Source organism: Talpa occidentalis, unplaced genomic scaffold (genome assembly GCF_014898055.3).
Source record: "Talpa occidentalis isolate TD23 unplaced genomic scaffold, MPIMG_talOcc4v2.1, whole genome shotgun sequence".
In the NCBI taxonomy this organism is placed as follows: Eukaryota; Metazoa; Chordata; class Mammalia; order Eulipotyphla; family Talpidae; genus Talpa; species Talpa occidentalis.
This window is the reverse complement of record NW_026555331.1, coordinates 79,907,928-80,976,555: the sequence shown is the minus strand read 5'-3', so window position 1 is coordinate 80,976,555 and position 1,068,628 is coordinate 79,907,928. Positions and strand designations below refer to the sequence as shown.

At 36.2% G+C, this 1,068,628-nt stretch overlaps 5 protein-coding genes, 2 non-coding genes and 2 pseudogenes across 9 annotated transcripts; 7 read left to right on the top strand and 2 right to left on the bottom strand.

Moving 5' to 3' along the window:
* Nucleotides 1-56,400: 56,400 nt before the first annotated feature.
* LOC119251736 (U6 spliceosomal RNA) lies at nt 56,401-56,503 on the top strand. Its single transcript, XR_005126591.1, has one exon. It is a non-coding gene; the product is annotated as a U6 spliceosomal RNA (small nuclear RNA).
* A 37,285-nt stretch (nt 56,504-93,788) lies between these two features.
* Nucleotides 93,789-893,996, bottom strand: ZNF804B (zinc finger protein 804B). 2 transcript variants are annotated; one of them, XM_054692315.1, is made up of 9 exons: nt 893,958-893,996; nt 893,638-893,819; nt 819,784-819,857; nt 719,876-719,928; nt 692,145-692,191; nt 499,767-499,883; nt 171,944-172,087; nt 101,924-102,054; nt 93,789-97,809 (listed from the first exon to the last, which is right to left on the bottom strand). In XM_054692315.1, exon 9 carries the CDS (start codon nt 97,713-97,715, stop codon nt 94,188-94,190), a length of 3,528 nt encoding a protein of 1,175 aa, XP_054548290.1. In that variant the 5' UTR covers nt 97,716-97,809; nt 101,924-102,054; nt 171,944-172,087; nt 499,767-499,883; nt 692,145-692,191; nt 719,876-719,928; nt 819,784-819,857; nt 893,638-893,819; nt 893,958-893,996; the 3' UTR covers nt 93,789-94,187. The 2 variants fall into 2 exon arrangements, with proteins under 2 accessions (XP_054548290.1, XP_054548289.1); XM_054692314.1 differs by lacking the exons at nt 499,767-499,883; nt 692,145-692,191; nt 719,876-719,928; ... (1 more) ...; nt 893,638-893,819; nt 893,958-893,996 and adding an exon at nt 585,543-585,970.
* LOC119241817 (ferritin heavy chain-like) lies at nt 148,870-150,668 on the bottom strand. Its single transcript, XM_037507409.2, has one exon. It carries the CDS (start codon nt 150,666-150,668, stop codon nt 150,120-150,122), a length of 549 nt encoding a protein of 182 aa, XP_037363306.1. The 3' UTR covers nt 148,870-150,119.
* On the top strand, nt 544,879-546,900 carry TEX47 (testis expressed 47). Its single transcript, XM_037507397.2, has 2 exons — nt 544,879-545,031; nt 545,791-546,900. The coding sequence occupies exon 2, from the start codon at nt 545,932-545,934 to the stop codon at nt 546,688-546,690; it is 759 nt and encodes a 252-aa protein (XP_037363294.1). The 5' UTR covers nt 544,879-545,031; nt 545,791-545,931; the 3' UTR covers nt 546,691-546,900.
* Nucleotides 728,670-728,776, top strand: LOC119251699 (U6 spliceosomal RNA). Its single transcript, XR_005126574.1, has one exon. It is a non-coding gene; the product is annotated as a U6 spliceosomal RNA (small nuclear RNA).
* On the top strand, nt 755,443-755,885 carry LOC119241800 (uncharacterized protein C11orf98-like; annotated as a pseudogene).
* On the top strand, nt 824,603-825,262 carry LOC119241792 (60S ribosomal protein L15-like). The gene has a single exon (XM_037507376.2). The coding sequence runs from the start codon at nt 824,603-824,605 to the stop codon at nt 825,215-825,217; it is 615 nt and encodes a 204-aa protein (XP_037363273.1). The 3' UTR covers nt 825,218-825,262.
* On the top strand, nt 885,884-888,032 carry LOC119250015 (splicing factor YJU2-like; annotated as a pseudogene).
* A 56,961-nt stretch (nt 893,997-950,957) lies between the features above and the next one.
* Nucleotides 950,958-1,007,250, top strand: STEAP4 (STEAP4 metalloreductase). Of its 2 annotated transcripts, none has more exons than XM_037507362.2 (5): nt 950,958-951,079; nt 971,807-972,264; nt 972,893-973,420; nt 974,656-974,820; nt 1,004,214-1,007,250. In XM_037507362.2, exons 2-5 carry the CDS (start codon nt 971,809-971,811, stop codon nt 1,004,268-1,004,270), a joined length of 1,206 nt encoding a protein of 401 aa, XP_037363259.1. In that variant the 5' UTR covers nt 950,958-951,079; nt 971,807-971,808; the 3' UTR covers nt 1,004,271-1,007,250. The 2 variants fall into 2 exon arrangements, with proteins under 2 accessions (XP_037363259.1, XP_037363238.1); XM_037507341.2 differs by lacking the exon at nt 1,004,214-1,007,250 and adding an exon at nt 976,150-979,159 and having other exon boundaries at nt 950,959-951,079.
* Nucleotides 1,007,251-1,068,628: the final 61,378 nt, after the last annotated feature.

The following is a 1,068,628-nucleotide window of genomic DNA, read 5'->3' as shown; positions in this document are numbered from 1 at the left end:
TATATATCTGTCCTCATATATTACTCAGGCATTTTGACTCTATTATACTACACATGTGATTAGAAAGCAAAGTATATACAAGACCATTGCTGGATAAAATAAAAATCCAGGTGTTTAAAAAGGCAAGACTTAAGTGTTTTCACTGTTAGTGCAATGTGCATTGTAGCAATCATTTTGGAAAGCCATTTGCAAAATCTGTAGAAAGGTTGTAGTTATTTCATAACACCTAAAATTAATTTCATTCTTACCCTATACTGATCCTCTCTCAGGCATTACATGTAGGTTACCTCATTTACTTAATACAGGAACTTTGTAATGTAGATGCTATTATTCCTATTTTGTAAAATATTGAAATATTTTGCACAAAATACTTGGAGAATTTAATCCACAACCTGAAAGTAATACATGCAATCAATGGCAGAATGTGACTCATTGATTTGTCACTGATTGAACTGGATTCAACAGTTTGTCCTTCTTCTCTTGAACCAAGTATTTTTTAAAAATATTTGTTTATGATTACAAGAACTGGGATACAGGCCAGAGGTGTGGGAGGTGAGAGGATTCACAGAGCGAGAAACAGAACAGGCAGACAGACGGGAGTACACTGCTGAGGGGAGCAGAGAAAAAGTCAGGAGAGGTCTGTTGCGCCATGTGGGTAGCTCCCTGGCCGGGGATCAAACTCGCACTGCAGAGGCTGCAGACAGCTTCACAGCACTGTGCTCAAACTCTTGCGCCACTAGGGAGGCCCTAACCAAGTATTTTGTATTTATGGATGTGTCTAAAAGAAAAGAAAAAGATCCTGAACAAAAAACAAGCTGTGCAAAAGAACTTCAATACTGACTTCAATATTCTTTCTTAATAATAAATAGCTGGAGGGCCTGCCCTGGTGGTGCAGGCGGTTGAGGCGCCACACTATGAAACTGTCCTCAGGCTCTGCATCGCAGGTTCAATCCCGGCCTGCCGGCAAGGGTCCCACATGGTGCGGCAGACCTCTCCTGTCGCACCCGCTGCTCGCCTTAGCAGTGTAGTTCATCAGTCTGCCTGTTCTGTTCCCCGCTCTGTCTCTGGTGAATCCTCTCACCCTCTTGCGGATCTGACCTATACCCCGGTTCTTGTATAAATAAATAAATCTTAAAAAAAATAAATAGCTGGAAAATATTTAACAATACAGAAGTAGTTCAGAAAATCATGATAAATATTTGCAGTGCAATATTACATACCTAGTGAAAACAATATTGACAATAATTTTAAATATTAACAAATGTTTACGAAGGCACTTCCACTTCTATATAGGGTATAAGAAACTATATAAATGTCCCTTATCTTGGGACAAAGAGGGTTATAAAAATCATCAGAGTAGAGGCCAGTACACCTGAATCAGGTTACTCATTCCAAAGATGGAAAAGGCTTTTCCAGAAGAGACAGAACACGTCTCACATTTGGGAGAGCCGTGGAGAAAAAGAAGGCTGTCATACAAAAGGGCAAGTAGAAATTAACTTACATTTTAAAAGGTCAAGTGTGTGCCAACTTGTCAGTTAAGATTTTCAGGCCACCAAACAAAGGCTATTTACAGTCACTTGAGATCACTTCTCTGTGTATCAACCAGACTCAATTAGTACAATGTAAAACAATAGTAAAATCTTAATAATTTGGATATTATTATTAGGTGTGTGGGAGACAAGAGAAGGGAATCACTGAAAATCATTATTAGGTACACCGATCATCAACATTATTTTCTATTAACATGTGAATCATACTACTTCACAATTTTGGTATATGCTCTTAGTTTATATCAAGTTCCGGTAGCAGAATTAGGGATTCCTGCCTCACCAAAGAGAGAATATTGACATTTTTGAAGACTTTAACGTTTTATAGATCAGTTTTAGGTTTACAACAAAATTGAGGAGAAAGGACAGAAATTCTCATTAACTCCCAGCACCCACACAAGTATAGACTCCCCATTACCAACAGCACTAAACAGTATGATACATTTTTCACCAAGGATGACCCCACACTAAAACATCATAATCATCTAGTCCATAGTTTATATTACAGTTCACTCTTGGTATTGTGCATTCTATAGATTTTGAAAAATGCATTGACCGTTTTACTGTTTTCATAGTTTTGCCTTTTTCAGAATGTCATATAGTTGAGATCATATAGATTGTAGCTTTTTCAGATTGTTTTCTTTCACTAATGAAAATGTTCCTCCTTGTATTTTTATGACTTTTATTTCTTCTTAGCATTGAATAAAATTCTATTGTTTGGATGCACCATAATTTATTTATCTATTCATCTAATGAAGTAAATCTTGGTTGCTTCCAAGTTTTGAATAAACCTATTATTAACATCTGTGTACATGTTTTCAACTCTTTGCGGACAACACCAAGGAGCATGATTGGAGGGCCTGGTGGTCAGCTGATGCTTTGTTTTGTAAGAACCCATCAGACTATCTTCCAGCAGCAGTGAATGAGAGGTCTTATTTTTCTATTTCCCCACCAACTTTTGGTGTTAGTATTCTGGATTTTGGCCATTCTAATTGTGTGTATTACTAGTTCATTATTATTTAAAATTTATATTTCCCAGATGATGTATAATGTGGAACATCTTTTTATATATTTATTTGTCAACTTTTTATGTTCATTGGGGAGTACTAAATTTTGCTTAAACTATTTTCATTTAAGTACACCTTGAAAGAAATTGGGGTACTATAAATGTCTATCATAGATTTATAATAGGTTCCCTATTCTGTAATTCCATATTCCACAATGGATCTTTGTCAGTTCACAAGGAAAAGCCAGAAAGTGAATGATTATTTACTTTTTCAGTTGTAGCATGCATGTTGTGATTTGGCACGAGAATCAGTTATCCAGTGAATTCTGGACCTCCTTAATGTAGTTTCAAAGAACTGCTACATTGTTTTCAAATATGTCATTTCTCTTATTTTATTCACATAGCATTTTATGGTAAGACACAACTCTTTGGAAGGATAAGATAATTTTCCCCCATTTTATTATATTTATGTGATAAAGATGTATACATACACAATGATATCCCCCAAAAGGAAAATCACACGCACATACATACAATGTTGTATCAGCGTGTGTTTTCTTGAGCTAAAATTTCCCTAACACAGATTTGAGATAATATTGTTTCTGCCATCTGTATACAATATTTAGAGATGGTGAAATGTTGCAAAATCAGACAGTGAGTTCTAGTTCTTCACGCTCCTTGCATCTGGAAGACAGGTCTGAATTAATCTTGAGTAGCTTGACTGGTATGAAATAAATCTTCAGAATAAAACTGAATCAGTGTCTCTGTTTTTGCAGAAAAGTCTTTTTAGAATGAAATTTGACATTTTCCCTCTCTCCCCGGGATGGCAGTTTACTGCTGGTTATCATTGCTGTTTAATGAAACTGAGAGTTTTCAAATAGAAAAACTAATTACTATATAATTTCAAGAGGTATTCATTTTCCCCTCCATTTCTCTTCTCTCCATATCCTGCCCCATATACATAATGTGGGAAAATAGAGTTATTTTTTTATATGGACAAGAAACACATTCTGGCAACTAAGTATTTTCATAAAGTACAAGGATAAGTAATTGAGAAGTATGTTATGAGTGCCTCATGTTATGCACTTTGGTCAAGCTCAGGGGAATAAGTCAATGACATGGAAGTCTGCCTTTCTGGGTTCCCAATGACTCTTTAGCACAAACCAAAGATACCCCAGGTTTCTTTGAGCTGACAATTTAAATTCTAATTTTGGCTACTTATCTTTGAAGAAACAGGAGGCACCCAGCTCCGGCCCAGCATATAATTGGACCTAAGTCACAGTTTCTGCCTGTAATTATGTCCCTGAAGTCAGATGGTTTATGCTGGGAGCAGGGCCATGTTTTTAGCTTCTTAAGTTCAGGCTTACATTTTTGGAATGAAAAGATGTTGTTTAATTTAATTTCTAGGATACATGTGCTTTCAGTATTGAAAAATGAACTGTTAAACTGTAATAATTAATATATTGGAATCAGAAATTAGGGGTATGAAGAATAAACAGAGAAAAATAAAAATCAATCAAATCAACAAAATACTCTAAACTTTATTAAATATCTATTGGAAATCAATTAGTGGAAGAAAGACAGGACCTCAGGACTTAGTGAATGTCTAGAAACTATAGACATTCTGGAAAACAATGCTGAGAATTTTTTTTTTTAATATTAGGTTCAAAGCTTTTGGCAAGAGCTATAGGGTATTCAAATTTAGCAATTAATTTCATAAATAGTAGGTTATACTGAAAACTGGACAGCCACTTGCAAAAAAAAAATGAAAGCAGACCATTCTCTCACAATATACACAAAAATTAACTCAAAATGGATTACAGATTTGGATTTAAGGCCTGAAGCCATGCAATGCATAAAAGAAAACAAAAGCAAAACACTGTGTAACACTGGTTTCAGTGATTCCTTTGAGGACTCAAATACAACAGTAAAGGAAACAACAGTAAAAATAAAGAAATGGAACTACAACAAACTAAAAAGTTTCTGCACAGTGAAAGAAGTAATCATTAAAATGAAAATCTACCCTTTTTAAACTTAGGGTATATATGACAAGAGGCTAATATCCAAGATCTACAAAGAACTCATACATCTCAAAAAAAGAAAGCAATTAAAAAAAAAGTTGGGCAGAGTTGTTAAATAGACACCTCTTCAAAGAATACATATACATGGCCAACCGGTGCATGAAAAATGCTCATCATTAATTATCACGAAGAACATCCATTCATGATAAAAGCCCTTGAAATTCTTGGGATACAAGGAACATACCTCAACATCATAAAGGCCATCTATGACAAGCCAACAGCCAGTATCATTCTCAATGGTGAAAAGCTGAAAGCAATTCCATTAAGATCTGGAACAAGACAAGGATGTCCACTCTCACCACTGCTTTTCAATATAATACTGGAAGTCCTAGCCAGAGCAATAAGACAAGAGAAAGACATCCAAGGAATCCAAATAGGAAAAGAAGAAGTCAAACTATCACTATTTGCAGATGATATGATAATATACATAGAGAACCCCAAAATCTCCACAGAAAAACTAATTCAACTCATCAATCAGTTCAGTAAAGTGGCAGGATACAAAATCAACACGCAAAAGTCAGTAGCCTTCCTATACACAAACAATAAATCTGAAGAAGAAGAAATCAAAAAAACCACCCCTTTTATTATCGAAACAAAAAAATCAAATATTTGGAATAAATCTAACAAAAGAGGTAAAGGACCTATACAAAGAAAACTATAAAACACTGTTAAAAGAAATAGAAGAAGACACAAAGAAATGGAAAGACATCCCCTGCTCATGGATTGGAAGAATAAACATTATTAAAATGGCCATCCTACCAAAAGCAATATACAGATTCAATGCTATTCCAATCAAAATCTCAATGGCATTCTTCAAAGAAATAGAACAATTATTGATGAAATTCATATGGAATCACCAAAAACCCCGAATAGCCAAAGCTCTACTGAAAAAAAAAGAAGGAAATGGAGGCATCACACTCCCAGACTTCAAACTATACTACAAAGCCATAATCATCAAAACTGCATGGTATTGGAACAAGAACAGACATACAGACCAATGGAATCGAATAGAAAATCCAGAAATAAACCCACAGATTTATGGTCAACTAATCTTTGACAAAGGAGCAAAGACTATGCATTGGAGCAAAGAAAGTTTGTTCAATAAATGGTGCTGGGAAAACTGGGTCGCTACATGCAAAAGAATGAAGCTTGACCACTACCTCACACCATACACAAAAATCAACTCAAAATGGATTAAAGAACTAGACATAAGACCTGAAACCATAAAATATATAGAAGGAAATATAGGCGAAACACTACGTGATTTGCACATCAAAGACAGCTTTACAGACACATCACCCAAAGCAGTGATAGTGAAGGCGAAGATAAACAGCTGGGACTACATCAAATTAAAGAGCTTCTGCACAGCAAAAGAGACAATAACAAAAACAAAGAGAAACCCCACCAACTGGGAGAACATTTTTGCACCCAACACTAATGATAAAGGACTGATCACAAAAATCTGCAAAGAGCTGATGAGACTCAGCAACAACAAAGAAAATAATCCAGTCAAAAAATGGGCAGAAGAGCTAAAAAGAAACTTCTCTGAAGAGGAAATGCAAATGGCCAACAGACATATGAAAAAATGTTCAACATCACTTGTAATCAGGGAAATGCAAATTAAAACTACCATGAGATACCATCTTACACCAGTGAGAATGGCACATATTAAAAAAACTAGCAACAACAAATGTTGGCGAGGATGTGGAGAAAAAGGAACTCTTGTGCACTGTTGGTGGGAGTGCAAACTGGTCCAACCACTATGGAGAGCTGTGTGGAGATTTCTGGACCTACTAAACATAGAGCTTCCATATGATCCAGCAATTCCACTCCTAGGTATTTACCCAAAGGACACAGAAACATCAATTCCAAAGAGCACCTGCACTCCTATGTTTATAGCAGCACTGTTTACAATAGCTAAGCTTTGGAAACAACCCAAATGCCCAAAAATAGATGACTGGATCAAGAAGATGTGGTACATATATACCATGGAATATTACTCAGCATTCAAAAAAGATAAACACATGCAATTTGCAGCAACATGGATGGCACTGGAAGGGTTCATGCTCAGCGAAATAAGCCAAAAAGAAAAAGAAAAATACCGGATGGTCTCACTCATAGCAGGAATCTAGAAAACTTAAATAAGGGACCAGGAAAATGAATATAAGAAAGTGAAAATCAAAATCAACAAAAAACTATGAACCAGAGACACTTTTTGGGGGGTGGGGGGCGGGAGGGGAAGGATTGGGGTCAGAATGGGGCGTTTGCAATTGTATGGGGGAATATAAAAATAAAATTTAATATTTTTAAAAAAAAAAAAATACAAATCAAAACCAGAATGGGCTATCAACTCACATTCATGAGAATGGCCCATATAAAAAAGACAGACACCACAAGTATTGGGAAGGGTGTGGTGAATAAGGTGCCCTTGCACACTGTTGGTAGGGATGCAAACTGGTCAAGCCCCTTTGGAAAACAGTATGGAGCGTCCTCAAACTATTAACAAACATATGTATTGTATGACCTAGTTATTCCACTCCATTGTATCTACAAAAGAATGCAAAAACAGTAATTTGAAGGGATATATTCAATTTCCATACCTATATTCATTGAAGCACTACTTAATAGCCAAGCTACAAAATCACTGAACAGTCCAACAGCAGATAGGTGATTTTAGAAGTTGGGTGTCTATGCCTAGAAAATGGAATACTACTCAATTATAAAAAAAGGTGAAGCCTTGTCATTTGTGAAAACATGGAAGGAAGTCGAAGGGATTATGATAAACAAAACAAATGAGAAGGAAAAAAGACAAAGAGCAGATCATTTCATTCATATGTGGGATATAAAAAAACAAAGCTAAGGAACAGGCAAAAGTAAACCAAAATGCACCCCAGAAATCTGACTGTAGAGTTGAGGTTACCAGAGGAGGGAGGGTGGGGACGGGGAGCAAATGGAAGATGAGACCATTGGGCTATCGTGCAGGATTATTGGTGTATTGGTGGTGGATGTGGTACGGTGACATATTTGAAGAGTTGTGAACCTATACCTTAAATCATGTACTATGTCATAAACCTATGTTAATTATTCAATAAAAAAAAGATTATATTGTGAAAAAATAGATGGCCAATCTCTAACATCAGATATTCCAAACTACATTGTTAATCCATTCTGATACACTTACAGAAGGATTCTGATGAAGCCACAGAAAGACTATCTCCACATTGCTCAGAAAAATTCCACAACTGGAGATACATCCTATAGTAAAGTAACAGAAAGTGTCAAACTGCACGAAACAAGGAGTTAAGATAGGTAATGAACATAGAATAAAAAACAAAAAAAGAGAATGAAGGTGTTATTTCATTAAGAAATACCAGTATTATTTTCCTGTTTGTGAAATTCAGGATTTTAACTTCTAGGAAGACAAATCTGGATGAGCCAGCAACCATCAAAGAAATTCTCCACGGAATCACTAAAGACCATAACTTTATCTCTAGAATTATGAGTTAATAATGAATGCTACATTTTGAAGAAAGTTCCAAGCAAAAGACAATAAAAAAACAATAATCCCTTCATTGGCAGAATGGATTTTTGTATACAATATATTTTCACATGCATTCTCTCATTTGAGATTCATAACAACTCTGAGAAGTAGCTAGTAGCATGGATAATGATTGAAGTTTCTATTATTTAATGAAGTGGCACTAGAAAGAGTTATGCATATTTCAGTGTTAAACCCAAACAATATTCATAGAGAATGACATAACTTTTAAAATGTAGTTAACCAGAAACTAAGAATCTAATCTCTTCTAAATATCTGGGACTTAAAGTTTATCAACCCAAATCCACCTTAAAGCTCAGTATATCTCAATACAGAGTATATCAGTATCCTAACCTAAAGGGAAATAACATGACTTAAATTCCTGCTTACTCTGAGAATCTTCTAGGTTAGTGGTCTTCTTAAAGTCCTAATTTTATCTTTTTAAATATCTTATCCAATAGTGTTTGATCGCTCAAAATATTGATTATGCTCTTTATCCTGTTGCTCTTCAAAAAAGAAATATAAGAGAAATCATTGTTGTGATAGTCTAAATTAAGCTAGGGATAGCAATAAAAACTTTGCCTGTTTAACTTATTATATATTTATAAACTGCAATTTATATATACATATATATGCAATATATATACACATATATATGCTGTATATGTATATAAATTCTTTCTATTTGAAAGATAAAATTTATAGGTGACCACTCCTCATAGTTTTTGATGTTAACAGAGAAATTTTTACATGAGTAAAGATTATATCATATTCAGTAACAAGATCTTTAGGTAAGACTTGCATTTGATAAGTTTATATTGAAATTTGTAAACTAACCAAGAAAGATTAAAATTTTCTGGAAGGCAGAAATTACTGATCACCAAATTAAAAAAATTTACATAGATTAGAAAACTACAAAAGGAAGTCAAGCATAACAGAGTTTACAAGTCAAACTTTTTCTTGAAATCAGTCTGTATACTAAAGATACAACCATTTGACAACCAGAAAATTAAAAGGATACTAAATATTAGCAGTGTGGCAAATGTGTATACCTTAATTCAAAATATTTGGATTTCAATTTATGCTTTATTACCTATTAAAATGCTGACTGAAAATAATTCATTAACTTCCCTATCATTCAGATGTATGCATCAATAAAAGGTCTTAATGAAAGATAAGCCACTTCTATAGAAATAAAAAATAAGTTAAAGAGCATATGGAACATTCTTTGAATTTAATAAATGGAAGAAACAGTGTGAGGTTGTGATATAAATCTCAGCAATACAGCTGATCATTGCCATGTTGGGAGACTGAAAATAATAAATCCTATGTAAGTGAAATGAGTTGGACTGAAGTCTGCTAAAAAATGATCAGAGACTTATGGCTTTGGCCTGTGGAATAGGGGTCTGTGACCAAACCATAAACAATGCCCATTTTGAAGCCCCACTCTTAAGACTGCTATCTCATAAAAACAAATATATTGAATATTATTCTTCTGTAAATTCCTTGGTTATAGGGATAACATAAAAAAAGAATTTTCCCTGTTTTCTGCTCCTTTCTAATAAATTACTAGGTTGAAGAGAATAAAGACAATATCTTTACACACTAGACATTTGGGGCTGGGCCAAAGAGAAAGTGAGGGGCTAAATTGATATTCTCCTGTCTCTATCTTCCAGGTTATGGCACTGGAGGAGGGAAGGCACAGCTGCAAGTAACACGTCAGTTACCAGAAGATGTTCCCTCTTTTAGAAAATTTGCAGTTTAAGTAATTCTGACGTAGGATAGCTGCTAACTTCTTTTTTCTCATTGGCTAGAAAGTGATTGTGGCCAATGATGGGCTTCACAGATTTTAGAGAAGAAACTTCACACTATAAACACAGGAGATGGACATTCTGCATGTACCACCACAATTAATTGAGAGCTGTGACTTACAAAGCAATGCAAAATATTACTTTAAATGTACCTGGGATATTGCTGGAATATCTGGCCTCTCCATACAAGTTCAACACAGCCAAAACCAGTGTTTATACTAATGACAAGCTTGGAACATCCGTAGTTTAGAAATATATCATTTTCTTTTGTTGATGAGAAGAATCAATATTGAGGGACTCCCTGGTGGCACAAGGGTAAAGACGTAACCTATGAAGCAATCTGCAGCCACTGCAGCACGAGTTCAATTCCTGGCCAGGGAGCAACCCACATGGCTCAGCACACTTGCAGCTGCTCCCCTCAGCAGTGTACTTCGGTCAGTCTGCCTGTTCTGTTCCCCACTCTGTATCTGGTGAATCCTCTTACCCTCTCGCACCTCTGGCCTGTACCCCAGTTTTTTATGCATAAATAAACAAATCTTTTTTTTTAAAAGAAGAATAAATATTGAAAAGATAACAATTAAGCTTAAATAATGTATTCATAAAGCAGAGATTAAGTTACCATTTTTCATAAAATGTGAAAAAAATACTTAAATTCATTTAGAGAATTTAAGTTCAAGTGTCATTAAAGACTAGACTCAAACTAACAGACCCCTACCTACTTCCTCCTGTGGATGAACATAGAGTATTCACTGTTTTAAAAGTGAAATCCATTGCTGAACTGGAAAAAGCAAATGGAAACCCTGAGATGCCAGCAATAAGACAGAAGCACAGTCAGATGCTGCTATCACCAAGCTCTATATGAGACCTGGCTAAAAGCCTAAATGCCTGTGGGAAAGCTCAGCAAACAACTCTAAGTAGGATTTTTCTATATAAGTAACTGATAATTAAAATTGTAATTTTAATATTACTCCTTTAAATAGCAAAAAGGCCCCTAAAAGTGCTTTAAACAATATATGTAAAAAATCTTTATGAGAAAAGGTATACAATTTTTTACGTTTATAGAAATGAACAAAAAATGAATATCACAAAGTACAAAATATTAATATCATAAATATTCAATATTATACTTTCCAAATTAATGTTATAATAAAACTCAAACTGATGTCAAGCACTTTTAATTTAAATAAGTTAATAAAATAAATAAAATAACCAAGATGATTTTGAAAAGAAAAAGTAAGAGAAGTAGAAAACTTACTGAATGAAAATTCTGTATTATATTATACTAAATAAAATGACATTGACCTAAGAATAGATCAACCAATGGAACAGAAAAGAATATCTAGAATTGTACCCACAAACTTCAATATGGGAAACATGGGATGCTCGATAAGAATAATATCCTGACATTTGGATACACATGTAGTAGGTGATAGAAATCAGACTCCTCATCACATACTACATAATGACTAATCACAAAAAGGAAAATTGCTAAACATTTAGAAGTAATGGCTAATATAGAATAATCAATGCTATTAAATTAATGTTCCTTTATTTTGTTAACACATGCATACCTCAGAAAATGCTGTAAGGTAGGTATTATATTTTTGCTCTCCCCTTGCTACAAAGACACTGAGACAAGGAATTAAGTAACTTCCCTGAGTCTTCAAAAGCAGAATCATGATTTAAAAGGAAGCACACTGGCTCCAAACCCTGTGTTTAAGCACAGTACCCCTAGATAGGTCCTCATATATGTACCTTTCCAGTAAACATATGAGAGTATATATGTGAGAATTATTTCTTAAATGAGGCACCAACCCTTAGACAGTAAGGGAAAAGGTAAATATGTTTTAATATTTTTAAACAATTATGTAACAAAAAGATTTTAGAGTTGAAGTGGGGTTAAAAAAGTATGACCTTGTATCACACAAAATGACAGGATTATAGTTAATTCTTGCTATTGTTTTCCAATGGAAAAACAAGTAGGGATTAAAGAAGAAACATTACTTCCCCCAAATGTGTAATATATAAATATGTAGGGAGATAAAAATTAAACCAGTAATGAGATACTATTTTACACCCATCGAATTATCTAGACAGTGCAAAAAAAACCTAGTATTAAGTATACTTAGGAGATGACAAAATAGATAATTGCAATGGTATAGATATTGAAGTCTATCTTGGAGACCAATTTGATATTAGCTAGTAATTTTTAAATATGCATCAATAATAATTTAGAAAATCCAGACTTACGTTCTCCAAGTCAGTAGCCGCATGCAACTTTTTAATACATGTAGGTATTTAAATAATTTACATTTATTTAAAATCAATGAAGTTAAAAATTCAGTTCCCCAGTCTCATTCACCATATTTAAAGTGCGCAAATGTCACAAATGGCTTGCGGCTACCATCTTAACAGCACAGGTTGTAGAATAGTTTTGTTATCACAGAAAGTTCTTATTGGTATAGATTCTGAAGAAACTCTTATATGTTGTGACACTGGCTGTAATGACACAAAAAAATAAAAAAAAGAAATAAAAGAAGGAAGAAGAGGTCTTCCCCTGGTGGCGCAGGCAGTTGAGCACTGCACTGTGAAGCTGTCTGCAGCCTCTGCAGCACCGGTTCCATCCCGGCCAGCCAGTGAGATACCCACATGACCCGGCAGACCCCTCCTGTCTCGTCCGCTGCTCCCCTCAACAGTGAATTTCGTCAGTTTGCCTGTGCTGTTCCCCTCTCTGTCTCTTGTGAATCCTCTCACCCTCCCACGCATCTGGCCTATACCCCAGTTCTTGTATAAATAAATAAATAAATCTTTTTTAAAAAAAAAGAAGGAAGAAAGAAAAAAGGATGTACAGAAGGAAGGAAGAAAGGGAGGGAGGGAGAGAGGAGAGGAGCAAAAGATAGGAGTAAAGCAATACATTGAAGGGAGAAATTATTTTCTTCAAGTAATGCTACAACAGCTAGTTATAGATTAAAAAATAGAACATCGACCTAACCTCTCCCTAAAACATCAATTTGAGAATGAATAAGACCCAATTTAAAACCTAAACTTTAAAGCTTCTAGAAGAAAACATTTAAAAAATAATCTAATTACATTGGATTAGCAAATAATTCTTAGAAGAGAAAAAGAAAGCCATATATTTTCTTAAAATTACAGCTAAATATTATAAAAAATAATACCTTTTCTCATAAATAGATACTATTTGGAAATAAATTAGCTGGCCACAGACTCAGAAAAAGACATTTGTTATACATATATGTGGCAAATGATAATATTTAAGCAGAATATTAAAAACTCTTCAAAATCATAATGTAAAGACAAAGAAAAAATAAAGAGGAAAATACTTAACAAGGTATTTTACAAAAGAAGTTGCCCAAATGATCAATAAGCACACAAGGAATTACTCAACATCATTATTCATCAGGTAAATGCAAATTAAAACTTTCATGAAACACCATAGTATTATTCACTGGAATAATTAAAATGGAAAAGACCGACAATATCAAATGTTCATAAGGATGTAAAATTGCCAGAACTCGTACTTTGTTGATGAAAGTAAAACAGTATACCGATTTGGAAAATTTGGGGGTAGCTTCTTAAAATAATGAACATCTGTCTCCCCTATGACCCAGCAATTCCACTCCTAGGGGTACATACAAATATAAGTACACAAAAAGCCTTGCACAGAAATTTCAAAGGAATGTGTCCCAGATCTTTGTTAAAGATAGTCCTGGTTATAAAACTAGAAAGAGGCTTTTAAAAGAAGATTGACATCTCCAAGGGGGATAAGAAATAATTTACTCTTACAAATTTCTAAAGCAATGCTCTAAGAAAAGGAAGGCCCAGGATATCTAGAATCAGGAAAAAGATTGTCAAGTATATGGTCAAGCAGAGGAGAATGTTCAGGTTGTTTTAGTAGTATTCAATAAAGAGACACTGATTTTTTAAAAAATAAAATTTTCAAAACAAGCAATAGAATATGCAAAAAAGGCAAGTTTTCCAAATATTTGACTGGAAACAATGAACTTGCCATATGACTTCATGGACACCTCTCATTGCACTTGATCACAGGACATGGGCAGAGTGAGAAAGAGCCATTGAGTGCTAGGTCCCCGGATTGAGCATGTCAGGGAGCAGGGGGAAATTCCCCCACTCCCCTGGGTTTCTCTTGGGTTGGATGGACAAACAAACCAGCATCAGACAGATTATTGGGAGTAAAAGATCAAATTAAATTATATGCTTATGGAGAATTTGCATGACTGTAAATTCCGGGATGATTTCATTCATGTGTAGTATACAGAGAAACAAGCAAAGAAACAGAATAAAGAAAACCAAACAAACCCAAAAATCTGACTGCAGAATTGAGGCTACCAGAGGGGCAGGGGGAGCAGAGTGTGGAAGGGTACCTGTGGAACATGGTGGGTGACTATGGGTGACTTGGTTGTGGGTTTAATGTGGAAACATCATCTGAGAAAGCATGAATCTATACTCGTGAGTCATATATGGTACAGTATTCCAATATTACCACAGTAAAAATACTACAATTTGAAAAAAAAAATTAAGTAAAACAAATGGGACAAAACAATGATTTATATCCCGAGTTGGGGAATGGAATAGGGATCTGAGCCATCAAAGAAAGAGGGGGTGTTCTCACATGACAAGTCACCCGACTTCACATGAGAAAGCCTTGCCTAGAGAGAGACCTTTACTCTACCTTAAGCTGTGTTTCTCTGATAAAAGGGCTATTTTGGGAGAAGTCACCCTAAATGTAAATAAGCTGCATTCTTTAAGTAATAGTCTCCCAATGCTCTTGGGGTCTTGACTGACCTTAGTACCACACACCACGGTGACATGTACTCATGGCACACACTCTGGAAAGCTTAGAAAAAGTCTCTTCGAATATTTTTGGGGAGACCAATCCTATAATTTCAGAAATTCACTGATTTAAAAAATAGGTCTTGAGAGTTCCCTAAATCCATATTTTAGGCATTGGATCTAAAGCAGTGAACAAAAAAGCTGATGCGTTCCTAACTCTTACAGAATTAAATTCAAATGGACAGATGATGCACCATAAACAAATCAATAAATCTAAAATAATATCAGTCAATGCTTTTAAATTACTGTGAAGAAATGAGACATACTAGCAAGTGATAAAGCAGGGGATGGGCAACTATGGGGAAATCATTCTAGAGTTCTAGAGAAGATAAAATTTGAGCTGATACATACCTAAAAAAATATGAAATTAGGGCATTTATTTGAGGAAAAATGTACAAGTATCCCAAGGGAAGAAGAAATTTGACTTTTCATGGAATAGAAAGAATATTATTTGGAGGCCAAAGAGAAAGCAAAAGATGACACAAATGTCAAAAAAAAAGTGCCAGCAGTTGTAACATATAGAAATAGTCACGTATACACACATGTACCTGTACACACACACAAACACACACACACACACACTTGATTTCCAAATATATTGATTTGGCTATCCTTTGAAGATTCAGTTGGGGAGATAAAAAATGCAGTAATTCAGGCAAACAATGATCAGGAAAACAGAAAAAAATGATGTCATCAAAATGCTGATAGAAATATGTGAAAGGGGGTGCTAGCAGCATGAAAAGGACAGAAATAGAAAAGGAATCAAAGATACATATATATATATATATATATATATATTTTTTTTTGGCCTGAGAAATTGCTGGATAAAGGTACGATGAACTGAAAAGTGGGGAACTGAAGCAAAGTCAATTTAGAGAGATATTCAATAAGGGCAAGAAATTGTTTTCCCCTATAGATAACCAACTGTTGTTGCAGCACTATTTAAAGAAAGTAGATTAAGAGAATCCTGTGTGGGGCATGTTGAAGGTGGACATGCTCATTAATCACCCCAGTAGGCATGCTAAGAAGCAACTACAAAAGGCTGGAACTCTGAGGAAATGGGTTAAAGGCCATTGTCAATGCAATTCAACTTGCTCGATTGACTCTTGACAAGAAAATTTCTGTGAATGGTGGTTGTATCCCCTATACGTCCATTAAAATGAAATGAAAAATTACATATTTTGTGACTTTTTCTTCTATCACTAACACTGTAATGAGGTGGGGATAGAGTGTCATGCCCATTTTGGGGGGAGATGGAAACAACTGGAAACAAAGTTTTTAATGAGGACAAAGATATGTCTTTTAAAAAGTAGATCTATTCTAATGCAAATATTCTGAATCTCATTTATAGAATTCCTTTATATATGGCAAACTTTCTCAAGTGCCATTTCCACACAATTACTCAAATGTCATCTCTATAAAATGAAAATGTCTACTCTTCACTATTCCCAAACATCAAGTAATTAGAAATACTTGTTCTTTTTCTTATGAATGTGAGGTGGATGGGATTATTCTCATATTCACCTATTTTTAAACTTATAGACAAGAATCAGAATTCCATTTCTATGTGGTAGATATTGTTGAAATGAAACCTATATCACTTTTAACCCTGATTCAAAGATAGCCTAGAATTTTACATTTTGCTTTGTAAGGCAATCTTAAAAAGGCTTGCTGGCAGTGTGTCTAAATAACAGTATGAGAAAGTCTGATAAAAAGACTGAGGGATGACTTTTCTTTTGATTCTGAATAATGTTTTTTATTGAATAACTGAATAAAATATAAACCTCTAATGTTTTACAATAAAAGAAGGATTTATCAGTTCTTTTTGCTGATGTATTCTTTATAAACAGCTTTCCGAAATATTTCCTGAGTCTGGATGTTTCTCCATCTTTTTCCAATGATAAGCACATATATGCACACTTACATACATACTTACATACATACTAGCAGGACTTGGAAAATTCTCAATTTTTCCTTATTTCTAGTGGGGATTTTTGTCTCTATAGTCAAATATTTATTACCATTTCTATCCAAAAAGGTTTACACATATGGTTTATTAGTTCAGATCTTACATGTTGCGGTACATGCCTAGTAAGATACTCTCCTGGATTTCTTCAGATGCTTGTTCAATGTTTGAAAACAGTAAATAAGCTGTGATTATGCGTTATGCACAATTCATTATATACCTTCACTTTGAAAAATTAAGCAGCAAAATGGTATACTTCCACAAAGGAAATTATCTGCATTTTGTACTTCAAGTGTGAAACAATGGATGCAAAAGACAATGTAATTATAATGAAAATGTGAATTGTCACAGAGCTAATAAATTACTGAAATTCTCCTCCGGTGTTATTGCAATGCTGTTGACACACACCATCTTTGCAACTCTTGAGATCAAGGAGGAGATGGGTGTGTACAACCAGAGGTGCAGTGGCAACTGTAAAACATGACTCAAAATCCCATTTTTCCTGTTTTTGCACATTTTCCTTTGCTTTTGTTTCTTTCTGATTTCTCCCCTCCTTTTTTCATGCAAAACAAAACTGCTTGAGCTATAAGAAGTTTGGGGGCAATTATTATTGCTAGAGAAACTTGAAGCGACATGTGGGTGAAAGAAACAAGGGAAGACTGACAATGGCAACTATCACCTTGATTTGTACTTAGATTTTGTTCCTTTTGTCCCAGACTTGCCCTGGGCCTTTTCACCCCCTTCCTGTGGTTCCCTGATTGATGGTGCCTTAGACTTGTGGCAAGATTCAGGCCTCACAGGCCCCACTTAGGGCCAAACCTGTTTGGCTGGGCATTTCCCATGAAGGAATGGTAACTTTTGGTGTTTTGTTGGGAAACTCTTAAGAACTTTATTCTCTTTATATATGCTCATCAATTCTATCAAAGTTTATTCACACCAAAAGTATGCTTTGCCTTGTGTACATGGGTGACGAGATCCCTTTAGAGTGTGAAAATTTGGGGCTCCCTGGGCAAGTCTCAAGTATGCCCTAACACAAGCAGTGATGAGTTCCTATCTAAAATTTCAAGATAAAAATTTTCATTCTTACTATTCAGCTCAAAACTCTCTCTTAACTTTTTACACAGTGTACTTCATTACTATTGGTTGAAAAGTCAGATTTTGTGACATTGCATGTGCTTGCTTTGTGCAAACATCACCAACTGGAACACCTCTTGATAATCTGAGTCAAGCTTTTTGAACTCAGAGAACTCCTCTCCCCCTCCCCCGGAAATGTAAATGGTTGAAAAATCATATAAAGATTTTCAGACCTGTATCTTGCTATGAATTATAAGAAATGCATTTAGATTCTCAGCTAACTTATTTTTGAAGATTATTTTATATCCCTTCATCCTTAGGGCAAATGTGTTATTTCTGAAGTAAGACCTTGAATTCAGTAGATGGTGTTTGTGAGGTAATGGCAAAATCCACAAAGGAACAGCTATGAACTCAGTATTCTATCACCTGCCCTACTGACATTGTCATAACTGGTAGAACAAATGGAATCCTCCTTCATGAAAGTTGTTTTGTTATTCATCTTGAAGGACCAAAAATTCTACAAATTAGGTAGAGGGGTTTCTAAAAAGTTTGGTGGCAAATAATTACTCAACATTATTTCCTCCTTCTATTTTTCTATTATATCTACAAATAACAGTGTTTTAAAAAATATACTATCGGGCTTCCCCCGTGGCGCAGCGGTTGAGTGCTGGGTTGCGAAGCTGCCCGCGGCCTGCCGCGCCGGTTCGATCCCCGGCTGCTCCCCGGCCACCGGAGGAGGGTCCCACATGGCACGCAGACCTCTCCTGCCGCCCGCTGCTCCCCTCAGCAGTGTACTTCGGTCCTTCTGCCTGCTCTGCTCCCCGCTCTGGCTCTGGTGAATTCTCTCACCCTCCCGCGCTTCTGACTGTACCCAGTGCATGTATAAACGAACGAACAAACAAACAAATAAATAAATAAATAAAACATGCCTCTATAAAAAAAAAAAAAAAAATATATACTATCTTATTAAAATAATATAAATTATAATCCAGATAAAATTCTAAATTATTCAGTTATAACCCTAATAAAATTAAAAAGTAATCTAATTATATTTCAAAGAAAACGTACAGGCTCTTTCTAGAGTATTGCGTAGGGAAAGCTTAGTTGATTTGTAAAGTAACATTACATTATGATAATGAATATAATGTTTAAAAATATATGCATGCCTGTAAATATGTTTATTTTTCTTCTGAGGTAAAAGTGTAATTTCCAGGTAAGATTTATTACACAGGGATAGACTAAAAGGAATAATTTCACATTTTTACATATGCATGAATTATATTGTGGCATATGTATGGAATGAACAAATGAGCATTTTCTAAATTCTTGTTTGTTAAAAATTGAAATCTTAAGTTCAGGTTTTGGAGTTTTCCAAAGATCAGATACAGTAGGTTTCCTACTTTTATTTATCTCTTTATTACATATTATTGGAAGCTACACATTAAATCTCATTTCTAAATGGAAACCTCATGGACTTTTTTTTTTTTTTTTTTTTTTTTTTCAGAATATTCTTGGCAAGAAGTAAAGGTAACTAATCTGGGTTCCATTTTACCCCCATTTCTCTTTCCATCTCATGGGCAGCAGACAAATACTGGAATGATAAGGACTTTAATGAATGAAAGCAAAACCCAGAACATTCAATTGATGAATCACATGCTGATTTGTCTCGCCTTTACAATAATCTCTCCACTGTCACCTAATAGGGATGAATACCTGGTAAATCTTGATTTTATTCTTTCCTAAAGACAGAGATATTTTGCCAGGAAGGAAAACCTGGGAGTTGTAAGAGCTGTCAGATAACTTCCCTAGCTAAAAATAAATGATAAAAGAAAAAAAATTCATTTTACCCAGGACCTGTTGACTACAGTCCAAACTTTTTATTTATTTATTTTTCAAAGGGCTTCCCCTGGTGGCACAGGCGGTTGAGCACTGTTTTGTGAAGCTGGCGGCAGCCTCTGCATCGCGGTTAGATCCCCAGCCAGCCCGTGAGGGTCCCACACGGCACAGGAGACCTCTCCTGTCTCGCCCGCCCCTGCCCCCAGCAATGTATTTCAGTCAGTCTGCCTGTTTTGTTTCCTGCTCTGTCTCTGGTGAGTCCTCTCACCCTCCCGCACATCTGGCCTGTACCCCGGTTCTTGTGTAAATGAATGAATAAATAAATAAATAAAAGACTTATTTATTTATGCATACAAGAGCTGGGTACAGGTTAGAGATGCAGGGGGGTGCGAGGATCCACCAGAGACAGAGTGGGGAACAGAACAGGCAGATTGACTGAAATACACTGCTGAAGGGAGCAGTGGGCAAGACAGGAGAGGTCTACTGAGCCATGTGGGACCCTCACCGGCCCGCCGGGGATGGAACTTGTGCTGGAGAGGCTGCGGATTGCTTCATAGTGCAATGTTTAATCCTTCTGCCACCAGGGAGGCCCAAGTCCAGACTTTTTAGTAAAGACATTGAAGAGTTCTTTGCAATATTTACTTCACATGTGAATGCTTTCATAATAATTTCTGCAAGTCCCTGATTGTTATAATAAATGACTGATTTGATCCCTTTCAGCATTTTGATTCAATTTGTACTTTACTTTTGTCAAATATCATAGTATACTTAGTATTATAACCGCTCCAGGTATTATATACTATACCCACTAATTATAACCTATTTTGGGACAGACAGTTCTGGGGACTTTTTGTTTTATTTTTAAATTGTAGCATTGTTTATTAAAATTAAAGTACTGTAGGCATATGAGAGCATATATGATTCAGAGGGGATCAGATATTTCTGAATCTGACAAATTACATATTGAAGGTATTAAAATATAATACAATTTTAATTGATTATGTTAAATGAAATGTGATAAGATTTACAGCTTTATTTTTATAGCTTTAACTTTTACTTTATTATTTTTCAGAATTAGATTCATTTACCAATTCTAAATATTCATACTTTATTTATATAATTGTCTAAAAATTGCTCTGTTGTGTCATTTATGATAAATTTGTCCCCTGTGATAATGTTACAATGAATCTGTACAAATAAGAATTACGTACAGGGCCTCCCCGGTGGCGCAGCGGTTGAGCGCTGGGTTGCGAAGCTGCCCACAGCCTCTGCAGCGCCGGTTCGATCCCCAGCTGCTCCCCGGCCACCAGAGGAGGGTCCCACATGGCGCGCAGACCTCTCCTGCCGCCCGCTGCTCCCCTCAGCAGTGTACTTCAGTCCTTCTGCCTGCTCTGCTCCCCGCTCTGACTCTGGTGAATTCTCTCACCCTCCCGCGCTTCTGACTGTACCCAGTGCTTGTATAAATGAATAAATAAATCTTTAAAAAAAAAAAAAAAAAAAAAGAATTACGTACACCCAAAATTATAAGATTTATTTACCTAGGTTTTAAGGCCCTATACACTATTTATTTATTTGTGTCTAATAATCCAAATATTGAGCACCCAACATATATGTTCCTGGCATGTTCCCTGGGACTGGGTTTGAACATTCTAGTGACACTTGGTGTCACAAAAGAACTTTTGTGTGGTCATGAAAATGCTTTGTTTTTAAAAGTGTAGGTTTTTACATAGTTATATAAATTTGTCAAACTGTATTGAGCCTTATGCTTAAAATAGGTGCATTTAATTACATGTAAACTATTTTAATAAGGTTGATTTTAAAAATGAAGTTAAACACTTCTAAAATGACAATATGAATAAACCAGAAATTAAATTTGGCTTCATAAAAACATTTTCATTTAAAATTTTAGGATATATTGATACGTAAAGAGGTCTGTGTAAAGAAATAAATCTGAAGTTGCATCACAGTGGCAACAAAATAATGACGAATCACCACTTATGTAATTTTTCAGGATAGGTGCCTCTTATGTCACAGTAGGTTCCTAGAATCAGTTTGCATTCGGGAAGCATATTCTGATCCTTATGCTAGTAATCAATATAATTGAAGTGTAGTTGTGCCACTAAATATCCCATGGTGAGTTCCAAGGCAACAGCAGTAAAGATGGAGAGACAGAGGGAGGAAAGAGAGAAAAAAATGAGTATGTATGTTTGTGGGGTGGGAATACTTTGGAAATTATTTCCTTACACATTTTACCATTAACTTGATGTTATGAATTTTCCCTCATTCTCTGATACAGAATATTCATTGGAAACACTGGGTTTCCTTTTTTGCTTCTCTGAAAGGACCAAGAAGATATTCCTCTTGAAAATGTCTTTCAACTGACATTTTACAATTTAATCGATTATTTAGAAATTTGTTTATATGGGGATTTATTCTTTTGTTTTCAACCTGCTGCTTAGTCTAGAGACATCAGCTTGACTTGCAGTTCCAGTAACTTCTAACTCAGCCCCCCTATAGAAAACTGAAAGCCATTCTTGTTCCTATCAAATGATTGCTTATGCTTATAAGGGTCCTTACAATGTTTTCCAAGAAAGGAAGGTGACTGTTTCTTTTAGACAGAGATTTGACAGTATCTGAAAACTTCTGGTACTGTGGAGGATATCTTTAGATTCCCTGGAGTCATGGAAAAACAAAGTTTATGAAGACTGATGACTTAAAATTTCTTAGTGATAAGAAAGGAGCTGAGCTTCTATTCTGTCACCTTTGTTTTTAGTTGCCATGTGATTACTCAGGGCTAATTTAAGCTGCTTTAAACTTTTTATTCTTTGGAAAAGTTGTAATTTCCTTGTTATCTCAATGAGGCTGCAGTGCTCCTTAGAATCAAGTAATGGATTTATTTCATGATTTCTTGTTCTTGGGAACTTGTGAAGTCTTTTTATCCTCTCGTTAATCTTTCACACATACACTAAAGCAACTCCACATAAAAAGACTGTAGTTCCAGTAATTAAGGTACAAGGACTTCAAAGTCATTTATAATTTAAGATATACACACACTTGCACACAAACACATATATCCCACCACTAGCACCATCACAACCAAAAATCAACAACCATGGGCTTTTGAAAGCTGAAATGAATTTGCTTATTTAACATTTATAGTTTGTTTTTATGAAGCTAGTCTAAGCGCAGTTTTTTTTTTTCCTGTTTTAAATGTTTTATGAGGGCCTCCCCGTGGCGCAGCGGTTGAGCGCTGGGTTGCGAAACTGCGCGCGGCCTCTGCGGCGCCGGTTCGATCCCGGCTGCTCCCGGCCACCGGAGGAGGGTCCCACATGGCGCGCAGACCTCTCCTGCCGCCCGCTGCTCCCCTCAGCAGTGTACTTCGGTCCTTCTGCCTGCTCTGCTCCCCTCTCTGGCTCTGGTGAATTCTCTCACCCTCCCGCGCTTCTGACTGTGCCCAGTGCATGTATAAACAAAACAAACAAACAAACCAGCAAACAAATAAATAAAGCATGCCTCTATTAAAAAAAATAAATAAATAAATAAATAAATGTTTTATGAGTTTCTTTGGAATAAATAACACATTTTAAAACTCTTTCCAAACATTCACAAATTGTTGCCAATTTATGAAATAAACAAACTGGGGAAGTGATATATATTTTTCTTGTTGAACTTTATATATGATTTTATAAGGAATTCTGAGAAACAAGTATTCAACAAAAAAGACACCTTCTTGAATGACTAAATCTAGAAATAGCCACATTCTTAGTCTGCTCAGCAGAGGAGTGCATGCACACACACTAAAGCAAAATTTTTCCTTACTATTTGATACTTGTGATCCCTTGCCTATGTCCTAATTGTAATATTTCAATATTCTTCAAATTTTTTTTAATCCTTTTTAAAATTTTTGCATAGAAGAACTAGGATGTAGGCCAGAGGTGGAGGTGGGGAGGTGAGAGGATTCACCAGACACAAAGTGGGGAGCAGAACAGGCAGACTACAGAAATACACTGCTGAGGGGAGCAGTGGGCAAGACAGGAGAGGTCTGTTGAGCCATATGTGGGTTAGCTCCCTGGCCCTGGATGGAACTCAGGTGGCAGAGATTATAGCGCTGAGGCTTAACCCCTAGGCCACTAGGGAGGCCCATAATATTTTAGTCTTATTCTTTATGATATCACTAACCCACATTTCTGCACTTAGAAATAAGTCCTCAAACACCAGTATAACTGAGAAGATATACAAAATGGCTTAAAGGACTGCTGGCAGTCTGCCAGAGAACAGAATTTGAAGAGAGAAGACCTAAACTTTCTCAGCAGTTGGTAAGTCTGATCTGGAGTGCAAAAGAGTACTAAAACAAAGTCCCAGGCAACCTGAAAAAACTTGGATTACCACTAAAGATGGTCAAGATACAGACTGGTCTAAGACATGAACAAAAGTAGTAGAGGGGACTTACTGTGTCTTGAAGGGGTTGGATGAATTGCTTAAATATCAGGTTACGTTAACTGGTCAGAAGTAGAGTCATCTTCATCTTTCTTCTTTCTCCTCCTGAGCCTCTCTTCTTATTTGTATTTCACACAGAAGGATCATGCTATCTAGGAAGTATCAAATCAGAAAAGACAGTAACAGATTTGAAATAGGAATTGTAATAGTTATTTTTAAAAGAAACCTACACCTGTGAGAAGACTTTAAAACAATAATAATTATAGTTATCACTTACTGGATATCTATCTACCAGTCTACATTTTTTATACTAGTGAATCTAAATATTTTAATAGCTCTGCTGTTAAGTATTAGCATGTCCATTTTAGCTAAAGAAAGTGAGGTTTATAGAGATTGTGTAACTCAGTGAAGCTACGCACTAGTGAGGGATTCAAATTTAGGTAGCTTTGTCTCTAAAAACCAGACTTTTATAGAAGAAAAGGTTATATTTTCTCTCTACTGGAAGCACATATTTTACCAGGGGCTGGGTATTAGTGTTTTCACTCTGTCAGTATGGTAGGATTAGTATCGACAAGTGATATTCTCTGGGAAATCACTCTCCAAACAGGGTACATGTACTTTAATATTCATGATATTAAATCGAGTTTTCTTTTATTAACTTGAATGTCAATGGGCTGCGTAACCCAGATGGGGGGAAATGAGGATACCAAAGCACTACAGATGAAGGACTCTGGGTTATTGAGAGAATAAGAAAATGTTTTACTTGAGAGACTTTTTTTCTGACTGGAACAGGTGGTGTGTGGAACTGACTAAAGTGATGAATAATGAGTCCTTTTTCCATCTGTCTATATTAAAATAAATGACTTAATTGAGACTGATATTAACAATTTTGATTGGCCAGCTTTATACTTTAAAGTAGGAATAATCGCTCTATAAAATATGTTACTCTTATGTTTGTGATTATACTATGTTTATGTTATATAACCTTCCAGGAGGAAGATGAAGGAAAGGGAAAGGAAATGGAATGTGAGGGTAAAAACCAAGAAAAAGCAGCAGTTATAGTTATTTAATAGTACTGGATCCTTCTTCCATCATCCCAATTTTCAGGTTTGAGGATCATCAAGAAGTTCCTGACTCTGGAATCATTATGGTTTATTTGTAAGAATTGATATTACTTTTTTTTTTCAAAGATTTATTTATTTACTTATACAAGCACTGGGTACAGTCAGAAGCGTGGGAGGGTGAGAGAATTCACCAGAGCCAGAACGGGGAACAGAACAGGCAGACTGACAAAGTGCACTGCTGAGGGGAGCAGCGGGCACTGCAGGAGAGGTCTGCGTGCCATGTGGGACTCTCGCCTGCCGCCGGGGATTGAACCAGCGCTGCAGAGGCTGCGGGCCGCTTCGTAGCCCGGTGCTCAGCCGCTGCACCACCAGGGGAGGTCTTTAATATTACTTCTTATAGAGGGAAGAAATCTGTTTTGGGAGTGAGAGAAGGCCAAGTTTTGAATCAACTGAAGTCCTAACTGCTGACATTCTCTGACCCAGCCTTGGGATTCTCCGTACTTCACTATACTGGGAAACAATGGGACAGACAAATGGAAGCCTCACTGCTACTTTTCCACAGCTTGACCCAAATATGTAAAAATGAATTACAGGTCACTAATTACTGTTTCTATTCTGCTTAAGTATCATGAAAAAACTGTATTTTCTTTCTTTTCCTTCCTCTCTCCCTTCCCTCCTTCCTTCCTTCTTTACTTCCTTACTTTCTTTTTGATTAACATTGGTTTACATTGGTTTGCATGCCACCAAATCACCATAGCTCACCACCATAATATGAGTCCTTTTTCCAATTTTACCTCCAACATGTAAGGAGCTTAGACTCTCTCATGCCTGTTCTTACAAAAATAGTTGAAAAACATAAATCATTGATTTTTGTTGGATTTATCAGACAGCGTAGGGCAGTCACCCCCAAGGTAGTCAAGTTCAAGTCACAGGAGAGAACTACATACCAGAATAGAAATCTCTGGAGTTAAAAACTGTTAGTAATGCTTAAGTGGTAATTTTGAAGAATTTGGGGGCCTGAATGTGGACTAGGCTGAGAGTGAGAACTTCTTGAGGTTTCAGTCTTACAGTGTGTTACCTCTAGAAACCAAAGCGTCCCTTCTGGCTCTGCTAGCTGGGGAAGATGGATCATTCTACAGTATGTCTGAAACACTACCTGCTTTCCTTCCTTTGTCCTCGTACTCTGATTTTGAGGTAATCCTACACTGAGGCCTCAGACAGCTCCCACCCTTCAGGATGGGATTTCAGAGTTTGATTTTCTAACTGTTTGAAGACAACAGTGACCACATATTTGTGCTAAGTGGAAGTTTTCAGAAATACGTAATGACTAATGTTTTGATCTATGGGTAGTTGGACTGAGTACAAGGGCAGGCAAGGCACTGGAAGATCCAGTGGCTGCTGCATTAATTATTATGAAGACAGTGATAATTGAACTTTTACTAACATTGGAAACTTTGAAAAAAATAAAAAGACAGGCACACAGTATTTGTTTCCCACGTAAACCAAAGGACCTTTATGGAAACTTTCAAAAAGTTTCTTGTGGGTTGTTTCTGTGGCTAATTAAGCTGAAAATCAAGTCTAAGATCTGAATATAAGATGGAAGGTCTGGGAAATAGAATAAAGGTGTCATCTTCACAACTGTTATATTTTACACTAGAATCTTGATAGGGAGAGAGTGGGATCCTAAAACCTAGCATAACTTTATTTGGTTCAGTGGGCCTGAGAACAGCAACTTGCTGAATTTTCCTTAATCTTCTTGATCACTGGAGACAGCCCAAGAAGAAGTCATCAGAAAACAGCCTACCCTTTCCTAGGGACTATGTATTGACTTGATCTAAAGCAAGTTGTCATATATTTGATATTATAATGATCCTGACTGAGATGTTACATGTATTGGCATTGCTATGTCCTTGACTGATGGAAAGGTGGGGTTATGTGAGGTAAACCAACTTCATTTATCAATTAAAATAACCACTTGTTTATGAGGATGCTGATAAACTTATAAACGGCAAGGGCAGATAAAACCTGGCTGTCTGAGAGGTTCTGCCTAAATCAAAAGTTAACAAGTGGTCCTGATAATGTGCCTCTGAAAAGTGGTATAGTCACCAAATTTTAGCCAATTCAAGATACTATGTACTCCACAGCTATAGTTCTCAAGCCCTCTTCAGATCCACCAGGGACTCTATCTCTGAAAAGTTGCCTTTCCCTCTAGGCATATGATGGATGGGATGCCAGAAACCCTCTATACAGGACCCCACTTGTCCTAAGCAGTCTCCCATGCCTTGCCAAGAGGTTGTAACTTTTCCCTTTTTTCTGCCAACTGAATTCTATGTTTATATTACTATAATATGGGCCCCACTCCAATAAGTTTATACTGTGCTTATATGCATTTGGTTTGAGTCATAAGTAAAACCTTCCCATTTTTATGATCAGATCTCAAATCTGGTACAACACAAAGGTCTCAAAAGATAGTGTTTACTTTCCAAAAAACTGTCCCTAATCTATCTCATTGGTTCCAGAGCAATCAAATCTCATCACAGTCCAAGGAGAAAAGAATAGGCTCTGCTCTAGCTACATGAAGCTCTGAAGTAATATGTGATACCAGTAATCAGGGAACCAAATGTGGGGCTGGATCCAAATCAAAGGTTTTGGTCTAGGAATAGAAGTATGGATACATTTATCATGACAGAGCGGAAACAAAAGTATAATATGTCTGTGTTCTGAGAGACTCACTGATGTATCTACTGATGTCTCTATGCCCATTGAAGACTGGGCATAGAATGAATGAAATCTTGAATGAAAAAAATCTTGGTAGCCAAGACCCAACAAAGGCAAAAAGGCAAATTAAGTATGAATGTTGTGTCATCTCCTGAAACAGGCAAACTTGAAATGCTGAGAGAGGGTAAAGGAAATCCAGGAAGTTTGGGTGAGGAAATATGATGAAAAATACTCTTTGGTTCCACCTGCAATGATTTGAATATGGCTTTAATTTCCAGACCTCTTTAATATTTTTTTTAAAAGATAGCTGCTGACTGTCACCTTAAAGGATTAGATTTACATACCCCTCTCCAGGAAATAATTGAATGGGAAGTGTGCTGTGAGATCTGAAGATCATTAACGGTTATGAGGAGATTTGAATTTGTGCCTTCTGAGTCTATTGGGCCTCACTTCATGCTCAGGCCTCTGAACTCTACTCTTTTTCTTGACTAGAATGATCTTAGGGATGACTTATGCTATTACCTCAACATAAAACCTAGTTTACTGTCATTGACTTCATTGCCAACAGTCATCACAGGCCAAGTCCCTCCCATGTCCCCAACACACAAATAAACAAAACTTAGAGGAGCCCACTATACTAGACATTGGTTGAGACCCACATTGGGAAGCTCCTATTTTCTCCATAGTTGCCCAGAGAGCCCAGGTGTCATAACCTGACATGTCTCTAGAGCAGTTAACTCTTGAGCTAGGCTTTGACCAATAGGATACAGTACCTAGAGAATCAGTAGGTAATTCACTACTCTTTCCTCCCTACCTCAATTCCCAAAATAGATCCAAGTTACAGTCCTTTACAACTTCTCCTTAAACAACTCACATAATAGAATGGTCAATTATGCTCTTGAAGTTATGGTAAACAAACTAGATTTTATTGACTCTCATTGATTATAGTCCCTGTTGCTTTTATCATTTATTTTGCTTCCATAGTTGCCCCCCTTCCATACTCTTACTAAAATGTCAGAGTATAAATTTTGGCCTCAGGTTCTGTTTTCTAGGGGAGTTAGATGAACACACTCTTTTTCCAGACTTGGTCTGGAAATAGCAAGTCAATGTCAGGCTTACAATGAAATTAGGTGTTCCAGGGGCAATGCAAAGTCACCCATAATACCATTTTATTATTACAAAGAGTGAGTAATTCTAAATTTCACATAGTTTAGTATATTTTAAGTTTTATAATATTAATGTATTTTCATGACTCTCTGGTCAGCTGGATCTTCTTACTGAACTATCTTTATAGGTACAGACTGATATACAGATCTATGTCAATGTCTATATATTTATCAATTATACACAGGCATATCTCTTAATTTTATATCTTTTGAAATTATTTTTATGATTATTTCTGACATTGGAGTATAGATGAGATAGTAATCTATGATAATGTAATTTAGAAATGGTTAGTTCTTTAAAGATAATCATGGAAGATTATTAGTAAAATTTTAAAAATTAGAAGGGAGGGAGGAGCACAAGGGACTGTGGTGATGATGCATGGGTGAATTGGTGGTGGAAATTCTATGGGAACTACACCTGAGAAAAGAAAGCAAATCTTGTTTGAAAATGAGCAATGTTATATATATATTAATTAAAAATTAAAAACTACAGAATTTTCAAAATACAGGGCATTATTACTTTTTATGCATATGTGGTCATAAAAAGTGCAGTAAAGTCTCATGAGATTTTATAGCTGAAAAAGAACTTTAGATGTCATTTTAAAGTAGATTATTTCATTTTATCCAAAAGGATAATGAGACCCAAAAACATGATCAAAATAACATCTTTCATCATTCTCATCAGGATGAGAGGTGAGAATTCCTAGTTCATTTTCCTGTATGTTACATTGGTCCAATTTATATCCATAACTTTTTGTTGTCATTCTTTATTTAAAAATAAGATGGGGGTGGACCTCCCCTGGTGGCGCAGTGGTTGAACACTGGGCTGTGAAGCTGCCCGCAGGTTTGGCATCGCCGGTTCGATCCCCGGCCACCAGCAAGGGTCCCACATGGCACGAGACAGACATCTCCTGCTGTGACCGCTGCTCCCCTCAGCAGTGTATTTCGTCATTCTGTCCGTTCTGTTCCCCGCTCTGGCTCTGGAGAATTCTCTCACCCTCCCGCACTTCTGACTGTACCCAGTGCTTGTATAAATAAATAAATAAATTAATTAATTAATTAATTAAAAAATAAGATGAGGGTGGGCCTCCCCGGTGGCACAGCGGTTGAGTGCTGTGTTGCGAAGCTGCCCGTAGCCTCTGCGGCACCAGTTCGATCCCCAGCTGCTCCCTGGTCACCGGAGGAGGGTCCCACATGGCGCGCAGACCTCTCTTGCCGCCCACTGCTCCCCTCAGCAGTATACTTCGGTCCTTCTCTCTGCTCTGCTCCCCTCTCTGGCTCTGGTGAATTCTCTCACCCTCCCGCGCTTCTGACTGTACCCAGTACTTGCATAAATAAATAAATAAATAAATAAATAAATAAATAAATCTTTAAAAAAATAAAAATAAATAAAAATAAGATGGGAAAGAGCAAGAGACTTACACAAGTCTGAGATTGAGAAATTACTCCAATCTATTTTCTATAGAATGACCACCATTAGGACAGAATTTAAATGAATAGATTCTCTTTCATGAAAGCATTTATTTTTTCAAGTAGTTTTTATTGCAGAAACATTGGTTAGTAACATTATGTAAGTTTCACGTGTATATAATTATAATTCTACATCTGTGTAGACTATGTCATGATCACTACCAAAAGTTTAGTTTCCAGCCATCACCATAATACACTTGACCCCTTTACACATTCCCTCCACACACTTTCTTCCCAAAGGTAGCATCAATCTGCTTATCTGTATCTAAGAGATGGGGTTTGATTGTCTGTTGTATTATGAATATTTCAATAAAAAGTAAATTCAAGGGGGCAAATTAATGAGGGATGATTTGGAGAGATGGAGCTGTAAACAGTATTCTGGTTAATGGTAAAACTATTATTTTCATTTACTCCATACTAGTAATTATTATTATTTTTTAAAGATTTATTTATTTATACAAGCACTGGGTACAGTCAGAAGTACGGGAGGGTGAGAGAATTCACCAGAGTCAGAGCAGAGAGCGGAGTAGGCAGACTGATGAAGTACACTGCTGAGGGGAGCAGTGGGGGGCAGGAGAGGTCTGCAGGCCATGTGGGACTCTCGCCCAGTGGCCGGCGATCGAACTGGTGCTGCAGAAGCTTTGGGCAGCCTCGCAACCCAGTGCTCAGCTGCTGCGCCACTGGGGAGGCCCCATACTAGTAATTATTTGATAGTTGATTAACAAAGTGTTCAGCAATTAGGGATATTAAAACATGCCTGTCCGAAAAACAAGAACACTGACTGATGCTAATGCCAAGAATATTTCATTTTTTCCCAAGTGTATAGGCTATTTAGGCAGGTTTCTGACTGTGTTTTGGGCTATGTCTTCAAGTGTCCTCTGTCATTTTCCCCTCAGATTGTTTCCCAAAGTGTACTAGAAAGTGAATGATAGTATGAAAGCATGGAGAAAACTCTGCAAAGCATTTCATATTATATTCTTTCTTTTCATGAGCACAGTTATGTAATTCCCTTGAATTCTGTGTTTTGTGAATTTTGGATGTTTTGCCTGACTTTTGAAAACCACTTAAATTATGCCATTTCTTTCTGGCATGGGAAAGTTTATTTCCCCCCCGACCATGAAGCTAAGGGAGCTTCTAACACTTTATCCTCATTTAAAATCCAAATGGCATACATTGTGACTATTACCCAACTTGACAGCTTTCAAAATACAGAGGGCATGGTGACACAGTGATAATTTTAACAAGTGGCTTCCCACTCAATCCTTGACATCTGGAGTGTGCTCTTTCCACAAGCAGTGCTATTCCAACAGCAATTTGTTATGTAATATATCCATTCTGCAAAATGGATAAATTGAGATGATTACCTGAATACATTCAGAAAGCACCTTTAAAACAATGAGCTGAGTCAACAAAGGCAAAATAATGCTGCCCTGACTGTTCCTCTTTCTTTTCCTGAGGCTGTTTTCAATTTCTTCCCCAGCAAGAAAACTATTACGCTACTAAGGCACCAATCTTTGAAATGACAGTTATTTCTCCACTTCTGGGCAATAACAATTTAAGACAAAAGACTTTATCTAGTCTTGGGCCATTTGTAGCTCTACAAAGAAATTTCTGCTGGTGAAAAAGTGAAATTGTTTTCAATAAATGTCTAAATGCCAGTAAGTTTCAAGTATCAGAATAATGCCTCAACTCTCACATAGTAGCACATTAAGCTGTGGCCATTGTTGCCTAAGTCTTGGCAAAACTTTTTTTTTTTTCTTTCACTTACTTAAATGGCCATGATCAGTATCAAGATGATCAACCTCACTGCTTGTCCTTCAATTTTTACATGCCATTCCTGCTGTAAATCAAAGGTGGTGGAGAAACTCTACTTTTCAAATTCAGAGTCATTGGTTAGCCAATATGATACAAAATATGCTTTATCCCAAAATATTAGTAAACTTGTGTAGAAAAATATTTAAATCACTCTGTAGACTCAGAAGCTGAAAGTTATTCCTTAGCATTTGATCCAGAGAAGGATATGTACCTAGTACCTATGTTCTCTCTCTTAGTAAGTATTCACCACATTTAAATCCCTGGGACATTTGTCAATCTAGACACTATCTTCAGTATCTATACAAAAATTGATAGGGTGGTTGACTGATCACGAATGTGACCTACACTGAGATTCTTGTGCACTGTTGGTGGGAATGTAAATTGATACAGTCTTAGAGAACATAATGGCAATTGCTCAAAAGATAGAAATAGAACATCCAGGCCCCCCTGGTGGCGCAAAGGGTTAAACACTGCACTGTGAAGCAGTCTGCAGCCTCTGCAGCATGAGTTTTATCCCAGCCTGCCAGAGAAAAACCCACATGGCGAAGCAGACCTCTCCTGTCTCGCCCGCTGCTCGCCTCAGAAGTCTGTTTGGCTGTTCTGTTTCCCACTCTGTCTCTGCTGAATCTTCTCACCCCCCGAATCTCTGGCCTGTGCCCCAGCTCTTGTATGCATAAATAAATAAATCTTAAAAAAAAAGAAATAGAACTTCATGTGATCTAGTTATTTTTTTCTTGGTATTCAAGTGAAGAGTACAAAAAGACAATACTAATTAAAGAAGATTTATGTACCCCATGTTCATAGAAGCATTATTTACAATAAACAAGAGCTGCCCAGCTACAGGTGACTGGATGAAAAGATATGATAGATATACACAATGAAATACTATCCAGTGGTTAAATAATATAAACCAATGGCATTTTCGCCAACATGGATAGAGTCAGAAGGGATTATAATATGCAAAGTCAGAAGGAAAAAGACAAACATCATATAATTTCACTCATATGTGGTACATTAAGAAAGAAAACAAACACTGAAGTAAACAAAAATAAACTTTTAGACTGAGACTGAGTTAGTAGTTACCAGACAGAAAAGGGAAAGATGGGTAAGTTGGACAAAAGGTGCCAATTGTATAATGAAACAGATTTGGGCTTTCAGTCAGGCACTTAAAATAGTATACACAGATGTTGACTTGTAATAATGCAGACCTGAAACTCATTTATCATGCAATGTTACTTTAATAAACAATTTTTAAAAATAGGACCCACAGTACTTTTTATAGGAAGTACTTGAACTAGAGATGTGAAATTATAAAATCCTATCATGCTCTGAGAAAGTTGATGAAAAATTTGCAGACCTGAAACCTTTCAGACATTGCATATTTTAGTAGTCCATCTTTTAAATTCTCCATAGCGAAACTCTCTTCTGAAACTTGATGTTTTGAAATTATTCTCTTATCTGAGACCAGTTAAACATTTGATAGGATTTTTAATGTCCAGAATACTTCTGCAAATGTCTTACCTATTAAAAAGGACATAAATCATAAAAAATAATACTTAACTTTAAACTTAAATAATTTTTGAAACACTATACCAAGGTCCTATTTATTTTGTGTAGAAACATTAGCAATATTTTATCTTCTTTCTTTTGAATAAAGACCAATGTTTTCCTGAGGCTTTATGGTTTGATATTCTTCATGCTTCATGTTTTAGTTTGAAACAAAAAAGCTAATAATGGTACCATGATATCTTGATTTTGAACATATTCTTGTCTCTAAAAGTGAGAGGAATACAGTATGATTTGAAGTTTTTTGAAGAGTTTATTTGAAATTTAATATCATTAAAGAATAATACCAACAATATTAAAGTATCTCTGATTAACCAATATATCCATTGTGTTATATTATCTATAAGATAGACTTATTTCTACTTTACATAAGATGAAAAATCTTTGTACAACTCTACATTAACAATTAAGTGAAAGAGGCAGAATTTGACCCATATGTTGATATATGAATGACAATATACATAAATCCTGCATAGCAACTTAAGGTCACTAGTTGGGCTTGATTATCTTAATACAACACATTAGCCTTAGGCATGCCAGTGCAATAGCATATGAGCCTGTTTGATGCTCATATAGTATAACACCCAGTTCATTACCAACGATTTCCTATAGTCGTGCTGTCCAAGGAATTGTTCTTTGGCATTGCAACTTAAACCCACTTGGGTTTTAAAGAAGTTCATGTCTTTCCTCAAATCCTCCTTGTGCTAGTAACATTTACCATTTGATTCATGTTAACTGTAGAAAAGTTGAAAAGTATACCACATCCACTCTATTTTTTTCCCAGTGTCCTCTTTATTTCTATTTCTTCCAACTGTTCTCACAGTGCTGATATATTTTACATATTATTGGTAATTTTTATATTTTATAATTAAATTTCAATTTGACCATGATCTTTTCCCCTTACATATCTTTGTGGCTCTCTTATATTCCTAATGGTTCTGTCTTTATACTGACTTCTAGTTGGCTCCAGCAATGGATCACCAACATATACTCAAATATGTTTTTTCCTAGTTTGTTCTTACGTGCTGTGTTTGTTCATGTCTTTTTCTGAATTTTCTCCATCCTGGTATCTGACAAAAATTTACAATGATTATAATATTTATCTACCAGATGTCTTAGAAGCCAATATCTTGAGTGTATTCCCGCAGTATGCTCAGGTGAGGGAAGTGTGCTGATCTATTCCTATTAGCTTTTATAGCTCCAGGTGCTTTAAAAAGATAGGGAGAAATAAAGGAGAGATGGTAAGTTCAACACACACTCAAAGCTATGAATTTTATCAGTAGGCACTTAACTCTCAAGATATATTATGATAGCAATTCACAGAAAACTCATTTTTATTGTTGTTGTTAGGTTCAACATTAATCTAAGCACCTTTCCTCCTTGTATTTCTTATCCAGCATTTCAACTGGAAACAAACTGTGAAATAAAATGAGTATCAAACAAAAACATAAAAAGAAACACAATATTAAAAAAAATTGTGAAATTTATGGATACACTCTTAGTTTGTTCCTCAGAGATACTGCCTATTTAGTTTAATATTTATAACAATTTTCATGTTTTATTTTCTCTAATCTTACAGGTAAGGGAATTAAAGTGTTGAACACTAAAGTAAATTTCTCATGATTACATGAATAGTAAAAAGCAGAACAAAACTTGACTGTAGGATTCTCTTCACATAGTTTGAAACAGATTTAATAAATCTTTATAAATGTCCATTCCATTCATATTTAACTTCATTCTTCCAAATGTCTCATATTATCAGTATAGTTCTTCTCAAACTTTTCCTACTAATATACCTCATTTTAGAAGATATTAACATGAAAATATATCAAGCAGAGGTTGGGAAACTTACTCTAAATTTTCCACAAACTATCTCTAGGGCCTCTGGTTATAACTAATTCATTGAAAATTTACTTCCTTCTATGTAATATACCTCTTTATTTCAATATAAAAACTAAAGATCAACTCATAAAACACAAAACTAAACTTTCTAACTTTTCACTTTGATGAAGCATTGTCGTATGAGATTTATTCTGAAGATTTTGTCAAGTGTGCTGAATAAAGGCTCAAGCAGCATTCCCCCAAGTTATAGCTAGGGAGACAGAAATTCATAGTCTTGTCCTTAACAAGTTCACAAAGATTTATATATACTTGCCTTCATTTCCTCTAAATTTCTCTAGACTCAGTTCAGGTGCATTCAGCTAGCAGTCTTCCAAATATTCTAAGAAAGTTCCTATTGTAGCCCCTTTGCTTTTAAGGTTTCTCTGCCTGAGATTCCCATGGCTCTCTCTCTCTTCAGTTAGAATTAATTTAGCCTTAAATGCCAGCTTCTCTGGGGATTTCGTTCTAACCACACCTAGTAAATAGTGTCCCCTCTTCCTCTACCCACACTCTTTTAAAAAATTAGCTTTATACTTTATTTTATGCTGATATGTGTATTAATTGTGTCCTGTCTCAGAGTGGCTGCCCCAGGAGGTAAGGATATTTTCTCCACTGTTTGTATGAATCAAAGATAAATCATGAGGCCTCCCTGGTGGTGCAAGGGGTTAAGGTGCAACATATGAAGCTGTCCGCAGCCACAGCAGCATGAGTTTGATCCCCCAGCCAGTCAGAGAGCTACCCACATGGTGCAGCAGACCTCTCCCATCTCACTCACTGCTTCCCTCAGCAGTGTACTTTGGTCAATCTGTCTGTTCTGTTCTCCACTCTGTCTCTGGTGAATCCTCTCACCCCCCATACCTCTGGTCTGTTCCCCATACATAAATCTTAAAAAAGATAAATCAAACCCATATACTTATCATAAAAATTAGTATTTTGAATCTTAGTAGGTTGTTGATGGGCTCTCCAGAGAGATTATCAGGCTTGGAATCTAAGCCACCAAGCACATTGTTGAAGCCTCATCATAGGGATGTTTTAACATAACCCTATAACCACAGTAACTGGAGTCAGATGCCACTTTACACTGATTTGTATGCTATTTTATCTGTCATTTTAACAAACTTTCTAAGAATGGGCCCTTTTGAAAATCATTAAGTCCATGCAAAAGCATTTTTTTTTTCTTTAATGGATATTGTGATGTTTGGAACAGTTTTGTTTTCTCTGCATAGTAGCTAATGACTTCGGTTATACACAATTTGATTTCAAAATACCTTTTCCACTTTTAAATAATTGAATACTAAAGTGACATATTTCCTCTTTGTAGACGTTTAAAGACCTGTTATGGGAAGTTAATATTGAAATAAAATGTCTAATCTTTTAATTAGCCATAGAATGTAAAGGGTTCAAATCCCCAAATCTGTAAAAATTAAAACCTGGGCTTTCAATATATTACCACATAATGGTGCTGACTGTTTATATATTCTTTTAAAAATTTTAGTGGTTGTTTTCTTCAGGTGTATTTGTTGTTTTAAATGCATTCTGCTTCTTTGTTCTCATACTTGGGTGTCCTCAGATTACTTTAGTGTAGTTGGAGTCTGGTAACTTTTTTGGACTATGTCATATCACTACCATTCTGTGACCATTTCTTGTGGGATATGGCATGATATAAAAAAAAATTTCTACCTACTCCTGTAAGGACAGACATATGTGTGTATGAAATGACAATTTTGTATTTTCTAGGTTCTGGGATTTTGGGAGGGAGGGCATGCTATCAATGCTTAGAAACACAGAAGAAAAGATATTTTGATTTATAATATTTTATATTTACATTTTAAAATTTATCTAGAAACAGGTAATGGTTATATCATGTTTAGGCATGCTAGATTATAGCAAGTTCTATTAATATTTGTATTTATCTTAATCTATTACCTTAGGAATGGCTCTATAACCCAAAGGGTGTCACTTACTATAATGATGCCTATTTTAGAGTAGGATAAATACAAACTTTTAGAAGAGAAAAAAAATACATGTTTTACCTTTGGACATTAACTGCTTCTCCCAACACATACACATACTCATTTACACACACTCATGAAAACATTTTCCTAAAAATAATAAGCCTTAGATATTATATGGCCAAAGTTATTGTTAAAAATCACATTTCTTACTTTACAATTCCCCACATAACTAACAATATTCAAATATCATTGAGATGTGACATCAAAGAATATAGAATATCAAAGAATGACTGAACACGTAGAGAAATGTTCCTTCCATTATAAACAGGGAAGAGTTGAGTTTTCACTTTGGTTTGACACTGCATAGTTGTGGTTAATGTCAATCAAATTCCTTCATTCCTTTGAGCCTTGGGTTTGTTCTGTTTTATATTTTAATCTACAATTTGAGACACTCGAACAAGTTTGCTGTAATTCTTCAAAGCACTAATATTCTGTACTTTTAGGTTTGGCAATCACTGCATTGGCACAGAGACACAAGCAGGGTTGAGCACAGAAGTACTCTGGGTTTGTAGTTGTATCCTTGGAGGTCTTATTACAAGTGACTGAAATGGTCTTTTGTGAGAACCTGAGGAGGACAGCCAGATCCTAGAGTTTCTGGACAATTCAGGATCAAATCAGAAAGAAGAAGGATAAATGCCATAAGGCAGGAAATGTTTCTACCCATGTATGTCAGGGTCCTCATTCAGAGCTTATGGGGGGCTGGGGATCCTCACCAGCCTTGATTTCTACTGTCTCTGGTGATATTGCTCCTACTCTTGACCTACAATGATTCAAAATTCAACTTGTAGGCCTCCCCGGTGGCGCAGCGGGTTGAGTGCAGTGCTGTGAAGCTGTCTGCAGCCTCTGCAGTGCCAATTTGATTCCTGATCAGCCAGGGAGATTCCTACATGGCCGGGCAGACCTCTCCTCTCTCACCCACTGCTACCCTCAGCAGTGTACTTTGGTCCTTCTGCCTGTTCTGCTCCCTGCTCTGTCTCTGATGAATAGTCCCACGCTCCCGCGCCTCTAGCCTGTACCCTAGTGCTTGTATAAATAAATAAATTTAAAAAAATTCAACTTGAAAAATTCTCTGGTAAGGAAGGTAAGTCTTGCTAAGTCATTCTAAGTCTGTCAGAGGCATAAGAATGGGAAACACTAATTTGTTCAAGAAAATAATAGTTTGACAACTCACCGAAATTTACTGATCTATATACTAAGCTATCTGTATTTGGCAATTTTCTCCTAAAAAATACATATCCAGGGCCCTCCCTGGTGGCACAAAGATGTTAAGTCTCAGCACTATGAAGCCATCAGCAACCACTGCAGCAGGAGTTCGATCCCCAGCCAGGGAGCTAACCCTCACAGTTAGCTCCTCTCCTGTCTCGCCCGCTGCTCCCCTCAGCAGTGTATTTCAGTTAATTTGCCTGTTTTGCTCACCACTGTGTCTCCCCACTCTGTGAATCCTCTCACCTCCCTGCACCTCTGATCATACCCCAGCTCTTGCATGCATAAATACATCTTTAAAAAAATACGTATTCAATCTGTTGATTTTTAGAATTCCTACCACCCATTTGGTGATTACATAATTTCTTTTGTTGAAGCAAATCTCATGTGTTATCTGCTTCTAGCCTACAGAATTGTTGGTTTTCTCATTATACTCTAAAGTGAAGACTACAGTCACAGGTGATATATTAGTGTTATGATATCCTGTACCTTGAAGAACTTTCCCAATGCAGAACATTTCTGCTATCTTATGCAGAGCACATTGCACCAGCAGAAATTTAACTTGCTCAGCCCTATTAATGGTAGAAAGCTAATGGGAGGAATGTGTTAAGTTTATCATTCTCTTTAAATTCTGGCTAAAAAGTTGGTGTATACTGCAGAGAGTTAATCAAGTGAAAAAATAGAATAATACAAGCAATATAAATTTTTGGCAATATCTTATTGAGACTTTTTTATTTACTTAAAATTCCTAAAAATGTAATTTAAAAGAAGAAAGCATATTTTTAAAATTGCTTTTCTGAAAACTTTTGGGAACTCATTTTCAGCCAGGTGAGGTGTCTGAACAAATATCCCTCCATCCAAGACCATACAGAGGCCAGAAATGTTACTAAAGTTTGGTATTTTAATTTAATGACATTGCACAGAATCTATCTTTGAAACTGGTCTTGTTTGATCTTTATTTTAGGAATTTATTATGGCATCCTGCTAGAACACCTATGTCCAAGGAACTCATCACTTTGCAAACTATTTTATTTTTAGACAAAATTTAGCAATCAGAACTATAATTAAAACCATGTTTTTATGTCAAAACTAAATTGCTTTCTGATCTTTTTTTTCTCACTGTTTCCATTCTTGCCCATTACAGTTAGGGTAAGTTTTATTCTAATGACAAATTCCACGGATGCAGTTTTCTCTTGCTGAATGAATATCTCTAATTCTTTCACTGGTGCCCAAGCTTTCCAGAATTTTACATTTCTAACTGATTTTCTCTGGACAGACTATTGGCCAACTATCTTTTAAAAACACAGTCACCATTGTGTGCAGAATAGGGTGGGTTTTAAGTACATTTAAGTTAAAAGACATTTATTAAATAACTATTATAACATTTCTTAGTCTTTTACCAGGCTCTGTTTTTTTCCCCCAGAAATTAATTTTAAACCAGCTTATGTTTTTCCTTGATTTTCATTTTCACTGCCACTCCACAAACCCTTGTGGAAGGCTACTGGGTGATTCCCATGAGAAAATTACACAGACCCACCCACAGAGTCCTAAGATCTTATGTCCCAGCTGCCTTTCATGCGCCAGACTCTACTTGTTTGTCGTACAGGCAACATGCTGAATCCAGAAAAACAATAACCACAACTAACTGGACATTGTCTTTCATGTGGAGGTTGAAGAAAGACCTATGGACTCATCTTAAGTTAGTCATCTGCTTAATTGCATGCTATAGTGAAAAGGAAATTAGTCTGGGAATCAAGAGCCCAGTGTTGTGGTAGGTAGTGTGCCCTGTAGACATACTGTTCTTCAGTTTTTATTCACTTCCAATATCAGTGTTCCTTTTGTTGTTCTCATTCTCCTTGCCACTCAAGCCTACAAATATAATCGTTTTTCACTATTACCAGTTATGCAACTTGTTGTTCTCTTAATCTTCCAACACTTCTGTAAAAATTCCTTCAACTATTTATTTCAATATTCTTTTTTTCTGAAAGGGTTCTGTCTGATACAGATTTCTGTATCAGTTTTTTCATTTGTAAAATGGGAATAACAATAATATACACTTTATAGTACTGTCTTGAGGGTTAGTAAAATAATATAAATATTTAGCATAGAACCTGATAATAGTGTAATAAATGTGAGATGTTAATATTGTTGCTATTCTTAAGAGTAGTTTATAGAGGGTATGATGTGGTATTTGAAGTATGATAAGTTTGACTGCATATTGTACCCAGTCCTTTTAGTGTAATAAAACTTATCAGAGATATTACTTATGATCCTTTGTCCAACAAATAAACTCAATTCTCAATACCAAAGCTAGATAGAGTACTTGGTGATGACAGCTTGTTACATTAATATTTTATAATAATGGTAGAAGAAAACTAAACACAACAAAACAAAAGCAGACAATTATAAATCAGAGACATCCTGCAGGGGAAGAGGAAGGAGCAGGATCAAAGGGAGGGAGGGAGGAGCACAGGGGACTGAGGTAATGGTGCACGGGTGCATTGGGGAAGGAAACTATGGGGACTACCCCTGATAGGGTGGGGAGAAACAAATACTGTTTAAAAATGAACAATGATGTAAAAATAAAAAAAAAAACATAAATAACTATGAAATATAAATATCCAATTGATTTAAACTTTATCCAGTGAGGGGTATAAATGAGTTTAACTTCATCCTCTGAAAAGTCTCCTTTTTCAATCCTGCCTTCCCGATCCTGCCTTTGAGGAAAGTTGTGTGGATGGTTTTCTCCAAGTTCGCTACTCATCACATAAAAGCAAACTGCATTTGGACATGAGATAGAAACAAGATGCCTCTTTTCCTCAAATGGATTTCAAAAATGTGTAATACTTTGTAGTTAGATCACAAAATGGTACATGAAAATCCTCTCTGAATATGTCCTCACAAGCCCAACCAAAACTAAATTAGAAGTTATTTTATTGTAAGAATGCCTTTTGTACTTGTAAGACATGTTTTTTTCCCTACAAAAGATTCTGTCCTGCTGTCCAGAACAGCTCCCTTAATTTTGTTTTGAAGGAACAAAATCCCCCCATAAAGAATAGCAATGCCTTTATCATGTACTATAGCACTAGGTGCATCTTTATTTTATTCCAACAAGTAAGTTCTCAGCTATTTAAAAATCAACCAAAAACATAATAAAACTTTTCAGTACTAAGGAAAAGTCTTCTGTAATAAATGCATTCTCAGAGGTCATGGCTGCGAAGGAAAGGAAAAGAGATGTAAATCTAACACTCTGATGTGGTTTGTTTAGTATACATTGGAATAAAAACATGATTTTAACATTTAATGACAGCATTATCCAATTTCTCCAAGGTGCTCTGTTGTATTTAACTAAGATACACACCTTTGAGAAGGTTAGCACATCTAAAATCTTTCTGGAAACAAATTGACCATGGGTCTGTTGCCAGTGTTACAGACAAAGCACAGTATTTAGGAGAATGAGCTGTGAAATTTAAAGAACTTATTTAGCTTGAGAGCTGGAAGAAGTACCTGATTGGATCTGTGAAGTATTTAAGTTTCTCAATCAAAGTTAACATTTTCTTACCATACGATCTCTCTGTGGTTCAAACCAATGGATTAACCATTCTACATATGTTCGGTATGTTCATATTGGCCTTTCTTTGCAAAAGCCCAGTATTCAATGCTATTAAATTACCCAGATACTTTAAGAAATGATTACTTTTAAAGAAGATTAACTTCAGGGGTCTCCCTGGTGGCACAAGGGGTTAAAAGGCAGCACCATGAAGCTATCTGAAGCCACTGCAGCACAAGTTCCATCCCCGGCCAGGGAGGTGACCCACATGGTACAACAGACCTCTCCTGTCTTTCCTGCTGTTCCCCTCAGCTGTGTATTTTCATACATCTGCCTGTTCTGCTCCCCACTCTGTCTCTGGTGAATCCTCTCACCCCCCACATCTCTGGCCTGCATACCAGCTCTTGTATGCATAAATAAATAAATCTTAAAAAAAAAAAGATTAACTTCAATGTTCATATCAAAGGCAAACTTTTTTTAGTTCATAGCTTCAGGTCAAATTCTATTATTTTTGGACAAAGTCTGTTATGGAACTTGTGGTGCAAGAGACAAGTAAAGAGCAATCATCAGAAAGAGTTGCCAAGTTAGAGTAGGTTTCTGATCATGAGCATTTATCACATTTCAGATTATAGCATAAATAGTCTAGAAAATCCCTTCCCATTGTCAAGTACTGCCCATTTTTAAATTTCAATATTTAATGATTTGTAGAAAGTCAGTGAAAGAAGATATAGTAAATGTTATATTATTGAGTGTAAAGGATAGATGAATTGTGAAAGTAATAATGGATGAATTTGAGTTAGAATTTCCATATAAGGATCATGTAATAGATTAGATTCTCTGCTTAGAAAGTTGTATTGTGTTGGGCCTCCCTGGTGGCACAAGGGGTTAAGCACCACACTACAAAGCAATCCGCAGCCTCTGCAGTGTGAGTTTGATCCCTGGCCGGCCAGGGAGCAACCCACATGGCAAAGCAGACCTCTCCTGTCTCGCCCGCTGCTCCCCTCAGCAGTGTATTTCAGTCTGCCTGTTCTGTTCCCCGCTCTGTCTCTGGTGAATCCTCTCAACCCTCCCCATCCCTGCCCCGCATCTCTGGCCTGTACCCCAGCTCTTGTATGCATAAATAAATGCTAGTTAAAAAAAAAAAAAAAAAGGTGTGCTATGGCAATACTCTGTGATTCAGTAAATAAATGGTTTTGTTTTATTATAAGACTACATGGTATGAAATGAATAGTAATAAAAGGATGTTTGATTTTGAATGAATAAATATAATGAAGTTCCAAGACCTATGTTTATTAAGTTTGTCTGAAATTCTAAAATTCAATTCAGTTCAAGACATTTATAAGTAACACATTCCAGAGACTGTCCAGATACTAAATTAAAAAACTATATTATTAAAAATAATTTAGTAGGGCCCCCCTAGTACCAGAGGGGTTAAAATCTCAGTGCTGTTGAGCTATCAGCAGCCACTGCAGCATGAGTTTGATCCCCGGCAAGGGAGCTAACTCACCTGGCGCAGCAGACCTCTCCTGTCTCACCTGCTGGTACTCTCAGCAGTGTATTTCAGTAGATCTGCCTGTTCTGCTCCCCATTCTGTGTCTGGTGAATCCTCTCACCCACTGCACCTCTGGCCTACACCCTAGTTCTTATATGCATAAAAAGTAAAATCTTTTTAAAAAATGAAATAAAAATATGTTATTTTGTTTTTTCACAAAAATATGGTATTTTGTGTTTCATGTTTAAATCTTTCTCACTTTTGTATAACCTGGAAAATATCAGAAAGTATATAAAAATTAAACTTAGTGATACAAATGCAAACTCCAAAGAGTTTGAGGGATTCACAGTAGATTGAAGCTACAGGGTATGCCTCACAAGAGATACTGCATGCGATCCATTTCCTGGATGTAACTTCACATGAAATAATTTTTTATATACTTACAATTATGTTATTTTTTAGTGAGAAATCTTGTCCCTAACTTTCCCACCTAAATGCTAGGATAAAGATGAGGAAAATTTCCTTGAGTGGAACTTCAAGATCAAAGGATATACAAACTTTTAAGTTATGAAGGCAAGTATTATGTTTCTGTGCAGCACGTTGTACTCACTGTCCACCAGCTGTGTCTATAATCGTTATCTGTTTAACACCAGATCCTTTTATTCAAGATCCTTTATTCTTTGGCTTCTGAGTGTTCAATTACACTGAGAAATACTTTCCCCAGCCTAATATCAGATTCACCCATATGTTTTATTTAAAAATACCTCAATGCTAGAATGGTGCTAGGATTATTTCCTTATGTATTTCTTCCCAAACAGGTAGGTAATTTCTCAAGACTTATTTGTGGAATGATGATTACTTTTTCCATTGATATGAAATACTACTACTTTTATATGATAAATAGCCTTGTAATTTTGAGCTACATCATAAATCCGTCTAGTTTTCTGGTACCATGTTCCTTTATATAGAGAAATTTCAACTCATATTTTAATGACATCTAGGGTTATACTATAATTTCTATTTTCACATTCATTACCAGATTTTTAAAAAGTACCTTTTACATTTGTGTGTATTATTCTAGAACTATTTTACAACCATGTTGCTAAAATAAAAATATATTGCTTATTAACTGGTGATGGAAATTTGTTTTATAATTGATGAACATAATATTGTACCATCCAAAAAAATGCCTTTCCATTTTCTTCAGTTGCTTCTAATGTACTTTAGTATTAATTTGCTTCTAACATGAGTTTGAAATTTCAGTTCAGTTTATTCTGAGATATATTTTATTTTTTTAAAGATTTATCTGCTTATTCATACAAGAACTGGGGTACAGGTCAGTGGTGTGAGAGGTGAGAGGATTCACCAGAGACAGAGTGGGGAACAGAATAGGCAGACTGACTGAAGTACACTGCTGAGGGGAGCAGTGGGCAAGACAGGAGAGGTCTGCTGTGCCATGTGGGTTGCTCCCTGGCCGGCCAGGTATTGAATTTGTGCTTCGATGGCTGCAGACAACTTCATAGGTTGCCTCTTAATCCCTTGCGCCATCAGGGAGGCCCCTGAGATATATTTTAATAATGTAGATAATATAGTTACTTATAATATATTCTAAATTTATACTATTTTGATAAATTAAAGCCATTGATTAAGTATATTAATTTTATAACCAGTTAACTTTCTTCTCATCTTGTTTTTAATGGATATTTTAGTTGATGTTCATGGTTTGACATTTATAAAATGACCTCTCTTTTTTCTTTTTTTAGTTTTTAAAATATTTATTTATTTATTCATACAAGCACTGGGTACAGTCAGAAGCACGGGAGGGTGAGAGAATTCACCAGAGTCAGAGCGGGGAGCACAGCAGGCAGAAGGACCAAAGTACACTGCTGAGGGGAGCAGCGGGCGGCGGGAGAGGTCTGCGCACCATGTGGGACCCTTGCCCGGCAGCTGGGGATCGAACTGGTGCTGCAGAGGCTGCGGGCAGCTTCGCAACCCAGAGCTCAACCGCTGCGCCACCAGGGAGGCCCAATATCACGCCTTTTTCAAAAAAGACAGTTTGAGATTTTTCTTTCAAGCATTCCTTAATTTGAAAGTTGCTAGTATTTTATGTTTTTTAAAATATTAAGCATTTATTCAAAAAATTATTTTTTAACTAAGTAATTATCTTTTTTATTGAAATGAGATTGCATTATATAAGTTTCAGGTGTGTATCATTAAGGGTGTATTGAGGTTTTTTTTGTATCTATAGTCATACACATATTGTTCTATGGTTTCCTTTTCTTGTAGTTTCTGTATCTTATTTGAGGGAATCAGGGAATCACTAGCCTCAGAGAATGAAATGCAAAATTTCTTCTGCTTTTTGGAAGAGCTTGTGAAGGATGGGTATTAATTCTTTAAGTGTTGTTAGAATATAGTAAATGTTAGATTTTATGGGTGTCAGGGGGCAGTTTTGAAATTGCCGGTTGAATTTATATAAGTCTATATGGATTTTCTGTGTAGGTTTCTATATTTTCTGTTTTTTTGATATGGTTTTGGTTGTGTATATCTTTCTAAGAATGTGTTCAATTTATCTAAATATCAAATTTGTTGAGTTACAGCTTGTTTGTAGTAATCCGTTATCCCCCCCCCTTTTTTTTTTTTTAAAGAAGCACATAGCACTGAAGATATGTAAGTTGAATTGAGGGTAAGACACGAAGGAGGACCTAAAACATTCAAGTTTTGAATCCTTACCAAACAAATAGGAATAGGTCCTGGGCTTACAAAACAACAACCATACTCATAACGGCTCAGTTCTATTGAGTTTAAGGATATTTTCCCTAATATAGGTATCCAAGAGAAGTTAGAGTAAACAAAATAAATCATCCAAAGTTTTATAATGTTTTATAGTTTCCTATCATTAATTAGAAAATTATCAGGGATTCCACAAATATGACCAAAAGAAACTCAAAGAATAGCAGGCAACATATAGATAACCAAGTGTTTGATGTTGTTTGCCTTGAGTTTTATGTGAACATGCCTGTAACAGTAAATGAAATAAATGAGCATATGGGAAACTTATCCACAAAATTGGAATCTATTTTGAAATTAAAATTCCAGAACACAAAATTTTAATAAATTATATACAGTTATCAAGAACTCAATATAGGGGCTTAATATAGTGGATGAAATAGTAGATGTAATAACTAGAGGATGGGACAGTAGAAAATATTTGGATGGAAGATACAGATAAGAACGTCCTTTACATATATATTAGAGTTCCAGAAGAAAACAGAAAAACAGATTTAATGTAGCATGGTTATTAATTTTTTTTAATTTATTTATACAATAGCTGGGATACAGGCCAGAGGCGCAGGAGGGTGAGAGGATTCACAGATACAGAAAAGGGAGAAGAACAGGCAAACAGACCGAAAGTACTGCTGAAGGGAGCAGCAGGCGAGACAGGAGAGGTCTGCCATGCCATGTGGGTATCTCCCTGGCCGGCTGGGACTCAAACCTGCACTGCAGAGGCTGTGGACAGCCTCGCAGTGCTGCGCTCAACCCACTGCATCACCAGGGAGGCCCTAATGTAGCATGGTCATTAATTTCCCCAAACTATTAAAATGTAATATGTCACATATTCAAGAACTTTTATAAAACACAAGCAAGATAGATTCAGAGAAAAACAAACCCAGGCAAACCATAGGAAAATTTCTGAAAATAGGAGGAAATCTTAAAAACATTCATAACAAAACACACACACATACAACTACTCACATATACACTAGTAACAAAAGAAAAGATGAATAAATTATGGTAACATTAAAAACAAAATCATTCTTGTGGTAAAATTAGCAAGATGGCAGAACAGGGCTTTTACTTGTACCCACCTTCAGGAGCAATAATTTGGCAACTATTCATGGACAAAAATGCCCTTGGGGTTCCTCCCTGGTGGCACAGGGTTTAAAGTCTCAGCATTATCCAGCTATTGCCAGCCATTGCAACATGAGTTACCCACATGGTGCAGCAGACCTCTCCTGGATAACCCACTGCTCCCTTCAGCAGTGTATTTCAGTGGATCTGCCTGTTCTGCTCCCCACCTTTTCTCTGGTGAATCTTCTCACCCCCCACATCTCTGGCCTCCACCCCAACATAAATGAATAAGACAAATTTTTAAAAATGCCCTTGAGGTATCTTTGGAATCCAGGTTTCCAAACCTCATAGAGACCTAGACTAAAATAGGCTGTTTGGAGGGGGCAGGCCCATGCCTAGGAGGCAGCCTCACCAACACTAGTCCTGGTTTCAGACCCAAGTAATCCTCGCGTCTGTGGCTCCAGCTATAGCCTTTCAATCTTGACCCTGCCACCAACCCTCTCTGCCACAGGACCTGGGAAGACTCACACACTAGTTACACTAGTGCTGTGGGCAACAGACCAGCAGATCTGTGGATTTTGATGTGTCCTGTGACTGCCTCTAGCTCCTCTCAGCCACAATCTGGTCCCAATCTTGCCTATCCAGGGACCCAGTGGGAAACCTGTACATCCATACCTCTGAGGCAGGTACATGGAATTTGATCTCACTGCATATGCTAAAATTGCTCTCTCAGTCAATTTCTGGGAGTGGTGTTCTCTGCTCTGGGACTTGGTGGGAGACATAACCATCCATTTCTTGAAGCAAGCCTGCTGACTTTGATTAGACATCAGAACCTGAAATGGTCCTTATGCTGTTACAATCCCACCAAGCCACAGCCTGAGAGGAATCCTTCCCTTCAGAAGCAGAGTGGGCGGCATAGTGAGCTCTGAATGTAGGCACCCCCAAATTAGTATGACTTCAGATCTTGAAGCAGTCCTACGAATTCAGGCCTATCAGGCATGATCTGAGCACATTAATGCTCACACAAAGCCTGACAGGAAAATCTCCTACCCACCTGTGGCTCCTGGAAGCAGGCTTATAGATCTTGGTCCCAGCTATGGACTCTGAAGTAGCCCTAAGACTTTTCTAGCTGCTCTTGGCTAAGGCTCAGGGCCAGTCTTGTTCACCTAGAGGCTCATTCAGTGACCTGGCTGGAATCCTCTGAGGAACCAGGTAAGAGACACACTCATCTGCACACCTGGTAATAGGTCCATGACCTAAAGATCCAACTGTGGATGCTAAAGTGGAACTTTGTCCCAGCACAGAGGTATCCCCATCAACCCAGAAACCACACATGATTCATGCCCACCTGAGTCCTTGGTAATAGGTCCACCAATCACAGAACCCACAAGAATAAAGAGGATAAAAATATGATAACATCAAGATGACATAAAAAATGTAAACACACATGCAACCATATTGGTGCACTTAAACATAACACATATATAAACAGGCCTGAGAATATAAAATTATAAAAAAGTGAGAAAATAACACTGAAAGGTAAAGTGAGATTCTAGAAGTAACTAGAAGAATCTAATTACATCCCCACTGTAATGTATTACTGTTTCTATATTACATGGAAGAAATTGTTTCATTATTAATATTTTTTTCTATGGTCCTTACCTTAATTCTAAGACCTTACCTTTTTAGAGTTACCTTCTCAAAAATAAAAAGTTGAAGGCAGACCTTGAAGATGGCATGTAGAAAATAACGATCAATTCTGAAGTCAAGGAACTAAAAATTTATAGACACACAAATTGGTAAACTACATAGCAATTCTTATATTTCTTATGTAAAAGTAAGTTTTATGCTTACCAAATGATTGCAGGCAAATATATTCAGATAACAAAACTCTCAGGGTATATGAAATGTTAAAAGGGTCATGTAACTTGGTAACCATTACTATCGCTGCCCTTGATAGAACTCTTTGGAGGAATAAGTGGCATTATTCTATACAAATAGGTGATGTGTTATGCTCATTAATGTATACAAATTTTTTTTCTCTCTTGTAATGGTTAATTTTAGTGCTTTATTAATTTATGACAGATTCAACTGAGATTACTTTGAAAGTGTTTTAAAATGCAATTAAGAGCAATGGGATTAATTAATAAAAAATTGTTATGGTCTAAGGTATGTAGAAAAGCCACATTTATTTAGTTTGCTCTCAATTAAGAGCAGCAGCCTATCAATCCCATGGACAGTAAGCCACTGGATAACAGTACCAGTTTCCCAATACAATGCTGGTTCCACTCACCAAAAAAAAAAAAAAAAAAAAAAAAAACGCACTTGAATGTTAGCTTCAACCATGCTGAACCATGGAAATAGATCTGCTTTAGAAAAACAATGTTCAAGTCAAATCTGTGAGACATAGGATTATTCATGTGTTCAGAATAAATAGTATTGTCACTGTACCCCATTAGCAATGTGAGCGAGAGTCGACTGAAATCTCATCTCCATAGACCATGTTTTAAATCATATTTTTCAAAGATATTTAAAAAGTTGTCTTTAGAAATTAGAAGGCTTATTAATTTATAATTAAATGTGAAACAGTTTTGAATATTTAAGTGTCTATCCATGGCTATCAGAAACACTGAGATGGTTTGTATGCAAATAATTTTAAAAACAGACCAGCAGGGGCCTCCCTGGTGGCACAGCTGTTGAACGCTGGGTTGCGAAGCTGCCTGCAGCCTCTGCAGCGCCAGTTTGATCCCTGGCTGCCAAATAAGGGTCCCACATGGCACACAGACCTCTCCTGCCGCCCACTGCTCCCCTCAGCAGTGTCTTTGGTCCTTCTGCCTGTTCTGTTCCCCGCTCTGGCTCTGGTGAATTCTCTCACCCTCCCGTGCCTCTGACTGTATCCAGTGCTTGTATAAATAAATATTAAAAAAATATATATAAAAACAGACCAACAATGGGAATTATACAGCCACAGCAGTTTACTGAGTGTGTCTCTATCCTAGCTGTTCCAGTTTATATTTATAGAAATGGCAAAGTGAACCTATAGGGTATCTCAGCCTAATAGAAATGTTAGCCAATAACAAAGAATATTAAGTTCATTGACTGTCTTAGTCATTATTGCCGTTGTCTCCTCTCATGTAGGATTTATAAAAAGTTGATCATTCAAGATGGTAAGGTCAGTGTCCGAATTCTAATAGGGTCTGGTATTTACTGGAATGCATGAAATCACCTTGTATAAATATGATCATAATATCAGAAAATATTCTGGTTAGAAAGACTTTAGTCAAACACAAAAACAATGTAATCCTTAGCAATTAACACTAAATCTGCATTACTGTTGATTAATAATAATGTATCATCTTTGATCAACCTAACTAGCTACACTGCTGCTCCTAAATTAATTTTGCAAATTGAAACAAAACCAGCAATTTGTGCTGGAAAATCCCCTTGTTACCTACTGTGCCACTAGTTAGAAGAGTTGAATTATCATGCAAAAATTCTTGCAAATAATCTACCAGTTTCAGGTTTGAAGAGGGATGTAATGATATAGGACACTAGCTTCAAAATCTTTTTTCAAAAAATTGGGACCATTACAGGAATGTAGGCATTGCATCTCATTTGGAACAGGAATAAAACTCAGTCCACCCAAACAAAGGATTCTCAGACATTTGACCTTTTAGTTGGCAGAAAGAAAAAAAATTAAACAGCCATTTATACTCTGTAATTGGCCCAACCTTAATGGAAGATATTCGGTAACAGAGCAGAATGCCAAGACAGGATTTCAGTAAATGGCACGTTATTTCATAAAGAGATCTGTTCAAGGTAAGTTACACAAAAGAGGAAGGCTCACTTCAAGCTACCACTTGGGATTGTATAAAATCAAATCGATTGCATAGTTCCATTAAATTTTATTGATGTTTCTTTAGCTTTTGTATTTCATAGAGCTGAAATAACAAAAACATCTCTGGGATGTCTCACTTTTAACTCCACTTTAAACTCAATTTTTATCTTTTTAATTTCTTTTTAAAAGAACAGGTTTGTTTCTATTTTCAGGTGCTTTGAATATAGCAATAGATATTATTGTACTAAACAGGATTCTGACAATGTTTGGTATTTAACTAGAGTGTGGGCAGAAAGCCAAAGAACTTGTTCTTCCTTTGTGAAGGTGAAGATGATTATAATATTTGGCGCTTGTGTTTCGGATGAGAACTAAAGATGAGAGGAAGCCTCTGCACATTGTCTAAAGAAAAACTGTACTTGGGAAAGTGGTTGCAAACTCAATGGTGGGTCTGCCATGCAGGTCTTGGGAATGGATCAGCTTTGTAGCTCTTATACTTCCTTGTTTCTTTGTTAACATTAGACAGTCATTGTTCTGCAAGTGATATTCTATCATTTTCCTTCACTTAAAGCTTCAGGGTATTTTCAGATAATAATTGCATTTCTTGTAGTTATAAAATAAGAACAATTTTACTTTTTCACAGTATACCTCACCAAGTAATAACTGATGAGAGCTTTAAATACTTCATTTTCTGGTATAATCAAAACACAAAGAAGCAAAATACCATGTTTCATCACCAAAAAATGATTATCGATGCTCAGTATGAACAATAGCTGGCACAGGGAGTTAGTAGGAGATAATTGTTTGTGCCCCAGAAGAACTTGAAAAGACCCTCTTCTGTTTCGGCCACTCCCATCCTCAGTTCCTCAGTTAGTGAACAGTTCTGCTAACACAGGAACCAAGCAGGAAAGATTCATGCTTCTGTCTCCAGAAATCCTTAAGGCTTCTATACTTGACTCCAGCCAATCCATAATTTGTTAAAAAATGCATCATATGAAAAGTGTGACACTGATAAAATATGTGTCATGGAAAAAGAAGTAAAAGTGGAGAGTTGTTGCATACTGTTCAAAATCAATTGTTATTAGCTTAAAATAGACTGTGTAATCAATCCATCAGATGTTTCAAGGAAGGCTGATAGCAACTACAAACTAAAGACCTACAGTAGTTAAGCAAAAGACAGAGAGAAAGGAATTTAAACATACTGGGCAAATAAATTGCGAAGATGATAATAAAACAGGAAGAGGAAGAAAGGGATAAAGGGAACCAAAAGTAGTAATGAAACAATTTTAAAAAGTGCAGTTGTATCCTTACCTATTAAAAATTACACAGTTATGTTCAATCTATAAAAAAATTAACATGTACCTGGATGATTCATGGACTTTATATATACATATAAATACTTCTTTAGATAACTGTTTTAAAATCTAGAAAGCACAACTGTAATATAATTGCAAGTAGTCAAGCAATACAGTAACACTTAAATAGTGATTTATAGGAGACTCTCTGGTGGCCTAGGGGTTAAGTTTCAGAGCTGTCACCTCTACAGCCTGAGTTTGACCCCCACCAGGGAGCTAACACACATATGGCCCACCAGACTTCTCCTGTCTGACTGCTGCTCCCCTTACCAGTGTATTTCAGGAAATCTGCCTGTTCTGCTCCCCACTGTGTTTCTGGTGAATCTTCTCATTCTCCCTCCCCTTTACATCTGACCTACACCCAGTTTTCTATGGAAAAATAAATAAAATTAAAAAAAATAGTGACTTCTATTTCTCATGAAGAGTGACCTTGATTACGCTTTCATGAGTTATTTGAAAGAAGTAGTGAGAAAAGGTATTTTTTGATGAATGAGGACTTTATTGAGGAATTACATAGAGTGATTTAATAGGTACTAATAAAGTTAATGAAAAATATATGATGGAAGTATCCAGGGTACAACTTAAGTTTATTTTTACATTTTTTTAAGATTTTACTTTTATGTATGCATACAAGAACTGGGGTGTAGGCCAGATGTGATGGGGAGGGTAAGAGGATTCACCAGAGACAGAGTGGGGAGCAGAACAGGCAGATCTATCAAAATACACTGCTGAGGAGAGCAGTGGGCCAGTCAGGAGAGGTCTGCTGCGACATGTGGGTTAGCAACCTGGCTGAGGATAGAACTCATGCGGCAGTGGCTTATGATAGCTTGATCAAGCTGACTTTAGCCATCAGGGAGGCCCTATAACTGAAATTTAGATTGAAGACACTGAGTTCAATATGTTTAAACTTGGTCTTGAAGATGAAATAAGTTACTCAGGAGAGGAAGTAAGGCGGTAGAGGAGGAAAGGCAGGCATTTCAGGTAGCATGAGTAAGGCAAGAAGTTGTGAAACTGCACAGAAACAAGACCCTGCTTAGTATTAATACATTACTAAGTTTAAAGGGAGGGGTTTGGGTAACACAACTACAGAATTAGGCAAGAAGCATCAATGGTGGACCTTCTGTGCCATATTTACAGGGCTGAATTTTTTTATTGATTCTGTATAGTTATTAACAGATTATAGAAGAAAGGAATCCAGTCAGATCTTTCAAATAAATACTACAGAATTCAAAGGTTTCGGGCCATGTGATAAAAATAAAATATGGAATAAGTTAATTTCTTTTCTTCTTAAGATTTATTACAAACTAATGTAGAGAAGTGATATGAGATCAAAAGATAGAAATAACAACCAGCTCTTGAATTAGAAAAAAGATGATTTTGCTTTGAATGGCTTTTTTCCTGACCGTTGCTTATAGTGTTATTTACACTAACTCATCAACCCTTTATCTAGTTTCTTATTTGGCCAGAGATATGTATTTGTAAATAGTTTTCAATTATCAGCACCAAACATGTTGGGTACTTAATAATTATATTGTTGATTTGTTGTGGTTTCTCACATACGCGAGAGGAAGGCAAGGAGCCATATAATAGTTGTGGTTTTTTTTTCCCCTCTGTGTGAAGTTAATTGGACTATGTAGAAATTCAGTTCTCAACTTGGCCTCACAAAACCCTTTTTATCATCTCAGCAGGAAACTCACTTTAGGCTTTTTAAGCATACTTTCATGATTTTGATGAGATTATCATTATCATAATCATTATTATTATCCCTCATTAAGTTCCTGGAATACAAGGACATACCATCTCAAGACAGGAAGCTTTTTTTAATAGCCTTCACTTTCTTTTTTTTATTGTAATAATTACAGCAAATTGTGAATTCCAAGACTCTATATTGTCTGGGTTAAGATGCTTAGGTGCTTTGGTTAATAGTCTTCATTTTTATAAAGACATGTTGATAGCCTCAAGCAACCAAATAAGACTTTGTAAAAAAAGAAAGTAATAGAACTAATAGCTGCTTTGAGAAATATGTATAATATATGCTATTTAACAGGTCTTGAAAAATAGAATTCCCTTAGTTTAAAAATCTGTCATTTGTCTTAATAACTATATATTGTAGAAAGAAATATAACTTAGAGCAATATTAGCCACATCATACAAGAAAAAAAAATCTAACATCATTACTGAGCTTTCTGTGTCAAGACCTCTCTTACAGAAACCAGACTACATATTATCATTAATGTAATTTCTCTGAGTAATATTCTCACACGAAGGAGAAATATCCCCTTCCCACTGCTGAAAAATTTCAGTTGATCCCTTTGTCCAAGCAAGGAAGTCTGGCAATCAAGCATTTTATTTTCTGTCAGGTCCACACACATTGCTGTTGACCAGGAGTTAATCGCGGCTTTGTGGACATAATGGTGAGGAGAGCTGACTGGAAAGGGTTTACATGTTGTGGCGTTAATGGATGGCAAACATGAAGGAACATAAAATATGACCAGTGCTATAAAGACTATAAAATGGCTAATGTTACATAAAGATAGGGAGATGCTTTAACTAGTTAAGAAAGGATCACTGAGAAGAAATTTGAGTATGAAAGCTGTGAAAGAAAATTCATGATCTGATATAGGTAGATAGTATTCCAAATTAAAAAAAAAAAAAAGAGCAAAGACCATGATAAGGGATGACCTCACCATAATTAAGGAGAAGAAACAGAAAGGCTGCTTTGCCTCACCTATCTTTCCAAACATCAATTTTTCTTCACTGAAAACCCCAAACCCAAACTTACATGTTTTTGGCAGTTCCTGTGAGGAGCTGACTCATGAATATCTTCCCATGATCGCTGTCTCTGCACTGAGATACCTTCCTATTTCCAGAACTCACCATGATCTGGCAACAACTCACACTGCTTCTAGGGAGCATTTGGATTTAATTCTGTTTCTGGATATCAGATAGTGAATTTCAATAAAAGATCACAACAAAACAAAACTTGTAGCAGTGAAAAGATAATAGAGAAGTATAGACTCTTTCACTCCACTTTTTCCCAGTGCTATATTGTGCCCAGTTCACTAGAAGGAGTCCAGTAAACAGAACACACTGATGTGGATAAGACAAGCACATATGCCAGAAGTGGGAAATGCAACAGAGCTGATCAGTAGGCATGTCAGAGGGAAAAAACAAAACAAAACAAAAAACTCATCACCATGATTTTCCAGACTATGAGTGAAAATGAATGAATTTACAAAAAAGTGGCATATACTTGCGTTCGCAGCACATATACCAAAATTGCAATGATACAGAAAGGATTAGCATGGCCTCTGAGCCAGGATGACATGCAAAATGGTGGTATGAGCCATGAAGAGTCACCAAAGAAGGCACAGGCTCAGGGAACAAGAATATGGTCCTTATGCAGTTTTAAATTTTCCATTTATACGAGTTAAGGAGATTAGTTCTTGGCAATAGAATGAGGGATGCCCTTGGAGATATTTTCCTTTACTCATGTAAACATGTGTTACAAATAGGCAAACTCCACAAAGACATCGAAGCTGCTCATATGAAATCATCTGCATGCCATAAGACATTTTGGGGGAGAGGACAGATTTCACTTCCCTACAACAGCTGAAACTCAGGATCTGTGAATGAATGTCCCCCAACTTGGATGCTGCTGACCATCTACCACATGCCTAGAGCCAATATCCTAGTCCTTGCCCATTCTAGAGGAGAACAAATTTCCCCAAAGCCAACTGTTCATTGTTCATCAAAGTTCATGATAAACTGTATAGAAAATGAAGACTGAAAGAAGGTATAAATGTTATTAAATGGAGAAAAAGAAAGAGGTACATCAGGATTCTTAATATTGTGATGCTGTCCATGATGGGTTTTTTAATTATATGTTTCATAGCATATAAAGTGTTTTTTCTAATTTCGTCTTCAAATATATATAAATGTCTAACCCAAAAATTATATCTGCATTATAATGCAGATATAATTTTTGGGTTGTACATTTAAATAGATATGTTTGGTGGGTATAAATTAAAGAGAGTTCACCTGAAGTGTCACCTACAGTTCTATGGTAAGAGTAGTAAAGGAGCATGACAAATGAAATATTTTCTTTTTTTTTAAGACAATTTACCTGCCAAACACCTGCCCAAATCTGTATTTTCTGGAGATTTATCATGTCTGAGATTTAATGGTGAGCCAAACAGATGGTGCACTGCTATCCTGACTTTTAGATTACAAAAGTCCTTAGCTTTAAGAGCACACTTTATACTTCATCATGTTACAGAAACACTACGTGAAAGGAGGAGGGACTTTAAATAGTTGTCATTTATCCTGTCCCCACTTATGTGCAGTCACCTTGGATTACAAATTCTAGTATGCTATGAACCAGACTTCCTGAATGGGGAACCATCTGTAGGTGCAAGGTGGATCTAGAGACAGAAGACAGATGAAGGGAAATAGGTGGAGGAGAAACATGTACAGGGATTTAGAAGAGATACTTGGAAGAGACATTTGGATAAAACGTGGTGAGCCTGCTCCTAGTCCTTGGCAGAGTCAATGGCAGCTATTATCTTGACTTCATTTTGGATTCTGTTTCCTTTACCTTTGTGCTCACAGATGGCCAGAATGTTTAGAGCATGCACATCTTCAGAGATTAGGGTCACTGGGTACCCCTTCATTGTACTCTAACAATCGTAATCCTCTATATTACCTGTTCACACATTAATTTGACAAGAACTTAATACTTTAAAAACGCTTGAATAATAAAAAAAATGAAGGAACCTGAAACTATATGCCTGGCCCCAAGTGTTGAATAGAAATCCTATGGAAAGCTGCAGCCTTGGTATCTATCATGGGGGAGACCGGGCACTTCTTTCACAGGCATGCAGGGAGGCTACAGCAGGGGAGAATGCTAATTACAGATCAGAAGCCTCCATTCTTAGATGCTTTACTGACACTCCTGTTAGGTGCAGATTCTGACTCTCAGGCAGAATATAAAGAATGTTTTTGTGATCAAAGAAAGAAGCATTTGGGCAATTTGCATAATTTGTAGAAAGATGCCTCCCAACAAAGTTATGGAGACTTGGACTTTTTTAAGGTTTCTAGTCCTGTGGGGTTAGTACAGTTCCACTGTCATCTAAAGTAGACCCCTTGTCCCCCAAATTAGATAGCCCTCAAAAAGGCTCACAACAACTAGACAGTTTGTGGTGTTATCCTTTGTCAACTCAACTGAGATATTCCTCAGATATTTTGATTCTATTTTCTACTAAGTACACCAAGAAGAAAATGTAGAGAATGCTTTTCTGTACAAACCAATTCCCCAACCTGTAAGTGTAGAATTTTCTTCATGAAAAAGGAAACGCATATGATAAGCGGACAGATTGAACATTATTGCTTAAGGCAAGGAGTGGAAGGAAGCTGGGAAAACTGTGAGAAAGTTTGATTATAGCAACAATAGCAGGAGTCACAGTAAATCTGAGCTAGCTTGGGAAGGATTCTGGGCATCAGTTAGTCTGGGGTTGCTGCAGGGGCTGCTACATTTTCTGTATTAGACCATGTCCTGTTCTTGTAGTCTTAGGACACCCATGAGTCTTCTTGGAACTTCAGAATGCTTCCTGGTCTGTCCTCTCCGCAACTCTTGTTTATGTTACATGTAAAGGTAAAATGTGGCTATTTGTTTTATGGACTTTTAACTCATACCCTCCTGCAATAAACAATTATGGTTTTACTGGTAGGGTTTTTCTTTTATGCCTTTGGTACTCCTAACTGGGATCAGGTAGTTTGGATATTGGGCTCACTCGGTGCTTCATTTGCTGGGAGTGCCTCATATTCTTTTATCTCAATATGTGACCCAGTGCAAACTGCGATGGGAGGGTTCACATTTAATTCTGCATCTAATACAAAATTATCCTTTGTACCTGTTCTATTGAAGTAACTGATGGAAGATTGCTGGTACCTTATATAAATATGTTATAGATAAGAGAGTAATAATGGTATCTTACATTTGGATAATGCTTTATGATGTACAATATTTTTACTTTATTACTATTATTTCAGATTATAAACATAACAACCCAGAGAAAAGAAGGTAATATTTTCTCCATTTTGTAGGTAAGAAGCTAAGTACAGGAACGTTAGGTGTTCATAGTAATACAAATAGGAATCAAAAGGGACTCAAATTCAGACTAATAGACTATGAAGTCTCCCCCAGTTTCAGGGGCTATAAGTTCTTAATATGGGTAGAGCTCCATCAGATCTCTAATTACACTCTACCAAGCAGAACACTTCTTCCTTTTGGAAGCAAAAGGGGGACATCTAGGTTTGCACCCCTCAAATACCTTTGAAGAGTCCTAATGGGTGTAGAAATACACTGGGTTCCCCCCCACCCCAGGACATTCCCTGGGGCAGGTGGTGCATGATCTGATCAAATCTAATCTAATCTAATCTAATCTAATCTAATAAAATCTACCATAGTAGACCCAGGCAAAGGCACAGACCCTGGACTAGCAATTCTATATCTTGCTTCTAAGAGGCAGTTTACATGCAGTTTCAGAAATTCCTTTTTAATTTTCTTTTAAATAAAATACTGACAGCACAGCCACAATGTTCTAGTACTTACTAGGTACTACATGGCCGTAGATTGGAAGATGGAGTCAATGCTGAGGGTCCATATAATTCAGGAAAAGAGACTGACATGTACTACAAAACTGATCCTAACTTGGCATGATAGAAACAACAAAGTGACAGGATAAAGATTTATGACAGTAATGACCAGTTACACTTTCATGCCACTGTTGCTACAGATTTGCTGCTGTGAGTACTGATGCCGTGACTGGATGTTGAATTCTGCACCTTTGTGCATTCTCTCTTCTCAAAAGAATTTACTTTGGAAGTAAACTTTGAAGAAGCAAATAAGATACAAAATTCAGATTCTCAAGAGATTTGCTATAACCCACTTTTAATTCTAGAGCTGAGTTTTTTTTCTAATAAAATTAGATTACCTAGGAAATAAATTCAGCCCTGACTGAGTTCAAACAGGAAAGTTCCTATTTACCTCCTGATTGATATTAAAAAAAAAAAAAAAGCCAATGATGTAGGAGATAGAAATAAAACTACAGATGGAAATGCAACATTGCAATTTTTTTGTAATGAGAGCCTGGTAGAATTTGCCACATTTTATTTTAGGAGTAAGTACTGAAGAGTGTTTCTCCAACTAGGCCTTTCTTTCTGATGACCATGCTCCATGGGGGTGGGAAGTAGGGCAAAGTTGCAGTGGCATCCTCGGGGTACAGTACTTCATTCCCCCCCTCAACAGACATCCATCTCCTCCTACTCCATACCTCTCAGCAAATTGTTGAGCTTTGGGTCATAAAGGCAATTCAGTGTGTGGACACTGAGCAAGGAAGCAGCCTTGCCTCAGACACTGGGGAGAGACACTGCAAGGTTTGAAGCAGGACAGTGTGTTCTCTGGAGCTCAGATACTGCCCATGGGACTCTTTCAACTCAGGAGCTTTCTTTAAAAGTCAGAATTAATGGGGAGGTGACCCGCAAGGTACTGGAATGGGAGCACTTTTGCTTACCTCCTTATACTAGCTCAGCTCATCTGTAGGTAAATATAGACTAATCTACACAGAAGCAAACCTGAAATCTGGAAAAAATAGTTTCCACAACTAAGTTTATTTTTTTTTATGATTTATTTATTTATCCATACAAGAACTGGGGCACAGGCCAGAGATGCAGGAGGGGGCAGTGAGAGGATTCACCAGAGACAGAGCAGGAAACAGAACAGGCAGACTGATGGAAATACACTGCTGAGGGGAGCAGCGGGTGAGCCAGGAGAGGTCTGCTGCGCCATGTGGGTTGCTCCCTGGCTGGGGATCGAACTCATGCTGTAGAGGCTGCGATTGCTTCATAGTGTGGTGCTTAACCCTTTGTGCCACCAGTGAGACCCTCCACAACAAAGTTTAATAGACTGCATCAAGAAAACTAGGAGATTTTCCTGGTCCCTTATTTAAGTTTTCTAGATTCCTGCTATGAGTGAGACCATTCGGTATTTTTCTTTTTCTTTTTGGCTTATTTCACTGAGCATGATCCCTTCCAGCACCATCCATGTTGCTGCAAATTGCATGTGTTTATCTTTTTTGAATGCTGAGTAATATTCCATGGTATATATGTACCACATCTTCTTGATCCAGTCATCTATTTTTGGGCATTTGAGTTGTTTCCAAAGCTTAGCTATTGTAAACAGTGCTGCTATAAACATCGGGGTGCAGGTGTTCTTTGGAATTGATGTTTCTGTGTCCTTTGGGTAAATACCTAGGAGTGGAATTGCTGGATCATATGGAAGCTCTATGTTTAGTAGGTCCAGAAATCTCCACACAGCTCTCCATAGTGGTTGAACCAGTTTGCAATTGTATGGGGAATATAAAAATAAAATTTATTATTTAAAAAAAAAAAAAAGATCTACTGGGAAATCTCCACAAGAAAAGGGGACAAATGTTTTTTGTTGTCAGAATCAAATTGGCCTCTCCTGACCAGACTATGGAAAGTTGCTGGCTACCTCAGCTACTTTGAGTAGTTGAATAGTATTAAGGACCATCCTGATCAAAAAAAAAAGAAAACTAGGAGAGGCAGAGAAATGTACTTGCCAAAGAAGAGACTCCATCATGGGGCAATAAGCCATAAAAAAGAAGACACCTCTAAGTTAAGGAATGATTTCGCCCCTAGAGCCTGGAGGAAAGCTGTATCTAATATCTGGCACCCCAATCCTATGATCCAGTTCATCCTGCTCTGGAGCCCTTACATTGAAGACCGGAAGGTAATGAGTACAGGTATGTTGAGGAAAAACAGAAACTAAGAACCAACTCAATAGGACTGAAAGCAGATTGTTTGCTCTGGGGCACAAAGTAATAATACAAGCGTGAACATAGGTGAGGGAATCCCAGATACTATCCTTATAGAGCTGGCCTGGCCAGCAAGAAACATTAGGAAATAACCCTGATACGGAGTCACAGGCAGATGTCATCTTAGCAATCTCTAGCAATCTTGCCAATAATGGTGTGGTTGTGGTGGGGACCATTTTGGAACTCATACTCCATACCATCAGACCCTGAGAGTAAATCCTCATAAAAACTTCACCCTCCTCAGGGTGAAGGTCCAAATAAGAGGGTCCATCCATGGCACACAAATAGCCCAGGTGCCTATTCACCATCATCTGCCCACTGGCAAACTAGCTTCACCCCTGTAGCCAGCCATTAATCACCCTGGCCAGCATGCAATGCAGAAGAAGCAGTGTCAGTGTCATCCCCCAACTGCATGCACTGCAGCAAAGATGGCAATGTCCCACCTGGATCCTGCATACCTCAGCACATACCTGAGCCCTGGTGGCACTAACACAATATTGCAAGAAATGCTAAAGGAACTCCCCTAAGCTGAAAAGATACTAAATAAAAACAAGAAAATATATGAGAGGAAAACGTCTCACTCTAAAAGATAGACTCATAATAAAAGTAGTAGACTAATGACCTATAAAAAATGAATATTAAAAGACAAAAATAGCAAAAAATAAAGTTACAATGATTAATGTCAAGGGAAATCTGTAAATCTGTGAAATGAGATATCGAGAACATTAATTGATATCTGAAAATGCAGAGTTAAGGAATGTGTTCAAATTTAAGTAGCTATCTATCTATATGATCTTATAGCTGAACCTATATCTGAATTCAAAAAATTTAAACTTTTTGAGGTTATACCTGAATGAAAAAATTAAAAATACCCTATGACTAGTAATCCAACTTCTGAATATTTACCCAAAGAATATGAAAATACCAACCTGAAAAGATGTATGCATCCCTATTTTTATTGCAGCACTATTCACAATTGCCAAGAAATGGAAACAACCCAGGTACCCAACAATGGGTAAAGAAGATGTGGCATCTTTATATAATGGAATATTACTCAGCCATGAAAAGATGAAATTTTGCCATTTGTGACAAGATGGATGGAGCTGGAGGGGATTATGTGAAGTAAAATAAGTTTGGATGAGAAAATAAATACTGTATGATTTCACTCATTTGTGAAATATAAAGAGAGGGGAAAAAAAACCCCAGAGACTAACAAGAGAAAGTGGTTACAGAGGGGAACATGGTGGAGTGACTGGGAAGAGGGGGATGATTCGTTGTTGGTGGATGGTGACTGGGCAGGACATTTGGTGGTGGCTACAGTGAGAAAATGGTCCTCTTGGCACCTATACTGTGTTTTAACTTAATGCTACTTCAACAATAATTTTAAAAAGTCATAATTATTGATTCTAAGAGTTAGCATTTAGCATTTCACACCCCAAAGGGGATATTTAAAGTAAATTAGTGGAAAGCATGCATCAGGAATGTCATGAGTTTTATTTTTTTCCTGTTTTTTAAAAATTTTATTTCTTGGGCCTCCCCAGTGGCGCAGCGGTTGAGCGCTGGGTTGCGAAGCTGCCCTCAGCTTCTGCAGCAACTGTTCAATCCCGGGCCACCCGGTGAGGGTCCCACATGGTGCGTAGACTTCTCCTGCTGCCTGCTGCTCCCCTCAGCAGGGTACTTCGTCAGTCTGCCTGCTCTGCTCTCCTCTCTGGCTCTGGTGAATTTTCTCACCCTCCCGCGCTTCTGATTGTACCCAGTGCTTGTAGAAATAAATAAATAAATCTTTAAAAAAAAAGTTTTTTTTTTAATTTTTATTCATTTTTGTATATTTGATTTCTCCCCTCAGGTGCAATCCCCATAAAATTCTCACTCCCAAATCACCCATGAACTGTCACCATAGTCCCTTGTGCTCATGAGCTTTATTCTATTGTTTTTCAAATTCACCTTCAAATTTAGTATGTACATGAGCAACAGTGTAATGAAGTTGAGGGAATCAAGGCCATTTCTGGAGAGCATATAAATTTAGGTTTATAATGGCACCCTGTCATTATTAGTTTTTGACTTGTAGGATATAGCATTTTTATAATCATACTAAAATTTCATAGTAAAAATGTTGTCTGTCTGTCTATCTGCCTGCCTATGTATGTATGTGTCACATTATTTAGGCATGAGACATGTACACAATTCATTATGAAGAATGGTACAGCAGGAAATTATGGTTGAACTTGGTATCAGACCAGTTTGGTCAATAGATCTTTACTTTTCTCTTTGAAATGTCGTTTGTACTGAAATTTATAAAGAAAAGACTGATTAAGTGATACAGAGATAAGTACAATGCTGCCTTGGGATCAATGAAACCATAACAGAACATGTGGAGCTGTGTTTACTACTCTCACCAGCTGAGTTTTGAGGCAGAAGTGGTCTGGGCTCTGCATAGTGAGTACCTACTGACACCATCCTAGGCACCATGTCACTTTGTTAGGACAACAAACCTGTGTGTGTATGTTCCTATGTGTTGCATATAGGTGACAATCTGAATCACAAATTACTATAATAGTGGGGCTCTAATGGTTTTTGCTAAAGGAATCCACTGACTGAACATGGTAGCTCAAAGAGTCCCAGGAGAAAGGGCAGAGACTGACATCAGCACCACAGATACAGCAAGATGGCACTAGGGCTCAGTGACCTTGTGCTTTATGTGGGATATTTCTTCATGCTGCAATGAGTTAATGAGTAATGTTGAGATTCCAATTTGGCTATGGTGACCTTGAAAGTCACCAAGACCAGTGGACAAGGGGGTCACTGTTGTGGCAACTGGCTTTTAGGAGCATTCCTGAAACCCTGATTTCAAAGGATATGCTTGTCAGTACCAAAGACAAATGAAACACTGGTAAGCACATAAACAAATAAACAAACAAAAAGCCTTAGGGATTGATGGGAGAAATTTCAGAGACTATAGAGAAGGATAAGTGCTAATTTGCAAGTTATTATCATGATCTTGCTGTCAATCCTGTGTTACAGATTAAGACCTAATATCTATGGACTAGATATTTGTGCCCCCACTCCCAAAATTTATATACTGAAGTCTTACACCCAAACTAAATTAGAGATAGGGACTTTGGGAGATAATTAGGGTTAAATGAGGTCAAGAGAGCAGGAACAGCATGATGGGATTATTGCCCTACTAAGAAGGAAGACCAAAGAATTTGCTTGATCACCATCTCTCCACGTGATCACTAACAAAAAGGGAAGGTGAACACCCAGGAAATAGTAGTTACCACAGGCTTAAAATAAGGTGTCAGAGTGGACATGGATGGCAGACTTCCCATCTTCCAGAGCTGTGAGAAATAAATTTCCAATGTTAAAGCCCAAATATGGTATTTTTGTTATGGCAGCAAGAACTAAGATACTAGAGGAAAAAAGTGATTCCTTACCATATTTTGGGCAAATGGAACAAAACTAACTGTGAAAACACTATGAAATTAGCTTTGAGTTTCTCTGTAAGCTAGAGACTAAATAAAAAACCTTGTTTTCATTAATTATAATTTGCTATAAAGTTTTGGGCCTCCCTGGTGGCGCAAGGGGTTGAGACTCAGCCTACGAAGCTATCTGCAGCCACTGCAGCACGAGTTTGATCCCCACTCACGAAGATACCCAGATGGCATAGCAGACCTCTCCTGCTTCACCCCCTGATCCCCTCAGCAGTGTATTTCAGTCATTCTGCCTTTTCTGTTTTCCACTCTGTCTCTGGTGAATCCTCTCACCTCCCGACACCTCTAGCCTGGACCCCAGTTCTTGAATGCATAAATAAACCTTTAAAAAAATTGGTATAAAGTTTTACCACTTGTGTGTGTTTTGATATGTAATGAGAAAAAATTTGGTCTATGTACATTTGGAAGCTTGGGAAAATGATTGTTGTCACTGATTTAAAGTTTAATGTTCCTTGGGTCCTCCCTGGTGGCGCAAGAGTTAAGATGCAACCTATGCAGCCATCCACAGCCACTGCAGCACGAGTTCGACTCCCGGCCAGTCAGGGAGCAACCCACATGGCAAAGCAGCCTCTCCTGTCTCGGCCACTGCTCCCCTCAGCCAGGTACTTCAGTCAGTCTGCCCATTCTGTTCCCTACTCTGTCTCTGGTGAATCCTCTCACCCCCCACACCTCTGGCCTGTACCTCAGCTCTTGTATGCACAAATAAATCTTTTTTTAAAAAAAAATAGTTTAATGTTCCTTTCTGTAAAGTCAGTTTTGTGATTGACTCTTTTATCATCATTTTTTATCATCTTTCATCATTGTTTAAAATGGTAAACAGAGATAAAAGGAAAAGCAAAATTAAAGGAAAGGGTATTGTTTATAGATTTGGAAAGACTTCATGATATTTGAAAGATTATTTACTTTTATAATCACAAATAATATCAAAGAATGAAGCACAATATTAATATAAACTGTTGCTTACACCATATTTTAATATGCTGATGTGCCTTTTTGAGTCTATAAAGTTTCATGTAATTAGTTCTCTCCCACAATTTCTCAGTCTTGGCAAAGATTAATAACAATTGAAGATGGTGCTTCCTCTGGGATTGTTATTTACATTTTATATTTCTATGGTGTTTGGCTGGTAGTCAGCTCTAAACAAAAAGTAATTTAAATTTCATAGCTCTCTTTGGAGTTTATTGTGATGTAACCAAAGACATAGGAGCATTCTGGAAATCATTTGAGGTAAAAGAAAAGACAGAGAGGAAGAGCACTTTCTGGGGAAGGGGATGATGCAAACTAGTGTCCAAGTAAATAAGATGGTAAGGTTACAAAATTGCCCAGAAGAGATATAATAGAGCTAGAGATTCAAGCATCAGGTGGTTTTCAGCCATGAAGTATACACTCCTCTATTGGCTACAAAGATCTCACTCTACCAGTGTGCTCAGTTGAGATGCTCTGATATCCATCCTTGAATTGGCTCAGGGGCCAGGCTTTCTTCAGATGCTCACAGCCAGTGACTGAACACAACAGTGACTGAACACAACAGGCATACAAACCATTTTCCTGGGAGATGTGAAATTCCTATGACTAATTTTGGCTCAAGGACTCCTTGCTGGGTTTGTTAAAACTCTCTTTGAATTGTACTATAGTCGAAGACCTTCTATTCAATGTTCCTTGCTCTGTCTCTCCTTCCCAGAAATTGGAGCTGCATCTTAGTGTGATCATCTTTCAATCTCTTCTGACTTCTGATTTTTTCCCTCCAATAAAATTCTTAAAGAGTGAACCCCAATTTGGCATAAACTTCTCTGGTGGATACTCACTCTAATAGGTGGGAAGTTGGATATTAATAATTTTAATAAGATTCTCTGATTCTTACTGATACTGATAAATTGGATAGCAAGTTTGCCCCTTTAGAGTTTTTGTTTTTTTTTTCTTTACGATATCTAAGGCTGAGTCTCCAGGATGTGTCAGGATGCTATTTTATATACAATACCAGGGTGAGGTATATTTTCAAGAAGTGTTTTTAGGACCAGGGAATCAAAGCAGTTAGTGAAAGCAGGAATTTTGCCTACTTTACCCTAAATTCTATTAATAACAAACTAAGAGTTTATTTATACAATGAAAGATTGATTATAGTCACTCATTTAAAAATTTTACTTAGTATTTATAAGATTACAGCTGATCTGGAGATTGAATGAATTCTAAAGTCTTTCCTAAGTGTACAATTATTATTCTCCACTATATGGGAACAGCATTTTTAAAAATTATGGATATGGATACCTCTGAAATAGCTAGTTGACATTTCTTTTTAGCATATTTTTCCCTCCTTAAAAGAAATAGGGGGAATGGCATAAGAAGATTTATGATTTTAGAGGAGGATATTTGATTCTAATCAGGCAATCAGACACTTCGGTGGAGTACTAAGTATAGACATGCAAGTCAAGTAATAAAAACATGACACAGGATGTTTAAGGCATGGCATTATTTACAGCTCACTAGAGAACAGGAGCTTCAAGCTCTCCTAAGTATTCTCATTTTGTGTAAATGCCCACACTTACTACTCCATAGTTATATGCACATAATATATACATATATTTTAAAAATAATATAAATTTAAAATGTATATTGTAGGGTAAATGTCAGGCTTTTGTGCCCTCCCACCATTAGGGTTGATGATGGATCCCTGCAGTCCTGAATGCATGCCTGATGGTGGCACCTGGAGTGAGGTGTGGGCATGCATAGGTGGGTACACCTGGGCTGAGAGACTGGGCTCATAAGCGTGGCGTCATGGGGACGCAGAGGAAAAGAACAAAAGCAGCTCCAGCTGAGAAGCAGAAACCACGAGAGAACGCCGGAAAGCCCAGAAAGACTTGCTGGAGGTTGGGAGGTCTGCCAGCCTCCTGGCCCCCCCCAGAACCCCTGCCTGCCGTGTACCTGGTAAACTCAATAAAAGCCTGAAAAAGCCACCGAGGGCCCCAGGACCTCTTCTTTACCTGTCTGCATAGGGTCATAGAGAACCTGCTCTGGGCCATCCCGCCCCTACATATAAACATGTTTATATACAGATGATGCAGTGAACAGGACAGGTCTCTCTTCCTGCCCCATCAGATGAGCATTCCCATCTGCTGCATTCAACAGCTTTGTCTTCTTGCATTCCAAGGAAAAGGGAGTTAAAGGGCAGTTGTTGAGAAAGCAAGCTGGTGCCCTCCCGAAATCTCAGAACTCTCCTTATGCCTGCACTAAAAGGATTTGCCAACACCCCCCCTTTCCTCTGCCCCATTGCAGACCCTTGCCCTTATCCCCCATTTTTCCCCTTTGTATAAACACCCCTGCGCTCTGCCAAAAAGCAGGATGGTGGTCTTTCTTTCAAACACGATCCTGCTGTCCTCTTCGGTTTGTGAACAAATTAAACTACTTTCCTTCTCAAACCCTGTTTCCTTTTATTGGCTGAGGGAAACTGAGGCTGGCGTTCGGTATCACAGATGCACATTATAAAATATATACACTAAATAGCATATGGCAAAGTACATGCATCTATAAATATATCTAATACATATATTTAACATTTATAAGGAGGGAGGTGACTTCACCAAGATAGGGGCAGAGGTCATTCCTGATTTACTCCCCTTACAAGAAGAAAAACTAACAATTATTCATGAGAAGACACCCCTGAGAGAATTTAGAATTTGGGAATGTGACTGAAGGACTCCTCTGTACCACAAACACCAAGACAAATGACATTAGAAGAGGAACAGGAGAGCTACATGCGAAGCTCATTGTTGCCACCCCAGGTTGAGGAGTCCCCCATGAGTTCCTGTTTCCTCCAGTGGGAAAAGAGAGTCTAGGGTGGATATGCAGCCCCCACACTATGATGGGATGCTTTGAGGGAGCACCAACTGTCTCGTCCCAAAAGGACTGCAGGAAAGTGCAGGATTTGACCACATCACAGATAAGAAACTGTGAAGGGAAGGGGCTTGCAGAAACCTGAGCACAGGTCTTGGGAGACCGAGTCCTCCTACCTGTAGTGCCCACGTAGTGATTCCAGCCAGACCAGGGAATGAGGTGGGGTGTAGGTCTGTGTGATTGTTTCTCAAATTGAGACAGGGCAAGTTAGGGTTATTAGGCAGTTTTAGGGACAGTGCAGGAGGGGACCTCTGAAGAATTTAGGGAGGCTTCAGAGATAAGGACAACCAAGGGAAAGTAACCCATTCCACTAGGAAAAACAAACATCCCAGGACCAAGGACAACATTGTTAATGCTAGTCCTGGTTTCCTTCAGGTGGTAAAGGGAGGCGGAGATTGGAGAAATGGAGAGTGGTTTAATTTATGGACACATTAGAAGGGCAGCTGTTTAACTTCAATGCAGGGATGCCCATCCAGAAGACTGGGCCATAAAGATAAAGATGCAACAAATGGGGAAAGAGAAAGCTATTGGATAAGGAATGTGAAGATCTCCCACTCAGTAGCAAATTAAGTGAGACAGCCGAAAACTGACCAATCACAAAGAGACTGGTGGAGCTTTAGAATAATGAGGGAAAAAGGTATATATTCCCTGAGGCACAACTCCACTTTGGCTTCCTTGCCCCTCCCAGGCCTGGTTCCCTGGCCTGGGAGTCCCACTTTATTTCTGCTCTTTTTCTCCTCAATAAACTTTTTCTTCTTCTAAACAAACCTGCCTTTGCTCGCTTGCTTGCCTGAGCGTCTGCGAAGTTCCTGCTGCGGCTTCGTGAGACACCAACCCGTGGGGGGTCTAGTGGCTGTGGCTCAGCCCTGCCCTGCAGCCTGGAATCCGTTCCTGGCTGGGAGACTAGGCCTGACAATTCCGGTATCAAAATGAAGATCAAATGCCATCCCTGGAGCCTGATCTGTTCCCACCAGGAAGAAGAGCTCCTCCTAGCCTGGCCCATCCCTGAATGTAGCTGCCTGACTAGAAAGCCTAATAAGGAACACCTGGGATCTGAATGACTCAGCAACTTTGCAAGAGAAGCTACAGCATTTATTGATAGTCTACAGTTTAAAGTCAGAGTCACTGTTTGGCCAGGGAACTTGGCAAGTGGGTTGACTAAAGTCATGACCATAAAGCAAAAGTCTTGCCTGGATTGGGTGAGAGAAGGAAGGGACCATTCCCTGTATCACCCAGCCAAGAATGCTCCTTAGTAGCCTCACCCACTCTGAGTGTACCCCTGGCCTTTCCAGAAAGTTTGGTTGGGAATACCTGGAAGGCTGTTTGGAGCTGCCCTCCTAACCACAACATGCAGAGGAATTTGAATTCTATTCTACACAGTTGACCGTAGCTTCCAGGCCTTCTAGAGCAGAAATCCAACCAGAATGCCTGGAAGCAATGTAGCCTAGCCATACTTTGACAAAGAATATAACAAGCAGAACTTTAAGGGGCAGAACAATACCCCTTGCACCACTTGAAAGGAAAACTGGGGCATAGGTCATCTGAGGCAAGACCACAGACAAAAAGTCTTTGCTGCATTAAAACTGTTCTCACTTCACCCAGGAAGGGAAACTAGTTTGTAGCCCCTCCCTTCCTGACTACACCCTTCGGTCCACCTTACCAGGGAATCAGAGCAAATGGGAAGCTAACTAACCCATTCAACAGTCCTGTTTATAGAGGCATTTGAATATTTAACATCGCCTGGCCTGTGGCTTTTCCTGTCTGTAGGGAAAGGTAAAAAGTATCAGGCTTTTCTGCCCTCCCGCCATTAGGATTGATGATGGATCCCTGCGGTCCTGAATGCATGCCTGATGGTGGGCACCTGTAGTGGGGTGTGGGCATACATAGGTGTGGGTACACCTGGCTGAGACAGAGCTTATACGGGTGGCATTGTGGAAGAGAACAAGCAGGAAGAGCAGCAGAGAGAAAAAGAAGCAGAAGAGAGACAACGAGACCACGAGAGAGTGCCAGAGAGACCAGCAAGAGTGAAGAATTGCTGGGGGCTGGGAGGCCTGCCAGCCTCCCGCCCCTCCTGCTTGACATGTGCCTGGTAAAATGGCAATAAAAGCCTGAAAAGCCACCAAAGTCTCCAGGACTCCTCCCTTACCTATCTGCTCAGGTCATAGAGATCCTGCTCTGTGTCCTTCCTGCCACTACAATACCTTAAAATAATAAAGGCCACATCTGATAGGTCCACAGTTAGCATTATACTCAATTGTCAAAAGTTGATAACTTTTTCTCTAAAATTGGGACAAGGGTACCCTCTTTTACTACCCAACTGAGCATAACACTGAAAGTCCTAGCTGGAGTACTCAAGCACAAAAAACAAAATTAAAGGCAAATGAATTGGAAAGGAAGAAGTAAAACTGTCTATTCACAGATGACATAATTTCATATATAGAAAACCATAAAAACTGCTAGAATTAGCTAGAATTAATCAATGAACTCAAAAAAGCTGTAGGATACAAAATTAACACACCAAAAACAATAGTATTTCTCTGTACTGACAATCAACTAGCTGAAAAAATAAAGTAATCCATATATAATAACAACGTGCTTCAGAATGAATTTAACCAAGAAGGTAAATACTCTGCCCTGAACATTGTAAGACATTGTTGAAAAAAATCAAGGATAACAAATACATGGAAAAGTATTTTCTGTTTCTCTAGTTCATGGTTTGGAAAAATTAATTTTGTTAATGTGTCCATACAGCCAAAGCCATCTGTAGATCAATACAATCTCTATCCAGTTCCAATGGCATTTTTGACAGAAGTACAAAAATCCTAATTTGCATGTGTAGGTGCAGGAAGACCACAGTGCAGGTTTTCAGATCCAGCAGACTGGTTAAAGGAGGAGTCAGAATCCTCAGTGGCTTTTACGGGTCTTTTATTGGGATTTTACCAGGCATATGGCAGGCAGGGGTGCTGGGGGGCTGAGAGGCTGGCAGTTCTCCCAGCCCCCAGCAAATCTTCACTCTATCTGGGCTCTCTCTGCTTCTCTTCTTCTCTTGGCTTCTACCACTTCTTTCTTGGCTTCTCTTTCGGCTTCTTCTGCTCTTCTGTTTGTTTTTGTCTTCTCTTTAGGCTTCTGCTGGCGTCCCCGTAACGCTGCCCTTAAAAAGCCCAGTCTCAGCCCAGGTGAATCCCATCTACCTATGCCCACACCCTACTCCAGGTGCCCGCCATCAGGCATGCATTCAGGACCGCAAGGATCCATCATCTATCCTGATGGCGGGAGGGCAGAAAAGCCTGACATTTTCCTTACCCTACAGCATGGAACCACAAAAAAGCCCAAATAGTTAAAGATAACCTGATACAGAACACAATGGAGACATCCCATTTCTTGACTTCAAGATATACTATAAAACTGCAGTAATAAAAGCAATAAAGTATTGGCATGAAAAACAGACATGTAAAACAATAGAACAGAATGGAGAGTCCAGAAATAAATTCATGCTTTTTGGTCAAATAATATCTGACAAGGGTGCCAAGAATACACAATGGAGAAAAAGATAATCTCTTCAATAAACGGTGCTGGGCAATTAAATATTCACAGATCAAAGAATGAAATTATAGTCTTATTTTTCACTACTCACAAAAATAAAGTCGAAAGATGTCTTAAAAGTTAAATGTAAGACTGGAGACCACACAATACCCGGAAGAAAAACTAAGATAAAAGCTCCTTGACATGGATTTTGGCAATGAATTTTTGGATATGACGCCTAAAACACAAACAGCAAGGTAAAAAATAAGCAAGTGAGCCTACATCAAACTAAAAAGTTTCTGCTCAGTAAAATAAAAGATCAGCAACATGAAGACAATTTACAAAGTGGAAAAATATATATTTTTATTTAGGTAACATTGGTTTACATCATTGTTTGTGTTTGAGAGGTGCAGGATCTCCCACTTTAAGGAAAATGTTATAGAGCAGCCACGGGTGAAGCTTGGAAATCACGTTGGGCGCCAAGCTGTTATAGAGCAGCCCTGATATTGAACGGGTTGCCTGGCTGTGGGTCCTCACCCGCGTGCTTAAAAGGGACTTATTAATACTCCACTACAGGCATGCACAAAAGGTTAATAAAAGGTTTATTTACAAGGGAAAAGGAAATAAGGAAAATGTACAACTCAGGGAGAAAATAGGGAAATAAAGTCTTTAATTCGTCCTACCCGATCCGCCAACCTGGAAACCCAAAGTCACTCTCAGAGCTGGCCGGAAGCTACGAGCTGGCGGAGAGCCAAAATGGGGGAACCCCTCCAAAGCCCACGTGTCTGTCTTTATACTCACTTGGCTGCTTAACCCCACCCTCAGGTCCCAGCCACCTTCCCTTTGGTGGGGATGGGATTTGGAGTTCCCAGTGTCTTTGGCTTTGGCCTGGGGTGGGGGTGGAGTCCACAAAGCCTGTATGGAATGTAGCTTTAGGACATCCTTTCCCCCTAACAATAATACTATATCACACCCACACCAAGGCAGCCACAGCCCATCCCCATAATCCGTAGTGCTCCCTCTCCACTTGTTCTCACCCCTTCCCCTTCTCTTCTTCTGGGAGCTTCAGTTCTATAGTCATATCTGGGGTTGTTATCAGTAAACCCTTTGTTCAGTTTCTCTATATTCCACATATAAGTGACACCATCTAATATCTTTCTCTTTCTGACTTAGCTCACTTAGCGTAATTCCTTCCAGTTCCATTCATGCTGTTGCAAATGGCAAGAGCTTATATTTTTGATAGCTGAGAAGTACTCCTGTGTGTGTGTGTGTGTGTGTGTGTGTGTGTGTGTGTGTGAGTATACACATACCATATCTTCCTGATGCACTCATCTGTGTCCAGGCACTTAGGTTGTTTCCATAATTTGGTGTAGGGTAAAGAAAATATCAGGCTTTTCTGCCCTTCCGCCATCAGGATAGATGATGGATCCTTGTCCTGAATGCATGCCTGATGGCGGGCACCTGGAATAGGGTGTGGGCACAGGTAGATGGGATTCAGCTGAGCTAAGACTGTGCTTTTAAGGGCGGCATCACGGGGACGCCAGGAGCAGCAGTAGAAGCCGAAGCCGAAAGAGAAGCCGAGAAGCAGCAGAACGAACTCCAGAGGGCTCAGATAGAGTGAAGACTTGCTGGGGGCTGGGAGGCCTGCCAGCCTCCCAGCCCCCCAGCCAGCACCCCTGCCTGCCATATGCCTGGTGAACCCCAATAAAAAACCTGCAAAACCACTGAGGACTCTGACTCCTCCTTTACCCGGTCTGCATGGGATCAGAAAACCTGCACTGTGCCCGTTCCTGCCTTTACATTTGGCTATGGTAAATAGAGCTGCAATAAACACAGGAGTGCATATATCCCTAAGGATTAGTGTTTTTGTGTCCTTTGAGTAGATATCTAGGAGTGGAATTATTAGCAAGAACAGAAAATCATGGGTTAGCTTGAGAAAGCCAAGACGAGGCACCAGGATGGAAACTTTTCTCAAAAAAAAACCTAGGGCACACATGCAAAACACACCCAAGTGGCCAGAAACAAGTGCAGCACATCCTGCACGACAGGAAAACTACCCCAGTCAGAAGCTAACAGCCTCAGCCAACATCATGCAGTTGGGAGGAAATTTAAAGCACAAGATAGACCAGAACAGAACATCAGGTGGGAGAGCAGGAGCAACTCAAAGGTGTAAAGTCAGGGCAGCCCACACCCTCAGGGCAGCTGATTCTCCTTGACTTACCCACATTCATTCCCTCTGAGAGTGTACTCTCACTTTAACAAAACCTTGCTAGTTTTGCATCTTGCAGTCTCAGGCTGTGAATTCTTTCCCTCTCGCTCAGGACAAGAAATAAAGAATGAGCTTAAAGAGTTATAGAATTGTTGGGTCATATGGTAGATCTATTTTTAATATTTTGAGAAACCTCTATACTGTAGTCCATAGGGGCTAGACCAGTCTCTATTCTCAGTAACAGCACATGAAGGTTCCTTTTTCTCCACATCCTTACCAATACTTCTTGTTCCTGGTCTTTTTAGATATGTGCCATTTTCACAGGTATGAAGACGAGCATTTTTTTCCAAGGGCTTGTGTAGATCTTCTGCCCATTTTTTTTTTTTATCGGATTATTTGTTTTTATTTTGTTGAACTGTATGAGATTTTTGAGATCAGTCCCTTGTTGGATATGCAGTATGAAAATATGTTTCCCATTCAGTAGAATATCTTTTTGACAATTTCTTTCACTGTGCAGAAGCTTTCCAGTTTGATGTAGTTCCAAGTGTTTCTATTCTCTTTTGTTTTTTGCTGTTGAAGACAAATCCACAAAGACATCACTGAGGTTTGTATCATGGATGGTTTAGTGTGTTTTCTTCTATGCACTCTATGGCTTCAGATCTTACATCCAAGTCTTCACATCCATTTTGAATTGAATTTTGTATATAGTGTAAGATAGTGATCTAGATTCCTTTTTAAAATCCTGTTGTCCAGTTTTCTAGCACCATTTATTGAAGAGGCTTTCCCTGTTCCTATGTATATTTTTGGAGCCTTTGTCACAAATTAACTGTCCATATGGGAATGAGTTTCTTTCTAGGCATTTAATTCTATTTTGTTCAGCTGTGTGTTGGTTTTTGTTCCAGTACCATACTGTTTTGATTATAGCTTTATAGTAAAGTTTGAAGTCTGGGTGTGTGATATTGCCATTCTTCTATTTTTATCAGGATGGCTTTGGTTATTCATGGACTTTGTGGGTCCATCAGAACTTCACTATTGTTTGTTCTATTTCCTTGAAGAATGCTATTGAAATTTTGATGTGGATGTATTGCATCTGTATATTTCTTTGTGTAAGATGGCCAAAAAATTACCCATATCTGATAAAGTGATAAATATCCAAACTATATAAAAAATGCACAATTCAAATGACAAGAATAATAAAATAATAACAATAACCCATTTAAAATATGGACAAAGGACCTGAATAAGCATTTTGCCAATGACAATGTATGAATGGCCAACAGATACATGAAAAGGTGCTCAACATTACTAATCATAAAGAAAATGTAAATCAAATCACAATAATATATCACCTTGTACCTATTAAAATGGTTAGTGTAAAATTACAAGAGATACAAATATTAGCAAGGATATGGGAAAAAGGTAACCCTTGTGCATTGCTGTTAGGATTATAAATTGATATCACTGGTATGGAAAACAGCAGAGAGGTTGCTCAAAATATTAAAAATAGAACTACCATATATGGCAGGTGCACTTTTTGGGAGTCTATCTAAAGGAAATTAAATCACTAAGTCAAAGAAATATCTGCATTTTCATATTCATGGAAGCATTATTTACAGTAACCAAGAACAACTTAAGTGTCTATGGATGGAGGAATGGCTAAAGAAGTTGTGGTATATATAGTATAAATTAGAAAATTATTTAGTGATAAAAAGAAGGAAATCTTGCTATTTGTGACAAAATGAATGAGACTTTGAGGGCATTATACCACATGAAATAAGCCATAAAGAAAAAGACAGACACCATATGATCTCACTTTATGTGTAGAATTGCAAAAAAACAAACTCATAGAAAAAGATCAGATTTGTGGTCATGAGAGGCAGGGGAGAGGGCAGAGTGGGAATTGGATGAAAGTGGTCAAAATGTATAAACATCAAGTTATAACATAAGAAAGTAAGGTATTCCATGGTGACTATAGTTAACATTGTTGTATGGTATGTATGAAAATCATTAATGAAGTAGTTGAATTATATAGATCCAAGTACACTTAACTAAACTTATTGTGTTAGTCATTTCACAATAGATCTGTCAGAATATGCTGTATCCTTTAAACTTGTGCATAGCTATATGTAAATTATATATTAATAAACCTAGAACACCAATAAATAAAATTAAAATGAATAAGAAAAAAGCATGCACCAATATCTTTTTAATCTTAAGTTACTATATGGTTATGCAAATTAATAGTATAGGTGGAATAATAATTACCAGTATAATTAGTAATATTACTGCTACTAACTACATCAAATTAAAGAGCTTCTGCACAGCAAAAGAGACAATAACAAAAACAAAGAGAAACCCACCAACTGGGAGAACATTTTTGCACCAACACTAATGATAAAGGACTGATCACAAAAATCTGCAAAGAGCTGATGAGACTCAGCAACAACAAAGAAAATAATCCAGTCAAAAAATGGGCAGAAGAGCTAAAAAGAAACTTCTCTGAAGAGGAAATGCAAATGGCCAACAGGCATATGAAAAAATGTTCAACATCACTTGCCATCAGGGAAATGCAAATCAAAACTACCATGAGATACCATCTTACACCAGTGAGAATGGCACATATTAAAAAAAACTAGCAACAACAAATGCTGGCGAGGGTGTGGAGAAAAAGGAAGTCTTCTGCACTGTTGGTGGGAGTGCAAACTGGTCCAACCACTATGGAGAGCTGTGTGGAGATTTCTGGACCTACTAAACATAGAGCTTCCATATGATCCAGCAATTCCACTCCTAGGTATTTACCCAAAGGACACAGAAACATCAATTCCAAAGAACACCTGCACCCCTATGTTTATAGCAGCACTGTTTACAATAGCTAAGCTTTGGAAACAACCCAAATGCCCAAAAATAGATGACTGGATCAAGAAGATGTGGTACATATATACCATGAATATTACTCAGCATTCAAAAAAGATAAACACATGCAATTTGCAGCAACATGGATGGCGCTGGAAGGGATCATGCTCAGCGAAATAAGCCAAAAAGAAAAAGAAAAATACCGGATAGTCTCACTCATAGCAGGAATCTAGAAAACTTAAATAAGGGACCAGGAAAATGAATAACTATAAGAAAGTGAAAATCAAAATCAACAAAAACTATGAAACAGAGACACTTTTAGGGGGCGGGGCGGGAGGGGAGGGATTGGGGTCAGAATGGGGGGGCTGCAATTGTATGGGGAATATAACAATAAAATTTATAAAAAAAAAAAAAAAAAAAAGAAAAGAGTGGAATGAATTATATGACATTACTCTCAAGATTTTAATGTATTCATGACCTTCATAAAATTCACTGGAAAGCAATTTGGTAGTATATAAAAGAGCATTAATATGTGTGTGCTTTAAGTCCTATTACCAAGAACTATATTTATATCAGTAATGATAAGAGAAAAGTATATTTATGAAATATTCATTGAACTATCATTTATATTAACAAAAACTGGGGTAAAGTCTAAGTAACAATAAAATAGGAATGGTTGTGAAAATTATGGTATATACACTCAATTGCAATTTCCTGTGTAATTTAAAATGCTGATTAAGAAACAACACAGTATGAAAGAGTGAGTTATAATAGAAGTCAAGAAAAAGCAGTGTACAAAATCACAGGCACACTACTACCCCAGAGCTTGATGACGCTGGAATGGCCCCCAATGTTTTAATCATTCTTTTTTTTTTTTAAGATTTATTTATTTATTTATACAAGCACTGGGTACAGTCAGAAGTGCAGGAGGGTGAGAGAATTCGCCAGAGCCAGAGCAGGGAACAGGACAGGCAGACCGATGAAATACACTGCTGAGGGGAGCAGCGGGTGCGGAAGGAGAGGTCTGTACACCATGTGGGACTCTTGCCAGGGATCGAACAGGTGCTGCAGAGGCTGCGGGCAGCTTCGCAGCCTGGGGCTCAACCACTGCACCACCAGGGGAGGCCCTTAATCATTCTTGTAAAACAAATAGATTGTGATCATTGTCTTTTAACTTGCTGTTTCAACTATGGTTACTATGCTCTTTCCTGTTATGTATCTGCCCATTTGGACCGAGGAAACATGAATAACGCTGGTAACTTTTGGATTAGCCAACTCTATGAAAATATTTAAATACTGTTTTCTCTGAAATCTTCATTTAATGACAGGTCCCTCACATGGCACCTGAATTCATTGTCCTTTAATAAACACTATCCTGGCACAATCTTATACATCTTATACAAGACCCAATTCGGCAATATAATTGTATGGTCCCAAACACTTTGAATTTAAGAGAATTTTTTTTCCATGTCATGGCCAGTTACTAAATTCTAATGAAAACATCACTACCCACACAACCTCTGCGTGGAATAAAATTCCCACTGGTGAAGGTTCAGGATGCATTTGCTTTTACAATTTTGACACAATGATTGTGAAAATTCAACTCTGACAGGACTGACAGATGAGAAAAAATGATAAGGGCAGACTATGTAAGGAAGAGGCATCACAGGATGGGCAGTGCAGTGCTTGAAGGATATGCCAGTAATCAGCCTGAAGCACCAAAACACTTGTTTAAGTAGTGACAGAGCAAACTCATGCAGCCATTCAGGCAGGGGAGAGCAATTTCAAACTAAGAAACCTGGGCTGGTGCTGCAATTCCATGTATGATGTTCCAAGGAGAAACACTGACTATGGGCCCAATAAAACCTCTTCCCTGTGTAACAATGTTGCCAAAAAGTCTCATTTATCAGGTAGACTGTACTGACAATACATTTTTTTTTTAATTACTGGCAAAGACAATCAGAAATCAGGAAGGAATGTTTCCTAGGTAGTTCAGATTTTCATATGGTTTGCTTTTACATTCTTCTCTTAGATTTAGGATAAAAAGGAATCTATTAATCAAGTTGGTGAGAAATAAATGAAACACTAGAATAACAGACAAGAAAATCAGCTGGTGAGCAGATGATGGCTTTAAAAATACTTAAAAAATGACTTCACAACAAAAAAGTATGAAACAGTCATGACTTAATAAATACAGCAAGTAGTTAAAGTGAATGACAATAATTTCTAGTGTGTCTATCCTCTTATTGAAATGAAATTTCCTTGGTGAATTTGCCCAAAGCTGCTAATTTGTCTCATACAAAATGCTTTTCTAGAACAGAGATCTCAAAAGATAATTTCTCCTGTCATTCTCTGAAATCAGAATTTTACCTTTCTAGACATGCATTGGTTACTGATGACTTACATTAGTGGAAATCTAACGATAACACATTAATATCTATGTAACTACTTCATTAGTCCATATGTCATTACTAACCTTCTTACAGATATTCATCACATTTTAAAGCATTCAGTAGCAACATATTTTGATCACAATATTCCATTCTCAAAGTCAAGATATACTTAACATGGGTGATATTAGGGCAAATCTTGTAGATATTCACCACAGGTCATCTAAAATAGATGGGTTTTCTTCCACTTACCATCTTTCCTTGAGGGAAGCAACCAAATAGACAAGAATCATTAATTAACCAGGCAGCAATTTCTCTTATACGATTACTTGTAATAGAACAAACACACTTTCAGGAACAAAATAGATCTGAGTGCAAATATAATCTCTTCCATTATTCACAGACTACTATCAAGTTTTTTAGCAATTACTATTATTTATCCCTATGCATAGCTTGCTTATCTATTTTCTTCCTCCTCCACTAAAATATAAGCTTCATAAGAAAATAACTTTTTGGTTGTTTATGTACTGCTATATTTGTGTCTAGAATGGAATAGATATTTAATTTTTATTAGTAGAATGATTAATAAAATCATTCTCCAGAGAATTTCCAGCTTGTCCTATAATGCTTCCACTTCTTTCAAATGGTAGAGACTTGCAGAAGGCAGTGGAACATTATATATGAAGTAGAAATATGGACACAAACAGTATGGGTAATACTGACTCTTGCCCATCAGCATCAAACAAAATCCTTGAATTTATAGAAGTTATATACATGCATCTACAAATCAATGTAAAAGCTAAATTAAGTATTAATACTTAATGTCTCTAAGCTTTATATCTTCAAGGTAATATATCAAAACCTAGGATAATTTAAAAGTTAAAATGACATCTAAACAACATTCCAGTTTCAACAAATATTTTTTCAGTTAATCAAGAAGTTTTTTTTCACATCTACTCTGGTTGAAGATATGGATCTAATTTCTATTTTTGATATATGATTTATAATATATTTAATAAAATACATCAAAGTTTGTACACTAGTGCTTATTAAAATATCATTCTGTCAAATTAACCAACAAACTGATAATGTTCTCACAATTCTTTATTTTACTTAGCAAATGTTTATAAAGTGCCTTCAATGTTTCCAGAATGTTTCTAAAAATTTAAGAAAACAGTATTGAACAAGAGGGGGAAAATCTTGCTATCATAAAATTTGTTCTCTCAGAAAGTTTATTTCTAGAAAGTTGGGATTTAAAAATATATATAAATCCATTATGAAAATACATACATAATATATTTATATTAGTATGTTATTAATTATTTTAAGAAGCATTTTAAGATTAATGCTGTGAGCAGTAAAGCAAGTAATCTTTCAGATTGGGTAGTCAAGAAAGGTCTCTCTTTCAGATTGGGTAGTCAAGAAAGGTCTGATGGTTCAGGGGTTAAAATCTCAGTGCTATCACGCCTCACCAGTCACTGTGGCATTAGTTCTATCCCCAACCAGGGAGCTGATCCACATAGCACAGCAGACCTCTCCTGCCTCTCCTACTACTCCCCTCAGCAATGTATTTCAGTAGATTCGCCTGTTCTGTTCTCCACTGTCTCAGTGAATCCTCTCATCCTCCCTCCCCCGCACCTCTGGTCTACAACCCAGTTCTTGTATGCATAAATAAATAAAATAAATCTTTAGAAAAAATTAAAGGTGTCTCTGAGGAGGAGACATTTAAAAAACACTTGAGTGCAAAGAGGAAAGGAATCATGAAAGGATCTAAGGAAAGAGCATTTTAGTTAGAGAAAACAGTAAAAACAAAGACTGCATGAGAAATACTTTGTTAGTTTTGAGGAAAAGCAAGGTAATATGATCAAGAGATAGTGGAAGAAATAGTGGAACAGATTGTCAGAGATCAGGCTAGGTGAAACTTGATCTCAAAAGTAATTGTGGGAACATTGGGTTTTATTGTAAAAATAGTGTGAAACTATTTAAGAAATTTCTATTTTTTGGATAGCATTCTATCTCCTTTCTGTGGATTAGGATCTAGGACCATAAGATATAGGAAGACCAAGCAGGAAGTCATTCTTATATAACAGGTGAGAGAAGATGATAGAATGTACTAACGAATGTGGCAATAGAGATGCTAAGTCAGTTTAGGGATATATTGTGAAGGTAGAATTGACAGGACAGGCTATTAAGTTGGTCATATTATGGGAGAGAGAAAGATACAATAGAATGTTCAAAATTAAACACGAGAAATAGGAAAATGGCTGGAGTTCTATACTAAGATGTAGAACACTGTGGAGGGAATTGCTTGGTGCAATCAAACTGAGAGTTCCCTTTGGACATTAAGTTTCAGATAACTTGGAGACATTCAGTGAAGATTTTGAGTAAGCTGTTGAATAAACAAGTGTAGAGATTAGGAAAGTCATACCTGAAGAGATACAGTTGAGAATCATTAGTGTAGAAAATGTTCTTAAAGACCTGAGACTGAGTAAGATCACAGGGTTGGTATAATGGAGACAAAAATAAAGTCTGAGGACTAAATCCTGGATTTGCTTGGATTGGAGCTTGGGTGCATAAGCAAGCTTTGGTGGAAACAAAAACCCTACAAAAAAGTATCCAATCAGGCTTATCGATAATCAAACTACATGGTATTCTAGAATTAAATAAAGGGACAGTTTCAAGTAGGAAGAGTACTAAATAGTGTTGAAAATTGATTGAATGATATGGCGTCTAGAGGGACCTTTGTCAAGAATGTCCTGGTTGATTAGAATGTGATCTATTCATTCAGCTCATGTCTTAAGTAATTTAAGTACAATGTACTTGAACTTATTTCTTGAAATTCAGTTATAGCAAATTTTCTAATAGTACTTTACCTATCAAGGATACTGAAGTTTCAATTCTGTAAACAAAATTGTTGGCACTGGGTTTTAATAGAATAAGTAGGCCTTATGGAATTTGTACAACACTGAAAGTTATTTATATATTTAGAGTTAAGATTATAATTAAGTAAAACTAAAGAAAATGTGAGCTTTGGATTATATAAGTTCATTATCATAAATTAAGTAGTAGTCAATATTAGTGCATACAAGTAAGGATAAATATCATTATGAAAAAAGGATAAAACATGAGTAGACTCATCACTTACTTTTTCCACTTACCATTTAATTGTGCCTTTGTTTTAGTCAATGTTGAACAATCCCCTTAACAACTATTTAAGAAACAAGTGATTTAAAAGGGAACATTTTTATCACTTTTATTTCCTAATGAGATATTTTTACAATAAATTTTCTTGACTCTCTTAAAGTCTTGGGAATGAGAAAGAAATCTACTTGTATTAATTGTTTCTTTAAATCCAGTAACACTCATAGAACAACTGACATTCAATGACATAAAGACTACATTAAAATTATATCATAAAAGTTACATGAAAAATCATAATGATGGCTAATAAAGGTTAATAACTGATGTACAATATTAGTATCTAAATTATAGAAAAAATATAATAATAGTATTGGAAACATTTTTCTAATACTTTCTATGGGACAAGCACAGTCCTAATAAATACTGAAACATAAACTTTAATTCTTTTGTTTTCAAATATAGACAGCAAAATACTTGAAAATAAAAAGAAACCCAATTTCTCACAAACTGGATAGCATATGAAAAAAGACAAGTGTTTATTATAATGTCTAGATAATGAATGGAGCAATGGAGTTTAATCTCTCCTCTGAAGATGTCATGCTGTAACCAGGTCAAATAATCAAAATATCTTGCCTTTTACCTTTTTGATAAAATAGGATTAAAAAATGTGAAATATGTGAGTTGTTCACCTGAAGATCCTTTAAATAGTCAAGTATTCTCATGAGTGTGCCAAACTGGAGTCGCTTTCATTTATCACTATGCAACTTCACAAAGTTCTGCTAAGTTTCAGGTCTATGATTTAAAACATAAAAAAATGACATTCGGGAATTGTCTCAGTTCTACCAGATAACAAGAAAACATGACCTCAAGAGTATGTGGCATCTGTTTCATACCAGTGTCAAAAATTTCCACAATGAACTAAAAATAATGCAAAGGTAAACAATGTTCAGAGCTGTAGAAGGTTCACACACTATGGAAGAGCAGACACCAAGAATACACATAGTACATCTCCGTTTGCTTCTATGTCTCAGTGTAATTACTAACTATAATCAAGTTTCTTTTCAAGACACTTACTTTTCATTTTAGAGGGAATCCAGGAATATAACTAGTGGAAGGAGATGAACCAAATAGTGCTCAGTCCACAATAGGTAGTCAATGAATGGTGACTGATTAAGAAAGGAGTTTCTGTCATAACTCTGCCAACAACTGACATATGTGAGGGCATGTGTATGTTTGTGTGTTTTGTGAAAGCTACTTCTTGATTACTTACTAAGATTCTAATAAAGAGTTCAACATAGAAACTTAATGAGGTCCACATAATCTATGGTAAACGTCTATAGAGGTAGATGATTGATTTCTGAATCAATGATTCACTGAATCATACACAACCCATACCTGGGGTAAGGTGCATAGCAGAATCCAGGTCCATTGATGCACAGGTAGTGACAGGGCATACAGTTAAAATAGGGAAGGTAGGGGCTTTGGTTTGGTTAAAGTTTGTTGAAGTGTATAGGAATAGTCAGGGTATCTGTGACATATTCTTAACTCTTTTTCTTAAAATACATGATAGAGATGTGATATTAGTATGTCAAAACCAGAAAATATTTCTTATAAGGTGTCAGGGGATACATTGTATTTTTTTACCTTTTCATATAACAAAATATATTCAATTACAAAGCTAAAAAGAATGAATAAGAGAACATCTAGGGGTCATTTCAAGGATAATGTGGCCTGAGATTTTGCACAGATTATATTTTAATTAAGATTCAGCAAGTGAGGGTTCTATAATGTTGTGTTGGGGCAAAGGTTAAGAAAATTAAAGTGAGAAGTATCAGTTAAGTGGAATCTCAGGTCATGTTCTCCCATCATTTGCCATGTTTGATGAAAGAGCTTTCCTAGTGAATTGAGAGCTGCAAATGACAATGTATTTGGACTATTAATTATTTTCAGTTGATATTAAAATTATCGTAAATATGCAGACTGTCACCATGTCTATATTATATTATCTGCTAGAGGATACATTCTGGAAAATATTTATAATGATTTGTTAGCACATTACAAAATAGAAAGTCACAGCTTTTTTTTTTTTTTTAAGCAAACAAATAGAAATAGAAACACTTCCCATAGTATATAGGTTTCAACAAAGAGCAGATCTATAGAGCTTTTGAAAACATTTATTTCTAGTTTGAGGAAACAGCTTAATTTTATAACACTAAATTTTTAAGAAATAGTTTAAGAAACCCCAATCTTTAAATATATAATATAAATATATACAATAATAAATAAAATGTGTAATGCCTTTTACATTTAGCAGTGTAAAATACAGAATACTCTCATACCATTTTGCTTTTGATTGTGTTCTTATATTCTGGTATGCTTTTGGTTAGAAATACATGACTAACACTCATATCATTAAGTTTTTTATTGAAAAAAATATTATTGCATTGAACTACAGTCCAGGTAATTTATTAAATAACCTAAAAAAGCTGCTTTGCATGTACAATAGTGCAATTTACTTAGCCACAGCATAATAAAAAATGTTTTGTACAGAGAATACAAAATAAAATTATTGGATTATATGTCATATTGCCAGACTATCATCCAGTTTAATTACTAAGTAAATGCTTTAAGTAGAATAAGGTGGGAATTTTTTAAAGCAGTTACATAACCAATTTACATTGTCAACTATTTTATAATTTCTCACATAGAAAGAACTGACAATTTAGCATAATGGAAAGGAACTCTCTTCTTGAAATTGATAATTTCAATATGTGAATATGTTTTGACAAATCCTATTTTGAACAAAAATCAAGAAAATCTACAACTAAAGATTAGAGTATTTTCATTAAGAGCACACACTTGCAGACACACTCACAAGTGAACACATGTATATTTTGTATATTCTAAATTTTCCTGGTATATTTTTCTGCCAAGAAGCTCTTGCTATTTGTGAAAGGGATGGAGTGCAAAAGAAAAATGTGGCTTTCGGGAGGGAATTAAGAAAATACCTAGGGAGTTCCCCCTTCAACACAAAGCTGCATTGGAAATAAAGGACCCTTTGGCTTATTTCTTCAATATTGGTTTATTCTATACCTAGCAGATTCAGTCACTGCTTCCATTTTTAATATAGCTTAATCCAAAGCAATACAGCAATCACCTTCAAATGTCTACCTAATAGAAGTGGATAATATTTTTGCTGAAATGAAATGATAAGCTACAATCCTCTAGACCCAGATTTACCGGCAGGAAAACTCATATTTTAGTCAGAAACTCCCATCTTACTGAAGAAGTTTCATTCTGAGACACAAAGGACAGTCAACTGTTTTCCTGGATACTGTATGGACATAACTATGCCCACCTGATTTTTAATAATGTTTCCATTTTTCAGTGAGAGTACATTTCTCTTAAGGATGTCATCTAATTTAAAGAATCAAAATTAAACCTCTTTGCAAACTGCTGAGCCAGAGATAAGCATTAAGTCAATTTGTCCCTAAGTACATTAACTAACTACACCAATGTGTAAGATTTGGACTTTTTCAATTGTGCTTATAGAAAAAATGGTTCTGATAATTGCATCTTTTTCTTTAGTGTTTAAACATATTTCTGAGATCTCATGAGGAAATTTTTAGGGAAGACTGAGAAATGGGCTACTGATTTGAGATGATCAGTGATGTTACTTATTAATAAGGAGCCTGTAAACTCTCCACTCAGCCAAGTGAGGGCGCTGAATGGTTTGTTCAAATACATCCAGAACTCTGACATACCTTACAGGGTGGAGTCATCGCCATATTTCCATTTATTGTTCCAAAAGCTTGAAATGAATGATGTTTTGGGATCAGCTTCAAAGTATTATGATAAAATCCAGAAGCTATGCTGCTGTCATCAGTGGGAACTTTGTAAACAGCACCTACATGCACTAAAGGTATAGATCAGCAATATGATCCTGAGTAATTTTACTGATTAAAATTCTACTTAAGGAGAAATATTTCAAATATGTCTTCAAATATATTTCTAATCAGAGATAACAGGGGGATTCCATTAAAACCTGACAGAACTGGAAGAAGTCACTGCCAGATCCATTTTCTGTAATTGAAACAGGAATTTCAGAGAATCATTTTGTGAAATTCTCAGGAATTTCAGAAAATCATTTTGTGAAATCATTTTGTAAAATACCTAAGAAAAAAAACTCCTAGAAACTGGGAACTTTCCAAATTGCTCCCTATATTCTCATCATTTCTTGTATTTTAGAACATTCATAACAGACTTAAAGGTGAATTCATGGAGAATATTGAAATATAAATTTTAAATTCTATTGTATTTTTCCATGTTGAAGTTGGCAGAGAATGATTAGGAAGAATGAACTTTCCCAAATGGCCAGTTCCTCATACAAAGCATTCATTTTGTTTAACCATACTCTGAATCCAGTGAGGTTAGTTCTATAAGATAGTCTATAAGATAGACTAATTCTTAATCACTGAGAAAAATAGCTAGATAGATATGTGTGTAAAGATTTCAGTTTCATTAAAAGTTTCTGTTTTTCATCAAGCATTTATAATTTAAGACAGGTTAAATAAAAACTCGGCTGACTGAGCCAAGAGTGAAAGAGCAATCCCATAAAGACAATTGCCTCACATCAGACAATGGGTGTAAAAGAAGTTTAATGCTGAAAATCCACTGTCAAATTGTTTTGTATGGTAGGAAACCGTGCTGAAAATGTAATCCATCACAGTGGCAATTTTTAATGGATCTATTTTAGAATTCTATATATAGTTAGAATTCCTTCTCTTTATTTTCGGCCAACGTGTGTTTCGCTTAAGTAAAACAAAAAATAAAATGTCTGAGTCCACACTCACCTATTTGGGTGAAGTAAGAGTGTGGTACAGTGTGATTTTCATAGCAGGAAAGGCATCTTGAGTCTGACCAGAAGAAAAATGTTAGTCCACCCTAATGAATCAACCATCTGAAATTTGGATATTATCCTAGAGGACAACTGGATATGTCATTGATCACAAGAAAAATTCTAGGAAACTTTTGAAAACCCCTAACGTTTTTATTCAACCAAGTATGCAAAAGTTCATGAATATTTCAGTGATGAAGATTTTATAAGTTAATAAAAACAACTAAAATTGTTAAATTCTTTCACATTTGAGACAAATGCTTTTTTGCAGAATCTATGTTTTCTGCATAGAGAGAATAAAATGATCTTCCATGGTACACAGCTCCATGCTTCTATTTAGATATTTAAAGTTAGAAAGTTATTTCCATCTTTTACTTTCCTCAGCAAATGTTCTTTTCTTTGGAATACACATACTGGTTTTCTTATTTTTCGCATGGCATTTCCCAGAGTCTGTTCTAAAGAACATTAGTTCTATAAGATAGTCCACAGGGAAAAAAATAGTCTCTGTTATCATTACTTTTGGAAATTCAATATGTTCTATCTCCCTCCTGGAAATGTCTAGTAGATAGTGCTTGTCATATGTCCTCAGATATGTAGAAGTAAGGAAATAAACTTATTTAATACATTTCCTTGAAATTTTTAAATGTGGAATTTTTCTGTTATATTTTCTTAATTCATAGAATTCATGTTACTCACAGTATAAAACATAAAATCTAGTCTATTAATTAGTGAGACCCACATTACAAAATCACTTCAGTCTGCCAGTAACTCTCTTGTCCCATAACAACACAGTTTTTCACAAGTGTTCTGATATTTCCCCAACTTCTAAAAGAAATCCTTTATCCAATTCTGTATAATTCCTTTAGTATAATCTTAAATAACTTTTTTGCTACCTTCCTCATATCACATGGTTATATGGAGCTGGTAATTCACTAAATCCTTTATTGATGAACTGGTATTAGCCTCTATCTCCCAAACAATCTTATAGGTACACAAATTTTTTAATTGAAATAAATGTAGGACCTGACATTTATTCATGTCAAATTTCACCTATCAAATGTCCCATTTTTTTGCTTTTTGAATTTTTTCACATTGTATTTTGCCATTCATTACATCTGCTAGTCCTCTTGGGTTTGTGTCTTCCTCCTATTTGATAAATGTGTTCCATGATGTTTCCATGTTTAATGAAAGGTGCACTGTAAAAGATACAACACAAAGCCTCAAAACCAACCTCCACAATCCTCCTTCCTATTGTGATCAATCTAGGTTTCAATACTTTTTGGGTACAGTTGTTTAATTGATCATAAAAACACATTTATCTCATGGTGCCAACTGTGATCCACAATGATGAGACTCACAGAAAAGCTCTTTATGGAATTTCCCACATATTTTACTATCTCTTGCCCCAATTGTTCCACCACAATGTTTTGGTCAAGGTGACAAATCAGCAAGACAGAACTGGAGGATTTATTAATTTAGCAACAAGGCTAATCACCCTCACTTCTGTAAATCACTTTATTTACTGCACTGGTTTTCCCCCATGCAATTTAAAAGTTCACAACAGACTCTTTTGTTTGTTTCCTTCTCTTACTTCCATTATTAATCCAGGATTTAGTGTCTGAACCTGTTATGTACCTGACCTAGCCCTGATGATTATCCAGAATAGTGGTTTCAAGTACTTTGTATACAATGTCGATTCCCAAAGTTTTATGTGCTTTTCACACCTATTTCTAGCTACCTATCTCCACTTCAGTATTTAATAAACATCTCAAACAATATTTATGCTGATCCTCCTCAGGGAGCGTTCCCCATTTCAGTTAACAATAAATCCATTCTTCTAGTCTCCTGTGTGCAAACTAAAATATGCCATCTCAGATTCCTCTATTTGACTTATATGTAACATCCATAGGAAGCACATTATATGTATGTGCTTATTTGTAACATCCATAGGAAGCACATTTTCTCCATCCAACTTTCAAAGTGAACCCACTTCTCAACATCTCCACTAGACCATTACTGAGCAAGTCTCTGCAGTTTCTCTTCTGAAATATTTCAACCTACTAACTGGCCTCCTTATTCCCTATTCCTCCTTATGTGCTAGCCTCCTTATAGCTAGCACATTCACAATGTGCTAGCTGAGTGACCTCAATAAAATCTAAGATGAAGAACATTGCTCCTCTCCCTCCATTATCCAATAACTTCTCATTTCACAATAAAAGTCACTACAGTGGTAGACAAGATCCTACATAATGTTGCTTCACTATTACTTCGTTAATATGTATCATATAATTTTCCCTCTGAAACATTCTTTCTTAGATAAAATGCTCTTGGGTTATTTGTTGAGCATGGCAAGCACACAGAGTAGGTGTTGCTCTTCTGAGCCTAGAAGGCCCACTCCCTGACTCCCTCAACCTATTTAAAATTGTACCTTAATTTATTATTAAAAAAAAAATCAGAAGAACCAAATACATGTTAAATGCGTATAAACAAACAAACAAACAAAAAAAAATAAAATAAAATTGTACCTTACTCACTGATCCAAACCATTTATTTTGCCTGTTTATCCTGTTTGTGTCCTGCATTAGTAGTTATCATAACTTAAAAAGTATATATTTTACTTGTCTATTTTGATTTTCACCTGTGTAACTCCATTGCAATTAAAATACATCTTAGCATTATTTTTTATTTTGATCATTATTATATTCCTTCCAGTTAATTTATTGCCCTTATTATTGTCCCTTAATAAATATTTGTTGAACATGAAGAAAATAAACTGGATAGGTGAGACATACAAAATATGTAAACAATATATATAAAATACCTTTACTTTTTGTACTATTTTAGTATACCCGTAGTTACCAGTAATTGTCTTTCTTGTCATTAAACATTCTGCTTCAATTTCATCTATAAATATTCTATCTTTTCAATCAATAATATTTATATTAAGTATTCCTACCTTTTAAAAAGAAGAGTTTGTTCTAAGTCCTCTTCCATTCTGCATGTTTTCTGAAGGACAATTGGTGTCTTAAGGCCCTTGGTAGAAATTTTAACACTCTATGGCAAAATTCTTCTAAGTATGAAGATTCAAATTCATTTGAAGTGACCAGGTAAGAATTTCTCTACATGTTTCAAATTTCTTATTCATGTTGGTTCTATAAGTTCCACTGTGAAGAACTTTATCCTTAATAGCAAAAGCAAAATGAAATCAGGTAAGGTAACATTTTTTCTTTCTTTCTTTCTTTCATTAGTTCATCTGCCCCTAGGAGGAAACAGTTAGAAGCAAAGGATCAACTTCTTTTGATTTTCCCAATAAGTGGGATATTAAAAAGACATTAACTTAATCTCTGTTCATTTTGATCCAATCCTGTGTGTTACTATTTGTAGACGGTCCAATCCTGAGCACTACTATTATGGCACTTAAACAATTACTTTGAATGTTTTCCCTATTCTGTTTATATTGGATTGTTTAAAGGACGATGTTTTTTTCTCCTTATTGGTATTTTTTACAATTATAGCTTTCCTCATGTGCTGCCACAACTTTTACAACCTCTTATCCTGGAGCACAAGTTATCTTTTACTTAAATGGGGAAGTCTGCTTTCCTGTAGTCCAAGACAGTATATCCAGTGAACACTTTCATCACTGATTTTCATCAAGACAGTTTTCCATGACATGAATTCGTATCAATCTATCCTTGTTAGTCAAAATAAAGCATTCAGTAGAAGTTCTCTGATCTAACCTTTTAAGAGAAAAATTATCTCTTATGAGATAATTACAAAAATTAAGCAAGTGCTTTTTCATAATGTGACTTCTAGTGACTTCCCATAATTACTATGTCTTGGTTCTATGTCTATAATGTCTGTTTTAGATATTATTTATTTTTAAATTTTCTGAGCCATTTTTATAAGAAATATTCCACTTAATTCACTTCTTTTCGATTCATCCATTGTTTATCAATTTTCTTTTGAAATCATTTTAAGTGATTTAAGTTCCTTGTTCTCTGATACCTTTCTCTTATTTTCTCTTCCTTTTAGATAAACTTGATTTTTGCTCACAGTAAAAATTTCCACCCCACAAGTTTAAATGATATCTAAGAAATTATATCTTTTCTTTACATCTCTCTCCCCTCTCACCAGGATCTAAGATGTTCTTTCCTCCTGCTTTTCAATTAAGATTTAATCTTTAATTATCATCTACCTCATCTGTGAAGAGGAAAGACTGATAATTTTAACTTCAAAATAGACTTTTGAGTTTTAAAATGGGATAATGTGGACCAAGGGTTCAGTCTGACTCCACCTGATGCACATAGTCCTTCAATAAATATCATTCTCTTCTCTGGGACATCAAGGCTGAATATGAAATCCCTCCATCTTCCCATGATAGAGTCTGCATCATCATACATGTGGTGGTGGATGACTGAGAAGCTCCATTTCTATTCATATTTTCTGTGAAACCCAGTTTTATGGGGAATATGTTGTAATCATACAAATTCCTCTGTAATTTTAAGAATGTGAAAAATGACAAATCTAACTGGAGGACCATTCAGAAAATAGATGTAAGAAACGCAAATTCTGTGGACCAGAAGACATTTTGGATGAAGGTTTGAAATTTGCAAAATTACACGTATGATGATGTTTTCATCATCCACTGTGTTTTAATTATATATATATGTATATTTGCACATATATGGTACAATTGAATAAAACACAGCAAACACCTTATAATTTTTTCTCTGTAACATACAAAATTCTGATATTTCCAAATTTTTACCTCTCTCTCTATATATATAGTATATATGGTATATATATACTATATATAGATATATGGTAACATATATATAGTGTTTGTGTATATATATATATACCATATACATAAATAGTTTAAATAGTAAGATTTCTAAGTAGAAGAATAAAGAAAACATAATATTTTAGTCCCTGTAATATTTGAAAGATTGACAAATATGTTCAAAATGTGCACATATACTTAAATTTTCATTTTGCATTATTAAATACTAATGACAGTTTATGTATGTTTTCTCATACAAAAATTGAACAGTCTTAATTTTAGATGTTGGTGATTTTTACAGTTACAAAATTCTCTTAACACAGATATGTGTGAAATAAAGTAAGTCAGCTTTTTCACAGAAACTCAACAATATAATGTGTAAAATTGTTTTTCACTGAAGAGTAGTCTTCAACCTGAATTAATCAGAAAATTTCTTGCCATCTTTTATTTCCTATGAAAATATAAATTATATTTATTGAAATAGATCATATTGATTGGAAGCTTGGATAACAGTTAACTATCAGAATTATTTTTTAAAATTAGTTCATTTCACTGACCTATTTTCTGATGAATAAAAACAATGTGCATTCATTCATTCATTCACTCAATACACATTTAGAAATATATTGTGTTCCATTTGATTTTATAATATTAATGATCTGCCTGATTGTTTCTGTTGTCACTTTATAACAATATGTGAGAAATCATCCAAAAGAGATCTTTAACACGTTTTCCTCTCCCTTTCCATAAAATTTTGTGAATTTTCTGTTTTATTTTTGTAAGTAAAATAACATTTGAAACTATTCCTATTTCAATATTGGCAATTCAGTTCTTCTTCATATAATGATCACATTTTGAATTGACATCAATATTTTAAATATCATAAGAATCACAGAGACCACTTTAAATATATAATTTTGTAGGTAGTGACAATTTGTTTTATTTATCCAGAAGAGGGGCTTTCACAACTTAGTTCAAGTGTGCTGACACATTTAAGGCCTCTTTCACTTCATTTAACTGTTGCATCTGACTGGAGCAAGAGTGATGGCAAAGATCTTGACCTTGAAACACTGGTTGGATTAAAGGATTCAAGTGGATGATAGAAGTTGTGGCTGGATTTAAGTGAGGGCCAAACAATGTGGGGATAAATGCTGTAGGGGGCAGAGGCTGAAGTGTTATATGAGAAGGATGGAAGGGGGCAGCAGTAACTAAATGCAGGGGATGACCCGCTAAGAAAGTGGGGTGTGCAGGGATGATGGCTGGGGTCAGAGGTGAAAACGTGAATGGAGCAAAATGTGGCTGTGAAAGCGGATGTAGATGGGCTATTGGGAGGTGATTGCTGTGAGAATTTATGGAAGCAGAAACAGCAAAGTGCTGCAGAAAGGTGTGGTGGATGGTGGTGATAGAAGCGTGCTGGTGAACCGGAACAGTCTGTATAGCTGAGGCTGGAGAGAAGGCAGTCGACCCTGCAGCAGGCAAAACTCGAAGGTGCTTTGACAGAAGTTGTTTCTGCACATGCTGCTGGGCTTGTAGCTGCAGGAGTTTATATTTATCTATTTCATCAGGAGAAAATATTATTGGCTGCTGAATTAAAGGGGGAGAAGGGGACTTATGACACACGTCTAATTCATCTTCTATTTTGTCATGCTTCTGCATAGCTGTATCATAGTAAGAGTTTATATTCTCTTCTACATGATTCATATGTATGCTCACATCCTGTAAGTCTGGATTTGTTGGGTCTTCTTTGGTCTCTGTTGAATCGGTAACAACAGTGTATCTATTAGATGGAAAAGCACCAGGGAAATCAGTTGGTACTGGGTCACAGCTTCGAATAAAAGGTTGGACTTCACTAATCAAAGGTTTTGATTGTTCTTTTGTTGGGTTCTCAGACACCTTAGGCTCTGCTACTACATGAACTATATCTTTAGAAAGATGGTTATCATACTCGGTGTTGACTAACACAGTAAAATTATTTGTCTGTGAACTTTTGACTTTGTCTCTCTCAGTAGTTCTTTGAATCACACTGGCTTTATCATTTCTCCTTTTACTTGTATTCTGTGTTTTTGCAGACAAAGGCAGTGGTTGCCTGTGACAGCCTGGTGGTGTAAATTGAATCGTGCATTGGATTTGTGAATGAGACTCTGATTCATTTTTACAGCTCTTTGAAGGAACCTCAACAGGAGTTGATTGTTCCTGATACTTCTTGGCTTGTACTCTTTCTAACAGGTGTTTGGCTGTCAGGGGGGTCCTCTCTCCTGTAACAGACAAGTCTGTGGTTTCTGAAGGGCTGCCGGAACAGTTTCCTAGAAGGCAGCTGAGATTCCCAGGGTTACACTTCAAGGGTTTTACTTTTCCCAGATCACAAATGTGAGTGCTGTCCAAAGAGTCTTGACTTCTTTCGCTTTTATTTAAGTAATAAATTCTCTTTCTCGAATGAGAGCCCAATCTACTAAGGTGAGGTCCTTGGCAATTTGGTGGTTTTTCACTATTCCTAGCACAGGAAATTTGTGAGTTAGTATTACAATGGGTGATTCTCCCGAATTTTGGCCCTGAAAACTGTTTATTTTTTTCCAACTTGCATCTTTCTCTACAGTGATCATATGCATGTTTTGAGTATTTTTCATTTTTACAGGATTCCCACAAATTGAAGTTCCTTTCTCTTTCTGTTTCCGACTGCAGGCAGTCTCTCTTTGCTAGCTCATCAGAGAAGTAGAGGCAGTTGTGCTTTTGGCGTTTCCGTTTGTGTCTTTCAACTGAGTTGTGTTCTCTTTCACAAAGGTAGAGCAAATTACTGCGGCTATTTCCACTGGCTCTATGACTTGAATAAGTACTTCCCAGGCTGTATGTGCTGCCAAGGGATGCGTCTGCAGGGCTAGAACATCTCTTGTAATGTTGATTTCTGCATCTAGCAACCCGGCTGGTCATGCTGATGTGGTTACTATTCAAAATCACACTGAAGTCCTTCGCATCATCACTGTGACCCTCTACCGTGTAAAGACTAGAATTCCAAGCGAACTGATTTCTATCTTCAAAATCCGAATGAGGGTCACAGGAAATCAATTTATGCTTTTTAGTCCTTGGGATGTAAGGAGAAAATGTTATGTCCTCATTTACATCATTTAGAACTACCCTTTGGTAGCTTTGCCAACGGGCCCTTGAAATTTCCTTAAATTCACCATCACTATGACTGTTTTCTACACAGTTCTTTAGAGAGATATCAAGGTAGGCAGGCACTTCAGGATGTTTCAATTCCAAATCACTTGCATGGAAATTATGTTTACTCATATTTGGCTCAGAATCATTACAGCTCAAATTATATTTTCTCTGGAAATTTTCCCAATCTGGATTCCCTATCACCATCTTTGGTTTTAGAGACTGATTATCTTCTTGGATCAATTTTTGTTGGTCTTTGATTAAACCTGAGACGTGGCTCTCTCTTGCAGTCTTCATTCCCAAGGGCTCCTTAATCAATTTTGTTTTTAAGTCATCTGGATCATGGCCATCCTTTGTGTTCCGAGAAAGCTTAAAGTCAAAATATAATGGGTTGCAGCCATAAGAGATACAGGGCTCTGTTTTTGTGAAGAGCAGAAGTTCTGTAGGCCACTGGAGAGTGGTGTGGCCATCCTTGCTTAGTACATGGAGAAAAGGCAATGGTTTGGACCTCACATCATGGGGACATGTTTCTCTTACAAGTCTTTGCACATTTTTGCTAATTCTGTCTGCTTCATTGTAAGACTTTTGTCCGTTCTCCATTCTAGTGTTGGAATTCAGATGAACGGTGCTGTTTTGTTCACTTGGCTCTGGGGATGGAAACTCATCCAGACATTCAAATATTCTGGCTTCACTGTGCTTATAAATTTTTGGTGGGTTAGAGGAAGCATTTGTTTGGCATGAGTGATTAATGCAGTTTTCTAAAGTGTTCTTCAATGTATTTCTAGTTCCTTTTTCATTGCCGGAAGGAGTAAAATCCACATTTGAAAGATGAATGCTTGGTTTAGAGAATGAAGCATGAATGCCAATTGAATCTTCCAGTGTTTCATCAATAGAGTCATTTTTGTCTTGCAAAATATGAGAGCTTATGGCGATGGTATTGTGTGAAACACTTTCCAGATGGTGTGGGGAGATGTTTATATCCTTTTCCTCAGTAAGGTGTGTATCCTCATGTGCAAACCTGTGGCACTTGCATTTCTCTGCAAGTTGTTTTGTTTTGTAGACAGATGACTTGTTATAATCATGGGTTTCCTCTGTGTTCTCACTGAACACTGATGCTGAAGATTCTAATTTTAGGTGTACTTTTTTGGAAAAAGAAAATGACACTCCTGTCCTGTGTTTTCCATTGCTGAGGTCTGCAGATGCTTGTGGTACCCGATTACTGAATAAATAACGTCTATCTGTGTGTAACTGGTGTCGGTTTGACGTGGTGGAGCGCTGCTTATCGGGAATGCTTCTGCAGAGATTCTTTCCTTTCATGAGAAGGGCACCCTTCATGCACGACATCTTCCTGCCATTCTTAACTGGGAAAATTCCTTGCTGGAGTTGTTTTTCTATGGCTACCCTGGGAACTTTGTATGCGGGTCCACTTGCAGAAACACTGTAAATATAACAAATATTAATGGTTAAAACATTAAATTTGCCAATAAATCTTATCTCCATGTGACCATCTCATAGTGTTTCTGTATTGGGTTATATTATAATTTATGAACTATGTCTACTGTAATATAACCATTTCACTGCGTCTGTAACTCAGTATATCTGTGTTGAAAGTGGCTATTTCTAACATGCATACTTTAAGTGTCTTCTTTGAGATTAGTAAAAGCAACAGCAGGTGAATATCTATGCCAGTACTGCAAAGAAAATAAGTATTGCATTTAGAACACAATATGTGTCCTCTAAAAACTCAGTTTGCTGAAATAGATTTAACATTATTTCACAAAGAGTTTGCTAACCCCTGTCATCATGTCAAATAGGAAACCAAATGGAATTAAAAACCACTTCAGGGCCTCCCTGGTGGCACAGGTGGTTCAGAACAACTCTATGAAGCTGTCCTCAGCTTCTGCAGTGCAGGTTCCATCCCGGCCGGCCAGGGAGATACCCACATGGTGCTGTAGACCTCTCCTGTATTGCCAACTGCTCCCCTCAGCAGTGTATTTCAGTCAGTCTGCCTGTTCTGTTCCCTACTCTGTCTCTGGTGAATCTTCTTACCTCTCCCCACCTCTGGCCTGTACCATGGTTCTTGTATGCATGCATAAATAAATCTTTAACAACAACAACAAAAAAAACACTTCAAAAGTATAAAAATATATCTTCAATTTGCTTTTTGGCATAGTCCTATCATTTTGTAACTTTTGTTTCCTTGGTTTTAAAATTTCTCTCATGCTTACTTCCTTTTGAAAAACTGTGGTTAGTTCTATCTTTATAATTTGTCACAAATTTGGCTAATTATAATAAATGCATAATAAAATAACCAAAATGCACAACCATCTTTTCTTTTGCCCTTGTGGGCAAAATATTTACTTTTTATCCCTTGTGGATATATATGTATTACCTTTCACAGCTTTTTAAAGATTATTCATTCTATTGAGTTTAATTAGTAATTAAATCAGAAAATGTGATCAAAATTAGAAATAACAATATACATAAGAGATGAAATTCATTCGGTTGACACTGTACCTAAAATGTTCTACCTATAAACTTCTATACCAAACCAGACCTCCCTGGAAGAAGACAATACAGATGCACAACACAGATATCTGATTCTGTGCTTTGAGCTGACTTTCTTTTCTTTTTCCACATGCTTAGAATTTTTTTTTTCACTTTTCTATTTCAGATCTTTATTTCATTTTTATTCAACTTTTCCTGCTTCCACATACAATACTAAAACAACTGATATCTCTTCTGCATGTAACATAAGTTGCAATGAAGAGGAATGCTTTCTGAGCTCTTGGTTTGAGAATTTCTTGTTTTCACTTAGACTTTGGCCACTCTACATAGCACTCAGCAGTCACATTCCTTTTGTCCACCAAATTTCATGCACCTTTCTTCATTGCCTTTACATGTTTAATACTGCAGGTGCATATTTTTATTAGTCTCTTTTCATTCATTTTTTAAAAAAATTGTACATTTGTATGATTTTGTACTTTTATTACGCATATTTTATTATATTTAATATATACATATGCATGTGTATATACACATGCCTGCAAATAAATATATATATTTATGCACATATTTAACATACAGATTCTAAGACAAGAAACTAGGACAGGAAAGAGGCAATAACCAACACAATTTTTGAGAAGAAAAATGTGTCTGAGCTGAAGAAAGTTGAATTGGAAATACTCCAAATTAACCAATGATAGTGTGACAGGTTGATTTCTTTTGATTAGTATATATTATCATTCTCCTCTTCCTTGTTCCATCATGATGGAGATGTCTCCTTTATATATATAATATTTATATATATTATATATAAAATAATATATATTCTTATATTATTTTCATTAATAATATTTTTGCTTATTATCTTGACACTGCTTTTTGTGTTTTCTTGCTTTCATTTATGTTAGATTAAATGTTCATTCCAATATTGCCATTTTATCTTACCATTTATCTCTCTGATACTCAAGCTTCTTCCTTTTGTTTTCTTTTAAATATATTTAAACCTCTTTACTTTTATTGTTTTCATATTACATTTGCTCTTCTTGTGCTTAGTTCTTATTCTCATTTTAAAATCAAACCTACTTTTTTTTTTTAAGGCTTTTTTTTAAGATTTATTTATTTATTTATACAAGCACTGGGTATAGTCAGAAGCACGGGAGGGCGAGAGAATTCACCAGAGCGGGGAGCAAAGCAGGCAGAAGGACCGAAGTGCACTGCTGAGGGGAGCAGCGGGTGGCAGGAGAGGTCTGCGCGCCATGTGGGACCCTCCTCTGGTGGCCGGGGAGCAGCTGGGGATTGAACCGGCGCTGCAGAGGCTGGGGGCAGCTTCGCAACTCAGCGCTCAACCGCTGCGCCACCGGGGAGGCTCCAAAACTACATTTGTGATTATATTTCATCACAAGTTTTAACACTTTATCCTCAGTACAGAACTTTTAATCCTCTAATTTTCATGCTGTAAGCTTAGTTCTTTCTGTCATTTCTAAACTTTAATTTCCTTATCTTAAATCTAATTTGTTTTTATTAATTTAGAAATTCCTATTTTTCTATTTGTGTAGTATTTTATTCTATTATTTTAATACAAGTTTACAAGTTTATATTTTACAGCAAAATTAGTTTTCATTTTTATAGTTATAGACTCATTTATGATTTCACTTCCTTCTCTAAACTTTTCTCCATTTCTTTTCTTTTCTTTTTTTTTTTTTAAGATTTATTTTTATTTATTTATTTATACAAGCACTGGGTACAGTCAGAAGCGTGGGAGGGTGAGAGAATTCACCAGAGCCAGAGCGGGGAGCAGAGCAGGCAGAAGGACCGAAGTACACTGCTGAGGGGAGCAGCGGGTGGCAGGAGAGGTCTGTGCACCATGTGGGACCCTCCTCCGGTGGCCGGGGAGCGGCCGGGGATCGAACCAGCGCTGCAGAGACTGCGGGCAGCTTCGCAACCCAGCGCTCAACCGCTGTGTCACCGGGGAGGCCCAATAATCTCACTTCTGGATATATGTTTTTCCAAACTTTATCTTTTGCTTTTTGTTTAAATTTTTAACATAACATCTATTATTTTTACTCAAGTGAAATCTTTGTCTTTTTAAAATCTTTTCTTTATAACAAATTTCCTATTTATTTCTAATGTGATTATCATATATATTCATGAGTTTATTAAAATATTTAAGCCAGTGATACAAATATGTTAATATATGCAAGTTGTATACTATTTTTTTATTCATAATTGATCCAAAAAAATTATTTTCTTAAAATGAGACATTAGGTCTAATATTTATGGCACTATAATTGAGTCATTCACTTCCAAGTTTATTGTATATTGCTTTTCAGTAAAACAACAAAGGTTTAAATTCTAGCAAAGAGCTATAAATTTCACAATTCACCAGCTTGCTGTCAACTACATTAATTAGCTACATTAGTGCTCTACAATATGATTCATTTGAGCACAAATCACAATCCACAAATTTAATTGAATTCCAGGTAACAATCTCCTCACTTCAAAACACTCAGCATTCTAAACTTATGTAAAACTCCTATTTTTTTTAGTTACAAGAATGTATTAGTGTAATGTTTGTCATAATTATCAATTTGAATGGCACTGTGTAGTAAATTTAACAGCATTAATTACATCTTGTTTGTCATCCAGACAATGGCAGTGCCGTTTATTCTGAATTGAGGCGTGTACAGGAAATGTACAGATTTATTCCCCTCTAAATCAAGCACTATTATTTAAGGATTTTAAAATTATTATTAGAAAACTTAATTGCTGTAAAGTTCTATTTAAGTCAAGCGGATAGAAGAAATACTAGTATTCAGAATTAATCCTTCACAAAAAGCATATTAAACTAATATTGGAGAGGGAAAATCAGATGCCATAATTATTAATTTGTGAGCCTTTAACTATTAGGGCCATTTGCCCTCAAGATATTTTTGTTAATTAGTTGTAATTTGTTTACATTATTACAGTGAACCAAGTAAGTTTATCATTGATATTTCCCAAGAGGTTGAAGAGAGTTTTGAGGCATTCAAGACACCTTTAATTCTTACCATTCAGACTGTTGCCTTAACTCAGCCAGCTGATGCAGTCTTTTAAGTGCTTTTTCTTGTTTCTTCTCATCTTTCCATGACTTAGAAGCAACATTTCGAGCAAACTCTCGTTGCTTTAATTCTTTCAATCTCTATGGACAAGAAAGAAAAACCAAAAGGATACAATAAATAAGTAATATACTCTTTTCTATCTGCAATGCTCCTGGTTAATCTTTGTCCTAGGTGCAGTAGTAAGTTTGGATTGGGAGAGTTAGAACCTTCTCCATTGATCTAATTCTCTGCTTCACAGTAAATTTAGCAGTCAACTCAGTTATTTATCAAAATATGTCACCATTACTAAAGAAATGTGCTGCAGATGGAACCCAGTCCTTGCTGGGACTATCCTGGCTACACAGCAGCAATAATCTTTGAAACATAAATGGGAAAAATATACAATTTATTTTTCTATATGAAAGTAAAGGAGATTATAGGAAGCACTTCACTCTACTCACTGCCTCTCACCTATAAAACATACTCTTAGTCATAAAAATTGATGGTATTAAATATATTGGATGAAACAAGCTTCATTTAGTGAACAGAATCTGTTACTGTGAAAGATTTAGTTCAAGACTCTAAATGTGATTCTTAAACTCTTTTTTTTTTTTGATGCAGATATTTATCCAAAGCAGAAATTTTATACTGTATCCAGGAGGACAAAAATGGTTCATGGAACCCAGAGTCTTCTTGACTATAAGAATAGATTGCACCAGGGCCTCCCGGGTGGTGCAACAGTTGAGCGCTGAGTTGCGAAGCTGCCCGCAGCCTCTGCAGCGCCGGTTCGATCCCCGGCTGCTCCCCTTCCACCGGAGGAGGGTCCCACATGGCGTGCAGACCTCTCCTGCCGCCTGCTGCTCCCCTCAGCAGTGTACTTCGGTCCTTTTGCCTGCTCTGCTCCCTGCTCTGGCTCTGGTGAATTCTCTCACCCTCCCGTGCTTCTGACTGTACCCAGTGCTTGTATAAATAAATAAATAAATAAATAAATAAATAAAATCTTTAAAAAAAATAAAAATAAGCTCAGGATAAAGGCTAGGCATTGTTTGTTTTAAATTAACCAGCCACTTCTTTTAATTAATCTTTCACCCTCCAAACAACTGGCTTACATGCAAGTTGGATACTGCTCATTTCCTGTTTAGATCTGCCACTAAGAACACCCAATGCAATTGAACAAACTGAGAAATAGCCACAATCAAATAAACACTTTGAAGTTTGAGATTTAATCCTGATATGAGAGTATATTTGAAGATTATTCTCTCTTACACTACACAAAGTGATTTTAAACTGCTTGAAATTTGTATCTGTTTAATTTTTTTTCATGTCCCAAATCAAGCATAAAAGTTGTTTCCTGGTGAGACACAGGGCAAGCTAGGAATTAGGCAGTTGTAGGGACATTGCAGAAGGGGACCTTGGAGAATTGAGGAAGGCTTCAGAGATAAGGGCAGCAAGAGGAGTGTAACCAATTCCACCTGGAAAAACAAACATCCCAGGACCAAGGACAACATTGTTAATGCTGGCCTTGGTTTCCTTCAAGTGATAAAGGGAGGTAGAGATTGGGGAAATGGAGAGTGGTTTAATTTATGGACAAATTAGAAGGGCAGCTGTTTAACTTTAATGCAGGGATGCCCATCCAGAAGACTGGGCCATAAAGATAAAGATGCAACAAATGGGGAAAGAGAAAGCTGTTAGATAAGGAATGTGAAGATCCCCCACTTAGTAGAAAATTAAGTGAGACAGCCGAGAACTAACCAATCACAAAGAGACTGGTGGAGTTTTAGAATAATGAGGAAAAAAAGGTATATATTCCCTGAGACACAACTCCACTTTGGCTTCCTTGCCCCTCGCAGGCCTGGTTTCCTGGCCTGGGAATCCCACTTTATTTCTGTTCCTTTTCTCCTCAATAAACTTTTTCTTCCTCTAAACAAACCTGCCTCTTCTCGCTTGCTTGCCTGAGAGTCTGCAAAGTTCCTGCTGCGGCTTCGTGAGACACCAACCCATGAGGGTCTAGTCGCTGGGGCTCAGTGCTGCCCCTGCAGCCTGCGCTCCGTTCCTGGCTGGGAGACCAGGCCTGACAATTCCGGTATCACTGGGATGGCAAAAACTGTAGTTATCAAGTGAGGTAAAAACACTGTGGTAAACTATTTCCTTCCCTTAGAGACAGGATGAAAGCCTTTAGTGCTCATGAGTTGCACTATTTTTTTTTTTTTAAGATTTATTTATTTACACAAGAACTGAGGTACAGGCCAGAGGCGCTGGAGGGCGGGAGGATTCACCAGAGACAGAGAGGGGAACAGAACAGGCAGACAGACTGAAATACACTGCTGAGGGGAGCATTGGGCGAGACAGGAGAGGCGTGCTGCACCATGTGGGTATTGCCCTGGCCCGCCTCAATTGAACCCACGCTGCAGAGGCGGTGGACAGCTTCACAGTGCTGTGCTCAACCCGCTGCGGCACGGGGGAGGCCCGTGAGCTGCACTATTGAAGGAGGACATGTGCATGTGAGAGGGCGGTCAGATGACTGCATCTGAACTAAGAATCTAGAGAAGGTAGAGCAAGTTTCAAAGTGGATGTTAGCAGCCAATGTACATGAGTGTCACAAAAACAGAAAGAGCCATGTGGAGAACAGTGGAGTCAATTTGAATTCAAGTTTTGACAAACACTTAAGGACCTTTTATAAAGCAAAATTTCAGGTAATGAAATATTGGTCCACGAATTACCAAAACAGGAAGGAAAAAACAAAACAAAACAAAACACCAACAGCTCTCCAGAGCTGATAAACAGAGCAGGATTTAAACATTAAAGGAGGGCCTCCACTGGTGGCGCAGTGGGTGAGCGCCGGGCTGTGAAGCTGTGAAGCTGCCCAGCTGCCCGCAGCCTCTGCAGTGCTGGTTGGATCCCAGGCCATGGGTGAGGGTCCCACATGGTGTGCAGACCTCTCCTGCTGTGCCTGCTACTCCCCTCCCAGCAATGTATTTTGTCGGTCTGCCTGTTCTGTTCCCTGCTCTGGCTCTGGTGAATTCTCTCACCCTCCCACGCTTCTGACTGTACCCAGTGCTTGTATAAATAAATAAATAAATCTTTTAAAAAATATAAACATTAAAGGACAACCTTCATCAGAAGACAGAAGAAAGGCTTATAAAATCTCCATTTCTTCTTCCTTTCCTTCTCACTATTGTCTTCTTGGAGTGAAGGATTATGTTGTAAGTGAAGGATTATGTTTAAAAAGATTTTAAAGAAAATGTCCTACAAATTTAAAGAGACTACATAAAATAAAGTTCAAGTGTGTCAAAGAGAGATTGCTTCTTTGTTAAAGGGGAAAGGTATTTTTTTTCCTTCTACTTACTACTAAACATTAAATACTTGATATTCTATTTAGCATGTATTGTCACCAATATGTCAAACTTGAATATCCTAGAAGAGGAAATCGATTGATTTACTTAAAACATCTAATATTTCACCCTCATTATTGGAATCTTTCTCCAAATGTCCTGGTATACCTGTTTCTTTCATTAGCTATACAGATTCCAAGGTGGTACATCTATCTGAATCATAGAAATGATTGAGTATTCCATCTTATTCAATTGACAGTTAAATCCCACCATGTAACAGGAATATAGCAATATGCAACTCAATTATTTTCTCTCCAAGGGAGACAGACAAATGAACAGATACTTAACGAGGCTGTGTTGACTTCTTAATAGGTATGGACACAAAATGCTTTGCAAGGGTGTAGGAAATGTTTAGACAGATTGGGGGGTGGAGTGGACATCTGTTGTGCTGAGGAAGTGATCACAGTTAAAATACTTCTTAGTATGGAAAACTGGAAGAAGAGATTTTGTGTAAACTATTTAGGCACATATTTGGCTTGGTGAATGCTTAGTATCAAAGACTACACAAAGAACCCCTTTTCCCTCCAAGTTCTCTAGAGGAATCCCCTCAAATTCTCAAAATTCTGAATGGCAGTGCATTTGTGTGAGGGAAGATTATACTATGTGTAGTACAAGAAAAACACCTAAAAGAATGAAAGGAAACAGTATCCACATTCTGATAAAACCAGGAATGGTGTCTATTCTCATCAACAGAAAAGGAAAAAAAAAATATTAGACATTAAGTAGAGAATACAGGGAGGACTTGCTTTAGTAGAGAATAATTTGCATAGATTTAGCACTACTCTGAATTTGCCTAACACATCATAAAAGCAAGAGATAAAAGTATAAGACTTATTCCAAGTAACTCAACTGTTTTTCAAAGCCAAATTCAAAAATATTTACAGATATAAATCATTCAGCAAAAAGAAGCAAAAGGGAGGCACTAAATTTCTTCTCTCTCAAAGAATGCTTTCATCAGGATTTGGAATCCCAGGTTACATAGGAAAAACAACTGTAGATAACTAGGTTGGATTATTAGTTAAATGTTTTATCACAATTAATTTCCAATTATTTTTTAAATTAATTTTTGTGTAGAAGAATTAGGGTGTTGGCCAGAGGGCAGGGTGTGAGAGAATTCACCAGAGACAGAGTGGGGAGCATAACAGGTGGATTTCCTGAAATATACTAAGGGGAGCAGTGGGTGAGAGAGGAGTGGTCTGCTGTGCCATGTGTGGGTTAGCTCCCTGGCCAGGATTGAACTCAATCCGTAGTGGTGATAGTGCTGAGACTCAATCCCTAGGCCACAAGGAGGTCCCCAATTTAAAATTTTAGGCAGTTAGATTCTAATTCAATATTAAAATGTTAAGCAAAAATTAATGACGTCCAATGTCTATTCAAAGACTATTAGACAAAGAAGCAGAACACAGACAAAATTGAGGAAAATAATCAACCTATTAAGACCACAGATGCTAGAACTGATATAAAAGTGCATTAAGATAATATATCTCATATACTCCAAAAGTAGAGAAGTCAAGGTCGCCTAATGGATAATAATAACTGGTGTCTCTGAAGAAGTGGAGGCGGGGGGATTTGCAAATAGACTGGATGAAAATTTTCCAAATTTCCTCCCTTTAAAAATATTATACTAAGTCTCATCATAATTATTTTTTCCAAAACCAAGGAAATAAGGAAAATTTTAAAAGTATGTAGCGAGAAAAGGCATGTTTCCATACAGAACAAGTAGTAGGATGGCAGAATTGTCATGAGAAATGGTACAAATGAGAACACAGTGGCATATCATCTTTAAATTTATGAAGAAAAATATAAAACTTGCTAGACAAAATTCTATACTCAGGGGATATATCTTTACAAAAAGCAGGTGAAATAAAGATATTTTTAGATATAAAAATCTGAAAGAGTTTAATTGTGGCATACCCACATGGTAAGAAATATTAATAGAACATCATTGGGCAAAAAGAAAATAATACCAGATAGAAATATTGTCCACACAAAAAATAATGAAGACCAGAAATGGTAGCTACAAAGTAAGTAATTTCTTATTATTTAAATCAATTTAGACTGTCTCTGATAAAAATAATACCTGTTTTGGTGAATTTATAACAAATTTATAAATAAAATATTTGACAATGATAACATAAAGCCTGGGGAGGGGATAGAAATGACGTAATGTTACAATGTTAAAGGTCCTATTCTATACATGAAACAGAACAGCAAAAATTGAAGGAGACTGTGACAAGTATACTTAAAGAAGTATACTACATATCCTGCAACAACCATTAAAACAATAAAACAAAATTTCTTCTTCAATAGGACAACAAAGAAGATAAAGGAAGCTATTAAAATTACTCAACCCAGAAGAAGTCAGAAAAAAGTAAAGAGGAAAGTAAAATGTATGAGACAAATAAAAAATGAATAGCAAGAGAACGGAAATCTAAATAATTCACTAATCAAATTAAATGTAAACAATCTAAACACTAGAGAGAGTTCAGTTCAGTAAAAAGAGCAAGATCCAACTCTGTTGACTATAAAAACAAACTTTAGAATAGAGACGCCATGGATTAAAAGAAAAGAATGGAAAATGATATCCTATATCAATACGAGTCCCAAGAAATTAGAAGGGAATATACCACTCTAAAATAGCAGATTTTAGAGCAGAGATATATATTACTAGAAATGTGGACAGTAATTTCATACTGATAATGGAGTAAATCAATCAGCCTAAATGTTTATGCATCAAATAACAGATCTTCAATAATCACAAAGCAAAAATGGGTAAAACTACTAAGAGAAAAAGTTAACTACACAATTATAATAGGAGTTTTCAATGCCCATCCACCAAATAACAACAAACAACAAACTTCTAAACTCAAAAATACACTCCTGGAAAAGGTCATTCTAGGTTGACCATACCTATTATAAAATAACTTTCCAAGAGTTGATCTGACTTCCCAGCAGTTGGATGTCAAATTTTGCCAGCTTCACATCTTAGCTTCTATTTTACCAAATTTCTGTTTTTCTTCTATTCTGATAAAAATGCATTTGTTTAAGCAATGGCATGCAGTATAATTGTCAGTTAACTTAAACTAAGATTGTGAAAAAGCAAACCAGTGAAAGTGGTTTGACCTCTCTGGGAAAGGGAGTAAGGAAGACATAGAGAAGAACTCCACAGAAGGGGAATAAAACAGGCAGCTGGTTTCCCACTGATGTTAGACAACACAAAGTAGGGGTTAAAAGAAGGTTTCTAAAATCAGTCAGACCTGAGTTTGAATCTTGTCCCTTTCTAGATAGATTTGAGATTCTCAGAAAGGTATTTAATATTTCCTAATTTCAGTTTACCTATTTGTAATCTGGCAAATGATCAGAATTTACCTTGCAGACTTGGTATTATATTTGAGTAGAAGAGTGACACTAAGGACACACCTGATATACAGAAAATGTTTAAATGAGGACAAACTATTAGCACCTTTGGAGAAGGAATGGTGAGATTTTATGGACTTTTGGGAAATAGGATAAGCAAGGAAACCTTGATTTAATGAGCAGTGGGGATCCACTAAGAGCACCTAACTAAGATACTTACAGAAAACAGAATCTTGAGAGGTTTTCAACTGGAAAGTTTTATAAGACTTGTAGGAGGAGTCTTTTCTAAAGGAGATCACTAAAAAGGAAGTATGTCATGTACCTACCTCATCCTATAGCTCATGTCTAACTGAAACATTTGCAATTCCCATAAGTCCAAGATCATATCTAACTACTGCAGAAAATTGTACATTTTGGGTTAAAGTGTGGTTATTTTTGGCCAGACTTTGATAAATCTTTTTTTGTCAGTCATTTACATGTCCATTTAACTTTGGAGTTACGTGTTTACTCTTCCATATGTGTGCATGCTTCATTTACCCTCCACCATATCTCCCATGCCAATGCCCTATTTCCTCCCTACCCCCTCTCCCCGCTTTACTCCCATCTGTTCCCTCTGGTAATCAGCATGTTTTCACAATATCTAAGAATTGTTTTTATTGTGCTTTGGCAGTTTATTTTTTTTTTTATTTTTGGTTATGTATATTCCATAGTAAGTAAAACCACCTGCTATCTGTCTTTTACTTTTTTGACTTATTTCATTTAGCATAGTCACCTCAAATTTCATCTATTCATTCTTTTTAATAGGTGAGCAGTATTCCATGCAGTATATATTCCATGATTTCTTGATGCGGTCAACTGTCATTGGGTACTAGGTCGGTTTCATGACTTGGCAGTTGTGGCTAACACTGCTATGAACACAAGAGTACACAATTTTTTTGTATTAGTGTTTTCCCATTCTTTGAGCAAGTACACACCAAATATATTGTTGGATCATATGGATTTTTTTCCATTTTTATTTTTTAAAGGTATAGCCATACTGTTTTCCACAGAGGCTGCAACAAACTGCATTCCCACCAACAGTGTATGAGTTCTTTTTTCCTCACCAACATTTGTTGTTTACAATCTTTTTTGTATAGGCTATTCTTACAGGGTGAGGTAGTAGCTCTTTGTGGTTTTGATCAGCATTTCCCTTATGACAGGTGATGTTCAACAATTTTTCATGTTCCTGTAGGTGATTTGAATGTTTTCTTTAGAAAAATGTCTACTTAAGTCACCTACCCATTCTTTGATTGAGTTGTCTTTTTTGTTGTTGGAGTATGTAAGTACTTTATGTATTTTGGTAATTAGCCCTTTGTCAAACATGTGATATGCAAATATCTTCTCTCAGTTGGTAGATTGTCTTTTTGTTTTTGTGATGGTTTCTTTTGAAGTACATTTTTTTTTAATTTTGATGTAATTCCACTTGTTTATTTTGCTTTTGTTTCCCTTGTTGTTAAGGTTGCACCCCAAATATATCTTTGTGGTTGAGGTCCAGTTATGTTCTCTTTTAGGATTTTATAGTTTTAGGTTTTATATCCAAATATTTAACCCCTTTTGAATTAATTTTTGTGTGTGGAGTTAAGAATGGATCAAGTTTCATTGTTTTGCCTGTGGCTATCTGTGTTTCCCATAACCATTTTTAAAGAGACTTTCTTTTCTCCATTGTATGGTCACTGTTCTTTTGTCAAAGACCAATTGTCCGTATTTGTGTGGATTTATTTCTGAGCTTTCCATTCTTTTCCATTATTTCTGTTTTAATGTTTAATACATAGGTCCTTCACCTTCACCAATACCATACTGTTCTAAATAAAGTTTCTTTGTAGCATAGTTAGGAGGGGCTAGACCTTGACAGGCAGATAGGGCCTGGGGCCCTGGGAGACATAACAGGAGGGATAAGGATTGGGACCCTGGGAGATAAGGGACCCTCAGGAGACAACAAGAGAAAAGTCAATAACAAGAAAAAAGTCCAAGACACTATGTAGGGTAAATGGTTTTTTCATGCTTTTCTGCCCTCCCACCATTAGGATTGCCCTGCCTGATGGGGCACCTGCAGTTGTTACATTGTTGCAAACTGTCTTATTTACTTCTGTGGGCCATGGGAGGAGTATTGAGTCACCAAGAGAGGAAGCAGCAGGAAAGAGGCAAGAGAGAGGAGAAAGAAGCCAAAGATGCCCAAAGAAGCTGTCTTCAGACTCGAAGACTTGCCAAGGCCTGGCAAGGGTAGGCCTTGCCAGGGTAGGCCTCCTGGCCTACCCGCCCCACCCCCCACCCCGCACCGCACCCCTGCCTGCCGTGTACCTGGTTGCTGCTGTATATGTAACAGCTCAATAAAAGCCTGAGAAAGCCACCAAGGGCTCCAAGACTCTCCTTTACCCATCTGCTGGATCATAGAAACCTGCCCTGTGCCTATCCTGGCCCTATCCACTATCACTGGTTAATCTACGTTAGGACCTCAGGCAAGGTTGACCAATCAAGAAACTGCACAATCACCACAACATATCCTCTAGACCCAAAACATGAGTGTAACTTTAAAAACCCCAAAGTTTTTTTCACCAGCAGCAACCCATTCTGGACCCCTCCCACACACGGGAGCTTTACTGTTACGTGTCCTTCATAAATCTCAGGCTTGCTCGCTGCTGACAGGAGTTAGCCTGTTTCTTTAACCCTTGCGGCTTTGCTCCCTGGAGTCGGCCTGTGTCTTTTTAATAAAATTCCTTCAGCGTGCTTACTTACGTGCTTTGCTTTCTACTGGTGTTTCAATTCTTTGTTACAATGGCTGTGGTTCCTGGTTAGTCATATCATATCACCTCACATAACATATGTGTGGGCTCATCCATAACGACCTCACTGTCACAACCTCTGTGTGACAGCTTGACGTCAGGGAGTGTGATACCTCCATTTTTCTTCTTATCTCTCAGGATTGTTTGGCTACCTGGGGCTGTTTGTGGTTCCATACAAATTTTGGAATTGTTTTTTTCTATTTACTTTAAAAAGTTACTGGGATTTAAATAGGTATTGTGTTGAATCTGTAAATTTCTTTAGGTTATATGGCCATTTTAACAATGCTTGTTCTTCCAGTCAATGAGCATGGGATATCTTTTCTTTGTCTCTTCCTTTATTTCCTTGAATAGAGTCATATAGTGTTTAATGCATATATAGGTCCTTCACCTCTTTTGTTGACTCCCTGGTATTTGAGTTTTCTGGTGTAATTACAAATGGGTTAGTTTTTTAAAATCTCTCTTTTTTCTAATTCATTGTTTACATATAAAATACAGCATATTTTTATGCTTTGATTTCATATCCTGTCATTTTATTTACATTTGTTATTTTCGGTTTTCTTGTTAAAATCTTTTGGATTCCTAAGTATATAATCATGTCATTTGTGAGTAGTAATAGTTTTATTTCTTCTTTTCCAGTCTGGATCTCTCTTATGTCTTTTTCTTACCTAATTACTCTAGCTAGGGCTTCCAAAACTATGTTGAACCACAGTGGTGAAAGTGGATATATTGTTTTGTTTCTGACCTTGGCAGAAATATTTTCAGGATTCCACTTTTGAGTATAATGTTGGCTGCGGTCTTTTTTACACTGACTTTTATTATGTAAGTTAAATTTATTCCTATTTTATAGAAAATGGATATTGGGTCTTGTCAAATGCTTTTTGCATTTCTACTAAAATGATCATGTGATTTTTATCTCCTTTTTGTTGACCTGATGAATGACACTGATTGGCTCATGTTGAACCAGTTTTGTATCACTGGGATGAAACCTACTTGAAATTATGGATGATTCTCCTAATATATTGCTGCATTCAGTTCCTAAGATTTTGTTGAGGATTTTGCATCTATATTCACCAGAGATATCGGACTATAGCATTTTTTTGGGGGGGGAGGAGGCTTTCCTTGTTTGTTTTGGATATCAGGATTATGTTGGCATCATAGAATGTGTTAAGGAGTTTTCCACCCTCTTCAGTTTTTTGAAGAATTTGAGAAGAATTGCTATTAAGTACTCTTTAGAGATTTAGTAGAATCACTGGAGAAACCATCTGGTCCTGTGCTTTTGTACTGAGGAGACATTGTTACTTGTAAAATTCCTGTGCTTGTGATTGGATTGTTTTAGCTGTCTGTTTCATAATGTTCTAGTCTTAGAAGGTTGTATGAGTCAAAACAAAGTCCATTTCCTCTAAGTTGTCTAGTTTGTTTTACATAGAGATATTCATAGTAGGTTCTTATAGTTGATAAATCTTATTTGAAGTTTGCCTTTGGGGACAATATTATCCAAGATGTATCTTAGTCAGGAAACAGTAAAAGACTGGACATCCAGAATTTCCTAGAGAGAATTAAAGACATCCTTTTTTTTTTTTTTAAGATTTATTTCTTTATGCATACAAGAACTGGGGTATAGGCCAGAGGTGTGGGGGGTGAGAGGATTCACCAGAGACAGAGTGGGGAACAGAATAGGCAGATTGACTGAAATACACTACTGAGGGGAGCAGCAGACAAGTCAGGAGAGGTCTGCTGCACCATGTGGGTAGCTCCCTGGCCGGCCAGGGATTGAACTCATGCTTCAGTGGCTGAGGATAGCTTCATAGGCTGCGTCTTAACCCCTTGCGCTATGAGGGAGGACCAACCTTGGTTTTTCTTTCAAGGAATTTAAAAAATGAAACAACAGAGCAGGTGGTCCTCCTGGTCCAGAAAAGAGGCCACTTGCCTTGGTCTTTGTTCAGATCACAAGCAATGTTTTAAAGGACTGATGCAGGAGTCAAGTTTCTTTAATAGTCTTCATACATCTTCTCCAGCTTTCACAATGAATGCATTTTTATTCTCTCTCAGCAATAATTGAAATGAGGCTTGCAGAGATAAATCTTGCTAAAATACATTTATGAAATATTTGGAATTTAATTGTCTTCTCAGGTTCATTTTAAATGCACAAACTAAGCAATCCTTATTTCCCTACTTGCCAACAAGAATGCTTGGCACATGCATTGCAAGTGGAATTCAGCTGTGAATAAATAAATGAGGTGGCAAATTGATCAGGTCAGTGAGTGTCTATGTGTTTGGAATAGCAATGCCTTCAATATTATTGCATACCCATCAGAACTTACTTGTGAACATTTGCTCATCCAGTGACCACTCTCCCTTCAACTTCACTGACACTGAATGGACACGTGAAATCAATCTACTCAAGTGTATCTACTTTTTACTCTCTTAAATAAAACAACTCCTTCCATCTCTGTACTTTCATCCATAGTGCCCAGAGTAGTTTGTAGGCATTTATGTTTTTCTTCACAGCAGAGCAAAAGCCCAATGCAAAAGGTCAAAATTATTAACCTTATTTTTGAGATGAAGAAACAAACATACAGAAAGTTAAATGACTTGGTCCACACCGAAAGAAACAACAAAAAAAGAATTGTGTTTTGAAAACAAAATATATAATCCTCAAAAGAATAAGGAAAAATCAGAAAAGTTTATGTAAAATTCTAGACATTTATAAGATTTCATTTTGTAAAATTAAAGTCTATTCAGTTTTGAAGTATCATTCATTATTTGGATATATTTTTATCAAAATGATTTGGAAGATATTTACAGATCTTCAATGATAAGCTAAAATAGGAGAGAGAGAAATGTAAGCAAAAATATGATTGAGATGTATGAATTAAATTATATATAAACATTTTTTATTATTTTTCAGAATTCTCTACATTGAAATGAGACTTTCCTTATTTTGTGCTTTATTGCATACCATTATCTTTTATGTGATCTGGATGGTATACAAAGACAGACAGTGGGATGCACTAATTTTAAAGGAACTCCCAATTTAGAAGCTATAGTTTGGGGCCTCCTTGGTGGCGCAGGGGTTAAGTCTCAGCACTATCAAGCTATCACCAGCCATTGAGGCCAGATTTAGATCCCCAGCCAGGGAGCAAAGACATATGGGGCAGCAGACCTCTCCTGTCTCAGTCACTGCTCCCCTCGGAAATATATTTTGGTAGATCCTCCTGTTCTGCTCCCCACTCTGTCTCTGATGAACCCTAGTCCCTTCCCCCTGCACCTCAGTCCTACACCCCAGTTCTTGTATGCATAAATAAATAAAAGTAAATATTAAAAAAAAAAAAAAGCAGCAGCTATAGTTTGGATTTCTAACCAGGATGAGCTCTATGCAGTACTCTGAACTAAATGCATCTGAACACACTGGCCCTTGCCCCAAGGGAGCATGCAAACTTGGAAAGCATGAGAAGAAATAAGCCTGGGGTTGTTACTTTACCTTCATCTTCAAGTCACAAGAGTAAGTTAAATACTTTGTAACAGGAACTGGAGCATTCTGCCTACACATGTAGGAATATAAATTGCTGGAGCATAAATTTAACTTCTGATGGAAAGCCCATTGTGCTCTAACAATCAAGACCTGGAGATACTTTGTCAGACTCATTTCTGGACATTTTGACTAAAGCCAATGTTCAGGAGAGATAAAGACAGGCCTGAAGACACTACTCTTTTCAATGCTAGTTTGGAGATACTTCTAGATTTTACAACCTGAAAATGCAGTTGAATTAAAAGAAATTTATAACTCAAAATAACCTGGGGCACCTCCTTGACCTAGAGAGAGGGATCTTATCAGATGCTTAAGGTATGTGCCACAGGCAAGTCATCACATCAACACCATCCAAAGCCTGGCATCCCCTGAGAAGTCCTCATATGGAAAGGACAGCACTAAGATTCCCATTACTTCTCAGAAGTTACCCAGATTTTTTCACATTATAGTTGTTATTATCACAAGTCAACTTTGATACAAGTCATATATCTTTATTTGGTTTTACAATAATTGCAAGATTTATTTATTTTCTGCATCATGACATAACCAAGCTAAAGCCTGAAAAGCCTTTTTAAGCATTCTTATATCAGGCAACAGTATAGCCAATACCATATCAATATCAATGTCTCCAGCGACTGTTATTGTGAAATGATTGACAGCATTACAAAGAAAGTGTTTTTGTGAAGAAAAATGGACTTTTTTTTCAAACTGGTTTAGCAGTAGAAGTCAAAGAACTTTAATTTCTAATTTTTTCCTTATTCACAGTATAATAAGAACACATCTGCCACATCAGAATAATAATTCCATGAACTATCTACAGAAAGTATATTAATATTTGGAGAGATAACATTTCTGGAATGAATGAGCAAATTAATATTCATCAATTAAAGACTGTAGTTTTAGTAAACATTTGATTAATAGTGCTTGGTTAATAAAGTCTCAAAAGAAAAAATATTGCATACCACCATAGTCCAGACCATGGAAATAAGTTCATTGTGACAAATGCAAGGATGTTTCTAGACCAGGAGGCTCTAGACACTTTTCCTCATTCAACAGAGTTTTAAAATTAGCACTGATTGCTTAGAATTAATGGAAAGTCAGAATGTTTTATATATTCTTTATAATCTAGTATATAAAATAATTACAGTTTCTCTTTAGTAAATATTATTCATGCCAAAATATGTCCAAATAAACTTTACAAATACCTGTCTTTTAGGAATATTTCCAACCATCAAAATGTAGAGTCAAACAAGAAATGTTAAGGATGTTTTCTGTTAAGGTTATTTCTATCTGTAGTGCTCCTAGTCACATGTGGATAAGACCAAGACCTTAAGGGACTATTTTATTTATTTATTTTAAAAGATCAAAAGAATTAATAACACTCCTTGTGGGAATGTTTTAGGAAATAAATGTTTTTACACTAGCTCCTAAGGATCTAAAAGGAAATCTGAAGAAAATCCCACAGCAAAACTCTGCCTTCCCAGAAGATTGAGTAGTTACTGAAAAAATGCCAACCTACTTTCCCAGCTGTGTGAGTACTTCATGATCACCTCCTCCCTGTTCAATTCACAAGGAGGATTTGACCTAAAGCATTCCGACCCAATTATCCAGCTGTTTCTTTAAGAACAATTTCTTGTATTTCAGCATCTTGTACAACCTAACATTATATTGATTTTTAAAAGCTCTTTCAATTTGTACTTCATCCTCCCCCTCTTTCATACCCTAATTTAGGGTCAGTGATACCTGCTGAGAATATTCCAGGCAGAAGTATTTAATCTGATCATATCTGCCGACTAAGGCTATCTTAGTTCAGGGAAAGCATTTTGGTGATATCCCCAATTTTCTACCTTAATATCATTTTAAAATAGAACTGTCTTTGAGAAAGAAGTATTTAAAATAGAGACAGCAACAGAAATGAGAAATTGTGTAATTGTGTCAAATTAAATTTGGATTATATTATTCTTTTTTTTAAGATTTATTTTTTATTATTTTATGCATACAAGAACTGGGGTGTAGGACAAAGGCGCAGGGGGTGAGAGGATTCACCAGAGAAAGAGTGGGCAGCAGAACAGGCAGATCTATTGAAATACACTGCTTAGGAGAGCAGCGGGCGAGACAGGAGAGGTCTGCTGCACCATGTGGGTTAGCCCCTTGGCTGGGATCCAACTCATGTTGCAGTGGCTGGCGATAGATTGATAGTGCTGAGACTTAACCCCTTGTGCCACCAGGGAGGCTTCAGGTCATAAGGATGATATTTTAAAGCTAAAAATACTAGTTTTACTGAGGTGAGCTAATATATAAAAATCATGGCTACAACCTGTCCAGGCCCTGTGGAATATAGTATGGAGTTTTCTCAAAATATTAAAAATAGACCTACCATAAGACCTAACACTGGCACTCCTAGGTATCTACCACAAGATTACAAAAACACTAATTCAAATAGATACATGCAATCCTACATTTATTACAGTACTAATTCTTTACACTGGCCAAGATGTGGAAGCAACCTAAGTGACCAACCACAAATAACTGTATAAAGAACATTTGGTATATATACACAATGGAATACTATTCAGTTATAAAAAAGATGAAATTTTGTCATTTGCTACAACATGAATAAGACTGTAGAGGAATATACCAAACTAAATAATAAGAAGAAAGGCATATATTGATGATTTCACCCATGTGTAGAATCTAAAGAAACAAAGCAATGAAATAGATAAAATTAAACCTAAAAAGCCCTAGAAATACCACTGTAGTATTGAGGCTACCAGAGCAGGAGGGTGGGGTAAGGGAACCAAATTGGGTAGAGAACCCAATGGATTGTGGTATAACATCTGAAGAAGTGTTAAGTTATATCCTTAAATCAGATACAGGGCCCCTGCCTGGTGACACAAGGGATTAAGCACTGCACTGTGAAGCAATCTGCAGCCTCTGCAGCATGAGTTCAATTCCAGGCTGGCCAGAAAACAACTCACATGGCTATGTAGACCTCTCCTGTCTCGCCTTCTGCTCTCCTCAGCAGTGTATTTCAGTCAGTCGGCCTGTTCTGCTCCCCACTCTGTCTCTGGTGGTGAATCTTCTCACTCCCCTGCATCTCTGGCCTGTACCCCAGTTCTCGTATGCATAAATAAACAAATCTTTATTTTTTTTTTAGATTTATTTATTTATTTATACAAGCACTGGGTACAGTCAGAAGCGCGGGAGGGTGAGAGGATTCACCAGAGCGGGGAGCAGAACAGGCAGAAGGACCAAAGTACACTGCTGAGGGGAAGAGTGGGGGGCAGGAGAGGTCTGCGCGCCATGTGGGACCCTCGCTGGTGGCCAGGGATCGAACCGGCACTGCAGAGGCTGTGGCAGCTTCGCAGCCCAGCACTCAATCGCTGTGCCACCAGGGGAGGCCCTAAATAAATCTTTAAAAAAAATAAATCATATACAGTGTTGTAAGAAAAGTTACGTCAATAAAAAATAATACAATTAATGAATGTAAAGAAATCTGGGTAGGATAATTCATTTAAATAAGGCTTATATTATTATTAACCAAAAATCTACATGAAAGCATAACACAGCATTTACACCTTCTCAAGGAAGTCCATACCCCAATCTTCTTTCAGCTATCAGTTTCTTCAGGACATGTGGTTTTATAGTAACAGACCTCAGAAATACCAGGTATGAAAACTGCATGCATAATAGGAAGAAAGAAGAGCTTAGGGAAAAAATGACTCAATACATTATTTTAATCATCAAAATAATAGCTTTTTGCAAGCTACACCAAATAAACTTCAGGCACATATTTGTTAAAGGGATATCGCATACAATTATCATTAAAGTAAGGAGTGTGGGAACTTCAAATTTTTAGTTAAGCATATGACCACCTCTCAAATAAATTTGGGTTTTGTCAGCGGCAGAATGGAGAGACTGGCCATTGAGTAGGCAACCTGCTGTGTCTTTACTACAAAAGTTGCTAAATATTGCTAAAAGTGATGGCTGCAGTAGTGTTCAACCAAGTGATTGCTTCTTTCAGATATGGACGTCCCCTGTACAAGCGCCACCTCATGGGGTTTTAAAACAGGATGTGAGGAAGTTTTTAGATCATTTTCTCCACATCCTCATAAAAGTCTTAATTTAGAAAGCTTTTCAAAAAATATTTGGATTTGGTTTTCTACTTATATTGTATTAAGACCAGGGGTCAGCAACGGAAGGCAGATGGGGCAAATGTGGCGTTCAGGCTGTTTTGGTAAATGAAGTGTTACTGGAACACAGACAGGGACATTTGTTTACAACTCATCTGTGGTTATATTTAAGCTTTAATGGCAGATATGTCCTTGCAATAAAGACCATACACATAACCTCAAAAATATTTACGATCTGACCATTTCCAGAAAGTTTGTCAGCCTCAGCGAGAGAAACAGTGTGTTCTTGTTAGCGTAGATGAGGAGGTGGTTAGTTCCATATTTATACATCACCTGGGATATTTTCCCAGTGAGAAATAGCCAGTCAAGGGAAAAAGTAAAGGAACACATAGTGGTGGGGGAATGGCAGTGATATTTAAAGGAAAATACCAGTGTTATTAAACGGATAGTAATATACTTGAAACTATGGAATGTGTAACTGCCAGCACATATGGTTAATACTTTTTAGTGTTCTTGTTAAGATGTTGACTTAGCTTTAACATTTCCAAATTCCTGCAGGAAATCTGATTGAATCAAGCTTAACTTTGTTAACAAATCAAGCTCTGAATATTCCCACTGAATAGAATCCCAAAGAGCTGTTAAATTGAAATATCTTCTACTTCAAGTGGTTCATTGGCATTGCTCAAAAAAAAAAAAAAAATTGGCTGATAGCAATTTTTGTTTTTTCTATACGTTGCCTGTCTTTGCATGGCGGTAATGCTATACAAAGAAATAAGCAAAATGTAGATAGTTGAGAATAAACAGGAGTTCAAAGAGCAAGGAGCATCTTATGGAAATAATTAAAAGAAACTCATCGACTTGAAGATTTGTTTTTGTTTATTTTTTTGCAAGTGAAGCTAATATGTTGTCATTTAAAATGTTTAGAGAGTTTTTTTAAATATAAATACATTTATAAAAAGCATAAATGTATTTTGAGGGAAACTCATACCTCATAGCTCATTGCTAATTGCAAGGGTTTGGGAAGCCATGTTTAGTAGAGGCTATATTTGAGAAATGGATCCTATGTTTGGGTATTAAAGCACCTTCTTGTTTAATTTGATTTTTGATTTCTTTACCTCGAATAAGCTAGATTTCTATTTGCTTGTATGTCACAATTTATTTTCACATTTTTCATTTTCTAGAGTATAAAAAGATTTTGCTGTAAGTTCACTGTAGTTATTTTCTCAATAATTAGTACCTCTGACAAGAAAATAATTTGATTGCAAATGTATTATTTTTAAAATTGAGATGATTTTAATAAAACTTTATTAATATCCATAATTATTTCTGTTCAAAAATAGCACTTCTATGTTTTTATTTTTAGTGGCTGAAAAAAAGCTTCTTGAAAAAGATATTCTAAATGAATATGTTACCAGTTAAATCAAATTTATATTTTAAGTGCAAAAATACTTCATAAATCTTATGCTTCCAAGAGAGTCATATTATTTCAAAATTACCCATCCTCAGATTTTTCACTAACATATGACATTTAAGCAGACTAAAAATATGTGTGCCTTTATGTAAATTTATGGCATTTGTAAAATTTGGCCAGTGTTTAAGTGACTTAAAAATTTGATGAATGTTATTCACTATTTTAAAAATATTACAACAAAGAATCTTTTTAGTTATGGCTATACTTTTTCTAACATTGTATGCATTATTCATCATGTGTTTATATCTTCAAATATGTTTATTACATAAAACTTTTTAGGTCGAAATGCAGAAACACTAACAAAGGCTTAGAGTGGTTGTTAATTTAAAAACAAAATAATCTCACTCAAAGAAACATAAAGTAAGCAAGACGAGGTTTAATTTTTTAATTTATCAAGCTAACGCAGTCATAGTGTTTTATATTTCATATAATACCCCATCGTAGTGAGTATATGAGGAAAAAAAACACATTCATTTATTCTTGGTGGGAGGATAAACTAATGCAAACTCTTTAGAGGATAATTTGGCAACAGCAATTACATTTCCGTGTGTACCATCCCCCTGATTCAGCAAATTCCACTTCTAGAAATGCATCGCTCAGATATAATTATACATCTGAGTAAGGACTGTTTCTTGTAATATTGACAGAATTAAGCTTAGAAAAAGAGAAAGAAAAGGTTCTGTAATTCCTGAATTCTTGCTTTTACCCACTGTTTAAAGGCCTGTGATTTCTTCTGTAGGGGAATGATGCTCAAGTTATAACCGAGTCTATAAGCTGTATTATTTTTTATTCTGTTTCTAAAATTTTTCTCTTTATGTTTTGTCCTGAAATTATCTGAATTAAAATAAGAAAATATACTGCAATATTTTAACTGTTTTGGTTGACTGAAGAAATATTTGAGTATAGAGAATTCACCACACTTAACAATCAAAACTGTAAATCAATGTTACCTCAAAAAAGAAAGGAAAGAAAAAAAAAAAAAAAAAACAAAACACAATTAAAGAACCAGTGGTCTCAAAATTTTCCCTTCTCAAGACCAGAGTCACATCATATCATATCCTCTACTATTTCTAGAAAAAAAATAAAGTAAATGAGAATATAGGTTGAGATGAGAATGTTTTAAGTAACTAAAAGTTAAAGTCATCATTTTGAGTCAAAGTAAAGTGGAATTAAGGATTGCAGGAGTTGGGTGGAGTAAAAGCCAACTGATTGGCTCTTTCTGATTCCTTATGAAATAATTGACCCACTTTTACATTGAAATCTCTGAAAAATATAATGAAGATATAACTATAGTGGAATAAGATATTTAGTTCATGTGAATATGCAATTAACTGAAATTTATAATTCAAGTAAAAGTCATTTTTTAAACATCTGAATTGGTTGTTGATTGGAGACAAATTATGCCTAGAGATGAAATCTGTTTGTATAACTTATCTATCAACAGCTATTCAATGGCGATTTTTATTTATCCACCTCTTATTTCATCAGCCTATTTTTAAACAAATTCTTTAAACCTCAGTAATTATGGTGATTCTAATTTGGACAAATATACTATTAAATCTACTGGAAGTGGTAACTTCAGAAGAACATGCTTTTCAATTTTTCTAACAAAAAACATCAAACCATTTGATGCTTTATAAATTATTAGAATAAACATGGACCATGACCATAAAAAGCACACATTAGTGTGTTTTTTTTTAATTAATTTATTTATGCATACAAGAGCTGGGGTACAGGGCCTCCCCAGTTGCACAGCGGTTGATTGCTGGGTTGTGAAACTACCCGCAGCCTCTGCAGCGCCGGTTCCGATCCCCGGCCGCCTGGTGAGGTTCCCGCGTGGCGCACAGACCTCTCCTGCTGCCCACTACTCCCCTGTACTTCGTCAGTCTGCCTGCTCTGCTCTCAGCTCTGACTCTGGTGAATTCACTCACCCTCCTGCGCTTCTGACTGTACACAGTGCTTGTATTAAAAAAAAAAAATGTTGGGGTACAGGCCAGAGATTCCGGGCATGAGAGAATCCACCAGAGACAGAGTGGGGAACAGAACAGGCAAACTGACTGAAATACACTGCTGAGAGGAGAAGCGCGTGAGTCAGGAGGGGGTCTGTTGTGCCATGTGGGCAGCTCCCTGGCCGGCAGGGCATCAAATTCATGCCGCAGTGGCTGCAGATGGCTTCATAGTGTGGTGCTTAACCCCTTGGCCACCAGGGAGGCCCACACATTAGTCTTTAGGTATAAGTTAATAGATATGAAGTTGTGAATGAATAAATTTCATGTGAAACTTCAAATAAATATAAATGAATTGAAGAATATCTCCTTTCAAAAGTTAACACCAGATTTTTAAAAAATATGGATATATAATGTAATCCACTTAAGACTGAAGCCTTATCAGCAAACCTTTTCTTTTTCCTTTGGGGATATATAATATTTATGTGTATTATCATGATGAAAAATTGAAAACAAATCAGAATTTCAACTATAGAAATCCAGTTAAATAAATTATGATACAGTGATTTAATGAAGCACATGTCATCAAAAAAAAAAAACCCTATGCTGAGAAAAAACATTTAATTGTGCTGGAAATGTACATTGAGACAAACTGGTTACTCAAAATTACACCCTATTCTCCTATTTTCTTACTAATACAAGCTATTATTTTTCAGATATTACATAGTAATTCCTTGATCTCAGATATGCATGTGACCCTGATTTTTCCATGTTCATAAATAAACCCCTGAAGAAAAAAAAAATAAACCCCTGCACAAAAAAAGAAAAACTTTCCATCAAATTGCCTACTGACCACTGTAGTTTTCCTTACACTGTATAAAATATTTAATAACAATAAAAAAAATAGCAAACAGAAATCAAGGATGATAATAAAGTGCTATGTGCATGACTCAGTTAAAAGTGTAAGGATTTTGGGCCTCCCCGATGGCGCAGCGGTTGAGCGCTGGGCAGCAAAGCTGCCTGCAGCCTCTGAAACGCCGATTTGATCCCCTCTGCAGCTCCGTTTCTATCCCCTCTGCAGTGCTGGTTCAATCCCTGGCTGCCAGGGAGGGTCCCACATGGCGCGCAGACCTCTCCTGCCGCCTGCTGCTCCCCTCAGTACTTCATCACTCTGCCTGCTCTGCTCTCCCCTCTGACTCTGGTGAATTCTCTCACCCTCCTGCGCTTCTGACTTTACCCAGTGCTGTATAAATAAATAAATAAATCTTAAAAAAAAAAAAAGCATAAGGATTTTATGCATAGTAGTTCCTTTATTCTTCATTAACAAATCTGTGACATTTACTGCCATTATTAACATTCCCATCTTAAGAGAAGGTAAAGGTAACTAGGGGCAGAACCTAGCAGGCAGGGGAATTTTGAGTGACTACCCAGTCACTCTATGTGTCTCCAATGCAAACATGTCTTGGCTACCAGGGAAGGGAAATTCTTTCTAGATGAAAATATGTGCACCTTTGAATGTCTTTCTTTTTTAAAAAATATTTATTTATTTATTTATACAAGCACTGGGTACGGTCAGAAGCGCGGGAGGGTGACAGAATTCACCAGAGCCAGGGAACAGAACAGGCAGACTGATGAAATACGCTGCTGAGGGGAGCAGTGGGCGCGGCAGGAGAGGTCCTGCCGGGACCCTCGCCCGGAAGCCCGGAATCGAACTGGCACTGCAGAGGCTGCGGGCAGCTTCGCAGCACAACGCTCAACCGCTGCGCCACCAGGGGAGACCTTCCTTTGAATTTCTAAATCTGGACTTTTGCTCAAATTTCTTCCTTCCTTCCTTCCTTCCTTCCTTCCTTCCTTCCTTCCTTCCTTCCTTCCTTCCTTCCTTCCTTCCTTCCTTCCTTCCTTCCTTCCTTCCTTCCTTCCTTCCTTCCTTCCTTCCTTCCTTCCTTCCTTCCTTCCTTCCTTCTTTCTTTTTTTTTTTTAACAAATTGGAAAATGAGATCCAGGTAAAATTAAGACCATTTCTTTTGCCAAATAGCCAATGAGGATTTCGACTTAGACTGAAGTTCTGTGATTTAGAAAGAATTTTATCAGCTGCCGCGTTCTGGGTCTTACATTCCCATTCATTTCTACAGTTGAGTTTGGGAAACTGCAACAATCATACAATCATTGCAATCTATTAAGAAACAAGTTTGAAATAGCTCTTAAAAAATGGAATTTCAGTTCCTCTTTAACTTTCTTAGCTGGCAAGCAAATTCTTCTGCATGCACACACACATACAAATACATTTCCTGTGCTTTCAATTTTTCCATAAACATAATCCTTATAATGCAAAAGGAAACATTGTACAGGCAAGCAAACAAGCAAGGGAGATTTTATTTAAGACCACTGCAATAAAGGTGAGAACTACTGCAACAGGGGAGAAACACTGAACACAACTTCAATGAAACAAAAGACATGATGATTTTCAAAGGCTGGGGAAAGTACTGGTGAACATTGCGGGAAGGTCATTTATGTGATTAGGTCATCTGCATATGCTAATAGCCTTTACTGAAGTTAGGCTTCTAGTCTCCCTCACAGATAAGTAAATATATTTCAAAGGTATGATTCCCAGGTCTGGAGGCAGAATATTTTGGAGTGCAGAATATTTACATATCAAATGGGTAGAGAAATATTTTACAATTGCAAGTTCTCTGAAGTAAATGTTCTGAAAAGGGGGAGGTCAGCAAGCTATATTCAGGAAGAAAACCCTATAAAGTTTAATCAAGCTGAGGGAAATATTAAAGCTATATTGGTCAGTAGAGAGTTTGGGAAATACTGGTGCACTAGTAGAAAGAATCAAAATTATCCATTAACCTTATTAGTAAAGATCCCTGTTAATAACTTTGTGTTTGTACTTCCAATGTTTATGCAATATTTATTTACAAATATAAATTCTGTCCTACATGTACATTTGTACTCTCCATCCAAATCTTGTCATAGCCATGACATAAGAGAAATAAGATGAAAACCTGTCTATAACAGGTTTTATATATAGAACAGGTCTATATATATATATATATATGTATATGCCTATATGTATAACAGGTTTTTATATATAGAAAACCTGTCTCTCTCTCTCTCTCTATATATATATATATATATACACATATATTTATATATTTTGCAATCCATCATTATTTTTCTTTGGAATCATGATGTTGCCATTCTCATAAGACCAAGATTTGTAAATTATATTTCAAAAGTTACATTTTTCATTGCACACAAACTGTAGTTTTAATAACATGCATCCATGTAAGCTTTGAAATGTTCATTTGGGATTTAGCATCTGATGTTTAGAATGTCTCTGTGCCAGACACAAAAAACAGCTGTTGTCTCTTTGGTTAAAAATCTGTGGGATACAATTCAACTTCAGAGAAACCATTATTTACTAGAGTGACGGCCCAATAAAGGAAGTATCTTTGCTTTTTCTGAATGCACAGACTTAGTGTTCAAAAAGCTAATTACACACCTAATCATACTTCAATTCAATTTAGTATGAGGTTTGCCACAATCTAGGGTCTTAGAGAAAATCTCAACAATGTTATAAACTGTTCCCAAAGTTCCAAAAAGAAAATTATTTTAAATTCATTTTTAAATAAGCCTGATCCCTACTCATAGCAGTATAATGCTAAATTCAAGATTATCAAGAAGTGGTAAAAACAACTGTGAGTTGTCTGGGCTGTGAATGAATGCTGTTCTTTATGAGGCACTGAGCTAGGTGTTGAGGACAAGAAAAGTTGAAAAATATGCTTCCTCAGCTAGGAGTGTGCACAGGGAAATGAGATATGTGGAGGTCTCTAACAAGGATGATTTACTGGTCAGTAATAGCAATCTACTAAAACCAGGGATGAATTCATGGAAAGGTGCATTTTGCAGCTTGGCTGCAAAATGAACTGACAGCAGCAAAAAGAAACCTATGAATTGAGATGATTTTATCTGTCAAGAATGAATAGCATGATCTCCTAGATCTTCTGTTTCTCTTTCGGATGCCTTTTCTATTTTGGAATGTATTAGACCTGAACACAGCCACACCAAGCTCTGCTTTCACGGTGCCCAAAGTGACAGAATCTGTAACCCTGATTTTTTAGTTATGGAGGAAAGAATGTACCTGGCAAAACTAGAATCAAGGATCCATCCAATTTTCAATTATCTGTGACAGGATAGTTGAGAGCTCTGGCTTAACTCATTTAGCAAGGAGGTGAAGATATCAGTAATGTGGAAAAAAGGACGTAAGCAAGATCTTTAAGAATTGGGAGCACAGTAGAGAAGAAAATATTCAGCACTGGATTTTATTATATGTTTGATACACAGACACTCTTTTTTTTTTTAGATTTATTTATTTATTTATGCAAGCACTGGGTACAGTCAGAAGCACAGCAGGGTGAGAGAATTCACCAGAGCCAGAGCGGGGAACAGAACAGGCAGACTGACAAAATACACTGCTGAGGGGAGCAGCAGGCGTGGCAGAAGAGGTCTGTGAGCCATGTGGAACCCTCACCGGCAGCCGGGGATCGAACCGGCGCTGCGGAGGCGCGGGCAGCTTCACAGCCCAGTGCTCATCTGCTGCGCCACCAGGGGAGGCCCAATACACAGACACTCTTAATGCATAAGAAAACATATTTAAGAAATATGCAAGAGGTGTTGACAATTTATGATAGTGAATATGTAAGAAACTGTTCTTGCTCAAATATATATGTTGTGTGAGTGTATGTGTGTATCCAAATAATTATAATATGTAGATAGCTTCCTATTCATTTTGATATTTCAAATGTGTAAATTTTTCATATATAAATTATAGTTTTTAAGGTGAGACTTTAGATAAAGATATTGACACATCTCATTAATTTAGTACATAACATGCCAAACACTGTTATGATATGTGTCAGAGCATTATATAATTAAATTTTCTGAGTAACACCATGAGGTGGATGCTGTTATTTTCATCATTTTAAATCAAGGGAAATTTACCTTTAAAGAGAACAGAAATTTCAGGAGGTCACAAATTTAATATATAACAGAGGGAGGGTTCTAGTACATACTTCTTTAAATCATTCTTTTAACTACAATGCATTAAGGTCATTCCAAATCCTGATGATGGATAACTATGCAGAGAGAAGGAATTCTGGGGGCCTCCCTGGTGGTGCAAGGGGTTAAGTTGCAGCATTATAAAGCTATCAGCAGCCACTGCAGCCACTGCAACGCAAATTTGATCCCCAGTCAGGGAGCTAACTCACAAGGTACAGCAGACCTCTCCAGTCTCGCCCACTGCTCCTTTCAGCAGTGTATTTCAGTAGATCCACCTGTTCTGCTCCCCAATCTGTCTCTAGTGAATCCTCTCACCCCCCACACCTTTGGACTGTACCCCAGTTCTTGTATGTATCAATAAATAAATCTTTTTTAAAAAGGAAGGAATTTTAATGTGCATTGCGGAAGACTACAAGAGAAAAGAGAAGAGGATGGTAAAATTCTGAAGTATGCAAGGAACACTGAGGAGCTATTTGTAGCCAACACATGAGATATATAAAGAGAAGAGAGAAATCAAACCTGAAATATAAATCTGACCCTGAGCATGATGGGCAACGAAGGCCATATAGAGTAGCAGAGAAAATTAATTGAAATGATTCTTTAGAAAATAAAGTATGATGACAGTGACTAGTGTTTACAAAGTTTAGGAGGGTAAAATGACAATTCATTAAAATCCAGGAAGGAAACTATTGCATTATCCTATCAAGATCATCTACTATAATCCATTTTAGTTATTTTATATAAATAAGCATATTGCAGCCATTTGTAAGTGAACATGAGTAGCCAGAAGATCAACTAAACTTTCACAAAGTGAAAGTTGTTAAAATAAGTGAAAGGTAAGGGCATCCATTATTCTTTTTTTTTCTGAAATTTTATGCATTGTTTGATTTTTTAATAACATGCATTAGTTTTACAATAAAAATAAAGGTAATTTCGTTAAAATTTTTCAAAAATAGACAATTTTTGGTGTGTTTATTAAAACATTTTAGCCTTAGCACACAAAAGTACTTCTTTACATAAAGAAAGCTAATGCACAATGTGTGTTTTAGTAAATCTACAATTCTATTTGTTTTCAGATTTTATGAAGCAATCCACAGCCTCTGCAGCACGAGTTCAATGCCCAACTGGCCAGGGAGCAGCCCATAGGGCGCAGCAGACCTCTCCTGGCTTGCCCACTGCTCCCATCAGCAGTGTACTTCGGTGAGTCTGCCTGCTCTGCTCCCCACTCTGTCTCTGGTGAATCCTCTCACCCCCGCATCTCTGGTCTGTACCCCAGCTCTTGTGTGCATAAATAAATAAATCTTTAAAAAATAATTTAGAATAAACAGGTAAATAAACTAAAATTAAGAGAGGAGAAATTTTATTTGGAATATTGAAAATGCAGTTTCAAAGCATATATTATTCTTTCATGTCTATCAATTGCTATTATTTCATTTTTTTTAAAGATTTATTTATTTATTTATATAAGCACTGGGTACAGTCAGAAGCGCGGGAGGGTGAGCAAATTCACCAGAGCCAGAGCGGGGAGCAGAACAGGCAGACTGACGAAGTACACTGCTGAGGGGAGTAGCGGGTGCAGCAGGAGAGGTCTGTGCACCATGTTGGACCCTCGCCAGCGGTCGGGGATCGAACTGGCACTGCAGAGGCTGCGGGCAGCTTTGCAGCCCATTGCTCAACCACTGCGCCACAGGGGAGGCCCAGTTGCTATTATTTCAGGGAAAAAAAAAATACCTTGTGGAAAAATACCACTCTCTGAAATTCCTCACATATGCAAGACCATTTTTCTCAATTCCATCAGCAAGTCCTATTTGGCTTTACCTCTAAATTATAGCCTACATTTATAGCTTTTTCTCCCCTTCAAATGCTTACACACTAACCCAACTACCATCATACCATTTGGAACACCATAACCGTATTTAGCTGGACTCTCACCTGCCAACTTCACCATCCCTCACTTCTATCCAGTATTTACAAAACACATGGGGCAACCATTTCAATACATCTTTCCGATAAAACCATTTACCTGACTAACCCTTATGAGTGGTTTAGAAGTTATCTGAGATTAAAATCCAAAATCCATTATCAGGTAGAGGTGTATAAAAGTCTGTGATACTATATATTTTTTAGACACTCTGTACCTTTCCAGCTTCTTTTCCCATCATTCTCTACCCTGTTCTAATGATCTGCAGCTATGCTGACTTCTCTTGTGTTACTTAAATATTCCATCGTCTTTGACATCTCAGCAACAATGCCCATACTAGACCATCCACATTTCTCTTTAGATGATTAATTTATTCTCATTTTTAGAATGTAGAATCAAGTCATCAGAGATGCTTAACAAACTACTTATTAAAAATAACTTCCACCTCCTTCGCCCAGTGACAAGTAAATCACAGAAGAAGAGTATTCATTAACTGGTTAGGAGCAAAAGATGCTAGAGACTGTTCCAGACCAAAGAAAGAGCACAAAAACCCACATACAAAAAGGAAATCTCTGCAACAAAAATAGGGATGAAGGTAACAGGAGAAAGTGAAAGATAGGATATAAGAAGTTGTGGTCCAGAGTGATTTTTAAGTCAACATAAATAAGTTAGGCTTTATTTTGAACTATACAGTGGTTTATGAGAAGGAAGGTAATGAATTTTTTATAGGTTAATTTTATTTATTTATGCATACAAGAACAGGGGTGTAGGCAAGAGGTGCAGGGTGGGAGATGATTCACCAGAAACAGAGTGGGGAGCAGAACAGGTGGATCCACTGAAATACACCGTTGAGGAGAGCAACAGGTGAGACAGGAGAGGTCTGCTGCACCTTGTGGGTTAGCTCCCTGGTAGGGGATCCAACTCATGCTGCAGTAGCTGGCATTAGCTTGATAATGCTGAGCATTAGCCCCTTGTGTCACCAGGGAGGACCCTGGTAATGAAATGTTTTGAGCAATGTTTGAAATGTTGTGGCCACATAGTACTTTAGGAAGATGAAGGGAGCTAGGGAAGATTAGGAGGGGCAACACTGGAGGCAAAGAAACAAACCAAGAAGTAGATGATGTTATCCTGACTTAAAATGAGAGGCAGTGTGGAGAGGGACTAAGAGAGGGGAATTTTCAGGCAGTAGAATTAATTGTTGGGAAATTACACATCAATTAGAGATCTATTTGCACTCTTGACACTACTATTACCAAACAAGTCATTTATTTAAGTGAGATGTTTTCCTTTGGTTAAGGCCATTAGTAGTTTAATTAAACAAGTAGCTCTATTCTTATAACAAGAACAAGATATTGTAAATAGACTGGTACATTTTATTTTTAAGAGCTAAATGAGAGGAAGCAGTTAACCCTCAGACCCTCATAGAATTTAAAACAAAACATTATTTCAGGCTCTGGGGATTTTAGAGCAGTGAATTGGGTCAGAGGTGTTTAATCTGCAATGAAAACTAGATACTCCTCAAGTGAGCAAACTGCTGAAAGGTACTTAATGAAGCATTTAAGTTTTGTCCTTTTGTTGTTACTTCAAAATATTTGTTTGTATTTGTTTTTGAAGCTTAAAATCAAGATATCTGACTTCTTCCAAAAATGTTTTTATTTATGTATTTATTATTTATTTATTTATTTATTTATTTTTTTATATAAGAGCTGGGGTACAGCCCAGAGGCTCAGGAGGATGAGAAGATTCACCAGAGACAGAGTGGCGAGCAGAACAGGCAGATGGACCGAAATACACTGCTGAGGGGTGCAGAGGGCGCGACAGATGAGGTCTTCCGCGCCTGATGGGAATCTCCCTAGCCAGCCAGGAATCAAACCCGCACTGCAATGCAGAGGCTGCGGACAGCTTCACAGAGCTGCGCTCAACCTGCTGTGCCACCGGTGAGGCCCCCCAAAATGTTTTTAATTGTCATACATAAATTAAGCTTAAAGAGGAATTAGAAATTGTAATTCTAGAAAGGAGGAAGAAGGCAAGTGTTACCACTGTAAAGATCAATAAAGTTTTCTAGAGTGACATCACCAAGGTGGCACCAGAGGCCCTCCAGCTGTATATTCATATAGTCCTGGCAAAGTGCCTATCACTGGCCTACATTGCAATGCATTCTAGAAAGACCCTAGCCATAGTAATGCAGAGTGACAGTTAAGGCTCCCACAACTGCCATTAAACTTACACTTGGCCCTGGCCCTGGCTCTTGCAGTCTGTTTTGGTCTGGACCACAACTTGAGTGTTTGCCACTTACAACAGGCTCCCAAAGTCAACCATGTTCACGCTAACAGCTCTGGTCATATCATGTGTTTCAGTGTACCTAGCAGCTGGAACTAGAGGTTCTACTGAGGACCCAAATAGCCCTGTAGCCTCTGTGGATCTCCACATGTTAGCCAAGACAATGCAGACAGTTATGTTGTAGACAACAAAAGCCTAAGCCAACAAGGCATAATAACCCTCTACACATTGACTAGTGACACCTCATACCCCAATACTTGACACCCTACATGATTAGACTCAGGGTCACAGCATTCTCCTGCATGCCTCCACTCAGTGGGGAGAGTCCTTCCTTACTTCAATTAGCTCATATAGTAAAAGAGGAGACCACTTCTTGAAGTGGGCAGATACCAACACAAGGCTATTGGGATAACAAAACATCAGGGGAACATGATCCTAAAAAGGAAAACAGTAAATCCCCAGTAAGTGGCACAAATGGAGAGACATGAATTGATTGATAAAGAATTCAAAATAATTGCTATAAAAATGGTCAGGGAGCTAAAGGAGAATGTAGAAAAGAAATCTAATAATATAAAAATATCTATAGAAAATTCATTAAAAAGATAGAAAACATAAAAGAGAAACAAACAGAAATTTTGGAGATAACTACAATACTAAACAACAACAAAAAAAAAGGAACAGAAAAAGGTATTCCACACAAAGGAGCAGAAAAAGAGATTCCACTCAAAAGTGAGTAGGGTACCTATAGTTATACCAGAAAACATAAATAAGTCAACAATACAATGATATAATTTTTTTAAATATTTTTATAAATATATAAAAATGATTAAAAAAACCCCACCCTACAGCACAGTATCTAAATATAGAAATCAAACATTAAAAGATCTGAAGGGACTAAAAGATAAAATAGTAAGGAACCTAAATACCAGCTCTCAAAAAATAATCGATCATCCAGACAGAAAATCAACAAGGAAACATTGGGCTACAATTATACTTTAGACTAAATGAACTAACAGACACAGAGCATCCATCCAACAGCAACAGAGCACATGCTCTCAAACAAACACAGAATATTCTCTAGGATCATATGAGAGATCAAAAAACATATTTTAAAATATTGAAATTATACCAGGTTTCTTTTCTTTTTGAAATAGTATGAAGTTAGAAAAAATAATAGGAGGAGAACTAGAAAAAATATGTGTTAAGTAAACAACACATTCATGGACAATTGATCAAAGATGAAATGAAAAATAAATCTTGAAAATAACAAAAATAGAAAAACTATAAACCTAAGTCTAGATGATGCAGTAAAGGCAGTTTTAAGTGGGAAATTTAGAATAATAAATGACTACATTAACATTTAATAAATATCTTAAATAAACAACATAACTTTATACCTGAGGGAACTCAAAAATAAAAAATGAACCTAGCACAAAGTTAGCAGAAGAAAGGATATCACAAGGATTTGAGCAATATATCAGGTTAGAGGAAACTAAAGACATAAGTATGTATAATGTCTGATCCTGGACCCAGGAAACAATATCACTAAATAGTACATTAATGATAAAATTGGTGAAATTTGAAGATGGGGAAATGATGTTATTTCAGTCTTAAATTTCCAAACTTTGTATTTCTTTTGTTTATATATGTAAATGCACTATATTTAGAGTGAAAGGCTCATAGGCTGTCCAACTTACTTTTTTTAAAAAAGATTTATTTATGCATAAAAGAACCTAGGTACAGGTCAGAGGTGTGGGGGTGAGAGGATTCACCTAAGACAGAGTGGGGAACAGAACAGACAGGACAACTGAAATACACTGCTGAGGGGAGCAGCGGGCAAGTTAGGAGAAGTCTGCTATGCCATGTGGGTAGCTCCCTGGCCGGGGATCAAACAATGCAGTGGCTGCGGATAGCTTCATAGTGCTGCATCTTAACTCCTTGTGCCATCAGGGAGGCCCTGTCCAACTTACTTTCAATGTAATTTTTTTTAGAAAAAAAAAAAAAAAAGCTCATCTGTCTATAGAGGGAGAATTGTAAAGAATATAGAGAAAATATAAACAGTTGGTAATTCTGGTATATATGCAAGTTCTTTGTACTATTCTTATAACATTGAAATTATATTAAAATGAAAAGTAAGGCCTCCCTGGTGGTGCAGAGGGTTAAGTCTCAGCTCTATGAAGCTATGGACAGCGACTGCAACACGAGTTTGATTCCTAGCCAGGCAGCTAATGCACATGGCAGAGTAGACCTCCCCTGTCTTGCCCGCTGCTCCCCTCAGCAGTGTATTTCAGTCAGTCTGCCTGTTCTGCTCCCCACTCTGTCTCTCATGCCTCAAACCTGCCCCACACCTCTGGCCTATACCTAACTCTTATATTCATAAATAAGTAAAATAAATCCTTAAATAAAATAAAAAGTAACCCTCCACACCAAGTAAATAAAAGTGACAAATATACAACTGAAACTCAAACTTCTTGAACATATATAAAATTTGGCAGAGTTCATTTTGGCCTAACCTCTTTCAGAGTCTTCTTCCAGGTTATCTATTATAGATTAGCAGAATCTCAAACAAGCTTCAGGGGATTGTGCTTAATCTTCTGTTGGGTTTCTAAAAATGATGTATAATCAAACTTAACAATTTATTTTTGGAGAATAGCTCTCAAGGATGAAGGCTATAACTTTGTATAATTAATAATAAGCAATTCTTATCTATTTAGATACTAAAACTGGTAGCTGCTGGGAACAGTTCCTAAAGATAAAACATTTCATCAACACAAAGAAACACATATTTCTAATTTTATTACTCCAAGATAGCATTTCCCCAATTAACTGAACTTAGTAGGAGGCCATTAAGTATGAGTTATAGATAAAGGGAATTAAAACAAAGTCCCAGTATATGCTATTTGAAATTGTGACTTGATCAGCCAGAACATTTTTACCTATACTAATTAATATGGCATTATAAAATTTAGATTTCATGAAAATCAAAATAATTGAAGAGTGATGTTATGTGTATATTACTTTTTCTTATCCCAATTTTGTGCACATAATTATTGGTTAATGCAAAGCAATAAAGCTACAAGTAGTAGACTCTTGATTTCTCAACAAAATGAGTATTACCAAATGAATACTTAAATAGTTAAGAAGAAACCCATGTTGTCCTCATTGAAGGCAGAATATAAGAGACTCAGACCAGCAACTCATTAGGAAGAAAGTTTGTGACTCTATAAAGTTAAGAAGAGTTCTGTGCAACTAAACATCCTCTAGCTAAAGGTATACTTAAGTAATTATATCTCAAAATAGACTTTCTTTTTCAGTCCTTTACTATTACTAAGCATAAAGCTTCATACCATTGAAAATTTGATGAAAAGAAAAAAACCAGGAGAAAATAATGTAAATCTATATGAATTGAAGATGATATCAATGGGTTCAAAGTTTGTTTTATTCTATGCTATTGTTTGTAGTTCACTGTATTGTTGTTGCACTGTAGTTTTACACAGTGCTAACTGACTTATTTAACAAGTTAGTTTAGAGTTTTCTTAAAAATGACTATATTTATTGTAACTAAACAAAACATTTTTTGAAAACATTCAGACTGATTCAAATTTGCATACTGTTAACATAATCTATATTTTCTATTCTACCCAAAAGTCAGTGGGATGAGAGAAACACTAAATTATTGCTGACATTAGAAAACAAACAAAAAAGAATACCATTAAGAAAGATATTGGAGATTCCATCCACATTATGGTGGAATAGGGAGGTTTTGATAGATCTTTCCCCTAAGGACAAGTCTCATCAACTCATTGCCTGTATAGGAGGCACAACCTATACATCCTTTCCTGGGTGGTGTGTGGGTGATTGCTTACTGTGATGGTGGGAGAGAGAGGGCAAGGCCATTGTGGGCAGAGCAGACATTCAAGCCATCCAAACAAGCTGAAGGTTGGGTTTTTCTGCTCTATTCTTGTTCTACAGAGGGATTTATTGCATTTGGAATCCTGTTGTGTCATTTGTTGTTACTGTCTGTGCATATTGTACTTGGTTTTGCTACATGTTCGAAGGGGAGGGCTGCGTCATAACCTATCCTTAGCATGACATCCGAATGAGAAATTTTTGTGTGCTTTATGTTAATTAAAGAAAATTAATATTATGCATTTTCACAAATTATCTTGATTGAAATCCATACTTGTCACATTCATATTTCTTAGGCGTTAGTTGTAGGCATTTAAAAATACTATTATAGCATTTGAGAAAATATTGGTGAAAATTCAGGTCTCTAGAAGTTGCCAAAACTCACATTAAATAATTATTATACAAGTATTGTTTTTTTCTCTCCTGGAAAATATTTATATATATATATAAATATTTATATATATAAATATATATATAAACTTATAAGAGAAATAATCAAGTGCAAAAGGAGTATAAAGAATAAATTTTCAGTATGAACATTTTTCTGACCAAGATAAAATTTAGAAGACTTCTATTTGATATTTGAGATATCAGATGCAGAATGTGGCGATCTGAGAAAATGGGAATATATTAAAATCAAAACTAATGTGTTACCCTGTTGATATATTAAAAGTACTGTTCCAAGTGTGTAAAGTGATTTTTTTTTAAGAATTATAAATTCTTTTTTTTTTTTCCTAAAGATCCATCCATTTATTCATACAAGCATTGGGCACAGTCAGAAGTGTGGGAGGGTGAGAGAATTCACCAGAGCCGAGCGGGGAGCAGAGCAGGCAGAAGGACCTAAGCACACTGCTGAGGGGAGCAGCGGGCGGCAGGAGAGGTCTGCGCCAGGTGAGACCCTCCTCTGAGGCAGGCTGCACCTCCTATGCTGTCTCTTGACATGGTCCGAGAATTGGAGGAGACTCCCGAGAAGAGGGGAGTTCCTGTGTTCCCCCCAAGAGGGAAAGTTGTACTTCCCAGAAGAGGGGAGTTCTTGTACTTCCCAAAGAAGATCTGAACTAGGGAGTCTCCATGGCATAGCCTGCTAATACTCTCCTCTTTGTTCTTGGTTAATGCTGAAGTAAGTTATTAATTGGCATGTGAAAACCTAATTCGGACCCAGGTGACAATTGGCTTACTGTTCTTATGCATGAACTATCACAAAAGAAGTAAAAATTGTTAAAGATATAGTTAGGATAGAAATGTTTTGGCCCTGAGAACTATGGAGAACAAGCTGCCCTGAACCAGCTGCGCTTGGAAACCATATCCTAACCTGGGGGGTATGCGTTTGTGGCAACAGTACATCTCCTGGTGTACAGTTCGCAGGTTGTGTGGAGGTTAGGTATTTCTAGTTAAAAGTTAGATTTCTGTAGAACTAAAACAGTATTGATGAGTTCCTTTAGATCACTTTGAGGTAATTGATAATAGGCTAGATTAATTGAGTACTAGGGAATGGGTTGATTTTAGTAATATAGCATAACAATGGACTTTCATGTCCACCCCAAAATTAGGAAGGCTTGACAGGATGATTGATTGTTACTGAACATTGTACTGTCTTAGACAATTGATTATTGCTAGAAAATAAGTTGTACCAAGGAGAATAATCGTCCCTGCTGTTTCTCTTAATCAGATCAGAGTAGTGTCCTTTTGTAGTATGAGATCAAGAGGGTCTTTGTATGTTCATGAGAAAATATGTAATGATTGTCTCTGTTCTGCTTTGATGCTTATGCTGATGTAATTTCACCACTGGCCTTAAGGTATAAATAAAGACCTGCTGAGACCCTGAGAAGGAGATACTTGCACCAGAGAGAGTGTCAGTGTCTCCTCACTACCTCATCTACCTCACTCCACTTCCCCTCAGCCCTCTGGAAAAACTTCACCGACGCTGCCTCTCCTTTCTGAGATCCCCGACAAAACTTCTAGCTGAAGCTGGTCAACAGCACTCCTCCGGTGGCCGGGGAGCAGCCAGGGATTGAACCGGAGCTGCAGAGGCCACGGGCAGCCTCGCAACTCAGCGCTCAACTGCTGCGCCACCGGGGAGGCCCTGTAAAGTGATTTTTATCATTCTTCAGAGAACTGTCCATATATTATTTTATTCCAATGTTTTATTTGTTAGAAATACTGGTGACCTAAGAAATGAGAATTAAGTGAAAATTCTGTCAAAACTTTAAATTTACCAACCATAACACTCACCATGCAATTGCAAATCAATAAAATATTAAGTATTTGAGTCTCTAATATGTACTAAGCATCAGAGTGACATATACAAAGGGAGCTTCATGAATTGGAAAACATATTCCAGAAATGGTAGATTAAGTCCCATTTATCTTATTCAGTTGTCAATTTCTTAATCACATCGTACTTTGAAAATGAAAATATCAAACAGAGTAAATAGTTTGAGAGTTTTGGGCAGTAAATATTTATAAACTACTAAATATAGATAACATTTTAATACTGAATTAGAACCTGATCACCTTAATATTTTTAATTGGTGATATAATTTTAATAAATTAAAACATTTAACTAACAACCCAACCTAGCCATTTGCAGTTGTGTTTCCTATGTAACCCAGGAAATGTCATTCAAAATTCTGATGAAAGTATTTTCTGAAAGAAAAGAAATTTAGTGCCTCCCTTTCACTAGACTTTGCATCATTTTCATTTTGAAGGCCTTATTGCTTACTCTTGCCATTTTTTGTCCTGAGAAACATGCTTTAATCTGTTCTTGGAAATTGAAGCTTCCTTTAAACTCATTTCACTAAAATAGCCTCAAAAATATTTGTAGGACTGTGATTTTTTATGGGGACACAAACATTTGAGTTGTTATAAAAATCTGATTATTTTTTGTAAATACCAATGAAACACGTCTTTTACTCAGTTAAAAGATCTTTTAGAGTACAAGATAGAATTGCTTTATTTTTTAAATCTGAAGTTGCACAAGCATTTGAAAATCAATTTAGTAGCATTTCTTTTTCTCTGCTTCACAAGATCTGTCAGAAAACAAAAAACAGTATAAATGCAGTGTTTGTCCAAAGCTGGGGAGCAGATAAACAATTGCAGTTGACCTTTCCATTGTTCTGTTTGAAAGAGTTAATTAAATGCTTGTTTGGTTTTCTTGATGTGATGGTGGTAGTGTAGATGTTGTTTCTTAAAAATATTTTTTTTCTGGGCCTCCCTGGTGGTACAGGTGGTTGAGCACTGCGCTGTGAAGCTGTCCACAGTCTCTGCAGCTCAGATTAGATTCCCGCCAGCAGGGGAGAAACCCACATGATGCAGCAGACCTCTCCTTCCTCGCCCCTTGCTCCCCTTGGCTGTGTATTTTGTCAGTCTGCCTGTTCTATTCCCCCCTCTGTCTCTGGTGAATCCTCTCACCCTCCTGCAGATCTGGCCTGTACCCCAGTTCTTGTATAAATAAATAAATCTTTAAAAAATATATATATTTCCCACCTATGAATCTAAGAAAGGGAGAGAGATGAAGATGAAAGAATTTTTCCTTCTACAACTCTTAGAGTTGGGGTGCTACAAGTAAATTTCAAAAGATCATTTTAAGTGACAGGAATAGAAAGGGATATTTACAAAAGTCAATAGTTATTTTATGTAATGTACTAAAAGAAATCATACTCCTAGAATATATCTGTTGTTTTGAACAATGTCTCTAATCTCAATTATCTTTATTTTAAATAATGAAAACAGTAATTAATAATTACACTATAGGGGCTCCCCTGGTGGCGCAACGGTTGAGCGCTGGGCTGCGAAGCTGCCCGCAGCCTCTGCAAAGCCGGTGAGGGTCCCACATGGTGCGCAGACTTCTCCTGCTGCCCGCTGCTCCCCTCAGCAGTGTACTTCTTCGTCAGTCTGCCTGTTCTGTTCCCTGCTTTGGCTCTGGTGAATTCTCTCACCCTCCCGCGCTTCTGACTGTACCCAGTGCTTGTATAAATAAATAAATCAATCAAAAAGAAAAAAAATACATAATAACTAAGCCACAGATGGGTATTTGGTTTTTTGTTCCTGTTTGGTTTGTAGAACAAGTTTACCATATTGGGTATCAAATTACAACATGATTAAGGAATTAATTAATAAAATATAAGAAATTCTGTATTAATCACTTTCACTTCGCCTGAGGGGACATAAATTAGTATCTCAACTTAGAAAATTTGAAGTTGAGTAGAAGTTAAGGACTACTGAACCATTCATTCATTCAACACATTTTTATTGAGCAATTACTATGTGCTAGGTATGTTCTAGTTCCTATAATCTAAAAGATTGAGTATGCGTTCGTAAGGTAGGTTCCTCACAGAAGGAATAATTTGAAAAAAGGCATGGAGGTAATAGGAGCAAGACAATTTGTAAGAATGGCAAGTATTTTAAGGTGACTGAAATATGAAAAGAGTAATTATAGGAATACTGTAAGAAAAGTTAATAGTCAAAGATTTTGATGCTGAGGAATTTGAACCTCATGTTATAAGCAAAAGGGATACTTCGAAAGTTTTTAAAAGAGATTTTGCCAAAAGAGATTTTGTCTGGTAAAAAATAAAATGAAATTGAATTATGTTTGCAGTCTAGAATGGGAATTCTAGAAACTGTAGACACATTAGGAAGCTACTGGAATAATTTAGAGAAGTTCTAATAATGGAATTGTTTCAGTATTTATGAAAGTAGAAGTTCTAATAATGAAACTAGTTCAATGTTGCTGGAAAGTAGAAAATAGATCTAAAGATGTCTATTTGCTGATATTGCATGTATAGATGATATAGGAGGAAAAAACCAATATTAGCTTTGATCTCCCCACGTGTCTAACTTGAGAATTTGATATAGTCATTGAGACAATTAAAACATAGGAAAAAAAGAGATTTGGGGGTAATTAGAAAAAGCCTGATTTTCTGGATTTTGCAAATACATTGTGATTGGGAATTGGTATACAGATTTGAACTTAAGGTTGCTATTCTTGGCAAACATAACGAATTTGCTTTCATTGTCTATAAGATATAATGAAAGCTACAAAAATAAAACATGAAGGGAAATTATATATTGGAATAAAAATAGAACTGAGCAAGATTTATTTAATGAATAGATAGCACAAGAGCAAAGGGAAGGAACTCAAAAGCAGATACAAGATAGAAAGATACAGGATAGAGATGCATTAGAAAAGTTAAGGTAGGAAACAGCTTTAGGAAAGAAGCAGTTTTGAATAATGCCAAAGATAACATGATCAATTAAAAGAAAAAAAATCATTAATTTTAGGAAGGATGGGGTCCTTAATAAAGATAGGAGGAAGACTTTCAGTAGACTGTTATATCAAAATGTCCATCACATCAAGATGACTAGCAAGAATAAGGTGAAATATATATGTATATATGATAGCTAGATATCTAGCATACATATATGAAAGAGTCATTTGAGGAAATTGGAATAATTAAATAGGGAGTCACAAAAGAATATTAAGAAACAAGCATATTGAGGTGACTCCTGCTGCTTTGTACAATCATCCTTCTCTTCTTCTAATAAAGAAACATTCTATTGGGAAATGTCTCCTTCCCTACTAACATTCTGCTGCTTCTAGTATATTTGACCCCTGGTACAATCCATTGATTCTACACAACCTCAAGTTCTCTCCATTCCTTACGTACCAGCTTGGAAAAATAAGGTCTCATTTGGAACTAGCCCACATGTGGTAGAAGCCTTAGAAAACACAGATCCAAGTAAGTAAAGAGATGGATGAAAGATGTTATCATTTATTCCTTGGTATAGTCATGTTCAAGGTTAGCTCTTTCTTTTGAATTTCCAAATTTGTAAACCGATACACTTCCACTAATTTGATTTGTTATTTGTAACTATTAGATCCTGATACTATAAGTTGCTAAAGAGTTAGAGCAGACTACAAATAGTTACTAAAGAGTTACTAAAAGGAAAGCAGAATATGCAAAATAGAGAAATTACAATAACTGAGTAAGTTCCATAGAGAAGAGAGAACCCAATCACCAACAGTGGGGAAGTATAACCTTGAAAAGAAATAGTCCATTTCAATGTCCCAGGAACAAAAGATGAATCTAAGTATTTATAGCAAGAAAACAAAGGGACAGAACACAAGGATGTAAAATAGGGTGTAAATAAATAGCTGAAGACTGATAAAATAAACAGTTGGCCAGATTACTTCAAGCAGTAAACTCCTCAGTTCTGGAGAAAACACCCTTTCCAATAAGAAATTTGTCCAGTTTTGTAAAATAGATCTATTCTAACTGATTTACCAAATTTTGACACAATTTGGTATATGCAACCTTAGTCTAGCAAATTTCTTTGCACAGTACACATACACGCATATTATAATATTACTAAGCTTTTAGAGTCATTTTATCACTCTTTTTATCTCTTGTAAAGGAAAACTAAGTATTTATAATAACACATTTGATGAATACTTCTTACAAATGAGTAATTTTGGAAAGAAACAAGGAAACATAAGATGGGATATGTAGATAATGTGACAAATTAAGTACAAAGTCTGATTTCGTATAGTGAAACAAGAGCTCACCTTGAAGTGAAATAAGAGATCAGTGTTAGGATAGCATCTGTAAGGAGGTGATTCATACAAGAGGAATTTTGGACTTACTTCAAATGTTTTTGCCATTAGTTTCATATGTAGAGCTGTATGCCAGTGAAAAGTAATGGTATAGGTTACTAAATACACTTCTCTGTAGCTGGGAAGGATCATTGATATGTAGCCTTCCTACTGTTCTTGCTAATATATTTTTATTTACTGTCAATGCTACTGTAAATTTGGGAGTTCGAATTACTTATAATATGCATTACTATACAGCAGTATAGTCACTCAAAATTCTGAAATTTAAATATGACCTTCTCATGAAGAACAGGTTTATTTTTTGTAGTTGTCTGAGGATGGGAAAAGAAAAAGTAAGTCAACCTTGGTGCCAGACTTTCTATCAGAAATAGCAAAAGCAGGGATGTTAAGGGCAGCTATTTTGGCAGCTTGTTAAAAACAAATAGGCAAGTAGTACAGAAAAGGAATAGAAATGGCCCTGTTCCAGAGGTCACTGAAAAACTTGATAGTTATCTTCAAGAATCTATTTGCAAATCTCAAATCCTCTGACAAATAGTGGGAGGAAAAATCTAAACGTAGACAGTAGCAGAATGCTTGCATCAATTACTTGCACTCATGACTGTAATGAATCCATATACTATCACTTCTTCCATTAGCTGAAATGTCTGCTGTGAAGTTGAGTGACCAGAGGTCTCTCCTTAAAATGATTTCAATATGAGAACTTACTCTGAGGCCCTAGTGAAAATTAATGTGGCTGCACCTACTCCAGGGCAGATTTCCATCTCTACCAGTTAACTATTGCCAGGGATCAAGGACAGATGGTAGGTGATGATGCAGACATAAAATGTACTACTCTTATTATTCCTATTTCTTAATTAAAGTATAGAAATAGCCTGTATTTTCACAAAATGCTTCTATTTCTTTAGTATTATGTTTAACATAGTACCATTATATTCTTTCAAATTACCCTATAGGTAAAGAGTTTTTAAATAAATAAACTTAAATGGAATAAGACAAGTTTCAAAAATATATGAACAGACAGGACAGGATCCTATATTTTTAATATTATTTTAAATACAAACTCTTTAACTTGGCATGAATGGACTTAACCAATTATGGTCCTAAATTTTCCTATTAACTACCTCTGAACAGAAGCTTTAGCTCTATGCAATATAACTTAGTTTCACTTACCTCTTTTCTGATTTTATTCTCACTGCCTAAAATATCCTTTTTTTTTTAGTGTTCTTTCATTTATTTGCTATAAATAATTTATCACAAATCACACAATACAAATACACACACTTGTCTTTTTATAATCTTTGATCATGGGAAATAAATTCAGAGCCAGATGCAGCTGCCCCTCCCCACCCTTGCCATTTCATCTATCATCAATCGTAGCAGTCTTTCTTCTGACTCCGGAGGTGACCTCAGTGTCCTTCTCAACCTGTACTCCTGTTCTTAGGCAGCCCTTACAAATCAATAGGACAGGGTGCATGAGATAAAAATGATTTATCATTCTAGATCCATTTTTACATCCTATACACCGGAATAAAATAATCGCTAATCAGGTACAAATGTATGATATGGAAGGGCACAGAGTTTCAGGATGCTGACAATTCTTTTTTTTTTTAATTATTATTATTTAAATGGAGGCTGTGTTGGATAAAACAAGTAATACAGAGTCACAACTTTGGGGTAGAGATCAGAGGATGTCAAAGATAAAGGTTAAAGTTTGAAATGTCCTTGAAACGTCTGCATTCAGGGATGTAGATGGCAGCTGGATGTTCAAGTCTGAAGGACAAAAAGAGGTTTTGTTAGGAGACTACATGTAGGCATTTCTCAGTGTCAAAAGTTAGGAAAAATTATCACTATGGATGAGGTCACTCATAGATCATGTAATGTGGAAATGAGAGAGACAAGTTATGAAACCTACATGTGAAATAAAGAAGGGGAAGTTTGATAAGCCAAGAAACAACGGGTTGAGTAAAGACTGAATTTCCCAGTGGCAGAAAAAAATGCTAAACTGTGGTCTATTGAAACAAAATGGTATGTGTATACAAAAGCTTTATGCATACAAGAGCTGGAGTACAGGCCAGAGATACTGGGGGTGAGAGGATTCACCAGAGACAGTGGGAAACAAAACAGGCAAACAGACTGCTGAGGGGAGCAGCGGGCGAGACAGGAGAGGTCTGCTTTGCCATGTGGGTAGCCAATCCCCTGGCTGGGGATTGAACTCGTGCTGCAGTGGCTGCAGTGAGTTTCATAGGTTGGGTCTTAACCCCTTGCACCACCAGGAAGGCCCCAACATAGCTACTTTAATGGTGTTTATTTTGCCAATCTATGAACTGAGAATATCTTTCCATCTCTTTTTTCCTTCTACTTGTATCAAAAATGTATCAAAAAAAATATTTTGGGTGGGCCTCCCCTGGTGGTGCAGCAGTTGAGTGCTGGGCTGTGAGGCTGCCCGCAGCCTCTGTAGCGCAGGTTCATTCCCCGGTCGTCGGCGAGGGTCCCACAAAAAAAAAAAAAATCTTTTGGGCATCATCAATTCAACCTGCTGTAATATATATTGAATCCTGTTTCAATAAACTAAATACTTACACAATTTTCTCCTCCTGTTTAAATTCAGAGATATGATTCTGTTATATATAAAAATAAATACATAGCCCCACTCTAGAGAACCTCTGAGAAACAGAAAACAAAAAGAAATAAAGCCACAAAGCACATAAGGTATAGAGAGGAAGGTCACCCTTGGTAATAGCAATGGGCAGTTACAAGGAAGAAATGTTAATTGAAGAAGTTTAGGGAAGAAAGGTAGAAACTTATTTTGAGTGGCTAACATTTTGATTCACAATTACTGGAAACAACTGCTGATGGCTGCTGTTCTCTGTTACTAAAAAAGAGAATAGCCAGAGATCAGCTTTCAGGCACCTCTCAATAAAAGTAGAAGAGAGTCATACAGAATATGTCAGCTACAAAAATAAGTGAAAAATAAGCAACGAATATTAAATAGAATCCTGAGAGGCAGGAAATCTAATCAATGGAAACCGACATGTATCAAAACACGTAACAGCAACTAGAACAGTGTATGTGTATCTACAGAGAGATACAGGAGGATACTACACCCACAGTGCAAATAGGTGATTGTGAAAAATATACAGACTTTTAAAATGTAAAAATTATAATTCCGAAATTAAAAAAAAAAAAAAACACCCTGATTGTATGGACTAAAAAAGAAGATGAACACAGTTGATGAGCATCTAAGTGCCTTGAAGCAGGTCAAGAAATGGGCTAGTAATGCAATTCTAAAGGTAACATGGAAGAAAGCATGAAACAGACAGAAAAAATGCAAGAAATATTTACACTTCTATATAGAAATAATGTAGTTCCAAGAAAAGCAGCATTTATAGACTACTTAAAATATTCTAAGCACTTAGCGCATGCTAATTTATTTAATTCTTATAAGACTTAGAGGAAGAGAGGTTTTTTCCCCTAATGTAGTTTCTGACTTTATTTATTTATTTATTTATTATATATATTTATTACATCATCCTTCATTTTTGTACAATGTATGATTTTCCGTGAAACTCCCACCACCAATTCACCCATACTTTAAGGTCACATAGCTAATAAACAGAGCAGTCAGGGGATAGAACTTAGCAATCACGTACCAGAGGGCAGCTCTTAACCATTATGCTAAACAGCGAAGGCAAGGAAATAACAAGCATAGACAGGAAGCGGAATTCAGTGATAGCCAAGAAAGTCCCAAACTGAAAAAAGACAGGGAACATCCCTGAGAACAAAAGCAATAAAATGACAAGCCAGATGACAAATGATCCATCTCTATTCATAGTTTTTTTTTGTTTGTTTTTTTTTTTTGGTGGGACCCTTGCCGGCGGCCGGGGAACGAACCGGCGCTGCAGAGGCTGCGGGCAGCCTTGCAGCCCAGCGCTCAACCACTGCGCCACCAGAGGAGGCCCTCACAGTTTGTTTTTTTAGGGTTCCAGGCTAATTAAAAAAGTTAACACAGAGGAAAGAAATTTATGTATTTGGTAATTTACAAAGTTTTTCTTGATCTTTTAGCAGGTTTTCTAAAATCACCGCCTAGTTTAGGGCTAAGAGAAACAAAATAAAGAAACAGACAAAACTAAACCAAACAAACCCTAGACTTAAGACTGAATTATTATTGCAGAACTTGGCCACTAGAGGGGAAGGGAAGACGGTGGGATAAAGGTGTGGGTGCCCAGTAGTCTAGGTGGAGGATTACATGTACTATGGTGGTGGTTGTGGTATAGTAACAAAGATCTGAAGAGGTGTGGCCCTATTTTCCTAAATCATATATAGTATTGGAAACTCATATAAACTGATGATACCTCAATAAAAAAATTAAAAAAATATCAGGGTTAAGGATTGTTCCACTTCTATGTGCAATATAGAGAAATAAAACAAAGGGTCAGACACAAACTTAAATAATAAAACTAGGAAGTATGACTTCCAGAGCGTGAGGGAGAAAGTGGTAGTAGGTTGTAGATGGGGGCCAATAAACTATGGTGGAGGACTCTGGGTGCCTTAGTGTTGGATAGGACATGGTAACATGTATCTGAAGAGGTGTAATCCTTTAACTCTCAGTCATACAGAGATGTAGCCAATGTTACATCAATAAAAATAAAATAGGGGGCCTCCCTGGTGGCACAAAGGGTTAAGACACAGCCTCTGAAGCTGTCTGCAGCCACTGCAACATGAGTTTGATCCCCAGCCAGGGAGCCTCCCACATGGTGCAGTGGACCTTTCCTGCTCCCCTCAGCAGTGTATTTCAGTCAGTCTGCCTGTTCTGCTTCCCACGCTGTCTCTGGTGAATCCTCTCACCCCTCACACCTTTGGCCTATACCCCATATCTTATATGCACAAATGGACTAATCTTTAAAAAATAAATAAAGGGCCTCCCCTGGTGGCGCAGTGGTTGAGCGCTGCACTGCGAAGCTGCCCACAGCCTCTGCAGCAATGGTTCGATCCCCGGCCGCCATCCAGGGTCCCACATGGCGCGACAGACCTCTCCTGCCGCCCGCTGCTGCCCTCAGCAGTGTACTTCGGTCCTTCTGCCTGCTCTGCTCCCCGCTTTGGCTCTGGTGAATTCTCTCATCCTCCCGTGCTTCTGACTGTACCCAGTGCTCATATAAAGAAATAAATAAGTAAATCTTTAAAAAAAATAAATAAAATAATAAGATAAAATAAAACTTAGGGTTTATTAAGAAGGGGTATTTAAGCCCTAAGTTGTATTTTTCTAATTAATCACCATGAAACAATAAATACAAACATTATTAACAGGGAGAGTGACTCAAATAGAAGGAGTATTCACATGACTAAGCTATAGAAATGCAATACTTCATTCTAAATACATCTACACATTTTGTTATTGTCTTTCTCTTTATTGCTTTTACACTTACAGAGGGCTTCCTTGCCTATGTCTGATTTTTCCTAAATTATTTTGTTGATGTAACCAAAATTACCTATGCTACCATGATATTACTACACATACCCTTAACTGACAAGATTAAATATTCATTATCAGTCCAATAGAGCAAGATTCTGAGAAATTAAGGAAAGAGAAGACACTTTTATGAAATTTTGCTCAATGTTGGCAAGTTTGGATGGACTAAATGCACTGAAAAACATGTAGAACTTTTCATTGAATAAAGACTGATTTAAAATGAAGAATAGTAACTAGCCTTATATATAAGGAGATTACAGTTAGCATAATTTCATGTAACTTTATGCAACATAACACAGTATGGGTATTAGAAAATTGATGAAAATGTTCTTCAGAGATTAGATTGATGAGAGACAAACCCAAGAAACAAAAATTGCGATTCCTTTCCATGACATGTAGCATTTTATTTAGCAAACACAGCATTTTATTAAGGAACAACGAAGCAAAATTTTTTATACATAAAATGCTATTTTCTTTTTTTTTTTTAAAGAAAGATTTACTTATTTAAGTATTCAAGAACTGGGGTACGGGCCAGATATGAAGGAAGGTGAGAGGATTCACCAGAGACAGAGTGGGGAGCAGAACAGGCAGACTGTCTGAAATACACTGCTGAGGGGAGCAGCAGGCGAGACAGGAGAGGTCTGCTGTGCCATGTGGGTATCTCCCCGGCTGGCCGCGATCGAACCTGCGCTGCAAAGGCTGCTGACAACCTCACAGTGCTGCGCTCAACCACCTGTGCCAGCAGGGGAGGCACTAAAATGCTATTTTAGAAGCAAATTTTAAAAGAATTCATAGATGGATATGTTATAGTTTCATTTAGGAATTAATCCCCATAATTAACATCACAGTGTAACTGAGGGAAATTTCTTTGGCTACCAGTGAGGATCCACACACTCAGTTCAGAATATTATTGTGTGCTTTTAACTATACTCAGCATAGTTGAGAAGAAAACATCCTAAAATCTGTTTTCTAATGAGCCATTTTATAGAGTACTGACACACCAGGAGCAGTAGCAACTAGCCTAACTCAATCACCTGGCCCACAATGGCATTTTATATTTCATATACATGTACTATTTTTATATTAAAATTTGTTATCTATCATAATATTTCAATTAATTTGATATTTAATTTTAATGGGGTTTTGAATACATATAGCTTAGAAAATAATTTTAAAAACAGCTAATAGGTGACCATCAGACTAATTAAGTGAACGCCACCAGTTGACTAAAGTTTTACCCAAACGAGAGTGGTTACTTACAAAGAGGTAACTACTATCTTGAAGAGGGTATAAGTCATTCACTTGACTTTCATTTTACCACCCACGTAAGGAAGCCTATATATATGTGTGTCATTTGTTTTGGAGATTTGTGAAAAAGCATTCTCCATAACTTGGCTCTGCTCAGTAAGTCATACACGCCTAATGTCATTTCTGTCAATGACAAACCAAAGATAATATTTCTTATATAGCATCTAGATGATACATAGTAGGCTATACCATTCAGGTTTGTGTAAGTACAACCAAATAGTCCATTTCTTAGAATGTATCCCCATCATTAAGCAACATATAAATATACTTAGATTGTTTCCAATTTCTTGCTATCACAATTTTGATAAGAATATATCTTGTAAATATCTCTTGAAGCAAATATGCCAAAGTTACTTTAGCCTCTACACATGGGAATGCATTTGCTTGATGACAAAGCATAACTGTGCTGAAATATTTTTAGTGAAAATCACCAAAGTGAGTGTTTTATCATTTATACTCACACTAATATTAACATTGAACACAATTTTTAATTTTGGCAAAAATGTGGCTATGTTCTGGAATTGAGTTGAATTTTTATTACTAGAGTCCTGACTACTACTAAAGCTTAACATTTTTAGAAATAAATTTATGGAACATCTATATTCCTTCTCTAAGATGCCTATTAATTAATATCTTTTATCCACTTTTAATGAATCATCTGTTCATACTGCAAGTGTTCTGAACATTATCTTCCTGTTATAAATCTTTCACAGATTATTACTTGTACATTCTTCTCCTAAGGTGCCCTTTGATAGACACCTGTTCTTTCTTTTTTTTTTTTTTTTTTTTTTTACGGGTATCAAATTGTTTTGTTTGAAGGAATGATACAAATGAAAGCTATAAGAAGATGTTTTGGTACAACTTATAGAAAAGGTAAAGGTAACCCCAACAGGCATGCACAGCCTTGGTGACCAGGAAAGTCACCCCCTGGCTATGAGAAGCCAGCCTAAGGCTCAGCTTAGCTCTTGTCACTGTCTCCCAGAGTGTGCTTGTCAAAGAGATACTCGGCCATGCCAGATTCAGGGGGCCCCATCTTGCGCAAGTTGGTTACATGGTCACCCAGTTCTTTGATGGATTTCACCTGCTCATCCAGGTAATGAGTCTCCAGGAAGTCACACAAATGGGGGTCGTTTTTGTCTCTAGCCAGTTTGTGCAGCTCCAGTAGTGACTGATTCATGCTCTTTTCCAAGTTTAAGGCGCACTCCCTTGCATTCAGCCCGTTCTCCCAGTCATCGCGGTAGGGTTTCTTGATGTCCTGAAGGAAGATGAGGCCACCTCGTTGGTTCTGCAGCTTCATCAGTTTCTCAGCATGTTCCCTCTCCTCATGAGATTGGTGAAGAAAATATTTGGCAAAATTCTTCAGAGCCACATCATCACGGTCAAAGTAGTAAGACATGGACAGGTAGACGCAGGAGGCGTAGAGTTCCAGGTTGATCTGGCAGTTGATGGTGGCCTCCGAGTCCTGGTGGTAGTTCTGGCGCACCTGCGAGGGGGACGCGGTCGTCATGGCGGCAGTGAGGGCTGGGAGCGATCCGGCCGGGGCGGTGTGGGGTGGGGAGGGCTCGGGGTGGCGGTGGGGGCGAGCGCCGGGTTCGACTCTCCGCGAAGGCTGTTGCTATACACCTGTTCTTAATATTTTTCCTAGTGTTAAAAGTTATCAATGTCCCTTTAGGTTACATACCTTTTATGATTTGACTAAAAATTTTTTTTCTTCACCACAATTATATTTTTTTCTATAGGTGTGCATATGTCTTTAATCTATTTAGCATTTATTTGTGTATAGTGTGAAGTGGGAATTCAATTTCATTGTAGTATTCAAACATATGACTGAGCTTTTCAATACTATTTAAGGAGTAGGCTCTCTCCTTTGTCCTCTGACTGGCAGTGCCCACTCTGCTAGAAATCAAATTTGCATTCATGAATGAGATGCTTTCTGGCTTGCTATCTGGCTTTCTGGCTATCTGGCTTTCTGGCTTGCATTTGTTGACCTCTTTAGCTCTTCATCAACACACGTCAACTTAATCACCAATAAAACTTGGTTCTTAAGAGATTTTTTTTCCTTATTTGTTTCTTTGATAGAGTCCTGACTTTTTTTTTTTTATTATTTTGGTCTTTTACTCGTTTATGTAGAATCACTTTCCCACGTTCCACAGAAAATCCTTGAAAAACATGTATTTTTTTAATTTAAAAGTGTATTTTAAATTGAGGGAGTACTGGAATATTTGTATTTTGTGCCTAAGAACATACTGTTTATTTCTTTTTATTTAGCTGTTATTTAAGTATCTCAGTAAAATTTCTCATATTATAATTGATTGGGTTTAGCAATTTTTACATTTTAATACAATTGTATTCTGACTGATTTTTATTGTTGTACAAAAATGCAGTTTCCTTTTGAATATTGAGATTTATTTAGTAACATGATTGATCCTTAATTTTTTAAAAATTTTTTTAGATTTATTTATTTATACAAGAACTGGGATATGGCCAAAGATGCGGGAGCGTGAGAAGATTCACCAGAGACAAAGGGGGGGGGGCATAACAGACAGACCGACCAAAAACAATGCTGAGGGGAGCAGCAGGCGAGACAGGAGAGGTCTGCTGCTCCATGTGGGTGGCTCCCTGGCCACCTGGGAATCCAACCTGCGCTAAGGAGGCTGCGAACAGTATCACAGCACTGCACTCAACCCCTGTGCCAGCAGGGAGGTCCGTTTAATTAATTCTTATGATACGTTTAATTCTAGCCTCAATGATAGCATTATTTATCATTATTTATATTTTTAGCTTTAAAATGTTTATACTTTTTTTCCTTATATCTCTGCATTAGTGAGAATCTTCAATAAATAATATTAAATGAAATTCTAATAATAGAAACCACTGAATTGCTCCCTGCACTCAATTTCAAGAGATAATTTTCAACATATACTATTAAAATGTTATTTTTGCGTGTTTTAGTAAAATCATTTACTACACTAACAAAGATCCCTTTTGTTTTTGGTTTTCTGATGTATATATCACAAATTTATATTGAATGATAAATCTTCCTCCTACATAGAAATCATGTGGTGCATCAGATTAATTTTGTTTCTAGTAACTAATGGACTCTGGATTTTTATAATTTTTTCTTTTAAACTTTTCTATGCATAAAGTTTTTATAATATTTTATTAGCCACATAATACCAATAGCATCTCTAGTCTAACCTATTATGTCTTTCAAATTAAGAGTATTTTATAATAATATTATAATCCAAGGAATTATATATTTAATTAGTTTATTCAAATAACCCTCCTTTGGTATGTTGAGACTTTGGGTTGTACTTTTTATTAATTTTTACTTTTTATATTTCATTTTCTATAGCTATTGACTTATCTTGTTTAAATTAATTCAATTTCTTAAGTTGGACTCCTAGTTTATTAACTTTTAGTCTTATTTCTGATATAAATTAAGCTCTTAAAGTATAAAGTTTAATTTAAGTACTGTGTTAATAGATGACAGATGTTTTGAAGTGTGGCAATTTATATATTTCCAATTACAAATAAATATTTCCTAATTTCCTTTATTAATTTTGATTTTTTTTTTGTGATTTGAGAATTTTGCCATGGTTTCAGTTTTCTAGTTGAAACTTAACATTAATTTCTATCTTAATTCCATTGTAATTAAAGACTCACTATTTTAATTCCTTCTTTTAAACAGTCTTTATATGTTATTCTTTTAAGATTACTTTAGCAATTTTAATATCACTTTAAACTAATAATCACTAAAGTTAGTATACTTGCTTTTCAACTTAACAAAGACTATATATTTCCACTTTTATCCTATCTTCTCGCCTTACATGTTACTTTTACCTTGCTTTAGTTCTGTTTTATTTCCACACATAGAATGTATTGCTACAAGTTTAGATAGTGTTTTTTAGAATTTATGGGCACATACTTCAATACGTTTTTTCTAATTTGTTATCATATTTCAGACTTTACTTCTGTTATCATTTTTCTTACTCCTGAAATTCATTCATTGGAGTATAATTTAGTGAGACTATAGGCAGCAAATTCTTTCAATGTTTATTTTTTGCCTGAAAAATGCCTTTACTTGGCCTTTATTCTTGAAATATATTTCCATCCCATCTAGAATTCTGGTTTGACATTTATTTTTTCAGCACATTGACAATAATTTTCCGTGGCTCTTTGTCTTCTATTCCTGCTTCTGAGTAGTCATTAATTAGTCAAATTGCTATTCCACTTTTAGGTAAATTGGATTTTTTCTTGGCTTGCTTTTATGATCACTCTATCTCAGTGTTTATCTTTCCTTTGAATAATTTTGATGACTTTAAATGTAGATTTCATTTTTTTGCTTTTATTTGTTTTGCTGCTAGTTGTGATAAATTATTTTTTTCAATAATGTTGGAAAATTCTCAGCTATGATTTCTTTGCATATAGACTTTCCCCCTAAACCTATATCAATTCTTTCTAGAATCCAATTAAATACTCCCTAGACTGACTCAACATCTCCTCAGAAAAATGTCTCTATGATAACTTTTGAGTAATTCATTTGAGGTTTTCAATTCTCTCTTGGACCATGGTTAATAATTCATTGAGGTTTCTTTTTAATTTGAATTATAATATTTTTCTATTCTAGAAGGTTGATATTTTCCAAATACCCCTGATTCTCCTTTGGCTAGATTGCATTTTCGAGCTTCTCTTTCATTAAAAGAATACTAAATTATAATTTAGTTTATACTTTGATATGTGGTATTTTCAGCCTTAAATATTTGTGGAAAAGTTTGTTCGATTTACTAATGTTTGTTTTACTCTCAGTCATGGAGGGTTTTCTCTGTTTCATGACTTTTATCCATGATTAGTATATTCTCCTTAGAATGTTGATTTGGTAGTAAGTGACATCAAAGTTAAAGTTGCCATTTCTCTAGAGAAGAGTTGCATTTACTTGTGTATGCTCCCTGACACTCCTTTAAAATAAGTACAGTAAGTCTTCACTTGACATAAAAAATAGTTTCTTGGAAAATGCTACATAATGAAAAATGAAAGTAGGCCCTCAAATAATGTTAGTATCATTTTTTCAATGCTGGTGAAGATCTTTTTTTCCTTTCAGTATAGTAAAACAACACTGAATGAAACAATGACATTTGAGGACCTGCTTTAAATTTGTGGTTGTTCATATGATTATTATGAATTATATTCTATTGAGGAGGACGAATTAATTTTCAGGGTTAATATTCCCCCTCGAAGCACCCCAGGTGTCATGAACAGATGGCTTGGAATGTTTTTGGTCTATACTTTGCCTCTGTGGTGCTTTAATTTCACCCTCTTCTTTCACTACATTCTCCCTGATCAGGCCGAAGATGGAAACCTTATATCCCAGTTTGTCTTCTTATGCTCCATACCTTGGTACTTCCTAGCATTTATCTTTTGTCTCTAGGTTCCTGTAAGTTGGGTCATGGTTTCCAAGATTCCACAAAATTCTGTCGGTGAAGACCACATGCTCCTTACTTCCATCTAGAATTCCAGCTTTTTTTCATATTCCAAATTTTACGGATTTCCTTATTTTTGTGCATTTTTAGCAAAGGAGTTTTACTTTGTCCATCATTATGACAGTCACACATTGTGTATCTATGAAAACACACTGTCTAAAAATAAAGTACTTAAGCCATTTTTCAAATAAATTAATATTTTAACAGCCATGTATATAAATAAATAACATTTTCAAAACACAGCATATTAAATAACATTTGCAAAACACTTGGCAGAGTTCTTCACATAATAAGTTTTGAAATATTTCATCTATATATGATCATTATAACTGAGATGTTGTATTGTTGAATCGTCTATTCACAAGTTATATAAAAACATCTAAGAGATCAGATATGTCATTGCAGATTTCACAACAATCTCTACAATTCAACTGAAAACAACACTATAAATGGGCAGACCTGTTTCATTTTTGTTATCTACATAATTAAATTAGATAATATTATTGATTCTGATTTCCCTGATTCAACTACATTATAGAAAAATGAAAACACTGAAGGAATTGAAGAAGGGTGATAAATAGAAGAATTGTATTTTGGACACACTATTAAAGTATTGAGCCTTGTTTTATATTTGTAGCATTCATTCATTTGTTTCACTGCCAAACAAATACAGATTATATGTTCAATGGCAATAGAAAACTGATAAATTCTCCCCCTGTTTAGGCTAACATAACGTCTAAGGTTACATTCTATGCTTCCCCCCAAAATTTCTCAGAAATATTTCTTTCTGTATACTTCCTTAGTTGAAGAATAATCAAATTATTAGCATAATAATCTTTTTAAAAATTCAAACTTTTGGGTCTCCCCTGGCAGCGCAGGTGGTTGAGCGCTGCGCTGTGAAGCTGTCTGCAGCCTCTGCAGCGCTGTTTCCATCCCAGCCAGCCGGCGAGGGTCCCACATGGCAAGGCAGACCTCTCCTATCATGCCCACTGCTCCCCTCAGCAGTGTATTTCGTCAGTCTGCCTGTTCTGTTCCCTGCTCTGTCTCTGGTGAATCCTCTCACCCTCCTATGCATCGGGTCTATACCCAGGTTCTTGTATAAATAAATAAATAAATCTTTAAAAAAAATTCAAACTTTTTCAGTATGCCAGATTGCAAAATAAATTGGAAAATGCCTTATAACATTTGAATTTCAGATAAAAAAATGATTTTTTTAGTATAAGTATGTCCCCTGCAACATTCTCTGAAATCCAATTAAAGTTGATTATCTTTTTTATTATTTTTTTTTAGCTTTCTAAAAATAATGTTTCTATATAGTATGGCAGCATCCTATGCTCACAATATATACACCTGGAGAGAAATCCTATTATTTCCATCTATTTTCTCTATAAGTACAATAAAGTATTTCCCCTATGCTTTCTTAAATGTTTAGTTGGTTCCAATGATTAACTTTCTCATTTGTAACAGCCTGGCCTCATTTCTGTTTAAGTCACATATTTAAGTTTATTAACAGAAGCCAAATTCTAGAATATCAAGAGTAATGAGAGGATTTCTTGTAATTAATTAACAAATAATTTGCCAGCTGTTTGCATTAGAAGATTAATGTCAAGTGGGAAAAATGATCAGATTGTATTTTGTAATCCTGCAATACCCACAAATAGGATTTTAAGCATTCCTCTCAGCATTTATTAAAAGAAAACAAAAATTTACCTTGTATACATCATATATATATTATCTCACAAACCATCATTCATATAACATATACTGTGTATACCACATACACTATATAAACACATATATGTAATTTAGCACATATACTATTATATCATATAGCATATACCATATACGTCATATATACAATGTATATAATTTCCTACATCACATATATACCATTCTGATAGTCAAGCCTCCTATATATATATGAAAATTTTGCATGGGGGTCATTATTGTTATATTCCAAACACCAAAATATACAGTGGGCCAATTTCACTTATGATCTTCATCAAAGCTACACAAGTGGGTAGGAGAGAGATCAAGGACAACAGAAACTTTACATTTCATTCCAGAAATACAATATACTCTATCTAGCATGACTACCATTTATAAACATGAGGAACTTAAGTTTAAATATTTGTTTCTTCTCAACATTAGACTATGCCTAAATGTCAAAATCATACAATACAACTACTGAGAAATCCAGCAAGCATTTTATGGATATGTGTATGTGAATATAGTAACAGTCCTTTAACTTTATTTTATAGACAGAATTTGAGCCAATCAAGCAGTTGTTTGGGCATTAGGAAAACACATCGAGCTTGGTACTGGTTTGCAATTATAAATATATTTGTGGAACACAAACCAAAGTTCCATGTACAAAATTAAAGGTTGAAATTAGAAGGATATTTAGAAATTTAGCACAAACACCTCACTTTTCTGATTAGGAGCTGAAACCCTGTGGTCACAATGTCCCTGGTGGCTACTTGCTTACTGTCATCTAGGTATTTTCTTCCTTTTATAAAACCTTCTCTCTATTTTTCTCCTCATGCTTTATTTAAACATATAAGTGCTGCGAGAAAAGGTAAAAATACATTGTGCCTTTCAAACTATTTCTTTTTTTAAAGATTTATTTATGCATACAAGAACTGGGGTACAGGCCAAACATTTGGGGGATGAGAGGATTCACCAGAGACAGAGTGGGGAATGGAACAGGCAGACTGACTGAAATACACTGCTGAGGGGAGCAGTGGGCCGGCTGGGGGATCAAACCCGTGCTGCAGTGGCTGTGGATAGTTTCATAGTGCGGTGCTTAACCCTTTGAGCCACCAGGGAGGCCCCTTCAAACTATTTCATTCATATTAAAAAACTTTGTCTCTAGATTTCCAATTTTGTTCATTGCATTTACTTGAGAACAAAATAAATTATATCAGGTTGTTAAAATATAACATAACATTTCAGAGGCTGGCTAGAAAGCTCTAAAATGTTAGCCAACCATATTGCATCCTGAGTGCCAGATTCAAAGCTCCTGGGTATTTTTTATAGGCTTTTAAAGAGGGCGTGTGTGATTTTCTCAAGAGCTGCAGAGCTTTGTGTGAGTGTGTTTGAATTCCAGCTCTCCCTCTCTTCAGTGTTTGGCATTGCCGACCTTTACCCTGGCTCGGAATAGCTCTATCTTAACATGCTGCTGAAGGTTCTTTATCCACGCTGTTGTTGCATATAAAGAGTATTGTTGTCCCTTCTTTCTTTGTCACAACTTAAGGTGTTGAATTTTCTCTGGGATGGGTCCTAGACACCCTTTTGACCCAACAGTTTCTCTCCAGTGATCTTATCCTGTCTTTTTGCTTAAATCAGATTTTAAGCAAGTCATTTCTAGAAATCCTGATATCCTTCTCCAGGAATCATCACGAATTTCCACACAGATACTGATCTGCCTAGATTGCTGCATGTGGTGATGTATGACACAACTGTCTGTGGAAGCCCTCTCTTGAGATCTGGATCTGCCTATCTGAGTATCTTAAGTGTGAATTGAACATATCTACTTAAAATTACTCAAGGTACCAGAGTAGGGTGACAGTCATGACTTGGATAAAGTTTACCAAATACAGTTCTCCACTCACACACCTTCCCCCGTGCTCCACCTGTTATTTTAGTGAATTTATAGCAATCCTTTGCAAATACTTGGTATGCAAAGAAGAACCTTCTGGTCTCAACACACTGTTCACTCAGAATGTGCAGTTCCATTTGTTAATCAGATTAAATTAGGTTTTATCGCTGGAATTCATAGACTAGACCAAAGGTATCTGGGTTATTATAAATGCATCATAGTATGTGCTGACAGAAACATTTAGTTAATGAAAAACTGACCACGTCAGGATTCTTAAACCAGCATGTGAGTAGAGATCAAGACCTGAGAGACTGACTGACATGGTCGACCTCACTAATATTTTAGACTTTTAGCTCTTTCTAGTTCTAAAAATGTGATGCTGGCCAACATTAGGAATCTCAAGAGACTTTGTCAGTGACAATCTAACTGCAAGAGTCCAAAAGGCCCTGGAATAGGGCAGACCTACCTTCAGGTCTGAAGTTGGACATTTGAGTCAAAATCTCATTACTTTTGGTAACTGTTGTTATCTGACTTTATCTAAATTCTAGTAGTTCACCTAATATTGCAGAACAGTATTGCAACAACCCCGACGTTATTAACATATCCACAGCTCTCACTCTAAATGTTTGTGTTTCTATTCTTCTAGAAGAATTAAAACATCAGCACACAAACAAAATAATAAAATATTCTCTGCCAGGCAGAATTGCCATTCATTTTATTTTAAACACAAAAGTCTGATAATGTGTTTCTGCAATTTCTTATATAATAAAATACAAAGGATCATCTTACAATGATTTGGCCATCACTAACAACTATGAAATTAACTGTCTCAAGGTTTTTTTTTCCCCCAATTTAAAGAGGGTTAAATTGATCATTTGCATGTTAATTAGCATTCACTTTTAGAAGGTGGCAAATGTAATTTCTCTGTATCCAACATTTAATGACAACCTTAACTTATCTAGCCATTAAATTTAAAGGGATCACTGCTGTTTGCTAGATATTTTTTTAGATCATGATGATGAAAATAAACTCATTACTCCAGACATACTATTAATATTTCCAAATATTAAAGTATCAATTTACTAGCTTTCCTTACTATATGTAAAAAAATAAAAAAGCTCGAGTGTGGCAGGTACAGTATTTTTTAATGATGTTCAATCATCTCCCCAGTTGTGCATGCTTAAAATAAAGAATTGGGTAAGCTGACATTTAAAAGTAGAAAATTTTGCCATAAGACAAAAGCAATCACTGGGCAAAAAATTGTTCAGTGACATTTGATAATTCGAGTTTTCCTTTTGCAGCACTGCTATAGTACATAGGTATTTAATGAGCAAGTAAACAAAACATGTCTCACCCTTTATCAAAACAATAACCTTTCTGTTGCAATATTTAGAAAGGTGATACTTCATAAATTAAGTAAAAAATTATTAAAAACATAACAATGAAGTAACAATGAAAACATATCAAGCTTTGGGAAATAGTATGTATTTTGATTATCTAGTTTGCTTTTACTTAAGCAGAAATTAAAAAAATCAAATATTAAATTATTTTAAAATTCTTTGTATGTATTTATTTTATGTTTGTTGTTCCTTATTATTCTTTATTTTTTGCTGTTGAGGTAACAATGGTTTATAACACTGTATGTAGTATAGCAGTACAGGCTCACTCTTTTTAAATTCTTCACACTTCTTATATTAGAGCCAAAGTATTCATAGATAAATCACCAGCAAATTCAATATTAGTCACATCTTGAAATGGTATTATTGTTAATTACATAATGACATAAAGGGATGACAGACGAGGGCAGGTAAAAAACTATGTCAGAGGGACTGCAAATATTCTCTAACAACATAGATTTAATTAAAATCACCAAAAGATCTTGTAATACTTATTTGATAATACACATAAATGTGATTCACTATCTAACACTTGAGTGTTGTCATGTGCCAAACACTATTCTAGACACTATAGTGGTAATATTAAATAATCCAGTTCAACTAATTTAGGACCTTGCTAATGGTATAAAGAGGAAGTTCTACAGATAGGAATACATATTAAAGGCTATGGCAGCTTACAATAAAGGTAAAAACTAAATCATACACTGAGTTATACAAGATGAATAGGAAATAGCCTACTGAAGAGAAGTTTGTTTCAAGTATGAAAAATCAATACATGTACTGTTCCTAGAGGGGATGTAAGGATAAAGAAAAAGATAAGTTCTTTCACAGGCTTCACTGAAAACTATCCTTTCCTGTAGTTTTTGTAGTGATACAAATGGAATTGCAGAAAAAAAGACTATTCTCACTGCATGGAAATGAATGACTAGTGATGGAATCATTGGCATAAATGCTAAGAGATGTGTATGAACTCTTCATAACAACCCCCAAATTTGGTGACATTGGTATCCATTGGCATGGTCCTGTCTATACAATAGAAAACAATTCATATGATTAAGATAAAGCAGAGACAAAATTCTATCTAGAAGAGAGTATTCAACATTAAAAGATAACATTTCCTTTAACTAGATGAGATGGCATTAAAGTATCTACTATGCATCAGGAGCTGAACATTCATTTCATTCTCCTAAAATTGTTTTTATTAATCCATTGTTGAGGGAACTATAAGTCCAAGAATATTAGCGAGGCAGACTCTATGATGAGGATTCGAGAGTGAGTAGTATGTTTGGGGGCCCAGGAAACAATGGAAAGGAATAGGGGCACTGGCAGAGAAGGGAAGGTCAATGAAAGGTGTGTCAAACCAGTTGCCCCAGTGATCAACTGAAGCTTCCACTCATGAGAAAGTACTGGAAAAGAACAAATCCCATGTGTCTTCTGTGTATGGAGAAAGGGATGAGGTTATCTATGTTCAGTGGAATCATTTGGTTGGGATTTCTGGGGATGAAGTGTGTTAGTCCAGTGTCTTATCCCCTTATACATAAGGGTGCAATTGGCCTTTTTGTTCTTAGAGGAAACAAACCAACAATGCAGGCACAGAGGTGTAGGTACTGATAGTTGGGAGAACACCAGAGGAAAGTGAAAGTTCTGAATGATGAGGATGAGGCCCTGTCAGCATCTGCTACAGATATAATGTGGTATAGTAACTGTAAAAGTTCAATAAAGAATAAAGCATGACTGAAAATGGGCTAAAATGCAGTAAGTCAGTTTTGTCTTTAAAACACTATACCAAGTACTTTTGGAATACTGATGGCCTATCTTAAAACTAGTGCATAAAGCGATTATAGATTACAAAGAAATAGGAAAATATTAATGCTGAGCAAGAAATTATGCTTGTCTCTGGGGTTTGAAATTGTGGTCTCAGACAGCTAAAGAAGATGAATATGAAATGAAAAGAAAAAAATCACTTGTGATGTATCAAATATACAATAAAGAGTATAAGCTGAAAATGTAGGAACTATATCAATTATAATTCCAGCAAGAGGTAAATGAAGAAAAAATTCAGTTCTAAATTATAAATAGCAGAGGTTATTTAGGGAGAGATAAGTTACGTGGTCTGCCACCTCAGACTTAGTCTCAACAACCACTAGGACATTTTCACTTCACTAACAAATCTACCTCCACTGGTGCATTTTCTTTTCTTTTTTTTTTATTTATTTATTTGTTTGTTTATTTATTTATCTATCTATGTATTTATTTATTTAAGCACTGGGTACAGTCAGAAGAGCAGGAGGGTGAGAGAATTCACCAGAGCCAGAGCGGGGAGCAGAGCAGGCAGAAGGACCGAAGTACACTGCTGAGGGGAGGAGCGGGCGGCAGGAGAGGTCTGCGCGCCATGTGGGACCCTCCTCCGGTGGCCTGGGAGCAGCCAGGGATCGAAACGGCGATGCAGAGGCTGCGGGCAGCTTCGCAACCCAGCGCTCAACCACTGCGCCACCGGGGAGGCCCACTGGTGCATTTTCTTATCTTTAATTACCCACATAATGCTCATTCACTTTAAAACTGTAATATAAGACAACGCTAGAGACACAAAACACACACTTTTCACAGAAAAAGAAGACAGGTGAAAGGCCTCTTCCTCACCATGGGCTTTGTACAGTCATAGGCAAAGTTCATACCACCATGAGGGAATTTGATAAGGCATGTCACTTCTGAAAATACTTCAGAATTAAGTCGCAATATTTTGGAGGGAGCTAAAGTATATATTCAAACTAGAAAATAACAGCTGGATTCTATAACTACTAACTTGAAAAGTGACTTTGGAAAATTATTAAATATCTGTGGACCTCTGTTTCCTATTTGTAAATGATAGTATGCATGTTACAAGGTTAACATGTTATAATATTAACTTTTTTTCTAGTTAATTAACGAGAAATTAATTAACTAGTTATAGAATCTAGCTGTTATTTTCTAGTTGTTCCCTTTAGAACATACTAGTAATTAGAAACCATAACATTTTATTTGTATATTTACAACTAATACATTATTATTTCACCTCTGTTTAAGGAGCAATTTATAGTTATAAGGATGGAGAAAAACTTATTTTGAGAATTCAAGGATTTACCATTGTAAGGATGTGCTTGCCCAAATCACACTTAATGAATAAGAAGAAATCATGTACAATGATAATTATCTTAATGAAACTAAACATTTCAATGAAATTTTCAAAGCTACTGGAATAAAAAAATGAATCTGTTAAATTCCATATATTTCAAGGATCTCCATATTGTTAAAATTAAGTAGAAGTATATGTAAAATTTCTTTTTTCCATGTCAATGTATCTATATAAATAAATATAAATATAAATATAAAAAAAGTGATCTGAGTATAGGAATCCCAATTAATAAATGTTTCTATTACTATTACCTCCTGCAAAAAGCAGTCATTTAAAAGCAGCTCACATATATGAATAATTTTAAAGAGCTTGATTAGAAATTCCACTGAGAAATGCCTTACATGTTCTCAAGTACAATAAATCTGCCAGAGACAGATATTTGAGGCATTTAAAAAAGACATGATTGTGGGGCTCCCTTGGTGGCAAGGGGTTGAGACGTAACCTATGAAGCTATCCACTGTCACTGCAGCACGCATTCAATCCCTGGCCAGGGAGCTACCCACATGGCGCAGTAGACCTCTCTTGGCTCGCCCAGTGCTCCCCTTAGCAGTGTATTTCAGTCAGTCTGCATGTACTGTTCCCCACTTTGTCTCTGGTGAATCCTCTCACTCCCCACACCTCTGGCCTGTATCCCAGTTCATGTATGCATAAATAAATAAATCTTAAAAAAAATGATTGAGAACAGGATTTAGAAAAGTTCTGAGACTATAGGATGGTTGAAAGACTGTGATGTAAGAAAAAACTGAAGAAAATAGAGGAATAGGATATAAAAGAATCATGCTCCTCTCCTCTAGGAGAGCAGGTCCTCTTTACAGTCATAGTGCCACCTCCCAGAACAAGGGGAAGTTCAGACAGAGATGCTGCAGTTTTCACCTCATTTCATGATTGGTATTTATGTTTATGTTCTGGCCCCTGCATATCCTCATACCATCCCATACACTTTGGACTTCCTAAAATTCACTTGAGTCTGTCTTGCATAAACCAGCCCCATACTTAGAATTTCAATCAACTTATTGTCCCTGCTATTACCAGTTTCTGGGTCTCCAAGGCCCTCTGACTGAGTACATAAGTGGCAATAGCTATTTTCAAATACATAAACTACTTGTAATAGAGAAGTGATTAGATAGATATTACAGGTAGACATTATAAGAAGACTGACCTGAGGCTAAAAGGAAAAGATAGTTTCCCAACACTTAAAAGTTGTTTAAAAGTATACAACTACACTACATATCTGGAAAAACAGGTCTGCCACCTCAGACTTAGTCTCAACAACCACTAGGACATTTTCACTTCACTAACAAATCTACCTCCACTGGTGCATTTTCTTATCTTTGATTAACGTCATTCAGCTTTTCTCTATTTGTTTTTGGCCACATGAGTACCATTGGAGAATGGCAGGGCATTGTACTGGCTAGGCTAACACAAATATAAATCAGCAAACTGTATCCCTGCTTTGTTTGCCTTTTGGCAACATTTTTGTTCAATTTATAATGATTCTCCAGTTCAGTGGCTTTTAAATTTTTTTTTATTACACTCTGTAGAAAGAAATTCATTTTATGGGGCCTCTCCGGTAGCGCAGCACTTGAGCGCTGGGTTGCAAAGCTGACCGCAGCCTCTGCAGCGCCAGTCTGATCCCCGGCCACCAGGTGAGGGTCCCACATGGTGCGCAGACCTCTCCTGCCGCCCGCTGCTCCCCTCAGCAGTGTACTTCCGTCCTTCTGCCTGCTCTGCGCCCCACTCTGGCTCTGGTGAATTCTCTTGCTCTCCCGCGATTCTGACTGTACCCAGTGCTTGTATAAATAAATAAATAAATATTAAAAAAAAATTCATTTTATGTCATGAGCCAGGACACTCATGCATTTATTTTCAACTGCATCATAATTTTATAAAGTTTACCCTTACAAAATGTAGAACACTTATATTTTTTAACTCTATTTTTTAACATACCACTTGCAATTGACTGAAATTATATTATGACTCACAAATAGTGATGACCCTTTAATGGATCACAATCTTTTGTTGGTGACCTACTAGATTTAGTCATGTACTTTCATTAAATAACTCCTAAAATCAAGTTGATATGACAAGTTTCTTCATCTTCCTCTTCTAAATTTCCAAATTTGCATTCTCTTGTTCCCTATTTGTCTCTTCCCTTTTATTCTCAGGAATCTCACACCTTGCAAAAACAAACTTCTTCTGAATCAGCTTTCTGTGAAAGGCAGGTTTTCTCAACTGATCATTTGTGAATTAATCCTTTTTATTCTTTGTGAGATTTAGTGTGATTTTATACCCTTTATTCTTACATAATTTTTATTTGCATTATGTGTCTTAAGAGCAGCAACTGCATATTATTGCTCTTTGGTGTGTAAATTCTCCAAATCATATAGCGTAGTCTTGGCAACAGTTAACATGCACCGAGTAATTAGAACACTTAAAACCTTCATGAGGAATAGTTCCTACAGTCCTGCTGTCTCTGGAGCATATTGAACACTGAGCCTGAGATATTCTGCAGGTCTGACTAGGTAATATACACAGTTAAATACTTACAAACACACAAATTACCAAAACTGAGTCAAGAAGAACTAGAGGTGCAGGTGCCCTTTGGAATTAATGTTTCTGTGTCATTTGGGTAAATACCTAGGAGTGGAATTGCTGGATCATATGGAAGCTCTATTTTTAGTAGGTTGAGTAATCAACACTATTTACAATAGCTAAGCTATGGAAACAACCCAAATGCCCAAAAATAGATGACTGGATCAAGAAGATGTGGTACATATACACAATGGAATATTACTCAGCAATCAAAAAAGATAAACACATGCAGTTTGCAGCAACATGGATGGAGCTAGAAGGGATCATGCTCAGCAAAATAAGTCAGAAAAAAAAAGAAAAATACAGGATGGTCTCACTCATAGCAGGAATTTATAAAACCTAAATAAGGGACCAGAAAAATGACTAATTAATACAAAGTAAAAATCAAAATCAACAAGCAACTATAAACCAGAGACACACTATGGGGGGGGCGGGGAGAGGAAGGATTAGGGTCAAAATAAGGAGGGGTGCAATTGTATGGGGAAGATAACCAAAATGAAAACGCATATATTGTGCAAAAATGAAAAATGAAGTAATAATTGTATAAAATAAAATATTAAAAAACAGAAGAACTAGAAACCCAAATTAACTCCTGTCATGTAAAGAAATCAAAATAGTAGTTAAAAAATAAAACATAAAATTTGTTCATTAATTTAATTATTTAATTCACTAGTGAATTCTAGTAAACATCTAAAGAAGAAGCTATTCAAATCCTACAGAACCTCAGATATTGGAAGAGGAGGAAACAGGTCCTAGTCATTCATAAGTCTGGTATTTCCCTGACATCAGAGCCACAAAAAGACATCTCCAGAAAGTAAACTACAGTTCTCTGTGACTATAAAGAAAAAATACTTAACAAAATATAAGCACTTAACTCTGACAAAATATAAAAATTATTTTATACATGTAAATGGTGTGATGCAGAAAAGATATACCAGAGAGCTGTGGTAATAGAATACGAAATAAAGCAGTAGATAAGAATTCTATCTTATTAACACTTAAGGTTATAAGGGAATCATTCAAGACACTCCAGTCTATATTCCCTTACCTTGCAGACCCGAAAAATCGACTAGACTATGAAATTTTGTTGCTGTATTGAAAGGAATATTAAGGGCCTCTCCAGTGGCGCAGTGGTTGAGCGCTGGGTTGCGAAGCTGCCTGCAGCCTTGGCGGCGCCAGTTCGATCCCCGGCCTCTGGGCGAGGGTCCCACATGGCGGGCAGACCTCTCCTGCAGTGCCCTCTGCTCCCCTCAGCAGTGTACTTCGTCAGTGTGCCTGTTCTGCTCTCCGCTCCGCCTCTGGTGAATTCTCTCACCCTCCCACACTTCAGACTGTACCCAGTGCTTGTATAAATAAATAAATTAATCTTTAAAGAAAAAAGGAATATTAACTCTAACATACTATGCTGAAATATATCATTGGGTCAATTTGGGCAGTATTTGGATGACACAGAAATCAAATTACAGGAACAAAACAAGAAGTAATTCAGACTGGATTTATTTAGCAGTTTTGACAGTCTTTTCCTCTTGGAGTCAAGATGACAAAGATAGTTCTGCTTTGTTAGTTTATCCTGAGCGGGTAGAGACAGTGAGAATCCCAAGCAATACATTATTAGTTGGAGTTCAAATCCAGGCTTGACTAGTGAACAGTGCCTCCTGAGTGAAAATAAATCCTATTGTGAAGCAAATGAAGATTAAGAGGATTAAGCTTCACACGTGGAGGAACAGAAAGTGGATTTGTTTTTTATTATTGAAGATATGTTTATGGGTTAATTGTATGGGGATCTGGCTCATTTGTTTTTTCTAAATTGAGATGAGCCAGTATGTCTCTGGGGCAGGACAGACTTTTGCTATTTGTGAGGATATGTATTATTTGTTCCAGTATTATGCATTTGCAGCTAAATCTTGAGAAAGGGATTATGATTTGTAGGTAATCTCACAAGGAATTAATTGTTACTGACATGTTGGTTATAATAATAGTAACAGTACTGTCTTTATCCAAGTTATTGTAACTCGCATACACATTTAAATTTCTTTAGCATGCTCAGCATTCACAAAGAATTATAAGTTCAAGGCGATAGCTAAATCATATTTAAAAATATGATTAATATATAGAATGGAGTTGTCAAAACTAGACATACATTTTTTTTTCCTTGTTGAGGAAATATAGAAATGTTCAAATTTGTAACTGAGAAGCCTTCTATACAAATAATACCTAAGAAAAAAATCCTAATTTTTATCAAATTATAGAAAAACATTATTAAATATCCAATGTAATTCAGTTAACACTATGAACATTGGAGTATTTTGCTTTATTATTTAAAATGATATGCTGACTTCTCTAAAATTATAATAAATCTATGAATAATATAATCTTTGCAATAAAATAAATACATGACACTACTATTTGTACACAAGACAATATGAAAGCTTTGGAAATCACTTATTAAACTGAAGTTCCTGAGTAATTATAAATGAGAGAAGGATAATCAGTGAGGAAAATTCAGATCATCCTGTTTACAGTATTAAGCCATTTATTAATGAGCAATACAATTAATTCCATGTGAATTTGAATTTACATTTAAGTATATCAAAAAGATAATACTATTGGAAGTCCAATGGAAGAGACCAGATATTTCATTTAAATTCACATGGAAAATAAAACTAAGACAACTATACATATTACTGAGGCCAAAAAAAATCAGCCAAATCCTCACCACCATCATTATAATCATAATCACAATCAAGAAGAGCACTCACTGAAGCAAGAATCAAAGACATATTTAGACTTTGGGAAAAAAAAAGCTTTTGCATGTTTTAATTTAGTGCATATTTCCTTTTTCTGTACATAAAATTCAGTTTAATTTAAAAGGGAAATTTTAAACTCAGCTTCATTTAAAATTCAGGTAATTTTCAAAATATTTTGGGCCAAAGTAAATCTTTAGATGGAAGTATTTCAACATTATTCAAGAAAAGCAGTCTTACAAGTTCTATAGCAAATTTAATTATTCCAATGTTACCCAAAGTGGGTAGCATATACAAAATTGTCCACAATAGTAGTAGGTTTTGATCAAAAGGAATTTGGAAAGTGCCATTGAGTTAGTTTATCATGAAATCTCCACTCTTTTAATATCCAGCTATAAGTCATCAATCTACATATTAAATATGCATAAGTACATGTAGAAAAACAACCACAAGATGGGAGGGCATGGCAGACAGAGGAAAGATTAAGAGCCAAGATGAGCAGGTGGGAAAGCATAAGGCATCTTTTGAGAAACTGTGGGGAAATTCTGGAGTTGCAGGAGATAAATCTGGAAATGGAGGCAAGAGCCAGACTGTGAAGGTTTTGAATGGCAGATTAAGTAGTTCAGATTCTTTAAAAGTCAGCCATCACAAATTGTACATTCCAAGTAGGGGTGTGACAGAATAAATGCAGTAGCTTTGGAGGATTAATCAGAATATAATGAATAGATTGTTTTTGAGCAGTGAAAATACTGAATAAATAGGAAGTACAATTAGAAGGCCCTACCAATGATTCATGAGTGAGAACGTATATGAATGATGAAAAGATAATGCAAAATAATGAGAGCAGGATTTATTGCAAAAGGAGAATGAGATACAGTTTCAAAGACTTTTAAAGAGCTCTCAGGAGAGTGATGGTAGCTTTAGTGGCCATAATGAATCTTTAGCAGCTTCTCTGTATATGTGTCATACTTTTTAACTGTTCTCATGCCTTAATATATGTTTTGTACCACTTAGGACCTAATATTATTGACCACATGGTTAAATTCTGTTCATTCTTTAAGAATTCCAGATTATTTGTCATTTCTTCATCCTTAAACACGTTTTGTATGTTCTAGCCACATATCACAACATATAAATGAATGCATTTTAAAGTTTTATTGACATATGTGTCTCCCCCATTAGTTGGGGATCAAATTTTCCATTTTTCACAATTAACACAATAATGCACAATAAAACACAATCATTGCTTGATGAAGGAACATGCTATGAATGTTAGAATGGGCAAACAGATGGGACAGAAGGATAAGGAAAGGTTAATTTATCAACATCTTGGAAAGCCAATGGAAATATTATTGAATAAAGTGATTAAAAAGGAAATTGATAAGGCAGAATTGTAAAATTCTGGAGCACAAGGGAGCTGTGGCATGCAGGTTAAAGGTGGAGGAATCACCCCCCAGTAGTCCAAGGCTTCTTAGAATGTTCAAAAGATGCCATAGGCTATTCCATTACCTAACTTTCGCTTTCTGTGTTTCTTCTGTCAAGACTGCCATCCCATCTACAGTCACGTTAGCAATATCTACTAATGCATGTTCAAACACAAATCAAATGTCATCATTCCATGAGATTCCAGAGCGGTTTTTTCTCTGATTCCCAGAGTGGGTTTTTCCTTAATGTACAGCCTGAAGACCACCTATAGGAAATGACTTGAGGATGATGCTTTAGGGACGCTTCCCTTTAGAGACACATTCCATCCAATAAATAACAAAAGGATGACACAATTTAATCATCATTTTATAACTTCAAATGAAGTAATGAACATAAGCAAATGATCATCTATTATTGGTACCTTTGTGTTGGGAGTGTTGTGGTACCATATATCTGAAGAGGAATGTACCTATAACCCTAACATCATATACAGTGTTGTAAACCACCAATGTTAATACAATAAAAAAGGATACAATAAAGAATTAGTGGAAAAATGCTGGCAGGATACCTGATGATGGATAGATTAAGCTAACAGTACATAAACCCACAGATAAAACTTAAAGTCATAAAAAGAGAGAGCAGTATGTCATGTCTCTTTATGAAGGACACAAGATGCCCTCTAATATAATCTGGCCCAAAATAATTAACTTGCATTTGACCAGATTTTTATCTGAAACAATAACTTTAAAGGAAATACAGAAGATAGAGGGAAATGTGAAAAGCCTAAACTGATTTGCATTAACCAAAATCTCAAATGAGTGCAAAAATCTAGTGTTTTTTATAAATTGGAAGCAGTAAAATTTAAAGAGGGAGTGGGAAAACTATAGTTTAAAAGTATATTAAAACACACTTAAAGGTGTGTCAAACAAAAGATATTTTTTGCTCCAGATTTCAACAAGCACCAGTTTATAAGTCATTCATAAGGCAATAAGACCCTAACTGACACCAAGATCAGTTATTATTATTCTTAACTTGAGGATATAATAATGGCTATATTGTTAATGTGTCATTGTACATTTTGAAACACTTTCAAATGAAATAATATGATATCTGAAATTTGCTTCAAAATAATGTGTTGTGGTGGTGGGAGCTGGGAGGAAGTGGTAATGATATAAATTAACAAAATGATTAATGTTGGCACTGAGTGGTAGCCATACAGTTCATTTATACAGGTGTTTGAAAAATTTCACTTTATCATCATCTTAAATGCAATATCCTAGACCCCCATCAGAATTGCTGAATTAGAATTAGAATATCTGAAAGAGAATCTTGGAATCTGCATTACTAAATTTCAAAGATATTATTATGCACACTTAGATTTAGGGATCACAGCCCTAAAATAATTTATCCCTTGCTCTGCTCTCATCAGATAAATAAAATTAACAGAGAAATGGATAATATATTTATGTCACATTTTTTAAAGATAAAAACTATGTCTCACTTACATGTCCTAAGGTCATATATTTTATATGCACTCAATTAAAATTAGTGATATTAGTAAAAATATTTAGTTATTCATTCTGAATATTTTATATGTCTACATTGTATAAAAATGTACTGACATATTCCAAGATATCAGGTCATTCATTTGTCATTAGGACTATACACCTTCTCACAACTGTTAGCAATTATACTCTAGTCACATGGAATTTCCTAGTGTTATTCACAATCCTGATGAAAACTACAACCTTTTTTACACATACAGAAATAGAGAATAAAAATAGCCATGTGTAGACAGACCATCTACACTGACAATATATATCCATGCATATTAAGCAAAAGAAATGAAAGGTTTCTACCTGCCTTTAGCCTTCAGTTTTGCCTGTATGAGTTTGTGTTGTTTGCAATGGTTCATTTATTAAGTAACTACTTTCTTTCCTAAGAGGGCATTCTTGGGAAAATGTGACCTTTTGTTGAGAATTATTTTACCAAAGATCTCGTATGTCTTATATCTCAGAACCTTTGAAATGACTATAATAAATTCTGCCTTAGTACTGGTCCAGTATTGTAGTTCTGCCATTAACTAGGAAGGTGATTTTGCACAGGATTCTATTTTTTACTGGTTTCCATTTTCCCATATATGTATTTCGAATATTGTCAGTCTACTCTTAGATCATCTCTATGTTCACCTGTAGCTTTATGCTGCTTCTAGGAAAAAATATTTTACCTAACATTTAAACAGAAAACACAATTTTTCAAGGAAAAAAGGTGATGGTTTCACCTCTGCATCTTAGATGACATTAAGTATGCAAAATTCTTTTCTAAAGATATATATCCAGGACTGTGCAGGATTTTTTCCATTTGGTCTTACCTGTTTATGGGCATGATCATAAGAATTAATGTGATTGTCAAACTCCTGGTGTTTGTGATACTGCTTGTCACATAATTCACAGTAAAAGTTTGCCTTCACATCTTCCAGGGCCCTTCCTGTGGACTTCTCCTTTTCTGGAAAATCCTTCAAAAAAGGCAAAAATGTTGGTTATATTTCTCTCTATCTCAACCAGATCTCATATTAATCAAGTTGTTATTTTACTATGACTAAAAGAATATGGTTAGGGTCATTAATTTTTGGAAATTCTTAGAGTCACAGAAGTAACTCTGAGCTCTATCTTATCTCTTACTTATCAATGAATATATAATGAGCACTCCCAAAGAAGTCACCTACTAGTCATTATTCATTCCTCTTGCCATCCATTTCTTGGTTATGGTTCTGTTGACTCACCTAACTAGAATATTCACCATCATTTCCTCTCCCTATCCAATGACTCATCTCAAACAGAAGCTCCCACTATCTCCTTGAAGCACCTATTATTGCACACCTATACTACAATATTTTGTTGAGGCATAGGCTATACTGTTTTTTTATTTTTTTAATTTTTTACATCATTGTTCATTTTTAAACAATATTTGCTCTCCCCCACCCCCTCAGGTACAGTCCCCATAGAATTTCCTTCACCAATGCACCCGTGCACCATCACCTCAGTCCCCTATGCTCCTCCCTCCCTCCCTCTGATCCCTCTCCCTCCTCCTTCCCTGCAGTATGTCTCTGATTTATAATTGTCTGTTTTTGCTTTGTTGTGTTTTGTATTGTTATTATTTTTTACACTGATATCTTAACTTGGTTCCCCTATATTCCTGCTATAAGTTAAACTATCTGATATTTTTCTTTTTCCTTCTGGCTTATTTCACTGAGCATTCCTTCTAGATCCATCCACATTGGTGCAAATGGCACGAGTTTATTTATTTTTTTGATTGCTGAATAATATTCCATTGTGTATATATGCCACAGCTTCTTGATCCAGTCATCTATTTTTGGGCATTTGGGTTGTTTCTAGGTTTCACTATTATCAATAGTGCTGCAATAAACAAAGGGGTACAGGTGTACTTTTGAATCAATGTTTTTATGTCCTTTGGGTAGATCCCTAGGAGTGGAATTGCTGGGCTATACTGTTTTATAGCATTCACCCACTTCTTTCTGTATTTTACCCTCACCAAGACTGTCAATGTTTAGACTTACTCTTCTTTGCATATAATGCTTTTCCCCATTTGTTAAATTGGTCAACTCCTTTGTCAACACCCAGCTCTTTGCCTCCTCTGGGATGCATTCCCATGACATTTCCAGGAGGAAAGTCATCATTTTGTTGCTTATCACCAAACACATGTGATCATTCCTATTTGCTTTCCTTCACAGCTATTTCATCTGATATTCTCCTTTGCATTTTTGTGTTCCACACAATTTCATCTTCAGCCAACTTACCAATCCACTCATATATTCTCCCCGTGTGACCACCATAAATAAACTAGCACCTTATTTATGTATAATCTCTAACTCCAGAAATGCTTATTCCATAAGCTTCAATATCTGCTAGATATCACCAGTGGGTTTATCACATTTTTCAAAATTATTATTCTGACAATATTGGGTATGTTCTATCTCAATGTTTTGGCCACATCATTTCCTTACTTAAAAATCCTCTTGAACTATTGCACTGCCTATAGATAATCATGACAAATATTTATTGAACATAAGCTATATGCTAAGTATTTGGCTAACATGTGAATTACCTTATTCCTCACATCAACCCTATAAAAATAAGTTCTATTTTAATCTAATTTTACCAATGCTTCAATAAATATTTAGATCACATGCTCATGGTTCTTGAATTAGTAAGTGAAGAAAGATTTATATTCAAACAACATATGCCTAGAAAACTAGACAAATAAGGTGTCAGAAGAGGTTTCCTGCCTTACTACTGGAAGGACAGTCTAAAGCCTTTATAGAAGGAAACTAAACCCAGAGTCCTGTGACTTGAGGCAATATTGGAATAACTCTGGATATTGGAGACTCTAACAAACTGCACAAGAAGGGACACTTGAATATCAAGAAATTCAACTCCATATGATGAAAGTCGATAAAGAGAGATGTCCGGAGGCTGCGGACTTGAGCAGGAGCATGCCCTGCAAACCTGAGAGCCGTGTGCCCTTGTTTGACTAATGGATCATTGGAGGCAAAAACTGAGTGGAGTGAAACACAAGCTGAACTGATAGATAGGTGTGGAGAGCTAGGGTGTGCCCAGTGAGCCTGGTTCTCAGTGACAGGGACAGTGCTCTGAATCACCGTCTCCATATTTTCTCAAGAACGGTGCTGACCTTGTGAGGCATGCTCACATCACCCAGACTGCAGGACAACTCTCTGAAGAGGGCTCTCAGTCTTAGTCTCAGGGGCAACCATGATTTCTCATCCAGTCTTGCTAGGATTTTTTGTCATGTGCTTTCATAGTATAATTTCGGGGACTAGATTGGGACTGGGGACTGCTTTCTTCTTACTTCATTATTTCACTGGAACAATAGCCTTAGAAAACTGTCCACATATGTTGGTTATGATCAGTGCATTGAACAACTGTGCCTCCATGCTCATAAGTGTTCCTGCTTCATGAACTGGGGGAGGGGATGCAACTGAGAATTCAAAGTAAACCTGTGGTTTAAAATATCTTTTATTATTATTCCAAGTTGTACACAGCTCAATGACCTGTAGTGAAACTTTATAGTTACTCTTGATATCTCCAGCTGAACACCCTTTCTTTCTGAAACATCTTTTCATTATTATAGTGCATGATTTTCAATGCAAAATTTCATAGTTATGAGAGATGTACCAACGCTTCAGTCATATGTCAAATCTGTGAAAGTTCAGTTTTACAAAATCATCAGATTAAATGACATAGGCATTCCGTGCTTCATTTTCCTTAACAGGAAATGATGCTGATATTCCCATTTCCCTTCCCACTATAAAAGGGATCAACATGAAGAATTAATAATATTCTCCAAGGCCCTCCCTTTTCAACTATTAAGAGGGAAAAGTACACAGAAGGAATATAAATGCCATAACAAAATATGCCGTGTCTATCAAATACAAAAGTAAAAACATAAATCCAACAGTATGTGATCAGGGATTAGAAATAGGGAAAATAGAAGCTCAAGTAGGAATATAGTCAAGTTTGGTAAACAAGAGGAATCCTTAAAGGAATGCATAAGAATCTTCATGCAATTCAACAAGAAAAGAAATCAATCAAAAAGAGAAAAAAGAAGGCCTCCCTGGTGGCACAGCGGGTTGAGCACAGCGCTGTGAGGCTGTCTGCAGCTTCTGCAGTGCAGGTTTGATTCCTGGCCAGCCAGGGAGAAACCCACATGGCACGGCAGACCTCTCCTGTCATGCCCACTGCTCCCCTCAGCAGTGCTTTCTGTCTGTCTGCCTTTTTTGCTCCCTACTCTATCTTTGCTGAATCTTCTCACCCTCCCGTGCCTCTAGCCTGTGCCAGGTATTGTATAAAATATAAATCTTTAAAAAAATAAAAAAAAAAAGTTTTAAAAAAAGAGAAAAGGGAAGAATAGCTAATTAGTCACTTCACCAAAAAAAAAAAAAAGGCATGCAAATGGTCAATAAACATATGGGAAAAAAAGCTCATTATCACTATTGTCAGGGAAATGCAAATCAAAACCACAATTGAAACAACTTCACATCCATATTAAAAAAACAGAACAACAAGTGTTGAGAAGGATGTAGAGGAAAAGGAAACTCTTACATTGTTTGTGGGAACATGAACTGTTCCAGAATCTATGGAAAACAGTATGGAGGTTGCTCAAAATATTAAAAATAGATCTACCATATGAGTCAGCAATTCTACTAAATATCTAAATATTTAGATATTAATTCTACTAAATACTATTTAGCATTTAGTAGATTTAATTCTACTAAATACAAAATATCTTCCAAAGGATACAAAAATTAATTATTAGGGATGTACATATTTCTATGTTCACTGTGGCACTATTTACAATAGCCAAAGAATGGAAACAATGTAAGTGCCCGATGACAGATTATTAAATTTGAAGATATGCTATATAAACACAATGAAATGCTATTCAGCAATAAAAAGTGATGAACCCTTGCCAATTTGTGACAATATGGAGGGAACTAAGAGGATTGTGCTAAGCAAAAATAAGTCAGAAGGAGAAAGACAAATACTAGATGACTTCACTCGTATGTGAAAAGAGAGAAACAAAACAAAAGAACAGACAAAACTGAACCAAAATAAACCCTAGAAATCTGACTATAGAATTGAGCATACCAGATGGGAAGGAAGAGTGGGGCAAGTAGAGAGAGGCCCGATGGATTATGGTGGACTTTGAGTACCTTGGTTTTGAGTGTGAATTGGTAACATACCTCTGAAGAGGTATGACCTGTGTCCTCTAATCATACATGGTGCTGTATACCAACATTACCTCAATAAAATACTATTAAAATAAATATTTATAAAATTTTTAAAAATAAAACTAAAAAAGATTAAATTTTGCCATTTATGACAGTATGGGTGGAACTGGGATGGGTTATGCTAAATGAAATAAATCAGAGAAGAAAAACAAATACCAGATGATTTCACTCACATGTGGAATAAATATAAAACAAATGAACAGATAAAACTAAAACTACCCAAATTTGAGAAATCTGACTAAAAAATTGAGGCTACCAGAACGGGAGGTAGGATGTGAGAAGCAAAGTGATTGGGCACCTGGTGGACTATAGTGGAGGATTATGGGTACTTTGATGGTGGGGATAGTGTGGCACATACATTTGAAGGGGTATGAACTTATACCCTGTAATCATTCAGTGTTTATGTTAACTTAGTTCATAAAGAGAGAATAAAAAGATGTTTAGTTTCCTTTTTCCTACTATGACATAACGATGCCATGAATATATATTGATCCAAAAGATTAATAATAGATGAGATACAAACCTTGAGATAAAAGTGAGAGATGAAAATCACTTTTTTTGTGTGAAACTGGATACTGGATTATCTTTAGAAATAGAGTTGAGTTTGTCTAGCTGCATGTATCCGAAAGCTGGAGGGTCTTAGACTTTTTAGGAGAGAGGTACTGTATAGCCCAAATCTACCATTTAGCAGAAGAGGCAACTGATATTTAGTAATGTCTTGATTTGTATTGAAGACAGGTAATGGTAAAACAGGGGCAGACATTCCACTGTATCACTGCCTCTACCTCATCCATCCAATAATTCATCCACCCATCTAACTAAGCATTCGTCCAACTAGCCATTATTAATACAATCAAGAATCTCTTATTAAGAAACTTCTGAATGTTAACTTCTTATTGGATCTTAACTTTAGAAGTTTATAGTCTAATTATGGGACAGTCACATGTAATGAAGTATACAGGCCAGCGTGATAATCTTTAGTTGTGTTAGAGTATGAACTAGTTCATAGTACTTAAGAATAATGGGAAAAAAGTCATATTTCTCTCTCACACACTTAGATTCACTAAATCCTTGTCTTTTTTTGTTGAATGATAAGGATTCTTTTACTGTCAAACAGCCTTGAATTAAAATTAAGTGACATTTATTGTCTGAAATAATTATATAATATGTAAATACAGTGAGTGATAGTGAGTAAATATGAAAGGAGTAAATACTGCTATCTAGTCTCAGTATCATTAAATTAAAAAATTAAGAAGAGAATAAAATTCACAATAATATGATAGATATGCAATATTTGATGTGTAACAATCATTTATTTGCTATTCATTTTCATTTCTCACTGTAAGCAGGAAGAGGAAGCTTTGGAAACTTATTTAACAGAAAAAAATAACATTTACTAAATAAAAGAAAGCTTTTCAACCATTATCAGTGATTCATTAAATGGTTGAAAATGAATTATAAATTGAATAAGACAGTTATCTTAACAAGAATCATTTAAAAAACATTAGGTATTGCCAGTGGGCATTTTATGTTGAACTTCAGTAAGAAATTTGTAGTGATTAATTACTATTCATAAATAATATTTTGGGGGCAAGGAGAGAAAATGTACTTTTTCACACCAAGAATTTTATATTCATGCATATAACAAGTGTGTCTGTAATGTGCATGTATTTTGACTGGAGCACTGCATTTAATTAGAAATTTGGATGTTTGCTATCAAATTATTTTTATTATTATAATTATGATTACATAGTAACTTTCATTGAACTCTTACTGAAACCAGAAAGGTGCCAAGCACTTCACACTTGTTATTTCGTTCCATGTGAAGATATAGAAGGCAAGGCACAAACACATTAGAAATTTGCTCAGTGTTGAAGAGCAGAGACTGGATTCAGACTCAAATCTGTATGACTTCAGAGCTATTAATCAGCATGCTCATTGCTGTCCCAATCACAGGCTTTTTATACAGATGCCATATAATTCTGGGCTATCTCTGATAACTCTTTTTTTTTTTTTTTTTGGTAGATTGCAATGTCATAGATTACCTAGCTCTGAGAGAGAATAGAGCCTAATTATAATATTAAAAATCTATGAAGCTCTTAGAGCTGATGGGCTAGGAAAATACAAGGTGCTACTCCTTTTTCCACTAGCCACACATGTGTGCCCTGATTATTAAAAAGGAAGAAAAGAAATCAATTGCTGTTCTTCCTATCTCCTTGATAGTAATACCAGCTCAGAGCTTTGAGGATTGAATTCATATTCTTTGTATGAAAGCTCGCATTTGACCTTTCACTGTTATGTGTAAGAGATTGCTTTAAGAATTGTAATATTCTCTAACCAGTTCTTTTATATTGGCCCCAAGTAAAATTCTACTTCAGAGTTTATTTCCCCCTCCTCTGATCAAGTGGCTGTCACTGTCACTGATTCAGAAAACTCTTTTGTTCCCTATCATCTTTCTGCATCTCTAAAAGAAATTGTTATATGGGAAAAATTAGTCTTTGAAGAACGACCAACTTGAATCTCAGCCTCTACCTTACAGCCATCTCAATACTCAAGTTTTCTGTTATCTTAGTAAAAATTATTGGGAATAATGAGTAATTTGTACAATTATTTTTTTAAAGATTTATTTATTTATTTATACAAGAACCGGGGTACAGGCCAGAGGCATGGGAGGGTGAGAGAATTCACCAGAGACAGAGCGGGGAACAGAACAGGCAGACTGACTGAAACACACTGCTGAGGGAAGCAGTGGGCAGACAGGAGAGGTCTGCTGTGCCATGTGGGTATCTCCCCGGCCGGCCAGGATCGAACCCGCGCTGTAGAGGCTGCGGACAGCTTCACAGTGCGTTGCTCAACTGCCTGCGCCACCAGGGGAGGCCCAACTTGTGCAATTATTGTGAGCATAAAATGAAATCAGTTAATGGAAGCATTTAGTTTCATGCTTGGTAAAAGTAGGTACTTGATGCTTGGTTATAGTGTGTGTATATGCATGCATGCATGTGAAATGAGAAAATTACTAAAAATAATATCATTAGCCTAAAACTCTACAAATGATCACTTTGTGATGAAAATCTGAGGAGTGAGAGAAGCTCTTATCATTTTAGCTGACCATCTTCTATGAAGGAACAAACTTGCTAGCAAATAAAAATTTAGCCTGCATAATCAGGATTTTCAGATGTTTTTATCTCTCAATATGTTTTTTTTAACTTTTGGATGATTTAGGAATTCCACACACAGTCAAGAGGGTACATAATTAAATAAGAAGTATGCTTAATTAACATTAATGTTATCAATATTAATTTTCCTAAAGTTGTTACTGGCTTCTTTTAAAAGAAGAATAGTATTTGCATTTTATAGCATCTAGCATGGTACTTGTTTTTTTGAATATACTCAATAAATTCAATAAATATTTCTTGATTAACTGAAATGAATAAATAGCAGAGAATGTTTTTCTCATTATATATATTAGCCTATCCTGGCACTGTCAGTCATATAGTTGAAATGATAATGGAATAAATATAGTTTTAAACATATAGAATTTTTAGACGTTTAGAATAATCTTCCCTTTTAAAACTGTAGATTTTTAAGTCTAAGTATCTTACTGAAAAATTGATGTAATGGAAAGTGTAAAAGTGATGTAAAGTAATGGAAAGTGGCAACTGTACATAGATTCATAGTCAGAACTACAGATTTTTGAGTCTGCAATCTCTTCCCATCAAGCCAAATATTTGAGAATTAAGAATTAAGAATTTCTCATCAAGCCAAATAACCAATTATTTGAGAATTAAGAATTAGTTTCCATACTTGAAATAGAAGAACAAAACTAGTTCTTACCATTAATTCCCAAGTAGGTGTGATCTCAGTCACTTTTTGGATTTGAAAAAGAGTTTTTCCCTCTCATTAAGGTTAATGACTCCTTCAAGCTGCCCAGATTAGATGAATACAACCACATTAAATATGTAAACTTGTCACTGGGTGGCATGCCTTTGGGACAGCTCGCCATCATTTCTAATTTGGAAAGAATTGGCACATTTTTGTCCTGCTAGCAAGATGCCAGAGTGATGATTGCATTTCTGTTCATGAAGCAACAATTAAATATTTAAAGTTTGCTTGTATAACTGCTTATTTTGGAGAAGCTTCCTAATTGGCTGCATTTGAACAGAGATTATTTTTAAAAAACACATGCATTTTCTTTTTTTTGTTTGATTAGAAATTGCCTCTTTTTTATTTAAATTTTATTTTTATATTCCCCATACAATTACAACCCCCTTATTTTGACCCCAAGCCCTCCTTTCTCTGCCCCCCACCCCACATAGAGTGTTTCTGGTTCATAGTTGTTTGTTGATTTTGATATTTTCTTTCTTATAGTTATTCTTTTTCCTGGTCCCTTATTTAAGTTTTCTAGATTCCTGCTATGAGTGAGACCATCCGGTATTTTTCTTTTTCTTTCTGGCTTATTTTGCTGAGCATGATCCCTTCCAGGTCCATCCATGTTGCTGCAAATGGCATGTATTTATCTTTTTTGAATGCTGAGTAATATTCCATGGTGTATATGCATCACATCTTCTTGATCCAGTCATCTGTTTTTGGGCATTTGGGTTGTTTCCAAAGCTTAGCTATTGTAAACAGTGCTGCTATAAACATAGGCATGCAGGTGCTCTTTGAATTGATGTTGCTGTGTCCTTTGCGTAAATACCTACGAGTGGAATTGCTGGAGCATATGGAAGCTCTATGATTAGTAGGTCAAGAAATCTCCACACAGCTCTCTATAGTGGTTGGACCAGTTTGCACTCCCACCAGCAGTACAGGAGAGTTCCTTTTTCTCCACAAACTCGCCAACATTTGTTGTTGCTAGTTTTTTTAATATGTGCCATTCTCACTGGTGTGAGATGATATGTCATTGTAGTTTTGATTTGCATTTCCCTGATTACAAGTGATGTTGAACATTTTTTCATATGCCTGTTGGCCATTTGCATTTCTTCTTCAGAGAAGTTTCTTTTTAGCTCTTCTGCCCATTTTTTGACTGGATTATTTTCTTTGTTTTTGTTGAGTCTCATCAGCTCTTTGTACATTTTTTTGATCAGTCCTTTAGCATTAGTGTTGTGTGCAAAAATGTTCTCCCAGTCGGTGGGGTCTTTCTTTGTTTTTGTTATTGTCTCTTTTGCTGTGCAGAAGCTCTTTAATTTAATGTAGTCCCAGCTGTTTATCTTTGCCTTCACTATCACTGCTTTGGGTGATGTGTCTGTAAATATGTCTTTGAGGTGCATGTCATGTAGTGTTTTGCCTATATTTCCTTCTATGTATTTTATGGTTTCAGGTCTTATGTCTAGTTCTTTAATCCTTTTGAGTTGGTTTTTGTGCACGGTGTGAGGTAGTAGTCAATCTTCATTCTTTTGTATTTGGTAACCCAGTTTTCCCAACACCATTTATTGAACAAACTTTCTTTGCTCCAATGCATATTCTTTGCTCCTTTGTCAAATATTAGTTGACCATAAATCTGTGGTTTTATTTTTGGATTTTCTATTTGATTCCATTGGTGTGTCTGTTCTTGTTCCAATACCATGCTGTTTTGATGATTATGGCTTTGTAGTATAGTTTGAAGTCTGGGAGTGTGATGCCTCCATTCCCTTCTTTTTTTTTTTTCAGGAGAGCTTTGGCTATTCGGGGTTTTTGGTGCTTCCATATTAATTTCATCAATAATTGTTCTATTTCTTTGAAGAATGACATTGAAATTTTTATTGGAATGGCATTGAATTTGTATATATAGGATGACCATTTTAATAATGTTTATTCTTCCAATCCATGAGCAGGGGATGTCTTTCCATCTCTTTGTGTCTTCTTCTATTTCTTTTAACAGTGTTTTATAGTTTTCTTTGTATAGGTCCTTTACCTCTTTTGCTGGATTTATTACCAAGTATTTGATTTTTTTTTTTTGTTTTGATAATAAAAGGGATGTTTTTTTTTATTTCTTCTTCTTCAGATTTATGGTTTGTGTATAGGAAGGCTACTGATTTTTGCAAAAACACATGCATTTTCATTAGAACTACTGTTCATCAGCATTCTATACCACCAACTTCTTCTTCCACAGCATAAATTAATGTACAGTTCTTCAGAAAAACACTTTAGAAAGTGTATAAGGCAGTCCCAGGTGCACTCTAAGGTAATCATAACAGTAGCTATTGCTTTATTGCTTAATTATGCTTGTCTTCTATGGAGGGGAAAAGAGGACAGATAGAAATTCCACATTGTTTATCGATTGAATACAGATGCTGAATTGCAGAAGTTTATAAAGGTCATAGATTGGTTGTTTTTGTTTTTTCTTTAAACAACCAAAGAAACAGTAAAATGTATAAACCAATGAACCTTGTTGGATCCAATATAGTATCATTCCACTGAGATGCAATGACTACTAATTTCTAACAGAGAAAATCCCAGCTGTCACCAGTAAAGCCATGCAACATTCTTGGGTGGCAGGAAGAGGGTATATGAAAAAATATTTTCCAAGTCAGGAAAGTAGTTGAATCTATTACAGAGCAGTCCTTGGCCTAGAGTTTATGCCCATAAAACACTCATTAATGACTTCATAAATAAATATATGTAGCACAGAGGAGTAAATATTATGATTTCTTTTTTACCTTTTCCTGGTTATTTATTGTGCTAACAGGGAGAGAACTGGAAAGGCTGAAACATGTATGATGGTGTCAAAACTCAACTCACATAATAAATTCTAATGTAAAGTATTAATATGGGTTCATCAATGGTAACACATTGACTGCAGTAGAATATTAATATTAAGCAAAACTATGTTTAAGGGTAGGAACGTGTTTATGAGAATTCTCTGTACTTTCTGCCCAATTTTTACAAAGCTAAAAGTACTCTTAAAAATAGTCTACTGTTTAGAAATAAAAGCATACAACTAAATTGCATTTTAATAGTCCTACTTTCCCTGAACTAAAAGAAAATCAATGTATGGTGTAAAAATAATCTAATTCATGCTATATAATGCATACAGCTGAGCTCCAGCTACAATGCCAAATGAAAGCCCTTTTGTATGAAAATATCTTGAGACTTTCAGTTCCCTTTTGTTATTTTCCATGAAGCAGAACAACCACTGTAAGCCTCAAAAACAAAAAACAAAAAACAAAAACAAAAACAAAAAAACCAAAAAGAATATACTGACAGATCATATTTAAAATCATTAGAGCCACTGGAAATTTAATGGTAAAATTTCTGTAGTTGAAAGAAAAATTTTAGAATGTATCTGTTGTGTGGGTGTGTAAAATATTATAAGAAAATGGGTTTTCTTCCTGCAGACCAACAATACTATCCCATTTATAAAGGTAGTAATTACCGCCCCATCAATTCAGCCCACAGATAGATATGACTGCAATAAATATAGACATATTATATTCACCTAATTGAATACTTTTAAATGAATACATCCTTTGTACACTGGAGAGGAAGTACTTTCGTTTAGTCATTTTTCCTGCCGTAACTACTTATTGTAAAAATGTAATTAATCATGTCTGACACTTCATTTTCTAATATAAGAGAAATCAATGAAAATGTCAGGTAACTAAGATTTCTAGAAAGTTGCTAGTGACACCTGCTCAATTACAACCCTTTTTATTTTTTAATTCACCATTTGTAACAGGCTATATAGGGGAGAAATGGCCCTTAAGAGATTCTGACCTAGATTCACCTTTGCTTGGGAATTAACTGCAAATATGTTTTCTTTATATATATTCAGATGATGTCAAGTGAGAACCCATTCTTAGCCTGCTCAGATTGTTCAGAATAAATCTATACACTTTTAAGCAACCGTGCTCATGTTTAACACGTGAGACAAGCAGGCCTGGAAACTCCCGAAATAATGTACTAAAACAATACTAAATCAGTGGCTTTCCTTTCAAGAACATTAAAACCAGATAAAGACCAAAGCTCTGAGGGCATTCTCTCTTTTCTCCAGAATGCCTGCTATCATGTCTGATAAAAAGTCTGCTGCATTTGGTTTACTTATTCTCTAACCAGAGATGTTTAAATAGTGATTATACTCACAAAGGCGCTTCATTACTTTATGCTGGCTGCTGTAGGCTTCCATCTATTGAAATTCTAATAGGTAATTTACTTTCAAACTTAGAGAAAACTAGCAATTGTGAAAGCAGTATGCTACACAGAAACTCTCTGTCTCAAATCTTAAAGTATTAACTTCAAGAAGGGAATATGGGCCAAGGTAAGAAAACTCTCTTAAAATATAAGTTTACTTGGAAAACAAGGCATTCATATGGACTAAAATAAATACTATAAACTAGGTTATGTTCATTTCAAAACCAAGAAAAACTATACAAAATCTTGGTCCCACCATCATATAATCCAGAAGAAATATTTGTCACTCACATTTTGTATTTTTTTTAAAGATTTATTTATTTTTATGTAAGAACCAGGGTAAAGACTAGATGTGCTGCATGGGAGGATGAGAGGATTCACCAGAGACAGAGCAGAGAACAGAACAGGCAGACTGATGAAATACGCTGCTGAGGGGAGCAGTGGGCACAGCAGGAGAGGTCTGCTGTGCCACACTTTGTAATTGTATTGTCACAAAACTTTGCAAAGCTTGCATTGGTGACTTCAGAAATACTCAAAAAGAAGTCTGTACACCAGGTTTATGTATACTCATTTTTTTGAAGACAGACTAAAAACAAGTGTCATTGAAATTATTGTAGAGTGTCTATTAGAGGTAATTAGGGTCAAAGTTAGTAGGTGTCATATGTGACACAAAGTATGTATCAGCCACCCATACTGTGGAAATATTACAACTACAATTGGAATACATTTTCACATATGCTTGAAGAGTTGGAGAAAATCCACATTTATTAACATTAGCACTAGAAAAGGCTAAAGATGTGGATCCATTGCAAAGAAGTAGAATAGAAAAGTTAGACTCATCATACAGGCATATAATTTAACAGGACCTTAGAAATGCTTTTATTTATAAAGTAGTATAACCCAGAATTTCTTTGGTTGACCCTGGTTAATTTAGGATGATAACTAGCAGATTTGGGATGAAAACAGAAGTCCTTGCCTTCTATTTTTGAGACCAATTTCAGAGCAGTTAATTCTAACAGGTCTATTTCCTCATTTTGAAAATTAATTTGATCTAAGGAACAAGATTTTTATATTTCTGATACTAGAGAAGTATAAATCGATGTCCAGTATTTAAGCTAATGTAGACAGATACAGATAGTTATTGATACATAGGTACAGATATTTTAATTCTCTTTGAAAGTCACACAATTATTATAACTTTAGCAACATATTTAGAAATTAAGTTCTTACTATTGGAATGCTAAAAGTAGAAAATATTTTGTCTCCTACAGGAGGAGACAGAATCACCCTTGATAAGGACCTCTTTTGTCTTGTATTCTTCTAAGCTTTGGGAAAAAAAAGCATTTTGGGGCCTCACTGGTGGTGCAAGGGGTTAAGTCACAGCACTGTGAAGCTATCCACAGCTTCTGCAGCAAGAATCGATCCCCGGCCAGGGAGGTGACCCACATGGTGCAGCAGACCTTTCCTGTCTCGCCCCCTGCTTCCCTCAGCAGTGTATTTCAGTAGATCTGACTGTTCTGCTCCCCACTCTGGTGAATCCTCTTACCCCCAACACCTCTGGCCTGTACCCCAGATCTTGTATGCATAAATAAATAAATCTTAAAAAAATTCAGAGCTTTACTATTTCATAGATTGTTACTTATAGGTAGTTATGGTGGATCTAGCATCGAACTTAGCTAGTACTGAAGACTGGATTTAGAAAGGAGCAAGTTACTTCTTTTTCTGATATTGGAGGGATATCTGAGATAAAAGGGATGCACAAACAAAAACAAAATAACTCATACCTAAAATCATTAAAAAAAACCAAAAAACTTCTATGCTGTTCTAGCAGTTTGGTATAGGGTAGGGGTTTAGCTGTGTTACGAAGATTTGGATTACTTACTTTTATTAGTTATTACAGTTCTACTATGCAAGCAATATAACACACAATTGTTATTTTCAAGAGATTTTCAGACCATCTGCTGGGATAGGATTAATTCATAAATTGCAAAGGGCAACACAAAGGGATATACATTCTTACAGTGTTGGATGAATTCAGGGAAGGGAAATAGTCATATACTGCTCTATAGTGTGCCGACATACCTAAGCAGAATATAACTATTTAGAATTTCATAATTAGGCTAAATTAAGTCTTGTATTTGACTTGCATATAAAAATGAATGTCACTAGATAAATTCTTTTAATTCTATAGGTTAATAAAGTGATATGCAGTACTGCTGAGAATGAATGAACCTACATTTTGTTATGAGAATAATACATATTTTACACTATTACTAATGAACAAGAATCATACAAAATTTAGATAGGATGTGATTCCTAACCCCTATTTACTCTTCTGCTATAGCTGGTATTTCTGACCAGTAGGTAAGGTAGAATCTATGATCTTGTCCGTGTTGTTCATCTGTATATTCCCAGAACCTCTCTCTTGGAATTTTTGCTTCTTGTTTTATAGTCTTCACACATGTCTGTGTTTACCTTATATGACCAAAATACAGTTGACTTTAAAAAATTATTTCTAGAGAATTTTTGCTTCTGCCACTGATGCCATGGAAAATTTTAATTGATAGACATCTGCTTAAATGCTCTTTAAAACTCTGGCCAGGAATCGGTTTCCTCCTTAGTGGCTGTATTTATCAGCTAGTCTCCATTCTGTAATAACTGCAATGATGGCAGGGGGCATTTTTACCCAGTTTAGCAGAAAAATGTGTTTTCTGCAGTATGAAAAGAAAAGATAAGCTTCATTGATAAGAAATGATGATGCCCTTCAACTTCTAAGTAAATACCAGAAAGCATTTCCTAGGAGTACCAGCAAAAACTCAGTAGCATTCTTCTTCATTTATTGCATGACCAAATATCACGATAGAACTTTTGGATGTCCATATAGGGGAATACATAGAAAGAGTAGAAAGAGAAAAGAGACACCAGGATGCATAGAATAATCCGACAGTGGATGAAGATGAATCAAGGTTCTGGCAATGGAAAGTAGAATTTTAAATAACATGATGAATAAGAGAAAATGGATAATGCATACATATTTTGCTCAGTCCTAGGAAATACTTCAGCCAAAGGCCATGAGGGGATGTGTAGATATATCTGTTTCAGGATTATCCATGGCTTGAAATTTATTTTTGGAAATTGAAAGTCTAGAAAGGTCAACAATAATTACATTTCTGGGAATCAATATTTCATTGGAATCAATCTTGAACTTGACATTCTCTGCAACTGACCAAAATCATATCTTGAATGGGAACATCTTTGTCATGAGATATTTTTCAGGAGTCAATGTATTTTGCAGTGAATTTGAGGACTCAGTTGGAGACTTTACAAATCAGGACAAGGATTCAAAGATTGTAAATCAATACTTTGAGTTAGCTGTTACTGTGCTGCTTTCTTTGTTAGGTGCTTACAGGGACTAAATAAGACTCACAGGTATTGCTCCTATTTTAAAAGAATGTATAGTTAGCTAAAGAAGAGTTGACACATGAGAAAAATAGGGAATAATTTACATGTAATAGAGTAAAAGCAGTGGAGAGGTAAAGAGACAAGGGCGAGGGTCTGAATTCTAGCTCAACAATTTGCAAAATGTGATGGCATTCCATGCATCACTTAAATTCTGTATAATGAGGATAATAATGTCACTGTCATAGGATGAATATAATGGTTAAATAATTTCAAACATTAAAAAAAAACACCTAACACATTTCCAGGCACACCACACAATAGTCATATCATATATAGTCATCACTACATACATAGTGATACATGAGGATGCAGGCAAAATGGAAAGGTGTGAACAGCAATGCTAGCTAGGAAGGTCTAAGTTTCAAAATTAATTACTAAAATGGAGGAGACAATATGTTCCTGTAGTGCTAGATCAGACAACCTGGTTTTAAATCAAAGCTCTATTCCTCCTGGGTGTGAGGCCTCAGCAATTTGTACCTTCATCTGTAAGGCAGGAATGTAGGATAACATGGAAATAAACCAAATGATATACTTGGCACATTTCCACTTCATATTGCCATTTTGTTTGTTATCTTGCTTATATTGGCTAGTCTTGTTTGTTTGTTTGTTTCATCTTTGTTTTTACAGAGTTTAACAACAAATACAAAAGCATGTAATATCCTGTGACTGTGAAAGACAGACAGGGGTCAGTTAGAGTAAAAGTGTCTGGACTGGGAATGGAAATGTAAGGAGGAGTCCTTAAGCATTATGCTAAGAATTGTTGGCTCCAATAAGGAAGGAGGGGGTGCAAGACTCCAATAACTGACACCCAAATAATGTAAGCAAGTAAAGAATGTGCCCACAGTGTTCAATAAAAAGGATTTCTTCCCGCAGGGAGGGATGTAGTTATCTGTACCTGACTGAGAGAAGTACTATGTGGATGACAATTTTTTCTTCCTATGGGACCTGTCTTTGTGTTGCAAACTAAAGGGGAAAAAAAATTCAATGCACAAACAAGCAGAAGCCTTAGTCAGACACTTAATCATGTCCTTTTGAAGATACTGCTGCCCTTTATTGCTGACTCTTCTATTTCCAAACTCCCTATAGGGCTATATTGTGGATAAGTTACTTGTTAGAAATTAGGTATACATTTTCCTTTCTATAAAGAGGCTCTGCTTTTGGCTATTGATGGTGGAGCTGAGTTGGCTTCTTGCTCTGGCCTTTTGTCACTTTGTCATTGGATTTCTGCCTTTGGCAAGAGTACAGCTACTTTTTTAAAAGAACTTCTTTTACTATTGAACAAGAAAACTTTAGATATTTTCTGTTACATTGTAGCTATATAAAATAGTAATGTTAAAGTTTATCAATGTCATACAGGCATCAGTTTTGCAGATTAATGTTAATATGCAATGCCATGTATTAACTTTATTATATTTATGCAAAAGTACTCCTTAGGTGTCACAAGTAATTTCAAGGTCATTTTATTTTTCATTTAGGATAAAATGCATGCTACCTTATAGTATATTTTAATAACAGCAATATGACCAAATTGATTCTATAATGTTTTCAATAAAGAAAAAATGCATTGTTACAAATAATATTACTGTACAGAGATAAGCACTTACTCAGGGTGACCATGGACTTGGAAGGTGAATAGAAATGACTGAACATTATATACTTTATTTATTATTTTAATAGAGTGACCTGAATAAATTCTCAATAGTTCTAACTAAAATGGCTGCCCAGCATCATACCTGTTATTTTGTTCTTCAAGTACAATCTTTTAAAATGATTTATGTGTGTGTTTGTGTGACAGAATTCCCAAGGAATACTTTCATTTAATCTATGTGCTTTATGTCAACTAGTTCGCTGATAAAGCTAATATCACCAAACATGAAATTGCAAAGATGAAATTATCGATTGATGTTTGTCAATTCCTTTGTCTATTTTCATGAAAACAGAGGATAGTCTAAGGTCAGTGCTCTATTCATCAGTCCTTAATGACCAGATGTATATGTCGAAACACACCAATAAGATGTCATTATTTAAAAAGTCCTTTAGTGATGTCTAAGCATTCAATTTGCTAATCAATTGAAGAACAATTTATTCAGATGAAAATGAGGTCATGTTTCTTCAACATTCAAAATGGAAATAAAGGGAAATTTCCATTTTCTACTGTCTCCATTAACAAAATTAAATTCAACTTCACTCACCTATACATAAACTGTATATTATAAAAAGGAGGAAAATCACGAATTTAGGTGTATTTTAAGAGCTAAGTATGAATTCCAATGAGTAACAAGTATATTAAATTAAGACCCAAGATTCCTATTTCCTCAGAATATTTCAGAAACATTCCTGCCTTTTAAAATTTAAATACAGAAGTTATAAAAAGGAGATAATAAGTAAAAACCCTTACAGCATATGCAAAATATAATTATAATCAAATAGCCATGGATGAAAAAAAGAAAAAGAGAAGAGTGTGGGAACTGATACTAGTGCTAAAAAAAAAAAGATTCTTGAATTTGCAGTATTAAGGCACTGGAGACTTTTTGTTCTTTTTTTTTTATTTGGGGACTAGGCAGTAGAGGCTTAATTAAGTTCTGAATTCTTAATTAAACAATTCACAGACCTTACCAAAAAATTTAAGTATTTATTAATGATTTACCTGTTGTCACGACAGAATAATTTTGTATGATACAATATATACTCTTTTATCTGACTTTTCACTCAGAAAAAAATATTTTGAATTAAATCCATATTGTGTTAGCACTTGTTTAATTATTTTTACTGATGGATGACATTCTATTTTATGGATATACCATATGTTAATCCATTCCCCTGAGGACGGGCATTGTGGTATTCTTCAATATGGGAGGAATGAAAAGGGTAGAGGGAAAGAACTATAAAGGGACACTGGAAAAAATTTGGTGTTAATATATCTGTGAAATTCTTTTGATTCTAGTGATGATATGGACATATAAGTATTTTGAAACTGATTAAACTGTATCCTTAATATATGCGCAATTTGTTGTGTGTAGATTACACCTTAACAAACTGTTAAACTACTGGACTTCCCTGATGGCACCGGGGTTAAGCACAGCACTGAGAAGCTATCCACAGCCACTGAAGCACAAGTTCAATCCCAGTCCAGGGAGCTACACACATGGCACAGCAGACCTCTCCTGTCTCACCCGCTGCTCCCCTCAGCAGTGTATGTCAGCCAGTTTGCCTGTTCTGTTCCCCACTCTGTCTCTGGTGAATCCTCTCACCCCTGCACCTCTGGTCTGTACCCCAGTTCTTGTATGCATAAGTAAATAAATCTTAAAAAAAAAACCTGTTAAACTATCAATGATTAGTCTTTCTAACTTATTTTCCACACTTCTAATAAAATGCTTTATTTTCCCACTTTTTAGAAAAGATTGGATAGATATTATCATAAACATCATAACATCAATTTTTTTTCAGTATATACTTATTTCTTCTTTTCTCCATCTGAGAATTATGAAAATTCTTTACATAATTTTGCATACATTTCAGTGAGAAACTATACACATTCACCTTTCCATGAGTAAGGTGCAACTTAGTATGGAAAAATACAATAGGCAGATGCATTTCTAGAACATCCAGGTTTCTCCCCTGCCACTTAGTTGCAACCTTGGTATCCCACTTTCTTATATAATATTTTCAAGGAATTATTTTTTCTCTTTTTCTATGTATTCTGCTTTACCTGGTAGTATATTTTACCTTAATTTTATGAGGGTGGTGGGGAATACTTATGTTCATGATCAAATGCAACTTAATGTCTTTCAAATAATTTTAAGATATATTTCATGATTATTAGATAAAAATTAAAATATTACTGAAGCGATAAGTCTTTCAGTCAATGAGATAGATTTACCTGTAGGCAAATCCTTAACAGTTGATGAGTTATGCAGTATTTAACTGAAAGCATATTCAATAACTTGGTTGGCTATTTCTTGTATGCTAGCAGTATTTATGAGGCATTAAAAATGTTCTGGTGACAATGTTGTGTTAAAAAGATAATTTCATATATTTTATGGCCATTTGACAGTGGTTGTTGAATATCATGGTTAATCAACAATGAATTGTATTTTGAAATTTATTGCTCACTTGCATATTTTGTATATTCATAATGAATACTGAAAAATAAGATGTTGATAAGTATGCATATTCTAATTTCCAAAACTTGCTTTTGTGAAATACATATGATAATTTGGTGTTTAAATGAACATTTTCATATTTTATGTACATTTTAATGAATGCTATTTTTGAATATTTGGCTTTATTTGGATTTTTTCCTTAAATTCTGTTCCTAGCAAGCATTTATTTTTGATAAATCAGACATACAACTTTCTTTATGAAAGAAAGGAAATAAATGGTATGTGAATCCTGTCTTGAAGGAGAACAGGGAGACCTCAGGCCTACACTTGGATTTAATACCCATTAGACATGTGTGATTTTCCCTCATTCTCAGTTTTTCCATCTCCAAGACAGGGCCTTGGTTAATAGACAAGTTTCTTTTGAGCTCTTAATACTGAGACAACAATTTTTGTCATTTTAGAATAGGCTTCTTAAATACAAAAGTGTGTTTGAAGGGAAATAGTATATTTTCAGCAGTGTAGATCTGAATTAGTAAATTTTTTGGCAACAAAAAGTGAGTGTGAGGAGTTTTGGGGAGAGATGACTGAATTTCTCAGGCTAGCTGGATTCCACAATGATTCATCATTGACAGAACGGATGTATAGCCACTAATTTCACCAACCCACTGTCAAAGTAGACAAAGCCCAAGATACAAGAAGACATTACTTTAAATGTCACCTGTCACCCATTCCTAAGATTTAATAACATATCAATCTTCCAAATATCTTGAATCTAATTATTTTTGCCAAAAATGAGGCATTTGATTACACAAGTACAGTTTAAATGCGTGACACCCCCTTAGTTTGCTTTTTTTTTTGTTTTTTTTTTTTTTTTTTAACTTTGCTTTTGTTTTAAGTTTGTTTGTTTGTGGCTCCCTTGGTTTCTTCCAAGTCAAGACACATGACTTAAAGAAATAATGTAATGTTTTTACTGAAGTACTTTTCATATTTGTTGTCTACTGTGGAGAAAGAATATGATAGAATGAAGTTTGTAAATGGAAAATATTCTGAATTCTATGTCAGCAAACAAAAGAAAAAAATGGAAATTGAAAGTATCAATCCCAACCACAGAGGGTTAATGCAGAGATAAAAGGAGATATGTGTTTGAATTTCAAATACGGATCCCACACAGCAATATTCCAAGTTAAGGAATAAGCTGATGTCCAAAAAAATCAAAGACTCTGATATTTGTGCTTTTTCAAGTAAAACGCTGAGAGAAGCTTTGGAGTTATACTCCAAGACAGTCATCAAGGTTGACAGAATCTATCAGATCTTGACAGAAAGATTTAGATTTGAAGGCAGGGGCTGGGGAAGTTAGTTTGTCCATCGAGGTCATTGGAATGATTGTTTCCTTTGAGATTATATTGCAAAGGGCTCTCATTATTTTCAAAGTGAGCAGAAGAAAAGTGATTTTCTCAGTTGTCAAAGGATGTATTTATAAATGCAACACAACCACTAAGCCATATCACTCAAGGCTCAAGTATGTGAACAAATATATGCATATCTATATATTTCTAAATATTTTTTAATCAAGAAAAGATTACTATAGGGAAGGATTGATTTCAAAGCCAGATGGGTGTTCTAGGTTGACCAGAAACTATTCCTTAGATCCAACAAAATCACTTGCTTTTTTTGTACAGAATAAGAAATATTTAGGCATAAGGGGACTGTAAACTTTAAAAGAAATACAGAGACAGTGTTTATATTTAGGTGTCTGGCTTATGCATTTGCCTACATGAAAAGAATAGCCTCATTTCTTTCTGTTTTCACACCCTAATATTGGGACTGGTTTTTATTAAATAGAATCATATAAATCTTTTGATATCAAAGAAGCAGAGAATTTTCCTATATAAAATTGAAAATACTATTATTTATGTGAGATTTCTAATTTACACAAAAACTTTTAGGTTCATACAAAGGAAACTTGTTTTCAAGAAGTGTCCTCTTTCTGTAGAATTTGTTAGTGCTTTAGCAGTAGTGTGTATTAAATATCTAAGCTATTTTACCTCGTTATTAGGTAATTCACTTTTTAAATGCTATAAATGGGTAAACATGCATCTATATTTTATAAAATTATTTACTCACTAAATTGATAACATGCATATTCTTATCAATGGCTAAATCTTCACCTTTTTTCTCAATAGAATTTTCTCAATCTCTCCTCATATGTGTACAAACTTCAAGTGAACAGTTAAGCATATCAATATGAGTGTTGACACAATAAATTTTCATCTAATGATAATATTATTTCACATGCCTTCTATTTTGTTTTAATGCAATAGAGTTTTTAAAGCAAAATTCTGCCTTTTTCACAAGTCATTTCAGTGAAATATTTTGCATCTGGAAAATCAACCTTCTCTCCCCTGTATTTATTGGACTAGCTGTTTTAAAACTAGGATGTCTCAGTACCCACAGGTGACATAGAATATTGTGGCCCATGACAGAAGAATGATGCCAAGAGCAGTGAAACCAGGAAGGGTTAGCCTACACTGCACTTTTACTGCTTCTCTCCAACAATTTGTTACTTCAGCAAATGTTTTGTAAGCATATTACGTACGTAAGACTCATGGGTTAGACACCATATCTAAACTATGTATCTTCTTCAAAGTCCAGATCAAGTTTACCTGTTAACCAAATTCCTTTCAACTGGTCTTGCCTAAGCCAAGGCACTGGTGAAATCATATAAGTGTACCAAAATTTTCTTTCAATTTCTGGGCTAGTCCTATCACTAAATATCCTGCTTGGTTGTCTATAACAGTAGATATATTTTTTGTCAAAATGTATGTATCAGTTTTAGCTTGGGAAAATGTGCTAATTCTAAAACATTAAATAAGCATCTATGTCAACACATAAACTGTGGGTTTTCTCAAACACAGTCCTCTAGAATGACCTAAGTATTAGCTCTAAATTCAGTCATGGGTAGGCAGAGCAGCTTACAATAGAGAAGGATAACTGAGTCACAGAAACTATCAATTTAATGATCACATTCTATTTATGCAATTAAAGGAAGAGAGTAGGGCCTCCCCGATGGTGCAGTGGTTGAGCGCTGGGACGCTGCTCGCAGCCTCTGCAGCGCCGGTTGGATCCCCTGCCGCCGGGCGAGGGTCCCACATGGCACCCAGACCTCTCCTGCCATGCCCGCTGCTCCCCTCAGCAGTGTATTTCGTCAGTTTGCATGCTCTACTCTCCCCTCTGGCTCTGGTGAATTCTCTCACCCTCCCGCACTTCTGACTGTACCCAGTGCTTGTATAGAAAATAAATAAATCTTTAAAAAAAATAAAGGAAGAGAGAAAAGGATATTATTTAAACATCTGAAAAAAAACCCAAGCACTAAAGGAGCATTATTTATAAAGAAATCATGAAAAACCACAAAAGAGATCATGAACACAGAAGAGAAATTGAAATAAAATTTAATAAGAGAAACAGCAGACATTTAAAGTTAGCACAGCATAGCCTATGTTAAATACGAATAAAGACTATATTACATTACTGACCACTTATTTTCGCCAAGAGAAGTCTGAGGGAATAAGAGAAAAAGGACAAATCATTTCTCCTTTTCCCAAACTATTATATTATCCATGAAATTAAGCTATAAAGTGGACTCTGTAATCTGCTATAGTAAGGCTTTCATTTTCTACTGTATTTATGAAAGGAAAATTCAGTAGTATATTTAAAGCAGAAGGAGCAGAATGAAGCAAGGCAGGGGAGGGAGGTAAATAGGGAAGTGCTGGAACTCTACATCCCCATAAGCTTATCTGGAGTGTCTAGAGCATCTCTGTAGTGTGACTCCTCAGCTAGACCATCTCCAAGGGCCCTCTGCCTGACAAACTCAATGATTCTATCATCCTATTTCTGGTCTTATTTTGAACTTCCTTCCATATCTAATCCTAGACTAGATCATCCCTAACGTGATGGAGAATCAAGAAGCTGTTGGTCTGTTTGTTGGAATTTGCTCAATTTTACAGTGCAGAAAATCATAAAAAGGCTAACTGTATAAAAGACTGGAATTAAGGGCCCACAAAAGATTTGTTGGTGCCTGTCATTACTGCTGGCTTAGGAATGACTCAGGCCTCCCAACAAGATCCTGAATGTGGAAGCGACGTATTCAAATGCCAGAAGGATTTAGACATGAATGAACAGATGGCTGTTTAAACAAAATGACTGTCATTGACTTCTTATTTTTCTTCATAAAATGGGTGTTATGATTCTGGCTAATCTTGTCACAGACATTTTGCCATTAAAGGAGGCATTATTTGAATACTAAATATATCCCATTTTTCATTCACATCTGATTTTTGCTCTACCTGAGTTGGCAGATGTGCTTAGGAATGCAATATTTGGAACTAAATTTGAAAAAAAAAAAGATTAAGCAAGAGGAAAATCTGTTATATCATTCCTTTCTTAGAGAAAAAAGGAATGTTTTAAAAAGGCAAAGGAGTTTTGTGGATTTTTTTTCTACCAGCATTTATCCTGACTTTCCTTCTGAATGGATGAACAAACCAAGATGGATTATTCCTTTGGGGCTTTTATAGGTTCTTTGTCTCCTCTAATATATCTTACATATGGTTCCTTGATAAATAATGTCATTTGCCTAATGAATAAAATACAAATGTTTAATTTTTATGTGATCTGGCTCCAGTACACTTTCCAGTCTTGTCCCTCCAGGGGCTCCCATACATATCTTATGTTCTGTCACAGTAAATGGTTCACTGTTACTGTAAATTATTTCAATAATATCAATTATCTTCCCTTCACTATACCATTGCTCTGACTCTTCCTGGAATGCCATTTTCATGCCTCCACGTAATTATATTCAGCCAAAACTCAAGATGCATTTGCAAAATGCATCTTTGGTCACATTTGCAAAAAGGAATATTTTTCAGTGAGTCTCCATGGACTTTTAATTTTTTTAATATGATCTAGATGAATTCCTTCCTTGCATACATTCCTTGTCTTTAATGTACAGGTTTTTTTTTTTTTTTAAGCTATTTAAAATACAAACCATGGGGGCCTCCCCTGGTGGTGCAGCGGTTGAGCGCTGGGCTGCGAGGCTGCCCACAGCCTCTGCAGCACCGGTTCGTTCCCCGGCTGCCAGCGAGGGTCACACACACACACACACAAAAAAAAAAAAAAAAACAAACAAAAAACAAACCATGGGCCTCCCGGTGGCGCAGCGGTTGAGCGCTGGGTTGCGAAGCTGCCGGCGGCCTCTGCAGTGCTGGTTCGATCCCCGCTGCTCCCCGGCCACCGGAGGAGGGTCCCACATGGCGCGCAGACCTCTCCTGCCGCCCGCTGCTCCCCTCAGCAGTGTACTTCGGTCCTTCTGCCTGCTCTGCTCCCCGCTCTGCTCCCTGCTCTGGCTCTGGTGAATTCTCTCACCCTCCCGCACTTCTGACTGTACCCAGTGCTTGTATAAACAAAACAAACAAACAAACAAATAAATAAATAAAACATGCCTCTATTAAAAAAAAAAAAAAAAAAAAACAAACCATGCTTTCATTTCCATATTTTGCTAGGAATTAACACTTCCTGGAACCCAGTAGACATTACAATGTATGAGTTTTTCAACAAAGAAACAGGAATTTCTTTCCCTACCATATGGACAGAGAAACTCACTGCAGTCAAAATTTAATCCTGAGCAGAGTCATATAATCATAATATCAAATCAGAGAATAGGGATCAGCAATAAAATATTCAGTTTAACTTTGATAATTTCCAATGAGGAATAACTTTCCATAACCATTAAATAATTATCAATTATCCACCACTATGGAAACAGTCAAATTGTCTCCAATAGTTCTCTGGATGGAAGGTGGGTGAAGTGTATTTTTTACCAAGTAATCGAGAACAACTGATTTTAATATTCCCTGTTATTTCAAAAGTTGTGTTTCTGATAATTAACTGCAAAACAAAATCTCCCAAGAGTTTTGGTGAAGAGTAAAAAGACATAATTACTTGGGGTTCTATGTAGCACATGCTCATCATGGTCAGTGCTAAAACTACTTAGTTTTACAAATATCTATTGCCCTAAATTCTTTTACTGTCACATATAATATTCATGAACATCATAGTATGCTGTATTTACATAATTTGGACAGCTAGTAAGGTCTAGCTGTTCAAATTAACTAAACCTTTCTTTGGAGAATATGTTTTAACAATACCAATGTCTTATCACACATTATCTCAGTTTTTCATTCATGAATGCTACCTATAATAGTACACTTTTTAAAAGTGGAATAAAGAAAATAAAGTGATTCACTATCTATAATTAGGTAGCACACCACTGTAATAGCATCTTTAAGAAAGAACAATTTCCTATTTGATCTTGTTTGAATTAAATGTCATCTGCTCAATGTTAATTTGTGGCAGTTTCCATTTCAATTAATCCTCAATTCAGAACACTCACAGGCTGAAATATTAAGAACTCATTCTATTGATTTGGTTGCTAATATAGAATAAACTGGCATATAGCAAGTCTCTTAGGAAATTGCTGTTAGCAAGTACATTTTATAAGTGCAACTTTCATTAAATTTTAAATACACTAAGGAAACAAAACATAAATTTACTTTTTCGTGAAGGGAACACATCATTTTAGTTAACACCAAATCAAGAAAAAAGAGCATCATCAGCACTATATAATAACAATTACACCATCTCACTCTCCCTCCTACCAAAGATAATCATTACCCTGACTTCTAACTCTGTTGCTGTCCAGTTTCTCTGATACACGGTGTCTCAGTTCATTCTAACTGATATACCAAAAATACCACAGACTGGGTGGTTTAAACATTTTATTTCTCACAACGCTGGAGACTAGGAGGTGCAGGATCGAAGTTGAAGGGAAACTATTTTCTGGTTCATCAAAGGCCATTTCTTTGCTGTGTCCTGACATGGGAAAAGAGCAAGACAGTGCTCTGGGGTTCTCTTTCATAAGGGCGTGATCCTATTCATGCCTTCAAAACTTTCACCTTCATTGGCCTGCCTCCAAATATCATCACTTTGGGGGGGGTAGGATTTTAATATATTAATTTTGGGAAAATTCAAATACTCCATCAATAAAGATAGCTAGGGAAGGAAGAGGGGGAATAGACTCATCAACATATGGATGGGGCTTTTGTTTCTGGTTTCTTTTGCTCAAAATTATGGTAATCAAAGTCATTTATATTATTGCTAGTGATGAAATACACACTTCTTTTACACTTTTACACTAGGCATATGATATCCTACTATAGGAATATAACATCATATATTTATTCCATTTTTGAAGGACATCTGCTTTGATCTGAGTTTGGGATTATATTAAATATGTCATAAATATTTTTACATGTCTGCTAAAGTGGAATTGCTGGGGCATAGGGTATATATGTTCATCTCTATTAAATATTTTATGTAAGAATTTAATGTAACTACTTTCATACTTACATAATATTCAGTAGCCCATGACAATTTATGTTAAATCACTCAAATACTAAAATTTGGGTAAATGAGGAGGCTACAAGTACATCTATAACAATGACTAAATACAAGGAAGAGAGAACGTTGCTGTTCATTGGGTGAGATGGGCTAGAATGTGAAATTTCATACCTCTGAATCACAATGTACAAAGAGAGCCAGACACATGTTTCACTCAGGGATTAACTTTTTGAGCCAAAGAAGTAACATCATTAATTTTAGGTCCTTTGTTAAATAATGTGGAACAGAAAGAGTTCAAGGGATTAATTGATGCCCCAGGAGGTCTCATAACAGCAGCCTCAAATTTTAATCAGTACCTTGAATTGTTGTTTCCAGAAGTCCTGGGTCTCTATGACACCACTAGAATCACTCACTGCCTTCTGTTTAATGCATTTTCACTGAACACTATGATAGAATTAGGTTAATTTTTCCAAGTTTATTCATTCTGAGGAAAGATGACAATAAAATATCCACTATTGGTGCATCAAAATATTTGCTTGAACTTTTACTTTAGTCAAAAGATAATCCCAATGCTAAGATTATGTCTTATTACTTTAAAATGGGGTGGAGTGAGGCAAAGGTGGAAAAATCTGTTTTAAATTTTAAATTATGGGTGAGAGGGCATTTTTTTTAACTATAGTAAATTCTGGTTATTTATAAATGTATATATTTTAAATATCAAGTTCAACAAATATAAGTTAAGCACATTAAATTTATTATATCAGTGTAAGATTAACCTGATGAAAAAATTTCAAGTCTACTCTAAGTGGCAATAATAATAGCAATAATAATAATCATTATTTATTTATTTATTTTTGGTGGGACCCTCGCCGGCGGCAGGGGAACGAACCGGCACTGCAGAGGCTGCGGGCAGCCTCGCAGCCCAGCGCTCAACCACTGCGCCACCAGGGGAGGCCCAATAATCATTATTATTATATAATATGTGACGCTAAGTAAAAGTGCTGACAAGGCAAAAAAAAAAAAAAAAAAAAAAAAAAAAAAACCACTACAGTGGAATAAAGTAACCAATGGGGTATCTAAGTAGCCTTCTATTTATAGGTTGAATTGACTGCAGGTACAGGCACTCACATGATTTTTGCTTGATTGAAGGGTTTGACTGGAATATCTAGCTAAATATTCTAAAAAACAGGCTATACTAATTTTTGTCATTTTTTTCTCTTCTCATTTACTCATATTGCAAAATGCTATCCTCATCCATATTCTGCTGAAACTTTTCTCCAAAAGATCATCAAAAACTACATTTCCAGATCAAATTCATCTTCCACATCCTAATTCAGACAAGCTTCTGTCCTCTGTGTTTTCATTTGGTCTATGAGTTTCAGTGATAATGGTTCCTACTTCCTTAGGCTTCCTTTCTTTGACTAGTTTTTTATTTTGTTTAAGGTGACATAATGGGTCCTCCCTGGTGGCACAAGGTTAAGTCGTGGTACTATAAAGCTATCACCAGCCACTGCAGCGTGAGTTCCATCTCTGGCCAGGGAGCTGATCCACATGTTTTACCATGACCTCTCCTGTTTTACCCGATACTGCCCTCAGCAGTGTATTTCAGTCATTCTGCCTGTTCTGCTCCCCACTCTGTCTCTGGTGAATCCTCAAACCCCATCCCCCTGCTCTTTTGGACTGCACCCCAGTTCTTATATTCATAAATAAATTTAAAAAATAAATCTTTTTTTAAAAAGGTGATGCAATGACTCAAATTGGCCCTTCAACTACACTCTTTGATGAGAACCTGAATTCTTTTGTCAATCACCCCAACTATAGGTCAATTAAACAAGTCCATTTCCAAAATGGTCAGCAAAAACATCTTCCTGTGATTTCAACTCTACTCTGTCACCCCAGAACTTCTTCAAGTTGGAAATTATTCAACTCTAAATTAGAGGAAGCAGTATATTTTTGGGCTAATATCTCAGACTTTGAAATCAGATGACCTAGATTCAGGACCTATTTTTGCCATTAATAGCAACTGAAATTTGAAACTACTCTTCATAAGCCCTGCTTTTCCTAACCATAGTAATATGGTGCTGTTACTAGCACTTATAACATGCATATAGTATAAAGAACAAATAAGAAAATGGTTACAAATACCCCAAATAAGTTTTCCTCTTTAAACCCCAAATAATATATTATTATTGTTACTTTTATTCTTTTTTAGATAAAAATGGACAGCATATCTTGAAAATAATATAAACATAACTTCTTTCACAATTAATATGCCACTAATGCAATTCCAATTAGGAAAATAGCTTATATGAGGGAAAACATCTGAGAAAAAAATATGTTATGAAAAATAGTAAGTATGAATAGTAACTTGCCTTCCAGATTAAAAAAATAAACTAAATGAGATATTAGAACAGAACAGAGAGTGCAACATCACAGATTCCAATATCTAAAGCATGTGGAAAAGTTAGTAGTAAATGGATCAACCAGTTTATAAGTGATGCTGGCACATTTGGTTATTCAACCACAAGGAAACGAAAATGGAACCCTTCTTAACATTTCTATGTGGATAAAAGGTTTAAATTTAAAAGCTAGGGCCTCCCTGGTGAGCAAGGAGTTAAGTTTGAGCACTATGAAGCTATCAGCAGCCACTGCAGTACAGATTCAATGCCTGGCCAGGGAGCTAACCCACATGGTGCAGCAGACCTCTCCCTGCCTTGGCCTCTGCTCCCCTCAGCAGTGTATCTCAGTAGATCTGACTGTTCTGCTCCCCACTCTGTCTCTGTTGAATCCTCTTACCCCCCCACACCTCTGACCTACACCCCAGCTCTTGTATGCATAAATAAATCTTAGAAAAAAGTAAAAAATCTTAAAAGCTAAATATATAAAAAGTCACTGTGAAACAGCAAAAAAAAAAAAAAAAAAAACCCAAAAAACTAACATAACATGAGGTCCAAGAAAAAAACTTTCTAGTCAAGACTGAAAAGTCAAATTGAAAATTAAAAACACTGAAAATTATGGAAAATTCAAAGTAAAATTGTGTTCATCAAGAATAACATAAAAAAGCCTATCATATCTGAAAGGAAAATTTAGCATGATATGAAACAAAAGAACGATTCCTTCAATAAACCCAGAAGTCTTACCAATTACCAAGAAGAACAATTCAGGAGCTAAAAAAAATTATGAGTAAAGGATTAAAATGAATAACTTGTGATCAAAAAATGAAATCAAAAGATTCTCTAGTTGATGAATATTTTGATAAACACAAAATAATGATTCAAGTAAAATAATCATTGTACATCAGACTGATAAAAATATAAAGGGGTTATAATATCTAGTGTTTGTAAGGATATAGGATAAAAGGATTCTCATAAATTGTTAGTAAAACTTAAAGTGCCAGGGCCCTTTTGGACAACAATCCAATAATAGTAGTTAAGATGTAATAATCTTTAACCCAGCAATACCCAAGTTCTTCCTGGTAATCTAGAAAACTGTTAGTAGAAGAAAGTCTGAATAATACACTACAGGGTCACATCATGAATTCTCAGGTAGTCACTTTTTTAAAAAAAATTTTATAGTTTTTTAAAATTAATTTATTTATTTATACAAGCACTGGGTACTGTCAGAAGCGCGGAAGAGTGAGAGAATTCACTGAGCCAGAGCGGGGAGCAGAACAGGCAGAAGGACCGAAATACACTGCTGAGGGGAGCAGCGGGCGGCAGGAGAGGTCTGCGCGCCATGTGGGACCCTCCTCCGGTGGCCGGGGAGCAGCCGGGGATCGAACCAGTGCTGCAGAGGCTGTGGGCAACCCAGCGCTCAACCGCTGCGCCACCGGGGAGGCCCTCAGGTAGTCGCTTTTGAAAAATAATTAAAGTCACCAGTTAAGAAAAGAAAATGGACAGTATAGCACCTTTTGTCAATTAACCAAAAACCAGAGCTTAATTCAGGTTAGATTCATACCAATCTTATTGATCACTCAAACTTTTTTCCTTGTACATTTTGTACCATAGTGTTATCTAATCATGAATAAATCCAGAATTTGGTCATGCCAGATTTCCCTCGGCGAATAAAAGAAGAAACCCTAGAGATGGTGACATTTGTACTGGTTACTGAAAGATAAGTAAAAGAAAAAAATGTGGACTCTTGAATGAGGGAAGAGTTGTTCAGATACAGGAACCCCACAGACAGAGGTGTAAAGGCAGCAAGAGATGACTTGGGGAAGCCTGGCTGTGTAAGAGCTGCCGGAGGTGGCACCTGTAGGGGAGAAAGTACTATAGACAGAGAGAAGCACTCATTCTGTTTTGCTTTCAGCAATAAATTGGGGCTAATAATTTTTTTCCTTTATAAGTTACCACCATGAAGACCTCAGAAAAAACTTCAGTCTTACTAAGGGTTTTAGCTACAAAGCTTGACTCTATAGGGAACTCAAGAGCCCTTCACTGAAATAGATTGCTCAACACCTTTCCCCAATCCCTCAGCCTCCATATTCCTAACTCACCTCAGGTATAGCTGAAGAAACAAATCTGCATTCTTTCTTGGTTCGTGGGCTTAATAAACACAACCGAACCATGCCCAGAGTAAAGTGAAGTCATCTGTCATTATTTTTCACTATTGTAAAGATATTAGGCAAAGACACTGGTGTAGTTAAAGTTTTTGCTTTCAGACAGCCATTAAATGAAATTGATGGACACATTCATTAATTCTGAAAATCATTCTGGGTCACATCATTAAAAAAATCTCTATAGTCAGAAACATATAAAATATCCATTATTCCCAACTTTGAAATGAAGATAAAATTCTGAGTTCCTGGACATGCCTAATCTAGCTCAATTTTGTTTTCATGAAAATATGTTTAACAAAGAAGCAAAATGCAATGTCATCCAAATAACTCCTGCACAGATGTGCTCAGTGCATTTTCTAAGAGTAAAAACAGGCAAGTTGAAGTATATTTGAAGTGTACTAAACGTTGGTTTCTCATTTTATCCAGACATCTTTGAAAATGTTCAGTAAAAGCCTCTTAACTGATCTCTACAAAATTGACTCGAAGGTTTATCAGTAGCTTCTTTTCCCTGTAAACTATCGTCTGAGTCCAAGGACAGGGGTGATAGCCTGTCCTAGAATACTATTCTGTACACTTGAACATGTGACCTCCCACTCCTCAAACTGTGCGCTGTTAATAATGTTAATTATTCATATATCTTTTCTAACCTATTTAGAGTATTTATTTTTGTTACTGTAATTATGTTTCATTAAATATTTTATATACTAATAAAATACAAGTTTGGAATCAAGAAGTTTTTCTACAAAAACCAGGTTTCTATAAAAACAGCTTTGGAAAGTCTCAAGAATTGATGCTATTAAATTGCCTTTCAAGACATTGACATTAAAATATTGCAAAAATAGCACAAGTCTAGATACATTTGGCATTTATATTGCTTCATACTTATTAAATTCTTAGTCTACTTCACATAACCCAAAGAAATGGGAGGGATGTTGAAATCAGATATGTTTCATATAAAAAGAAGATAAGATGCAATTGCATTCCAATCAGCAGATCTTTGCTGAAAGTTCTTACCTGTACTACAAAAGCTAAAGGAATATTCTAAATTAAAATTTGTCAACTCTGTATGTATCATGTCTTACAAGTTCTGGCTTTAATGGATACAATTTTCAAACCAACCAACCATAAACCCCAATAGCATTGGCAAAGAAGATTTCAACAGTCCATTAGGACTTACTCTAACTCTCTAGTTAGAGAACAAATATTACATTTCTTCTTAAATGCATTTTTTAAATTAAGAAGTACTAGCACAACTATAGCTCAATATTTCCTAAATTTCCCTCCATCAATTTAGCTCTTAGAAAAGTTAAAATAATGTGGCACACTTATCTAAAAGTAACCACTACTGGAATTTCATTTAGTTTTAGAAGACTTTTGAACAAACACTTATTTTCATACATTGGTTTGAGTTTTCCTTTCTTTTTTTTTTTTTTAAATTGAGGTAACATTGGCTTACATTACTGTTGGTATTTAGGAAGTTTAGTATCTCCTTCCTTAGGAGTCACTACTCCCACAGTGCACTGCCACCAAATAGTCCATCATTCTTCAAATAGTCCATAGTCCATCATTCTCCCTGCCTCTTCCCTCTTTGTTCCTACGCCCCCCCCACCCCTGCACACTCCAGCTCTATAATCAAATTTGAAGGATTAGTTTTTAGTTTATCATTATGTTTGAGTTTTTTAAACTGGAGTAATTACTAAAAATACTATGGTAATCAGTGTTAAAATACTATGGAAACTACAAAAGGGAGGGGTAAAAGAAAAATCCCTATCTTGAGAAAGGATAATGGGACAATGAATTTCTTATTAGATAAGACTATTTCTGTTAATTAGATGGCTAGATTTCCTGATTATATCATTGAACAGCACCTTTAAATATATGCTATTGATGCTCAAAGTCATAATATACTGATTTTGTTTCAACATGTACTATAACATTATTGAGTCTTTGTATCTGTGTTTTAATGGCTTTTATTTTATTGTTACTGCTAGGAAGTCTTTATTTTTTTTAAAGATTTATTTTTATTTATTTTATTTAGTTATTTATTTATACAAGCACTAGGTACAGCCAGACGCGCGGGAGGGTGAGAGAATTCACCAGAGCCAGAGCGGGGAGCAGAGCAGGCAGAAGGACCGAAGTACACTGCTGAGGGGAGCAGCGGGCGGCAGGAGAGGTCTGCGCGCCATGTGGGACCCTCCTCCGGTGGCCGGGGAGCAGCCGGTGATCGAACAGGCGCTGCAGAGGCTGCGGGCAGCTTCGCAACCCAGCGCTTAACTGCTGAGCCACCGGGGAGGCCCTGCTAGGAAGTCTTTTTTGGTGGCTTCTTTACTTTGTATTTAAGATGCAGTAAAAGATAATTCTAATCAGAATAATAAGACAGTTTATGAAGGGTTGTATAATTTAATGGTCTCCACTTGGGCCCCTTATTTCTCTGTTTGAGATTCTAGCCTCGTTTAATAATGAATGTCAAATTTGCAGTTCTACCTGAGCAGGAATATGCAGAGTTCAATGAACTCTAAAGCATTTTTACAGCAGGACTTTTTTTTTTATTCTCCTCATAAAAGTCATTCTTTAGTTCTGGAACCTCATCCCAACTGTTCACAATCTTTTAAAAGCGTTATAGAAGCAAGTGTGTGCTGCATATGTTCTAACTTCCTTGGTAGAGAATGAGCTGCTTTGTTTAAGCTACAACTCGGTGATGACTTTCCATGCTTTCTTTTGCACAGAAATTCATTTCATATGGGAAACCCATTTATGAAAATGAATATTCAATAAAATAAACCATAATAAAAATATAACCTGAAAGCATTGCATTTGTGGGGATGAATGTAGAATACCACACCAGATCCTATTTTTAAGAATTATGCAAACTATGATGAAATTCTAAAATCATTTATTTAATAGAAAACAACCACCAGTCACATAAAAATCATTTTATAAACAAATCAGGGGTATTTTCAAATTACCCAAAACATGTTCTGATAAAGAACCCAAGGGGTTATAGATAATAGGTCAACATTAGCTAGCAGTGATTCTATTTAGGAACTTCCTTTTTTTGCTTCTAAAAAATCTAACAATATTACTGAATATTTGGGTTATTTAACTTCTTAGTTCCTCAAAGAAGGTAAATCAAGTTGAAGTTTCCTTTTAAATATGGGTTTCTAGAATCTAAGCTAGGCGTAGTACTGCATAATCTCACTCTTTATTCAGAATCTGCTGTTTGTAGTACAAAATTTCTTTGTAGCCTATATAAAGAAAAATTATACTTAGAATGTTTTTATTTATTTTAGTTAAACATAGGTTAACAAATAAGACAGGCATTTATACATGTTTCTTCATGTGTTTCCAGAAGTAGCTTTCTTGTGAATTTATTCAGTTATGGTAGCATTATTTTCACCTAAGTTTATGGTAAAACTCTTGCCTTGAATTACTTCTCAATTGCAAGTCAGAAAGATTTCTGACTTTGAAAAAAAGTTCAAATGTAGTCATCATTAAATGAAAGTGCCAAATAAATTAAAAAAATTTTTTGGTTTCTTTTAATGATTTCCCCACTTTGCTTTGAAATTTTGCATGTTTTTATTTTATCATTTCATTTATTATTTTAATTAAACCTGCCTGCATAGATATTGAATTATTTTATTTTAATGAATCACTTTTTCTTCATATTTAAAAGTAGGTAGGAATACATATATATGACTGCTGTGAGGATTAAATGAAAGCATATGTAAAGATGTACTATAGAGTCAAATACATAGAAAACATTTTATGAACTGTCACTGTTAAATTCTTCTCAGCATAGGGACAAATGATCCTGAATGCTTAAAAGCTTATGAACACATGGTATTTATGCTTAATAAAGTAAAAGAGTTATGTATCTAGCATAGCAAATTATATTATTACAGTCTTTAAGAGAGAAACCTGTCAGGAAATTTAGAAAGTTTGTCATCAAAATAGGGAAGATAATGCTAAGTTTGGAATTGAATAAACACATAAGGAGAACATGTTTTTCAGTATTGTTTAAAGACAAAAAAGAGAGGATTCCTGGGAATGTCAAAATCAAGGTCAATAACAAACATGAGTTATTCACCTACTGTGATCCTCTGCCACACACCACACAGAGGGCTTCAGAGAACTCCTGATGTCTCTGCATTGGGAATTTACCTCACAGCCTTTGATAACAGACATAGTGTAGTTTGACATTTATTTGTCTCCCAAAATATGTAATCTATTGAAGTTTATGTACTCACATTTTTCCCAATTCTCTATGACATTTTCCCCAGAAATAGAAAGAAATAGAGCACTGTGAGTTCAAATGAATCCTGACATACAACTAAAACTGGCTTTGTTCTGTGTTTCTCAATTTTTTTCCCCCCTTGGGAACATAGTGCTATATGATGGTAATGAGCAAGAAAAAAAAAAAAGTGGTGTTTTTATGGTTTTCTCTGGGTTATTTGTATGCTAATATCAATGAGACTCTTCTAGACTCTTCTACAGCAGTAGGTGATGCAAAGCTATCAAGACTAATTTATCACAAAATGAGTAATTTGAGTGATTTATTCATTTTTTGTTTTCTCAGTTTTATTGAGACATAATTGGCATGTAACATTATTATTAATCTTAGGTACACAGTATGATAATTTTATATAAGATCACAATAGTTTAGTTAACATGCCTCATCTCACATATTGAATAGTTACAAATTATTTTGTTCTGATGAGAACATTGAAGATTTACTCTTTTAGCAACTTTTAAATATATAATACAGTATTGTTGCTTTGAAGTGACATGTTAATATGCTTGAAGAATGCTTGTGGATGCATTGAGAGAGTGATGTAGTTGTTTAAAAATACGCTTTCAAATTAAGTAAAATTGCAAGAAGATTTTGTAGAAATATCAGCTAATATTTGAGAAGTCATCTAGGGGAAAATGATGGAGGAAGGGAAAGAGAAAAAGGAAAAGAAGAGAAAGACAAGGAAGGAAATAAATAAGAAAAAGGACAATTAAAATAGTAAGGAAGGGGTGGAAAAAGAAAATAGCTCTGAGTGATTAAAAAGATCATATCTGCATTTAGGATAATTATTTTTTTCACTTGAAGGAAGATCTATATGGAAAAAGGATTATAAAGCATTGCAGGTTCAACTCATGCTCTACTATCTACTCAAGGGAGATAATGCTTTCAATAATCCATAAATATTTAGTAAAAATAAATTTATTCTTCTAAAAGACAAGAATTTTAGTTATAATGGCTTGTAGTTGACTAGATTTACTGATACCACTGTTGATAACCCAGGTATGATGGAAATAAAATAATTAAGTAAAGGAAAGAAAGGTAATATGGAAGCATTAGAGTTGACTCTCTTTTTCTATCTTTCATAAAAATATATATCACTGCAACAACTGATTCTTTAACATTCTTTTTACCTGAGACAATTTGTTCACACATTAAGCCACTTTTCCCCTCCCCCACACACACGGGAAAGAAAAAGATAAAAAGAGGGGTTCTTAATTTAAAAAGTGCCATACACTAAATAATTCATTAAGTAAGGAATATTTTGCCTCCTGCTGTAAAAGTCCTAAAGTCACTAGTGGCCTTTACTGGCAGTTGTGATTTCAGTATATGAACAAAATAAAAGGGGACAGTAAATTAGAGGAAAATTTTACTTAAGATCTACATTACAGTGGATTGAATTAACAATTTATACTATATTTTCTAGGATTCTATTTTTGACTCAAAAGCTACTTAATAGTTTGATTATGGTCATATAGTTAAAATGCATTTAAAAAATGAGGAGTTAGATGATAAATGCATTGTCACTTCCAATCTCAAATTTAAAATTTCACATCTGTTCATAAGATGAATTTATAATATAACTTTAAAACTAATTGAGGGAGTAGATGCTTGAAAAAAGAAAAAAAAAGAAGTAGGCATGGGAGATACATATATTTGTATTTCTTGCGTTAAAGAAGTCACTATTTTAGTAAGTTATATTCAGATTTAAAAGACTTCTCTCATTTCCCATAGTAGGGATGTTGTTTCTATGCTACAGACTGAAGTAAAGACACTAAGCTAGTTCTGAATTATCGATGATAGAATTTTAAAAATAATACATCATGTGATGAGTCCTAAATGCGTTTCTTTTATCCATCACATTATCCATTCATTATCTTTGTAGACTATTATCAACATGTTATTTATGAGAAACTATATTATATGTAATAAACATGTATCTCATATGGTAAAGAAATTAGCAATGAACCACTTGTGGTGTACTATCATAATACATTTCCTATATCAGAAAAGCTACCATAAAGTAACAAATATATGAATGAAAGCTTTCTCCTCAAACTGAAATTAATGTTAAGTTTTACTCAATATTTGACCCAATATTGGAGTATTTAATAATCCGTTACAAAAAAAAAAAACATTCAAAAAATAATAAGGGCTTCCCCAGTGGCGCAGTGGGTTGAGTGTTGTGCTATGATGCTGCCCGCAGCCTTCGCAGTGTGGGTTCGATTCCCTGCTGGCCAGGGAGAAACCCACATGGCGCTATAGACCTGCCTGCCCTCCACCGCTGCTCCCCTCAGCAGTGTCTTCAGTCCGTCAGCCTGTAAGGCTCTCTGCTCTGTCTCTGGTGGATTCTCTCACCCTCCACACCTCTGGTCTGTACCCCAGTTCTTGTATAAATAAATAAATCTTAAAATAAAATAAAATACAAATAATAAAAAATAAGACAATAAGACATTGTTTCTTCAATAATTTCAGTTCCATTTTAACCACTTCAAATTTAAATTCTAATAAAATCATGAATACTTCATATTGCATCAATCATTGTTTCATGTACATTAATTTATTTTAATATAATTGTTTTATTTTTAAAGTTATGTTTATTGAGGTAAAGTTAATTTATAAGGAGAATTGTTTCAAATATAAAGTGTTGAGTTCACATCACTAGGGAATGATCTGTGGGCTTCAGTTTCAATACTTAGCAGCAAATTTAGTATGTATAGGTTCAAGAAGAGTGTTGACAGGGCTTTCTCTAGATGAATCCTGCTGGGTTTTAGAAACTGCTTGATTTTAGAAATCATGCTGTGCTACTAATCATAGCTGAATTGCACAATATGCTTTCACAGGCTACAGAGGTCTCTGCACAGTTGTGGGAGTAAGTCCTAAACTCTCAGGCAGAAGCCACCAGCTCTTCCCCTCCTGGTGAATGGAATTCTAATTACAAGACAATCATCCAGGAAAGGTGATTTGAGTGCTACAAGGAGATGGTGTCCTGGGAGGATGTTCACATTTGTCTAAAGGGGAGAAGAGACTGGCCTGAAAATTACAATATTTGTAAATAGCTCAAAATATCCAGATTCTAGCCTTAATTCTGCTATTATTAGCTAGGTGACTTTGGACCTGTTAATTCCACTCTCTCAGCTTATTATCTTCAACTAGAAAATAGGAATAATGATAAAGGATGGAGGCTGAGTAGGTACTATAATATGTTTAGTATTAAGAAGGCATTCAGTTCAGAACCCAGTTTAGTAACTATAGAAATAATGACCACTTCACAAGAGAGAATAAAAAAGCCTACCTTCATCCATAAAATCATTGAATTATTTTAATCTTTGATAAAGATTTTTATTCTTTCTGATCAGTGACTTGTGGCTCTGTCTGCTTATTTATATAAAATATGGTTATATAATTTAAAAAACATTAATTTATGCATACAAGAACTGGGGTATAGGCCAGAGGTGTAGAGGGTGACAGGATTTACCAGAGACAGAGTGGGGAGCAGAACAGACAGATCTACTGGCATACACTGCCAAGGGTAGCAGTGGGGAGACAGGAGAGGTCTGCTGTGCCATGTGGGTTGTTCCCTGGCTGGGGATTGAACTTGTGCTGCAGTGGCTGATGATAGCTTGGTAGTGCTGTCTTTAACCCCTGCACCACCAGGGGTTACATCATTTTTTTTTTTAAATGTTAGGTATGTTCTATTTTATAAGCTGTCTTATTTAATGATCACTGATAAGCCTAAATCACATTTCTCTCAGTGATTTTGTTGCTGAAGTCCTAAATAGATCTTTATATGGTTGGAACATTTTATTCTATAAGGGCTACTTCAACAACTTGGAAGTACACGTAGATTTTAAGACTACTCAGAGCATAATGTTTAAGCATTTTCCAAGATGTCACCACATATGGTTATTCATCACCACATTCTGCAACATGTCAAATTTTTTATTAGTGTGACATGATAGAATGTGACAGGAGAGACACCACTGAATTTGATTTATTGCACACATGCACATATATGAAGTGTAAACAAAGATATCACAAGAAGCACTGTCTCTCAAAGTGTAGTTGCCAAAATTATAGATTTTCAACATTAAATTAATCTAGAATAATTGTTAATTAAAAACTACTTTAAAAATGTTTAACAGGGCCTCCCTGGTGGTGCAGCGTTTGAGCGCTGGGTTGTGAAGCTTCCCGCAGCCTCTAAAGCGCTGGTTGGATCCCCGGCTGCTCCCCGGCCACCAGAGGAAGGTCCCACATGGCGCGCAGACCTCTCCTGCCACCCGCTGCTCCCCTCAGCAGTGTACTTTGGTCCTTCTGCCTGCTCTGCTCCCCGCTCTGGCTCTGGTGAATTCTCTCACCCTCCCGCGCTTCTGACTGTAACCAGTGCTTGTATAAATAAATAAATATATCTTTAAAAAAATAAAAAAAAATAAAATGTTTAACAGTGGGACAGCCTAAAATCCAGTGTTTGCCCTGGAATTATGATTGTCAAAGATATCAAAATAAAAACAAAATAATGAGTAAATATCAATGTCATGGCATCATTTGATCACACAGAGCTCTTACATAATCACTATACTAGGTAGTGTTATTTTTACACTAGATTTGGTTTAATTTCTTTGCTTCGAATGCTCAGAAAGTGTTTCAGTGGTCCTATAGGAAAGATGATTGCCTGTGAGGCTTTCCAAATATTTTATATACCTTAAGCTGGTTTTCATTCTTAAGCCTTTCCTAAACTGATAGAGGATTGTAAACCATGGATGGAGAGTTCTTATTTCAAGTCAGTGAACATAATTCTATGCCCATAATTGAAGAGTTCATGAGTTAAGCATTAAAAGTAAGAAAGTACTCATTTATGGAATATTATCAGATATTGATAGTTACCAGTTAGTGAAGGTCACTAAGTATTTGAACATAATATCAAGGACCATTTAATATATGCCCTCTCTGTCCTCTGTTTTATATTCACCATTTCTACCAATCCCAAATCTTTATGGTATGTAATCTTATAACCATTTTAGATGTGAAGATACTGGGACTCTGCCTGATTAAGTAACATGTCCAACATCATAAAAGTAGAAAATGGAGTAGTCAGATATGGATGTGGCTATATGCGCCTCCAGAATCCTTGCTCACTTGTCTCTGTCACACAGGCTCTTTGACACTACAAAGGGTAGTGGACCATGGCATCTCTAACTGCTCATCCACTTTAGGCTACATTATGAACTAGTCCAAGCTATCTCCAGATTTAGGTTGGTGATTAAGAGAGAGAGAGAACTTGAAGATGTGAATGGACGTCTAAATGATTAGTGGAATTCATCTTTTATATAATAAATATCCATTAACTTTCTTTTTTGTACAACACACCATCCTCAAGATTCAGAATAAAGAGATAACTAAGCAAATCTATTGCACTCAAAGTACCGGGAGCCTCTGGGATCTCAGCCGCAGGAAGACAACTAAGAAAAAAAAAAAAAAAAAGGACAGTGGGATTCCAGCATGTTCAATTCTTCGATTGAAAGTTATTTAAATAATTCTGGTAATCAGCAAGTTTAGGAACAATTTATATATTATATATTAAGAGAAAAAAATTCTAGGGCCTCCCTGGTGACACAAGGGAATAAAAACAGCACTATGAAGCTATCCACAGCCTCTGCAGCATGAGTTCAATCCTCAGCAGGCCAGGGAGTTACTCACATGGTACAGCAGACCTCTTCTGGCTCTTCTGCTGCTCCCCTCAGTACTGTATTTCAGTCAGTCTGCCTGTTCTGCTCCCCACTCTGTCTCTGGTGAATCCTTTCACCCCTCAAACCTCTGGCCTGTACCCCAGTTCTTGTATGCATAAATAAATAAATCTTTTAAAAAAAGAGAAAAAAATTCTAAATTGTTTAAAGCAGAAGGTGGCTTTTCTTTTGGGTCATTACGAAGTATGTCACAGAGAAGGGACATAGGAACACCCTTGAAGAATGACTATTCATTAGTAAGTGGAGAAAGACATATTTGAGATTGTGAAATAGAGGAAAATCTTTTCTAGAAGCCATGGAGGATGAAAAGTTGGACTGGAGAGGAAATAAGTAATATATAGAAATATTTATAGAACTACTTCATGGTCACATTATAAGCTGACTTATACACTTTTTAAATATAAACTACAATCCACTGAAGAATAAGTAGGCATTCTAAGGATGGGGAGAAGTTTCCTATTCTATAATAGTTTTCTGGTGGCAGTTAGACAGAGAACCAGAGTGGATTAGAGTAGGACAAAGACTCCAGTTAGAAGGTTATGACAATATTCAAAGTCAGAAAAGTGGGAGCAGGAAGTGATACAATGGTCTTGAGAATAAAGAAAAAAGAGAGAAAATGACCCCAAAGGTACTTCAGAGATGAACCTGACAAAACATGGCAACAGAATGATTATGAAGAGTGAAAGCGGGATACAGGAATTAAAGCAGCTTTGAGAATTTATAGCAGAGATGGTTATGTGGAGGGAAATACCATTACCTTAAATGCTGCATAATGATTTGCTATAGGGAGATGTGAAATTCAGTAACAAACATTTTGAACTGAAGAACTCTGGAACATTTAGCAGATATTTAAACCAGAGTCTGGAGCTCAGGAAAGAGCTTGACGCAATGGTTAAGAAAGTGATTCAAACAAAAATCATACTGTGTTTTTGTTGAGATATATCCCTTCGCGAAGTTTCAAGTTAGGGGAAGGGTTGTTGTCACTAGGAGAATATCCCTGTGAAGCTTTCTAAAATTAATACCTGTATTCTAAAATACTGCAACAATAGGCCATTCATTTCTTTTTTTTTTATATTTATTTATTTATTTCTACAAGCACGGGGTACAGTCAGAAGCGTGGGAGGGTGAGAGAATCCACCAGAGCCAGAGCAGGGAACAGAACAGGCAGACTGACGAAATACACTGCTGAGGGTAGCAGTGGGCAGCAGGAGAGATCTACGCACCATGTGGGACGGCCGGGGATTGAACTGGTGCTGCAGAGGCTGTGGGCAGCTTCGCACCATAGCGCTCAACCACTGAGCCCCCCGGGGAGGCCCTAGGCTATTCATTTCCATCAGATATATTTTGTGCTGTTCGCAATTAAGCTAAATGTATTTGGCTAGTTCATCCAAGTCACTGTATCAACATTCTGTATGTTTTTCACTTTAGTTTTAATTATTCATCTCAGTCTTTTATGTAAGGCTTTTTTCAAGTCAAATCTGCTTTCCTGGCACAGAGTGAAGGTCCTACCTGACCTGACTTTTACTCTCTTTATATAAGTTAGCGTCAACACAAGAGAACATGGAAAAACATTTGAACTAGACACTAGAGAAATACCTGGACTTGTGTGCCTCCCATGCACTTAGAATTTGAGTTTACTTTCAAAGTGAAGCACACTTGGGGAATAATGCACGGTTGAATAAAGCATGGTATGGATACACAATCTATTGTGCAACAACCTGTGACTTGTTCATGTAAAAGAGTGAATACCAATTCAGGAGTAGGTATAAGATTAAACTTCAGAGGTCATGATATAACTATAGGGCCGTGCTTATTTCATTACAAAATCATTCAAATACAGGTTTTTTGCATTTAAAAATCTTTCTTCTCCAAACACCATGAATAGTCTATTCCCTTAAACTCTATATTAAAATTTACCTACTGCCTTTCGTTACTCAGAGAATGATGACTGCCAAAGATAATCACTCCACTGTGATTAATGAATCCTTTTCAAAATGGCAGTGATCAGATTGAAGTTTGATAACTCCTATAACATCAAAGAATACTATTATCAAAAGACTTTATTATTATCATTTTGTTTAAAAAAATTGATGTTCCATTACATTTTAGTAGGTGACAATAGGTTCATCAAAGAGGTGTTGTAGTATGTTTTACAGCTTATAAAAAGAAAAATGACAGCTACAACAATCAAAAGCTTTCTCACTAACTGGGGATGAAAAGCAGTAGTTGAGGAAGATGAATCACTAATGAGTTTAGGAGAACTTGACATTTCCTTTTTATTAAACTCAAAGTGCTAATTAATTTGTATTTCAAATAACACATTTTAGTTTAAACTGATTGGAAATAATAAGATAAATTTTGAACTTAACTATGTCTAACTTCGTGCGCCCCATATTTATAAGGAGCTACTCCAGATACTAGTTTTCAGCAAGTCATGTTCTATTTGTATCCTTTACTTAAATATAAGCAGCATCACTAGCAGAAAATCTGTCCTAAGTAAGTTTTGTTCCTGCCTCTCCTCCTACATCTGTGTTTGCTCCAAGGACATGAATTTATTAGCCTGCCAAGTGTGTGGAAAAAGGGTAAATCCCACAACTGCTTCTCCCTCTGCAGTCAATGATTATCAGGTTCTGAATCATTCTTACTACAGCAATTAAATGCCCAGTAGAGGCCTTCTTTAAAGAAGAAAGGTAAGATACAGTCATTTAAGCCCACTTTATTCTTGACAGGTGTAGGACTTGAATCTTTATGTATGAAGTTATCACCTTTTACAACTCTGTTTTTTCAACTTAGAGATAACTTCAAAAGGAAATATTGGGTCAGAAAAGTCATTACATATTTTTGCATAGAAAACAGAAAATAGTATGTCATGACTTTTCCAACAATCCAATATATATTATTTTAAATCTAAGAGAAGTGGTACAAAAGCAGCTATTTTTAAAAAATAATAATATGAAAATCTCTCCATAGGAGGTAGGCTTCATAGGTTAAAAAAAAAAAAAGGAATGTTTTTTTGAATACCTACTATATAGCTAGCATTTTTACATACCTATCTTATTTTACTCTAACAGTTATGTTCAGAAATTTGTGTTACAACTCTAATTTTATAGCTGTGAAGTGGATCATCAGAGAGGATTGTGATATGACGAGTTTACACAATTAGAAAAAGTTGGCCAAGATTTCAAAGTTTGGTTCCCATACATATATCATGTACTGCATCTTACCAAATAAATGCCACTTCTCATTTATTCTCATGTTGATTCATTCATTCTAAACATACATTTTAAGTACCTCTTAACACAGCAACTAGGGGTGTACAGAAATTAAAAATATGGTTCCTGTCTGCAAAGGGACTATAATCTAAGCAAGATCAGGCAAATGAGCAAACAAATGAGATATAAAATGAATGTTATAAAAAGGAACACAACAAGGGAACACATGACAGGGAAATAAATTCCTCCTGAGACAGAGGGGGTCAGGAAACTTCTTAGGAAGGGTAATATTTAAAGAAAGTGTTGGAAAAAAAAGAGAAAAAGAAGTGTTCATAATCAAATGATGTTCATGGAGAAGATTACAGAGCAGAAGCATCATAAAGACACAAGAGAGGCTGTTAATGATTAGAAAACTGCAAGGAGAATGGGGTGGTTGAAATACCATGTACAAATGGAACACAGCGGGTAAAGGCTATGAAATAAAATAGAGGGAGATAATGCAAGGCCTCCCATACCCTGGTACAGACTTGATACAGGAGGATGGAGAAAAAGTGGCAGAGAACAAAACTATCAGATTTTCATTTCAGAAATCTTTTTATGATTTCTTTATTTTTCATTTATTATTATTATTATTTTAATTTTATATATTTTACATCATTTTTCATTTATGGAGCTGGAAGGGATCATGCTCAGCGAAATAAGCCATTTCACAAATCTTACTGACATTGGGATTGAAGACATATTTGAAAGTGTAAGGCTAGAAACTGAGAAACCAGGAAAGAGTCTATTACAACTACCAAAGTGAGAGATGGTGAGTTATTCATGGCTTTTTAGCTAGTACATTGGGTTTTTAGCCGAGAATGATATTTTAGGGACATGAAGTCATAGCATTTACAAAATCAGAGGCTGCTTGACTTTGAGGCATTTGGCAAAGGGAAAAATCTGGGCTTACTCTCTTATTTCTAGTTGGATGATCAAATGAACATGTTGGATTTATTCAGTGTAAAGCAACATGGACCAGCCAGTCAGAGGTATTAACCGCAATGCTGAATGACTCACTGTCTTTCCTTTTTGTAACCTTTTTGTTTTTAAGTCTTCTAGAAGTCCAGTCTCCTCTCCTCAATGAATTTTTCCTCACCTCTCTCCAATTCTTCATTCTACTAGTGTTTCAAACAACCAAATGATAGACTTTAGAGCACGTGTCATTTTCATGTTGATGGTGAAAATAACATTTTCAAAATCATATGCTTTTGAATCTTACCTTCTAACAATTATTTTGTTATTACATCTTTTCTTTATTATGGTATAATCAACACGAAACTTACCATCTTAAGCATTTTTAAGTGCACAGTTCAGAAGTATGAAGTGCGTTTATATCGTTGTATACCATGACCACCGTCCATCTCCAGAATCTTTGCATTTGGCAAAACTGTATCTATTAAAGAAGAACTTCCCATGAACCCTCTCCCTGTTCTTTCTTAAACATCTTATTTTGTCCATACCCCAGCCTCTGGTACCACGATTGTATCTAGGAGCATTATATTTAGTGGAATAAGACAGACATAGGAAGACAAATGTTGCATGATCTCACTTACATGTGAATACATAAGCAAATAGGGGTTCACAAAAAATTAAAAAACAAAAAAACATGATTTCTTTCTGTAAGAGGGATATAATTTAGGAGAGGAGAGTCAGACAACTGAACGAGAGTGTGTATATGTATATATATCTCAACGCATAATAACAGTATGGTAGTTAAAATAATTTGCAATATTTATTTAAAAAGAGATGACTACATATAAACATGGATGATATCTAAAGTGCTTTAAAAATTAAGGGAAAAGAGGGCCTCCCCTGGTGGCGCAGGTGGTTGAGCGCAGCGCTGTGAAGCTGTCCGCAGCCTCTGCAGTGCCTGTTCAATCCTGCCTGGCTGGCGAGGGTCCCACATGGCGTGGCAGACCTCTCCTGTTGCGCCTGCTGCTCCCCTCAGCATTTCGGTCCTTCTGCTTGTTCTGTCCCCACTCTGTTTCTGGTGAATCCTCTCACCCTCCCGCGCATCTGGCCTGCACCCTGGTTCTTGTATAAATAAATAAATAAATCTTAAAAAAAAATAAAAAAGGGAAAAGAACTAAGGTAAATCAGAACAGATAGTTGATGATCTGGAATAAACTCCAGTCTTCATCAACTATAGATAATTTTTTTTTTAATAGAGGTATGTTTTATTTATTTGTTTGTTTGTTTATACAAGAACTGGGTACAGTCAGAAGCGCGGGAGGGTGAAAGAATTCACCAGAGCCAGAGCGGGGAGCAGAGCAGGCAGAGGGACCGAAGTACACTGCTGAGGGGAGCAGCGGGCGGCAGGAGGGGTCTGCGCGCCATGTGGGACCCTCCTCCGGTGGCCGGGGAGCAGCCGGGGATCGAACCGGCGCCGCAGAGGCCGCGGGCAGCTTAGCAACCCAGCGCTCAACCGCTGCGCCACGGGGGAGGCGCCAACTATAGATGCTTTTTATCTGAATATCAGCCAATGTAAGTTCAGGATATATACAAAGATGTCACTCATCAGTAGCAGTGATTTTGACTAAATAATTAAGTAAAATTAAGTACAAGAATATAGTGAGGTGAATCTAATTGTGTTGTACTAACAAGAAAATAAGTAGTTATAGATTTTATTTTTATGAAAATAAGTTTTTGTTAAGTGAATGATGTATGTTAATGAAAAATTCAAATAGAAAAGACAGAGAATAACATTTTAAGTCACCTAAATCTGAAAAACAATCTTTAAAATGTGTGAACATTTCAGACACCTTTCAGGATGTGCACAAGAAGAATGCTCAGTGGATTGAAAAATAAGGATTCTATTACATACAATTTTTAAAGAAAAAAGGTCTTAATTTTATTTGAATTTAGCAGAAAAGAATTGAAGCAGGAGAAATTGGTGAACTTCAGATAAAAAATTTCCTAATATAACTATGAGCTCCTAAAATATCTCAAATAAGGACACATTTTCTGTAAAGCAAATTGGTAGTTTAAAGAAAAATGCATGGCAGGTTGGGGTAGCATTAGTTTGATTCCCTGCTATGCAAAGAAAGATAAAGAACTTAACTCCCTCAAATCACTTTAAAATATACAGGAAGGGGGCCTCCCCTGGTGGCGCAGGCGGTTGAGCACCAAGCTGTGAAGCTGTCCGCAGCCTCTACAGCACAGGTTCAATCCCAGCTGGCCGGCAAGGGTCCCACATGGTGCAGCAAACCTTTTCTGTCACTCCAGCTGCTCCCCTCAGCAGTGAATTTCGTCAGTTTGCGTGTTCTGTTCCCCACTCTGTCTCTGGTGAATCCTCTCACCCTCCCAAGCATCTGGTCTATACCCCAGTTCTTGTATAAAATAAATAAATAAATAAATCTTAAAAAATTATTATATATATATATATATATATATATAGAGAGAGAGAGAGAGAGAGAGGAAGGGTGTCCCTGGTGGCACAAGGGGTTAAGCACCGCACCATGAAGCAATCCACAGCCTCTGTAGCATGAGTTCGATCCCCAGCCGGCCAGAGAGAAACCCACATGGCGAGGTAGAACTCTCCTGTCTTGCCCACTGCTCCCCTCAGCAGTGTATTTCACTCAGTCTGCCTGTTCTGTTCTCCACTCTGTCTCTGGTGAATCCTCTCACCCCCTGCACCTCTGGCCTGTACCCCAGCGCTTGTATGCATAAATAAATAAATCTTTAAAAAAATATATAGGAAAACTTTAAACAAAATACAGTAAGGCAAATCCATATAAATCAATATAAATAATAGTGCAGAGTGTCAAAATGAGTTAATACCATGGACAATGGAGTAACACTGATATGTTACTAAATGTTACTAGTTTGACTCACGTTAACAGTTTTTTAAAGAGAACACAGAGTTATCAAAATTGATGCCAAAATAACCAACATATAATAACACCCAACACTCATACTCATCTAAGGCAAGTGAACAAACAAAATCACATATGAGTTCTGTAGAGTGATTCTTACCCAGTAAGGATAAGGGTATATCCTCACTGCAGATAAAGAGCAGAACTCTGGGGGGTAGATCTCCCCTGCATATCCAATTCCCCCAAATACTAGTGCCCTGAGCTAAATTCAGGGATTCTTGGGACTGTGCCATTTACTTTGAGAAAAATTACTTTTACAAGAAGTCTGAAGATATTTACTTAGATGTTCATTCTCTACCACATCTTGTTCTATATCCCTAAGTACTTCATATTCTCACATTTCATAATAAAGTCATTTAACATCTTGTAGCCAGAAACACATTAGAAATGGTGAAACTTAGCAGTAATAATGACAAACACCTGTGGTCTCTTTTCACATTGAAACAAGTTATTTTCTGTGAGTTCATTTCTAATTGGCAATTTTATTGTCTTCTGAAAGAGAGACCACAGGTACATTTAATGTTTACTACTATATTTCTAGATCATAGTTATATGTCTTATAATCACAAGAAAATGGACATATGAGGGTGCTAATGACAGAAAAAGATTATAAGTAAATTAATAAAACAATAGGATCAATGAGAATCTAGTTAAAATAAAAGCAATAGAATTCCCATTCAGTCCTTACTAGCAATGAAGAAGAGTCAAGAAATACTTCCCCCCCCGACATTATCACCAAATATGATAAGTAGCATTCTGAATTTTAGATTTGGTGGTGACTATAAAGGAACAGATTTATTTGCACGTTTTGCAATTTTTTTTTCTTTATTGAGTAACGGTGGTTACTATATGTGATTTAGGGGAATACGTGAACACCTTCTCACATGTATGTTATCACACCACACACATTAAAGCACCCATACTCATTAACCCTAAACCACTGGGCCTCTGCCCACTTTGTTCTCATCTCTGTCCTCCCACCTCCTAACCAGTCTAAATTCTGTAGTCATATTTCCAGAGTTTGTCTCAGTTTATTTTGTCAGTTCCTTTGATTTTTTTCCCTCTATATTTCATCTGAGTGAATTCATCTAATATTGATCTTTCTCTTTCTTACTTATTTCACTTAACATAAAGCTCTCCAATTCTATCCATGTTGTCATAAACGACAAGAATTCATCTTTTTTACAGCTGAGTAGTATTCCACTATGTATACTTTGAAAAATGGATCAAAACAAAAATGAATTTTTCAGTCTAATAATTTGAATTCCAAATCTCTTTCATTTCACATTTTATTTCTCTACAATATCTACTTCAGCTCAGATTATGGCAGTTATACTAGTTCTGTTGTACTAATTTTAATTGAAATTTTAATCATCTGCCCTTCTTTCTTCAGCTTAATAGGCTCTGAAGCACAGAGCCTATTTCTCAAATGCTTTAATAACTAGAAACTCCATGAAGAATATTTAAAGGTTTCATGCATTGAGGCATAAGCCAAAAAGCCTACCATGCCCTCTAGGAAAAGATTTTCCTAGAATGACTTCTCAGGAAGCCTCCTTCCTCCTGTAGAATAACTTATACTCTTTTTTTTTTTTTAAGCTTTCCCATTTTGTTGTTGAGGGAAGCCCTTAATTTCTAAATTTTATCTCCTGACTATTACTTAACTATGTCTCTATACAGAAATACAATCTTAGGAATAAAAGGGATATTAGGACCAATGACCACAATAACACGTGAATATTTTAAACACTCTGAAACCCTCACCCTTTTTAGATGAAATAAGATACAAAGAAAGTTAAGTTATATACCTAACTGCGGAGATTTTACTAATGCAAAAAATAGGAATGGAAGTGGAGGTGAGCTCAACAGATTCATAGCCCTGCACTTCCTCTAATAAGACAATGCTTCTCTCTCTACGAGTGTTCATGAATCATTTCAATGAGAATAAGCGGATTATTCCTGGGTTCCACAACACAATGACAGAATCAGGTTTTTCAGTGGGATAGCAATTTTAGTAAAATATTTTACAATCCCAATAGCACAGATATAAAGAATGGAGTCAAGTCTACTTCTAAAGATTATCAGCTATCAACAGTGGAAATTTGGTAGTGGAATTTATCAGACACATATTAGTGTTCACATCATACAGTTTTGTAAATACCTACATAAGCTCTTGCTCCTCTAATTTTGGTGCTCTAAAATGAAGTTTGCTATTTGCTTCTTTGTGACAGTAATGTGTGATAATTTTTTGAAGGATGAAATCTCTGAGACTAACTTTTAGTAATGAAAAGAGAATTCAGGTTTTTTTTTTTTTCACTAGATGTTACACGATAAAACTCATTTCAAATTTTAGATAATGACTTTGACATTAAGATTTGAAAGTACTGTGGCATTTTTGCAGTAAAATAGTTAAGACATTAAAATTGCCCATGTATATTATTCACCACATATTAATCAATTATTCATTTAGAAGCAAGATAATAATTATTCCATAGTTAATATTCATTTACTACCAGTGACAAGGTAACAGAGTAAATATTAATTAGTAATTTTTAAGTTTTTTTATTTATTTATGCATACAAGAACTGGGGTGTAGGCCAGAGGTGAGGGAAGTGAGAGGATTCACCAGACAGAGTGGGGAACAGAACAGGTGGATTTACTGAAATTCACTATTGAGGGGAGCAGTGGTGAGACAGGAAAAGTCTGCTGTGCCATGTAAGTATCTCCCTAGCCGAAGATCAAACTCGCGCATGTGGCAGTGGCTGGCATTAGCTTGATAGCACTGAAGCTTAACCCCTGTGCCACCAGGGAGGGCTGATATTAATTACATGTAATGAAATGAAAGATTTGTGGTTTTCTTTATATTTTTAAATTTTGAAATTCTTAGCAAAGATTTTATTTAGGATGGATTCCACTTACAAAGGCAAGATAGGTACATTCATGACTGGCAGCTCAAATTCTGTTCTTTTGGACTTGTTTTCCTAGGAAGCCCTTGGGAAATTGATTTAAAATACTAAATCGGAATTCAGTGAGTAGACACTAAAAATTTACACTGGACAAATAAGATGTGACCCATCACAGGGAACAAAATGAAAGGTTCATACTAGGGTCAGTGGATCTGACTTCAATTTCAGCTCAGTGGTGACCTCCTGATGCCTCCTTTGACTGCGTGACAGAATAAGAGGCCAGAAGCAGAAAATAAGCCTAAATTTCTAGGGCAAGAACTCAGAGAGTTTCCAAAGAAACCTTGGGAGTGGCTTCAAAAGAGCAACATAATTCTCATGGGCATTTGTCAACTTGATTGGTTATGTCTAGCTTGTTCCTTCTTTGAGGCAGTAACAGAGGAAGGCAGTGAAAATTGATATTTTTTTAAACAAGGATATTCATCAGAGAATAGAAAAGATTGAAGTGATTTCCACATAAGGGACTATTCAACAAATGTAGTCAATAGAACCTAATTTATTAGAGCCTTCTAGTTATTGTCTGTCTGACATGTTGGTCTATGTATGTGATTATTAAAAATTCTATTCACAAATCTCTTAAGTACTTGTATTTCAAAAGCAGAAATTTTCTTGGTTAAATCAGATTCTTTTGATTTCATTAGAGAAAATATTGATTTAATTTTCATAGTTTTTATTTTATCTAGCAGAGACTTGATACTAATATTTTAAAATAGATAACATTATTTTGGAATTTCTCCAATAATACATGCTCTTCTATGTTTATAGCAGAGACATTAAAAAGTAAAATACAAATAAAATAAGATACTGAATTTTCTAGGAGAATGAACATCTTACCAATTTCTCTTCCCTTTCCTAATTATATACTGTTGTTGCTTTTATTCTGGAAGTATCTGGAAGTCACACTGTAGATAGCTATACCACACACACTGGGAACACTTTTACTGACAAATAATATGATAGAATATTATTCAGTAACAAGACCTAATACTTACTGGAAAAAGCATTATGTGTGAAGAGTTCTGCTAAGTATTTTAGAAGAAGTAATGTAACAATTTACGACAGTCCTAAAATATAGGTACTAGATTCCAATTCTGCTGATGGAAAAAATAGAATTTAAAGGGATTAAGTGACTTGTCCAAGATTACAGACATCAGAGATAGCAAAGTTGAAATATGAATCAACATTAACCGGAGCTAAGCATATCCTCTAGGCTATGTACTTCCTCTTATTATATATGTAAAATCTTGAAATAATTGGAACTTACCATATTTAAGAATTTTAAAAATAAGGATGTTTAATTCAACCTGATGATAATTTTGACATATTTTTCCTTAACATTAGATTGTTTTTTACATCAGCTGCTGGCACTTGGTAGTAAGAAAACACACACAATTATACTTCATAGAACGGGCTCCTTATTATCCTTTCACTGACAACAAAACCAGTAGGATCTTGATATTTGCATTCTAATGTCTGGCTTAAAGATTAAGATGATCATTGATCAGTAGCTGGAAGCACACTCCCGGCATGCCTATGATAATTCTACTGCTTGTAGAATCCATTTTCTGAATGTATTCTTTACATTACATACTTTTATATATAAATATATTATTTTTCTTTTAAAATGTTTAATTTACACACAAGTTTACTTTCTCCTAGTTCATTAAGACACAGAACACATGTTAGTTCCAATTACAATTACCTTGACTGTTCTGATTTGATGTGCAGGAACTATATCCGAAATACTTCCTGGTATATCATTTTGAGGCTTGTCTATATACATGGATAGCTTTAGGAAGAAAAAATCTGTTCATGTCTGAATGGCTTTATTTTATTTCCATAAGTCAATAGGATGTCTATGGAGAAACTACCTCTGGCTTGTCAATTATACCCGTTGTTGGATTTTAAATTTATTGCAACTTAGGTGGCTCATAATTTCAACAGACTCACTCAGAAATTTCCTGATTGGCAATATATTTATTGCCATGTTCATTATTCTCACATTTAGATTAATGTCCCTTCCTAATATGTTTATAAGTAATTCTGCGGTTTTATGGGTACATTACTGCATCCTATTAAATGGGCTTAAACTATCAAACTTATTTTCTGTCTCATTACTGATAAATGTTCACTGATTTTCTTTATCATTTTTTGAGTATGTTTAAACATACAAAAAAGTGGATCCCATCAATATCTCTGACCACGTACTGATGTTTACAGATGTTCTATGGTAATAATGTTTCTCAGGGATGATGGTTTAATGCTTCCCTGTTGGAAGATAATGAGTTTAAACATCATTTGGAAGCTCAATGAGCTCTTTATTTGGAGACTGATTCAGAGCATGCTGAAGATCCCAGTTGATTTTGGTATTGTGCCAAAAACTTTTTGAGAATGGCTAATGCTGCACAAAATTCAGGAAGTAAATGGAAAATACATTTAATTTTTGTGACTTAAAATTTAAAGGTTAAGGGAAAGATTTCATTTTTTTAATTCCCCAATGTAAGCTTCACAGAGCTAACTGAAAATGAAAAAAGAAGATTTATCCTCTGGATTAGTGCACTGATCCAGAATCAATTATAATGAATGTCGCTAAGCAACTTAGAGAAGGAAACAGACTATATTCATCATCCCTGCTCACTAATAGGAAGTTTTGGGTGTGACTTACAGTGGGAAATAAGTATATGTTTGTGGAATTAATCAATTAATATACTGAATTTATTATAATTCATTATTTTGTTTAAAATTATAAATTGTGTATAGTATAAACCATTTATTAAAACATATGATGGTTTTAAAGACTGAATAACACTGCAATTAAAAAAACCAAAGAATTAATCGTGTCTGTTCCTTCTAACTCAGTACCAAACACACTGTATATGCAAGGTAAAATCTAATGTGTGACTACATCAGTCATGTCATTAAAGCAACCATAATTTCAATGTTCAAACTATCATACATTTTGGTCCCAATCATCATCTATCTGTGTCCCAACCCCTTATTGTTCAAATGATTATCTTATCAAAAAATAACAGTTTCACATCTTAATCCTGAAATATAATTGTTTGTTACATATGAATAATAGCTCCCTTTGTTTTTCAGTTATCTTTGACATTGTCAGTTGGTGATTTTTTTTTTTAATAGAGGCATGTTTTTTATTTATTTATTTGTTTGTTTGTTTGTTTGTTTATACAAGCACTGGGTACAGTCAGAAGCATGGGAGGGTGAGAGAATTCACCAGAGCCAGAGCGAGGAGCAGAGCAGGCAGAAGGACCGAAGTACACTGCTAAGGGGAGCAGCAGGCGGCAGGAGAGGTCTGCGCGCCATGTGGGACCCTCCTCTGGTGGCCTGGGAGCAGCTGGGGATTGAACCAGCGCCGCAGAGGCCGCGGGAAGCTTTGCAACCCAGCGCTCAACTGCTGCGCCACCGGGGAGGCCGTGGTGATATTTTTGAAAAAAATAAATACAGAGTTATGTGTAACTTGATTTAATTATTTAAAATTATAATGTCATTTTGAACCTGAGAGTCTCCTAGAAAATAAAACTGAAGAATATGATTTTTCTACTAACAGAATAGAAAAAAGGCAAATTCCTACTGGGCATCATTGACTTTGATTCATTATTTTAAAATAAAACAGTACATACTATTCAGATCATAAAGCTTACACTATTGTATGATAGTAAATTTTTCCCACAAAATAAAAATGATCTTAAAATAGAAGGATATCCTGCAATCTGTGATATGAATGAAACTTAAGGATTTTTGCTAAGTAAAATAAGTTCCTTTCAGAAACACATATACTTTCATTTAAATGCTTCATTCCCCTCATGTGAGGTGTCTAAAATAGTCAAATTCATAGACTCACAGAGCAGAATGGTGGTTGTCAGGGATGGGGAAAGGGGGGAAATGGGAAGCTGCCAATAAATGGGCATACCATATCAGTTATACAAAATAAATAATTTCTGTAAGTCTAGTGTGTAATTCTTTGCCTATAATTAAGAAAACCATGTCACAGAATTAAAAAAAAATTAAGAAACTAGATATCATATTAAGTACTTACAATAAGTAAAAAAAAAAGGTTAGAAACATAACATTACATAGAAGGGATTAAATTAATACAAGAATATAAAAATATTAAGATGGTAAATTTCATTTGTGTATTTTTATATTTATAAAAATTGGAATTAAGGAACTCCCTGGTGGCACAAGGGGTTAAGATGCAACCTATGAAGCTATCCACAGGCACTGCAGCACAAGTTCAATCCCCAGCCAGGGAGCTACTCACATGGTGCAGCAGACCTCTCCTGACTCACCCGCTGCTCTCCTCAGCAGTGTATTTCTGTCAGTCTAGCTGTTCTGTTCCCCACTCTGTCCCTGGTGAATCCTCTTACCACCCCCGAATTCTGGCCTGTACCCCAGTTCTTATATGCATGAATAAATAAATCTTAAAAAAAAAAGAAAAAAGAAATAAAGAAAAAAATAAAATTGGAATTAAGTAAAAGAAAAACATATCATTTTTATCCAATAAAATGAGTGTGGTCACTATCCTTTATTATGGATATTAGACTACAGAAATCACACAAACAACCAAAAAAAAAAAAAAACAAAAAAAAAAACCAGAGGACATACATTTAAAGGAGAGAGCAGAATGCCCTGACTTGTTTCCTCCTCAGGGAAGAAAAAATGAAAAAGATTTTCAAATCTTTATGGTTATGTTGAAAAAAAAACTAACAGAACTATGTAAATTCTAATGTTCTACAAAGAATATTCCACTTATTTGATACTATTTCAGCACATCATATTTGTGAAAGGGAACAGAATTTGCCACCTCAACATATGCCTCTTTGGCATAAGGTTATTTTAGGTTGATTATGTTTAATAAACAGCGACCCAGGAAAAGCTCTGAAAGAGAAGCAGTATTTATCCTTTTGTAAAAGACATCAACATTTACAAGGGAAATACATTTGTAAGGATGTCTTCTATTTGATACCAGAAATAGGAAGAAAACCAAATCTTAAAAATGCTGATCAACGGGAGATGACACTGACATAAATCTGCATAACAGGGCCTCACTGGTGGCCTAAGGGTTAAGTCTCATAGCTATCACCACAATGGCCTGAATTTGATCCCCAGCCTGGAAGCTAACCCACATAGGGCACAGCAGACCTCTCCTGTCTGGCCCTCTGCTCCCCTCAGCAGCGTATTTTGGTAGATCTGCCTGTTCTGCTCCCCAATCTGTCTCTGATGGTCATCTCACCCACTGTACCTCTCTTTAAAAAGTAAATAAGTCTGTATATACCCTTGTTTATTTTGCTTGGCCTGATAACCTCTTAGACCTGCCTTACCTCTGCCAGTTTCTTTTTTTTTTAAGATTTATTTTTTATTTATACAAGAGCCGGGGTACAGGCCAGATGTGCGGGAGGGTGAGAGGATTCACCAGGGACAGAGAGGGGAACAGAACAGGAAGGCTGACGAAATACACTGCTGAGGGGAGCAGCAGGCCAGACAGGAGAGGTCTGCTCACCATGCGGGTTGCTCCGCGGCCTGCGGGGATCGAACCGGCACTGCAGAGGTGTCCAACAGCTTCACAGTGCTGCGCTCAACTGCCTGCGCCACCAGGGAGGCCCACCTCCACCAGTTTCTTTTGACTTTAGCTGGCAAAGGATGTCCAAGGGTATTTCTGAAAATTACTCAGCATCCCTGGGTATCTCCCATGTATAAAAGAAATATACATACTATTAACCTTGTGTTTTTTTGTTTTTCCTCCCACTAATGTGTCTTTTATTACATGGGTCCTTTAATCAACCCAGAAGGGTTTAAGGAAAATTATTTTTCCTCACCTATATGAGCATTCCACAAATGATCAAAGCTCACAGATTTTGAACTATTTTTATTTTTAAAGATAGACTACAAAGAAATTTTTTTTTTTAGATTCATTTATTTATACAAGCACCAGGGTACAAGCCAGAGGCACAGGAGGGTGAGAGAATTCACCAGAGACAGAGTGGGGAGCAGAACAGGCAGAATGACTGAAAATACACTGCTGAGGGGAGCAGCGGCACAACAGGAGAGGTCTGCCGTGCCATGTGGGAATCTCCCTGGCCAGCTGGGAATTGAACCCGCACTGCAGAGGCTGCGGACAGCTTCACAGCACTGCACTCAACCCGCTGCACCACCTGGGAGGCCCGATTTTGAACTATGTTTTAAGTTTAAAAAATAATTCCAAAACAAAGATGCCTTTGATACTTGTTTTCTTCTACTGTGATATTGAGTCCTAGGGTAAGTTAGAGATAATTAGGCAGCTCAAGTGCAGTGCAGGGACTTCAGGAGAGTAAAGGAAGGCTCCAGAGATAAGGGCAACAAATTCCAAAGGGGACTAATCAAACACCCCCAGGAACTTAGGTCAATAGGACATTCTGGATGGAGAACAATGAAGAAAAAAGATAAGGGCTGGACACAGAGACTTAGTTCTGGGCACAGAGACATTTAGGCAGTGAGTGAGACCACCAAGAACTAACCAATCACAAACAGACTGGTGGAACTTTAGAATAATTAGGGAGGGCCTCCCTGGTGGCACAAGGGGTTAAGACTCAACCTGTGAAGATGTCCGCAGCCACTGTAGCACAATTTCGATCCCCAGCCAGGGAGCAACCCACATGTCAAAGCAGACCTCTCCTGTCTCATCCACTGCTGCCCTCAGCAGTGTATTTCCTCAGTCTGCCTGTTCTGTTCCCCACTCTGTCTCTGGTGAATCCTCTCACACTCCGCACCTCTGACCTGTATCCCAGTTTTTGTATGCATAAATAAATAAATCTTTTTTTAAAAAAGAATAATTAGGGAAAGGAGGGATATATTTCCTGAGACCCGACTCCACTTCGGTTCCCTTGCCCCTCCCTGGCCTGGTTCCATGGCCTGGGAGTCCCACTTTATTTCTGTTCCTTTTCTCCTCAATAAACTCTTTCTTTCTCTAAACAAACCTGCCTCTTCTCTCTTGCTTGCCTGAATGTCCGCGAAGTTCCTACTGCGGATTCGTGAGACACCAACCCATGGTGGTCTAGTGGCTGGGGCTCAGCGCTGCCACTGCAGCCTGGGATCCCTTCCTGGCTGGAAGACTAGACCTGAAAACCTGACATTACAATATCACTAACAAATGTATTTGTTATGTTAGTTCTGATATGAAAAAGCTACAAGAATAAAGCAAATGATATTCAATTTTAAGGCTGAAAATCAAATTAAGTGGTAAATAATTATTATAATTATAATAAATAACAATGTGGAAACCACATTAAACCCTTTTTGTGGCACAAAACAAATGACCTCATACCCCTCTGGATTCTTGGGGCAGATGAGAAATATAAATAGCATTAGATGAGATGGCAAAAGAAAAAGCAATAGATGTAATAATGTACATATGGAGAATTCACATGGTTGTAGATTCCAAAGAACAATGGAGTAGACCAGAAATATTTATCCCGTGTTTTAGAACCTGAGGCCTCAAGGACAGACAGGGGGAGACATCACATGATACATAAGAAAGAGGTGACATCATTCTTCTCTGAGAGCAAAGATGAAATTCGTAGGAAGAGCATGTTTATGGATTAATCTTGACCCTTAAACTGCATTCTTCTAGGTCATAAAAAGGAGAGCAGTGATTACTTTCCATAGGAAACAGACAGAAATTTAAGACACAGTGACCCCTTCCATTAGGGAGGGGTAAATGACTTGGGCAAGAAAAGAAGCTGCTCGTAGACATCAGGGCCTTCTCTTCTCTCATGCAGAATAACCTGAACACTTTAAGTAAAGAGATATACCTCCTGACACCTGGATTGACTTTGTTCTCACACTAAGGTGACATGAGGCATATTCTGAGCTTATTGAGAAAAGTCTATCTGAACTTTTTGGGGGACTGACTCCAAAGCCTGATACAGACAGAAGAAACTTCGACTATTAGTGGATGCTAATTAAAAGAAAAAGAATAGATTAAGGGGCCTCCCCAGTGGCGCAGCGGTTGAGCGGTGGGTTGCAAAGCTGCCCACAGCCTCTGCAGCGCCGGTTCGATCCCCGGCCACCTGCGAGGGTCCCACATGGTGCTCAGACATCTCCTGCCTCCTGCTGCTCCCCTCAGCAGTGTACTTCCTCAGTCTGCCTGTTCTGTTCCCCACTCTGGCTCTGGTGAATTCTCTCACCCTCCCATGCTTCTGACTGTACCCAGTGCTTGTATAAATAAATAAATAAATCTTTAAAAAAATAGAATAGATTAACTGGGTGCACATTTAAAGAAAAGACAGTAGCTCATGCAACCATAGTGCTATATTTGAGGAATTTCCATAATCAGCAAATACTTCAGTTACTTTCCTATCTTACAGATGACTGTATATGTTACATACATATATGTTATTGTAGGAACATAGAATATCCAACTGTTTTCCAAATCAGAAAAATGTCATTGGAGATTAAATTTTTGAGATTTCTATTGGTGATCAAGCATGTAAAAGAATGATGATAAATGTTTAAATTCAATCTTCATTTACTTTAGAACAGTTTACTTACCAATACAATCAGTGTTACCTGATTTATGGTTGATCATAAATACTTTTTAGCTGATAACAAGGGTTTGTGTTAAATGATTTAATAGACCTTTAATGTAGGTTTATAATCCAAATAGTCTTTTCTCTGCCACTGAAATATATGTCTAAGGAAATAAGGTCAAGGTAATAAAGCTGTTTAAAAATAACATCTTAATTATTGGTCAGAGATCAGCAAACATAAAAAAGGCCATACTCAGTAGCTTTAAAATATTTTTCCTTTGGAAATGCAAATGGCCAACAGGCATATGAAAAAATGTTCAACATCCCTTATAATCAGGGAAATGCAAATCAAAACCACAGTGAGATATCACCTTCCACCAGTAAGAATGGCACATATCAGAAAAACTAGCAACAGCAAATGTTGGTGAGGATGTGGTGAAAAAGGAACTCTCCTACATTGCTGGTGGAAGGGCAAACTGGTCCAACCACTATGGAAAGCTGTCTGGAGTTTCCTCAGTTGACTAAAAATGGAGCTACCATATGACCCGGCAATTCCACTCCTAGGGTTCTACCCAAAGGACACAAAACATTGATTCAAAAGAATACCTGTACCCTTATATTAAGCACTATTTATAATAGGTTAAACCTGGAAACAACCCCAATGCCCAAATATAGATGTCTGGATCAAGAAGATGTGGTATATACACACAATGGAATACTATTCAGCAATCAAAAAAGATAAACTCATGCCATTCACAACAACATGGGTGGAGCTAAGACTATGCTCAATGAATAAGTCAGAAAGAAAAAGAAAAATATCAAATGGTTTCACCTATAGGAGGATAGGGGAATCAAATAAGACATTAGGGGAAAAATAATACAAAACACAATAAAACAAAACAAACACAAACACAAACAGACAATTATAAACCAGAGACATCCTGCAGGGGAGAAGGAAGGAAAGGGATCAGAGGGAGGGAGGGAGGAGCACAGGGGACTGAGGTGATGGTGCACAGGTGCCCTGGTGAAGGAAATTCTACTTCTACGGGGACTACACCTGGGGGGGTTGGGGGGAGCAAACATTGTTTAAAAATGAACAATTATGTAAAAGTGTATACATAAAAATAATAAAGAAAACAATTTAAAATTTTTCCCTTTGAAAATGAATTAACCGGAGACGAGGATTTTATCAATACATGCAATTAAAAACAATGAAAATGTGGGATATGTTTAGGAGCAAAGACCAAACATACTAAGCTAATTGGCACTACATAGAACTTATACAAAAAGATCACCAAAGAGAGGGCCTCCCCAGTGGTGCAGCGGTTGAGTGCTGGGTTGCGAAGCTGCCTGCAGCCTCTGCAGCGCTGGTTTGATCCCCGGCTGGTCCCCAGCCACCGGAGGCGGGTCCCAGATGACACGCAGACCCTTCCTGCTGCCTGCTGCTCCCCTCAGCAGTGTACTTCGTTGGTCTGCCTGTTCTGTTCCCCGCTCTGGCTCTGGTGAATTCTCTCACCCTCCCGCGCTTCTGACTGTACCCAGTGCTTGTATAAATAAATTAATCTTTAAAAAAAAAAAAAGAGTAAGGAAACTTCCTAGAAACCTTTAAAAAAAAAATCACCAAAGAGAATCTTCCAGAACTATGCTCTGACTTAAGTGATTCTGAATCTATATACCTGAGATTAGGCAGGAAGTTGGGAGATAGGGAGGGCTGTGGAAAGCAGTTAGGTCAGACTTTTTATTGTATAGAAAGTGGTAGGTGCTCATGTAGTACTTTGTAGCATACTTAAAATTTTTTTAAAGTAATTTTTTTTAAGATTTATTTATTTATGCACTCAAAAGCTGGGATATAGGCCAGAGATGTGGGGAGTGAGAGGATTCACCAGAGACAGAGTGGGGAACAGAACAGGCAGATTGACCAAAGTACATTGCTGAGGGGAGCAGTGGGCGAGCCAGGAGAGGTCTGCTGTGCCATGTGGGTTGCTCCCTATCTGGCTGGGGATTAAACTTGTGCTGCAGAGGATTCGGATTGCTTCATAGTGAGGTGCTTAACCCTTTGTGCCACCAGGGAGGCCCATATTTTAAAAATTTTATCATGCATGTTATTTTCTTTCCTCTACTAACCTTTTATTATCTTGAGATCTAGGGCTTCTTTATCTTTCCCAGGTAAAGTACAACATCAAGTTCATTTCAATGTTATCAATGGATATGTAGATATTGCTACATGTAATAATAATCTTCTGTGTAATATCACTTTGCATATATAGTGTTGGATTATGTACTTTTATGGTATATGTATAATTACTCACATACAAATTTACCTAATTAGGTTTTAATGGGGTCTTAGCTTTACCTTTATGTTATCAGACTGAATGCAAAACAAATCTCTGGATCCTCTTTATTAACTCAAATTAAGACAAATTTTGAGTTTTTCTCAAGAGTGAGGATTGTGGTAGTTAGCAACAATTTCTGTAAAGCCTGAAAATATTAAACTTGATCTGCAGAATGCTTAGATATGTCCATTTTTATTTAAGACATTTTGAGAACTTACAATTTCCTAAGAAGGCAATTTCCTTAAGAGTCATACATAAGTAGAGTTTTTATCACCAACCAATTTCCTCTGACATTTTCTTTAAAATTTCCTATATTTTCCCTTTCATCCCAGGACTCCTCATTGAAGCTTTTGGTGTGGTTCTGAGTACTTCCTTACACTTTCCTCTGTGATTATAACCTGCTAGCATGGTTGTGTAGTTATGAAGTCTACCTTTTAATAAACAATTGTTCATGTTAGGCAGAATGGGATCTTTTCATCTTGTCTGGTTCTCAGTAGTGGTGATATTTTGGTTTTTATCACTAATATCTGTCCGTTAAAACTGAAATAATTTAATATCTGGATCCTTTTAGCAGCTGTCCCAGTTTTTCAAAGATATTTTACCAAATAGAAATCCATGTTTACTGAAAGATCTCCCACAGTGCTGAAGATATTTTCATTATATTTAAATTAGAAAAATACTTTATATTTTCATCCAATTCTCTATGAAAAGTGCTGTATAAAGCCCATTTCAGTTCTATATTTCTCAAAACACATATCTTCATAGATACACAAGTTTGTCTTTGTCCTTTATAATGAAAGCAGACATGATTCCAAAGTCATAACAGTTCTGGCTTCTTTTTTTTTTTAAGATTTATTTTATTTTTATACAAGAGGTAGGGTACAGGCCAGAGGTTCAGGAGGGTAAGAGGATTCACCAGAGACAGAACAGGGAGCCAAACAGGTAGACGACAGAAATACACTGCTGAGGGGAGCAGCAGGTGCAACAGGAGAGGTCTGCTGCACCATGTGGGATTCTCGCCAGCCAGGGGGGATCGAACTGGCTCTGCAGAGGCTGCAGACAGCTTCACGGTGCGGCACTCAACCCGCTGTGCCACCAGGGAGGCCCCATTTCTGGCTTCTATACCAAGTTTATAACTATCTAAAGAAGGAGACACTTACAAAATGTGCTCTCATCCTTCTATATAGAAAATAGAGATAAGTCAGATTAAAAGTAGTAGAAGTAACAGTTCTTTAAAATTACTGGCTATATCAGAGTTTCATACCTGCGTTCATAAAAAGATTTCATAAAATTTAGTCCCTCGGTTCCTAAAATACTGGAGACGCTATGGCAACATTTCTCTCACTTATATCCCTTCAGTAATAAGGTACCCTATTTCCAAAGGGAAGGGAAAAACACTTATAAATGCTCTTCCATGCCAAGCAGTGGGCTACCCATTCTTTTTCATAAGAATTATCTAATTTTATCTTAGATATTTTGGAGGAGATTTAAACTTTCTCCTTGAATTGGTGAAATAGGTGAGTTTCTCTCCCAATGATGTTCATTGGATTAAAATTTTAATATATTTTTTTAAGGGCCTTCACAAGATATATGCATTTTTACTGTGATGCCATTCATGTAACTGAATTGTAGCTGTTGAACTAGGTTAAGGGAACTCAAAAAGGGTCCTGCCTTTCTTGTCTGTCCCATTCTACTTACTTTACTGATGATGAGCCTCACCTTGGGGTAAAAAGCACCTCCTTTTCCTTAGTTTTCCCTGTCACTCTCAGGAATTAAATGAATAGCTCTTTTGTTTCTAAGTTAAAGAAAATAAGAAATCTAGTTCTTCAGTATTAAAAAAATATTTTAATGTACTCTCTACAATTTTTTTTCTCTCTTCTTAACTTGGACCAGTCCTAGTCTGATAGTCTGTAGTTGAAGATACTTTTCTTTCATTTCTTTCTTTCTTTCTTTCTTTTTTTTTTTAAAGATTTATTTATTTATTTATACAAGAACCGGGATACAGGCCAGAAGTGTGGGAAGGTGAGAGGATTCACCAGAGACAGAGCAGAGAACAGAACAGGCAGACTGATGAAATACACTGCTGAGGGGAGCAGTGGGCGCGACAGGAGAGGTCTGCTGCACCATGTGGGATTCTCGCCGGCCGGCTGGGATGGAACTGGAGCTGCAGAGGCTGCAGACAGATTCACAATGCTGCGCTCAACCGCCTGTGCCACCAGGGGAGGCGTGAAGATACTTTCCTCTGTTATTTATTTTACCTCTTTTTCATCTCATGATTCTATTTTTACCCACTTATAGTGAGTAAAACAGGGGAAAGAGAAGATTCACAAAGACCAGCAGTCTTACGTGACTGGAACCATGTAAGATTCACCACATAAAATCTTTTAAGTTGCATCAAATTTGGCCTTATCCATGGTACATGCCAGATTCTGGTTTCTCCTTGTATATATTTGTGGTTTTCTCAAATACATTTGTTTAAGGTCATCTTCTGTATTGCAATTTGATGTAGTCAATGTCCCCTTCAACAAGCTGCTTTGTTCACCAGGGGCACTGCTCTTCGGGGCATTTCTGTTTAGGTCACACAGATGGGACACCTTTCTTCAGAATGGCAGATGTACCACAATGCTATATAGTAGTTTATAATAAATGATAGATATGCAACAACAAATTAAAGGTCATAATGTCATGCAACTGACTTGTATATTCATACCTCTGATTTAATTACATAAAAATGCAAACCAATGGCACAATGGCATATCCCAAAATTGTTTATTAATTTCAACTTTTGACTTAATGGAAGCCAAAGTGATGAAAGGAAATATGATACAATATATAGTTATTCTGTAACAGAAAGACAATTATTACTCATTGAGCTACTTGAACTTCTTAAACTATTGATTATGTAAGGAAGATCTTTTCCTCTAATGCTTCATGTATTTTAGAAGGATCACCATAAATAAAATCTCCTGCAAATGTTTTTTTGGTAGTGATGTCTTAAAATATTATTAAGTCAGGAGGTCTCAAACTTTGGCATGTGTGAGAAATACCTGAGGATTAAATGCAGGTTCCTAGACCTTCCCTAGAAATAATAAGCTGCAAAAGGACCAGGGATTGACTGTAAAACAAGCAATGCAATTAATTCTGCTGCAAAGAAGACTTCAGACCATACTTGCAAACACTCAACCATATGTGGACAGAACGATTTATATCTTGACACTGAACAGTCACAGATAAGACAAAATTATGAAAATGTCATATCAGTGGTTTAGGGTCTATTTGGAAGGCCCACATCCTATTTCCATAGGCTATCACATTATTAGATGGGATAAGAGTAAAAAGTGTATTTACTTTTTAGTGATTCATCAAATGCAAAGACAAATGATTTAGCCATTTAGAGCAATGGAAAAATACAGAGAAATAACAAAGTATTGAGAAACAAAAAAACTTTCTTATTAACATTTTCATAATAGTAAGAGGATAGTCAAAATGACATTGTCATATATGGTTGTTAGAGAGAAAATTGCTACATTTTCTTTTAAAAGAGATCTAGCAATATGTGTAAAATTTTGAAAGTGCAATTGTTTTTAAACTAAGCCTCTCAAGTACACGTCTTGTTTGAACCTAAAAAACTCACTGACAAAAGTGCAACAATGTTCATCAAAGTAGTTTTCATTCGGGGATTCGGGGTCTCCTGGGTGGCTCAGCGGATGAGCGCCGGGTTGCAAAGCTGCCTGCAGCCTCTGCAGTGCCGGTTCGATCCCCGTCTGCTCCCCGGCCACTGGAGGAGGGTCCCACATGGCGTGCAAACCCCTCCTGCCGCCCGCTGCTCCCCTCAGCAGTGTGCTTAAGTCCTTCTGCCTGCTCTGCTCCCCGCTCTGGCTCTGGTGAATTCTCTCACCCTCCCGTGCTTCTGACTGTACCCAGTGCTTGTATAAATAAATAAATAAAAATAAATCTTTAAAAAAAAAAGTAGTTTTCATTAGAGAAAAAAATAAAATTCACTATAATGGAATACTGAGAAAATGTTAAATACTATGTATAATTATGGTGTCCACAAAAGCAATTAAGTTCCAAAAATTAATAAAAAATTATGCATAATATGATGCCATTTTTATAAAGAAATTGGACCAAATGGTAGAAAAAATTCAGGGTTTTATGTCAAGATGGTAATTACAAATATTTTAGATAAAATAAAAATGGATTTAGATAATTTTTCTTGTTATCTTTTTATTGCCTGAATTTACCATCAGAAAATATAATTATCTCTTCTTTTCAAAATTAAAAGATAGAGTAATTATATTTAAAACAGTAAAATGTGACTGGGGAACCTCAAAATATATCATTCAATAGCATGATACCATGGGCACTTAAAGACCTACATCAGTTAGTTTGACATTTCCTTCTCTTAACTTCTCCCCTAGAGATCCAGCTGATGTAGAAATATCTAGGAGTTATATAAAAATCAAATTGAGTACAAAGACATATTCTGACCTCTAGTTTTAAAAGCACTATATAAATTTCCCAAGAAGGAAACATTCAGATCTTTGAAGCACTTTTAGTATATTTTCTTCACTGCTTCACAGATTTTCACACAAATAGCTCTACCTTGAACAATACAATAATTAAAAAAAAAAAAAAAACCTATCTTGGGATTGATGTTTCTCCAATGTCATAGAAGAAAAATAGTAAAAAAATAAAATAAAACAAAAAATCACACTCGGTTATTTTCACTTTCATAGTTTCTTGAAGAGCTGGTTTCTGAAATTACAGAATGTACCTAAAAGTCAATATTAATATTTACTTATCTTTTCTATCTAGTGTTTTCCCAAAATAAATTGTGTCTTGGGTAAACATTTGCCTTGACACACTGTATTTTAGACATAAAATGTTTTTCTTTGGCTAACTTCTAAGCAGTTCTAGTTTCTAGAAATCATCAAGTATAGCTGACAATCATGACCAGAACCATTATTAAAATTCCTAGTCTTGGGCCTCCCCGGTGGCGCAGAGGTTGAGCGCTGGGTTGTGAAGCTGCCCGCAGCCTCTGCAGTGCCGTTCGATCCCCGGCTGCTCCCCGGCCACCGGAGGAGGGTCCCGCATGGCGCGCAGACCTCTCCTGCTGCCCGCTGCTCCCCTGGCAGTGTACTTCGGTCCTTCTGCCTGCTCCGCTCCCCACTCTGGCTCTGGTGAATTCTCTCACCCTCCCGCGCTTCTGACTGTACCCAGTGCTTGTATGTATAAATAAATAAATAAAGATGGAATTTCAAAATACTTTAAAAAAAAAAAATAAAAAAAAAATAAAATTCCTAGTCTTTGCAGGCTGCTCTGCAATTAGCAAAACACTTTGATACATAGGTAGGTAAAGCAAGGATCATTTTCCTAAGAGAAATATGAATACAACAAAGAAAGCTATTCCTGTGAGAACCATTTATCATGTTGCTATCTCAGTATATTAACATGATTTAATAGTTTACCAGTCTTCATATGGACCACATAGTTTATAATTTACAGAATAAAAAGATGACTTAGCCTTAAAGAATCCTCATAAGTAAAGACTCTAGAGACTGAACCTGTAGAAGGCCTTAAACACTTGGGTCTTCATATGTTCCAAAAGCCATAGGTAGATTTATTAGATTTATTCTAACAAAAGAGGTAAAGGACCTATACAAAGAAAACTATAAAACACCGTTAAAAGAAATAGAAGAAGACACAAAGAAATGGAAAGACATCCCCTGCTCATGGATTGGAAGAATAAACATTATTAAAATGGCCATCCTACCAAAAGCAATATACAGATTCAATGCTATTCCAATCAAAATCTCAATGGCATTTTTCAAAGAAATAGAACAATTATTGATGAAATTCATATGGAATCACCAAAAACCCCGAATAGCCAAAGCTCTACTGAAAAAAAAAGAAGGAAATGGAGGCATCACACTCCCAGACTTCAAACTATACTACAAAGCCATAATCATCAAAACTGCATGGTATTGGAACAAGAACAGACATACAGACCAATGGAATCGAATAGAAAATCCAGAAATAAACCCACAGATTTATGGTCAACTAATCTTTGACAAAGGAGCAAAGACTATGCATTGGAGCAAAGAAAGTTTGTTCAATAAATGGTGCTGGGAAAAACTGGGTCGCTACATGCAAAAGAATGAAGCTTGACCACTACCTCACACCATACACAAAAATCAACTCAAAATGGATTAAAGAACTAGACATAAGACCTGAAACCATAAAATACATAGAAGGAAATATAGGCGAAACACTACGGGATTTGCACATCAAAGACATCTTTACAGACACATCACCCAAAGCAGTGATAGTGAAGAGAAAGATAAACAGCTGGGACTACATCAAATTAAAGAGCTTCTGCACAGCAAAAGAGACAATAACAAAAACAAAGAGAAACCCCACCAACTGGGAGAACATTTTTGCACCCAACACTAATGATAAAGGACTGATCACAAAAATCTGCAAAGAGCTGATGAGACTCAGCAACAACAAAGAAAATAATCCAGTCAAAAAATGGGCAGAAGAGCTAAAAAGAAACTTCTCTGAAGAGGAAATGCAAATGGCCAACAGACATATGAAAAAATGTTTAACATCACTTGTAATCAGGGAAATGCAAATCAAAACTACCATGAGATACCATCTCACACCAGTGAGAATGGCACATATTAAAAAAACTAGCAACAACAAATGTTGGCGAGGATGTGGAGAAAAAGGAACTCTTGTGCACTGTTGGTGGGAGTGCAAACTGGTCCAACCACTATGGAGAGCTGTGTGGAGATTTCTGGACCTACTAAACATAGAGCTTCCATATGATCCAGCAATTCCACTCCTAGGTATTTACCCAAAGGACACAGAAACATCAATTCCAAAGAGCACCTGCACCCCTATGTTTATAGCAGCACTGTTTACAATAGCTAAGCTTTGGAAACAACCCAAATGCCCAAAAATAGATGACTGGATCAAGAAGATGTGGTACATATATACCATGGAATATTACTCAGCATTCAAAAAAGATAAACACATGCAATTTGCAGCAACATGGATGGCACTGGAAGGGATCATGCTCAGCGAAATAAGCCAAAAAGAAAAAGAAAAATACCGGATGGTCTCACTCATAGCAGGAATCTAGAAAACTTAAATAAGGGACCAGGAAAATGAATATAAGAAAGTGAAAATCAAAATCAACAAAAAAACTATGAACCAGAGACACTTTTTGGGGGTGAGGGGCGGGAGGGGAAGGATTGGGGTCAGAATGGGGCGTTTGCAATTGTATGGGGGAATATAAAAATAAAATTTAATATTTAAAAAAAAAAAAACAAAAAAACAAAAAAACAAAAAACAAAAGCCATAGGTAACTAAAAAACCTTCCCACTCTGAAACTTAATTTTTAAATTTTCAGAAAACAGAAGTGAAAAAGACTTCAAATCCTAGCAAAGAGATATACAGTGTACAGTTCTTTTTAATAATTAATGCTATTTTTCTGACTGATACTTTGGCTTTTTGACATGAGTAAATTCCAAAACCTAAAACAAGCAGAAATTATTTATAAAACAAAAAATTTAGCAATCTGTATAAGGAATACTTAGTGTATAGAGCAGGGATTGGTTTAACCTACCACGGACTGGCTTTAGTTCCATTTCCCATAAGGCCAAAGATTGTCTAATCCAATATTTCCCAGGGGATATTCCATGAACATGAAATCATCAAGCAGCTCCTTCTGAAGAGATTTGGAGTTGGCTATTTTGGGGAAACCCAGTATATGACTGACACTGTTCTTTTAGATAGGTACAAGGAAAATCAGCATACGATAGGCTAACAATTACAGAGATTTAAACAAAATAGATTGCCCAGAATTTTTCAATTCCCTCTCACAAAAATGTATTTCTTCTTTCTTATTTTCACTATTCTAATTGCGGTAATATTGGCTTACAAGACTGTCTATGAATTTGTGGGATTGGCTCACACCTATCAACATTTCGTGGGCCCAGAATACCAATATGCTACTTGAAGCCCATTTTTGCCAGAAACTCAAACTGCTTTTGAAATGATTGAAGAAAAATATCTACTACAAAATACATTTTGTTCTATCATAAACATTATGTGAACTCATTTTAAATTACCTTAGATTATTGGAGTTTCAGCATAATGCTCTAAAATTAGTAGTTGCAGTAACTTGGGAGCAGAGAAGGCATACACAAACTACTGATTCTCATAATTTACTCACTTTGTTCTGCAACAAACGTATCAAGACCTCACTGTATGCACTGAAGGAAAGAGGATTTATCCATTACATTTGGAAATATACAATCTGAGTCTTCAAGCATTCAGAAATAATATGCTGAATTAAAATTTTTCATTTTTTAATTAAAGTTCATTGCCATATTCCCTGCCCCACCCCCCACAAAGGAACCTGTATGAGTGTTCAACAGAAACCAAAACTGGTGAAGAAAGACAATAAGGATTTTTTTAATGAAACTCCAAAAGTAAAGATTTATCTTGCTAGAAATTGCTTTTTTTGAACAAAAAGCTTAGGGTGAATAACAAAAGTAACTAGTTTAGAAGTCAGTTTAAGCATAACTTATTTTGATATTTTCTATTTCTGACAAGCCATGTTACTTACACATATTTATACAATATCTAGATGGTATTCCTAATACCACTTTGTTTTTTTTTTTTTTTTTTTTTTTTTTTTTTTTAGAGGCATGTTATTTATTTATTTATTTGTTTGTTTGTTTTTTGTTCACACATGCGCTGGGTACAGTCAGAAGCACGGGAGGGTGAGAGAATTCACCAGAGCCAGAGCGGGGAGCAGAGCAGGCAGAGTGACGAAGTACACTGCTGAGGGGAGCAGCGGGCGGCAGGAGAGGTCTGCACGCCATGTGGGACCCTCCTCAGGTGGCCGGGGAGCAGCCGGGGATCGAACTGGCGCCGCAGAGGTCACGGGCAGCTTCGCAACCCAGCGCTCAACCGCTGCGCCACCGGGGAAGCCCCCTAATACCACTTTGACATAGACTACTGTTTACAATAATTTTACTGGTATACCCTTAAGATGCAAAAATTTATTCAGTGTCGAAACTACTGACAGATATAACAGCCAGCTAATTCCCAGAATCAGGCTTGCTGTTAGATATTACCTTAAAAGATTAAGAAGAAAACCAAGAATTTTCCTGACATCTGTCATACTGACACCCCAGAATTAAGTACAGCTGGAAAGAACTAAGAAACATTGTCTCAAGAGTTTTCCTGTTGAGAGATGAAGGTCAGTTGTGATGCCAAACATTGATCATAGGAACAATAAAAAAACAAAACATTTACTGAATCAGTGCTGGAATTTCTTATAGAGGCAAACAAAAAGGAGGATATTGGAATAAGAACAAGTCTTTCTGGGATGAGACTGCCCTCAAATCTTTCTTCAAGGACCTTCAAGTTATCAAAGACAAAAAACTGTCCATTGAATTCACCAACCAAATCATTTTGTGCATTTGGTCCTAAATAAAACCACAAATATCTACTGACCTTCACTTATTGACCATACTGTCAAACAATAATCACTGACTTTAGGGACATCAAAACTTTGACAAATTGCTTAAGTTCACTAAGTCTCAGTCTTCTCTATAAACGAAGAATCATTATCATTTCACAAGGTTGTTATGTTGAAGGTTATACATACAAAGCACATAGAACAATTAGTGGCCTACAGTAAGCACCTCCTAGTAGCTACTATTGGTTCTATTATTCTGCTATTGGCAGTCAAATTTTGCCTTTCCCAGGCAGAACACTCAGAAAACATCCTTCACCCCTTTATTTTGCTGTGTGCTTCCAGCCATGGAACATCTGATGCTTCCCCTAAACTTTTCTCCCCTTTACTTTCTTCCTTGCATTCTCATGACCATGGCCAGTCTTTCTGTGTAGGAATGCTAAATACATCTAGACTGGGAAAGTACTTCCTTATTTTGGGGAGTGCCCAATTATCTAGCTTCATGATAAGAACAGTTGCGATTATGATGTGCTGTTCAAGTCTAAAACTCCTGACTTACCTTCAGAACCAATGCGTTTACTGGTGATTTTCTCCCAGTATAACTTGCTTGACATTTGCATTGATTAATGGCTGCAGGGGAATAACAGCTCTCTGATAGTTTCTACCTGAAACTCTTCCCCAAATCAAGAGTGACTGCATTAGTAAGTACAACCATCTATGTGTCAATAAAAAAGGGAAACTTGGGCCTCCCCTAGTGGCACAGTGGTTGAGCTCTGGGCTGCGAAGCTGCCCGCAGCCTCTGCAGCACCGGTTCCATCCCTGAACACTGTCGAGGGTCCCACGTGGCGCACAGACATCTCCTGTCGTGCCCGCTGCTCCCCTCAGTACTGTATTTCTTCGTCAGTCTGCCTGTTCTGTTCCCCACTCTGACTCTGGTGAATTCTCTCACCCTCCCGTGCTTCTGACTGTACTCAGTGCTTGTATAAATAAATAAATAAATAAATAAATAAATAAATAAATAAATAAAAAAATAAATAAATAAATAAATCTTTAAAAAAAAGGGGGGAAACTTGCACCTATTTGTTATCCTAGACCCCCAGTGATTGCCTGTACTCTTGTTCTCATACTTTTCGTGTCAAGATGAGTCACATATAATGATGTTCTATGAAGTCTTATGAATCCCTACAAATACCTCAAATGCCAGTCTGCCCAGATATAATCCCAACTCCATAATAACTATCTGTGTGACCTTTAGTAACATGCTCATCCTCTCTGTGTCACAGTTTCTTAACCAGCAATATGTCAGTAACGTTAGAAGGAAAATTATAAGACCTCAGTGGATGCAAATTGTGAGTGATAAATGAACATTCATTATCATCTCTACACATTTTTAATTGGATCATATTTTATTAAAGTAATGTTGTTTTCAACACTTTATGATTGAGGAGTATAGACTGACACCTCTTCAAATGTACATTACCACACGACATCCTCCACCAAAGCAAACAGAATTCTTCACCATAGTGCACTGAACCCCACATCCTACCTTCCTCCAATTTTTAGCCTCAATTCTACATTTAAATTTCTGGGGTTCATTTTGGTTAAGTTTCATGTGTTCCTTCATTTGTTTTTTTTTATATTCCATATATGAGTGATATCAGTATTTGTCTTTCTCTTTCTAATTTACCTCACTTAGTTAAACCCTCCAATGTCAACCATGTCACAAATGGCAAGATGTCATCTTTCTTTTAAATCTGAGCAGTATTCCATCATGCATATATCTTACATTTTTACCCCCTTATCTATGGTTGGATACATAGGTTTCCATAACTTGGAAAATAGGGTTTTGTAATGCTATTGTAAATAGGGTTGTAATGAATATAGGAATGTATATCCCTTCGAATTAGTGCTTTTGCATTCTTTAGGTAGATACCTAGAAGTAGAATTACTGAATTATATAGTAGATACAATATTTTGAGAAACCCTTATACTATTTTCCTTAGGGTCTGGGTCAGTGTACATTCCAACTAATGGGGTAGAGGAGTTCCTTTATCTTGACGCCCTCACCAAAACTTTTTTCTAGTCTTTCTGATATGAGACATTCTCATAGGTGTATCTCATTGGGTTTTTGATCTGTATTTCCTTAATGACAGTGATAATGATAATTTTTCATGTACCTGTTGGCCATCTGTATGTCTTCTTTGGATAAGTGTCTATTTAACTTTTCTACCCATTTTTTGACTGTGCCATTTGTTTTTATGTTGTTGAATTGGATGAGTTCTTTGTAGAACTTAGATATTAGCACCTTGTGGTACATATGAGATACAAATATTTTCTCCCACTTGTGGAAGTGTCTTTTCATTTGAAGATATTTTTCTTTTTTTTTTAAGATTTATTTATTTATTTATACAAGCACTGGGCACTGTCAGGAGTGCAGGAGGGTGAGAGAATTCACCAGAGCCAGAGTGGGGAACAGAACAGGCAGACTGATGAAATACACTGCTGAGGGGAGCAGCGGGCGGCAGGAGAGGTCTGCGTGCAATGTGGGACCCTCGCTGGTGGCCAGGGATCGAACCAGTGCTGCAGAGGCTGTGGGCAGCTTCACAGCCTAGTGCTCAACCACTGCGCCACCAGGGGAGGCCTCTCATTTGAAGATATTTTTCACTGTGCAGAAGCATTCCAATTTGATGTAACCACACTTAACTATTTTTGTTTTGTTTCCCTTGCCATAGGAGTTGAGTACCCAAAGAAATCCTTGAAACTAGTGTCATGGAGTGTTTTACCTATGCTTTCTTCCATATATTTTATGAATTCAGGTCTTACATCCAAGTCTTTAATCCATTTTTAATTAATTTTTGTGTATGGAATGAGATGCTGGTTTAATTTCATTTCTTTCATGTGTATATCTTTTCCAGCACCATTGGTTAAAGAGAATTTCTTTGTCTCCATTGCATGTTCTAAGCTCCCATGCCATAAAATAACCTTTCAAATAAGTGTGGGTTTATTTCTGGTTCTCACTTCTATTACATTGATCTGTGAGTCCATTTTTATTTTAATACTATACTGTTGTGATTACTATAGTTTTGTAGAATAGTTTGACATCTGAGTTGCAGTACTTCTTTTTTTGTTAAGATTGCTTTGGCTACCCGGGGTCTTTTGTGGTTCAATACAAATTTCAGTAATTTCTATTCTGTGACATTACTGAAAAATGTCATTGGAACATTGATTGTCTTTGCATTAGATCTGTATATAGTTTTGGGTAAGATGGCCATTTCAATAATGTTAATTTTTCCATTCCAAGAGCAAGGAATAGTTTTCTAATTTTCTGTGTCCTCTATTTCTTTCAATAATGTGTTATAGTTTTAACTGCACAGATCTTTGTTATGTTTATTTCTAGGTATTTAATTCTTGTGATTACAGGCAAGGGCATTACAAAAATAGAAAACTATAGATCAATATCCCTGGCTGAACATATACACAAAACTCAATAAAATCTTAGTAAACTGAATTCAACAGTATATTGAAAGCATCATATGGGCCTCCCTGGTGGTGCAAGGGGTTAGGCCCAGCACTGTGAAGCTATCCACAGCCTCTGCAACATGAGTTCGATCCCCAGCCAGAGAGACACGCACATGGCACCATAAACCTCTTCTGTCTTGCTCGCTGCTCCTGTCAGCAGTGTTTCAGTCAGTTTGCCTGTCCTGTTCCCCACTCTGTCTCTGGTGAATACTCTCACACACTGCACCTCTGGCCTGTACCCCAGTTCTTCTATGCATAAATAAATCTTTAAAAAAAAATAAAAGCATCATACATCATGATCAAGTGGGCTTTATTCCAAGGATATGAGGGTAATTCAATAGGCAGCCACTTGAAGAATGAAAAAACACTAAATTGAAAGCACATATACTCCCATATCCATTGTAACCCTCTTTACATTTTTATAATAATCATGTCATTGACACAAATCAATTATTATAACTTAGCATATCAAAAAAGGAAAATAAAAATCATGACAATTTCAATAGATGCAGATAAAGCATCTGACAAATTTAATATTCACTAATGATTAAAAATTTCCCCCAAAATTGGGATAGAAGGAATATATCTTAACACAATAAAGCCTATATATGACAAACCCAAAGTTAAAATCATACTCAGTGGTGAAAGCTTTTCCTCTACTATCAGGTACAAGACAAGGATGTCTGCTTTCACCATCACTAATAAACATAGTGTTAGAAATCCTAGCTAGAGCAATTAGGTAAGAGAAAGATATAAAAGAATTCTGAATTGTGGTAGAAGTAAAACTATGACTATTTGTAGACAACATGATAATATGCATAGAAAACTCTGACGGTTCCACTAAAAAATGACTAGAAACAATAAATCTGTACAATGAAGTGGCAAACTAAAAACTCAATATCTGAAGTAAGTTGTGTTCCTATATGCCAATAAAAACTAGAAGAGAAAAAAAATCCCATTTACAATTGCATCATCATAATTAATTCTAATTTTTCATGTCTTGCCTTTCACAAATGAATTTACCTCTTAATGTCAGATAACATGCCTTAATTATAATAGTATCCTCAGTTTCTAGTATAATTTTAATGCAAAGCAAGTTCTTTATTATATTTTTATACTGAATAGAATTGAGCCAAGAAGTTTTATGGTATTGACTTATAATAGATCACTAATAAACCTGTAATAATCTAACCATAAATGGGGTTATTGACACATTCAGAATAATTTTTTGTCAGAATATCTTCTTAAGTGTTCAACAGTTTTGAGCATGCACTTGCCATGCATGCATTTAATTTTAATTTCTGTTAATCCTATCGCTAACTCAAAACTAATTTATTCAGAATAATAGCAAAATCCCTGCCCTTCTTTGCTTACTTTTCCCCTTCCTTTCCTCCACTAATGTTTTCTTAGGGACAACTACACACAAGTACAGAACTGAGTCCTGGAGTCTCAGAATTGAATAAGATATTACTGAAATTCTCTAAACTTTCATATTCTCTTGGCATAAGAAATAAGCAAATCCACCTTTCAAGTACAATATGAAAAAAGTGTGAAACAGTATCCACAGGATGCTATAGGTGCACAGAGATGGGTCAGGGATGAGTTCCTATAGACATTGAAGTGGTTATAACCCAAACAAATATTGTGTGAGGTAGCTTACAAATGAAAGAATGAATGGAAGACATGCAGCACTGTGAAATGCTATTTCAGGAAACTAGAATGTGAAATGAAATACAATGGTTCAAGGTTGACCAGAGATATGCGACAAGTTCAAGGTACATGAATTAATTTTTAAAAGGATAGGGCATAGCTTACTTAGATTTATGATGAATTGCCAGTAAATAGAGAAAATACAGGGAATGATCAACTGAGTGTGTTCCCTGAGGGGATAGGATAACTTGACATCCAAACTGCAGTAATCACGACCTGCATAAGGTCTGACTAAGGGGATAAGAAGAGCTTAGGTGAAAGTCAAGAAAGAACATATGGATCACAGAAAAATGGCAAACTTGGTCAGGTCAATGGGAATTATTACCCCAAAGAAGGCCCTAAGGGGTGCATTGTCTATAGAAAACTTTAACATATAATAATATCTAATGTGAACTAAAAGTCATTCTGGTTTTTATCATCCCCTTGAAATGGCAATTCTTTTCTTTTTTTTTTTTAAGATTTATTTATTTATGCACACAAGAGCTGGGGAACAGGCCAAAGATGTGGGGGGTGAGACGATTCACCAGAGACAGAGTAGGAAACAGAACAGGCAGACTGACTGAACTACATTGCTGAGGGGAGCAGCAGGGGAGACAGGAGAGGTCTGCTGCGCCATGTGGTTTGCTCCCTGGCTGGCTGGGGATCAAACTAGTGCTGCAGAGGCTGCGGATTGCTTCATAGTGCGGTGCTTAACCCCTTGAGCAACCAGGGAGGCCCCCATGAAATGGCAATTCTAATGTCAGTAATAAAGTAGTTCTTGTAAGTATAATTTTTGGCTGATACAAATTCTAAATCAATGTTGCCCAACAAAATTTTATGAAGTAATGAAAGTGTTTTATATCTCCAATGAGTAGTCACTGGCCACATCTGGTTATTCAGCATGCAAACTATGGTTAATGAATGAAAAACTGAAATTTTATTTTCATTAATTTTAATAAATTTAAATTTAATGTAATAGGTACATGAGGCCAGTGGCTACCTGGCCTAGATTCTGAAGAACTATAGCCGTTACTGCTGTGTTCTAATTATATAAATAAGTGTTTAATATAGATATAATTGATACAATTTAGTATATAATAAATTAATTCACACATTAATGTATAAATTTATCTATCCATTTTTAATTAGCACATTTTTATGACTTGTATTTTAATAAACATTGTATTGTACATGGAAGATAAATCAGATCATTATTTGTTATATAGTTAACCCCCAGCATACAAACACTCACTACAAACAATTAGGTTTTTTAGAGTAAGTTCATACTCATAGAAACTTGGAATCATTAAAGTTCGTTCTTACGCAGTTCATTTCTCTATGGCACTACCTACCCCGTCATCATTTACATTTGAACAATAATTTATATATATATATCAATAATACAATGATTGAAGAAATGAAGAGACAGAACTAGATTTACTTTAATTGTATCCTCCTATATAAATCTTTGAAGTTTTATATATTAAAATTTTGGAATTTGCAGATGTCCATAAACAGAACTCATGATAGCATAATCCATTACTGTGATAGACAAAGATACAGAATTTTGTTTGTTTTTAAAATTACATGTTCAGAAAGATATCTTCCTAAGTATGTCTAGAAAACTGCTTAATATAGCATACATCTTTGTGTCAACATATAACCAGAGGACACCTGAATGGATACACACGCACCTGCACTATTAAAGGTGAATTGTGAGTGGCCAAAAGCCTGAGATGTAGGTGGAGTCAGAGGAAAGGTGGATCCACAAACACAGCAGTGGCAGAGTGCAAGTCATAGCCCCAGTGCCAGCAAGGGGAACAGTTGGTGGAGCGTCTGGAATTTAGGGGCACAGGTCTCTAGAACTATTGCACAGAGATGGGAAGACTCATGCCTTCTCCCCCAACCTACCCTAAAGCTGGAGGCAGTAGCTATAATTTGAATGCCTAGTGTGGGAGGCGGAGGTGTCTTCCCCAACACTAAGGAGAGGCAGGGAAGTTTGTTGCCAATGCACCAACACTCAACCTGTACCAGCCACAAAAATCACCCTAATTTCCCCTTGGCTCCTACTATAACTATAGCCAGGCAAGTTCTGCTTACTATAAGGAAAAAATGTTTGCTGCGCAGGCATTGAACTGACATTCCTGGGTCTGATGGCAGCTAGTTTAGCAAACCAAAGAGTAACTATTCCTCCTTTGTCTGGTGTCTGGTCTCAAAGGTCTTCCCTGGGTTCCTTTGCTAACTGAAGGTAAGAGAGCTCTGCATACTATAAAGAAGGCTGTCTACTAGGCAGGAGTTGAACCAATACATCTCAGATTGCTGGGGGCCAGTCAGTCCAGAAAGGTACCCTCCCCACCTTGCGCATGCTCCTGGGGCTTTCCTAAACTCCTAGTACACCACAGTTGGGCAAGAATTGCCCACCATATGGAATACCGATTGCTGGGCAGGTGCTGAGCAGATATGCCTGGGAATACTGGCAGCTAGCTTGGTGATCCTGAGGGCACTTATCCCTCATCTATTTGGACTTCTAGGGTTTCTAGCTGCTCCTAGCCTATTGTAGGAAGATAAACACAGGCCACCCAGAGAGATCATGAACTGTTGAGTTGACAATGAGCTGATATCACCCAGGCCTTTTCGTGGCAAGCTTAGTAGTTCCAAAAGTGCAAGACCCTCCCTCATCTGGGCTTGGCAGGCCTGTTGGAAAGCCTAAGTACTATGCAATCTGCACCTTATTATGATAACTGCATGTGGCCTTCTGGCCATTCTGTTTGTGCCAGAGAGCCCTAAAGGAAGGGCACTGTCAGTAAAACCTGCTGAGATGAGAACTAGGTTTTAGCTGAAGGGTCAGTTGCCACTGGGGATTTCTGGTGGAGCAATACAGGTAGTTTGCCTTGATCAACACTGACTGTATCTCCCTCTCTTAGCTTTAGTGAATGCAACACTGAGGGAGGTTTATTGCCCTTGGCAGTATTCTACAACAATCTCCACAATTCCCACATATCTGGACCTCACTCTGTAGGCGGGGTTATATTACTATCTCTCTATGATGGCTCTTGAGTTCCATTCATATTTACTAGTAACAGGTTTTAAACAAATACAACCAAAAGTATGGCATCCAAAACCAACACCCTAGGCTTGTAATTCTAAAGCAACACTATCACAGCAGGACCGGCAGGGGAAATAGTCTTGCTTAATTCATAAAAATAATCATTTGAGCATCAAACAGAATGAATGGGCAGAGAAATCTATGCAATCAAAAGGCTAAGACAAATGTTGGGAAATTCCATAGTACAACAGCATTAACCAAACTACTGAAGATGACATTAGAGCAACAGTCTTAATTCTTAACAATACTGAAATTAGGTTAACAATGGATGAACAAAATGAGAAATACAACAAGGATAGAGAAATCATGAAAAAGTTCCAAATAGAAATCACAGAAATAAAGAATACAGTATTGAAATTAGAAATACAATAGAGGGATTCATTAGTAGACTTAATGAGACCAAGGAACAAATCGGTGAGAAGGAAATAATATAGTGGGGAACATCCAAAAAGACCAGCAAAAAAGAGACTAGAATAGGAAAAATGAAGGGAACATAAGAGATGTAAGGAATGGCATCAAGAACAACATTCATATTCTAGGGATTTCAGTAGGAGGCGAGACAGAAAGGGGAAGAAATCCTAATTGAAGAAATAGTAGGTAGGAACTCCATCAAAATGAGAAGGAAAGAGATATCCAGATCCAGAAAGCACAAGAGTTTCACACAAAATAAACCTAAAGAGACACACATCAAGACACATTATAAGTAAAATTGCAAAAATTAAAGTTTTTTAAAAAGAGAATCCTTAAAGTAGCCAAAGCAAAGTCCAGTCACATAAAGGAACACCTATCAGTGGACTTCTCTGCCTGTCTTACAGGCAGACTAGAATGATATATTTTCAATATGCTGAAAGGAAAAGCTATCTAACTAAGAACTCTCTACCTCAGCAGACTAACACAGATTTGAAGGAGCAATAAAGAGTTTTACAGACTAACAGCAGTTGAAGGAATTAATCTCCTCTAAAGCTGCCTTGCCAGAAGTATTAAAGCAACTTCTATAAAACAGGAAGAAAACTGGGCCCCACTGGTGGTGAAGGGGTTAAGTCTCAGAGCTATCAACTCTATGGCCTGAGTTCACTCCCTTGCCAGGGAGCTGACCCACATATGGACCACCAGACTTCTATTCTACCCACTGTTCCCCTTAGCAGTGTACTTGCTGCTCCCCACTCTGTCTCTGGTGAATCCTCTCACCCCCTGCACCTCTGGCCTATACCCCAGGTCTTCTATGCAAAAACAAAACAAAACAAAACAAAACAAAACAAAACAAAACAAAACAAAACAAACAAACAAAAAACCAAAAGCAAACAAACAGGAAGAAAACTCAATTAGAAGCAATAATAGGGGTGGAGGAGGAGGTTTAATTGGGATGGCTATAAGGAGTTCAAGATTAACTTACTTTCAACTTTGGTTAGGATATAAGTATAGAAACCTATACATAAACAACATGGTAACCTAAGAACAAAAATAACAAGAAGAAATAAGCAAGAAGAAAAAAGGACTCCAAACACTACGTAAAAAGTAGCTCTCAAAATCCAAGGGAAGAAAACAAAAACAAAAGAAGACAGACTTCAAGCTCAAAACTTCAATCCCATCTAGAAAACAAATAGCAAAATGGACACTTATATAACCATAATTTCCCCAAATGTCAGTGACCTAAAATCCAGTCACACTCAGAATGGCTGGTTGGACACTTCTCCACAGAAGACATACAGATGATCAACAACCATGAAAAGTTGTCCCCATCACTTATTATTCAGGAAATGCAAATCAAAACCACAATACCATACTGCCTCACACCCTTGAGAATGGCCCATAGTAAAAAGACCAGAAGCAATTGTTGGAGGGGTGTGGAGAAAAAGGGAAATCTTTTTTGGTAGGAATGTTGGTAGGAATGTGGACTGGTTTAGTCCCTACAGGAAAGTGTATGGAGGTTTCTCAAATAATTCAAATATATGTACCACATGATCTGCAATTTCCCTCCTAGGTGTCTATCCAAATAATACAAAAACACTAATTTGAAAGACATAAGGTATCCTATTTTCATTGCAGCACTAGTTATGGAAACAACCTAAGTGTCCAATGAGAGGTGAGTGAATTCAGAAGACAGGGTATATATACACAGTGCACTACTAGTCTGCTATAAAAATACATAAATGTATACACACACACACACACACACATATATATATATATATACTTTATATATGAAATCTTGCCATTTTCAACAATGTGAATGGTACTGGAAGGTACAATACTAAGTGAAATAAATCAGGAGGAAAAAGAAATACTCAATGAGAGCAATAATGTGTGGAATATTAAAAACAAAGCAAAGGAACAGATTGAAACAATTCCTAGAAAACTGAATGTAGAATTTAGGTTACCAGAAAGGGAAGGTAAGGGGGTGGAAACAAAAAGGGGAGGGGACCCAATGGACTGTGGAGGAGGATGATGGGTATTTTGGTGTTCGGCATGGTGTGGTAATATATCTTTGTAGAGGTGTGAACCTATATACTTAAAATATATACAATGTTGTACATTGTCATCATCAATAAATAAACTACAAAAATATATTAATGCAGCTTTAAAGTTTAGTGTAACTTTGCTTTTCTACTATAACTATATTTCTGGACTAAACACATATATAAGAGGTCAATAAAAATTTAACTGCATTACTTCTCTGGTCATTATCATTTATTTCATTCCATTTTTATTATTAAAAATGATTCTATAATATAGAGTAAATATTACAAATGAGTTAGCAAATATGTCATCTATGTTCACTGTCATAAATTTAGTCTTAAAAATAAATCCAGTACCCATAGGAAACTTCCTGGATCTTAGTTGCTGCCCCTGCAAGATGGGGATAAAGCATATTTTTTGATGGCTAAGTCAGATAATATATGCAGAATGTCTTGGACAGTAGAGGACACATAAATTGTTGCTCTATTTTTACTAGAAAGAAACAATACAGATTCCCAAGGTATCTGGCTTAATATGTTGGTCATTAACATATTAAAATATATTCTATTGATAAACCTACTTTTACATGGTAATCACTATCATTATTATTTTTATTTGCAAATTATTTGAAAAGTTATAAATAAAAGTTATCTTCTGTCACTTCAACAAAATGGAAGCTAAAAAATGTAAACTAAATACAACTCATTGAATTTTAAGTGTTGAATTAAAGGTGGTTTGGGGTTTTGCTTTTCTTTTCTTTTTTTAATATTTTATTTTATATAATTCTTACATCTTTTTCATCTTTGCACAATGTATGCATTTTCATTTTGGTTATATTCCCCATACAATTGCACCCCCCCCCTTATTTTGACTCTAGTCCTTCCTTTCCCTGCCCCTCCCCCCCATAGTGTATCTCTGGTTTATAGTTTATTGTTGATTTTGATTTTTACTTTGTATTGATTAGTCTTTTTTCCTGGTCTCTTATTTAGGTTTTCTAAATTCCTGCTATGAGTGAGACCATCCGGTATTTTTCTTTTTTCTTTCTGACTTATTTTGCTGAGCATGATCCCTTCTCGCTCTATCGGTGTTGCTGAAAACTGCTTGTTGCAGTTATCTTTTTTTTTGATTGCTGAGTAATATTCCATTGTGTATATGTACCACATCTTCTTGCTTCAGTTATCTATTTTGGGGCATTTGGGTTGCTTCCATAGCTTAGTTATTGTAAATAGTGCTGCTATAAAAATAGGGGTGCAGGTGCCCTTTGGAATTACTAAACATAGAGCTTCCATATGATCCAGCAATTCCACTCCTAGGTATTTAACCAAATGACACAGAAACAGTAATTGCTTTTCATTTTTTAATTAATTTTAGGGAAGAGAGACTTTTGTTTTTTTTAAAGATTGATTTATTTATTTATACAAGCACTGGGTACAGTCAGAAGCACAGGAGGGTGAGAGAATTCACCAGAGTCAGAGCGGGGAGCAGAGCAGGCAGGCTGACAAAATACACTGCTGAGGGGAGCAGCGGGTGGCAGGAGAGGTCTGCGTGCCATGTGGGACCCTTGCCAGTGGTGGGGGATCGAACCAGCACTGCAGAGGCTGCGGGCAGCTTCACAACCCAGCGCTCAACCGCTGCGCCACGGGGGAGGCCCTGAAAGCCTTTTTTTTTTTTAATCGTTGTTTTTGAAAGATTGAAAAAGCTGCACCTGAAACAGTATTACTTTATGAAAATAAGTTTCCATTTGTTTTGTCTCTCCTGTGCCTCATTAAATTTTACTAGTAACTCTCCACATTGGTCAATTTCCTTTTTTTTTTTTTTTAAGATTTATTTATTTATTTATATAAGCACTGGGTACAGTCAGAAGCCCGGGAAGGAGAAAGAATTCACCAGAGTCAGAGCAGGGAACAGAACAGGCAGACTGATGAAATACACTGCTGAGGGGACCAGTGGGCACGGCAGGAGAGGTCTGCACACCACGTGGACCCTTGCTGGGAGGCAGGGGATCAAACCAGGGCTACAGAGGCTGCAGGCAGCTTCGCAGCCCAGTGCTCAACTGCTGCGCCACCAGGGGAGGCCCCGATTTCATTTCTTAGTCCATTAGATGGAAAGAGATGTTAGGTAGTTCAAAGGGACCCAAACCACTGGGGAACAGACTTCACTAGCAATATTAAACATGTTCGGTAAGCAAACCAAAATTACACAGAGAAAAAAAAATCAATAAAACCTCAGAGTTTTAAAATAATTTTATGACTAAGTAGTTTCCCATTTTAGGATTAGCAAATAAACTCAATCCTGCTTGAGTAATTTGCTTATTTGCTAGAAGTAACTGGGCACAGCAAGCTCCTACATTCATATTCCCTGTTCTAACTTCTAATTCTCTTCACTGGAATTCCCCAGATCAGATACCTGCTTTTGACTTAAGAGAAGGAAATGGTATATTGAGTACAGTGAAGACAAATGAAAATTTATCAGTTAGAGGTGAGTGTCCTTTGGGTTAATAATTTTATGATTATTGATTTATTTTGGCTATGAGCAACAATGAAGGAAAGCACATTTTTGCATTAATATTTCAACACCTCCTGCTTCATTGAGATTTTTATTTCCAGAAATGTTCAATATTAGACTTGAATTTTACAAAACTGACCAAAAAGAGATAATGTGGACTAATACTTTTTATTGAAACTGAAAATTCTTTTGCACTACTTGGGTGACTTAAAAAAATACTTAAAATGAGTATTCCAAACTTCTTGAATAATTTTGAAGTGATTTTTTTCTGGTGTGGTGTCTAGGAATCAATAATTTTTAATGTCTCTAGATTATCCTAATGTGTAGTCAGGATGGGAAATCACTGCTGTTAATACCAAAGACTACAGGGCCTTCCTGGTGGCACAGGGGTTAAAGACACAGGGCTATCAAGATATCCCCAGCCATTACAGCATGAGTTCAATCCCAGCCAGCCAGGGAGGTGACTGGCATGGCACAGCAGCTCTCTCCTGTCTTACCTGCAGCTCCCTTCAGCAGTGTATTTTAGTAGATCTCCCTTTTCTGTTCCCCACTCTGTTTCTGGTGAATCCTCTCACATGTGTGAGAGGATCTCTCATCCTCTCACCCTCACACATCCGGCCTATACCCCAGTTCTTGTAACCATAAATAAATAATCTTAAAAAAAAAAAAAAAAGACTACAGGAGCCATGTGAGATCAGGCATGCCAAGGATCTAGTCTGGTGCCTAGAACATAAGTCTCAAAATGTATTCCTTTACTCCTTGAATTGAGTCTGCAGATGATGCATTAATTGATGCATTAACTGATATATTACAAAAAATTTAAAAAGAGCATATGTGATAAAAGAAATATGAATTTGCCTTGCACACGACTAGAAATGGATCATAGAATTCTTCACAGTAGAACTTTTATGTCAGGTTTGTGATTGTTGTTCATCATCACCAATAACACTAACCCCACCTATTCTCTATAAAGACCTTTCTGTAGGGAACTCTAAGATTGATGAATGAGAGATGTTGGACAAAAGCAAATAAGGAAAAATGTTGCAATTCCTAATAATGACTTACAGTTTTATAACTTTTTGCCCAAACAACTTTGACCCTGCTTACATTTTTGTTAACAACTGAAACAATAAAAAAAAAAAATAGTTTGTTAGTACATTTTGGGATGAAATTTCTATGGTAAAGGTCAAAGATATAATTTCATAACATTGAAAATAGAAACCAAAGGCACTTTTATGGCTTTTTTTAATTCAAAAAAATTATTATGCCACATTTTAAAACTCAATATTTCTTTTTATTTAATCAACACTGAGCCTTCTTTCATGATTTGCTGAATGTCATTTTTCCCGTAATTGCTGAGAAAAGATGGAATTTGTAATATATGCAAATATTCAAAATTTCCTATAGATAAAATTGAATGGCCTACTAACTATAGAGTTATTAGAATAATTAATAGAATACCTATTTTATGAAGGTAATGCTTATTGGATATTGAAAATTTAGATTGGTCTATCCCCCTTTCCTAACTTAAAATTCCAAGGAGAAGCTACTTATTTTTTTCTAATGAACAAATATTTTAGCCATAAAATATTTATTTCATGAAATAATTGTAACATAAAGGCTTTAGCATGTGGTAGTCTTCAAAAAAAATTCGCCAATCTCAAAAAAAGAAAAAATAGAAAGTTTGCAGTCTACATGTAGAAGAGCATCTAGTTTCTTTCTAGTCTAGGTTAAGATTAGTTGTTTCTTGATTGCTGTTCTCAAATGCAGAAACTTTCTTCCTTCACAAAGAATTTTTCCTATTGTACATCAAGACTACAGCACAATCAAAAGTCTGCTGACATATAGTACATTTTCCTTTATTTTTAAAGGTAGTCAAAATGAAGATAAAGTATTCATGATCATCTTTGAGAAAATGTCACAAAACTCAAACTCTAAAAACTTTACTGGAATATTTTTAAAATTTTGAAGTATGATTTTCTATTTATGTACAAACTATGAAAGAAAGCATCATGATTACAAGCTTTCAAAGCTTCCTTTTCAATAGTCACATGGTTTTTGAATAAGGAATTTGAATAAGAAATTTTCTCACTGCCAAAAAAGTAAGTTTAATATACTGACAATTCTGTCAGACAGCATCAACATTATGGCTAAAAAGCAACATAATTTGAACCTTTTCAAACCTCATCCCATTTAGCCAATTACTTGAACTTATCCAACTGGGTATCACACTGGGTAGTGTCTCTGTGATTCACAATTAGACAAAGTCTTCACAAAATAGAATCTTAATTACTTTGAAAAAGTAACCAGAGAGTTAGTCAATTACAGTCGGTAAGTCAAAACACCACAGAATATACACTTCAAAAAACAGGAAACTCTATGGGGGCTACACCTGAGGGGATTGGGGGAAGCAAATATTGTTTAAAAATGAACAATGATATAAAAAAATTAAAATATATATATATATATATATATATATATAAAAGATGAACTTGGAAAATTCTTTCATCTGAGTAATAATATTCAATTTGAAAGAAACATGAGAATCATATTGGCCTAAAATAGCCCACTGCTGTCATAAGGTAACTTTCACTGTAGGTACAGCATAGTGCCTGTTAAGAGGTCCCTATGATTGCTCTAACATAGTAGTCCAGAATTGGTGGCTTAAAACAACAGGAACTTATTCTGTCACACTTCAGGAGGCCAGAGGGCTAAAACCACTAACACTGATATTTGGGTACCACACACTCTTTGAGGTTCTAGTGGAGAAGCTACCCCTTGCCTCTTCCACTTCCTGATGGCTGTCAGAATTCCTTGGTAAATAGCACATTACTCCAACACTTAGGAAAAGACCGGCCTCTTCAAATAATTCTAAGCTCTATGTTTCTACATCTGCTTCTCTTTGTGTAGCTAATCTCTCGTTCCTTTACAGAGACACAGGTGATTACATTTAGTGCCAACAATGATAAGCCAGAATAATATCCCTCTCTCACTGTCAATAATGTCTGCAAAGTCTTTATAACATATGGTAACATTTACAAATTCTAGGTATCAGGATCTGATATCTTCGGAGTCATTATTCAGTCTACCAGAGTATTCTAATGGAATCCAGACCTTTTTTTTTTTTTTTTTTTTTTTTTTTTTTGTGGGACCCTCGCTGGCGGCCAGGGAACTAACCCGCACTGCAGAGGTTGCTGGCAGCCTTGCAGCCCAGCGCTCAACCGCTGCACCATCAGGGGAGGTCCTGGAATCCAGTACTTTTAATTATGTACTCTTTAAATTTTTTTCTAAATTATTACCTCCAAATTTTTCTGTTTGAAAAAGATATCAGGAACAATGATGCTTGGCTCTTGAAAATGAAATCTCTATACTATTAGCCAGCATAATTGGTGACAAGGCTTTATATCTAGAATTGAAGCTTAATCTTTTAACCTTTAAAAAGAATTTTAGGTAAAACTTATTTCATTTTTCTTCAATATTATGTAAGAAATGGTTGCAGGTATTTTTATTTTAATCACAGGGATAATTAAGACTCAAAATGCCTTTAAGGGCTTTAAGGCTTGAAGGGCTAAATACAGAAATGGAGATTCAACTTGTTGAAGTCTTTTTATTTGAAGTAGGGGATGCCAAATACTCAGTTATAATGAAAAGTACTTTGTTTTTTCCCCAGGACTTTTAATTAAGAGAGTAACAGAAGATTGTTAGTAACCAGGCCTGTATGTAAATCATATACATACTGAACAATAGACCACATAAATACTTTATTCAGAGTCATAATCTTTTCCTTCTGCCTTCAGTTAAAAAAAAAAAAAACAACTTTCCATTGACCTTTTAATAATAGTTAATCAATACCCACTAATTATGCTGGATGTAGTTTGTCAAAAGTTTGATCCTCCTTAATAAATTAAACATGTTTACATTAGGTAAAATTTTGTAAAGAACTATTATTTCTTACTTATGGTCACAGCGGCAATTTTCTTACAGTTCTATCATTATTTAAATATGCATAATATTTAAATATTATGTAATCAAATGCCTATCTAATCAGAGAACTATGAAGAAATTAAAGGAGAAAAAACACAAATTTTCCAGTATGTATTGATTCTTTCAAGTACACTTGATTTCAGACAATCAGAATATTAGGAGCTTAGAAAAATAAACACATCATAAATTCTTTACCTATTATTTCCTAGGTTAAAGAGCATATTAAAACAAGTTGAAAAACCAAAAATAGAGAAAGAAAATTTTGCTGTTATAAAGATACATTCATCATTGTTGGTAGCCAGTAAAGCTGAAATGAAGAGGAAATTGGGAATATATTTAAAAGCAGAGATGTACCTTTTTTTTTTTCAAGATTTATTTATACAAGAACTGGGGTATAGGTCAGAGTCATGGGATGGTGAGAGGGTTCACCAAAGACAGAGAGGGGAGCAGAACAGGCAGAAGGACCGAAATACACTGCTGAGGGGAGCAGCGTGCCTGACAGGAGAGGTCTGCTGCGCCATGTGTGATTCTCTCCGGCTGGCCTGGATGGAACCTGCACTGCAGAGGCTGCGGACATCTTCACAGAGCTGCGCTCAACCGGCTGTGCCACCAGGGAGGCCCCCAGAGTTGTACTTTTTAATCCATTTTAACCCTATAGTTGCAGATCCATATAGCTTGAGTAGCTGTCAAATAGGAATGATTCAGCATCATTCAAAATGTTTAATAATGTTTTCCCTGAGATTTTGGACAATGAATCTGTATTACACATTTTTGACGTGTGCACATTTTGTATGCATGTTACACTTCAATAAATAAGCTTATTGAAAAAAATCTCTAGAAAATCATAAGCTTATAATGACTTTCAGATCATTTAACTTCTCTTTGTCATTATGTCTGTTGAATATTTACAAATTATAATAGTTTGAAGCAATTATATATCTACAATGTAATTTATTTTTTCAAACAACACAGTAAATTTATGAATGTTTAACCTCATGTAAGGTAGAATGATGCTATTTGGAGAGGCAAATTAAGTGAAAAAATAAATATTTATAAAGACAGTAATGTTTTGAGTTAGAATGTTTACTAGTTGATTGGGTCATTCATTTATCCCATACATGGCATTTAAATTTCGGGAATTGAACAGGTCTAGAACAAAAGGACTGAAGGGCCTCTCTGGTGACACAAGGGGTTAAGTCTCAGCACTACAAAGCTATCCACAGCCACTGCAGCAAGAGTTCAATCCCCAGTCAGGGAGCTGATCCACATAGCAAGGCAGACCTCTCCTGTCTCACCCGCTGCTCCCCTCAGCAGTGTATTTCAGTCAGCCTGTTCTGTTCCCCACTCTGTCTCTGGTGAATCCTCTCATTCCCCCCACCCCACTGCACCTCTGGCTGTACTCCAGTCCTTGTATAGATAAATAAATAAATCTTTTTTTTCAAAAAGGACTGAAGCATGTTTTGAGTCTCAAATTAGTTTCATTGCTATTGATTTTAATAAATTACTGAAATTATTAAGAATTCAAATTAGAACTGATAATAAACTCTCATTTCTATCTTGTGTAGGGGTGTGTGTTTTAAGTACAGATGGGTTGTGCCCTATTTCCCAATGGGGTTTTTAGCTGGACAGTGACTTAAAGTCTCATAATGGAACCATTAAAATAGTTAAGGTAGTTAAGGTGACATGGCAGTTTGAGGCAGAGAGAAGGCTTGACACTATTTCCACTTGAGATTGTTGACCTGGGCCAAATAACACAATAACTCACCAAAGGCATCTAGTTAGAAAAACGTAAGAGTTGAGAGGGACTTTAACTTGGAAAGAGGCTAGAATTTGAAGAGGAGGCCTCAGATACAGTATCTTCCAAAAAGAGACTATAGTCTGAACTTCATCAGCTTGAAACCAGGACACCATTATAGAAGATAACAGACATTCTCAGAAAAACCAGACACCTATCAGAAGAGAGTCATTAAGCCCTCATCTCCACCTTAACTTCTAAGCAGCACCCATGGAAGGAGATGTCTGAGAGAAAACTCTTTGCAAAAGGAAAAATTATTCTTAATGAAAAAAATAAATATTAAAATCAAGTGGAGGGTGTTCATTTCAAATTTTAAACTGATGAACTTTAAATAAAACATGTATGTTCCATGCTTACCACATTCACATCAATAAATTAAAGAAAAATTCAGACAGAGGTGAAAACAGAAAATATTTTTTCCTTTATTTTTGCATGCTTTATTTCAGTGTAAATTTTGACTCCCTTATACATTTTTAAAAAAGCTATGTATAAATAATAGTAGTCTTCAAAATGAAATATTCATACAAAAATACTCAATTTTTTTATATTTTCAAACATGTGCTCTTCTTATATCACATGGTCTTCCCAGGTAATATTATGCATAACCATGTATTCAATTATATACATACTATATATTGAAGACTTTCAAATCTTTATATCCAATATAGTCTCCTGTAATCTAGATTCCTTTAACTGTATGCCAGTTGAGTTTATTTATTTTCTCTGAGACCTATATTTGACATTATGACTTTCACAAACATTAACTAACTCAAAATGAATCATATACCTAAATGTAAAATGCAAAAATATAAAACTTCTAATAGTTACTGTACAAGAAAATTTAGATGGTCTTGAGTATGGCAATGAGTTGTGCATATTTGTGGGAAAATGCACAAAACATAAAATCTACCATTTTAATCATTTTTTTATTTTATTTTATTATTTTTCATCTTTTGCAAGACTACATAAATTTGGGGGGCCATCTTCACCTCTATCTGAATACAAACCTCACATTAGCCATCACTGAAGTTTTAGTGTACTTCCTGCTATCAGGTTGATGTTCTCTAGCCTTTTCTCCCCCTGCCATCTTCTCTGTAACCACTAAATTTTTTAAATAGTCTAAGTGAATGATTTTACTCTTATTCATTAGGTTTTTTTTTGGATTACTGATATCCTGCATATTGTAAAACCATTCGATAATTGTCTTTCACTTTCTGACTTATTTCATTTAGCACAATCACTTCAAGTTCCACCCATGATGTTGCAAAAGGCACAATTCCTTCCTTTTTAACAACTTAGCAGTATTCACTGACTATATATATGACAGCCTCTTTATCCAGTCATCTACTGGTAGGATTAGTTTGTTTCCATATCTTAACTATTGTGAATAATGCTAGCATGAACTTAAGGGTGCATAAATTGAAAATCTTTTCAAATTAGCATTTGGGATAAATAACTGGGAAAGATATTACTGGATTACATGGTATTAACCATTAAAAATGTACAGTTTATTGGCATAAGTACATTCACATTCTTTGCTGGAAATTGGAAATGAGTCTTTAGATCTAACACCATAAACATTATTCAGAGGAGATAAAATTAAAATGTTAGATTTTATTAAACTTAAAAATCTGCTCTGAGGAAACCAGTGTTAGTAAAAAAAAAAATGAAAAAATAGGTATTGGACTGGGAGAAAATACTAGCAACATACATAACTGATAAAAATTTCTATCCAAAACACATGATTAATTCTTAAAACTCAGTAATACAAAAACAAGTAACCCAAATACGAAGTGAGCAAAATATCTGAACACTTTATTGAAGATGATATAGATGGAAAATAATGATGTAGATGGCAAGTAAGTATATGAAGAGATGCTCAACAGCATGTCATTAGAGAACTACAAAATAAAATGAGACATCACTACACACCTATTCAAATGGTTAAAATCCAGAACACTGACATACCACACACTACCAAAGTTGTGGAGCAACAGAAAACTCTCATTTACTGTTTATATCAATGCTTAATGGTATGGCCACGTTAAAAGATAGTCCATGATTTTTTTTTTTTTATTATAGATTGATTTATTTATACAAGAACCAGGGTACAGGCCAGTCATGGGAGGTGAAGGATTCATCAGAGACAGAGCGGGGAGCAGAGTAGGCAGTCTGACTGAAATACACTGCTGAGGGCAGCAGCAGGCAAGACAGGAGAGGTCTGCCCCACCATGTGGGTTTCTTGCCCACTGGCTGGGAGGGAACTGGCGCCGCAGAGGCTGAGGACAGCTTCACAGCGCTGTGCTCATCCGCCTGCACTATCAGGGAGGCCCCATAGTCAATGAAACTGCCCAAATTTGGAAGAAACCACATATCCTTCAGTAGGTAAGTAGATCAACTTTGTTATAACCATACAAAGACATATCATTGATTAATAGAAAAAAATAGGGCAATCAAGCCGCAAAAAGATGTGGACACACCTTAAAAACACATTGCTAAATCAAAGAAGGTATTTAAAAATATGATATACTGTACAATTCCAAATATATGAAAAAGGAAAAAAAAAAACTACAGAAAGACTAAAAAGATCAGTAGTTAGTTCCCTTGAATTCAGTGAGGTGGGAGGATTAATCTGGGACAAAGGGTATAAACAGGAGAGAAAAACTCTTCTGTATGACACTGTAATGGTGGGTGCAATCCTTTGCTCCATACCCTATATGACTGCACAACAAAAAGAGTGAATTTTAGTGTAAACTATGGACTATAATTAACTAGTATCAATTTTGGTAGATTCTTTAACAAGTGTACAATACTAAGGCAAGATGTTTATAATAGGGGAAACTGGGGTGGTAGCTGAGGGGTCTTTGGAACTCTCAGTAATTTCAGCTCAATTTTTATGTAAACCTAAAAATACTCTAAACATAATCCATTGATTAAAAGAAACAAATAAATAAAGTACCAAGCTACCCCTTAAATCTGTTCCCTTAATTCTATCCATGCTGGCACTCCTTTTGTCCTCCGAGTTGGCCTATCTTTAGTTTATTCAACTTAAATCCATCCTCCACACTGTTTCCAAAGTGTTTATTTTTAAATTAAAAATGTATTATGGTACTTCCCTGTTTCAAATCTGTTAAGATCACCCTGCCAGTCACTACTTAACACATGTAGTTTTTTTTTTTTTTTTTAACATCTGGCAGTAGTGAACTAATTACAGTTTTGTGAATACACTCACTTGTGTGACAGCTTTGTGCTAATTTATTTGTTTGGGACACTCCCAACTGAAATACCCACCTGTATCATACTTCTCACTTACAGATCATTTTTTCTGAAACATTAGCTTATCTTCTCATCTCTGTGCTTTTCTGATGCATTTTATGTTTTAAACTTTGGTTTTCTGGGCCTCCCTGTGGCACAAGGGGTTAAGACGCAGCACTATGAAGTTATCCACAGCCTCTGTAGCACAAGTTTGATTCCTGGCCAGGGAGCTATCCACATGGCACAGCAGACCTCTCCTGACTTGCCTGCTGCTCCCCTCAGCAGTCTATTTCAGTCAATCTCCCTGTTCTGTTCCCTGCTCTGTCTCTGATAAATCCTCTCACCCTCCACACCTCTGGCCTGTACCCCAGGTCTTGTATACATAAATAAATAAATCTTTTAAAAATAAACTTTGGTTTTCTTATCTGCTTGCCACACTGCATTGGTGTGATCTATGAGGATCAATCCTATTGATTTTGTCTTTAATTTTCCAGTTGCAAATTTATCTTTTGTCTTTTTTTCTAGTTGCAAATTTATCTTTGTACTTGTAGGACCCAGAACAGAATTTGATCCAGATAGGCATAAAATACATTTAATCTCAACATATAAATTAAATGTATGCCATTGTGACAAAGGATTTATTCAGTGGTGTGGCATATAAATTCCTTTTAGGGGGAGAAGGGTAAAGTAATATTTTTTACCCATAGAATAAGAAAATACACAACTAAAGGATAACAAAGGGAAATCTCAGAGGTGCCAATTACTTTTGAAAGAGAGAGCCAAATGATTAAAGATGTGCTTAAAGATAAATTAGGTATTGGAGTAAACAAGAAAATAAAAGGCATGTGATAGGAAAGTAATTCCCTGACTGTACCTATAATGCAAGAATGTGGTAAGAGCCTGTGGAAGGGAAGTGAACATGAAAATGAAAGTAGAAGGGAAAAGACTGACATAGTTCATGGTTCCTGGTGGCTGAGTGAAGGGTCTATGGAATGGCCTAGATTCTGCTAGGGTGATCAGTAACTCTCACTGGGACAGTGGACAGCTTGGCATGCACTTGTAGAGAAAGCTATTCCCCTTAGAAGGATAATTTAAGATTATCATGATATAAAATTATATATAAAGCCAGTGATAATTTAAGATTATCATGATATAAAGTTGTATATAAAGCTACTTTAACAATGTTTAGAACAGGCAGTTCTTCATTATCTCACAGCATTCTTATTTCAATGAGCTGGAATAACAAATAGACAATAAAATACATCAAAAGCATCATGTTTTCCTTTAAAATAGGCAGGTAAATTAAATAGAATCATGTTGTCAAATTATTTTCAATGATCCAAGTATTCACCCTGTAATTACATCTAATGCATGATTTATTCCAGATCTGTTACTAGATTAAAAATATTTTTTCTTTTTTATTGATGTTCTCTCACTAATTATACCCAAACATTATTTACTTCATGCTTATGAATAGACATAACTATTAGTTGTACATTTTTTCACTAATACTAATTATACAACCCCTACAGGAAAGCTTTTGCATATTAAATATATCTGTGGTTTAAACTTAGCCTTTCATGTAACATTTTTCTACTCTCCTTCCAGGATTATCAAGTAATTTTTCTTTACTGGATGATTCCTTTTTAAGCAATATTTTACATAGGTTATTCTTTTGAATGCTTGTTCTTTTAACCCCTTGCAGTTTGTCTTCCACCAGTCTTACAGAAATAGTTCTCTAAAAGGTCAGCATTGACCTAGATCTTACCATATCCAATAGAATCAGTCTCTTTTATTTTCTGTGGTATCACATAGACTATTGAAAGTATTAGCTGGGGGCTTTCTAGCTGGAGCAACGGGTTAAATATCAGCACTATGAAACTATTGGCAGCCACTGCAGCACGAGTTCCATCCCCGGCCAGGGAGGTGGCCCACATGGCACAGCAGACCTCTCCTGTCTTGCCTGTCTTGCTCCCCTCAGCAGTATATTTCAGTAGATCTGCCTGTTCCTTTTTCCCCACTCTGTCTCTGATGAGTCCTCTCACCCCTCACCCCTCTGGCCTGTACCCCAGTTCTTGTATGCATAAATAAATAAATATTAAAAAACAAACAATGTATTGTTACTGCATTTCCAAATAAATCTGCTCTTCTTTCCAGAGCTGACATCTGAGACTGTCTTAAAGGAGTGAGAATCATTGTATATAGAGAAAAGTTTCTATAAGTTAGGTCCTTCTGAAGACACTCGAGATTTTTTCCCCACCTCACTGCATATGAAGATGGCTTTCTCCTAACTCATAGCTCATCCTTCTTTAGAAATCACTGACCCATCATTTTTATTCCTCCTCTCTCTGAGGACTCCCTCAAGTATCAAAATCTAAGCCTGTGTTCTTCTCTCCATGTTTTCTTATTTGAATTAGAATCTACCCACTCTAGTTCTCAGGTGGGAAAAGAAGAAAAAAATACAACAGCTAATTAATTTCATAACATCATAATCAATACCAACTAAAAGATGAAAGGAAGACACTAGCCAAGCTCTATTAATTTTAAATTGTTTATGCTTACATTCTCTGTTTTTCAGAGAATACAGATAGCAAAACTGAATTATATCATCCATTATGTTTTTCAATCCAGATGCTCCATGGCTGCCTTCTCTCCCCACTGCTAACTCAATCCCCCTCTTTGTCTTCTTCCCTTCCATCTTTGACACTTCTTGGGGATTAAGGTATTATATTCTCTAGCTCTAGGATATAAGTCTCATAATACAAACTTTATTTTTTTTTAATTGAGGAAACACTGGTTTGTAACATGATATAAGTTTCAGGTATCACATATCTTTTTGATGCTTAGCTCTTCATCCTAATCAGAATACCTCCTGGGAAGGACACACTTTTTCTGTCATCTTAATTCCCCAACCTTCCTGGAGCCCTCAGGAAACTCACAGAATATACCCCATGCCACTTAATAATAGTCCAGAGCTTTCAGAAGTTATCTCTGGTCCTCTCAGCTTGTCACTTTTGTGTAAGTCGATAAGTCTGAGGCATAATATACACCTTGACTATTCATCCACAAGTCTAAGGAAATTTGAATGTGTTGCAAGTCCCAGATTGATGGGAGAGGGAATAAAACACATGTGCCCATACCATACATTTCTTTCTTCTTCCCCAAATTATCATCTCTCATCCCCTTCTCTCCAGCTCAAAGGGTCAAATATGTTGTCTAACAGCAAGGAAAAAAAGCCTGATTTTGGCCTAGGTGCAGGAATTCCCTCACCAATTTACAACTTCTGCCTTTTAAACTGAGAATCTTAGAAATGTACACTTTGTTCTCAGTTATGAAATACTTCCTAAGGCAATAGGTGTCTTTCCATAGAGCTGCTAATAAGGAAGAGTCAGCAGATGAAACAGGAAGGCTGTAAAAAGATAATCAACTTATATTTCCCATATTATTCCATCATAGACTTCTCATTTATATGCAAAATATAAATGTAATTAATGACAGTGGTTAATATAAATTTATGTAAAAGGAGTACTGAATTTATAGTTCAATCTATATATACAATCAAATTAATAAACATTAAGAAAATAATTATCGATTTGCATGTTAAAAAGTGATTCTCAATATCGAAAGGATTAGAAACCATTGCACTAGTGAAATCCATAACATTATGATATGAATTAAAAATAAAAATTGGTTTACTTATTAACTATCATTTAAAAATGATAGGTTAATTCCCATTTGAAATGTGTTCTTGATGAATTCACCCAATTTCTTCATTTCACTTTTATTTTAATAACTATGCTTTAACAGCAGTAGCTCCAACTCCCCATATGTTCTTTATCTGAGTTCCATTTGTACATTTAGATCTCCTGCTGATCATTTCCACTGAAATCCCTATAGCTCCAAACCAAATTAATCATTTCACTCCCTTCAAAATCCTGGTGTCCTTGAAGATTCAATGATATCACCAGTTTCCTGTAATCATATCACCTATATCCTGCTTGACAACCTGCTATATATTCTGTTCCTCTCTTCTACTGCTTCCTCAATATTCAACTGGTCATATTTTCATCTTATAAAATGTAGCACTGAATTATTTTTTTACTCATGGATTTTTCCTACCAACATCCCAGTCATGGACTTTTTAAACCTCATGCCTGAATTGCTGAAGAAAGTTTCTACTGTGTCTTTCTACTTTCTAGCCCCTGCTGGTAGATGTAATGAATTTTCTCAAAATATGGATTTTTCTAATTTCATTTCATATGGCTTTTTCTAATTTCATTTCACTCCACTCATATTTAAAATAGTTTTAACTTGTATTACTGATACTTCATTCAAAAGACTGAGGGTCAAGCCTCTCAATACTGAGGGGTCCACCTTTCTATCTAACACTACAATTTCTTCCAATGTGAACTCTACCTCAAGCTAGCCTCCAAAGCATACACATTCATTTCCCCATCCCAATACTTAGTTTATGTTAAACATATTTCTTAAAAGTCTTTTCTTTGTTTTCCCTTATTCTATTCCTATGGAAAAACTGATTATCACTCCTCTGCCTTCTAAATGTTAAATTGAGTAGTAGAGAGCATATAGACGATGGGTATCTTGTTGAATCATCTGATTTAAAATACTGAAAACAGAGCACATAATACTAAAAGTCACTATTAACATTGCATGAAGTATAAACATTCCCAATATTTTAAATCATACTTTATATTTTAAGAAATTTTAAAGATTTATTTAACTATGCATACAAGAACTGGGGTGTAGGCCAGAGGTGTGGGGGGTGAGAGGATTCACCAGAGACAGAGTGGGGAGCAGACCAGGCAGATCTACTGAAATACACTGCTGAGGAGATCAGCAGGGAAGACAGGAAAAGTCTGTTGTGCCATATGGGTTAATTCCCTGACCAGGTATCGAACCCAGCTGCAGTGGCTGATGACAATTGGTAGCAGTGAAACTTAAGCCCTTTGCCACCAAGGAGGCCATAAGTAAATACTTTATATAATTACTGACAAATAAAAGTTTCACAGCTTACTTCTTGGAAGCTCCATTTCACTTGGAAATGCTCTTAAGTAAATCTCTACCATTATATGCAAATTGTGAAAAGCAGTACAGTTTTCACATTGCTTCTGTACCAGTTACATAAAATCAATTACTTCTGATTTTACATAAAAATTAGTCAATTTTTGTATAGTCAATTTTTCCTATCGTGGGAAATCAAACACTTCTTTTACGAATGGGAAATGTGAGTTAAACGTCTTCATGGTCTTGAAAGTAGAAATTAAGATATTCGATTATTATAAAAAGATCTGACTTTATATTTTAAAAGGTAGTGGCTACTTATGTTTACCCTAAAACAAAAATTAATTTTATCAATTAGAAAATAACATATTGAGAGTTTTATAAGTCTAGCAATATTGTCATATATGAATATATATGATAATAATGCAAAATACATAGCATTGATGCCTTCTTGAATGCCAACCTTGCCAACCTTGGTGATATATATACCATGCAAATAGCTCAAAGCTAAACAAGTCTGGCATAAATAATGAATACAGATTATTGAGTTTGCTGCTGTGGCTATGAGGGAATGAAATGCTTTTGAATTACTTTGTGTGCATTAAAACTGCTACATTAAAGGATTTCATTCCAATGTGCATTGCTTTTTGTATTCCATTAATGAATTCTGTTTGAAGAAAATGATTAAAGTAGAAAGAACATATTCATTTATTTCTGGAGGTAAATTGATATGAATCACATGTGAAGTTTTCTGATAGAATAAAGGTAAAAAATTCTAATATTAATATATACCTGATATACTACATGTATAATCATATATGGCAATGAACTATAGAAATGACCCCTGAAAGTATAGTCTTTCATACATATAATATATAACCTTGAAACTATCTTAATAATCCAGCTTCTTTTTGTCACTTTCCTAAGGGAAATCTGTTAATAAAACATGTATTTGAATCACTGCTTTAATTAATGTGACATTATTTATATGCATATTATTAATCTTCACCTGGATTCCAGCTGTCAGAATTTACCTATTCTTTCAAATGAGCTGTATCACCTAACATATAAAGATTGAAACCTTTTTGAGATGAAAGAAGCTAAAGATGTTTTAGTACAACTGTCTAGGTGTCTGCACCAAGTCTTCCTTGTAGTTAATTCAGACTTGACTTAGTATCAGGCAGTGTTTTTACCAGAACTGCTGCTGCTTTGCATCGCTGAGTGTCATCATTATCATTATAACTTGCCTAACATTTATAAAACAAGGGGTCTGTCTTATTCTTGACAGCGCTCCCTGGTGAGATTATATCTTAGCGCAAACCCTACTGAGCAATTCCCCATGCAGAGATCTTTCAACCAGAAAATCATGACATGACATTATGACATGACGTGGGTCTTAATTCTTGATTGCATACCTACCTTTCAATTGCAACACTTCCATTATAATGACTGGATGTTCATAATGCCCATAGTACGCCTAAACTGCCAACTGCTCTTGTTTGTTATTTCTAAATACCCAGACCTTCGCTCAGGTCTTAGAACTAATAAATAAATAAATAAATGGAGAGATTGAAAAAAAAAAAAAGAACATGTATTCTGAAGGTAGACTACAAAGGCTGAAATAGAGACTTTGTTTCTTAAATTATATGACCTTAGACTAGTTACTTAACTTATAATTCTCCCACAATTCGAAATTGAATTGCAAATTTTTTCATTTGCCTATCTCAAAGGATTTTTTTGTAAAGAACTACCCTACATAATATTTATAAGGTGCTTGGGTCAGCATCCAAATTAGTAGACAGTAATCATTAGTTCCGATTATTGTGTTATTAGATAATTTCTGACTGGGGTTTTTAAATGTTAAGTATATGGCATTTCAGTGATATGATGAAACAAGTACAACCTTATTAAGTAGATTCTTTTATTAGAATGTTTTATGAACAATTTATGCAAAAAGTGGGTGGTGCATTTGTAGTAAAACAAAATAGATATTCTGCAAGGTTTATCACAAAATAATTACAGTTTACATCTTTGTGGGACTTGTAACTCATGAAACCTCTTACAAATTTAAGCAAATAGGAATATTTCTAGAATGATACGATCAGAAATCTGTGTTGTGATTATTTTCACTGTTTTGTTAGGCATTCTATCTCTTTCAAAGTATAAACCATTATTGTGTTTCCATTAATTTCTTGTTAGGTTTTATTTGAGTTGATAGCTTTTGTGATCCTCTATAATAACTTTTAAACCATATACTGATTGGACTGCTGATTCATTATTCTGTTTAACAGATAGTTTCCAGCTTGGCCCTTTGCTCCTAAATTATTTAATATTTACCTTCATTTTAGTTGATTGGGTGCCTTTTGGCACTCTCACTCAAACCCTCTTCTCCTTGAATCAGGTTTCATTGCCCTTCATTATTTTTTGTGCTTCCAATTCCAGTTTCATTTGCAGACTCAGAAATTTTGTTTCAATGCTGTCATCCAACTCATTTATGTATATTACAAACATTCATGCTGCTAAAATTGATCTGTGGCCGTAGTACAAGAAAATTCAGCCTTGGAGTGAAATGAGCCAGCAAGAGTCAACAAAACAGAGCACGTGCTTTGCTCTGAAGCAGCCACAGCAATCCTCTAAGTGCTTAAAAGAAAACCAGTGAGACTGAAGGGAGCAAGGAAGGTGGTTCACTCAGAAATGCAGCTGCATGTTTTCATATTAATTTCAGTTGGGAATTCAGCATGAACCTGAATGCAAGATTTACACTGAGGCAATCTGTGAGGCTTTCAGAAAAGTTACTCTTGCAACTGAGATGACTTTCATGATATGGAAAGATTAAGGATCAACAATAGTAAGGATGAAATTTAGGGAGGGGCTAATTCAACATTGCAGGTGTGAGAATGATCTGAGAATCCAAAGACTGAGAGCTGACCAAAGTATCAGTTTCATTGCATAATTTCAAATATAGATTTCATTTTATATAGATGTAGTCCTTAGAAAACAGGGTGTCAGTCAACCATTTAGATAAAAAAATAATTAATCAATAAATTTGGGGAAAAAACCCACACCCAATGACAATTACTTTGAAGAGGCATACAACAGAAACATATAGCAAAAATATAAATGAAATAGTCTAAAATTTTGAAAGGATACTGAGAAGAATAAGATACCCGTTGCCAAAATTTTACACATCATTCAAATTGCATTATCTTAAAATCAGGAACTGGAAAAATACACCCAATCAAGGCAGAAACTTGAGTAGAAATGGGAACAAATAAATGGCATCTCAAATTGCAATGTGTAGATAACTTTTACTCAAAAAAGGAAGAAAAAAGATAAGCAAAGAAGATGCAAGTTAAGACCAGTAAAAAGGAGCATTTGATTAAGAATCATTGCCAAACACATGCCTCAGGATCATTTCTCCCACCAGGTGCCCCTCTAATCCTTGGATGACTGTTATCTGATCCTTTGTGCCTATCAAGCTTTTTCTCAACCTCTCTTGTCCTTGCCTAATGACACTGTGAAATTTCCTGATTTATAATCTGTTACTGCCTTTATCACAAGACCTGCCATACTTTTCTTCCAGTGTTCCATTTTGACACTTACTTTTCTGGTCAAGCCTTATATTAATCCATTTCTCATTTGCTGGGGTATTGATTTTTAAAACAGGTTCTATAGAGGTGGATTCTTGATACATTCTACAGGAAAGTTGTAGGAGAGCTACAATGGCTTGACCAAAAATATTTTTTATGTATTTTTAAAGAGTTTAAAAATTTGCAGAAGAAACAAATACAAATATAAATGTAAATGTTTTGTATACCAAATTTTAATGTGCTGGAATTCTCATTTGCTAAATTTTATAGTTCCTGTAGGTGTTTCATGCAAAATTTATGATACTTTTTCATGTCTTTTCATTGTATATTTTAAACTTTTGCATATTTTTTATTAAGAAGACTGATAATGTCTATTAATCTTTGCTTTATGTCATACCTATGCATGTGAATAATCATTGGTCTAGTACAGGAAAACCTCAGATATATATCTTTGAATAATATATTAATTTTGTCATAATTGTTTCTCACATAACGATGTTCAATAGAACACATTAAATTGTGATACTATGAGTGTTTTTTTATATTTATTATTTTAAAATTTTATATTTATGGGAAAAAATAACAGATGATAAACACTGCTGAGGACTTAACCTTGAAAGAAATAGTTTACTGCAGCTCCTCTCTAAATCTCCTTAATCAGTTTCAATTGAATCAAGGCAGACTATCTTTTTAGGTCATTTATCATATGCAATGACTTTTTAATGTGATTATTAATGTTTTCAATACTTGTTTAAGCAAAATAAAATAAACTGATATTGAAATTATATAAAATACAATCATGTTTTAGAAAAGGTCACCAATTTGTTATGTATAAACAAGGTTTTGTTATTAATAAGTACTATACTAGAGGCATGCCCACCTGCCTCTGATAACTGTTGTAACTTAGTTACAAAAGCATCAAAATTCCAGCCTTTATTTTGTAGTCCTGAGTATTCTTAGAGGATTTTCTTCAAGATTTATTTTATGGACAGGGGATAGTCTCTTTGGATACTGACATTGGGAAAAGAAGACATATCAATATTTAGAAGGGTGAGAAATGTGGACTTTCTCATTTTAAAGCATTGTAAGAAGCAATTGGAAAGAGATATTAGATTACCACATAAAGTTAATGTATTTATCACTTTAAATAATTACAATTTGTGTGTGTGTGCAATGAGACATTAACTTCTTAGCAACTTTCAAGTTTGTAGTAATGTTAACTATAGTGTCTGTGCTAAATATCAAATCCCCCAAACTTACACATTTTATTTATGACTGCAGCTTCTCTCTAAAGCTCCTCAGTCAGTTCCAGGTCCTTTCTCAAGGAGCAACTCTCTTAAATTTGGTTTCCATTGGCCAACATCTCATTTCCCCCATCTTCTCGCTTCTACTATTTCTGTGAGTCTGGCTTTTATTTTAGATGCCACACATCAAGTGAGATCAAACAGTAGTTGTCTTTCTCTACCTGAATTATTTCACTTCATGTAATACCCTCAAGGATCTATAGTTGTTGTTGTATATAGCAGGATTTGTTTCTTTTTAATAACAGAATAACATTTCATTGTTTGTTTATGTGTATATTTATATCTCTGTGTATAGGTATGGGCTGTTTCCTGGGACCAACACTGGAAAAGCAGCTGCCTAAGTTACTGACCTGCCTTCTTAAGCAAAACAGCTTCCACCTACCTTGGTCTACAGCATGGCTTACAGTTTCCTACCTGGCTTCCAAAGCTCTCATATAAGTACTTTTGATGATGAATGGGGGATACTTGTAAGGGTCATTTTACTCGACCATTTTGCCAATGTCACTGCACTTATATTTGAAAAGAGGTAAAATAAACATTTGAAGCAAAATAAATCACATAAATAGGAAGTGTTGGAGTTGATCATTTGTATCAGCATATGATGTGGCTCAACAAAGAAAAGTGTTTGTTGAGTTGTTCAGAACTTTTGGAATATATAATCTGAAGGACCTAGAATGGTATTTGCTATACAATCATTCTCAATAAATATTAACCTTTCTTTTCCTTTGTTTGCTCTTCCAGATGTCTTTCTTAGTACTGCAGAGTACTTTTAATGTCCTTGACTAAATTATGCATTTATATTTATGGAATTAACTATAAAATAGTAACTTGCCTACACTGGCGGGCTTCTGAGTCTTGTGAACTGGAGTGCTGCTAACCAGTAGTGAAGGGAGTTATCACACAATTTGAGTGGTTCTCCAATATTTAACTTAGCTCAAGAGAAATTGAGGTCATTTTGATTGTCATTGTCCTGAGAGGCAAAAGATTTTCAATACCTGAATTATTTCAAAACATCAACCTTGGAAAGTGTGGATCTTTCTATGTTCATTGTCGAGCAGGAGATCAGCAAAATGGACACACTCTACTCATACACATACCATAATGATAAGTTAATTTCCATTTCTACCTCTCAAGGAAGATTATTTTCTATTCTTGTTCGATGATAGAGTCATGGTAGCAAATATCAGTCCCTAAAACAAGCTTACAGGGCCTCCCCGGTGGCGCAGCGGTTGAGCGCTGGGTTGCGAAGCTGCCCGCGGCCTCTGTGGCGCCGGTTCGATCCCTGGCTGCTCCCCGGCCACCGGAGGAGGATCCCACATGGCGCGCAGACCTCTCCTGCCGCCCGCTGCTCCCCTCAGCAGTGTACTTCGGTCCTTCTGCCTGCTCTGCTCCCCGCTCTGGCTCTGGTGAATTCTCTCACCCTCCCGCGCTTCTGACTGTACCCAGTGCATGTATAAACAAAACAAACAAACAAATAAAATAAATAAATAAAGCATGCCTCTATTAAAAAAAAAAATAAAACAAGCTTACAAATGGCTGTATGAACACACAAGCAGAGTTCCGACAATTCAGTGGTTTATACTTAAGGCTATTCATTTGTCAATATCCATAGACTTTTGAAACACAAAAGGCAAACTTTAATGCATACTCAATTTTTTAAACCATTTACAAGTCTGAGGAATTCCCAGACCCAACAGACAATGTGAAAAGAGAATCTCATTATATTACAAATTATAAAACAATTTAATTTAAAGAGTAGGGGAAAAGTGTGTTGGGCTAAATGACTTTGTAAATTAAAGGAGTCTTCAAGACTAAAGTTGAAAGAAACTGTATATATCCTTGTACTATAACAGATGAAAGAGTTTTCCATTTAGGTAGAGGTAACCATTCTGAAAACATTTTTCATCTATACTAGAGTTGAAAAATTAAGGAAGTAGATGGAGAATGGTTGAAGTTAGTTTTACTACTGAGGAGAGAGGTCACCTTAAGTTAGTGAAGGGACAGGGTTAGAATGATCCATTTGATAATGGACTAGTGCTGGGGATATTGAATATCGTAACATGGATACAGATGATTATGCATGCATGTATGTATGTATGCCTGCATGCATGTACATATCTATCTCAACCATGCATTGATTAATATTATCATAGATATTCCTTTATTGTTTTAGCTGGAAGAGCCTAGAAGCAATGATAGCTCAGTATACCTAATACTCAGATCTTGGTTTATAGCATAATTTTCCAACATAAGGAACCAGCCATTCTGGAAAATACACAAAATGAACTGAAATATCTTATATTTCAGGCAAGTAAGAAAGGTGCTCAAAAAATTAATAGCAACAATGATGGCATTATAACAACAGAGCCCATTAGGCAGGTTAAAGAGCTCACAATAGCCAAATATGGAACAATTTGAGCAACAAAATAAATAAATCTTATAGTATAATCAAATAAATATCTCTAAGTCCATATTGACATAAATAAAAGAGAGAACAGAAAATTTCCTATGCATACAAATTCCATATATTTTGGATAATGCTCCCTCAAGGAGATAGAGCATAAGCTTATAAACAGGCATACATTAAAGAGAAAAAAGAAAGAAAACTGTCTAGAACTTACAGTTTCACTCATTTACTGAGCCCTAGTGGGAACACAACAGTGTACTAGAAAGGCCCTGGATCCTTGTGGATGGTTTCAGAGAGAAAAAAGAAATGGGCCACTGAAGAGGAAGTAGACAGACAAAAGCAGGCCCAAATATGCAATGTATTGTCTAGTTTTTTTTCAAAATAAATTCAAATTTCCCAGGAATCAAATGTTTACTCTTTTTAGTTTATGAATATACTTTGCCTTCATTGCCTTTTACACAGACACTTAGTTTTACTGATACTAGTTATGAATTTTAGTTCTGCTAAGGAAATGTGTTTAAACTCTAATGTTCACTTAAATGCTAAAAATACTCAACCTAAGAAATTGAGGTAAAACCTCAACAAAATTGTAAAATACTTAACCATTTGTCTGCATGGTAAAGATGACAACTGTTCCAACAGTTGTTTCTGTTGCTAGGGCTTACATATTTGAAAGGAAATTGTCTTTCTAGAAAATAATGCATCATTACATCCAGCTAGTTTTAAAGACTAATTACTTTTTTAAACTGGCATTACATAAAGGTAATTGCTACCCCTAAACCCATGAATTTTTAGACATGCCACAAATTGCTAAAGTCAATCTCTATATTATATAATGATAACTCTATCATCAAATCGTGATAAGAAGTTAGGTCAAATACCAAAAAAAAAAAAAAAAAAAAGGAAAATAAGAGAGGTAATAAAAATTTAGCAACAAATATGTAAGAAGTGCTTTTGTTTTTGCTCAATGCATGTCCAAACCTCCCTCAAAAATGTTTTACCAAAAGAACAACAACAACAGGGCCTCCCCTGGTGGCGCAGTGGTTGAGTGCTGGGCTGCGAGGCTGCCCGCAGCCTCCGCAGCACCGGTTCATTCCCTGGCCACCGGCAAGGGTCCCACAAAAAAAAGAAAAAAAAAAAAAGAAAAGAAAAAGAAAGAACAACAACAAAAAGGGCCTCCCTTGTGGCAAAGGGGTTAAGTCTCAGCACTATCAATTATCTCCAGCCACTGCAGCATGAGTTCCATCCCTGGCCAGGGAGCTATCCTACATGGTGCAGCAAACCTCTCCTGTCACACCTGTTGCTTTCTGCAGCAGTGTATTTCAGTCGGTTTGCCTGTGCTGCTCCCTACTCTGCCTCTGGTGAATCCTCTCAATCCCCCGCAACTCTGACTTATACCCCAGTTTTTGTATGCATAGGTAAATAAAAGGATCTTCTAAAAAATGTGTTATTTGCTGTCTAGTTCTGATCACCCCTTTAATTTGATTACACAGGTGATCTCTCAGCATTTTTACATATGATTTAGTGCCTGCCTGTCTGTATTTATTAGTTGCCGTTTATATTTTTTCAGATCCTTTATACTCTGTATATATGAGTATGTATATGTGTATTTGTGACTTTGCATTCACTTACCAGAACAAATTACAAAGGTCTTAAATACCAGAATAATATCTTTGAATACTTTGAGAAAGCAAGAGGAACAAAAGAAGTTTTTTTAAAAGGTGTATAATTGTTTTATGAGGGGCTAGACAGTTCAAAGCTCTCAAATACTAGCCAGGCAATTCTAGTCAAGAAATTGAAACTATACTTACATACAAAGCTTTGGTTTATTTTTTTTATTTTTTTTTAAAGATTTATTTATTTTATTTATACAATCATTGGGTACAGTCAGAAGAGCGGGAGGGTGAGAGAATTCACCAGAGCCAGAGCGGGGAGCAGAGCAGGCAGAAGGACCGAAGTACACTGCTGAGGGGAGCAGCGGGTGGCAGGAGAGGTCTGCGCACCATGTGGGACCCTCCTCCGGTGGCCGGGGAGCAGCCGGGGATCGAACCGACGCTGCAGAGGCCGCGGGCAGCTTCGCAACCCAGCGCCCAACCGCTGCGCCACCGGGGAGGCCCACAAAGCTTTGGTTTAAATTTGTTTTATCAAATATATGTTGACTGCTTTCTTATGTGCTAAACAATTTATTATTAATTTATGAGATAAACTGTGTAATCTTATTTTGAAAACTATCATTTTCCCCTGACATACTTTTTCCAACATTTTAAAATGTTTTTATTTATTCAGGTCACCAGTATTTATTGAACATCTACTGCATGCCAGCATTGCTTCTGTGAGCTAAAGATATAATAGTCAGCCAAAAAGAAATTCTGTTAATACGGATCTCCTATTTTCTTCCTATTTAAGTACTGAGATTTTTTTGAGGAAAATTCAGGACATGAGGTACAAATGCAATCACTCATCCATTACTAATTAGTGACATTAAGAAGAGAAAGTCTAATTGCACACTATATGTTCAAAACTCAGAATATACTTTGAGTTTAACTTTCTATTATGTTTCACAGTGGTAATGATTAGAAATGTGTGTTTACTTTTATTAAATTTAACAATTACTTTTTAAAATCTGAGCAGGAACTTGGACTTTGTTAAAAAAAAAAATGCATACCTACAAATCACTAGAAGTTTCTTCACCATACCTTGAAGATAGCATGACCTAAAATCCATTCTAAGTCAGTACTCTCTAGCTAAAGATTATTCAGTATAATTTTCCATGAGAATCAGTATGAATGTCTTCAGGAAGTTGGAAGAAAATATAACGGCAGCATTCTGAATATGCACTTGCCACCCGCACATTTGCAAGTAGTATTGCATTAAAATTACATTGACCTGAGAATGAACTGAATTCTGTTTTAATTATATTTGCGTATTTATATTCCAATATATCTTTTGTTTGGAGGTGTTTCTGCCTTTGTGATAGGTGAGTGTGTTAGAGTGTGTGTGTGTGTGCATGTGTGTGCATGTGCTGGCGTGTATGTACATGTCTGTTGTGTGTGCATGCAAAAAATAGTTTTTCCTGATGTCTTAAAATAAAAGTACTTGATGCAGAATACTATCTATTCCTATTAATGGCATTGTGATTCTTTATATACCTTTTCATGAAAATGGGACGATGTTTTCCAGGACATAGTTATCTATACCTGACATTATATTTTTAGGCAAGGAATTCAACACAATAAAACTATCTTATAACATCAAAAGTTAGTAATTTTTAACACTAGAATTCGTTGCTCAAGAATTAGAACTTAGCAGAGAAATATAGCTTACTATATGAAATATCAAAATAAATTAACTTAATATTAAGGAAAAATCTTAAAAGCCACTGCAGGCAATCTTCATAGGAATCAAAGCACATTTAGCTATTGTGCTGTGCTTCAGCTTTCCCTAGATTCCCTAGAAAAGAGAATATGAAGCAACAGCTTTTTCTCTTTTATCCAGGAGCACAGGGAGGGAGGTGTGAGAGGAAAGGCGAATGAGGCTGTGGTGAGGGACAGTGAAGTTACAGAAGGAGAACACTGCTGACCTGATCACAGCTCTGTGAAACAGCCTGATTGTTTGACTTTACCAGATATCTTCAGAGAGAGAGATTACGTAGCAACAGCATCTTTGAAAAATCTAGCTCTAGGAAGGACAGAGAAGATAGCTGCTTGCTCTCATCTCCCTTTGTTCACTGTGTGCCTATACAAGGTCCTAACTCCCAGTGTATTTGGGTTGTACAGAGCCTGTCAAACACAAAAAAAGAAACCCAGGGCAATAAGGTATGGATAGCTGTAGGGTTTCAATTGCAAACAACAAAAGGAATATTATAGAACAGCCGTGAACTCTTGCCAGGATGCAGGAGTGGTACAAGTCAGCACCCAGGCCACACTGGCCAGAGGGCAAGCCAGGTGCATAGACCCTAAGTGAAGTATAAAGTGGATCCAGTCCGTATTACAATACATCTCCTTGCTCTTTTTAAGAGTTAACTAGAACTCATTCTTAAAAGCAAGCAAACATGTCACTGGTAAGCAATAGCTTATAACAGATTTTAAGTAATTACCATATATTCTACACTTTTTAATAGTTTGAGATTCACTACTGACTCCTATTTCCATGTTATTTTTATTTTTTAAGCTTTCACAGATGGCATTCATTTATTTCATTCTCTTGGCATATTTATCTGGTCTTGTTTCTAGATATTTCCCCATCTGTTTGATCTATTTCTCATGCTTTAATACTAATAATCACCAAACCATAAAACGTATATGGAGAATCAGCACAGAATACTCATAGGAATGCAAAATTCCCAGGTTGACCTGATTGAATTAGAATGTTTGCTCTACCTCTTAGAAACTGTGTGATCCAAAGGAAATATTTTTCCTTGTCTGAAAATCAAAAATGACTATTAAGTAAACTGATATATAAAAAGCACTTAGTAAAGTATCCAACACAAAGTATATGGTATTTAAATCATGGCAATACATTTGTAAACACATCTCACCAGAGATTTTCTAATTGAACATGACCATCTCTACAATCTCTTTTAATTTGGGTTTGGCCAGAAGAGAGGACTAAGCCTAGTACATGATATATATATATGTGTGTGTGTGTATATAGATATATATATCATGATATATATATATATATATATCATGATATATATATCATAGTAGTAGGTAGAGCCAATAAGGTGTTTCTTAGAAGAAAACAATAAAGAACTTGGGAAAAGGAAAATAAAATGGAAAGTGGAACTAATCACACAGTTGCTTGCTTTATGTAGGATTGGCCTCTCCCAAAATGTTCAGAGAGACATTTCTAAGATGTCTAGAGCAGACTTTTTCCAGTGTATGTCACCTTGGTATCTGGAACTAAGATCAATTGAGACCCTGTGGGGCTCAGGAGAAAATGTTACCAAACTCTTAAAGAATGAAGACACACAGATTTAGGGTCCTCTCCATAAATAAACTTTTTATCACAGCAATCTATCTTATGGCACAGAAAATATCTAAAGGCAAGGTTTTCTCAAAGAATCCCTCCCCTCCTAGTCATGTCAGCCTCCTTCCTCTCTTCCTGATGTCTCAGATCCCTAGTCCATTACATAGCTCAGGATATAAGCCTTTGGTTTGTTCTATTTAGTTTAAAATTTATAGCCATGTATATTCTCCATACATAAGATACATAAGATATCAAATTTAAAATCTGCCTGATTTTAATTTGCTTGCTCATTCAGAATCAAAAGAATCTAGAGGGGCAGGTAAAATTTCCCCCACACCCTGACAGTTACATAAAAGGCAAACTTAAACAAAACACTTGAGAATAAATGGCTTCCACATTTCAGCACAATTTCTGTTATCTAATATTTAAAAATGAGTAGACACTAACACATAGAATGAAATATATTGGTGAAATCTATGAATTAAAACATTTACATATACATCTGAACTATTCAAGTAGTATGTGTGCTTGCATTTTCAAATAATTCTAATATTCAGTTTTTGATATTGAAGATGTGGGTTTACTTATAAATGTTGCAATTGTTTCCTTCCCTATTTCAAGAAAAAGAGATTTGAGATGATGTTGGGAATATTAAAGCTGTATAGTTAAAGCATTATAAAAAAACACTTACTCGGGCTTCCCTGGTGGCGCAAGGGGTTGAGATGCAACCTATGAAGCTGTCCATAGCCACTGCAGCATGAGTTCAATCCCCAGCCAGGGAGCTACCCCAAGTCGCAGCAGTCCTCTCCTGACTCACCCACTGCTCCCCTCAGCAGTGTACTTCAGTCAATCTGTCTGTTCTGCTCCCCACTCTGTCTCTGGTGAATCCTCTCGTCCCCCACACCTCTGGCCTGTACCCCAGTTCTTGTATGCATAAATAAATAAATCTTTAAAAAAATACACTTACTACTTTAAATTTGAACCCAGGTTCTTTTATCATCACAAAGTATACAGTAATTGAGATTAGTATAATTTAAATAACAGGTAATCAAAAATTAAAAATGATTACAGTCTTATACATTTCATACTTATACTTTAGACCTTTTAGTCACATTACAAAAATGAAATCAATTTAAACCTCTGAGGATATATCAGTTACATCTTGCTACTTCACTGTTGCATTCTAAAAATCAATAAATACACTGAGTTCTTTGAAAAGTATGTTTCCTTTTATTTTTGAGAATCTATGCCACAAACACTAACAGGTATAATTTGCATTTATTCCAATTTATGCAAAGACAAATTTCCATTATAACCATATCAACAAATGACTTATATATAAGCTTCCAGGCAGAATTAACTTAATAAAAGCCATGAACTAGAACTGAAAAAAACACCCATAAAACTTTGAATCCTGAAATTCCATCTGCTGCATGGTTCAACATCACATAACCTTTGCCAGATAAGAATGTTAAATGAATCGATTGTACTTTTAAGTAAGATAGATAATTGTATCCAATTTATTAAATATTAAAAGGTCCAAATACACTATTTTACTTCTATCTCAAAATACTTTTGAATTTTTATGTCTTTGATAAATTTCTTACATCCATAAATTATTCCTACTAATCAGACACCCTGATTGGCATAATTTAGTAATTCCAGTATGCCTTATAAAATGCTATCAGTAAATGCACTAGCTGTAGAGGAATGAGGTATGATCTCAATATATGCATTTATATGTAAATTGTCATTTTCTTATGTAGGGGAGCATATGCAAGATCTAAAAATGCTCCTTTTAAAGAATAAATAATGGCTGAACATCACATTTCTGCATCACAAAATACATAATAAACCATTTTTACGAATTCACTTTTATGCTGTCACTAGACTCAAAAAAGATTTATATATATATGTATATATACATATATACATATACATGTATATACATATATATATAGATATATATGTGTGTGTGTATATATATATATATTTGTCAGTACCTGAGTCATCTCTTAGGAAACTGCAGAGTGAAAGTCTATTGCTTGTAAATTAAAGGATAAAAAATCAAATCATAGCAGGAAAGAAGAAGAGGAAATGATAACAGACTCTCCTGCTGCCTCACCAACTATCTCATATTTAGTCAGTAGATTAAGTCGTAGGAGATTAAAGCAGAAGCTTGCTCAGGGCATGTAGAAAATGGAAAATACTTGATTTGCAAAAATGTAAAGAGTAAAAGAGGAAAAATGATTGGAAAAGCAGTCAAGTTTTAAAAAATCCCTGAAGAATTTAAATATTAGTTATTACATTTTTGAGGGATTGCTATAGTTTGAAGATAACCAAGTAAATTTATCAAAACAACCAACAGGAGGGCAATCTGAATGATAAAGCCATTCTAATGAAATGCAGAAAAAGATTAAAAAGAAATAAAAGTGACAAGTAAAATCCATTAGAGGACAGATTTTAACTACTGTAATCAGGAGATGATTACTTATCTTGTCAACAAACAGCTGTGTGCCTCCTTTGTACATAGAGGAAAGAGCCTACAAAGTATTAGATCCCCTTGTTAGGCAAGCAGAAGTGGTCAGTTGAGTGGCACACAGAGTACTCATGCTTGCAAGTAGAACATTCAAACATCATTAAATCTACCAATCCCACAATTAACTAAGATTCAATGGGTTAATACTATTGCAGGATGAACAGAGAAATTTGAGAAAAAAAATCAGAAGTCAGAAAATAATTACACTGCAATTCATCAACTCTAAAAATGTTTCTTAACACAGAGAAAAGCTGTACTAAGGTGGGTGATAAAATTTCCTGCCTGAAATTAATCAGAAACTTTAGGTATCCACAATGAAACAATAAATGAGATCCCCTATGTGGTGTCTGTTATGTAAAACTCTAAAACCCATTCTTTTTTAAAAAAAAAAAAATTTACAAGCTATGTAAACCTTAAAGCATGCAGAAGAGGAAAAAGTAGAACTTTCAAATATATAAAAAAATCTACAATTGTATGGGGAATATAAAAATAAAAAAAATTATATAAATTAAAAAAATCTGAATTTATAAATGTTCACCAACAAATAATATATATATATATGTATATACATATATTATTTTTAAAAGGGCTATTTGGACAAGTATATCTAAATTACAGAATGAATATTGAACAAGATTACTTGATTAGGGAGGGTTAACTTAATGAAAGTGCAAGGTAATTGGAAGTGTATATAGATACAATTAATCCCCTTAAAGTGAAAATGTATTTTTTCAAAATCCATATTTATTTATGGCCTGAGAAAGAGTAAGAATAGGATACATAAAATGAAAATCAGATAAATAATTGGTATTTATTTTAGGGGACTCATTTAATTTAGAGAAAATACTTTATTAAATATAACTCTTGCTATTATCTAAACATTTCAAAGAATTTATAGACACAATATCAGTCTTAGTAATGCAACCTACTTTCTTGACGTTTTTGATACATAAATCTATGTTAGTTCTGGCAATACTAAAATAGAATCCCAGTACTGAAATGAGTAAGACTATTTGTTGGTGTCACTGAGACTGAATTTTGCTGTTTAGTTCTTTCCATGGTCGGAAATATTAACAGCTTCAACTGGGATTGCTGCATAGCCTGGTACCCAGTGTATCTGAGATGTGAGACCACAGTATATAGACTTCTACATAACCACATAGCACTGTTTATCTGCAACAGTCAATCACTCTTTGAGTATCTCAGTTTCACAACAATTGGTCCTTTTGTGACTGGAGCTGTCTCCTGAAATCAAATCAGCTTGCCAAGTTTCTGTCATTCCATCTCCTACTCCTCAACCACCCTCCTAACCCAGAGATTTCCAACAGGTACTCACTCTACTAGAATCATATTCTTAATTCAACTTGGGTCACTGCTACTATTGAGTTTCTCCATCTTCAGTGCTTTATCTGTAGATGAAGTTTTTTTTCTGTGTCCGCACTCAGATCTGTATTATAGTGATTTGAACACCTAGAGAGCTCACCCAGAGCATCTAGGCCTGCAAATTATTTAGTGAGCCTCGTCCTACTCTATGGCCAGTTTCTTCTTTTTTCTTCACTCTTTTCACAATGTTTTATAATCAAATTCACTGAAAATATAATAATGTAGCTGAAGTTATGATAATGACTCTGGGCTTCAGGCTGATATATCACATAGGCCCTATCCATATCTGAAGCACATTTGGGGCCTCCCCGGTGGCGCAGCGGTTGAGCGCTGGGTTGCGAAGCTGCCCGCGGCCTCTGCGGCGCCGGTTCAATCCCCGGCTGCTCCCGGCCACCGGAGGAGGGTCCCACATGGTGCGCAGACCTCCCCTGCCGCCCGCTGCTCCCCTCAGCAGTGTACTTCGGTCCTTCTGCCTGTTCTGCTCCCCGCTCTGGCTCTGGTGAATTCTCTCACCCTCCTGCACTTCTGACTGTACCCAGTGCATGTATAAACAAAAACAAACAAAACAAACAAATAAATAAATAAAAACATGCCTCTATATAAAAAAAAAAATCCATATCTGAAGCACATTTGGAGCCATTTATTTAACCTCCATTTTTTCCCAACTTATGGGATTCAGAGGAGGGGGGTCTGTCATCTGAGGAACACTTGATCCTGCTCATTTCCTACCATGCCTAGTTGCTAGTTGGACCTGATCTTACCTTCAATCTTGTTTATTTTTCCTACTTTTCTGATTCTGACAAAGTTTCAAAATCCTAACTCTGAATTGAGCAGTATCCCTGATGAAAGCTATTTTTTTTACCCCTGAACACAAAGAATGATCTTGGCTCTATTAGATGTATAACAGCAAACCCATTTCTATCTCTATTGCTCTAATATCCCATCATTAACTTATCCTCTTTCTGAATGTCTAGCTTAGTTAGAGGAATTGTAGATCTCCTTATTAAATTTTACATATAAAACAAAAACACTCAGGATACCTCAAATTTTATCTCATTTCAGCATAGAGAAATATCATCCATTTATTCATTTTTTGACAGATTGATAAATGGATGATTTGAGTCCATTTAATATATTTAGACACAGTTTCCTACCAAGTTTAGGGATGTGTATGTGGGGATTCTTTATCATAAAAAAAGCAAAAATATAAAACAAACCCCACAACAACAGTATGCTTTAGATGTACTAAAAAATGCTCTTCAATTTCATCAGAAGACTATGGTTCTTTATCAGCACTTTTTTCCATTTCTGGGTATTTCTAAATTGACCAAGCTGGTGTGGAATTGAATGGGTCCACTAGTCAAAGAAAATCTTCCTTAGGAATCAACAAGAAAGCATGACTTTCTAAGAGATATATAATCCCAGACATTTAGAAGTTGGTATTTTCAATAACTAGTGTAAGTGACCCAAATAGGGATCCCTGGCACTTATTTTAATTCTTACAATATGTTTTTCCATAGCAATTCCATAAGGCAAATGAGAGAAAATGGTATGCTCATGTTTTCAAGTGAATAAACTGAAATTGCATGGTTCCTTTCATTTCCTCATATGCACAACAGATTGTTTTGCAAATCTAATACATTTCAATAGGGATTGATTGAGGTACCTTCAAAATTGTGTCTGGTAGATCTATAGTACTTTTTTTTGCCACATGCATTTTTGACACAAATATTTTGCTGCATAACTAATTGGCCATGAGGATTTTTTTTTTTTTTTTTGTAAAAGATAAAATAGTTGACAGTTTGGTTTTGAGTTTTATTTCAACTGACACAGTACTCCCATTTTTTTATCATATAAATCTTAGCCCTCATTGCATATATAGATATGAGTAGGCACTGTGGCCTTAAAACAGTGGATAATAACAACTATTTATAACTGACTTGATAGAAAATACGCCAGTGGAAATTACTGGAATAAGAGGGTTTAAGCCAGATTGCACATTATAGAGAATGACAACAGATCAGTTTGCAAATCCCTTAGTCATCCCTGGCATTATTCCTCCCTTTAATATTTGATGAAAACCAAAGGTTTATCAAGCTATGGCAAATATAAAAGAGGTGCTAGAAATTCACAACAGTCATCAGAACATTAATTATCAATTCCTTAGTTAATAGATACAACAGCTTTTTATTTAATGCAATCTTTTTTTTTTTCAAAAAAAAAGATTTATTTATTTATTCATACAAGTACTGGGTGCAGTCAGAAGTGCGGGAGGGTGAATTCACCAGAGCCAGAGCCGGGAACAGAACAGGCAGACTGATGAAGTACATTGCTGAGGGGAGCAGCGGGTGGCAGGAGAGGTCTGTGCGCCATGTGGGACCTTCGCCCAGTGGCCAGGGATTGAACTGGCGTTGCAGAGGCTGCGGGCAGCTTCGCAACCCAGCGCTCAACCGCTGTGCCACCGGGGAGGCCCTATTTAATGTAATCTTTATGAAACTTATCACACAATATTAAGAGCTCGGGGTAAAAACATAATTCATCCCATCCTCCCAAAAAGAAATGATTATGTGATTCTTTTAAAATTTATTTTTAAATGAGGTGTTATTGGTGTGCCCCATCAAGTATTACTACCATAGTGAATCCACCACCAACTTATCCATATTCTTGAAGAGTGTAAGTTTCCAAATATGGCAGATATTTAAATGCAGTCATTTTGCTTAACATTTTTTCATTATAATATTGATGAGAAAAAATATTCTGAGCAATGTTGAACACACTATTTTTAGAGGAATTACTTTCATTACATGTTGTTTCATTTAAAGTTGCAGTTTCAGGCCTCCTTAGTGGAGCAAGGGGTTAAGATGCAACCTATGAAGCTGTCTGTAGCCACTGCAGCATGAATTCAATCCCCCAGCCGGCCAGGGAGCAACCCACATGGTGCAGCAGACCTCTCCTGTCTCGCCTGCTGCTCCCCTCAGCAGTGTACTTCAGTCTATGGTCAATCTGCCTGTTCTGTCCTCCACTCTGTCTCTGGTGAATCCTCTCCCCCCCAACCCCCGGAACCTCTGGCCTGTACTCCAGCTCTTGTATGCATAAATAAATAAATCTTAAAAAAAAGTTTCAGTTTCCAGAAACATATTGATTGCATTAAGTGAGAACTTACTGCACTAGGATGCATATTTGTCACTGTTTTGCATTGTATTGTGCAAATCTTCTACACTATTGTTTGCTCTTGGCATATTGCATATGTACATTGATAGATGTCCAAAAATACTATGGGAAATGTGGGATCAATTCTGTGACTTTGAGGCCCTAGGCTCTTTCTCCTCCAAGAAAGTGTATTTTAAAATAAACTAACACTCATTGCTATCTATCAGTTCAATAAAGGCATCAATAATATTGCCAATTGGAAGAAACTTGCAGCCAAACTGCCAAACCAAATTTCTACCTTTATGGTAAAATTGTCTAATGGCCAGTTAGTTATAGAGTAGAAAGGCTCATGAATAAAATGCTTGAAACAGAGAAATTAAAGCAAATAAATTATAATATAACTACCTAGACCCCTTCAAAATATATCCACACTTTTCTTTTCACCACCACCACTTTGTTTCAAGCCATGATACTTCTCAATTATTGCAATACCTCCTAATTGCTTTTCCTGTTTCTGGACTTGCTTACCTATTGTCTATTCTCAACCCACAAAACTGTAAGTTAAATTATGTCATGAGAGCTTCAAACTCTTCACTAGCTTCTTATAACCTGCATATATTCCTATAATCTAGCATCCAGATGGCTGCATTTTCATTTTCTCATTCATATTACTGTCCTCAACCTTGTTCACTAAGCACCAGGCACATTGGCTTTATGCTGCTGCTTGAATATGCCAATATTGATTTTATTTCAAAACCACTGGACATGCTATTTCCTTATTTATTTATTTATCTATCTATCTATCTATCTATCTATCTATCTATCTATCTATCTATCTATCTATCTATTTATTTATTTATTTATTTATTTATTTATTTATTTTGGAAAGCTTTTCCCCTAGGTATCTGCATAGTTACTTTACTGAAAATTCACTGCTAAGAGAGACTTTCCTTGGCAACTCCATTTAAATTATTAGTCCTCCTACGTCAATTCTTGCTCCCTTTCTATGTTTCTTTTTTCCCTACCTCTCACTTAATGTCTAAATTCTATATATTTTACTTCTCCATGCTTTTTAATTACCTGTTTGCTTCAACTAAAATTTAAGTCTCTTAAGGGCAGAGAAACTATTTGTTTTATTCTAGCAGTTTTGCAACACCTTTAGGAGGCAGAAAAGAAGTGTTTGCTCAATACCTGTTGATGTTAAATATACTGAAGGCCATGTGGCTAAGATGAAGGACATGCACTTAATAGGTCTTTCTAATATTATAGTGTTTTGCTTACTAATTAGTAACATACATTTTATTTTCCTTTTCTTAAAATATTTATTTATTTATTTATACAAGCACTGGGTACAGTAGAAGAGCAGGAGGGTGAGAGAATTCACCAGAGCCAGAGCAGGGAACATAACAGGCAGACTGTGGAAGTACACTGCTGAGGGGAGCAGCGGGCGCTGCAGGAGAGGTCTGCGCGCCATGTGGGACCCTCGCCAGTGGCCGGGGATGTAACCTGTGCTGCAGATGCTGCAGGCAGCTTCGCAGCCCAGTGCTCAACCGCTGTGCCACCAGGGGAGGCCCTTCTTTTCCTTTTTTTTAAAGACTTATTTTTATTTATTTATGCATACAAGAACTGGGATGTAGGTCAGAGGTGCAAGGGGGTGAGAGGATTCACCAGAGACAGACTGGGGAGTAGAACAGGTGGATCTACTAAAATGCACTGCTGAGGGGAGTGGTGGTCTGCTGCATCATGTGGGTAGCTCCCTGGCCAGGGATCGAACTCATGTTGTAGTGTCTGGTGATAGCTTGATAGTGCTGGCAATTTAACCCCCGTGCCATTAGGGAGGCCCAACACATACCTAATTTTCCTAAGTTGTATTTGCTACCTTCTAAACTGAACTGTTAATGTCCATACAAAAAACAAATACTTTAAAACTTGACTGGGCAGAAAAATGACCAAGTGACATTTTATTTCAAAACCCCAGCTCACTAGAAATTTAATAGGTATCCATATTTAAGAAATACTGGTTGGGCCTCCCCTTGTGGCACAGTGGTTGAGCGCTGGGTTGTGAAGCTGTCTGCAGCCTCTGCAGCACTAGTTCGATCCCCGGCCACCGGGCGAGGGTCCCACATGGCACACAGACCTCTCCTGCCGCCCGCTGCTCCCCTCAGCAGTGTACTTTTTCGTCAGTCTGCCTGTTCTGCTCCCTGCTCTGGCTCTGGTGAATCCTCTCACCCTCCCGCACTTTTGACTGTACCCAGTGCTTATATAAATAAATAAATAAATCTTTAAAAAAATATTAAAAAAAAAAGAAAGAAATACTGGCAAGGTGGCACTTTTCTACCCTCTTCATCCATTACCAAATATACCTTGTAGCTCTTACAAAAATGTGCTCTTTACTAAACTGGTATGTGTATTTTGGTAAATCAAGGGGGATTTGGTATACTTGAGCATGAAAGTGGCAATCATACTTTGAAACTTTCAAAACAGATATGGATTAAAAAAGGAAGTGAAAAACTGAATAAAAATAAGGCAGGAAGAAAGAGAATAAGAGCCACAACTGCTGCTTCACAATTGGCAAAACAAACAGTTACCTCTATTCTTACCTTTCATAAATAAAGTTGACCCCAAGCTATCTCATAAAATCATGGTTTAAAAATCCAGTGCGGATTTTTTTTAATTAATTTATTTATACAAGAACCAGGGTACAGGCCAGATGTGCGGGAGGGTGAGAGGATTCACCAGAGACAGAGTGGGGAACAGAACAGGCAGACTGACCAAAACACACTGCTGAGGGGAGCAGCGGGCGAGACAGAAGAGGTCTGCCACACCATGTGGGTTGCTTTGCAGCCGGCAGGGATCAAACTGGCACTGCAGAGGTTGCGGACAGCTTCACAGTGTGGTGCTCAACCGCCTGCGCCACCAGGGAGGCCCCTCCAGTGGGAATTTTTGAAGTACGTTTATAAAGTAATTTTGAATTTCTTTTCTTTTCTTTTGTTTCTGCTTCTTTTTTAAATTGTTACTGAAGTGCCATTATTTTATATCCTTGCTAGTGTTTTGACAGTATAGATTTCCTACCCCCCATTTCATTATAGTATTGTAGCCCTCCCTCCACCAAAGTTTTTTAAAAGAATATAATGGTGAAAGAAGGAAATTGAGAAAGACCAGTTCTGTTTCTTAGGCTCCCTATTTCTTTTTCCTTCAATAATCATTTTACTCTCTTACAGAAGAGCAAATGAAACTGGAGATACTTTTAGAGTCAACTGAAAAGTTTTAGTTAGAAATAAAATACCTAAAATAGGTAATGGCCTTTTAAAAGAAAAACACAACTTCAGAAAAATTACAACAATTAAAAAAAATACAGCCTTAACACCCGATTTCATTCATTTGATTAGAAAACATCTAGCTAATAATAATATTTTAGGAGGAAGAAAACCATTAGGTGCTCCTGTCATAGTAAATATCCCTCATTGATGGGAATAAAATGTCATGAAAACTTGTATATTGATAGAGGATGATTGAAAAACATATTTTCTAGCCACGACAAAAAACATTGCATTTCTCAACAATCTATTAATTCCGAAGTCTCTTACATACTGGTCTTTAGAGGATATAGCAAGTTAGAAGCAAGACCAACAATTTCTAAAATTCTTAATTGAGTATTTCCAGTGAGTTCACGCTACACTAAAGAGAGATGAAACTTGGAATTTGTTTTTCCTAGCACAGAATGTACTGATTAAACTTTATTCCCCTCAGTGCTTGAGTCATTGAAGCAATAATATATTGTGAAGTACTGTGAAATCTGAAAAAGTTAGTCTTTATGGTAACATCCACCTTATTAATGGGAAATCATTGAGGCACCTGAAACATTCTAACTCCTCCCATTATTAGGTTTGTAAGCATTTAATGTTAACTGATAAAATTATATCCTTTTGACTCTCAATAGCCACTGACAACTTTTATTAAAGAGTAATACCTTCTGGGGCCTCACTGTTGGTGCAAGGAGTTAAGATGCAGCACTATGAAGCTATTGGCAGCCACTGCAGCACGAATTCCATCACTGGCCAGGGAGGTGACCCACATGGCACAGCAGGCCTCTTTTGTCTCACCTGCTACTCCCCTCAGCAGTGTATTTCAATACATCTGCCTATTCTGTTCCCCACTCTGTCTTGGGTGAATCCTCTCACCCCCCACACCTCAGGCTTGCACCCCAGCTCTTATATGCATAGAAAAATAAATATTTTAAAAAAAGAGTAATGCCTTCTAAATATTACTTTTACTAGCTTTATTTATTATGTGTTTGTTAAAATAAAAATGACTCTAATATAATGTGTGATTAATTGTGAAAATAACAATTTAAGTAGATGTCATATAACAAAGTTTCCTTGGTTGTCTTTTGGAAAATATTTTCAAAGTTGATAGCAATCTAAGTGAGTTTATTTATATTAGCATAGTTAAACATTTTCCATTTCTTACTCATACAATTTCACTTGAATTCTCTTTATTAACTTAAGAAAGGGACAACCTCAGGAAGCTACTGTAATATCCGTCATTAAAAAAAAATACAGGTCAATATAAAGAAGCAGTGTTTCTAATATAACTATAAAGACAGAATTTTAAAGTACTATACAATCATATTTTCAAATACATGACTTTGAAAAGTCAACTTTTGATCTTGAGCACAACATAAATTGAAATGGCACCAAGGACCATGAGATTTCTTTCTTTTCCTACTTTCTGTTCTTTCAAAATCTTATTCAAGGGTAATAAATTTCAGTAAATTACCACTCTCAAAACAATACTCAGTTAAAACATATATTGCTTTAATTTTTAAAGGCTTGCTTTTGTAAGCAATTTCGTATCTTGGATAATTCAGAAACTTCCATAAAAAAGTCAGAAAATACAAATAAAAGCACATGAGCTATCACTTCACACCTAGAGGAGTAGTCAGGGGTGATGGAACATTTACCAAAAAGATAAGAGATAACAAGTGGTGGGGAGGTTGTTTAAAAAAAAAAAAAGAACACTTCTTTGAACACTGTTGGTGGGAATATAAACTAATACAGTCAAAATCTAAATAAGGGACCTGGAAAAAGAATAACTATAAAAAAGAAAAAATCAAAATCAACAAACCAGAGACACACTATGGGGGAGCAGGGAAAGGAGGGATTGGGGTCAAAATAAGGGGGGTGCAATTGTATGGGAAATATAAAAATAAAAAAAAAATAAAAATCTAAAAATACATACAACTACCATACGATCTAGCAATACCCTTATCTGGGTATATATCAAGAGAACACCAAATCATCTCAAAGATATACATCCATAAAAACAAGCTACCATTCTTCTAAAGTTGAGTGGTCCAAGAAAATGTGATACATATATGTGTATATTTATATTATAAATATTTATTTATATATTTATATATAAATTTATTTATACAAACAAAATGGAATATTATTCAGACTTGAATGAGTAAAAATCCTGTAATTTGCATCAACATGAATAAACCTGGAGAGACACAATGTTAAATGAAATAAATCAAAAAGGAGAAAGAGAAACACTTTTAAGTAGAAACAAACAAGCAACAAAAAGTCAAACTCATAAATTCCAATGACAGACTGGTAATTGTCAGGGGTGTGGGTTTAAGGGACATGGGAAGAGGTTATATTCACTTATAATATGAAGAAGTTTTGAAAACATACTGTATAGCATAGAGACTATAATTGATAATACAGTATTATATGATTGAAATTTGCTAAAAAAGTAAATCTTAAGTATTCTCAAAAACAAAAGGTAAAATGTAAGGCAATGGTTCTGTTAATCAGCTTGATTGCGGTAGTCCTTTAACAATGTGTGTGTGTGTGCGCGCGTGTGCGTGTGTGTAAATATATATACACCACCCTGTATTCTTTAAATATTTCATAATTCTGTCAGTTACACCTCAGTGAAGCAAAAAAAAAATAGTCAACTTTTTCTTCACTTCACTAATGTATAATGTACTAAGATTCCATGATTCGTTATTTCAATCAATAACCCTCCTTCCAAAAATCTATATTCCCTTTACTTTCTGCATTTACTCCTTCCCTCCCATTTATATTTCTTTAGTTATTAATGATTCCAAGAAACTTCTATCCCTTGTTCCCGCCACAGCACAGTTAAATCTATAGGAGAAAGTCACACAAATAGAACTAACCATTGAATATGCGTTTACAGAGAAAGTGAAAGGAGCATTCCACACCGACTATGTACATAGTTCTTCACTGACACTGTCTGAAAATCCTCATTCTTTTGCTAACTGCAGTTCCCATACTTATCCTCTAACTGTAGATTACCCATATAATATTCTATGGAGAAACTGAAGCTATTCTACAAGACTATTCTCATTGGCATAACATTATACACATCCATGTGAATCACCCTAAACCCCTCTTCCCATAGCCCTTGGGCACATTTCTCCAGCAGAGCTTTAATTCTCAACACTCCTGTTCTTAGGAAACCTTATAAGCATCTGCTTTCTCTCATGCATCTATCCACTCTATTCAATTTTATCTATCCTGTCAGTCTGCAAGCATGCTTAAGACTACTATTTTTAGGGCCTCCCCGGTGGCGCAGCGGTTGAGCGCTGGATTGCGAAGCTGCCCGCGGCCTCTGCGGCGCCGGTTCGATCCCCGGCTGCTCCCCGGCCACCGGAGGAGGATCCCACATGGTGCGCAGACCTCTCCTGCCACCCGCTGCTCCCCTCAGCAGTGTACTTCAGTCCTTCTGCCTGCTCTGCTCCCCGCTCTGGCTCTGGTGAATTCTCTCACCCTCCCGCGCTTCTGACTGTACCCAGTGCATGTATAAACAAAACAAACAAATATAATAAATAAATAAATAAAAACATGCCTCTATATAAAAAAAAAAAAAAAAAGACTACTATTTTTAACAGTGATTATGGCATAAGATCATCCAGCTAGTTACTGTATTTTATTGAAAAAAAATCTTTTAAGAGTATTTCCATCGCCATTTCATCAAATACCACAATCATATTACCAAAATTTATCTGAATTTACTAGTTGCACTGGTCACAAATGGTTTTCTAATGTGAAGGGAGTTTCCTTGTAACTGGTATTTTCATTTACTTGTAGTATTTAATTTTTTTCCTCTTGAAAAGGGAGTACAGGTTATTTTAATCAAACTCTTTTGAGTATATAGGATATTCAACTCAAATTAGGCATAAAGCAATTGGAATTTATCGATGCACATAAATGAACATACGATGTGCAGATAGCTAAAATATATCATCAGTATTCTAGATTTCTCTATTTCTCATATTTACTTCCATTGATGCTTTTTGTGTTGTTTTGTTTTCTACAGGCTGGTACTTGCCTTAAATGAACAATCATGTTAATGGCAGCAAAAGACTTGAGGTGATGCAAAATGCCCAACTTATTTTATGTGATTAGTTCAGTATCACTCTCTATACCCTGAGAGAAGGAATTCCAAAATTGGCACTATCTTGGCCATTGTGTGGAAGTCTTTCAATAAAGTTAAAAATGTAGAAGAAAATGATGACTTTTAGGTCTCCCTGGTGGTGCAAGGGGTTAAGTTTCAGCACTATGAGCTATCCACTGCCGCTGCTGCACGTGTTCGATCCCCTGCCAGGGAGCTACCCATGTGGCACAGCAGACCTCTCCTGTCTCTCCTGCTGCTCCTCTCTGCCATGTAGGTTTGCCTGTTCTGCTCCTCACTCTGTCTGTCTCTGGTGAATTCTCTCACCCCCCACACATCTGGCCTGCACCCCAGCTCTAGTATGCATAAATAAAATAAATCTTAAAAAAAGATGATTTTCTAATAATTATTAAATGACCAGAATTTAAACATAAACCAATAGATCTTTGGTATTTAAAGACCGATAGGAAAAAAATTATTTTATAGTTGAGTTCTATGTTACTTTTAAGAAGAGGTAATTCTGATACTATCCAAATATCAAATTTCATTATGAATCCAACAATATAATGCAACCAAATGGAAGATGGCACAAAACAACAGACTAATTTCACTAATGAATATAGTAGGAGTCCTAAAAAATTATTTGGAATCTAGCAGCACATAAACACAGAAATGCAAAAATGGTCTGACATAAAAAATGTGGCAAAATAAAGGAAATGATCATATACTTATGTAACATACTCAGGAAGTATATTAGATAAAGATAGGTAGTCTTATATAATGAAAACTTTCGGTAGAATAGCAATAGGATACATCCTTTTTTTTTCTTACTGAAAATCTATTTTATTCACTTAACACATTTTAGACTAAGCACATTTGAACACCCTTTGCCATGTAGGGAATGATTCATCTTATAAATCTGAATTCAAGGTACAAACTAAAAGCATACTTCCAAATTGTATTTACTAAGAACTACTCTACAAGTCAATAAGGAGCTCAATTAAAAGTGTTCTTGGGTAACTTTTAGTTTTTTCAGTAGTCACTTTTATTTTAGCTAATATCACTTAACCTTTTAAAACTCACTAAAAATGTTTTGGCAGAAATTGTATATATTTTTGAATTTATTATTTAATATATTTTTAATAATAGGTAAATGCTTATTATTTCAAATGTTGGCTCTCCATATTTTTTTATTGAAAACTTTTACCTGCTTTTTAATTTTTTATACAACTTCCCTGAATACCCTTACCTAAACACATTTCAAGAATCTAATACTCTATTATACAGTGCATTTCTGAGACTTCAGTTTCCTCTTCATGATATATAGTAGAAGAAAAAATAAAAGAGCTCATACCTATGATTGCCAAGAAGCAGCCTTTATATTCTTTGGATACAGTTCAGCGGAAATATAGGGGGGAACATAGTAATAACAAATATTACTAGAGTTTTTCTTAAATAACAGGTTATTATGTGATTATTATTTTCCTTACGATATTCATATAGGCTGATGCCATTCTTCTGAATTCATCCATATATGGAGACTACTTTTTTATTTTGTGTAAAGTCTATATTCACAAGATATTAAATCACTTAGCCAGACACCTAAAGAGAGGGTACGTGGTCTAGTCTCTGTGGTATTGCCCCAAATTTAGGTACTTACCTTGAAGAGAGGCTCAGATAAGAGGAATTAAAGAATTTTCCATCTATAGCAGATACCCACATGTTCAAGAATTATTGAAAGAATATTTTAAGTATAGTCCAGTGTTCATTCTTTTACTGAAAGTGCATTAGTTGAGCTGTTATGTAGTCTGCATGAATTTTCCTTCTGGGATAGGGTACTAACCTTCAAAACCTTAGTACCCTTTGCAATTCTTTCTATATATCCCTCTGGATAAAGGCTCTTAAGTATAATATCTGTCATTAAAAGAAATACAGGTGATTGTATAACATTTCTCTGAAGTTTCCTTCTCATTAAGGGAGGAGACAAGATTGTAATTGAGATGGATTAGCGACTCATGGCCTAATTTTATTCCTTAATTTGACCCTGGTTTTAAACCATGCAGTGATGTTACATTGCACTTGGGACCAGAAAAACTCAGCTCCTTATCCTGACCTGGTCAGTACATGAAGCTATGACCTTCCTGTCCCAAACCAGATCATGCTAACTTAGAATATCCCAGCCAACCAATTAATTTTCTGTTTCTCAAACTTGCCAAGTTCTTTCCCAAATCAGGACATATTGCACTTGCTCTTCCCTTAAAAACATTTTTTTTTTTGATATTTGGAATCATGATACCTATAATAACTTCTACCTGTTTCTTATTGTCCTTTTTACAAGTAAGACTAATGTGCAGTCCATTTTAACATTTTACTTCTTCATAATGTAGAATATAATCTAAAAGATCTTGCTTAATCACTTGTTTATTTGTTAATTTTCTATCTTAAAGACTTGTTTTGTTAGTAAAAATCAAAATCAACAAGCAACTATAAACCAGAGACACACTACGGCGGCGGGGTGGAGGGGCGGCAAGGAGAGGAAGGATTAGGGTCAAAATAAGGGGGAGTGCAATTGTATGGGGAATATAACCAAAATGAAAATGCATACATTGTGCAAAGATGAAAAATGATGTAATAATTATATAAAATAAAATATTTTAAAAAAAGACTTGTTTTGTTACCTTGCCACATTCATATGGCAGGCAGTCTTCTTGTATATCTCCTCCTCTCAGAAACACAATCACAGGATTAATAAATAGATTGATCCTGGAGATGGCTCTTTTATCTTCTGCCTGCAGGGTATTGGTAAGTTCTGGTTTTGTCAAAATGGGAAATCCCTGACCCCCATCTCTGTTGCCATATCGTAAGTGATTTCATAATCCCAGTCACCAGCTGTGAGCGCCAGACCTGAGTCAGTTATTTCAGAGACAATGGCCTCTTCCCCGTGGCACAAACTCTGCTCAGCTCCCAGCCTTGAGTTTGGTTTTTACTAAGAGGCTTAGAGAGATCTGTTAGCAGCCTTCTTCTTATATCTAAATCTTATTCTTCATAGTTCAAATTTTCTAGACTAGTCAGACATATTCTCTCTTTCCTCAATTATACATTTTTGAGTGACTATGATATTAATCTATTCATATAGAATTTAATAATGAGATATTTTATTCACACTGCATTTTTAAATGGAAAATTCCAAATTTTAATATATTTCAGATAGACCTCTTATACATGAGCATTGTAACATACCTAGTCCATGACATTATTCTTCCTTTTCCTTTTTTTCCTTTATTCACAATTCATTGCGACTAAAGTCTCATATAAAATAGCATTTAGAACAATGTAATGATAATTTTTTAACCAACTATTTCTTTACAAAAATATACTAAAACCTCTGATTATATTGACTTTCCTTACAGAGAAAGACCAGTGGATAGAAATATTTATAAATCAGTAATGTCCCCAGGCAAAATTTGTTTTCTAGTGACATTGTTTCTACTTCATAAAATATTCATATAACATAATGGGATACTCAAAAAGGTAGACTATAATAAAAGTAGTATCTGGTCGCTGTAATAAATAAAATATTGTAAGTCATTGATGTAATATATAGTCACAAAATGGGACATGTTTCTAAAATTTTAAAAAGATAAAGCTCACAGTATTTTCCACATTAACCTTATCCTGTCATTTTAACTTTCCAACAATGATAGTAAAGATTAAATGAAGTGGTTAAAATAAAAGAATCAAATATAACATCTGGCACAATTGATCATTGTATCTGGTACAAAATATTTGTTTTATATCTCACTTTCAGCCTATCAACGATCAGTGTTTTGGCTGAACTGGGTCTTACTATGACTGCAAGATGTATTTCAGCCATAACCATCAGGAAACTTTGAAAAAGACAGGGTTTATTACATGTAGACCCTGGAAGTATGTGGTCCACAGCTAGCTCCTGGCTAGAGAGAGAGAAAACACTGGCCTGGGGCTCTGCTTTTATTGGGTTCCAGGGGGCCTAGTATTCCATGAGTTCACTCTTTATTGGTGATCCCCATGACATTCCCACCACCCATTCACCTGTGTACCATCACCATAGTCCCTTGTGCTCTTCCCTCCCCTCTACTCCCTTTTCCCTCCTGCCCCTGCAGAATGTCTCTGGTTTATAGTTGCCTGTTGATTTTGAATTTTACTTTATTATTTTTTAAAGATTTATTCATTTATTTATACAAGCACTGGGTACAGTCAGAAGCGTGGGAGGGTGAGAGAATTCACCAGAGCCAGAGCAGAGAGCAGAACAGGCAGAGTGACGAAGTACACTGCTGAGGGGAGAAGCATGTGGCATGAGGGATTTGAGCACCATGTGGGACCCTCGCCGGCCAGCCAGGGATCGAAACAGCGCTGCAGAGGCTCTGGGCAGCTTCGCAACCCAGCGCTCAAGCACTGCGCCACCAGGGAGGCCCTGAATTTTACTTTATTATAATAACTGTTTGTTTTTTTTTTTACCTGATCCCTTATTTGGATCCTCTACATTCCTCCTATAAGTGAAACCATCCAATATTTTTCTTTTTCTTTCTGGCTTATTTTACTGTGCATGATCCCTTCTCGCTCCATCCATGTTGCTGCAAATGGCATGAGTTTATCACGGGGAGTACAACCAAGATGAAAATTCATACATTTTACAAAAATGAAAAATGATGTAAAATATATAAAATAAAATAAAATAAAAAGAGTGAGAATTTAAAGCACAGTAAGAGAATTTAAAGTATGATCAATAATCAAAATCAACCAAGATCTCTAAATCAAAGGAGCCTGGGGGTGGATTGAGGGTAGAAAGTTACTTGGCTCTTTATCTAGCTCTGTGGCAGGCAATGTAAGAAATCCATCTTTGAAGTAGAAGCCTCTGCAATCAAAGGTTTAGTCAGACACTTGCATCAAAAACAAACAAACAAAACAGCTTTCCGGGTTTACACTACAAATTGATATCTAAAATGCTCTTAGCTATCAACATTTAAGTACATTGTCATCCATAATGGGTTAAGAATTTTGCATAGATTATTTCATTTAAGTTTTAGTGCTGTTTAACATGAATTCTCTAAGTTATCACAGTTCAGTGACTTGCCTAAAGTCATACGAATGGAATATTATGAAGCCTGAATTTGACCCCAGTCTGTATGACTTCAGAGCTCCTGTGGTTAATTGTTGTATACTAACTTGCTTCAATTTGTAAAAATTTACTAGCTGGTATACACATAAAGGTAATAATAAGGTAAAAAGTGTGAACATAAGAGGATGGCAACTTTCCAATCTCATTGTTCCAAGGAAGGGTAATTTTGACAACTATCTCTAAGAATGTCATCATAAATTTTTGATGTTTCCACTTGACATGGGTAAGTTAAGAGAAAGAAAGGGAGGGTAGCAGGCATTTTGGATCATATCCTACACCTTATTACAGTTATTTAATCAAATAATGGGTGCTGTTGATATGGATTTTCCACAGATATAATAAAAGTCCCTGAAAAGCTGACTTTAAACAAAGAAGTTTTCTTGGGTAGACCTACACTAACTAGGTCAAGCTGCTATACATTATAGGTCTTAAAAAGAGGCTAGATGCTTTCTGATAAGAGACCCCAAATAGCAGCTTGGTCTACCATTGAGGCTTTTTTCCTACATCTTCCTTTTCTGATTACTGGCCTTATATATTTCAGATTTGCTTAACCAGCTTCCACTCATAATTAATAAGCTAATTCCTTCTGTACAATTTTTAACTGAATAGTCTTTGATTTCTCTCCACATTGCAAAAAAATTATTAATAATAATTTTGATCCGATGTCAATGAAAACAAATTCTTCAGTTAAATTTGGAAACTTAACTGTGGGTGGTTGCAAATAATTTGCCAGAGACTGGCTTCAGGCTTTATGTATTTTGAGATCCCATTCCCCATTCCTACATTTATACTTATTGTGCTGGGCACCATAAGACATAATTGTATTGCAATATGATCTTTGGTGCAGTATCTTTAAGGCACAATGTTGAGTCAGTTGGAATAATAGGCAAAAAAACATTTCTAGAAGATAACCAGGGAGCCAGCTACATCTTATTAATACTTGCTTGTGACTGTGAACAATGTAAATACATGCATTAAAACCAAACAAATGTATCCTCAACCTAAATTCCTCAGCTTCAAATGCCTGAAGTTATTTCAGCACTACCAGCCTTGAGATGAAGTATGAAACAGGAGTTGAAAGAGATAGCCATTTTAACTGATTTTTGTATGAACATCGTACTTTGATAAATTGTACACAAACATATAGTTATACTATGGTCAGCTGAATAATGACCACCTCCAAATTCCCAAGTATGTTCAAATCACCTTACATGTCAAATAGACTTTGCAGATGTGAGTAAAATAACCACTGACATGAAGATTTTCCTGGATTATCAAGAGTTGGTCACAATCAAGTCATCAAATAAGCATGTTCACACAAAGGAGGCAGGAGTTCAGAACGTGATGAGGGTTGGAGCCACAGCTTAGAATCATGAGAGGACAAAGTCAGCTGAAAAACATGGGTAGCCTCTAAAATTCAGAAAATACAAGGAAATGTACTCCCCTCAAGAAGTTTCTAAAAGAACCACAGCCCTGTCAATAGCTTGGCTTTAGACTCCAGAAGAGTAAGGGAATAAATTTGTGTTTTAACCCACTAGGTGGTAATTTGATAAGCAGTAATAGAAAATGGATATTCATGTATATGTGTGTAATGCTGGGTCCCTTCTTGGCTTTAAAGACACTCCAAACTAAAGGGATTCTGAAGCCTAAATTTTATAATTGTATCATTCAGATACAAAACAAAAACAAAAGCAAAAACCAAACATAACTAACACATCGTGTGTGGATGCATCCATGAAGAAGCCAGAGTTCTGAGAGACAGGATGGAGTGACTTGGGCCAGCCAGTAACATGGTGCTCCTTAAAGCAAATCATTTTATTGGGCATTCCTATAAGAGGAAAGCTCAATCCCGACCCCAGCAGGTGGACTTCAGGACCGAGAAGAAAGATAGCCAGTGGCGATACCATTCTGAATAATTTAGTTCTAACAACTTAGTACCTGCCTCTTTCCTCTAAACACAAGCTCTGGGGTTAATTTACTAAAAAGCCTTAGAGACATTTGCTCTAGTAAGCCTTGTCAGGTAGCTCGTCATAGTATTCCTTCTAACCATGAACAGTACTCTTTCTCAAAAAAAAATCTAGCTATCTGTTCTCCCAAATCACTATTTCCAGTAATATTACAGTGGATTGGGGGTCTGAAGACTCCAGGCAATAGCCATTCTTATCTTCTTAATTCTTTTCTGGAGACAATTATGGAAACCCATGCCCACACACAATCTTGCCTTTTTGGAAACTTGGAGGTGATACTAGTGTGGTGTAGATAACAGAGCATCAGCTTGGAAGTCAACCAGACAATCTAATCCTGCTTCGGCTACTTAACTAAACTGAGCCTCAGCATAACCACACTCAGTTGAGGGTGTTAATATCTAAAGACCAAAATATAGTGAGGTTTAGAAATAGGGAATGAGGATTATAGACAAGGAAGTGTTTAGTTTGTCATAGATACTTTATTAGCAGAGGACAAGTATGCTGCCAACAATCCCACGATGCACAGGACATCCTCCCGATAGATATAAAACCTAATGTCCAGAAACTTAATTTAGGACAAAGTTTAGGGCTTTTTTCCATGGTTGTGTGAAGAGACTTCTCTAAAGAAATAATACATTTATACATACATGCATGCATAATCGAATACATGCATAGATACATACACAGACACACAAATGCATACACGCACACAAACATGATGTCACCTTTAATCTAAGTCACACTGAAAGTTTGCCCAACTCTAGAATTAACCAATAATGCAGATTCTTTGAAAACATATAATTAAATTGGTTCCTTTTCTCCTATTAATCTAATGTTTACTTGAATGTTAAACCTGATCAATAAGAACCTAGAGGGGTAAGGGAAAAATTTCCCCTCCACTCTTACATAAAAAACCACCTCATCCAAAATCAAGTTTTTCTGGACCAGACTATACCCAGTGCCTGGATGAGGAGTGGGTGTCAAAGCTGAATTTGGACCCAATATAGGAAATCTCTGAGTAGTTAGTTATTCAAGGTGAGAATTAGGTATGCAGTCAGTAACAGCTGCAATACAGCCAACCTCTCCCTCTGCTCAAACCTCCATTCCCTCTTTCCCTAATAAACATCTCCAACACTGAACTCTTTCCTCAAAGTCCTCTTGCTGAAGGCCCTCTATTGCACTAATATATAAATTGATACAACTCTAATTTGTCCAATTAATATCAGTTGATAGTATATTGAGAGTGATACACAATGACAGTCCTATAAAAAAAATCTTCCTGAGGGCTGAGATTTTTGTCAGTTTTATTCTTTAGTCACAAGCAGTGCCAAGTAGAGTGGCTCGTCATTTATATTAATACACTCATTCAACAAATTGTGATGCAATGCCTTTATGTGCCTGAGTACTTCATACATAGTGAATGAATAACAAATGAGTGGATGATTGAATGAAATATTGAGATCTTCCTCTACAAACACAAACTAGTTTAATTAAATAATTTAAAAGTAGGGGCAGTATTTAATCTTTCCATTGTGGTGTTATATCTCCATATGAAGTTATTCTCCATTGTTTCAACTTTCTATAATCACAGAGTTTAGGGTCACGCTATATACTTTCTTGATTGCCCACAATATTCACTAGCTATATTTCTATATAATTATCTAAGTAGTGTGAAACTTTCTCCTATGAGTTCCACATGGCATGATACCTGAAAGGTATGTCAATTGATCATGTTTTTCTGACATTTCTGTTAAAACGTTAAGATAGATTAACATTTTTTGTTTGCTTCCAGCATGCATTCCAGGATGAACATTTTTGAAATCATAGGCTATAAACTCCTTGACTAAGGATTCTATTTCAGAGAGTAGTTTTATATTCTCTGAGACTAACACAGCAACATCTGACATATAGCAGATCCCCAACATGTCCCAAATTTAATCCCTCTAATGATGGTAAAACAGAGAAAATTTCTTAGCTTGCCACTTCTGAATAGTTTTGAATCACTTGTTTCCAACAGAAAGGACTATGATTACTGCAGTTAAGCAAGCAATATTTGCTAACAGTTACAAAGTATGTACTTATTTGTCTAAAACTATACTAAGTATTGTAAATGGATTGTCTTACTTCTCACAATTATGTGAAACAAAGGTTTATGATTACGTTAAAAATTCCAGATGTATCTTAGAAAGTTAGAGTATTTAGTCAAAGTCAAATAACTAGTAATATAAAAACAAACATTCAAAACAAGATTGCCATCAATCCATCTTTAACTTCTAAACATAGCAAGTTTCCTCAGATGAAACTGTTTCATAACTGTTTTGTAACAGTTACATAAGTGAATTCTTAGAATATCAGGAAGTAGAAAAAGTATAAAAATAATGCAGAAATTTGAATATATACATAATCACTTGTCACTTGCATTATTACTGATTCTATTCACCTTAGTTAATCAGGGAATTAGTGATTATGTTTCAATATTTCTTTTGGCAAATGTATATGGGGGACTAAAAATGGAGAGGATATTACAGGAGGCAGGATGGGGGGGCAGAAAGTAAGAGTTGTTGGAAAAACAGTGATTGGGCTGATCCAAAGAAATTCAAATGCTCTTCTATAAAGAATGGAGAAGCAGGGAAGGATTTTTTAAGAAGGCAATTGACATGATTGCATTTTTCTGACAAATACCAGAAAGATCACTCTAGTGACAGTAGAATAGAAGGTCTCTCAGGTTGGAAGTGGAGTTTATCAGGAGGTTATTATGGTGTCCCAGGCTAGACACAGTGAACACCGGAAACTTGGGTAATGTGGATGGCATTTTTGATAAGTATAGGAGGCAAAAAAGTATAGAAGGATGGGGTGCATGTTTGGAGGAAGTCAATATTACAGATGGGTAACAGTCAATTCTTGGTATAGAAAGGAAGAGGCTGAGAGGAAGTAAGAGAGAGGAGAACACTCATTGAATTTAGATGTTTGTCAGAAATCCCAGTGAAGCAATATGCATATACGGCAATGTATAATAGGCAGAAGAAATTATAGTATTATAGTAATGATAAATATAATAATTTATATGACACCTCTCAGGTTCTATTTTACGTATCATATACACTAATCCTTCTAGCCCTTCTACAACATTATTAAAAGGAACTAAAGCAAAACAAGGTCAGTAACTGATACATTATTACACAGCTGGTATGAGGCATGACTGAAACAATCTTGTTCCAAAATTTATACTTTATCAAGGGCTTTTGCAGAATTTTGAACACTTTATATTTTTTTAAAGATTTATTCATGCATATAAGAACTGGGGTACAGGCCAGATGTGTGGGAGGGTGAGAGGATTCACCAGAGACAAATTGGGGAACAGAACAGGCAGACTGACCAAAATACACTGTTGAGGGGAGCAGCAGGCAAGACAGGAGAGGTCTGCCATGCCACGTGGGTATCTCTCCAGCAGGCCGGGATCGAGCCTGCACTGCAGAGGCTGTTGACAGCTTCACAGCGCTGCGCTCAACTCGCTGTGCCACCAGGGAGGCCCAGAATCTTGAACATTTTTAAGTAGGGCATATTATATACAGAATGCTCTTGAAGAGAAATAATACAATATTGACTATGTGAAAAAAATGGCTATATAGGTAACATTGAAATGAGAAAAAATGTCCCTTAATCTAAAAATTTAGCACAGATGTAAACTGGAAAGACTTGTATGAAATGGGTCTTGTACTATTTTGTTCAAGGGGCAATTAAAATTTCATATAGACCCAAACACAGAGCCTGGCACAAAGTTTCTCCCACCCAATTATAATTTCCTTCTTTTCACTTGCCTTATAGAAATAAAAACCAAATTACCTGCTCTTATCCACAGCAGCAGCATTTCTCAGGAGAGAACATTGTTTGTTTTGAATTATTTCAAATTTGTTTCAGAATTGTAGTATATATTGCAATGGAAGCTGAATCTTTAAACAAAGAATACCTTAAATTCACACTCTCCAATGTGCTCTTTCTCCTGATAACAACTCATGCATGTGCATGTGCGCACACGCACTCACGCACACACATTGGGAAGGAGAGGAATTCTGAGTACCGTCTTAATACATTTGAACAGAACAAATGAATTTGACCAAAAGGGAATTATCTGACCTGAAAGGAATCATTAGCTGCAATTTGAGTTCTGAGGGATAATTCTGACCGCTTCCAGTACACTGCAGACTTCCTTTCTTCCTTGATCTTGTCAAATCTCCTGTTCCTCAGTTTGTACCCACAATATAACCCTGGTGAAAGTAAAAATTTTACAATATTTGTTGTAAATAAATTATAATGTTATTTACCAGGGATGCTGTGACATGCTACAGAGTGTATAATATACTAAAAATGTTAATGGATGAGTGGAAAATAAAATCCGTTAGATGCTTTTTTGTGAATAGTCTTAGAATGATAATATCAATATAAAATTATGTTATATCATAAAGGATCTTTCTCAAGTTTGTGCTAAATTTCTGTTTTATGATCTTTAAACAATTGAAAAACTATAAAGGTAGAAACCCAATGATAGTAGTTAAGATATAAGTAAAATCATTAACCTCTACCAGTTTCAAAATGCCCCATATTTGAACACATTATTTTATTTGAAAATCTTTAACACAAAAGTTGTTATTCTTTTTTATGCTAATATAACTGTGCTTTATTCTGATAATATAGAATAAATATAGAATTTGAATAAATTTAGCATTATGAGAAGGTCATTATTCTTATTTGGACCAGTAACAGACATGTGCCCAGGAGCTGCTAAGCTAAGTAATTTTTGCCTGGATCTACCTTTCCTCCAATTTACTTTCTTTTTTTTTTTTTACACTTTGATATATTTTTATTATTATTTATTTATTATTTTATTACTTCTTATATCAGTTAAAAATAATAACAGTACAGGGCCTCCCCGGTGGCGCAGCGGTTGAGCGCTGGGTTGCGAAGCTGCCCGCAGCCTCTGCGGCGCCGGTTCGATACCCGGCTGCTCCCCAGCCACCAGAGGCGGGTCCCACATGGCGCGCAGACCTCTCCTGCCGCCCGCTGCTCCCCTCAGCAGTGTACTTCGGTCCTTCTGCTCTGCGCCCGCTCTGCGCCCCGCTCTGGCTCTGGTGAATTCTCTCACCCTCCCGCGCTTCTGACTGTACCCAGTGCTTGTATAAACAAAAAACAAAACAAACAAACAAATAAATAAATAAACATGCCTCTATAAAAAATTAAAAAAAAAAAAGACTGAGTTTAAAAAAAAAAAAAAATAATAACAGTACAAAACACAACAAAGCAAAACGGACAATTATAAATCAGAGACATACTGCCCAGGAAGGAGGAGGGAGAGAGACCAAAGGGAGGAAGGCAGGGAGGAGCACAGGGGACTGAGGTGATGGTGCACGGGTGCACTGGTGAAGGAAACTCTATGGGGACAACACCTGAGTGTGGGGGAAGCAAATATTGTTTAAAAATGAACAATGATATAAAAAACAAAAGCTGTTTTTCTAATAAATTTGAGGAAACCATCTTATAACCAGTTAGTAAGGACAAGTAAGCATCCTGAAGAATAAAATCTGTCAGTGAAGAGGTATGGTGTAGTAACATTGCTGTGATGCTATGAAGTCTGAAAAATGACCTTCGTCCAGAAACTCTGCAACACTATTCTCCTCTCCTGGGACAGATTATTGATAAATGCCTTGGTTGTTCCCTGCATTTGCACCTGGTTTATGTCATTATCAAAATTAGTTTTTGTATTGATACCCTTTTGTATTCACTTCTGCATTTCTTTTTCTATGAAATTAGGGTCCTTTAGCCTAATCCTCCAAACAGAGTTTTCTCTCAAATGCAGATGTTAAACTTCTCAATCTGAGAGGGAATCAAGATGATCTAGACTTAATGATTTAATAACACAGAATCATACCACAAAATAAGTATTTCATTCACTCATCTGAAAAAATAAATTACCATTTGCCCCCTGGAGCCAAAGCCGATCCACTGCCACACACATTGATACTGCTCCCCTCAGCTCCCTTCTACCCCAGCCCTGGCTTTTCTCTTTCCATTCTCCCCACACCCCTTTCCATGCCGTATTATTTAACTGAAACATCATAGAAAACTAAATAATGTAAATTCTATTTACTCATTCCTATGCCCAGAAGCACATCTGACCATTTTTTTAATTTTTTTTTTAGCATTCTATACTTTTATTTTTATTGAGATAATAGTATTGGTTTCCAACATTGTGATTGAGCAGCATAGCATCTCCCCCTTCAGGTGTTGTTCCCAGCATATTATCTCCCCCTTCAGGTGTTGTTAGCACACCCACAAACAAAGCACTCAATCTCCACTATAGCCCATTGTGCTCCCTCACAATCCTATTTTGTTCTCTCCCCTTCTCCTGAGCCTCTGGTAGCTTCAGTTTCTAGGGATTTTTATGTGTTTGGTTTTATGTGACCCTTTGTTTTGTTTCTCTGTCTTCTACATGTGACACTGTCCAGTATTTGTCTTTTTCCTTCTGACTTATTTCGCTTAACATTATCCCTTCCAGTTCCACCCATGTTGTCGCTAATGGCACTAGTTTATTTTCTTTTACAGCTAAGCGCAACAGTATCCCACTGTGTATATACACCACATCTTCCTGACCCACTTATCTGTATTTGGGCACTTTGTTTCCACAGCTTGGCTATTGCAAACCGTGCTGCAGTGAACATAGGAGTACGTTTCCCTTTGTGTTTTTGTATTCTTCAGGAAGAAAGGTAATACCCTCTCCATTTGAGATTTAAAAATCATTAATTAACCCAAAGTTTATTAATATTTATTAAAAGTTAAATAAAAAGGAGTCTATCTTTCTTCCCTAGTCCTCAAAGAAACCCCCAGTTCCAGTCCTTGGCTAGGTCTGTGAAACCTATCTCTTGGCCTCTGTTATTAGTTTGTTATTTTTTAATTTTCCCTTTATCACTTTCTGGTTTCTCTGGTTTGAGATCTAGTTGGTTACAGGGAATTAGGGCTATCTGGTCACATGTAACCTTAATTTGCAACTAAGACTTTATCCCATTTCACTTTAAAAAAGTATTTTATTTACTGCTCTTCTGAAATGTGGATGAGAGTATGCCTTTCCTGCTGAGGTTCAGTCCTGTCTGTGTCAGTATTATAGCAATAAAGATGCCCAATGCAAATGAGAACTGGACTGGTGGCAGGAGGGATTTACTTCCCTATGAAAGTGGGCTACTGATTTTATTATTATCCCTCACCCTTTTATCTATTTTCCCAGCTATACCATGTTTTAAGAAGATACACATTATCTATTTTCCTAAAACTCTCCTCCACCATTCTGTTGACTTTACTTCCAAACATACATAGTAGCTCTCTGAATTTCTCCATATTTAATTTTAGCATCAGGGCTTCCTTTATAGATGAGCAACCAGATGCCTGTCCCTGGGCTTCCATTAATAGCTTTCCTGGACCCACGCCTCACCACCTCCAGTTTCACCTTTCTCTATGCAGTAAAGAATTTTGGGACCAAATACACACACACACACACACACACACACATACCAATAACCCATAATCCTCTTCTAGATTTTTGCTAAATACAGGGATGATGGAATTTCTGGTTCAAATAGCTGGACTCTTCATTTGCATATATGAGAGGGCATATATATTATATATTTATTGCATATATAGAATGGGAGGGAGACCAGAATGGGGATGGAAGTGGGTAGCTCCGCCAGTATCCTCCAATTGTCCTCTGTTCCAGCTTATAATTTTTAGACATGGGCTTGAGCATCCCAATACTAATGCTCTCTTTCAACTGCTGTCCCCCGACAAAACTTTTTTCAAATAGCACCAAAAATGCAAACAATATCTTAGCATGTTGCTGTTTGTAAAAATTCTTATTTTTCCCACTGAACTTAGCATTACTTCCCAGTTATAGAAAATCTTTACCTGACATCACTCATCCTTCACTACTCCATATTTCTATAAGTGTCCCCTAGCTTAGTCACCCTTCAGAAATTTTCCTCCCTCTGTCCAAGATCTTTGCACATATAGCTCTTTTATTTCTTGTTCAAATCCCATTTAAAATACTTTTTTATGTAGGTCTTCCATGACTATGCACAGTAACTTAACATCACATGTGCAACAACACCTCCATCACTGTATAACTTTTAGCCCTAATTTTTATAGCAAGAATCAAGATCTTTGTTTTTACATTTAAGTATTTGTTTTATTTCAATTAACTGTCTCCCTGCTGTAAGGCTGCATGGAATCAAATGTATTGTTGCATTATGCTTATGACTTTATCTCAATGCTTTGAAGAATCTCAAGTGTGGTAGATATTCAGTAAATAGTTGTAAAAAAAGATGGAGACAAGGAAGATAGAAAATATGGGAGGAACAGAGGGAAAAAAGGCCAAGGGCAAGCAATGAGAGTCTTTGAGGGTATGTAATCACAGAAAGGTAGAGATTGGCCTCCTGGAAATCACCTGCTTCCTCCTTAACCCCCTTGCGACACTGACTCAATGAATGAATGGAAACGGGATGTTAAAACAGGGTATATGTCTATTGAAAGATTAGGATATCTGAAAAAAAAAGTTATCTTTTCCTAGTACCATATGTTGATTGGGAATAAATAAATATGAAAATAAAATTACTCAGTGCTTGGTTCCTACTTCTTTCATTTCAATTCTATGCCACAACTACTTTCTTAGCACTGGTATAGCCCAGGAATTTCTCAAAATAACTAGTGTTTGAAAATCTCTCCTTCCATCATTTATGCATTCACCAATTCATTAAATATTACCAAACTTGTGCTATATGCTAAGCCCTATACTCACCCTGCCAGATGAGTCACATCCCCTAGGAGACAGAGCTTAGACTTTTGCATAAAAATTGCTGTAAAAATAGTTTTGGGATTAATACATATTTTAAACAGCAGCACAGACAATAGGAACAAAAATGTAACTGTACAGGATAAAAGGAGGTTAAATTACAAGTGAAAGTGAAATTGTACAATAAGTGGCAAATAACACTTCAACATAGACAAAAACATTTCCTATGTTCGCCCTGTTTATGACAGTGCAATCAAGAGAGAAACCAGAAGCCAGTCAACATCCAATTATGTTGGAACTTCAATTTCTACCCTCACTTCTCATATTACTCTCATACTACTATTTTCAGAACAAGAGGTTCAGTTCATAGGCGGTCTGTTTTTTTTTTTTTTTTTTTCCCCTGGGCCACTAAGAATATCTGATCTGCTATATTCAATGAAAGAGAGAGAGGAAGACAGAAAATAGTGTAAGGAATGGAGGAAGTGAAATGAAAAGAATGATTGTGGTGACAGTGAAAAGATGACTATGCTAAAAAGAAAATTTATATATATATATATATATATATATATATATATAAATATATATATAAGCTCCTGTCAAAAAATATAGCATGAATATATAACTCTTCTTTAATCCCTGTTGGAAGGTTCAAATACAAATTAGTTTATTTTCAATATTAATATTACTCTTAATGCCTTCAGTAGACATTCAAAATAAAAGTTCAAGAGATAAGTCATCTAAATCAACTCTATTATTCAGCATAAGTTGCATTTATATATTGTTTCCTAGATGAAGAGTTAAACACAGATATTAGAGTACTGAAGGAAAGGAAAAATGACAGGAAATACAGTTAAGTTCAGCAACAAGACTCTAAGTGTCTGTCAAATTAGACTTCATGACTATTTCTATAGATACAATCCGGAGATAAATGTAGTAAGGGCATGTTTTAACTAAAGTAATGTCCCTTTTTCAGTCACTTGACAGAACATCTTTCTCACAATTGGCATTATAGAAATTACAACCAAAATGTCTTTTACAAAATCCTTCCATAGAAACATATTCTTTTCAATTTTATGAAAACACTATATTATAAAGCAGTTATAGCTATATCTAAATCTCATGGTTTCTATTAACAGAATATTTGGTAATTTTCAAACATTTAATGCTATAAATAACACCAATGATTTAAGCACAGTTGATTTTAACTAAACAATATATTTGCAAAGCAACTTGACATTATCTACTAAAATTAAAATTCAACCCCTCCCTTGTGGTGTAGGGGTTGAGGTCTCAGTGCTCTCAGGCTATCGCCAGCCACTGCGGGATGGGTTCGAGACCTGGCCAAGGAGCTGGCCCACAATGTGCAGCGGACCTCTCCTGTCTTGCCCTCTGCTCCTCTCAGCAGTTGTTTCAGTGGATCTGCCTATTCTGCTCCACATTCTGTCTCTGGCGAATCTTCTTACCACCCCCCACACCTCTGGCCTACATCCCAGTTCTTGTATGCATAAATAAAGATAAATATAAAAAAATAAATAAAATTAAAATTAGATAGCAATCATTGCTTGAGATTTTTTTTTCTTACTGCAATAAAAGCACACACACACTGACATGTAAGGCATCACTGCTCAAGGAGGAGAAAAAACACAAAAACAATTCGAAGGTATGTAGGTAGGTGAATGGTTGAAAAAATTAGCCTACCTATACTAGGGAGCATTATGTAGCCATTAAGAAGGAGTAGAATCTATTATTTGTTTACTCTACTTGACACCCACCTTACCCATACATATTTTTATGTAAAGCATTAAAGTTGGAGAAAGAAGTTCATACTGCTCTTCCATTTTAGTAGGATCTCAAGCAAAATGATGAATATATACATTTGTATCTATATTTATGAGCTTGGAGGATGTGAAATGAAATGCATATTGTCAAAAGCTGTTATTCCAGGAAGGTAAGAATTAACAGGGGCTTGACTATGAATAATTAACCTTTTCTCTGTTCATCTCTTTCATTCCACTTGAAGTGAAAAATGAATCTTGTTTTGAAGAAAGACAAAAAGGAGAAGAAAAATGTACTAGTTATTTTATTGAAATGTCTTTTAATAAGTAATATCTTAGTAGATGAAAATATTTAATGCACCTTAAAAACATCAGTGTTGTGTTCTCTAATAAATTTTAATGCATCTCAAAGAAGAAGAGGGGATCTTAAATGAGCCTTGATGAGCACATGAATTAATAAAGTGACTCTCTAATCATTAGAGACATGAATCCAAGCTTCATGCACTTATGATAGAACGAATTATAGAACCATTAACTATAAAGCATGGATTGGAATTATGCCAATTTTCCATTTGAGTTTTATTATATATTGAAAGTAGTGCAACTTTATTTTACAGAAGTAATTATTGATTTATTTTAAGACTCTGATATCATAATTTCTTATGTAACAATAAACTATAATGCCCTTTCATGTGGAACTAGAAAAAAAGTCTTTCTGAGACTGAAAATGAAGTTCATGATGCTGCATTAATGGATAACATTTCATTTGTCAATAACTTGATAATAAGATTAATATCCTTTTTTTTTGGTCATCACGATTATTTTTTTTCTAAAACTTCAATCTATCTTCTAAAGCATTCTTTTAAATCGAAAGCATCAGTACTTTAAACCCAGAATAGCTAAGCTGCAGTAGCCTGCTTATTATTGGAAAACACTGTGGTTCTCCATATGCTTAGTTTTTAACTAGATGGGAAGTTTTCAATCGCTCAAAAGGAGTTGCATCAAGAGTAGCTTAATTTCTGCAGTATATTTTAAAATTTCTTTTTTTAAAATTTCTTTTATTTTTATATTTTGCAACCCCCTTATTTTGACCCCAAGCCTTCCTTTCCCTGCCTCCCACCCCCCATAGAGTATCTCTGGTTCACAGTTGTTTGTTGATTTTGATTGTTTTCTTTCTTATAGTTATTCTTTTTCCTTGTCCCTTATTTAGGTTTTCTAGATTCCTGCTATGAGTGAGACCATCCAGTATTTTTCTTTTTCTTTCTGGCTTATTTTGCTGAGCATGATCCCTTCCAGCTCCATCCATGTTGCTGCAAATTGCATGTGTTTATCTTTTTTGAATGCTGAGTAATATTCCATGGTGTATATGTACCATATCTTCTTGATCCAGTCATCTGTTTTTGGTCATTTGGGTTGTTTCCAAAGCTTAGCTATTGTAAATAGTGCTGCTATAAACATAGGGGTGCAGGTGCTCTTTGGAATTAATATTTCTGTGTCCTTTGGGTAAATACCTAGAAGTGGAACTCCTGGATCACATGGAAGCTCTATCTTTAGTAGGTTGAGGAATCTCCACACAGCTTTCCATAGTGGTTGGACCAGTTTGCACTCCCACCAGCAGTGCAGGACAGTTCCTTTCTCTCCACATCCTAGCCAACATTTGTTGTTGCTAGTTTTTTTTTTTTTTTTTTTTTAATATGTGCCATTCTCACTGGTGTGAGATGGTATCTCATTGAGGTTTTGATTTGCATTTCCCTGATTGCAAGTGACGTTGAACATTTTTTCATATGCCTGGTGGCCATTTGTATTACCTCTTTGGAGGTAATTACATAAGTTTCTTTTTAGCTCTTCTGCCCAAAACAAAGGGAAACCCCACCGACTGGGAAAAAATTTTTGCACCCAACACTAATGATAAAGGACTGATCACAGAAATATACAAAGAGCTGATGAGACTCAACAAAATCAAAGAAAATAATCCAGTCAAAAAATGGGTATTTTTAAATTTCTTGACATGAAACTTGATAATAAATAATATATTCATAAAGGTCCTTTTTGTAATGTCTCCTCTTTCATTTACAATTTTATTTATCTGAATTTCTTTCTTTGTTAGTCAAGCTAAATGTTTGTCAATTTTGTTAACAATTTTTTCAAATAACCAGCTGTTAGTTGCATGTACATTTTCTATAGTTTTCCTAGTCGTCATTTCATTTTACTTTCATTACTATTATATCCTTCTTTTGCTAACTCTGGGCTTAGTTTAGTCTACTTTTTCTAGTTTGTTGATGTAAACATTAGGTCATATATTTGAGATTATTTTCAATGTGGGCATTTACCACTAAGAAATTGCTTTTATTGTTTTTCTTTTATTATCTTTTATTATGTTTATTGAGGTGTAACTGATACTAACATAAGATTAGTTTCAGGTATATAACATAATAATTCAATTTTTGTATTTGTTGGAAAATGAGCTGCTTCTAGGTGTTGTTTTTGTTGTATAACATAAGTTTTGTTGTATAATATGTACCCTTCCTGTTGAAGTTTTAGCTACCTAGTCTTCAAATATGTATATACCATACATGCTTGGAAATTTGCTCAATTAATCATTCTTCAAACACCAAAACCAATCATGTCTTTAATTAAGCTAATAAGGCACTTAGGCAAAATTAAAGCTGAGAAGCAATTAAAGTTACAATAGTGTTCTTTAACAACCAAGGCAAATTATTTTGTTAAATTATTTGTGTTATTCAAATCAGCACCAGAACTAAGTCTCAGAAACAAACAAAAAAAAATTTAAAATGTGTTTACATTGATTACACATAACATATATTTTTGGAATCCCAATATGACTTGATTTTAGTTATTTCCAATTCCTTGAACTTTAATGAAATGAGATTAATCAAATATGAGGACTGTGGGTGGTTTAGTTTTGGGTGTGCTATGGTGACTACACCTGAAGGGGGAAATCCTATACACCCAAAATACTAACAACAAATGTAAACCAATGATACTTCATTAAAAAAAAAAAAACTAAACTAAAAAAAACTAACTTTTTAAAGCTGACTGTGGAATGGGGGGCAACCAGAGAGAAAGAGGGAGGGGGAGGGACAAGAACACAGAAGGGAGGAAGCATGAGTGTCTACAGAGGTGAACCATGATGTGGTCCACATTTATTGTGGGTGCATTATGGCAAAGACGCTTGAAAGGGGGAACCTATGCTTCTCTTGGTTTGCAACTAAAATTAACTAACTAAATAGATAAATATTTAAAAATAAACAAAACATATTCATATTTAAAAAAGCCCCAACAATGAATTCAAGGTAATAACTTTCATTTAAGCAATGTAATATTTTAACATCAAAAGAAAGAACAGCTCTGAAAAAAAAGAACATGCAAATTTCTCAGAAAACATACTTAATAATCACTTTTCTTAATATAAGCTAATACAATATGGATTAGTTTCTGTTTATGCACTTGTTTTAGAACACACTAAAGAGCTACCAAAGTTTGAGAATCATTAAACCTGTCCAACATTCATTCTATGGGCACTTCGCAAATTTTAGTTCCCTGCTTAGATTTTAGTAGTAAATTAGCATAAAGTCAGAATAACAATGCAGGCTTCCTACTCGGAATAATTTCTGAAATATATATTAAAGAGGGCAAAATCTGAATCAGACGCAAAATTGAGTAAGATACATATTTTAAGTTCAGGAAAGACAGAAAGGCAAACTGATAAGTGATTAAACACTGCATTAATTAGTACAAGACTATCATGAAAAAGGAGTTCTAAAATTAAAGATCAAATAACTCTTTAAAGAACTATGGATGACATGGGCCTCCCTGGTGGCGCAGGTGGTTGAGCACCACACTGTGAAGCTGTCCGCAGCCTCTGTAGTGGGGTTTCTATTTCCGGCCAGCAGGGGAGAAACCCACACCGCGCAGCAGACCTCTCCTGTCTTGCCCACTGCTCTCCTCAGCAGTGTATTTCGTCAGTCTTCCTGTTCTGTTCCCCACTCTGTCTCTGGTGAATCTTCTCACACTCTGCGCATCTGGCCTGTACCCTGGTTCTTTAATAAATAAATAAATCTTAAAAAAAAAAGAACTATGGATGACAAATGCAATTTTTGTTTTTAATTCAGCAGGTTTTTTTTTTTTTTGATGTGCTTTTCTTTTTATTGAGGTTAACATTAGTTTACAACGATATACACTTTTCACGTGTACATTTTCTTATCTCAGCAAATGTATTCTACACCAAGCCCAAGTGCCCAGTGACTGTCCAACACAAACACAATTGCCTCTATTCAATCCTTTTCCTCTATTTCCCCTCTGTAACCACCATTCTGTTGTCAGAATCTAAAAGTTTTTCTTTGTTTTGTTTGCTTTTTTCTTTCTTTGTATTCCATAAATGAGTAAAATCACATGGCATTTTTTCTTTCTCCTTCTGCCTAATTTGACTCGAGAATCCCTTCAAGGTCCATACATGCTACTGAAAATGGTAAGATTTTATCTTTTTAATGGTTGATTAGTATTTTATTGGGTATATATTACCATATCTTCTTTATCTAGTCACTTATCATTGAATACTTAGGTTGTTTCCATATTTGGCTATTGTAAGTAGTGCTTCAGGGAACATAGAACAGCACACATTTTTTTTTTTCAAATTAGTGGTTTAACAATCTTTATGTAAATTCCCAGAAGTAGGCTTACTAGATAATGTGGTGGCTCTATTTTTAATGTTTAGAGGAACTTTCATATTGTTTTCTATAGTAACTGCACCAATTTGCATTCACACCCAAAATGCACAGATTTCCTTTTGCTTCACATCCTCCCCAACACATATTTCTTGGTTTTTTGATAATAGCTATTTTTTAAAGATTTATTTATGCATACAAGAACTGGGGTACAGGCCAGAGGTGCAGGGGGTGAGAGGATTCACCAGAGACAGAGTGGGGAGCAGAATAGGTGGAATGACTAAAATACACTGCTGAGGGGAGCAGTGGGCAATACAGAAGAGGTCTGCTGTGCCATGTGGGAAGCTCCCTGGCCTGGGATCTAACTCATGCTGCAGTTGCTGTGGATAGCTTCATAATACTGATGCTTAACCCCTTGCACCACCAGGGAGGCCCAAAAATAGCTATTCTATCTGATGTGACATGATATCTCATTGTGGTTTTGATTTGTTTTTCCCTAGTAATAAGAAGTGTAGAACACTTTTTCATGGCTTTGTTGGACATATATATATATATATATAGATATATATATATATATATGAAATGCCTATTTAGATCCTCTGCACTCTTTAACTGGGTTATATATGTTTTTAGTGTTGACCTGTGTGATTTGTTTATATATATTGGTCAATAGCCCCTGTGTGATACATGGTTTATAGATATTTTCTCCCATTTAGCTGGCTGCTTTTTAATTTTTTGAAATGGTTTCTTTCACTGTGTGGAAGCTTTTTTTGTTTGCTACAGTTTAATTTGTTTACATTCTCTTTTGTTTCTCTTGATGTTGGAGATGAATCCACAAAGGCATCATTATGGTTGATTTCAATCAGCTTATTAGATATTATTTCTTCTATGTATTTTATGTGATAAGCATAATCTGAAGTTATTTAAATAATGTATATATTAACAGGTAGGGAAAGAGGTCATTCAAGATGTAAAAAGATCTTGAAGTAAAGAGAACCAGACATAGCTGGAATATGACAAGAAAGGGCTGACTGAGATAGGAAGCAAATCTAGAACATACATTTAAGAAAACTTAAGCCTTAAGCACCATGCCAAGGGACTTAATTCTGTGCAATGGGAAAATAACCAAATGTTTAAAAATATATATTTGAGTCCATGGCTCTAGAGTTTACTGTGGAGAGAACTACAGAAAGGAAGGTCAGAAAAGCACAGGAAAAGAGAGACAAGGAGAATAGAAATGTTGAGGCAAATTGTAAGGATGTGTATGTATGTATGTGGGAGAGGATAAATATGAGAAAGGACTTCAGGATTTCTCTGAGGTTTCTAACTGAATAAGTGGATACAAGATAATACCACTAATTGACATAGCATAAGAAAAAGAACAAATAGCCTGCAGAGGATGGAGGAGAGGTGAGAAATCTGAACTTTGTCTAAGAGGTGCCAGGAATATACACATATATCCTGGGAGATACAGACAATAGACAGTACTGCCACATTCTTTTGATGTTTTCTTTTCTATAAATTTATTTAGTGTCTAATATCCCTTAATATGTATTTAGTTGAAGTTGTTGTTATTACAAGAAGGCTGTTGAGCCATCCCGGATGGCTGCTGATGATCTAAATTTAAGCAACAATCTTTATTGTTTAACTTAAATGTTGTAGCTTTTTTGTGTTCAGTGTGCACCTTCCTCTTAGATTAGCAAATAAAGTGAATCATAATTGCTTTAAACTATAAACCACATAGTGCTTTTAAATATAAACCATGCTATATTTGTTAAAATGTGTTCCCATAAAGATTTATGGATTCAAAGCAAACATTTGCAAAAGTTAATATAAAAGTCTTTGAATGCCATTCATTGAGTTTCTTATCAACCATGGCACTTTACAGCTAATGTTTCCCAATGTCATCATTTCAGTAACTTTCATAAATGTACTCTCTAACCCACACAGAAATATTCTATTTAATTAAACATAAAAATAATTAGATGTTTGTAATTAAAAGTTGGGATCAGTTTCATTTTATGATATTTAAAACAATGAGGGTTGATGATGTACAATGATATAAAATCTATTGTGTTTAATGGCATAAAATTCACATTGCAGCAATTTCTGCTTCAGGCTACAAATATTTGAGTTTAAACAATAAGACTGGAGCATGCATATCTTTAGAATGACCCTCATTTTATGTCAAGAAATTAAATTTTTCCTTGTTTATCTTATTAGCATGCCTCAGAGAACTCTGGCATTAATCAGGAAGAATGTCATATAACTATGAGTTGTTTTAGAAGTCATTTTATTTTAAAGAAGCATCTCAAGTTTCTTCTTTCAGCATTTTGACTTTTGATTTATTTTACAGCTGCCCTTGGTTTTCATATTAGTTTTATACATACGATCCTGTGCAAAGAAATCAAAGAACATATTTTATATAAAGGAGTATAGAAATTAATTTGCTACCATATTTTAAGAAAAATGAATAGCTAATCAAAATTGTCTATGTATATATTCCATGCATATTTTGTTATCTCTTCTCTGAATTTTTAAAACATGTCCCCATATGAAATCTATACTACACAAATAGACATTCTGGTCTATGAAAAAGATGTTTTTAAGCTAAAAATCAAGAGAGGATAAACTCAGAAACTCCAGATTTCAACATCATCACTGATGCACTTGGGAAATCTAAATGTGTACGAAGAGCTCAGTGAAAAGAACATATTCCTGTCCAGCTTTCAGAGTAGGGCCTAATAATAGAGCTGAAATTAGAGCTTACTTCTCATAGGAACCTTTGATTTTCCCCCTAAGACTTGAAGAGATGGTAATTTGATGATATAGGAAAACAAAGTTTTGGAATAATTTATAAGTTAAACCTCTAAATATGGCTCAGGGTGAGGAATAAAAAAAAATAGCATCTGGAAAATATTTTAAGGCAAATTATTCTCACTCTCAGAACCAATGCCAAGTAAACATGTTCTACATCTTACCCAATGAAGACCACTTTAACAACATTCTCTATGTAAAAAATTCTTACAAAACTACTCAACTAGGGTTCTCTCATCTCTGAAAGTTATAGGACTTCAGAAAGAACTTTCAGAAATATTCTACATTTCTGTATAAGTAAATCCATAAATACACAGCAAGTAAAGACTAAAGTTGAGACTATAGTTCCATTTCTTATCTGTCTGAATTCATGACCACTTGTGTTGTCGCCAACACTATTGTCTATAGTTGAACTGAACTTGAAAAATTTAGAAGAGTTCTCAGTCTTTTTAATTCTTTTATCAACCTTCTGTCTCCACTGGCAGGAGTTTATTTAAAAAAAATAACTAGAAATTTAAATTTAAGTCCTTAATACTTGACATAGACACACAAACAAATTCAAACATGAATGCTGAATTTACATTTAAACAATTTGATTCATGTGTAAAATTGATTTGGTTGAGTCACAGCAAACACCACAATTTAGTGATTGTTGTTCTAGTGCAATGCCATTTATTATGTTACTTATGTGCTGGTATACTACAACTAAATCAAGATTTTGGATCATTGGAAAAATGTCAAATCTAAAATTTATACTATTAGAAAACATTCAAATTTTTAATGTTTACTAGTGTTCTAGTAATATTTAATGATGAATTTATATGACTTCCTATAGGTATAATTAGGTGCCAACTAGATCTAGCAGGCCAATTCTAATACAGCTCCACTGAAATCCAAGCCTAGTCTATAGGACTCACCCACTTTTTTTTCTTTTCCTCCTTTTTTACAGGGGGTATAGAGCATGATTTATTGGTAACATCTGTTCTTGATTTTTTTTAGGTTAAAATCATCTCATCCATATAATGTGGCAAGTAATTAAGTAGATTCAAATCTCATTTTGCAGGAAAACATGGGCTATATCCACAGGCATTCAGAGACTCATTGATGTGAGAAAGAAGATTTAACCTCGTAGCAAGAAAATGACTTTGGTTTCATCCAAAGGGGTTCAGTACTCCAAGAAAAATCTAGCATATGTATGTATATTTGAATGGGTACAGTCATAGATTTTAGAATCTGTCAAACTCTCCTTTTTGTTCACTACATTTTTAAATAGGTTTAGGCCAGCTAAGCAATGTCTGGAAGCCTAATTGATTGTTAATTGATCAAGAAATTGACTCAGGAGAAGAAACACTAATCAAAAGCTTGTCACTTAAAACCTTGCCCAGAATATACACTTTGCTCCCAGGCTTTTAATTCTAAAAATTTATGTCTTATTCAAACTCATCTCTTCCATCACATGTGAAAAGTACACACACAAATTACCCACAGTCATCAAAATAAAAAGTCAATGTAGGCAATTAAAATAAAAACAAAAACACAGGATCTTGTTATTTTAATAACACAATTGGCTCCCATGGCAAGATATCAAAATTACACTCTGGGGAGATTTCTGAACTATAATGAAATGAAAGTAAACTCTATTCATTGCCAGTGACAGAACCTATCTAAAGAGTTTTTTTATCAGGGCCTTTCCCGGTGGCTCAGCGGTTGAGCGCTGGGCTGCGATGCTGCCTGCAGCCTCTGCAGCGCTGGTTTGATTCCTGGCCGCCAGCGAGAGTCCTACATGGTGCACAGACCTCTCCTGCTGTGCCCACTGCTCCCTTCAGCAGTGTATTTCATCAGTCTGCCTGTTCTGTTCCCCGCTCTGGCTCTGGTGAATTTTCTCACCCTCCTGCGCTTCTGACTGTACCCAGTGATTGTATAATAAATAAATAAATCTTTCAAAAAAAAAAGTTTCTTATCGAATTGCCTGTGATATCCTTGCTCATATAATATCCCTTATGAATGGATAATTTCAACAGTAGTCATGCTTTCTCTTTCTTTCTCAGCAAGTGGGTCTTTTCCCAAAACAGTGTAATAAAATATAAGTGATATGTGATCGAGAACATTTACTGAAACTCTGAAACTTCTAAAATACTGATTTCACCATCATATATCTCCAGATGCTTATGCGCATCTAATTTCAACAGTAAGAGGGTAGTTAATCATAGCCATGTGCAAAATGCAATTGTAGAAATAGTGCCTGTAGTACCCTCAAAAGAAAATTTTGAGAGTCATAAACTATCAACTGAGAATTTAATATATGATAAACATAGATAGGTGGTTAGGCAATCAGTAAATCATGCAAGGACTTCTAAATTTCATTTTTTAATAAATTATATAGAATGAAGAAAGCAAAGAATCTAAATTAGATTCAGTGTATGTGACTTGATATAGTCAAGATTTTTCTAAAAATCCTTTCTATTTGATTATATGGTAGAAAATGCATTTTATTAATCTGTTTCTCCAGTTTTCACAATACCATTGTGTGAATTACATCAATACATGCAACACTGTGTGGATGAAACATAAAATAATTTTGAATTTTTTCATTGAGAATCAATGTCAAATATCATAGATATCAACATATAGGAAGAGATTAATTATATATCCAAATTATGTATTTTAACATACCTTCATGTTTAATATATAATAATGAAACATGAACTTGTAATGTTGATGCTAAACTAATGAAAAATAATGTTAAAATATGCAGTTAACAATATTCATAATTAATTCTTTATCTAATGGTTACATGTGACAGTTTACTGGTAAACTTATTATAATACATACACAGGTTGAATCTCAATGATGAACACCTGAAACTGACAGTGTTACAATATAGTGTTATTTCAATTTATAAAATAAAATTTATCATTTATTAAATAATAAATTTCCAATATTCCCTTACTTGCATTCTTATACCTAAGCCTAGCCAGTATGTGGAACAATATTTATTTTCCAATATCTTTACTTATATCATCCATCCAAGAAGGCTTTTTTTCCCATGGAGAAAAATGCTCAAATAGATATGTTTTACAAATTTATGTTTTAAATTTCATCTTCAATGTAAAAGGAAATATATTTTTTTCTATAAGTGTTCAACATTGCCTAGTGGGTCATGTTTGGGAACTGTAATAAAGGGAAGCAAACCAATACATACTATCTGAATTATATAAAATGAAAAACTCATTATTTTGTACTTCCCATTTATTATCCCTTTTTCCCCGAAATACCTTCTTCCCCTGACTTTATTTTCAGGTATTGGAATGTAGTATAAGAAAAAATTTCAAAGCATTCATTTCCCACAACTGAAGCCACAAAAATTTGAAATAATTTCTGGCCTCCTTTTAAATACTTATTATCACAACAGCATAAAAACTCAAGAAAAAGGCCTCCTGGTGGCTCAGCAGGTTGAGCAACGTGCTGTGAAGCTGCCCATAGCTTCTGCAGCACGGGTTCGATTCCCGGCCGGCCAGGGAGAAACCCACATGGCACAGCAGACCTCTCCTGCCTTGCCCGCTGCTCCCCTCAGCAGTGTCCTTGGTCCATCTGCCTGTACTACTCCCCGCCCTGCCTCTTGTGAATTCTCTCACTCTCCCGCTCCTCTGACTGTGCCCCAGTTCTTGTATAAATAAATAAATCTTAAAAAAAAAAAAAAAAAACCTGAAGAAAAAAATCAGCTTTCCAAAAATGTTGCAAAAGATTAGGCTGTCCTAACATAGTTAATACTGTGGGGTTTATTTCAACTAAAAATAAAATGGCTTGTGTGATCTTGGCCTGAAATGTAGCTAATCTATTATTAATGCTCCAAAAAGGAAAGCTTGCAAACACATGAGACCACATAATATTTACCTCCAAGCCACTGGACAGGTTGTGGAAGGAGAAAAAAAAAAAAAAGTGTAGAAATATTATGTGTTTGCCAATATGAAATAAAACTTAGCTGTGCCAGACATACCCATTCCCTTTATGTATTTCAGCCTTGGAACCATATTGATTTTTGAAAGGGTTGCCTTTTACTTAAAGACATAAAATCACTTTCAAAAGGCCTTCCTAGGAAGTAACTGACCAGCTTTTAGAATCTGAAATTTGGGCCTCCCCTGGAGGTGCAGGCAGTTGAGCTCTGCGCTGTGAAGTTGTTCGCAGCCTCTGCAGCACAGGTTCGATACCAGCGAGGGTCCCATATGGCACTGCAGACCTCTCCTGCCACACCCGCTGCTCCCCTCAGCAGTGTATTTTGTCAGTCTGCCTGTTCTGTCCCCCTCTCTGTCTCTGGTGAATCCTCTCACCCTCCCACACATCTAGCCTGTACTCCGGTTCTTTTACAAAATAAATAAATAAATCTTTTTAAAAAAGAAATTTGCATAATAGTATAGAAAATATTTGAAAAATAAGCTCATGTTGCTTTTCTAAAAGACATAAGGAGAGGGGCCTCCCTGGTGGTACAGGGGTTAAAGACAAAGTGTTACAATACAGTGTTATTTCAATTTATAAAATAAAGAAAATTTGGATGTTCATAACAAATGACTCTCATCTATTAAATAATAAATTTCCAATATTCCCTTACTTATATTCTTATACCTAAGCCTAGCCAGTATGTGGAACAATATCAAGCTATTGCCAGCCACTGCGGCATAAGTTTGATGTCGGGCCTGCCAGGTGTAGTAGACTTCTCCTGCCTTGCCTTCTGCTCCCCTCAGCAGTGTATTTCAGTAGATCTACCAGTTTTGCTCCCCAGTCTATCTGGTGAATCCTCTCACCCACAGTTCTTGTATGCATAAATAAATAAATCTTAAAAAAAAAAAAAAGACATAAGGAGGGCCTCCAGCGGTTGAGCGCTGGGTTGTGACAAAGCTGCCTGCAGCCTCTGCAGCGTTGGTCCGAACCCCGGACCACCGGGCAAGGGTCCCACATGGCCTGCAGACCTCTCCTGCCGCCCACTGCTCCCCTCAGCAGTGTACTTCGGTCCTTCTGCCTGCTCTGCTCCCCGCTCTGGCTCTGGTGAATTCTCTCACCCTCCCGCACTTCTGACTGTACCCAGTGCTTGTATAAATAAATAAAAATAAATCTTAAAAAAAAAGAAAATACTGTTAAAAAAAGACATAAAGAGAGTTTATTCAGTTTATTCTAGTGGTCTCAATATTAGACTTAAAATCCTAAGATATTTTACTGAAATGACTTGGGTATTTATTCAAGTGTTTCTGTAAATTTGTGAAACAGAAGCCCATAGAGAATGTGATTTTTCTATATCCTTTTAATTTTAATGGCAAGAAAGAAAATAATTAAGATGTATTGTTCATAGTCCTGTTTATATCACTGCATGGATGAAGTTTTTCATTATCTATATTGTATAATTTTCAAAACTACTTCAACAAAATTGTATTTATCCTCTACCCTGTATCAATTCTTTTGAAGATTACAGGAGGGAGTTAAACATGCATACCCATAAGTAGTCTGGTATATGTTCAGAGACATAGTTCCAAAAATCTATGATGAAAAGTGTTGTACATAGTAGCACAGAGGCAAGAGCAAGTAACTGTGTCTAGGTGAGACACACGGAGAGTTTTACAATAGGAAAGATTTTTTTTTAAAGATTTATTTATTTATACAAGCACTGGGTACAGCCAGAAGCGTGGGAGGGTGAGAGAATTCACCAGAGCCAGAGCGGGGAGCAGAGCAGGCAGAAGGACCGAAGTACACTGCTGAGGGGAGCAGCGGGCGGCAGGAGAGGTCTGCGCGCCATGTGGGACCCTCCTCTGGTGGCCGGGGAGCAGCTGGGGATCGCACCGGCGCCACAGAGGATGCGGGCAGCTTCGCAACCCAGCGCTCAACCGCTGCGCCACCGGGGAGGCCCAATAAGAAAGATTTTGAAGGAAGAACCAACACTTGATAGTGATGAAAGCCAAAGGAAGGGCATTCCAGGAAAGGGTCACAGCATATATAAAAGAACATCAGAAAGAAGCTGAACGTTATAGACATTTTATGGCTGCAGGTATAACTGGAACATAATGTTGGAGGGAGAAATCACAAGTCAATATGATTGAAGAAAAGTCAAGGTCGGATGATAAATAGCCGTTTATTAAGAGTCATTACTGTTAAGTGAGACTATGAACCCAACAGAGCAACTGAAGCAGAGTGGTGAGACTGATTCGGGTTGAGAATGGTATTTCTTATGTATTGTGGAAAATAGGAAAGGACAAGGGAAATAAGAAACCACTTGTTCTAAAATTTAATTGAGAAATAAGGTTTGACAAAATGGGGTAGGGTATTTAAGGTTAGAATCTTAGAATACAAGATCAATACATGAGGCATAGCAGGAGAAAAATAAAAACAACATAGGAAATCACAAGGGCTGAAAGACGTGTCAATGAAACTACTTATTTCTCCTCCAGTTCTCTTTGTCATAACGAACCATATGTGCCACTTAATTAATAAATCATGTATTTTCTGATTTAACAATTTGATTCAGGATGGAAAAAATAACTCTCCATACCCAATCCACATTCTCTGCCATTATTGAATCCAAGAGCTGCTTCACTTTCCTCTGGTCCTTGATAATACAGTAATAAAATTGAATAGTAAAACTCAAACTGCTTATTAATATGATCTCAGATGGCACTAAAGTATTTTTCTCTGAGCTTTCTATTGGCCGGTGGCTTTTTAGAGAGGCTGATCTTCTAATACAGCATCCAATTAGGAGTCAGACTTTTCAACCCATGCTTTTTCTTGATAGGATCACAATGACTCATTTCATCAGAGGACTCTGTTTGACTTCCTTCTGCCCCTCCCTTACCCAAAGAACTTAATTAGCTCTCTTACACCACAGTCATGACTAATGCTTGCAGCTGGTAACTTAAGCATAACCCTGATATTTTTGGTTACTTTGTTCTCAAAATAAGTTTCTTTATATATATCAAAATGGAGCCTGTCTTTTTGTACAGAATTGTTGCTTCTATTACTTAGAAAAAAAAAAAAAAACAGAAAACTGTAACATCTAACATTGTAAACTGAAATTCCTAACCAAGGTCCCCTTACTTCAACTTCTACTACTAAAAATAATTACATTAATGATGGAAAATCTAATTAAAATGGCTATTTTGGGACATAGAAAAATCACTGCTGCTGAGATGCTTTGTCTAATTACCTTAAGTCTAATAATTGAAAGATAAAAAGTGACCATTAGAATTACAGTAGTGACATGAAATGAAGCTGGTGGTATTAATAACAGTAATAACCAAGCATCTACTTCTTTACTGAAAAATCATCACCATGTTCTATGAGTTAAGTATCATTATATTGATTGTGCAAATGAGTAACCTTAAGTTCAGGGAAATTTAGCAAATTGCTCCAGATTAGCAAGCCTGAAATTCAGTCTGAGTCCAAAGCTTGAGTGTATATATTTTTTTCCTTTTAATCCTGTATTGCATCTCAGGATATCCATCTATTAATATTAGCTTTCAAAAAATTCTTATATTATTTGATCCATTGTCATTCATTTGTTCAATAACTTAAGTGTGATATCTCTGTATCAAGCCATACTAAACTCTTAAAAATATATAGACAACTTTAACACATAATAGGGTATGAAGTAGGAGATAAATTCATGTAAATAAATCAGGAAAGTATTTTGAATATAATGATGACAATATCATTGATAATAATAAATGTGAAAGATTTTAATTGAACCCTTAAATTGTGTTAGACACTGCTTCATGTTCTACATATGAGTGAATTCACTTGATTCACAAAACAACCTTATAAAACAGGAGTTGTTATTATCCATGTCTGACAGCTAGCAACACTGAAGCACAAAAAACATAAGAAAATCATTGCAAAAGAGTCAGCAGAAAATAAGAATAATTTTTCTTTTCAATAAATATCTATGGCATATCTACTGTGTGACATGCCTTGGTTCACAATTAGAGAAGGCTTTACTGAGGATGAAACATATGAGTTGATTCTTAAAGAGTCAAGTTTTTTTTTTTTAAAGATTTATTTATTTATTTATACAAGAACCGGGGTACATGCCAGATGCATGGGAGGGTGAGAGGATTCAGTAGAGACAGAACAGGGAACAGAACAGGCAGACTGACAAAATACACTGCTGAGGGGAGCAGCAGGTGAGACAGGAGAGGTCTGCTGCGCCATGTGGGACCCTCCCCTGCCGGCTGGGATGGAACCTGTGCTGCAGAGGCTGAGGACAGCTTCACAGCACTGCACTTAACCGCCTGCGCCACCAGGGGAAGCCCAAAGTTTTGTTTTGGTTTTTTTTTAATGAATACATAAAGCATAAAAGAACATTCAAAGCCACATAGTACCACAAATGCACCCACAGTATCACATATTTAGCAAGTGTACACATCAGGTCACTGTATCTTCACAGTTTCCAATCTCAACTGGTTTTTGAAGCCGCCCAGTCATATTTCTATTGCTACAGTATTCCTTCAATGCCATTTCATGCTTCTCTACCATTCAGAAACCTCCAAATACTTCATTTACTTCTAACTCATTTTACCTGAATTTGTTTTCTATTTTACAAAATCTAATCAAGTTAATGTTTATAAGCATTCAAATTCCTGTAAATGTTTGGGCTAAGATTATTGTAGAAAATAGTTACTTTTAGGTATTTCTTACTACATGTATTATTTATCTTATGTGTTGGCAATTTAAAAACCACATATCACAATGAGTCATTATATAATTATGTTTTACCTAAATGTCCCAAAGGTTTAATGTTAAATAAATGTGACAAGACCAGGAATCATGAGATGAGTAAATATACAAAGAAAGATCTTTGTTAGACAAACTAACAAATCCAGAGATAAAAGGATAATTACTTAATTGACAAGTCTGATACAGCCTTTTATGTTTGTATATAAGCCAAGTTAGGAGCTGATAAACTGCTTAATCTTTACTATGGGAAGCGGAACACTGAGGGTATAAGCACTTGTACAAAGCCAACTAGGGCCAGTGGACTGGAGAATCATCTGCTTCTCAGAAAGGAGATCAGCATTACTACCCGCCCTGAACAGATCCTTAGAGGAATGATTGTAGGGACCTCACTTGTAAAAAAAAAAAAAAAAAAAAAAAAAAAAGTCTTATGGTCTGAGAACAGTTTCTCTATGACATTTGTTTCAGCATTGAAGGTCCATATGCAACAATGCAGACCCATTTGGGAGAGGGCCTCTCTTCTATCTAACCAAAATGGATTCATTTGCCTGTTCTGCTCCCTACTCTGTCTCTGGTGAATTATCTTATCCTCCCGAGCCTCTGGCCTGTACTCCAGTTCTTGCATAAATAAATACATATTTAAAAAAAAATCAAAAAAGAGAAGATAAAACAAAGGGAAAGACACTCCGTGTCCATGGGTTGAGAGTTAGTATTGTTAAAATGTCTCTTTACTATAGGTTCAATGCAATCTGTATAAAAATATCAGTGGCATTTTCAACCAAACTCAATAAAATATCCTAAAATTAAAAAGGAACCACAAAAAACACTACATAGTCAAAGCAATCTTAAGATGAAGCACAAAACCATAAGTATCATATCATTCTTCTGGATTTCAAAATATTTTACAAACTTATAGTAATTAAACATATGGTATTTGCATAAAAACAGAAGTAAGCCCACTGAATTGATCTTCAACAAAGTTGCCAAGAATATACAATGGAGAAAAGACAATCAAAAAATGGTGTAGAGAAACTGATATCCATTTACAAAGGAATTAAATTTGAACCTTATGCCATACACAAAAATAAACTCAAAATGTAGTAAAGATTTAAATGAAAAATGTGGAATTATAAAACTTCTAGAAAATACAAAAATTTTCAACACATCGGTTTTGACTATCATCTCTTAGATATGACACCAAGAACACAAACAACAAAAGCAAAATGAGACTAGAAGACTAAGTCAAACGGAAATACTTCTTCACAGCACAGAAAATAATGAACAAAATGTAAATGAAATTTAAAGAATGAAAGACATATCTGTAAAGAATATATATGATAAGAATTCATATGTAAAGCATACAAGTAACCCTTATAACTAAATAACAGTAACAATAAAACCCACAAATAACCCAATTTAAAAATGGGGAAAAGGACTCTATATTTCCCTAAAGCAGTATAAAAAGGGACAATACATACATAAAAAAAAAGTTCAACATTAATGATCACCACATTAATGTTGCAATTAATGTTACATCTTAAAAGCAACTCAAAACCACATTTAGATATCACACATATTAGGATGCCCATTTATTTAAAAAAGAAAGCAAATAACAAGTGTTAGCCAAGGGTTGGAAAAACTAACCCTGTGCACTGAAGAGATTGCAAAATCATACAACTTCTATGGAAACAGTATGAAGATTCTTAAAAAAAAAATAAAAATTAGAATCAGACCCTAAGGGCACACTTCAGAAATAACTATTTCAATTTTTTAAAAATTAAAAGTTTAATTGACATGTAATCGAATAATCCTACTTTTAGGTGTAATGCTACTCTGAACGTGGGAGTGCAGCTATCTCTTAGAGCTATTGACTTCAATTTTTTTTTGTCAGGATCCCTAAGAGATAGCTGCACTCCCACATTCATGGTAGCATTATTCACTATAGTCAAGATATGTTAAAACCATAAAGTTCTATCAACAAATTAATAAAAAAGGTGGTATATACATAATTGCTTTTGAAACATAAAAAATAATACAGGTTCATGCTGACATACTATGAGGAAACAAATCATCAATGATTCCTACCTTGGAATAAGATTTTACATGTAATTAAAAAATACATGTAATTAAAAAAAAACAATTTGTCTTCCAAACGTGAATAACCTCAATGCAGTCTGATCATATAATGTGGTAAAGCCAATGATATTTAACTCTGTAAGAGTCTCCCATATATAGTATCTAAAGACTAGTCATTAGATCATTATTTTAAACTGCATAGGAAGCACTGAGAAGAAAATTGAAAAGACACATATGAAGAATATTCATGTGAGACTCTATAATGCCATGGGTAATAATGGGGAATCCACAGCAGTGTATATCATACAGGAACAACTGAACTGATGTGTCAGAACTTCCAGACCATTTGAAGATTGGCCATTTTTCTAGTTACACATGAGAAAAAAGTGCCAGACTCTTCTCTGAGGGAATTATAGAAACTGATTGCAAAGAAATAGTTTTCCCATTAAATCCCAGAAAAGAGATAGTTACACAGCCTTTTAATGGCTATGCCACTAGCTATAAATGAACAGCTAAACATTCATTAGTGATTGAATTAGCTTCTGTTCAGACTTTGGGGTGGAGTCTTAGTGATAGACACATTTTTCCCTCATGTGTCAAACAAATGCTATTATCTGCATGTGTCAAGGGAAAGAAAATCCCATGGGTGGGCTAAAATTATTAACTCAATAGGAAGAAAGTAACAGCCATAATCATACATTGGCAAGAGCTAAGCAATGAAACATACTTTTCTCCACGATAAATTTTACTGAAAAATAGGTGGCTATCTAATATTGTAAAGGAGAGTATGGGGTAGACTCCATCAGAAGAAGAAACCATACTTCTCTCTTTCAAAAATAAATAGTTATTCATAGTCTAGTTTCATGGACTTTAAGTTATATCTCATCTACTACATGGGGTATTTTTAGATGTGAGCACTGAAAAGTCACAGCTTCTTGGCAAAGAAGTCCTCACTATTTTAATGTAAAATGTGAAGATCCACAGATAAAGTCATGGGGTGCAAGAATGTATGAGGTAAAGACCTACATGCAATTTCAGACACCCTCCAATTATTGCTGGATACTTCCCAAAATTTGGCAAAGTTAGAAATCTTGTATCAGCTTGGTTTCATTAAAATATAAGCTCAGTTTAAAACTTTCTATTCCATGGGGAAAATGTGACATGAAAAATGAGGCAGAGTGATACTGTGCGACAGACAAGAAAAATCTAGGCGCATGAACTGAAATCTGAATGGAAGGAACAGCTAAAATGAGAATCAAGACTGGTCAGATAAGAGATTAATGAAAATACCTTGCACAGGACATTACCTCTGCATGGATTTCCTGTATGTTTCTCATGCAGATCTATGTGAATCTTGAATGTTAATGGTGTGAAAAAACTCATTTTCCTTTATCTGGTAATATAGGGAGACTTTGAGACTTGCACAAGATTGCATGCATACTAAGAAATTATTAAATTTTGGTAAAATGTTCAAATACACACCAATGTAGTAGCAATAGATCAAAATCATTGTTCATAACTATTAGTTTAACTAAACTTGAGGAATGATCTTTTATTTCTGCATCGTTGATAAAGCAGGCTTTCTGAAGTGCTGTCTCCTGCAGTGGGGAAATGATAATTTGTGCTAAGTCATATCATTGTGCTCAACAAGGGAAGATATCTATCCTCTTAACACATTTTTCCCACTAGGTATTTAAACAAGGATCTTTAGTTTCCACAACTGGGTATCTGAACAAACTGAGTCAATCAAACTTACTAGTGAAAAGGACAACCATATCTGAAAAAAATCTAAGGCAGCTGCCAGTCACCTATCTAAATATTAAAGATAGGACAGTGGAACTGACAGAGGAGTTCGGTAAAGAAACAAATATTCCTACGAAATTCTTATAGTGATTTAATGCTTTCTATGTGATATACATTTTGTATTTATGGATGTAAAAGTCAGCGATGTAGACAGAACTAATTTCTTTCAATGTCATTAATGACAGGTTTCTGCCGGTCATGCCTTTTAATGCATATGTTTATTTATCTCTTTAATTTTTTCTCTTAGAATATGTGAGCTTGTCTTATGGATTCATGTGGATTAAGGTGGGCTATTATTTCAAATAGTAGATTCCCCTTTTAGTTCCTATCTATCTTTTCTCCTACTTAATGTTTTCTTTACCCACACATGATAACACATTTTTTCTTTCACTGGTGAGCAAAAAATGGACATTAGCCACAGATAACTATTTCTCTGATACTCAGGAAGGTGTAGTTTATTTCACAGTGGAATGTTATTCAGTTATCAAAGAAATAAACTATTGCCATTTGTGACAGCATGAGTGGAAATGGATGGAATTATGCTAAAGCCAGAAGGAGAAAGACAAATACCGGATGTTGTCACTGAGATGAGGAATATAGAGAAACTAAACAAAGTGTTGGATGACACCAAAGTAAGAACTAAGCCTAGAAAGCTGAATACAGCACAAAGAGGCTACCACAGGGCAAGGGTAATGGGAGACACAAGAGCATGGGGAGGGAGAGGTATTGTGGTGGAGGATTATGTAGGTGTCATGTGATAATACCAACTGACAGGAACAATCCTATAATTCTAGTACACAAAAATGATGTAAACCAATGTTATGGCAAAATAAATAATTGAAAAAATAATTATGAAAGCAACCCACAAGCTTTCTGCTAAAGGAGGAACTTCTGATAAAGAAATATTTTAGAAGTTGGGCCTCCCCTGGTGGCGCAAACAGTTGAGCACAGCACTGTGAAGCTGTCCACAGCCTCTGCAGGGCGGGTTCGATCCCTGCTGGCCGAAGGGAATCCCACATGGTGCAGCAGACCTTTCCTGTCTCGCCCTCTGCTCCCCTCAGCAGTGTATTTCAGTCAGTCTGCCTGTTCTGTTCCCCGCTCTGTCTCTGGTGAATCCTCTCACCCTCCCGCACATCTGCCCTGTACCCTGGTTCTTGTATGCATGAATAAATAAATCTTAAAAAAAATAAGAAATCTTTTAGAAGTTAAAGATGACACTGTCCCATAGACTGATGCTCCCTTCAGTAATACTTCTAACCAAAAGGAAGTGGCACACTTAAATTATATTTTCATAAACAAATTGGAAATTTTAGAAAAAAAATCATTTTTTTAGAAAAAAATAAGATAAAACAATAACAAATACTCAGATATGCCCTGACAATTAAGACTCATAGGTAGTCTGAGCTGGAAGTGGAGAAAGGAAGATATGCTCTATGGTGCAGAGATGCAAGTTGTCAATTATAGGTAAAAATCAGAGCTCATGCTGGTAGAACCAATACTTCATTTCTAAGTAAGTTATTCATCAGCTAGATTTTTCTTTTATATTGAGTACTATCTTTTTATTTCTCACATGTCTCCTCTCTTAATTGCTCTTTGTCTGATAAAATCTTATTACTCTCACAACAAAACACTGAAAAAATTTTGCCCCCAAATAACTTAGCTCTGTGCAACAGAAAATCCTTAAATTTTCCTGTGAAGAAACATAGAAATCAAAATCTGACATTTTAAAGAAAAAACATGTTCCAAAGTGGGATTTTTAAAAAAAGCTGTAAATTTTTTGTGACCTTTTTAAAAGTCTTGGGGTATGATTTGAAACATAGTAATTTTAGCTCAGACTAAAAGTGCAGCCTTTAAAGAGAGAGTTTTGTGGATGTAAACCTTTACTGCAAAGGTGTCTGCTCTTCCTGTTTTTGGTAAAAAAAAAAAAAATAAGGAAAACTTTATTATCCACACAGTGGAAATAACCCATTAAGCGTTTTTGTGGAGATGATCTTTACTAAGCAAAGTTGCCCAGTTATGTCAATGATTAAGTTTCCTAAACTTTTTTAAATGTATTTTTTTATTTATAAAATATTTATGTTCTTATTGAGGTAACATTGGTTTACAGCACTGTCTGTGATTGAGAGGTGCAGCATCACAGCTCCTTAGAAGCCTGTAACCCTACCACACCTACCATCAAAACACCCACAATCCTCCACCATATTCCACTGGACTCCCACCTCGCTTTGCTCTCCATTCCTACCCTCCCCCCTCTGACAGCATCAATTCTTTTTAATGTTCTAAGAACTCTTCTCCACCACAACCCTGGAATCTTCACACTCTCTGACTATTAAAAAAAAAAAGAGAAAAAAATCTCCATACTAAGAAATAATTAATAACTACCAGCTTTAACATAACAGTCAAATATTTTAACTGTTTTTTTCCCCACAGATTTAGAGACTATATCATTATGGATGACTAATCTACTGATGAATAGTCCAATGAAGAAACAGTGACTATAAATTTAGCCACTACCATTTTTTGTTGTCTTTGTCCCTTTCAGGATATGAAGTCTTGAGCAATATTCTTTGTCCTCTCTGAGAATTACCCATAAAATTAAATTATAAGATAAATATTAATGTCTTTAAAATTATGAAGTTCTGCAATGCATTATTAACATTATTTTATTTTAGTCATTAGTTGTTCCAAGAGTTCAAGAAAATGTAAAGAGATACAGTTCTTTTGCTGAGGTGGTATTTAATCTGGTTGTTAAGTAAAAAGATTAAAAACAATGAATATAATCCTAACAAAGGATTTGGCGATATATTTGGAGCTAAAAACATGTTTGGAAAATAACATTCAGTAGCAATGTGTATAGGGAATTAAAGGAATAATTTATTTTTCCGTGAGATTAGAAAGCTGTGTTAACATTGACTGAAATTTAGCTGGTCCAAAAGTAACTCCATTTTTGATGAGATAAAGTATTTTCAGTTTGAGATATATTAATTTTATTGAAAGAAAATATGTACGTTGAAACTGAGACCATAATTTGAGAGGGATTATGTGCCTAGAATTTGAGAGGTTCAGCCTGGAAACATATTTTGACGTAAGAGTTTAAACAATGAAAGTATGAGTATGGCTCCTATTTAGAGAATGATCGAGAATCAAGTGCAGGGGCTTAAAAAAATGCTGTAGTGACTGGATCAGTACAGTGGTAAGAAAGAGTGGAGGACAGGGAGGTGCTGTACTGCAGATATTAGAAAGAAAGGTGAAAAGCTAAAAGCCAGTTCTGTTGGAGGTGTGAAAGAATTCTAAAACTATAGGATAAATTTAAGACAGGGATTTTAGTAACATGGTAAGCAAAGGAAAACCTCAAAGTTCCAAAGTTTAATAAAAAAATAAACAAGTACCTTGTAGAAGCAGCAAGTATGGGGACTTCCAAGACAAGAGTTCCTTGGGTATATAATAGCCGAAGTAGGGAAAAATGTGCAATTCGTGAGGAAACAAAAATATTCAAAGGAGAAAAAGGAAATAATTATGGAAACAGGAAAAATGAAGATACTCAGGAATGATAGGCTAACCTTGCATATACTTAAGGACACAAAAATGGCAAGAGTAGAAGAGTTTACTTGAAATAGAAAAGGCTTTTCCTCTTAGGCTTGGTGGAATTTCTGAGGAGTGTTCTGAGGGAAAGGTCTGAATACAGGAGGAAAATCATGTCAGATGGTCTCAACATTTCTTCTTAAGAAGAGGATAAGGTCATCTGCTAATGGTAAGAATAAGGAGAGTTAGAGAGATTGGAAGCTAATGAGGGAGAATCAAATCTGTCCACCAGCTGTGCTGTGCTGGAATCAGTGTGCAATTTAGGGACAACGCATTTTTCCATAAGGAACAGGAAAGGCTTGGTGAGAAATGCATGTCAATAATCTATATTTCTCCGGTCAGTACAGCTCTTTGTTTTTCTCAGAATGATCTGAGACTCAGGAACATTGGCAAATGTGGTGCCTTGCTTGTAGAAACCAACAATTGTCTAAGAAGTTACCAGTGATGGGCCTCCCCGGTGGCGCAGCAGTTGAGCGCTGGGTTGCGAAGCTGCCCGCAGCCTCTGCGGCACCTGTTCGATCCCTGGCTGCTCCCCGGCCACCAGAGGAGGGTCCCACATGGCGCACAGACCTCTCCTGCCGCCCGCTGCTCCCCTCAGCAGTGTACTTCCGTCCTTCTGCCTGCTCTGCTCCCCACTCTGGCTCTGGTGAATTCTCTCACCCTCCCGGGCTTCTGACTGTACCCAGTGCTTGTATAAATAAATAAAAATAAATCTTTAAAAAAAAAAAAAAAGTTACCAGTGAATGGCTGGCATACTGTGAATAGTTTGTTCCTTTCCAGTTTCCATAGATTAATTTTGTATTGATTTATGTAGGGCTTTCAGGAATCTGTTTTTGTCAATAAATAAATAAATGTAGAAACAGTGACTTCATCTTTCTTTTGTTTTTTTGCAAAGAGACTGTGTGACAGTATATTGACATGGTCAGGAAAGACTGCACAAATCTTGGAAATTAGCAAAGAGATTTCTAAGTTTCATTTTTGGGTAATGATAGAAGTTGTCCAGTTTTTTCCAGGGGTCCTCCCCAGAAAAAACAATGGGTACCTTAATTTCCTCTATTAACTAGACCATTGTAGAAGTTAACAGTAAAATAGTGATAGCTATGCAAATGATTATTATCCATAGCTATGCAAATTAATTTTATCTGATACAATTGATATACAATTGATTTCCCCTCTCTAGTAGATTTGACAGTTTTATTGCTCTATGAATTATTAGTTTTAAATTTATTAGTCAACATACTTTAACATTCCTGACTGCCTATATCAACAAATTTCTCCTTTGAGCAGGTCTTAATATCTTATTGGCTTTCAGTAATTTATTTACTTCCACATACCATATTTTCAAAATATTTTAATGCTAAGCCACTTTAAAATTGCTGATATCTATCTATATAATCTCATATAGTTCTAGATCTAGATAACATGTTCAAAGACTGACTTTCTTTTAAGAGTTTTCTGACTTGAACCTGGAGAAAACAAACCCCATTCCAATCTTGTCAGATTAATGGAAAAAAAAATGCATTCATCAGGTTAGATAAAGGATATTCTGGGGTCTCCCTCAAGGCACAAGGGGTTAAATCTCAGCACTATTAAGATATCCACAGCCACTGCAGCAAAAGTCAGATCCCAGGGCAGGGAGGTGACCCATATGGTGCAGCAGACCTCTCCTGGCTCACCCGCTGCTCCCCTCAGCAGTGTATTTCAGTAGATCCCCCTGTTCTGTTCTCCATTCTGTCTCTGGTAAATCCTCTCACCCCCCGCCCCACACCTCTGGCCTACATCCCAGCTTTTATATGCATAAATAAATATTTTTTAAAAAGATAAAGAACATTTTGTTAGATACCTTTTACATTTTTGTAAAATAAGTAAATGATGGAACTCATTTAATGTAAGTAGTAAGTTGAGAGATGCTTCCTCTAGACTCTATATACAATCTTACTTTAAAATAAAATGCTCTATCTACAGCAAGTTACTTTCTTCAAAGACTGTCAAGATTCCTCTCCTTTCTGTGAAATCTGAGAAATAATTAAAGGGACCTATGGCTTAAAATAAAAGCACAATGAGAGAACAGATGAGAAGGCTGCTGCATGCATGTAGTGCTGAAAGCGGCGCCCCACCTCGAGGTGCTGTCAGGTGAAAGAGGTCAAGGATCACCTGCATCCTCAGCTGCTCAAGCTTCTTACTCCAGTAGCATGGTTCCCTAAAAAGGGTACCATTTTCCAGTTCACACATGTGAGTTTTTAATGGACATAGTGCACTAAGAAAAAATTGTATGTGGTCAGCCAAAAAAAAAAAAAAAAAAAAGTGAATAGATCTACATTTATGGAAGAGCTCAGGTGAGTTACACAGCTTGGAGAAATTTCAAAAATGCTCTTATGGTGTATAGGTAACAGACATTGCCTTTCAAAGAACTGTTTATTAGAGCCAGTTGTTTCCTCCTATCTTATTCTTATCTCAGAGGAAAGTAGCCAGAATCTTTGATATAGCCATGGTATCCAACAACATGTACTTTTTATTATTTTTAATATTACATTGATAATAATTACTAATTAACTTTTGTTACAAGATTGAAAATCAGACAAGTAAGTTCTGCATAATGTTTGAGATGAATAAACATTCAAACCTTATTTATATAAAGATGCATATTCTGGACATCTTTATATGTGTGACCAGATAAAATATAAAATACCTTAAACATTACACATATGATTCTACTATTGATGGTAAAAGGTATAATAATGTGAAGATATCTCAAACAGAGAGAATTAAGAAAAGGAAAAATATTGGTTTAATGAATAGAGATGAAGAAAAAAATAAATTGAGGCTTCTCTGGTTGAATAGGAAAGAATAGTGCAGTAACTCAATCCACCATTTTATCTTGCCTTGAGTCCCCTTAAATACAAAGGATCTGTTGCCAAATTCCAGCATATACTGTTATATTATAAAATTATGTATATTCTCATAAAAAAGGTTTTATTTAAAAATCTGATGTCAAAAATTTAGTCACAGAAAGTTACTTTTGTGACTGAAAACAATTAAGTGGAGACTGGTCATAGTTGTTCCCTTCTCTCATACTGTCAAACACAGTATCTAGTTCAATTTTCTTCTTTCCCTAAAGTACAGAAGGACAATTATTTCTGTGGAGAACTGCCAGGTATATTCACATACTGAAGAATTTGTAAAAGCAATAATGCTCTGCACTTAATAAATAAATCAACATATAGTGATTTACAAATTTGAGATGTAAAAATCTGACAAAGGAGAAATTGCCTAGTTTTAGAATTTTTGTAATAGAGAAAATGCTGCCTTGAAATGGAGTCAAACCAAAAGTGTTAGTGGGGGAGATGAAGACAGATCATGTTAAGAATAGCCTGAAGGCCAGTCAGAAAGGTATTTCAATAATCCAGATATGAGTGTTAAAGGAATGAGCAAGTATGGAATTTGTGTGAATGGACTAGAAGGAGAGGTCTTTAGAAACGTGATAATAAAGAACAGTAAATAACTAGTGATCATAGTGAGAGAAAAAGTTGAAAAGCTTTTAAGAAATGCAAATATTATAGTTGCAAAATGAAAAATATGGTGACCCCCATGAATGGATGTTTAAGTTAGGAAATTCTCGATCCAGGCTTCCTTTTTTGATATTCCATACTGGAGCATTTAAAAGGAGGAAACACTGTAAAATAATGAAATTTTTAAAAATAGAAATGATTTATAATTGGGCCTCCCCGGTGGCACAGCGGTTGAATGCTGGGTTGCGAAGCTGCCTGCAGCCTCTGTAGCACCGGTTTGATCCCCGGCTGCCGGGCGAGGGTCCCACATGGCACGCAGACCTCTCCTGCAGCCCGCTGCTCCCCTCAGCAATGTATTTCGTCAGTCTGCCTGTTCTGCTCTCTGCTCTGGCTCTGGTGAATTCTCTCACCCTCCTGTGTTTCTGACTGTACCCAGTGCTTGTATAAATAAATAAATAAATCTTAAAAAAAAAATGATTTATAATTTAGTTTCCAAATTTTGAAAGAGCAAACAAATAGAACCACTGAAAATATTCACTATGGCATCAGGAAGCAAACATTGGTTGAACAATAGTAGTAGTCATGGTTACCCGCATACCATCATCACACTGTGATTATACAATTCATTCCAATGAATAACACAACTGTAGCTTAACATATTATAAAATAATCTTGCCACAAAAATATAAAAAATCCAGAACCTATTTAAATCAACAAGGATCACAACTTTATAATATGAACTTGCATCACCAATATGAGTAATTCAACTGTACTATACACCTCTCCTTAATTTTATGATCACAATTTCATAAAAGTAATGACTAAATTATTTCTCAGAGTTCAAAATTTAAAGGATCTTATTCTGAAAAGATATAACCAACTCAAAAGAGAAACAAATTCAATCTTTTCTAAATAGGTTAGTTTTATTTTTTAAAATATTTTTAAAATTATTTTTTTAATTGTGTTTAAAATTTTTTTACATCGTTGTTCATTTTTAAACAATATTTGCTTCCCCCCAGTCCTTCAGGTGTAGTTTCCTTCCCCAATGCGCCAGTGCAACATCACCTCAGTCCCCTGTTCTCCTCCCTCCCTCCCTCTGGTCCCTCTCCAGCCTCCTGCCCTGCAGTATCTCTCTGATTTATAATTGTCTGCTTTTGTTTTGCTGTGTTTTGTACTGTTATTATTTTTTTCTTTTTTAAAATATTTATTTATTTATTTATACAAGCACTGGGTACAGTCAGAAGCGTGGGACGGTGAGAGAATTCACCAGAGCCAGAGCGGGGAGCAGAGCAGGCAGAAGGAGCAAAGTACACTGCTGAGGGGAGCAGCGGGCGGCAGGAGAGGTCTGCGCGCCATGTGGGACCCTCCTTCAGTGGCTGGTTTGCAGCCGGGAATTGAACTGGCGCCACAGAGACTGCGGGCAGCTTCGCAACCCAGCGCTCAACTGCTGCGCCACCGGGGAGGCCCTGTACTGTTATTATTTTTTACACTGATGTCTTATTTGGCTTCCCTATATTCCTGATGTAAGTGAAATCATCTGATATTTTTGATATTTTTCTTTTTCCTTCTGGCTTATTTCACTGAGCATAATTCCTTCTAGCTCCATCCACGTTGCTGCAAATGGCATGAGTTTATCTTTTTTGACTGCTGAATAACATTCCATTGTGTATATAGGCCGAATCTTCTTGATCCAGTCATCTATTTTTGGGCATTTGGGTTGTTTCTAGGTTTTACCTATTGTAAATAGTGCTGCAATAAACATAGGGGTGCAGGTGTTCTTTTAAATCAATGTTTTTGTGTCCTTTGGGTAGATGCCTAGGAGTGGAATTGCTGGGTCATATGGTAGCTCCATTTTTAGTAGACTGAGGAACTTCTGTACCCTTTGCTGTGCAGAAGCTTTTCAGTTTGATGTAATCCCAGGTATTTATCTTTTCCTTGACTTCCTTTGCTTTGAATGATGAGTCTTTAAAGATGTTACTGAGATGTATGCTTTGTAGTGTTTTCCCTTAAATAGGTTAGTTGTATAACATGGGCTGTTTTAATTAAGGATGATTGAGTGATATTTATACATAATTTAATTTTTATTGATTTTCAGAGTATATTTTAAGATCTCCAAGCAGATATTACCAATGCTAAGTCCACCAAAGTTTGTCTACTATAAAAATAAATCCTGGTTTGTTTTAATGTCCTTTCATTAGATTATTCAATGTTACATTTTCATATCATAGTAAAACTTCTCTCATCTTGTTAACTACTTATTAAATTAAACATACATATTCATGAATGAAACTCCCTTTTTTCACAATGGCCATGTCAAATTGCTGCTGAGACTATGATACCCAAAGGCTGTCAGAACAGACTGCTCTTCCACATGTTTGAGTATTGATATAATTGAATTGATACCTTAAAAAGAGGGTGTCTTTCTACCTGATTGATATTGTGGCTATGAAAAAAGAAAACTGTTTGTAAGTTAAATAACTGCATTGAATTTGTGGGGTAGAGGTGGCTTAGCTTAGGGGGAAGCATGAATGCTCCACAGAACACTTAACTGAAAATTTGTATTATCTTCGATTCTGGCACCCATTTGACTTCAGGCAAGTCACTTAATTTCTTTAAGTCTTAACTTTTTCATTAATAAAAAAGACAGTTTATGATAAATGGCTCATTCTGGTACTAAAACAAAATGATTGAAAGTAATTCTGCATACTGGTTAGACAGCTTTTCAGTTTCTAGGAATTGTATGTAGAAGTTTTGCCAATATCTTATCTCTGCCAATCTGTCTTGGCTCTTATGCATATTGGGCAAGTTCCAGACCACAAATTATTATCCCACTGAGCATTTTGAACCTGGTAAAATTAAGCATGCTCTTTCAAAATATCTGCTAGTGTTAAGCAAAACAACCAAAGGTATTATTTGGGTTTTCCAAAATCCAATGTCTGGACCAAATCTGCAGTGATTTATTTCCATATTCCACCATGGCTTTTTCTTTTTAGGAAGTAATTTTTAAGGTCATTAGAAAAGTTTGAGGGGCATTACTTTCCTATTTCTCCTCCCTTCCCGGGAGTGTTACAGAATTAAATCTAAGCAGGTAACTCTATTCATAGAGAAGAGTTTTAGAGGCACAAACGAGAAAAGAATTGGTTATAACATTCTGTAAAATGTTCCAGGAACGAATTAGTATGCAGCCATGCTTTCCATTCACAGGCTTTCCACTCACTCAGTTACTGTGTTAGCAATAGAAGATTGCTAAAAATTAGGATGGTCTTTTGCAAGATAAGTAATTTTCTTCCATTTATATTGTGTATATTATAACTATTTTTAGTTCAAAATAAATATCTGTAGAATTAATGAGCATTTTTTTTGTTCTATAGTATTAATAGAAACAATAACCTGCATGGACTAGAAGCTTGTCACCCCTCATAAGACAACAACATTTCCAAATTTCCATTGCTTTTTTTATTGAATCTTTATCATTGTTATGATATATGGGACTAATAGAATATCAAATGCTATACTCAGCTTATGTTACAAGAAATAGAAAATCATTAACTGTGACTAAACTTGAGGAAGTTTAATGTGATTACTACTGATATAAAATAATATTAACTCAATTAACTTCATCTATAATTATCCAACATATATATTTAAAAGAAATCACTAATTTACTATGAAATATTTTTCAGCATCAATTTAATGGAAGAAAATGTGCTAGATGTCTAACAGCTAAATGTCTAACAGTGTCCACCCTTGAAGAGCTTACACACTTCCAAAGAGATGGGGGAGCAAGCATTGTCCGGGGAAGAGGTAGCCATAGGAGACCTACAAACACGGGCCTGGAAACATAAAGGAGGGAATGGTACTTGGGAGCTGTCACAGGAGGAGATTAGCAGAGAAAAGGAGGCATATTCAGAAGAAAATAAAAGAGGAAGACATTGCAGATAAGGAAAATTAAATGAATAAAGGTACAATGATATGTAGATAGATGATATACTCACAAATATTAAGGCATTCAACAAGGTATAAAAATGTAAGATATTCAGAAAAAGGATTGGATGATAAGAACATTCCTTGTTAGCAGTTCTGAATTTTGTCTTCTTAGAAATAAACACATGCATTAATTTTCATAAAGACAGGATGGTAGTTGGAAAGGGAGATTTGTGTCTAATCTATTCTCTTCATCTCCTTTTTACAACTTCTGCAATACTTACTGACATTTACATTACCTGAACACTTAAGTCTACTTTACAACTTGAGATATCTTTGAGTGAAAATTGTCAGAAATTGATGACATATCTAATGTGGTGGTGGTGGGGAAGTTGGATCCTGAAAGCACATAATGAAAATTCTTGAGGATGTAGGCAAATGGTATCACCATTAAAGCAATAATGTTCATTCAGGAGTAGAAAGAACCTACCTGTGTAAAGCATGAAGCAGAATATAATAAATTAGTTTTGGTCATTTGGTTCTTGAAATATGTGAGAAATATACAGAAACTGGATGGAAATGACATATACAGAGTATAGGAGAGTTTGGAGATAGAATGGTGATAGAATGTTACGAGTTGCTGACACACAGATTGTGGAGGTCTGTGTAATTGTATAAGAGAATTAGAGAACACAGTGAAAGGAGAGCTTGCACCATAATACTGGAAAGTGCTGAGCAGGAAACACAGAAGCAAAGAAAATAATACCATTATTCACACAATAAACAAATATTTCAAGATGAATATGTGAATCAACAGTGGTAATGTTAGAGGACAAGGAAGATGATACAGAGGACAAAGAAATTCAACTGGATATTTGCAAATTAGGAGCTTTTTTTTTTTTTTTTTTAACCAGCAAGAGTTGTGTTAGTACAGTGGCGGACTGAGGTGTGAGTGAGAATTAAACAAAGGAAGGAAACATGAAATTCTCTTACAAAATGTTTGATCCCAAAATGAAAGGAAGGCCAACATCAACAATGGAGTGAATTCCTTTCAATGCTATTTTTCTTTTCATTAATGTAAAGGTTTATTTGTAATTTCATCAGGAAATTTGAGATCTATCTTTGGATCAACTTACAAATATATGATCAAACACTGGCCTTCTGAAGTAACCAAATTATTTTCACATTACACCTCCACAATCCATAGCTTAATAATTTACTATTGTTATAGAAAAAAATATGAATCAGTAATAAGTACACATGATGATACCAACTAAAAGTAAAGTAAATGGCTACCAAGCATTGTTCCCCGAGTCAGGGACTTACATATCTCATATAAAACTCTATTTTAAGACAAGTTTACTTTAAATACATGTAATTTTATTAATAGCTCATGGAATTTGCCTCCCTTCTTTTAGTTTATGGCATGCATAATATTTAATATTTGTATATTATTAAATTTTAAAATATCCTGAATTAGGACCAAATCAGTGGGAGGATATTTACTAACAATTTCTACACACCCTGGTAGTCTTTTGGGTGTTCTCTGAAGGTAAATTTATTGTGTTAAATAGCCAATGTAATGCTAAGAGTCTTCTAGTACCTTGGGTTCTTTCTTTGCAAATAATATATTTCTCACTTTGATTCATGGAAATAATGAGAATGTTGAATAAACAAGCCATGTCTCATTTAGGCATTGAATGAGAAAGTTATTTTATTGTTATATATCACTGGGAGTTGAAACAAATAATCTAGTCATTAACAAATTTTCGGAGACAAGGATAGGTAGAATGCTAATACATGCTTAAGAAAATATCAAAATAAATGCTTTATTTAGCGACTGTCAGAATATATACACAAAAAGCTTCCTTTCTGCTTATCTCTTTGTAATTTGTTTGAATAGAATGTTAAATAAATAAGCATTTTATGAAGGGGAAAACATTTTAAAATATGGATTCATTTATTCCCCTGTTCTCCATAAATGCTATTTTAATTTCAAGCAGCTACTCATTTTTTATTTATGAAAAAATCAACTATATGAGGCAGAAGAGAAGGCAATAAAAATGCTTTCATTACAATTATTTTTTGTGTCCACTGAATGAGAAATAGAATTTATTACCAGAAAAATAATAACCAGAGCAAGTAGATACTACAGAAAAGGTTATGAAGTTTCTTTAAACATGAACTGCTCCTGTCGACTCTTTCCTACTTCAATAGTCCAGATTATATATCTAATTTAAATAATCCAATAAAAATGATGAATAACTGAATTACATTATTTTCCTCAAGTTCTAACATCTTCATTGTATACATTCATTGTGAGGCTAAAATAGGGATAGGAACTTTGTATACAACTGATACAGGATATTTTAGAATGAACATTGTGAAATATGCTTTATTTTTATAAATATGTTAAGTTGTGCTATTTGAATTATATCTGTAGTCTAGTGTGATTCTCTGGAAATAATTTCATGGTCTCTAAAGTGTTACCTTTTGGATTTGTTGTAAAAATGAATTAAAATCTTGTGATGTCCCCATTTCATGTTACTCAAATCATGTTTTTAATTTTTCTGTGGTAGGCTAAGCAACTGGAATGGAAAAGAAAATAAACTTATGGCTTAATATTAATAGCAAATGATTGCTTCAGAAGAAGAAAGCATCTCACAATTCTCTAGATGCTTTATTTAACGGTTAAACACTTAACCAAATCTTGGTAATCTTATTCTGAAAGATATTTCCTTCCTTTTTTTTTTTTTCTTTACTGAGAAATATCTGTAGCTAGCAGAGTTAATGCAGGCTCATTAAGGAAGCCACAGCACTCTGTGCATTAGAACTCTGCCCTGCATCTGTGCTTTTAGCCCAATTATCCCATATTGCAGAATGAAGAAGGATGTTGTTCCCACTCTGGTTCTCTTGATATTTTATGTTTCTGTGATATTACCATCAATTTATCTAGTGCTTCCCAAAATTAACCAATCGTGAGAATTACTCTATAGCATCTTAAAATCAGATTTCTGGTTCTGATTTGCCTAGCTTAGTATAGGTCTTCCAAATCTACATTTTTATTAAATCAATAAGGTACTTCTTATATCCAGGTACTTTTGAAAATAACATCCACCCACAAACTCTTCTTATTTTCCAAGCATGATTTTTTTTACCTGTTCTGATTCTGGTCAGGGAATATTCTTTCCTGTACACACATCTATCCAAACTCTCTTCCATTATTGTCCCTGCTTATGTATCCTTGAGGAAGGCACCTGCATGATCTCATTCTGTTGGCACATTCTCTACATTCTTTCAAACTATCTGAGATTAGAGAATCTCCCCCAATGTTATGCATAAGGTTATTGTATAAGGGATGAGTAGAAGATTCACTAGGATTATATGGACAGAGAACACACTAGAAATAATAGATGTTCCAGGCAGAAGGACTAGGGAAGAAAGATAGGGGCAGACCATGAAGCAAGAAAAAAACAAGTTTATAAAAACACGGTGGAAACTGGAAATTTAGATTGTAGTCAGTGAGCTCACATGGAGGGCTCAATGCCCTCTTCCAAAAGAAGTCAAGGATGACAAAAGGGTAAACAGTCTTCTCAAGGGATGACAAGCTAAGAGGTAATGAGAGATGTACAAAACAACATCATTCAAAGTGAAATATGAGAAAATGTTTTTTTTTTTTTTTTAAAGTAAAAAAGTCACTAGCATTCCAAAGAGATCACAAATATTTGAGAGGCCTAGTATCAACAAAATGGCCAATCACATTTAATCTACATTCTGCAAGGTCAAATTTTTGAAAGACACATTAAGAGAGAAGGTGTTTTTGCACAGGGTTTAATTAAACAATGGCTGGATGAATTATTAGTCAGTAACAATTAGTAACAATTTAAATGAATTAAAGCAAAATGAGTAACACACATATACCTATCATTTCTTCTAGATAGGTGAGTCTTTCAGATTTCTGGTTGGATGCTCTTGCCAGTAGGAATGACAGTCCTGAAGAAAATATAGTTGTTCAAATCTTATAAATATTTAATGCAAAACTTCTAGGGATATATGTCACATATAAACTTTTAGAATATCACTATTATGAGAAATAGAACTTCAGCTAATATCTAAAAACAAGGAACCACTAAGAACAACTTCTTTAACAAGAATAGCATTCTACTGTAAAAATATATAATGTAGTAATTTAAATAAAATTTCTTATCTTTTATTTATTTATTTATGTTTAAAGATTTTATTTTATTTTTATTTATACAAGCACTGGGTTTAGTCAGAAGTGTGGGAGGGTAAGAGGATTTACCAGAGCCAGAGGGGCGAGCAGAGCAGGCAGAATGATGAAGTACACTACTGAGGGGAGCAGCAGACAGCAGGAGAGGTCTACGCACCATGTGGGACCCTCACCCGCCAGCTGGGGATAGAACCGGTGCTGCAGAGTTTGCGGGCAGTTTCGCAACCCAGCGCTCAACCACTGTGCCACCGGGGAGGCCCAAAATTTCTTATCTTTTAAAGAAATTTTTTTAAATCTCTAAATGAAGTGGAGACATAGACAGGGATATAAGACTTATGAAATTAACATATTTATGAAAATCAATCACCACTCTTATTGACTGGCTATAATGATAACCACAAAAAAGGTGACTACTTCAAATAAATAAGTGATATTAGTTAAAAAATGTTTTCAGTATAATGGTTGAAGAGATGATCCATAATGTATATCCTAAATCTAGATCTATTGATAGGTGAAAACAACCATTCTGTTAATAACTTGGAAGCTTAGGATAGTGGCTCCCAATTCATACTTTAAGCATTCTAAGTGTGTGCTAGTACAACATATTGTTTTTAAAAAAATATGCAGAACATTTTGAAGAAAGAATTTCATTCAGTGTACTACAACATATGGGGTCTCTCTCTCTCTCACACACACACACACCATTTATCATGCCCATTTGTTAAATCACATAGAAGGAAACTATAAATATGGATATATTACAACCTAAATGTTATGATGTAAGGGTCTCAGTTCTGACTCAGTCTTGATCATTTTTGTATTTTGAACTTTGCTACTTTATAGAACATTGATTCATTTTGGGGGGCTGTAATTCTATTTTACAACATTTTTGACAATTTAGTAAGAAAACAGCCCTATTAATGCTTAAAGTAAATAGCAGTGATAAACTATAGAGCTGAGTTTAAATTCTGTCAAATATATATTGCTATATTTAAACTGTATTATTTCAGAACCTACACCTCAGTTTTCACCCAAAAGCAAAAAAAAAAAAAAAAAGTTTGTTCAGGTTGACATAATAAAGGTAATGTCAAAAGGTGATTAAAAAATCCACTTGGGAGAGAGAGTTAACTGTCAGTCTGCTCATGAAGTGTATTAGATGGATACTATAGAGTATTAAAAATGAGGAAGCATTATCATCAACAGCCAATAAGCAAGAGCAAGATAAGAGAACTGATTGGGTGTGAATACTAAGAATGGTGTGGCCCAGAAGAAATTAATGCAAGACCTGCCCAAGGGACGAAAGATTTAATCGTGTCTGATACAAATGCCTTTATTCAGAAACATGTAGGAGCACCATTTCTATGCAAAAAATAGAAAGGCATTTTCTTTGAAAGTACACAATTTGTAATCAGAAATACTTTCCTTATTTCTCCTTTTGTTAACATCATGTTAGTATGGTCTTCTGCAAAAGTTAATGAACCAATATTGATACATATTATGTACTGAAGAATGCCTCTCAACTGGGAATTGTCTGATGTTTTTCCCATGATCAACCTAGTGTTTATGGGACTTGAGGAGGAATGCCAGAGAGATAAAGAGCCATCCTTACCACATCAAAATAAAGATATATAATGTCAGCATGCTTTATCACTGGTCATATTAAACTTCCTCACCTTACTGCAGTCATATTTGCCAGGTTTTTCTATTATGAAGTTACAACATTATTCTATTTTTTTCCTCTTTCCCGTATTGTTCTCTTTGGAACAAAATCACTATGTACAACCCAAACTTAAGGAGTAGGCAGTTCAATCACACTTTCTTGAGAGCTGAAAACCTATATAAATTATTTCAGATTCTACTGTATAAGATGTTTGTCTATTTTCTCCTTTCCTATGTAATCATTTATTTCATATGGACTCATGAATATATATCTTATACTTTGGGTAATAATCTAGTGTTGCTTTATAAATTTTGTTGCTCAAATTGTTCCTATTTTAGAAGGTGGGGCTGTTTCAGTTGGTTCCTCTGTCACTTTTGTATTCACCTATCAATGTGTTTTTTTTTTTTTTAAGCACTTCCTTATTTTCTGGCATGCCCCAGGGTCATCTTGCATATTCCCTATTTAACTCTAGTATCAGGTATTTCTTTGTGAGATTGGCTTTTCTTTATTGGAAAATTTTATTAGAAACCAAGATAAGGATCTAAGTGTGCTCATTGCTACTGGGGTTTTGATGACTTTCTAGACCCTCTCAATTGACAAAACAGGAAAATATGTGTAACTAACCTGTGTATGTTGGTAGGTAGTCAGATAGACAGACAGACTGACAGACAGATAAAGATATATTAACCCAAACCCAAACATACTTCTTCCATTGCTTATGTAGATCTCATATTTCAATAGAAAGAAATATGGCTCTCACTACCTGCCATCTATTATTTATTTAATTGATCAATTCTCTATTGATTCATTTATTAATTTTGAACTAAATCCTATTGTTTCTATCATTTTTGTATGTAAGGAGCATCTAACATATAATTTAAGAAGTTCAACAGATGTAGCTTCCTTCATTCTCTCTTGTCCATAGCACCAGCAACATTCTTTAAAAGCAAATCTTGCTCTGAAATTTGCTCTTTTCCACTTTTAGTTATATAACCATTGGGACCAAAATTACAAATAAGTAATGTTCCAAATGTTTACTTTTCAGAAAGTCATTTGGAACTTGTGGCTTTTTTTAAATCAAAACAACTTTTAAAAGAATGGTAAGGTTTCTAGGCTAACCTACAGAGGCTTATTTAACCCAGGATACAGTAGTAATGTTGTATATTTGTAATTGAAAATAACAGAAATAATATTAGTCATAAAGAAGCATTAAAAAATTAAACAAGTAGTGTTGCATTAAATTTAGATATAAATGCTTAAACCAGGCAGGGAGAAAATGCAAGTAAGAAGGCTATTTAATGAAGATAAAATATCTATGAAAGGATTAAGCAACATGATGACATCTGAGAGTGCTGGAACACACAGAGTGTGATGCAGAATTGATTTTAATGAGCCTGGATAGACAAACTGGGATTTAATTATAGTAGGCTATCTATGTATTCTAAGGAGACAGCATTGAAGTTTACAGGAATAGGGGACTAATGAAGAATTATACATAAAAGACTGCCATAGTCTGATTTGTGTCTTAAAAACAATAATTCTCTGATGACTATCTTAAAGATGGATAGGAAAGGTGTAAGAAATGGAAGCAGGAAAAATTAGGAAAATATTGAAATGGCAAAAACGAGATGAAGGCTGTAAGTCAAGAACCCAATAGTCTTGAGTAAGGGGAAGAGAGATCAGATGTGAGAGATGGTAAAGAGACACTTGTTCTCAACAACTAGTTGTCAATGAGATGGGGGGATGAACTTCTGTGATTTCCATTTTACTGGTCTGAGAAATAAGGAAGTTAAAAATGGGCATCTTTGCTATCATTAATCAAGACAAAAATAATAGGATGGTAATATAAATTTGAAAGAAAAAGTAATAGTACTTAAAAAAAAACTGATTCACTCAAAAATAAATCTTATTTTTCAGTCACAATTCAGGTATTTTTATAGTAATTTATGGTGGGTATGACTTCCTAAGATACCTGACAGGAGCTGGAAAACATAGAAGGTACAGTGGTGTGAGAGAATTCATGTGTGTTTACAAGAAAACATTACCAAAGATGTACTTTTTAGTGATCAGCAGGGCTGACCAGAAGAAATTAGGTGAAAAGAGCATACACACTGTCTCCTAAATCAGCAGAAAGAAGGTGAGGCAGAAACTCTCGGAGACACAAAACTAGGTTCTAGACAGAAGGTGGGCATGGTTGGGATTTAGTGAGAGAATCACCTATGGGAACAAAAGTTCAATGGGCTGTTTATTTGTATTAAACCTTTTTTTTTTTTGTAGTCTTCATTTTATTTTATTTTTTAAATTAAATATTTTATTTTATATAATTCTTACATCTTTTTTCATCTTTGCACAATGTATGCATTTTCATTTTGGTTATATTCCCCATACAATTGTACTCCCCCTTATTTTGACTCTAGTCCTTCCTTTCTGCGCCCCTCCCTCCCCCACCCCACCCCACATAGTGTGTCTCTGGTTTATAGTTGCTTGTTGATTTTGATTTTTACTTTGTTTTGATTGTCTTTTTCCTGGTCTCTTATTTAGATTTTCTAAATTCCTGCTATGAGTGAGACCATCCAGTATTTTTCTTTTTCTTTCTGACATTTCACTGAGCATGATCCCTTCTAGCTCCATCCATGTTGCTGCAAACTGCATGTGTTTATCTTTTTTGATTGCTGAGTAATATTCCATTGTGTGTATGTACTACATCTTCTTGATCCAGTCATCTATTTTTGGGCATTTGGGTTGCTTCGATAGCTTCTCTGAAGAAGAAATGCAAATGGCCAACTGGCATATGAAAAAATGTTCAACGTCACTTGCAATTAGGGAAATGTAAATCAAAACTACAATGAGGATACCATCTTACACCAGTGAGAATGGCACATATTAAAAAAAACTAGCAACAACAAATGTTGGCGAGGTTGTGGAGAAAAAGGAATTCTCCTGCATTGCTGGTGGGAGTGCAAACTGGTCCAACCACTATGGAGAACTGTGTGGAGATTTCTTGAACTACTAAACATAGAGCTTCCATATGATCCAGCAATTCCACTCCTAGGTATTTACCCAAAGGACATAGAAACAGTAATTCCAAAGGGCACCTGCACCCCATTGTTTATAGCAGCACTATTTACAATATTTGTACTAAATCTTGCCTCAGATACACATTTTTATGACATTGGAATAATATCAGGGATCATTTTAGTTGTAATTTCTACTCTTAACGTTTTCATAGGAATGTTGTAGCATATAATTTGACAAAAATTAAAATCTTCCTTCCCAGTTAGATAATGTCTATTATTCTATAGCTAAAACTTATTTATTTTTTTGTTTAATTTTATAGTTATTTGTAATAATTTTTTCTAACATAGGCTTAATTTTCTAACCCATTAATCCCTTCCCTGACCCATCCATTTTCTTGCAAATTAAAGGCCTTCCTTCTAAGAAATTTCTAACCTCCCTGTCATACCCCAAGTGCTTGCCACATCTGTATGTACAGAAATAATTGTACTATAGCAATATAAAAGCTAGCAATATGCCAGGATTTCTGTAATCTGAAGCTCTTGAAGTACTATTCATCACTCAGTACCCCCTTTTCTTCAAGGAAACAATACAAAAACAAATATAATTATTGCCAACAAATTCAATCTAGGCCAAAATATCAAATGTTTCTTCATGTGAACATAAATTAACTCCAATTCAGAAGCTGGAATATATCCTGGAATTAAATTTATACTTAATTTCTTCTCTATGCAAAATAGGTCCACAGGATGTTGACAGAAGTTTTTATACACTTCTCCTATGTTAACTTTTTTATACTAATAATGAAAATTAAAAAAATAAATACAGATTAAAACAAAGCAAAGAAAACAAAAACAAAACAAAAAACAACTTAGTGACTGTTTTTAAGAAATTGTGATGAGCTAAACAGAGATTATCTCTAAATGAAATTATTATACCTGATTATGGTGTTATTGATAGGAAAGTTTCTATTAAAGAATATTACTCTTGAAGTGTGGACTTGAGTCAGATAAAATTTGAAAGAAATATCAATGCAATGGTAACATCTTAGTTAAGGCATTAACTAATAAAAAACTAGCCAAAGATTATGATGATAAAACTAAAATTAGCCAAGGAAAAAGTTCAATATTTCATTTATTATTTGAAATTTCCATGCCAAGAAATATAGCATGTTTTTTAAAACAAACATATCCAAATATATTTGAGGTGTCTAACACAATAAAGATTATGAAAATGTACTAATTTATTAAAAAATAGTGATTCTTTATCTAATACATGAACTATGACATACACAAGACATATAAAAACACAAGAGACATATAAAAACACAAGAGACCAGTGTGCATAAGATAAAATAAAACACAAGGCTTTAAGTTTCAAGGCAAGATTTCCTATTTCACTGTCTCAGGGAAGTTAGAAATACTTTCCTGAATATAAAATTTAAAGACTGAACAGGAGTCTGTGAAGAAATAAAGATGGGCATTAGATTCCAGTACAACTGAGATAGCAGAAATGATGCCAGGAGGCCTGACAGTGTTTGGCAAGAGAAAAAATCATGAGAAAAGTAATAACATTCATGCATAAGATATGGTTGAGACAAAATGTCAGACAATGAGGCAAGAAATTTTGGGGATTGACTGTGCAAGATCTTGAACAATCAGATCCAAACAATAAGGAGTTTGGATTTTGTCTCGGGTAATCTAAACGATAATAATTTGAGTAATTTTATACACAAAGTCATTTGTGTAGATACCTATAGGTATCTACATGAGTAGTGAGGAAAAAACACATTAGACTTTAAATATGGGGGAAAATATGGGGAAAAGAAAATTTAGAAAACTTGAAACCAGGCTAATTGGCCAGATGGCCATGACCTATTGACTTGAAATTGGGACAACTGAGAACTGAAGAGATTAGACATTTCCTATAATTCTAAAATTTTGGGGCACCTAATCCTGCTCAGTTTGAGCTTGTGAACACTTTGCTGTTGAGGCTCATGTTAGCTTAATGAAATTAAATCCAAATCAAATTATTGCTTATTTTGAAAAACTATAACTTTCTATTGCCCATCTGTGGTATGTGAAGATTTGAGAATACCATGGAGGCATCTCAGGGACTGTCAAGAAACAAAGGGGAGCTTAAGAGTAGACTAAAATGTGCACTTCTGTTATTCTTGCATTAGTGAAAGCAACTCTTTTGCTGTTGCTTTTTATTTAATTTTACATTCAGGGTCTCTGGTAAGATTCTGATTGAAGAAATATCTCCGTGCTAAAACAACTAACTGAAAACTTATTTTAATTGCTATAACTTTGCAGTATAATTTGAAATCGGGGAATGTGATACCTCTATTCTTTTTTTTTTTTATCAGAATTGCTTTGGCATTTCAATATCATTGGTGGTTTCTTATAAATTTCAGTAAGTTTGGCTCTGTTTCTTTGAAAAATGCCATTGAAACATTGATAGGGATTTCATTGTAACTGCATGTAGCTTTGTTGTAATAAGACTGTCATTTTTAACGATGTTAATTCTACCCATGAGCCAGGAATATCTTTCTACATTTTTGTGTATTTTATTTCTTTTAATAATCTCTTACAGTTTTGTGTATAGATGTTTCACTTCCTTTGTTAAGTTTATTACCAGATATTTACTTTCTTTGATGGAAATATAAATGGGATTGTTTTCTTGATTTCCTTTTCTTCTGGTTCATTGTTTGTATATAGGACACAGCTGATTTTTATATTGATTTTATAGTTGGCCACTTCACTCTTCTGATTCATAATTGTTTAAATAGTTTCTTAGTGCTTTATTTGCATACTATCTTTAGTGTCTTGTATTTATATTAGCAGGTCATATACAAACAGTAATAGTTTCACTTCTTTTATTCAAATGTGGATATTCATAACTTTAGCTTTCTTACTTGTTCCAGCTAAAGCATGAAGTAGGACAGAGAAAGGAGGAATTGACTCCTATGGGAAGGGACTTGATGATAATCCTAGAAGTATAAAAGAAAACAGAGTCTGAAAGAACAGGGAGACATGATTTAAAAGAGAGGAATGGGGAGTTGACTAGAATAAGAAAAAACTGAGGCCAAAATTTGGAGGACTTTTGCAAGGTCTGTCTGTGTGAAGTGTGATGAGCTACTTCCTGCACATATCTGCAAGACACTTAGGAAAACAAACTTAAATTAGTTTAAAAGATTTTGGAATTCCTTTTGGTGTATTTTTGAGATGTGTCCTCACAAAGCAGGCATTCATGTAACAGCACATGATTGCCATTTTTACTCTTGTTTCCCATGATTGGTTTACATTAAAATTTCTACTTCATATATCCTGTAGTATCAATAAAATAAATATTTGTGAATGGTAACTTTACATAGGGGGGAACAAAGGCCTGTGAAATTTTGGATGCTTTTACATATTTTAGGTTATTGTTGACTTTAGCAAAATCACAACCCTAAATTTTCTAAGACTTACTCAATTTTTGGAAGTAGATGATCAGAATCTGACTGTAAATATCATGAAAAGCTTAAGAAACAATCTCACTTGCATGCTTTAGTCTGTTAAAAGTATATAAAATAAATGCATATCTAAAACCTTTGCATACTTAATGAATATGGAAAAGTAACTGTAGAAGTAGGGAAAAATACCTTACTATAATACTGCCACTATATTTAACATAAAAACCCTATGTCACATCATATTTCAAAATTGCCTAGAACTGAGTGCATCAGGCAGAAGGCAGCTGAACGAAAGAAATTAATGGAGAAAAATTGGCACATGATTAAAGAATTAAATTACTTAGATATAAAGATGATTCAAGCACAACAAAAATTAAGTGTAAGATAATATTATTTATAATGAAATTTATGTAAGATGAAGAATCAATGAGGCAAAACGGATTGGATGAACAAATTGTAATAGCATATAAAAATGCTTGTCATGATATTAAGTGAATAAATTGGCATATACACATATTAATATATGATCAAAGCTATGAAAACTTGTTTAGAAAGAAATTCTAGCATAAACACATCGCTTGACTACTTTCACACTGAAAATCTCGGGGAGAGAGCCTAGGTAATCACATTTTCTTTCAAATTTTCTATTTTATTCTTGCTTACGCAGAGTAAATGCTATTTAGTTTCACAATAGGAATAAAATTAAGTAAATATTTATTTTTATTATTGTGGTAAATTGGTCAACAACATTGTTTGTGATTTAGAAGTACAGGATCTACCCTTTGAGGTGTTGTTACCGCATCACACCCACCACCAAAATACACACAGTCCTCTACCACAGTCCTTGATGCCCCCTCCTCACTATGTCCCACATTCTGGTTACCTCAGTTCTACAGTAAGATTTCTAGTGTTTGTTATCAGTTTGCCTTTATCTGACCCTCTGTTTTGTTTCTCTATATCCCATAAATAAGTGACAGTATCTGGTATTTGTCTCTCTCATTCTAACATATTTTGCTTAGCATAATTCCTCTAGTTCCATCCAAGTTCTGGCAAATGACAAGAGTTCATTTTCATAATTTTTACTATTTTAATCATAGCTGAGTAGTATTATATTGTGTATATATAGCACATCTTCCTAATGCACATCTGCTAGGCACTTAGACTATTTCCCTAGCTAGGCTATTGTAAATAGAGCTGTAATGAACATGATAGTGTAAGAATTTCTTTGAATTAGTGTCTTTGTATTCTTTGAGTAGCAAGCTAAGAGTGAACTGCTGGGTCATATGATTGATTCATTATTAGTATTTTGAGAAAACTCCATATTATTTTCTATAGGGGCTGTACCAGTCTACCTTACAACAAGTAGTGTGCACGCATTCCTTTTCAATACATCCTTGCCAACACTTATTATTTCTGGTCTTTATTATATAGGCCATTCTCACCATGTGAGGTGGTAACCTCTCATTGTGGTTTTGATATGAATTCCTCTGATGATAAGTGATGAACATTTTTTTTTTCATGTGCCTGTTGGGCATCTTTTTTGGAGAAGTGCCTAATTTGCACTTTGCTCTCCCCATTTTTTTTTCTTTTGATTGGGAAAACTGGACAGACCCAGCAAAAAAAAAAAAAAAAGAAACTAGATTACCATCTCATACTTAAACAAAAATCAATCAAAATGGAAAAAAAGACTTGGACAAAAGACATGGAACCATAAAATACATAAAAGAAAACATAGGCAAAACACTACAACATAAGCTTCAGTGACATGTTTGTGGATTTGTCTCTACAGCAAGGAAAACAAATGAGAATATAAAGAATTGAGACTACATCAAACTAAAAAGTGTTGGTACAGCAATACACTATAAATAAATCAAAAAGATGCCCTACCTAATGGGAAGAAATATTTGCACACAATATACCCACCAAGAGAGTTTATCCAAGATCTGCAGGGAAGTCATATGACTCAACAAAAGGAAATCAAGTAATTTTTTTAAATGAATAAATCAGAGACTTGCTGTCATATCATGTTAGACCCTTCATATATTACAGACAGACATTCTAGCATGTTTACAAATTTTCACATATTTGAAATGAATAGTAACTTGATTCTGGTAGCTTTGTTAGCACTTTTTTAAGTTGAACAGTAAGCGTTTTAGGAACATTTGGGAGGGTACAGCAATTCTACCAAATCTCTAGCACAAGTAAAAATACTTTTCTGGAACATTGACTTTTTTCTTGTTCATTGGATTATTCAGGTCAAGTATTTCCTTATGTTACTGGATTTACTTGCATTTCACATATATTTTTGTTGCCTAATGTCAACCTATCCTGTATTCACTTTAGTACACATTAATCTGATCTTGAGGATGTGATAAGGCTAACAATATGGCTCAAATTTTGCATACTTCAACATTCTTAGGAGAAGAAGGTGATTAAACTGATTTGTAAAAGAATTATAAACAATTTTATACAAAGAAAATTGTTTTACTTATTTCTAACCTTCTTACTAATGGTAATAAAATATTTAGTAAAAATAAAAGCAATGTTTCCTATATTTTAAAAATACTAGAATAAAATGTTGCATTTCATAATGAAAAGGCACATACCTAAAGAACACCAGTAGATCTGCCTGTTCTGCTCCTCACTCTATCTCTGATGAATTCTATCACCCCACCACCCCATTCATCTGGCCTACACCTCAGTTCTTGTATGCATAAATAAATAGAAATAAATCTTAAAAAACTAAATACTTATAAACTAGTATTTTATTAATAGTTCAGAGGTTTACTTGTGTTGTAATGTCTTATTTTTATAAGACATATAGCGTTTATGACAACACCAATAATTACATACAATAAACTATCCTAGTTTGCACAGGAGAGGTATTGTGTGTGTGTGTGTGTGTTTCTATATTTTCTATAAACTTTGAATAATTCCTCTCTTGGCCATTGTAAGCAGACAGATTATATAAGACCCAACCTTTAGGATTTTGAATTAAGGTAAGAAATTGTTTTAGGCAGAATTCTAAAAATGACCCACTAGGATTCTGTGATCTCATCTCTGTAATATGAGGATATACTATACATGTGATTATGATGCCTCACATGACAAAAGGAATTTTGCAGATGTAAATGAAGTTACTAATCAGTTGACTTTAAGAATAATCACAAGTCATTTCAAAACAGCTTTCTCATGCTGGTGGCATAAGAGTGAGTCAGATAATTTATCCACTACTGAAATGCATGGGGCAGAAGATGTAGACCTGAGAGTGGTCCCTAGGATTTGAGAGCAGTTTTTGACCAATAGAGAGCAAGAACACAAATGCTTAGTCCTGCACCGACAGGAGCTGAATTCTGTCAACTGCTTGGATAAGATTTGCAGGAGATTCTTTCCCAGAACATCTAGGTAAGTCAGCAGGACTGACATCTGTGAGGGTCAGCCATGAGGCTAAGGTGAGGTCACCCTGATTTCTCATCTACAGAACTATGAAATGATGATTGATGTTGTTTTAAGTTACTAAATTTAAGATAACATCTTAAGAGACTTTAGGAAAGTGATACAGGAATGTATATTATTTAACCCTGGATGGGATCTAAAACAAACACACTATTCCCTCCACAGTGCAAGGAGCAATGAAAGACAGCTAGAAGGGTGGTAACAGAGAGGATTAAGAAGGCTATTACAGAATATTGTAAAGATGTGGGGGAAGGGGGGAGAGTTAATATTTAGCCACTGAGAGTCAAAATGATTCTTAAACAACAGAGTCTACTTAAAACCAAACTTTTAGAAGAGAGCAAGCGATTGAAAAATTTCTTAGAGTTTTTAACACCACTTAAAACATCAAAGGTCAGTTCTCATACTGGCCTTTCCCCCTAGCTTTCCATCAGGTGCAACCTTGAAACTGGAATAGAAGGAAGGAGCTAATATAGAGGAACTAAAAGAATAACCAGAGTTTTATGATTTCTGAGGTTTATGGGAGAGTGACAGAAGAGAGAAATAAAGCTAAAGAAAGAAAAAAGTTAGCATTCTCTTTTCCTCCTCATTTTAGAAACATCATCTCAAAGACTATCTACGTTTAACTCCGTGTTTCAGACCATTAAGTGAGATGTTCTCATGGTTTGTAGCACTTATGGATTGAGACCATATCTTATGTGAGCCTGGTGGTGTTGAACATTGAAGAAAATTCCCTGATATTCGTGCTTTTGACAATTCTCGAGTCTCTGAGGGTTTCAATGAAGAACTTGGCTAGAAGCTTGCCAGACAGGTTGCTGAGGCAAAACCAGGTACCCAAACAGAAAGGCACAAAGTCAGCCTCCTGGGTTCACCCATGTCATTCACTGAATCTATTCAAGGAAGCCCTTAAAAGGATCTGAGTTCAGTTGCATTGTTATATACTGCATAAAGTGTTTTATACTGCTGTGTTATATACTGCATATGTATCCTTCAGAAGGACTCCATTAATATTATAGGTCTGTACACTTATTATGATAATTTTCTGACAAATATATATCAAGTGTCTTGTGTAAGGTGTGCTTTTTTAATACACATTAAATGCATCATAAAAACAGGGAATGACCCTGGCTTCTGGATTCTGGTCAAATCATCAGGAAAAGAAAATCAGTAACATATAAAATTCTGATGTTTCATTTCCTCTACACTTCAAAGTTTCAAAGTAAATAGATTTCCCAACCCAGCATTCTTCAATTGTTGGTACTTTCCAGTTTAGTATTTCTTAAATTTTCTAGTCCTATAAAAGCTATTGAGTTGTAACACTAATTTGAAATCACTTAATGATTTTCTATATCCCTATTATTTGGGTTTGATCATTTCTACTTCTGACCAAAGACCAATAGTCTAAACAATAAAGGACACTAAATAATTTCAATACATAACATTGCAGTGGCTTAATTTAGTAAATGGTGTAAAAGGGTTGAAAAATTAAGAACTGAGATACATAAAAAAATAAGAAAAGATGGACAGTAAGATAAAAAGAACAGTTTGTGATAGTTAATACAGGAAAAGCACTAATGGTAGAACTTAAATGGGCAGCGTAGGTAGACTCATTGGAAAAACTTTCAATTTTTAATATCTTTATACAAAAATGTCAGAAAAATAGAAACTGCAGAGTATCTCATTGTCTTTACATTCATAATATCTGGGTGACAATGTGGTATATTAATGGATATGAGAACTTCTAGAATCCAAGGAACAGGATGCTTAAATATTTATTCTGGGCCTCTAGTTTATTCTCAGTCAAATTAAAATAATAATACTTCCCTCAAAGGATTGCTCTTAAGATTAATGAGATAATACATATAAACCATTTAACACAGTGATGGGAATCATTATAAATTTAAAACAAAATTTGGAAAATAACACAGTACACTTTCTTAAAAGTTATCTGAAGACCTGAACTAATTCATAATAACCACTTAATTAAGTTTCATGGTTCTCAGGATGTGTTCAAAGATCATATTTCTACAATTGGTAATGTAATAAATATCAAGGTTTTATAACGTCAAATGCTTGTTATAGATTTGTCAAAGTAAAATGTTACAGAACTGTATATATAATGCCATTCTAATATTTCTAAGTTATAAAAGGTGGACAACCAAGTAATAGCAGTTATAACTGACTAGGAACATTATAGATGATTTATGTTCTTTTGTTTTTCTGAATTTGCCAAATTTGCTATTTTGAGTTAATGTTCATAATAAAAATATTACAGATAGAATATAGAGATGAGAAAGAAAGGTAGAGAGAGAGAGAGAGAGAGGACATTGTGTCAAACTTCCTTTTACTGTGATATCTAAGAGAGAAAATTAGTAAGAAGAAAGAATGAGGAAGAATGAAAGGTCAATTATCTTTGGGTTTTCCAGTGATTTTTCCACAATTAGGGCTGCAGTCTAAAAATCATCCATGATGCCACATTACTTATTAGTGTTTTTCCCCTAATGGTTCATGTCAATGATGTTTTGATTTCTCTCCACAAAAGAGCAAAATCATAGGTTATCTTTAGATATCACTAAGTGATATCTAAATTCACTTTGTGAATTTAGGCAAATTGCCATGAAAGGCAGATGACTACAGTTATGGCTATATTCTAAAAACATCAGAGAGGAAGAAATTGCATTTTTCATCATTTATCCTGCATAGCCTCTGGAAGCTTGAACATACAGTGGCCCTTAGGTGAATGGAACAGCCAGAAATATAGCTCAGCCTTGAGAAAAGTCAGCTTAGTTTTTGGAATATTTTCAGATTTCTCTGTCCTTGTTGGAGGAACATTAATGCAAAAATGTGCCCTATGTTCAGACATTTTATCCATTGGCATCACAGGTTGCCATTTACTCACTCTTCATAGAAACAAAGTTTCCTTTAAAATTACCTAGTACAATGCCTGGCTACCCTGAATATATAGCAAAACTTAGACTTATGATTGAGTCAGAATCTGAGGATAGGACCTAAGCATTAGCATTTTGTTAAAGTTTTCTAGGATATATTTGGTACATTTAAAGTTTGACAACAATGATTTTATCAGTGATCTACTCATGTGTGTGTGGTGTGTGTATAAAGCAGTACAAATATGCGTTGCATGAAGTCGCATTAAAGGGTTTTTCTCGTCCCTAAATTTCCTTTAGTTTTAACTCTCATATCAATTATCCCCCTTTTGACAGATAACTTGCATTATTTTATGTCAATCCTATTTTCTGCAGTTGCAAAAATCATATTTTCAAGGAGACCCAGTCAACCAATATCTAAAGTTACAAACCATTTTGTTGTTTTTCAAAAGTTCTGTAGATGGCAAGAGAACAATTTTCTGTAATTGACATAATTCTTCTTAAAAGATTAGCTGTGGACTTTCTACTCCCCTTGTTTTATCCTCTTTATGTTTTTCTATAAAACTTTACAATTATTGTTATAGTTAAGCATTTATGCTGTATACACATCAGTGAATACATAGTGCTCTCTGCCTATTTGACAATGGTATTTAAACTATATGCTCCCATATTAAGTGTCATTATATACAAAAGGGAGAAGCAAACTTCTCTCTCATTGACAATTTTAATAATAACTGTGAACAACCAAACCCCAACATTTTCAAAAGATCAAATAAAGCTTTGATCTTTCCCTGGAGATATCTATTTTCATTCCACATCTCATTTGAATCCATATTCTCTTGATAAAGAGAAATCATCTGGTAAGTGTATTCTTACTCTTTATGCTACAAACCAATTTTGTTTGCTACTCTAATAGGAAATGTGTTCTCATAATAAAATTTCAGTGTAAAAAGGGAGACTAATGATTCTTTAAAAAGCCAGACTATCCTGTTTATTATGTTCCTATCAGGGACATGCAGAAATGTGTTAGGATTTTAAGCAGTGCAAATACATATGGATACAGTTGATTTCTTTCTTGTGCTTGGAGTCCAATTTAGGAGATTAAACTTCACATTTGGAAATTCTCTTTTGAACTATGTAAAAATAGACTCTATACAAATCAAGTTATAGCATGCAGCATGTGTGCTCTGAGATGCGTGAGGCCATGCGGCTGTGTGATCAGGGCATGCTTGATTTCCTTATGAAGGGAGCTGGAGCTGAATGACATTTTGAAAGAATTATATGTTCATTAGTAAGTAAGAAAATTTCACTAGTGTAATAGTCAACCAGTTCACAAAAGCATGAAAAAGAACAGACTATATTACATAGAGCTATTTGATCAAATTTTGATTGATACATTTCAAGTAATGTCTCAATTGCTTCAGATTAAGGAATTATCACTACTATCTCCCTGAAATTAAGTTACTTGGAAATGAGATACTTTTAAAAAAACCCAAAAGATTAGTATTTAATTTTTAAAGATTTATTTTACTTATTTATGCATACAAGAACTGGAGTATAGGCCAGAGGTGCAGGAGGGTGGTGAGAGGATTCACCAGAGACACAATGAGGCAGAATATGTAGAGCTATTGAAATACACTGCTGAGGGGAGCACCTGGCAAGACAAGAGAGGGCTGCTGTGCCATGTGGGTAACTGCCTGGCTGGGATCGAACTTCTGCTGTAAAAGCTAGATAGTGCTGAGACTTTAAGCTCTGTGCCACCAGGGAGGACCCAGTTTTATATTTTAAAAGTAGTTCAGCCTAAATCAGATTTATACCCACTCTTCATAGAATGAGAGAGCTCTGACATGGGGACTCAAATTCCAGAATGAGGTTTGGGGGTAGAAGGGAAGATAAATACATAAAGATCCAGAAATGTATCATGATGAAGGCAAATGCAGAATGGTATCTAAGATGAGTCAGAGGGGAATAGCAGAGTCGATAATCAATAAAAGTGAAACAAGTCCTTTGTGTCCTTTGGGTAGATCCCTATGAGTGGAATTGCTATGGTAGCTCCATTTTTATTAGACCGAGGAACCTCCATTGGTTGGACCAGTTTACAATCCCACCAGCAATGTAGGAGAGTCCCTTTTTCACCAAATCCTCACCAACATTTGTTGCTGTTTTTTGTTTTTTTGTTTTTTTGATATGTGCCATTCTTACTAGTATAAGGTGGTATCTCATTGTGAAGATGTGGTATATATACAAAATGGAATAAAAAGATAAACTCATGTTTGCAGCAACATGGATGGAGCTAGAAGGAGTTATGCTCAGTGAAGTAAGTCAGAAGGAAAGAGAAAAATATTGGATGACTTCACTTGGAGGAATATAGGGGAACCAAATAAGACACCAGGGAAAAAATAATAACAATACAAACCACAACACGACAAAACAAAAAACAAACAGACAATTATAAACCAGAGACATCCTGCAGGGAGGAGGAGGGAGCGGAAGGGAGACAGGAGAACAGGGGTCTGTGGTGATGGTGCATGGGTGCAGCAGGGAAGGAAATTCAATGGGGACTACACCTGGAGGTGGGGGGAAAATCAAACCTTGCTTAAAAATAAACAATGATGTAAAATATATATAAACTTTTTTTTAAAAAAGTGAAACAAAGGAAAATATTGTCAAACTTACAGATGTAAACAAGAGGGAAGTAAGCAGCTGCAAATCAGGCAAGGTAAAATAATGCTGGAAGATATTTATGTGTCAGGATCCCTATTTTTACCAGATACATGACTCCTAGTATATTGGGTAGAATGAAATGCTCTGCATTTGTGTAGGCTGTAAGAATTAAACATTTCAGGAGCACATTCAGCTTTCCTTCTTTGTAAAAAAAGCTACACACAGCTGAAGTGAGAAAATAGATTGGTATTATTTGTGCTGTGGAGGAGGAAGCAAGTTTCACAATTACTAAAAATAAGGTGAATCACAAATCATCAGAAGTTACTACCTCCGTCTTGCTTTAAAGTGGTTGGAGGTATGAGAAGAAACAAATGAATGAGAATGTTGAAAAATAATTACTGTTGGAATAGGACTAGAAAAAGACAGAAGGAATTAAAACAATTAGGCAGTATGCCTTGGTTATGTTGCTTTGAATTTTAAATGAATATATTTTATGACTATGAGAGATTTTATGTTTGCCAGAACTTGTATATATCCTGGTAACATTTTATAAATGGAAGGCCCATCCAAAAATAAATTATTTGAAATTATATTTGCAGTTATAGGTGAATATTTGAAGGACATGATGAACCATTTTTAAAAAACACTTAGATCTATTGGTTCCTATTAGAAGAAAGTATATCCTTCCATAATGGTATTGTTTACATCTGCATTTACTTCTGCTTCTACTCCATTAATCTTGGCAATTAAGCAATCAGTTTGTCAATGAGTAAGAATCAATAGAACATCCAAGGTGGGAAAAGAACATTTATCTACCATCAAAGGGTCTCTTTTACATGTGCCTGTTAAAATCTCCCCTTAACTTTGATATTTGCTTTATATATAATGCATGTTGATTCACATATTTCTATGAAAAGAGATCTAACTTAATTTTTAGAGCTTGAATTTTTGTGCTACTTCCTTTTCCTACAATGGTAGTCTTACTAAGATATAAATGTAAGTGTAACTAGCTCATACACATGAACTGATCCCAAAGGACCTCATTCTGTGTGAGAGAAGGTCCTGGAATAATAGGGGGGATCATTAGACTCACCTCACTTTTTTTTTATCCCCTGAACAATAGTCTTGCATCTTAGAGAAACAGTTCTCTCCTTCTACACACAGACTACTGTCAAGCAGAGTCCATAAGGGGAAAACAATGATAAGAACGGTATCTTGAATTTTAAAATAAAAACATATTTCTATAAGTTGGGTTTTATTGAATCCTTAATATGCTTTAGTTTTAAAAAAAACCTTATAAAATGACACAGATATTAGATGATAACTTTTTTGGCTAAACAAACATAAATATTTAATAGCCTTAAACAATAATATAAAAATCTGTTTTATAATTCTTTGGAAATGTGTTAATACATTAATTATATACCTAAATACTGTAGGCTATGACTTTAAAAATAATGATATTCAGATAACAATTCAAACAAGTAAACTTAGTATTATGGAACTTTAGGTACTCATTTTGAGAATGAAAACTGTGAATGAAGGCAAAGGGTTTCTCTGATAGATTTGAAACCACTTCAACATTGGGTTAAGTTAAAAGCCAACCATTTATTGCATACAAATACAATATTCCTGGATAACATATATACTTAATTAAGTATATATGTTAATCAAGGAGATGAACTTAATCAAGGAGATGAACATGCAATGGACAGTTGAAACAAAGATTTTTAAGTAAATAATTAGAAGGTTTTTTTTAAGTTATAGGGACTTAGAAAAGGAAGATAGTACCTAGTTATTATGGAAGCATACTTATAGGACACATTGACTTGATTCATTTAACTCCAGAGAGCAGACATGGAATGCAATGGTCAAAGATTTTCCCATTTACATTTTCTATTGCTTGGGACAACTATTTATTCTTCAGTCACAGGGCAAAAAAAGAAAAAGTAATATTCAGAAGCCTGGTCCACATATAGGACACAGAGTCAAAGTTAGAATCCAGTCACACAGAATGAAAGTGCTTCTATTAGACTGCAACTATTAAATGAGCAATGATACAAGGTTTGGTCTGAGAACAAATCTTGTTGGTATATTAGCATAATATAATCACAGTTTTACAATACATTTATGGAACATGAAGACTTAAACTTTTCCATTAAGAATAAATTGTGGGGCCTCCCCGGTGGCGCAGCGGTTGAGCGCTGGTTGCGAAGCTGCCCGCGGACTCTGCGGCCGGTTCGATCCCCGGCTGCTCCCCGGCCACTGGAGGAGGGTCCCACATGGCGTGCAGACCTCTCCTGCCGCCCGCTGCTCCCCTCAGCAGTGTACTTCGGTCCTTCTGCCTGCTCTGCTCCCCGCTCTGGCTCTGGTGAATTCTCTCACCCTCCTGTGCTTCTGACTGTACCCAGTGCATGTATAAACAAAAACAAACAAACAAACCAGCAAACAAATAAATAAAGCATGCCTCTATAAAAAAAAAAAAAAAAGAATAAATTGTTAAGTTATGGTATATTTATACAATGGAATTCTACTCAATGATCAAACAAGATAAACTCATACCATTTCTGGCAAGGAGGATGGAGCTAGAAGGGATTATGCTAAGCAGAATAAATCAGAAGGAAAAAAAGATAAATATCATTTGGCTTCACTTATACCTGGAATACAGAGAAATCAAACAAAGGGTCAGGAAATAGACAAAACTTACAAGCTGCCATAAATCTAAGACATTCAACAGGGGAGGGGAGAGAGGGTTAAAACAGAGGAAGCAAGAACAAGGGACTATGATGATGGTTCACAGTGGTGGGAATGTGTGGGGAATATGCCTGAGAGAAAATATCAAATATTGTACAAAAATTAACACTGTAAGAAAATAAATAAATATATATATATATTTAAAAAAAAAGAAAAAAGAATAAATGGTTGCCTTGTTAAAAAATAAGTTCTTGGGAAAAGACATTTTATGCAATAAATGATTCTGGGAAAACTGTATAGCTGCAGGCAATAGAATGAAACCAGACCACTATCTTATACAACATGCAAAAAATAACCCAAAATGAATTAAAAAATTGAATGTAAGACTTGAAACCATAAAATACATAAAAGAAAACATAGGTGGCTAGTGCTTTCATATCATCCTTTGCAATGTTTGTTCTGGAATTGACCCCCAAAGGCAAGAACAAGAAAAACAAAAAATAAACAAATAGGACATCAACCTGAAAAGCTTCTGCACATTATAGGAAACTAGCAACAAATCCAAAAGGGAACCAAGTGAATGGGAAAAGATCTTTGCAAATCATGTAACCACTATGATATATATTTACTATAAGATCAATACTGAAAATACATAAACAATTCAATACAATTCAATGAAAAATAAATTTGTATAGAAACAGGCAGAGGACATGAAAAAATATTTTTGCAAAGAAGACATACAGATGGCCAACAGCCACATAAAAAGGTGTTATATTTCACCAATCATCAGGGAAAAGCAAAGCAAATCATCAGGGAAATGCAAAGCAAGTCACAATAACAAATTACCTCATTCTTTTCAAATTGGCATCATGTATAAAACCAGAAATAACAAGTGCTGGTGAGGATGTGGAGAAATGGGAACCCTAATGCTCTATCACTGGGAATACAAATTGGTGCACTCATGATGAAAAGTAGTATAATGTTACCTCAAACAGTTAAAAATAGGACTACCTTAGATGTAGCAATTCCACTTCTGGGTGTCTAGTCAAAGATAACAAAACCAGGAATTCAAAAATAACACGCACCCCTATGTTCATACAGCATTATTTACAATAGCCACAATATGGGAGCAAGCTAGAGTCCATAGATGGATAAAATGGGTAAAGAAGGTATAATAGATACTTAAACACACATACATGCATACACACATATGCAAAAAGGAACACCAGTTAGTCTAAAAAAGAATTAAATTCTGCCACTTACAACAACATGGGTGAACATGCTAAGTGAAATGCCAGAGAGAATAAGACAAATACTGTGATCTTATGTATATATGAAATCTAAACAAATAGACAAATGAAACTAAGATCTAGAGGCAGAAAATAGATTGGTGTTTACTAGAGGGGTAGAGAGTTAGGGTAGAGCAAAATGGATGAATGGGATCAAGGGGCACAAACTTCTACTTATGAAATAAATAAGTCAAGGGAATATAGTGTAAATAATGGGGACAATAGTAAAAAATGGTATTTCAAATTTAAAATTTTCTAGGAAAGATGACTCAGTGTGACAATAATTTCCCAATGTATACAAATGTTGAATCTGTTTGTTATACAATGAACCTAAAAATAATACTGAAAGCCAAAATAATATTTCAGTTAAAATATTAAGTCCTGTCAGTCAGATAGATTTACTTTTATATGAAATACCTATAGATGAAGACTTATACACATTTGAGCAGATAGCTTGAAACAGTAACAAGTATCTATGCAATGTACAGAGAAAACCAACTGATGAACTACTAAAACAAAAAAAATAACTTCTGAATTATAATATCAATTATTGGTTACTAATAGGGAAGGGGAAAGAGGGTAGGTAATTGAGAAGGGGTCAATGGAATAGTGAAAGGCAGATTGGAATTTTAGCAGTGAAGTTACTATGGTATATATACATGTTGATGCTCACTAATGAACACTTGAAACATATGTTACAATGCCATGTTACAATTTAAAAAGAGGACCAAAAATAGAGAAGTCCTACCCCCTCAAAAAAAGAGAACAAAGCAGAATGATTTATTATCGTTGTTACTTATATTCGTTTCATAACATTTACTAACAGAGAATGCTGTATTACTAAATTAAAATAAGATAAACTTTACCTGCAATAAAAAATAACAAGTACCTGCATCTTACTATGCTAAAATGCATGACGAAGTAGAAAACCATGAACTTGAAAGTCAAATAAATCAAATTCGGGTTTCAGCTAAAGGAGCTTTAAAGTTATTTCCCTTTAGGTTTCTCATTTACAAAATTATGATAATAATACCTTACTCATATGATTTTTATGAGGATTAAACATATATGTACCCCAGAATGTTAAAATTACAATATTCCCTGAGGTGCCAAGATCTGTTAACTACAGCATACCAAAGTCAGATCCACAGACACATGACAAATCTGCAACGTAAGTAACTAAGAATCAGTTTCAAAAACCCCTCAGAGTGAGGGCCAGCAGAAATAGTACATAAACAATAAACAGGGCCTCCCTGGTGGTGTAGTGGTTGAGCGCTGTGCTGCGAAGCTGCCCGCAGCCACAGGCAAGGGTCCCAGTTGGCGTGGCAGACCTCTCCTGCCGCTCCCGCTGCTCCCCTTGGCAGTGTACTTCGTCAGTCTGCCTGTTCTTCTCTCCGCTCTGGCTCTGGTGAATTCTCTCACCCTCCTGTGAATTCTCTCACCCTCACTGACTGTACCCAGTGCTTGTATAAATAAATAAATAAATCTTTTAAAAAAATGAACCATATACATACAGTGTTAATGTTTCTAGTAGTCAAATTTAAAATAGTCAAATAAAGGTGAAAGCAACTTTAATAATTTAAGTCATTATTGTTAAGATGTTAGCATTTTGACATCTGATTAGCATAGTGATTATAAATGTGACATTCTGAACTTTTTAACAGTCTTTGGAATTGAGTATTTTACACTTTCAGAACAATTCAATGCAGAGACCATTTCAAATATTTACTAACACCATGTGGATGATGTAGGTGTAAAGACATTTGTTCTCAGGCTGTGATTCCTGGAATGGCAGCATCAGCATGATCTGGGAACTCAGCTAAAAAGTGCAAATTCTCAGATCTGATCATAGATCTACTGGATCAGGAACTCTAGAGTGGAGCCTAAGATTCTGCATTTTAACAAATAACCCAGATGATTATGAGGCCCTTAAAATTTGAGTACTGCTATTCTAGAAGAGCATACTTCTTAAATGACAATGTGGATAAGCATCACTTGATGATATTGTAAATGTGGAATCTGACTCAGTAGTTCTCATGTAGAACCTGAATGGCTTCATTTCTTTTTTTTTTTAATTCTTTTTTTTTTTTTTTTCAAAGATTTATTTATTTATTTATTTATACAAGCACTGGGTACAGTCAGAAGTGCAGGAGGGTGAGAGTATTCACCAAAGCCAGAGCAGGAAGCAGAACAGGCAGACTGATGAAATACACTGCTGAGGGGAGAAGTGGGTGGCAGGAGAGGTCTGAGCGCCATGTGGGACCCTCACCTGTGGCCAGTGATCTAACCGGCGCTGCAGAAGCTGCAGGCAGCTTTGCAATCCAGAGCTCAACCGCTGCGCCACCAGGGGAGGCCCTGAACTGCTTCATTTCTAACAGGCTTCGAGTACATGGATGCTCTTGGTCTGGCAACATGAGCATGATTAGAGACTGAGGAATGATGTCGAACCCCAGATGCAATTCCCTAGTTAAGAACCACAGGTCTAGAACATGAAAGAGGGTGGAGAAAGTTTTATGACAGAAAATTGGAGAAGAAGCTCAGGTCAAGATAGGATATTGGCGCTACCTATACCTAAAGCTTAGTAAGAAGGATCTTAAGGGGACTACTTAAGTTTAAGATGTTTCTCTTAGAATTTTGAGGGCTCAGTGGCCTGGCATCAGATTCTTGCCCGGGATATATAGACAGTAGAAGTGATGGTGTTGTGTTACTTTGGCAGGAAAGACAAGATGGTGGGTGTGGTATGCTTGTGAATAAATACCTTCTTTGGGTGGGTAAGTAGATACCTTTGCATTTCTGAGGTCTAAATGTGAAGCCTACAAGAAAAAAAATATCAAACTCTCAAAGTCCTGAAGAAAATGACTGTATGAAAGGTACAATGACATTTCGCTGTCAGAACCTGGGTTTAATGGAACAGGGAAAACTGTGTGTTGGTGGAGAATTGCCAGCCAGGTTTATTCTTTGGTTATTATTGCAAGAAGGGCTTTGCAGAGAAACCTCCAAAATGTACATGACAGTACAGAGGGAAAGATTCAGTTTGGATTTTTTAAATTGTATGTACATGTGGTATATATTCAATATCTATAAAATATGCATTATATATTTGTGTTTATTTTTTTTTATTTTTTTAATTTTTTTTTAAAGAGGCATGTATTTTTTTATTTATGATTTATTTATTTGTTTTGTTTTGTTTGTTTTGTTTATACATGCACTGGGTATAGTCAGAAGCGCGGGAGGGTGAGAGAATTCACCAGAGCCAGAGTGGGGAGCAGTATTTGTGTTTATTTTTTAATATTTAAATATCTACAGGTCCAGAGTCAGATAAGAGACAAATCTGAAACCTTTTCCTCAGTCCTTGAATCCCAAATTAGGAAGGGAATAGAATGCAATTAACAGGTGGGGAGAAGGTAAGGAAGAAAAAAGACCTTGTGTCCACTCACACTGAAGGAAATCATAGTTGGAAAGGGGAAGCTATGTGACACTAATCATTTGTCTTTGGATTATCATCAGAATTTAGACATACAAATCTCACAATTATACTATGTCTAAAACTAATCCAAGGGGCCTGATATATATTTCAGGAGAAAATATAGGCAAAACACTCCATGACATGAGCTTTAGAAACATCATTGAGGACACATCTCCAGCAGAAGGAAAATAAAGGAAAATATAAACAAGTGGGGACATATCAAACTAAAAAGCTTCTGTGCAGCAAAAGAGATAGCAAATAAAATGAAGAGACACCCTACTAACTGGGAGAAAATATTTGCACATCATACATTTGACAAGGGAAGAGCTACAAAAAGCTCATACAATGCAACAAAAAGAAACAAAAAAAATCAATTAAAAAGTAGGCAGAAGAGCTAAATAGTCACTTCTACAAGAAAGACATGCAGATGGCCAATAGACATATAAAAAAAAATCTTCATTATCACTTGTCATCAGGGAAATGAAGATGAAAACCACAATAAGATACCACTTCATAGCTATTGAGAATGGCTCATATTAACAACAAAACAAGCAATAAATGCTGGCAAAGGTTGGAGTAAAAGGAACTCTCTTACACCGCTTGTGGTTATATAGACTAGTCCATCTCTATGGAAAGCTGTGTGAAGGTTTCTCAAAACACTAAAAATGGACCTGCCCTATGACCCAGCAATACCACTCCTAGGTATCTATCCAAAGAACACAAAAACAAAGCTGGAGAGGAAACCCATACTCCTGTGTTTATTATAACACTATTTATAATAGCCAAGATAATGACAACAAGCTAAATACCCTGAAACAAGTGAAGGATCAAGAAGATGTGGTATATGGGGCATCCCCTGGTGGCGCAGGCAGTTGAGCACCACACTGTGAAGCTGTCCGCAGCCTCTGCAGCCTCAGTTCCATCCCGGCCAGCCAGTGAGGGTCCCACATGGCGCAGCAGACCTCTCCTGTCTCGCCCGCTGCTCCCCTCAGCAGTGTACTTCGTCAGTCTGCCTGTTCTGTTCCCAGCTCTATCTCTGGTGAATTCTCTCACCCTCCCACACATCTGGTCTGTACCCTGGATCTTGTATAAATAAATAAATAAATAAATAAATCTTAAAAAAAAAAAGATGTGGTATATGAAGGATGAAAGACCAAGAAGATATGTGAGCATATATACACAATGGAAAACTACTTAGCAATCCAAAAAGATAAACTCATGCCATTTATGGCAATGTGGATTGAGCTGGAAGAGATTATGCTAAGTGAAATAAGTCAGAAGGAGAAAGAAAAATACTGGATGGTTTCATTCAGTATGTAGAATATAGAAAAAACAATCAAAAGGTCAAAGATAAACCTTGAAAGCTGAACATAGATTTGAGGCATCTAGGAGGGGAAGGGAATGAGGAGAGAGAGGGGAAGGATAAACAGGAAGGGGGAGAGCACAATGGACTATGATTAAGGCTACCAGAGAGGGAGTGCAGTGGAGTGGAAGTAAAGCAGAGAGAGGGGGTAAATGGAGGATTACGGGGGCTCTGGTGAGAGGTGTTGTGAAATGGCACAAATTTGTAGAGGTGTGTATCTATGACCCTAGGACATACACTATGTTGTAAATAAATATTACCTTAAAAATATGAATTTAAAAATAAAATAAAATTATTCCAAGGCATTATCTAGAAATGTCACAAACTTGGCACTATTTTCTTGCAGTAACACAGGGACTGTGGTGAATAAAAGAATAGTTGTATAATTGTTATGATGGCATCTTGTGAATACTGCTTGTTCAAAACACACTGTGTTTTGGATAAAATTCTGTATGTACTATCTTCATATTTCTTTTCCTCAAGTAAGCAAATACTAGATAAAAAAGAAATCAGCAACCATTAAATCAGTTAGAAACACACTGAACTTAATCATGGCATCATTTACAGTCAATAAAATATACAGCCAATAAAACACACATTTTCTTCCAAGATCAAGAGACTAAGTCATTATGGCATTATGTGCAAATTGGTTAAAGTCTCCTGTTAACAGTATATCTGCATTTTGTAGCTTTGAGTCAATAATATTTTTTTCTTAAATGCACATCTTACAATGTTCTGGAAGAGAACACTACCTGCTAAGAAATTAAAAAGCACAATTAAACAGGCTTTCACGTCTAGAAGAATGTTGTTTTTTGATCAAAACATCATCAACCAGGTTTTTAAAAAACAATATAAAAATGAATATACTATAATGGTACATTTTTCCTGAATATATTTCTTATGACTTTTGATCGCTATTATTTCATGTCTTACAAGCTCAAGTGAGACAACCTAGTGTTATCTATCAAGCACTAAACCTGATTCACAAGGATACAAGGTTCCTCCCATGAGGAAATAATTTTATATTGCTTAGAGGACATGATGGATTACAATATGTATAGAAAAAATCTCCGCATTATTTCAATAAACACTTGAAAGTGGCATCATGTGAGAAGCAACTGCCATGGGAATAGAGTGGCAGAATTTTCTTTGGGAGAAAAGCATTCAAAGTACCCACAGTTATTTCAATCAATAAAAATCACCATAGCCATTTTCTGGGGGATATCTATTGTCAGGCATTGTCTTTGTAAGATATGAATATTTATCTCTTGAAATTATGAAATAAATATAGTACCAATCTAAAATCTGAAAATAAGTTCTGGTTAACCTACAAGTTCATAGAAATTCAATCTGAAAATCTAATTATTACTCATAACTCATAGTCCTATACTTACTTAGCTATATTTCCTCTCCATAACATATCACCTCTTTTTGACATAAAAAGAATTTTAAATGCCTCTGAGTTCTTATTTTTGTCACACAGCAGTTTTCAAATATCATCAACATTATCAATTCTAAATGTCTTTTAAATGACCATAAGTTCCAAAGATGATTAAATTTTGATCTAAATGTATTCTTTCAGATCAATATCCTCTTGTCTTTTTCAAAAGAATTTTTTATTTTCCTTCTGAATATGTATTATGCGAAACTGACCATGAGCAGGGTTTTTCTCAATAATGCTTCCCACTAATATTTATTATTATCAATTTACATTACTACAATATTTACATGTTATTTCTTTAAGCATCTATAGTAAATATGTACTGTTTTAGAGAGTGAAAAAGCAAAATGAGTGAAACACAACTTCCTGACTTTGGAAAGCTGAAAATTTGGGAAGAGAAACTGACAATTTAATACATAATTCACAATAAAACATTAGGAGTTGCTACCATGAGATAAATAATGGGATATTTTAACATGCAAGGTTGAACAATTAATGCTCCCTGTAGAAACTGAAAAGTGTCTAAAAATAAGAAATTTTCAGGTGGAAAAAAATGAGACTATACAAGTGGGAGAGACCACAACTGAGGTGTACTAAGTATTGAAAGATAGAAAATAAAATATACAATTCAAATTCTATTTTTATTGAAATTTTAGCCTTGCAATTATCACAGGATAGTGAAGGACACTTCATAGTTTCTCAATAAATACTTCATTATTGCATAATTCCAGAAGAAGTAGGATAAGGAAATACTGATTCCTCATTCAGTACTTATTCAATTTACCTCTTCACCAAATTTGATCTCCTTTAGAAAAACCAGCTACTCTAAATCCATGTCTCCATAGACACTTTTCAGTGGGCTACAGTGAAGGTCTTGGGTGATTTGGTGCTGGGAGTGCTATAGTGACTATACCTGAGGGGGGGAAATCCTGTACTGCCAAAAATGCTAACAAGGATGTATACAAAAGGTACTTCGATTTAAGGGAAGAAAAAAAAACCTCAAAGAATAAAATCTGTTTATGATCTTCAAAAATGAAATCACATTTTCAGAAATTAATATTTTATCAACAATGCCAGAGTTAAACAAATTTTACAGCACTGACATTTATGTTATTTATACAGATTTTTTAATCTTGCTTTACATACTAGAAGAAAGTGGTAATACTATGATGGAAAACACAATGATAGAAAAAAAAATTCCTTTTCTTCAAGCAATCATGTATATGGTGTAATTTTAACTAATAAATGCTAAGTGTTTTCGGTAGAAGTACTGGCTATGAAAATTTATTGTTTGCTTCAACTACATGAGCATAATAAGTCTAACTCACAGGCACAACAATTTAATGTCAGAAGTAAACAGCTTGTCCTTTTTTCTTCTTACCTCTTATTTTTCCTAGGTTTGACTAGGTTTAAAAGAAAAAAAATGTCCCTCTAAAGCAGTAATTGTTGCCTAATGGCAAGCATGCTGTCAAATTAGCCTGCATCCATTTAAAAGCAAATTTTTATGTGGTTTGCTAAACTATTAAGGCTATTCATTGAACATGGAATTGATTTATTTTACCTATTACATTAACCTCATCTTGCATACTCATCAGTTTCTTATGCAGGGCAAAGTAAATGCACCTGATGTTTTATAAAATTAAATTGAACATAGAGTCATTCACTTTTAAAGGCTAGACATTGCTGTAATAACAAGAGGGCGACTGAGATTCCTGGAATCTTCATTACTAGTACCTAAATGAAGCTTCAGTAATAGAGTCCTTGCGGAAATGAATTTCATGTCACTGTGTACCAAATGTAATTAGTAGCAAATAGGCTTAATTTTAATGGGGTTATAGGTTCTTTGATTCATAAAGACAAGCGATAGGTACTTTTTAACCTAACTAGAGGAAGTTAGAGAAAGGTTAGCTGCTTGAACAAAAACTTAATTTTCAATCAGTGAGAATGGAGATGATAAAGAGTTAATATAAACAATATACCTAAAACAACATAAATTTCAAAATATATAAGATAGATACATGTCCAAGAAAAATTGTGTATGTTCAGAAATAAAATCTAACCCAACCCATGAAACTGACTGATAATGTACAAAGGATATATAGTCAACTACACAAGGTGGTACAGGGTTTCTGGGCACCATGCTTGATTAGCAAACAGTTTAGTTTTTATCAATGCAGTCCTACTGCTGTAATTAAATTTAATGAAGCAACATTCTTGTTTAAAGAATCTCCCTATATTTTTAAAGCAACTTATACATCTTATCTTCTATAAATGAATTCATTTGTTCCTGCATAGTCTAAACCATTCCAGGGACCCCACTCACTCTAAGCACCGTGCTTCAGACACTGTGATTCATGCACTCAGCATGTCAGTCAAAACATCAACAATCCTTAGGTAAGGAAAGACATACAATGATAATACATCAAAGCATATAAACCTGTAAAAGTGGACAGAAACAGCCAGATAAAAGAAGAAAGAGTGAGAACACTGAAGAAAAAGCCCATTTAAAGGATGCAAATTAGTGACACGAGTAAAAAAGATACAATTATGAAAGGAAATGGTAAGCCAGGATTTTTCTGTCCTGGAAGGGACAGTTTGTGCACTGATTTCTGACTGTGGGGAACCTCATTGTTGATTTAACAAAACTTGTTGCTTAAGGTAGCTTAATGATGTCAGTAAATTCAACATAAAGTAAGGCTCCTCATAACTTAATTATTGCTTTATTACATACCATTAGCACAGTAAATAGCTATCATCATTTTCTGGTAGTTATTACTGTTGAAAAAATCTAGTTAATCCTGACCATTGTTATTGTTAACTCCCCAGGATATCTACAAGGGATTCACCTAATTCATTTATATAGTAAGATCAGAGTAAAAATTATTTTAAAATATTTTTATTGGGACCTCCCTAGTGACACAAGGGGTTAAATCTCAGCTTTATGACGCTATCGCCAGGCGCTGCAGTAGGAGTTGAATCACAGGCCAGGGAACTAACCCATATGGCGCAGCAGACCTCTCCTATCTTGCCCACTGCTCCCCTCAGCAGTGTATTTAAGTAGATCTGCCTGTTCTGCTCCCCACTCTGTCTCTGGTGAATCCTCTAACCCCCCACACACCTCTGGCCTGTACCCCAGCTCTTGTATGCAATAAATAAATAAATCTTTTAAAATATTTTTATTAAATTTGATGATGTTAGTGTTACACAGGGCAACAACAGTCTGTCACACTTTTCTTCAATTTCAGAAGCACTGTAGTGTGAGGGTGGTTGAAGAACATTTACAATTTTCTGTTTCTAACTTTCTTATCCATAATTTTATCCTTATAATGATTTTCTTGTTTTGTCAGTTCTAGTCATCATTTATTCTCCCCACCAGAAAGAGAGGAACGTGTCCATTGAAGTCATTCAGGTGCTCTCTGCCTCCTCCCAATTTTTGTTATTCTTTTTTAAGTAATACTATTGATACCTCTGCAATTTAAATCATATTTTGAAACCTTTGCATCTTATATCAACCTCAGACATTAGGATGAAGTTATCTTTCCCTTGCCCATAATCACCTCAATTGTCTATCAAATATCTATTAACTATACCTTTGTTTTTACTCTATTGAAGTTGAAAAATTTATAGATTTTCCATTTTAGCCATGCTTAAATGTACAATTCAGGTATCAAGTACATTTACATTTTGCAATGATCACGACTATCTAGCTCTAGAAGTTTTTCATCTTCCCAAACTGAAAATATACATCCATTAAACAATAACACCCTACCCCCTGGAGCTGGTAACCACTATTCTTCTTTATGTCACATAGATTTGACTATTCTAGGGCACCTCATTTAAGTGGAATCATACAGTATTTCTCCTTTTGGTTCTGGTTTATTTAACTTAGCATAATGTTTGCAAGGTTCATACATGTTATAGCATATATTAGAATTTCATTCCTTTTTAAGACTGAACAATATTCCTTTGTATTTATAAATATATATTTTCTTTATTTGTGTGCCGGAGGACATTTGGGTTATTTTTAACTTTTAGCTATTGTGAATAATGCAGCTCTGAACATTAGTGTATAAATATTTGTTGAAGTCCAGTGCTTTCAATACTTTTAAGCATATACCTATAAAAGTAGAGTGACTGGACTATATGGTAATTCTATGTTCAACTTTCGAGGCACTACAATGTATCTTTCACCACAAATGCACATAATTTTATATTCCCATCAGCAATGTGCAAGTTCTAATTTCTCCCATCTTCTAAACACTTACTATATATTTTATATGTATGCAGGTACATATATATGCACATGGTTATATACATATCTCTAATAGACATGTTGGTATCCACTTCATTGTGGTTTTGATTTGCATTTATCTAATGATTAGTTATGTTGAACATCTCATATTACTGGTCATTTATCTATGAACTTTTGGAGAAAAGTTTGTTCAAGTTCTTGCTCATATTTTATTTTTAATGTTCACACATTTATTTGGATGAAAAAACACAAAAAGAAATATCTATAATTAAGAATGGCCTCACACAATGGGATATAAATAAATCTATTCATTCTCTTTAGAACATTCTGCACATTCTCTGCTAAGCATTATTGCTTCTTAGGAAGGCTTACATGTATTTTAATTATGTAATTTTTGTTTTCTTTTGAGATAGAGGAATTATATACTATGTGGATATTATTCTCTTGTTAAATAGATGAGTTGCAAATATTTTCTTCTGTTCTATACATTTCATTCCAGTCCCGATGCTGTCTTTTAATATAATACAAAGTATTTTTACAATATAAAAAGTGTTTCAATTTTTATGAAGATGAATTTATCATTCTTCTTTCTTTTGTTAACTTGTTCTTTTGGTGTAATATCCAGAAAATCATCGAAAAATGCAAGCACATGAAGATTTCCCCCCCATTTTCTTCTAATATTTTCATTATTTTCACTTTTATATTCAGTTCTTTCATCCATTTTGAGTTAATTATGGTATGTATTTAATTTTATTTTTTTGTGTGTCAACATTCATTTTCTCCAGCACCTTCTCTTTCAAAATGTGGTCTTTCTTTTGACACTTGTATCATATATAATTTGGCTATATGTGAGTTTATTTTTGATTATTCTATTCCATTTGTCTACATTCCTGTTTTTGAGTATCATGCTGTTTCAGCTATTGTAGCTTTATAATAGATTTTAAAATAAGAAAGTGTGAGTTTTATTTTTTCAACATTTTTGAGAATTCAGTGGCCCTTGAATTCCTGAAAAAGTTATTGTTGGGGGTTTGGTAAATTCTTCACTGCACTCTACAAGACTATTGAAAAACAGACTTTTAGGCTAATGTTCAGATGGAATGCTTTCTCTCAACTCAATACATTGGGACATCGATACAAATAGTACATCACAACTAAAATCTGCAAATAAAATTTGATATATAATCAGCACAAGCTTAGATCATTATATGCGTGATCTATATACATACATACCTATTTATAATTTTAAGAGCAATAAACACTGTTCTTTGCCAATAGCACATATCTATAAATAAAAGAAATTTGCAACAATATGTTTTATATGCTCATAATTTGCTCCAAATTATTAGATGTTCTTACTAAACCAGGGCATTTTTGAAGAATGCTTATTTGTAAGTACTAATTCACAGTCACTCTCCTAGGCATTGCTCCTTCTGTACCTTTTTTAAAAAAAGCTCTAAAATAGGGCCTCCCTGGTGGCACAGGCGGTTGAGCGCCGCACTGTGAAGCTGCGTGCAGCCTCTGCCGCACAGATCGATGCTAGCGGGCCAGGGAGAAACCCACATGACACAGCAGACCTCTCCTGTCTCACCCACTGCTCCCTTCAGTAGTGTATTTTGTCAGTCTGCCTGTTCTGTTCCCCGCTCTGTCTCTGGTGAATCCTCTCACCCTCCCGCACAGCTGGCCTGTATCCCGGTTTTTGTAAAAATAAATAAATATAAAAAAAAAAAAGATCTAAAATAGAGCAGTATTTAGCTCAGTAGGGAGAAAGTTCAAATGAGACCACAACCCATATTACTATTCTTTTTCAGAAACCTGAATAATGATGTACGACTGTTATTTTGAGAAGACTACATATCCTGATCTGCTGTCTGCTTGCTATATAAAAACAAGCATTAGATGATATACTGAGTGGAAAGAAGAGCCTTATAGATGCTACGTGAAAAACAGAGGCCACATTTACCAGTATAAAGCTACATAAAATTTCTACAAAAGGCAACTTCCTGGTCTGTAAGAAGTGAGTATGATTTGCTTCAGATCTATAAAAACCTCAGGACAATGAATTTTAACTACAAGTTTCTTCAATACAAGTAAAGATATTGCAGTCAGATACCATTGACGCTAGGATTAAACTTTTATAAGGAAAAGCTTTTCCAAGCAGTGGAGTATGTTTTAATCAAATTCCACACTAAAAGCTTATATACTACAGGAAATATTCTAAAATAAAATATAAAAGCTACCATCTTTTGGAAAATTTACTGTTTAGTATTCCCTCAGTGACTATGAAATCCTCCTTTCAAAGGAGATACAACTCAGAAAAGATTGATGAAATATGGCAGGGCAGCATCAAGGTTTTAGGATCATTAATTTAAAATGCCTTTCCCTTTCATCCTCTGGTGTAAATTGCTGAGCAATCATCATTTTTCTTTACCTTTAGCTTTTGGTGATATAGTTTGTGTCATGCTATGATCAGGGTTCCCTGACATTAATTATGAACCACTGAGATCTACTTTTTCTTTTACTCCATGCCCATGAGGGCAAATTCTGTGAGGAAATATGACCTAAACTACTGGTGCTCTTCTTGAAAAATTTTATTTCAACTTAATACTTTACTAACCATGCTTGATTTTTTTTTCATTTTAAAAGTTATACAAAGGTCACTGCTGCATTAAGTGGTATATATTGTTGAAAATTTTGAAAACAGAATAGTGATGTAGGAGGAAAAAAGAAAAATATTCAAAGATGTTTCTTTCTGGGTACCTCAAAGTCAAGTTCGGGACAATAAATATTCTTCATCTAATATCTAAACATTCGTAAGTCATGCAAACTATAAGATAATAGAAGAAGACCAGCAAACAACCACCTTAAAAATCAGTAAAGAATAGTCACAATTAACCAATGGAGATACGTACTGTCCTTTCAAAATCTTAAGACATTAAGCATTTCAATAGGGATTGTTAAATATGTGGGTAAATATTTAAACACAATTATTCCTCATTTAGAAAGTTTCCTATTTTGAACAGACATGCTCGATTTCAGAGATAGAACTGGACCTTTTCTTACTATTTATGTGTGCCTTAAATTATATTTCACACATTAAAACTCTCAAAGTTGTTATGTGTTAGAGATACTATTTATTTTTATTTTTTAAAGATTTAATTTATTTATTTGTGCATACAAGAACTGGGGTGTAGGTCAGAGGTGTGGGGGGTGAGAGGATTCACCAGAGACAGAGTGGAGAGCAGAACAGTTGTATATACTGAAATACACTGTTGAGGGGAGCAGTGGGTGAGACAAAGGAGATCTGCTGTGCCATGTGGGTTAGGTCCCTGGCTGGAGATAGAACTCATGCCACAGTGGCAGGTGATAGCTTAATAGCACTAATACTTAAACCCCTGTACTACCAGGGAGGCCCCTGTGTTAGAGGTATTATATTCTATAAATTTTAATCATCTAAGGCCATTGCAAATGACAAAATTATTGGAATAATTCAAAAGGAAAAAATACCAAAACTTTTTGTTTGCTTTTATCCAAACAGAAAACTAACAAATAATTGAAGGTTTTTTTTTTTTTTTTTCCCCAATAATGTCAACTATACACTGTGTTTGGGAGATGAAATTCTGTCCAGGGATATAAATTTTACTTTATTTTATTTTATTTTTAAGATTTATTTATTTATACAAGAACCGGGGTACAGGCCAGCCTGTGGGAGGATGAGAGGATTCACCAGAGACAGAGCGGATAACAGAACAGGCAGACTGACGAAATACACTGCTGAGGGGAGCAGTGGACGAGACAGGAAAGGTCTGCTGCACCATGTGGGTTGCTCCACAGCCGGCAGGGATCGAACCGGCACTGCAGAGACTGTGGAGAGCTTCATGGCGCTGCGCTCAACCGCCTGCGCCACCTGGGGGGCCCCATATAAATTTTATTATGTAGGTAGCTTTTCAACTACATATATTTTCATAAAGTTCATAGGATTCACTGGGACATCTGGGAAAGGACAGGATATCTTCACCTCATAGGTGTAACAAAAGAAAATTTTAAAAATCACAATGATCACGTCTTAAATGATCGCTAAGAAAACTAATAATATTTTGTATATGTTTTATGCCAGCCCTAACCTGAGTCACCTAAGAAAGTATTGAGCCTCATTTCCCATCACTTCCAATTCTACTTTTTTTTTTTTTTTTACCTAATATCCTTTTCTTCTCTTTCATGCTTCAGTATCTCAGATTGTCTCATTTTCTAAGAAGTTTCCATGACTCCACTTCCCTTCCAGGCAAGGTACTGCCACTGTTGTTCCCATGTTATCTTTTAAAATCAGTCAAGTCACAATATGCCAGAAACTGGCTATCAGCACAAGAGTTGAAGAAGAGAAGTGATAGCTCTCCAAGAACTCTCAAGATATATATATCTTGAGAGCTCAGATAAATAAAATGGAGCTTCTAGCTATTTTGTTTCAATATTAAAAGCAAAAGAATTTCTAGAAGGCTAAAACATTGGAGACAACAAAGCTATCTTAAAAACATACAAGCATGAATGTCTTGGAGGTTAAAATGATTACCTGGGCATTGCTATAAACATTCTGAACACACTGTTAAATAATAGCCAAGTTGATATATAAAATGTATTAATAAGGAAGTTTACAAAGTTGAATTTGTCTGTTTTTCAAAGCACATTTGAAAGGGTAACTTGCCATAAGTGGTGACAATACATGAAAAAATGTGTACCAAGTAACAAGACATATCTATGGATCTTATTCAGATTGAAAGGAAACAAACATGTCAGAGAGAATTTGTTTGATGTGTAAATGAGAAGTCAGGAATGAAGAAACCTCTAGAGTGACAGAGCTCACAAAACTGAATACATCATGGGCCTCCCCTGGTGGCGCAGCATTTGAGCGCTGGCTGCGAAGCTCCCCACAGCCTCTGCAGCTCTGGTTCGATCCCCAGCCACCAGGGCAAGGGTCCCACATGGCGCACAGACCTCTCCTGCCACCTGCTGCTCCCCTCAGCAGTGTACTTTGTCAGTCTGCCTGCTCTGCTTTCCCCTCTGGCTCTGGTGAATTCTCTCACCCTCCCGCGCTTCTGACTGTACCCAGTGCTTGTATAAGTAAATAAATAAACCTTAAAAACAAACAAACAAACAAAACTGAACACATAATGCAGGTGAGCAAGTCATACTACTACAAAAGAGAATTATTTTTGTTGTAGTTATAGACGCACTCTGGCAGGTACTGCATCTAAAATCAGGACCCACTATTTCATTTTCAGGGATTTGATTTAAATAGTAATTCCACAGCGAGCAGATAATATGAGAGAGAGAACATCTGGCCTCTCTATTTTTTTTCTTTCTTTTTTTGATAAATGCAGGATAAAACGGGTTCAGTAGAATTCTTCCCAGTATCACCACTGCTCTGCATTTGTCTTGGGCGAGTCCCTGAAGCATGAGACAATGCATCTGAAATGCAGAAAGTTAATGCTGAATATGACATTAAATCTAAAGCACTTCAGAGGTGAACTGAAGGTCATACTGTGTTTTTCTGAGCTCAAGTCAAAGTCAAAATATTATGATTAGGCATATGGTAAGCCACAAGGTGGCCAGCCATTTTAAGAGTGTTATACACACTTCACAGGGACCAGAATGAACAGAATAAAGCAAATGCTATGAAGACAGAATATTTCATGGTGACATCTGTGGATAGCTCTATGTATCTCACACCTGCTATTTTCTCCTGCAATAGGCCAACATACAGTTGTATAAATAAAATAATATATATGAAATATTTTTGGCCTTTGAATTAAAAAAATGCATCATGAGCACTGGGATAATAAGTGCGTATTTTATCATATGTATGAAGGCATATTCATTTTTATGAATAATTTCCCGGGTGATTAATCTTTCAGTTATATTTTAATGTGTTTGGATCCATTGAATTTACAAAATAAAATATTCATTTGAGAGAAATGAAAACATATGAAGACAAATTGCAAGCTGTCATCATCAATTGACTCTCTAAGGAAAATTCTAGACCCAGTAAACTGCAATTGTTCAATTTCTACCTTTCATGATAAATATGCAGGGTACCTAACTTGAATTGGGTGAATTATTTTTGTGATTAAGAAATCTGGGATGTGATGATCTGATGTCAGATTCAATGTTCAGGATATAATGATTTTAAGAAAACATGGTCAGATGTTTTTCCATTTGAATTAAGTAAATATGTAAATATGAGTAGCTTTCCTCACATATGTGTGTGTGTATGTGTGTGTGTGTATGGTAATATTCACCTAGCACTGCTATGTTATTAATTGTAGCTTTATAGGCAAGGTGATAATGAGGTCCACAACATAATTTTATTGATTTGTAAGATATCTAGAATGTAGACTTTTAAATGTTCTATTGTTTCCCTTGAACATTATATTAAATAATATAGAATATGCAAACCTACATTGTAAGAGTCTAGAAACATAATGTACACACTACCATTTTCTGTTAGAACTACATCCAATATAGTTGTGCCACAAAAATGTAAGCCCAAATTAACAAAAATATTGACTCGGATGATTACCTTGAGACTTTAATGCACTTCTAGAGGATAAGTCACAGCTTGACAGCGAGCAAATGATTTATTGATCAATTCTCTAGTTGAGAAAGTCAGTGTGAGAGGGGTTTATAATATCACCTGATGAAATTTTTCTTTTAAATGAAGAGATTTGGTATAACCTGTAACTATACAGTACTAAAGAGACAGAAGTAAAAAGCCACATTTTATTCCTTATTTGTTTTTTCAGTTAACAGAATTTATTAGAACAATTTCATATTGATGGGAAAATGGAGTAGGTAGTGCTGAACATGATCTAAGGTTTTGATGTAACTGTTCAAAATTGAGGTGAGTTACTTTATGGAAATAAACAAGCTGATTTTAAAGTTTATAAAGGAGAGCTAACAGACCCAGAGGAGTCAGCACAGCACTGAAAAAGAACCGAGTTGCAAGACTTACACTGCCCAACTTCAAAACTAACTATGAAGTTAAAATAATTAAGGCAGACTGGTGAAAAGCAGACAAATAGACCAATGGAACAGAACAAAGAGTCCACAAAGAGACCCATGTAAATATATACAAATGATCTTGACAAAAGAGTAAAAACAATTAAATGGAGAAATTATAGCCCTTAATCAATCAGTGATGCTGGCACAATTAGACATCCATACGCAAAAACCCAACAACAAAAACCAGATGCAGATATTCCACAAAAATTATCTCTAAAAGTGAAATACAAAGCTATAAAACTTGTTGAAGATAGCATAGGAGAAAATAAAGGCGATCCTGCATTGCACAATGACGTTTTAGATAAAGCACCTAAAATATTACCCATATAAAAGAGATAAATTGAACTTCATTAAAATTAAAAATTTCTGCTTTGAAACAGAAACTATGAAGAACTTTTAAGAAAATGAAAAGATGGGCCTCCCTCGTGGTGCAGGCGGTCGAGCACAGTTCTGTGAAGCTGTCTGCAGCCTATGCAGTGCCATTTAGATCCCCACAGAGATGCCCACATGGTGTGCAGACCTCTCCTGTCTCGCCCGCTGCTCCCCTCAGCAGTGTCTTTCGTCAGTCTGCCTGTTTTGTTTTTTTTGTTTTTTTTTAAGATTTATTTATTTATACAAGCACTGGGTACAGTCAGAAGTGCGGGAGGGTGAGAGGATTCACCAGAGCCAGAGTGGGGAGCAGAACAGGCAGACCGACGAAATACACTACTGAGGGGAGCAGCAGGCGGCGGGAGAGGTCTGCGCACCATGTGGGACTCTCGCCCGGAGGCCGGGGATCGAACCTGCGGTACAGAGGCTGCAGGCAGCTTTGCAACCCAGTGCTCAACCGCTGTGCCACCAGGGAGGCCCCTGCCTGTTCTTCTTTATTATTATTATTTTTATTTTTTACATCATTGCTCATTTTTAAACAATGAACCCCTTACGTGCAGTCCCCATAAGAATTTCCTTCACCAATGCACCCGTGCACCATCACCTCAGTTCCCTGTGCTCTTCCCTCCCTCCATCTGACCCCTCTCCCTCCTCCTCCCCTGCAGGATGTCTCTGATTTATAATTGTGTTTTTGCTTTGTTGTATTTTGTATTATTATTTTTTTTACACTGATGTCTTATTTGGTTCCCCTATATCCCTGCTATAAGTGAAACCATCCAGAAAGTCAAGGAAAAGATAAACAACTGGGATTACATCAAACTGAAAAGCTTCTGCACAGCAAAAGAGACATTTACAAAAACAGAGACACCCCACTGATTGGGAAAAAAATCTTTGCACTCCATTCAACTGATAAGGGACTGATCGCAAAGATATACAAAGAACTCACACAACTCCACAAAAACAAAATAAACAATCCAGTCAAGAAATGGGAAGAAGAACTTAAAAGACATTTCTCCAAAAAGGAAATGCAAATGGCCAACAGGTATATGAAAAAATGTTGAACAATCTGTCTGTTCTGCTACCTGCTCTGTCTTTGGTGAATCCTCTCACCCTCCCGCACCTCTGGACTGTACCCCAGTTCTTGTATAAATAAATAAATCTTTTAAAAAAAGAGAATGAAAAGACAATCCACAGATGGGGAGAATATGTTTACAAACCACATAACTATTACAGGATGTACATCCAAAATATACAAAGAATTCTTAAAACTCTACAATAAGAAACAAACCAACCAATTAAAAATGCACAAATAGCAGAACAGACACCTTACTAAAGATATGCAGATGTAAAATAAGCACATGAAAAAGGCTCAATAATATTTTATTAGGAAATTGAAAATTTAAGTAACAGTGAGAAACCACTATAAAATCTTTAGTTAAATTAGCTAAAATTAAAAAAAAACTGACAATACCAATCGTTTTCAAGGATGTGGCACAATAGGAACTCTTATTAATTGCTGGCGAGAAAGCAAAATGGTCCAGCTACTTTGTATATTATGCAGCTATTGAATGAAGTACTCTACAAATGTCAATTACATTTAGTTTGTGAATGATGCTGTTAAATTCAATTCACATCCTTATGATTTTCTGTTTTCTAGATCTATCAGTTAAAGACAGTGATGAGATTTCCAACTATAATAATAGATGTGTCTATTTCTTTTTTCATTCAAATCAGGTTTTCCTCATATTTTTATAGATGCATATGTCTTAAGAATTGTGCTTTCTTGGAGAATTGACCCCTTTATCAAACATGGAATATACCACTTTGTCCCTGATAATTTTCCTTGCTCTGAATTCTGCCTTGTCTGAAATTAGTATAGTTACTTTAGCTTTCCTTATCTCCCTCTTTCCTCCCCCTTGGTTGCTTCCTTCCTATTTTAGTGTTAGCATGGTATGTCTTTCTCAATCCCATTATTTTTAATATATCATTTTTCTTCATTTGAAGTGGGTTTCCTGTAGACAAAATTTAATAAAGTCTTGTTTTTGTGTTATCTTTTAAATCCACCCGACAGTCTATCTTTTAATTGCTATATTTAGGCCATCTACATTTAAAATGACTTCCATACAGTTGAATTAATAGCTACCGCGCTTGTAACAACATTCTACTTCATTGTACCTGTTCTCTTAACTTTCTGTAATAAATCTTCCCCTCTTTTCCTTCTGGTTTAATTGAACATTTTACATTATTCCATTTTTCTCTTCTGTTCCTTAACTTTGCGTGTTTCTTAGTATTTGTAATATACATTTACATCCAATCTAAGTTCACTTCATGTAACTGACAATATCAATTCAAATATTAAATTGTTTCATGTGCTGTGCATGTATTTTATATAAGGGCATTCCTAAGTCATCCCTCACATCCCTTATAACACTGTTGTCAGTCATTCCATTTGTTCAGATGCTATAATCACTCAGTGCACTGCTGGCATCATTATTTTAGACAAATAGATTTTTATTAGATCAATTATCGAAAAAGAAAATACTTTCTTTCAATTTCATCTATTCCTTCTCTGATGTTATTCTTTTATGTAGATTTGAGTCTTTGGCCTAAACTAATTTTCTTCTTTCTGAAGAACTTCTTTTAAATTTTCTTATAAGGCAGATCTACTTGTGACAAATTCCCTCAATTTTTGTTTATCTGAGAATCTCTTTTACTCTTTGAAGTTTGGGGGATACTCCTGTTGGTTATAGAATACAGAATTTTACACTAATGTATTTTTAACATTTTACATTTATTCTATTTGTAATATGAAGTACAACAGTGTTTATTATTACCTCTCTACAAATCAGATGATTTTCTCCTTTTTCTTCTTTTTACATTTTTCTCCTCCTTTGGCTTATTGCATACTGAATGTCACTTGAATAGAAGATATTTTGGCATTTATCTTGTGCTCTCAAGTTCCTTCATCTGAGATATAATGTCTATCACTAATTTTGGAAAATTTTCTGTCCTTACTATTTCAATATTCCACTCTTTTGTCTTTTGGTTTTGTCATTACAAATGATACCTTTTGTATTTGGCCCCCCACAATTTTTGAATATTCTGTCCTATTATTATTTTAATTTCAGTATTTCAGTTTAGGAAGCTTATATTTACTGATCTAAAACCTCACTGACTTTTCTCAGTCATATCCAGTTTACTGCTGAGTTCCTCAAAGACGTTTTTCATTTATGTTACCATATTTTAAAATTTGTTTATGTTACCATTTAAACATTTTGAAGTTAAATGTTTAATTAAAAGTACCATTTTGAAATATTAACTGTTTTTAAAATTTTAAATTCTTAAAGCCACTTTTAAATTTAAATTTAGCCTTTTTTATTCTTTCTTAGAGTTTTCATTTTTCTGCTTCCATTACCATCTGTTCTTACTGCTGACTTTTTCACCTAGAGTCCTTAGTGTAATAATTACTGTTTTTTTTTTAAGATTTATTTATTTATGCATACAAGAGCTGGGGTACAGGCCAGAGATGTGGGGGGTGAGAGGATTCACCAGAGACAGAGTGGGGAGCATAGTAGGCAGACTGACTGAAGTACACTGCTGAGGGGAGCAGCGGGCGAGTCAGGAGAGGTCTGCTGCACCATGTGGTTTGCTCCCTGGCTGGCCGGGGATCAAACTTGTGCTGCAGAGGCTGTGGATTGCGCCACAGTGCAGTGCTTAATTTCTTGCACCACCAGGGAGGCCCAGTGTAATAATTACTGTTATTTTAAATTTGCTATCTGACAATTCCAAAATCAGTGTTATATTTAAGTCTGGTTCTGATACTTGTTTTGTCTATTCAGACTGCTTTGGCTTTTATTTGGTATGGTAATGGTATAGTTTTTGTCTTTTAGCATTCCTTATAATTTTTGTTGATTGCTGGCAGGATATATCAGGTAATAGGAAAAGGTACTGATGACTTTTCCTGGTAATCTGATCTTGGTATGACTCTTCTTATTAACCTGTCTCTCTACTTTTCCTGAGTGCAGTTTGTCCTCTGACCTCAGCTTTCTAATGGTCCTAAGAAAAGTTAACTAATTTTGTTTGTTTTGCTTCTTATTGTGAGGGTATGGTGATTATTCTAGGTTCCCTATATGTTGGAGCTTAAACTAGAAGTCATTCCTTGGTACTTTAAGTGAATGAATTTGAATTATTTGCTAATATTTTAGTATCCAAAAATTAGACAGCTTTAGTTAGAATTGAGTAGAATGTAAAATGATGGAAAGGAAAAACAAAATTCTGAAGCTTGGGTATAAATCTAATCAACTGGAATTTCAATTACAGAGACGGTGTAAATATGGTAATAAATCTGTGTCAAGTTTCTAAATCAATGGCTTGATTCTCTAGTTAACTATGATTCTAGATATTCTTCATTTTTTTCCCTATAAACGTGAGAGCTTCTTGATAAGCTCAGCTCCAGAAAGGAGTTCAAAGTCTTTCATATAGAAAAACAAAACACTTTCCTTAAAAGAAAAATTGAGTTGCTCTCTTTACAGTAGAAACAGTTGCTATTTTATATAGATTGTATGATTAGAAATGTGAGTCTTTTCTACCTTGGACACAGACTCTGAGTGTCTATATTGCATCAGGGAATTACTGAGCAGCACAGCAGAAACATGGACTCCCAAAACAGTAATGAGTATAAATTTCAAACAATTGGAACCAGTATGCATTTTCTTTTAAAACTTGTCACATAGTTATATAAAGAAGAAAATCTCCTTTTCTAAGATTTATCATAACAACTTTGTTTCCCAACATTCAGTTGCTGTATCTAATAATTAATATGAGAATGATACAACTCTCATCGCAGGAGACACTCTCCTCAAGATAATTAAACTTATTGTCTCAAATATATTCATTTTGAAAATTACAAAACTAAAGTCTGACAATAAGTCAATTATTCACTGCTAAGAATTTAAACCAGACATTTTTTGCCCATTAGAACTTTCTAAAGAGTGACGCTGAAATTTTATCAGTGAAGAAAATCATTCGATTGCATAAGATAAAGCTGGAGATACCTCACCAAATGACCACAAAAGCCAAATATTTTAATCCTTTTCTAACTCGATATTTTGGAATACAAGATAGCGTTTTTTCAGGGTAGCAAATACATTGTATTTCTTTGCTTATCCCAAGAGGTGAAGAAAAGAATAGGCACCTGCTCTAGAAAGAGCTCTTACAGGATGGAATTGTCATTCTTTTGAGAGAAATACAGTTTAACTTTCAAGAAAACAGATGCATATCTCTATAAGAAAGCTTAGAGGATTCTTTTCGTTTAAACTATTAGCAATATGGATACTATTTCTTATTGGTATGTTTTGAATCTAGTTTTTCCTGAAAGATCTTGATTTATTTTTGAAGTAACACAGTGAATCAGATCAAGAAAGAGTGACAACTTGAAACAGTTCACAATCCTATTTTGGCTGATACAGTTATAGAGAAAGACAGACAAATTACTTTTCTCTGGCTCTTCTTCGGGAAAAAAATCAATCTTTGTTCACTTTAATAATGCAGCTAAATTGAAATTAAAACTAGAAAGTTAAAGAAGTGGATCCAAGAATTCTAAACTTTTCTGGGAACATCTATTTTTTTCCTAGTAAGTGTCTAAACCAAGAATATTTCAGCAGTCATACTTTCAAATAATAGTGCGGAAAATATTGAAATAATAATGGCATTTTAATATAGCAATTTCATTTCAAGGAAGGCGTAGCCTAAGGAAATAATCAGAATTATACACAAGGTATGTGTACAAATATATCCATGGAAATGACATTCACAATGCAGAAAAGATGGAAAAAAACAAGTAATCAAAAATAAGAGCTTGGTGATTAAAAATATGTCATATCCATAAAAATCACAAAATAAAATGATGCAGTTGCTAAAATTCACACCGTAATCTGTATTTACATTAGGATGAATTATATTATCCTTTATTTGTTCTGGGGAAGGTGGATAGCTTTTTTGGTTTTGAAACCCTTATTGTGAGGGAAGATAGAAAATATCTTAGATTCTATAATCTGGGAATTTTCTAACAATCACACACATACTATTGGATAATCAAGCTTTATTATCTGATTTTCATTCACTACTTACTTAATAGGCACTTTCTCAATACTAGATTCATTTAAAAAAATTAGATGACTAAGCAGACACATTTCCCATATACAAAGAGAGCTTAATTTGTGAGAATGGATGTAAAGTAAGAGTAAAGTCAAGAGTGATAATAAATACATAAATTATAACTATAAGGAAAGTTTAAGCAATGTGTTCTATTAAAAAAATGGGGTCAATGAAAGAAAAATGTTAACTGAATAGTTAATTAGAGGGGGTAGCCAAGATCTATCTGAAAGGTGATATTTGGACTGAGAATTGTAAAAAAAATAAAGACATGATAATTCCAGACCAAGAGCCGTGAATCTAGAATGACTCTGATAAGTTCAAGGAACAAAAGAGAAAGAAGGAATATATGACTGGCTCTTACTAAGTAAAATGGACAATGGTAGGAGATGAATTTGGAGTGCAAGTATGGAAACACATGTAGGAACTTGTAGGTCATAGTATGATCCAAAATAAGAGTACATAGGGGTCTCCAGGGTGGCACAGGAGTTAAAGTCTCAGCACTATCAAGCTATCACCAGCCACTGAAGCATAAGTTCAACCCCTGGCCAGGGAGCTGACCTACATGGCACAGCAGCCCTCTCCTGCCTTGCCCGCTGCTCCCCTCAGCAGTGTAATTCAGTTTATCTGCCTGTTCTGCTCCCCACTCTGTCTCTGGTGAATTCGCTCACCCCAGCATCTCTGGCCTAAACCCCAGTTTTTTACACATGAATAAATATAAATCTTTAAAAAACAAACAACAATGACAATAAGAATACATAGGAGAGGAAAAACCAGAAAATAAACTCTATATGCGGAAGACTTAATATGCAACTTAATCTTGATCCCACTGTAAAGTCGACATATAACAGTGGGAAGTCCTTGAACTTGGGAACCAGGGAGCAAATGTTGGCAGGGCAATGAGATCATGTATAAGCAAGAAGACACATCCAAGAACCAATGTCCAAGGATGATGTCTTTATGTATTTTATTTCTTAGGGTAATGGGATTCCTCTAATTATCTGTACTCAGCAACATCACCTGCAAATCAACCATCCATACTATGCTTAATGTATCTGAAATTCTTTCATTAACCCACTCACTCTATGAAGAGTAAGTGCAACAAAAACCTAGGAAAAATATCCCAGCTTCTATACTTTATAGAACCCAACTTTGTGGTTATGACATTCCCAAGCTCTGACACACTAACATATACAAGTCATCAAGAATATTTGTGGAAATGAGGGTTACAGGTATTTTTTATTTGGGATTTCAGTGTTTTTCATGTTTTCTAGAATGATCATGCTTTATTTCTGGTAACTATAAATAAAAGATATTTAAAAACCTATCAGTAAAAGGAAACCTTTCTCCTTCTTTTACCTGGTTTATTATTAGCTTTATAGAAGTCAAGGCATGTCATTTTATTTTATTTTGTTTAATCTATTCTATTTATTTATGCATACAAGAAGTGGGGTGTAGGCCAGAGGTGCAGGGGGGGTGATAGGATTCACCAGAGACAATGTGGGGAGCAGAATAGGCAGATCTACTGAAATACATTGCTGAGGGGAGCAGCGGGTGAGACAGGAGAGGTCTGCTGCACCATGTGGGTAGCTCCCTGGCCACGGTTGAACTCATGCTTCAGTTGCAGGTGATAGTTTGATAGCACTGAGACTTTAATCCCTGCACCACCAAGGAAACCCTTTTTTCATCAGCTATATCAACATACTAAAACATAAGAAGAGATTATAACAAGGTAGATAAGGAGTATCAAAAATCAAAACTGCACATACAAAAAACAGATTCATCTTGTTCAGAACCACGTAATTTTAATATATTCTTCCTATTTCTTCGAATTGGTCCCAAACATGGTTATTAATAAACTGCTTTTGTTTTCAAAATAAAAATGGACATCATCGTCATCACAGGCCTCACCGGTAATCTAATACTTTAAAAGTTCTAAAATATTCACAACAAAGAGATTACATGAATGTTAATAAAATTAATGATAATAATTTTATCAATGCAAATAAGGCATAAACCCAGTCAAACTATTATGTATTGTACAGCATGACCAATAAAATCATCGAGACTTTATAAGACCCATCACTATGAGAACTGAGCTTTACAAAGTCTGGCAAAGCATAGTCTCATTTCTCTCCATATCTCTTAGGGATTCCTCAAAATGACATTTGGAGCTGGAAACACTATTGCTTGTAGCCAAGTGTATATTCCCCTCAGCATTTGCTTTTCAAGATATGAATTTCCAGGAATGAGCACCACCCACTGCCAGCTGGGTACAGTTAAAAATAAAGAGAAATTTACCCAAGGATAAAGAATCAAATTTTTTAGTGTCTATATATTTTAAATGTAGAGTTTCATTATTTGTTTTTTAAAAATCTTGTCCTTTTAGAAGTTATTCAGCCGCATGTCAAAGAGTGAAGGGCTTGCTTACATTTGCATTAATTAGTATTTATATATTTATATTTATATATAAAAAGGTTTGAGTTCAATGTAGTTGGTGATTGCCTGATAGGTCATTTATCTTATCTTTATATGTAGATTTCAAATCTCTATAAATGTATTTTCTGGACTTTTTAGATTTACTTTCCTAGCTCTAGATTTTCTCAGAAACTTTTGTTATAAAAAATGTGCTGAAAATGTTTAATGTGAAATATTTTTGCCCACAGAAAGCAATGCATTTTTATTTCTTCAATTATTTTTAAATAGATGAAAAATAAAAGGCATTATTGCTATAATATCAAAGACAAAAGACAATAGATGCCATACATACATACATCTCAACACAGATCAGCAGAACTGAATTGAGAGTCCCAAAATAAAACCGGACATATATGGGCAACCAATTTATAACAAAGGAGGCAAGAATTTACAATGGACCAAGGAAAGCATCTTTAACAAATGGTGCTGCAAAACTGGACAGCTACATGCAAAAGAATGCAACTAGATTATTATCTAGTATCATATATAAAATAAGCTCAAAATGGATTAAAGATGTGGATATAAGAATTGAAACCATAAAATACATAGAAGCAAACACAGATAAAACTCTCCACAGAATTGGTGATTTCTTTGGCAACTCAGCTTTAAGAGCAAGAAAAACAAAAGCAAAAATAAACAAATAAAAATAATCTGTGCAGCAAAAAAAAACTATGATCAAAATGAAAAAGCATCCTACTGAATGGGGGAAGAGAACTGCATATCATATATCTTTTTAATATCCAAAATACATAAAGAACTCCTACAAATCAACAACAGGAAAACAATCCAGTTAAAAAATGGTCAGAGGTTCTGAATAAACACATCTCCAAAGAAGGCATACAAATGGCCAACAGGCACATGAAAATATTTTTATTATCTCTTATTACTAGGAAATGGGTAAGGGCTGAATAAATTGAGTAAAATGGTTCAACTGTATAGTGAAGGATGAAAATCAAAATCAGACTTTTAGGAATATAATGTATTATATACAGATGTTGATTTCTTGACTCATGTTTCACATTATACAAACATTATTTATTGAAATATCATTGACTTACATTCTTATTGTGATGTGGAAGTATAGGATATCCTCCCTGAGACGCGGTCAGCATGGTGCACCCACCAACAAAGCACCCATAGTCCTTCACTGCAGTCCACTGTGTTCTCCGCTCTCCTAGTTATTGCTCCTGCGCTTTCCCCACTCCTTCTGTATCACATGGTTCTATAGTCAGCTTTCAAGCATTGGTTTTAACTTTTGCCTTTGTCTGACCCTTTATTTGATTTCTTTGTATTCCACACAGAGTGATACAACCTAGTATTTATCTTTTTCCTTGTGGTTTATTTCACATAGCATAATCACTTCCCACTCCATCTGTATTGCTGCAAATGGGATGATTTTATCTTTTTTGACTACTGAGGAATATTCCATTTTGTGTATACACCACATCTTCTTGATCCACTCATCTGGTTTGGTGAAATTACGTTGTTTCCATAGTTTGGCTATTATAAAAGTGCTGAAATAAAGAGGAAAGTGCAAGTTTCCTTTCAAATTATTATTTTTGTATTCTGTGGGTAGATACTAAAGAGTGGAATTGCTGGCTTATGTGACAGTTCCATTTTTAGTCTTTTAAGAAACCTCCACACAACTTTCCATAGAGGTGGAAACAGCCTACATTCCTACTCACAATGTAAGAGGGGTCCTTTTTCTCTACATCCTTGCTTATGCTGTTGTTTCTGGACTTTTGATATGGGCCATTCTCACTGGTGTGAGGTGGTATCTCATTGTGGTTTTGATCGGCATTTCCCTTACGATGTGATGAATATTTTTCATGTGTCTGTTGGCCATCTGTAGGTCTTCTTTTGAGAACTGAAGTACTTCTCCAAAGAAGACATATTGATGGCCAACAGGAATATGAATAATATGTTCATCACTGATATAAAAAATGACGAAAAATATTAATCCAAATGTATCATCGCTCAAATTATAAAATCTAAATCTATAAAATCCTAAAGATATGATAAAACTTTGATCTTCACTTAGACAAAGATTTGTTTATTAAAATTCAGAAAGCATAAACCTAAAATAAAAATAGGACTTCATCAAAATTAAAAACAAAACAAAACAAAAACCACCTTTGCTCTTTGTGAAACACTTAGACAAATTTAGGCAAGCTACATATAGGAACAAACACATGTTAGAGACTTGTATCTGAAATAAGTATATCAACATTATCGCTCAATAATTCCAAAACAAAAAAAAAGATAAAAATTGGCAAATTTGAACACCTCATAAAGATACATGATCAAATAAATATACAAAAATATACTCAGTATCATTATTCATTAAATAAATTCAAATAAAATGGCAATGCAATACCTGTACTTATCTACTAGAATGCCTAAAATTATTTTTTAAATCATGATTCCAAGTACTGGCAAGGACATGGAATAACCTGAATTCTCATATGTTGTTGATGGAATTAAAATATAATAGTTATTTTCTTTTTTACTTTAAAGATTTATTCACTCATTACATAAGAACCGGGGTACAGGCCAGATGTGCGGGAGGGTAAGAGGATTCACCAGAGACAGAGCGGGGAACAGAACAGGCAGACTTACGAAATACACTGCTGAGGGGAGCAGCGGGTGGGACAGGAGAGGTCTGCCGCCAGGCCATGTGGGACCCTCGCAGCCAGCTGATCGAACAGGCGCTACAGAGGCTGCAGACAGCTTCACAGTGCGGTGTTAATCTGCCTGCGCCACCAGGGGAGGCCCTATAATAATCACTTTCAAAAACACTGTGGGGATATTGTAAAAGGTTAAACATAAACTCACCAAAACCCAAAAACAGCTCTCCCCTAGGCTTGTACTCCAAAGAAACATTTTCATACACACCTTTATGTGTAAACATTTATTATATATTATGTAAACATTTATTATATTATGTAAGCATTATTATATAGTATTTATCATATATAATATAATATTATATATATTATGCATAGTGGGCCAAAAATGAAAATGATTTAAATGTCCAACAGATGATGAATGAACAAATTTGAAATATCTCATGCTTGAATTTGACATAAAGATAAACTACCGATAAAAGTGATAACATGGACGAATCTGAAAACTATTAATGCTAAATGAGAAAGTCAGATATAGAGGTGTACATAACTGTATGATTCAATTTATATACTATTTTAGAAAATTTAAAGTTATGAAAGCAGAAATCATATCTACTTTCTCAAGGGTTAGAGATTGAGACAAAATTGACCACACAGGAGACCAGGAGGCACGGCCATATTCTATATTTTTATGTCAGTGGTGGTGACACTGACTACATTTGTCAAAGCCCATTGAAATGTACACTAAATAGGGTAAATTTTGTGTTATATTAACTCAATAAACCATACAAAGCAAGCATACAAAAAAGCAAGGCATTGGTTTTCCTATAAAATTGAAGGATTCAGAATTTAGAGAAATAAAATATCAAAACTTTTTCAGTACCTACTCCATTCATTGTTTATGACTTGGGATAATACATAGTTAGAAAATAAGAGAAAATATTATTTCAATATAAGTAAATAATTGCTACAGAGCAGGTCACAGGAGTATATTTCTTCAAACACATCATATAGCTTAAGAAACACTTAAGCTATATTTAAAAAAAAAATAATAAAACAAATAAAATGTCCTAAGGTCAAAATTATTGGGAAATATAAGTATTAAACAGACATTTTCTCTTTGGGATCCTATTAGTCTTTTTTTTTTTTTTTTTAATTTTGGTGGTATTGGTCTATAGCACTGTATATAATTTAGCTGTACAGGATCACACAGTTCAGATGTATGTCACCAAACCCACCACCAGGCAGTGTTTAGTATGTACAATATGGAATTTCTTAAAGTGACTATAATATCATTAACTTCAAAGGTAATATTCTAGACAATGTTAGGCTAAATGTTCTTTAAGTTTGTCTTCCAACTGGAAGGAATCCTCTCACTCCCCACACCTCTGGCCTGTACCCCACTCTGTATGCATAAATAAATAAATCTTAAAAAAAAAGAAATTCAAGATAGGATTCCCTAAGATGTTCAGGTTAGGCCTTCCAGTGGTGTGTCATATTGGCATGTGCGTTATTTTCAACTAAAGCCAAAGTCCTGCAGACTTGTGAGAAACTTTTACTACTCCTTTAAGTGACTGAATGAATGAAAATCAGGAGTTTTATCCCAGATTCGGGTGATTACCAGAAATAACACTTGTGTCTGAAACACCTATATATATGGTATGGCAAACATCTACTTACAGAGTAACTGCTCTTCATTACATGAGTTGCTCCGTGTCATGTGAGTCCCCTTCTTCACTCCTTAAAAATCTATTTCCTATCCCATTCCCCCATTTCCTATCCCATGTCCCCATTTTGGTTCAGTGTCTTTCAAATTTGCACGTCTATATATATATATATTCCCTTAATACACATGTTAAGTTGGGTTTTTATCCTCCTACTATTCTGTCTGATCTTAATTTAATTACTTAGCCAGCCCATGAAGAACCCAGATGTGTAGGAGGAAATATACCCTTCTCCATAACAAATGCAAAGAACATTTAAGTTTTCTTAAAATAAAGGTATATAAGAGACTAGACTGTGGCTTATAAATAAAGAATCATCAGATATATAAATTATTAATAACAAGGTCTTTTATCATTCATAGTGACAGGAACAATATGTTCTATTTTTCCCCTGTTCTTTGTGATACAGTAAAACACAGTAAATATTAACACATTTGGGTAAGAATAAAAGTTCCATTAATACAGGAAACAAACCAAACATTGATCAAAGTAGTTCTGGAAAATGGTGTGGTATCTTTCCTAAATATGTTTGCTGTTATATAAATTGTGCATTTTCAGAGCCCACTGTTTGACTTTGAAAATAGAGAAATGAATCTATTTGAATCAGGGAGAAAATGTCATTATTTCTTGTTCCTCCAGTACAGATACTTGTAATAACATGCCTAGAGTTGACACACCTCTACTTTCGGGGCTCAGGGAGGAGTGGAGGTTTTTGCTGCTGAGTAATGAGCTCCAACAGAGAATGTTTCCAACTACAATTACAACAACTAGAGAAATACCTTTTCTGAAACAACAAAAACATGTTAAATCCTGAAACTTTATTTTATATTCAATTTTAAATGAAGCTAAATTGAAGAAGTCAGAAAGAAAGAGCTTTTCCTGCTTATCACTTTTTCTATTAGAATTACTTGTTTTTTGTAATTGTTTACTGCTGATAAACAATGGCAGGATGCAACAGCATGCATGACAAGTCACACCTGCACATTATGTCTACACCCGCCTTTCTAGTCTTTGGGAGAGAATGCCATTAATAAGCCTTATTGCAGTGAGATGTTACATGACTGCAAATCAATACAGGTTAATACTGCCCTAAAAATGAGGGTTGTTATAGTCAATGCCATAGGATATTCAGTGGTGAATATAAAAAGGCAGTTGAAAACACACTTGAAGGACAAAATAAATCAGGAAGAACAAATATGCATAGCATAACATATAAAAATGAAAGACTGGAATGAGCCTCGTTATATTTTCATTTGTTAGTAGAACTTGATTTAGTTTCCTTCATGCCACGCTATTCTGTTTCTTCACATATTGATTCAACATTGTTAAGTGAACATCTAGATTATGCCTAGCATTTTTCCCCAGATGAAAAAAATATATTTGTGAATAAGACAAAGATCATACAATATAGAATGCAAAACCAAAAAATCAAAAGTAAATTAAATGCAAACACATGCCCCCAAATATAATCTCTCTTTAATTCACTCTATTTCATGTAACTTTTTCACTCATACACATTGCAATGAAATCAAGTTACTAAATTTAAAGGAAATTCTTAAATAGTCATACACATATTTGGAAAAATAGCAAAGCACTATTTGTTAACGTGTACCATGATTTACTGAGCATCAACTGTACAACTGTCAGAATCTTAGCTGGCATTAGTAAAATAAGACAAATAGAGAACTAGGCATTGGCAGAAACACATAGATAACTTAAAATATTGATAATAGAGAAATGCACAGAACACTATCCAATTCCAGAGTGAAAAATATAAAACTATCAACTTAAATAAAAGGTCTGAATGCCTGATTGTTGATATAAACTACCTAAAAATAAAAACATTCAGAGTTTGTTAATATTTGTATTAACTCTATTATATGACACAATGGATTTGAAGACATAGATATACATGAGTGAACACATTTTAGTTGTTTTACTCTGAACATTTTCAAATATATGCTAAATCCTGAAATCTACACTATTCAGATTTAACAAATGTTAATATTTTGCTCAAAATATTTTAAAGAAATAAATATTATAGACATAGCCAAAGTTCTTTTTTCTAATATCCCCAAACCATTCCTACTCCATTTCTCCCCATTCCACCCAAAAAGGTAAAGGTAACCACTCTCCTAATGTTTTCATAATATATTATATATATATATTTCTTCAAACTAGTATATTTGTGTACATATATACTTGTACATGCATACAGACATATACACATATGCACACAGTCTCATTCTGAGGGATTTGAAAGAGAAACAGTATAACACATATTTTGCAAATTAACTTTTTCACTTAATTTTTACTTGATATATGTAGTCAATTGTATTTAATTGCTCTATAACATGTCAGTGCATAAAATTTACAATATAGTATTAGCAACTACCCTTTGCTGCTAAAGGTATCTGGCAAGGGAACATGAGTCAAGAAAAGGCTGAGGTAAAGTATAGCAGAAAATACAAAGTGTAAGGCAAATATCTAGTAGAAAATAAAAAGCTGGATGAAAAATAAAAAAAAAAAGGACTGCTAAAGCAATAACCTTGAGTAGGCAAGTTTGGAAGGGACCTAATTCAAAACTGGGGAATTTTTTTAGACAGGGGTACAAAGGGTTAATCTAAAATTTGGGAAAAGAATATGCAAATGTAGATAATTATAGGTAGATGACTATTTTGACAGAGTTCGTGGAGGTTCTCTTTAGATTACTCCAATGTTCTTGGTACAGTGGGAAAAAAAGACTTCTGGGAAAAGAGATGAGTTTCTTCTCATTAAACACAACTGAAAAGCTAAAACACTATATATAAAAAGAACATAAGGAGACTGAACGGTAGAGATAAGAAAGACTGACAAAGGACTTCAGAACCTAAATAACAAGAGAATGAGTTAGCTGGGTTTCCTTTTGCCTTATATATCCCAGTCTTGGAGCTGAAGAAGCTGGCAACTCAGAAATGCCTAGGTACTCAAACAGAAAAAAGCCTAAACAAAAGTCTGTTTTTTTCTAGTAAATGAAATAAGAAAGAGGGGGACTACCAGTATAGAAATCTTATACAATAATTACTCCATTTCAACCGAAATCAGGGGGAAAAACTGTGGTCTTCATTCCTAAATTTATATATTTTATGGTCTTCATTCTTTTTTTTTTCATGTTTTTATTTATTTATTTATTTATTTATTTATTTGTTTGTTTGTTTTGTTTATACATGCACTGGGTACAGTCAGAAGCGCGGGAGGGTGAGAGAATTCACCAGAGCCAGAGCGGGGAGCAGAGCAGGCAGAAGGACTGAAGTACACTGCTGAGGGGAGCAGCGGGCGGCAGGAGAGGTCTGCGCACCATGTGGGATCCTCCTCCGGTGGCCAGGGAGCAGCCGGGGATCGAACCGGCGCCGCAGAGGCCGCGGGCAGCTTCGCAACCCAGCGCTCAACCGCTGCGCCACCGGGGAGGCCCTGGTCTTCATTCTTAAATTAGATCTTGTTAACTGAAATTAGAATTATTTCATAAATAATTTTAAGTCTTTTAGCAAAGAAGGACTTTTCCCAAAAAAAAGTTTATATTGTAGATACAACTACTACAGCAAGTATATCAATAAAACTGACTATGCAAAACACACACATTAAATTCTGATCCTGTGACAAAGCAGACAGCTATGTAGAAACTACTGAATTATAAATGTTATGGCTCAACTCCTAAGTTATTGATCAGTGAAATGGGTGGTGATGGCTGAACTGCATTATTTACTAATAACAAGAATGACATTTTCTTGTAGGGAAAAAGTCCGATTTTTCAGCACTTGCAGTATTATTACCTAGGTATAACTATAAAATAAATGAACTCCTTTATGATTCTGGGTGATGTGAATAGGAGGATTCTATACTCCTCAATTAATTTGGTAAATCAGGGAAGCCAGAAGCATCATGTTTTCCCTTTCCTAGTGAATGTTTTCTTGAATAATCCATAAAACTTAAGTATGCTAGACCATTAACTCTTCCTCATTTCCTTATTAACTATCATAACACAGTATCTTCAGTTATTCATGCATACACATGCAATTATTCTCTTAATGGTAATGGAAGGTCAATACATGAATCATAAATGTAATTCAAGAGACATGAACTGAAACACTTTTCAAATATGATCTGGGATAGTTTTTGTAACATAAATCTAGATTTACATTCAGATACTTGTTCAACTAGAAAATATGACTGATTTGTTAAAGATATATATTCATTGCCAACTATCTCTCTTGTCTTGGAGTTGATCAAACAGGTTGTCTTTTAAATTGTCAGAGGGTTAGTTGACTATTCTGTTGAAATCTCACTCAGAAACACTTCCCTGAAAGATGTTACAGATCATTTACCAAATGTCAGTATTGCTAAGATTGTTCTTTTCTAACTGCATTTTAAAAAATGACTTAAGGGCCTCCCTGGTGGCACAAGGGGTTAAGCACAGCACTATGAAGCTATCTGTAGCTTCTGCAGCACGAGTTCCATCCCCAGCCGAGAAGGGAGCTACCCACATGGTGCAGCAGACCTCTCCTGTCTCGCCCTCTGCTCCCCTTCAGCAGTCTTTTTCAGTCAGTCTGCCTATTTTCTTCCCCATTCTGTCTCTAGTGAATCATTTCACCCTGCCCCCCACACATCTGCCCTTATCCCAGTTCTCATATGCATAACTATATCTTTTAAAAAAATGACTGATAATTTGAGATGTAGACCTCACTGGTAGCTTAGGGGTTATGTCTCAGTGCTATCACCGCTAAGGCCTGAGTTGAATACCCAGCCAGGGAGCTAACCCACATATGGCACAGAAGACCTCTCCTGTCTTACTAGCTGCTCCCCTTAGCAGTATATTTCAGTAAATCCACCTGTTCTGTTCCCAACTCAGTCTCTGTTGAATACTCTCACTCCCACACCTCTGGCCTACACCTCAGTTCTTCTACCAAAGGAAAAAAAAAAATTGAGACCTTTGTGATACAATGTTAATATTAGAACAAAATGATGGCAACATTAAATAGTACTGAAGTAAGATTCATTCCCCAGTGAATTCAAAACCTAAAAATGCTTTGATTTCATTCAGTAAGTTCTGTGAATTATATATGAAGAAATTTAAAATTTCTGTAAATTTTCATATGGAAATCCACATCTACACTGAATATAACTCAAATATGCATTTTCCTGAATTATCTTTTTGGAAGAGAATCTAAATTAATGTATTTTTATAAAACTGGAGAAAAAACTCTTACCCTATCAACAATTTGAAATACTTCTGCAGACACAATTATACTAAGGATGGGTTTATGATATTTGTTAATAAATTTAATTTTTATAAACTTACATCATAAAGAAAGGATAATTATAAAATTGTAACACTGAAAATATTTTAATGTCACCATTATTATTATATAATTGCAGTAGAATCCCTCAAATAGACTGCTTCCAAAACAGAGATATTTTTTGACAAATAATACAATTATGTCACATAGAATCAGAATATCTCTACAACAACCCAGTACTATCAAAAAGAAAAAGTGACAATTTCATGTAAATAAATGGAAGATTCCTCAAAGAAGTCCTAGATATCAAGTGTCCATAAACAAACTATAATAGATGTGATATGAAAGTAGTGGTTTATAATCTGTAACACTATTGTAAGTCAGAGGTGATAAACTGTTTAAAGATGAATTGATAAGCAATAGCTATTGTCTAGCTAAAATTCTCTTAATTAATGAACTTTAAATGGTAAATGCTTGAGACACTTCTAAGCCATTTTTTGGCTCTGACTTTAGAACTCTAAGGATATAATGAAAGTTAGGATTCACTAAGATTTCTTAACTGGTATCTCTGTTTCCTCTTGGTCCACCTCTATACAGGAGCACACTGACACCCATCTGTAGTTCCTACCCCATTTCCTGGAGTTGAATTTTCTGAGATTAGCATATAAAAGGGATATTATCTAGGAGCTCAGTATTATATTAAAGGTAAGAATGGAAATCAGGAAATATTCTGAGACTTGGTAATACTAGGACTAGAACCAAAAGATAACCATATCACAAAATTTTATTTTCCTTTGAATTTCATTCTTTATTCATTGAACTACATATGATATAATTCACTTGAATATATTGTACAAAATACATGTGCCAGATGTGAGCCAACTAAAAAGAATTAACTGGAAATTTTGTCAGATTGGCCAAAAAAATTCAGTAGGGAAACAATGATGACAATGCTAATACTCAGAGCTGTGATCTAAATCCAAAATAGTTCATTGTTATGATATGTGTCTTATCATTCACATTGGATATATCATTTTTCTTCCAAAGGTTTCCAACTACCTATGATTGAAGACTAGTCAGGCAGGCACCATGGCAATTTTAATCTGAAGGTACAGGGAACAAGGGAGAATACGCTGGCTTGTGCACTAAAAGCATTTCTGTCATTTTTACTTCCTTTTTAAGGGACACGCTCCTGGATCTCTGCAGAAATCAAAACACACACTAAAAATAGGATATCCTAAAAATGTATGCCAGATGTAGCATATCTAGGGCTTTTTCACCCCAGGGTATTTGCCAACTCCTACTTGACACATCCCAAATATTTTTAGCACTTCAAAGTCCTTACTTATTGCTTGCACAGCTGGTAGCTAAAAATACTGACACTGTATAATGCTACTTTATAAGTCAAAGATTGTCTTTTCAAATATCATTTATTCAGAATATGCTTTCATGATTAGCTCAGGTGGAAGTAGCATGACTCAGAGTGGAGATGATCAGAGAAAGACACCCTCCAAAAAGACACTGACTATAGGAATAAAATTAGGGGTCAGTGATGTTAGGACACAGGATTGATTATAAACCAAAAGGAAAGTAGCAGAGTTAAAGCCACTATATAAGAAAGAAAAAGTAGGTGGGACTCAATTAGCTGAATTTCCAAAAGAATCCTGATGACTGTGAACTGCAGCCAGAGAGGCTATAGCAACCAGCAGATGGGCACAGGAGTAATGATGAGATTTAGTAGGAGTTATTAGAGCTACTGTCTTGGATAAGCTATGGTTCAGGGACAAAAAAAACACAGGTACATGCACAGAAAAAATAAGCATGTATAGCAAAAATTGAATGTATAACAATTTAAAGACAAGGTTCAGACAAGTTTCTGTTACTGTAAATGAGGAAGTAATGAGAACGTGACTCTGAAACTGTCAAAGGGGGCAAAGGTTACTAGGAAATATGCATGAAAAAGAAATGATGATCACTTCCGGGAAAAGACAAATTACTGGAAACTGTTATCTAGAACAGAGAGAGAACCAGGGAGGGAATCACTGACAGGGGAGATGAAAGAAGAAAGCAGAAAATTTTTGCTGAGTCAATGAACTTGTGTCCTAAGCCAGGACTTATCTCCAGGACTGGGATAAGTAAAAGCCAATTTTCAGACTGCCTAAATGATGAGAAATAGAGTCAAACAGTTCTCTATGAATACTTAAATTACAATTCAGAATGAGAATTGTTCCTCAAGCCTTCAAGAAAGTGCCTCTTCTCTGTATGTGCTGAAAACACTACACAAAATCAAAATCAACAAAAAACTATGAACCAGAGACACTTTTTGGGGGGTGGGGGGCGGGAGGGGAAGGATTGGGGTCAGAATGGGGCGTTTGCAATTGTATGGGGGAATATAAAAATAAAATTTAATATTTAAAAAAAAAATGTAAAGTATGCATATAGAAGCATGTGTAAAGAATTGTTTAGCACTGTAGATTTATTATGTTACAGACAGTTAAAATAAAAAAATTGTCATTCATTTAAAAAAAAAAAATAAAACTTATGAAATGTGAGCAAAAAAAAAAAAAAATGCCTCTCGGATAAACCACAATGCTGCTTTCTCATGTAAGAAATAGCTATTTCTTCCTTTGCTAAAAGTCTGCTCTTCTCAGAACTGCATTTGATTTTCTGACATTCTTTTGAAAAAAAAAATCTTTATTTCTGTGTCTAAATTAATCCAAGTAGTTAACAGCATTTGAGTCTATAGAATGAGTATTCACTGGTGGCTGCTCCAATGATAGTTTTTAAGAGTGCAGTTTTGGAAGTCAGTTCTAAGTTACCATAACAAAATTATAAATTCTAAAATTTCTGAAAAGGAAGTCTGTTAGTTTTGACACTGTTTTTATAACCAAAGATCACCTGGGAATAGAGGAACATTTCCAGCAAGATCTGGAGGAACCTGATTCCTCCTCACTAAATCCCCAGGATGTATGAATTGCCACTCACTTCCTCATTCTTTTGAGTAGCCTTGTACTTGTGTAACAAACGGCAGAGCAGCTGTTTATTTATTTTTTTCTCGGCAGACATATAGCTCTGCCTGATCTGTAATTTAGTAGAGTCACAGACCTGAGAATTAAACTGTATGTCTTGTTTTGTTTTGAATGACCTCAGAGAATCACAAACATTTAGTAAAAATAAAAGTTCTATATAAATGCAGTTGGGGTTATCTTAGATTGGTGTTACAGGTAGTTGTGAAGAATAAAGAAAATTGCCCAGCAGGTAATATCATGTATGCTTCAAAGCTGGATGGGGGCGGAGAGAGAGAGTGATTACAAAATGCTGGCTAAGAACAGGGAGGTAGGATACTACTCCCCCTCCCACCTCCATTTGGGAATTTGAAAAGAAATCATCTGATAAAAAAAAATTCCTTTGATTTTAAAGAACAGAACAGAGTTAAATGTGTCTGCCTCAGTTTCTCCAGACTTTCATGACAGAATTCATATACTCTACAAGCTATACCTGCCTTAGGTTTGCCAGATGCTTTAGCTTGATCTCTGGGATGCAGCGACAAATCCTGAATTGTCACATATTGCCACACTATTTCCTACCTGCTGTCTGTTGCGATGACTTCATCTATAGAATGGGATTTCTTTCTTCAGATTTTAGCCTGGAAAAGCTATTTCTTTTTGTGACACAACTCCAGTCTACAGGGTAAGTACCTTAACATTCGGCCTAGATTTTCAATTTTTTACCTTTGCTTGCCTCACAGGAACCATGTCACAATTGTGAAGATCACCTAGAATCTCTACCTGGTTTTAGTCTTTCCTACTTCAAGGCTTCTATTTTGCCTTGCCTTTGGATCAGAATTCCTGCCATTAACACCTGACAACTCAAAGCTAATTTATCCCACTTTTCTATTCTGTATATTCAATGGCACAGCTACCCCTGTAGGGGCCAGCTACTGCAACCAAGTTGATTTTCTCACCTTCTCTGGGAGGTACATCCAGCAATAACTTTTTTTCTCTTTCCTGTTATCTTTGGTGTTTTAAATTCCTAGTTTTTATCATATTTGAAAGATCCTCAGTGAGAACAAAATAAAAATCAAATGAGGTGATTCTATGCCCTTTAGAATGCATTTATCCCTCAGAACAATGCTTTAATTAGTAACTATATCATATCATCAATTCACTATGTAACTGAATCATTTAATTCTGAAGGGAACCTTTTGGTAGAAAGAGATGCTGAAAAATATTCCTGGCTATATTACTAGCGTCTAAACCAACCATATGCTTTTTGTGCTATTTGAGACCCTTTGGAGACTATGCGATCCTCAGGTGCTACAGCTGTCCCACAGCACTGCCTACTTAGGAAAGACTCAGCCTCCTTGGACAGAGATATAGGAAAATCAGAGTCACTGAGAATGTGGCCCATATATGACTTGAGGCATGTAGTTTATGTCTACCGAAAAGAACAGGTATGGGGTAACATATCAGCCTGAGCTGCCATAACAAAATGGCATTTGCTGGGTGACATAAATATCAGAAATTTATTTTCCCATAGTTCTGGAGGGTAAAAGTCTAAGATCAAGGGGGTGACAGGTTTGGATTTTCCTGAAGGCTTTCCACCTTACAGATGGTCATCATTTTATTGTGCTATCACAGTTTTATCCTTACGAGCACGCATCCTTCCTGTCCCTTAGAGTATCCAAATTTCCTCTTCTTATAAGGACATCTGTCCTCAAGCAGCTCTCCTCCCCTCCTGTGACTATACAGAGTTTCTCTTCACCAACCTTCTCTCTTTGCAAAGTAGCAGAGGCAGCTCTCCTAAGGCTGCCCGCATGTGACAATGCAGCCTCTCTTTAACAAATCTGTCCCTTTCAGGGGCAGCTCTTTCTGCATGCTTGTGTCTGTGCAAGTGTCCTCTACTCTTCTCTCCCTTTTCATAATAACCCTGCCCCCCCCATATATATAAACATCTGTCCTCATTTTAACTTAATTGCATTTTAAAAAAAATCTTATGTCCCAATAGGATTATATTTTGAGGAGACAGGACTTCGATATATGAATTTAACAGAGACGTAACTTATCTCACAACAGGATGAAGCACCAGTGTCCACACTGGTGGCACAGACCCAAAATAGTATGATTCATGTATAAGCAATGGTGGTCTCAGAGTAAGCATTGCCTGGGGTACTTATGCTTACCTCTAAAGTCTAATAATTGCAAAAGCGATAATGGTGTGAGACTTAAACATAGTGAATAATGAAGAGGTGGATGACTGGGAACTAAATCCAAGTGCTGGCCATATTACTATGCAAGAGGATTTGGGGAAAGGATATGTGTTAACACCTAATATCATAGTCTTGGTCAGAATTTTTTATGCAAGTTACTTGAAGTATTTCAGTGGCTTCTAGATAGTTTTAGAAATTATAGACATCATGAATTTAGATAAAAACATAATTTACTCATCAAAACTAAATACATATTTTTGATGTGCTAGAGTTTAAGGTGCTGAGGACACAGGAGTAAACAATACCTATATAATACACAGAAATGAGAAATACTATTTCTGTCAATAAAAACAGAATCAAACATGGAGAGGAATGAAAGAGCTATTTTAGTTTTGGGTAAAATGAGAGAGCCATGTGAATCCATTGTGGAAGAGCTTTCCAGGAAGAGGATTTACTGGTGCAAAGTCTTTGATGCTTGAGGAATATTGAGGAATTAGAGTGACTGGAAGTGTAACAGGAAGTATAAAAGTAATGTACAATGCAGAATAGTTAGCACCTTATTATAAAGGGACGTAGGGGAAAAAATTGGTCAAACATGACATAAATAAATGGCTAATGTTTATAATCCATAAAAGGTAACTATAAATTGGTAACTATAATCCATAAAAGGTAACTATTAAAGTGAAAAGTACAGGCCAAGATAAATAAGTCAGAGACACAGAAATCTACTAGGCAAAAGAAAGCATAAAAATATGTTCAAGATATCATGAAAATAAGGAACTGCATATTCAAACAATATAATTATGATAGTTTTTCACCCGATTATCAAAAAGGGGGTAAGGAAGGAAAGAAAATAACCTACAATATTTATAATGACAACAATGCACATAAATAAACAGTATCACAAGTGACTATGGGGGTGTAAACTGCTATAATCATTTTATAGATAATCCAGAAATATCTATTGAAAATACACCCATTCCTTGGCCCAGAAACTTACTAGTTGGAAATGTACTGCAGAGGAAGAAGGTTAGCAGCTGAATTTAGCATTACCTCTACTCAAACTTTAGTTTTAGTAACAAAGTCAAAAAGAAAATATCAATGTATGTATGTATTGCTAGGAAAACAGTTGCATAAATTATGGTACATAAATTTTATTAAATATTATATAGCCATTTTTAAAAGATTTATTTATTTATTTATACAAGAATTAAGGTACAAGTCAGAGGCACCGAAGGGTGAGAGGATTCACCAGAGACAGAGCAGGGGAAAGAACAGGCAGATTGACTGAAATACACTGCTGAGGGGAGCAGCGGGTGGGCAGGAGAGGTCTGCTGTGCCATGTGGGTATCTCCCTGGCAAGCAGGGAATCGAACCCGCACTGCAGAGGCTGTGGACAGCTTCACAGCATGGCGCTCAACCCGCTGCACCACCGGGGAGGCCCTATATAGCCATTTAAATAAGATTTAAATTATTTCTATTGTCCTAAGGATGATTATGATATCTTAAACACACAAAGCACCTACATACTATCACTTTCTTTTTATAAAATAAACTTAGAGAAATATTCCTTTTATGTAATGTTATACTTATTTCTTTATGCTTGTATGAGGATAGAATATATACATAAAGATATATGCCATGATAATGTTTTCTTATCTCAAAAAGAAAATAAGGATGATGGTATCACTGTTATTAAGTAAAAGAAAAACATGTATTCAAGAGACATTTGCACTAAATAATATTAATTTAAGTGACTTTAAAAAGGAGACATTTCACTCATATTTTTGCCTCCACAGTCCAATGTAACTAGGTTGAACATTTAAGTAAATTGACTATTTTGAACAGGTTGTACCAGTTTGTCCTTGAAAAATGCAATCTTAATCAAATAATTTTATTTTAAATGAATGCAGGTACACTACAGACTTTCTATTTATTCTTATAGTAGAAAGCTTGAAAGATAATTGTCCGGGAGTAACCAGAACAAATTTACATTTTAAATAAAACTCATCAGTGAGCAGATTTTAAGTTGGAAAGGGGCTTTTTCATCTTCCAATTTTCATGAGATATAATTGAATATCTAACTGTATAAGCTGACTTGACTAAAATATTATGAAATGATTGACACAGTGAGTTTGGTTAATATTCACCATCTCATGTAATTACAAAAAAAGATGTTTATTCCTCGTGATGAGAACTTTCATGATTTACTCTTTTAGTGCCTTTCAAATACACCAATCAGCAGTGCCAACTACAGTCATCATGTTGTACTTTACATCCCTAGTACTTATTAATCTTTTAACTAGAACTTCATAAATTTTCACTAGCTTTACCCAATTCCTCCACTGGAGAAACCACATACTGACCTGGACAGGTGGACAGGGATGATGTGGACATAATAAGAGCATACCCACCCTGCTTACTCTTCTGAAGCAGTCTACACCACAAGGTCTCTGGGATGTGGGTGGGTGCTTCAGGCTCACTCACCCCCCTTTAGGACATTTCTCATACTGTCTTGTCCATGAATACCTGCTATTTGGTCTCATGAGGAGAACTAGAGCCAAAAGACCCATCATCATCTTGATGACGTCACTCTGTGTAAAAGAACTTGATTGTTTCTTTAACCATGGATGAGAATTCATTATCAGTTGCTCCTAGCACCCAGTCATCCAAAGCAGCATTAGAGATATCTGTATGAACTTATGTGCAAATTCAATAATGAAAACTCACATCTCTTCTTGATGTAAGTCAACTCATGTCACCCACAATACTATAACAGAAAGTCTACATTCATCTTCTGTCTTTTCAAAAACCAATAATTAGATTCTAATATGCTGAATCTTATAATTAAGTAAGAAGGCAAATGATGACAGACAGGAAAGATATGGAGTAGAAAGTATTTCTCTGTGAGTTATTTTGTCCTCAATCAGTTCTTAATGTATTAGTAGAATTGGATATGTTTCAAAATCATGCATTTTTTACTTCTTTATTGATACTCAAATATTTTCTTTTCCAATTCCAGAAATATAAGCTGGATTAAAATACATGTAATTTACTAAAAGGACTATATTAAAAAAATATTTTTTCCTTAAAATGGCCTCCCTCCCAAAAGCAATACACAGATTCAATGTATTCCAATAAAACAACTCAATGACATTCTTCAAAGAAATAGAACAAATACCGATGAAATTCATATGGAACCACAAAAAAATATGAATAGCCAAAGCACTACTGATGAAAACAAAGGAGAAAGGAAGTATCACACTTCCAAACTCCAAGCTATACTAAGAAGCCATAATAATTAGAACAGTTTGGTATTGGAACAAAAACAGACACACAGATGAATTGCACTGAATAGAGAGCCCAGAAATAAAGCCACATTCTTATGAACAACTAATCTTTGACAAAGGAGCAAAGAATATGCAATGGAACATGGACAGTTTGTTCAATAAATGGTGCTGGGAAAACTGGACCTCCACATGCAAAAAAATGAAACTAGACCACTATCGCTCTCTGTGCACAAAAATCAACTCAAAATGGATAAAAGAACTGGACATAAGACCTGAAACCATAAAATATATAGAAGAAAATATAGGGAAAACACTACAAGACATACATCGCAATAACACCTTTAAAGACTCATCACCCAAAGCAGTGACAGTGAAGGCAAAGATAAACACCTGGGATTATATCAAACTGAAAAGTTTCTGTACAGCCAAAGGGACATTAACCAAAACAAAAATATACCCCACTGATTGGGAAAAAAATCTTTGCACTCCATTCAACTGATAGGGGAATGATTACAAAGATATACAAAGAACTCACACAGCTCAACAAAAACAAAATGAACAATCCAGTCAAGAAATGGGCAGAAGAACTTAGAAAACATTTCTCCAAAGAGGAAATGTAAATGGTCAATAGATATATGAAAAAAATGTTCACCATCCCTTATAATCAGGGAAATGCAAACCAAAACTATACTGTGATACCACTTAAGAATGGCACATATCAAAAAAAAAAAAAAAAAACAAGCAACAACAAATGTTGGCGAGGATGTGGTGAAAAAACTCTCCTACATTGCTGGTGGGAGTGCAAACTGGTCCAACCACTATAGAAAGTTGTCTGGAAGTTCCTCAGTCTACTAAAAATGGAGCTACCATATGACCCGGCAATTCCACTATTAGGGATCTACCCAAAGGACACAAAAATATTGATTCAAAAGAACACCTGTATACCTATGTTTATTGCAGCACTATTTACAATAGATAAAACCTTTAAACAACCCAAATGCCCAAAAATAGATGACTGGATCAAGAAGATGTGGTATATATACACAATGAAATATTATTCAGCAATCAAAAATGATAAACTCATGCCATTTGCAGCAACGTGGATGGAGCTAGAAGGAATTATGCTCAGTGAAATAAGTCAGAAGGAAAAAGAAAAATATCAGATGGTTTCACTTATAACAGGAATATGAGGGAACCAAATAAGACATCAGTGCAAAAAATTAATAACTGTACAAAACACAACAAAGCAAAAACAGACAATTATAAATCAGAGACATGTTGTAGGAGAGGAAGAGGAAGAAGGTTCAGAGGGAGGGAGGGAGGAGCACAGGAGAATGAGGTGATGGTGCACGGGTGCCTTAGGGAAGGAAATTCTATGGGGACTACACCTGAGGGGGGTGGGAGGAAGCAACTATTGTTTAAAAAATAAAATTAAAATTAAATAAAAAGTAATGTCATAATTAAAAACAAAAAATAAATTCACCACTTAATTTTGATCTTCCAAACTAATTCATTACTATTACAAAAATAAAATGTATATACTAATAGACTGACTGCAGTCACACTGTTAGTTGTAAAGGTCACATTGCATACCCTTTACAAACTATACAATATACTTATCCATGAGGCAAATCAAAAAACTATTAACATCTGTAATTAGTGTTTACTTAAAAGTGTGTTGATTTTATGTCTTGAAAAGAATTACCTTTGTACTTAAATGTCATTTATATGTGTATGCTTATGAATGTATAATATAAGCTATACAGACATCTTAATTCTCTTGGAGTCTCATCGTAACAAAACTAGAACCGCAACAATCTAATAAATGTCAATCAGACTGTACTACAGTGAAATTTAAATGCTAACTTTACCTCAAAATTTTTATTTTCGATGACTACAACATAAAGTTGAAGGGAAAGGGACAGTAATATCAGAAATATTACTATCCTGGGTAACAACTGTTAACCTATTCTAGGGGTAAAAGAAAATAGAGATGAAATGAGTTGCAAGTGTACATCTCATGCTTTACTCTGCATACTAATTTTAATATACAAACAGATAGTAACAAGATAGGGACATAGACATGGTGGGGAAATTCTCAAACTTTTTGATTCTGAAGGTCTATCATAATCTTTTGCCATTTCTTTCTTGCAACAGGCTGTTCTCAGAGGTACCATCTAAGCATATGTTCTGAAAGTAAGTCAGAAGTGTCAACTTTGAACAAAATGTATTTTCTTACAGAATGTTTTGCATTTTCCAAACTTTTGTGAAAGTTTCAATAAAGAGGAATTAATTTCACATCAGTAGAAACTAGTCCTGAATAACTTATTAAATATTGCTGCTACTAAAATAGAGCCTTATCTCCAAATTATATACTCACTGTCATCTTCCTATAACATGCTTACTCCTAAAATTATACCTTATTTCCTGGGAAGCAAGTTATCTAGCAGCCAGGGTGTGATTTATTTCTCTATCCCTTATTAGGCACAATTATGAGGATGAACAAAAGCAGGCTGACCTGATCTAAATTTCTAGCAACTTTGTTAGTAGCCAAACTCTCAGAAAGCAAACCAATGGCATTGGCTAGTAAGAGGCTGCTAGTACATTAACCTACTTTAGCTGGCAATCTATGGCCTGGGATTTCTGGATTTCTACTAGTACACAAACCTAGAATTTATCTATATATGGATTATGGCTACAGATGATCCATATAATGTCATGTAAGGTATACATTTATTTGTGTTTAAGACAGAGATGTTTCATAATTTAAATGTTCCCTGGTGGTGCAGCGGTTGAGCACTGGGCTGCGAGGCTGCCCGCAGCCTCTGCAACGCCAGTTCGTTCCCCGGCCTCCGGCGAGGGTCCCACAAAAAATAAACAAACAAACAAATAAATAAATAAATGTTCCCTGCTGTGTGAAGTAACCCACATACCACTCATAGACACCTCCTCTTGTTGGACAAGAGGGAGAAGGAAGAAATTTGGGAGCAGAGTTTAGAATGCCAGAGGTCTCTCGTATTCAACCATGCTTCTTAACCACCTGTATCTTAGAAATTATTAGTAAACCATCATACTTAACGTGATCATCCAATTATTTGTGTTAACTCACTCTTCCTCTTCCATCAGTTCTATATTTATTTCCTTCTCTATCCTTACCTTATCCATCTACCAGTTCTCAGGTGCCACTTATTCACAATCCCTCTCTTTCTACCTCACACTCACCCTTCTGATAACAGAATCTTAAAATTTTTGAGGTAAAAAAGAACTAGAAAATAATCTAGTTCACTGCCTTTATTTTATTAGTGAGGATACTGACTTGCAGAAAAATTATGTGAACTATAATAATTTCAAGTTCACTTCTTCTCACATATGACACCCTTGCTAACCACACCATTGACCTTGACAATTTGTCTTCTGCTGATTTGAGTTATCATGCAAATATTAACATATCTCATGTCTTTATTAAAGTCTTAGTAGGAAGGAAATATATCGACCTTTAATTATTCTCAGATCATTATATATATACATAGAAATACTCAATAAATTTGTGCATTATAAATGTATTAGTGATTTGCTCTATCTCTAAAATGAGTTGTGCAAGATTTAATATAAATATTTTGATCATTTTCAAAATCCCATCGTAATTTCTTTTAAAGTTCAGTTTTTCACTTGTCATCAGGGAAATGCAAATCAAAACTACCATGAGATACCATCTTACACCAGTGAGAACGGCACATATTAAAAAAAACTAGCAACAACAAATGTTGGCGAGGGTGTGGAGAAAAAGGAACTCTTCTGCACTGTGGTGGGAGTGCAAACTGGTCCAACCACTGTGGAAAGCTGTGTGGAGATTTCTGGACCTACTAAACATAGAGCTTCCATATGATCCAGCAATTCCACTCCTAGGTATTTACCCAAAGGACACAGAAACATCAATTCCAAAGAACACCTGCACCCCTATGTTTATAGCAGCACTGTTTACAATAGCTAAGCTTTGGAAACAACCCAAATGCCCAAAAATAGATGACTGGATCAAGAGATGTGGTACATATATACCATGGAATATTACTCAGCATTCAAAAAAGATAAACACATGCAATTTGCAGCAACATGGATGGCACTGGAAGGGATCATGCTCAGCGAAATAAGCCAAAAAGAAAAAGAAAAATACCAGATGGTCTCACTCATAGCAGGAATCTAGAAAACTTAAATAAGGGACCAGGAAAACGAATAACTATAAGAAAGTAAAAATCAAAATCAACAAAAACTACGAACCAGAGACACTTTTAGGGGGCGGGGGTGGGAGGGGAGGGATTGGGGTCAGAATGGGGGGGCTGCAATTGTATGGGGAATATAAAAATAAAATTTATTATTAAAAAAAATAAATAAAAAAATAAAAGGTAAAAAAAAATAAAGTTCAGTTTTTGATTTATTCCCTTCTAACTTTTTCCTTCTTTATGCAATGCTTACAACCACAATGCCTAAAAACATGGGGATAAACATTTTTCCTTTCTTTTAATTTATTGTGTGTAAGTTTAGGATGATCTGATCTGTTGCATATCTGAATATGTAAACCTTATTTCCTGAAAGAAAGTTGCTGAATATTAAAATTAGAGCTTCCTTTTATTAAGTCCTTAAGAGAAATATATCTTATGTTTCAGTAGCTGAAGATAACGGGCTTATTTTCATTAGTGAGTAGAGTAAAACAATTGATCCTATTTCTTACTCACATTGTTCCCTAGAGAGATGAGTCAAGTTTAAGGATCATCTCCAGCAAAAGCAAGAGCAAAAATGTGTTTTAAAATAGGCATTGGGTTTGTTAACTTCACTACTTGCTTGATTTTAATTGTAGCCACAATTCCATGCCCCCTAGATTTCTTCATGTACTTACTTTTTTCTCATTTAGTGGATATACTTTTGCAAATTGCTGAGAATGTTTCTTAGAATAGTATAAGAATAAAGTCTTAGTTAAATAAACTCATTTATTGAGTTTACAGCAAGCATCTGTCGGACAGATATTAGTAGTAATATTTTCTTAGTAGTAACAATCTCTATGACTCCAGTTATAGAAATGCTATAAAAACAGGGGTTAATTTCCTTTTGCTTAACAATACATTTTTATCAACTATATTTTCTAAGTTACAATTATTAAGGGGGGTCCTGATTTATGATTTTTTAAAAAATAGTTCTATATTCCAAAGGGCTTTTTAAAAACCTTCTGCACTAACTTCTAGTGCTTAGGTGTATTTAAGTGATAAGAGGTAATACCATCTTCCAGTATGCTTGAATTGGGTTTATCTAAAGTTCCTTTATATATCTGTCAAGCCTCCCTCATAATATTCAGGTTCAGAGCTCTTGGATTTTTGCTCTTTTGAACTGCTTTGAAGGATAGACCTTCACCTCTGGTAGATTCTGTACTTAACACATGTCTGAGTACAAATTCAACTACTTTTCTTCTCTACTGATCTGTGTAATGATTAGGATATAGGAGGTCATGACTGACATGTAGAAGCAGGCTTGTCTCAGAAGTTAAGCTGTTAATCAGAATTATTACACCAGGGGAATTATTACTTTTGCAATTTAAGTAATGGCATGAAAGTATTTGAATTACAGATTTTGAATCAGTCTAGGACCGAATCTATGGGACCACACAAACAAATTATACTTTCTTTCAATTTGCAAATTTTAGAATCACAGAAATATAGGTATTTGTGAGCTAATAAATATTTCTTTTAAAATATAACTATTCTCTTGCTATTTAAAGACTTAGCATGATATTAAATTTTGCATTAATGGAGAGGGCTTTCTTTGAAAGTAACCATGCAAATGTTAAAAGGTCTTGCCTTAAAAATATTGTTCTTCTCAAAATAAAGGCTACCAGCACTCTTTTTTTTCCCAGATTATGGCACCCTTTTACTGGTTAACCATTAAGTCTGGCTTCCATTTTTCTCATGCAGCAATATAACTCCTTTCCCTTTCCATTTCAATGTATAAATTTGGTTCATATTAACCAAAAACTAAATGCCAATTATTGTAAGATATTTTTATTTCATTGCATTTTGGTGAACAAGTTTGACATAAAAACATCCAGTTTGTAATATAAGCTCTATCCATGACTCTCCAAGCAAAGAAAAAAAAATCTGTAAATGCAGCATATGTGGTGCCTCCACAACTACATTTAAACATGCAGCTCTAAATTGTAATACAATATGTCCAGGAAAAAAAATATATAGGATTGAGGTTTGAAAACTGAACAATGTATGTGCCTTCTCTCTCCAAAATAAAGCATTACTTTAACAAACTTGATTTTCCTAACTAAAGTAAAGTAAAACTTATCTGTTGTCCCTTTCATTAGCCTTTTGTTGAGTCTGATATATTCCTTTTAGATATTCCAATTTATCCCATTCTTTATGCAAGAAATATGGTCAGAGACTCCACTACAAGCTCACTGGGAAACACTAATTTTACTACAGATTTAGAAAGACTATTTTCTGCTTAGGCTTCAGACATTGAAGACTTGGAGAATTTTACTGAAATAAAAATGCATTTATGTACAATATTTGTACAATTAGTTTAAGTTCCATTCTAGAAACTACCACATAACAGCAGAGAACAGTTCCAATAATTACAATAACCTTTGGATACATGGAAGCATTAATGACATTAGATTTTTCCATTATGAGATTTTAAAACATTGCTTAATTCCATTGTAATGTAAACATTTTTGTAAATGCTTTAAAGATTCATGTGAAACTAGACACTCATATTTCTCAATTTTTTGTTCAAATAGAACAATAGTTCATGCAAAGAATCATCACAAAATTTAATGTAACAACTGTCCCTTGAATGAATCAGCAAGTGATGTTTCCGAGTTTTGATTTGATATAAGAGATCTAAAGTCCCCTAGTCACAACAACATTGAACACAACACAAATAGCTTGTATAATTCAAATTTTACCAATAAATCTCATATTTTGTACTTGTTTAAAAGCACACGCCAATGAATTCTTGTGTTTCTTTAAAATAACTTTTTGAACTATATAATAGAACGAAGAAGCCCTCACTGTTTAACTTTTCCTTTCTGACCATATTACAACATTGCTAATGATTTATCTTACTGAATTTCAAAATGCAATAAGTAAAGAGAAATTCTGTTATCATTCTATAAGAAATTATTCTCTTTTATTGTCCAAATTTCATTACTTAGGTAGTGTTTGTTGATAATAATGCCCACATACTCCTTATCTTAATTTATTTTTATTACTTTGGGATAAATCTCAAGATATTTTCTTTGGCACTTTTCTCTGAGACATTGACTAACCTTGAATTATCTTACTCTTTTCCTGATCTATCTATTTTTACTGAACTACTCTCATATTTAGGTATTCTATGGATTTTCTTCAATTTACTCATATTTTTCTTCTAATTAAAAAAAAAAAATGGAATGGAAGCAGCACATGGGATTTTCAAAACAACCTAGAGGCAACCCATCTCCCCATTTTGTGTTTTATCATCAAAAATTAGTAATTACATTTAGCCTGATAATTTTGAAGTAATTTACAAAATTCCTAGAAAATATTCTACAATTATTTTTCTAAAATAATTAAGTGGACATAAGGATTGTATAAGAGAGATCTATTGTAAGAACGAAATCTTGGTCCTCTGATTCCAAATATACACTCATTTATTTATTTATTTGTTTGTTTGTTTGTTTTATTTACTTTAAGGTTTATTTATTTATTTATTTATACAAGCACTGGGCACAGTCAGAAGCACAGGAGGGTGAGAGAATTCACCAGAGACAGAGTGGGGAACAGAACAGGCAGACTGACAAAATACACTGCTGAGGGGAGCAGCGGGCGAGACAGGAGAGGTCTGTCGCACCATGTGGAACCCTCACCGGCAGCCAGGGATTGAACTGGTGCTGCAGACACCGCACACTTATTTATTTTTATTAATGAGGTACCATTGTTTTATATCATTGTGAATAATCTGACAATAGAGGATTTCTCATCTTAAGTGTATTCACTGTAGCTCTTCCACCACCAAAGCATCCATAATCTTCCACCACAGTCTACCGTGCTCCCCTTGACCCTTTCTCATCCCTCTTCTTCTTCCTTCCTCTCTCCCTTCCCTCTTGGTTGCCTCACATCTATTGTCAATTTTCAAAGCAAAGATGCACTTAAAAAGAGCAAGCTGTTAAATCTTTCTAATTTCCACTTGAGTCAAATAACATAATATACAAAAAAATGATGTGCACAATGTAGAAGATCAATAAAGGAAAATGTTCAGCTGTATTTTCAGTGGAATCATTATATTCTTCATTAATTTTAATATGTACAACTTTACCCTGTATAAAAATATTAGCTTTTTAACATTTTTTAACAATAGCAATGACACTACTTTATTCAATGTTTTCAGATCATTTGATACTAAGTTTTTGAAGAACATTATATTTCAGCTGGCTTTGTCAACTGAAGAATCTAGACTTGCATATTTAAACAAATTATCTTTCACTAAAAATACTAAGGGAGATATTATTGAAACTCATAAATATACATTTAGTTTTACTTTGAGATATTATTTCCAAAACTATACTGCATAATTTTCTTAGACTTTGAGTAGATATGGTGATTCATAATACAGTATCTGTCTGAAAACAGGGAGTATTCTGCTTTAAAATGTAACAGATTAAAGTATTACTAGATAAAGCACTCCATAATTATAAGTTTTGATGCCATTATGACAGAAAAGCCAAAAAATATGATATAATTTAACATGATATATTAAGAAGGTACTCGTCTAGATTTCTAAATATTAAAAAATCAATAGCACATGAGCTTATTTTATAATTTAAGATAAAATTGCCACCAATCAAAATACAGTGGGATAAGTATGGCCAAATGAATCAAAGACATTACTTTCATTACCATTATTTTTATCACAGATATTAACATGTGAGACTGTTGGAAAACACTTTATAATCATTTTACTTAAAGAATCCCTAATATTTATATAGTCAATCATTATAATTTATTCATATTAAGTAGATGGTTGACTATTCAAATCTGAGTTGCACACGTCTTGATCCAGTATTTCACACAACCTAAACATAAAGATTGTGAGAACATGTTCCATATATTAATTTTGAAATAACTGATGGAACACATAAACTTACCATCCTTTTATTCCTCCCAAAGTCAAAAGGATGTCTGAAGTTAAAATAACTTGGGAACTCTCTAATAAATAGTTTTTATTTATTAGGTAACATTGGTTGACAACACTGTATATGATTGAGAAACTGATTTGAAATGACGATATGTTTTTGTAAGCCCACAAAATAATTGTTTTCTTCACAAATTAAAATCAACTTATAATCTTAAATGTTATCAGAGTCATTCTGTACTATAAGACACAAATTTCTTCATAGCATGTGTGAATATACTGTTTAAGTTCTACATCATACCTCTGTTGCAGGTTTCATATTTTTGGTGATGAATTTAACATTACAGCAAGGATTTACTTATTTTTGGTATTGAATCTTAGCTGCCAACAAAGATATAACTACATTCTCATTCTGTCAATTCTCTATTTCTAATATAATATACTGTTTAACTTTTTTCTAGATTCTTATTCTAAATCACATTGTAGGTTCAAATTATTGAAAACAATTCAGGGTTCATTAATGAAATATTTTCAGAGTTCAACTTTATCAAGTTCTTTAAAAAATAAAATGTAAATATGAAAAAATATTAAAAAATAAGAATTCATAAACAGATGGATAGCTAAAATTTTTTCTTCCATTACTCTTTCTTCTACTTATAAAAGCATAGACCTTCTCAGCCATTATTTCAGCTATGTAATTTGGTTATAATATGTACTCATTTTTAATTTTATGGTTAAGGTAGAAGAGAATGTCTACTGGGAACAGTTGTCCAAGAGCATTTCATGCATAACCAGAGAGAATTTTAATATGTCATTAATCTGTTTGTGACAATATGCACCTTGGGAATTTAGAATTCACAAATTAACACTGCTAATCAGAGCAGGAAAATTACTGGCAATGTCTCCAATAAGAACATGTATCTGGAATATGTATTGTCAGGAAAGCTGTGCTATTAAAATAAAAATCTGTGAGAGTAGAACTTCCATTAAAGATAAGCAAGTTATTTTCTCTAAATAATTGATTTAAACTATCAAATAGTAACCCAGTTAGAGACTATCTGATCCAACTCTTGTTAGTAAGTCAATAAATAATAACTGGTTGCTAAAAAATTGTGGGATGACATAATGTGCCATATGCCATTATAATTCTTAAAAAAAAAAAAAAACTGGTTATATCTAAATCTATATTCAACTCAATAAGGATCTCAATTGGAAGCATTTTAAGTTATAACTTAGAGGACAGCATTTTTTAGCATAAGAAGATATTGTGTATTCTAGTAAATTGCTAGATTTTTATTTTCTTCCTCAATATATTGCTTACCTAGCAAAACAAAATCATAAGCTGAAATAAAATTCACATTTAAGTTAAAATATAACCCATTCTGAAAAATAAGCTCATTTAATCTACGAAATATGATTACACTTTTATCTATTAATATTCTCAGAAGTTTTCATATAATTTATTTTTTAAAGATTTATTTATTTATATATACAAGAACTGGTGTGTAGGTCAGAGGTATGTGGGGAGGTGGTGTGTGAGAGGATTCACCAGAAACAGTGGGTAGCAGAACGGGAAGATCCAATGAGATACACTTGTGAGGGGAACAGTGGTTGATGCAGGAGTTATCTGCTGCACCATGTAGTTTAGCTCTTTGGCCAGGGATCAAACTCATGTTGCAGCGGCTGGTGATAGCTTGATAGAGCTGTGTCTTTCTTTAACCCCTGCGCCTCCTGGGAGGACCAGTTTTCATATAATTTAAATGCGAAACATAATCATCACAATGTAATAGTAAATTGTGTAGAGAATCCAAAATTTAACATTTTCTAGCCATCATTTGCTTTTGAAAGTCTATTATGTTGGTAGTTCAATAGGAAAAGGGGTTGTTAAAATATATGAGAGAAAGATCATTTATGCACCGACGAGGGTCAAAAGATTATTGGTCTCCATCTGGTGTTGGTTATTTGTTCCCAAAAATAAAACTTTTGGGGCCACATTTATCTCATTTGGAATTAAAGGAAGAGTGGTAGCAGGGATACTGGTGAAAACAAACTAACAAATGAAACACAATAAGGAAGCAGTACCAAGCATGCACCCTCTCAGTAACTAAAAAGTTCTGTGAAATCCTTTCTACTTTTATACTGCCCCTGTTTGCAATAAAAACAAAGACAAAACTTGTAGGGAAGAGTTTTATTTCTATTTTTAAATTCCTATATAATTTTTCACCTTTAATTAGCTGTCCTGAATTTAAAGAGCAACTCATATAAAAGAAGTTAAATCAGCAGAACATCTTTCCACAAGCCCACCTAGTATCCAGCTGTTTCTTAGGCCCACTCAGTGGGAATTAAGACTTTTTCCCAGAAGCTAGATTTCAACTACAATCAGTGCTTTTGGTTTAGTTTCCCTTTTTGGAAAAGTCTGCAAGTTTCCCATGGCAACTTTGCTCAATGTGCTCTATTTACAGCCTGCCGCTTTTGCAGTGTTCTAATGTCATAGCCTCTCAACAATCCTTAGGCATTCACAAAGTAAAGTTAGGCTTCTTGGTAAGTAGATAATCTTTACTATATTTGCTAGAAATAATTGCCATTTTGATAATTATCTAAATGATTTTATCTACCAGTTTATCTGTGTCCTATCAATGGAAATAAACATTGATAGGACAACACAGTGTGAGAGTGGCTCTAATGAGAAAAATGTAAGTGACACAAAACTCCTTAAGAACAGAAATGTTACTGATCACCAGACTCTAGCAGAAATCATGATTTTAATTAATAAAACTTCCTAAATACAGGGCCTCCCCGGTGGCGCAGCGGTTGAGCGCTGGGTTGCAAAGCTGCCCGCGGCCTCTGCAGCACCGGTTCGATCCCCGGCTGCTCCCCAGACACCGGAGGAGGGTCCCACTTGGCACGCAGACCTCTCCTGCCACCCGCTGCTCCCCTCAGCAGTGTACTTCGGTCCTTCTGCCTGCTCTGCTCCCCGCTCTGGCTCTGGTGAATTCTCTCACCCTCCCACGCTTCTGACTGTACCCAGTGCATGTATAAACAAACAAACAAATAAATAAATAAATAAAACATTCCTCTATAAAAAAAAAAGACTTTAAATAAAAATAAAAAAAACTTCCTAAATACATAATTTCTTCATTTTTCATAGATACATAGTTGTTTCAAATATTTCAATTTCATTTATTCCTTATATCCAATCTTATCTTTCAAAGAATCATATAGCAAAATAAAGTTAAAAAATGAAACTATATGCAATAAAATAATGCTATCACTCCACTAGATACCACTATTTACCTGTGACTTCATTTATTTTGAGTATTAAAAAGATTGCTGCCCTCACTGACTACAAAACTCCCTAGAATTGTTAGTATTGCAAAATAATACCCACAAAACACTTATCTAATGCTTTAAAATTATCAAGAGCAATCTAAATCTAAAAGATTGTTTCTAGCAGCTTCTGAGGGAAGCATCTAGTAAACACTAATATTTCCTCTTTTTGTAGTTTTTTCCATTTGTTCCACCTGCAATTCATATTACATTTTGTAATTTATAACAATAATATGAATTTAGATAAGTAAAACTAAGCACTTTAGGCCTTGTAGGAATAATAATAACATTAACTAACACAGCAATTAAAATCATTATTTCAAATAAAATTTTCATTAAAAAATTAAAAACCTACATAAATCTGCAACACAAAGATAAATAGAAATGTGAAAAGATAGCCTTGGTTCTCAATGGACTTACAGCTATGATAATACAAGTCTTTCACAAATTACAGATTTAAGATAATCCCTATAAATATCTCAATGTCATTCATCAAATAAGTGGAACAAACATTACTGAAAATCATATGAAAACACAAAAGAGCCCAAATAGCCAAAGCTTCTTGTAGTAGTATCACACTTCCAGATATGCCATATAATTAATGCAGCATGATACTGGAGCAAAAACAGACACACCAGCCAATGAATACAATTGGGAGCCTAGAAATAAAAGTACACATATATGGACAATCAAATTAATGACAGAGGAGCTAAGACTAGACACTGGAACAAGGAAAGCCTCTTCAGTAAATGCTAATGGGAAAATTGGACTGTCCCAGGCAAAAGGATGGAAGTAGACAACTGTCTCCTACCACATACATTATCAACTCAAAATGGATAAAAGACTTGGAAGGAAGCCCTGAAATCATAAAACATATAGGAGAAAAGACAGACAAAACACTCCATGACATGAACTTCAGAAACATTTTTGAGGACTCATTTCTAGCAGCAAGGATAATAAAGGGAAATAAAAGCAACTGGGGCTATCTATCAAATTAAAAAGCTTCTATATAGCAACAGAGACCACAGCCAATGAAGTGACCCTACTGACTGAATAATAGAAAATATTTGCACACCATACACACACTTGACAAGGGACTGATATTGAAGATCTACAAACAATTCATACAATTCAACAAAAACAAAACAAACGACCCATTCAAAAAATGGACAAAGGAGCTAAATAGGCACTTTTCCAAAGACATACAGGCGCAGGAAAAAAGGTTCTATATCATTTATCATCAAGGAAATGCAAATCAAAACCACAATGAGATATCACCTCACATCCATGATAATGCCCCATATTAAAAGAAACAGATAGAAAGTTCTGGCAATAATGTGGAGAAAAAGGAACACTCTTACACTGTTGGTAGGAATATAGACTGGCCCAGCCCTTGTGGAAAGCAATATGGAGGTTTCTCAAAAGACTGAAAAATGTGTCATGTGACCCAGAAATTCTACTCCTTGGTATCTACCCAAAGACCACAATAACACTAATTGAAAGGAAACCTACACTCCTACATTTATTGTAGCACTATTAACAATAGAAAAAATATGGAAACAACCTAAATTCCCCAGAACAGATGAGTGGATCATGAAGACTTGGTATATATACACAATGGTTACTACTAAGCAATCAAAAAAGTGAAACTCATGCCATTTGCAGTATCATAGATGGAGCTGGAAGGGATTATGCTAAGTGAAATAAGCCAGAAGAAAAGATAAATACAGGATGTTGTTACTATAGGTAGAATATGGAAAAACCAAGCAAAGAGTCAAACTATAAAACTGATCCTTGAAAACTGACCATAGACCTGAGGCATCCAAGAGGGGAGGGGGTTAACAATAGATGTATGTGGGGGGAGAGCAGAGAGCACAAGAGACTATGGCAGAGGACTGTGGGTGTTTCGGTGGTGGGAGAGCTACAATGACCACCCCAAAAGGGAGAAACTCTACTGTCAGAATATTTTTTCTTTTAAGATTTATTTATTTATTTATACAAGCACTGGGTACAGTCAGAAGCGCAGGAGGGTGAGAGAATTCACCAGAGCCAGAGCAGGGAACAGAACAGGCAGAAGGACTGAAGCACACTGCTGAGGGGAGCAGCGGGAGGCAGGAGAGGTCTGCACGCCATGTGGGACCCTCGCCTGGCGGCCAGGATCAAACTGTCGCTGCAGAAGCTGCGGGCAGCTTTGCAACAAAGCACTCAACTGCTGCACCACCAGGGAGGCCCAAAATGTTGTGAATTTTTATAAAGTTAACATACCCAACTTTTTTCTAATTGGAAATAATACAAATATGTGACAGGAAAATTAGTAAAATAAATATGTATATATCCATATAATGGAACAGAATTTGGAAATACAAACTGTGAAACAAAACAACAAAGTTGAAAGTCTAAAATACTATGATCTTTAGGGAAAAAGTCATACAAGCATATAAAATACATATGGTATATATAATAACCAGAAAAAACTAATCTATACCAATAGAATTCAGAAAGACAGTGGGGGCTTATTTAGCAAAGGGTTATTAGTGGGTAATGAAAATGTTCTAGTATTGGTCAAGGTATGATTACATGGTTAAGAATAACCCTCAAACTTTTCGAACCAAACATTTAAGATCTTTGTGGGATTTTCTGGTCTATAAGTTAAATTTCAATTAAAAATAGCAAAAACAAAATTCTGGTTTGAAAGAGTAAAAGTTAATTGTAAAGAGAATGGACAAAAAGAGGCAGACACTTGGGGTGTGGGGGAGGTTGTAAATTTATAGTGCATCGAGTTGTGGGGAGCCAAAAATGCAATATAGAGAGAAATATATAATATATATGTACACTATATGATATCTATAGATATATACCTATGTTCAATTTCTCTCTCTATATATACATATATACATATAGATATATAATGAGATATACTTTGTGTTGTGCTTAAGGAAGAAATAGCATTTGAATGGTAGTAAAGTGGCAGAGCCCTTCAAATGGGTAGATGAATAAGAAATATTCAGAATCTAAAATGCTTATCATGTCATTAAAAATAACAGGCATATTCTTATCATTTATTAACATATAATTCTACTTAGGCTACATTTTTGAAACTTTATGCAAGTGTTGCTATACATTTAGGTAAATTCTTTTATTATTTTAGGCTCTAATGCCCACTTTAACCTACAGATAAACTATCATCCCATTATTTTTTTCCCTGCTGTTTCCTTCTTTTATATCACAATATGGTGAATTTCTTCAAGACCAGGATTAAAACCATAAATTAAATCAACTGAGTTTTTCATGATTATATGAACTTCGTGTTATCTTACTTCATAATATAAATGCCAGTAAAACTATTGCTTTATTACAAAGTTATTCCTTTTTTTTTTTTTAACATTGCTGTTCATTTTTCTGGAATATTTTATTTCTCCCCTCAGGTGTAATATCCCTCTAAATATCCCACCACCACATCACCTGTGAACCATCATCATGGTCCCTTGTGCTCTTCCCACCTCTGTTTTGATCCCTTTCCTTCTCCTCTCCTGCTCTAAACCTCAGATCTATAGTTGCCTAAACGTTTTGTTTTTTTTTTTTTTTTTGACCATTTGTTCGGTTTTCCTATATTCGTCCTGTAAGTGATATTATCTGATATCTTTCTTTTTCCTTCTTACTTATTGCTTTATTACAGTTATTTAAACTATCAAATACTCATTACTCTTCTAGATTTGATAGTTGTAAAACTCTTAAGGCACAGAACACCACTTATGCAGAAAGGATTGATGAGATTTTACAGCTGATAGGATTACCAGACATGAAGCTACACCAATAGTTTGAAAAACATCTTTCCTTTGGATTCTTTAATCACACTAGCATTGGACCTAGTCTCCATAAATATTGATCAGAATAGAAAGTTATGCAACTGTCTGCTAAATGTAAACAGATGAACTATTCTCTCACCTCACTACAAAGAAGGAAAGTGTAAAGATTCACAGTTGAGTCTCTTAAGCTATAAAATAGATCTAAGAAGCAGTTATCTACATTGCATGAACATCTACTATTTACCAGTTACTTTATGTAGCTTACTGGCAAATTAATTTTCCATGTGTTTAAGATATTGTATAGCTAAAATACTAGAATATTTATTGAAGTGAGTATGTCTGTTCATGGAGTTAATGAGAGCAGTTTTTTAATAAACAGCTATCCAATCATGTTTCTTACAGAAATATTATAAATGCAATATTCCAAAGCTCTACCTTACCTTGATTCAATTTAAATTGAGGGATCTTTGCTTCTGACTCTGAAATGCTGAAAGTGTATTCAGTTTCAGTTCTATCTGAAATTACTTTAAGAAACAGAACATTTTCATGACCTAGTTTTGGGTTTTTTTTGCCTTTTTTAAAAATTCACAATTGTGAGAGATAAACCTGGTATGCAGGTTAAGCCTGCTGTGTTCTAAGATAGCCTAAGGCTGTCTCCAGTCTTGATGTATCTACCAACTCAGTTTTTTCCCTGGTTATGGTTTTCAATCTAATGGGGATAGTCTTTATAATAGCTAAAATTTATGGCATGCTCATATATTCTTTTTACAATCCAATTTAGAAATGAAGAAATTTAAATTCAAACTATTGTCCTTATTGATGACAAATTTATAAAAACTGCATTAAAAAGCCAATCATTTAAATGAAGTTATTTGGAAATAGAACTATGAAATATGTGGATAAACCAAGTTTGCATGTGGACATGAAGGCAATTAGCGCACTTAAGCAATCTTGCAATATCAACAGGTTAGGAAGTAAATAGCAATCAAGTCAAATTGATTGCTAGGAAGTAGAGGAAAAAACTCTAAATGAAATTCAAGTGAAAGGAACTTATTAGGCTGCATAACAAATATCAATCAAACTAAATTGATTGCTAGGGAATAAGAGCATTAACAAGGCAATCAAGCAAACTCCAAGTCTGTGCAACATAAAATCTCCTGAATTAGAGAAAGTTGAAGAAGAGAATTGGTAAATGACAAAATGTAGACAAATGCGGTACTGCAATATTTACTAGGAAATAACATGAAGTCCACTCTGATTTTTAGAAGGGAGGAAGAAGACAAGCACCTACTTAATAGCCTGTTCTGACATTTTCTGCCCTTTCCCTGCTTATTGAAAGAAAACTAAATATACCTCAGTAATTCAGCAATTTCACCACAATTCTCTTCCCAGTGTAGGGTAGGTAAAAGGTTTCAGGCTTTTCTGCCCTCCTGCCATTAGATAGATGACGGAACCCTGCGGTCCTGAATGCATGCCTGATGGCGGCCACCTGGAGTAGGGTGTGGGCATGCGTAGGTGGGTACCCCTGAGCTAAGAGACTAGTTTATAAGGGTGGCGCAGCAGAGTGCGGTGCGGTGGTGGTGCAGTGTCGAGGGTGGAGGAATGGAGTGGAGTGTACGGAGGAGTACGGTGACTATAAACAACGGCGAAGAGCATGTGGCTGCTAGAACCGTTCATAAACCTACCCGGAATGGGTTGGTTGCACTACAACCAGATTTGGAAAAATTTTAGCATTTTGAATATAATACTCTCCACAAGTGTAAGAAACAGTGTTTTTCACCCTTGTTCTCATGTAGAGAAGGAAATATCATTTTCATCTATTAAGTGTGTTTTAAATTATGGTCGTCTTCCATAAAACAGCAATACTACAACTGAAGAAAATACAAGGAGGGAACAATTTGTTATGGGTTCTTGCTAACTGTTCTGGGACTGTCTGGCTTTATTTTGCAACTATTAAAAAACTTTCACCTGGTCATCAATTTGTTTCAATTAGTAGCTTCCTAAAATTAAATGTTTATTAATTTTACTCATCCACTTTCATCAAATGGTAAACTTTTGAGGTCAGGGTAGTTACCCTAGAAATCTCTGAATTTCCCATATCTGTAGTTACATATCACAATAAATACCTCAAATAAAATTTTACACATTATCTGCTGAATTCCATAAATTTTTAAGATAAAGAAATAGAAGTATTCAGGAATAAGCAGAATTGTACCTTGTCAAATTGTAAGGGATGCAGATGGAGGGCAGGACATACTCCTTATTTTCCAAGCCTGCATTAAGATCATCATGTTATGATACTTTGAATGAATAGTGAATATATTTTTCTAAAATAATCACATTATGTTTGTATCCAGTGAAATCCTTCCCTTCTCAAAAGTCTTCCATCAAGTCAATGGGGAGAAGAGATTGACAAACTTAAGTCAGCATTAAAAGAAAATTTGACTTAAAAAAAAAAAGCTTTATAGGTTCTCCTGAGTATTACCAGTTTTGAAAATGATAGATGAATATATCAACAAAGGCAGAAGTGTTTTTTGCTTAAAACATTTTCAACATTTATTCAGATAATAAAAAAGATGAGATTCAAGGTTTAATTTTTAGTAATAATATCAATAAATACAATTAGTATCAATGATGTAATATTGATACATATGTGAAAAATATATATTTCAAATTATAACATGTAGATATTAATTTTTTCTTGAATTTATAATTTATAAGAAAAACAGGACCAAAAATGTGGAAATGGTAAACTTTGCAACCAAAGTATAACCCATATATCCATTATATTTTAAGAATATCCATTATATTTCAATTATAAAAAAAAAAGACAGGATGCTGATGGGGACAAAAAAGGGAATGGGCCCAATGGTCTATTATAAAGGACTATGTGTGCTTTTGATAGTGGGGTTGGTGTGGACACACACACACACACACACACACACACACACACTTAGTTTGGGTACTGTATTATATAGATCTCAGAATATCACCTACAAACATCAATTTCAAAGGCCTGGAGACCAAGAGTATAAGTTTTCCACTAGCTTGCAATTACTTTAGCATTCAGAATCAAATGTCTTATATATCTTTTTTACCTTTCCCCTCAGAGGGTATTCAGTAAATGTTATTGATTAACTGACTAAGAAAAGAATCTCACCAAGATTGCTAGTGCCCAAGATCCTAATTCACAATAAGGCTGTGCTTGCATGTAGTCCCAACCAGTTTAGTCAAATGGTCGATACAGTTTAAAAAAATAGTTAAACCAGCACTTTGAACGAAAAGACTGATTTTTCTGACTGAATAAATGACGTCACTTAACATGGATTTTCTAAACTAGTGATTATAATTTACCTTCTGTCTAATACAGAGGTTTACTATGAGAGAATTAAAGGCTAAAGTTCAAGCCATGCAATTTGGTTTTGTTTTATATAAAAGTGATACAGGTATTTGTTTAAAGCATGGACTCTAGAGCTAGGATACTTGGTTTTATTTTTTTTTTTTTTTTTTCAGTAAACATTATTCCAGTTATCTCTTTTTTTTTTTTTTTTTTTTTTATTTTATTTTTTTTTTATTTTTTTTTTTAATATTAAATTTATTTTTATATTCCCCCATACAATTGCAAACGCCCCATTCTGACCCCAATCCTTCCCTCCCGCCCCCCCACCCCAAAAAGTGTCTCTGGTTCATAGTTTTTGTTGATTTTGATTTTCACTTTCTTATATTCATTTTCCTGGTCCCTTATTTAAGTTTTCTAGATTCCTGCTAAGTGAGACCATCCGGTATTTTCTTTTTCTTTTGGCTTATTTCGCTGAGCATGATCCCTTCCAGTGCCATCCATGTTGCTGCAAATTGCATGTGTTTATCTTTTTTGAATGCTGAGTAATATTCCATGGTATATATGTACCACATCTTCTTGATCCAGTCATCTATTTTTGGGCATTTGGGTTGTTTCCAAAGCTTAGCTATTGTAAACAGTGCTGCTATAAACATAGGAGTGCAGGTGCTCTTTGGAATTGATGTTTCTGTGTCCTTTGGGTAAATACCTAGGAGTGGAATTGCTGGATCATATGGAAGCTCTATGTTTAGTAGGTCCAGAAATCTCCACACAGCTCTCCATAGTGGTTGGACCAGTTTGCACTCCACCAACAGTGCACAAGAGTTCCTTTTTCTCCACATCCTCGCCAACATTTGTTGTTGCTAGTTTTTTTAATATGTGCCATTCTCACTGGTGTGAGATGGTATCTCATGGTAGTTTTGATTTGCATTTCCCTGATTACAAGTGATGTTGAACATTTTTTCATATGTCTGTTGGCCATTTGCATTTCCTCTTCAGAGAAGTTTCTTTTTAGCTCTTCTGCCCATTTTTTGACTGGATTATTTTCTTTGTTGTTGCTGAGTCTCATCAGCTCTTTGCAGATTTTTGTGATCAGTCCTTTATCATTAGTGTTGGGTGCAAAAATGTTCTCCCAGTTGGTGGGGTTTCTCTTTGTTTTTGTTATTGTCTCTTTTGCTGTGCAGAAGCTCTTTAATTTGATGTAGTCCCAGCTGTTTATCTTTCTCTTCACTATCACTGCTTTGGGTGATGTGTCTGTAAAGATGTCTTTGATGTGCAAATCCCGTAGTGTTTCGCCTATATTTCCTTCTATGTATTTTATGGTTTCAGGTCTTATGTCTAGTTCTTTAATCCATTTTGAGTTGATTTTTGTGTATGGTGTGAGGTAGTGGTCAAGCTTCATTCTTTTGCATGTAGCGACCCAGTTTCCCAGCACCATTTATTGAACAAACTTTCTTTGCTCCAATGCATAGTCTTTGCTCCTTTGTCAAAGATTAGTTGACCATAAATCTGTGGGTTTATTTCTGGATTTTCTATTCGATTCCATTGGTCTGTATGTCTGTTCTTGTTCCAATACCATGCAGTTTTGATGATTATGGCTTTGTAGTATAGTTTGAAGTCTGGGAGTGTGATGCCTCCATTTCCTTCTTTTTTTTTCAGTAGAGCTTTGGCTATTCGGGGTTTTTGGTGATTCCATATGAATTTCATCAATAATTGTTCTATTTCTTTGAAGAATGCCATTGAGATTTTGATTGGAATAGCATTGAATCTGTATATTGCTTTTGGTAGGATGGCCATTTTAATAATGTTTATTCTTCCAATCCATGAGCAGGGGATGTCTTTCCATTTCTTTGTGTCTTCTTCTATTTCTTTTAACAGTGTTTTATAGTTTTCTTTGTATAGGTCCTTTACCTCTTTTGTTAGATTTATTCCCAAATATTTGATTTTTTTTGTTTCGATAATAAAAGGGGTGGTTTTTTGATTTCTTCTTCTTCAGATTTATTGTTTGTGTATAGGAAGGCTACTGACTTTTGCGTGTTGATTTTGTATCCTGCCACTTTACTGAATTGATTGATGAGTTGAATTAGTTTTTCTGTGGAGATTTTGGGGTTCTCTATGTATATTATCATATCATCTGCAAATAGTGATAGTTTGACTTCTTCTTTTCCTATTTGGATTCCTTGGATGTCTTTCTCTTGTCTTATTGCTCTGGCTAGGACTTCCAGTATTATATTGAAAAGCAGTGGTGAGAGTGGACATCCTTGTCTTGTTCCAGATCTTAATGGAATTGCTTTCAGCTTTTCACCATTGAGAATGATACTGGCTGTTGGCTTGTCATAGATGGCCTTTATGATGTTGAGGTATGTTCCTTGTATCCCAAGAATTTCAAGGGCTTTTATCATGAATGGGTGTTGCACTTTGTCGAAAGCTTTCTCAGCATCTATTGATATTATCATATGGTTTTTATATTTCTTTTTGTTGATGTGTTGGATAACGTTGATTGATTTTCGGATGTTAAACCATCCTTGTGCCCCTGGAATGAATCCAACTTGGTCGTGGTGAATTATCTTATGGATACATTGTTGGATTCTGATAGCTAAAATTTTATTGAGGATTTTTGCATCAGTGTTCATTAGGGAGATTGGCCTATAGTTTTCCTTTTTTGTGTTGTCCTTATTCGGTTTTGGTATTAGTGTAATATTGGCTTCATAGAACGTGTTTGGTATTGTCCCTTCCTTCTCAATTTTTGGAAGAGTTTGTGAAGGATAGGCACTAATTCGTCTCTGAATGTTTGGTAGAATTCATTTGTAAATCCATCAGGTCCTGGGCTTTTGTTTTTGGGGAGGTTTTTAATTACCATTTCAATTTCGCTGCTTGTAATTGGTCTGTTTAGGTGTTCTATTTCTTCTTTATCTAGCTTTGGGTGATTGTAGAGTTGTAGGAATTTGTCCATCTCCTCTAGATTGTTGAACTTGTTTCCATATAACTGTTCATAGTAGTTACTGATTATTCTTTTGATTTCTGCTGTGTCCGTTGTGATTTCTCCTCTTTCATTTATGATTCTGTGTATTTGTGCTTTCTCCCTTTTTTCCTTTGTGAGCCTGGCTAGGGGTTTGTCTATTTTATTTATTTTTTCAAAGAACCAGCTCTTGGTTTCATTGATCTTTTGGATTGTTTTTTTAGTTTCAATTTCATTTATTTCTGCTTTGGTTTTTATTATTTCTTTTCTTCTACTGGTTCTGGGGTTTTTTGTTGTTCTTTTTCTAGATCTTTGAGCTTCGAGATTAGGTTGTTTCTTTGAGTTCTTTCTTGTTTTTTGATGTGAGCTTCTATTGCTATATATTTTCCTCTTATTACTGCTTTTGCTGCATCCCATACATTTAGGATATTGGTGTCCTCCTTGTCATTCAATTCAAAGAATTTTTTAATTTCTTCTTTGATCTCCTCGTTAGTCCAGTGGTCTTCCAGTAGTGTGGCTTTTAATCTCCATGAGGTAGGATAGTTCCTTGCCTTCTTTTTATGATTTATTTCTAGTTTGATGCCTTCGTGGTCAGAAAAGATGGTTGGTATGATTTCAATCTTGGTGTATCTGTTGATGTTTGTCTTGTGCCCCAGTATGTGATCGATCCTGGAGAATGATCCGTGTGCGCTTGAGAAAAATGTGTACTCCGTTTTTTTGGGTTTAGTGTTCTATAGATGTCTGTTAAGCCCAAATGCTCTAGGTCCTTATTTAGAGCTTTAGTTTCTTTACTTATTTTTTGTCTTGTTGATCTATCCATTGTTGATAGTGGTGTGTTGAAGTCTCCCACTACATATGTGTTTTCTCTGATGTCTGTTTTCAGAGAGGACAACAGTTGTCTGATATATTTTGGTGCTCTTTCGTTTGGTGAGTATATGTTAATGAGTGTTATTTCTTCTTGAAGTATTGTCCCCTTAATCATAATGTAGTGACCATTGGGGTCTCTTTTTATTTTTTTGAGTTTGAAGTCTGTTTTATCTGATATAAGTATAGCTGTTCCTGCTTTCTTTTTTTGGCCCATTTGCTTGTAGGATTGTTTTCCATCCTTTGACTTTGAGCCTATTTTTATCTTTTGTAGCTAAATGTGTTTCCTGGAGACAGCAAAAGGTTGGGTTTTGTTTCTTAATCCAGGCTGCAACTCTGTGTCTTTTTATTGAAGAGTTTAGTCCATTTACATTTAGAGTTAATATTGATATGTTAGCATCTGTATTTGCCATTATGTTTGTCTTTCCTTTGATTTTATTTATTTATTCTTTTAATAACTTTTTTTTTTTTGGTCTTCTTTCGTTGTTATTCGTCCCTCTGAGGTTCTGGCTTTAGGATTCCTTGTAGTATTTTTTGGAGTGGGGGTTTAGTCGCAATGAAATTCCGGAGTTTCTCTTTGTCTGGGAAGGTCCATATTCTTTCTTCATGGAGGAAAGAGAGCTTTGCGGGATAGAGTATTCTTGTTGGCATCTGTTTTCTTGGAGTCTGTTGACTATGTCCCTCCACTCTCTCCTTGCCCGTAGTGTTTCTTCAGAGAAGTCTGATGTCAGCCTGATTGGTTTTCCTTTGAATGTTATCTGTTTCTTCCCTCTTGTCAGCTTCATTATTTTTTCCTTGTCCTGGATTCTTGGGAGCTTTACTATTATGTGTCTTGCTGTGTTTTTCCTTTCGTCGTGGAAGTTTGGTGTTCTTCTTGCTTCTTGTATATCAATTTTCAGCTCCTTCTTCTCATTTGGGAAGTTCTCTTCAATTATATCCATGAATATTTTCTCTGTTCCTACATCTCTCTCCTCTCCTTCTGGAATTCCTATAACTCTTATATTTCCTTTCCTCATGGAGTCAGATAGTTCCCGAAGTCTTTCTTCATTCTTTTTCCTTCGTACTTCTCTTTCCTTTTCTGTTTTGGTTCTTTTTATTTCTGTGTCTTCAAGATTACTTATTCGTTCTTCCATTTCATCTATTCTGCTTTCATTGCTTTTCCCAGAGTTCTTTAGTTCCTCCATTAATTCTTTGATCTCCTGCATTTCTCTTACTTCCCTCTTTAGGGACTCAATTTCCTTCTTCTGATCTATCACTTTTTTAATCATGGCAATTTTAAATTCTCTTTCTGGAAGGCTCAGAAGTTCTTCCAAGTTGCTGTCGTTGCAATCTGGGGAGTGGTTTTCTTTTGTGGTGTGCTTCTTTCCTGAGGAGTTTTTAGGTTGCGTGTGGTTCTTCTACTCCCTACTGTCTGTTTCTAATTTGTCGTATGCGTTGGGACACTGTGTTGCTCGGACTGACTGACATCTTGGGTGAACTTCTCCGCTCCCCTCTGGCTCTTCCAGGAGCCATCTCTGTCTTCTGGGGGAGCTTTCTGCTGGTTTTAGGCAGTTTTTACTGAAGAAATGTCCCTGTTCTCAAATGGCGAAGCGGGATGCAGTCCCTGCGCCTCCGGTTTCAGGCACACTCTTCTGCGCACCCGGTCTGCCCGGACGTGGGTGCCTGCTCCCTCTGTGGGCTCAGACTGCTGGTCGGAAGGGGCCTGGCGTGGAATAACTTCCCGGCTGGCCACTGGTCCTCCAGAAACCTTCTGCCCTTTTCAAGCAGTCTTAAGAAATGTCCTGTTTTATAGGGTGTTAGTGACTTTTTTTTTTCCTGGTCGCTAGGTGGCGCCAGAGATCTCTCCTATTGTCCTTGGGGGGTTGTTTTTCGCTCCCCCCACCCCGTGGGACAGAGAACAGAGCGGGAATGGTAGGGTACACCTCAACAGCTTTGGGGTGCTGTGTCTGCCTTGTGCCCCACCGTCGTGGAGAACCCACGCCCGAATTTTCGTGCGCCGGGTCTCAGTTCAAAGCCCTCAGTTCCAGGACGCGGGCTGTAGCCCAGTTCAGTGGCGCGGGAAGGGCGCCTTTTGCACAGCTCCGTGCCTGGGCGCCTGGTTCCTGCTCACTCAGGGAGGGACCTTCACCTCAGTGAGGACCTCCGTGCGTCTCCCCGCAAGCCTAGGTCGTCTCCCCGCAAGCCTAGGTCGCAGGCGCGGGGACCTGGGCAGCCGCGATCCAGGTCTGCACTTGCTTTTCAAGCTCCCCGAGCGCGCCGCGTTTCCGCGCAAGCTTACCGGCAGCCCGGGCTGTGTGCGCGTCTCCCGGGTCTTTGTTCTTCTCTAATGGCGCCCGGAGCCGTTCGCTCACCGCCGCGGCGGATCCTGCAGGGTTCGCCTCAGCTCCCGTTCACGGGGTGTGGTGGCTGCAATAGTTCCTTCTGCTCACAGTCCCGCTGCTGCTGTCGTCTTGTTCTTGTGGGCCGTTTTGGTTTGTTGTTCCTCCTCTCTGCCGTGGTCGGAGAGTGCCGCCTCTGTGGCGGGGAGGGGAGCAGGTTTCTGCGCTTCCCTCCCTTCTAGTCCTCTTTTATGGCCACTTTCTTCTTCGGGCAGTTCGCTGGCGTCACCCGTTTATCTTCCGTGTCCCACTTCTCACTGGGACCTGCCGCTTTTCCTCCCTATTAACTTTTTTTTAATGGGAGATCTTACTCGCAGCGTCTCCTCGCCGCCATGTTGCTCCGCCCCCTGATACTTGGTTTTAAATCTTATCTCCACCACTCACAAGACTTAAGACTTTATAACCTTGAGCTAATTAATTAATCTATGCTTCAACTTCATCTATAAAAGCACACTAGTACAGTACCTCAAAATGCTTCTATTTAGTGTAATATATTGAAGAACGACAAAACTATATTTTTATTTACTAAAGTCCACTCACTTCTGCTCCAACCATGTGAGTTATACATATCCAAATCAGTAGGCTCTGTTTTCTCCAAATAATTTACCATTATTCATTTCATTTATCTAATTAAAAAGTAAAAATATATACTAAAGAAAGGAGTTTTAGTACTAGGTATTAATTTGAATGTTTTGGAAAGACTTTACAATTAGTTACTAAAACACTTGTTAAAAGAGATGCAGCTAATAAAATTAAAAAAATGATTTGGAAAATAACAAGTTAGAATTATAAGAATGCTTCTCAAAGACCTTTATTCCATTTCACTTTAAAGAAATCAAAACTTATCTGTAATATATGAGGGGTGTCGCTGAGCCAAGAATTTCTATGTGGGCTCTGAAACTCAAGAAAAAGACCTTACATTTAAATCTAAAAATGACCTAGGAAGAAATAGCCATTCAATTATGATTATCATTAAAATATCTAAAATATGGGTGTACCACTTGTTAAAACGATCTCTGGTGGGGCTGGCCCATTAGTTACATGATTTTGTATTCTGCTCACATTTTATAGAAGTGGACTACCCATAAAGCCATAGGTTCAAAAATAAGATTTTGTAGTCAGGTTATGGAAACAACCCTAATGCCCAATGACAGCTGAGTAGCTTTAAAAGATGTGGCATATCTTCAAAAAGGAAAACTGAGCTATAAAAGAGAAAAAAAACAAAAAATGATGAAATTTTGACATTTGCAACAACATGGATGGAACTGGAAGGGATTAAACTAAGCAAAATAAGTCAGGATGTTGTATATTTATGCTGTAAGCCAACATTACCTCAATGAAAATACTATAACTTAAAAGATTCATTAAAATATTTTAAAAATAAGTCATTTTAGGCTTTGGAAAGGAAAGCATATTATAAAATTGTCTGGGAATGCCCCCTGGCCTAGCAGGCAAGAAAGCAAAGTCATCTGCATCTGAAAGAGGTGTGCAAAATCTGATGCCTGTAGGTAAAGCCCCACTGATGACCAGATAGATAAAAGCTAGATAAAAGCATTTAATAACAGGCAGCCAGCCTTTGCATCTCAGCAGTGCCTTCCTTGGAAAGGAAGAGTTTCAATCCTGCATTTACCTTCTAGCATCAGCTTATCTTTAGTTCCAGACAACTTATGCCCTCCTATCAAGAATAATTACATTCTTAATGCCAATGACTTATTTTTCTGTCTAAACTAAATTCAAACCTCTGTTTGCTGGAACAGCCCTCACAGAATAAGATCTATGGGATTGCTTCTGGGTTTATCCTCACTTTCTTATCTAATAAGGTCTTGTCTAATTATCTTGATATTTTATTTTGTATTATCAGTACTATCTGCAGCTAACAGTAGTTGGGACAGAGTAAAACATATACCTAAGTATTTATTGTGATGACTCCATCAACACTAAATATACTACATGAATTCAAACTGAATTTTTGCAACCTAACTCAATTCAACAAACCTGTATTGAGTGACCAATTTTTTTAAGGCCAATAGCAGCTAGATTCATCTCTTGAACATTTGTCTTTGGACCAAATTCTTCTTTCTCAATCTCTTTTGCAATGTTGTATAACTACATTAACATTGCATAAATATCTAGGTGGGAAATAACAGAGAAAAAGAACAAGAAAATTGCAAAGACCTTCTACTTAATACTAAAACCACACAAAAGGAAAATGGAACAGCGCAGTTATTTTTGCTATTTCTTACTTGCAACTTTGATTGAAATCACTAATTCTGAGATTTGTTGAGTTCTATAGAAATGAACATTAAAAAATCCTGTAAATTTATCAGAAATTAAATGAGATGAGAAAATTAATTACTAACACACAAGATGGAACATAATTTTTTTAATGTCTTGGGTTTACATAAGTTTGTTTCAGAAGTAAGTAGGATTAATATACTTGGTCAATTGTCTACTTCTTTTATTTTGGTGTGAAATGCTAACTTTGAAAAAAATAGCAAACAGGGAAATAAGTTTAGCTTTAATTCTAATAGATTATATTAAAAGACAGTTCACATAAAATTCCAGTATTTTCCATTAAAGAAAAATATCCATTAATTCAGTATGACTGAACCTTTGAGTACCAAGAGATCAAGAAAAAGCCACTAACGACTTGAAAAAAAAATGGAAAAAAGAGTATATAGATGAGATATGAAAAATGGGAGGTTGCAAACTTCTACAATTGAAATGGTTATTAAAATTTCTCTTTTGAACAATCTTATGGAATGGCTATTTTAAACATGTATTTTTACCTTTCCTTTCCACTAGCCAATTGTATAACATAATCTCCTTTGAACTTTAAATTTTTATCTCAACAGGGAAGAAATAAATAATTTGATGGCCACTAAAGTACAAAAGATGTTGCATACTTTTTATATAGCTCTACTATAGGAATTATTAATTGCAATTATTAGCTCATATATCTGTCTAAGCCTGGAGATGGAATACAGTACACCTTCTTCAATAGCAAGGGGATTTTCTCCCTTTCCCCCAATATTCAGAACAATTCCTGGAACACACTAGGTATTTGAGATGGCCAAGTATAATTGAAATTTATTACTGAGTATTTAATATATGAAAATGGAAAAAATCTGCATTTATAGTAGCCTTTAATTATAAGCCATTTCTACAGTACTCTAACTTATATAAATCTCTGAATGTAATTTGTTCTATACCCTTTTTAAAATTCAGTAAAACATAGAAATGCAATATTCATAGTTTTATTTATTTTCATTTAAATATATTTTAAGTTGTATGATTATTCATTATACAAAATGCCTTTTAACCCAAAATCAAACAAGATAATCAAAATAAAAATGCACAGTACAGGTAAAACAAGATTTCAAGCTGCCTAAATATGTATTATTGTGTAAATAATATCATTGATACCAAAGATATCATTGATCATTTTACACATCTTTCAGATATACTAGAAGACATTTATTTATATGCAAACTTTAAAAATATTGTTACATATGTCATGAATCAATATATTCATGGTGATTGGTGGATAGAAATATTTATAGCAAACAGATGATCTTTATGTCTTCAAAGGAAACATGAAAAAGAATAGAATATCATGCTCATTCTTTCACTTATTTCATATATTCACCAAATATTTATGGAAATCTTACTATATTCCATGTCTATTCTAGGTGATAGGCACATAGCACTGAATGAGAGAGACAGAGCTTACAGAGTTTACATTCTAGTGAGGACGGACAGTTAAGGTATATAGTATGTCAAGGATGTAAAATGCTATGGGAAACTAATGAAGAAAAGGAGTTTTCTACTATATAAATATGGACCCACTAAGTGAAGACAGGAAAGAGATAAAAATAATAGCCATGAGAATACATGGTGCAAATAGATTTACAGACAAAAGAGAAAGCAACAAGACAGGAGATGTTTAGGAAGACTGGAACAGTAGAAACAGAATTAAGGAAGGGGATGGGAGAGAAAATTAGGTCAGAGGGAAACAGGATACAGACATAATTATTCCCGGCAAAACAGTAAGAATGTGCACTTTTAATCTCAGTAATATGGAAAGCCACAAAGAAGAAGTGATATGGTTTCACATTTATTTTGAAGGATAATCAGTTTCCATTTGAACAAATTATAGTGGGACAAACAACAGAGAAAAGAGCTCACATACTGCAATTGTAAAATGTTCAATACTCAATATTAATTTTTTCTCTGTGTTCATCACAGGTTATTTTATGTCACATGAAATTTTTCTTATGCCAAATTCTAACATGCTGCAATATCTTAATTTTAATCCCTTCTATTTTGAATAGATTACATATATCTTTCAATACCAGAGCAGTATGTTTATTTTTTAGATGAACTAGGCTCATTTAAGTTTGTCTCCATAAGACATGATACCCCCAAATCCACCAAGTATCTATTCTACATCATTTTCTTCTTTCAGTAGAAGTTTTCCCCATAGGCATCTATATTCTTATCTTCTTCCTACTTTAACTTTGAGCTTGACTCTCAGAAAGACATTTAATTTATTTCTTTACTCTGAGTAAGTGGATGATATAACTTACCATATTACCTTCTTGAAAGGATTTTTTTTTCATTTATTTAAAATGGGGATAAAATCCATTTGTCACACAGGTAAAAACAGTTTCAGCAGGCAGACTGGAATAGATGTTTTGATTGAGTAGAAAGAATGGAGAAAACATTAGAATATAGCTCTATAAAGGAACATTTTTCTTCCAAAAGTGTTCTTAGAGCTTTCCCTTTCTTTTCTATAGATAAGAAAAACCTTAAATAAGACTATCCAAGTTTTAACATACAAAGCATTCAAATACCTTTTTAAATGCTATTAGTTGATTCAACTCATGAGAACAAGCCATTCAAAGAACAAGGCGTTCTAGAATGTCCCATTTCCAGACTTCTGATTTCTTTTCTCTCCACTCCCTTCACCTATTCATCTTTGGTTTCTCTGTCTTCTCACAGATACTACTTTACCTTCTAGGGATCTGCCTTTTCATCCTTGATTTTAAGAACATGTTTTTAGTTTTATACTAGTAAGATAAAAATATATATTATTCTTCTTCAGGTAGATGTGCATACTATTTAAATTATTTCCTAAATAGATGTAAAAAGACATAACTAGACAATCCCTGCAAATGGGTATAAAAATTATCAAATTTCATCGTGGAGAAGAATTTTTTTGTTGCTCCAAGTAAGTTCAGTTATTAGACCACGACACTGACCAACATACTATGATACATAAAATCAAGTTGTAAAGATTAAAACATATATGTAAAACCAACCAATTTTCACAAAAATGAATGGCTTAGTAATTAAATTAATTTAAAGAATGACTAACCTATTATTAAATGAATGTATTCTAAAAGGAAGAAAACAACTGCATTCTAATTTTTTTTTAAAAAAACTAAGTAGCAAAACAATGTATTAAAAAAAAAAAAACTATAGTCCCTCAACTCCTAGAAGGTCTTAACTCAATTTAGTAGCTCATAACAAGTTTTTTTATTTAAATTGTTATATTTTCAAGATTGTACTTAAGTAAATTAATTTTATATTATGAGTTCATTTTATTATACATAGGTTAAATAGTACTAGATTGCTGATTCAATTACATAGTATATATATTTATATAGATAGGAAGATGTATTATTTGAAATATAAAATTTATTCCTACTAGAAGATTCAGACCAAACAATTTGGACAATTCTATACATTATGCACTAAATATTTAGTAAACTTTACATAATTTCCTATAGAATTATGTGTGATGATTTTTTGTAATTTGTCACAATATCACTATGGATACCACTAATTTGAGTATTAACATTTAGTGGTATCCAACAGATGGGAGAGGATGATAAGTAAGATTAAAAGAGAACTGAAATGGGCCTCCCCTGGTGGCACAGCCGTTGAGTGCTGGGCTGCGAAGCTGTCTGCAGCCTCTGCAGCACCGGTTTGATCCCTGGCCACTGGCGAGGGTCCCATATGGCACGACAGACCTCTCCTGCCGTGCCCGCTGCTCCCCTCAGCAGTGTATTTCTTCGTCAGTCTGCTTGTTCTGCTCCCTGCTCTGGCTCTGGTGAATTCTCTCACCCTCCCGCGCTTCTGACTGTACCCAGTGCTTGTATAAATAAATAAATCTTAAAAAAGAAAAGAGAGAACTGAAATATATTATTAAGCTAATATTTGTATGAATGTACTTGGTAAGAGGTTCTCTGTGATTATTCATGTTAGTTGCTAATAAACTTTTTTATGTTTTTTTGCTGATAGACAGGGAACTGTGTCAACAAAATCAGACATTTTTCAGAGAAGCTTTTTTTGCAAGAAAGGGGGGAAAGAGGGTGGAGATTGGGAAGAACTTCTGGAAAGGACAATAATTAGCATTCTGTGGGGAAGGTATGCATTGAGCCTTGAGTTTCTGCACTGTTTGGTATATCATCTCTCCTGCAGTGCCGTGGTGACTGTAGTGAAAAAAACAGGTGCTCAAACATTCCACACTGACTGACGGCAATGGCCTTATCCAGACACCTGTGTCAAGAAACCTCTAGGCTGGGAGACAGCAAGGCTCACTCTCTAGGTGGCTTCTGTCTACTGTTTTGTGTTGCTAATGATTGTGGTGGCAATCTGTCACTCTTTCTGCTTCCTGCTGCTACAAGAGAGTATCCAGTCTGCCCCAAGGATGTGAAATAGGGAATGAAAACTTTTTCCTGTCTCTGATAAGCTTCTACATGTCATCTTAGAGTGCCACTAAGAGCATAAATTTTCTATACTTGATAATCTCCAAGAATGTTAATTTATTCCTGAATTAATTGATTCAACAGATACATATTTCTTGAAAGCCTAAAATGCCCAAACCATGCAAAAGGCACTAGGTATATAATGATGAGTTCAAGATTCCAACATATGTCAAAATATACAATAATGTGCTAACATCTACACTTAAAAATTCAAAAAAGGTTCACTGGGGTGTGAGAATGGAAGGCAAGGCCAGTAATTTATGATCAGAATTAGACTAAAATTGTCAAATAAAGGTGAGAGAGGTTAAAAACATGCACAAATTACCTGATAAAACAATGAAAAACCCACATGATCACACTATTGCTTCTATTTTCCAGGCATTCTATTTCAACTGATCAAGTACATATTATTTTTTATAATTATACTGCTTTTCCTAACTATACTTTGTAATAAGACTACTGGAATATCAAAACTATACATTTTTCACATTTTTATTTGAATTTTTACTTGGATTCTAATTTATCATGACTTGAGTTCAAGTTTGATTTTCCAGCAGATGGCTTATCCAGCTAGTTACTTTTTGATTCTGATTTTCCTTCTCACTGCTGGCCATTTGATGTATTTTTCTGTCTTTGAGTATTGCCAAGGTATTCTAGATGGATAAGTTATAATTTGTAGTTACATAACTTCCACTTATTAGTTCCCTAGTTAAAATGCAGTGTAGGTTTATCTGAATTTTTCAACTAAGAATAATAATTCCTGGTCTTACTCCTGTGGGAAATGAACATATTAATGCCGATATATTGCCATTTATTGTCCCAACTAGCTCTCCTCAACATGGAACAATATACTACATTTAAATTTTTACTACATAGTCATCAAACTTAGTGTGAATGACTGTATCAATCTTTCTTGTTGCTAGTATATGAATAGCTTATATTTTATAGGAAAACAAAGTTTTTTGTCTGAGATATTTAGTTTATAATGAGACATAAATGCATAATAAAGACAAAACTAAATTACTGTCACATTCACCCTAAAAATTTTCCTTTATTCAGATTTATATTTAATAAATTGTTATGGATTAATTCCCTTTTCATTGAGGAATATAAAAAACAGTTCTTTAAAACCCTGTCCTGTTGGGCCTCCCTGGTGGTGCAGGCGGTTGAGCACTGCACTGTGAAGCTGTCTGCAGCCTCTGCAGTGCGGGTTTGATCCCGGACAGCGGGGGAGAAACCCACATGGCGCAGTAGACCTCTCCTGACTCGCCTGCTGCTCCCCTAAGCAGCGTACTTCGGTCAATCTGCCTGTTCTGTCTATGGTGAATCCTCTCACCCTCCCTCACATCTGGCCTGTATCCCGGTTCTTATATAAATAAATAAATCTTATAAAATAAATAAATAAAACCATGTTCTGTTACTTGATTGGATAATTCCACAGGGAAGATGCTTTGGATTTTTCCTAAACTACCATCTATATTAAATACCTTGGATTAATTTTTGTTTATTCACTGATTATCTTGTTGCTCTATTGCATAAATCAAAAAGAAATTGTAACTTTTACAGGAAAAATGAGTGTGCCAGCTAATCTTACTCTTCTAAAATCTGCTTTCAAAATCTGTATACTGTGATCTCAAAAGAAACTGAAATGTTTATACTGTTAAACTACTCCTAGAAACAAGTTTATTGTTTCTTTGTACTAGTCATGAAATTTTAAATTTGAGAAACACTAGTCATGATACTTTTTATCACATAAAATTTAATACTGCAACCTGAATGCACAGTAGTATCCATATGGAAGGCATATGTTAATTAGATCACATAAAGTATGTAAGCTAGCAATATAGAAAATAAGGATTTGAATTTTTTCTCCTTTCTAAAATTGGATATTTATTAAAATGTACATATTTTGGACCAGTGGATTTTATGTATTTAGAATTAGATTTGGATAAGTGAGTATAGTACTATTGGTTCAGACTGGAAAGTTAGGGTACAGCACATTACCTTGAAATTTGTTGAACTAGGTTAAAATTGACTTCATATGCAATGTGAAACAAACAAAAAAACTTTTAGGCAACAGAGCAAATAATCCATTATCCTGTTTTGAAGAGAAGTGCCAAAGTAGTGAACAGATTGAAAAGGGGAGAGAATAAAGGTAAGAAGATTGTTTAGGAGCTAAGACAAGGTATTAGGTAAAAGGAGGTGTAGGACTGAATGAAAAATATGGCACTGAAGTGGAATAGGAATTCAGCTGAGAGAATAAAGAAGGATCAAAGCTACATAGTGGCATGACAAGGTAAAGCAGAATACCTACAGAGACGTGGTTTTGGAAGTTATGTCAGCTATCTTAGCCATATACAGAAATGTATATAACCTGGGAGTAGATTTTCTTATTACAAGAGGCATATAATATGGCCAGGTAATGGTTGCCCTGAGAGATTTTTGATGGACCATTTACTTGACTTAGGTTGCTCCTTTCCAATATCTTGGTATGCCTGGGATGTGAGAAAAAATACATTGAAGATACCATATAAAAACAATCTAGGTTTTAAGGGAATATGGCTTACAGTGTTTTAAGGACAAAATATTTTATTCTGCTCACACTGTTCAAATATCAGAAGGTATGTCACTGTGGACCAGGATCATGTCTGAAAGAAATACAGGGTCCCAAATGGAACTCACTGTAAGTTGCTAAGTTATGTTGGGAGGTGACACGTGTGAACTGAAACTTAGGAAAGAATTTGACTGGCTATGGAAAAAGCTGCGTTTAAGATTGCAGGAATTTAGGACCCACTGCCTGGGTTGTGTGTACAGTTCTAAGAGACAATGAGCAAGACGAGGTGAGCCAAGGGAGCTGCAACCATGGAGAAGGTGCCTGTGACCTGTGCTGGGACCAGGATCAGTGGGGAGAGCAGTGCAGAACAAAGGAGCACCAGCTTTCTCTTTAGCAGCAGCATTATGGGTAATGAGAAGGCACATCTAGCATTTGGAGGAAAAAGGGACTCTCTCTAAACTGAGTTTCCAGAATAGCAATTGCTAAGGGAAGTAAAGGTCTGAAAAGGGAGACATTGGAAATGCTGGTAATAACAGCAAGAGAGGTTTCTAAAATGTGGGAGGAGGAGAGCAGGGAAAAGTGGTAACAATAAAAAAAGAGATGAGAAGAACACAAAGGGAGCACAAGTGAAGAATTTTATATTTGAACAATCAGATTTCCAGGATGTGTGTGCAACAGAAGGGGAAGTCACAGACTTTCAGCAGGAGGTCGGAAGAAAAAATAAGCTGCAGAAAAAACAAAGTGGGCGATGAAGATATGAGAACAAAAGAAATGGAGCAGATTTGAGAGTTTGGATAATAACTTTAGACAATTTTCGTTTATATGGCCTTCAGGTTATTTAGGTGGATATGAAAGCTGAGTTGCTAAATAGTTAGATTACATCAGTTTCTTTCTGTACAAAAATAGAGGTTAAGTACCATCATCCTATCCGTTTTGAATGAGAAATCAAAGGCAAAAATGGCTATGATCCCTTCTCAACATGTTAAGTAACTTTGCCTAAAAAGTAATAATAGAGGATTCCAATTCAAGCAGCTTAGCTCCAGGGCTACTGCACTATGCTTGTGGTAGTAGAGCTAAAATTATGGACTTCAGAGGAAGAGGTACCTGGATTCAAGTCTCAGGTTTACCACTCCCTTGCCAAGAGAAGCCAAACACATTCAGTAATTTTGCTAAGATTGTAAATAAATTAAGGAATCTGAGTTTCCAATTAGAGGGCTCTGGTGGGAGTTCATAATAAAATGTATTAATCCCCTATTGTCATTGTAACAAATGACCACATAATTTACTGTTTTAAAACAACTCAAATCATTCCCTAAAATGGTTGAAAGTTAGAAACCAAGTCATGGTGTCTGACGGGCTGCGTTCCTTCTGGATGTCTTAGGAGGGAATTCAGTACAGGTTTTCCAGCCTGTAGAAGCATGCCTGTATTCAGAGATTCATCCTGACTTAAAAGCACACCACTGCAACCTGTGGTTCCATCAGCAAATCTCCTTTTTTTTTAATTCTTTTTTTTAAGATTTATATTATTTATTTATGCATAAAAAAGCTGGGGTGTAGGCCAGAAGTGCAGGGGGTGAGAAGATTCGCCAGAGACAGAGTGGGAAGCAGAACAGGCAGATGTACTGAAATACACTGCTGAGGGGAGCAGTGGGCTAGAGAGGAGAGGTCTGCTGCGCCATGTGGGAAGCTCCCTGGCCGGGGATCAAACTCCTGTTGCAGTGGCTGGTGATAGCTTCATAGTGCTGAGATTTTAACCCCTGTGCTGCCAGGGAGGCCCTGCTGTGAGGACAGAGATGATTACATCAGGCCCACCCAAATGACCTACCCATTTTAAGATCCTGAAATTTATAACATTTGCAAAGTTGTTTATGCACATAAGGCAATATAGTAACAGGTTCTGAGAATTCCTGCATGGATATTTTTAAACACTATAATCAAACTTTTCGCAATGTATATAGGGTGGCTGGCAGAATATGAGATATGATAATATTAATACTAACAGTGACAATAGAAGATTATTGAACATCTCTTGATTATCAATTCTGTAGGCACAGCCCGCACAAGGAGTTGGAAGGCAGTCAACTTCTGATTGAGCTCATCATAGGCATAAATAAATTGTAGCTATTATCACCACGAGCATTATTATTTGCTTTTATGAGGGGGATTAATATGCATAATTCTCAGCACACACGCTTACAAACGCCCTGCCAAATAAATTTCCCACATCTGAAAGATGACCTTTCTAACTTTGCTCTTATAAAAGCACTGTCCAGCTTCTTACTCTATTTTCAAATCCAAATCAATTACAACTATAGCATTCCAATTAAATTCATTGTCCAATTGAGTAAGAATTACCTCCTAGGAAAATCTCTCTAAAGCTACCTCTTACATTTTCTTCTGTCTCTGCCATTTCTCTTCAGGTAATTGTTATTTTCTTTTTTTAATGTATAAGATACACATTCAAAAGAGCATGAGAAGCATACACGAATATTAAAAATAAAGAAAATATAAATATAATATACTTCAAATATTACCAATCTTTGTGAAATCCTCATGTGCTTCATTTCATCCTCCCCCTCTGCCAGAGGAATCATTATTCTGAATTTTAGTTTCAATATTCATTTGATTTTCTGTGCATTTTGATGTTTTTTTTTTATTTTAGAATAGTTTAAATTTACAGAAAAGTTGCAGCTCCCATATATCCCACATCCATTTTCCTGTATTATTAACATCTTACATTAGTAAACTCTATTTGACACAACTAATGAATTACTCTTCATAACTAACTATAAATTTTACTCCAAACTTTATTTGGATTTTCTCAGATGCTTTTTTCATGGTTAGATTGACATAGTGGGGTTTTGGGAGGAAGATCACAGAGATGAAGTGTCATCTCAGTACATCACATTGAAAGTACACATTATTAATATGACATATCACTATTTTTAATAAATTATTTTATTTGATATAATTCTTACATCATTTTCATTTTTGCGTAATATGTGCATTTTCATTTTGGTTATATTCCCCATACAATTCCCACCCCCTTTTTCTGACCCTAATCCCTCCTCTCCTCCCCCAGCCTCCCACTGTAGTGTGTCTGTCTCTGGTCTATAGTTGCTTGTTGATTTTGATTTTCACTTTATTGCAATTAGTCTTTTTCCTGATCCCTTATTTAGGTTTTCTAAATTCCTGCTATGAGTGTGACCATCCAGTATTTTTCTTTCTCTTTCTTGCTTACTTCACTATATTAAACTTAATCACCCCACTGAGGCAGTACTTGTCCGTTTTTTACCTTGGTTCTTATACTGCCTACCCTCTGCTTGTTATATACACTAGTTTTGGGGATAAAATTTTTATATGCAGCCTACATATAAGGAGTTGGAAGTTATGATGTAGCTTTTTGAAAGGGCAATGTACATGAATGATTTGAAATTCTTCTGCATTTGTCTTTTCTCCTATTTCAACATTCAATCACTCATAACAGTACAGTTTCAAGATAATCATTTTATAATTTTGATTATAATCCAATATAGTTCATTCTGTTGCTCAAATTGTTTCAGTTTTGGCTAATGGGAGCTTTTTCAATTAGTTCCTGTACCCCTTTGACATACCCCATTGTTTTGTTTATTGAGTGTTTGCTTGCTTTGTAGCATAACAATATGCTCTGGGCTCATCTTGTATATCCCCTGTCCTAAACACAGACATCATCAACCTGAGAAGCCCTAGTTTCTTATATTGGAGACTATTATAGACTACGACCTTGGTGTAGATGTGTTCTATACTAATATATCATTACTTCCAGGCCCTGTCAGAGGACCAAACTACAAAATTATGTAGGTATGCAGTGTACCCATGTGCACACTAACACTTAGTATAAATATTTCCATTACATTTGTATCTGTCTTAAACTTAACATGGTCATACTGATGTCTCTAACTCTAAACTATTAACACAAGGTTCATTCTAGCTTTCTCCTTGCTTATCTGTAATTTTCCACTTCAACGATGAGAAACCTGTCTGCCATCTATTTACATATTTGTTCAATCTTCATATTAACATACAGTGGTTTCAGAATTGTTAACTTAAACTCCTTTGGGAAACACTTCATCAACTAGAGTATAGTACTTATGTATAGTTCCTTTCATATGTAAACTTAAATTTCCACTAATTTCCAAAGATACTTGTTTACAACAGTATTTATAAAAGTAAAACAAAACAAACTTTTATCTCCCTTCAATGAGGTTATTTTATATATTTTAATACATTTAGATTATTTTGTCATTTTGCATTCCTTCGTAGGTACGGCGATACCCTCATTTTTAAATGTGCATACACTAGCTTTCACTCTTAGTGCTTTATAATCCTAGGAGTTTTGAAAAAATATTAGTCACATGCATCCATCAGTTCAGAATCATATAGAAGAGTTTCACAGCCCTTCTCCCTGTGTCTTACCTATTCTACCTGCCCCTGACTTCAAACACCTGAAAACCACTGATCTGTTTTCCATCTCCACAATTTTACCTTTTCTACAGTGTTATTAGTTGGAATCATACAGTATTTAGCCTCAATCAGACAGGGAGCTTCTACTTAGTAATATGTATTTAAAGTTCCTCCATGTCCTTTTGTTTGATAATTCATTTATTTTTAACACTGATTAATATTCTATTATACAGATGTGCCACAGTTTCTTAAAATCTATTCAGTTATTTAAGGATATCCTTAAATAATGATAGCCTCCAATTTCAGGCAATTATTAATAAAGCTGATAAAAATATTTGCCTACAAGTTTTAGTATGAATACAAATTTTCAAATCAACTGGGTAAATATATAGGAGCAGGATAACTGGATCATACATTCAGATTATGTTTAGTTTTGTAAGAAAATGCCAAACTGTCTTCTAAAATGGTTGGAGCATATTTCAAGCTTCCATGAATGAGAGTTCATGTTGCTCTATATTTTCATCAGTAATTGTTATTGTCAGATTTGGGGATTGCTGCCATTCATAGGAATACAAACATTTTTCTATATTTTCATTAGATAGGATACATAATTAGCACTTTATTATTTAGTTGTTTCCTTTCAAAATTATAAATGGAATCATATTTTATGTAACATTTTGTGGCTTAGATATATTTTGCAAAATCATATAGATTGGTGCATATAATTGTAGACTTTTGTTAACTTCATATTCTCTCACTGTACGAAATTCCCATCATAAAATATAACACAATTTATCCTGGAACATTCAAATTGTTTCCAGTTTTCTGCTTATTCACAATATATAATATTTACTTACAAGTCATGTACATTTATATTCCTAAATACAGGGACCTTTTCCTGTGACTGTAAATAGTACCTTTTCAACTTCTTTCAATTCTCATCAGCTAATGCACTTTTCAAAAAAATCTCTCCTCCCAATCTGCAAATACATATAGACTTTCTAAGCCAGGGGTTACAGTTGTGATGTACCAATGTATCCATATCACCAACCACAATGTGTGGCATAGAAGAGATTTTGAATAAAAATTTAGTATTAAATGGTAAAGAAACAAAATTAACTTTTTCATGTTATCCTATGTGGTAACATTTCATAACTTCTCTTAATTCTATTCTTCCCACTGATGCTAGATATAGTCACTTTTTTTTTTTTTAAAGATTTATTTTTTTTATTTATTTATACAAGCACTGGGTACAGTCAGAAGCGCAGAAGGGTGAGAGAATTCACCAGAGCCAGAGCGGGGAGCAGAGCAGGCAGAAGGACTAAAGTACACTGCTGAGGGGAGCAGCAGGCGGCAGGAGAGGTCTGCGCGCCATGTGGGACCCTCCGCCGGTGGCCGGGGAGCAGCCGGGGATCGAACCGACGCTGCAGAGGCTGTGGGCAGCTTTGCAACCCAGCGCTCAACCACTGCGCCACAGGGGAGGCCCAGATATATTCACTTTTGTTTTAAGTGCATTGATGCTATATTTATTAGGGTAAATACATTTGTGATTCTCTCTCCAAAAATTGCAATTTTAATCACTATGTATTTTGCTTAACATTTTTGGTAAGTCTATTTTGCTGATATTATTAATAGTCACTTTATTTGCATTTTTCCTACTATTTATTACATCATTCCATACATTTATTTAAATTTTACCTGTTCTTATACATTATTTGTGTCTATTACATTAATAAAAATCTTTTTAATCCAATCTGATAATCTGACTTTTACCTGAAAAAACATTGCTTTCACCTCTATTAAGATTGTTGTTTTAGGGCCTCCCCGGTGGCACAGCGATTGAGCACTGGTTTGCGATGCTGCCCGCATCCTCTGCAGCGCTGGTTCAATCCCCAGCACCGGAGGAGGGTCCCACATGGTGCGCAGACCTCTCCTGCCACCCGCTGCTCCCCTCAGCAGTGTACTTTGGTCCTTTTGCCTGCTCTGCTCCCCGCTCTGGCTCTGGTGAATTCTCTCACCCTCCCGCGCTTCTGACTATACCCAGTGCTTGTATAAATAAATAAAAAATAAATCTTTTTTTTTTATTTTTTAATAGAGGCATGTTTTTATTTATTCATTTATTTGTTTGTTTGTTTTTTTTGTTTATACAAGCACTGGGTACAGTCAGAAGCGCGGGAGGGTGAGAGAATTCACTAGAGCCAGAGCGGGGAGCAGAGCAGGCAGAAGGACCGAAGTACACTGCTGAGGGGAGCAGTGGGCGGCAGGAGAGGTCTGCACGCCATGTGGGACCCTCCTCCGGTGGCCGGGGAGCAGCCGGGGATCGAACCGGCGCTGCAGAGGCTGCGGGCAGCTTCGCAACCCAGCGCTCAACCGCTGCGCCACCGGGGAGGCCCAAAAAAATAAATCTTTAAAATAAAAAAATGTTGTTTTAGTGCAGACCAATTCTATTATCTTTTTTTTTTTTTTTTTTTTACATTTGTCTTGATATTTTCTAAGTTGATTTTTTGTTTAACCTTTGACATTATTTCAATTATTTTGACATTTTAATCTTCTTTATTCCATCCTCTTTCTCCACACTAGTTTCACAGTAATCTAATCATGTTATGCTTGTAGTGTTTGAGTATTTTAAAGTGAAATTTTAGTAAATCAAATTCTAAAATTAATCACATTGTTACCATCTTTATTGAAAATAAAATGTCCTTAAAATATATTCTATCCAATCACCCAACTGATAATTTATAAATTTTCATTGTTGTTATTGCTTTATACAGTTCATTGAGATGTATGCAGATTTTTCTAATTTCTTTGAGCTATATTTTTTTCTAGCATCTTAGGTCTTCCCGCTAATATAATGTTCTTTATTTTTTTTAATAGAGGAATATTTTATTTATTTATTTATTTTGTTTATACATGCACTGGGTACAGTCAGAAGCGCGGGAGGGAGCAGCCAGGGATCGAACTGGCGCCACAGAGGCTGCGGGCAGCCTCGCAACCCAGCAGTCAACCGCTGCGCCACCGGGGAGGCCCAATTTTCTTTATTCTTAAAGTACATAAAAGATGTAGTGTTCTTAGAGAGTGCTAGCTTTTTTGGTTTATTAATAAAAATTTTGTGTCCATCTGGGAATATCTTGATTTCTTTATCATTCATGAATAACTTTCTTGGGAGCCTATCTCTAGCTTAATAGGAATATTGTTTTCATTGTACAGTCAGCCAACTTGAGCAATTTTTGTTGGGCAGTCTTTATTATTTTAAGTGCCATCTTTATCTAACGTATCTCTTCTGACTCCTTTTATGTATTCTGCAAGTTCTGGAAAATCTGAGTCATTATTTATTGCAATGTTAATTTTCCTCCCTTGTTTCTCTCTGAAATATTATGTCTTTCCCCCACATGTTCCTTATACTTTCACATCTTTTATATCATGGTTACTTTGTACCTGGCAACTTAGAGTGGAAATACTAATTTTAGAAAAATTGAAATAGAATTTTACATTGAGTTTTCTGAACTATAAAGATATTATTTCTAGCCTCAATGTTATTTATATGTAGTACTGTAGTCAGAAATTCTTACTGGAAATATTTTTTTCCAACTTCTTTCATTGTTTTCCTGGTCAGAGCATTTTTTTAAAACTAATCTATATTCAGTATGTTGCCCTTTGTAGGGTTTATATGGCGTTTCAATGTTAGCTTTAGATTTGACCTATTTGCTTAGGTTTCAAGTTTTGCTTCACATCCCTCAAGCACTTTGGTCATTACATTCCAGAATTTAGGTCAACAGCTATCAAAGTTTACCTCCAGGGTTAATACCAATTCCAGCACTTGCTTACCACATGGATTACTGTATTATTAAAGTTCTGACTCTTGAGGAGAATACCTACTTTCTCACCACCTATGCCAAGAATTTAAAAGGTATATCAAAAATGTCAGCTATCATTTTGGGATATGCTCATCTGAAATGGATTAATCTGAATATTTGTCATCCACATTGCTTTATTACTCATTTCTTAAATTTGATTTTGATATAACATTTTATATGAACCTCTTTAATATCAATTTTAAAATAATGAGATGTATTTATTTACTAAATATAATCTTGTTGCAGTTCAAGTAAATACAGATATACACACACACACTGTAGAATAACTAACACAACTCTAAAATGTCAAAAGTCACATAGTGGAAAGTGAATTATCATACTAGGAATTAACACAAAGAATGTATATTGAAATAGAATTCAACACAATAGACCCAAAGGGTTATAGGCATAAAAAATATGACAAGATAAAACACTAAGACACAAACTCATCTTGGCATTTTTCCTAAAATGTCATGTCATTGGATATTTATGTGATAACTTTTTTTTTAAGATTTATTTTATTTATATAAGAACTGGGGTACAGGCCAAAGGTGTAGAAGGGTGAGAGAATTCACCAGAGACAGAGTGGGGAGCAGAACAGGCAGACTGACACAAAACACTTCTGAGGGGAGTAGTGGGAAAGATAGGAGAGGTCTGCCACTACATGTGGGTATCTCCCTGGCTGGGTGGGACTCGAACCCACACTGCAGAGGCTGCAGACAGCTTCACAGTGCTGCACCACTGGGGAGGCCTATGTGACAAGACACTTTGATTAACATACTGACAATAGTTTCTATAGCCTTGTAATGGCAGAAATGGTATTTATATGGGTATTTCTAATTTGCATTCTCAATAACTTATATAATTTGAAATGAAGACATTCTTAATAAAGAGTAAACTCAGTATGGACAAAGAATGGAACATGCTGGTGACTTGTTTTAAAATGGAGAATGGCTTGAAAAATTAGATAAATTTATTGTTAGCATGTCTCTGAAATAAGCAGTATCTACATCTATCTAATTGTCTATCAACTACTTCTTCTTCAAATGGACATTTTACAGGTGCTAGAAAACAATATTATAGTGAAAATTTTCAACTGTGAATTTAAATGAGTTAAATGAAAAAAAAAACTTTCAGCAATCTTATTTCATTAGTTATTATTTTAATTAGAAAATATTAAAGGAAATTCATAGATTAACATTTTTGGAAACTATTCTTGTGCAAGTTCTTTGTGTCCCCTCTAGATTATAGACTTCTCTAAATTAGTCATTGTCTTTTGAGTTCCTTTAAATCCTCCACTGTTTCTTTGACTTGTGTTGTTCACAGAGTAAAAACTCCACCAAAGCCTAAAATAAATTATCAATTTTGTACTAAATAACTGAAATATAAAACAGATTTCCAAATCACTATAGGTTGAAGTATATTAATTGAAAAAGCATTGCTGCAAAAAATTCTATTAATTAATTGCATTTGTTATTGATCTATTGTTAAAAAACATTTTATCTATGAAGATTATTAGTTGAGAAATATTTAAATTAAATTTATGCTATAAAATAGTAAAAAATTATTATCATTGACACAAATATTTTTTAAATTCTAACCTAAAATTAACAAAATAATAATAGAGGTGAAGAGGAAAATACAGCAATTATTTGTCCAGAGTACTTTTCCACATGTGTATGTTATTGTGAAATTTATAAAATTACACTTCATTTAGAATATATTATAAATAGCCCACTAGCAGAGAAAATTTGATTTTTAATGTTTACAGTTATATGTTATAATAAATAGTTTTCATTATATTTTAAGTAGCATTTTCTTTCTCAAATTAAAAGCAGAGCAGAAATCAATATACAACCTACTGATTATAGAACTCATAAGCAAAATAGCACACGATAGCCAAAGAAATTTAAGACATTTCATTTTCAAAATATCCAAACACCACAGCAAAAGAAAAATAGTTATTTTTTTTCCCATATGGCATGTATGAAAAGAAAACAATCTTGTTATAATGCTTTTCTATTTGAAATGTTTCAGATGTGCTTATTGGTCTACAATTTCTTGGATTAATAATGTTTCAGAGCTAAATTGACAGACTACCTATAACACTGAAAAATATAAAATTACCTTTGATATGCAACTTATACATATTATTGACAGTTATAATTTTTGATATATTAACAAATTATAAATTTTTAAATGTTTATATAAATTGGTGTCCTCCAAGAGGACCAAAGAAAATATGAAAATATGTATGGACCAGCACTGAATTTTTCCATATTTTTTATTAAAATAGCAAGTCACAGATATATATGCAGATGTAGATAATATTATCCAGTGATTTTTTAAAGAATATGTATATATAAAACTGAAACCTGTTAACACAATTTGTGGTTATATGTGTGTGTGTGAGTTTGTGGAGACTGGGTAGGATTACAGCAAGGAGAAGAGGATATATATGAGGTCAAGACAAATCTTTACTTTTATTTTTGCAATTAACATGTAAGAATTTATTTTAATATCTTTAAAACATAAACTGAGCATGATATAATTATGATTGGTATTTGCAATTGGGGTTTGTGGAAAGAGTTCATGTTTCATAAGGAGAGGTATAGCAAACATAATTATCATACCTATATATTATCTGTCATCATATCTATTATTGACAAGAAATAATAAGAGGGGATTCCAAGGAAAGAGTGACTCAGGACTGAGGCCTGAAGCAGGTGCAGACCAGGCTAATTTGTTGGCAAAAAGATGGAAAAAGATTTCAAGTCTGGGGCATGTACTGGTTTTTCAGATTGTTTTTAGTTCAGTGGTTAGGTGGGAAATGAAGTGGAAATAGTAAGGGAAGTTTAAATTATTCTTCTGGTAACATACTGTGCAGATATTATGAACCCTAATCATTTGTAAATGAATGCAATGATTTTGAAATAAACAGATACATTTAAATGTTGATTAATCATAGTAAGATAATCATACTATGTGTAGTTGATCACTAGATTATATGGTATGTGATTTATGTTACACTTGAAAGTCCTTCCCTATCTGTGAGACATAAATGTTTCTTCTCCAAAGAGTAGAGAACAACTAGACCTTCCTGTGCTGCATGAAGTTGGAAAGCAATCCAAAAGGAAGTAGAATTACTAGAAATAGGATCATAATTCACCTCAGAAGTGTGGTATGAAGGGAGTCATGTACTCCTGCAGGAATACCTGCCAGGAACTTTATTAAATCATAACTTATTGTTTGTCTTCAGGTCATTTTAATAATAATATTAATAATAATAATAGTGGCATATGATTTTACAAGTTTCAATGAAACTAAAGGAATGACTAAACAAAGTTCCAAATAATTATAATATATATTGTATAGAAAAGGGAAAACAACTAAGCAAGTAATAAACTGGTATGGTATGCATAAGCTAAAAGGTCTAAAAACTCACATAAAGTAAAAAAAGAAGTATCAAACCTCCTGGGTATTAAGAACAGTTAAAGTGGGGAGGGACCATTGGTAGACGATAGTAGGTGACTGACGGAAAAGGCAGGAATGAGAAACAAAATTCCAGAGACATAAAAACAACTGATACATTGTGGAAATAGATGGTAGTACATTGTATCTGTACAGGAAGCTGTTTGAAGGGGAAAAGATAAACAAAGACAAAATGTACCCTTTTTTCAAGTACATACTAAGAAAATTTTAACTCCACATTTGCAGATAATTAGTGGAGGTTCATAAGCAAAGAGGTAGAACATAGCCTTGTAGTTCATGGGGCAGAGACCCATGTGGGAAGTCAATATTTCCCACTAAAATGGAGACTCAGGGAGAGGAAGACAGAATCAGAAGGTGAAAAGAGTTACCTACAGAAGGAAGAGGGAAGAGAACTAACATTTACTAATAAGCATGCTAATGTGCCAGGTCTTCTTTTGAGAATATGTTCATTTAACCTGCATTTCAAATCTGTGGACACAATATAATGCCCACTTTATACACTACTTTAAATTTCATGGAAGAAGAACTAAGGGTCACACCCAAGTAATTTACCTAATGACAATTGACACAACTAACTAAAGTGACTTTTACTAAGAGATAGGCAGTATTTCTTTCCTGGGGAGCAGAATGACTTCTGTCTGGCAAGCTATTTAAACTAATTCAAAAGTTATGGTCAACAGGATAAAGTTTGGAGTAAAATAAAGCAAATGTCTCTGAATTGAGTCAGAGAGAACTGATAGGTAAGGACAGTGTAGCAAGACAAGAAGAAGAATGTGACTTTAAGAGGGGATGTAGGGAAAGAGCACAACTGACAATAAAGAAAAATATAAAAAGACTGTGATGACTTCAAATGCTAAACACAAGAAGATTTCATAACAATGACATAAAAGCTTGTTTTACATGAGTAACTTAGGGACAGTTCAAATGAAGGTGTCATGTTCCTTTTCTGAATGTACAAGGAGCAGAAACAAGAAATGAGTCACAGAAGAGGTGTGAGATAAGTATAAATGAAGAATGCTCTTTCAGAGAAGTCTTGAAAGAATTTAAGATTGGCAAGAGCACTCTGAGATTAAAAAGAGAGAGAGAGAGAGAGTAGAAAGATCCACACTGGATATAGTTCAAGCCAATATTTATTCAATTATTAAAGAAAGGTCAACTACCATAGCACCTGGGTATTTATAAGAAAGACAATGGTGGGCCTCCCAGGTGGCGCAGCGGTTGAGCGCTGGGTTGCGAAGCTGCCCGCGGCCTCTGCGGCGCTGGTTCGATCCGCAGCTGTTCCCCGGCCACCGGAGGAGGGTCCCACATGGCGCGCAGACCTCTCCTGCCGCCCGCTGCTCCCCTCAGCAGTGTACCTCAGTCCTTCTGCCTGCTCTGCTCCCTGCTCTGGCTCTGGTGAAATCTCTCACCCTCCCGCGCTTCTGACTGTACCCAGTGCATGTATAAACAAAAAACAAACAAATAAATAAATAAAAAAAAAAAAAAAAAAAAAGAAAGACAATGGTGAATATCCAGGTCAATTTACCAAATGGCCCAGAGCACCAAGTATCCTTAGTAAATAGAACCTCTGAATAACATGAGCACCTACTCAGGCTCCTTTACAAACTCCCTTTCCTTCAGAACAAGGAAACTCCAAAGGAAAGTACCCCTTATCCTTCTATCTTCACCATGAAAACACCCATGTTTTAGCTGCAATTTTGCAATAAATGCATGTTATAACTGCTACTTTATTGGTGCTAAAAATACTATCAATAAATATAACACTGGATGGGAAGAACCCATTCTCTAAATTGTTTTGACTTGATGGTCAAATTTTACAAACACACACACACACTCTTAATGGAACATTAACAAAGTACCTCAAATTACTGAAAGGTAGTAAAAAACTAGCAACAACAAATATTGGCAAGAATGTAGAGAAAAAGGAACTCTCCTACACTGCTGCTGGGAGTGCAAACTGGTCCAACTACTATGGAAAGCTGTGTGGAGGTTCCTCAAACTACAAAACAATGGAGCTACTATGACTCAACAATTTCACTTCTAGGAATCTAACTTAAGAACATAAAAACATTAATCCAAAAGGATAACTTAGTCCCTATTTTTATCGCAGCACTATTTACAATAGGTAAGATATGGAAACAACCTAAATGCCCCCAAAATAGATTACAAGATCAAGAAAATGTGGTATATATACACAATGGAATATTACTCAGCAATCAAAAATGATAAACTGATGCCATTTGCAGCAATACAGATGGAGATGTAAGGGATTATGCTCAGTGAAATAAGTCAGAAGGAAAAGGAAAAAAAAATATCAGATGGTTTCACTTGTAGGAGGAATATAGGGGAACCAGTAAGGGATCAGGAAAAATATAACTATAATAAATAAAAGCACCCTAAATTAGCAGGCAACTATAAATCAGAGCCATTTTGCATGGGTGGGGAGGGAGAGAGATCAAAACAGGGGAGGGAAGAGCAAAAGGGACTTTGGTGATGGTGCACAGGTGTATTAGTGGTGGGAATTTTACAGGACTACACCCTAGAGAGAAAGCATATATTTGTAGAAAAATAAAGAATGATATAAAATGTATATAAATTAAAAATAAATTTTTAAAAATTACTGAAAAGGAAAGACATCAGATTTAGACTTTCCACTTAAATATTTTCTCCAGACATAAATTTCAGAGCCAAAGGTTAACTTGAAAATTCAATAAGAACATTTATTTAATGACTTGAGTGTTAGTATAATTAATTATGCATATTTTATTGCACACAATATATGGAGATTAATTTCAGATTTCATTATAATGTTTTATCAGGTGTAAACAAATGCACATTAAATGAATTTCATATGTCACAGACAACCATGAAAAAATAATTTAGGTATTCTTGGAAATATCAATAATATTAAAGAAGCTTATGAAAAGTAGAAGTCTTATTTCTCAGAGGTAGACAAAAGTTATAATTCCTAATAAATACATTCTTCAAAGGATTGTCCATACCTCATATGTTATAAAATTGTCCATAGGGCCTCCCCGGTGGTGCAGCGGTGGAGCACTGGCCTGTAAATCTGCCCACAGCTTCTGCAGTGCCAGTTCGATCCCCAGGCCAACAGGGTGAGGGTCACACATGGCGCAAAGGCCTCTCCTGCCGCCTGCTGCTCCCCTCAGTAGTGTATTTCGTCAGTCTGCCTCTTCTGCTCTCCGCTCTGGTGCTGGCAAATTTGCTAACAACCCCACCACCCCCGGGGCGCTTCTGACTGTACCCAGTGCTTATATAAATAAATAAAATAAATCTTAAAAAAAATTGCCCATAGCATTCTTCAAAGAAATAGAACAATTAGGGCCTCCCCGGTGGCGCAGAGGTTGAGCGCTGGGTTGCGAAGCTGCCCGCGGCCTCTGCGGCGCCGGTTCGATCCCCGGCTGCTCCCCGGCCACCGGCGGAGGATCCCACATGGTGCGCAGACCTCTCCTGCCACCCGCTGCTCCCCTCAGCAGTGTACTTCGGTCCTTCTGCCTGCTCTGCTCCCCGCTCTGGCTCTGGTGAATTCTCTCACCCTCCCGTGCTTCTGACTGTACCCAGTGCATGTATAAACAAAACAAACAAACAAACAAAATAAATAAATAAAACATGCCTCTAAAAAAAAAAAAAAAAAAAAAAAAAAAAAAAAAAAAAAGAAATAGAACAATTATTGGTGAAATTCATATGGAATCACCAAAACCCCGAATAGCCAAAGCTCTACTGAAAAAAAAAGAAGGAAATGGAGGCATCACACTCCCAGACTTCAAACTATACTACAAAGCCATAATCATCAAAACTGCATGGTATTGGAACAGGAACAGACATACAGACCAATGGAATCGAATAGAAAATCCAGAAATAAACCCACAGATTTATGGTCAACTAATCTTTGACAAAGGAGCAAAGACTATGCATTGGAGCAAAGAAAGTTTGTTCAATAAATGGTGCTGGGAAAACTGGGTCGCTACATGCAAAAGAATGAAGCTTGACCACTACCTCACACCATACACAAAAATCAACTCAAAATGGATTAAAGAACTAGACATAAGACCTGAAACCATAAAATACATAGAAGGAAATATAGGCGAAACACTACGGGATTTGCACATCAAAGACATCTTTACAGACACATCACCCAAAGCAGTGATAGTGAAGAGAAAGATAAACAGCTGGGACTACATCAAATTAAAGAGCTTCTGCACAGCAAAGAGACAATAACAAAAACAAAGAGAAACCCCACCAACTGGGAGAACATTTTTGCACCCAACACTAATGATAAAGGACTGATCACAAAAATCTGCAAAGAGCTGATGAGACTCAGCAACAACAAAGAAAATAATCCAGTCAAAAAATGGGCAGAAGAGCTAAAAAGAAACTTCTCTGAAGAGGAAATGCAAATGGCCAACAGACATATGAAAAAATGTTCAACATCACTTGTAATCAGGGAAATGCAAATCAAAACTACCATGAGATACCATCTCACACCAGTGAGAATGGCACATATTAAAAAAACTAGCAACAACAAATGTTGGCGAGGATGTGGAGAAAAAGGAACTCTCCTGCACTGTTGGTGGGAGTGCAAACTGGTCCAACCACTATGGAGAGCTGTGTGGAGATTTCTGGACCTACTAAACATAGAGCTTCCATATGATCCAGCAATTCCACTCCTAGGTATTTACCCAAAGGACACAGAAACATCAATTCCAAAGAGCACCTGCACTCCTATGTTTATAGCAGCACTGTTTACAATAGCTAAGCTTCGGAAACAACCCAAATGCCCAAAAATAGATGACTGGATCAAGAAGATGTGGTACATATATACCATGGAATATTACTCAGCATTCAAAAAAGATAAACACATGCAATTTGCAGCAACATGGATGGCACTGGAAGGGATCATGCTCAGCGAAATAAGCCAAAAAGAAAAAGAAAAATACCGGATGGTCTCACTCATAGCAGGAATCTAGAAAACTTAAATAAGGGACCAGGAAAATGAATATAAGAAAGTGAAAATCAAAATCAACAAAAAAACTATGAACCAGAGACACTTTTTGGGGGGTGGGGGGCGGGAGGGGAAGGATTGGGGTCAGAATGGGGCGTTTGCAATTGTATGGGGGAATATAAAAATAAAATTTAATAAAATAATAAAAAAAAAAAAATTGCCCATAGATGTTTTATGTATTTGTGTATTTTTTCAAAAGATTTATTTATTTATTTATACAAGTACTGGGTACAGTCAGAAGCGCAGGAGGGTGAGAGAATTCACCAAAGCCAGAGTGGGGAGCAGAACAGGCAGACTGATGAAATACCCTGCTGAGGGGAGCAGTGGGCACGGCAGGAGAGGTCTTCACACCATGTGGGACCCTCGCTGGCAGGCTGTGGATCGAACCAGCACTGCAGAGGCTGCGGGCAGCTTCGCAGCCCAGCGCTCAACTGCTGCGCCACCAGGGAGGCCCTATGTATTCTTAATACAATTTCCGTCAGGGAGGAAAAATTTCTGTAATAGGAAATGGTATACAATTGTGCTGATTACCTGATATTATCCTCTTTTTAACCAAATTTTAGCACTACTGTATTGTTCAACCCAAAATCAGATCAATATTTCACTGAAAATGCAGCAACCACAAAGAAAAATATGTTGTTTTGAGGAAAAAATGAATTAATGAAGTAAATGCAAGCTAATGATCTCATTTAGAAACCTGAACTCTAAACAGTTCAACTTTTCTTTAACTTTTGTTAAAGAAAAACAAAATATTTTTATGCAAAATAGGAAATCTATGTCCTGAGAAAAATGACAATGTACCGTGATCCTTCAACCACTTTCACTATGATGATAAGATCTTTAGTACATAAATAAAATCTCTAGATTTCTCTCAAAAGCAATAACCAAATATGGAGTGAGCAGAAATAAAACACTGCATTTGATGCAGAGATACAATTATATATAAGAATTGAAATGCTTTCTCTTTTGTATTGGTTGATGAGAGGATTTAGTGTGGTAATTTAACTGGAGCACTTTGAGCTCAAAGTGGAAAATCATTAAGAGAAAATTATTATTAGTGTCCTTCTAGGAGGGAAATGTGTGCACCCTGATTCAATGGATAAGACTAATAACATAATTATAGACCGGAATGACAGCAACTTTCGCTCATTGACAATAACATTCTGATGAACATTTGTTTCACAGTAAAATAAGAAGAATCTATAGAAAGCTATCAGTTATAATTTTCTCATAAATGCTAGTATTTTATATACAAAAGAACATGAAAATGTGTTAAATTGCAACAGAATTTACTAAGTGAATGGTACTGGGCATTAGGTTATCACATCTAAAACCTGTTTCTTAATCTGTTGTATGTTACAAAACACATATGACTGTTTCACATATTACATTTATATAAAACACTAAGCTGTTCACCTGAAATATAGTAATTCCTCAACATGCACATAGGAAACTACCAGAGGGAAATCAAATCAAAGTTTTATGGATATGCATATATATCCATATAGTATATATGCTTTCCCCCAGAGTGGTATACTAAATTTTTCTTTGGCTGGCTCTTCTAGAAAAAGTAGCCATTTACAAATTATTAGAAGACGTGTTTTAGTGAATTGTGCCAGAATAAATTCTTAAAATAAGACCTGTCTGCATACAGATATTGTTAAATACCATGTGCACAAAGAAGTTCTCATGAGCCTTTGAAGTTTTAATTGCATTTCCAACAGAGACCTTGCTCTTTGTAAAAGGGTGAGTAGATACACTTATGGCTTTGTTTCTGTTTTATTGAGACAAAAACATTTAAATTTCTACATTAGCTATTTTTTCTACTAAAGAGCTCTTCTAAAACCAATGGTAATATTCTTTATTGAGGGATGATTACTTGAGACTTTCTAAAATATGACACTTTACAGATGTTTATTTACTGGCTCACCCAAAACACATTTGGTAAACAGCTATTAGTCACTCATAGTCCCTTAATCTAGCAATTTCAGCAATTTCAAATATCTCTTTTCAAGATTATTATCTTCAAAAACTAATAGAACAAATATGTAACAGAAAATATATTTCTGGATCAACATTAACTATTTTAAAAGAAGAAATTCCCAAGCTCACTAATATCTTTTTTTTTTTTTTGGCCATAATATGAAATACCCGATATATGCATTCCCCCAAGTGACAGGATGAATTAAGGAGAGCATTTGTAACATAAACCATTTTAATGTTTTTTCAATAATCAATGAATATTCTAACACATGTTCAGATGCCTAAAACTCAAGAGTTTCTTTGTGAAAGCAGTAAGGTAGCCAGGCTAAATCCAAACAGTAACAATTATTGAGAAAGAATCTACTATGTGTGAGGTACATGGACGAGAAAATATGCACTACCACTATTCTCCTGGGTCTAAATAGGCTATATTTTTATAATCTTAAGTACAGACTGAGATCCATATTCACACTTGCATTCTTGGTTCAAACAATATTAGTTGTATAACAAAATATTAGTGTATAACAAAGGAGAGTTGGATGAAAAATAGCCTTCTAAATTTTCTCAGCAACACAACCACACAATCCTTTTCATAAATAAGGTTTGTCCAAATCACATTATGCCTGCTGGCATAGTTTAAAATATATCTATGGTACTTTTATAATTATAAAGAAATTCTTTAGTTCAACTTTAAAACACTGTTAGAAGAATGGAGATCAAAATTTTACAATGAAAGTTATGAGATGTCCTTTGTTGAATGGTGATATAAGTCTTTAAAGAAATAGCATTAATTTGCTTCTATTAATCTCTTACTAAATACCTTCATGCTCAAAGGAATTTTCAATTAAAATAATGCTCAATGGTCATTAAATTCATGTAATGAATATTAGAATACTATAAGTACTAATACACTGAAGGATCACAAAAGAAGCAAGTTTTCTTATCTCCATATTAAAAATGGAAATGTCATCAAGTTTTAATCAAGGGTCTAGATCACATTTAATAAAAATTTAATTAACATATTCTTTCTTGATATGGCCTACTCAGTTTATGCTATTCAGTGTATGCTATTAGGTTACCACATTTTATAAATTTAACTGTAGAATATTTTAAACTATGAAATAAGCAAAATTAAGATTAAATTAAGAAGTAAAATGAAAAAGAAAAGCAAATGTGAGGCAGCCTCATAAATTATCAGCGGGAGTGAAAATCTGTACAATAATTTTGAAATACAATTGTCAACATCTATCAAAATTTTAAGCTTACATTCAAATTTTTTAAATTTACTAAATCCATTCTAGGACGTACTTTTGCATTTAGGCAAAAATGCACTAGTTTTTGTCGTCCTTTTCCTAGGCTTGTTTGATTTTTTTTTCCTTCTGTTTTCTTTTTCTTTATTGTACTATAATACATTTTCAAGCAGCTCTTTCAAAATAGGTAAGTGGGAAAAAGTTTTTCTAGGACCAGACAGTTTCACTAGTGAGGTCTATCAAAGCTTCAAAGATAAACTAATATCTACTCTTCTAAAGTCTTTCAAAAATTGAGAAAGGGGGAATATTTCCAAATACACTTTATGAGATTACTTTATTCTGATATCAAACACAGGAAAAGATATTAAAACAACAACTAAACCATAGTGCATTATCCCTTATGAACACAGATGTAAAACTCCTCAATAAAATCTTAGCAAACAAAATACAACAATACATTAAAAGGTTCATTTCTGGGCCTCCCCGGTGGCGCAGCGGTTGAGCGCTGGGTTGCGAAGCTGCCCGCAGCCTCTGCAGCGCCGGTTCGATCCCCGGCTGCTCCCCGGCCACCGGAGGAGGGTCCCACATGGTGCGCAGCCCTCCCCTGCCACCCGCTGCTCCCCTCAGCAGTGTACTTCGGTCCTTCTGCCTGCTCTGCTCCCCGCTCTGGCTCTGGTGGATTCTCTCACCCTTCCGCGCTTCTGACTGTGCCCAGTGCATGTATAAACCAACCAACCAACCAAACAAACAAATAAATAAAACATGCCTCTATTAAAAAAAAAAAAAAGTTTCATTTCTAAGTAGGATTAATTCCTGGGGTAAAAGTGTGTTTCAAGATATGTAAATCTATTAATATAATTCACCACATCAACAACAGGAAAGATAAAAATCAAATGATCATCTAATGTATGAAGAGAAAGCATTTGAGAAGATGCAATAACCAATTTTTTTTTTAAGATTTATTTATTTATTTACACAAGCACTGGGTACAGTCAGAAGCGCGGGAGGGTGAGAGAATTCACCAGAGCCAGAGCGGGGAGCAGAGCAGGCAGAAGGACCGAAGTACACTGCTGAGGGGAGCAGCGGGTGGCAGGAGAGGTTTGCCAGCCATGTGGGACCCTCACCCGGCGGCTGCGGATCAAACCGGCGCTGCAGAGCATGCAGGCAGATTCGCAGCCCAGCGCTCAACCGCTGCGCCACCAGGGGAGGCCCTGCAATACCCAATTATGATTAAAAAAAAAAAAAAAAACTTCTTCCATAAAAATGGGAATGGAAGGAGCACACCCCAACACAATAAAGACCATGTCTTCAGACTAAATTTTTAAAGATGAAAAACTTAAATATTTTCCTCCATAATCTAGAACATGACATTGATGTCCACTTTTACCACTACTATTCAATATATTATTGGAAGTCCTAGCTGGACCAATTAAGCTAGAGAAAGATATAAAAGAAATTAAACTTGGGAAAGAAGCAAATTTTTCACTATTTTTAGATGATATACTATACACAGAAAATCCTAAAGACTCCAATAAAAAGAAACAATAAGTGAGTAGAGTGAAGTAGCAGGCTACAAAGTCAGTATACAAAGATTATTTGCTTTCCTCTATGTAAACAATGAGCTACAAGAGAAAGAAAGAATCCCATTTATAATTACATCAAAAATTATTCAATGCCTAAGAATAAACTTAACAAAGGTGAATGAAAGACATATACATGAACACCATTTGACATTGTGACAAGAAGTAGAATAATACACAATGAAATGGAAAAATATTCCCTACTCATGGATTATTTAGTAATATTGCTAAAATGGCCATCATATGCAAATCAATATATAGATTCAATACAATCCCTATTCAAGTTTCAATGGAATTTATCAAAGAACAGAACAAACATTACTGAAATTAACATGGAACTACAAAAGACCCCAAATAGTCAAAGCAATTCTGACAAAAACAGAGACTGAAGTTATTGCATTCCCAGACTTCATACATACTATAAAACTATAGAAACCAAGGGTATACAATAGAGAAACAAAAGTCTCTTAAACAAGTAGTGTTGGGAAAACTGGACAACTACATGCAAAACAAAGAAACAAAATCACTATCTCATACCATATTAAAAAATTAACACAAAATGGGTTAATGACATGGATATAAGACTTGAAACTACAAAATATATAGAAGAAAACACAGGGGGAAATCTATGATACTGGTTTTAGTGTTGTCTTTGCATAAAGGACAATAACAGCAAGAGAAACAAATGGAACTACATCAAATAAACACTTTCACAGTGAAATAAACTATGAAAAGACACCCTACAGAATGGGGGAAAATGTTTGTATAATCACACATCTGACAAGGGACTGATATGCAAAATACACAAAGGACTCATACATCATACTGAATGAGAGAAGATATCTGCATACCATCTGCTCTGTAGGGGGTTAGTATCCAAAATATGACAAGAACTCACACAACTCAACAACAACAACAAAAGCAAAGCACACAAGCTAGGCTTTGGTGAACATTGCACAGTATATACAGATGTTTATTTATCATGATGACACCTAAATCATAAAATGTTTTAATTTAATGTCACTTCAATAAAATAAATGAAAAGAAAATTAAATAATTTTCTTTTTTTTTTTTTTTTTGAGTGATGGAGTGAGAAGGGGGTATAAAAATAGGAGGACTTTTTCTAATACCCAAAGGAAGAAATCCTTAGGGGTGGGGAAATGTTGAAGCATCATAAAGATCAAAAGAGTGCTTATTAATATTAATCACTTCTTTGTTTTGCCAACACTAAGTACTGCTCACTTTATTTATTTTATTTTTTTAATATCAATTGCTATTTTTTTTTAATATTTATTTATTTAATTATTTATACAAGCACTGGGTACAATCAGAAGCGCAGGAGGGTGAGAGAATTCACCAGAGCCAGAGCGGGGAACAGAACAGGCAGATTTGAAGAGGTACACTGCTGAGGGGAGCAGCGGGTGGCAGGAGAGGTCTGCGCGCCATGTGGGACCCTCGCCCGGAGGCCGGGGATCGAACCGGTGCTGCAGAGGCCGCGAGCAGCTTCGCAACCCAGTGCTCAACCGCTGTGCCACCGGGGAGGCCCAGTACTGCTCACTTTAAAAGTGATGGTTTGTTGTTGAGAGTTGAAAGACTGAGGGATGTGTCTCAGATAGGTTCACCTGAAGAAGAAATAATGGAGACTGGACAAAAAGTGAAAGTGCATCAAAAACACATGCCTTATTTATAGCTGTGCATGACACCAGTCTTATTTATTCTCCAAGGAAATATGGTGACAGGGTTTTAAAACTATTATGTCAGCATGAACACCTTCATATGCTTTTGTCTCATAATTCTGATTAATAATTATTCTACTACCAAGACAGCATCTAAGATGAAAGGATATAAATACTCTGCTTCTCTAGTATGTGATTAGGTTGAACTTAAAAAGAAAAATTAAATGCATCACACACACACAAACACACACACAGAGAGCAAAGAATCTTCAGTAGATGATTCTTCTTATTCCACTAAAAATAAGTGTTGCACTTGTGATATACCTACTGTTAAATCATTAAAATGATATTTCCTTCTTTTTCTCCTGCAAGGAACTAACATCTAAGGAAGTTTTTGAGTCTTTCAAAACTATCATTTCAAAGCTACTTTGTTGCTTGAAATCTAGATTTGGCTTAGCAGATTCAACCACTGAGTTCAAAGATAGCTCTAAATTTGATCCAATGTGTTTTCCTGTCTTTAGATATGCTGTAAAGCATCTAAGATTATTGGGAAACATGAAGGAAAAGGTCTTGGATCCTAAAAACATCAATAAAGGCAGCCAACTGATTGAACCTGGCAGTGGTTGACTACAGTGTGAGTCAAATAAATTACGTATGGCATTGAACTGATGGAAAAGTGCTTGGTATGTGTGTGTCTGAATGGTAATCTGCTCCTAAAGCCACTCTTACTCTAGTCCCTGCATGTTTTAAAAGGGATAACAAAGGAAGCAAAAAAATAAATAAATAAATCCCTATTTGGAAAACTAAGGGATAATAATTGACTAGCAAATGAGCAAATAATAGACATTGAACCAAATAACTGATATACAATGATAAGTGAAAATAGTGAAAGATTTCAGGCTTATAATATTTTTAGGCCAATGTCGGAAGTGTTATGATTTGGGGAAAGGCAGGATGCCATGGTAACTCAGAGGAGAAGCACTCAGACCTATTGGTGCCATCTGGACTGAGTCATAAGGAGAAAAGAAACAGAAAAAGTTATTCAAGGTAGAGGTGACAGCAGGATCAGAGATTAGAACATAGGGGTCAGGGGATCTAAAGGGAGAAGGGAGCTGGCCCCACATGGTTCAAGTGTGAGAAGCTAAACATAATTAACGGACAGAAAGGAGAGAGAAAAACAGGATAGAAAATTGGAGGAGAATTTAGAACCACAGTGGTTGTTTTTATTGTTATTATTTCTTAAGTTGAGTTAGTTTAATGAACTGAGAAGAAGGAACCTAAAAGAAAATGAAATTTGAAGATTTCATTATGTGCCTAGTATGTACATTCTCAAAGTCTCTCCACTTTGGCTGTATCTCAGGTTCGTTGCCATTAGCTCCACCACAGCTACCACTGCAGTGACTGACCCTGGCTGGGCTCCCACGGGCCTACTGGTTCTTCCCATTGCCCCTCAGACAAAGCACAAGAACAGGATCTGGCTTCCCCAGAGGCTACCTTAGAAGCCAGCTGATCCAGGAGTGTTAATATCATTACACTGATGAATGAAAAACAGGAGGAAGGAGGATGCCATCAAACCAATGCCCCCTTCTCCATCACGTGAATAGTCCCCCAGGGAGGGATGTTCTGAATAGCCTGGGTAGCGATGTCACATATGGCCAAGCCTCCATTCGACAGTTTGTCTCACTGGAAGTCAGCTGTGTAACATCTCATTTTTTGTTCTGCTTGGTCTCACATCCTACCTCCCTGGCCTCAAGATTACATATTTCAATAATCACATCACCACTTAAGTCTTGTCTCAGGTTCTGTTTTTCCAGGAAACCTCAATCAAAACAGAAGTAGAATCCATTATAGAGATAAGGCAAGTATACATTCATTGTCTCACTCATTACAACAAGCTTTTACTGGATACTTATTAGTTTATTATACCGGGCATTTAAGTTAGTCATTTGAAACATGTAAATGAATCAGAAGTAGTTCTGACCCTCAAGGCACTGTTGAAAGGAATTAAAACATATAGTACAAGTATGCTTCATGTGTACATGAATGTAGTAGCATATGTATATGAATGTAGTAGCATACCTTAGAAAGGGAGAATGGCCAATTCTACAGAGTGAGGGTAGGTGTCTATGAGTTAAAGATGCACAGGAAGCTCCCTGATCATACTCAAATTGATTTGCTAATCTACCTCACATGATTTTACCAAATCACCTTGTTTCATTGTATCCATAGCAACTATGACTATGTGAAATTATTTCTTGTTTACGACCAATAAAAATGTAAGTTCCGGGCTTCTCTGGTGGCGCAGGGGGTTAAGCACTGCACTATGAAGCTGTCTGCAGACTCTGCAGCACGAGTTCGATCCCCAGACGGCCAGAGAGAACCCACATGGCACAGCAGACCTCTCCTGACTCGCCCACTGCTCCCCTCAGCAGTGTATTTCAGTCAGTCTGCCTGTTCTGTTCTTCACTCTGTCTCTGATGAATCCTCTCATCCCCCTATCTCTGGCCTATAACTCAGCTCTTGTATGCACACATGGATAAATCTTTAAAAAAATGTAATTTCCATGAAAAATGAGAGCTGGTTTGTCTTACTCTTCAGTATGACTCCATTGTCTATCACACAGTAAGTGTTCAATAAATATCTGTTGAATGAATGAATGAAGACTTTTTTTTTCTGGTCTGTACCCAGTTCTTGTATGCATAAGTAAATAAAAAATCTTTTAAAAAGATAAAACAATTGCAAATTGAAATTCAAGTTACGAATGGGCATGACAAAGACAACAAAGAAAAACAAGTTTTTCTGGAAGATAAGGAAAGTGTTCCCCGAGAAAGGAGTTTTTGAGCTGACATCAGGGTAAGTGAGCATTAAGGGAGCATGAGGTGGGAGTAGAGGGGGAGGGGTGTCAGAGCATCCTGCAGAGAGGGAAGCGCTTATGAGACAGTAAGCTGCATCATGCATTCCAGGTTCTGAGGCATTGGTGAGAGCACAATGAACAAGGGTTAGGTAATTTGAGGTAAAAATGGAAAGAGAAGAACTAATCAGGCCACTGAAGGTCCTATAGCCATGTTATAGGTTTTTATCCTATGACATCATTCATGGATGTTATGAAGAGTTGTGACATGAACAGATTTGTCATTTACAAAAATTACCTTGACTACAACAAGAAGTTGTAGGGTGATAAGTGAGACCACTGTATTTAGCCAAGTAAGAGGAAGTAGATTCTCAAAATAAGACTGAAGTAGGAATAAAGTACAATGATAGGGAGTGGTATAATTAGAAATGCCAGAAGAAAAGGGTGAAAAAGATATAGCAATGTTAACATGCAAGAATCAAGAACACCAAGTCTGGTTTTATGCTTGGCACCTCTTATGAGTATAAGGGGATATCTTATACCAGTTTTCAAAGTGGAAATAAGTGTTTTTTTTTTTTTAAATGTGCACTGTTCAATTACTATCTTGTCCTAGCCAACATCACATAAAAATTACATGAGGATTATGTATTTCATAAAAATAATACAAGCAGTATACAAGTACTCTCTGAAGGGACGGTTTTAAGATGCAAGAAGCAAATCATCAATTAGAATATTCTATTATTTTAATGTCTATAAATCTAGTGACAGCTACAATTCATAACATTGTTCTCTATGTATATAGGGTTTAATTTTCCCATCTATCCCTTGAGTTTTTCCATCATTATTTGTATGTGCATTATTCACTTTGTAATGAATAATTATATGTTCCCTTACCAGTGGAACCCTGGCCTCAGTGGCTCAGTATTGAGTTCCTGAAGGGCCTTAATCTCTATAGTCTTTGAATGCCTGATACGGGACAGGGTGCCTTGAATTCAGGAATTTTTTTTTTCAAATTTATAAAGCTCCAGAGGGACCGAGCAACACTAAATTAGAGTTTGAATGACTACAGGAAGTTTAAAGTATGGGCTGCATAATTTATATTACATGTCATTTTGTCAACATTTTTGAAAGCATATTATGCAATCTAAATTAAAGAGAATATCTGATTTTGAAAAACATTCACTCTTCGACTATGCCAGATAAAAGTTTGCCATAGATGTGATGTTGTACTTGAGTGAGGTTGTTCAATGGGAGATTTTGAAGAAGTGATCATAAAGTGCCCTTCCTTACTATAGTCTCTCCACCCCTAACACAATATTGAGTCTCCACAGATACCATGCTTTATCTCCTTTTCATAGTTATAATTCTAGACTTTTTCTACCTGAAGACCACTGGCACAATTTGCTTCTGTTCTCCTTTTCCCAAAATGTATATAAAGCATACTGAAAGTAAAAGGAGATCTTTTATTTAAAATCATACTGAAAATATGAAGAATGAGGACACAATAAGAAGGATGCTATAAGAGTGAAAATATACTAGAGATTGGGTATCAAAGATTTTAGGAACCCGACAGTAAAAGAAATGACAGGTGCCCCAGATAGATCAATAACACCCTTACAATTAGATTTAACCAGTATCTGCACTGTTCAGGCTCTAACCTACATGCCCTTGTACAATCTAACTCAAATGTCTTTCTTCAGATGAGGAAATCCTCTCTTCTCAGTGCACTGTCTGTCCTTTCTGAAGCCTCCTGTCCCAACTTTTTTCTTTAATACCAAGGCACTCTATCCACCCACACTACAGAAATGTCAATGGAGCTAATGAGATCGTTTCATAATGGTTGGTTGATAACTAGTGCTAAAAATTAGAAGCTATGTTAAAGCACACGGTTTTTTATGTTTGTACGTCTCTTTGGGCTGACATAGATCCCAGTGCAGACACACACATCACACCCATCTTTGTGTTTCCTGACACTTCAAACAATGTCTGTAACACTCTGGTAGAATGATATACATTTGTTGAAGAAAAAAGAACTGCAAAAATGATCTATGCAGTTAGCAACCTGGACAGGAATTTAGCAAGACTGAGCAAGTATGACTGTGACAGACTGGCCAGCTTTGATCTTTACCAGGAATAAACAACTTATTTTGAATATAGAATAAAAGGTATAAATATGTGTTACCCCAAATAATGTATGCAATTAATATCCTGATGCTAATTTTTAAATTGGTATTTGAAGATGCCAACTAAAGACCAGAAAAAATTTTGAAGTCCCATTATCTTTAACAAATTAAATATTCTAATTCCATCTACATAGTGACTAATTCATCTCTTTCATTTGTATTTTCTGATTTATACTTTTTGAGATTCTTCTTTTACTCCCTTTTCATTTCTCTTTTGTTAACACAATTCTTTATTAAAACAATCCAATTAATTCAGATACAATCCTATCAATATGAAATTTAGAGTGTCAGAAACAGTCCCATATATATGAAATTTAGAGTGTCATAAACTCTATAATCCCACTGAGAAAGAGTTCATATGATTATTGGATAATTTGCATTGATCCAGTTAAGGGTATTATTTATTCCTGAGCATGAAAAGTGAAAAAAAAATTACTAAAGACAGAGATTTCTAAACATGGTTTTGTTACCCATGAGGATATACATAAACATATTAAATGAGCCTATTTAATTAACGTTATATCAAGAATAAATTTATCACCTGCAGTAGAGGACTTAGAAAGTAGATTCCTAATTTTTTTTTGTTTAGATAAAGAAAAAGTTTATTGAGGAGAAAAGGAACAGAAATCCTATTTTAAAAATGTAAAGTTTAAACCTACTAAATGCCACATGTATAAGTTACAAGCCTAATTCTGTATTTTTATATTTGTTCCAAGAAGAAGTTGTCAAGTACACCACTATCCTCCAGCATATGTTATAATATAAAATCTAAAACCAGAACTCACTGAGCAAGAGAATGTTCTGTCATATTAAATCTGGTAAATGTTTAATTTTCAAATAATAATAACAAAGTATAGCTCATAACCATATTTTAAAAGATGGTGTAATTTAGAGTTTGTATATTAAGAAATTTACTATTAATCTTATTTCTCTGCAATTTTAAATATTTATAAGTTACACATTTTCTAAATAAATTTACACACTTAGTTTACAATAACTAATTTTTTGAGACTAAGATATTTATATTAGTATGTTATTTGTAAAATGAATGCAGTAAATTTTAGAAAATATCTTGACAGTTACATTTTTAATCTGATTAACCAAATTTTTATTGTATAATATTGATTTGCCCAGCAGATATAATTTTATATTTAATTAGAACTATATTACATGAATGCATATCTGGTTACATACAAAAATATTTCCTTAGGGTCTTAGTGGTACAGAGTTGTTTGAAAAAATATTTTTATTGATTTACAAATAAATCTGGTAATTTACAAACTATTTTATGAATTGTCATATAAATTATCAGGTTAAAGCCATACAATAGTGTATATATATATGCAAATTATGGTATCAAGGTGTTGTTCAAACTAATGAGAAAGAATGTTAAAGAATTTATATTATATTAAAGAATTTATTTCCCAAATTAAATTCTGCTAAGTCATGCCTGTTCACAAACCAGATCAAATTAACTATAATTGTAAATGGCTGACAACATTACAAGTTAGAGGAAAGTTTATGCAGTTTTATTAAAGTGTAGATTATATTAAATTATATTAGATGGAAAGGTAGCCTTACTCAATTTTTGTTTATGCCCTTTTATCAAGGTATAGCTTATATTAAGTTTTATAAAACAGCTGAAAAGAAAACTTGACTAAATTCTTGTGCTTAATTCACTGATTTTGTTAAGTCACTAATTCGTACATATTTACAGATGAAACACCACTGTCAAATATGACCTACATTGAGATATACCGAACATACATACACACACACACACACACACACACACAGCTCTTAACATAGTATCTTAACATAGTATTCTCCATCTTATTGATGAGGAGTATTGCCTGAAAACAGGCTATATGCTAATTTGACAGATAGTACTAAGCAAAATATATACTTAAATGTCTATATTAATATTTAATGCTTTAATAAGGCTGTTGATTTATCATCTATTCCTAGACAGACAATGTTTATAAGTCTCCCCTTGTAAAAAGTTTATAATCTCTACCTCAAGTTGTTTTACTTCCTCAAATCACTGTTGACAAGTCTACATTAGAGCTGTAGAACCAGCAAAACAAAGCAAGAATTGGAAAATACTGGCATCATTATGTACATGGTTGTGTTTTTCTTGTTGTTTTCCCAAATACATACTGCTAATAGTTATTTTCAAAATCATCAGTCTTTGCAACATTAGTGCATTTATCTAAAGATCTTTCAAAGGGCACACTGTTAATCATAGTTAAATATAATTCATTATAGGCTCACTGTCAGTGATTTTTATCATGTCTATGTTAAAAATAGACAGGATGTCAGGGACTATACACTAACCCATAATTTGTCAGCATTTATTAGATATTTTCTGTATTTGTATCTATTATAAATTATTCATAACATCTGATTACATGCATGTCCTAATTACTATCACAAATTATTACCAACTGTATAAAAAGTGGTCAGCCTTAATTCCATAGAAGAAATTATAAACCTCATCTCTACCCCTCCCTTTCAAGTTATGTGAGTGCATGATTTCACTTTTATTTTTGCTAAAGTTATTTCATACCCTTTGAGAAAAAGGATAGAAATTTTATCAATTTCAACTCTTATTGTTACAAATGGCTTCAAGAAGAAATCTTGAAGAAAAAAATATAAGCGGCTAATAAAAGACCAGCGACTAGTCTAATAGGAAGAAGAACTATTTAGATTTCCTTGCTATTTATAAATTAGAGAAATTATGGATCAGGAAGAATAGATATTTATGGCTAAAGAAATGAAGTATTTCAGAGGATGCTCTCTGAATCGAACTTCCTGATTTAATTTGGTCCCTGGTATTTTCCAAGTGTGTGAAATTGAACCAATGACAAACTTTATGTTAGCATTTGCTCTACAAATATAAAAACAGAGGTTTGCTAATTAATCATAGTGTTAGTTGAGGCTTAATTGTGGCAACTCTTGTTCAGTGTCTAGCATACGGCCTGGTTTATAATAAAAATAAATGTTAACTATTATTATGAATAGCTTGGAGAATCCATGAAATATGGAAATCATAAATTTGTTCCACAATGATATAATTTTTTCCTTTTAACTCTATGCACTCCTCTGAAAAGTCAAATAGGAGAAGTTGCATAGTGCTGTTGGCTTAAGGATTTACAATGCTTCTCCCATATTTAATTTAGAAATAAATACACTTTAATAAAACCAAAATATTACTATCATTAAATACGTATCCTAAACATTTTCCCTAAGTGATTCTGTGGTTTTAAACAATTTGTTAGTTCTAACTGTAATAGTCTTCAAAACATTTTAATAACTTCATCATCATTTTTAAATATCCAATTATTTATTAATTTCCCTTCTGTGTGTAAAGCCCTGAATAAATAAGCACAATTCATTTTCAAGGAGGCCATGCCAATTATTATTTATGGCTCTTTGCCTACTCATTTTTATTAGGATTATACATTGGTCAAATTCGTGGCCAGAAATTATAATTTGAAGAAACTTGGTATATTGCTAGTTTAGTGAGAACATGCCATATTTATGAGATATATGAGAGGATAAAATTTATATATCTTTTGGGTTATTGCCTTTTAATCTCAGATAGTATCACCAACCTATATTTAAAGCTAAGCATTTTATAGACAGATATGAACTTCATTAAGCACAGAAAATGTGGAGCTAGAATATAAAACATTAATGTTAAGGTAATACAGAAACCTCTAATTTGCCAATTCCTTGAAATTAGTATCTCTCTTTATTCCCCAGAATAAATATACTTTACCAAGAATTCTTAGAGAGCAATGCAGATTTTGCTTATGATTTTATAGATGTGACATCACACAACCCTAATCATGCAACTAAATCTTTTACGTGTTTTATTTGTTAATTCCATTGGCTCTCCTTCTAACTATGGCCTTCCTGTTCACCCTTCCTTTGTCTTTGGAAATCTAAAAAAGGTCCTATGGTTGGTCACTATTTTAGTTTGTGCCAGCATATGTTTATTGGTTTGATAAGAAACTCACTTTCTAATTCTAGCAGAATTTAAAAATGGCTATCTTTTAAAAAGAAAAATACCGGATGGTCTCACTCATAGCAGGAATCTAGAAAACTTAAAGAAGGGACCAGGAAAATGAATATAAGAAAGTGAAAATCAAAATCAACAAAAAACTATGAACCAGAGACACTTTTTGGGGGGGGGGGGCGGGAGGGGAAGGATTGGGGTCAGAATGGGGCGTTTGCAATTGTATGGGGGAATATAAAAATTAAAAAAAAAGAAAAAAAAATTAAAAAAAAAGAAAAAAAAAAAAAAAAAAAAAATGACTATCTTTTCTTCAGATAATCACGTCTTTTAATAGAGACCTGAATTCACAGAATATAGTCACACAAAACACACACACATATACCCCTTTAATGTTGTCTTTCATTCCTCCTGAGTTCCAGTTAGACAGGAACGCCAGAGTATACTTTGTTACCGAAAGTGGTTCTAGCAAAGGAAAAGAATATTTCAAAGATAGTCATAAGTCCTCAAAAACTGTATCCCTTCTATTCTAGCAAGTAAAGAACATAATTTTATCAGTATAGATAAAAAAGTAATATAGTGTAGGAATAAAGAGCAAACCTTGGAGTCAGATGACCAGTTTGAATCCAAGTTCTATAATTTGTTAACTATGTAAATTTGTGCTTTAGTCATCACATCTATAAAATGACTATAGTACTGGCCTCATAGGGGTTACTTGTGTGCGAAAATTAAGTGTGTGTTATATGCAAACTGTTAGAATCATTAAATGTTAGCTACCATTATCAGAAGTTTCCTGTATATCTCAATATAAACATAGTCAGATGACTTGGAGAGTCAACAGATCCTTTTTCTCATAGAGTCAGCTGAGCTTAATCTGAGTCTTCTTTTTTTTTTTTTTAAGATTTATTTATTTTATACAAGAACTGGGGTACAGACCAGATGTGCGGGAAGGTGAGAGGATTCACCAGAGACAGAGGAGGGAACAGAACAGGCAGACTGAAGAAATACTGCTGAGGGGAGCAGCGGGTGTGGCGGGAGAGGTCTGCTGTGCCATGAGGGACCCTCGCTTGCTGGCCGGGATAAAACTGGTGCAACAGAGACTGCGGACAGCTTCACAGCACGGCGCTCAACCGTCTGTGCCACCAGGGGAAGCCCTTAATCTGAGTCTTCTTAGAGATGGACAGATAACCAAAGTTAGGTAGAAGAATCTCAGCATGAGTGTGGGGTACTAATAGTTCTGGATGAGCAAAATTAAGGTTGTCAGTGATGCAGAAACTTTATCAATGTAGGCAAAAATATTCCTCAACTCCTCTTGAAACACGAAGCTAAAGAGTAAAATATCTCTGAAAAAAAAATATATAGGAAACCATTCATTACTTCTAGGAAGTGTAGGAGAGAAAGGTGGGAGAGAGTATTTTTATACACCCTTTGAAACTTTAAATTTTAGACCTTAAGAGAATGCTGCTTATACAGAAAACAAATTTTTAAAACAGAGCTAAAAGTCAACTTATTTTCAAACAGAGCTGCCTAAATTCAAATTGTTATGCTATAATGAACTTGTAACAGTCAATTTTTATGTCTAAGTTCAAGGACTTTAAATCCTCTCAAAGCAAAGGCTTCAAAGTGTTTTGACCATAACTCACAGTAAGAAATTCCTTTTACATTGCAGCGAGGATATGTGTGATAGCTGGAAGGCTGGGCCTCAAGTGCTTTATTAGTCCCCAGAGTATTCATTCACTAGGATGTATTTTTTGGGGGGCCACATCTAAGCTTTACCCTGTCTGAAAGGAGAACCAAATGCTGAATTGTTATTTTTATTTCGGGATTCCTTCTTTAAGAGTATTTCAAACTTTCTTTTTCACCTCGGGCCTCTCATTTCTTTCATGACTTACCATGATGAATTCTCTGTCCACTCACCACTACAACTGCATTATAATTGAACTTGATGAAGGTATTAATGGAAAACAAGAGATGTTTCTTTATTCCAGCAGCCATTTATATTTCCAAGGTCTTTCATACTGAATAGTACTTGTACCAAGGAATAATCACTTAGGGACACTCCTCTCTGGCTGTACTCTCCTTTCAACCATTGTTTTTCTATAAACCCATTCTTAGTATATCTTAGAGAACTGTACACTGACAATTTAAAAGTATGCAAAGTAGGGCTTCCCCGGTGGCGCAGCGTGCTGAGCGCAGCGCTGTGAAGCTGTCTGTGGCCTCTGCAGCGTGGGTTCAATTCCCAGACGGCCAGGGAAAACCCACATGGCATGGCAGACCTCTCCTGTCTCACCCGCTACTCCCCTCAGCAGTATATTTTGGCCGTCTGCCTGTTCTGCTCCCCACTCTGTCTCTGGTGAATCTGCTCACCCTCCCGCGCATCTAGCCTGTACCCCAGCTCTTGTATAAATAAATCTTTTTAAAAAGTTTAAAAAAAACCATGAAAAGAAAATAAATAAAAGTATGCAAAGTACCTTGTGCTTTCTCCCAATATGAACATAGGAAGGAAAATATTTCACTGATACTTTTTTCAATTATTTGGCCTCTGTTTCCTTCCTTTCAAATTTCATAAAGCCAAATGTGCTTTGAAGAGTTTGAAAATATATCTTTTCCAAACGTTTAATGCTTGCTTTTTTCAGTGCTAACCAGTTTATAGGCAGATGGCACATAAAATTATGCAGAAATTACCTAGTGGCCTTTGTACTCATAATCTAGCACATTTCTCTGCATGGCTCTCTATAGTATTTAAGAAAGTGCTGAAAAAAACAATGTGACAGGGTATAAGAACCAGTTATTAGAGTCAGACAAGCCCACCAGTCGGAGCCGGTGCCTTCCCACATTTCACAAACCCAATAGGGCGTCTCACTGATTAGTGTGAACACAATACATTTATAATCATCATCTGCTTTTTTATTCATCCTTTTACTTTTAACATACGTGCATCTTTAAAGTAGGTTTTACAAAGATGACATCTAGTTGAGTCTTTTTTTTTAAGATTCATTTATTCATGCATACAAAAACTGGGGTACAGTCCAGATGTGCAGGACGGCAAGAGGATTCACCAGAGACAGAGTGGGGAGCAGAACAGGCAGACTGACAGAAATACACTGCTGAGAGGTGCAGGGGGTGAGACAGAAGAGGTCTGCCGCATCATGTGGGTATCTCCCCAGCTGGGTGGGATCAAACCCGCGCTGCAGAGGCTGCGGACAGCTTCACAGTGCTGTGCTCAACCACCTGTGCCACCAGGGTGGCCCCTAGTTGAGTCTTTTTTTTTAAATGCAATATGACAATATCAGTTTATATGTTTTTGAATTTACTTTTAACGTGATCATTGATATGATTTGATTTAATTACACAGTTTTGCTATATTTTTGCTATTTGTCCCAATTCTTCTCTGTTCCTTTCTCCATATTTTACTATCATTTGGATTAGGCATTTTTATAATTCTGTTTTTATCTCCTCAGCTACAATTATTTTTTGTGTTATTTTACTGGTTTCTTTTTGGCTTATAGTTGACACCCTTAATTTAATACAATTTACCAATAAGACAGTGGCATTACAGCACTTCACAAATAATAAAGCAATAAAAGAACCACACAAGAGAATGCATCCATTTCTACTCTCCAATACTTTGTGCTATTGCTTCCACACATTTCATTTTCAAATATAATAATTATTAAATATTATAAATATAATAATTAAATATTACCACAAGAAATTAAAATCACTAGAATGGTAACTATAACAAAACTATAAATTATTTTAATGAAAATGTATAAGAAATTATATATATTCCTTTAGTAGCCAGGGTAGCTCCCTGGCTGAGGATTGAACTCATGTTGCAGTGGCTGGTGATAGCTGGATAGCACTGAGATTTTAATCCCTGTGCCACTAGGGACGCCCTGCTGTGAGGACAGAGATGATTACATCAGGCCCACCCAAATGCTTTTTTGTGGATGGACCTTGTCATTTTGGGGTGTCATTTCATAGTGTATTTTAACTTATTGGGAACTGGGTATTTTTTTATCCATATAAAAATCCTTGATCCTTATTCTGTGATAGGTTGAGTTTCTCTGAAATTAATTGGTCTTACTTCTAAGCTTCTTAACTCTGTTATCTTGGTTAACTTTTACAAAAAGTCAAGAAGATTCTGAGTATTCTCCTTCATGAATTATAATGTCCTCCACTCTGACTAGCAGGAATAGGAACTATACCCAGATCTTCTTTCTAGTCATTTTGGGTGATTCTTTCCCAACTATCAGATATTTTCCATACAGAAATCCAGTTACCTGTTTGTATAACTATCTCTCCATTAGTACTCTTCCTAGCAAATTTAAGCCACATTGGCTTCCCTGGACCCACATTTATATCCCTTTAATTCACAAAAACTGCCAAACTTTTCACTGGTTCCCTCTTTTTGTATAAGGTGTAGAAACTTTTTCTCATTTACACTCTATCTCATAAGGATCTCTGTCTTCATTGCCTGCTGTAAAATGTCCTTGAGATTCATTGTCTTAAATATTCTGACTGTTGTTTTTTTCTTTCCTCTTGTTTAGACAAGAATTAAGATCCAGTCCTGTTGAAATAGTAAGTTTCTTGCTTTTTTCACATTAATGTAAACTCAGGTATTTTGCTGGTGTATTTTTAGTCTATTTATATCATAAATATAAAAGGCAGAAGGACTTCATATTCTCTTCAATAAGCAAGAATATGGGGAGACCTTCACTCCACAAGTTTGAAAATAACTTTGCCTTAATTGCAATTATTGTTTTAAGAAATTTTATGGATAAAATGAGCATTTAATTAAAATGTCTTTGACTAAAGACTAAAGCCACACTTACATTTTTCAGAAATATTTTTAACATAGTATTTTTCCTGTTTTTACATTTGTTTATGAATTGTTTATATCTTATTACACACTCATTATTTACGGTAAAATATAAATGAGACTGAGTTTACTTTCTTATATCTTTAATATTTAATTCCTTTAAAAGTATACATCAAATATTTCCTTTTGACTAGACAATAGTCTTTCCTCTGATCAGTTTTGATATGCACTTTATTAGAATACTCAGTTCAATTTGAACCATGGTAAATGAAGTAAGAGATGGAAAAAACAAAATTTAAGAGAGTACAGAGGCAAGAACAAAATGAATTACTAAAGTGTTCAGAAATTGCCTTATGAGGAGAAGCTAAAATACTAAGTGTACCTACCCAAGAAAATTGAAAGGAAACTTAATAGCATGTTTCATGTGTATGAAAGAATATTTTATGGTTGACAGTGAGCAGCTATTTTGTTTGTAAATTGAGGGCAGAACTTCAATAGTCTCATAGCTGATCACCCTGTCACAAGCCTCATTTTCTTCATGCTATGATCTATCTAGCACAGAGCTGGGAAAACAACATTACTCAAAGGCTGTTTTCATCCATCTCTCTCTTATTCGGGAACTTACAAGGACTCTTTCTAACTTGTTGCATAAAATCTAAATTTCCACCAAAGTGCCCAAAGCCCCCCATAAGCTAATGCTGTTTTTTTCCTACCTCATGGTTCAATTTCCTACATTCATTTAAGCCAGATTTTCTTTGGCAAAATTCTTGACTGTTCATCTCCAAAACTTCCCATCATGTTTTATCCAACTATATGTGTCTCTCCATCCCTTTTACTAATCATTTGTAGTATCTCTAAAATTAGACACAGACTTGTTTTTTTAACCTTGTCATATTAAACATTATCTAAATCTACCATCATTCATCTTTCAGTTTCTGAATATTTTAAACAGTAAATAGTTGTGCAGATTTTCCCTTGCACAACTCCAGAGGAAAGTATGTGCATATAATCTATGTGAATGCACTCCCTAAATTTGTGCCTGCACACAGCAGAGCAGTTTGGGACTATATTGTTCCTTTCATATCTTCATCGCTGGTAATACTCATGCTATTATTTACTCCCAAGGTTGATATTCAAAGCCACTCTAATGTTCCCATTTTCTGGACACTATCTGCATCATCTCCCATTACTACCCTCTCTTTTCACCTCAGCTGTCACATTTTATTCCCTGTTTTTCAAGTTTGGTAATATTGAGATTTTGGGCTTGCTCATTCTTTGTTGTAGGGAATGTGATATGTGCATTCTAGGCTATTTAGCAGCAACCCTGGCCTACCTCCACTGATGCTGTAGCACCCCTCCCCTAGGCATAACCAAACTTCCCTCAGGGGATAAAAATCACTCCTGTTAGAGAGCCACTGGCCTGGCTGCTCCAAATTAGTAATGATTCCCCATATAGTAAATGTCGATTTATGTGTCTGTGCCTCTATCAGAATGATTCCTTCTCTCCTTTATATTCTTTCTGAATATGTATTCATATATAGAAAACAAAGAAAAAAATAACTACTAAAAAACAGCCATGATTGTTTAGGTGTCACTATTTCAAGGAACCACAACTAGGTTCCTAAGTAGGATTTATCTTTTTCTTCTTATTGCTAATATACATTTAGATCACTTGCATTTCTCTGTTGCTGCATTCAACACACATCCTCGCAATTTATTTTATTAAAATCCATCCCACTTAATGGAATGCAAGTGCTGTGAAAATAATATGAATTCAAAACCTCCTGCAGCCACATGCCAGTCACATGTGTTCTAGATAGATACTGAAGCAAACATTTAATGTTATCATTTTCACTGATTATTCTGATCAAACAACCTATACATACATTATTCTAACCTTACTATTTATCATTTTAATAACACTGGTGATTTAAAAATCTTTATCTAAAAAAATAGTATGGGGCCTCCCTGGTGGCACAAGGGGTTAAGCACCGCACTATGAGGCAATCCACAGCCTCTGCAACACGAGTTCGATCCCTGGCAGGCCAGGGAGAAACAAACATGGTGAAGCTGACCTCGCCTGTCTCGCCCGCTGCTCCCCTCAGCAGTGTATTTCAGTCAGTTTGCCTGTTCTGCTCCCCACTCTGTCTCTGGTGAGTCCTCTCACCTCCCGCATCTCTGACTTGTACCTCACCTCTTATATGCATAAATAAATTTATAAAATAAGAGTATAGTTTCAAGATAATGCTTTAAATGTTAAATAGCTCCTTAAAAGTTTTATTGAAGGAAAGACTTAACGCAAAAAACAGTTTTTATTCAAGCAAATAGTTTTGATTGTATAGTAACATAATTGAGAAAAACATTACAATCATGAGAATGAGATTAAATAATAAGGTGAGTAGAATGTCCTTGAAGAGCTTTCTGTGTTTTTTTCATTTAATGTATATGTACACACACACACACACACACACACAAACACACACACATACCACCTAATACCATTGTACCATGCTTTCTAAACTTAGGTCATTTCACTAAATTTAATAAACTCTAGGCTAAAAGCATCTTAAAATTTTTACAGATCCATTGTCAAACATTACTTTTGTTATAACCTTTGCCAAAAATCAAAAGATTTTTTTCTTAACTTTCATTTTCTATTTTGTTCTAAGTTTCTGTGGAAATACTTTTTAGTTTCATGTTCTAAAATAATAGATGATTGATATATAGACAGACAGCTAGACCCATACATAGACACATGCAACTTATTCCATCTAAACTTCCACTGAATTGAAACTAAGGAGGAAATGAACCTCCATCCTTCCTGTTTCTGCTTGTGTCTTGGGAAGAAAGTATTGTGAGCAGTTGAGTTCCAATTCCTGTACATCTTGCCCTCAGTCAATATGTCTGATAATATCAAGTTCCAAGACATCCAAATGGATATATAGACAAATAACTGCTTTCAGATTCTAACTAGCACATCTCTGAAAGAAATATCAGATGATAATATTTGTCTATGGATTCTCTTATCTCTCGCCTTGGGTTCCTCTCCTGTTTATTGAGCTCCATAAACTTTAAGAAAGATGGAGATTTTCTGATCTCTTCATGGGATACATCCTTCATGAATTTTCTTTTTTGGAAGTTATTCCTGGTCAACTCACTAAGCATATTTAATACCTATTAGTGACTCTGGGGGGGCAGATTATGAACATAAAATGCATTAGACCCAGCTCCAGTATATAATACTCTGAAGAACGCTCACTTGAGGGTTTAAAACAATAGATTTATTAGACATAAGAATTATAGGCACTATTATATTAATGTCACAAATACTTAAATTAGATTTTTTAATCTAATGAAAAAATGTTAAGCCAGTGTGAGTATATATTTGACTATTGGTACCTTTCTGTACTGAAGTTGGTGATATTCCGAAGTCAGAGACACTTAAATCAGATCTCAGGCTAATATACTGATTACTTCTCACCTCTTCCTTTTTCACTTTTGCAAATCGCTTAGATAATATTTTTAAGTTACATATTAAACAAATACTTATTGCTTACAGAATTCTAGTTGCTGACTAATGAAAGTGAAAAAGACTTGGCACCGATCTTTGAGGGCTGAGAAGAGTGACACAACATAACAACAGACCAATTATAAACCAGAAAGATGTGTAATAAAAAGAGAGTTCAGGGACAGTTAAGAGTTAAGATACTTTGTATACTGCTTTTGAAGGATAAATAAGAGTTTTCATGGTACAAAAAGGAGGAAGAACAGTTCCAAGGGGTTGGGGAAGCCAAATAGCCAGACCCATTTGAAAAATGATTTAAAATAAAAAAGCATTGTATGGACCCTATATGGGGTTCCAAGTGGCTGCCTATGACCTCTTATTTTGAAAGAGCTACAGGGATCAGGACTGCCAGTTAAAGGGATGATGCCCCTATAGCACATATTAATTTCCACATGAATATTTTGTGACTTGTGATTTCTATATATGTATGCTTTTCTTAGTTCTGTTTGTAACATTCAAACTTTTAGAGAAATTTACGTAGAATCAGATGTCCAACATCAAATAGATGAAGATGGGGATGATCAGATCTGGCTGAAAAAAGAATCATTAGATTTTCCAGCCAATCACCACTTGCTTTACTAAAGCATCAACATCTCTTTTTCCAAATTTTCCAGAAACAAACCCTGTTCTGTCTGCTTTGTAGAATTAGAAAAAAAGGAAACTAAATTCTTTCAAAAACCTACCTACTGAAAATTATTTCTATAATGGCTTTGCTTTAACCAGGGAACTTCCAACTTACAAACTACAAATATTATAAACAATTTCAATTTTTAGAAGTCTATTCAAATTATAGTATGACCACAAACAATAGAGCACTAACACCAATATCTTGTATTATAAATATCAGAATTATGTGTCATGCTAGAGAAATTACAAAATATAACAAAAGTGGTGTTAATTGGAAAAAGTAACATGAATCTCAAAATTTAAATATATATATATATATATATATATATATATAGCATCCTGTTGCATTTTCCAAAGCAAGATTCAGATGGGGAATAGAAAAACACAATCTACCACAGAGGTATCAGGCTGTCACCACCTGAAACTATAAATCATTCTTAGCAAATCATTAATAGATAATGAGACTATGTGTGCACCCAAAAGTATCAGAAGAATCTAGAGCATCAATTATGAGGGTTCCTTCTCATGATCCTTTAGCCTGGTTTTAACCACTCTGCTAAATCTAACTTTTGTTTAACAGGAATAATAACGGGGATCAGGGAGACAAGTCACATAATATTATAAGACAGAGGAAGCAATTAGACAAACAGGTGACACCTGCATTTCAGTAAGTCAATGGCAGAGAAAAATAGGACTGAGGGTAGGAAAGGAGGGATGCTGGGGCTAAGACAGCCAAGAAAAAGTGATGCCTTACCTTAATTGTATCTTCAGTTTATTTCTTTATTTTATAGATTTGTTTATTTATTTACACAAGCACTGGGCACAGTCAGAAGCGCAGGAGGGTGAGAGAATTCACCAGAGCCAGAGCGGGGAGCAGAGCAGGCAGAAGGACCGAAGTACACTGCTGAGGGGAGCAGCGGGCGTGGCAGGAGAGGTCTGCGCGCCATGTGGGACCCTCTCCCGGTGGCCAGGGAATGTATCTTTAGTTTAAACAAATTGACTTTAGAAGATCTTTTTTGTTAATTGATGAAATTTAATGGACATTAAATAGTATTAAGGTATTTTGATTAATTTTGTTGAATTCACTCATCATACTGTTTGACATTGAAATGTAGCAGTATCTCATTTTAGAGTTGAAATAAAAACATTTAAATTTGAAAGTTTTTATAAAAACCAAGTTTTTTAAATTGACACAATTATAAATGTGACATTGTGCATTAAATAATTTCCTTTTTTTAACCCCAGTTTTTATAATTATTAGTGTTTAGGTGTAAGATACAATGAGCAATTTGTTCATTCATTATTCGCTCATTATCCTTTTTATTTTTTAAAGATTTATTTATTTATATGAGAACCGGGGTACAGGCCAGACGTACGGGAGGGTGAGAGGATTCACCGGAGTCGGAGCCAGAAACAGAACAGGCAGACTGATGAAATACACTGCTGAGGGGGGCAGCATGCGGGACAGGAGAGGTCTGCTGCACCATGTGGGTTTCTTCCCGGCTGGCCAGGATCGAACCCGCATTGCAGAGGCTTCGACAGCTTCACAGTGCAGCACTCAACCATCTGTGCCACCAGGGAGGCCCTCACTCATTATCCTTATTCAATAAACGATTACTAGTGGCATTACAGGAAAAAAACATTCTTTGATCTCTCCGTGGGATCTGTTATTTTGATGCCCCATACATTCACTTGCTCAAGTTACCAAACAATCTGAGTTCTTAATTTTGCATTCTATACAATGAAAAATACTAATTTTATCAAAATTACATTATGAATAAATTAACGAATAAAGTGCTAGAATTCAATAACTATGTGTTATGAAGTTATTATAAATACTGGTGTCATAGACATCAAAAACTTAATTATAACAAGTCCCTCACTAGACTACTTGCAAATTGCAAAATATTCTTTCTGGTTCAGTGAATTTATCGTTTCCTATATAAGCATGATCATAGCAAATTTTAGTGTCTTCTAGATTAGTAATTTGCCTAAAAAAGGAGTCAAAATTCTAATTGCCCCTTAAAATTTAAAGACTACAAAATTAAAATTAATGAATATAGACAATTTCAAAGCAACTTTCCCCTCTATTTGCAGTCATTATTATCATTACTGTTAGTGAGTATACAACATGAAAATTATAAAATGCTAAAGAATCTTTAAGACTGCTATGCAATAGTTCTATTACATTTTGAAAGGGTCTCAGATAAATTTCCCTCCAACAACTTTCAGTAAGAATTCTATAATTGGCCTCCCCAGTGGCACAGCCGTTAAGCGCTGAATTGCAAAGCTGCCCGCAGCCTCCGCAGTGCTGGTTTGATCCCTGGCTGCCAGGCGAGGGTCCCACATGATGTGCAGACCTTTCCTGCCGCCCACTGCTCCCCTCAGCAGTGTACTTCGTTACTCTGCCTGTTCTACTCTCCGCTCTGGCTCTGGTGAATTCTCTCACTCTCCAGTGCCTCTGACTGTACCCAGTGCTTATATAAATAAATAAATAATTGTTTAAAAAAAAAAAAGATTATGCGCAGGGAGATCAGGTGGCAACCTTCCTTAATGGATTTTTAACTATTGTGCAACTATAGTGCTACCATTTGTGCAGCTGTAATTAATGGCCCAGTGTTTCATTTCGACTCTTCTTTTTCCGACCTGTTCATAAATGGCTGCTGCAGGCAGAAGCCCACAGTGCAAGGTTTTATTAATAATGGATTTGAGATATAACTGTGATAGAATTTGTTTCCCCAACAGAGTTGGCTATGTTCCACTTCACGGAGACCTGGTTTCTGTAATCTCACTTCCCAACAAATGACAATACCTGAAGCAGAATGAGTGGGAGCTAATCAAATGAAACCAACTTACTTCACTGGTTCAATTTATTTACACAATTGATGAGGACACAGCAAAATAATTAGTCTTGCTAGTCTTAGGTCGCTAATACAACTTTAGGAAAATTAAGAAGAAAAAAAATTTCCAAACTTCTGTTTAATTTGCCTCATGATAAAAATGTAAAAAACTCAGAGGAATTAGAATAGGATACGACTGATATTTATATTTCTTAATGATAAAAGCAAATTCTTTACCTTACATACTATAACTAGAATGTAGGATATAGCTGTAATTATGATATATGCATGTCAATGAAATAAATAGCATAATAATCATATATATCAGCTAAACATGTATAGTAGGTAGTCAATAAACACTTCATTACCTTAAGGTTTGGTTATCTCTCCCTAATAATAGATCATGCTCAAAATAACAATAAAATGCTGCAAAATATAATTTAGTCTGAGAAAATTCAGAAGGCAATTCAGAATTTAACATTACCACAATATTATTAAAAATGTCCAAACTGAATTTTGAGAGCACAGCACCTAGTGCTACCCTTACTCTCAAGGGCATTCCCAAAAACACCTTCAGGTTGAATATTTTTCTAGAAGAATTCATAGAACTCCCTGAAAGTTCTATGAAGTTATATACACACACTTACTGTTTATCAAAGGGAAAGATTAAAAATTAAAATCAGTCAAAGGAAGAGATACACAGGGAGGAGTCTAGGAGGATTTCAATCTCAAAGATTCCATTGTCCCCCCTCAGGACTGACTTGTTATAATAGGCATAAGTATCGCCAACAAGGACCCTCTTTCAAGTTTCTGTATCTAGAGTTTATATTGGAGCTTCGTTACATAGGCATAATTGATTGAGCTCTCTCAAATGGTTGAATTTAGTCTATAGATCTACAGATACCACAGAATCCAGAGGCCCCAGCCTCCATCACATTATTGGTTTTTCTGGTGGGCCAAGCTACCACCCTAAAGCTATTAGTTCTGGTTGGCTCTACCCTAAGATCCAGCGTAGCCAATACTTATCTTAAACTAAGAGACTCATATCTAGTATCAAATAGATTATCTCCCAGGACTTAGGGGAAAAGCCAGTTATGTCTTGATCTAGATTATATTCCTTTCTATAATATAAGAATATTAATGATCCTTTTACATCATGGAGCTACAGAAAATATAGAATAAATAAGTGTACTAAGATACTTCTAGTTTTAACCACTATGATTTTTAAACTAGATAGTATAGTCATTCACTATTAAATATTCTATTTCCAAGTAGTCAATATTTAAGCATATACTTGATACAAGTAGTGAATATTTTATGTATTTTGATGCATAGTTCTTCCAAAAAAATAACATTTTGATATTAGGCCATTTAATTTTGGTCAATTTTCCTTACAGATCCTTATGTAATGCTATTTTCTGACTCAGTAAGTTAGCTTTCATCATACCAGATACCACTTTCTCTCACCACTTCAAACACATATGTAACAATTCTAATTCTTGTTTCTCCTTTCCTCCAATCCAATGAATTCTCAGTTAATTTACTCAGTTCAATCTTACTTCAATTTAAAATGATAGCTGGGAAGATAATTCCATCTAATGGAAAATGAGTTTATGTGCACAAATAGAACTCAGTTAAATATTTTGGGAATCCTGGTTACTGAATCTGATCAGTTCTAAGGCATTATTACTAATATTCCCATTTTCAAGGAGAATTTTACAAAATGATTAACATGCTTGAAGCTAATGAGATTATCTTGTGCTGCTCTGAAAATAAATATAATAAAGAGCATAGTTATTGTATAAGTAATTGTTGCATATACAAAACTGTATTTTTATTCTTCAATGAAAAGTCCCATTTAGAAAACATTTATCCAGCTGGAGAATATTCATTAGCAGAAGATTCAGCAACAGGAAAGAATAAACTGCCAATCAAGCAAATTACCTTAATGACAATGATCATTTGGAAGGAAACACTTTAGACGAATAAATGATTGCATAACTGGAGCCAGATCATAGTTTTGCTATGATGGGACTGGAAAACACTCTTATGTGTATAGAAGGCTGACAGGATGTTGCTTTTGTGACAGAACTTAGTACTAGCCTGTAGGGATATTTGTTCTAAAGTGTGTCTCCTATGTGGACATCGCTTTGTATTTTTCTTTTCTATCTTTTCTATCTAAAATGCTTTGACATCCAGCAGAAAGGATCAACAAAAGAATTTTACTTAGTGAAATTTCGAGGACAAATGACTTCTTTGGGAATGCTCTTCTAATGGAAAAAATGCTAAGAACCTAAGTAGTCAAACTAGAAACAGTCCAACTGTAAGCAGTAAAATGATATGTGTCGAATTGTTTAAAGCTGACTATATGCAATGTGTTACATAGAGATTTAATTCAATCCTCCTAACTATCTTTTAGGGAGAGATTTTATGTTCATTTTTATTTTCAAATGCATTGAGGTATGTCAGGGTTGAAGAACCTAGCACAGGCTAAACTGATAAAGTAGAAGGGGAAGGATTCAATCCCCACTTTCTATTACTCCAAAGACTGTATAATTTTCAATATCCTCATCTCAACTTTTGAAAGATCATGCCAAAATGACCATTTTACATGTTGGCCCAACTTCTAGATATAGTATTCTAAATACTCTTAATAACAGAATTAATTATTTCAATATTTTTCCTGGAAGCTAAGAAAGGTAGAGATGCTAACAGTTTCAGAGAATGAGATGAAGCCTGACTTCACCTTACTAGTTTGCAACCTTGAGCATAATACTTGACTCTAACCAGTTTACCATATAGCTTCAAGAAGAAAATTCAAATAAAATACTTAGCACAGTACCTGGCATTAAGCTGTGGAATGGCTTAGCAGCGTCTCAGGATGTCAAATATAAGGGATCTTCTTACTAACATACATCGGAAATTTGATGCTAGGAACCCAGGTTTTTCTATAAAACTCCTGAAATAACAGGCAAACATTAATAGGATCCATCCCTGCCAAAACAAAGTGTCAAACCATACTAAAGTTAATCTATATGTTTTGTTATTTTTCTTTAAGGCTAACAAGAGTTGCCATTACAACATTAAACCATACAACTATCAGACATTGAAGATGGAAGATACAGTTAATTGAAAATTTGAATATGAAATAGTACAAATCTAGTTATATTAAATTGAAATACTGAACTCAAGGATTGCAGGGTCTTGTTTTTTGTAAGTCTTTTGTCTCCACCTTTATACTAGTGACTACCTAATGCCACTTGGTTATTAATTAACAAAAATACTTATCATGCTACCCTCAGGGTTCTGTGAATTTTATATATGTTAATTCAAGGAATTCTTACAAGGTAGCTTCTATTATTATCTCAACCTCACAGAGTAGGAAATGAGTTTACATGGTTTGTCCAAGGATCCACAATGTCAGACCACTCCTCTTACTACTATACAATATTGACTCTAATTTTGGAGTGACCAAAACTGTTAAATAAATGATTAAATATGTGAATTTCTACTTAATTAACAATCTTCTCATTTATAGAAAGTTATTTTGAATCCCTTTTCAAATAAGTAGAAAATAAATATTAAGAAACACTCTGACAGGAAGGTCCCATGTTCTTAGTCTGGCATTTAAACACATAACAAATTCTCAAAACTGCTAACAACACAAACAAGCAAAAGTCAAACTCTGTATTTGTTTTTGTTTTTAATCCTATTTTTAGAGTCCTTTCTTCCATTTCCAAACTTTACTCTGAAAAACTGCAAACATATAGAAAAGTTGAAAAGGTGGTATAGTATCTATTTCATCTAGATATATTTATTGCTATAGATGTATCTATATATTTATTTACCTAGAGCAACATAGCATTTAGCAATATATCCTTTATTTCTCTTTCTACATGTACATACACACAGACACAGGGTGGGTTGGTGTTTTTTGTCGTGTGTGTGTTTTGTTTGATTGGCTTTGTCGTTTCAAACTAAGTTGTAGACAACCTGATATTTCACTTCTAAATACTTACTCATGAATCTGTTAAGAATAACGAATTAATTTCCAGTTTTATTGAAAATACTGTTTATTTCTACTGTTATAAGTGAGTCTAAATCAAGAGATGCCCACATTTAATAATTCTTAACTGATTCAGGAAGTTATAATATGTATAGAATGACCCTTCTCTGCAATTGCTAGAGAAAATATCTGTGAGTCTTTAGGAAATCCTCCTGTCATAGTTAAGTGCTATCATCATCCTCAAATAAAAAAGATGCACAAATCACAGCGTTGCTATTTGCTGAATTCAAGTGCAGCTCAAGGCTCTTATGTGATCTGGCATCATTTTTACAATTATATCTGTTACCAGATGGTGCTTGTCCCCAGCGCTTCAGCTTTTGTGTATGAAGAACTCTCACCACTCTCTCCACTTTAATATTTACCAAGTAATTCTTAAAATTCCCATAAACAATTAACATTTTTAAACATTAAATAATCACTATCTCTCAATGTTTACTTATTGCTTACATAACGTACTGCTTAAATAACATTTGAGTTTGCCAAATTAAAGCATCTCAACATTTAAAAATTCATTACATTTAAAAATTCCTTAAAACACTTATAGGTATTTAGTTTAAAATATTTCTGATGGAAAGTCTTTTAAAATTGAGGCAACTATAAAATTAGACAAAACAGAAATATAAAATAAAATCAGTGGGTGCAGATTATGGAGCCATACTGTCTGTTTTCAAATTATGACCTTTCCCACTTCATAGCTGTTTGACTTTAGGGGAACTATCTTGTTTTCTGCCATCTATAAAAAGTTATAATAGCGGCACAGGGGAGCGTTCCCTAGAAGCCCCATCTTTGAGAAAGGGAGGTTCACATCAGGACCTCACCAAAACTGTGTGGAACTGAGAAAGGGCTGTCCCTGCAGTCAGAGGTGAGCTGCAAGCCCACAGGAGCAGGACCCCCGCAACTGCCCCGAAACAGAGCCCAGAGGGGGATCCAGTCACCACTGGTACATACCACGCACGCAGGGGAGCATCCCCCATACGCACCATCTTTAAGACAGGGAGGTTCACATCCGGACCTCACTAAAGCTGTCAGAGCTTCCGACATCCCAGAAGGAGCTCACCACAGAGATGCCAACCAGTACCAATGACACAGTGTCCCAACGCATAGGACAAATCAGAAATCAGGCAGCAGGAAGAAGGAAAACTACAAGCAACAAAACAAGCCCTCAGGGAAAGGACATACCACAAAAAGAAAATCAACCACCAAAATGCAACAACAATGACTTGGAAAAACTTCTGAACCTCCCAATAGAGAATTTAAAATTGCCATGATTAAAAAACTGAAAGAAGTAAAAAATGATAGGAAAAATAATCAATGATCAGGAGAATGAAATTGAGTCCTTAAAGAAGGAAATGAAAGAAATGCAGGAGATCAAATGATGAATGGAGGAGCTGAAGAACTCTGTGAAAAGCAATGAAAGCAGAACAGATGGAATAGAAGAGTGAATAAGCACTCTCAAAGATACAGAAATAAAAAGAACCAAAACAGAAAAGGAAAGAGAAATAGGATGGAAAAAGAATGAAGAAAGACTTCAGGAACCATCTGACTCCATGAGGAAAGGAAATATAAGAGTTTTAGGGATCCAAGGAGAGGAGAGAGACATAGGAACAGAGAAAATACTCAAGGAAATAATTGAAGAGAACTTCCCAAGCATGAAGAAGGAGCTGAAAATAGACATAAAAGAAACAAGAACACCAAACTTCCTTGATGAAAGGAAAAATACAAGACACATAATAGTAAAGCTCCAAAAATCCAAGACCAGGAAAAAAATAATGAAGCTGACAAGAGGGAAGAAACAAATAACATACAAAGGAAAACCAATCAGGCTGACATCAGACTTCTCCAAAGAAACACTACAGGCAAGGAGAGAGTAGAGGGACATGGTCAACAAACTCCAAGACAACAAATGCCAACCAAGAATACTCTATCCCGCAAAGCTTTCTTTCTTCTATGAAGAAAGAAAAAGGACCTTCCCAGACAAACAGAAACTCCAGAATTTCATTACAGCTAAACCCCCACTCCAAAAAAATACTACAAGGAGTACTAAAACTGGATCCAACAGTGATGAATAAGAACAAAACAAGACAAAAAATAAAACCAGAGAAAAGACAAACAAAATGGCAAATATAGACACTAACTTATCAATATTAACTGTAAATGTAAATGGACTAAATTCCTCAATAAAAAACACAGAGGCACAGGCTGGATTAAGAAACAAAACCCAAATTTTGTTATCTCTAGGAAACACATCTGACTAAAAAAAAGATAAAAATAGACTGAAAGTAAACGGATGGAAAACAATCCTAAAAAAAAAAAGAAAGCAGGAACAGCTATACTTATATCAGATAAAACAGATTTCAAACTCAAAAAGGTAAAAAGAGACCCAGATGGTCACTACATTATGATCAAGCCATGAAGAAGACATAACACTCATTAACATATACTCTCCAAATGAAGGTACACCAAAATACATCATATCACTATTATCATCTCTGAAAAACAGACATCACAGAAAATACACATGTAGTAGGAGACTTCAACACACCACTATCAACACTGGATAGATCAATGAGACAAAAAATAAGTAAGGACACTAAAGCTCTAAACAAGGATCTAAACCTCTTGGGCTTAACAAACATCTACAGAACACTACACCAATAAAATCTGAGTATATGTTTTTCTCAAGTGCACACGAATCATTCCCCAGGATCAATCATACTGGGGATGCAAGACAAACATCAACAGATACACTAAGACTGAAATCATACCAATCATCTCTGAACATGAAGGGATCAAACGGCAAGCAAACCATAAAAAGAAATCAAGGAACCCTCCTACCTCCTGGAGATTGAAACCCATACTACTGGAAAACCACTGGACTAATGAGGAGGATATCAAAGAAGAAATTAAAAAATATCTTTGAGTTGAATGGCAGGAGGACACCAAATTCCTAAATATATGAGATGCAACAAAAGCAGTAATAAGAGGAAAATATGTAGCAATAGAGTCTCACATCAAGAAACAAGAAAGAACTCAAATAACTAGAAAAAGAACAACAAAAAAAACCCTAAAACCAGTAGAAGAAATGAAATAATAAAAATCAAAGCAGAAATAAATGAAATAGAAACTAAAAAAAAAATAATCCAAAAGATCAATGAAACCAAAAGTTGGTTCTTCAAAAAAATAAATAAAATAGACAAACCCCTAAAATAGACAAAGCCAGGCTCACAAAGGAAAAAATGGGAAAGCACAAATAAATAGGATCACAAATGAAAGAGGAGAAATCACAACAGACACATCAGAGATCAAAATAATAATCAGAAACTACTATGAACAATTATATGCAAACAAGTTCATCTCTCTAGAAGAGATGGACAAATTCCTACAACTTTACAATCATCCAAAGCTAGATAAAGAAGAAATAGAAACCCTAACCAGCCCAATTACAAACAGTGAAATTGAAATGGTAATCAAAACCCTCCCCAAAAACAAAAGCCCAGGACAGATGGATTTACAAATAAATTCTACCAAACATTCAAAAACGAACTAGTGCCTATCCTTCACAAACTCTTTTGAAAACCTAAATAAGGGACCAGGAAAAAGACTAATTATAATAAAGTAAAAATCAAAATCAACAAGCTAATATAAACCAAAGACACACTACAGGGAGGGGTGGGGAGGAGTTAGAGTCAAAATAAGGGGGATGGCAATTGTATGGGGAATATAGGCAAGATTAAAATGCATACACTGTGCAAAAATGAAAAATGACATAAAATATATAAAATTAAAAAAAAATTGAGAAGGAATGGATAATACCAAACACATTCTATGAAGCCAACATTACACTAATACCAAAACCAAACAAGAACAACACAAAAAACAAAAAAAACCACCAACAACAAAAAACTACAGGCCAATCTCTCTAATGAACACTGAAGCAAAAACCCTCAATAAAATTTTAGCTAGCAGAATCCAACAATGTATCCATAAGATTATTCACCACAACCAAGTAGGATTTATTTCAGGGACACAAGGATGGGTCGACATCCAAAAATCAATCAATGCAATCCAACACATCAACAAAAAGGAATATAAAAACCATATGATAATATCAATAGATGCTGACAAAGCTTTCGACAAAGTACAACACCCATTTATGATAAAGGTCCTTAAAATTCTTGGGATACAAGGAACATACCTCAATATCATAAAGGCCATATATGACAAGTGCATAGCCAATATTCTCAATGGTGAAAAGTTGAAAGCACTACCATTAAGATCTGGAACAAGACAAGGATGTCCACTCTCACCACTGCTTTTCAATATAATACTGGAAGTCCTAGCCAGAGCAATAAGACAAGAGAAATGCATATAAGAAATCCAAATAGGGAAGGAAGAATTAAAACAATCACTATTCCCAGATGATATGATGATATACATAGAGAACCCAAAAAAGTCCACAGAAAAACCAATCAAATTAATCAACCAGTTTTGTAAAGAAGCAGGATACAAAATCAACAGGCAGAAATCAGTAGCCTTCCTATAAACAATCAATCTGAAGAACAAGAAATCAAGAAAGCCATCCCTTTTCTTATTGAAACAAAAAAAAAAATCAAATACTTGGAATCAAATGTAACAAAAGAGGTAAAAGACCTATACAAAGAAAACTAAAAAACAATGTTAGGGCCTCCCCTGGTGGCACAGGTGGTTAAGTGCTGCGCTGTAAAGTTGTCCACAGCCTCTGCAGCACCGGCAAGGGTCCCATATGGCGAGGCAGACCTCTCCTGTCTCACCTGCTGCTCCCCTCAGCAGTGTATTTCGTCAGTCTGCCTGTTCTGTTCCCTGCTCTGTCTCTGGTGGATCCTCTCGCCCTCCCACACATCTGGTCTGCATACCGATTCTTGTATGAATAAATAAATAAATCTTTAAAAAAATTAAAACAATGTTAAAGAAATAAAAGACAAAAAGAAATGGAAAGACATCCACTGTTCATGGATTGGAAGAATTAACATTATCAAATGGTCATCCTACCAAAAGCAATTTACAGATTTGATGCTATTCCAATAAAAATTTCAATGACATTCTTTGAAGAAATAGAACAAATATTGATGAAATTCATATGAAGCCACCAAAAACCCTGAATAGCCAAAGCTCTCCTAAAAAAAAAAAAAAAAAAAAAAAAAGAAGAGAATGGAATTATCACACTCCTAGACTTCAAACTATACTACAAAGCCATAATAATCATAACTGCATGGTATTGGAACAAAAACAGACACACAGACCAATGGAATCAAATAGAAAATCTAGAAATAAACCCACAAATTTATGGTCAGCTAATCTTTGACAAAGGAGCAAAGAATATGCAATGAAACAAAGAAAGTTTGTTCAATAAATGGTGCTGGGAAAACTGGGTCGCTACATGCAAAAGAATGAAGCTTGACTACTACCTCACACCATGCACAAAAAACAACTCAAAACGGATTAAAGAACTAGACATAAGACCTGAAACCATAAAATCTATAGAAGGAAATATAGGTAAAACATTACATGACATACACCTCAGCAACATCTTTAAAGACACATCACCCAAAGCAGTGATAATGAAGGCAAAGATAAATAGGTAGAACTACATCAAATTAAAGAGCTGCTGTACAGGAAAAGAGACAGTAACCAAATAAAGAGACACCCCAACAACTGGGAGAACATTTTTAAACACAACACTGATGATAAAGGACTGATCACAAAAATCTACAAAGAGCTGATGAGACTTAACAAATACAAAGTAAATAATCCAGTCCAAAAAATGGGCAGAAGAAGTAAAAAGAAACTTCAGGGAAGAAATGCATATGGCCAATAGGCATATGAAAAAATGTTCAACATCACTTGTAACCAGGGAAATGCAAATCAAAACTACAATGAGATACCATCTTATGCCAGTGAGAATGGCACATATTAAAAAACCTAACAGGGGCCTCCCAGGTGGTGCAGTGGTTGAGCGCCACGCTGCGAAGCTGTCCACAGCTTCTGCAGGGCCGGTTCTATTCCCCCCAGCCAGGCAAATAGATCAAGTATGCTTCTGAATTCAACATGTCATGTTATGTTCGTTTGGTTGAAGTATTTGAAGAAAATCCATACTCAGATATGAAGTTGGAAAAAAGAAGAATGTTTTAATAAAATTTTCTAAAATCATGGATATTCTTCTTGATACTGTCTCACTCCCACTGCTCCCCTCAGCACTGTCTTCGGTCCATCTGCCTGTTCTGCTCCCCACTCTGGCTCCGGTGAATTCTCTCACCCTCGCATGCTTCTGACCTGTACCCCAGTTCTTGTATAAATAAATTAAAAAAAAAAATACTAACACAGCAAATGTTGGCGAGGATGTGGGAAAAAAAGGAACTCTCCTGCACAGCTGGTGAGAGTGCAAACTGGTCCAATCACTATAGAGAGCTGCGTGGAGGTTCCTAAATCTGCTAAAGATGGAGCTTCCATATGATCCAGAAATTCCACTCCTAAGTATTTACCCAAAGGACATAGAAACATTATTTCAAAAGGGCACCTGCACCCCTATGTTTACTGCAGAAATATTTATAATAGGTAGGCTATGGAAACAACACAAATGCCCAAAAATAGATGACTGGATCAAAAAGATGTGGTATATATACAAAACGGAATATTACTCAGCAATCAAAAAGATAAACTCATGCAATCTGCAGCAACATGGATGGAGCGAGAAGGGATCATCCTTAGTAAAATAAGCGAGAACAACAACAACAACAAAAAAAACCACACCTGATGGTCTCACTCATATCAGGAATTTAGACCTAAATAAGGGATCAGGAACAAGACTAATTATAATAAAGTAAAAATCAAAATCAACAAGCAACTGTAAACCAGAGACACACTACTGGGAGGGGGGAGGGGGGAAAGGGAGTAGGATCAAAACAAGGGTGGTGGGAATTGTACGGGGACTATAACCAAGATGAAAATGCATACATTGTACATAAATGAAAAATGATGTAAAAAATATACAAAATTTAAAAAAACAAAAATAAAAAGTTATAATAAGATTTCTCTTATTGTACTACTGTGATTTAAGTAAATAAAGGATTACCAGAGTTTTGATAATTCCAGATATATGGTAAGTGCTTGAAATATGTTGTTAGTTTTAGCCATGATATCATAGTCATTAAAGAAGCAGTTCTCAAACTTTGTGGTTTCAAAATACTCTTATTGCAAATTCTAAAATGATTTGATTAAATCATTTACATGTACTAATATGTATCCATATAAGAAAAAAAAATTCAAAATTTAATACTAATACATTTATTTAAAATTAACAATGTGTTATCTGCTAAAATATTATAATAGGATACACCTACATTTTCCCTCTCAAAATAATGAAGAATAGTACTATTACACTTTTGCACATTCTTTTTATTGTCTGACTTCACAATGGCAAATAGATCCTCAAGTATGCTTCTGAATTCAACATGTCATGTTATGTTCTTTTGATTTAAGTATTTGAAGAAAATCCATATTCAGATATGAAGTTGGAAATAAGAAGTGTTTTAATAAAATTTTCTAAAAACATGGATATTCTTCTTGATACTACACTAAAACTTGGCAAGTGGTAATTTATTAGTTTTATTGCAATGTGCTATCTGAAGCCAAACCAATGAACATTGTTATGCTGTTAAATTAAATGGCCATTTTCATACTTTGGTCTTTTGTTCTTACATGTTTTCTATCACTGAACACTTGAAAAACATTGAGTCACTGAGACCAGCAGTTCTTTTGAATGTTAATATTTATTAATCAAAATAAAAATGTATTTGTTAATAGCACCACCATTTTTTATCAGAAAAGACTGGCTATCCATATTGGGAAGCTCTCAAGCTCAGAATGGCTATCACAAATTTTCTGAAATTCTAATTTTCCTTTGAAAGCTCAAGGGAACTGCTGAATTTTACCATTGACAAATATTATCAGTTGTTTTCCTTTGTAGTGACAAGATCACTTAGTTTGCCTTCAAATATGTATTTGCCAAATACCCATGTGTCAAAAACAGTTTGTCAGTTACTTTGAAGTCCAAACAGTTTTCCATGAAAATAAGGTTGTTCAGTTCTCAAACCAAATGGAAAATTATTTTTTTTTTCTTAAGGAAAGCATCATATTTTAGAATGCATCAGGAATGTTCTTTGTAATACAAAAAAAAAAATAACAAAAATGCTAAAAAGGCAGGTACTATTTTGCTTCTGGACAAAATTAACGGTCAGGGACAGGATTTACCCTTCCCCTAAACAATCAATAAAACCAAACAAAATATATGAATCAAAGGTTTCCAAAATCACTGGACAGCAGTCAACTAATAGCATTGATCCCTGAGAGACAGGAAATAAGGCCAGCCACATAAGTGCCCTAATTCACTACATATCATAGTATTTGTGAAGACAGGAAGCTGAGGCAGTGTTGAGGAGAATGAAAAGTCTAGTAAACTCAGTGTTCACAGGAAAGAAGACTAAACTACAAAAAAAACAGAAATCTTCAAATGATTCCCCCCAAGTGTTTATTAGGGTTCCTGTCGGCAATTTATTTAGTTTTGTTTATTTTAGTCATTTCTTCATATTGTTATACTATTATTATTCTTAGTTTATACTCTATTAGTTTATACTCGTTTTAGATATGTCATGGAATCTCCATAGAATAGTGATAATTTTATCCAATTCAAAAATAGAAAGATTCTCAGGTTTAATGCCAATGCTGGGTCTAACTTAAGAACCTTAAGAACTAAGTCACACTTTGCATAATTCAGACTAATCAATTTATAGCATCATGACATAAGTCAAATCCTTTCATATAATTTCCAGAAATTGCATTTTATTTGCTTTTTAAGTGGTTGGTACTTCCTAAGTTATCAACTTTGTATGCCTATATGTTTTTTATTATGATTAAAAACTTACATTCTCATTTTCTATAATTTAAAATCAATAGGATGTTCATGCAACTATTTTATCTCTAAAAAATGAACACTAAGTAATTCTTCCCTTTGGAACATTTGGATAAATTATCATCCTGAAATATGATATTTTTATTTAATGTGTATGGAGATCACAGTTTATAAACTAATAGCAATCTTTCTACCCAATTGTAAAATGCTGAGATTATTTGGTAAATAGGCAACTGCTACAACATCCTGACTCAGACAGTTCTTGGTAGATTCCTACCTTTATGTAGACTATTTGACTTACTTAAAATTAGTCCTCTTCACTCTTACAGATTCTGACTATACACAGATACATATATACATATGACATACAAATAAAATCTCAATATGAAGGAAAAGCAAGCTCAAATTTTTTATATTTGCTTTTTGTTTTAAGCACATGTTGTCATCTCGCTTATTAATGAGAATATATATATATATAATTTTATACCCATATGCATGTATTTAAACATTGAATCCAATATATATGTATATGTAGAATAGATACACATATGTACTCTCTTCTATCTATTAAAATCTGTGAAAACTAGCCATCTGCTATCAAGGCTACCCTTTTTTTGGCATTAAAACATTAACCGTTTTAAATTTCTCTGAGCTTCATTTTGAAATAGTCTTTTATAGACTGGAATTATTTCAATTACTTACAACTTCAAGTTTTACCATTTTCATTTCTTATTCAGTGACAGCCTTCCTCATCTGAATTTTTATCTAGTTAGTAATAGTCTTAATGTTTTTAAAAAGCTTTCCTACTTTTTGGCAACAACAGAAACTTTTATTCTTATTCTAAATTACCTCTTTCCTAGAACAGAATTAAATCTCTAAGAAACTCTGGTTCCATTTTTTGTGTATAAATCTAGGCACAAGGGGGCTCCCATGAGCACTGGCAGTGTGAAGATGTACCTGCTTCTAATATTTCCACTTTTAAAGTGATATAAAAATCAAATTGTAGCTTTGTTCAGAACTGTACAGACACCAGAAGTCCACGGGTGTCTTCTCTATGTGTGCATGTTTTTTTTTAAAGAAACTATAGTGTCTATCAACCTTATTTCCACTTTCTAAGTATCAGGGAAGAACAGCTTAAAACCACTACAGTGGTTGTTCCTACTCATTTAATAGCCGGAGCAGACCAGTCCTCAAGTAGACTCTCCAGTCATGAGGGAAATACGGAATAAGCAGAGGGTCCATGACTGTCTACAGTAAAGACCAAGTTGAGTAGCAGTAAAACCTAAAGCTATTGTCCAAAAATCCAGTTAATTCTATTCTTTTTTTTATTTTTTTTTCAGTTTTCCATTTTATTTTTTTATTTAAATTTTATTTTTATATTCCCCATACAATTACACTGCAAGAACCCATTAAAGGTTGTCAATTATGACCCTATAGTTTAGAGACTAATATGATTTAAACTTATCTGATATGTATTTATACTTAGCATTCCCTTTATACCCAATATCTTCATGTGTTTTACAAACATTACTTCTTTCAATATAAAGACAAATAATTCCAGCTTTACCTCCTTATACCAATATCGGGTAATGCCCTGAAAATATACATTCTTAAAGCAGTAACTCACCATCATACATTCTAACAATAAGCACAGTTCTGGTCTATTCACGACACAGCAATAATGGCGATCCTTACAAAATATTAAGAGATTCTATCACCTATTTGTTCCAAACCCTCCCCCCCAAAAAAAATAAATAAAACCTAAAGCTGAAGCAGCCAGTCAACTTGAAATTCCTCCTTAGTCACAGTTCTTCAGTAGTGGCCTGATCTCCCTTTTTAATGCTTTAGGAGATCAGCTGTTCACTGAAGATAGTGCCTCACATGCTCAAAATTTCTCAGAGCCACATTCACCTTAGATCACTGAGAGAGCTCCTGGCTGTTGCAGGGGATAGCATGGTCTAGGCAGTGCAGAAGATTGTTAACAGAGCAGTGGTGGGCAACTTAGCACGAGATGCCCTGGGATCAATAGTTACTGGAAATCTTGGCTCCTGGAAAGCTGCCTGGATCTGCTCGTGAAGGTTCAAAGGAAGCACAGCAATAGGTTAGCTCCAGTGACAGCAGCTTGCTGGACACATTCCTGGACAGTATGACAATGATGCCAATTGTATTTTCAGTGCAACAAGGCTGCCAGTTGCCAGCAGATACTTCTCCCAGCTTCTCTTTATCATATAGATGTCATCATTTATTCTTTTGTAGATGTACTGTTCCATTGGAAGTCAAGGTGGGTGCTACCTTAGTGGGTTTCTGCTGCAAGGAATTTGAGGATATCATCCTCCTTCATTTATAAAAGCTCCAGACATTGTAAAACTTTCCCTTTAAGTTATTACAAGAACTCAGAACTATGCCATATGAACCCCCTATGGGTAGTGCCTTATACAAAATATGGCTGCTGAATCCATTGGAGGAGGATGCCTTCAATAGCCATCGAAGTTTTGTCATATTTTGCACATATTTTTATCAATCTTATAAAGAATTTATTCCTTATATTTTATTTAATAAAGGCTACATTTTTAGCAATCAAAGTATAAGGAGATAGAAGACTGAATGGGGGAAAAGAAATTATTTGGTAAGCAAAGCAATGACATTCATACAACATCTAGTTTTAACTGAGTCAATGTTTTATTAAATCTATTTCATTGAGGTATCATTTATATATAATAAAATGCTTAACATTTAAAATGCACAGCTCAATAAGTTTTGACAAATCTGAAGGCCCATAATATTACAACCATAATCTAGAATTTGCCAAATATTATAAAAGTAACTGTCGCATATAAAAGTAACTGTCATTTATACTACTTCAACTCTATTGCCATGCATCTTCTGAATTCTGTATTCTCAAGATTATTAGGATTGTCTGTCTTTTAATCATTTAGACAGAACTGGTTCATTTTCTTCACATACTCTATAATAGGATTCTGAAATACCGAGTGATTTGTGCTATTGATTTATTGTTTAAATATAGTTCCAATCTGTAGCTAAATTTTTGAGCTATCAGGTTTATGTAGCCATAATTCAAAACACAGCATATACTCCTGTCATTTTTGTGTTATGCCACCTACAAAGGGTTAAAATAATTATTTATAAAAATTGACATTTTTGTGCACAATTTTTCTTTAAAAGATTTTTTCCACATAAAACTGCCATTTACTCTTGAGATAGCTTTAACATTTGGAGTTCAAATTATGCATTATTGCCACCCATTTGAATCTATATTTCACATGCTAGGTTCACTGGTATGTATTATATTAAAAACTATATGGATATGCTGAAAACTAGCCCTCAAGAAGAGTTCTTTCTCAGTAATTTTTTAAATTGTTTCATTAACCAAATACATGATAGTACATAAATCAACTAGCAACCTGGACCTAGCCCTACTCTTTGGTTTTTGTTTTACAAATGGCACAGATAATTTGAGAAGTTTGACCTTCTCATACTAACTTTAATGCCCTCCTAGAAACAAACACTATTTTTCAAAGTCTTAGACTCTAACTTATCATATCCTTTGCTGGTACTGAAATTTCTTGAGGGCTAAGTTCCAGCTATGTTTATCTTATTATATAATACCATAGCAGCAGGTCAGGCACATATAATCACTTAATATTTTTTTTAAATAATTTAACTGAAGTATCTCAGTTAATCTTTGATACCATCTTAAAAGACAAACTGATTTTAATCCATTTCATTGATTAGAAAAGTAGGAGCAGAAAGGTAATCAAATCAAAATCTGAGGGATTATAAATGATAGATTGCATCCTCAAGTTTTCTAAAGTATGATGGATAACACTAATTAGAGGCAACTTTTTTTTTTTACTTTTTAGTGCTTAAAATGAATTTGTTTAACATCACCAACAGAATATTATCTTAAATGAGGAAGACATGAGAGCAAAAGAGAGCAGGAAGAAAACATAGAAAGAGGATACAAATTTTAAATTTGCAGATTTGCATTACACAAGTATAAATTCACATTCAAGTTAAAATATAAAAGTACTGAATAAAACTAATCAGTTTAGCATTGAATAGATCATTTGATATGATCAAATTTGCTGTACTAATAGTGATATGTTTTCAAACTGAGCATTGCGTGTAAATTCTTCAGTTTATGGCCGCACACTTAACAAATGTGTTAACATGGTAGATCTCATGTTAAGTGTTTTTACTGCAGTAATACATATTTGTTGAAAACAAGAAAAAGAGAAGAAATAGCTGGACCACTGAGATGTAGAATGGTTCAGTCTAGCTCAGATCTGTTTCTAAGGACTACTATTGGAAGGATTTTTTGGTCAATATTGTTTTGCTTTTGTTTCTGCATAGGTTCAATGTGCAGGTGGGATTTGAACTGAGTCAGCCAAGGAAATTTGATTTCAAACAAAAATGACTATGTAGCACTTATATAGCCAGACAGACCAAGGGTTCTTTAGTGGTGGGCAACAATGTCTGAAGACTGGGATTCTACACTTCTATCATGAAATCAAAGATGTAAACAATATTAACATGAGAATTTTTTTTTTTAAATCTTCAGAGGGATTTTTTTTTCAAAATACCAGGCAATCAATAGTATATTTAGGAGTAATCTTTCCCTTGATTTTTTTAAAGATTTATTTATTTATACAAGAACTGGGGTACAGGCCAGAGGCACAGGAGGGTGAGAGAATTTACCAGAGACAGAGTGGGGAGCAGAACAGGCAGACTGACAGAGAACACTGCTGAGAGGAGACAGGAGAGGTCTGCTGTGCCATGTGGGTATCTCCCTGGCCAGCCAGGAATCGAACCTGCGCTGCAGAGGCTGCGTACAGATTCACAGTGCTGAGCTCAACCCGCTACACACTGGGGAGGCTGTCCCTTGATTTTTTTTTTTTGGTAGCATCAGAACTATTTGTAATCTAGTTACAGATGCAGAATAAAAAGATAGGATATGTGAATCTAAAATTACCCCAAAATTAAAGTTTTTCAAAAGATGTAAGGAATTGTTAACAACATATTGAGATCTAAAGAAATGTTATAAAAATTTATGCATCCCAATATGTTGAAAAATACAGGTCTCAAACTGAATAAAAACTAAAAATGAAAAATAATATTACCTTTAAATGATGGAATTTTCAATGATTTGTATGTGTGTATGTGCATACACAGGTGGATATTTCTGTGTTTTCCAAAATTTCTAACTTAAACATGTTTTTGTAATTGGGAAAAGTTATATTAAAACAATCGGAAAAAAATTTAATAAGTGCTGTGGCAATGAATTTACATGCCTGAGAGGAATAAATGAATTAGACAAGGTCTTACATCAGTTTTCACTATCCTTCTATAATTCTATAATAAACCAACGGATATGTTATATTTTCAGACAAATCAGAGCTCGCAAACGCTGCCAGATTTCCAGAAGTAAATTATATTTACATTCAAGATAACATATAAATGACTTTAATGTCCAGAAAACTATTTCAGAGAAAACCTGTTATGAATCAAGTTGATAAAGCTTTTTTAGAAATATAACTTCCCATTCCTATTACCAATCACTTCATTCTCTGGTTAATTTGATCCACATAAACACTTTAACTACATAATTTAGTTCCCTAATGCCCTTTGGCAACACAAAGTCTCAGTCTAATTCCTTCTCAGTAATCAAGTACGATTTGGTTTCCACAAGTAACTGCAGTATTTTTCCCGCTCTTATCCCCATTAAAAGCACACTCATTAAATAAATCACGGTGGTGAAGCACTGTGCTAAAATGTCAATGGGCAGAAGAGAGATTATGAAATCATTAATCAGTGATGAAATAGCTGCTTAACTTTCTTCACACAATTGAAATATATGGTTTAAAAGTACATTTAATATGTGAAAAAACGTTAAAGATGCAAGATCAATTAAGATGATCATAATCAACAGTGTAATTGATGATACTATTGTAATTATTAGTGGAAGAGAATATACTTAGATTAAAGTATTATAGCACAATTTATGATTAAAATAAATAACATGTTTTTTTAGTTTCGTCTCAAAAAGGATTTTACGGAAGACAGTAAATGTCTTAACTCACTACATTTTAACAAATAAATGGTTGTTTCCAGGCTACACAAGGTCTCTGGGGAGCTTATGAATAAAAGTCATGTAAGACATTAAAATAACACACTACCAACTTCTTTTCCTTATTTTTATTAAGTTAAAACAAATGGTTTGTATCTTAGCTCGTTTCATTAGATTTCCTCAGAAAGGAAGTGACTTAAATTATCAATTGCAAAGTTTAATCTCAACTCCTAACTAAAATGATTTTTTAACTTCTGTTTATTAGGTCACTCTGGTTACCAGCTAGTTACTCCTTCAACTTTCTTTGAGTATTATGTATGATTCATTAGCAATAGAGGGATATCTCACCTCACTTTGTATTGATATTTTTTGAAAACTGGTCAAAACTATTATCCATCTTTTTTATTATTTCATTCAGAAAAATTATGTAATTCAAACTATGCACTTAAAGTCATCATAAATGGGGGCCTCCCCAGTGGCGCAGTGGTTGAGCGCTGGGTTGCGAAGCTGCCCGCAGCCTCTGCAGTGCCGGTTCGATCCCCGGTTGCTCCCCGGCCACCAGAGGAGGGTCCCACATGGCACGCAGACCTCTCCTGCCACCCGCTGCTCCCCTCAGCAGTGCACTTCGGTCCCTCTGCCTGCTCTGCTCCCCACTCTGGCTCTGGTGAATTCTCTCACCCTCCCGCGCTTCTGACTGTATCTAGTGCTTGTATAAATAAACAAATCTTTAAAAAATAATATAAAGTCATCATAAATGAATTATGTGGAAAAATAATATACTTAGGAATAAATGCTATGATATTGTCATTAAAATAATATATATTTACTGAATGGCTATATAGCTATATAGCTAAGCATATGTCTAAATGATTAATGAAAAGGCATCTCAACTAAAAATGAATAAAATACCGGATGGTCTCACTCATAGCAGGAATCTAGAAAACTTAAATAATGGACCAGGAAAATGAAAAACTATAAGAAAGTGAAAATCAAAATCAACAAAAAACTATGAACCAGAGACACTTTTAGGGGGCGGGGGCGGGAGGGGAGGGATTGGGGTCAGAATGGGGGGCGGCAATTGTATGGGGAATATAACAATAAAATTTATAAAAAAAAAAAAAAAATGAATGGGTTAGTACGAGTTGGCAGACGGGTTGGTAGCTAAATATTTAGAGTCGGGAGTGGGAAGGAGTGTTCCAGGCAGAGAAAACAAAAGGGGGAGACCTTGCATCCATGTAAATACATCCTGAACTCTTCCATTAGGACTGAAAAATCTCTGAATTATGGAAACTGAAAGGTCTTGAGGTTGCAGTGAGGTTTGAAGTTGATTGGGATGGGGCCAAAGGGAAATTTCCAGGGTAAAGAAACATCCTATGTTATCATGATTATATAAGCATACAAAATTTCCAAAATTTACTACCAAGATGTATATTTAAAATGGTTACGTATTTACAGATCACCAAAGTTATATTTCAAAAAGGAGTTCAGCTTTAGAAAAATCTAGACTACAGGGCCTCCCTGGTGGCGCAGCGGTTGAGCGCTGGGTTGCGAAGCTGCCCGCGGCCTCTGCGGGGCCGGTTCGATCCCCGGCTGCTCCCCGGCCACCAGAGGAGGGTCCCACATGGCGCGCAGACCTCTCCTGCCACCCGCTGCTCCCCTCAGCAGTGTACTTCGGTCCTTCTGCCTGCTCTGCTCCCTGCTCTGGCTCTGGTGAATTCTCTCACCCTCCCGCGCTTCTGACTGTACCCAGTGCATGTATAAACAAAACAAACAAACAAATAAATAAAACATGCCTCTATTAAAAAAAAAAATCTAGACTACAAAGATCATTTAAAGAACTTTAAGACCACGTTAAGGATTTAGGTTTTTTTCCTTTAAGGAAGAAGTTATTAGATATTAAGGGAGAAGTATGATTGCATCTGTGTTTTAAAACTTTATTGATATGCCGATAAGAAAAATAACTTGGAAAAAGTACATGGGGCAAGTAATTAGGAGGCTACTGCAGTAGTTCATAGGAAGGAGGTCAGTAATTTAACCCATACTTGGCAGCAAAGATGGAAATAATGGGATAGATTCAAGAGATGCTGGGAAAGTATGATCAGCAGGATTTAGTAATTATTTGGTGAGAGTGGCAAGAATGACCTCCAGATTTCTGACAAAAACAACAGGAATGCACCGCGGTACTGTTTGCTGAGACACCACAAGCAGTTTGAGTTACTGTGCAAATATAGCTGTGGGTTTGCATATATATATAATATATGTATATAAAATATATATCAGGATATGCTGAAGAAAGAACAATCATGTCTCGGAGATTTTGAGACTGGAAGAAAAAGAATTTGGGTAATAGGTGGAGAATTTAGTTCAGGTCACCTTTAGTTTTAGATAGTGATAAAGTAAAGCAAGATAATGACATTATTCAGAAGGTAAGTGAGCAATTAACAAGTAGACACAGAGTTCAGATGGAAACATGAAAATGTAAGTCTCAGGGAGCCTAGGTCATCACAAAGGATTGTTATTATCACAAAAGTTATTCAAAACATTTGTTCAAATTATTGTTTAAAGAATGTATATATATGCAAATATATTTTATATTATGTAATACAAGACATATTTTAAGCTGAATGTTTTATAACATAGATCAGAATTTAAAGAGTTTTACTAATGTTTTTTATAATTATGAAATTACATTTTAATCTGTATCAAATTTCTTAAGATCCCAAATCAAGTTTATTTTCAAATCGTGTGTGTTATATCCCTCTCTTACAGACTAACACTATATATCACACATCAGAATGGTAAAGTTCTTAAAAATTCTAAAATGACAATTTTGTTTAAATTAATATTTTGCAAATTTATTTAAATGCAACATCCATTTTTGAGCAATGTGGTTTTCAGACTTAATGTTCACAGAATATGTACTTTAAATATTAATCTACACAATTTTCAAAATTGTCTTCTCCTTTGCTTGTTTTTGTACATAGCATCTGGCAGGAATAATGGGAACAACTGTTTCATCTTGGAAACAGATTCACTTTTATTTTTAATTCCCTAATGTTACTTGCTATTAGAATGATTTCCATTCAAAATATTCTTATTAGTGAATCAGTCCCACATATTTTGTTATTTTAAGCATATTTCCTATACTAGTAAGTCTGCAAAAATTCTTCAGGATCCCCTCTGGCTTTAAAATTATGTAACCCTATGCAAAATATATTCATCATTTTCCCTGTTTAAAAAGTCCCTATACTATACTATGAACTTATAACTATGATTCTATTGTAAAGCAAAATATTAGAGTCATGGAATAAAAATGCTTTGGAATTCACCCAACTTACTAATATTCCTTAAAGATACCATCCAAGTGAGGCTGGTGAGAAAGACCTTAGCATAGATAGAGTTTATAGCTAAAAGTCCTAATTAGATCCTTGCTGAAGCCACTATCATTAAGTTTTCTATTGTGCCTGACCACTAAAATAGTTGTTCTTACTGTGCACAGTAAATGAGAAGCCACATCTAATCATAATATTTTTTAACTTGAAAGCAACTTCAAAAATAGCAATCTCAATCTTTCTTAATAAAACATGAGAAAAAGGAAGCCTGGTGAGGTTAAGTGACATGCTTAGAAGCAATTTTCAAAATCAAAATTTTGCTACAGGCACTTATGGTATATTACATAATTAAAAGATTTTTTTAAATGTGATCAAATATTTTTTCTAGTAAAAAAAGAAGAAATAGAGGAACCAAACGCAATGCTTACTGTAAGTATGATAGTTGAAGTTACAATGTTCTCTGACAATACCTATTATTTTCTAGTATTTTTCCACATAATTCACTTATGATGACTTTAAGTGTAGAGATCATTAAACCTCTCAGAAATCTTGATCATCTGTTATGAGAAATTCTTATTTATTACAAAGCAAGTTGATAAGTTCACAACAAAATACTTGCTGAGTCTGCAGTTTAAAACTGCATTTTCAAGAAGAGATACCCAAAGCGCTATTTATCCTATTTTGTTCTTTCCTAGAAGAGGCAGAAATGGGCCAGATCAATGTTGATTCAGGGAAGAAAATAAGACTCACAGACCATGGTGGATATTGGTTCAGACTTGGAAAGACTTAAATGAGAGGCATCACTGTAGAGATACAGAATAGGACTGAACAAGATTTTCAAAAAGATTCACAGTACTGGCAGAAATCAGCTGGACTCAGTATCTTCTTGAAAAATTGAAGAAACTGAGAGAATGAGAGGAAAAGTGACTTTTCTTGTAAGTAAGGCTTTTCTAGTAAGACTTTCTTCTTACTAGTCAACAGATGAATCAGGGCTAGAGGACAGTTTTCCTGCATTTTAGTAAAATACTTTGGCCTCAATCTGCAGGCCATCGTATGTATGGTGATAGAGTAACAGGCCAGGGAGGATTTGGGTATGATCTGACAGTGCATCTGGGGCCCCAAGGGTGTCTTGGTACATCTGGTTTTCCATAGTCCAGATGCTCAGAGACAAGGGCTGTGTGGTCTTGGGATTCTGTAACATTTATTTCTCTTACATCTTCTCTTCCTTAGTTAATTATGAGATGTTTGAGAGAGAGTCCATAGTGCAAAAACTGGAATTATAACTATCACCAATGCCAAGACCTCTAGCTCTGTCCATAAATATCTGACATGCTGAGAAATGTAATTCTGCAAAGTAAAATAAACATCTTCACTTTTGCACTATAATCATCTCTGACAGGATCCAGCACAGTTCATCTCACACTTTCTAATCTAGTCTTCCATTTTCTTTTTTGAAATGGTGCTGCCTTTGAACACAGCACCAAATGAGAAAGATAGCAGGAAAAACTGTCATTCATTGCCTTTTAGGTTTGGGAGTTTCTAAAACCTCTGTCAAAACCACACACCATTGAGTTTTCCTTCAGTACTACAGACATACATGATTTTTTGGCTTCTCCACTACTAATTATTATAATCCATTACCCACTTGACCTAAGCTTCCTCATAAACCTATTTGATCATTACTGCTGATTGTAAACATCTGGCTTCATATTTTTTCTGCCAGATTCATCTAAAGGCCAGGATAAGCTTAACTTGAATTCTGGGATAGGGTTCTGGATTCTGGAATAGGTCACAAACAATCTAAACATCAAAAACAAAGTCAGGAAACTAATGATAACACAAAAAGAACTATTATGGGAGATTGTGAAGAAGCAGGCCAAAGTGAATAAAGCAAGGATCAGGAACTGATCAAGAAGTAGTGTTTAAACAATATTTGAAGGTGTTACATAAGGTTAGCTTCCCACATCTTCTGAATTAGCAGTCTTCATATTCAGCTTTCCCACTTTGTCTTTTCAAACCCTCTCAGAAAAATGGGATTTGTGAGAAGGTTGTCATGCACAAGCCACACCAGAGTCAGGTAGTGCAAGGGTCCCTGCTGTGGCTGCCTCACATTCTTTTCCCTTCAAAGGATTGACAATGACATTGCTGACCCTTTTTTCTAAGGTCATCACCATGAAAACCTTTGGTTTCTGATGTTCTTGGGGATCTAATACCTCTATCAGTAGTTTTTTTGTTTACAGATATTTCCTCCTCACCTTTATCCTCAAACCACTACAGAAACATCCTCGTGTGTCCAGCTGTCAACAAGTGTATTGGCCCCAATAGCAGAAGCTATTTTTGTCTAACCATCACTTTTCAGTTTGTCTCAAGCTCAATGTGTCTGGGAAATGAGAAGCGTTGTGGCCAAGCATATGCAGCTCACTGCAATGCAAACCACAGCTGTTCCCTCCAGAATCCCCTATCCACTCCCTGTCTACCTGCCATTCAAACCTTGCTCCTGAAGCTAGGGCCTTCCCACCAGAATTCTAACAGTCTTCACAATGACCTTTTGCTCTTAGAAACTTTAATTTTTTTTAAGATTTATTTATTTTTATACAAGAGCTGGGGTACAGGCAAGAGGCGCAGGAGGGTGAGAAGATTCATCAGTGACAGAGTGGGGAGCAGAACAGGCAGATCTACTGAAATACACTGCTGAGGGGAGCAGCGGGGTGACAGGAGAGGTCTGCCATGCCATGTGGGAGTCTCCCTGGCTGGCCAGGAATCGAACCTGCACTGCAGAGGCTGTGGACAGCTTCACAGCGCTGCACTCAACCCATTGTGCCACCAGGGAGGCCCTGCTCTTAGAAACTTCTTTGTCATATACTAAATTCTGGCTTTAGTCAGAGAAAGACAAATCTGCCAAATATGTTCGTATACATGAATTCCAAGTGTGTATCAATTTCATATTCTTATATCCCTAGGACAGACTAATGCCCAAGCTGGGCAGTAATTGTCAATAGTCAAAGAAAAGGTAGCTTTTGAGAGTTTTAAGTATACTGCTCTTTGATGCCTCCCCTAGTGTGTACATGTATCTTGTTTTTAATTGCTGTTGTATTAGTAGACACAGCAATTTTAACAATGTACCTTGTCATGTCCTACATACTTTTTCTACCAAATAATTGCCTGATTAGATGGCTCTTGATTAATCCAGTTCATAAGAAGAGCCAAAGATGTGCCCAAATCAAAATGGAAAATCATTTATATTATGGTTGCCTATTTATATATACAAGTGGACATGAAAAACAGAGCTATTGTTAAAATTTGTCATTTCAAATGTGTTGTGCTACTATTGAGTCTCAGATTGCATCATTTTCCACCCCCTCTCTGTGGATTACCTCTTTTTCTCTTAGGGTATTGATTAAGAGGATCAATTTTATAATTGGGGAAAAACATCAGATAAAATAATTTGTTCAGTAGTTTTTATGCTAAAGCTCACTATCTTTTTGCTCATATTCTCCCAGGCTGAAAGAAGTAATTAAACATTTCAGGATACAGTCTTCCCTTTCAACACTAGCTGGTTTATGGACCGCATTTAGCAATAATTATGTAACTATATTAACAGGATGATAATAATGTAAGTGAACTTTAAGCAGAGAAAATGACTAGATATACAAATCAGGATTAGTTATGGAAAACTATCATAAGGCTATCTAATCAGTATTTAGTGTCGTTTTTTTGCTTTCCATTAAAACAAAGTTTTCTTTTGTTATTGCACTGTTGTAAAAAAAAAAAAAAACAAACCTTCATAAGACTAATAATGTTTCAAAACCCTGAACACTAATATAAGACCTATTTTGAATAATTCTATTGTCTTGAGAACACTGATTAGAAAGTCACTATGGTAAAAAAAAAAAAAATTAAAAAGGGGGTAAACATAGCACTATTAGATGTTCCTTCACTCCATAATCCAAATAGTACTGCAGCTTGATTTAGATATGAGTCCATGACAGTTCATACTGTTAGCGCCACACCAGAGAGAAAATGTTGGATTTCCACATAAAGTTACCTATTGTATTACAGTAAGAGAACAGAATGTTTTCCAAAAGACATTAGCGTTTTATGTTTTCTCATAATAAAACAAAATTCAAAAAAGCACAAAAATTACAAATTATAGCAGAATAAAATCAGAACCGTGATCTAAATGCTCTCCTCTCTATATATATATTTATGTATATATGTATCTATGTATCAATGTATCTATCTATGTGCATTATGTTGCATAAGTTCATAATTCACTGTCCCCAACTGGTGAAAAAAAAAAAAAAAAAAGCAGATGTCTTCCTTAAGAAATGTAGTTTTTCCCCTTTGATTTCTATAAGTATATTATTGATTTTAAATAAAATCTTGAAAAAACCCAACATTTTCCAGAAAGAATGATTTTAGTTATTTCTCCATCAGAATTGCCTATGAGGGTTGGTGATAAGGCTAAAATTCTATAATTTCTGCAAGTTCATGGTAACCTTGCATGTGGCTAAAGCATATTATTTATAGTTACTAAGATTGATATTTTGTTTGGAACTGCAGCTTCTGAGCAACACTAGTTTTGATAAAACTGTATTTTCCTCATTGCCATAGTGTTACATATACAAGAAAATTTAAAAATTTAAAGTAAATTTAAGTTTGCAATGCTGGATATTTATGAACATCATTTGTGGTTGTTGAAAACACACAGAAAAACTAAGAATATAGGGTAGAGTCACATGTAAGTTGTTTTTTTTTTTTTTTCAATCTGACCATTTCTTTATTTCATTTGAAATAAGATTTCAACAAATATAAATATCAATCTGCAAATTACTATCAGCACTTAGTAATGTCCACTATTCTGGACTTCTTGTTGTGGATTTGATTGGGCCAGGATTGTGTCCAGGGAATTACAGTTTACTTGTAGATTCTTTGTAAACTCACATTACAAAGGAGATTCTTGAGCCTCCCCAGTGGCGTAGCGGTTGAGTGCTGGGTTGCGAAGCTCCCCGCAGCCTCTGCAGTGTGCTGGTTCGATCCCCCGGCCGCCGGTGAGGGTCCCACATGGTGCGCAGACCTCTCCTGCCACCCGCTGCTCCCCTCAGCAGTGTATTTCGTCAGTCTGCCTGCTCTGTTCCCCGCTCTGTCTCTGGTGAATCCTCTCACCCTCCCGCACTTCTGACTATACCTCCTGCTTGTATAAATAAATAAATAAATATTTTTTTAAAAAAAGGAGATTCTTAACACTTAAACAATAGATATTTTTGTGTATTATAAATCCATTCCCTAAACCACATTTTGAAGGTCAAATTCAGAATTTCACAGTAGAATGATGAGATTGATTGAGAATGATGTAGATGCCCCTGGAGGTGTGGGCTAGAGAAGGGAGGTCAACTTTTATGATGCAGCTATAATTTGTATCTGTATTATATAAGCCAAAATATCAAAATGCTTACTGACCATTTTCACCATAGCATATCCACATTTTTTCCTATCCTTCCTCTTGCTTCAATGCTGAGAAGTCCTATACAAATTTCTAGGACTATTGAACAATTCAAGTTATCAGTTCATGTATTCTCATTATCCATGGCTAGTGCCCCCTTACTTAACTCAATCTCCCCTTTCCCTCCAAATCCTTTCTTCTTCTTCAGTCCTAACTCAACTTCAGGTTATGAAAGTAGACATAAGAAGAGAAAGCAATAGGCAGTGCTTCTGTGAAAGGCAGTGGAGGCACCTCATCCAGATGGTCACATGCCAAGTATAAGATATCTGCTTGTTCTCTTTTCTCTTAGTCATGTTCCAGAACATTCTGAACATCTAGGCTAGGTAATTTAACCTAACATTCATATTAAGGTCCTATAGAAGGGATGAAGCAGAGGCAAGAGTCCTGTAAGAGAGGAAGTAAATGGTTTAAATGACATCTCTGGTTCCCAGGAAGGAGCTGTTAGTTTCATTCTGCAGTGATTTCTCCTTGGGCCAGCAAAGGTTCCCATTCATCCACAGGAATGCCTGAACCCTAGGAGGCAGTGTCAGCAAGAATGGTGTTTGACAATATAGTCCTCATTTTTAGTTTTTTATAATAGAACCCATCCCAATTTAAAAATCAATTATTTGGTTTGTTTTTTAAACAAATATTTGACTTTTCAAATATTTTTAAGAATATGTTATATAATTAAATATAGAATGCCTCTATCATGAAAAAGATATCGACAATTACAAAGCCATATGCCCAAACTAGAGTTCTTATGATATTTTGTTAAAAAAACAAAACAACAACAAAAAACTTCTTTAATTTCCTTTCTTGCCTCTATTGCTAAAAAAAAAAAAAAAAAAAGTAGCGAAGAAATTCCATAACAACTTGTCCTTCCAGAGAATAACAGGAAATGATGCTTTCAATACAATTTAAAATTACAGTAAGTTAAGAAAATTGATTTAAATTGTATAGAGAGTCTTCAACATTTATATTTAAAAAGATTAACAAGACAAACTATAATTCCTAAGCAAAACTTGTATCAGTTTCCTGACCTTGCCAAAATACATGGGTGAACCATTTTGAGGATTTTTCAAGTAATGTCAGGATATCAATTAAGCAGCAGTATCATAATTTCTTCTAGTCTTCAGAACAATTTTTTAAATATTTATTTATGCATACAGGATCTGGGGTATAGGCCAGAGATGGGGGGGTGGTGAGAGGATTCACGAGAGACAGAGTGGGGAACAGAGCAGATAGACTGATTGAAAGACACTGCTGAGGGGAGCAGCATGTGACACAGATCTGCTTTGCCATGTGGGGTGCTCTCTGGCTGTCTGAGGATGGCTGGCTGGAGATATTGCAGAGGCTGCAGATTGCTTTATAGTGGAGTGATTAACCCCTTGTGCCACTAGGATGGCCCCTAGTCTTCTGAACAATGTTGCCTGACATTGGAGAATGAGCCTTTTAAAAAATATACACATTTTTATAATGATAAAATGATAATGACTTTCTACCTAGAAGTGCATAATCTGTTTGGGGAGAATTTTTAAATATATTTTCCCTATGTTTATGTATTTTTAAAACTCATGAAAAACTACATAGCCAGGTACTTCTGTGTCTTCTCTGGAACAAATCAGTAAGGACTAAACTTTCTAGATGGCTGTGCATCTACTAATACAGCACACAGAAAAATGATGGATCTATCATGAGGTGTGAGTGCTAAGATGTTTCAGGAATCACATTCTTCATTGAAACTGGGAATAAAATTAAGGAGATATAGAAAGTGAGGATCCACTTTCACAGAATATCATAATAGACAGTGGAGAAAATACAGACACGGCTCCTGATGCTATTTACTTACATCATCTGTATTTTATATTTTTTAAATATTTATGTTAACTTTATGCATATAAGAGCTGGGGTGTAGGCCAGAGATGCTGGGGGTGAGAGGATTTACCAGAGATAGAATGGGGAGCAGAACAGGCAGATCTACTGAAATACACTGCTGAAGGGAGCAGCGGGCAAGACAGGAGAGGTCTGCTGTGCCATGTGGGAAGCTTCCAGGCTAGATCAAACTCACGCTTCTGTGGCTGGTGATAATTTGATAGTGCTGAGATTTAACCCCTTGCACCACCAGGGAGGCCCATCCTGTATTTTTTTTAAATACTGGCATTAAAAACTATGTGAAGAGCCTAACATGTTCTAATTATGTCAGTCTCATTTTTTCGTGTGTGTGTGTGTGTGTGTGTGTGTGTGTGTGTGTGTGTGTGTATAGTTCCGATATTCAGGAATAAGTACATGACAGGCAAGAAAATCAGTCAGTGCTTCTGACTACAACTTTAGGTTTCTTCTCACTGTATCCTATACTGCAGAATCCCCTCAAAGCAAATTAAAACCACCAACTCTTATGATGGAGTGTTTTCTACATTATCAACTCATTATTCTTCATGCTACACAATATTTTTTCAAATAGCCAAAAAGAAGGAAGAGAAGTGGCATTTGCTGATCACTCACTATATGTTAAATGGAAAATTTTTATAATTGTCTTAGGTATTCTAACAATTGTATTTAAATTCACTCACAGGGACTCCCCTGGTGGTGCAGTGGTTGAGCAGTGGGCTGCGAAGCTGCCCGCAGCCTCTGCAATGCCAGTTTGATCCCGGCCACCGGCGAGGGTCCTGCATGGTGCAACAGACCTCTCCTGCCGTGCTCGCTGCTCCCCTTAGCAGTGTGTTTTGTCAGTCTGCCTGTTCTGTTCCCCACTCTGGCTCTGGTGAATTCTCTCACCTTCCTGAGCTTCTGACTGTACCCAGTGCTTGTATAAATAAATAAATAAATCTTTAAAATATTAAGTAAAATAAAATTCATTAAAATTCCTTATTAAAATAATTTTTACTGGAGAGAATTAGATATAATTACTATTATCACTTTGCTTTTGCAATTATTAGCTATAAGTATTCATTTAATTAGGATAAATTCTGATTTCTCAGCAATCATTTCATATAAAGTTTAGCCTACACACTATTTTCAAATGTGACATTTTTATGAACGCTAAATTTAACAATTCATGAAGTTGACATAATGTTTCATAGACATTTAATAAAACCTTTATTTTAGATTTTGCCACTTACTTTTCATACTTTCTAGGGAATTACTTTTTTTTGATCTCCAGTGTGTTTTGCAGGCCAATAAAAAAAGAAAGAAAGAAAGAAAGAAAAAACCTATAGTCCCCTAACACTGTGCCTCTGGTTCCTGATTAATAAATTGGCCTGGGCACTGTGCCAGGCACTTTACAGGCCTTATCTCATAAGATTATCTGTCCAGTTAAAAAAACAAGCTGGGCTACAGTTAATAGGCCACTGCGGCAAAGCCCCAGAAAACCGATAAATAAAGAGGATGATCTCCTAGGGAATCCCTAACAAACCAGCAATTTTAGTGGTGCTCTATTTGAATAACAATTGAATCCACTGAGAGAAATTGCAGGGAAGATACAGGGAAAATTGAAGATACATAGATAAAATCTATGTCTCTCCTTTAAAAATGTTACTAGAAATCTTAATCAAATATGGACTTTGAGAAAACTGTATCAACATTGGTTCAGTGTGTCATACATTTGTCACATGTAAGTTCTTTTAAGATTTCATTTATTTTTGAGAAGAACTGTGGTGCAGGCCAAAGGTGCCGGGGGCAGGGTGAGAGGACTCACCAAAGACAGAGTGGGAACAGAACAGGCAGATCGACTGAAATACACTGCTGAGGGGAGCAGTGGGAGAGACAGGAGAGGTCTACTGTGTCATGTGGGTTGTTCCCTGGCCAGGGATTGAACTCAGGCCAAAGAGGACCATGTGGTGGTAGTCTGAGCCTTAATCCCTAGGCCACCAGGGAGAACCCTCACCTGTAAGTTCTTTTTTCTTTTTAAGATTTATTTATTCATTCATACAAGAACTGGGGTACAGACCAGAGGTGTGGAGGTTGAGAGGATTCACCAGAGACAGAGTGGGGAGCAGAACAGGCAGACTGACTGAAGTACACTGCTGAGGGGAGCAGTGGGTGAGTCAGGAGAGGTCTGCTGAGCCATGTGGGTTGCTCCCTGGCAGGGATAGAACTTATGCTGCAGTGGTTGCGGATAGCTTCACAGGTTGTGTCTTAACCCCTTGCACCACCAGGGAGACCCACATGTAAGTTCTTAACAGAAAAATTGGATACCTGGTATGCCAGGATTCTATGTACTATCTTGGTTTTTTCCTGTAAACCTAAAACCATTCTGAAATAAAATTTATATGTTTAATTGAGACAAATAATGGCTTACCACACTGTATAGTTTTCAGGTGTGCTATTTCTCACCTCAGAAATTGTATATCTCATACCATACCCACCACCAAAAGTCTAGTCTCATAATGCTTCCCATAGGGGCTGGATGAGTCTACAATCCCAACAGTATACCAAGGTTCCTTTTCCCCCCCACATCCTCATCAACACTATTTTTTCTAGTCTTTTTGATATGAAAAAGAGAGGAAGAGATGGTATCTCAATGTGTTTTTGTTTGCATTCCCCTGATAAATGATGATGAGCATTTTTCCATGTGCCTGTTGACCATATCTTCTTTTTACAGAAGTGTCCATTTAACTTGTCTGCCCATTTTTTTTTGTTAATCCTTGTTAATTTTTTCATGATGTTTGATATCTCCCCTCTGGCATAGTCCCCATAGTTCTCCCACCACCATAGCACCTGTGATCCATCACCACAGTCCCTTGTGCTCTTCCCTCCTCTGTCTTGATGCCTTTCCTTCCCTCTCCACTGCTGTGTGCCTCAGATCAATGGTCAGCTTGAAAGGTTTTTTATTCTTGATCCTTTTGTTTGGTTTCTCTGTATTACACAAATAAGTGAAAACATCTGATGTTTATCTTTTCCTTCTAACTTATTTTGTGGGTCTCATTGTTGAGATGTGTTATTTATAGATATGGGATATCAGTCCCATGTCTGAAGCAATGTGTGAAAATTCAGTTTGATATAGTCCCATTTGTTTATTTTTGCTTTTGTCTCCCCTGCTGTAGTTAAGTTCCCAAAGCCATTTGATCGTCTGTCAGTCAATAAGCATGCCTCTATATTGTTCAGCTTTCCCCTCCCCAGGGATGCAGGCCAAATGGTAGTGCCACAGATTGTAAGGCAGCCTCCTGTCCTGAACCATAGCCACCAGGTGTTTCTTTCCATCCACCTCTTGTTTAATGAAACAAATACGTTGAGATGCTGAGAAAGCCTGGGAAGGAAGCAAATCCCTCTTTTTTGTTTTGTTTTGTTATTTTAATTTATTTTATTATTTTATTTGTTATTGAAGCACCATGACTGACATCCTTGCGTTTTGAAAGTGCAAATCTCCCTCTTCAGGTATAGTCTTCATAGTGTGCCCACACCAAAACATCCATGGTGAGAATGTTAACTACCATCTCCTTACATTCTGATAGGGGAGAAGACAAATCAGTTTCAACTATAAAAAGTGAGTCTATGTCCTTGAGAGAAGTTTTATGCTAAGAAAATATCATAGGTTCACTTTAGAGTCAAACTTTAATATTAAATGTATTAAAGTTGCAAATTCAAAACCTAACACCCTACATTTTTTAGCATCAATTTACAAATTATTAATCTGGCATATGCAATACTACCTTATAAGGAGATTTCAGTTGATTGCTGGCCTAATTTTTAAAATTTCTTTCTTTGAAAAAACAATTCCTTTAAAAATTGCCTGTCTGAAAACTAAACCAAAACACACCCTAGAAATATGACTGCAGAATTAAGGTTTCTAGAGGCAGTGGTAAGGACCAAAGGGGAAAGGAGCTGGATGGTTTATTGGTCTAGAGTTGAAGATTCTGGGTGCTTTGGTGGTGGGTATGGTAACGTACATCTGAACAGGTGTGACTATATTCCCCTAAATTATATACAGTGTTATAAGTCAATGTTACCTTAATAAAAAAAGTTACATAAAAATTTTGCCTGTCAAGCCATATAACTTTGATAGGTAGGGAGAGAAGAGGAGGGGTAGAGAGATTAGTCAATGATATATACATAAAAAATCATAAATGTTCCAATAATATGTATAATAGTAAGATTTCATTGTAAATTAACTAAAAAAATCTAAATCAATTATACAATTACACTTAAGTTAGAATTATAAAACTAACGTGTTACTTTATAGGGCAGATACTCTTATACATTGGAATCACTGAAATGCCAAGCATGGAGAAACCTCTCCTAAAATATAGTCACTAAGCATTATAGTCGCTGTCATAAATTTTCCAAGGTTAAAAGTTATAAATTTTCCAAGGTTAAAAGTTCTTTATCCACAAAGCAAGCAATGATGTCACCACAAACAGTTTTAAAGTCATTTTCTCATTTTAAGTTAAATGTTGATGGGAGAGTACAACCAAGACAACAACTAGACTCATGTCATCTCCGCTAAGGGTCACCTGAGCTCTAGATACAGTCTGTAATAGCAAACTCACCACCTCATGGGGGTGGAGTTCACAACCTTTGAAAGTCACACAGTCCATATCCTGGATTTAATCTTACCATATGCAATTTAATTTAGATTATGTATCACTCTTCTAACAATACTATTTAATTAAATCAGCATGTTGAGGCATGCTTCATTCAGTTCTGAATTCTTTTTAGATCTTTTTCTTTCCACTAAGACTGCAATATGTTACACAAACTTTGGTCAAACTTTGTGTATCTCTTATAGCCTTTCTTACTTCACTTGCAGGAAATCTATTGACCAGAGAATTTACAACGAAAGAGCAAAAAAGCTGCCTTATATTTAGAATTCCTTACTCATATCCTCCTGAAGGAAGAAAGGAATAAAGGTAAATTGTGTTTGGGGATTTATTTTACAAACAATTATATATTGATTCACAATCCCAAAATAATGTTTAAAAATCTAAAAAGCAATCCATGATCTTATAAGAAGAGTTACAGATAGAGTTCCTTTATATTGCATAGGAGAGCTCTAGTTTTATCTGAATCATGAATAAAAAAAATTGTCATCCAGTACCAGGATTATCATCTGCCTACTCAGAAAAATGATTAAGATAAAAAGATGCTGGCTTCAAACACACGGATTGCATTTCCTAGATACTGCTGCAGCAACACTCACTCCACTCAGATGTTATAAAGTATTCAGAGGGATGGTTCTTTTCTACTCAGTAACACAAAGCATTCCAGATTTAATCTAGCTCCTGTACAGAATGGCTGAATTTTATCTCATTCTGACATCACTTTACCAATAACAAATCTCTCTCTAATTTTACTTTTAATAACACAAACTTAGTTACATTTCTTTCATTGGCCACCTTTCTATTTCATTATATAAAAAATGGCTTAATTATAAAGTATTATTATAAAATTATACCATTTAAGAAATTAACAAGTTATAGAGAGAAAAGGATCACAGACAGATTGAAAAAAAAAAATTGCAGAACATGAGTATGTTTTAGTCTTCCATGACAAGCTTTTATTTTTTCCTAAAGATTCACTTAAAGAATAGGTTATAAGGTCTGTTCCAGTCAAAAACAGTTATTGCTTTTTTACTTTCAATTCACACAGAAGGGGCCTCCCTGGTGGTACAAGGGGTTAAGACACAACCTATGAAGCCATCCACAGCCACTGCAGCACAAGTTCAATACCTGGCTGGCCAGGGAGATACCCACATGGCACCTTGTCATGCCTTGCCCACTGCTCCCCTCAGCAGTGTATTTCAGTCAGTCTGCCTGTTCTTGCTCCCCACTCTATCTTGTGAATCCTCTCACCCTCCGCACCTCTGACCTGTGCCCCAGTTCTTGTATGCATAAATAAATATTTTTAAAAAATAATTCACAAAGAAAACATTTTGTTGACAGCAAAGAGGATATACTCAAAGATTGAAGACCTGCATTTGGATTCCAGTGAAATAAAAACATGACCAAGAAGAATTTCCCTCTTTTTACGAGGCAAAGTTCTTGAAGAATAACCTCATAAAAAATGTAAGCCTAGCCTGTTTCCAAATATATCACTGGAGGAAAATTTCTAACTAAGGATGAGTCACTGAACACATGCCACAACATTGACCTCAACTTCTAGAAACTCATTAATATTACTTCCCACAACCCAGTGAGCCTGGGACCCAATATCTACCTTCATTCAAGAGTCAAAGCTTAAAAATATGCTTTAATTGTTTTTGTTGCTGTCTTATTACTGAAAAGTTACACAAACACACAAATGAGATAGACATTGACTATGAATTCATGGTACTTAAGTACAATATTTTGAGAAGTAGATTAGCCATTTAATCCATCAAACAATGACTACGCTGTCAGTTCTGCTTATGATAAAAATAAAGTTACCTTTTCTATTGAACCATAGCCAGAAATATTTGGCCTCTGTCAAAACTAAACTATCTTTTTTTTTTTTTTTTTAAGGGCAGGTTTATTAGTAAAAAGAGTAAGAAAAAGAGAGGCACCTGCATAGTCATAGGCAGGCAAGAGAAAACCAAACTATCCTTAATAAAAATTGTAAACATGAACAAATACAATCACAGAAAATATAATCCATACTCAAGTTGTTTGTCTAAAGAGTTAACAATTGTAAAGACTTACTGATCTTGAGCATGATATTTGACCCCAAATTTTGCTTTGATAAGTATGCCTTCACTCATCTTGTGTTACTAATAGCTGGATTTTTTTTTGAGTGTATCACAATTTTTACTGAGAGTAAAAGTGATCAAGTCAATTGCAGAGTGAACATTTTTACATGTATACAAATCACTGGAAGTCATTACTTCTACCAACTAGGCCCTAGGTACAGAAGTAAAACCTTTTAATTTAGATAGTACTTTAGAACCTCTTCAGGCTACAGAGGCACAAAATGATTATTCATCTGTATTTTAGCCACACAAAGGCACAAAAAATCCTAGCTAGCTTTGCCTATGAACTCTACTGGGAAAAACACCCACATTTAAATGGATTATTTTTACATGTGGTTAAAGTGGCACATGTATAACAGAGTAGTGACTGTCATAGGGACAAGGATATCAATTGAGAGGTAAGTCTGTACCAAAAAAGTATTGATATATGTCCAGCAGAATGTGTCACTGAAAGGTGACAACGGGGTGGGGTGCCAGATGCCTACCATCCCCCACCGTGAAGTTACTATGGGCCCTGGGAGTTTGTGCTCCCAAATGAAGCAGTCACACCCTGGTATATTTTAATAACCACATTCAGTTCACCAAAATGTGATTTTATCTGACTATAACATATATTAAAATGATATTTAATATCCCAGGAGGCTCTGCAATGTCTGCAATTGTCCATGTTCGTGGGTATAAATTAGTTTCTGAAGAAACATGGACTTCTCCCGAATTGGGCAAAAGGACTTTAAATTTGGTGAAGCTAAAAAAGGTTGCAGGAAAATAAAGGCTTGTTGGAAATCTCTTTAGATATCTAAGATACAGTCAATTTTTAAAAATACTTTGCTTTTTTTACTGTATTGCTGCTTTTGTTATATGAAATAAGAAAGATTTGTAGTTCCTTAGAATTAACATTTCTTTCCTTAAAAAGAATTTTTTTAACTTTAATCATGTCCTAAACCTTCATTATATAAGTGAAATACAATAAATTTTTGGAGATATTTCTAAGACTCCTTTCCAAACAACCTAAATAGTTATTAATGTCATTAAATATAGTATCCATCATATTACTTCTCTGGGTGAAAACATTTAATGATTCTCTATTGAGTATCACAAAATTTAGCTTTCAACTGCTCTAATATACTTTACTGAAAATTTATTTTTTGAAGAATAGTAAAAAATATGTTTGTGTTTCATGTTTGTTTTTTGTCATGTATAAGTGCAAGGTAAGTTACTTGAGGATATCAACTAGCATCTTTTCCCCACATTTCCTTAACCTTAAAAGGAAAATGTTGGCAGCAATGCTTAAGTTCCTTTCCAACTCTAAACTTTTATTTGTTCAACTCTCTGCACACTGATCAAAGATATAGCAAAATCAAACACTAAAATAGATATTTGCTTACTGATAATGTGCTCCAGCATAATGAATTACTGTTACAAAAATATTACTCCAGTCATAAATACCTTTGTATGTGGAAAACAACTTTGCTGTTATTGAAAGAATTTTTTAAAGTTATATAAAGCTAAATTAAGATTTGCTGTGTTTTATGTCACATGACAGAATCACACCAAGTGAATTGGTAAACCATGTCTTCAGAGTTTTTCCCTCTGCCAACGTAGGAGAAAATAAACATAATTCAGAGTGTAGTGTTATTTGCAGGTTCCAAGATCTCTGTACAGAACTGAGGCTCTTAAAATATTTTCAAAGCATACATTACAGACTTCCATTCCATTTTCAAATTCTATCTTCCTGTATACAATGGCAGTTTAGAAAAAAAAAAAAACAGCATGCACTTTTTCAATAGAAAAAACCTAGGATCACTGCAGTATAATTATCCTATAATCTTCTTCCTCTGTAATTTACTATCAGAGTGATTTCATTTTTCTTATTGCAAAATGTTTTGGAAGAGTGGTCTACTCTTTGACCACTTACTCTATTTTGACTTACTCAGTGATTGCCACCAGGCTTCCAAAACCATTTTACTGACTATATTTCTTGGAAGTGTTCAAGAAATTAAAAATTGCCAAGATTAGAAGTTCACCTCAATCCTCAAGCTTTTTGACCTCTATTTACAATTTTACCACTACCACCCACCCACTTCTGTCTGTCCTATACATTGACATCCAAGGTCTTGTGTTTTCTTATTTCTGCACCTATTACTGATGTTTTATTGCCTCTTTCATTGGTTTCCATTTATTCATTTCTTAAAACTAGGTGTTCCACAGGGTACTCTTGTTCCCCTTCTTTCCTTTCATTATCTCACAATCACATTGGTTTCCATGGTATCAACTTTTTCCTTAGTACAAATGACTATGAAATTTGCATCACAATTCAGACTTCTTCAGATCTCTAGGCTCTAAATGCTTTTTTACCTGGATGTTTCTATGGCAACTTCACTTCAACTTAATATATACAAACTATTTCTCTTCCCAAATCTGGGCTCTATTCTCCATTCTCCACCTGTATTCTAAAAAATCTTAGCCTTCCTAGTTACTGACATTCAAGTGTACAGAGTCATCTTTAAATCCTAGTATTTCACATCCGCACATCCAGTTAATCAAGTCATGTTTACCTTGGTGATGATTTACACATCTTGTTAATTTCAGCAACTGCCTTAGTTCTGACTTTAACTTCTCAACTAAACTAACATGCTTGAAAACCCACTTTTCTCTCAGCCTAGTGAAAGATTTCACATCAACAGGGTTTTTAGGGGCTGAGGTTCCTGAGCTGTGTTTTGATAATGTGCTCCACCTTTGATCTCTAAGTCTTCCTATTTTGACTTTCATTCAGTAGGCCCAGACATCCCTGAGTGTTGATTATTCTTGTTTAACTTAGTCCAAGATTCATAATCTTACAAATTCTACCTATCAACAATTCTCAAGACAGACTACCCCAAACTTGCAAACAGGTCAACACTCGCATTATCTTGTAGAAGACATCATATTTCATGTTGTAGAAGCAGGGTGAGCACAGGGCAGGATCTCTATAATTGAGCAGACAGGTGAAGGAGGAGTCCTGGAGCACTCGGTGGCTTTTTCAGGCTTTATTTGACATTTTACCAGGTACATGGCAGGCAGGGGTGCTGGGGGGCCGGGAGACTGGAAGGCCTCCCAGCCCCCAGCAAGTCTTCACTCTGGGCTCTCCGACGACTTCGCTTCGCCTTTCTCTTGTGGCCTTTGCATCTCTGCTCCGTTCGCTCTTTTGCTCTTTTGTTCTGCTCCTCTGCTCTGGTCTCTCTTTTCACTCTGCTGGTGTCCCTGTGATGCCACCCTTATAAGTCCAGGCTCACAGCCCAGGTGTACCCACTTACATATGCCCACACCCTACTCCAGGTGCACACCATCAGTCATGCATTCAGGACCGCAGATCTATCATCAATCCTAACGGCGGGAGGGCAGAAAAGCCTGATACTTTTTTACCTTACCCTACACATGTTAACCTTTTTCTAAATAGAACAATAATGTAGACATGCTTAGAAAACATGGGAATATTCAAAATAAATATCACCACCAACTTCCACTAGTTATAACATTTTGGTTAGTGTAGGGTAAGGAAAAATGGCAGGCTTTTCTTCCGTCCCGCCATCAGGATAGATGATGGATCCTTGGGGTCCTGAATGCATGCCTGATGGCGGGCACCTGGAGTAGGGTGTGGGCATAGGTAGATGGGATTCACCTGGGCTAAGACTGGGCTTTTAAGGGCAGTGTCACGGGGACGCCAGCAGAAGCCAAGAACGAACAGAAGCTGAAAGAAGAAGAGAAGCAGAGAGAATGCCAGAGAACCCAGATAGAGTGAGGATTTGCTGGGGCCTGGGAGGCCTGCCAGCCTCTCTGCCCCTTCAGCACCCCTGCCTGCACAGTACCCGCTAAATCCCAATAAAAGAGCTGCAAAAAACCACTGAGGACTCTGACTCCTCCTTTACCCGATCTGCTGGATCATAGAAAACCTGCTCTGTGGTCTTCCTGACCTTTACAGTTAGGTTTCTATTTACTCTGGTTTATCCTTTTTATAAAATATAACTAGGATCACATACTCTATATAAGTTTGTATGTCATTATTTAGAAAAAACTGTTTTCCACACATTTAAAATATTTCTCAGTACCACATTATTCCATAATTTTTCAAAGTTCTCTTTTAATTCCAATAGTCACCTTTACAATAAATAATTTACCAGTAATTTTCTCATATATGCCCAGAATAGACCTTAGTCAAATTTTTCCAGAAAAGTTGAACAAATCTACAATTCAACTGTTAGAAAACAAGAGTACTCATTTGCCAACAGCAGAATTCTTAACAGGGCACTGGCTGCCTCCAGTATTTTCTATCTCTAATTCCTCTACACTACAAAGACTACTGACTTTCTAAAACACAGTTATAATTAAAGGCACTCAAAAAATCCCAGTGATTCCCTATTACCCACAGAGTAAAACTCAAACTTCTCACTATGGCATCAGTGTCCTCCACAAAATGGTGGCAACATCCTTTTTTCTCCTTTTCTGAGCTATTTCCTAGTGTACTCTCTTGCTCAGACCAGCAGTTCTACTCCAGGCTAAAATCAGAGCCACCTTGAGAAGCTTTACTAAGTATACTTGAGTGTTCGGTTCCACACTAATTAAATAAGAGGCAGAAGCTGGCTATTTTTTTTTTTTAATTCTCCATTAGATCATTCTAACAGACAACCAGAGTTTAAATAACCACAAACTAGACCATTCTTCACTGAAGTAAAATAGGTAGAGGCATTGGAGAACACATGTCAAAAAAAAAAATGGAAATTTTTGAGCCTCACTTTAAGTGTATTAACTCGGGCTTTTGAGGAATAGAAATTAGGAATCTCCAATTTAACAAACCTTAAGATTGCATAGATAGAGAACTATACTCCAGCCATTTCATGAATGACTATTAATGACATTTTCATAAATGACATTTATGAAATGACATTATGACATTTATGACATTTTCATAAATGACATTTCATAAATGACTATTAATGACATTTTCATGAATGACTATTAATGACATTTTCATAAATGACTATTGCCATTTGTAGGGTAAGGTAAAAAGTATCAGGCTTTTCTGCCCTCCCGCCATTAGGATAAATGAGGGAACCCTGTGGTCCTGAATGCATGCCTGATGGTGGGGACCTGAAGTGGGTACACCTGGGCTGAGACTGAGTTTATAAGGGCGGCGTCACAGGGATGCCAGCAGAAGCTGCGAGTAGGAGAAGCCGAGAGAAGCAGAAGCATAAAGAGCCACAAGAGAAGCAGAGAGAATGCCGGAGACCCCAGATAGAGTGAAGACTTGCTGGGGGCTGGGAGGTCTGCCAGCTTCCCGGCCCCCCAGCGCCCCTGCCTGCCTTATACCTGGTAATCCCAATAAAAGCCTGAAAAGCCACTGAGGGCCCCAAGACTCCTCCTTTACCCCGTCCGCTGGATCAAAAAACCTGCACTGTGTCCTTCCTTTCTTTACACCATTTCATTAATGAATTGCCACACTTCACAATTCTATAACATATTATGTCTGCTCTTTGTATTTCCAGCTTACAGAGTGTGTTTTATACCTTCCCTATTGCAACCACCCGCACTTCATCCCCACACAAATCATCTTTTTTGTAATGATAAGTTTGAATGCTGGTCCTTCAGCTAGGTTTAATTGTCCCAGCAGTTTGTATTTTCAGTGGTTATTGTTTATGTCTTATTATAGTATTTATTCTCTCTAGCCCTATATTGAAGATAATTGTGGGATTTCAAGCTCCACTAGTAAAATGAATTTTTCATGTGCAGATTCAATTTCTGATTTACATGAATGTCTCCACAGTGTTCTGGCATATTTTCTACACATAGTAGACATATGTTAAATGTTTGAATTGAATAACAGAGCATTCCTAGCCTGTGTTCTCCATAATAAATAATTGAATAAATAATTCCCAAACACTGCTTCATAATGCTTTTTTTGTCAAATGTTTTTGTCTCCATGCTGAAAAGGGTACTCTAGTTTTCCCATTTTATGCATCTTCAAGTACCCTGTGATTTGGTAGCTAAGCTTACTCTTATTTGCTATACTTAATAGCTTATGTATATGCAAGGCTCTTCCCAAGTTGTTAGTTATCTATAAGGACCATTAATTCCCTTACACTGATTATTTAGACATGTCAAAACAAAGAAAAGTTTAGTGAAAGTGTGCTGTACAACCATCACAGGCTGGGTAGGTTCACTATTGGTTCTAACAGTTTAAAAGAGAATTTTGGAGCCCTTGGCATCATCTTCATGGGTTTTAACAGGAAGCTGGGAAACCAGCCAGCAATGAGAGAGACAGTAACTTGATCCCCTTCCCTCAAGGTGACTCTGCCCTTTTTAATTCCCTCCTAGACACAGATGTGCACACTTGCACATGCACGCACACATATGCACCTAAGCTCCAGGTGCCCACAATCAGGCACACGTGCCCCTCATCCATGCACCTTCTGCATTAAAACAATCAAGGTCATGGGTAATAGCCACAGAGGCTAGTGGCATAAAAAGTTTGATTCAGTCACTTACCCTACAAGGTAATTTAGAGTGTTCTGTTTCTTTTATACATGAGTATAAGTGAAAGCTTAAAGTGGCATCTAATATTCCAGTAAATGCATGGCCTGACATTCTAAAGGAATGAACTCAAGAAACATTCACAAAACTGCTCCTGAACTCCGCTGCTCTGAAGATCAGGTTCAAATAAGAAGCCTTTAATTAAGGTTATCAAGAAACCCGAGCCGAGCCACTCTTCTAGCTCACTGAACAATGTGGGGTCAGTATTCCCAAAAAGAGTCAGATAGACTTCTAGGGCTCCTCTCCTTAATATGGGGACTAGAGGTCAATCCTGGGCCAATGAAATCCATTGGCCTTATTTAAAAGTTGCAGATTGTTCTGTGTGGAGAGCCCTGAGGGCACTGGAGGCTGAGGAGCTTTTGTCCTTGCCTGAGTCTTACCCCTTCCCTAATCAAAGAAACAATGACTGTTCCCAGTTTGATGACCTAGAAAAACAGCTTAGGGGGTATTACGCAGGTTTAAGAGTTAACATATCCTCTTTCTCTAAGAATTTCATCTTTACTCTCAGAATAGAAATGAGATCACTCCCTCCTTTACCATCACCCCCTCCTCCTGGAGCATGGGTGCGGTATGTGTGTGTATGTGTGTACGTTTGCGCATGTGCAAGTGTGCACACTTATGCCTAGGAGGAAATTAAAAAGGGCAAAGTCACCCTGGGGGAGAGGTATCAAGTAACCTGTAATCTCCTCAATGTTTCAGGTCTCTAAACAAGTAATAACTATCCTGGTCCTCTCCATTCTTCTCTGGAACTTGCAACCCTGTAAATTTTCCATACGTACATGTCACTAAGTTTTGACTTCTTAGTCAAATGATGAAAATTTGTTCACCTGGGGCCTCCCCAGTGGCACAGCGGGTTGAGCGCAGCCCTGTGAAGCTGTCTGCAGCCTCTACAGTGTGGGTTCGATTCCCAGCCAGGGCGATATCCACATGGTGCAGCAGACCTCTCCTGTCTTGCCCACTGCTCCCCTCAGCAGTGTATTTCTGTCAGTCTGCCAGTTCTGTTCCCCTCTCTGTCTCTGGTAAATCCTCTCACCCCCCCACACCTCTGACCTGTACCCCAGTTCTTGTATAAATAAATCTTTTTTTTTAAAGATTTATTTATTTCTTTATACAAGATCCGGGGTACAGGCCAGATTCGTGGGAGGGTGAGAGGATTCACCAGAGACAGAGTGGGGAGCAGAACAGGCAGACTGAAGAAATACACTGCTGAGGGGAGCAGCAGGTGAGACAGGAGAGGTCTGCCTCGCCATGTGGGACCCTCGCCTATCGGCCGGGATTGAACCAGCGCTGCAGAGGCTGTGGACAGCCTCACAGCACTGCGCTCACCTGCCTGCACCACCAGGGGAGGCCCTAAATAAATCTTGAAATTTTTTTTTTTTTCATCTATCCAGCTCTAAAAGAACCCAGATGGAATGAGGAAAATTTCCCATGCCCCAACACATCATTCACCTGTTTTATGTTTTGCTTATGTTTATGTTTACTTGTGTTTTACCTTGCCCTCCAATGACTCATGAACATCTCATCATTCCTACTAGACTTTAAAGTCCTAAATTTAGGGACCAGGGTTTTACATGTTTGTGTTTCTCATAATGCCAAAGATTTACCTAGCATATCAAAAGTATAGAGATATCTAGGATGAATGAATAAAAATGAAAGATCATTTTGGATCACAGGTATCATGTAGGATTTCTCCTTTCAATTTTCTTCATACAAACTATAAGCTATCCTCCATTCTCAGAGAAATTTATATCAAAGAGGACCAAAGAATGACTTTGTTATGATGGGGACAGAGAAGGGGTAATCTTCTCTTTACCTGAATTAAACAGACCAGCTAGATTCTTCTGAGGTTGCTTAAATTGCGTGCAAGGTATTTAAATGCATCATGTTTAAGCCAACTTTTCTATAAATTGTGGACAAAATCTTTACCTCAGTTTGTTGTAAATATTAAATTAATACATGAAAAGCATTAAGTGCACAGCATAATGTAAATAACTGATAAATAGTATTTAGTCTTTTAAATCCGTTCTTTCTTATATAGACAAAAGAACTTTAGGAATCTAGTTTTTCAGAAACATTTGATTCCGGAGAATAAAACCATAAGGTGTACCACCTGACATGAGTTACAAGTATGTGTTCCTCATTTATGAGAAATAAGTTGAATAACAGGGTGGAGAAGTAGAATAATTGCAAGAGGACTCCTCTGGAATCTTACATTTCAATCCAAGTTCAGCCACTTGTCAGTTGTTTGAACTTGGATATCTAAACAAATGACACGGGGCGGAGGGCAGGACGTTGATGTCTTTTTTCCCATTGCGTAGACAGAAAAATTCTTCTGGAGTCACTGTCCCTTAGTGGATAAAATACAAGGGCCGTGGCTTCTGGAAACTCAAATGTTAAGTGGTCATTAAAAGGAGAGCATACTATTGTAATTACATATACCAGACAATCAAAAACTCTCCAAACTGTGTTGTTTCCATTACTACCTTGTCAAAGTTTTATTCTTGACACTTAAAAGTATGGTTGATGGAAAACAGGAAAACAAGAAAACAAAGTAAACTGTCTTATAAGTATTTCAGATAGCAATGTGGCAATGAAACTAAATTTAGAAGAAAGCAATCCCACAACTGAAAATCTATCAAGAAGTGGAAAAATACATTGAGAAAATGCAGAATAAAAACTATTGTTTTTAAATGTGTTAGGTTGCACCACACAAAATTGTCAGCATCAGACAATTTTTAACTTACAGAAATGACAATTTCACAGGTATAAATAGGTTTTATACCAAGGCCAATTAAGAGACTATCACATTTATGAAGAAGGGATGACTTGGTGATATTTTGACTTTGGTGATATTTTGGGGAATTAAAATGAATCATTTTTCTATTAGTGGAAGAACCAAAATACATGAAAAAAAGGGAAACAAAATATACATGGCAGAAAATCACATGTGGGCTCTTTTTATATAAAGAGGCAAAAATAAGAAAAAGACTGTGCTACACTAAGAACGGTGTCATAAAGAATAAATTGGTGTCATTTAATCTATGTATGAAAGGCTAATTTGAGTTTGTACATGTTTCTGGATGGCAAAGTCTTATAATTCTTCCACTGCCTTTGACCAGTGTCAGTACTAACTAACAGGCCCTGCAGTAAGTTGCAAGTCCCCATTTTTTGTCTCTGGTAAAATCTATCACTGGGGATTGGGAGTAGTGCCAGAAACCAATCTGGTAATGTTCTGAATCTCCCTCTCATAACATTCTATTGAGAGGAAATTCTCAGGGAAGTGTTTGTAAATTGAAGTTTGTGAAGCAGTAGTTCAAAATCTCTTAAAATTTCATGATCTTAGTTGAATAGATGAGGTAAAAAAATAAAATCTCTAAAGAAAGACTGTGGCTTAAAACTCTCATAATCCAAATAAAGAGCTAGAACTACAAAGGAGGCAGTCTAAAATCAGGATCTCTTGATATATTTCAATTTGAATGTAAAAATTTAGTAACAGAATTGGAGAGTAAATTTTATGAAACACGAAAAGATTACACCAAGGAATGCTGGCATGGGAAATGAGAGTTAAAAAAAAAGTAAACTGAGACATAAATGGGGTATTTGTTAAAGGAAATATGTTTAATACAGAAAGTAATAGTTTGAAATGTTGCCATTTTAAATTTGAAAGGTTGAGCTACATACAAGGGGAAGAGTTATAAATTAAATTACAATTCAAGAATCTTCTATGTAGAGAAAATACTAGGATAGAAATACATTTTTTCATCATTGTCAGTCCCAACAAACTAGTTAACTCTGTCTTGAGCCTTAAATTAAGGATCTGGTAAATTAGATGGGGTTTTACAGGAAAGACTCCATGATTAATCAGCAATGTCAATCAAGAGATTTGGAGGCAAGTGTGACATGAACCTCCCAGGTCAGAATGAGCAGTCCACATAATGAGCACAAAGCCTCAGCATCGCCCAGAGTTGGGCATGAGAAGGATTGGGACTAGGCCACAATAGAGATTTGGAGAGAAATTCAGGGAAGTTCAAAGTCATAGAAACCAAGGGAGGAGAGAAGGCCTACAAGGATGTTATGGTCAACACAATTACACTGTGCAAAGTAAAAAAAGAATGAGGGTGAGAATAATCCAAACATGGCAAATGACAAGGTTTCTGTGCCCCTTTGGAAAGAGTGTATCATTTCAGGGACTGATGAAATGAAGCACTGTGAACTATAGCCAATTCTTATGTATCAAACAATTAAGGAATTAAGTCTCCTCTCAGTCTTTAATTTCTGGAATAATTTATCATTATATATGATAAAAGCCAGATGATTTATCTGGAAAACACAAACACTTGAAGTTGAGGGAAGAAAACAGTACTCTAAGATTTAATTTTGAAAATCAAATACAGTTATTTTCTATTCTTGTTTTAAAATTAGGATTTAAAGTTCACATAAAAGCAATTTTAAGATAAATGATTTATATGCTATTAAAATTTAAACACTAACACTGTATAAGAACAGTCACCATTATACAGAATCAGATTTGGGTTCTTATAGTCTTCAATTAGTGCAGAAGTGGTACACAGAGTAGGGAGATATTTTTGTGGAGAAAGAGATAAAAGGAAAAGAATATGTCTGGAAAATGTACATTTCCACATCTGACTTACAAAGGCACCTGGCTAAAGATGTCATTCTAAAATGAAGTCCTCATTTCCTCTACGGGGATGTTGAGGTTTGAATACCCTGTTAAAAAAAAAAAAATAGGAATTGCTAGCACACTCTGGCCCTTTAACACTACTGATATTCTGATTCACTGAGGCATTATGGAAATCAGATAGAACACTGGACAGCAGGGAGCACCCAAGACATTGGCAGTTGGAAGAGTGATGGAGGATACTTCGGACTTCAAGGAGGTAAAAGAAAGAAGCACTTGAAGAAATAAATGTTATGTTGATCTGGAGAGAAGACAAGATTTGTAAGAAGAGTAAGTGAGAAAAACAGATTTTTTTTTTATTTTTATAACAACAAAAAATAAGAGTCATTTTGAGGTTTGTTGATAAGACAAAAAAATCAAAACTTGTTATTCAACAGTTTACTGTTCTTATCCAAACATTATTAAATTTTATTGCATTGAGTAAAGGTTAAACAAGCCAATTAAGACTTAAGAGAAACCTAAATTAAAAAAAAAATCATTGACAAGTTAAATTTATAAAAGAAATTAAGGAATTATCATAAAAATACCACTTTTAAAAATCAAGAAAAATCTGCAATCACCGTTACATAAAGACATTTTAATGCTGCTGCTATTGCTGTCAATGACTGTCAGCAGATATATTCCTACAGATATTCAAAATTATAAAACTTACAGTTACCTTTCATAAATACAAAAATATTTCATCTCTGCCTCTGTGTGTGTGTGTGTGTGTGTGTGTGTGTATGTGTCACTGCTAGACGGGATGGAGATAGAATATACTATAACACTGAGGAGAAAATAATTATGTAAACAAAAGTAAGTTTTGAGTAAAGTAAAAGTAAGTTCACTATTCTTCCCACCCCTGTTCATTAGTTTTTTTACTTTTCTAGGATGTATTAGTTATTTCATTTTTTTACATAAAAAAACCTCTAATTCTTGTTTGTGCATTCTTTTGCATTTCAAAGACATTGTTTATGATAATAATGGAAAGGCTAAAGGCTTTTGGTATTCAATAGCATGTGGCAAACTAAGTGAGTAATTTTTTTCCAGTAATTTTCCAGAAGAAAATGAAAATAAGAAAGAGCTCATCACTGAAGAGATATCCTGAAAATGTAAATAGTATGAAAAACTAAAAAACAAACAAACAAACAAAAAAAAACTGGAATCCTCTAAAGGGTAATAGGACTTATTATGTCCTTCTCAGTCCATCCCCGAAAAAACAGCAAAAAGCCTTTGACATTGGAAAGTCCTCTACTACCACAAGTTCCACGTGGCAATTACTTGCATTTACTTGAAGAGAAGCAAAGACTACATCTAAAGAAATTCCTTCTTCATAGGATGTTTCTAGTGGCTGAGTTAGCAGCAAACACAGAAAAAAAAGATATCTCTGATTACTTTGAACAAATATTTCAGTCAATTTCAAAACGTCGCCTAGGAGAAATAGTGACAGGATTATTGCTTTTATATCCTAGTTCTATGCTGTATATCCTTGAGTCCTCCAGTGGTAGCCTCTCCCGAATTCTTTTAGATTATCTTCAACATAAAAAGGAAGGAAATTTTTTTATTCAAAGAATGAAAATTATAGTAGTGTCCCATAACATCCCAACAAGGTTCTTCATGCAATGGCACATTTCAGTAATAAATGTACCAGTCCTGTATCTTGATGATGTGACCCAGTCGCAGTCCCTAGAGGAGGTGATCACTGAGTTTCTCACCCTAACTCATAAACTGGCACTTTTCCTTTTTAAGACTGTTAAAGTGGGCACTAAAGGTCCAGGAGATAACTTGCACCAACTTGCACCTGAATTACTCCTCTCAGAACAAATAATAAAGTACCTGTGCAAGAGTGAAGAGTTCATGGATCCAGAAACTTTCATAAGCATGTATAAGAAGCCTATACATGTCACACTGGATTCCGAGGTTGTATGGCCCGCTCCGTCCCGTTTCTAGACTGCAGAGAGATGATGGGATCAAATCTCCCAAAGAATTTGTTACCTAAATAAAGGAAGCTATCTCTACCTTTATTCTTCTCAAAAAAGGGACAAAACATTGCAATATACACAAAGGAAATTTATTAAATGTAACATTGGAAATTGATTTGTTTGCTCTGATGCTAATTCAATACCTGATTTTAATAGGTGGAATGGTTTGATAAGTGCATAATAAATTCTCAAATGTTAACATTACTTTGATGAAATCACTTTTTGGAAGAAAAATAAATTTAAAGGGCAAACACTTGATACAAATATTCTCATAATAACATCCTATAGGTGGGTGTCACCACAGAGCACACCACTCTAGGGAGTTCAAATTTTAGGGAGGAAATACCATCCCTGAGTTGCTTCTAACCTAAGAATAGGGGAAAATATCTGTAAGTTTTGTCTTTTTCCTGACCTTTTGTTTGGGTTCCCCATAGTCCACCTTATAAGTAGATATTTTTAAATGGATTCTATCTGATACTATCAACATTTATTTTCTCCTTCCCTTTTCAACTGTTTTTACTCAGCCATCCTAACCTCTTGTATTCATTCAGCCTAGAACAAGTGTTACTTCTTTGATAAGCATTTTCTCTATTCCTTTTTTTACCTGGAAACTCATTTTGTCACTACAATATGCCACTGGTGGTTACCTGTGTCTTTTTCACAGTTCAGTGTACATAACATATTGCTGATTAATATTTGGTGTTTAATATTTAATAAATTAAAAATTATACTTTATATACTTTTTCCTTAAGAGTTACTTTTTACTTTGTCTAAAACATATTCTTCCTGTTTCTAAATTGAATAAAGTTTCAAGTTTTAGTAAAAGTGACACACACCACTCTACATTTAAATCTGTATCATAAAATTTGAAAATAGGAATATCTTTTCATAAATTTTATTCTTATATCAAATTATTGAAGCAAAATTGTCTGAATTTGAAAAATTTAGTTGCATACTAAAATTGTTTTTACCCAGAGACTGAAAATCAATAAACTATTGTTTATTGAAATGGAATTGAAATGCTACAACAATATTTCTTCCATTAAATTCAAAGTTGTTCATAAGATATTGAAGTAATTTGAGGTAAATATGATTGAGGTTATCAATATGTTAATATCTTTAATTCTTTAAACAATTAAATTTTTTAAAAATAAAATTTTTCATTATGGGCCTCCCTGGTGGCACAAGGGGTTGAGTCTCAGCACTATGAAATGATCTGCAATCACTGCAGCATGATTTCAATCCCTAGCCAGGGAGCTGACCCACATGGTGCAGCAGACCTCTCCTGTCTTGCCTGCTGCTCCCTTCAGCAATGTATTTCATTGGATCCGCCTGTTCTGCTCCCCACTCTGTCTCTGGTGAATCCTCTCACCCTCCTGCACCTTGGTGTATACCACAGCTCTTGTATGCATAAATATTTTTTTAAAAAGAAAAATTCTATTAAAACTTTCTCATTAAATTTTAAATTGTATATCCATACCTTATAAGTGTGATTTAATTTGATCAAATCCAAATTATACAAAAAATATTAATCTCAGGAATAGGAAGGGAGAGATAATTTGAAATTAGTCATGGAAATTGCACACTATGAATAGCTTTATAAGAAGTATATTGCAAAAACAACCAATTTGTCTACCTTATGTGGAGTCATATAGAAATTAATTTTATAAGTAGCAGGAACCCTGTCTTCTGTATACCATTTTGTATCCACAGCACCAGGCAAACATTTATCACTGATAAGTTGTTTTGCATAAAAGAATACAATGCCTTCTGATAGTGTATTTCCTGGTCATATCAAAAAGCTATTGTGTTCTTTAGTTATACAGTGGCCTCTATATTCTGTATTACATAGTTCAGAATATTTAAGCTTTGGAAATATTTCCAAAGTTTAGGTTTTGTTTTCTGAATTCAAGAATCATACAGAGATTACTTTCTTATTTGTTCTCTTAAAGTCTTTCTTACTTCTTACTAAGCAGGTTTTCAGATAACATCCCCATTTGGGTTCTCACCCAACAGTGAGTGAATGAGTTGATTCCAAATTTCTGCCTCTAGACAACCTTGAATTTCAAGCCAACTCAACTGCCACTATGTTCAACAGTGAAAATGAACTGTTCCTACTGAACCCTGTTGAAATTATAGATCTGTGAACAACCTAAAAGGTTTATTTGATTTAACCCACTATGTTTTGCGTGAATGATTACGCAGAAGTCTAGAAACAATTTGAAGGATGGGTGGATGGCGGGTGGAGAGATAACAGATAAATTAGATAGACAGATAGATATACATAGATAGACTATGTCACATTATTTATTCAATCATCTAGCTAATATTTACAAAATATCAAGTAGTAAAATATTTACTAGTGGATCAATCATTGTGCTGTCACTGAATTACAAGTAGTAGTAAGATGTGTATCCCCCAAACTCTGCATCAGAGATTATTTATTGGTCTATAACACGTTCTGGTATGAGAAATACTGATAAGAAATTAATACATTAAGCCAAAGAAAAACATTAAAAATATGAGACATTTTTAAAGAATGTTAAATACCTAAATAATATATTTGATTTACTTAGTATACTGTTTCTTTACTTTTAAAGATTCACAAAGTATCAACTATGAAAATAATTGGAAAATCAAGTCTAAATAAATTGAATTACTTATATGCTTAGTTATTTTAGGGGGGCATGACAGAATGCATTTATACAAATGAAAGTTAGCCTTTCTAGTAGTCACCTTAGCAGGGTTTATACTTATACTAGTGACAACATTGCTGGAAACATTTTGTGAGTCTTTAACAGAAAATGAACTATGAGGTTTATAAATCTAAAGGAGCTTAAATATTTTAGCCTAATGTATTTTTTTTCATCTCCAAATTATATATACTCCACCTTAATTGGTGACCTTAATAGTCAACATTTTTTCATGGAAACATGTTTTTAGATGTTGCTCTAACTCTCTTAGGAAGGTCCACTGTCACTGGACATATTGAAAACAGTGTGACAGACATTGTCTCTAAGGGGGAACACACAAATATGTTTCCAGGAATTTTCATTAATGAGATTTCTATGTAGGCCACGAATATCACAGTAATATCATGTCTTTAAAGAAGACAACACATTTAGTTATGCATGTTTCAGCATATATTATAAAATACAGAAGTGAAATATCCATACCTTATAAGTGTGATTCAATTTGATCAAATCCAAAAATAATGACTCATTAAGCCTCAGGGAAACTCAAGAGGTAATTTTCTTTTTTCCCACGGCTTTTTTTTTTTTAATATAAGATTTATTTATTTATTTATACAAGCACTGGGTACTGTCAGAAGCGCGGGAGGGTGAGAGAATTCACCAGAGCCAGAGCGGGGAGCAGAACAGGCAGACTGATGAAATGCACTGCTGAGGGGAGCAAGCGAGCGTGGCAGGTGAGGTCTGCGCACAGAGGTCTGTGGGACCCTCACCGGCCAGGGATCCAACCAGCTCTGCAAACGCTGCGGGAAGCTTCGCAGCCCAGTGCTCAGCCACTGCGCCACCTGGGCTGCCCAAGAGGTAATTTTCAACCCAATAGCATTTATAGTTTCCTTACAATAAAACTTTATATAAAACAAGAGTACAGGAATTAACCCAAACCAAAAACCAGTATTTCAACACTGAATACACATTAAATGTTCATACCACATATACTCACGTATATTCAATGAACATCTACCATTTAAATGGTGAGGCCAGCACCATTCTAATCCTTTTGTTTGATATGGGTACTTTTACAATAGACTGACACACTAATCTTATGCCTATTTCAGAGCATCCGAGCACTTTCAGGAAGGTTATAGTTTCCTGGAAGGATAACTAAAATAGTGTTATTTGGAAGGAAAAAGCCTCCCAGGGTGAATTTAAAATTGTCTGCTAGTTTCATTTTAATTAGAGGCATCTGGATTCCTTCATGGAGAATTATTATTTAATACAAAAAAAAAAAAGTTACGTTCAGTGACTTTAGCATAACTTCAGCAACACAAACCCACATTTCAATTCAGTTAAATCTATCCCTAGAAATAGAATTCCCCCAACTTCTACGAGGACGGGGTAATAAGATAGCCTATTACCAACTTCATACAGCAAAATACTTTTAGATATTTCATAATGTAGTAAATAGCTTAATGTGGAATTACAGTTCTCCCCCTTGTGGCCAATTATGTAAATTTTCAGATTACCTACAGATAGGATTTCTACAATATAGAAATTGCACAGATTTTTTTTTTTTGAAGATTTTTTTTTTTATAGAGGCATGTTTTTTATTTATTTGTTTGTTTGTTTGTTTGTTTATACATGCACTGGGTACAGTCAGAAGCGCAGGAGGGTGAGAGAATTCACCAGAGCCAGAGCAGGGAGCAGAGCAGGCAGAAGGACCGAAGTACATTGCTGAAGGGAGCAGCGGGCGGCAGGAGAGGTCTGCACGCCATGTGGGACCCTCCTCCAGTGGCCGGGGAGCAGCCAGGGATCGAACCAGCGCCGCAGAGGCCGCGGGCAGCTTCGCAACCCAGCGCTCAACCACTGCGCCACCGGGGAGGCCCAGAAATTGCACAGATTTTAAGAAAATACAAAAAGAACTCCTTTCAAATATATGCTCTACTCCTCTTGCTCTGCAGATAAATATTCTGAGACATAAAGACATTAACTTTTACTAACAGTAAAAACAAGAGTTGATAATAGTAGTTCCCTATTTCCATTTCTCCAGTTGAAACTGTGGTCATGTTTAGGGGTCTGATTTTAACATTAAGCATTCTTTTACCTACTGCATCCCACTCCTGTGCTTCAATTCTCACATAGTGCATGCTCAAGAAGTCAACTGGATTTCCACATCCTCTAAATATAATGTGTCATTCCCTGCCACTACCATTCCTTCAACCCACTCTCCATTTGTACTCCCTGTTGCTATAAAATAAACAAATAAAGTTTTATTTTTTAAAATATTTATTTATTTATACAAGAACGGAGGTACAGTCAGAGGCGCGGGGGTGTGTGAGACCTCACCGGAGACAGAGCAGGGAGCAGAACAGGCAGACGGACCGAAGACACTGCTGAGGGGAGCAGCAGACAAGACAAGAGAGGTCTATTGTACCATGTGGGAATCTTCCTGGCCGGCCGGGATCGAACAGGCGCTGCAGAGGCTGCGGACAGCTTCACAGTGCAGCACTGAACCCGCTGCGCCACCGGGGAGGCCCAAACAAATAAGGTTTAAAAAAAACTGTCCATACTGTCACCAAATGAGAAGTCTAAACCTTATCCTCATTGCCTCCCTTTGTTTTTATCACTGTAACCAAGCAAAACACGTTCTACACATTTTCCACAGAATTTCAAGTGTCTGCCCTTGTCTCTGTGCCCTCCTTAGGGATCTCCCTCGCTGATCTCCTCTCCCTTATCTCTTCCTTCCTTATCTCTGTCTTCCTAGTTTATCATATATTTCAAAGTAAAAGGTAGTATTGCAAAGAGAATCGTAGCGAGGTATTGAAACCTATTTCTGCAACTTTGTAGAGCCTTTACTTTACTTTTCTGCACCTCACTTTCCACTTCTACAAAATGAATGAGCATCTACATTAAAGAACTGATTATGGGTGCCGCATGAAATAATGTAGAGATCTTACCACATATATAGTAAGCACTCAATAGAGTTATCCCTCTAATCAAAGTCTTTCAATGGTTCTCAATTCTCCTCCATGGTCAAAATCAAAATTCTATCACGATCTGCAAAGCCTTGATTCTCTGATCCTGGCACACTGAGATACCCGGGGCCCACCATTCTCTTTTCTCACACTTTATTTTCTAGTGGCTTCCCACTATATACAGGCTCTCTGCCTTTAATTAACTTCCTCATTTTTCTTAGCAAAATTCTTCTTATCAATCAAATTTTATTTCCTCTGTGAATCCTGGCAAACTCAAGAAATATTTTTACTCTCATTGTACATGTGAATATAACCAAACACATTCTAACATTTTTTTTGGTTCATATTGCTGTTGTTTATTTGCAGATTCATTTCCATGCCAGCACCTGTAAGCAAATACCATGTTTTGTTTTGTTTTTTTGTTAGTTGTATCTTTAGTGCTTCATTTTAAAAAGACATTTAAACTACCCATAAGTATTTCTCCACCAAGTTAATTATACTTTTATCAAATGGTTGTAAAATTCAATTTATTAGAATATTCCTATATGATTGATCAGCTTTTGGTCTTTGTCAAAGAAGCTCTTTAAAATAGCAAAATACAATCATTCCACTTTATCAGAAATCTTCAGCTTTACCCACATAATTATTTCTCTCACTCCAATTTGGAAGCATACCAAGAATACATCCTGGAAGTGATTCAGCTGAATTTTTATATTTGTATATTACTACTCACTGAGCCAAGTATAGGAGCTCATTCCCAATTCATTGGATTAAAAATACCCTTTCCTGTGGGAGCATCTGAGCAAGCCACTAGTAATGTATATGTGTTTTTTTTTCCATATTTGAAGATGCCTTCTTTATGTTCTTTAAGTCCTTGTTTCATTAATCACACTTATCTGTTCTTTGAGATATATACTTGATACATACAATGTTTATCTATTATCTCCATTTGCTTAGTTTAATGTTAGAGTATTAATTTGATTATATTTTAATTATATAGTTCATGTGTCTGATCTGTTTTTAAAATGTTAAGCATTTTTTAAATACTATTTAAAAACAGTACATTAAATGTACAATCTCTATTTATGGAAGAAGAGATAAAAATCTCAGTATTGAACATATTTATATTTTACCAAAATGAACTCTAGTGTAATGACCACCTCATAAATCTCTTAAGTTTGACCTTCCTCCTCTCTCTCTCTTCCCAGTTTATACCATAAGTTTTCAAGGCAAAAACAATAAACTTCTCCACAACCAACTTTATTGTGATAAAAACTACACACATTGTAATGTTTTAGTTGATTTTTGCTTTCTGTCCTATATAGTGACAATTCTTGAGCATATACTCTTCCAATCAAAATCAGAATAAAGAAAAATGAAAAGAACATTGAAGTGAAATGAATGACAAATGTTACACGCTCTATTACTAACCCATTATATGTCCTTGGCACAGCAATTCATTCCTTTTGAGGCCTGTGTTCTTCTATATCCTAGGCTTTCCAAGAACAATAAAGAATTCCATGAAGCCCTTGTGCTGTTATCCAAAATGTGTCTAAATGGAAAGGCCTGTCTGTCTTACAATAAGTCCATCAGAAGATAAGAATAAGGTTTTTTTTTTTTATTAACATTCTGAACCCTAGTGTTGAAACGAATGATTATCCCATCCTATCAGAGAATACCCCTGGGCCATCTCAACATTTTCCTTTAAAAAATTATCCTAGTTGAATCCATTTTAGTGCAGAGATGGAGAGAAACTGAAAAACCAGAAATCTATAAGATTATGACAAGTAAATACCAAGTTTGGTGGCACTGTGGAGTCAGAAGGAACAGTAAAGTGTGGGGCATTTTTCTTCAAGGTTGATGGGAAGCCATTCAAGATTTTAAGTAAGCCATAATTAGATTGATTTGGCTGCTGAGTATAGAATGGACTGGCAGGTGACATGTTGGTGCAGACAGACAGTGAGTACATTATTATACTCTTCTGGCACAAGAGGAGAATAGTTTGAATTAGATGAATGATTGAAGAAATGGATCGAAGGAGACCAATTTGAGAGTTAATTAGCAGGTAAATAAACACAGGTTATAAAGAAGATAAAGTGTCAAATATATTAAGTTTCCAGTTTTCCCAACAAGATGTTATTATCCATGAGATAGGAAATACACAGGCAGTATTGGAGTTTGTAGGGGAAAACTTACTTTCAATTACTGACATGGCTATACCAGGTTGAAACCTGATATTTTATTTGGCAATTTCAATTTCAATACCTTTGAATGCAGTATAGAGCAAATACATTATATTAAATCTTACATGTTTTTGAAATGTCTAAGTACTTATATATATTTTCTGTTATATTAACTTCTAGGAAAGAAAAGTGAATAAAAGTTTGAAAAATTAAAATGAATTAAAGGAGAAAGTGTTCCAAAGAATATACTGAAAATCACAACCACAACTTCCCTTTATCTTATGTCCACATTCAGCAGAGCCAAATATAACACCATCAGTGCTTATTGAGCTTAATTTCTTCCTTTAGTTAAACAAAAGTCATTCAAAATATTAATTAAATAATTATAATTTGATCACCTCCTATATGTTAAATCATGTGTTAGGGGGTCATATAAGACACAAAAACATAACAGACTACATGGGGTCCTCCCCAAATTCACTGACATAGCATTTATTCCATTCATAACAAAAATTTTGGTGAAAAGGTATTCTTTGGCATTATATTGAAATGGCTTTCTCATGGTCTCTCTTAATTGGCTATGTAACAACAGGACATACCTTGAGTTTCATTATCTCTGTGCATTGTCAATAGTGAGTATAAGCTGAAAAAGTGTACTGGGCATTTTGTCAGGCACCAGAGATCACGGTACACTGTAATCATAAACAAATAAGGATAATTTACACCATAGAATGCATTCACTCTATTTCAGACATGTAAAAGAAAATATATAGATGGCAATGATTTCCTAACTTCACCTAATTTGGCAGATGAAAGGATGCCTTTAAGGAAGAAAGATACAAGCATTTCTAAAAGTTACATAAAAGTGAGTCAAATAAAAGACAAAGAGTAGGAGGTAAATGTTCCTGGCAGAGGACTCAGAGAATACACAAGCGCACACACACACTAGCAGGGGCTGTTCTAAAATTTAAAGGCAAGAAGAGTCATATAGTGCTGGAAGAAATAAAAGAATTTCAAAAAGGCAAGACATTAAATATGAAGGGATATCATAAGAGATGAGACCGGATAGTTAGGCATAGTAGAGACACTTAAAGCTATAAAAGTACCATGACTGCATCTCAAGTGAAATGGGACACAATAATGTTTTAATTAGAGAAATGTTATGATTAGATATGCATTAAAGGAAGACCATTTGGATTGGGGAGAAGAAACTGGAAGAAAACCAGGTGACTATAATGGATAAATACAGCACACAGGCTATTACCATAATCAGGGAGAGAGAAGACAGGAAGATAATGACAACAATAGAGAGATAATGACAACAATAACAGAAAAAAGACAGCAAAAATTAAGAGATATGTCATATATATCGGAATCTGACTGAAAGAGGAATGTGAAGAACAGAGAGGAGTTGAGGACTAAACTCCCAGCATTATGACAGTGCCATTCTCTGAGATAGGCAATACTGGAGGAGCAGTAGGGTGCAGTACTATAGGGAGTGAGATGAAGTTTTCCATTCTAAACATACTGAATTTGAGGTGTCTGAGAAACATAAATATTGACCTATCTGGTAGACAGTTGGCTATATTGCCCTGAAGCTCAGGAGACAGGTCCGTACAGAGCGGGAGGCTTGGAAATCACTGTAAATGACAGGATTCAGAAGGAGGGCAATCACCCAGCTTAAGTATACAGAGTGAAGAGAGACTTCTTTAAAACCCTGAGTAAATTTTGATTTTCACTTTCTTATAGTTATTCATTTTCCTGGTCCCTTATTTAAGTTTTCTAGATTCCTGCTATGAGTGAGACCAACCGGTATTTTTCTTTTTCTTTCTGGCTTATTTCGCTGAGCATGATCCCTTCCAGTGCCATCCATGTTGCTGCAAATTGCATGTGTTTATCTTTTTTGAATGGTTTCTCAAAAATATGGCTGAAATTTTAAAATGGGTGATAATTTTTAAAATGAATGATAATATATTCGACTACATGGGACCATGGTGATGTTTCACAAGTGAGGTGGTAGTGGGAGATTTATGGGGACTACACATGAGAAAAAAATAAACAATTTTTTAAAAATAAAAAGTTTAATAAAAAGAAAAGGAAAAAAAAAAAAAACCCTGAGTAAAGCCAAGGGCAGAAACACAAATACCTACAAAGAAGTCTATGAAGACATATTTTTATTTAAATTGCCAAAACTAAGAGAGAAAAGTGGATGAGGGTTGTGTCACTGAAGCCAAAGGAAAAGAACATTTCCTAAAGAAGAGAGTACGCAATAGCATCAGTTGCTGATGCCAAGTAAGAGAAGAATTAAGATGTAGATGTATTGACAAGGATTTCATTGGTGACATGGAAAAAGCATCTTAGGTAATGTAGTGGAGGCAGAAGCAAGGTGCAGTATTTTTTAAAAATATTTTATTGTTTTGTAGAACAGAGGTGTAGCTAGAGATGCAGGGGGTGTGTGTGAGAGAGGATTTATCAGAGACAGAGTGGAGAGCAGAACAGAGTGGGGAGTGGGGAGACAGAGTGGGGAGCAGAACAGGTGGATCTACTGAAATACACTGTTGAGGGGAGCAGCGGGTGAGACAGGAGAGGTCTGCTGCGCCATGTGGGTAGCTCCCTGGCTGGTGATGAAACAGTTGATGTGAAGGTCCAACTTAAGATTCTATCATTTATACTAAAAAAAAGGGCCACTAATTTATTCTGGTTTCAAAGATGGAATCTGTCTTTTCTAATGAGATTAGATGCCAACCATGGCCCGAAGGTAAAAGAGCTCTACTCAGTTGCAAATAGCAAAGAGATGGTTTTATATCTTAAAGACCCTCGGATGACTATTTGTCCAGTTCTATAAAAGAAGGACTGGTCAGGGCTTCCCTGTGGCGCAGTGGTTGAGCGCTGGGTTGTGAAGCTGCCTTCAGCCTCTGCAGCACTGGTTTGATCCCCGGCAACCAGGTGAGTGTCCCACATGGTGTGCAGACCTCTCCTGCTGCCCACTGCTCCCCTCAGCAGTGTACTTCATCAGTCTGCCTGCTCTGCTCTCAGCTCTGACTCTGGTGAATTCTCTCACCCTCCTGCGCTTCTGACTGTACCCAGTGCTCGTATAAATAAATAAATAAATCTTTTTTTTTTTTTAAGGGACTGGTCAATAATACTCATTTATATAAGCAATTGCTCTAACTTTTAGTAGAAACCTAGCTGTGCTGAATGTGACTTTAAAATATATGTGAGCTCTGATTTCACAGCTCACATCATGAGTCATTTCATTGGTATTTTCTTATTTTTATGGAATGAAAACACTGCCCTGAAGATGCCAAAGACTAGACTTCTATATCTAAAATTTATTCATTTGTATATGTTATACAAAATGAATTAAAAGGTAATCATTCCTCCTAAGACCTTGAAAACTGACAAGGAACTTTTTAATGGTTTTCCCTTCCTTCTTATAGTGATATATGTCCTTGCCATTACCTTAAGGAAGCTGGTTGTATAATATTTCTCTAGTGTGAAATTCTTCTTTCCCAGTAGAGAAAAAGCTGTCATTTTGTTGGCTCAATGATGATTTTTCTTAAGACTTGTCAGTCATCCTTCATTATATTATATTTTTCTTCCACAAGTCCTCCACAAATCAAATGAATCTAAAACAATAAACCTCAAATAATTTTTGGTCTTACTTGAAAAGGGAGCTTAATGTTTCTAGACTTAAGGAAAAATGTTCAAAAAGCTTTAATCCCAGCTGTATTACTCCCTGCTGTATCTGGGTCTGTACATTAAATTATTTTTTGAGGGTTGCAATATAATGTACATTTATTATTTTTTTGTCGGTTTTCAACCTGTTTCTTTCTGTTTTTTTTTTATTTTACTTTTTTATTAGGTAACATTGATTCACAACACTGTGTATAATTTATAGGAATAATGTCACCCCCTTCAGATGTATATTACCACATCACCACCACCACTAAGACATCCATAATCCTCTAGGTATTTGTTTTACCTACCACCAATTCTCGTATTCCCTGTCCCTTTCCCTTCCCCATTTCCTCTTTTTTATTTTTTTTAATTTCACTTCATTTTATTTTTTATTTTTTTTATTTTATTTTTTATTTTTAGAGTTCTAAAGGTATCTATTGATGTCCACTGCTTTTTGAATGTGATTTATTTTATCAAACTATCTGCCATATAAATGTCCAGGATACAGTTTTTATTTTTCTGACTTATTTTGCTGAACATAATTACCTCAAATTACCTACAATTTTGTTGAAAATAGCTCCATTTCATCCTTTCTTAGAGCTATGTGATACTCCAGAGTGGGTATATACTACATCTTCTTGACCCAATTGTCTGTTGATAGACATTTGAGCTGCTTCCATATCCTAGCTATTGTAAGTAATACGACTATGAAAATTGTGGAGCCAGTGGTATTTTTAAGATCAAAATTTTGCCATGTGTTTGTCTATGTTATGGATCTACCACATTGCATGTGTAAATTCTATTTACCCTTCTCTGGCCCTTATCTGGATTGCTGCTGCTTTGCCCAGTCAGGGCATATTAGGAAATTGCAAATTAAAATCAAATCTCAATTTTCCAAACTAATTATTTTAAAAAGTAATATTGCATATTCCAAAATAATGGGAAATGCATGAACCATTTGTTCCTATAATGTATATTTATTAAACTTGATTATAAGTACATTTCATATGGTATTTCTAACAAAATAATAAAACATTTCAACTGAAATGAATCATAGGGATTTTCAAGATTTTCCAACTTTTCTTTCTGCTTCCTACTATATCCTATTGTTTTTATCACAAATCACGTTTAGGTGACTCATTAAAATAAACTTACAGAACATGATTTTGAGGATGGAGGTAATCAAGTTTCATTTACTCCTTCACTGTGTCCTTAATATTGCCAGCATTTTCTACAGCTATGTTTCTCTGTCTCTGAAAAGTTTCATTCATAAAATTAAAGAAAATATATATAATGAATCTCTACCACCTTCAACAATAATTAGCATCCCTATTTAAAAGTTACTCTGTTTGGAAATGTGACTATCATCTCTCTAAAGTACTATACAGATTAAAAAAAAATAGCACATGAATACTAGGACGAGAAGGAGTATTATATATTGTCTATTCCAATCTAGTCATTCAGTATGGAAAATGAGGAAAGTAGATAGAGACTTAATATAGCACTGTTCTGATTAACAGCAAGGCAATAACTAGATATAGCCCAAATCTTACTTATCCCCTCTAATGAAATCCATACTACACCTTTACTGCTTAATTCTCAGTGCAGAATATTTCAGAAGATTCTCCTATTTAGTGATGGATGCTACTTTGCAGTCTCCAAAAAAGCACAAACAGGTGAAAAAATTTGAAGACTTTTAGTTAATTATTGGGTTGGATTTTTATGGGTAATCAGTTGAGTGATGGGTAGTAAGAGACAAAGAAATTTGTATTTTTTTTTTTTTAACTAGGACATCATCCAAGGTGTATTCAATATTTATTTTCTTATGGGTTGACTGCAGCAAATCCTATATTCCTTCCACTAAATAAAAGAGGAGGTAATTAAAAGTGTTACATTTCAGGGGAACTCCCTGGTGACATAAGGGGTTAAGACCCAACCTATGAAGCTCTCCGCAACCACTGCAGCATGAGTTCAATCCCCAGCCAGGGAACTACATACACAGTGCAACAGACCTCTCCTGACTTGCCCTCTGCTCGCCTCAGCAGTGTACTTCAGTCAGTCTGCCTGTTCTGTTTCCCACTCTGTCTCTGGTGAATCCTCTCACCCTCCACACCTCTGGCTTGTACCCTAGTTTTTGTATACATAAATAAATAAATCTTTTTTAAAAAAAGTTTTACATTTCAGGGGGGAGAGGTGGGGAAAGAAAGGACTAGAGTCAAAATAAGGTGGGGGTGCAATTATATGGGGAATATAACCAAAATGAAAATGCATACATTGTGCAAAGATGAAAAAAGATGTAAGAATTATATAAAATAAAATATTTGAATAATAAAAAAGTTTTACATTTCAGTATTGACTTTTTATACAAGCAGCATTTTTTTTTTTGTAAACTAAAAGAGGTCTCAGGCTTTCATATAATATTAAGTTGAAATGAGAGTGTTTTCCTCAAGAGTCTTCTTACTCATAAAAACTACTTGTTAAGATAATTCTTAAGAGCATCACTCACCCATGTCTGTTGTTAAAATTGTTTATTCAGTGTATCATTGCCATGTCAGAGAAGTTAGTCATGGTAGACTAACAGAAGTGCCATTTTTAAAATCTCTGGCATTATCTGAATCTTCCTGTTAATATTAACCAAAATATAGTTGTATAAATAGTTTACACATAAAAATAAGAAGATATTGTCTCCTTTGTATTACAGAAAAGACCTCTGATGCAAATGATTCCCAGTTGATGAACAGGAATAAAATGCTTGCATAAACAGAACTGTATATATATATATTTGAAATATAATTCTAGTTAAACATATTTGATATAAATATGGATGTTTATAACTGTGCATATATGTTTATAGATGTATATATATATACAATTCTCTGAACCCAAACTAGAGAAATCGAAAAGATTCATAAAAGCGCTCCCAGGAGGAGGGGCGGAGCAACATGGCGGTGAGGAGACGCTGCGAGTAAGATCTCCCATTAAAAAAAGTGAATAGGGAGGAAAAGCGGCGGGTCCCAGTGAGAACTGGGACACGGAAGATAAACGGGTGACGCCAGCGAACTGCCCGAAGAAGAAACTGGCCATAAAAGAGGACTAGAAGGGAGGGAAGCGCAGAACCCTGCTCCCCTCCCCCGCCCACAGAGGCGGCACTCTCCACCGGCAGAGAGGAGGAAACAACAAACCAAAACGGCCAACAAGAACAAACGACGCAGCAAGCGGGACTGTGAGTGGAAAGGAACTATTGCAGCCACCACACCCCGTGAACGGGAGCTGAGGCGAACCCTGCAGGATCCGCCGCGGCTGTGAGCGAACGGCTCCGGGCGCCATTAGAGAAGAACAAAGACCCCGGGAGACGCGCACACAGCCCGGGCTGCCGGTAAGCCTGCGCAGAAACGCGGCGCGCTCGGCGCGCTTGAAAAGCAAGTGCAGACCGGGATCGGGGCTGCCCAGGTCCCCGCGCCTGCGACCTAGGCTTGCGGGGAGACGACCTAGGCTTGCGGGGAGACGCGCGGAGGTCCTCACTGAGGTGAAGGTCCCTCCCTGAGTGAGCAGGAACCAGGCGCCCAGGCACGGGAGCGGTGCAAAAGGCGCCCTTCCCGCGCCACTGAACTGGGCTACAGCCCGCGTCCTGGAACTGAGGGCTTTGAACTGAGACCCGGGGCACGAAAATTCGGGGCGTGGTTTCTCCACGACGGTGGGGCACAAGGCAGACACAGCACCCCAAAGCTGTTGAGGTGTACCCTACCATTCCTGCTCTGTTCTCTGTCCCACGGGGTGGGGGGAGGCGAAAAACAGCCCCCCAAGGACAATAGGAGAGATCTCTGGCGCCACCTAGCGACCAGGAAAAAAAAAAGTCACTAACACCCTATAAGACAGGACATTTCTTAAGACTGCTTGAAAAGGGCAGGTTTCTGGAGGACCCAGTGGCCAGCCGGGAAGTTATTCCACGCAAGGCCCTTCCGACCAGCAGTCTGAGCCCACAGAGGGAGCAGGCACCCACGTCCGGGGCAGACCGGGGGCGCAGAAGAGTGTGCCTGAAACCGGAGGCGCAGGGACTGCATCCCGCTTCGCCATTTGAGAACAGGGACATTTCTTCAGTAAAAACTGCCTAAAGCCAGCAGAAAGCTCCCCCAGAAGACAGAGATGGCTCCTGGAAGAGCCAGAGGGGAGCGGAGAAGTTCACCCAAGATGTCAGTCAGTCCGAGCAACACAGTGTCCCAACGCATACGACAAATTAGAAAACAGACAGTAGGGAGTAGAAGAACCACACGCAACCTAAAAACTCCTCAGGAAAGAAGCACACCACAAAAAGAAAACCACTCCCCAGATTGCAACGACAGCAACTTGGAAGAACTTCTGAGCCTTCCAGAAAGAGAATTTAAAATTGCCATGATTAAAAAAGTGATAGATCAGAAGAAGGAAATTGAGTCCCTAAAGAGGGAAGTAAGAGAAATGCAGGAGATCAAAGAATTAATGGAGGAACTAAAGAACTCTGGGAAAAGCAATGAAAGCAGAATAGATGAAATGGAAGAACGAATAAGTAATCTTGAAGACACAGAAATAAAAAGAACCAAAACAGAAAAGGAAAGAGAAGTACGAAGGAAAAAGAATGAAGAAAGACTTCGGGAACTATCTGACTCCATGAGGAAAGGAAATATAAGAGTTATAGGAATTCCAGAAGGAGAGGAGAAAGATGTAGGAACAGAGAAAATATTCATGGATATAATTGAAGAGAACTTCCCAAATGAGAAGAAGGAGCTGAAAATTGATATACAAGAAGCAAGAAGAACACCAAACTTCCACGATGAAAGGAAAAACACAGCAAGACACAGCTGTGTTTACTATTAAACACAGCTTTAATAGTAAAGCTCCCAAGAATCCAGGACAAGGAAAAAATAATGAAGCTGACAAGAGGGAAGAAACAGATAACATTCAAAGGAAAACCAATCAGGCTGACATCAGACTTCTCTGAAGAAACACTACGGGCAAGGAGAGAGTGGAGGGACATAGTCAACAGACTCCAAGAAAACAGATGCCAACCAAGAATACTCTATCCCGCAAAGCTCTCTTTCCTCCATGAAGAAAGAATATGGACCTTCCCAGACAAAGAGAAACTCCGGAATTTCATTGCGACTAAACCCCCACTCCAAAAAATACTACAAGGAATCCTAAAGCCAGAACCTCAGAGGGACGAATAACAACGAAAGAAGACCAAAAAAAAAAAAGTTATTAAAAGAATAAATAAATAAAATCAAAGGAAAGACAAACATAATGGCAAATACAGATGCTAACATATCAATATTAACTCTAAATGTAAATGGACTAAACTCTTCAATAAAAAGACACAGAGTTGCAGCCTGGATTAAGAAACAAAACCCAACCTTTTGCTGTCTCCAGGAAACACATTTAGCTACAAAAGATAAAAATAGGCTCAAAGTCAAAGGATGGAAAACAATCCTGCAAGCAAATGGGCCAAAAAGAAAGCAGGAACAGCTATACTTATATCAGATAAAACAGACTTCAAACTCAAAAAAATAAAAAGAGACCCCAATGGTCACTACATTATGATTAAGGGGACAATACTTCAAGAAGAAATAACACTCATTAACATATACTCACCAAACGAAAGAGCACCAAAATATATCAGACAACTGTTGTCCTCTCTGAAAACAGACATCAGAGAAAACACATATGTAGTGGGAGACTTCAACACACCACTATCAACAATGGATAGATCAACAAGACAAAAAATAAGTAAAGAAACTAAAGCTCTAAATAAGGACCTAGAGCATTTGGGCTTAACAGACATCTATAGAACACTAAACCCAAAAAAAACGGAGTACACATTTTTCTCAAGCGCACACGGATCATTCTCCAGGATCGATCACATACTGGGGCACAAGACAAACATCAACAGATACACCAAGATTGAAATCATACCAACCATCTTTTCTGACCACGAAGGCATCAAACTAGAAATAAATCATAAAAAGAAGGCAAGGAACTATCCTACCTCATGGAGATTAAAAGCCACACTACTGGAAGACCACTGGACTAACGAGGAGATCAAAGAAGAAATTAAAAATTCTTTGAATTGAATGACAAGGAGGACACCAATATCCTAAATGTATGGGATGCAGCAAAAGCAGTAATAAGAGGAAAATATATAGCAATAGAAGCTCACATCAAAAAACAAGAAAGAACTCAAAGAAACAACCTAATCTCGAAGCTCAAAGATCTAGAAAAAGAACAACAAAAAAACCCCAGAACCAGTAGAAGAAAAGAAATAATAAAAACCAAAGCAGAAATAAATGAAATTGAAACTAAAAGAACAATCCAAAAGATCAATGAAACCAAGAGCTGGTTCTTTGAAAAATAAATAAAATAGACAAACCCCTAGCCAGGCTCACAAAGGAAAAAAGGGAGAAAGCACAAATACACAGAATCATAAATGAAAGAGGAGAAATCACAACGGACACAGCAGAAATCAAAAGAATAATCAGTAACTACTATGAACAGTTATATGGAAACAAGTTCAACAATCTAGAGGAGATGGACAAATTCCTACAACTCTACAATCACCCAAAGCTAGATAAAGAAGAAATAGAACACCTAAACAGACCAATTACAAGGAGCGAAATTGAAATGGTAATTAAAAACCTCCCCAAAAACAAAAGCCCAGGACCTGATGGATTTACAAATGAATTCTACCAAACATTCAGAGACGAATTAGTGCCTATCCTTCACAAACTCTTCCAAAAATTGAGAAGGAAGGGACAATACCAAACACGTTCTATGAAGCCAATATTACACTAATACCAAAACCGAATAAGGACAACACAAAAAAGGAAAACTATAGGCCAATCTCCCTAATGAACACTGATGCAAAAATCCTCAATAAAATTTTAGCTATCAGAATCCAACAATGTATCCATAAGATAATTCACCACGACCAAGTTGGATTCATTCCAGGGGCACAAGGATGGTTTAACATCCGAAAATCAATCAACGTTATCCAACACATCAACAAAAAGAAATATAAAAACCATATGATAATATCAATAGATGCTGAGAAAGCTTTCGACAAAGTGCAACACCCATTCATGATAAAAGCCCTTGAAATTCTTGGGATACAAGGAACATACCTCAACATCATAAAGGCCATCTATGACAAGCCAACAGCCAGTATCATTCTCAATGGTGAAAAGCTGAAAGCAATTCCATTAAGATCTGGAACAAGACAAGGATGTCCACTCTCACCACTGCTTTTCAATATAATACTGGAAGTCCTAGCCAGAGCAATAAGACAAGAGAAAGACATCCAAGGAATCCAAATAGGAAAAGAAGAAGTCAAACTATCACTATTTGCAGATGATATGATAATATACATAGAGAACCCCAAAATCTCCACAGAAAAACTAATTCAACTCATCAATCAATTCAGTAAAGTGGCAGGATACAAAATCAACACGCAAAAGTCAGTAGCCTTCCTATACACAAACAATAAATCTGAAGAAGAAGAAATCAAAAAAACCACCCTTTTATTATCGAAACAAAAAAAATCAAATATTTGGGAATAAATCTAACAAAAGAGGTAAAGGACCTATACAAAGAAAACTATAAAACACTGTTAAAAGAAATAGAAGAAGACACAAAGAAATGGAAAGACATCCCCTGCTCATGGATTGGAAGAATAAACATTATTAAAATGGCCATCCTACCAAAAGCAATATACAGATTCAATGCTATTCCAATCAAAATCTCAATGGCATTCTTCAAAGAAATAGAACAATTATTGATGAAATTCATATGGAATCACCAAAAACCCCGAATAGCCAAAGCTCTACTGAAAAAAAAAGAAGGAAATGGAGGCATCACACTCCCAGACTTCAAACTATACTACAAAGCCATAATCATCAAAACTGCATGGTATTGGAACAAGAACAGACATACAGACCAATGGAATCGAATAGAAAATCCAGAAATAACCCACAGATTTATGGTCAACTAATCTTTGACAAAGGAGCAAAGACTATGCATTGGAGCAAAGAAAGTTTGTTCAATAAATGGTGCTGGGAAAACTGGGTCGCTACATGCAAAAGAATGAAGCTTGACCACTACCTCACACCATACACAAAAATCAACTCAAAATGGATTAAAGAACTAGACATAAGACCTGAAACCATAAAATACATAGAAGGAAATATAGGCGAAACACTACGGGATTTGCACATCAAAGACATCTTTACAGACACATCACCCAAAGCAGTGATAGTGAAGAGAAAGATCAACAGCTGGGACTACATCAAATTAAAGAGCTTCTGCACAGCAAAAGAGACAATAACAAAAACAAAGAGAAACCCACCAACTGGGAGAACATTTTTGCACCCAACACTAATGATAAAGGACTGATCACAAAAATCTGCAAAGAGCTGATGAGACTCAGCAACAACAAAGAAAATAATCCAGTCAAAAAATGGGCAGAAGAGCTAAAAAGAAACTTCTCTGAAGAGGAAATGCAAATGGCCAACAGACATATGAAAAAATGTTCAACATCACTTGCAATCAGGGAAATGCAAATCAAAACTACCATGAGATACCATCTCACACCAGTGAGAATGGCACATATTAAAAAAACTAGCAACAACAAATGTTGGCGAGGATGTGGAGAAAAAGGAACTCTTCTGCACTGTTGGTGGGAGTGCAAACTGGTCCAACCACTATGGAGAGCTGTGTGGAGATTTCTGGACCTACTAAACATAGAGCTTCCATATGATCCAGCAATTCCACTCCTAGGTATTTACCCAAAGGACACAGAAACATCAATTCCAAAGAGCACCTGCACCCCTATGTTTATAGCAGCACTGTTTACAATAGCTAAGCTTTGGAAACAACCCAAATGCCCAAAAGTAGATGACTGGATCAAGAAGATGTGGTACATATATACCATGGAATATTACTCAGCATTCAAGAAAGATAAACACATGCAATTTGCAGCAACATGGATGGCGCTGGAAGGGATCATGCTCAGCGAAATAAGCCAAAAAGAAAAAGAAAAATACCGGATGGTCTCACTCATAGCAGGAATCTAGAAAACTTAAATAAGGGACCAGGAAAATGAATATAAGAAAGTGAAAATCAAAATCAACAAAAAACTATGAACCAGAGACACTTTTTGGGGGGTGGGGGGCGGGAGGGGAAGGATTGGGGTCAGAATGGGGCGTTTGCAATTGTATGGGGGAATATAAAAATAAAATTTAAGATTAAAAAAAAAAAAAAAAAAAAAAAAAAAAAAAAAAAAAAAACCTGAGGGAACTTGACATTCCCTGCAAGAACTATTTTCATAAGTTCTTCAGAAAGATATGATATAGGTTAGAAACTAGAATCAAAGAAAATAAAAGTATTACATGTGGAATAAAAAAAAAAAAAAAAATAAATAAATAAATAAATAAAATTGCAAAAGGAGGCATTGATTTATTCTGAATGTCCTTTCAAGGTTAGACAAGACCTTCTCAAGTTTGAGGACTTTTGATTTTCATGGAGGCTTTGCATTATGAATAAAATATTCTTTGGAGTAAAAAAAAAAAAAAAAAAAAAAAAAAAGCGCTCCCAGTCAAGTAGGAGAAACAGAAATTGAACTAAGTTTAACAGTGTAGTACAAGAAAAGTCTTGCATAAATAACACAGATCATTTCTCTACCAATTACATTCTTCCCAGATTCATTCTGGCTCCCATCTGAGAAGCTGTCCATGCATCTTAGTGTCTTTTCCCATAACTCCCTGTTTGTACTTGATTGTGACCCTGCCACCCTCTCCTTCACCCACACTCTCTCTCTCTCCGCTAGTTCTCTCTCTCTCTCTCTCTCTCTCTCTCTCTCTCTCTCTCTCTCTCTCTCTCTCTCTCTCTCTCTCTCTCTCTCGGCACATGTGTGAGCAGGACTAATTATTATTTATCAGAGGCAGAGAAAGCCTATTTGTAAGGCAGCAAATGATGAAGCTGAAGTAAGAAAAAAAGCCAGAATCAGCTCAGCCCCTGATTCAATTTCCTAGCCCTAGCTGAGTCAGCCTGATGGTATCTTCTACCCCTGGACCTTACCAATCAATCAATTCTTCTCTTTCACTTAAGTCAGTTAAAGTGTTATGGGCACTATTTTAATTTTTGCAGCAAACAATTCTTTAGCAGTCTGACAAATATTTGTCAAAGTAACCTACTCATGTCCAGTGTAAAGAATTTTAGATTACATTAGAAGATTCATATTCAGATTTTATACTTGTTGTAGGTCTGTGAACTGACAAAAGTTATTTAACCTTTTTGGGCCTCATATGTGTCACCTAGAAATTGAATGAGCATGTACTATTAAATGAGATCAATCTCATATAAAAATAACCAGCATTTCAGTAAATGTCCATTGAATTAACCAGAGTCCAGAATAAGTTTGGCCAGTTTGCAGCTTCTATAATGCAGTTATCACAATCAATTGTTACAAGAACATGAGATGGTTCGAATTCTGAACAGCAGCCTAAGAAGACCTCAAGGATATCAGACCAAGCTGCTGAAAGACGATGTTCCTGCAGTAAACATTCAGCAGTCTAGAGATAGTCTAGAAAACCTCCTATTAGGGTAAAACACAAGGTAGGTTCTTCAGCAGGCTTTTGCTACTGCTTTAAAATCCTCCAGAAGAATCTGTGCTATCCTTTGATAAATGTTTAAATATGTACTAAGGAAACTGCTCGTTGGTCAGTTAATTAATTAGTGTATGGTAATTAGATACGCTATTAGTGTATGGTATAGATACGCTACTTACATTCTTCAAGAATAATGTGAACATTAGAAAATTATTCCACCATTGGAATCAAATGGCTTACTATATTTATGAAGGAACCTTTTCTCATTATTTCAAAGAACTCAAATTCTAATAAGATGAAAATGAACTTATGTTGGTTTATGGGGTTTTGTTTCCATTATGTATTTCTTTTTTTTTTAAATTTATTTATTTATGCATACAAGAACAGGGGTACAGGCCAGAGGTGTGGGAGGTGAGAGGATTCACCAGAGACAGAATGGGAACAGAATAGGCAGATCGACTGAAATACACTCCTGATGGGAGCAGTGGGCGAGTCTGGAGAGGTCTGCTGCACCATGTGGGTTGCTCCCTGGCAGGGATCGAACTCCTAGGCTGCTCTTAACTTCATAGGTTGCGTCTTAACCCCTTGCGCCACTAGGGAGGCCCCTCCATTATGTATGTCTAAGAAATTGGCCACCTAATCATATTTATGTACCTAAAAAATAATCTAATAACACTATAGAGTCTTGTCAACTAACAAACATAAATTGATTTTTAATATTCATACATATAAGCAAAATAAATAAAATTACAAAAATAATAAAAAGTACATGATGATAAGGGAAGCAAAATACACATTTAATTTCTTCCTTGAACAGAGATAATGCAGGGTCTTCACCTTTAAATTTTACGTCATTTGCAGTTTATGTAAGCTTTGAAAAGTTTTTCCTTCATTTTTAAATAGTTATTCATTTTTGGTGTCTTTCAATCCTTGGAAAGTACAGGTTTTTGTAATTGCCAATAATAAGAATTTTCACTGTTAGTTTCTTACAAATTTCTGAACATTTGCTAATTATACTTACACACTGATGCTATACATATGAATATTTTTTGGAAGTTTTCTTTTTTAATTTTTCCATATGTGTAGACACCCAAATTTTCCATTTATTCTAATCTAATATTATTTGATCTATTAAATCAACTAATATTGAATGAATGAATAAGGAATGAAGGGAAAGAAGCTTTATTATTGCCTACTGAGATTCAGATCTGAATCACTCAGGTACTGTCATTTAGCTGAACATGGAAGACACAGGTCCTACTTTCAAGAAACTCAGAGAAAGGGTAACAGGCATTACAACAAACAATTAAAATGTTGTTAGGTTACAATTCAGTAATGTGAAAACATTCATGGTGGCAGAGAGAGAATAACAAATTCTCAGAAGTAGTTTCCCACCTGAGCTTTGTAATCTGAAGATTTAGATCAAGGCCCAGCTCTCTGCTAGTTAGTAATTGTGAAATGTGACACCTCTTCTGCAAGGTAATATTAATAGTGCTCACATCTTAAGATTGTTTTAAGAATTAAGAAAGATAATGTGCTTGTTGAACATGTATGACTGACATACGGTGAATGCTTTCTGCTTGTTGGAGTGATTGCTAACTGGGCATCAGGGAGGTGTTTAGAAAAACAGGGTAACTTCACATAAGACACCTGTAGGGTAATGTGCACAACAAACTCATGGATTGCTTGTTTAAAATGCACATCCCAGAAAGAAAGGCAGTTCTGCCTCTACCTATGGGATTTCTGTGCTAAACAACTGAAGAATAATTTTTTCATTGTTTTTTAGCCACCAAGTTTGTGGTAAATTATTATAATGGCAATAGGAAACTAATATATATGAGGTTTGAATTGAACATAAGTATTTTCCCACCATTCAAATTTCTAAAGCACATACAAAATAATTTTCTTCATTAGTTAATGTCCCTTGCCATTTCTGCTATGTTAGAGCTAGTGCTATACACACAGTGCTAGGTGCTTTCTGTTGGCAAACAGTTCTATTCTCATCATTCCTACTCAACTCTGTGACTGGAAGACTAAGTTGTAATACCTGAGTTCCTCGTCAGCTAACTTCTAGTCAGTACTGGCCATGGGACACACCAGTGGAATTTTGGTGAAGGAAAAAGCTATTGTTTTCTTTCTTCTGCTCTAGCTCCAGTAGCAATAGCCAACTGGTAACTTCAACAAAAATCGTGGGACAGCAGTTGTAGGTACCAACCACTCAGTCAGTGAACCCAGCGGTGCCAGTAGGGGGGCCTTGAACTTTTGGATACCCCAGGGCAGTGGCACAATGCTTTCAGAAGTAGCAGCAGCAGGGCCACCAGAGAATAGATTTGTAGGGTTCAGGTAACAGCCATTTTCCTTTTGCTTCTCCAGCCCTACAGGTTATAGGGACTTCCTGAAGTTGCTAATTTCTGGGTAATAGCACATTTCACTTTTCTCTCCCTTACATTTTCAACACATTTGTAAATAACTCTTTGCATGGCAATGCCTGTTTGAAAAGCTGAGAATGGTGTTATCTTAATTAGCTATTGATACAAATGCTTTTTGTAACATGAATTGGCAAATGATGTACATGAAGTAATTTCTCTTTGTGCTAGGAACAGACTATATTGTATGAAAAGTTATATCTACACATGGACCTTAATATTTTCTTATAATGTCAACATGTACAGAACACATACAACCATTAAATACATAGTATTCCCTACATTCAAATATTTTACTTGTTATGAATTTTTATTGAGGAGAGAGTATAGAGGAGGAAATAAACTGTGATTGGTCCATGAAAATTTTGAAAGGCAGTGAAAACTACTGAAGCATAGTAAAGAGGTTAAGATGCTTACCAGCACAGAGCTAGTAGTTTTAAATATGTATAGGTACAGAAAGGAGAAGAAAAATTCCTTTCACATGGCAACAAAATCATCAAAATGACTCGTCTATTCAACTCAATTTTCTTTGTCAAAAACAAGAAAAACGGAGATGCAACTTCAAATGTATCATTGTTTTGATCAAAGTTGTATTGGGAAAGTAGGAAAACTCAGCATCTTTATTATAAAAGTTGTGAAAACATAAAATTGTGCTTATTTTCTTGAGACAACTCAACCACAGCAAAAGCAATTTTATAGATCCAGCCAAAAGAGCAGCAGATCAACAATTCTCTTGATACATGATAATGCCAAGATCCTGGTCAGCACTGAGAATTCTTTAAAGGGTCAAGGCAGCCTCCTTTTGACAGAACAGGCCAACAGCCATAGAAAAAATCATAGGTCGCCTTCATTGCACACTTTCTACGTACTTGACGCTGACTAACATTCATTAGCTCATTCACTTCTTATGATGGTCCTGTAAGTCAGGTGATGTCATCAGTGCACAAGCTAAGGATCATGGTAGTAAAGCAGTCACACAGCTAGTCAGAGCTAGAGTGGAAGTCAAACCAGTTCAGTCCAACGTATACTTCTCTAAAATTGATACAAGGAGGGAAAATGTTATCACCTTAAAATTTACAGGGCCAGAAGGGGTATGCATAAAACAAGGCAAAATGCATACAAAACAATACCACAAACCCCTAAAAATGCCACAAATTTATTTTAAAATTTCAAATAAATATAAAAGTATGTAACCTTTGTTACCAAGCCAACACTGGGGCTCATCTTTCAGTGGCTGTATACGTATTCCAGAGAGCCAGAAATGTACCTCACCTAAAGAAGTGTCTTCAGTGTTATATTAATAAGTCTCTAATAATTTATATTAATAAGTCTCTAATACCTTTTGATCAAATTTCCTTAACAAAAACAAACAAAAATAATTTTCCTTTATTTTCATAAAAGAAACGTTAATATACCCTTAAAGAAAACCCTCATTTGATCACACCACCCCCAAATATGAATATTTTGGGTAAGTTTTAGATCATAAATCATTCCTGAGAATACAACTATAAAGTTAATTTCCAGTTCTTCTCTCCTAACAAAGAGTCTATTTATGATTACTTACCACTTAAGCAACTAAGATTAATGACTCAACGTAAGTCATCTTATTTTGTTGTATATAAATCATTTTTGATTTTTGTTTATAACAATAAGAGCAAAAAGAACTACAGTTCATTATCTCATTTAGTACAAGCCATAGGAAGCAATTAAAATATCTCATGTCAGAGATCAACAGAGTGACTGTTTCGTTTTGTAATTAAAAGCCATCAATAAGGATTACCATGGGCCTCCCTGGTGGAACAAGGGGTTAAGCACAGTACTGTGAAGCTATCCACAGTCTCTGTAGCATGAGTTAAATACCCGGCCAGCCAGGAAGCTACCCATATGGTGCAGCAGACCTCTCCTACCTCACCCGTTGCTCCCCTCAGCAGTGTATTCCAGTAGATCTGCCTATTCTGCTCCCCATCTGTCTCTGGTGAATACTCTCAACCCCCACACCTCTGGCCTGTACCTCAGTTCTTGTAAGCATAAATAAATAAATCTTAAAAAAAAATAAGGATCCCCTCATTTCCTTGTTCCATAGTCTATAGGATCCTCCCTGGGTGGTCTTTACTTGCCAATCCTGCCTTGTCTTGCACCCTGAAGACCTTCATCCCAGGAATCTTTCCTTGGGTCCTGTCTTAGAGCTTTGTACCAGCATAACTTGTACTTGTTCTCTATGTCTCAAATTAGATATCATATACTCTAAGAAGTCTTCCCTAATTCTAGGACTAGGTATGGTCACCCTATATATTTTTTCTTCACAAGAACCTGTGCATTTATTAAATCATTCATTTAAATATTCATGCAGTCATATATTTATAACAAGCATTGTAAAGGGTATATTAGGTGCCAGTACTTAACAATCATGTAACAATACTTGTCAAATATATGACTGAATGACTGAGTTAATGAATGACAATGATTCCCCCAATTGATTTTTTTTTTTTTTCTGTTTTCTAATGTAGCAATCTTAGGCTTCTCCCAGACAAGACTTCTATGCCCAGGTTTCTGCCCCATACAATGAAAAATTATCTTGGATTTTATTTAAATTCTACCATCCTTCCTGCTTGTTTGCTTAAAAATAACTGGTCACTCATTCATAAGTTTCCAAACAGGGTGGTAAGAAGTTCTGAGGTTGTAGTTTCTCGCTACATGCCATCAAACAGAGCACTTATCAAGATCAGAAAGTGAATCTTAGGACTAGGTTTACATTCATAATTTAATAAAGAACTTAAAACTTCATATACCTGAATTTTTGTCAAACAAGATCACACAGTGTATTCCAGTTACTACTAGATCTAATTCTAAGATCTTTAAGTGATGTTTACATACTATATAAATCCATACAAGGATTATATTTGTCATATCTTTATGTCAAATATAATTTCTCTCCAGCTATACTTTCTCACCAGTTCTATTCTCTGTGGAAAACTGGATTTCTATATCACTTTTAGAGTGGAGTGTATACTGAAGATCACAGAGCATTAAACTGTGAAAAAAAAATCACAGTAAAGTGACCTACTATTGGAAGGAACATACAAAGATGTTTTATTACAATTTATTGATTGTCCCTTATAATTCAGTTTCACAAATCTTCCTCTTATGATGATTTAAAAAAAAAAGCAAATCATCACTGATTATCACCAAATAGTCTTTCAACATAATCATACAGAACTCTTGAATTCATACTATATAGCATAAGGATATTGGAACATAAGCATTAAATGTAAAAATACATGATCGGTTCTTTAAATAACTTTAAATGCATTTGAATTAGAACTGATTGATAACCACTGTTTTGGTTTTATCAATAATCTTGTCAGTAATACTCTTATTTCCATAGTAACGCTTGTGTGTGAAACACAATTTCCATATTGCTTGTGTGTGAAATTATAAAAACTTTTGTAATAAAGTTTACATATCATTTGCATATAAATTTCATTTTTATGAGAAGTCCAAGCTAGACAATGACTTTCCTTTAGTCATTTATTGTTACCTTGCCAATAACTACAAAATTCGCAGGTCCTCTCAAATAATGAAAACTCAACAAAGCTATTCCTCACCATTTGCAAGACATTTCTAAATCTACATTATGATTGGATCTTTGAATTTCAACATGCAATATTAAAGAAAATATAATGAAATATTTCACAGATGTCACTGTGGATATAACCTGTGTGTTTTATTAGCATAAATACATTCGTTCTTACCTAATCAGTATTTTCTTCTTCGTTTGTTTCAAGTTGGCAAGGTAGCTTTGGTCAAAATGAAGTAGAAAAATGAAGGAGCTGAAACACTATCTAGTTACTTACCCCTACCAAAAAAAAAAAGGCAGGGATTAATTCAATAGTTTGTTGTCAGTTGAATTGCAAATATGTGTGTTCTTTTCTAAAACTCACTTTATTAATATTTAAAGAATAAGGTAGTTTATAATCTGGTTAGGACATTTCCATAGAGTTGTAATATTCTGTATCCACATCTGGGACATTAAAAAGTTATACACTTATGAATTGTGGTCACTTTCAAAATGCATTGTTCTTTAATACAAAAATTAAAAAAAATAGTTTTTCATTTAGCCACCACTAAATATATATAGCATAGGAAATAATGGGAATTTCATAAAATTATTACCTCAATTAATCATATGTTTTAATTTGAAACTATTGTTTAAAGCAAATGAAATAACAAATCAACAAAATGAACTCAAACTTTGATAAGATATGGTAGTTATCAGAGTGGAGTAGAAAGGCGGGTGGAGGAGAAGATAGGTAGATTTAATAGTGTATATTGCACTACAATTTTGATGGTGGGTAGAGGAGGTATATATACATATTGAGATATGAAATTGTACTTCCAAAACATATATAGTACTGTTAGTTAATGAAAATTTTATTCTGAAAGAACTAATGATTTTCCTCTAGGAAATTTGCTAATATTTAAACCAGACTGAAAAAAAAAAAAACTAAAAAAAAAAAATAGTCTTAAGATGTGTCTTTAAAATGATCTGGATTCTGGGCCTCCCCGGTGGTGCAGCAGTTGAGCGCTGGGTTGCGAAGCTGCCAGCAGCCTCTGCAGCACCGGTTTGATCCCCGGCCACTGGGTGAGGGTCCCACTGGTGCACAGACCTCTCCTGCTGCCCGCTGCTCCCCTCAGCAGTGTATTTCATCCATCTGTCTGTTCTGCTCCCTGCTCTGGCTCTGATGAATTCTCTCACCCTCCCATGCTTCTGACTGTACCCAGTGCTTGAATAAATAAATAAATAAATCTGTAAAATGATCTGGGTTCTGTGTTATTAAATTTATCCTTTATATAGATGACATATAGAGCACAAAATGGAAATGTCTAGAGAATGTGACACTATTTGAAAATGTGGATGGTATTTTTCTAAATAAATGGTATTGTATTGTGTTTGCCACCTTTCAAGATTATAAGGAGCACCAATATATTCCAAGACTTGTATTACATTTTCAAAGGTGTAATAAAGCATTTTGAGTTGCAAAACTTTCAATTAATATATAAAGAATAATGCAAGTGTGTACATGGAAAATAAGTTGGTTCTCAGAATTTTTTCAGTCCTTTACACAATTTAACAATAAAATATCTCCAGCTGTCTCTGCATAGTGGAAAAGATATCATGTTAAAGAGGAGGCAGAGCTACCTTTTTGCTTCTAAAGAGCATACTACGGTCCAGCGACCAAAAGGAAGCAGCCAGAAACATTTGAGTAAAGGCAAAAGGAGACTCAGTATCATGTACATCCATATTAGTGTCACAAAATGATTAGTCATTTTAATATCTGAAGGACCACCCAACCCCCAACCATTCAAAATACTCATTCACATTATGAATAGTTCTATTAGTTTCCTATGGCTTCTCCAACAATTCACAACAAACTCACTGACTTAAAACAGCACAAATGTATTATTTCACATTAAATTAGTCCATTAAGTCAGAATTCTCTGAGCTAAAATCAAGATGCTAGCAGGGCTGTGATTTATTATCTGGGGGCTCTGTGGAAGAATCAATTTACCTGTCTTTACCAGTTTCAAGAGGCTACCTATGTCCCTTAGTTTGAGGCACCTTTCTCTGCTATCAAAGCCATCAAAATAGCATCTTCACAGCTCTCTCTTTGACACTTCCGCTTACCTCTTATAAGAGCTCTTTGATAATCTCAATATATTTAATTTAGTCATATCTGTAGAGTCTTCTTCCATGTAAAATAACAGTTTCGTTGCTTTTATAGAATATAATGTGGGGAGACTCATCATTCCGCCTCATCATAGTGATATCTTAAAAAATATCTAGTAGGAAGCTAAACTAGGGTTCCATGTGTATAATCTCTAAATAAGGCAAAGACATCAAATATCTGTTAACAACTGTAACAAAAGTTTATTTGCATTAAGAAATTGAGCATATAATAAATGTGCTGCTCTTCACTCCAGAGAGTTTTATTAGCATTCTGTATGTCCACCATAGATGACTGGATATTTCAGTAAAAAATTCACTATTCAGAATAATTCCAAACTTCTCCTGTGGAGAGTACAATTTCCTGACTGATTCAAGACAGGACAAGCACAAAGAAAACCTTGTTGGGAAGTGTGTGACTGATAGGATCAGGCAAATGGAGATTTGGTGATTAGGCAACAATAATCTAGTGGCTTTCTCCAGTTACAGTGCCAAGGGGTCATGCAGGCAGGTTGGGAAGGAGGAAAGAAAGCAGGGGGCAGGAAGGCAGGCAAAGGTGTAAAATACACAACTTGTCCTCTGAAATAGAAGCAGGAAGGAAATGATCAAGTTCCTAACTTATAAATCATTTCTCAAAAGCTATTAAATATGAAAAAATATTTAACTTCACTAACTCATATATAAATTTCATCCATTTACATGTAGCCAATCTTCAGTCTCTTGTGGCCTTTAATGAAAGATGTCTGGAATGATTATATGGAATAAAGCACTCTATAATTTGGATTATTAGAAAGTATTAAATTATACTTGAAGGAAATGATTTTGGCAGATATTAAAGTGAGATGAGTTACATTAAAATAGTGACCACTTAATCCAACAGTAGAACAGTCTGCATACTAAAAGATTCTGACAAAATAACTTGGAGAAAAAATCTCCAAGGAAAAGTTTTCTTCATGGAGCTACCAACAGGACCAAAGAGGACATATTTATATTAATTAATTTTCTACTAAAGGGCATCCCTGGTGGCACAGGGTTAAAGGCAGCGCTATCAAGCTACTACCAGTCACTACAGTACGAGAGAGTTTGATCCCTAACTGGCCAGGGAGGTGAACCCCATGGCACAGCAGACCTCTCCTGTCTCTCCTGCTGCTCCTCACTCTCTCTGGTGAATCTTCTCACTGCCCCCACACCAACCCTACACCTGTGGCTTACACCCCAGTTCTTGTATGCAAATCAATCAGTGGATAAATTTCGACTAAATCCGACTTGTTTTTCTTTGAAATTGGTAATAAACCAGAAACTGTGCTCAGCTTTGAGAGATATAAGAGTAACAGCAGACATGAATCCAAAGAGCTCACATCCATGGTGAAAAGGAGACTAATAAACAAGTATGTTCATTAAAATCAAAGCCAGGAATGGATATGAGAACAGCCTTCAAAAGAAGTATTTGACCCATGGTACGTATGAGATCACAATTCTTCAGTTACGTCTGAAATCATATAGAACAGACATATCCCAACAATGAAGGCAAAAAGAGAACTGTGGAAGATGAGCAGCTTTTGCAATGACATAAAATCTATGAACTCACATGATAGGAATGTAAAGTAGTTCAGTTTAGCTGAAGCATAGGTCAAGTAGAAGAATAAATCGATTTAATGTTGAAGATGTAGGTAGGAGCTAAATCATAAAAACCCAGGTATGACTCAAGGACTTTGAACATTTTCAGATAATGTGAATGTAGTAAATATGGCCACCTCTCTGTGTCAGCCTTGGCATTCAGATAAAGCAAATCAACAGAGGGTCAGACTTAAGTGAAGCCTCCCAGCTCTCCATCATTGAAAAAAGGACCAATGGTTATTTTCTGTTTGGAAAATGGTATTTTTTTTCATTTACAAAGAGGAAATGCATATAGACTTTGCTTGCCAAGAAAAATGCTAGGGGATATAATTATTCATAGCAAAATGGCTATCTGGCAAGGACATATGTGGGGGTAGGGAGACCAACTGTATTTGTCTGCTGCTGGGGAGGTATGGGGACAAGCGAAGTGCTGAGTAATAGCAGTGGGAAGAAAGGCAAAGAAGAACACTGGTAGGTGGGTTCTGAATGGAGTTATGGGGGAAGCTCTAAATTTTGAGTAGAAACGAGTTATGTGTGAATGGCAAACAGAAGAGACACTTGTACGCTTGGGTGGGGAAGCAGACAGAATGGGATGGTTTTCAAATTTTGCAGGGACTTGTGACTTGAGAGTTAGAAGTATACAGGCCAGTATTTACATAGGAACCAAATAAAAATATTGAAAAAAAATGATAATCATGTTAAATGAAATAAGAACTGAAGGTAAAAAGAATAAATGATGGAAGAGAAAGATTGTTTAGTAAAAAAAAAAACAAAACAAAAAAAACAAAAACAAAACCCGGCAGTTATTCTTTTCCAAATAAACTATATTCTGCCTCTTACACCCACACAAAAGTGAAATTAAATTTGCCAAAAGGAATTTGCCAATTCTCAAAGCAAAAAATCAGCAGTCCTAATTATACTGGTTACAAATGAACAAAATAAATATTTTTCATGAATCATTCTCAAAACTGTCCAGTACAAAACCTTGACATCCTACAATTTATTATTTATTTACATATAGCCTGACTACTTTCAAAAAAGACATCTATTTTGAAAGAGATCTTATATATTCAAACAATACAATATAAATTTCAAAGACCGAAAACCATGAAAAGAAAAAAAAGAGAGATATACTTGGAATAGCAGATGAGCAGGAGGAGGAACATTACACTGCTTTGAAAGCCAACACCAAGTTCCACTGCTTTGACAGGCCACAAATTTACCTCTGGGTTTCCTACCAGTCAAAGAAGAAAATAAAATCTTAACAATACTTTCTTTTTTGGTGACAAAAAAAGTATATTATCAGTTTTTCAGAAGTCTATGTTTAGATTGAAGGTATCATTGGAATTAAAGAAGAGTTTTAGTTCAATACATGTCATCAACTTTATCAACTGTCCATCTCAAAAAAATTAAAATTATTCATTTTCAAAAGCTCTTTTCCATTTTAAATACTATATTTTCTTTTACCTTCTTTGTCTTCCATAACATAAGTATCTTAGGTACAACTGAGAATACTGCCTAGGGTCTTATATAATTCATTATTTCTAGAATTTCAAATCCAATAAGTACTTCCAGTACAAGCAAGACTATGGAACTTCATGATTGATATATTCCTATTGCCATCATAACTACACTTTTCCATAAAAACATATCAAATATTTTCTCCCCAGATCTTACCCGCTAAGTAAACCTGATTTACAGTATCTATCTACAAAAGGCTGTTGCCTCTCATTTTAAAAGGATTACCTGAAAAACTGTATTTGCTAAAACTAAAAGATATTTTCAAGCAAAGTAGCATTTTCATTTCAATTTTGATTCAAATTATTTTCCACAAAATATGTACATATATACTACAGAATTATTCTGACAATGTATATTCTGAACAAACCAACTTCACACTGAAATGCACCTGAGGAAGTTATTTGAAATATATAGCACTTTACTTTCTCCTTGCTCCCAATACAGTCCTAAACCTACTGACATTTCAAGCTCTGTTAATATTTAGCACGTGTAAAATATATATCTTAGTGCATTATATAACAGATTTCACAGTTACTGCAGTTTTTCTTTAACTACAAATAAAGTTCTATGCTAAATACTATCCCCACATAGCCTGTATTTGATGCCAATTTTTATTTCTTCTTAATTTCCAAATAATGGGGCAGGAACCTAAAATGGAGTTTAATTTTATGTCAAAAAGTAACAAATCAGGGGATATGACCCATCACGTTTTAATGATGGAATAAAAGTATTATAATCTTATAAAAGTAAAACTATAACTCATGCCTCATTTTATTTTTTTCATCACGGACACATTCTAAGATAAGATAAACACAAATGTGTTTAAACTCTGGACAGTTGATTTCTTCTTTTCAAAAGTACAAACACTAGCTAAAATTTCTGAAATCAGTTAGTTGAAAAGAGAAAAGAAAGGGCTGAAAGGCAATAAGAAGGGGAGTTACTTAATATAATATTTGACCTAACATAGAAAACAAATATTATAAGAACTATAACCAAGTCTTTCTTACTGAAAACATCTAAAAGTTTCAGTGTGAAAGGAAATGTTATGTTTCAGGAATTCAAGAAGTGAAGGCAGGTAACTTCTCTATAGGAGAGCATATAGTCACAATATTTCACACATATTAAGTGCATCAGTGTGAAAGCATTTTTGGATAAGTTCAACATGATGTATATAATAACAAAATACATACTAAAATACATACAATTGTAAATTATAAGCATTAAAAAAGAACAAGTGTGCAATTACACTCATTTCCCCATTTGAAACTTTAAGAAGGGAGTTGATAGGAACTTTTTTAGTCCATTTAAAAGGCTTGTTTTTTATATGTCATTTCTTATTAGGCAATTTAGATATATAAGGTAGGACAAATTCACAAAACAACATGAAAATCCAGGATACTAACCTATTGCTTAAGAGAAAATTCCAAGAATTTCCTTCTCATCTAATGTTTTAGTGGAAGACAACACATATTTTCAGCAACAGATAATTCTCAGATATCTAGCTATGGTGCTCTCAGGAATAAGGAATTCTTAAGAAGTACCATCCTAACTAATTTCCAAAGAGTGGTAATAAACTAAAGTATACCACAGATAAAATATATGATGATTAACATTTAATCAGTCACTAGTCAGAATGATAGCCTTACTATTAACCACACTCAGATTAAGTAAACTATAACAAACTATACTCAAATCTAAGATTTTTATACTACATCAAATATCAATTCAAATATATTTTAAGACTAAAGGGTATTATTTCATTGAATTCAAATATGGCGACTGAAGAACTTACTTAGAAATTCATGAAAAAAATGAATTCGCCTATAGACTGTTTCCCTAATGAATGCTTAAATGATTGTAACAAACTTTTACTATTGACATATTTGATGATACAAGATTTTATAGTATAATATAGGGAATCGTTTATGCTTCAACACTGAAAACAATGTCTATATCTGTATTTGTATCTATAAATGTGTGAATCATACTGATTTTTTAAATCACCATCCAGTCACATTATTTTAGAGCTGTGTATCCAAAATATGGGAGAATGAAAATTTACTTCATATATTAAAGAGTTTTACCATTAAGCACTATGCAATACTCTATCATTTTTTGTAATCTCTTTTATGTCTGGATGTAGAGTAATAAAAACTACCTCAAATTAATTATCCACATTTGACTTAGGATGAAAAGCAAGATGCTATTCTTTCATATCAAGTGTCCAAAAAGTAGAGAGATGCAACAGTAAGACATTTGCTATTTTCACTTTGAAGAGAGGAGTTAAGTTTTACTCTAGTATGTTCCATTTACTGATCTGTGAAAATTGTTTGGGGGTAAAATTCTTTACTTCTCAAGTATTTAATTAGGTATTTATTGAGAGAATTCCTTATAATGATTGAAATTTCTAAAAGAAATCCTTTGAAATAAAAATGTATATAATCATTCCCTTGTGTGTATCAGGTTAATATTGCATGTCAGATTCTACAGACATGGTATTAACATAAGAAATGTACATGCTTACTTTAAATATATAACTGAAGAATTGTATTTATATGAGAATGAAATGTTAAATTCCTATTACTCAGGTGTCTTTTATATCAGAACTACACAAGAAACTGTTCACATCAAAACAGCATTTTTTTATATTCTTATTCCATTAAAGCAAAATTTAATAGAATGTTTTATATTCTATTAAAGTAAAATTATGAATTATAATAGAACGGAGAGACAGACTAAAAGAATAGACCCCAAGACTTGTCGAACTTAGTGAGATTGAGTTAACTCAGTTAATGGTACTCCAATTCATATTCTCAGATAAACTGAGTCTCACTCAGTGAGTGGAAATAATTAAAGTCACTGTTGTAGAGGTCAATTTGAGAGCATTTGGACACTAAATTTGGGGGAAAAAAAAAGAAGAGTGTCAGAACAGTTTTGTACTTTAAGAAAAATAAATGCATTTTATGGAACTGTGAGTTCAATATTGCAGTGATAAAAAAAATCAATACTCATATCAATGTGAAAGTAACCGGGGGTAATGTGTTGTTGGAAATATAAAAAATGGAAATATGTATAACTATACTTCTTATTTTCATGTTTCACAACTCATTGACAAAGAAGGCAATTCCAGACCAAGAAACTCATATTTAAATGCTCAAGGGCCTAAGTTCCAGAAGATAGTAACATTTTTATTGGAGGAGATAGGCTAAGCTATATGATGGGAAAGCAATTCTCGCTTGTCTCAAAATACTACACATGACAGAGAATAAATGAACATCAGTGTTTCATGTACTGCCCAGCTCATGTGAGAAACTATTCAAACCTTGATAAACTCACTCAAACTCCATAGCACAGTGATATGACAGAAGATAAATCAATCCTCTTTTAGGAAGTACACAAACTGATGGATTTGGATATATTTAAATTAAGTACAACCAAATGCATAAATATCAGAGAGAACAAAGTGTAGTGCCTTAAAAACAAAAGACATGAAATATTATTTTAGTGACCTACAGCCTAGTAGCTAGTGAATAGTGCCATGAGTGTTAGCTGCTGGCCAGTCACTATGGGCTGTCTTTGCATATTCACATACATTTCAAACCCCAGGAGGGTCAATCAGGCTCTTGGGAGAAAAGTGGCCACAACAGGGGAGGAAGGACACTTTCGGCTATATGAAAGAAGTTTCCTCTGCAACCCTTTAGTTTGGAACATTTTGGATAGTCTAATAAAGATATTCTAATCAAATTAAATAGAACTAAATACCAACTACTGTGAAGTAATTTTCCCTTTATCATGTGATTAAGGTACATGCACTCCAACACACTAACCAACTCAGATTTCCATAACCAAAGAGAGAGCTTTAGAAGAGAGTCATACAGATTATGAATGGATTGAAAAAAACTGCCTATGTGAAAGGTGTAACATTCTAGATTTCCAAGATGAAATGACTTAAAGGATTTAAGTTTGCTATATGGAAGATTTTGACACTGTGGGTTGTTAAATATTTAAAATGGTTTACTGAGACTGCAGAAATTCAAATCCTAAGAATCTTTAAGAACAGGAAAGATTCAGACCGTCATCTCAAAAGGAGTGAGTGAAGGCTTATTAACTCTCCAAGACCCTTTTTAACCCTATGAGTTTAACTGCAAGTGCCAATAAAATTAGTACCTTCTAATAATTCTGGTTGGTATCATATAGTTGGGGGGGGTTGTAATGACCCACTTTTTACAGTGCAAGAAAGCATGTGAGGCAATAGTCTGTCATAATCAGAAATCCTAGCAATATTTCTGGCTTCTTGCACTTTCAGATTTCAGATTTCTCATGGAAATAACATGTAGCATTTAATCAAAGTTTTTTAATAATAAATTACCATTTTGAATAATTCATGGTAATGATGCATGATGAAAAGTAACCAAAAAATTAGTACGGCAACTTAAATTTTCCCTCTTTATATCATACAAACTCAAAATACTGCTTTTTATATTAAAAAAGAAAAGTTGTTAAGTTTGGACGTTTTAGTTTCTTATTAATCGAAATAATCCAAAACTTTTAAAAATGTATTATGACATATATATTTTTCCTTGAAACACATTTAAATCCTTGAACAATAGCCTACGGTATATACCAAGGTATGAGTTAACATATTAGAGCCATTGATTCTGAACAAAATAATTTCATAAAATACTTGAATACAACAAATAGTGCATTAAATAAGTAATATATTGAGTCAAACTTCAATCATTCAAATTGCATGCAAATACAATTGTATATATAAGAAAGAACTATCCAATTTTTGTATCTTTGTATTTCCACAAAGAACTCTGGCTGTCCTTAAGGAATCTACATAGGTAACTTTTAGATTTAATCAAGTTTCAGCATTAACACCTTTCCTTTAGCAAGTACCCTCAAGTAAAATCTTTAGAGTCTGCTTTTCTTTTAAAGTAACAACATTAAAACTAATCCCAACCAAAGCATGGTTATAAAGTGCCACTCAAACTTTCTACATACTACGCAAATCAGCAAATTCATAACTTCACATAGCACACAGGAACTACCTTTACAGTCTTGCAGTTAACTGCACTCAGTAAATATTTGCATCCACAGCACTATGGATACTAATAAATGTGTTGAAAATACATATGTAAACACACATCCCTCACTGTTAAGAGTCTGTCAATAAATTGTGTAAACAGATACAGTGTACCTAATGATATCCATCACCTATTCACTGTATCAAGAGGATATATTTTTGCTTATATTTACTTGAGAGAGAGAGAGAGAGAGAGAGAGAGAGAGAGAGAGAGAGAGAGAGAGAGAGAGAGAGAGAGAGGAGTGTGTGTGTGTGTGTGTGTGTGTGTGTGTACGCGTGCGTGCAGGTTACCGGAGAAGGCGATCCATTCTTGCAAAGGGGACCTCTGAAGACTCCTTTAATGCCCCGGTAGTGCCCATTGCTGAGATGTCTCGAACTGATGACCAGGTAACAAGCCATGTGGGTCCGTGCAGGAGGCACCGTCTCAACTCCTCACCAGGCGACCTGCCGTGGGAATGCGGGCTGGTTCTCAGCAGCAACCGTGACTGCCACCTCCCGAGAAGAAGCGGTCAACAGTAAGCAGGGGACGAGGCAGTTGCAGTTGCGCGTCTCCGCTTCTCACCCTGTGCGGGCTCCTGCTGCCCGTGGCAGCTCTTTGACGGCGGCGGCGATGACAGCAGCAGCCACAGACCACTTAGGGGACACAGCGAGCCCGTCCACATGCTGCTCTGAGGAGGTGAATGCTCCACCGGGCCGGCGATCTATTTTTTTAAGGACAACTTCCTGGGTCCGCGGAGAATCAGGAGCTCCCCCCGCCTCTTTCCTCTCGCCCCCCGCCCCGCGCCCCCGCCTTCGCGGCAGGTGCAGGCCCGCGGAAGCTGGGGGCTCCGGCGCGGGCGCCCGTCCGCCGCCCCCGGAGTCCGCGGACTGGGCGCCGGGCTGGGGCGCCGGGACTCAGAGACGCGGCAGCCTGTGCGGGGAGAGCGGCGGGGAGTCCTCGGGAAAGCCGCGGCGCTGCCCCCGCTGCAGTGGCGGGCAAAGGACAAAGGAGGCGACGGACGGGCTGGAGGGAGGACAGGGAGTTGGGGACACGGCGACCAGTGAACGGGAGCAGTCAGCGCCGCCGCCCGGGAGGCAGGGGGCGCGCGGGGCGGCTGGACGAGGACGCAGCAGCTGCCGCTGCGGCGCCGGGAGGCTCTCGGGGCTGCGGGCTGCGCCTCGCCAGCATCCTGCCATCAGCCTTTCCAGCCCCGTGGCCCCTCGGCCCTGTCTCTGGGCCAACTTTGCAATGTGTTGGCGAGCGGGGGCCGGGGATGACCTGAGGTGAGCCGAGGTGGAGCAGAGCGGAAGAGTTTCCTGGACTCTCGCCGCCTGCTCTCCTCCAGCTCTTCTCCAGCGGCCCCGCAGCCAATGGCATCGGCAGAAGCAACAGCTCCCCAGTAGGCTGCGAGAGGGATTTGTGCAGCACCGAATAGGACCCAAAGACTAGATGCGCTATGGTTGATAATGTTAAAAAAAAGGAAGGAAGTTTTAGGTAGAAAACTTACATAAGGAAAATAATCACATACACCTGAGCGAGCGCGCGCGCGTGCACACACACACACACACACACACACGATATAGAGAGTTACAAAGATTCGCCTACAAGTCATTCTATATCTTTAAGAGGCAAACATTTTTGGTCTGTATAGGGTGTTTGTGTCTTCATAACTTCCAATTACCCTTCCGAAGTGTTTTTCTAACGGACATTATATAGCATTTGCTCTAAACATAGCCACTAGGGAGCAAGCTGCACTGAGAATAAAAGACACGCAGAAAGGTATGCAGAAAAGAGAAGGAAGACCTTCCAGATACAGGAGGCAGTATGTCCTTCACTCCACCCTGTTACTGACCGAATGGGGGTCTGTGAATTCCACCCCACATGGCTTCTCCCGTTTGTGGGGAGAAGATGAAGGGTTGTCCCAACACTGAAATTAATGAAAAGGCTAAGGCTAGTGCTCCCGTAATGCTCAGCACTTTTCTCCCCTCCAATTTCTAGCAATGTCCCCATTGGCACCCTGGTGGACACTGAGGATCTCTCACAATGACAGAAATTGGTAAAAGAAAGCAGGTAATTCAGTTTTTTTCTATTAAGTCAACTCATAAACCTCATAAACAAGCAAACAAAAATCCAGTAACTACAGCTTTTGTAACTATCCAATGAAGATCTGACTTTCGTTAACATAGTTACAAATAACGTAGTTATTTCTTATTTTATTAAGAGACACATATTTCTAATCTTAAAAGTTTTGGAACATCTTTTTCTAGTGTTTTAAAAGTGCTTATAAACAGCTTCTTAGTACATAAGATTAAAAATGACAGTTCAAATTTCAAGTTTTGAAATTTCAATTTTGAATTGAAAATTACTAAAACAGAAATTGTGCAATTTAAATCTTATAGGCATTATTTTGTAACTATCTTACTAATAAGAACTTTTGAAAATAAAAAAAAATGGAGAGAGCAGTGAAAAATGAAACATCACATCCCTGATATGTTTAACAATGCTGTTTATTCAAATTAAGACTGCAAATGGTTCAAAGTTGACAGTAAATAATAGTACTCATTTTTGATATTAGATTTATTCTGTACAAAGAAAACAACATATTTGAGCAATGTAAGCAGTGAATTTTCAAATATAGGTAAAAACTTTGCCAATGAAGTGAATAAAGTAGATTCTTTTAGGGTGGTATACCTGATATACAACATTTCATTACTTCAGGTGTACAACATAATTATTCAATATTTGCATGTATTACAAAATGATAACCATGATAAATCTAGCTAGTATACATCCTCTTTTTATAGAAGATGTATGCTGAGGAGGATGTATACTGATACATAATATAATAAAAGATACTTTCTTTCCAACTCCAGTAATTAAAAATTTTCAGAGAAACTGAAGACAGTAAAACACTTTAAACCCATATTAAATGAGTTTTAAACACAAGTCAAATTCCAAATCAACAAACATTATGAAAAGCAAGCATCAAACATCATGTGCAATTTTATAAGGTCCATTAATTTAAAAAAAATGCTGTTAGTGAACTTTCAATCAAAGGAAGGGTATATGAGTGGTAAAGGGCATGAATGCCAGTCTATAGCCAATTTGATATTACTGCATATTTCCAGATTCATGGCTGAGTCAGGGAGTAAAATACCCTCTCTTCTATCACCTTTATCAACATATTCCAAGTCAATCCTCCTATCTTCTTATCAACTACCCAACATTAATCCAAACTATCATTACCTCCTGCTTGGACCATTACAATATCCTCCTAAATAATCTCCCTATTTCCAATGTTGCCTCTATCTACAATTTACCATCTAAAACTAGTAGACAAAGTGATATTTTTAAATAAAGATGACATCTTAATACCTGCCTATCAAATCATCTAATAGCTTCACATACTCAGAATAAAATTAAAACTATATACTGTTTTAAAAGTCCTGCTTACTCCAGTTTCTGACTATCCTCTGCAACTAAATTTCCCTCTTCCTCTGCTCCTCTTCCTTGCCCAAACACACTCAGTCTGTCTGCACTGGTGAGCCTCTGTTTTTTCTTTTGGATATATTTTATCTTATTCTCAAAATAGAAATATATTTTCTTCTTTTAGGTCACATTTAATTTTTTTTCTGTTGGGGCCTCCCCAGTGGCGCAGGGAGCGGGTTGAGTGCAGCACTGTGAAGCTGTTGGTAGCCTCTGCAGCACAGGCTCGATTCCTGGCCAGCCAGGGAAATTCCCACATGGCACAGCAGACCTCTCCTGTCTCGCCCACTTTTCCCCTCAGCAGTGTATTTCGGTTGGTCTGCCTGTTCTGCTCCCCGCTCTGTCTCTGGTGAATCCTCGCACCCTCCCGCGCCTCTGGCCTGTACCCAGCTGTAGTATAAAAATAAATAAATCTTTAAAAATAAATAAATATTTTTTTTTCTATTCAGAAAGACCTTCCTTACAACCCAAAATAATGGCAATGTCTAGGATCTCTTGACCACAGTTAACTTGGTTTTTAAAACAAATCATCACAAAAATTTTTTAAATATTTATTTGCTTGTTAGTTTATTTCATAGAAGAACTAGGGTGTAGGTCAGAGGTGCGGAGGTGGTGGTTGAGAGGATTCACTAGAGACAGAGTGGGAAGCAGAACAGGCAGATCTACTGAAATATACTGCTTTGGGGAGCAGTAGGCAAGACAGGAGGGGTCTGCTGTGCCATGTAGATTAGCTCCCTGGCCATAGCAATGATAATGCTGAGACTTAACCCCTAGGCCACCAGGGAGATCCACACAAAATTTTTAGAGAAATTTTAGATTCAAAAAAAAATTGAGCATAAAGTACAGATGGTTCTCACATACCTTCTTACCTCCATGCCCAATATGCTTTATTCCCCCTATTATTAATATTTTTGTGGGGTACATTTGTTAAAATTCATTAGTTAACATTAATATAATACTTTTAAGTAAAGCCCATACTTAAATTATACTTCACTCGTTGTGCTGTATGATCTATGGGTTTGGATAAATGTATGATACCATGATACCCACTATTTCAGTATCATATAGAATAGCTTAACTATTCTAAAAATCCCCTGTGGACCTATTCATCTCTTCCTGTACTCCCCTGAATCCCTAGCAAACACTGATTTTTTTTAACTGTGTTATTATTTTTATCTTTTCAAGAATGTCACATAGTTGGAACCATATGGTTTGCAGCATTGCTTCTTAATGATAAAGTAGTGGTATCCAAATTATACAAAGAATTAAAAAAAAAGTGGACAGATACCTCAGCAAAAATATTAAGTCCCCACATGTCTTTTAGTGACTTTAGATCTCATTTATTCTTATTGCTGTGATAATGGAATATGGTAAGAGTTTTCCATTATGTTATGGGTTAAATTATACAACCCCTTCCCAAATGTTGAAGTCAGCATCCCCTGTTAATGAAGCCTTACCTTAGTTGGAAATAGCATCTTTGCAAATGATGAAGTTAAGGTCTTTGGAGTGGGCCCTAATCCAGTATGACTATATTCTTATAAAAAGGATAAATTTGGACACAAAGACAAAGGCGCAGCGAGAATGCCATGTAAAGACCGGAGTTACAATGCCACAAACCAAGAAATGCAAAAGATTATAAGCAATCTACCAACTAGGAAGAAAATCTCCCTCACAGGATTGATCCTCACAAGGAACCAATCCTTCATGCCTTGATTTTAGATTTCTAGCTTCCAGAACCACAAGACAATTTCTGCCACTGAAACAACCCAATTTGTGTTATTTTATTATTAAGAACCATAGAAAACAAATACCATTGTATCAAAGTATCACAGTTTATTTACCTGTTCAACTACTAAAGGGCATGTTGGTCACTTCTAAGTTTTTGCAACAACTGCTATAAACATTCATGCACAGGTTTTTGTGTGGATATAATTTTTTTTTTAACTTTTACTTTTTTCTTTTTTTCTTTTATATATTTCTTACATCACTTTTCATTTTTTCACAATATATGGATTTTCAATGCAAAAGAATGAAGCTTGACTACTACCTCACACTATGCACAAAAACCAACTCAAAATGGATTAAAGAACTAGACATAAGACCTGAAACCATAAAATATGAAATATAGGTGAAACACTACCTGACATACACCTCAGTAAAATCTTTATGGACATAAATTTTTAACTCATTTGGATAAATGCCAAGGAATACAATTGCTGGAGCTGGTATTTAGTTTTGTAAGAAACTGTCAAATTGTCTTCCTGCCAACAATCCCATCAACAAAAGGATGAGTTTCTGTTACTGCCTATCTTCACCAGCTTTCGGTGTTATCAGTATTTTGGATTTTAGCCATTCTAATAGGTATGTAGTGGTATGTAATTACAGTTTCAATTTGCAAACACCTAATAATATAATGCATTTTTGCCATCTGTGTATCTTCTTTGCTGAGGAATATGTTTACATTATTTGTCCATTTTTATGTTTCATTATTTATTTTCTTTCTCTTAAGTTGTAGAGTTCTATGTATATTTCATATTTCTATGTGCATATATATTTATATGTATATTTCCTTTATCAGATACGCATTTTGCAAATATTTGCTCCTATCATATGGCTTATTTTTATTTCTTAACAATATCTTTTGCAGAAGAAAAGTTTTTGTTTTAATATATTCCAAATCATATATTTTTTTTCTTTCATGGATTGTACTTTTAGTGTTCTACCTAAAAAGTCACCATCAAACCTAAGGTCACTTAGATTTTTTTCCTTTCTTCTAAGAGTTTAATGCTTTATACTTTACATTTAGGACTATGTGAGTTAATTTTTTGTAAAAGTTCAAACACTAAGTTTTTTTTTTTTTTCCTGCATGTTGACTGCATTATTCCAGCACCATCATCTGAAAAGATTATTCCTTTTCCATTGAATTATCTTTGTTCTTTGTCAAATATCACATGACTTTATTTGTACATTTCTGGACTCTGTATTGTTCCATTTACCTATTTGTCTATTATTTTGTCAATGCCACTTTATTAGATGAGTAGTAGAACCTACTTTAATATTTTATACTATTAAATGGTTAATAAATTAAATATTTCCTTGTATATTTATGTTCTCATTCTTGAATGACAACTATAAAACCAGAGAACTGTTGTTCCATGTTCCTACTTCTATATTTCTAACACCTAAAGCAATGCACAAATTCTTAATTGATATTTGAGCAGTGAATGAATTATTTTCTATTAACTTACCACTAATATAGCTAAATTGTGTGTGTGTGTGTATATATATATATATATATATATATATGCACACAAATGAGAAATTCTAACATCAGGGTTGCAATATTTTAGGGATTTGTTAGATATGTCTTCAAAGAAACATTTGGTCAAATTCTACTAATTCCTCCATTTAAACTAAAATATTTCCAAAATTATTGAACATTATCTAAATCCTTGGTTTCTCCTCTCAAATTTTACTCTTTATATCCTGACTTGAAACACTGTTATAGAAGGTTGCCTTTCTACCACCTGGAGCCTCTAACCTGTGTGTGTATGGCCTCTCTACACACCCGTGGGTGTGAAGGATTTGGATAAGGCACTCCTGCATGACTGCCTAAGACAATGGCCCACATCATGAGGCCAGTGGGGGATGCCTAGGTAGCCATTGAATGATTGTGTGGCCATGGTTTGAGGTGGTCTGGGAGTAGTTTAGAAATTGTAAGTACCTGCACAAGAAGTCCTCCCTATTTATGTGGCTGACATGTTCTCTCCTGTTCCCCATAAAGTTGATTACCCTTTGTTTCCCCTGGACCCCGCTCCTCTTGTCATTGTCACATAATTAATCATGCTTGTTTGTTACCGCTAATAAATAACAAGAGGGCTGCTCACTGAGTAGCCGAGTCTTACCTTGCAAATTTGTTCCATGACTGGTCCCTCAGTGTGTCCCTGGGGACATGCTGGTGCATTCCTGACCCAACAACAGAAACTATATACTCAGTTACACTGAAGCTTATATTACTTGGTGGCTAAAGGTTGGCAATCTTTTTCTTTTTTTAAAGATTTTATTTTATTTATTTATACAAGCACTGGGTATAGTCAGAAGCATGGGAGGGTGAGAGAATTCAACAGAGGCAGAGCGGAGAGCGGAACAGAGCAGGCAGACTGACGAAGTCCACTGCTGAGGGGAGCAGCGGGCGGCAGGAGAGGTCTGCGCGCCATGTGGGACGCTCGCCCAGTGGCCGGTGATCGAACCGGTGTTGCAGAAGCTGCGGGCAGCTTCGCAACCCAGCGCTCAACCGCTTCGCCACTGGGGAGGCCCAGGTTGGCAATCTTAAGTACAAGACAGCCCAAGAGGAATTTGTTGTCCCTCAAATATATTCACCCCATCAAGGCAAAAGGTCTGGTTAACAAACTCAGACCTTAGAAATGGATTGCCTAAAGTAGGGTTCCACACTGACACCTACAGAGTAAGGCTGGTAATGTGAACCTGTGAATTACATTGATATAGGAAACACCAAGGAACAGATTGAGCATCTATGTGGGCAGCTACTTTAGAATCTCAGGTATATGAGATTTCAAGCAGGATGTAGAATCCTGCCATTTAAAGAGAAATAAAAATTAATAATTTCATGTAATTTTTATTATTTAAATAAGACAAAAGACAGCTAATAAAGTGCCCATTTTAAAATTCTGGGAATTTGCAATAAATAACACCATCCTATGATTAAAAATACACTGAGAGAAAATAGAGGCAATATAGAGATAAAAAAAAGTAAGCCAAATATATGAACAACTACAAATCAATACTAAAGGAAGAAAATGAAAAATTAAGAGAGTGGCTTCAAAGGCACTTCACCAAAGAAGATATTGAAAAATTCAATAAACATAAGAAAAGACGCTCCGTATAATTACTCATCAGAGAAATGCAAATTAACACATCAATGACATATCACTATAAAGCCTCCAGAAAGACTAAAATTTAAAAAAAATTAACCAAAGTATAAAGTGGTGAAAAGAATCTGAAATTCTCTTAGTCATAGTTTAAATTGAAAACCCTATTTGGGGGGCCTCCCCGGTGGCGCAGTGGTTGAGCGCTGGGTTGCGAAGCTGCCCGTGGCCTCTGCGGCGCCGGTTCGATCCCCGGCTGCTCCCCGGCCACCGGCGGAGGATCCCACATGGCGCGCAGACCTCTCCTGCCGCCCGCTGCTCCCCTCAGCAGTGTACTTTGGTCCTTCTGCCTGCTCTGGTCCCTGCTCTGGCTCTGGTGAATTCTCTCACCCTCCCGCGCTTCTGACTGTACCCAGTGCATGTATAAACAAAAACAAACAAACAAACAAAATAAATAAATAAAACATGCCTCTATAAAAAAAAAAAAAAAAAAAAAGAAAACCCTATCTGGGAGTCTGCTTGGCTGTATCTATTAAAGTTAAACATACATTTTCTATAACCCAGAAATTTTATTCCTAGTTAAACACCAACTAAAAATGAACATTTTATCCACCAAAGACACATACAGGAATATTTAAGAGGCTTTAGTCTGAATAGTCAAAAATTAGAACTATTCAAATGTCTATCACCAAAAGAATAAATAAGATATAACACAAGTCATTAAATTGAAAATGATACAATATAAAAAGAAAAGCAACTGTTGTGTGTAATAACATTAGTACCATAGCTATATAAATAAAAGATGATGGGCCTCCCCGGTGGCGCAGCGGTTGAGCACTGGGTTGCGAAGCTGCCCGCAGCCCCTGTAGCGCAGGTTCGATCCCCGGCTGCTCCCCAGCCACCAGAGGAGGGTCCCACATGGCGCGCAGACCTCTCCTGCCGCCCGCTGCTCCGCTCAGCAGTGTACTTCGGTCCTTCTGCCTGCTCTGCTCCCCGCTCTGGCTCTGGTGAATTCTCTCACCCTCCCGCGCTTCTGACTGTACCCACTGCTTGCATAAATAAATAAAAATAAATCTTTAAAAAAAAAAAGATGAGAAGATGAGACACAAATAACAAAAACTGTATGATTATATCTGTAAAAAGTTTAATAGCAGATAGAATTAATCCATCATGATGGAAATCAAAAAAGTGGTTATCCCTTGTGCGGGGTATATTACTAAGAATAGGTCTAGTACAGTCTTACTGAGTACTGTCAATGTTCTACATCATTAATTGGGTAGTAGTAGGTGTGTGCATGTGTGTGTGTGTAAAAATTCTTTGAGATCTACACTAAAGATTCAATGAGATATCAGTATACACCCACTAGAATGATTACAATCAAAGAGACTCACAGTGCCAGTATTGGCAAGGATAAGTGATGATTGTAACTTTATATATTTTTGTATACTACAATTTATGTAACAATTCTAAAATCTGTTGGCAACATCTCCTAAAGTGAAGTGTTTGTATATCCTAAAGTGAAGTGTTTATATAGCCCAGTAATTCCATATCACTTGTACATGTATGTGATCACCAAAAATAGATATACAAGCATGTTTATTAGGGAATTACTCATAATAACCCTCAAATGGAAACAACTGTAGAGTGTTTACCAACTGTAGAACAGATAAAAACAGGGATAGATTCAGATAGGGTAACATTATAGCAATGGAAACAAGCAAACATACAAAAACAATACTAATCTCGTAGACATCCAGTTGACCAAAATGTTTGATTCTATTTATATAAAATTAAAAAAACTGGCAAAAAATAATTGATGGTATTGGAAATCAAGTTAGCATTTACCTTTAAGGGATAGTAAGGAAAGGGTACAAAGATTGATTATGAGTCCTATAGCATTCATCACATGATTTGTTCATTTCCTTAATGTATGTTACAAAACCAATTTTAAGGTATACATATTTTTAAATTTAACACGGTTCATTTGACAGATGAAGAAACCAGAGTCCAGGGAAGCTTAAAAATATTCAAGTCATTGCCTGATTTTCTGGTGGCATTTTCTGTTTGTTATATTTTCAGGAATTTTTTCCTATGACCAATCAAAGATAAATTATTTCATTTTTTAGTCATTTACTACAAGTAAAGGTGTAGGAGATCAGTATACTGGTCATCTCAAGCAAGGGCAGAAGGAGAGCTTAAGCACACAGATTTTTCTGACCATGTGCATACTAATGGCATAAATCAGCCCTGTGATCCCCAAAGCTCAGGTAGTCTGGGTTCTCTTTATTCACCTTCAGAGCTCGTGGGAAGTGGATTCATAGAAGGTTATAAATAGAGAGAGGTTAGCATCTCCCTAGGAAACATCACAGGCCTGATGCAGACAAAAGTAAGCAATGAAGTAGCACTTCAAGTGCTTTTTGGGAAAGTATTAATTATGTTCATACCTACCCCAAAAAGTAAAATGAAAGAGGTGAGGGCCTTCCACTTGAGGGCTCAGCCCTCTTGCAACAAAGGTCAGCACAGGTATGGCAAACCCTAGCAGAAGGCCAGAGACACAGGACCCCGTTGCTGCCATTGCTGACCAGGACAACATGCACCAAAAAGGGAAGCAGATCTAGATTTTTTAAAATCCATCAGATGTTTAACTAAAAGAGACATTGTGATTCTGTCGTTAAAATAAATCACCATGTTGATTTTGATTTTTACTTTGTTATAATTAGTCTTTTTCCTGGTCCCTTATTTAGATTTTCTAAATTCCTGCTATGAGTAAGACCATCCGGTATTTCTATTTTTCTTTCTGGCTTATTGCGCTGAGTATGATCCCTTCCAGCTATAAACCAGAGACACAGTGGGTGGGGGGAGGAGGGATTAGGGTGAAAACAAGGGGGGTGGGAATTGTATGCGCACTATAACCAAGAGGAAAATGCACACCTTGTGTAAAAATGAAAAATTATACAAAAATATATAAAATAAAAAAATTGCTACTGAGATATAAATAAAAAGACAGTTGACAAGCCAAAAAAAAAAAAAAAACTACCATGATATGAAAAATCTAAAAAAATTTTTTATAATCTAAAAAAACTTTTTATAATAACTTTATCAAACAAAATTTATTTTGTGAAATGGACAGAAGGGTAAATTGGATACTTTTCCTAAGAATGTTGTGGAAATAGATTCTGCTTTTGACCCAGGGAGAGGAAGAACAAGCAATACTTCAGGAATGGTGAGGTCAGAAGCAGCTTTATTAGGCATGCATGAAATCCCAGACCTGGGTAGTCCCGTAAGGTCTGAGCACCGGTTTAAAGACCAAGGATTCCTTTTATACACAACTGTCTCCATGTCTGTTACACCGATAGCATCGTTTTTCAGCAGGCACAGCCATCTATGGCAAAGTCCCCAGACAAGAGGGGCAAGGCAAGGGGGGAAAGATGCAGGCATTCGGGGATGGCCTTGGAGAGATAGACCAGCTAGTTGGCTGCCCGACCTTGTAGATAAGAGTGCTGAGGCCCTGGCCATGAATATTGAAAGGAAGGAGATCTAAGTAAGCAAACTTGGTAATTATGCCTGCATTGGAATGTTCATTACACCTGGGCTAGAAGTTCTGCTGGAATTATTATATTCATTTGCTCAATAATATATTTTCTCATCAAGAAGACATACAGATGGTCAATAGGCACATGAAGAATGCTCATCATCACTTAGCATCAGGGAGACGCAATCAAAACCACAAAATCACAAAGAGCTATCATCTCATAAATGTGAAATGCACATTTCAAAAAGCCCAAAACAACAAGCATTGGGGAAGGTGCTGGAGAAAATGGTACCCTCATACACCGTTCGCAGGAATGCAAAATAGCCCATTCCTTATGGAAAACATTATAGAGGTATTCAAAATATTAATATCTACCATATGATGTAGTAATTCAACTCCTAGGTATCTATCATTAATGCCAAACACACTGATTTGAAGGGATATATGCTCTCCTGTGTTCATTGAAGCACTATTTACAATAGCCAAGTTATGGAAATAACCTAAGTACCTAAGGAAAGATAAGTAGATTAAGAATGTGATATATATATATATACACACATATAAATTATGTGTGTGTATATATATATGTAGGTATGTGGGTATTGTTTGTGCACACACGCATGCACACGTGTGTGTGTGTGTGTATATATACTGCTTCTATTCTCTCTCTCCCTCTCTGTCTCAGTGATTTAGATATTTTATTGAAGACTCTTTTAGTGTTTTACATGTTATCTTATTTCATTTATCCTAGAAACCATCTTTTCACAAGCTAAACTTTTCAAATGCTTTTTATGGACAGGACCATTATCTACGTAAGGTGCTGTTTGTGTGTGTTTGTGTGAATCCCCTGTGGGGATTCACTAATAAATGGTGAAAAAATGGTATGTATGATAACTCTATTGATACTATGAAACGTGTTTTTTTTTTTTTGCTCAGTTTTACGAAAACATTACACCATTTTTCAAATCTTTACTAAATAGAAGTGTTCTTGCTAGTTGAACTGTCTTTATTAAAGCAATATTGAGAGGGGCGGAGCAACATGGCGGCGAGGAGACGCTGCGAGTAAGATCTCCCATTAAAAAAAGTGAATAGGGAGGAAAAGCGGCAGGTCCCAGTGAGAACTTGGACACGGAAGATAAACGGACGACTCCAGCAAACTACCCGAAGAAGAAAGTGGCCATAAAGAGGACGAGAAGGGAGGGAAGCGCAGAACCTTGCTCCCCTCCCCCGCCCACAGAGGCGGCACTCTCTGACCGGCAGAGACGAGGGAAACAACAAACCAAAACGCCCAACAAGAAAAACGGATGCAGCAAGTGGGACTGTGAGTGGAAAGGAACTATTTCAGCCACCACACCCCGTGAACGGGAGCTGAGGCGAACCCTGCAGGATCCGCCGAGGAGGTGAGCTCCAGACGCCATTAAAGAGAGCCCCGCCCCCCAGGAGGAGACCAGCACCAGCACACAGCCCCGGCCGCCCGGTAAGCTTGCGAGAAAGCGGCGCTCGGATTGCAGCTGCCCAGGGCCCTGCGCCTGCGACCTAGGCTTGCGGGGAGACGGCGGAGGCCCTCCCTGAGTGAGCAGGAACAAGGCGCCCAGGCAGGGGAGCGGGATTCAAAAGGCGCCATTCCCGCGCCACTGATCTGGGCTACAGCCCGCGTCCTGGAACTGAGGGCTTTGGAATTGAGACCCGGGCGGAGGCCCTCCCTGAGTGAGCAGGAACAAGGCGCCCAGGCAGGGGAGCGGGATTCAAAAGGCGCCATTCCCGCGCCATTGATCTGGGCTACAGCCCGCGTCCTGGAACTGAGGGCTTTGGAACTGAGACCCGGGGCACGAAATTAGGGGCGTGGGTTCCCCACGACGGTGGGGCACAAGGCAGACACAGCACCCCAAAGCCGTTGAGGTGTACCCTACCATCCCCGCTCTGCTCCCTGTCCCACGGGGTGGAAAATCAGCTCCCCAAGGGCTCTAGGAGAGATCTCTGGTGCCACCTAGCGACGTGACCCCAGCACAGGCTACTGAAGGAGCTAGTGGCCAGCTGGGGAGTTAGCCCACACCGGGCCCCTTCTGAACAAGTAGTCTGAGCCCACAGGGAGAGCGAGCACCCACAGCCGGGGCAGACCAGGCGCGCAGAATAGTGTGCCTGTGACCAGAAGCGCAGGGAGTGTGTCCCACATCACCATTTTAGAACAGGGACATTTCTTCAGTAAAGACTACCTGCAGAAGGCTTCCTCAGGAGCCAGAGGTGAGCGGGGGAAGTTCGCCCACGCCAGACCCCCTCTGGCCTGCAGTCCAAGCCCAGAGGGGAGCAGGAACCCACCGCCGGGGCAGACCAGGCGCACAGGGGAGTGTGTCCCCACATCGGCATTTTAGAACAGGGACCTTTCTCCAGTAAAGGCTGCTTGAAACAGACAGATGATTCCTGGAAGAACCAGAGGGGAACAGAGAAGCCCACTCAAGATGCCGGCAAGTCCCAACAACACAGTGTCCCAACGCATACGGCAAATTAGAAAACAGACAGTAGGGAGGAGAAGAACCACACGCAACCTAGCAACTCTCCAGAGAAAAAGCACACCACAAAAAGAAAGCCAGCCCCCAGATTGCAACGACAATAACTTGGAAGAATTTCTGAGCCTTCCAGAAAGAGAATTTAAAATTGCCGTGATTAAAAAACTGACAGAAGTCATAAAGGAAAACAATGATAAGGGAAAAATAATCAACGATCAGAAGAATGCAATTGAGTCTCTAGAGAGGGAAAACAATGGTCAGAAGAAAGAAATTGAGTCCCTAAAGAGGGAAGTAAAAGAAATGCAGGAGATCAAAGAATTAATGGAAGAACTAAAGAATTCTGGGAAAAGCAATGAAAGCAGAATTGATGAAATGGAAGAACGAATAAGTAATCTTGAAGACACAGAAATAAAAAGAACCAAAACAGAGAAGGAAAGAGAAGTACGAAGGAAAAAGAACGAAGAAAGACTTCGGGAACTATCTGACTCCATGAGGAAAGAAAATATAAGAGTTATAGGAATACCAGAAGGAGAGGAGAGAGATGTAGGAACAAGAAAATATTCAAAGAGATAATTGAAGAGAACTTCCCAAATGTGAAGAAGGAGCTGAAAATTGATATACAAGAAGCAAGAAGAACACCAAACTTCCACGACGAAAGGAAAATACAGCAAGACACATAATAGTAAAGCTCCCAAGAATCCAGGACAAGGAAAAAATAATGAAGCTGGCAAGAGGGAAGAAACAGATAACATTCAAAGGAAAACCAATCAGGCTGACATCAGACTTCTCCGAAGAAACACTACGGGCAAGGAGAGAGTGGAGGGACATAGTCAACAGACTCCAAGAAAACAGATGCCAACCAAGAATACTCTATCCCGCAAAGCTCTCCTTCCTCTTTGAAGAAAGAATATGGACCTTCCCAGACAAACAGAAACTCCGGAATTTCATTGCAACTAAACCCCCACTCCAAAAAATACTACAAGGAGTCCTAAAGCCAGAACCTCAGAGCGACGAATAACAATGAAAGAAGGCCAAAAAAAAAAAAAAGTTATTAAAAGAATAAATAAATAAAATCAAAGGAAAGACAAACACAATGGCAAATACAGATGTTAACATATCAATATTAACTCTAAATGTAAATGGACTAAACTCTTCAATAAAAAGACACAGAGTTGCAGCCTGGATTAAGAAACAAAACCCAACCTTTTGCTGTCTCCAGGAAACACATTTAGCTACAAAAGATAAAAATAGGCTCAAAGTTAAAGGATGGAAAACAATCCTACAAGCAAATGGACCAAAAAAGAAAGCAGGAACAGCTATACTTATATCAGATAAAACAGATTTCAAACTCAAAAAGATAAAAAGAGACCCCAATGGTCACTACATTATGATCAAGGGGACAATACTTCAAGAAGAAATAACACTCATTAACATATACTCACCAAACGAAGGAGCACCAAAATATATCAGACAACTGTTGTCCTCTCTGAAAACAGACATCAGAGAAAACACATACGTAGTGGGAGACTTCAACACACCACTATCAACAATGGATAGATCAACAAGACAAAAAATAAGTAAAGAAACCAAAGCTCTAAATAAAGACCTAGAGCAATTGGGCTTAACAGACATCTATAGAACACTAAACCCCAAAAAAACGGAGTACACATTTTTCTCAAGCGCACACGGATCATTCTCCAGGATCGATCACATACTGGGGCACAAGACAAACATCAACAGATACACCAAGATTGAAATCATATCAACCATCTTTTCTGACCATGAAGGCATCAAACTAGAAATAAACCATAAAAAGAAGGCAAGGAACTTTCCTACCTCATGGAGATTAAAAACCACACTACTGGAAGACCATTGGACTAATGAGGAGATCAAAGAAGAAATTAAAAAATTTTTTGAATTGAACGACAAGGAGGACACCAATATCCTAAATGTATGGGATGCAGCAAAAGCAGTAATAAGAGGAAAATATATAGCAATAGAAGCTCACATCAAGAAACAAGAAAGAACGCAAAGAAACAACCTAATCTCGAAGCTCAAAGATCTAGAAAAAGAACAACAAGAAAACCCCAAAACCAGTAGAAGAAAAGAAATAATAAAAATCAAAGCAGAAATAAATGAAATTGAAACTAAAAAAACAATCCAAAAGATCAATGAAACCAAGAGCTGGTTCTTTGAAAAAATCAATAAAATAGACAAACCCCTAGCCAGGCTCACAAAGGAAAAAAGGGAGAAAGCACAAATAAACAGGATCATCAATGAAAGAGGAGAAATCACAACGGACACAGCAGAAATCAAAAGAATAATCAGTAACTACTATGAACAGTTATATGGAAACAAGTTTAACAATCTAGAGGAGATGGACAAATTCCTACAACTCTACAATCACCCAAAGCTAGATAAAGAAGAAATAGAACACCTAAACAGACCAATTACAATTAGCGAAATTGAAATGGTAATCAAAAACCTCCCCAAAAACAAAAGCCCAGGACCTGATGGATTTACAAATGAATTCTACCAAACATTCAGAGACGAATTAGTGCCTATCCTTCACAAACTCTTCCAAAAAATTGAGAAGGAAGGGACAATACCAAACACGTTCTATGAAGCCAACATTACACTAATACCAAAACCGAACAAGGACAACACAAAAAAGGAAAACTACAGGCCAATCTCCCTAATGAACACTGATGCAAAAATCCTCAATAAAATTTTAGCTATCAGAATCCAACAATGTATCCATAAGATAATTCACCACGACCAAGTTGGATTCATTCCAGGGGCACAAGGATGGTTTAACATCCGAAAATCAATCAACGTTATCCAACACATCAACAAAAAGAAATATAAAAACCATATGATAATATCAATAGATGCTGAGAAAGCTTTCGACAAAGTGCAACACCCATTCATGATAAAAGCCCTTGAAGTTCTTGGGATACAAGGAACATACCTCAACATCATAAAGGCCATCTATGACAAGCCAACAGCCAGTATCATTCTCAATGGTGAAAAGCTGAAAGCAATTCCATTAAGATCTGGAACAAGACAAGGATGTCCACTCTCACCATTGCTTTTCAATATAATACTGGAAGTCCTAGCCAGGGCAATAAGACAAGAGAAAGACATCCAAGGAATCCAAATAGGAAAAGAAGAAGTCAAACTATCACTATTTGCAGACGATATGATATTATACATAGAGAACCCCAAAAACTCCACAGAAAAGCTAATTCAACTCATCAATCAGTTCAGTAAAGTGGCAGGATACAAAATCAACATGCAAAAGTCAGTAGCCTTCCTATACACAAACAATAAATCTGAAGAAGAAGAAATCAAAAAGACCATCCCTTTTGTTATTGAAACAAAAAAAATCAAATATTGGGAATAAATCTAACAAAAGAGATAAAGGACCTATACAAAGAAAACTATAAAACACTGTTAAAAGAAATAGAAGAAGACACAAAGAAATGGAGAGACATCCCCTGCTCATGGATTGGAAGAATAAACATTATTAAAATGGCCATCCTACCAAAAGCAATATACAGATTCAATGCTATTCCAATCAAAATTTCAATGTCATTCTTCAAAGAAATAGAACAATTATTGATGAAATTCATATGGAATCACAAAAACCCCGAATAGCCAAAGCTCTCCTGAAAAAAAAGAAGGGAATGGAGGCATCAGACTCCCAGACTTCAAACTATACTACAAAGCCATAATAATCAAAACTGCATGGTATTGGAACAAGAACAGACATACAGACCAATGGAATCGAATAGAAAATCCAGAAATAAACCCACAGATTTATGGTCAACTAATCTTTGACAAAGGAGCAAAGACTATGCATTGGAGCAAAGAAAGTTTGTTCAATAAATGGTGCTGGGAAAACTGGGTCGCTACATGCAAAAGAATGAAGCTTGACCACCACCTCACACCATACACAAAAATCAACTCAAAATGGATTAAAGAACTAGACATAAGACCTGAAACCATAAAATATATAGAAGGAAATATAGGCGAAACACTACGTGATTTGCACATCAAAGACATCTTTACAGACACATCACCCAAAGCAGTGATAGTGAAGGCAAAGATAAACAGCTGGAACTATATCAAATTAAAGAGCTTTTGCACAGCAAAAGAGACAATAACAAAAACAAAGAGAAACCCCACCAACTGGGAGAACATTTTTGCACCCAACACTAATGATAAAGGACTGATCACAAAAATCTGCAAAGAGCTGATGAGACTCAACAACAACAAAGAAAATAATCCAGTCAAAAAATGGGCAGAAGAGCTTAAAAGAAACTTCTCTGAAGAGGAAATGCAAATGGCCAACAGGCATATGAAAAAATGTTCAACATCACTTGTCATCAGGGAAATGCAAATCAAAACTACCATGAGATACCATCTTACACCAGTGAGAATGGCACATATTAAAAAAACTAGCAACAACAAATGTTGGCGAGGGTGTGGAGAAAAAGGAACTCTTCTGCACTGTTGGTGGGAGTGCAAACTGGTCCAACCACTGTGGAAAGCTGTGTGGAGATTTCTGGACCTACTAAACATAGAGCTTCCATATGACCCAGCAATTCCACTCCTAGGTATTTACCCAAAGGACACAGAAACATCAATTCCAAAGAACACCTGCACCCCTATGTTTATAGCAGCACTGTTTACAATAGCTAAGCTTTGGAAACAACCCAAATGCCCAAAAATAGATGACTGGATCAAGAAGATGTGGTACATATATACCATGGAATATTACTCAGCATTCAAAAAAGATAAACACATGCAATTTGCTGCAACATGGATGGCGCTGGAAGGGATCATGCTCAGCGAAATAAGCCAAAAAGAAAAAGAAAAATACCGGATGGTCTCACTCATAGCAGGAATCTAGAAAACTTAAATAAGGGATTAGGAAAATGAATAACTATAAGAAAGTGAAAATCAAAATCAACAAAAAACTATGAACCAGAGACACTTTTAGGGGGGCGGGGGCGGGAGGGGAGGGATTGGGGTCAGAATGGGGGGCTGAAATTGTATGGGGAATATAACAATAAAATTTATAAAAAAAAAAAAAAAAAAAAAAAGCAATATTGATAACTCCATTCTAAATATCAACTCTTCATAAATTCCCACTTCAATAAACCCTGGGCTCATTTAGCAAAAGTGCTTTTTTTCATTTTCATGTTAAAGTATCTAAGTAGTTTTCTTTGAAGCCCAATAGATTATATTTTAACAAAGTTTATAAAATATTTTCAAGTGCATTTTATTTCTAAATTTATTTTTAGAACGAATTCAAAACAGTTTCTTAGAGACATATTTTTACCTGCATAGGTTAAGAAGTTATAGTAAACAAAGACTTTTAGTATTTTACAGTGGAAAATCCAGAAGCAAGTAGAGACTTTGAGGTGTGAGTTCCAGTTGTGCTTGAGGCATACCAAGAAAGAGAAAAAGAAAGCCGAAGAAAAGAAGAATGCATAGAGAGGGAGGAAGGGAGGTAGGGAGAGACTATTTTTTTCTACTATTACTTTGAAAAACCTTAAAATAGTGATGTTTTCCCTCTGAAATAAAAACCCAGTAGAATTTAAAAGTGGCTTGAGAATGACTAAAGGGTTCTATGGTCCTTAAAGCAAAAGGAGTAATATTTTGAGTGCTGCTTCCTAACAATAAAAAACAAAGTCAAGAATAATAATTTAGTCAAGAAAACAATTTAGGATAAGTTTCCCTCAAGCTAAGTTTCAATTACTAATTTTGCAAAAAGTACCACTAAGTCAGGAAGTTGGGCAAGTGATATCAATCTGTCCTTATGGATTTATTTTTAAAGTATTTTCAAGAAATGCCTTCAAGTAAAAAAAAATAGTTTCAGCTCAATGGCTTAGATTAAGTAAAATCACATCAGAGAAAAACTACTGAACTGATTTATGTTGCTCAAGGAATCAAGAGAAAGATAGCTTTCCCATAATAATAATTTAGAAATTTATAACCAATCAAACAAGATCAATCCATAAATTTCTAATAGGAGAGCACTCAAACCCATTCCACAGTCCTCCTTTTCCTCAAGGAAGAGTTCCAGAAACACAGGAGGTAGAGAAGAATTCAGATGACAGAATCATAAAGAAAGGAAAATGGAAATAGGACTCCCTGCTATTTACACAACATTTTTTGAGTTCTCATTTCACTGTTTCTAAATCCGTGGTGCTAGTTTGACAAAACCGGAAAGAGAAGAGATATTTGCTGTCAGCAAATGCCAAGAAATGTGTTCACCCTCATGTCTGTTGGCACTCAATCCCAGTAGACTCTAGAAGGATAGTAGTGTCACTCACTGCACCTGAGACATTCTGTTTTTCCTGGAACTTTACCACATAGTATTCAAGGGCAAGAACCATTCATTTAAACATAAAATGCCTTTTCCCAGCTTTGCTTTTTTGCTTTTGATTTCTCACACTTAAAATGCAAACTTTTTAGATATATTCACTTCATTTATGTATGTATGTATGTGTGTGTGTGTGTGTGTGTGTGTATATATATATATATCGGACTCTTGCCGGTGGCCAAGGATCAAACCGGAGCTGCAGAGGCGCAGCACAGCCCAGCGCTCAACTGCTGTGCCACCAGGGGAGGCCCACAAAAACATTAATTTGAAAGGAAATGTGCATGCCTATGTTAACTGCAGTACTATTTATAATATCTAAGACCTGGAATCAACTTAAATGCCCAAAAACAGATGACTGGATCAAGAAGATGTGGTATATATGCACAAAGAAATACTATTCAACCTTGAAAAAGATAAGTGCATGCCATTCTCAGCAACATGGATGGAACTAGAGGGGATTATGCTCAATGAAATAAGTCATTATAAGGAAAAAGAAAAATATCGAATGTCTTCACTTATTTACTTATAGAGGAATATAGGGAACCTGAACAAAGGGCGGGGTGAGGGGAGAGAAAGAGAGAGACAGAGCACGCAAGAGAGAGAGAGAGAGAGAGAGAGAGAGAGAGAGAGAGAGAGAACTTGCAATTAAACTATAGATATGAAGCATATAGCAGGGGAAGGGGAGGGAAATGGGAGGGAAGAGCACACGAGTATGGTGACAGTTCATGGGTGATATGGTGATGGGAGATTTAAGGATTTAAGGGAACTACACAAGACCAGAGAAATCAACTATTGTACCAAAAAAAAAACAACAACAATGTAAGAAAAGAGAGGGAGGGGGAAGGAAGGGAGGGAGGGAGGGACGAAAGAAGCAAGGAAGGAAGGAAGGACCGGAGGAAGGAAAGAAGGATGGAAGGAAGGAAGGAAGAATCTTGTGTGAAAAAGAAAATGGAGACTGTCTTCTCTAAGGGTCAACACTTTTTTTTTAAAGATTTATTTATTTATATAGGAACTGGGGTACAGGCCAGAGGTGCAGGGGGGTGAGAGGATTCACTGGAGACAGAGCGTGGAATAGAACAGGCAGACTGACGAAATACACTGCTGAGGGGAGCAGCGGGCGAGACAGGAGAGGTCTGCTGCGCCATGTGGGTAGCTCCCCAGCTGGCCAGGATTGAACCGGCACTGCAGAGGCTGCAGACAGCTTCACAGCACTGTGCTCAACCCGCTGTGCCACAGGGGAGGCCTAGAAGTGTCAATACTTTCAACACAAAGAGAACTGCAGATGTAATCTAGCAATTTATGATAATATACCAGAAAAAAATCAGTTTTTAACTATACTTATTTTTAATTATTTATAGATGAATTGATTTATCCTATTTGTATTGCTGGCAAATTGTGCTGATTTGGTTATTTGCCACATGACTTTATACCATTTTTTTTAAGATTATTTATTTATTTATGCATACAAGAGCTGGGGTACAGGCCAGAGATGTGGGGGGTGAGAACATTCACCAGAGACAGAGTGGGGAGCATAACAGGCAGATTGACTGAAGTACACTGTTGTGGGGAGAAGCCAGCAAGTCAGGAGAGGTCTGCTGCACCATGTGGGTTGCTCCTTGGCAGGCTGGGGGATCGAACTCATGCTGCAGAGGCTGTGGATTGCTTCATAGTGTGGTGTTTAACACCTTGTGCCACCAGGGAGGCCCTAAACCATTTTTTGAAAGATATGGAACTGCAAGCCTTATGTTCTAGAAAGCTCATTCCTGGGTAAATAAGCAAACTAATACATACTGGTTAATAAGATTGCTGTTAACATTTCAAATAGTTGTTTTATGTCACAAAATTTCAATGAATTGGTTCTTTTTTGTTGTTGAAATGCTTATCCTATAAAATGTTCCTTTATTAGAATAATTTTTCACCTCAGGCTACCTGTAAAACTATTTCTTTAGTTATCATTAATCATGCTTCATGCAAGTCAACTGCCCAGGCAAATTTCCAACATAGAAGTTCTTAATGAAAATTTAAATCTTTTCATTTTTCATAAAATGTTATGAATTAGGCCATAATGGTTATAAGGCATGTAACTAATTAATTTCTAGTATAAATGTAGTTACATTTCTTAATTTAAAAGGTTTCATTTACTGAGTCTTACAGGATATTTCTTTTTTTTTTATGTTTTATTTATTTGTTTGTTTGTTTGTTTATACATGCACTGGGTACAGTCAGAAGCGCGGGAGGGTGAGAGAATTCACCAGAGCCAGAGTGGGGAGCAGAGCAGGCAGAGGAACCGAAGTACACTGCTGAGGGGAGCAGCGGGCGGCAGGAGAGGTCTGCGCGCCATGTGGGACCCTCCTCTGGTGGCCGGGGAGCAGCAGGGGATCAAACCAGCATCGCAGAGGCCGCGGGCAGCTTCGCAACCCAGCGCTGAACCGCTGCACCACCAGGGAGGCCCAGGATATTTCATTTTTAACCCCAAAACCTTGTAAGACATTGTATCTAATCATTTGGGAAGTTTCTGCTCTTCCTTATTAAACGATATGCAGAATGTATGACCAATACAGTTATCAGGAATAATGGGTTACATTTAGTGATATTTTAAGTAAGGAAAAATCCTTGCAACATTTATATGTAAATATATGTGTATGTATGTCATGAATTTAAAAATAAAGGGTAGCTCTACATATAATATACTACTATTTATTTCATTTTAAACAACAACCACATATTTTAATGCTCACAAAAATACCTGTTTTAATATGAAAAATGCTCTTTGAATATCTTATCATTCCTCTATATAATGAAAATAGTGACCTACTAAACAGTCTTTTTTAAACGGCCTTTTAACATCAGGTTCTCTGTAACGTTTGAACAATGACCAATGAAATAGTTTCCAAATGCTTTTCTTATTATTTAACAAAACTTTCTTAAAGTACATAAAATAATAAGAGATTATCAAAAGTATTTCTGATAAGATAATTGTGAGGCAGGGTTTCCAACTCAATCACATAACAAGTCATATTTTAAAAAAGCAGCATTCAAAATAGTATGCTATTAAAACAAAAAATAAGTATTATGATAAATAGGATATAATTAAAATCTGAAAGAAACTTTATAGCAATTTTTTATTTGATATAGGCAACATCTAAAAATAACATGAAGGGAATATAAGTCAATAAATGACAAAACTTAGTTATCAATTTATGAAAACAATTAATATAGATAAAGCTCATACCCCCACATTAACCTTAATTCCTGATGAATTACTGAATCAAGTTAAAAAAAGTCATAGATAATTTAATGCAGATCACTAGAAGAATGATCTGTAATATACTGTTTACTCAAACCAATACCCCTAACAAATAAGTGGAGAAAGATAATAATTTATAATTAAGGAACTTAAACTCATTCAAGTTGGCACAGGTGGTTTGGTGGACGAATTAACAAAAAACAGGAAAAAAATAACAGGACTATCAAAACCCACAAAAATAATAAATAAAAATAAAAACTTATGTCAATTTCAATTTAGATACAGAAAAAATGCAGCTAAATTAATATTGAGATATCATTCTTTTCTCTTTATTTTGAAAAAGGTAATGTTAATAACAAAGCATAATCTTAGTGACTATAGCATCAACCTGGATTACTGTGATGATAGTGTCTTTAAATATTCCTTTAAAAAGACAAACTACAATCCCTGTAAAAATTGTAAGTTTTTTCCTACAGTTTTCTGAATTCCCACATTTCTGAGAAATTCATATAAGGAAATAATTTAACCTCAGATGTCTACATGTACAAAACAGTTTATCATAGCAACATCATAATAAATAATTAGAAGACTATATGAGGTTTAATAACAATAAAGAATGCTAAAATTAATGATTTTGCAGCTACAGTCAACTACATTTCAAGACTTTTTTAATATTTTATTTTATATAATTTTTATCATTTTTCACTTTTGCACAATGTATGCATATTCATTTTGGTTATATTCCCCATACAATTGCACCTCCCCCTTAATTGTGGCCCTAATCCTTCCTCTCCCCGCCCCTCCTCCCCCCTCCCCCCATAGTGTGTCTCTGGTTTATAGTTGTTTGTTGATTTTGATTTTTACTTTGTATTAATTAGTCTTTTTCCTGGTCCCTTATTTAGGTTTTCTAAATTCCTGCTATGAGTGAGACCATCCAGTATTTTTCTTTTTCTTTCCAACTTATTTTCCATTTCAAGACTTTTCTGAAAAATTCACAACATAATTACAATGATCATGTGGAAGAATAAATGTAGGAGAATCTCTAGATAGCGTTGTTTGATTTTTTTCTAATAAATATTAACATTTATAGTAATCATTTGAGTATAATCTTGGTTAAAAAGCAGTAGATAATATCCTCTCTGCTTATACTTTTAGAACTGTAATTTAACCATATGTGTGACTTTCAAAAACAAATGTATTTCTGAGCACAGAATAGCAATTTTTAAAAATCTCTAAAATACATAATGACTCAAAAGTATCATAAATTTATTTTTCAGGCAACTAACACCTGAGTTGAATGTTTTGGTGCTAAATCAAGGGTAGCGTCCATCATGTGGTGGCTAAAGGATGCAGGTTTCTTGTGTCCTCCTCTGCCAACTCAAAGGCAACCTGGAGGAAAGAGGGATTAGAGAAAGAAGATCTTCCTCAATAATCAATAATCTTAACTCAGAAACGCATGAAAGTCACACTCTTCTCTTCCCCTGACTAGAATTGTCACTTGGCTATACCCATCAACAAATGAGGCAGAGAAATTAGCTTCCTACTACCTAGTAAGCAAACAACATTTTGATGGATAACTGGCAGTGTCTGCCATAACATGTACATTCTATGATCCAGCAAATTCATCTTTGAGAATGAATCCTGAAGAAATAATTGTACACATTTATAAAGTGTATGAAAAAGTATATTAGTTGGAAGTGTTCATTTAATAATAAAAGTAATCATCAAAGATAGTAATTTACAGTATATCAAAGCAATGGTCTATGATTACATAATTTAAAATAAAAAAGTATGACATAATATTAACTGGAGAAATGAAAAAATCAAATACAGAATAATATGGTATGGCATTAGTTTTATTTATTTATTTATTTTTTAATAGAGGCATGTTTTATTTATTTATTTGTTTGTTTGTTTTTGTTTATACATGCACTGGGTACAGTCAGAAGCACGGGAGGGTGAGAGAATTCACCAGAGCCAGAGCGGGGAGCAGAGCAGACAGAAGGACCAAAGTACACTGCTGAGGGGAGCAGCGGGCGGCAGGAGAGGTCTGCGCGCCATGTGGGACCCTCCTCCGGTGGCCGGTGGCCGGGGAGCAGCTGGGGATCGAACCGGCGCTGCAGAGGCCGCGGGAAGCTTCGCAACCCAGTGCTCAACTGCTGCGCCACAGGGGAGGCCCTGGTATTAGTTTTAATATAATTATTACTGTAAGTAAATGACAATGTAGTTACATGTATAATTTCATATATACACATAAACATATTTGCTTGGGGAAAATAAGGATGTATGTCCCAAAATTGTCTTATGTGTGGTAGGATTTCAAATGATTAATTTGTCCTTTTTGTTTATTTGCATTTTCTACAATGATTAAGCATTTCCGAAAAAAATTAAATAATAACCGTAAGTTCAAAAATATGTTAAAACATTGAAAACACTATTCTGTGTTAAGATTAAGCATAGTTCACAGTTGTAAGTATACCATGGTCATAATTATGCATTTTTGCATATGCATGTATAAACACATATACCAATAAAAATTACAGAGGCAATTTTATGAATATATATTAATTTTTACTTAACACTATAGGTGATTTTCCCTTACTTTAAATATTACCTTATTTTAACACTTTCTTTACTTGATTATTTATAAGAAAAATAGCATTTAAAATCTAAGTATAATTTGCTCTAAAAGTCCTAGAAGGAATGCACAATTATTCTAAGGAAGATAATTACATTTTTTTCCCTTAAAATATCATATAAAATGGGGCAAATAATTTAATTGTCTGTCCCTCATTATGAAAGTTGAGAAAATCAGGGTCTGCTTAGACTGTGCACTGCATTGAAAGATGGCATCCCTCAAGAAAACACACCATACCTTAATTCTCACAAACTCTATTTGTGACCTTATTTAGAAAATGTGTCTTTGTAGATATAATTAAGTTAAAGATCTTGAAATGAGTTCATCCTAGATTATTCGAGTGGGTCCAAAATCCAATGACAATGTACAAAAGACAGAAGAGGAGAGTAGGCCATTAGGAGACAAAGGAAATGATTCAAGTGAAACAATCACAAACCAAGGAAATCCTGGAAGCACTAGCTGCTGGGAAGAAGCAAGGGAAGGAACCACCGATCTTAAATCCTCTGAAGAAAGTACAGCTTTCTGACACCTTGACTTCAGAATTTTGCCTTCAAATACTTTGAGAGAATAAATTTTTGTTGTTTTAAGCCACACAGGCTGCAGTGCATTTTTACAGCAGCCAAGGGAAACTATAGAGAGTGGTTACACAACATGAAATAAAACCATTCTGCAAAATAAAGTAACAAGAACATAGGATATCTTTTCTGATAACTGGTCACCATGCTTGGGAAGGGGGCACTGTATGGAGGGAAGAGGAGGTTATGCGAAACAAAAATTGGGACAAAAATAATCTGGAACAAATTGGCAAGAGCACTGAGGTAGGTATGACCAAGAAGCTCTCAAACTTAATCACTTAATTTTTACTTCAATGTTGTTATCTGTGCTATATTGATCTGATCTTTATTTCCATATTTTATTTTATTTGTTTCAAATATTTATTTATTTATACAAGAACCGGGGCACAGGCCAGATGTGCAGGAGGGTGAGAGGATTCACCAGACACAGAGCGGGGAACAGAACAGGCAGATGGACCAAAACACTGCTGAGGGGAGCAGCGGGCAAGACAGGAAAGGTCAGCTGGGCCCTGTGGGACCCTAGCGGGCCAGCCAGGATTGAACTGGAGCTGCAGAGGCTGTGGACAGCTTCACAGCGCGGCGCTCAACCGCCTGCGCCACCAGGGGAGGCCCTATCCATATTTTAGCTCCCATTCTTCAAAAAAAAATTTGTTTTAAAAGAATGGTTTTGCAGCAGAAGGAAGAACACAAGGGACTATGGTGCTGGTGCACAGGTGAACTGCTGGTGGAAATTAAGAAAAAAAGAAAACATTGTAAAAAAAGAAAAAAGATGTAAAACATATATTAATTAATTAATTTTAAAAAAATGGTGTTTTAGGGATTGAATGACCACAATTTTGTTATATGCCTATGGAGCGACATGATGGAAAAGAGAAATTACTTCAGAGGTGGAGGTAATGGAGAAGGATTCCAGAGTTCAGCAAGAATATAGGCTTAGTAGTGAGCAGGGAAAACAAAAACCTGAAAATCTGCAGGGATTTAGAGAGGACTGGGGATCTTCTCTAGTATATAGGATAGGATACAAGAAAGTACTTTTGGGTAGTAAAGGTACTGTATTTATTTTTGTAATATATTTATTTTGGTTCATTTACTAAATTATTAGCTAACAGATTTTTTGTTTATCATCTTTAATTCTCCATTTTAAACAATACTATTTAAAAGTAAATTTGCTCCTATTTCATAATTTTAAGGAAAAATAACTATCGAGACTGCTGGATGATGGATACAGAATTACAAAAAATGTTTTGAATTGCAGAAGGACAGGTCAGTCTTAGCCAGAGTTAAATTCTAAGTTTTTAAAGTCAGACATGTAAGCTCATATCTGACCTTCTTTTATTTATTTCTCTTCTCTCCCCCCCTTCCAGCTCTTCTATATCATCATATGGATTTTTCTTGCTATACCCTATATAATCAAGTTAAATAGGGTCAGTATCAACAACTTGCTAACTCTACTCCCAATGTTGTTAGTATGAACAAACTATCAAAACAGAACTCATGGGGAGTCAAAGTGGGGGGAAGTAATAAAACACCAGTCTTTAAAAGATCAAAGGGGAGGGCAAGATGAAGAAGCAAAAAGATGCAAGCAAAAGGCAAGAGGAAAATAACAGAAGCTTGTGGAAATGGTATAAAAATACAAAAAGGTTTAGGAAAGCAGTAATAATAGAAATGTTGTAAAATCAAATAGCAATGAGGTAAGGAAAAGGTTGAAATGGGGAAAGTTTGACAGGAAAAAGTAGTAGAAGTATAGAAGGAAGAAAGAAAGCTTTGAATATAGAACACCCGATCATCATAATGAGGGGTTTACATTAAACTTGAATATTTTTAGAGTCTATAAAAATACTTCACCTTTTTGGGTTCTAATGAGACATGTAGTCAATTTAAATTTTAATTTAAATAATATTTTCCAAAGATCATAAAATTTTGGACTCAATCAGGATTTAATACAATTTAGGAAAAGTTAGGTGCTTTTGAAATGCATTAATTCTCTTATGACATTTGGTTTTGGTTACAGAACCTGTTGTATGTCAAATGATTCCATGACCTAAAAAAGCTCATTTATTTCCCAAAGTGAATATTCAATCTTAGGGAGTATCCTTCATATTAGAAGGCTCCAGCTCAGGTTTGGTGATGGGCTGATGATGAAACAGCACTTTATTGCTACTATTTTGAATAAATAATTAGCCTTTTTTAGTTTCAACATTAGTTTTGTTATTTATGTGAATTAATATAAGCTCTGAAAAACAAGCTATATCATGTTATAAAATTTGAAAAATGTGACTTTAGGAAACTTAGTCATCCATTTTAGTTTTATAGGAAAGTTCTTTTCAAAAAGATGAGATGTGAAGGTGATGAATATGTAATAATGTTTTCATACAGTTACCAATTTAATGTGTTTGCATAAATATTTAATACATCAATCTTTTCAAGAAGAACACGTTATGCATTTCAATGTATCTTTTCACTTTTATTAGACTGGCCTATTTCTAAAGTCCCCAGAGAAAATTTTATTACTTGGTGGGCATTACCAATACAGTGATGAATAAAATACTCCTTATTTTATCAGTGTATAAGAAAATGCAGTTTGTATTTAAACTCTTTGCAAAGCCATGCATATATAAATGCATACACATGTATATGTATACCCATATGATCTATAATAAAAAATCTGCTCTTGTTAATTTGTATTATAAAATATATGAAAAGTGTAATTTGAATGAAATACTAATAATGAAGCAAATATGTTGAAATTATTTCAAATTTTAGTTCAAAGCAGGAGGGGTTTTGGTAGTTAATAACACCACATTTTGCCTGAGATTGAGGTCTGTATATAAAAATGTGAACTTTTTAATGAAACTATATCATTATCTAAATTATTATCTTTTTAAGGTTCCGTTCAGCTAAACACAGTTTCTCATTAAAGTGATCTCTTTACATCTCATTCAAATTCAGTCACTAATACGTGGAATATAGAGAAACCAAAGTAAGGGTCAGATAAAGACAAGCTTTAAAACTAATCCTTGAAAACTGACTATAGAACTAGAAGCATCCAGAAAGGAGAGGAGGAGGGGAAGGGTAATAACAAAGAAAGAAGGAAACACAATATACAATGGTGATGGACGAGGGGTGATTTTGGTAGTAGATGCTCTACAGTGGCAACACCTGATATGGATATCCTATATATTACCTCAATTCAAAATTAATTAATATTAAAAAATAATGAAAACTATTCAATTACTTTTAGTATGCCTTCTTAAAAATTATATATATATAATTACTCAATAAACTTTTTTTCTCAATAATACCTTGCCTATTTCTTTACTTCTTGACATATGTTCTTGAGGTTTCAGTTTACATATATTTGCACATATCTGAGACCATTCTCTTTATCCCCAATGTTGCTACTTTTATTTTTCTCCATACATCTTCTATCTAGTGTGTAAACTTTTGAAGTAATATTCAAAACATTTGTAGAATAAAACCAGACAAGATATCCAGTACTGAGAATCTGTCCCCATCTTCTGAAATTTAAGAGGTATGCTCAGCTGTCAACTTTCCCACAAGTCCTAAAGATAAGTAAGATATAGCTGACACTCCCAAGACACTGCATATACAGATGAGTGTTACTTCCCCCCTAGGGAAACAGCACGGCCATAGAAAAGAGTATTTGTGTCATCTCCTTCAACACAGAAATATTTGGGAGATAGATATTTTATAAGCATTCAGATTGTCATTTTTCTCAGAATCTCCTTGCAAAGTGTTTAACAGTTGTAAAATTTGAAGACATGAGCAGTTCAAATATACGGGACAGAGATTTTGTCTAGTTTAACATTCTTATGTCATTAGTGAAGAATCTCATGTAAGGTCTATGCTCAGTAGATACTTATAAAATAAAGGAATTAGAGGAAAACAATATTTTTTAAAGGAAAAAACAATGACCAGTTTCATAACGTGCCATTCATAGGACTAAATAACAAAACGAATTTCTAAAAGGTAAAGTAGATCAGGACTAGACATGCTTAACTCTGGGCAGGTTTGGTAGAACTCTAGGAATCTGTTCTTTCCTGAGACTATGCTAACAAATAACAACTTCCTTTTCATTTACATTCTGAGAATTTTAGTTTCCCACATTCTAATCAACAAATACTTCAGTATGAGATTAGGATAAGAAAACAATTCAATTAAAGTTATACAACACTTATTGACAGGCTTTCTATTAAGAGAGATGTGTAAGACACCTTTGGACCATTAGGACCAGAAGGTTCATAAATATAACAGATTTTCAAGTGAAAGGAAATCCAAACTATGTTGAATAAATATGTCTTGTGTAAGTTACCTAAACCTCTTTCATAAGATGATTTTTTAATTTCTGTTATGCATTTGTGAATAGTACAGTAGTACAGTTTTGGGAATGCTGGGGGGGGGTTAAATAATATTCATCAAAATTGTAAGTCAAAAGAAGAAAGACAAATGCCAGATGATTTCACTCATATGTGAATATATAGGAATAAAACAAATGAATGGATAAAACTAAACTAAAACAAACCCTAGAGAAATGATTGTGGATTGAGACTACTTGAAGGGGAAGACAGGAGTGAGGAAAAAAATGGGGAGAGGGCCCAATAGACTATGAAGGAGACTATGGTTGGTAGTGTGGTAACATACATCTGAAGAGGTATAAATCTATACCTATAAATTATATACAGTGTTGTAAACCAGTGCCACATCAATAAAAAATATACAGGCCTCCCTGGTGGCCCTGGGGTTAAAGACACAGTACTATCAAGCTATCACCAGCCATAGCAGCATGAGATTGATCTCCGGCCTCCAGGGGGCAACCTACATGGCACAGCAGACCTCTCCTGTCTTGCCCGCTACTCCCCTCAGCAGTGTATTTCAGTAGATCTGCCTGTTTTGCTCCCCGCTCTCTCTGGGGGATCCTCTCTGCCCCTGCTCCTCTGTTCTACACCCCAGTTCTTGTATGCATAAATAAATATTTAAAAAAAAGATACAGTAAAATAATAAATTCTGAAAATGACCAGATGCTTAATATTTTACATTTTTTTGGTCTAGCAATATCTGTTGTAACTATTCAACTGTCTTTTTAAAAAAAATATATTTATTTATGCATAGAAGAACTGGGGTATAGGCCAGAGGTGTAGGAGTGAGAGGATTCACCAGAGATAAAGTGGGGAGCAGAACAGGCAGATCTACTGAAATATACTACTCAGGGGAGCAGCAGCAAGACAGGAGCAGTCTTCTGTGACATGTGGGTTAGCTCCCTTGCTGGGGATCCTACTCAGACCTTCCAGGTGATAGTATTGAGACTTAACTCTTAAGCCACCAGGGAGGCCCTCAACTACGTCTTTATAAGGTGAAAACAACATAGCTATGTCATGTTCTAACAAAAGTTTATTTACAAAGGTAACCAACAGTCCAAATTCTGCCCATGGGTCATTGTTACACAAATCCCTTATTTGATATATGAAACTCTTCAACATATTACCAAACCTTACAATACGATTCTGGGTGGGACCACTCCCATATTTACTATTCATTTTCTCTTTCCCTATCTTTCTTTCTCTTCCTATCACTTTCTGTAGCAGCAAGTCAATGCAGGGATGAACAATGTACAATGGGAGTAACTACCCCAGAGAACAGAAGTATTGTTTTTACTAACATTGTTTAAATTGCCAGTTAATGCTGATTATAAAAGCAGAATGATTTTTACCTAGTTTTATTATTGCACTAAAATTCTCAATCATTTTCATTGCCCACAGTACCACTCAAAATAGACGTCTACTATGCCTCCTCTCCATTGTTTACCATTGCTCTTCTGTATCTTAAGTAGAAAACATAATTTTATTATTGGACTTTTTTTTCTGAATCAACACATATTCTTAACTGGATTTATATGTACCATAGTTTATTTAATGAATCCTATTTTAGTGTTTCTTACAGCTACCTCCAGTGTTCACCAGTACAACTAATCTTTACTGAGCATATTTAAATACTTCTTTGCCCAGGGAGTGGTCTGTTAGGATAAATTCTAAATATTGAAGTGATGGCACATTTAAAATTTTAATATATAGTGCCATACTGTGCTTTATAACAACTGTGTCAATTAAAACTCTACCCAAGAATAAATGTCTTTTCTCCATACTCTATCAGGGAATAAGATCAATATTTTTATTTTTTGCCAAATTATTAACTGAATAATTCAAGCTGCTATTTAATTATTTTTCAAGTTGCAAATCTTCGCATAAATTATATTTTTCCCTCTGAAAATTCTCTTTAAGATATAATGGTGTGTAGTTCGGATTCATCAGTAAATTATTTGTACTTTTGTCAGTATAAACAGTTATACATATTTCTGTTTGGTGTGGACTGTCAATCATTTCACTCAAATCAATTTTGATACTTTCCAAAGACATCCTTCCCTCCAGGAAACCATATTTCTCCCCTTTTGCTTAGGTAAGAGGGTGGGGTGGATTCACCCAAGACCACCCCCTGTATTTGATAATAATTAATTTTTCTCATCTAATTTCATGGGTACTCATCTGTTTTCCTCAGATACACCCTTCATGAGTCTATAAAAGTAGATTCTGAGCTTTTATGGAACTTTTAAATTACAACTTATTTCTGTGTAAAATTCTGGAATGCACACATTTTTTTCCTTAGGAAATATGTATTTGTTATGAGATAAAACCTTAGACATATAGATAACAACCTTGAAATAATTTTGGATGTTTAACTTTTATGTGGGAGGTCTTGAGGTGTTTTAAGTTTAAAAATACCATCTAAACAAGAAATGTGTATGTACCCTTCCTGCTTTATGAAATTGGACCTCCCCCTTAACCTGTCTTTCCCCTTAACTTGTCCTTCCCCATAACCTGACGTCACTGCTCAGTCTTCTCTAAAGTAGGGAGCTTTATCTGTCTGTATTTTTTTAATTCCACTTCCTGTTAAAGAAAGAGGAATCTAATTTTTATTGTTGCAATTACTATACCTAAAAGGATAATATCTTATGTTAGAAAAAAATTATCTATCCACATTATACCAACCCAGGCAAAAATCCCTATACACAAACATATTCTACCTTGTTAGAACCAATGAATTTTCAATGTTTTTAGCTAAACTTGGGTGTTCTACTTATTCCATGAATGCATTCCAATGTTTTCTACACAAAGAAACAATGAACAGTTGTCCCTTTACTTTCTTTCTTATAACTTATGCAATGCTCATGAATGATGTTGATCACTGGGGAGGCTACAAGTGTGAGAACAATAGTTTTATGGGAAATCCTGTACCACCCTCTCAATTTTGTTGTAAATGTAAAGCTACTCCAAAAACAGTCTTTTAAGACATTCCTCTAGGGGGTAAAAAGGCTCAAATGCATTGTAAAATAAAAATTATAGAGGACAACTATAATAGGAACAATTCCAACATGTTTCCGAAATGGCCGTAAAATTTCTGCCCTTAGTTAAACTCATTGCATAACCTCCTCTGTTAGAAATAATTAAGAGTTTTTAGAATTTATGAATATGATAGATTAAGCTCTCCTGTGATTAGTTTATGCTATTTAGTACATCTGACCTTAAAAAAAAGGAGATTAAACTCAGTGGACCTGACCTAGTTAGAAAAGCCCAATCTGGAAAAAAATTCCAATTTTGGACAAGAATTTGATATTCAGGAAGCTCTCCATTTCTGGCTTTCAGGAAGGATGGGGGTCATATGGCATGGACCTGAGGGCATTCTCTAGGAAATCAGAGCAACTCTAGCATATAATCATCAAGGAAATGAATTCTATCAACAACTTGAATCAGTGTGGAGAAAGACCCTGAGTTTCAGATGCAAACTGTAAACTGAGAACCCAGACTCTATACCTGGGGTGTTGAATTATAGAACTGTGAGATCATAAAGTGCTATTATTTAAGACATTATGTTAGTAATAATTTTTTACCCAGCAGTAGAAAACTAATGCAATAGACATCTCAGCTATAATCAATGAATATGATTCATTTAAATCCACACAGAAAAAGACAACAATTTGTCTGATTTGGTTTAAAGAAACATTTTCTGCTGGAAAGAAATATATCTGAAACAAAATACTTCAGAAATGTGAAAGATATAACAACAAATAAAAGTTTGCCAAATTAATAAAAGAAACAGAAAAAGAAGACATCAATTTTAATGCAGTAGATTGAAAAAAAAATGGAGCAACAAAGATTGTTTATATTGACCACAGGTTTATACGCTCCCATATAGTTATAACTTGCACTTCTGTGTGTTCTTGGCATAAAATACATTCAATGAAACATAAACAGCACAAGAAGGATTTGACAGAAGTTGTTTTTGAGAGATGTCAGTATATCTTTGTCAAGTTTAGATGTGGCTCCAAGAGTTTGTGTGTTTAGGGGATCATGGGGGTTGGTAGTAGCAAGAACAGATGAGAAACAGCATGAATGGGATTATTGCTGAAAATTTTTGCTTAATTTCAATTCTGCCCTTAGTTCAAGGGCAACCTTGGAGTGAGAGTTGGGAAGGATACCAATTTGTTGTTCTTTCCCTTGTATTTGACTAAAATATATTAAAACTTGAGTGTTTATACTCAGAATCTTACACTACTGAATTTTATATTTTCTTTATCCTGATGTGCATATAGTTATATTAATATATGCATACATATTATCATTGACAAAATATTGAATGAAAGATATATACAATGTAATTGCCATTAATCTGAAACTATCTTGTGACATTTAGTTTGCTATGGACCAGAACTACTTTTTTTAAAGATTTATTTATTCATGCATATAAGAACTGGGGTACAGGTCAGAGGTGTGTGGAGTGAGAGGATTCACCAGATACAGAGTGGGGAACAGGACAGGAGGATCTACTGAAATACATTGCTAAGAGGAGCGGCGGGTGAGACAGAAGAGGTCTGCTGTGCCATGTGGGTCACCTCCTTGGCCAGGGATGGAACTCACACTGTAGTTGCTGTGGACAGCTTCATAGTGCTGCATGTTAACCTCTTGTGCCACTAGGGAGGCCCCTGGACCAGCACTACTTTTATTAAAATTTTGATCGTCTAACTAAAGTAAAGACCTTATATGTTAATTCTTAACTAGAACACAAACTCACAGTGTAGTGTGAATCTGTGGCCTTCATACTGGGTTGGGTACAAATATACCACAGAGTACAAAAAGGTTCTCCAAAGGGTTAAAGTTTCCAAAGTACAATGATGCTTTTTAGGTCCCTAGCTTCTATATAGACTCATTTCCAATACCTATCTAAAGAAAGAACAGGTTTCTCATTTTTCATTCCCAACTCCCCCCTTTCATAAACACTTTTCCTATTTTACTGAAGAAATGATTTATCTGTCACTATCCAGAATCCTGTTATGAAGTAGGTCCATAGCCAGTAAAACTATATAAAGTATCAAATGAAGGGTGAGTTTGATTGAAAACTTTACTATTGATGCTGACAAAGTGAATGACTCAAATGACTGTTTAAATGCCTGCAGCCTCTGCAGCGCCGGTTCTATCCCCGGCCACCGGTGAGGGTCCCACATGGCGCGCAGACCTCTCCTGCCACGCCCGCTGCTCCCCTCAGCAGTGTACTTCGGTCCTTCTGCCTGCTCTGCTTCCCGCTCTGGTGAATTCTCTCACCCTCGTGCTTCTGACTGTATTAAAATTAAATAAAAATAAATAAAGGCGTAAAAAAAAATAAAGGCCCCCTACTTCCCATATCTGCCTTCATTTAGGAACATCTTTAAAAAAATAATAATGTAGCGAACTTTGGCATCTGTCTACAAAACCTTCAAAGGAATTGGGTAACATTAAAACTTCCACTGTCATTTACTTAAACATGTGAAAGGAATTCTTAGCTGTCACATTCATTAAAAAAAAAAAAAAAATTTGATTGAACTCTATCTTAATTCTAACAAACTTCAATTGTTTATCCATAGATATAATGGAAAGTTTCATCTTCCCCATTTAGAAATGTATCAACAATAAATTTTATTTTTCATAGGTAATAATCAGTTTTTTAATATGATTATGTTGTTTTGATCACACAAGAACTAATAAAATTATACGGCCTCCCCAGTGGTGCAGCGGTTGAGCGCTGGGCTGCAAAGCTGCCTGCAGCCTCTGTAGCGCCAGTTCGATCCCCGGTTGCTCCCCGGCCACCGGAGGAGGGTCCCACATGGCGCGCAGACCTCTCCTGCTGCCCGCTGCTCCCCTCAGCAGTGTACTTCTGTCCTTCTACCTTCTCTGCTCCCCGCTCTGGCTCTGGTGAATTCTCTCACCCTCCTGCGCTTCTCACTGTACCCAGTGCTTGAATAAATAAATAAATAAATCTTTAAAAAAAAATCTTATGATTATAGGAAATTAAAAAAATAATGTTGAATTATGTATATATTTTTATTGTAGAGAAGTGTAGTAAGTAGCCAGTAAAACATATAAAGCATAAAAATATTACATTATGACGAAAATTTATGAAATGTATAAAATGAAACTCAAAAAAAAAAGCAGGAAAAAGGGTATTCTGCAAATTCCTAAAATTAGGCAGCAGGGCAAAATGGTAACAGAGTGAAGATGTGGGGTTCACTTCCTTCACATTCAAGTCTGCAACAGAACAAAGCCCAGGAAAAACATCAGAAGAAGGTAGATCCCAGCCAACAGAGAACTGTTGAGTTAAATATTTGAAAATGTATTTTTTGATAAATGTATCTAATTAAGATTCAGTCTTACTGTGCAATTTAAAATATGTTTATTTCATTTATTTATGCAGGCTGTACGCATCTAAGAGATGAACTCTTGCCATTTGGAGCAAAAATTTCTTGTAGTGACAAGGAGAATTCTGATTTCTAAGCAACATTAGAAGACATGAGTGGCTACAAAATAGACTACTTTTCTCATTTAACTAGTTTAAATACTACATAGATAAATTCAATTACTTATACTACTATGTGTATAACCCATGTAAAAACATGCTTGGCACTGAAAATAGAGAAGTCATGTTCTACAAGAACTTGGGATGTTTTCTTCAGAAAATACCAGGCTCATGGGCCTCCCCGGTGGCGCAACGGTTGAGCGCTGGGTTGCAAAGATGCCTGCAGCCTCTGCAGCGCCAGCTAGATCCCCGGCCACTCCCTGGCCGCAGCGGGAGGGACCCACATGGCACACAGACCTCTCCTGCCTGCCGTGCCCGCTGCTCCCCTCAGCAGTGTATTTCGTCAGTCTGCCTTTTTTGTTCCCTGCTCTGGTGAATTCTCTCACCTTCTGGTGCTTCTGACTGTACCCAGTGCTTGTATAAATAAATAAATCTTTAAAAAAAAAAAGAAGAAAAGAAAATACCAGGCTCATGAGAACACCTTTTTTCCTGGAATAAGTATGTTCTATTTGGCTAGTGAAAATTTCGCTCCAGAATATTTTGTTTGATCCTAGTGTATAATTCAAAATGATCAACAGGTCTTTTTACTGTTGATAGTTTACAGGCAAACTATAAGATTAGCGTTTTTCTGATGACTACCAAGTGTCAATGATTTTTAAACAGATATGAGTAAAATAAAATTGAATCTTTATCAGAACGTGGATAAAATTTTGGAGTTGGGGTTTTAGTAGACTTCCAAACCCATGAATGGCAGCAAGAGGCAGATTTTTGCTTCTTTGGAAATTAACCTTCAAGTTAGGAGGAATAATTAACAAATCAGTAATCCTCAAGAGAGAATTGTAGCAGTCATATTTATGGCACTGAGACTGCATTATCAAAAGTGACAGATCTACCCAATAAAGTTTTGGCCGTAACAATCAAGTACAACCTACTAGCTTCTGTAAATTAAAGTCCTCTGTAAACTAATCAATCTAAAACATAACCTCAGAAAATGGTTCATATATTAATTTTTATTATTCATGACAGCTTAGTGTTCTGGGTCTATTCTTGATTCTCATAGAAAACCCTTAAATCTTCATGGTTGTATAAAGTCTTAGTCAAAAGGAAAAAACAGATCCACTGGCTTAGGCAGACAAAAGACAAGACTGTTCCTACTAACCTCACACAAAAGATAACTTTAAAAAAAAAATCACCATTCTTTGGGCCTCCCTGGTGGCACAGGCAGTTGAACACCACACTGTGAAGCTGTCCGCAGCCTCTGCAGCAAGAGTTCTATCCCGGCCTGCTGAGGAGAAACCCACATGGAGCAAGAGAAACTCTCCTGTCTCGCCCGCTGCTCCCCTCAGCAGTGTATCTCATCAGTCTGCCTGTTCAGTTCCCGACTCTGTCTCTGGTGAATCCCGTCATCCATCACACCTCTGGCCTGTACCCCAGTTCTTGTATAAATAAATAAATCTTTTTTAAAAAATCGCCATTTTGAAACTAATGTATACAAGTGAAATTGGGCTAGAACTATGGAGTTAAATATTTGGAAATATATTTTTTAAAAAATCTATCTAATTATGATCCAGTCTTACTATGTAATTTGTAATATGTTTACTTCATTTATTTATGCTAAATTTTATTATCTTTATTATCCTTTTTCCTAAGGAGTTCTTTATAAGAAATAACTGAGCATGCAAATGTAAACTTTTTGAAAGCAGTGTTTTGAAACTAAGTACAGGCAATAGTGACCATAAAGTGGACCATCTAGTATTAGCAAAAGGTTTATGCCCAAAGATTCTACAATTTTCATGTTTATGAAAATAAAACATGTTAGAATATAAAGTTAGCTTTGACTATATGTACATTGTTCTAATTATAACACTAATTTATAAACAATACATGCTGTGGTTTTGACAGTGAAATTGTGATGAAACACAGAGTACAAATTTTAATTATGCACAGTTCTAATACAGTGAGCACTACAACATTTCTGTCATCTTTGAAATGGTAACAGAATGAAAAAAAAGTTTTTGAAATATGAGCATGTAGGTAATGAGATCAATAAATGTCAGCTAGAAAAAGTAATCACAACTCCTGAGACTCACTGACCTTTCTTCAAATTCCAGAAATAATAGAGTAGCTTGGGATGCGGAATTCTTTAACAGTGAGAAACTGATACAATTATAAGAAGAAAAAGAAGCAGAGATTGCCCTCTGACATCAAAAACATTGCCTATAAAGGTAATTTCGACAAAATAATTTATTCCCTTGATTTTTCTTCTAAGGTCACCACCAACATAGATCATGAATCTTTGGTTTTCACAGAAACAAAATTCTCAGTGAAGCCTTCGGGACACTGAAATATCTGCTCTATAAACTTTCAGATCACTTTGTAATGTTTCACATCCTAATAGAGGTTAATCAAATAACTGATTAATTTGGATGCCCAAAGTTAAACACATTTTAAGATGGTATTTGTAAAATCAGTCAATCAGTATCTGGATGTTTGGAAAAAATCAATTTGGGGAAGTGTTTGAAGATGTAATCATTATAAAATATTCAGCATTAGAATATAAAATGTAATGATGTTCTAAAACTAAGATTTTAAAATTCCACACATTTTTAGCAAATCCTGCAAAATGAGTCATCTAGTATAGCAAGTTTCTATGGAGTCAGGATGGAACAGAATAGAATAAGGTATTCTAAGTCTTCAGTTATTATGGCATTTATCCTGAAGGCAGACTGAAGTTGGCACTGTAAAAGTTAGACAATTTCAACAGAAAACTGACAATCTTTCTATGCTAGGAGATCAGAGAAAAGTTCAGAAAATCAGATATTTAAATGTAAAGGTGAAATCAAGGAAATATAAAAACCAGAGATGTGAGCCAAAATTCTCCTTACATACCATGTTCATATATTTGGCCAATCACAGAACTGGGGAAACTCAAAGCAGTAGAGCTAACGATAAAAATAGCTAAACTGAGCTGTTAGCCAGAGAGGCAGGCTTTACAATTTGACTCCAATGAAATTAATTAGATACTAAAACAAATCACCAACATACTTCTGAGAAACATAACAAAATCCAGATACTTCACAGAATTTATGGTGGCTCGGAAACCAAAATTACTTGATTGATAAAGAATTGGGAAAGTATAACTAAGATGGGAGTGAGGGTGGTTGAGGAAAACATTTAGGTAAGCACCATCCTGAGAGCAAGACCCAATTATAAGCTATCTATAAAGTAACACTTTAATATAAAAACAAAGATAACCTAGGGCCTCCCCTGGTGGCGCAGCGGTTGAGCGCTGGGTTGCGAAGCTGCCCGCAGCCTCTGCAGCTCCAGTTCGATCCCTGGCTGCTCCCCGGCCACCGGAGGAGGGTCCCACATGGCGCGCAGACCTCTCCTGCCGCCCACTGCTCCCCTCAGCAGTGTACTTCGGTCCTTCTGCCTGTTCTGTTCCCCACTCTGGCTCTGGTGAATTCTCTCACCCTCCCGCACTTCTGACTGTACCCAGTGCTTGTATAAATAAATAAATAAATAAATAATAAATAAATATTTTAAAAGAAAACAAAGATAACCTGAAGACAAAGAAATGCAAGTGTCATGCCATGCAAATAACAAACAAAAGATAGCTGGTGTGGCTATATTAATATCAGACAAAATAGAGTATAGGATGAAGATATAAAGAGTCACATTTCATTACAAGGGAAGGACCATCATGAAGACAAACCATTCATTATCATGTTTGTGCCTAATAACAGACTTAAAATACATAAACCCAAAATCTCAAAGTTTACAAAACGATATACCATTAAATGGAAGTCAAGGTGCCTAAGTGCAACCATTTACCAGCTGATGGACCATGAGTAGTTCATATTATTTCACTGCAAATTTCTTTGTTCATCTGAATGATGATAATATTGCCTATCACTAGTATTTCTGGAGAACTGAAAATAATGAAAGTGAGAATCTAAGAATAGCATCTAGCAATCTCTGCAACTTAAGAAATGACGCAGTAATTCCACTCCTCGGAATCTACCTAAAGGACATAAAAACATTAATTAAAATGAATACCTTCACCCCTATGTTTATTGTAGCACTATTTACAATAGGTAAGGGAAGATATGGAAACAACCCAAATGCCCAAAAATAGATGACTGAATCAAGATGTGGTATATATACACAATGGAATATTATTCAGCAATCAAAAAAAGATAAATTCATGTCATTTGCAGTAACATGGATGGAGCTGGAAGGGATTATGCTCAGTAAAATAAGGCAGAAGGAAAAAGAAAAATATCAGATGGTTTCACTTATAAGGGACCAGGAAAAATAATTATAATAAATTAAAAAACAAATTAACAGGCAACTATTAATCAGAGACACTCTGCAGGGGAGGAGGAGAGAGAGGGATCAAAACAGGGGAATGAATGTGATCTTACAAAAGAAACTATGGTGATGGTGCATAGGTGAATTGGTGATGGGAATTTTGTGGGGACTATACCTGAAAGGAGAAAGCATGCATTGTACAAAAAGGAATAACCATGTAAAATGTGTGTGTGGGTGTGTATATATAATTTAATTAAATTATATAAAAATAGATATTCTACATCATCTGCAAAAAGAGAGCTTACGTTTCTTCCCAAAAAAATCATAATTGGAATTCTTTTTTATTATCACCAGTGTCTAAATCAAGGTGAGAAATTAACAAACTGCAGACAGAATGTTAAATAGTAACACTGCTAAAACATTTCTGTTGGACAAAAGGGATAGGCAGTCCTTAATAGTATCAACCTGGAAGCAATATTGTCTTTTACCTGTTAGTTGAAAACCTAACAAAAGGAACTTTCTTTTTTTCCCCATGAAAAATGATCTTTTGGGTCACATCTGTCTATCAGAAGTTAACAAAAGAGCACATATTTAAGATAAATAGGGAAATCACTGATAAAAACGGAAAATTTGTCATAGAAATTACCTGAGTTATAGCATGTAGACTCAACTTTGAGATCATGTTAACACAAAAAAATGAAAAAAAAAATGACAACTGAAACTATAAATAATGACTATCACATTATTAAAATGAGTGCAAGTATGGAACAGAGCACATGCAAATGGAATAAGAGGGGAAGAATAATATAAGGAGAAACACCATCAAAAAAAGTAATGTTTACTGCCGTGGAAGTACTTGAAAGGTAAGACAATAACTGGGTATTGATGTCAGAAAGCACTCTGTAGTCATAAATTATTATGCATGTTGTTATACGTATCACTGAGTATTAAAGTTACATGGTTTTAATACTAAACACATGTTCATTCTTATGATGATTTTTGTTTCTTAACAAATTCCCAATTTAGAAAATTGAGCCAATTATCGATTTATCTGGACCTCTGACTTGAATTATCCTCTACCTGAAAACAGTTTGATGCTCAGAGTGGTCATGGACAGATGGTCAATGGAGCATCTCACAATGCTTCCTTCTTCCTAGAGGTGATACATGTGGGAAACGCATTTCTCAGAAATGGATGTGGCTTATATAAGGTAGTATATCTCTAATCCATAGTCTTATCTGATAGTTCTACTTGATATGTAGGAAATGATGAACATTCAACACTAATGACAAAACACGAAAGCTCCTATGTCAACCAAATGTTCCTGATGTTTGTAGCTATCTAAAAATTTTCAGAAGGCAATCTCTAGATTTCTATGGAAAGGATAATTATCTGCCATACAAGCAACCTCTGAAAGATCCCAGGAAAGAAACACATACATCAAGCTGTCATACTCTAACTTCTGGATAGTTCAAATTTCATTCTAGTTTGCAAAGAGCTGAGCATATTACCACTTGCTATATAAGTGTAAAATAATATTAACTTCAGTAATAACTCAAGGTCTACCAATAACTGTAGAAAATCCAGACCATAATAACTTTTTTTGTGAATCTTTGTGACTTATTCATTGGGTAAACTATAATTGGAAATTTCTATCAGAAGTTATATCATAATTAGTTACTAACAATAATTAAAATAATATAGTAATTAATATCATATAGGTCACTCTTAATGATTTATTTTTCCCTGCTTTATTTTATTTTTTATTTTATTTTTTATTTTTTACATCATTGTTCATTTTTAAACAATATATTTGCTTCCCCCCTCCCCTCAGGTATACTCCCATAGAATTTCCTTCACCAGTGCACCTGTGCACCATCACCACAGTCCCCTCTGCTCCTTCCTCCCTCCCTCCTATCCCTCTCCCTCCTCCTCCCCTGCAGGATGTCTCTGATTTATAATTGTCTGTTTTTGCTTTGTTGTGTTTTGTACTGTTATTATTTTTTTACACTGATGGCTTATTGGGTTCCCCTATATTCCTGCTATAAGTGAAACCACCCAACATTTTTCTTTTTCCTTCTGGCTTATTTCACTGAGCATAATTCCTTCTAGTTCCATCCATGTTGCTGCAAATGGCATGCATTTATCGTTTTTGATTGCTGAATAATATTCTATTGTGTATATATGCCACATCTTCTTGATCCAGTCATCTGTTTTTGGGCATTTGGGTTGTTTCCAGGTTTTACCTATTGTAAATAGTGCTGCAATAAACATAGGGGTACAGGTGTTCTTTTGAATCAATGTTTTTGTGTCCTTTGGGTAGTGGAAGTGCCTAGTGGTGGAATTGCCGGGTCATAGGGTAGCTCCATTTTTGGCAGGTTGAAGAATCTCCACACAGCTTTCCATAGTGGTTGGACCAGTTTGCACTCCCACCAGCAATGTAGGAGAGTTTCTTTCTCACCACATCCTCGCCAACATTTGTTATTGCTTGTTTTTTTGATATGTGCCATTCTTAGTGGTATAAGGTGGTATCGCAATGTGTTTTTTTTTGTTTGTTTGTTTTTTTTAAAAAAGGAATATTTTACTGTGACTATTCATGTGATAAATGCTCTTTTTGTGCTTATTTCTTCAAATTCTAGTGTTATCTTTTTTTTAATAATAAATTTTATTTTTATATTCCCCATACAATTACAGCCCCCCATTCTGACCCCAATCTCTCCCCTCCCACCCCCGCCCCCTTAAAAGTGTCTCTGGTTCGTAGTTTTTTGTTGATTTTGATTTTCACTTTCTTATAGTTATTTGTTTTCCTGGTCCCTTATTTAAGTTTTCTAGATTCCTGCTATGAGTGCATTTCCCTGATGATAAGCGATGTTGAACATTTTTTTCATATGCCTGTTGGCCATTTGTATTTCCTCTTTGGAGATATGTCTTTTAAGTTCTTTTGCCCATTTCTTATCTGGATTGTTTATTTTTTTGTTGTTGAGTAATGTGAGTTCTTTGTATATCTTTGTGATCAGTCCCTTATCAGTTGATGGGAGTGCAAAGATTTTTTTCCCAATCAGTGGGATGTCTCTCTGTTTTGGTTAATGACTCTTTTGCTATGCAGAAGATTTTCAGTTTGATGTAATCCCAGGTGTTTATCTTTTCCTTGACTTTCTTTGCTTTGGGTGATGAGTCTTTAAAGATATTATTGCGGGGCCTCCCCTGGTGGCTCAGCAGTTGAGCGCTGGACTGTGAAGCTGCCTGCAGCCTCTGTAGTGCTGGTTCGATACCCGGCCATCCGCGAGGGTCCCACATGGTGCGACAAACCTCTCCTGCTGTGGCCACTGCTCCCCTCAGCAGTGTATTTCGTCAGTCTTCCTGTTCTGTTCCCCGCTCTGGCTCTGGTGAATTCTCTCACCTTCCCACGCTTCTGACTGTACCCAGTGATTGTATAAATAAATAAATAAATCTTTAAAAAATTTTTAAAAAAAGATGTTATTGCGATGTATGTCTCAAGAAGATATGGTACATGTACATGATGGAATATTACTCAGCAATTAAAAAAAGATAAACTTGTGCCATTCTCAGCAACGTGGATTGAATTAGAAGGAATTATGCTCAGTGAAATAAGCCAGAAGGAAAAAGAAACATATCAGAAGGTTTCACTTATAGCAGGAATATAGGGGAAGCAAATAAGACATCAGTGTAAAAAAAATAGTAATAATACAAAACACAACAAAGCAAAAATGGACAATTATGAATCAGAGACATACTGCAGGGGAAGAGGAAGGAGAGGGATCAGAGGGAAGGAGGGAGGAGCACAGGGGACTGTGGTGATGGTGCACAGGTGCACTGGTGAATGAAACTCAGTGGGGACTAACTACTGAGGGGGTGGGGGGAAGCAAGTATTGTTTAAAATGAACAATGATGTAAAAAATAATAAAATAATAAAAAGGATATGTAATAACAGTAAAAAAATAAATAAATATATTCTGTTAGAGATACTCATGTAAGGCAAAAAGGACCATAGTGCCATATACCTGTTGAGTCATGAATCAAAGAATATTACCCTAAAAGTGGTAAATGGAGAAACTATATTTCTGTTTGGGCATAAAAGTCCATGAAACATATCACTCGATCCTATTAATAAGGTTATTAGAATTTTGTTAAAGTGACACTAATAGACCACATTGGCAAGAAGTTATCATATATTGAATATAAATACTAGATCAAAATCTGTCCTATGTGGTAAGGACATTCACTAAGCAAAGGGCTAGATTTGAAACATGTTAATAGACTTTCAAGAAGTACATTCAATAGGGGCATTTCTATGTGGAAAAGCATAATATAGCAATAAATAAATTCTGTAGAGTTTTATAATTGATATTTACAATAGAAAACAACAAAATGGAATAGGGTTAAACAACTTATACAATTTCACACAGCAAGGCAGCTATGGAAATGAAACTGAGCCCACAGGAAAGAATATTCACAGTTTTCAAATATTTGAAATTTATCTGATGTGGTATATAGTAGTTGCTTCATGCTGAGCCATTTTGTTCATATTGTGGGACAGTTTTAAAAAAGTCAATGAATCTATTACAGCTTTTGAATTTTCTTTAGAACATAACCACTGGAAATGTGTATTTCAGCATAAACATGGCACTTTTCTCCCGTATTTAAACTGCTTTTGTTTTGAAAAAAAGCCATACACTTTAACCATATGTGAGTCCTTAAATGAAGGGAAATGCTCACATTTTTCTTTGATAGTTTAGTTCAAGTAGCAATAGGCATATAATTACTCAAAAATATGCTGGTTTTGCACATTTTCCAGTAAGTGCTCTCTTAAAATTTGCTTGGAAAAAACTCTATACAGCATTTTATATTTCAAAAATGAGGTTTTTTTTTTTTTTTAAAGTCAACACATACAGTCTTTTGCCTATAATGAAAATGGTCAGAGTACTTAGATTTAGAAGTGAATTATGATACTCTGACATTCTAAATCTATTGTTTAATCTTGCTTCAATGTACTACATTTTGAAAATAGGTTGATTAATGAAAGGAAATCTCAAAAATAGAAATAAAAAATAACTCTTATTTTAGTGCCAGCATTGATTTTAATGAGTCAGTTATTTTAGACTTAAATACAGATTTTAAACTATATTTTCCACATAAATATAGTTACTATTATTTAAACACTAGTCAGTAGAATATCTCAGTAGAAACTTCTTAAATTAGTACCTTCATGAAAATTTTCAGCAATTTTTTAATCCTACTTGATTATAGCAAAGACTATATATGGGAATAAATATATGAAAAGAAAAAAATCCATTAATTTCAAAGAAATATCATTTTGATGCAGGTACACAATAGAAGCATTTATTCATTTTTCACTTAGGGCCATCCACTTAAATTATCTTAATTACCTGCAATTATTTATTATATTTATATATTTGAACTATAATTTCCAGATTGAGTATGTAATGCAGATTTTTTTTTTTAAAAAATTGCCAATGACTTGATATCTATAAACATCAAGTTTAAGGTGTAAACCTATACCTCTATAGCATACCCTGTATTGAAATCATTACCACAATAAAAATACCATTAAATGTTCTTAATGAAAGTCATTTCCTTTAAAAATAATCATTTTAATCTTGAGAAATATTTTATGAGTAACTAATGATACAAATATTACTATACCCAGAGATGATAGAAATATGTACAGCATTTTATGAACCATTAGTAAAGTGAAGAAATCAAAACATGACAGATCAATGCATTTTATTGTTTATTGAGTTATTTATTCAGTATTATCTTACTACAATTAGATAAATACAATTCATGACTGATCTGTATAATATACTACATCTACCTGCTCCTTTCTTAAACAAAATTTTGTAATTTATTGATCTAACATTCTTTGCATCATCACTTCTTATTCTTAAACAATGCCCCAATTATGACTCTTCAATTTATCTATTAGAAATCCCAATTCCAGGGCCTCTCTGGTGGTGCAAGGGGTTAAGATGTAACCTATGAAACTATCTGCAGCCACTGCAGCACAAGTTAGATCCCCAGCCAGGGAGATACCCACACGGCACAGCAGACCTCTCCTGACTCACCCGCTGATCCCCTCAGCAGTGTATTTCAGTCAAACCATCTGTTCTGTTTCCCACTGTTTCTGGTGAATCCTCTCACCGCCCCCCCCCACCACATCTCTGGCCTGTACCCCAGTTCTTGTATACATAAATAAATAAATCTTAAATAAAAAGAAAAAGAAATTCCAATTCCTCAATCACAGAAACACCTCTCACAGACACCTTTAATTTGCTCAATATGGTCAAGTTGCTCTGATGTTATCTTCCTCATACACCCATTCCTCGCAATTCTGGGAATACCCTCACCTCTCCCATATACTAGATCGCCTATCTTCTGAATCCCATATATTATTTTTCTTGCTTTACTCTCTGCATTGTGTAGAACGCATCCTTCACTTGTTTCCAAGAAAAGGAAGGATGAGAGATTAGCTTTTTGTATCTTTGTGACTAAAATGTCCTATTTTCACTTTTACATTTGATTGATGGTACAGAATTCTAGATTGGAAATAAGTTTCCCTGAAACATTTCAAGACAGTGTTCTAACTTTCTGCAATGCTAAGAAATACAATATCATTCTGATTCTTAGTCTCTGAGGGGAACATAATTTCTCAATGGGGACATACAATCCCTTCATGGTTCAGGGGCTCTCACAAATGAAATAAGGATATATGATAGCAATGTCTTATGACTTACCTCCTTTGTCCCTCTCAAACTGCTTGTGTACTCAAAAGAGAAGTCAAAGAATTTAACCCATGTCTCAAACACCTCATAAAGCCAAAAAAAAGGGCACAGTTTTGTACAAAATTTTCTATACACTTGATTTTCCTTAATTTTCAGTGACAAATTTAGAACTCAACCTTTGGGGACTTTTCTAATAGCTTTCTTTTTTTTCTAGTTATTCAAAAAAAAAGCTTCTTTTTTTTAGTTGAACAGTAAGCACTATAAATGTCATGTTTACTTGTCAACCTCGTAATATTTAATGATCAATTTGAGCATATTTGAATAAATATTCTTAAATTTGAGTAAATATTCTTATCCATATCTTGACAAATTTAAAAACCTGAAGGTCAAGAGATTAAATAATCTGACCCAACCTCTAAAGTTAAAAGTGGCGACATCAAAATTTATATACATTTTTTCCTTATTTAAATTCTCATGCTTTCCCAGCATTGATGAGTAGATTTAAACAAAACATGATATTAGCTTGGTTGCCACTAAAGAGAATATTCATATGTTTAAGACATATGAATATTGAAAAAAAGGCATACATTTTTAAAAGATTCCTTTACAAAGACCTTAAAATGTTAGGAGTATAGAAAGCCATTAATACTGCTAAATGGCCATATATGTCACCTCTATAATAGAAAACATATCTGTTTCAATTTCTGCTTCTGAAACTGGTAGACCAGGTAGTTCAGGTAAAATGCTAAAGACCCAGATTGAGGACAAGCATTTGTGTCAGAGATTAGAATGTATTACAAGAAATTAGCAGCAATATATGCATGGGGCATCACCAGTAGATCAAACACTTCAATAAATTTCTGGAAAGTGAAAAGCATATTGGAGCATTTCCCTTGACAAAAACAGAAGAGAAAAAAATCTACTGTATAAGAACAGAAGGCCAGTAGTGTCCACTCTGTCCACTGAAGCCCCCAAACGGCAGATGTAATGGAGGGTAGGAAAGATAAGGGCCTTAAAACAGTGAAATTAACTGAAAATCTGTGTGCAGGACAACTGGGACAGACATCTCCTCATTCTTCTTTACTATTCTACCTCAGAAGACAGGCATCTGCCATTAGCCTAGCTTATCTCAATCCTAAATGGTTCTAAATTATTAAGAAAGCTAGTGCAAATGTAAACTCTCCAGAATAACATTCTCCACATTCTGATATTCGAAGGTTTATAGAGTGATCTCCATTCTGTCTGTCCAGTGTCTGTAAAGGAAGAGAAATCACTCTTTTATTTTATTTATTTATTTATTATTTTTTTAAGTGCCACAGAATTAAACAAAGGAAACCAGGTGATTATAAGATCAATGTAAGTAATGGAGTAGCAGGATCTACAACCAGCTTTCAGAAATGATTCTCAAAGTATTATAGATCTGATCCTCAAAAACTGTACTTCTGCTACAAGCAGAACTATGGGAATTATTGAGTTATAAACATACAGATCTGACAGCAGTCATGAGGAAAGGGCTAATGTCTAGAGACTGAAAAACTAGAGACTAGAGACTGGAACATTCTTGCAAAGGTGAATCTCTAACACCTTTGTTTCTAACAGAAAACAGCCAAAAGAAGTGAGATTAAACCTATTTTCTACTGTACCAAACCAACTCCATTCCCAGAATTTTGGCTGCTGGGGAAACTAGGGAAGCTAGTTGTAGCTCTTCAGTCAGTGTAAAAAAATAAGGTTCACTAGGAGATAGATTCTGATGCTAAAAGCAACTAGATGAGAGCCACTAAACTCATTCCCAAGGAAAAGCCTCACACATTGCATTGCATGCCTTAACCCACAGTCTGGTGCCAATCAGAATATCAATGAGAGCAGAGACTTGATAGGAAAACACATGAATTTACACAAAGAACCCCCATACTACATTTGCATACCTTCACTTAATCATCATTAAGGACAAAGATCATAAGCCTAAGATAAATACCAATACTGTGAAAGAGAATGATCAAAATAAGAAAATGGGAAATTAAACCATGCAGGAAACAGAAGAGAAAGCTCTAATATGATCAGAGAGGTTAAATAAAGTTTGGGCATAGTAAAAGCGTAAGCTAGAGAATATGAAAGCATTCTTAAGATTTATATCAAAATTGCTAATATTAAGTATGGTAAAATATTTTAAAACATAGAGAAGAGAGCATGAATGAAAATAAGCAAATAAAAGACCAATCTGAGATATATAACCTCCAAGAGGTTGAGAATAAAATGACACATCTAGAGAGAGTCCAGTCCCATATGGAGCAGGAGGACAAAGGGTCTCCATGAAAAGAAAATTATGGGGAAAACGAAATTCCACACACTATGTGGTGTAAAGATATAAAGAGTATAAAACCCAAGAAAATAGAATCATTTCTCCTAAAAGCAACCCAGGTTTGGTGACATTGCTTCTATAGAAAAGAAATTGAATCCTAGCATACTACTTGAAAATAAATATAACAACATAAATGCTATTTGATGATACTTGACTTTAAAGTCAACCTTAAAAGTTATCCAATTGTTAAATGTTCACTCAAAGGCATAAAATGTTAGGAAAATAAGACACCTACAAGTTTAGTCCAGGGCACAAGCCCGAGCAGGCAAGCACCACCACAGCCATGGAGCTGACAGGATTTCTGAGATGATGGTCTTAAGTCAAAGGTTTTCAAACACTTTATTAATTTTAGCAATTTGTAGATGTTATTTCATTTGATACTGAGATTTGGAGATGGGAAGAAAAGCATTGATAACATAGTTGTAGTTTCAGGAAAATAATATGACAAGAGTAAAGCTACAGTTGACTGACAATGTGAAGCACAAGATGGTGAAAGGTAAAGGAAAGTGCAGGTACATTGGAGTCCTTATCCTATGGATGGGAAGCCAAGAGAAGCTGCTGTTAGTTGAGCACACACACACAAAAAAGAAGTGTAAACATCGCATTCAATTTGAGAGGAGATCAACAAGAGAAAATGAAAAATAATTAAATCACAAATATTTGAGAGGAAGAGAAAAAGTGGGCCAAATCCTTTCTTTAAGAGAATGAATGAATAAATGTGTATTAAATATCTATTCTGTGTAGATACCATGTCAGGTGCCCAGGACATAATAATGCACATGATAGGGGGTGGGGAAGTAGATGTGTGAATGCACCTAACTGTTGTTTACCCTCTCTAGTCTGTCTAAAATATTTTATTATTTTCATTTTCTGACAACATCTGTCTCTCCAAAACAAAGCTATGCTTAGAAAGTATAAAATATAACTGATGAAAAGGAGGTGAAAATATGTGATCCCAGCTTTGGGACTTACAATTAGAAAATTACAAAGTATAAACCATAGAACCAGGCTGCCTGTAGAAACAGTACTGAGGATATACAGGGGTGAAGAAGTAAACTGTTTCTTTTCTTGAAATGCTCTTTGTACTAACAGGCCACCATTACTAACAGACTCATGCTCTCGCTGGCAATGCCTTCAGCAATTATCTCAACTGCAGAAAGACATTTCTCCCAAAGTACTACACCTTCCCAGGCAGCACAGGCTTAATGACTGAAGCTGGGCTTGCCCATCTCAACCCAATTTAGGACAAATAACACTTAAGGGGCATTTTAATTCCTGAGGGTCAGCTGATCTCTTATTGGACTTTCATCATAGCTTGGCTTCTCCTTCAATCCATTTCTGTTTTCTTCCATTCCTTTCAACAAGGGTGCTCACTTAAATTTTCTCTAAGTTCTCTCTCAGAATCTGCTCTCCCAAAATACCTATCCAATGACAAACACTGCAAGCAGGTATCACATTAATAATTACAAGTGTAAATGCTATAAAAGTACCAGTAACAGCTTCTTCAATGTAACGAGCAAATGAATAATTATTAAAATAGAGAATACATATGACAGTAGAATTCATTTTCTTTTTCATTAACATAGGTTTATCTTTATTTCATTCCACTTTATTCTCTTAGTTTTGTAATTTATCAAGGACGGACTGCTTATAACCTAATATGTAGCCCAAACTGAGTGGATATGAATTTTGGATATTAATCCAATTTTGGATATGAATATGCTACTAGCTGTTTATTGAGATGCGTTTCCTTTCTAATACATATACACTTTACTGTCATCAATATTTTCATCAAAGCAAGACATTAATTTGATTGGGCAAAATAAACCACATTTCAGCTATGAAGTACATGACTCATAAGTACATTTATGACTTTACCACCAAATGGTAGTAAATTCTATTTATCTTATCAAAAAAATAATGATTCCTGGCATGCAAAATTATAATAAAAATGGTGATTTTATTGCTATAAAAATAAAATGCCTTTATTTAGAATGCTGGCAGCATGTAAATAGAGATAATTGCTTGATTTAATTACCTAAGTATAGATTTACTAGCTTTTATTTTTAGAAATACTTCCAATAAAAGATATACTTCTGTGTCTATCTTCTTCAAAACTTGCTTGAAATATTTAAGGTGTGGGGCCTCCCTGGTGGCGCAAGGGGTTGAGCACAGCACTATGAAGCGATCCGAAGCCTCCACAGCACCCGATTGATTCCCCAGCCAGCCAGGGAGCAGCCCACATGGTGCAGCAGACCTCTCCTGGCTTGCCCGCTGCTCCCTTCAGCAGTGTATTCCAGTCTATCTGCCTGTTCTGCTCCCCACGCTGTCTCTGGTGAATCCTCTCACCCCCGCATCTCTGGCCTGTACCCCAGCTCTTTTGTACATAAATAAATAAATCTCTTTTAAACAAAAGATATATTTAAGGTGTACCTCTGCAAGTCAAGTATTTCAGATATGTTATTTATATAGCTTTGATTCCTCAATGTTTTACATGAAGCAAACAATACATTTTCAAAGCATTAATGATGAAAGAACTTGTTTCATACAATATTTCATCCAGTCTATATTCACATATTAGTATACACTGACTTCCTATTTTTCTCTTCATATGCTAAATTCCAAGTATGTCAACCTCTTTATAGTTTCTGAACACTCCAAATTTGATTCTCAATCATTAAATTCATAAATATTTATTAAGTCTCTACTCTGTGCCAGTATGGTAGACATTGAGAATACAATAAAGCATATGGGATGGAAGGAACAATGTTTGAAATGCATCTTTCTGCTGATCATTCTCTCTTCTGCATGGAATGCTTTATCATTTTGGCAAGCTTTTTGCTTTATCAGACATTTTGCTTTATCATCTCTGGCAAACTTTTAATCCCCCAACATAAAGCTATGGTAAAGGGCACAGAGGCAAACCACTAATGTTCAAATCCTGTCTCCACAACAATTAGTTATGTGACTTTGAGAAATTTTTTTAACCCTGGAGTCTTCAGAGTTCTCATATTTAAGATAGAGATGATAACAATATCTATCTACTCCAAGTTGTTGAGAGGATTAATTGATATGATATATGTAAAACTCTTAGCTCATTTACTGGCTCAAATTGTTTAATAAATTTTAGATATTACTGCCAGTATTATAATGCCCTGCTGTTAGAAAAATAGCTGAATTTGGACAACAAATTCTAAGATAATAACTATCAGCAAAGCAAATGGACTTTTAAAATATCAACAATGGTTTTATTGTTTTTATTAGAAAATTGAAAAGATTTGAAGAAAATAAAATACTGCCTGGCATATACAATATAATAGGGCATTAATAATCAAGCCAGTCTACTATATTATCCAGCAATCACTACAAAGTTGTGGAAGGAATAGAAAGGGTAACAAATTTTGGATAGGAGTGAGGAAAATACACATTGTTCTGGGTTCCAGGAAGCAAGTGTTTCAAAGCATATCCAAGTTATTTTGTTTGCTTCTGCCATAACTCCTATGGGAGAAGTAAAAATTCCTTAATTATCCTCAATAAAACCCCAGACATTCAGACAGAAATGTTAAACTGCTTTCACGGTTTCCTTTAATTATGAAATAGAGCTAATAGGAGAAACCATATTCTATGTTCTCCTGTTCAATATTATTACAACCCCAAGTTCCCAAAGTTTTTACTACCCAAAGTTAAGTTTTACTGTCAGAAAAGCAAGATAATTTTAGTATAAGCATGTGCCACATATTGCAAGGATACAATATGTTATGCAGTCTTACTGGATTATGACTTACTGTAAAGTCTTCATTTTAACTATCACAACTTTAAAGATCTTATCTTCAAACACGTTTATACTATGAGGCTAGGGCTTAGGACTTCAACAAATGAGTGTGGAAAGGACACAATTCAGCCTGTAATATCTTTGGAAGGAGACACAGACTCACAGAGGTAGATTATGTATGATAAGCTTCATTATTGCCTTAGCAAAGAATCCCAGTTAGGGGAAAAATAAAGAGCAGTTAGCCAAAGTGAGGGAGATAGGGGAACAGTCTCTGATCATCGCAGAAGAATTTAGTGTACACTAAAAATAAATAAGGGTAGAATGACACTCTAAGTATGGATGTGCATCAGATTTTACCCAATTTTTCCATGGACAAGGGAACATACTTTCTCTAAGTAGGTCTCAGGAGGTATAACTACAGGGCACAGAATGTGTGCATTTTAATGCCTCAGTGTCTTGAGAGATGGTCATTAGAACAAGCCATTCTCATTCCTATATGTCAGTACTGCTTTCATTCAAGAGTCATCAGGCAACAGAGAGAAGAATGCCTAATAATATCCTGTGTCCATGAACTCATACCTAGAAATGCCTTAGCTAAAAAAAAAAAAATCAATACTTTAAAAAATACACTTAGTTTTCCAAGAATGAATGATTATGAAAGTGTCATATCAGTTATCACTATCAAGTGTCATATTTTCTGGAACAACCTTAGGAACCTGTGAAAGGGTGTTGTTCCACAGAAACTACAATATGTGATGATTTACATTAGGTTCTGCTCCAAAGTTGCTGGCTCAGACACAGAACTGAGACTTACCAACTGGGTGACTTTGTGTAAGTTCCTTGACCTTTGTATCAACACCTTCCTATCTAATACAGGAATAACAGTGGTTCCTAAATGAACGGTGGTTCTGAGAATAACCCAAATTAAGGTATTAAACTACTACAATATTAAGACATCCAGAGTGAAGCACTCATTTTCACTAGCAGGAAGGAATCTTAAAAAATATTATTTATCTGATATAGCAAATAAAAATACAGTTTGCCTGGTTAAATTTCATTGTCAGATAAGCAATGAGTAATTTTACTATAAGCATGTCCAAAATGTTGCATGGATATGCTTATAGTAGAATTTTGTTATTTGTCACAATTCATCTTATTGGGCATGCTTTATTTTATCTGCATACCTTAAAGGAAAAATATTGAGTGATTTGTGGAAAGAATATTACAGAACACAATACCTTGAATATCATATACCAGTTATGATTGGCTGAATGATTTGGTAGACCCAAGGGAATATAATGCAGAGAAATTGATAGAAATGGAAACATTTGGATTGATTTCACACTCTAGGAAAACTGGGTTGAGTAGGAAAATGAATTATGAATCTTCATGAATGTAGCAACTGAGTTACAAACTAAGTTCCCCAGCAATAAAATTTAATGTATGAAAAATTAGTGAATGATTAAAACACAGAAGAGTCAAAGAATGAGCAAATGTTTGAATGGGTAAAATATTTGAGAATGGTAAATTAGAAAGGAGGGAGTAAACAAAAGATATCATGATTTCAGGGAGATAAATTAGGAATAATCTGTGGTGATCCAGCTGAAGGGAACAAGGAATAATCTAAAACTAATGGAGTTGAAATGCAAAAAACAGCAGATTCTAAAATTGTTTCCAGACAAAAATCACAGGATAGGGGGACTGTGCAAAAACTTGATTGCCATCAATCAGTTCTAAATGCCCTTAGAAACGGTTTGGTTCAGTTTCCTTACATTTTGTAAAAAATATCCTAATGGAAAAAAACACTCCACGTAAACCTTTCAGCTTTCCATTTCAAGAAATCTGAATGGTAAGTATAACAACAACAATAAAAAAATGTTGTTTGATTTTTTTAAGCACATAAGAATGCTTAATTACAATCTAATCTAAATATTATTAGACAATGAAAAGTTTCATCATCACCACGAGGGCTTCTAAAATTAAAAAAAAAAAGACTATATTAAAGCATTTGAGCATTTTTTTAATCCAATGTAAATAAACTTCATCTCAGAATGTTATTCCAGTATTTCAGTCTCTACATACTTATCAGAACACTTATAAACACTTGCTATTCTTGGATATATAATACAAGAGTATAATAAAATTCAGCATGCTCAAGTTGACAAATCACAAAAGCGTTTTTCTTCTAACAGGTATTTGTGTTGTGGTTATTGTTGCTATATCATCACAACTGCGAATTCATGAACCAAAGGAAAAAAAAAATAAAGAAACAAAAATCATAAGGTTTACTTATGCAAATGAAGTATATCTTTCATAAGTAAGAAAGGCCTTGAATTTTTCAAACCATCAGAAATTATGTGTAACAGTTCTTTAAATTTCACAGTCATGGAAATATTTTGTAGGGATAGCTTTATTATTTTATTAATAACTATTATCATTAGGTTTGAATATCTGTGAATTTTATAGGAGAAAGTACAATTATTTATCTTCTCAAATATTTGATAGTTTTGGCAAGTCACAGAAATACAGATAAAAGCAATGTTCTATAATTTTCAAAATCATTTATTTCAAAAGAATTCTAATAAATTATTTCTGAGACACTTAACTCTAGTCCAAAATGTTGATCTTATTAACACAGACTTTTCCTGTAACTTGGAGGGGACAAACTACTTTTTCAAAACTCTCTCACATAGTTACAGGGAGGAACTTTGAAATCTTTTCTATGGAAGTTGTAACACAAACATATGGTCTAATACCACATATTGGGTTTCATGACATTACAGTTTCCAAAGTTCCAAGGTGATCAGGCCCTGCATTCACGCAACCTCTTTACATCTCCATCACAATTTTGCCCAAATGCTATTTAGTCACTGCTGCATATTTAGAAATCCAGTTTCATATTTTCTGGTCTATAATCCAGCACTTGAGGAGTGTAATTCCAAATAACGGTAGAACAGAATTAGAGCAGAGAACAAAATAGATACTAACAGAGTAGATCCACTGCTAATTCTTCCTCTAAAGTAGGCCCCAACTTTTTAAATTTTTATTTGTATTTTCAGAATGCTATTACTATATAATTTTCACAAAATAAAGTGAGCATAACTGAAATACAGGTTAACAATTTTATAAACCATAACCATTACCCAGTTCAACATAATGGATATTCACATTACCCTAAAAGTTTCTTTTGACCCTTTCCAAGTCAATCTAGTCTTCTACAAAACAACTGCCATTCTATTTATTTATCAATTTTGTCTGTTCTTTAAATTCATACAAGCGATATCAAATGGAATTAAAGGACCTCCAATTAGTCAACAAAAAATCTGACAAAAAAGAAAGTACAGAGTACAGACTTCAACTAAGACCAAATTTAAAGTCTCTAGCAGTGATCTAAAAGTGGAAAGTTTGAATTCAACATATATTCTATGAGGAAATATTATCTGTTAATATCAGTATCTAATCTTAGAAATATTCCAAATTAACAGCAAAGAGACAAAACAATGGGCAAAAAAAGTTTTTTCAAAACCTTGTTTTTGTCTTATACTAATTAGGCTTCATAAAATGTTGGGTTCCCTAAAAATTGATTGATAATGTGATTTCAGTTCTTAAGACAGCCTGTGGTGAAGTGGAAATTAATTACTACATTATAATATCCTCCCAAGTTAAACAATTTATATTTCAAAAGGAATGTTAGGTTCCTGTGATATGAGGGAAAAAAGTAAAACAATAAATTACAGGAAAAAATGAATACATGAAACATCTTTATTCGGGTAAAAAAGGTAATATTTAGTATATACCTTAAATCAGACTCTTAAGTGTTGCTTCCACTGAGTATATTTTCTCAGGTAAAATGACTGACACCTAAGTCCTCCCTGGTGGCCTAGGGATTAAAACTCAGCACTATCACCACTACTGTCCCTGAGTTCCATCCCCTGCTAGGGAGCTTACCCACATCTGGCACATATGTTTCAATTGCTGATGGCCTTAGCAATATATTTCAGTAAATCTGCCTGTTCTGCTCTCCACTCTGTTTCTGTTGAATCCTCTCACCCACTGTACCTCTGGCCTACACCCCAGTTCTTCTACGTGAACATAAAAAAAAAAAAAGATTGACATCTAAATAATTATATACAAGATAGAGCATGACTCAATACCATAAGAGAAGGCAAGAGCATGAAGAGTAGTGCAAAAAATGGAAGAGAAGACATCCAATTAGAATCTGCCATATTCCATGTGGCAGAATATATTTGAGTTGTGAACTTAAATCTCTGGAAAATAGGACCTATGAAGCTGAGAATATTTTACAATCAATGACACATTATAATAGAAGTTGAAGAAGTGAGAAATTCTGATCCATGTGCCAGATGCAGAGAATAGTTCCATTGGTAAAGTATGCAAAACTTGAAGGGGAAATTTGAGTGATAATAATAGGAGATGAGTGAGAACTTTGTGAAGAAACTTCCCTTGAACTTTTTTGCTTTCACTAGAAACACCTTTATTTTTCAGATAACATGAGCATTAGCTCTACATTTACTTGTGAAGTTAATTATTCTGATCTAAAAACCATACAGCTGGGCCTCCCCGGTGGCGCAGCGGTTGAGCGCTGGCTTGCGAAGCTGCCCGCAGCCTCTGCAGCACCGGTCCGATCCCCGGTTGCTCCCGGCCACCGGAGGAGGGTCCCACATGGCGCGCAGACCTCTCCTGCCGCCCACTGCTCGCCTCAGCAGTGTACTTGGGTCCTTCTGCCTGCTCTGCTCCCTGCACTGGCTCTGGTGAATTCTCTCACCCTCCCGCGCTTCTGACTGTACCCAGTGCTTGTATAAATAAATAAATAGATAAATAGATAAATAAATAAACAGATAAATAAATAAATAAATAAATAAATAAATAAATAAATAAATAAATAAATTTTTATATAAAATAAAATAAAAACCATAAAGCTTCTCTTACCTCTCCTAATAAGTCAAATAGCTGTAGTCTGTATCAGGTCCCTAGGCCAAGCCCACCAGGTACCTAAACAAGGACTGTCTTCCTTGGAATTTACAATTCAAAGGGGATGAATAGAAAGCCATGAAGTTCTCTTTAAGTCTAAAAGCTGCAGCCCCCAGCACCTATTTGTTCCTTGGAAAGAAGTACTCATATTGTAAAAGATTAGCATAAGTGAGAACCCAGGATTTTCTTCATCCCATTTCAGAAGATCAAAGAGGTTTGTTTCTCTTAAGAAGATGGGAGGGGCAACTGTTTTTCTCCTAAACAAATCCATCTCTCTTGTAAGGAGTAAAGCAGCGAAACCACTGGACTCAAAAGTTGTCATAGCAGCTCATCACATTGCCTGCAATATATCTGTGGGAGGACCAATGCTGCAATGTTACTGTTGATTTAGTTGTGAGCATAAATACAGGACTCTTTTCCCTGACCCAGATGCCTGTGTTTCCACGGCACTCATATGAGTACACACACACACGTGCGCACACAGACATGTACACATACACAAATATACACCACATACAAGGGATAATATCTCAGAACCTTGCAAGTTTTTGACAAAATAGGTGAGATCACAAAGAACTTGCACTAGCAAGTCAAAATTTTTAATTTTAAAATGTTTCCTTTTGAGCTGTGTCTAAACATTCCAAGAACTGCAAGAAATTGGTACCTATCTTCACAGACATTAAAATGCTCCCATCATAACACCAATTCAGTAAAAAAAAAAAAAAAAAAAAAAAAAAAACCTCTGTAAAATGCTAGTGCAGCTCACAACAGAGAATAAATGTAGAACAAGTGCCTAAAACCAAAACAGAGGTTAAGACCCTGGATAATTTAACTGAACAAAACACAATTCTGTTCAGTTAACCCTCCTCTTGGGAATTAGGGGAAACTAAAGAAAAATATTTATTTAAAAGGCTGCCTTCATTTTCTTTTTCTGGCAAGATAAGACAAACACACAGCTGAACTAGACAAGTGGTAAGATTTTTATTTGAGTTAACTTTTGTTAAAGATAGTGAGGATGGGAAAATTCAATGTGCTTAGACCATATTTCTGAAGGACAGGTATTACAGACTCTTTTCCCCACTGTGCAATTAGTAATTTTCATTATTTAAAATTACTAAAATGTATCTGATAATTGTATAACTATTTGTTTGCCATCTTCAACATTCTCCCAAAGTGCCAGATGTCAAAATATATGACAGCAAAAGCTGAGTTTATCAGGTTTAGAAGAGAGTCTAGAATTCTCTTGCTTTCTCTAGTTCATGTTACTTGTTCCTTTTGCCTTTGGAATGAAGTAAGCGTGGTTTGATCTTGGACAGGTTATTTAACCTCTCTGAGACACAGTGATCTCTTCTGTGAAATAGACCATGAGGTGTAAATTTCCCCTCACAGTGTCTGACTCATTTTATTAATATGAACCAAGCCACACTTCCCACATACCCTTGACTCTGGAAGTGAACAGTACATATCTAAGGATTTAACTGTGTGGGGGGAAGGTAGACAGTCGCAGGAAAGAAGAACATGGAATTGCTAAGTTTAAACTTTAGTTATAAATGTTGAAGGTTACAGATACAGGAAAAAATTTTTTTAAAAGCCTCATGATAAAGCAACATACTAAAGATGAAAAGCAAGTATTTGAATTGTTAATCATCAATGAAGTATTAATAATGACAGATAAATATGGGAAAAAACAGGGAATTACAATTTTTAAAATATGTAAACAGGAATGTATTCAGGAAAGGTGTTATCTCACACGTGATCAAAACAGTTTCCAGGTTAAAGAACAAAAGAATAAGGAATAAATTTATAGTATCTTAGATCTGTCTTTTAAAACTTAACAAATTCTTAATTGGCTCTAATTTTCAATAAGTTGTGAGATATTTTCAGGAAGAAACAAGTAATAGAAAGTAATCAAATAACAAAAAGAGCTTAATTTTTATAGTTCTATGATTTGTGTTGGGCTACTTTTGTATATGGGCATGTATCAAAGTTCATTATTTTTACATGTTGATGTCAGGTATATTTATTAGAAAAACATTCTTTCTCCACTGAACTGCCTTGAAAATTTGTCAAAGATAATTGACCATGTATGTGTGTGTATATTTCTGGATGTTCTAGTCTCCTTAGTTATGTCTATCTCTTCTCTAACACCTCACTTGAATATTGTTGCTTTAATAAGTATTGAAATCAAGCAGTATATGCTCTCCAATTATTTTTTCTTTTGGACAGGGGTTGATCTACAGATAAGTTCTGGGAGAACTGATATATAAATAATAATGAGTTTTCCCATACATTAAAACAATATACTTATTCATTTATTTGAATATCATTGATGTCTATCATCAAAGTTTACACTTTTTAGTAATAAATATTTCACATTATGATAGATTTATCCCTAACTATATCATGCTATAGTTATGTTGTAAATGGTACATTTTTAGTTTTTTTAAAAATATTTCTTACTAGGACATAGATTTGATGTTTTGCATATTGTGCTAATAGTCTGTGACTCTCAACTCACTAATTAGAGTGATTTTTTTGAACATTCTTTGCAATTTTCTAAGCAAAAATCACATGTGCAAATAGTTATTATTTTTTTTTTATTTCCAATCTGCATGCCATTTATTTCCTGCCTTAGTCCTGGCTAACACCATCTCTATGCTACTACATACCAATGTTGACTCCCTTAATCCCAGTCTTGAAAGGAAAACACTCACAAACTGAATACAGTAGATGCTGAGTCCTGTGGTGGATCTTTTTCAGTTTGAGGATGTTCTCTTATTATTTCTGGCTTAATTCCATTGTGATCATAACTCATATTTTGTAAATTGTATCTTTTTTGTATTATTGTCTCATAAAATAGCTTAACTTTTGAACATGCCATTGTATAGTTGAAAAGAATGTGTTTTCTCTTGATATTTCATTTTTAAAGATTTATTTATTTATTTATACAAGCACTGGGTACAGTCAGAAGTGCAGGAGGGTGAGAGAATTCACCAGAGCCAGAGCGGGTTGCAGAGCAGGCAGAAGGACCGAAGTACACTGCTGAGGGGAGCAGCGGGCTTCGCAAGCCAGCACTCAACCGCTACGCCACCGAGGAGGCCCTCTCTTGATATTTTATAGGTATCCATAATGTTAACTTGGCTGATTGATGGTTTTTCTATATCCTGAGTAGATTTTCTGTCCATTTGTCCTATTAATTACATAAAGAGGTATATTATATATTCCAGTGTAATTGTGGATTTATTTTATTCCCTATCAATGCTACCAGTTTTTGTTTCATATAATTTGAAGCTTTTTTTTAGATGTAGAGTTACATATTTTTAGTGAATTAGTTCATTCATCATTACTTCTATTTTATTTGATAACATTCCTTATTCTAAAATCTACTCTTTGTTTTTTTGAATTTTTATTTTATATATTTTTTACATAATTTTTCATTTTTGTACAATGTTTGCATTTTCATCTTGGTTATAGTCCCCGTAAAATTCCAACCACCCTTGTTTTGATCCTACTCCCTCCCTGCAGTGTGTCTCTGGTTTATAGTTGCCTGTTGATTTTGATTTTTACTTTACTATAATTAGTTTTTTTCCTGATCCCTTATTTGTGTCTTCTACATTCCTACTGTAAGTGAGACCATCCAGTATTTTTCTTTTTCTTTCTGGCTTATTTCACTGAGCATGATCCCTTCCAGCTCCATCCATGTTGCACCTCAGTAACATCTTGAAAGTCACATCACCCAAAGCAGTGATAGTGAAGGAAAGGATAAACAGCTGGGGCTACATCAAATTAAAGAGCAAAAGAGACATTAACTAAAAGAAAGAGACAATTTGATGTAGTCCCAGCTGTTTATCTTTGCCTTCACTATCACTGCTTTGGGTGATGTGTCTATAAAGATGTCTTTGATGTGCATATCCCGTACTGTTTCGCCTATGTTTCCTTCTATGTATTTTATGGTTTCAGGTTTTATGTCTAGTTCTTTAAGCCATTTTGAGTTGGTTTTTGTGTATGGTGTGAGGTAGTGGTCAAGCTTCATTCTTTTGCATGTAGCAATCCAGTTTTCCCAGCACCATTTATTGAACAGACTTTCTTTGCTCCAATGCATATTCTTTGCTCCTTTGTCAAAGATTAGTTGACCATAAATCTGTGGGTTTATTTCTGGATTTTCTATTCGATTCCATTGGTCTGTGTGTCTGTTCTTGTTCCAATACCATGCAGTTTTGATGATTATGGCTTTGTAGTATAGCCTGAAATCTGGGAGTGTGATGCCTCCATTCCCTTCTTTTTTTTTTTTTTTTCAAATTAAAGAGCTTCTGCACAGCAAAAGAGACAATAACAAAAACAAAGAGAAACCCCACCAACTGGGAGAACATTTTTGCACACAACACTAATAATAAAGGATTGATCACAAAAATCTGCAAAGAGCTGATGAGACTCAGCAACAACAAAGAAAATAATCCAGTCAAAAAATGGGCAGAAGAGCTAAAAAGAAACTTCTCTGAAGAGGAAATGAAAATGGCCAACAGGCATATGAACAAATGTTCAACATCACTTATAATCAGGGAAATGCAAATCAAAACTACCATGAGATACCATCTTACACCAGTGAGAATGGCACATATTAAAAAAACTAGCAACAACAAGTGTTGGCGAGGGTGTGGAGAAAAAGGAACTCTCCTGCACTGTTGGTGGGAGTGCAAACTGGTCCAACCACTATGGAGAGCTGTGTGGAGATTTCTGGACCTACTAAACATAGAGCTTCCATATGATCCAGCAATTCCACTCCTAGGTATTTACCCAAAGGACAAGAAACATCAATTCCAAAGAACACCTGCACCCCTATGTTTATAGCAGCACTATTTACAATAGCTAATAGCTAAGCTATGGAAACAGCCCAAATGCCCAAAAATAGATGACTGGATCAAGAAGATGTGGTACATATATACCATGGAATATTACTCAGCATTCAAAAAAGATAAACACATGCAATTTGCAGCAACATGGATGGTGCTGGAAGGGCTCATGCTCAGTGAAATAAGCCAGAAAGAAAAAGAAAAATACCGGATGGTCTCACTCATAGCAGGAATCTAGAAAACTTAAATAAGGGACCAGGAAAATGAATAACCATAAGAAAGTGAAAATCAAAATCAACAAAAATCTATGAACCAGAGACACTTTTTGGGGGGGTGGGTGGTGGGAGGGGAGGGATTGGGGTCAAAATGGGGGGGTTGAAATTGTATAGGGAATATAAAAATAAAATTTATTATAAAAAAAAAATCTAAAAAAAAAAAAAAGAAAGAGACACCCCACTGATTGGGAGAAAAGTTTTGCCCATAACACTAATAAGGGACTGATTGCAAAAATCTACAAAGAGCTGATGAGACTTGACAAATACTCTTTTTTATTATAGTCACTTCATCTTTCTCTTTGAGTTTTCAGAGGACATCTATTTCCACACCTATAAAAAAACCATTATTTTGAAATATTTTTAGGTTATCATTAGATTTGTAAGTAGAGTCAAGATGGTTCCATTCACCACCCTCTCCTAATGTTAATATTATACAAAACCATAAAATATTTATGAAAATACAGGAAATTAACATTGTGCAATACCATCAACTAATCAATGGGCATATTTTTTTTTTCCTACTAATGTCATTTTTCTCGTACAGTATTAAACTCTCAGAATCCCACATTTCATTTTATTGTTGTGACTCATTATTCTTCAATCTGTGACCTAAGGTATGATATTGACACTACTGAAGCACTGTCCACTATTTTGTAAACTGCCTTTCAATTTGGCCTTGTAATATTTTCTCATGACTAGACTGAGGCTATTTATTTTTTGCCAAGAAAAACACAGAAATAATGATGCATGCTTCTCTAGACATATCAAATGGTAAATGCTATTATGATTTATCTCAGAGAGTGTTAACATCGACACTTTAGTTAAGATTGTGGCACTCATGCTTTTCTACTGTAAGATTACTGCCCCTTTTAACCTTTGTACTTTTTAGGAATTTTGTGGGAAATAGTTTGAATTTATGTAAATCCCATATTTCATCATATTTTGATCACTAATTTTAACATACATTTATGGCACTTGTCTGTAGCTATTACTCCTGTGGTATTCGCCTAATGGTGAGTTTCTATTTCCATTATGCCATATACACTTATAAGTTATATTCAAACATAAAAAGGAGCTATGTCCTCCTTCATCCGTTCGTCCATTTGTCCGTTCATTCCTTCCTTCCTTCCTTCCCTTCCCTTCTGTTCCCCTCCCCTCCCCTCCTTTCCCTTCCTTCCTCTTTCCCTCTCTCCTTCCCTTCTAGTCCCTTCCCCTCCCCTACTTCCTTCCTTGTTTGCTGGCTTACTTTACTCATTTACATCCTTTACATTTATTTACATCAGTAAGGATCTACTTATATGCATTTATTTCCATGAGTTATAATTTATAAGTATTATTTTAAAAAAATCTGTATCTCAACTAAATCAGATTTTGCCGTTGGAAGTTGGAAACTCTGTACTATATATATATATATATATATATATAGTATATATATATATATATAATATATATATATATACATATATACATATATATATATATATATACATCCTCTCATTACTTTTTAGTTCTTCCTTATTTTCTTAATACACATAATGTTTCAAACCCACCTTATAAGATCTTTTATGCAGCATTAAAATCTTGAAGGAGAGCTGGCTACTTTTATTGTGAAATTGTATTTATAATCCATGTCTTATATGTTTGGTCACTATTTTAACTGGGTTGATTTTGGTAACCTGTGTTTCTATCTATGTTTTAAAGAAGTTCTGGTATAAACAGAAGGTGTTACTATTGAGGATTATAAACAACTCTATTTATTTAATTGTAACATTACACACTTGCCTAGTACCCGCCTTGAAACTTTCTGAACACCCAGACATCATGAATCATGTTCTGTTCTCACTGGGCACAATAAATACTATTATTTATATACTATCGTGTTCTGTGCTCACTGAGCACAATAAATACTATTATTTATATAAAATGTCAAATGGCAACTCTAAGGCTAATGCCGAGGATGGAATACGGTGTGGATACTTAGGTCACATGCCCACAAAGTCATCTCTATTCTTTTTTTTTTAATAAATTTTATTTTTATATTCCCCATACAATTGCAACCCCCTTATTTTGACCCCAATCCCTCCCCTCCCCGTCCACTCCCCATAGAGTGTCTCTGGTTCATAGTTATTGTTGATTTTGATTTTCACTTTCTTATAGTTATTCATTTTCCTGGTCCCTTATTTAAGTTTTCTAGATTCCTGCTATGAGTGAGACCATCCGGTATTTCTTTTTCTTTCTGGCTTATTTTGATGAGCATGATCCCTTCCAGCTCCATCCATGTTGCTGCAAATTGCATGTGTTTATCTTTTTTGAATGCTGAGTAATATTCCATGGTGTATATGTATCGAATTTCTTGATCCAATCATCTATTTTTGGGCATTTGGGTTGTTTCCATAGCATAGCTATTGTAAATAGTGCTGCTATAAACATAGGGGTGCAGGTGCTCTTTGGTATTGATGTTTCTGTGTCCTTTGGGTAAATACTTAGGAGTGGAATTGCTGGATCATATGGAAGCTCTATGTTTAGTAGGTCCAGAAATCTCCACACAGCTCTCCATAGTGGTTGGACCAGTTTGCACTCCCACCAACAGTGCAGGAGAGTTCCTTTTTCTCCACATCCTCACCAACACTTGTTGTTGCTAGTTTTTTTAATATGTGCCATTCTCACTGGTGTAAGATGGTATCTCATGGTAGTTTTGATTTGCATTTCCCTGATTATAAGTGATGTTGAACATTTGTTCATATGCCTGTTGGCCATTTTCATTTCCTCTTCAGAGAAGTTTCTTTTTAGCTCTTCTGCCCATTTTTTGACTGGATTATTTTCTTTGTTGTTGTTGAGTCTCATCAGCTCTTTGTAGATTTTTATGATCAGTCCTTTATCATTAGTGTTGTGTACAAAAATGTTCTCCCAGTAGGTGGGGTTTCTCTTTGTTTTTGTTATTGCCTCTAGTGCTGTGCAGAAGCTCTTTAGTTTGATGCAGTCCCAGCTGTTTATCTTTGCCTTCACTATCACTGCTTTGGGTGATGTGTCTGTAAAGATGTCTTTGATGTGCATATCACATAGTGTTTCGCCTATATTTCCTTCTATGTATTTTACGGTTTCAGGTCTTATGTCTAGTTCTTTAATCCATTTTGAGTTGATTTTTGTGTATGGTGTGAGGTAGTGGTCAAGCTTCATTCTTTTCCATGTAGCGACCCAGTTTTCCCAGCACCATTTATTGAACAAACTTTCTTTGCTCCAATGCATAGTCTTTGCTCCTTTGTCAAAGATTAGTTGACCATAAATCTGTGGGTTTATTTCTGGATTTTCTATTCAATTCCATTGGTCTGTGTGTCTGTTCTTGTTCCAATACCATGCAGTTTTGATGATTATGGCTTTGTAGTATAGTTTGAAGTCTGGGAGTGTGATGCCTCCATTCCCTTCTTTTTTTTTTCAGGAGAGTTTTGGCTATTCGGGGTTTTTGGTGACTCCATATGAATTTCATCAATAATTGTTCTATTTCTTTGAAGAATGACATTAAAAATTTTATTGGAATAGCACTGAATCTGTATATTGCTTTTGGTAGGATGGCCATTTTAATAATGTTTCTTCTTCCAATCCATGAGCAGGGGATGTCTTTCCATTTTTTTGTGTCTTCTTCTATTTCTTTTAACAGTGTTTTATAGTTTTCTTTGTATAGGTCCTTTATCTCTTTTGTTAGATTTATACCCAAGTATTTGATTTTTTTTTTGTTCTGATAATAAAAGGGATGGTTTTTTTGATTTCTTCTTCTTCAGATTTATTGTTTATGTATAGGAAGGCTACTGACTTTTGTGTGTTGATTTTGTATCCTGCCACTTTACTGAACTGATTGATGAGTTGAATTAGTTTTTTAGTGGAGTTTTTGGGGTTCTCTATGTATATTATCATATCATCTGCAAATAGTGATAGTTTGACTTCTTTTTCCTATTTGGATTCCTTGTATGTCTTTCTCTTGTCTTATTGCTCTGGCTAGGACTTCCAGTATTATATTGAAAAGCAGTGGTGAAAGTGGACATCCTTGTCTTGTTCCAGATCTTAATGGAAATGCTTTCAGCTTTTCACCATTGAGAATGATACTGGCTGTTGGCTAGTCATATATGGCCTTTATGATGTTGAGGTATGTTCCTTGTATCCCAAGAATTTCAAGGGCTTTTATCATGAATGGGTGTTGCACTTTGTCGAAAGCTTTCTCAGCATCTATTGATATTATCATATGGTTTTAATATTTCTTTTTGTTGATGTGTTGGATAACATTGATTGATTTTCAGATGTTGAACCATCCTTGTGTCCCTGAAATGAATCCTACTTGGTCATGGTGAATAATCTTATGGATACATTGTTGGATTTTGGTAGCTAAAATTTTATTGAGGATTTTTGCATCAGTGTTCATTAGGGAGATTGGCCTGTAGTTTTCCTTTTTTGTGTTGTCCTTGTTCGGTTTTGGTATTAGCGTAATGTTGGCTTCATAGATCTTGTTTGGTATTGTCCCTTCCTTCTCAATTTTTTGGACATCTCTACTCTTAAATTGGCTGTACCTTCATCCTAATCACATATTCCCAATATTCCCTGCCTACATCTTCCTCAAATGCCATTACTACTACTACTCCTGGGGAAGTGCCCCTGTCACATAAGTAATGTAAAGCTCAGTTTCTTACACAGACTCTTTGTATACATTTGCTCTTCAGCTATATACACGATTCTTACTATGTGCACACAATACTGATTACCAGTCACCAGCTAGGCCAGCTGCCTTGTTTTTCCCATTCCCAAGCCTGAACCAGCACTTGAGACTACATATTTACCTTTAATCCAAATATCTGCAAGGTAAGCAGGATGGTGATGAAAGAATTTGGGATAAAGTAATGTTGTAATCTCCTTCAGATCCTTAACTTCTCCCTCTCTGTTCCTCATAATTTTATTCCTTCTGGCCCTCTAAAAGCATATGCTAATTTACAAACAAGTCCATCTGCCCTCACCCAAGAAGGACATTATATAGCTAACTGTTCATTTATTTCATTAGACTACTGATGCTCTGCTGGGTAGTTTCTCTGGGTTGGCAAAAATAACCAAAGCATTCAGAAAGTCTTCTCTAAAAATAGGGTTAAAAGAGTAGTGATTGTGTTTGGATAAATGTTCAACAACCATTTCTGAGGGAAATAAAGACCTGATTTGTATTTTCCGATGCCTGTGACATAAAGGGTCCCACTAGGACAACATTTCAAGATACCAAAGTGATGTCAACCAGCTCACACAATTGCTGAAAGTGCAGCAGTCAGAATTTTCATAAGTTCTATGTGGAAAAGATTTCATTATGTTTACAAATATCTATCATTACTAAAATTATATCATTCTGTACAAATAACTTCACGGTTTTCCTTCCTTTTCTTTCACTCAACAGAATATTTCTAGAGAAACTAAAAATTGATTTGACCCCCCTATTATCTTTTCTAACTTCAACACAACTTTACCCTTCTAATTAGTATAATTTTATTTATCTCTAATCATATCTTCTTCATTCTATCAATTGTTCTGTTCAAAATCCTTTCTAAGCAAATCAAGCCTTCAATCTCCATTCAAAACCACCAGTTTGGGATAGTGATATCACCTCCAAAATAAATGAAGGGAGAACTAATATGTTTTGATATTATTACCATTAATTCCATTTCAAACTATATTTGATTCTATATTACTTCATTTTTCTTTTGAACATCAGAAACATGGTACTTATGTTAGTACTACTTGTGCTGTCTACTAATCCTTATGCTGACTATCTGCTTCTTCAGTTTATATCATTTTCTTATTTCAATCTCCACTTCTCTACTGGAATTTTTCACTTTTAACCAAATACATATCTTCCATGCTTAAAAACAATGCCAGATATTTATTTCCAATACCATTATCCATTTAAAGGAACTAGAGCACATTGGTTGAGTGACAGATTGAACAAGGGGAGTATAAGACGAAAATGAAATATCTTAAAGTACCAGAAAGTAAGAAAGAGCTCAAAAAACAACCTAATAGGGCCATGTCAAATGGTCACCTCAGAAAACCTGAAAGAGTTGTTAGTGACCAAAGCTGGAAAAACTAAATAATACAGTACTGTATTACAACCTGAAATGGAAAATAAACATGGATGTTTCAATATTGATTGCATAATTTTATGATTGATAAAATATTTAAATAAACAAACAAATGGATAAAACTTTTCTTTATAAAATGGAACTGAATTTCCTCTAACCCCATTTCTATTCAGGGTTGGCTGGACGTAAAGACTCATTTCTAAAGACTAAAGTCTGATAAGGGAAAAAAACGTAAGTTTTATTTTTTAAAAAAACTACCATAACCAAGTGATCAAGGTCAACATTACCAATGACAATCTGTGGACACCATGTCCTTGTCATATAAAGTGCTGAACAAGGCATGTCAGCTCTGTAGTATACTTTCTATAAGCTCATAATCCCAATATAATACTTAGAAGTATATTAGATAAACTCAAATTAAAGAATGCTCTAAAATACCTGACCAGCACTTCTCAAAACTACCAAGGTCATTAATAACAAGTAAAGGTATAGGAACTATCAAAGATCAGAAAGGAGACTAAGGAAATAATGTGAGAAATTGGGATATGATAGACTACACTGGATGTTGGAAGAGAAAAAATGCCATTAATAGAAAACTACTAAAACACAAATACAGTATTTAGTTAATAGTAATGTACCAACATGGGCACATTCCCAGTTTTGGCAAATGTAAATGGTAACATATGCCAATAAAATTAGGAAATGTTGAATGAAACTAGATGAGGGATATGTAGCTGCTCTATGTATATTTGTGTCATTATCCTGTAAATATAAAATTATACCAAAATAACAGGTTTATTTTTTAAACTACTTTTCCCACTCTCTCTTCAGGTTATTATCCCCATTCTCTATATGACAAATAAACTATGGTATGATGACACTATACCTTAATATAAACTTTTCCTAGAAAAATCCTAATAGCAAATAAGCTACTAAATGTACATATAAATTTTAAATGTTTGAAATATTAAATTATACAGAAAAATATATTACTGAGGGAAATTGCCCAAAACTTTAGTCCTCAAGAGCCCTTAAGATGATATTTCAGGGCCTCCCCGGTGGCGCAGCGGTTGAGCGCTGGGTTGCGAAGCTGCCCACGGCCTCTGCGGTGCCGGTTCGATCCCCGGCTGCTCCCCGGCCACCGGAGGAGGGTCCCACATGGTGCGCAGACCTCTCCTGCCGCCCGCTGCTCCCCTCAGCAGTGTACTTCGGTCCTTCTGCCTGCTCTGCTCCCCACTCTGGCTCTGGTGAATTCTCTCACCCTCCTGCGCTTCTGACTGTACCCAGTGCATGTGTAAACAGAACAAACAAACAAACAAACAAACAAATAAATAAATAAATAAACATGCCTCTATTTAAAAAAAAAAAAAGATGACATTTCAAATATCTTAATAATATAAAAATATTTAGAGCAGAAAGCAATAGATTCTAAATATGTAATAATTTCAGATCTACACCGAAATTTGGAAATTCACATTACTCATATTTTAGTATTCTGTATCTTTGAATAGCAAAATCCATGTTAATTTTAAAATATATTAACAGCTCCTTGGGCCATTTTCATTTGTTTTTCAACAAAAGTTATTGAATACCAGTGATACTCAAAGTTCTATTTAAGGTTAAGAATAAAAAAAAAATGAGAGAATATAAAACTTTTGTGTAATCAAGTTATATGGATGACAGCAGTTAGAAAAAATACTTTGCAGACCTTCTCAAACCAGCATCTCAGAAATCCTTTGTGTATGACTAACTGCCTTGATAAACTGCAATTACCTTTGCAGCAAAAAGTCCTGGAGAGGGAAGGTATTGACCTAGTGAAAATGAAAAAATCTCTAGGCACTCCTTAAAGGGCACTGTGACCATACTTATATAATTACAGTATAAGCCTGACTCCTTTCATATAGTTCTTGAATTCTATTGTTGAGCAAAAGATGTGTAAGATAAGTTAATACATCTTAAAGCAAGAGAATAGCAAGCAATTCAGTAAAACTAACATCAAAATGTTATGTAATGATATTGTACACATGCAAATGTTAAAGTCACTGTAATGGTTGGATAATACTAAATACTCTCCTCCTTTTATGAAAGGTAGTTTATAGGTAGTATTAAAATTTTTAAATCCACAATTACTATTATCAAAGCTACACACATGTAAGATAGTTTTTGTTTGTTTTGTTTTTTAATATATGTTATTTCATATAATTCTTACATCATTTTTTTGTTTTTGCACAATGTATGCATTTTCATTTTGGTCATATTCCCCATACAATTGCACCCTCCCTTATTTTGACCCTAATCCCTCCTTTCCTCCCCCCATAGTGTGTCTCTGGCTTATAGTTGCTTGTTGATTTTGATTTTTTCTTTATCATAATTAGTCTTTAAGATAGTTTTAAGAGTAAATTAAATACACAAGGCTTGTCATAAGAAAGTTTCCTGCCTGACTCCGTATCTTGAATTAACCATATTCAATTATTTTAGATGATTCATTAGTATATAATTCTGCAAGTTTTATATCTATATGCATTTATTTTACCCTAACAGTATACATTAAATTTCTGTATGCTAGATACAGATCTATTATTTGCTTATAGAATATCTAACTTCAGTTGTGCACATCCCATTTGCATCCTCAGGACAGCAAGAATATGCGTACTGAATCTGAGTCCAGAAATTATGAAATTTGGAAATTAGATAGGAGATATGAAATCTACCTGCTCTCTTATATATTTAGCATATGTAAATGTTATCTTTCAATGTGAAGAAAGAAATATGTATTATGTATGAATATTTAAAACGTTTAACAGTGTGGGGGAAAAGTGATAGCATTCCATTTATTTCTTTGATTATAAATGAGTTTGACCATTTGCAATTTTTTCACCAGTTTCATTCTTTATTTTGTAGTCTAAGTAACTTGCTCATTTTTCTTTAGTAAAGGCTATTTACAAATTGAACTTTACATACATATTGAAAATTTTCTCTAACACATCATTTGTTAATATATTTGTAATGTACATTTTTATTTTTTTTAAATTTCACATATTGCTAGACCTATCAATTTATGTTTTAAATTTTCCATTACTTTATCCTATATTTTATACAGTATTTTATGATTTAAAATTGTATATTTTGCTCTTTAATTTATATGGAAATTATTTGAGTCCAACATGTGATGTGAGAATTTAAATTTTAAATCAAATTTAAATTGATTTAAATTTTAATTCAGTTTTAAATCTTGAATTACTCTGAAGCCAATTTTCTCCATTTATTAAAACTTTATTTATTATCATTTATAAAAAACTTTATATATATCTTCTACAATGTTTCCTTTATATTAAGTGTGTGTGTATGTGTGTCTGTGTGTATATATAGTGTATATATAGTATTTAATATATATACTTGGTATAGATATACTTAGTATAAACAGATATATCTACATATCTATATATGCATACATACACATTATATCAAAATAAAATCTATATTTTAAAGATTATTTAAAATTTTCTATCAATATTTTTGAAATAAATGAATTAGAATTAACAGTAAGGATAAAAATTGCATTGGCTTGGTTTTCTTTTATCTGTCCAATTAAGTCAAGTATTTCTTCATAAAAAATGCTTCATACAAAATTCCAAATAAAATAGAAGGCAATGAATGAGAATATCACACAGAATTTGCTACGTGTGGATGACTGGTGTAACACAGATCATTTCATCTACTTAATGTGGTAGTGCATAAGCCTGTTACTAATAAGCCTACTGAAATTACTATACTAGCCCACTGGCTAGTATATAGCACAACAAATACAACAATAAGAAATATGACAGTGAAAAACCAAAGCATTTCTGAGATTCTGATCTTTTTTTCTAACGATTTGGGCTTCTTTTCAAAAGCTCACATGCTCATTAACATTAAAAGGAACAAAGGTTTTCAAAAGAGCTAAGAAGAAGGCCTGCTGCTGATCACTTGCCCTCATATTTTTAATGAAGCTGAGTATTTGAAACTAATTTTAATTGCAGTGTCTTGAACTCATTTCTCTTTTTTTTTAAGATTTATTTATTTATACAAGAACCAGGGTACTGGTCAGATGTGCGGGAGGGTAAGAGGATTCACCAGAGACAGAGCGGGGAACAAAATAGGCAGACTGACTGAAATACACTGCTGAGGGGAGCAGCGGGCTAGACAGGAGAGGTCTGTCCTACCATCTGGATATCTCCGCAGCCAGTGGGGATCGAACGGGCACTGACGAGGCTGTGGACAGCTTCACAGCCCTGCGCTCAACCACCTGCACCACCAGGGAGGCCCTTGAACTCATTTCAAAATGAAATATAAATCTTATTTTTGGTCCTTCAATTATTAGAAATAAAAAAGATGTGTAAATGAATGCAGAGATCAATCAATGAATCAATCAATTTATAAAATCCTTTCACTACATGCCTTATACTGTTGGACTAGATGGCTGCAGGTGAACTGTTCAAGGTCCCTTCACAAGGGAAAAGTCACAACCTTCCTGTGGGCACTGAGGAGGAGAGATACCATCAATAAATAATGGTTTTGTTTGCATCATTTTATATTTCCACTAATAATGCAAGGGTTTCTTTTTCTCCACACCCTTGCCAATACTTGTTGGTCTTTTCTCCAAGGTGTGAGATAATATCTACTATGATTCTGATTTTCATTTACTTAATAATAAGTGATGATAAGCTTTTTTTTTTTTTTTTATGTGTCTGTTAGCTATCTGTATGTCTTCTTTGGAGAGGTGTTTATTCACTTCTTCTGCCCATTTTTTAATTAGGTGGTTTGTTATTTTTGTTGTTGAATTACATGAGATTTTATATATCTTGAATATTAACCCCTTACCAAATGTATGAAGTGCAAATATTTTTCTCATTTACTTGGTTTCCCTTTCATTCTGCTGATATTTTCAGCCACTGTGCAGCAGCTTTTGAATTTGAAGTAGTGCATTTGTTTATTTTTGCTTGCATTTCTCTAGCTTTTGTGTTAAATCTCCAAAGACATCTGTAACACTGATATCACAGAACATATCACTGATGTTTCCATCCATGTTATTTTATGATTTTAGGTCTTATATACAAGTGATCAAACAATTTTTTTTCTTTTTTTAAAATGAATTAATTTATACAAGCACTGGGTACAATCAGAAGTGCCGGCAAGTGAGAGAATTCACCACAGCCAGAGCAGGGAACAGAATAGGCAGACTGACCAAATACACTGCCAAGAGGAGCAGCAGGCATGGCAGGAGAGGTCTGTGCACCATGTGGGACCCTTGCTGGAGGCCGGGGATCGAACTGGCACTGCAGAGGCTGCGGGCAGCTTCACAGCCCAGCGCTCAACCGCTGTGCCACCAGGGGAGGCCCTTAAACAAATATTAATTAGGTTTTGTGTATGGAGTTAGAGTGTTACCCAATTTCATTCTTTTGCATGTTGCTGTGCAGTTTTCCCAACGCTAGTTAAAGTTTAGATTTTCCTTTCCCCATTGCATGGTCTTGGGTACTTTGTCAGATTAAGCAGTGATATATATTTGGTTTATTTCTGGGCTTTTGATTCTCTTCCATTTATCTAAGTTTATATTTTTATTCCAGTATCATACTGTTTTAATTACTGTCAGTTTATAATATAGTTGAAACCAGATAATGCAATGCTTCATTTTTTTCTTGTTTTCTCAAGATTGCTTTAGTTGTTAGGTCTTTTATGGCTAGACATAATTTTTAGTATTTTTTGTTTTATTTATTTTAAAAATATCACTAGAATTTTGATAGGGGACTGCACTGAATCTATGTATTTAAACAAAGTGGTTATTTTAACAATATTAATATTTTTATTATCTTTGTAATTTCTGGTTAATTTTACTTTTGTTTTCAATTTCATTAGATAAGTCATTTATGGAAATTGATAGCTCTCCTCAATATCTCTCTTAAATGTAATGATATAAGTGCACTTACCATGCACACACAAACACACAAAGTACAGTTATTTTAGTTCACAAATTCTTGACATATCTCTTCTTTCCATCCTCAGTACATTTTATTGAAAAACAGTAAGTGTGGTGTGGTGCCCTGATCCCATCTCTTTAAAAGAGCTGAAAATAGAATTGGGATGGTGAGGCTTGAATTTTAAGAGATTTACCACCTTGACAATATTGAATGTGGATTCCAGAACTCCAGACAAACCTTTACAAATAAGAGATTCTCTAAGAATAGGAAAATGTATTACTTCAATTTCAGAGTTTTCAAATTGGACTTAATGTGTAAGATTTATTTTTCATTTTTTTATTTTATATATTTTTACATCATTTTTCATTTTTGCACAATGTATGAATTTTCATCTTGGTTATAGCCCCCATACAATTCCCACCCCCCTTGTTTTGATCCTACTCCCTCCTCCCCTCCCTGTAGTGTGTCTCTGGTTTATAGTTGCTTGTTGATTTTGATATTTACTTTATTATAATTAGTCTTTTTCCTGGTCCCTTATTTAGATTTTCTAAAATCCTGCTATGAGTAAGTGAGGCCACCTGGTATATTTCTTTTTCTTTCTGGCTTATTTCGCTGAGCGTGATCCCTTTCAGCTCCATCCATGTTGCTGCAAATTGCATGAGTTTATCTTTTTTGATTGCTGAGTAATATTCTATTGTATATGTACTACAAGTTCTAGATACAGCCATCTATTTTGGGGCATTTGGGTTTCCATAGCTTAGCTATTGTAAATAATGCAGTATATGAAAAAAATGTTCAACAGCACTTGTAATCAGGGAAATGCAAATCAAAACTACAAAGAGACACCATCTTACACAAGTGAGAACAGCACATATTAAAAAACTAGCAAAAACAAATGTTGGCAAAGATGTGGAGAAAAAGGAACTCTCCTGCACTGCTGGTGGAAGTGCAAACTGGTCCAACCACATGGAAAGCTGTATGGAGATTCTCCAGTCTGCTAAAGATGGAGCTTCCATTTGATCCAGCAATTCCACTCCTAGGTATTTACCCAAAGGACACAGAAATATTAATTCAAAAGGACACCTGCACCCCTATGTTTAATGTGTAAGACTTTTATATGATTAATTAGTGCTGAACTATCAACACATTTACCTCTGTGTTGTTTCAATACAATGCTATTTTTCACAAAGACTTCCTCTACCATGTGAATATGTCATCTCCAAAGATTATTTTGTTGTTTCTTTCAAATCACATAATGTCTCTTAGCATTTCTCATCAGATATTCTAAGCAAGAGACAAGAAGAATTAACTTTCCAGGGCTGAACTTCTTCAAGTTGGACTTCCAGAGAGAATGCTGGTTCCTACAGAGCAGGACCAACTATAAATTCAAACTGCTCCAAAGAATGGAGTTATAGTCAAGTACAAAGACATTGAATTATGTGAGAATAAGGCAGTGGTGGATCAGGATTGGAAGCCAGAGATTTGTTTTGTCATATATTTAAAAAATACTTCTTTTTTTTTTTTTTAATAGAGGCATTTTTAATTTATTTATTTATTTGTTTGTTTGTTTTTGTTTATACATGCACTGGGTACAGTCAGAAGCATGGGAGGGTGAGAGAATTCACCAGAGCCAGAGCAGGGAGCAGAACAGGCAGAAGGACCGAAGTACCCTGCTGAGGGGAGCAGCGGGCGGCAGGAGAGGTCTGCGCGCCATGTGGGCCCCTCCTCCGGTGGCCAGGGAGCAGCCGGGGAGCAGCCGGGGATTGAACCGGCGCCGCAGAGGCTGTGGGCAGCTTCGCAACCCAGCGCTCAACCGCTGTGCCACCGGGGAGGCCCTGTTTTGTCATATATTTAAAACTGCATGGCATTGACGATAGTCCCCAATAAGAGGAAAGAGCCCTATGCCCTCCTAACCAAAAATACAAATGTAGCCGACCAGTTCTGACGGCTAAAGCTCTATCAGAACATAGCACTGTGGCTCCATATGAATTTCATCAATATTTTTTCTATTTCTTTGAAGAATGGCAGTGAAATTTTAATTGGAATAGCATTGAATCAGTAGATTGCTTTTGGTAGGATGGCCATTTTGATAATGTTAATTCTTCCGATCCATGAGCAGGGGATGTCTTTCCATTTCTTTGTGTTTACTTCTGTATCTTTTAACAGTGTTTTATAGTTTTCTTTGTATAGGTCCTTTACCTCTTTTGTTAGATTTATTCCCAAGTATTTGATTTTTTTTTTGTTTCAATAATAAAAGGAATGGTTTTCTTGATTTCTTCTTCAGATTTATTGTTTGTGTATAGGAAGGCTACTGATTTTTGTGTGTTGATTCTGTATCATCCTGCCACTTTGCTAAACTGATTGATTAGCTTAATTAGTTTTTCTGTGGACTTTTTGGGTTCTCTATGTAAATTGTCATATCGTCTGCAAATAGTGATAGTTTGACTTCTTCTTTGCCTATTTGGATTCCTTGTATGTATTTCTCTTGTCTTTTTTTTTTTAATTAATAAATTTTATTTTTATATTCCTCATACATTTGCAATCCCCCCATTCTGACCCCAATCCCTCCTCTCCCGCCCTCCCACCCCCCAAAAATTGTCTCTGGTTCATAGTTTTTGTTGATTTTGATTTTCACTTTCTTATAGTTATTCATTTTCCTGGTCCCTTATTTAAGTTTTCTAGATTCCTGCTATGAGTGAGACCATCCGGTATTTTTCTTTTTCTTTTTGGCTTATTTCACTGAGCATGATCCCTTCCAGCGCCATCCATGTTGCTGCAAATTGCATGTGTTTATCTTTTTTGAATGCTGAGTAATATTCCATGGTATATATGTACCACATCTTCTTGATCCAGTCATCCATTTTTGGGCATTTGGGCTGTTTCCAAAGCTTAGCTATTGTAAATAGTGCTGCTATAAACATAGGGATGCAGGTGTTCTTTGGAATTGATGTTTCTGTGTTCTTTGGGTAAATACCTAGGAGTGGAATTGCTGGATCCTGTGGAAGCTCTATGTTTAGTAGGTCCAGAAATCTCCACACAGCTCTCCATAGTGGTTGGACCAGTTTGCACTCCCACCAACAGTGCAGAAGAGTTCCTTTTTCTCCACAACCTCGCCAACATTTGTTGTTGCTAGTTTTTTTAATATGTGCCATTCTCACTGGTGTAAGATGGTATCTCATGGTAGTTTTGATTTGCATTTCCCTGATTGCAAGTGATGTTGAACATTTTTTCATATGCCTGTTGGCCATTCGCATTTCCTCTTCAGAGAAGTTTCTTTTTAGCTCCTCTGTCCATTTTTTGACTGGATTATTTTCTTTGTTGTTGTTGAGTCTCATCAGCTCTTTGCAGATTTTTGTGATCAGTCCTTTATCATTAGTGTTGGGTGCAAAAATTTTCTCCCAGTTGGTGGGGTTTCTCTTTGTTTTTGTTATTGTGTCTTTTGCTGTGCAGAAGCTCTTTAATTTGATGTAGTCCCAGCTGTTGATCTTTGCCTTCACTATCACTGCTTTGGGTGATGTGTCTGTAAAGATGTCTTTGATATGCAAATCACGTAGTGTTTCGCTATATTTCCTTCTATGTGTTTTATGGTTTCAGGTCTTATGTCTAGTTCTTTAATCCATTTTGAGTTGATTTTTGTATATGGTGTGAGGTAGTGGTCAAGCTTCATTCTTTTCCATGTAGCGACCCAGTTTTCCCAGCACCATTTATTGAACAAACTTTCTTTGCTCCAATGCATAGTCTTTGCTCCTTTGTCAAAGATTAGTTGACCATAAATCTGTGGGTTTATTTCTGGATTTTCTATTCGATTCCATTGGTCTGTATGTCTGTTCTTGTTCCAATACCATGCAGTTTTGATGATTATGGCTTTGTAGTAGAGTTTGAAGTCTGGGAGTGTGATGCCTCCATTCCCTTATTTTTTTTTCAGGAGAGCTTTGGCTATTCGGGGTTTTTTGTGATTCCATATGAATTTCATCAATAATTGTTCTATTTCTTTGAAGAATGACATTGAAATTTTGATTGGAATAGCATTGAATCTGTATATTGCTTTTGGTAGGATGGCCATTTTAATAATGTTTATTCTCCCAATCCATGAGCAGGGGATGTTTTTCCATTTCTTTGTGTCTTCTTCTATTTCTTTTAACAGTGTTTTATAGTTTTCTTTGTATAGGTCCTTTACCTCTTTTGTTAGATTTATTCCCAAATATTTGATTTTTTTTGTTTCAATAAGAAAAGGGATGGTTTTTTTGATTTCTTCTTCTTCAGATTTATTGTTTGTATATAGGAAGGCTACTGACTTTTGCGTGTTGATTTTGTATCCTGCCACTTTACTGAACTGATTGATGAGTTGAATTAGTTTTTCTGTGGAGTTTTTGGGGTTCTCTATGTATATTATCACATCATCTGCAAAGAGTGATAGTATGACTTCTTCTTTTCCTATTTGGATTCCTTGGATGTCTTTCTCTTGTCTTATTGCTCTGGCTAGGACTTCCAGTATTATATTGAAAAGCAGTGGTGAAAGTGGACATCCTTGTCTTGTTCCAGATCTTAATGGAATTGCTTTCAGCTTTTTCACCATTGAGAATGATACTGGCTGTTGGCTTGTCATAGATGGCCTTTATGATGTTGAGGTACATTCCTTGTATCCCAAGAATTTCAAGGGCTTTTATCATGAATGGGTGTTGCACTTTGTCGAAAGCTTTCTCAGCATCTATTGATATTATCATATGGTTTTTATATTTCTTTTTGTTGATGTGTTGGATAACGTTGATTGATTTTCGGATGTTAAACCATCCTTGTGTCCCTGGAATGAATCCTACTTGGTCGTGGTGAATTACCTTATGGATACACTGTTGGATTCTGATAGCTAAAATTTTATTGAGGATTTTTGCATCAGTGTTCATTAGGGAGATTGGCCTATAGTTTTCTTTTTTTGTGTTGTCCTTGTTCGGTTTTGGTATTAGTGTAATGTTGGCTTCATAGAACGTGTTAGGTATTATACCTTCCTTCTCAATTTTTTGGAAGAGTTTGTGAAGGATAGGCACCAATTCGTCTCTGAATGTTTGGTAGAATTCATTTGTAAATCCATCAGGTCCTGGGCTTCTGTTTTTGGGGAGGTTTTTGATTACCATTTCAATTTCGCTCATCGTAATTGGTCTGTTTAGGTGTACTATTTCTTCTTTATCTAGCTTTGGGTGATTGTAGAGTTGTAGGAATTTGTCCATCTCCTCTAGATTGTTGAACTTGTTTCCATATAACTGTTCATAGTAGTTATTAATTATTCTTTTGATTTCTGCTGTGTCTGTTGTGATTTCTCCTCTTTCATTTATTATCCTATTTATTTGTGCTTTCTCCCTTTTTGCCCTTGTGAGCCTGGCTAGGGGTTTATCTATTTTATTTATTTTTTCGAAGAACCAGCTCTTGGTTTCATTGATCTTTTGGATTGTTTTTTTAGTTTCGATTTCATTTATTTCTGCTTTGGTTTTTATTATTTCTTTTCTTCTACTGGTTTTGGGGTTTTTTTGTTGTTCTTTTTCTAGATCTTTGAGCTTCGAGATTAGGTTGTTTCTTTGAGTTCTTTCTTGTTTCTTGATGTGAGCATCTATTGCTATATATTTTCCTCTTATTACTGCTTTTGCTGCATCCCATACATTTAGGAAATTGGTGTCCTCCTTGTCATTCAATTCAAAGAATTTTTTAATTTCTTCTTTGATCTCCTCGTTAGTCCAGTGGACTTCCAGTAGTGTGGGTTTCAATCTCCACGAGGTAGGAGAGTACCCTGCCTTCTTTTTATGGTTTATTTCTAGTTTGACGCCTTCATGGTCAGAAAAGATGGTTGGTATGATTTCAATCTTGGTGTATCTGTTGATGTTTGTCTTGTGCCCCAGTATATGATCGATCCTAGAGAATGATCCGTGTGCGCTTGAGAAAAATGTATACTCAGATTTTTTTGGGTTTAGTGTTCTATATATGTCTGTTAAGCTCAAGCACTCTAGATCCTTATTTAGAGCTTTAGTGTCTTTACTTATTTTTTGTCTTGTTGATCTATCCATTGTTGATAGTGGTGTGTTGAAGTCTCCCACTACGTATGTGTTTTCTCTGATGTCTGTTTTCAGAGATGCCAATAGTTGTCTGATATATTTTGGTGCTCCTTCGTTTGGTGAATATATGTTAATGAGTGTTATTTCTTCTTGAAGTATTGTCCCCTTGATCATAATGTAATGACCACTGGGGTCTCTTTTTATCTTTTTAAGTTTGAAATCTGTTTTATCTGATATGAGTATAGCTGTTCCTGCCTTCTTTTTGGTCCATTTGCTTGTAGAATTGTTTTCCATCCTTTAACTTTGAGTCTATTTTTATCTTTTGCAGCTAAATGTGTTTCCTGGAGACAGCAAAAGGTTGGGTTTTGTTTCTTAATCCAGCCTGCAACTCTCTGTCTTTTTATTGGAGAATTTAGTCCATTTACATTTAGAGTTAGTATTGATATGTTAGCATCTGTATTTGCCATTGTGTTTGTCTTTCCTTTGATTTTATTTATTTATTATTTTAATAACTTTCTTTGGCCTTCTTTTGTTGTTATTCGTCCCTCTGAGGTTCTGGCTTTAGGATTCCTTGTAGTATTTTTTGGAGTGGGGGTTTAGTCGTAATAAAATTCCGGAGTTTCTGTTTGTCTGGGAAGGTCCATATTCTTTCTTCAAAGAGGAAGGAGAGTTTTGCAGGATAGAGTATTCTTGGTTGGCATCTGTTTTCTTGGAGTCTGTTGACTATGTCCCTCCACTCTCTCCTTGCCCGTAGTGTTTCTTCAGAGAAGTCTGATGTCAATCTGATTGGTTTCCCTTTGAATGTTATCTGTTTCTTCCCTCTTGTTAGTTTCATTATTTTTTCCTTGTCTTGGATTCTTGGGAGCTTTACTATTATGTGTCTTGCTGTATTTTTCCTTTCGTCATGGAAGTTTGGTGTTCTTCTTGCTTCTTGTATATCAATTTTCAGATCCTTCTTCGCGTTTGGGAAGTTCTCTTCAATTATATCCATGAATATTTTCTCTGTTCCTACATCTCTCTCCTCTCCTTCTGGGATTCCTATAACTCTTATATTTCCTTTCCTCATGGAGTAAGATAGTTCCCGAAGTCTTTCTTCGGTCTTTTTCCTTCGTACTTCTCCTTCCTTTTCTGTTTTAATTCTTTTTATTTCTGTGTCTTCAAGAGTACTTATTCGTTCTTCCATTTCATCTATTCTGCTTCCATTGCTTTTCCCAGAGTTCTTTAGCGTCTCCATTAATTCTTTGATCTCCTGCATTTCTTTTACTTCCCTCTTTAGGGACTCAATTTCATTCTTCTGGTCATTAATTATTTTCCCCTTATCATTGTTTTCCTTTATGACTTCTGTCAGTTTTTTAATCACAGCAATTTTAAATTCTCTATCTGGAAGGCTCAGGAGTTCTTCCAAGTTACTGTCGTTGCAATCTGGTAGATGGTTTTCTTTTTGCGGTGTGCTTTTTTGCTGAGGAGTTGCTGGGTTGCCTGTGGTTTTTCTACTCCCTACTGCCTGTTTTCTAATTTGCCGTATTCCTTGTGACACTGTGTTGCTGGTACTGGCCGGCATCTTGGGCGACCCTCCCAGCTCACCACTGGCTCCTCTGGGGAACTTCTGCTGGGTTCACAAGTCTCCAGCAAAGAAAGGTCCCTGCTCTGTCTCCTCGGTGAGCCTTCTGCTGGGTTCACACAGTCTCCAGCAAGAAAGGTCCCTGCTGCAAAATGGCGATGCGGGAACGCGCTCCCCTGCATGCCCGGTCTGCCCCAGCGGTGGGTGCTGCTCCTCTCTGGGCTGGAACAGCAGGCTAGAAGGCGCCCAGCATGGGCAAGCCTCCCAGCTTACCTCTGTCTCCTCGGTGAGCCTTCTGCTGGGTTCACACAGTCTCCAGCAAGAAAGGACCCTGCTGCAAAATGCCGGTGCAGGGGACGCGCTCCCCTGCACGCCTGGTCTGCCCCAGCGGTGGGTGCTGCTCCCCTCTGGGCTGGAACTGCAGGCTAGAAGGCGCCCAGCATGGGCAAGCCTCCCAGCTTACCTCTGTCTCCTCGGTGAGCCTTCTGCTGGGTTCACACAGTCTCCAGCAAGAAAGATCCCTGCTGCAAAATGGCGATGCGGGAACGCGCTCCCCTGCACGCCCGGTCTGCCCCAGCGGTGGGTGCTGCTCCCCTCTGGGCTGGAACTGCAGGCTAGAAGGTGCCCGGCATGGGCAAGCCTCCCAGCTTAACCTCTGTCTCCTCGGTGAGCCTTCTGCTGGGTTCACACAGTCTCCAGCAAGTATTTCTCTTGTCTTATTGCTCTGGCTAGGACTTCCAGTATTGTGTTGAAAGGCAGTGGTGAGAGTGGACATCCTTGTCTTGTTCCAGATCTTAATGGAAATGCTTTCAGCTTTTCACCATTGAGAATGATATTGGCTGTGGGCTTGTCATATATGGCCTTTATGATGTTGAGGTATGTTCCTTGTATCCCGAGAATTTCAAGGGCCTTTATCAGAAATGGGTGTTGTACTTTGTCGAATGCTTTCTCAGCATCTATGGATATTATCATATGGTTTTTATATTTCTATTTGTTGATGTGTTGGATGACATTGATTGATTTTCGGATGTTGAACCTTCCTTGTATCCTTGAAATAAATCCTACTTGGTCATGGTGTATTATCTAATGGATGCATTGTTGGATTCTGTTGGCAAGGATTTTGTTGAGGATTTTTGCATCAGTTTTCATTAGGGAGATTAACCTGTAATTTTCTTTTTTTTGTGCTGTCTTTGTTGGGTTTTGGCAAAACTACAATGAGATACCATCTCACACCAGTGAGAATGGCACGTATTAAAAAAACTAGCAACAACAAATGTTGGCAAGGGTGTGGAGAAAAAGGAACTCTTCTGCACTGTTGGTGGGAGTGCAAACTGGTCCAACCACTATGGAGAGCTGTGTGGAGATTTCTGGACCTACTAAACATAGAGCTTCCATATGATCCAGCAATTCCACTCCTAGGTATTTACCCAAAGGACACAGAAACATCAATTCCAAAGAACACCTGCACCCCTATGTTTATAGCAGCACTATTTACAATAGCTAAGCTATGGAAACAACACAAATGCCAAAAATAGATGACTGGATCAAGAAGATGTGGTACATATATACAATGCAATATTACTCAGCATTCAAAAAAGATAAACACATGCAATTTGCAACAAGATGGATGGAGCTGGAAGGGATCATGCTCAGCGAAAGAGGCAAGAAAGAAAAAGAGGGCCTCCCCAGTGGCGCAGCGGTTGAGCGCTCGGTTGCGAAGCTGCCCGGGGCCTCCACGGCGCCGGTTTGATCCCCGGCTACTCCCCGGCCACCGGAGGAGGGTCCCGCATGGCGCGCAGACCTCTCCTGCCACCCGCTGCTCCCCTCAGCAGTGTACTTCGGTCCTTCTGCCTGCTCTGCTCCCCGCTCTGGCTCTGGTGAATTCTCTCACCCTCCCGCGCTTCTGACTGTGCCCCAGTGCTTGTATAAATAAATAAATAAATAAATATTTTTTTAAAAAAAAAGAAAGAAAAAGAAAAATACCGATGGTCTCACTCATAGCAGGAATCTAGAAAACCTAAATAAGAGACCAGGAAAAAGAATAACTATAAAAAAGGAAAAATAAAAATCAACAAACAACTATGAACCAGAGACACACTATGGGGGGTGGCGGAGAAAGAAGAAATTGGGGTCAAAATAAGGGTGTTCCAATTGTATGGGGAATATAAAAATAAAATTAAAAAAATAAAATAAAATGAACATAGAAGCTCAAAAAAAAAAAAAAGGAACATAGCACTGTGATTATAATACTTGGCCCACGGCCAGAGCATGAGATGGTGCTTCTCCAGAAATGGACCCTTCTAAGAGTCTAATATCTTATACTCCTGCGTGCTTCTCCAAAGCGGAAACTTCAAATCTTCTAATACTCCTAAATCAGAAGTTTCTTCTGAAATTGCATATATTAATCCAAGACAGTGTTGCTAGGGTACTACAAGTTATATATATAAATGGACATGAAAATTAAAAATGCATGACCAACATGACTACACCTTCTCTCCCCAAAATAGGTAATACCCAAATGTACCAAATTACCTATAAAATTACTTGGTAGACTTCTCTAAGGAGTCTCCTCTTCTAACACAGATATACAAATAGGACTTGTACATAAAGAAACAAAATTACGAGATTGATAGTGTTCACAACACTATTTTATATAAATAAAATAAAATACTGGAAAGTAGGTATTGAGGTTTCCTTCAACTAATGAAAAAATGGGTAGAATTGAATTAACTGCTGAATATGTAAGCTATAGGGCCTAAAAGGAAACGGCTCAGAAAATTATCAAACTAGAGATTAAAAGGGCCTAAAACCTATACCTTCCTCCTATCAATTAAGCTCACAAAGTGATTGATCCTAACAGGCCTTGAGGGGTCACTAGTCAATGGGTTCTGATTTACAGAATAAGGGCCTATCCAACTGTGGATATAACACAATACAGCACAAGCATTGGATATATTGTTCTATTTATCACTAAAATATTCAGCTATCATCCAAACAAACAACATAACATTCTTCATTAAACAAGAATATTCCTTTTAATAAAATACTCCAGTTCTGGTATGGAATCTATTATAGTTCTTATTTACACAAAATGTAGCACAAAAGAGATTCTTACTATAAAATCGTAGGTGTTTGCACTGTGTGTCTCTCTTTGAGATGAAGCTCAGGCTCCATGCATCATCCCTTCCTATCCTTTAAATGTTTTGAATGATTGGGTCACAGTATCTTGTCCTGAAACTTCAATCTGTAGAAGACCTTTCTCTTACTCTGGGACCCATTTAAAATCTGCAGTTTATTTAGTAAATGGCTTGAAACAGCATCTCCAAATAGGAATGTGTTGGTTTTCATATTCAAAGATCACTAATTGTCATTCTTTCTTTGTGTGGAGCAGATATAATGAGCTCTTTCTGATATTTGAGGGGCTATCCTGTCATATATGACACCATTCAATCCTTTAAAACATCCAACATGATGATTCTGAAGTTTTATCTCTCATCCTCTATCTTAAATGATTCTTCCTGAAGTATCTAGATACTCATTAATTTCTGGTCACCAATTCTTATTAGCATAATGTCATGCAGCTAATAGGCCACAGTGAGGTTGTGTAAGATGGCCATGGTTTCTGTAGATTTTTATAATTATGTTATGACCAAGTTAAGAAGTATGGACGACTGTCCAGCAGCAAAAAAAGAAAACAGACTATTGATCTTGCCAGTAAACTTCTTTTGATTGTCATTACCAATTGGTATGAAACAGAACATTTTTGCTAAGATAAAGAAACCATACCAGACTACAACTGTAATTGGATTTACCACTGATTTAATAATACATGGAAACTCAAGAATTTACATGGATTTTTCAATAATCAAACAGAAGAGTTAAAGAGGGATTTGTAAAAAGAGATGGCCTCTGCATCTTTAAATTATCAAGCCCATTATTCCTAATGAAATTAGAGAACTCAACTCATGGTAGTATATTTGACTAGATTTTTATTTACTTTCTATAAATGGTAGGTAATGCAAAACTTTTTAAGGATTATGGTGGCCCACTCAACAATGTACATCATAAAATGTTGGTGAAGGACATATCTTCCAGACATTCCTAGATAAGTAGTTAGGAATTGACTGAACTAGTGGTATATAAATATATCTTCCAATATTTCTATGTGATTAATTCTTAAGATTCTTTCCCTTAAAATATAAAATGTGGGCCTCCCCAGTGGCGCAGCGGTTGAGCGCTGGGTTGCGAAGCTGCCCGCAGCCTCTGCAGCGCTGGTTCGATCCCCTGCTGCTCCCCAGCCACTGGAGGAGGGTCCCACATGGCGTGCAGACCTCTCCTACCACCTGCTGCTCCCCTCAGCCGTGTACTTCAGTCCTTCTGCCTTCTGCCTGCTCTGCGCCCCACCCTGGCTTTGGTGAATTCTCTCACCCTCCCGTGCTTCTGACTGTACCCGGTGCTTGTATAAATAAAAAAATAAATCTTTAAAAAAATATATATATAAAGTAAATTCTTACATCTCAATGTCACTGTACTATAGGCAAAAGTAGTGTTGCAGCCTTAATTACAGGTGTATTCCACTACTCTTGATCCCACTCAAGTTAATAGTCATTAAATCCTAAATTCCAATGAACATATGCATAGTGTTGAATTTAACCTAATACAACCTTATATTTCAGATTCTTTGGTCTAAGACAAAGTCTATTCTCATATATACTTCCAAGTTTTTAATATGTACTCCAAAACTACAATAAAGATGGTAAAAACTACAACTCCTTTGATATGCAGGTTATCATTTTGCTATCTCCCTATGAGATAATAATACCAACTACTTTCTGTTGGTCTACGCAGGAATGGAATAGAAAAATTGTATAGGGTGAATCATTTTTTGTTTAAATTTAACTAACATTTGATACAAATCTATATAATATGTAACTCAGTAACATTTTAGAGACAAGTGTAAAGAAAATGGGAAAGCTTGGTAAATGCAGAAGAATGAAGCTTGACTACTACCTCACACCATGCACAAAAACCAACTCAAAATAGACTAAAGAATAGATATAAGACCTGAAACTATAAAATATACAGAAGGAAATATAGGCGAAACACTACATGACATGCACCTCAAAGACATCTTTATAGACACATTACCCAAAGCAGTGATAGTGAAGGCAAAGATAAACAGCTGGGACTACATCAAATTATAGAGCTTCTGTACAGCAAAAGAGACAATAACAAAAACAAAGAGAAACCCCACCAACTGGAGAAAATTTTTGCAACACAACACTAATGATAAAGGACTGATCACAAAAATCTACAAAGAGCTGATGAGACTCAACAAAGTGAATAATCCAGTCAAAAAATGGGCAGAAGAGCTAAAAAGAAACTTCTCCAAAGAAGAAATGCAAATGGCCAACAGGCATATGAAATAATGTTCAATATCACTTGTAATCAGGGAACTGCAAATCAAAACTACAATGAGATACAATTTTAAACCAGTGAGAATGGCACATATTTAAAAAACTAGCAACAACAAATGTTGGTGAGGATGTGGAGAAAAAGGAACTCTCCTACATTGCTGGTGGGAGTGCAAACTGGTCTGACCACTATGGAAAGCTGTGTGGAGATTCCTCAAAAGCTGTGTGGAGATTCCTACTAAAGTAGAGGTGCCATATGATACAGCAATTCCACTCCTAGGTATTTACCCAAAGGACACACAAACATTAATTCAAAAGGGCACTTGCACCCCTATGTTCACAGCAGCACTATTTACAATAGCTAAGCTATGGAAACAACCTAAATGCCCAAAAACAGATGACTGGATCAAGAAGATGTGGTATATATACACAATGGAATATTACTCAGCAATCAAAAGATAAATTCATGCAATTTGCAGTAACATGGATGGAGCTGGAAGGGATCATGCTCAGCGAAATAAGCCAGAAAGAAAAAGAAAAATATCGGATTATCTCACTCATATCGGGAATTTAGAAAACCTAAATAAGGTACCAGGAAAAAGACTAATTATATAAAGAAAAATAAAAATCAACAAGCAACTATAAACCAAAGATACATTAAGGGGGGGGGAAGAGGAGGTATCAAGGCCAAAATAAGGGGGAAGGTGGGAATTGTATGGGGAATATAACCAAAATGAAAATGTATACACTGTGCAAAAATGAAAAATGATGTAGGAATTATATAAAATAAAATAAAATATTAAAAAAATAAAATAAACCACTATTCTCACTACTGAAAAAAAAAAAGTTAAACTATATATAAATTCTAATCTCCTTGGGGAGGAAAATAGTGATACTATAGACAAATTTAGAATTTGAGAATATTATTTTTAAACCTGAGTATTAAAAGAACATTAATGTAACTACAAATCCAAACTATTACGAACTATTTTAAAATAAAGAAAATGCATTTATTTAATTTTATTTAAGTAATTTTCCTTATTTAAAATAAATAAGGACAAAATTCACCAAACTGACAGAAGATGGGGAGAGGGGTAGATAAAAGTAAAGTAAGAGCATGAAAAACATGGAAAAAAACATTTCAAATAATTCTTCATATGAGGGCCTCCCTGGTGGCACAAGGGGTTAAGTGTCAGCACTATGAAGCTATCCACAACAATTATAGCCCGAATTGAATTCCTGCCAGTGAGGTGACCCACATGGTACAGCAGACCTCTCCTGTCTCGCCTACTGCTCCCCACAACAGTGTATTTTGGTCAGTCCTGTTCTGCTCCCCACTCAGTCTCTAGTGAATCCTCTCAACCCCTGCATCAATGGCCTCTACCCCAGTTCTTGTATGCATAAATAAATAAATCTTTAAAAAATATTTTTTCATATATAAATAATAAAGAGAAACAGATGAACAATATTAGCAATGAAAAAGCCAAGGTCATACGAGGGGGAATTTCTTTGTTGAATTCATAAGATCTAATGTGCTCTGACATCTCTGTCAGGGGTTTCTTAAAACACTAATGTGACAATTCACTTAAATTATGTCATTAAAGTGGATGGGGAGGCTATGTACTATGTATGTCAGGGCCATTAACATTTAGTAAGTTTAAATATTTTGGGTTAGGTATGTCTGGAGAAACATTTTTGGGGAAAAATGAAAGAGGAACTGTTCATCAAAGTTCATTATCTCCTTCCCAATAGTGACAGCTGATAATTTATAGTTAAATTATTAAATTAAAATGCTTTATAACTGCAGTTCCTATATAGATTAATTTGAGAGTTATCATAATGTTAATGATAAACATTATTACCAACCACATAATGATTTTCCTGGATCCAGTTATAATGTTTCATTTTTAAACCATCTATCCATTCTTCATCTTTCATACCTCTTCTACTATGGAGTCCTGTAGTTGGTTTTCTGATGTGTTAATGTTTATACAGATATAAACATTAGTCTCTTTTGCCCATTAAATGTTTTTGTCCTTGGAGAGTCTTAAAAAATCTATATTTTTTCCTTTCTAGTGCAGAATTTTGTTCATAATGGATGCCTTTTTGTTATTTCTAGAGAGTAATAACAGTAACACCAGCAGTAGTGGTGGGGTGTCCACTAGAAAGCCTCATGTACTATAAGAATTGCTCTACTTCAAGTGAACAAGTACTACCATCACAATAATTTGCTTATCTTGCCTCTACATTATATTACACCCTGTGGGAATGAATATACATTAAAAAAATCCTAAATAATGGCATTGAATTTACTTAGAAATTATGGATGTGGGCTGTGTAATGTTTTGGCATGCCTCAAATTCATCATAATAGATTTAGATACTTTTTTGTAATAATTTACTTAGAAAAATATATTCAAATTTTCACATCCTCAGATAATGCAATTTGTGTCAAGAGAAGGATTACTAATTCACTTAATGATTCATTCTATGCTAAACTCCAGACAATGCAGGAGTCTAGAAGAAGGTATCATTTTGCAATAAATGTCAGAAATATGTTTTATCTGAATAGCTCAACATATAGTACTGACAAGATTTAGTTAGAGATAATTTATACCCTTCAGTGGCCAAAGTAATCTATGGGTTTCCTCAAATTGCTTTTGTCTATAAAAGAAACTCAATTTGCTTTACCACATGAAGCACAAATTTAAAGCAATATTTCATAAATCTCTGTCACTGAACATTAAGGTAATCTTTAATTTACAAATACTGCTACCAGCCTATGAGCTTTATGTTTCTAGAATTTGAAAATTGAGTTAGACAACATAAAGCTGATTTTCAACCTTACCTACTAGTAAAGGAAAAATTTCTAATAAAAGAGAAAAGTCATTATTAAATGTCCTTAAAGATCTCATATGTGCACTAATATGGTTCTAAACTCTGGTTCATCTGAACAAGATTGTTTTAATAGAACACTAGGGAAGAAGCATTTAAGATGTGTCCACAGTCATCGGTCATAGTAACTCTAAGACTTAGTATATTCCACACAGTGTTTACATATGCTACAGAATGGCAAGGATCTGCATAACGTTTTTCTATCCCTGGATGGAAAACACATATTGCCATTAGATTCTCTCACTTAAGATAACTATTTCAACACACAAGTCCAATATCAAATGTAATGAAATTAAACTCTATATTAATTTATATATCAAATTCCTAAAAACCCAGTGTCAAGTTTTATCAAAAACTTCCATTTCATGGGCAGAAGAGCTAAAAAGAAACTTCTCTGAAGAGGAAATACAAATGGCACCAGGCATATGAAAAAATGTTCAACGTCACTTGCAATCAGGGAAATGCAAATCAAAACTACAATGAGATAACATCTCACACCAGTGAGAATGGCACATATTAAAAAAAAACTAGCAACAACAAATGTTGGCGAGAATGCGAAGAGAAAGGAACTCTCCAGCACTGCTCATGGGAGTGCAAACTGATCCAACCACTATGGAAAGCTGTGTGGAGATTCCTCAAAAGCTGTGTGGAGATTTCTACTAAAGATAGAGTTTCCATATGATCCAGCAATTCCACTCCTAGGTATTTACCCAAAGGACACAGAAACATCCATTCCAAAGAGCACCAGCACACCTATGTTTATAGCAGCACTATTTACAATAGCTAAGCTTTGGAAACAACCAAAATGCCCAAAAATAGATGACTGGATCAAGAAGATGTGGTACATATACACAATGGAATATTACTCAGCATTCAAAAAAGATAAAGACATGCAATTTGCAGCAAGATGGATGGAGCTGGAAGGGATCATGCTCAGTGAGACAAGCCAGAAAGAAAAAGAAAAATACTGGATGGTCTCACTCATAACAGGAATCTAGAAAACCTAAATAAGGGACCAGGAAAAAAGAATAACTATAAGAAAGAAAAAATCAAAATCAACAAACAACTATGAACCAGAGACACACTATGGGGGTTGGGGGGGCGGGGAAATGAGGGATTGGGGTCAAAATCAAGGGGTTGCAATTGTATGGGGAATATAAAAAGAAAAAAAAGAAAAAAAAGAAAACTTCCATTTCAAAAACAAATGCAAGTATGTTACATCTAGGAAACCCTTCTCTTTAAATAATAAGTAATATATGTGAATATTTACTAAGTATGAAGGGCTGTAATGACACTAATAAATACAACAGTTTATATATGGTGTCAATTTTAATCCTCACAATTCTGTAAGTAGTTCTGTTATTTGTCCCTTTTTACAGAAGAAAAAGCAAAGGCATAGGGAAATTAATTCATCCAAGGACTCACAACTATTAAATGTTGAAGTATATTTAGCACATTTTCATAAGGACATCAGTCCTTATTTTTTTTTTTTTTCTAATTTTTTTTTTTTATATATATAGAGGCATGTTTTATTTATTTATTTATTTGTTTTGTTTATACATGCACTGGGTACAGTCAGAAGCGCGGGAGGGTGAGAGAATTCACCAGAGGCAGAGCGGGGAGCAGAGCAGGCAGAAGGACGGAAGTACACTGCTGAGGGGAGCAGCGGGCGGCAGGAGAGGTCTGCGCGCCATGCGGGACCCTCCTCCGGTGGCCGTGGAGCAGCTGGGGATCGAACCGGCGCTGCAGAGGCTGCGGGCAGCTTCGCAACCCAGCGCTCAACCGCTGCGCCACCGGGGAGGCCCCAGTCCTTATTTTTTTAAGATTATTTATTTATGCATACAAGAACCGGGGTACTAGCCAGAGGTGTGTGGGGGGTGAGAGGATTCACCAGAGACAGTGTGGGGAACAGAACAGGCAGACTGACTGAAATACACTGCTGAGGGGAGCAGTGGACGAGTCAGGAGAGGTCTGCTGCACCATGTGGGTAGCTCCCTGGCAGGCCAGGGACCGAACTCATGCTGAACAGGCTGCGGATAGCTTCTTAGATTGCATCTTAACCCCTTGTGCCACCAGGGAGGTCCATCAGTCATTATTTTAAATTAACAACTTCTGTAAAGACTTTTTCCAAACAAGATCACATTCTGAGGTCTTAGAAATTAGGACTTCAACATATCTTTTTGGTATAAAACATATCAGACCATAATAAGTATGTACTATCGCTGGATCATGTGTGGTAAGACTATGTTAAATTTCTGAAAACTCTGCCAGAATGTCTTTTGAAGGCTACACCATTTTGTTTTCCCACCAGCAATGAATAAGAGTGTAAATGTTTTTCCACATGTTGACTAGAAACTTGTAGGTGTACTGGATTTCAGTCATTCAGAGATATATAGTAGTAGCTTATCATTGTTTCAATTTGCAATTTTCTAATGAAATATAATGTTGAACATTTTTATATGCTTATTTTCTATCTGTTAATCTTGTTTACGCCTCTGTTCACATCATCTGCCAATTTCTATAATGGATTGTTTGTTTTCTAACTGTTGAGTTTTTAAGTGTCCTGTGTATATTTTGGTTACTAATTCTTCATCAGGTGTGTTCTGCCAAGCCTGGGGCTTATATTATCATTCTCTTAACAGTTTCTTTTGAGCATAAACTTTTAAATTTAGTGAAGTCAAACATACAATTTCTCTTTCTTTCTTACATACAAACTTTTGGTTTGTATGTAAAAAGTCATCACTAAAACCCAAGGTCCCCTAGATTTTCTCTTATGTTATCTTCCCAAAGTTTTATAGTTTTGTGTTTACCATTTAGATATATGAACCAATTTTACTACAGTTTTTGTCAAAAGAGTGTAAGGTCTGAGTCTAGATTCTTTATTTTTTATTTTTTGCATGTGAATATCAGTTGCTACAGCACCATTTGTTGAAAAGACTATCCTTTCTTGGGCCTCCCCTGGTGGCTCAGGCAGTTGAGTGCCACGCTGTGAAGCGGCCTGCAGCCTCTGCAGGCTGGTTCTATCCTGGCCGGCCGGCGAGTGTCCCACATGGCGCGGCAGACCTCTCTTGTCTCGCCCGCTGCTCCCCTCAGCAGTGTATTTCTTCAGTCTGCCTGTTCTGTTCCCCGCTCTGTCTCTGGTGAATCCTCTCACCCTCCTGCGCATCTGGCCTGTACCCCGGTTCTTGTGTAAATGAATAAATAAATCTTTTTAAAAAAAAAAAGACTATCCTTTCTCAAATAATAGCCTGAGTTCCTTTGTCAAGGATAAGAAGAGTATATTTGTAAGTCTATTTCTGTATTCTCCAGTCTGTTCCACTGATCTCTTTTTCTATTTCTTTCATCAACCCACACTGTCTTTATTACAGTAGCTCTATTTTACGTTCTCTACATAGGCTTTCAAATTAGTTTGTCAATATCCACAAAATAATTTAATAGGATTTTTCTGGTGTAACTATAGGCAAATTTAGTAATAACTGAGACCTTAACAACATTTAGTCTTATCATAAAATATCTCTCCACTTATTTATAACTTGTTTTTTTCCATCAGGGTTTTGTTATTTCTTGTGTAGCCCTTATATGTATTTTGTTAGCTATATACCTTAGTGCTTCATTTTCTGAAACACAAAAGATGCTGTGTTTTTAATTTTTAAATAAATGCTGGTAAATTTTCATTTCAAATACAGTTGTTCACTCTGGTACAAAGGAAGGCAATTGACTCCTGTACATTAATCTTGTATCCAGAAACTTTGTTAGTATTATTTATCATTTCCAAATGTTGTTTTATTAGGCCTTTGGGATTTTCTACAACAAAGATGCCATGTATAAAGAAAGACAATTTTATTTCTCTCTTCCAAACCCATATGCTTTTTATTCCTTTTTCTTGTATCATTGCATTAGTCAGGATTTCCTATATTGAATAGTAAACAGTAAAAAGTAAAAGAGGACATCCTCTTTTACTTTCTCATCATTAAATTTCTGGTTTCTCATCATTAAATATGATTTAGCTCTATTATAGGGTTTTTATAAAGGTTGTTCATATAAGTTCAGAAAGTTTCTCTATCGTTTGCTGAGCGTTTTTGTCATGACTGCAGTTAGCCTGTTTTCACATATTTCTGCATCTATTATATGATTATGTGTTTCTTTTTTTTTCTTTCACCATGATGTGATTATATTAATTGGAACAATAAATCAATCTTACATACCTAGGTTAAATCTCACTTGGACATACTGAATAATTCTTTTTATACATCATTGGATTTGAGTTGCTTACTTTTTATGAGGATTTTTGCATATAGATTATAGGAGAGATTGGTTTATGATTTTTCTCTCTTTTAGTGACTTTGTCTGGTTTTATTTTTTTTTAAGATTTATTTATTTATTTATTTAAATATTTATTTATTTATACAAGCACTGGGTACAGTCAGAAGCTCGGGAGGGTGAGAGAATCCACTAGAGCCAGAGCAGGGAGCAGAACAGGCAGAAGGACCGAGGTACACTGCTGAGGGGAGCAGCAGGCGACAGGAGAGGTCTGTGCGCCATATGGGACCCTCGCCGGCAGCCTGGGATTGAACCGGTGCTGCAGAGGCTGCGGGCAGCTTTGCCACCCAGCGCTCAACCGCCACGCCACCCAGGAGGCCCAGACTTTGTCTGGTTTTAATATGAAATCTAATTTGAAACCATAGTCTGATTCCATGTTCTTATTTATATTATTGTGATAATTTAAATTTCAGATATTATTCTTTGTGTACTTCAGTACTATCATTTATAATCTATCATCAAAACATTAAATTAGTCCTCCCCTGGTGGTGCTATATCCTGTAATTAAAATTGGCATGTTCCAACACTTGAATTTGCTACCATAAAGACATTGTAAGTTATTTTCATGCATTTGCAGCATGTTTCTGAATGGTATATAGAGAATAAAAGATAATCCTGTCACATATAGAAAATATGCTCATTTCTAAAATTGATTTAATACTGCCCCCTTCATAAGGGTCCATAAGGTCTTAGCACAGTATTTAAACACAAATAAGTAATGTGTTTTTGAGGTGATGATCATATCTCAATTGAATTCTTTTGAACTCTAAACCAGTATCAGTACAACTATTAGTTATATCTGTTTAAATGCTTCACTGGTTCCTCAAAATCAGTTTCTACAAAATTTAATCTCTACTTCCATTCCTTAAGTCTATTCTCTACCATGCTTCATCCCCTCAAGGTCTCAAAGCTGACCTAGACAACATGCATTAAACTGTGGAGTCATCTTTGCTGTTTTTTTCTCCTTTATCCAAGATAATGATCAAATCTTGTTCATGTTTCTTCCTTACTCTCCAGAATCCTATTCACACCCTATGTGATGGTAACGTTTGTACTAACTTACGTTCTCCATACTGTTTCTATAATTATGGAAAGAGTTTCTTAGGGCATCTTTCTAGCTTCATTTATTTTTTAATCCAATCCATTGTATACCCTGCTGCCAGAATCATATTACTGACTAAGGGAAATATTGCTTAAATTTACCCCACTGCATTCAATATTTTAGCAGCACACAAAGATTAACTGCATATCTAGTTACATATCTTACTGTCTTAGCATTACATCCGCAACTCAAGCCCAACTTTTGAATATACTATCTGCCTTTCTCTAAGCATTCATTCTAAATTTATATTTTATGGATATATTTATGCTGTTCATTTACAGAGCATAGCTTATTAGCTCATCCTATCATTTCCAAAATATCCCTTTCATCCATGAAAGTCCCAAAGACTAGCATTTTCTTTCCAAAGGTTTAATAGGTATTACTCTATTATAATTATTGACACCAGGTTTCTACACCTCTTTCTTTTTGTATATATTCTCTAACCATTAATTTATTTTTATTTTTATATAATTTATGTATATATATTTTACATCATTGTTCACTTTTTTTTACAATGTTTGCTTTATTCTATCGAGTGTAGTCCCCATAGAATTCCCACCACCAATTCACCTGTGTACCATCACCATAGTCCCTTGTGCTCTTCTCACCCTAGTTTTGATCTCACTAACTCTCCCTCACCTGCTGAATGTCTTTGATTTATAGTTGTCTGTTTACTTTTGTTTTGTTTCGTTGTGTTTTTATTGTTATTAATTTTGTCTGATCCCTTATTTGGTCTCCCTGTATTCCTCCTATAAGTGAAACCATCCAATATTTTTCTTTCCTTCTGACTTATATCACTGAGCATAATCCCTTCTAGCTCCATCTATGTTTCTGTGAATGACATTAGTTTATCTTTTTTGATTGCTGAATAGTATTCCATTGTGCATATATGCCACATCTTCTTGATTCAGTCATCTATATTTGGGCATTAGGGTTGTTTCCAAGTCTTACCTATGATAAAAACTGCTGTAATAGGGGCCCCCCTCGTGGCACCAGGGGTTAAGATGCAACCTATGAAGCAATCCGCAGTCTATGCAGCACAAGTTTGATCCCCGGCCGGCCGGTCAGGGAGCTACCCACATGGTGCAGCAGACCTCTCCTGTCTCGCCTGCTGCTCCCCTCAGCAGTGTATTTCAGTCAATCTGCCTGTTCTGTTCCACACTCTGTGTGTGGTGAATCCTCTCCCCCCCATTCCTCTGGCCTGTACCCTAGCTCCTAATGCATAAATAAATCTTTAAAAAAAGTGCTGCAATAAACATAGGGTGCAGGTGTCCTTTTGATTAATGTTCTTTTGTCCTTTGGGTAGATGCCTAGGAGTGGAATTGCTGGGTCATATGGTAGTTCATTTTCAGTAGTCTGAGGAACCTCCACACAGCTTACCATAGTGCTTGGACCAGTCTGAATTCCCACCAGCAATGTAGGAGAGTTCCTTTTTAACAAAAGTCTGATGTGCCTACTTTTCTGCTACTTGTAAATTCCTTGATATCAGGAATTACATAATTGATTTGTAGCTACAATATTTAGCATAGTATTTGGCACATAGTTGATTTTTTTTTTTTAAATAGAGGCATGCTTTATTTATTTATTTATTTATTTGTTTATTTATTTATTTACTTGTTTGTTTGTTTATACATGCACTGGGTACAGTCAGAAGCGCGGGAGGGTGAGAGAATTCACCAGAGCCAGAGCGGGGAGCAGAGCAGGCAGAAGGACCGAAGTACACTGCTGAGGGGAGCAGCGGGCGGCAGGAGAGGTCTGCGTGCCATGTGGGACCCGCCTCCAGTGGCCAGGGAGCAGCGGGGGATCAAACCGGCGCCGCAGAGGCTGCAGGCAGCTTCGCAACCCAGCGCTCAACCGCTGCGCCACCGGGGAGGCCCCACATAGTTGATATTTAACAGGTCTTGTTAAACTGAACGCATAAATATTCTAAATAATAGCTGCTTAAATTTTGCTTTCCTGTTTTTAAAGCAAAATTAATACTCAAAAACCCAAACTTACGATTACTGAGGGTGATGGATAATGAAGACATCTAAAATCAAATATTTTTAAATTTAATAAAAGAAAAATAATAAATTATCACATTTTCATGATGTAAAATATATTCAATCATCACTGCAAATGCCAAATAAAATATCTTTTAGGAGGTTCCATTTTACTATATTAAACATTTATATGATGTCTTTTAAAAATAATTACAATGAGATTGTAATAGAGCATGGAAATATTTCATCAATACATATTTTCAGTAATTTATTCATGTAAAACTGCCATGGATGAAAAAAACTGACACTTCCAGACTTATTCTCTTGTATACTACAATACAGCTTCTCAATTTCCACTCTCTAGGATCACCAAAATAAAGGATATGTCCTGCTCCCAGTGCACAGCTGAGGAACTCCACAGACCCAATCATATTCCTTAGTAATAGCAGAGTGGCTCATGCCACTGTTCCTGCTGAAGTTTCAACATGAAGCATAAGTACCTATCTGAGGACTAAGAACAATTTTCTTAACCATGAACTTAACCATGAATCTGACCTCCTATCCTGCTATTCATCAGGAAAAAAAATGTAGCAAGAAGCTCTACAGCATAGGCAAACTATGTCCAGCCTGAAGCCTGTTATTGTACAATTCATGAATTAAAAATAGATTTTAGACTTGTAAATAGTTAAAAAAAAAAAGAATAAGGTGGAATATGTATGGCCCACAAATCCTAGAGCTTACTAACTAGTCCTATGGAAAACATCTGTCAACCTAATTCTAGAGCAGCAAAATCTACAGGAGGGGAGCAGCGGGCGAGACAGGAGAGGTCTGCCTCGCCATGTGGGACCCTCACCAGCCAGGATCGAACTGGCACTGCAGAGGCTGCAGACAGCGCTGCGCACAACCACCTGCGCCACCAGGGAGGCCCTAAAAGAACTTTCTATGATAATAGAAATGTTCTATAGCACTGTTATCGAATATGGTAGTCACCAAAGAAGTATGGTTACTGGGAACTTGAAATGTGGCTAGTATAACTGGAGAAATTGATAGTTATTTCATTTAATTTTAAGTAATTCAAATTAAATAGCCAAATCTATTTGGTAGCTTCCACATTGGCAGCACAGTCTGAGAGGGGATTCCTCCTGTTCCCACAGTTCTAACCCTTTAAATGCCAAGAACAGTGGATGAAAAAAAGGGAAACCACTAATACCTGATCAGTACTTTATTGTTCATATACTCAACACATTCTTTTCCTTCCATTTTACAACCTCTATTGTTCCATTGTGCCCTTTTCCTTCCAATGTGCATTCAATCACCTTGCTATCCATTTTTTGTTTGTTTTAATTTGAAAAGCACAACACACGCTAATCTAGCGTGGACCGATGTATTTCTGGAACTACATCAAAATCCTGAATCACTATCCTCACAGTAGTATGGTAGGTGGACATTAGGTGTTTTGACTAATTGGTTGAATGATACAAATCTTTCAAGTACATTATGAACTGGCTTAAAGATTCAACCACCATGTGATAATATAGTTTCTATTAAAAAATCTATTCCACGTTTCAGTCACCTAACTTAAAAACTTGTCATAAACTTTGATAAATTAGAAATAAATTTTGTATCATTAGCAATAAAAATAATTCACAAATTGGGCAGTATAATGAGTGATGAAAATACTTATTTCAGCACTATGGAAATCTGTCCACAACTTCATATACGACATCAATACTCTTTAGTATAGCTTGCCATTGACAATCACCCCTATTCCAGGGCAGTTTTATTCTACCAGAGTGACATTTCCAAAATTAAACACATTCTCCTCAGTTTAACAGGCAAAAATGTTTCTTTTTTTTTTTTTGAGATTTATTTATTTATGCATGCAAAACTGGGGCACAGGCCAGAGATGTGGGGGATAAGGATTCACCAGAGACAGAGTAGGGAACAGAACAGGCAGATGGACTGAAATACACTGCTGAGGGGAGCAGCGGGTGAGACAGGAGGGGTCTGCTATGCCATGTGGGTTGCTCCCTGGTGGGGCCGGGGATCAAACTCGTGCTGCAGAGGCTGCAGATTGCTTCATAGTGTGGTGCTTAACCCCTTGCGCCACCACGGAGGCCCACAGGTAAAAAGGTTTATTGCAAAATAATTGGAACACAATACAATTCTTAAAGCATTTTCCAAGGTTACATTCTTTTTAGTATTTTATTTCATTAACTACAAGATTCAGAACAAGATTCTTGTGTAATGGAGGGTATGTGCATTATTTCTTAAAATTTAGAATTATACCTCCACTTTGCTAATTCACAGATCAATTAATTCAGAAAGCAAAAATTACTTTTTGTGCTAATGCAATTGTTACAGTTGGAGTTTCTTTTCAACTATTAAGAGTCTATGTTCAATGCATTCCTTTGTTAGGTAAAAACATAAAATGAGTACTAGATACTGTTGAAAACATCTTTCAGTCTTATTTAAGTAGCTGTCAAATGCCCTCTGTAGAAAACTTCTTAAAGGGAATGGCTATGCTAGAGTAAATGACACAAAGCATCATAAAAATAGACCAAATGCTTTTTATGTGTCTAAAATGGTTAGTAAAGGAAAACTACCATTTCTACTCTAGAATGAGAGAGGAAGGGATAGAAGAAAAGGAAATTTAAAAAGGGAAGAAGGAATAGAAAAGAAGGGAAGAAGGGAGGGGCGGAGGAAGGGAGATCTGTTCTTTTATAATCTTTTGAATAAGGGTTTCTCACAGAGCACAAGCCTATGGAAAAATGAAGTATCTGCTCACATGAATATTGAAATTCCAGAGCCTTTTTCTTTACAGACAACGTACCCAGACAATTGACTGAATTTTTAACTTTTTTAACTTTTTTTTTTATTTTTTACATCATTGTTCATTTTAAAACAATATTTACTTCCCCCCACCCCCTCAGCTATAGTCCCTATAGAGTTTCCTTCACCAATGCACCCGTGCACCATCACCTCAGTCCCCTGTGCTCCTCCCTCCCTCCCATCCCTCTCGCTCCTCCTCCCCTGCAGGATGTCTCTGGTTTATTATTGTCCGGTTTTGCTTTGTTGTGTTTTGTACTGTTATTATTTTTTATACTGATGTCTTATTTGGTTCCCCTATATTCCTGCTATAAATTAAACCGTCCGATATTTTTCTTTTTCCTTCTGACTTATTTCACTGAGCATAATTCCTTCTAGCTCCATCCATGAATTTTTAACTTTTTCATGATATTTAAATCATTGATATTCAATCAAATTTAAAAAAAATATTTAACAATATAATGTACCAAAAATTCAAAACAAAACCTCTGTTATAGTGATCATGGCAAGTGATTGGAGAAACAGAAACATGTAACAGTAATATTCATTTAAAATGTCCCTAAGAACCTAAATGCATTCACGGTGCCTATGGTTTTATAATGCCTACCAATTATATGACTTTATTAAACTACATATTAATTTAGGCAAATGCAGACTACCAAGAAATTTTATTTTTGTTTTTTTATGACAAAGAAATTCAATATAAAGTATTTCATTGAAAATTCTTTAATAAATTTAGTTTCATGAAAGTGAGAAAATGAATTACAACTAACATGCAAGGAATAGTAAGTGAATGGGAAAACACTAATAATTTTGCTTGAACATATGGAAATCAAAATATTTTAAGATTAAAAAGAGCATTTATAAGTGACTGACTTTTTTTTTTAATCAAATGTACTGATTCCTTCTATTCTAGCTTATAAACAGTTTCAGTTCTAATACTCCAATAATTAAGAGGGCTTTCTCTAACTCCGTAGTCAGGAGATTCTACTTTTAAAACATTCTAAATGTTAGAAAAGTCTTTTTGAAAACAATATGTATCTACCCACAATTATTTCCTTATTTTGCTCACTTTGAATGCCAGTTTGGTTATATCATATGCCAGTAGTAAACCAAACAATTTACTTGAAACACGAAATGGAGTATCATATAACAACTTATAAGCATAAGATTTCAGTCCATCATGCAATGATGGATACTGAGGATTAGGATACAAATATGGCCATTTCTTGACAGATTAACATAATAGTTTGTACAAACGCAGTGGAAAAATTTTCTTCTGTATCTATGATTTTAGTCTTGACTTTTTCATTTGCAAGGATATTACAACAACTGATAAAGATACTGTCTCCCCTGCAGATACTGTAATAAAAATTTGATAGGAAGGCTAGAATATTTTTGTAAATAGGTACTATAAAACCACTGGAAGTATTGTTTATAAATTATGTAATATAGCAGCAGTGATGCACTTGCTTTTAATGAAGATTTTCAGAAGATTGAAACATGGGTTGATCAAAATGCAGGACTGAGAGAATAAAAATCCAGGGTTATTGTTTCTTCAAATATAAACTAGGACCATTTGAGACCTTCCTTAAATGTAAGTTCTTTGTACCCAGCCCCACTGATTCTCATTTACTATTTTGCATTCTGCATTTTACTCTTAGATGAAACATAATGTAACACACATTGAGAACCCAGATTTTATCCAAAATAAGATACTAACTCTAATATAAAATGTAAAAATGGTAATGATGAAAAATATGTTGAACATTGGAAATGTCAGAATAAGCTGAAAAGTATGTAAAATGAAATACCCATACAAATAAATGTATATGCATGAATGTACAAGATTATATCAAAATGTAAGGCTATCTACCCATTCACATGTAATAAAAACATAAAAAAGAAATAAATATTCTTTTGATTATCTTAATATTTGATGGGGATTTGAAAGAGCAAGTATAGAAGCAGTTAAAGAGACATCCAGGAGAGGACTGATAACATCATTCAGTCTAATGTTGCCCCAATTCTCTCTATTCTCTCTAATAATAGACAATTTGCCCAAAGACCCTCAGAAACAATCTATGTACCTCACAAATCTTACTTTGGCTAAATCACAAATAGAGAATTATAGCAGTATTTAGAAAGAATTTATATAAAAGACTGGATAGAAGTTAGTTCCAGTACTTGCTATGTGACTTTAGGCAAGTTACTTAACTGCAGGGAACCTCTATTATAACTCTTGTAAAAGGCGATTACATCTGACACATTCTGCTTCAAAATGTTGCATGGACCAAATAAAAAATGAATAAGAAAGTACTTCTGAAACCATAAATATGACCATGTAAATAGTACATGGGTATAATCAGAATATTACAAAAACTGCTTCTTCAAATACCAAAATCAGTCAAGACCACAAAAAGGCAATGGCTTCAAGTAGAAATAACACTTTCTACAATATCCAACTTGATAAATTTCATGGGAGAGTTAGGAATCAATGAGGAGTAAGACTTACCCATATGGACACAAAATAACCTTTCACCTTCTGAAAGATTTCATGGTGATTTCTCAAGTGCATTTCAGTGAGTATGTAATCATAACTATAACTGATTCTGGGAATAAACACTTAGCTATATTGGCTACTAAATTCTGAAATGATTCCCAGCCATCTGCCCTTATTATGAGGCTCTCATCATTCTCATCAATTCTCACAACTGAGTCCCAGTAATACTTGTGATCAAGATGGCATTAAAGTCTTAACTTAATTATACTTTAGAAGGTTTATTCCTGATTCTAGATCTTCCCTTTCTGGAAATATTCATTTGAAAAAATTGTGATTGCAAATTATAGTCTAACCCTTAAATATATTTTAGAAATATCTAAAGCTTTTTAAAGTCTAAAAAATATTTCTAGTTGTACCAACCTGGACTCATCCCAGTATCTCATTCTTTTGATATATAAACATCAACAAGATAAAGCCCTTATCTCCCAGTTGTGTGAGAGGATGGGAAATTAACCTCAGTGGATGCCTGATTCCAATTTGTATAACAACTCCTCATAGAGACACAAGAAAATATTCTTTTGGATAAAGCCAATTAGCAAACACAGATGTTCTGTATTCTCCTCACTCCAGTGCTTAACAATCTTCACACCCTTTGTTTCGTTGGAATTTAATTCAGACTTTAGTTTGATCTCTATTGCAATAAATAAGATCTTGAATAAAGTCTTTACCTGTTTAACTTTCTCCATTTTAAAATTCTGCTTTGACATTCATGAACCTGTTTAGGACAGAACAAAAGAGAAAAAAAAATAACTTCTAATTTGCAATCATGGAAATCTTTTGTGAAAAGCTGCTGTCAGTCATATAAATTAGTAAAAAGCTTGGAATTATTATTTAAGCAAGACCTAAATATAAGTGGTATTGGGCAATGAAAACGTTGTGTAAAATTGTGACATTGTCCAGTAAAACCAGTATTGTCTTTTGTAGAATGCCAAAACACATTCAACACATGGCTGATTGCTAGAACTTTGGCAAACATGAAAGAATGCTAAAGAAAATGTTGCCATCTGGTAAAAGAGAGAAAGGTGTTGGGCTGCAGCCTTTTTCTATTTTTTATGAGACATATTCTGTTAAACTAAAATGAGCTTATTCAGATTTAAAAAATCTACACTTTAAAAATAAATTTATTTATTTTTTTAAAAGAGTAGAATTTTTTTTTTTTTTTTTAAGATTTATTTATTTATACAAGCACTGGGTACAGTCAGAAGCGCGGGAGGGTGAGAGAATTCACCAGAGCCAGAGCAGGGAACAGAACAGGCAGACTGATGAAATACACTGCTGAGGGGAGCAGCGGGCAGCAGGAGAAGTCTGCGCGCCATGTGGGACCCTCCTCTGGTGGCTGGGGAGCAGTCGGGGATCGAACCTCCGCTACAGAGGCTGTGGGCAGCTTCGCAACCCAGCGTTCAACCCTTGCGCCGCAGGGGAGGCCCTTAAACAAATATTAATTAGGTTTGTGTATGGAGTTAGAGTGTGACCCAATTTCATTCTTTTGCATGTTGTTTATTTATTTATTTATTTTTAAAGATTTACTTATTTATTTATGCAAGCACTGGGTACAGTCAGAGGCGCGGGAGGGTGAGAGAATTCACTGGGTCCAGAGCGGGGAACAGAACAGACAGAGTGACAAAATACACTGCTGAGGGGAGCAGCAGGCGGCAGGAGAGGTCTGCACGCCATGTGGGACCCTCGCCCAGCAGCCGGGGATAGAACTGGTGCTGCAGAGGCTGTGGGCAGCTTCGCAACCCAGCGCTCAACCGCTGTGCCACCAGGGAGGCCCTAAAAATAAAATAAATTTAAATATGAAAGAATTAACTGTATTCTACCCACACTTCCATTATTAAAAAATTGTATTACCATGTAAAATGTTAACAGATAATTGACCTATGCAAGCAAAGAGTATAACCTTAACTATTCATACATAGCATTGTTTTCTATTACTCTCATTTTAATAGTCCTTTAATACATGTGCTCATTTGTTACATACCTGCACATGAGTTTTAACAAAGCCTTAATAAGCCTGAAACTTTTCAAGTCATTTTAATATTATGTTGTAAATTATATATACTTTTCAAAATGTCCTACCATACTATACTCTCTCATTATTAAACACTATCCATTTGAAAATCATTTAATATTTCCTTCTATTGTCATGTTTAACTGGTAGGGAGAATCATATTATGCAGTTAAATACTATGTGTGATTCATTTTATAATTATTAGATGTGACTAAATTAAAATAAATAACCCTTTTATTTGCAGTAGATAACTCTTAAGTCTTAATTGTCAATTTAGTAGTTAATTGAAAAAACCCTTGTTAATGATCTAATAGCGTTCTGCAGTATGTTGAATGAGTGGGAATTTCTTCTCCAGTAGAAACAATTTTCCCAACTGCATCTGCCTTCACAGAGAGATAAGTGAATCGGCAGTGGGATCCAGCAGTCCAAGGTTTTCTCTCAACCGCAAAATTATACATGACATACACACAGAATACTATGTATTAGGAATTATTAATATCAATGAGACTCTGACCACTGGCATCCTTAACAAATAAAATAAATAGAATAATATTCTCTAGAACTGTTTTTAGGAACATCACTTATTCCTTCTTATTCCCCTCAGTGCTTGCGTTGCTGCTGAAGAAATTGTCACTGGAAAGGAAATTGTTAATGATTCTGGCAGCATAAATTCTCCAAAATTAAACATCTGAACTCATCTGTGTTAGGCCTCCTTTGCTAATTTAAAAATCATTGCCCTTCACAGACTTTACAAAGGATTTCTCATTTTAAATATGTGTTATTTAGGAAAGAAATGTACTTCATTTCATGACACTATCTTTGTAGAGGAAGGAAGACAACATTCATTAAAGTCCAAAAGGCAAAAGGCATTTTCCTAGGTATTTCAAAAATAGTATCTACTCAAATTGTGACAACCGCCATAAGAAATCATTATTTCCATATTACAAATTTTAAAACTAAAAGATACTAAAGCTCACAGATGTTAGGCAAACTGTTCAAAGAGCAAACTGCAAGCAAATAATGAAACAAGGTTTTGAAACATATCTTCAGTGGATGAGAGTTCTTGTTTTCATCATACCCTCACAAACATTTGCTGTCTCCAATTCTGATGCAGGCCATTCTCACTGTTGGAGTGTATGCAAGTTTGTGCCACCTCTGTGGAAAATGGTATGGAGATTTCGTAACAAAAGTGGAAGTCCATATGCTCCAGCAATAACTCTGCCAGGTATTTATCAAAAAATATATGAAAACTGTAATATGAAAAGTTTCTGTACTCCTGTGTTTCCAGTAGCGCTGTCCACAATTGCTAAGTCAAGGAAGCAACCTAACTGTCCATCAACAGATGAAAGGGTAAAGAAATTGTGGAATATATATTCAATGGACTACTACAGAACTATTTAAAAAGTTGAAGTACTGCCTTTGGGGACAAAATGGATAGACTTTGAGGTGACTGTGCTAGTGAAATAAGTTAAACCATGCCCTATTCTTAAAGTACTGCACTAACCCTAGACTACTGCTATATGTAACTGTACCTATTTTGCTTCAACTTATGGTCAGTATAATGTAACTCCACGAAGGAAGAGTATATGCTTTATTTCAAGAATACTTTTAGCATCAAAAAGAAGGAAAAGAAGAAGGAGAAGGAATCAAATATTGGAAATTTGAACAAATATGATATAATCATAAAATACTGAAACTTAAAAACACCTGATTTTATCTCATCCTCATCGACAGTATTCAGATGGAATGCTAAAGAAGTCTAACTCCTTGAATAGGCTATAGCCTATCTATAATCGCCAAGTCAGAGAACAGACCACAGAACGTAGGTATCCTGATCCAAGGATATTTCTAATACACTGCATACCGAAATAATGAGAAAATCCAAAACAAATTTGGTGAACTAGGGATAGTTCTGCCATTTTCCCCTTGTATACACGATCTAGAAATATAATTAGAGAAGCAGCAGTGAGCAGCTTTAAGACTATACTAAGAAATAATTTTAACTTATTTTAGCACTTAACAGTTTTGTTTTTTTTTTTTTAATACACTGCTGAGGGGAGCAGCAGGGAGACAGGAGAGGTCCACAGCACCTCGTGGGAATCTCCCCGGCCAGCAGGGATAGAACCAGTGCTGCAGAGGCTGCGGAAAGCCCCACAGCAAGGTGCTCAACTGCCTGCCCCACCAGGGAGGCCCTTAACAGGTTGTTTTTAATATGTATATAAGTCCTTCTTTATCTCTTCTTCCCATCCCTGCCTTTTCTTGTGCCCCCTTGCTTCTTCCCTCCCCACTTTCTCTTAACCTCAGAGATCTCAGCACATTTGTTGATATCCAATAGTTTTTTAAAAATATTTTAATTATTGAATAGTCCATACATGGAACGTCCGATATTTATCATTCTGACTTAATTTGCTGCATATCATTTTTTCAAATCATGTTAATTGAGGTAAAGTTTAAAGGTTCAAACCACTATAAATGTATGTTTTCACACCAGCCCACCACCAAAGCCACAGTAATCCTCCACCATGCTTCACTGGGCCATCTTGTTCATCCTTTCCCACCTGACACAGTTGGGGTTGCCTCTTCTGGTTGCTTCAGTTTTGCAGTCAGATATCAAATGTGTGTTACTGGTTTGGTTTTGTCTGACCCTTTATTTTGCTTTTCTATATTCTGCATATACATGAAACCATTTGATATTTTTCTTTCCTCTTCTGACTTATTTTACTGAGCATAATTCTCTCCAATTGTGGCAAGTGACATCTCATATATTTTTATACCTGAGAGGTATTCCATTGTGTGTGTGTGTGCATCATATTTTTTTGATCCACTCTTCTCTTCTTGTGTACTTATGTTAATTCTATAACTTGGTTGTTGTAAATAGGGCTTCAATAAACATGGGAGTGCCCATATACCTTAAACTTATTGTTTTTTGCATTCTTCAGGTAGATACCTAGGAGTGGAATGTTAGATCATGTGGTAGATGCATGACTAATATTTTGAGAAACTTCCATGCTATTTTCCATAGGGGCTGGACCAATCTACATTCCTATCAACACCATACAAGAAAGGTTTCCTTTTTCTTACAACCTCACCAACAATTGTTTGTAGTCTTTTTGTTATGAGCTATTCTTACAGGTGTGATGTGGAATTCATTGTGGTTTTGTTGTTGTTGTTTTGTTATAATAATGTATTGTGGTAACATTAGGGTTCTCCCCATAAGAAATCATTACCACTGGTTATGCATCACCAAACCACCACGCACAGTCAACCACCAAAGCCTACTGTCTTACCTTCCATCATTGTTCCTACCCCTCTTTCACCCCCCTCTTTGGATGCTTCAGTTCTACAGTCAGTTTTCAAGGATTAGCTTTTAGTGTTATCTTTCTCTGGTTGGATCGTAGTTTTCTTTCTCCATGTTCCACATATTAGTGACATCATTCAGTGCTTATCTTTCTCCTTTTGAGAAATCTCCACACTACTTTCCACAGGGACTGGGCCAGTCTACACTTCCACCAACAGAGTAAGAGGATTTCCTTTTTTTCTACTGCCTTACCAGAACTTGTTTTTGCTCATTTTGATGTGGGCCATTCTCACTGGCATAAGGTGATAGCTCATTGTGGTTTTGAGTTGTATTTCCCTGATGATAAAGTGATGACACACATTTTTCAGTTACCTTGACCAACCATAGGTCTTCTGTGGAGAAGTGCCTGTTTAGCTTTTCTGCTTATTTCTTGATTGGTTTCCTTTTTGTTGAATTGTATGAACCCTATATAGATCTTTGATATCAGTCTCTTACCAGATGGATGGTATGCAAATATTTTCTCCAATTGTGATTTTAATTTCCATTTCCTCGTGATAAGAGATGAACATTTTTTCATATGCCTACTAGCCATCTGTATGGCTTCTTTTAAAAAGTATCTATTTTAGCTCTTTTGATGATTTTTTTAAACAAATAGGCAAAATACTCCATGGACTGTGTTTTTTTTGTTGTGTTGTTTGAGTTGTTTATATATTTTGGGTAAAAGTCCTTTGTCAGATGTATAGTGTGCAAATATTTTTTTTCCCATTCAGCCAGGTGTATTTTTGCTTCAGTGATAGTTTCTTTAGCTGTATACAAGCTTCTTAGTTTCATGTAATCCCATTTGCTCATATTTGCTTTTCTTTCACTTGCCCTCAAAAAAATCCCCAAAGATATCTCTAAATCCAATATCATGGGGGTTTTGCCTATTTTTCTTCTATGTATTTTATTGTTTCAGTGTTATAGCCATGTATTTAATCCATTTTGAGATAATTCTGTAAGGTGTGAGGGGATCTAGTTTCTTTCTTTTCAATGTATCTGTCAAGTTTTTGCAACATCAGTTGTTGAAGAGACTCTCCTTTATCCAGCATATACTCTTGACTCCTTTGTCACAGATTAACTGTCAATAGGTGGGGAATTTATTCTTAGACTCCAATTGTATTATATTTATCTCTGTGTCTATTTTTGTTCCTGTACAATACTGTTTTGAATGCCATAACTTTGTAGTATAGTTTGAAGTCTGGGGAAGTGAAATCTACCATTCTCACTCTTCTGTCAGAATTTTTATTGGTTCCATATGAATTTCAGTATTGTTTCCTCTAATTCTTTGAAGAATGCTGTTGGAGCCTTGCTAGGGATTACTTTTAATCTATATACTGATTTGGGTTGTATGGCAATTTTAATAATGTCAAATCTTCCAATCTATGAGCAGAGAATATCTTTCCATTTTCTTGTACATGTCTTCTATTTCTTTTAACAGTGTCTTATAGTTTTCATTGTATAGGTCCTTCAACTACTTGTATGTGTATTCCTCAGTATTTCTTTTTTGTTGAAATTATTATATGGATTGTTTCCTTGGTTTATTTCTTTTCTAATTAATTTGTGTATATGAATGCTACTTATTTTTGAAAATTGATTTTGTAACCCTACAACTTTACTTAATTGACTATTTCATTAGTCTTTAAATGAAATCTTTAGAGGTTTCTAAATATTATGTCATCTGAAAATAATAGTTTTACTTCTTTCCATACTTGGATACTTATTATATCTTTCTCTTGCCTGACTGCTCTGGATACTTATTATATCTGTTTCTTGCCTGACCTCTCTACCTAGGTCTTCCAATAGTATGTTGAATAGTAGTGGTGAAAGTGGCTATCTTTTTCTTATACTAGATTTTAAGTGAAAAGCATTCAGTCTTTCACCACTGAGCATGATGTTGGCTATGGGTTTGTTGTATATGGCCTTTATCATGTTGATGAATGTCCTATCCCATCTTTTTGAGTGTTTTAGCACTAATGGGTGTTGTATATTATCAAGTGCTTCTCCCATCTATTGATATTATCAATTTTTATCTTTCCTTCAGTTAATATGGTAAATTACATTAATTGGTTTTTAGATGATGAACCATGCCTGTGTCCCTGGAATAAGTCCCAATTGGTCATGATGTATGATCCTTTTGATGTGTCATTGAATTCAATTTGTTAAGATTTTTTGAAAATTTTTTCTTCTATGTTCATGAGGGAAATTGATTTGCAATATTGATGTCTTCATCAGGTTCTGGTGTCAGAGTGCTCTTGGTCTCATAAAATATGTTTGGAAAAATTATGTTTGGAAGTTTTTCCTTTTTCTATTTCTTGGAACAGTTTGAGAAACAAAGGTGTTAGTTAATCTTTGAAGATTTGGTAGAACTCACTAGTGAAACCATGTGGGCTCAGGTTTGTGGTTTGGGGGTCATTTTTCATTACTGTTTGAATTTCCTTGTTTGTGATTAGCCTGTTCAAGTTTTCTATTTCTTTCTGGTTCAGTCTTATAGGGTGTTGATTTCTAAGAAATTTTCCATTTCATCTAGGTTATTCAATTTGCCAGTACATAGATATTCACAGTAATTTCTTATGATCCTATCTATTTCTGAAATGTCTGTTGGAATTTATCCTATTTCATTTCTGATTCTATTTATTAAATTTTACTCAATCTTTTCCCTTAATGAGTCTAGCAATAGGTTTGTCTATGTTATGTTTTCAAAAATCCAGTTTTTGGTTTTATTGACCTTTTGAACTTTCTTTTTTATTTCTCTTTGTTTTATTTTTGCTCTAATTTTTATTAACACCTTCATTGTACTGATGTGGGCTTTTTTCTTTTCCTAATATCTTGAAGTGAATAGTGAGTTTATCTAGTCTGGGTATGTAATGATACTCAGTAGATGAAGCTTTCACTTTCCCTAGATGAAAGATTCTGCTTTTTCCTTAGAGAAGAAAATTGTGCCAATCAAATTTGAATTTTTCTGAAACAAGTGATTTGCGAAAAGATCAAATATATCATATGCAACACTAAAAAATTACATATTTCCAGTAATCCTTCCAGTATAGCTTTAACTTGAGAGAAAGGAATGTAAAGGTTTTTTGAAAACAAATGAGTAAAATATGTGGTTGAATAAGCCCAGGGAAGGGTGGGTAAGTTGTGACGAAAGTTACATATTCAAATTAGCTAGACAATTTTGATACTAATTCATTCAGTTTTTTTATGATCTAAGTAATACAGTATATTTTTTATGGAATGATGATGAAGAAAAAGAATTATTAACCAACCATGTAATCTACAAGTAACTGGGTAACAATTAATGCAATCTTATTATATTAATACAACATTGTTAAAAAGATACATCAAAAAGGTAAGATGCTAACAGAGGACAAGCTTCGTGGGATGAAATGTGGAGACAAAACATTAACAGAAGACATAAGGTTGACATAATCCTTGAATGTTCAGTAGAATGTTTAACATCAGTGAAGCAAAGGAAAAGGGTGATGCTAGAATAACTTCAAAAATAAAAGGAATAAAATATTTATCATAGTTATATAGATTTGGAATCAGATTAAACTGATTTTCCCCTAACATTTGTAAGATACAGAAACCTAGTTACTTAACCTCAATAAAAAATAACAATAGGGCCTCCCTGGTGGTACAGGGGTTAAGCACTGCACTGTGGGGTGGTCCACAGCCTCTGCAGCACAAGTTCGATCCCCAGCTGGCCAGGGAGCAGCCTACATGATGAGGCAGACCTCTCCTGTCTTGCCCGCTGCTCCCCTCAGCAATGTGTTTCAGTCAGTCTGCCTGTTCTGGTCCCTGCTCTATCTCTGGTGAATCCTCTCACCCACCTGCATCTCTAGCCTGTGCCCCAGCTCTTGTATACATAAGTAAATACATCTTTAAAAAAAATTAAAAATAGCAATAGTAAATATTAAGTGTTTATTTAAATGTTTTTACAAATGTGAATTCATATAATCTCAAAACCTGTGAAGCCATTGGTATGATTATCCCCTTTTGCCAGCTCCTGGAATTAAGACATAAAGATATTAGGAAATTTTCCCAAGATCCTATCACTAATAAGTGGTGCAGCGGGTATTCCAGGACAGTTATGGAATAAATGGAAACTATATTTTTATCTAATATATTTTAATATCTATAAGACACTGGATAAAACTGCCTTTCCAATTGAACAAACTTTGCAGACTCATCATAGTTTATTGCAGTTTCTCCATTTCATTGGTTGAGATTAGTCTAATATATATCTCTTCAAAGACATTCTAAAACTATTCAAAGGCAGCTCCATTATACAGAAATGGAAATCAGTCTGAAATATTTGTTAGCCAAGAGTCATTGTTTTACTCATAATCATGGGATATAGTAAATTAACTAAAGGAAATATTGTACTGCTGTATTGAAATGATAAAATAGCAAATAATTTTATGAGTCATTTGTCATATTCAGTTGTATCAATTACTGAGAGTTCAAACTACAGGCAACACATGTTAGGAAAAATTAACAAATGCTTAAGAAAGGAAATATTCAATATTATGTACATATATCTGTAGGGTGTGCTGAGTGCATTTAAATTCACAAAAATCTGTATGCACATGAGTGCCTGCAAATTTTAAGAATATGAATTCATCACAGCATAGTGTTTTGTGTTTGCTTCTGAAGTGCTATATTATGATTTTCAACTGAATAAACTAGGCAGGTTAATAAAAAGCAACTCAATTATCCACTACTCAATTAGATACAAATAAGTAGAGAATATTCATGAATACTGTTATCTTAAACAATTCTGAATAAGAGTTCCAAATGTTACAGGCTGTTCTGTCTTTTAAATTTCAAGTTTTATTCCTAGAAAAGATAAAATTTGTCCCTTCATTTTAAAACATTTTTTTCATACTTAAGTGAAATTACTTACAATAATTTCCTAGATATGTCAACTATTTTAGAATGAAATACAGTTTACTTTGTTAACTACTGAGGTCTAAAAAGGATTTAAGTTTCTCCCTATTATATTCAAGATAAAATATGGAATAATTAGCTATAGCTAAAACCCTTAAGGATCTGGTCTTCTGATTCTCAGTTTTAACTTTCAACATTCTCCCATGCTATTTAGAGTTCTGCTTTGATGTAATATTTGTGGTTTCAAGTGTTCATGAGCCCTATCACATGCTCTTACAGTGTTCTGTAAAAGTTCATCCTTCTTTACATTATTAATCTAGCTAAATCAGGTTCATCTCCTAACCAGTGTCACCTTCTTCCATGGACCTTTCATTATTAATTCCATATGGTTCTATCAATGTTTCTAAAGAGTCTGATATACCATAGCACATGTACTGTGTGGCACCATAGCAGCTGATTTTTGTTTTTGTCTCCTTTGTAGATCTGTCATTCAAAAATAAATATGATGTCTTATTTGACTTTATAGATGTCACCATAAAGGAATAAAGGCAATGCCAAAGGCAGTCAACTATTATAACAACCCTTCAGAACTCTTGTACATATAATAAAAATACAACTTGCTTCTTAACTATCCTCTCAATACAATATTATTACCACAGAATTATACATAAAGTGCTTGTTACTCTTTAATATATTTCCTTAAGGAATACTGGGAAAAAAACTTAACTTAGATTTAATAAATGAGAACATTCTTCTATCTGAGATCTTTTAAATCAGCAAAAAGCTAATTTTAATCCCTGATTACATTTTGAGTCAAAATATGTTTACTATTTAAATACAGAAAAGTAAAATGAAGAGTCATATAAAGTCAAACAAAAAACTGACCCCTAATACCTTATTGTGAAATGGGGTCAAGCAAGGGATTGGGGTGAGAGAGGAGAGAGATGGGAACAAAGAAGGAGGAAGCAATGGTGGTGCCCAGAAGTTTCCTTATGGTATGTGCACTATGGTAATGATGAATGAAGCAGGGGAGAGGGGTCCTATACTTCTGTTATGGAAATAATGGTGTAAGTCAATACTCATTCAGGGCTCCCAGGTGGCGCAGCGGGTTGAGCACAGCGCTGTAAAGCTGTCCACAACCTCTGCAGCACCAGTTCAATTCATGGTCAACCAAGTAGATTCCCACATGGTGGGGCAGACCTCTCCGGTCGCGCCCGCTGCAACCCTCAGCAGTGTATTTCGGTCCTTCTGCCTGTTCTGCTCCCTGCTCTGTCTCTGGTAGATTCTCTCACCATCCCGTGCCTCTGTTCTGTACCCCAGTGCTTGTAAAAATTAAAAAAAAAAAATCTTTAAAAAAATTAATTCAATAAAAAATATTGAAAATAATAATAATGTTTCTTCTACTTTTTTCCAAGGGAGAGAAAACTTCAAAAAGATATCCCTGTGAGATGGAATCAAAATTCTTTCAAAACGATGATATTAATTCAGAATCTGAATGCTTTGTTATGCCATAAGAAAACAACTCTGGAACAACTGTTAAGACAAACCTTACTGAAACACTCACGCCAGCTTTTTGTCAATAATGTTGAAATGGTGAGTAGTAAATAAAGCCTCCCCAAATAGAGCAAGTATATCTGCTTTCAAAGTGTTTTACAAGAGATGTATTCAATAAATAGTTTTGAATAAAACCTAAATCAATCAGATAGATTATAAAAGTATTGCACTATAATCCCAAAGATAATACACCTCATATATATATATATATATATATATATATATATATCTTAGTTTTCATGATTAAATTCAAGCAGGCTTTTAAAAACATAACATTGAAGACATCTTAAAATGATTTCTGAAGAATATTTGTGTGAAATAAATATTCATTAATAAATAACTATACCTTATATACTGTCTCTCCTTTATTCTTACATTGATGATTACTCATCTCTCTGCTCTTAAAGGATAAGTAAACCTACAGGCAAATAATTTCTCTTTGCCTACATAATTAGGTCAAGAATGAAAGGGTCATGAAATTTTGTAACATGGAAAGAAAATTTATATCACCATGAGAATTACTGTTCTTCTTTTAGTTCTTAAGGACACTGAAAGGGTATTTATGATATTTTGGTTATGGATCAGTGAAATAACATTTTTTGTTTGGAAAACAAATGCTCAGGTGCCAAAAAATGCTTAACTCATATAATATCGGAATAAAATATAAAAGTTAATTATTATACAAAATTAACCTCTTCTGGCACAACTAAACCCAACTGGCATGCATAGAAAATGATAGCTTTTAGCTTTAGTTTGTTCCTGAATATGCAGAGCAATGAAAACAAGTGAGGAAACAACATACACACAGTGTGTTGCCTGACAGGTATAATAAACCTAACTATCACCTCCCACAAAAAATAAGTACCACCTGGATACTTTGTATAATCCCTCATTAAATATATGTGGTAACCCATAATATAGATTTTATTTCTTCAGACCCCACTTAGCATTATGTAGGTTTAATTTAACAAAGCTCAGTGGGATCCTCAAATGTTTAATTTGTGCTATCAGAAATTAGAACACAAATTAAGTGTGATAATAGCTTTTAAAGAAAATTTGACAGAATCAAAGAGGAAATGTAACATCATTTAATCAGTGAATTAAACATTTAAAATTTAAAATAAAATCACTAATTTTAGAGTTGAAAGGGAATTTAGAAATCCCTGAAGCCAACTTTCCCATTGAAATAACTAAAGACCAGAAGATTAATTCACTTCATCCAGATCACATAATAACACTGTGCATTTCCTTTTATACTAAGGTAGTAACAATCAAGAAGCCAATTATAGAGAAAGGAGTCCCTTCAGATTCATCATAGTAGTCAAGGCTTGCTATACATGTGTTGGCTCATTTAATCTTCAGAGAAGCTCCACATGTTATGCATTATCTCCATTTAATAGATGAGAAAATTCATTCAGGTTTTAAGTAGCCTGTATTACACTAAGTGGTGGTGTAAATATTTGATCCATGTGTCTGACTACAAATCCCAAACTCTTTCATCTTGCCTTCCTGACTGCTGTAAGAAGCTTTTGGTTTACAATTATCTGGTTTTGTTTTGTTTTGTTGTGTTTTTATTGTTATTATTTTTCCTCCTGATGTCTTATTTGGTTCCCCTATATTATTCCTCCAAAAGTGAAATCATCTGATATTTTTCTTTTTCCTTCTGACTTCTTTCACTGAGCATATTTCCTTCTAGTTTCATCCATGTTGCTTTGAATTGCATGAGTTTATCTTTTTTGATTGCTGAATAGTATTCCAGAGACATCCTGCGGCGGGGGGGGAGGAGGCAGAGAGGTGAGAGGGAGGGAAGGAGGTGCACAGGGGACTTTGGTGATGGTACATGGGTGCATTAGTGAAGGAAATTCTATGGGAATTACACCTGGGGGCAGGGAAGAAAGCAAACATTGTTTAAAAATGAACAAGGATTTAAAAATTATATGAATAAAAAAACAAAATGAATAAAAAAAAGCTTTGGGGATTTTTGTTTTTTTCAAACTAAAGTAACATTTATGAATGACTTGATGCTGACAACCCACACTACACATATAATGGTTAAAAAACTTAGTGTCATCAGAGTAAATTTTAAATGAAAAACCTCTAATAGGAAATTCAATGTGACTCAAAGTAAGATATTTCTAATCTGAAGGTAGGCATCTATTAGCTATTTAGCTAATAGGTTAGCTGTTTCTTCCTTTTACTAAAAGTATTGAAGGGAATTGTTGTAGATGATGTTATGCAGAGTTTTAAAATATTCTCATCAGCAAATATGTATTAGAATATAATTTAAAAAAGTGAAGTATTCATTTGGCGCAAACCGAGATTTTTTTGTGTGTGTGGGGTTAATAACCTTCTAGGAATGTAGACATATTCCCAGTTTGCTTAAAAGGAAAAGGAATCAGTGAGAAGTATCTGTGTGTTATGTGACCAGAGAATAGAAATAGGGAAATGAAGCGGCTTTCCCAGGCTTTATCAAAGTTCAGTCTCCTGGACTGGGCCTGAAGCCTCAGGGATGAAGGGGTGAGGGTGGTGGATCGCTAAGGAAGGTATTCTAAACTGATTCACACTGAGGTGAGAACTGCAGGAAAGACAGAGAAATTTCTGCATCTCGGTTTATGAGTTTCAGAAGACAGTACCCGAACAAGGTGAAAACTGATCAAAGGAGAGACAGCAAAGCTTTGGTAGATATGGCGGAGCTGAGTGTTCATGACAGGGGTGCAGTGATGAGCTCTGGCACTCAACTGACTGAAACTTATACCATGTACATGTAAGACACCCACAGGAACCTCCAAAAATATACTGTGAACTTTTAAAGGGCTGAGGTCTGCTATAAAAAAGCAGAAGAAATATATTCAAAGAAATCTGGGCAAAATGCTAAGATAAATTTACTTGGTGAGATTGGTGAGAGTCAAATCTAAATAATATTATAAAATATAGTTTTTATGCCACAGATTATTAAAACTGAAATGGCATAAATAAGTTGTATTGTCCAAAGTCATTTGACTTCAGATGAGTAAACCGAGGTCGAGAGAAATTATTTCTTTCTAAGGATCACACAACTAAATACAATAAAGACAAAGTTTGTGAGCATCACTTTCCAATGAATCATACTACAGCTGGTTCTCACTAATGGTCTGTTTCATTTATTTAAAATAGCTTTGCATTTAGCATCGAAGGGGTTCTTTAAATTTCTGAGAAGTGAGAATTTTTTTAATAGAATGTGGGCTTTACAATTTTAGAAATACTAGTTATTGTAAATACCAAATGTTTCCCTGACTAAATCTTTGAAAATGCTCTGATATAAAAAGTTCTTTCTGAAATAACTTCTTTGTAATGCCAGAAAGGGCACCTGAGGACAAATTTTCTTTCATACACCATTCATTTAATGTATTTACATTTAAAGTGCTAGTACAGAGTTTTGATTACAAAACAAAAAGCTGAAATTAAATGTGTCAATGCCTTCAAAATATGTCCAGTTAAATCTTGCTGCTGCCTCTGATTTTTTTTATACTTTCAGAATGAAATGGTTTAATGTTAGAAAGAGGAATGCCACATGCTAGCTCAGAAATTAATGATAATTTAAAATTAAGTAACATATGCTAATGTGTAGTGAAATATTGAACTGAGAAGACTGACCAGTATGCACCATATTTATGTGTCTGTGAATTTGTATATATGGATACATATGTATATATATGTATGTAAGTGTGGGTATATATGTTTATATAGTGTATATATTTATACTTCCTCTGTATTTTATAATGAGCAAAGACCATCTTCTTATCAGTATTATAAGACGAGTAGAATTTTGAGTTCTAATTTTAGCTCACTTTCAATTTTTTTTTTTTACTTTTTTTTAAGATTTATTTATTTATTTATACAAGCATTGGGTAGAGTCAGAAGCGCGGGAGGGTAAGAAAATTCACCAGAGTCAGAGCGGAGAGCAAAGCAGGCAGAATGACGAAGTACACTGCTGAGGGGAGCAGCAGGCACGGCAGGAGAGGTCTGCGCGCCATGTGGGACCCTCGCCCGGTGGCCAGGAATAGAACCGGCTGTAGAGGTTGCAGGCAGCTTCGCAAGCCAGCGCTCAACCGCTGCGCCACCGGAGAGGCCCACACTTTCTAATTGTTTTGTCATCCTGCGTGATTTAGTATCTATCTTTATTTCTAGAAAAGTGCATATGTGGTCTTCCTAATCTCAAAAATACAGTGCCGTAGATACTGATTTACAAACAATCAATGACTTATTGATGTCCAAGACAATATGTACTGATAATATCTTGTAGAGATTACGAGCTGTTTTAAGTAACCAGGGAATAGCAGGTATATTTTTTCCTACTGCAAATATTTACCTCATAGATGAGTCGTTGTACTGATAATCAAATAAAGCAATGTGTAGCTTACTTTAGATTAAAATTCCATTGAGATGTAAGTTGTTGATGTTGCTCTTGTAGCTTTTGAAACTACTCCCTGAAAGCAATCACTTCCATAAGTATGATAATGGTTTCCAATTAAATAGTAGTTCTCAGAGGGTGAATCAGATGCTACTCTTATTTCATACTCAAATACTCCATGAGTTGCTGATAACTTGACCACACTTTATTATGACTGAGAGCTGTTATTCTTATCAGATCAACTTTGTGGTCACTTCTTTCCCCCTGAATCCAAATCCCAAAATACTATATTGGTTTTTAATTTCAAAACTGAATTTTAGGATACATAACTAATAATTTTATTCTAAAATAAAAACAAAGAACAAGGGCAAAGATAGACTCCTCTAAAAAGTACTTACAGGGGGCTAGAAGGGAGAGGGAGAGGAAGAAGTTATATGATCTTTCTTATTGTACTTACTGGCTCAAAAAAGAGCCAATAAGAACTGTCCTCACAGAATTCCAAACTGGCTATGGTCTGTGTTCTTCTCTCAACTGGTCAATAAATAATACATCAAGTAACAAGAATCAAAGCCATCAATGTCATTGTACAGACAGATGGTATGCTCTGCCCATTTGTCTGAGGGTATTGAACTCATTTTCTCAGCACTCTTATGTCTTGCCTGTCTTGACTGGTGGTTTTATTATGTAGTACAAATTTCTATCTGACAATGTATCAGCACCCTCTTCATACTTCATGTTTATACCCAACAGCCTGTTTTATCATCATTTGGACAATTTAAAAGACAGTACATGCACACACATATCATTGCTTCCCATTCTCTATGGTATGTTGTACTCATATTTTCTAAAAGTAACCGCTTATTATCTTAGTATAGTCCCAATAAGCCAGCCTGATTATCTTTAATTAATTCTTCACATATTCTTAATAAAATATATCTGATCACAATCTTCGAAATAGCAAATGAGAGATATGAGAAGTCTCTCTACTGTAGGAAATAGGAAAACTTAAATTCTCTGAAGGGATATTACCTGGTAGAGGAATATAGCTTTAATTTACTCTGAACTCTCAACACACTATCACTCTTCTGTGTCCCTTGTATTCTTTAAGGTTTTATTCCTGTGTGCTCACTTTGTCTCATTTACCAGTCTATGGGGAGAACAAACACTACTATCATTTGGGTTATCCCACATAATACCTAGCAGACCATTACATATATTAATTATTTGATAAGTATGAACTTTAATTTTGATGCTTAGTGAGTTCATGAATAAAACAACTCTTTATGTTGGACTTATAACAGTAGGGTATGAAATTATGTAGTAAACTCTATTAAATAAACAACTCAGTTTAACCATCAAATTTCCACTCGAAATAACTGTTATATAAGGCACCACCTATGAAGTTTACTAAGCAATACCTTAGTGCCAAGAATTAGTTAAGCTGCCTTCGACAAGTGAGCAATTTTATCACTTCCCATTCATACTATCAGTGGCAATATAATATTCAAGAGAGGAAAACATAAAACATGTTTGAATATTGTAATGAATTAGATTACAATAACACCAAATTAAGCCTATTTTCATTTTGATATTATGAAAAAGCAGCAGGAGGTATGACTAGATAAACTCCTTATGTTACAATCAGCTGGAGTGAATGCTCCCTAGGAATGAATTAAAAAACATTTGGGTCATGTCCTTACATTTAAAACAGTGTGGCTCCAAGACAGGCTTTTACAATTCACTTTACTTGGGCTGCCAAAGCGAGATTAAGGAAAGCTCCTCCATTTCTTGGCTGTTCATTGTTTTCTTATGCAGAAGATTTTTTCTCCTACATACAGGCCATAAAATATATGTGACATACGGTGACACTAGGCAAACATAAGACTGATTTGTCTCAACAAGTCCCTATAAGTTGTCCAAGACAAGTGTCATATAAATGTGGGGATTATCTACCTCCCTAGCCACTTCAGAATGAACTAAAAATCCTATACCCTGGGACCTCCCTGGTGGCACAGGGGGTTGGGACGCAGCATTATGAAGCTGTCCGCAGCCACTGCAGCATGAGTTGATCGATCCCTGGCCAGGGAGGTGACCCACCTGGCATAGCAGACCTCTCCTGACTAGTCCAGCGCTCCCCTCAGCAGTGTATTTCACTCAGTCTGCCTGTTCTGCTGCTCACTTTGTCTCTGGTGTATCCTCTCACCCCCTGCACCTCTGGCCTATACCCCAGTTCTCATATGCATAATAAATCTTTAAAAAATAATAAAAAATAAAAAAACCCACAACAGCCCTACCTCCTTACTGTTAACACATAGTCATGATTGTTTTGTTCTACTTTAATAATGCTAATTAATTTAATGTTTGTTTAGCAGCCTAGAAGAGGTAGTATACCTCCTAAAAAGTTTCAGGCCAACACTAAAGATTTATAGTTAGGTTATAAGAGAAAAATGTCACTTCTAAAATATTAGACTCCCTACTCAGAATGGCATCCTAGAACAAGAAGGGAGGTGAAGAAACACCTAAATAAAACTGAATAAACTCCAAAAGTCCTTCAATCATTTATACTACTAATATTAAGCATTTCTCCACTCTTAGTCAGGTCTAGTGGAAGCTGAAATATATGGCTTTATAATGGAACAGCTACTTTCCTTGCTAAGATTCCGACTTCTCCTTACATTGTGGTGTTCAAAATCTATTTTTGTAGCTGGTTCACTACACTTTATTTCATAACAATTGGCATACTGGTGCCTGGATATAGCCATGTTATAAAGTCAGTCATACATTATCCTATCATTAATTGCCAGGGTTATACATCCTGTGTTTCATTAAGGATTTGATTTTCTCTAGTAAAATGCACTTTCTTGTTACAGCTCCACAAGAGCATTCACCGAAGCTAAAAAGGGCTGGGAACTGTGAGGTTCAATAGGAAGCCAGTCACAAGACAAGAGCATTTTATTTTAATGCGTTTCTTCTCAGTGAATGACTTCTGGATTTTTCTCAAGACCAAATTCTGGACTGAAGAAGCAAAAGAGGTTATTTTCCTGATGAAAAACAAATTTTAAAATCATTGTTCAAATAGATTGTAAAGTAAACATTCCTGGTACCTATAGGATAACCCATATCTTCTATTAAAACAAGCAATTTGTTTTAATTGCTTAGCTTATATTGCATATAAACTAAGTTATATGTTATATCATAGCATAATTTATATTTGCAGGTTTGAAGAGTTCTACTAGGATATATCATTGATTTTGATACATCATCAAAAATGGGTTATACAGGGCCTCCCTGGTGGCGTAGCGGTTGAGCCCTGGGCTGTGAAGCTGCCCACAGCCTCTGCAGCACCAGTTAGATCCCCTGCCGCGGGCAAGGGTCCCAAATAGCCAAATAGCATGCAGACCTCTCCTGCCGTGCTCGCTGCTCCCCTCAGCAGTGTACTTCGTCAGTCTGCCTGTTCAGCTGCTCGCCTCTGGCTCTGGTGAATTCTTTCACCCTCCCGCACTTCTGACTATACCCAGTGGTTGTATAAATAAATTTAAAAAATGGGTTATACATTAATAGGATACTTTGGGTATACTGGAAATTATTTGGATATGAGTGGGTTTCATAACAAAGTCCAAAATTCACTTGTATATAGGAAATTCATTTTACCAACAAAGACAACACAGACTTAAAGGTTGGAAGTTGATTCCACACACAAAGACAATCTAAAAAAAGTAAGAACAGATATACTGCATAAAATAGATTTTCATTTACAAAAAGTAATAAGAAATACAGACAGATATTACATTACGGGTCTATACTACAAGAAGAAATAAGTTATAAATATATATTTATGAAATATTTCACCAGTATAAGGCAACTATTAATAAATTTAAGGAAAGATATTAACAACAACACAATAATACAGATAATCTGAATACTCCACTTACAGTTATGGGCAGAAGAACAAAGCAGAATAAAAAAGAAAACAACAGCCTTACATGAGGAGTTAGAAAAAATATGATTAACAGATATCTACAAAACGATCTACCCCCAAACTGTTGTACCTACAGTTTTTTAAGTGTACATGGAACATTTTTAATAATAGAACAATATGTTGGGATGAAAGTTAATTATCAATAAAACTGCAAACACTGTAATCATACCCAGTACTCTTCCTGGACATAATGTCATATATATGGAAATCAAATAATTTTTTAAATGGAAATACCATAAATACATGGAAATTAAACAATGTACTGCTTAGTAGCTATTAGGCTAAAGAGGAAAATTAATCAGCAATCAAAAAATAATTTGAAACTAATGAAAACAAGGATATAATCTATTAGAATTATTAGGGTGCAACAAAATTAGTCAATAAAAGGAAGATAATTACAATACTGGCCTACATTAAGGATTAAGAAAAATCCAAAATAAACAACTTAACATTACATCTAAAGTCATTTGAAAAAAGGGGACAAACAATAACTAAATTTAGAAGTAAGGAACCAATAAAAATAAAAGCAGAAATAAATAAAATAGAAATAAAAAAGACCACACAACAGACCAATGAAACTAAGTTTGTTCTTCAAGAAGATAAACAAAATTGATAAATCTCTAGTTGGGCAAACAAAGAAAAGAAAATATTAGGGCCTCCCTGGTGGCGCAGCGGTTGAGCGCTGGGTTGTGAAGCTACCCGCAGCCTCTGCAGCACCTTTCGATCCCTGATCCCTGGCTGCTCCCCGGCCACCCGAGGAGTATCCCACATGTGCGCAGACCTCTCCTGCTGCCCGCTGCTCCCCTCAGCAGGGTACTTCGGTCCTTCTGCCTGCTCTGTTCCCCGCTCTGGCTCTGGTGAATTCTCTCATCCTCCAGCGCTTCTGACTGTACCCAGTGCTTGTATAAATAAATAAAAATAAATCTTAAAAAAAAGAAAATATTAATAAGCAGAATTAGAAATGTAAACAAAAAAATTACCACAAATAGCATAGAAATACAGAGGATAATAAGAGATTACTAAGAACAACGATACACCAATAAATTCAAAAACCTTGAAGACATGGATGAATTTGTATAATATGTGAACAAATAATATCATTTACGAAGACTAAATTAAAAATAAACAAGAGTTTATAAGTTGATCATAACTGTGGAAATTGAAATAATAAAATGTCTTCTGAAAAATAAAAGCTCAGGGCCAGACAGCTTTACAAGCAAATTCTATCGAATCTTTAGAGAGATTATGTTTTCTCAAATTAAGAAAATAATTCCATTTACCACAGCTTCAAAAAGAATGAAATGCAAGGAATCAACATAAGCAAGGAGAGAAAAAATTTATACAATGAATATAATATGATATTAATGTGATAGAAGGAAATTCTATGATCATGGATGGGGAGAGTCAATAATCATAATAAATAATAATAAAATAATAATAAAAACTCATCATAAATAATCTACCAATGCAATCCCCATTAAAATACTAGCAATATTATTCAAAAAAATTCAACCAAAAATATCAAAATTTATATGGAAGAAAAAAAGCCTCAAATAGAAAAAACAATCTTGAGACAAAAAGCAAAGAAATGGAGACACTGTATCCTTTTGACTTTGAAATATATTACAAAGCAATAGTAACTGAAACAATATGGTAGTGGAAAAAAATAGACACATGAGTCAATGGAAGAGAATCAAAACTACAGAAATAAATCCATACACATATAAATATTTAATCCAGGAAAAAGGAACCACAATCATACAATAGAGAAGGGAAAATCTCCTTAACAAATGGTGCTGGGAAAACTGGACAGCCACATGTTAAAGGATAAAGTTGGATTGCTAAATCATGAATAAAATAAATTCTAAATGAACTAAAGACTTAGACATAAGAACTGCAGCAATAAAACATATAGGGGAAAAAAACTGTAACATTGGTGATATGTTTCATGACATCAATGATAAAGATCATTTTTAAGATATGACCCATATAGCAAGAGAAGTAAAAAAACAAACAATTGGGATTACTTCAAATTAAAACTTTACACAGCAAAGGAAATATAAATTGATTAAAAAGACATCCTATTTAACAGGCGAGTTTATGCACATATTACACACAACACAAGGGGTAACATCCAAGATATTAAAAAAAACAGTTTAACAACAACAAAACAAACAAACCCATAAATAAATGGATAGCAGATCTGAATAGACAATTCCCTAAAGAGGATATCCAGAAGATCAACAGAAATGCTTACACTTTTAATTAGGTATATGTTGGCCAAAACCAAAAGAAGACATCATGTCACACTCACAAAAAATGGCATAGGGCCGCCCCGGGGGTGCAGTGGGTTGAGCACCATGCTGTTAGGCTGTCCACAGCCTCTGCAGCACAGGTTCGATTCCTGGCCAGCCAGGAAGAGACCCACATGGTGCAGCAGACCTATCCTGCCTCACCCACTGCTCCCCTCAGCACTATCTTCAGTCCGTCTGCCTGTTCTGCTTCCAGCTCTGTCTCTGGTTAATTCTCTCACTCTCCTATGCCTCTGACTGTACCCCAGTTCTTGTATAAATAAATAAATATTTTGAAAAATGGCATATATTAAAAAAATGCAAACAATAATACTGGAGAGGATGGAAAAAAAAGGAACTCTATTACCCTGTTGGGTGTAAAAGTAAACTGGTACATTCATTTTGGAAAACAATCTAGATTTAGTTTAACAAACTAAAAATGGAAATATTGTATAATTCAGAAATTCCACTCTTGGGAATCTATCTGAAGAACATGAAACCATCAACTCAAAATATTATATGCTCTACAATGTTTACTGCAATGTTGTTTATAACATCCAGAACATGGAAACAATGCAAGTGCACAAAGATAGATGATTGGATCAAGAAAAAGAGATATGTCTATACAATGGAACTCTAGTCAATCCTAAGGAAAGAAATGTTGCCATTCATAGCAAAATGGAAGGAGTTCAAGGGACTTATATATAAAAAAGCACATCTAAATGATACATACAAACATTGGATGCTTAAATAGAAGATAATTCAACAAAGTAAACTATTTACAAAAGTAGCAGACAGTAGTAATAAACCAAGTGGAGGCTTTAGAGGTTAAGAGTGAAAGGAGAGCAAGACAGGGTCAAGGGAAATAAGGGATGGTATATAATTTGTATATATGTATTTGTATAAGTACATAAACAAAAAAACATTACTCTTATTTTCAAGAAAAAAATATTGCAGGATAATACTGAACTTTTTTTTAAAGATTTATTTATTATGCATACAAGAGATGTGGGGGCTGTTCTGGACCCTCTCCCTGGACCCCCACCCTGCTGTTTGCCTCATATCTATGATTTGCTGCAAGTTTTGTCCTCTGCCAGATCCTGTGTTTGGTTTCCCTATATTTCAACTACAGCTGAAACCATCTGATATTTTTCTTTTTCCTTCTGACTTATTTCACTGAGCATAATCCCTTCCAGCCCCATCTATGTTGCTGCAAATGGCATGAGTTTATACCATATCTTCTTGATCCATTCTTCTGTCTGGGAGCATCTGGGTTGTTTCCATATCTCAAATATTGTAAATAGCACTGCAGTAAACATAGGAGTGCAGGTTTGCTTTCTAATTAGTGTTTTTGTGTACTTTAGGTAGTATCCTACAAAGGAGGGGAATTTCTAGGTCATGTGAGAGATCCATTCTTAGTATTTTGAGTATTTGAGGGTCTTATGATTGGACCTGTTTGCATCTCCACCATCAGTTTAAGAGGGTTCCTTTTTCTCCAAAACCTCAACAACATTTGTTTGTGATGAGGTTTTTTTTTTTTTTTTAAGTAATTCATTTGTTTTAAGATTTATTTTATTTATTTATACATACAAGAACTGGGGTATAGGCCAGAAGTGCAAGGGGTGAGAGGATTCACTAGCTACAGAGTGGGGAACAGAATAGGAGGATCTACTGAAATACACTGCTGAGGGCAGCAGCAGGTGAGACAGGAGAGGTCTGCTGGGCCATGTGGGATAGCTCGCTGGACAGGGACTGAACTCATGCTGCAGTGGCTGGAGATAGCTTGATAGTACTGAGACTTAATTATTAACCCTTGCACCACCAGGTAGGCCCAGTTGCAGTTGTTTTTGTTTTTTTTTTTTTTAATATGAGCTATATTTACCAGTGTGAAATGGTATCTCATTGTGGTTGTGATTTGCATTTCCCTGATTGTAAGTAATGTTGAACATTTTTTATATACCTGTGGGTCATTTGTATTTCTTCTTTGTAAAAAGTATCTTTTCAGCTCTTCTTCCCATCTAGTTATTTCATACATATAGTAATATCCATTTAGCTATATTTTTCTTTTTATATAGTTATGGTCATATAATACATTCTACTCTGCAATGTTTTTAAGACTAATTAACTTATCCATTCAACAAATAATTACTGAGTGTCTTCAATGATCCAGGCACTATTTTTTTTTAAAGATTTTATTTATTTATTTATACAAGCACTGGGTACAGTCAGAAGCACGGGAGGGTGAGAGAATTCACCAGAGTCAGAGGGGAGAACAGAGCAGACAGAATGACTAAGTACACTCTTAAGGAGAGCAGCAGGCGTCAGGAGAGGTCTGCGCATCATGTGGGACCCTCGCCCGGTGGCCAGGGATCGAACCGGTGCTGCAGAGACTGCGGGCAGCTTCACAACCCAGAGCTCAACCGCTGCGCCACTGGGGAGGCCCGATCCAGGCACTATTTTAGCCTGCCTATTAAAATATAAGGGTGAAGAAGAAAAGGATCTCATAAGAAGTTACACTATTTTCTTCAATGTCTCACAACACATATACATTTATTATTTTTCCTATTGACAAAAACAATACATATTCACCAAATAAAATTTGGAAAAGTACAGAAAATCACACAGAAGAAATGCAATATACTTCAGGACTATTTTGATATTCTTTTCATTTTCCCTCATGATTTTCTGTATTTTACTAAGTGCATTATCTCTTTGGACATAGTCTATAAACTCTTCATTCCTTAGTATTGGCTTAGTATCCACATCAGAATAATCTAGGTTTTGAAATTTGCTTCAACCATAGCTTAGTTCTCTCTCTCTTTTTTTAAAGATTTATTTATTTATTTATACAAGCACTGGGTACAGTCAGAAGTGCGGGAGGGTGAGAGAATTCACCAGAGCCAGAGTGGGGAACAGAACAGGCAGAAGGACTGAAGTACACTGCTGAGGGGAGCAGTGGGCGGCAGGGGAGGTCTGAGCACCATGTGGGACCCTTGCCCAGCAGCCGGGGATCGAACCGGCGCTGCAGAGGCTGCAGGCAGCTTCGCAACCCTCCGCTCAACCATTGCGCCAACGGGGAGGACCCATAGCTTAGTTCTCAATGGCTGAGATAATTTGTTCCTTATCAAGGCTCATATGCTCAGGATCATGTGCATGTGCTTCAGCCCAACTTTCTTGATCTCTCCTTTAATATAAATTAACATCAAGTATCCAATGGCTACATTGAATTTATCTCTACCCTTCAGTGGAAACAACAAAAGAAACTCCAAATGTGAGGGTTCTGTGTTATTATATAGTTCTGTTAATTTAACCCCCAGTGTAAGCAAATGGAAGGGGTGGTGGTTGTAGTTCTTTGAGGAAAACAGGCAGATCAGAGATCTTGAAGGATGTCTTGTTAGATTCTAAAACTGTCATCAAGTTGGCAGTGCCATTCATGAGCAAGAAGAAATAGAAAACTTAAACCAAAGCATGAAAGCTTTAAATAAAATCAAAAGTCCTGAAAGCATGTAGTTTTTACCACAGAACTACTGCACAGCCTGGAGAAATAAAGAGAAGCACCAGGGAACTGATTAAATAGAACTGTAGTGACAGTAAGCCAGAAAATACGTTTTCTCTTCAAAGGCAGAGTGTCTGATGCCCTGCATGATACAGCACAATGCCATACACCTCAAAGACACCAATTTAAAACCAAGCAGGGTCAGTTGTCAGCACAGAAGACTTTTGTGCCCAATAGTGTTTTTATTAACCCATGTGAAATGTTTCAAAGTTTTGAACCTAGTTGTTAGGTTGTATGACTAGAAAACTATTCAACTTGCTCTAATTAAAACCTCTAATAAGCCATATCTAGGGCCTACCCAGTGGTGCAGCAGGTTGAACAAAGTGCTGCGAAGCTGTCCACAGCCTCTGCAGTGCCGGTTCGATTCCCAGCCCTCCAGGGAGATTCCCACATGGAGCGGCAGACCTCTCCTATGGGGCTCGCTGCTCCCCTCAGCAGTCCTTCTGCCTGTTCTGCTCCCTGCTCTGTCTCTGGTGAATTCTCTCACTTCCCACGCCTCTGACCTGTACCCTAGTGCTTGTATAAATAAATAAATCTTAAAAAAAAAAAAATAAGCCGGGCCTCCCCGGTGGCGCAGCGGTTGAGCGCTGGGTTTCGAAGCTGCCCGCGGACTCTGCGGCGCCGGTTCGATCCCCGGCTGCTCCCCGGCCACTGGAGGAGGGTCCCACATGGCGTGCAGACCTCTCCTGCCGCCCGCTGCTCCCCTCAGCAGTGTACTTCGGTCCTTCTGCCTGCTCTGCTCCCCGCTTTGGCTCTGGTGAATTCTCTCACCCTCCAGCGCTTCTGACTGTACCCAGTGCATGTATAAACAAAACAAACAAACAAACCAGCAAACAAATAAATAAAGCATGCCTCTATAAAAAAAAAAAATAAAAAAATAAGCCAATAATACAATAGACTAGGAAATAATGACACCATTCAATTTTGTAATTATAATAATAGTTACAGTAACTAAAACACCTTGTATTTGTGTAGCACTTTACTTTTTACAAAGCACTTCAATGTTTACTATTTACTTATTTTAACTATATGAAATTAACTAATTTATGAAGTATGTTTGCTTTTATTTTAAATATGGAAAACTGATGTTCAGATTTACTATGTAACCTGTACTTTGCACTTGTCACCTGAATCTAAATTCTAGCCACAGGCAGACTGAATCATGACACTAACCAACTTTCAAATCTACCACTCTTATCAGACAGCAAGTTGTCTTTTCTTAAGGATCCCTGTAACAACTCAGTTCTTTAGAAAAAGTAATGTCATCAATTGGACAATTTAGAGAATAAATAGTCCAGATATTCTTTCCTACTGTAGAAATATTAGAATAATTAGTCAAGCATGCTAAAATTATTCGCAGTAATAAAGTATCAATAACAGCAAATGCATATTGATTTATGACAGTCTATTTTTAAATCTCATAATACTCTAACAAAATGACCATTAATGCCCTACTTTTCATACAGAAACTCAGACATTAAAAGGTTAGGTAACTTGAATAAGCCCAGAGAAAAAGTGTAGAGGTGGAGTTTAATATCTATCAGTCTTATTTCCTGTACTCAATCATTACTTTTCACCAAGAGGATAAGAATCCAGCAGAATCATTAAGGAACGTTCTCTGAGGATGGTACAAGGAAAACAAGACTATAAAATGTGTATTACCTTTTTTAGTTCATCTTATCTGAGAAAATAAATAACATACTCTTAAGTATCATACTATTTCCCCAGGAAAGTTATCAAATAGTATACATTTTATAAATACAACTAATATAGTACACAGAGAACAAATTCAAGTGTGGTATCAATTTAACAGAAAATGTTCATTGACTTACTACTGAGTGTAAAATCTATGAGCTCTTTGGCCTTAGCAATATGAGGGGGTAAATACGAAAAAAAAAATAAATAAATGCACAGACATACCTGCAGCCTTGACAAGTCTTTAGAGGAAACAATGCAAGTCATAACAAAATGCAAATGAACTACAAATTTTGATAGATTTCCGTGGTTCTCAACCTTTAAAACCGGGAAACACCTCGGAGACAATATTAGCAAATTATTGGACTTTCACCCCCTGAGTTTCTGATTTAGAAAGTCTGAGAGGATACTGGAAATTTGTATTTCTAACAAGTTTCCAGGTCATCCTGATGTTTCTGGTCCAGAGACCACACTCTGAGAACTACTGTGATAGATGTTCAACAAAATTCTAAGAGAGCATAGAAAAAGTTATAAGTCTTCCAAAACAAAAGAAAATTTCATGGAGGGCTATCTTTGAAATAGATACTGAGAGATAATGTGCTTTAGTGTGAAAAGGAAACATAATCCTTCAGGCTCTTTCTTCTTTCATCTACTGTCACAGATCAAAATGAAAACCCCGGAACCATGTCTCCTTACCTGACAACTCAATGCACATTGATGTTTTCTTGACTTCAGCCAGGTTCCTGTCACTTCAGAAAGGAACAAAAAAAAAGTCTTAACAGTTTAAGCCTTATTTATTTCCTTCTTTATATGTTTCAAATAATTCAGACTCCTCTAAGACTATGTGCTTTGCTTTAACCAACTCACATTCTGAGGAGGATCAAGATTGTGAATAAGATGTTGGTCAAATTTTCTCTTGTATATTACTTTTATTGATTATAATGCCTGAAACAGTTATGAGTTCCAAAGTATTGTCCACTCTTACCCCAAGAGGGGAAAAAGAAATGGAAATATTTCTAAAAGCATTTCAACTGTGTGTTGGCACTGGAGAATAATCAAAAGAATAACACACTGACTCATAAGAATACTTTTAGACCTAATTCCTCTATTTTTTTTCACAATATAATCCTAAAGAAGTCATTTAAATTCTCACTGTTCTAACATTTGTATTTGTGAAATGGCAATATATTTGCCATGAGCTTCGTTAATACTTGAAAATGCTTCTAAAATCACTGGAGGGGGACTTCCTGGTGGCACAGCAGGTTGAATGTCATGCTGTAAAGCTGTCCGCAGCCTCTAGAGTGCTGGTTCCATCCTCCGGCTGGCGAGGATCCCACATGGCACGACAGACCTCTCCTTCCGCACCCACTGCTCCCCTCATTAGTGTACTTCCTCAGTCTGCCTGTTCTGCTCTCCGCTCTGGCTCTGGTGAATTCTCTCACCTTCCTGTGCTTCTGACTGTACCCCAGTTCTTGTATAAATATTTAAAAATAAATAAATAAAATAAAATCACTGGACAAAAATAATAAAATACTACTACTCCACATTGAACTTTGGAACTCAAGCTATAAAACAAGAAGAAACTACACTCAGCAATATGCCAGTTGAAAAGTCATTTCCTCACTACTAAGATTCTCACTATCATGACAAATGTAGACTGGACTGTGATATTGTCAAGTACTTTGCCATAATTTCTTTTGAAGTTTTTTTTTTTTTTCCCCACTTCTCTTGCAGATGGAACTACTAAAAGGAAGCTAGTTCAAACGCTATCTGTCAGTCTAACAATGAGAAAACTTTCTCCTTAAAGGGACAGGTAGTAAATACTTTTGATTTTTCAGGATACATGTGTTCACAGGTAATCATGTCATGTTTAAAACTGAGGAAAATGATCATAACTAATTATTGTCACTTTCAATTATCCCATAAAAAGTATCAGCATCCCTTTCCTGTTTTATTACTTTCCATATTATTTACATATAATATCCATATTATCTTACTACCCAATTGATCGGTCATAAATACTTAAGTAACTAATAAAATGACTTTTTAGTTAAAAAGTGGATTTTTTTAAAATAATACTATTGCTTTGATGTTGTGTTTAGCTTGCCAATATAATTTATTAAATCAAGCTAGTCAAATTCAGCAACCCAAACAGAATCCATTCTATTTCATTCACATATTCTATATTGCTTTCCCTGCTGCTTGTGTTTCCTCAGGAGTCTTTAGAGAATATATTATCCCTTCAATTGTGCAAATTGAAAACCTATTTTTGGCCATCCTACACTTTAGTCATTTAGGTTAGCCTACACTCCAGTTCCTTCTTTGTTTATTTAAAAAAGAAAGAGAGGGCCTCCCTGGTGATGCAAGGGAATTGAGCACAGCACTGTGAAGCTGTCTGCAGCCTCTGCAATGTGAGTTCGATCCCTGGCCAGAGAGCTACCCACATGGCTCAGCAGTGTACTTACGGTCTATCTGCCTGTTCTGTTCCCCGCTCTGTCTCTGGTGGATCCTCTCACCTCCCACACCTCTGGCCTGTACCCCAGTTCTTGTAGGGAGGGAGGTAGGGAGGAAGGGAGAGAGGGAAAGAGGGAGAGTGGGAGGGGAGGGAGGGAGGCTGGGAGGGGAGGGAGGGAGGGAGGAAGGAAGGAAGGAAGGAAGGAAGGAAGGAAGGAAGGAAGGAAGGAAGGGAGGAAGGAAGGAAGGGAGGAAGGGAGGAAGGAAGGAAGGAAGGAAGGGAGGAAGGGAGGAAGGGAGGGAGACTATAAATAAATCCCCACTCTCTCCTGAGTATAGTTACAGGACACTTACTAACACCTTTACACATGCTTCATTTTGCTTTCTTTTGCAGTGATGGTTTATCTTCCTGTTTACATTTCACTTAAGTTTTGTCTAAAGTAACATTTGAGCCAGTAATACCACTCTTAGACATCTACCAAAAAAATTCAAAAATGCTAATTCAAAAGGAAATTTGCATTCCCATGTTTATTGCAGAGCTTTTTACTATAGCTAAATTATGGAAACAAAGCAAACAGATGAGTGGGTCAAGAAGATGTGGTATATATATACACAATGGAATATTACTCAGCAGTCAAAGAAATAAATGCATGCCTTTTGCAGCAGCATGGAAAGAGCTTGAAGGGATAATGCTAAGTGAAATAAGTCAGAAGGAGAAAGATAAAAGCTCAATGGTGTCGGGCCTCCCCGGTGGCACAGCGGTTGCGCACTGGGTTGCAAAGCTTCCCGCAGCCTCTGCGGCACCAGTTCGATCTCCGGCTGCTCCCCAGCCACCAGAGGAGGGTCCCACATGGCGCGCAGACCTCTCCTGCAGCCCGCTGCTTCCCTCAGCAGTGTACTTCGGTCCTTCTGCCTGTTCTGCTCCCTGCTCAGGCTCTGGTGAATTCTCTCACCCTCCAGCGCTTCTGATGTACCCAATGCTTGTATAAATAAATAAATAAATCTTAAAAAAAAAAAGCTCAATGGTGTCACTAATATATGGAATATAAAGTAACAAAAAATCAGATAAAAACTAGCTTGAAAACTAACCATTGATAGCTGATTACAGAACTGAAACACCAATGGAGGCAGTGGGTGGGGGAGGGCTAAGAACGAGTTGGGAAGCAAGCACAATAGACTATGTTTAAGTTGGTGGTGGATGCACTATGGTGGTATTATCTGATGAGGGTATCCAAATATTACCTCAATTAAAAATAAATCAAAATGATTTAAAAATAAATAATATAAATAAAATGAAAATGGAATAACCATCAAAAAAATAAAATAGTTTATGGAAAGATTCCTAACCAGATCTCTTTTTGAGACAATATAAAAAAGCATAAGTAGTGACTTTCACAATTCAAATTATTTGTTTTACAAATGGAAGTCTAAAATTTTTGCTTCCTTGTGACTATAATTAAAATTTTAATGATTAAAGAATCCTCATTTAATTGAGGTGGACTTCTACATAATGTTCCTCATAAGTCCATATAAGTCAAATATTTTTTATTTAAAGCTAAAGAGAAGTATTCATATTTACTAGTACATTGTACAAAATCAAAGACACTTAATTTTAATATTTAGACTGTAAATCCACAACTTAATGTATTAAAATATTTTTTTCTGGTTTTTCTTCCCTTACAGTGCGTACTTCAGAAGTTAGCCTATTAGCTTTAGCATGTGAAAGTCACAATGTCATGTTTCCCTCAGGTTTACACCATCATAGAGATGACTTTTTCATAATACTGTGATTTAATATTATGTCTTCATCTTTTATTTTGTGCTGACATAATAAAGATCTCTATGAAGCTGTAGCTTTGATAAAAACTGCTACATTATATTGTTTAATGTCCCTATAAAAATTCTCATATTATGCTTTTCACAAGATTCTAAACAAGAAAGTATTTTCCCTCTTGATGACTTTATTTGATCTCTTTCTTACAACTTAAAAAAGAGTTATAAACTAATAAATACAGTTGACAAAGTTGCAAGATACAAAGTCAAAATACAAAACCAATTGTATTTTTATACTAATGAATAATGGAAGAATAATACTAAGAAAGCATTACTATTTATAATAGTACTGAAAAGAATAAAATTAATCAAGAATATAAAGACTTATACAGTGAAAACTTTAAAATATTTTAAAAGACACAAGTAAGTGGAAAGCCATCCCATGTTTATGGTTTGAAATGCTGAATATTGTTTAATTGTTTATACTTCCCAAAGAATCTACAAATTCAAAGCAAGTCTCATAAAAATCCTAGTGACATGTTTTCTAGAAGAGAAAATAATCCTAAAATTTACCACAAAGGAACATGAATAGTCAAAACAACAGTTAGCAAGAAGAACAAAACTGAGAGACCTCACTTCCTCACTTAAAAATATATCACAAATCTTTGATAATTAAAGCAGCATGATAACTGGCATAAAAATAATTTTATAGACCAGTGAAATACACAGAGGATATTAAGTCCAGAAATTAACACACACATATATGATCTTTAACAAGTCTGCCAAAACTACGTAATGGGAAAAGAATAGGAAAAGAAATAGGGAATGTATAGCGTTTCACTTACACAAGATGAAAAACTTGTATTGATCTGTTGTACAACACTGTGCTTATAGTTAATAATACTTGGGGCATTCCTGGTGGCACAGGGTTTAAAGACAGAGTGCTATCAAGCTATAAGTAGCCACTGCAGCATGAGTTAGATTTCTGGCCAGAGATCTAAGCCACATGGCACAGCAGACCTCTCCTGTCTTGCCAGCTGCTCCCCTCAGCAGTGTATTTCAGTAGATCTGCCTGTTCTGCTCCCCACTCTGTCTAGCAAATCCTCTTACCTCCTGCACCTCTGGCCTACACCCCAGATCTTGTGTGCATAAATAAATAAATCTTAAAAAAAAATAATACTCTGCTGGACAACTTGTAATTTTTTGGAAAGGACAGATCTCATGTTTTGTGTTTATTTCACAATTTTTAAAAAGTAACTACAAAGCTTATAGAGAAACACAAAAAATAATAATTTTGTGACCTACAGAAAAATATTTCTTAGATACAATAACAAAATTATGATGTATAAAATGAAAAAAGATAATTGAACTTCATTAAAATTATGTGTTTCTCTTTGAAAAACACTATTAAGGGAATTAAAATGCAAGCTTCCAACTGAGAAAACATTTGCAAATCATAAATTAGTGTGCTGCATCCTGAATATTTAAAAACTACACAACACACACACACACACACACACACAAAGCACTTAAATATATACTTAATTTTAAAAGAATTGTTACTACATATTAGAATTTTTTCACTTTTTTCACTATACAAAACAATAGTGAGTCTGTGAAGTAACTATAATTCCCACATGCTGCTGGCCAGAATGTAGAAGTCATAAGCATTTTTTAAAATAGTTGGGCAGTTCCTTACATAATTAAATTATACATACTACATGACCTAGCTATTTCAGTCCCAATATATACCCAAGAGAAATGAAATCTATGCATGTGCTTTATTCAGAGCAATTTTGTTAAAATAGGCCACAAAAAAAATTCAAAATATTTCAAATGCCCATCAGTAGTTGAATGGATAAACAAACTGGGTTATAGCCATAGAATGGAATACTATAATGCAATAAAAAATGAAGTTGATATTGACTCTGATGAGTGAAAGAAGACAGAAAAAAGTACGTATTGTGTGATTCTACTTACATAAAAAACTCTAAGAAATGAAAACTAATCTATAGAGACAGGAAGCAGATCGATGGTTGCCTGGGAAGGAGGGTGTGTGGAATGGGATGAGAAAGCAGTAAGAAAATATTATTAAGGGGACAAAAAGAAACTACTGAAGTAGTGGTTATATGCAACACCCACATTGTAGTGAAAAATTTGTGTGTGTGTACATCAAAACTTATCAAATTGCACTTTCATTATGTTTAGTGTTTTGTATATCAAAATCACAGTTCAATAATGCTGTTAAAATTTTCCTCAGACAGCTCTCCAATGATCTCAGTTGGTTTACAAGGGGTTAATGCGGCAAAATTCTCTCAGGTAAAGGATAGATCTGAGGTTAAGACTTAAATGGGGCCTCCCTGGTGGAGGTGCAGCGGTTGAGCTCTGGGTTGCAAGCTGCCCGCAGCCTCTGCAGCACCGGTTCACTCCCTGGCAGCCAGGTGAGGGTCCCACATGGCGCACAGAACTCTCCTGCTGCCCTCTACTCCCCTCAGCAGTGTACTTCGTCCTTCTGCCTGCTCTGCTCTCCGCTCTGACTCTGGTGAATTCTCTCACCCTCCCGTGCTTCTGACTGTACCCAGTGCTTGTATAAATAAAAATAAATCTTAAAAAAAAAAAAAAGACTTAAATGAAGACACAATGTGCACTCTTCCTGTGAAAGTCAGTAAGAACTAGGTTGGGACAATATCTATGGAAATGGAGGAGAGTGAACTATCTTGTTTGTTCCTACAGGGTCACCTAGGAGGGTATTACCCTAGCCTAAAAAAACAAAATCTGCAAGCTCATTTTGTCCCTGAAAGTCCACTATAGCTTTATGAAGAATAACATTTTCTTTATCTCATTCAGTCTCAGATTTAAGATAATTCTTGGAGCCCCAAAAGGCAAAGTACAGCTCTATAAGCTTCATAGCATTAAATAGTTTCACCATCATATTTTCTATCACCAAGTATCTGTCTTTTGCACTTTACTCTGTGCAAAGCTCTAAACTAATCACTACATAAAGGCAAAGGAATTATACACACAGTGTTGGAAAATGGGGACTTTCATACACATTTCACAAGATGAACAACAGAATTAAATGACTTCCTTTCTGAGCCAGTAGTGAATTACAGGGCTGGTGCTAATGTCCAGGGTTTACCAATTTGGCTTCTAACTGAGTATTATGTAATCATGATATGTACTTGTTAGGATATTATGTATGTGCTAATTGGTATGTTGACAGCTACTGCCCAAAAGTTCAACATCTAGCTTGAATGAAAACTTTGTCTCCTATATCAGCCTTTGTTTTACTGTAGTCAGGCTGAACTCAGAACAAATAAAATTACATATAAATGTAACCTTGCATTTTCTTTTCCCCCAAAGGTTCTAAATAACTTTGCTGTAATTCTTTGGGGATGATTTTCATGAAAAATTCTATAATCTTCATTAGTATATTTCTCAGTATCAGGTGCTTTCAAAGCTGTGCTTTATCCAAATTGTGTTTTTGTCAAAGGGGATAATGTAAAAAGTCTATTGGGATATTGCTAGGAAACTTAAAAAATTACTTTCTGTATCTAGTTAGACCAAGTAAATTTTTAACTCATTTCTTTTAGGGCAGAATTATGTATCAATGAAAACTTCAAGGGAATAAAAATTAAGCACTGAAACTAAGATTCTTTGTCTAAAAACAAGTCTGTCAAGACAAGATTATTATTTATGGGGATTAAGGATAGCCTTTAGATGAGTAAACAATTTAAGCCTAAAGCTACAGAATTACACATAGATGCATAGATGTTTCTATAATTCTTCCTCTTGCTCATTATTTGCTATTCCCCCAGATTCAGTCATGAATTATTGGCCCTAGGGCCATATGCACACCACTGGGGCAAATTCTCAGTGCTGCTTGATCTGACCAAGGCCACATTCCTTACATGATAGGTAGGTAGGTAGATAGGTAGGTAGGTAGGTAGATAGATAGATATAGATAGATAGATAGATAGATAGATAGATAGATAGATAGATAGATAGATAGATAGGTGATATAACTATAATATATGGTGTGAATAATATATATATAAGGGTTTACTCAAAATAGAGATTTATCTTGAATAATAGATGACCCTCAACAGTGCTATGCCATTCTCCAGCCAACTAGGACCTGATGCTACAGAATATTGAGAATCTGACAACTGTTGGGATAGTTTACATGAAGTCTATCTTATTTAAAATGCTAGAACTTCACATAATTTTGAAATCTCACCCTTGATATTGTTATCTTGAACAATAAGTAAATTTGAAACATTATAACTTCTCAGTTCTTTAAGTTTTACCATGTATCTGGTGCCTCCTAATATAAATCATACAAGAAATTTTTGTGAACCTAAAAGAAAGAAAAAAAAGCCTCTATGAGTCTGAAGCAGATAGGTCAAAAGTAAACCTAACTGGAAGTAGAGGTAACATAAATTGTGTACAGGGCAAAATAGCAATTTTCAGCAGCAGTCAGAAAACTGGGAAAATGAGAGATCAGACAACTGCCAAAACCAGAACGATTGTCTATTTTCTAAGCTACTTAAGATTAATTCACTTAGTTGTTGGGTTGTAAACCTGAATAAGAAAAACAAGGGAAGACTGATAAATTGTCATACCACAGTGGATTAAAGAGACATGACAAATAAATGCAATGTGATATTCTGGATTAAATTTTGAAAGAGAAAGAAATTGATGTAAAGTTTGGTGAAATTAAGTAAGCTTTGACGGTTAGTTAATAGTAGTAATGTATCAATGTCAGTTTCTTAGATTTGACAAATATACATCAAAATAAGATGATAAAGCATTAGGCAAACTAAAACCAGATAGAAGTTTTACAGGGCATCTCTTTTCAATGTTTTTGTAAATGTAACATCAATTTTAAAAATGTTTATTTAAAAATTAATAAGGCAATATTTTTATTCTGAAGTAGATGAGGCATACTTATATAAATATAACTAACTATATTATAAAGAGACCAACTCAATCAATGATAGTTTAATGAAAGAAATCACACAGTACAATGGAGCATGAGACTAGCAGATCTCTAAGTCCAATTTGTGGTTAATGAAGAATACCTAAGGTAAATCCTGAGGGATATATGTAGGATTCAGCAATACAGTAATGGGTGACCAGTATTGCTAGTAGAATGAAGAACATGAGGAATCCATATCACTAAGATGATAGGGAAAGGCAAAGGATGAGATTAGAAATGGGAATGGATCAGGCCATGGGAATGAATTAAAAAAAGAAGACAATGCTCCCTTTGGCAGCACAAATACTAAAATTAGAACAATACAGAGAATATTAGCATGGCCCCAGTGCAAGGATAACATGTAAATTTGTGAAGCACTCCATAAACAAATTAAAACAGAAGACATATGAATACTGAACAAGTATATGAATAGGTACTCCATATCACTAACCATCAGTGGACTGTAAATCAAAATGAAAATGAAGTATCACATCATAGCAATTAGGAGAGCAACAACAACAATAAAGAAAAGAACAAGTGTTGTTAAGGACATGAAGGAATAGTGTTAAACTTGTACAGATATAATTAAATATAACTGAGGAAATCAAATACTTAAAGTAGCTTGTATGGGGGATGAAAGACTTGAAATGATAAATTTTAATATCCACAAAGAAATCCCCATAATCATCATGAAACAAGAAAATGTATATACAATTTTAAAGATTGATCCTGAAATTTAAATGAAAGATAAAGGTGTCAAGAAGAAGAAGACAATATTGAAGGAAAAATAGCAAAGATATGGCTACTTCACTACCAGATATCAAGGCTTACTATAATGCTAAAGTAATCAAACAATATTCCATATGTCAAATATGATAATGTTGACATTGTAAGTCTCTGGGAATAAATGGAATATTCAAGAAATTGGCTTGAAGGTGTTATTTATACACATGGAAGAAATTTTAGATCTCTACCTCATGTTATTCCAACAACAAAAATAAAAATAAATCAGTGACTTAAAAACAAATTGGACCAAGAACAAAAAAGAGAAGACAGGTAATTGTTGAATTTTTTGAACTGAGGTAGGCAAATATTCATTTTTTATCAAGACAGAAAAGCACAAGGCACAGAATAAATGACATGTGAATACTACATTAATATTTAAAAAATCCTTTATGAAATAATATCACAGTTCAGAAAATAACTCAAGATATTCTGAATGAATATAAATGATAATGGATTGAAATCCAAAATATTGAGACATTCTATAACTTTAAATAGACATTTTTTCAGAAATTTTTTAGGCCAATAAATTCATGATACATAATATTTTACTAATTGTAAAATGAAAATTCATAATAATATTTCACACTTAACTATTGGTAAAAAATAACATTTCACACTTAACTCTTGGTAACAAAGTCTTGGCGTTGTTGTTAAATAATACAGAATAAATTTTTATATTCTATTGGATTGTAACAATCTTTTTGAAAAGCAATATGGTAATATATAGGAAAGCATGAAAAACAATAAATCAGAACAATGGGAAACAAAGTCACAACCTACAACTTTTAAAAGCAAGTAATAAAAAGAAAATTTTCAAAATAAAAATCTTCCAACTACCTTTCCCTACCTTGCTGCCTCTGATAGGGTCAATGGAGAGCAGGTGTTTTTGTGCTTATTCTTTCTTTTTCACCACCTTCTCCACTTCTGGCTACTAAACACCCCAAGAGCCAGGACAAGAGAGAAAAAAATTTAGAAGTAACAGAGCAGTAACACTTGGCTATTGGAGAGGTTCATCCATTCAAATGTGATAGATGCACTGTTTCATTTCCCATTTGGGGAGCATTTTTACTGATTTTTCAAAGTTCTTCTACAAAGACCACTGATTATAGTTCTCAAAAGACAATCCACAACTCTTCTGCATGGTATGGGACAGGTGGACAAATAAGGCATAGGTTCCCCTGTCTAGAGAAACCCTCTGATCTTTTCACATCCACACATTAAAAAAAAATGGAAGTTGGTGTGCATGGACTGGTACAGACAGGTTCCCAATCTATGAACATACTCTGCTTAGGTATAACTGCAGTATTCAGAGGAGGCATTTGGTCTCTTTTACATTATTCTTAATTTCCACTGAAATTGGTGAGATAACTTAGATTTTCACAGTCTGTTAAGCTAGTTTTTTTAATTCACACTTTTATGAGAAATCATCATATTCTCCTAAAGCCCATAGCCTACTTTCTTACCCTTGCTAATAGTCTCTGACTGGATCACTCTAAGCTAGTCTCTAACACTGAACTAATCTGAATACCCTTTGCTATGACAAATTTAATTATCATTTTCTAAATCTCGGCCTTACTGCCTCTGCATTCTCCATCCCTATCTCTACCCCTGCTCAGGATTATTTGTTGTAGACAACAAAAACTAAATTTAGTAAGTTCACACAAGAAAGGAATTAATTAGAATATGGCTGAGTTCACAGAATCAGCTGGGAAGCTGGAGAACTGTATTTAGATGGAAATTAAGATGGAGAAACTGCAGACCTAGTCACAAGAATGATCTGTTTTGGAGGCCTCCAATGTTATCATTCCTCATTCCATCACCAGGCTATCAAGTCCTGTGCAGCTGCAGTAAATAACCTCTTTTCCTGGTCCACCTTTTGCTTTATTTCCATGAGATTTAAAGTCCAGTAGGAACACAAACTTAGCCACAGTTAAAGCATAGGCCCACAACTCAAAAATCCAGGGGCAAGGGACAATGACTTAGCATTAAAAATTAATTTATTATTAATCAGGTTTGTTATTTTGGCACACAGTATGATTATTAATATAAAATCTCATAATAATGCATTAAAATACAATTCATGTGAAATAGTGAGTGGGCATAAAATTTGCATAAAAATTAACTATCTTTCTTATAAAAGCAATTAAAGAGAAACTATAAGATAGCAATCAGGGTCCTCCCTGGTGGCCTAGGAGTTAAGTCTCAGCTTTATCACCACTGCAGCCAGTGTCCGATCCCCAGTCAGGGAGCTAACCCACATATGGTGCAGCAAGCCTTTCCTGTCTCACCCGCTGCTCCCCTCAGCAGTGTACTTCAGTAAATAAGCCTGTTCTGCTCCCCACTCTGTCTCTGGTGAATCCTCTCACCCCCCCCACCTCTGACCTACACCCAAGTTCTTCTATGCATAAATAAATGAAAAATCTTAAAAATATGATATAGTTTATATATATATATACATATATATGTGTATATATATACACATATATAAACATATATATATACTAACACATATATGCATATATGTGTGTATATGTACAAAGATGTCTTTATATATATAAAAAGATGTCACTCACTTAACATAAAAGATAGATCCTTATGGACAAAATGAAAAACACTTATTCAGATGAATAAAGACTTTCATTATTTTAGGATGGAAAGATCAAATGTTTTAAAGAAGCTCTTTTTCACTGGAATACCTATAATACAGGAAGAATTAGAATTAATATCTGTAACTGTATTCCTTATTGAAAAAGGAATTTAGTGTATAAACTAAATTTGGTTAACTGAATTGACCTTATTAATTTTTCAAAGGGAAGGGGCGATGGTTTATGTGTACATATTCTGAAAATGATTTGAAATTGGATTACACAGACATACAGAATAACAGATGCTTAGACTCCTATACTCTATATTAAATGTGAATACCTGAACAGAATAAAATCAAGTTCATGGTAAAGATATGGCATCCATATTTCTATCCAAATAATGTTCATTTTCAATCTGAAATTCCACGAAGGGAATCATGATAATTTTTAACCTATTTCCCAACCTGTCAATCATTAATATGATCACTTTACACAAACAAATTCCATTGTAACTTCCATCTCAATCAGAAATCACATATATTTTTCTAGGATAGCCTAAGATTTTTGTGCCACTCTGTTTTCCTGTTAGAGGTCTGGGCAAATGACGAGATAGAATCAAACACTGTTAAAATCTCAACTTGAAGAATCTTCTATCTAATTACTAGCTCATACTCCTGACACAATGTCATTACTGATAAAGATCTGATAAGTATGAAGGATTAAAGCAAAAATAAAGCTGAGAACAATTAGGGAACTATTGTCAAACTACTAGCAAATACAAGGTATACAGAGATTTCCAGAACAAGATAAGCATTTTACTCCCTTGCTCTTAACAGCTCCCTTTCATCAATAGCTGTAACTGAAGAATACCAGGGTATCAAGAGCCCTGTGGAACCCTATGAAACCCTGAGGTCCCACCTCATCTCACTGTTACTATGCTTAGGTGCATTTGTTAATCTCACATTGTCTTCTTAGCTAGAGCTATTCAGGAAGACTAATCCTATGCTATATATCCCACGGTGCCCTAGACCCCATGTTCTCTGAAGTACAAGTCAGTATGTTATCACTATCCATTATTTCCTGGAGAAGTGATTTATTTATGAAACTGGAAAAAAAAAAAAAAACCTACAAAAAATAACAAAACAACAACTGGAATGTTTTTTTAAATTTCTCCCTCAGATACACAGTCAAGCGAACCTATTGGTTACCTAAGTCTTGTTGGTCATGGCTTTTGAATAGATATTTGTAAAGGAAACTAAGAATGTTTAAACTCCTGATACCAGGAGAAAACAGAAAATGCTATCATAGTCAAGTCCTTTCACTTTCAGTATGTCATAGTGGTCTAGTAGTCCCTGATATGAAAAAAGATACCCCTCGCACCCATCTTTCAGAAGCACAAGGAATCCATTCAACAAATTTTTATGAACAAGGACTATGTGCCAAACCTTAGAAATGCAATGATAAATAAAAAGAAAAAAAAAAATCCATGTCCCTGTGGTCATGTACAGTGTGATGAGAAAGACAATAAACAAAAATAGATAATTCACTCTATGGCTCTACATTAGGTTATTTCAACCTCATTCCTTAAAGACACAAGATTTTGGGGCCTCCCTGGTGGCGCAGTGGTTGAGCGCTGGGTTGTGAAGCTGCCCACAGCCTCTGCAGTGCCAGTTCAATCCCCGGCTGCTGGCGAGGGTCTCTCCTGCCGCCTGCTGCTCCCCTCAGCAGTGTATTTTGTCAGTCTGCCTGTTCTGTTCTCCGCTCTGGTTCTGGTGATTTCTCTCACCCTCCCGTGCTTCTGACTGTACCCAGAGCTTGTATAAATAAATAAATAAATCTTAAAAAATAAATAAATAAAAATAGCCAATTAAAAAAAAAGACACAAGATTATGGTGGCCACTAACTTCTGAGTGGTCAGGATCTTCTTTCTAGTAATTTTCTCATACTTTTCCATTTTATTGTCCATTTCTGCTCCAGGGTTTTTCTTTGCGACTGCATCCAATTTCAGAAATGTCTGCAATTTAATGTGTTGCTACCAAAAATAGCACTAACCCCAGCAAGGCCCATTTAATACAAAGAGGTACAGTGACTGGAAAAGAAATTGTTTATAATATTTCAAGAAATAAAGTGGGAGTGTACATTATTTATGAAATGTTTATGATGTCATCCAATAAGATCATAAACCTAGAGTGACAAAACTATCATAAATACAGAAGATTTTTTCCTGCATCATTTCACTGCTCAACTCTCCTAACTGATAACTTATATTTCAGGTTTTAGAATTTTCACTCTTTAAATTTCTATGATAGGGGCCTCCCTGGTGGTGCAGGCAGTTGAGCGCAGCACTGTGAAGCTGTCCACAGCCTCTGCAGTGCCAGTTCTATCCCCGCCGGCCTTGAAGCAACCCATCTGGCGAGCAGACCTCTCCTGTCTCACCCACTGCTCCCCTCAGCAGTGTATTTCGTCAGTCTGCCTGTTCTGTTCCCCGCTCTATCTCTGGTGAATCTTCTCACCCTCCTGCACATCTGGCCTATACCCCAGTTCTTGTATAAATAAAAAATAAATCTTAAAATAAAAACCTTCTATGATACTAATCAATCTAGCATACCAACCAATTTTTATGAAAAATTTCATTGCAGAGTCAAATATAATAAATAATACAATCAAGATGTAAAAACAAAACATTGTTGAAATGACTTCATTAGTCCTGAAAGTTATGAAACTTTTCTTGGTACTATGAATTAGGTGGGAAGGAACTCAAAAATTAAATTTCTAATTTGGATCCTTTTGAAGTGATGGAGTGTTTTCCTATTTTAACACTTTTGATGTGAAGATAAGTCTGCAGAATTAGAGGGAAGTTCACATTGCTTTGGAAGTAATTGTACTTTATCTTTGTGATAAGTATCTTTTAAGAACAATAAAGGGATTTACTTCTTTCAGGTAGTAGTGAAATCATTGTGAGTGTCCTTAACTGCTTCAGTATTTCATCAAAGGCATAGTTTATATATAGCAGTTGAAACCTGAAAGAGAGAGACTGGACAAAATTTATGTAGCAACAGAAAGTTGGGAAGGGAGGGGAACAGAGGGAAGACAATATACTCTGATTCGTCTTTTCCTAATGGATTACATAACTGAAAATCAAATTAAATATATCCGTAAGAAAATGTCTGTTATCAAGCTCATTGATTATGATACTTTTTACAGTTCTATTGTAAAGGGCAGTGATTTTTCAGTATAACTCTGTCCTAAGACTCTGGTTTAATGAAAATATTGGCTGGTTATAAAATGTTAAATGTCAATTTACCCTACGGAAATTAAAAAACACTCCTTTACCAAAAATAGAAAATAAAAATAAGCAAACAAACAAGAGAGTGTGGAGAAAAGGTGGTTTGAACTTTGCTTTTTTTTATTTATCAAGGAAACCTGTTATACTTATTGATTTAATGTTGGTTTACAACATTGTACATAATTTAGGAGTACATTAATACACCTCTACAAATGTATGTTATCACACCATGCCCACTATTCAGCCCTTTGGCCTCTGTTGATTTAAATAATTTGAGACAAGTTACAAAATAACTGAGTTTACTGAGTTTACTAAGAATCAAGAGTGAGGGTCTAGCCCCAGACCAGCCTCCACATAAATAACTATGGGGAAACTGCTCAGATTCCGAGCTTCTCAATAAGAATTACATACAATTCACAACATGTAACATTTCAAGGATTTCTACAAAGAAAATCCTGGTAGGTATGTGGTTAATATATAGATCTGATATAATCCATACATTAAGAAAAATAGTGTTTTTAAACTTATTTATTTAGAGAATAATCTTCTGGGAACTGGAAGTTTTAGCCACATGACAATTCTTCAATTTGATAATTTTTGAAGTTACTGAATTTGACTCGAGGCAGCAGTTTCCCAAAAGCTGCCTTTTTTTTTTTTTTTTTTAACAAAGGCAGCATTTTTGGGGGGCATAGATTCTTTACAGGACTAAGCTAGCCACATCCTGACTTGTGGCTAGCTTCCTTTAGTTGGGAGAGGGAGAGGTTTGCATACTTATTGTTAGCTTTTGTTAGTAACCCTCTGTCTTAACCCCTTCCCTCCTCTCTTCTGGTAGCCTCAGTTCTGCAATCAGATTTTGAAGGCTTGTTCCGTCTGTTCCTTTGCTCTATTTCTTTATATTCCATCTATGAGTGAAATCATCTGGTATCTGTCTTTCTCCTTCTGACTTATTTCACTTAGCATAATCTGATCCAGTTCCATCTACATAATTGCCAATGGCAGGATTCCATTGTGTATTACCCCATTGTGTATTATATGTACCACATTTTAATCCACGCATCTGTTGTTCAACACTTCAGTTGTTTCTGCAATTTGGCTAATGTAAATAGTGCTACAATGAACACCGGGAAACATATACCCCTTCAAATTAGTGTTAGATACTGGGAAAAGGATCCCCTTGGTCCTTGTGTCTCTTCTCATTCCAATACCACACTGTTTCTTATTACTGTAACTTTGTAGCAAAGAAGTCTCCATTCTTCTTTATTGTCAGAATATTTTGATACTAAGGTCTTCCTTGGTGCCACACAATTTTTAGTAGTTTGCTCTTTTTTCTGGATTTTTGATAGGGACTGAATTAAATATGTATATTGCTTTAGGTAAGAGGGCCATTTTAACAATGTTAATTTTTCCAATTCATGAACATGGAAACATTTAACCAAAAAATCTGCCATGGAGGTAAAGGGATCATTATTCTTTTTTACTCCCCTTCTTCCCCTTGAGTTCCTGTTTTGCTTTCAAGTGAAGATAATTTTCTCTAACAGATTTGACTGATTGAAATATACTACTTCCATGGGCTTCAATGAGGCAGATTTTTTTCCACTTTATTTCATTTGTTAATCATCTCAACAACTTTCCTTCAAATTTTTCATATATGTACACATTTTTTAATAGTGGCTTGGGGCCTATACTAGAGCCAATTTCATATCTTTGGTATTAGCACAAGTAATTAACTACTTATCTCTCTTTTTCACTGCCATAGATGTATCTCTACTCATTGAGTGTCAGTAGCAAAATGCTGTCTTTGTCAAAATTTCTTTTCATAGATTTTCAGTGCCCTAGAATTGGAACTAATGAAAAAAAAAAAAAAGACTGCAATCAAGAAACTATATTCACTATCACATTATGACATTATCTTAATGAAAAAAGTAGAGTTGTACATATTCAGTCTTCTTCTTTTCTCCATCCTGTTGTTGCTACAGCTGTCTGTAGATGATGAGTATATTCAGATAGCAAAGTAAAACACATAGGAAGGCTGTCCATTTTTCAAAACCCATGAAACAATCAAGTAGAAGTTCTAAACCTCAGAAGAAAATTCTTGTTTTAGTAAGGACAAGGAGAAGTTGAATTTCTAAGAGACAATAGAAAAACACTCTAAAGCAGCAAATCCTAACGTACAGGAACTCAAAAGTTTGTCTGAATTTCTTTTCCTATTTTTTATTTTTTAAAGATTTATTATGCATACAAGAAGTGGGGTGTAGGCCAGAAGTGAGGGGCAGGGAGAGAGAATTCACCAGAGATAGAGTGGGGAGCAGAACAGGTAGATCTACTGAAATATACTGCTGAGGGGAGCAGCTGACGAAACAGCAGAGGTCTGCTGTGCCATGTGGGTTAGCTCCCTGTCCAGAGATCTAACTTGTGCTGCAGTGGCTGCAGATAGCCTCGTAGTGCTGTGACTTAAGCTCTTGTGCCACCAGGGAGGCCCCCTTTTCCTATATATTTTTTAAAGATAATGTAGATTTACTTCACAATAGAGCTGTGGATGAAATTGTCTTTGAGATATAATTAAGGGGGTCTTATACACATATCTTTACTAAGCTGCTGACAATAATTTACTATTATTGTTATAGGACAGGGAGAGGGGCAGCCCAAACCCCGCAAACCTGCCTATTCTACATGGGTTCTGCCATCCGCCGCATCAACACAAAACATAGGAGACTTTAATGGGAAGGAACTTTAATAAAACTAGGAAACAATACAGGTAAGGCGAAGAGTCTAGTTTCTAAATGAAGCACCCAAAGTTACCCGTCCCCTCGTGGGTAAAAGTCCATCCATATGGGATCGGCCCAGAACAAGGCCCCAAAGCCTGCTACAAGTCTAAAGCATCTTCCAGTGGGGACCCACAGCAAAGGGTCACAAACAACCGGACAAGCCCGGAAGGAAAAGAGCAAAATCAACATCAAGATAAAAGCTGCCATGGTCACCTCCCCACGGGTCTCACCCACATCTGTGTCACCCAGTCCACGACCAAAAGACAAGCGCAGTTTCTTCACGTGTCTCTAGGCTCCATGTGCCTCCTCCAGGTCTCCTGGCTCCATCCTGCTTCCTTCCTCAGTCTCTTCTGCAGCTTCTTCCCTCCCTGCTCAGCTCCACCCTTCCTTGGGTGGGGCAGGGAAACTGGAACCTCCCCCTTTCCTGGGGACCACCCTGTTACATTATGACTACTCACAAAAATATGGATGAATTTCAGAAACACTTTGCTGAGTCAAAGAAACCAGACATAATAAAGTATCTATAATATGGATTAATAATTCTATAATATTCCAAATTCTATAATATGAATTGTTAAATGTGATTTACAAAAGCATAACTGAAACTAAATTGTGGGGAAAACAAATCATTGCCTTGAGTGTGAGGAGCAAAAGCAGGTACTAACTTATAAGGCAACATTCTGACTCATGGTAACATTTAATATCCTGACAGGCAACAGACTGTACATGTGTGTGTATTTGTTAAGCCTCATGAAATGTTAAAATTAAGATTTATATCCATGGTCAACTAATCTTTGACAAAGGAGCAAAGAATATGCACTGGAACAAAGAAAGTTTGTTCAATAAATGGTGCTGGGAAAAGTGGGTTGCTACATGCAAAAGAATGAAGCTTGACTACTACCTCACACCATGCACAAAAACCAACTCAAAATGGATTAAAGAACTAGACATAAGACCTGAAACCATAAAATACATAGAAGGAAATATAGGCGAAACACTACATGACATGCACCTCAAAGACATATTTACAGACGCATCACCCAAAGCAGTGATAGTGAAGGCAAAGATAAACAGGTGGGGCTATATCAAATTAAAGAGCTTCTGCACAGCAAAAGAGACAATAACCAAAACAAAGAGAAACCCCACCGACTGGGAAAAAATTTTTGCACCCAACACTAACAATAAAGACTGATCACAAAAATCTACATAGAGCTGATGAGACTCAACAAAAACAAAGAAAATAATCCAATCAGAAAATGGGCAGAAGAGCTGAAAAAAAAAAAAACTTCTCCAAAGAGGAAATACAAATAGCCACCAGGCATATGAAAAAATGTTCAATGTCACTTGCAATCAGGGAAATGCAAATTAAAACTACAATGAGATACCATCTCACACCAGTGAGAATGGCACATATTTAAAAAACTAGCAACAACAAATGTTGGGGAGGATGTGGAGAGAAAGGAATTCTGCACTGCTGGTGGGAGTGAAAACTGGTCCAACCACTATGGAAAGCTGTTTGGAGATTCCTCAACCTACTAAACATAGAGCTTCCATATGACCCAGCAATTCCACTCCTATGTATTTACCCGAAGGACAAAGAAACATTAATTCCAAAGAGCACCTGCACCCCTATGTTTATAGCAGCACTGTTTACAATAGCTAAGCTTTGGAAACAACCCAAATGTCCAAAAATAGATGACTGGATCAAGAAGATGTGGTACATATACACCGTGGAATATTACTCAGCATTCAAAAAAGACAAACATGGATGGAGCTGGAAGGGATCATGCTCAGCAAAATAAGCCAGAAAGAAAAAGAAAAATACCGGATTGTCTCACTCATAGCAGGAATCTAGAAAACCTAAATAAGGGACCAGGAAAAAGAATAACTATAAGAAGGAAAAAAATCAAAATCAACAAACAACTATGAACCAGAGACACACTTAGGGGGAGGGGGGACAGGGAAAGGAGGGATTAGGGTCAAAATCAGGGGGTTGCAATTGTATGGGGAATATAAAAAAATTAATAAAAATAAATAAAAAATTAAGATCTATACATTTTCCTGTCTGTAGACTTTATTTTTAAAATAGGAAACAAGTGTGGAACCAGTTAAATATATGCATTCAAGTGTCTAGAGTGAAATGTACATATATCTGCAACTCACTTTTAATGAAATTTATTCTGAGGCCAAGATAAACTGATGGACAGAGATAGAAGAGATAAACAGATCTGTTCTTAAGCAAATACAGCAAAATGTTAATTGTAGAATCTTGGTGGAGACTACAGGTTTTTCACCATATAATCCCTTCAACTCTTGTCTGTCTGAACATTTTTTCATAACAAAACATTTGGTGCGGAAAAGGCAGTTTTTCCTCCCTGCTGCCACAAATATCTTCCCCCAAATTTTTGTTAGGGCCTCTGAAATGCTCCCCATTAAGTCCATAAGACTTGTTAGATTATTTTCCAGTACATTGTATTTGAAATGAAAACTCAGAGAGAATGTAAAATGAAATGAGTTTCCAGGAGAAAAAGAAATGATTAAGCAACTACTTAATGTGCCTGGCATTAGCATTATCTAATTGATTTTTTTAAACATTTATTTATTCATGCATACAAGAATTGGGGTACAGGCCAGATGTGCAGGAGGGTGAGAGGACTCACCAGAGACAGAGTGGGGAACAGAACTGGCAGACTGACTGAAATACACTGCTGAGGGGAGCAGCGGGCAAGACAGGAGAGATCTGCCGCATCATGTGGGTACCTCCCTGGCTGGCCAGGATAGAACCCATGCTGCAGAGGCTGCGGACAGCTTCACAGCGCTGCACTCAACCACCTGTGCCACCAGTGAGGCCCTCTAATTGAATTATTGATTGAATTTCTTTTAATTATATATTGTTTTGGGTGCCAAAATGTTTTCAGTAACAATGACCCCTAAATTTCTATGGTAATTAAAAAGTTTTATACACCATCACAGATTTTATCAGTGTCTTGATGTATTTGGATTAATGGGAGCAACAAAATGTAAAAAGTTCCTAAATAAACATTCTGAAGAATCATTTAAGAAAGAGAAAAACACCTTCCTCATCATTCTATCACAATCCAATCCCTTAAAACAACACCTTAGGGAACTCTTTTGAGTCTTCTGCTAAGCTTTAGCAATTTGAAAAATTTAAACCCACATCTCGGTACTTGATGATCACAGTCAAACCAAGTATTAATCTTTAAAAGTACAAAAATTACAATCATACAATCTTTTTTACCTATCTACACTTCATATCCTAGTGATTTGCACTTGATTTCAAGTAAAGAAGCTAAAGGAACAGAAGGATTGTTATTCTGTGAAAAAAACAATTTGGTTTTGGAAAAAAAAATGTCATATTTGTGGCTATGCTCATAAAATTTGACATAGAGAATAGATTCTCAAGCTTACAGCTCTTTAAGTTGGGTATTTAGCATAGTTCACCCCAATTTAGCTAAACTTACTCCTGTAAGCGCATAAATAGTTGTTATCCTAAAATCTGTAGAGAAAACAACAGCTTATAGTGCTTGTGAACGTGAAGAACTAAGGAGTAGGAGACAGAAGTTCAAACAGATGTTTTGTTTTTTTTAAGTGTAATTTTCCTCTGCAAAAGTTATAACAAATAAGTATGAATTGGTTTATTGGATCGTTTCCATATATGTATCTGAAAAACTAGCACTGAAGACAGTGGTAGTGTTCACCTGAAAATAGGACAATACTAGCATTGGAAACATTGCCTAGAGATGCAAGACTGGGTGGTGTCAAGAGAGTCTGAAGCTAAATGACAGAAAGTATTAGAAGAACTGAAAGTTTCACAGAAAGGAAAAGAGGAAGGGATCAAAAATAAACATCATCTATTTCCCATTTTTTTTTAAAGATTTATTTATTTATTTATTTATTTATTTATTTACTTATACAAGCACTGGGTACAGTCAGAAGCGAGGGGAGGGTGAGAGAATTCACCAAAGCCAGAGCGGGGAGCAGAGCAGGCAGAAGGACCAAAGTACACTGCTGAGGGGAGCAGCGGGCAGCAGGAGAGGTCTGTGCGCCATGCGGGACCCTCCTCCAGTGGCCGGGGAGCAGGCAGGGATCGAAACCGGTGCTGCAGAGGCTGCGGGCAGCCTCGCAACCCAGCGCTCAACTGCTGCACCACGGGGAGGCCCAATTTCCCAATTTTTGAACCCTATTTTTTATTCCAACTGGTTATTTTCACAACAAAGAGAATTACCACACATTGAGATATGACCAAGACAGTCCTGGTTTATGAACTTACTGTTTCTAGGTATTATAAATATTTGGGCACCCTATTTAGAAGGAAAAGATGCACATTGATTTATTAGGAAAAAAATGTATATGTTATATGAAGGAGCCTTTTAAAATGGAATGTAATTACAGTTAAATGGTAGTCAAAATATTTTGTACAGCTACCATTTAGAAACCCTACTGACTCACTGGTTTACTTTTCAGAAAATCAGTCCAATTAGGATTTCTGTTTTATTACTCTCCTTTTAAAAAGTGGTCTCTAGTCTAGACAAGTAATTTTTGATCATCTATTACACATTATTATATAAATGCTTATCTCTTATTCAGAATGAATTTTCATTTATGATTTCAAATATAAAATGAAATCTGTATAAACAATGAGAAATCAAATCTGGTTCTTAAATTTTAGTGCCCAATCTACTTATATTTATGTTCTATTTTATATATGTAGTAAAGTAAATATCTCCATAAGAAATGGAGCCTCGCCTGCCCACATAATCTAATTCATGAACTATGTAACATATCATTTCACTTTGCTAGACCTGTTTCCTCATTTGGAGAATTAATATGTTTAAGATCTTTCTATCTGTGAAAGTCTTTAAAACTGTAATATTTTGATCAAGTTTGAAAAAATTTATTCTAATATTTAAGCCTTTTGAATTCTGAACAAAAGAAATAAATAAATATTACTGTAGGACATACAAAATGCTTAGTGTGCATCAAACACTGTGCCAGGTATTTTCTTATGATGTAGAATTTGATACTTATATTAATCCTCTGATGAACCTAAAGAGGAATGACAAACCTAAGGATAAGATTCTGAAGAGACAATAAAACAGAGAGATGTAGAAAATTGCCCAAGGCCATATAGTTAAGTGTTATACCAAGGGTCAAAGCCAGGCTTCCAATTACAAACCCCACGTGACTAATGTGATGTCCTATTCTTTCTTCACTCTAGACCCTCCCAGTACCACGCCAAGTGGGGTTCCCCAAGTCCTGTGGGGTTGGGACTCTATGGAACTGCTATCCATTGATTTGACACAAATAACCATATGCAACTTGACAATTCTTTTCTACTGGGGCCCCAGTTTCCTAATTTTCAAGTGACAGACTAAACAACAATGGCTTCCAACATTTAACCTTTTGTAATTCTATAATAATCATTTGAATGTCTATCACATTTAATATCAAGTCCTTTTCTAATGCTCTTGCCCCAATATCATATGACTGAAGAAGTGACATAACTCACTCCTTAGTGCTGGGATCCAAGCAAATTAATAATAATAGCTCAAAACTTATAGTGAAAATGGAGAAGAATGAGGAGATTTGAAAATATTTAGAAAACAAAACCTACATAATTCAGCTACAGAGTGAATACAAAAAACATGAGAAAAATGAGAGGAGTAAGTTCCCTTCAGTTTCTAGCTTTCATAATAAAGTGATGGTAATATAGTTTACAGTTGGCCAAGAGAATATAGAAAAAGAGGTGGAGCATTTCCCACACACCCAATTTTCAATTTTCTAGTTATTTTTTTTTTCTCCAATATGAGATTGCTGCTGGTCTTTCACAGTGAGAAAACAGCAAGTCTAACATGAAACTATACTCATGCAACCCACTGGGGGAGAGGGGGTAAAGGAGAACCTATGAAATAAGAAAGAAAATGTGTCTCAATTGTTTCTCCTCAGTCTATAAACGTGGTTATATAGAGGGTAAAATAGCCAAGATCAAAAATCTACCCACATGGTTCCTGGCTCTCAATCTAGATTCTGCACAACTCAGCCATCCACTTGTGCAGAGCACATTTTGTGAATTTCTAAGAACCTCACTCCCAGGTGGTGGTGACACAAAACAGGATTAAAGCTGCACTAACGATAAGCACTTACTGGTGCTTTTCTTTTTTACCACCCAGCTCAGCCTAAATGGTTCAGATTTCAGTTAATAATCTTAAATCTGTTATCAAAGGATGATGTTCCATTGTGGAATATGCAAGAGGAATAGATGGTTGGCTCTCTATGACACTCAGAAACAGAAAAATATCTGATATTAATGAAAATACTGGCAAAATCCCTAAGTATCTACTTCAAAATTTCTCCATAAAATTCCCCATGAGCATTTTTCTTCAATTCTGTTCTTGTATCCTGTATTTTCACCAAACTATAATAATTAATATTCAAACTTTGCAGCTGCCTGGAAAGGAATGAGGATTTCATTCTATGTAATTCTACAGCTGGTATAATTGCTGCTACAGCAGTTCACAATTCCTGAGTTTCAGCAAAATAAAGATTCAGTTCATAGATCATTGTTTCTTAGTTTTCAAATGTCACTTTTAATGGTACCTAGAGAATATTTTTGAATTATACTTTTTAGAAGTTTTTAACAGGCTCAACTGAATGGCTTACAATTCTTATTTCTGTATCAACCAAAGGAACGTTAATAGTAGTAGGAGCATGTAACATTAACACATACAATGTCATATATTTAGATATACCTTTTGCAAAGCATGTAATTTTTACTTCTTCTTTATATTCCCAATATTCATTTATATCTCTATTATTATTTACTTGTTTATAATGCATTTAGTCCCACATATGTATTTATAAATAAAATTATATCACTATAGTTTCAGTGAAAAAGAGTCATACAGTCTTTTCTAAATGCAGTAAGATAAAATTATGAACCACTTGTGGTAGATAGTTTTTAAAGATGGTCCTCAATGAACCTCAGTTCCTATTGTTTATACACTGTGCAAACCCCTTCCATCAAGTGTGGATAAATAGAAGGAGTGTCTTGCTCCCAAAGAACAGAAAAGAGCAAAAGTGATGGCATTTCAGCTCTATGATAACCAGGTTGAACTCTGACCAACACTATTAAATCTGAACCTTAGGGATGGAACCCCAGACATCAGTATTTTTTAAAGGTCCCCAGGTAATTCCAATGTGCAGTTAAATCTGAGAAACACTAGCCAAATTTTAGGAACACCCCAGTATCTGGCCCTTGGACCTTCTCTTTTCTCTATCAACCATTATTTCTTTAATAATCTCATCAGAAATGTTTTAAACACAATCTAGGTGTACAAGACTCCTAAGACCCCTATCTATATCTCCAGCATGGATTGAAATTCACAGCCTATAATCAACAACCAACCCAACTGGGCACTATTTCAACTGAATTCACAACCTTACCCACATTTGTTCCTCCATAATCCTCCTCTCTGTAGTTGTTAACTCTGCAATTCAAATACAGGGCACCAGGGGACAAGAAGGGGAATATATATCTTACATGCAATCTATCAGAAACTCCTGTTAGCTCTATTTTTAAAATACATACAAAATTCAAAACTCTCACCTTCACTACTATCCCCCAGGCAGAAGTCACCATAATATATCATCTAAAAGCTGCTTGACTGCCCCAGCTGCTTTCTTGCTTTTTACAGTCTACAACCCAGGCAGCATCCAGTTCTTAAAATATGTTAGATATTTCACTTATGAAATCAATGGTTTTCAATCTCACTAAGACTAAAAGTGAGAGTTATTATAGAAACCTATAAGGGCCTATAAAAGCTACTTTTTCCAGATATGACCTCCTTGACTTAGTCATCTATTATACACTTCAAACACACAGGCCAACCTGACATATACCAAACACAACAGACCAACTTTACTGCCATATCATGGTCTTTGCAATGTGTGGTCGAACTACTTGAAACACTCATCCGTTAGAAATTCCTTTGTGCGTTTCTTTATTGTCTTCCAATATTTGTTCCAACACCACCTTCTCAGAGAAGCCCTATCAGACCCTAACTAAAATTTCAACCCTCCCCCGACTTCCTATCCTCCTTTAGTTTTTCTTAATAGCCCTTATTAATACTTAAACATACAATCAGGGGGCTCGCCGGTGGTACAGCGGTTGAGCGCTGGGTTGAGAAGCTGCCCGCAGCCTCTACAGTGCTGGTTCGATCCCTGGCTGCTCCCCGGCCACCGGAGGAGGGTCCCACATGGCACGCAGACCTCTCCTGCTGCCCGCTGCTCCCCTCAGCAGTGTACTTGAGTCCTTCTGCCTGCTCTGCTCCCCGCTCTGGCTCTGGTGAATTCTCTCACCCTCCCGCGCTTCTGACTGTACCCAGCTCGTATAAATAAATAAATAAATCTTTTAAAAAACAAACAAAAAAATATCATACACACAAACACAGAGATGTGTGTGTATACACACATCCATACAAATTAATATTGTGTGCCTTTGTCCATAAAAATGGAAGCTCCTCAAGGAAGGAGATTTCTGTCTGTTTTGGTGTCAATTTCATTCCCAACAACAGTGCTTGACAAATACAGTAAGCATTCTAATTTGCTAAATTTTTACATAAATATATAAATTTTAGTGCTTATTTTAGGAAAAAACTGTGCTATCTGCACATTCTCATTATTCCCCTATAAAATGATAATTACATAAACCTTTGGGGTAGAAGGTTTAGAATTTAGAGATAATCTATTTTATGCTTACTTAGAATCATTTCTTTTATCCTATTAGTTTTTATTGAGTAATGTCGGTTCACAGTGTTGTATACGATTTAGAGGACCCAGTTTACACCTCTTCAAATGTATGTTAACACACCACACTGACCACAAAACACCCATAGTTCTCCACCATAGTGCATTGTGCCCCCTTATCCTAACCCTTATCCTCTAGTATCCCCAGTTCTATAGTCATATTTTTTTGTTTAAATTTTTTAATAAAGTACCATTTCTTACATTGTCATCTGGAAGTACAGGCTCTCAGCTTTCAGGTGTTATCATTTATTGAACCTCTTATCTAAGACTGTGGTCCTAGATTCTATGGACAACACTACTCTCACCAATGTTATTTTTTTTTTCCTCTGCCTCAGATTATATTGCTAGGGTCATACATGGAGGTGGGCATTAAAATCCATATGGACATTTAATCACCTTACCTCCTCCCCAGCTTCCCATAATTCTCCAGTGGAATACATGTTTTTGCAAAGTGAAGAAAAACAGTAACAGTCACATTCTAAATAATTAACCAGCACAGATTCTTATGAATTAATTACTTGCATATAACACCATTTTTCAACTTGATGTAGTTGTAAGTCAAGAAACTAAGTCCTTGCATAAAAATTCATTCTTATTTTTCTGGATTATACTCCAGAAATTAACTATTCAAATTTCTATCGAGCTGTTATCTAAGTCAAGAGGACCTGTTTCTCATTCATTTAGACAGAATTTGTCATTATGAAGATTAATGTTTAATGAGAACATTAGCCAGATTTTTGTCTGAAAAGTAAATTTTGTGATAAATATTGTAACTGAAAATCCATTTTAACACATAGTTATGGGATGGTTTGCACTTATAGGTTAAAGAGAATTATTACAAAGTAAATAATTCTAAATACAGAGATTAACAGAATAACTGTAACTCTGATTCATGTCTAATGGAAAAATGAATCATTTCTATACAGTAACAGCTACATTTAGGTAACACTTAATATTTAATATAATGACAGGAATTTCACACATTCACAGACACAACTGAGAGAGAGAGAGAGAGAGAGAGAGAGAGCAGAGACATCCTGCTTGCAGTATCATTTCCTATAAGACTTGCATATTTTGGATATGATTTTTAATGGACTGAATTCTATCTGGATTTCCCACTGATTCTATTTCCTAGTAGTATCTTCCCTCATATTCCTTCCAACTATGTCTTTCTAATTTTAACATCTATAAGCCATAGACAGTTGCAGTAGCAACAAAGAATTGGAGTTAACTGGTGATATAAAAGCACATTTGAAGTGAGAATAATTGTTTTGAATCACATGTTTATCAATTAAAAGTAGGCATTATTCTTGGCATTACAAATCTCATCTGCAAGTTCTTATCAGCAATGCAGGTGTGCAAGGTTAAGAATTTACCCCTGCAAAGAAATGTTCCATCAAAGAAGTTCTACCAAACACAGAGAGTGATGTATAATTGTCAGTGCATTCTAGATAACTTTATCATGAGGAATCCTGAGCCCTCACACGAGGGAGCCAGGTTCAAGGCAGTAATAACTAACCTGAAAGAAGGGCTGAACGAGTCCTTTGGCAGTGGCCAGAATCCAATGATCTGCTAGTGTTTAAAGAAGCAGAATGTCAACCAGATTTAGGAGTGTAAGCTGAAGAACACAAGAAGTTTTAGTTTGTGCCCCTGATGGCTTTCATAGAAGTAGGTTCTTCCCAGTTACAAAAATTATTATAGTCTAATAATACAGTCTAACAACCATAGCATTAACTGAGCACTTACCACATACTATATATTTTACTACAAAAATTATCTGCAGGGTCAGGAGAGATCTCTGAAATGAGTTAGGATAAATGCAACTTTACAGATAAAGTAACCAAAAGAGCTTATATTATTTACAAAGCAAAAATGTACTAGAGGCAAAATTTGAACTGAGGCAGTCTGACTCCAGAGCTGAGTAATACACTATCTGATAGTATACAAACTTTAATCAACTTACCCAGCATTATATTCACAGTATCTGGCAACAAGTCTAGTAGGAATTCACTAAAAACCAACTGAATACATTAATGTAAAAGGCAATATCCAGACTAGAAAATGGTTTATCAAATATGCTAGTCTATAAAAAATGTAAATATAGAGTATGAAAAGTTTGCTTCTTTAAATACTTAAATCTACTAAAGAGCAAGGAAAAAATGCTAAATATATAACGTAGTATATCCAGAGATCACCTGCAAGCTGGCAGTCAGTCAACACTCCATAAAAGATAGTACATTTGCAGGCAATACAGATCTCTGTGGCAACGCTCAGTTCTGATATGGTAAGAAGCCAGCCTTAGGTGATATATAAAATTAATGCATGGTATGTCACAATAGAATTGTATATGAACACTAAATTTTGAATTTCATGCAATTTTCACAGGTCATGAAATATTATTTCACTTTTGATTATTTCCAACCATTTAACAATGGAAAATTCATCCTCAGCTCAAGTACCATATACACAAAAGCCAGGCAGAAGTAGTAGCCAGCTGTTGGCACACCAGCAGTAGTTTGCTGTCCCCTACTCTCAATCACGCTTAGAGACTCTTCACAAAGAGTTAGATCTCAAAAGAGAATGGAGATGTGATTCCAAACTGACTGAGAGTCACCCAAATATACTGTGTGTGTGTTATATAAAATCACAAACAGAAAGTAAAGTCATTTAAATATTAAAATTGTAAGACAACAAGTCTAAAAGCAGTGAAGCAGTAAAAATGAGAAGAATTATACAGTTAACCTGCAGAAATTGTATGATTTATAAGATGAGAGATATAAGAGGACACTATTTTAAGCACCAGAAACATTCAGAAACAGATAGGTCAGAAAGATAACATCAGTTACCTCAGGCCTAAATCCATCTGCTTCAGTCAAGATGACAATTGATTCTTTTTAAATAAGCTGACTCAAACGCCTTATGTTCAAGTTAACATGTTCCTAATAGTTAGAAAACATAAGAAGAGAGAACAGTTTTTTTTTTTTTCATCTGTTCCAGAAGATTGAAGCAGCCTCCATGTCTGTCAACCAAATTTTTGTCACCTTCAAAGAATTCCTATACCCAGGCCAGACTGCTGAATGGTGCCAGAGAAAACATGCACAGTCGATTGTGCAGGTGGGACCACTGCAAAACCTTTTATTCTTCCCTGGCCAGATCCTTCTCCTTTTCTTTACAAAAGCCTCACAAAGAGCTCTTCCCCCTTCTCAAGCACTTGCCCAATCCCCTCCCTCTATCTGGCTTTCCTCTCAGGCTGATGACCTTGTTCCGGTTTCATACAGAAATTGAAGCTGTCAGAAAAAATAGCCTTCAACTTCCCTGCCCCCTCAGTGGCAAAACTCAGGATCTCCTTCTTTCAAGTCTGAGAAGCTAAAATTGTTCTTTTGTCTCATTTGAGACCAGCCCTCCCACTTGACCTTCATGATATCTGCCCTCCCCATCTTATCTGAAACAAATACTTTGTTCTATCTCTGGTTTTCTATTTTTTTTTCTGTATTTGCAAATGCCTCCTCTTTCCCTGTTCCTTCACCACAGTATGTAAACAAATTCACAAACCCAGTCCTTTCCAATTGGTGCTGGACTCCAGCTATTGGCTTAGATTTCATGTAGCCTTCATACTAAGTCCACACCCTTGCCTCCCATTCCCTTGTCCTGGCCATTCACAACTCCATAATGGCACTGAAACATCTTGGGAAAACATTCCTGATAACCTTCCCACTCTTGCACTGAATGTGTAATTTTACTGTTTTATTAATGAAAAAAACATAAACAGTTTATAATTTTTAGTTCTTATTGAATAATTTTAAACAAAAAATTGTTTTAATTTCTTCCTCATGAAATCTCTCATAAAATGTCATTCAATGAGAATGCAGTCAGTAAATTCTGTATATTTAAGCTAATTTTAGGTCTAAATTGATCCAACTTTGAACCACACTAGTTTTACCATTAGAGATAGTTAAATCACTCAAAGTTCCAGTGCTTTAAATACAAACAAATAAAACAAAATATGACTTTTTCTTTTGAATTCCTCCATTTCTATGTTTTTAAATAATTGTAATTCATTATAAATGTAGACAGCAAAAGTCCTTACATGATGTTACCTACATCTCATAGCTATTATCATTGCCACTAATCCACACAGACCTTTACCCTATACAAGATATGTGTATGTGTGTGACCTAGTTGCAATTTGTAATTAATTCTTTTAAGTTCTCATTTTGTCTGACATCTAGTTAACATTTGACACAACTGATTCTTCCATTTCTCTTCAAACTTTCAGTTGTTTTATTGAATGACAACACAAAAACTAAGACCCTCTACCACCTGGCCCCTGCACAACTTGTGAGCCTTACCTTTAACTAAGATACCCTTAAGTATACAATTTTGACAAAAACTTTCTTTCCCTATAAACCCTCAAGTAAACATCACTATTCCTGTTGTGCATTTCTTGTATTTTTTTTCTTTTAATTTTTAAGTCCATCTGCACCTACTTGAAGGAACAGGCTAACACTGAGTTGTTGCTGTATCTCTTGCAATAATTTTAGGAATATTTTGCTCACCTTAATTACCATGGAAACTGTATTTATTGGGCATCTAGTGTGATTATAATATTATTCTAGACTCTTTATATCCATTACCTCATATTTATAACAATTCCATCTCTACTTTATGAAATTAGTATCTGAAGGACTTGGATAGTCTAGGTAACATCCAAAGTTGCAGAGCTAGTAAATAAAGAGTCACTAATCAAATTCAAGCATGGCAACAATTGTGTTTCTTTTCCCACCAGGGAGCACTAATTTAGCATTTGCTATTACTATTTATTTTGTACAATGTATTTACCCTACTTTATGGTCCCATCCTCAGTAGGAGACAAAGGAACCAGATTCTTTTTTTCAGTTTGCAAACTTACAACAAATTTGCCTACTTGGAAATCAAGAAACAGGTACCTCCTTTATAGTCAATATTATAGGTTATTTTATCCACTTTAAAGAAAAGGTGAAGCCAAAGTATTTTGGGAGAATTCTCTCAAATGAGTTTCTTCACACTGCTTTTATAGATATGAAGGAAATATGTCTTCACTGAGGTCCCTGTATTGTGTTGTTGGAAAAGTCATGACATATTTTTACATAGAAAACGGAAAAAATACACCGTGACTTGACTAACAACCCAATATTTTCCACATTCAAGTTCTTTCCACATTCTACTAAGCAGGAAAATAGTAAATTAGTTACTAAGTCATATGTTACTCTAGATGTCCCAGGAAGTTGCAGTTATAAATTAATTTTTCCTGATCTAGCTATAATTCTAATATTCTACATATTTCCTAGCTTGGTTCTAAACTGCTACTAGTTTACCTGAGAGTAACTAAGTTGATGGTAAATGGAGTATCTGTATTCAGTTCAGGTCACAATTTTGAACACCTTGAGTGTGGAAGTAGAGTAATTGAAGCCTATCTTTACAATCATGATGGTCAATTAATGTTTACAAAGTATAATTTCCCCCAAATTTTATATATATATATATATATATATCAGTTCATCATTCTATTTAAATCATTCATAGCATTGTCTGCACAGCTACACTTCCTCTTGAACCTTAAACTTCAACATGGGGAATGAATGTATTTGTCTTAGTGGTGCTAAGAGAAAGATAAAGGAAATATTTACATTTGCAAATTGGATTACTTGCATGTCAAGTGGTGTCAATGTGCTCAGAACACCAATTATGAACAAGGCATGAAATTTTTCTGTGCATTGAGCACTAAAACAATCCATGTTTTCATAAATATATAGAATGTAATTTTCATTAATCTACAAAATGAATAGGAAATTAGGAAAAGTTCTTTTTCAGAAGAGGGAAGCTAATTATGCTGTGCCTGGAAAGTTTAAGGCATAACATAAACTGTAACATAAAGAGGAAAAATGCTGCCAATACAAACAGTAAATCTTGTCAAGACCTATAAAACAATAGTTATTTATGCTACTTTACTTCTTTGCCTCATGAATAGCCTTTTCATTCTAGAAAAAGAATATTTATATGTTGTCAAAATAATATATTTTCCATTAATTATCTAAAGGAATCATTAAAAATACTGTCTTTTAAAAATGTGCTTCAACATTCGATGAACCATTTTTTTTTAAGATTTTATCTATTTATTTGTTTGTTTATTTTTTTGTGGGACCCTTGCCGGTGGCCGGGGAATGAACCGGCGCTGCAGAGGCTGTGGGCAGCCTCGCAGCCCAGCGCTCAACCACTGAGCCACCAGGAGAGGCCCAAGATTTTATTTATTTATACATACAAGAACCGGGGTATAGGCCAGAGCTGTGGCAGGTGAAAGGATTCACCAGAGACAGAGTGGGAACCAGAACAGGCAGATTTACTGAAATACACTGCTGAGGGGAGCAGTGGGAGAGTCAGGAGAGGTTTGCTGTGTCATGTAGTTAGCTCCCTACATGGGGATCAAACTCATGCTGCAGCAGCCGCGGTGAGCTTCATAGGTTGCATCTTAACCCCTTGTGCCACCAGGAAGGCCCTTGATGAACAATTTTTATGTACATTTAACATTATGTACATTTAACATTTATGTACATTTAACATTCATCTTTACATACATAATGAATATTATTGAATGCCTACTATATGTATGAAATTTCTAAACCAATGTATCTCTGTACTTCAAATTATTTACAAGAAGTTTGAATTTTGCTTGCTGATGACTCAACATTATTTTGATATCCAAAATGCACTTGTAGCTAAAAAGTAGGAACATTTCTACCTGTTTGAGCAGAAATGATTTAGAGAGAGAATTAAATCTCTTTTGTACAGAACTTAGGACCAATTATTTTAAACAATAAAATAAATGTACAATTACAATATCAAGTACTAATATAGGTAAATAGATGAGTTTCTAAAAACAATGAGTTGCTTCTCATTGAAGCATAGGTCTGCTTCTAAGGAAAAGCAGCTTAAAATAAATTATCTAAATTTGGTTTTAAAGATATGCCACATGGCAAAACAAACTGTTTTCATCTGATAGAATCAGCACATAGTCCTCTTTTGGTTCCTTTTTTCCTCTGACTTAGGTGATATCCTTTTAGGATTGTGGGAAAATAGATGATGTGATGAGAAAATTCAGTGATTTTAGAATTCCAAGATCCATTATCTATAGAGTATAATGTAAATGGTGCGTCCTATTCACATTTGTACCCCTAGCAAAGTAAGTAGAATTTTGTAAGAATAAATGCATTGTTCATTAAATGAAAAACAAAAGGATGACAATGAAATGTAACCACTGGTATGAAGGCTGGTATGAAGACTTTTGGATTCAAAAGACTTTAGTATAAACATTACTTTGTATTGCATTGCATTTCCTAGCACCCCGGTGGTTGGGTGTAACCTTGTGAACAATGAGTTGAATTTGCAGTGACATGGTCATCTCCAGACCAGGATCCTTAGCTGGCAATATAAGCCTCCTGAGTCCTACACTTTTCTTTTAGCATAGAGACAGATGTCACTACATGTGCTGTCATTTTGGGTCTTTGTGTTTCTGTGACAAGAGCAACCCCATCTCTTTCTGCCAATCTTGATGGATGTGTTGCTTAGGGGAGCAAATTTTGAAAAGGTACTTTAGCGCCACTGAAATTTGCAGGTCATTTGTTAGCACAGCATAACTTAACCTACCAGACTGATATAGGCAGGCAAAAGAATCGCTTGGTCGCCACATTTAAAAGATAACAAAAATGAGTTGCTGAGAAATGAAGGGACATTTCCAAGATGGTAATAGTCAATAGCTAGAAGATTAGTATGCAGCAGCAATACACCAAATTTTTTTCTGACTATAAATGTAGGGCATTTGTACATCAATTTAAAAGTAAAAAATATTTAAATGTATTTAATTGAACACAAGTATACATTACATACACAATTTTAGAGCAGTTGTAGGATAAAATGGAAATAATCAATGTAACAATTTCAGTATAATCATATCATTGTTTAGTTTTAGTCTTCTTTAATGAAAATGCTTAAGTATATTTTGAAACCTAAAATTGTTTAGCTTTTTTTTTTTAAAGATTTATTTATTTATTTATTTATTTGTACAAGAACCGGGGTACAGGCCAGATGTGTGGGAGGGTGAGAGGATTCACCAGAGACAGAGCAGGGAACAGAACAGGCAGACTGACAAAATACACTGCTGAGGGGAGCAGCGGGCAAGACAGGAAAGGTCTGCTGTGCTATGTGGGACCCTCGCAGGCCAGGATTGAACTGGCGCTGCAGAGGCTGTGGACAGCGTCACAGTGCAGCGCTCAACCACCTGCACCACCAGGGGAGGCCCTAAAAATTGTTTAGTTTTAACCAAAAAAGTCTGAAATTTTAGAATTGTTTATAGATACCATCTTTGTTTTTGAAATTATCTCCTTGTTTTAAAAAGTATGTAGTTTTTTGTTTGCTTAGAAAATGAACTTGCTTTCTGATTAAACTATCTTCAGGTATCTTTCAATAATTAGACATTTTATAATATATACTCTTCTCAAACCTGCAAGCAAATACTACTGGAATATAAATAAATATATATTTACAATTATGAAACTAAGTGTCAAGTGTATTATAAACCAATATAGACTTACACTTTTGTTACATAATCTCAAAATTTGCACTATAGCTGACAGTCAGGATTCTTTTTCTTACTTTCATTACCTGTGACACATAATATATAAACAAACTAATCTTTCTCTTGAAAAATAAAAAGTATTTTGGGGTGGCCTGTGCACGGCGGAAACGCGGCCCCAAGCAGCCCCGGCCGTGCGCTCATGGGGAGCCCCGGAGGGAAGATCAATCGGCCCCGAACGGAGCTGAAGAAGAAGCTGTACAAGAGGCGGCCAATGTTGGGCCGCGACCGGCGACTGAAGCGCCGGGTGGTCGGGGCTATGGTGGACGAAGTGCTGACCACGCGGCACCACCTCAAGAAGCGGGTGTCCAGTGCACGTGCCAATATCACTGTCTGGGAAGAAGGGCAGGAAGCTCCTCCAGCAGATTCGACTTGCCCAGAAAGAGAAAGCAGCCATGCAAGTGGAAGCCCCCCTGCAGCCAGCCAGGACTAGTGAACCATAGCCCAAAAGACAAAAGAAGACAAAAGCCCCCAGGATGTGGACATGGAAAACCTTGAAGAGGAGAGCTAAGTGTCTCACTCCTTCCTCCAGAAGATTCTTAACCAGAGGCCGCAAGGTTCAGTGGTTCAGAGGACTTTAGAGAGAGCACAGGCCGGCCCTCTCAGTCTCTCTTCCATGATGGCCTAGTGATCTGCTGGGGCGTGTATTGAGAGGGAGAAGGTGGGAAAGAAAGACATGGAGAGGGGCCTCCTTAGTATCCAACTCCATTTTAAAAAGTCCTGGAGCGTGCTCTGAGACGTGTGTAATTAAATGTAGGAATGGGGGTAGCCCATGTAAAGGGGTCGGGGGGCTTGGGAAAAGGAGCCACAGAGCTTACTAGAGTTGAACAAAGACAACAAGAAGCCAGCCTCTGATTGCCCGACTCCTAGTGAGCTCTTCATGTCTGACAAAAATAGAGATTACTGCAGGGGTGGCCGAGGAGGGGAGGGTCTTGGTATCAGCCCTGCCAGTATGTGAGCAGGTGGGCAAGTGGCTTTAGGTCATGTTTGTCATGTTTGTCTGCTTCCTTTGCTGGGGTATATTTTTAATAAAGTGAAGACCAAACATTAAAAAAATAAATAAATAAAATAAAAAGTATTTTCAAAAATATTCATTAAACAGAGTTTATATTGTGCTACGTAGGCTACCCTTTCTACCAGCAATTATGTTTTTCGGGAACAGAAAACATTCCCTCTAGATTGACTATTATTCTACAAGGACAGTGCAAAAAAAAAGGACTAGGCAATATTATACATTGCTGAGAAAATCATTTATTAAAAAATATTCCCTTATGTAGCAGTTGAAAACCTTTATGGTTTTCACAATCATTCTATTACAATGCAAAATTTAACCACTTGATGATTAGAGATCGATTGCTAAAATATCTATCCATAAGCCAATGGTACAAAACATCCTCAAATTAATGATTATCGGGCCTCCCTGGTGGCGCAGCGGTTGAGCACTGGGTTGAGAAGCTGCCCACAGCCACTGCAGCGCCGGTTCGATTCCCGGCTGCTCCCTGGCCACCAGAGGCGGGTCCCACATGGCACACAGACCTCTCCTGCCGCCCGCTGCTCCCCTTAGCAGTGTACTTCGGTCCTTCTGCCTGCTCTGCTCCCTGATCTGGCTCTGGTGAATTCTCTCACCCTCCAGCGCTTCTGACTGTACCCAGTGCTTGTATAAATAAATAAATAAATCTTAAAAAAAAAAAAAGATTTGATTAAAAAAATAATAAAATAGAAGTTCCGGATTAATTGTTATGTTCAGTGGAGTGTTCAAGTGGAAAAAGTTCCACCAAATTATTTTGAAATGCAAAAGCATGTGGAAGGGCATTTATTCTTATAGGTGCCATTCATGATGCATTAATTCTAAGTTGTTTTTGTCACGCCCAAACATGAAAGTTATTGAGATCATATCAAATTGGGTGCAAGTTTATTGAGAAGCAGTAAGAATATTTAAGTTGATTCATCAAATTCATTATTTTTGTGAGGTCACAAAGGTAAAATGAATAATGAAGCCTAATACCTGTTTCATTTTATGTTTTTCAAAGCTTATTGAACTATTTCCTTTAGTTATTCCTTACCACTCAATTTTAAAGTTAAAAGCCCTTCAACTTTGACTTTTCTTAAGATAACTATGATTAACAATATAATCACAGAGTACTGACTTTCATTTTCCACTCCAGATCCTCTCCATTCTTTTTTTTTTTAAGATTCATTTATTTATTTATACAATCACTGGGTACAGTGAGAAGTGCAGGAGGGTGAGAGAATTCACCAGAGCCAGAGCGGGGAGCAGAGCAGGTAGAAGGACAGAAGTACACTGCTGAGGGGAGCAGCGGGCAGCAGGAGAGGTCTGCACGCCATTTGGGACCCTCCTCCGGTGGCCAGGGAGCAACTGGTGATCGAACCGGTGCTGCAGAGGCTGCGGGCAGCTTCTCAACCCAGCGCTCAACCACTGCGCCACCTGGGAGGCCCCGATGCTCTCCATTCTTAATCACTTTGCTCGATGCAGGTAGGTTATGTGGGAGAGGAGTCATTGACCTGGATCAGCTGCATTAACATTTTCTCATGGACCTGACCAATACTGCGAACAATCAAGAGATGGCTGGAGGGTATGGGATTGGCTGCACTACTATTCCCCTAGTCCTACCTGCATTATTGCCTTTGGGTTGACTGTATCTATTCAATAAATGCCCAATTCCTTGTGAGCAGCCTAGGCTATATACTGCTGCCTCTACCTCCAGGTACTGGGCACAGGACCTCTCTACACAGATTGAGGATGAACATTAGTGAAGAATCTGCATGTTACTAGGTCCAGAGTCCTTTCCTATTCTTTTTTGTATATCTACATGATGTGTAAATGGTATTAAAAAGTAAATAGTCAACTAGAGAATGGTGGAAGATAAAATTGATAAATTTTCCCCCAAATATAACAAAATAATTAAAAACAGGAGAGGAAAAAAGTGGAAAAAAAAAAAAAAAACAGAAACAACGCAGAAAATCCAATAGCTGAATAATAATAGTTACAAAAAATAAAAAAAAAGTATCAGTAAAGGTCATTAAAGAAACAATTTAAGAAAATTATCATTAAATGAGAGACATGAAAGATACAAACTGAGTGCCCACATCACTGGAGCAAAGAGAGACCACAGCACATTTAGAACGCTGATATAAAGGAGAAATTCTACAAACTAAAGAAAAAGAAGAGAGGGGGGTCATAAAAAAAAATCCCATAAAATCAGGTCACAAGACTTTTTAACAACAAGCCTAGCTACTTGAATATAAAAGAAAAGTTTTCAACAATATAAGGGGAAATGTAGAGTCTAGAATTCTGTATTCAGTCAAATTATTATCAAGCATTAAGGTAAAGTAATGTCAGTTTTTCAGACATGACATTCAGAAATTGAAATGTTTCTACAGAGGACAACCAGCTTAAGTAGAAGCAGGTCAGAATGCACTCAGAAAATCTTCTTCAACTGATGTTGCTAATACAGTAACTAAAGGAAATAAATCTCTTATAAAGAAATTTAGATATCTTATAAAAATAAAAACAATATAATTTTCAATGCCATTGGATAAGTGAGGCTGCATTTGTGATAACTGCATTTATCACAGAAAAATAACATTATTAGCTTCAATTAAGCAAGAAATAAAGTGTAATCATAGTTTACCACATTGCTCAGTCCTAAATAATTTACATATTTTAGGAAGGTGAAAGTGAGTATTAATATAATCAAAATGATGACAGTTATGTATGAGAACATTGGTGGAATAGGATACATATAGGTGAATTACAGCAAAGTTGGAGATGGGAGGTGAAGGGGAAGTTGGTAAACAGAGTTAACTCCTTAATGGAAAGTCAATAAATGAGTCTAAATTTTTTTAAGTAATAAAGTAGCAGTGTAAGCATTTTATGTATACAAATATTAAGAGAACCAACTTCAACTAGTAAATGACCACATTTTAATAGTTAATTCATTATTCCCAATTTCAAATTATGAATTACTGTTTCATATCTCACCCCACTCAATCTATTCAAATCACCTGTCCTTCCTTCAGAACATGAAATGGTTAACTCAACCCATGCTTCCCAATTCAAATATATGGGAATAGATCCTTAGTGAGAGTTAGTCACCAAAAATAAAATTTATTTATTCATTAATATATTTTAATTGTGAAAATAAGTTTCCTCAAACTAAATCATGCAAAGAGAGGCAGATATGAAGAACCTGGCTACTAACTTTTCTTTCCTAAACATTCTTCCATATGACTTTTCAGAGTTAATATAAAGATTTTTGGGTGCTGGTCTTATAATACAGAACTTTTCAGAACTTTCTAAGTCATTAGAAAAATTTATATTTTTCCTTCCTTAAATGCTAATGGCTGTGCTTTCATGTAAAATTTTTTTTGATATTTGGTGCTGAAAGTTATATCACCCTCAGTGAGTTTCAATATCAAAACAAGAAAGTATTGTTCTTAATTCTCATACCAAATGGGGTATTATGTCAATAACAAAACATTTAACCAACATTCAGAAGATGAGAGGTTTCTTAAGAAGAAAAATGTTATAGGTATACACAAGTTATTCAGCTCCTATCATCAAGCATGAGTGTTACAATGCTAGCCTGCATGAGCACAAGATGAATAGCCTGGAATAAGCAATGTATAAGAACTTTCCCAGATGTACAGTCAACTCACTTTCCACATGCCCAAAATTTTACATATATTTCCATAACTCTGATACCTGGATATAAAATACAATACTCAGGAATACTGAGTGGATTTATGGCCTTTTCTGAAGCACTGAGAGACTCATGCCCACAGCAAGAATTATAATCACTCATACATGTAGGGTTCCTATTTTCCCCCTCTGTGACAGATATTACATTGATAACTTATTTCAAAAAGTAATTTAAATATTATTCAAGTCAAAGATATACGTGAAAACCCTATTTCAGTATTTTCTACACCAAGTACAAAAATTAAACTGAATGAAATGGAGGGCATGAGGTTGCTTTGGTAGCAGGTGAAAGCCTTTAAAGAAGCAGCACTGCACTTCCCCTGGAAGCAATTACTAATGAATACTTTCACACTGGAGCTATGTACTTTAATCGCTACACTAACACAGAGGCTAGTGGAGGGGGAGATGGTAATATTAGTACTGGTCAGCTTCAACTTCAAACCAAATCCAATTACATCATATTTCATGATACTAACCCAGAAATCTCTAAGGCCACATTGATGGCACTTCTATGTTTATAATACAAAGTAAGAACAGCACTGTATCATTTGGTACATTATGATCCATACCAATTCTTCAATTAATACATAGATGCCAGACTTAGATAACTTCATGTACCTTATATCAAGTAATCTTTACAACAATCTTTGAAGTGGTTATTGTGATGCTTACTCTACAAACAAAAAAAAAAACCTTAATTTTGTGGAGTCTGAATACCTTATATGTGTCACAGACATGATTAAAAAATCTTTGTTATATTGCCTAATCCTCTCACATCAGTTATGTACCATGGTGGTTTTATACTGAGAGATGTCATATCTGCTCAGATCATCTCCTTATCAATTCTTCTCTAAAAGAACCCTCATTCAAAATCCCATCCCTCTTTTACCTCACTACCACCAAGAGCACAGGATATCCAAAACGGATGGAGTAAATACAGATGATCCAAGTTCAGAGTGGAAGAAGAAAGGAGGCTACAAATTTTATTTAAAAATGTAAATAAAAGTAAAAACATGGAGCAAATATGGTGTAAGGCCCAGGAATGGCCACCAAGCAGGTTTTCTATGATCCAGCAGTCTGGGTAAAGGAGGAGTCAGAGTTCTCAGTGGCTTTTAGCAGGCTTTTATTGGGATTTACCTGGTACACAGCAGGCAAGGGTGCTGGGGGCCGGGAGGCTAGCAGGCCTCCCAGCTCCCAGCAAGTCTTTGCTCTATTTGGGCCCTCCGGCGTTCTCTCTCTCTCTCTCTCTCTCTCTCTCTCTCTCTCTCTCTCTCTCTCTCTCTCTCTCTCTCTCTCTCTCGGCTTCTTCTGCTTCTCTTGCTTCTCTCTGCTTCTGCTGGCGTCCCCGTGACACCGCCCTTAAAAGCCCAGTCTCAGTCCAGGTGAATCCCATCTACTTATGCCCACACCCTATTCCAGGTGCCTGCCATCAGGCATGCATTCAGGACCTCAAGGATCCATCATCTCTCCTGATGGCGGGAGGGCAGAAAAGCCTGACATTTTTCCTTACCCTACATATGGGAAATATCAACAAAAGATAATTCTAAGTACTGGAATACTGCTTTCTGTTATATAACTTTTGCACTTATCTACATGCTTGAAATGTTTTATATTAACTTTAAACATTTATTTTTATACTTTACTCATTTTTTCATTCATTTACATAACTATATAATTTTGAAAGTACAGCTTTACATCTCAACTTGTATACATGCTTCACTCACCTTCCACCAAAGATGCAGTGACATACACTATTATTACATTACCTTCACTGACCCCAAATGCATCCTCCCTTTCCCCTGGTAACCACTATATTTTTTACAGTCTGTTAGTTTTGTTTTATTTTATGTTTATTTTGTGCAGTTATTAACATTCAACAAATGAGTAAACATACCTTGTAATTGTCTTTCAGTTTCTGATTTATTTCACTTATCATAATGACCTAAAGTGCCACCCATGTTATTCCAAAAGGCACTATTTCATTTTTTTTTTTTAATAGATAAGAAATAATCTGGGCCTCCCCGGTGGCGCAGCGGTTGAGCGCTGGGTTGCTAAGCTGCCCGCAGCCTCTGCAGCGCCGGTTCTCGATCCCCGGCTGCTCCCCGGCCGCGGGAGGAGGGTCCCACATGGTGCACAGACCTCTCCTGCCGCCCGCTGCTCCCCTCAGCAGTGTACTTCGGTCCTTCTGCCTGCTCTGCTCCCCGCTCTGGCTCTGGTGAATTCTCTCACCCTCCCGCGCTTCTGACTGTACCCAGTGCTTGTATAAATAAATAAATAAATAAATCTTAAAAAAAAAAAATTCAGAAAACCTTTAAAAAAAAAAAAAGAAATAATCCACATTTCTTCATCCAGTCACCTATCAATGGACAATTTAGGTTGATTCCATAGCTTAGCTACTGTGAAAATTCTGCTTTGAACTTAAGTGTGCAAATATCTTTTCATATTAGTGTTTTCATACTCTTTGGGTAAATGCCTAGGAATGGTATTGTTAGATCACAGGGTATTTCAATTTTTAGTTCAATATTTTCTTAAGATTCAACCTTTTAATTTTTTTTTCTACTGAGGTAACACTGGTTTACAGCATGTGTTTTAGAAGTATAGGATCTTCCCCTTCAGTTATTGAGTTATTGTTACTTACAGCATATCCACCACCAAAGCAAGCACCCACAGTCCATCCCCATAGTCCATTCTGCTCTCTCCCCACCTTGGTCTCACCCCACCTCTTCCCCCTCTTGCTCTGGTATTCCATTTGTACAATCAGTTTCTAGGAGTTATTGTTAGTTTGGCTTTATCTGACTCTAATTTAAAGGTGCTGACAGGATATCAAAAGTAAAATATCCTAGGTTATTATCAATAGAATGGGGAACCTACATCTCTAGAGAAGATTGGGGCTAAAGACCAAAAAATGAAGGGTCTTCTGCACAGATGTTACTATCAAGGCCATAAAACCAAATAAGGCTGTTTGAAAAAGAAGACAGAATAAAAGCAGAAAGATAGATGAAAAATGGGAGAAAAGAAGGGCAAGGGGTTTGGGAGTATAGTGAAGTAAACTATCTACTTCATGCAAATATCCTCAGCAAGGAAATTAACAGAACCTCAATACATCCTAAAGGACTACAAACAGGAGAGAATTGCTAGCTTACCTACTGTGGCCAGGAACAACCGTGTTTAGTGAAATCCTATCTGTCCCCAATAACAGCTTTCCAAGGTGATATTATGATGTCAGTTTTATAAAAGAGAAACTTGAGGGCATCGCTGGTGGCACAGTGGTTGAGCGCTGGGCTGCGAAGCTGTCTGCAGCTTCTGCAGCGCCGGTTCGATACCCGGCAGGCCGGCGAGCGTCCCACATGGCATGCAGACCTCTCCTGCCATGCCTGCTGTTCCCCTCAGCAGTGTATTTCATCAGTCTGCCTGTTCTGCTCCCCACTCTGGCTCTGGTGGACTCTCTCACCCTCCCCCACTTATGACTATATCCAGTGCTTGTATAAAATAAACAAATAAATCTGAGGAAAAAAAAAGAGAAACGTGAAACTCAGAATAAGACAAAAATCTACCTAAGTTCACTGGCTATCAAGTAGCAGAACTGAGATTCGAATACACCTCCCCATGATTCCAAAGCAGCTACTCTCCTCTGAGTTCCGAAACAAACTATCTGTAATGTAGTGTTTCTGATGAATGATTAAAAAAAAAAAAGACATGTAATAATTCAAGCATGGCTGAGAGTACTCTATGATGACTTTAAGCAATTATGAAATCACAGTTTGAATGGGGGAAGGTTGATATGGGGTACAAAGAACTTACTAATTTGATCCAAGTATTTTTTTCTCTAACAACAAATTCGACAAAACAACTGTTTTAAATTTCTTCCATGCTGAAAAAAATGCTTAATCAGAGAGGTAAGTCTGCAGCAAACCTGTTATAAGCTGATCTTTATAGCCAGTGCCCAACAAGGTTACGATCTACTTTAACACACCCTATACACTTTCTGCAACTCTAGAACAGAGTGTGTGTAAAAAAATGCTTTAAAAATAGCATTGATGGCAAATCCTGTCTCTCACAAATAAAAGCTGAGTAGGCTTAAGCCTACAATTCCCACTTAAAATCTGAGTATCAACCCATTCCTAATGGTTCAATGGCAGCTCCTAGTCAGTTCAATAAGTTTTTATAACATAGGAGGTAAAACAATAAATACTATTTTTTAAAGATGTATTTATTTATGCATACAAGCACTGGGGTACAGGTCAGAGGTGTGGGGGTAAGAGGATTCACCATAGACAGAGTGGGGAACTGAAGTACACTGCTGAGGGGAGCAGCAGGCGCGGCAGGGGTGGTCTGCTGCGCCATATGGGTTGCTCCATGGCTGGCTGGGAATCAAGCTGGTGCTTCAGTGGCTGCAGATTCCTTCATAGATTGTGTCCTAACCCTTGTGCCACCAGGGAGGCCCAATAAATACTATTATGTTAATAGACAAGGCTTCTTAGAGAAAAAGAGATAACAGAATGAGTCAAGTTCAAATCTGTACTAGAGTTCATGCTACTGCCCAAAAGGTGGAATAATACAGACCAAGTCCAAGCTTGCCACATTAGAACTCACAAAAAGCAGTAACATTTAAAAGTCCACTAAAAGAGGTCCTATTAAAAATCTTCCACAATATTTGAAAATAACTCCTTGATAGTGTAGTGACCTAAATATCCTGAAAAACTAAAGACTACATCATCTATATTGCACAAGAAACCTACGACCCTCAACCAATTTAGATACAGAAAAAAATTTGTATATATATAGAAGCAGAAAATACCTATACCTTGGCTGATGACCTGGAAGGATGGAAATTATCAAATAACTAAAGCACTAGGTGGATTACTGCAAATATATTTGTTTTCTGTCATTCTGAGTGACCCTCATCAGATAAGAGATCACAGTATAGAATGAATCAGTCAGAAGACTGTACAATTGAACGATTGCCAGCACAATGTTAGTAAAATGCTCAAATCTTTCCAGATGAAAGAACTACGCAAACACCAAGTCACTCTTTTCTCTCATTTGGTGTGGAAGTGATAAAAACTGAAAATCAACCTTGTGTTGATTCCTCACTTCAATGCACTGACATGTTAATCTAATAGCTTAGTTTTATGGAACAGCTATTTCAAATCAAGAGTTGCACTCCACAAAACCATATTTTACAATACCAGCTATGCAACAGATATAAACAAGTACAGCAAACGCATGAATCAATGAGACACAAGAATAAACATGTCCATGTGGCAGAATACTGTTGAAAGAAAAGGAAACAGTAGTAGAAGAAAAAAAATCTCTGTTTAGGAGAATTTATATTCAACCTTCCTCTTTTTAATGGCCTTGAAAATTGAAAGCAGAAAGATATGATACATTACTAAAATAGTAAATATTCCTGTGTGATATTTTGCATAAAATGTGTATATACATTTTTAAACCTCCCATTTTTATAAACATTGAAAAATGAAAAGAAATACTGACACACTTAGTGTTTTACAGAGCTTATTTTAATGTTTTACTTTTGCATTAAGTAGTTTTTGTAAACTATATGTTCTGTTTCAAGTCAGTTAAGTAAACTATCTCGCACACACATCCATGAGTACATGTTTTGAATGTTTAAAAAAATGTTTTAACTTGCTAATGTCTTAGGAAGATTTCAGAACAAGAATGTAGATTTAAAATCAGCAACTTAATATTGGTTTCATTTTAGGACATGTCTATGATGAAGAGGTACTCTTGTGGAATATATATATATGGTCTACACTAATTTCCCAGATTTGACCCATTTAAAGCTAAAGCCTACCATATTGCCAAGAACATCTGGGAAATCATTAATATAACTCAGAAATATAGATGGTCTTATTGCTGCTCCTCCGGTTTAATCTCAAACTATCCCAACTCATGGATGAAGGGAAAAAACAGATTTATTGATTTTATTACCATATTTCATCAATTGTCAGACATTTTTGCATATTTATCCCCACTGAAATTGTGATATCTTTAATATATAGTATCTTAAAATTACCTAGAAGCATTTTTCTTCCTTAATGGCATATAAAATAAATGTGCATGCTACTACTGCTGGCATTTTAAATTAGATGAAATATGATATAGGCAAATTTCACTATTTCTTAGTATAATAAATATTTCAAATTGGTAAGAGCAAAAGATCTGAATTATACTGTATGTTTTTAAAATACGGGTTTATTGGTTTTAACTAGTCTAATAGCAACTTAAAGAACTTAGAGGAAGCGTAAAGTATGGATTTGCTATAGGGATTCTATTTAAGTAGTAGCAGAAAATATAAGTGTTTAATATTTACCAAAGTCTATTCTATGAACTCTCTATATGCTTTTCTCTTATTTAGTCCTCTGAGCAACACTCTTTGCCAAGGATCTGAAGGGAACAAAAACCTTTTCCATGCTTAAGTTATGAGCACATGGAGAAACAAAATTAACATAAACATAGATGAAAGATCCAAATACTACCTTCATAACTAATAGGACTGATGTGTGAGAAAATGGCTTATTTGCAATTAACAGCACTTATCAAAAAGAAACAGGAGGGTAGGGAAATACTTGTTCCCTGCCAACATGCCAACACTGATGAGGTAGGAATAATATTATTTCAAATAAACAGAAGAGGTATGATGGTATACAGAGGCCCACTGTCAAATGCTAGACTATGAAAGAATGGCTTCCACTCCTAGGGATCTACCCAAAGGACACAAAAACATTGATTCAAAAGAACACCTCTACACCTATGTTTATTGCAGCACTATTTATAATAGGTAAAACCTGGAAACAACCCAAATGCCCAAAAATAGATGACTGGATCAAGAAGATGTGACATATATACACAATGGAATATTATTCAGCAATCAAAAAAGATAAACTCATGCCATTTGCAGCAATGTTGATAGAGCTAGAAGGAAGTATACTCAGTGAAATTAAGTCAGAAGGAAAAAGAATATATTGGATGATTTCACTTAGCAGGAGTAGAGGGGAACCAAACAAGACATGAGTGTAAAAAAAAAAAAAAAAAGTAACAGTACAAAACACAACAAAGCAAAAACAGACAATTATAAATCAGAGACATACTGCAGGGGAGGAGGTGGGAGAGGGATGTGGGGGAGAGGGAGGAGCACAGGGGACTGAGGTCATGGTGCACAGGTGCCTTGGGGAAGGAAATTCTATGGGAACTCAATCTGAGGGGGTGGGGGGAAGCAAATATTGTTTAAAAATGAACAATGATGTAAAAAATAAATAAAAAATGAATGACTTTCCTAAAATCTTATCAACAGTCTCTGTAATCAATTTGTTTAAACTTTCCTTCACCAACAGAACAGAGATGAATTTCACAACTGCCCCGCTCATCACTGAGAACAGTGGGGAAGCTGCTTAACATCTCTGGTCTTTGGTTTTCTTAAAGAATAGAAATAGCACCCATCTTAAAGGAAGAAATAAAGAAAATGACTGATATGTAACATTCTTAGACAAAAATCTAGCAATAGTAATCACTCAATAAATACTGGCCACTAATAAGATGAACCATATTAACTTGCCCTTGTTAAGGCAAAATGGCCAAACAGTAATGTTTTAAAATTCAACCCTCTATGATTTGAAAGAACCACATTTGGCTATCATTTCTGTGTTAAACATGAACTCACTGTGCTATCTTTAACAAAAGAATGTAATAGTCATGAAAATGCTTCATTGCTCTGAATAAAAATGTCAAAATCAGGGTTCCAGCAAAATGAAAAGTTTCTCTGATGCAACACAATTCCACTGAAACACTTCACCAAATGATGGTGTTGTTCTGATTATTAGGTTTTCTGCTCTATTAATCCAGTTAAAGTGGGCAAGCATGAAAATTAAGTAAAGATACTAAATTATCCTTTTGAAAAGTTAACAGCTCTGAATAACCTCTCTGGCTTCTTTAATTTTCATTTCAATGCACTTGTCACCAAAATTACTGAACTTGCAATAAAGCCACCACCTATATTGTAGTATAAAATGTAATTACCTAATTAAATCTAATGAGTAAGCATAACTTTTCAGTTGAATATTTTCAGTGATCCAGATTTATGACAGAAATAAAACAGATTATTGTTTATTTACTTTTTCAAATTTGTAGAAGTAGGATAAAAACATTTTTAAATGTTAGCAATGTACTTATAGATAAGTTCACCTGTTTCATCCTTTTCTAATATTAATTTTTGATTATTTTTAATCTATTAATCTTCAGTTCTATCTTGCAGGTGTTTGGATTTCATATTTCTTTAGAATCTTAAGAAACTGGAAACTATCTTGTTACTTTGATAATCACTTGCCATCTCTGAAAGCTTAGTAAAAGTTTATGCTCACTCTACTTTTCTGTCACAATATTTATATAATTTTGCTATTTTCATTAATTCCTTTCCCCAAGTTTTACTTGGTTGTTATGGGGCAATGTATATTTTAAATTTACATTCCAATGTACACAATAAATTTTTTTAAGAATTTCCCATTACTTGTGAGGAGTAAATTCAGAGTTTACTTAATGGAAAGGGACTTCATTTTATGCCTTGTTCCTGGTAATTCTGTTGTCATTAGCCATATTTATACTTTTGAGAGTTAGCTCCAAAGAAAATATTGTACTAATATTCCCCTATTTTGGCTCTTCTAGCTATACACACATTTCTTCTTTCCTAATATTTATCACAACTCATTATGCAATATTTACAAATTAGAAACCTTTGGATATTTATTTATATTCCCAACAGAAATGAGCATAGTAGCAACAAATTTTATGTGTTCAATGCATAGCTGGTGAATGAATTCATTTCTCAAAACATTCCATACAACCACATCTGTTGAGGAATTTTCCCAGTCTGAGTTGTGACTTTATAAGGTGACTTGGGAGTTGGTTTCCTAGAAATGTACTTTCAGAGCCATTTTGAACATAAAAAATGAAAGCTAGACAAATGGGAAATAAAGGAGCAAATAATTTGAACTAAGACAATAAGAATTAAAACATAAACATAGCCATGAAAATGTCAAAAGGGAGGTTACTGGCCAAAGTGTGGAAACTGAGACCATTACTTAACGGAACAAATTACCAGGGGCCATGGAGATGATGTGATATGAACAGATAGCCTTACCAGATGCCAAAAGTTAACACTTAGCATGCTTTATACTCTTGCACTGAATGAACGTTAGGCTAATTGGAATAAACATCCATGTATTTTATTTGAGTTAGCATGGCACTGATGACACTGAATGATTTACAGGTGCTGCCATTTGGACATTACAACCATGTTTTTGCTACACGTTTTTGCTACATAAAGTTGTATCTCTCTATTGAACACTTTCCAATTTTACTGGTTTCTAAGCTCACAGGGGAGATTTTTGGAAAGGATTGTTGGTCATATTTTTAAGTTGCAAAATAGTTTTGAGGGGGGGCAATTAGATGCAAAAATGCAACCCAGATATTGGTTCTTTGGAAAAATTCCAGATCTCAAGGCATGTATTAAAAGATTAGTGTTATTTTATCAAACTCTTCACATTCTAGCCAGTTTTCCCTACAGCACAGGACATAGTCAAAGAATTTCCTATAATCAACTTTCTAGAATATCTAACATTTCTTTAGGGAATATGAAAAGACAAATTCAATAAATAAATCACAGTCATTGTAGCCTATTAAGAACCGTTTTGGTTTTGTTTTTTACTTGTTTTGCTGATTCTATAACTCAAAATAACACATGCAAAATAATAACAAATATTATTTACATAACGAATAGAGCCAAAGATCTGCAGAAACCATCTGAACTTTAAACCTCCCCTCATGATAATGTTTTTGGCTTTGAGGACAACTCATGTTTATACACCAACCCTATTTCCTAAATTTCATTAGTAAAACCCATTTCTTCAAATGCATACACTAATTATAAGTGACAGAAGGGTCACTTCATCAATTTTTTAGTAATTTAAATGTATTAACCCAACATGGATTGATTGGAGCACAGTGGAATGTTGAAGATGATAACTTCATAGGTCAAAACCTATATACAGTATTTTATTTACCCAAACAAAACAGCATGGGTAAAGTTACTCATGGCCTAAAAAATGTTCAAGGGTGGCAAAGGACACGAGATTTTGTAGAACCTGCACACTGTTCAACATTTCTTCCCTCTTTGTTCTCAATTTGCTGTGCAAAGTAAAGTTATTTATGTTCCTTTTACTATGGTTCTTTCTTCACTAACTAAGGAGTTAGCAATTACCCTATGAACTAGTACTATGAGGTCAGTAAATCAGAGGATATGGGTTATTAAGTGGAATTTTAATCCTAAATAATCCAATGACCCTTATCTGTGGTATAGAGACTTTGCAATAGAACAGAGAAGTGCAATTAACTTTCAAAGGACAGATGGCATTAGATTACAAATAACACCACTCTTCTCTAAATAATGCATGGAGGTTAAATCAAAGGACAGCACTATTTTAACCCCAATCTTAAAACAGTCTCTGGAAATCAAATGACCAGATAAAAATACTAGACAACTGTTTAAAATTCATGTATTTTAAGAAACCTCTAAATAAAATGGAGTTTAGAGTTGGTTACTTAGGTTGGTAGTATTTACTAAGAGATTATGCAGTTTGTCCTTCTGACTGACCTTTATTTCACTGCATCAATGTGCCACACCTTTGTGTAGATGAGTTCAGACCTGCAAGTTTCAGATCAGTCTGTTATGAGCTCCCCCATAAAGGCATGTTCTCATGGCTCTCTATCCAAACATATAATGAGAACCCACCACATACCAGGCTCTAAGGAGGCCAATGTGAATAAGGAACTCAAATTTCAGTACTTTTCCATCTTTGTTATTAGAAATACAGTGCTACTCATGGAAGTGTAAAGAAGAAACTCTAGTTCAATAGATGGGTGTGGAGTATTGAGTCATCAGAAAAAAAGCAAATCTAAATAAGCTCAAAAATCACTGCCACTGAGAAAGGGTTCTCCTTATAACTAATGACCTTCTATGGGGCTGTACAACTTGTGGCTCTTTGTGGCTACATTATGGTAAAGATTACTATTATGTTATAGTATCTTTATACATCAACACTGTGCCTGCTGCATTTTTAATTACTTCCTGCAGAGTGACAATATGTTACAACCATTCATTTCATAAATATCCATGAAGCAGCTATGGGCAGAGCATAGTTCAAATGCCATACTTAAGGACAGAGAATGCATAATGAAAAGAGTGGGTCCCTAATTACAAGGAAATTAAATTTAAAGAAGGAAAGACAGAAAAACAACTATGTATTATCTACTACTCATTATAGGATTATGGAGAGGAAAATATATTTATTTTTATTTTTTTTTAATTTTTTTAATATAGGCATGTTTTATTTATTTATTTGTTTGTTTGTTTGTTTGTTTTGTTTATACATGCACTGGGTACAGTCAAAAGCACAGGAGGATGAGAGAATTCACCAGAGTCAGAGAGGGGAGCAGAGCAGGCAGAAGGACCGAAGTACACTGCTGAGGGGAGCAGCGGGCGGCAGGAGAGGTCCGCGTGCCATGTGGGACCCTCCTCCAGTGGCCGGGGAGCAGCCGGGGATCGAACCGGCGCCGCAGAGGCCGTGGGCAGCTTCGCAACCCAGCGCTCAACCACTGCGCCACCGGGGAGGCCCGGAAAATATATTTATTTGTGGGGCAGATATAGGAAAGCAGTGGCACTGAACTGAACATGTAAAAACAGGCAGATTTTTTTAATTGAATAAAGAGGAAGAATATTCTAGGCAGTGTGAAAATAATAATTTTCATGGAGATGGGACAATACAAGATGTTTTAAGAAAACAGTAAATACTGTATTTCATTCTGGCTGGCTAAAAGCAAATAAAGAATGTGATACTGCTGAGAATGAGCCTCACCCATAAAGGCATGTCTACCTGGCTCCATATCCTACCACATTCTGAGAATCCACCAAATGTTATGTCCCAGGGATGCCATTATGAATATGGAATCCACATTAATATTTTCTCATATATATATTACTGATTGATTTTTTAAGATTTATTTATTTATACATATAAGAACTGGGGTACAGGCCAGAGGTGTGGGGGATGAGAGGAGTCACCAGAGACAGAGCAGGGAACAGAACAGCAAGAGACTGAAATACACTGCTATGGGGAGCAGAAGGTGAGTCAGGAGAGGTCTGCAGTGCCATGTGGGTATCTCCCTGGCCAGTGATCAAACTTGTGCTGCAGTGACTGCGGCGAGCTTCATAGGTTATATCTTAACCCCTTGCGCCACCAGGGAGGCCTTCATATATATTACTTAGCACACAGTACTTATTGTCATGGAAGTGGAAGGATGAGATTCTAATTAACCAAGTACAGGAGGGTATGGAATCATCTGAAATATCAATCTAAACAAAAATAGGGTTTGATGACAAGGAAAATCTTTAAATGTCATGATTAGCATCATGTATTGTACTAAACAGGCAATGGTAAATCAAATGGTTCATTCAGCCATACTCCTTAAGGTAAAGATGAGAAAACTAAAGTCAAAGAAGTTTAGTGATTTGGTTGACATCACACAAGTGATTAGTACTCAAATCATGAATGTTTTTCAATAGGGAGTCACAATGATCTGGTTGTTTCTGGAATGTTAATTTCAAAATATGTTATGGAATAAAGTAGAATAGTAAATGTCTGATGAAAAAAAGCAGTCAGGGAGATCTATCAGAGATCAGAAAAATATAATGAGAACTGAAACAGGATAAATATGAAAATGGAAAGAAGGTTATATATAATGATCATGACAGCAAAATTACATGCAAAGGAATTAATGCACTAAGTGCTATTTGAAATACTTCATATATATATAAAATTTTATATTTATATATATATAAAATGGAATTTAGTCAGCATTATAGCCCTACAAGTAGATACTATTATGATCCCATTTTACAGAAAATAGTATATAATCAGAGAAAGATTGCCAAATATAACAGAAATTCAATGAAGAACTAAGGATTCAAACATGGCATTCTATCTCTAAAGTCTGACTTCCTAACAAATGGATGTCAGAAATGTCATAGAATAGAGTCTATAAGAAGCTGATGTTATGGTTGAAAGAAGATTCAAAGCTTTGTCAATAAGCTCAATAAGAAGATTCAAAGCTATGTCAATAAGACTTGGATGAGTAGGAAAATAGTATTTGTAAAAATAAGGAAACAGAGATGACATCCAAAAAGTATTTGAGACAAGTTTAGTTTTAGATGTTATATATGACGTATCAAAGAGAACAAGGGAGGTATTAACAAATGAGTGAAGTTTAAGAAAGAGATATGGAGCTTAGAAGAAGACATAACAGAAAGGGAAGACAGTCCTAGAGAAGTTAAGAGTTTAAGTTCTAGGCACCCTCAAGGAAATCCTCAAGAAAAAATAACATCACTAAGGAACAAATGAAAGAGGAGTATACAAATATTCTGAGAATCTTTCATAGAACAAGGGGAACCCAGAGAGTCATGAAATCCAGGAATAGAGTACTATGAGAAAGGTCTTGTATTGAGCACACCCCAATCAAAGAAATGGAGATTGAGCAAAGGTGATACGATTGGTAGTTTGGAGTCACTGATGATCTATAATGGGGCTGGGGCTGGTATAGCAGATATCAAATGATGTTTCATTTAGAATGGACTGGGAGACCATAATGCTGGATACTCTGGTGATAAATGAGGAGGAGTAGATTACTAACTTGAATGTAACAGAGAATCATGCAAGGTATTTGAAACTGTTGAAAGCCTAGCATATCTGTAAACAAAAAAAAAAAAGTTTTTATTATGAGAATTTTTTATAACAGCATTAATATAATTTTCAAAAAGGCACATAATGTATTGAATGAGTTCAGAGAAGGCTTAACATATCTAGGAAATAAAGTAACTGTTCAACAAAACAAGCAATGAAAATAATGGTTGTATTAATGAAATAATTAAAAGCAGTCTCTAAAGCATTATTAATTCTAGACCAGTCAGTACTGTTTCAGCACACAAACTTAATATCAAGGATAGGACATGTTTTACAAAGACATGAAAATATATAAGGAAGTAAAACTAAAATGGCAAATCATTCGACTGTCATCATTCAAGACACCAAAACCACTACCAACCTGGGAAACTGCCATTCTTCAACATACTTGTGTTACTGCATGAACCAGTAATTCCACAATTAGATGTTTGCTTTAAGTAACAATGTCTTCCTCTTTCCAATTTATATATTTAAATAGTATTTACTACATAAAATTGTGCCAATATTGAAAGACTAGAAAAGACCAGCACAGTGCTTAAGATGGAAATTGTGAGAACCTATTTCCACTTTTCTGTAGGCTCTTATTATATAATTAAAGAATATAATACACAGAGTTTAGGAGTATCAACCATGGTCCCTGAAACACCTGGGCTCAAAGCACATTTTTCTTTTGCCCGTATATGAAAACTCAGAGCAATTAATTTAAAAATGCCACAGTTTCCTTTTTTAGCTAACAAAGTCCATGATAACATTAATACTTTTTAATAGGGGTTTTGTGAGGATTTTCTGAATTGCATAGACAGTGTTAAGCAGAGTTTCTGATGGATTTTAAACTATATCACCATTAACTGTTATATATTTTTCTCTTTGTTCTGAGAGGGTAATAATTCTGTGATATAGCCTCTACATTGTTTCTATATGCTATTCGAACATGTGTTCTAATCTCTTTCCTTCTTCTCCTTTCTTTCTCTCTTTCCCTCTACCTCCTCCCACGACCCTTCTCTCATTCTGCAAGAGGAATGAGTATTATCAGGTTTGCTTAAAGGAATAAGAAAAGGTCTGTTTGTTTGCTCAGGCTGCCATAACAAAATGCCACAGGCTGAATGTCGTGAATGACAAAAATGTGTATTCTCACAGATCTAGAGCATAGAAGGCCAAGATCAAGGTGTCAGCAGGTTTGTTTCCTTCTGAGGCCTCTCTCCTTGGCTTGCAAATAGCCATCTTCTTCTCACCATGTCCTCACAGCAACGTGGGCCTTTCTCTGTACATGTATCCTATGTCTCTTCCTTTTCTTATAGGACATGAATCATATTAAATTAGACCCCTCTCTAATTTAATATTACCACTTTGAAGACCCTCCAAACACACTCATATTCTTCTGAAATGCTGGGAGTTAGGTTAAACATATGAATTTGGGGGTACACAATTCAGTTTACAACAGGGAGGGGAAAAATGTATTTTCTAGTCTCTGTGCCTACTTACTTTAACATAGGTGGAAAGAATGTCATTTCTTAAAAATAACTTGTTGCATTTCTGTATTGTTTATAATATAAAGTCATTGTTTAATAATACAAGAAAGCATAAAGAGAATATAATTTATTGAATATAAGTTCTCTTAATGCAAAAAAGTATCAATCATATGTAATTGTTTTAATTTGATCTATTATTTACTTGGAGCAAATATAATGGCAGTATATTTAGAGCTATATCGAAGATATAGAGATGAAATCCTAAGTTCATAGTATAATTATATTTCAGTTATACTTTGTTGACGGGTGAAAAGAAAACACTAGTGTAAATACATTGCTTAAATATAAAACATTAAAATGGACTTTTTTATGTACAATTGGCTAAGTGTAAACACAGGATGTTGATGTTTTTCATGTTTCTCCTAAAATGCTGAATCAACTTCAGCGCCAGAGGCAGAATGCCAGGCTATCAGCTTTGACAAGCTCAGCTAAAGTCAAGCCTGCCTTCCAAAATGGGAAGGGCAAGGAGCCCAGACAAATACCTCATCCCTGAAACATATGAACACTTTAAGTTTCTGACTTTTTCTTAATACACATCAGCTTTGCAACAAACCTACAGAAATTATTTTAATATAATAATATGCTCCTGTGAATCTCTGAATGTGCTTTAAATTTATTAAACATGAGGCATTAAGCCAGTATGAGGAATCCTTCTAACCTGTACTGGGGAAAAAAATCTTCAATCAAACCTTTAGACTCTCACTATTTAATGAAAATTAAGATTTCAATACACAGTTATCTTTAAATTATACCTTGACTTTACTGAGTGCTTTATATTGAAGAGCATTTGAAATTAAATAACTGAGATATCTAAAGGATAAGTAGAGATGACAAAATACACAGCAGTAATGGCTGCTTATTAATATCAGAAAATAATTTGGCACAAAGTAAATAAAAGCAAGCAAATGTAGAGATGGTATTTGAGGATGATAGTTTTTTTTAATTGATATTCAACACAAATAGTTTTTAAAAAGTAGAAAGGTCTTGATGTGATTAGTTTTCAAAATAAGTAAAATCAGTCTACATATAATTTGAAAGAAAATTAAGAACATCATATCACAGATGATAAAAGAGCACAGAATTAAGTTTCCTACAATAAAATCTAAGCCCATTAATTTAACTACACAGTATTAAGAAATTCAACTAGTATATACATCTCCCAAATAATAAATAGAGAACCCAATTAGCAAAACAGATAAATTATTTAGAAGCTCCATCCCTTCATAACCCCATTATCTCATTTCTCCATTTTCTTTCGCTTAAGCACTAGAAGCTCTTCAAAGAAATCAAATTCTCTAAATGAGTAGCAGGGAAAGCCAACTTTACTGACAAAGGTAATAATCAGCCAAAATGGGATTTCCAGGGTAAAAATGTATCTGACTCAATCACATGGTTGACATAAGCATATGTAATGTTGCAGTTTGTCTCATTAATTCAACCATTGAACCAATGGAAAAATCAAGAAGAGTGGGTGATAAGGAGAGGAAGAGGAGGAGGAAAGCTATGGAAGAAAGAAAAGAGAAAAGGCAACTCAAAAAATCTCCAAATACTCAGAGTGAAATGAAATGTTGAAAGGGGCACCCATTAACCTTTCCTTGCACATTATCCAGGTTTGGTGAAGGTAAATGTTTATAGAAATGACTTAAAATACCCATGGGCACATACTCCCAAAAGACAAAACTGAGAATCCCTGAAAGCTATCTTTATTGAGCAATTATGCTCAAGAATGTAAAGAGGACGGCATATTAAAGTGACCTCACTAATAATATGCACTCAGACAATGATTTATAATAGACCAGTAACAAATAACACCATTTCAATTTATTTAACTGTCTATTCACCTCCTCAGGGAATGGTAGACTTATCAATTTTGGTAAGTTGATAAATGATTTGAACTTATTTGGGAGGCTGTGTTAAGATATGTATTATGAAGCACAATGAGGTGGCACTTTAAGAGACATCTGCTTCAGACCCCAAAAAAGTGATTAGTGTTGGAGAAACCTTAAATAGCTTATGTACAAAACTTTTTATATTATTTTGAAACTTTGCTTTTTTGGGGTTGGGGCACATTGGCCACCCCATCTGGCTGTGAGAACGTTCTACAATTAGCGGACTGGCTTTGTGCTGATTTAAAATTTTCTTTCCCTACCTGTTTAGTGAGGTTTCTGTGAGGTCTGTTAGGTGTGCATCCTGCAGCTTATTGGCTTAAACTGTACTTTCCTTTGGTGTGGTCTCTTTGGGAGCCGATTGATTGGGAAAAAAAGAAAGCAGTTGTGCAAGTTTTGATACTGAAAATTGACATGTGTCTTTTTGAAATAAAGAACCAGTTCCTCCAAAAAAAAAAAAAAAGATATGCATTATGCCCAGTTATTCTAACAGGGGCAGCCTCAGCAGTAGAAATGGCTAGAATGTTCTTCTCATTTTCCATATTTGAATCAGACTAGTTTGAAATCTGGCAAAAATGGCAAAACCAGATAGTCACACACAGATTTATATTAGATATTTAAATAAACACACACTTTATTCATTCAACATCTCTTAGGTGTCAGGAAAAGTAGTTGCTAGGCATAAATTAATAATAGGACTAATGAAAAGGGAACATATAATATATTGAGCATCTGTCATGCACCAAAAATATGTGATCATAACACTACTGTGAAGCTGGTTCTGTTTTTCCCGTTTTACTGATAAAGTAACAAAGGTTCAAAGAAACTAAGTGATTATTTATTATCAGTTATCTAAGTAGCAAAGTCAGTATTTCAACCAAGATCTATGAAACAAAATTCAAGCTCTAGACTATACAGCCAATAGTATAAGCATTTAGTTTAATAATTAAAGTAGCATAACAGAAAAGTATAGATGTGTAAAATAACTGCAAAATGCAGAGTAGCAAATTCTGAAAAAGTAGCAAATAGAGAAATGTGGTCAAGTAGGTCTTGTCCAAAAAGATTAATTGAACTAGGTCTTTAAGAACAAACAGCAGTCCTGTCACAGGCCCACTAACCATAAGTACTTTACTCTTGTCTATTTGTCCTTGCTTTGCTCCTGTTTGTCTTGCCTTGCAGACAAAACCAGAATATCAGGTAAAACGAAGATGAAGATAGAAGTAAGACAAGGATTAAGCCACAATCTCATTATCATAGTAAAAAAGCCCCACCAGCTCTAAGACACATCTGGTCAAAACTAAACTTAGAAGAAAAAGGGGTGTGAATGCATTTCCTAGAAAACCCTGCCTTTTCCTCTAAAATCCAGTGATACAGACACTTACTTAGACTCTTCCCTTCTCAGTAACCCCTCCCCCCCATATAAGTCCTTGCTTCTCCTCAATTCAGGTGATGACGTTTTCTGACAGTAGTCTGCCATTCGGTCAGGATGCTGGGTCCTGATTAAAACTGATTTCCTTTCATCAATTCTTACCATTTGAGTTTTGGCTTATGAGCAGTGAGTAGGCACACAGTGCTAAGTGCCTATTAAACCACTACCAATTACCAAAACACATCTTATTACTCCTATTTTCCCTTTGCTCATGCTGTGCACTTTGCCAGAAATATCCATGCTCTACCTAGCAGGTGAATTCCTACAATGAAATCTAATGGACTTGGAGAATAAACACTTACAGAAATTTGCCCAATGAATTATTCATTCAGCAAACATTTATGAATCCTGACTTATATACAAGATACTGAATATTTAGAGACAGAACCAATAAATCTTATCATGCTGAACATCTAATTGGGAACACAGAAAAATAGAGGAGATATGAGAGAACAGGAGAGAATACCATGGAAGGAGGATTCCCAGTGAAGGAGATCCTAGTCTGTCTTAAGACTGAGTAGTTGCTGATATGCACAGAAAATAAGAAATAGAATAAATATAACTTCTTGGTAAGATTTGTATTGTTGAGAAATATCATGAAACACTTGGCTGCACTGCAGTGAACTGTTGATCGTGTAATAAACAAAAGGACTAATCAAATGCATGAGACCAGAAAAGTGACAATAGTTTTGCACTGTAACTCATGTCTTCCCTATACACCACCAGAAGAGGAGAAATTTGACAGTGATGTGTTCATTGGAGAAAAGATAATTCTGCTCCTAAGACTCAATCTGACTCAATTTAGTAACAATATTGATTTCCTGATATAATCTGTAAATGAAGGTAAATTTAGTTGACTGACATCAAAGAAGAGAAATTCATGACTGCATTGACAAGCACAATGACAACTCTGTTCTGACCTGAAAGACAAGTCTATATGGAGAATTTTCTAGGTAGCTGAGCCCAATTAGGGGATATTTACTACAAGTCCTGTGATTTTCTACTCTCCTTTTCCCTCCACCTTGTGTTCTCTCATACATGTTCTTTCTCTCTCTCTTCTCACACACACACACACACACACACACGTTTTCTCTTTACAATCACTGAATCATCACAATTAATGAAATCTCAGTCCTAGATCTTAGCTGACCATATTTTTCACATCTTCACATTTCAATTTTCTCAATTAGAAATGTCAGCACATAATATTAGGAGGTCCTCTTATTTTTTTTTTGAAATTATTTTTTATTGATTTTTTTATTTTTTACAACATTGTTCATTTTTATTTTTTTTAAGATTGATTTATTTATTTATGCAAGCACTAGGTACAGTCAGAAGTGGGGGAGGGTGAGAGAATTCACCAGAGCTAGAGGCAGACTGACGAAATACACTGCTGAGGGGAGCAGTGGGCGTGGCAGGAGAGGTCTGCCATGCCATGTGGGACCCTCCCCAGTGGCTGGGGATCAAACAGGCGCTACAGAGGCTGCTGGCAGCTTCGCAGCCCAGTGCTCAACCACTATGCCACTAGGGGAGGCCCAACATTGTTCATTTTTAAACAATATTTGCTTCCCCCCACTCCCACAGGTGTAGTCCCCATTGAGTTACCTTCACCAATGCACCCGTGCACCATCACCATCCCTGTGTTCCTCCCTCCCTTCCTCTGACCCCCTCCCTCCTCCTTCCCTGCAGTATGTCTCTGATTTATAATTGTCTGTTTTTGCTTTGTTGTGTTCTGTACTGTTAATATTGTTTTACACTGATGCCTTATTTGGTTCCCCTATTTTCTTGCTATAAGTGAAACCAACCAATATTTTTCTTTTTCCTTCTGTCTTATTTCACTGAGCATAATTTCTTCTAGTTCCATCCACGTTGCTGCAAATGGCATAATTTTATCTTTTTTGATTGCTGAATAATATTCCATTGTTTACATATGCCAGATCTTCTTGATCCAGTCATCTATTTTTGGGCATTTGGGTTGTTTCCAGGTTTTACCTATTGTAAATAGTGCTGCAATAAATATAGGTGTACAGATATTCTTTTGAATCAATGTTTTTGTGTCCTTTGAGTAGAACCCTAGTAGTGGAATTGCCAGGTCATATGGTAGTTCCATTTTTAGAAGGCTGAGGAACCTCCAGACAGCTTTCCATAGTGGTTGGACCAGTTTGCACTCCCACCAGCAATGCAGGAGAGTTCCTTTTTCATCACATCCTCGCCAACATTTGTTGTTGCTTGTTTTTTCGATATGTGCCATTCTTACTGGTGTAAGGTGGTATCTCAATGTGGTTTTAATTTGCATTTCCCTGATGATAAGGGATGTTGAACATTTTTTCATATGCATTTCCTTTTTGAAGAAATGTCTTTTAAGTTCTTCTGCCCATTCCTTGACTGGATTGTTTATTTTGTTTTTGTTGAATCATGTGAGTTCTTTATATATCTTTGTGATCAGTCCCTTATCAGTTGAGTGCAAAGATTTTTTTTCCCAATCAGTGGGGTGTCTCTCTTTTTTGGTTAACGTCTCTTTTGTTGTGCAGAAGCTTTTCAGTTTGATGTAATCCCAGGTGTTTACCTTTTCCTTGACCTTCTTTGCTTTGGGCATTGAGTCTTTAAAGACATCCCTGGTGGCACAAGGAGTTAAGCACCACGTTATGAAGCAATCCACAGGCAAGAGTTCAGTCCCAGCCAGGGAGCTACCCACATGGCCCAGGAGACCTCTCCTGACTCTCCCGCTGCTCCCCTCAGCAGTGTATTTCAGTCAGTCTGCCTGTTCTGTTCCCCACTCTGTCTCTAGTGAATCCTCTCACCCCCCACATTTCTGGCCTGTTATTGAGATGTATGTCTTGTAGTGTTTTACCTATATTTTCTTCTATATATTTTATGGTTTCAAGTCTTATGTCCAGTTCTTTAATCCATTTTGAGTTGATTTTTGTGCACGGTGAAAGCTAGTAGTCTAGTTTCATTTTTTTGCATGTGGCAGTCCAGTTTTCCTAGCACCATTTATGGAGCAAACTGTCCATGTTCCATTGCCTATTATTTGCTCCTTTGTCAAAGATCAGTTGTCCATATAAGTGTGGTTTTATTTCTGGGCTCTCTATTTAGCTCCATTGGTCTGTGTGTCTGTTTTTGTTCCAATACCACAAACTCTTTTAATTATTATGGCATTGCAGGAAAGCTTTAAGTTCGGAAGTGTGATACCTCCTTTCTCCTTTGTTTTCATCAGTAGGGCATTGGCTATTCGTGGTTTGTTGTGTTTCCATATGAATTTCATCAGTATTTGTTCTATTTTGCTGAAGAAATGTCATTGAGATTTTTATTGTAATAGCATTGAACCTATACATTGCTTTTGGTAGGATGGCCATTTTAATAATGTTAATTATTCTGATCCATGAGCAGAGAATGTCCTTCCATTTCTTTGTGTCTCCTTCTATTTCTTTTAACAGTGTATTATAATTTTCTTTGTATAGGCTTTCACCTCTTTTGTTAGGTTTATTCTCAAGTATTTGATTTTTTTTGGTTTCAATTATAAAAGGGATGGTTTTATTGATTTCTTCTTCTGACTGATTGAGGCTACTGATTTTGGGATGTTGATTTTGTACCCTGCTACTTTACTGAACTGGTTGATTATTTTGAGTAGTTTTTCTGTGGCGTTTTTAGGGTTCTCCATGTATATTATCATACTATCTGCAAATAGTGATAATTTTACTTCTTCTTCCCGTAACTGGATTCCTTGTATGTCTTTCTCTTGTTTTACTGCCCTGGCTAGGACCTCCAGTATTATATTGAAGAGCAGTGGTGAGAGAGGACATCATTGTCTTGTTCCTGATCTTAAAGGAAAGGCCTTCAGCTTTTCGCCATTGATAATAATATTGGCGGTGGGTTTGTCATATATGGCTTTTATCATGTTAAGGTATGTTCCTTCTATCCCGAGAATTTCTAGGGCCTGCATCATAAATGGATGTTGGACTTTGTCAAATGCTTTCTCAGCATCTATTGATATGATCATATGGTTTTTATTTTTCTTTTTGTTGATGTGTTGGATTACACTGATCAATTTTCATATGTTGAACTATCCTAGTGCCCCTGGGATGAATCCCCCTTGAATCATCCTTGTTGTGGTGTATTATCCCTTTGCTGCATTGTTGGATTCTGTTGGCAAGGACTTTGTTGAGGATTTTTGCATCAGTGTTCATTAGTGAGAGTGGCCTGTAATTTTCTTTTTTTGTGCTGTCTTTGTTTGGTTTTGGTATTAGTGTAACGTTGGCTTCATAGAATGTATTTGGTAGTATTCCTTCTTTTTCAATTTTTTGAAAGAGTTTGTGTAGGATAGGCACTAATTCACTGCTGAACCTTTGGGAGAATTCATTTGTGAAGCCGTCTGGGCCTGGGCTTTAGTTTTGGGGTAGTGCTTTGATTACTGCTTCAGTTTTGCTGCTTGCATTTGGTCTGTTTAGGTGTTCTATTTCTTCTTTGTCCAGATTTGGATGATTATATCGTTCTAGGAATTTGTCCATCGCTTCTAGGTTGTTGAATTTGTTTGCATGTGTTCATAGTGTTATAGGACAGGGAGAGGGGCAGCCCAAACCCCGCAAACCTGCCTATTCTACATGGGTTCTGCCATCCGCCGCATCAACACAAAACATAGGAGACTTTAATGGGAAGGAACTTTAATACAACTAGGAAACAATACAGGTAAGGCAAAGAGTCTAGTTTCTAAATGAAGCACCCAAAGTTACCCATCCCCTCGTGGGTAAAAGTCCATCCATATGGGAATGGCGCAGAGCAAGGCCCCAAAGCCTGCCACAAGTCTAAAGCATCTTCCAGTGGGGACCCACAGAAAAGGGTCAGAAAACAACCAGACAGGCCCAGAAGGAAAAGAGCAAAATCAACATCAAGATAAAAGCTGCCATTGTCACCTCCCCACGGGTCTCACCCACATCTGTGTCACCCAGTCCACGACCAAAAGACAAGCGCAGTTTCTTCACATGTCTCTAGGCTCCATGCGCCTCCTCTAGGTCTCCTGGCTCCATCCTGCTTCCTTCCTCAGTCTCCTCTGCAGCTTCTCCTCTCCCTGCTCAGCTCCACCCTCCCTTGGGTGGGGCAGGGAATCTCCCCCTTTCCTGGGGACCACCCTGTTACAATAGTAATCTCTGATTATTCCTTTGAGTTCTACTGAGTCTGTTGTGATTTCTCCTCTTTCATTTATAATCCTTTTTATACATGTTTTCTCCCATTTTTTTTTTTTTGTGAGCCTGCCTAGAGGTTTGTCTATTTTGTTTATTTTTCCAAAGAACCAACTTTTGGTGTTTTTTTGGATTTTTTTTTAAATTTCTATTTAAAAATAGAATTAATTTAAAAACAGAATTAATTTCTATTTAAAAATAGCTCTTTTGGATTTTTTTTAATTTCTATTTCATTTATTTCTGCTTTAATTTTTAGTATTTCCTTTCTTCCACTGGCTTTAGGCTTTTTTTGTTCTTTTTCTAGCTCTTTGAGATGTGAGATTAGTTTGTTTCTTTGAGTTCTTTCTTATTTCTTTTTTTTTTTTTTATATATGGAGGATTTTTTTTTTAAATATTAAATTTTATTTTTATATTCCCCCATACAATTGCAAACGCCCCATTCTGACCCCAATCTTTCCCCTCCCGCCCCCCACCCCCCAAAAAGTGTCTCTGGTTCATAGTTTTTTGTTGATTTTGATTTTCACTTTCTTATATTCATTTTCCTGGTCCCTTATTTAAGTTTTCTAGATTCCTGCTATGAGTGAGACCATCTGGTATTTTTCTTTTTCTTTTTGGCTTATTTCGCTGAGCATGATCCCTTCCAGTGCCATCCATGTTGCTGCAAATTGCATGTGTTTATCTTTTTTGAATGCTGAGTAATATTCCATGGTATATATGTACCACATCTTCTTGATCCAGTCATCTATTTTTGGGCATTTGGGTTGTTTCCAAAGCTTAGCTATTGTAAACAGTGCTGCTATAAACATAGGAGTGCAGGTGCTCTTTGGAATTGATGTTTCTGTGTCCTTTGGGTAAATACCTAGGAGTGGAATTGCTGGATCATATGGAAGCTCTATGTTTAGTAGGTCCAGAAATCTCCACACAGCTCTCCATAGTGGTTGGACCAGTTTGCACTCCCACCAACAGTGCACAAGAGTTCCTTTTTCTCCACATCCTCGCCAACATTTGTTGTTGCTAGTTTTTTTAATATCTTTCTTATTTCTTGATGTGAGCCTGTATTGCTATATATTTTCCCCTTATTCAGTAATCCATTCATTCTGGAAAGTGGTGTCCTCCTTGTCATTCAACTCAAAGTATTTTTTTAATTTCTTCTCTGATCTCCTCATTAGTCCAGTGGGTTTTCCAGTAGAGTGGATTTCAATCTCCATGAAGTGGGAGGGTTTCTTGTTTCCTTTTCATGATTTATTTCTAGTTTTATGCCTTTATGATCGGAGAAGATAGTTGGAATGATTTTGATCTTCACGTATCTGTTGATCTTTGTCTTGTGGCCCAGTATGTGATTGATTCCGGAGAAGGATCATGTGCGCTTAAGAAAAATGTGTATTATTGGGCTTCCCCTGGTGGCACAGGCAGTTGAGCGCAGTGCTGTGACGCTGTCTGCAGCCTCTGCAGCGCCAGTACGATTCCAACTATCAGGCAAGGGTCCCATATGTCGCAGCAGACCTCTCCTGTCACACCTGCTGCTCCCCTCAGCATTGTATTTCAGTCAGTCTGCCTGTTCTGTTCCCTGCTCTGCCTCTGGTGAATCCTCTCACCCTCCTGCGCATCTGGCCTGTACCCCGGTTCTTGTGTAAATGAATAAATAAATCTTTAAAAATATATATTAAAAAAAGAAGAAAGAAAAAGAAAAATGTGTACTCGGATTGTTTGGGTGCAGTGTCCTATAGATGTCTGTTAAGCCCGGGAGTTCTATGTCTTTATTTAGGACTCTAGTGTCTTTATTTATTTTTTGTCTCATTGATCTGTCCATTCGTGAGAGTGGAGTGTTGAAGTCTCCCACTATATTTGTATTTTCTTTAGTGTCTGTTTTCAAAGCTGTTAATAACTGTGTAATATATTTTGGTGCTCCTTCATTTGGTGAGTATATGTTGATGAGTGTTATATTTTTCTGATGTATTGTTCCCTTGATCATAATGTAGTGTCTGTCTATGTCTCTTTTTTTTTTAATTTGAAGTCTATATAAGTATAGCTGTTCCTGCCTTCTTTTTTAGTCCATTTGCTTGTAGGATTGTTTTCCAGCCTTTTGCTTTCAGTCTCTGTTTATCTTTTGTGGTTAAATGTGTTTCCTGGAGACAGCAGAAGGATGGATTTTGTTTTTTAATCCAGCATGCTACTCTGTGTCTTTTCATTGATGAGTTTAATCCATTTACATTTAGAGTTAATATTGATACGTTGGCATCTGTATTTGCCATTTTTTGTCCTTTTTGTGATTTTATTCCTCACTTTATTCTGTTCTTCTTGATCATTCCTCTGTTGGTTTTGGCTTGAGGAGTTCTTGTAGAATTTTTTGGAGTAGGGGTTTAGTTGTAATGAATTTCTGAAGTTTCTGTTTGTCTGAGAAGGTCCATATTTTTTCTTCACAGAGAAAGGTGAGCTTTGCAGGGTATTCTTGGTTAGCATTTGCTGTCTTGAAGTTTGTTGAATATGTTACTCTACTCTCTTCTTGCCCATAGTGTTTCTTTGGAGAAGTCTGATGTTAACCTGATTGATTTTCCCTTATAGGTTATCTGTTTCTTCCCCTTGCCAGTTTCATTATTTTTTCCTTGTCTTGGACTCTTGCAAGCTTTCCTATTATGTGTCTTTCTGTAGCTTTCTCGTTATTGTGGTTATTAGGTGTTCCTTCTTGTCTGTATCTGTCTCCTTTTTCATGCTTGGGAAGGTTTCTTCAATTATCTCCTTGAATAATTTCTCAGATCCTTTGTCTCTCTCCTCACCTTCTGGAATGCCTGTAACTCTTATATTCCCTCTCTTCATGGAGTCTGATAATTGTCTAAGGGTATTCTCATTCTTCTTCCTTTGCACTTCTCTCTCCTTTTCTCTTTTGGTTCTTTCTATTTCTGTATCTTCAAGATTACTGATCCATTCTTCCATTTCCTCAGTTCTGTTTTCAATGCTTTTCCAAAACCTCTTTGTCTCCTCCAGTAATCTTTTAGCCCCCTCTTTTTTTTTTTATTTCCTTTCTTAAGGTCTCAGTTTCATTCTTCGGGTCATTGATTATTTGTCTCATCTCATTAAACTTTTTAATCATGATGATTATTAATTCCCTATCTAACAGACAGAGAGGTTCTTCCATGTCATTGTTGAGCTCTGGTGACTGATTTTCTTTTTGTGGTGTGTCCTTCTCCTGTGGGCTTGCTTGGTTATTTGTATTTTTCCTTCTCCTTGCTGTTTGCTTTCTAATCTGTTCTATGCATTGGGACATTGTGCCACTGGTGTTGGCAGGCATTTCTTTGCAGTGCTCCTTCAGGAGTGTCAAAAACTGTTTACCAGATTGAGACAAGCAGTGGTAGGCCAAAACTCCACAGGGTGTTGAAGCTGTGGCTGTGTTGCTGGGCACTGTCTCTTACAGTTCCCTCCCTCTGTATTTACTCAGTTCCATCAGGGACTCAGTTGGTTGGTGATTTTGCTCGGTCACTGGGTGGCGCTAGAGACCTGCACTTGCTGACCTGGGCTTTTTCTCAATAGTTCTCTGAGAAACTGAGGGGGGTGAAAGGGGAGCACCTCGACACAGGGGCTATTGCTCAAGCTGGATGCTATGTTCAACCAGTGCTGTGCCTGCAGCTATGTGGATGCTGTGCCCACTTTAGTTCTCAATCTCAGGGTCTCAGATACAAAACAACAGCTGTCACTTTGTGCAGTGCCCACTGTTATGGTGTGCCCCATGCCTAGCTCTCAGTTACAGAATGGGGTCTTGCTCCATGCCTTGTTTCCCTTCTTACCCCCGTCTGAGTGGCCCACCCCCTCTCGGAGCCTGAGGATGGTTTTGGAAAACTTGTCTTCCAACTGTTAGGAAGCTGGTGATTTTGTTCTGATCACTAGGTGGCACTAGAGAACTTTCCTATTAGCCTTCCAGAACTGTGCTTTTTCCCCATAGGTCTCTGGGGAACTGAGTGGGGGTGGCATGGAATGGCTCAACAGCATGGGGTGCTGTGTCTGCCCTGTGCCACGCATTAAGAGGTCCTCTTGTATATATATATTTTTTTTAAAGTGCTGGAGTTGTGTTTTTGTTTGTACATTTTAATTTACTAGTAAGAGTATAGGAAACATTTGGGGAGCATCCCTATCTTGGTTGAGGACTTTTACTTGTGTTCATTATTTTCATCATACAAGCAAGGTATTATCATCACCCCATTTTACAAATGAGGACCTGAACTACAGGGAGGCTGAGTAACTTGCCAAAAGACACAGAGCATTGAAACTGGAATAAATATGGTCAGAAAAAATAGTGTCCATCACACTCTTTGCCTTTCAGAGCACTAATTTTTCTGAATGCATAGCCAGAAATCTAATCTTTTTTAAGGGGCTAAAAATGTAATCTTATGGAAGAATAAATATAAGAGATATAGGTAAGAGAAATGATAGTATTCTTTAAGACAGAAAATCCATAGACCACTAATAATAGCTTTCTTTGAATTCCTCTTACTATTACATTCTAATTTTAAGGATATTTTCAACATTGTTCAGTCTCAAAGACTTAGACTCTTCTGGCTCTTACATGTGAATCACAAGAACAAATCTATAATTCACCTACCTTCACAATAAGCATAATTTAGCATAGATGGGTGATTTTCACCTCTGAATTTTGCTCATCAATTATAAGATTTTAATTCCATTTTCTAGTTGTTACTGACAATGGAAAAAATTGGGACCAGTTCTATAAACCACAGTACTACAATACAGAATTAACCTAGGGCATGATTCAGTGAGGAAGTTCAGTTTAGAAAAGTGTAAAAGCTCTTCCCACCCTTGTTTTGGGAAGAGCACAAGGGACCATGGTGATATTTCCCTGGTGAATGGGTGGTGGGAATTTCAGGGGGTCTATAACAAAGATGAAAATGCATACATTGTACAAAAATGAAAAATGATGTAAAAAATATATAAAAGAAAAGAAAAGCATAAAAGCTTTGTAGAAAATAAATATCAAATCCAGAATAGGTTGCCTTGCATTTGATATTATATTCATACATATATTTGTATATATATGCACATGAATATTCACACACATATACATGTGCATGAAAGCTGTCTATAATTTCTGAATACACATTTTTATGTACATATTTATAGTCACAGAGGAAAAATACCCATGTACTATCTGTACCTACTGCAGAACTCTTTACAATAGGTAAGATATGAAGACAATCCAAATGCCCAAAAATGGATGACTGGGTCAAGAAGATATGGTATATATACACAATGGACTATTACTCAGCAATCAAAAAGATAAACTCATGCCATTTGCAGCAACATGGAAGGAGCTGGAAGCGATTATGATCAGTGAAATAAGCCAGGTGGAAAAAGAAAAATATAGGATGGTTTCATTTATAGGAGGAATATAGGGGAACCAAATAAGGGAACAGGGAAAAAAAATTAGCATGCAACTATAAATCAGAGACATTCTGCAAGGGAGGGAGAAGAATCTAATAGGGCAGGGAAGAGCACAAGACACTATGGTGATGGTGCACAGGTGAATTGGTGGGAACTCTATGGGGACAACACCTGAGAGGAAAAAGCATACATTGTACAAAAATGAACATTGATATAAAATATATATAAATAAATTATACTTAAAAAAGTAATATCACTATTTTCTGGTCAAGCACTTTTCTAAATAAGGATGCAAATTTATTTGCAAAAACACCAATGTGTTATAAAGACTACGGTGACTATTTCAACCACATTACAGTATCTTCATTTACTAATGGATGTATTCATACCTATATTAACAAAATAAGGTACAGTTATAAATAAATTACTAAAATTCATAAAAAGAGAGTGACTAGCATGTAAGTGCTAGAAAGACAAGTACAATTTAAAAAATGTATATTTTACTTAAAATATCTGGATAATTCTCATGAATCTTTGTTACCTTTGCTGGTATAAATATGCCTCATATCTCTATGAGCATTTGATAAGATACTTCATGAAACATCAGTGTTAAAATTCTTATACTTTATGCTTACTTTTCAGAATTGAAGACATGAAAGGTAGAAATAAGAAGATTCAAATCTAGGATTTGAGAAGGAAAAAATAGCTTATTTTACATTGTTATATTTTAATAACAGGACACATGTCTGATAATTAAACATTTTTGTTTGTAAAACTAAACAGTAAGTAACCAGGACAGTCCCTAAAATCTGGGAGAAGGTCCATAAAAAACTGGATGTAAATAAAGGGTTAGTGCATTTTTTCCTATAATTATAGCACTGAAATATATTATGTGCTCCTCCAATTTCTTTTACATGAGCCCTTGGGTTCACATTCCTACTGATATTCACCAAAAACACAAACTTAGACACAAATTTTTAGCTCCCTCAAAAGACAAAAGATATTTTGGAGCCAAGTTGGGTTCCAGACCAGATTCCAGATGAATGGTTTCTTCTTGAGTTGAGTCTTAGTCCAGACTAGCCAAAAGGTGTTTAAAGCAAATGGCAAATTAGAAAATGCAGTAAAATAACAGTTAAAGGGAAGACATAATATTGATCCCTAATTTTACACCAGAAGTGTTAATTATGGAAATCTAATGCTTTGATTGTTTTTGTTGCATTTATGTCCAAAAGTAGTTCACTGAAATTAGAAATGTATGCTGCACAAAAAAACCTTAACAAGGGCATAACATTCCTTCAACATTCTTTCCTCTGAGAGGGAAAGAGGATTCATTCTGAGAAGCAAACAAACTAGTTCATAGGAGTAGATGCACGGTGCCAGTAATGAATTTGTCCTCATTTTCTAACACAGCTGTTAAAAACTTACCAGCATATATATATACTGCCAAAGTTCTCTAGAGAAGCATATCATATCTAAAGATATTCATTAAAAGGAACTGGATGAGGCCCACCCACATAACTGGCTCATACAATTATGGAGACAGACAAGACCCAAGATCTCTAGTCAGGAAGTTAGAAACCCAGATCAGCTGATGGTATTGTTCTGGTCCACAGATCTATAGAGTAAATGTCTCAGTCCAAGTCCAAAGACAGGAAAAACATCAATGTCCCACCTAAAGGCAGTTAAGTATGAGGAAATGCCTCCTTACAAGAGAGTCTTTTTATTTTACTGAGGTCTTCAACTGATTGGATGAGGCCCATCCACATTAGGGAGGCCAACCTTCTTCACTTATCTACCAATGCAAAAGTTAATCTCATCCAAAAATATCCTTACAAGCACACCTAGAAAAATGTTTGACCAAACCCCTGTGCACCTCATGGTCCAGTCAAGTTGACTCAGAAAATTGACCATCAAGAAGGAAAACAAAACAGCAACTTACCTATTCAAATTGCTTTTCTTTTTTCCCTGAAGGCCAGTTCGCCAGTGTATCAAAATACTTGTTCAAGTACTTCAATCATTTGTATGGAAGCTGGAATTGTATCACCGATGTCTTAACTCACATAATTGTGTAAATGATACCATACTAATTTTCAAGAAACTTAAACTTGAAAATGTTATGTTTACCTGTTTCTTTTTTCCTCTTTCTTTGTTAATTTGTCCTCATTAATTGCAGAAATACTTCCTTTAGCAATTTCAAACAATATTAATCTGCTCTGTAAATTCACTCTGATCACCTTTTAAAAATCAGGAGACAAAAACTATTGACGATCTCATTAGACTATTCCCAAAAATCTTCAAATAACAAATGCTAGAGTTTAGGCTGAGGTGGTATGTCATTCCAAATGAGTGCCTCTCAGAAAACAGAAAGCTAATCTCATTATTTGTCTTCTACAGACAAAAAAAAAAAAAAAAAGAAAGAAAGAAATAATGCAAACCAAAACCAAATCCTGATCCTTTCTCTTTCCTGGATGATAACAATAAGTGAACTATCCAAAAACATACAAAGCAGGCCTTGGCCACTCTGAATTGGAGAAAATGCCCCCAACTCAGATTGCAAATGTTATTTTGAAATGTTACTCTGCTGTTTTCAGTCTTCTACTTTCCACTGTCTACAGAAACTATAACCAAATTCTAAAACTGCCATAAAAATGACCAGCAGGTCTATAAAGACACTTGTGCAATCTGGACCTGGGATTTGTTACCTCTATTTGGCACAAGAAACAATGGTGACAGCAGATATGAATAGAACACAATAAGCACATTTCAAACAAAATAATCCCTGTCCTATAAATCTCCTCATGTTAATCCAAGGCTGATCATCCTGAGGATGATGAAAGGTAAAGGTATCAGATCTTAGACTGAAATAAAAAGTAATGCATTGCCCAGAAGAGGGAAAGTCTTATTTTCCTTACCTGGGCAACACTGAAATAAAGTTATCCTTTCACTGATTTAGGAAACTTTTCATCATCTGGTCAACACTGTCCCAACCCCATCCCCTAAGACCCTTCTCCATTTCCACTACACTGACCTTCCTGCTTTAGACATCTGTGTCACTTTAAATGCTGTTCATTTTGCCGGGAGTATCGATCCCTCCACTCTACAACAGGATGATATATTTTAAAATATTCCCTAATGGTATTTTTTTGCCTATAATTTTAAATCTTACTCAGAAATTTTTCTTCTATTAAGAAAGATGTTAATTTAGTGTTTTTTTTTTTTTTTTCCCTACAGGTAATTGGAAGGTAAAATACCACGCTGGGAAGCAGAAGGAAATGACTTAAAACAACCCCTGCATTACAGGAAGAAAAAATGAACAGGGCGGTCTAAGAGGAAGCGGGAAAGCTTCCCTACTTACCTTCCAGTGCACCCTCAGAGTCAAATGGGGACTGGGAGGAGTTGTAACTGTGAAAATATACAAACAGCAGTAGAATTCCAGAATATAGGAGATCTTGCTGGCATACCCAGATATAATGTCCAAAGACTGCATGTCTTTCAGAAGAGCACTGAGGTTTCTTGTGGTGCCACAATGAACACGACATGTGAATGCGAAGAAAGGAAATGGCTGGTCAGCAAGATGGATGGATGCACCTGAAATAGCTTCCTGCTTCCTCCAGTCTGTGCATGGCATTTAGAGGATACAGACATTCTTTTATGTCCCGTTGGTGGATTCAGAAGACAGCTGAAGCTGCACAAGAAAGATCATGATCCTCTAGCAGAATGATACAGGAGCTACTTTCTAAATCAGGATCAAAGAGAGATCTCTTGGAATCTACATTACCAGTGAGAGTTTGGGGAAGGACTAGACAGAAGAGATAGGTGGCATCCAGACTATGTTGCAGCAATTAATATGGAGTGCTTGTACTGAGGAAGGCGATTACAGATTACACCAACCATAGACAGCTCAGCAGCAAAGGCAGCAGGGTCATAGATCAACATCCAAAGAACTGACAAGAGGAGTAAACATTAACCAAAGAATACAGGAGTCAGTTGGCCTCATTCCTCATCACCATGGTGTTCCATAAACTTCTTCCTGATCTTTATGCTGTCAGAAGGTGGAGTTATGTCAGTGACAGCAGTGGTAGTGCAGACATACAGAAGGAAATAGAGGGAAGAATATAAAAAAAGGACAAAGTGGAGCAATGCCAGGAGACAGCATTGATCTAAAGGAGACTGACTTTGATGTTCAACAACAAGATCAAGGGCTTTCTCCATTGCTGATAATAGTGACTGAAACACATGTCAAAATCAGCTAGAGAAAACAAAGGAAACTTATTGCTAAAATGATTTGACAAATAACTCATCATAGCTAAATTTCACCCGAACTCTTTCTGGTACCCCTGTTCAAGTTTCTTAAAAACCTATATGGACTATACTCTGCACAAAGGCTGCTTACAAAACCTAAACTTGAGGGCCTCCCTGGTGGCGCAAGGGGTTAAGACACAACCTATGAAGCTCACCACAGCCACTGCAGCAAGATTTCGATCCCCAGTTAGGGAGCTACCCACATGGTGCAGCAGACCTCTCCGGACTCACCCGCTGCTCCCCTCAGCAGTGTATTTCAGTGGATCTGCCTGTTCTGTTTCCTGCTCTGTCTCTGATGAGTTCTCTCATCCCCCACATCTCTGGCCTGTACCCCAGTTCTTGTATGTATAAATAAATAAATCTTATTAAAAATAAATAAAATAAAATCTAAACTTGAAATCAAGTTATCTTTAGAATAAAGACATGATCCGGGCCTCCCCTGGTGGTGCAGTGGTTGAGCGCTGGGCTGCAAAACTGCCCGCAGCATCTGCAGCGCTGGTTCGATCCCCGGCCTCCAATGAGGGTCCCACATGATGCGACAGACCTCTCCTGCCATGCCCTCTGCTCCCCTAAGCAGTGTATTTCATTAGTCTGCCTGTTCTGTTCCCCACTCTGGTTCTGGTAGATTCTCTCACCCTCCCGCGCTTCTGACTGTACCCAGTGCTTGTATAAATAAATAAATAAATCTTTAAAAAAAAATGAAAAGAATAAAGACATGATCCAATTTGAGAAAAAAAAGAGATAGCACTATACATACATATATTCATATATATATATATAGATTCCATTATATATTTAATATATAACATGAAAAAGAAGGAAAGGAGTGAGGGAAAGAGGTTAGAAGGGAGAAGGATGGAGGGGGCATACAGATAAGAAAGGAGGGAGGGAGAAAGTAAAAGGATGGGAAGATGAAGGAAAGGAAAATGTATAGGGGAAGCAGATAAGAAGAAAGAGAAGAAATAGGAGCAGGAGGAGAGGAAGAAAAGAATGGAGAAAAGGAGGGATATTGTGAACTTCTTGCTTCTGTGAGAACTGGATCTCTTTTCAAAGACAATTCGTTCCTCAGCTCACAGTTAAATTATCACTTCCCTGATCTCTTCCACTAGGAAAATGCCCCTTCTCTCTGTTCTCAGGGCACCATTTAACTTTCTTCACAGCAATTACCTCAGTTCCAATTCACACTTATTTGTGTGATTATTTGAGAAACTCCTTGCTCCCTTTCTTGAAGAGAGAGACCAAGATGACTTGAGCTCACCATCTTAATGACAGCTTCTTCACCAATACCAAAAATATGAGACACTATCCATTCAAAAAATGACATAATTCCATACATTTTATTAAATTGCACTTTCTCTTCTACCTAACAATACTCTTCTTACTATTCATTCAATTAAAACATTTATAGTGAGCCTATCTTTATGGGTTTATAGAGTATTAGTGATCATTTTGTATTTTTCTAAATATTTTCTAAATTATTCAAAATTTCTCAGCAATTTATATTGTTTTCAAGCCTGCAATTGTTAAGAATATAAAACAACACAACTCAATTATAAAAAAAAAAAAAACAAAACATGTAAATTTGAATTTAAGTAGGAAGGCAATCTAACATCCAAAGAAATAATATGCTGAATTTGCTAATGGTCCTCTTAATGTACACTCTTTGCTCTATTCTCAGAGTATTATGTTTATCTCAACATCTGACTATTGCAAAATAAAGATTAAATTCCCCATTATCATTTGCATCAATAGTAGAACTTTGAGGAGGATCTACCATTGAGATATGTGAGAGGAAATGGATGGTGTCATTTCTGGATTATATTCAATGTATAAGCCTGTCGATTTTACTTTACTTTCTTCCATTCTGCTACCCAAAGTATAATGATGGTGGTTGCAAGCCATACGGTACAATGGAAATGATTGCAGTATCATAGCAGAGCATCAAAACTGACACAGGATATCAAAAAAAGAACTTCACTCCATGTATATGGCAGCACTGTTGACAATAGCCAAGATATGGAAACAACCTAAAAGTTTGCAAACATATGAATAAAGATGTGAGCTATATGTACACCCACATACACACACACGACTATTATTCACCCAAAAGGGAGAAAAAAATCCTGCCATCTGTAAACATATGGATGAACCTTGAGAATGTTTTCCTAAGAGAAATAAGTTAAAGAAAAAACACTATATTTCTTATATGTAGAATCTGAGAAAGCATAATTCATAGGATGTGGTGAAAGTGGGGAGAGGGTATTAGTCAGAGGGTACAAAGTTTGCAGTTAAAAGATGAGTAAATTCTGGAGATGTAAAGCACAGCATTGTGTTGAAATTCAACAATACTGGATTATATATTCAAAGTTGCTAAGAGACATCATAAATGTGCTCATCACAAAAAGTGATAATTACATGCTAGAAGATAGTTAGTGTGACACACTGGTGGTAATCATACTGCAGTACAAACAGGTATTATATCAACATGTTCTACACTTTAAATTTAATGTTATATGTCTATTATAACATGGTAGATAAGTAGCTATGATAGGAGTATAAGTCTCTGAAGTCAAGCTTCTACAATAGCTATGAAACACCTACCAAAACTGTTACATGTCTGAGAAAATTAAATTCTTGCAATTAAACCACTGTTTGTTTGTTTTATTTCAGTTATCTGCCACTGACCTCACATCTTAACCAGTATGACAGTGCTGACCTTTTGGTTACTTTTCTAATCACTCAAGAGTTTAATCAATGTCAGTAGGAATTCATAGAAGTATGTATGACAAACATAGTTACAAGAATTTCATCAGCCCTGAATGTAACAGTGAAGAACAAGGAAGAAGTATTTAGGGGCCTCGCTGGTGGTGCCAGGGGTTAAGACACAACCTATGAAGCTGTCCACAGCCTCTGCAGCACATGTTCGATTCCCCTGCCGGCCAGGGAGCAACCCACATGGCATAGCAGGCCTTTCTTGACTGGCTTGCTGCTCCCCTCAGCAGTATACTTCAGTCAATCTGCCTGTTCTGTTCCCTACTCTGTCTCTGGTGAACCCTCTCACCCCACCACACCTCTGGCCTGTACCCCAGCTCTTATATGCATAAATAAATCTTTAATTTAAAAAAAGAACAAGGAGGAAGTATTTAAATACAATATTCACGTGACTAAATGTATCCTGTAATTTTCTCACATTAGTACAGTTAGATCATTTTGAGTGCTTTTATAGTCCCCCTAGATACTATATAATTCTTTGAAGAGGAACATAAAATAGTTTAACAGGCCACTAACTCTCACTTACTTTCTCCAAAGCAGAAAATTTCCTTTCTTATAATTATTATAATCACCACTATTACTACTGTTACCATCAATTAAGATATAAAAGTTTTGCTCAATTTAAAATGTTGAAACTACTTCCAATTATCAAGATCATCTAACAGTTTTTTTCAATTGACTCAAAGAAGTTAAATAATGTATAAATCCGGTACTACAAAGTTTCAAATGTATTCAAAACACAAAAGTCTTGGATTCTGATTTTTGGATTTTCCTTATTCCAAACAAAATTTTTAAAGAATTTTTAATAAACTTAAGCAATTTACATGGGCCTCCTTTCAGCCTAATTTTCTGCGTATCACTGGTCACTGATACTTGTTGGACATGACTTTTTAAATTTTTGTAGGATACTTACTACAGATAGATATTCCATATAATTAAATGATTTAGATGTTTCCCTGTCCTCCTCTAACTCCTACAGCTTTCTAAGATTATAAATAATGAGGGACATCACAGAATAAATGCTAGATCTAATTTATCTACATTGATAGTATAAGCTTCATTCACTAACAATATAAAAGGCAAGTAAAATGAGGGAAATGATTCTTATTTTAATATTTACATTAAAATTTTTGCATTAAAATGACAGGACCAATGATGAAATCCATATTTAATGAATAGCTTATAAAACCAATTTTAAAAAGCAAAGACCCCAGAGGATAAGTGGGCAAAAAAATGAACAGATGCCTTATAAAACAGGACATCAGTTTGTGAAGAAATATTTACTCAACATAGTAGGAACTTCTGCTTTCTGTCCATATGGCAACCTAACATGGAACTTCTGGCTTTCTCTATAAATTTAATCCTGGAATAACTAGACAATTGAGAAGCAAATATGTACTTTAGAACCTTTACACAATGGCATTAAAGCTGACTTACATGATCTTTTCAGGGAGGTAGCTGCCTGAAACTTGAGGCAAAGGATAGCTAGAAAAGCAGTGAAAGGATATGTTAGAATACAGCTTTGTAAACACTTCACTGGAATTCCTTGGTGTGTCTGCAACAATAATTTTCTACCTATTCACTTTAAAAATCAGTGACATCCTTTCAGAAACCAGTGCATATTTTCCAAGGTATTATCAAGAGACTGCAAAATACCCAAAGGGCTGTTGTCTATATAAACAGGTGTCCATCGAGTGGCTGCCCTCATTGAGCAGCTGTCTTTGTACCCTTACTTTAAATCCCCCACTCTGCTCTATCCCAAGAGTAGGTGAGTTACATCTTAGGAAGGTAGCCTCCTGCTGGAGCAGAAGGGTGGACTTTGGTTAACCGCTGGGCGAATGGAAAAATATCAAGCAGCTCTGTTGGACAATCCTAATGTAAAACTGCAGGTTTCTAATTCCCTAAATCCTGCCACACTGCTTCCAAGCAATGCAGATGGACTTGAGAATGACACTTTAATCCATAACTGTTTAGAAACCATAGACACAGTGTATGCCAGCCGACCAGATTTAACGGACCAGCCTCTGCCGGATCCAGAGTGGGAGCTATTTACAGATGGCAGCAGCTTTATGGATCAAGGCCGTCGATGTGCTGGATATGCAGTGGTGACGCTCCAGAACACCGTGGAAGCCAAGTCTCTTCCGGCAGGTACATCAGCACAAAAAGCCAAATTAATAGCCCTGACCCGTGCCTTGGAACTCTCAAAAGGTAAAAGAGTCAATATATTTACTGACTCAAAGTACTCTTTTATGATTCTCCACATGCATGGGGCCATTTGGAAGGAGCGGGGACTTCTTACGGCTAGTAACAAGGATGTCAAACACCCATTAGAAATCCTGGCCTTGTTAAAGGCAGTAGCTTTACCATCAGCTGTCGCTGTGATGCACTGTCCTGGCCACCAAAAGGGTGGGTCTGACTTGGCAAAGGGCAACAGGGCAGCTGATAGGGCAGCTAAGGCCACTGCCCGTTCTGCCCTCCAGGGTACACTCATCCCTCTTGTGGACCTGACTCAGTATGCTCCTAAATACACCGAGCGGGATGAGGAGAGAGCTTGTGCATGGGGATTTACTGAGTTTGACCCCAGCTCTACTTGGAAAGTAAACTCCCATGGGATGATACTCCTCCCGGAGGCCCTGGTATATCCGGTGCTAAAACATCTTCACAAAGGATCCCACTATGGGAAAAATGCCTTATTAGAAACTGTGCGCCCATATTTGAAGGGACCATATTTGCACAGAATAGCACAACGAATCACCCGAGGTTGTCAACTATGTGCCAGGAATAACCCCAAGACTGACTCCCACCCTAAAGCCATTGGGGTTCAATATCGAGGCAAGTGCCCTTTTGAGGACTGGCAGGTGGACTTTACACAAATGCCTAGAACAACAGGCAACTTCAAATACCTGTTGGTTTTTGTGGATACGTTCTCGGGATGGGTGGAAGCATTTCCCACAAAGACGAAAAAAGCTTCCGAGGTTGCAAAACAGCTGCTGAAGGAGATAATTCCTCGCTTTGGGTTGCCGGATTCTATCCAGAGTGATAATGGGCCGGCATTTGTCTCTAATGTTACTCATGCAGTAAGCAGTGCGTTACAGATCAACTGGAAATTGCATGCTGCATGGAGACCGCAGTCTTCTGGACAAACGGAGAAAATGAACCACACCTTAAAAAAAACCTTGGCAAAACTATGCCAAGAAACACAGCTTCGTTGGGACCAGGTACTATCCCTTGCCCTCCTCCGCATAAGAGTGGCACCTAGAAGTGGGCTACAATTAAGCCCCTTTGAAATTGTGTTCAGAAGACCCTTCCAGGCCTCAGTTCTGAAAGCCAGTCCGGAAATAGCTCAAAATTGCCGGATCACACAATATGTGAAACACATCCAGGAGGTTCTGGCAGTAATTCATAACTTTGCAACCTCGAGAATCTCTATGCCTCCTGATCAACCATTGCATCCCTTCAAACCTGGAGATCAGGTTTACTAAAGACCTGGCAGAGTGGGGATGCCCAAAACCAACTATCAGAAAAATGGACTGGTCCATATGACATTTTGCTAAGCACACATACTTCTCTGAAACTTGCAGGTATAAAACCCTGGGTACCTGTTTGCCTTGTTTGTAGAGTTCAGAGACCTCCAAACAAGGTGAGGAAGCTTGCCTCCATTGGCAGGACTGGACAACCCGGCCAACGAAAATGCCCTGGTACCCTCAAGAAGAGGAAAGCCCAGGTGGAGTCTGATGAGACCAATGTTATACCTGAAGCCTACATCGACTGGATGCCACCGGTTCGCTCTGATCCTGTATGGAATATTTCAACAAAGCCAGCTAAAAATTGCTGTTAGTTATTTCTGCCCTGTGATTTTATGCAAAAATAGGAAAAATGGTTTAAAAGTAGATTTAGTTTGCAAACTTTTGCTTTGCTGTTAAAAGTTTGGGATCAAGGTTGAGAAAATTTGTGTTATTTACATCAGTTGAACCATTTTAAGATTTTTTTTCCTGTAATTTTTACATATCTGCTGTCTTGTTTTGGCTAATGCCTCCAGATTTTTTTTTGGCTTGAACTGATGAACTTTTTCCTGGAGTAGAGAACTTTTGCTTTCCACAATGTACAAATACCTGGAGAGACTGGTTTTCTTTCACACTGGAACCTAAAAAAATGTTCATCTAAGACTGCATCCCAACCTCCATATATTTGATCTTCATCACCATGGAAATGGTAGCAAAAAGTGAAAGGGGGGAATTGTTAGGGGGAAAAGGCTGTCCCAAAGCAAATTCCATACAGGCTTTGTGGACTCCACCCCCACCCCAGGTCAAAGCCAAAGACACTGGGAACTCCAAATCCCATCACCACCAAAGGGAAGGTGGCTGGGACCTGAGGGTGGGGTTAAGCAGCCAGATGGATACAAAAGGCAGACACGTGGGCTTTGGGGAGCCCCCATTTTGGCTCTCGGCCAGCTCGCAGCGTCCGGCCAACTCTGAGGGTGACTTTGGGTTTCCAGGTTGTCGGATCGGGTAGGACGCATTAAAGACTTTATTTCCCTATTTTCTCCCTGAGTTGTACATTTTCCTTATTTCTTTTTCTCTTGTAAATAAACCTTTTATTAACCCTTTTGCGTGTGTCTGTAGTAGAGTATTCATAAGTCCCTTTAAAGTGCACGGGTGAGGACCCACAGCCAGGAACCCGTTTAATATCAGGGTTGCTCTATAACACTACTGCTATTTCCCCTTATGACTTTTTTTTAAGGATTTATTTATTTATGTATAAAAGAGCTGGGGTACAGGCCAGAGGTGTGGGGGGTAAGAAGATTCACCAGAGACAGAGTGGGGAGCAGAACAGGCAGACTGTCTGAAATATGCTGCTGAGGGGAGCAGTGGGCAAGAGAGGAGAGGTCTGCTGTGCCATGTGTGTTGCTCCCTGGCCAACAGGGGATTAAACTCGTGCTGCAGTGGCTGAGGACAGCTTTACAGTGCTGTGCTTAACCCCTTGTGCCACCAGGGAGGACCCTCTCCTTATGACTTTAAAGGTGACAAAACAGATTAAAATATGGAGGAAAATGAGAGTAATCAAGACTTAGGCTTTCTGCACTCCACCCTCCTTAAGTCACCAGACTAGCAAACACTGGAAGGTGGTCTTCAACCCTTCCTCAATTCACTAACAATCATTAAACAGAGTAGATCATCCCCTAAGGGACAGTGGGTTCACAGGTCAAAATAAAAAGGACAAATATCCCAATAATGGAACTTACATAATAATAAAGATTCTATATGATATAACCACAGCTAACATCATATTCAATACTGAAAAACTGAAAACATTTCTACTAACATCACTAAGAAAATAAGGATGTCCACTGTCACCACTATTGTTAAACATAGTATTAGAAATCCTAGTCAAAGCAATTAGGCAAGAAAAAGACATAAAAGGAATCCAAATTCAAAAAGAAGTAAAACTGTAACTGTTAGCAGGTAACATATGGATATATATATATATATATATATATATATATATATATATATATAGACTCTACCAAGAAACTACTAGAAGAAACAAATACAGTAAGTGGCTGTATACAAAATCAACACACAAAAATCAGTTGCATATCTATACACAATGTATCAGAAGAAAGGGAAATGAGGATAGTAAACTAAAGATCTTGGTCCCTGAGAGACCTGGTATATATTTTAGAACTTTTGGCAGTGCTTTGTACTTTGTGGTGGTATTTAGGTCAGGATAGAGGAATGGCATTCGAGCTCCCTCCCTAGAAGGAAAACCAGTTTCTTACAGAATTGGATCTAACATAGAGTAGACACATGTCAATGACTAAGTATAAAGACTGAGTATCAATACTGACACCATAATTGAGATCCCAGGTTCCTTGGTCAAAGACACAGAGGAGAATGTTCTGATGAAAATACTGGTCAGTCTGCTGGTATGAGAGTCAAAGTTCAAGGAAGTATTTGTGAGGATAAGAGATCTGAGTACGTACACTTTGAGAAACAGGCCATATTGAGTCATAAACATAATTTAGTATTATTCCTTCCACACTACTGAGTCTCTCCCTAATTGTAATTATAGGCTTTTACACCTATTGGCAAATCAATCCCATACATGGTTTCATAATTTGTATTATCCTACAACTGATTGAAATGAGAATTGAATGTGTCAGATACATAAGAATTTGCTATTATTAGCTACATGTTTTTTTCTCATATCATTATGTGCTTGAATAAAACTCCTGTCATGCTAAATTAAGTCTTTGATACATTTTGAAATAGAAAGTCATAGAAAACCATCAATTGTGTTCTACATTGCATGTGTTAGTAAATATCTTTACCACTGATATAACTGGAATTGAGTGATACACACACACATACATACACACATCATCACCATTTAACACAATTTCATTTCATAAATTATTTGATAATGGGAACTGGAGAAGTACAAAAGATTTTTAGATGATTACCTAGGCAACTTAAAATGCACTAAAAAATGTATAAGAGGGATGGGAGGCAAACTTCTCCCAAATTTTAAATAATTTACACTAGAAAGATAAAGTCACCTCTGGAGTATTATGCATCTGAATTATCTCTAAGAGTGTTCTAAATGGATGTACTATCTCTGATACTGGATGAAAAGTTTTAAAATTTACTTGAAGTCCTCAAATGCCGTTCAAAATGTGTTTCCATTAATAGAAGACAGTTATTATCAATATTTTCTTAATGTTTAATAATCTATAATTTTAAGTAATCCCTGCTCTAGTTATTTTAAAATTCTACTTCAATCTAAGAAAATTCATGGGGTACTAAAGACTGTTATAGTCATACATGCAAGAAGAAATGCTCAGTAGCTCTTTAATTAAAATATCTTAAATTTTTATTAATTGAAAATATTTTGGCTATTAACATGATTTGTCCTCTAGATGAATTCTTAAGTTTGATATTACAATTTAACTTCACACAGAGATAAAAGGGTGACATCTATGTAATAACTGCTAAGATGTACAAGAGAATAAAATTTTTTCCCACTTACTTCCCTTCAAAATATGATTTTCCAACAAGGATTAAAAAAGTCACAAAAATTACATAATATTTAATTACCTGTATGTAGACATGAAGTGGGGTCTTTCTCTCTAGCATAAACTTCTGTCGTGGCCCTTATTGGGTTCCCTGCTTTTATCTGGTTCCCTTTACAAAACTGGTCACACAAATGAGATTTCTAAAGTGATAATCCAGATCATGTCTCTTTCCTAATTCTAGTGTTCCACTTGATTCCATCTCCTAAACCAAATTCCAAATTATTCAGCCTCTCATTCAAAACATATCATGACATAGATGGATGGAATAACTTTCCAAACTCATCTGTTTATGCTTTTCTCACATCTTATGCTATAGTAATTGGAAACAGCTTACAGAATCTCAAGTACACCACATGGCTTCATGCCCATGCCATCCAGCATCTCATGTTATTTACAAATGATGCTACCTCTCCTGGAAGGTTTACTTTCTCATTCCCTACCTCAAATCACCCACAAAGACACACCTATGTTCTGTCTGGATAATTCCTATTGCAACTTCAAAATCCAAAACCTTCCTCTTTCCAAAAGATGTTACAGTCACCTACTTTCTGGTAACTCAGAGGACAAATGATTCACATCTTTTACAAGCATTTATTATTGCAATTTTTCTTGTGCTATAAGATATATTTTGTTTCCTACAATAGAACATGAACTTCTTGCAGGCAGAGTCTCTCCCTGATTTGTGTGTAGCCCAGGACCTAGAACAGAAGCACACAAAAGGCATTCCATCACCTTTCCAGTTGTTTGACTAGTGTCAAGAGGATCTTTAAATAACTTTGTTTCTGCTTTTTCCCCCCCTTCAAGTCTGAGGGACTCTGAGATCTCAGCAGGCCTTGCTGTTCTGTGTGAAAAGCCCTTTATCAATACTGAGCCATTTGACAAAGAAGTTCTTTGAAAATATTAGAACCATCTTTATTTAAATTTCCAGCAAATTACAAAACCTACTTCCTTTTCTGAACTTTCACAATTTCTAAGGCAAATGCAAGGAGAGAATTAAAAATGCTTCTTTAAATGAAGGTTGTGAACCAGCTTTAAATCACTTAAAAGCTCTGTGCTCTATGGAGCAAAAATAATAAATAAAACATATTGAAACAAAGTATTTTTACTAAAAATGGAATTTAAAAGTTATTACATACTTAAAACTGTCAGCATAATGACAAATTATGACCTACCAAACTCAGAGAAGCAACAATACACCTGAGAAAATACAAATCAAATCAGTGCCAAGCAGTGAGCTTTTTCATGGAAAACTAGCAGGTGGTAATCCAAGCTCCTAGGTACTGAATCAATGGCTATTTGATGGAGTTTTACTCCTAGAAAAGAACTTGAATCATCTTAGAGTACTCAAGCCAGGTATCAGTTGATGAATCAAAATTTAAAATGTCATGAAAAGGCCTCCCCGGTGGCACAGGCAGTTGAGTGCAGCACTGTGAAGCTGTCTTCAGCCTCTGCAGCGTGAGTTCGATCCCTGCTAGAGGGCGAGAACCCCACATGGTGCAGCAGACCTCTCATGTCTCGCCTGCTAGTCCCCTGAGCAGTGTATTTCAGTCAGTCTGCCTGTTCTGTTCCCCGCTCTGTCTCTGGTGAATCCTCTCACCCTCCTGCGCATCTGGCCTGTACCCCAGTTCTCGTATGCATGAATAAATAAATCTTTAAAAAAATTAAAAAAATAGAATGTCATGAAAGAAGTCATCAGTGATCAATAAGTGATACATGCATGTATGTATATATACACAGACACATATATATATATATGTATGTAGAATTTTAGGAAGCCTTATCAGTAAATAAAATCTGGTAATATAAAACCTAATTCCTAGCTTCCATGAGTTAATAGCCCAGAAAGGAAATAAACTGAAGCAGAGAAAATGCTACCAGTGTGCAAATGACATCGTTTTCAAAGGAAATGCGTAGTAATAAAAGAGTAAGTTTCTAATTGTTTCATTACATTAATATTGAGTTTGAACAAATATCTAATACTTTGCCTCAATGTGATACAGAGAGTAGGAAAAATAAGATTTTTAAGGGAAGGAGATTTCTGTAGGTCAGTCTGTTGTTAGATAACTCCAAGAAAAGATTTGAAATGTATATTCAGAAAAAGGCCATATCTAATTTGCAGAGAAAATAAGGGAAACATTCCAGTGGTGAGAAAACATGAGAGTCAAGGCATGCTTCAAGGTTACATTTTTAATGTTTATGTATATTTTTAGTCTTTTAATTATATTAGTTTTATTGAAGTAACATTGATTTACAAACTGCATGAGGTACAGACACAGATTTCTACCTCTTCAGATGTATTTTATCACACCACCCCACCCCACCACAAAGGCACCCATAATCCTCCACCATATATTCAAGTTCTAAAATGACTGTGATTTGAAATGTTTCCACTCCAAGGGTTTGTGTATATATGCACAAAAGAATTCACCTTTCCTTTTGCTTAACACCAATTTCTTGACATTACTATGTTCTCTCTCTGATTGTACCCACTTTCCAGACTCTTTAACAACAAAAAAGCATGGAAGAAGCCTTTCCTGAATTAAGTCTATAAAATATTTTGTGTGCTCACAGAGTGAGTGTATGAAGTGAGAGGATACACAAAGATAATCTAGTATGAATGTTTGCTTGCCTTTTAGCAAGTAAGCCAACCTCTGTGGCTAATAGGCTCATCTAATAAACATATTCAACACTTCAATAATTAGCATATATTTCTACTTGCAACTTGGAGATTGTTTTTATTGGACTTACTCAAAGCTCTTTAAAGATACTGAGCTGGATTTTCCAAAGTTCTAAGTCACTCCCTGGAGGTAATTTGAGCAGTTAAGAAGGTGTGTTGATTCTTCCAGACCACAAGAGGCCTATTTCCTGAATATATAGTGAAAGACCAAAATAGTAACAAAATCCCCCTGAGCCCCAAGATGCATGGGAACTCTTCCTTGGACATGTGGGAGCATCAAGCTCTCTGTAGCATGTTAATTATCACAGAGAAAGCAGAAGTTTGCATTTGGATTTTACTGAAGCAAAGTAGAATATCCACCAGTGACTGACACTTTTATTTCAAAAAGAATTATTTCCTCACTAAATATTTGTGTAAAATAAATCCCAACTAGCACCATAATTATACCAATCAACCAAAATCATCAAAAAAAATAATATCAGTCAACACAGTCCCAAAGATAATTTATACCTGAAGTTTATAGATACAGGTTTTTGTATACTATATTGTCCCTAAACTTAGATTTTATTTCTCCTTGCTTAGATATGAGGTAATCTGCAAAGAGGATTACCTACCTCAGAGGTCTCCAACAGACATGTAGAGGGTTTGAGGCCTAATCAATCCTAATCTTGAAAGCACCTTGAGGCCTCCCTGTTGGGCAGGCGCTAAAGAGAGCACTGTCAAGCTATCTGCCAGCCACTGCAGCAGGAGGTCAATCCCAATCTTTCAATCCCAGCCAGCCAGAAAGCAGCGCACATGGTGTAGCAGACCTCTTCTCCTGTCTCACCCACTGCTCCCCTCAGAAGTGTATTTCAATAGATCTGCCTGTTCTGCTCCCCACTCTCTCTGTTGAATTCTCTCACCCCCCACACCTCTGGCTTACACCCAAGTTCCTGTATGCATAAATAAATACATCTCTTTTTTTTAAAAAAAAAAAAAAAGAAAGCACCACAGAGTATCATTTAGGCTTGAGAAAGCAGATCTAGACAAGTACCCACTGAGAGAATAAAAAATTAAGATCCTCTTCTCCAGCTGGATATGTGTATAACTCATGCTAAAGCCAGGGTAAATTTGTATCATAAGGAGATCATGTCCTTCAATCATTTTCTAGGGACAGAAAAAGCATTAAGATTTATGCTTCATTTTAGCCTCCTAACTCTATTTTATAATCTCACGCAATCAGGATTTGACTATGAAGAAGAATTTCAACGTTAACTCTCTGGTGTGACACTGCTGCTAGCCTTCAGTTCTGCTTAGAGCCCCCATGGCTCTTTCTTCTTGAGTTTAAGGGTCAGGAAGGACACCTACCCTACTTCTGCTGTGCCTATAAGCCAAACAATTTGAACCTCCCCTGCCTCAACCAGATTCTGAATGTCAAAAAGTAGAGCATCATCTGATTATTTGAGGACAATTAAGCAACCGTGGCTCTCCAGAGGAGAGAACCTATAAAAGATGAGTAGGCACTGGACCCCTTTACAGAATCATTAGAAGACCTTGCAGAAAAACCTTAGACATCTGAAGATTTCTTTGGGAAGAGTGTTCTAACAACTAAACTTGGTGGAGATCTAGGAATCTACCTGATCAACAAATAAGTTGACAAGGATGCAACAGAGTACTTATCTCATTCTCTGGGTTGGTAGCCTGCCCTGTCTTTTCAACTTGCATCTTAAATCTGAAATACCACTGAAAATGTGCTCAGTGGATAAACCTGTGTGTAGTACTTGTCCTGTGTTGTATTTTCATATTCACACAAAGGTACCATCTCCTTTGGCAGAGAAAGAATAGCTTTTTATTTCTGTTCAGTCATAAAAGGGATTGTACGTAGATACCTGAGTTAACTATTTCAATAATTCTGAGTTATCCTAATCACATTTTAGCATCTTCAGTTGATTGGCAAATGGAATACCTACCCAACTGTCCTACTTAATCTGAAATGAGCAAAAAATAATATGATTGTGAAACTAAAACAGTTTAGCCCTGACACCATTTCCTTCACTATTAAAAAAAAAAAAAAAACACAATAGTCTACTTATCTATTTACTTGAAAGGTTTTAGCAATTCATTTCTTGAGCCATGGAAAAATGAGGAAGGCAGGAGAGGAAAGCCAAGATGAAATAATGAAGGCCCTGGCAAGCAATGGTAAATACATTAAGGAGCTTAGACTTGAACTTGATGCACTGAGAAAACAGGAAAAGGCAGCGGACTGAGAAGTTCTTTAAAGAGATTGGAGACAATGTTAAACAGCTTGAGAGATTGGAATTTTCAAAATTTATTTGGTTTATATACTTCTTTTTCAATATGCAAATATTAGTGAGAAGTTAAGTCTGTCATTCACAGTTTGCTATGAGTTGTTCTGATCAGTTAATCAGAGGGTTAACTGGGGAAAACTAAATTTTGAGGAGGTAGAGGTGGAAAAATCTCCAAAATAGATTTTTTTGTAGACCTTGCTGTCCACAGTATATCACACTACAAAACTGTCCCCTGTAACCGTCAGTAAATATAACAGTCTAAGATTATAAGCTATTCTGAATTTAAGAACAGTATACAATTTTGCCACAAGATATGGTCCTAAATTACTATATAACCTCCATTTTCTAAATTAAATTGATAGTGGGGTTAGGCTCGTTGGAATGTGTTTCAATCAAAAATTATTATGTGTAAGGGGCCCTATAAAAACAACCAGCCTTGAATCAATAATAATACAATCTGCCTAGACCACCTATTCGAAAGAATAAATCATTCATTCCCTGATCAAAGACTAATAATATACTAGTAGTCAAGAGGGAAAGATCGCTGTAGTTTTAAAAGCAGTATTTCAAAAACAAAACCAGGGCTTCTCTGTAAAATGAACTGAATTTTTCAATCAGTGACTTTGCTGAACTTTAAGAATATGTAACTTATATTTTTAAAAATGCTTTTTTTAAAATTTCACATATAGCATATCCTGAAAAAAGTAAATGTTTCTGTTATATTTTTCTCTGTGATATAAGCAGTTCTAGTTTTGAATTAGTAATTTATGTATCCAGATTATATTCAGCAAAGCATGAATCATCCAGATCCCAGTATGCGATTATGCAAATACACACTAAACATACAATTACAAGCATATATGGGCAGTGAAATTTAATTAATTATTATGAGTTAGTTCACTTGCCAAATGTAGTTTTATTAACTAACAGTCCACAGATGTGTTTCCTTTCTTGATTCATTTACATTTTAATACCATGTAGAAATGATAAATTATAATAACAACAGATGATAAAAAACAGATGGAATAAACATAATTGAATCCAAAATGATTTGCATAGTTTGAATTGAACAGTTTGTGTATTTAAGTCACTCTTAAATGTTTTATCTTTGTATTGTGGCTATTTAAGAAGGACTTCACAAACACTCACACACACACACAAAACATTCAAACCAGCCAAGAGCATACTAAAAGTGCATACTTAAAGACTATTAAATAGCTTTGCTAATTGATGACAAATACAAATTATATTTAAAGATACACATATTAAAAGAAAAAGTAATCAAAAATATCAACCATAGGAGCTAAAGAGTATAACATTTATCAATAAACACTAATGTTCAGAGAAGTGAATATTTGAAAAATTGTTAGGCATAATTGAAAATCTCAGTCATTTATAGATTACTTTATCCCCTGGAGGGTTTTATTCCAAACTTCAGTAATTGGCAATCCCTCTAAAGAAGAAATCTAAAGTCATCAGAATCACTTCATTTCACTGCAAAATAGTATTTGTAAGTGTGTACATGTGTATACATCACTAAGTAATTTTAGTGGGTATACATCTAAACTGACATACAGGACTATTGCTTCTCTTTGTTTGAAATCCCATCAAGCAAAACTGCAATTATATCAAAAGTCAATATTTTGGGCATCAAATTTTTCTCATGTCCAAAGGTGAAGAAAATTTATTCTTGTTTATGTAAAAAGATTGCAGAAAGAGAATAGGACATGAAGTGGTTACCAGAAAACAACTTCTCAGTGGTACATGCAAAGCCTTCTTTCCCCTGTTTATATCATATGATATCCCTGGCAAGAACCATCTCCATTCACCATCAATAATTATTTTAACCATTAATTCAATTCTCATGTGGCATCCTTAGTATTTTATTTCTAGTTTTATATGCATTCTAGTAAAATAAAGAGCCTAAAATGTCAAATAAGCAAGTTTTTTATAGGTAAATATTTTATTTATAATTTTATAGTCAAATAAGCAAGTGTTTTTTTTTTTTAAAGAAAGATATTTCTATTTAGGGTTTAATTCTGTCACACTGTCGGAAGGATTTTTTTTAAATTCCTGTTTGCCCTTGGTATTTTTTTTTTTTGTGATAGAATTATCTTTATTTTTTTATTGATATTTTTTTAATTTATTTCTTACATCATTTTTCATTTTTGCACAATCTATGCATTTTCATCTTGGTTATAGTCCCCATACAATTCCCACCCCCCTTGTTTTGATCCTACTCCCTCCTCCCCCACCTCCCACACAGTATGTCTCTGGCTTAAAATTGCTTGTTGATTTTGATTTTTACTTTATTATAATTAGTCTTTTTCCTGGTCCCTTATTCAGGTCTTCTAAATGCCTGCTATGAGTGATGTCGGCATTTTTCTTTTTCTTTCTAGCTTATTTCACTGAGCATGATCACGTCCAGCTCCATCCATGTTGCTGCAAATTGAATGAATTTATCTTTTTTTAATTGCTGAGTAATATTCCATTGTGTATATGCATCACACCTTCTTGATCCAGTCATTTATTTTGGGGCATTTGGGTTTTTTCCATAGCTTAGCTATTGTAAATAGTGCTGCTATAAACATAGGGGGTGCAGGTGCCCTTTTGAATTAATGTTTCTGTGTCCTCTGGGTAAATACCTAGGAGTGGAAACATGCCCTTGGTATTTAAATAGATGTGTATTGAGCTTATTCTTTCTGAAAAGGCTCATTATATTTGATGGGGGGGTCTGCAAGATAACCAATATTACAATGTTCAGAGAAATGGGCCTCATAAACTACACCATGTAGGGAAGAAAGGACTAGCAGGAGATTAATCCACCATAAAGAATTAAATATAATTTAATTAGAAAATGCAAAACTGAAATGGTCAAGAAATAACCATTTGGCTATTTACAGCAGGAATTTTCTTGTGAAACTCACAAGAGATCACAAAGCAAAGAAAATACAGTAAAAATATTCCCACAAGAAAGGGAATGATAACATTTATACAATGAAATTATATTACCCCTCAAAGATAATCATTTTTTGTGCTTGAGTTAAGTATAATGGTTTATTTTTTATTTCTACTTATATTTATATGCAACATTGTTATTTATAAGAAAAATACATTGGGTTATTCAAAAAATATATATTTAGTCATTCAAAAAATATATATACCAAAAAATATTTATTATATATGCTTGGTTTTTCTTCACAGTTCTGATTCATAGCTCCAAAAAAAAACCTTGGAATTTTTTAAGTGTTGAGAAGGATAAAAGAGTCTATAGTTTTGTTAATGAGGCAACTTTTGAGGAAGTACCTAAGGATGGGGATTGGTTAACAGGAGAGCCAACCACATAATTAGAAGGTTAGAACTCCCAATACACCCCAATCTCCATGGAGGGGAGAAGGACTGAAAACTGATTTCAAGTGCCAAATGCCAATGAGCTGTCCATCATGCCTCAGTAATAAAGCCACCATGAAAAAAAGAGGGGTTTCAGAGAACTTCAAGGCTGGAGAACCAGAGTGCTTCCATGTGCCACCATGCGAGACCCCAAGTTACACAGTAACAAAAGTTCCCTTGTTCAGGACCTCATTCTATGTATCTCTTAATCTGGCTGTTGCTTGCTATCCTTTTTAATAAATTGATGATTTAGTGAATTAATAGGTTTCCTAAATTCTTTTATATTTTTAAAGATTTATTTATTTATTTATACAAGCACTGGGTACAGTCAGAAGTGAAGGGAGGGTGAGAGAATTCACCAGAGCCAGAGCGGGGAGCAGAAAAGGCAGACTGACAAAACACACTGCTGAGGGGAGCAGTGGGTGCGGCAGGAGAGGTCTGCACGCCATGTGGGACCCTCGCCGGTGGCCGGGGATCGAACCGGCACTGTTGAGGCTGTGGGCAGTTTCACAATCCAGCGCTCAACCACTGCACCACCAGGCAGTTTCTTAAATTCTGTGAGTCATTATAGCAAAGGAGGTCTTGGGACCTTCTGACGTATAGTCATTGGTCAGAAGTACAGGAAATAAATTAGGCTTGTGGCAGATGTCTGAAATAAAGGGTCATTTGGGAGTCTGAGCCCTTAGCCTAGGAATCTGATGGTATTTCCTGGTAGGGTCAGAGTTGATTGAATTCTCAAACACCCTGTTAGTTTCTAAGAATTGCTTGTTTGTGTGGGAAAGGCTCCATATACTCCAGGAACTGTAAAGCACTCTGACAGAGAGTTGTGAGTGTGAAATACAGATGTCATATCTCTCCTTACACCCACACTCCAAGTTTATATTAGTTGCCTTAGCAAGTCTTTCTTTCACCACTGTTACATTCTCAATGTCATCAAAAAACTTCTCAATGTATAAAAGTAAAACAAAACAGTTTTGATGAATGATATGTAAAATTTATCTAACTTAAGACCTCACAAGCAATAGAAAACTTGGTAATTTTTAAGCTTTACAGTTATGCAAACTTCTTAGCAAATATGCATTTATTGACTTATTTTTCCTTGAATAAAATAAGTCTTAAAATCTTGATAAAAGTTTCTGGGAAATAAAACACTATTCTGTATTATCTACTATTAAGTTTTTGTTACTGATAGAAATACAAATTTGCAGCTTAATGAGTGAAAATATATATAACAACTCCACACTCCGTAAAGTTTGATTTCTAGTAACTTTGATATTCATTATGAATTAAACTATTCACCCCTAAAATATTTTCATTTCCTGTATTTGTGCAGTTTTCATAAATTTCACAGACTTCCATTAATATCTTACCACTCCATCATGCAAATTAACACTGGCTGGTAACATCACATCATTTTTGTGCCACTGCTCAAGAAAAGGACAGAGAGCTCAAATCAGTGGCCTGCACAACTGGACTTACTTATTTCAACTTATTAGTCACATTCTAGCTACACTGTTGACTGTGCCTGCATTTGCAGCAACAATTGTCATATCCACTTTAACTTCATAAATACATTCAAAATGGTTCAATGTCTTTCATAGAAAACACTACCTTGAAAATTCCTGCTAGCACAAATATATTTCCAAACATTATGAAGCAAATAAATTCTCTCTATATATCAAAGAATCCTGTTTTTTCCTTCATTCATGGGAATTAAAAATACTATTGTTGCAACAACTCCACAAATTATGATTCAAAACCTAGTTGCTGTGCCAGACTCCAGCAGTCAAGCAATTAGACCACAGATTATAAAGCATATACAAATTCTTTGGTGCTCCACATATTTAAGAGCTTTGTTAATTTGTTTTGATTGTTTTGCTTTCTTTAGAATTTTTGTTCACTTCTATTTAGATAAACTGTGTTTATGACAGTTAATCTTAACTACGTCATCTGTGATTTGCATGCTAGCTTCTCTTGGCTATCTGAGCCCTTCAATTTACCAAGATTTGAGATTTTTTTTAATCACTACAGAAACCCACAAAGATCCAACTCAACCATAGTCAGAGGCTTCTCAATATTTGCATCTCTCTTCTGAGTTCCATAGGTGGCATTTCATTCTGAGTTACTTGGTCTGTGATGCCAAAGGGGACCTGGGGTATTAGTTTTATAAATCTGTTATTCAATTGGATGCATTAGACTTAGTCATAAACAAAGATTCTCACTATTCAAAGTCAGTGACGTAACATGCGTTTATTGTAAGCTAAGAAGGAATATCTTCTTGGGTCTGTGTTGAGTGTTTAACATGCCTTATTTCATGATATGACCAGGAGCTATCTGTTCTCCAGAATTCACTTCCTGAAATCCTCTTGCTACAATATACTCCTAAATATCAATACTTTGGCCAAAGGAAGCTCGTTCCTGCTTTAGAGTCCTCAAAGTTGCTTTTTCTGGAAATCCCTGCTCTAAAACCTTCCTGACTGTTAAGACTTAACATCACCTTCCCAGTGGGCCCTTACCTGATTTCTCATTCTGAATTAGTATTGCCACCCTACACAGCCATCACTCAAATAAGGATTCCAACGATGGTAGGGAATTCCCAAGATGGTAAGAATGAGTAGGAGCATAAGCTGGGAAACATGCCTTTAATTTGTAAGGTCAAAGTTATGAATGTTAATAAACCTTATCATAGTTTCAGAAGTAGATATAAGGTTAAATTCTCAATTTTTTGCATAAGTAGCCTCCAAGTGCCTCTGTAACAATAATCCATTCATTTTCATGATAAGGGTATTTAATTTCATTGTTTAATTCGTTGAAAACAACATTTTGCATACATTTATGAGATAAAGAATAAATCTGAAACAATTTGTGAAGTCACCTAACACAGTACTGATGACATAGCAGATGCTCAATAATCCATGTTGACTCACTACACATGGAGCATATTTTAAAAGGATAATTACATCCTCTGACAGGTCTGAGGTTGTGCAAGCAACATTTTACTATGAATTAAGAAGTGCTGAAATGAAGTACAGCTGCAAAATCTTTTTCCTACTCAGATATTCCCAACGGTATGTCATTTTAAAGCCATGCCTTTCCTTTCCATAACAGACCTCTTTCTGAAATGCAAAGACTTCAGGAAATTGCAGCAAACCCCTGTTTTATATTCAGGCTCTCTTCTTCCGTAAATCCCTCCTTTACCTTAACTTAGAAGGGGGTTCCTGGAAACCAATGTCTAAATATATAATTTTGCCCAAACTAGGGTCTGTCAGACTTTTTTCTCCTAGAAATTTTAAATTCTGGACATGAAAAGACTCAAAAACTGTGAGTTTCAAATCTTAGGTAAAAAGCAGAGCTCTAGTACATTTCCATGTCAAATAATTAAAATTAAAAATTCTATTCTTCAGTTTTATTAGTCATATTTCAGTGTAGTACACAGAACATTTCCATCATCAGAGAGGATTCTATTAAAGGTTTTTTTTTTTAAGATTTATTTTTATTTATTTATGCACACAAGATCTGGGGTATAGGCCAGAGGTGCAGGGGGGTGAGAGGATTCACCAAACAGAGTGGAGAACCAAACAGGCAGATCTACTGATGGGAACAGCTGGCAAGACAGGAGAGGTCTGCTGCACCATTTATGGGTCAGTTCCCTGGCTGGGGATCAAATGCTTGCCATAGCCATGATAGTGCTGAGACTTAACCCCTAAGCCACCAGGGAGGCCCCTATTAAAGGTGTTTTAGAGTGAAGGTCCACAAACTAGATCTCACTGGCCAAATTTTTTTGTCTGATCCATGATTTTTTTTTCCATTTTTAAATGGTTAAAAAATAAAAAATGTGAAATTCAAATTCCAGTCAATAATTAAAGTTTTACTGGAACACAACTATAGTGCTTTGTTTATGCATTATAGATAGATGGTTTCATGCTACAATGGCAAACGTCAGTCTTTGTAACAGATAATAGGGCCAACAAAGTCTAAAATATTTACAAACTATAAAAAGTTTTGCTGACTCTGTTCTGGGGAGATGTGCTAACATCTCTGCCTTTACACTCTTCAGATTCTGAAGGTTTGTTAGAAAACCAGATAGTACTTACACTGGTGTTTTAATGACTCAGGTATACAGCATGGTTTTTCATTTCTGTGTTGGAGATTTGGAAAGAAAACGTACCACCTCTAACAGTATGTTTTGGTACTGGGAGAGGCTTTGAGCGGCAGTGTGTTTCCTTCCCCAACAGAAATGGACAAATGCTTACAGAGCACCCAACCCAGCCAATGCCAAAAAAAGGAGCAATAAGAGAAAAAAAAGTCCTACCTTTTTTTTTTTTTTATCTAAACTAAGAGGTCCTTGATATAAGAGTGGTGTTAAATTTCCTTTCAGTGAGCACAGTCCTAATTCACCCTGAGTTGCACAATCAGACATGCTGACCAGAACTGATGGCATTACTAGCCCTCAGACCAGGTATAAGTATAATCCAAGTGGAAAATATGCAACAGCATCCTCAATGAATGGTGAACTCCTCCCTAAACTGGGAGGAGGCAAGCTGATTGTGTGTGTGTATATGTGTGTGTGTGTGTTTCTTGAAAAGATTTCATTATTAAGGGTAATAGTCACAAGTTAAGAAATACCCAGAGTCACCGACACTACAGGAATTATACTTTGCTGGGACTTTCTATAAATTGACAGAACAGGGAATCCCAAGAAGGAGGAGGGAGAGAATACCTGAATTGGATACAGAGATGAAAGCATCTAGGGTCTCAAAAGAGAGGCTGTGCTTCACAGAAATTCTGGGTTACTTGCTGTAACAAGTAATTCTCAGTTCAGGACTCCCATAGAGAACACTCCAGAGATTCTTCTCTCTAGTAACGAACCTGACAAATCATGTTTCATTTTCTCAAGGAGGTGCCAGAAAATCACTTTGCCTCAAGCTCTAATATAATCATTATGGAAAGTGGGCTAGAGGACAGCTTGACATCAGATGGCCTGAGTTTGAATCCCCTTCCCTATTATCTATCTCATTTTTCTTAAATGTAAAATGAGATATCTACTTACAACTTGCTTCAATGAATAATTAAGATAGTTCAACTGAAAGTGCTTACCACTGAGACACGCTAAAGAAATAAATATAAGCAGTGATATAAAAGACATTAATAATGATCAGTTCAATGCCAACCCCTACCCCCTCCTTAGCAAAATGACTCCTAAGAATGTTCAGAGTCAAGCACTGATTCATGATTTGTTTAGGTCAATGTTGACAACCCTGTTCCCCAGTCTCCCAGTCACCCTTATATTTAGGCTCTAGTCCTGAATATATAGGAGAGTTAGGGTGGAAATAGTTCTGAGGTTTTTGTTTACTCAAATTGAAGAGGGCAGTGAAGTTATGCATATGAAGAAAAGATCACAAAAATTTTAAGAGCCACAGCCCTAACACTTCTGAGCCACTGAATCAATATGCTATATTCCCTCTATTGTGCGGCAAATAAATCTCCACCTGTTATTTTAATTTCGCCCATTCCTAACAATGGATTAGATAAAATGTAAGTATCCAAACTGTACTGATGAAAACATTATTTTTAACTTCCCTTGAAATTTGCTAGTCATCACTCTTGGAAAGGGAAAGAAATGAAAATTGTCTACAGCATTTCCTTCCCTTATAATTGCCTCCAGAGAAGTGTCTTTAAGCCCTGCTTCTCCCCTATTCACTAGAAATACACAATGCTATGGAGAAAGAGCCTCTTTTCCTTTGGTTGAGAATCATCTGTTTCCACAAGGACATACAACTATACGACACACAACTATATGTCAGGAGGTGTTCTACATACTTTATACTTACCTATCCATTTAATACAATTATCTTCCAATATTGATACTATTAAATCCATTTTACAAATGGAAAAACTGAGACACAGAAAAGCTAAGTAACTTGCTTAAAGTCACACAGCCAGAAAGTGATAGAGTAAGGAGCCAAACTCAAGCAACCGAGTTTGTGAATTTAAGTGCTACATGCTAGTATCTCTTTCTCTGAGGATGCCAAAAAGTCTGAAAAGTTCAGTGAGATAAAGGGTTGACATTGATCTGACAATTTGACATGACAGATCTTTTGAAAAGCCCAATTGCATATGACTACTCATAAATATCCATCTTATGAAAATATACATGATATATAGATGTATGTAGATAGATAGCTATAGATAGATATAGATATATAAGTAGATATATATATATATATAGCAAGAGAGATCAGTTAGTCAATTTAGAAAGCTGGGCAATGAAAACACCTCCCAAATGCAAAAAGAGAGCGGAAGTATTTAGCTCTTGGAAGACAATGAAGAGACTCCTCTAAGTGGAGAGAAACTCCCCAGAAAGTGACATAAAGGTAGCAATTCAAAATTTAGAAGGTTGGATGACAATTATCCCCAGCTGTATCAGTTGTGAGAATTTGGCTCTTACTCACCTAGAGACCCCAACCTGGTACTGAGTTGAAATCTGCCTACCACCAGCATTCTCAGTATCTAACCTGATAACTGCCCTTCCTCCTACTTAAGCAACAGACCAGAAGTAGAGAAATCAAAAGTTCATCTGATTTTATGTACACCTATTGTTGGGGAGCAGAAACACATTATCAGTATGGTCAAAACTGTCCTGTTTGGGATAATAGTTCAATTCAGTAAGACAACTCTAAAATTTCTTTACATGTCATTGAATTAGATAATGTGCAATTTTATTTTAAGAGAAATGAATTGTTTAATGTTTGCTTTCACACTCATTTGTTCAAGAGACAAACTACTGAGTCCTTGGCAATGTCATGGGCACAGTGTAAAAATTATATTAGCAAAGTAAAAGATGTGCCCCATATCCTGTCTATTTCTTTCAAAGAGTATTAGGAATGGAAACTAAATTTTACATTGGTACATTGATGCTACTACTGAGTCCTTGGCAATGTCATGGGCACCGTGTAAAAATTATATTAGCAAAGTAAAAGATGTGCCCCATATCCTGTCTATTTCTTTCAAAGAGTATTAGGAATGGAAACTAAATTTTACATTGGTACATTGATGCTACTTGTATTTGCCTGTATCCACGAAACTGAACCTTGAATTCTGTGATAAGCATGATGGTAGCAGAGTGCTGATAGGCAAGTCTTTTGGAGTGGGCCTATTTGGAAAGCAATTAGCATTTGAATAGAAAAGTGACTGATGACTGAGGACAATGAAGTGTTTAATGCTGGGAGTCCAAAAAAAGGAAGCTAACTTTTAAAGCTTTCGGTAAAAGCCTGAAGGATACACCCTGCTGCCCAACTCATTCTTACTTTAAAATACCAATTCCTTCCCTGAGACTGTCCACATACCCTCAAACGGAGTATCACCATCCACACTAACCTTTCTCCAGCTAACATACATGTAGGGAATTAGAAACTATTTCCTCCCCATATACATACACACCGTGTCAGCAGGGTTCGTGTCATCAATAAATTGCCTGTTTCTACTGGCAATCAATCATTGCTCAAATGAACCTGTCTGCATGTGTTTTACTGATCATCTTTAAGAAACCCAGAAACCTACCGAATTTCTGCTATTTTTAAAGAACAAAAAGAGGTTCCACTGTCCCAATACACAAAAGATCACACGAGGGTTACAAAAAACTCCTTTATAAAAAGATATCATTCATATTTATGTAATCAAACTAGATTTTAAAAAAAGACAAATTAAATTCAGATTTTTTTTTTAACCAATAAAGCAAAAGAATCTAAGGCCATGAAGAGTCTGATTACCTCCTAATTCTGGAAGAATTACACAGGATGAGAGTGAAGAGATCAATGGCAAGTTAGAATACAAGTTTATCTTCAATTTTTCATGTATGTGGCTTTCATTCAGAGTGGCTAGAACTACACAGTTAAAAAGTTTTAGGGCTAGGTATCATTTCCTGACAACACACTGTAGAAAATACTTTTTTTTTTTTAATTGAACTTTGTTTAATCTCCAACTGGAAATGAAGGGGGCCATTCAAGAAAAAAAATATAAGTGGTTACATGGCTTACCTCTCCTCTGGATTTGCAACAATTGCTTTTTGTTCAGGTTTGCAACCCCTTGGCACTGCCACCTGCCAGAAACCCTTAATAGAGATGAAGAGAAGCAAAACTGTCAGCTGTAATAGCAGGACACAACAGATGAATAATATATTTCCAAATTAACTGAGTAAGAACATTTGGCCATGTCTGCCAGATTTATTTTATTGTATGATTTGCAGGCTAATAATGAAGACTGAGTTCTTAATTATAAGATTTGCATTCCTCTACTCCTTCATAAAAGCTCATATAAAGGCTGTTTTTTCTTTCATTGAAATAAGGGTTTGAATGCATGATGGATAAAGGATGGGATGGCAAACCAAATACCTTCCTAACTTCCTCCTAGCACATCCTCTTCAAAACACCAAAAGCTATCAGTTAAAAAATAAAGTTTCAGGTCTCACAATTTTAGAGGTTACATTTCTTATACTATAAGCAGGAAAGAAAATGTGTTTTTTTCACATTTGAAGAAACCCATGTTACATCACTCGCACTTGAGAAATGAACTGAGTCATTTTAGAATACGGATTTTAGCTCGAGCTAAACCTCAAGTGCAGTCCCAAGATAACAGGTTGAGAAGAGGGAGACTTGTCTCCAAAACAAGATGGATCTCATAGGTTAGTAGCTAGACGAGAACTCAGAGTGCTCACCTCAAAAGTTCTTTGGAAAAAACATGCTAAGCAACTACCTGAACCCCCACACAACAGTGTTGTCTCACTAGAGGACAAGTAACAGCTTTGCACAAATGCACTGGGCAGACCAGTTATGGCAGACCAAAGCATAGGTCTAGTTACTACCAATATTTGAGAACAATGTAAGACAAGGCATCGTTCATGACTGACTAGTGGAATTCTTTGGACAAAAGACTGGAGAGCGGTAACCACACAAACAGGTTCTTGGGGGTAGAAAACATTGTAGCTTTTGAAAAGGCTTGATTTCAAACTTTAGTCACTAAGCAAAGAAAAGGTTGGTCAACGTGCAATACTTCATATTTTTTAAGTGACAGAAAACTGAAATATCTATTTCAGTAGACCTTAAGCACTAGCATACATTACAATCACCTTATTAGAAAAAGAAGGTATGTGGGAGCCATACAATTTACTTTAAAACTACATTTGCACCACATCCAACAAGTCCAAAGTACAGGACATTGCTTATAGGCAATGGGATATTAGTGGATGTAAGGTTAAAACAAATAGTAACAAAAGACAGAGTTCTATTTTCAAATGAAATTAATTAATTTCATTATGGATTAAGCAACTTTGAAGACATTCCCTTACTGAACACTTTTTCAGACTTTCAATATCTTCATGGTCTTTTGTAACCCTTCAAGAGAGGTACATGTTTTATAGCAGTTTCCCAAATCATTTTATCACAAACCTACATTTGTCTTGGAAGAATGTACACCAGCAGACTGCAGTTTGGAAAGCACTAAAGGGCATCTCTTTGATTACATTTTATATCTCAATGCCATTTTCATTTTGGGGAGTAAAAATGATGATACCCACTGTAGTGTTCAGTAAATATTAGGGCATATCGCTCTTCTTTTGTTCACAGGATTTCATGTAGAGCCTTAGCCTGATACTCTTGAGACTTTAAGATTACTCCTGAAAGTACAAATTTTGTCTGTACAAGGTTTTCTAGATAGGACCCAGAGGTTTTCAACTGCTTTAGTCAATTACTTGTTCCTTAAAGCCTGGGCTATCACACCAAAATTGTTTAATTGAGTTGAAAAAGGTTATTTACAGTATTTTACACATAACTGATTTTTTCAGTCAACTAATTTGCATATAGTACAACACTGCTAATTTATACTAATGACTGAGAGAACATTAGAGATCACAAATTTAAGCATTACAAGTACAGTAAGTAAAAGCATGAAATAAAAAACAATTAAAGCTGTTTCATCACAGAAGATACTTGATTAAGCCATGCCTATCATTTATGATAGTGATGTATAATACACCACCATTTATTTTGTAGTGAAATTTTCATGATGTGACATTTTACTTTTATCCTACAAGAAGACGGACAAGCTGTCAGAGAGTTGGTAAAGTCTGTCGGCTTTCCTGATGGCCCCATTCATTCTTTCAGCATTTACTGTATTATTTTCCTTCCCTATGCAAAGCAGCTTTAAGCACAATTTTAATGGCTTTTTTCTATTACTATACGACTAACAGATGTTACTGAGACTCCAAAAAGCACCCAAAATCTAAAGAAAAAACAGAAAACAATAATTCCATCACCTAGATATGACCACTGGTAAAACTGCTTTGTTTACTTCCACTGTTTCTGCTATAGATATGTGTGTGTGCAGAAAATGTGAAGTATATAAATATGTTTGCATAATTGAGATCATATTTAAATTTCATGATCTGGTTTTTCATTTAGCTGTTAATAAGGACATACTGAATTATATCCATAATTTAATTACTACTCCACATTTGAAGTATCTGTGAAGTTACCATTTATGTTATCCCAGTTAATACTTAGAAATCAGCAATTGTTTAGTTCCAGTTATTTACAAATAAATTACAATCATTCAAGGAGTTGAAACTAGTTTTGCATCATTAGAAGTATGTCATTAATATATTTTTGTGAATAGTTGAAAATACTGCTTGCAAGACTAGACAAATTCAATATAAACCTGGTATTAACAGTTGCTACTCAAGTGTTACCATCTCAGCATGAGCAGCAGCAACTTGAGGGAAACAGGAATAAGTACTGGCCCAATCTATCCTTGGCCTTCTAATGAAATTAACTTCCTCAGTTATTAAGTTGCATTATCATTTCCACACCTTCTGGAACGGAGAAAAGGTTGAGGGAGGGCCCTGCAAACAAAAGTGGGCAGCCAGTCCCAGGGAAGCAGCCTGACTCACAGGGGAAGAAACAGATAACCTATAAAGGAAAACCAATCAGGCTGACATCAGACTTCTCCAAAGAAACACTAAGGGGGCCTTCCCTGGTGGCACAAGGGGTTAAGACACAACCTATGAAGCTGTCCGCAGCCTCTGCAGCATGAGTTCGATCCCCTGGCCAGCCAGGGAGCTACCCACATGGCACAGCAGACCTCTCCTGACTTGCCCGCTACTCCCCTCAGCAGTGTACTTCAGTCAGTCTGTCTGTTCTCTTCCCCGCTCTGTTTCTGATGAATCCTCTCACCTCTCACACCTCTGGCCTGTTACCAAGCTCTTGTATGCATAAATAAATAAATCTTTAAAAAAAAAAAAAAGAAACACTAAGGGCAGCAAGAGAATGGAGTGGCATATTTAACAAACTCCAAGTCAACAAATGCCAAACAAGCATACTTCACCCCACTAAGTTCTCCTTCCTCTATGAAGGAAAAATAAGGACCTTCACAGACAAACAGAATCTCCAGAAATTCATTACTACTAAACCCCCACTCCAAAAAAATATTATAAGAAGCCTTAAAGTCATAACCAACAGAGGAATGACTAGGAAGAACAGAATAAGGTAAGGAATAGAATCACAAAAAAGACAAACAAATGGCAAATATAGACACAAATGTATCATTATTAAGCCTAAATGTAAATGGACTAAACTTATCAATAAAAAGACAGAGCAGTGGGCTGGAATTAAAAAAAAAAAATACAACTTTCTGCTATCTCCAGGAAATACATTTAACTAAAAAAGATAAACACTGACTGAAAGTAAAAGGTTGGAAAATAACCCTACAAGCAAATGGGTCCAAAAAAGAAGGCAGGGATAGCTATCCTTATATCAGATAAAACAGACTTCAAACTGAAAAAGGGAAAAGGAGACATAGATGGTCTCTGTATTATGATTAAGGAGACAATACATCAGGAAGATATAACACTCATCAACATATACTCATCAAATGAAAGAGCAGCAAAATATAACAATTATCATCTCTGAAAACATACATTAGAGAAACTACGTATGTAGTAGGACACTTCAATACCCTACTGTTACCAATGGTCAGATCATCGAGACAAAAAATAAACAAGAAGACTAGAGCCCTAAATAAAGACCTAGACCCCATGGGCATAACAGATATCTATAGGACATGGAGAAAGGACAGTTTGTTCAACAAATGGTCCTGGGAAAACTGGACCACCACATACAAAAGAATGAAGCTAGATTACTACCTCACACCGTACACAAAAACCAACTCAAAATGGATAAAAGAATTGAACATAAGACCTAAAACCATAAAATATTTAGAAGAAAACATAGTTAAAAGGCTTCATGGCAAACATCTCAGTAACATCTTTAAAGACTTATCCCCCAAAACAAAGAAAGTGAAGGGAAAGTTAAACAGCTGAGATTACATCAAACTAAAAAGCTTCTGTACAGCAACAGAGACAATAACCAAAACAAAGAAACACCCTTCTGATTAGGAGAAAAATTTGCCCTCCATACAACTGATAATGGACTGATCACAAATGTCTGCATAGAGCTCACAAGACTCATCAAAAACAAACTAGGGGCCTACCAGGTAGCGCAAGAGGTTAAGACACAGCCCTATGAAGCTACCCGTAGCCACTGGAGCATGAGTTCGATCCCTGGCCAGGGAGGTGACCCACATGGCAGAGCAGACCTCTCCTGACTCGTCCGCAGCTTCCCTCAGCAGCATATTTTAGTCAATCTGCCTGTTCTGTTCCCCACTCTGTGTCTGGATCCTTTCACCACCCACACCTCTGGCCTGCACCCCAGCTCTTCTATACATAAATAAATAAATCTTCAAAAAAAGAAAACACCTTTCCATCTGGCGGCAGCCATCAGTTTTTTCCTGCAAAGGTAAGCCAAAATGGGCACTTACAAATACATCCTGGAACTATGGAGGAAGAAGCAACGCAATGTGATGCGCTTTCTTCTCAGGGTGTGCTGGTGGCAGTTTCCCCAGCTGTCGGCCCCCCACAGGGCACCCCGCCCCACCCAGCCGGATAAAGCGAGAAGACTGGGATACAAAGCCAAGCAAGGTTATGTCATATATCGGATTCGTGTGCTTCGTGGTGGCCGCAAACATCCAGTTCCAAAGGCTGCAACCTATGGCAAGCCTGTCCACCATGGTGTAAATCAGCTGAAGTTTGCTAGAAGCCTTCAATCTGTTGCTGAAGAGCGAGCTGGACACCACTGTGGGGCTCTGAGAGGCCTGAATTCTCACTGGGTTGGTGAAGATTCCACGTACAAATTTTTTGAGATTATCCTCATCCATCCATTCCATAAAGCTATCAGAAGAAACCCTGACACCCAATGGATCACTAAACCAGTCCACAAGCACAGGGAGATGTGGGGGCTAACATCTGCAGGCCCCAAGAGCTGTGGTCTTGGAAAGGGTCACAAGTTCCACCACACTATTGGTGGTTCTCGCCGTGCAGCTTGGAGAAGGCGCAATACTCTCCAGCTCCACGGTTACTGCTAATAAGTAATGTTTGTAAAATTCTTACCTAATAAACAATTTAGGACAGTTAAAAAAAAAAAAAAAGAAACAAACAATCCTGTCAAAACATGGGCAGAGAACTAAAGACACTTCTCCAAAGAGGAAATGCAAATGGCCAATAGGTATATGAAGAAGTATTCAACATCTCTTATAATCAGGGAAACACAAATCAAAACCACAATGAGATACCACCTTACACCAGTGAAAATGTCACATATTAAAAAAACTAGCAACAGCAAATATTGGTAAGGATGTGGAGAAAAAGTAACTCTCCGACATTGCTGGTGGGAGTGCAAACTGGCCCAACCACTATGGAAAGCTGTCTGGAGATTCTTAAACTACTAAAAATGGAGCTACCATATGACCCAGGATGTCCAGTCCTAGGAATCTACCCAAAGGACACAAAAACATTAGTCTAGAAGGATATCTGCACCCCTATGTTTACTGCAGAAATATTTACAATAGGTAAGCTATGGAAACAACCCAAATGCCCAAAAATAGATGACTGGATCCAGAAAATGTGGTATATATGCACAATGGAATACTACTCAGCAATCAAAAAAGAAAAACTCATGTCATTTGCACAACATGGATGGAACTGGAAGGGATTATCCACTGAAATAAGCCAGAAGGAAAAAGAAACATATTGGATGGCTTCACTTATAGAAGGAATATAGGGGAACCAAATAAGGGATCAGGAAAAAATAATAATAATAAACAAACAAAATTAACAGGCAACTATAATTCAGAGACATTCTGCTGGGTAGGGAGTGGGGAAAGGATCAAAACAGGGGAGAGAAGGGACTATGGTGATGGTGCACAGGTGAAGTGGTGGTGGGCATTTTACAGGGACTACACCTGAGAAGAAAAAGCACACATTGTACAAAATGAACAACAATGTAAAATATATATAAACAAATTATTTAAAAAAAAGACAGAACAAGAAACAAAGCCTATGATAAATAAGTAAATTTTACATTGAATATCAGGAGATAAGAACTATAGAAAAATATCTAGTATTACAAGGTGATTCTGGAATGTGTGGATGGCACAGGTCGCAATTTTAAACAGGATGATCAGATGGAACCCCACTGAGAAGTTGATATTTAAGCAAAGACTTGAAATATAGTTAGTAAGGTGTTCATCTAGGAAAAGAAAATTCCTGAGAAATCTACAAAAATCCAAGGACAGAAGTATATTTGACAAGCTCGCAAAGTAGAGGCCTATGTTGCTGGAGTAGACATGAGGTAAAGTAGTAGAACAGAGAGATGGGTTCAGACTACCAAGGACTTAGTAAGATAACGTAAGGTCTCTAGCTGTTCAACACTGACAGTTTAGCAAAGAACTGCTCAATGACTAGAGGCACTTAACACATTGATGTAAAGATGAATGGAAACATTGGCTCAACATGTGTGAATGATTTTGAATGTTTTCACAAACTGAATTCCATTTTGTTGCTTCATTATTTTTTCTATAGCTTGCTTTATGCTCCTTAACTTATGGGTTCTGCATCACAGACACATTAGTAAATAAAGGGGGCAAAATTGTCACATTCAGGGTCAGCAACTTTCCCAAGCAGACGCAGCCAAACAGTAAACAGGGAGATGTGGGGGGCCCCAAGATGTAGCCCCCACATCTCCCTGTTGTATTTAGTTGCGAGAAACCTCCCTGAACAGTGAGGTTTGCAATACAGTAGCTAGCCAAGACAGCATTTCATAGTAATTTTAAAAGTGTTTTCATAGTGTCTAATTCTTTTTTTTTTTTTTTTTAGGAAAGTTTTTTTAAGTTTTTAAATGAAAATGTGACTTGGTGAGAGCAGTCGGGGGCAACACCAAGGGCGGGCTCCCCGCTGCTGCCCGCCAGGCCCTGAACACGTGCAGGGGGGCCTTGCCTAGGGCTGGCTCGCTGCTCCCACACTGGCCCTGTGCACCCATCGAGACGGTGGCACCTGTCTAATTCTTGAAAACGAAAACTCCTTTCCTTAATCAACAAGCTTCCCCTAACAAAAAGTATTCAGAGAGTTTTTGTGTATTTCTCAATTCATAAGACATTTTGCCCTAAAAATAATATCTTCATAACAAAGTACATTAAAAATGAATTATATTTGAATGAAACAGAAAACATGACAGAACATAATATAGATATTTGAAGGTAAGAGCAAAGTTAAAAGGATTTGGATTGCCAGGTTGTTGAAGTCACATTCACTCATAAAACTAGAATTTCCTTATGAAAGGTAGTATATAAAAGTCATGAATAGTATAGTTACTGTCCTTGCCAAGACAGTATATTTTGTTTTATAATAAAAGTTATTTAAAATAAATTATCTCACAATTTACTGCAAGAGGGAAGGAATCAGAAATGTCTATTTAAAATACAGCAGGTCCTGGAATGTTTCCTTGAAAGGAAGTTTCCTTTCATTAACTATCAATGTTTTGTCAAAGTCATTTCCTTATAATATTGATGAGAAATCCCTGCTGATATAGAATGACATTATTCAAGGACCTGCTTTAGTTATAACTTGTTTTGCTTAAACTCATCATTGCCAAGAACCTATCAAAAACATTAAATGAGGATTTATTTTAAGCCGTTGCTTAACTGTCCCTATGTGCAGACAATCATCTGCCACCATCGAGACACACTGCCGACCTCTCCTAAAATACTGTCAACTGCAGCAGCAAACTCACACACATAATGCTCACATCAGTCAAATAGACTGTTTTACCCACTCATTCTGAGATGTGAGAACTCTGCTTTAAGCCCAACCACACATTGTAATTATCAAACCTTGAGAAAACCTTCACTGAGGAATAAATGCTCTTGGTTCAAAATCAGCATTTCCTCATACTCATGGAGTGCAAGGGCGCGTCTCTCCAGCAGTTACACTCCAAACAGAGAAGTGTCTTTTCAGCACATCCTTGAATTAAATCAGCACATCAGTTCAGGCAGCCCAGGGAGCTGTGAGGCACCACTTTTCCATCCTCATCACATTCTCCCCCCGATATATCCCTAGCGAGGCTTGAGAGTCCCACAAAACTGCTATTGCAGTCAGTATGCACTGCAAATGGAATCCCTGTCATTACAGTAGAGGCTGTTCTCATTTCTTATCAGTTCCTCAGCATTGAAGAGATCCCATTCTATGTCCAATGTCTGTTATCTTGAGGGAAAAGAGATTAAATTAGGAACACCAAAGGCAGATTTCTGGATCCAATAGCAAATCTCAGTGTATACTAGGTCTTATCCAGAAATGGTGGATATGCTCCCGGGAAAGCATCCCTGAGGCGGAAGCAATTTGTGTCCCTTTCCATGTAACAACATGTGTGCATGGTGTGCTACCCTCCCCCATCACCACCTCCTGTGCCCCTTGTCCCTTTCCTGCCCCTTCCCTCTTAATGTCTGAGTCTTCAGGGTATTTACTGATGTCCACTGATGTTTGAAAGTGTTTTATGTTGTCAAATTGTCTGCTATGTGAATATCCAATATTTGTTTTTCACAAGTGTACGATTTATTCTTAAAATACACCGTCAAATGTAGAGTTGAGTGAGGTTGAGAATGATGAGGTCTGGGGATGCAACAAAATGCTAGCCTCCTCTCATTATTCCAGTGTTCATGAATTGGAGGTTTCTTATGGTGCTTTATTGATTGGTGGGTGATACTGTTTACTTTCCAAGAAGATAAAGTGTAGTTGTTTTTCACCTCTGAAAAAGATGATATATAGTTATCCTGTAGCACTGTCAAGAGACATAAAACGTAAGACTTCTTCAAAGGCAAAAAGTAGTTCATATAAAAGTTGGAAACATTTTCCCAAAAATTGTAAAAGAAAAAAAAAAAGTATTTCACAGGCTTGGATGGTCCCAGTAGATGAAAACTTCCTAGAGGGAAGGAAAGAAAAGCATCAAAATTACAGTAGAGAAAAAAAACACTGACAAATGTCAACTGTTGGATGAAATCCAGCCCTTTATACTCTGTGGATCCAAAGCAAAAATAAAAACCTTAATATCACCCAAAAATTACGGTCCCAGCAAGGAAAGTTATGGCAGTCACAGACCCGGAATAAAATCAAATCATCTGCTGGAAAGATTGGATTGTGGCAAAGAAATAGCCTGAAGGGAATGGATAACTGGAATAGGACAGTGATTCTCTAGAACAAAAGAAAAACTTGCCAAACTTCTCAAGATAAAAAATACAGTGAATAGGCTGCTAGAGATTGGGTGTATACCAAATGCCCAAATGCATGCCCAATTATTTCACCAGTATTTTGTGACTTTCTTGTAACCCATTGTTCTGAGGGCAGCAAACACAGGGCAAGGCATTTTACAGATAGATGATAATGGCTTTCAGTGTTTCTCAAATTGGCTCAAAGCCCATACTGTGTAAATTGCTAAAAAGCCCATATGTAATTCTGAACCTCTTACAGGTCCCAAAACTCTGTGTGCTGGTAATAATTACATAGAATGGATAATTAACTTCTGACATAAAAAGAAACGAAGGTGAGAGAAAGAAATGCAGACCCTATCAACTTTTACTTAAAGTAAGGGAACAAACTGACAAAAACCCTGGGACATCCATTTGAAAAAAAAAAAAATAATAATAATAATAATAATTGTATTCTCTCTCTCCAATGTTTCCTATGAGAATTCTCCATAAGACTGGCAAGAAATCTTTCCACACTCACAAGATAATTCTTTTCTGATATTTCCCAGGATAACATTGTTAGTCATTTGTTTTTATTATTTTTTTTTTTGCTAGATTTAGTTTTATAGTCCTGCCTCATCAATTCTAAGACTCCTTAGAGAAGACAGAGGCTGAAGGTGGATGACTGCAGAAAAGTTAACACTCCCATAGAAACAGAAGACTGACTGGGCCTCCCCAGTGGCGCAGCGGTTGAGCGCTGGGCTGCAAAGCTGCCCACAGCCTCTGCAGCGCCAGTTCCATCCCCGGCCACCGGAGAGGGTACCACATGGCGCAAAGACCTCTCCTGCCACCCGCTGCTCCCCTCAGCAGTGTACTTATCAGTCTGCCTGTTCTGCTTCCCACTCTGGCTCTGGTGAATTCTCTCACCCTCCTGCACTTCTGACTGTACCCAGTGCTTGTATAAATAGATAAAGCTTAAAAAAAAAAAGAAAAAAAAAAAGAAAAAAGAAAAAAAGAGACAGAAGACTGACCTCTACCTGCAGTGAGCAGAGTGGTTGAAATAGAGTCCTCTGCATAATACAAAGTGTTGGAAGAGCTGTCACGTCAAGAAAAAAGTTTAAAAAGCCTGCAAAAAAGAAAGTTTGCCATCTGCCCAGGGCTCTAAGAGGAAATAAAAATAAATTCATGAGAAATGAAACCCCAGTTAAGTTCTTGATCTATGCTAATTAAAAGGTAAGGTATCCTGAAGACAAGAAAATAAGATAAGGATCTCCCCACAACCACCGAAAACAATAAAGCTCTGGAAAAACTACTCATAACTGTTCTAGGAATATTCTCACAACCAGGGTTTCAGCAGATTTCCATGAGAGAAAAGCAGTTGAACAGAAGAGGAATAAAAACATTTGACTTCTAAGGGATTTTAAAGAAGCGCCATGCAGGAGAGAACAGATTCTAAAAACTAATAAAGTTGACCCCTGAGAGTTCAAAAGGACTATAAAATAAAACTTCTCAGAATTATTAAGAAGCTAAAAGAAAAATCAACAATGAAAAAACAGAACTCTATGAAGAAAGTTCCAGCGGATTTTAATAACTAAAATAGAATTTCTATCATTCTAAAAATTTAGTTAAAAAATTCAATAATGACAATAATCTTCATAGCAGAATTGAAAATATATTTTGTCTAAGTAAAACTAATCAAAATGTAGTAAGCGTACCCATGTATAGTAGCATGGAAAATGACAAATAACCAAAGATTAAATATTCTTTGAGAACACTATAAAGAAAACTTTAAAGTACTGTCAAATAACAAAGAAGACATGAACAAATGAAAAGATAGACTATGTTACTGAGGAGAAAGACCCAAAATGATGATCTTAACTTTCCAAAAAGAAATTTAATGAAACCAAAAATATTAATTTTAATTAGATTATTTGCTCTTAAAATTCATATAGAAAAGCAATCAAATATAATAGTCAGGAAAAATGAGGAAAAACTATAAAGGGTGGATTATTATAAAATAGTAAAGCATTTTATTAAATTTCCATAATCAAATCATGTTGTAGTCCCACATGAATAGACCAGAGATGTAGGAAAGGAAATCTAGAAACAGACCAAAGTACTTGAGGTAATTCACTATATAATAAAGATGGAGTTTCACCCCCAAAGTGGAAAACAGAACAACCACAAAATGAAATCATGTTGAGGCAATTTATCTGGAAAAATAAAGTTAAATCTATAACTCTTACCTCACACTAGGGTAAATTACAAGGAAACAAAGAACTTTTGAAATGAAGATGAGAAGGCATGGGAGGATTCCTTTTTAAGGTCTTTTTTATCTATAATTCAGAATCCAGAATCTATATGGAATAAGGTTGATCTGAAGGACAGTATTCATTATATACCTTTAAATATTTTCTAGATTTAACAATGTGTATGCATTACAATATTAAAAATATAAAATATATATCAAAAATGATTAAATTCAATAATAACAGTGAAAGTTAAAACGCAAACAATGATATACTGTCACACCTATAAAATTAAGAATTTTTAAGGAAAAATGCCCAACTTGGCAATGGCATAACAGGAAAGAGCAAACATATATAGAAGGCAATAATACAAAGTGATATGCTCTTTCTTTGGAGCAATTTTGTTGAGATTTTTAAGCCTTGTTTTTAAGCCTTGTGCCTCAGGAAAAAAATATATGTATATTGACTTGGGATTACTTACAATGAGAAGAGGGAGATAGAAATAAGAGAGGTTAGTTTCCAATGCTTCAATTTTATCTGTAGTATTTTATTAAAAATAAAAGAAATTTGAATTAAATATAGTAATATGACAACACATGTTAAATCCAGATGGTAGGAATCTGGGTATTTGTTATATTATTCTCCCCTACTTTCCTGCATGTGCGTTGTTTTACTTTAATTTATTAAACCAAAATTACCTAAGTATGTGAACAACATAGCTTTTTTAAACATTTATATATATTAAGAGACTCTGCTCCATATGGTAAGAACTATTATATACATGATTATAATTATTTCATATTGTGTGGATATGTTGAAATACAATATTTAACACTGAAGTGTTGACTTCAAGCAAAGTGAAACTAAATAACTTGAAATTTATGGAAGAGAAAATCAGAGATGATTTAATGCTCTAGCTCTCGAATGACTGATGAAAATTATCACCAACAATGTTTCTATGCATTCCAAGGATCAATATCCAATCTTAAAATCGGGTTCTTCAGGAAGCAGCTAGGTTATATACTTAAAATTAACAAACTCTATTCCAAAGGCTGAAGCTCAGTAGTTGAAGGTATAGAACAGTGCTTCTTGAAACATGTAAAAGTAACTTGTGTCCAGCGCTGGTCCTACTAAGGCTATACTAATATATCCCTCTGATGCTGGTGCCCTGGGAGCCTACATTTTGCAAGTAGCTCATATTATTCTGATACGTTTTAGAAACACTGGTATAGTTGATTTTTTTTTTCCTTTCTCACTTAGAAAGTACTGTGCTCAAGATACAGCTAGAGGGATGAAGTCTAAGTAAAGTCAAGAACTGATTAAATGCCAAAAGGTGTTTCCAAAGGAGGTTATAAAATCTACTCTTCTGGAAATGCTGAAAAAATGCAGTCTTGCTTGGTAGTAGAAGGCAAACTAATGGCCTCTGGAAAGCTTTCATAGCCCTATGGTTTTAGATATAATTAAATGCCCAAAGGTAAAGGAGAATAAGAAATTGAATGTGTTTTTGGACATTAAGTTAATAAAACAATAATGGGTTAGGGAGGGATAATTCTGGTGCTCTTTTGAAGCTGCACAAAGAGTTTTCAAAAACCTTGGGACTCAAATTTGAGAGAGAGAAGTGTTGTATCATAAGCTTCAATAGCAACGCTATGATACAGTACATGAGTGGAACATGTACTCTGTTTTATGTCAGCTCCACAGCTTGCCATGACCTTAGCTGATTTCACTATTGTTACCCTGCCTTCTGCTAATCATAACTCTGGTTCCAGAGAAATCATACAAACCTGGATCTGATATATGCACACATATTCACAGCTCTTATGAACACAAATTCTATCAAAATAAATAGAAATGGACACAAATTGAAAGAAAAACATTAATTTTCATAAAGCTCAGAGCAAGTATTTTACAGCCTTCCTGTAACCACCTTAAGGAGATATCAATGTCTTAGCCCTTTTTAAACATCACAGCATAGCATTATGCACATGTACATGAACACACAGGTATGCACACAAGAAGTATGGTTTCTGAAAAGAAAATTAATTGCATGGTACTAAAATAACCAATTAGATACCCCATCCAACACAACTACTTTTAGTTTTAGAGACTGAAAAAAGTAAATTGTGTTATATGAAAAGAAAACTGAATTTAGAAAAGTTCAGGGTTTAAATTCAGATCCCAACCTTAACTAGATGTATCTTTTGTACACCATCATGTGTGTGTAGCAGCTTTAAAATACATTCAATACAAGATTTTTTTCAAGAATAAGTGAAATGGAACAAAGATTAAATAATGACAGATGATGAAATACAACTCACTGTAAGATAAGTACTTAAATAATGTGTCATTACCCTAATATTTTGTTATTATAGGACACAAATTTGGTTCTAAATCATCTAGATGGCAAGACAAGTGAAAAGCATGCTCAGTTACATGATTTAGAGTCCACAAAAGTTGTAAGAAAAGTTTTCATGATATGGGCAACTATTGCTGGCACCGCATCTAGGGAGAAATTTCCCCCTTGGGTTTTTTTTTTGGGGGGGGTTTTTTTTTTTTTTAAGATTCTTTTCTATTTATTTATTTATTTATTTTAAGATTTCTTTGTTTATTTATACAAGCACTGGGTACAGTCAGAAGCACAGGAGGGTGAGAGAATTCACCAGAGCCAGAGCAGGGAACAGAACAGGCAGACTGATGAAATACACTGCGGAGGAGAGCAGTGGGCGGCAGGAGAGGTCTGCGCACCATGTGGGACCCTCAATGGTGGCTGGGGATCGAACTGGCACTGCAGAGGCTGGGGCAGCTTTGCAGCCCAGCACTCAACCGCTTCGCCACCAGGGAGCCTCCCCCCCTTGGGTTTTAATAACAAGGACTAATGTAGTGCACAATATCCTCCAAAAAGCCTTAGAATAAATGCAAAAATGAATTTCTTATCATGTATCTCAATGGAAACAAAAGTACAATACTATAAAACAATTCTACCAAAGAAACTAGATGGATGGTATGTAGGTGTAACACTCTGACGGGAACTTAAAGTGAAATGGAGGTCACAAATGGGCAAAAAATAAGCTATATCCATCCCACAGATATATTTTCATTGGTGTACATAGTATTTTTTTAAATTATTATCTCCTCCATTTAAATCAGGATATTTCAAATAGAATCCAACTTTGGTTTGTTTTTGTCTCTAGTAGTAAATCTAGCTCAACTGGGCCAGCATTCCCACATGAGGGAGTCATTGGTAATGTAAGAGCAGCTCTGCCATTAGCCACTGTCCACCTCTGTCATCAACTCTACCTCATTGCTATTATCACAAGGGTTTGAGACTTCTGATAGGGAGAAATGGGTAGAGTATATGTACCTCTGCAGTGTCATATCAATATTCCTCTCACCAAGCTTTTCGTAAGTACTGAGAAGCAACAAAATTGAGCAAGTGATTTAATCATCTCTGAGCCTCCATTTCCTTATATTAAGGAAAGGAACCAAAAAACCTACCACTCAGAGTTATGAAGATTAAATGTTTCCAAAAACATTAACACCTAATTACTATTTAAATGAGTTGTAGGGCCTCCCTGGTGGCACAGTGGGTTGAACGCAGCTCTGTGAAGCTGTCCACAGCCTCTGCAACACTGGTTCAATTCCCAGCTGGACAAGGAGATACCCACATGGTGCGGCACACCTCTCCTGTCTCGCCCGCTGCTCCCCTCAGCAGTGTTTTTGGTTTATCTGCCTATTCTGCTCCCAGTTCTGTCTCTGGTGAATTCTCTCACTCTCCTGCACCTCTGGCCTGTACCCCAGTTCTTGTATTAATAAATCTTAAAAAATGAAAAAAATGAATGAGTTGTACCAGAAATTATCCATAATACTAGCTTTTATCATCTAAATTATAATGAATTTTTAGAAATATTCTCTTTACCATATTACTACTAGCTTTTTTCATAAATACATAGTGTTTTGTTACCTATTAGAAAAGATGTCATTTGTGCATCACTTCAGATCCAACTGGACAAGCTCTTACTCCAGCTCTTTCTGCAATGACAAGTTCAATGGAGGTTCAAGCAGCTCAAAATAGGTGCTATATGACAGCCCTTCACTTGAGCTCTGCAGGATATACCTCTTGCTTTCTACTCCAAGGATGCTCCGATATATTGGGCTGTCAGAAAAGCCATGATGCATTTTGCTTGAAAAACATAGAAAAAATACATCATGACTTTTCCAACCACCCAATACACCTTGTGATACCATTAGAAACTAGCTTGGCACTCATCATGCACATCTCAGAAGTTAATGCCTGGGGATCACTTTAACAGATGGTTGAGTGAGAAATGATAGCTAAATACGCCCCCTCTTTTGGTCCCCCAGATGGACAATTCTGAAACATGTTTTGTAAATCTTCTCAGAAAGTCCCAGCAAGAATAAAGTACAAGTAACCCACACTTATGACCACCTCCATTACAAAACATCTTTTTTTTTTCTTTTTTCTATCTTTGATTCCATCTCCCTGTCCCTCACTCCTGCTCCCTGAACTTGCTTTCCAAAACAATCACCTGTATACAAGTTTTGCTTCCAGCTTTGCTTTCAGGGAAACACAGGTTCAGATAGTCTACAAAATATATTCTTTAACAGAACTCATTCTTTAAAGGACTCCATCAAGAAAGTGAGAATGTAACCAAGACATGGAGACATATTTTACAAAGCAGAGGGATTTATATCTAAAATATATAAAGATTTCTCACACCTCAATAATAAAATGTGAAATAACCCTAGATATTTCTCAAGACAATATATATAAATAATTAATAAACACATAAAAGGGTGCCTGACATCATTAGCTATCAGGAAAATGAAAATCAAAACTATGAGATGTACCGACTAAGATGGCTAATAATCAAAAAGTCAAATAATAAAAACATTGAAGGGAATGAAGAAAAATCAGAACATTCAAATATTCTAAATAGGAATATAAAATGGCATAGTCACTTGGGCAAAGTCTTGAAATTCTTCATAATCAATATTTAAGAATATTTTCTTCACCAGGTTATGAAGCTTCTGCAGAAGTCTGTAGCATTTAAGTTACCTATTAGAGGACATTTCTTGTGTACCACTTCAAAGTTTAAAAACAGATTTACTATATGATCTAGCAATTGTAATCCCTAGGCATATGCCCAAGAGAAGTGAAAACGTATGTCCACCTAAAAACTTGTACACAGATACTTACAATAGCCTTATTCATAATAGCCAAATTTTGGAAACAACTCTAATGCCCATCAACTAAGGAATGAACAACTAAAGTGTGGTGTATACTGAGGGTGGAACAGTATTTCACAATAAAAAGAAATAAAATGCATACTACACACTACAAGTTGGATGGACCATGAACAGTACTGAAAGTAAAAGAAGTCATTCACAAACGACCAAATACAGTTTGATTCCATTATGTGAACTGTCCAGAATGAGCAAATTTATATGGACAGAAAGTGGTTTCCGAGAGCTGACAGGGATGAATGAGTCGAGGGGAAATTAAGGGTATGGGGTTTCTTTGTGGACAATGAAAATATTCTAAAATCAATTTGTGGTGATGGATGAATAACTGTGAATATACTAAAAGTCATCAAATTGCATACTTTAAATGGGTGAGTGATAGGGAATATGCACCATACCTCAATAAAGCTCTTCAAATATACGGATATATTTTAACCTACAAGGTCTACAAACTGCAGTTGCCATTCATTTTTATACAACACCAATGGATTTTCCATTTACCTATTTCTTCCCTTGCTGGGTAATTTTCAACTGCTCTGGTATCCAGAGCAGAGAAAGTTTCTGCAACTTTGTTCATCTGATCCTCTCTGACTTTCTCACAATCCTGCAGTATCTCTGTTACATATAACATAGAACATCTGAAACTTGACCACAATCTTAGTTGTCCTTCACAACTAAAATAAGACAATCGCATCTTCTCACCTAAACTCTTTTATGCCCACATGTCATTCCTATGACTATACGCTCCTCACACACTCCTGTGATCAAATTTAAATTCTCATCCTCAAACACATTCCCATGACTAAAGTCAGGCTTCAAATATTTGAGACTACTAAATAGTTCCTGAAGATTGAACCTATAGTAGTGAGCAATAAAGTAACCATACAGACACACCCCAAAATCAGAAATAAGGTGGGCATCTCCATTTATTCAACATCAGAAATGACAGAGGAAGGAAGAAAAGGCTGATGAAAAAGTCAGCCACATTGGTTTCATTATATATCACTCCAAATACCATATGCCTTGGATTCCATTTTAACTCTCATTCTCAGGGGGGAAAAGTATAAATCACAAACTAATATACTTAATGGGGTCTTATTTTTGTTAAAAATATCTATGTAATATTACATAAAAAAATCAAAAGATCTTTAAAAATTATTGCTGTACATATTATTTCAGATTCAGATTTTTAATACATGTACAAGACCTAAAATAGTACCCAAAATATTGACAGCAAACTTTTTCTACAATGACTAGTTTTTACATAGGATTTAAAGGCATAAATGAAAACTTTTAAAAGAGTAAGTATCCACGTAAAGGTGTAGTTGGCATTCTGAACTCTAATATCCATGTCAGTCTCGAGCTTGATGTAAGATCCAGTTTCTCCTGGCCTTTACTACCAAGTCTTACCTAGATATACACTTATCTCTCCTTTTCTCATGGATAGTATCATTCCTGCTCATACATACTACATACTACACACTACACCTTTCATAAGTAAATCTCAGACCCCTAACATTTTGCATAGGACCAGAACACTCCCTACCCTGTTGAATAACCAAAACTGTGACCAAAAAAAAAAAAACTTAGTGACTTTAAAACAACAAAATTTATTTCTTACCCACTCTATCATATAGTGGGGATCTCTACTTAATGTTGTAACTCAGGAGCATGGACTGCAACAGATTTTTCTCAACACATGGATTTCCATGGCAGGGGAAAAGTATGATGAATTATATAATGGCACTTAAAGCTTCTTCCTGGAAGTGACTGAATGGTTTTCTAATCACTAAACAAGATTCTGAGGGGGGTGGGAGGAAACAGAGAGGTGTGGAGGGGTCCCTTGCATACAAAACAGTTCCACCAGAAACCATCTAAGCATTATACAATTTAATTCAGCTGAATTCTGACACTATCTAGAGACAGCACTAGTTTCTACAGGTTAAAGGTTCAATCCTGTAAGGTTGCTCCCCCAATGCTGCCCCAAACTCAGTCACCAGTCAGAAGCCCAGGTTGCCACCTTGGGAATTGTAAACCAAGAACTGTGGTAGAACACTAAATATATATGATAAATATGTTTTGGTCATCTGAATGATCAAATATGTATTTCTTATAAATTATAATATTGCAGTGACACACATCAATCACTTCAGTTCACATACTTTTTGTTGTCCAAAAGAAGTCACATGGCCAAGACTAAGTTCAAACTGGCAGAGAAAAGAAATCTACTATATAATCAAAGTGAGAGAAATTTCATTTCCAAGCATACCCTAGTGACTCACATGTAAGTTCTATTTATTCCACATTCTTCTTTGGGGACCATAATATTGAAAAAATAATGAAATAAAACCACATTGTGAAGTAAATAAAATATTCTTAAAGTAGCAAAGGTTATAATACTTTATTATAGGTGTCAGTAAACATTTGAAACTAGCATATCAAGCTGAGAGATTTGTTAGAAAAGACCTTCACAAACTACTTCCTCCCTTTGAATTTTTCTTAAAGGCAATAAATATTAACACTGTCAGTCATCTTAGAAAACAGCAAATTACAGACAGAAAATGTGACTTAGAACGTAAGCCTTAGAATACAAAAAGAAAGGGTCATATTATTCTCTCTGACTTAACAGGTTATGGAAAATTGTGAACTTTCCCCGCACGGAGCAATGGGACTCTTTTATTCTTACTCTCTCTAGGTCTCAGCTAGAGATCTACAGACCAAATGAAAAGCCATTTGGTCAGAGACATGTAACCTATACATTGTATATCCAAAACATTCTTCCCTACTCCCCTACCTCTCTCATCTGCTTAATATGCTTTATCTTCGTGACACTTCCCAATTTTACACCTCATATGTATTTATTCCTTCTCACTAGAATGTAAACTTTGATGACAGGAATATTACATATCCCTACATGAGATGATTCTAGTACCTAGAGAGATGAGTAACACATAGAAGGCACTTACTAAATACTTGCTGAATAAAGGAATGATCACACAAGCGCTCTACTAAGAGTGGGAGGGACCATTATCCCTCAGAAGGAGCATATGTAATTGACCTTCGACTCCTATACTCTGAATGCATCCATATTGAGCCTGTTGTTTTATAAATTTCTGCAGTGTAAAACCTTTCTGATAACTGTATGCCTTCACTAGGGCTTTGCTAAATGTTTTAACCTGGTCTCAATTATTCCACTATCAATCAGCAGAGAAATAGTAAGATCACAATATATGATACCATTGCTCCATAGAAAATGGCTCTAAACTGGGTCCATATTATGGACCCCAAAAGCGTCAGAGAGGCTTTTGTCATTGTGCCCAGAGTAGGCCTCTTGTACCTTCACAAGAGAACTGAAGGTCAACTGAGACCCTCCCGAAGGACTACTGCTATTACTTAAAGAATGCAAACTGATTCAAGAAGCATCTCCTCATCTCCAAGTTAGGCCAAGTGCCGTGACTAATGCCATTCTAGTCCCTTGCAAACTTCCTCTATTATTGCATTCTCAGAGTTTCAAGATGTTAGGAACCAGCCTGTTTGGCATCTTCTGTATACCAGTATCTTCTGCATACATAGTATCTAGCATGCAGTACATGTTCTGTCAGTATACATTACATTAAAAATTAGTGTGATGACTTAACAAATGAAAGAAATGGTATTATGACAACCTAAAAGAATCCAAGAGCACATCAGATGTACTATGTACTACTGCTCTTCAAATGTGTAAAGATGCTTTTACTACTCATGAAATGGAAATTTATTTTAAAAGTTTATTGAGTTGAAAGTAACTTTTGAAACTCTGTATTTTCTCAATAAATGAATGCTAAAATACTTTCATATGGGAATTTCAGTACATTTGGATTGTTTTCAAAATAGGGTTCTTATACTTGAAAAGTTGGAAAATTAGTGAGCAAGAAAAAGGCAAAGTGAATTCAAATACAGAAACGTGTAAGGCCGACTACAAATATACAGGCTTTGCTAAGTATGCAAATAAAGTTAAAGAAAATTAATTTTGTCATGATTCTGATTGACCCAATATAAATGAAGAAACCAATTCATGTTCATTCCTTTAACACACTTTTCACAGATTATAGATTTTCCTTTCTTTTGATAGGAGTGTCTTAAATGCAATACAATTATACCTTTTTTCTCAATGAATATGACAATCTCCTTACATAAACATACAAATAAACAGCAGCAAATTCTTAGGTAATCTCACATACATCAAAATCAAACAAAACCTCTTAAAGCTTTTACTCTATAAAATGAGAAGACAGTCCCAGATAATCCTCAAGGTTTTCTTTTAATTTTTTTTAAAGATTTATTTATTTATTTGTTTGTTTATATAAGAACTGGAGTACAGGCCAGATGCGTGGGTGAGAGGATTCACCAGAGACAGAGTGGGGAACAGAACAGGCAGACTGACGAAATACACTGCTGAGGGGAGCAGCGGGTGAGACAGGAGAGGTCTGCTGTGCCATGTGGGACCCTCGCCAGCTGGCCGGGATCGAACCGGCGCTGCAGAGGCTACGGACAGCTTCACAGCACGGTGCTCAACCGCCTGTGCCACCAGGGGAGGCTCGGTTTTCTTTTTAGATTTAAATGTTATAACCTCCTATAAATCCTAGTTCAGAGGTTAATTATGCTGTTTCTCAAAGGAGCGTATTGATTAAATCAACTATAATATAGTTTATCTAAAAATTTTATAAAGGCTATGAAAATAACCACATGGATTATTCAAGCCCATTTATCCTTGCCCTCATAATAACAGAACCCAATCATTTTTTTTTTTTTCCAGAGAGGTGAGGATATTTCTACATTAACAAGATACTAACAAACTTTGTAACTACAATAGTCCGTTGGAGAAAAACAAGTTATGAGCACAACTTAGAGTTATGGAGATCAAGATTAAAACTTACTTTTCCACCAATATGAGCTACTGGTTATTGAAAAAAATCACTTAACTCTAGGACTACCCTTTTCACTATAAAATTGAGGTCAAACACCTACTTTGAAGGATATAGCAGAGTACTTGGCACTTCGAAAAAACTAAGTAAGTGGCAGCTTCCTATATATCTAACAGATATATTATGACCTCATGTAAAGTATCCTACTTGGCCAATTTCTCCACTTCTGAAATATAGAACATGTTGTCACTTTTAGACCTAAAATGAAGAACAGTCATTTGCAAGTACCCCATCAATTACAAATAAGTACTTGGTTCAAATCTCGTTCATTAGATTATAGTATCTCCTTTGCATACTCAGAGGAAAAGTGCCCTTTGTGCTCTACATTATCATCCCCAGCACTGTACATCCAGAAGACTCCAAAAGGAAGAAATTCTTTCCCTGGTAGTGATAATCTTATAATTGAGAAAAGAAGAGAAAGTATTTTGAAGTCTTTACATAGAAGCCTAATACTTTAATGCATGACTTTAGCAAGGAGACAATCACTATGTTGGTATTTTAACAATTATAAAGACATATTTGAAGTTACATACACAAAGGCATAATATAGACTGCAAATGAACTAAATAAATAGGGAGCTTAAAGCAAATTAACTTACTCGTGATTTTGATAACTGACTATAAATGGAGAAAAATGTGAAATTAAATTATTAATTTATATTTTCACATTTTATCAACAAACTAAAAGATTATTTACTGAAAAGTCTTTATTGTTCCCTCTCTCATATACACACACAGATATATACTTTCCACTTCAAAAATTTTCCATAATAGCTCATAAATCTCTAAGTACAGGGAATTGAGAACTAAAATACTCTAAGAGACAACTGTGCATCGCAGGGACATTTCTGAAATTGCTGAGTTTCCAAAATTTGAATTCAACAGTAGAGGCCCAGACTTACAGAAAGGAATCAGGTAAGTGAAATCCTTTTTAGACTATGCTCATGGGAGAATCAATCTAAATTCTAACCCTAAGGACAGAAATGGAAAATGGAGCAGTTTTCTTTTTTTTTCTCCCTAGAGGAAAATGCCTTTGATCCTAGCACCTCTAAAATGCTACTGCCTCTGTTCTTTGCAGAGTCTGATTTATCTAGACTCCAAAAGGTCTGACTCAAAAGCCGATGAGGTAGCCAGGCTTATCAAACACCTGATGCTTATCTTTTCTGTGCTACCTATAGTCCAAGATTCCTTTAATGGATGAAAACACTTAAGTGAGTTAAGAACTTACTTAATAAACTTACTTCCCAAGTTTATTTTGAGCCCACTGCTTCTAAGTTTGCTCCCTTTATAACCCCTATATCTTTCCACTACTGCACTTTGCTGGCGTTTTCTAACATTCATACATGTTTAATCAATTTTTAATTATTCCTACACTGGTATCTTGAGCAAAAAAGAGTGTTGGGGATGCATGTGTGTACACCTGCTGCATTAGTTAAATGTATTATAGAGAAATATTCTAGAAACTTAAGTGCAAATCCTTCATTCTGATATGATCCTGGATCAGCCTTAAAGAAATTCCATACAAAGAAGAGACTGCTAAAGGCACTGAATGAATAGCAAAAATGATGATGAAGAAAATGAGAGAATTTAAATGGGAGGGGGGAGATGAAATCTAGCCATTTGTTTCAGCATGGATGGAACTGGAGGGAATTAAGCTAAAAGAAGTCAGAAGGAGAAAGATAAACACCACATGATTTTATTCATATGTAGAATATAAAGAAACAAAGAAATGTAACAGATAAAACAAAACCAAAGCAAACCCTTCTTTCTGACTAAACAACCAAGATTACCTCAAGGCAGTGATGAAGTGTAGAAGGGACCCAATGGACTGTGATGGAGGGTTACTGGTACTCTGGTGGTGAGTGTGGTCTGCGATGTTTGAAGAGGTGTAAGTCTGTACTCCTAAACATATACAGGGGTGTATAGCAACATTACCTCAATTTTATTTTTTTAAAGATTTATTTATTTATGTATACAAGAACTGGGGTATAGGCCAGAGGTCCAGGGAGTGAGAGGATTCGTCAGAGACAGAGTGGGGAACAAAACAGGCAGATTGACTGAAATACACTGTTGAGGGGAGCAGCAGGTGAGGCAGGAGACATCTGCTGCACCATGTGGGTAGCTCCCTGGCCAGGGATTGTACTTGTGCTGCAGTGGCTGCAGATAGCTTCCTAGGTTGCTTCTTAATAATGAACAAAAAATATAATAATAATGATGGGGCAGTTAGTAAGCTTGACTTGTTATACTTTGCCTTCAAGAGAATCTGGTTATGGTAGCAAACCAAAAATGTATCAATGTAAGCTGAGTGAAGGGTATTCATAAGAATATATGCTGGTGGCACAGCGGTTGAGTGCTGGGCTGCAAAGCTGCCTGCAGCCTTTGTAGCACCATTCGATCCCCGGCGCCGGCAAGGGTTCCACATGGTGCGACAGACCTCTCCTGCCGCCCGCTGCTCCCCTCAGCAGTGTATTTCATCAGTCTGCCTGTTCTGTTTCCCGCTTTGGCTCTGGTGAATTCTCTCACCCTCCCACGCTTCTGATTGTACCCTGTGCTTGTATAAATAAATAAATAAATCTTAAAAAAAAAAGAAAGAATATATGCTGAGAAGAAACAATAAGACTACTGGACAAGAGACTTTCAAAAGAAGATAAAACATTTTGAAGCCACTGGTCAGTTATCTAACTTTACTTAACAGTTGAGTGAATACAGGGCTATCATATTGGCTAGTCTACAGTTTTTTTAAAAAAATTAAAATTCCAAATGCAAATTTCCTTAAACATACTTCCTTTTTAAAGAAAGTATGAAAGAAATAAAGTGAAAGAAAAACTTCCTTGTTAGTAATGATTTCAGTGAATGATAGCATATTAGAAAGGTTGTTTCATTTTAAATACTAAGGAAACCATACCAAGTTTTACTAGGCTCCTATTCATTACTGTATGTTCTAAATGCAGTATTTGTATCTTATATGATGCACTATTTGTTTGTATTGTCAAAGGATAGGTGAATAATATACTAATATGTCTTATGCATCTGAAATGTTCGATTATAATGTATTTCTTATACACTGCAATTTTCATCACCTAATATGATTTTTTAAAAGATAGCTGTATTTCCATAAATATGTGGTTTTCATCACACAATTTCAATATAAGGTACTGGATACTAAATAGGCACAATACTAAAGAAAATACACCTAATACCTATTTCTAATGCACAGTAAAATGGGCATATCAAATCTACAGACTTACAACTCCATATAGCAAGTCAACTTAAAGAACCAATTAGACATAAAACATGTTTGCATATTCAGTCAGTATGTGCACACGGACAACAGAACTTTCTGCGAAGATCACTGAACAGAGTCGGTTACATGGAAATACTATAAGAACAAAGATTTGCAGAGAACACAGAATACAACTCACCAATTTTCTACTGAATATAGTGTATTCAATAAGTTAATTTTATGAATACAGTGTATTCAATAATAATTAAATGCAAGGATATAACTGAGGTAATTTTAAAAATTATAGTTACAACTGTGTTCTTCACATTAGGTTATCAATTAATATCAGTTAAATAGGGCCTCCCCGGTGGCGCAGCGGTTGAGCACTGGGTTGCAAAGCTGCCCCCAGCCTCTGCAGCGCCGGTTCGATCCCCAGCCGCCGGGCGAGGGTCCCACATGGTGCACAGACCTCTCCTGCCGCCCGCTGCTCCCCTTAGCAGTGTACATCGTCCATCTGCCTGTTCTGCTCCCTGCTCTGGCTCTGGTGAATTCGCTCACCCTCCTGTGCTTCTGACTGTACCCAGTGCTTGTATGGATAAATAAAAATCTTAAAAAAAAAAAATTCAGTTAAATAAATGTTTGCACCTGTTAATCAAATTTTTGTGATAGCTCAAAAATTAAACATTCATATTTTATATGCGTCATCTCACTGACATTAGGATATTCTGATTGGTCACTCTTTGATACTTCTAGCCTTTACCTTCCTTGAAAAATAAAGTAAAACTTTTCTATATGTGAGGTATGACTATGGTGGGAAAATAGATGCATCTAATTGTCTTTTATTCTCTCAGGAAAGCAGTCCATTTAGAAAAGGAAAAAAAAAAGTTCTCAAAAGAATGCTTAGATGATAAAGGTGTAGGAATTTAAAATTCAACTTTAGTCTTTCTCTTGCCTGCTTTCTACTTTACCGAGTCTAGTTTTTATCTAGTTCAGGCTCCCATAACTTTTCCACATTGACCCAATCTCTGCCAAGGTCCACCACCTATATGCCCAGACTGTTTCCTATGGTCTGAGTTATATAAGATGCACTATTATTTTATTCATGATTTTTGAGAAGCAGAAGCATGCGTTCCATTCAGTTTAACATATATATACTTTTGTGACTGTTACATGTCAGATATTTTTCTCATCATTGGACACAGATGGGACAGGCAACTTCTGACTTGCTCTAATGACACTTAGAAAATGCCATCCCAGATATCACAGGGGTAAATGAGAATGGAAAGGATGATGACAAGAGACATAAGTTGAACCAGAATCCCAGCCTCCAAACTACAGTGCTGGGAAGAAATCAATCAGTATATGTGAAATCAATCAGTTGTCTAGGCCGTTAGGGGCTCTATCCTTTGAGACAGTGGGTAGCCACGCCACTAGCACCCACTGGAAACGACCTGTAGTAGTACACTTACCCACATAGCGAATTTCCAACAGCAGCCATAATACTAAGTGTTAAGAGTCAAATTTTTCTTATTTTCAATTTTACCTATGGCCTTTTATATAGCCCAAGAAGGAACTGAACCTTCAAATTCTTTTAAAACTTCTCAAGCTTCTCCATTCAGTTCCTCAGGGACAAGGGGATATACTACTTCAACTAATCACATTTTTTCAATTGGGCTCCATTATGAAGAAACTTGAACTCACTCAGTTTTACATTTATGTCAACAGCCTAGAGTTGCACCTGAAACAAAAATGTCTACTGAGTTAAGTCCTGGATTTTAATAGTTTCTATGGTGTGTCACATTTTATATTTTTTCATTACTTGAGTTAAGCGGATAGTTTTAAACAGACCTGTTATATATCAAAAGGCTACTGGGCCTCCCCTGGTGGCGCAGGCGGTTGAGCGCAGCAGCGCTGTGAAGCTGTCCTCAGCCTCTGCAGTGCAGGTTCGATCCCTGCTGGCCGTCGAGATTCTCACATGGCGCGGCAGACCTTTCCTGCCGTGCCCGCTGCTCCCCTCAGCAATGCATTTCAGTCAGTTTGCCTATTCTGTTCCCTGCTCTGTCTCTGGTGAATCCTCTCACCCTCCTGCACATCTGGCCTGTACCCCGGTTCTTACATGCATTAATAAATAAATCTTTAAAAAATAAAATTAAATTAAAAGGCTACTATTTACAGTCCCCAAATCATGGATGTTTCCCAGTTTACAACAGATTTTATTTGGAGAATTTAAAAAAGGCACTATATTCAAAATCCATCAACAATTCAAACAGTTTAAATGTATAAAATTTTCTAATTTGGAAGCATTATTAAACCTATTATTACTGTATTTTATTTTATAATCTATAAGGAAATATTTCTTTATAACATAAAATATTTGAGTTTCACATAATATAATTTAGCCAAAATATTCATGCTAAAAGTGGCACAAGAGATTTTTGTTTTATTAAAATATAATTATACACAAAAAAATGCATATATATTATGTATACAAGTTCTGAGCTTTTGGCAAATATGCACAACCATGTGATCAATCAATCAAAACCACAACACAGATATGCAACACTGCCATCCCTAGTGTTCCTTCATACTCCATTCCACTCAACCCTCCTGGTGTCATATATGTATTCATCTATTAGTGCATTCAACAAACATAATTTGCCAATTTTTTTCTCAGAACTCTTTAAGGGACTAAACAAGTTTCTTGTTCTCATGACTCTATCAGTCAGTTGAGTAAGAGGAAGAAAAACAAATTACTGAAGTAATTACTGGAGTACAGGGGCTTAATTCTTCCATGATCATTAGTAATGCATCCCAGAATTTTTTACTAGACAGTGCATTTATCCACAGGTTCTAGTCAGCATTAATTTGAGCACTGTCTCCAGCACATTAATCTCCCTGTACTTTGGGCTGCACTTGGTGTCATCTAAGCAAGTTCCTACCAATCCAGAGAAGACCCTGGGACAGCATACACTGCACTCTTGAAGGGTAAAACTTGTATTTGAAGGGAGTTTGTATCTTCCCAGAACTATGACTGCAATGGAAATCAAAAGCAGATCCAGGAGACCTGATGGGAGCTCTCGAGGATCTGTTCACTACATTTACCTTGCCTTGTGAACATTAACCACATTGGTAAATACAGCATGTACATATATGTACATATCATTGTACAGATAGCATGGTTAAAAATGCTTGTGAAATACTCATAGTAAGTGAGATGGCCAGGGTAAAAGATATTTTGAGCAGGTAGGATGAGTTACCCTAAGTTCTGTTTGAACAAGTGGACAAAATCAAAGACTGGATAGTCCCATACAAATAATTTGGTCTAACCCACTGACCAAAAGGTGCCATGCTAGACAAAAACTATTATATCCTGACTAATGATTATCTCCCAGTCCCTGGAGGGAAAGGGCTAAGAGCTCACATGCGTAGCTAGAGTGTCATCCATCTGCATGTGTCCAGGCATAACCCAACCCAGAACACACTAAGATACTGTTCTCTTCCCTGCCTCGCGGACTTACCCTTTATTTATTTTTTTAAAGATTTATTTATTTATACATACATACATACAAGCACTGGATACAGTCAGAAGCGCAGGAGGGTGAGAGAATTCACCAGAGCCAGAGCGAGGAGCAGAACAGGCAGAAGGACTGAAGTACACTGCTGAAGGGTGCAGCGGGCGGCAGGAGAGGTCTGTGCGCCATGCAGGACCCTCCTCCGGAGGCCGGGGATAGAACCGGCGCTGCAGAGGCTGCGGGCAGCTTCGCAATGCAGCGCTTAACCGCTGCGCCACCAGGGAGGCCCGGGGACTTACCCTTTAAATATCTCCTTCTAACTCCCTTTAGGGAGTCAGGTTAAATTCTCCTTTCCAGCACTGGGTTTGCCTGGTTCAACTATACCTAGCCCTCTCTGGTGAATTCTTTCCCAAAGGACCCACTCTTTTGGGTTGAGGCCTAGAACATAAGCACTGTGACCTCACATACAATCACAACACCCAACTATACAGGACCGTGCACAACCACCATCGCCATCTAGTGGTACAAAATGAATTGGCATTCTGCAAAGTGAGGCAAAGTTCAAAATTAAAAATTTGTAAAACATATTTCTATAATTATTATCTCACATGTTTTATGAAATGTAAATAACATAAATCACATGAAGTACCTTCATCTCTCATAAAATATAATATAAATGTCATTTTTTACAAATTTACAGGAGGACTTACGCCCTCATCTCTGTTCCAAGACCACATTAAATGGCTCATTATAGTCAGGCACCCAGAATATATCCTAAAGTCTATAGAAAGTTGTTTTTTGTTATTTTTTTTTGGCCTTCTGCCTGAAACTTCCGTTCTGTGATTTCCAACTGTTAAAAATCAAGATCCAGTGCAGATATCACTCATGAAAATAGATAATTTATTTGCAGTATTCCTATGCACCATCACTAATTCAGCACTTATTATGAAGTATTTCATTATAAATATTTCTTTGACTGGGTCCCCCTGGCGGCAAAGGCGGTTGAACACCGCGCTGGAAAACTGTCCGCAGCCTCTGCTGCACCGGTTCGATCAAGGCCAGCTGGCGAGGGTCCCCACATAGTGCGGCAGACCTCTCCTGTCTCGCCCGCTGCTCCCCTCAGCAGTGTATTTCGTCAGTCAGCCTGTTCTGTTCCCTGCTCTGTCTCTGGTGAATCCTCTCACCCTCCCACACATCTTGACTGTACCCCGGTTCTTGTATAAATAAATAAATTTAAAAACAAAATAAAACAAAAACAAATATTTCTTTTTTTAAAAAGATTATTTATTTGTCTATTTATTTATTTATTTGTTTGTTTGTTTGTTTGTTTATTTATACAAGCACTGGGTACAGTCAGAAGCACGGGAGGGTGAGAGAATTCACCAGAGCCAGAGCGAGGAGCAGAACAGGCAGACTGACGAAGTACACTGCTGAGGGGAGCAGCAGCAGTGGCAGGAGAGGTCTGTCACGCCATGTGCGACCCTTGCCCAGTGGCCGGGGATCGAACCGGCGCTGCAGAGGCTCTGGGCAGCTTCGCAACCCAGCGCTCAACTGCTGCGACACCGGGGAGGCCCAACAAGTATTTCTTTGACCTCACTCAATAGTGAACTTCTTGAAGATATGAACTATACCTGATTTTCCTCTTTGAAGACCTAGCACATAGCATTATATTTGGCACACAGTAGGCATTCAGTAAATCATGACTGAAATTGTTGAATTAATTTGCCATCAAATAACAATAGCCTCCTTCCTACTTACCTGTGTCTCAGAGCAAGCAGCCATGCCCAGCAGGGTGAAAGAGTTGAAGGAAATTTACCTAAAGTCAGTTTATTTGGTGAGAAAATCGACTCCAGTAAATAGAATGATTCAGTTTCATCTTTTTTAATACATAGTTTCAGAGTACAAAATCATAATTTTATGTCAAATATCAAGTCCCTTAAGTCAGACAGAGATATATTATTTTGTACATAGCATAACACTGTAAAAACAATACTAGCAATACCTAAGGAACTAAATCCTAGAATTACAGAAAGTGAAAATAATAGTAGTTCCCCTGGCAATAGCTGGGTCTTGAACAGTTAAAAAAAAAAAAAACTACTACAAAGGTATAGATACTTGAATAATATATATGCTCATGAAATCATCAGTGTTAAGAAAAAGAAAGAAATATCTTCCAAAGGAGAGAAAAACATATGATGCACTTTGAATTTAGTAGGCTTCATTCTAATTGCAAAGATTGCAGACCAAAAGACCACTCAGGATCATTGTAGTAACTTCAAGAGAGCTTTTCTTACATTTTCTAAAACCTATGAGAAATATTCAGCATATGTCAACTCAAGGGTCAGAAAAATACGTAAACCTGACTGTGGTAACTCCTCTGAACTGAAGAAAGTCCTTGTTGAAATGAAGCATCCTAATGGATTGACATGATGCCCAAGTGTGGTTATTTTAATGTAGTCATGCTCATGCGATCTTACTAGGAGACAAACAACTGTCAAATAGGATTTGAAGGGGGGAGAAAAAGAATATTTTTTCCCTTTGAAGTTCAGTGAAGTGTGCTATGCACAAATATCTAGGGTCTGGCTAATCATTTTAATACTACAGGCAAAATCAACGGCTTTAAAGAGTTACCAAACCTGAGACAAAGTTATGATGTCCCTGTCTTCTAGTTACTGTTCTTCCATGCCTGTGCCTTCATCTGCCACTTGGAATCTGAATCTTCTGCTGAGGACAGGGCAATGGAGAAATAACAAACTCATTCTTAAAAGATAATTGGTTTGCTTGAGTGTAAAGGAAGGAGATGAATATTTGACTAAAAATAAAGAAGATATAAATTAATATAAAAGCAGGAAAAGTTAAAACATGTTCAAGTGAAAATACATGTTTTGCTTAGAACATTATGTTGAGACCAGTGGAAAATAGCTACTCAGGAAGACTAAGAAGAAACAGTCAAAGTAGCAAGAGAAAAACATAGCGTAGTGCTTTCGGAGGAAAGGAAAGTGTGATTTTAGAAATAAGAGAGCTCATCAACTGAGATGAAAACTGCTGCTCCTTGAATTTTTCAACACCATTTCAATTCATCTATCTAATATTCAATTCATTTAATGCCCCCTTGTTCTAAGTCTAAGGTCACCCAATCACTTTCTCATTAAGAACTGATTTTCCATGTATTTCTGGTTGTAGAGGGAGAATTCATTGAGAACAAGGACTTTAAGATTTCTAGTCCCTCTATTAAGATATCTTATGATAAACTAACAAAGCAGTTTCTGGACACGAATTCCCACAAATGACTGTAATAGTGTATTATTCTACTTGAATGGCTACAATAAAGTACCTTTAACTCAATAACTTAACAGACACTTATTTCTCACAAATCTTAAGGTCAGATAGTTCAAGGTGCCAGCTAATTTAATTCCTGTGAGAGCCTTTTCCTGGCTTGAAGATGACCACCTTCTCTGTGTACTCACATCATGAAAAGAAAACAATTTTTCTCTCATATTCTTATACAGACACTAAACCCATCATGAGAGTCTCACCCTCATGACCTCATCTAATCTTACCTACATACCAAAAGCTCCATTTATAAGTACCATCTCCTTGGGTTCAGAGTTGCAACCCTATAAATTTTAGTAAAATATAATTCAATCCCAGCAGAGAGAAATGTGAATGTTTGTTTCCATGTGACCATAATAGCCCTCAGCACAAACTATTAAACAGGAGTATGTGTTCTAATCAGCGCTGTACACATGTGTGTCCATCTCAAGACACGGTAATTCCTGTGCTACAAAAAGCAAATTTCTGGCTTCAGTTAGCAAAATCCTTACACACAAAAAAAATGCATTACCTAGTGAAAAATTTACTTATCTCCAAACAGCTCCCCACAGGTAACTCTCATAGCTTTCAGAGTAAAATCCATCAACTAAACTGTGGAGACCTTCATTCTACTTACATAACAGGAATTAAACACACTTCCTTAATCTATAGAACACACAAGATATACAAAGTTCTGAGAGCAATTTCCAACTTCCATTCACTAAGGAAATGATGCAGTCTTTCAGCCACAGTGATCAGACACTGTATTCTCTGCTTGGATCTATAGTCCTCTTCTTTCAGGCTGGGTGATATTTTTTTTTTTCTGTGCCCTGTATCCACTTCTAAATTTTCTAGCAAACTACACAGAATGTTTCATTGCCACTCATGCATTGCTTATATAAAATCATAAAGACCAGATATTATGCATTGATTTAAACTTTGCTTTCCTCTAACACATTCTTCAAAACACTGGTTTCCTTCCCTATTTCCTAAAAGTCTGAAGGAATCAGTGTCTTTCTTCTCTTCAACTAATCTCAGTATGCCAGGTCTTTTGTTTTCTCTCCCTGTGATCAGCATTAATACTCTTCATATTTTAACAGTACCAAATGTTACATCCTGCTTGATGCCAAAATCTAAAATGCTTTCCTCCCGAGTATAGTCCCTGAATGTTTGCATGTAAAACCATTAACCAACCCCTCTGCCCAAAACATTCACCACCATCCGATACCACAGATTTCACCAAATGTATGTGCAAATATAACATGTTTTCTTTATCTCAAAGAAAATAATTTGTTAAACTGATTTAATACCTTCATTCCTATTGTCTTATTGACATCTATAAATGTTCTTACAACATACTGTTTTCATACTCAGTTGACACTTTGTTTCTTATTTCCTAATTTTTCTAGACAGAGCTTTTAATTTCTACATGTCATTCCTTGGTGGCTAATGCTCCTAACTTCCTTCCCCTATTGTACAACATTTTTCCACTTCCTCATGAGTCAGCTACAGCACAGATCTAAACAGCCCATTTTTCATGTCTTCGATTCTAAAGCAACTACTTTTTTAAGCAACTACTTTCAATATTCCATTTCTCAAATACTTATCTGCAATAAAGTGACATGTCAAGTCTATTTTGTCACTGCCAAGATTTGGTCATTTTGCAACTGATTTAGGCCTAAATAGTGTCACTCATTTTGCAAAAGCTTGGGGCTACGACGGTTTCCTGCAACAAGAATAACACTGTTTACTGGTAAGAAAACCAAAGATTACAAAATGAAGTTTCCTCTTCCTTTTCTTTCTAAGCTGTAATGCTTTCTTTATTTTTTAAAATTTTAAGATTTTATTTTAAGATTTTAAGATTTTATTTTTGCATAGAAGAACTGCGGTATAGGCCAGAGGTGTGGGGAGGTTATATGATTCACCAGAAACAGAATAGGGAGAGCAGGCAAATCTACTGAAATACACTGCTAAGGGAGCAGCAAGTAAAACATGAGAGGTCTGATATACCCTGTGGGTTAGATCCCTGGCTGAGGATGTAACTCAGGCCAGAGTGTAGAGGTGGTAGCATTGAGATTTAACACCTAGGCCACCGGGAGGTCCTGTAAACATCAATAATAAGATTTTTTTAAAAAAACTAAACATCAACAATAAGATTTAACTATTTTCTTTATTAAATGTTTTTCTTCCTTCCTGTTTTCAGCAAGTAGTGAGTAAACTTTATTCCAAAGTAAATGGTTTAATTTTCAGGATATCTGCTCCCATAATCACATAAAATCACATTCATTCTAAAGCTTGACTTGTTTTGAGGACATCTATCCTGGTTTCCAAATGCTTTTTCACACTTAAAGGAATCAAGGATTCTTGGAAGAAATGGCTAAATCCCAGGACTGGAATTCAAAATGCATCTCATACAATTTTTTCTATGTACCAGAAAAAATTAAGTGCACAAAACATTATGAGGAAATAACCAGAAGACACAGGGACCTGCTTGGTGGTCAAAACTAGGATGATTTATTTATTAATAAAACAAATACATGTTTGTCACACATATTTAAGCAAACAACTTATTCAAGCAACCAACACATCTTTCAAAGAGGGAATAATATATTGATAGTGAAATATTTTTTTAAATGAGCAACTGTCATGAAAAGACATGGAGGAGTTATAAATATATAAAGACATATTACTAAGTAAATGAATACCATCTGAAAAAGCTACATATTATAATGTTCCTACTATTAACATTACAGAAAAAGCAAAATTATGAAGACAATAAAAAGATCACTTATTGTCAAGAGCTGGTGGATTGGTAGGCAGGGAGGGATAAATAAGTAGAATAGAGGATTTTTAGGTCAATGAAAATACTCTGTGATTCTATAATGATGGATACAAGTCTTCACACATTTTCCCAAATCTAGAGAATGCCCAATACATCAATAGTGAACCCAAAAGTGAGCTATGGATTTGAGGTGATTATGATGTGTCAGTATAGGTTTATCAGTTGTAATAAATGTATCACTCTGATGAGTGATGTTTATAATGTAGAAGACTGCATATTTGGGAATAAGGATATAGGAATAATCTCTCTACTGTAAAATCATCCTTTTAAAAATATTTTAAATAAAAATTTAAAAAATAAATTAATTAAATAACACTTAGCTACTCAACTATTTTAATAGTTGCCCACTGCAACAACATGAATAATACTCAAGGTGAAATATCAGAAAGTGAAAGAAAATTACTAGATGGTTTATCTCACTTATGGAATATAAATAACCCAAGGAAATAAACTGGCATAACAATAAAAATAGCTTAGACTCTGTGATAAATGAAAGTGACTAGAGGGGATATAAAGAGGTAAGAGAAAAGGCGATCAAGAAGGTGAAGGTGATGGGGCACTGGCACTGCAATTTTGATGGTGCATAGGTAAAAGCATGTCCAATTATAAATTTGTACACATAAAAGCATATAAATTTTCAAACTGAAGATTACTAAATAAAGTTGATGTATGAAAAAGGATTTCTTAGGTCCTTGCATATAATAAACATATGAATTTAAAAATACAGAAAGGAAAGCTCTTCTTTACAGTAAAATACTAACTGAGAAATACAGAAGGGCAGAGCTGAAAAATAATTTTTTAACCATCATAGACAAAACTGTTTCAGGCATAAATCAGTGGGAGCTAGCCAAATCTGATGACAAAAGTTTAAAAGGGACAGATTACTCAAACAGTCTCAAACTGTTTTCCCACAAATTACTCATTTTCAAAAGAAAAAAAAAATAACAGAATGAAAAAATTGGCAATACTTTACTTGTCAAAATTAACATTACCAATAAGGTGTGCTTTTGAATATGAGAAGGAAAAATAACTTATATGTAGTATTCTACAAAAAAATACGTAAGTTGAATGCAGTCAAAGGAAACATCAAAGATAGCCGAATGGAAGGTAATTCTGTAAAAGAAGTTTCTGTATTCTTCAAAAGTGTCAGTGGTATAAAAGACAAAAAAAAAAAAGGCTGAAGACTGTTTCAGTTTAAACAATCATGAAACTAAAGGTATTTGCTCTCATACCTAGAAAACAGCACTATAAAGATTAAGTCCTAAATCTCCCCTTCCCCAGTTTTGCCACTGAGGTCAAATTTTATAATTTCTATAATACATAAACATTGACATATTATGCTAATAAAGGAAATCTCAGAAAAGGCATTTCTGGGGTTCACTTTATATATGAACTCCAAGATCTATGTCTACCAGGTATCTAAGAATTTTCCTCTCCTCCCACCTATGAGCTCACCACACACAACCTGAGCACTGAAGTCAAATGCTCTGTGTGAACTGAATTTTATTCTTAGAGGAAGAAAACCCACTTCACTTGAAGCTGTGTGAGTTATAAGGTCTCTTCTTTGTAAGCATGAGAGATAATTCTAAAACAACCATCTGGAGACAACATAGTGAGTAATGAACTTGAGCAGGTTAGTAGAGTACCACATGATTTACATTCATTAAAACTAATTAAAATTACAGGCAGACAATAAAAGCTAGCAGTTTTTATAATCAACAATTACTGCACTGCAACACAAACTACTTCTTAGAACTATTTTTTAAACTTGACCCCCTAAACAGTTAACTCTCTTAACCTCCACACCTAAACCAGAACTTAGTGTTGGATTTTGCATTCTGCCTAGGAGGTGATTTTTTTTGGAGGGTGGGGAGGAGGAAGTTACTACTATTATCTCTCTCTCTCTCTCCCTCTCTCTCTCTAACTATCTATCGTTTTCATAATTAAATGATAGGGTATATTCTTTTCCTTTTTTATTTATGTTTTTTAAATACTTTTTTAATTTTTTATTAAGATTTATTTATTTTTTATATAAGAACCGGGGTACAGGCCAGAGGTGTGGGGGGTGAGAGGATCTCCAGAGACAGAGTGGGGAACAGAACAGACAGACAACAAAATACACTGCTGAGGGGAGTAGCAGGTGCAACAGGAGAGGTCTGCTGTGCCATGTGGGACCGGGGACCCTCAACCCTCGCTGGCCGGTGGGGATCAAACTGGTGCTGCAGAGGTTGCGGACAACTTCACAGCGCTGTGCTCAACTGCCTGTGCCACTAGGGGAGGCCCTCTTTTCCTTTTTTTTTAATTGAGGTGACAGTGGTTTACAACACTGGGAGGTGATTTTATAATTCTGGAATAGGGACCATAAGCATAATGACAATCATCTCCAGTTAAAATTTAGTCTAGGCAGAGATTTATGACTCCATGTGATCCAGTAGATATGTGATGAATTCATAAATCCCTTCATTCTTTCCACAAACATTTATTGGACACCTACACCCTATAACATACAATATACTTGTGATCAAAGAATCCCAAATTTTTGGAAAGGATGCAGATGAAAAATTTGACTTTCATGCTAAGGCCATCTGTGAGGCCTGCTGGTTCCATTTTTCATTCAGTGCTTCAAAGTAAATTCTGATTTAATCTCTAACTCAACATTATAATCAATCCCCAAGTGAAGTTTTTTGATTAGATAATAATTAACAGCACTTCCAACTCTAGATCGTTAATGAATGTTGCAACATATAGAACATGGTCCATTCCAGTAAAAACTGAGTGACACCATGGATCAATTTTTTATTCAGTGATTACAATTCTGTATCTTTTAAATAGATACTCAGGGAGTGGTTTAAATGGCATACTGCAGGACTCATAAGAAATAAAGTAGAAAGAGCAGTTCAAGGAGGTGACCAAGCCTGTGAAATTTAGCAAAACTGGTAAACAAGCTCTGTTATAATTTACCACACTTTGGACTACACACTGTTTTGTAATTGCAGTAAGAACTGTCATACCCCTATGACTTAACACATTATTTCTCAACTGGGAATCCCCTTTCCTTTCTCTTCCTGGAAAAAAAAAAATCTATCTTCCTTGTGAAGCCTTCTTATTTAATGCACACTTTAATCTAGTAAATCACATCATACTGAGTGCTTTCTGGTTTTGATTTTGTTTGTTCAATTATTTGTTTGTCTTGGTATTTTATGAGTCCATGTCACCCATATATTGTCAACTCCTGTTAAACTGAACTGAGTCATATTCATCTTTATAGCCCCAAGTGCCTAGTAAAGTGCAGGGCCTCAATAAATATTTGCTAAATTGAACCAAGCTGAAAAGAATACTTTCATCTGAATTACTATGACAAAGATTTTTCAGATCATTGAGCAGATGCTGCCAGAGAAAAACAGCACTTTAAAAATTATCTGCCCCCAGTTTTTGACAAAAAGAAAAAAAAGATGTGGTAGCAAATATTGCTTTGTTCGATCTAATTAACATCACATATAGACTATACAACCCATTGCTTTTAGAAACTCCTTAAGGAATTATATAACTCCTATTCCTAATGAGATACAGCATACAGTCAGCTTTAAATGAGTCACAATGTGGTCTGAGGCAAGACATAGTATTTAATAACACATACATTATAACAGGTCGCATCTCTACATCTTAAGGGTACAGATTCAAATAAAGAAAATCAGTTCCAGACTCCCTCTGGGAATTCTAGCCAAGTTAACATTATTAATAAACCTTTGATTTTGGAATGTTTACTGATGCTCCAGTTCACCTTAATCAACAATGAGTATTTACTTAGTCCTATTAAACTGACAATCAGAGTCAATCACAGCTCTATCAGTGGTTAGAATGAGCAAACATGAAGTCATCTGTTGCTTCTTTGGCTTTTTTTTAACTTTTTATGATTCCAGCTTGCATATTCTGACTGAAATCAATGTGTCTTTACCCAAAACTAAAGATGCTAGTTCTATGAACATTCTTTAACATCAACCAAAAAAGAACATTTCTTTAAGAACAGTCTAAAAGAAATTCTTTAACTTTTCAAAGAATCTCTTCTATTTCAAAGTCAATTCTGTGGCCAACTGAATGACCTACCTTACTTGAAAACGAATGATGTTTTTGTAGGAAAGCATTCTCATACATTTATGATGGATCTGTCTTGAACTTTAAGTGAGAATACTGTGATCACTTAAGAAACCAAAGTCCAGTTCCTTCACTTTTACTGCATTAGAGCAGTATAGCTAATAAAAATAATTCAAACAAAATTTCAAAGATTTAGTATTATCTGGTAATACCAAATACTAGCTATTGTTTATAAATTTACTTAATGTCAATAAAGTTTGATACAAAACAAGTTTATTTGGCATTTTTTTTAATATCCAAAAGGGTAGGTCTATTATAAAAAGAGAGAGATGAATAAAGGACACTTGCACAGACACAAAACGGGCAGAAAGAGCTGCCCCTGAAAGGGACAGGTTTGCTAAAAGAGAGGCATAGGCACAGGTGGGCAGAAGGGCTGCTACCTTAAAAATTTTTAACATGAAGGACATGAGGAATTAGTGAATAAATGATTCTAATGCCAATGTTTTGGATAAAACATTGTAAGAAAAAAGTTCTATTCTTTATCAACCTCATGCTAAGCAATATATGTCAAAAATGAGAATTCCTTGCTGCACTGCAGCTGGAGCAGCAAACATTACATTTCTTTCTTCTGCTCAATTATTTAATTACCTAAATTGAATATCATTATTTTTCCTACCCATTCCACTTCTAAAAATCAACATCAGATCATTGTGAAGGTATAGGTAGATGAAAGATTGAAATTTATATTCCCCAAATGTGGTTCTGTGTTCTTCCAGTTACTCTGACCTCAATTAGTAATTCAGACAAGACAACAAAAGTCAGTAATGAGAAAATTCTACTTTATCTATATAATTCCTATAAATATTTTAACTTCAAATTGAAAACTTAAAAAATGAATAATTAAAAAATGTAAATTGGAAAATGATCATCACAGGATTAATTTTCACTAGAAATTAGGTGAAGGGAAAGAAGGAAATATTAACTAGAAATATATATATTCTACTTAAGGTCACTGTCAATAAAAAGTTAAATTCTAAGGGAGAATTATCTTAATTCACAATTTGCTTGAAATATTTGGCTAGACAGTATTTAATGCAGCATGATAAGAGTAATAACTAACCACTCTACATGTCTCACAACAACTGAAAATACTATCATTACTCCTGCTTTATAAGGAAGGAAACTGAAATTCAGACAAGATGAAGGTTATATGGGGGATCTGGGACTTAAAGTTAGGGTAGCTGACTACTGGGTTTCCAGTCTTTATAGTCTTCCAAGTCACTTCACACAACAGTTGATCTCCAGAAACAGCCCACATTTCAATACCATGTTTCCAGAATGTAGAAAAGTGAGTAGCAGGAAGAACACTCAGCAGAAAAAGGGGAAGAAGTCATCAATTTCTGTTGGTTTTGACAATTCTATTCTAAATGATGTAAACCAAAAGTTATTCACTTAGATTGCTCTCTACCCACTCTAATACTTGATATCCCTGGGCCCTTCTGAAATCCAGTACTTTATATAGTATTATGGTTTGTGAAAAAGGAGTCCTTCATTTATAAGAAATATTATATTCCAAAAAAAGCTTTGATTTAGTAATGCAAATCTGCATTTGGCAATACACATAAGAACTCATCATTTACTGGAGGCGGGGGGGGGTCAGTAAATTATTTTTCTTATGTGATAAATGAGAAGAGGAAAAGGGAGGAGAAGATTTCCAGAGTTTTCAGGGCAGAGATAAGAAACAAGAAACAGATTTATGCTGATTGAGGTTACAAGTGAGGAGACCAGAAAGGATGTACTGGAATCCAGAAAGTTTGTTATACTGCTTGTAGTAATGGTATGAGGCTTGAAAAAAAAAAAAAAAGTGCAGCAGAACACAGGAAACAAATGAACCTGCGGCTCATAAAGCTGTGACAAGTATTTAATTCAACCCACCACTGAAATTGACTGTATCTCTTTGAATAGACAAAGGATAGAATAGACAGTATTTTTCAAACAGGAAAGAGAAAAACCGTCAGATCATTTCCTGACTCCAGTACTGCTGGTTGCTGCTAAATTAACAAAACATTTCCTACGTGAACAAATTATCAAATCTTTAAATACAATTATGGTGCATTTTAAAATATCAGTTCTAATTATATTTTCTTTTGACAAAGTAATTATACTTCAAGAAACTGATCAGAACAATTTTTTTTGCTGCCAAATCTGAGAACAGAAGGTGGAAAAGGTGCATTTATATTATCTTACAAAAAGCTGGCTAAACTTTATATAACCTTCCTTCCTAGCCTTATAAAATAAAGGCTTAAAAATAGAATAACAAACACAAATCTGAATCTTCTTTCAAGTCACTCATTGATTTGAAATGTTCTTTAGTACAACAGTTCTTGCATACAGTAGCATGCCTTTCCCTCCATGGATTTGTTTTGTTCATATTTAAAAATAACAGGGCTGTGCTGGGAACATTTTTGGTTATTAGCCCAACACAAATGAATTGAACCTGAGGCCTCTTTTTCTCATAAAGAAGCAATACAATGCCCTCAGTCAGTAATTGAGACTTCAAAATTTCCAACAATATCTACTCCCAGGAGTCTGTAACTATTTCTCTCCTTCAGAGGTCTATAGTCCCTTCTACTTCCTCCTCACTTCAACTTATGCCTTAATGAATAAATGTTTCTCTGTTCACCTCACTTTACCCTGAAATCACACCCTTAGGATCCTATCTGGCCTGTCAGCAAAATCCTTTACAAGAAGGTTTAAGGGCCAGCCTACAGCTAAAAGTCCCAGTATTTCTCAGCTTTATCCTTTTATTCCCCCATAAGAGAAAAAGGTCCAAAAAAAAAAAATGTATAAATGAATAAACCAAACAGTGTTAAAGATGTACTGGTGAATTAGTTGGCACAGATTTTTCTCTCTATAGTATAATTTTGAAGTTAATTCATCAAGAATTTAGCAGTGATTATTAAGAATGAACAATATCTTCTAAATCTTAAGGAGGGTTATAAAGAATGGAAAGAGAAACAAAGGCCACATTGATGGGGCAAGGGACAAAGTAAATATACATATTTACATATATATATGCAATGTATATAAATCACATAGTCTTTGATCCTGCAAGTCTCTGAATGCTGGAAGAGTTATTAGATGCACAAAACACTTTGGAAAGGAAAAAAAAATACTAATGCAATATTGTGACTTTTTAGGTTTAGACATTTTAATAAGCCTCACTAAACTATCAGATGCTTCAAGGTTTAAAGTATTCACTGCTAAAGACAGCAAGAATAGAGGCTGATGCAAAATGAAGTTAGAAATAAAGAGGGAGGAATGCATGGATTTTAATTCCAGAAATGTCTGTTCTCAGCTGAGGGCATATCATTGATCAGCATACCAATAACTTAAAGTAATACAGAGATCCTGGATTAAACAATTTCCATTCCTATCCTGTTAGAGACCATAAATGAAAATTTGGTTTTGTATATGGGCTAAGGATAAAATATTCCTAGCGCTGAAATGATAGAGAAAACTTACTTCAAGTAATAAACTTTGTTTTCTTACTTGGCTGTTCCTAATCATCTTGGTAAATGAGTCTATTTCATTTTTTTTTTAAACTGTGTCATTATCTTCTTCCTCTTTCTATAAAGATTTAGATATATTCCACATATCAGAAAGAAAGGTATGCCCATTTCATGGCACTGTCATTAAATAGTTTAGTCTGTCCTATAGGTACAATAAATATACTTTAAAAGAAGGTAAAATTTGAATGACAATCTTGTTTTTCTCTCCTTCTGATATTGTATGTAGTTTGCATTCATGACAGACTACATGGAAATCCTATTATTCACTTCTAGAAGTCTAGGAGAAGAGAACCTTACTAATCTTACTAGTATTCACTCTTCAAAGCACTGCAAAGCCCTAAAATCTCCTTCATTTATTATATTATTTTATTATGTTCTGTGAGTTGTTCCATTATCCAAAAATTAAATGATTAGGTCATATAATTTCTCCCCTGGATAGTTGGAATTAGGAAAAATATAATCTCCTTTTGGTGAGAATCATGAATATTGAAAATATCAAGTAAATTTCAGTGGTTTCTGGCTAAATTTTCATACTTTTTTACGTATTTTGAAAAATCCAACACAATTCCTGAAAAATACAATAAACATTTTTTTCTTTTACTTTACTCACAATAAAAATCCACTGACATTGCTAAGAAAATCAATTATGCAATCAAAAGGAATTAAATGAGGCAGATTCTCAAGATACCTAAACTCTCCTAATGCCATAAATCAGTCATCTAAGAAAGTATTATGTAATCATTTTAAATATCTGGGCAGTTACACAACTAATGGAAGGATCAAGCATACTACCCCTCGTCAATTAGCCCAAACATACATTATCTATTCCAGTTTAATTCTTAGCATGTATTTAACACAGAACGTGGCACCTGGCACAGTTTCCTTGCTTATTAACATGCTTCTTTCCCAGAAATCTTCCTTCCAAAGAAATCTTCCCAGGCATGATCACCTATGCTAGTGGTGACACTTCTCTTACTTCAAATCCCCACCACAGCTTAGGAACTCACCCTGCTCTTTTCCTTAAGTTGTATGCCTTTGAATCATTCTCAAATTATTCCAAGGATTTCTGACTATGCTCAACTCAAACTTCACTAGAGAGACAAATCTTGACACCTTTTGTATTCTGCAGAGGTCCTAGCAGAATCTGGACCCAGCAGTCACCAGGCTATTCTATAAATGCTTCTGAAATAGAACAAATCCCACCCCCCTTGTTTTGACCTTAATCCCTCCTCCCCTCACCCAGTGTATCTCTGTTTTATAGCTGGAAGGGATCATGCTCAGCAAAATAAGCCAGAAAGAAAAAGAAAACAATACCGGATGATCTCACTCACAGCAGGAATTTAGAAAACCTAAATAAGGGACCAGTAAAAAGACTAATTAATACAAAGTAAAAATCAAAATCAACAATCAACTATAAACCAGAGACACACTGGGGGTTGGGGGGTGGGGAGAGGAAGGATTAGGGTCAAAATAAGGGAGGGTGCAATTAACCAAATTGGGGACTATAACCTAAATGAAAATGCATATATTGTGCAAAAATGAAAAAATGATGTAAGAATTATATAAAATAAAATATCCAAAAATAGATCTACCATATCATCCAGAAATGTCTCTCCTAGGTATCTACACAAAAAAATACAAAAACACTAATTTGAAGAGACATATGTACTCCTATGCTCATTGCAGCACCATTTACAATAGCCAAGTTATGGAATCAACCTAAGTGCACAACAAAAGATGAGAAAAAAAGATGATACACACAAACTCACAAACACAATGGGATACTACTCAATTATAAAAAAAAAAAAAAAAGACGACGAGTTCTTGCCATTTGTGACAACATGGATGTAACAAAAGGGCATTATATTAAGTGAAAGGGTCAGAAAGAGAAATACAAACAACAAATGATTTAAATGAATGTGAAATATGAAAAACAGAGCAAAGGCACAGGCAATAACAAAACAAAAACAACATTCAAAATGTGACTGCAGAACTGAGGCTACCAGAAAGGTAGTTGCTGAGGAGAGAGGACCAATGAACGATGGCGGAAGATTATGGGACTGCAGTGGTATGTATGGTGTAATAACACACAATAGTAAAGGTGTGAACCTATACTCCTAAAACATACAGAATGTTATAAATCTAAGTAACCTCAATAAGCATTATTTTTAAGTCAGCCAGGCTAACAGCATGTTTGAAAGTTGCACTATTTCTGTTAAACCCACAACTTAGTTGCTTAGTGATTATTTGAGTGCTGTGGCTATGAAACCGCTCTTTGTTAGCCAGAAAACCTATCAGCTCATGAGGGTGTTTTCATTCACAATGTCTGTAGATTCCTGAAGAAGTCTATTCAATTATGATTGGATAATTTTTGCTTTCAATTTTTTAAGTAAATAAAAATGCATTTAATTTAGCTTTGTTCCTAAAGGACTCATTATTTGTTTTATGCTTTTTCTTCTAGTTATACTGCTGTAGAATTAGTGTTACATATTTATAGATAAGCAAAAATGCTATTTGATCTCAAAGGGTTTTTTAATCATTTAAGCCAACTGCATTATAATTACTTTAATGATTTTTAAACTTATTCTATGATCTATCCCCCCCAAAAGTATTTATTGGAATTGTAAGACTTCATTCTTTTACTATATGTGATTACATTCTATTCAAAACTCAACAACACTCAGGGGAAAATCCAGAAAAAATGAATTACCTATTTAAAAGGGGGGAAATAATTTGCCAATTATCCTATCAAATAAAAAAATGAAAAGATTAACAAAATGATGTTTGAAGTATACACATCTTCCCTTACTATTAACCAAATGTAGATCAAAATAATTTACAGTGCCATTACATAGTAATCAAACTAGCAAAGAATAAATAAAACTTAAAAGTCAACAATAGAAAGAATGGAAGGAATGAGAATGGTTAGAAGTTCTACAAATTGTTCACTCTGGAAAGCAATTTGGCATGTGTGACAAGACCTATAAAATTAAAGGCAGTACCCATATCTTTTTTTTTATTTTTTTAATAGTCACCATCATAATCTCTGATATACATCAGGAAATGAACAAATGTTTGCTAAAAGGATGAATGAGTTAAATGGTTTCTGCCCATTAACTTGTTCATTCTACTTTGGCAAATAGGGATATAAGAATTAACCTAAAAGAAAAATTTAAACTTTCACCATCTTACATAATAGTGAAAAACTGGAGATATTCCATATGTATGCAGGAATATACAAGCTTGATTAAATGTAACCTACAGCGTGGTGTACAGACCATGTTTAAACAAAAACGAAATGGTTGTGTATGAGTTAATATTAGGTCTCTTTTTAGAGATAGAGAGTAAAGTGACCAGAGCAAAGGAGGGAGTTCACAAGAGTTTTATTCAGATGCCTTGATAAAAAATGCCAATAACCTAATGAAAACATTAGAAAATGACTAAAGAAATTCCATGAAATCTAGCATAGACAGTTTAAAACATCAACGTATGAAATAAAAAAGTTGATCATCTCACTGAGAACAGAAGGAATATGTGGAATATCCCATAACTCACATTGCCCTACAATTATAAAAGATTTCCTTGCCTGTGATTACCACCTTTGCAGACAGAGAATTGCAAAACTAAAATTGAACTGCTCAGAAGTTTTGATGGACAATCAACTCTTTGACTCTATGTACAGCAATGTATTAGGTGCTGGAAGAAAGGTATTTATGGAGAAGATAGAATAACACTGCAAATGTTCATTGCTAAATGTTAGCAGTGACATTAAAAATAATGCTGATTTTTTCAATCAATTAGTATGTCAAAGTATAATAATGGAATCAGTTGACAATTTTCAATTGATACAACACCTTATCAATTCCCAACATTAATGAGACCATCTGAATGGATAGATTAATTAGGACTCATTCATGGGCTTGGGTTTGGTGTGACCTCCTCTGTAGCAATGGCTACATGAAGTAATTAAGAATCCTGAATAAAACTGAAATTCCATAGTAAAGATAAAAACATATGGAACATATGGAAACAACCTAAATGTCCAAAAACAGATGACTAGATCAAGAAGATGTGGTATATATACACAATGGAATACTACTCAGCATTCAAAAAAGATAAACTCATGCCATTCACAGCCAAAATGGATGCAGCTGGAAGGGATTATGCTTAGTGAAATAAGTCAGAAGGAAAAAGAAAAATATCAGATGAAATCACTTACAGGAGTGATGTAGGTAAAATGAACAAAGGGTCAAAAAAAAAAAAGACAACATGTAAGCAACTACAGATCTCAGACATAAAAACATGGGAGGGAGAGAAAAAGGGATCAGAATGGGTGGGAAGAAAACAAGGGATCATAGTGATGGTTCACAGGTGATGTGGTGTTGGGATATATAGACTGCACCTGAGGGGAGAAATCAAATACTGTACAAAAATGAACAATGTAAAAAGAGATTTTAAATTAATAAAGGGGGAAAAAAGAAATGAATAGCTGCTATGAGGATGCTCCATGCTTTGAGGATGATAAGCAATATTTAGAGGAGAGAAAAAAGAATCTGAATAATAGTTTTGAGGATTGTCCTTAGAAGAGCTAAGACCCTCTGAAGATGAAGTAGAGTTCCTTAATCTGTGAAAGGAAGATCCATAAGTTAGCAGGTGTGAGAAAAACTTTAAACAGTCCTAGTAAGAATAAGAGTTACATATTATTCATTCTTTAACAAGTGTTTCTTGAGCACCTAGTATGAGCCAAACACTGAAGAGTATTCCTTGACACATAAACAAGAAAAAGTGCTTACTCTCACAAAATTTGCTCTCCTGTGGGAAAGAGAGATGATGAGCAAGTTAAACACATACAATAATTAAAGATTGTGAAGAAACAGACTGAAAAATAGTACAGTTCCTGGTAGAAGACAGAGCAAGGAACATCAGCTATGCTTGTCAGGGAAGGCATCTCTGAAAAAGTGACAATAAACCTAAAGCAATAATGGGAATTCCCATGAGTTAAACACTTGCTGCAAGTAACATACAGAGAAAAGGTATGTGCCACAAAATATGTGACTCGCCTGGTGATGATTTCATTCTGAGACATTATTGTAATAAATATGGCTTTTAGAAGTAAGTCTACATGTCTCAAATTCAGTAACATAGGTAGTCTATAGGATTAATTCATGGTCATAAACAAACTTTCCTTTGTTGGACACATATCATCACAATCCAGAAAGCTAGGTGGTATTCTCACCATTCTATAAGTGACACAAATGACACTGGCTTAAAAAGGCTAAGAAATTTGTTCCAGGTCTTACAGGTAGGAAGTAGAACTGTCACAGGTTTTCAAGGTCATTAATTTAACCATTATGCTATTCTGTCTCCCAACAGATATAAACATGAGCATTAAAGGAATTCTGATCCCAGGGCTTCGTTAACATTCCTCCTCCTAAGGAGAACATCATGATTTTATCTCCTCTTAATGTATTACTTACAAGGTTGTTTAAGTCCTTTAAAATATTAAACATTTAATTAGTCCTATTACAGTATCTCCCTGAGGCAAATAGTTCACCTGTATAATTGTTATGTTGGTTAAAAAGAAGAGCAAAAGGAATCTTGAGTATAAATTAACAATAATAAAACAGATCATTACATTTCATGCCTGCAGATTAGCATGGGTAACTTGCTTCAAGTAAAATTACAAGGTGATTATTAAGATCAGTCTTTACATATGACCTTAGTCATTACACTTTAACTGGGTTTCCGCATAGCCAAAATGGCCAGTCATTCCATCAAATATAAGGTTACCATTCTCATCCATTATTTCTCTAAATGTCCACCAAATACTACTATATCTGAATCACCTGGGGGTTTTATTTAAAATGGAGATTTTTGGTACTCACATCAATTTTTCTGCAATGTTAGCAAGCTTGCCCAAGTGATTCTGAAGTAAAATAACATCCAGATTCTTAGGGTTATGTATTTATTCACAATACAAATATATAAAACACTATTTCTACTTAATAGTCAAGGGAGTTTTATTCCTTTATCAGTCTACAAATTCCTTTGGATTTGAGACCATGTTTTACTTAATAATTATTACACTACTTACCAAAAAACCTAGAACAAAGCTGAGACTCAAAGCGAATGTTGAATAAGGTTGAAAGAAAGGGCATCCCAAGATGTTGAGAACACATATCCTAAGACGTTTTATTTTAGCATTCAGATTATTTTGAACTGAAGTTAATCGTGGACCTGCAGGTTCATAAGAAATTTTTACCACTCCCTTAACTAAAAGATTAAACATAAGAGGCTCTACTTTGAGTTAGGATTTTTACCAGAAATGACCCTTGTTTTAGAGAAACTACTATATGGTAAGACAAACGTGTAATTTCAGAACACTAGTCTTATGTGACTCACCCTGCTCTCTCCGTGAAGGCCCATATGCTATTCCTTAGCTCAGGATATAGATATGCTCACTTTCCCCCATTAGTTTTAATATCTACATCTATGTGGCTTGCACAAATATATTTAATTAAATCTTTTTTTTTCTTCTACTAATCTGTCTGATGTTAATTTGATTGCACCACTGGCCAGAAGGGTAGAGGAAAATTTCTCTGTCCCTACAACCTTAAAAAAGTATCTGCTTCAGCAAAATAAATTATTTAAAAATTATGCATGTTATATAAATATATAAAGAAATTTTAAATATATATTTATATTATGTAGCCATAGTCTTTAATTAGCCATAGTCTTTAATTAGCCATAGTCTTTAATTATGGGAAAAATACCTGAAATTTTCTTCTTTTGCTACAAGTTTAAGACTAACTTTATTTTTTTTTTTCTCCAGAATAGTCCCCTCCACTATCTGACCAGAAGAGGTCTGCAACAGAGAGAGTTTACACAAAGAAGGGAAAATGCTTTTCACAACGGGATGCCAAACATGCCTGCTAACATGCCTGGTATTCTAAGCTGCCTTTAAACAACAGCAGAACATTTTATATTTTACACATTCACCTAAAAAGTCAAACTTAGCTTACTGAGATCTAGCACTTGCCAAAAAGTCCACTTCAGATATACCTAATGCAAGAGGAAGGCTAAGTGCAAGGAATATATTAAAGCATACATTTAGATAAGGCTCTCAAGCTCTTGTCATTGAGGTTATTACGTTTTTGATTATCAAGAAGAAATATACAGCCATCATATTATTTTCCAGGCTCCCAAAAAACTCACTTCACAAAATGGTATTTTGCTATATCTAAGTCTTATAGCCATAAATATTATTGAAGATAAATAAATGAAAAATAAATTTTTAAATATTTTTCACTTTCTTTTGCAAAAACATGACTATATTATGATACCTTATAAGCACTATACAAAGAGACATCTACTACATTCCTAATATTCAATAACAGGAAATATGTTTCTCTTTAGATCAGGGAACAAGAATGATCTAGGGGGCCTCCCGGGTAGCGCAGCGGTTGAGCACTGGGTTGCAAAGCTGCCCGCAGCCTTTGCAGCGCTGGTTCGATCCCCGGCCACCAGAGGAGGGTCCCACATGACGTGCAGACCTCTCCTGCCGCCCGCTGCTCCCCTCAGCAGTGTACCTCGGTCCTTCTGCCTGTTCTGCTCCCTGCTCTAGCTCTGGTGAATTCTCTCACCCTCCCCCGCTTCTGACTGTACTCAGTGCTTGTATAAATAAATAAATAAATCTTAAAAAAAAAAAAATGAGTCTATACTTCTTACTTTGAGAACTCAGCAGCCTCTTTTTTCCCTTTTGACTATGCTCCCCAAAAGACAAGATTTAAATTCAGTTTTCAACTGTAGAAAATAATTCAATTCATATGTTTGATATATTTTTCACCTTCTTATACTTGTTTATATAATTTTCCTTTCACCTTTCCTGTTTAAAGTGAGCTTTATCACTAAGTGGGCTTTATCACTTCAAGCCACTTCTAAAGTTTTGAGGGAGTAAACAAGGAAAAAGTCAAATCTGTTTAAGAATTAAGTAAACAAGGGTGAGCCTGATGGTGAATGTGACAAGGTTACCTGGATCCTTGGATCCAAGCAATTAGGACAGAATCAAAGTGCTTGTCGTATATTAACAAGGGTATTTCAACGAAAACCACCAAAACAGATCACTAAGATGTGTTCACAGAATCCAGCACAACTCATAAAACTTGTTAGTCTAAATCAAAGGCTGACATATAATCAAAATAGCTAAAGGATAGTAAAATATAATCTAACATATTAGGTAAAATTCATCAAGACCCAGATGGAAAAAAATCATTTCAAATGGGAATTTTTCAGTGTCATGTATTTAACTGTGTGAAGCTATTTTTAAGAACTTTACATCCATTCTCAAAGTTTAAAGCACATACAAATCACCCAACAGGCTTAAAAAGCAGTTTCTGATAGCATGATACTGGGACTCAGAATTCTGCATTTCAATACAGTCACAGAAGACACTGAAGCAATTATATAAAGGTAACAATGAAGAGTGCTGCCTTCAGAGGTAGCCAGGACTGAGTCAACCTCAGTTTTGCTACTTAGAAGCTGTGACATTAGTCAAGTCCTTTAATTTTACAGAACTCAGTTACCTCACCAGTTGCAAGGAAATGAAAATATGTACCCATGATTACTTTATGTGATACTTGAATCTCGTAGCTGGCAACTAGCAAAAAAAAAATAAAAAGGGTGGGGGAGCTTGTCAAATTACATTCTTCAGGGAAAAGGGCAAGGTGTCAATAACTAAATATATGAACTTCTAAAATTTCCAGACACCATATTACAATTAAAGAGAAGTTAAAGAAATATTAATAATGACAAGAAAACACTTACCAAAAAATCTTCCTAATAGCATTTGTGACCAAATTTTGCTTATCAATTGATTTTGGCATTACAGTCAAGGTCCAGGAAATACTACATTTTTGCTTTGAAAAATCAAACACTGATCTGAAATAAACAGAAACTTTGGAAAATTTCACTCTAACAAGCAGAAATTGTGGTATTTTGCTACGTCTAAAACTATGATGAAATCTCTAAAACTGCATAACAAGAAGCAAAACCCTCAGGAGACTAATAACACTTTAACATTTCCAGTTCACATGTGAATGTTAATTTCACTCTCTGAAGAAAACTGCCAAAATGGCATTCATTAAGATTAAAGCCATATTACTATAGAAATGGGAAATTTATATGTATGCTTCCTATAAAATGCAAATATTGCCAAAGAATGGGTCTCCGGTGAGTTCTCTCTATACCTATTCCTTTGCAAAATTAAATGACACCTGTGAAGCACTTTCACAAGGGCAATATAAAATTTTTAAGTAGCAGGTACTTGCTGCTCTGGTGCCAAGGTAGCCCTGCAGGTTGTTGACAATTGTATATAACCCTGATGAATGCTCACTCATAGAGTAAGCATAAGGCCCTGGTAATGAAGACAGACAGGAGACATTTCAGAATTTCAGAGCCTGGAAAAGTGAAAGAGGTTCTTGCAAAACACAACTTCTGATTGGTGTTGCCTTGTCCTTGGATCAAATGTCTGACCTGGTTAAGTACCTTGTAGAATGTGATTTGCAATGGTTTTTTCCATGATTAAAAAATAAGAAAGGATTACATAAAACACAGAAAACTACAAACATTATTTTCCTCCTGAGCGCCTGTTTTTAATCTATTTTGCTTTTGTTTTTAAATTATGCTTATTGAATCAACACCGGTTTACACACAGTGTACACTCTAGGGGTATAGGTTCATAATTCCACAAATGTATATTATAACACCACACCAATGCCAAAACACCAATAATCCTTTCACCATAGTCCCCTGAGTCCTCTCGCCCTTTTGCTCCAAACCCTACCTGGTAGCCTCATTTATGCAGTCAGATTTCAAGGGTTGGTTTTGGCTTCGTTCTGCTTCTTTGTTTTGTTTTTTGTATTTCACTTGCATGAATCATAAGGTATTTGTTTTTCTCCATCTGACTTATGTCATGTATTAATCCGCTCTAGTTCCAACCATATTTTAGCAAATGGCAAGAGTCCATCTTCTTTTATAGCTAAGCAGTACGCCATTGTGTATACATACAGATCTTTTCGTGCTCATCTGTCCTTGGGGACATAGGTTGTTTCCATAACTCAGCTGTTGTAAACAGTGCTATAATGAACACAGGAGTACATATATCCCTTTGAATCAGTGTTTTTGTATTCTCTAGGTAGATACATAGGAATAGAATTGTTGGATCATATAGTTAATGGAGAAACCCTTATTTTTTATGAAGGCAATATTTTTAACAGGTTACTAATAAACCATAATATTCAAATAAATGATTATTACAATATAACTGCTTAGAAAGAGAATGAAAAGGAAGCATGGGGAAAATACAGATTTGAAGAGGAAGTAAAGTGTGAGGAAAAAAATGAAGAATAATAGGCGCTAGAACTTATATAGTACTTTATATTTACTAACTCATATGATCATAAGGATTCTATAACATGGATAAATTTGGCCTGATCCCAATTTTATATATGAGGGAACTGGGACACAAGGTGCTAGTGGTTGAATAGTTTCCAAGAAGTCCCCCAGGCAGTCTAATTCCAATTTTGCTAAAACTGCTCTTAAACACTATACTCTATTGTTTCTTGTTCACCAAAGTATCACTAAATGCCTGTCACATATCCATGCCTATCACTTCAGTGCTGAATAAATATGTGAAAATAAATGGAGATTTCACAACCCCTGTGGCCACCATCTACTAGACATAATGTCTCTGAGGGGAGGGACTGTGTTATTTATCTTGTCCTAATCTCCTGCACATAGCACAATGTCAGTCACATATTATAGATGCTCAAAGGTTGTTTGATAAATAAATAAAAGGAAGAATACAGATTCAAATGGCTATATGATCCAAAAACCCAAAAATGGGGAAGAGTGTGTGTAGTTTTATATTCTCTCACCTTTTCATATGGTGGCCTGAATAATGAAGACAACGATCAATTTTATTATATATTTTCTCCTACCAAACTGCTTGTAGAACAAAGGATAGAAATTCTGATTTTCTCTTTGTGAAAGAAATGATGTAATAATATCTGATCCCTGAAGAAGTTCTAGTTTTTAAAACGTGGTAATCAATAATTTCCACCAAAATGAAAATAACTAAGGAAATATCCAAATCAGAATGGAGTAAATAATTAGGTACATAAGCAGTATTTCTCAATCCTGTCCAGCAAAGCAACCCTGTGGCAGAGAAAAGTACATTTCTCTCGGGCATATAACTAAAAGCAGCCAGATTCAGTGCAAAATTTCACTGAGGTTTCAGAGTTTAGCATAAAAATTCACCAGTTTTTCTTGTATTCTCATGCATGTCCTACCACAAAAACAATGTTTTGATTTAGTTACCATTGTAAAACACAGAAGTCACCATTTTAATCCTTTATCATTCAGTACCTTGTGGAGTATGTTAGCCCATTTGAGAAACCAGGAACCATAGCATGAGGCAAAGATTCTCATTTAGAAGTAATTTCAAAAACAATGAATGAAATATAACTACAGACCCAAAATAAGCATAATGTAATCAGAACAATTTGGTGAGAGAGATGGTATCTGTGCACTTATAAATACCTTCTTACAAACCATTCTGAACAATCACAATGAAAGTTAAATAAATATTAAAGCCATCTGTGATTGCTCATGTTCAGAAATGTTTCTCTTTCTTCTATGCAATGCTTCCTGAAGTATTAAATTCACTGAGTCCCTAACTGTAGGCACAGCCATGCAACTTGCAGAACCAAGGAAATTTATTGGAAGCTCCCCATGCCAATTGCAAGTGAACGTCTTAAAAAAACTGATAATTTCCCATGTTCTTTTCCTTGCCAAACTGACTAACAAAGCCCTGAGTCTTTACGTGATACAGCTCTAAGATGGCGCCATCTCTCTCAGTCTGGGTGGTTTAGTTGTCACACAGAAACCACCATCTGGAAGAGTCACTAATATACACAGGGGACGCCAAAGAAGAAATAAACCTTTGTTGTGTTAAGTCACTGCAGTGTTGTTACTGCAGCATAACTTGTCCTGTCTTAGTGATACTCTTCCATATGTAACTCAAACTGGGACAGACCAAGCTCCATAAACATTAAATAGCTTTATCTTATTTCTGTTTTATTTGTCCAGAGCTATAAAACAACAACTTATAAACAATATAACTATTTGTACTCTTTGCACAATAGTTTTTGCTAAATCAACTCATAAACTGTTCTTTCTAAACAATTTTGTTTAGTTGGGTTTTTAGAAGTATGTGAGCAAACACTTAGCTGACGTTTACTTTTAAAACCACTTCCACTGGTTGTAAAGAGAAAAACCTATAAAAGACTACAAAATTCACTAGTAAAAGAAACAATATTGGTGGATATGCTTTATTAAATATTCACATCTACTTAACTATCAGCAAATCATACCACAAAAGCAAATGTAAACCACTAAAATAAAAAATATCACAGTAAATTTTATTTAACTTTCAAATTTACGGTGTTCTATTTTTTAAAGAGCTCAACTAATTTGGGGAGTTACATGAACTTACTTTTTTACAAGGCTTGATACACTGATGCTAGGGTATCTTAATCTGGGCACAATTTACATTTCAGACTGAATGATTTTCAGTGAGTTAGTCTGTACTGTGTATTGTAGGATGTCCAGGAGCATTCCAGCATTAGATTCTAGTAGCACATTTCTAGCTGTGGCAATCAAAAAAGGTCTCTGAGGTAGCAAAATCACTCCCAATGGAGAAATTTTAATCTATTTCAATGGTCCACAAAAAAGGTACTGTGAATTCCATTTTACAGCCCCCATTGCTGCCTTACTGAAGAAACTTAACAATAGTACATAAAGGTGAAATGACAGGATTTTACCTTCTTTAATTATATTGTACCAAGTGAAACATCAAATGTCAAAACTTAGAAAATTAAAATTTATACAATTAACAAAAGAATTACTTGTAATCCTACCTCAACATATTTACAGACAGGCTACTCTCAGCAAATCCATTCAACAATTACTGCAGGATTGCTTTGTGCTGGATGATATCTTAGATTTCAGAGATAAAGTGTTGAGGCAGACAGACTCTAGACCACCAGAAGCTTACACTTTCACAAAAAATGCATTTTAAACATCTAAACTATTAGCGGCAAATAATGTTAAATATAATGAGGAAAAGTGGAGGCTCCTATTGTACCAATGCATTGGGCTGATTTAAGGCGGTGTCTCAGTGAGCCATCTTTGAAGACGTGGCATTTTAATTAAGAACACAGGGGTTTGTAATAACGGCTACCACTCAAGAACTGCTTACTAGCTGTCATTTTAGTAAAGATTCTCTGCATAATAACTCATTAAATTATCTGAACAATGCTACTTTTACCCCATTTTAAAGATAAAAAATATGGGTACAGGGAGATTAAGTACCTTGCCCAAGATCACAAAACTAATACAAACAAGCAGAATTTGAACCTGGTCTATGACCTAATGACTAGCAAAATGACCATAAGTCCTCCCAATCTCCAAAGTGAGCCAGGCAGGGCAGGAGGAAGAGGGACCCCTTCAAAGAAAGCTGTCCTGACTATTTTCCTAAGCAAAGGAGAGTGACCTTCTCATCACCAAAGAGAGAATACTGAAATCACCTCATTATATATTTATGGTAGTTTCCTAGTTAAATTAAGCCTCCCAAAATACTTTCTTGGGAGAAGATGGGGGTGTAAATTATTTATAAATTAATTAGTTATGATCAGAATTAAGCAACAGAATAGTCTAAAACTGAAATTGACGAGAGGTGGAGAGTCCCAAAATTCACAACAGCAACTTGCTCATATATCTATTTTTGATTAGTTGGGAGGCTTGACAGAATTTCTAGATTAATAAATTAATGTTCTCACCTACAACAATGCTCTCATTTAGCTCCCATATGTTGTATGTTTGCAGTAAGTTAAAGAAAACTTTTAGATAAAATCATTTTCCATAACTTAAAAGATCTACATCACTAACTATGATGACACAATCATACAAATGTAAGACTTTTGACCATAATAGGATTTCAATGCTAATAAATATGCTGTTCTTATTACTGTTAATGTCTGAGATACTGCTGGTTTATTTCCTACATCATTACATACATATATAAATTCTAAATGCTAATAAAAAGAATAAAAGTAATGGGCCTCCCCGGTGGAGCAGTGGTTGAGCGTTGGGTTGTGAAGCTGCCCGCAGCCTCTGCAGCGCCGGTTCGATCCCCAGCTGCTCCCCGGCCACATGGAGGGTCCCACATGGCATGCAGAGCTCTCCTGCAGCCCACTGCTCTCCTCAGCAGTGTACTTCCGTCATTCTGCCTGCTCTGCTCCCTGCTCTGGCTCTGGTGAATTCTCTCACCCTCCCACGCTTCTGATTGTACCCAGTGCTTGTATGTATAAATAAATAAATCCAAAAAAAAAAACAAATACCATGCTACTATTAAAAAAAAAAAAAAGAATAAAAGTAACTATTTTGTTTTTAACTCATTCCCCTTAAGGATGATAATTCCTTTCAAAATTTACAATATATAGACTTACCTGCTGGTTAGAATACTAGATTAATAAAGCTAAATATATGGATTTGATATACATGTCACTTTGCTCTATGGACACAACTGCTTCGTACTAGGAACCAATAATATCATTAGCACATATGAAACACCTTACAGATGCCAAATATCAGGGAATGAGGTTCTCTTATTAAGTGCATTTTCTAGACAATTAATACATATTTGCAAAATACTTAGCATCTCAATCCCATAGTTGAAAATGTTTATAAAATGTTTACTGGGGCAAATATTCTTGACTTTATAGCAAATAATATTTTAATCTCTGTGTGAGGATAATACAAAGATGATCATAAGAAAATTAAAAATAATTTTACAGAAATACAAGGAGAGAACAATTCTCCAGAATCCAATGACAAAGGCAGGGAAGATCACATAACCCTATCAGAGAAGTCAAAACTTAATAAAGAAATCAAAGAGATAGAAGAAAATGCAGAAAAGCAAATCAGAGATACAAAAGAACTCAGAAAAACTAATCAAAGAGATAAAAGAAAATTCAGAAAAACAAATGAGCTCAGAAATAAAACGAAGGTAAACAAGGTAGAAATTTATAATAGAAAAAGAGATTCAGGAGGTAAAGTGCTCAGTAAACGAGACCTAAAAATTCTAGAGAAAGCTATGGAAGCATAATAGACTAGACCGAGTATTGAATTTTGAAGACAGTAATATACAAAAGACTGAAGTAGAATAAGAGAGAAATAAAATGTAAATGGAAAAACGTCAAAAGAAGCACTTTGAGAATTACCCCACTCCACTGAAAAAGGCAACATAAGGGTAGTGAGTACCCCAAAAGGAGGCGAGGGAAGACAAAGAGAAGGAAACAGAACTCTTTCAAAGAAATAATACAGGGAAAGCTTCCAAACTGAGAAAAGGAACTACATATAGAAGTCCATGAAACAAAAGAAAACAAACAAAAAAAAAAAAATCACCTAAATGTAGATAGTAGTTACACTAGAAATACTTTGAGATTAAAGAATGAACATTGACAACCGTTAGGGGAGAAAAGCAAGTAACCTATAAAACTCCAATCAAGTGTTCATGAGATTTTTCAGTACAAGTGTATAGACAAGGCGAGGATAGAATGACATATTCAAAATACTCAACTATTCAAAACTGCCAGCAGAGAATACTATATCCTGCCAAACTCTCCTTCAGATATAAGGGAGAAATAAAAGCCTCCCCAGACAAACAAAAGCTGATGAAATTTGTCAGCAGTAGACTCCCCATCCTGCAAAAAAATGTTGAAATGTACTCCCCTATCAAATCAAAGAAAAAGTAATAAAAAATTAAACAAGGAAATAGGTAAAACCAGAAAATTAAAGATAAAAGGTGGCAGCAATTCCTCATATATTAATAATCAGCCTTAATGTAAATGGACTTAACTTACCAATCAAAAGGCAAAGAGTTTTACAGGTTGAAACAAAAAATAAAACAACTTTCTGTTGTATATACCAGACTCATCCAAGCCACAAAAAGAAACAAAGGCTCAAAGTAAAAGGTAGGAAAGTAATACTACAAGCAAGTGGTACCCTTTAAAAAGCAGATACAGCCATAGTTGTATCAGATAAAATAGATATTGAGCTTTAAAAAACATTACAAGGCACAAGGATGGATAGAATAATTAAGGAATCATTCATCAGGAAGACATAAAACTCATCAAAGAAGCATTAAAATATATGAAGCAACTACTGGGTTGTTGGAAAAGTCATGACACATTTTTTTCTGTTTTTCAAAAAAAAATGTGTCATGACTTTTCCAACAACCCAATATTAACAAACCTATAAACAAACATCAATAGCAACACAACACTAGTAGGAGACGTCAACATCCTACTCAAATCAATGGGCAAAACAAACAGACAAAAAATCAACAATGAAACAGCATTAAATTAAATAGGACCAGACTAACTTAATAGTAACTTATAAGACACTGAGTCACAAAAAATTCTAAGTACACATTCTTCTCAAATGTATATGTAGGGGCCTCCCTGGTGGCGCAGCAGTTGAGTGCTGGGCTGCAAAGCTACCCGCAGCCTCTGCAGCGCCGGTTCAATCCCGGGCTGCTGGCAAGGGTCCCACATGGTGTGCAGACCTCTCCTGCTGTGCCCACTACTCCCCTCAGCAGTGTACTTCGTCAATCTGCCTGTTCTGCTCCCTGCTCTGGCTCTGGTGAATTCTCTCACCCTCCTGCACTTCTGATTGTATCCAGTGCTTGTATAAATAAATAAATAAATCTTTAAAAAACAAAAAGTGTATATGTAACATTCTCTAAGATAGACCACATTTTGGGTAAAATAAAAAAAAAAGGGCAATAAATTCATGAAAATGAAATCCTATCAAGTATCTTATTCAATCACAATGGTGAAAAACTAGAAGTTAACCACAAAAAGAAAAGGGGGGAGGATTTTCAAACATGTGGAAACTAAATATTATGAAATACTACTGAATGATTACTGGGTTAACTAGCAAATCATTAAGAGAAATTTTTAAAACCTGGAAACAAAATAAAATGGAGACAAACTACCTGAAACTGAGACAAAATATAAGTAATACCAAGAGGGAAGTATACAGCAATGAAGGTCTACACAAGAAACAAGAAAGATTGAAAATAAACTATCAACCTTAAGAAACTAGAAAAAGATGATTGAATCCAAAATTCACTAGAACAAAGGGAATAATGATTTGAAATAACAAAATAGAAATCCAAATGACAAAAAGACCAATGAAAGCAAAAACTGGTTCTTCAAAAATAAAATAAAATAGGCAAATCTCTAGTTAGGCTCACTAAGAATGAAAGAGAAAACTAATAAATAGAGTCAGATGTAAAAGAGGAAAAATTACAACAATCAGCTCAGAAATCATAAGAGATTACTATGAACATCTACATAGCAATAAATTGGATAAACTAGAAGGAATATCCAATTTTTAGAAGTATACAGTTTTTAGAGACAAAATCAGGAAGAAATTTAAAACCTGAAAAGATTGAATACAAATGAGGAAATTGAAACAATAATCCACTGTCTTCCCCTCCCCGAAAAAAGACCAGCTAGTTCACTAGTGAGATCTACCAAATCTTCAAGGATGAACTAATATTGAACCTTCTCAAATTCTTCCCAAAAACTGAGAAAGAGGAAGTTTTTCCAAACACAGTTTATGAGGCAAGCAAAACTGGTAACAAAAGCATACAAGGACAGCACTCAAAAAAAAGAAAATTATATAGACCAATAATCCTGATGAACATAGATGCAAAAATCCTAAACAAAATATTAGCACATTGAATGCAACAATACATTAAAAGAATCCTAACATCTGATAATATACATAGAGAACCCCAAAAACTCCACAGAAAACCTAATTAATCAACCAGTTTAGTAAAGTTGGATACAAAATCAACACACAAAAATCCTATTGTTTCCCATACACAAACAATCAATCTGAAGAAGATGAAATCAAGAAAACCATCCCTTTTCTTAGTGAAACAAAAAAAAAATCAAATACTTGGGAATAAACCTAACAAAAAAGGTAAAGGACTTATACAAAGAAAACTATAAAACACTGTTAAAAGAAACAGAAGACACAAAGAAATGGAAAGACATCCCCTGTTCATGGGTTGGAAGAATTAACATTATCAAAATGGCCATCCTACCAAAAGCAATTTACAGATTCAATGTTATTCCAATAAGTATTTCAATGATATTCTTCAAAGAAATAGAACAAATATTAATGAAATTCATATGAAATCACCAAAAACCCCAAATAGACAAAGCTCTCCTGAAAAAAAAAAAAAAAAAAGAAGAAGAAGGGAATGGAGGCACCACATTCCCAGAATTCAAACTATAATACAAAGCCATAATAATCAAAACTGTGTGGTATTGGAACAAGAACAAACATACGGACCAATGGAACTGAACAGAAAATCCAGAAATAAACCCACAGATTTACAGTCAACTAATCTTTGACAAAGGAGCAAAGAATATGCACTGGAACAAAGAAAGTTTGTTCAATAAATGGTGCTGGGAAAACTGGGTCACTACATGCAAAAGAATGAAGCTTGACTATTATCTCACACCATGCACAAAAACCAACCCAAAATGGATTAAGAAACTAGACATAAGACCTGAAACCATAACATATATACAAGGAAATATAGGTGAAACACTACATGGCATATACCTCAGCAAATCTTTACACACTCATCACCCAAAGCAGTGATAGTGAAGGCAAAGATAAACAGCTGGGAAAATATCAAATTAAAGAGCTTCTGTACAGCAAAAGAGACAGTAAACAAAGCAAAGAGACACCCTACCAACTGGGAGAAAATTTTTGCACACACTAATGATAAATGACTGATCACAAAAATCTACAAAGAGCTGAAGAGATCCAACAAAAACAAAGTAAATAATCCAGTCAAAATATGGGCAGAGGAGCTAAAAAGAAACTTCTCCAAATTGGAAATGCTAATGGCCAACAGGCATATGGAAAAACGTTCAGCATCACTTGTAATCAGGGAAATGCAAATCAAAACTACAATGAGATACCATCTTACACCAGTGAGAATGGCACATATTAAAAAAAACTAGCTATAACAAATGTTGGAGAGGATGTGGAGAAAAAAGGACCCTCCTGCACTGCTGGTAGAAGTGCAAACAGGTCCAACCACTATGGAAAGCTGTGTGGAGATTCCTCAAAAGCTGTGTGGAGATTCCTACTAAAGTAGAGGTGCCATATGATCCAGCAATTCCACTCCTAGGTATTTACCCAAAGGACACACAGACATTAATTCAAACATTAATTCAAACTTTATTCATTAATTCAATAACTGAAACAAAGAACAAAAATGCCTCCTATAATGTTTTGCTCTGCATTAAAACCTATGGGGCATTTTTTTAACACAAGTGTGAAATGTGGATCAGGGTGGACATGAAGTTTTAATAATTGAATTTTCATTCGAACTGAGAGGATAAAGACAAAGTTAAATTTTACATGACTTAAATAATAATAATGTATATACAAAAGAGCTAATGTTGATTCACTCTATTATCAGATGTTCAAAAGGGCATCTGCACCCCTATGTTTATAGCAGCACTATTCACAATAGCTAGGCTATGGAAACAACCAAAATGCCCCAAAATAGATATATGGATCAAGAAGATGTGGTATATACACACAATGGAATATTACTCAGCAATCAAAAAAGATAAACTCATTCAATTTGCAGCAACATGTGCTCAATGACATAAGCCAGAAAGAAAAAGAAAAATACTGGATGGTTTCACTCATAGGAGGAATTTAGAAGACCCAAATAAGGGGCCAGGAAAAAGACTAATTATAATAAAGTAAAAATCAAAATCAACGAGCAACTATAAACCAGAGACACACTATGGGGGGAGGGGAGGATGAATTAGGGTCAAAATAAGAGGGGGGGAATTGTATGGGGCCTATAACCAAGATGCAAATGCATACAAAAAATACATTGTGCAAAAATGAAAAATGATGTAAAAATATATTAAATAAATAAATAAATCTGGCATTCATATACGATGGTACACAACTAGGTTACTATAAAAAAATATATATATATGGTACTTGTGCCAGCTTAAATGGAACTGGGTGGGATTACAACAAATAAAGTCAGTCAGAAGGTAAAAGGTAAATTCTGGATGATTTCACTCATGTGGAATACAGAGAAATGAAACAAAGGAACTGACCAAACTAAACCCAAACAAACCCTATGTTTTGCCTGCAGAACTGAGGCTACTAGAAGGGAAGGGATGGCAGAGGTAGGAATAAAGTGGGAGGGGCCCAGGGTCTAGGGTAAAGAACTGTGTGTGCTTTGGTGGTAATCTGGTAGTACACATCTGAGGAGGTGTGAGCCTCTGCCCTTAAATCATATACAGAGTTGTAAACCAATGTTGCCTCAATTTAAAAAAAAAAAAAGAATAAAATGGGGGGAAAATTGGAATGGTTAAAATGAAATCTTATTACTTCATAAACATAACAAACTGTTCTCTTAAAAATCATCATAGAGTGTTATATAAAATACAAAATATCTATTGAGTCATTAATTTGTGTTCTGTTATTAATGATAGAGAATAGAAAAGAACGAGAGCTAGCTGTGGTCTATTCTATGTAATTTTTCTATTATGATTCAAAAAGAAAGTTTTTGTGTCTTTGTTTGCCTGAGAAATGTTTATAATGCAGAAATCAGAAATTGCTGCACAACATTTCTTCTTGGTTTTCGTGAAAATCTAAAGTTACTAAGAAGATTAATCCAGATATCTTGGATAAGGAAAGAAGAAGTGGCTTTCATAAGATAAGCAGAAGCCTCAAAAAGATAGTAATAATGCTCCAAGAATAAAAAATGATCATGGTCTACTGATGTCACTAGTAAGAGATCTGTGGCACATTATACCTCTGAGAAGTATGATTTGTCTGAGGCGACCACCCCCTGAAACCAAGACTCCAGTCTCAAAGATTTCCAAGCCCAAATACTATCTAGAGAGAGGTTCATAATAAAAATACCATATAACACTCTGAGATCACATCACTAGTAAAATAACTGAAACAAAGAACAAAAATGATTCCTATAATGTTTTGCTCTGCATAAAAACCTATGGGGCTTTTTTTAACACAAGTGTGAAGTGTGGGTCAGGGTGGACATGAAGTTTTAATAATTGAATTTTCACTCAACCTGAGATAAAGACAGAGTCAAATTTTATATGACTTAAATAAAAATAATGTATATATAAAAGAGCTAATGTTGATTCACTCTATTATCACTTGCCCTGTTACCAAAAAGTAAACTGCAAATGAAAATGGGTTTGATTCTTGTTAAAGTGTTATTACACATCAAAATGACTTTCAACAACTGCAAAAGAGAACGTGGAGAAAGGAATAATACACTTGCACATTCTCAGGGTGCATCCCAAATATATTAATTCATAAACTCTGAGGATGGAAAGCAATAATGTTTAAACAGATTTTGATGCACACGCAAGTTCGAAAATCATGAATTTAGATTGAAGAATTATTTTGAAAAGTAAGGTGACAATTTTTTTCTTCCATTAGGAATTAGCTCAAGACAGGTTCTTCCTATTTCAGCATGCCATGTCTATAAACTAATTTTCTAATTTATACTTCTGGAAAACCCAGCACTGATTTGCCATCAATGAATGGTCAGTGATTTCACATATTTTTCTCTAAACTCATAGGAGGGGATCCACAGTTATTAATCAGAGCACACATTCATATGGTATGAATTTTCCCAAGTAAGTCTGGGATGATTTAGTCATTCTCATCCCCTAAACTGGATTGCTATGGATACCTTTCCCACTACCACAAGTTAGAAGATTAGTACTGCTGTTGTACCTTTACCTGCCTTTATTTTGTAAATATTGCAAAATTACACATGTAATATACTCAGAAAGAAATAGTATTTCAAAAACTGTATCATGCAAATAATATTGCCATTACTAGAAGAATATAATTTATCAATAAATCTCAATATATTTTTAATAAATAGAACTGATTTTCCTGAAAAGAGCATAATTCTCTTTGAATAAACAGATCTGGAAAATTTTCTGACAGGTCACCATTTCAATAAATGACATATACTCAAACTTATAAAGCCAAGCAGATAAATGGTTTCCTTTCTCAACTGCTTTCGTCTTGCTAGTTGGAGGAAACTGGGAATTGAAGAGAGAGGTTAAAAAGTCAGGATTCCAGGCTCCAGAGGAGGGGAGGTATGAAATTGGATGACTCAGGAACCAGGAGGAGATTTAACAATGTAGGCTAAATTATGAGGACAGGGGGACAACCAACCTGTGAGGTAAAAAGTAGGCAGGTACATCATGAAGGACAAACTGAGAGTCTGTTCCTCAAGATTTTAAGTAAGACAATGTGACATGATGAAGCCAGCATTACAGAACAATCATTTTGCCATCTACTGAGAAATGCATTCTAGGGAGAAATACTGAAAACCAACTTTCATTACAAGAAATTTGATAGGAAGTCAAACTGCCAATGGGAACAAACAAGAAAAAGGATTCCAGGCTTATAAATGAGGTAGAAAAACAGCTCATCTGTCCCACTAGAGAACTCTACCTAGGAAATAACAACCATTCTCCTATAGCCTTCACTCCAGAGTCCCCACACCACCAAAAAAAAAAAAAAAAAGCTTATTTTTTTTTTATTAGATCACTTCTAAATTACAATACATGCTTAAGAGGAAAGGGAACAACAGCCCTCCATTAAACACAACCTAACTTTGAAGCTCAGTTTAGATTCAACTAGAGAGACACTCTATACTCACAAATGTGCATGTGTACACACATGCACACAGTATATCATTAAAATATGGTCTTAAAATTAAGCTGGAAAGCTGTGTGTTCAAACCACACAATGTCTGTCTGTCTGATCTACCACATGGTCTGGGTGTTCTGTCTCCTCCCTTGGCTCCCACCCTCCACCTTAGCTAGTCCTTCAGGTGACTTCCAGGAATGGCTTGCTAAATTGCTCACCACACCAAGCATAGTTTTTTTTATTACTTCCAGTTTAACTTTTAAAATACCATAATTACTTCAATGCCATAATTACTTCATCTGTGGTGGAAGCACTTTCTTAAATCCCTTTTCCTTTCAACTGTCTTCACTCAAGTTTATGTCCTTTGTTTCTCCATCTTTTCCATCTCTTCATTACCTGCTAGTTCTTTGGAGGTTCCACAGGGGAGGAGGAGAGCAATTTCACTATGTTCAAATTACTGTTCTACTCTGTTTTCTGAGAACTATTTGGGCAGCACTCATGGTTCGTTGCCAAGGCAAGGTTACTATGGGAACATCCCCAGACAGCAATATTTAAAAAAAAAAAAAAAATTTACAGCTTATTTTAAATTAAACAATGAGCAATACAGGTAAATGCCTGTCAAGAGTCAGATTACTAGAGTCAGCTATAGATTATTAATAATAACCTTTCAAGAGTCAGATTATTACAGAGCAATCCCCTCTCCTGGGCACAAAATATTTTTTAAAAGCAGCCATTCCCGAGGAGAACATTAAAGACAAATAGATAGCTTGTTTGTTTTTCAGTTACCTCACTATGTATTTTTAGGCAGGGAAAGTTCCGATTTTTTAGTAGTTAGCCTTTGGTGTAGATGGAATTACGTCTACTCCCGCATAACATTGTTACTGAACTTCCGCTGAGGTCAGTGATGAATTCTGTAGTCCTCTAACCTCTTGGAGAAATTTGTTCAGTCCTTTATTATTTTACCTACTCTCTCAAGAATACATGTATAGAAATTGCACTACAGTAAAACTTCAACAAGGGAGAAAAAACATAATGAACACATCAGTCCCATGGCAGCTGATACTAACAACTGGCCTTAAGTAAAACTAATTTCTTAATTTGATTTTTTTAAAAATTTATTTATTTTTATACAAGAACCAGGGTACAGGCCAGATGCACGGGAGGGTGAGAGGATCCACCAGAGACAGAGCGGGGAAACAGAACAGGCAGACTGATGAAATACACTGCTGAAGGGAGCAGTGGGCGCGACAGGACAGGTCTGCTGCTCCATATGGGACCCTTGCCAGCTGGCCAGGATCGAACCAGCGCTGCAGAGGCTGCAGACAGCTTCACAGCGCAGCGCTCAACTGCCTGCGCCACCAAGGGAGGTCCTAATTTCTTAAGTTTAAGTTGGTTTATTATATGAGTTATGGTATTCTACAATGTAATATTTAGCTGTTCTGTTTAATAAGAATTGTTCCTATTTGGGGTAAGTAAGAAACTTGAATTAAATTATTCAATTTCCATGCCTTTCATTTCTTACTTACCATTTCTTACTTGCCATGCCTTTCATTTCTTACTTGCCTGATTTAAAAAATAAAAGAATGCTACACTTAGTACAAGTAGATATTCAATAGCGATTTAAATGAACTTTGTTTTTTCCCCCTTAAAGTACATGTCTTTTAAATACACATGTGATAGCTCCTGAATTTTCATAACATTTGAATTCTGAAGTTCTAAACAGCAATCAAAATGGCAGGAGCTAACATACCACAATTTTACTATCGTGGCAAAATCAGCCACTTTATTCTAAGCAACACATTTTCAAAGACAGTCTCAGCAGTATGTTTGTTTTTTTAATGACTCCAGTTTATGCAACTTTTTCTTAGGACCTTAGCTCATTCATATATCTGAGATTCCTAAATTCAGTTAGCTATCAAGCAATAGCATTATTTTATTTTTCACCAGTAGGAGTATAGAACAGACAACAAGGAATAAATTGTGGACATACATACATGCCAGGATACATGAATCCTCTGATATTTTCCAAAAGTTCTAATAATATCAGAGATGAAATAATGTTAGAAGTAGAACGGACAGTGTGATAAACACTCAGCATAACCAGATCTCTTGCACTTGTGAGGAGAGGAGGCAGAAAATTTGTCAGAACAGAAAGTTTTGAACAAATACTACCCCACTCTGAACCATGGAAGATGCCCAAACTCAAGCTCCCCAAAGAACACAATATGTGGTACACTTGATGCCACATTTCCATATGAGATGTAAGACCTACAGACACTTCATCTACAAGGGCAATAAGATCAATGTGCAAAGTGACAGTGCAGAAGAAGACCTACCTGGGCCTGCCCATCTTCCACTTCTACATTAACAGTGTGCACCACCTAGCAAAGATCACCTTCAAGATAGACCCTGAGAACACAGGTTACACCATGGAAAGTGGAGTCACACAGAACTTCCAGAATGATAAGCTCCTTGAGGAGAAGAGGGTACAGAAGGAGCAGGTGGCAAAGAGCTGAACAACCCCATAAAAGTGCTGAAGAACCAAACCAAGGACTCCAAGCTAGAGGTGGAGGTTTTGGAGAACCTTCAGAAGATCAAGGACCTGAACAAGTGGCAGGTCCATGTGGCATCTGAGGCCCTGCAAGGGCAGCACCACCTGTCCAGGAGGGAGTGGCAGAAGCAGGAAGAGGATGAGAGGGAGACAGCAGCCTTGGTGCAAGTTAAACCTGGGTTTCCAGCATGACTGCAGGACAAGACTTGCATTTTCCCACCATGGCCTAAGCTGTAGGAGCTGTTGGAAAAATGGGGCAGCTCCACCTCTCCTCCCCCACCAATTTGCTGCCCATGGGCAGCCCCTCCCTCAGAAAACAGAAGAATTAAATGATATAATCAGGAGGTATCAACTATGGTTAGGACTCTGAAAGAAGATTTAGGGGAGTGCAGGGGTCTTTTAAGTCCCCCAGAGTCCAGATTGCTCCCACTCTGTACCCAGCCTCAGATAAAAAAAAAAAAGAAGCTTCCATGAGCTGACCTCTGAAGAGAGAAGCCAGATTTACAGCTGTGCCTGAGAAATGGCTACCAAATTCCAACATGGATTAGAAAACTAAAATACCAAGTGAGTTAGTTTTCACCTAGATGACTGGATTATTCTATATAAAGTTTTAAATTCTCATATATTTCAATAAATGGTAATCAAATAAATATATATTAAGATGCTAAAGCAAAGGGCCTCCCCTGGTGGCATGGGCGGTTGAGCGCAGCGCTGTGGAGCTGTTCACAGCCTCTGCAGTGCCGATTCTATCCTGGCCAGCCAGCGAGGGTGCCACATGGCGTGGCAGATCTCTCCTGTCATGCCCGCTGCTCCCCTCAGCAGTGTATTTTGTCAGTCTGCCTGTTCTGTTTCCTGCTCTGTCTCTGGTGAATCCTCTTACCCTCCCGTGCATCTGGCCTGTACCCTGGTTCTTGTATAAATAAATAAATAAATCTTTTAAAATAAATAAATATTTATCAGCTCAATTTTCAATGCATTCTTCCAAAAAAAAAAAAAAAAAGATGCTAAAGCAAATCTTTGTGTATTATCTGTCAAATTTTACTTCCCCTAGAGTAGTCCAAAATTTACTTTAAATAACTATGTATTAATTGAGCACAAATTCTACACACTAGCCTAATACACTAAATGCTGAAATTTATTTCTAATACAAAACCCATTCTGGAGGAAGAAAATCATTGCACAAATATAAAACTGAATAGACTAAATGCTTATATTAGTCCAATGACCTTTTTTTCTACTAGAAGACCTATCTGCATTTCATAAAACTACCCTATCTTATTTACTTAAATACTGTTATGTTTTTGATAACTCACATCATTTTAAAATGAAAGATATGTTTAAAAAATATAGGTTTCCAATATTATGAATTTTTTTTGTTCTGTATTTGCAATAAGAAAGTATGTGTATTTTTGCAACTGAGAACAAAAACACCAATAAATAAATTTTCAGAATTGACAAATTAAATGATACATCTGTCCAGACAAGGAAACAAATTGTTGAAAACATTGTTATTTACTACAAAGCCACATGACTCATTTTGCAATGCCTGTGCTTGTGGAGGAAAGGAAAGAAGGGATGTATTAATTATACATGATGAACGACTTGACACTTCCCGGGTGTTAGGATGAAGATGAAGTTTTGAAAGATTTTCCTGAGGGGGGGTTGTTTCATGTTTTAGATGAATATATGTTTCATTATATATTTACATTTTAAAGAATTTTTAATAAAAATGGCAGAAATACATTATGAATTTTGACATATAGAAATATACACACTCAAAAAAAAAGAAATATACACACTCATACACACACACACACATTCAGTTGCTCTTGACGTCCAACAGTCAATCTCTGGGTTTCTACAGGAAGGAATGGATGGTTCCCATTTATGTATGAATCCATGGTAACTTAATGATTCTTTTTCTCCTCATGATCTCAATAATAGTTCAGACAGCCACACACAGGGGAAAAAAAAGAAACAGAAAATAAACTAGATCCCAACTTAAATCCTTACACAAAAATTCAAAACGTATTAAAGATTTGGAATAAGACCTGTAACCATAAAATACCAATTGAATTAAAGAAATAAACAACTATCACTTTCCTTATGGTCTTGCCTCACATTTCAGAAAGCATATTGTAAATATAGTGATGGGTGTTTCCAATAGAGAGAAAAAATGACAAAACTAGTCATTCGGGTCACCATGGATATTACAGCTTGCCCTTCACATCCCTGAATGTGACTTCCTAATACAGTAGACTATACCATACAGGATTACACTCTCCACATTTTTTGCCACAGAGACTGTTCTTTGCTATAGAAAGCAGAACTAATCTGAACAGAACATATGATGTTGAGATAGCTCCCTTTTTCTTGTTCACCCCAGCACACCATGTGTACAATTAACCCATCACCAGCCACCACAGATCTCAAAGAGAATGACGCCAGGAAAATAACAGACTAGTCATAAACCAGGTGCAAAAGCAATGCAATCATTTCTTTGTCTTCATCCAATTCTCTTCCATTAATACCTGAGAGCAGGGACCAGGACTTACTCTATTTGGGATCTGCAATGTGCAGCACAGACCTGAAATGTAATAGGTGCTAATAATTGCCATCTAAACTAAGGAATTTAATCAGCCAATTGTAACATCTACTGAAGCCTACAAAATACTTCCAGGTCTTCAAAACCTAGTTAGAATTGTTTCCATTACGTGCAATTTGCCAAAGAGTGATGAGAACTCACTGGCCTAGGCGAAAACTTGGGAAAAGGATGCTCCTGCTTCAGGTCCACAGGAATCACTGATTCCTTTACAATGGGAAGGGAGGCAGGTGAGGGCTGGGGGAGGTGAGTTCACCAGAGAGAGGCAGGACTTTCAGTCAAGCATGCTTGTACCAGGGCTTAGAATCTGGAAGACCTGCAAGAATGGCTCTTGTCCTGAAAATCACAACCCCAAGACATGCCTGCTAATTCTGCCACTTGGAGGATGACCAGAAAAGAAAGCCCAGGTTTTCATTTCTTCACTACCCTGGGTATGAAGAACAGGGTGTAAGTTAAATACAGAGCTGCTGCTGCTTCCATGATGGAATACAAAGTGTGGATTTTTGCCATTCATTTTATGATCTAGATAGGCACTTGTAGGGTAAGGTAAAAAATCAGGCTTTTCTGCTTCCCACCATCAGGATAGATGAGGGAACCCTGTGATCCTGAATGCATGCCTGATGGCGGGCACCTGAAGTGGGTACACCTGTGCTAAGACTGTGTTTTTAAGGGTGGTGTCTCGGAGACGCCAGTAGAAGCCAAAAGAGAAGAAGCCCGAAGCAGAAGCAGAGAATGCCAGAGAGCCCAGATAGAGTGAAGATTTGCTGTAAGGGCAGTGTTGTAAGGGCAGGAATGGGCACAGTGCAGGTTTTCTAATATCCAGGAGACCGGGTAAAGGAGGAGTCAGAGTCCTCAGTGGTTTTTTGCAGGTTTTTTATTGGGGTTCACCAGGCATACGGCAGGCAGGGGTGCAGGGGGGCTGGGAGGCCTGCCAGCCTCCCAGGCCCCAGAAAGTCTTCACTCTATCTGGGCTCTCCGGCGTTCTCAGCTTCTTGGCTTCTGCTGGCGCCCCCATGATGCCGACCTTAAAAGCCCAGTCTTAGCCCAGGTGAATCCCATCTACCTATGCCCACACCCTACTCCAGGTGGCCGCCATCAGGCATGCATTCAGGACCGCAAGGATCCATCATCTGTCCTGAGGGCAGGAGGGCAGAAAAGCCTGATATTTTTCTTTACCCTACAGGAATCTAGAAAAGAACTTAAAGCTCTATCTCCTTTGTCTTCTAATAGCACTACCCATGTGCTTCCCAATTAACTTATGTATGAAAGTTCACTGAGAATGAAAAACTAAGGCAAAATGGCAGATGAGGAGAGTGGGGTATTCAAGGATTTGCTTCTTACCCCTTGTGTAGTGCTAGCAGGCACAGGGCAGGTTCCCTAGCACTTCGGGCAGAGGGATAAAGGACAATCCCAGAGCTTTTCAGGCTTTAATGCTCTCTCAGGGAAACAGGTACACAGACATACCAGGCAGAGAGAGAGGCATGGGCCTGGGAAAAGGCAGATGGTATGGGAGGCAGGCAACTGAGCCTCCCAGCCCCCCACCAATCTTTACTCTTTCTCTGGGCTCTCTCTGACATTCTCTCATGGTCTCACCTCTTCCATAGTTACTCATCCCTGTAGCCATCCTCCGTCTCTGAATGATGCTGTTCTAATAGTCCAGGCTCCAGTGTGCACACTTACACATGCCCACACCATGCTCCAGGTGTACAAAATCAAGCACATGTGCCCCACACCCACACACCCACGCCCTTATGTGCCTTCTGCATTCACAAGATCAAGGCCACAGGTGACAACCACAGAGGCTACTGGTGTAAAAAGCCTGATTAAATCACTTACCCTACAACTCTTACTATATTTACACTGGTCACCATCATGTTTTTCCCACGAGGGCTACATTTACATACCTATAATGCTTTTCTTTTAAATTGTTAGAAAATTATTTTCCAAAATACCACTTTCTGTTACTTCTCTTGGATTCCTTTGGTAGGTGCTTATTTGGGGCACTATTTTTAAACTAGGATCTGGTAGCAAAAGGCTGTTTGGGCATCAGGAAAAACCCACTGTAGGGTAAGTGTCAGGCTTTTCTGCCCACCCACCATTAGGATTGATGATGGATCCCTGTGGTCCTGAACACGTGCCTGATAGTGGGCACCTGATGGCGGGGTGTGGGCGTACATAGGTGGGTACACCTGGGCTGAGACTGGGCTTATAAGGGCAGCGTCGCAGGGACACCAGCAGAGCAGAGCAGAACACCAGAAGGAGAACAAACAGAGAAGCAGAGGCCACAAGAGAAGTCAGAGAGCCCAGGAAAGAGTGAAGATTCGCTGGGGGCTGGCAGGCCTGGCAGCCTCCTGACCCCCCACCCCCTGCCTGCATGTACCTGGTAAAATGGCAACAAAAGCCTGAAAAAGCCACCGAGGCCTCCAGGACTCCTCATTTGCCCGTTTGTTTCAGTCATAGAAAACCTGCTCTGTACCCTTTCTGCCCCTACACCCACCTTCTCTTTCCTCTCCTCCATGAAAATCTGTTGTGGACAAGATACACTAAACTTTTAGAAAGTACCAGAATTCTCCTACTGAGAAGCTGTGTCAGAGCAGCCTGCTCAAATGTGCACCTGAGCTTGTTGTCAGAACTTCGATGACAACCCCTCTCTCCCACAACACATTTTGTCAGGAAGAAATGTAGAATTTTTCACTTAAATAGCAAGATATGAAAAGCTGACCGGATGCCTGGCCTCAGAATCTGCTGCCTCAGTGATGCATGTTGTTCTACTTTGGGGGAAAAAATACAGACTTGTGGGGCAATACATGTACAGCTCTGCACCAAGTACCTAACCACAATTTACTCCTTTGCATGTTTTTTTTGTTTAAGATTTATTTATGCATACAAGGGGGGGGGGCGGCGGGTGTGAGAGGATTCACCAGAGACAGAGTGGGGAACAGAACAGGCAGACCAACGAAATACACTGCTGAGGGGAGCAGCGGGTGAGTCGGGAGAGGTCTGCTGCACCATGTGGGTAGCTCCCTGGCTGGGTATCGAACTGGTGCTGCAGTGGCTGCAGACAGCTTCATAGGTTGCGTCTTAACCCCTTGCGCCACCAGGGAGGCCCCACAATTTACTCCTTTAACCTTTGCAACCACTTGAGGGAGTCTCCTTTGTTATCTATGGCAAAACCAAAGCTCAGAGAGCACCTACCTTACCCAAAGGGGAGAATCAGGATTCAAACTCAGAGCATTCGGAATTCCGCCTCTGGGCCATAACCATTCTGCTCAAGGGCCGCTCGGGAAGGGGGGTGGGTTGTCTCTCCAACCCCTATGCCCGCCTGGGGGTCGTAACTTCTAAAGCACTGAAAAGCCAATCTCCCGGGCACGCCTTTCCTTAAAAAAAAAAAAAAAAAAAAAAAAAAATCATGAGCTGTAGCGCGCTCTCGTGTATTTAAGTAACTTAGTATTTTTTAAGGAGGAGGAGGACAGACTTCAAGCGAAAATATAAGTCAGGCATTTCCCTGCGCTCACCCTCAGGAACTCCGGCTGACCCCTGTCGCCCGCCCGACCCCTTCCCGAAGGGCCGCGCGCGCAGCCGGTCCGAGCGCCCGTGTGCGCGCCCCGCTGCGCGCCGGCGAGGAGCGCGCCTCTCCTGGTGCTCCTGCGCCCCCTAGAGGCTCGTCTCGGAAGCGACACTGCGCCGGGAGGAGGTCAGGCAAAGGGAGTTTGACATCCATTCTCACACCTGCCGCTGGACCAGCCCTTCCTGAGAGTTCGGTCTTTCCTCCTCTTTTAAAAACAAAGTTGCTTTCTTCAAAACTCTTCCAAGTTAGGGCCTCCGTGGTGGCGCAAGGGATTAGGTCTCCGCACTGTGAAGCTATCGGCTGCCATTGCAGCACAGAGTTCGATGCCCCGCCAGGTAGCTAACCCACATGGCGCAGTAGACCTCTCCTGTTTCACCTGCTGATCCCCTTTAGCTATGTATTTCAGTAGATCTGCCTGTTTCTGCTCCCCACTGTCTCTGGTGAATCCTCCCACCCACACTCCGCCCCTCTGGCCTAGAACCCAGTTCTTATATGCAAAAAAATAAATCTTAAACAAAAAAAATCTCTTCCAACTATACTAACAAAGACTAGTTGGATTAAATAAAACGTTCGCTCCTTTTTTATGATACCGACTAAGTTTAAGAACAGCGATCGTGAGAGAAAATTGTTCACAAAAGACTTCTATTGTGACATTTTAGGAACATGTGCACTACTTTCTATCACGGCAATTAGATTATGTGAGCTGTGTTTCATCCCTCTTGAATTTGCCCAATATTTGAATGTTCATCTAAGTTGCTAGATGTTTGCAAATAGCAATAGAAAACATTTTTAAAATACCAGTAAGATATAAAACCAGCACGACTTCACTTTCTAATCTTTGCCTTACATGAAAAATTTAGAGGAAAAACTGCTAGTGGATATTTTATTTGATCACTCATAGTAATGATAATGATGAAACAACTATCATTTATTGAGTCCTACTGTGCTTAGTTTTATGTGTTCATATATTATTTCTAACCTTATAACAATTTGAGAGTTACTGGTATCATCATTTTAGAAATAAACAGGCACAGATAAGTAATAAAGCAGGTAAATTACATCAGTAATTGATGAAACGTACTTAAAACAAGATTTCAAAATGTTTTCTTTTATGGTAAATCACGTTAATTTAAAAATAAAGATATACAATTTATCCAAAGTAACAAGACATAAGCTAATGTCAATCTAAATAGTCGGCATTAAAGATAATCAATGAAATTATTTCCTATTTAAAATGAAAGCCATTAAAATAGCTATCAAACTGAGTTCATAATTTGACCAACTGCCACTGCAGATGAAATAGCTGAACCTGAAGAATAACCCAGGATAAATACGACAGAAAAATTAGATGGAAATGGAGAAAACAGAGGTGAGAGCGGTTTAATAAAATTACATTGTGTGAGGCCAAGGTCACAATATCTACATCAAATGCCCATTCTTCTCCCAGGTTCTTTAGGTTTCTCCAGAATATATGAAAAGTATTTTTTGGCTGAGATTTATATTTTGTGACATTTAAATCATTTGGAAATGCTTCAACAAAAATGTGTCATAAATGTTGAATATTTAATGTCCTGGGAGTTTTTTTAAAGGCACATATTTATCATATGACAAATTCTTATATATTCCTGTCTTGCTACTTCCAGATGAAAAAGGATGAACACTTAGAGAGGTAGCCACAAAAGGGAAAAGGGACAATTATTTTTTGTTAGTATGTAAATTCTTATCTACTTTTAAATTGTAAAAGTAGCATATGGTCATTATGATCTCAGAATGTTAAAACTAAGAATGTAAATATCATCTATTCTAATCAGCATTACATTTTTCACACATGAGAAAGCTGAGGCCCAGAGAGATAAAAGAACCTGCCCAATACTCACAGCAAGACAAGGGCAAGTTCAATTGCCAATTTTGCTCCTTCGATAAAGTGTGCAATATGCATCGTTTATACATAGTCCTTCCTATTCACACACAATGTAGATAAATTTAATGAAGTCCCAAATATCTTCTTTGCCAGGTTGTGGTAGACAATGGTACGTGCCTAAAACAATGCATGGCCATAGTAGGCCACTCAGTACATACACATTGGTTGAATGTTCAATCCCTATCTGAGTACATTTATCTGTTGGTATATGCTGCATTAGTCTTTTTTTTTTAAATAATAAATTTTATTTTTATATTCCCCCATACAATTGCAAATGCCCCATTCTGACCCCAATCCCTCCCCTCCCGGCCCCCACCCCCCAAAAAGTGTCTCTGGTTCATAGTTTTTTGTTGATTTTGATTTTCACTTTCTTATAGTTATTCATTTTCCTGGTCCCTTATTTAAGTTTTCTAGATTCCTGCTATGAGTGAGACCATCCGGTATTTTTCTTTTTCTTTCTGGCTTATTTCGCTGTATGCTGCATTAGTCTTTATAGAAGAAAATGCAGTGGGGAAGATGGTACCTGACAGGATAATTTTTGATGACAAAACCCTCCATTTTTTACTCGTCATATGATGGAAATAGAAGGAGAATTTGCCATGATGAAAAAGATTTTCCTTTACTAGTAATTCCAAAGAAATTTGACAAGAAAGAAAGAGTATGTGGCATCATGAATAAAGATGAATTAATTAAACCGACAGACATAATACAGAAATCAGAAGAAAATACAAATTAGTAGTCATCAAAGTTATTTGATAAATACTAGGTTCACTCTAAGAGTAACAGAACTTCACAGATTAAAAACACTGTCTGAACTGTGTCAACCTTGGCATACAGACACAACCGATGGGAGATAGAGGGTCCTGTGTGGGATTTGCTTTCTGAACAGCCCCATATGCCTCCATATGGAGTACATTATCAGAGTTCAATGGGTACAATCGAACGGGAATTCAAAAGACCCAATGAAGATTGAAACATAGATCTCAACCTCATTCATAAAAAGAGAAATGTAAATTGAAACCATCATTTTTATCTATCACATTGTTAGAATTTAAAATTGTGATTTTAAAGCAAATGAAATTTTGTTTGTCAGGCACTCTCCCACATGTTGCTGTTAAGATTATACCTGTGGAAGTCAATTTTCCAATATCTAGAACTACACCATATGACCCCACAAGTTTCACTTTGTGAATCTGTCCTGCATAAACACTCGCACTTGTTCCCCAAATAACACGTCCATCTGTAAGGGAATGGTTAAATAAATTATTGTGCATTCATATAATGAGTACTATTTACAGCTGTAAGAAAGAGTAACAAGTTCCCTGTATACTAATTTGGAAAGCTCTCCCCAGAAAAATTACTAAATGAAAAGCTCAGTGTACTGTACATCATGCACAGCATTTTTTCCATTTATGTGTAAAAGAGAAGAAAAGAAGATATTAGTATTTGCTTGTATATAAATGTATTAAATTCTGGAAGGACACATAAGAAATTAACAGCAGTAGTTAAGTGTGGCTGAGGAAAGATAGGAAACAGGCAGATGGGAGACTATAGTGGGATGCACGATTTTCATTCTGTACTTTTCTATTTCCTTTTAGTTTTGAAAAAGTTAAATTATCTTTAACTTTGAAAAAAAAATTGGAGTGTGAGGGCGGTGGGAGAAAATAACTGCACAACCTAACATGCTTAATAGAGAATCTGTCATGGCACTCAGACTTCACGTGGACCACTCAATCAGGAGTCCCAGGCAGGCAAGTAGCTATAAGAACACAAACCCTAGGGCCTCCCTAGAGGCACAGGGATTAAAGTCTCAGTGCTAACAAGCAATCGCCAGCCCCTGTGGCCTGAGTTAGATCCCTAGACAGGGAACTAATCCACATGATGCAGCAGACCTCTCCTGTTTGGCCGCTGCTCTGTTCAGCAGTGTATTTCAGTAGATCTGCCAGTTCTGCCCCCCATTCTTTCTCCAGTGAATCCTCTCACACACACACCCATACTTCTGGCCTACACCCCAGTTCTTGTGCGCATAAATAAATAAAATAAATCTTAAAAAAAAAAAAGCACAAACCCTGAAGGGCCAGAGAAAGCCAAATTACTGCATGCACTGTAGACCTCAAGACTGAGAAGGCAGGCTTCTGTAATTTGGGGGATATTCTAACTTTTAAAATGCGTTTTGATAGAGAACCTGTATCTCAAAAGTTTGACTTTAAACTCAAAAGGTCTTGAAAATACCTTTTCCTTTCAAAAACAATGCACCTGATATAGGTGGATGAGATGAAGAGGGATAAGCTTGTAAATGGTCATAAAAAATGAAGGCAATAGGGTGTCCTCCCAGGAACCAAGGCACACACACTCTCATGTATGCAAAAATGTCTACTCATAAGGAGACTGTTGTAAATCCTAAAGCCAATATATTCTGAATCCATTTTTATTTAACTCAAGAGAAATATAAATAAAAACTTACTGAAAACATAAAAGGGAAAAAATAATATACATGAAGATTTGTTGACAGGAGAATATTAATAATGATGATATTACCAATCTATACTTGGATACCACAAATAAAATTATGTCAACAAAAAAATTAAAATATGATTCTCTACTATAACACTTCTGAGAAAGGCATAATTTTTATTCCCATGGTCTTTGGCATTGTTAGGTATGCCTAGAGATTTCCTAAAGCTATTGACAACTTGTTTCTCTCTAAATCTAAATGTTATTTTTCTTTTTTTGAAATCAAGTCAATATGAGAACTCAATATACACTTCAGTTACTTTAACCATAATTTTTAAAATAGGCAATTGAATTCTGTGCACTTGAATACAAAAAGCCCTTATAATCCCTACTTCTTTGCGTAAGAGATTACTTCTCTACTTCTCTGTTATGGAACAGTGGAAATTCCACAAGACATTTTTTCTGACTATTATCTACTGCATGTAGGATAAAGTTCCCTTTTTAAAAAAAAAATCTTCCTAGCAAATATTACTGATCTTCCAAATATTTTCCATTAGTAAACTCTGCATTTTACATTCTAATACTGAATTTAACCATGAAACCAAGGAAAGCCTTTTGTGTGCAGTCTGCTCTAGAGAGAGTTTGCCTTTTCTCCAGTCCCTAGTAAGTTTTGCAATGTCTGGAAATGTTTTTGCTTGTCACAGCTAGGATAGGAAAGAAGTTACTGTTGCTACCAACATCTAGTTGGCAGAGACCAGGAAACATACTGCAATACAGAAACAGCCCCCCACACACACACACATACACACACAAGACTTAACCAGCCCAAAATGTCAATTGTGCCAAGATTAAGAAACCCCAATCTTGTGTCATAAGAGGAATACTTGTATTTTACATTTTCTAGGTTAAACTTGGAATTTTGGCTAGAGCACACATATGAAGGATGCTTTTGTTACATACATTCCAGAGGTATTTTAAGAATATCTTAACACCAATACTTTAGAAAGTAAATATGTGATTGCATTTGTTTTTGACTATGGTTGAGTTTAATGGGTTTTGCATTTTACTCCAGGAAACACTCTCTTTTGATCACAATTCTGAGTCAAAGAATAACGATAGCCTTGAGAACAAAGAAGGAAAATAAAATCTTGTTCAAGGTTTTACTAATTTTTCTCCTCTGCTGCAAATCAGAACCAGGAATTTCTTTAGCTATAGTATGTGTGTCTATAGTGTTTTACAATTTGACTTATTATGCCAGATTACTCCCAAAACATTATCCAGCTCTATACAACAAAAGCATTATTAAGTCAGTCATTTATACTGACTATGGTTCACAGAGTGTTAAGAATCCTGAAAGACAAGTTTTCATATCACCACTGAAGCTGAGCAATGAAACAGTGATTGAACAAAGTAACCAAACACTTAGGACTTATTAGGTCTCTCTACAATTACATAGATAAAATTTTCCAACTCACTGTAAACTTCCCCAAAACATTATACTTCCTTTTCAAATAATTTCTCTTGCCAAAAAAGCTTGACTTTTTAATATAGATCAAGTGGAGATAAAAAAGTAAACAAACCAGTGACATGAGAATCCATTGACCTCTATTGAAATAATTACCCTGGGAAATTGAGAATTGATAAGATGAAGCCAGAGGAGAAAATAAACACAGGAAAACCCAAAACTTTAGACTTAGTGGTTTGCAAAACAATACTTTTGGTCAAATTAATTATGTCAATAAAAATATTAAACTATGATTCTCTACTGTAGCTAGCAGTAACATTTGATTATTTCCTAGAATGAAGAATCAGTAAAATTTTTATCAAAACATGCAATTTTCTACCAAGGTAACTACAAAATGAGTTTAAAAGTAGGCTTTCACAATTTTCTGGAGGCACCATTTCAACTTAAATTTTACCTGTGCTGACAGAGGGGAGAGAAGAGAGTAGAATCAAAATAGGATGGTGGGAATTGTACGGGGACTATAACCAAGATGAAAATGCATATATTGTGCAAAAATGAAAAATGATGTAAGAAATATATAAAATACAAAAAGGAAAAAAAATTTCACCTGTGCTATTGAGTTTGCATTAAGGTTCATGAATATCAAATCACAAAGCCTTTTAAAACACATGTGGCCATGTGTGATCAAAACAACACTGTGTACTTTAGATTTAGGATTTTGTTTGGCATTTCATGTACCAATGGCATGGCAGGGTGGTGGGGTAGAGGGTGAGTCTCATATACAAAGTTGCACTTTTTTTCAAATTTGTAAAGATACCATGGACTGATTCTTTTCCATGACTTCTTCACCTTCTAAAGTCTGGTCCTGAAAATGCAAGCATATAAAGTTCAAACCCTAAACTGACTTCTATGCTGTGAGTCACCTTGACAATATAAGAGTCTGACCCAGATCCACAGAGTCTCCAAGCTCTTTAATGTCCCTCTCCCTGCAGGTGGGGTTCCCATCACTGTCACTGATTGGTCTCATTTTTATCCCTGAAGGGCAACATTTCTTTCATTTCCTTACCCTACAGCACAACCCTCCTAGAATAAGCTGCAGCTCAGAATATGTGAGCTGAATTTTTTTTTAAGTCTCAAAGAGTGAAACAGAGGAGTCCAGATGTCAGTTATAGAAACTTGGAAGCAACACTACAACCCTTTGCCTTTCAGAGGTCAACTAGGAGAAATTTTCCAGGAACCCATGCAAACCTTCCCACCCCTTATCAGTCCCAAAGGACTAATTAGAACATACCCTAATCTCTTTGTTACAGAAAAAGCAATTTGAAAAGCAATGATATTGACTGATTTTTCCCAGCAATTTATAATTTACAAGTGTCTTTCATTTGATCCTCTTAGCAGCCATGTAAATAGGCATTATTTGTCTTTATAAGTATTAGTATTATGAATGTTGTTTCTCCTCTGAGAGGGAACTCTAATGAACTGGCCAAAAGAAGGATTTAAAACTCAGAACTGAGACTGCATCTTCTGTATGCCTTTCCTGTATAAAGTCAAGCAAACTACTTTCATCTCTCTGAAGATCTATCTCCTCATCAATAGAGTTGCCCTAAAATCAATATGTCATTGACTCACAGGGAGAACCAAACAATGCGGTTTAAGTGAAAGTGTCCTCCACCATGCACACACTACTGAATTCTACTTTTAAGATGAGGCTTATTTAGTTTGCCTGGTTAGATATTACATGTATAATATATTAGTTATGCATTTATTAATATATTTATTATACATTAATAGATTTATTATATGTGTATTGATACATCTATATTACTACATACATGTATTAATACATTATATGTGTATTAATATATATATATATTAATGAAGAGAGAATGAGTCACAAAATTTAGGGGATTTTCCTAAGATGGCAGAGCCGAATTGAAATTTAAGCCTCTGGAGTGAATGCTACATTGCACCAACCATATCCTCCTTTTCCCCACAGAGGCTGAAGATCATGAGCACTTCTTTTCCAGCTGCTGGTAGGACTGGTGAAGGAGAGCTCACAGTTACTGCCTTCTCAGGCCATAGTCTCAGGCCTAGGTGAACTTCCTTCCCAAAGGTTGTTTGTTCTCCCCAAATTGATCACTACAGGGTACAGAGTCCTGCTCCCCCTTGCCTTACTTCTAAATAAGCTGAAGTACATCCTAGCACCAGCGATCCCAGGAGGATTGACTAAAGCCTCTGTTGAAATTGCATTATAGTTCACTTTCTCCCTCTGTTCAGTTTTGCTTCCCTTACCCCTCATGTGTGCTGATTCCAAGAGCACCCCACAATAAACCACCCACTCAAAAATCTCCATCTCAGCGTTTCCCAGAAACCAGAATTAATAGTCTCCTGACTCCAAACTCCATGTTCTTGGCACAGCAGTACATGTGAGGGTGGGCAAAAACTTCTTCACAATAAAACTGTATCTGCCTGCCAAGTTATCAGCAGATCTTTGAAGAATGTAAAACAGAATCTGTAATTTTAGATAGTTGCAGGGAAGCTTCAGGATCATGAAGAACATGACCTGAAGCAAAATTAAACACCAAAAATATTTTCTGTCTTCTATTTTGTTCAAAGATGTACAAAATGGGATAAAACTGCCTTTGTATCAAGGAGCCTATAAACAAAATTCTCAAAATAGTAACATCTTGTTGACCAAGGAAACCCACAGTTGCTGCCCAGAATCCCCTGCTTCAGATGTCTGCTTAAACCGAAGAGCATAAAGTATATGGGTGAGCTCCTGCAGAGTAGTCACGTGCCACTCCATATAGAGCTGTCTTTGGGAACCATGAACCTCATGTAGGAGGGTCTTCTCAGAGCAGAAGGGAGTCTGCTGTCACTGCCCCTTGACTGGAATTGACTGGTTCATAAAAGGACACCTGAATCAAGTTTAACCAATCAAATTCTCTTTCCCAATAATATGGACTTTAAAACAAAGGGACCCAGAAACTATTGGTCTCAATAATGTGAAACTGCAGAAGAGGGACCACAAATGGCTGCTGTTCAGGGCCAGGGAGCAAACCTGTTCCAAGGGCCTAGACAGACAATTCCTTAGACTCCAAGAGAAATACCTCCAACTTTCTAGTGAGGTCTGCTCAAGTAACCTGAGTTCAATTCTCTTATGTGAAATTCATAGGAACTTGACCACTCTCAGTCTTCTGTAAAGTTTGATGTAAAGTCCCTGAAATTTTAATTAAGCCTCTGCAGAAAGACATCTGTCCATACTATCTCCTATATGGTGATGTTGATAAAAACAAAAGAAATTTCCTCCTGTCTCAATGACATAGAACAAGACCATGAAAGTAGAATTAGAAAAAGCCATACCAGCAACAGAAAGTTTTTAATAGGTGATGTCATGTTTTTCTGGAAAGCCTCCACACCACAGGTATCCAGTTTTGCCATCACATTTTAAATAACCAGTCTTTCCATCAGCTGGACCCCACAATATCTCCTTAACCTCACTCTCCGGGTTATCTCTGACCTAATCTCCTCCTACTCTCCCTTCACATAGTCCATCAACATACAACATATACTGGCCTCTTTGTTCTTTTCAAGTAAGCTCCTACCTCAGTGCCTCCCACTTAATTTCTCCTATCAGGGCCTCTATACATCCCACAGACATCTATGTGGCTTATTCTCTTTATTTATGTCTCTACTTAAATGTCATTTCCTCAGATAAAGTTTCTCTTTTTCTCTCTTTTTCTCTCTTTCTCTCTCTCATTCCTCCTCTCGTATTCCATTCAATTTTTCATCAAGACACTTGTCACTATCTAACATTACACTACAAAACTACTTATTTGTTAATTATCTGTCACCCCAGTAGACTGTAATCACCATTATGACTATGAATTTATATTTTTGTTCAATATGAAATCTACACAATTTAGAAATCAATGACACACAGACTTCTCAATTTATATTAATTAGATGTAGCACTATTTACAATAGCTAAGCTTTGGAAACAACCCAAATGCCCAAAATTAGATGACTGGATCAAGAAGATGTGGTACATATACACCATGGAATATTGCTCAGCTATCAAAAAAGATAAACTCATGCAATTTGCAGCAACATGGATGGAGCTGGAACGGATCATGCTCAGCGAAATAAGCCAGAAAGAAAACGAAAAATACCGGATGGTCTCACTTATAGCAGGAATCTGGAAAACCTAAATAAGGGACCAGGAAAAACAATAACTATAAGAAAGAAAAAATCAAAATCAACAAACAACTATGAACCAGAGACACACTATGGGGGGGGAGGGAAAGGAGGAAAATTGGGGTCAAAATAAGGGGGGTGCAATTGTATGGGAATATAAAAATAAACCAACCCCCCCAAAAAATGCATGAATAAATAAATAAAATCTCAGCACTGAGATATTTCCATTCAAAGACAATGTCAAGAGTGTATGTTCAGGACTTGAGTGATACTGCTTCAGTCCCTCTTGTCTTTTGGCTTGTACACTGCCCATAGAAGAACCCCCTATCTTCTGTCCATGAGAAGAGTGTAGGCTGAGACCCACAAAGGAAGCTGCTCTCCCTACCAATGTCATTTCAACACATGCGTGCTCTGGGGCCAGGTGGTGAGTAGGAAGCCTCCACCTCTAGGAATGTGTAAGGCCTCTGAGGTACAGAGCAAGGTTTCAGTGGCTGCAATGCAGAGGAAGACGGCAACAAGCAATAAAAAGGGCAAATGCAGGCTGGGGTGCAGGAGGAAGAGCGGGGACCCAGAATGGAGGCAAAATGCCAGGCTAGCTAACTCCATTGAAACACCTGCCTAGATTTCTCCTCTATGTCTTTTCTTGCTTGCTAAATGGTTTTTCTAATAACTCTGAATGCATTAACTAGATACATTCTCTTCTAGTGTTGAAATCTAGTCAAAAATATGTATCATCAACTTTGTCTTATTTTATAGTCTCATTCCACCTCAAAATACTTTCCAGTATTTTCAAAAAGGAAAAATCAAGCTTAGATAAACTAAATTGTGTACCTCACAAAGTGAATTTTGTTTGAGAGTTTTTTAACCTTCTTTAAAGCCCACTTTTTTACAACAGAATGGGCCAAGGGAGTGGTACAACTGTCATTCTGATTTACACAGCAATGGCAAATTGGGTAGCAATATGCTCTCCAAACCAATATGGTTTGGATACAGCACACTCTGAAGCATTCCTATCACATAATGGTAGGTGCTTTTCTTGACATTCTCACCAAACCCACTGGACATGAGCAGAGGACAAAATAAGATTACAATGGACTTAGATAAGGAAGTGTTTCAGAGAGATGGAGTCACACCACTGCTCAATACCACTTTTCTTTTTTACAAAGTACAACGTGAGAATAACTATATGGTACATATGTGTCCTTATGTTACATTCTCAGAGAAATAGATGATAGATAGAAAGAAAGAGAGAGAGAGAGAGATACTTATTTTACTTTGGTTGGGGAATCATGCTATTTGGTGATTGGATACAAAATTCATGTTGCCAGCAACAACAAAAATATTAAAATGTACCCTGAGAGAGTGAGATAAGTATGATCCCTTTAGAAGAAAAATATATCAAAAGCCTCAAATGTGTACTATTCTTTGATCTAGTGATTTTACTCCTAGGAATTTAGACTGACACAATAATCATAGATGTGCAGAAAAATCCACTTACAGAGATGTTAGCATTGTGTGTAATCATAATCAAAAAAAATTTAGAAGGGACATTAATGTCTAACAATAGGGACTGAGCAAAACAAGACATGGCTATGCATGCAGAGAGATATGATGAAGCTGCTAACATGATATTAAAATATTTAGAGATTCTGAAAAGTAACTATAATGTAGTTTTAAGTTTTAAATGTATTCTATTTTAATGCAGTATAATACCAATTTAGTTAAAAATAAATGTGCTTTTACTCAAAAAAATTCTGAAAGGCAATAGCAAGTGTAATTAGTGCTTACCCTAAGTATTTGAATTACACATAATTTTCATTTATTGCTTTTATACTTTTTCTCCAAAAATGAGCAATAATGAATGTATACTACCTTTCAATAAAAAGTACTATATATTTTTAAACTGTATGATCTATAAGATGTACTTTATATGCAGCAGGTGAAGAAAAGCAGCTGTCCATTGCAATGACAGAGAATAATTTCCATGATAACTCTTAGAGATATAGTCCTATCTTGCCACCTTGAAATAACAATAAATAACAACTCTTACAATGAAGCAGTGTCAAAGTGCTACAATAGGAAGCCAAAGTAATATTAATAGCCCTAGAACCATATATCAAGCAAATGCAATAGCTTCCTAAAGAAAGATGCTGGTAGAATAAAGGACTGGAGAATGGAAGACTGTACTTTTGACAAATAGTATTCTTTGTGAGGCAGCTTAAACAGTAAATTTTAACTGCATTTAAGATATTAACCACTATCCTAACGTTTGATGTATGGTGATAGTTGTTTCCAAAAATCATGTTACTAGAGTCATACAATCACCACATAATGAATTTGTGAAAAAAAAAAAATGTGAAAACACATAACCCCATTTAAAATTTTATTTGTATTAAAAGGTCTATAAAATCATTTTATCTTCAAGTTTGTGAATATATCTATCTTTCAAATGTACTTCCTTTCTTTAATTTATCTTAATTTACTTTTTCTTTCTTTAATTTCTTCCTTTTCCAAGATTTCATGCTCCCCAACACACACACACACAAACACACACACACACAGAGTCCCATCTTATTGCCATGATATCAAAACAATTAGTATTTCTTTGCACTGTTACATGGTACATTTTCTTCTCTCTGAAGTTACACTAGAGCCTGAATTCTCTATTTTTGCTAGGAAAAAAAAGGAAATTGAGTTTCTTTGATTCATAAAGCCACAGCTTAAATTTATGAACTCTTTTTCATTCAAACAAAACTAACAGTAATTTGATTAAAGAAGAAAGGAGTCAGAGTTAAGTTTCATGGAAATAGTCAACTTTTCTTCATTCATGCAAAGAGGAATGGATCAAATCTGCACTTCCACTCCAGCCTTGACTGACAAAATGACCTATATCTGATGGTTTATGAACAGATCCTTACTGTCTTGCTGGGGAAGAACAATGAGAATGCATTATACTCTGGTTTGGGGGAATCAGGAAGTTTTAATCAGTTGAGAAGAGTTCAACCTGTGAGCTTGTCAAAGCTGAGCTCTATGGGATTGTTCCAGTGACCACAGTCTGTGTTTTCTTCTTTTTCAGTGCCACTTAACAATTCACAACCCTACTGAGAATCCCCAGGGAAAGACATTTCAGTGTGCATAAAATTTAACTAAGAGGTGTTTTGGTTTGGATTCCCCAAGAAGTAGTTCTTGAGGTAAGGATTTTAGTGAACATTTATTTGGAAATTTCAAGAATCTCCAGTACAGCAGGGAAAGGAAGCGAGACAGTAAAGAGGAAATTGTTAAGCAAGTACATTGGTTAGTTTGTGCTGCATAACAAACCACTCCAACACTTTCTCACTTTCAAAAACAAACATTCACTACCCCTATGAGTCATCTAGATGGTTCTTGTCTGGGTCGGCTTCACTGCCCTCTCCATTCAGTTTACAGCTCTTTTAGAGCTAGATGATCTTCAATGGCCAGGCACACTTGTCTAATGATTAGTCTAGGAAACTTTAGTTAGTACAGTTCATAGCTAAGTCAACTCTCATCCTCCAATAGACTAGCTTGGGCTCTTTTAGATAGCAGTCACAAGTTCTGAAAAGCCACAGGAAAACAAAACCCAAGCTTTTCAACCTTCTGATTGGGTTATGTTTTTGCCAGTCTGCCAATGACCGAAGTAAATTCATGTGCACACCTAGATTCAGGATTGGGGAAATGGACTCTACTTTTTTGATCACGGTTCTGTAGCATTACATGACAGAGAAAAGGAGAATTTGTGGTTATTTTACAATTTAGAACCACCAGCAGCCAGGCTGGTGTCTGGAATTTAATCCAGCAGGGAATCTCTGCATGAATCTATGCTTCAGAATTAATTCATCCCACCCCAGGTATGAGGAAACTGAGCTGCTTATACACCAGTCCCCATCAGTCATTGATGGGGCACTTCAGAGTTGCTAATACCCCAGCAGTTCCTGCTACTTGCACTGCAACAGCAGTATAGCAGTTCAAAAACATACCTCAGGCACAATGGTCCAGAAGTTAACAGTTGGGAGTCTTCTGGAGCACCCAGAAATAGTAAGTCCTCAATATTATAATAAGTCCTATCTACGAGGTGATGCAAATAGCACGTATTTACCATTCAAAGTGATTCAAATCATCCAAGGCATATAGTTTCAATTAGTTCATTTCAAATTCTAACTCTATCATTTTTTTTTTTTAATTCATGAAACAGTAAAATGCCTGAAAAGTGTCATTCAATAGCCCTTACTATTCTGGTTAAAACAATGGCATCATTGCTCTCTGGACCCCATCAGCAGCCATCTGAGAATATGAACAAAAAGTCAACCTTTCAATAAACACTACTCAGAGATACAAACATCATAGAGGGAAATGAACTATAAGTTAATCTCATTTAAGAGATTAACACAGCATCACAGCACATCTTTGCAATGCAACAATGAGTAAATATTTTCTGGCAAATATTTTCTGAAATGGAGCTATCAGAAAAGAGTAGTGATAGCATTACTTAAATTAGTTTGAACCAGATGTTAATTACTAAGAATCAGGTGTTACCAAAGATTCTACTCCACAGTGTGATATTATAAATGTGATGTTTTTATTTATAAAATACTTGTTTAATATAATAAGAGACAATATAGTGTGAGGGTCAAGACCTTGCAGTCTAAAGTCAGATTCTTGAGGTAGAATCCCACTTGACCACATACCAACTATGAATCTTGAGCCATTCACTGAAGGTCTGAGTGCCTCCATTATTTATCTGTAAACTGGGGGTGATTATGTTTCTTATCCCCAAAACTGTAGTGAGGGTTAATACATAATAGTAGTCTTAGAACAATACTGGACAATAAGGTGAATATTAGCTAACTTTAGTAGTGGATTACCATTTCTACTATTGACTAAGAATCTTTTAGCTTGAGTTAAGAATTACTTGAAAATAGAAACTAGAAAATAGGTTAGAGATAGGATTTAATTGCACCCAGATGTCAATATCTTAAGGAAATTTTTCTCTGTAAAACTAAAAGGCTAGTTTTTTTCTCAATAACTTCTTGGCAAAAAATAACTTTTCCATTGCATACAAATACCTATTAGAATACCCACATTCCCACTGGTACATACAAACATAAACAAATATACCCACACACACCTGTAAGAAGAGTTTCTTGGAGTAACACTCATTGTGATATACTCTACTCTCTTTTATTTCAGTTTATTTAGATGTTGGTAGTATTCTGCTATCAATTTCACAATTTTTTCCTTTATATATATGTATATATATATATATATATATATATATATATTGTAGAAGAACTGGGTTGAAGGCCAGAGGTGCAGGGATATGAGATAATTCACCAGAGACAGAGTGGGTGCAGAACAGGCATTATATTGAAATACACTGCTAAGGGAAACAGTGGGCAGGGCAGAAGAGGTCTGCTGTGCCATGTGGGTCAGCTTCCTGACCAGCAATGGAACTCAAGCCACAGTGGTAATAGCACTGAGACTTAACCCCTAGGCCACCAGGGAGGCCCTCAATTTCACCACTGTTAATGGATCATGACCTAACATTTGGAAAAAAATGCAATGATACATGAGATTTCAATGAGATGATTTCATGGGGAAAAATATAAATATGCTCCCCTTTTCTGGCCACTCTTCAGCCCAGTCCTGCCCTATAGTGCTAGGGTTGAGTTCTCCTGTAGTACCAAGGGAAACAATGAAACTTCTCACAGATTCTCAACTAAATCAGAATACTCTGATCTCTTGTTCTGGCACCAGCTACTCACCATTTTTAGAACTTTTCTCAGGACATGCAAAACACTGGGGGGAAATGCTTCTGCTTGAGAAAATAACGACCTCTCTATAACCTAAAGTTGTGACCTTCATGCACATAGAAGGCATGAGATTGTAGCAAGTGGGATCATCAAACCTCTGAAAGCTGTGAAGGGCTTCTTTCCAGCCTCAGAATAGAAACTATGACCCCTGCCTTTTCATCCTACTTGTGGCCAAAGCAGCACACAGCACAGCATATAATTCAATCCTTGACAATTAAACATATAATAAAGCTTTAAACAGGGAACATCTGTTAAGCACAAAGCTAAAAGGAGTAAATTTTTAGGAAAATAGCAAATATCACAGAATACAAAATCATTTGAAACACTTATTTTCTTTTCATTTTTTTCCACTATGTCAACTCCACATCACTAAATTATACCTTTATTCATGATTCACATTTCTTTCATTGTAGAGGTAGCACTACTCCTTAATTTCCACACTTGAAGCCAAATGAGAGATGTGAATATTTCACTTTAAAAAACAGTATTAAATCTGAATCTAGAAGAAGATGAAGGTTATTGTGATTGGACAACAAGTTTTATGTGTATTTTACCATGAATAAAAAGTGACTTTTTAAAAAAGTACTAAGTAGAAGTGCTTCAGAATTCATGTTGCACATTTAGAACCCTCCTCCTACCTCACCACCTAATCACAAAAAAAGAGAGAAAAACAAGCAAGTGTTACATTTTATAGTTAGTCAAGTAAAATCTATTTATTCATTTGTCAGTAAATTTTTTCTCAAATTTTATTGATTTGTCAATTGTTTACATAATTATGATTTTGGATGCACAATTTCACACCTTCATATGTGTACATGCTTCTCCCTCCCTGCACCAAAGCTTTGGTATCAATACCACCATCACCTCCCTACCTCCATTCCTTTTACCTGCCCCCATCCCCTCTGTCAGCTAGTATAATTTGCAGATTCTAAGAATTATTTTATTGTGTTTCAATCAAATAAAATTTACTTATTTAGATATTTAAATCTAATGTCCTACATCACCATTGTTAATTTTTGTGGTAATGGGGAATAAACAGAGGAAATGGAATTACCCCTCTCTATCTCCGGTTGACACAAAGATTTCCACACACCAACTACTCCCTAATTGGAAGAGTTCTCCATAATAAACATGCATCCATAAATAAACTGAATTTTTGCTGAGGCCAGAATTGGCATATTAACTTAAGCTTTGTGTCAGAAACCTACTGACTTACTCAACTGAGCAGTCAAAAATATATAAATATACTCAAAGAATTATATAAACATAAAAATGGAGGACTTGTTAAAAGTTTCTGCTTGGCTACCCCTTGAAAACTGAAGAAAACAAGGACATTTCATTTGGGTGCTGCTATTAAATGAGGCCTTGAAGAAAACCAGAGGAGCACTTCATTTAGCACGTGTTTCTCATTGACCTTGTGAGGCATCCATCCAGAATCTTTAATAAAAGAACACTGTGAATAAGTATACTCTCTTACTGTTGAATTTTGATGGCCTTGAGAGCCACTCAAGCTTCACCTTTGTGGTTAATGTGTCATCAGAATCTATTTCCAGGCATTTACAGATAGCTTTGTTGCAGCTTCCAATTACAATAGTGTATCTGTCTCTCTCTCATGCTCATCTTATTACCCAAATCAAACATTCTACTTACTAAGAGAAAAGTTATTTCATGTAAGATTCATTTTCAAAATCTTCTAACTTTAGGCTTTTTCACAGTGCTTGAATAATGGATTTAACAACTTTGTCTTATTCTAGACTTAAAATCTAACTCATTCGAACACAGTAACTTGACAGTACCCCTATGCCCCACCCTACACTTCCCGATTTCCCAAAATAATTGATCATACAGGAAAGAGAGTATGACTGGAGAGATGAGGAAATATACTTAAAAATGGAAGCTGTTTATGTAAATGTCTGTTTAAAATGAACCCATCTGCTTAAACTAAAGGTAATGAGTAAAGCTTTTTTGTGGCACTGTTTTAATCTAGAACTAAAAGAAAATTCTAAGCAAAAACAACAAATAAACTTTCTAATAAAAAAAAAAATTCTATAGCTCTGTTCTCTAGTACCAGCCTTTGTACTACAAAGGAGTTGAAGGGAGTCATCAAATACACCCAGAATTTAAAGGACAAACAATATGGGCAGCCCTGGACAGATCACATTTTGTATGACTACCAATGAAGAAATTATATCAATAATAAGATATAGATATCAATAATAAGATACAAGATATCAATAATAAGAAATTGTATCAATAAACTTGCCAAGGGCTGCCCTGGGGTCACAAGGGGTTAAGACGCAACCTATGAAGCTATCCGCAGCCTCTGCAGCATGAGTTCGATCTCCAGCCAGGGAGCAACCCACATGGTGCAGCAAACCTCTCCTGACTCTCCCACTGCTCCCCTCAGCAGTGTACTTCAGTCAATCTGCCTGTTCTGTTCCCCACTCTGTCTCTGGTGAATCCTCTCACCACCACCCCACACCTCTGGCCTGTACCCCAGTTCTTGTATGCATGAATAAATAAATCTTTTTTAAAAACTTGCCAAAAAAGAATTTGAGTGAACATAATGATCGAAAGATGAAGATTTATACAGCACAACTTGAAGTATAAATTTCAACATAAATAAGGAAATCTCAACCTTGGAGACATGAAGTCCTAAATCTAAAAAAGGAAGTACAGCTCACCCAATTTGTTAGTGGCATTTTATTCACATTAAACAAAGAGTTATGCAATAGCTAAGGAGGTTTAGCAAACGTACTTCACACATTGGCCAATTCACATTTCTTTCATCTCTGAGTACTTCTAAAACCTTTAGGCCCACATCCAGGAAACCTTTCCAAATGACTCATATATCACAAACTCTTTATTATTTGCTTAATCCAGTGATTTCCAAGAATTGTTGCTTTTTCAACGCCCAGTCCTGATTGACTATTATTAATACCTCCTGCCACTCAAATCAAGGAGATGACATAAAATGGGATTTAAAGAGTTTTAAAAGAAGGGCCTTCCTTGGGTCACAAGGAGTTAGCACCACACTATGAAGCAGTCCGCATCCTCTGCAGCACGAGTTCGATCCCTGGCCAGGGAGCAATCTACATGGCACAGCAGACCTCTCCTGACATGCCTGCTGCTCCCCTCAGCAGTGTATTTCAGTAGATCTGCCTATCTGCTCCCCAGTCTGTCTCTGGTGAAGCTTCTCACCCCCCACATCTGTGGCCTGTACCCCAGCTCTTGTATGCATAAATAAATAATCTTTAAAAAATAAAAACAAAGGATTTTAAAAGGAGGGAAAATGTGAGGAGTTGATGAAAGGAAAAAATAAGCAAAATCATTATCACAATAAGGATAAATATCTCATTCTAGTCTTTATCTTTGCCCCAATTTGCTAAATTGCATTAAAAACTATGCTAATAAAAACAGCTAATATTTACCTATTATGAGTCAGGCATTGCTCTAAGTACCTTGCAAATACTATCTCATTCAATACTAATAACTCAATGAGATAGGTACTAGCAACATTCTCTATTAGAGATAAGGAAGCTGAGGCACAGAGGAGCAAGTAACTTGACCCAGGTCACACAGCTAATAAGTATCGGATCTAAAATTCAACACCAAGGCCTCCCCTGGTGGTGCAGGCGGTAGAGCTCAGGGCTGTGAAGCTGTCCGCAGCCTCTGCAGCACCAGTTCGATCCCTGCCAGCCGGGGAGAATCTCACATGGCGTGGCAGACCTCTCTTGTCTCACCCGCTGCTCCCCTCAGCAGTGTATTTCAATCAGTCTGCCTGTTCTGTTCCCTGCTCTGTCTCTGGTGAATCCTCTCACCTTCCCACGCATCTGGCCTGTACCCTGGTTCTTGTATAAATAAATAAATAAATCTTTAAAAAAAAATAAAATTCAACACAAGCTATCTAATTCTGAAAGTTATATTTTTACCTGGTACTTTACATGTTGTTTTCCTTTGAGAGGGCCCACTAGCCACATTCACTTGAGGGCTACATTATAAACTATGCATCCTGCGGGGAAGGAGAGCAAAATAATCTGTTCCATAAATATAAACATTTATGACTAACAAACTTGACCTTTGGCCGCTTAAAGGAACACAAAAAAAATATGAATAAATTATAGTTCATGCCTTAAGCCCACAGTGAGTACAAGATATACTTTCTAAAAGTTTTCACCGACTTTTAGAGCTATGTGCAAATTGTTTTTGGGGACATGGGAGTGGAGTGACTAGCTTCTTGGAGAATGTCAAGATGTCACAGAGAAGGTGATAAATGAACTGAGTATTTTGAAAGACAAGTAGTACTTTGCAGAAAATAGGAAAGTAGAAGCAAGTATCTACTATTTCTTAGAAAAAAAATGAATATTCACTTGTTAGTAAAAAAAAAAAATTGTGGCACACACATATCCATTGTGCTAGTTCTATGGAAGATGTGAAAAAATATAATCTCTTATTTCAATAACTTTAAAATTTAAGAGAAAACATACATGCATAGTACTTTGAAGCAGGAAGTTTCCCAAGCCTGCTGCTTGGGGGTGTCTACCACTTTGATTCTGTTGCTTGCTGGAGCGGAGAAGTTGCTGGGTATACTGCACTGCTTGTTCACAGTGATAGCCATGACTATCTTGAACCCCCTTCCTGAACAATTCAAGAATGCTTACAATATGATGGGTGAGATAGCAAGTTTCCTCATACAAACTGTATAAAATCTAGCCATTTTTTTTTTCCTGGGTATTCAGCCCTTTGGGGAGCCATCCCACTGAGCCCGCTGGTGTGACAATTAAATCTCTCTCTCTCCATCTCTCTGAGCGCCATCTGATTTCTCTGGAAAATTGCCATAATAGCATGGCTATATGTTATTTAAAATGCAATAAGTCATCTAGGATTGCCCTTTTAATTATCTAAAACCTTCTAAGGATAGAGCCAAAGAATTCTGGAATACTGATGTTTAATCTTTTTTCTACAAACCTGAGCTCAAGAAAATGGTTGGATCAGCTGAACTAGCTTCAAGAGTCAATAGAATAAGGACTGAATATACAGCCACAATCCCATTTTGCATTTTATAATGCTGAGATTGTTGAGGTATAGGTGGAACCACATGCGAGAGTATAATGCACAAACATTGGGCATGGAACGGGATAAGTTACAGTCCCAAAAAGACTTGCAATCTGCATTCATAATTGTATAATTCTTGGTTAGGCAGGTGCAATAAGCAGCTTGCACTGTGGACTAGATGATGTTGATCTGGCTACCATTTATCCTAACTTCATTTTGCACTGCACCCTTAATAAAGCAAAATGTGTTTGAGTTGTTCAAAGGGTAGCCATGTCTTGTCTTTCGGTCAACCTAAGCCTGCTAACAAAATTTTTCAGTGCAAGAAATTTAACATAATATGTAGGAGCTCAGAAGAGACCACTGCTGATTAAATAATCAAAGAATTTTTGGAGGAAGTGTCATTGAAATTATGACTAATTGAATCTACTATCAAACAATCAAGATTTCAGTCTCACTCACTGCCTTAGTGATTGATACATTGACTCACTAGATAAATTATCATCGTCAAAAATTATCATAGCAAATTATCATAATCAAAAAAATATTAAGAGTCCAGTTGTTGGCCTTGGAGATTTGTTGGTATTAAGACTTCTTGCCGGCCTCTCTGGTAGCACAAGTGGTTGAGCAGCATGCTGTGAAACTGTCTGCAGCCTAGGCAGTTCAATCCCAGCTGGCCAGTGAGGGTCTCACATGGCGCGGCAGACCTCTCCTGTCTCGTCTGCTGCTCCCCTCAGCTGTGTATTTTGTGAGTCTGCCTGTTCTGTTCCCCTCTCTGTCTCTGGTGAATCCTCTCATCCTCCTGCTCATCTGGCCTATACCCCAGTTCTTGTATAAAATAAATAAATAAATCTTTAAAAAAAATGACTTCTTGCACTTTGCAAGGACTAATTTTATAATTTATCTATAGAGAAAAATTCTTAATTCCTTCATCTCCAGGTCCTGACAAAGTACAACAACAAAAACAATAAATATTTACTCCACAATTCTCTAAAATTTACAGTTTATTATCTTATTTGATTTCCCCAGTAACCTTATAGAAAATTCATCAAGTTTAATGACTTGCCCAAGTCACATGGCTAGTATGTGGATGGGGCAGATTTTTTTCTATTATCCCACCACTGAGTCCCAGTTCTCACTAAACTGACTTTGGAAACTCCTCTCAGTGCATAAATTACTAACTACTTCTCTTTTCTCTTAGAATTGACCTCCCCTACCTGGGACGGTACATGCAGTCATGGGCATTCATGTTGCACCCTATAACATCTTCGCTCAGCTCCTAATTAATTGGGTATCAGGTATACCTTAGACAAAGATGGAAAATCACATGTTCTTTTTCTTTATTTTTGGTAACCTCTTTTATTGAGATAATATTGGTTCAAAACATTGTATATGACTTAAGGATATCGCTTCACACTCTTTATATGGGTGTTACCTACTTGCTTATCACCAAAGTACCTATCACCCCTAACCATGGACTATTGGGGCCCTCCCTACCTTTTACCCCCACCTCCTCCAGAAGCCTCAATTCTCTAGTCATATTTCCATGTTTATTGTGGTTTAGTTTTATCTGTTGTTTTATTTCTCTATATCCTGCATGGGTGCAATCATCCAGTATCTGTCTTTCCCCTTCTGACTAATTTTGCTTAGCATAATCTCCTCTGGTTCCATCCACGTTAAATCAGATATTCTAAACAAAGAATTTGGAAATTAATACCAAGATATAGAGAGTCTGTTTCTCCACGTGCCACAAACAAAAATATGTAAATTTGGGAGCTATAAGGGGCCACATTCCACCTGGAGATCAAATGTCAGACAAAAACCTACAGAGAGAAGGGTGAAACAGAAGCACAAAGAGTATCCACACACAAGAAGATCACCCACTAACTTTAATGTTCCTTTACCAGTCCTTTCACCAATTCCATCTTTCCAATGCCAAGCTTTCATGTAGCTTGAATTGGTTTCCATTACTTAAAATCAGAGTCTTAAATAATAATATTGTAAAATCTGTTTAATACCAGTTAATATTAACTAGGAATAGTGGTCAAAAGAAAGAAAAGGAAAGAAGGAAGAGAGGCAGGACATAAAGAAGAAAGGAAAGAAAGAAGTGTAGTAGTGATGAAAGAAGGAAAAAAGAGGGGGAAGTAAGTTTGTGTGTGTGTGTGTGAATAGCCATCACCTCTCTTATATGCCTATAATTTATAAATAAATAAATATATATATATATATATATATATATGGAGAGAGAGAGAGAGCTCAATCAAGCCACATCCTCTCAAAATCCCCATTCTGCTCTACCAAGGGTAAGGAAGGAGATTCACGGCCTGGGTTTCAAAGATGTATGTGCGCCTGGTAAGGGATTTGGTGTGAATTTTTTCCAGATTTATCTTAATACTCCTTCGGGAAAAGGGCCAGATGATAGAGTATAGGAGAGAATGGGTTTGGGGAAAGGAGCTAATATAGATGATGAATCAATTGGGAGGTAAGAATGAGCCTCAACAAAGAAAAGATTCTATATACAGAAAAAAAGAAAAAATATGAAAAATGCTATGAGAAAAGGGATGACACTTAGCAATGAAGGGGCTACATGAGATGGAGGTGGGTAGTGAGGAGGAGTCAACGATAATTGTTCCAAGTCTGGGACCTAGCTGACTACAAGAAACTTAACACTAGTAACTCAAATTTGAAATCAGAAGAAGCACTGAATTAAGGAGTTGGACCTCATGAGGTGTCTTCTATCAGTAGAGCGGCCTAGCAATACAAGAGGAAAGCATACTGAGCTACAGCTATGGGAGTGGTTCAGCAAGACTGCCAGTTGACATAAGGTTACTTAGGCAGAGCATTGCAGAGAGAGACAAAGAAGGACAAGAACAAAGCCTTCGGGAGAGTCATAATAAGAACGAACAGATGGAGAGAAATATGACTGAACAACCATAGAAAGAGCAGGGGAAATCAGCATAGCACAATCAGTACTACTAAGGGAGAAGAAGGTTTTAGTGAGAGGGTAAACAGTTTCAAACATCTCAGAGAGGTCAGAAGAATACTAAATTTGAGAGTAACAACCAAAATTCGTATTAATACACTTTCACTAGCTTAATAAGCAAGAACATCAAATCACAAAGGTCTCAGGAGTGAGTAGTTAGGGATAAGTGAGAAAAAGTCAAGTGTATTCAGAGATGAAGGGAAACCTGATCATGAGCCTTTTCTTCTTTTCTTTTTTGGCTTTTTCAAAAATTTTTATTTGTTTGTTTGGTTAGTTGGTTGATTGGCTGGGGGAGTTTTGTTGTTTAATTTTTATTTTTTTAAATGTTGAGCCTCCAATTGTACATAAAAGGGAAAGGATAAGTAAACACAGGTTGAAAATGCACCCAGTCAGTGGTAACACCTAATGAAGATATCCAAATATTACCTCAATTAAAATTTAAACAATTTTTAAATTAAAAAAAGAAATTAAAACTAAAACAAAGAAAATTCATTAAAGATATAGTATATATGCACAATGGAAAACTACTCAGCAATCAAAAAAGATAAGCTCACGTCATTTGCAGCATCATGGGTGGAGCTGGATAGGCTTATACTAAGTAAAATAAACCAGAAGGAAAAGAAAAAAACAAAAAAAGTTGGTGTCACTATCTGTGAAATACAGAAAAATCAGACAAACTTTAAAACCAACCTTTGAAAACTGACCACAGATCTTCAGCTTTCAGAGGGAAAGGAGAGGAGGGATAACAGGGGAATGGGAGTGTGGGGGAGGACACCATGGAGTATGGGGGAGGACTTTGGGTGCTTCTGTGATGGGAGTGCAATGGTGACACCTGAAGAGGGAAATCCTGTTCTGTCAAAACCCTAGCTAAGACGTGGAACAATGGTATCCTGATTACCAATAAACAATTTTCAAAAAATACATGGAAACATAAATGCTGAAAAATAAAATAAAAACAGATAAATTCTTGCCATTTGGCACAACATAGATGGAACTTGAGGGAATTTTGTTAAGTAAAATAAATCAGAAGACAGACAAATACCAGGTGTCACTTATATGTGGAATACGGGGAAAGAAAACAAAGTGTCAGACAAAACCAAAACAATATAAAACCCTAAATGTGCCTGTAGAATTGAGATTACCAGAAGGAGAGGCAGAGAGAACAAAGTGCCAAGGGGACACCATGGACTATATGGTGGCGACTATGGGTGCCTTGGTGGTGAGTGTGGTGTGATGACTAATACTGAAGGGTATGATCCTACACCTCTAGATCATACAGGCTTATAAACTAATAAGAGAAATATACTTTTTAAAAAGCAAATGCATAAAAGAGAATAAAATTGGAAGAAATAAGATACTGAAGGGCACAAAAAGTACCAATGTTGCTGAAGGAAATCTTATTTGGAGCAAAAGACAGTTAACAGTCTGATGTCTTCCATCTTCTCTGTAAAATCACAAGAGAGGCCTAAAAAGATGATAATATTGGGCCTCTCCTAGTGGCACAGGCAGATGAGTGCCGCTCTGTGAAGCTGTCCACAGCCTCTGCAGTGCCGGTTCAATCCCGGACGGCCAGCAAGGGTCCCACATGGCATGGCAGACCTCTCCTGGAGTGCCCGCTGCTCCCCTCAGCAGTGTATTTCGTCAGTCTGCCTGTTCTGTTTCCCGTTCTGTCTCTGGTGAATCCTCTCACCCTCCTGTACATCTGGCCTATTCCCAGTTCTTATATAAAATAAATAAATAAATCTTTAAAAAAAAAAGATAATATTAGCATCTGAAATCATAATCCATAGTGCAGGCCTACTAGGTATATAGTAGTTAAATGTTTGTTGAATAAATAAGTGAATGTGCTACTCAAATACATACGTACATGTAGGGGCAGGATGAGCACTGAGCAGGTTCCCTCTGATAGGAGCAGACCAGGTAAAGGAGAGTCTTGGAGTTCTCGGTGAGTTTCTCAGCCTTTTATTGAGCTTTACATGTAGTATGGCAAACAGGTACACAGCAGGCAGGGGTGCTGGGGTGCCAGGAGGCCAAGAGGCCTCCAGGCCCCCAGCAAGTCTTCACACTGGGCTTCTTAGGCCTTCTTTCTCACCTTCTCTCTCCTGCCTAGCTCCTGCTTCTGCTTCTCTTGGTGACTATCTCAACACTCCTCCATGGCCGAAAGAAGTAAACAAGATAACTTACAACAATGTAACAACTGCAGGTACCCCATCAGGCAGGGCAATCCCAGTGGTGAGAGGGCAGAAAAGCCTGAAAACCATTTACCCTACAATACACACACGGAATACATGCACATAAGGTTTTTTGCTGACAGTTTTTTAAAAAAATTAGTTTAGGAAAAGAACAGCATTCAATAGCCATTAGCCCTATGGAGAGCGAGAAATGAAAATAAGCTCCACTAACCTTGAATATCAGAGATGAGAAATATAATTATATATCATATCCAAGTTAATTCAGCCACAAATATAAACTCAGAAGTCTTTTTTTTTTTTTTAAAGATTTATTTATTTATTTATACAAGCACTGGGTACAGTCAGAAGTGCAGGAGGGTGAGAGAATTCACCAGAGCCAGAGCAGGGAGCAGAGCAGGCAGAAGGACCGAAGCACACTGCTGAGGGGAGCAGCGGGCGGCAGGAGAGGTCTGTGCGCCATGTGGGACCCTCCTCGCCCGGGCAGCCGGGATCAAGTCGGCGCTGCAGAGGCTGCAGCTGTGGGCACTTCGCAACCCAGTGCTCAACCGCTGCGCCACAGGGGAGGCCCTAAACGCAGAAATCTTATCATCATCAGAATAATTTACCATTATGAAAGGCAAAGTAATACAGAGAGCATTTTCATTTCCACAAAAGAAATTCCATGAGACCCTTTCCATGTGACCTTTCTCTAACATCACTGTTCTCCTATAAAATGACTCTGTGGCTTCAAGCACTTACATCCTGAAGCTAGCCTGCCTTCCATTTCCAGTGACAAATCAAATAAGGTAGGTCAGTATATGAACAGGCAAAGTAAAGATTCTTACACATTTAAAATCAAAATTGAAAGCTGCATGATTGCATCATGATTGATGATTGAAACTGTGGACTTCTAGTGAGTCCTGGACCTGAGACACGATGGTGAGGGAAAACAGACACGGGAGACTGTCATATCCAGCATGCAGTGAATCTTTATTGTCTTAGCGCTCATTATATACTTTCTCAGAGTGCATTAGGCATAACATCAAAGCATACCATACAGTGACAACTTAAATGATTAACTACTTTACTTTGCTACTGATATCTGCCTACTCCCGACTTAAGTACCAGGTGGTCAGCTCCTACGTTAGCTAGAGCAGAGGAGTTTTTTCCTAATTGGTTTTTGGCTGTGGAGATACTGAGGCATGACTCTATGCAGGTCACTTTCTGGCACTCAATACCAGGTCCCGTCACTCAGAGATTTTCCTCCGAGACACATGTGTTTTCACATGCCTTAGAGACTCAGGTCAAGGCCCTTCTGCTCACTGCACAGGGTCTCTCCTAACAGAAACCTACTGTACCTTTTGGCAGAAAATCTAATAAAACTTGCTCTATGTGATAGCAAAAACCTGCTACACAAAATGTGAATAAAATTCAAAGTAATTAAAGAAAACAAGAACCTGAATCATTTTGGAAAATATAATGTGACTTACATCACATTGCCCTAGAAAGTAAGTGTACTAAAGAACTCAGTTTTCCGGGTCGCTACATGCAAAAGAATGAACCTTGACCACTACCTCACACCATACACAAAAATCAACTCAAAATGGATTAAAGAACTAGACATAAGACCTGAAACCATAAAATACATAGAAGGAAATATAGGCGAAACACTCCGTGATATGCACATCAAAGACATCTTTACAGACACATCACCCAAAGCAGTGATAGTGAAGGCAAAGATAAACAGCTGGGACTACAACAAATTAAAGAGCTTCTGCACAGCAAGAGACAATAACAAAAACAAAGAGAAACCCCACCAACTGGGAGAACATTTTTGCACCCAACACTAATGATAAAGGACTGATCACAAAAATCTGCAAAGAGCTGATGAGACTCAACAACAACAAAAAAAATAATCCAGTCAAAAAATGGGCAGAAGAGCTAAAAAGAAACTTCTCTGAAGAAGAAATGCAAATGGCCAACAGGCATATGAAAAAATGTTCAACATCACTTGTAATCAGGGAAATGCAAATCAAAACTACCATGAGGGCCTCCCCTGTGGCGCAGCGGCTGAGCACTGGGTTGCAAAGCTGCCCACGGTCTCTGTGGCGCCAGTTGGATCCCTGGCTGCTCCCCTGCCACCGGAGGAGGGTCCCACATGGTGCGCAGACCTCTCCTGCCGCCCGCTGCTCCCCTCAGCAGTGTACTTTGGTCCTTCTGCCTGCTCTGCTCCCCGCTTTGGCTCTGGTGAATTCTCTCACCCTCCTGCGCTTCTGACTGTACCCAGTGCATGTATAAACAAAACAAACAAACAAACAAATAAATAAATAAAACATGCCTCTATTAAAAAAAAAAAGACTACCATGAGAGACCATCTTACACCAGTGAGAATGGCACATATTAAAAAAACTAACAACAACAAATGTTGGCGAGGATGTGGAGAAAAAGGAACTCTCCTTCACTGTTGGTGGGAGTGCAAACTGGTCCAACCACTATGGAGAGCTGTGTGGAAATTTCTTGACCTACTAAACATAGAGCTTCCATATGATCCAGCAATTCCAAAGAGCACCTGCACCCCTATGTTTATAGCAGCACTGTTTACAGTAGCTAAGCTTTGGAAACAACCCAAATGCCCAAAAATAGATGACTGGATCAAGAAGATGTGGTACATATACACCATGGAATATTACTCAGCATTCAAAAAAGATAAACACATACAATTTGCAGCAACATGGATGGAGCTGGAAGAGATCCTGCTCAGCGAAATAAGCCAGAAAGAAAACGAAAAATACCGGATGGTCTCACTCATAGCAGGAATCTAGAAAACTTAAATAAGGGACCAGGAAAATGAATAACTATAAGAAAGTGAAAATCAAAATCAACAAACAACTATGAACCAGAGACATTCTAGGGGGTGTGGGGGGCAGGGAGGGGAGGGATTGGGGTCAAAATAAGGGGGTTGCAATTGTATGGGGAATATAAAATAAAATTTATTTAAAAAATAAAAAAATAAAAATATTCCACAAAGGAAAAATAAACAAACAAAACAAACAAACAAACAAAAAAAAAAACCCTCAGTTTTCCAAAGAAGCAAATGATTTAGGGGACTTATACCTCTGAGAGCTATTTCAGGAGACTTAACAATTTTTGCACCACAGATATTTGCAGTCAGGTGAAGCCGATGGACTCCTACTCAGAATAAAATTTATAAATGCATAAAATCTAGTTTGCAAAAACAATTGAAGTTGGTATGCAATTGAAACAACTGACAAAAAGCTATCAAAAATGTTAGAAATTTGTGATCTGATAAAACTCAATTTCTTTACTAACACATTAACTATCAACAGTGGTAATAAAGTTACTAACTACTGTAACACCAATATGGTAGTTAATGTAAACAACAATCTCAGAAAAAAAAACGTGTAAGGAAATACAAAAATATTAATGATTTCTACTATAACATAATAAAAGATATGCACTAACACAATGTAGTACTCCTTGGCTTCTTGGTTTGGAGCCGACAGTCATAGTTGAAATAAATTCTGTTTTAGTTTGAACTTAATGAAGATGAAGAATTTTTGACACATGGAATATAGAAGAACGAAACAAAGGAATGGATCAAACTAAAAACCAACCCTTGAGATAAGGCTGTAGAGTTGAGGCTACTAAAGGGATGATGGTATAAACCAAAGGAGGAGGGACCCAAAAGTCTCTGGTTAAGGTCTGTGGGTGCATCAGTGCAGTATGGTGACACCCCTGAGAAGGTGTGGGCCTATTCCCATAAATCATGTACAGTGATAAATAATATACCTCAATAATAAATGGAGAAATACAATTTTCTGGGCTAAGAACCCCAGACTGTCTCTTTCACAAAATCTACCAATGTAAATGGGATTCAGCAGTTGTGATTATTAAATAAATAAACACAATATTTTTCCTTCTGGAACTATTAAGACTTCACTGAGTGAAAGAGCACACAGACTCAGACCTATGCCTGTAACCGGCAAGGGAAAGATTAAAGCTCAGGTGGAGAGAATCTCAGATGCACTCTGATAAGCAACATCAAAGAAATTCATTTTACCACTAACCTGGACCCCAGAAAAGCCCTGAAAAAAGATGAGTGCCCTGGAGTGCTTTCATTTATCTTGGCCCAATGTGATTTGTATTCTGTGTCCTGAAAACCCATAATATGCAAATGACAATCTTCTGTGTCTAAACTCATGTTACTATGTTTCTCTCTGCAATACTTGATTAAAATTTGACGTGAAAAGATTTTAATTTCACCAAGTGTTCATTAAAATATTAATAAAAATATGATAATTGGAATTGTATAGTACGAATATATGTAAAACATATAAACTACTTTAAAATCAAAATCAGGGCCTCCCTGGTGGCTCAGGGTTAAAGTCTCAGCACTATCAAGCTATTGTAAGTCACTGCGGCATGACTTCTATCCTTGGCCAGGGAGCTAACCCACAAAGCACAGCAAACCTCTTCTGTCTTGCCTGTTGCTCCCCTCAGCAATGTATTTCAGTAGATCTGCCTGTTCTGCTCCCCACTCTGTCTCTGGTGAATTCTCTCACCCCCGCACCTCTGGCCTACACCCCAGTTCTTATAAGCATAAATAAATCTTAAAAACAAAAAGCAAAATCACAGAAGCACAGATTTCTTTTTGTTTAGTTGGGATTGTTGGTGGTATTAACTTGTCCTTATTGTAAAGGGTGGGAGAAGTAGCCTTTAGCTGAGGTTATTATAGCCAAAGTGGGGATAGGATGAAATATAAGGCAGGAAATAATCATAAAGAGGTAATTACCAGTAATAGGTGAGACTTTTTATGGCATTACTCAAGTATAAATTTACTATTTGTCCACCTAAAACCAAGTGTATTCATTTCCTAAAACTGTCATAACAATTTACTATAAAATGGCTTAAAGGAACAGAATTTATTCTCCTAGTTCTAGAGGATTTGGCAGGGTGAACCTGCTCCATGCTTCTTGTCTAATTTCTGGTTGCTGCTAGCAACCCTTGGTACTACGTGGCTTGGGACTGAATAACTTCAGTGCCTGCTTCTGTCCTCACATGACCATCTCTCTGGGTCTCAAGTCTCCCTACCCTTTCTCTTATAAGGACACAGATATAGGATTTAGATCACACCGTAGGGCCTCCCTGGTGGCGCAAGGAGTTAAGACGCAACCTATGGAGCTGTCCCCAGCCACTGCAGCACGAGTTCCATCCCTGGCCAGGGAGCTACCCACATGGCACAGCAGACTCTCCTGTCTCACCCGCTGCTTCCCTCAGTAGTGTATTTCAGTTAGTCTACCTGTTCTGTTCCCCACTCTGTCTCTGGTGAATCCTCTTACTCCCTGTACCTCTGGCTTATACCCCAGCTCTTGTATGCATAAATAAATAAAATAAATCTTTTCTTTTTTTATATTTTTTTAAGATTTATTTGTTTATGTATACAAGAACTGGGGTACAGGCCAGAGGTGTGGAGGGTGAGAGGATTCACCAGAGACAGAGTAGGGAACAGAACAGGCAGATTGACCGAAGTTCACTGCTGAGGGGAGCAGCGGGAGAGTCAAGAGAGGTCTGCTACACCATGTGGGTTGCTCTCTGGCTGGCCAGGGATTGAACTCATGCTGCAGTGGTTGCGGAGGGCTTCGTAGTTTGAATCTTAATCCCTTGCACCAACAGGGAGGCCCAAATAAATCTTTTCTTTAAAGATTCATTTTTTATTTATACAATAGCTGGGGTACAGGCCAGAGACGCAGGAGGGTGAGAGGATTCACCAGAGACAGAGCAAGGAGCAGAACAGGCAGACAGACTGAAAGTACTGCTGAGGGAGCAGCAGGCAGGATAGGAGAGGTCTGCCGTGCCATGTGTGAATCTTCCCAGCCGACCAGGAATTGAACCCATGCTGCAGAGGCTGCAAACAGCTTCACAACGCCATGCCCAACCCTCTACGCCACCGGGGAGACCAAATAAAATAAATCTTTCAGGAAAAATAAATAAAGTGAATCTATTATCAGTGGTGTGGAATGTACCACCTAAGCATGTGATGACAACTGAAGGGATCCATGTTGTTTACACACTATGGCTCTGCTAAACTTAAGTGGCCTGTTAGGCTACCTTTATATTTACCTGCAGGTCTGCATTCCTAGACAAAGTCAGAGCTGCCCTTCAGAACTGGTCAATCAGTCACAGAAGCCAAACTTTACAAGGTGCCTTTCATATCAATCAAGCATAGAAAGCTTGATCACCCAAGGAGGGAAGGGCATGCATCAAGAGGTATGACTGGGAACGCCCGGCGGGGCTGATGATGGATGCATAAACTTACTCTCAAATCATACATCATGAGATATGAACGGGAATCCCTGGGGGGCCGAGGACCGACATATGACAAGGGACCCACCCCAGAAGCCGGTCAGTGGAATGCCTTGTTGATAAGATTAGGACCATGGCTGTGGGTCTGGGGTCTGGTTTTGATTACAACAGTTGGTCATCAAGCTGATAACATGGTCAGCAGACATGTGTCCCCCCCAAGCCCTAGATGACATTCCTGAGTTTCACCCATCCTTTTCTCCTTGTCCTACTAACGCACGTAGCTGATGCTGTATGATTAGTCTATCAATAAAAATGGCCAGGATCTTGCTCTCAGCCAGCATCCCGCATTATGTAGCCTGCTCCACAACTCCCATGTCTTTGTCAGTGTGGTGTTGCCCCATGCAACAAGACACTGCTCAATACTTCTTCCACTGATGCCATAATGAAATATGAGTTTGGGCAGCAGCTAATTATGCTGGTACACTCTGCCATTTGTAAAATGGGGGTTATAATTGTACCTGCCTCAGAGGGTTGTTGGGAGGTTTAAATTAGCTAATATTTGAAAAGTGATTAGATGAGTAATGGGTGCATAGAAAGTTCTGTATAATCTTTTTTTATTTGAAGCACATTGTATTCTAACATTATATAAGTTACAATGCATCACTGAAAATCAATGTATGTATATACTATATTAGGTTCACAACTGAAAGTTTAATTCTATCCTTTATATTTTTCTACTTTGTCCTTATTTACCCTATGCCCTAGCCTTCCCAAGGTAGGTTTTTTTGAAAGACTAAATATAATGATAGAAAAGTTCTCCCAGGAGACCTACAAATAGCCCAAGGCCAGCCCTTAAGCTTGTGCGGAACAGAGTCGCGCTTGAAAAGCATACACGGATTGTGGCTGCCCAGGTCCCCACACCTGCAACCTAGGCTTGCAGGGAGATGCATGGGGAGCCCTCATTGGGGTGAATGTCCCTCAGTGAGTAATCAGAAACCAGGCGCCCAGACACGGGAGCAGGGTGCGAAAGGCACCATTTCTGCGGACACTGAACTAGGCTACAGCCCATGTCCTGGATCTGAGGGCTTTGGAACTGAGACCCGGGGCATGAAATTCCAGGCGCGGAATCCCCATGATGGTGGGGCACAGGGCAGACACAGCACCCCCGCGCCATTGAGGCACTCCACTCCCACTCTGTTCCCCCGGAACCACAAAAAAAAAAAAAAAAAAAACAGTTCTGGAAGGACACTAGGAAAGATCTCTGGCCGACCAGAAAAAAATCACCAACACCCTATCGTTGGAAACCAGGGATCCCAAAAACACCCTCAGGTTCTGAGAGAGGGTGGGCCATGCAAAAGGGGATAAGGAGGGAAATAAGGCATGGAGCAAGACCCCATTCTGGAACTGAGAGCCAGGCACAGGATGTGGGGCGTGGGACGCGCCATAGCAGCAGGCACTGCACAGGGTGACAGCCAGTATTTTGGATCTGATAGCCCTGGAACTGAGACTTAGAGTGCAGAATTCAGGGCTTGGGATCCATACAGCTGTGGGCACAGCACCAGGTGAACACAGGGCAGACACAGCACCTGGTGAACATGGGGCAGACATGGCACCCAGCTTGAATAAGAGCCCCTGTGTTGAGGTGCTCCCCTCTGCCCCCCCCCCCACTACTCAGAGAACCACTGGAAAAAAGCACAGGTCAGCAAATACGGGTCTCTGGCGCCACCTCGTGACCAGAACAAAATCACCAACTAGCTGATTCCCTGTTGGAACTGAGTAAATACAGAGGGAGGGAACTGTAAGGGACAGTGTCCAGCAACACAGCATCAACACTCTGGTGGAGTTTTGGCCTACCAGTGCTGATCTCAGTCTGGTAAACAGTTTCCGACACCCCTAAAGGACCACTCCAAAGAGATGCCCATGAACACCAGTGGCACAACATCCCAACACATAAAACTAATTAGAAAGCAAACAACAGGGAGAAGAAAAAATATAAATAACCAAGCAAGCCCGCAGGAGGACACACCACAAAAAGAAATACAGTCACCAGAGCTCAACAATGACATGGAAGAACTTCTCAGCCTACCAGATAGAGGATTAATAATCATCATGATTAAAAAGCAGAAAGAAAATGAAAAGGTCAAAAATGATTTGAGACAATCACTGAACTGAAGAATGAAATTGACACCTTAAGAAAGGAAAGAAAAGAAACACAGGAGATAAAAAGATTACTAGAGGAGATAAAGAACTCTGGGAAAAGCAATGAAAACAGAATCGATAAAATGGAAGAATGAATCAGTACTATTGAAGATACAGAAATAAAAAGAGCCAAAAGAGAAAAGGAGAGAGAAGTGCAAATGGAGCAGTAGGAGGATACTCTTAGACAATTATCAGACTCCATGAAAAGAGGAAATGTAAGAGTTATAGGCATTCCAGAAGGTGAGGAGAGAGACAAAGGAACTGAGAAATTATGCAAGGATATAATTGAAGAAAACTTCCCAAGCATGAAAAAGGAGATGAATATAGACATACAAGAAGCGAGAAGAACTCCCAATTACCATAATGAAAAGAAAACTACAGCAAGACACCTAACAGTAAAGCTTACAAGAGTCCAAGACAAGGAAAAATTAATGAAACTGGCAAGGAGGAAGAAACAGATAAGTTATAAGGGAAAACCAATCAGGTTAACTTCAGACTTCTCTGAAGAAACATTATGGGCAAGAAGAGAATGGAGTAACATATTCAGCAAACTTCAAGACAGCAAATGCCAACCAAGAATACTTTACCCTGCAAAGCTCTCCTTCCTCTACAAAGAAAAAATATGGACCTTCTCAGATAAACAGAAACTTCAGAAATTCATTACAACTAAACTCCCACTCCAAAAAATTCTACAAGAAGCCCTAAAGCCAAAACCAACAGAGGAATGAACAAGAAGAACAGAATAATGCAAGGAAGAAAAGAAGACAAACAAAATGGCAAACACAGATGCCAACACATCAATATTAACTCTAAATGTAAATGGCTTAAACTCATCAATAAAAAGACACAGAGTAGTAGGCTGGATTAAAAGACAAAATCTGGACCTCCCTGGTGGCGCAGTGGTTGAGCACAGGGTTGAGAAGCTGCCCGCAGCCTCTGCAGCCCCAGTTCAATGCCCGGCCACCGGGTAAGGGTCCCACATGGTGCGCAGGCCTCTCCTGCCACCCACTACTCCCCTCAGCGGTGTATTTTATCAGTTTGCCTGTTCTGTTCCCCGTTCTGGCTCTGGTGAATTCTCTCACTCCCGCCCCGCACTTCTGGCTGTACCCAGTGCTTGTATAAATAAATAAATAAATCTTTAAAAAAAAAAGACAAAATCTAACCTTCTGCTGTCTCCAAGAAACACATTTAAACACAAAAGATAAACACGGACTGAAAGTAAAAGGTTGGAAAACAATCCTACAAGCAAATGGACCAAAAAAGAAGGCAAGAACAGCCATACTTAATATCAGATGGAATAGACTTCAAATTAAGAAAGGTAAAAAGAGACATAGATGGACACTACATTATGATCAAGGGGACAATACATCGGGAAGATATAACACTCATCAACATATACTCACCAAATGAAGGGGTACCAAAATATATTAAACAATTATTATCAGCTCTGAAAACAGATATTAAAGAAAATACATATATAGTGGGAGACTTCAACACCCCATTCTCACCAATGGACAGATCAATGAGAAAAAAATAAACAAAGACACGAGAGCCCTAAATAAAGACATAGAACTCATGGACTTAACAGACATCTATAGGACACTGCACCCAAAAGAAATCCGAGTACACATTTTTCTCAAGAGCACATAGATCATTCTCCAGAATCGATCACATACTGGACAAACAAGACAAACATCAACAGATATATGAAAATCAAAATCATTCCAAGTATCTTCTCCAAGTAGCATCAAGCTAGAAGTAAATCATGAAAAGAAAACAAGGAACCCTCCCACTTCATGGAGATTGAAATCCACACTACTGGAAGACCACTGGACTAATGAGGAGATCAAAGAAGAAATTAAAAAATACTTTGAGTTGAATGACAAGGAAGACACCACTTACCAGAATGTATGGGATGCAGCAAAAGCAGTAATAAGAGGAAAATATATAGCAATACAGGCTCACATTAACAAACAAGAGAGAACTCAAAGAAACAACCTAATCTCACATCTCAAGGAACTAGAAAAAGAACAACAAAATGCTGCACCTCCCCCTGCAGTGATCTTTAGGGCTAATGGCTTTCGCCAAGGTCCCTAGGTCCAGCTGGGCAAGGAACCAGTGCACCAGGGGAGAACAGCAAAACACCCTGAAGACATAGATAAGAAGGAAGCCTGTTGAAAGATAACGACCCCCAGGAGCCACTACAGGAATGCTGACCTCATGGAACCTTATCTCGCCTTCTCAAGGCCCACAAACTTTATTCTAATACAACTGTCTCTCTGAAATCTTTTCTCTTTCTAAAATCTCTTCTCTTTCTCTGTCTAAAAAGATCATTGGTTTGCTGATTAAAAAAGAACATACAAAATCTAATAACTAGGCTAATTCAAATGAAATGTTACTAAACTCTGTGTATTAATAGAACTGTTAGCTTAATAATTTCTCTCTTGTATGCTTAGCCTTGTTAGCATTAATCTTAATGATAAAAATATTACATTATGAAAAGTAAAACTCACCCGTGCTAATTAATAGTAATTTAGTGGTAGTGAGTAGTTTAAACAAAAAAGTAATCACATAAAACAAAAAGAAAAATTAATAGCCTAACTACTTAGGAATGCACCTGGGTCCAGATGTAAATCACTGCTCTGTCAATGATAAGCTAAACCTATAAGCAAGCTGATTTCTTCACTGATGTTCGCCTTTCCTATGCCTTTAGAAAACATATATATACTGGTCACCAACTCAAAGAAAATTACACTCAGATTTTCACTCTCTTGAAGTGTGTCTGTTTGTCATTTATTCGCCGAATCCCTGACCACCCTGCGCCATCTCTCAACCCTGAGACGGCCTCATCGTTCACTGCTGTGCTGGTCCGCGGCAACAAAAAAACCCTAAAGCCAGTAGAAGAAAGGAAATAATAAAAATCAAAGCAGAAATAAACAAATTGGAAATTAAAAAAACAATCCAAAAGATCAATTAAACCAAAAGTTGATTCTTTGGAAAAATAAACAAAATAGACAAACCTCTAGCCAGACTCACAAAGAAAAAAAGAGAGAAAACACATATGAATAGGATTATAAATGACAGAAGAGAAATCACAACAGACTCAGTAGAAATCAGAAGAATAATCAGAGATTACTATGAACACTTATATGCAAACAAATTCAACAACCTAGAAGAGATGAACAAATTCCTAGAACAATATAATCATCCAAAGCTGGACAAAGAAGAAATAGAACAACTAAACATACCAATAACAAGCAGCAGAATTGAGGCAGTAATCAAAGCACTCCCCAAAAACAAAAGCCCTGGTTTCACAAATGAATTCTACCAAATGTTCAGCAGTGAATTAGTGCCTATCCTTCACAAACTCTTTCAAAAAATTGAAAAAGAAGGAATACTACCAAATACGTTCTATGAAGCCAACATTACACTGATACCAAAACCAAACAAAGACAGCACAAAAAAAGAAAATTACAGGCCAATCTCCCTAATGAACACTGATGCAAAAACCATCAACAAAATCCTTGCCAACAGAATCCAACAATGCATCCATAAGATAATTCACCATGACCAAGTAGAATTTATTTCAGGGACACATGGACGGTTCTACATCCGAAAATCAATCAATGTAATCCAACACAACAAAAAGAGAAATACAAAAACCATATGATAATATCCATAGATGCTGAAAAAGCATTCGACAAAGTACAACACTAATTTCTGATAAAAGCCCTTGAAATTCTCGGGATACAAGGAACATACCTTAACATCATAAAGGCCATATATGACAAGCCCACAGCCAATATCAATATCAATGGTGAAAAGCTGAAAGCATTCCCATTAAGATCTGGAACAAGACAAGGATGTCCACTCTCACCACTGCTTTTCAACATAATACTAGAAGTCCTAGCCAGAGCAATAAGACAAAAGAAAGACATACAAGGAATACAAATTGACAAGGAAGAAGCCAAACTATCACTATTCATGGACAATATGATAATATACATAGAGAACCCCAAAAACTTCACAGAAAGACTAATTAAACTCATCAATCAGTTTAGTAAAGTGGCAGGATACAAAATCAACACACATAAATTAGTAGCCTTCCTAAACACAAACAATAAATCTGAAGAAGAAGAAATCAAGAAAATCAAGAAGAGAAATCAAGAAACATCCCTTTTATTATTGAAACAAAAAAAATCAAATACTTGGGAATAAACCTAACAAAAGAAGTAAACGTCCTATACAAAGAAAACTATGAAACACTATTAAAAGAAATAGAAGTAGACACAAAGAAATGGAAAGACATCCCCTGCTCATGGATCGGAAGAATTAACATTATCAAAATGGCCATCCTAACAAAAGCAATATACAGATTCAATGTTATTCCAATTAAAATTTCAATGTCATTCTTCAAAGAAATAGAAAAAAATATTGATGAAATTCATATGGAGCCACCAAAAACCCTGAATAGCCAAAACCATTGTGAAAAAAAAAGAAGGGAATGGAGGCATCACTCTCCCAGATTTCAAACTATACTACAAAGCCATAGTAATCAAAACTGCATGCATTGGAACAAGAACAGGCACATGGATCAATGGAACCAAATAGAAAACCCAGAAATAAACCCACAGGTTTATGGTCAACTAATCTTTGACAAAGGAGCAAAGAATATGCACTGGAGCAAAGAAATTTGTTCAGTAAATGGTGCTGGGAAAACTGGGTCGCTACATGCAAAAGAATGAAGCTTGACTACTACCTCACACCATGCACAAAAACCAACTCACAATGGATTAAAGAACTAGACATAAGACCTGAAACCACAAAATATATTGAAGGAAATATAGGCAAAACACTACATGACATTATCACCCAAAGCAGTGATAGTGAAGGCAAAGATAAACAGCTGGGACTAAATCAAATTAAAGAGCTTCTGCACAGCAAAAGAGACAATAACCAAAACAAAGAGAAACCCCACTGACTGGGAGGAAAGTTTTGCACACAACACTAATGATAAAAGGCTGATCACAAAAATCTACAAAGAGCTGATGAGACTCAACAAAAAAAGAAAATAATCCAATCAAAAATGGGCAGAAAAGCTAAAAAGAAATTTCTCCAAAGAGGAAATGCAAATGGCCAACAGGCATATGGAAAAATGTTCAGCATCACTTGTAATCAGGGAAATGCAAATCAAAACTACAATGAGATACCATCTCACACCAGTGAGAATGGCACATATTAAAAAAAACTAGCAACAACAAATGTTGGTGAGGATGTGGAGAAAAAGGAACTCTCCTGCACTGCTGGTGGGACTGAAAACTGGTCCAGCCACTATGGAAAGTTGTGTGGAGATTCCTCAACTTACTAAAGATACAGCTTCCATACCACCCAGCAATTCCACTCCTAGGTATTTACCCAAAGGACACAGAAACATTAATTCCAAAGGGCACCTGCAGCCCTACATTTATAGCAGCACTGTTTACAATAGCTAATCTTTGGAAACAACCTAAATGCCCCAAAATAGATGACTGGATCAAGAAGATGTGGTACATACACACAATGGAATATTACTCAGCAATCAAAAAAGATAAAACACATGCAATTTGCAGCAACATGGATGGAGCTGGAAGGGATCATGCTCAGCGAAATAGGCCAAAAAGAAAAGGAAAAACACCACGTGGTCTCACTAATAGCAGGAATTTAGAAAACCTAAATGAAGGGCCAGGACAAAGAATAACTATAAGAAAGAAAAAATCAAAATAAACTATAAACCAGAGACACACTCGGAGGGGAGGGGAGGAGAAATTGGGGCCAAAATAAGTGGGGTGCAATTGTATGGGGAATAAAAAATTAAAAATATTAAAAAACAAATAAATATAATGATACACAGTTTATTCAGCATTGCTGGGTGATATATTATTGAAGCTACTACATTTAAGTAGTCAATTTGTCACTATTTATTGAGCACCTATTATTTTCTCTAATAACACAGTAACTGAAGCTTACATTCTAGTGGAAAAAGAAATATATAAATACCAATGAAAAACGGATACTTTCAGATAATATGTATCATGAAGAAAATAATGTTGTGCCATGTGAATCATATACAATGTGACATAGGGCGCCTGCCTCGAAGATGGTGGACAGGAAAGTTAATTTGAGCTTAAAAGGTCATTAAATGTGGGCTTCCCCTGGTGGTGCAGCGGTTGAGCTCTGGGTTGCAAAGCTGCCCACAGCCTCTGCAGCACTGGTTCGATTCCTGGCCGCCAGCGGGGGTCCCACATGGCATGCAGACCTCTTCTGCCGTGCCTGCTGCTCCCCTCAGCAGTGTACTTTATCCGTCTGCCTGTTCTGCTCCCTGCTCTGGCTCTGGTGAATTCTCTCACCCTCCCGTGCTTCCGACTGTACCCAGTGCTTGTATAAATAAATCAATCAATCTTTTTTTTTTAAAGAAAAAAAAGGTCATTAAAGGTTACAAAAGGGAAGGTGGAGGGAGACCAGAATAAAGAGGCAATCACTTATAAATATGCAAAAAGACCTTTCCAAACACAAGCAAGAGCAACTTCAATGTGCAAGCATCCTATGAAGAACAAATGTTCAAGGCTGGTGTATTAAGTCATTACTGGAATGCTGTCAATACAACCCAGAGGAAAGAGATAAACAGACTAGGAAGAGGATAACTGGAGGACCAAAGTCTTTACAAAAGTAGAATAGAGTGGGATAAAGTATATTTCTGGAGGGAATGGCCTAAAAAGAGACAAAAAAAAAAACAAAAAAACAAAAAAACAAGAAAACACATGGCGGAGTATTTGAGTACGAATACTGTGGGCTCTTAGATCAAATGGTAAAAAAAAATTAGACTGTGATGAAATGATGTGAGTGAGTGGGGAAGGGAGGTAGAGGTTTAAGGAATCATTTCAGGAGATATGAGTCTATGAGTCTATACATGTAAATCAAACACAGCATTGTTAACCAACTTTACCTAAGAAGGAAGTAATACCACTTTAAAGAGTCATTTCGGAGAGTTAGGATGCTGCTGAGCCCTGAGAAACTTCTTTTCACTATTTAAATTTCTAAATTAAAATGTTTCTTGTGTTTATAAATGATCTTAGGAAATAGTCTTAAAGTTATTAATAGCCCTGGATTTAAGTTCAATGTTAAAATAATTCTGGTCTATGGTCTTATGTTCACATTTGAACTACCTCCCCACTGCCTCTAAGGCTTCTTTCCCTCAAGGTCTTTCTCATATATATAATCTAACATGAAATCACTGCTTTACATACTGCAAGCACACATCATACATACATAAGCACACACACATACATAAGCACACATCAAGAATATCCCCAAATAACCTCTAACCCACCCAAATCAGATATCTAAAGTGACCTGTAGAGTAAGCCATTTATTTTGTTGTTCTCTACTTCCTTCTTTAATGATAAAAATATTTTACTTGCACCATTTGAGTTCACAAGTCCATCTCCCTTTTTCCTCCAATTATTACATAAAAACACAAATGACAGGCGCGCAGACCTCTCCTGCCGTCCGCTGCTCCCCTCAGCAGTGTACTTCGGTCCTTCTGCCTGTTCTGCTCCCCGCTCTGGCTCTGGTGAATTCTCTCACCCTCCCGCGCTTCTGACTGTACCCAGTGCATGTATAACAAAACAAACAAACAAACAAACAAATAAATAAATAAAACATGCCTCTATAAAAAAAAAATTAAAAAAAAATAAAAAAAAAACACAAATGACAATTTTTTTTTTAAAGATTTATTTATTTATTTATATGAGAACTGGGTACAGTCAGAAGCACTGGAGGGTGAGAGAATTCATCAGAGCCAGAGCGGAGAACAGAGCAGGCAGAAGGACCTAAGTACACTGCTGCAGCAGGAGAGGTCTGCACGCCATGTGGGACCCTCCTCCGGTGGCCGGGGAGCAGTCCGGGATCGAACTGGTGCTGCAGAGGCTGCGGGCAGCTTCGCAAACCAGCGCTAAACTACTGCGCCACCGTGGAGGCCCAAAAACACAAATGACAATTCTAAGTAATCAAAACTCTTTCAGGGTCTGCTGTTCAGTTGCATATGGTGAAGAGGGAGTAGCCTTCACTCCTTTTTACATAATAAATGTTGGACATCCATCTATAGTCTGCTTACAACTGTCTACTCCTGGAACTTTGGAAGTAATATCTCACTACAGAGACTTTCAGAAAAAAAAGGCTCAGGAACTCTATTATATTTTCACAAAATGCTATTGCAGTCATAGCAGATATGGAGTTAGGAAGGAAGTAATTAAATGAAAAGGTTATAGGTGTAAAAGGAGTCTGAAAAAAGCAGAACCTTGGGAATAGCAAGAGATAAAGTAACCAGAGCATTTCACTTTAGCTGGTGAAGCACAGGTTTAGTTTCACCAGTGTATTTTTAACAAGAATGGTTTCAAAGATCTTAAATTTCTACATTCCTCTTACGGTTTCCTCTCACTTCAAACCATTCATTCACTCATTCATTCAGCAATATTTATTGAGACCCTTTTATGTGCTAGTCACCATTCTAGGTATTATATATACAGTAGAGCACAAATAACACAAAAATAATTTGTCTTCATAGATCTTGCATTCAAGGAAAAAAACAAACATTAAACATTATAATGAAATTATAGTAAGATAGAAAGTAATGATTACTGTGGAAATAAAGTAAGGGGGATCAAGTAAAGGGAAGGAGGACTCTAATTTTAAAAAGAGCTGTCTTGGCTACTCTGTTCTGAACGATCTGAAGTTACACTGTGAGGTGAAAAAAGTAAGAGGTAGAAGATATGATTAATAAGCTGCCACTTGAGTATTTTAAGAATAAATGTGTATGCTTTTATATGAATCCTCTGTCAATGAAAGTTTCACGATAAATCATCAACATGATTGCCTCCAGGGAACTGCAAAAAGACTTTGTAATATACCACTTTCATATCTTGAATCTCGTACCTGTGCATCAACTTTTCAAACATTTTAACGAACTCTTTAAAACATTTTTATAGAACCTAAAGCAGTCTGCAGTAATTAAATCAATTGCTTGACAGATAATCTCTGAATAGAAAATAAACCATCTAGGACATCCCTGGTGGCGCAAGGGGTTGGGGCACAGCACTGTGAAGCTATCCGCAGCCACTGCAACACAAGTTCAATCCCCAGCCAGGGAGGTGACCCACATAGCACAGCAGACCTCTCCTGTCTCACCCGCTGCCCCCCTCAGCAGTGTGTTTCAGTCAATCTGCCTGTTCTGTTCCCCACTCTGTCTCTGGTGAATCCTCTCCCCCCCACACCACTGGCCTGTACCCTAGTTCTTGTATGTATAACTAAATAAATCCTTAAAAAAAAAAAAGAAAGAAAATAAACCATCTATATTTGGTATTTCACTGCCAGTATGATCAAACATAGTCATTGTTAAGGCAATACTAAGAAAAATAAAACGTAACAAGCAATTGATCTTTACAAACAGTAAAAAAAAAAATGCAGAAACAAATTTATTATTTTCATTATTTCTTGTCCTTTTCCTCTTATGATATGCTTTATAATCATCTTACTGTTAATTTTATTTGAAAGTGAATAAGATAATGAATGAAATTATGTTCATTCTTTTTTTGTGTTCCTCTTTAGCATGTGAAAATTCAACAAATCTTCTTTTACTAGCACTAGGCAGATAGGCTGCACTGGAATTACCTTTACCAGTAATATGTCCAGTACTAACAGTAACCACCATCCCCTGTTGAATCATGTTGACAAGTCAGCAAGTCTAGTGGGAAGCTGGTAAATCTGAGATGACTTACCTTCAGTTTTTGAATTACTGAAAAAACACCTCCCATAATATCAGCTGCATTTATCCAAAAAGTCACTTAATGTAAATGTTTCTCCATCTAATCCAACTATCTTGAACACTTGTTCTTTAATAACATCATAGCTGAGTGACCTCCTCTGAGGTCAACAGATGTGACTTGGGTCATCTCCAGATTTCTAGTGATGACGGTCAGGTCACAGCCTGCCACTGTGCCCAGGACTGTCCACATTAGCACAGTTGCAGACACAAACCCAGATAAAGAGGACACAGATTCTTTGTTCATATCCAATTCCAGGAATTAACTTTCCCTAACTTGTGTTCAGTGACTTTCAAAATATTATTCTTCACTCATCTCACACATTCAACTCTCTACTTTTGCCTTCTGTTGAATTTTTTGTAGCAGAGTCAGATTCCTTAGGACATGTCTTATTTTTAAACTCTGTATTGTTGTTTCTGACATCACCACCTAGCCCAGTCTCCAATTTTGTTAGTGTCTGCTATATTCCCCATAAGTCCTTTTTTTGGATATGGGTGGGTGGCAAAATGTTGTTTGGTTTTGCTTCCCGCTCTATGTTGGCATGAATTCTAGATATTGGTTAACACTAGGTCAATGGTCTGCTTTGTTTATCTACCCTTAACAGTTGCACAGTCAGTGGGGAGGGGAATGGTTCTATTATCCCACTTCCCACTAGTGCTGGAAAAAATGTTAAAAAAAAAGTTTGCTGAGACAAGAATTTAAATTCTCAAATCTGCAGGAAAGTAGCTGAGGAACTCTGATAACCAAAGTTGACTGCTGACCCAAATCCCAAATCAACTACAAGAAAATTCAGGAATTTTTTTTCAAACACCCTATGTCATCCTCATTCTGATTGTAGGTTGTGATGACTTTACCTTAGACACTATGTTTGAAAAAGCAAGGCTGAGTAAGTGCCCTTCTCATTCTACCCAATACCATTTGCAAAGCAAGACTACATAAATAACAGATAACCAATGAGAGACTCATGGAACTAAAGAGCCCATGGTATAGGATTCTCTCCAAGTATGGAGCTCCAACAATTTCCAAAATGTGGCACTTCCTGTCTCTTTGCTTTCCTTTCCCTTAAAGTAGTTTCTTTCTCAGGCTTGCTCTCTCCTCGCTGTGACTGGGGTTACATTCCAGCAGCACAACATCTGTAAAGTGCGTGCTTCTTTCTGGGTTGTTTCTGAAAGATTCCGCTTTGCCCCAGTTCAGGTCACATGCCATCACTGAATCCATCACTGTGGAAGGGCTGTGTGCTCTGGTTGGCCAGGCCTAAGGCACATATATTCCTGGATCCTTAACAGTGTTGTTACCACCACAGAATTTTCTCCATCTAGCATTTCTGAAAAACAGCTATGCACATTTCAGAACAAAGTGATTTAAACCCTATAGCTTGATTCTAACCCTATTAGTTTATCTCACACACAGGTGACACTAATTGTAAAACTTCTACTTATCTAACTAACAGGAGGTTAGGGCCTGGTGGGTTTTGTAAAATAAATCAGCCAAATTTTATTACCCCTACCTGTAAATTCCTGCCCCTTTTGAAGCCTTTGGCAAGTTAGGGATAATTAGGCAGCTTCAGGCACAGTTTAAGGGCAGGGGCTTGGGAGGAGTTAAAGAGCCTTCTGAGATAGGGAAACAAAAGGAATAAGGGAAGCTCCAGAGATAAGGACAACTGTCCAAAGGGGGTTGGTTAATCAAACACCCCAGGACCAAGGATAGGGGATATTCCTGGACAAAGGCAAGAAAGAAAAGTCTGCTAAGATAAGGGCTGGGACACAGAGACTTAGTTCTGGGCACAGAGCCATTAAGACAGAGTGAGCAAGACCACCAAGAACTAACCAATCACAAAGAGACTGGTGGAGCTTTAGAATAATTAGGGGGTCTCCCCCTGTGGCGCAGCGGCTGAGTGCCGGGCTGCAAAGCTGCCCGCAGCCTCTGCAGCGCCGGTTCAATTCCCAGCCGCCAGGGAGCGTCCCACATGGTGCACAGACCTCTCCTGCTGCCTGCTGTTCCCTTCAGCAGTGTATTTTGTCAGTTTGCCTGTTCTGTTCCCCGCTCTGGCTCTGGTGAATTCTCTCACCCTCCCGTGCTTCTGACTGTACCCAGTGCTTGTATAAATAAATAAATAAATCTTAAAAAAAAAAAAAGAAGAATTAGGGAAAGAAGGGATATATTCCCTGAGGCAGGGCTCCAATTAGGCTTCTTTGCCCCTCCCTGGCCTGGTTCCACCAGCCTAGGAGTCCCATTTTATTTCTGTTCCTGTAACAGGGTGGTCCCCAGGAAAGGGGGAGGTTCCAGGTTTCCTGCCCAACCTGGAACCTCCTCCTTTCCTGTGGACCACACTGTTACATTCTTTTTTCCCTTAATAAACTTTTTCTTTCCCTAAGTAAATCTGCCTCTTTTCTCTTGCTTGCCTGAGCATCTGCGGAGTTCCTGTTGGGGCTTCATGAGACCCCCAACCCATGGTGCTCTAGTGGCTGGGACTCAGCGCTGCCACTGCAGCCTGGGATCCATTCCTGGTGGGAGACTAGACCTGAAGACCTGAAATTATGGTGTCAGTAAGACAAAAATATTCATTATGCCCTTATTCAAAAATATCTCCCAGAGTGCCCGAAATCCTCATCATTAGAGATTCACTTCTTTGAGTTAAGTACAGACAGCTTTATAAGTCCTGTTTTTGGTTTGTTTGCTTATTTTATCCCCAAGAACAACTAGAGGGCAAATCTTTAAGTCAATATACGTGCTAATTATAAGCTATCAAACTAGCCATCTTCAGAACCAACACAAATTGAAAGTCACACCCTATGATAATGAATGCTATACTATAAGGAGATGCCTGGGGGAAGAAGGAGTGGCCAAGACCTGAACCAGTACAGATGGGTGATCCTGAAAAGGATAAAATGACATAGAAATATAGGATATGCAAAATGTTAAGACACATTCATTCAATCATTTAATAACATTTACTGAACACTAGCTGTAGGCCTACTTCATCAGTTTTCCTAAGTTCTGCACTGTCCACATTTGAGTCAGAGGTAGCAGACTTGATGGTGAGGAAATAGCAGGAAAGACATAATAAATTCGGAAAACTCTGAAAAGGAATTCTTCTTGTGCAACATCTGGGAAGGCACATCTAGAGTTCCAATGATAGTGTTTCTGAGCCAGGGATGATCCTGCCCAGAGGAAATCCTTGGGTATCCAGCTGCTGGCCTTTTTGAAAGCTTAATTTTCTCCTGCAGCAAGCACTTAAGGAAAGAGTAGGAGAGTTATAAATTGTATATTCCTCCTAGTACCAAGAGGAAAATTAGCCTTTAAACTACAAGGCAAATAAGTCAAGTACCTAATAAAGACATTATTTCCATCTTCTGGGACTTTCCTTTGGTCTCTATCTTTGGCCAAGAAAAAAAAAATTTTAAATAAAAACCTTACATAACTGAAATATATCTTCCTCTCATAAAAATCAGGTTTCAAAATGTTTGTTCACAAGAAGGCCTCCCTGGTGGCCTAGGGGTTGTCTCAGCTGTCACTACTATGGCCTGAGTTTCAATGGCCTGGTAGGGAGTTAACCCACAAATGTCAGCCAGCGCAGACCTCTCCTGTCTCGGCCACTACGCCCCTTGTTAGGGGGAAAGGATGTCCTGAGCTAATTCTATACAGTCTTTGTGGACTCCACCCCCACTCCAGACCAAAGCCATTAAGACATTGGGAAAGACAAATTCCATCACCCCAAAGGGAAGGTTGCTGGGATCTGAGGGTGGAGTTAAGCAGCCAGGTTTGGTATAAAAACCAGACATGTGGGCCTTGGGGGCTCTTGCTTCTTGGCTTCATGGCTCTTGGCTCACCAGCAGCTCTCAGAGTGCTGTTTGGGATTCCAGATCTGCAGAGCAGGTAGGACGCATTTAAGACTTTATCTCCCACTTTTCTCCCTGAGTTGTACATTTCCTCATTTGCCCTTCCCTTGTAAATAAATCTTTTATTAACCTTCTGTGTGTGCCTGCAGTAGAGTATTAATAAGTCCCTTAAAGCGCACTGGTGAGGACCCACAGTCAGGCAACCCGTTTTGTATGGGGCTGCCCTGTAACAATATGATGGCTAGAATGTCTGCTGCCTTCAGCAACTGTATTTCCACAGTAACTATTGCTTTCTATTCCAGGGAAAACTTACCAAAACTTACCAATCAGCATTGCGGCTTTACAGGTTGGGGTGGTAGTAAGTTTATGTGCCCAAAAGGCTCAAAGCCAGATGCTAAAACAGTGGAAAGTCATGAAAACAATGTTAATCAGTCATGAGGCCTTGCAGGGACACACCAGGAGGCCTTCTTCCCTATTACACATTATTTTCCCACCTGAGAAATTTAGATGCTATAAGATAATTGAAGGCCTAAGTTCTCCCCTGCTCAAAGAATACTATCAGATGCTTTTTTCCCCCCAAATTGTATTATTATAATCAGCAGTAGGTTTGTTAATGAGTACCAACACTGAGTACTTATTATATGCAAAGCACAGTGCTAAGTGTGGTGGAGAATTCCAGACTGAAGAGGATGGAGTGCCAACCCTCAGAGCTTGCAGTTTAGGAGAGAAGATACATGCACAATGATAACTCTCTTAAGAAAATTTCCCAACTGCTGATGGAGAAGCACAAACTACACTACATGGAGAAAGAAAAGATTTCATTGCAATTAAGTGACTCAGAGAAATGAATAGATTCCATGAAATGCTCTGGGGAAAGCCAAAATCCAGGCAAAGGAGGGTTAGCTCAAAAGTGCTGGGAACAGGCCTCCTTTGTGACTAAACATCTGGACTTCAGCAAGCATACCATGGAATTTAAGACCAAATGACTGAGTGAGAGGCAGATTGGGAGGGCTGGTAATTAGATAAATCTTAAATCACTGTGACTGGCTTTTGAGTTTTTCCCATAGAGAAAGAGGTTACTAATTCAGTTGCATATGTTACCGAACGCCGGCCTCAGTTTCCCTCAGCCAATAAAAGGAAACTGAGTTTGAGGAAAAGGAAAGCGGTTTTATTTGTCGACAAATGAGGAGGGAGGCAGACTCATGTCCAAAAAACCACCGTCCTCCTCTTTGGCAGTGGGCAGGGGTATTTATACAGGGGGAGATGGGTAGGCATCCGCGAAGGGGAGGGGGAGCTGCAACAAATGGGAAAGACAAGTCATCAATCCTGTTAATGCTAGATAAGGGGAATTGCAAAAAATGGGGGAAAGACGAACTTGTTAACTGTATCATAATCCCCACTCTCAGTTATGACCTTCCATTTCTATGGGAAAAGGGGCGTCGTGTCATCTGGCTGCTTCCTGCTGAACAGGGTCATCGTGGTGGGGGGTTTACGATGGAAGGCCTGCACTTATTGGTGCCATAGTTCCCGACATGATGTTAAGGTCTTGGTGCTGGTGTGGCAGCGACAAGATATACAACACAGCGTAGTCCTAAATGTAAGAGGGATTACTTTTTCTCTTCCTCAAGATGATGACATTAAGGCTATAGCCCTCACCGCAGAGGACCAGAGAATAATATAGTTACGGAGACATAATTTTTCTCTACCCTCATCCCAATTCTGTAAAATAGTAAACCAAATCTAATTTTAACAATTTTCCCTATATTTGCATAAACTCATAGGGCAGAGTAAACAAGTAGAGTGTTGTTGGCTTTGTTGAAAATTCCACAGGCCTTAGCGTGAGCTTTTTAACATCCAGTCCATGCCGGCTTTATCAAAGTCACAGTCTCACCAATCTTCACCTGAGATTTCCTCTTCTCAAGGTTCCCAGGACTTTTTCCAGGGTTTTCCTCAGTCCTGTCCATGGAGGCAGCTTCCTCATTTTTCATGGAGGTCTCTGGAACCCAGTAAGCAAGGTGACAGGATCTTCTTGGCTCGCTCTTCTCAGCTCAGCACGGTTTATTCCCAGAAGAATTTCAATCAAAGCCTTTTAACAAAACATGTTTAATTTACCAGGTTAAGGAGAAATAAATAAAATTCCCTATTGAGATTATGCAAAGATAGACATTGTCCTGAGAAGTACAAATATTGCTTATAAATTTTTGGGATGAGACAAGAGAAAAGCAAATGTTTCAGTTTGTTTATAAAAAGATGCAAATTGTCATTGTTAAGATCATAGCCCAGCTTAAAGACAAGGTTTCTGGAGACCCAAAAAACCAAAACATTAAAAACTAATTTTTTTTTTAAAAGTCATGAAATATTATTCAAATCTTCCTCAGTGTACTTTCCATATATTAAGTCTCCATCTTCTGTTGGTAATTTTCATAAATCAAATTTTTATAGGCTCGGTAGGTCTTTTCAGTTCCAAAACATATCTATATTGTCAGTCTCTTTTTGTGAGTTTTTTTAAAGACAAAGCTCAGCAAATAAACTTTAGAAAGAACAAAAACTCGAAAATGACCATACCTAAAATCATGGCTTAAGGTAAAAGACAAGGATGTTTGCTCAATTTTGTGACACACATACACATATATATATTTCAGTATAATCAGAACCATCCAATAATATTATACCAGAACATACTAGGTTTCAAAAATCGCATATATTTTAGAACACTTTAATCAATTTTATATATGCTGAAAAGGTATAACTTTTTCCCTCAATGACAATTTTTATGAAGTTTTAACATTTCTAGATTGGTCCAATGTGTTTTAGCATTTTGCTATAAGGAAAATAATTTATTAAGAGTCCTAAGACGCATCAAATAATTTTACTTGATTCAAAAAAAACTTTACCATTTCTGAAATTTGACTCCAAGAAAAGTTTCTTCACAGGCTCAATAATATATACAGATTTTTATAAAACAACACTAAGGTGCCCAGAGTGATAACTAGAGGTTTTTAAAAGTAGATATATTTTCACAGTGCTCAACAATGCTGACAGGACTATATTTTTCAGTTTACCAAGTCCAAGGGTAAAAGAGAACCAAGATTTCAGATTACCTAAACAGTTTTTAATTTGTCATCAAGAACTAGTAAAAGCAGTTTAAGAATACTTGAGCCTTTACTGCAGATGGAAAAGAAATTAAATTTTGGTTTTACGTAAGTACACCACTGATAATAAATTTGAATATTCCTAAAGCAAGTCATTCTAGCACATAGCATTTTACTAAGATACCTCTCTCAGATCTGCAAAGCTTTAACACCTTTTTTTTTTTTCAAGATAGCTATTTTGTTTTGACACTAAATTTTTCAGACCTTTAGCATATTTTTTTTACATACATATCTTAACACAATCTCGCTTTATTTGCATTTAGAGTTACAACATTTTAGTTTTTAATTTTTAGATTGTAAGACTGTTATAGAAGACTTTTGTCTTTATTTATGCCCACAGGCCCAGAGATCTTTTCCCAAAGTTCAAGCCCCCAGCAATTAGGCAATAGAGCATCCATTGCCCCAGCAGAGGCACATTCGCACTTTAAAGCAAGCAGGGAGTACAGAAGCTGGAGACTCCCAAGAGGTCATCTGGTCATCTGGGGCACACAAGTCAGGCGCCTGGCCAGAGAAAGTCCATCAGTCACTCCCTGAAACTTTTAGTCCACTCAGGCCTTGTCCCAACAAAACTTCAGCTAATTAACAGGCAAGCCTCACATTTTTTACTTTAAGACATTGTTAGAGCTGTTATGCTATTATTCCTTTGTACTGGATAACTCATACATAAACACATGTTTTATTTTTTCCTGGATGATAACAATAAAGTTTTGTTTTCCTACTATAAGAAGCAAAAATACACCAAAAGCTCATCAAGCAGTCAACAAACTTTCGTTATTAAACTTAGTAAATCCTTAGTTTTATAGGAAAAATATACCACCATTTAAATAATGATAAGAAGAACAGAGATACCAACTGTAGCTCTAGTTTTTCTTAGGATACGAAGTTCAAATTGCAGAGTTATAAATGAAACAAATTTATATACCAGAGGTTTTTCTTTTTTTTTTCCTTGGCTAGGACAAGGGAAGGAAAAATCAATTAAGTTGCTTACCTGGGGAACAAAGGTATTTCTTTCAAGGTAAATAAATAGTGGGCCAATCTTTTTAGAAGAGAATTTTATCAAAAAGAAGTCCAGCTATAAACAAAATCACACTTATCTCTGTTAACATAGACCAGGTCAATATTTTTCTTTTTTTTTTGACCACTCCAAATTTTTTAAAACACATTTAACATACAATAAAACTTTTAACTCCCAACATTATAAATCTAAGACATATGTGCTTTAATTAAACCATTACATTTTGAACTAGTTTTTGTTTACCAAAAATTTTAGATCGCGATCTCAAAATTTGGGTTCTTTTCTATTAGAATTTATATAGGCGCCATTTAAAATGATTTTTAACACAGTAACCCTCCAGAGACAAAAAACACAAAGGCAAAGACATAGACACAGAGATCTCTTTCATTTAGAATTTTGGCCATTTGCACTAATTTTTAGAGATAGTTATTTTACCAATATTTCTGACAACACTGACAACAATTATTAATTTGCTTTTTAATATCTTTTCTAACTAACTCCTTCAGATAAGAAAACATTTCTCAAGTTATATTTGTAAGAATGCCCCTTAGGTTCTAAAGAAAGTGGGGCATAAAATTCCCTATCAGTTTTCTAAGGCCACATATTCCTTTAAATTCCTAGAAGAGATATTGGATGGGTAGACAGTTTCACCAAAACTATATCCCTTTCAATACAAAGATAGACTAATTCCTAAAACAACTTAAGTTTTCAAGTTAAGTTGATATAGCCATCTAAGTTCTGTTGTTTTTTTTTTATTTGTTTGTTTTTGTTTTAATCAAGGAGGTTTCCAATAAGAGAGATGGAAGTTAAAGTCCTTACATGTTCTAATAAGCATCCCATTTTAATCATTTTAAAACCTCTAGAACCCAAGATTGGAACCATTTTTAAAGACAAGCATAGAAAACTCAAATTGCTTCACAGAGTCCTAGTTTCTGTTTGACCTCACGGATGAGGCCTGGTCCTAAGAAAGATAGAACATGGGCCATGAGATATACATGGGCCACGAGAAGGACAGCAGAAGAGGCAAATTAAGATCTTAACTTGGCAGCTTATTTGTTCTTAGATTCTTACTAGAAATTTGATAAGGAATATTATTTACAGAAACCTACTATGTAGTTTGATTAGTAAATTGATTACTTTAAGAGACTTAGATTTTCAAGGAAACCTAAAATTTTATGGTCAATAAGAAGTTTAGAAATTTTCCAACCAACTAGCAAGCTTCCTTTATAGCTAACTAGAAAGTCCAAAGTAATCTTGACGAAACCATCTGAGCCTGATCCCAGAAGTCTCAGCACGTGATCAGAAAAAGCCTGCAAATTTAGAGGAAGAAAACACCTCCTTAAAGTGGAGAACACTCTCTTCAGCTTACTTTACATCCAATTATTACAGTGACTGGTAAATACTGAGTTAGGTATCTGACTAAAACATAAAAAGCAGAAAAAATACCAAATTTTTAAATTATCCAAGACCTGATTCCAGATACTTGCTTGAATTCCTTACGCAGGCACAAAGATCAGATTCACAAATCTATTTGCATAAAATGGGAAAAGGTAAGGTAAGACAAGAATAGAAAAACTGAAAAAGAGGTGTCCACAAGACCAAAAACCTGGCTCACAAAATGCCAAGAGCTGGAGGCCTGGGTAGAAGGGATTAGCATAGCCATTGACACAGCTATGGAAACCAAGATCCTCAGTCTCCAATGCCTAGATTACAAAGCATAACACCCAAGCAGGTTTAAAGATATGGAGATTGGGCCTATTGTAGAATTGGGCCTATTGTAGAATCTCTGGTCACTTTCAGATTCTACATAATTATCCAGAATCAGCAACTAACCCGAAGGCTCACAAGGGGCGAATCCCTCCCAAACAGAAGACAACTATATCCGTTCAATCTCTGCACAGGCTCTGGAGAGCACTCCGTCTGCCCACCTGTGCCTAAGTAGCTTCCTCTTTTCACCAACCCTCTCCCTCTGCAGGGCAGCAGCCTCCCTGCCTGCCCATGACCTGTCTCTCTGGGGCCTCTCCTCACTGACCTCCCTCAGCGGAGGTCACTCTCCTCAAAGCCACCCACCTGCAACCACGCAGGCCTCTCTCAGCAAACCTGTCCCTCCTGGGGCAGCTGTTCCTGCCCGCTTGTGTCTCCTTTACTTTCCTTGTCCCCTTTCCCTAATAAACCTGCCCTTTCAATATAACTAATGTCTCTGTCTCCTGGAGAAACTGGCCTGGGAAGCTTGCTGCAGGTCCCTGAAACAGGAGCTCTGGCAACACCTTTCCCATAGTGAACCCAAAGACCCCCGCACTCCAGACCCACTAACTCCAAAAACAACATCAAGTAGAAATCCTGGTCCAAGCCCAGTTTTCTCTCTGGAACAATTACAGTCCTTCCAGCCATCTGCCAATGTCCTAGAAGAGTCAGAATAATCTTAGGTTGCCTAAAGCCAAAGCATCTGGACTGACACTGAATGTCAGGGTAAGATTTTAGCAGAGCATAGATAAAAGGAGCTCACAGGTGAGCCAGCCAATGTGGAAAAGGAGAGTATATTGCCTGGCTCTTGTGCTAAAAAAAAATCAGTCTGTTCCCCACAATCAGTTTTTCCTGGGCTCCTGCAGGGAAACCGTGATAGGGGTTGCTTCTTAGACATAGGTTTGTAGCTACAGGTCGACCACTCAGTTAATATTTTCCCCAAGGGGCTTTTAGATGGAACAAATACGGCACCTCTCATAAGTCTAACTAAATCCCTGGCTTCCAAAAACAAACGGGAAACTCCAAATACCAAATACCAAATAGATATCAAGTGACAAAAACACCAAATGTTTCCCAATTCCCACTCAACCGGGCCTAACACACCAAAGAGCGCTCCAAATTGAGGGAGACTCATAGACTCCCTCCCAAATGAGGAGACCTGAACTCCCTCCGCAAGGGGACTCAGATTCCTCCCGAACGTGTGAAGGCCAAGGTCTTGGCGAGCACACCAGGGGAACTTACACCAAACGCCAGGGGACCGCGGTTTTCCATCCAGTTTCCATCTCCTCAAAGGTAAATCCAGGGTGCAGAGAAGAGCTGTGCCTCTCCCGAGGAGGACTTGGGAAGTTCCCCGGAGGAAAAAGAACTCCAGTAGCTGCTGGGACTCTCCCTCATCCTCCTGGAGAGAGGGTGCTCCCTCTCAGCAGGAGGGTCAGGATGCCACCCGGGATGTCCAGGCCCCTCTCTGACAGCACAGACCAGCATAGATAGGTGAGCCCTGGTGCGCTGCAGCAGGCAACAGCTCCGTCAGTTGGAAGTCAGAGTTGGGGTTGGGAGAGCCGAAGTGGCATCCACCTCCTGGCTGGCTCGCCAAAATTGTTACCGAACGCCGGCCTCAGTTTCCCTCAGCCAATAAAAGGAAACTGAGTTTGAGGAAAAGGAAAGCGGTTTTATTTGTCGACAAATGAGGAGGGAGGCAGACTCATGTCCGAAAAACCACCGTCCTCCTCTTTGGCAGTGGGCAGGGGTATTTATACAGGGGGAGATGGGTAGGCATCCGCGAAGGGGAGGGGGAGCTGCAACAAATGGGAAAGACAAGTCATCAATCCTGTTAATGCTAGATAAGGGGAATTGCAAAAAATGGGGGAAAGACGAACTTGTTAACTGTATCACATATATAATGCAATGCATGTTATTGCACATTATTATGCAATATTATATAGATATATTCAATAAGGTGTCCTCATCATCTTCCCTCTTTCATTTGGTTTGTTTCTTTTGAACTGTTTAATCTCTAAATCAGCACCTCCAAATTCAAGATCATCCAAGCTATGAACACTATAAGAACTAAGGAGGTCCTCCAGGCAGAGGGGAAAGATACCATTTTTTCTCTGAATCGAGACAAACGAGGAAAAGGAGAAACGCCTAAAAGATTAGATCAGGTGGTGTTTTCTCAGCTCCTCAAAGAGACTCCTCTGGCTGCGTCAGGAAAAAGGTCCAAGACTCAAATATCTGGGGATGCACAGATCCCAAGAACTTCAGGAAGGGGCCTCCCCTGGTGGTGCAGGTGGTCAGCACAGCGCTGTGAAGCTGTCAGCTGCCTCTGCAGCGCGGGTTCTAGGGTTCTATCCCGGTCGGCCAGGGAGATTCCCACATGTCCCAGCAGACCTCTCCTGTCGCACCCGCTGCTCCCCTCAGCAATGTATTTCAGTAGTTCTGCTCCCCAATCTGGCTCCGGTGAATCCTCTCACCCTCCCGCACATCTGGCCTGTACCCCAATTTTTGTATGCATGAATAAATAAATCTTTAAAAAAAAAAAAAGAACTCCGGGAAAAACCCTGCTGGCCAAAGATCTGCGGATCTGTGGCAATAACTGCAGCAAGGAAGGCAGTGGCAGCACAGGAAATTCTAGTCCTTTCAAGCTGAGAGGGATTCCCAGTCTGAACTCTTCCTGGAACTTTCTTCACTACTTCTCTTACGAAATCAGCGGGCCCTTCCCCTCCCCCCGCCCACTCTGGCTTCTTAAAGAGGCAAGAGCAGCGAGTCACACAGCACAGCGCTGAAGCTCCGCGAAGCTTTGCTCTCCGGCCCCGCAGTTGGCCCCAGGGCGCCCAGGCTGCAGCTGCCTTTGGAAGTACCTCTCCTGCAGGTGGGTCGAGCTGCTGGCTATTGATTGATTGTACCATTTGTCACAAGGGCCCCCTCTTTTACCTGCTTTAGCCCACCTCTTGTCCTTGTTCTCAGAACCCCACTCTCCAAGCTCGCTGATAATGAAAAGAAGATGCCCCTAAACCCCTTCGCAGGAAAGCCCATACAAAGATACAAAGCTGTAGCACAGAATAGTTCAGCAATTCAGTTGCTTCTAACTTCCTGAAGTGTTCTCGCTTATCTCCATCCCAGGTGTCCAGAAGACCAAAGGAGTAAGCTTTGAGGGGGATTGGGGTGGGGGGAGCGGAGGTGTATTCCTGTGTGTGTCTTATTTCTGCATTAGAGCAATCTTGTGGTACTCATCAGAAGGATCCTGGCAAAAAAGTGATTTGGGCAATCTCCGCTGTCTCAGACCTGAGGCTGCCTTTTGAGAAAGAACTGAAATTAGTCCTGATACCTGCAACCACTTCCAGCCTTGGTCTTGATTTAAATCTCCTTCTACAGTTTAGCAGTTGCTTTTCAGAGAAATCTTAGTTGGAATATAATTTATCGTGAAGAGAAAATAAAACCTTGGTTCCCTGTGTGCAGAGACAACTGGAAGATAGATATTATTCACCCCTGGATGGCAATTTGGTAACTTCCTCTAATAGATAACTGGTATAATGAAAAGTGTATTGGATGGCGAAGAGGGATGGGGCACTGGAAATTCTATTCCTAATTCTAATGATAAATTCAAAACCTCGGCCTCAGTTTCCAGATTAAAAAAAGCAACCATTGGGCCACGTTGATCCACAAAATCCATCTTTAACAAGGTGAAAATCGATGACTAAATATGCTTGCAGATTTAAAATATGTTGAAAATCTTGCTAATTCTATAAAGTATAATCAAGCAATTACTTTCTTCATAATAATCCAGGTTTCATTTTTAGAGGGAAACCACACAGTTGTGGAGTCTCTCCCCATACTTTATATCTTACATTTCTACCACATTTATTATTCAGCGAATACTCTCTTCTTTCAAAACCATTCTTCAACTTGCTATGTGAGAATGTCCTAGTCCTATAAATGGCAGTCATATAAATGTCACTCATATGAAAGAACATTTTTTTCTGATACAGTAGGTGTAATTTTATAAAATGGCACATTTATTTGAAGCAGTAACTTTTTTGAGATATGGCCTTTTGCAAGGCCCTGAGTTTTTCAGAATGCTGTGATTTAGCACAGTATGAAATTCTACCTGCTTGTATTCCACCTGCATGGCAAACACTGCTAACCCAGAAAACAGGATGAAGCACTCCCTATTTATCAGGCTTCAAGGTTGTAAAGTAAATGGTACATGTGTATAGAGAAATTGGGTCATAACACTTTCTCCATTTGGCAACCTTTATGGTTCTGAGGAAGTTCACACAGCAGCTTAAGGATGGAAACCAGCAGGTACAAGGCCTGACCCCCAACTTGAGAATGAGTTCCAGACTTCTACCTTGCTTACATCTGCTAACTATTGTTAGAAATAACCAAATAAATTTTATAAGCCTGTCTATAAATTGAAAACCCTGAGCCTTGAGCCTTTCTGTAAACAGTTTTAAGAAAAACAGGTTCATTTGTCATAGAACTTCAAAACTGAAGAAACCCTGAGCAGTCATGCTGCAATATCCTGTCTTCCGAAGGACTACCCCTGTATCACACTACATCATGAATGCTATTATTAAAAGGATATAGAGTCTCCTTTTAAAGTCCCTCAAATAGTTGACTCTGCAGTCACCCTCAAAAACCGAACCAGTATTTCATTATCTTTACCATCTAGTTCTCTTTATAAATCATTTGGACTTCCTATAAACTGCTATTGAAAAAAATCATTTTTTTTTTAAATCTAAAGAAGGATAGTAAGTTGCTGGCAAAAATAAAAACACACCATCTCCTTCCAAACATGAAGACTTGCTAAGGCACTCTGTAGCTTATTTCCTCTGAGTTGTCCTGCAAAGAGGGGATGGTTTAAGTATCTGCATCTATACCTACCTATAATGCCTACAGTAAAAATCTAAGACAGGCTGTGGGTATGATGTTTTCTGGGGTGGATTTTTTTTGTGAACTTGTAATACAGCCAGAAATAATAGAAAGATTTGCTAAGCAAAGATGAGACTTCTGAAATCACTTGTTTGTCTCTCTTCTTTGTGTATGCAAAGAGAATGTGTCATTTAGTTAATTAAAAGGACTTCCTGAGCAATTCCACATGATATGTTAAACCTACTCAAGATATTTTGAATGACTTTTAGGTCATTTCTAAAATTATTTTAATTAACACTTGTTCTTTTTTGGAGAAGAAATCAGTTCTGGAAGGAATAAAGGTAAGTAAATAACTAAAGGATAATTATTGCTTAACATAATACATGATATGAAAACATTCTTGGCCTATATGCATAAACAATTTGTTCTTCCAAAATCATTAAGGAGAAGAGAACAAAGAATGTTTATACTGTTTGAAGATCATCTTTCAGAAATATATCACAGCAAAAAGAATGCAACAGTGTACTAAAGAAGTATTTCCACTCTAATTAACTAGGCAGGACATTAATGCCTTAACTAAATGCTAACATTGTCCACAATGTTCTAGAAGAGTTTGTTCAACCATGTGCAGAGAAGTCTTACCATATTGTACTTTCATAGTCATATATTTCTGAGAAGTTATTTTGAGAGAAATATTTCCTTCAATGTGTATTATATGATCAATCTTAATAGCAGGATGAAGTTCACTATTCACCATAAAAGGAAAGAAAATGTGGACCAAGGATAATTTTGAAAAGTTAGGAATTAAAATTCTGAAAAAAAAAGAAAGCTAAGAGGTGACTTAATGTAACTGCATAGCACACCAGTTGGAGGGTTATTAGAACACAAACTAGATAGTGTATTTTGCCTAAACTCCGAAGGTTGAAAGAAAAAATCAGCATTAAGAACAAAGCAGAGGGCCTCCCCTCGTGGCTCAGGTAGTTGAGCACTGCGCTGTGAAGCTGCCTGCAGCCTCTGCAGCGCAGGCTCAATCCCGGCCGGCTGGTGAGGGTCCCACATAGTGCTGCAGACCTCTCCTGTCAAGCCCGCTGCCCTCCTTAGCAGTGTATTTCATCAGTCTGCCTATTCTGTTCCCTGCTCTGTCTCTGGTGAATCCTCTCACCCTCCAGCGCATCTGTCCTGTACCCCGGTTCTTGTATAAATAAATAAATAATATTAAAAAAAAAAAAGAACAGAACAGAGACTCCAATCATGTCTTCTGTTGTCATGGCACAGGATGATAAAAACAGGTGATGGAAACAGGGTGCAGAGACTGACTGACAATCAACTTTGTGCATTTTTCATCTGTACCTGCTCTTGGAACAGCTTTGAGCCCTAGTTAAATGGTGGCTGAAGCAATTCTGTACAGACTTCAGTAAACTTTGTAGTTCTGCTTCCCGGATCAATCAGCGCCCTTCTCTGGGCTGGGATCCACTCTCCATATTCCTCTGCTTGGGTCCTTGCATGCAATTATCTTAGCAGTTCCATTATGTGTGCACAACCTCCCCAAGACTAGACCCTCTTGAGGACAGGACAGCCTTAATTTCACCCTTTTTGTCCCTCTCACATAGTACAGTGCCTGATTAATACGTCTGTTTGATAAATCTGTTGAAACCATGAAATCCTACGAAGACACTGTTGATAATACTGATTTTTACTTTTGGAAGATGCAGATGAGTGCGGACATAGCAAATTATGAGCATAATTGTCCCTTGAACTATACTAGTTAATAGTGTCAAAGTATGCTTGCAAAATCTAGATTTCAACTACTTGGCATTCTGGGTGAAGTGTAAGATTACTTGTGTTGTACAATACATATAAAGTAAATAGTGGAAATTATGGAAACTATTTTTTAAAAAAGCAAATGGAAATTCTAAGAGGTATGCTATTTGTTCTCATTATCTTAAGTTTAGTAACTCTTTTGTTGCTATAGTGAGTTATATAATAAATTTGTTACTATTATACTTTGGAGTCAATTCATCTGAAAGAGTGAAATGTGATCAAGGCATTTGACTAAAGTCATGAAAACTGGAATACTGAATTTTTAAAAGTTTTAATTAATTTAACTTAAGTAAAACATTTTTGCCTTTCTTGATACCTGAAGGAATGGCATAAGATATGAATCCTAGTGAACAGTACAAAAGAAACTAAGTTATATCAAATCATTCTTATTAAAAAAAAATCATGCTTCTAGTATATTTTTTCCATTACCCAAGCACTAAAATAATTTCCTCATCTTATAAAATTGCTCTGACATAGGTATTAAGGAAAAGGTATTAAGGTAATTAGTTTGATAAATGGGTTAATAATGAAAGTGTGAGAATTATCTCTGGTTTTCCTAGACTGGGATGCCAAATTGTGATTTTTTTTCTTTTATGAGACATGTCTGAAAATTGGAATATATGGATTTGGGGGTGTTGGTATACAAAGAGGTCCCTGTATCTCTCTCTGAGGGAAGAACTAAAAGTCTAGAGGTATCAGATTTATAGCCTAATTATGTTAATTTTCTGCATGAGGTAGAAAAAGTATAGGACCTCTCTGGAAGCAGGGGAAGCCATGTGGATTATGCTTTGTTAAGAACCTATTTAATGCTTTATGAGAAGGGAGACACCTTAAAAAACTTAGGTCCGAGGTGTAATAGAGACTGGAAAATTGTATCTTCCCTCTCCCCAATTATTTTCTCATTTCCAAGGTCACATGCCAGAGTCTTGGAGAGAAGGGGATGAGAAGTAGAAAATGAGTCAGTGGCATGTAGGTAAATATTTCTCTAAGGAAAAAATGTACTGATTTGTAACCTTTGCTGGTTTCCACGGTGTAAAAATTCCTAACATGGCTGATTTTAAGCTTTCAGCTGGGAAGTGGCCCCCAGTCACACCACTGAAAAGAGCAGAGATTTAAAACTTACAAATTAAAATGAAGAACCTGTTTCATTAAAATATATTTGTCACTAGTTTTGCTCTCAGGTTTGCATTATCAGAGCACAAGGAAGCTGGAGGGAATTTTAAGAGCACTATCTCTCCTGGGGTGAGAAATGATGCAACTGCAAGGCCTGGTCATGCAGGAAATTGCACCTCCAGCTGATAGAACTGAAAGGTCCTGCAAACCTTAGAGGCACTGTGTCCTTTGGAAGTTCTTCCCTCAGGGAATCAGCTTAGAAATGGAAAAAATGGTATCCCAAACATGAAGGACCCTATTAATAAGAATTTATGAATTACCCCCTAGATACTTCTAAAAAATAATTAAAAGAATGGAGTTCCCCATAGCAGAGTTTCTTGGGATTTGTCAGATATATAGCAAAACTCCTCTGTCCTTAAGCTGATTTAGTAATGATCAGATTTAGATAATTCCCAGTGCCCTCATTGCAAAGATAAATGACTATTCATAAAGAAATTTTATTTAAACAGTTAATTCAAAATTGAAATGATCAAATCATTTCTTAACTATCTCTGACTATAGCAGTCTTACAAAAGTAAAACCCACTAGTTTGTATAAGCCAAATACCATCCAATCAGTGAGAGAGTGTTGTTTTTCTCATGGAGGCAATCTAGGTCCTCAGGCAGATGCTGAATGTCTGGTGAACCAAACATTGTGAGAAGTTGTTCAGGATATAGCATGTAAAGGAAGGTCAAGGTAAATTAACTCAGACATGACTGAATCCCTGACCTTGTTGTCAGGAGCCCTGGGCGTTAATCAAATAAACTAACCAACCCAGACAGTGGATAATGAGCCTATGTGATGAAATTCCTAGACAGGGAATCATAAAACAGTCTTCATTTAACTTGACAGATGAAGCAGAGATCTCAAGTTGAAAACATGTACTGATAAGATTCGTAATTGATGTAGAATTCCCCCAAATAATTTATAAATAATGTATTTTTTAACGTACAATTAAAGAATATAGATCTGCATTGCCTTACTTTCCTGGTAATTCGTTGATGATAGTCAAATGTTACCAACAAAACTCATTTTAGTTACAGTACAAGCTAGTTATTAGCAATTCTTATAAAAGTATATATCCCCACAGAACATTAATGTAAATGTTATATTTAGTGATGCCCTTGTGACTTGATCAGATGTACCAGTTTAAATTACTGTTTCCTTTTGTGTCATTCTATTGGCTAGCATAAAAACTAATTCTCTATGAATTAGGTTGCTATAAATTACATGAAAAAATTTTCTCACAAGACAATTAAAATATTGTAAGAGTTGTTCAGCGCCCATTGTGCTGTGGTTTCTTTATTTAAGAGATTTAAATGACAGGTCTCTGTTAGTCTATGACTATTACTTAAAAGAGATACGTCTAACTGCTAGAATACAATAAGAAAAATACTATTATATTTTCAAGTAACATAAAGACTGAAGTGTGAGTGTCCAAAAAAATTAGATAAATCCATTGATTATGGTCACATTAAATTTGTTTTTTTAGTGTGATTCTTTGACATATGGTTACTCCTCTGCTCAAAACCCTCCAAAGTCTTCCCAAAGCACTCAATGCAAAAACCAAGGGCAAATTAAATTTTTTAGAAACTGTAATCTATGTTTTTTTAACCAAGGTCTTCCAATTTTGCTATAGTAATATATATCCTTCAGCAACAAAATACGAGCTCAAATATGAACATGCTTGCTTTCTCTTAAAAGCCTTGATCTCACTAAATACAGAAATATCTCAGTGTATATACTGAATGGGCTCATGTGTTAGTGTAAGGTTTTAAAAATATTTTTTAAAATATTTTGCCTTCCAGTTGTCCCTGGAATATAGTAAACCAAATGCTCTGCATCACGAGAAGGCTGACATAGTTGCAGAACACCCTCCTGCCCCTGTGCCTTGTGATGAAAGGAAATATTTGATTGGTGATTTTCAGCTCATTACAAATATGTTATCAAATCATCTAGGGCTTTCAGGATGAAATTCAGAAGGAATAATAAAACAAAAGAAAGGGCTAAAAAAATAAAATCCCTGTTCAGAGGTTTCAAATTAAAATGGAAAATCTTGTCAAATCCTATAGAATTTAAAAGTATTATCATATTCAACTCCATGGAAGAAAACTAACCAGGTCACTGGTTTTGTGTATTATAACACAAAATGGGCATACACCCATGCCAGAGGGAATACTATCCCAGGAATTCATAATCTTGTATGAACAATCATTTTAGAACTCAATGCTGAATTCTCCAATGGAACACTGGGCAAAATGCCTTTAATTATGGTTTCATGCAAACAGAAAACAAGATATTGTAGGCAGTATGTGAGAGCTGCTATTAAGGTGTGCCATGGTAGATTTGTGGGTGAATTTGATCAAACTATAACTTTGTGACTCCTAGAAGACAGTTCTTCAAGGTTTTCTTGAGAGAGTTACAGAGCAATGCCTGTGGTTTGACACCAAGTCTGGTATTCCTTAATTCTCTCCCCATACACTCTTATCTCTGACTTTCATAAAAATGGTAATTCTAGCCTCTTGGATGCAGCCAATTATTACTTTGGGGAAGAAATTATAAAATGTTTCTTCAATGCTCATAACCCATGAACATTTTATTTCCTCTCTGCCTTTCCCCTTCACACCATCCCATTCCTAAAAAGATACCTTTAATCTTTTCCATTTGCAGTGGCCCTCAGCCCTGGATGCTCATTAGAAGTGCTTTTGGTTTGGTTTGATTTGGTTTTTTAAAATACTTATGGGGGCCTCCCTGGTAGCCTCGGGGTTAAGTCTCAGTGCTATCATGGCTATGGCATGAATTCGATCCCCAGCCAGGGAACTAACCTATATAAGGTGTAGACCTCTCCAGTCTCACTCAATTGCTCCCTTCAGTAGTGTATTTCAGTAAATCTGCCTGTTCTGCTCCCCACTCTGTCTCTGGTGAATCCTCACATGCCCCCATACCTCTGGCCTACACCCCAGATCGTCTACACAAAACAAACAAACAAACAAACAAACAAACAAACAAAAAACAATATCTGGGGCCTAAATCAGAACAAATTATTCAGACTCTCATGAGCTGGTGCCTAATATTTAATGGTCCGCCCAACTAATTTCAATTCAGGTAGTAGGCTATTAACTGAAAGCTAACTGCAATGCTTAGCTTTCACAATCTCGGCTCTATTATAAATTTACAGGAGGAGCTTTAAAACAAACAAAAACAAAAACCATGTCTAGACTCACTCTACCTTAGACTAGTTGATTCAGACACTCCAAAAACCTGCTCTTCAGTATTTTGTAAAAGCTCCTCATGTGATTCTCATGCTCAACAGTGTTGAGAACCACTTTCTAGTGTAATCCTTTGCAAAACTATTCACTTTTTATAAGCCTTAGTGGTTTTAAGAAGTTGTGTTGATCATTGTGGGGGAAGGAAGGGTACAGAGCAGGTTCTCTATGACCTGAGCAGACAGGTGAAGAATGAGTCCTGGAGCCGTTGGTGGCTTTTTCAAGGTTTTATTGGCATATTACCAGGTACACGGCAGGCAGGGGTGCCAGGGGCCAGGAGGCCTCCTGGCCCCGGCAAATCTTCACTCTTTATGGGTTCTTGATGTTATTTCGTGGTTTTGTTCTCTCTTCTGCTTCTTTTTCTCTCTCGTTCTCTTCTCTTCTGCTAGTTCTGTTCCCCATGACACTGGCCTTATGAGCCCCATCTCAGCCCAGGTGAATCCCACCTACGCATGCCCACACCCCACTCCAGGTGACATCAGGCATGCATTCAGGACCACAGGGATCCATCATCAATCCTAATGGTGAGAGAGCAAAAAAGCCTGACAATAATTTACCCTACAATGATTAAATGAAAGACTGACATGACTGCCAGAGAGATGTCTGTTTGTGCCACCACCATGTCCCCTTGCCTTCCATTCCCTCTACATCACACCCTGTAAGGTAGGTCTTTCTTTGACTACTTATCATTTTATGATGATTTATATTCTATTATTCAAAGCTGTATGTTGTGATGATAGTTTTGTCTTTATAGCTGTTTTTATAATTACCTCCCAATTTTTTTTTTACATGAAACACTTCTTGCATTTTTAATTTGTTTAAAAAGCAAATAAGATTCCCTATAATGTGTGTAATTAAGCTCAAAACTTCACATAAAGACATTTATCTTAACTTGCACTTCCTTTGGATTTATCAGAATAAAAGATGATTTTATGAAGCTAATTTTTCCTTTCAGGTTTATCTATATAAGGGGAGGGGAATCCAGGAGGGAAGATTTTCTTCCTTGTTCTTCTACAAATGATCATATATACATAAGGTGTTAAATACCTTTTTCTCCATTCTATGAAAACTTTGGGGAAAACAAATGGTCCATTTTCCAAGAGCAAGACATGATAGTGCCTGTCTTTTGTAAGGGGCATGGTTGGGTTGCTGAGCTATATTCTTACTAAGTGAAATGGGCAGCGTAGATGGGACATTTTGTATCTGGCTGCTGATACACAAAGAACTTCAAATTTTTATTTTGATGTATTCTCCAAATGAGGCCATGTATATGCAGAAATATACTGCATTTACAATGGAAAGATATTCATCATATAACTTTAAATTGTGCCCATTTATCAGGTATCTGTACACTGCTGTTATGCTTTAGTATGAATTAATATTTAAAATAGTCTATAATTATTTTCTAAATGAAACAAATAAGCTACTTTGTATTTTGTGAATTTATTAAAAAACACTTATTTGTTAAATATAAGCATTTAAAAATACATTTTTATAGTTATGGACAAAATTAGTTTAAAATGTATATTGAAAGAAAAAGGAATTAGAATAGCTAAAGTAGTTCTGAAAAGAATAAAGCAGGAAAATCAATTATCCAATTTTGAGTCTTACTATGTAACTAAAGTCCTCATGATTGTAGGTATTAGCAGAGGGTATACACAACGCTCAGTGGAACACAAAGAAGCCAGAAATAGATCCACACATGTGCAGAAAACTGATTTTTGACAAATATGCAAAAGTAATTCAATGAAGGAGAGATGGCATTTTAACAAACGATAGGGAAGCAATTGGATATTCATGGCCAAAAACAAAAATAAATGAACCTTGGCTTAAATCTTACACATTATAGAAATGTAAACTCAAAATAGATAATGCATTTAAATGAAAGATACATAGTTTTAGGAGAAAAAAATTCAGAACTTAGAGCATGATGAAGAATTTACAGGTGAAATCAAAAGCATAATTCATTTAAAAAATCAATAAGTTGAACTTCATCAAAATTAAATTCTTTTGTTCTGTGAATGAATCTGATAAGATAATGAAAAAATAAAGGAGGCATGTTTTGACTAGGGAAAAGTATATAGATTTGAAAACTACATATCTGACAAAGAACTATCTAGAATGAATGAAGAATTATAAAAATTCAACAGTTAAAAACCAACAATCCAATTAGAAAATGAGCAGAAGATATAGAGACTTGTTACCAGAAAAGACACAGAAAACAAGTAAGGAAATGTAAAGATGTGACTGTTATTAACCAGCATGGAAATGCAAAAACTGTAATGAAATATCACTATGGTTAAAATGAGAAAGAGGACAATATCACATACTGGTGAGGATGCAAACAAACTGGATCACTCAGCTCATGAGCTGCTGGTAGAATGTAAAATGCTAAGACTCTGGAAAAACAGTTTAGTTGCTTCTTTGAACATTAAATATACTCTTAGTAATCCCACTCTTGGATAGTTATCCCAGAGAAGTTAAACATGGTTTGCCCATGCCCAAACAGGTACAAGTTGTTCATAGCAGTTTTATTGTAGCAATCAAAAACTGGACATAACCAAATGTTCTACAGCAGACTATTAAATAAAATGTAGTATATCTCTACTATGGAATACAACTCAGATGGAAAAAGAAATGAATTACTGATACATGCAATGAGTTGGATGGACCTCATGGGCATTATGCTGAGTTTAAAATGACAATCTCTAAAGGTTAAATACTATGTGATTTCATTTATATGACATTCTCAAAATGACAAAATTATAGCAATAGAGAACAGATGAATAGGGTTGATGGTGGAAGTGGGAGGTGGGAACAAGTATGACTTTAAAGAGATAGCATGAGAGTGTCTTTGTTTTGGTGGAATAGTTCTGTATCCTGAGTACAATGATGGATATGTGAACTTATACCTGCCAGAAAATGGCACCAAACTATATGCACAGATTGTACTAATGTCAGCTTTCTGGTTTTAACAATGTACTACAGTTACTTAAAATGTAACCACTGGAGGAAGTATGTGAAGGATGCTCAGGGAACTCTTACACTATCTTTACAGCTCCCTGTGAATTTATAACTATTTCCAATAAAAAAACTATTTTTTATGAGCATTGATTTGGTCAATTATTGGTTAAATATTTTAAATATGTAATTTCCGTAGTCCTAATGGGACATTTTCATGTTTTTAATATGCTGGAATCCTCTAAAACAGGAAGTGGCCTGGGTGTCTCTGACCTCTGACTTCTGAAAGGTCGTGGGATATATAGTTGGGAACACTGCAGAAGAATACTACTTTAGTTTCCCAAGGCCAGGGGTGGGATCTGCAGAAAATGGAAGATGACAGGCAAGACCCATGCCTGGTCCCCCTCTTAGGCCTCAAAATACACACAAATACATTCAAACACAAACACATGAACATGCACACACATGTATGCATGCACACAAGCACATACACACGCTTGTCAATGAAGACTGCCACCAACAGCCTTCAGAGTCAGTTATGTGTGTCACCTTTGCATCTGTGTCATTGATTGTCAGTCTTTAATCACTCTAAATACTCTTACTGGATCTTGGCTCTCTTCTCAAGGAACCTCACTGGGAGATACTTCCATCGAAGGCAAAACCAGTCCTGAAGATTTTTCCAAACCAACACATATTTCTGGTGTGTTTTTTGTTAAATAATTGATGTTCATAAGACCTCAGTAAGGGAGAGGAGACCCATATGTTATTTATGAACTATTTTAATCCATCTTTCCTTGAATAACTCTGCTTCCTGTTTACTACCTTTCTAATTTACTGTATTCCTTCCATTCTACCTAACAGTGAACAGGTCTAGAAAACTTCGTTAAGTCTTTGAACAAGAAACTTTACTACATCCATAAATCCATGTTTGCACACAAGTTATTCTGAGTTACAAATAGTCTGAAAAGGAAGTAATGTCCTTCTTTATAAAGTACTTACTGTAAAATGCACCCTCAATTTGATCTCCCTTGTGGCTTACAGTATGCACAGATTCCATTTTTGTCAAGTACTATTATTAGAATATTTTTCCAAGAGTTCAGAATTAAATTATTCCCAAAAAAATGCTGTTGTTTTCACATGTTATTTACGTCATCTCAGTCATGGTAACCCTAGATATGATCATTGTTTTTCCATAACTAATACTAATAATCAAAATATTATATTATCCTGAGTTTCCTTGCAAGCAGCCTATAGCAAAGGCTTGCGTACAGTGTTCCTTACAGAACTGATTCCAGAGAGCTGGAGTGAGAGGCAGGAGGGGGGAAGAAAGGATGAGCACACAGTAAATTGGCCACCAGCATAGATGAGTGGTGCTCTAGTCCACTAGGACTTTCTGAGGAGTATGTGAAATGTGTCAAATATATGCACCAGAAGATGGAAGGGGAAGCACATACCCATGGAGTCCTGTGCCCTTTTGTCCTATCATGGCCCCAGAGGTTGTACCTGAGTGCTAAGCAAACACAGGTCTCAGAGAGGTCTGGGACATAATCAAGATGTGGGGTCCAAAAGTGAGCCTCTGCTAGGCAGAGAAGCTGAGCATAGATTAGTACTTGGAAACAGAACCAGGAAGATTTGAAGTGGAGCTCAAGATATGGCCAACAAAATTATCACTTAGAACTTCTGGACCCATGACCTTGAGAATAAGGGACTCATGCTCTACCAACTAAGCTAGCCATGATGGCACCCTTATACCTCCTATAGCTTGACATAGTGACTAACTGCCAAATGGAATTACTGTATTTCTGTGAAGTCAACCAGTGATATTTAAATACCTTGTATCTTTAGCTTGTCCAGTGATGTCTCTGGTTTATGAGTGTAAATAAATTTTAGTGGTCAGGATAGCAGCCCAAGCATGTAACATGGGATTGCCAGGCCTCCCCCGTGGCACAACAGCTGAGCACTGGGTTGCGAAGCTGCCCGCAGCCTCTGCAGCGCCGGTTCGATCCCCAGCCACAGGGTGAGGGTCCCACATGGTGCGCAGATCTCTCCTGCCATGCCCGCTGCTCCTCTCAGCAGTGTCTTTTGTCAGTCTGCCTGCTCTACTCTCCGCTCTGACTCTGGTGAATTCTCTCTTCCTCACGCGCTTCTGACTGTACCCAGTGCTTGTATAAATAAACAAATCTTTAAAAAAAAAACAACACATGGAATTGCCAAACTACATTTTTAGAAGAGAGAAATTTATATGAGCTGTTTTTACATCTATGTTTTGATAAATTCAAATGCCCTAAAGCCATTTCTTAGAGGGTTTTATTAATAAGAAATAAGGAGGGAAAGCAGGAGTTAATAAAGAATCAGTGAATGCTACATTACATAAATCTTATATATTTACAATCATCACAGTTATATCAACACAAATAACCCTTAATATATAAAATTTACATAAACCTTCACTAATTGTATAATTAATCAATTGATAAATTTGCTGGAGGCCAGCTCCAGCAAAATGTCGTGTCAGGATTCCCACAAGGATTAGGCGGCCTCGGCGAAGTAGAGGGATGAGAGGAGAGGAGAGATGAGGTAGATGAGGTAGTGAGGAGACACTGACACTTGATCAGGGTGCAGACATCTGCTGCTGAGGGTCTCAGCGGGTCTTTATTTATACATCAGAAATTGTTACTTGATCATTACATCATGTAATCATGTGATTTTACTTTTACATTGTTTCAGAAATTATTAATGATCATTAACAGTACACAGTCCTTTTTTTAATTTTCCCAGTCTATGATTAACTTGGTCACTTGGTTACATTAACTTGGTTACATTATTTGCCTAGGTGATGTATGTTATTCAGAAAATAGAAACAGGTGCTACACCCAACTGATTTATGCAGTCAAGCTAGGTAACTAAAACAAGGCTAAGCAGGTATTATAAAATCAAGGGCGGCTTCCTATTTTCTATATAGAACCAAAGGGTCCCGGTACCTTGGGAACAATATGTGGTGTGTTTCTCTCGGACCATTTCTCCTCCCGGGGTGCCTCAGGGCCTTCCCTAGTATGGACTCTTACCGGACTCAGTTCCATCAGTTCTATCAAGCGTGGTTTGTTAAAGAACTCAGTGTTACTCATGGTAACTGAATTACAAATTGGAGGGCGTGGAGAATAATTGGAAACCATTTCTTTATCAATCATGTTGGAAGGTACTTTTCTCAAACTACTGAAGTGTGCATTACTGAAACTGGCATTGATGCCAACGCTCATTGTGTTATTCTAAAGCTTATAGAAAATTTCATGGTTTCAATAATGGCCACGAACAAATGAAAGGAAGTAGCAGGAGTCAGCTGTGGAGTTTTCTGACTTTTCAGAAACTTTCCTCATGCCTGGACCTTGTCAGACAGCATGAGTAGCATGGTCAGCACCATTAATTAGACAAGATTATTAAATGACTCAATAATGGCCACTTTACTGAGCATTTACTGCCTCAAGAACTGTATTAAAATGTATTTAGGGGGCCTCTCCTGGTGGCGCAGTGGTTGAGTGCTGGGTTGCGAGGCTGCCCGCAGCCTCTGCAGCGCTGGTTTGATCCCCAGCCACTGGCGAGGGTCCCACAAAAAATATATATATATATATTTACAAAAGTAACAGGAAACTATAAATCAAGAGATATTCTGCAGGGGAGGGAGAGGGATCAAAACAGGAGTGAAGAGCACAAGGGACTACAGTGATGGTGCACGGGTGACTTGGTGGTGGGAATTTTACAGGGATACACTTGTGAGGAGAAAGCATACATTGTATAAAAATGAACGATGATGTAAAATATATATATTTTAAAATAATATATTAATACACCTCATTCTCATAATGTCTCTGAAATAGGTACTATTAATCTCTCATTTTAAAGGTGATTGAACTGAAGCACAAAAGTTTCACTAATTTACCCAAAGTCTCACTGCTAATAAAAGGTAGAGAAAAAAATAATATGGTGTAGTTAATTTTTTTTTCAGTTTATTGCATGTTAGAATCAAATAATTTAATTACCACAGTCAAAATAGAGGCTGGCATCACTTGCTCTTTAAAATGATTAAGATGATCAAAGTGAGAATACTTCAATAAAGATATCATCCACCTTATTACACGGCATTGTCAATTTCATCAAATCTGTATTTTGCTTACAAATGTTCGCCCCAGGGCCTCCCCAGTGGCTCAGCGGTTGAGCACTGGGTTGTGAAGCTGCCCGCAGCCTCTGCAGCACCAGTTCGATCCCCAGCTGCCAGCGAGGGTCCCACATGGCGCGCAGACCTCTCCTGCTGCCCACTGCTCCCCTCAGCAGTGTACCTCGTCATTCTGCCTGTTCTGCTCTTTGCTCTGGCTCACCCTCCTGCGCTTCTGACTGTACCCAGTGACATACAAATAAATAAATAAATCTTAAAAACAAAACAAAAAACAAACAAACAAATGTCCGCCCCAATGTAAGAGAGTGAAAAATCATTTATTAGGAAAGAGGACTGGAGAAAAAATGAGATAAGCAGGCACACTTGGCATTCTTTCAGGACACTCTCAAACTATTCAACAAAATAGAGTAATTAAAACCTCACTTAGCAGTTTGAGAGTTTGAGTTACAAGAACCAGCTAACTGATGAGTAACAACTAACAGATGCAATTGCTGCTGAAGTTGTCTGCATTGCAGATGCTGCTATGAACTTTTCAAAGGCACAGCTAAAGTTTCCATATGATTGTTTCTGATTTTTGGCAAGTTCTTGCCATTTGTGGCCACACCCTTCAGGATATCAGTCACCTGCTAGTTTACAAAATGGTTCAGATATTTGTGTTAAATTCAATTAACAAAGAGTTTTTATAGAATATAGTCTTTCAATTCTTCCAACTCTTATAACTACCTACAAAACCTGAACGATCTATTTGTAACAGAGGTGCACATCTTTAAATAAGCTCAGATAAAATTGTGGTGTTTTCCACAGACAAAAGTAAAAATATCAAACTTCTGAAATATCATTAAAAAGGTACAAGCTTCATATAGTCACCATGAAATCCACCATGGAAGAAATGAAGAATGATTTTTGTCTGGTATGAAAATCTACATCAAATTAACTGACTTTTACTTTAAACCCATTTGGTGAAAGAAAAGACATCGTTAAAACATCCTCCCTCCACCGCTCTCCTTCTCCCTTCTACTTCCCCTCTGGTTACTCCATCACTCAGCTTCCTCTGCATCTTGTACACACACTGTGCCTGGAACACAGAATAAGTCACTGCTTCCAACTCAACCTTACACCTCTCTAATATCGTTCAACAAATACTTATCAAGCATAGTCTGTCAGAGTCAGTGTAGTCAGTGCTCTTTGTAGCACAAAGGATACATCCCTAAACAAAGAAGACAAAAAAAAAAAAAAAGATGAGCAGAAAGTTTAAACCAAATGCTACACATATGTTGAGAGGACTTCTTTTTTTTAAGATTATTTATTTATTTATACAAGCACTGGACACAGTCACAAGTGCGGGAGGGTGAGAGGATTCACCAGAGCCAGAGCGGGGAGCAGAGCAGGCAGAAGGACCGAAGTACACTGCTGAGGGGAGCATCTGGCAGCAGGAGAGGTCTGCGCGCCATGTGGGACCCTCAACCTGTGGCCAGGGATCGAACTGGCGCTGCAGAGGCTGTGGGCAGCTTCGCAGCCCAACGCTCAACCGCTGCGCCACCAGGGGAGGCCCTGTTGGGAAGACTTTTTGAGAAAAATTCAACATTGGAAAAAAGTAATACTACTCTTTAAGATTATAGATAATACCTTAAATTATTATATTAGATCACTGAATCTTCAAGAAGGTGGGTTTGTTTTTAAATTTTACAAACTTTAAAAAATAATGTAGTCAAGTGTTTTTTTTTTTTTTTAATCCTTACAATATGACATTTCTTTTTTTTTTTTTAAAGATTTATTTATTTATTTATACAAGCACTGGGTACAGTCAGAAGCGCGGGAGGGTGAGAGAATTCACCAGAGCCAGAGCGGGGAGCAGAGCAGGCAGAAGGACCGAAGTACACTGCTGAGGGGAGCAGCGGGCGGCAGGAGAGGTCTGCGCGCCATGTGGGACCCTCCTCTGGTGGCAGGGGAGCAGCCGGGGATCGAACAAGCGCCGCAGAGGCTGCGGGCAGCTTCGCAACCCAGCGCTCAACCGCTGCGCCACCAGGGAGGCCCTAGTCAAGTGGTTTTTAACAGTATTTTAATTATAGTTTTAACATGCATTTATTTTCTTTTGATTAAGAATATTTTACTACACTTAAAAAAATCTTTCAGGACCTCCCCAGTGGCGCAGCGGTTGAGTGCTGGGTTGCGAAGCTGCCCGCAACCTCTGCAGCACCGGTTTGATCCCCGGCAGCCATCTAGGGTCCCACATGGCGCGCAGACCTCTCCTGCCGCCTGCTGCTCCCCTCAGCAGTGTCCTTCGGTCCCTCTGCCTGCTCTGCTCCCCGCTCTGGCTCTGGTGAATTCTCTCACCCTCCTGCACTTCTGACTGTACCCAGTGCTTGTATAAATAAATAAATAAATAAATATTTTAAAAAATATCTTTCATATTCCCTTAGGATGAACTGTCAGCTCATATCCTTTGGCCACTGTTTTGTTTTTTCTCATTTTGTGCAAATTAAAAATATTTTCCACAACTTGCTGATTATCTTTTGACTTTGCTTACAGTTTTTTTCTTTATTCTTTCTTTTTTTCTTCATTTGACTTCAAGCAATCGCATTTATTCCTTTCTTCTTTAAGAGTTTCAGAAATTTGTATAAAATTTCCCCTCTAAATTTGTAAAAGAATTCTCCATGATTTCAAAATGTCTAGCCCTATTTTAGTTCCATTGAAATATTTTTATCTTCAATATTTTTTAAATTTACATTGCCCTGAAGTGTGAAGTATAGATTCAACATTTTCTGCTAATTGACTTTTTAATTGTCCCAATATTAACCATTAAATAATCCACCTTTTTCTCACTAACTTGAATGTCATGTAGTTCATTTCTTCTTTGCTTTGTTTTATTACTATATTCCATTGAATATTTTCCATTTCTATGACAGCACCATATTGTTTCATTATTTTAGCATTATAATATTTTTCAATATTATTTCCCCCATCACTGTCTTTGTGTCCCCTTATCCCCTTTCCTCCCCCCCTTACCAGAGCCCTCACATTGTTTACTGATGTCCACTAATTTTTGCATTTTACTTTTCAAATCATTTGTTCTGTACATGTCTAGTATTTGTTTTTATCCTTTTGACTTGCTTTACTACACATAATCCTCTCAAACGCCTTCCATTTTGTTGAAAATGTTTACATTTCATCTTTCCTCATGGCTCAGTAGCATTGATAATGTAAATAAACCACATCTTCACCCAATCACCTTCTGATGGACTTTTAGGCTACTTCCATTTCCTGGCTAGAGTAAATAATGCTGTTATAATGTGGCTTATTGTTGTGGATGGTTTCCTATTCTTTGGATGGATGCTGAAGAGTGGAAGTATTGGGTCATCAGCATTTCCATTTTCAGTCTTTTAAGGTAAATCCAGATTGCTTTTCATAATGATTGCACCAATTTACATTCCCAACAGTGTAATAAGAGTTCTTCTCTCTCTCTATGCTTTTTAGCACTTGTTGGAAGCCTTCAATATGTAACATTCTCATGAATAGTGCTGTGGTTTTAACTTACATTTTTCTTTTTTTAAAAATATTTATTTTATTTATACAAGAACTGGGGTACAGGCCAGAGGTGTGGGGGCTGAGACAGAGCAGGGAACAGAACAGGCAGACTGACGAAATACACTGATGAGGTGAGCAGTGGGCATGACAGGAGAGGTCTGCTCGCCATGTGGGTTGCTCTGAGGCTGGCGGGGATTGAACCGGCACTGCAGAGTTGCTGATAGCTCCACAGTGCTGCGCTCAACCGCCTGCAACACCAGGGAGGCCCCTTAACTTGCATTTTTCTTATTCAAAGTGATGATGAACATTTTTTCATATGTCTATTGACCTTCTAAATACACTTTTTGGTGAATGGTCTGTTCATATCTGCTCCACATGTATTTTTTTTTTTTTTTACTATTGTCACTGAATCATGTGAATTTTTATATTATCTTGGATGTTAACCCCTTATCAGTTACATATTGTGTGAGTTTCTCCCATTCAATAGGGTATCTTTTTAATCATTTTGTATTTTCTTTCACTATCAAAAATCTTTTTAACTTGAGATAATCCCAATCTCTTATTTTTACTTTATTTCCCTTGACATAAGGGTTAAGTCACAAAAAGCATCTTTATTACTGACATCATGGAACATATTACCAGTGTTTTCCTCTGTGTATTTTATTTATTTTCCTATATGTATATATTTTTATTGCAGGTTTTATATCCCAATCTTTAATCCATTTGTAGTTTATTTTTGGGACTTGTGGTTTATTTGTATGGGTTTAGTCAGTAATCCAACTTAATTCTTTTATGTGGGGCTCTCCACACTACTTATTAAAGAGAATTTCTTTTCCCCATCATATGGTCATAGCTGCTTTATCATAGATTAGGTATTGATCTGTACATGGATTTATTTCTGGTCTTACAATTCTATTCCATTGATACATATATCTTTTTTGTGCCAATACTATATTATTTTCAATACTGTTTTCTAAGACTACAATTTGATCATCCACAATCTGTTTTTGAAATTTTGTACCTCTTAATTCTTTCTCTAGTCAAGTTGCATTGGCTAGAATTTCCAAACAATAATAGCTAACATAGTCATAGCACATACATTTGATCTGGTTTCTGACTTTATTGGGGATGTTTTTCTCTTTCAAGCATGATACTTGATTTTAGCTTCAGAGAGATACTTTGTTAAGAAAACATCTGCTTTTACTATGAATCAAGAAAAAAAGTCATTTTTTTAACATGTTCACTTAGTATAAGTCATTATAACTATATTTCTCCTTATATTTCTTGTATGATAAGTTATATAATAGATTTTCTAATATCATATTTATAGAAGTAATCCATTCCTAGAATAATCTCCTTTGAGCAACATAATCTTTTTCTTAACAAGTTGTTGGATTCTTTTCGCTAATGTTTTATTTAGAATTTTTGTAATACTAAACATCAGTGGCTTGGCCTATACTTCCCTTATTAAGTGCATTCCTTGTCAGACTTTGCTCTGAGAACTTTTGGAAATATAGCTATTTAATCAATCCAATATAATTGCAATTTATGTCCATAGATTAAAACATCCAACAGTGTGTTGGTTTTTCACTTTATCTCTTGTTCTGACAGAGCAGGCTTTTCACCAATGATTTTATTGACTAAAATACACACATATGAGAATATACATGACAATTTTTAGTCCTTCCAAATTTTGTGGGGAATACACTTAAAACAATTCATTTGAAAAATAGAATGTCATTCATTTACATATTTTCCTAAATATAATTCTCATTAATTTCTCCATACACTGAGCATTCATAATTTAGGTATTTGTATTATTATCTTTCAGCTATGGAGAAAACTCATGCAGCTGCATTTCTTCTTACCATGAATTCTTCAGAAAAACAAGAGACTGTGTGTATTTTTGGAACTGGAGATTATGGAAGATCCCTGGGACTTAAAATGCTCCAGTGTGGTTATTCTGTTGTTTTTGGAAGTCGAAATCCCCAGATGTCCAGTCTGCTGCCCAGCGGTGCAGAAGTCTTGAGCTATTCAGAAGCAGCCCAGAAATCTGACATCATAATTTTAGCAATCCACAGGGAGCATTATGATTTTCTCACGGAATTAACTAACATTCTCAATGGGAAAATACTAGTCGACATCAGCAACAATCTCAAAATCAATCAGTATCCAGAATCTAATGCAGAGTATCTTGCTCAATTGATGCCAGGAGCCCTCGTGGTTAAAGCTCTAAATACCATCTCGGCTTGGGCCCTCCAGTCGGGAGCACTAGATGCAAGTCGGCAGGTAAGATCCAATGATCAATTTGCAGTCAGTCTCTAAAAGTATGTTTTTAATGCATTTACCTCAAAGATTCCAAAATAAAACAATCTCTAAACACTTGATTCTGCTACTATGTGCCATTGATGATTTTCTAGCATTCAACCAAGTAGGGTAGTTAACCGCTGTGATTTATTCCCCGCCATCTGTACCCTAGGCATTTATTTGATGGTGTCAAGCTATGGAGGCCTCTGGTCAGCACTATAAAATAACAAAGCTAAACTACGTTGATCAATACTTTTTACCACTCTTGCTACCTTGTATGAAACTGGTTCCATTTATTCGCTGAGATTAGAAGCAATCCAAAAGTGATGCAGTACCCACAAATATGGAAGAAAGACCAAACTATTCACACTGAAGAACCAAAACTTATCATATCATTGTGATGTGCCTAAAACCACACTCAACTTAAAATCCTGTACTGAGCTATCCAGCATACGTGGCAAATTTAAAACATCATCTTGTTTCATAGACTCTATATTCTTGTTTAAAAAATAATTTACTATTACATGCCATTGTTCCGCAGTGTTTACAGAGATTTTCAAAAATAATTATGAAAGAAAGAATAAATATAAAATGAATTCTTTTCTGGCAGGTATTTGTTTGTGGAAATGACAGCAAAGCCAAGCAAAGAGTGATGGATATTGTTCGTACTATTGGACTTACTCCATTGGATCAAGGATCACTCATGGCAGCCAATGAAATAGAAAACTACCCCCTGCAACTATTTCCAATGTGGAAATTCCCCTTCTATTTGTCTGCTGTTCTGTGTCTCTTCTTCTTTTTCTACTGTGTCGTAAGAGAAGTAATCTACCCTTATGTTCATAACATGGAAGATAACACATTTCGCATGGCTATTTCCATCCCAAATCGTGTCTTCCCAATAGTAGCACTTACACTGCTTGCCTTGGTTTACGTCCCTGGTGTTATTGCCGCCATTCTGCAACTGTACCGAGGTACAAAATACCGCCGATTCCCAGACTGGCTTGACCACTGGATGCTTTGCAGGAAGCAGCTTGGCTTGTTGGCACTTGGATTTGCTTTCCTTCACGTCCTCTATACACTTGTGATTCCTATTCGTTATTATGTTCGATGGAGGATAAGAAACCTAACAATTACCCAGGTAAATCTCCACTCATTCTAATCTCTTATTCAGTAAATCAAAGCTGACTCTTGCCATATCACACTCTATTTCACAATTATTAAAAAAGTACCTTTTCTTTTTGAAGTACTTGGAAGTAGAAACCTCATGTCTTATTTTTTTAATACCCAGTTGAGATCTCGCACAACTATTGAGAATTAAAGTTAAATTTCTAGGTTCACATGGGTTCAGATTCTGATTCCTAGTATTTACTAGGATGCTGATAGGTGAACAGATCTAGGGGCTCAGGAAACATAATGACATCTACTTGAATGCCTTTAGAGGGTAGATAATAAATATAAACCAATGTGCTTTCAAGCTTCTCGTTTTACACATGCTGCTTCCTCTTGGAAGTGAAAACCAACCATTTTGTAAGGAAGGGGAATGAGCAAACATGCGTCACAGGAATATAAACAAATTCACAAAAGAGTGCTTATAACTCCATTAATGTTTGACTTGTGGGAAGCTGCCCTAGGTAACTAGAAAGTTAAATAATTCTCAACAAATATCAAATACTATTTTCTGCATAGTCAAAAAAATCAGAAATAATTAGCTCTGAAAATCTTAATGCAGTTCCAGATGAAGAGCTATACATCAGTCTTAGTTTGGAAATAACTGATTTTAATCAATCTTACTACAGTCTCAAAGTTCATTGGTCATTAACTTATTGATGGTGCTTCTGTGGATTTTGCTACATTATTTTCCTAACAATACATGGGAGTTTCTTGCATAAGAGTGACACCTCTGATACCTCGTGATCTGTGTTGCAATACACTTGATGCTATACTACAATAAAATAAATGTGAAAAAACCCAAATTATTTGTGTGAATAATCAGCACATAGAGCCAAAAAACAGAATCCTGCTGTAATCGATAAAGAACATCAAGCTTTTATTGAGTAACAGGAAGCCATATGGCATAGGTTTAAGTAAATGTTCAGTTTGATTTAAGATTTATAGGGTTAATTAAAATTCCCTATACAATCATCGGAGTCAACTATTATAATAAAGTCCAAACAAAACCAATTACTTTTTCTACCCTGAAATATATTTTCTAAGTACATTTTTCTTTACAGTTATTTTCAAATTATTACTAAGAAATGTCATACAATTTCCCTGTAGCAAAAAAACGATGCAGAAGTATGTTTCAGAATCCTTAAAATTTGGACATTTTATTAAAAAGATATAATTTTTTAAATTGCTTTTAATTTTTCTTAGGCAACATTTAAGAAAGAAAATCCATTTATTGCCTCTTCTGCTTGGCTCAGTGATTCCTATGTGGCTTTGGGAATCCTTGGATTTTTCCTGTTTGTGCTTTTGGGAATCACTTCCTTGCCATCAGTTAGCAACATGGTCAACTGGAGAGAATTTCGATTTGTTCAGGTAAGGACTTCAAATTTAATCTGCTCTATGTTACAAAATGAGTATGGCTTCACAAATATACTCATTTTTCTCTCAGATCATGCATAAATTTTCATATTGCTCCATCACTTCCCTAGCAATCTTGTAAAAATAGCAACTGAAACAAGTTCAAATTAGAAAATGCTAAACTCTGGTACAAAAAGGCAGATTCCATAAAGATTGGATTTCCTAGCAGCACATCCACTGCCAAGATTCCCAACTACAGCTGGAGCCATAACTAAGAGTAGAGAGTGAAACACACCAACAATGATTAAACTATATGTGGAGAGGTACTAGGTTCAAGGTGAAGAGAAACTTAAAGACAAAAAATTTCTACTTCCAAAAATCAACCTTAGAATATAGACAAACTGATATGTAAAGGCATAGAATGCTTAAAACCTTCCAAGCAAGATAAGCGAGACTGTCATCATACCAGACTCAATGCTACTCTGTAAGAAGAAAATCAGGTTTTCCATATATAAACCACCAGACACCTCAGTAAAGACAACTGCTAACTAGTCTCACAGATAGGCAGTCCTCAAAGTGTGGTACCAGGACCAGCAGCATCAGCATCACCCAGGATCTTGTTAGACCTAAATGTCCAAACCTCACACAGGCCTAACAAATCAGAAACTTGGGAGGTGTGGCCCAGCAATTTGTTTTAACAAGCCCTCCAATGATCCTGATGCCTGCTCATTCTGAAACAGTGTAGAACATTAGTGATTAAAATTAAATTTGAATTTCAAAAGTCTTACCATTTCTCCCAGGGACTGTATGTAGTCACCATTTTTTTTACATGTTAACACCTTTGTTCAAAGCATTAAGACAGGAATAAACATTGAGTTTTAGAGTTTAGGCCAAAGCAAACAAACAAAAGTAAAGTTTGCTGATTGTTCTTTATTGCGATAGAAATTAGCTAGCATCTGCTTTTCATCAATAACATATACTAATGTGCTTCTAGAGGACATTCTGTAACTTAGTCATCTCTGGTCTCCAGGAGAGATGATCAAGGTAAATATTTCTATTTGGGAAGAAGGCAAGGTACATTACTTACTCGTACTCAAAAGAGTTTACTCCTGGGAACTTTCCATCTAGCCAAATTGATGAAATCACTGTGTCATTCCTAAGCATAATCATTTTTTGAAGTGAGTTAATTATCATGATGATGGAGGGTTAATGCTTTCTTTAGTACTTAGTGGAGTAGTGTGTCTCAAGTCTGTGATTATTAACAAGTATCCTTCACTGGTTTAGAATGTTTCATTTTAAGCTATAATTTGTGTTAATGTACATATTTTTGTTTCTTGCTTTTAGTCCAAACTCGGTTATTTGACCCTGGTGTTGTGCACTGCCCACACCCTAATATACGGAGGGAAGCGTTTCCTCAGCCCTACGATTCTCAGATGGTACCTTCCTTCAGCCTATGTATTAGCACTCATCATCCCTTGTACCTTGCTGGTGATCAAGTTCATCCTTATCCTGCCATGCATAGACAGGACCCTCACACGGATCCGCCAGGGCTGGGAAAGGGACTCAAAATTCTCGAAATCAGCACTGAATGGGAAAACAGTTATTTAAAGCAAGATTATTTGCCTGGACTTAAGACCTATAGTATTATAATACTATAGGCTTAGAGAAAAATAATGGGTACAGTTAAGAAAGCATTTTTCTTCCAACATGGCCTGAAGTTTGTAAACAGAGAAGGAAATGTTGCCTGACTTGGAAAAATTTAACAGATTAGAAGAGAGCACCATTTTATCTTTGGCTAGTTATGAATTGGTGCAAGTCTGTTGTCTGTCCTTTTCTCAAGAGGCAGGGGGGTGAGGTCTAGATAAGCTGTGGTTTTAAGTTTCACAATAAGAATCTTTGTTGTGGGTAACATGCATGACCTAATGTCTTGCAAAATTCAGGGGAAATATACACAACTTTCTTCTCTAGTCCAAGGGCTGAGAGGAGTACAAGAGAAAACAGTAAGGTAAAAGTGATGTTAGGTGTGTCTGAAGAAGATGCCAAATGAAGTAAAAGAAATGAGATACTTTTGTTGCTTTTTAGAAATAAAGGTGATTGAAAGTATTGCCATACTGAATTCTATAATTAAATGTGCTCCTTGGTTGTTAACCAATGTGGATATGTACTAGGGGGAATATTTTATGACATAACAAAAAATATCCCAATTGATTGAAAGTAACCATGGGCAGGGTAGATGCAAACTAGACATTTGTCATAGATCCTTCCTTACAAGGATTGGTATAGTAAAGGTTGGGTAAATGTGAAAGGACAAAAGGCTATCTATCCACTTGCATTTTCTCAATGTGCAATAATAAGGAAAAGTGATAACAGCCCTTACACAAAAAGTTCAAATAACCCAAAATTTCACAGATTAAGCTAAATAAACATGTAAAGTTGCCCTGCATTAGGTTTGGTGGTACTTACGTATTGTGGAATGCTTTGTAAATTATACATTCCAAACATTGTTTAAAATTAATCATGTATGAGATGCATCTCTAGTATGTCCAGCTTCTATAATTTGGCATAGTTTATTATAAATTTAAATAGTGAAATTTAATAAAAATGAAAAGTGTAAGAGTGACCAATGCATAGATGAAAAAGAATCATGGGACATCTTAGAGCAGAAAGGTATGAATAGCAATTGTTTTGCAAGATTTGATTCTTTCCCAAATCCTCAATAGGATAAGGATAGTTCTCACTTTTTCTGTGCTGATAGTTCCATTTCCAAAATGGAACAGATTAGCCTGTCTGGATCAAGCCTGAACAAAAAGGAGCCTTACGCACAATCTTCCCACATATGGAGATAACCAAAAGGCTATGGGTTTGACGTTGCTCTACAAAGCCCACTGACTGCCTTTTCTGTATTTTTACTTTTCTCTATTTTTCTATATATTATAACACAGTCTATATATTATATTCTATATATTATATAATATGTTCTATTATATAATATATTCTATATATTATAATCCACAGTCCAGTACCTTTTTTTTAATAAAACCTATTCTCACTTTATATGTAGGTACAACTGACATATATATAACTTTTGAAAAGGGTTTTATCTACACTGTGTATTTACTTTTAAATCCTTCATTTTTTGCTAAAGTTAGTGGTTTTATTCTATAACTTACATAGTATATGTACTTAATTAGTGACTGCATAATATTACATCAGGTGGACATTTACATAACTACTGCCCTGATGAAACATGTAGATTATCTCCATTTTTATTAAAACAAATAACAGTTCAGAATATATCTTTGTACTTATAAACTTCTTCAATATTTTAAATTACTTCCTCAGACTACTTGTCAGAGTTACGACTACAAAATTAAAGAACTTTTCATAGCTTTTGATATAGTATAAAGTTATTTCTAAAATGACCTTATCAATACTATTGGCATTGGGTTAGAGTGCTGGTTTCATCAAAGTCTCGTACATTTTTGTATTCAATTTGTATTTACTGAGAAGATACACAAAACATTTCCTCCATTAATTTATCCTTATTCAACCAAGTAAGGGTATAAAAAAGGCCAGAAGACTTTGAGCAGGAGTGTAGTGTGTGGTACTGGCAGTAAAGCATCTATGGGAAAGAGGGACATGTCAGCTGCATGATTTTATACAAAACAACCAAGTGTTCTGGAGGTGAGGCTGCTCTCTGACTAGAAAACTAGTTCATTTAAAATGCAGTACTATTCAGGTTGTTCTAAAGAAAGCTTTTGGGGTCAACCACACTCCATTTTGGTAAAACTGTGCTATGTATTTACTGGGACACAGTTCATAACTAAAAACAGAAACTCCACTATTAGGTTAAAAAAGCATTACTTAGAATAATAAGAAAGAACTCTGTTTTTGTAACCTAGTAAAAATGAAAGTTAATCAAAGCCAAACAAATCTGAAGTTAGAGAGAGCCCTCTAGTGGTTCTGATATAAGAGTTGCACTGCTACCGTCAGCACCAACCACAAGGGCACAGGCCCCACCAGCTGACCAGGAACAGTCTGTTTCCTGGTTCAGTGCCACCTTCCTCCCTCAAATCATCAAATCAGCATGATCCTATTAACACAGCTGACTCTTCCAGTTTATCTAAAGTATAAAAAAAATTAGTTTGGAACAGATGATAGGTGCTTGAGTGAACGGTACCCCTTTTCATAGGTCTAAACTTCTCAGATAAAAAAAGTGAAATTAGACTTTTTCACTTGTTGGCAAGTTTCCTGTATTCTAGGGAAAAATATTATTAAGCTTACAGGCCTTTTATTTTTGTATGTTTTTTCCTATGCTAAGGGATGATTACTTTTGTAAATGTGTATTCATTAAACATCATTTTTAAAAAAATATTTTCTAGTTTTATTTAATTCTAGTTTGACTCAACATTCTGTAGAAAGTGACTGAGAGGTTCTGAATCAGCTGAAACTAAAAATACTAAAAATGTCAATATCACTTCTCATGAAGGAAATGCAAATTAAAAACCATAATGAGATATCACCTCACTCTAGCAAGAATGATCCTTATTAAAAAAAAAAAAAAGCAACAACAACAAATGTTGGCAGAGTGAGTGTGGGAACCCCAGGGATGTTGTCTTGGTGCCAGAGTTCCTGCTTGTCAGGTAGGTGTGGGGCCTCTCACCAAAGGCAAAAGTCCTGGTATAAGGAACATACCGGGAAACCAGTATCTGCTGAGAACAGCAGGCCGATATTAGAATAGAGATAATATGCTTTGACCAGCAGGAACAATGGAGCCCTGCAGGGAATGGCCCCTGGTCACCCTACCCTAGTTTACATGCCCTATTATGCATCCCCCACACATGTACACTCCCTATGCACTTGCCCCACCTTCGAACTTGATTCCAATAAATAAGAGACTGTCCTTGGATGGGGGCTGCACATTACTTCCAGTGTAGCCCTTCTAGACTTCTTAGTTCTTCACATGGACTTTGAGTAATCTCTCTCATCCTGCACCTCTCCCCACTCTGCAGCCCCAAGAGGCAACAACTGAGAAGTAAAAGCAAAGTGGTCCAGCATCAATAGAAAACAGTAATGGAAGTTTCCAAAATACTTAAAATAGATATACCCATATGATCCAGTCATTCTACTCCTTGGCAATTATCCAAAGATAATTCAACAGGATATACTCAGTCCTAAATTCACTGCAGCACTATTTACAACAGCCATGTTATGGAGACAACCTAAATACCCAAGGGCAGATGAGTAGAGTCGATGTGGTACATATACACGATGGAGTACTATCCAGCTAGAAAAAAAAGATGAACTACTGCCATTTGAGACACATGGGAATTGGAGAGGATGATGCTAAGTCAAACAAGTCAGAGAGAGAAAGACAAGTACCAGATGATTTCACTCACGTATGAAATACAGAGAAACAAAACAAAAGAATTGACAGAACTGAACCGAAACAAAATCTAGCAAAGACTGCAGAGTTGAGGTCGCTAGAGGGGGGGCCAGTGGTGGGAAGATAGTGAGGACAGGTCCCAATGGTATATGGTAAAGGGATGTGGGTGCTCTGGGGTGGGTGAAGGTGGTGTTGCACATCTAAGAGGTGATGAACTTATTCCTCTGAGACTTATACATAACATAAACCAATATGAACTCAAATAAATCATTTCAAAACTAATTAAATAAAATAATGAAATGTTATAGATAGAAAAATAACTCTCTTAAAAGATGCTGTACATGGAGTTCAAAATTTTCACTTTTTATCACATTATCATCTATAAAGCCAATACTCACTCATGCACCAAAAACACCCTTTAGTGATCCTGCTACAATTTTCTACAAAGAATTAAATGTTGAAAATTCCCCAGTCTTCTAAAGACTTCTTTAGTAAAATTAGTTCAAGAGAATGTTACACTTCTATGCATTACGCTTTCTCAAGTTCAAGGTAGAGACCTAAGATTTCCAGTTCAAGATGGCGACATAAAATGTTCATGAATCTACTTGCTCCCACAAACACATCACATCAACAGGTACATGGGGCAACTTCCACCTAAATTCTTGAACTCTCTGATAAGAAGAAGTAAGAAAAAGACCCAATGAGAGAGGACAAGGGTAAAAGTTGAAGGGGCAAGGTATGGAGGAAAGGGGCGTGTGAATGAGAAAGACAGTGTACATGCCCTAGTCCAACATGCAGTTCTAGTCCAAAAGCATCCAGTTCTACAATTTTTCTGCCTAAAAGGGAACCTTCAGAGACTCTTAATGATGTTTTTATTATGTAATACTGCATGAGGAAGTTAGGTACAGGTAGTCAGCTAGGAACAGGGTGTCTCAAGCCCAAGCCCCAGTGTCCAAGACGATTTATCAATATGAATAAGGAACAACTAGTTGAAACCAGGAGGTGTCCCCAAACCTAGGTGTCCCATGTCCATTTATCAATCTGATTGACAAGCAGTTGGAGTCATGGTGCCCCTTAACCCAATTAAAAATGGAATGTTCAGAACACCAACACAGTAACGCAATGGACCAAAGCTAGTTTCAGAAAGGCAGGCCAGGTAACTTAAGAAAACTCAGTGGGGGGCTTCCCTGGTGGCACAAGGGGTTAAGTATCAGTGCTATCAATCTATGGCCAACCACTGCAACATGAGTTAGATTCCCAGCCTGGGATTTAACCTACATGGCACAGCAGACCTCTCCTGTCTTGCCCACTGCTCCCCTCAGCAGATTGTTTCAGTCAGTCTGCCTGTTCTGCTCCCCACTCTGTCTCTGGTGAATCTTCTCACCCCCTGCACCTCTGGCCTACACTCCAGTTCTTATACGCATAAATAAAAATAAATCTTAAAAAAACAAAAAGGTAAACTCAGTGAGCCTCAGTAACCTTGGAGACCCCACAGGCCCCAACTAATGAGCAAGAGTCTGAACACAAGATACTCATGGCCAAAACCCCACTCCTTGCCCACTATACCCATATAAACACCTGCTTCTTGCCCCTTAGTGGCAACCCCCTGGGGACCCTCTCTGTTCAGAGAGTTTTCCTCTTATCTATCGATAAGTCTCTTGCTTTGTTTCTAACTCTGGTCTCAACATTGAATTCTTTCCTCACTAAGACAAGACTCTAAGACAGAGCCTCCAGGAGTTCCCAGGCCCCCAGGTCTGAATGTAATCCAACGAGAAAAACCCATGGTAAAACTTGACATATACCATTTTATTTAATACTCACAAGTCTATGATTTTTTTTTTTTTTTTTTTTTTTTTTTTGGTGGGACCCTCGCTGGTGGCCAGGGAATGAACCGGCACTGCAGAGGCTAAGGGCAGCCTCGCAGCCCAGCACTCAACTGCTGCACCACCAGGGGAGACCCACAAGTCTATGATTATTATTCCAATTTTTATGTCCTTTTATTTTTCCAATTTTTCAAAGTTTTTTTCAGAAACTATAGGTGCCTAAATCAGACCATACCAAAATTCTCAGAATTGGTCTCTTCAAGATGCCCTACTTTGACTTGCTGAGTATTTTGAGCTAAGAGCACTGAAATCCCTTGAGAAGAAGCAGCACTGTCTTGCTGAGTCCTTCATCTTCCCTTTTATAATAAAAGGAATAATCACTGCAACCCTTTTATGACTTAGAAGAATGTAGTTTGGGTGACCTCATCCAAATGTAGGTCTAACAGTGCATGTGTCCTCTCTAAAAATAGCAGAGTAAGGATAGGTAACTCCTCGTCACCTGTGATGCAGAGTCCCCACACCTTGGTAACCTGGTTCCCTAAACACAGGGTAAATATCCCATTGGAATTCTCCATTCGTATGTTATTAAGTTGATTTTTCCTTTGCTAGCCCATTTGATGCTGTTTTGATTATTTGTCTGGCCCGAGTGAAAAATCTAGAGAGGTACAGGATGATTTCCTTTGGGTTTCAACAAAAGAACTGAAAACATTGAGTGCTTTGCCTAGTAAAAGGCAGAGTGAGATAAGAATCGAAGCAATCTGACTGCAGGGTCATTCTGTTTCTGCACTTCAGTGTAACAGAAGACACTCATGCTGTCCTCCAAAATGTCCCTTTGAGTCCATATATTAGCCTGGTTGGACTGAACTACTGGCAACTCTATTATGAAACATTTTAAAACACAAGAAGGGGCACTTGTATGCTTTAAGCACAAGAAGCTCATCAAAACATTAAATATTTCTGACTGCCCAAGTCCTTAAGCCTCAACGTTTGCTTACTGCTCATTTCTAAACACCCTACAAGGTTGTAATGACACGTGATCTATTGTTGAAGAACAGAGTTCAGCTCTGTTGCAAATGCTATTTTAATCTTCCCACCCCAAGCTGGCTGCAGCTTTCCCAACTTCCAAAGGGAGCTTTGTTCAGGTGGAGGTAGACAAGACCTTGACAGCAGGACTCAAAGGAATAGCAAGGGGAAAACAGCTTTTCTCCCAGAACTAAAAGGCAAATGTTTTTTTTCTCTCTGGTTTTGCCTTACTGCTCTGTGCATTGAGTGAACTTTTTTGTTCTTGAAATCCATTGACTCACCCAGGAATTCTCATAACACTTTTCAGTTAGTGTTTTGATACTAGTTGAAGAATTTTATGCTGAAAAAAATGAAGGTTAAAAAGAAAACATCTATTATTGCCAGTTTCTTAGCTTTGTAAATATGAAGGGTTATTGGAGTAGAATTCACAGTACATCAAATAAAAAGCTATCAGAATGTGAATCACCTAGAATTAAACATTCCCCTACGATTTTTAGAGAGTCAACACATGTTTCTAAGCAATACCACCAGTGCCTTAGTTTCATTTTTATGAATACTTCTTTCACGGAAAGAGAAGAGTAAGAATGGCAGTTACTGTTCGAATTTCATAAGGTAGAGCAGAGTGTACTAAAATCAGAATCTGCCATCAAATGCAGGCTCCAGAGTTCAACACTCAGCAAGTAGGCTTAGCACTTCTTATGGTGAGAGCACTGACAGCCACCAAAAGTGCATCTCTTCCTTCTTTAGACAATCTGGACAATTAGAAAATTCTCTATCAAATCAACATTTTCTATCCCTATCTATTTTAATCTAATGCCATCAATATCCTTTCCAACCATCAGTGGTAAAGGCCAGCTGTTTGGTTGTCTATTTCTAATTTATCACAGGTGTGTGTGTGTATAACACAAAATCACATACTTAAAAAGTGTGGCAACATCAAACTTGTAAGCTCACGTTGCTAATATCAGACTGATAACAAACTGCTCATCCAGCAGCTCCTCCCCACCCCCAGCTCCCTGCCCCAGGGTAGCACTCAAAGACAGGCCTCAACCTGGTTCAGCTTGGATTCTTCCAGAAGCTGACCTGAGGCAAGGACGCTAATGTAAATTGTTTATTCTGGAAATGAAATCATTAAGCACTGGGAATGAAGTAGGAACAAAGTGTGGGTGTCCAAGCTCATTACCTCTCCAGGCAACCAGAGTGGTACCACTCAATTCTACTGGGAAACTCTTGTTGATTTGAGATTGTGTCAGATATTTTTCAGCATTACCCCTTCAAGGGGAGAGGAAGATGAGGATTTACGCAACAAATTCCTGTTTGTTATTGGATGAGAAAAGCTTCCAAGGCATTAACGTTCAGCCCTTCTGACTTCCCTATATACTTGAGGCATTTACCACCTTAGCCAGGAAAAAGAAGCCTTCAGGCAAAGTGTTAAAGGTGTTCACACAAGCAGCTTTAGCGGGAAATGCCAAGAGGACGTGAGTGCAGACCTAACAACTGCTACACAATGCAATGAGAAGTGTGCAGAGTATGAATAGAGCTCAGTGGGGGTTGGAGGGCTCTTCAATATATAAAAAAATATGTCTACTTCATTCATAGATGTGCATGAAAACTGAAACTGCATTGAGATGCCAATTCTCATCTAAGAGATGGGCAAAAATCCAGAAGTCTGAGTATACACTCTGTGGGTAATGCTGTGGAAACACACATTCCCAGACATTGCTCCTGAATGTGCAAACTGGGGTCATCCCCTACATACAGCAATTAGATAATATCTAATCCAAAATTTAAATGCATGGCAAAGTTCTTGCCAGGGCACCTGACCCCTGAGATTATCAGAGATTATCCTATAGATAACCTGCAAGAATTTGAAGTGAAAAATAGGTATTTTCATATTTTTATGAATGACAACATTGTAAAAATGAAATATGGGCAAGAATATAAAAATTCAGCTTTGGTACTGGTCACATTAACTCTAATACTTTCACAGCAAGGACTTCTATGCAGTTGTTTAAAGCAAATGAGACAACTTTAAAAACACATTTGAGGGCCTCCCCTGGTGGCACAGCGTTTGAGCACTGGGTTGCAAAGTTACCCACAGCCTCTGCAGCGCCAGTTCGAACCCCGGCCACCAGTGAGGGTCCCACATGGTGCTATGGACCTCTCCTGCTGCGCCCACTGCTCCCTTCAGCAGTGTATTTTGTCAGTCTGCCTGTTCTGTTCCTCGTTCCGGCTCTGGTGAATTCTCTCACCCTCCCACAGTTCTGACTGTACCCAGTGCCTGTATAAATAAATAAATAAATCTTTAAAAAAAAAAAAAAGCACATTTGAAAAGATCTCCAAAACATATTATGAGGTAAAAATAATCAAGGCACAAAATAACATATACAGTTTGACTTCTTTTGTTAATGTGTATTTGCTTGTAATTCCCTAAACAAATAGAGGAAAGAGTAACAAACAAACTAGTAGCAAGTCATACCTAAACAGGTTACAGGAAAAGGGAGGAAAAACTGAATGTCCTTTGTGTCATTGTAATTTTTAAATGAATCAGTGTTTTACCCAATTTTTAAAACAGATTCAATTTTAAAAGTAACAGGTTGCATATTTCTGCTGGGTCATCTTGTTCAGGCTAAACCTCTCCAGCTCATTTAATCCTTCTTACATAATGTTTTCTAAATCTTTCATCATTCTGCTCCAATCCTTCACCAAACAACTGATCACTTTTTTTTTTAGATTTATTTATTTATACAAGCACCTGGTACAGTCAGAAGCGCGGGAGGGTGAGAGAATTCACCAGAGCCGGAGCGGGGAACAGAGCAGGCAGAGTGACGAAATACACTGCTGAGGGGAGCAGCGGGTGGCAGGAGAGGTCTGTGCGCCCTGTGGGACCCTCGCAGGCGGCTAGGGATCCAACCTGCACTGCAGAGGCTGCAGGCAGCTTCACAGCCCAGCGCTCAACCACTGCGCCACCAGGGGAGGCCCAACAACTGATCACTTTTACCTGATTTGCCCACTCCCTTCTGGTGGCCACTAATTGGTTTTATAATCTAAAATTTTATTTTTTTAAAGATTTATTTATTTATACATACAAGAACCAGGGTACAGGTCAGAGGTTACATCTTAACCCCTTGCACCACCACGGAGGCCCCTATTTTTGTTTTATTCATCTGTTTGTTTTCTGTCCATATCACATATAAGTGAAATCATACATTGTTTTTCTTTCTGTGCATTATTTTCTTTGGATCTCATACAAACCCTACAATGTTTCTTTTAAGACAGTTCTCTGAACCAAAAACAGAACTTCGGTAAAGTATGTTCAAGTTAGAGTAAGTTGTGATTGCTACTTCTCTATTCTGGGTTATATGTTCTTATTAAACTAGTTTTTATTTAATTAGGTTTGTTTAGATCACTTCAAATAATACGCTGAAAGTCTGTTCACATAAAGTGTTAAATCCAGTCTCTCCACAATCTACACTATTAAAACCACACCAACCCACTTCCTCCACCGAAACCACTCCTCCAACACTGATTGCCATAAATATTTTTAAACTTAAGTGCAAAGAAAACCAAACAGGCACTCTGTACTATCTTTCTAAAAATTCTGTAAATCTAAAACTGTTCTCAAATAAGGGAATTATTTTTAACAAAAACAAATAGCTCATGTCCTTATTTTAATTTACCTTGTGGAAATTAATCTCTCCTTTCTTCCTGGAAAACTGTTCAAGAATTGCATTTTCCAAAATATGTGCTTGCCACACATTTCCTAAATATAGCTTCATGCCTTTAGTTTTTGATAACAAATATAGAAACATTTTATTCCTAATCTCCAACTTTAACTATTATATTTCACAGACTAGATGAATCCTGGAGATTATCTAATCTAATAAACTCATTTCACAGATGTGAAACCTGAAGCCTAAGGGGTGAAGTAATTTCTGCAGGTCACACAGCTCCATTGTAAGAGAACAGAACCCAACCACAGATAACCTGAGGCTCAGCTGAGGAGTTTTCCTGGTCCTTTCAGAAGCCAGTGATTCAGTTAAAAACAAATTGATAGTAGATCAAAATCAAAATAGTACAAAGGACAAACTGATCAGAAATAGGTATATCCAGTTCCAGTTTGGACTTTTCAGTCAGTGGTGAATACCAAACCTTTAAAAAATGACAAGACTAAAGGCACAGAGTTCCTTAAAGAGCTATTCAGATTGCCTCTGATTCTTGAAATGCTAAATAATGATAAATGGTACATTTTCTTCTTTCACATCTTCTAATATAAAACTATGTAAATTCTTCTTTTTTAAAGATTTATTTATATTTATTTATGCATACAAGAACTGAGGTCTAGGCCAGAGGTGCAGGGGGGTGAGAGGATTCACCAGAGACAGAATCAGGAGCAGAACAGGCAGATCTAGTGAAATATACTGCTGAGGGGAGCAGTGGGCAAGACAGGAGAGGTCTGCTGTGCTAGCTGTGGGCTAGCTCCCTGGCTGGGGATGGAACTCATGTCATAGTGGCTGGTTATAGCTTGATAGCACTATGATTTTCACCCTTGCTCCACCAGGGAGGCCAACTATGTAAATTCTTAATAGACATTTAGGGATATGTAGCAAGAAAACCAATTTTTTGGTTGATATTTTTTCCCCATTTGAAGAAGAATGTCAAAATTGTTTTAATGGAAAAGAAATAAATAATAAAAACAGCCCTGTAAAAATGGTTAAATATATCAAGTAGACATCAGTAACAGCCGTGGAGATGACCTACTCAGAAGCCCCTTCCAAGGCCCTGCAGGGGGGGTAGCTGACTCACAGTCCCCAGCTGCCTCACCCTGCAGTGCACCACCTGTCACCCAAGGTCTACCAAGTCACCATGCTGCTCCTGGCCGGTAACAGGCGTTGGTACTGGAGCTGCACCATTCCTGCCTCATTCGAGATTCTGCCAATAGGCAACTTGTGCTTGGGTGTTTCCCTTCAATCCGGCCAAGCGTTTTCACAGCTGCACTGGGACCTGAATCTCCTTCTATATCACCTTTCCCACTTTCCCATGAGTAAGGCCCACACTGCAGTGTGAAACCATCCTCCTTTCTCCTTTAAGGCATCCCTCCAACATATCTCTTATCCTATCTAGGTGTCTCTTCCTAGCTCAGTGTTGCTAACTGACAAAGCATCACTGGCAGAAAAGTAAGAGAGGGAAGGAGGGAGATAGGGAGGGAAGGAAGGAGGAAAGAAACACAAATCTACTCAACCACCATTATAATAAGTATTTTGAATATTTACTTTGAAAATTAATAGAAAGAAAAGAAACATTTGTCTTGACTTTTCTGTACTACATAATAACTAAATAGCCCTAGTTGAAGTGGAAAGATTTTCTCTACAGAAAAATTTCACTTAATGAAAGTAAAAAGAGAGAAAATCACCATTGGGCCCAATGAGATTACTCAGGAGGTTTTAATCAGTCGATAAAATTACTCGATGAAAAGTTGATGGGTTAATATCACAAACATGAGAGAACTAGACCCCAGGCCGTGTGCTGTCCCCAAAGGACCTGGCAGCACAGATGTGGGAAACCTAAATCCCAGGGTGCCTGGGTTAAGCCCGTTGGCAGGAAACACAAGGGCTAAAGTAACATTTAAACACCATCAACAGAAAACACACAGGCTAATCCAGAATATGGGATATTCTACAGGATAAATAAGCCATTTTTTTTTTTTCAGTAAATCAACAACAAGGAGGATGTGGAATTATCCTACTTAAGAGATTTCACTGGACACGGGTATGCACCTTGTGCGAATCCCTTATTTAAACAAATCAAAATTGATTTAACATTTAACAAATCAAATGTAAAAAGATATTTCTGAAATGTTTGGAGAATCTTAAGTGTTGAATGTGGTAGACTATACTAAGGAATTGTTCATTTTTTGTTAGGAGTAATAATGGTTTCATGATTTTTAAGCCCATTTTTTACTTATATATGTTGAAGTAAATACAGTGCTTAGGATTTGTTTTAAAATATTTTAGAAAAAAATGGAATGCATGAAATACGTGAGGTGAAATATTGATGATAATTGAGTGTCTATGGGTATTTGTTATACTGTTCCTTCTACTTTTAAGACTATTTAAAATGTATTTTTAAAAGGTAGAATTGGCCTAGGAAACTGCTTTTTTTGTTGTAGTATTTCATGTTATTTTTACAGAATTACAATAGAAGGATTTATATTGCTGGTAACTAGTATTTTCTACTCGTTTAAAAATTTAATGTAATTCACGTGATAAAAAGTGTCCCAAAACACAAATCCAGAAGGAAACCTGGGGCTAGTCTCCCAGCCCCAGGGACACTAATCTTTTGAATGTGGCTAGTCATTTAATCTTTTCAAATCTTGCAATCTGTAAATTTAGAAATTAGACCAGAAGACTTGTCTTAACTTGATCTCCAATCACTTGAAAGTAAATGAATGTATCTTTTCAATAAGCAGAGAGTACAGAATTGGTTATGAGGAAAACAGAGCATAGAAGCATGTTAATCAGAACAACTTCCTTGTTGTCCCATATAAAAATAAGTGGGTTAGATTAGATTGTCTCTAAGATGTCTGCTGGTTCTAAAATTCTATGAAATGTAATAGTTATAGACAGAAGCCAGCAAAATTTTAGTGGCTGATCCCTGCTCTTAGCTCCAGGAATGCTGTTGTTTTTGCAGGCTGGATAACATCCTTATTAATGGATAGGACAGAAAAACACAGATAACCCAGTTGCTTTCCAAATTTTTTATCCCTGGATCATAAGCCAAGGCCCATATTAAAGAAAGAACATATTAATGATGCAGAGGAAGCAAGTTAAGTCTTCTTACTGTCGTACTGCAGTCTCAAGAGACATGGGAAGATTTAACTTGAGATTCAGCATCTGTCCTTTAACACTCATAGAAGATGAAATTCCAGAAGGCACAGTGAAACGGTGGGGAAAAGTGTGAGATAGGATCAGCGGTGTCAACCTAATGAGGGATTACCTGGGAATCGTGGGATTTCATAGTGAAGCAGTCAAGCAAAATGGATTGAATTTAGTTACAACAATCCCTCATAGGTAAGACGTTTAAAAATGGAAATTATACAGACATTCTGTAGCCCAATCTTCAGTGATTAATGTAGGAAGGCAAAGAGTACAGTTAGTATATTTGAGAAGGAACAAACTTTGCAAAACTAGAGTGGAGAGGTTAGTTTCTTAAGTATCCAAGCACAACACAGACTAAGTTGCCTGGTAGAAGTGACTTGAAGAGTTAGGGAGGCTAGGCCACAGTAGCTCCATCAAGAGACTTTCTTTGCACTGAAAGCTGAGAAACTGTAACCCTCACACATTGCTGGGATGTAAAATGGAACAGAATGGAAAAAACTTTGGCAGTTCCTCAAATGGCTAAATGGTTACCGTGTGACCTAGCAATTCTACTTCTAGAACTGAAAACAAAAAAAAAAAGGTACATGAATATTAATAGCAGCATTACAGGCAATAATCAAAAAGTGAAAACAATGCAAATGTCCATTTTTTGACAAATGTATAAACAAAAATGTGATATATCCACACAATGGAATACTATTTGACCCTAACAGAGCATGAAATATTGATACATGCTACAACATGAATGAAACTTAAAAATATTAAGTGAAAGAAGCCAGATACAAAACATCCATATTGTAATTTCTATTTATATGAAATGTTCTTCAGAGTAGGCAAATCTAGAAGGTAAATAGTGGTTGACAGGGGTGGGGATGAGGGGGAAATGACTATAATGGGTATGGAAATTCCTTTTGAGGTGCTAAAAATTACGAAGAAATTAGATAGTGGTGGTGATTGCACAGCTCTATGAAAATATTAAAAACCACTAACTATACACTTTAAAGGGTGAACCTTGTGGTCAATGAATTATATCTCATTAAGTTGTTACCAAATTTAAAGGTATGTTCCAGGCGTATAATAAAAATCATGAAATATTTGTTTTCAGTCCAAAAATTAAATAAGAAGAACATTAAATATATTTAATTGTCTAATGATAGAAAAGTTTCACAATAGGACAGAACACTTCCTAAAAGAGATAAACAAAGTATTATGCCTAGTAGTGTAGGTAAGGAGATTCAGCACTGCAAATGATACAGACAGGCAGAAAGAGTTAAAGGAACACAGAAACAGATGGAGGCAGTCACAGAGAACAGACATATCATTTGGTCCGTCCATCTCTCAGTATACTTCTGAGAACCGTTTACTAATTCACAAATGCTTAATAAATGTTTATCGAATATGTGAATATATATAAATATGCACCATCATTCTGAAGTCCCCACAGAATCCAGTAGTTTACCTACTTAGAAATGCAGGGTGGAATAAGTTATTTTTGTGATTAGCAAGGCAACACTACAAAGGAATAAAAGTCTTCTTCAGATGTGGCTAAAATTAATGCTGATGGCTATGTTTACTTAGATGAATGATTTGTTCATTAAAATTTTGAAAAAGCAAAACTCACTCAAGAGCTTGTGGGTAGAGAGAGCAGTGAATATGACTAACATAAAAAAAAACAACAACAACATTAGCTTCTAAAAGATAGTTACTGAGAGAAGGATCCTGTCTCCACCCGCCTAATCAATCCAAGATCTTAGGTCCAAGATCTCAGGGTAAATTTCCCCAATGTGCTCTTAGAAATTGGAGCCAGGTCTGTTCCTATGGCCTTAATTAAGCTAAAGATCTTATCAATGTTTATATTTGATGTAAGCACTTCCAGCTGCTCTCCAGATTTCTAAATCGCATGCACTTCAAAGGTAGGAGACATTAAAATGTTGTGGCTTACTTTTTGTCATTTCATTAGTTAAGAAGTTTAACACCAAATAATGACATGATGGGGAAAGAAGTAGGGAAATTAGTACAAAATACTCAGTCTAAAAATCTGGAATAATTTTTCGAAAATATCCTCATACTAAACTACATTTAGTAGTTTAAGCACTTTGGAAATAGAAATTTGCATTGAGGTGGTATCTATCAATTAGCAAATATTTGAACAGCATTTTCCATAGGGGATGCAAAGAGATACAAGAAATAATCAGATATAGCCACCTAACTTAGAACTTCTAAGTTGAACAACTCACATTAATGCCAATAATTTGAATTTAGCCTTTTCTGAGCATTTTATATAGACAGCAAATAAAAAAAAAGCATAAGAATTTCCATCTTCATGGACTCTGTAAACAAGTGACTAATTTCTCTTATTCCAAGGTAAGATCAAATTAGCTATTTAAGGTGAAGAGAAGTGAAGTAATTATGTAGTAAGTCAACTCTGAGGGTCAGAAAGGCCCTCTGTGATATCGCTGGAATGAGGAGGTGTAAGCATTATAAGGTTGTGTGATCTAAAGAGCTGAGAAAATGGAAGTAAAAGGAAGTGTATAAGGAATGACCGAGACACCTTGCACAGGGTACAGTCACAGTTACTAGGAAATCAGTGTTAAATTTGTTACCTGTGATGATGGCATTGCAGTCATGTAGGAAAATGTTTTTATTGTTTGGTAATGTATAGTGACATACTTAGGGGCAGAAATATCATGATGTTATTTGCTTAAGTCACTTAAGTTAAAAAAATATATAGAAAACAGGGGACTCCCTGGTGGCGTAAGGGGTTAAGATGCAACCTATGAAGCTATCTGCAGCCACTGCAGCACGAGTTCGATCCCCTGCCAGGAATACCCACATGGCACAGCAGACCTCTCCTGACTCTCCCGCTACACCCCTCAGCAGTGTATTTCAGTCAGTCTGCCTGTTCTGTTCCCCACTCTGTCTCTAGTGAATTCTCTTACCCCCCACACCTCTGGCCTGTACCCCAGTTCTTGTATGCATAAATAAATAACTCTTTAAAAAATATATATAACAGAAATGAAATGAAGGGTCATCAGATACTTTTGCTAAATCAAATACCTACTGTGAAGCCTGCCACCACACAACTGGAGGAATATCTCCCTCTTCCTTACACGTGAGCCCATATTCTGCGAGCCGTGATGGCAGATGGAATTATAGTTCAGCTGGGACTCAAATAGGTTCACATAGCAGAATGCCATCTAATTCTTTTTTTTTTCCCCATGTGAAATATTAGTTTTATCATGAAATCTATCACTCATTTAAAAAATGTATTTACTTATAGATAGCTTATAACTGCACTGCTAATGAGACTGAATGTACATATTAATTCAGGGGAAATCATTATTTTGAATTTTCTTGCTCCCCTATTTTATGTGGCTCTTGCTTTGAACTCCTTTAATAATTTCTATAATTTTCTGCAAAACAGTCTTGCACTTATTAAATTTAACTCTGGGCATGTTATTTTGCTGTTTTGTTATTGTTACTTCTATATACATGGATTAATTTTTACTTTTTAGTTTTATGTTTGAAGCAAATATATAAAAATAATGATCTATGCTTGAATGGAGATTTCGCTATGCATTCAATGTATTGTGTTGCTCTTTTATCTGTAAAGCATGCTAAGCTCTATAACTACGCTTACAATCTTTTGAGTTTTCACATTAAAAAATCCAATAATCTGTGAATTTATCTAATTTTTATAGTCTTTTTTTCCCCCTAGTCTTTCTTTCTTCACTGGCTAATACCTTTAATGTAATGTTAAATCAAAGTGCAGTGCAGGAATCATTTCTTGATTCTAAATTTTAAACAGAAATGTTTTCTAACGTATATAAAATAAGTATATTTTCTAATCTAGTAGATGTATTTTTTAAAGAAAAAGTTAAGGAAGTTATCATCTATATCTTCTTTTAAAAACTAAATAATACATTATATTGACTATGTAACTTTTCTTCTTTAGCCTAATACTATAGTGACTTACATTAATCCTAATTGGTGTTACACCAATTTTACATTCTGGTTACTTTAACTTGGTCAAATTGTATTATTTCTTTTATACTTCGTTGAATTGAAAACAAAAACTGCTAGAGCTAATAACAAAGTGCTTCAGAACAGGAGCGATTTAATTGTTACCCTCAGAAACACAAGGCAAGTTCCAAAGTAAATGTTGTGTTGTAGTGCCACCTCGTGGACAATTGCAGTATAGCCACTGACTCAAGCCGCAGGTACACAAAAACCAAAGATAACTAAGTACTTTGAAATTTAAATATCATATACTGTTTATGTTATATATATAAAACATTTAAATATATCTGAGCTAAACTACAAAAATAAATAATAAAGGGACAACAAGTCTATAAATCAGTGACTTGTGCTACACAGCACTAGGTCACTCTTAAAAACACTAGCTTTCTCCTCTCTGTACTCATATTACTACCATTTGCTGGTTTTGATTTTGTTTATATTCCAAATGAGTGAAATCAACCAGTATTTTTCTTTCTCCATCTGACTTACTTTGCTTAGTACAATTCCCTCCAATTGCATCCATATTTTTGCAAATGTTTACTGTCAGTTTGAATTTCCCGAGTTTAAAAACTTTATTTTTCCTCTTACAATCAATTATTTCCATCCTTTCCTCAGAATTAAATTTTCCTACTCATTATATATTTTTTCTAGTTGTTTGTAGATTTCTTCTTTTTCACTGTAATTTGCAACCTGCCAAAAAGAAAACGAACTTTTAATAACTTCTCCTAGTAATCTGTATTTCTGTATGAGATGATGAAATTAACCCTAATCGAATCACACTTCATTCCCAGAATTTTTCCAGTTTTCTCTTTTTTGTTTTATTTATTTGCTTTTAAAGATTTATTTATTTATGCATACAAGAGCTGGGGTACAGGCCAGAGTTGCGGGGTGGTGAGAGGAATCACCAGAGACAGAGAGGGGAACAGAACAGGAGGCAGATTGACCGGAGTACACTGCTGAGGGGAGCAGCGGGCTAGTCAGGAGAGGTCTGCTGCGCCATGTGGGTTGCTCCCTGGCCGGCCGGGGATAGAACTCATGCTGCAGTGGCTGCGGACAGCTTCATAGGTTGTGTCTTAACCCCTTGTGCCACCAGGGAGGCCCCCAATTTTCACTTTTTTAAATAATTTTCTGGTGTTTAATAATCTTCTATGATATGTATGCCAGTGATCAAGTTAACAAAACTTAATCACTTTAATATTTTTAAATTAAATTATTGTGAAAAGAAACAGTAAATTATTGTATTATTTTTTTAGGATTTTCAAAAAGTTTCCAAGGTATTTTTATTTACTTCCTGAAATAAATGGAAGTACAAAAAGCTTAATGACCTGTCCAAGTTTACAAAGACAGAAAGAACAGCCAGGAAGAAAAGAAGGGTGGATTTTTTTTTTTAATTATAAATTTTATTTTCATATTCCCCATACAATTGCAACCACCTTATTTTGACCCCAATCCCTCCCTTCCCCACCCCCCCACCCCCATAAAGTGTCTCTGGTTCATAGTTGTTTGTTGATTTTGATTTTTACTTTCTTATAGTTATTCTTTTTCCTGGTCCCTTATTTAAGTTTTCTAGATTCCTGCTATGAGTGAGACCATCCGGTATTTTTTCTTTTTCTTTCTGGCTTATTTCGCTGAGCATGATCCCTTCCAGCACCATCCATGTTGCTGCAAATTGCATGTGTTTATATTTTTGATTGCTGAGTAATATTCCATTGTGTATATGTACCACATCTTCTTGATCCAGTCATCTATTTTTGGGTATTTGGGTTGAAGAAACAGTAAATTATATAATAGAAAACTAGAGACATGATTTGAGAAGACCAACATTCAGGTTTCGCCTTTCCATTTATTAGTGAAACCAGGAACAAGTCACTTCAATTCAATTAGCATAAGTAGAATCATAGGGATTACAAACACAACTCACAAATTTTAAAATATTAAATAGGAAAAAGATACATATGAGGGCCTCCCCAGTGGCGCAGCGGTTGAGCTCTGGGTTGCGAAGCTGCCCGCAGCCTCTGCAGCGCCAGTTCAATCCCCGGCTGCTCCCTGGCCATGGGAGGAGGGTCCCACATGGCGCGCAGACCTCTCCTGCCGCCCGCTGCTCCCCTCAGCAGTGTACTTCGGTCCTTCTGCCTGCTCTGTTCCCCGCTCTGGCTCTGGTGAATTCTCTCACCCTCCCGCACTTCTGACTGTACCCAGTGCATGTATAAACAAACAAACAAACAAACAAATAAATAAATAAAACATGCCTCTATTAAAAAAAAAGATACATATGATACTTAGATATTATAGAGTAATATACAGATGTAAGTAGTTGTTATCATGGATGCATTATAGTCTGTATTTTTATTTAAAGATTTTACTTATTTTTAATTTTTGTCTGGAAGCTATTTAAAATATCCCATTCCATGTTCTGAGCAAACACCCATCACTAATAACTAAGGGTCTATTTTTCGCAAGATAATCTGAGAGCCATCAGGTGAAGAATTCCCAGTGACCATCTTCAAAGTTTTTTATAATTCTTTTTGAGGATTCACATTCACTGGATAAATTCAATTTTAAAAGTGATTTAACTAATCCTCAGGGAATATCACAAAGGAAGTGTTCAGCTAGGTTTGGGTAGAAGATAGATTAGGAGGGACATTTAATGATGGAAAAAATTACGTGAATAAAGGGATACTTTATTTTCCCTTAGCGCTGCTACAGTATTACTTAAATACTATTATTAACTTTTGAATGCTAACAATACTTCTTTTAAAATACAGTTTTGGCTCCTAACCTACTTAAGAGTTCTGCATGTACATTCAATTAATCTAGGTCTGTGATTTTCTTTCTCTGTTCTAGTCTTGCATTGTTACCAATGCCACATAAGTTTTTAAAAATGCACTGGATACTTTCTCATCTTTTCCATGAACGGCAATAGCTTACATGGAGTGGGAATAATCCGTAATTTGGTGATTTCATAGAACATGTCATTTGGCTGTAGCAGAACTTTGCAATATCCATTTTGTATTTTGTGATAATACTTCTATTCAGATTTTCTACTTTTTCTTGGACCTCTTTTACCCCAATACATTGCTTAAAAATTTTCTGTATTTTCTAGTTTTTCAAGTTCATTGGTAAATAGCGAGCTAGTCAGCAGCTGTCCAACGCAGTCCAATAAACCACCCCATACTTGGGAGTGTCAAGTAACATTTAATGTGGCTCCAACACTTACCCCCACTTTCTTCGTGGACCCACTGGCTAAGCAAGAAATGTTCTTATCAGGGTGAGGAAGGAGGTACAAAAGGAGTAAGTGGAAATACATGAGGCTCTGCCTACTCAAAAATGTTCCAAAGGTCAAGAGCAAACTTCTCCCAGTATTTTTTGCCTTGGACATCAGAAGAAACTGCTACTCTTACATAAAGAACACAGATCAGGCCTCCCTGGTGGTGCAGGGGGTTAAGACGCAACCTATGAAGCTATCCGAAGCCACTGCAGCACGAGTTCCATCCCTGGCCAGGGAGCTACCCACATGGCACAGCAGACCTCTCCTGTCTTGCCCGCCCTTCCCCTCAGCAGTATATTTCAGTCATTCTGCCTGTTCTGTTCCCCACTCTTTCTTTGGTGAATCTTCTCACCCTCCCCTTCCCCACACCTCTGGCCTGTACCTCAGTTCTTGTATGCATAAATAAATAAATCTTTTTTTAAAAAAACGGGGGGCCTCCCCTGGTGGCTCAGTGGTTGAGTGCTGGGCTGAGAAGCTGCCTGCAGCCTCTGCAGTGCAGGTTGGATTCCCAGCCACCTGCGAGGGTCCGACATGGCAAGGCAGACCTCTCCTGCTGTGCCCGCCACTCCCCTCAGCAGTGTGTTTCGTCAGTCTGCCTGTTCTGTTCCCCGCGCTGGCTCTGGTGAATTCTCTCACCCTCCCGCGCTTCTGACTGTACCCAGTGCTTGTATAAATAAATAAATAAATCTTTAAAAAAATAAAATTAAATAAATAAATAAAAGAACGCAGATCACCCTGAGTGAGGTTCACCTTTTTAACATCTTTTTATCACAGAAACCTCTCTTTGGGCAGCACAAACATCTCTGAATAAGGTTTAGTCACATGAAACTATCTCCTCATCATCTCATCATAGTAGGAGACGCCTCTCTTTTCTTCTTGAGGCCCCAGGGCCCTATCCCATTCTTTAACTCCAGAAATAAACCATTGGCTTGTTTTGCTAAATACCAACTTGTAAATTCTCCGTGCATCTGTAATTAAATTTGGTCTTTTTCTCTGACTAAGCTATCTGATGTTAATTTGTTTGCTGTTCAGCCCAAGAAGAATCCAGAGGGGTGGGGGAATTCCCACACACACCTCCTAAAACCTAGAGACCTTTCCCAGGGCCGTTCTGCCCTGGCAGTCCTAGGGCCTTTGGGCACAGACCGGTCCTGGCAGCACCCGCAGGCAGGTCCTTGCTCTTCCCTGTGCGGCGCTGGAGCCCGGAGTTTACACATGGGGTGTATTGGGGTGTCTATACCTGTGTAAGACATGAGGGGGCAGCAAATATGTTTCTTACAGTTTCTGGCCGTGTATTTTGATATCAGCGTTGACAGACTGGAGAATGTAACTGGAGCTCAGCGCCTCCACCGCCCAGGCCCTTGGGGCAGCAAGGAGAGAACCGAATTCAAAAGATGTCTCACAAGGCCTACCTTTTCCATAGTCTCGTTCTTCTTGTTCACATCGTAAAACAAGCTTTGGCTATTCTGTAATAGAACTTTGAATAAACTTTGCTGTCTTCTTTTTTTTAAAGATTTATTTATTTATTTATTTATACAAGCACTGGGTACAGTCAGAAGCGCGGGAGGGTGAGAGAATTCACCAGAGCCAGAGCGGGGAGCAGAGCAGGCAGAAGGACCGGAGTACACTGCCGAGGGGAGCAGAGGGCGGCAGGAGAGGTCTGCGTGCCCTGAGGGACCCTTCCTGGGGGCCGTGAACCAACCTGCGCTGCAGAGGCTGCGGGCAGCTTCGCAGCCCAGGGCTCAACTGCTGCACCAATGGGGAGGCCCAAACTTTGCTGTCTTCTATTCAAATTAAAAAGTGGCAGTGAGCCAAGGTCCCCAGCAGCCCAAGGCGCCGGGGCTGGCCTGTAGCGGGAGGGAGGGGTCCGCTCCGCATCCAAAAAGGCCTGCAAAGGGCGCCAAGGCCTGAGGCACAAGGCAGTGGGCAAGATGGCGGCAGGGCTGGCCACGGGCTCCCTTCCACTCCCTCACACCTACGGGCTGCCGGACAAAGCCAACAACTCCTGAAGGAAAAACAGGACATCGCCTGCCACTTGAGGAGCAACATCGGGAGGAGGGGTATCCCAGTGAGCAATGGAATGGGTCGGGAGGTAACCCGCACCCCTATAGTGCGAGGTGAAACACGGTTGAGCAGTCAGCCCTGCAAGCAGCAGCACATAACTGGCAAGACCCTTACACGGTCACCCTTTGCAGACGTCCGTGTGCCCAGAGTCCTAGGTCAGGCCTTGGTAGGAGACCTCAGGGCGGACCTTCGGAGTTCTGCGAAGGGTCCTGGAGCAGCCCCCACATATGTATCCCTCCACAGACATCGGCGAGGACCTGAAGCAGACCCGCCTGGGAAGGACTCCTCCCTCAGCCCCAGCCTCGGTGAGCTCCAGGGTGGGTCCTGGAAGCAGACCCACCATAGTAGGCCCTGACAAGTCTTAGTGAACTCTAAGATAGGAGTCTGGAGTTGCAGTGAGCCCCAGGAGAGTTCTGGAAACACCATTCACCATGATGCACCTCAACAGACCTCGACAAGCCCCAAAATAGGACCAGGAAGTAGGCCCACTGCTTAGCCCCCCACGTACACCAGGGTACCACAAGGAAGGTCCTGGAAACAACCCAGACCCACGTACTGGCAAAGGGAACAGATGTGACAGGACTGGGTAGAGGCAACGACCTGGTCTGTATAGGCTGTGGTTCTTGGAGCAGGAAGCCAGAGGACACTGTTAGGACAGGTGGTCTCCCAGATGAGAGTGGGATTAATTATCCCTTGATCAGTACAAACCACAACAGACTACAAAAGGTTGCCACTGAGGAGAGGCGTTACATTGAACAGGTGGTGAGTGGAGAGAGGATCCTGCTGGTAGTACCCTGGAGGAGGGAACAACCCTGGTAGGGCCATCAGTTTAGCCAGAGTTCCAAGGGAGAGGGGGCTGTGTGGAGCCACACTCCTTTGAAAGGGGGGAAGGGAACCTTGTGGAGGCGCTAGGGTGCTCCATACAGGCTAGTTCCCTAGCAAAGATGGAAGCAGATAGCAATACAGGCCCATAAAAAGCGTTCAAATAAATAATTTAACATTACACCTATACCTAGAAACTAGAAAGAGAAAACCAGATGAAACAGTCGGTTGATTAAGAATGTGTGTTTTAGGGTATTTCCACCTAGGAGTGGTTCTTGTTCTGGATGATTTAGCCCCACTGAGGCTGGAAAAACCCTGCATGACCAGGACAGTCCCTCACAAGAAGGAATTATCTAGTCCCCATGATGTTGAGCACTTCCATACACTTATTGGCCATTTATACATCTTCTCTGGGGGAAAAAAAAAATGCCCATTTGAGTTCTTAGCCCATTTTTAATTGGGTCATTTTGTTTTATTATTGAATTCTATGAATTCTTTATATATTCTGACTATCAGTTATTTATCCAATATAAGTTTTTTTGCAAATATTATTTCCTATTCCATAGGTTGCCTTTTCACTCTGTTGATGATCATGCTTGTTCCTAAATTAAACACTAGAAAGGGGGATGAGATTCCTAGGCTTGGCAAATAAATATGGTCTGGGGAGAATGGCTGTTGGAGTATCACATACACAACAATAGGATCCATCAACCTCCATTTCATAGGTTTCCTTAATTTTAAATTGTGAGAAGAGTTTGTTAAAGATATTATTGAAGGTTATTAAATCATTTAACCTCTTAAAGTTTTATCTGTAAAATCAAAGAGTTGTTTTGTAATTCCAAACTAAATTATATTATTTTAAGGGATGGTTTATGAGTGTTTCAAATATGTGGTATATAATTGCTAGGTAAGGTGTGGTCAGGTATGAATATATTTGGATGTAATTTTATAGGTGTAGGTGATGTGCATAAGCAAGGGTATGTGTGTGCACAGATGTGGGATTATAGGGAAGGGTGGGTGTGAAGGACAAGGTTTGCTGTGGAAGTGGTATAGGGTTGTAAGTGGTACAGGTGTGGGTAAGTAAGAATGGATGTGTGTGTGGTGTAAGTTCAGGATTACAGGTAAGAGTGGGTATGAGTTGATAAGGGCAGAGCTTGGGAGTCTCTAGGAGTGTGTGTGTGTGTGTGTGTGTATGTGTGTGCGTGCACATGTATAGAATTATAAAGGCCTAGTAGGCAAAGGACAGGATAAATCTCTTCATCAAAATCACCTCTACATTTTACTGACTGACATTTTGTATTTGTAGGATATTAGCCCATTAAGAATATTGCCAATAATTTTTCTAGTTTGTTTTTTCATTTTATTTATCATCGGGTTTTGTTAGTGTAACAAAGCCTTTTCCTAATCAGAGGGAAAAAAACAAACTTTATAAATTTTGTGGGCATAAAAGATATGTATGTGTTATCTGTGTGCTACAAGAAGGCCTGTGTGCTCTTTCCGCTGGGTCACTGTCAGGCACAGCAGCTGCACAGTCCTGGCATAAGATTCTCAACTCAAACAGTGCTAATTGGAGTCAGCTTTTAAAAGTGGGAAACCACCTTGCCCACACGCTAAGAATATGTCTGATAACAATCTTGTACATGTGTAAACAGATATTTTCTTTCCATTAGCTGTGGCCTTTTGAAGTGAGCAAAGTTGCCTGTGGTTTAACTGTCCCTATTTTAATCTTATGACACCCTTGCCACCACTTGTACAGCCCCAGCCAGCAGGGGCCAGTTGACTTTGCGCATTTTCCACGAAGCAACCGCATTTGATAGAGCACATCAATAAAAGAAGCCTGAGAAAATAAACCACCACCAGCCACACCAGCGCCCCCTACCACCCACCCTACCTCCTCCCCCACCAACGCAGCCACTCATCCTTGCTGCAACACGGGGCTCAAGGGAACCCAGGTCGAGTTGAGGGAGGAAGCTCTGAGAGGTTTGAAACCAAGGGCCGTACTACCAAGTGGGGCCCCAGCAAAACTTTCAGTTAATTGCAAGTCTCCCTTTTTTGCTTCTAAGCTTTCCCAGTGCAAAATAATTTCAAATCTCTGTAGGTCAAGTATTTGACCTAAAGAAGCCTGATTAAATCCATGAAAATCTAGGAATAGATCCAATTAAATTTCATTTTTCTTATATCTGGTAGGTCTTATTTTGTTTCCAAGTCAGAACATTTATTTGTTTTTTTAAAGAAGCTGTTTAAAAGAACCAAAACTGATAGTAAGCAAACCAAAAAACTTTACCAATTTTAAATCAGACATTGCTTTCATTTCATTATGAGTTTTTGCTTTGAAAGAATTCATTATAGAAAAAGAAAAATATATAGTCCCTTATTTTTTCACCTAAAATAAATATTCTGCCTATGCCCTCAAAATACATAAATAGGTACCATGCTTTTTAGTATGTCTACTCAATAGAAAAAAATGATCAAAGGACATTAACAAATATTTCACAGAAAAACAAATATAAGTAGGCCTTAAAAATATGAGAAGATGCTGATCCTCACTCATAGTAGGAGAAAAGCAAATTAAAACTATGATGAGTTATTCTTTCCAACTATCAGATTAGCAAAAGGCAGACATTTGACAGCAAACTCTTCTATATTGTGGTAGAAATGCTCTGCCTAGGCAAATTGGTAACGCCTATCCAAGTGATCCATACCCACATTCAAAATGGCATAAGACAGTATTATTATTTCAACAGTTTTATAACAGCAAAAATTGGAAACAAGCAGTGGTTTATCACAGCGAACTGATTGTTCAAAGTATTGTACACTCTTTCACCAGTGAAATGCCATGCTTTCCAAGAGGCCCAATATTCTAATATAAAAAGAGCGCTAGAATAGTTAAGTGAGAAGTACAGAATTAGATACAATGCATTCTCACTTAGCATCTTTGCTAAATTCTTGGAAACTGCAACATTCAATGAAACAATGTAGGAATGAAACCAGTGTTAGCACAGTTTAATTGACATAAACAAAATTTAAGTTGTGGAACATTTTTTCGTCATAAAAACATTATCATACTTCTAAAGAAAGACCTAAAACAGGGCCTCCCTGGTGACCTAGGGATTCAGTCTCAGTACTATCACCAATATGGCCTGAGTTCGATCCCTGGTAAGGGAACAGACCCATGTATGATGCCGCAGACCTCTCCTGTCTCAGCTGCAGGTCCCCTCAGTTCTTCCATGTAAACATAAATTAAAAAAAAAAATTAAGACCCAAAATACTTGTAATATTAAATCATAATTTGTATTCATTCATTTATTTTCTAATCCACTCATTCCAGTTTCGGGTCAGGGTGTTCAAAATCCAATTGGCAGCTCAGGACTCAAGGCGGGGATCCACCCTGGGCGGGATGCCCTTCCACCACAGGGCACATCACACACACATCACACTCGCCAACACTGGGATAATTCAGACACAATGGTTTCCTTATTGCACGCATCTTTGGGATGTGGGAGGGAACTAGAGCACCTGGGGAAAGCCCATGCAAAAGTGCAAACTTCACACAGTGGACCTGTGGGAATCACCATTATTTTTATCAGTTTTATTTGGCATCATTTAATGAAACCATGTTATTCAAGGACCTGCTGTAAATTGTACACCACCTTTGGTAAGAAGGGTGGAAATCAGAATGTGTGTACATGCATATTTAAATATATATGTTCATATTTGTGTAAATAAAAACTGGATGCCGAAGAAGCGAAAGTAACCTGTAAGAGGTTAAGAGAAGTAGAAAGAGTAGTTGAGGCTCGATCTCTTAGAGCATTTTGCAGATTATTTTAATTTTTGTTATTTTAATTTTTGAACCATGTGAACATATTATCTAACAACTTCAGTAGGTTATGCTATGCTTATTTTTCAACAACACTTGCTGATTAATTTTCCATTTCGTTAAGCATAAGATGTTTATCTTCAAAAAAGATGTATATCTTTTTAAAAGGCTTTTATAGAATACCTTTTATTTTATTTTATTTTTAGTTTCTTATAGGGCATTTGAGTTAATTTGGGGCTGCTATAAATGGTGAAAGACTATTATCTATCATACACAAAAATCTTATTATATAACCTTTCATATATTTCAGAAATCAGTTGGTCAGATGTCAGGAACACGGTCAAAGGGAAGCCTGTGCTGCACTTGAAAGGAGTTAATGAAGGATTCTGGCTGCCTGGGGTCTGCACCACAGCCCTGGAGCTAAGAGCTTCTTCAGGGGCTTGCTGGCCTCCAGCCTGGCTGCACATTAACATTGCTGAAGGAGGGATTATGGAGACCACCCCTGAGGAGAGAAAACCTATACTGTGAAAAAAACAAATAAGGATATAAAATAATGGTATGTCTTTAAGAAAAAAACAATCATCCTTTCTCAAAATAAATACATGAGGTATCAGTCCTGATACCTGCTCTTCTATAGTCTGCCCCCCAACAGCCACCAGTCTGTGTCCTGGAGAGAGCAGCAGCTGTGTCAGGCAGAACTGGAATCATGGACTGAGCTCTGCTCTGTGTTTGATCCGAGCGTTGTTTTAGCCTCCGTGGGCACTAGCTCTGTCACCAGTGAAATGACGAGAGACCTGTACTGGGGGCAGTTCACAACCTCAGGCCTGAAGATGAACCTGCCAGGCAGAAGCCTGGTGCCCACAAAGGGTGGGTGCTGCTTTCAAACACACCCGAATAAAGCTGCATCCGATAACCTCGCAGGATACGACAGAGACCATGCACTCACTCAGACCCGCTTTCACCGTGATGAAAATGTTGACTTACTAGGCGTGTGACTGAATTTTATCATCTTGGTGTGGTATCTCTGGGCATCTCTTATATTTCTCATTGGCAAGTAGATAGGACTTTGCTTAATATAAACATTAATGTAATGTACATTAATGTAATCAAATATCACATGAGTGTGGCCTGCTGCTGGTTAGATGGAAGCCTTCAAAAAATGAAGTTTATGAAGAAAATGCTCCAAAACACTAGCGAAAATGTTTAGTGGGGAAATTTTGAGTATTGTTGCCCTGATGGTTCCCTTTTTTTAGTTTAGATATGTGCGGAGGACTCTAGCTCTGTGAGAACTGAGAGATGCGAGGGTTTGTGTGGAATGTGTCAGTCTTTGCCTGATCTTTCTTTTGCTCATCTGTGCATATAGCATTTTTCCCTGGCATTTATTTTATCCAACCAAGTGCCATGGACTATAAACACAGAAATCTTACAAGTGGACAGAAGTCAGTGTATAAAAGTCTTTCCAGAGTGAAATATTGTGTGTCAGGTTGATCTATGACCCTCTACTTATAGGAACAGCAAAGGAACAAGGAGAGGAAATGTGGAAGGTAAAAAGGCAATTCTCTTTACTAGATCTTAACCTATGAAGGAAGAAATTTTTCCTGTATTAATTGAGACTAAAGGTAACCTGTTTCTACTCTAGTTGAAACTAACTTGGAAGTTAAGAGCAGGGGCTCCTGAGCCAGGCTGCTTAGATTCAAATCCCAATGTGTTGCTTATTAGCTGCCTAATATTAGGGACATTCTTTAGCCACTCTGCCTCATTTTCTCAATTATAGAACAGAGATAATTGAGCATATCTCTTGAGACTCTTGTGAGAATAATTAGCATGTACTTAGACTAGTGCTCAGTACTTAGGAAATACTGCAGTGTTTGCATTCATTAGAAGGTTAAACACTGATTCCAAAATTACACTATTAATCTGAATGTATTTAAATTAAACACTTCTTTCCAAACTTAGGTAATGTGACATGGTTAAGAACAAATGACACAGTTAAAGTACAGCCAAGTGGCATCTTCCTCTGGTAGGAAGTGCTGGGTAAAGAGTTATTTAACCTTTCCCCTACCTCACAAGTGTACCTGGACATGCCACGGTCTCCCAGAAGGGATTCTGAGGACACCAGAGCTCATTCAGTCTATGGAAAGAGCTGGGGTGTCAGTGGGGTACAGTGCTTCTTCAACCATCCTGTTATACTTGAGACTGAATCATTTCTTCAGAAACTCCCAAAAGAGCAGTTGTACGTGGAGGACACACACTACAGAATCAGGTGGGCTTCTCATATCATTGGTAACAAGGGAGACAATCCTGTTAGTGCCAGAGTGTGTATATCAGGAGAAAATAGTGCACCCCAAAGTCCTATTCCACAGCATAGGAGTGGGAGAGGAGCACGACCTCCGTGGAGGATGTCTTTAGTAAAAACAAAAACAATGCTTGTTTTGTCTTTCCCAGTGTAAGGAATGAATGGGAAGTCACACTATTATATTAGATGGTTATAAATTACAGATGCGATCAAAAAGACTTGGCTTTAAATTATGACTATTACTTGCAAAGTTGTGATCAGGAACAGATTACTTATCTCTCCCGTTTATCAACTATGCATTAAAACTTGTACGTACCTCAAAGGTTTCAGAGTAATAATGTGGTTGATGGTTGTAACAGAAATTTACTGAGGGCCTGTTCAATCCACATCTAACTTCCCAGCAGGGAAATACAATTAAAAATGATTGTCAGCGCTGTTGTGTTGGTATCTGCTACCTTCAAAGTAGAGCTACCTATAATAGACACAAAATGCTGTAAGTGATTGCATGTACGAGGCATTAACTCATCTCATCCATACAACCTCAGGAGTTGACTTTACAGATGAGGTAATTATGGCACTGAGGTCAAGTAGCATGCTGGAGTATTCACAAATATTAATACCAAAGTCAGGATTCTGAGGACAACATATTCAGAGTCTGAGTGCTTAACCCTCCACAGTGCTGCTGACTAGTGTCTGTGCAGCTCTCACAAAGGTGCGCTGAGGAGCAAAAGCATGGTGCACATAACACACAAGTAGAAGCTAAGCACCCAGTGCAGGTCATGGTCCAGTTTATAAAGAAAGTCTCCATGGGTTGTCCCAAACCAAATGACTCTGAATCTGGTGACCTTTAAAAGACAAATAATCTTAATACCTTCTAGATTGTACCACTGATCCAATTTCAAAAAAAAAAAAAATCAAAACCACTATTGGTATGAAAGAATTTGAATGTGGTGTTGACCATATTGCAGCAAATGCTGACCACTATTGTAGCAGGTTTTCATTGTTTCTTGCTTTGTACTCTCAATTAAATTTCATCAAATTAAAGTACACATAGACGAAAGTGGACTTTTAATTTTTTTTATTTGTTTTGTCTTTTATGCAAAACAAAATAATACAGGATTCAAATAGCAAAGATGGTGAGTTCAGGATATATAAAATGAAAAACTTCAAGGCAATTATCTGGTGAAAGGGTACTCGGGAGTGTGGCTGGAAGCTGCGTGCTGTCTGTGCTCAGAGGGCCCGATAATTGGGTCAACAGGAGCAGTTTGAGGAGATTATGGACATAGTGGTACTAGACACCATCCCCTTGGGATACTCCTTGGCCCTGCCCCTGACTAATGGCAGAATTTGTTGTTACAGAGTAAAGTTTTCTGTTTCCCCAGTTTTTGAAAATCCATTACACAATAATAATATAATAGAAAAATGCACATGAAAACTAAAGTAACCCAAATCCAGGAAAACAAAAGAAAAACAGGTAGAGCCTCAGCAGAGACTTTTAGGAGCAACAAATGATAACAGAACTTGACCGCTTTGTACCACCTTCTGTTAGAGACAGTTTCCATTGCCACAGTCTTCTGTTCTCTTGAACACACTGAAGATGATGATGGCAAAGTAGACCACGCTCTTGATAAGGAGGAAGATGTAGGTATAATAAGCAGAGGTATGGGCGACCTGCAGCTGCAGTGTACCTAAGAAAAGTCCTTTGATTAGTTTCTTTTTTAACAATAGGACAATGGGGGTGGGGTCACAATTATATATTTCTGATAGCTAACATCAAAGTGACTTCCCCATACCACCAAAACCCAGAGTAAACATCAACAACCAACATGACCACAAAGAGCGAGAGCAACAGCAACAGAATCCAGTACCAGTTCAAGTCAAGCAAGAAACTGCTACATTCATGTAGAACATTCCAAAACATTAAGCAGTTGTATTTGTAATGCATGAGTTTAAAGAGAAAATAATCGTCATGTATAACTTTTAGTATTTCTTCACCCAGATCATTTCTTTAAGTAATAATAAGAGCTAACAATCTTTATCTACTAACCAAATGCCAAACACTTATTCTAGAGCATTGCATACAAATATTTAATTTAGATTTTACGATAACCTATGTCATTATTATCTTCATTCCTATCTGCAAATGAGATCGTCAGAGAGGGAAGTAATTTGCATGATGTGGTACATTTAGTAAGTACCAGAAACCAGATTTCAACTTCAGCAACATAACTTTAAAAAATACATTCTTTGCTACTTTGTAGCCATCTCCAAGTGTAATATATATCCAGATGTCAAAAATGGCACAAACATAAAATTGAATTGCTGATTTAGAAGTATGTGAGTCATTTTGCATGCAATGATATTCCTAGGAAGGGTATAACTCATGGGAATTTGGTGACCTTCACAAGTGTGGTAGGTGAGGTATAAGCACTAAAGAGGAAGAAAGCGGTTAACACAAATTCTCTAAAACTAAGAGGTCAGGCTTCCCCTGGTGGTGCAGGCAGTTGAGTGCCATGCTGTAAAGCTGTCCGCAGCCTCTGCAGCACCGGTTCGATCCCAGCCAGCTGGCAAGTATCCCACATGGCACTGCAGACCTCTCCTGTCTCACCGCTGCTCCCCTCAGCAGTGTATTTTGTCAGTCTGCCTGTTCTGTTCCCTGCTCTGTCTCTGGTGAATCCGCTCACCCTTCCGCACATCTGGCCTATACCCCGGTTCTTGTACAAATAAATAAATCAATCTTTTAAAAAAAAAAAAAAAACAACTAAGAGGTCATTTCTCACTCACTGATCTTTCCTAACTGTATCTCATTGTGGCTATGATGTGGTAGGATATTCTTTCACGTTTTGCAATAAATTTATGATGTCAAGAAATATTAGTGACAATGATGGTTGATCATACTGCTTGGCCTGATGGAAGGCCTAAACTTTTCTTGTGGAATTTTCCTTTTCACATGCTTTATCTTGATAGAATTAAACTCCAGAATCATTAGCACTTGGTGTGGAACAATGACAAGAGTTGATGTGTTCATAATTCCCTACCCTTGATCTGTTAGCTGAATCTAGAGCCCCTTTGATAATGAAAAAAGAGGGAACACCAAGGGCTGGAGCCAATGTTTTTTATCACTTTCTTGGTCCATATGTAGAAGGAAGGGCCTAAAAACTATCGTATCATCAATAACTGAGTTTAATGCAATAATCCCCAACAGGCAACTGAGGAATGCATTGCTCAAAAGATTTAAATTGTTCATGCAGGCCTCCCTGGTGGTGCAAGGGGCTAAGCACTGCACTATGAAGCAGTCCACAACCTCCACGGCACAAGTTCAATCCCCGTCCAGCCAGGGAGAAACCCACATGGCGAGGCAGAGCTCGCCTGTCTTGCCTGTGGCTCCCCTCAGCAGTGTACTTCAGTTAGTCTGCCTGTTCTGTTCCCTGCTCTGTCTCTGGTGGATCCTCTCACCCCCTGCATCTCATCTCTGGCCTGTACCCCAGCTCTTGTATACATAAATAAAATAATCTTTAAAAAATTATTGTTCACACATACTCAATGAATAATCAGAATAACTGGATTTTAAGTTTAGTCTGTGTTCTTATCTGTACAATAGGAAAAACATATTGAACAACCTCATGGGAGAAAACACATTCAAAACATAGCACAATGATGTGTATAAGAAGTTTCCTCTAAGTATCACTTCATGCCACTAGCTATTAGCAAATGGCAAGGACCAAAGAATTCAAAACAATCTAGAAGCAAATTGGTATCAGGTTTTCCCCAGATGTTAGAAACAAAAGTAACATGAATAAATTAAGTCCTTTGTTGACACATTTCAGAGCATATGGCTGTGAATTCTAAGGTTAGTCATCTCATACTCAAACCAGCACTTACTGTTGAAGATGCCACTTAGGAAGTGATGGTTTGGTTTAAAATATCACTCATTCGCTAATGCAAAATCTGTCCATTTTTCTACCTTGTAAACATGGAAGCTCATAAGTTAAGCTGATCAGGAGATTAATGCACTACAGCATGACATAAAAGCAAACGTGCAAAAACTTACCATGTTCATCCTTCTGTCTAAACTCTGTAGTATCATGCTTAGAGTCTAGAAGGAATAAGAGCATGTATTAAGTATTTTTGTCCATTACTTTACAGTACACATCTATGTGTGTATTTAGACAAATGACAGATAGATAGGTAGATAGATAGATAGATAGATAATAGATACATACATACATAGGTGGATAGATGATATGCCAACATATAGGAGGGAGCTTTAAAAACATAGCCCCACAATTCCATAAATACATGCTATGATTCCACATAATTCAATAACTTTAACTCCTACACTCTGTTTCTGAACAAGAATTCATTAAGCACATATTTTTCTCACAACTGGAGTAGGGCCCAACACCATCTCATTTTCCTTCAATATTCATACTGCCCAGAACAGTACATACCACAAAGTAGGTGTTTAGCAAATACTATTGAATGGAAAAGAAAAAAATGAACTGACTCTTTAGAGTTTTCAGCACACATGACTGACTGACATGAAGGTTGCCATCGAAATGAATTAGTCTAAGCCTAGCTTCTACACCAGGATCTTAGAGTATTTGAATAAGTCTGGTTTAGGCAAATTTCCCATGTAAGCAAAAAAAAAAAAGTATATAACTTCAAATTGCATGTATCTACCATAGCCTCAACTCATGCCCATGATTTTCTGGAATTGTGCTTATCAACATGACAATAACATTTTGCAAAGCTAATGCCTGTTTGGTTCAATGCTACACATACATCATCTCACTGAATCCCTCTGTTGAACTGAAGTGAGATGTATTTTCAAGAGTTCCATGTTACAAAAAAAGAAATAAGTTTACATAGTAAAAGTTAATTGTCAAGAATCATGCAGTGATTGGCAGAACCAGCATTCAAATGATCATTGTGGGTGATTAAAATATGAAGAGAATTAAAAATAATCCATTAAAATTAAAAATATTAAATTAAAATTAAATTAATAGAATTAAAGATTAATAGAATTAATTCATTCTAATTAATAGAATTAAAAATAATCCATAGAAATAAAACTAATCTTTAGAGAGATAACATAATTCCACCATATTTCCTTATAAGCAAGTGACTTTTTTATATTACAGTAGCTTATCATTTAACACAATCCTTTCCAGGAGTAGAAAGGTAGGTTTTACTGTTAGAGAAATAAAACCTGAGTTGGCAGTTGCATTTATCTATAATGAAAAAAATGGAAATGGCAGATGTACATAAAAAGTTTCAAAAATTTCAAGATATTTTAAAAAGATAATTGACTATTGGATGGAGGAAAACAGTAACAAGAGTAGCTTTGGTTTATCCTTTTCCTACTAGATGTGTTCTGCCCATGTGAATATAGTTTTGTATGTGATTTGACGCACTCAATACGATCTTTTTCAGGTGTGCTGTAAAGGGAAATGTTTGAGCTATAGGCTTTGGGTGAATCGCAAGAATATAAATATTAGTAAAACAGTGTTTAGATGTTAAGTATCTTAATGTGTCTTTAAAGTCTTTTTTCTATTTCTTAAAGTGACTTTGTTCATTAAAAGAAAAAGAAAAGTCTCTTATTACCATGTTGGTTGAGGCAAAAACAATCCATTTTTCATAATAGAATTTTCATAATAAAATCTATGTATCCTAAGTTCTCCTTTCCAAACAGGGTGATCAAAAAAATTAGAACTGGTTAGTTTTTTCTCTTGTCAAAAACACTTCACTGATTTGTGATGTTATGTTATAGTTTTACCTTTTTTTCAGAAACAAAAACAACAAAGAGTTTCCAAGAAACAAAATAAAACTGCTAGACCAAATTATTCTTTTTTGTTGTTGTTGAGACATGATCTGCTCCCTCAGATGAACATGATTTGTAATAACTCATTTTTTGATTTACATTGAGTATAGCAAGGTTGAAGTGAGAGTGATTTTGCTTGCAAAGTAGAACATTTCTAAAAGGCCTATAATTGTTCTTCTTTCCTGATCAGTAAATCATCAAAAGTGGAATCTCTTTTTGAACATTTGCTATATGGTAAGTTGTGAGAGGTTTTCTTGTGCGTTTCCTTTAACCCATAGGAAAATCATAAAATCATCATTGTGACCTTAATTTTTTTGTATGATGAATCTAAACCTGAGTAAAGTAAATTTCTCTTTTTCTTTTTTATGTTCTACAGCCTATACTATTTTAATTCTATGGGTAAGTAGGACAGTTATGCTACAAATACATAAAATATTTTTTAAAGATTTATATGTTTTGTTTTTCATTAATACTTGACAGGTTGGGGTTCCCTTTAGGGAAGAAAAGAACTCTGGGAGGTTATATGTATATTTATATACGTACCATTATTTATTGCATGAAAGATAATCTCTTGATCTTTTCCTCCTTTATTAAACTCGTGTTTGACGACACAAACATGGTCTTTAGTCATTGATGTTTCAGACACCGTCAGCCAGCTGAATTTCATGTAATTGTTTCCAATCTTGGTGGTATTTCCCTCCTGTGATCCCGTAATTGTATCACCATTCTTATCTTTCCAGTCTATCTTAATAACGCCAGGGAAAAACTCCTCAAGAAGACAAATATATGTTCCATTCTTACGGCGCTTCACTTCAGCATCTGAAGGAAGAAAAACTGTGGGCTTGGGTGTAATGTCTTCACTAAGGTCTCTCTCTGTGGGGAAAACGGAATAGCAATTAAAAAGAATTACTGGAGAAACACAAGTGCTGTGTTGTTTGGCACAACCTAGCATGGAGTGAAAGAAGAAATGCCTTAGGATTAGTGCTGACTTTAAATGGTCATTTATTCATAATAGTTTGTGAGGGACTTACTACTGTACTTATTTTCTGTGGGAAATGAGGTCCAACAGGTTATGGAACTTGGGTCGATTATCAGAGCTATTGAGACCCTGGATTAAAACCTGACATTTGTTCTCTCTCCAAATACTAACATCACATATGACTTTTAATTGTCTCTTATCAGGTTCCCAACAATCAAGAGCACATTGACTTTTAAACATCTCTTTTGTTCTACCATAGTGAACTATGTTTTCTGGGTGGATGGTAGTAGAGATGGGACAAGCGACCAGATCATTTTGATGATGTTTACAGGTAGAATCACTTCTCAAGTAATTTCTTTTCCTATCTTGTGAGTTTTGGAACTTAAACACTTTGACCAAATAGCACATTCTCATGCCTGCAACTTTGTGGAACATCACTCCTCACCTACCTATACTGGAAGGCACCATATTTATGTTATTTTCATGTAAATAAACATCAGGTGAAAATTGACTTTTTTTTAAAACAACAGTCACTTGTTTTAATGGGAATCAGCTTCCAAGAGTACTTATCAACTTGTCAAGTTGAATTTTAATTTCAAATATGAATCCCATGCCCACACTCAAAAAATAGAGTTTTCCTAATTGATTTCTAATTTTATGTAACAGTCAATTTCATGTCTGAAATGCACAGGTTTTTTGAGTAGGGCAATATTAAAACTGGACATCCAAATTACTCATTTAGCATTGAATTTGGAAGCAACATAGATATATGTTCAAAATGCCTAAAAAAGTTATTATTTTCAGAAATGCCTCTATTAATTTTATCAAATGCTGTACTTAATGTAATTTTGCTTTGCTTTACAAAATTTTTGCCCAAAGAAACTTTTAGTTTGGAATTTTTTGAAGTTTGAGCAGGAATAAGAATATACCATATTTTGATTGTCATTTCTACCCTCCATTTGTATCTAACATATGTGGTTGCTGAACTATCTTAGCGCTCTACTCTTTTCTATTTCTTTTTCACCTGCTGAATGGGGTATCCCTATAATTGATCTAATCTTAAAAATGAAAACTCCTGAGATTCTTACAAATATAATGTCAAAATATATCACAAAACATCATATGTTTTAAAAGATCTGTTACTTGAATACTGCAATTTTCCTTGTATTATCAGAAAAAATTAAATATTTGATAGCTAGATATTAATTGCAAATATGTGATGTGTAACTATGTTTTAAATTGATTTTCATATTCAATGTACTAACAACTTTATTCATACTACCTCATTCGAGTCTCATGAATAAATACTGTTATTCCATTTTATAGGATAGGAAACTGAGGCCAGAGAATAATCACCAAGATCACATAAACAGTAAGTGGTAGAGCTAGAGCTCCAGGTGGGCCTGACTCCAAAGTCCTGGCTCTTCTACAACACCCTTTCACCATCAGAAAAGAAAAACTTACTTGTAATAATAAACTTTGTCTTTGAGTCAAACACTTTCATGAAATCTACACCCATTATATACACAGCATTTTATACAAGTCCACATGTACACAAAACCATATCCTAGTCTGGTACTGCACAGTGTTATCTACAAGATTCTTTACAGATTTGTTGTAAAATTTCTCCTAGGATTTCCACATCTAATCCTCATCACATTCTTGTTACTTCTAAACATTTTACTATTCTTCTAATTTAATGTTTCTGCCTTTCCTTTATTACTTTGAAAAAATTGCATTCTCTGGTACTTACCTGTAACAATAAGCTTTGTTCCACCACCAAACTGCTTTACATAATTATTACACAGTGATTCAACCAGTATCAAAAACTTCACACTAGCTTACTTCTTTGAATTCTTGAGATTCTGGTGGAACTATGATGACCTGTGATTCAAAATCAGCATTTTGCTCCTAGGTTATTTTGATCATAAGAGTCTGCTTGAGCAAATCAATGAAATAGTTTGTGTTGCCTTATTTATCTGAAAATGATGTTAGCATATATCATTACCAGTAGTGAAGTGAGATCAAATGATACAAGATCTGAAAACTAATTTATTTAAAATGCTATTGCAGGGCCTCCCCGGTGGCGCAGCGGTTGAGCGCTGGGTTGCGAAGCTGCCCGCAGCCTCTGCAGCACGGGTTCGATCCCCGGCTGCTCCCCGGCCACCGGAGGAGGGTCCCACATGGCGCACAAACCTCTCCTGCCGCCCACTGCTCCCCTCAGCAGTGTGTTTCATCAGTCTTCCTGCTCTGCTCCCCGCTCTGGCTCTGGTGAATTCTCTCACCCTCCCATGCTTCTCACTGTACCCAGTGCTTGTATAAATAAATAAAAATAAATCTAAAAAAAATAAAAATAAAAAAATGCTATTGCAATGAAAGATTATGATTACTATCATTATCATTTCATTCTTGTTAGGAATTTGTGATTGTTATATGCTCTAACATGACATTTTAATGGCATTAGACAAAACCTTGACCTTACTAAGGAATTCAATATTTTGGAGTTGCAACTAGGTCCATGGGAATTAAGGGTAAAGACTCATTACTTCATTTACATGTTACCTCGCTCTAATGTCTTGAATTTATAGCCATCATCACAAGAAACCTATCTTTCACACACACACAGTTAAGGCAATCGTTTGTCTTGTTTTATCTGCATTATCCGTGTATTAAGAACCCTTTGGCTCCAGTGTAGCATATGCAGTCAAAACATGATATTGCTTCACTTGTGTTGTCCACAACAAATGGCTCGTTCCCAATCCACAGTATTATCGTTTTGCATTCCAGGCTTCACCAGAAACTTTAACCTGAACAGAGTATGCCAAAAGTTCAGCCTCAAAGATTAATGACCACAGACCTTCAAGGAAAATGCCTGGAGAAATGGCAAGATACCTAGCTGATCCTCACATCCTCTTAGGATCACCATAGGTCATTAAAACATTACCTGCCTGACCATATCTGCTGAGGGTCACCACTGGTGAATGACATTAAATGTTATGGGGCCCAAAGCAATGATGTGGCGATGGTGTAAGATGGGTTTGTTTAAAGACCATTTCTTTCACTTTATAAAGTGAATGTTGAAGTCAGTGTCCACTAGCCTGTTTCACTTTTCTCTTAAAAGACTTGAGTTGATGTCCTTTTAACTATATAGTTAAGAAAACATAGTGGAAATTTTGCTGTACTTCTCTTAATTTGATAATAAAAAGTATGTTACTCCAGTACATTTTTCTCCTACCTTTAAACAAAAAACTCTACTCTGGGTTTCTAGATGATCACAGGCCTTTTTTTTTTTTTGGCTTTCCCTAGTGTTTTGAGCTTCTATTTTTCACTATGGTCACAGAGTATGTGTATCTAATTTTAGGTCTTCTCAAATAGATTCTGGAAATAACAATATAAATAAATGACAGATTTTGTGAATTTTTGCTTTTTTTTCTGCCACAGAGGTTGATAGTTTAGTGAGGTCTATCTTGAATATGATATAGTACACTTGATCTTAGCCAAAAGGCCGAGAAGCGATTGAATATGATATAGTAGATGGAAGAATATGTTTTTAAATTCTAGTTCTATGACATGGATACAAAACAATCAAAATTCAAACAGAATAAAAGTGCCAGAAAACAAGATGGAATTTTTTTCCTCTAAATTATCCCTCGCATAACATGGGTTACCTTGTCTTAGTCCTTGAACAAACTTTCACGTTAGAAGATGCTCTTTTAATACTCTGTTTTGATTTTTAAAAAATACTACTTAGACAAGGTATCAAGCTGAAATAAACTCAATTGAAGAGAATGAACAAAAGTTTTAATGAAATTGAGGGGCCAAAAAAACCCCGATATTGTACAAATGATATTATAATTGATATATCTTTTAACTTTGTAGCCATAGTGTAATTAAGATAGTAAATATTTTTAAGTGGATAGTTGACCTTTTATCTGTATAATAATACATTTATATGTACAAATTGTCAAATTTCCAACATTTCTTTTCTTACTTCCAGATATTCCTAGTAAAGAATGATGGATCACCTTATATTCAAGCTAATAATACTTGAGACAATGCTAAAATTTTGTTAAAATCATTTTTAGAAACAGGCAATTATTAGTCTTAGAAATTAAAAGAATTTTGCTGACCATATATTTAAACTGTCAACTAAATGACAATAAACAAATACACCTGTACTCCTGATTTCAGAAATAATTCCAGTGAGTGCTAATTAGAATTGTGGACAATTGACATTATTATCATTGACTATTTCCCAACTTTTGTAGTAGTTAATTTTCATTTAATTCTTACAACATCAACCTGAGTCAGTTGATGCACTGACAGAATAAATGAGTAGAATTATATCAAAATGTTATAGTTACATATCACGATAACATTTTATTTTATTGTTTTAATCTTTGTATTTTCTACTGTTTTTTGTAAGGGCATGCTTTTTTTTTTTATTTTGACAAAATGTTAGCCATTAAATCAAAATTCATTTGTCAAGAGATTATTATACAGAAAGTGATAGACCCCAAATCAAAGATCTTATTTTTCTTGCACTACTTTCCTAGAAATAATTTTTCAGACTCCTCATAAATTATATCTGTGTCACCATTATTTAATTTGATTGTTACAATTACATTGTGTATAAGTCAGTTGGGGGGGAATAACAGAATGTCACATTTTAATTTATGAATTTATGTGTTCATATGATCACAAGTATCAAGGAAACCAAAATATAGTATTTCTTTCATTTTTTCAAGGCTTTATCAGCTTGTGAAAATTCTTTTAAAACTCATTTAAATGGATCTAGTAGGCTAGGAACATCCTTGAGAGATAGTCTCCCATCTCCAGGCACTATTTCATCTTTAAGGCTAATGAAGAATGAACAAAATACTGTATTACATTTAGAAAAATAAAATCAGCATATGACACTGTTGAATATTATTCAGAGTTAAATACTTGATATTAACCATTGTCTTGCTAAATGATTAGTAACTTTTGCCATTACTTATATTTTTGGAATCAAATAAATAAAACTTCTTCACAAATCTATCAACAAAGAAATATCAAATGGACCTAATGTCTCTACCCCTTAGCAAAGAGATCCACAGATTCTTTTCCTAGTTAATTCTTTGTCTATGTCGTGCATGCCAGGTCAGGCAAACAACTGTTTCTAAGGACGTAGCAGAATCATCAACCCTCCAAAGATGCTACCGTGATTCCTGACCAGACTGGACCAAACCAAGAATTCTAAGCCAGCACCATTACCTATCCTGGAACACCTGATTACCTGTCTCCCTCCCTTCCTCCTGAAGAATTAAAGAAAATTTACCTGTAACAATGAGCTGTGTGCCAAGACCGAACACTTTGATTCCTTTGTACCCACTGTGTAAAAAGCCTTTATAGAAATCTCCTCTTGTGTCTTTTAACTGTGCTCATATATTTTCAATATTATTACTTAAAGATTGATCCTACTAACATTAAGGAAAGATGTAGTTAAGAAAAATCATATTAGATATAAAATGTAGTCAAGAGTTGAAAAATGTAGTCAAGAGTTGTCTGTTCTCTGCCTGAAACTTTGAGTAATGTCTTTTCTGGTATCCCTTCACATATGCTGATGAGTCTAGCTTTTTAATCTTTCCTCACGATTCTTCCTGAATCTCCTAACTCTACCCCTTGAATAATGTTCACATATTAAGTCAGTACTTTATTGGAGTGTAATTTAGAGTTAATAATTTTTTAGTTTTCAAAAATATATAAATAGGAGCAATATTTTTTGACATTATAATTGTACACTAGATATATTTTAAGACATGTATTTTTATTTATATGTATTTTTATTTATATGTATTTATATGTATTGCTTTTCTGTATTTATTCCAAAATATATTCCTTCTAGAATCCAAAGTATATTCCTTCTAGAATCTAATCCCATTGACTGTAGGCTAGATGAGTTGCTACAGTCAATTTCCAATGCTGATCTTTTAATCCATTCATTGCATCAAGACCGTTCCTTTGGACTGAAACTGAGGCCAGAAAATAATTGCCAAGATCACAGAAGCAGACAGTGGTGGAACCAGAGCTCCAGATGGGTCTGACAACAAAGTTCCAACTCTTTTACAACAGACTTTCACCATCAGAAAAAGTAAGGTGTCAACTCACAAAACTTACCTGTAATAATAAACTTTGTCCTTAAGAGAAACAATTTCACAGTAGCTACATATATTATGGATATAATCCATATATAGGGACTATACAAGTTCACATGTACACAAAGCCAAATCCTATTATGGTAACTCCTCAATCTTGCCTATTAGATCATTTATTGCAAGGATTTATTTTAAAATCTCTCCTAAGATTTCCACATCTAATCTTCATCACATGCCTGTTTCTTCTAAATATTTTACTATTAATTTTTTTTCTTGTCTTCCCTATATAACCTTGAAAAAAATTGTGTTCTCCGATACCTACCTGTAATAACAAGCTTTGTTCCATCACCGAATATTTTTCCATAACTCCACAGTGATACAACCCATATCAAAAACATCAAACTAATTTAGTTGCACCTGCAATTCAAGATTAGGGCTCTGCTCCTGGTTTATTTTGGTCATGAGAAGTTATGTGGATGAGCAAACCAAGGAAATTAAGTTTGTATTGCTTACTTTATGTGAAAACAAATGGACACTTGATTTTTTTTATCTATATCACTATAAATTTGTATACTCAAGCTTTAAAACACATCTTCTTTTGTTCTTGTATATATTTTCACTGGAAAATGAGAGATCACCTGAAAATCAGTCTTATAATACTCTAGGTAATGCTTATCACATTCTAATCATTTTGAGAAGCAGGAAACTATAGTCATAGAAATTAAAAGTATTTTGGTCCAACCACTATGGAAAGCTGTGTGGAAGTTCCTCAAACTGCTAAAAATGGAGCTTCCATATGACCTGGCAGTTCCATTCCTAAGAATCTACCCAAAGGACACAAAAACATTAATTCAAAAGGATATCTGCACCCCTATGTTCATTGCAACACTATTTACAATAGGTAAGAAAAGGAAACAACCCCATGCCCAAAAATAGATGACTGGATCAAGAATATGTGGTGCATATAAACAATAGAATACTATTCAGCATTCAAAAAATATAAACTCATGCCATTCACATGGCTGGAAGGGATTATCCTCAGTGAAATAATCCAGAAGGAAAAAGAAAAATATTGGGTGCTTTCACTTATAGGAGGGATATAGGGAACAAAATAAGGAATCAGGAAAAAATGATTAAATCAAAAAACCCCAAAATTAACAGGCAACTATTAATCAGAGACACTCTGCAGGGGAGGGGGAGGGAGAGGCATCCACATAGGGGAGGGAATGTGTTCTTACACAAGGGACTGTGGTGATGGTGCACAGGTGAATTGTTGGTGGGAACTTTGCAGGGACTACACCTGAAAAGAGAAAGCATGCATTGTACAAAGAGGAAGGACAATGTAAAATACATATAAAAGAAAAGAAAAGAAATCAAAAGTATTTGCAAATATTGACCATTTGTCAATTTGATTTGTCAATAAGGTGGAAATTAATACATTGATCCATAGTCCTGATTTCATAAAGAGCTCCCATATGTGTAACTTGAATTCTCCAGTATTTGCATGTAAATCTTGTTTCATGTCCCAATTTATGTGGTAGGATATTTTCATATTTAATTTCATTTATTCTTCACAGTATTCACTTAAGATGGTTGTAACACAAAATTAATGGATGGAAATATATCAATTTTTAGCAGTGATTATAATCACTATAAAATTTAAAGTTTAAAAAAATTCTGTATTTTCAATTTGTGCCATAATGGGAGTGCTTGATTTTATTTGTTAATAAAAAATTAATTAATTAATCAGTACATATTTGCTTTCGGCTGGTTATACAGAGTGGTAACCCAGAATCAAAGTCCTTGTCTTTTCTTGTACCACAATTTCATGAACCAATTTTTTGTTATTTTTCCCCGTTTTTTATTATTTCATTTGATTACTACAATTACATTGTGTATGTAGCCAACTAGTAAAAAGAACACCAAAAAAGCTTCATTTCAATTTACTAATTCACTTATTCATATGTTCACAGTACCAAGGAAGCCACAATACAGCATCTCTTTCGTTTTTTTCAGTGCTTCATCAGCTTGTGAAAAGTTTTTGAAAACTTTCATTTGAATAGATCTATTAAACAAGGAAAACGCTTGAGAGGTGGCCTCCCTTTTCCAGAAAAAAATTCCATCTTTTACACTAATAAACAATGAAGAAATTTACTGAAATGAATTTAGAAAAAAAAAAAGGACACCAGTACATGGTCAGATCCTATTTGGGTATTTCTGCAGCTGTCCAATAATGTGTTAGAAAGCCCTTGCATTCAACAGTTTTGTAATGAAGTTTAAGACTCTTGTCATTGTCCTGTTATCAGCTTTAACAGGAAATTTGATGTCCATTCAGAAAGAAAACTGAATGGAATGATGTAAGATTGACTTGTCATTTACAGAAATACTCTAAGAATCGTATTTTGGATATTTTAATAAGTGCATTTTCAGCATGACTGGATTTTTTTTTGCAGGGAGAAAGAATTTCAATGCCATGATCAGAAACAAAATAATTTTTTTCACATGTGAACAGTAACACAAATGATCAACTTCTACTAACTAGGTTGGTAATTGCAGAATCCATTTAAGAAATCAGACCATGGAAAAAATAAATATTCAGAATATAAACATGACAATATTTTCAATAGCACATAGTGGCACAGACCATGCACTTTGTAATGCAAAATTCCTATTGAATCCCATATAATCTAATAATGTGACTTTGGGTAAATAACTGAACTCACTAAGTCTCAATTTCCTTATCTTTGAAAGGGGAATAGTGCTGTGGAAGAATAAGATAGGACACTTAAACAATTTAACATGGTATCTGACCATCAATAATTGTTAGATAATAACATTTTTCTCTTTCATGGGGTAGTTTTGGACTATTTTATAAAATTCTTTCGTAAACAAAATGCATGTATGTTGTAAGCAGTGACTATTGTAGTATAAAAATTAACAAAAGGAAAAAAATCCATGAATCTAAGACCTCCTAGCACACTAATAGCCACAGACCAAAGGACATCCATTCCATTTAGTTCATAAAAGTGTTTCTCATGCTGAAAATCTCTTAGAAGAAAAAAGTATCTTTTTTCTTGAACCAGCAACTTACACTAATGTATGTAGTATTGGTCCCTCAAATATTTTAATACCTAGCCTGAGATTATCATTTTTTCATTTATTCTAAAAAACAGTAAAATTTAAATCTGCTTACAAGCAAGCAAACAAATAAACCATATACGGATGTCTTTTTTTCCATATAGAATGATCAGTAGCTGCATAATTACTGTTCATACACTAAGGCCAAGTATGTGCATGAGATAAACCTGATCCTCAAATGCTTTTGTAGAAAACATCTGTCAGGTTTTTTTTATTATTATTACTAATATAAATATAAAAAGAAAAAAGTTACTTACCAGAAGAAATTACTATGAGCTTTGTCCCTTCTCCAAATTTCTTGATCCAGCCTGAGCTATCACACTGGTTACAGCTTCTACAAAAATCCGAGTATTCTTCTAAGAGTCATGACATGACAACCAGTTAAACCGTTTTGTAAATGCAATCTGATATTTTGAGTTCCTTTGGAAGTCCTCCATACAGGTTTGTGGCATCTGATATTTTGTAAGTTTTCCTAGGACAAATGGATGCAAATGTCTGTTTTCCACTAAGGTGATAATCATTGAAAAATGGTAATAGAAATAAGAAAGGATAAGAACATGAAAGCTTGAAGTGAATGGGAACAAAACCAACTTTCATAAACTACCAAGGAAAAGTATTCAGAGAATTCAGACTCTTGTATTTCCAGGTGTTCAGTTGCGTGAAACTTCTCAGCTATCGCATCAAAGGGAGGGCCTTTCTCACAAACAACACTGCTCTGTTTGTCATTTAGAAAAGTTTTTCTGAAAGGAGGAAATGCTTCAGTAGCTGAAAGTGCAAAAATGCCACATGAATAATTTAAGACGTGTGAACATAATTCTCAATTTTTAAAATTGATGTAACACTGATTTATAAAAATGTGTAAGTTTCAGGTATACAGTTTTGTATTTCAACATATGCATATATTACAACATGAGCATTACCAAAAAATCTAGTTCCCATCTACTCCCATGTTAACTGACCCCTTTTGCCTATTTATCCACATTCTTCTTCATTTTTCTTTATTTTATGTAGAGCACAATTTTATTTTACATTTTATTTTAAGGTTTTTAAACTATTTTTCATTTCCAGAGGTAATCTTAAATTACAGCACTATATATATTTTAGGAGTATAGTTGCTTTTTAATATTTTCCCATGAGGCTCTTATGTTGATGTCATTTTTCTTAATTTTTCTTAATTATACTCTTGCTTGCCTTTTGGGTGATTTCCACTACTCTATATTCTGTCTCACTGATTTTTTCTTTCCTGCTGTCATGTTCTTGCTTTAGAATTCTGTGCCAGGATTCTTGGCCTTAGAGGCTGTGCTTTCTATGGCTATGTTAGTTAAAATCTCATCCACCAATCAAGATGACTGAAGTTCAAGAACCAGCACAGAGTGATGGTCCAAACACCCAGCCCACAGGGTATGGGCCAGATATGTGGGGGTTCTGCTGGCTACTGCAGTATATTGCTGCAGTATATTGCCACCAAAAACTTTCCTTGGTGCTTCAGTCACTTGAGCTGAGGGATTGACATGTGGTCATTGTCTGGTCAGGGCTGATCAAGGTAGACCAACAGTTACGTTCTCCCAGAACTCCCAAATTTCAGCCGATCTTTCAGCTGTAGCTTATTTCATGTCTCAGCAGGTTTGCTAGCTGTCTTTTTCCTGAGACTGATATGCACAGAGTGGCCATGAGGCTCTGGACTTGGGCCATAGGCAATTACTGCAAGAGCTTTCAGATTTCATAGTTGTTCAGCTGTCAAAATGCCCACCAAACCCAAACAGAAGAAGAGGTGTTGCTTCTTGGAGCCACCAAACTAGACACCAGCAGTTCAAGGTGTTAGCAGCTCAGCACCAGCTTAGCAGTCAGTGCTCCTTATGAAAAGCAGTATTGCCTGCCTGTAGTGCATCAGTTGCTCTGGGTAACCTCAAGGAATATGGGAGGTGCCGAAGAAAAGTAGCTTTAAGGACAACCCTGATGTATCAATTCGAGACCTAACCAATAGTCATAGTTATTTTGGAGAGGTAGTTGGCTAGGAACCAAGGGAAAACCTGGGAATCCATGTGGGCAAGGGACAGATGACTTTGGAACTAATGATCTAGACTACAGCTGCCTGAGATGTGTCACTCAACTGCTTCCAGGCCATTAGTCCTCTTTATAGTAGAGGGACTCACCGGTCTTAACTGATAAAGAATCCAGAGATATCCAGTAATCCAGAGACGGGGAGGGTTAGGTGATTTTTGAGATTCCCAGCTAACGCCCAGCAGCCCTAGGTAAACCAAACCCAGGAATGCCCAGCCATCAGTTTTCCTTATACTAAGGGGGGCTCACCCAACTCTAATGGTCAAGAAGCTGAGATGAAGTAGAGTGGGTTTTGTGTCCCAAGCAGTTTAACGTTGGTCACTGAAATAGGCTTCTGTGCTTTTCCTAAGTTTGATGAGAGGAGACTCCCCTACATTCTATACCTGATAAGTTCCAAGGATCCCAAATCTGACCACTCCCATTAGCATCAGGAGGGGGTCCTCTCAGCCACTGTTGCATGAGTTTAAGAGATATATGCCCATCTAACCTGAGCCTCCAAGCCCATTCCCTGCTTTCACACAGTCATGGCAGTAGAGGATGCAGCTGTACACTCTGCCACCGCTGTATTTGTGACTCAATTCCCTCTCCCAGCTGCACCAAGACCAGTGGTTTTTCTGCTACCCACCTTCAATAGTGCAGCTGTGTGAGTAATCAGGTGTCCTCCAGTGGTAAGCTGACAGGAGAAGTAAGAGATTTGAAGTAATTCTCTGGCTGATTATAGGGAGACATTTTCTGGAACCAGTTTATTCCACCATAGTTTCTGGGTGTATCAGATCTGCATTTTTTTAACGGAGCTAAATATACCAGTTGGTAACATAATTGTTTACCAGGGCAATGCCAAATAAGAAAACTTCTTTGAGGACTTTTTTCTAATAATGAAAAGAGAAATTTCTAGAATTCTAGATCTGATAAATTTTGAAAACAAAATCCAAGTTTCTGATTTATTGACAGAAACCTTAATGCTCCTCTACTTAGACCAGGGGATAAAGAAATGTCCAGAGGAACGGAATACTCCTCTGAGCTCATATGAGTTGTCTACCTGCAGAACCCAGAGAGGAAATGCACCGACACCTGTCTTCTGTCTTTTCTGTTGTAAGACAATTGGCAGACTCATCAGATCCATTAGAACTGTCTACATATCAAGATCCATGAACAATTTAAACAATAAAATGCAAGAGCAAGTAAAGAGTTATAAAATCTTTTAAATTTATAAAGTCTATATGAACAAAATAGTATTAAGATTTTAATAAAAGGCATAAAATAAAACTGAATAAATGGAGAGACATTTTATTTTTGAAGGAAAAGCTCACTATCATAGAGATGTGAATCTTTCCTTAATTCATACATATATATGTATAAATTAACTACAATTCAAATTAGAATTAAAATAAAGTTTTTGTTTTTGGTCTGAAAGTTGAGGTGGGTTTGATTAAGTTAAATGAAATTACAATAAGAAGAATAATGTGATATAATTGAGAAGTAATTTTTGAAAGATACTAGGGAATAGATATTTGGCAAAATAGACCTTTACTCTTATTACAAAGTTATTGAATATGACAATAATGGTGTAAGAATAATGAAACATAAATAAAACAAATCTTCCAGAAAAACTTTCAAATATGTTTTAATATTAAAACATGACATGGTATTTTAAATTTGTAGGGATATGATAGTTCATTTAAACTATCTCTCTACATCACACTCTATATCACACTAATAAAGTAGGATCCATGTAAATTAAAATTTAAATTAAGAAACATGTAGAGATGTGAGTTAGGTAGACCAAGTAGAAGACAATTATATCCGTTTGGGAGAGTAGCTTGGAATGTGAAGGGGGTGGGAGAAAATGTTACTCAATACCTGAGAAAATTTCTGCATTTTAGAGTATTTTCAAATAAACATTTATTAAAAAGGAATAAGTGGTGAGAACTTACTAAATGTTTTCAGGAAGAGTGCCATGATTAGATTTTTGCTTTAGGAAGAGAAACGTCTGAGCAGAAAGGTTTGTTGGTCAGGTGAGCAATTTTGTTGAAGTGAATAAATTTCTAAGATGTAGTTTTAGAGAAGAGGTTTCCAAGGATCCATGTTATTACAGTCACAAAGGGCATGAATGGGAGGGTTTATGTAGTAAATATTAACAAATTGATCAGAATTTTAAAATGATTCTCATGTAATAAAATTACATTATTATTAAGAAGATTGAAAATGTAGAAAATATTTATTCTATTTTGTAATATTTATTGTTATTGAGGAAACTTCATAATTTTTTTTTATGAGTTGGCTTCATACCTCTTCAAATGCAGTTACCACACGGGGCTCATCACCAAAGCACCACAGTCCACTCAGCCCCTCTCCCCATCCCTTTCCTGCCCTCCTCCCCTTCTGGTAACCTCAGTTCTACAGTCAGATTTCTAAGATTTGGTTTGGTTTACTTTGTCTGTTCTTTGCTTTGTTTCTTTATATTACACATCTGAGTGAAATCATTTGGTAGCTGTTTTCCAGTCTTGTGGCTTATTTTGCAGTCCCTGCCAGTTCCAGCCGTGTCACAAATGGCAGATCTAAGTGCCCAAAGATATACACGTGGATTAAGAAGATGTGGTATATAAACACAATTGAATACTACTTAGCAGTAAAAATGCAATTTTTCCAAAAAGACATTTTTTAAATTTTGTATATATTTTACATCATTCTTCCTTTTTGTACAACACATGCTTTCTTCTCTCAGGTGTAGTCCCCATATAATGCCCACACAAATTTACTCGTGCATCATCACCATAGTCCCTTCTGTTCTTCCCTCCCCTGTTTTGATCCCTCTCCCTCCCCTGCAGAGTGGTTCTTATTTATAGTTGTAAAATATATTTTAAAATCAGAAACAACAGGTTCAAATTCCAAAATTGAAGAATTCCAAATTCTTCTACTCTGGCAATGTGTCCTTGACAGAAGTTCCACAGCCTCAACTTATCTTTTTTTTTTTTTAAGATTTTATTTATTTATACAAGCACTGGGCATAGTCGGAAGCATGGGGCGGGGCATGAGAGAATTCACCAGAGCCAAAGTGGGGAGCAGAACAGGCAGACTGACGAAGTACACTGCTGAGGGAGCAGCAGGCAAGGCAGGAGAGGTCTGCGCGCCATGTGGGACCCTCAACGGTGGCCGGGGATCGAACCAGCGCTGCAAAGTCTGCAGGCAGCTTCGCAGCCCAGCGCTCAACAGCTGCGCCACCGGGGGAGGCCCTCAACTTATCTTTCAAATGGAGATAATAATATCTGCTACTCAGGATTTTTGTAATATTCATATGACATAATGTGATTAGAACAGATGATGCAAACTTTCAGTGACAAAGAATTCACATTATAAGAAAGACCAGAAACATCCTAGACTTGTGTACCAGAACTAATGACTCTGCTCTTAACTGGTTTATGTAACAAACCCACACGTGTGTGCACACATACAGCTCTCACTCACCTCTTTGTTCTGAGGTAACCAACTGAGGGAAGGTAAATCCCCCTTGAAACAGGGTGAGGAGTGAAAGATTAAATATATAAACAATAAGCAATTATAAAGAAGTAAAGCACAAATTTCAACTGAATTATCTGTAGTTTTGATTCACTTTTTCAGGTTTGATGATTATTTCATAATTTACCAACTGCAATGAATTTTGGTAGACTATCAAAGGTTATGAATCTCATTTGTCATACTCATTTGGTCACTATCTTGAAATAAAACAATAATTCATGCATTTTATCACATTGATTTATCTTCTAGATATTTTGAAAACTTTTAATTAAATCTAGTACTTGAGTAAGTTCTGATAGGTTGAGTAAGACAGCTAGGATTGTTAAAGTAAAGTAAACCTATTATCTGAAAAAAGCAAGAGATAGAGTTACATGCTATCTGAGGGCCACTAGCTCTCACAGCCTCACACAATGCACAATGATTCTACCCACTGCTTACGCAGTATCAAATATGTTTCCACAGAGTGCAGAGGGTCATTGGAAAGCTCTAAGTTCACTTGTTATTAAAAATGAAGGGTGGTGTTGGGAGACCCCTGGTTATTTATTTTCATTCAACCTCTTGATAACTGCTTTAGCGATTTTGCCATCTGTCTTCATTCTGAATTTGATGATCTAGTCTCTTAAGACTTCTTTTGCATGTTGGGTACTTGACACATCACTGTGTACAATTCAGATGCTTCTTAATTCATGTAGCACCCACAAGCAAATAAGTTTGGCTGTACACTTGTTTCTTTTCGTTTGTTGTGAAGAGATATACATGAAAGACACTTGCGTGGGAGAAATTTGTTTCCTTCTGGTATACTTAGAGGAATCTCCAAGTACTGGGTAAGGCTGGTTGCCCCCTCTAGGGATAGGAGGAGATTTCCACTCTACTCCCTGACTTCCTGAATGGGGGATGCTGGAAACTAGGGGCCCAGTGGGGCTACCATGTGGATTTTAAAATGATGGCATACATGCAGGCTGCTCTCCTTTTTGCCTGTGGCTCCCACTTGCACCCAGTTTGCTCTATGGACACAGTGAGTCTCGCCATGGGTGGCTCCCACTGATTTCTTTAGCCGCTCTTGTTCCTGCTCAGCAGGTGCTACCTGGAGGAGGACAGATAGAATCTGGCCACATCCTGGCCAATAAATTTTTCTTTCCTTTTTTTCTCTCTCAGTTCTCCCTTTTTCTCACTCCTTATGTAAGTAAATGCTTTTTTATTCTTTCTGTGTGTCTTCTTTTGAGACTATTCCTGCATTCTGAAGCAGGAGGTGAGGACTTACAAACCAGGTTGTTCCTTTAACCCCAGGATTATTCTATAACCATGCAAGCAAGTTCTCAAGTCATGACTCTGTTTTTTGGAAGTAAAAACGGGGTCTGCTATGAATTAAGCATCATCCATACATTCATCTCTTTTTATCTTGACATGTGAAATGGTTTATCATTATCAAAATAGCAGAGTGGAAAACTGAGAGTTAGTGAGTTCAAACTGGGTAGAGATCTGAGTTCAAGTTTGCAAGATTCCAAACTTGTTCTTTCTACTACATTACCGTGTTGGATAGAGATTAAAAGATGTATGTGGCAGGAAAATAGTTTTCAGGTCTGTGTTATATAGAGAATCTGGGGCCTCTCTGGTGGTGCAAGGGGTTAAGACACAACCTATGAAGCTAACCGCAGCCACTGCAGCACAAGTTCGATCCCGGCCAGGGAGCAACCCACATGGCGCAGCAGACCTCTCCTGTCTCACCTGCTGCTCCCCTCAGCAGTGTATTTCAGTCAGTCTGCCTGTTCTGTTGCCCACTCTGTCTCTGGTGAAACTTCCCACTCCCCCACCCCCCTGTACCTCTGGCCTGTACCCAGCTCTTGTATGCATAAAAATAAAATAAACCTTTTAAAAAATATAGAGAGTGAATCTGTATCTTCAATGTTCAAGTATAAGATGTTGGGTGTTGCTTTCTAAGAATCACAGGAAATATCAAGCCAAATAAAGAGCAGATGAAATGGCTTCTTGAATATCCTTGAAAGCAACAGGAAATTAGTACAAATGCCTAATGAAAGAATCTGGGGCCTCCCCGGTGGCGCAGCGGTTGAGCGCTGGGTTGCGAAGCTGCCCGCAGCCTCTGCAGTGCCGGTTCGATCCCCGGCTGCTCCCCGGCCACCAGAGGAGGGTCCCACATGGCGCGCAGACCTCTCCTGCCGCCCGCTGCTCCCCTCAGCAGTGTACTTCGGTCCTTCTGCCTGCTCTGCTCCCCGCTCTGGCTCTGGTGAATTCTCTCACCCTCCCGCGCTTCTGACTGTACCCAGTGCTTGTATAAACAAACAAACAAATAAAATAAATAAATAAAGCATGCCTCTAAAAAAAAAAAAAAAAGAAAGAAAGAATCTGTGAGGACTGGGTCTAGTTTCACCTAAATATCCCACAAAAATCATCACACTTTAGCTTCATTTCACTTGTCCTTGAACTGCATTAAGAGATTAAAATGCCCACAAAAGCATTTGGGTCATACAGTTAAGAATTATAATTAGTATTAGGATTGAGTTTATTTATGTTAGGGGCTTATTGATTAGCCTTCACATTTAAGTTGGAAAGTGAAGAGTTTCTAAACAAGCATGAGGTTTTAAAGAGAGAAAAGTGGGAGTTCTCGCCATTAGATCAGAAAGTTTGGGTTCTGCCTTCTGTCTTTTTTTTTTTTTTTTTTTTTTATAGAGGCATGCTTTTTTTATTTTATTTTATTTTACTTGTTTTGTTTTTGTTTGTTTTATACATGCACTGGGTACAGTCAGAAGCGCGAGAGGGCGAGAGAATTCACCAGAGCCAGAGCGGGGAGCAGAGCAGGCAGAAGGACCGAAGTACACTGCTGAGGGGAGCAGCGGGCGGCAGGAGAGGTCTGCGCGCCATGTGGGACCCTCCTGTGGTGGCCGGGGAGCAGCCGGGGATCGAACCGGCGCCGCAGAGGTCACGGGCAGCTTCGCAACCCAGCGCTCAACCGCTGCGCCACCGGGGAGGCCCTCTGCCTTCTGTCTTAACAGCAGTTTTAGTCACCAAAAATGCTGGAGGAATTTGATTGGGTGTGGCTTAATTTCTGGCAGATGAAACCATAGTTCCCAGTGTCTCCTTTCTTTTTTTCAGAACTCAGTTATTTTCAATTGTATTCAGAGCAATTATTTCATATCTTAAATAATTGAGATGTGAACTTTAAGCTGTGGGAAGTCATGAGGACACCTGCTTAACAAACCATCCTTGTCATTGTGCAAAATGACACAATACACTTTTGCCTTTTACTGAGTGGGGGAGAAAAATAATACTGATGGTGAGAATTGGGATGAGGGAGTGGCACTGGGATCAGTACTTTTATCCTTGCTACTTATCAGATAACCAAGAAGAGAGACATTTCATTGTAATGTAATGGTATAGACTTTGTTATTACCGGTTTTTGTTTTTGTTTTTTGGGTTTTTTTTTTTTTTTTGTATTTATGTTCTCAAGATGGCAAGTGAGAACGTGGGCATGAAAAATGTCCTGAGTCAACTGTAAAGTGGGGAGTCAATCTATAAAGTGGAAGTCACTCTAATAAAGTTCTAATAACACTCTGACTCTAATAAGTCAGAGTTGCCAAACTTGAAAGCAAGTACATGATCATCCAGTTGGGACTGATCTCAGGTATGGGGCTGACCCTCTGGGACTGATTCCATATATGAGAGTGAAAAGCAGGGAATTTGGCATTTGGTTCTGTAGGTCATTCTGTAACTGGTTGAGAATTGAAAAATACATTTTTTGTTTTGTTTTGTTTTTTAAAGATTTATTTATTTATACAAGAACTGGGGTACAGGCCAGATGCATGGGAGGGTGAGAGGATTCACCAGAGACAGATCAGGGAACAGAACAGGCAGACTGACAAAATACACTGCTGAGGGGAGCAGCGGGCACGACAGGAAAGGTCTTTCGCGCCATGTGGGACCCTTGCCGGGGAGCGGGAATCAAACCGGCGCTGCAGAAGCTGCGGACAATTTCACAGCGTGGTGCTCAACTGCCTGCACCACCAGGGGAGGTCCAAAAAACACATTTTTGAAGAAACATATATATCACATCCCATATGCCAACATGCACACGGTAAACACTGTGTGCCAGGGAAACTATTCCAATTATTGGGGATTTTAGAAGGGGAAGGAAGCTATAGAAACGAAGGGGAGTGTGTAGCCATGGGAAAAAACAAGTGGATAGGTGAAAGGGAAACTCTTCCCTGCTGACCTTTATTCCTTCTCAACAATATGACAATCATATACTTTGCCTACAGAGCTTATTGGGTCCTGAGGGTATAATTTATGAAGACAAGACATTGTTGTCATAACCCCCTTTTGAAATAAATACACTTTTGTTAAAAGAATCTCAACATTGACCACAAGAAAAGGAAGAAAAGGGACTGGACCGACAATCTAAGATGCAGGTGTAGCCTTAATTCTGTGTTTAACCAGCTTTGGACCAGCCACTTGCAAACTCTGGGCCCCAGCCTCCTCATTTGAAGTGAAGGCATTGGACTAAATATGTCACAACGGCCCTTCCTGTCCCAACAGTCCATGAGCCTATGATTAAAAAGTCTGCTGTGGTTATTTGAGTGTGAAAGAAGTTGAGGGTTAGTAACAGAGAAGGTTTTCTTACAGGTCTCTCCCAACTCTGTGACATTGTGAGATCCCAGCAGGCACAGTAGTAAGTAGCTTCATCGGACTTGATGACATCATTGATTATCAGGTAAAAGACTCCATCATTTTTCTTATCTGTTTCCAAGCGGGAATTGGGTTTGTCTTGCTTGAAATTCTTGGCGGAACCATAAAGGATCCGTGTCAGAGGTTCCCCTTCTTTTTGCTGATACCAGTGCACAATGGTATTTTCAAAAGGAACCCTAGACAGTTTGCAACTTATATGTACTGTTTTGCTTGTTTTTTTTGGGTAAAAGTGAGTTGGTCTTGAGATATTCTCATTTTGGTGTCTCCATCTGAAAAGCAAGAGAGGGAAATCAGGAACTTAAAAAAGTGCCTGAACACAAAAACAACCACAAATAACAACCACAAAAGACAAGTAAGAAGAAACGTTAACCTACAAGACCATGCAAAATTTATAAGGAAAATCCAAAGAGTTGGCATTGCTGGAGTTTGGTCAGAATAGACACTACTAAGGGTTTGGAGCAGCACTCAGGATGTAGTAACAGGGGAGGGAGGTTCTGTGAAGTCTTTTTGTTCTGTGAAGGCAGGGACAGGTGAGGGAGGTTTGTTTTAGAACCAATAAAATTCTTCAGGAAGGTCAGTTGCAGTGTGACTTTATCATGTTTCTGTATAAAGGAACTATAATATCTCAGAAGACCTCATTTGAACACCTATGTGATTCAATGTTCATTTTCTCTTGGATGATTTGCTCCCATTTTGCCTTTAACTTGCTTCAAATATACCTATCCTTGAGCTATCTTTCACTGACAGGTTATACATTTTTCAACATGTTTTGTGAGTGTGGGTAGCTATGTATGGCTTCATGAGAGTTAGAAGGAAAGCATCATAATGGTTTCACAACTGAGATCATAATCTCACGTTATGCAGAAGCACATACATTTTGCAGATCAGTAATCTTCAAAAGTTCAAGAAGCTTCATCAACGTTCACAGTCACTGTAGTTATTGTTTTAGTTATTATGTCATTACTATACTCTTCTATGAATGAAGAAAGATTTTGAAGGGAAAAAGTTCACCTTGGTTTGTTACCCTTCACCTTTTTCCTATTCACAATGCTTAGTTCCTCATAATTAAAGCTGCACTTTATCATTGTTTGAAGAAAATGTGAGATGTAATTTCTGGAGTTTCTGAGTTCCCATTTTAGACAACTCAGTGACATGGTTTATTCATAATGATTTGTCAAACACTATAATACAGTTTTCATATCTGAGACCTCATTCAGTTCTCAGCACCTTTAAGAGGTTGTTAAAACTATGCCCACTTAAAACGGGAAAAAAGAATGAAAATAGTTTAGGTACTTTTCTAGATCACACTGTCAGTGAGTGGCTAAGCAAGAACTTGAAACACATTCTATGTCACTCAAAAGGCCTTTTATCTCTCATCATTCATTCATTCATGCATTAGTTTGAAGTCTACACATCATGTTGAGCACTGGATTATGGATTATTTCCCAGGTGGCTTCTGGTAGATGACAAAGCACAGATAATTTCGGGACACTTAAAAAAGTCAGACTAAGGCCTAGAGAACTGAGGCTAAATGACAGAGTGATCTATTTGAAAGGAGCTTCAAGAGTGGGGTTCTTGCTCAGACACATGCAAGAGAAAAGCCCTCTGTGCACATTAGTCAGGTTCCACTGGGAGAGGAACACAGAGCAGAGTGTGTGTGTGTGTGTGTGTGTGTGTTGCGCATGCACGCACAGGTGCCGTCCCACAGGAGGGTTTTTGTTCAGCGCCCCTGGAGCACTTTCACACTGTGATCCCATCAGGGGCAGAAATACAGCCCGGCGTCAGACTCATTAACTCGGTGTATCCTGAGGCTCGCTGGCAAATGGTCATGCCGTTTCTTTGCTTCATATCTTTCCTCACTAATACCTTGCTCATGGACAACGTTTTCATTTGAAGAAATATTCAGAATTCGTTGTAGAGGCTGTTCTGGCTTCTGTCGGTACCAGTGGACATACACATTCTTTTTTTTTTTTTTAAGATTTATTTATTTATTTATTTATTTATTTATTTATTTATTTATTTATTTATTTATTTATTTATGCAAGCACTGGGTACAGTCAGAAGCGCGGGGGCCGGGGTGGGGGGGGGTGAGAGAATTCACCAGAGCCAGAGCAGGGAGCAGAGCAGGCAGAAGGACCGAAGTACACTGTTGAGGGGCGCAGCGGGCAGCAGGAGAGGTCTGCGGGCCATGTGGGACCCTCCTCTGGTGGCCGGGGAGCAGCCGGGGATCGAACCGGCGCCGCAGAGGCTGCGGGCAGCTTCGTAACCCAGCGCTCCACCGCTGCGCCACCGGGGAGGCCCGACATACACATTCTTCTGGAAGTTTTTTGTGTTTATGAGGCATTCAAGAAATGCTGTACTTCCTTTTCTCTTGGTAATAGATATTTTGACTTGTGTTAGTAAATTATCTCCACTTGTATCTGAAAGGTGAAAAATTAAAATTAGCAAAATTTTCAGATTCATTAAAATAATATGCATTTATTTGCTATTCATTCATGAAAAGCTTTGGAGTCTGAATTTTGTATTTTCTTCCTGAAAACTTCAAGGTCATGGTGGAATTTGCCAGCTTAGTTTGAATCATCATGAGTGTTTCTTCCTAAAGAATGGGCTGCTTTCACTGTCCCTGCTTTCTATTTTTCCCTTAAAATAAATGAGCTACCCCTTGGGTAAAGTCACTCACGTATCCAAAGGGAGGCCAACAGGATGACCTGCGACAAGAACAGCATCCCTCTGGCACCTGTCAGGAAAGGTAATTGAATAAGGAGATGATAGCAGAGCAAATCTGAGGGCTGATTTAGTAAGAGGGAGTGGCAGCAGTTTGAACAGCTAACACCCGCAGACTGCAGAAAAAGCAGCTCATAGTGTTTTCCCTAAACATCCTGCGTAAATGGCCGTATAAATTTATCAGCAATCTTGCCCTACTGTGTGATTTAGAGTTAGAGTCATCAGATGTGTCATCAGATGACGTTAGTGTAAAGAAGCAATTTTCTTGGGATCCAGCTTTATGCAATACTTAGACAAATCAGTCAAAGGAAACATTTCAGATTCTTTTTTATTGAATGTTACCATCAAATGGAAGCCATAGAGATTGCTGTTCTTGGAGTGGCTTAACATAATTTTAAAACTACAAACATTGCTATCTTCTATTACTGAGGGAATATATTCAGTACAGATCATGAAGAATATCTAATAAAAGAGAAATCAATCACTCTGTCCCATTGCCAGGAGATTTCTACCGTTAAGTGTTTGGTATATTCCCTAACATATTAACTTCTGTTCATTTGAAAATATTGTTTTACGTAAGTATAATAATACTGTATATTCAATTTTATGCTTACTACTTAAGATATCAAAACCCAAACTACATGCTAAATAAAACAAAGCAGATAGATTTTTTACAGGCTTCAACTTTCAAGCCAGGAAACATAAGTTTATAGGAGCAACAAATTCCAAGTTGTTCACAGACTAAGGCCTTTTATGGAGTAAAAATAGAATTTATTTGAACTTTTCAGCTGATGGGTTGCTTGTTGATTTTCTTTCTTATTTGGTGCAGGGAAGCTGAGTTAGGGGAACAAATAGGTCAAGACTTGGCATTTAAGCATTTACTGGTGTCCTCTATTGTTTTGGTGACAAGAGTTGTAAATCCCTATAGATTAGGCTTCCTTTATACACTTTATTTAATCATGTCCATTTAGTCCTTGACATAATCGACTCCATTTTAGTTGACTCTACATCAGGAACATTTTCTACTCTGAAGGTACATCTTGAAGTGTTCTTACAAGATTCTTACTCTTTGCAAGATTTTCTTGTTCACCATTTCAATGGCCTACAGATCACCTATTGTTCTATAGATCTTATTCATTTTAGATGGCCACTCCCACAAAATATAGCAGCAGAAAAAGAAATTCATTACTTAATTTATCAATGTTTTTGAACCAATGTTATGCTCCTGCTGTTCACTTGAGGGTTCTCTCAAACCCTGCCACTACTTTCTGAAACACCTTTATTTTCTGCTCACCCTTCACTAATTCACTTCCTTCCTGTCCTGCTAATCTGCATGTACATCCCTAGTAAACGATTTATACTGAAATCATGAGACATACCTTCTGGGTATTCCAAAGTAAGACAAGTTTTTTGTGTCCCTTTACCCTGTCAGGTGACTTCTTGATAAAGTTATTAATTACAGTTCCTTGTCCCAGGAAGCCTAAAGGTACCAATGAATTTTCAGTTGCAATGGAGCACACACACCCCTCAGAAATACTGTGGATTCAGTTTCAGAATACTGCATTGAAGCAACTAATACAATGAACTGAGTCAAGCAAATGTTTTTACTTCTCCGCTTCATAAAAAAAGTCATGTTTACACTAGGATGTAAGTTATTAAGTATGTGATGGCATTATGTCTCAGAAAACATGTATCTTAGTTAAAAATTGTTGTTAAAAAATGCTGACCACCAACCATCTGAGCTTTTCGCAAGTCATAATCTTTTTGCTGTAGAGGATTTTGCCTTGATATTGATGACTGCTTACAGATTAGGGTGGCGGGTGCTGAAAGTTGGGCTGTTGTGGTAATATTCTTTAATAAGTCAACAATAACATTTGATGCATTGGCTGACTTTTTCACAGAAGAAATATTTCTCTTTAGTATGTGATGCTATCTTTCAGAATTTCTCCACAGTAGAACTTCTTTCAAAATTGGAGTCATTCTTTTCCAAACTTGTCATTACTTTATAAACTAAATTGGTATGATGTTCTACAGCTTTTGCTATCTTCTCAAGGTTGTTCATGGCATCTTCACCAGGAGTAATTTTCATCTCAAAAAACTACTTTCTCTGCTCTTCCATAAGAAACAACTCATCTGGTAAAATTTCATCTAATGTTTGCATCTTGGATGCATCAAGATTCAAGATTTTATTTAAAATTTTGTCTAAAGTTATCTATATTCAGTCACATTTTAAGATTCCATTCTATTTCTTGCTCTCTTGCTATTTCCACCATATCTGCAGTTAGTTTCTCCACTGAGGTTTTGAACCACTCAAAGTCATTTGTTTGATACTGACTTCTTCCAAACTGCTGGTAATGTTAATATTTTGACTTCCTCTCGTGAAACATGAGTGTTATCACTGGGATATAGAATAGTAAATCCTTCCCAGAGGTTTTTAATTAACTTTTCCCAAATCCATCCACCTTCTACTATGAGGCTATTTTGTCTACGTTGAAAGTCTGTTGATGAATGGTGCCACTAATCATCATATCTTCTACATAACTTGCTACAGCTTCTACATCAGCACTTGCTGTTTCACCTTGCACTTTTATGTTCTGGAAACCATTTCCTTTTGTTAACCCTCATGAACCAATTTCTGCTGATGTCAAAATTTTTTTCAGCAGTTTCCTCACTTTTCTCAGCTTCATAGTAAGAAAAGACTTGGTTCCTTGCTCTGGACTAGGTTTTAAGAAAGTTTGTGGCTGGATTGATATTTTATTCAGACCGCTAAAATTTTGCCCATATCAGCACTAAGGCTATAGCTCTTTCTTATCACCCATGTGTTCACTGGATAAACAATTTTAATTTTATTCAAAAACTTTTCCTTTCACTCACATCTTGGCTAACTGGAGTAAGAGGTCTAGCTTTTGGACACTGTGATCTTTCAACATGCCTTCCTCATTAAGCTTAATTATTTATAACTTTTGACTATTTTCTTTTAGGTTGTTAAGAGTTCATTTGCCAAGCACCTACACAGCTACAGCATTTTGAAATTATAGCATCACATCTTCATATGTACATGTTTCAGTCACCCTCCACCAGTGTCCCAGTGCCATAACCAATCCATTTCTCTCCACTATTCTTTTTCCCTTTCTCCTCTATCTCTTTTTGTAACATTTTAAGATTCCATTCCAAGAACTGTTTTTGCTGTCTTGTCAATTGATTTTATTTTAAAGTTGTGAAAATGTGTAAAACCATCCAGTAACTGTCTTTCACTTTCTCACTTATTTCACTTAGTATAATTACATCCAAATCCATCTGTTTTGTCCAAAGACACTATTTCAACTTTTTAAAGAGCTGAATAGTTGTCCATAGGGTTTGTATTCCACACTTACTTTATCCATTCATCTATGTTTGGGCATTTGTTTGATTCCATTACTTGGCTATTGAGAATAATGGTGCTATGAACATATGAGTGCAAAATTTTTATTAGTTTTTTTATATTCTTTGGGTAAATGCCTAGCAATGGTATTATTGAATTATGTGGAATTTCCATGGCATTTTTGAGGAATCTCCATATTATTTTCCATGGTGGCTGTACCAAGTTACATGCCCACCAATAGTGAATGAGTGTTCCTTTTTCTTCACTTCCTTGACAAATTTGTTTTCTTTTTTATATAGGTCATAATGACAGGCTGGAGGTGATATCTCATTGTGGTTTTGCCTGCTTTCCCTAATGAGTGACATGATCTTTTTCTTCTAGTGCCTGTAGGCCATCTGAATATCTTCTTTGATGATGTGTCTATTTAGTTCTTTTGCCTATTTTTTTTTTAATTGGGTTGTTTGCCTTTTTGTTGTTGTGTTGTACAAGTTCCTTATATATTTTGGAAATTAAACTCTTGTTGGACATGCGATTTGCAAATATTTTCCCCCAGCCCATAGGTTACCTTTTAGCTATTGCAATGATTTCCTTCATGGTAAAAAGCTTTTTAGTTTGCTGTAGTCCTATTTGTCTACTTTTGCTTTTCTTTCCCCTGCTAATAAAGTTTATCCCAAAATAGATAATATCCAGGGATCTACCACCTATTTTTTTAAAGACTTATTTATTTATGCATACAAGAACTGAGGCGCAGGCCAGAGATGCGGGCAGTGAGAGGATTCACCAGAGACAGAGCAGGAAGCAGAATGGGCAGATCTACTGAAATCCACTGCTGAGGGGAAGCAGCAGGCAAGTCAGAAGAGTTCTGCTGCATCAAGTTGGTTGCTCCCTGTCCAGGCATCTTAACCCCTTGTGCCACCAGGGAGGCCCTTCTCTATGTATTTTATGATTCCAGGTCTTATATCCCAGTTTTTGATCAATTTTAAATTAATTTACTATGGTATTAAATAATGGTCCAGTTTTCCAGTTTTTAAAATGTTTCTGAGAAAGAGCAAGTAGCTGTGAAGGACTGGAGGCTGTATTTCTGGGCAGGCTGATGGTAAAATCCCAGGAAGAGGAAGCTGATAGGGGAAGGATGTGGGTGGGCATGACCTGAAGTTGGTTTTTGTGAAGGTGATCCTGGTGATTCTAACACTGTGATACCAGGTAGCACAGTAGTATGTGGCCTCATCTTCTTGCTCTAAGAAATTAATTGTCAAGTTTGAAGTGTAAGCACTAGAGACTTTATTTACTTCAAATTTGATCTTCCCACCTATTTCCTTCCGAACAGGATTTGTTGGTGAGACGACATGTGTTAGAATTTCTATATTCTGGTCAGGTTTCTGTCGGTACCAGTATATGTATAAATTGTGAAAATTAGTGGCGATCACCTTACAAGAGATGTTGACAGTCTGATCTCTTGTCCCAGAAATTGATATTTTATGTTGTTTCAACATTGACTGACCAACGCCAACTGCAAACAAAAAAATGATATCTGTATGAAAAATTATACACCAAGAGGCAACATTAAAGAATTTTCTTAGTGTCTCCAGCAGACATAAATGATGGGGGGACAACTCACAAGCCCAGAGCAAAGAGAAGATGAGAGCTTCCAGAAAAGGCATCCTGTTGGCTGGCTGGCTCCTACGGACAAGGTAAGAAAGTGAGGTCCTGCGAGAGGAGGACTCAGGGTGGGGCTGGGCTGGTGTGTCAGAGAGTTTATTGGGCTTCTTCATGATCTGCCACAGATTTGAGGGCTCTGTGGCTTCCTGAGCTACGGGTGCTAGCACATCTGGTAAGAGTGCTCAAAATCTGGGGAGAAATTTCTGTTGTGAAATCATGCATTTTGGGTTATTGGAGGGACGGTGCCTATATGTCTCACCTGTGCCCCCTCAAAGCCACATTGAGCGATCACGATCCAAACATGTGAAGATATACCTGCTGTGTTTAGCTGCTGTTTATCTTTCTGAAATTGACAGTGATAAAGGATTTGCATACAAATCTTTGATTTTTCTAAAGTAAAACAAAAGAAATTCAGAAACTTAATACCCATTATTGTTTTTTAATGTGCTGCATGCACAGTGGTGTTTTATTTTTTAAAATAAATGTGATATTAAACACAGATTATGATTCTGAAAAGTCAAAGTTCATTTATATTGGGTGTGCTTTCAAGAAGAAAAATGACTGCACTGCTGGAGGGTCTATGAGAAAGAGCAAATGTGGAATGAGTTTCAATCACCCCGAATCTTGAAGCTGTCCTTGAACGTTATGTCAATTGCAGGATTATTTCCCAAGCATTCTGTCTTCCATATTTAATGATAAATTTTAAAAAATCACATGTCAATTAATACCCACTGAGAACTTGGTACATGTCATGCATTGTTCTAAATGTTTTATTACTTTATTTCATTATCACAACAGTCCATTGAGATAACAGTTATGATAATATCCATTTGATGAGTGAGGACAGTGGGAAAGAGGAATCTCTCATTCAAAGACATAGTGCTGGGAAATACAAGAATTCAAATAATTTACAGTTATTATTCATTAGAGAAAATCTGAGAACAATTAGGTATTATGATGATAAAGTCTCCCATCGTTCACTTTGACTTTATTTCCCTCTACATATTTATGAATAGAAAAATAATTTCTTGTATTTTATATGGAAGTGTAAGTTGTGAAAGTAATGTTTGCATATTTGGCTTTATATGTTCTTCTTTTAGTTGAGTTGTCATTGTGAGCAATATTACAGGTTTTTAAATAATCTGATTGAATATTATTTTTAATGACCTGAAAGTAGATGTTTTTTGTTTGTTCTGTGTACTTTCATTAACTTTCCATATTTCCCTAAATGGGATACTGAGATACTAAATGTGATACTATGGTTTTGATTGTAATACTATTTGATCAAGTAATATCTGTTTGTCTCCTAATAGTGGTAACAAGATATGACAATGTCATCGAAGACTCAAGATACACCAGGTTCCAATGTCTGAGTATTTCCTGCATGTAATGTGTTAATGTAAGTGAATAACTCTAAAATACATACTTAGCTATGTAAGGTATATAAGTGTCAAAGAAGCCCAAACAGCTTAAAACACAACAGGTTAAGTGACATAAGAAGATAATGATTTTTTTGCTCCCTCCCACATTTACCTCAGTGTCTGCTTTCATAAAATTGCAAGCTAAAATCTTTCAGGGCACCATCATTATAAAAATGAAAAGCATGAAATTCTTAACTTGACCAACCTCTTCAATTTTATCTTTAATTTCTTTATCTGAATAATGGCAATGACAGTTCTAATACATGGCTCTTATGAAAATTATGTACAGTGATGTATAGATAGTGTATCCAGGAATCTTGGCCCACATTGATTTACTCCCTCAGCCTGAGACATTCAGGTTAGAGGAAGTCTCTGGATGGAGATGTGATAAGTTGGCTTAGATGGTGTCCACTCAACAAAGACAAGACCTTAATTCATAAGAAGTAGTGTTACTCCTGGGTTATTACTGAAAGAAAACAAAAACACTGTTTTGAATAGATAATATATTTGCTGTTCATTGCAGCAGTATATATATTTGGCAAATGTTTGATAAATCAAATTAATAGTTATCAAAGAGAAGTGTGAAGGGGTTGGTAAATCTGGTAAAAGCTATCAACAGTGTGTCCAAATTTAGAATTTTTCAACTTTATTGTTGAAGCTATTGAAACATATGCAAACACTGATTTATGACAATGCAAAACTGAAAATTACTTGTCACATTTTAATGTTACTTCAATAAAAACTTTTACAAATTAGTTTAAAACATATCAGAACAATAAGTTGTAGAACAAAATCTTAACACTATATTATAAGTAGCGTTTATGCTTCAATATAAAGAACAGGCTTTCTTAAAATTTCTCAACAATTTTCAATAGTTTATACACATGGTCCCTGATACAGTACAGCAAATTAGTTAGGTTCAATTAGTACAAAATTCCTTTTTGCCTGATGTCACAGAAGTGCAACCAAGTTAAAGCTTTGTTTTGGTTTGAGGCTCATGATGAAGAAATGTGATGAACTGAAGGACAGATGTCTCTGTGCATTGGGTGGAAGCCCCTCAGGATTTTTCCAGAAGGTATTCCTGTGTCAAACTGAGAACTGGTCTATTTCAGAGGGAGATAAGTTACTGTTATTGCTAGGTAAATTTTTTTTTAATTCACTTGAATAAAAATCATCTATAGATGTTATTGGAAAATGTATGTTTTCTCCCTTCATTCCAAGTTTCTGAATCAGTGTGTTAGTTCTAAGCAAAACCTACTTTTTTCCCAAATCCTGCCAGGTGCCACTGATGCAGGTGGTTGATGGACCACACTTTAGAAAAACTGTTCTAAGAACTAGAATCAAGAGTTCTTGTGAAAAGTTTGAGGCTACAAAGGAAAAGAGACTATACTAAATTATTCTGGATTTTTGTACTTCTGTATTATTTTTACATTCCTATACATAGCTCAATATGATAGCCATGGCCTCCCATGACTTAACCTAAATTTAAGTGCCCCTTAAATTTAATTACTGAGAAAAAGTGATTTGGTAAATCTCATTCCCTTTAATGACTTACCTAGAGCATTGTTAGGGGGTTCTGGTGCATAAGAGCTTAGTTTTACCTGTTTAAAAAAGAATAGTTCTGGCTGTGGGTAGAACTATCAAAGGAAGTTAATTAGAGCACCATGAATGTCATATCTACAGCAATCACCTTTCTCCTTCACTTGCACTATATTAACAGAACCAATGTTGGTTATGCCGACAGAAACTGCAGTGTGTTTAAAAGAAAAGGAATTGGATGCCAGTTTGAGGTCTTCATGAAATCCAAAGTTGTTTTGCCAATGTTTCGCATTCTCCTGAGTTTGGGATGACCTCTGCTACCAGATATTTTCTCTGCATAACGATTGGATAAATCATTCAGGACAACTAGCCTTCCCACTTGGTGCTCATCTTCTCCACTGATAGGTCAACCCTATGACTCAGACTCATTATCTGTCAATGGAGAGGACTCTACTGGCTCCCAGGCCAATGGAGCTGAAAGGACTCTGTGCCATGTTGTTTCCTACAACCTAGAGATAGGAGCTTGGTCCTCAGGAAAGTCTTATGGCTTGGAACATGGTAGGGAGAGGGCAGACAGTGGGCATAAGTTGGAGAATGGGCGTTGAACTCAGGTTTCTCTTCCTTCTGAGTACAGTGAAAGTGGGGCAGGAAGTGAGGGAGGGGTTGGTTCAACCTGTATACCTGGGCTGCTCTCTGCAGACACAAGCAAGATTTTAGTGCAGTCAAAAGAACATGAATCTCTGTGCCTGTTCCAGCTGGCAGAGTGCAAAACACCAGAATCACTTTGTTCCATATTTTGGAGTAAATTATCACAGGTCCATCCTGAGCCTTCATAAGGAAGTGAGGATTCAAAGAAACATGTGACAGAAGTACATTATGTTGGTATAGTATCATGTATTGCTCAGAATATCAAGTTGGTACATAGATAGGACTGGATTTATATAAAAGGGAAAATCAGCTATCTCATGCATGTGGCCTGCTGGTTAGATAGAAGGCATTCAAAACTAAAGTCTAAGAGAAAAAGACTCCAGAACAGTAGAGAGAATGTTGTTGCTTATTACCTTCCTAAATGGGTAATTCTTGCACTCAAGTGCCTCAGTTTTCCATCTATAGAACAGAAATAATGGTGCTTGACTCACAGGGCTCTTGTGAGAATAATTAGCATGTACTTAGACAAGTGCTTGCTTTGGTACTCAGGAAGCACTCTGCAGTGTTTGTATCATTTGAATGTTAAACACTGGTTATGTAAGTCGCATAATCAATCTAAAATTATGGAACTGAATCACATTCTTCTAAAGTTGGTTTAACTTAGGAAATGTGTCACTGTCACGAACAAATGACATAGAGCACGACCAGTGGCAGCTTGATGTGGTGGGAAAGTGCTTGGTCAAGAAATATTTAACCTTCCTCCTAGCCCACAAAAGCAAGTAGCCATGCCGAGGTCTCCTGCAGTGATTCTGGGAGATCAGAGCCCATGCAGTATATGGGAGGAGCTGGAGTGCCAGTGGGGTACATTTGAATCTCCTCCAATAGTCTTGCTTGTCCTGAGACTCTAAGTCCATATGTTCAGCACCCCCTAAAAGAGTAGCTACACAGGGACTGCACACCCCTTAAAATCAGGGAGGGTCTCCTTATCCTTGATAACAGGTTAGCAGTCCTGGTAGTGCCAGAGTGTGTATATGAGGAGATAAAATAGAAGTACCCACAAGTCCTTAAGAAATTCCCACTGGTTCCTTGGAGGATGTCTTTGGTTAAAAAAAAAAAAAAGAAGGTTGTTTTGTTATTCTAGGTGCAAAACAAATATTAATAATGGGTTGCAAAATATAGGCTCTAGTTCAGAGACAAGGGACCTTAAAGTATGACAATTACTCTGGTACCTAGATCAAGTAACTTAGTCTTTCTAGCCTTGTAAATTGTTCACTAGCACAGTCCCTATTGCAAAAGGTTCTTAGAAGGTAACAGATTGCCTGGCATGAAGTAGAAGTACCAGCTCCCTAATCCATCCCCATCTCACTGTTCTACAAGGCAACTGGTTCCAGATGATTGTAAGTCAGTGCCGTTGTGTTTGGGGTGTCTGACAATTTTTAAATAATAGTTACTAATTGCAGATACTATTGTTTTGCATTGCATACAAAAGCACCATTAATTCATCCAAACACGTAACTCCTGAACAGGGCGTTGTAACTTCATTTTCAGAAGAAGAAATGATGCACGGGCTTATGTAGCTTGCCCAAGGCCACACAGCTGTGAACAGAGGCCCAGGTTTCCAACCTATTCACCCACCATCAGGGGCTTCCCCCTCCTCCATGCTGCCTCTCCTGTGATTGTGCAGTTCTCATGGATTATGTGAGGATTGGGATCCACGGGACTTTAGAAACACTAGTACACACAGTGTTCTGTGTAGACCCAGCCACTTGGCATGGGAGTGTCCCAAACAAAAGATAGGAATCTGGCAGCTTTTGCAATAGCAGTGCCTGAACCCCTCATTTCGTGTGACTCTCCCAGAGTTAATGCCCCAAGAAGAGCCATAACCACTACCTCTGAAAAGAACATGAAATATTTGTTAACCACTGTCACATTCAATGCTGAATTTGAGAGCTCAGTTGTCATACTGTTTCCTACATTCAAATTTCAGTTAGATTGTATCAAAGTAAAGTACACATACATAAAGTTACTTAACTTTTTTCTTGGTTGTGTCTATTATGCAAAGCAAAATACAGAAAGCAAGTGACACATATGGCTGCTTCAGGGTATATAAAATGCAACATTCAAGGCAACCACCATGTGGTTCAAGGGCACTATGGGAGTCCTGTACCACCAAACCAAAGTAAACATCTACAGCCAACACCATCATCCACCATAATGACAAGCAATGGCAACAGATCCAGAAAAGGATTTGTTGTTATAACCTCTGCTACATTCATTCTGATTGTTCCAAAATAACAAGTAAGGTTTTATTTATTTATTTATTTATTTATGATTTTTTTTTTTTTTAATTTATACATACCAGAGCTGGGGTGTAGTCCAGATGTAGGGAGGAGGATGAGGCAATTCACCAGAGACAGAATGGGTAGGAAAACAGGTGGACTGACTGAAATACACTGCTGAGGGGAGTAGCAGGCAAGACAGGAGAGGTCTGCTGCACTATGTGTGTTAGCACTGGGCCAGGGATCAAACTCGTGATGCAATGGCTACTAACAGATCCATAGGTCTGAGATTCAACCACTTGTGCCACCAGGGAGGCTCAGCAAGGGTTTATTTTTAATGAAATATCTTAAGGGAAAAAATTGGATAGCTTTTAATGATTTTTCACCCAGACCATGTATCTAAATAATGAGACTGATTAGCCCCTAAACAAATACAGAACACTTATTTTGAAATCTTTGCATGTACCTCTTTAGCTTTACTACATTTTTACCAATACTATAAAATTTTTATCTTTCTTTCAATTTTACAAATAAGATGGTAAAAGAGGGAAGTAGTTTGCATCATGTCTTGCATTTAATTCATTGTGTCTTCTTTTGTGTCTTTTGGTGTTGTCTTAACACTTTCAGTTGATGGATCCACCACCTTCTTTGGTAATTTTACTTCCATGCATTTAATTGGCTTTGTTGTAATTGTAAATGGAATTGTTTTCTTGATTTTCCTTTCCTCTAATTCATTGCTTATATATACAAATGTAATAGATTTTTGTGTATTGATTTGTATTCTGTGACTTTGCTACATTCTGTGATATTTACATTATCATTTCTAGTGGTTGTTTGGTAGTCACTTAGATTTTCTACATTGGTTATCATGCCATCTACAAATAGTGATAGTTTTACTTCTTTTTTTCCAATTTGGATTTCTTTTATGTCACTTTTGCCTAAATGTTCTGTCTAGGACTTCCATAATATGTTGAACAATGATGGTTAAAGTGAACATCTTTGTCTTGTTCTTGATCTTAGGGGAAATGCTGTCAGTTTTCACCACTGATTGTGATATAGCTTGTGGGTTTGTCATTAAGGTCTTTATTATATTGAAATAGTTATTTTTATTTCCATTTTATCATAAATGGTTGTTGATTCTTGTCCAATGCTTTTTCAGCATCTATTGTGATGACATCATGATTTTTGTCTTTTTCTTGATGTAGTGAATGACATTGGCTGAATTTGCATATGTTGAAGCATCCCTGTATCCCTGGAATATATCCTTATGGTCATGATGGATTATTCTTTTAATATATGCTGGATTTGATTTGTGAAGATTTTCTTGAGGATTTCTGCATCTATGTTCAGTAAAGATATTGGACCGTTGTTTTCTTTTTCCTTTTTGTACTCTACTTGTTGTTTTGGGGATCAAGTTAACGTTGATCTAATTAATTGTTTGGGAAATTCCTACCCTTTAATTTTTTTGAAGAGTTTGATGAAAATAGGTGTTGGATTTCTGGAAGATTTGTAGAATTCACTAGTAATGCCATTGGGTCCCAGATGTTTGTCTCAGGAAAACTTGAATACACTTCAATTTCTGTGTATGTTCTAGGTCTATTCAAACAGTTTTGCCTGTCCTTTATAAAAAAATTCTCTGTTTTTAAAATGATTTTCTAAATTGGAGAGAGTAGGCCTTTTCTGCTACTACATTGCAAATATTTTCTCATTGTACGTCATTTACAATTGACTTAATTTTTTTGCCATAATTTTTTTTTCATTTTTATGGACTAATATGTACCAATTTTTTTCTCTTGAATTTTATCATAGTTAAAAATTAGTTACCTTATATTATACAGGAGAGACACACAAATGATTTCTGCAGAGAGTCAGATAACAAATGATTTAGATATTGCAGAGCATAATGTCTCTGCTGTGATTACCCTCACCTCTGCCATCACAGCTCATAAAAAAGACATAGACCATAATTACTGAACAGACAAGGCTGTGTCCAGGAGTGATAGAGGCAGATGTTCTATTAAAAAGTGTTCTAAAGGAAGACTTTCCTTTTAAATCAATTTCTGTTATTTATATATTTTTAAAAGGAAATAATATTGTGGTCTTCTATTTTATATTATGTGAATGTTTTTATAATTTTGTAAAAAAATATTCAGAAAGTCAAGTCATCCATGGTGTATATACTTAATGTAGGAAGAAAGCCATAAATTCAAACTCAGGTATTGTTTGAGTAGTTTATTAGGGAATAAGAGTGTTTGCTCATTAGTTGTAGAAAACACTTATTAGATGCCATTTTTCTGCTTATTTTTCAGATGCAGGATCTATGGTCGTTCTACCCCTTGGGACCTCTGCACTTGTGTGTATGGGTTCTCTATGTATCTGTGTGTGTGTCAGATTTGGATAAGGTGCTCCTGCATGATGCCTAAGACAATAGTCCACCTCACGGGGCAGCCAGGGACGCCCTTGGCTGATTGTGTGGTCATGGTCTGAGGTGGTCTGGGAGTAGCTCAGAATTTACACCAAGTACCTGCATGGCAGTCCATTCTGTATATATGGCCAACATGTACCCTTCTGTTCCCCATGAAGTTGATTACCCTTTGTCTCTCCGGATGCTGCCATTGTCACATAATCAATCATGCTTGTTTATTCCTGCTAATAAATTATAAAAGGGCTGCTTATTAAGCAGCAGAGTCCTGCCTTTCATACCTGCTTCACAACTCCTCCCTCAGCGTGTCCCCAGGGACATGCTGGCTCTTTCTTGACTTAACAAGAAAAGACAGTGAAATAAGAGACCAGTCCTCTACATCCATTCACTAAATCAGTGACACATTGATAACTACTCTATGCCTGTTCCTAATCTATCCATGTGAATGATGGTAATACCAATGTCAACATTTTGTCACAAGAATGAGATGAATTAAGCCTAAAGGATTTAAAATGTGCTTGAGAAAGAGCAGTAGCTGTGAAGGACAAGAGGCTGTATTTTCTGGGCAGGCTGATGATAAAATCCCAGGAAGAGGAAGCTGGTAGGGGAAGGATGTGGGTGGGCACGACCTGAAGTTGGTTTTTGTGAAGATGATCCTGGTGATTCTAATGCTGTGGTCCCAGACAGCACAGTAGTACATGGCTTCATCTTCTTGGTTTAAGAAATTAATTTTCAAGTTTGCAGTAGAAGTACCGGGGTCTTTATTTGCTTCAAGTTTGGTTCTCCCATTTATATCTTTCCGAGCAGGACTTTTTGGTGAGTTGACATATATTAGATGTTCTATATTCTGATCAGGTTTCTGTTGGTACCAGTGTATATACTCATTGTTAAAATCATTGGAGGTCACCTTACAAGGTATGTGGGCAGTCTTATCTCTTGTCTTGGAAATTGATATTTTAGGTTGTTCCAACATTAACTGACCAACACCAACTGCAAACAAAAAAAGTGATATCCATATGAGCAAAGGATATATAAAGAGGCAACTATAGAGAATTTTCCCAGTATCTCCAGTAGACTTAAATGATAGGGGGACAACTCACAAGCCCAGAGGGAAGAGAAGATGACAGCTTCCAGAAGTGGCATCCTGTTGGCTGGCTGGCTCCCAGTGAGAAGGTAAGAAAGTGAGGTCCCTGTGAGCAGGAGGTCTCAGGGTGGAGTTGGTCTGGTGGCTCAGGTATTTTTTTGGGTTTTCCCAATGCTACAGATATGAGCAGGTCTGTGGCTTCCTGACCTCTGTGGTGTTAGCATATCTAGTAAGAGTACTCAAGATCTGGGGCGATATCCCTGGTATGAAATCACACAGTTTTGTATATTGGAAGGATGGTTCCTATATATACTCACCTGTTCCCCCTCAACTTACACACTGAGAGATCATGATCAAAACATGTGAATATATACCTGCTGTGTTTAGCTGCTGTTTATCTTTCTGAAATTGACAATGATAAAGGATTTGCATACGAATCTTTGTTTTTTCCTAAGGTAAAGCAAAAGAAATTCAGAAACTACACCCATTTTTCAAATGTGCTGCATGTACCATGGAGTATTTTTTATTTTTAAAAATGAATGTGACATTAAATTCAGATTTGACTCTGAGAAATCAAAGATCATTTATATTGTGAGCTCTACAAGAAAGGAAAGAACTGCATGCTGAATGTTCTATAAGAAAGAGCAAAATGTGGAATGAGCTTCACACCTTGAATCTTGGAGCTGTCCTTGAACATCATGTCACATGCAGGAATATTTTCCAAGCACTGTGTGTTAAATATGTAATGATAACCTTAAAGTGCCTATAGCATCTAATACCCACTGAGGACTTGGTACATGTCAGGCATTGTTCTAAATGTTTCCTTACTTTATTTCATTCTCACAACAGTCCTATGAGACAGCTGTTATGATAATCACCATTTGATGAGTGATGACAGTGGAAAAGAGGAAGCACTCATTCAAAGACATAGTGCTAGGGAATATGAGAATTTAAAAAAGTTACATTTGTTACTCATTAGAGAAAATCTGAGAAAAATGAGATACTATGACAATAAGGGCTCCCATCATTCATTTTTATTTTATTTTATTTTCCTCTACATATTTATGAATAGAAATAGAATTTCTTGTACTTTATATGGACATGTAAATTGTGAAACTAAGGCTTTATAATGCATATTTGTAAGTAAGACTTTATATTAGATATTTGGCTTTATATTCTCTTCTTTTGCAATAGTTAAGTTGTCATTATGAGCTATATAGCAGGTTTTTACATCATTATTTGAATATTATTTTTAATGACAAAAATAAATACCTTATGTCATTTAGCATGCTGTTTTAAACCTTTTAATTCTTCTTGACACACATGTATCTTACATAGCTAAGTATATATTTCAGAGTTATTCACTTACATTAACACATTACATGAGGGTAATGCAGGAAACACTCAGACATTAGAATGTGGTGTGTCTTGAGTCCTCAATGATATGTCATGTCTTATTACTACTATTATGAGACAAAAGAACATTACTTGATCACATAGTATTACAATCAAATATTCTTCCAATCAAACCATACTATCACATTTAGTATTTCAATATCTCACTTAGGAAAATGCGTAAGTTAATGAAAGTCCACAGAGCAAACAAAAACATCTACTTTCAGGAATAATCATCCTTAAAATTTTGGAGATTCCCTTCTTCCTTTCTTAATTCATCTATCAATACAGTGATTTACATTTTAAAGATTTTTGTGTGTTCATTAATTTTGTTTATACTGTACTGTGACCTTATGCAGAAATTGGCAACATGAAGCAAAAGAAGTGGGGTGGTAGTAGGGAAGGGAAGGCATGCAGTGGAACATGGTGGATTGTTGGGGCACATGGGGTGGGCATGTGTAAAAATATATATTGCAGAGGTTGCAACTTAAAACCCCCAAACAGATACAGTGATGTAAACACTGTACCCCAATAAACATAATTTAAGAATAAAATGAAATTCTGTGCTTTCTACTCAGAAAAGTTTTATTAGTAAAACTCTGAAAACATTGTTTTCAGAGACTGCATCACCTTCTGCCATTTGAATACAAGATAGTCCAGCTGTCTATTTCCATGCCATCCACCACTTTCCAATACCTACATAGCTGATGCAGAGTTCTTCTCTGAGATCTGAACACGGGGCGTTTCACAGTGTCTTCCTTGTCAATGCATTGTGAGGCTCTTAGAGTGCTGCAGGAGATCCTGATAAAGAAGGAAGTAGAGATAGGGGAAATCTCATTTGTGCCTTCCTGTCTGAAAAGGACTCACGCTCAGAAAGATTTTTTGTTTTTTCTCTCAGATCCTGCTCTCTATTATCATTTCTTTAGGTAACCACTCAGGCCCCACGTAGTTCATGAAAGCAGTCATGGCCCACCCTGTCTGGATATGATGATCAGGATACACAGAGCAGCTAGAAGCACAGAAGGTTGGAAATTTCAGAGTAGAAGGGAAAAAGCTGACAGGCTGATTCCATGTCAGTCTTTCCTTTGAATTTCCTTTCTTCCAGTGACCTCCCTGAATTGAGGAATAGAACCAGGCCCTTCTTTGAGCAAATGAGGGATTTGAATATGCTGCCTTGAGCTTGGAAACTGTCAAATAAATAAGGATCATGTACAGCACAGATGCAAGTTGCTATCAATGTTCTTCCATGAGGTGTCTAGGGGTCATATATAAAAAGAATTCAGAGATTAAAGGACAGTCTTCATTTTGCACAACTTGATTCAGAGGTGACTTCATAAACAATAGAAATTTTATTATTTTATGATTTGGAAGGCAAACTGACTTGCGTTTCAATTCTGTGAAAACTCAAATCCTGGTGACATAATTCACTGTAAATAATAAATTAGTGAATATTCCACAGAGGTTAGTTCTGTTTTCTCCATGGGGTAGAAGCAATGCACAGCACTTCCTGTTTCCTCATAGCAAGAGGATGGTCTCTGCATCCAGGTGACCTGAGTCCAGCCCTGCACTGTGAATCACCCGCTGTGTGTTGTGGACAAGTCCCTGAGACACAAGATCACTTATCTCTTGAGTCAAAAGTCTTAAAAATAAAAATAAAAGTGGCTTCATATTTTATGATGAGGGCTTAAGGGGTTAATATGTGCAGAGAAGGAACACTAAATGAGACTCTCTCACTCACTTACTTAGTAGTTGTTTTCATGTGGGCCACTCTTCTTTATTGGCAGAACCATCTCTCACAATATGGGGGGCTCATCTAATGACCTCAGAGTCTCACACCTCTGTTCTGGGACATCATGCTGGCAGGTCCCTGAATGTGAAGCTAAGACCCATTATTCTCCTCCCCCACAAAAAAAGACCCTTGCTCTCTCTCCCTCACATTTTCTGCTAGTGTCTGCTTTTATAAAATTGTAAGATAAAATCTGGCAGGGCATCATCACTATATATAAGAAAATCATGGACTTCTTGACTTGAACAATCTCATTAATTTTATCTTTAAATTCTTTATCTGCATAATGGGAATAACAGTTCTAATACATAGTTCTTATGAAAATTATATATGGTGAATTACAGGTAAGATATCTAGGAATCCTGGCACACAATGATTTACTCCCTCTGCCTAAGACATTCAAGTTATAGGAATTCTCTGAATGGAGATGTAATAAATTGGCTTAGATGGTGTCCACTCAACTAACACAAGACCTTGATTCATTAAGAAGTAGTATTGGGCCTCCCCAGTGGTGCAGTGGTTGAGTGCTGGGCTGCGAAGCTGCCCACAGCCTCTGCAGTGCTGATTCAATCCCCGGCCACTGGGTGAGGGTACCACATGGTGTGCAGACCTCTCCTGTTGTGCCCGCTGCTCCCCTCAGCAGTGTACTTGAGCAGTCTGCCTGTTCTGCTCCCCTCTCTGGCTCTGGTGAATTCTCTCACCCTCCCGCGTTTCTCACTGTACCCAGTGCTTGTATAAATAAATAAATCTTTTTTAAATAAAAAGAAGAAGTAGTATTACTCCTGGGTTATTACTGAAAGAAAACAAAAATACTGTTTTGAATAGATAATACATTTGCTGTTCACAGACGAATTATATATAATTGCCAAGAGTTTGATACAATCTAAATACTCATTGAAGGATAATGGGATAAAAATAGATTTGTATTTACACTTAATGGAATACAACTCAGCTAAAGAATATTAAGTTCTACCATTTTCAACAAGATGGATTGGCCTGTAGATATTATACTCTGAGAAACAAGTCAGAAAGAGAAAGACATATGCTGATGATTCTACTCTTATGAGGTGCATATGGATCAAAACAAATGACTTAACTAAAAAACATTAATAAGTGTTTAGACTGGAGATAAAATTAAGAGTTATCAAAGGGAAGTGTGAAGAGGTTGGTAAATCTGGTAAAAGTCATCAACAGTGTGTCCAAGGTTAGAATTTTTCAACTTTATTTTTGAAGCTTTTATAACATGTACAAACACTGATTTATGTTGATGCATGTCTGAAACTTACTTGTTGCCTTTTAATGTTACTTCAATAAAAACTTTTACAAATTAGTTTAAAACATCAAAACATATCAAAATAATAAGTTGTAGAACAAATTCTTTACACTATATTATAAGTAGCATTTATGCTTCAATACAAAGAACAGGCTTTCTTAAAATTTCTTAAAATTTTTCAATAGTTTAAACACATGGTCCCTGATACAGTACAGCAAATTAAAGCTAGTTCAGTTAGTACAAAATTCCTTCTTGTCTAACATCACAGAAGTGCTACCAAGTTACAGCTTTGTTTTAGTTTTTGGCTCATAATGAAGAAATGTGATGGACTGAAGTTGAACCCAGTTCTTCATAAGGAGGGAGGGCTCTGTGAACTGGGTAGAAGCCCCTCAGGATCTTTCCTAAAGGTATTCATGTGTCAAACTGAGAATTGGTCTATTTCAGAGGGAGATATGTTACTCTGTTATTGCTAGGAATTTTTTTTTTTAATTAGCTTAAAGAAAAATCATGTATAGAGGTTCTTGGAAAATGTACCACTGATGCAGGTGGTTGATGGACCACACTTTAGAAAAACAGTTCCAAGAAGTAGAATCAAGTGTTCTGGTAAAAAGTTGGAGGCTACAAAGGAAAAGAGACTATACTAAATTATTCTGGATTTTCGTACTTCTGTATTATTTTTACATTCTATATATAGCCTAATATGACAGCCACCATCTCCTATGATTCAACTTAGGTTATTCACCACAATTCCCCTTAAATTTAATTACTGAGAAAAAGTGATATAGTAAATCTCATCCCCTTTAATGACTTACCTAGAACATTGTTAGGGGGTTCTGCTGCATAAGAGCTTTAGTTTACTTGTTTAAGAAAGAACAATTCTGGCTGTGGGTGGAAATATCAAAGGAGTTTAATCAGAGCACCATGAATGTCGTATCTACAGCAATCACCTTTCTCCTTTACATGCATTGTATTGACAGAACTAATGCTGGTTATGCTGACAGAAACTGCAGTGTGTTTAAAAGAAAAGGAATTGGATACCTGTTTGAGGTCTTCGTGAAATCCAAAGTTGTTTTGCCATTGTTTCCCATTTTCCTGAGTTTGGGATAAGCACTATTCCCAGTCCTCATCTCTGGATAAGGATTGGGTCAATGTTTCATTACAGCTGCCTTCCCACATTGGTCTCTCCATGTCTCCTCTACTAGACATACCCCAGGAGACCTCGTCTGTGCAGGGAGCAGACTCCACTGGCTCCCACGCCTGGGGGCGCTGAAAGGACTCTGTGCCATGTTGTTTCCTAAGACCTAGAGATGGGAGCTTGGTCCTCAGGAAAGTTTTATGGCTCGGGACACAGTGGGGGAGAGGACAGACAGTGGACAGAAGTTTGTGTGTGCATTGAACTCAGGATTCTATTCCATTCGAGTAAAGCAAAAATGGGGCAGGAGGGCCTCCCCGGTGGCGCAGCGGTTGAGCGCTGGGTTGCGAAGCTGCGCGCGGCCTCTGCGGCGCCGGTTCGATCCCCGGCTGCTCCCCGGCCACCGGAGGAGGGTCCCACATGGCGTGCAGACCTCTCCTGCCGCCCGCTGCTCCCCTCAGCAGTGTACTTCAGTCCTTCTGCCTGCTCTGCTCCCCGCGCTGGCTCTGGTGAATTCTCTCACCCTCCCGCGCTTCTGACTGTACCCAGTGCATGTATAAACAAAACAAACAAACCAGCAAACAAATAAATAAAGCATGCCTCTATTAAAAAAAAAAAAATGGGACAGGAATTGAGGGAGGGGTTGGTTTAACCTCTGTACCAGAGCTGCTCTCTGCAGACACAATCTGTATACCAGGCTTCTCTCTGCATAAAAAGCAAGATTTTTGTGTAGTCAAAGGAACATCTGAATCTCTGTGCCTGTCCCAGGTGACAGAATACAAAACAGCAGAATCACTTTGTTCCAGATTTCAGAGTAAAATATCAGAGGCCTTCCTGAGCCTTCATAAGCAAGTGAGGATTCAAAAGAAACATGTGACAGAAGTATATTATGTTGGTATAGTATCACATATTATTCAGAATATCAAGTTGGTACATAGGTAAGACTGGATTAACATAAAAGGGAAAATCAGCTATTACATGCATGTGGCCTGCTGGTTAGATAGAAGGCATTCAAAACTAAAGTCTATGAGAAAAAGACTCCAAAATAGTGGAGAGCTTATTAGCTGCCTAACCATGAGTAATTCTTTTTTTTTTTTTAAATAATAAATTTTATTTTTATATTCCCCCATACAATTGCAAACGCCCATTCTGACCCCAATCCTTCCCCTCCCGCCCCCCACCCCCCAAAAAGTGTCTCTGGTTCATAGTTTTTTGTTGATTTTGATTTTCACTTTCTTAGTTATTCATTTTCCTGGTCCCTTATTTAAGTTTTCTAGATTCCTGCTATGAGTGAGACCATCCGGTATTTTTCTTTTTCTTTTTGGCTTATTTCGCTGAGCATGATCCCTTCCGAACAGAGATAATCGTGCCTCTCTCACAGGGCTCTTGTGAGAATAGTTAACATGTACTTAGACCAGTGCTTGGTACTCAGGAAGCACTCTGTAGTGTTTGTATTCATTAGAATGTTAAACAATGGTTATGTAAATTACACAATTAATCTAAAATTAATGAATTGAATAACATTCTTCAAAAGTTGGTTTAACTTAGGTAATGTCACACTGTCACGAACAAACGACATAGAACACGGTCAAATGGCTTCTTGCTGTGGTAGATAGTGCTGTGTTAAGATATAGTTAACTTTCTTCCTACCTCATATGTGCACCTGGACATGCCACGATCTCCTACAAGGGAATTCTGAGGACACCAGAGCCAACTTGGTTGATGGGAGGTGCCGGGGTGCCTGTGGTGTACATTCAAGTCCCCTTCAGCAGTCCTGTTCTGCCTGAAACTCTCAGTCCATGCATTCAGTGCCCCTCAAAAGAGTAGCTTCACTTGGACTGCACAACCCTCAGAATCAGGGAGGGTATCCTTGCCCTTGATAACAAGGGGAACAGTCCTGGTAAGGCCATAGTGTGAACATGAGAAGATAAAATAGAGAAACTCTCAAACCTTAAGAAATTGCCACAAGCTCCTTGGAGGATGTCTTTGGTTAAAAACAAGTGCTGGTTTTGTTTTTCTACCGGAAAAACAAATATTAATAATGGGTTGTAAAATATAGACTCTGAGTTCAGAAGCACAGGGCTTTAAAATATGGCAATTACTCTGGTGACCTTAAGCAAGTAACTTAGTCTCTTTAGTCTTGTAAATTGTGCACTAGCACTGCCCCTGCCGCAAAAGGTTCTTGAAAGATTACAGAAATTGCTTGGTGTGAAATAGAAGCTACCAACTTCCTACTTCATCTCCCTCTCACTTCTCTGCAGAGCAACTGGATCCAGATGGCTGTGAGTCAGTGCCTTTGTGTTTGGGGTGCCTGTCAGTTTTTAAAGAATAGTTACCAATTGTGAATACTAATGTTGTGGATTGCGTATAAAAGCAGTATTAATTCATCCAAACACAAACTCCTGAACAGGGCACTGTTCATTTTCAGATGAAGAAATGATGCACAAAGACTCATACAGCTTGCCCGAGGCCACGCAGCTGTGCACAGAGGCCCAGGTTTCCATCCCAGTCACCCACCATCAGGGGCTTCACCCTCTTCCATGCTGCCTCTCCTGTGATTGTGCATTTCTCATGGATTATGTTAGGATTGGGATCCACAGGGCTTGAGAAATGCTAGTTCACACAGTGTCCTGTGTAGACCCAGTCACTTGCTGTGCAAGTGTCCCAAACCAAAAAAAATCTGAATCTAGCAGTTTTTGCAAGATAAGTGCCTAAACCCATTCATTCTGTGTCTCTCCCAGAGCAAATGCCCCAAGAAAGAAACATAACCACTACTTCTGAAAAAGCACAAGAAATATTTGTTGACTAATGTAACACTCGATGTTGAATTTGAGAACTCAGCTGTCACATGATTCTTACATTCAACTTTCAGTTAGATTTTATCAAATTCAAGAACACATAGACAAAGTGACTTTCATTTTTTTTTTATGTTGTGTCTATTATGCAAAGCAAAATTCAGAATTCAAGTGGCACATATGGCCGCTTCAGGGTATATAAAATGAAACGTTCAAGGCAACACCCATGTGGTTTAAGGGCACTATGGGAGGGTGGCTGGAAGCTGCGTGCTGTCTGTGCTCAGAGGGCAAGAAAATTGGGTCAACAGTAGCAGTTGTGGAAATTATGGACAGTGATGTTAGACAACGTCTCCTTGGGATATTCCTTGGCCCTGCCCCTGACTGAAGGCAAAATTTTTTGTTGATGCAGAATAAAATTTTCTGTTTGCTCAGTTTTTGGAAAAAAATACATTATATAATAATAACCAATAGAAAGATACAAAAAGAAGAGAACAAAAATAACCCAAACTCAGAAGCACAGCCCAGCTAGATCCTCAGCAGACACTCTCAAGGACAATAAATGATAGCAGAAGTTGAAGCCTTTGTGCCATTATGTTAGGGAGTCTTTCCATTGCTGCAGATGCCTGTTCTGAACAGACTGAAGTTGATGGTGGGAAAGTAGACCATGCTCTTGAGAAGGAGGAGGATATAGGTGTAATTGGCAGCGGTGTGGGTAAATACAACTACAATGGCCCAAGACAAGACATGTGATTAATACCTCTCAACAATAGGACACATTAATAATGGTGGGGTCACAATCATTTATTTCTGATCTCCTACACTGAAGTGACCTCCCTGTACCACCAAAAATAAAATAAACATCTACAACCACCATCACCATCCACCATAATGACAAGCATCAGCAACAGATCCAGCACAAGGATCTGTTCTTAAAACCTCTGAAGATTCCAAAATAACAAGTAAGGTTTGATAGATTGATTTATTTATTAAAGATCTGTTTTCATTTATGCATACAAGAGCTGGCATGTAGTCCGGAGGTAGGGCTGGGTGAGAGAATTCACCAGAGACAGAGTAGGGAGCAGAAAAGGCGGACTGACTAAAATACACTGCTGAGGGGTAAAAACTTGTGCTGCAGTGGCTGCCAACAGCTACATAGGGCTGAGACTCAACCCCTTGTGCCACCAGGGAGGCTCAGTAAGGGTTTTTTTTTAATTTTTATTTTTTAAAGATTTATTTTTTTTTTATTTATACAAGTGCTTGAGTACAGTCAGAAGCGCGGGAGGGTGAGAGAATTCACCAGGGCGAGAGCAGGGAACAGAACAGGCAGACTGACGAAACACACTGCTGAGGGGAGCAGCGGTGAGACAGGAGAGGTCTGCCACACCATGTGGGATTCTCACTAGCCCACCAGGATCAAACCTGTACTGCAGAGGCTGGGGACAGCTTCACAGTGCGGTGTTCAACCACCTGCGCCACCAGGGAGACCCAATAAAGGTTTATTTTTAATGATCTTAAGGGAAAAAATTGGATAGCTTTTAATGATTTTCACCCAGACCATGTTTCTAAATAAGACTAATTAGCCACTAAACAAATACAGAACGCTTATTTTGAAATCTTTGCATTTAATTCTTTAGTCTTAACTACATTTTTACCAATACCATAAGATTTTTATCTTTCTTCCAATTTTGTAAATAAGATGGTGAGAGAGGGAAGTAGTTTCATGAGGTTGCATTTAATTCCTTCCATCTTCTTTTACTTCCTTTGACAATGTTTTAGAACTTTCAGTTGATAGATCCTTTACCTTCTTTGGTAAGTTTACTCCCAAGCACTTAATCATCTTTGATATGATTTTAAATGAAATTGTATTCTTGATTTCCTATTCCCAAATTCATAGCTTATATATATACAAATATAATAGATTTTTGTGTATTGATTTGTATTCTGTGACTTTACTACATTCTTTTGCTATTCCTAGTAGTTTTTTGGTAGTATTTTAGATTTTCTACATTAGTCATCATGCCTTCTGCAAATAGTGATAGTTTTAATTTTGCTTTCCAATTTTAATCTCTTTTCTTGCCTAAGTGTTCTGGCTAGGACTTCCATGATAGTTGAACAATGATGGTTAAAGTGAACATCATTGTCTCATTCTTAATCTTAGGCAAAATGCTGTCAGTTTTCACCATTGATTGTGATATAGCTTGTGGGTTTGTCATTATGGTCTTTATTACATTGAGATAAGTTATTTTTATTTCCATTTTATCATAAATGGTTGTTGATTTATGTCCAATGCTTTTCAGCATCTATGATTTTTGTCTTTTCTTGATGTAGTGAATGACAGTGACTGATTTGCATATTTGAAGTATCCTTGTATCCCTAGAATATATCCTCCTGGTCTGATAGATGATGCTTTTAAGATATGCTGGATTTGATTCATGAAGGTTTTGTTAAGGATTTGCATCTATGTTCAGTAAGGATATTAGACTATTGTTTCCTTTTTTTTTGGTACTCGTTGGTTTAGGGAACAAGGTAATGGTGACCTAATTAATTGTTTGGGAAATCTTCCTCTTTAATTTTTTTTGTAAAGTTTGATGAAGATAGGTGTTAGATTTTCTGAAAGATTCGTAGAATTCACTGATAATGCCATTGGGTCACGAACTTTTCTCAAGAAAACTTGGATATGCTTCAACAGCTGTGTATGTTCTAGGTCTACTCAAACTACTTTGACTGTCCTTTGTAAAAAAATTCTCTGCTTTTAGGGCCTCCCTTGGTGGTGCAGCGGTTGAGCACTGCAGGGCTGCCCGCAGCCTCTGCAGTGCTGGTTCGATCCCCAGCGGCCGCAAGAGTCCCACATGGTGCGACAGACCTGTCCTGCCACACCCGCTGCTCCCTTCAGCAGTGTATTTCATCAGTCTGCCTGTTCTGTTCCCCGTTCTGACTCTGGTGAGTTCTCTCACCCTCCTGCACTTCTGACTATACCCAGTGCTTGTATAAATAAATAAATAAATCCTTAAAAAAATTCTCTGCTTTTAAAATGCTTTTCTATATTAGAGAGGGTAGACTTTTTCTCTACTATGTTGCAAATATTTTCTAGTGGTTCTTCATTTGCCATTGACTTAAATTTTTGGCCATAAAATTCTTTTTCATTTTTATAAAATAATATGTATCTATTTTTTTCTCTTGAACTTTAATGTACTTAAAAACTTACTCCCTTACACAGGAGAGACAAGCAAAAGATTTCTGTAAAGAGTCAGATAACAAATGATTTAGATGTTGCAGAGCATAATGTCTCTGCTGTGATTACTCTCACCTCTGCCATCTCAGCTCAAAAAAAAGACATAAACCATAATTACTGAACAGACAGGGCTATGTTCCAGGAGTGATAGGGACAGATATTCTATTAAAAATTGTTCTAAAGGAAGACTTTCCTTTTAAATCAATTTCTGTTAATTATATTTTTAGATGAAATAATATGCTTGTATTAGATTTTATATTTTGTTAATGTTTTATAATTTTCTCAAAAAATATGCAGAAAGTCAAATCAGCTATACTACTTATACTTATTGTAGGAGGAAGACCATAAATTCAAGCTCAGCATATTGTTTCAGTAATTTATTAGTGAATAAGACTGTTTTTCTCATAAGTTGTAGAAACTACACATTAGGTGCCATATTTCTATTAATTTTCAGTGGCAGGATCTACGGTGGCTCTACCACTTGGGACCTCTGCACCTGTGTGTACGGCATCTCTATGCATCTGTGTGTGTGACAGATTTGGATAAAGCAGTCCTGCATGACTGTCTAAGACAACGGCCCCTATCATGGGGTAGCCTGGGATGCCTAGGTAGCCACTGACTGATTGTGAGGCCATGGTCTGAGGTGGTCTGGGTGTAGCTCAGAATTTACGCCAAGTACCTGCACGGGGAGCTCATCCTGTGTACATGGCCAGCATGTCCCCTACAGGAGGGGACGTTGATTACCCTTTGTCTCCCGTGGACCCTCTCCTTCTGCCATTGTCACATAATTAATCATGCTTGTTTATTCCTGCTAATAAATAACAAGTGGGCTGCTCACCAAGCAGCAGTCTTGCCTTGCAAACCTGATCCACAACTTGCCCCTCAGCGTGTCCCTGGGTACATGCTGGCTCATACCCAACTTAACAGGAAAGGACAGTGAAAGAGGAAACCAGTCTACTACCCCCATTCACTAAATCAGTGACCACACAGAAGTCAATAACCTCTCTATGCCTGATCCTAATCTCTACATGTGCAATATGATAACACCAAAGTCAACATTTTGTCACAGTACTGGATGAATTGAGCCTAAAGGATTTAAAATTTGCCTGAGAAAGAGCAGTAGCTGTGAGGGACAGGAGGCTGTATTTCTGGGCAGGCTGACGGTAAAATCCCAGGCAGAGGAAGCTGATAGGGGAAGGATGTGGGTGGGCATGACCTGAAGCTGATTTTTGTGAAGGTGATCCTGGCAATTGTAATGCTGTGGTCCCAGACAGCACAGTAGTACATGGCCTCATCTTCCTTTTCTAAGAAATTAATTATCAAGTTTGAAGTGGAAGTACTGGGGTCTTTACTTGCTTCAAGTTTGGTTCTCCCATTTATTTCCTTCTGAACAGGTTTTGCTGATGAGACGACATATGTTAGATGTTCTATATTCTGGTCAGGTCTCTGTCGGTACCAGTGTATATATTCATTATTAAATTTATTGGAGGTCACCTTACAAGGTATGTGAGCAGTCTTACTTACTGTCTTCAAAATTGACATTTTAGGTTGTTCCAACTTTAACTGACCAACACCAACTGCAAACAAAAAAGTGATATCCATATGAACAAATGATAATATAAAGAAGCACCAATAGAGCTTTTTTCCCCAGTGTCTCCAGTAGACTTAAATTATGGGGGCAACTCACAAACCCAGAGGGAAGAGAAGATGACAGCTTCCAGAAGAGGCATCCTGTTGGCTGGCTGGCTGGCTCCCAAGACAAGGTAAGAAAGTGAGGTCCCTGTGAGCAGGAGGTCTCAGGGTGGGTTGGTCTGGTGGCTAAGATAGTTTATTGGGCTTCTTCAAGATCTGCTACAGATGTGAGTAGCTCTGTGGCTTCCTCAGCTCTATGGTGCTAGCACATCTAGTAAGAGTGCAAAAGATCTGGGGAGAAATCCTGGTATGAAATCATATATTTTGGTATATTGGAGAGATGTTTCTTATATGCATTCACGTGTTCCCCCTCAAATTCCACATTGAGAGATCATGTTCCAAACATATGAAGATATACCTGCTGTGTATTTTTTTAAGATTTATTTATTTATGCATACAAGAACTGGGGTGCAGGCCATATGTGCAGAGGATGAGATGATTCACCAGAGACAGAGTGGGGAGCAGAACAGGCAGACCAACTGAAATACACTGCTGAGGGGAGCAGCGGGTGAGACAGGAGAGGTCTGCTGCACCATGTGGGTAGCTCCCTGGGCCAGCCAGGGATTGAACTTGTGCTGCAGAGGTTGCAGATAACTGCTACCTTTAAACCTTTAATCCTTTGCACCACCAGGAAGACCCACCTGCTTTGTTTAGTCACTCTTTATCTTTCTGAAATTGACAGTGATAAAGGACTTCATAAAAATCTTTGCTTTTTCTAAAGTAAAACAAAAGAAATTCAGATACTGTAATACCAATTAATGTTTTTTGATGTGCTACATGCATCGTGGTGTTTTAAGTTTTTAAAATAAATGTGATATTAAACACAGGTTATGACTGAGAATCAAAATTCATTTATACTATGAGTAATTTCAAGAAGGGAAAGGACTGCACTGCTGAAGGGTCTATGAGAAAGAGCAAAATGTGGAATGAGCTTCACACCCTGAATCTTGGAGCTGTCCTTGACATGCAGGAGTATTTTCCAAGCACAGTGTGTTCAGCATGTAACGATAACTTTAAAGTGCCTATAGCATCTAATACCCACTGAGGACTTGGAACTTGTCAGACATTTTTCTAAATGTTTTCTTACTTTATTTCTTCTCACCACAGTCTTACAAGATAGTAGTTATGATAATATCCACTTGAGGAGTGAGGAGAGTGGAAAAGAGGAATCTCTCATTCAAAGATATAGTGTTGGGAAATATGAACATTCAGATTAGTAACAGTTGCTACTCATTAGAGAAAATCTGATTAAAATGAGGAACTACGACAATAAAGGCTCCCATCATTCACTTTTACATTATTTACTTTATTTTCCTCTACATATTTAGCAGTAGACACAATAGAAGTTCTTGTACTTTACATGGAAGTGTGAATTGTGAAAAGAAGGTATGCATATTTGGCTTTATATTCTCTTCTTTTCTAATAGTTAAGTTTTCATTGTGAGCAATATTGCAGGTTTTTACATTCAATCTATTTGAATATTATTTTTAGTGACAAAAATTAAATATCTTATAATGACAAAAATAAAATGTCACTTAGCCTGCTGCTTTTGAAACTTTTTAAATCTCATTTTCCCCTATGTACCTAATGTAGATAGGTATATATTTTAGAGGTATTCACTTACATTAACACATTACATGAGGAATGCAGGAAACACTCAGGCATTAGAACTTGGTGTATCTTGAGTCCACAATGATGTCTTTAGGTCTTATTTCTACTATTATGAGACAAATGAATATTACTTGATTACATAGTATTGCAATCAAATCATAGTATCACATTTAGTATCTCAATATCCCATTTAGGAAAATATGAAAAGTTAATGAAAGTTCACAGTAACAAAAACATCTACTTTCAGGAACAATCATGCTTAAAATTTTGGAGATTCCCTTCCTCCTAAATTCTTCTATGAAGGCAGCTTTTATATTTTAAAAGATTTCATGTGCTCATTAATTTTTATTTCTACTGTACTGTGACTATTATGCAGAAATGTGCTATTAGACTGGGAAGGAGGTGGGTTGGCAGTGGGGGAGGGAAGTCACATGGTGAAACATGGTAGATTCTTGGGGCACATGTGGGTGGGCATGTGTAAAAATAGACACTGTAGTGTTTCAACCTAAAACCCCCCAACAGACACAGTGATGTAAACACTTTACCTCAATAAACATAATTTAAAAATAAAATGAAATGAAATTCTATGCTTTCTACTCAAAAAGATTTATTAATAAAACTCTGAAAACATTGTTCTGAGTGACTGCATCGCTGTGCCATTTGAATGCAAGACAGTCCAGCTGTCTCTTTCCCTGCCATCCACCACTTTCTAGCACCTACAGAGCTGATGTGGAGTTCTCCTCTGAGATCTGAAATGGGGTGCTTCACTGTGGCTTCCTCATCACTGCTTTGTGAGGCTCTTAGAGTGCTGCAGGAGATCCAGGTAAAGAAGGGAACAAAGATAGGGGAAATCTCATCTGTGCCTTCCTGTCTGAAAAGGACTCATGCACAGAAAGATTTTTTGTGTTCTTCTCAGGTCCTGTTCTCTACACTATTTTCATTTCTTTAGGTAACCACTCAGGCCCCATGTAGTTTTATGAAAGCAGTCATGGCCCACCCTGTCTGGATATGATGGTCAGGATACATGGAGTGGCTAGGGGCACAGAAGGTTGGAAGTTTGAGTAGGAGGAAAAAAGTTGACAGGCTGATTCCATGTCAGTCTTCCCTTTGAATTTCCTTTCTTCCAGTGGCCTCCCTGAATTGAGAATAGAACCAGGCCAACCAGGCCCTTCTTTGAGTGAATGAGGGATTTGAATATGCTGCCTTGAGCTTGGAAACTGTCAAATAAATAAGGGTCATGTGCCATTCTCACTGGTGTAAGATGGTATCTCATGGTAGTTTTGATTTGCATTTCCCTGATTACAAGTGATGTTGAACATTTTTTCATATGTCTGTTGGCCATTTGCATTTCCTCTTCAGAGAAGTTTCTTTTTAGCTCTTCTGCCCATTTTTTGACTGGATTATTTTCTTTGTTGTTGCTGAGTCTCAGCACTATTTACAATAGCTAAGCTTTGGAAACAGCCCAAATGCCCAAAAATAGATGACTGGATCAAGAAGATGTGGTACATATATACCCATATATACCATGGAATATTACTCAGCATTCAAAAAAGATAAACACATGCAATTTGCAGCAACATGGATGGCGCTGGAAGGGATCATGCTCAGCGAAATAAGCCAGAAAGAAAAAGAAAAATACCGGATGGTCTCACTCATAGCAGGAATCTAGAAAACTTAAATAAGGGACCAGGAAAATGAATAACTATAAGAAAGTGAAAATCAAAATCAACAAAAAACTATGAACCAGAGACACTTTTTTGGGGAGTAGGGGCGGGAGGGGAGGGATTGGGGTCAGAATGGGGGGTTTGCAATTGTATGGGGGAATATAAAAAATAAAATTTATTATTTAAAAAAATAAAAAATAAATAAAGTTTGCTGAGAAACAGAAAAAAAAAATAAGGGTCATGTGCAGCACAGATGCAAATTGTTATCAGTGTTCTTCTATGAGGTGACTAGTGGTAATACATAAACAGATTCAGGGATTAAAGGACAGTCTTCATTTCACACACTAATTCAGAGGTGACTTCGTAAAACAATAGAAATTTTATTATTTTATGTTTTGGAAAACAAAATGATTTTCATTTCCTGTTCTGTGAATACTCCAGTCCTGGTGACAGGATTCACTATGAAATAATAGAGGTTAGTTCTTTTGTCTCCCTGTGGTAGAAGCAATGCACAGCACTTTCTGTTTTCCTCATAGCAAGAGGGTGGTCTCTGCATCCAAGTGACCTGTGTCCAACCCAGCACTGTGAAATACCCGCTGTGTGATGGGGAAAAGTCCACAAGTCCCTGAGATACATAGTGACACTTCCCTGTGAGTAAAAGGGCTTAATGAACGCAGAAGAGGCTTCTTAGTTTATTATGAGGGTTAAAGGGGTTAGTATGTGCAGAGATGAAAACAGTAATTGAGAACTCTCTCACACAGTGCCTAATAGCTGTTCTTCTGTGGGGTATCTCACTCATTTATGGTTAGCACTTTGTTTGTAAGAAAAGGTATTGGATAGGATTTTGAGGTCTTCATGATATCTGAATTTGTGCTGCCATCATTTCTCATATTCTAGTAATGGAGTTTGGAATAGCTCCATTACCAGATAGTTTCTCTGCATCATGAATGGATAAATCATTCAGTACAACTAGCCTTCCCACATCTCTATAAGTAGAACCATCTCTCCTGTGGCTCAGAACTCTATTCTTCTGGCATCATTCTAGAAGGCCCTTGTGAAAACCCATCTTTCTCCTCCCCCCCCCCCAAGAAAAAGACACTTGCTCCATCCCCAATTTACTCAAGTGTTTGATTTTTTCAAATTGTAAACTAAAATCTTTCAGGACATCATCATTATAAAAAAGAAAAGCATGGACTTCTTGTTTTGAACAGTCTCTTTAACTCCATATTTAATTTCTTTATCTCTATAATGGGTAAATAACAGTTATAATGAATAGGTCTTATGAAAATAATGGATGGGTACTATATCTAGGGATCCTGGTTCCTAATGATTTACTTGGAAGTCTCTGGATGGTGATGTGATAAATTGGCTTAGACTGAGTCCACTCAATAAAAACAAAACCTTTATTCATTATGAAGTAGTGTTACTTCTGAGTTGTACTGAAAGAAAACAAAACAAAACAAAACAAAACACCGCTTTGAATAAGTAATGTGTTTGCATGTTCACGAAAGCACCTTTTATAATAGCGAAGAGTTTGATACAATCTAAATGCTCATGAAGGGCAATTGAATAAAGAAAATTTATATTTATACCTTTTAGAATACTACTCACCTTTAAAGAATATGAAGTCCTACCATTGCAACAACGTGGATTACCTTGAGAAATAAGTCCAAAAGAGAAAGACATATGCTGCATGATTTCACTTTAAGGATGTGCAGAAGGATACAAAAGAAATGAATTGACTAAATAAAATATAAATAAATAGGGTCTCCCCTAGTGGCCCAGCAGTTGAGGGCTGGCCAGTTTGATCCCCCGCCACCTGCGAGTGTCCCACATGGCTCGCAGACCTCTCCTGTCGCGCTTGCTGCTCCCCTCAGCAATGTATTTCGTCAGTCTGCCTGTACTGTTCCCCACTCTGGCTCTGGTGAATTCTCTCACCCTCCTGCACTTCTGACTATACCCAATGCCTGTATAAATAAATGAATAAATCTTAAAAAATAAATAAATAAGTGGACTATGGATCAAATTAATAGTTATCAAAGGGAAGTATGAAGGGGTTGGTAAATCTGGTAAAAGCCATCAACAGTATGTGAATTTTTTCACCTTTATTGTTAAAGCTATAGTAACATGTACAAACACTGATACGACAATGCATGTTTGAAAATTCATTTCAATAAAATCTTTACAAATTAGTTTAAAACATTCCAAATAAATATGTTGCAGAAGAAAATCTTAACACTATATTGTAAGTAGTTTTTATGCTTCAATGTAAGGAACAGACTCTTAAAAATTTAAAAGAGTTTAAACATGATCCCGGACACAATACAGCAAATTAAAGCTGATTCAGTTAGTACAAAAT

Bases quoted from the DNA above. Each gene is read 5' to 3' on its own strand.
- ZNF804B (XM_054692314.1), bottom strand. From the start codon at position 585,650: ATGGCTTGTTACCTGGTCATCAGTTCGAGACATCTCAGCAATGGGCAC. The intron at 102,055-171,943 runs GTAAGACCAAAT...TCTTGTCCATAG, and splicing joins ATGATCATGCCCATAAACAG to AGATTGAAAGAATTAAAGCA. The intron at 97,810-101,923 runs GTAAGAATTAAA...TTATATTTACAG, and splicing joins TTAAGGCAACAGTCTGAATG to TGTTTCTGCAAGTGGACCCG.
- STEAP4 (XM_037507341.2), top strand. From the start codon at position 971,809: ATGGAGAAAACTCATGCAGCTGCATTTCTTCTTACCATGAATTCTTCA. The intron at 972,265-972,892 runs GTAAGATCCAAT...CTTTTCTGGCAG, and splicing joins CACTAGATGCAAGTCGGCAG to GTATTTGTTTGTGGAAATGA. The intron at 973,421-974,655 runs GTAAATCTCCAC...AATTTTTCTTAG, and splicing joins GAAACCTAACAATTACCCAG to GCAACATTTAAGAAAGAAAA.
- LOC119241792 (XM_037507376.2), top strand. From the start codon at position 824,603: ATGGGCACTTACAAATACATCCTGGAACTATGGAGGAAGAAGCAACGC.
- TEX47 (XM_037507397.2), top strand. From the start codon at position 545,932: ATGTCCTTCTCAGTCCATCCCCGAAAAAACAGCAAAAAGCCTTTGACA.
- LOC119241817 (XM_037507409.2), bottom strand. From the start codon at position 150,668: ATGACGACCGCGTCCCCCTCGCAGGTGCGCCAGAACTACCACCAGGAC.